This window comes from Diorhabda sublineata, chromosome 4, assembly GCF_026230105.1.
Source record: "Diorhabda sublineata isolate icDioSubl1.1 chromosome 4, icDioSubl1.1, whole genome shotgun sequence".
In the NCBI taxonomy this organism is placed as follows: domain Eukaryota; kingdom Metazoa; phylum Arthropoda; class Insecta; order Coleoptera; family Chrysomelidae; genus Diorhabda; species Diorhabda sublineata.
Window position 1 is genome coordinate 17,032,325 of NC_079477.1, and position 1,153,433 is coordinate 18,185,757.

General features: G+C 31.9%; 12 protein-coding genes and 1 long non-coding RNA gene across 18 annotated transcripts in view; 9 read left to right on the plus strand and 4 right to left on the minus strand.

Moving 5' to 3' along the window:
* Positions 1-18,382: 18,382 nt before the first annotated feature.
* Positions 18,383-767,213, minus strand: LOC130442920 (KH domain-containing, RNA-binding, signal transduction-associated protein 3-like). 2 transcript variants are annotated; one of them, XM_056777328.1, is made up of 9 exons: positions 767,057-767,210; positions 613,009-613,033; positions 539,651-539,884; positions 200,785-200,885; positions 185,843-185,959; positions 155,650-155,796; positions 46,514-46,739; positions 27,372-27,663; positions 20,205-20,907 (listed from the first exon to the last, which is right to left on the minus strand). In XM_056777328.1, the coding sequence occupies exons 3-9, from the start codon at positions 539,721-539,723 to the stop codon at positions 20,838-20,840; spliced, it is 1,026 nt and encodes a 341-aa protein (XP_056633306.1). In that variant the 5' UTR covers positions 539,724-539,884; positions 613,009-613,033; positions 767,057-767,210; the 3' UTR covers positions 20,205-20,837. The 2 variants fall into 2 exon arrangements, with proteins under 2 accessions (XP_056633305.1, XP_056633306.1); XM_056777327.1 differs by lacking the exon at positions 613,009-613,033 and having other exon boundaries at positions 18,383-20,907; positions 767,057-767,213.
* On the plus strand, positions 368,733-370,060 carry LOC130442921 (uncharacterized). Its single transcript, XM_056777329.1, has 2 exons — positions 368,733-368,802; positions 369,456-370,060. The coding sequence occupies exons 1-2, from the start codon at positions 368,754-368,756 to the stop codon at positions 369,860-369,862; spliced, it is 456 nt and encodes a 151-aa protein (XP_056633307.1). The 5' UTR covers positions 368,733-368,753; the 3' UTR covers positions 369,863-370,060.
* On the plus strand, positions 378,638-391,758 carry LOC130442918 (mucin-2-like). 2 transcript variants are annotated; one of them, XM_056777325.1, is made up of 2 exons: positions 378,638-378,766; positions 390,375-391,758. In XM_056777325.1, the coding sequence occupies exons 1-2, from the start codon at positions 378,697-378,699 to the stop codon at positions 391,679-391,681; spliced, it is 1,377 nt and encodes a 458-aa protein (XP_056633303.1). In that variant the 5' UTR covers positions 378,638-378,696; the 3' UTR covers positions 391,682-391,758. The 2 variants fall into 2 exon arrangements, with proteins under 2 accessions (XP_056633303.1, XP_056633304.1); XM_056777326.1 differs by lacking the exon at positions 378,638-378,766 and adding an exon at positions 389,815-389,886.
* LOC130443083 (piggyBac transposable element-derived protein 3-like) lies at positions 746,238-748,179 on the minus strand. Its single transcript, XM_056777546.1, has 4 exons — positions 748,148-748,179; positions 747,720-747,997; positions 747,112-747,639; positions 746,238-747,037 (listed from the first exon to the last, which is right to left on the minus strand). Exons 1-4 carry the CDS (start codon positions 748,177-748,179, stop codon positions 746,238-746,240), a joined length of 1,638 nt encoding a protein of 545 aa, XP_056633524.1.
* A 26,654-nt stretch (positions 767,214-793,867) lies between the features above and the next one.
* On the plus strand, positions 793,868-794,233 carry LOC130443087 (uncharacterized). The gene has a single exon (XM_056777549.1). It carries the CDS (start codon positions 793,868-793,870, stop codon positions 794,231-794,233), a length of 366 nt encoding a protein of 121 aa, XP_056633527.1.
* Positions 794,234-853,278: 59,045 nt separating this feature from the next.
* LOC130443251 (uncharacterized) lies at positions 853,279-891,539 on the plus strand. Its single transcript, XR_008909832.1, has 3 exons — positions 853,279-853,375; positions 868,538-868,741; positions 891,254-891,539. It is a non-coding gene; the product is annotated as an uncharacterized LOC130443251 (long non-coding RNA).
* Positions 891,540-906,848: 15,309 nt separating this feature from the next.
* Positions 906,849-913,578, plus strand: LOC130443252 (exoglucanase B-like). The gene is made up of 3 exons (XM_056777787.1): positions 906,849-906,924; positions 909,822-910,053; positions 911,814-913,578. Exons 2-3 carry the CDS (start codon positions 909,830-909,832, stop codon positions 913,519-913,521), a joined length of 1,932 nt encoding a protein of 643 aa, XP_056633765.1. The 5' UTR covers positions 906,849-906,924; positions 909,822-909,829; the 3' UTR covers positions 913,522-913,578.
* A 61,280-nt stretch (positions 913,579-974,858) lies between these two features.
* On the minus strand, positions 974,859-1,012,280 carry LOC130442815 (KH domain-containing, RNA-binding, signal transduction-associated protein 2-like). 2 transcript variants are annotated; one of them, XM_056777174.1, is made up of 6 exons: positions 1,011,787-1,012,277; positions 1,009,345-1,009,469; positions 1,007,778-1,007,932; positions 1,006,536-1,006,765; positions 1,005,875-1,006,141; positions 974,859-975,189 (listed from the first exon to the last, which is right to left on the minus strand). In XM_056777174.1, exons 1-6 carry the CDS (start codon positions 1,012,001-1,012,003, stop codon positions 975,089-975,091), a joined length of 1,095 nt encoding a protein of 364 aa, XP_056633152.1. In that variant the 5' UTR covers positions 1,012,004-1,012,277; the 3' UTR covers positions 974,859-975,088. The 2 variants fall into 2 exon arrangements, with proteins under 2 accessions (XP_056633152.1, XP_056633150.1); XM_056777172.1 differs by lacking the exon at positions 974,859-975,189 and adding an exon at positions 993,853-999,670 and having other exon boundaries at positions 1,011,787-1,012,280.
* A 1,294-nt stretch (positions 1,012,281-1,013,574) lies between these two features.
* On the plus strand, positions 1,013,575-1,017,443 carry LOC130442711 (EARP and GARP complex-interacting protein 1). The gene is made up of 6 exons (XM_056777047.1): positions 1,013,575-1,013,712; positions 1,013,765-1,013,899; positions 1,014,027-1,014,419; positions 1,014,480-1,014,700; positions 1,016,428-1,016,586; positions 1,017,265-1,017,443. Exons 1-6 carry the CDS (start codon positions 1,013,671-1,013,673, stop codon positions 1,017,422-1,017,424), a joined length of 1,110 nt encoding a protein of 369 aa, XP_056633025.1. The 5' UTR covers positions 1,013,575-1,013,670; the 3' UTR covers positions 1,017,425-1,017,443.
* A 16,288-nt stretch (positions 1,017,444-1,033,731) lies between these two features.
* LOC130443012 (protein quiver) lies at positions 1,033,732-1,102,527 on the plus strand. 3 transcript variants are annotated; one of them, XM_056777450.1, is made up of 5 exons: positions 1,033,768-1,033,972; positions 1,049,984-1,050,025; positions 1,061,520-1,061,567; positions 1,081,533-1,081,679; positions 1,084,436-1,102,527. In XM_056777450.1, the coding sequence occupies exons 1-5, from the start codon at positions 1,033,948-1,033,950 to the stop codon at positions 1,084,657-1,084,659; spliced, it is 486 nt and encodes a 161-aa protein (XP_056633428.1). In that variant the 5' UTR covers positions 1,033,768-1,033,947; the 3' UTR covers positions 1,084,660-1,102,527. The 3 variants fall into 3 exon arrangements, with proteins under 3 accessions (XP_056633430.1, XP_056633429.1, XP_056633428.1); XM_056777452.1 differs by lacking the exon at positions 1,061,520-1,061,567 and having other exon boundaries at positions 1,033,732-1,033,972; XM_056777451.1 differs by lacking the exon at positions 1,049,984-1,050,025 and having other exon boundaries at positions 1,033,732-1,033,972.
* Positions 1,102,528-1,126,055: 23,528 nt separating this feature from the next.
* On the plus strand, positions 1,126,056-1,137,972 carry LOC130442507 (NAD kinase 2, mitochondrial). The gene is made up of 6 exons (XM_056776671.1): positions 1,126,056-1,127,065; positions 1,127,480-1,127,756; positions 1,129,315-1,129,525; positions 1,131,167-1,131,331; positions 1,133,328-1,133,595; positions 1,137,230-1,137,972. The coding sequence occupies exons 1-6, from the start codon at positions 1,127,026-1,127,028 to the stop codon at positions 1,137,460-1,137,462; spliced, it is 1,194 nt and encodes a 397-aa protein (XP_056632649.1). The 5' UTR covers positions 1,126,056-1,127,025; the 3' UTR covers positions 1,137,463-1,137,972.
* A 4,748-nt stretch (positions 1,137,973-1,142,720) lies between these two features.
* On the minus strand, positions 1,142,721-1,152,296 carry LOC130442508 (elongation factor Tu-like). Its single transcript, XM_056776672.1, has 5 exons — positions 1,151,826-1,152,296; positions 1,151,521-1,151,774; positions 1,146,954-1,147,328; positions 1,143,796-1,144,024; positions 1,142,721-1,143,468 (listed from the first exon to the last, which is right to left on the minus strand). The coding sequence occupies exons 1-5, from the start codon at positions 1,152,139-1,152,141 to the stop codon at positions 1,143,278-1,143,280; spliced, it is 1,365 nt and encodes a 454-aa protein (XP_056632650.1). The 5' UTR covers positions 1,152,142-1,152,296; the 3' UTR covers positions 1,142,721-1,143,277.
* A 741-nt stretch (positions 1,152,297-1,153,037) lies between these two features.
* The window catches only part of LOC130442390 (eukaryotic translation elongation factor 1 epsilon-1), a 914-nt gene continuing 518 nt past the window's right edge, over positions 1,153,038-1,153,433 (plus strand). The window contains exons 1-2 of the mRNA XM_056776456.1: positions 1,153,038-1,153,246; positions 1,153,301-1,153,433. The exon at positions 1,153,301-1,153,433 is cut by the window's right edge and continues 38 nt beyond it. Coding sequence (XP_056632434.1) covers positions 1,153,169-1,153,246; positions 1,153,301-1,153,433 — 211 coding nt within the window. The 5' untranslated portion in view covers positions 1,153,038-1,153,168. The remainder of the gene's footprint in view (positions 1,153,247-1,153,300) is intronic.

The following is a 1,153,433-nucleotide window of genomic DNA, read 5'->3' on the forward strand; positions in this document are numbered from 1 at the left end:
CTCTAGGTACGATTTAAATCTGTTTTAGAATCCCCATCACAAACACTGAAAATTTCATCAAAAATTGTATGCCATGATACTGTATTTCGACTTTAAACTTAATTTAAATATACGCAGGTGATTCTCTATAAATAATGAAATTTAGACGTACCTCCCCCGAAAAAATTCTAGTGTTCTTGGAGTCTATTAAAACTCTCGCTACTAAAGCCATTTCGTTGAAATCCTGAAAACGATTTTCGAAGTTATTCTTCAGGGTACAAACTATTTCTACATGATATTTGCTGTCATAGTGTTCTAATGGATTTTGAGATATTTTTTCTGAAAGAATAGGAAAATATTTGGCATCGCTGTTAAATAGGTTCTGTTCCCAAAACTCCAGCTTTTTGATAAATGCTTTTATATCAGAAATCATTTCCACTAGTTCTTTGTCTCTCCCCCGAAGCTGCAAATTAAGTTCGTTTAATTTCTTTGTAAACCACGAGAAAACCAACTCTACTTGAGTTCTAATCTTGTTCACAATTTTTACCACCAGTTTCATAACGTTGTTTAGTTTCAGGAAATTTCCACATAATGCTCGCTGATGGATAGTGCAGTGGTAACAGAGAAATTGCAGAAAAGTTTCATCTTTACGACATAACGCCACCAGACCCTTATCACAACCCACCATAGCTGGAGCGCCATCGGTTGTCAAGCCTACCATTTTCGATATTGGAATTTTCTCGGAAGAAATGATATTTTTTAAATGAGAAAACAACTCCTGTCCAGTAGTGTGTCCTTTCAGTGGAATAAACTTCAAAATCACTAAAAACCATCCTGACGAACACGGCCATCTGAGCAGTGTTAACGACAGCTGTTGATTCATCCAGTTAAAGTGAAAAATAAACACAGTTATCTAAGTCAGTTCTTAACTGTAAAAAAATATCATTGCTCATTACTTCTACACGTCTCATATTTTATAGCTGAAGCTATCTCGTCTTTATTTCTAAAGTTGGCAAATAACGAATCAGCAGCTTCTAAAAGCGCCTGTTTTATCATTTCCCCGTCTTCATAAGGTTTCTTTTTTTGTGTAATTATCTGGGACACACGGTACGATGCTTAAGTTGCAGCCTTAATTTTGTCGACTGTTCTTAAAAATGTTGATTGTTGTCCAATTAACTGCTTTTTTAACTGTTTCAGTTTCTTTTTTCTGGCGGCAGAATGTAGTGGGTATGATTGCTCAAAATAGAATGTACAGTTTTATGATGTTTCTCAATATTTCCTTTTTTAGCAACAGAGACCGAAGTATTACATAACAAACACACATTTTTATCTTTAACTTCTGTAAAAAAGTATTGTTCTTCCCATTACGAATGAAAGTGGTATGTCCTTCTTACAACTGCTTGCCATAATATTATTTTTTGTTGTTCTCTACTAACCCAACCGCTGGACATTGGTTACGCGTTCAGTTTTAAACTAAGCGCAATGTCGCCGCTACGTGCGTATTTATCCCGTTCAAAGCAATTCTGATCGTTCTCGAACACTAACGCGCTGGTCCGGCTAGTCGGTTCTAGCCGATTCTAGCTTGATGGCGTCAGCGGTAGATCGCTCACCGCAACGTTGCCGCTGTTTATGTTTAATATTATGACAATTAGATTTTTTGTGGAATTTTCGGAAGCTTCTCTGATTTTTGCAGTTTGTATTTTTTAAATTAAAATCGTTGTAAGAGCTACCAGAATTGCATCCGTGAGCTACCGGTAGCTCGCGTTCGACAGGTTGGCGACCACTGATATGAATTGTTGTTATCGTAATTCTGTTGGTGATTTCACTATCCAATTAACTGATTGAGACAAATCGGTGAAAAAAACGACAGAAACGAAATTCACGATTCTATTTACGAAAAAAACTCGAGTTTAAAATATACAATGCACACGGATGACACGTCATGTTGATATTCCTTGGACTAGCTGATCACCTGTTCAATAATCCATTGCAGATGGCGCTAGAATCTTTGGCTCCCAACATCCTCCCTTCTAATTTCCAGGGAAAATGAGAGAAAAGTCAAGAATTGGTCTCCGGCTAAAAGCAATTGGCACCTTCTTAGGCTCTATCTAAAAGAAGACTACTAACAAAGATCGTGAAATAAAGATAAGATGTCGACAAAGTTGGTGAATATATTGCAACAATAATTCTAGAAGTAGCGTGAAAAAGCAACCATTACAAAATACAAACTCAGAAATAAACACTAACATGCAACACATACAATAGGCTAATCAGACAACGATTTGCGAAATTCAACTTTCCAAACATATTTAACAAACTCAAGTAAATGAGACCATCCAATTTAAAAAAGCAACAAAAAAAATTTAAGATATCAACAAATCACACTCACTCACTTAGAACTTTTTTTTTTCTCCAAAAGAAGTAAAAATAGAGATAAATGTGTATAATATCCATAAGCACCAAGATTCGATATCTTCACCGGCCAAATATTCAAACAACTGCCAAAAAAGTAATAGTACTTACTACTTTCCATGATATAATAATAATATTAAAACATCAATATGGCCCCAAGCACTGTATCAATGATAAGGCAATCATTGACAGACTGAATTATAGGGCTATCATTTTTTTGGATGTCGTATGCAAAATCCCAGCTAAAATCCTAAGAAATAGATTGAGCAAATACTTGTCTGAACAAGTGGGTGAGTACCAGGGCGGCTTCAAATAAGGGGAGTCAACTAGTGATCAAATTTATATTCTGAGGAGATCGTAAACGATAGCTAAGACCAATGATTAAAGGATTAAACCTGAAACTGCTCTTTGTGGATTTCAAGCAAGCGTAGTAGAAAACATTTGTTCAAGGCACTAGCAACACTCTGTATACCTAAGAAAATACTACAATTTGTAATGATGACACTGAATATTATCGATAGTGAAGTAGTTATCGAAGGAAACCAATCGGGAAATTTTGAAACAAAAAGCGATTTAAAGCAAGGAGACCCACTATCAACCAAATATATGAAGATGGGAAGGAATTTGAATAACTCCAACCAATTAAATGTGACGTCACAGTAAAACAGGTAAAGTAAAGTGAAGATTTGAGAGAGACCATGAGTTCGAACACCTGGGAGTGACAGTGACAAACGAAGGAGATGGAAACAGGGAAATCGACAAAAGAATGGCGAAAGGAAATAAAACGCTTGGAGCTCTAGGAGGACTATTAAGATCAAAAGAGGAGGAGAAGAACAAACACAGAGATGAAAGCACTGTATGGTAAATCTGAGATGAGATATGTAGTCAGAGCAAAAAGACTCCGTTGTATAGGGCATATATCCATAATAGACGAAGATAGCTGGGTGAAAACATACTTAGTAAAGGGAGACGGAGCGAATAGAAAGAGATTCCATCTACGGCAAAAATGGATAGCGGTATGTAGAGGAGATCGAGAAAGAATAGGAATAAAGAACTGGTATGAAGCAGCCATGAACAAAAATAAATGCAGGAAAGCAGTAGAGACTGCCACAGAATCATAAATGGAATCATAAAAAGTCTTGAGGAGGAAAAAGTATGTACTACAGCCTGGACATAAAGCAAGCATTCGATCGTGTCTGGAACTAAAAGTTACTTTATAAACTGATCACTATTTAATCCTAAAGTGATCTCTGCTTTCAAGGAAATTTCAACCACTCTATAAAATCAGGTATGCGACAGGGAAGTGTCTTGAGACCAAACTTATAATATTTACGACAGATATCCCAAACATGGACAATACATCATTCGATATGTTTACAGACGACAACTGCTCTCCCGCAATAAACAGAAATCCTCAGGTAGTCAGAAATAAAGTACAGAATTATGATGAATAATAATTACCTCCCCCAAAAAAGAGTACTTAGGTCTAATACTGGACTCAAAACAAACGTGAAAATCCCATATACAGTAAAGGAAAACCCAAATTAATATGAAGATAAAATAAATGCTGTGCATCCAAACTCAAATAAGAAAACAAATACCTGATCAAGCCAATACCGACCTATAGTATCCGTCTGTGAGGCTGTTCAAAAGGCTTTAAAGACAAAAACAATACAGAAATACAGAAATTTACTTGACTGTCTCTAAATAAAACACTTTATTGTTTTCAATTTTATTGGTGAATCACAATATATATATATATATATATTTATATATTAAGTTACATACATACATTTATCAATACAGACTTATCCATTGAAATATTAAAGTAACATTTATATTAATAAAGCTACATGATCAAGAACCATGTGCATATTTCCACTCAGAAAAATTGGCCATTTTGAATACAATTTGTTAGATGGACATAATAATTTTATTATCATAGTTTATTTCCAGGAAAATGGAATGAGTAGACAATTAATGAATTTTCATTTGTCATTTCAATTGTCTGTCACATGTTCTCAATGAATAATTTATATAATACAATGGAACAAAAATTATATTCTACGGTTGTTACCATATCAATGCTATATTCCTAACCATTTCATTTCTGATTATTTAAGTAGTGGTAATAATGTACGGGGATCTTTATCTACTTCATGAATATCACACATTGGTGTGAGGTGAAAAGTTAATGTAGTACGAAGTAAACAAGATTGAAATTTATATTGGATTTAATTAACAAATAAATATTTAAATTACAATCCTATAAGAGAACTGAATATGTTGTGTAGAAAACCATCAAGCCCTTCATCCCAGTCATTCTAGAGCATGCCCACTTTCAATATTTCTCTCACAAGCTCTTTCTCCCATACAATTTATCCTAGAAACGTTTCCTTTTCCCTTTTTTATGTAGACAGCAACCAACATACACGTACTTGGAACAATAATAATGATGCTATGATGATGAATAGAGTTTCAGCGCAGTACTGATTTGAATGTAAAATAGATGAATATACAGCAGAAAATAAGCCTTCAAACGTTAACCCAATCAACAAAGAAAATCTTATGAGCACGGTATAAGGAATAACGGCATTGCTTACATGGTCCTTCGCCGAGCCGAATTGCTGAGAGGAAAAACCTGACATTAACCATAAGTAGTACAATTAACAAAATCTTTGCATATTAACTTTACCGTCCAAAATTTTTTGATTTTGTGACCGCCATTTGATATGTACAAATATGCTGGAAAATAGTTTTGAAAAAAATTCACTCACTTGAATCCAAATATACCAAATCATCTTATTGAGTAACCTTACCTACAAATAAATATTCAATCACAGATCAACATTTATCCAGGACCTCAGTCAATAATGTGTTTCCTGGTGACCCCTTTAAGTGCATCTCATAGCTCTCCTCATCCGTCAGCTTCTTAAGCTGACCCAGAATTTCGGAAATCCCTCAAAGAAAGATGTGCAATTTGGGGCAGACATATACCTATTATTCCTTGATGAAGAAATTCATTTATAGATTAGGAGAAAAATTTTCTACTTTTTTAGACACATACATCGGCTGGATCATTTCAGGTACTTGTTCCTGTATTAATCAGGATGCTGATGAAGTAGCCATAACTCATTGGTTCCACGATACTTCAAATGAAACATCCTTACAATCAGCGTTGAGCTGCTTCTTAAAAACTACGGGAACCAAGAAAAGTTCAGATTACGGATCAAATGTCTGAAGATAATATTCAAGATAAAGCTGTATTCACCTGATCTCTGCAAAATCCTACCTTACGAAAGATTTAAAGTACATCTTCTTCTCACCCATAATGAATCACAAAAAGAATTAGAAGATTCTTATCTTACATATTCCTGATTTTACAAAAACCTAGAGTTGAGAGAAGAATATAAATGTATTATATTTGAACTATTTGATTTAATGAATATATAAATATTCATTAGATTGTCTCTTCAATCTTTCAACTCCACAGTTATATCACAAATACTTTCAACTCAAATGACAAACTATTTGAGGCTCCACGTGAGTAAATTTTCAACCACAATAGTGATTCCACGCCTTTGTGGAAAGCGAAACACGATTACCATTACTCCACATATCTAGATATACCCTAATAAATAAACAAATATTAAGTCTCTATGATGCCAGTTCTTCAGCTTATGGAGCAATTCATACTGATGGCTGCATGTCTTCTTAACTTCTCGTCCAATTCTCCTGGGTCCATGATTATTACGAAACTAGAGCTATGTACCGTGGTTCTTACAAAATACAAAATTTACAGCCTTGATCAACGGTTGCACATTTCATCATCCACCTTTAGGATGATAATCGGTCTTTCCTGGATTAAAAGTATTTCTACTTAATGGACAGTTTTGTCTATAATTGTCATACAAATCCAACAATAGTGCGACTTAGCCATGGCACATTTTAAAAATTTTATAGAAACTTCATATCTTCCTCAAATTACCTTAAAAATATATTTTTTAAAAAACTTGCATACAGGTTTGCATTTTCGTTTACACAACAGGTACAACAAAAACCAGGTTCTTAAACTAATTCTTTATCTATAGAGGAACGCCTTACATTATTTAAATTATTCACCGAAAAAAACCACCTTTTCAGAGTCATTCTTCTGTTTCTATTAAACACAATTTTATTACCCGCTAATTGTCATTTCACGAAATTACTTTCTCGATGGGAATACCTGGGACTAGGGTACGGTAGTCCTCCGAATTTATTGGCAAATATTCGACTACAATACTGGCGAGAATACTGGCAAGATTGTTGGTATATTAGAAATTGAACGTATCATAACCAAATGCATAATGTGTCACAGATTCAAGGCTATTGCAACCCAAAGTCGTGTCAGATTCATAATAAGCTAGCATAACAGCTGTCTTACTTATCAACAGAATCTGAAGACGTTTCTTTTCCATGTAAGAAATTTCTTCCGTAATCTACAACAATAACACTAAAAACTTTTTTGACCTCACATAGATATCACATTTTTGACAAAAAACTTCAAATCGGGGTAGCCTTTGGGAAGACTTAGGTGAAACAAACGCCCATTCAATAAAATTATTATCCAATACTCACCCTACTTTAAAACATTGCAGTACAAGTTTTGCTTAAATAGAAGCCATTCTTAACTCACAATTTCTGCACCAACCTTCATCGGATCGTAATAACCCTAACGTCGGGTTATTTTCTGATCGGATCACCTTTAACGTTTGTGAGTTTATTACCTCAATCAGTTGTCGTAAGATATTACAATCGGATCCATTGCCCTCGTCTAAGAAACATTACTACAGTTAAAAACGGCAAAATTCGTTTAGTTTAAATTGAAATTGCTTCAGTTCCCCTGACGCTTAACTAGTTCAATTTAAGACTCACCCAATTATTCACTATCTCATTTCTTTATTCACTCTATTACCTCATAGTCCACCCTACTCATATGTATCTCATTTCTCTGTAAGGAAAGGGAATGATAGTAGATATATTAGAGTTGGCAGCACGTTCTCCAAAAAACATATCCTTTTTAACCCCATAGTAGTCACTCTATTGATTCTATAAATCCGGAAACACATACTCCTCATGTCCTCATTCAAATCATATTCAACCTTAGATAAACTTCTGTAAAATAAATGAGTGAGCAGAAAAAACTAAGCTTTCAATCATGAACTCAAAAAAAGCACGGTGTAAGCTCACCCTGCTCTTTAAATCACTGCTACAATATTTTAAATACCGACATTTTTTCTCAATTACACTTATACAGTGTGTCTACTTAAGTTGGAACCATATGAAAAACGTTTTTAGTGGTTTCATGAAAAAAAGTTATTTCTGATAAAAAGTTCTGCATGGTCCAAAAGTTAAAATGACACTATCAAATATTAATTTTTTAAAACAGTTTACGAGATTTTTCAAAAAATTTTAATTTTGTGCAAGAGTAAAGTATCTTTATTTTTCTGAAAAATGTTATAAAGTAAAGTTGTTTTGAATGAATAGTTATATTTAAATATACAATTACAGCCATTTATTATGAAAATTCAGGTTTTGTTATTATTTACTGATCATTACGTATTGATTATTCTGGCTTATAAACAATTTAACGCAATCTAGGATGCCCTGACATGAAGTATGTGTGAATGTCAGAGTGAGTTGTTGTTCATAACATTACAATAAAAATGGCAAATTTACTAAATCGTGAAGAAAAAATAGAACCTGTGTTAATTGTTGGAGAAAATTACAAAACAAATAGAGAGGCCGCAAATATTTTTAATAATAGACATCCGCATAGAAACATTAGGCATTCAACAGTTACCAAAATTTTAAATAAATTTAATGTTAGTGGTAGTATAAAAAATAAATTTAAGAATAAACGTCGAAAACGGGTTGTGCATGAAGACACTGAATTTGAAGTGATGTTTTTTGTCGTAGAAATCCCAAAAATGTCATTAAGAAAAAGGACCTCTGCAATTCAATCAACTTCAGTTAGTAAAGATATAGTGGCAAATATTTTGAAAGGTAATAAATATCATGCATACAAACCGCAATTTTTACACACGTTACTGCCAAGGTATTACGATATTCGTTTTGAATTCTGCGCTCCGATCCAAGGAAAGTTGGATGAAGGCCCGTTTTTTACAAGAACTTTAATATTTTCCGATGAGGCAACATTTTCTTAAAACGGAATCGTCCCATTACAAAATTGTCGCTGGTGGTCTAACAGTAATCCAAACTTTGTAATTAAAACTCGGAACTAATATCCTGTTAAAGCTTTTCTAATTGATAGAGTTTTTAATTTTACTATGTATAAGAAAATTTGAAACATTTTCATGGCTGATTTTTGTTTGCATTAGAGCTTGAGTCAACACAACTTAAGCATTTTATTTTCAAATAATCACCAGTAACATATCGATATAAGGGCAGGGAGATTTTAATTTTTTTTTTTAATTTTTAATTAAAACTGAAATGTTGATAATAACACATAATTCTTAATATTCTCAAACTCAAAGCATGTTAGCTTCTGGTAGAATTTTTTCATTATGGGTATGTTATGTTATTTGTTATGATGGGAAAAAAGTTTTTTTATTCATTCTTTCTTTCTTTCATTATATATAAATGGGGTTCGTCTTCACATACTTTTACACTTTTTAGGCTAAATAACATATTCGTACATATAAACAGTACGTTTTGTTTGTTTTTGATGATATTGCATGTTTCATTCTATTGATGTTAATTTTTATGTTTTGGCAATACAGTTCTTTCATTCACTATTTCTTCCTTCCATTACATACAAAGTTATTTCACATTTTGGCCTAAAGAATATGTTCATACATAGAAACACTATGGTGTGGTGTGTACTAAAATAAATTAGTTGTACCTTTTTTATGACATTCCTTAAATGCCGCACAATACTTACAATTATAAAATTATAAAATCAAGTAAGTGATTTCTCGCTCGACTTTCCGTTACAAGAACGTATGACAATTTGTTTCCAACAAGACGGTGCTTCCATCCATAGTACATTAAACGTTAGAGTACTCCTTGCAAACATGTTTAATGGGAAGGTGATTCACAGGTATTCAGAAATTTTTCGGCCTCCTAGGTCTGCTGACTTGACTCCCCTTGATTTTTTTATGGCGTTACTTAGAACAGCAGGTTTATCAGCGAGCGAGGACCATTTGATGACGTAGAGGATTATTTCTGAAGAATGCCAAAAAATTACTCCAAATATGTTACAGAAAGTAATACGAGAGTTTGACAAAAGAACAATTAAATGTTTACAAAGAGAAGGTGGATATGTGGAAGCTGTAGGACATTGAATTAAAATTTAACTAAGTTTGTTTTTGTTTAATAAATATTCTTTGTATGGATTTTTCAATTTCTACAATAAATAATTATTATGCATTCATAAATAGAAAAATTTATCATGTATTTAACAGGTAAGAGAGATAAATTTTAACCCGCCAGAATAATTAAAACGTAATGATTAGTAAATAATCACAAAACCTAAATTTTCATAATAAATGGCTGTAATTGCATATTTGAATATAACTTTTAATTCAAAACAACTTTCCTTTTTAACATTTTTCTGAAAAATTAATATACTTTACTCTTTCACAAAATTAAAATTTTTTGAAAAACCTTTTATACTGCTTCAAAAAATTGATATCTGATGGTTGCATTTCAACTTTTGGACCATGCAGAACTTTTAATCAGGAATAGCTTTTTTTCATAAAACCTCTATTTTCTCTTGCCGTCACGAGTGTCACATGTTTCAATTAAAATTTTTTGTGCATATTTATCAGAATCTTAATATTTGAAATTGGTCTCCGAAGATATTTGAGAGGAGATTATGAATTTACTTGTGGATGTTACCATACCAATAATTAAGTCAGTGTAATTCATAGAAGATAAGAACGGTACACACAAGGGTAATACAAAAAATCAAGAACCACTTAAATTTACAAAATTTTCACTTTTAGTTATGTACTAACGATTTGACGCCCCATTTTTTTAGAAAGCTAAAGTACTTTCGAATATAATGTCTATTTTTTCCGTAAAATTTAAATGACAGTGACAAATTATTAGCTACTGATTGACATCAATAAAATGGCATGTCACTATTATGATGTGTTTTTATTCTCATACCATGGAAAACATGGAAAGCAAGTCTGTTGGAAGATTTGAAAAATTTATGAAAATTTTGATCTGGTTCTACTGTATCTTCAACGTAACCTTCCAATTTTCAATACATAGAATTGTTGAAAATGGTTTTTGTTTTCAGGGGTAGATAATTTTCTCACAAATCTATTGATGTTACAACATGTAACGTTAACTTTCTTAAACAGGTTAACTCCTATATTAGTGTCACTGGCATTTGTATGAACACTGTAAGGTTTTGAAACAGATATTTGGTTCGGGTTAAAGACTACCTAGAATATGTTGAAATTTATGTCAATACCAATTTATTTTATAGATTATACGTTTAAAATCGCAGGGATATGCGATTTGTAGGATCATCTTCCGCACAAATTCCAGGTTGATTATGGTTTGGAAATATTTTTGTTGCTAGTTTTTAGCAATAATTAAATTAAAAATGATCAAAGTGTGGTACCTAGTCGTTGAAAGTGAAATTTTAAGCGTTTTTGCTTAACATATGATACTTTAAATCCAAATTATATTCAAAAGTGCCATGTACATTTTAAATTTAACATTAACATGAATTTTATTAAACACCCAATATTTTTAAATATTTCATTTTAGATTTAAAATTGTATTTATTATTAACCGTTTAAAATACAGTGACCATACAAACTTCAAAAAAAAAAACATTGAAATTTATTCCAAGCCGCAAGATACAACGATTAGCTTCTAAAGATCATGAAATTTTTTAATTAGGAAAATTGGCCCTACTTATTTATATACAGAGCGGTATTTACCACTTTATATTTATAAATTTCATAATTTTTATCATTTCAATTCAACACACCCTGCATGCATACCTACTTATCTAATTCTAAATATATCCATCTAAAATATCTCAATTCAATCTAAGTTAATTAAGTGTTTCAACAAATATTTTTTATTTCTATAACATTCTATCTTAAGTAACCTGACGGCTGATATTAATCGATTGTTTCCAATAACCCGGAACCACATCAGAACACGGAACTTAGTTAAACGGAGATTGTTAAATAGATAAAGTATGTTCGGAAGAGTTTCCACAGTCAGGATTATGAGCAAAACAAATAGGTTCAAGAGAAGGGTAGGGTGTTCAGCAACTACTTATTTATACTAGTGTGAGCATTGCGTCCGAGCATCTTCCACTAGATTGGCAAAATCAGGTTTGTAGTTGAAAATTTAAATTTAAAGGCTCCAATGTATAACCTTTGGTTAACTGAGAATGGTGTTGTGTTTTTTGTTTGTTAGGAGTTCGAAAATGCTGATTCACATAAATATATTGTTCAAGACATTTCTTCAAATTTGGATATTTCTCGGTGCAAACCAATGTTCAAAAATGTAGACCTGATGATTACATTTTATAAATATGTCGCTGCGCCGAGTAATAATTTCTGTTTGAAGTATCATGTGGTCCTTTTGAAATTTATCAGCAATTTTTGTAGCCAGTTCATGGATATCACTATGATAAATATAATTATCGAACAGATAACTGATGAATTCCAGTATTTGCTGATTCTTTTTAAATCTCCAAAGCGAATTTTGAATTCTGATACCACTGCTTTTATGATCTTTGCTAACTATGATAGATTGTTTGAAATACTGCAATAGAACTCATCATTTCTGATACTGTTTTCTTCTTGCCTTATAGTGCTAGATTTGGTTAGCTTAGTTTTCAAGAAAAATCGGTAAAAATGCTCAATCACAATGCGAGCCTAAATCACGCCAATGCTGATGATCATCACTATTCCCTTGAAGAAATTTTATTATTTCCTCGAATATATCTCGAAATATTTACAGAAACTTGATGCGATCAACGATCTTACATCGGTGTGCAATGTCAAATCTGGTTCCTTCTCACCTAATTGCTGTTTAAACAGTCGCCTTTGGAAAAACTTTCCTTTTATAGAATTTACAATCTTGAAATAAATATCTATTATATGTTTTGTGTTCATACTAGCCAGTAGCTACTCGTTGATAAATTATGCAGTGGTAGCTAATGAGGTCTGGAAAATCTTCGTCTTTTGGCAAAGAGCAATAAAACCATTCTGAATACCTGTCATTGCAGAAGCCTCCTTATTGATTGATTTAATAAAAAGGTCTGATATATGTACTGAGTTCCGTGAATATATATATATATATATATATATATATATATATATATATATATATATATATATATATATATATATATATATATATATATATATAGGTCCCGAGTTTTTCTTATCAAGGAAATCATACTAAATAATTCTTCATCTGTCGAGAAATCTTCAAATACCATCCGAATAAAACTAAATAATAGTTTAGTATCAGTGATGTCTGTTGACTCGTGAAGTTATATTTTGTATATATTGTTATATTTTTTCACTTATCGTTTATATACGGTGCATCACAGTATTTCGAGATAGCTGTAAACTATATATATACATTTTTGCATTGGCTCGATAAACCGGCCTAAGAGTCCATTCCCAATGAAAAAAATCATATTCTACTCCATGTAAATTATTTTTAATATTAGTAGTCAGACTTCCTTAAATGAGGAACAAGAAAATTTAGAGATACATAATGGCAATACAAATCTTTGTATTGTAAACATGATAACCATAAATTTATTATAAATATCAATAGAATTTTTATTAGATGAAAAACTTTTAGCAACTAAAACTGGGTTTTGAAAGCAATCGGTTCCTGACTGAGTTCTAAAGTCGAAAAAGTTGCCTTAGTTTTCTGAGTTTGGGCAGTTAAGTTTCGATATTCTGTTCTTGACCGTTGATTGGAGTTAGCCCGAGGTCCGTACTCATTCAAATTATTTACAGCTAGGTATTCAGTTGATGAATATATCAAAGATGATTATAATGCGCTATATTTGATAGATTGAAAGATATTTTGAATTCAACGTAATGAATCAGGTTTCATATACCAAAGTTCATCCATTCTTAAGATACCTTTTTTTGTAGAAATGAAAGGCTGACCCAGAACTCAAATCCTCAAAATCTATCCAAGTGAACTTTGCGATAATAGGAGTTGAGTTTTTTGTGTGTACTAGCACCTCATGTAGCTTTATCCATCTATTCGCAGTAGATTTGTTGATTTCGTTTAGCAAGTTCTTCCTTTCAGCTTGATTTTCTTCTTGAGTGATCTCAAGTTCATAGTCAATTTTTAGTCCCTTGTTGTTAGCAACGTATTCTCCTTTTTATATTCTTATTCCTTGTATTTTGTCTTTAACATAATTTTCTCTATAATATCCTTTTACACTGTTTTTACATAACCTCAAAATGTATGTTGAAAATCCAAATAACTGAATTTTTGATGTTTAATCTCTTAGAAAAATTTTTTTTTCACGAAATTTGGGAAAACTCACTTATTCATAGCACACTGTGTTTTTTGTTATAAAATTTTTATTTTTTATTCTTTGGCATTGTTTTGACTTCGAAAATGCACCCTAATTTTGAATTGAAAACTGTATCATCAAAATATCTGCTTTTTCAAAATAGGTGCTAAGCTATTTGGTCGTTGAAGTATTTCTGGCGGTGTAAAAAACATACACATTACTACTTAAAAAATGGAAAAAACAAAAAACTCTAAACCGACAAATTTTTTTCTAAGCATTATGTACAAATTAGAACAATTATTAAAATTTACGTTTCATTTACTCGCAATATGTAAGATTCCATGAAGAACAAGAAAAAACATATCGCTAAAACATGAAGATTGTAAAAACATGCAAAAATAATTGTTCTTATATTGAATATAGTATTTAAATGGGATTTTATATAAAAAACAATATTGCTACAATCTTCGTATTACATTCACGTCATAGATAATATCATAATATGTAAATGTAAATCATACCAATGAATTTGTTCTCACAGTTAATTTCATAGCTGTACCAAAAAATTTTGTACAATATTTCCAAAATTAATCTGTTTTTTGAAAATTTGCAATTTTTTTCACTCAAGGAATCTGTTCCGAGAATATCTCAAAATTGTTCACAATGTTAAAAAAAATTCGTATTCGCGTCATCGATATTATTGGAAAATCAGATATATTGATAAAAGAGTTTTCGATTGAAAATTAGGGTGCTTCTTCTACATTAAGTCAAAGTGAGGTGAAAATATAAAGCTTTGAAACCAAAAATATTACAGTGTGATTGAGACATAAAAATGTATTTGTGTGTATTCATATCAAATTTCTTAAAATTAAAATTTGAAAATGAAATATTTCATATTTGAAGGTTTTACATTGATTTTGATTGAAGTAGAATACTTCTAGTTTGGCCGGAAATCAAGAAAAACCTTCTTTTATCCGTAAAAACTCACCCCCTTCCACTCTCCGAACTCAGATCGCCTATTTATATTATATTTTCCACTATTTCCAATGGGTTTCTGGCTACTATTATCTTTTTTTTACGATTTTCAAAAGCTTCAACCCTAGTTAAAATGCGACAGGTTACTTAATCTGAAATATTTCCGAATTTTTCTGAAGTATAATGGATATCTATATATAAATTGTCAGGTTCTAAAATTTATGTGGATTAACATAATTTAAATACTTTTCGTTGTGATATAAAATTCAAAATAAATTAAATTTGAATAAGTTTAATATACAATATAAATTTTTAAGTTTTTGAACTTTTCATATATTTTAAATATCTTAAGTTGTTTTTGGTCCGTGCATTAATTGATGTAGTGACAATTCTTAATTATATTTTACAGGGTGCTATTGCATATTATTATACCTATACCTTTGTTTATAGAATTGTGAGAACTATATTAGTAGTGTCTATATCTTTGTTGGATGTTGATAAATTTCTCCTCCCTTAGTATCACAAAACCATCTATCCAGCAACATAATATATCAACTGCAAGTGAAACTAATAAAACATATATTTGGAACTATTATTCATTAGTTGAAGGACATTACTTCTCAAAATTGTTAACAAACTATGTGACTTCAACCTTGATATCATACGATGGTTATTACTCAAGTTTTAAGATATGGCAACACTGTTGTGAATATGTTAAATCTGACATTGCCATTATAAAACTTGACATTTTTAATGCTGAACGTACTCAAAGGTGTTGTCATACGAGTGCTATTTGAGTTGTTTACAGATACTTTAAACATTCATCTTGGTCAAAAAATGGAACTAAATCGTATGCGATGATTTTCTACTACTTTCGACATGGATTAACTCGCTTCGACTTTTGGTGATGAAGCGATCGTGGTCGCACTTCTTTATAGGATGAATTTGATGAAGGTCGTCCAAAATCGGCTGTTGTGCCGGAAAATATCGACATTGCAAGATCATTATGTGACATACCGTGAGATAAATGATACTTAGAGATTACTTAAACTCGCATATATTCAATGTTGCTTGAACATTCATTTGTTGCTCTCTTTGGATACCGCATAACTTAAAAAAAGCTCGTATCGATTGGTGCAAAAAAATACTGAAAAAATACAATCGCGGTGCTCCAAAAAACGTATATAAAATCGTGACAGATGACGAATCACAATCATTTTTCAAGAAGAGCCAAATCCAACAAAAGTTGTTCGTGCTCTAAGCACAAATGGTCGCCTTTTTTCGAAATAACTGGGCATGTCGCCACCTTTCCATTAAAGTAACGTAGAATGGTCAATTCTGGATAATGCCCCAGCATTTGTTTGCCAGCAGTGCTAGAAAAAATCCGGGAAAACAATTTCAGAAGACGAATCATTTTCCACCACGACAATGCGTGCTCTCACATATCATTTCAAACAACAACGCTTTTGAACAGACAAATAATCGTATTTATAGTTCATCGGCCGTATAGTCCTTGTTTGGTTCTCAATGATATCTTCTTATTCCTACAGATCAAATATAAAATGTTAGGTCAACGTTTTTATGTACACGAAGAAGCGGTTGGTGCGTTCAAGTCACAAAAAATACTTTGACAATTGATTTAAACGCATGCAAAAGTGTATTTTGAAAAACAATTTAGCCATATCCAATCATAAATATTTGTTTTTATTTGTCTATCTCAAAACTTGAATAGCAACCCTCGTATACGTAGAAATTATTCAAATGCGTTTGAAACTTTTGAAATTAATGTGCATTCTCATGTCTCCCGAATTGTCAATTTTGAAGCAGTTTACGGAAAGAAGAGGAAAATATCTTTATTCATTAATAATAATTGGAAAATTAATGCAAAATTTATAGCGAAATTCTTTTCTCATTTTTTGTTTCAAAGTTCTAAGATGAAAGATAGACTGAAATTTCTCTAATTTGCTTCAAGGATATACAGTTTTCGCATTATGTAAATTTGCTCACAGGAAAAAATATTATTTTCACATTGAACAGTTTAATATTTTGAAATACATTCAATAATCTATTAGGTTTAGAAACAGTTATCCTCATTTGATATTAGAGACGTTATGTTAACGCCACTGGTCACAGTTAATGAAGTTTAAAACGTCTAATTTCTCAATTTCTAATAGATCATTACTATTCTGTTTAAATATGTTTTACCTCTAAACTTTTTTTACAGTTACCATACTTAGTTATATTAGTTACGATAGACATTGAATCGGATGCGATATATAAAAATTTTCAATATTATGCTTTGCTGAATTGAATTTGGAATATCACGTAGAATTATTATTAGAATTGAAATAATCATTTACAGTATAGATACATACATTATTAAATAGAAGAGTAGTTGATTCATTTGACAGTGACAATTATCAGATTGTTATAGCTATCTTATTAGACCATTAATAGTTGAAGTCAAACAAGATGGGAGTGTGAGTATGTCGGATTGTATAGATCATCGGACTCTATAGATCAGCATTGTCTGCTATAAAAGAGACTTATCTCAAAAGAATGTAATGTCCTATTTCAAGTGCCATAAAAACTGTAATATTAAATTTGAGTATGGCATTTATTTGGATTAAGGGTGATCTGATTTTCAACTTCTAATCTAAACAAACTCAGACCAATACGATTTATGGTGTTTTCGAGATTTAATAACTAAAGAAAATGGGTTAAAAATACAAGCAAATCGCAACACGTGAAGTGAAATATCGTAAGTCAAGAAAAAAGTACAGAACGACACAAGCAGAGTCGCCAAGTCTAAATAACTACAGGATCGGATTCTTCAACAAATTGGAATATACAGTAACGAAAAAGCCGATCTATTGGCGAAAGATTCAGTACTTAAAAGAGTTTTTTCTAGCGTATAAATTGGAAAAGAAGTGATTAATTCAATAAAAGATAAAATGGAGGAAAAACTGACATATTTTCAAGTTTAATGAACCTTACTCTCACTTTAAAATTACATTTTTAATTACACAAGTCTAAAATTTTATCCTCCAAGTATATTTAAAATGAAGACTAGTCATGAAAGTCCATCTGCTAAGCCATCGTTTGTGAAAAAAACTACTCGCTACCTTTTAACCTCAATCACCTTTTATGCATAGGTAACCGTCATACTTTAAATCTATTTGTAAATTTCATCAATGATATTAAAATTGAAAAATTTTGATGGATTTGCCTCTAAGCCATTTTCTTTCACACTCACCAGTTATAGCAATGTGAGAAGTTTGTAGGTGGAGGTTGTGATAATTGATTATTTTGGTATGAAGTTATTAGCCATATTGCGTGAGGGGCAAATAAATATAACTTTATATCTTTACGAAAAAACTGGTCATCATTGAAGGAAAATGCTTTCGTTATGTTCAGTGGTAGTATGTTATAGGAGAGCGGAAAAGCATCAAGTGTATTTTTTTTAATTTTTGCTGTAATAAAAGATTCCGGTGAAAAATGTATTTCAAAGGTACTTTCTGACTCATCCCTAGTAATTTCCTCAAGTTAACACTGCTTAATGTTACGTTAGTCGACGAGGAGCCTGATCATAGGACTTTGAGATGTATTTTTTTGATATATTATATTCTGACTAGACTTCTTGGAAGCTATATTGAAGAATAAACCACAATAAAAGCAAAAGATTTCATAATTGCACACCGAACTACACGTTTTTATTTGTAAACTCACCATAGTGTGGCCCCTGTAATAAGTTGTGACCTTAATTGATCAATAAAAATAATTCGACTATTGTATTTACTACGAGAAGCAAATAATACATTAACGAACATGAGAAGAAAAAATTTGGAGAGACAAATATACTACATAATAGAATATTAAGATTGAAGCTTTGATGGATTAATTGAAGTAATAATAATAAGAAAAATATAAAGGCTTAAATAGTTGCAAATAAAGAAGCAAATTAACAAATAGAAATTGGAATAGAACTCGAGGTATTTGATAATGTGATTGGATCGGAATGACATCTTCTGGTGAATATAGTTTAGTTTGATTAGTTGTAGATAATTGGATTGAAGTATTAAAAATTGAATCTCCATCCTCATTCAACACATTAAGCGCCTTGACGTTGCCTTTTGAAATTGGAACTTGCGTGGACCGTTGAACCATGGTTATCATGTGTATCATGGTCCAGAGGAATTACCAATTTTTATTTGGACTGCAAAATTTATTTTTACATAAATATGAAATTCCTGGGACAAAATAAAATGTATGTTGTATAATAAGTGTTTATTTTTTCATTTTGTGAATACAAATAAAGCTGAAAACTAAGTGTATTTTAAGCTGAAACAGTCCAGACACATTGGTGGTTCTCCTACATACCCAACACAAAACGTGAATTTTTTTGTTTGATTCTGATCTGCCTTCCTCCTATTTCTATTGCAGTTGTAAGTAGTAATACAAAAGCTAGTACCACTTTAATCATTTACGTAAAAGTTTGCCGTAGGCACCTGTGTTATCAGGAATATTATCAATTACTTTACCTTTATTATAATCTAAAATCATTTTTGGTTCTAGCTTTGTTCTTCTTCTATATCTACTACTAGTTGCTCTGTTAAATATATCGTGGACTAAAGTCACGACGGGACCAACACTCCAGTGATGGCATTTGAATCGTACCATGACCACCGCTGTCCATTAACCCGTCATAAAATATATTCGTATATTTTCGGTAATTCTTAGAATTTTGAAAAATCTTTGAAATTTCATATACACGTCATTAATGAACTCAGCCCGTTATTGAAATTTTATAACTTGGGCATGGCGGTTAAGGTTTTAAAAAATATTAATATGAATATCTAAAATTTTAAAATTACAATTAAATTTGAAATAGAAAAATATTCAAATATTTATTTGCAAAATCTTTCTTGAATGTGAAGAACTTAATTTTGCATTAGCTTCGTACTTTCACCATGGATAGGTTGATTGTTGTAGTCATTAATAATGTGTGAGATCAATTATGCAATGACTTACGAGAGCTTCTATGATTTTCTAGAAGAACTAGTATTATAAAGGACGAATTTAACTCAGTTCATTAAAGCTTACAACAAAATTTGAAGCTATTGTAATATAACTACATAAGCGAATATATTAAAAGATTGAACATGATTTGCAAAGTGCATTATGGTTAAATTCATGAGAATGCCATATTATTTCCTAATATTTTGCGTATATAGCCATTTTTTAACGATTGAGGATGATACATTATTTAAGATATTTCAAACGCCAGGAATTGTATGCAACTTCAATATTTCTATATTTTTGAGAATAATATTAAATCAATAGAGTAAACGGAATCCACTTAATGAATAATAATGTTAATATTATTGTACATTGAGAATAAAATTATAGTAATCATTAATTTTTATGCCTATCACAAATTACTAATTGTATTAATAATCCTGAAATTATTACATTTATTTATTGCCGCTGTTGCGCTGTTTATAGCTGGATAGCTGTTGATTATTTTTTTCTACACATAGATAAACAAACCATCTCCATATCAGTAATAAATTCAACATCAGTAAATACCTCTACTTTTTTTCTGTCCTAAAACGAATAGAGTATAAATTTACAAATCATTTGTAGCATATTCTGGTTCAGGTGATACTTCTTAGTGATTAAATCGAAAATATTGTAATTTCAGGAGTTTATATAATACTCTACCAATCCTCTTCATCAATGTTTTATCCGATATTTATTACTAAAACTTTTTCATTAAATAAGAGAAAACATGAATTGGACATATTATTTCTAATTTTACTTGTAGTTAACACGAAAATAAACCCAGTTCATAATCATGATCCACTTGAGCCACTGCATTACAATGCTACAGAATGTTCTAAGGATTAGCAGTACAAAGAGAAAGTTGATCTTAAATTAGGTTCAGATTAACTGCGCTCATGTAATCCTCCCTTAGAAGTGGAACAAGGGTTGGTGCACGTCTGTAAAGAAGAAAAATATATTTTAGATACCGAGAATGAAAATAAATATTGAGAAGAATAGGGTAGAAGTTAGAATTAGAATATAATTATTTTTTCAGATATATGATTATAAGAATTCGTTACAAATCTCTGACTTGGAAGTGATGCGTTTTGTATACTATGGGTAGAATTGTTGGTAGCTCTAGACATTGTCTTGTTAATACAACTATCGTGTAGCACTACACATTATCTCCATTATAGTGGAAATTTTCTGCTAATTACTGTACATGTAAGTCAAACAACTTATGGTAGATTTAGAAATATATTCGGTTTTTCGTAGTATCATTCCAGGTATTTCTGCGCAAGTATCCCTATATTCTGTATCAATAAGTTCCAAACATCACGTTTATAGTCAGTTATTTTTAATTCTAATACAACTCTATAGATAAAAGCCAAAGGTACGAATGTATCTAATCATTCAGTCCTTATTTACGGAATTGGAATTGAAAATTAAATATACTTACAATATTCATCAACTGTTCTGACCATATGTAGGGGAAATATATTTTTTCAAAATCTACACTTCTGTATTTGAATAATATCTGTTTCCAAGTATAATGCAAAGAGTTGAGAAAGATGTTTTTTAAGAAAAGAATTATATTATTCATAAAACACAGAGAAATCCTCAAAAGTAGTATGCAGCTCAGCATTCAATCAATGAAATTCAAAAAATTCATTGTACGAATATGTAAGTAGTAGACTGTTTTTTCAGAATTTTACTTCGAAATGAATTATAAATAAAATATGAGAAGTTGTGAATAAAGCACAGGTTTTTTGATAAAAAATCATTTTATTTACCAAAAGTGTTGATTTAACAACTTCAACCAAGTTCTCTTCGATTTATATATTTTCCAAAATGTAAGATTTGCACAAGTCACCGTACCATTATAGAAATTTTCTGTGAGATATTTCTTCAGAGTTGAAGTTTCCAGGTTTAAAAGGACGAAATAGTCACTAGGTGTTACATCCAGGGATTCTTTTATATAAAAAAGCTGTTTGGGGCTAAATCCAGGGAATCTATATAACGAAGCCATTCGTACCTAATTCAGAATATTATACTTGAGAGTGTATGTAATAGATCTTTGGTGACTAGACGTTTCCCAGGGTCACATCAAGAAAAATAGATACACTAGATTCTTTGGCTCGCATTATTTATGACCCAATTAATTATTTATACATACCTACATCCTTCCCAAAGGACTTTTTAGCCAAATGCGCATTTTTCTTAGATCCTCATTATCTCCTTGAATACTTGTCATTCTTTATTTCTACACTTCTGAAGGTAGTGGGTTATAACACGGATATCACAGAAGACGATTGCTAAGATTACGAAAAGGCACAAATCTCATCAGTAATGCGGTTGAAAATTTCTCAATTAATTAATTTCCTTACGATGAATAAATAGTTATTCCAAATCTTGAAGTATATATTAAAAAGAGTACATTTTGGTGTTTGCTACATTGTCACAATTAATGTTGATAAACTAGTTGAAAAAGCCTCCGTTCCAATTGTTTGAATCTCTTCTGAAAATCTAAATCTTCAATCCTTCTATTCACATATCTATCTACTTCGTGGTTACCAAAACAGTATTATTTATTCTTCTAAGTATATTTTAATAAAATTTTTAACAAATTTTCATTTTATTCTTCTACTTCTTATAATGTCACTGTGTGCATCTCAAGTTTTTGTTATCTCTATGTACCTCGAAAGTTAATATTTTGGCATGTCGTTTAGAGATTTTATTTCCTAGTTAGGAATCAGTTATAAAAATGCTAGTGACTTAAAGAGAAAACATTACAATGAAGGGAGATGTTACTCGTAGCAGGAGGGAAGTTGCTGTAGTCTTTAATAACAGAAGGTAATCCTGCTTAATGATGAAACATTTTCTACAAAAATATGTTTAGTATAAGGTTACTTCTGCTCCTAATGAATTATTATTATATCATTATATCATGTCAAACTGTAGATACTGTTTCATACAAAAACCTTTATTTATATATAAATTGTGGGATGCCATTCATAATATTCATCTTAATGTGTGACAGGATATCTATGTATTTGTAATATTTGGTTATAGTTGTGATAAATCTCCTACAACACAACATACTTCAAATAATGTAATTTAAAACATTTAAGTTAAAAAGTTACCTCTAACCGAATTCCAATTATAAAAATAATTATATTCACAGAGTATTTGAGACGATCAAGCTCAGAATTCTGTTCAAGGAATAATTCTCTTTACTACTTAGAAATAAAATTCTTGTTTCAACCTCCATAATGACTGTGCATTTTTACCAGTTGCACCGAGCGTAAACCCATTATTTTTATAGTAGTTGCAAATTACTTTGTTTCCTCATGTGTATGAATCACTAAATAATAAGTAGATTTATTATTTGGTCTGTGGTAGACAGACCAACTAAATACATTGTCTAGTTTTGTAGATGGCATGTGTGTATTATTTATCTTTGTATAACACTCGGGATATATATGTTACTAGACTGACGGTTACATTTTAAAGCGATCAATATTTTAAAGGGGAAATAGAAAAATTTTTATAGCAAAAAACAAGCCGAAAATAAGAAAATCAAAATGTTGATGGAACTGAATATGGATAGGTTCGTAAATATTTAAAAAATACGAGAAAATTGTTTTCGTAAAACCAATTATTCTGTCTTTTGTAAATACAGTACAAATTTCCACATTGTGCATAAAGATTCCTTAAGCGGTGCCTAGACTACACTGTCTGACGCACGTCTCGATAACTAAGTTATGGTCTTCAGAGATTGTAGAGTTCAGTCCCCGAAGACGATAATTGAATACTCTCTTATGACAAGGATAGATGATTCACTTATTTTAAAAATAAGGCTGCTAGAAATTTTTAGGTACCAGGAAAGGTACTTTTGGACCTTCTCTTTATTAGTTGAAGCTGCTGAAGAAAAGTTGAACACACAGCAGATTGATCTCTGGTGTGTTGTGGTGCATTGACGTTTCATCTAAGATCAGGAAATGGGGGAAAGAAAGTTCAGGTTTATTTTGAGCTGCTAAAGAATACGTTGACCACAAACTTAGACCTATATTTAATATGAAACTATGCCGGGCCATATTATAATTGTTAAAAAAGGATCTCAAAACATGAGTATGAGGTCTGTTGGAAAAGGAGAAACGATCTATGTGTTATAGTTTGTTGTAACGTATTGGCTTAAAAACAATTTGTTCCGGAAAACCAACAGGGATATGCTTCACATTACAGTAAAATACTAGAATACTATGTTGAGCACAAAATCACAGTTTTTTGTCATATGACACAATTTTTGCAAAATCTAGATGGATGTTCTTATCTGATAGTAATTTTTACATCAAAACTAATACAGGACAAAAGTAAGTAATGCAACTTCAGCATTTAAGACTACATGATACTTTTTTAGCTGAAAATAGTGAATTGGCAGATAACTGCTAGATATCAAAACTTTATTAGTCAACTATTGAGGATCAAACCTGGGTATTTCAGTAGCCATTCATCACGTTGTCTTCTTGACAGTTTAAACATTCTAGCATCGAAAATACTAAAACTAGATGTCTCTGTTCTAAACATTTCTCCATTCCACTGATAGTTTCGTCAAATGATATTGGTCATTTTTTTTATTTGAAATATGCGTTGATTACGATCTTCTCCCATCCAACGTATATTTCTAGTTATACTCTATATCAACTACTTTATCTATTCATCTCATCATTTAACAAAAACATAGATTTATTAAGAAACCAAGTCCTCTATTAGAATGTTGATTTATATTGGATCATTTCAACATCATCACATATCTGCCTAATTAGGAATTTTTAAAATAAGTAGTAGTACATTCAACTTTTTTATCTTCAGTACCAACAGTTTCCCAATGAGTTATAAGTTTTCTTAATTGTCCGTCTTTTATTCTCCTTACCTCAGTTTGTGTTCCTACTATACTTCCATAATTTGTACAATTTTTTACAAGTTTGTTTACCAAAAGACTCCACTAATTATCCATATAACGAAACAATTGTGCTCCTTCCTGCTGGCATTCCAGATGCTAATATTGAGAGCAAATAGTACAGGGAGACTTTACAAAACAGTTATACAATCACATAATACTAAATGAATTATTTTAATTTTAAATGGTTAGGTAAATTTCTACGATTTATTGTGATACGTGTAAAATTTAATTTTTTCTACGACCGTGCGTTTTAACCCACTTTCCCGCACGCATTTTAGCCTTGAAAGTGTCACTAGTGCGGGAAAGTAAAATTATGCATATTTTGACCTTATTAGATAGTTTTTTACTTCGGTGGTTAAAACTATTCTTACTACAGGTAAATAAATATTCACGAAATAGTCCAACAAATAAAATTTAATCATTAAATAAAATTTTTGTAGCATTTTTAATTTTTTGAAAATATAAAATAATGAAGATATTTTTTATATAACTTTGTACATTCTTTAATGGAGTGTCATAACAACTGAAACCACCCAGGTTTGATAGCAGTTGCTATGACAACCCAGGCGTGTAATTGTTACTAAAACGTCAAAGTTGTTCAAAACGTCTTCTGGGAAGTGACCGAATAAGTACAATCTTCTTCTAAATTAAACCACATTAAACCAAATAACTCCATTGGACCGGCAATTCTTACTAGTCTACAGAATGCAACAAATTGTGTTTTCAATATTAAGATTTATAATACTTAGTAGTTTTTAGTTAAAGTTTTGTATATTATTATGTTTGTTGGAATAAAATAATTTTTGAAAAATGGGTCGTTGTATATACGGTCGTAGAAAAAATAATGTTCCTAACTAATGCGTAAAGTGTCTTTCCGCATTTGACTGCTTGCCCGAACTCCGCTTCGCGTCGTTCGGGACAACTGCAGTCGCGTGCGGGAAAGTATCACTTTCCGCACTTGTTAGGAAAATAACTATTTTTTGTGACAGAAAAAAAGTTTTGACATTTTATCTCTGTTCACAGGTAAAAAAATGTGTGTTGTATGAATGACACGTTCCTTGAACTACTGACATGACAATTCCTGTTGATGTACTTGGTCGCAAATCCGGTGTTATTTCAGACCTACCGTATGTTCTGAACATTTCATTAGCTATCTATGTGTTACCGATTCATCAACCCTTCAGTGACCGTTGATGACTTCCAACCGTGTCATCTAGTCTCCCTCAGAAACAACTTAAAGTGTATCAGACGATCTTCTAAATGAATGACTTGTATATTAGTTAGCATTTTCAAGTTAAAGAAAATTAGACACTGTTTCGAGAGCCTCATAGAACTGGTTTTTACTCACAACCTGACTCATACATTTTCCATTGTAATATACATAAAACAGGCGGCGATTCTTTGCTACTGCTGGACGAAGGGCTATGTATATTCGGTAAAATTCAGCATAAATTTTTCAGTTTACATAATCCTTTGTATCCTCAAGTTTCACAATTAATAACGTTCCCGAATCTTCAACTTCATCTAATGTTATGTTGATCGTAACATACTTTCAATCATTGAAGAATTCGACCACATAGTTGATTGCATTTTTTATGCTAATTTCTAAAAATAAGCCAATAATACCGTCTCCGAGAAAAACCTGCATGTTTTTTATTCTTCCATTTCATGAATCTTGTATACGCGGCTTCGTAAATTTTCCGCGATTTAGCTAGAAACAATTTACATGACGCTACGTTGGATACTTCTACTAATTCCGTTGGTCTCAAAGAAAACTCAGAATCTTACATTTTTTACTTTATAGTATTGAAAATAACCTCTAAACAAACAATAACTTTACAATTTTCTAATCAAATCAAAAAATTACATTGACATCTATTTGATTACTTCAAAAGTTTCCTTAGAAACGCAGGTCTAATTGTTGCTATAAGTACCAATTCAAATTTCACATTGATGATTTTATGACGCAAATAGTGTAATATAATTTTTCAATATGAAATCATCTTTTCCCCGTCAGAGAAAAAAAAATGTTTATTATACAAAAGAAAAATGTACTAGATTTTATCTTTCAGTAAAATACAACTTACAAAGCTAAAATCTAGTACTTTTTTTCTTGTATAATGAATAACTATTTTGATATTTCGATAGTGACAAATTGATTTCAATGAATCGAATTCTACTTTTAGGAAGATAAGGAAATAATTTTTTATAATTCACATTAGTGCAATTAAAACTTACATTTTTATATACTGTTTATCAAATTACCGAATAAAATAGAGAATAATAAGAAGTATCAACGAATAAAATAGAGAATAATAAAAAGTATCATCAAATAAAATAGAGAATAATAAAAAGTTTCTTGAAAAATGGAAATATAAGTTTAATAATCAATCACGTTCTTCTCAATAATTGTTTTTGTCGGTTCAATCAATTTTACGTTTGAAAAACTATACTTACTCGTCAAATACTGAAACTCCTCTTGCAAATGCAGTAGTACCAGTAACTCCAGGCAACTGTTTTGCTTGTGCTGCTCGTGCTCTAGCTAAGAGGCTCATTACTGTTCTTTTAGTAGGAGTCATTGATGTTCGTGGTCCTCCTGCCAAAAGTGGCCTTTTGCGGGTGCCCAAAGCAGCGGCAGCAGCTACTGGACATACGGAAGCACCAGCTGCTTCAGCAGATGTTGGTGACTGTTGTGCTGTACCATTTATGGGAGCTAATATGTCGGTTGAAATAGCTGTAGGGGCAATTCCTGAAAAATGATGTAATATTATATAATATGAATTATGTAGCATTGTTGATAAATTATTTTGATTATAGGTTTCTTCTGATTGGATATAAATTTTTGAGAAAAGTGAGATTAATAATATTTCTTGTATTGAAAAGTTATAGATACTAAAGATATAAACGTATATTTTGACGATAGCCCATTACATGACAGTGAACATGCATGTAGGGAAATGATTAGAAACCGTTCTATTCCAGACAGATCAAACCCAAGTGAGTATGGAGCATCACTAACCAGTCACGTCTCTTGTATAACAAATATTCCAAGAAGATCAAATGCTCAATGGAGCTGAGGGGTGTGAATGGCACTATTGGACTATGCAAGAGAATAATAGAAACTCAGTCATGCAATAAAACCATCACAATTATTACCAGAAGTATCGCATGGAATAATAAAACCGCAATGTTACTGTAAAGCCTAGTAGAAGACAGTAGACTAACCTAAACAAACTAACCTTAAGTAGGCTTACACTGTGTGAGTTATGACATATTTTATATTTTCGTAGAAACACATGCAAACGCCTGTATGATCAGGATGATCAGAGGCAAATTTAGAAACGAAAGGATTATAGACCCAAGAAAATAGAATTGTAGACACTTGTAGCAAAAATACCCTGTCTATTTGACTTTCAGTAGATGCTAACAACAGGAAATTTATTTTGAGAAGAATTGTTTATTATTACTTAGTAGTAATGAGATTTGAAAGGACGACGTTCTCTCAGAAAATATACCATGACATGGTATACTGATTATCCACAAACTACATGATCCAAGAGCAAAATATTCCGACTCCATAGGAACAATCTCAGCACCTTTCAATCGTTCATTGCATGGAGTTCTCGATTCCAGATTGATAAAAAGTATCAAAAAGAATGATCTAATCTGACAGTCAAGCTGCTATACGAGCTATCAATTCACAAATAATAAGTCGTAGTTGATCTTGGAAAATCTAAAGGTAATAAATGAACTAGGCAGGCGCTTTTGTATATTATGTCTACAGTTTAATAAAAAAAGCAGAAATCGAAGAAATATTCACCTACCTACCTATCAACAACCGGTTTCGGTCCAAATGTTCCTCATTCTTAATATTGTAATCGCAAAATAATATAATTGTTATACTGAGGTAAACATATATTATTTTATTTTCTATTTCAGTTAGTCTGATATTCATTCTTGTATGAATAGCAAGAAATAAAATTATTTGGTTTCGTAGCACCATTTATTAAATTATTTACTTCCTATTCTAGTACCATATTTCTATTTCTCGTTTTTTGCATATAAAAACTGATGTTTTTTGGAATAAAGTTTTGAGTGAGTGAAATATGATTAAAAATTTAGCATTATAAATAGAAAACAAACTATGAATATAATAATGAAATAAACAGAAAATCATAAACTCAACAAAAAATCTGTTTTACTTGTATGGAGATTATGAGCGCTGAATGTGGACATAGGAATGTGGATATAGGAAAATCATTATGTATGTTGATTTGCGCTTTACTAATAATTAAGTCAAGCATTTGACTTAGGAAAATCTCATGCTATTCTATGAGCAAATAGAAATAAATACGATACTGCTATTTACCATACAGTTATAATCTAAAGAAACGTATTAACTAATTATGAATTTGAATATACAGTGCTTTTCAGATAAAAGTATCCACCTTTAATAACTTTTGTAATACTGGTATTTAGAAAAAATCCAAAAACACGTCAATTTATGTTGGAAGGGGCAAGAATTATGGCTTATTTGAACTTACTGGAGAAGCCACCCCCTCACCCCTAGCAGCATCCCCTTTATTTTTTTAAATTACTTTTCATATTTTTTATGTAAAATTTGGATACTCCTCTTTGAGCTGATTTCAAAAATGTATAATACTTGTAGGTTAAAGTGGTTAGATTATGAGATAAACAATTTTTCTTTTAAGAGCACTAATTTTACTTATTATTTACTTTCACCTTATTTGCCTGTACTAAAATGGGTTGTACAACAGTTCAAACTCTTAAATCTTTTTAACTGTGCTATTTATTCTACTTAAAAAATCCAAACAATAAAAAACTCTACTTTTTATTAAAGTTTGACATTGTCAACTAGAATTTGTAGTCACTATTGATAGTGTAATTTGATACATTATTTATTTTGTTTCTCTGAAATGGTTTACTCTTTGCAAGAAAGAATTGAAATTGTAGGTTTATACTACCAAAATAATAATTGTGCAAGAGCTGCTGCTAGAATATTTAACGAATTACATGAAGAAGGGAAGACATGCAACTCATAAGTATGTAATTCAACTGATGGAGAAATTTACCAACCAACAACAGGGTCTGTTTGCAATAAAGTGCATAAGCGAGAGGGACTCGTAAATAACGAAGCAATCCAAGTGGCAATTTTAGGGCAAGTCAGCTTAGAGGCTCAACAACCCCAATCGTTGTCAACAATAAGTAGAGCAATCGGTGTTTCATCTTCTACAGTTTTCCGAGTTCTACATAAATTCAAGTACCACCCATACAAAGTTAAGTTGGTGCACGAGTTGAATGAAGATGATTTTGATCGTCGTCTAGAGTTTTGCGAATCAATGACGCAAATTATCAATAACAATCCACAATTGTTAAGCAATATTTGCTTTTCTGATGAATGCTCATGGTCATTAAATGGCTTAGTAAGTAGGCATAATTGTAGATATTGGGCTGAAAGTGATCCACATATTATGCGTGAATTCCATACACAACATCCCCAAAAGTTAAACGTTTGGTGTGGTATCCTAGGTGACCACATTGTCGGACCTTTCTTCATCAACGGAAATTTAAATGGTGAATCATATCTTGAGTTACTCAGGGAAGGGGTTGACCCACGTATTACAACAATAATAGAAAATGATGATAACCTTTCCGAAGATTTACTGGTATTTCAACAAGACGGAGCTCCCCCACACTATGCTATGCCTGTCCGACAATTTTTAAACGAAACATTCCCCGCTCGTTGGATAGGTAGAAGAGGGCAGATGATGGAGTGGCCACCTAGGTCACCGGATTTAACACCCCTAGACTTCTTTTTATGGGGGTATTTAAAAACAAAAGTTTATGCTACCCAACCAGAATCTCTGGATGATTTACGAGAGAGGATAGAAAATGAATGTCGACAATTAAATCCAGCCGTATTAATCAATGTCAGAGAGGCATTTCAAAATAGATTATACCATTGTATGGAAGTGAATGGTACTTATTTTGAACACTTATTGTAACTTCATAATAAATAGCACAGTTAAAAAGATTAAAGAGTGTGAACTGTTGTACAACCCATTTTAGTACAGGCAAATAAGGTGAAAGTAAATAATAAGTAAAATTTGTGCTCTTAAAAGAAAAATTGTTTATCTCATAAACTAACCACTTTAACCTACAAGTATTATACATTTTTGAAATCAGCTCAAAGAGGAGTATCCAAATTTTACATAAAAAATATGAAAAGTAATTTAAAAAAATAAAGGGGATGCTGCTAGGGGTGAGGGGGTGGCTTTTCCAGTAAGTTCAAATAAGCCATAATTCTTGCCCCTTCCAACATAAATTGACGTGTTTTTGGATTTTTTCTAAATACCAGTATTACAAAAGTTATTAAAGGTGGATACTTTTATCTGAAAAGCACTGTATATATGAAACTATACTTTCTTTATAAAATCTATCTGTCAATAACCCAAAGGTTAATAGGTATGAAAGTATTGAATGAATCAGGTGTTCTTTTGTAAAATCGGATCCTTATGTGACATATCGTAAAAAAGTTCATACGTATTGAACGATTTGCTTTAGTTCATTAGACGTCGTAAATCATTTTGTTATCCACCGGCACCGTTGGCTTAGGAATTTAAGCATTAACTTAATCGCTTTTAAAACGAACCTTTTTCGACCTAATGAAGTGAGATATTAATTGAAGTTACTTTCGTTTTATAATCTCGTTAATTTTTGTACGATTTGAACAATTAAAAGTTTATGTCTTGTTACTATGGTCCAGATAAAAAATTTATTTCTTGCTAATAACGCCTGATAATCAAGTATTATCATATTACTGTAAAGAGAATCTGAAACCTTTTTACAATGTAAAGAAATAAGAAAAACATAGTTATTTGAACATAAGCAAATATGCGTGAAGCAATCACAAATCTGGGAAAAGAGAATTGGGAGTTTCTGAGATCTATGACGGAATAAATGAATAATTATTCACTCAATGCCTCCGATTTTCTTAATTAAATAAAAAAGATCCAACTCATTCGGATTATATAGATATTGATAAGAAGAATATCGTGAAATTGGAAACACGATTTGGACAATTTGAAAATCTTTTAAATGAATTCCATAATATTAAAAGACAAATTACAAATAAATTGAAGGATGATAAAATGTCTCATTGCTACTCTGAACGTATGGAATTTGAAAATGAATGTTTCAATTTTTCAAGCCCTTGTGACTCAATTTTGAATGAGTATTTTGAGAAAATTAATAATAGCAAACTAGTTCAAAAAAAGTAGCAGTAGCGCTGTTAATTATAATTCGGCTCGAAGGACCAATTTTTTTATTTGAACATTAATTTTAAATACGAGGTACTTCTATGAGTATATTTTCATCTCTGCTCGATATCAGTTTGAACGTTGATTCGGACAGTGAGTTTTGTAGAATTTATAAATTCAGTTCCGTCACAAAAACTTCCCAGTTCTAGTTTAAGTAGTATTTCGTATATAGAAGAAGAATTTTAGATTTTAGTGATAAAAGAGATGTGTACTAATAAACCCAACACGTAAGCAGTAAAACACTCAGACGTAAAAACTTCAATTTAGCTGGCAGAGTGTCCCAATTAGCATCCAACACAACAGTCTCTTTCTTTGTGTTCTACAAGTACTCGTAGCTATTAGCTTTTATTTTTGTATAGGAAGGATAATAATGACGTGGTTATTGAAATCTCTACATAAGTTGAAAATATATTTTACAATAACATCATGTTTATAACTGGATATTAATGAAGTATATTTCGTTAGAATTCACATTCATTCTAAAATCTACAATATGAGAATGCTGGTACAAATATACTTTCTCTTGCAAAGTGGCTAGTCAGAAAACGGTATAATAATATTGGTTATTATTTGAAGCTCTAGCCAAGTATTCGAGTTTTCGTTAGCAGAAATTTAACATGTCAAAAAAATTGCAAATACTAGTTAGCAAAAAATTTCTGAACCAATCAGCAGTTTATATTATTATGGATGGCTTTAAATTTGTTTATAAATAAACTTCACTCAAATGGTGAGCAAAAATTAAATTTATTGCATCATATTAACCTTATCTAGCCCATACCTATTTGTTATGCAAATGCTCTCAATCTGATTCTCAAATAATATCAAGTAATAATCAAGTTTCTAAAACATCCCAAAATGTATGCAATACAAAGGTAGTACAAACCAACCACCTTGATTGACTATACATACTGCAAATCAGTTTAAAAAATAAATGACAGCAACAATTCATTAAAATTGTACTTAAATACCTCTATTTCGAGAATCTTAGCAACAATCTACTTATTCGATTTCATGAATATTTTTTGGTAATTCAATAAAGTCAGATGATTCTAATATACTTAATAGATTTAATAGTAGATTTTGAGCTAGTATTGAAAAATGTTAAATATCAACTATTATTTCAATTACCATAGATGTATATGGGATGTTCCACTTTTATACCGAAAAAAATCGATATTTTTTCAAAATTCTAGTTTCTCAATTTTTCTCAATTTTCACAAAGGTTTTTTGAACAATACCTATAGTCGTTATAATAATACTAAAATTCAGTTTTCATAGTTTTCGTAAGAAATCATTGTGGCTTAGTATTCGAAATTTATGTGTTTTTTAACATTCCATTCGGTTTATTACGTTTGTCTTCAAATATTTTGAATCTTGTTTTATTCACATATTGTGGCATAGTATTCACTTCTATTTTATCCATTCTAACTCCATCTAACTTCATTCAAAAAAAACTCCAGTTTCGTGGCTAAAAGGTCCCTCTAATCATTCTACGAATAAAGTTTGAAATAAGAGTAGATTCATTAAATTTTTTGTGATATTATTATTGCTATCCACTGGTGAGTTTTTCTCATATTTATTCAACGTTACTTTTTATATATAGTGCTAACAAAATTACAGTTATCTTTAGCAAGCTCCTTTTGTTTTAAGGAAACTTTGTATAAACATTTCCGTGTAAATCAGTATTATCTATTTATTTGGAGAACAGAACAAATAGAATATCAGATTCCTGTTTGGTTATATTTATAAACGAATATAAATTCAGTTTTCTACATGTTGGAACATAAGCTCCTTTTTATTCAAATCTGCTCTACCTACTCGGTCCTTATTTAGTAATTTCCATCTGTGTTCCCGTTTCCTTCCTTATTTTATTTTTTTTCTGCAGCTCTACAGCTACCAGATTGAAGTTAAACGAGCCCAAAGGACTCAACCGGTGCACAACAACAAATTCAATTCCAGCAACTGGGAATTCAGTTGAGGGCTGCAACCATTCCGGCTTTCCATAGATAAGCCTCAGTCTTATCTTATTATATAGAACTCTGCGTTGTTTTAATTTATAACTGCTTTTGTTAGTTGTGCCCTATTTTTTTAATTTAATTCATAAGGTGTTTCCAGTTTTTCCACCTCTTTTATTCAATTTTAACATCATTAGGTAGAAAGCTGATGGTTTCCAATTTAATATTAATTGTTCACCCCATCTAAGTATCAATTCTTTAACTGAGGCCGAATAACACTTCCTGAAGAAGAGTCTTCAGCCAGGGAACTAAGGTTATCGTCTCTTTGTGTCGCCTAACATTAAAAAATGAATTTGAAAGATTCTCATTGATTAAAAATAAGAATAAAATTAACGTTCTTACTAATAAGACAATATTTTTTCGTTGGTTTCAGCTGTATTAGTTTTTAGTTATCTACTGTTTGCGAAACGAAAAATGAACCTAGACGATGGAGAAATTAAGTATCTAGATTTTCGTAAAATGAATGGAAAAACTATAAATGATAGGTACCACATTCCCTCAAGAGTAACCTAATGGACAAATTAGGCTAATGTATTTATTTTTATCAGATTTAGCAAGTGGATTTCATTGAATGAAGATATACCAAAAATAGCTTTTAGAGTTGATAATGGTAATTAACAATACTTACGAATGCCGGGTGGCTTAAGAAATTCATCCGCGGTTTTCCAGAATATTTTGATGAGATTGCAGTGCACAATACCCTTATTTCAATATTATAAAATATTTAAATTTCACAAGGGTAAATAATTTATAACAAAGGCTTCAAACGGTCTCTGGAAAGCAGATTTAAATTATAATTAGACAAATACGAATTTTTCAAAAACAAATCGCTTATTTGGGCCATGCAGTTACATTGTAAGGAATTGACTCCAACGCATGTTGGTGCGAAAAATTATTGCTTTTTGGAAGATGCAAGAGGGATAATACAGTAAATTCATAGCGTTATATGGAACGTTTTTGGCAAGAGTACGTGAAGTTTTTCCTGTCATATTATACCGTTCTACTAAATAAATGCGGAATAGAAGAAAATTTTCATAAGACTGCCGTTGAAAGTGACATTTTTAATTTAAGCTGACATGATTAAGAATTGAATTTTATAACAAAGTATGGGTATAAATATTTTTAACACTAGTTGAAATAAGACTTTCAACACTAATGCTAAAAGTAATAATTTCACAAACAATAAGATTTTTTGGAATTATTTATTAATTCGTTTACAGTGAAATATGTACGAACATGGTTAATTTGGAAAAATTGATTAGAAAACTTTGCATATTCAACATTAACTTGTTTTATTGACTTAGTTTTAAGAACATAACTGACGTTCTCTTATTTGTACTCGTAATTATTGTTATTAACAGTGCAATTATAACAGTTGCTTATGCAGACTTCTCGTGGAGATAACGAATTTCTTTAAGCATCTTGATTCTACTTGTATATAGTGTCTACTTAAGTTGGAACCATATCGAAAACTTTTTTATTAGTGGTTCTATGGAAAAACGTTCTGCATGGTCCAAAAGTTAAAATGCAACCATCAGATATCAATTTTTTAAAACAGTATACGAGGTTTATGAAAAAATTTGAATTTTGTGCAAGAGTGAAGTATACAAATATAAATTAATTGGACCTTTTTTTCGACATTCCTTAAATGCCGCACAATACTTACAATTATTAGGAAATTGAGTAAGTGATTTTTTGCACGACCTTCCGTTACAAGAACGTATGACAATTTGGTTCCAACAAGACGGTGCTTGAAAATATGTTTAATGGGAAGGTGATTCACAGGTATTCAGATATTTTTTGGCCTCCTAGGTCTGCTGATTTGACTCCCCTTGACTTTTTTATGGGGTTACTTAAAACAGCAGGTAACTGCATTCAATGTCCAAAACGGTCATCATGAATACCTCAGAATGCCATTTGGACTCAAAAACGCCCCTGTGACATTCCAGAGAGTGATGGACATTGCTCTTAAAGGATTGCGAGGAGACATATGTCTGATATACATGGACGAGTGAAGGATAATGTTCTTATAGGTTTGCAAGGAGAAATTTGTATGGTATACATGGACGACATAATTGTCCACATCCCTACACGAACATCTTGTCAATCTAGCAAAAAATCTTCAAGAGACTAAAGACTAATTTGAAGCTATTATCGATTACCCGATTCCAAAAACGCAAATGAAATCAGAAGATTTCTGGGATTAAATCTGCTATTCTAGAAAATTCATCGAAGACTTTGTCAGCATAACGAAACCTTTAACCGTATGCTTAAAGAAGGACACATACTAAAATTTTTAGAATACATGAAGACATGTACGGTCGTTTTTTAATCGGCTTCACTCAAAAAATAAAATCTTACTCTTAATAGTTGTATCATGAACTATTATTAACGTTGCAATTATGTTATGTTATTTTTTGAACGTAGTACCCCAAATTTGTTGACTGTATATATCTGAATGTTTCATATAAGATTCTTATAGCTAGGTTCATATAGATCAGGGATCTCTAAACTATGGCCCGAGAGTCACATCCAACCCGAGGGCTACATCCGGCCCGAGGGCTACATCCGGCCCGGGGACAGATTTTGTCCAGCCCGCGGAGAACTATCATACTTGAAAACTCCTTTTAGAGAACATATTTTTTATAGCAAATTAAATTTAGTTTACTGAAGTAGTCTAATTTTATGTTGAATAATTATTAATATGACATCTACATTAATATGGTCATGGGCTAACTACTCATAATATTGTTGTAGGCTTATTGTTATTGTTTTTGTGATAAGTTGGATAAAGAAACACAGAATTGTAATGAGTAACGACATGTATAATATGCAGAAAATTTAACTTCAATATATAATAACTAACAAATTATTGAAATGAATCCAACTAACATTTTATACATTTTAAATAAAAACATAACTTATAACAAGCATAATGACATATGAAATACTAATGAGATTTATGAGATTTTCCACTGACAATAGTTTGTAGTTGTGGATTAATTTTACTTGTACCAATTATTAAGAGAGATTTAAGATGCTCATCAGTTAATTTAGACCTGCAAACATTTTTTGTGTACTTCATTTTGGAGATGGTCTTCTCAAACAAATAAGTAGTACCAAAAATAGAAAACAGCCCACGAGCAAATTTATGCAAATTATCAAATTGTGTCAGTGGAAGACTCTTATAGAATTCCAACAAAAATGAGTTTTGATATTTGTTCTTAATTATATCACGGCACTGTGATCAATCATTCCTATTTGAAGTTCCGGCGCTAGGGTTTCAATGTCGGTATCAAAAGGATTCTGAAAAATCTTAATTTGATTCGCAATAGCATCAAAATCCGAGAAACGAGTATCAAAATTTATTTTCAAAGCACTCAAAGTTTCGATTGCAGAATCGATAGGAAACTCAGTCTCAGTGGTGTGGCTGAATATTTCACATGTTTTAAAATGTGAAAAACATTTACTTCGTAGTTGTGATTGAAACAATATCAATTTCTTCTGGAATGATTTGATATTAGTGTATAAATCAGGAAGATGCTGGTTTTCTCCTTGCAATCTCAAATTCAGTTCATTCACATGTTTTGTCAAATCAACATAGAATGCTAACTTCCACAGCCATGCAGTGTTTTGTAATTCAGTATCTGACACATCCGTTGACTCATCCAAAGCCAAAGAAAACCACTCAACGTGTCCATTTCTGTCGAACAGTTGAGAGGATATGTTTTTAGCGATGTTTTCTACCCTTCGAGCCACAGTGTTTGCTGACATACTGACAGTTTTTAATAAATTTACCTTTTTAGGGCACATTTCTTCGGCTACTGCAATTATGCATTCATTTCTCTATCGGTGAATGGTTTTCCACGTTTTGCAGTTTCAAGAGTTGGCACGAGTTGCAGCCTCTTGTTCAGTTTTGAGTTTTGTAAATGAAGATTGCTACGATTTCAATCCGCGCTTCATAGCTTCGAATTATTCTGTCCGCAAACTTCCCGTATATTTTGAGTAATTTTGAAAATGTTTTGTTTCATAATGACGTTTAATGTTATATTTTTTGAGAACAGCTATGCTTTCATTGCAAATCAAACATAGCGCCTTGTTACTGGATTAAAATACGAAATACAGTATGCTCCACTGATCTTTGAATTTTCTGCATTCACTATCAATTTTTCGCTTCTTTTCCATACTACTAAATCACCCTCAAATCAAAATACTGTTACAAAGATGTCTTAAACTTAAACACGCACAAACACGTTTTAAGGAGGTACGCACTATTTTATTTCAACAGTGTCATAGGAACTGACTTGTGGTTGCGCCACTAGCCTTCTTATATATTCCAATTACTGAGATTTAGAAGTGAGTAGAAGACACCAGAACTTTCTCGAACCAACGAGATTATTCTGTACGTGCTATTAGCGCCATCTGTTAGCGATAGAAGGTACTATTTATTTCCGCTTGTGTCCACTAGATGTCGTGTCACTTTTCTCCTCATGACTCGTACTCTACGACTAATCTAGAAATTACAGATAATGACAGAAAAATTAATAATATGCAGTGTCGCCGTTTTGCGGACTTTAGTCCATTTCCGCATTTTTTAAACGTTGCGTTCCTTTTCGGACTTTTATTTTCTATCAGTGGACTATTTCACTTCTTACCACTGGCAACAATGATAATATGGTTTAGGCCATCGGAACTTACTGGAGTAATCAGAATGGCCCCAAGGCTGGAAAGTTTGGAGACCCCTGATATAGATTTAGAATAGAGCCTACAGTCGCACATTCGCACAAAGAATAATAAATAGAAACATGCAAAACATCAATATGCCCTCTTTTCCAAAATAGTACGATCAAAAAGTTGTAACTTTCCTTAACTTGTTGGCAAATTATTTTTGAATGCGAAATACATTTTATATAGTTGTGTCTCAACTTATCAACATCTCAACTTTTTTCGAATTACTTGTAGTTACATTTAACCGAATCAAAGACAACTGCTAGCATGCATAAAAATGGAAGATTATTGTTTCTATAGCTCGTCATTTTCCTTTGTTGAGTTTTATTACAAATTTGTGGAGAATAGAACAGTCAGCATAGTTAGCAAATACCAATATCATTATTAGAATATCATAATATGTTAATATTTCACAATAACAGTTCTCTAATCGCACTAGACTGACACAGATTTGAATAGATTTTTCTGCTATAATGTATATTTTGACATTTTCCGAATCTGAAACAGGATCTTGTGAAACAATAATAGTGACTGCTTCTATGGAAATTATTAATAACATATTGTGATTGTCTTATTATTACATTCCCCACAAATATGATTCTTTATTTCAAATTATAGACGTTATAGAATTCATGTTTTTTTTTATTTAAGCGTTATTCTTCACTTTGATATAGATGCGATGTATATAGTACCTTTCATCTATTCATAACATAAAATTATATATTCTTAATGCATTACTGTCGATATAACTTTTTTTGTGGATATATTTATGATGTTAGACAAAGAGGTTGTAAGTGGAATCAACTTCTGACTTCTGACAGCCTCTGGAAAGGACATGTTATAACTCGACTTATGAGGACTGAATATAACCTCCAAGAGAGGTTCTACTTGCTAATGCCTTCGAGATATTCCTTATTTCAAGGTATGGTTGAAAAGGTTAACCTTCATCCTTTCTTAGCTCTTGTTCTTCTTGTATTCTCTCTTTATATTACACTGATCTGGTATCTAGGTTGTGAAATTCCAATTGCCAGTGCGAAGTCAACGTTTTATCGATTTCAACCTAACCAAAGCCCATAATTATGATAGCGTAAGTTCCTAATCCGCTAAGAGATTCTACTTTTTCTGAACATACAGGCACAGTTTACTACCTCTACACCAACACACATGATTAAACTATTTGATGCGAGTTTCTATAACCATATTATCATCTTCTGAGAACGAAGTTTACGATATGGTCAGCGTGTCAGACACTTTATTTGTTAGTAGTAAATAGTGTGCCCAGTATGAATATTCCCAACGATTTCAGCAATTCCAACTTAGTCTACAATCATTGTTTTTGATCTTTAGGAATTGAAACTTTTTGATTTATCCGAGCTCCTTGAATGTATCATATTATCATTGAATGCATGAAGTGGAATTCATTCATATGGCGCATATTTAATGAATATTTTTTTCAATAGTCAATCGTATGTCTTATAGTTACAGACGTAATTTGTTGATTCATCACCTTCTACCATTTGATTGAGATAGACAGATGTATGTTAAACCATGTAGTAAATGAAATTAAAGTGTCAGAAATATAATATTCATTAGTAGAAAAAAGTATGTACAAAAAAAAGTACAGGGCCTCTTAATTTCCATTTCAAATCAAATTATTTGGTTGACCTTTTATTTTAACTTCGTTACGAATCTATTTTTCTCGAGAATGAGAAGGGGACTAAGACTAACAAAGTGAGCTACAAGCTAAACTTATCTTACCATTAATAGTTGATGATTTAACTACCAAATTGAAAAGGGAATAAACGCCACTTTGTCACGTGTCAAGTTTTTCAAAATTTCCTATTCTATAGACGTAACTCTCAATTGTGAGTTCAATGAAAGGAATAAAAATCATTCACATCGTATAGATTTTTGGGGCCAAAAAAACCGTTAGTCGGAAGAAAGCAATAAATCATTTCTTCATTTTTCTTCTTCCAACTGACTTTCAACTTTATTTATATAGAAAAAAATGTGTATTTTTGCCAGTTTCTTCGATGTATAAAAACACGTCGCTTTTGGTAGGTGACGTAATAAGAGCGAACAAATTGGCAGCCATTTTAGTTGTATTTGAGACATTGGTTCAACAACGTTGTGTGAAAAATTATTTATTTCATTGTTAAAGTTTGAATATGACTAGTGAAAGTAGTTATACGACTCATTTGATAATGAGTCAGGAGAACGCAGGAAGTAACATTGTATAAAATTTATTTAAGTGACAAGCTTTGAACGTCGTGTTATTAGCGTAGATCCTGTGCTAATCGAGCCTTAAGGAGAATCTCTTGAAATATAGTTTTAATAAACTTTTAATGAAAATTCCTCGGAAGTAATATCCTAGAGAAGAACACATAAAAGAAACTGAGGTAGAAAAGTTTTGCTGTTTATCTGGAGTTTCTATTTTATCATTTGTTTTACTTTATGTTGCAATCTATACTCGTACATCATAGCAATAAATACAATAGTTAGTTCTCATTTTTTATCGAATAATATTATAATTATTTAGGATTGATTTGTTACTAATAATACGAATGTAATGAAAATATGAAAAATAATCAATCCTTATAAAATACAGGGTGTTTCTAAATCCATGCGACAAAATTCAGGAGCTGTTTCGTATCAAATTAAGATGAGTCTTCTCTATAACAAAATTTCCTTAGTGTACAACTTTCCGAGACATCACCCTTAAAAGGTGGTGACTGAAATCAAGTTTTTATTTTTTTTTTCACATTTCAGTAAAGCTAGAAACTCTGTAATTTTCATGCAATCGCAAACGATTTGTATGTTTTCAATATTCCTGTTACATTATAAGGGGGTGAAATTAGCAAGCCTCTCTTTATTTCATATCAAAACTTTTTTCATGAGCTTAAAATCCTTGTTTTATATAAAATTATTCTTTATTCTTAAATTTTTTTCTAAAAATCAATAGCTGGAGATAAAAAAATGAAAACTAATATTTATAATTTTCTTAATAAATTGATTGCGAAACAGTCAATATGCAAAATGTAATAATATTTATATTAAATGCTGAAAATGACCACCTCTAGTTTATTTTTCATTACAGAGTTTGGAATGTTAAAAAGAAATTCAACCAAAACTGGTCGTTTCCGGATAGTTACAAATGTGATGGTAGAACTAGTAATTTTAGATTAAATTGATGTATACCCGGAAACAAGCACTATAAAAATTACCAACACCCTAAATATCTGTTATTCTTCGGTAAGGCGACTTTTATATACTTACCATATCCAACGGGTTCAAGCTCTTTAATCCATTTTCTTGAATGAGTCTGATTTTGTGAGTGGATATCAACGATTTGAAGAATAGTACGTATACAAACACCATACAAAATACACCTCAAATCTTTTAACGTGTACAGCAATCCATAACTCGTAGGCTACGTTCATGTATTTTTGCTAGAGGTGGTAATTGTTTCCCACTCAATTTATTAAAAAAATTATAAATTATGATTTCGACAAGAACAGAAAATATTTTAATAAAACAAGGATTTTAAGTTATAATTTTCATAAACCTCTATTTGGAAAAAAGCTTATGATATGAATTAAAATAAGGGGTACTAATTACATCCCCGCATAATAATAAAATAACAGGAATATTGAAAACATATCCGTGGTTGGTCCTTTGCGAGTGCACGAAAATTACAGATTTCAAGTTTCCAGCTTGACTGAAATTCTAGAAAAATAAAAACCCAATTTTAGTCACCACCTTCTAAGGGTGAAGTCTCAGCAAGGGGTAGGCTGAGGAAATTTTATTATAGGGAATACCCATATTAATTTCATACGAGGAAGTAGCTCCTGAAGTTTGTCGCGTAAATTTAGAATCACTCTGTATTTTATGTTGATTGATTACTTCTCATATTTCTATTAGATTCGTATTATTAGTAAAAAATCTTCTATATAAATAGAAATATAATAATGGATTGAGGGTTGGGAGCGAATAAATATTTACAGTGTATTTTAGTATATAAACAGAAATAGGAACAAAATTTATAACACCATATAGCTAACTGGCTTATTCCTGAAATTCTTATAAACGATTATTAATATGGCACAATTGTTACTAAACGAAGCATAACCCACTATAAAGTTATGATGTTCCGAGGATTCGTGGAATTGAATATTTTCTTATTATATTCCAACTGTTTAGAAAGAACATTTCACGAAATAATTCTCTAATATTATGATAATAAGATTATAATATAACTTACCTCGAACAGATAATGCCAGCCTAGAATACATTTTTAAAAATAATCAACCAGACGGGGAAACGTAAAGGAACATAGAAACTCATAGAATTTCTTCTCGAAAACAAATACGTTTGGAAATAGTAATAGATACTGAATAGTTTAGTGTCTTAAATAGAGAGAAAACTAATGCAAGTTATTTTTATTCGCAAATCGAAGGAAGCGAATCCAGTGATTTTTTTTATTAATTACATCGGTATTCACATGGAATAGTAACTGTTTCGATGAATAACTTGCAGTAGTATTTACGCTTTATGAAATTTCTCTACTTGCTGCCATCTTCCAAAAAGGACTTTCAAATACGTTCACTCACAAACTAGCTTAGTTTCTAGTTTTGGTATCGAAAAAATCTCGCTATCGAAAGAGCTATGGCTATACTTAGAATTTCATGAAAGGAACAGAATCGGCTGTAAAAAGAAAAAAGATATACGCCAAGCACAGAGGAATGATGTTTTTTTTAATATATTGTATTAACTATATTGATTATATTAGATGGATTGATATTCCAGTATCCAGTTATTAATGTGAGTTTTAACTGGTTAAATTTGTCAAAGGGTGGAGTGATATGAGGAAGGGAATTGGTGCGGAGCAGAGGGCGAGAACGGAAGCTATTTTGGCTGAGCGAGTTCTGCGGTGCGTGTCGGATCAAATTTAAGTCAAGGTGATAATTACACAACAAATTGTTTGTGTAATTATCACGTTGTGTTTTAAGCGACCAGACCGCCAATATTTCATGTACCCACTTTAATTTGATTGCATCTATGCTGCTGATTATGTAACCAATAATACATCTCATTGAGGGACAACTCTTAGCCTATGCCTTAGTGTAGCTGATGCAAGCAAGCAACTCGTCCTACCTGATACCCAATAATGCTAAAGGTTGGATCAAGTGATTGCCAAGAAGAATCGTGAGTAGAAATAAACCAAATGCTGAACTAAAAACTGTTTTATTTCCTAATTTTTTTCTTTATCTACTTTTAACGATCTGACTAGATATAAACTATCTGATTAACTAAAAATTTATAATCTGTTCATTTTATAACTACTTAATTTTGTGTCGTAAAAGTGGCTGTACTGAACGTTAGACGGTACCAAGCGTAAAGAACAGCTGAAATTTCGGAACCTCGCTTTTTAGTGTACTTATACCCATGCGTGAGAACTATGTACCAGGGTCTATTGAGGACGACATCATTATTCATTTTTCTGTAAGATAGATAATGTAAAATTTGTAGAATTTCATCAAAAATTACGCAGTTTTGGGATGAGTGCCTCTCCCAGACTCAATTATATGAATGTTACTTCGCTTTCCGAAAACGTCGAGAAGTGATGACAAACATGCCACATTCATGTTACTGAGGAGAACATCAGCGCTGTAGAAAAACTCATTTTGAAAGACCAGCGCAGTACTGTACACGTAATGGAGGAATGATTGGCCATCAGCTTGGGTAGTATTGAGCTAAATTTCAGCCAGATGTGGGCCAAAACTTCTGCATTTTGAGTTTGCATGCGTCTTCGCGAATTGGGTTGAAAAACAGTGGATCACCCTCATTCTAGTCCTGATTTGTCGCTATGCGAGTATTATTTATTTGATCCATTGAAAGGTGCACTTAGCGAATAGCGATTCCAAAGCAATGCGGATGTAAAATTGTCCGCGCGCGGACAGGTTAAGTGATAAAACTTTTTATAGCAAAATGTCTGTTTTAAATTTGAGCCACCCCTAAGTATTGTGAATGATCTATGTCTGTGGATTGGAATAATTGCATTTTGGCAATTTTACCTATGTATTTCATTTGAAGTCAACATTTATTCGGGTGTGCTATTTTATCTATGATATTTATGGTACTATCCTATATTAGGCAAGATCACCCACATCGCATTAGTAAGCACTACCACCAGATTTGTTTTATGTAGTAAATGTCGCACATTAGTTATTTATCGTTAGTTGTAATTATTTACAAATTCTTAATATCACTAATATCATTACACTTATACATAATCCCAATTTATTTTATTTCCCCCTTCCTTATCGAAGAATCGGCATGGCGTAATTGTTTTCTCCTTTGTTGGAAGAGTTGAACCTTGGTTTTAAGCTCAATCTCTCTTTGAGCTAGCATCTTATACTATTGCAATTGTTATCCAAAAACGGGGCCATCACAAAAGCAAGTAGGCACTGATGTTGGTACTTATGATAAGGTATTAAGTGAATTGAAAAATAGGGAAATTTTCTTCATATGTTGAGGATTAACGTTATTATGATAGTGAAGATGAGAATTAATGAGATTCAAGTTTGTGTTAAAAATTGTGAGATTCTGTCGCACCTCTATTGTAATAACTTGTAAATATGTGTATCTATTCCATATTTACTTTGCCGTTGTCTCTACGATATATGGGTTTACTTCATATTCATTTTTCGCTTTACTAATAAAGCAGAGGGACTTGTTGTAGGAACTTTCTGACCATAGTACTTTTGTGGGAGGTAGTAATCGAGTACAACTCCTAGGTGTTTTGACATTTGTTTGTTCCAGCGTGTCGCTACTACTTCGCTTCAAGACTTTTATCAATCAAGATTGTGTACTAATGAAAGACAGATACCTGAGCTTATGTAGAGTGTGGCTGAATAACTCGTCAACATTTGTAATGATTCTACTAGTTTGACCTTACTTTGTTTTTTCTTGAATGGTAATGCCATGATGCTATTTCAATGCTTTCTTCATTAGCTCTTTTGTAGGATTGTAACCTATAATGAATTTCTAGTCCATGATAAATAGAAACCTTTCCATCGTCTCTCTTCTTCCAAAAATATTGTGGTTGAAATAGAATTTTTTCCAACCTAACTCTTATATTTTCAATTAGTATTGTGTTTGTCTACCTTCAAAAAATGACACTACCAAGTATATCGGTGTATCAAATATATGAGTATTAGGAATTATTGCAGTTATCTCAAATAAAATTCTATGCAATGTAAGGTATTCAGTATAAATTATGGAGAAATACATCATCGACTAAAATAGCTCTTCTCAAAATGATAAGATTCACGAAATTAATGGAAAATAATATTCAATCAATATAAAGCAACAGTTTAATATTCACTTGAATGAATGTATATAAAAGAAGTATAACTAATTTTAAAATTTTTGTAGGATTAAATTGAACCAATAAGTAATACAAACACTTTCAATTAAGTATAGTTCAATGAAAATTTTGTTGTCGTTTGCTTACCTGTTTGAATACCTCTCATTGCTGGATGTTCAGTGTCGTCTTTTGAATTCTGCAAATGAACTCCAAACGAATTATTGGCTTCTCCCGTTTCTCCATCGCTTAATCTATCTTCTCCTGTCTCATTTTGTGTGACACCTACATTTGAATCGTCACTTTTATTGTTTTTTTGATTAGAGAGTACCTGCATTTCCCACATTTGCTCCTGTCTTATGTCGTCATTGTAATCCTGGAACAAGAATATTTATATAACAAAATAGATACGTTACTTTAAGCAATTTCTATATTCTAAAATATACTCTAAAGTAATTAAAATATACAGTGGATACATAAACGGAATGATAGAAAACTTTTGCGTGGATTCAAAAAGTTAATTTAAATAGCGAAGAACTAAACAAGAATGTGAAAATTGTTGTTTATACATTTTATCTATTCACTTTATTAAGAATCTTATGTCGCTGTACTGAACGGAAAAGTTCACGAGTATGTCTTCATAGAGATTCGAGAAAATTTTATTGGTTATACCTGTGAATTTCGCGCCCACACAAGTATGTACCAATACCTTCTTATTATTTATATATAAGTAATTGTGATACCAGAAATGTTGAAATACCATTGTATCTCATAGTTATTAATGAAAATGCGTAAATTACTGTGACTATAACAAAAAAATAATATAAATTGATAAAAAAGTAATTTCAATTACATGTTCTGATTCATGCTTGAATAACTTTTTTAAAATTTATTCCGGAGACAAATATCATTAATAGGGCAATTTAAAGAGGCTCGTTTAAACAATAGTTTTCGGTACTCATGCGTCGATTCCTCCTGAACTAAAGGGGCAAAAAACGAAAATCAAAATGTGAATAATATTTAATACGCTTTGTATATAACTTATAAACTACTTAAAAGGAGAAAGATACTGTTCCCAGCGGTTCTAGTTTCTAATTTACTGGTGATAATTATTTACACTAATCATCAGCTGATGTAAATTCTCTAGATTCCGAAGGAAATTCCTGGCATTTCTTCCAGTGCCAGAAATTCACCACAAAATGAGAACGATTAATTGCGTTGTGTAGAAGCATGAATCCCCTTTCTGGGCTTTGCAAAATTAATTGATATTTTCAAACATATGGGTAGGCTGTTGTAATATTTGTTTATAAACATTTCCAAAGTTTATTATCTTTCGATTGTGTGTGTAAAGCCACAATGTTTGTAGGTATAACATAGAATTCTGAGGCAGTTTAATATTAAATTCATTGTTTTCAAAGATATATTCAATATATTCAATAACTTTCGGTATCTTTTTTATTTATTATCCAAAATTCGCATAAGGCAAGAAAGCACGTAATATTTATATTTGTACGAACTCATTAACGACATGGACCGTGAAGCCGGCCCTGCCCGGTTATAACGGAAGAGTTTAAAATTTGGTGAACCCGCTAGGTTAAAAGCATTTGATATTGTTTTTTAGAACCAGTTCCTAGGAGACCGTTTTAACTTATTTGTTTGTTTGTTAACTTTCTAGAATCCTAGGTATTTATTTCTGTTATAAACTCAAACTTGTGCTTGTTCAGTAGCGATAGTTTTTATATTATTGGATGTTATAGTGAACGGAGAAAAGTAGTATATAGTAACCGGCGAATTCAAATAAATTATTTGTTAGTTAAGTATTAGTGAATAATTATTATTATAATTGTTTAAGTCTTGTGTTAACTGTTTGAATAAATTAGTGAGAGATAGTGTGTAAATTCACCCCACTAAAACATTACAATATTCTTTAAACATGTAAAATATTTGTTATGCTCATATTGGGCGACTTTGCATTACCATTTTCCTGAAGAACTTAGATAAATACCCTAAAATTCTATTCTATTAGGAAATATTGATTCTTTTTGTATTTTATGATGGTACTTATATCTTACTGATTGATATCTGTGTAATTGTTAATCCGTTGTTGCTTTTTTCATGAATATTTGGCAATATTATGGTTTTCACTACCAAACCTATAATACTGAAAGATTTGACTTTTGTTATCCTTCTATTTAATTCAGCTCTAAATGAATCTCTAGAAACATCATTTGTTTTTAAAGAAAATATTGGATTTATTTCTTCACATACAATTTTTTCGATTATCGGAAGTGTTAAATTGATCCATTCAGATTGTCCACAGATAATATGCTAATATATTTTCACGAGCCACCGAGCAACGAGAAAAGGGTAAAACGTATCGCCTACGTTCCTTTCAATGTCCTGTGGGAATACTTGTTGGATTCTGGTGGAAATTCTCATTTCACTATTTTACTATCTCCCAATTTGATTCCTAGTCATTTGTGAGGACATAGTATTCATCATTTTAAGCGAATATTTTGAAAACTTAATGTTGATAATGATTATTTAACAAATGTTTGTCAAAAGTATGAGCGGTTTTTTAATGATGCTCTAAATTGATACTTTTATGTCTAATATTTTAAGCATAAAAATAGGGGAGTCGAGGCAGATTAATCTTGAGGTGGCTGAAAAATATCACGGCAAAAGTATACTCATACAATTTTCTTTGTAATCGTCAAATTTATCAAGCTAGGTGACTAAACATAAATAGTCTCATTTCTCACTCCTCAAATGAGAAGGAATGTCAAAATGACAAAAAAATTCTAAATGATGTTAAGAGGTCTCAGTTAAGGAACAGCATTTCAAATTATCATACAAGGGCAGTCTCAAAAGTTTCAGATTTCATCCTGAATATGTTATGATTTGGGAAATATATTTGCGTATGGGTTGACACATTCTAACAAAAATTCCATCCATTTTTGTTTGACAATCTTATAATTGTGTCATAATGCAGATTTTCCTGAAAATGGAAAAAGTTGAGTACCGAACCGTCATAAAATATTTACTTTTAAAAGACAATACGCTTGCGCAATTGAAAGAGGAGTGATACAGTATATAGAGACTTTGTACTATCATTTGAAACCGTAAAATTGTTAGCGGCCAAATATAAACGTAGCCGTATTAACTTGAGTAGCAGAGATTGATTTGGGACGGTCAAGAACCTGTCGTTTTAGTTTTGACTTCTTTAAACATCGTAATCTTTGTATAGTCGTTTGTTGTTCCCACGGTCCATCCCCCCAGAGGTAAGATAAGGGCTTCTCTACAACAGGTTTCGCCCTAGTACCCTGACACGCAGCTTCAGCGATTTGAAATATTTATACACCCTCATATCATTCAGCTCTCGACACGTGCTCACCTTGGCATTGGGTCATCCATCTAATAGACATAATCCATATTCGTAACAAACGAAACGAACTTTTCACCCCAAAATTGTTGGAGTTGCAAAATGACGCCAACCAAGAAACTCGTCAAGACAACTCAAATGAGACCAAACTCGATGGGGTTGCGTCGTTCATTTGATTACAGGGTTCCTATCGCCATAGTTCATTGAGGTATTTGTAAAATATTAAATCATCACTTACTCGAAGGGAAAATATTTTTTCTCATTTAGAAAAAATACAACAGAAGCAGTCCCAAATACGGATCACCTCAATACAAATTTTACAAATGAAAAGTTTAACTTGGACAAACTACAAGATGAGAGTGTTAAATACTTGTACTAAATGATCTAACAAATGATGAAAATCAAAAACCGTAGGAAATTTATAATAATATAGTAGGCATACAGCATTAAACGGTTACAAAAGAAGCTCTAGGTATAAAAGGAATATCACAAAGTAATAAATAATGTTTGAATACTGAAAAGGAAAAAACTGGTCAACAGAAAGAAACATTTATATGAAGGATGGCTGGCAACAAATAATGACGATCATCAAAATAATAAAGACAAGATGAGAGAAACAAAAAGAAAGATTATCGAAAGAAAAATATTTGAGGGCGAAAGTGCATTCCTCAACAACATTAAGAACAACGAAACAACTAACACATCACTACCGCTAATACCCACACATAAATAGGCTTAGTAATTTCGGATAAACCTGAATATATTCAGCGAATACAGACAGACTTACAAATTGAAGGAGAAAAGATACACATAGATTCAACTGTAATCATAAAAACAACGAAGCAATTAAAAATAGAGCCGCGAGTCTAAAGGATTAATGCTGTACTAATAGAAAATGAAACAAATAAACTCTTCGAATAATTAGCTTATATTTTTACAAATAAAAATAAATGCCGAAATTATACCTAAAGACTGGAAAACAGCTTATAACACATATATACCTAAAAAGTACAACAAACTGAAATGCAACAATTATCGTAGGATATCAGTAATAATAGTAAGCAGGGTATACACAAGAATAATGAGAAATCTGATACAGTAGGAATACGAATCACGAAGAAGAATAACTGGAGGTTATTTAGGTAGGTTTATAGCTGGAGGTCCTGTACAGACAACGTCTTCTGTTTTAAGAATTTGCTAGAGAACAAAATATAATGATATAGACCAGTTTACCTAGATTTCAAAGAGGCCTGAGATAACACACCAATTTCAAAATTATCTTGATCTTGAAAATATATAACATTTACCACACTCTCAAAAAAACTATCAAGAACTTATATAATGATATGAAGTTTTTAGTAAAAATCGAAAATAGCGTATCGGAATGCTCCACAGTCAACAAAGTGGTGACAAGGGTGCTGCATTTAATTACCACTTCTCAAAACAAATACCACACCAAACGTTTAACTTTTGGGGATGTTGTGTATGGAATTCACGCATAATATGTGGATCACTTTCAGCCCAATATCTACAATTATGCCTACTTACTAACCCATTTAATGACCATGAGCATTCATCAGAAAAGCAAATATTGTTTAACAATTGTGGATTGTTATTGATAATTTGCGTCATTGATTCGCAAAACTCTAGACGACGATCAAAATCATCTTCATTCAACTCGTGCACCAACTTAACTTTGTATGGGTGGTACTTGAATTTATGTAGAACTCGGAAAACTGTAGAAGATGAAACACCGATTGCTCTACTTATTGTTGACAACGATTGGGGTTGTTGAGCCTCTAAGCTGACTTGCCCTAAAATTGCCACTTGGATTGCTTCGTTATTTACGAGTCCCTCTCGCTTATGCACTTTATTGCAAACAGACCCTGTTGTGGTAAATTTCTCCATCAGTTGAATTACATACTTATGAGTTGCATGTCTTCCGTCATGTAATTCGTTAAATATTCTAGCAGCAGCTCTTGCACAATTATTATTATGGTAGTATAAACCTACAATTTCAATTCTTTCTTGCAAAGAGTAAACCATTTCAGAGAAACAAAATAAATAATGTATCAAATTACACTATCAATAGTGACTACAAATTCTAGTTGACAATGTCAAACTTTAATAAAAAGTAGAGTTTTTTGTTGTTTGGATTTTTTAAGTAGAATAAATAGCACAGTTAAAAAGATTAAAGAGTTTGAACTGTTGTACAACCCATTTTAGTACAGGCAAATAAGGCGAAAGTAAATAATAAGCAAAATTTGTGCTCTTAAAAGAAAAATTGTTTATCTCATAAACTAACCACTTTAACCTACAAGTATTATACATTTTTGAAATCAGCTCAAAGAGGAGTATCCAAATTTTACATAAAAAATATGACAAGTAATTTAAAAAAATAAAGGCGATGCTGCTAGGGGTGAGGGGGTGGCTTTTCCAGTAAGTTTAAATAAGTCACAATGCTTGCCCCTTCCAACATAAATTGATGTGTTTTTGGATTTTTTCTAAATACCAGTATTACAAAAGTTATTAAAGGTGGATACTTTTATCTGAAAAGCACTGTATAATATAATACACACATATACACCTATAATTCTTTATAAAATGAGCAAAATTGACAAAAAGAAAGTCAATTGTTTATGCAGGTCACATTTATATTCATTCCAACCACAATCATGAAATAATTATCATTTTTCATGCAGGCAATGAAGCAGGATTTCTATTAGGTGTATACGTTCGTTGGAAATCAAAGTGTAAATTTGAGAACTACCATAATTATTCGTACTGTAAAAACTTTGAGGAGTTAATAGGAGAAAAACTAAAACTAAATTGTAGGTTGTATTCTACAGTATACTTTATATCAAGAAACTTAACTATAAGCAATTGAAAAATGTGTCAGATTTCAAAGGAGTTATCGCAAACAAAAGATAACTTCTTATCCGATAGCCAGGCAGCATTAGAGCACTGATCGTTAGACTCATAAAATACAAACTGGTCTAGTTTATTTAAGTAACTATGGTAAAGTAGAGAGAACACTTGAAAAAAGGAAGATAGGGAAAGAACTATATAAAACCTAATATCAGGAAAAATCCTTCATAAAATAATAAAAAAGTCTATACAAAAGCTGGTACACTTGATAAATGCGGCTATAATGTTGAAACATGTTCTTGATATAAGGTTGATGGCTGTGTCATTACGATACGTAAACCTTGTAAACTAGAAAACGTATTTTGACGTCAGATATACCTTTTTCATTATTGCCAATTATTTCCAATTTCTAAATCCCAATCTCAGATCATCAATTCGGAATTAGAGAGAAACACTCGTGACTTGAGAGCATTAGACATAGTTTAAAGGTAATTTGAAGGGGCAGCAGTATTCTTATTTGTATTTACAGGTATAACATCGGCATTTGACAAAGTCTGGCAATCTATGAAATGCATAGGACATTTCAACATATATTGTCGACCTAATAGACTTTTCTTAGAAAATTGTTCCAAATAAAACATGAGGAAAAGTATTCCATAATTTAACATATAACAGCTGATCTACCTCAAGGTAGCATTTTGGGACTATACTTCACTTGATTTATACTCACGACGTTCCAAAAGTGATGAGAAGAAAACAAAGCAAGATATAAAAAAAAGATGTAGTAATTTTTGAGAAGAAAGTTCCAATTATTTGCCAATATTGTTATTAAATTTCAAAATAAAGTTCGTCGAAGTATTGTCGATGAATCATGGTATATCCGAAACAGTAAAACTCAGTATAGAGATATATCAAATCCAAGGTGTTCTTCCAACTCTTCATCAATGCAGTAAATCAATACAACGACTGAAGACAACTAAACTATTTGACCTGGAATATACGAGGATTGCTACTAAAGTTTTGAGACAAATAAAAACAAATATTTATAATTGGATATGACTTTATTTATTATTCATGCGCTTGAACCAATTGAACGCTAGTGCACCATTCAGAATTGACCGTTTTACGTTGCTCTAATAGAACGGTGACGACATGTCCAGTTACACCGAAAAAACAGGCGACTATTTGCTTCGGGCGCCAACAACTTATGTAGGATTTGACACGCCTTGAAAGACTCATACGTCGATTGTTGTTTAAGTTCCGATTCATATAAATAGATCAAAGATTCAAGCCTGTCCCTACGCCTTTTGAAGAACTGCGATTGAATTTCCTTGCACCAATAGACTCAAGCTTGTTTTTGAGCTATTGTCAAATTATGCGGTATCCAACGCCAATAAATCTTGTACCATGCCGATCTTGCAATATGCAATGCACAGCATCGATTTTTTCAAGCACGAGATTCGATTTTGAACGACTCTCACGAAATTCATCCTGTAAGCGTGACCACGATTAAATTGGGGAAACCAGTGAAATACAGTGGCGCGAGATGGTGCTAATTACCAAAAGTCGAAGCGAGTTGATCCGTACACTGCTGTTGCTTTATTCCACGTCGAATTCATAGAAAATCATCGTGCAAAAATGTTTGCGATTTAATTGTCGAAAAAAAAAAATGTCGAACTTTTTGACATATTCAGATTAGTGTTGCAAGCCCTTGTATAATAAAGTGCACTCTAGTGCGTTTGTAGTCATATGGAAATTGAGAAAATCCATTACAGTATCTTAGCTATTCATAGTAATTAGGTTGATAAATATATTAGTTTGGTTGGACACTACTAGTTTTAGAATAGATATAAAATAAAAAAACGACACTTTATCTCTGAATAAATATTAACGTAAGGTAATTGACCTATTTTAATATTTTTAATACAAAGTTACAGTCTTCTCATAAAATATACGTTCCTTGCTAACTTTGAGTCAGAAGAGTGATGAATCTTGTTTTATTTGAAGAAACATGATATTGCCATATCATAAAGTCTAGAACTACTTTAGCTTAGAGACAAATTATAAGCTTTTAAGATGCCGTCATTTCATGTACAGAAATAGAACTTCAACCGTTTGCATTAAATAATGAAATGTAATCAGAAAGTCTACGAGGACACAGGAAAAGAATATTTATTATATTAAGTTATTCAATCCCGCACTTTTTGTCTAATTCCGGGAATGGCATTCCCGGGATTCCTAGATAACCCAGAGACTCCGAGATAGACCCGGGATTACTAACATGAACTGAAAATCATTTCCTTATATGGAAATCCTCTTTCATTTTTACAGAATAATTAAAGAAATATTTATAAAATCAATCAAAATCAAGATATATAGATCAATATGTGTCATGGCGTGACTTCTGGTGGTTGAAATGAGCGCACATTACTTCCTTGGATAGCGAAAATAAAGTATTAGAAATAATATTGCATTCAATGTTTCATCTCCAAGTTTGCTACTCAGTGAACTTGTACAAATAAATAGAATAGACTCTAAATAGCGCGCTCTGGCTCAATAGAAGTTGGATGAATCGTTTTTCAAAATTTTGTTTGCTCCAAATCATAACCTCTTGTGGAAGTTGTAGTAGTAGTATTTGTAGTATTTTTAGATAATTTGAATGTGTCTGGCGAAAATCTTATAATACTCTTCTGTATTTTGGGCTATATTTTTTACGATGAATCAGTTTTTTTACTTTGAATTAATAGGGAATCATTTTGCTTTCCGCCTCCTTTTCACGTTCTTTTTCAATCCTGCAGTTGTTCTCCATTCTTTCAGTAAACTTACTAATCTGCTTTTTAATAAGCTGTTTGCTTGGTCAATTCTTTGAGACTATAGTTCTAACAATTGAGTTTCTATTCTAGAAGCTAAACGTCAATAATTCTCACTCAATAGCATTAGCCGAGCACAAATTGACATCAGAGCAACAAAGCGCTTGTACCTATAATGTAACCGGTCCAATACATTAACTAACTCATTTATGAGTTCACAATTAGATTCATCCCAATGAACGGAATTATTTAGATTCACAAGTACTTTTTGTATGAGTATAAAGCGATCAAGAACTCCGACGATACTATTTGATCTAGTCTAGCAATCAACTGACCAAACAAGCTGTGTTTTATGTTTGTCTCATCACAAATGACTAAATGACGACCATGCGCAAAGCAAACTCTATGCTCTGCATGGACCAGCCTGCCTGTTTTCAGTATTACATTCAGACAGTCAGTTACCATCGCGACAATATTAGTCTCCACTAAGATATCGAATTCAGAAAAGCGCTCGCGTAAGATACGAATAGAGGTTTCTGCATTCAAAGATTCATCAATGCAAAGAAGATGGAAATTCCACAAAATCCCTATTAACTAAATGTTTACATTCATATCTCTTTTAATGAAGCATATTCAGATGAATAAGAATAACCTTCACATTGAAGTAACTTCCTTAAATCCTTTGACATGACAGAAACTCTAAATGAAAACCAATTCACTGCAATCATTCGCGCCGAAACAGTATCAAAAATGTTTTTTTTAATGGCAAAGTGCGCCACTGAATCTATTTTTCTTTTTAGTGGTTTTTCTTTGAGAATACCTGTAGATGTTGTTTCTGATTTTTCTATTTTTAAGAAATGTTTTGTGAAGAAATGTGTGTGTAATCCTTTGATAGATCTTCCTGCGATTTTCAAAATAGTTGAACAAAGATTGCGCTATATTATTTTCTCATGCGGTTAAAAATTAATTCCATATTGAATTAGGTGCTCCATCTTTTTTATGTCTTACCTCCTTCAAAAAGTGACATGGTGATAAATACATCAGCTGAAAAAACAAGACGATTGACAAAAAATATCAAACGTGAGTGCGTCCGGTTTCACGCAATAATTTTATACAGATTTTAATTATATTCATAGCAATTACTTAATTCCTGGGATTATTTGAGTCCTAAAATCTGCGAGATATGATATCGTTCAGGGTTTTTGGAAGTCGGGATCCTCTAGCTATAACCTAACGTAATAGGCGTAATTTTTTTGAACGTTTGTGTAGTGGAAATTCAATTGTAAAATATTATTATCGCTTCAATAGGCCTTATTCTGTAAAAGTTCGATGAAATTTTGAAAAAGCCGTTATGTGAGCCGTTGAAATATTCCCGATGCACTGGGGATCAACCATCGAATAATTTGTGATCATTTTAAAAACGCCGAATACACTAGAACCTCAATGTTTGGGTACCAAATGGATAGACTACGCAAGATTAAGTTAACCATATTGAAATAAGCGGTACATGAATAAAATATGATTACGTTAAAATCGAACTATTGTTGTCAAAGATATACAAACAATTGCGAAGCCCGAATTGACGGGCCGTAAGATAATACAGTGTGTGGAACTCAAAGAGAATTATATACCGTCAAATTCTGGAACTTGGACAAACATTAGATTCAGTATTATGCTATTAACCAGATTGCTGAAGGATTATAAAAAGGTGCTTAAATCCAAACTTTTTTAGGTGAAAATTGGACCAGAAAGAAATATAAATAATAAATCATGTGTGTTGTGGAAATAGCAAGGGGTGAATTGTATAATTATCAAGAATTTCATCATTTTATTTTGATTTGCTTTTGCAGTGTTTATATTTTGATAAAATCCTAAAATTTAATCATATTTATTTATACTTGTGTTCAGTACAATTTTATGACATAATTATTAAACATTTCATGTTCCAACTAATACATTCAACATTATTTTTCATTTTAAATAATATCATGAGCACAATTCCCAATATTTTCTAATGAAACCTTATCAACTGAGTCTCCTGTTTCGTTAGATTTATACGGTGTTGTTGGTTGATGAATCTGAATATAGTACAAAGCGAATCATGCAAATTCTGTACGATAACTTACTATTTCTTTTGTTCATTTTCCCAACAATTTCTCCACAAGAAGAAAGCCGTACAAAAATAATTCATCGTCATTGCTTATTTACACCTAGAAAATTCAATTTTCCCATGTAATCATTTGAACACCGTAAAAGTGATGGCTTAGCGGTGAGGGTAATTTTCCGGTATAATAGAATCCATATAACCGTAATTGACGGTAGGTCATTTATTAGGATCATTTTATGAAAACGAGACTCTATATCCAGAAATATGACCATTATACTCAAAATTTTTAATAGAAATATGGCGTGGTTGAAGTTTTAGAACAATGTAGAATCACGATTTTTGCATATGAAAATTATATCCTCCTTATAAAGAGCGCAGATTACGCAGATTCAAATCACTCGAACATTATTTATGGGAAGATGAAGAGTAAGAATGTGATAATGTGAATGAAAAATTGAGAAATATTAAAAGTACTATACAAATAGCTACGAAAAAAGTGATATATAGTGATAGATAGAAAGAAAGAGAACAAAAAAAACAGAGGATAGAAAATATAAGAAAAAATATGGAACGTTGAGTTAAGTAAGCAAATAATATTTGAAAGACAGAGGCTATGATTGACTTCAAGGTAGAGGAAATATAGAACGGGGAAATAAAATTTAAAAAATAACGAGATGTTCAGGAAAAAATAGAAATACACATAAAAAAGTTGATGAAAGCTTATTTACAATATGGAATATAGACAATACCCGTGGAAGAATTAATAAAAGAGCAAGTGATAGAAGGTGAAATGTATTGTACAAAAAGAGAATATTGAGGGCATGAGATATTATCAAGAAAGGCAGTAAAGGCATAGCATCTGGAAAAGAAAAAATAAAATTGTAAATAATGGAATACGAAGGAGATTTGTTGCATGAAGGAAAGAATAGTTTGTAGGAGAAAAAATAGACAGAGCAGAAAAAGAAAATTGCCTCGGTTATAACAGTATATGAAGAAGAACACCAGGGACGTTCTTCTTTTTTATTTACAATCTGACCGGCAATTTTTTATATTTGATAAAAAAATAAACTTGTGATTTATTTAATGAAATGTGATTTGAATTATTGCCTTATTATTGTAGATTACAAAAACATATAATGCAGCGAAGTATTACATGTAATTTTCGTTTTATTTCAAATTTCGTAGGAATAGTATGAAAAAAATAACACATCAGTCACAAAAGTATTTATTTTTTTTGTGTCTCATTTTAAATCAGAACTTCTGTTTCTTATTACCTATTATCAATAATATAAACATTTACTATTGTCTACCTTCATTGGACGGAATTTTTTAAATAATCATTTTTTTCAATTATCCAATACCACTCTGTCACATTTTTGCTTCATAAGACATAAAACTTTTTAATATTATGAAAGTCGCCCAATAAAGTCGCTTAAAAATTTAGTGAACACCTTTATTTTTAGCATATAATACTTGAAAACGTTATTTTTGTAAATACTAACAATAAAGTGGTTCATAACTTACTTTGAACAAAAATTTTAAGGGGGACAAAATTGTGACAGAGTGGTTAACGAAGTGACGGAATGGTAAACAATGTTTACGTCCGCCGAACAAAACTAAATTTATAACAATTTTTAATTTTAGAAAACAATAACAAACACAGTATATACTTAAATACTTGATGATTGGTGTCGATTCTTTGGTAGATATTAATTTAGTCTTACAATATCTTTTCACTAACTCTACTTTTCAAAAACTTCTATTGGTTGATCGTATTCGTAAAACACGCGTTTTCCTCTTTTAATTATCTTAGGAGGTGGAATAATTTGTAACAAATTTTCATACATCACATCTGACACATCAGTCTCTACTAATTTGAACAATTTCCCAGTATCATCAACAGATTTATAAAACATCACTCGAACATCTCCATCTTCATCCACTCCACTTTTTGCTACTCCTAAGTAAGTGTACTCAATTTTTCTTTCACTTAGTACTTTGACTAAAAGATGTGTTCCATTTTTTATTAATACTGGATGGATCTTATCCACTAGTATATCGTGGGATGTACCTGGTTTTATATAATCTACAGATTTTCTCAAATTAAGAAGAGGTTGGTCATCTTCGTCTTCTGAAGTAGAGGTATACACAGTCTTATAAAATCCCTTAGTAGAACCAATTACATTAGTTATATAAGTCAATGGTTCTTCTATATCCGAAGTTGAAATGTCAACTTCTGCCTCACGTTTCGGCAATGGGCAGTAAGTCTTTAAATTGTAGCAATTACAAAATTTTCCGCAAAAACAACTTAACATTGTGTAGCTCAACATTCCAGGCTGCTGAGCAAGCAGTTGATGGACTGAACTACGGCTCTAAGTTCCATACAAAAATTACCACTCCGTCACGAGTTATACCACTCCGTCACACATTTTTGTGACAGAGGTGCTACGTGACAGAGGTGTAAAATAGTAGTGTTCGAGATATTCATTTTCTTAATTATAACTTATGCATAAAACTGGGTATATATGAAATATCTTAAATTGAGCAAATAATATTAAAACCCCGAAATTAGAATAACATTTGGAAGTCGTATCTTACGTGACAGAGGGGTCGCTAAATAAACATATTCACCTCCTGTTATTGTTTGCGAATGACTGACTGGTATTGCCGAGGCGTGGGAACGTATAGCGCGAGTGCGGGATCGAGGGGGACTATTCTCGAACCCAGTGACCCAGGTCAAAGTTTCTAACGCACACTATTTTGTACCATAAAATGAGTGACAGAAGGTAGCAACTAAAATCATATACATCGGGAAACAGCCAATAAAATATTTTTTTATTTAATAATATAAACATTAAAAATTATTTCTTCTTATTAATGTAATGAAAAAGTTTAAGTAGTTCAGTAAATGTTCTTGCATAGAAACTTTCAATGTGATTTTTTTTACGAGAGCAGTTTGTTTACATTACTTATAGAGGGACACACTTTATTTGTATGTATAACACCTCCTTCACGCTTTTTGTATACTATGTCACGCTGATTTTGTAAAAAATAATTATGAATAAAATATAGTTTTGAGGATAATAAAATTATTGCATTGTCAAGTGTATTTTTATATAAAAAAATTTAGTAATTTAGTATTTATTATTTTTTTTTTGCGGAGAAGACAAGTCATTGTCGATAAAAAAGAACGACCCACCAGCAATAATGCAAGAGTAAAAAAGGCATCACTACTGATGCATTATACAATATTGAACAAAATATTGAAAAAGCAAATGTGAACATCAATATGAAATAGGAATATTATTTATATATACTCAGAAAAAGCGTCTGACTCACTTAAGAGTAAATATATTATAGAAAAGTCCGAAGAATAAGCAGTAGTGAAAAATTGAGAAGCTTTGTAGGTATGTAAATGACAATCAAAAGTTAGTATTCTGACACAGAAAGAAGTAACAAAAAAGAATTTGAAATGAACATGGGTATAAGACAATGTTGTCAGCTACGTTGTTCAACGTGTCTTCTGAACGTGTCCAAAAAATAGCTAATGTTGCACGCAGATAACATTGTATTAGTGACAAAAAACAATTTTGAAGGAGATTGATAAAGGAGGAATAAACGAAAAAGAAACCATGATAAGATTTGACAGAACCGCATAAAGAAATAAATATTTGAAACAAAATATTCATGACCCACAAAAATTTTAATAAATGGCCTTGATAATAAGCCATAAATACCGAAGAAAAAAATAATTGTATAAAACATAATAATAAAAACATATTAGAAAGCAAAATATTGACTTGCTATATTTGAGTTTGTTGTAGTGCACTATAGTTGAATACCACAACTTCAGATGGGTTTTAGTGTGAATTTGTATATTAACAGCTTGTTGTTAGTTCGTTGATATCTTAGATCTATTTACCTGTAAAGTTTACTTTCTTTTCGTTGCAGAGGATTCGTTATTATTTAATTTCTACAATTATGACTGGAATATTTTTTGAAACGCCACTGGAAAGCAATATTTCTAGCACTCACTGTTATGATAAATTTAAACTAAATTCAACCTTTTCTACTTGTTCAAATAAACTGAAAATGATGGAAGCTTTTACAGTTATATCGTCCAGCTAGGAAATTTTGGATTACCAGCTTTATTGTAGACAGTCCCTACTAATGAGGGTCAAACAAGTATTTTTTGTTTTTATATGGAATTTGCATGGTACTGAAACTAGAAACATTAAATAGGATTAATTAGAACAGCATTCTTAATCTCATGTTCATGAAAATTAGATATTCTGACAAATATTAAATTGTAACTGTATGAGATCAAATATAAAGCTAACAATACTGAAAGAAAACAGACGGGCATTTAACAATTTATAAAATCTCATACTTTAATCTTATTTTACCTTCAAAGGGAAGAATTTATTTCTTTCATGTGAATGTAATATACTGAGATGTTATTTTGGATTTCACAATAATTATAATGATCCCAATTGTTTTTTCTCTTGCTAAAAACTAATTTGGTACCAATAATAATGATTTGGAAATCTTATTTTTCCGAATAAATATTCATTATCGTTATTTCATAACATGATTTGAGTATTGAATTAATATCATGATTGTTGTTGAGTTCGCTTATTAACCAACACCTTGAGTTAACCCAAAGTGTACAGATCTGTATGCCATAATAATATAATGATCCATGGTTACTTAAGCATTGTTTGAAATATATTTCAATAATTTCCTGTCATATACAATGTTTATTGTGATAAAATGAATTTTATTGCAGAAGGTTATTTCTGTCTGCGTATGTGATTTTGTGAGAACTGCGAAAGAAAAGTTTATGAAAGGACGCATAATAAAAATGGGTGATAATAAAAAAACTTTGTAGAATTTTATAGAGAAAAATGCAAATGTACGGAAACTGTTGAGGGTCTCAGTTCAATGAAAATTTTGATATGTATTAATCACTTCAGAGTCATTGGATAATCTCTATCGATGTTTGTTTTTTTTTGAGACTTTGAATACCATCATTTTTCATTTTTCCTTCATGTAATTGTAGTATTATTAGTCTTTTCATTGAACTATAGTATGGTCGTGTTGTAAGCATTGTTCCTATTTAGAAGTTTATGAATGAACCATTTTGATTGTATCTATTTGCTAAAGCTCTCATTGTCAAGTAGTTGACATCATGGTTAAAGAAACTAGAATGTAAATTCAGTATTGCTCTTCGATACAATGAAGATTTTTAACAATTTATTACGAAAACAGAAACCCTCAACACATATATTTTCAAACAGAGATCCAAGATTGAAACTTATTCGAATTGAAATCGATTTGGAATAATATAATTTTGAAATACACTACGTGAGACGCAATGTAAACTATGCAAGTCAAGAATATCAAAAAAGAACTCAAAAAATTATATGTAGGCAACTGACATATCTTGATTATCAGAAAAGCTCCAATGTGCAAAGAAAACGCTCATGTATCAATGGATATTGTACAGGAACCGAATTGTGAATTGAATAGATAAAAAGGGACTTAAGTACCGCATTACATAGTACATCTTTGTTAAATCACTCAGATTAAAAAAATATGGCGAAAATCTTTGGAATTAAGGCGAGCAAAATATGTGCCGCATTTTGTTACACAGCTGAGTAATACAATTTTTTTTAGACGACGCCATCAGAAAGTTGTTCGTTCTGTATTCATATACAAACCGAAATTTGCGATTTGAGTGTTGCATGTAGTGAAAGTGACAGTTTCGTACAGCAAATACTTCCCGGACGCTCTGGAGTAGACCTGATGTTAGAAGGGCATGGTGGGTGGGCTTCTTCCACCGTAGCGGAAGCTTATATAGATGACTCAATAACAAACAAGATTGAAATTGCTAACACAATACTTTCTTCCACCACAAATACGAATCAATCAATAAATTCTATCTAGACACAAACACATTTATAAATTGTATCGAAATCACAAACACATCGACAGAGATTCCATCAACATCTAGTAGAGATATACATATTCCATCTGCATCCAATCCAATAAATATTAAGAATTGTCCTGGAGGTACAATTAATATTGACATTGCAACTATCCTTAAGTAAATTATATTGTTCAATAAACAAAATGTTTATAATTCTCTATTATTTATTTTCTTTCCTCAGTGTAATTGAAAAATCTTTGGATCTTATGCGTCGTCTAAAAAATGTTGTGTACGGCGCGGCTGAAATACTACTTTGTTAAACACGTCTTTTGATCGCCTCGCTTCGCTTGTCTCGCAATTTTCAGACTCGTTCAACAAAGTAGCACTTTCAGTCCTTGACATTAAAAGTTTGTAAGCTGGTTGACGTGAAATCGACCGCTCTCGACCATGAGGATGATGAAAATTCTGTTACTTCACTGCCTTGGCATTGAAAAGCGATTTCACTGCCGATTTCTATCGATCAATCGGCATTAATATTCCACTTTATTAATGATTACGAATTAGAAACATTTTGTATTATAGTCTATTTCAAAAAGGTGTAGAGTAATAAAATGGGGAATTCTGTCCAGTTCCACTCAATTTCTGTATCGGCCGTAGGTGTAGGTCTTGAAATAACATTGTTCGTAATATTAAAGTTTCAAGTAATTGCGTAAGATAATTAGGAAAAGTATGTTTTCTGGCCTGAAGTGTTAATATCGAAATATTTTGTAGGGATTACTTAGGTAGGAGATTAAACAGTTACGTTTTGCGTTTAACGGGTACCGTTTAACCTTCTATTAGTGCCTCTATCTAATTCCAACCCTATTTTAGATTCGACTTAACCATGCGCCGTAAAAGCAATGGTGCTTTACCCAAAATTTTTAGACCTTTATAAGTATATTTGTTTAGTTTAACGCATCAGTATTTGCTGTTAAGTCGTAAATAGTGTTTACAGTATTATAAGATTATTAATAGAATGGCGACATTTACACCAACGAAAAGATGTTCCAATAATTCTCCGCTATCAGTGAATGAATAACTTATAATTTAAAAGTACACGATTGCATTATATACGATTAACCGAAATTTACTGTTCAAGCAACTGTCGACCGATGTTTCCGAATGACTGGAGTTAAAAAGTCCACCGTTTTTAAATTATTGCGAGGAAGAAAGATAGCAGGCCAAGGGGAACCTCCCAAGAAAAGTTCAGGCAGACCAGTAAAAAACCTTGATGAACACACCAAAAGTGTAATTAAAAGAAAATTTCACTCTTTAAAAAAGAAATACCCACCCTAGATAAGACAATGGAGCTTGGTCAGAATGACAGTATTTCGTTGATAACTAAAAAAACTTTTATGGACCACTTTGAGAAATATGGTTTTTGCATAACAGTAGAGCACTTTTATTGGAAAGCGATGAAATTGTTTGCTGGCGACGAAAATACTTAAGAACTATAAAGCAGTACAGAACAGAGCAGAAGAAAACCTTTTATCTTGATGAGACATGGTGAAGGTTATACAGTACCAAAAATATGGCAAGACAAAAATATAGCCAGTGCTCGCCAAGCTTTCATAGAAGGCCTGTCAACGGGTATTAATGTGCCTTCAGGTAAAGGGAAAAGACTAATAATCGTCCATATTGGAAGCGAAGAGGGATTTTTAAAAGAAGCTTTGCTAACATTTCAGACATGTCATACGGGAGATTATCACTAGGACATTGATTCGGATGTTTTTGAAGATTATTTTGGTGAAATGATAAAATATCTTCCAGCTGATTCACTAGTAGTTATGAATAACGCAAGTTATCATTCTCGACGCTTAAAGAAGACTCCAACTTCATCTTGGAGAAAACAAGAAATTATTGACTGGTTAACCACCAAAAGTATTGAATTTGAAGATAATTTGATAAAAAACAGCTATTAGCTATAGCAAATTTACACAAACTCGTTTTATGAAATACGCCGTGGAAGATACAACAAAAAAACATAGTGTAACTGTGCTGTGCACATCGCCATAACATTGCGAACTAAATCCTATAGAACTTATATGGGCGCAAGTGAAAGGATTTGTAGCAAGACACAACACGACATTCAAAATGAAAGATGTTAAGCTACTGTTTGATCAAGCCATTAAGGAGGTTACATCAGAGAACTGGCGAAAAGCAGTCCAGCATGTCATTAAAGAAGAGGAGAGAATGTGGGATCTTGACTATTTGATCGATCGTACCGTCAACCCGTTAATTATAACGTCAAGAGGAGATGACAGCTCCTCAGATGACGAAGAATACTATGATTTTTTATAATACAATTTCTGTATAATCTATTTTTTGTATAATGTTCAATAAAAAATAAGTGTACCTAATACTATGTACATAATGCCTAATTATTATTCTGTTAATATACAATTCTTTCCTTTTTACGAGTTTCCTACTGGCGCGCCTTCGGCACACTATTTTCAGTGCTTGTGAATGGATAACAATAGGCTAAACCTATATATTGATGCCAACCTCCACAGCTTTTATTATCTCCTCGGTGGAAGAAAATTTACGACATTTTAAACTTTTTCTCAGTTGAGGAAAGAGATGATAGTCGGACGGAGCCAGATTTGTGTGCAAAGGCATTGTCCTTCAAAAATAAAACACCTTTGGATAGCTTTCCGCGTCTTTTCTCTTTAATTTTTTTCCGTAGAGTGGTCAGTAATGTCGAATACTAATCTCCAGTTATTGTTCTATCCTCATCCAAAAGATCAATCATGGCAATCCCAAAAAACTGAAGAAAAAACTTTTCCAGCAGATTTCTGGACACGAAACTTCTTAGGTCTTGGAGAACCAGAGTGTCGCCATTCCATCGATTGTTGCTTTGTTTCTGGATCGTAGAAATGAACCCAAGTCTCATCCATAGTAACAATTCGGTTTAAGAAGTCTAAATCGTTTTCAAATCGAGCACAGATCGAACGCGATGCTTTTCCCCTTGCACGCTTTTAGTCAACATTCAAACAATTGGGGATCCAATTTGCAGCAATTTTTGTCATGTCCAAATTGACGTGAACTATATGATGAACGCGTTCGTCTGAAATATTCATTGCTTCAGATATCCGTTTTAGCCCAATTCAACGGTCTGATAAAATCATGTCATGAACTGCATCGATATTTTCGGGGACTGTTCTTCCCGATCGGTCATTACCTTCAATGGAAAATTTTCCTCTTTGGAAGCTTGCAGTCCAATTTTTCACGATTTTATACGAAGGACATTGATCACCAAGGGTATTAATCATATCTTCGTAAATCAGCTTACCTCTTAACCCTTTTAAATACAGGTACTTGATGATGACTCGATACTCCAATTCTTCGATTTTCGCAATTTTGGTGGACATCTTTTTTCTTTTAATTCATTGCGTAATTCTGGTTTGATTTTTTGACGTCAAACTTTACATTGACACTTCTAATAAGTTTGTTCGTTGCTAACGCTATATTTTGTTTATGCATGGAATTGGTCTAATCTAACTAGATATCCTTCAAATTATTATAATTTCAAGAAGTGCACTCTTCAAGAATTTATAAACGAGGGTATAGAATTTCGGTAAATGTTTTAATTGCGGTGTACCAAAAATAATATAACAAACTTTAAAAAAAAGAGTATAACACAAAAATCATAGCGAAGCTAAGTAACAAAAATGCACATTTTCACATAAGTACGTTTATATTAGCAACCGTCTGATAATTTTTGTTAAATTAAGCTTAACACAATAATGAATGAAAAATACTAGTATTGTTGTATCAAATTTTACTGACAGCTTATTAAGCTTTCTTCAACGTTTACCCTAATTCTAAGTTATACTGTTCGGTATGTGAGGCTTCGCTAAATTTCAACTGGTTTTTGATCTATACACTTTTCCAAATGAGACATGATAAAATTTTTCTTCAAGCTCTAGTCATTATTATTGTAAATCTCCAACAGATGTAAAATTCTTCTCGAACAACATTATAAAATTAAAGGGGTTAAATTCTATAGTTATACTGATGCAAGTAGTTCAGAATTTTTTTTTCAAGGTGAGGGGGATTTGAACCCACGACCAGCGGATCCGGAGGTTGACGCCTTAGTCCAATCGGCTAACGAACGCAATCAAAGTAGGGGGATAAATCACACAAGAGAGTTACTAACAAACAAGCACACACATAAACAAACAAACCCACATACAAGTGATGCTAATGTAAGCGTGTTAAGATGCAGGTTATTTCAAATTTATTGGTGAAATGTTACACAATTTTTCGTAAGAATAATGAATAAAATACCAACGGAAATAAACATTAATCAGGAGGATTGAAATGGTTGAAGAGTGGACTTTATAAATAATTGAAATAAAGCACCATGCTTACTTTGCATAGAATCTAGAAGCGTATTCAAAGAATTTACATCGCTACTACGACACGAAATCAAAAAGTTAATAATGTGAAAATTATTCTTAATTCTGATGAAATAAAATGAAACCGAACGATGAAAAATTAAGTATTGATCAAATCGCCCTCACATACTTTTAAAATTAATAAATGAATATTGTAACAAACCATTCAGTGATAGAATTCATTGAAGATTGTAATTTCGCTGCTGTAAACGAAATTTTTCCCACAAAAACTTAAAAAGTTTCAAGTTATGCTTGAAGTTTCTACCTAGAATAGTTCGACGTCTTGAAAATATGTGTGATAAATTTAAAAAAATATTCTGTATAAGTTCAGCAATAATATAACCAGAACAATTTTTGTTCTGGTTACTGCCTACTGTGAAAAACCTCTATTGGAATACAAGAGGTGAAGATATATTGTTGCAATTATTAGATGTTTTTAATATGTATAACTTCAAGTGAGAAAAATTTGATAACTGATACTGCAGACAACATGACGGGTCACAATAATGGTTTAGTAAGTTTAGCCTCCTCTATAACTAATAACATTATATTATTCAATATTGTAGTAAATTCCAATTATATTCGCAGCATCGAACATTGCGGAATTAGGAAGATATCATATATTTTGTGAAGTGAGATGGCTCAGCCGTGGAAGAATAACGTAGATCGGAGGAATCCTTTATCGAAGGAAATCTGATTAAAAAAGCTACTTGCTTTTATTCCAAAGGAAAGTTACAAACAAACTCACAAGCACACAAGTCCACATACAGTTGAAGCTAATATGAGCGCGTTAAAATCGTCATAAAGCTTGGTTTTGGAAAAGGTATAATTTATTGTTGTTTTCATTAACTTATGGTTATTATAGCATATCGGAAATTGTACTGAATATAGAAGCATAAAACATGACGATGTGAAAAGGAAATGTTACACATAATGTTTGCCATCAAAGCGTACGTGACGAGTATATTTTATATGAATTACACAAAATCTAATAAATATTTCTCCCGTTTTTTATTCCAGTTATGTAGACGTTACTGTTTTTAGTCGTGAAATCAGCACAACGTTTTTGATATCCTATTAGTCGAACACACTTTTTCTGGTGAACTGTACTCGTAATTCAATATTCGATACAATATATTCAAAGACAGCTAAAATGTCAGTCTATATTCCACAGAATCATCCTATTCTATAGGAATGGTATTCAATATCTGTTACAGCAATATATTTATTCTTTCCAAATGGTCAGGACATGAAAAAACTATTATTCTCGAGCTAGTAGAATTTAATGGTATTAAAACTTCAATCCACGACTATATAATGTACTCATTATACGTCTTTTTTCTCGATCTTAATAATACCCATTAAACACTGCTGTCAAATGCCTCTTTGATACAGTCATAACATTAAATGGCTTTGTTAGAAAAAATCTGTTTACAAAATTTGATCATATAAACCACAAAATATTCTCAATTAAGTTCTATACACATGAAAAAAATTTTAGAAAGTGAATATTTCCTAGACCAGATTCTAGCCCGGAGCCGCCCGCAATTGCAGGGAACGGAGCATCTACACTGAGCCATCATCTATTTTTTGATATATCATCTTTTTCAAATCAATTTATAAATCGAAGTAACTTTTGAAACAGTATGAATTTGACTCTAAACTACATTTTTATTTGTGTTCGTAGATTTTTAATTATTTCGATATGATTTGTTTTGGTGTTGTGTTGAAAAACTAAACATAGATATAGAATACAAAAATGACTGTTTTTCAACACCCCCATAAATAAGAGAAGCTGCTTTATTATTATTTATTGCCGGAGAAGTCAAGGAAAACTTTTTAGATGGTTTATTAGTCTTTTTTGAACCGGCAAAAGGAGAAGAAGACCACATCATTTTCTGAATTGATTTGATTAGTATACTTTACTATATGTATTTTAGCTAGTTCGAGTTCTGTCTGCCGTGTGGATGTGCATGTGGATATTGATCTTAAGCTTCTGTAGGTTGTAATTATCGATAAATAGATTGGTAGCTTGCTTTTTCTAAAGAAAGGAGTCTTGATAAATTGATGTTGGGCAGCTCGGAAATCTGCCGTGGTAGTATCGGTAAAACAGAGTCAGGTCGACGATCTTTCTTCTATGCTCTAAGATGACTGGTCAATTCTGGATCGCCTATAAGTTGACTTACTCTCTTCTGTATTGAATCGAGTATCCTAGTGCTCTAGTGAAGTTTTCATTAAAGCATGGTTTGTGGTCTGCAAAGTACTTGAAGGAGGGAGGAATACAGGGCTTCCATACCTGTCAAAATTACTTATTATTTCCAGTAAAGATAGGAAGAACATATATTAGATGTTTCCATTTGGCTGATCTATAATGCCAAACTTTGCTGAAATTAGTTTGTTATCTAACGTTTCGAGTGACTTAGGTACGGTCGCATTGTACAGATCAGGGTCTATCATTAAAAACAAATCTAAGGGGCTTTATCGTAGGTTCTGTTGAAAAAATTCAATAAACTGGCATGTTAAAGTTACCAGCGATAACAATATTTGCGTTTGGATTGTATGATTGGTGCTGATCGATTTTATCGACAAGGTTTGAGAATAACTGCCTGCAGCGGCTGTAGAAGGTCTGTATAGGAAAAAAAAGAATTTCGTCCTTCGTTGATTCGTTGTTTTAAACCACATAACATCGAATTCTGAATGTTCAAGATTCTCTTCCAGCTGGCAAGATAAGTCGTCCTTAACTAAGACGGCAAGTTCAAAGTTATATATGAATAGGGTATGTAAGTCGTATTCATATTATACAAGGTAAACCTTGGATGTTGTTGAGATTACCTTTGTTTTTGCTAGAGATAAGATATGAGATTTCTTCAACTGCAGATGTTGGTGTACAGCGTTTATAATATTGATGTTCAAACATCGTATATTGCAGAATTGCACCTTATAGATATTTTTTCCTGATAGGCAGAACGAGAGGAGGAGGAGAAATTCGGAATATTGGAAACCTAACAACAAAGGTATAAGTAAATCTTTCACATAGTTATTTTATCTTTGATTAAAGATTGCTTTAGTAATAGGGCTAATGGATCCATATAGGAGTAATGAGTTGTATGAAATAAAAATTACCCATTGACAAGATCTTGGATCAGGTTTTTTGTTTAGGTACTGTGCCAAATAACAACAATTCAATGTTACGGACAACAAAATGTGCAAGACATATATAAGTCTTCGACCAAGTCATGTAACTGACCTGTAACATAGTCTTTTTAAATAACCAAAATGGTAAAAGTACAACTGAGATTATTCGTTTGAACAAATAAACCAAATCTAGAACAATATTCTGGAGTCAGTTCCCGCAGATCTTCTGTAACAACACTGGTTTGAGTAGCTAAGGAAATTCCTGCTCTCAAAAGACAAAGTAGATGGAAGTTCATCACCGTGACAGAAGGCTAATGATTCCGTCAAAAATGAGACTATTACAGTCAACAAAAAACCATCTTCAATTCAACCATAAGTAAACCAAACGAATTGATATACATATATTTCAAATGTTTCGTCAAGTCAGCAGACCATTAGTTTTGATAATAGATATAGATATGTGGTTGAGTTCTCAACCTGACAGCCTTAGAACTGCGGAAAAAATAAAATAAGGAAGGGAACGGGAACACAGATCGAAATTACTGAACAAAGTACGAGAAGGTAGAGCAGATATGAGTAAAAAGGAGCTTATGCTCTAATATATGAAAAAACTGGATTCATTTTTTTTCTAAAATATAACGAAACAGGAGTTTATCCTATTCTATTAGTTCTGTTTCTCAAATAAATAGGAGATACGAATTCCCATAGAAATTATACAAAATTTGCTTACAACATAAGGAAATAAATAAATAAAGGTAACTAGAATTTTGTGAGCTTTATTTATATATAGAAAGCAACGTTAATAGATATAAGAAAAACTTTATAACTACAAATTTTACTAAATTTATTTTGATTTAAAAACTTTTAGATAGAAGACGATTTAGCAATGAAACTGAAGTTTTTGGAGGGTCGATAACAAATTAATTCCTTAAAAATCCTAAATGTTAAAATAAATAAATTAGAACTGACTAATGTGCCACAATATGTGAACAATGGAATATTCAAAATATTTGAAGAAAAACATAAGAAGCCGAATGGCATGTTACAAATTATTATCTTGCAAGATTGTCAAACAAAACTTATAAATTTTTATGTTAACTATTATGAGATTATTATAATTTTCAATAACTACGTATTGTTTATAACAATAATATATTGTATGAAATATTTGTTAGATTGAAAGATTGGAATCATATTGTTTCTAATAATGTAAAAAAATTTTCCAACAAAAAATTTCAACAAAAATATTTAGTAAATTATAATTTTCAGTTCTCGAAAATTTATTTTACACAAAATTACAATAAGTTGAATGAATATAATTTATCTCACAAGCGAACTAACTATAAACATTGAATGAACTATATATTCAAGAGTGATACATATATTCATTGCCTAGTTGTTTATAATAATTCATAATTATAATAAAATAAATGCTGATGAAGTGTTTACGATATTTAATACAATTGCGTTTTATAAAATGTCCTTCAAGAATTTTCTTCATGTAACTAGTAGTCGTGCTTAAAGTTAAGTATTTTAATCGCATAGAATGATTTATTATGCACTTGATGATTTATTCCACTTGTTAGCACTCGAATTATATTTTCGATGGCCGAAAATATGTTTTTAAAAATTTATTTAACTCAAAATTACAATTAACTTGACAAGCGAATTAACTATAATTTATTGAATGAACTATATATTCAAGAACGATACATATATTCATTAAAAAGTTGTTTACAATCATTTGTATTTATAATAAAATAATTGCTAACAAAATGTTTATAATATTTAATCCTATTGCGTTTTATTTAAATAATCTACATCTATCTATCTATCTATCTAAATAATAATCTATAATTTTCTCCATGTAACTCCTCCATCCCTAAATGACGGAGATATTTTTCATATCATGTTTTCTTCCTTCTTCTAATTCGAAGTCTTCTTTCTTCTTCTCTTCAATTTCTACAAATTTCTGTTTTCTTACAAATTTTCTTCTATATTTTTGAATTAACCATAATATTATTGAAATTACACAAAGTCTATTTTAGTTGAATTTGGAGGTTTATAAATTTGATTATTTAAAAATTTGAAGTTTAATTTCGATAATATCATCGATTTTCCTTTTTTAATTTGTATGTTGGTTGAGAAAATTTTTCAAGTAACGGTCCGAAACACATTTGGAAATCATTTTAGTCTCTAAATTTGGAATCACTAAAAGTTCATTGTTCGTCACTTGCTCTAATATAGTTTCTTGGAGATTTATATCACTAATAACACAATTTTCAGCAGAGCGTCCATTTAACAATTCAACAATAGAATTGTTTTTTAACTTAAATGTTTCTTTGCAATAATATTGTTCTTCTAACGCTGGACATTCTTCTTCTTGATTTCTGGCCAAGTAAGGTGGAGGAGGGATAAATATTATGTAAATTTTGGGTTTCGGGATTGGAAAAAGGGTAGCAAAAATAATTTTGTATTTGGAAAAGGTTACTTGTGAGCTCAGAAAGAGCTACGTTAAAATATTATTGAATTTTGAGATTTGTTCTTCTTTATAAATAGTGGTTAAATATTTAATCATTTCTAAAATTTCTTGACTTGATATAACGGAACTGTGAATTGTATTTAATTTGGAAAATGTTATCGCGTTTTCAATATTATCAATCAATGTAACTAAACTCTGACAGTCTAGATTAATCTGTGAAATTGTACTATAAAATGTTATAAAAATATTCAAAGTTATTATTTTATTTTCTATTGAAATGTGAAATTTCTCTAAATTATCATAAAGTTTCTTTTGATTATTCCATCAATCAATTTTTTGTGTATTGATATTTGCAAATTAACTTTTTTGTTGTAAAACATTTATAGCGTTATCATATCTTTTTTCATCATCTGAATCTTAAGTTACAAAAAGTATTTATCTAATTTTCCTACTGCATTAATTAAACCTATTTTCAATCTCAATATGGATAAATATTTCCTGATTTTTTATCTTGTATCAATCAAAATTTCTGCTCTGCTCATTGATTGTTCTTCTCAAAACTCACCAGAACATTTGCATCAACTCTACAATAATTCCTATTCGAAGACTAATTTCACCAGTTAAACGCATTTTAATATCGAATGTATCCCCTACTATCCCACACTCTGTTATCGAAAAAGCTCTCAAGGACATCGGACTGCAAATAGCTTCTCCTGTTTCATTTGTGAAACGTGGCGCGCAAGGAGATGAATAGGCTCATATCTTGAGTTTCTGTAGAACTACTTACATCATCCCTGAAAACGATAACTTTAGCATAGAAACCTCGATTCTGATTACTCAAGATGGTACCCCGTATGGTATATTTATCTCTACTGACAAATTGGTGTGTTTTCTCTGTAAACAGAGTGGACATACTGCTGACTCTTGCACCAATCCCACACCGTCTGAACCTCAAAATGACATATCCTCCCACTCTCCTTCATTATCATAATTACCAGCTACTTCTTCACTCAGCGGTACCTCCTCTTCCCCCCTGTTATCTTCTGAACCCCTGTCGAATAATTTATCAATAATTGATCAAACTAATACCGAATCACCATCTAACCCTACACTTCCTCATTCATCTCATGGCCAAAAAAGAGCTATATCTTCTGACAGTAACGTTGATACCCCCAGTCAACTATCCCCCACTGAATCCCCATTACCAACAGACAACCAAATGCCCCCCCCATCATATAAAACATCACACAACATAATTAAGCCTTGTAAGAAAAAACCTAAAACGCTAGTCACCGAAAATCCTAAACTCACTCTCAATTCTCAAATCTCTATTCAGAACCTTTATAAGAACAATCCGTCCAATCTCACGCTCTCTGAAATCCAGTTCACGGCATTTTTAGAAAACTCGTACGATAGTTCTGATCCTCTCAACGATGCTTTAGAATTTACTCCTAATATCCAAGGACTGTTAAATGATTTATCACTTCTTTATGCTGAAACAAAAGAGCGATCTCTGAAAAACCGTCTCACTCGACTCCAGAAAAAACTTAAGAGACAACTTAATCCTGAGGATCTATCTGATAACAAAAGCGTTTCTTCGGATAATCAAACAGATGATGAATGCCCTAAACTATTAACTCCCTAAGTCTCCATTCAAAATTATTCAATGGAATTGTGATGGGTTTTTTCCTCGCCTGGAAAGATTCCAACAATTAATATCAGATATGCGCACTGAAATCTTGTGTTTATAAAAAACCAACTCTAAAATAGATAAACTCCCTAAATACAAAAACTATGAAGGATATCATTATGGTCGTACCAACTGCGTGAGAGCTAGCGGTGGCACCTCTATTTTCATTTCTAGTGAACTCTCCAAATCGCTACAGATCTTGAGGCTATTGCAGTTTCCACCTGGTGCCCAAATAATCTTACTATTTGCAGCTTATATATTCCTCCTAATTATCCTTTAAAAGAAATAGAACTTCTCAACCTAATTTCTCAACTTCCCCAACCATACATTCTTGTAGGTGACTTTAACGGAAAGGGAAAAACTATCGAAAACGTGATCAATTGTACTGGCTCATGCTTGCTAAATACTGGATAAAATACACACTTGAATTTCTCATCTGGCACCTTCTCATGTATTGATCTTAGCTTTAGTGACCCCAAACTTGCCCCTTCACTAAATTGGCATACTGCTAATGATCTATATGATAGTAACCATTATCCTATTATCATATCCTCCAGTTTCCCTAACCAAAATGATACTTTATCCAGAAGGTATTGGCGCTTAAACTCTGCCGACTGGACTAGTTATACGTATATATAGTATAGTCCAACCTATCGGAATTATCTCTCACAGATGATATAAACAATAACATACTGAGGATTACAGATGCTATACTTTCAGCTGCTCATCAGCACATTGGTAAAAATAATATTTGTCCCAAACAAAAAACTGTCCCTTGGTGGAACTCCAGCTGTGAAAGTGCTATAAAACAACAAAAAATAGCACTTAATTTTTATCGTAGTCATAAAACACAAAAGAACCTTATCAATCTGAAGAGAACCAGAGCCAAGGCTAGATAGATTATAAAGCAGAGTAAAAAATGTTCCTGGAGAAACTATGTGTCTTCCATAAATGTTAATACAAGTCCCACCCAACTTTGGAATAATATAAGACAAATTCAAGGTAACAATTCCAATTTAAAAATTCCGTATCTCTTATATAACAATAAAATAGTGAGTGAAAATAGAGAAATCAGCAACATTATGGCCAAAACCTTTGAATCAAAATTTAAATATAAAGTTAACTTCACACCACCCTCTATAGACACACACCTACCCATGCTCTATGACTATAACGCAAGATATCACCTCTCTTAACTGCGCATTCTCCTTCTTAGAGCTCAGCCCTCAGTAGCATCCCGTACATATTTCTTAAAAAACTCTCCAATACAGGTTTACGCAAGCTTCTAGAAATTTACAATTTTATATGGATCACCAATCAATTCCCTAGCCAATGGCGCACTTCTACGATTATTCCTATTAAAAAGCCTGAACAAAATGTTACCTCCCCGAACTCTTTCCGGCCCACATCACTTACCTGTACCATGTGCAAATTATTAGAAAAGATGGTTAATAAGCGGCTCCTATGGTTTCTCGATAAACATAATTTATTCTCAAAAGAACAGTCGGGATTCCGAAAACATAGATCGACCCAAGACAATCTGGTTCTTCTCCAATCCCATCTTTCTGGTGCCCTTAATAAAAAACAAGAGGTCATTGCAGCTATATTTGATATCGACGGTGCTTTTGATTCGGTCAGTAGACAGTCAATTCTAAATAAACTAACTTCACTAAATATCTCCGGACACATATTTCATTTTATTCGGAATTTCCTAACTTCAAGGACATTCAAAGTCTTTGCTAACGGAATTTTCTCGTCAACCTGTGCCCAGACTGATGGTGTTCCCCAAGGATCGGTTATAATCCCCACTTTATTCAATCTAGCAATAAACGATATTTGCTCTGATCTCCTGTCTCCCATCAAGTATGCTTTAAATGCAGACGACTTGGTTATTCCCTTATCAAAATATATAGGGCCATCATTCGCTCTTCTCTCGAAATTAGATTATGGCCGTCACATATATATATATATATATATATATATATATATATATATATATATATATATATATATATATATATATATATCTCGGCCGCAAAATCTGATCTCGATCTCCTGAACTCGGTGCATAATACAGCTTTACGCCTCTGTTTAGGTGCTTTTCGATGTAGTCCTGCAGAAAGCATTTACTGCGAAGCTAATGAGCCCCCTTTTTGGATCAGATGGCAGCAAATTCTGCTTTCTTACGCAGCCTCCGTATCGGCTAACCCCCCCAATCCTGTCTACTCGCTTTTTACATCAAATTCTAACACGTTACACAACTTCTCAGCCTTGCCATTATTAAAACCTATCCCTTTAATTTTATCACAGCTGCTTGACGGCGTCAACCTCAAACAAACTAGCCCCCTTCCTATCCCCTCTACTCCCCCCTGGACTATCAACATTCCTAAATTCAACACATCCCTTATGAGATACAATAAGCATGCAACACCCAAACAATTAATTATAAATGATTTTAATGACATAATAATTAATAACCACTTTGATTTAGTGTTATACACAGATGCATCCAAAAATGAAACAGGAGTAGGCTGCTCTGTTACAACATCACAAATTGCAATAAAAACTTCCCTAATCCCATCAACCTTTAATGTTCACAAAGGCGAACTATTCAGCATTCTACAGGCCATCAATTCAATCTCTCCACCTTATAAGCTCGTCGCCACAGACTCACTGGCCTCTATTTTATCCATCCAAAATATATTTACCGAACATCCTATTGTCCAATCAATACATGACTCCTACCAGTTTATCTCATCCCAAGGAATAGCAGTTACTTTAATTTGGTTACCTTTCCACATTGGCATCGAAGGCAATGAACTAGCAGACAAACAGGTAAAAATTGCAGCTACATATACCGTCACCGACATGTAATTATTGGAAATGATGTAAAATCACAGTTCAAAAGAAAATCCAGAGTTACATGACAGCAGCATTGGGACACTATTAACACATCCCTACGTCAAATACAGAGTTCAATTGGTAACCATTGATAACCTATTATCTTCGGTGGTCTCTCAAGACATGACTTAACTGCGATAAGAAGAGTAAGAATTGGCCATTCAAGACTTACTCATGGATATCTTATGACTACTACTGCCAGACCGTTTTGCTCCAGCTGCAACTCATACCTAACCATGAAGCATATTTTGACCAAGTGTCGCAAATATACCGTCGAAAGACAACAGTTTCGACTTAGCCCGAACTACAATGAAGTCCTTAACAACTCGGAACAAATTACCTCTCTACTTCAGTTTCTCAAAGATGTACAACTGTACCACAAACTATAGAACAATTGTGTTACTGTGTATTTATATTGTATACTTGTATCAATGAACCATTTCATATTTAATGTATTATAACCGCTCCCGTGCAAGTGGCCATAGTAGCCGAGCACGTTAATTTTAAATAAAAAAAATTTAATTATATCTTTTCAGTGCCAATTATATTATTGCCGATTATATTTTTCATTTTCGATTTCTACGCCACTTATATTTTGGATTTCCGTTAAGTAATTGAAATTATGAATTTTATATTGACTAGTTTCAAAAGGATAAACATAAGAGGTATTATATTATATTATATATTTCTTGAATTGCGTACTATTTATTTATTTTCCAAAAATAGTTCTTCTATCATTTTTACATTTAATATTGCATTTAATTTCCTATTCAAATATTTTAAACTTGTTTCACTACTATTTATATCAAATTCTGTGTGAATTATTTCGTAATTAATTTTAGTTTTCTTATTTTCATTGTTTATTTCTCTTTTATCAATCATATTACTTCGATTATTTGTATTAAATATATTTGTATTTAATTCAGATTTTATAATATACATTCATTCAATATTTTATTATCTATTTTTATAACATCATTTATATCTTTTCCTCCCAATGTCATATCATTATTTATTTCATTTATTTTTCTATTTAATTCTATTACATTTCCTTTTACTTCAATTTCATTATCATTTTCATTCATTTTTAATTCATCTAATTCCATATATTGTAATTCTACATTTAATTCCACTTTACCAAATAATTCTACTTCCAATTCTACTTTTATATCATTATTCATTTCTCCTACCATTACAATATTTTCTTCCGAATTCTTTTCTGTTACATTCAATTTATCTTCTTCTTTATCAAATAATTTACTGAGATCTAGTTCTAATTGTTCGTTTATTTCTTTACAATGATTTAATTCCGATTCTCTCATTTTTATGAATTTTTGGTGATGAATTATTAGATGTGAAATTTATTTCAATTATTTGTTCACTGGATTCTGGTTCGTTAGTTTCTATGAAATTTTCAAAGTATGCTAATGGATCATTAGGAGTAAAATTTATTCTTCTATTTCTGATTCTTCTTCCGAGGCTCTTTTCGAAAATTTACAGTCTGATTGCTATTTTCTTCTAATTCAAATGAATTTTGAAAGTCAATTATTTCTTCCGTTTATTCGTCGTTATTATTGCAATTATGTATTATTATATAACTCTTCCGATATAAAATTTGGTCTTTCGTTGCTCGATTGGAAATATCTATTATTACTCGTATTATTATTATTATTATGATTAATATTTACAAGTCTACTGAGTCTGTCTGTAAAATTTCTCGATGTCTACGACATCGGTTTTGGTCTTGGTAATCGGTTTGCAGGTATTTGGTTTGGCCGGAACACTTGTGCGTTCGTTTGGATAATTTTGTCTTCTTTGTGGCATATGGTTTATATTGATCGGTTGACTTGGGAAGTTATTATAAATATTATTAATATATCTTTCATTATTATTAAATTTATTCCTATTATAATGATTATTATATTGCTGATATTGTTGATAAGAGGGATTATTATTATTATTATATGGATTGTTTCTATTATTTTTTATTTGATTCATTTTAAAATTATTATTATTGTTATTGTTGTACTTAACTCTAGGCTCATAAAATTGGCGTAGAGTTTTTCAAAATTCTCAAATTCGTCGACGTAAGCCATAGCGTCTTCTAACGAGCTAGGCTTTTTCAAATACATATTATTGCATATGGTACCTGAACATCCTGCTATGAAGGTGTTCAAGGCTGTTTTTCCACAATGATTGATTTGACATTTCTTGTCGATCTCATCTAAATTCAAATTGTTGCTTATTCTTTGTATTGTTTGGCTTTTCAATAATTGTAGCCTGTTACCAAATGTTATTAAATTTTTGTTTTTAAACGGTCTTGTTCTTGTTAATTCCTGCAGTATGCAGTCTAAATCGCGCCTATCCGCGAAACATTGTATCAATGCTTCTTTGATTTTCTGTCACGTGTTTAATTCAGTCCTATTTCCTACCATCATTACAGCTTTTCCGACTAATTTTTCTTGGATGCATTCTAGCACATGTGTATTAATATAATGATCATTATAAATCGCAAAGGTATCAATTAGTTTCTCACATCTGTTTATGAATTTATTTAAATTATTTATATTTCCGTCGTACGGTTTGATATTTTCTAATTTTAATTTAAACAATTCCCAATTCAGGGTTTTTGGACTTTTTCGTAATCTGAATTCTGAGTTTAATTTACAAAATTTATTTAGTAAATTATCTAAATCGTTGATATATTTAAATGAATCAAAATTAATAAATTATCTCTTCCTTACTCAGAGTTTGATTAGGATAGATGAAAAAAGGAATAAAAATATAGAAACTTGGCACTTACAGCTATCTGAAGCCCTCAAAATCACAATTAACTTGACAAGCGAATTAATGATAGTTTATTGAATGAACTATATATTTAAGAACCATACATAAATTCATTAAAAAGTTGTTTACAATCATTCGTATTTATAATAAAATAATTGCTAACAAAGTGTTTAGCGTTTTATTTAAATAATCTTCTGGAATTTTCTCCATGTACCTTCGTGGCAGTGAACTTTACCTTGTGAATAATAATTTTTATTACATACTCGTGAAGGATATACTATTGTCAAATTGAGTGGCACTTTATACCTAAACGAGGAAAATATTAGACAACTGCGGGGTAGAAGGAATATCTCAAATAGAGTGATGCCAAAAATGAGCAAGTACTTGTGGAAAATGAGTACGTACGTACGTAGGATAAGCTTATTTTTAAAAGAGGGCCTTTACTTCAATTTTATTTTCAACTTTCAAATCATTTTATCAACAAATAATGAGAGCTTGTTTTCAAAAAAGTTCTTTTTGTTCTGTTAGACTCTGAGCAAAAATGAATTCTAGTTTTCAACATTTATTTTATATATTTTTGGTTCTTAGTAATATTTATTCAAAAGGACTATTATACATATTTTAGTTTATTGCTTTTAATTTTTTAGAAAACACATTTAAGACACATTGGTGCAGTTTGAATGAAAGGCCGGTATAGGCTTGATTTTATGACCTCAGGTACTTGAGTTGTAAAAACGACTGTTTATCGTTATACCAAAAAGTACAACCAAGCACTATGGTCTTTGTTCATATGTTTTACTTAGTATAGTCTAGGGCTGGACCTTGAAATGAAATATATTTTTTTTTAATAGTCAGTCTGCGACTAAACTCTGTCCTGTGACGACTCTTCTCGAAAAGTGATTATGAAAATAAAAGATTCATAGTGAATCAATATATATATATATATATATATATATATATATATATATATATGAAAATCTGAGTATTTATTGCAAGTTAATATATATAAATCCTATCCATAACTTCCTATATCTTCAATTTTAATTTTCTAGTACTTTAATTAGAGATTCACTATTTTTACTAATCGTTGCCGTTTGTGGACATCGCTTTCATTAGCAATCTTCTCCTGTCGTTTTAATTTCAACTTCTCTATACGTCGTTTCCTTTGTGTAATAGTTTCTTTTATGTTCATGTTGTTTCCATGGTTCATTCTAGACGGATGAGGGCTTCAGTACAATAGGGTTTGCCATGGTACCCTGAGGCGTAACGTTAGTGAGATAAAATATTAATAGACCATCAATATCATTCAGCCCTCGGCACATGCTTTCCTCGGCATTAGGTCATTCTTCTAATCAATCAGACATCGTCCACATTCATAACAAACGGACCAAAGTTTTTGTCCAAAATTTATTAGAGTTGCACATTCACGTTAATCAAGATATTAGTCAAGAGGAATCAAACGAGCCCAAACTCGATGGGGTTGCGTCGTTTATTCAATTACGGAGATCCCATGGGCATCATTAGACTCTGGTTACCATCTAGTAACAAAGTAATTGTCAAGACGAATCAAATGAACCCATACTCGATTGGTTTGCGTCGTTTTTTATTTCGAAGTTTCCATACCCGTCTTCCCCATCATCAGATTAGCTCTATATCACAATAATATTGGATTGTTATCCGATTTATATATGCATGCAAAATTTCAGCTCAATCGGAGTCCGGTAAGTGGAACAAATTTAACTTGCAAAATTTGATCACACATAGTGGGATAGGTAAAACTAAATAAAAGCTTGATAAACGGATATCACTGGCTCTGCACTAGTTATATAAATGTCACCTTACACAGCAAAGACGCTCCACGATCTAGCGACATTTCGATTGATAGCAAGAGATTTTCATTAAAAAATCTATAAATCACAGATTTTTCAATTGGACATAAGAGATGTTCTGTTTGTTATGAAAAAAAATAAAGAAGAAAACATTATATATGAGCGTGTTGTGAACATTTTCATATATTTATTTATTTTCTTCATTCAACTTTGAAATTTTGTCTAGTTTTTATGTTAATAAACGGTTTTGTTAATATTTGACCTTAGTTGCATACCAAACATCTCTAGCTCAACGTATTGTTAATTATCACCAAAGCGATACTAGAATGTCTATAAATTTTAACGAATTATTCCTTATAATGCATCAAAAATACGTAACAGTGAATAAGGAATTGAGGTTGATATACGTAACAGCAATTTCAAATATCAAATCTGAATCGATCGTTAGGTTTATCACAACCCAATAAATCCTTGAAAATTTCTCACCTTTGAAACTGAAATTTATCTGGAAATAAATATCGTACGTTGCAGACATTTATGAATATGCACCGGTAAACTAGATATTCACATAGAAATTTATGAATTTAGAAAATTTTATTTTATTTGTTGTCAAATCAATATTCGATACAAATTATTTCTTTTAGGCAAAATAAGAAAAACATATTATTCTGATAGTTTTTATTTTATCACATTGAGACAAAATTACTAGGACTTGAATGAAAAATAATTTGCAAACCGTTATAGAAACATTTTTGCTACTCTAATGTTAAACAATCCAGGGTACACAAAAGATACACATTATGCCAAAGTATTAGCGACGTAGATTCATGCCATAACTCATCTAATCCAACTCACAAAAACTTGATCCAAAATTGTTACTTTTGTGGATCTATTTCGCTGGACTGTACTATAATAGGCGCTAACTTAAGAAAAATTTCTTTCATCTTACAAGTTCTTATACAGGGCGAGTGAAACTTTACAAACTTTTACCATATGTTGAGCCCCCCAGGAAAGAAATCGTGAGCCTACTAAAAAATATCACTCTACTTGATCAATTTACAGGGTGATATGTGGAATTGACCATAAATTTTAATTGGCTATAGTGCTCATTTGAGTTATATATATATATATATATATATATATATATATATATATATATATATATATATATATATATTAACTTAAATTTCAGAATCGGCTTCAGAAAGATCGATCGTATTAAATATTGCACCGTGTATAAATATTTCTTTTAAATGCAATAAGTATTTATTTTTTTGTTTATTTTATAATTGCTTGATATGAAATAATGTCAGAAAGTAATTTATTTAATTGAATGTGAAAAAATAATAATTAAATATTCAATTGGAAATCGCAAAAATTAAAAAGTTGAAATTTTGAAATTCTCAACACAACGAGTCTCATTGGTTTTTAGTTGTGACATTATAGGTCTAATAAAAATTTTAAGCAGTTGTCTGAGCAAGTTGATGAGCAAAGTAGCGTAGCTATCATAAAACAGTTTTTATTTATTAGTTACGTATAAATCAACCTAAGAGCTCAAGAAGTCTTAATAAATAAAATATTTTTGTATATATGGGAATAAAGTAAAATTCTCACATCAGTACATCATCACGTTAAAAATTAAAAGCATAATAAACTTAATCACTATAAAATATTTTAATAAGTTAAATTTGAATCTTACTTAAATTAAGATGATACTGGGAACAAAAATAATTACATCTCGCAGGATCGTCAAAACGACCAATAATTTCAAACCATTTTTGTTATATATTCTAATTTCTTAGTCACGTTATTCCATTCTGGCACAAAACACGATTTATATACCATTTTTCAGATTATTAAGCTCAATAATAACTCTTATTTTAGAATAACTGAGATAATAACTGTCGTATTTACTTCGTTTCATATGTTCAGTGTTTATTTTATACTGAAATGCTTAAGCTACCTATAAAATTTCTGATATTCAATAATTTATTACTACATAAATATTAATAAAAAAAACTTATAATAAAAGTGGTATATAAACAACTGAGAACTTTTTTTTCTCAAACCATGCAAGTATCCTATCTCATGTATGTGTTAATGTGTGTTGATTGTGAATATTATGTCAGATAATGAAACATTTTATCAATTATACTAAATAAAATTGAAAAGGAACTCTAAAAAGTTTTAAATTCAAGATTGGACCTGACCTTTTGACGTTTTTTCATATTTTATACCAATTGTCATTAATGTCATCATCAACTGTTATTTATATATACAAGAATACATATTTCTTCTGCATGTATCTATACAGAATATGACGACATAATTTTTGTTTATGGGTTTTGTAATAGTAATGGTATAGCTGATGGTATTTAGAGAATATTTTAGAGAATATCACAGGTAGAATCTTACAAAAAAATCATATTTACCCATATCATAATCAAATGGTTTAGCGACTACATCCTAGATATGAAATCCATAGGTTAGAATTTTGTAGATGGATCAATAATCATCTAAAAACACTGTACAGGAAACTATTTACAGAATTCACAAGAGACGGGATAAATAATTCCTATAATTCATGTGTAGGCAGAAGAAAATCCTCATGCTATTCGAGAATGTCATTCTCAATTTTCGGTTAACGTGTGGATTGGTGTCATAAATGACCAATTAGTAGGTACTTACTTTTTTCATGGTCCTTTAAGAGGACATATCTATTTGCACTTTCTGCAAAATATGTTGCCGAATTTGCTTGCCAACGCGAATGTATTTTCAGTATGATAGGACATCACCGAACTTTTCACAGGACGATCCTCAGAGTATCCGTAATTCAATAAGGGATTAAAAATGTGTAGAACTTGACAACGTCACTCGGCAACCTTTTATATAGGTATAGTGTATTGCCACAATTGATCTTTTTTATCCGCTTTTTGTCATTTATGATAAATATTGATTATTTCTTCGGATTATAGCGCTATTATAAGTTTCGACCATTTAGGTTTGTTTAGAATATTCCGAAATATCTACTCGGTAGCGAAGTAGATGTGTAAATGCTTGTTGCTGTTGAAGTTCCTGGTCAGTTATAGTCAAAGCCCAGTGCTAAGTTGCATATTACTATACCATTTATTCAAATAAGATATATTTCAATTTTGTACATGTGAGTTTATGAAAAACCATATATATATTTTTCAAAAGGGTCTGAAAGAATACCGACGATAAAAGAACATAAACATAAAATAAAGAAAATACCTAATGTTTAGATTAACTATTAATAGAATTAATGAAGATGAAAGAGTGCATTATTTTCTTGCAATTTTTGCAAAAGTTGTCATGAAACCCGATTAAATTGGACGTCATCCGGAAACATTTCATAGTGAGGTCCTCAACAAGCCGGAAAAATTGCCAATCAGTCATAATCCACCCCTCCTTGGAATACTATTGCTTGTCAATTTGTAACAAATTTTGGATTCATCTTGACAAAATAAAAGTAATAAAGATGCTCATTTAATTGGCTACGTCCGATTTTGTTATGGTATATTTGCAAACCTATAAAATTCAACTAAACGACATTTGCGTTTGATATTTTAAATGGTTAATAATCAAGTCAATCATATAGTGGAATGATTCCATTCAAATTTGCAACCACTTTGCTCGTATATTTAATTATGAAACAAAAATATCTGAGTGCCTGGAAACAGGACCCATTGTATTTGTGTGAACAACAAAGAAGATCTGTCTTTCAAAAGAATAAGATTGGGTCTCAGCGTACTAACGACGCGTTTAATTTATTGAGTTAAATGAAATTAAGAACCCTTAAGTCACGTATCTTCCATCCACTTTGCTGAGGTATGAGTACAGGATATTCGACGTTACTATTTTATAGGGAGGCTAGATGGTTTTTGGTATCGAGGAATATACCAACAAACTTCCTTCTTTTGAAGGTACAAATGTGTATGCTTATGTTAATAATATTTGTTGTAAATCACTATATATAAAAAAATTCAGTTAACAAATATAACATTTAGCCTTATTTATAATATTTATATTAAACATTATTGAGCTTTTTAACGAATACTCATGTCGATAAAGTACAAGAGCTAAAGTATTAGTACGACTGCTGCGAGAACCTTCTCGGTGCATCCGGATCCCCTGGCAGGTAGGCGGCGATTTCATCCATGCTAGTCCTCCTCCCATACCTCTTGTCGATCGTATCCTGTAGCTTGGCCCTTGTGATGTCGATCACGGTGAGGTCTTGGGCGTGAAGCATCCTGAATGCGTGTACGACCTTGTAATGGTTACACAAGACCGTCGTTGGCATTAGGCCTCCACCGTTCTGTGAAGAGAGAGATGGACGATTTCGTTGCTCGCCCTCCTTGGAAGACTCATCCACTTTTTGCCCATCTATCGGATGTGTTTGTCTACGTCCTTCAGGTACTCCTTCTTGACTGCCCCTGCATGAAGTCAATGCGGGGCAGTAGGAAGAATTTTGGGCAGGTGTCGCCCAACGAGATCGGACGCCAGTTGCGTTTATCTTCGGTCTCGCCCTTTTTGTAGAGCAGAATGGTGTTGCTCTTTTTCCATAATGCCGGTGTGTGCTCAGGGCACCATACTGCGTTGAACAGTGCGTACAGAACATGCGCCCCTGGATCGGCCTTTTGGGGTCCTTGTATGCGATGATAGTTTCTTTCCAGATTATCTCGCGTTCAAATGGTCGGAGCAAGTTCTCGTGTGATTTACTAGGACTTCCTGTACAACGCCCTTTTTGTTGTTTCGATATATGTCTTCCTGCTTCCAGTCACGGTGTTTTCTTGGTCTTGCGTTGGACCTTGTTGCCGATGGTTTAGCGTATCGTATGAGGAATGCCGTAACTTCCCTAGAGATCGCATCGAGGTCCTCACTAGTGTTAGCAGCGTTGAGCAAGTCAATCAGTTTTCGCTGCTCCGGCGTGGAACAAGCCTGACGCCATGGAGCGTGTCTTGTATTATTTAACGTTGGTTGGGTGGTTGTCTGTTAAACTGGCACGATGATTTGACGAAGTGGTGGTGTTCACCTCTCGCTCTGAGTCGATGTGGCAGCTGGGCTTCCCTGCGGATTGGTCTCATTGCTGCTCTGCTCCGGTGAGGATTCGAGATGTATGGGCCTCCGCCTTATGCGGCGTAGTCTCTGCGTTGGTGCTTCCAAGACGCCAGCCTGTGAGTGGAAGATATTCGGTGACGAGCTTGGTCTCGCCACCGTCTGCCTTGGAGGTGACAGTACTGCCACTGTTTGTATTTGCGGGGTTTTCGGTAGTGCGCGAGTAGACAGCGTCTTGTTTCAGCTCTTTTCACAGTATTCCTGTTACAAGCGCGTGGGATTGGATCGTGATTACCGCATACTGTGGTGTGCTTTGTCACTACCCTTCTAGGGTATCGTGCTGTTGTCGGAGCTTCAAAGATATCGTCGGAGGTGAGTGGTTGCAATAGCACAAAGTTGCCGTTTCTATTACGATGTGCTCGTTGTTGTCCTCGATAAGTGTATTTTAAAACCTTCTTTTGAAACATTTTACCGTGCGAGAAAAGCCCAATAGAGTAACCAATAACACATCATTAAAACTATTATAAATTTAATGCTGATCAATTCGTCATCTAGCATGCATCAGTATCAGTCATATTTATATAAATTAAATAGTTTGAATCTGTGCTGAACTTACTTTTCGTAATATAACTTTGCTTATTTTTTTTGAATTATATTTGTTATGGTGATTATCGCTTTATATTTAATTTAATTTGCTGTCTAAGCACACGCGCCCTGTCTCAGAATAACATATTTGACGAACAAAATGAGAAATATACCTACAATCGAATTAAATTCTAATTTTATTATATGAAACAGAGTTTGAAATAAATGTATTTAATTTCAATTGAACAATGACCTGACTTTACCTCTAGAGTAAGAAATTTATTTTTGGAACCCATTGATATTGTTAACAACCTGTAATCCCAAACTCACTCAAAGAGTTAGATTGATTGGAAATATTCAGAATTCTATTTAGTGTCTTTCTCATAACGCAGAGATATTCGATCAGGACGCATGTAGAAGTCAAAGATAAAACAAAATCTGAAATAAAAAATTGATCAGTTTTGATAAAGAATGTGATTTGCGTTCGTTCTTTCTCAGTACATCGATTTCACAAACCTTCCAATAACTTGAGGGATCAATGACTAATAATAATTCTGCTACTACTTGCATTTTGCTATTATAAACCATTAAATAGAAGTAGGTAATTTGATTTAATCAGGAATCACCTAAGATGGAATTTCTGGAACCGTTATATTCATACGATATTCATACTGAATACATTGTTTAAATCACCACTACATTAACACTCATTATTATACTGTTTGCCGCGCGTTTCGGTAACCAAGTTATCGCCTTCAGAGATTGAAGGTGAACTTTCCAATCAATATTGAATGAGATTAAATGAAAAACAAGTGTTCACCGACCTATGCTGTTTCTCCGCTCATCTCCCCTCAACTCTTCTTCGCTCAGTGCTGTAGATCTCCTCTGCCGGTGGAAAGATCTTCTTTCCTCCGCTAAAACACGAATACCGGCGATTACACATATTGCGTCTTCAGTCACTACGCGGTATGCGCTAACAACTCTCGGGGTACTCAAGCGATAAACTGAAGCGTCCCTCCTTTCTGTTTCCTACCTCTGTAATGTGTCGCCCCGATGGCAATTCTGTATGTGATTCCAGATGTGACCACCGACGACAACAGAACTTTTCTTGTCTGTTTTGGACTTCATAAGTTCGGCACAAGTCGAAATAAGATGTTTCTCTCTCCAGAATATTTCTCCCTCACGAGCTCTGCTTGTTTGTTGGAATTCAGTCTGGCATCAATCATCACTCCCAGGTACCGGATTTATGGTTGGAATGTGATCGCTTTGCAGCTCCATTGTCTCTCGTATGTGTGTGCGTGTGTGTCTCACGAGGAGATATAGTGAAAAATCCATTTTTAATATTTCTATTTAATTTTTTCTATGATTGGTTCCAATATATTCCATGAGGACATTCTTAAGCTCTTCCAATGTAAATTGCAAATCTTCATGATTTTTCTTATAGATCTTCTTCATCGCTTGAGATATTTGACATATTTGACAATATATTCTAAGGAATTGTCACGTTTTTCTATTCGTTTGATAACATTGTACTAACTTTGTAAATAGTTATGTTACTCATCATGCTTTGATATTTCCTAGTTACGTCAGACATTTGGTCACATATGAACTCAATTTTTTGTCGTCACGTCATTACTTTTCATACGAGATAATAGGTGTCTTGTTGATGCTGCTATGAATGTACACTTTTCGACAGTGGATGTACATACAACCGGCACATTCACAGAGATTTAAGTCGATGTATCCGTCATTTCTTTCGATACTTGCTGATTTTATGCTTCAGAAATAATATTTGTTCCATGAACTAATTGTACATGGTTCAGTTCTCATAACATGCAGATAGTATTATACTATATAAAATGTCATATTATGGGACTTCTCTTTTCTAGTTATAATCTTAATAGAATAAAGTAGCCAAAAGTTTATATAATATGCTCAATTAGTTTCCAGAAGATAAAGATAAATAGTAGATAGGTATTTATATATGTATATTTATTTATATATTGGTAAAACTTTATTAATAATTGATAAATGATTAGACTTTGCATTGGAGATATAAAAATCTAGAAAAGTCGACTTTCTATTTTAACAGGAGGATTTTATGCGATTTTCTAGACAAATTTTCAAACGCTGATATGAAAGTATATAAAAGTTTATAGCTTATTGGAGTTTACTCCTTAAGAATCGATTTGCATATATAAGGGGCCCGGTATGAGAAAAATGTGAGGAGTAAAATCTATTGATGAATGACCTCGTTACGTTTTTGATGCGCACCCTATGATGCGCAACTTTCTAATTTGTCAGTGTCGACATACTTATATTGCTGTTTTTATTATAAATATCAATAATTAATATTGTTATTGTGAAGTTTTAATTTTTATCATTGTGTTCCGCTAAAGTGAACTGTAAGTATTTTCAAAAAACTATGGCAGAAAGAGGTGTAGATAGTATTGCCGGAACATCTAACAAACACGTGGTTGCAAGGTACGTTATAATTCATGTATTATATGTATGAGCATGTGCAATTTGTATTTATTAAATATTTTAATAATTATCGATGTAGTTCATATAAATATATATTTGAAAACAACACATAAAATTAGATAATCAACCCAATATGAATTATCGAGATTATTGACAATTGTAAAAAGTTTAATGTAAAATATTTCGTCGATTAGTTATAATAAATGTATATGAAATGAATAAATTGAATAAATATATATTTATATATGTATATTATTTTCATTAATTAACAAATTTACCCTTTCCTTTCCATACAGTATCAATCTTAAGGAGTAAACGCCAGTCGTGCGTCGGAGCTGAAACACACAATTTTTATCTTTCATTCCGAGGTTGATCTTTCTTTAGAGTAACCTGGCTGTAATAATTTTCCCTATTAATCCAAACTTTTAGTGGTATGTATGAAAATTTTGTTAATATTTGCTTACACAGTCTACCTAAATATAATATAATCAGTAAAATATTTCGAAACATTTATTATTATGAAAGATAAGGAGTATAAACTTTCTATATTTCCGATATAAGCGGAAATGACGGATCTATATATTACGAATTATCACGCAATCCTTTAGTGGTGCGTAGAATTGAACGTTGATTTAACTTTAACACTAATAACTAACTCCCTCGAACCACTAGTAACGAGAAATTATTGCCCAAAGGAATTTTTTCGAAATCGGCAATAAAGTGAAATATTAATGCTGATTGGTCGATAGAAATCGGTAGTGAAATCGCTTTTCAGTGTCTAGGCACTGAAGTAACAGAACTGTCATCTGCTTCGACAGCAGTCGTATTTTCCATTAATATAAATAAATGAAAACAAATGAGATTTGCATGCCGATTTTTGAAAAATAATCATACGACTATTATCCAGCTGTGTAACTAAACGCGGCATTCATAACCTAATCTGCTCTCCTCAATTTTAAATATTTTCGCAATTATTTCTGAATCTGGGCGATATCGAAAGAAATATAATATGAAACGCGGCACTGGTCTGGTTAGGTGCCAATGCGTTTAGCCTCGTGTCAGAACACCTTCCACTTACAGAAACTTATACTCATATAGGAGTATCACATATATGTAACAAAATGATAGATGACCGGTTCGGGAAATACTGTCTATGTCATGCTGAGGTCGGTGTCAGAGAGAGATTTAAAAAAACGGTATATTAGAGTCATGAGTTGATGACATGTGAGGGGTAACTTGAGTTTTGGTTACGAAAGTAGTTGATGAAATCATATTATGGAACAAAATTGCACATTTAGAATCCTTGCTCAAATTATTCACAGAAGTAACTGCTATTTCTTATATCAAAAAAAGATCTTCGACACATAATATTCAAGTGATACTAATTACTAAGACTTCAGTGTAGGTGTTACTCGCAAAACTGCATGGTCATTGTATTAAAATTAAAAAATTCACCAAGAATGTTCTAAATGCTGGCGTGCACAGAATGTGAGGTATCGGAGTGCCTAAAATCCTCATGTGTTTCTTTAGACACTTACTCAATTTCTCGTGAAGGTGAATGTTTGGGCAAAAAAACTGGAAAATAATCAAAAATACTGTAACTAGTTTTCAGTAGATGATACGTTATTTGAATAAGGAATATCTTTGTAAATCCACACCCGCAAATTTTACTAGTTTATATTTAAACATTTCAAGAACAAGAGATGATCAAATATTTTGTATAATCCTGTACATTTATTATTAGTTATGGCTATGCTTCGAAAGCGTCTTTATCAAGCTCAAATATAGCTCACATATTTTTTTTTTAATTTAGGTAAGTGCATTCATTCTATTGAATATTGTAACATTGCTTCCCCAGCTGGAGACTTTTCTTCAAGAAGTGGTATTTGGTCTCTGTTTAAGTATAAGTATATAAATAACAGGTACTTAGATGAGGTGAACAATTAATATTAAATCGTATTTTTATAGAACGAAGTTAAAAGTGAATAAAGATGGAAAAGCTATAAACTCGTTATAAAATGAATTAATAAAACTAAATAAACTATTCTCAGACACGATTCTCCAAATTAATATTAATCGCTGAGAATAATAGAAATGGTTTCGGAAGAAAAAAATTTATTAAAAAGTACTAAAAATCGCGTCTCCAAGAGAATAAGAGAGCACAACGAATAAAAAGCAGTCATTAAAAGGAAAAACAACCCAACAAACGTTGTTTTGTAATAAAAATTATATCTAGGTAATATTTTTCTAGTTTAATAAAAATAACTAACTTACTATAAGTGTATAGGGATTTAATTATAATTGAAAGTATGCTTTTTCTAGGTTAATAAAATATTATTTATCAAAGTAACGAATATATTTCAAATTAAAATTCTTGATAGCCATCCAAATTTCAATAATAATGATTCATATTTTTACTATCAATCATGTGAGAACATGCCACTAGAACATGCCATAGTTATCCAATAATCACTTTCGAATGAGTGTAATATTCAACATCAGGCGCATAGTGGAATGCTAGTCGAAGAAATTAATCTAATGTAAATGCTCGAAGACCTTGTTGGCGTTGTTGGTCAATTCTTCTATGTCTGTTGACTACATCTCTTCGTTCTAATTGTCTCAGTTGATTTCGTTCAACTCGTGCCTCTTGCGATTGAATTGCTATGAATAATTCAAGTTAAAATACTTATTGGTGAAAAACAGTGACTTAATATTAGTTTGCTTGTTACCTTTCACAATAATAAAACGCGTTTATTTATTAAACACGTACACGTTTCTGTTTTGATTTAATACTATTTGCAAAAAATGTACAATATGTACAGGAACGATAATGGCCGTTGTTGGCGGCAGCTCACAAAACGTGATTATTTACATGAGACTAAAAACTGTCTTTTCAGTGATTAATAAATTGTGAATAAATATTTATTGTACTGGAAATTGAGAATTGCATAGAAAAATCAAAATGATATGTATAACAGTCTGTGCTACGATCGATACACAAATAAAACGAAAAAAATGGCCATAAACTGTATAGTGAGTAAGACAGGAGACCGGTTAAGTTTATATCCCTTCTCCGAGATGTTTGGTGGACGAGAGGTGAGAACGGCTGATACATGGCAGGGCTAACTGATCGATTGATATTTTTAATCAGTTATCGACCGGCGAACGTGAAATATCGAATTAAATAAGGAAAAACATAATTGGAAATTATGGAAATAAAGGAAATTGAAATTATAAATTCTGGATAAGAATTTATCGTACTACAATTTTTATATTCGATTGCCATCTTGCAACCCTATTACAGATATGTGGATAAAATAGAAAAGAATAAAAACCGCGCTGGAGAAATAGTGGATGATTGTACAAGGGTGAAATATTGAGAGTGATATGAATTGAAATCATGACAAAATAAAAATAAAAATCTTGCCAAAAAATGTTGATGATAAACAAATAAAGCATAAAGGTTATCTGAGAAGGGTAAAAATTTAGGATTGTATGTATTTTTAAATGTTTTATCATAATAGAATAAAAATTAAAAATTCCATCTAAATAATTTAGAAAAATTAAGAGGTGGACCACCCAACATAAGAAATAGATTTTGTCTGATTCGGAGAAGTAAGTTAACACTGTGACTAGAATTTCATATTTAAGAATATCCACCGTTTTTCTTCAAAAACTTGAACGTTCGAATAAATGAATTAGAAGTTACTACTGTGTTAGAGTAAGTGAGGTGATAAATATTAAAATATTTCGAATTAGTTGAACAGTTTTATATCGAATTACTGTAAATATACATAGAAATTGATTCGAAAGAGAGTTTGAAAGAATTGTGAACCAATTATTCACAGATAAAAATAGTCAACTGAATTTGACATAATAATACAAGTTGATTTCAGTTAGCTCCATCAAATGAAGTATTTATAGACAATTCAACCACACATTCGATTAAACAGGTATGCATTTAATAGATTCCATGCACAGAAATATTAATTTGGAAACAATTTATTCAAGCTTTCCATTTTTGTATCTGGTTCAATGTAGCATCCAGAGGCTATAAGGAATTTCAATTCAATCATTTTTTGTACAGATCAAATGGAATTATGAAACTTAATATAGGATTAATTATATTGCCTACATTGTAAATTGTATAAAATTCGTTCCAATTACTTCATCGCCAAGGAAATGAGAAAAACTTTGATTCAAGGAATATTGTGAATTCAATTAATAGATGTGAAGGCGAAATGAGTGCGACAGCTTGCTTAAAGTTGAGATTAGGAGTTTGACTCAATTTAAATTCAAATTTGTGTCAAATGGATGAGAAAATAATCCTTTTCCTGCATGATTGCTCCCAAATATAAAGGCGAAGGTGGAGATAGTTTGGCCAAGAGAGACTCTGTACGTAGCCAAATTTCGCGTTATTCTGTTCAGAGATCTAGTCTCTCTCTCGTCACTATGTTCCAGATAGCCATTGGATGTGGTGTGTGTCGTTTTGCGAAGAACAATAAGTCTACTAAATCAGGTTAAATAGCTAAGTAAGCCATATGGCATTGATAATTGGCTTCATAAAGTAAAAGTATCATACGCTAGCATGAAATACTAAACACACTGTTTACACTACCTCTATACTAATACTCACAATTACACTGTCTGACGCGCGTTTCGATACCCAAGTTGTCATCTTCAGAAACTGAAAGTAAACTAAAACCTTAGAACTTGACTTACATGTTTTATACTGAATTTTCCTACCAATAAACCTTCTTCTGCGAAAATTGATTCTAGTGGCCTTTAAGGAATTGGCCCTGTCATTATTGAAGCTTTTCTTACATTTAGCAATTTCAATGCTTCCAACAATTTATTATTGGATACATTTTTCAACAATTTTACATTAATATTATTCACGTCTTGATTATGAGTGGCAGCGTGATCAAAATACTCGATTTTTCGGTATGTTCATATTTTTAATGAGCTATGTGCTCTTTAAACCGGACAACGGATCTCGTAGTCTGTCCAATATACTTCCCACCACAATCAGCACAGCTAATTTCATATAAACCACTCTTTTCCAAATTTGGTATTTTATCCTTAGGATTACTCAACACTTAATGTATTTTTGGATTTATAAATCAATTTAAAACTCACACTGTTAAATATTCCTTCCAATCCCTTCATGTAAACAGGGTTGTACCAGAACAAATTCTTCTTGTTTTCATTTTTAATTTGAAACAAAGTAGTTTAACATTTCTGAAACTTGACGGTTAATTAACATATTTACAATTCTTTGATCATTACCGTTGATTACTGCCACATCCTCAATAAAGGTCCTTTCCTAATTGTATCTATCGATGTTGGAAACGGAAAGTAAATTAAACGATTTACCAAGAGATGGAGACTGGTCATCTTATGTTGGATCCAATGAAAAGAATCAGCCATGATTTACCTGTACGTAGCGGTGTTTTTCCTAAATACATCAAATTCCAGTCTATTACTATTTCTAATTATTAAAGTATCTAAAAATGACAACTGTCCATTATTTTTCATTTCATAAGTGCACTTTATGGAAGGATATTTTGAATTGAATACCAAAATACATTCGTCTACGTTTGCCTTTTTCTTATTGAATATGGCGAAAATATCATCCTCATACCTGTACCATACCATTGGAAAATACTGAAACTGTTGACTGATTTACTTTACAAAATGACTCATGAACAGTTCAGACATAATTTGTGATAGGCAGTTGCCCATTGCTGTTCGTTCAGTCTCCATTTCTTGGCATATCGTTCAGTTCACTTTCCACTTAACATATAGAGATACAATAAGGAGAGGACCTTTATTGACAATTGCACATAGAATTCCCGCTTTCGGCGGGAGAAGGTTTATTGGTGGGAAAATTCAGTATAAAACCAGTAAGTTATTGAGTTTTAGTTTATCATCAGTCTCCGAAGACGATAAGTTGGTTATCGAAACGCGCGTCGAATAGTGTAATTGTGAGTGTTGATGTAGTGGTAGTGTGAACAGTACTTACTATTATATATCGTATTAGAAAATTGAAGAATTCAGAATCTAAACGATATCATATTATATTAATGAAGATGGTTCAATAATTATCCATTCCAAATTTTATACTGTTATGGTACACTCTGTTTATTTCGTGTTCGTTTAATAGACGTGTTTAATGGATGAATTTTCGGTTCACTTGGATACGTCCGCCTAGACTATTTAATTTACATAAAATTCGTATTATCGTACTTTGTAGCTGCTTTTCATTTTTTTCCTACATGAAAATTCCTATAATAATCATACTTAACATGCCAGTACGTCGGCAAATTGAAATACTAATGTCGCAAAATTACCAAGAACATCCCCAAAAAAATTACCATCAGGGAAATTGTAGATGCAATATTCGATATAATTTTGGTCAGATTATACATTTTACTTGTGGTACTGATGCCGAAAATATTATGGGGTAAAAGCAAGAGTAAAAAATTGTAATAGTGTCGAATCAAGAGGGGAGGATGATATATGAACGATTATGGAATTAAAGGAACTATTCTCTAATTTAGTAACAATTAAAGATAGTTCCCACTTTTTTGAGAATAATTCAGTACATGATTGTAGAAAAACTTTAAATAAGTCTGTCTTGCTTGTATTCGTAGGACAGATTTATCAAAATAAGGACTGAAATAAGTTTATATTTTGTTTATTGATATATATTTCTAATGATCGAACTAAGACAAGTTACATATTCTCAGCTTTACGACTACCCTAACCTAGTAAGGTTCACTCCTATATCTAGTGGTGGGAGATGCAATCCCTACTTGTTATATATTACAAAAATTTTGTAGATGCCGCCCCCTTGAAGTTTATATACTTCAATTGAACAATAGAATAAAGCAAATACAATATCGATATAATTGCGATGTAGTTATTGAATTGGATTGAAATTGTTGAAAATTGTAACGTAAATTTTTTGTGCTTTAATTATCACTGGTGGTAGGTATAACACACATCTTTTTGACAGCTCGTTTACAAACACCATTTATTGTTTGTATCGAACTTCATGTACTATACCGTCACCATCTGAATGAACAGCAACAACACATCCCAATTTGTAAAGGTGGTAGATTTCCTTCGATTAAGACGACCATCGTACCGACGGTTGCAGCGTTCTAATCGGTCCTCCGATTAGAAAGTGACCTGAGGTTGGAGGCTTTAGATCATTAGGGTCCTAGGATAAGTGAAAAATTGGTCTGGAATCAATAAAAACTTCAATGCATATTAGAAATGTATAAAGCTCTTCGTTAGAGAAGCGTCTCTTCTACCGTTCTTTCCCATAGTCCACAAAAATGGGGAGGGGAGTTTGGTGGAATGAAATGAAAATTTTTGTTTTATTTCAAAAATTATTTTGAGAGATTTGCGACCGAAAAACTCCCGTTCGGTACTTACACATACAATTCGCTTACTAATTCTAGATGTATTGTTTTGTATGATAAACAAATTAAAAGACCAATATATGCCTTTACCTTGCGTGCATTCCGAACACGACCTTCTTTGATTAAGATTGGGTCGGCGTAATCAACCCCTGAAACATAAAAGGGATGCAATAGCTGAACTCTTTGCTTTGGCAAATCATTTATTTTTTGGATTAAGTATTTAGGATCTGCGTAGAAACATTTAACACAAGAATGTACAACTTTTCATATATCATTCCTTGCAGCCAAAAGCCAAAACTGTTGGCGTACTGCTGGCCTTATTTCCTGAATGCATTTGTTTTTCATTAATATGTTTTATTATCAGTTTTGTAATATGATATTTTTCCTTCAAAAAATAGGAAAATTTTTGTAATCATAACTAATGGAAGCATAATTTAATCGCCCACCTTAAAGGACCTCAAATAATAAGCCCCAATACGTTTCAATTTGTAGAATGACGAAAATTCTGAAATTTGTATAATCCAATCCAGTCCATGCCACCATAGATTGTATTTTTTGTTGAATATATTTCGGCTGGATTATCCTCTGAACGAACGTGATATCATTCGTTCTCGGCACTTACAGTTTCTCTTTCTACACCTCTATTCTCAACATACTGTTGCCAGTCACTGAGTGATTCAGCCAACCACGCAAGTGCTATGGTGAAGTCACACCAATAATATTTTTTATTCATTGACTTTATATTTAAACTGACTTTGATCTTAGACATCAATTTGCTTCAATGTAGTGCAGCACTAAGTTCCAAGTAATTGTTTTTACTCGCGCGACTCGACTTTTTGAGCGTAATGCTTGATAATATTTTTCCGGAAGTACCTATTACCCTCAAATAAATAACTGCGCCTTATGACTTTGTACAACTGTCCGCAAAAACATGAATTTCGATTGAGTTATAAGGGTAGCAAGTAATTATTTTATGAGAAACGCTATAAGTTTTTAAAGTATATAATTGTTCAACGTTTCACAACTGTCATTTTAGCTATACCAAAAGGTTCGAAAATTTTAGCTACGTTAGATAGAATGGTGCATTCGGTAATATATTTATGATCTGAAATGTTTGGCAGAGTGACCTTATATCTAAGTTTTTCACTAGAGCAATTCTAAGCAATTTCTTGTGAAATTTGAGAATTATTGCTTGCCAATTTACATAAATTGAATCCACCCGATAATAAAATAGAGGAGATATGATTTATAATTTTGAGTATATCATCCAATAGTTGCTACTCGCAATTAAATCGTCCATATAAAAGTCTCGCTTAATGATTTTACTTGTTAGAGGATAGTTTGATTCTACATATAGATAACAATTGATAACAATTTTTCGTTTTCCCAAAATTTCATCAACTGCGAATCTTAATTGGATTCTTAATAAGTTTTTGTTAAGTTTGATAATAAATTACTTTAGAAATAAATCACCACCTAAGATCAAGCCTAGTTTAGTGTCTTGGAGGTAGGGTTGGTTTTGATTAAATTGAATTGGACACCCTACCAATAATTTCTAAAATATATAGGCTCCAATAAATAAATCCATATTTTTTGTCACGACAAATTATTCATCATCCAAATTTATATTGTATGGGAGCTTCATACAAGATTTATCAATGGTGATGGAAGGTGTTAGTGTTGTAAGTGCTGGTCTTTTGATTTTTTAGACGAGATGGTCGACCAAATTGTTGTTAACATTGTTTTTACTGATATGTTTCACTTTCACTTGTAAATTGGTTCAATTCGGCTCGAAACGGACCAAGTGCTGCTTGTATTCCAAGGACCGATTTGTTAAAATGATAAGGACTGTATTTAGTTTATTGATATATCTGAGGATCGTCTTGAAAATTACCTTGACTTAGTAACTATACTACTTAGTGACTATATGTAAGGATGGAAGATGCAATATTCACTTGTTATATATTACAAGTATTTTGTACAGTGTGAGTAAATTATACCGAAGTCTTTCTAAAGACAAAGGTTTTGTTAGAATCGTGTCACGATAAAAAAATTCGAGAGAAAATATAGAAGAAGAAAAAATATTTTCATATACCATAGTTTTACGAGGATGTATTGATATCTAGTTAGCCTAGATCAGTTCCATCTATAAACAAAATATTGCGTTACTATAGCAACGAACAATAACTTATTAGAAGTGTCAGTGTAAAGTTTGACATCGGAAAAGTAAACAGTAAACCAGAGTTACGCAATAAATTAAAAGAAAGAAGATGTCCAAAAAAATTGTGAAAATCGAGAAATTGGAGTATCGAGCTATCATTAAGTACCTGTATTTAAAAGTGTTAAGAGGTAAGCAGATTTACGAAGATATGCCTAATACCCTTGATGATCAATATCCTTCGTATGCGACCGTGAAAAATTGAACTGCAAGCTTCAAAAGAGGTAAATTTTCCATTGAAGATGAAGACCGATCGGGAAGGCCAGTTTTTGTGTCAGTCCCCGAAAATATCGATGCAGTTCATGTCATGATTTTATCAGACCGTCGAAATGGGCTAAAACGGATATCTGAAGCACTGAATATTTCATACGAACGCGTTCATCATATAGCTCACGTCAATTTGGACATGAGAAAAATTGATGCAAAATGGATCCCCAAATGTTTGAAGGTTGATCAAAAGCGTACAAGGGTAGAAGCATCGCGTTTGATCTGTGCTCGATTTGAAAACGATGTAGACTTCTTAAACCGAATTGTTAGTATGGATGAGACTTGGGTACATTTCTACGATCCAGAAACATAGCAAAAATCGATGGAATGCTGACACTCTGGTTCTCCAAGGCCTAAGAAGTTTCGTGTCCAAAAATCTGCCGGAAAAGTTCTTGCTTAAGTTTCTTGGGATTGCCATGGAGTAATCATGATTGATTTTTTGGATAAGGGTAGAACAATAACTGGAGATTACTGTTCGACATTACTGACCACTGTACGGGAAAAAATTAAAGAGAAAGAAAAGACGCGGAAAGCTATTTAAAGGTGTTTTGTTTTTGCAGGATAACGCCCCTGCACGCAAATCGCATGTTGCCAAGCAATAAATTCGTGATTTAGGGTTTGAATTACTAGAATACCCCCCTTATTTACCAGATATAGCTATGTCCGACTATCACCGAAAATTAAGAGGAGAATATATTGAGTAATAAAATCTTTTGTCATAGAAATTTTGTTTGGTTCTATAGTAGGCTAAGAATTTTTCAATATATCCTCGTAATTGTTAGAATATATGGAACGCAACCAATTTTTATTTAACTCTCTAATGTTGTTAATGTAAGGTGACGTCTGTCAATTGATCTTATCAATCTTGCTCTTTTATGTGTAAGACTGAAATTACAATAAATTGTTTGTACTGAAAATCATATCAGTTATTATTTTCAAACCACGTAATTTTCCTTTATGGTAGCAGAGCGTGGTTCCGTGAAAATAACAGAAGACTGAAGGAAGTGATTATACAACTGTTAATATTAAGTTTAGTAATTTGGAGGTTATAATTTTAATTGGAAAAACTAGTCGAAAGAGAAAATTTTTCCACTTGTAAATTCAGTATGAGAACATATTTACAGCATGAGGATTTGTGGTGCTGTATCGAACCGTCTGATAACAAACCAATTGAAGCAAGTAAGGATGTAAAGGCCAAAACCAAGTTGATTTTACTTCTGGACCCTCAAAATTATGTTCATGTTCAAGATTGTTAAAGTGCAAAAGAGGTATGGGAATGTTTTCAACAAGCTTTAGATGATAAAGGGCTCACGCGAAAAGGGTTGGCTTACTAAAAGACTTGATAAATACTATATTGGAATCTAGTAATAGTGTTGAAGAATATGTGAGCAAGATCATGAATACTGCTCACAAGCTGCGTAACATTGATTTTGACGTAAACGATGAATGGCTTGGTACTTTGATGCTGGCAGGCTTACCAGATGAATACAAGCCCATGATTATGGGGCTTGAGAGCTCAGGCATTAAAATAAGTGCTGATTCGGTTAAGTCTAAGCTAATACAAGAAATTAGTACATCAAAGTCAACAGTCTTTTACACAAATTATAAGAAATCCAGAAGTAATATTCAGCAAGTTAAAAACAGGGGACCAAGATGCTATAATTGCAATAAATATGGTTATTTTGCTAAACTATGTAACCAACCAAAGAAGTTAGAGAATAAAGGAGAAGGCTCAAGTTTTGTAGCTGCTTTCCCAGTAACTGTTAAACAAAATGTGAGTGATAAATGGCTAATAGACTCAGGAGCATCTTTGCACATGACTTGCAGAGATGACTGGTTGTATAATGTCACTGAGCCAACTGTGAAAAGTGTTACTATGGAAAACAGAGAGCCATTAACTGTAAAAGGAGTTGGATGTGTGGACATTCAAATAAATCAGAAAGATAAAATACAAGTTAAAAATGTACTGTTTGTTCCTGGTTTAGCTGCCAATCTCCTTTCAGTCAGCACAATCGTGAAGAATGGGCATAATGTTATAGGCAAGGGATGTGACATTCAGAATGATAAAGGAGAGGTTATCTGTAATGCAGTATTAAAAAATAACCTATACGTTATGAACATAAGTGGAGAAGAGGTTCATCTGACTTCAAGTGCTGTGAATTCTAATGACACTTATCTGTGGCATCTGCGAATGGGACACTTGAATTTTTCAGATATTAGGAAACTGCCAAATTGTGTTGAAGGTGTGTCTTTGACTTCAGACAAAGGTAATGTAATCACATGTATTCATTGTTGCGAGGGAAAACATGCTCGGTTTCCATTTAAAAATGGAGGTTCAAGAGCATTAAGACCATTTGAACTAATGCATTCTGATTTATGTGGCCCTATGGAAAATATTTCATATAGAGGTAAGAAATATTTTATAACTGTCATTGATGACTACACACGAATGGTACATGTGTACTTTCTTAAAGATAAAATGAGTGTAATTGATACGTTCAAAGATTTCAAGTCAAAAGTAGAGAATGAATTGAATTGTAAAATTAAAAAGTTACGCACAGATAATGGTAAAGAGTACTGTAATAACAATTTTGAGAAATTTTTAACTAATTATGGTATAATTCATCAGACATCTACTCCGTACACTCCAGAGCACAATGGCTTAGCAGAACGAATGAACAGAACACTATTGGAGCGAGCAAGGTGTAAGTTGTTTTATGCCAACCTGGAGAAGAAACTATGGGCTGAAGCTTTGGTAACTGCTGCGTATATTGTAAATAGATCTCCTACAAAGGCTTTGGAAGGTAAAACACCGTATAAACTGTGGAAAGGTAAAAAACCCAATTTATCTCATTTAAAGATTTTTGGCTCTGTTGCTATGGTACATGTACCAAAAGAAAAACGTCAAAAATGGGATAAAAAATCTGAGAAAATGTTGATGGTAGGTTATTGTGAAAATTCCAAAGGATATCGATTAATAGATCCTTTAACACATAAAGTAGTAAAAAGTAGAGACATAAATTTTATTGAGAAGTGTACTGAAGATAATAATATACTTATACCTTCCGATGTTGAAGTTGCAGACATGCAGGGCCGGTCAGCCAGTAATAGCTGATATTCAAATACACACTCAGGAGTCATCAAGTAAGAAATTGAATGAACCCATAAGTAGAAGCGAAGACTAAAGTGAGTATGAAACAGATTCTGGGGATTTAGATGAGACTTACTATCCACCTAGATATGTAAGACAGGACTATGATAGTAATGTAACTGTTAGATCACTCCGTACACGTGACAAACAGCACAGTGATAATCATGAAAATCATATGTGTTTCTTTACTGAACTGACCGACCCACAGACAGTTGAGGAAGCTTTGACTTCACCACTGGCTAACAAATGGAAAAAAGCTATGGATGAGGAATATACTTCTCTGATGAAAAACAATACGTGTAGTTTAACAGATCTTTGTCCAGGAAAAAAGGATTTACCTTGCAAATGGATATTTAAAACAAAAACAGACCAGAGTGGAAACGTTGTACGTTACAAAGCAAGACTTGTTATAAAAGGCTATGAACAGAAAAAGGGCATTGACTACGAAGAAACATACTCACCAGTTGTCAGGTACATAACAATTCGTTTTTATTTGCCTTAGCAGCTAAATATCAGCTTCAGATTGATCAGATGGATGCAGTGTCAGCCTTTCTTCAAGGAGATATTGATAAAGAAATATTTATGCAACAGCCTGAACATTATAAACAAGGTTCTCAGGTTTGTAAATTAAATAAATCCATATATGGTTTAAAACAGACCAGCAGATTATGGAATACTAAATTAAATAAAGCTTTGCAAGAATTAGGAATGCAACAGTCAAAAACAGATCCTTGTGTGCACTGAGAAAAATATATTTATAGCTGTCTGGGTTGATGATTTAATACTTTTTACTGCTGAAGATTCAGTTAAAATCTTTTTAAAGGAAAAATTGAAGTAGCTTTTTGATATGAAAGATATTGGTCAATGGTTTACACATTAAGAGGGAAAAAGAAAAAGTAATGATTGATCAAGAAAAGTATATAACTGAAATTTTGACTCGTTTCAGAATGTCAGACTGTAAACCTGTGAAAACACCATTTGAAATTGGTATGAAATTCTTGAATAAAGATGAAGATGAGTTTAGTTGTCCCTATCAGCAAGCAATTGGGTCATTGTTATATGTAGCACAAGGAACTCGTCCAGATATATACTTTTCAGTCAATACATTAAGTAGATTTAATAAAAAACCAAATAGAGAGCACTGGACTGCAGTGAAGAGAGTATTTAGATTACTACAAGGAACTAAAAATTTATAGTTAGTTTATACTAAAGATGGTAATGAAGAAATCACAGGTTATTTTGATTTAGATTGGGCCAGTGATGTGCGCGACCGAAAGTCGTGCACTGGTTATTTATTTATGTTACAAGGTGGTGCAATATCTTGGCGGTCACAAAAACAACAGACAGTCGCTCTGTCAACTGCAGAGTCGGAGTACATGGCGATGTCTTCTGCAGCGCAAGAGGTATTATAGCTGCAGCAGTTACATGAGGAGCTTCGTGTACAGCTGAACAACCCACTTATCATCTACAGTGACAACCAGAGTGCAATTAAATTGACTACTAATGATTGTTATCTACCTCGATCAAAACATATTGATATACGCTATCATTTTCTGAAGAGTCATGTAAATAATCTAAAAATAAATTTTTGTCTATAAAAGGTGAGGAAATGATAGCAGATAGCTTAACAAAAGGTACGACTAGTGATAAACATTTGTATTGTACCTTAAAAATGGGGTTGTGTTCCAAGGGAGGGTGTTAGAATATATGGAACGCAACCAATTTTTATTTAACTGTCAAATGTTATTAAGTAAGTTGACGATTGTCAATTGATCTTATCAATCTTGCTCTTTTATGTGTAAGACTGAAATTACAATAAATTGTTAGTACTGAAAATCATATCAGTTATTATTTTCAAAATCACGTAATTTTCCTTTAGTAATATTTGTAGCTTCGTATATTCCAAATAAATTTTATGGATGTAGATTATGAGAAAGCCCCTTAAAGAAAATCATTTAACAGTTAAATTAAATTGGATGTTTTTTAGTGAGATTTTTCCATGTCCTTTAAATTAAAAGGAAGACGAGATAAAAATCTACAGTTATTGAAGAAAAATCTAAACGAAATTTCTGTATTTCAACAATTCAACAAGAAGTAAATTCATAAGTTTTATAAATTTTTTTCCGGTGCTTCATTGAAAACTATAATCATTTTATTATATTCATTTCTCATATTTATATCCTCTTTTTTCATTTTCATCATTATTGTGTAATTGAAAAAAATCCTAGAATCATTCAGGTTCCAGTTCTGTAAAATTCTCCGACCATTATCGATATTGACTTGATTTACCTAAACTCCGAACTCATATTTCACTAAAACATGGTGATTGAAATTAAGTTTCGACTTTTTTTTCTAATTTCTGTGGATATCAAAACTTTCCTGAATTACGTGCGCCTGTAACGGTTTGAGTGCTGCAATTTATGTTATACTTTGATTATAAACCACAGAAACATTCCATTTAATATTGATTCTTATTTATGAGTTTTTTGAGAAACTTTTCATGTTTCCGTTTTCATTACAGGTCTCTTTTGATTGAACATTAGTTTTTAAAACTGGTAAAAATATTAACATTTTGAAATATTTGAGTCTATATTTTGATACAGACAGGATCGGCAAACAAAAACAATGTGGCAAAGTGGAAAGTGGGAAACATGTTTAGTCAATTCGTTATACCGTTGGAACTATTCTGCGAACTACCAAAGGAATTTTGAGTCTCGATTGTAAAAAACTTATCAGATTTTTGGAATTAGTAAGACTAGGTAGACCTTTTTGCACTACCAATCGGACGGAATGGTAAAAGATTTAAAAGACATATCTTTGAAAATTTGTCAGTGAATAAGAAGACGATTGGAATGATACTGATGGTTTAGCGGTCGGCTGTGTATGTGACCATGGGAAGAATTCCACCTGAGATCGTATTTAGAAGATAGCCTCGTTTTTCAAGTATCCTTTGGTTTGATACTCCATCCGAGCTGGAAATTTGATTTAGAATATCAAGCTGAACATCTGCGGCTAAGATTGTGGCTTATTCATGCTCATGGTAAGTGATAGGAGGCATTTTTATGGAAGCAAAGCGACTACTCACTACTGAAAATAAATATTTTTTGGAATATTTCGGATTCAAAGTACTAATATAATGGAAATCATACATGTTACTGATGAACCCTTTAATGACACCTCTATTGAGCAATTTCAGTTTCACTCATATCATCCCATCATATCTGGTAAACTGAACTACAATGATGAGATTCGAATGCCCGTACATAATGTGGACGCATATTCATTAGCCACAAAGTTATTTATACATTGAAGGTAAACTATAAACTTCTACCGATACTATACCACCAATATTAAAGTTTATAAACAACGCTTTCACATCTTTATTTCGTGAGCTTAGATATAAACTGAAAAATGTTGTAACAGATTCTGTACGTGATGTAGGTCTTAATTAGACATTAAAAAATTACCTGGCTTTGAATAAATAAGGAAAGTACTCTCATGCTAAACGCAGGATGGTTCCCAAAAATGTAGAGTGGAAAGATGGATAACGCAAATATCAATGTTTGTATAACAAGTTAAAGTTCGCTGACCCACGTATAGGGTTTTGAACTTCGAGCCGTCATAACAAACACAAGTTGCTGATCCGCAATTCAACAAATATTTTAATAAACTGATGAAATTGCAGAATCACATATCTTTAATTTATAGTTGTATTTATTTTTTGTATAGCATTATGATTTTTATCTGGTTTTTTCGAAGATTTTGAAAAAATATTATAAATATGAAACAGGGTCTGATATTAATTCGTGCAATTGATGATAGTGATGCAATAATAAGTTCCGATGAAACTGAAAAGCCAAAAGTCGAAATAAGAAAATTATATTGAAATGTACTATGTCACTCCAAATATAAGCCAACAACTATCACTGAATAAGATAATACAAAGCAATGAAGATTTGCCAATCAAATATCGCTCCTGGTAAATTGTGGAGTTTTCTTCACTAAATAATTCTACAAGACATACTTTGGTTATTAAAACGAGTACAAAAATTGAAACTTCAAGGCATGTTATCGTCGCATTTCAAAACATACTGACAAACTTGCGTATGTTTCTCGATTTAGAAGGATATCCATATCACAATCTAAATTTAGATTTTGATACAAATAGGTTTGCTTCCTTGTATAAGATGTTTGCCAATTTTCACGAGTCCTATTACCATCTTCAAATCAACCAACCTATTTTTACTCCATAAGAATAAGGGATAATGCTACTTTGGTACACATTGATTGTTCAAATCAAAAAGAAGTTAACCAATCTGGTAGCAAAGTTTCAAGAATAGAATTTAAGACTGATGAAACAGTAGCGAGTGACGTTACAGCTTACTGTCTTATATTACAAAAAAAAAGAATACTCCTATGACCCTCTCTCGAATACTGTAGGACAGTATTAATGCACATGTTCAAACTGTATAAACAATTACAACCAACTAAATGATCATTTGGCGTAACTCAAACAAGATCGCAACTTATAGAAATAATAATCAAGAATATACTAATATGCGACTAGTTGTAGATGTGTCGGGAAGAGTTTTCCGGGACAGAGAAATCACAAATTCTCAATATTAATGTCCCGAGTGCATGTCAAATTGTCGATAATTTAATTTTCTCGAGTGCGCATTCGCGCACTCGAGGAAATTATGAGACAATTTGACATGCACGAGAGGGCATTTTGGCAGACTATTTCCTGAGAAAAATTTAATTTAAAATAAACTTAATTCTGTGTTTAAAATTTGTTATTCTTTAAATTATACCGTAGTTGACGATCATCATATTGGCATTGAATTGGTATCTACGGTAACTTATTGACAACAGTTTTGTTCGTGAAAAAATATTTCAAAATGAGTTTACGTTTTGGGCAGAATTCCACGCAAGTAATAGACGCCGCAGTGGATAAACTAACTCCATTGAATACGAAAAAGTCGAGAGATTCTGCGTGGCGACAGTTTCAACAATTTTGTGATGAACGAAAATACACTTTGAACAAGGAAACTTCTGTGGCACAGCTGGCAGTAATTCTAAGAGATTTCGCTTTCAACATGAGACGTAGTGATGGGGAAGAATATAAAGAAGGTGTTGTCAAAACACTTTGGAATACAGTAGCGAAAATTTTGCAACAAAAATGTTATGAAGAGTTTAACATTATTTTCGATCCTTTTAAAGATGTAACGTTTGAATGCGCCAGAACTGCGAGAGACGCAAAAAGGAAGCAGTTGCAAAAGTGTCCTGAAAAAAGAAAAACAAGTGCATCTAGCTTATCAGGACAAGATATTGATAAAATGTATGCCATTTGGGACGAGTCGACTCCGGACGGACTTCAACGCAAGTTCTTTCATATTGCTTCATATGAACTGGCGTGGAGAGGAGGAGAAGCATGTAATTGCCTTTTGAGTTACTTTGAAGAAGAATTTGACAACTACGGCAACCCTACAGGATGCATAGCTTATAATCCTATTTTTTCTAAGACATCGCAAGGAGGGAGTCATAGGTTAACAGAAAAAAGATGGTTAGTCCAAAACACCACCGAGCCTGATAAATGCCCAATAAGGTATTTAATGTAAAGCATGATATCAAACAATCTATCATTATAATTTTGCAGGCTTTTTAAAATGTTGAAAGAAAAAAGAGGAAAACATATTACGGTCGATCGTCTTTTCTTAACTGTAAACCCATCATGGATGAAAGAAACATCAAAAGGTTTTTTTAAAAAATTGTCCAGTAGGACGAAATGAAATTTCAAAGTGGACAAGTGATGCAGCGGAAGCTATAGGAATTGACACGAAAAGAATAAAAGTGACAAATCACTCGAACCGTGCTGCCGCAGTTACTCAGCTTGCCAAGGTTGGGGTTTCAGAAAATCAAATTATGAAGGTTACCGGACACTCAAATCAGGCCTCGATAAAGAGTTACCTCCAAGTAAATAGTGAACACCACGAGGAAATTGTACAAAAAATGCGAAATGACAGTAGCGAAGTAACAATAAGAAGTGGTGGAAGCAGCATAGAAACACCATCGTCGGCCTCCAGTAAAGTTGTATATTCTAATTGCATTTTCAATAATTGTTCCTTTTCTTAAAATATAAAATTAAAACCAAATGATGTTTATTAATCCTAGATTATCGATAATTTGCACTAGTGCAGTATTATCGCTGAAATTTGATCGTTGCTAGGTAAACATAAAATATTACAGCTTTTTGGTTGGCTTAAATTTTTCGAAGGAAATAGTTAAAAATATATTGTGCTACACCTGTTTGTGGATTGGACCCACCTTTAGAACACTGCAAACCAAAACGATTTAAGTGTTTGCGCACTATCAGAATGGGAAAATGTATGAAAGGGAATACACTGACAGGATGGCAACTACCTCGTTCTTCTAATACCGCCACCGCATAATGCTAGAGAAGTATTTGTGTGTTTTGATCGCATTAAAAAATATTAGTTGACCTGGAACAATCGTAGCACTTCGCTTTGTTATAATAGACGAGAGAGTGTTTTATAGAACTGTTAGTATATGATGAATATGATTTTGATGGGAGAGGTGAATCATTTCAAAAATAAGTGACATGGATATCATTCTTTCTATATGTGAAGTAGAAACATTATTGCCTTTTTGACATTGATTTTTCGTCCTGCCGTTTAATGCCCTTCTGACAACAATTTTCGATATACCCTGTATAAACCCCTTTCGACATCGATCATTTTTTCCACTCTGTATAATATTTATACCTCTATAGTACATGCCCCACCCCACGAGCAATCACAGAAACGGCTTTTTTGACATCAATAGTTTTTTTCGATATTCCATGTATATACCTTCTTGAGTATATAAATTTTCCAATATATTCTTGTAAACCAGAAGCTACGATACACCCTGTATATTATACGTCTCAATGTCACAAGCATTTTTTTCAATACCGCCATCCTATATATTCCTCTCGATTCTTCTATAGTCCGCCGCCACGTAAACAAGATATTTTCCTTTCCATAGAAAGCATATTTTTTCCCACCCACCGATACGCGATTGACATTTGAACAGTGTCTAGCATAAACGACGCATACTCTACTATTGTTTTTCATAGTTGGAATCTTCTCGTACATATAGACAGAAATTTACGGGATCAAGATGGGAGTCTAGTTTTTAAACAGAAATCTTTCTGGATCAAAGCTGTCACTTACCAGCATCATTTGGAATCTGTATACTAATTCATTCTTTTTACCGGACATTCCTAACTTGTGATTTTTCAATTCTGCTTCTAGCTCTGTCACTTTTTAGTCCTTCAGCTATGTTTACGTCACTATTTAGTTGTGTCATTATTTATTTATATGACCTTACATCAGACATTAATGTTTTTCTTCGCAATCATTCATTTGTTTTTAAACGGTGGGGTGAATTTATACATACGCGGTTTCTTACTCTCTTCATTTATTTAAATCACCGTTCACTTGTCTATACCACATACCAATGTGTTCGAGATGACATCAGATTATCCATTGACTTCTTTGTTGATAAACTAGCAAGTACTTATACAAAAGAATTTCTGGGTAATTCGATTCTAGAAAGTAAATAAATAAATAAAAAGGTCTTTCTAAGAATTCAAACAATATAAACAAATCGCAGATGTAAATAATTTACAAAAACATATAAACAGCCTTTGCGAGGACCCCCGCATCTGGCAAACTTTAGATTCTTTTATCATAATCGAACAGGGCCGGCTTCACGATCCATGTCGTAGACGAGTTCGTAATAATAGGTATAAGAATTATACATAAAAAGGAAAGTAATGAATTATAATTTTGATATCTATGTCTACCACATTGATTTCACAAATAGTAATATTGGATGTTTAATTGTAATTTCAATGATTAAAATTCTGCTACATTTTTTCATTGCGGTACATAAAACTATACATATTATATCTAAGTAGGTTATTTTGAAAATTGAAATGCATGAACATATCACTATGATACGTCGAAATGTATCCATATCTGCTGTAATACCCTCAAATTTTGTGAACATTGTAATACTTTAGCATTTTTATTGAGTTAATAACGACACAGTAGAATTTATTTCTTAGACATTTATGTCGCAATAAGTAATTTAATAGAAGGGTCATCTATTATATGTAAAAGGACTTTCACAACAACTATCAAATTCTTTGAATAAATATACAGAGTGAGTTTTATTTATGAAACTCAATTATTTCGGAAACGGCTTGAACGATTTTTATGAATTTTTGTGTACAAGGGTCTTATGATACGGCTGGTATCAAGGTGATATTTGCATTGTTGTCAGATCTTTCGCTTTTTCAGAAAAATAATGAACTGCATTTACAAACCATGAAATATTTAATTATGAAAACCCAACTGAAATACAAGAAAAGTGAATTTTTAGAAATGGTTTATATACATAGATAAGAAATACCTCAACAATTAAGGTGATTATATTTCATAAATTTCAATGTAACTATAAATAATTCAGTTGAAGATTCGTACTACTACTCACATCTGAGATATCATAACCAAGGATGAAAAACATTATTTAGTAGTGTTAAAAATAATATGAATTCTGGTATTCATCTGGTAACATATGCGATAAATCAAATAATTGTTAATTAGATAATAAACGTGATTGTGTCATGTGTCAAATTGATTATAACACATAGTTCTATTCAATTGACTGTTTTGAAACTAAATATTGTTAATTGCATGCAAAAATTGGAAATATATTATTTATGTTTTGGTTTGATTACATCTGCTCGATTATGATGACTAGTTAATCTTTCGAATATTGTTCACGTCACCTACAAGTCCATTCATAATACATTTTCTGTGTTGCGGGCGAAGGGATTAAACGCAATGCCAGAATAGTAGGGTACAAAACACATTTGTAAACGTCACAGGGACACTTGAGGATATAAATGGTCGCATGTAGCTCACAATTGAGTGAGAAACCCAATATTATAATGGTTACGAAGATAAATAATATACACGTGATGTTAGTAATTACTCAACGATAGGAGAATAGATCTCCAAAATACATCGAATAATATAATACAAAGCAAAGCAATAATATAATTTAACTGATGTAGTTTATGAGCATTTTCGTCATTTCTTCATTTTCGTCATGCAAAGTGTCAATATTTTCATGAGATGATTTGTAATTGGAACATACAGCTTGTTGAAAACAATCACGTTATCCATAGCATCAAGTAAAGAGATTTATGTAGCCATTGATTTCCGTAATTCAGATTTCAAAAATTATTGGTGAATATGCAGGATCAGATTATAAAGTATCCTGAATAGCAACTTCGTGAATAGAGAATGTTTTCAATAATCATTAACAGAACCGACATTATCAATGCAAATTTCATAATGTGCTTGGACACAGATCAATATCATGGTATCGGTTGCTCAGTTACGAGTACATGCGATTCGATTCATAATGTCACATTATTTTTGAATTCAACAGATTTTCATGTTGAGTTATTGTCAGCTGCTGATCATCATTATTTGAGAGAATATGCATTCAAGTTAACTACTCAATCAAGGAACAAAAAATATGAATTTGAAATTCTAAATGAACATATAGGGAATTTTCTGAAACTTTACTTTCATATTTTCCATCACCAATTTATTGAAATGTTGTTGAAATTCTTGAATCTAATTGAAAAAATGCCGTGGAATACAAAAAAAAATCAGTTATTGGGTGAGTGTATTAAAAAATTCTCAATAAACGAAGCAATTTTTCGTGGTTCGAGCTAATAACATATTATATGTTCGTTGTATAGATAACAAATATAACTCCACTAGTTCGCTACATGAGAATATTCCACTTATTTAAAATAGTAGTAAAATTATAACAATTTAATAACTAGAAGAACTGAATTTTTTTAACTTTTTAAATAACATTATTTGAAATTTATGTCGCTCTTCTTGGAAATGACGTAGTTTCATGAGAAATTACAGGATTCAAGATGTTTTGGAAGTTCATGGTACCCAAATCAAATTTTTCAAATAAACTTGCAAATAGAAAATTCACCATTCAGAATGGTACGATTGCCTTCTACTTGAAATCTCATACAATGTATCAAATTTGGATTTTTTTATGTCAAAGCGCTGCGAATTTTTTTCGAAGGTTTTAGTCCAACTTTGTAGCCATATAACTCTTCACTTGATATAGAGGTACGATGATATATTGAAAAATTCGTAGCCTACTAGAACCAAACAAAAAATCCTCTTAATTGGATACATTTATTACAACGAATCTGTAACGTCTCTAGACCTTTAAAAAAATGTTTCTTCTTGTTCTGCAAATCATACCTCCTCGTTGGAAGAAAATTTACGACCTTTTAAACTTTTTTCAGTTGAGGAAAGAGATGATAGTCGGACGGAGCCAAACCTGGTGAATAAGGGGGGTGTTCTAGTAATTCAAACCCCATATCACTAAGTTATTGCATAGCAACATGAGATTTGTGTGCAGGGGTGTTTTCTTACAAAAACAAAACACCTTTGGATAGTTTTCCGCGTCGTTTCTCTTTAATTTTTTCCCGTAGGGTGGACAGTAATGTCGAATAGTAATCTCCAGTTATTGTTCTATCCTTATCCAAAAAATCAATCAGGATCCCAAAAAACTGGAGCAAGAACTTTTCCAGCAGATTTTTGGACACGAAATTTCTTAGGTCTTGGAGAACCAGAGTTTCGCCATTCCGTCGATTGTTGCTTTGTTCCTGGATCGTAAAAATGTACCTAAGTCTCATCCATATTAACAATTCGGTTCAAAAAGTCTACATCATTTTCAAATCGAGCACAGATCGAAAGCGATGATTCTACCCTTGCACGCTTCTGGTCAACATTCAAACATTTGGGGATCCATTTTGCAGCAATTTTTCTCAGGTCCAAATTGACGTGAACTATATGATTAACGCGTTTGTATGAAATATTCAGTGCTTCAGATATCCGTTTTAGCCCAATTCGACGGTCTGATAAAATCATGCCATAAACTGCATCGATATTTTCGGGGAATGACACAGAAACTGGCCTTCCCGATCGGTCATCATCTTCAATGAAAAATTTACCTTTTTTGAAGGTTGCAGTCCAATTTTTCACGGTCGCATACGAAGGATATTGATCACCAAGGGTATTAAGCATATCTTTGTAAATATGCTCACCTCTTAACCCCTTTAAATACAGGTACTTAATGATAGTTGGATACTCCAATTTTTTTATTTTCACAATTTTTGTGGACATTATTTTTCTTTTAATTTATGCGTAACTCTGGTTTACTTTTTTGACGTCAAACTTTACTCTGATAACTCTAATAAGTTATTGTTCGTTGCTATGGTAACATCAATACATCCTCATAAATTGCCCTCAATCGTCATATTTTGGGCTCCCCTATACATCTCTGCAGAACATCCTTCACGTTGAGTGTGGAATTGTCTGCTTTCTCTATTTAATGTCATACACTGGAAAAATTTGCAAGCTTTTTAGATTGATAACCATAGCTCTACATAGCGCTGGAGGTCCATACAATATTTTTATTTTTTTGTAATCATCAAATTATTTTCTATAGTTCACAATACTTTATTTCAGTAAGTGATTTCAATAAATACATATTTTTTTGAGTGGAACTGAAAGACGCTTCAAAAAAAATACTGAACTAAGTACAGATTTATTGATCCTGTTTAGCACTGATAAGGTTTCAAAAATCTAATTTTGGTTATTTTGTGGTCTCTGTTTCAAGTCTTCAAATCTTTTTAGCTTTTCCGTTGATGCCAAGATTATGGTTGACTGTAACCTTGATTATTTATTTCACTTTTTTGATTTTTTGTGAAAACTTTAGATTGTAGATGTAGTTAGAATGAAGTTCCTTCAATGAGTCCATCAACTATTCTTACAACATTTATACAATTTCTGCATATATCATATCTGTATGTACTTTGCTTTGTGGTTTTATTATTTTTTATTTTCACTACTTGATATTGACTACTCTTGATCACCTAACCTAACCCAAGCTTGTGTTTGTATTGGATGTCTCATCGACCAGAAGTAACAATAACTGTCGGAAGTAATGTAGAAGAAAGAGAAATTGCAACCTTTTCAAACAAGACAATTAGATTTTGGAAGTGACTATTACTTAGTACAATGATCCAATTCTTCCTGAAAAAATCTCCTTTGTGAATATTACAATTTCTTTTAAGTTTTCCTTTATAACTCCCTAATTTTGTAATCTCTGAATCATGATGACATTATCATAATAGTTTAAGTATCGAGTAAAAAAATTGGATAGGAATGTGGATTTGGAGATTAATGATTCAACTTCGGCTTTAATTAATCTATAGTAACGTACAATCTTGGATATCATCAACGTTCGACTCTCAATTGAAAATCTGAGGCGTTCGTCTATGCGTTTGTTGCCTTCAATCTCTTGAGATAATTTCCGAGAATTCAGAAACTAGAGATAGATTTATTATTTGCTCATTAATGAATAGCTATTCACAGATGCCGTTACTATTGAGTGTATTGATGATAATGTAGCTCAAATGATTTCCAATTTTTCACAAAAAAATGACAACATATGTAATTAATAATATTTATAAATTGAATTCAAATATGATGAATTTCAGAGCACTCCATTTCCAATTTTCTTGAAACTCTTCAGCTTAGAACGTTTTTGAATCATGTATATCAATAAGTCGATCTTACAGTGAAAATGAAGGTTATAGAAATTACCAGTAAAAATTCACAAAATGAAAACTAAGAAATCCATTAAGGAGTTATGTACATTGTACTTTTGTCGAATAAAATACGTGAGAGATTCTACACGTACAGAAGTAACTAACTCGAGTCACGTTTTTTTTCAGAAATGCCACACCAACAGTCGATGAAATCGATTATATTACGATTCCAATGAAAAATTGCTAAGGTTGAACTTAGTGGCACTCCTAATTGACCCATAAATTTCCAGCGCTCTGCTACAATTACTGTAAAGCAGAAATAAAATATATCTGTTATTAGGTTTCTTGAGGGGAAAGAACTTAACGAAGTATCAGGATGATAAGTTCTCAACAAAACTGTGAGTTTATCATGAGATGATATCCTTTCTCATTCCTTCTCGCGTGATAAGTTTTTTTGATCATTTCTTAAGAAATCACTTAAATCTACTATCCGTTTTTAGAAAATTGAAAAAAATTAGAATGTGCGACGGAATTGCAATATACGGTAAAACAGATAAAACAGAAAGCTTCTTGCTCTCCGCAGAATCAGGTCTCGTTATTTAATAGTTAAATATGTGTGGATCCCTTTAGCTACGCTCAAAAAACCATTGAAATATTGAAATTCTCATTATTAGCAAATTTCAATAATCTGCATGAACAAAAGTTGTATTTGTCGCTTCACTGATACCGATATATCATCGGCAAACTTTAGGAATATGACAAAATGAGTATGTAGGCTTTTCTAATCAAAAGTCTACAGTATACCATTGATTAATTTGTCCATTTTGGAAAACGTTGTTTTCAACTTCTTTCAATATTCAAATGTGATGGAGCGTGAATGCCCTGACTAGATTGATATGTTGTGTTTTTCAGACTGTTCATCAGTCAGATAGCAACGACATTTTACAGTATCTGGAGGTTTTTCGGCTTATCTGCTAGTTTTAAAAATAATGTATAAAAGTACCGTAACCTTTGTCGATAGACAGCATCACAATCACAGATTATGTACTTGGCTGTTTCGTATATTATAACTCTTCTTAGTTTCTTCTTCTTAGTCTTTGCTTGATTTTTTGGGAAACCTACGAATGGTTACGGTATTATAAACGAAGTTGCCCCGCCTTTTTTCGCTAGGTTATCTGCTTAATAATTACCGTACACTTCGGTATGACTCCCTTGTGGTATTGTGGGTAATGGGCTGGACATGTACGCATTGCGTATGCTCCGGTCAGAATGGAACATCGAGCCTGGTTATTTGACCATAGAATACCAATGAGCATAAGGGGAATGCAACTTTTGCATTTACCCATTGCTGACGTCTTATTATCTTAATTTTTTTTTGTCAAGAATAATCTGTTATTTACTCAATAGGCACCTCACACTCTCTTAGATTGCTTGAATTGGGTCGGTTTTCAAAAGGAGCAATTACAAATTTGGTTTTTGTTCTTGACCACGATATAAAAGCTGCATATCATGAGATAGATCGCACAATGTATTTATACATTCAGTTTCTCATTTTTGCTTTAGGCACATATTTCTCCGACCATTCTACATATAAAACATTTCGTGTCCTCATGACTTACTGCTTGTAGCGCTATATAACGTATATCAATTAATAGAAATCTGAAAGAAATTTGTTCTGCTGAATATTTTGCAAGCTTAATTTAATTTCATTTGTTCATAATTATAGAAGAGAAAAGCTGAAATTGTTGGTAAATTATCACCTTAACCCAACAGAAAAGGCAATAAATACTGTTTTATTGTTCCAGTTCCAAATATTGTAACCATCACTTTTGGTGCTTTTCGTGACCTTTGCTGTTTTTGACACGGGCCACCTTTCCGATGCCACTGCACGGAATCTCTTTTGGATGTACTCGACTCTGCTTTTGCAAGGTGCTGAGAATTCGAGGAACTGACCTTGCACCAAGTTTTGTCATTGTCAAACACTCGTTCTTAGAGAATTTGTTTTGGAAATGCAATACAATGAGCTGCAATTTATTCTATTCTATGTTTTCTGGAGTAATTACCTCCCGCACATGGGTTATCTTCTATCCTGTTTATACGAAAGGATTGGAAGGACTAATCAACAGCGTGGGTTTCAAATTGGTTTATAAATCCAAGAATACATTAAAACAATGTTTCGGTAATCCTAAGGATAAAATACAAAATTGTGGTATATATGAAATTAACTGTGGTGATTGTGACGGGAAATATATTGGGCAGACTAAGAGATTAAAGAGCACATAGCTTATTTGAAAAATGCACGGATCGAAAAATCGAGTATTTTCGATCACGCTGCCAGTCATCATTATGACATAAATATTAATAATGTAAAATGTTTAAAAAATGTATCTAATAATAAATTATTGGATGCATTTGAAAGCATTGAAAGTGTAAAGGTAAGAACAGCTTAAATAGGGACAAAGGGCCAATTCCTTACAGCTCACTTTATAGCTTAGTAGTCAAGGAATAAATGTGAAAATTCCTGCAAAGGAAGTTTTGCCACTGGAATTAAATTTTGCGGGAGAAGGTTCATTGGTGGGAAAATTTAGCATAAATATGTAAGTCAAGTTAATAGGTTTTAGATTACCTTCAGTCTCTTAAGACGTTAACTTGGTTACCGAAACGCGCGCTTCACAGTGTAATTGTGAGTGTTGGTGTAGAGGTAGTGTAAACAGTGTGTAGTCGATTCTACTCCCAGATATTTGTTATTTGATCCGTCATTTCTTGAATGAACAGTGACATCTTGCAACAAAAAGCGAATGTACGAGAGATTATGGGATGAAATGGCATAGTTGAATGGCATTTCAGATTGAATTTAGCTTCGTTCACTTTTTGCTTTTAGGTACCTGCAATTTGTTGGTGCTAAAGCGCAACATTCTGGAAAAATTATCATAGTAATCCGACAAAGTTTTTCGAAATGATAGCATGTGATAGGAGTTCGAAAGCATACTTCATAAATAGAGAGTTATCTATAAGGTTTCTTTTGATTCTTACTTAATATATTTGAATAAAATTTTGCACAATTGATGTTATATAAGTATATATGTCTTTTTATAATTCTCGATCGTTTGCTACTTTATGGATAGTTCCATATGCCATCGTTGTAGAAATTGGTTTTATTATCCAGGTTCAGTTTATTTTTGGTGAATCATCAAAGAAGTGTGTATAGTGGCGTTGTCATGGTTAGGCTAGGTTACCAGGCTCATTCTATTTATGAACCCCGGTCGATTCTTCCGAAAATCTTCTTGTAATCTGACCGATTGTTGAATATAGTACTGAATTCACCGTTTGACTAGGTTTCAGAATTCCTCAGTATACTATTTATTTTCATTCCCATCATATACACAGCATCACATTAAAGGATGCCAACCCAGACTTGATAGGTCTTCAACAAACAGAAAATCACAAGACTATAATTGATTTGTTGGAATTATTTTACATATTCTTCAAACCAAGATTGAAACAATAATGCATCAAATGCAAATAAAACCATCAATTAGTTCTGTAAGATTATAATGTTTGATCGGAATAAAGAATCAGCTAGGAAGAGAATTAATCGTCTATTAAGGGGATTTGTTGCTTGCCATTTTTACTATTATAAGGATAACATCTACTTCTCCTAGGAGACAGAATTACAAATATTCAAGTGTCGTTCATTGAAATAAACTTGACTCGTTCCTCCGATTTATCATATTTTTCACTCGAACAAAGATATTTACGGTGGAAATTTTCAAATTGACATTTCATATTTTTAAAGCCGCAATAACTATTAATCAAATTGTAACAGGCGTTATTTAAACCTGTACCAGATGTCTTCAATGCATGTTTCTTGATGATATACGACAGCTATTTACCATTTTTGATCTTGTTCTAATAAATTTCCAAGAGGCAATTTCCTTCGTTATATTTACTTCCCTCAGATTTTAGCTCTTGCTCGTTTAAAGAGACTGTATCTCAACAGTCATTAATTTTATAGGTTATTAGAGTAAATTAATATTTTGAGTATCAAACAAGCCTATGTTCAGAAAATGTGTGACTAAAAGGTAATAACTCTTTTGGAGCAAATAGATGACTTCGCTTAATGTAAATGCAAAATTTTCGAAGATGAATACGCTTGCCGACAATTCAATTATAGATTGATGTCATTTTAATTTAATAATATATTGAGTTTCGTAGCATTTTAATGAATGAAAGGTTTTTTCATGGAAAATGTTTTTCCAGCCTAATTTTTATTTTTATTTTATTTTATTTTTACTTCTTTTAAAGCTATTAAAAACAAAATTTTCTTATGAATAATATTTCATTATAATTTCTACCTATACATTAACTCATCAAGCTATCCCTACCTATATTTTCTAGCTATACATCAACTCATTACGCTACCTCTGGAACCATAAAGCGTAGAGACTTGAAAATTGAAAATTTGGTAGAAATATTACTTTTGCCGAGTTGAGGCCAGCTAAGAACGGATTTTACGAAATTCTACTCACAGGGGTGTTTTGGGGACGTTAGCAATGGAAAATTGTCGTATTCAAACAATATGGTATATATGTGATCTAGAAATTATGTATGAGCGAGTTTTATAATAACTCGGATTGTGGGGGTGAAAATTAACAATGGAACAAAATTTCGAAGTTATCGTTCCTATAGTTTGATAGAAATCATTCATATGTGATGTAAAATTGATATAAGGTGAATATTTATAATAAAAATTTCAAATTTAGAAGCTATAGAACCTATACCTATACCAGCCAACGAGTTAATATGCTGTATGAGAGCTTTTATAATCTGTGAATAATTTGGAAAAGTTTGAGCCAAAAATATACAGGATGTTCTATTAAAAAATATTGTATTTTTTCGATTTACTCGAAAACGGTATAAGCAATTGTTTTTCTGTTTTCACCATCTTAATCAGCGTGAAAAATACTACTACTTTGCTAATTTAACCGACTTCGTATCTAGAATATTAAAAAAGTTAGCAATAGCACTTAATTTGAAACGTCCTGTATATGGTGGGATATATACACAGCAAAAAAATTAAGGGTTACCCACAGATCTTCTGCATCAGACATATACTTACTATGCATTACGTGTTCTTGATTAATTCACGTATACACCACTTTTAAGAAAAATCCAGCTCAGCTGGACATGTCTGGATTGTGGAGAGGTAATAAAATATCTGAATGCGAGATCAATTTGTTTAGGAACATTTCCTCAACCACGGGTATACTCTCGTTAAATGTATAAAAACCTATGCCATTTGGCTGCAACCATGTTCTATAGCTGTAACCCCTCAAAATGATTTGAGTGTAGTCGAAAAAAATATCTTTTTTCACATATTCTTTATAGTTAACAGTTACTGAATCTTCGCGAGTATATCATTTAAAGATATTGCCGCCCAAACCATCACTTTTGGAGAATGTGAAGATCTTCAATGTTTTAACTTAGGATTTTCTCCACCTAAAAATTCTTTTAATATCGAAGCATGTTCATTCTATTTCGCACTAACCTAACCTAACCTAACCTTAAAAGGTGGCAATTTAAGTCGAACTTCAATATTCGACGCAAAAATGTTTAAATGCTTTGAAAATATATAAACATCAACAAAATCAATATTTTATTGAAACACGTCTATTTTTCAACAAGTAAAAGGCTTATTGGAAAATGAAAAACTATTTTTACTGAAAATTTATATTCATAGTTTTCTTCATCCCTCATATCAAAAGAATTGTTGTAGAAACTTCTCGACCACTTAAGAATAAATTCTATAATATCTGACTTACCGAACAGTGTACATCTGCAACTCCGACAGGCGTTAGTGAAACTTTTTTTAATTTTCAACTTTCAAAGTCGCTGGAGGTTCCCTGTTTTGATAATAATGGAACGGTGACTTTTTTAGCACGAAATAAATCATATTATACAAAAAAACGTTCCTTGACAAACTTATTGTTTAGTGTAGTCGTTGGCTTTAGTAGTCCCTAGACAATTGACAAAAGAAATGTGAAAATGAAAAAAGGATCATAAATTTGTCCGAGATTTATTTCATTTGGTTGAGGTGTGAGTGTTTGTGTGTGATTTGATATTTATTTCGATGAAATTTTAGATAGAAAACATCACAACAAAACCCATTATTATTAAAACTGAAATTAAAATAATATTATAGTTAAATCATGCGTTTGCTATCAATCGATTATAATGCAAAATATATTTTAAATAAGTATTTATTGTGATATACCTGTATGAGTTTTAGCCTTTCAAACATGTGATGAAATCAATCAGATTCTTATTATTTTGTCATGTCGTGTGATTTGTGCTACAGTATTTTCCAACTTGGTTTCAAAGCTGCATAACGCATTGATGTTACTAGAATCAAGTCGATAGATTCAATATTTTATCAAAATACACCAAATAAGTCTGTCGGTTTTTACAACAATTTACTTGTTTTTGTAGAGTCGACTATTTTTTTTCTCAATTTCTTTCTGTCCTGCATTGTTTGATCAGGTCACGGGTTTCATATTCTGTACAATTTGATCTGTCCATCTAATTTTCGGTCTTCCTGGCAATTGTTTCTCGTTCAGTCTTCTTTCTAACTATTCGTTACAATTATGGTTTCAGTAGTAGAGCGCATTTTGAATTCAATTTTAAAGAATACAAAATTTTAACTCTTCCCACTCTTTTCATTTTAGAATCCGCTTGTTTTATCCGCAAAAACTTTCACAACTCAACTGAGAGACCCATTCATAGTTACTCTACTAGAAGAAAGAATTTCACTTAACAATACCCACCTCTGATCTGGTAAACAATTCCTTCATCTTCAATGCCATAGAATTATTCATTAAAAGTGGCAAATATATTTAATACGTTCAGAAGATCGACATTTCTGCATGAAAGACCTTACTATTTTGTGGCAGAATCCTATAATTTACCATATATTGGCATTATTCAATATTTAGGATGGGATAAGCTATTAATATTGTATTACAATTATTATTAAGCCAAATTGTTATTTCAATGATTTAATATAAAATTGTGTCGCTTTGTCCTTAAAATTGTAGATTTTCTAATGACAATTAAACTTATATCTCTTTATCTCTAATTTTTTATTCAGTCTGTCTTGTTTTTATTATTGTAAGTTCTATCGTTTCAATTTTGTAATTTGTGATAAAAATTATATATAACAATGTTTTCAAAAACCTATGAATCTATAATTTCACTGAAGCAAAAAGTCCCAAGCTTTTAATTGAATGTACTAAAAAAGGAGATGTGGCACCTATATAAAGTAGTTAAATTATGCTTATCGTTAGAAATAATAATTCAATGAATAAATGTCCGAAATATTTGGCAAGAATTATGTTTAAAGTTCATTAAATGGTGGGCGATCTTTGATTTATGGCAATATCACATAATTCGCTCAGTTACGGCCTTGAACCTAAATAATCAAAATCATCAGCTACTTGGCAATTTCCTATAATTGTAGTAAGCCTTAATAATATTTTTCCCAATAAATCGATTGAAAGAAGATACTTTTCGTAGCATATTTCTTGATCTCTTTCTTCTCGATTTTGTGAGCACGCAATAATTTAGTTGATCCTAATATAACTAATAAAATTGATAAAAGGAAAAATTAAAATAAATTTGAATGCATATTGTCAAGAGGCAAATTCAATTCAATAGTTTGTGATTGTATTTAGTCCAGTCAACGTTTTCTAAATTATACAATGAATGAGATATTATTTATTATAGTATTTAAATAAAAATATGACATATGCACGAAATGAATGCGTTCTTTTTGAGGTAGCATCCTAACCAATTATTTCCATTTGAATAAAATTGTTTCAGAGATTACATCATTAGATTTATGAGTACTTGGAAAATAAATTCGGAGTAATGGTTTTCTCAAAGCAAGCTTTCAAAATATATGTTCAAACCAATTTGTTCTTACAGTATTTTATATTCTAAGAGTGGCAATTAAGTTCCAGGAAATTATCGCTAAATAACAACCAAATAAAGATTCACGCAGAAATAAAGATCTCAATAAAAGTCTCCATCTAACAAGAAATCTTTGCTTCCATGATTCAAAGCATCCCTGGTAATTGTCTGAATCACCTTCATGGCTTCTTCAACCCACTGAATGGCTCTCTTGAGGCATGACTTTCTATTATATATTAATGGAAAGAATATGATACTTATTAGTACTATAGAGTGGATATGTCAATTCTAGTATGCATTTCTCTCAAAAACTTGCAAGATGAATGAGTAATGAGTCGGTGCCTTACTTTGATGTAAGATGCAGTTTGTCTTGACAAGTTCGGTTCATACACAGAAAACACGTTCCATCAGTCGCCCGAGAACGTTAATATAGAATTGTCTAGTCACTTTTGGCAGACAGGATTACATGAATAATGCCTAGGTTGCTTGTTATGTCAATCACTTCATGCTAGAAATAAAACTAAAATAGAAAGTCCTTTTGTTAGCTAGTTATGGACGAAGTGAGACGGTGTAGCTAGTTGCCCAGTTAAAAATAATTTTTATAAATATTGATTCAACAAATAGACGAAGGAAAGTTTTTATGTGTGTCTTGATGGATGGGAAACTATTATATAGATAATTTGAAGACGTAACTATATAAAATATCGTTTTACGGATCTGTACTATTCAACACAATAGCTTCGAAAATACCATAATACCCTATAAATGACGACCATAATTTTTGATACGTTCCTCTTATTGCCTCCTTTTATATCTAGAAACCTGAAAAGAATATAGCAGTTTAATGCCTTACACGCAAAAACATAATCCGTTCCGAAGAATTACACATCTGAATCTGCGGTAATATACCTTTCGTTAGAATGTAGGATACAGATAAATCTATAAAATTATGAATAAAGTGATACTTGCATATTTTTAAACAACATTCGAATATATTAAGTAAAATATAAGGATGATTTGGTAAAACAAACTGATTCAACTGTCATTACACTAAACGTTGTCAAAATTTAAATGAAAGATTTCAAGACGATATAGCAAGTGTTTTACCTACACAATTAATTTGTTTGTGAAATGAACAGAATGAGGTAATATTCGTTCAAAAATACAAGAATAAAATCAGCTGGGACAAGACAAGATTTTTTCCCACTGACGCTTAGTACAAATATTTATTATTAGAGTATAAGAATGACCAGCAAGAGTGGAATCTGTTAAATGGTGAAAAGTGTGTCATAGTGCACAGCTCTAGCTTAAGAGGCTGTTATGTAGTTCTCGTGTTAATTTTTTTATTACAAACCTATTTTAGTTTCTCGATGTCATATGATAACTCAGCTTGTCTTGCGCGGCTCACATCTGCGTTTCGTGTCGCGCCTTCTACTAAACGAATGTGTTTAATAAGAAAAGGCAGTATAAGTATTGGGTCATTACATCACATCGGCTCTCATCAAATTTAATCTTTCCTTATATCACGTTATAGTTTTAAGTAAGGTGCCAGTAAATAGTCACTTGGTGATAAATTTGGTGAATACGGTGAGTGGTCAATTAATTCTGAGTGCCATGGCTAACAACGAAGTGAGAAAGTGCGTAATCCTGACAGACAAGCAATTTTTTTTTTCAAATGAGAACGCTTCAATGCAATTTTTCCCTTGAACTAATCAAGCAATGATACATAATACTAAAAAACGGTGGCCATCACTTTTCGATAGTTAAAACTTTTTTGTTGCAAGTACACCGTTTGCATTGTTTTCACCGTTTTTTGTTTCTGTAGTGAAGTGGATCCAGGTTTTATCTACAGTTATTAATCTACACAAAAAATCAGTTCAATTTTGCTTAAACTGTGTCAATAAATCTCCAATCGTACGCATGCATGATTTATCGGTCAATATATGACGCATAAGTTTTTTTGATCATTTGATGTGGTGCTTTTTCGATGATCGCTATTTTACTCAGTTTTTAACCTGAACTTTAGTTGTCAATCAATCAGATACGTTTGATTTCAGTTAACCAAAATTTTGTGGTCATAAATGATGGTACAGATTCTTCTTACACGGGGCCTAACTCCTCTCTCATATTATGTTTTTTCCATTTTCAGAAACATCTTCAAAAAGACAAATTAATACAATTGTCAAACAGATATTAAACATCTGAAATGGCTGAAATTTCATTGGAAAATCAAATCCATCTTCTTTTGCGTTCAGAATGTTCCATACCTAGTCCACCGATCAGTCATATTGACATAATCAGACAAATCATCCTATTCTAATATCTGCTTTATCTTTCGATAAATTTGTATTAAGGTCGTAGGAATCTTCTGTATTTAAGGGTGGTACTTTGATCATTCTGGTGTAGGTAAAAACTCTTTAATTTTCATTAAATCCAAAAGATGAGCTACTTTTCTGCCTGCCTCTGGTATCAGTGTGCAAGAATCAAAAGAAGATATAAGGTTAGACTTTATTTTACTCGGATTCTCAATGCAAAAATAAACCTCAATACCAAGCTAGAATATAGATATAAAAATTATATCGTATTTGATTTGCCTTTCAATCAAAATTTACTTACCTCCCGAACAACTTTTAAAATAACTACAAGCAACATGTAGAGCACATGGTTTTCTTGCTGTAAAAGACAGTCGAAATATGCTTCTTAGGCTTCACAGAGAACGCGGCATATTTTTATGTTGGATTTTACATCTCAAACTAAAATTATTAATCATATCTACAAATTCTTGAGGACTTGTAAAAAACACATTGAATACAAAAAATTTCTACAGTATTGTACTTCTTGACTGTAAAGGTGTGTAATATTTGACCCTACCACATTAAAAGTGAGAGTTCAATGAATATAAAAATATTTTTACCGGTTCAGTAGGAATTGATCCCCCAATGTCCATAGGAATATTATGCTATCTAATATCTTGAAATTACTTAGAGAGGGTATAAAGCATCTATTTCTTAGTAATAAAATATCTATGCATTCACTGAATGAATTTATTTCTAACACATTTAATGCTTATCAAAAGAGCTCTCCACCTATAAGCGATCTAATTTGTTCATATGATACCCAAAATACCAAAGCCCACGGTCCCAATCTTATCCATGTCGGTATGAACCCCTTATACAAAGCTAAAAAACCCTCTTCTTTCACTGCTTTTTGAAAGCAGTCTATTGAACCTTTATACAGTAATCCCTTGCCCTGTTTATCGGTAGGTTGGTTCATCACTCGACTTTTAATTACATCAGCAGGAGTAGAAAGAACAGCACCAGCAAAACCTGCAATCATACTGGCCAAACTGTGAAGTAACCATCGATCTTCTAGTTGAGAATGTCGCTGAATAAACCGTTTGGAAATGTCGTATGTTGTCATATCACCAAAAGTAACCAGTGCAGCTCTTTGAACAGATGGTACCCATCCTTTCCAAAGTCCTCTAATTCCACCTGGTTCATAAATTTTGTAAAAGGCATCCCTAAATCCGTGTACTCGTGCAGGCAATCCTAACATTCTTCTTTTGCCTTCCATTTGTAGCTGAACTTTTATTAAATCTGCAGGACTAGCGAAAAATTGGCCTACCATACCTGCTGTAATTCCACAAATAGCTCCTTGCCAAACAGGAAATATTTTTTGTTCCGGATATTGTTTGATAAACATATCTTTCAGCTGTCTATATACAGCTATTCTCAGTCCAGAATATATTAAATGTCTAGCAAATATCGCAGATACTCCTCTCCACAAACCAAATATTCCATCCTCTTTCACGATACTGGCTGTCGTTCCGATCATACCCTTCTTAGGTCCTGTTCCAACTTTACTTGCGGCCTCTCCTTGGATTTGAAGTCTTGTTTTCACCAAATCTAATGGAAAAGTGAACAACTCTGCATTGCATGCTGCAAGTACGGAACAAATATATAAGCACCATAATGCATCTACATTACGTCTTTTTTTGGCATCATTGCTGAGGTTATATAAACGTAAATTTTTTGTAAAAATATTAGATGGTGCATCCTTTGGATGAATTTTCTCTACTGGATCTATTTTAAATGCCCCTCCATCATTTTCATTCATTTTATACAATACAATTTGGATTATTGTCAAAATAATTATAAATAAATTGTATTCACATATTCAACGTCAAATGACATTTATTCATGTCAACTGTAATTACTCTATCTGTTGTAGGAGGAGAGTTTCATTCGATTAATTTTCACCCTGATATCGTGAACAATAAATGTTAAATTGAAAGGTTGGAAAATCATAACGAATTGACTACTGTTACTTTGTTACATACGAAAATATTTTTAACAAGCAATTATTAATTTCACCTGGTTTTATGTTGGTAGCTGACGTTTTGACTTTGTCCTACTTTGAGTGATTAGATTCGATTGTCAAAGACTAAAGACAATGCAATAAATCGATCGAAATCGCTGATTACCCTAATAAAATTCGCCAGTACGTATTCAAATCGCGTGGCGATAGTGCGCTCTTCTGGAGATATAATCATAACTGAACGTCTGCTACCGCCAAAATCAAATATATACGATCAATTCGTTGAAAAATTCGGAGCTAATATCCTCCAACGTCCTTGAGGTGTAATTGTAGACAACAAAGGACGTATTGTTGTCGTCGAGTGTAAAGTAACAAGAGTTATTATATTTCCACAAATTTGATTATTCCAATCACTTGGAATGCCCCTAACCGTGCACATTATGTCAAAGTATTTAGTTACGAAGGAGTCTGTATGATACCAGGATCCGAGCTGTTTTGTTACAATAAAACTAATTTGTGAGTTTCACACCACGTGTACTTATTAAACATGTTAACAAAAGCTGCTGTATTAGAATCTTCTTTTCTTAAGTTACAAAACACTGGCCTCAACCTCCTATGCCTGTTGAGCCAATTTAAAGTTATAATTAATTGACTCGTACATAGGTGAAATAAATATATAAATGATTACCTATATAATACAGAGTCTACTTGAGACAAATCGGATTATCCTATTGGCGTTGGAATGAGCTCAAACGTATTGAGTCGTATTGGTTAACGATATTCACAATAATTTCAACATAACCATTTTCACTCAAGACGGAAAATTGATATCTGCTCTAAAAACTGAAGTAAAGCATACACAATGTTCCAACGTTGTTCTAATGGACGAAGACTCGGATGTATTGACAAATAAGTATTATAATTATTATACGTTGCTCCTATTGGCTAGTAAAAATATCCTCCGGACAGGGTCTTCAGCCACCATTCCGAACACTTTTTAATGATGCATTTTTAGCTGGAATGGTCGGATGCTGGTCTATTATTTTTTTAAGTTGTCAAAAATTTCACAATATTTATCGTTATAGTTTTTTAATGTATTTCACATATGGATGTTTCAATATTTTAACGTTTGAATCTGTACAGAGTCGCTACTGTGGTGGCCAGTTTCATGTCGAATAAGCAAATTTTTCAATTTTTTAAAACAGGGATGTCATTATTATTATTCAGATTAGAAATGTTATCCAAGCATTGCATGGTGCCTGGGCCATTGTTGTAATTTGAATCGAGCAGTTTCCGATGATCATGATCTAAATATATATAACTCGTATAGAAAAAATATTAACAAATCTAAGAAATGCTGAAATTTGAAACAATTTAAGCAAAGATGACATTTTTTCTTTTACCATGAAGTATAAATATGAAAAATATATTATGGTTATGTGAAATGAAATTTCTGATTCGTCCAAATAGTGCCATCCAATTAAATCTCCAGCGACAAAGGAAGGCCAAAAACTAAATAGTTTCCAACGCGAGGTCGAACTCGAACGTGAAGCAGAAGAGAGTGTTAACGCTGGCGCAAACGTAAGAGTTTATAAATCCGAGAGAAAAGGTAACGACAAAGAATAATGAGAACAATATTTTCAAGTTTCGAGTAGACTATTTTCAAGAAATAAGAGTATGTAAAGCGATTCTGAGACTGAAACTGAATTGATATCAGTTGGTATTGAACCTTGGACAATGAATAGAGAACATTGAAAATAGCAGTCATGTGGAAAATAAAATGTTTCTGCAAACTTTTTGGGGATCCCCACGTTTTGCTAGCTTATATCCAAAATAAAGCATTTTATATCTGCGACAATTTGATTTTTCACATTTTTCTAGATGTAAAAAATTAAAATTGGTCTACAACGTATTGCTTCCGCAAAAAGTTTTGTTTACTTACTCAACTAAAGAATATTCGCCTTGAGCAGAGAAAGTGTTAACAATCGATAAATAATGCACGAGATATGACTGTTACAAATGATCGATGTGGAGACCAAGAAGAGAAATATATCCTAAACCATTATCGCAAAGTACTGCAAATAAAAAAGAAAAGCAATTCAGGGAAAACACGCATGTGAGAAAAACAAATACTTATTGACAATCTGCTATAATATATAATATATAATATATATTCATGTGAAAGATCTACGTTTATGTGAAATGTGGAGATATTTCGTTAAAGTCATCGATATTGGGTGAATGGAAATTTACTGTGAATGAAGGACAACTATAATCAACGTCAAAAAAAGTACCCACCAATATTATTTGAAGAAATTTTTAATTGAGGAATATTTTGGAATTCTTGTCACAATAATTAGTGTTTTTTTGTTTCATTAACCATACTAATAGCGCGAATAATGTCATCTAGATTAGATAAGATGGTGCTCCTTACAATTTGGCAAGATTAAATATCTCTTTTCGGTATTTTCATGCAAGTTAGTTAGGTTGAAGGATAGGTGACCGCCAAGATCCCCAGATATCGATTCTTCGGGCTTTATTCCAAGGAAGTACTTGAAATATTTCGCAGATTCATTTCGCCTCACATCTTTAGAACTGTTCAAAACAAGTATCGGTCGCTTTCAGTATATAAATTTGTAAAGTTGAATTTTTAGTTCTTATTATCTTATTAAAATAAAGTGAATTTGTGTAATTATCGATATTTTCTTTGGTAGTTGATATTGGTGCAGTCCAAGTAGAATAAAAATATTCCCCAAAAAGAAGAATGGAATATACAGAAAAAAAGTTTATTCAAAAAAATATGTTTAAAATAAATTAAACTTAAAAATCTTAAAATGAACATGACTGGACAAATTTAAAACCATTATCTACTTATGAGGAACTTTGGCGCAATTTGCCATTAAGTTTTTCCACATTTTCTCAAATTTTTCCAACTGTGATTTGCGATTTTCATAATCGACCGAATATATAAGCAACGGTTTGCCAGCGAATGTTTTACGTGACAGGCATTTAATCATTTTGACAAATTTTTTGTCGTAATACATCATTTGTTATACAATATTTTCAACTAACGGTAATTCGATGGCACTCTCGTGATTATGAAAAACTTGAATTATTAAAAGCTTTGAACAATCTTCCACAAATCTTGATAATTAGTAAAAGGGCCGCTGCTTTTCAGGGCAATTAATACCCTTTTTGCTCTACCTTTCTCCCCATAAAACCATTATACCCGAACGACTTAAATTAATATAACTAAACTTCTTCAAATTAAAAGTTTTAAGTGGCGTTAATTCCTTTTTAGGTGTTAATTTTTTACAATATTGATTGTGAAAATACACAAACTTAATAGGGTGTAATTAAAAAATCTCAACTGAACCACTTTGTGAGATAATAACTACCATTTTCCGTATCATAGAACATATGAATTCAGCAACCAGTGGGGTTCATTGAGGTATTTTGGAAATTGAAATGATTCATAATTTGAAAAGGTAGTAAGAAATTTGAAATAATTTTTATTAAGTACTGCTTTGTCGGAGTCTACTTATTGAATATGACTAGTACCCAATTGTTTCACTTTCAAAACATCTATTATTTTTGGAGGCAAAATGATACTAAATCTGTTTATTAGAACGAATGAGAACGTACAGAAAGACTTTTTGCGCTCAAAATCTCGCGAATAATTAGCGACTCACTGTACGTCGTGACGCTCTTTTTCTTAGCAGATAATTTCGCAAGCGTTCCAAAATGGAATCTCATCGCATTATACTCTCATAACCGAAAAAACAATTACCATAAACTTGATTGGGAGGCCTATCTCTCCATTTATAAACAGCCGTATAGTTATAATATTATCACCACAGACATAGTTAAACACTTCTTTTCTAAACTTAGGACGAAACTAATACTAATGCGATGTCCAGTATCCATGTGTCCAACATGATAACGTGACTTTAGTAGCAGGCTGATAAGCAAGAATGAGGAACTGCTGCTATCAAGAGATCAACGTATTTCTTGATCTCTTGATCTATTGATTTCAAAGTTGATTATATAATAATATACTATTTGAAGGAAACAGTGTAATTGTGAGTGTTGGTGTAGTGGTGGTGTAAACAATGTATGTAGTATGAATATCGTCAACGGTTTCAGAAATTCAAACTTAATCAAAGATACTGGTCTTTATCTTTCCTTAAGAAGACGAATGCCGAAATGATGTGCTTGAAATAGTCTCCTTTAATTGACAAAGCTTTATAAAATTGCTTTTTAAGACCTAGTTTTATAAACAAAGGAGGAAAAATGTTTAGATCACCTTGTGAGCAGATCTTAGCGGCCAGTACGATTGCACTCACTGTTTTTACGAGCTCTGGATACTTGGTATATTCGAGTAGCTAGCCAAGAACATACCATTTCAAACTCATTCCAGATGATCCATGGATATATGTTATATGGCAAAAAGTCGCAACTGAATGGCATATTAGGACTGAAGCATATATATTTCTGTATTTCTAGAGAGGATAATTCGTAGTGATTTGTAAATCCTCCAAACACTGCTTGCTGACTTTGTGAGCGGTCCATATTTATCAATCAATAACCTAATCAGCTAGATTTGGTTAGCTTGACAAGAGTACTGATGCTTTTCCGTTGGCTGGAAATAGTAATATTGCGACTTATATAGCAAAATGGATCAGGGCTGCTTATGCACTCACGCAATCTACTTGTTCGGCCGTAACGAATGTTTTTAGTTCATTGATAAATGAAAACTAATACTGCTAAATTTGTATAAATACATAAGCTTTGATTTCATGTCGAACATCGGCTTTACTAAATATTGGAATCTGTATTACAATTTACCTAATACCTGATCTTATACGTCAACAGAAAGTAATTTGAAAATTGTTCCCTAGTATTATCAGTAAATAGTTATATACTCGTATTGTAAAAAATTAACTCACAAAATTTTATAACTAAAATCTCGTGAATTTTTATGAATCCCACATTCTCTTGTCCCTCAAATCATGTGATCCCTGTTTCAGACGTATTTCTCTATATTTTAAATTTCTGTCGCCTAGTAAAATAAAGATAAAAGAGTTCATACCAAATCACGCACATAAGGTTGTAAAAGGACAATAGAGTTTAAAACGACGTATCGTAATGGCACTCAAATCGAAAATAATGTTATGGTGTGTAGAGAAGCTCAGAGATATTCAATTATTAACAGCACACAAACCCAAAAATGAACATCTATACCCCGTAGCATTGCAATTCAATTAAACGTTCCAACCAACGTTACCAATCGTACAGCGATCATCGTACATGTGATATATATTATTAACTTTTCACAAGTAAGATGGTTACAATTATAATGGAATGCAATAGGTGGAGAATTAAGGAGAAAGGAACGACAAGTAGCTGATTTCTATATTACTACTATATAGTTTTACAATATAAAAAATATGGATGTAATCAAATACTTATTTGAATAATAATATAAATGTGAACATACAAGGGTGTTTCAAATATAAATCGGAATTTTGCTATATAAAATTGAGTTACAGAGCTAAAGTTTTTCTAAATAGTCTCCGTCGCATGCTACAAACTTTTTCCACCTCCCCGAAAGGTTTCAGATGACTTCTCCGTAAAAATCTCTCGGCTTGTCATATAACCATTCAGGCATGAAGGGTTCTATCTCCTCATTATTTTCCTATCGCAGTCCGCCAATATGGCCACAAATCGCGACTATAAGGAGGGTGTTGCGGAGACGCGTGTAAATTTCTCAACGTGTGAATTTTTGCTCCAAATTCAGAAGTTTTGGGACCCATCTGGCTGAAATTTTGTGGCAACCGACCCGTTCGTGAATCATTACTTCAATACACTGATGCCCAATTCATCAGCCATACCTCGTACAGTACTGCGTATGAGAATAATGATGCACATCTCGATAGTCATTAATGCATCCTTCTCGCTCTATAAGACTATGTGTACAATAAAAAGCGAGGTTACGCACTACCGGTTGTTCTATACGGTTCAAAATAGATCAGTCTAATATCCAGTGCAGGAACTTTTACTACACAAAATAATAATAAATATAGATGAAACTTTTTTTTAATTAAAAAAAAACTCGAAAATCGATTTCAACCCTACAGACTAATACTAGTCCGAGTTTCGTATTTTGTGTTCTTTGTACATTACTTTTTTTCATTAATTTTGTACAAAGCAAAGTTAAATGTCATTTTTGCTTCAATTAAATGATAATATGAAAAATAATAATAAGAAAAAATATATAGGGTATAAAATAATCCGAGCGGACTACATACTATTTTCACTATTACTACTCGCCAATATAATGGAATGGATAACATCCCGAAGAATATATAGAAAAATAAATTAATACTAAATATTCAAATAGCTGCCTCTTTTTTGATATCGCTTGTTGCTAACCGTTTCCACAGAACGGATTCTGTTCACAAAAACATAGACAAACACCGAACTCTTTGATATTTCAGTCAGCCAATGGGACATTCCGTTGTTGACGAAAACAGTTGCTGGCGATGAGAAGTCTCCAAAATGTTTCTTATTTGCAAAGCTCGAGTTTTTTATTTGGTGAAATCGAGTTGTTGTGATTTTGTCCATTTGCTGGAAATCCGTCTTAATGCTTAATAAAGACAAAAATATTAGAAGGACAAGAAGCACCAGAATATTACTTTGAAATATTCATAGTACCTTGGATGTAAATCAAATACATAGGACAAATATTAGTTTCTGTTGAATAAAAATGAATGGAATCAATTTTTCTTTATTTAGGAAGAAGTTTCCAAGAACTTCAATACTGTATGTAAGACCTAAGAAAGAACAAATATTCACAATTAACAAGAATTTCTCTTGTGTTTTAGGTAGTAATCATATTACATTTTTAGAAACGTGCGGTAATGGGCAGCTTCAATTATTTATTACAATGCCAAATATTTTGATCAAGATCTTCTGGCAGTAAAAACAATTCGTCGATAAGTTTGAGATTTTATGTGACAACGAAATGTGAAGGAGGCTTTATATAGTTAGTCCAAGCCAAAGTAGATGAGTTCCACTAATTGTGGTGAATTCTATAAGCAAAACAGATGGACGAATTACTCGTAAAAAATAATCTCGTATTGATAGTCACTGTTAGATGCCGCAAAATAGTGTATAAATGGTTGAAGATGTTAATGACAAGAAATATACTCTGATGATGGAACAAAGAACCATTATACAACCTAAGCTCATAAACTACAAGAAGAAAATTCCTTCTACCCTTATTGACATCCACTGATATGAGATATGTGGATCCAATTGAGAATTGGCTTAGAAAAGCTCACGCATATATATGGTAATTGTAGCTGACATTGTATTGAATCTACATTGTTTCCATCTGTATTTTTATAAAAAGAGGCAGATTAAGTAGAAATATTCCCTCTTCCATAAGAAAACGGCACGGTGTTAGCAGCTGTACAGAAAGATCTTGTACATTCCTGTCAATATTAAGAGCACACGTAGGATGGCTTTCGCATTACGAAAGAAGTTTGGCCAAAAATAAAATTTCAAAATCAGATTCCATCCTCTGACAAGGCACTAAGATTGAAACATCAATTCACCTAACGAGATGTGTGAGAAGTTCTACTAATTCTACATAAGCAATATAAAGATATTGGATATGTGAAAAATATGAAGCATTCAGTTTAATTAGCGAGTAAGAAGTTTCAGATTCATAGAAACCTCGAATTGAGGAGGGTACGATGTGGTAATAGAAAATATCTACTGTTCAATTTTTGATGGATAACTTTTCTGGTGAAATCTAAAAAAACTATCCTAATTAATATATTTGACGGATGAACTGAAATATTAGGATTGGTACAGGAAAAAAAAGTATTGAAGTTTGAAGGAAGTACAGAAATTATTGTCAACAATACTCTTAACTACAGACATTTATAAGAATAATATCCATGTTATCCATCCGTTACTATATCAGGAGTTTATTCTCCCTTCAGTCAGAAACCTAATTTAGCTATATGAAAAACAAAGTCGAATTTGTTAACACTTATAACTCGAGAACGGATTGATGTACTGTATTTACCTTCTTCCCGCTTAGCAGATATATCCTCACTATTCGGATAATGGCATATTGTAGTTTTTAATAATGTAGAATAATTTGCAAACTTAATTGTAACAGTAAATTAATTGACTGTTAGGCGGTACGGAATTCCACTACTCAACTATTTCTAAGTAGGATAAGTACTTTGATCTTCTTTTTGGAATGAATTTGTTTCATATGACATCAAATTCTTGCCTGTGAGATCAAAGTATTGACCAGAGGCGTCTGTAGCTCACGTAGCGTCCGGGTGCAATCATCACCCTAGAACCCTCTAATACCTAAGCCTGTTGAGTATTAGGTAAAATATATTAAGCCATTAGAACTTACCTTTCAAAGTTTCATCAATTAACAATTTTTTCCTCCAAATATCATTTTATCCAAAAGAAAAGCCGACTTTCTCAAATTTACTCAAATACAATTCTGATTCCGTTGCGATGAAGCTTACATCTCAAAATCACGGTTTACGGTATCGCAGAAGAAGCGGCATGCGGTACATATATACAGTCCTTTGAGAAATGCTGCTCGCACGACAATTGAGTTAGGCAATATCAACTCAATTATTTCTGAAAAGTTGAGCTTGTAATGATATTAGACGTGTTTTCAAACAAATCAAAACAGGTTCCTGCACGCATAATTGTAATCTTTATGGCTATGTGGTTTAAGGTTTATTTAATTTAGAATAGAAGTTCCCATTGTAGAAGCCACTAGTGCGAGCCAAGCCGCTCCTCTCTTTGCTAAAATTATACACATTTATTTATGAAGAGCATGCAAAATTTAGGTATGCAAACTAAAGTACTTTTTAGGTGGGTTATGCTAGGTTATACCGATCCTGGATCCGCCCTCATAACACAAATTCATTTTCAATAAATTATCGAGCCAGGAGGCGCGCGGCAAATGACGATCGGGCGCCCCTGAGATCGCGGCGCCCGAGTGCAACGCACCTCCTACACCATCGGTAAGGACGCCTCTGGTACTGACAGATATTCCATGTTGTTCAATAGATTCTTCCTATTCTACGTATGCATTCTTAATTTAAATTAAATGTTAATTGGAATTATTTTATGTGCTCACGTTCTCTTTTCTTGTTTATTCAGTGTCACAAGTTCAAAGTCTCGGGATCCAATTAAAACCCCTGGAAGGTATATACAAACAGACCACGAATGTTTATCCTTTGGAAACAAAGATTATAATTGATTTTGTTCCAAGCGTCATATGTAATTTCTCACTTTCAAATAAGAACTTTTTGCTGTGCAGCAAGTAGAAAAGAAAATATATTTTAGGATCTCAAGTTGCATGATATTTGTCACGACTTTGATGTTTACGATTTGTTTTATTTGTTGAATGATTCAAATATTTGCTCATACTTCTTTACATAATTTTCCAGAATAATTATTTTTTCTAAAATGCAGTTTATATTTATTCAATTTTTGTCAGAATAACTAATAGTCGCTGCTCCTTTTCAAGATATATCCGCATAACGGAAAAATTATTGAATATTGAAACTCCACATAACCTTTTGAAACAGTCTTTTTTAAGACAAATAAAACATTATAAAAACCACTATTTGATATTCAATGACGCTTCCAAGCTTTAGATGGAGCAGGAGTAGCCCAAATATATCCTTAAAACTCAATTTCACCCGGTCATTTCTACATATGCAGCAGAATTATATACCATACGTACTACAAGCACTCATTCATATTAAAAAATCAAATAAGTCTCTATCGCTAATGTTAACAGATTCACTTAGCACCCTTCAAACTATCCAACAACTATATACCAAAAAGTCACTAGCCTCACTGACTACAGATGCCAGTGTCAAATTGATATTTGTACCATTATATTCTGGTATAAAAGGAGATAAGGAAGCAGCTATCCCGATCAGCAACAAACAACCAGTACTCTATACAAATAGACGAAGTTTCTTGTCAGTAAATGGATGTGAATGAATTGAATTTAAAGTGTTCAGTGCGTGGAAAAACATATGAAGTTTATAATAAAACAATCTGAACGAAAAAATCTTATAAAATGGACAAAATGCGAAGCCTCCGATGCAGATATTATTGCGAAACTTAGGAGTGTGAACAATATGGAGTCACAAGAAAGAAGTAAGATATTTCAGTGATTGTAGCGGAGACTCTAGGTGAAAACATGAATATAGAAAATATAATTGGATATCTAAGGGCACCGGCTTATATAAATATTGTTGTGTATCAGTTCATTTGAAAATGTACTGTAATGTAATGTGTGCCTTCTGTCGCTAATAACCGTACTAGTTGAAACGACTAGAAAAAAATTGTTAGATATTTGAGACAGAAATTATATGTATACATTGAGTTTTAATGGAAAACACCCATCCAAAATATTTGCGATAGTGATAACTTACTAGGAAGTGGTTGAATAATTTGATAAAAGATACACTGTACCATGATACTTATATACTTAAGGATATCACCTTCCCTTAAACAGTCGCCCCTTTAAAAATTTTAAATTGCAAGCATATCCACTGATACCTCTGTTGAAACATCATGGATATATCTTTATAATTGCTTTTGATATATCAGAAAATTTATCGATGGTTATGTGGACATAAATTTATGAAAGGCGAAGGATAGAATTATCTCTGCCAACTTCCATTCGAAAAAATAATCTATTTTCAAATGCTGTTAAGACATTTCTAAACAAACTACGCTATTATGCAACTAGCTTCGATTCCAAATGACCCCAGGAAAAAAGCGAAAATGTAAATATTCATTCGTTTTTTTCAATCTTTTGAACAAAAAAGTGACAGACCTGTACAGCGAATTGTGGTGGTGGACCATCTTATTGAAACTCAGTTCTAAGACTAGGAAGTCTTAGTTGTTTCCATAAATGTGATTAACCGTCGTGTTCTAGGTTACAACGAATGTGTGTACCTACGAGTAAAATACAAACAAAAAAACTTAATCTCTAATACCTTTGAGAACGAAATTCTACAAATATATATGAAAGTAATTCCAATTTTTGCGATTTCGTATATTCATTGAACCATCTGATTAAATCGCACAGGCAGACTCTCCAGTGTCGTGTGTATAGGTATTTCCATTCTCCGTTGACGAAATAAACGATTATTCCAATTTCCTTTTACTATTGTCAACATCTGAAAGTAGTTAGTTTGAGAAATAAGAAAGAGAGGACTCGATATTCTTTGAAATTTAAATTCTTAAGGGAGTGGCTGTATGCCGTTACGTATTGGGATAAAAACAAAGTTGACATATCCCACGACTTCTTCAGAAAGTTATTACCTCCACAGTTATTTAGGGTTGGTAGTATTCATTGGGATAGCGAGAATGTACAAATGCTTTGAAATGCATTTTCATTGGCATTTTGTGGATATAAATTTTGCCTCACTGATATTATGAGAACCAATTATTCAAATTTAAATGTATTGTTACTTTGAAATTGTTCGCAAAGATATGAAAAATGGTTTTCCACAATCATTTCAAAATAACTCATGAACCCGTTGCGCCAACTCACGTGTAAACAGTATAAATTATATATATATATATATATATATATATATATATATATATATATATATATATATATATATATTTCTGCATCACACACGTAAGTCAGTTTCTTCACTCATACCATATTAACTAGCGTCATTTTCGATATGATAAATAATAATTGAAAGACACTCACGCAATCAGGCTCCTAACAACAGATATGGAAATTATACCTGGTGAAACTTCTGACTACATAAGTAATCAAAACTTCTACTCTTCAGTTCTGACTCAATAACAATTTTTATAAAATAAACAGACAATTATTTTGCTGGCAATCAATAATAAAAAAGTTCAGAAGAAATGATTCAACCAAAAAATATTCTATTTACCTCAAAGTTATCCCACAACGGGATGTGTATATATAACCAGTCCTAGTATAGTCGAGATGGAAAAATGGAAGTGAATGGCCAAACTTCACTGGCTAGAGGACTGGTTTCACCAGCAGTATAGCTTATATTATCATATGTGAGCCCTACAATCCCTCATAATTCGATATCGAACGGGCTAAATAGCTTGAGATCAAACCACTCTTGTTATTGTCTTTTTTAAGAATAAATACCAATATTCCTGAATACATCCAAATTCATAATTTCACACTACATGTATTGATAAACCCACCAACAAAAACACTGCCAGAATCAATCTTAGAGACACACGACAGTAACTCCTATAGAATATTACTCGCAGACGATTCTGTGATATGTTACGCTTGTAAAGTATTGGGACAAGCAGTTCATTGTACAACTACAATTCGATCCATAACGCCAAATATTGAATCCAATACCACTCACTCACTTATTGTATCTCAATAAAATCCTAAGTCATTCCAAAAAAAAGTTCTATGGGAGCAGTAACAGAGTCCAGAAAACTAAAAAAGAAAAAAGATGCGGTTCCTAATCCAGTAGTTATGGAATACGCAAGACAGGCTATTGCTGAACATGTCCCACCAAAATTCAACCACATTTTGAAGACAGATCTATCAAAACTAGGTACACGAAACTGGCGACGAAGCTCTTATCACACCTTCAAATATCTTTCTCAGACACGGACAATCCAATTATTCATTTTTCGAGTTCAAATCTTCTAGTGAAATCAACAAAGAAACGACAAAAGGGGCAACCTTCTGGCGAACTACTAGATCCTCCAGGATCCTAATGCGATATGCATTATTTAGAAGACTTTTGAAAATAGATAGATGTTCTGAGACTTTTATAGTTTAAGCTAATTTATGTATAAAACTGCATTACTGAACCTTAATTACGCTAATGACCCACGCGGTTGATGCGTATTATCAAATAAAAAAAATACTTCATAAATAGCATGGCACTTCAAATATCGAATATTTCAAAAAAGGTTGATCCCGTCTCTAGAAAAAATAGAAAACTGAGAAATATTATACACATTTTAGTTTCAATTATTATTATTATCAATTAATAAACATTATGTGAATTTAAAATGTTTTATCGGATAAGTGGGATCGATCAAACGGATAGATTTAAAAAAAAAGAACTGAATGCTTTCGTGTCCTGTTTCGTTCCACAAAAATTAAGTCTAATAAGTAAAGGATCTTGTTTTTCAAAATTAAATAAGTATGGGAACTGAGCTATTGGAAGCCTTAGTATGAAACAAACTACAATTTGATGATCATATATTGCGGTTCTGGGACTCAAACTGTTGTTTATTTCATACTGAGGCCCCCAATAGTTGAGTACCCATAATTATTTATCTTGTCAATAAGTCAATAATAATTACATTCATGAAACTTTGCTACTTGTTAAATTAAACTCTAGGAAACTCTAGTGTAGCTGTTACGTGTTATACAGAAAAGTTTCATTGAAGAAACTTAGCAAGTAAAAATAAGTTTACAGCCATTGAACGAGAAACTGGGAATGTGAGACGTGAAAAAATAAATTCGGCTAGCCCAAAGAACCATTAATAAAGAAAATATTATTATTATTATTATCAATATTAATATTAATAATATTAATAATATTAATGTTTGGGCAGCAGCTTTAGGTAACAAAATAATAGTTAATTATATTCTACTTGGAAATTTGAATGGTGATATGTACCTGAATTTTTTAAGCAATCACTTATTCGATTTATCAGAAGATTTTACGCTAAACGAGAGAATATCTCTATTTTTTTGCTCGATGGAGCTCCCTCGCACTTTCATAGGAGGTGTCTTCATTGGTTGAGTAACCATTTTCCGAATTGATGGATTGGTAGAGGTACAGAAGCACCGATTCATTGGCCTCCTCGATCATGCGATTTTAATCTCTTAGATTACACACTTTGGTTGTATCTTAAAGAAAAAGTTTATTTCACAGAGGTAAATTCACCTCAAGAATTGAAAGACAAAATTCAACGTCCTTCAATGATCTTATAGCTGACTCCTTACAGTTAAGAAGATTCATGGATTTTTTAGAAAAAAGGATAGACTTGTGAAAACGGAGGACATTTTGAACACCTACTCTAATTAAATTCTATGTATTTTATTAGCCTTTTTTTAAGTTTTCATTTTATGATTTTTGTTTAAATTAATACATTTCTCATTACTTCATACCAGCATAGGTTATTACTTCATAATTTCAAATAAAAATATTCCGAAAACGGTACATAGTATCGAGTTTTATCAAGAGCAATTTTTTGGTGTAAAATTAAATGGTGTTCAATTTCACTTGAAATTTTGTATGATAAATCTAATATTGAAAAAATTATGTTCAATACTACTTGGTACGAACCCTTTAACTTGGATGGATCAGCGTCCATAACATATTCGTTTAAAATTTCAATACAATGTTGCCAGTAGTTGCGACAAAATCGTAATTTTTTCTTCGACGCCCTTTATCTTGTTTATTTCTTAGAAAATAGCTTCATTATGAGCCGGTATGTTGAAGAGAGGAACTTCACAAAAATAAACGGTGTAATTTATGATAAATATTCATTTTAATGGTATAAACACATTCAAAATTATTCGAAATGTAACTAGGGTGCTTTGAACATTAATTCACATATAACTCATATGTAGTTATTGCTGTAATGGCTTAAATAACATGAGTTTATCTCTCTGTTTCCAGTGGAGAAGATAGGTCTATAGAGAATATGTTTCAATTATTGAAATGTGTTATGTTTCATATGGGAATACAATTATTTGTTTAATTTGTTATACGCATTAAAACGTGCGAAGCAGTGATATCTGTTAAGGAAAAATTTTATTTCTCGCAGGATGTATGGAATTAGATTGTGAAGTTTAATAAGTTCTAATGTAAATAATGTTCCATATGAAGTTCATTTATTCACACTCAAGTTTATAGCGAAAATTATGTTTTTATTGTTTCTGAAGCAGCTCGGTGTTTAAAAAAAAACTGAATGTTTTGGATATCTTAATTTCATTCTTAGCTAGGCTTTTACATTTGTTATATTTCATAGTCACATTCAACTATTCAATTTCAGTCTATCATTTCCATTGTCTTGAATAGAATTTTACGTTTATGTAATAATTTTAGTTTTCCTTCTCATTTTCCCATATTTCTTTTAGGTATGTCAATTTTCCAATACCTAATACAATAGCGGGCGACATTGATATATAATAATACAAGGGTTGGTACTTGAGTTATGAGATATGGCAACACTGATGTGAATATGTCAAATCCGATATTGCCATAATGAAGTTTGACATTTTTAATGGTAAACCTACTCAGAACGTGATGTCATTCGAGTACTACTTGAATTGTTTACAGATACTTGAAACATTCATCTTGTTTAAAAAATGACATTAAATCGCTAATATTTCGCGCGATGATTTTATATGACTTTCAACGTGGATTAAACCAACAGCTCCGTTTTTTGGTGATGATGCACCATCTCGAGCAACCTTGCTTCACTGGTTTTCCAAATTCAATCGTGGTCGCACTTCGTTACAGGATGAATTTCGTGGAGGTTTTCCAAAATCGTCATGTAATATACCGTGAGATTGAAGCAGTTAGTTAAAATCGTATAAATCCAATATTAAATGAACATTTGGCTGTCAATAAGATTTGTTTACATTAGATACCGCATAATCGTGAATCTATGCCTATGATTTCAAAACAGTTAAATCAATGGGTCATTCGCCGTGCAGTCCTTGTTTGGCATGCGATGATTTTTCTTATTTCCGTAGATTAAAAATAAATAATAAATTGCGAGGTCAACGTTTTTCTACACTTGAAGAAACGGTTGATGCGTTCAAATCACATGTTTTGGAGGTAACTCAATCGGAATTGAAAAAATGCTTCTACAATTGGTTCAAACGTATGTTAAAGTGTGTTGATCTCAATTACGAATATTTTGGAAAACAATAAAGCCATATCCAGTTATAAATATAAGTTTTTATTTGTCTATCTCAAAACTTGACAAGCAACCATCGAATAATAGTACACAAGGAGGATCCCATAGATTATTCAAATTCAAATTATTCAAATAACAAGATTGAAATAACAAGACCTTGAGACAAAACTATGTATCCAACTCTTTTCCAACAAAATTACAGATTTCATAGACAGAAATGAATTGGTACCTAAATGCCAAGAGGATTTAAAAAATACATAAGCTGTTAGTTTAGTTCATCAGTAATAAAAAATAAATATCTACACCAGGAAAATAATTGCATACAACTATTTCACAAATATCTTTGATTCAATTGACTAAGAACTTTTTTGGGACCTAATATTCACAAGCGCTAAAATTATTAGAATACTTAAGCTTATTCATAATGTTCACAGAACAACACGGGGATCTGTCAGAGAGAATGAAAATTACTAAAAGAGTTCTACAATAAGATACTTTAAGAGCACGCTCCCTACAACCTCGATATCAATGTTTTCTTTCCAAGAACGCGATTCTAAAAACTTTGTAGTTTTTAGATCCTGTCGGTCTAGGAACAAATTCGAAATTAATCAGACAAAAACGAATGCTAATAGATCGGGTACCAACGAAAATTCATATGTAAAAATAAATTTCTGCTTATTCAAATAAATAACAGTATTGGAAGCTACTTTATTTTCTCTGTTTTCAATCAATATAAAAAAATGTGAGCAAAAACCCGATTCTGCCAAGGAGATTTAATTAAACGGGAGCTTTGGTCACTGAAAATTCGTTCAATTCAACTAAGATAATCTGCTAATAGAAATTTAAAATATAATTGAACTAACGAACTATGCAAGTGTTTGGTTGATTAATGTGATGTGGAAATACAAGATCAAAAAGAATACAACTTAGCACACATCACATCTCTTATAAATTTTTCATATAACAAAATCAATTTTTTAATCAGTACAATTCCACTACATACATACTCATAGCTTCACTCACAACTACAAATCTAACCTGACGACAATAATAATTTCAATGAATTTGCTGATTTTTTTCATTAATAAAAACTCGAAAAAAAATTCACCAAGATTCCTCTACAGATTAATCTATACTGATGCAAATATTATCATTTATTATAAGAAACAATGTAAATGTAATAATTCATTATAAAAGAATGAAAATTCTATTCTAATATTAGCATATATTATTCTCATATACATATATATTGGATGTCTCAAGATTTGATATCACAATTCATATGTATGTTATTTTATCTTTTACGAGCTATCTACTTACGGTCTTTGTTGCTGTTCGCTTATGTAAGTTTTTGTATGGACCATACAATTTGTTCTTATTTTTCTAATAAAAAATAAATATAAATAATGATACAGTACTTCTAATAGCATATTATAAATCGACGTCATCATATTAGGCCTACAACAACCAACGTGGACTATCATAAAGCAGTATAATTACTGAGTTAAATATATAGTATTGTAATGAATGAAATAATTGGACATTATCGAATTTCAACACAAGATGAATTCTCCTTCTTCTTTCTTTTTTCTTGAGACTTAGTCTTATTTCTTCTACTATTCAGCCTCTTAAGAAGTAAACGTGCCATCTCTTGGGAAGACGAATTGAGAAGAATATAACAAACTGAATATAATTCAAGAGGGCTCTGGGTAGGGAGGTATATTTCAAAGAAATATCTGAATGACCTTTGATTTCAGGATTGAAGAAGCTATGTCATGCAATAAAACATGTGGCGGCTGGCCTCAGAGCTGCAACAGCGCTTGATAAATTATAGTTGTTGCTTCAGTTGAATACTAATTAACAAATATCCTAATACGGTATCCACATAATTTGAATTATAGGATTATTACGAAATCAGTTTGATATGCACGCACACAAAAGTTCTAATATCTTAGTAGGAATTGTGGATCAATAACTGTATAAGCGTAGCTACACTATGTGGTATCTATGTGTATCAGAATAAACTTTTGTGTAATGAAAATTACGAATGTTCTCAAACTTCACAATTTTCTTGAGTTTTATGGAAAGTCGCCTCGTGTGAATATTCAAATAGAAGACGTTAGCATGCAAAATTCACACATTCTGGTGCGTGGATGTTACACCAACCAAAAAGTAGCACTTACTCGATTCGAATTGCAGATTTCACCATGCTGACGGATTCTACTAGATCGACACTGGTCGACGAATTATGATTTGATAATTGAAATACCAACCATATGTGTGGATCAGCGTCTTGTTCTTCGAAAGGACTGTAATTTGAAATTCGTCATGCATGTAGTTAGGGAGGTAATTTCTTTTTGCTTTAAATAGTGGTCATAAATTTGTTCCACCGTTATTAGTTTCGAAGTATAATGCGTTAGTAGAGACTATCCAAAAATATATTGGATGTACCCCGTATACCTATCAAATACATAGGTGATACTTTCTCTTACAAAATTAAGAAAATGATGTGGCAGACAATTAAGTTTTAAGTTAGTAGGCACACGAATATCGCAAAAATTTCATTCTGAAAATCGATTTTCATTTTTCTCACATTACAATCAATTACATCTAAATTGTTGCCAGTATTCCTAAATAGAGTTGTGAATATTCATCACCGTAAGATCAGTTTTTGATTACATCATGAAGCCTATTACAATGTGTTAGTTCATCTGGAAAACATTGAAAATCTAAAGCGGAGGACATGAATCAATTACATACAAAAGGTGCTTTTGTTTGGTTGCCTCTAAAGATTATTTAGAGAACATAATGTTAATATGAAAATATTGAATTATTTTTGAGTAACAAAGTTGGTCACACCTGTGAAATTTAGAAAAATATCATTACTCATATGAAAATCACCTCTTCTTTACTCATATGATTATCATTTGATGAAACTGCAAAGTGAATAAATCAAAATAAACTATAATAATCACACGAACCTCTTCTTCTTCACCTTCTTCGTATGCCGTAACCATTATCATATTGACTATCATTGCTTTACTCATACTTACTGATTGGCGAAATAACTATGTTGTTGATTTACCATTATTTTGCCTTGCATTACCTAATGAAACGATGGTTTTGTACAGGGCTGGCTCTTTCAGTTTTGTTCATACGTTCATGGACTATGAACTTGGGTTTGTATCTCTATCAACACAACTTATCTTCAAAATAAGGGAAACAACCAACCAACCAACCAAGCCATCATCATAGGCAGATCAAGATTAGAATCATTGTTGCAAAATATTTCTGAGTGTCATAAAATTGATTCTCGCTTTCACTATTCTTGCTCGTATCTCCACGTTAGGATCCCGTTTATTGTTTATTATGGTTACCAGGTACGTTAATTTTCCAACTTGATCTATTTATACCTTATCAACCGCGTTAGCACGTGGCTCATATGGCTTATAGTTCTAAAGTCGCTCTATCGCAACAATCTTTCAGTTATATTTAAACATAGCCTCCACCGGATTGAAGATATTTGTCATATCGAGATCAATGCGATCAATTTATGTAATCCTCTGTCACAGAACACTGCCCCTATGAACTTTCAACCAAATTCCGTCAAATAGCTGCTGTGCGTAAATCTATATATGGACGAGCTCAACACCTGCAGTAAACATTTCAAGCCTCTTGTTTTGAATTGCATATCGCAATTCAGGCAATGTTTTGAGTATTCAAGACCTGTATCATTGATCAAACGAAACTCCGATATTTTTACAAGTGAACGAGTTTGTGAGACTTTATTCATACTTATATTGCCATTTTATTGTTAAAAACAATAGGTGGTATATATTTCAACAAAAATACGGAACAATTTATAACAATCTCACTTCAACTGAGAAAGAAAGGGATGTATTGCATTGGTGCACTTCTGTGTATTAATCAATTATCTACATTTAGAGCGTTTATTATCTTCATGAAATGAATAAATGCAAATATATTCTTATTAATACTCCATATCTTTAAGGAGACAGTTTCCATAAATTATTTTTGAATAATGACGGAACATATCCAGCAATGTCCATTCGTCACTAATATTAGTGCTACATTATATGTTCGTATTAAGTTGGTGATATTACTAACAGCGTCGTCTTTTTGGCGCCTCATAAGTTCCTGATTCGGGGCCTTTTTGCGGATTATATATTTGCAGCATTATTTTCATTCCATGGGAAGATTGGACAAATGGAATATAATTGAGGCTGTTCCTAATTTTTTTTTGAAATATACTCGAGAAAACATTTTCGTTTGGGATAAAAGTTATTCCTTATTCTTTTTTCTTGCAATGGTAAAAGATCTCCATTTGTCATATTCATGAAGATTGGCTGATAGAATAATTGTTTTCAACGACATAAATACTGAAATTTGAATGATATAGTTTGTTCTGACATAATTTGCTGGGATAATCCTTCAGAGACGCAAAAATTGGCGATAGATCTGTCTTATTTTTTCGTAATTTGACCAAAGTCTATATTATCTGAATTTGAGTTATCACGTTCATCACAAATTCTGTCTGATACATGAGTCAATGAGTGTGTTGATTTTGAAAATTGGAGAGTCTTCTTCTACAATGTTTCCGGTCATTTTCAAATAAATATGATTGTTCAGCAACGTAATGTCATGAGTTCGAACGTTTTTAGATCAAAAGTTTTGGAACGTTTGCGGTCAGACAAAAGTAAAACGGCCGGCGCAATGGGTTTTACGACAATGGCAGTAACAATAAGGGTTAATAAGTTTTATTCTATAGTAGGTATTTAAAAAAAAGAGACTAAGCGTGATCTTCATACTCTTTTCTTTGATCTCTTTGATAAAGAAAAATCGTAATAATTATCGCTCATTGTACTGTTGTCAAGAAGTGTCTAGAAGTTCAACATTCAGTTATTCTTACTTCAGAATACATAAACAATTCAGGTTCACCAGATAAAGGTGTAAAGTACTCATACTGCTCAAAAACCGCGAGTTTGTTTTTTCCAAATAAGAAAGATCTGAAACAACACATGAATGCATGGATAAGGAAAATGACTTCAAATGCTATGAAGTTGAGAAAAATTACTGGAAATTGTGAATATGTTTGGGGGTTGTAGATATGAAAAATAACGAGAGACTTGCAAAACGAAATATGAGAAAAAGTCTTTTTAAGGGTTCTGATTTAAAACAAATCAAAATCGAATCACCAATTGGAAAACATTTCATGATTTTGATAAAAAGAGATACATTTAGAAATTCGTGACATGACCATCCAATTATTGAATAGGAACTGATAATTACAAGCAAAAACCCGGATTTTTTAAATTTTGAGAAAAGTACGTTCCATAATTTTCGAATGAAAATCCAATTTATAATAAGGATCATATTTTTTTAATTGAATTGAGAAAATTTAAAAAACTAGAAAATTTGTATTCTGTTATTGTATTCCCGATCCCATATCTTTTAAATTGATTTGACTCGATATCAAGGACTTTTGTTGTTTGAAAAAAAAAACCCCATTCAAAATAACTAATGTTTATCCATTTTTCTAGACTCTCTGTCTTAAATCAGAAAAATGGAAAAAGTGTGTGGAGTATGTGAAACAAAAGTATAGGTAGACAAGTGGATAATAATGGGTACCTTAAAATTAACGCAAAATTTAAATTAAATAAAAAACAAAGTTTTTAGTCTTTTGATTGTATTTTTTTTAAACATAAAGTACATATGATAGGTTTATTTATGTAATAACCCATCGGACAAATGGCATTCACATCTTTGCACATACGTACTCGTCTGTCGAAAATGTCCATGACTATTTTGCATAAATGTGACTGAATTTCATCGATGCAACGTAGAGTCTTCTCTTTTAATGCAAGCGTCGTAGTGGGCTTCTTAATTTACAATTAAACTTGTTATTTTAAATAAACCCATAGAAAAAATCTAATGGTGTTGAGTTACATGATCAAGGGGAGTCAATTTTGATCACCGAAACGAGAGTGTACACGACCTGGAAATGTATTTCATAGGTTGTAAGACACATGATATCGTTTTTTTTAAACCATATATTGGCCACATAAATATCTATTTTCAGTAAAAAGAAAACTGGTGAAATCGAGCACCAATAGCAGTCACTGCTTGACCGGCCTCTTTTTTCAAAAATTTGATCCAATTTTGCGATGTAGATGCATCATAAACAAAAGCGGTAATTAACAAACCCATTAAGGTGAAAACGTGCTTCATAGCTTAAAAAGATTTTTCGTCCATTCAAACAAACAAACTCATATGCATGGTCGTTAGGCATCAGTTGTTATATTAATTGAATTTTGTGGGCATGGAGACACAGATTTTTAGTGATTATACGCTGTAAACAGCTTCTTGAAAAAAAAAATTGGAATTCTTGTCCACGACGCCGAATTGAGGTTCCTGGATTGTTGATCTCTTACACTACTAAGATATTGTCATTTGAACAATCAGTGTATTCAGCATTTCCAGCGGATCGTGTCTCTCAGAATTTTTAAATTAATGTCTTCACAGTTAACGAATTTAAAACACCATATTTTGTATGAGATTTTCTGTGTGTACTGTGTGGGAATAGAAAGTTTTTTCCATCCATTTAATCTCCGGTCTTTCTCTATTTTCATATAAATATTGCTAAACCTATATGTGGAAAGCATCCAAAATAATAGCAAATTTTTAAAACATCTTCAAATTCTACCAACACTTCTTTATGTCTTAATATTTTTCTTAATTAATATTTTTTATGGTTTTTTTTACTCAAAATATCTAAGATGACCAAAATACTCTTGTTATTTATCAATATATGCAAGTTGTGAATTTTATATTTGAAAATATCCTATTCATAAATATCGAAATTTCTCTCAACGTTCGTCAGTGCCATGAGCCATGAAGGCCGCATTCCTTCTGACGGTGCCGGTCATAGCTTGATGTACATATAAAGGATTGTGGATGGTTCCATCCATTGAATAACGATCTATTATTGAACATATTTATGAAACAAAAATTGCAGTAGTATTTACGCTTTAGGGAAATTTCTCTACAAACAAAACTATAACTAGACACACAAAGTCCTACAATGTTCAGGAATATGAGGCAGGAGCTCACAGTAGTTGAGTTAGTTGATTATTAAATATGTTATACAAGTAATTCGAACGCTTACAAAATGTATACATATGTATACTGATAGTTACCTAGATGTTAGTATTGATGTAATTAGTGTAATAATTGTGGAGTTTTTAATTGTGACACTAGCTTTAAAAATTTTAATGACAACTCGTGTCCAAGAAATGTTACAATTTTGAATTGACTATTAATGTAGTTTTAATACTATCATTGCCTCTGCCTGTTATCTAGAGCACATTACTTAAATAAAGATCTTGTATCTATCATGCGCGAGTTTTTATAATAAGTGGAATATATTTTATCGTTAGCAAGATAGGAAGTAGTTTATATAATTCTCATATTCAGTCTATGTTACGGAAGAAGCACGCAAAAAAATTATTTTTAACCAAATTTAAGGAATTATTACCCAATGTTACTAAAGACGTTGTTAATTATATATATGTGGGTTGAGTTTGTTGATTGTTGTTGTAAATTAAGAAATATTTTCTATTGAAAGTGTGAAATGATAATAACACTGATTTTGGAGGGCTTTTATAAAATCGGTCGATTTTTTATTGGTAGCAGGTTACTTGCACACACATCGAAATTTTGCCGGTTAAACAATCAGTTGTTTAGTTGTCGTGCCACGAGGTTATTGAATAATAAATAATGAATCTTTAATGAGCTGTGGCTATGTGGTCATTGTATCGGCATATTAAGCACCGTAGGATTAAGCGCATATGTTGAATTCATTCTATTAAACAAAGCAGAGAACACATAGGAACCTTCTACATTCTTTTTAAAAACTAAGGCGAGATGGTAGTGAGTTTTTCAAATTCTTTATTGGTAGGATTATGGATTAGGTAACGGTATATTTATTAAAAATAATGAAAGACATTAATAATTGGAAGATTATGTTTCATTCAACATAATCTTTAAACATTGTAAATAAATCAGATTGATTTCTAAGTTATGAATTAATGAGTAAATTTCCATTATTTATCGCAGAAGGCGCAATAGGACTACATACATCTGAATGTATGTTAAATAATGATCTTTCTAAGTATTCTTTGTTTTATGCAAGATTCTCATAAATCATTCACTTATTTTCACGAATTGCTTAATTATTATTTCATTAAACTTATCTTTTCCGATATTTCGAATTAAATACATTATTTGAATAATTGATAAAGCTTTTGCTTCATGCTTAATAGATTGATCTTTAGTTGACCATTTTATCACTACGGCTTACTGTTACTTCAGAATCACTTTATTTTTCCTTAAACACCCATATTGTTCCTCAATACTTTGGACCCCATTTTAGTTTCGGTGATGAAGACTTCATTATTCACAATAGAAATCTTAATGGGTGTTTGCAAGAATCTAATGAAAAAGAAATTTGATTTCCGTCATTTATTAACTGAAAGGCTCCAGCCATGTTGCAAATCCGTCTTCTTCCTGTGGGGATACTAGGATGGCTTGAATGGTGCTTTGTCGTTCTACGTTGTCTTTAGGCTTCACAGTTTTATGTAGTAACAGCACTTATTTTTATCATGCCATCTTCTTCCGCAATCATGACATTCGATATACTTTTTATTATATGCATCAATCTACTTCGGCTTGACAATTTTATGATGATGTTTCGACGATTTTATAAAGTTCTTAAAACTTCGTTTTACGACATTATTTGTCTGCACCACAGACAGAAACTTTTTTCTTGTGTCAAGATTTTCGTTCACAAGTTTATCCATTATTATGATGTGATAATCGTGTTTTTACCAAACTTAACTTGATATTATCCTCCGGTAAAGTCTCGATTGCCATTAAAAGAAGTTGGTAAAATCACTAATTGTTGTGCCACTTTCCCAACCTCTGAAATAGTTTATGCTAACTCTGATATCAAATTGCATGAAATGTTACACAGATCTGTGTCACCTACTTATTTTAAATTTAAAAACTTCTTATGAGTTCTGAGTTGTTTCCCTGCACCTTTTTATTTTCAAAGATATTATCTAGTACGGCAAAATTTGTTCTGTCGTCGATTCCGGTCTTACATAACTTAATTAAAATGGGACAAGTACTCAATTAAGACATTTTTTGCGGTTGAACCCGATTTCATTCACTTACTGTTAGGATGCACTGGTTCACTTCGAGTTCACTTAAAAGACTGAGGATTCTAAACTTCCATATATCATGATCTTTCCCGTTAGAAGAATGATTATTTTCGCTTTTAAATGTTCCATACTGTTTATTAAACACAATTCTATTAATTGGAAATAGCTATTTCCACTCAACCACTTGCTTTCATTTGACACTTACTAATTAGCAATTGCACTTTGAAATTTATTTTGTATTTTAATATTTTTCATTAATCAAGAACGTTACCTAGGCCTATAACCTGTTGGAATTATGGATTAGGTAACGATGTATTTACGAAAAATAATTGAAGACGTTAAAGGTTGTGTTTCATTTAAATTAGTTTTGGACGTATTTCTAAGGATCGGAGAGAGCTTACTACCTACAATAATTTTACTATTGTTGTACTTAAACTCAATATTCCACTGAAACACAACATTATTGAACTATATTTACTGAAAAAATGGATCTTTAGTGCACTAGTGCAATAAATATTTACATAAACATTTACATATAACAATAAAGATTTTTTATCAAGACAAACCTATCCATTCAAATGAGCGGAATATTTAGTCCTTTTTTTGTGAGAATGTATTACGTTTCAAAGAATTGCGGATTTTATTTTATTATCATTTCATTATCAATAATCTATTCTATACCGTAAATTCACAAAATTACGTCCCAATAATTCACTAAGAAATATTAATATTGAAAATTACAAAAATTGTGAAAAGTGTTTATTCCACTCGACGTGTTGTCAAACTCAGCCTAACGGCCTCGTTAGAGAAATTGACATCGCGTGCAATAAACACTTAATTTTTGTACTTGTTACATAAATAACTATTACAGATTATCAATATGCTTACTAAATTTTATTCAAATTCCAAGTTATATTGAACTAAAAATATAAAAGTATAATATCTTGAAAGGGAAAGATTTTACACTCAATATTTCGACATTCAGAATATCTATTACATTAGTTACGTACGCTACTATTTCTTTGACGGCTGCTCACCGACACCTATCAGTGGTAGGTCACATTTCTACATGTGGTTCACTAATGAAATTTTGTATAGAAAATTTAGTGTCAGAGTGTGGTATGAGATAAATAGATAAACTCAATACATCATAAAGGGAAAATGAAAATAGCAACTTCGGATATACCGCTAGAAAAATTTTAAATTAAATTTGGAGGACAAATGAATTAGCACAATACACAACATAGACATTATGTTATAAGGATCATCTTCATATCTAGTTGAAAATAGCATTGAACAACCAATAATAGCAGGGATTTGAAAAAATGATTTATTACAGTATTTCTATTAGAATGTAATGATGTTATTATTTGATAAATATCTCAAAAAACGTATTTTTATTAATCGATTTGAGTTGTTTGCATTCAACGATATAGAGGTCAAAAACTTACCGGTACCAAAAATCTTCTAACCTCTGCTAATGCATAGGCAATTCTAGCATGTGCTTCTGCAGGTGTTGCGAAAGCACTTATTTCTACGTGTAGTTCTTCACTGAGATGCTGGAATTTGGGGTCTCCACTGGCTCGTAACTCTTCTTCCTGCAATGAACCAAACGAATTAGCCATTTGATATTCAATAGTAGTAGAATTGGTTTCTCCGTGTACGTCCTTTTTATAGAAAAGTCATGATGAATTTTCAGGAATAAATATTGTTATGAACAAACTAGTGGAATGGATCCTTAGGCTGGCCCTGTCCAGCTACAATGAAATTTCAAAATTTGGTGAATTCGTGAGGTGTCTCTAATCTCTTTTTTATAAATGGCGGAAGCGCGACGAACGTTTTGTTATGGAAGGTGGTTTATTACAGTATTTCGTTTTAATAATTTATAGGAAATTCTATTTATTTATTTCTTTTGGTTCGAGTATTCTGTAATCTGTATTCCGTAGAATTATATTTTTAGTATATAAATAATTATATGTAGCACAGTAAGTTTTACTTTTAAATAAATAGTGGTAGGAAAAAGAACGAATTGGTAAAAGTAATTGCAGAAATTGTTTTACAGCTTTGTTGAGAAATCCACTTCATAATATTCATAAACAATGTGCAGAACGTTTAATTAACTTTGAAAAATAACTTTGTTGTTTCAAGCCATCCAGGTGAAAATTAGAGTGATCAAAACGTTATTTTGTTGATCCAAATGAGTAAGTACATTTAAGTTTCAAGTGAAAAACGATTGTGGTGATCCCCAGATTGTACCACCAGATTATAACTGCAAAGTCATTTTGAGTATGAAGTGATAATAAAAGTTGCGGCAACGTTTTAGTCACTTTTCTGGTTACTTCTAATTTACGTCACTTATTGGTGGCAGTAATTGGTAGTTGTTAGGTACGTTTTTGCCATTTGAATGAAGTGATTTTGATAAAAAATTAAATTCACTATTATCACTCTTCAAATTTACTTGAAACTGATACTCACTCCAAATCGGTATCTACTTAGTCAGAGAGTTTTTTTTAAATAGGTAAACAATTTTGAGGTTACCATGTATATATTAACGTGGGAGACCGAAAATGGAGAATGTCGACTTTCGTCGGCAAATGCCAACAAACACCAAATACGTCGGTGGGAACCTCACCGGTGTATGTCCATAATCACAGATATGGTCTGGTAGAGTTCGAAAATTGAGGAGCCGTCAAAGTGACGACTGACAGTTTCTCACCAAATCTATTGTTTTGCTTGGAGTACGTCAGCTTTGTCAGTTGTTTTATGCAAAGTTTGATTGTGAGAGCAACGTTTTCTCTATCCTAATTTATACAGAATGGATATTACAGTGAAGGGTAATTTTTTTCTTGGAAAGATAAATGCCTTAATTGCGGATAAACGAAAAGATAATTGTTTTCGTTTATCTCAAGAAAAGTATTTTAGAATACCTTATGAAGTGGTTTCTGTTAAAACTAAGTACAGCACACCTTTGGATTACAGACGATCAAAACATTTTGACGTTTTGAAAATTAATGATGAAGTGAAGTAGATTGTATGTTTGAAACCAGCAGAAACAAATATCATATTTATATATATTATATAATCAATGAGTAATTGCGCAGTATACTATATGAAATTCATACCTGAATAGGCCACGGAGGAAAAGAGTATACTTAGAGAGCCTCAAAATAAATACAAAAATATTACATACGAAATGGTAATGTATTTAAATTTTTGCAAACAGTCAAATGAAACACAGTGCACCTAAAAAAAGTATTACTGTGGAACTAGATTCTATAGATACAGAATCAGACAGAGATGATATTTATGTTCATGATGGTGTATAAAGATCATTTAATTGAGTTTGTTCAACTACGACCTTTGAAAACTAAGAGGGTGGAAGAAGTAGCATATCACGTTTTTCCAATATTTTTAACAATTAATGTTGCAGTAATATTGTAATCAAACAATGATGTAGAATTCAGTATATGGCTCAGTTGAAAGGGCCAACCAGGATATACAGAATATGCTAACTGCATGGATAAACGATTACGATACAAATAAATGGTTAGTTCAATTTGCAAAAAACTCAACATACCGCAGGAATACGCTAAAGCGGTAATGAAGCCATGTTTGACATTAAAGCGGAAAGAGGCATAACATCGTCTTTTTTGCCTAGCAAACAAATGGTAAATATCTAAACCGAAGAACAACTTGAAGAAATTGTCAATAGTTTCGGAATTGAAAGACAGCTTGAAGAAACTGGTAATACTTTTTTTAGCAGTGGTCATACCGAAAAACTTATTCCAAAGAAAAATATTTAGAGGACTTGCAATCTTCAACGTCTTTAATTCAATTTAGTAAGTTTTTTATTACTATTATTATATTTTCTCATTTAGAACGTACTGTATAATTGAGTAAGTTCTGAACTTTAAGTTTTGAGTTATTTTCTCAGAAAGAGCACCATTAGTGCATGATGAATGTTGACTTTAAGTCAGAAATACGAGTATGCAGTAAATGTTTTGAACGTACACCAAGCGACTATGAGAATGTTGACATTCACTGGTGAAAGTCGACCAGATTTCATTATATTTATATCAAGTGGCTTAGGTATCATGTGATTGATTATCTTTTTTTTCACAAGCACCAATTCAATGAAAATCATATTTGGTTGAAACATCACAGTGAGAGTTACTTTAAAGTGGATATTTTTGTAGTAGTCATATTTATACGGAGAAATGATGTCGCCATTATATCAAGCATACAACAGGCTTCTGAATAAAAGTTCACTTATCATCAGTAGTAGGTACACAAAATATATGTGATAGATCATTACCTATCAATTTTGTCCAATCACAATTAATATAAATAAATTTCACGGCACTTGTATGTATAATTAAAAATATGAAGATATTTGTCAGCAAACTGAAAATCTTTATAATTCTCACTGAATTACATCTCAATTACACTTTTTCAATTAACAATGAGCTGTACTTTGTTATGTTTATAAATATATTTAGTTATGTAAAATATATATCGACATAGACACAAAGCAACGAGTTTGAGAAAATGTATTATTCATAATTATAAAGACAGAGATCGAACGGGAAAAATAACGCGAAAATTTGTTACTATACTATACTCCCATCTTCTGTCATGTTTCAGCCGCGTGGGTGATACGTGGCTGTACCGTTACAGGATAAATTTCTAATATATGATTAGAACGTGATGGCCATCCAAAAACCACATGGCAGCCATTGATGGCGATACACTTTAAAGTTTTCCAGCGAAGGTATCCACGTGATTTTCACTTGAATTCCATTTAGTTTGAATGCTCTTTTTTTTTAAATTTCACCTATACCGTTATGATTTTGGTATCTATAACAGTGTAGAGAAGCCGCGATTATTGAGCCATGGGAACTGGTATAAATAATAGACAATGAAGAATTTTTGTATGATCTAGCAGATAAAGAGGGATGTTCTTTTAATAAATACAACTCAATGTATGTAAAGTTTTTTTGCTGTTGAAAAAATTTTGGACTATATATAATGTACTAAAATTAGGAAAAAGAATTTTCAAATGATTTTTCTTATCTATATGACGACACAATAGTTTCAAATAAACACTCAAGAACAACAGAGGCTACAACACCGTAACCATTAAACATGATTTGGAAAAGATCGCATAAAATAGTCTATATTTCCGACTGGGGGTAAAAATAAAACCAAAAGTAACATTGTTATATCATCTGGTTTTTTCTTTCTTTCTTTCTTTCTTTCTTTCCATACCTAACACGTTTATGGAATATAATATGTAATAAAGATATGTTCAACATTATTTTGCTAAACACAAGCAATAAGATAGAAAGTATGCGAAGCTCGTTGAAACGTGAAAATTATCTTGCAACCGAAATGAAAATGTCTATTGGTGTTATGTAACTTATGTTACAGAAATTTTTTGCTGCACAATATAGACGGTGATTGACTAATGTGATAAAGTTCAGTGTCTCCTTTCTCCTCTAGAATAACAATTTGAGAATTTGATGGCTTATAGTCATCATTAGTATCCATATTTTGAAATTATCTACAATCGTATGAGAAAGGGCCAGAAAGCTGTGCCGTATTAAAGTTACATTACATGTTAAGATATTATTGCCTATTATTTGAGTATTCAAAAGTACTTATTAATCCAACTGAATCTGCAAGGTGATGTGTTTTATGTTTCTAAAAAAATAAGTTGGAGATCAAATTTTTCATTACAAAATCCATAAATATATTGTATTCATAATATTCTATCTATCCAAATTTTCCAGTTGTATGAAGTCCAAGCGCTGTTTTGTCAACCGTATTGATTCATCAACAGAACAATTTTTTTGTGGTATAATTTAACATTATTCGCTCTACTAAACAGATTATGTGTATTGAATATTTATGAGCAATTTTATCGTTAATAATTATTAAGTAACGAGTTTATTAGGATGCATATTATTCAGTATTTTTGATGTATTTTCTGAATAAATTATTCGATATTGTGTTACTCCATTTGAATGAACATAATTCATGCACCACTGTTAGAAGGAAAACTATTTTCATCAAAGACAACAGGTGTGATCTGTCTAATCCCTAAATCAAATCATGCAGTTATAAATTCAGCGATAGTTTGATTAATGTAATTTTTTTGGAAATACGTCTCCATTCTTTGTACATATATCAAAATATTATCAATACTCACCATTTATAGAAATTTTGGAACAGCACTACATTCTACAGCTCCAACTTTAATACCGGAGAATGACGGATCCCTTGATGATCTATCTGTGTTCATGATAATCAACAATAAAGTTCATCTTTAACTAAAGAGAAGGAACTGATGTTATTGCCGGTAACTGTCTTCTAATTATATATAAACACCCAAACCAAAAGCAAATAGTCTGTTTATTATTACATGAATAGTCAACAGTATAGTATCCTTTTGCACTATTCATGGAAGCTCTTCCGCAGTTGGAAAACTTTCGCTTTCAATTAATATTCAGTCATAAATAAAATTTATGTATTGTAATGAAATATAACTGTAGCATATTAGAAACAAAAGCATTCTTTATATATTTGGAACACTGTTTCAGTGAAATTATAACTTTATAATAATGTAAAATAGACATGACGTATTCGTATGTACGAGGATGGTCCCAGAAGTACTTAGCCTGACTATAGACAGCGGTAGTTTCTTGAAAAATACAACTGTATTAGAAAGTAGACAATCGATACAGCATATGCTTGAAAACATCACATTATTTGGGACTTGTTTGGCAGCCATAAATAGTGTATGTTTTCAGTGAATTTGTAAACATTGAAAAAATTGGTCATTGTGATCTGATACAATACTTTCATTTCAAAGGCATTATCCCAACCAATATTAAAGGTGGACTAGATTCTACAGGTGAGGATGCTCCTTCGTTGTCAACAGTAAAATATTGCAAAAATTGCGGTACATCGCACATTAATTGGAACTTTGAACAAAAACAGCGTCGTGAAGATGTTTCCATCGAGTTTCACAGAAAAAAAGCCGAAATTTTGCACCGTTCTAAAACCATGGACTGAAAAGGGAGAACCAACTACAAAGAAGGCAAATACCGTTCCATCTGCCGGCGTCGGTTTTTTGGGATGCGCGGATTATTATCTATCTTCATTTCTATTTAGATGTGAAAAAAATGCTCTGCGGTCAAAGATTTTCCAACATGAAGAGGTAATGTCATCAGTAACTGGCTAATTTTAAGACCTTGACGATTTTTATTATAAACAGAATATCGAACATATTGAACATCGCTAGGAAATAAATATATTTTATTCCAATATTTCAAAAAATAACATAATATAACCTATGAATTAATATTGAATCTTAAATTGTGAATTTTGTGACCTAATAATTATATAATAATAAGAAGAAAAAGAAGAAAGTACGAGTGTACTCTAAGTGTATGTCTCAGTGTATGTCAAAAAACATAATTAGAATAGTGTAATCAGACATAGATAGGATATAAATTTTTAATATCTAATTTTACGAATTGTTATTATTTAGTAGAATCCAATTTCTATAACGAATCAAATAATATTCGCAGTTATATAATGACAATTTATAACTAATTTCTTTAATTTTTGTTCTATATCATTATATTTGAATTAATGCAACTCTTTAGGCTGATCAATCAAAATTTTATTGTGAAGTTTTACACATTATTAGAAAGAGTGAAAGAGTTTCTCTATGTAATGTTTCAAATATCGCTATTTAGATTTAAGTTCATAATTCAACAGCCTTATCATATTAGAATCTAAAACTCAACACTGATAAAACTGTGTCAACGTAATAGACTCCGTATTGAAATCTATATTCAATCTATAAGGAAAATGACAGGTATTATAATATAATAGTGCGATACTGCACAATGCCTTCCCAATAAATAGCCATAGATTCACGACTTTTGGATCTTAACAAATTTTATATATGATCGGTTATTACTCATTAAACCCCTTAAAAATCCAATTTATTAGAACACTTTTCAACTAAATGTATAAGACTTTATATCCTCTGAAGTAATTAGCTTCGAGAATACTACATGTCCCAGGTTTTCTCGCTATTTGTTAGTTTTCGTTACAGATATCATCTAAAAAAAAGGAAACATGCGTTTTAAAGGAATTTGTGGTTAATTATGAGAAGAGAACTGCTATTATTTTGTCCAGTAACTGTCGCTGCTGAGTAATTGTCATGCTTACATTATCCTCTTTTGTAAAACATGAATAGGAAATATATATCTTTATATCTAAAAAATTCTAACTAGCCATATTCAAGAGCCTAAGCAATATTTTTTATTTAGAGAAATATTATTTGAATCCAAGAAGTTTTTTTGAAGAAAATCCAAATTTAGTGGTCTCTTGAAGTTAACTGCAAATTTATGATTGAGTGACAGCAATATTTGGATTTATCCAAAGAACTCGAACATCATATGAAGAACTACCTAATGATCTTAATATTAAAACAACTAATAATTGTAATAAATGAAATTAACGAGAAACTTATTGACTACGGCATTTTTCCTAAACTCTATTATTTACCAAATATCCATAAACCTTCTATCAGCTAGACCAATTGTAGCATCAATAAACACATCAATAAAATGCTTGGTAGTATATTTACGTCGATTGTTATATTGGAAAACCATTATTAATAAATATAGACGTACAGTAACCCACGACTTGATCGTTTAATTGCGCTAACGCTTTAAAGCTTTCACATGGCGACCCTGCCAACGGACTTCTATTATCGGTCTGTTCAGCAACCAGTATCTAAGTGCACATCTACTTGAATTTACTAAATCCCAAAATAACAAAAATAGAAAAGTCGATTCTCTAAAGAAAGGGACGTGACGAGTACAAGTATCGTGACTTCAAATGTTATCGTAGATTAACAAGGAATGTCCAGTGTACTGCTAGAATTTAAAACTCAAACGTACCTCGAGCTACGACATTTAGTTTCGTGAAGACCGCTTCACATGGTGCAAGACAACATGTAAGATATTGTACTTCTTACAATGTCAAAATATTGCATAGATGAATATTGCACGTTGCTTGACTTTATGCATCATGGCTGCCACTAATAAAAATTCAATACGAGCATTGAACAAATACCTTACCTAAAATTTGATTTTGAGACCGATTTAAAAATGATGATAACAAAACCAAGTAGGTTGGTTGTTGAACCAAAATTAACTAGATTTTTTCTTATAATGGCACCAAACCGATGATGTTGCAAGTAAGAGTTCTTGCATGGAAGAATCAGCTGAACTTTATCTGCGCATACTTTTTATCAAGAATTATTGCACCTTGCATTGCACGTTGTATTGCATCATGTGAAGTCTTTTATTGTCGCCTTGAAAATCGGAAAAGCGTACAGAGGAGGACTTAAGAGAGAAATCAGCCGCCTAATATCATCCGTGAAGTACAAAAGTGTTGGGAACAGGCCGCTGATTCTATTTCGAGAAAGGTGCACAAAAAGAAAAAAAGCAGACAAATGGTATGTAACCTACACACACACACACACACACACACACATATATATATATATATATATATATATATATATATATATGTATATAGTATTATTAAGAAAGTAGTTATGAGAAAATAGGGAAAACTGATTATGAGAATTTATATAAGTTAGGTTAACTTCTTATTTTTTCCAGAATGCAATTTTTACAACAAAGGTGTCGTATTTTATATGTGTTATTAATCTCAATGTAAGTGAATCGGGAAGATATTATAACCAAGGTGTCCAATTCAAAAGAAGAGGTAATAATGAGAGAATCAAAAAATGTTTTGAAACGTCAAACACCAAAGACAGAAAGAATCAGAAACCAAGTCAACGATAACTTATTCACTCTCTATAGTGATTTTGTTTATCTGTGAATAGTTGCTATAGAGATATTGATAACAATAAATATAATAACAGCTTAGAACAAATACTTAATATCATTAGAGGTGGAGTTTTAAGGTCATACCAAGTTTTACGGGTCGAATATAAAATCTCTAATCATATTTTGGAAAACATTGATCCGCTAGTAAAAGACGAATTAATTTTAATAGTCATTATTGAACAAGTCGACGACAGAGATAGTAAAAACAAATTTCAAATTAAATTAGTGTTAGAAAATTCAATAAACGTCAACATGCCCCTCTCTGCTCCAGATTTCTTTCATTTAGCCAGTAAACTTGTACATACTGAGTTCGATGATTTTGAAGATAAGCTTCAATGTGTCAAAACCAGACTCATGGGAAAAGCAAGAAGTATAATAGGAGGAAGCACGACTTTACGAAAGTAAAAAACGGTATTAAATCGGAGAGCTCACGTTGCAAAATACATTACAGACATTGAAGATTAGACATAAAACTAAAACAGTAATTAGCGAAGGCGTAGTAGAAAATGGAGCCGAAAAATATACGACTAACATGACCGCTAACGCTTTGAGTAGCAATGCATCGTCGGAAAAATTCAAAATTATTATGGGAATTGGAAATTCCCATACCGTACAAAAAATTTGTTAATGTGAGTGCCGAAAATCCATTAAGCGTAACAGTATTATATACAAGTAGGGGAAAGAATAAACGTAGACCAAGTAATAATTATCGCAAGAGAAGAAATTATCGTCGGTCGAACCTACAAAATGGATTCTTTCTTTCATAGAACCAAACCATCTAGGCCATTTAGACCTTACAGACACGTAAAAGCCTATGTCTCAACAACAAGAGAATAATCCTGAAGATGATGTCTACTTTTCTACCAAGGTGTGAGGCGATAAGAAAACAAAGCTCATTACAAAACATTAAGCAAAGTTCCTTAATTTTAAATGATGAACTTGCAACAGGGATCTTTGTGGCTGGAACAATAATATCTAACCAATGTACTTATTTAAAAATTCTTAATAAAAATTTTGGGAGTACTGAAAAAAACAGAGATGGAACGCTTTTGAAGGAATCAAACTAGGGTTCAATATCAAATTTTGTAAAGACAGAAATTAGCGCATTATGTCAAGACTATGCCGACATTTATTTTTTAGGGAACGACCTACTTACAACGAACAATTTTTTAGCAGAAATTATCAATAATATGCCTGTTTACTCAAAACTATGTAACTCCAATTTACAAATAGAAGAAATCAACACAAAGTTTAAAAAGATACTTAAGGATAAAATAATAGAGCTATCAAAATCTGAATATAACAGTCCTATTTTACTCGTGCCAAAAAGTCAGCTAATGATGAAAGAAAATGTAGACTCGTTTTAATTTTTGTCACACGTTAAATAAAAAAACTTTGTGGAGACTCAAAAGCGGGATTACACCAAATACCGCTAGAAGAAAGCTCAAGAGATATGAGGTCGTTCAGCACCAATATAGCCTCTTATCGCTTTACAAGATGCCGTTTGTGTTGAAAATCAATCCCAACGATTTCCAGAGAATGATGATTATAGCATTAATCCCGAAAAAACCTTTTCATATATGGACGATTTAATTTGTATAGGTTGTTCGAAAAATCACTATCTCAAAAATTAAAAAAGCATTTTAGAAATATGCGGAATATAATATCTTTAAATCCTCAGAAGTGCATATCTATTCAAAACAGTATACCTAGGGTATAAAGTCATGGGTTTGCTGAATAATGGGTAAATTTATAGTATAAAATATAACAATGACAATAGTAATTACTCCGTTCTCATTAAGATTGATTAATGCATCAAATTCACAATTACAAATATGAACTCTAACTTATATTGTTGAACCTGACTATCAAACAATAATTCAAATTATATCATATCTAGGTATGCATATTAACTGATTAATTGATTAAAATAATGAATGACAACTGTTAGTTGCTCAGATTATAATAGAATGCGATACATACAAATTGTTCAGTTGATACAAAGGTCTGTTTTTTATCTGGAAGGTCAGGTTTAGTAAACAGCCAAATGGAAAAAATTATATTGAAGTATGTCATTGTGGTGAGGTTTTTGTTATTTTGAATAGTTACCCTAATTGGAAGCTATTTTAAAACCCCTATTGAGAATTTGTTTTCTTCAAAACAATTATCTTCTACTTCCTATATTATACATCCTCATTAACTTGGCCTACAAATAATTTAAAACTATCGTATATGGGCAATTATGACAATAATAGGGATCATCTAATTTACAATAAATCATTCGGTATATAAAATGATAAAATGGAATTTCGCTTGCATATATATTGATACCCAGAGAAACAGGACGATCTTGAAGTACCCTGGGGCAGTATTTGAGGAAGAGAATTAGTCTATATATGATAAAACCTATATACGATAAAATTGAATCAGAAATAATTCACAGAATAATTTATTCCAATAGTTTAATCCATAAAAACAGACTAGCTATGAAAACATTAATGTAAGCAGTTTAAGAATGGACAGAAATCAATTATCTAAATAGGATATATATTTGATGAAATTAGTGAGAATGGTGGAATTCAAATCGAGAGTAACTGCAGATAGCAAGAAAATAATTTTAATGAGAAAAATATTCCAAAATAGCCAAAAGCTATATTGAATTGTGCGGTATTATAAATATGGAAATATGAAAAAAATATATCCCCAGTGAAGGGTAAAAGAGATTATCTCACAGAGTAGAGTTGCATATAGATTTATGCCTAATTATTCGTTTTAATTTGAATAACGAAATTCAACAGGTATCTATAACGTCTAAATGAATACTAAGAGCTTACTAAAATGGCTAAATAGTTATCGGAAAGGTTTATTCCCAACAGGCCCAAATAATACATTTCATATTTAGATAATACCATGATACAGCCTGAAATAATAATTAATCCGATTCCTTCATAAATTTAGGCTAGCTAATAATTGACAGAACCTGGAAACACAAGAAGACATAGAATACAAAAAATCATGAATGGTATACAGAAACAATATAAACGAGCTGGTATAATAGAAAAAGGAAGCCTACAGTATATACCTTAATCCACATAAAGCAGAAGTCAGAAATGAAAGAGAAATCATAAAAAGTAGATATTAAACATGAGACAAAATGTTAAGAGATTTATATGTATATTGGAGGAACGAAGATAGGAAAGGCGTAGCAAACAATAAGAAACATAAGAAAGGAAAACGACAACTCAATAATTTCAATTTAATAGACATAAGTGAATGAAAGGATCATTACGAATAACTGCTAACGGAAAAGAGCACACAATTCGAATCACGGTACAATTATATTCAAGATGATAACTAAGAAGTAGAAGTGCTAGCAGTAGACAAAATTCGGAAAGCTTTACAACTGTCAAATAATGGAAAGGCAACAGATCTGGGAACATTCTCATTGAGTTGGTCAAAAATAGACCGAATATATTACATGAAATTATGAAAAATCTATTCAAGTGTCCGTTGAAAGGGAAAACAATGCCAGAAGGTTGAAATATGAGATATTTAACATCAATATAAAAGAAAGGAGATGAGAAGAAGTGTGGCAATTATCGTGGCATTAGTATAACTAGGGCTATGGGAAGATTGTACAGTAAAAAACTATTGTAAAATAGAATTGAAAAAAAATACAATAGAAATAGAAGAATAGAACGGATTTACAGCAAATACTAGAGAAATATGTAGCCACAAACTTAGTCACTCAACTAGTATTTGTCCATCTCGAAAAGTCATAAGACACGGTACAGTTGAAAACGCTTTTTGGCATATTGACGAAATCTGTCCTCAGCAATATTTATGTTCATGTTACTCAGAACATATAGAGAAAGTCAAAAGTTGTAGTCAAGCTAGGAAGTACCATATCTAAAGTATTCTCGCATTATAGGGGTGTAAGACAGAAGTGCAGTTTATCACTAAAATTATTCAAAATATACATTCATGAAGTTCTGAGTAGTTGTAGAGCTTAACTGACGAGAATTGAAATAGATGATATGTGCCTAACAACTCTATTATTCGTAGACGGCCAAGTTGTTATAGCTTGTGACAAGGAAGATACAGATAATACGCTGAGAAAATTGGACGACGAATATGCAAAATGGTGTTTTAATAAGAATATTCCAAAAACATCTGCCGGTAGGAATCAAACAAGGAGACTCCGAACTGTAAATAGATAGGGTTAGACAAGGTAGACAATTCAAATACCTAGGAAGCATAATTAAGGAGCATGTAACAACAAAGAAGATATAAAAAATATAGTACAACAATGGAAAAAAGTTACAACTCATTGCTTTGAGCAGAAAAAATTATCCTAAACACAAAAATGACAATAAACAGTCATAGTGGAGCCCATCTTAAGGTATTGATGCGAGTGCTGGCAACTGACGGATAGACAGGAGGAAACAATATAAGCTGTGAAAATGGACTACTTGAGAAGATACAGGATAGTGCAGGATATCCTGAACAGAGCATTTATGAAATAAAGATATACGACGAAGAACTGGTCGGGTTTACTCCACTTCAGTTAGAATAAAGATTGAACAACTGCTCTGGAATGGACATATGATGAGGATGGAGCAAAACTGGTGGCCAAAGAAAGCATTGATGTATTTACCGCAGAATAGAAAAATACGAGGAAGACCTTCAAAGACCTGTGAGGAAAGGATTGGAAAGACCATGAAAGACAAATCTATCGAAATTATCACTGTGCATTCCTCTGAAAATGAACAAAGAAAAATAATCGCAAAAACAGTTGAAAAACTAACATCAAAACCTGAACAACGTCCGGTTGTTTTAAAATAATCAGAAACTTTCGTACGAGCTCTGAGAAATAGACTGCTTATACTCCTGATTGTTTGTGATTCCCATGAGAAGAAAGTAAAAAAGTAATTCCAAACAACTCCGGTAACCACAGTCAATCACTATTACCCATCAAAGCATCACTCACGATCTACACGTCAATAAAATGGTGTGTCATAAGTTACAACAAAATAGATTTTGGTAGATTGATTTGAAGAAAGGAAATCTTCGAACTAAGCTTTATATACTTTTTTGGATATCTGACTTGTATGTCATAGCTAAGTTACAATTTGACAAACATTGAAATGACATGTGAAAAATGAAACATTATTAAATATATAACTATATTATAGTTATTTAAAATTAAATTGAAGGCAACGAATTTTTTCCGAAAACTTTTGTAAGATACGGTAGATAGATAAATTAGAAGTTTGTACAAAATCCGTGACTTGACAATTCTTTTGTCACACCCTTTGAAGATCTAGACTGCATATGAATGCTACTTAATCTGAAAATAAGTTTCTTATATGAGTATTCAGTATTTTTTCGATTGTGATTAGTACAAACAATATGAGGTCTATAGATCTAAACTTTTCCATTTCAGGGGATTTTTCTTTTGGTTCCTGCAGAAACGAGAAGAGCAGTTAGGAGTCTTCAGGTGAAACTTTATCGAATAGTGACCACTGAGCATACTAGTAACTCACTCTCTCTAGCTCCATGTCTATTGAAAGAACATTTTGAGTCTAGTTAGTAAAATAAGAAAGATTCACAAGCAGTATTAATCCATTTCACCTTTGTTTTGTCACTTTTTTAAGCTTGAGAGCTGTTTGGGATTGGTCTAATCTTTCTGATTAACTCATGCCGTGCATGAGTGTGACCGGACACCCTCATCAGAGTAACTTCGTATTTGTTCCCAGTGAGTTCAAATATTGCGCACATTAGAGGGATGCTCTGTTGTCTGATTCAATATCTCTCTAATATATCGCGGTAGGTGCGTTGTGTGCATTGGTTTAGAAGAAATGGCGGATGCCTCGGGCTAGAAAATAGAAGGTTCTGAGCCCTTTGAGATAGTGAGCTTGGTTTCTGGGTCATATATTCCTGCCCCTACTTGTGTTGTAAAATACCAACAATTTCATTTTTTTTCTTTACATATATATTATATATATATATATATATATATATATATATATATATATATATATATAATAAGCGGCTTCTCATTAGGAACGAGTAAGGAAACACCAAAGTGGACTAACTTTAATATATTTTCCGAGCTTTCAAATACTTATGTTTTCATCATCTGGGAAATAAGTAATTAATATTTCCGGTGATTAATGATATTATCAATGCTTACACAAATTTTTAAACTCATGAAATTGAAAATTCAATATTCAAATTTCAATATTATATAAATATATGTTCTATATATAACATACAAAACTAGATGATGTTTCAACTTGTTATGGTGACCATTTTTCTCGAAAAAAAAAAAAATATTAAGCTTGGAAATATTCCCATTCCAGAATATTCGGCAGAAATAATATCGAAATATAAATGTTATGCCAATACAATTTTAGAAGACACACGGTATTCTAGAGAAAGAGAAAAGAGAAATAAAAAGGTAAGGTACGAAGACAGTAATTGCGAGAACTGTCAGAAGCTAAGTTTCACTTTCAAGGTCATAATAATATTTCAATTATCTTGCAGGTACAATCTTATTACTGTAAATATGGCAACGCAGCTAACTAAACCAGTGTAGTAATTTGAAAGTTGGCAGATATAGTTTAAGTAGAAGCCCGTATTGCCGTGTACTCTCTACTGACAGTTGTGTTGTAGTAATAACCCCGAAGTTGTATAATATGTAAAGTAAACGGGGTAAAGAACACATACATTAAAGGATTTACAGAAGCTGTCATGTATGTTGTTTAATGTGAGATATTGCAATATGGGTAACCTGCTTATTCATTTTATATGTAGAATATACAGACATAACTGATGCAGAGAGTCGACTGTTATATAGTCACAAAAATATCTAAAAATTATATATTCAAATTCTAATTCCGGAGCACAAATATTCAACTTTTTCCATGATCTATCGTGGTCTAACATGGTGAGAGCACTTGCTATAGAGCCAAATAATTTGAGATGAATACCAAATGAAAATATATACACTGTAAAATCTAATATTTGGTATAATACTAGCTGACACGGCAAACGTTGTTCTGCCATATAAATTATATTTACGAAATATTTTTCTAGTCCAATACAAATAACTAACCTACTATGAGTATGCAGGGATGTACTTGTAGATATTGAAGTGTTGTAGATAATATAAGTTGAAAAAAATATCTCCCAGCGCAATAGAATGTACAATATTCTTGGTTAGTCCGTCTTCAGCCAACACAAACTGGATGTTTTTCCCACGCGCGAGTATGCTACATATAGTTGTCCGTAGGAAAAACATGGTATTTCAAAATCTTAACTACATACAGACAATGTCTGGCCTTGAGCCTTATTGTTCGTCATAGCGAATGACAATCTAATTCAATTAATTCAATTGACACATCTGTAGGAATCATAGGGATTCGTGGTAGTATTTCATCAATTCTTTAATGACTAATCTTGTGCCATTACACAGTCGTGGTGGGTTCAGGTTACGAAACAGAATAATCGAAGATCCAATTTTTTCTGCCAAAATCGCTCCTTCTGCTAGCCAGATGATTTTCATATTGTGCGTGTACATCGGGAAATATATTATCGATGAGAGTATTATGCATCATCTAGTATTTTCATGTACAGCAACTTTCCCATCGCCAATAACAGTTGTTTAGAGAAAGTTTCGGCAGATGGATCCTGAAACATTTGAACGCACATGTTTACCGTCAGTTGTACTTTTTCAACATTACGCGATATTTTTAAGCAAGCGTTGATTTCATCAACGTACGTTGAACGTAGAATAACAGGAAGTGTTGGTCTAAAATCACCTGAAGAGAGTAACAAAGTGCCGCCAAATAGATTATCGTTGTGTTTTATATCCTATGTGCCATAATGCAATCATCCCAGATAATAATTTTACATTGTTTCAGCACTGGGGCCATAGATGATTGTTTTTTTATGTTGCACACTGAATCTGAATTGATTTTCCAGCCAACTGCCTATTATCCTGTGATATTAGCTAAAATCCCAACTTGTCTATTTACCTACGATATATACACAACCCGAACTATTTAATTTGAATGAACCGCGGCACGCATCAACTGGTGTCCCTTAAAAAAAATCGCGATGGAAAAATAAGGGTTCATCGTAGCGGGGTGCAAAATTCGGAGTAATATGATATTTTTTATTCTAGGTCATGACAAACAAAATAAAAATGTTGCCAACAAAATTACAGTATATAAGTATCAAATAAAAAATAGGGGTTGATCGTAGGGTTGAAAATTTGAGTTTATTTAAAAAATTTTAAAAAAATGGGGGTGGACTACCCATAACATTTAGGGGGATAAAAAATAGATGTTATTCGATTCTCAGACCTACCCGATATGCACACAAAATTTCATGAGAATCGGTCAAGCCGTTTCGGAGGAGTTCAATTACAAACTTTTCCAATACAAAAAAATTCAGTTCAATGACAAATTAAGAAGGTATATTTCACCTCATTCAAATTGACTGGAAATTTTAAAAATTTTGGTATGATTCATAATATCATAAAGAATTCTATTTTCCTGAAATTCATCTTATCCTTTTTTTATGTGACATAGTAACTGTCCGAAGTTAAAATATTTAATAAAATTTTGTCTGTGGCCGACAATCAGGTTAACTATTACAATTATTATGAGTACATGAACAAAATTCATTTTGGAGAGGAAATTAAGGTTCGTTGATAGGAAGTATTGAAAATTCAATAATAATATGTCAAGGTCTATGAATTTTATTTGAATAATATACGAAATGTAGTGATTAAATTCAATACCAAAACCGAATAGTCAGAATTTGAATTGATTATATCGTGTGGAAATTCATTAAAAAGGTATAGCCGTTATACAGAATGACATACTTGCGAAGGTTAATGCCAACCCCTAGCAGTGAGTTAAGAGCTTTAGAATTAAACTTCGTTGGTCGGACTTCTCTCAAACTAACGTTTAGTTTAGTATACAGGGTCGTAAATATGTCATGAACGCATTATGTAGGACTAATGTTCAATCTCAAAAGGCATCATAGGCGATAAGTCTGAAGCCCTTTTTATTTGTATTTCAATTGTAGCATGCTTGTTGCGTTTTTTTTCAAACATTTTGAATATTCCTTTGTTCATATATTGTGGCTCAGTAGTCACTTCTATTTTAATTCTAAAATTCACGTTTTTGAAGAAATTCATTTGTAATCGACCTCCCAGTCCATTCGAAGAATTCGAGAAAACTCCAGTTTCGCTGCTAAATCGTCCTCTATCTATCCACATTCGTAAAGTGTTTAGATCAAAGTAACTTTAGTAAAATTTGTGATATTATTCTTTACATTCGCTAGTAAGGTTCTCTTATATCCTTTTAACGTTGCTTTAATATAATACATACTCATGAAATTCTATTTATTTCTATTATATTTTCTTATGTTTTAAACAAATTCTGTATAATATTTCCCTGTGAATTCGCATTTCATGTTTATTTGGGGAACATAACGAATAGAATAGAGCAGATTCCTGTCTGGTTACATTTCAGGAAGATATAAATTCAGTTTTTCTATATGCTAAAGCTCATTTTTATTCAAATATGTTCTATCTATTCTTTCTTACTCTAGTAATTTCCATCTGTGTTTCCGTTTCCTTTCTTATTTTTTTCGCATTTCTACAGCTTCCATGTTGGGAATTGAACCATACACAAAGAACTCAAGCGCTGCACCACAGCAAATTCAACTCAACTCCAACAACTGAGAATCCAGTTGAGGACTGCGGCCATCCCATGGATAAGTCCAAGTCTTTTCTTGAATATATAGAAATCTGAGTGGTTTTTAATTTATAACTGCTTTTATCCGTTGTGCTCTTCTGGATACACAGTTGTTGCAAATTTATTATTGTTTTTTAAGAAATTTATTTGTTGCTGAAACTTTTTTTTCTTCACAGCAAACAATATTAATTAAGAGAATCGTGCCTACAGAGTTTGTTTAGTTTTTAATTTCTTAATTCATAAGTTGTTTCCAGCTTAACCACCATTTTTTTATCCATTTGCTCTGGGATGATGCAAAAACTTTGCGAGTCAGTAGATGACGTGAAAATAATGATTCCTCGTTTCTGAGTCATACGGCTTTAAATTTGCGAATTCAGATTTTATATTAAGTATATTTTCTAAATAATTATAAATTTTTGATGAATAATTATGTCCATGTAGTGTGTTTTACAGCGACCAACTTTACAATGTAAAAATATCAAAAATTTTTCAATTGATTTTTCAATAAAAATTCGATAAAATTTATGGTTTAGAAGATATGTAGATTTTTATATCGTTGTACATGCCAAGGTAACCTAACCATGGAGATATATTCCGAAGAAAATTATCACAAATTGTAATTATTCATTAAAAATACTTACTTGAGGTATTTTTTTAAACTTGGAAGAGCTTTCCAAGATTCTGCCTTATAGCGTTATAATGTAAGTTTATTCTATCGATCATTTCGTTCCCAGTATTGCATATCCCAAGCTTTCGAAATATCCCTCACAAAATGAATCCATTGTATTTGATTCAAGAGAACGATGTGGCCATGCAAATGGATCTCCCCAACCCTTCCAGCTATTAGTGAAAATATTATTTAGATAATTTTTCACATCATTTATGAAGTGGGGAGGGGCTCCATCGTGCATGAACTACATGTCTCTTCGAATGTTTAGAGGAATATCTTTTCAACTTGGGTGGAAAATCATTTTGAATAAATTCTAGGTATCGCTGACAATTTAGGTTATTATAAAAAATATAGACCTAATAAATTATTACCCACTATTCCTGCCCATACATTAACCCAAAATGTGGATATAAAAGTGACATTTTGCGTACGTTATTTGTGGGATCAGCATCAACTGCATCTAATGCACTTTGCTCTGAAGCTGATGTTCATATAGTTCATTGTTGAGCTTCACCACCTTTTTTTGCTAGGACACTCCCTACAGTCTTATTTCATAAAAAAAACCGGTTTCCCGTCAGCTATGATTGTCCCTAACGAAAGTTCTACAGTCGAGTATAATTCTGCCTGAAAAGCGTTCAGTATACAACCTTTTGGCTTCTGACGAGCTACCAGAAGCCAAACCATACATCATATGCATACGGTATATCCACTAACCGTAAATTTACCGTTTGAATCTTTAATTACGATAATTATTGATGACAGATTTTGAAAAGATTGCCAACAAACTGACATTAACAAATTGAGTCGCTTGCAATTTTCAACTAAATATATTGTAGTATTTTATTTGACTGTAGCCTTCTAGATGAAAAATAATTATTAATCTCTGAAATTTTTCCTTATGCCAGTAATATGATATTCGATAGTATGTAGTATAAATGTTTATTTATTCATACATTACTTCTCCAAGAAATGTTTGAATGAGTTTCAATATCTCCTCTGTAAGTATTTTCAATAAATACTCATTATTTATGATAATTTTCTTCTCTTTATGGCAAACGATTTTCTTGGCATGTATAACGAACTAAAAATCTATATATCTTCTAAACCAGCAGTCTTCAACCGACGCTCGGTTTTTTGGCGGCCCGATAATATCTACTAAGTTTGCGTACATATCAAAGCAAAGCTGGTCAATTTCTGGCCATAATATCATATCATAAAATGCATATTGACCCAAATTTACACAAATAGTGAGATTTGCGTAATTGGTTGGCTCAAGTTCCGATATTTGTTACGTCACCAAACCGGTTTCTCGAAGTGGACCATCCTACTCTTTGTTTCCCGTCCTTGAGGCGCGCCTATCTAAGCAGCAACGATTCACATATGCGCGTGGGGCGTGCATTTGAAGAGAGTCAGCGTGTACGGAAGTGTTTGTGTACTGCGCTGAGAGTTGAAGTGAATAATATTTAAACTTGTGAACGTGTGTTTGGTGATCAAACAAATGTGATGGCAGCCAGTACGAGTAGCGGCAGAAAACTCAAAGTGTCAGACGAGCACAGATTATTTCAAGATAAAGGGACAAATTTATATTTCTTTAGTTGCATTAAAGAAAAACCAATCAGTTTATGTGTTAAAAGAATACAATATCAAACCACATTATGATTCAAAACATTCCGCTAAGTTTGCACATCTTCAAGGACAATTACGTATTGATAAAGTGGAGGCATTGAAAAAACAACTCCAACGACAGCAGCATTCTTTCCAGAAACCGAAAGAAGACAGTGAGGCAAGTGTAAAGGTGAGCTACATCATTTTGGAAAAAAATGCACGAAGCTCAAAACCATTCGCTGACAACGAATTCATAAAAGAATGCATGGAATCAGCAGCAGAAATTTTGTGCCCCTGTCAAAAATCTCCAAAATAAGTTTGTCTGGTGTTACCGTGGCAAGTACGGTAGAAGAATTAGCAGAAAATGTTGAGAAAACATTAATGAAAAGAGCCTCGCAATTCATCTACTATTCCATGATGAAAGTACAAATCTAAGAGACACCGTTCAGTTAGCTGCTTTTATTGGCGGCGTAGACAAATATTTTGTAATTACAGATGAAATGGCCGCTTTAGTTCCCATGAAAGGCAATACAAGAGGGTGTGATTTGTTTGAATCGTTCAACACAGTTTTAAATAGATATAATCTCAATACGTCAAATTTGGCTAGAATCACCACCATTGATAAAGAAAAATAATCCTGATATCTCTTTCGTACAATATCACTGCATTATTCATCATTCAACGGAAAATTTATGTGGAAAATCCGTTAATTTTCAATATGTTATGAGTGTTATGGTGGAAACTGTCAACTTCATCAAATCTCGGAGCCTAAATCACAGACAGTTTCAGGAGTTTTTAAAAGAAACGAATGCTGAATATGGCGATATCACTTATTTTTGCGATGTTCGTTGGCTAAGCAGAGACGAAATGTTGAAACGTGTGTTCGATTTGCGGAAGGAAATTGCAGCATTAATGGAAAGTTAAGACAAAGCCGTCCTGCAATTCATTGATGAAGCATGGATAGGTGATTTGGCTTTTTTACCGACTTTACAAAACATTTGAAGTGAAGCTGGACTCATGGATCAATCAGTTAAAAAAATATTACTACGCATTTTCCTCATCTGTCGTCTTGTCAGATTTCAGACATGGATAAATATATTTCTGTACTTCAAGGTCTGAAAACAGAAATCGACTCACGTTTAATCGATTTTCGCAAAAATGAAAATGCCTAAATTTATTCGCACGACCATTCAGTGTTTCCGTGGAAGATGTACCTGAAGAAATGCAGATAGAATTGATAGAGTTGCAGTATAACTCTGTTTTAAAAGATAAATTCAATTTTGTTGGTCTGATTGAGCTTTGTTAAAAATACTTGTCTATTTCCGACTATCCGAAAATGAGAGACCATGTACTAAAAATGACATCACATCTCAAATGAAGATTGTGAAATCCAAAACAAGGATCAGAATTACCGATGTTTATCTTGAAAATAATTTGAGAATTGCAACAACGGCTATTGGGGTAGATATTGATGAATTAGTTAAGAATAAACAATGTTAAATATCACACTGATTAAATTTGAATGTTTTTCTAAATAAATAAAAATTATATATATATATATATATATATATATATATATATATATATATATATATATATATATATACTCACTTCCAAATATTTTACATCAAGTCCTTATACATCCTGTATACTGAGGGCTGAGAGAGAGTATCCAGCCGAAGAAGTATGTTACACAATAAATAATATAAAAAAATTTGTCCAGTTGAAAAATAACAATTCCTTTCAATCGTTTGAACAATTTCGGTTCAAACAGTATGACACGGGCTTGTCTCATGACAACATGCATTTATATCATCAGTAGGGCAATTTGAAAAAATTGTGGGAATAGTCATGCAGTATATATGTCGAAACCAAAGATAAGTAAAAGCTATCAATTAAATTTTCATAGTTTCATTGATATTCATGGTGTAGGTGATCCATAAATCAATATCATGTTGTAAGTTATCAACGTCAAATCATATTTTGATAAAGACAACAGATCGAAACGTCATAACTTTCAAAAAAACTTTGATAAATTGAAATTTTTGTTGATATTTACTGATTGCTAACGGTAAAAAATTGCTAAGTGAAAAAAAAAAACAGAGAATCAAGAAAAACCCAATTTTATTAATAACTGAACAGTCTATTGAAGTATTTCGTATAGAAATTGTTCAAACTGTGTTCACTTCACTAATTGATATATACCAAAGTGATGGTAGACCTGATATACAAAATTATTTATTATCTAATTCGTTCCAATGAACCTGTTAAGTTGTCAGGGCCTTTAACCATTTTTCAAATGTGCTCACAGAAGAAACTCAAGGTGGTGAGATCAGGTGACCTTACTGGTCACTCCATTGATTCACGTCTTCTAATCCACCTTTCTTCAGACTGGTTATCCAGAAAACTTCTAATATTAAGACCATAATGTGGTGGTGCACCATCTTGTTGGAACCAAAAACTGGCATCCAAGTTTTATTTGGATATGAAAATGCTCTAATCAGGTCCGGAAGAACTGTCATATATATATAGAAATATATAAAAATATCATTATCATATCACATAAAAATAAATACCAATTAATTTTACAAGACAAATGGTATATATTTCAAGTCGATAGCATTATTATTAACAAAATTACAAAGTTTAGAAGTCTGTGTATATTTTATACGTGAGATCAATTCTAAAAATGCTACGTCACAGTGACAACTGTGTAGGAGAGCGGCGGGCCTGTTTGACAAAATTCTACTGGCTGAAGTGACTTGTTGCTATTTGATGACAGGGAATTGATTTGTTGATAGAAATGGAGCAGGGTTTTTTCATGTTTCTTCATATTTGTGAAATATTTTCTATTGTCTTTCATGAGTGTTGAAGGTTTTATTGAGAATAAATTAATCAAATTCGAATTATTTATTAGTGGTTAACATAATAGACTTTTTAAATTTTTTTCGAGATTTACTAAACTCTTAAAAAACCTATAAATAAGATTCCAATGAATGTGAAGGAAAAATTATTATTTTTGTACTTCCGTTGACGTTCTCTCTGTTTTCTTCGTTTTCTCGGATGAATTGAAAGTTTCACAATGGAACGTCTCTATTCCATTCAATTTCTTACGATTACGACCACAGAAAATGTGTACTTCACTTGAATATAACGTGAATTTTTTGTCATTTATACAGAGAATTCTAAATAACTTTAGTATAATTAGTTTTAGTACTTATTATCATCAGTATTTCTAATTGTGATTTTGTGCATACAAAGATAAAAGTATACTATTTGAAACTTGTAGAATTGAAGAACTTTCACATGACAATAATTTCTTTTATTTTGCTGAATGAATATGTAGCTACAATGTGTTTAGTCGGTTGGTGGAACTATTAGATATGATCACTGAATTCCTAAAAGAAAAAAAGAACTATTCAGAATCAGACGAAGACAAGTTGTTGAAGAAATTTCACAATATCAATATCTATAATAATGAAATATATATTCAATGGATAAAATTACTTATTGATTGATGAATAGCGAGCCAAAGCTGTTATAGAATTTATATAGTTTCATAGTGTATACAGAATCAATTGAGTTTGTTACATTTATTCCTTATTCAAACTATCCGAAAAAAACAATATATTTCCAGATTGTTTTATCCTACATATACCTAACTAAAGAATAAAGAAGCAACTGATTAAGCGGATTTCAATGTTTTTCACTGATGACAGGGACATGACATTTGCGAACGTCGAATTTACAATTGCAGAGGAAAGATATAAATTTGAACTCTCACATTGTATATTCAATTCTAAAACTAAATTACAACTTTTTTAAAAGTACATAAAAAATAAAACAATCCATAGTTTTCCTCAAATTAAGACAAGTTTTTCCAATATTAGACGGGAAAATTCTATAAATTTTTTTAAAAAATCATGGGAATATTGTTTGAATTATAAAATGGATTTCATGACTTGAAATATTCAATCGTTTCTTAGTTTTCCATGAATCCAATTGGAATTTACAAAATTCAAGGTGAGTTTTGCAATTCCAATATAATCATGAAACAAAAAGCATCTGAATAGTAAGAATATTATTCTCGTAAAATGTGATTGTAGAGCAACTAATTGTTGTGATATTTTACGGAAAAACACAACTGAAATATATAGTTTGATTAATGTGATTGAATTTGTGCTATTGCCGTGAATCTAGGGATTTATATGGAGGTCCTTACAGCAAATTTCATCTGACAATTTCAACGAGTAGGAAGTAATTATAAGTACAGAGAATTATAAATTAGAGGTTTTTTATGCCCATAACAGGCAAAAATAGGGCAAAAAGTAGAGATTTTCTGAAATAACCTAAAAGTGTTAATATCTCGAAAACTAAAAAACTTTTACTGAGGTCATGTTGCTTTTATTTGATAGATCTAAAGCTGATCTACCTCCCGTGTCAGCCTGGCGTGCAATTTCTGGGACACCCAGTATATATGAATCTTAAACAAATATTTTAGGAGCAGTCCCTTTCATAGCCACACTTCGTGACAATGGTATAATCCAATTATTAGCTTTTCAGTTTTTCCTTCAAGTAATTTTTTCCATATTACATTATTTTTTTGATAATATTTTTCTTTGGTAGTGCTTCGTTCCGATAGGACGTTATACACTAGATCTATTGATTCAACTGATGTATGATTAATGATATTTGGTTCATTCTGTATTAATGTGGAGACAATACTCGCGCCCTAATCAATTTTATCCTTTTGATAAAAAATTAATCAAAAGAGGATCTGATCATGTAGTTGGAATAGGTAACATTTTTTATTGGTCGCCATTGGACTGTTCGTATTTGAACTGCAGAAATCAACTCGTTGGTATTAGTGGATAAGTTTTAATGATAAACGTACATAGTTTAGCATTGATTCACGATATTCCAATTACAGTTTATTGAGAAAAAATATACCAGAGAATGAGAATAAATCGTTACAATGGGTTCCGGATTGGTAGACAGAAGACTAATTTCTAACAATTCAAGTTGAGAAAAATCGATTATGAAAAGAAAAAATTGTTTGGAGTAAACATCTAGTCCCATATATCAAATTAGTTGTCAACTATAATTTTTAACTTTTTTTGTAATAAAAAAGTGACACTTGACTAATTATTATTGGCCTACCACTAATTTGTAATAACTGGATAAGAGTAATTTAAAAACCTCAAATCAAATACTAGAGTCGAGTAAATTCCCCTTCTCTATCTGCGCATTGTCCAAAAGCTACCTGTTCTTGATTCAAGGTAATTGATCGAACAGCGCAAGTTATTTTGTCAATACAATCTAGATTGGTTGTGGTTAACTCATTTGAAGTCCTCTTTAAGACCAAAAAGTTGTAAACTTCGCAAGAGCTTCTAATCCTATATAGACAATCACGAGTTTAATAGAAACTTGAACAGTTTAGAGTATAGAAGAAAGCTCGCCGACCTGAATTTGTTATACTAATACTATTAAGGAAAATGATCTTCCGAACTGTCCAGCATAATACCACCTAGAGCAGTATTTATATGCATTGTAAGCGTTCATTCCTTTATTAAGTGAATTTTCTTCTCATCTAATAGCAAAGAGTCCAAATAATGTTTCATGATGAAAAAATGATGTCTGTGAATTATTAAATATCACATCACCTCTACATTAACGAATTTCGCATTAAAAGCCATTTGCATATTAATATCTAAGTAATTATTTAGTTTCTACTTCAAATATATGATTGAAGCACTTACTAACATAACTAAATATCAATGCGGAATGGTGGTATTATAAAATATTAATATTCCCATGAGAAACGGTATATTCAGAATATATGTAAAGGTGTCGAGGAACATTCAGAATATGCACAAAGTTGGTATATTAATCATTAATCAAATTAATATTGAAGTAGTTTAGTTATATTTTATTAACGTTAAAAATACTGTACCAACTCAAGTTACGTTTGTAAGTTTATTTTTGTCAGCAGTTTGTTTCAACCAATTTATGTATACCTTCGGAAATCGAACATAAGCTGCCCCTACATGTAACGCCCCTAGTACTGTATCAAAACAACAATGATGACCATCAAAGATGCAGCTGGTTCTGATCACTACATCAATCAAATCTATGTGTGCTAACTACTCCTCTAAAATTAGTCATCAATAGCAAAGAACAAATGAAGAAAGGTTCCGTTCTAACGATTTTAGGATAATAATTTTAATAGCTACGCCCTAAATTATCGGTAAATGATATGATTTCAGTAACAGTTATCAGTCGAGAATGTATCATGATAGTTGTGAAAGTCGATTAATACAAGAAAATTGATAAGAAGAGAGAAAATAGGAATTGATTATTACTGGAAAATAATACAACAGCAGATAAGCTTTAAGAATTATGTATAGAAGTGCTTATAAATAAATAAACAAATATTAAATTGTAAACTTTACACAGACTTTTATTTGACTGATGAATTTGGTTCATTGACAACTTTATTTTGATGAAATAGTAGAAGAATAGAGGATTGAAAAAAAGTTGGTTATGTGAAACGATGTAAAATTTTCGGGAATCATATCATGGAGCAATATAAGTAGTAAATATGAAATTGCATATTAGGGACATATAACAATGGCTAACAATATGATTTTTTTATCAGAGACTTACTGAACACACTGTTTATACTACCACTACACTAACATTCACAATTATACTGTCTCAAGCACGTGAAGGTGAACTGCTTACGTTCAAACTCTGAATACGATACCTTGGTTATCGAAACACACGTCAGACATTATAATGATGAATGTTGAAATAGTGGTAGTGTGAACAGTGTATTAGTATAAATATCACCAAAGGTTCCAGAAATTCCAATTTAATATCAGAGACTGAAGAAAAGCTCATATGTAATTGACACTGATGTAAATTTTCGAGAACGGATGCAATACGTTCATAAAGTTTATTTAGATAGTGAGCGGCAGTGCGTTGTGAACATAGGCCTCTTGATTGTCCCCTCTTGCGCCAGTTAAAATTATCAAAAACCTATGACCTTTGAAGAGTTAATCAGGTAGCTTAGCTAGAATATTTTAACGTCATTAGGTATATTGTAAGGTACACCCATATGTTAGAATCTCGTACGTAAGAATGAAAAGACATGATATGTAATTTCTCCCTCCTCCATTCAACGGCGGCATTCCGTACCGATTGTGAGGCTCATTACAAAGAGATGGAGATGACCGTATTCACTTCCCAAGTAGCACAACTAGTTTTATTAACGAAAAATAACATAAGCTGAACGGTGCTCAAAATAGTAGGAACACGTTTATACATTATTTAAACAGCTCTTATTCATCTGTATAGAACCATTTTACTCGACCGTTTCATGGAGGTGGTCAATACATTAATTAACAAGAGAACAATTATATGGAGCTACTGTAGTATCACAAAAGAACTTTGTTCTAGCTATTCTACACCAACCATAAAACTATTTTGATATTCTCATAAGCCATTTATCATTTGGAAAAGTTGATGTTTTGAGAATACGAGAACTTTCTCATTTTTTCTCGATAATGTGCATCATAACGTCTGAAGAATAAATTTTATTGAACATAAACTGCTATTAAAGAAAACTCTTTCATAAAAATTTACCAACAAAATCCACTTTAATGTGAAACTTTTGTAAGATAATTTCGAAAAAGATGACCTCCCAATGAAAGTGAGCAAATTTAACTATTCATAAAATTCTACCAAAAAAGAAAATTAACATTTTGTACCGTTAATGACTTTCATCAACATGAATGACAAAGTTCCTGAAAATAGGCTAGTTCGGAACAAATAAAAAATGACAATAAACCAAAATTGTTATTTGTACCTCCATTCAGAATTTCTTTACAGTGAAAGAATATGGCTACGTATAAGTTTTGTGGTCAACTCTTAAATAACCCTTAGTCAACTTCCAAATGCGAGCTCATCATTGTGTATATGTACATTTTCTTTGCTGGAATGAAATACTTAACAAATTAATTCCCCAGTGTTGTCGTGTATAGTCAGGGAGCTGGCTAAAAAAAACAGCATCGATAAAGTACACGACGTTTGAGCTTGGAAACGGGGAGCCCGTAATTAGTACATCACCAAACGGCATTTCTGGCATTCTGTATAGGCGGATATGAGAATGCCAGCCGACCAATCTCATATGGTACAAAACTCTCGGATCGTGGGGTCCGAACCTCAAAGAAGAACGCTGTAATAACGCCAGCGGTTATGAGGATCGGAAAAGCGAAAGTTTTCTTTTCCACAAGTACGTCGACTTTCCTTATTTTTTCGGAGGCTTTACGACGTGTAAAACTTCTTGCGTTATTACAACAGTCTTAGTTAAGACCACAAAAGTGCAGTAAAAAAGTTTGAGGCGAGCAGCACGTGAGGTTTTTCGGATGAATTTTCCGGCACTTTCGGTCACTTCTGGTGAGGGTTTCCCGACCTGCAAAACTTATGGCGCTATTACACCGCTACTAGCTGAGAGTCCGGCCTTACGTTCCATAAGGTTTCACTCGTGTAGCATATCGGGTTTTTCGGACGAATTTTCCGGCACTTTCGGTCACTTCAGGCTAGGATTTTACGACTTTAAAAACTTCTGGCGTTATTACAGCGTTCTTATTTGAGATTCGGACCCAAAGATCCAAGAGTTTTCACTCGTGTATCATATGAGGTTTTCCAGCCCATTTTTTCGCCCGGAAAAACCAGCTGGTATTTTTATATCCGCCTGTACAGAATGTCGTTTGGTGATGTACTAATTACGAGCCCCCCGTTTCCAAGCTCAAACGTCGTGTACTTTATCGATGCTGTTTTATGTAGCCAGCTCTGGGACTAGTACCTCCAATAGAATTTCACAATATAAATCTTGTATTATCATATCATATGTATATGAATACCAACCTTAGAAAATTTGTATTTTCTGATTTTAGTTATTTTCTCAGAAAACAGTTCGGTATGGAGGCTCAAATGACACTATATTTATATATATATTATATATATATAATATATATATATATATATATATATAATTTAAGCACAAGACGAATAAGAAAATCAACATAAGGAAGAAGTTTTTCCATGTTCATAAATATTTCAATCGTTTTAATAATGATAAGGAAGAAGTTTTTCCATGTTCATAAAATATTTCAATCTGTTTTAATAATGACAGTTTAAAAATATTGCATAAGATGGTCCAAAGCTTTTGTTTTAAACTTTTGGACAAAATTATTCCATCAATATTGATGTTTACTGAAACCTTAACTGGTATATTATAAATACATTTCAAAAGATTGACCAAATGATTTTCATAATGATGATGCCAATACTGTTTATCAGTGTTTACAATGTTTTGAATAAACAACTTACGCGGTGTCTTTAATAACTACGCTAATTCGTCTATTTGTTGTACTCGTATAGACGAGTATATTTATTACAAATGGGGTGTTTATTTTGTAGTCTGCGTCAAGCTAAAACAATTCATTGTATTGAAAATATATTTTTGTAATCTATGATATATACTAAAAAACACTAATAAATTTTAAGAAGGAAGTTTTCAATATACAGTTACGTGTATGTTATTCTATTGTCATAACACATATAACTACCATAAAAAGATTACCTTGTGTCTGTCCTTCATTGATCCTCTTCCAAGTACTGCCATTTTACACATCGTGTCTTCCTGCAGTCGTTTCAGAGAATTTCCTTTGGGACCCAAAAGTTTTCCAACAAAGTTGAACTGTAAAAGAAAAAAAACTTCCAAAACAACTACTAATTTCAAACAACATCGAATAACATCACGCATCCAGTATAACTGATATTTTACTGGTAGTTGTAATTCTCAACAATATTTGAAAGTCATTTCTTTCGACATGTATAGCTGTTAGAGAATTCAGAGAATATATGAGCTACACAACTTTAAAATATTTTGTTATTTCCCATCATACCAGTTAATATGATATTCACAAAGAAATCTAAGCGGTATAATAAAGTAATAAATTGACTTTTCAACCAATTTCGGTCTTTATCAAAAGTGGATATTCCGAGATTTCCAATACTCATGTACTTATCATCGGAGAAGTGAGAAATGTAGTGTCCAAAAACTTTTCTGCTTTAAGGATCAAACTCATACTACATTTCTTAGACCTTTTGATATATAATGATATTAATGCATCTAAATGTTCTTGATTTTAGGTCTCTTCTGTTCCAAAATTAGTTTTTTTTCTATAGTTTTTAAGAGAAAGATAAATTTTGACGTATCGACTTTACTTTAAGTCTGTATTAAAAATGTTTTGAATAATTGTAGTATGAATATTATTTTCCAAGAATTCGTCTCTTATTATAGGGAACTTCAAATCACAATCGAAATCGAACAAAATAATCAATCAAGAATCAATTTTCTTGATGTCACATTATATAAAATTAACAATAACATAAGAGCAGAATGGTATACGAAACCAATTTGGTCCTCAAGACATTTAAACTTCAATTCGTGTCATCCTATGTCACAAAAAAGATCAGTGATAGATGTATCCAACTATCAGATCCTGAATTTAGATGCTTAGCTATTCAAAAAGCAAAAACTGCATTAAAAGAAAATAATTATCCAGAAAAGATTATAAACCACATATTTGAGAAAAGGATAAACATAAACTTTCACTTAAAAAGCAAAACAGAAACGAAACATCAAAATATAAAACATCTTTCCTCACCATATGTACAAGGACTTTTCCAACAACTATCGAATTATTTCAATAAATATGATATTAATATAAGTAATATAATTAATAAAGGACATAATAGTGTCTAGTACTAATTGTGGCGCTGCCTACATATGGCATAGGGCAGTATTTAGAAAATAGACTATGTAATCAATACGATAAAAAAATAAAACTCCATTAACGGAATCTAATATAAGGAAAAGAGAATTATTAGAAATGATTCACATTCATAAGAACGAAAAAGCTTTAAATGATAAAGAAGACTTAAATAATTTAATTAAAATTTATAGCTCTATTTTGTAAATTCTAATACAACTACAAATTACAAATAATTTAATTGATGACTGCTTACGTATTTCAGATATAAAACTGAGGAAAAATTAATCTGTCTAAAAAAATTATTTTATTCTTATATATAAATTTCTTATTTCTTAGATCTTTCGATATGTTTATGTTTCTAAATATTATTTATTTTAGGTCTCTGCTTCTTTTGATAATTTTTAAAATGAAAGATATTGATGTTTGTTTCGACTTTTCTTTAAGTCTTTATCAAAGAAGAATATATATATATATATATATATATATATATATATATATATATATATATATATATATATATATATATATATATATAATAGGTCTCTTCTGTTTTAAAATTAGTTTTTTTTAATAATTTTTGAGAGGTTGATAAAAAATTGACTTTTCGACTTAACTTCAGTCTATCAAAATGTGATATTCAGACTGATGTGCAAATTGTTAAACTATTATTAATATCAACAATAGAAACGATTTAGTTATCAGATGATGATTAGAACATGAAAAACTGACTGGTCTCTAAATTTTTTTCAATTACTAGTTGTATTCAATTGACATCCATACATTTTTTGTTTGTTTAAAATATGTTTGTTGTATTGTTATTACAAACTGCAGTCGAATTCCCTAATTCTATCATTAAATATCTATCAAATATGTCATAGAAAAACGAAGATGGATGAATAATTGGTAAATTTAATCATCTCACAAACTGTAAACGAATGTTTTCAGAATAAACTATAGGTTAAGTTATTTATTTGTGATTTAAGCGGTGACGCTGGATCCGTACCTATAGGGATATGTATTTTGCGATATATTTTATAGTCAGAAGAGGAATTTTGGCATCTGGTTTATCTAGTACGAATATATTTCCTATGTTACATATCCAATTAAATCGACCACGCACGGGATATGCCACCTGTTTCCAACATATACGTAAATTAGTTAACTCTAATATAAATCATTTGTGAGCGAAAATTGTTGATAATATTTCAATAGGGTTCAAAAGAGATGAGGTATATTATATGAGTAAATATTTATTATCAATTCACATAATCATTGTCTTGTTGTGTTGTTATTGGTTGGTTGTGGATTGTGGGTTCCTTGTGGACTATCTTTACATTTTGGCATATTTGATGATTCTATCCATTGAATGATTGTCTTTTTCTTTTATCCTGCTGGTCATCTATCCTATGTTACTTTTTCAATTTAGTGTTCTGTTTTATGATAATCATGCTTTCTATTATATTATATAATACACAGTCACTGATTTTCTATGTTATTCTATTGTTTTCGTTGTGTTCTTTATATATCATTGGTTTCCCATAATTTTTGGAAATATTTCCATTTATATGGTCTGACATATTATTGTAAAAGTCTCAGGTTAAGTTTCTGCTGCGTAGAATAATTCAGGTCTAATTGGTGTCTTCTATATCTAGGTCTTTATTTTCACTTCGTATATATTCATCACCTCAGATTTTATCCTTACTCCTTACGCTCTTTTATCTTGCTTTCTCATCCCCATATCAAGATATCGAATATTTAAAATTAATTACTTATGTACTATTCCTAGGACTTGGAAGTGAGAATGGATTTTAATTTTGCCACTGCAAAGGAGTCTCTGAAGAGCACAGCATCCTATCGTCTGTATAGCACTGAATTTTGACCTCTTTATCTCCATTTTTCCTGGATTTCGTTCTATCGACTTTTCGGTTACTTATATTATGACGTATATGGTATTTATGTAAGACCTCCCTTACTAAAACTTTTGTTCATTTGACACTTTTATTTATTTATCTTGTTTATCTTTATCCATGTTGGTTTCAGGATGAAGCATTGTAGATTTATTTCCCCGTAGTTCTAATGAATGATTATTATGAAACAGAAAATTTGATATGGAATTTCACATTGAATTGAATTGTTTCCACGTTTTTATTAATTTCATTAGAAACTACTCTTACTAACATAAAGAAATTCATTTCAATATGCTTTGGCTTGAAGATAATACTCATTTGTCACAAGTTAAGCAAACTCTACTGCTCCCTAACATTTTATCCATTAAGATGGAGAATAATAGATACCACAATTCCGAGTAGATTCAGCTGCTTTCAGACGAACGTTAACCTGTTAAATGCTATTGTTTCGAAGATTACGCTAACGGCTTCAAAATTTTACATTTATTTCTGAAATATAGGGCTGTTACTGAAATCTAAAATATGGATCGAAGGGGATTGAAATCAGTATTTATTATATTTATTCAATAATAATTTCGATCTATACACAGAAATATGTTAATGGTAGGTGAAACTTGTTCAGAAAAATTTATTGTTAGATTTTATGTGGAAAATTGAATCAGGACATTAAGATTACCATGATAAATATGCATCATGAACAATATGGGGAGAAGTGTCTTCTGCTTTAGCTAATGTTGGTTTCAATTATTTTCACTTTAAATTAGAAATATATAATGCAGAATTATCAACTTATTTCAAACGATAGGAATTACTTCAAGCACTTATCATATTTGATACGATTTCAATATTTTCTTATTTGTTCTGCTCGTATATTCTACTTGTATTGAGTTGAAATTAGTTTTGAGAGTATTGATAGTTCTCTAGCTGATTTTTTGAATACCAGTAGTTTTCTTCAGCTAATAGTTTGAAACATGGAAAATTGATATAACCAAGATTTACTATTGATCAAACGAATTCATAATGTTAGAAAAAGTATAATATTTTGAAGCCTAACCTACCTATTTATCTAAATTTAGCATTAATAGATGTAAATTCTTGGAAAATAATATTTCCTAAGATTATTCATATATATTTTTAATGAGTCTTCTACTCTGTAAACATTGTAAACCGGAGTACACTACACCCTTGCATGCCAAACGGAACTGCTCAATTAATAATGTTGGACAAACTGATATTTTTTGTTTGTTTTAATGCTTAATGCAATCAACCATAGGCACATTATTCTAAAGTTATGATGGTCAAGTGTTTTGGAAAATTTAACAAAATACGAAAAAACTATCCAGATTCACACAGAGAGAGAGGTGATATTCTGTTGATGAAAGGGCTCGAGGTAGGATTATTGATAAAATACCATGTTTGTGTTGTCACCTGCTGCTTAAGTATGTTCCCATTCTCGCGATTTAACTCTCATTGAATTTTTTATCTTTTAGGATGCCGCTACAGTTGCACATATATAAAATAAGAGTGCAAAGAACTTCATTATGAGATGTTCATAAGATGCAAATGCTGCAGAGCAAAAATTCTCTAATAAGCCTATCCAATGACGCCCCAGTTTCACAAGCGGAGATAATGATAAACAACTTAACCTAACCGGGGTAATCAAGACGGGAAAGAACATATGTTTAACTGCTATCTTTACAGATAGTTATGTAGTGATTAGACTTTATTTTGTAGAAGTTGGATATATATTGTTTGTGTAAACTCTAAACACGCTGGGTGACCTAAAAAACATTCATAGCCTTGGTACCGGAGGGCGAGGGTTATAAGGCAGGGAAATGGCTAAGCAAGCTGTGCCAATGCCTTTCGTTGCAGTGGAACCATTCTGGTGCGTTGAGAAAACATTTAAGGCAGTCTCTGAAAATGGGTAGGGTACAGTCATAAGTTATTGTGGCTGATCATACCAGGTCAAGGACAAGAGAGACTTATCAGTACAGTACGACAGATCAGATAAGTGATGATTATTATTGTGAATTAGTTAACAGCCTTTTGAGTTCAGGAGACAATTTATGGGATCCTTTTGTAGATTCTGTCGATCAGAGGAAGAAACTGTATAGCACATACTTTGACGGATTAGATTAACAAGCAGGCTGTACTAGGACAGAAAATATACCGCAAGAAACTATATCTTTAAGTTAACAGATTTTGTCTATATTTAGCATAAACAAATTAATTTTGCTAATTAATCTCACTTTGATATAAAATACGTATTATATGTGATATCATCTATATTTGCACTGAGTATTCAAACAGTTTACTTAAATTGCTATGTGTTGTTTCTCGAATAAACACGAACTTCCAAAAGTTCAACTTATATTTATCTTTAGAATAGAAAATGTCCCAAAGGGCACAACTTGTAGACTTAGGCCGCAATACAAAGTTAAACATAAGACTTCTCTCTAGGAGACACGTGAAGTTTGAGTGAAATTTGATTTAAAATAAGAAAAAATTATGCATCCATATATTGTTTGAAATTTGTTATGGGTTTTTTATGAGAAAATTTGACTCCAAAATAGGTTGAATATTATTATAGAGTACTGGTAAAATAATGTTTCGGGTTCATATATTCTAGGTTGGTACCTATCGAAAGAAAGAAAGAATATCGCTAAATGAAGAATAAAAATAATCAGTTTTTTTAGAACTTTGTTCATATAAATTATTAGTATATTTATGTGAACAATCTCAATATAAGAATACCAAAGAGGTAGACACATATGTTGTAGAGATTTCCCCGTTCTAAAGATCATTGATTAATAATCTTAAGGCTCGAAAACTGACTATAAGGAAAATAAAACATTATGTTGGTGTAGACTCTAGAATGTATACTGAACGGAGTAATCTGGATTACATTTCAAACTTATGCATTATACAAGAATGATTACAATTACCTGATGTATGATTAACATGAGCTGCAAAATTTGTATATTAGTTAATATGTATTTGGATGACTAATGTCGAATTGTCAACTTACAATATCTTATTTATAGATCATATATTTTAGTAGTTAATTTGCAGTCTTTTAGGTGGTTTATTAGCTTTCCTATATTCGTATTCATTCTTCTTCCCAGTCGTTTTCATATTATTCACATTCGATTAAGAGTTGTCTCACGATTAACTCATTTTTACATATTTCGCTCATTGGTCCAGTCAAATTGGCTTCAAAAAGATGATGTTTGGAAAAAATTAATATGTCTAGAGCGTCAATACAGAGCTAATGTGAAAAGGTCATGAGATTAGGCGGAATTGTTTATAATACTGTCAAAATATGGTTTTCAGTGTCGATCATCTTGAAAATCAATTTTCAATATAACCTAGAGCGAGTACAATTTTCGCTATAGTGGTAATATTCTACGAGTAAAATACTCGCGTAATTATGTTACTATCAACCTTCTTGAGTTGTGTAAATTTTGAATATTTGCATTTTTCCTAGATTTGAATATATTTTTCTACTGGTGCTCTTCTGATTTCCTCTAGATTTAGGAATTTGTGTTCATCCCGCAGATGGAAAGTTTCATCGTTTTTCAGTTTATAAAAAGAAAGCGAAATTTTCACAATATATATGAAATGGAAATAAATAATTTGAAATACAACGAGAGAATTTTTATTCGAGGACCTATTTTATCTTGAGATATTTGTCCTAGTTACAAAAAAAGAGTATTACAAAACTTCATATTGAGAAAAATCTGAACAACTGAGCGTATTCGGTTGTTAATGCATTCCGTTGGTAGAAGTTTTATGAATATTATACAGTTAAAGCGAGAGGAAAATTTCAAAAAGTTCAAACTAAAACATTATTGAATTTATTGAATGATTTTTATAGTTTTCTACAGTTAAAATGATTAATATAGTGAAACTACTATATAAAGTGGAGTAGCTGTGAGTATTAATTATAATTTATGGCTGATTAAACATTACAGAGGCAACTAAATTATGATTCATTGGAATATTGTTAATTTTCACTCAACTTCATTATAGTGAATTCAGTGAGTTCGTATATAACCACACCAGATGGTTTTGCTCGTATATAATGGAGTTTGTAATAATATTTGCAAGTACTTAATATGTTTCTGAAAATATTCGCTCTAAATAAAGAGGTTTGCTTTAACCGAACGTTGTTTCATGAAGTCATTATGCTCCCAAGAATTAATTACCATATGTAATTAAGTAACCACAAATCATTGATTCGAATAATAGAAAATCTTGATAAAGGACGAGAATATCTCACTAAGTATTCAATTTTTTAATAACAGGCACAATAGTGTTGCTATTGCTTTATCGCAAATTTTAATTAATAGAGTTTATATCCACCAACAGGTTTAACCAAATGATTTTAATTTTAATCAACGATTTTTTTAAGGAGATGTGTTAAAAAGATATATAATTACTAATAAATTATTATTCGCAGCAGTATTGTTGGGGTTTGGATTGGGAAGATTGAAGACAGAAATAAAGTAATTTGAAGGAGTATTGAATATCAATATCAATACCTCTCAAAAGCTTAAATGTTAAATAATCCAAAGTACCAGTACTTGCATATCTTTTCCATTTGATATATTTTATCACAATTTTTCTCATTTTTGCATGTAATATCGAAAAGTTATATAGAAATGATTTTTAGCAACTAGAGGGGACTCACCTATAGTGAGTTTTCAGATTACATTATTGTTCAACATTCAGTTAAGTGAGTTTTACGATATATTGTTGAAATTATTGAATTGACATAAACTGCAACAGGAAATAAATTAGAATTAATAGCGAAAAAATGTGACTATATCCTTCTCATAAAGCTTGAGTAGATTTATGTAATGTGTAGTCTATTGTCTATTATTGATTTTACAACAGGCACAACGACCGTTTAATAAAATTTTCTCACATCTCTGATATGTATGAGTGATATAATTGCTTACCATTATTACGGTATTCAATTTAATTGACTGCACACTACTCGTTATTGAAAGAGATAAAAATAATCCCAACTCGTTCTGATGTTTATGAACTAAGAACAATGTTAATCTCACTGTCAGTGCCAAAGAAATTTTTTCTGACTTAGAATAAGAATCGCCATGTTTCATCATTTCCTTGATATATCATGAATACATACTACTAAATATCGCCGTGGATTTTTTTCAATGGTTCAATATCAATTAGTAATTCACATCAGATATTCTTTCTAATTATCTACAGTAACCGCAATAATGAATATATTCTAAATTGTTTCCGCTCGCTGCAAATGGTATATTTCCATTTTCATCTCATATAGTGTTTGATACTGATAAAGCATTTTTTGCCTTACATTGCGAAGAAAAACATATAGTGAACTCAAATTCCAATCACTAAAGCCGTTCCGTATGTCTGCTCTTGACATGAAATCCTTATTATTCGCAAAGGAATCAATTTATGATTAACATCTGCACCCTTTTGATAAAACCAATTCATTCATCAAAAATACAGAATAGGCAGCAAGGCAGCTCATTTAAATTAAGCTCAAAGGACTTTCATAATTGAAAACATGGAACTGACGTGTCTTTTGCTGCACGATTTGTACCGTTCGATCCCTAGAAATTCTTGAAGTCTCACGAGTTTTTCTGTCTAAATTTCAGTAATAATAATATTCAGTGATCAACTCCAATATTTCTATATATGAAAAGGTGAAAAAATATATTGCTACGATACGGACAATTAGTAGAATAACATATACCTTTTGATAATTTTTTCTCATATATATATATATATATATATATATATTTGTCTACACTTGCAAGACGTTTCATTGACTACACCTATAATCTGTAGGTTAACTTAATATCATCAGACAGCAAAAATTCTACCACACATAAGGCAAAAAACTCTACAAGAAATAGATTATCTGAATCACAACCAGGCAATTTATGATCAATTACACTGGAGTATACAGTGCTTTTCAGATAAAAGTATCCACCTTTAATAACTTTTGTAATACTGGTATTTAGAAAAAATCCAAAAACACGTCAATTTATGTTGAAAGGGGCAAGCATTATGGCTTATTTAAACTTACTGGAAAAGCCACCCCCTCACCCCTAGCAGCATCCCCTTTATTTTTTTAAATTACTTTTCATATTTTTTATGTAAAATTTGGATACTCCTCTTTGAGCTGATTTCAAAAATGTATAATACTTGTAGGTTAAAGTGGTTAGTTTATGAGATAAACAATTTTTCTTTTAAGAGCACAAATTTTACTTATTATTTACTTTAACCTTATTTGCCTGTACTAAAATGGGTTGTACAACAGTTCAAACTCTTTAATCTTTTTAACTGTGCTATTTATTATGAAGTTACAATAAGCGTTCAAAATTTGTCGACATTCATTTTCTATCCTCTCTCGTAAATCATCCAGAGATTCTGGTTGGGTAGCATAAACTTTTGTTTTTAAATACCCCCATAAAAAGAAGTCTAGGGGTGTTAAATCCGGTGACCTAGGTGGCCACTCCATCATCTGCCCCCTTCTACCTATCCAACGAGCGGGGAATGTTTCGTTTAAAAATTGTCGGACAGGCATAGCATAGTGTGGGGGAGCTCCGTCTTGTTGAAATACCAGTAAATCTTCGGAAAGGTTATCATCATTTTCTATTATTGTTGTAATACGTGGGTCAACCCCTTCCCTGAGTAACTCAGGATATGATTCACCATTTAAATTTCCGTTGATGAAGAAAGGTCCGACAATGTGGTCACCTAGGATACCACACCAAACGTTTAACTTTTGGGGATGTTGTGTATGGAATTCACGCATAATATGTGGATCACTTTCAGCCCAATATCTACAATTATGCCTACTTACTAAGCCATTTAATGACCATGAGCATTCATCAGAAAAGCAAATATTGTTTAACAATTGTGGATTGTTATTGATAATTTGCGTCATTGATTCGCAAAACTCTAGACGACGATCAAAATCATCTTCATTCAACTCGTGCACCAACTTAACTTTGTATGGGTGGTACTTGAATTTATGTAGAACTCGGAAAACTGTAGAAGATGAAACACCGATCGCTCTACTTATTGTTGACAACGATTGGGGTTGTTGAGCCTCTAAGCTGACTTGCCCTAAAATTGCCACTTGGATTGCTTCGTTATTTACGAGTCCCTCTCGCTTATGCACTTTATTGCAAACAGACCCTGTTGTGGTAAATTTCTCCATCAGTTGAATTACATACTTATGAGTTGCATGTCTTCCGTCATGTAATTCGTTAAATATTCTAGCAGCAGCTCTTGCACAATTATTATTATGGTAGTATAAACCTACAATTTCAATTCTTTCTTGCAAAGAGTAAACCATTTCAGAGAAACAAAATAAATAATGTATCAAATTACACTATCAATAGTGACTACAAATTCTAGTTGACAATGTCAAACTTTAATAAAAAGTAGAGATTTTTGTTGTTTGTTTAGAATAAATAGCACAGTTAAAAAGATTAAAAAGTTTGAACTGTTGTACAACCCATTTTAGTACAGGCAAATAAGGTGAAAGTAAATAATAAGTAAAATTTGTGCTCTCAAAAGAAAAATTGTTTACCTCATAAACTAACCACTTTAACTAAAAGTATTATACATTTTTGAAATCAGCTCAAAGAGGAGTATCCAAATTTTACATAAAAAATATGAAAAGTAATTTAAAAAAATAAAGGGGATGCTGCTAGGGGCGAGGGGGTGGCTTTTCCAGTAAGTTTAAATAAGCCATAATGCTTGCCCCTTCCAACATAAACTGACGTGTTTTTGGATTTTTTATAAATACCAGTATTACAAAAGTTATTAAAGGTGGATACTTTTATCTGAAAAGCACAGTATATTAAATTTGTAAGTGTAGAACAACTTTCATACTATACCAATACGACCCAATCATAATTACATACAACATATCAGCTGTACATTATTCCTGAAACACAAAATTCTCAAATCGAACAACTGAAAAATTTCAGACGATATGAAAACTCTTCAGAAACAGGATATCTGAAAAAACTAAAATTGACTGAATTTATAAACACTGTATATGAAAAATGAGATATATTAGAAATAATTAGGGAAAGCCTTTTAGCTCAGAGGATTTTATAATAAAGCAAACTAGTACTCATAGGCATGAAAACAGGATTTTATACCCACAAGCCCAAAGAACAATAGGTGTTAGGTACAAACACATACACAACTATGTTCATAGTAATATAAATGTAAGTGAGAAACAATATAATGTTATCTCATAAACTTGTTATTCTGCTATACATATCAAAATTCGTGAAAAGCAATAACAGTCTCAGCTACTGACTTTCCAAAAAAGAACAATCTACTAATGTTAGATGATAGACATAATTATTACGAAGAGGTTTCAATATGTGGACGACGTTTTGGACGACCTTCAGGAAATTTATCCTATATCGAAGTGTGTGTCGAAGGTTCAATTCCTAAAGCCAGCGAAACGCGGTTACCTAAAATGGTGCTTTCTCACCAAAAATTGAAGTGAGTTGATTGGCACAATTCTGTTGGTTTAATCCACGTCGAAAGTCATAGAAAGTAATCGCACGAAAATGTTGGTGATTTAATTCCATTTTCAACCAAGATTAATGTTTAAGTATCTGTAAACTACTCAAATAGCACTCGTACAACAACACGTTCTGAGTACGTTCACCATTAAAAATGTCAAACTTTATGTTAGCAATGTCACATTTGACATATTCACATCTATATTGCCATATCTGAAAACTTAAGTAGCAACCCTTGTGTCAAATGAATATGATTTAAAATTTGAGCCTTGGTCCAGATAATTTACGATAAAGCTTTTAAGACAGTTTAAGGTGATTTTTTGATGTAGGGTAATATTATAATGCGATGAATTGGACATCTTGTCCCAATACATGTCATAAACGGTTGAGTACATTTGAAATTGCTATATATACTTCAGCTCATCATTCTTATTCGTTCATTATCAAGGAAAATTATTAGATTATTCATAGCAACCCACATCAATTCATCATTAAGTACATTAGCACCAGCTTATTATAAATGATAAATATTTGGTGACTGACTGACTAACAACAGTTTCCTCAAGATCTTTCATTACTAATTGTGCTATAATATTTGATATGGAAGCGCCTATAGCGCAACAATCAATTTGTTGGTATATTTCATTTTAATATTTAAAGAAATAATCTTAAGCAAACTCAATTTAAATATCCCATTCATTTTTCGTTATGTAGATCTTTGAACCAGTTTTTTTAATAATTTTTGAAAGGCACATCGACGACTTCTTTTAGTCTTTAACAAAATATGATATTGATCCTGATAATATTTGCGTATTTATATTAATCAATAAATCAACTACATCATAAATATTAGAATAAGAATAAAATGTAGATAATTGTATTACTCCCATACCAAATTATGAAACTGATAACACAAATCAGAAATTAAATTATTATCATAAAAAACTTCAATTCCCAATGAAAATCGAACAAAAACAATATAATTGATTTTCTTGGTGTCATAATATATAAAATTAATAATAAATTAATAAGAACAGAATGTTACACGAAACAAACTTAAAATATTTGAACTCCAATTCATGTCATCCTTTGTTACAAAAGATTAGTGATAGTAAGTTTGACTGATAATATCCAAATATCAGATCTTGAATTTAGATGCTCTGCTATTCAAAAAACAAAAACTGCATTGGAAGAAAATAATTATCCGAAAAAAATAATAAACAGCATATTCAAGGATAAATGAATATTATAATCAATTAAGGAACAAACCAAAAACTGAAAAACAAAACATTTTTCTTAATCATATGTAGGAGGACTTTCCCAACAACGGTCGAATTGTTTCAATGAATATAATACTAGTATAAGTCTTGAAGGACATGATACGTTCTCCAAATATTCCACTCCAAAATAACTAAAAGTAAAAGAAGTAATATTATATGTCAAATACCTTGTAATGATCGTGACTATCTACATAGGTTAGACTTCTCAGTATTTAGAAAATAGATTGAATATGATAGAAAAATATAACTGAATTAATGAACCACGAAATATGGACAAAACATAAATTCAATTATAAAGCTTAAAAAATTCTTGACACGCAATCAAATACACGTAAAAGAGAATTTTTAGAAATTGTTCACCTATATAAAAACAAGAAAGCTATCAATGATAAAAAATTTATTAATTTGAGATGTGAAAACTAACGAAAAATTAGTTTTTCTTGGTTCTAGTTTGATTTTATTTTATTTTAATACCCTTGATGTAGGTGATCTATGGATTGATATAAATACGCAAATTATCAGTGTCAAATCATATTTAAACTGAAAGTAGTCGAAAAGTCAATATTATATACTTTTAAATAAAGACACCTAAAATCACGATTGTTTTGGTATTCTCACTCATCTTCTACACATGGCCATATCAGCTGTGTTGTTTCATTGTATATTGTCAAGTACGGTTGTCTCAAAATTCATCACTTCTTTTATTGTTATATTATTGGTTTGTGACAAAGTAATTTCGTTTTTGTAGTGAAAAATAAATTTTTTTCACCAAAGAATAATTTTTAATAAATTATATATTTTCCATTTTGCTCAATGACCTTTTGCTATTTTCTTTTCAGCTTCATCATTCTGTGCTCATAAAAGTTCTGCTCCTTATCAGCAAAAAAACTGAACCAGGTGTGATAGAAGGTAATTGTCATTTGTTAAAGCTCGACGATTCAAAGAATTCTGCAAACTTCGAAATAAATGGTAATCAGATGATGCCAGGTCAAGGCTGTATAGGGGATAACTTCCCAGCCAAGTTTCAATATTTTCCCATGAGTTGCCAAAGATGTGTGAGGTATTTCATTTTAATGGTGGAACACTAAATCTTTCCGATTTGACAACTCTGGCAATTTTCCTTTGCTGGCTTCATCCAGTTCCAGTAATTGTTGATAGGAAACATCAGAATTGATCGTTTGGTTCCTTGGAAGCAGTTCAAAAAACACAATACCTTTGTAATCCCACCAAACTGACAGCATGAGCTTTTTTTGTTATTTTTCAGCTATCGATGTGGTTTGTGCTGGTTCATCGTGTTTTCTCCATGATCGTTTTCGAATTATGTTACTGTACATGACCCATTTTTCATCACCAGTGATGATTTTTTTCAAGAAAGACTTCATTTCGTTTAAGGTGTATTTCGCAAATGTCGATTTTTGTGTTAAATGAATTTCTCACAATTCACGAGGTACCGAAATATTAAGTTTCTTAACTAGCTCAAGATATTTCACGTGTTTTTCAATTGTTGTGTGCGATACATATACCCATTTCTAGCGATAATAGTTTTGTTTTATTGTTCACGTCAGCTACCATGTTTCACATGCATATAAGATAACGCTCTTGAATATGGTGTTGAATATTTGATGTTTTTTTTTCTTTAGAGATTTCACTGGACGATTGTATGGAGTTAAGTGATCCAAGGTTTTTTTCCTTTTATTATTCGTTCCTCTATTTCTGGTTCAGTTCTGCCAATATTTGTGATTTCTTATTTCAAATACATGTAGTGTATGGCCGATATTTTTCTTCCATCTTCATGTTGCAAATCTTCTGTTTTAGATAGAGGTTTTTCACATATTGACGCAGTTTTGTCTCAATTTCTTTGTTACATTGAAGGTAGAGGACTACTGGTTGATTATTTTGATTTTTTTATTGAATTTAATCTCAATCTTGATCATAATTTCACTGATTCCCTTGCTTAATGTAAAATACTGTGAGATAAGACTAAAAGACTTACTTTAGGATGATCCCTCACAGGCACGACGACTCTCACCGCCACTTTTATCGGTTTGTCTCTTGTTATATCCAGCATTCGTCTACTTTCTCCTCCTTTGTTTTCTGGAACAGAGAAATTTTGTTAGAAATAAGTCGCGCCAACTTTGCCGTCAAGAACTTCTAGTAGAGAGACAATGACATGGAACTAAAATTGGAGGTGATTTGTGTTACATAGTTTTTATTTAGCCTCGACGGTTCTGAGTGCATGTAGCTACCGGTTACAAATGAATGCTTTATAGTCAGGAGGCAATATTTTTTTTATTCGCAATAGTTTTGTTCTGAAAATATTGTAAATTGAAATCTAATGAGTTTAGTGAAGCAATTCTCTCGTCTAAGCTTGTACATATGAACCTCATTCGACATTGAAAATATACAAACCTTACAGCAATTTTCAAGTAGTTCGTGATAGATTAGAGATTAGTTTACAGATTAACAGCCCAATATTTTATAATTCCGCTGATCTCAAAATATCATAACCGAAAAGAATTCTCCTTTTTTATTCTTTTCAAACAACTTTTTCTCAGACACTTCTATTTAATATCTATTTTTATAAGTCTCGTAAGTGAGCAGTGTTATTGTTGGGAAATATGAAATTGAAAATTACTCTACGCATTACTGTTCATTTACATCCGACTATAAATACATATATATTCAGAAATTTAAAATTTATCGACGTTTTGACTTCCACTTTGAAACCATTATCATCAAGAGAGGAGTCGGTTTAAGGTGGTTACCCATTCATTGAAAAAAATCTTTCTACTCAACTCAACTCAACAAATCACCTCTTTTTGGTTCATTCAAAGGCCTACATTCGCCTACTCCTTCAAATTTCACCAAGGAAATGGAATGTGTAAAAAATAAAATATAGATCAATATACAAATAGAGTAGATTGTGCTTACTATCAAGAACACCGTGGACACGATTACTTTCTCTGCTGGTATTCAGCCACTATAATGTTGTGAGATAGATCTCACTTTGATCATATAGACAGACACACTACATTATTACAAGGGCAATTTCATGTTCTAATGCTGATACTTAAAATTTTGGAGGATATTTTAGAATACGATTATAATTCAGAGAAACAGATGAAAACTTTTACGGTGCAGGGAAAGGATACCTCAGTACCAGTCGAAAATATGGGAAAACGGGTAGGCTCAACGTGATCGTTAGCATACGGTAGAAAAATAAAAGTGAAGTGGAGGCCTGTTCTTTTATAATTGGAGTTCAATTCTCAGCATTCCACTGACGGAAAATATTGAACGCAAACTAACCATAATTTGAGAAAAAAACAACAAAAGTTTATATTCAGCCTCTGATGACGATATCTTGCTTATCAAAGCGCGTATTGGACAGTGTAATTGTGAGTGTAAAAGTGTGTTCAGTATGAATATAAACGACGATTCCACAAATTTCAAGTAGGAAATCATCGATATTTGCTCGCAAATAGAACTGACCGAATACATCTTTCAATAAGCTACCGAAGCAAATAACCTAGCTTTTGTATAGAATCCGACATCCACCGGAAATTCACAAGCTTATAAGAACAAGTGAACCAGAATGAGGAAAAGTTATCTGCATAACTAACAGCAGCATAGTGATATATAATAACGGAAGTAAACAAGCTAAGGCTGCCGAAAGCTGTACCATCGTAATAGGAATCGATGAGAATAAAAACAGAGAGGAATTTTTTACGTTTATGGTACTTGAAGGAAGTAACACATTAGTACGCAATAAAAAATCAGGAACTCCTAGCGGTAATTATAAACAAAAATTTACTAAAACTAATGGAAGTAGAAATCTATGGTGAAAATATAGATGATTAAGTGTAATATGCTGCAAAACAAACGAAGTGAATCTGGCTTTAAGAACATTTATCAATTTTTATATTTGTCATTCGATCATTCCATTATTAGGTACTCAAATATTTGATAATTACTTTCGTTCAATTCAAGCACCAATTACTTTAAACCTTCAAATGAAACATCTTGTAAATGTTCAATGTATAGTATTTTTTTTTATTACAAAATTCTCTGGTTATTAGCGATTTAGTAAAGATTAAGTATTTTGTCTATGAATATTTGTTAAATTAAATTTATGATAAGAGATCTGTTAAAGGTAATTTTTAAGGTAAGTAATATTGTATTTTGGTCCTAAAATTTCACGTATTGTTCCCGAGTGGTAGATTTGAAGATGATCTTTCTGAGTTAAGAGGTGGACATTCTGCGATTATGTGCTTTATAGTCAATTTGCAATTGCAATTGCTACATTTTGGTTCAGGTTTCGCATCAAATAAGTAGCTATGCGTCAGTCGCGTATGGCCTAGACGTAAACGTGTTAGAAGAACTTTATCTCTGTGATTTTTCGCTAGTATTGACCATGGTTTTACTGAGTCTTTCATTTCACGAAGTTTATGTGTGGATGTTGAACATTTGTTCTAGCATCCATTAAACACTTTACGCTCAAGATTGTTTTAATATCGGTAGTAGTTAAAAAGTTCAAGAATAGTATTCTTAGTTACAATATTGTTCAGTTCCGCTAGATAAATAAATAAAGTTTTCTTCGTTTCTATTCTATTGATAACACTTTGTAGTTATATTTGAAAAAATGGAACAATTGACATGATTTAAATCATAGGCGAATACCATGGAAAAATAGTTCTGATATTAAGGGCAGATGCACAAAAATATCTACCCTGTAACGTTTTCACTGCTCACAGCTTGCGTTACTTTTGTTGTTATAAACATTATACGATATAAACCTATAAACTTCTTTTTGTAAATAATTTTCTTTATAAGATATTTTGTCATATTATCTCTGAGTAGAAATATTTACATATTATATTTCATACCTCTTTTGTAGTTTTGTATCTACTTGTTGACATACTGGGTTCCTGGAATTTAAGTTATTCAGCACAATTTTATTTAACCTTTTGTTGAACTATTTTTATATAAACAAATTGAATGTTTGGTTTATTTTCTTTTGAGGTCAAGTCTTGGTCTACAGGACGCACGCATTCGTATTCAAAATTTTCCAGATGTGGTATAATTGGTTGCAGAATTATGTTGCTTGTAAAAGCCAAGTTGCTTCCCCTTAGAAGTTTAGAGCCATATCTAGTTAACTGTTAAAGAATTAAGTTATTCGTGCTGTATTTTGTAAATTTATTAATTTTTGGTTGTTCAGTCCGGTGAAAGGTTGTTTTGATGAGTGATTTGTTATCTGGTGTTTTTGAAATTGAGCTAATGTTGCTAAACAATTATTTGTGAGGCTATGATTTATTTGTCAAAAACTGACTTTTATATTATTGCTCTTTGGTACTGTAGCGGTTGAATAGCAAATACAAAGAAAAAACGAGTGTATTACAAGCAAATTACAGGAACGAAACAATTAAAAACTATCTTATTAACTACAGTATAGGTACACGTCTTGATTATCACAATAGGTGTTCGAAATGACCTTCAAAGGCATCTATGTATGCTTGAAAACAATCATTGGAAGAGTTACTCACATTACGAAGCATTTCTATAGAAACAATCCCAAAATTCTTCCGTATTCTCTTCATCATGTCAGTTTTTGTTATTTGGGGTATTTTGTTCGCTTCATTATTGATGTGATCCCAGAAAAATGAGTTCATTTCACTGAAATCTGATGACCTTGATTGGCACTGTACTGGACCATTTATTTCGATCCATCATCCAGTAAATAGTTCATTCAATTCACCATTAATTAATTTATTAGCGTGAGCAGTCGCGCGCCGTCTTGCAAAAACCAAATTCTTCGACGTGTACAAGTTTTGTCTGTTGACACAACCATTTGTATTAAATGTAGTTTCATATCCAAATAGAACATAGTTGAAAACATCTTTCTGTTGATTTACGTTTCTTGAAACTCACCTACAAGATTCAAAATTTTTTCAAAATCAACACCAGTTGATTCCTGTTGTAAGTAAATGTGGTAACGGTGCTCACTTCTTGTTGGCTGGAAATACTCCCACTTGTGTGCGGGTTCTTAGTTACTGCCAGAAAAACATTAATTTCATTTTTTTCTGTCACAGAAGTTTTTAATCCTTCATGCTTTACATAATTAACAGAACCCTTGTAATTGAACCGCTCTATCAAACTCTCCAAGCGTGCTTTTGTAGGTTGCCTCCTTTTAAGAAAACATTCTTGGTATATTCTTGCTAATAGTTTGCGTTTTTAATCAAATCATATCAATTAATCCACCACTAGTGAAATTCATTTTTGCCCTAGTTCAAATTCTTCAAAACACATAAAATATGCAAAAATGTGTTTTTCAATAATGTCTGGCGTTACTCATAAAATAATTTTCTATCACATCTTTTCAAATAAAATTTTTTAATTGAGTGTTTCTTGTCCATATGCTACAGATACGCAACAGTATTGAAAAAACTTTACTTTAGTAGGATAAACCCTCATTCTAGAATTCTTTCCTTGAAATTCTCAGGGTATACATTATTATTAATAGACATGGCATTTGACAAATCGTATGATAAAATTTTCTAGATTTATCTTCTCTTCCTAATTTAGGAATATCGTTCTCCATGGAATACCTCACTAACTATGAATTCCACAAATATTTAAAAAAATTTTAGCTTTAAAAAGTTGTCAAGGCAGAAGAGTAACTTTTTGACTGGAAATTTTGCTTTTCCATTTAGTACCTTCCAATCAATTCGAGAACTACTATTTTGAGTTGTTCTCCCTTCTAAACACAGAATTCTTGTGTGATTCGATTCAATAGTCACCTATTCTCAATTTGAATAACAAGCTGAATAACAACATCGTGAATTCCTTAAAGTTATTTTTATTTGGCACAAAATGAGCTGGCATCTCCTATTGTAGTTTTTAGGTGACATTGAAAAAAACAACATATAAATTAATAGAACACTAGAATATCAATCTGCTTTGATCATATTATAATTTCCTCTCTTAATATATTTCTCAATTTCCACATTGTTTTTTATTATATACCAACGATTTTTGTATTTGAATAATTGAACGCTCTTCAAAGCAGAAAATAACTACTTTCCTGGCTACTTGACCCCTAACTGTTCAAGCCCGAACGAAAGGTGCTCTGATGAGACGTAATAACGTAGAATTTAGTCAGTAATAACACCCTCCCCTTGCAATTGTGAGCCTTTGGGGATGTTAATATCGACAAAAAGGTCGATTTACATCACGCTCTTTAGAGGAAATGTAATTCAATATTCATCGAGGCATTAGCCAGGAAAGTAGTCTTCTCCTTTGAATAACGGCAGAAAAAATTTTCGAAATATTGAATTTCAAAATTATTTAGGTGAATAGTAAAAATTCTTCAAATTAAATCTTGGAAATGACAACATATGTTGTTCTCCAAATTTTGTGGACAGAGTTGGAAAGCAAAATGGTGGATGGAGAGCAAGGAAGAGCCTTTATAATCTATATATCTATAATTTACAAGTTGGTAGACTTGGGGTTAATGTGACGAGACGTTTTATATACGGAATACGAGATACATCAGCCAGCTACTTCATCTCTGAGAAACACTGAAACAAAATTGAGAAACTATTTTTTTCCAATTATAATGTATAATTATTTTTTATTCTAATGAAATAGATATTATAATTATACCTATTGATCTAAATATTAAGTCTAAGGTGAACAATGCTAAATTTTAAAGCCACACTGTATATTTAAGCACATATATTGTTATAAAATTGTTTTTAAAATTTATATTTCTCAATCAGTTGTCATTCCAAAAATTCTATTCATTACACAGATTATGGTCTTTATACAAAATATTGTCTCAGCCTCAGAATTAACTTTTACCGGTCTGTTTAAAAATCCTCTCTTAAAGTTCTCCACCCTTTGATGCAGTCCTCCACTAAAACAATAATAGAATTTTTCAATTGAAAGTAGGAACAATGGAAATATTACTTACCATTACAATTCACCACTGAAATATGTGTTTTTTTCTTGTTATTTTCATTATCTTTATGGGACAAGTCAAATACATATGACTAATCCCGAATTGCTTTTATCAGGAGAAGAAGGTTTTCTGAAAATAACATAGAGCATTTTGTTCAATAACTATAATACAGGTATTTTGTATAGTATAGTATTTTATGTGAATCAGATTATTAAAGATTTTCTTACCCAAATTTTGAGATTAATCTATTCTAAAAACACCCTAAAAGAAAATAAATACACAAGAACACTATAAACCATATAATCTAATATACTTAATAAAATTCAAATCGAAAAAAAATCTGAAGAAACAAGCAAAGCCAAAAGAACAACATAAACATACAAAGAGAGAGTGAAATAACCCCAGCATCCTGCTCTAGCTTCAAACGTGATAAACGCAAACGGATTGGGTTTTTTCCTACTAATCCGGGAGGTAGCGCTATAGTTGAGCAAGTCACATAATAGCTCCGAACGTCAGCTGCTCCGATAGCGGTGGAGCTAAAGGACTCAGCATGAAAATATCGAGCAAAAATGTATAATATAATTGTTTTAATCACATTTTTCCAAAAAATAGTCGTCAGCTGTATTGACTAGGGGTAGGTTATATGTCAATATCAATTTTCATACTTTTAAAATAATAAAGAAAACCGTCAGTCATATTTTTGACGGGGGTAATACCGTCAGTCAGCGTGATAAACATTTTGCGTACTCAATGTATTTGAGCGTTGCATAGACTTTTTGGAAAATAAATTGACAATATTTACATCCTTAAACAATCCCCTGACGATGATATTTTGTTTTTTTAAAATTCAAATTATTATATACTCCGAATTCAATAAGAATAATATCAATTTAATATAAAAAGAACCCACATTTCATTTACTAATTTTGTGTCGGTTTCAAATTAAATAAAGAAATATACAGTGCTTTTCAGATAAAAGTATCCACATTTAATAACTTTTGTAATACTGGTATTTAGAAAAAATCCAAAAACACGTCAGTTTATGTTGAAAGGGGCAAGAATTATGGCTTATTTGAACTTACTGGAAAAGCCACCCCCTCACCCCTAGCAGCATCCCCTTTATTTTTTTAAATTACTTTTCATATTTTTTATGTAAAATTTGGATACTCCTCTTTGAGCTGATTTCAAAAATGTATAATACTTGTAGGTTAAAGTGGTTAGTTTATGAGATAAACAATTTTTCTTTTAAGAGCACAAATTTTACTTATTATTTACTTTCACCTTATTTGCCTGTACTAAAATGGGTTGTACAACAGTTCAAACTCTTTAATCTTTTTAACTGTGCTATTTATTCTACTTAAAAAATCCAAACAACAAAAAACTCTACTTTTTATTAAAGTTTGACATTGTCAACTAGAATTTGTAGTCACTATTAATAGTGTAATTTGATACATTATTTATTTTGTTTCTCTGAAATGGTGTACTCTTTGCAAGAAAGAATTGAAATTGTAGGTTTATACTACCAAAATAATAATTGTGCAAGAGCTGCTGCTAGAATATTTAACGAATTACATGACGGAAGACATGCAACTCATAAGTATGTAATTCAACTGATGGAGAAATTTACCACAACAGGGTCTGTTTGCAATAAAGTGCATAAGCGAGAGGGACTCGTAAATAACGAAGCAATCCAAGTGGCAATTTTAGGGCAAGTCAGCTTAGAGGCTCAACAACCCCAATCGTTGTCAACAATAAGTAGAGCAATCGGTGATTCATCTTCTACAGTTTTCCGAGTTCTACATAAATTCAAGTACCACCCATACAAAGTTAAGTTGGTGCACGAGTTGAATGAAGATGATTTTGATCGTCGTCTAGAGTTTTGCGAATCAATGACGCAAATTATCAATAACAATCCACAATTGTTAAGCAATATTTGCTTTTCTGATGAATGCTCATGGTCATTAAATGGCTTAGTAAGTAGGCATAATTGTAGATATTGGGCTGAAAGTGATCCACATATTATGCGTGAATTCCATACACAACATCCCCAAAAGTTAAACGTTTGGTGTGGTATCCTAGGTGACCACATTGTCGGACCTTTCTTCATCAACGGAAATTTAAATGGTGAATCATATCTTGAGTTACTCAGGGAAGGGGTTGACCCACGTATTACAACAATAATAGAAAATGATGATAACCTTTCCGAAGATTTACTGGTATTTCAACAAGACGGAGCTCCCCCACACTATGCTATGCCTGTCCGACAATTTTTAAACGAAACATTCCCCGCTCGTTGGATAGGTAGAAGGGGGCAGATGATGGAGTGGCCACCTAGGTCACCGGATTTAACACCCCTAGACTTCTTTTTATGGGGGTATTTAAAAACAAAAGTTTATGCTACCCAACCAGAATCTCTGGATGATTTACGAGAGAGGATAGAAAATGAATGTCGACAATTAAATCCAGCCGTATTAAGCAATGTCAGAGAGGCATTTCAAAATAGATTATACCATTGTATGGAAGTGAATGGTACTCATTTTGAACGCTTATTGTAACTTCATAATAAATAGCACAGTTAAAAAGATTAAAGAGTTTGAACTGTTGTACAACCCATTTTAGTACAGGCAAATAAGGTGAAAGTAAATAATAAGTAAAATTTGTGCTCTTAAAAGAAAAATTGTTTATCTCATAAACTAACCACTTTAACCTACAAGTATTATACATTTTTGAAATCAGCTCAAAGAGGAGTATCCAAATTTTACATAAAAAATATGAAAAGTAATTTAAAAAAATAAAGGGGATGCTGCTAGGGTTGAGGGGGTGGCTTTTCCAGTAAGTTTAAATAAGCCATAATGCTTGCCCCTTCCAACATAAATTGACGTGTTTTTGGATTTTTTCTAAATACCAGTATTACAAAAGTTATTAAAGGTGGATACTTTTATCTGAAAAGCACTGTATATTTATTAGAAACAAAATACTAATTATTTAAAAAGTCTTTTTTCTGTTATTGAACATAAATAAGAAATAAAAGCTTAGATTTCTATTGATACATAAATTATTATTCTACTTCTTCATATACATCTTCTACTGTGTCTTTTTCATATCCTCACAACTATCATCTGAGCTGTCTATGATGAGATTCGGTTCTTTAGCATCATCATCTTCGGTGTTGTGAGTGCGAATTGGTCCTTTTGACTATTCATTTCATATGTTTTGATGAATGTCGCTACTCGTGCTATATTCACGTTATATATTGCTTTCAGACCATACATTTTGCATACAAATTCTTCGATCTTTTTTAGAAGTTGATGTATATTAGATTCGTTTATATTTGCTATATCTGTAGATCTTTTTATCAATGATTCTGACTATATTGAAGTCGTATCCTTCGAATGCATGAAATCCTTGCAACGATGCGGACAAGCTAGGTCCTAATACTTCGTATAGTTGAGTGACATCGATGTAACGTTGTGCATTTCCAGTTCCGAGTAACAAATGATTTTCAAAGTTGCTCTGAATATTATTCACATTCCCTAATAGAATCATTAAAATATCTGTATCAGAACATCATATTACTACGTTTTGTTTTGTATTTAATTGACAAATGTGGAAAACTATTTTCATATCCGCTTCTTCATGCGATATACAATTTAAATCCTGCTCTACGCTTCTCTCTATTTTTTCATTATGTTTTTCGTATTTATAGCATATATATTATTATATATTGCTCTTTCTCCTATAAAGGGCGCCATGTAATCATTATCCCATTTTTGACAAATAAATTCTATTGAAGGCTCTTTAAAATGAGTATTTTTTAATTGATTGGAGAAATTAGCCGGTCGTAATTGATTAGAACTGTGAATATGATAATTCTGACCCTCTATTCTGCCTCAGAAGGCATGCTCGTGGTCTTTTATTAATGGAGTGATCAAACGCGATAATAATTTTGCGTGCATTCGATGATGTGACCATTGTGATTGATTTCTTTGAAAAATTTCCAAATGATAATGGAACTTCTGTCATTTAATATAGAAGAAAGACAGGACAGGACCTCATAAACTAAATAAAATAGTCGAAATTTCTGTAGCAGAGGGTAGTATATCTCTCTTATTCATATGTCTCACTACAGTAGGGTATACTTACTTTAGTAAATTCTACCTGAGGGCTAGAAAAATAATTTTCAGGAAAGGTATGTCAGAGTCGTGAGATTGCTTAAAATTTCTTGATGCTACAGTACATATTAATATGATCAGAAACCGACACAAAATTAACAAATAAATGGTGGTGTTTTTTATATTAAATAGATATTATATTTATTGAATTCGAAGTATGAGATAAATATTGAAGAAATAAGATATCATTGTCAAGTGATTCTTCATGGGTGTAAAGATTGTCAGTTTAATTTCTAAAAAGGCTATGCAACCCTCAAATGCAATGAGCGCGCAAAATGTTTATCAGGGTGACTGACGGTATTACCCCCCTCAAAAAAACGGCTAACGATTTTCTTTATTATTTTAAAAGTATAATAATTGGGATATATAAATTTTATAAAGTATAAAATATTAATAATAATAATAAATATTAATAATAATATTATACATAATATAAATCGTCTGATCCGATTTTTTCATGCTGTTTGAAATAAAATTTATTCGGTACAGAATTCCTAGAAAAATTACAACGCTACCTCCCGGACTATGTGTAAGTTGCTACGAACGACGACGTCAAACGGCAACTATGAGTGGTCTTATACATTTCGTTTTTGAATTTTGGAACATCTTTTGGTGATGAAGCTCCATCTCGAGTTACCGTGTTTCACTGATTCTCAGAAATCAATCGTGGTCGCATTTGCTACAGGATGAATTTCGTGAAGGTCCTCCAAAATCGATTGCTGTGCCAGAAAACATCGATGCTGTGCGTAAACTGATATTGCAAGTTCGTCATGTGACATACCGTGAGATTGAGGCATACTTGGGCATTAAGTAAGAATTTAACTCGCTTACAATCAATATTGCATTAACATTTTGTTGTCAAAAAAAATTGTTCGCATTGGATATCGTGTAATTTGACTGTCGCTCATAAAATGCCTTTGTCGATTAGTAAATTAGATAGATAAAGATAATTTAGAAAAATTTGATTCTGATCTTATCACAACAGCAACTTTTGAAAAGATAATAATTGAATGTGAAGGAAAAAACGATTTAATTAAATTTTTTTTGCTGCCTTAAGAAAATTGTTCATGTTCTATGTATAGGATTTATTATCACATTCTTTAAATCAAATGCGAGTTTTGTGACAAGTTGACGGCGGGACGTGCTTATTCGAACATCCAAAAAGAAATTGCTTTTTATCATGTAGTGGTCTTATTGGATATGACAGCTTGGTGTTTTCAATCCCCAGGGCAAATGTAGTTTAAAAACGTAGCATGAGGAAAATAAAAAAGAACGATAGTGTAGCTTCAATTTTTCTGCTCAGGTACTCTTCAAATTGGATTATTATAGTCTCCAATTCAATTCTTGTTTATATTCCCACTGTAGAGGAATAGAAACATTATGTTTGATCTGACACGTTTGAGAAATAGAGGATGTCAATTACTTTATCCAACTTCTACATACTCTGAAATATAGATTATCAATTATTTTTATTTTACTATATACGAGGATGGTGCCAGAAGTACTAGGCACTTAAAAAAGCAACATTTTCCCAGCGATGTTTATAAGTTCGATACCCTGTTTATAATAAAAATCGTCAAGCTCCTCAAATTAGCCATTAACTGATGATATCACCTATTCATGTTAGAATATCTTTAACTGCCGAGCATTTTTCTCATGTCTAGGAACAGATAATAATCCGAGAGTGCTAAATCTGGCTAATAGGGTGTATGAAGTAGCAATTAATTAATTTTGTCCATTGCAATGTTTTGATGAAACAATACTTTCTTCTTTTTGCGTGATTTCTCCGATCAAACGTTGCAATAAGTTCGCATAATACTCGCCGTGGGTAGTTTTTTTCATTCCATTGTTTTGATTGTTCTTTGTTTCGGTTGTGAAGGGATGAACCCACGTTTCATCTATGGTTATGGAAAAATCCGGCTTCATTTCTGTGGAACATTTTTTGAACTTCCTACTATATCTGCTAGCTTGCGCACTTCGACATTCATCTAGTACCGCTTTGTGGATTTTCTTCAAAATTTTTGGAGTCGTCACCTCATTTGGTCGACCATAGCGATGCTGGTCTTCGCAGGTGGTACGGCCTCGGTGGAACACTGCTATTCAATATTAAACTGTTGATAACAAAGGAGCAGTCTTACCCAGAGTAGTATCTAGTTGAGCTTTTACATTAGTTGAGCTAAAGCCTTTCAAATAAAAGTATATAACGATGACCAATTTTTTCCATGTTCACCAATTTACTAAAAACGTTCACTATTTATGGATGCCAAACAAATACTAAACCTCGTGACGTCCTCAAACTTAAAACATACGCTGTATACGATTGTATACTTTCTCATTCAGTGGTATTTTTCAAGCAGCTACCGCCATTTCTAGGTGAGCCAGGTACTTCTGAGACCATCTTCGTAGATTTTGTTATGACGTCGGAATTCATGGAATTTTAGAAAGATTGATATAAAAACTGGGTTTTTCAATACAACTTTCACCTCAATTGGTTTAATATGTCTATATCAGTGATATATAATTGGGTTGAGAGAGAGGAGTGAAATTACTTGAAGATTTTAATGGATATCATTCTAATGCTTAAAATCAATTGCAATATGTTTTGCAATTACTTAAATATATACGAGAGTAATTTCCCACCTCTTTAAAGACTACTTATACAATCACATTCCAAAATTAACATAATTAATAAGTAAATATATGTAACAAAAATAATTAATATTTTTGTTAAATATTTCAATAATCATTATTTTTATTAGCATCATAATGAGAAAATAACGAATCATGTTGAAAGCAGCATATTAAAGTAGAGTACATTAAATTGAGTTATAATTTGATAGAATCGTCATTTTTGTCAAAATTTCTACTTTCGTCAAGCTATATGCTGGATTGGATTGGAATATTTATTTATTTTGTTTATTGTTAGTAAATGTACGAACAATTCAAAATAAACAAAACTGAATTTCCGAAAATTATTATATAGAATAATATAAGGTCATTGCTGTCGGATAAAATCGCAATAATTCTCAATACCCTACACTTACCGATTAAAATGTCGTTCTTTCAAAGTAACTTGGTTTAGATAACCGATTCAATTACCATTCGTTGCACTGTAGGTGTACATTTCAAAATCACTACCAAAAAGCGATTATGAAAAACACATAAACATACAGAGTGAGTTTTGTGTATGGAACGCCTCGGAAACTACTTGTACAATTTAGATGTCCACGATTGAATAAACCCGTTTAATTTGAATATACTTTCATAATTTATTTATATATATTTATATATATTATATAATTTATACTAAAGGAGATTACAGCAAATGTTTAAAATGTTGTACATTTACTCCAATACAACAAGCCATGCGATTTTTAAAACTTTGCAACATCTCTGACTGCTCAATTCCTCTTATCTCTGTGATAATCATATCTTTTAATTTCTGAATATTTATGTTGAGTGATCGCGAGTGCCATTCGATAAAACCACCCCTTCCAATCAATATTCTGAGAAGCAAGTATTGCCTCAGTGAGGATTCTCATTAGACAAATAGCGACAATTTTGATGATTAACATGAGCGTGAATTGTCTCTTATCTCTTATAAATGGATCACATTGTTATCTAACATTGCCCTCATTTATTTACAGTCTGGTTCCTCTTATTATCACTTACTGTATTGGCAAGCTTGCTAATTTATTACGTACAGTTGACGAGATTCAAACGACAATAGTACGACACTACCATCATGCAAGCAGACAACAAATTGCTGATCGGTTTCAAACGAATATAAAAAAAAATTGTTTTGGCTTTTGCTTACTTTCTCAATTTCGAGAGACAAATTTTAAATAAGTATCGATTACAACGTAGCTAATGAATGAAATAATATAATTTTTAATGTTAATTTTTGTAATAAATCTGAAAACCCATCTGGAAATGTATAATATACAGATGGTTGAATTCAAAATGAGAAAGTTGCTATTGGCCACTGTATAATTTTTTTCTAAAAATGCGCAATTAAAAATACAAATCGACGCCCCTAAGCATTTTTCCCAACAAGCTCCCATCCAGTTTTAACGAATTCATTGATTCAGCTGTTCTACAACGTAGAATGGAAAATTCAGTAGTATATAATCGCATACGTATTACCAGAGGTTTCGGTTTAGATAGGAGATTAATTTCTTGAGCAGGGATTCAGTTTTCATTATAACCAGAATTATTAGGTTCAATTAACAACAATCATTGATAAATTATCTCGCATCGTAATCGTAATAGTAATATTTTTTGTTTAGTGAAATTTCGAATTCAACAGTTTGAGTCAAAAAATCCTTGAATGATTTGAGTTTCATTCGATTTTAATATTCATGTGAAAATTGATCTATTAACTCATGTATGAGTGGTATCAGTGTTAGAAAAGATTTTGACATGATGAAGTATTTTGAAAACAGTGCAATGTTTCGATTCTTCCGGTCGATAATAAAATTTTTATACAGTGTCGTAGAGTGGAAATATGAACAAGAAATAAATTGAAAAAATGATAATATAATAATCCAATTTGAAGACTACCTAAGCAGAAAAATTGGAGCGTTTCTTTTTTATTTTCCTCGGGTTACATTTCCAAACTACATATGCCCTGGGGGATCAGAAAAACTAAGCCGACATATACAATAAGATGATAAAACAATTTCTTCATTGATGTTCGAATAAACACGTTCTTCCGTCATCTTGTCATATAATTCAAATTTCATTCACTTCATAAAATAATAAAATAATAAAATAAATTCTATACAAAGCACATGAACAGAAAAATTCATTTCATGATTCATTAGGCAGAAAAGCAATTCAACTGAATTGTTATTTTTTTGAAATATTATGGAATTTACTTTCGGAGCTTTCTCAAAATCTCTGCTCAGGCATCTCAATTGTAATCTAGAGTTATTGTTTACAATTTTTTTCTCATAAAAATTGAAAGCAAGTATTTAAATGTGTAAAAGGGTTGAAAACTTTCAAAATAAATTATAATACTTATTTTTATATACCAAATACTGTATTAAACGAATCTTAAGGAGTGACATCAGTGAAGCGTTTTTAAAATTAGTTTTTTTCAAAAAACTCATAACTTGAAAACCTAGACAACCGAAGGTGTACTGAACCTACCATCTTCACCAAAGTCCTTTTCCATTGAATCTTTATTTGAGACTAATTGCGGTTATGATAAATAAATTATGAATATAAGTTGATTAATCGTCGTAGTCTACAAAAGTCTCTTGGTACCACCTCTATTAAGAGTCAAAACAAAAAACAGGAAAAATTTGATTTGGTACCTTTGTACAAAAGGATTAGAAAATAGAATTTACAGTGTAGGTTTATGAATAGGTACAATAATAGTTAAAAACAAAATCAAATTGTTGGTTGATCCTGAAGATCAAATATTGATATTCACGAAATTAGCTGTGATGATTGCGACAAGAAGTATGTTGAGCAAAATAAGAGATTTGTTATGTTTAGACAGCACTATAAGGATGGTCAGAAAAATCAGCATTATGTCAGTCATTATTTTGAAATAAATATAAATAATTCAAAATGATCAAAAAATGTATTCAACCATAAACATTAAAGTATTTAAATTGTTATATATGTAATTGGGACAAATCAACGAGAGGTGGTTTTCCCGTTGGAATAATTTCTCGCGGAAAAATTTAGTATATATAGGTAGGTCAAGTCAGTATGTTTCAATTTTTATTCGGTTTCTGAAGATGATAACTTGGTTATCGACACGTTCGTCAGACAGAGTAGTGTTGGTGTAGGTGTAGCCGTAGACAGTGTGTACAGTATACTCTGTTGGGTGTTGAGATTGGGAGCAATATGCCGTGGCATAGTCATGTAGATGAATGAGTTAAGGCATCTTCACAAACTTAAATTCCTCCTTAAGACTAAAAATTTATATAAAAAAATTTAGAGATCGGCTCGCAAGCATACCCCGAGGATGCTCGACAGATGCTCTTCCCAGCTGTTCAACATAATGCCACCTAGAGCAGTTAATGCAAGACCTACTCGATAGGCAGACGTGGCACATGAACACCGAGTTCGTATGCAGACGCCCAGAATTTCAATTTACTAGGACTCCCTTTGAAGATGTGGGAGCTGTGGAATGGCTACCAAGTCACATCTTTACCGAACACTACGACGTACAAAAGTTCAATATCAATAAACACAGGCACCACTCGGAACTACTCCAGTGTAATGAAATTAATCATCTTGTTATTAATTTTGACATGAAAAGAGTATACTCCATTTATTGCCAGAAAAGCAATAACTGAGTATCAAAATTTTCTTAATGATGATTTTTGTGCGAGGAGAATGGAAAAATGTTTTTATTATGATATTTTATATGTATTATAAAGTACTCAAAGGGTGGACTCACCAAACCAGTTCGATATTTATCATTACCAGTTTTGAGGTCAGTAAAGTTAATAAAATTAATGTTTTGTCACCCCTTTTATTTCGCTTCGTTTAAAATTTGAGTAGTCTTAATAACTGTGCATGGCTCCTTGCAGGTCATGTTGTGGATCCACTATTTCAAATATACTGTTTTTTCGTGCCACATGACATTTTACTTGCGCACAAATTAATTTGTTTCTGGTTCATTTAACCTTCAATCAATTTAACCTTCAATCTGTTTACGTAGAATATTTTTCGGATCTACTCATTTTTGATTCCCATCTATTAGCTATGGCAATGACTCGGATTTCAAGAATTGATTGATACGAACTATTTTTCAGGCACGTAAGAGTTATCAAAAAACTTTAATTACAAAAGTGCTTTATATTTGAAGGAATTTTTAGATTATTGACTTCTGTATCGACATCAACTTTGGAAATTCAAATGGAACATCCTATATTTTATTGCGTTTGTTGATTTAAAGGTGAAAACAAAGGTAACTTTCATAAGACCGCACCTATTTGATTTCCGCACGGTTATATTTGAAAAATTTCGCAGAAGAAAAATGAGGCTAGCTGGCATCATATGCAAAATCGATTTGTAAATAAAAAACCGTTCATTGAATTTTCGTGATTTTCTACCCCAGAATCATAGTTGGTGTCTTTTGTCACTGAATGTGTTTCGAATTTTGTGAATAACATAATCTCATTTTTTTTTAAATGGCACACCGTATATTACGAGGATATATTGAAAAATTCTCAGCCTACTATAGAACCAAACACAATTTCAATGTCAAAATACTTTATTACTCAACATATTCTCCTCTTAATTGGATACATTTATTACAGCGAACCTGCAACGTCTCTAGACCTTTAAAAAAAATGTTTCTTCTTGCTCTGCAAACCAGACCTCCACAGCTTTTATTACCTCCTCGTTGGAAGAAAATTTACGACATTAAACTTTTTTTTAGTTGAGGAAAGAGATGATAGTCGGACGGAGCTAAATCTGGTAAATAAGGGGTGTGTCTAGTAATTCAAACCTTAAATCACGAATTTTTTGCATGGCAACATGAGATTTGTGTGCAGGGGCGTTGTCTTGCATAAACAAAACACCTTTGGATAGCTTTCTATGGCTTTTCTCTTTAATTATTTCCCGTAGAGTGGTCAGTAGTGTCGAATAGTAATCTCCAGTTATTGCTCTATCCTTATCTTAGAAATCAATCATGATTACTCCATGGCAATCCCAAAAAACAAGCAAGAACTTTTTCAGCAGATATTTGGACACGAAACTTCTTAGGTCTTGGAGAACCAGAGTGTCGCCATTTCATCGATTGTTGATTTGTTTCTGGATTCTAGAAATGTACCCAAGTCTCAACCATAGTAACAATTCTACCCTTGCACGCTTGCAAATTGACGTGAGCTATATGATGAACGCGAAAACAAACTAAATAGAAAACGTCTATAAAAAACAAAAAACTATAAAAATATCGTACCAACTTTGAGAGGTTCTTTGATAAAAAGGATTTGAGAAAAGTATTGAGGTACCTTATGTTCGACACCCTGTAACGTCGTAAAAATGAAAATCTATCATTAAAGAAACCACACCGAACTGTGTAGATATGAGCAGATTTCTAAGACCCGCCATAACCTATGTAGCATGTATTAATGGATTTAAATATAGGTCAACGCGCGATGTACCGTTTGCATAAAAGTCAGCATTGTATAATCTACTTAAGAACATGTCAGGCTGTCCCTGGGGCTCCTTCATTAATAATAATAAATGCAATACTGCTTCTTCATAGCAGATGAACGACTTTGATCAGAATATTTATAATAACACAAACGCTTACTCCTAATATTGGTTGATTTAAACAAAGTGTGATGGATGATGAACGAGGAGGTCGTTAAAAACTGTAAGGTTAGCTGTAAACCACAGTAAATCAATAAATGTTTATTTCCCCTCAATCAAAACACACGTACCAGTAGAATATAATAATATAATCCTTGTAACTATATAACGTTCACCTTATAAATAATAACATTGACATTTGTATAAATGTATATATGGGAATCAGCAAATAGAGAGAAAGATATAGACACACAACTGTAGATGTTGACAGTGGCATTTCTATCAAAGTACTCATTGACCAACCTGTTGGTTGTCAGTAAACATAATATAGTGTAAGTGTTATTAAATGTGTAAGTTGAAAATATACCAGTTATTTGTAGATATAGTATTCGTCCTTCTGAAACACATGGCGACCCTTCAATCACCATAAAAGTGGACTGTATTCTGGTTTATTTACTTTACATATGTATTATTTACTGAATATTCAGATGATCACAATAATAATTTTGTGCATTAAATGTATTTTCTATAAACTTGTGGTTTAGACTCTAGAATCGTTCCCCGCTAACAATCTTCTGTTGCACTGTTTGTGACAGGTAGGCTTTCAAAGTATTTTTATGTTTTGACTTAAAGGTTGCAACACCCACTTCAATAATAGTGCTGATCTATGAAACTAGCGACACTTGAATAATTGATCCTGGTTAAGAGATTGGTGATATTTCTGGGAAATATCTTACTAAACAAAAGAGTTGTCTTTTGATGGCCAACTATATCCATAGATAAGATATTAATATTACCATCATCTTGTGTGTAGCACACAAGATGATGATGCGCTTGTACTAATCTATACTGTTATTCAAATCTATGTGAATAGGGATAATATTAATTGACTATTGATCAGTTAAAATGGATGCTGGATTATAGGGGGTTCATTTTCCATTCGTAAGAAGAGGACATATATCCATAATTAAATCATCAATATAAAACAGAAAATCACGAAAACCAATATTCTACAATACAAAAACATTTTTCCATCGTGGGGAAAGCAGTCATTGGAGAATTTTTAATATTCTGTACCATTTTATACTACACCAAGCGTTCGAACAAGTTTGCATCCATTTTGAAGGTTGTGATAAATATGAAAGAAACTGGTTCATAAAATAATAATTTGCGAAATTGTTACAACTAACTTATATATTAAGACTATAAAACGAAACCAATGTCGCAAAATTTCATAGGAAAACACTTAATTTAAATTTTGTTGTGAACTACATTATCTTCATAATGGAACTCAATTTTGGTTTTCAAATGAAAAAATCTTACTTGTTTCTGTCGTTTTGTTACCAACTTATTGATTGTTGGTTTTTAAACCGAAAGAGATTTGATGTTTGGAATAGATCCAAATATCATCCTTTGGATATCAGATATGTTTTGTTCATTTTAATCACTGCCCAAATCATCAATGTTATGTTCGCTAGCGGGGTTGTAAATCAACCTTCTCAATAGTTTGATAGGATATCCGTTTTTTTGTAGGATATCTATAAGTATTTTGTTGTTTTTTATTTGAGTATGGTTGCAAGTGAAATTTTTGGAATTCTGTTCTTCATTCCTAGCACTAAGTTGACCTCCATTTTGTATAGGTATGGGCAGATACACCATTAATGGTAAAAATGATGATGAAAATGAACGAAACATCTCTGATACCCAAATGAGGAAACCAACATCAACATTACAAACACTTTTCATTTAATCAAAACAACCAAAATATTCTTTGACAAAAACAAATGTAATCTATAGTGTTTCCTGCAATAAGACATATTTGGGTATGAAATTTCAAAATTCAAAATCACAATGCGCTCAACTCAAAAACGATGCAAAGTTTAAGAAACCAAAATATACATTATCTGAATACGTAATAGACGAATTCCACCATAAATTATAACAAAAGAAAATTTTTAGATATGTATCATTTAAACTAGAAATAAGAATCATTCTACAATCCAGGTGGCATAGCTTAGTATGAGTGTTTCAACTCATTTCGTCATCCTCCTTTTCAATTTTTCCAAAAGTGATAGAGGGCGGCTGCCGATTATGGAACATGAATATCAATATGATAGTTTTTCAAGCGTTTTGTTTATTTGAATGGAAGTTGCTAGTATTCCATCTATTCAAATATTGAATAATTTAAAAAAGAAACCAGTTTTTTATCAACCACTTCGCTGCACTAAATTCTGTATACACTCATATACGAGTTTGAAAATGATTTAAAAATAAATTGATATCTAATCTACAGAAACTTTTAATTTTCATGAAATTACTCAAAATGGAGAAAAAACTTTAAATTGCCTGATTATTTTTAGGTAAAGAACTAATAACCTTTTATGGAGCTAAAATGAATGGTGTTGTAGAAATTTTCCTCTAAACAAAAGTCTGCAAGCACGTAAGTAATTTACAAATTAATTAATTATTCATTCAATTTCTAATAATGATTAAGCTTAAGAGGTTCAAAACAAATAAAAATGATTCATAATCTCAATTTCAAACAAAAATGTTTTACAATAATAACAAAATTGGCAATGAGAATAAAAATAATAATGGCACAAATTAAATTTATACAACACTGTATTACAGCAAATATATTAAAGTTGGTTACACTTTGGTGTTTCGTTGCCACGTTCCCATTGAAAAACCGCTTATATATATATATATATATATATATATATATATATATATATATATATATATATATATATATATATATGTACCTATCTATCTATCTAAATATATATATATATATATATATATATATATATATATATATATATATTGGAATTATTTATTTCTACCTCTATTATTGTTTTTATTTTTCTATTGTTGTCGCTAGCACGTTATTTGCCGGGCATGAAACTCATTCTATCTTTGAGTTCTGGCATAAATAAATAACTTATGGATGTTTTTCCTTTTAACAAATCAATAAAAGTTTTATGTTAAAAGTTAATTGTATTATTTTTAATTCAAATAAAGTTTAATAAAATGTAGTTGAGTACGCCTATGAGTTTGATTTGATAATTCTACACAGTTCTCTGTTATAAATCGATCTAAAACTTTACTTCTGTGAATTGTCAGTAACAAATCTTCAACTCATTGGATTAGTAACAAATCTTCAACTCATTGGATTTTCTTCAGTCCAGATATTTATCTTCCAATCATCTTTAATAATTCGCAATTATTTTGTATTTTGATTCAAATTTAACTTCTATTTCTTATAACTTTGCACTCCCCATTCTCTTTTCTGCTGATACTCTTTTTCCAAAATAAATAATCCTCCCTTTTTTTTTCCTTAGCAACCATATAATATGACTGACTAGACTTTTGCTGCTCTTGTCTCCTCACAATGTCCTTCACTTGTCAAACACTTGTCAGTTCTTATATTTATGTTTTTAAATAAACTTTTATTTCATTAATAGTTTATGAATTTTCACTATTATGGGTCATTTTGGCAACAGTTTCATATATTTTTTTAAAAAAAATCAATCTTCCACTAAGTTTTATATTAATTTATAATTAATAACATTATTCTATGATACAAATTATGATTTGTACATATGCAATCCTTTCAGAATATATCATTTTCAATAAATAATTCCTTATATATAAAATAACTATAATTAATTAACTTGCAAATATCAATTCAATTTCTTTCATTTTTTTTATCGATTTTCTACCTTTAGTTTAATTATTATCTTTAGTAAAAATAATCTCAATAAATTATAAATTTTCATTATGTACCTACTTGCTTTTATATTTCTGATCATTTCAATCCCCCCCATAATTAAAATTTATAATTTCACTATCCATAATCAATTCTTTATGAATTCCAATTAAATTATCTATTTAATAATGTATAAAACTCCCTATCACTAATAATTGTATGAAGTCTTCAAACTCAATTTCTTCAATATATCTGTAGTTTCTATTTCCAATCTTTTATCCATCAATCCAATTTCAATTAATCAACATTCTTATTTAAAATACTGTGATTATCTTTTTTCTACTTTATACTATTCTCTCTATTCCTATAATTATCGATTATTTCGCCATATTATTATAATAATAATCTTCATTTTCTCCCCCTATTTCTATAGTTTCCCCTTTTATTTAATAATTCGCATTTTTCAATATTATTATCATATTCTTATTTCTCTGTTTTCAATTCTATGATTATTCATATATCTTTATTTTCTTTATTATAATATTATATCATTAATAATAATATAACTCAATCATCCTACAATTAACCTATATGATATGTCGTCAGTTTCTTCATTTACTTTTCATAATATCTCATTAATTATCACAGTATGTTAAATAAAATCATCATAATACCCATTCATACAATTTTAATTTAACATTAATCTAATTCTACTAATAACTCATTATTAACTATCAAATTATTCTTCAATTATTTGTCATAATGTTAACTATTTTGATTCGGCATGATATTTAAATATTTGTTCTATATTGAAAGTTCCCCTGAATGCTCCCGTGAGAGGATCAACTAATCTATAACTATTTTGTGCATTGTCATTATCTACCATGTATGGTCCCTCATATGGCAATAATAATAATAATCTTTTTGGTACCCAAGGTCTAGCTGGTTCAATTCCTTTAGCAAGTAATTCAGGACATTCCTTAGTTATACCATGTGGAGTCTGGTTAAGAAATTTTTCCACCTGATCCAAATTATTTTCCCATTGTATGTGATCTTGGTTACATAAAATTCGTAAGTACTTATTAACTTCTTTTATATATCGTTCTGCAGGATTAGATGATGGTTTCCTAATACTAATAAAATTTAATTGAATATTCTTGTTATAACAAAATTGTTCTACCTTTACACTTCCAAAGTATGTAGCATGGTCTAAAATAATAATTTCAGGATTCCCAAAGTCCTCGATAAAATTTTTCAAAAATTTAAGTACTGTTCTTGCATTTGTTCTTGGAGAAGGGTGAAGTTTTACATATTTTGTGAAAATGTCTACTATGACAAATATGTGTTTATTTCCCTGAATACTTGGAACTAAATTGCTTACAAAATCGATTGCCAATATCTGCATAGGTCTTTGAGAAACAATAGATTTTGCCAAGTAGTTATTATGAAAATTCTTTTCTTTTGCCAATTGACAAATTGAACATTTTTTACAAATTTCTTTTGCTAATACTAAATCTCCTTTTGTAAAATAATTTTCTCTAAACATCATCCATAATTTCCTAGTTCCCAAATGTCCATTATCTCTTCCTCTGTCTCCATTTCCAAAATTCCTGTCCACATTTCCTTGATATCTTCTGTTTTCGAAATTCCTGTTTCCATAATTTGTATTTCCATATCTATCGTAATGATCTTTTCTAAAAAATCCATTTCCATTTTCACCCTGTCTATCATTTCGTATATCTTCATATCTATTTTCACTTTGATATCTATTAATTCCGTTTCCATTTTGTATACTCCTTTCAACTCTTTGTAAATAACTTGACATATTATCCATAGTCTTTATATTATGTAGAACTATCGTTTCAGACATCTCAGCATTAAAATGTCTTCCTACATATAAAACTAATTCTTCCTCCTTCATTGCTGGTTCTAGATATTGTGCTATACTATAAAGTTGCATAGCATAAGAATTTAAATTTTTATTTTTATTGTAGTCAAATTTTCCGAAATACAACCGTTCTCGAAAATTGGCCTGTTGAATTTCCCCCCAGAAATACATTAAAAATTGTGTTTCAAAACCTTCCATATCTATAATCTGCTCTTCTTTATTGCAAAACCACATTAGTGCATGTCCTGATAACATTCCCCTAATTATTATTTTCATATCCATCAAATCCTTTATTCCTTTCATTTTACTTTTCACTATTTTCATAAAAACTTTAGGGTGAATTGTATTTATATTTCCATCAAATTTTACCCCTATTTCCACATTTCCTGTACACATTATGCCTCTTCCATTTCGTCTTATTTTATCTTCTATATCTTCCACAGTTTCCCGCAATTTCTTATTCATCTCCTCCAATTCCCTATTAAATTGCTTGCCTATAGTCTCATTTTTTTTAGCGCATGTCCCTGTTTTTTCTTCTACTCTAACATCTAAGTCTTTAATTTTTTTATTGAAATTTTCTTGATATTCCTGCATTACTTCTTCATTTTGTCTTGTAACTTCCATTAGTATTGTTTCTGGTAAATTTTCTTCTATGCATTTTCCTAATGCTTGAACCTCTTCCACTACCTTTTTTTTAATTTCTTCTCTGATTTTGATCCCATTTTCTTGGATCTCCATTCTTAGATTCTTATTTTGATGTTCCATATTTTCTTGCACCTTATCAATTCTTTTTTTAAAATCTTCATTTTCTTGTCTAAGTTTCTTAATTTCCTTCAAACCTTCAATTTTAACCTCTTCAATTTTCCTCTCCAATCTATTCATATTTCCATTAATATTATCCATCTTTTCATTAAAATCTCCCCTCATATTATTCATATCTTGTTTAATTTCTCCCCTCATACTAATCAAAAATTCCATTAATTGATCATTATTGTTTCTTTGTTGTCTCCTATCCTCCTGTTCTTTCAATTCATCCCCTGTCACATTTCCATCTGATTGTTCTCTTCCTTGTTCTAAATACTGCACCTCAAAATCACTACTTCTATGCCTTCGTTCTTCCTTTTCCTCTTCTGATCTTTCTTCTGTACCTACCTGTTTTCCATTTCTTAAGTTCATTTTCCTTTCCATGATTTCTTTGTTTATTTTTATTTTTAGTGATGTGTTATTATTATTTAAGAGCCCACGTTTTTCGTTTTATGTGAGCCCCACGTTTTTCGTTTTAGTGAGCCCCACGTTGGGCGCCAATTTGTAATTATTTATTTCTACCTCTATTATTGTTTTTATTATTGTTTTTATTTTTCTATTGTTGTCGCTAGCACGTTATTTGCCGGGGATGAAACTCATTCTCTCTTTGAGTTCTGGCATAAATAAATAACTTATGGATGTTTTTCCTTTTAACAAATCAACAAAAGTTTTATGTTAAAAGTTAATTGTATTATTTTTAATTCAAATAAAGTTTAATAAAATGTAGTTGAGTACGCCTATGAGTCTAACCTGAAGTTAGCCGTTCCTCTAATTTGATAATTCTACACAGTTCTCTGTTATAAATCGACTCAGATGATTATTCTATTATTTAGATGTACAATATAAGGAAAATACTAAAAAATTATGTCAATTTTATATGATATAATCAAGAAGTTCTATTTCTGTGGAAGGATTACATATGATACATTGAACAAAATTTAATTATACTACACAATTCATATTATTTCCACGGAAAAGGAATCTTAACCTCACAAATAAGGAATTTATCCATTGTCAACGTAAGTATAGGTAATATTCCTTTTTTTTTATAAATTATTTTATATTGTTACTATTATTATTATTGGCCAATAATACGTGAAGGAACTGACCTGAGATGATAATATCTTGCAATATCAGATCTAAAACTTGCATTTACTTCTGTGAATTGTCAGTAACAAATCTTCATCTCATTGGATTAGTAACAAATCTTCAACTCATTGGATTTTCTTCAGTCCAGATATTTATCTTCTATTCATCTTTGATAATTCGCAATTATTTTGTATTTTGATTCAAATTTAACTTCTATTTCTTATAACTTTGCACTCCCCATTCTCTTTTCTGCTGATACTCTTTTTCCAAAATAAATAATCCTCCCTTTTTTTTTCCTTAGCAACCATATAATATGACTGACTAGACTTTTGCTGCTCTTGTCTCCTCACAATGTCCTTCACTTGTCAAACACTTGTCAGTTCTTATATTTATGTTTTTAAATAAACTCTTATTTCATTAATAGTTTATGAATTTTCACTATTATGGGTCATTTTGGCAACATTTTCATATATTTTTTTTTAAAAAAATCAATCTTCCACTAAGTTTTATATTAATTATTTATATTATATATAAACAAATTATGATTTGTACATATGCAATCCTTTTAGAATATATCGTTTTTAATAAATAATTCCTTATATATAAAATAACTATAATTAATTAACTTGCAAATATCAATTCAATTTCTTTTATTTTTTTTTCGATTTTCTGCCTTTAGTTTAATTATTATCTTTAGTAAAAATAATCTCAATAAATTATAAATTTTCATTATGTACCTACTTGCTTTTAGATTTCTGATCATTTTAATATATATATATATATATATATATATATATATATATATATATATATATATATATACAATATTAAAGTTGGTTACACTTTGATGTTTCGTTGCCACGTTCCCATTGAAAAACCGCTTATATATATATATATATATATATATATATATATATATATATATATATATATATATATATATATATACAATAAACAAAACAATAAACAAAAGTGATTGTTCATAAACGCTTCACAATAACTTTTCAGATTTTATGTTACTGGACTTAGGAGACGTATGGCGATCATTTATTCAAGTGACGTCACTTTACTCATTCTCGAAATAATTTCTTTTTTACTACGACGGGAAAAAAAGTTTATCTCTGTTGACAGGTAACAAAATTTCATTTTTTATGAAATCACTTCTTTCTTCGGGAAAGAAATGAGTACATTTTGCACATGAGCAAAGGTAGATATTCAATTTTAAAATTTTTATTATACAATAAAGTTACATTTCCTTTATATCAAAAGCACAATTAATAAATGTGCACTGCATGAATGACACGTTCCTTGAACATTTCAGTACATGAGTAGAATTTTCTTGTATTGAAATTATATTTCTCCTGCCGTTACCTAGCAGGAGATTTACTTGGTAGCAAATTCTGTGTGATTTTAGAACTATCGTACATTCTAAACACTTTATTAGCTATTTCTATTCTGTCTGCTTCCGATTCATCAACATACCCTTCAGCGACCGTCTTAAAATAGTAACGCATTGATGTCTGTGAAGAGCAATGTTGACTGAAAGTGTATTGGTAACTGTACTCTGACGTGACCTAGTGAAACCTGCTTATATTCCCAATTGTTTAATTGTAATATCACATAAGTAACTGTGGAAAGGAGTTTACTAAAAGTAGTTTACATACATACGCACTTAAAAGTATGTGTTAAATCATTATATTTGCTTTGAAATTTTAATTAGGTCATTAAAATAATGTGACACTGCTGTACATAGACTTAAGTAATGATTTGTCGCATTTTTCGTCATTTATCTTATTCATCTACATGTTTTGCATTAGCATGATTGAATATATTATTTTTTTAAAATGGAAATTCCATGAGTTTTGTGATTTATTTCGATAAAGGCTTCCATATTAATTTTTTTTATCAGCATTCATAAAATGTTTAAACACGTTTCAAAAGATCTCGTATATTCAAATAAAACTGTGAAATTTTTGTTGTACCAGATTAACGTTGAACCTTACTTGAAAAGTCTCCAATCCATTTTATTTCATGAATTGAACTTGACAGTAGACTTCGCAGACTTCGCAGACTTTGCTGTCAAGCGAAGGGACATAATAAATGGAGACAAACATTTGTTCAGTTTCTAAGAGATCAAACTGCATTAGATTGTCGTTTTGGTCTTTGTGATGGATTTTTATCAAACGATCAAGCGAGTGAATACAAACTTCAGTCGTTTGCGTGTGTATATTTTATTGTATTTTATATGTCTGTGAAATTCAAAGGCGAATGCGTATTGAACAGGTTCAATATAAGATTTTATGGTTTTTTTTCAAGCCTTTGTGATTTATGAATTACGTATATTTTTTCTTAGTAGATTTAACAATTGAATTTCAAGAACTCATGGAACAATATAATTGTAACTATAATGAACTAGATATGTTATACAAAATCAGAAAATCTCTCAAACTGTTCATTTGCAGCATTCTCATTTTGCTGATGGTGCGGTCACACCAGGCGTGGTTCACGAGAGTAAGTCACGCTCTTGTGAAATACATTTCTGTGGAAAAACTCAGTCGATAAATTTGATTTCGTAATTCTTGGCCCACAACTCTATTAAGTGTAGACGGATCAAACGTTTGTAATTTTATTCATGAAATATCGTAATATCAATTTTGAAATGAGATTTGAAAGAGGCTGTAAGAGGTATTGAAACTGAGATTCATTCATTAAAATCGTCTGGAATGCTGCTTTTTAATTCTGTATTAACCAAATTAAATGGTCATGACACTTTTCTTATTAGTATCGATTCTCTAGCTCAAAAGCGTTTTTTTTCATTTTCCGTTCATTGTGTATCGTAGACGATCAATCTTTTTTGACATTATGGTACAAAAAAAAGAATTCATAACGGCAAAGCAAAGTTGATTATTAATGAGCTAGTTGTTAATAGCTTATTAATAATCAACGTTTCGATGTCAACTTCTAGAATATAGAGAGCACCACGAACGCAAAACCCTATGAACTATTAATTAAGTACTATTCTACCAATAAAATGTCTCATCCGGAAAAAAATCGATAAGTTCTAGTCTCCTGAATTTGATTTCCATAAGATATTTTGGACAAAAAGTCATTATAGTAATACTAAAATTCCATTTTTATTGTTTGTGCTTATTATTGTAACATAGTAATCAGAATGTGGGTCAGAGGGGTTCTATATATAAATATAATGTGTCTCTTAGGGACACCTAACACTATAAATTGACGTTACTTAAAAAATCAAATAGAACCCTTAATCTAAAATCCTTTATTGAAATTCTGGAAGCTTATCAGTAAAATCAATAAAGATAACATTAAGTGAAAAAATATATTTTATCGTGGGTTCCAGCTGAACAATGTTTTAGTTGTTATCTTCCGTCACGGATTTTGTAAACAAAAAAACTGTGCTTAAGTTGTTCCGCACAGTACGATTCCCTTTCCCCTACGTAATATTGTTTTCCAGTAAATCATATTACCCCATGTTCATGATCAAATCGTAATTAGGTGAACGTTGAGATTTTCGAACACCTCAGTCACGAAGCACCTCTTGCACAACAAACTGTAGCATAACTCGGCATTCGGTGTCATTAGCTGGTTACATATTGAAAGTCTTTAAGAATACCTGCAAAGTGGAGTCCTGAGGAAATTCAAATTTCTGCTCTTCACTCAAAAACTGCTCCCAAACGCATTTCTGCATTTTTAGCATGTTTAAATGCGTTAAAAATTGCGATTATGAGACTCTTTTGAACTTGTTGAGAAACTTACAGTATCATGTTTCGAGTAATTTTTTGGCATTCTTCAGAAATAATCCTCTCCAAGTGGTTTACATCATCAAATGGTCCTCGCTGATAAAGCTGCTGTTTCAAGTAACCCCATAAAAAATTCAAGTGGAGTTAAATCAGCAGACCTAGGAGACCAAACAATATCTGAATACCTTCCCATCAAACATAGCTTCAAGGAGTACTCTAACGTTTAATTTACTATGGATGGAAGCACCGTCATGTTGGAACCAAATTGTCATATGTTCTTGTAACGGAAGATCCTGCCAAAAATCATTCACTTGATTTTCTAATAATTGTAAATATTGTGCCGCATTTAAGGAATGTCCGAAAAAAAGGTCAAACTAATTTATTTTTGTACAAACCATACCATACGTTCGTATTAAAAGAATATCGGTTCCGAGTTGTTACAAAGTTTGGTTAGACCACCAGCGACAATTTTGTGATGAGACGGTTCCATTTGAAGAAAATGTTGCATCGGAAAATATTATAGTTCTTGTTAAAAGCGGGTCTTCATTCAACCTTCCTTGGATCAGAGCGCAGAATTCGAAGCGAATATCGTAATCCCTCGGTAGTAGCATGTGTACAAATTGCGGTTTGTATGCATGATATTTATTATCTTTCAAAATATTTGCTACTATATCTTCACTTACTGAAGTTGTTTGGATTGCAGAGGGTTTTTTTTCGTAATGACATATTTAGGCCTTCTATGACAGAAAGCATCGCTTCAAATTCAGTGTCTTCATCGCAACCCATTTTCGGCGTTTATGCTTAAATTTATTTTCTATAATTCCACAAGCCTTAAATTTATTTGAAATTCTTATAACTGTTGAATGTTTTATTTTTTCTTCACGATTTAGTAAATTTGCCATTTTTATTGTAATATTATGAACAATACTCACTCTGATATTCACTGTCACATACTTTATATCAGGGCATCCTAGATTGCGTTAAATTGTATCCAGCCAGAATAATTAATACGTAATGATCAGTAAATAATAACAAAACCTGAATTTTCATAATAAATTAAACATAGGAATGAAATAAATACAACAGAGAAATTATAGAATAATATTATTTGAATAAAGTCACAATAATTTAAAAATTTAGAAATGACAATTTAGTAACTAACTTTTAAAATATATATCATTGGTTAAAAGAAAAAAAAAAGTTTGTTTAAAAAAAAAAAATGAATGAAGAAAGAAATCAACAACGAGAAAAAAAAAATTTTTTTGGCAAGAGAAAAAAGAGTAAAATAATTTTAATTGAAATTTAAAGAAATTAAAATCTTGATAAAAAAGGCATAAAATATTCAAAGGATTGATAATTAATAATTGTATAAGTGTAGTAATAAGAAATTAGTGAAAACAATTAAATAAAGTGAAATAAGTGAGAATACTCACAAAGGGACAATTTCCAAGATAAAGAAGTTGTGAAAAGGAAAAGAACAGGAGTGGAACTACAGCGGAGTATCTGTTTATTCTGCAAGGCCGTAACAATTTCAAATTAAAAAAAAAAAAATAAAAAATACAACATAACAAACACTTAAGGTACTGTTCTATTAAGTTTAAGTATTTCTTTTAGTATATAATATTTGAGTTCACATTTCCATATAATTTAGTTTTATGAATGTAATTATGAGTATGAATGAATGAATGAATGTTTGTAAAATAAAATAATTGTAATAGCTAGTTAAGAAATTGTATATTTTGAATATTTTATTCATTATAAAGAACAGACCCGGTCTTAAAACTATTATAATCTGACCTTATAACCATAACAATTTTTCGCAATAAAATTTTTTAATTTGACCTCACAATATAATACCCTGAGAATAAAAAAAATAATAATAACATAATAAAATAAAGAAATTCAAATAATTATTAATGGCGCCCAAATTAAAATCTGATTTTATTTAAAATAAAATTTATAAAAATAAACATTACACACTATTAATACCATAAAAATATATATATATATATATATATATAATGGGCTTCCTGGTTAGATAAATGAGGTTAGATAAATGATGGAAAGTGTTCCATATCAATGGGTGAACATGTGAACATGGAAGCAGTAGATTTGATGAAAACTATTGAGAAGCCGGAGATTGATGGCGTGAAGATTTTTTCTAGTGGTATGGATGGATGGATAAGAAGTGAGAAACTGGCTTTGTTGAGAATACGACAGATTTATGATGAGTTGGTGTGATGAGTGAGGATGATAGCCAGAGATTACCTGCAGTTTGAAAACATCTTTTTCATCAACTTCGCTCCAATATCACTCCGGCTAACAATAACATTTCCTCTAAAACCTCCCAAGATGCCAATTTCCACAAATGTATTACCCATCTCGCCAATAAAATACTTTGCGCCTAGCTCAGCACTTAGCTCAAGACCAGCAGTGACTGTGTTAGTGTCAACAGTGTTGTCGATGGTACGCATATTATTTTTGTTTTCTATTAATATTATTTTCTTTTTTTGTTTTAGCTTTCCATTTTCTCGGTTAAATTCTAAGGAGTAGGCAAAGCAGGAGCCGAAACGTCAGGAATTATAGAAATATATTGATGAAGACTGAAAGTAGTCGAAATGTCAAAATTTTGATCAACCTCTCACCTTTTTCACTATTCAGTTTGTTCGTATTTATCCGATTGCTTTTAGAATATCTCTCCTTTTTAAAAGGAATTTGTGAAAATCAATGGAGATGTATTCTTGGTAATTGAATTTTTTTTCAATTACTGAGATAGTTTCAAAGCTTAGTAAATTTCTTTATTTTGTTCATTGTTGTGTAATTAATGAGAATATTCTCTCATCGTTTGTATAATAAAACGGAATGCAATACAATATACGGCACATTTTCTATTAATTACGAATATAAATGCGCACTTGGTTCTGAAAAATTTAATTTGAATTTGAGATCCGATCTTGTTCACTTTTCTCTGAAAGCGTTTAAATCGCCCTTACGTTAATTAATTTCGCATCGTCAATATTCTTACTTTTTAAATAATGGACAGTGTCTTTGATTAAAGTCCATTCTATATTTTAACAATTTTTGGTGAAAATGTATAGTTAAGTTTCTCAAACTATTTTAATGGTTTCATTCAAGCCTCAATGTACATTTTGATTTCTTTGTAGAAATCATGTGTGCATTTTTTAAACTCTTGTTTCGCGTTTCAACTTTTCTCATTTATAATACTCTGAACATTGAACGACAGGGAAATTCTCACGGGCTCAAGACTTAATATGAAACCTGCCGGGAAGGTATGCGTGGGCCTTACAAATTAGAATAAATCTGGGGGAACCCGGCCGAAATTGGGACATAGGTGCCTACCAGTTGTTTGCAAAATTTCCAACAAGATAAGTAATGAACACCTTAGGAAGCAAAAATGGAGATAAATAGGTCACACACTACGGAAACCAGCAACAAACAAGCAAACGAGCATTTAATTATATTACAACAGTCAGAAGGAAAAGGGATAGACCTGTACGAAAAGGGAAGAATTATCGAGAAAAATCTGCAACAGATGAACTTAAAAAGAAAAGAGAATATATGCATAGCCAAAAACAGAAGAATATGGAAAACACTCGGCAACAAATATGAACGAAACCCACGAAACGACGCATGAGGACTGTGACCACAACGTTTCACCTCAGCCTCTAAAACAACGGAAGGTACCCTTGGCTTACTAATATTCTTTTAGAATTCCTAATTGAAATTGACAACGAAAATGCATCTCCCAAGGAGAAGGATGGATTTCTGCTAATTTGCAAATTAAGAGAAATTACAATGAGAAGAGCCGGCAAATCTCAACAATATATAAATGTTTATCTTTCCTTCTCGGGATAGGATACAAACACGGTTTGGAGTGGATATTTTGTAATTTGCAATGAAAGTTGGTAGTACATACAACACAAAATATATTGATATCTGACAAGATATTTGAATTTTTGCGTACTTTTCTCCATTCTTAAATTCACTTTATTTGTTGTGTGTAATGCTGAATTAATATCATTAGACGAAGACTTGAATACAGTTCGTCCTTGGTCATTATTGTTGAAATCGAACTAAAAAGAACTTAAACACTCTCACTCTCAATTCGAAGTCAACTATTATGCCAAATTCGGTTTTCGCAGCATTACGTAATAATTATACTTAAAAGAAAAAAATGGGAGAGTTTGTTATTAATAGTAAGAAGATAAAAAGCATCGTTCTTTGATTAACCAATTTCTTGATAATTCGGATCATTGAATATGTATTTGATTATATAATTCATAGTCAATCAACTTATGGGACATGAATTTGATTTGAGGGGTGGATTTTCCAGTGAATGTGTAATTTAAGCAGTAACCATGAACAACTTTGATTGGCAAATAGAAGTTAAATGAAGCTGGAATAGGAGGAAGGAAAGAATGCTATCGGTATCAAGTACGAAGGTTATACAACTACGTGTGTTCTGCCTGGGCATTGCTACAGTTTTTATCTCAATTAGAACCGAATAGTGAATAAAAAAATTAGAATTCACAAGATCAACTCACATATTCCTAGTTTAAAAACTTAGAAATATAATTAAGACATCTGTTTTCGTCAACTACAAGGATAGTTCAAATATTAACCCGAATTTTGCTATATAAAATTTCATTATTATGTTATAAAGCTGAAATTTTTCACAGATTTTTCTAGATAGACATCATCACACTCTACACACTTTTGCCACCTCTCCGAAAATTTACAGATTCCTTTTTTCGTAAAAATCTCTTGATTTATCACGTAACCATTAGCATACGAACGATTTTACCTCTGCATTGCTTTCGAATCGCAGTCCGCTATAAGCTGTATATGGCGTTGTCTTGCAGCAATATCGCACTACGGACTGGATTATCGCGTTGTTTTGATCTGTAGAGACATTTTATCGTGTTTTTTAGGAGGTTACTGCGTGTGCACAAATCATTGTTCAGTGATAGAATCAACCGCAATTACTCCTTTCATATCACAAATCACGGTAGATAACATCTTCTCCACTGACAGTGTAACCTTCACTTTCTGGCGCGCTTTCGTCTTTCTTCCGTCATTCCATAGACAAACGTTTACTCTCCAGAATATAGTGGTGTACTCAATACAACCTACGGTGATGCGCAATTCTTTAACAATACCGCGCTATGTTGGTCTCTACAGCGCTGATGTTCTTTCTCATCGGTAATACTGGTTCTGGGGCGTCGTGCATGTGGCAAGTTTGGCTTTTGGCTTTTATTGAAAGCATAACAACATTCACAAACTGAGTCTTGGAGAGATACTCGTCACGAATTGATTGAGTAATTTTCGATAAGTTTCAGCGGAATTTTACATTCACTTTGACCAAAAAACGAATAATATTGAGTTGCGCCAAACAGACACTGATACATCCTTCTCGATGAATCTAACTACACTAAACAGCGAGGTTAAGCAGTCCCGGTTGTTCTCTACGCTTCGTAACAGACCATCTAATATCCAGTCCAGCCACTTTTATGACACTAAATTTTTTGCGCGTTCATTCAAAAATTTTGGTAATCCTTCAAACCACTCCCGTATTTACTACCATTCAACAGTTTGCCAAAAACACAGGGTGCGGCAGCATAACTTCCTTTTTTAAAAAGTTCGCCATTTAGTCGGTAGATGTCGTAACGGAGTGCTAGTGGTCTCGTTCGAGAGGGGGGACAATAAAGTTTTGTCCCGGCACAGTTCAGTCGCCATCATGCGTTGGAACAGTGAGGAGCGTGCGTTTGCCGTTGAGGTTTACTTTTCGAGCGGATGTTCTGTGATCGCAACCCAGCGCGCCTTTCGGAATCGCTTTAATTTAGCCCCCTTGGCCCCTGTCCCGGACCGGAAATCAATTGTTACGTGGGTCACTACGTTCAGACAAACTGCAAGTGTGACAAGACGAAGAACTGGAGTCCCTCGGCCCATTAGATCACCGGAGAACATTGAGTTAGTTAGAACTTCAGTGTTGCGATCACCACGGCGTTCTGCGCGCAAACATGCGTCTGCCCTTGGACTTTCCGATCGTTCTGTGAGGAGAATACTTCATGATGATCTTCATTTTCATCCATACAAGATGGCAATTGTGCAGGAACTTTCTGAACGTGACTTCAATTCTCGGAGGAACGCGTGTGAGGTTTTTCTGGAAGTCGTTCCTGAGGACGCTATTGTTTTTTTTTAGTGATGAAGCCCATTTTCATTTGTGTGGATCCGTAAACAAACAAAACATGCGCTACTGGGCTGATACCAATCCTCGACAATTGCATCAACGGCCTTTGCATTCACCTAAAGTCACAGTGTGGTGTGCAATTTACTCACGTGGAATTATTGGTCCCTGGTTCTTTGAGGAAAATGAAGTCACAGTGACAGTGAATTCGCACCGGTATGTAAACATGTTACAGGAATTTTTTTTCCCACGGCTAGATGAGTTGGACTTAGGGGACACTTGGTTCCAACAAGACGGAGCAACGGCACACACTTCAAGAACATCGATGGCTGTTTTGAGGGAACACTTCCCAGAGCGCCTTATCTCAATTAGGGGCGATTTGGAGTGGCCAGCCCGCTCTCCCGATTTGACCCCTTGTGATTATTTCCTATGGGGTTTTTTGAAATCCCGTGTGTATGTGAACCGTCCAAGGACCCTACAAGATTTGAAGACGAACATCCAGGAAGAAATTGCCAACATAACGCCTGCTATGCTGGCAAGAGTCATGACAAACGCCAGAAATCGGTTTACTCAGTATATGGAGAATGGGGGACGTCACCTAACTGATTTGATCTTCAAAACTCAGTAAAACAAAACTTTATGTATGTGCCTGTATTATAAAAAACGAATAAAAATTTTCTGATTCATACAATAAGTTTTATTAACTTTTGAAAAAAGGAAGTTATGCTGCCGCACCCTGTATTTGAGGTGATTTGATACAATTATTTATAAATTATTATAGAATAATAGCGCTTTGGCGGCAAAACTGTTAGTTTTAAAAATTGAAGGAAATTCAAGAGCCCTAATAAAAAAAATTATTGTCTTTTCTACTATGGTGCTAGTCTTACGGTCATAAATAGTGAAGAAATAGCAAATATTTAAATTCCCATAACTACTGAAACTGACTATATATACCAACAAAACAATATACATAAACCGTAAAATTGAACCGCGTTGGCGTTCGACATTTGCTCGCTTCCCAGTTCAATTCAACGTATTGCCTGGGTTAGTGTAAGTGAAGATAAAGAGGGGGGTCTCATGAAACAGTGTGGACGGTAGATGTATTAGTCCAAGATCCCAGGGCGATCAGACAAGAGGGTTTTTCTAATGGATGAAACCTTAGGTACTTAGTAGTGTCTCATGTACTTAAAATACCTGTGTGTTTATGGAGTTTGCCGAGTGACACCTGGGCAGGTACCAGGTGGGAAAGATAACTAAAAATTAGAGTTACTTGACGTAAATTTTAATGGCTGATATTTATATATATTTTGTAGAATATTATTCTGAACTAGTATCATGATGTCTCAGACACTTTTCATGGACCAGAACTTTTGTCAGACGCTTTAAAGCTCCACAAAAAATAAATAAACTTTATTTATTTTTTAATGTCTGACTTTTATGTATGTTATCAAAGTATCTACTACAAAGTTATATTTCATCAGTCAGACAAATTTGAATGACCAAACATCCCCTAAATACAAATATTATTCAACCGGGAGTGTGAGCGCGAGAGCATTTAGGAGCATTTAAGTCAATCTGCTCCACTCTACTGTGTGTGTATGTGTGCCTATTGTGCGCATCTTAGAGTATACAGTGTAGTTTGGGTCTGTAAGAGCACATGTTTTTGTTGTTTATATCGTGTAGTTTGTTACTGATATTAAATTATTTGTGATAGTGAAAACCATGGAAGAAGATAAATTGACATGTATATTTTGCAAACACTCTCATGACAAATTAATATTATTTACAAATGAAACTTTTAAAAAATGTAAACAAGTTTCAAAACAGCGAGTGATCCATAACCTAAAATTCAAAGACTTAAAATTACCAGAGGATTTGTATAACAATGGTTATCATCGAGAGTGCTATAAAAATTTCACTGCTTTACCAAAAAAATATTATTCTGACACTCCTGAATATCCAAAAAGTGCTAAAAAAATTTATCGAGTTATTCTGAGAAAACACCATTAGCATCGACATCAAGGCTACCAAGTAAACTTAGTATTAATAATGATCCATGTGTACAATCTACCTCAAATCAAACAAATAATTCTACAGCTTTAGATTCAGATGTAGTATCAAACTCAAGTCCAGCTAATACTATGTCTGAACCTAATGTAATACCTGAGCCAAGTATTGAACCTAGTGTTGAATCTGAATCAGTTCAGCCGGTGTCACAGATTTCCGAAGAACCATGTGCGACTTTTGAGTGTGATAGTAATTTCTTCACTCATAATAATTTATTTGAACGTGATATGACCACTGACAAAGTCCAGACATGTATATATTGTGACCAAAAGACAAAAAGTCATAAATTTATTGGAGGAAATAGAAGTAAAAGAAAAAACAATTTTATGTGTGATCGAGTAGTTAAATCTTTGAGCCAGGATGCTGTGTATTCTACCTTGAATGGTAAATATAAAACGTCAAGCATATTAAACTTGGAATGGCTTTAAAAAGCTTGACAAGTAGCCTTAATATAATCGATATCATCCACAGATATGGCTGTAATTAATCATAATTATGTTTTTTTTCTTAAAATTATTCTAACTGGTATCTTTTTTACAATAAAATAAAAATAATGTCTTATAAAAAAAAGCTCCTAATCTATTCATTATTTCAAATACATGCAATAAATAAATTTACTTCAATATTTATTAATTATTAATTTAACATTAAAGATCACTTTACTGCAGTAAAAATGCCAAAATTTTGGATTGAAAGCAGTAAGTATTTTTAATACATTTGAATTTTTTACATGAGATGCATGCGCATAGTGCTCTCGCGCTCGCACTCCCGGTTGAATAATATTTTTATTTAGGGGATGTTTGGTCATTTAAATTTGTCTGACTGATGAAATATAACTTTGTAGTAGTTACTTTAATAACATACATAAAAGTCAGACATTAAAAAATAAATAATGTTCATTTATTTTTTGTGGAGCTTTAAAACGTACGACAAAAGTTCTGGTCAATGAAAAGTGTCTGAGACTTCATGATACTAGTTCAGAATAATATTCTACAAAATATATATAAATATCAGCCATTAAAATTTACATCAAATAACTCTAATTTTTAGTTACCTTCCCCACCTGGTACTTGCCCAGGTGTCACTCGGCAAACTCCATAAACATAAACATAAAGGTAACTTGGAATTCCCTGGGTCAGTTAGCGGTCGAAGGATTATTTTTTTATTGAGGAAGTTGTTCAGGGAAATAGTGGAAAGATGAAAAATGTAGTAAATGATAGTGTATCTGTATTATGTATTCTTGAATGTGAGGGCACATGGCGCCCCCCTAATCCAACCAGTAATTAAGTCACTAAATTGTATTTTTCTATATGTGTTAGTTTTAACGCAAACCCAACTCGATAACGTTGTACAAATCGAACTTGTCGCTCTTAACACCGAAGTTCTTTCCGTTTTATTGAAAAAATTGTTAGGTAAAACAGTCGAAAGATGAAAATGTGAATAGAAGTGTATCTCTGTATTATGTATTTTTGAATGCGAAGGCACTTAACGTAGTAAGAATATCAATAAATATTTTGGCATAAGTAAAGAATAATTTGATGGAGTAAACGATAGATTTTAGGTGTAATACCTGTCTACAACATTTTTGCGCAGGGGTTTTACGTTATTGATTTTTATCGCTCTTTTACCTAGAAATAAGAATTAGAACAAAAAATACTTCTGAATTTTATTTTTATGAGTATAAAATCGATGAAAGTACATAGAAAACCTACAAAGAGATGATTCATTAGAACACATAAAAAATCAACAGCTTTAAAATGAGGTTAACAAATTTTAAAATGAATTTTTTCACTTTTTGTCTCATGTTCGGCAAAAGTTTCTTTTATTAACCCCCAAATATAGTCTACCATCATGCCTTCAGTATATAGGCCTTGGTAATGTTATTCAAATTCCACTCTGTCTTGATATAAGCGTTCTCCTTGTTCTTCCGAATAAGCTTCCATATATCTATAAATTTGTCTAGATGAGAATGCAACATATGCATTTTTAGAGACATTCTATATCCCAAGATAGAAAAATTCGTGATCATTTCAGTGATCAGCTCTTCGTACTTTTCAGCTCTATAGTTTCCAAGAAAATCATGAACTACTGCGTTAAAACTGATCCAGGCTTTTTTCTTTTTATTGAGGAGTAACTCTACTAACATTTCACAATTTATATTTTTTTTTCATTTGAGGGCCATCAAGATTCCAGCTTCAAGTTTCGCCTCTGAGATCTTTGGAGAAAAACTTTTCAAATATTTGAAAACTTTAGACTTATGATTAAGAGCCTTTAAAAATTGTTTAATAAAACCAAATGTTGTGAGATCGACAATAGCCTCCCGTTTAACATTGTATTTTGCTACTTCATGTTTAGTACGTGTAGGCCAATGCCGGTAGTAAGCGGCATTATTTCTACTATCCCACAGGCATAGATAACAGGAGGAGATCTTTCACGACATGGCAAAAACAGAGGCCAACTTACTTACTGAAAAAAAATATTCGAACATTCGAACGAGTTAATTAAATTTCATTACTTCAATCGCGATGCTAGTAACTCGGCTTCACTTTTTGGAAGATTTGTCTCTTACTAAGTCATTGATATCTTGAGTGTTGATGGGGTGTGGTATTTTTAGTTCAGATACAAAGAGAAATTCAGAATGTATGGATACAGATGAATTTCGTGATTGCGGGCTGCCATGAGAGAGTAGTTGCTTTTCTAACAATGGCGAAGCAGGTACACGATTTTCTTCTGTATGTGATATTGGACCAGATGTGGATGGTGGGTAAGGATAAGTTGTACTCTTTGAATTTTTACCTTTGTGTGGATTCACAATACAAAAATAAAAATTGGTGTAATGATCACTGAGTTTAATCCACATTCTCGGCAGTGCAAACTTCATTGCTCTTTTCTCATCTCGGTACTAACCTACAATAAAATGTAACGTAACATAAAACTAGTTCATGTTGTTATAAGATAATTAATAGAATAAAAAAGAGAAAATGAACTTACCGTCAATATTGTATCTGGATAAGTTATATGGTACATGTGGAGCCCTTTTTGTCTTGATTTTTCACTGGTAGATTGAATTAAGCTTGATATACCTCGCAAAGCTTTGAATTTCTACTTAAAGCATACTTCTCTCTCTCAATTTAATAAATTGATCGCAAAAATAGGAAAAACGAGTCAGCTTGTCGACTACAACTTTTTGTAGCCATTTCGCGCAGCTTGATATAGTAAAAAATTATATGAATGACGTTATTTCTTTAAAAGAATCAACTACCAACTGTTCTACACAATGAGCGATGTAAGAAACACTGCTCACACGCCCTCTTACTTCTCTTTCTACACCAACAGCGCGACATTGATTGGGCGCAAAAATCAAATATTGTCAAACCACTATAAGCTCTTAATAAGCAAATATTTTTAAGTAATAATCACAATTATTTTTATGTATATGCTTATAATCAGAATATTTTAAGTAAAACCCATGCGCAAATAAAATTTTTTTTGTTGACCCGCTAAATTTATGTAAGTTTTATAATGAAAGTTATATCAAATTTACCATATTTATAGGTGTTTCATAAATAATATGTGAATTAATAAATCAAGTACTAGATATTCAAACCGATAATCATCCAAATATTTGTTTTTATCCATACTTTCCAAACAATGTTATCATTGACTATTATTCTTAGTTTCAACAAATTTTAAGTCATTATAATTTCAATTGGTTAGGTCTTTCAAAGTTAATGAGTGTAATTTGTCAAATATTTAGAATAATTTAAGTTCGAATCCACCCAGAGCGAACTACCTAAATTTAGATAAATTTGGTAATGTTAATCAGCCTTTTTTGTTATTTTCGTTCCATATTCTTGAATAATAACTTAAGTAGGATTTCAAAATTTAGATATAACACATACTACATAATATTAATAATTTCGAGTGAATATATTTATCAACTGAAAATAGTTTCTCAATTATTTCAGATTATATTTCCATAAAATATAAATAAAAACATTATTTAGTCTATTTCTTTGATCAAATACTAGCTATTTATTGAACTATCTTTCCGGAACATCGTATATATACTTTTGAAATGCAAATCTGTTGCCAATTTGAAATGTTCATTAATAAATCCCAGAGTTCATTTCCGTTTCGTGCTTCATTGATTTTCAATAAACCGTCGAAATTGGCCGTTTGAAGTCTAAGCGGCATCACAACTTCATAGGCAACTTTGAGTGGAAATAGTACAAGAATTAATACTTTATATGCACATGGTATGTGTGGTTATTAAAACAGTTTTCTCGAAGGCAATTGATCTTAGAGATAACTTCATTCAAAATGCCGTTTGAAAAGTGATGGCAGAAATTTGCATATTTATATAATAATAATTTTCAATTACTATTGAGTATTAGTATTAATAGTATTCGATGTGGTATCTGTTGAAGGTTCATAAAATTAAGTATGATGCATTATTTACGGAACCTAGATTTACTGGAATATATATATATATAGTTTGTAATTATTGATAAAACAATATTTTAAATAATTGTCTATATACTTTTGGAATTACATCGAGCAATTAATAAATATGTAAATATTGTTAGCTCAGTAGAGGAGTATACTTCTAATACATACATACAGAAATTGTCGTAGTAAACATAATTTTTCATAGCATCATATCTTATGCTGTTTCCTCCTTAAATCGGAAAAGATACGAGATTATAATATCATGCACAAAATAACTTGTTGGGAAGCATCAGTCCTGAATTATATCAAATATTGGAGAGGTCTTTACCTGGTGTCTTGAATCAATATAACTCCTAAATTGTCAATGAGAATGGTGAGCTTTAGAGTTTTTCAAAGCATTTATGAGTCATAAGAATGGTAATAGAATCTCAAAAGCTCACTTTCGATGACTTGAACATCGAAAACACATTCCTTGGCTTTGAAAATGAAGCAAAACAAAGAGGCACAATATTATTATAAAAAGCTATTCCAACTTACAGTTACAATTATGCTTACATCGTTATTGATTATTAAAGAGCAATTGAGCTTAAAATTATTTCTCAATAACTCTTAAACTATCCTCCAGAAAACTAAACATAAAATAATGTTAAAATGAAAATCCATTTTTTATGTTTTCATGTTTTTTCTATTTGTCATGATGAAATATTAACATCGATATACTACCATAAAAACCACGATGAAGAAAATTGAGTTTTTATAGAATTAACATGAGCTCAACACAAAGAAATATGGTCTAAGGTAAGGATTAAGTAAAATTGTAATATGAGACTATTATACTTGACACATTACCACAACATCAACACTTACGATTACACTGTATAACTAAGTTATTGTCTTATACTGTTGTATTGAAATAAAAAAATCGAAATTCAGCTTTCATCTCTTTGTAGTAGGATGATAAACGGATGGTAAATTACATGACAGGTCACGTTAAATATAAAAGACCGACAAATTCAAGCTCGAGCTCAAGGTCAAGACATGCGGGTTCTGGGTTGAATTATTATGAGATTTCGTTCTCCCATATCGATTTTTGAGGGGCTCCATGGAGTCAGCGTCTGTGGTGGATAGCAATTTCAGACAAATGAAGAGATGATGCAAATTGCAAACTTCCTGGATCAATCCTGAATCAAGCTAAAAGGAGATGATGTTGTGAAACCAAATATTTTTATACTTTAACATAGTTTTTTCATTGAAAAGTTAAACGTTATATCTTCATCATCATATTTTTAAATGATCAATTAACAAAGAAATATTGTATAGTAAATTGGTCGAATTTAAAGTAACAAGCAATATTATTAGTTCTTGGAATAGACAGTTTACCAAAATACATTCTCAAATGATCCATTTTCAATCTATAAGCGTTTATGATCTGAGAAGATTATCAAATAACATTTGTACACTACCTCTATAATATTTTTGCAACAAATATGAGATATATAATTATTCTCTGAACTGGATTTATTCGTGTGAGACACATGGTACGCATATAATTTTGGACTCATACATTTTTTTAAAAGATTGATTTTATTATACGTCAAATTCAACATTAAAAAACTTACATCGAATCATAATAAATTTTTTATTTTTTATTCTAGTAATATATTGAGGAGAATGTAATCAATTCCGTATTAATTAATAAATGAGAGAGAATAGGTCTACTTGTAACTCATAATTTTAAATTCTAAGTTTTTGATAAATCGTTCATATTACTTTATATACTCCATTACAAACATTATGTTATTTCCAACTATATATGCCTGAGAAGTATGATACAGCTTCAAAAATTTCCGTCCTTATTTATTCTGAACCACTATGTATAGCTGCACGTTTTTTACGAATAAAATGTTGACATCAGAATCCTGATGTACGAAATGACACCCCCGTACTTACCTGAGCAAGCCATCAAGTCAAACTCACACCGAGCCGGTTCATTTCTCTTCAGACGACTGAAAGTGGTTTCATCAAAGGAAAATGGGAGAAGCTCTCTTAAAAGACTCATTTTTCTTATGAAAAATACCCTATTGTCATTCTCTTCGTCGGGATAATATTCTCTGCATGATTTCCGAGATGAAATGTGTCTTCTCTTGATATTTTTGTTGACGGATCTCTTAATAGTTTTCTGCGACAGTGATGCCTAAGTATAGGAAATATTTTGTTTTGCTCCATTTTCCGTTGTTTATAGGAATTAGATAGATAGGAAATAGGGTAGTATATTCCTATTAACGGTATTATGTATTGAAGATTATTAACATTCATTTCTATTAGAACTACAGTTTGTACATAAATAACTCTCCATACCTGAACAGAGTTGATAACATATTAACACTAGTTTATCACTGATAAAATGATATTTTTTCAGTATAATGCCTAAAGACTGTGCTCAAGAAATCTGAGACGTTTGAATAATGAGAAATGAGAAAAAAATATTATAATCACTTGCACAACATTTCAATTGAAACATATAGTAACGTTTTTCGTATTTATTTACACTCTTTCTATTCGTGGTGTGAATTAATAAACACTGTCTCTTACGATCTTAATTTATTTACACATTGTACAATACACTCAACTTATAATAATTAACTTAAAAATATCAGTTGAATAATTATTTCTGGGACTAATTTTTCTAATTCAAACTTTTCACTACGACTACTTATTTGAAACTTTATATACCTTAATAAAATTCTACAAAATTATAGAAGAAACAGAAACAAAAGAAATAAATAAATAGATTTTCCTAGAAATTATTTGGAAGAATTACTGTTAACAAAACGCCTGCTACTTAAAATAATATGTATACATATACATCAATCAACTGAGTTCCGCCATTTATAAAAATGTGGCACCCAGAAAGCGCCACGCGAATTCGCTGAATTTTCAAATTTCCATAGTAGTTGGATAGAGACGGCTTAGATAACCATTTTGCAAACTTCGTAACAATATAAACTAGTTAATTCAATGAAACTCCATACACGTAATACCTGTCTTATGTACAGTAATCCAAAAGGACACTGGGTCTAAGTACTATCCAATCTAAAAACTATAGAGGAAACTTTCAATTAGAGTATTTATTCCCTGTGACCGATCACCACCGTTAAAACAAGTAGAAGGTATCAAAAACCAGCAAAAACAATTTTGAAAACAAAATACCGACTTCTCCTTCGCAGTAGTCCAGGACTAACTGAAATAACTAAAATAAAACTCCTTTCCTCGTCCCTCATTACTTTCATTATCGTAGGAACTAAACATAAACGCTCAACTTCAGCCTTTTCTATCTCTACCAAGATCCTAACTCTGACTCTAAGCAATCCTCTTCAAAAAAAGACTTTCAAAAAATTTCTATTGAGTTTTCATGATACTTAATTCCTCGTTCAGATAGCTGTTTGAAAATTCCTTATCGATAGAAGCTCTCAATATCATTACTTTTAATATCCTCAATTCTTCTCACCAGACCAAAAACTTTTCCAACACCGATAATAAGTTCTAGGAAATCATCAATAAACGAATCATTGTAGAAGCAAGTACGACTCTAGCAGCATTTTAAATCCACTATTATCAAACCAGGCTCTCAGATTAGTGTGAGACCCAAATTAGAAGTCAGTCCTACCCATTCCTACATTATAACAATTTCGCTGCATCTAGATCAGCCGAATCTTGTCTATCAAAACAGATCTTAATTGTGTGATGAAATATTCTTTTTATGACAATGGAGGAAAGATAGTAAAATAGTAATTAGTATACTAATTAATAATTACTATTATTAATTAAAAGCGAACATCCCATTGGTTCAATAATTCTTTCATTGTAAAGTATAAGTATTTTAATAGTAAACGTTAAATTCAATTTTTTAATTAGGTCAGTAAGGCCAACATATTTTATTCACGATGGTGTTCTGCTCAAATCATCTAAATTTTGTCCATTTACAACATTTACATTTGGTTTTACTGCCTTTTAAATCGGACATTACTGTACGTATACAGAATCTGATAGAGTCTGATTTATTGTACGAGAAACGTTGTGGACCTCAATTATCAACTTGATCGTGATTTTTGGTTATCTATGATAAATCAAAACTATATTCCAGCCCTTCAAAGACTGAGTGATAATGTTTTCATCTACTACTCAATTATTTTAGTTTAGGAGTATATCTATAGATTTATTTTACAAATTTAGTAATATTATAGAATCTACAATAATACAATAGGCTAATATTAATATTTTGCGCTATTTTTTAATAACTCTTGTTGTCTTCAGTAGATACTCTATGAAAAAACTAAAATCTTTTTATTTTGGATTCTGGACAATATGGTTGTAAATTAAGGGATTAAATATCCTTTTTTTATTATGGTCTAAAATAATAATACTTTTCTTGTATCAGTTAAATGATCATTCATCTTACTTTTTAGGCTCTCAATTGTGAACTAGAGTAAGTTCTCTCATATGACTTTACTCAACTCCAACTTTCAAATTGCTATACAGTTTTTTGTAATTTATCTATTCTCATAGTAACGTAACAAATATAGTCAATTCATTCATCAACCTTCATCACCTATAAATTCGTGGTATTAATTAGATAAATTTGTCACTAAACTGTAACTTATGAAAAATTGAAATTGAAGTGAAAGAAAACACGAAAGGAAATTAATATATCTCGGAATTAATATTTTTCAAAATGTTCTTGGCTTTCTACAGAACTAAATAATATGTATGCACTATCAGTCCTAATATTTGAAAAATTTATGTTTTTCTCAATTTTGTGCTATGTTTAAATATGAATATATTCAGACGTATCTTCTTTTGTATATGTATTTTAGTATTGAGTTTCCATATAATCATTTAGAGTTTTATACCATATTTCTTTGTAACTTCATTAAATTTTATCCAATTCATAGAATAATTAAAAAAAGCATGAGTATGGGAATAATATTATGGATGGATTTTTTGTCTACTTTCTTTTTTCACTACGTAAAAATTAATGGAGGTTTGTAAGATGACTAACGTGTTAAACAAAAGATAACATCCATCACTGAGAGTCACACTCAAAATGCATCACATTCTCATTCTATTCTCAAATATTTATTTGTGAAAAGTGTTGAAGATCTTTTGGGAAGGAAGGTAATAAAAGGTGTAAACATTTGGTGTGGCATTTTCGGAAATTATGAGGAGAATTTTTAACTCGGAATCGATACATCATCCTCTGAGGATTGAAAACTGTTGTAAAACTACCATTAGTTTTGAAACCATAGAAGATGTATCAAAAATAATTATTTTTTCCAATTATCACTTCATTTATCAAATAATCATACAACCAAAACCTCAATATTCGAAGTATATCCCATCGTATTCTATATTTTTAATCCAACGTTTAGCAAGCTCTTCGACACCTCGGTAAAACCATTTTTTGGACAACAAATGCAATGCCAAATTTTCTCCTAGGCAAGAACTTCGTCATGGATCTGAATAATGCAGGGTTCGGACTAATGCTAGATGTGGTAAGAATTCAATACCACCAATTTCTTGGATTTTTATCCGCGTAACTTTCGATAAAACCTCATATACTCGCATGAACTGTCCACAATTACCTTGGCCTCAATAGCTCAATCATCTAGATTGACTTCAAAGTACGCTAAATCTTCACAATTCTACTGAACTAACCTAACAAGACTTCACGCTCGAATCGACCTCTTTTCGAAACGGGCTCAGGTTATTGTCCTTTGGTTAGCCACTTATATTCGATGAAGGAGTTTTTTAGATAAATGTGCGTCACAGGAAACAATGCGTCTAAAACAGCGATCATCTTTCGGTACGACAAGGAGCTATTCACCCATTTATACTCAACTTTTGTCTCGGAATCTTGGTTAATTTCGATTGTATCATTCAACAACCTTTATTGATCTAATTTTATGATTTCAGATGGCGATGTACAGTATCTTCAGAAGGTCCAAGGGAATCCAATAATCGGCAAGCGGTTGGTTTTCTACTTCTTTCTTTGTAATTTCAATACCCTACTCATTTGGACGACCTGAGCGCGAATGATTTCCAAGCGCCAAATCTTCACTATTATCGTAAAACTATTAAACCAACGTAATCCCGTTCTCTCATTGAATGTGCCTCCACCTTCAATTTAGAATATTTTCCTTGCTGTTTAGGATGCTTTAAGCTTTTCTTTCATATAATGTCTTAACAATACAAGAACTCATATTTATCTCATTCCCTACTATTTATTATAAAAACGTACTGCGGCTTTGATAAACAAAGAAATAAATATGAAATTAAATTGAAGCAATTGTACTCTTGAATTGGAGACTAGTCTTCATAAGTTGCGACATATTTGAATTGATGGAATTTCACAAACTATCGTGTACTTAGAGTACTAGTAAAATTTCCAAATCGGCAGCTTGATGGAAGAACTCAGGCTGAACACAGAGAGTTAGTTAGTTATTTAAAGTCTATATCAAAATGTCGCTATCAAATAATTAAGTCGACAAAAAGAAAAAAAAATTCAGCTTGGGGATTGAGTCCTCGACTAAGATACGTTCTTTCTTCTACTTATGTACAAAAACAATCTAAAAAAGTACAATTTTCATGTGCAAAATAATTTGTTCCTTTATTATAGTGGCTCAAGTGATCATCTTAAATACAATCAATAGATCATTAGGTATTTCTAATAACGAAAATATTCAACCGAAGAATTTCACCAGTCTTAATTTTTTGGAGCTTAGACATATCCAGGAAAGTGATTGATTCAATGGTAAACGAGAAGACTTCGTGATGGAAGGCGTGAAAATGTATCAGAAACAAAATAAAAGTTACAAACTTATTGCCATTTCTATTCAATCTGTTACCAGTTCTCTTCCAAATCTATTTTCTTTTTTATTTGTGAAAATAATTAGGGTATTTCAATTATATTTATTCACTTTTCACTATTTCTTGATCTATTAAACGATGGCGCTAAAATCTTTCAATATTTGTGTAAGATTCAAGTAGAATTCACTTTTTTTTTCAATACTGTGAAGCCACGCATACTTGACTTCCATTCCGTATGGCAAAATTAACAATACCGCGGCATTGACATTGCCAAGCAGATTAGAGTGAACTGTAAGGTGCAGATCAATGGTCGCACTTGTGTCACTTAATATATAATAAATAATATATAAGAGGATTCATTTGATGTACATATTTAGTTATTATTTTAACAAGCTTCTGCTTTTTCTCTACTGGAACTTCAACAAAATTGTTATTTTCGACCAGTAGGTGCAGTAGCTCGTACTATGACATTCAACTTACCACACACGATACAAGTATTTTTTCATTGAAGTATGAGGTGATTTGCTAATCAATATCTTATTCCATTAAAGTTGTCAATTTTTGATGAAATGTTGTTCTCATAAATAGCTAAGCAACCTAACATTGCAAACCTTCCAAATCAATTTTCATTGTTTTTTTGAACAGGAAAGAATGGACTTCAATTTTGATACATTTCGTATATATTTATCTCAATAAGCAACTAACTTCGATCTATCAATGATAACTGGGAATCATTTAAAAGTTTTCATTTATCATCATTATCTCCAAAATTCATTTATTATGATTCCTCTATGACAAAGTTTTATTATCTAGGGTTGTGTGTGTTTATATATTTAGATAAATTCGAAAAATTGGGTGCCGTTTTTATTTTTTTGAAGAATACATAAAATTGTGTGTTTGGTTCAATATATATAATTGAATTTATAATGTGTACAAAATTTGGATTTAAAGTGAATACAAAGAATTTTATAATAGCTTACCAGTACGTTTATCACGTTTCCGTTTGTTTTGACTGAACTTTGATGTTATAAAGTGAGCAACTGAGCATAAATTTTCCATAAAAACAGATGATACCAGATATAATAGAGTTTTCTAAATAGAGGTTCTATTATAGCGCCTCGACGCTTTTCCTATATTCCACAAAATAACAATATTTGGAGGAAAACATTACATTAATAAATTTAAATCAGGTTACAAGGTACTTCTAATGCGCAACAAAGTTTCACAATAAATACTAGAGAAGGTAACTACGTAAACTATACATTTCCAGAAACATAACTGCTTATTTATTAGAAACTATGCAATTTTCATTTATTCACTCCTTCCTTTTCATTTCTTTATTTAAGTCAATGACTATCAATTTCAAGGTCTCCTTTGATTGAAATAGAACATGTATCTAGTATTCCCGTGTTATGAAATTATATCAACCATTTTTTTTTTGAGAATGTAGTTCTAAGAAAATTTGATGAAGCTATTGGTATTGATTTGGCATTAACATTTAAGTCTATATACTCAGTCGTCCAGTGATACTAGAACTTTTTTTGCTGTTGCTGCCTTTCTCCTCAAAATAGTCGTTCACATATGCGGTGGCGTCATCGCTTGATAAAAATCTCTCTCCTGCTGGTTAGGAAACAGGTAGTAGAAGTAGTAGTAAGATGAGAAGGGTGAATCGTCCACTAATTGAAATTTATTTACCTTTAAATTATTACTTACCAGCTACTGTTGGTCATATTGTACTACAAGAACCACAAGAAAACTCATTTTCAATACATTTAGACCAGACTAATTATCTTTTCAATTTTTTTCCATGTATCTATCTTAAAGTTATGAAAATTTATTGCTACCCTCCAGCCAAACCTTGACTACCTTAAGTAAGGATCTTTATAGGATAATAATGAAATTTTTGTTGTGCTTCAAAAGCCAAATGCAAATTGTTCACCAGCCCTCCAACTATTAAGGTGGAAAAATAATTACTATTTTTCAATGAAGGTTATTGGTGTACTTTAGAGATAAAAAAATAAGAATGAATAATTGTAATATCTGTGAGAGTATAGACATATTCATTGTGAGACTTTTAATTATTGTAGAACTTTTATAAAAAGCGGTCGTTTCCTTACTAGTTGATAAAAAATGTTTCACAAAGTGTTTTAGAACTTATAGACATTATTCAGAAAAAATATGTATGTGTGTTCATAAATGCCATATCTTATGATGAGAGATTATTTATATACAGCTGTTGTTAGAACATTTTGAAAGCGATTATTGATTACGGGAACCTGGTAAACTAGCATAAACTAGTGTGCTAGATAGATGGGTTGGCAGAAAAATTGGGAATGATTTCTGCTTGTCAACATCAGAATCGGAAAACATTGATGCAAAATATAGACACAGACTCTAATACAAATTCTCATGTGCGAAATAACACCTCAGAGAATTTTCATTATTTTTGGTTTTATTGTCGTAAGAGGGAAACGTGCAAAGCACCACTGGGAACTGGAAGCAGGAACAGCTTTTTGTAGCGTCGAGCCGAGAAAGAAGAGGAAGGTTAATAGCCAAAATTACCATTCTCGATCTCTCTAATAAATACAAAATTGCTTATCCAATAGTAATAATTTATTTCAATATATTGCTTTTGTTGAATGATATCAATTTTAAATGTTACTTCCACTTCAGGCAATCTTGTGAGGGCAAAAATATTTAACCGAAGAATTCCACCAGTCTTAAATCTTTTAATAGCAGACTTCCTTATATGCTTGTTGTGAATTTTTCAATCAAGTTCAATCCAAATATTTCCTATAGTTCTTGTTAAAATTGTACTAAGTAATTCATTCGTTTATAACCAGCACATTATTTTTATAGAATTGTGCCCGGGTCCTATGAAAAACATTAAATAGGTGAGAGTCCAGAGTATGAAGATCTACTTCTTGTACCTAGTGATAAATGAATAATGAAACAAAATTGGAGCTAAATTATCATATTTTGAAAACAAGTATCAAATTAACTAATAATAAAATATTGGAAAATATATAGATAATTATGTATCTTATATACAAATTTTCCAGATGTACTACTAGCTATACGTAATAAAAAGTGAACCTCAACATACTCGTAAATTGATACAAGTCTTCAATTACCCGCTGCTTAGGTTCATATTCAAATACAGTAGAGCGTCTATTATCCGAACTAATGTTATCAGAGGTGGTTCGGATAATCTTTTGCTGAAAGAACCACTCGTTTTCTTTTTGTTGACATATTTTAACGCAAATGTGGTATACATTTTACAAAGAACGATTTGAAACTGGAAGTAAGCTATCCACAAACATTCAAATGACCGGAAAGGGTTTTACAGAATCAAATGCAATGAACAAATTAGGCATATAGTTCTAAGTAAACCAATACGTATTCAACCTCTAATTTCATTGAACAAACACAACCTTATGAACCAGATACAAATATGTAACGAAGCAGTTTTTTCGCAATAATTCGTTCGGATAATCCTCGCTCTACTGTAAACTGAAGTATACGAGAGATATTTCAGTAACTTTTATTGTTGAAAGGCCTTCTAATGCCAGTATATATGTAATTTGATATTAGTTATTCGTATTCGTCATGGCTTCCGTGAGACACACATTTCAAAAGTCAAATTCTTAATAACTGATGCATTTTGGGCCGAAGATATAAGTTATGTTGGCTTTCAGGGCCGTTGAAATTTCTAGCTTATCCCTATAGACATTCGTCTTGCGACACGTGAAATGATCATTGACCATGCGATCAAATCGCTCGCGTTGAATGCCTAATGTGGTACGAGTTATAATTGAAGATGGAATACATAACCGTGTGCTACCATATCAAATATTGTAGTACAATTAGAGATGCAGATATCCTCAAAAATAATAATGTAACATAACATACGAATCAGTAAGAATGTGATACATCAAAATATTTCAATTGTCAAAACAAGATACTATACCTCGAAACAAAAATATATGCGAAGTTGTGATGCTGTTTACAATGGTTGACAATGTAAATTGCGAGTATTGAATAGTGGAAATATGCTAGTTGAGTGTGAAAGATTTTTTCAGAAGATAAGACCTTTTTTGGGTTATTTCGTTATAAATAAAGTAAATATAATATATATATATATATATATATATATATATATATATATATATATATATATATATATATATATATATATATAATATCATAAATTTGATATAATCGATGACTTTTTGAAATCAGCTCAAGAAGGAAAATCCAAGTAATGATGAAAAAGTAGGTATTTCATAGCAGAAAACTGATAACATTGTTACTCAAGGACTATTCACCCTATATTACAAATCATTCAAGAGCGGAAAATTATTGAAAAAATGTTCATTTGATCAACTTTATCTTTATTGTAAAAGTTTATTTATCTTAATTTGATATATTCATCATAAAAAAAATTAAAAACAATTTGTTTATATCGAAGCTATTGTTGTATTTTCGGTTAGAATGTGAGAATCGCCCTTATTTTTTATAAATATCATGTTCACCTGCATCAACATAAATTGAAACCTCCTTCAAAACTCATTCATTCCATTACTGAATTCGTGGTTCAAGGTGAAATTTTTCTTCTCAAATGTGCTGGTATTGTGGTTTTCACCAAGCAATGGTCCAATCAATAATGGCCAACAGCAAATTCACTGAAACACTGATTAATTCGATCTGTAACATTCGGTCTAGAGAGGAAATTAAATTCGATTTAATTATGAAACATTCGATGCGTGTGAAGTTTTTAACGAGGAAAAAAGATATTCTCTTATTTTCTAATTGTCATTTGTAGACTATTATTATCTCATTTTTTTCTTATTGAATATAACTTAGTAATAATAATTAATAACAACGGAAAAGGTAGTGGAAGAAACATTCAATTCATCATTTTTCATCATCTGAAGTGTAACTCGCTAATTTATATAATAATATCCCACAGTTGACCCAAGTTTTTCCTCACTTCTTTTTTTTCACTATCGCAGGCTTTAGTACTATTAGTAGTAATATTAGTACTACAGAAGGTACCAAGAAAAGCAGTGATGATCAACAGTAATCTGTAATATATTATATATATTAAGCCTCCGATACTATCCAAAACAATGGAAGTATTTCCAGGTTATTATGACTCAAAAACCTGGCAAGCCTCCTTCCAATAATGTTAAATGTACAAGAAAGACTCCTTCTACATAAAATCCAAACAGTTGTTACCATAAACGAACTCAAACCCCAGCAACAATTCGGTTTCAGTTGTCACTTCACAAGTAACCCTAGAAGAAAAAAAGATTTAAAATTTTATATTACTTCAGGATAGCGTTTTAGGCCAATTTCTGTATCTGATATTCACATCAGATGTTCCAAGCACGGTCGATACCTTCTTAGCAACCTTTGCAGACGACACGGAAATCATGGGAACAGATGTAGATCCTACTGTAGCTGTAGAAAAAGGACAAAATAATCTAAATTTGTTACAAAACTAGCTCCATCAGTGAAAAATTAACGTTAATGCCAGTAAATCAGAGCAAATAACATTTACAACAAGAAAATCTGTTTGTCCGCAAATGTTCATCAATAATATTCCTATTCCGATAACACTAGTTGTCAAGTATTTAGAGTTACATTTAGATGGAAAGCACATATCAAAAACAAAGAAAACAGTTTGATTTAAAACTAAAAAATATGCACTGACTACTCAACAAAAGGTTTCAACTAAGACTCGAAAATAAATTGCTTATCTACAAAACTAGATTCATATCAATTTGGTCATATAGAATAGAAGTGCAGTAAACCTTCAAATACGAAGGTACGAAACATTCTAATCCAAAACACTGTATGTTGAGTAGAGCCCCGTTGTTCGTTACTAACCAAATAACTAAATTTTAGACAATTTACTTATTACTCTTCTTATAAAGTAGATTGTAAAAGTGCTGTATATTATTAAAAAAATTGTATATAAATCGAGTACATACAATATGTTGAGAATACATGACAATATATTAACATATAAAAGGAATGTTTTCATCAAATTTGAAATCCTCAATAAGTTCTATAGATATGAGCTAATACTGCAAATAGCAAAGTATACTTCATCCAATATGCTACTATCCCTTTCTAGTATACTAAAGCCTGCGATAGTCAAAAAAAACAAGTGAGGAAAAACTTGGGTCAACTATGGGATATTATTATATAAATTAGCTAGTTACACTTCAGATGATGAAAAATGATGAATTGAATGTTTCTTCCACTATCTTTTCCGTTGTTATTAATTATTATTACTGAGTTATATTCAATAAGAAAAAAAAATGAGATATCAATAGTCTATAAATGACAATTCGAAAATAAGAGAATATCGTTTTTCCTCGTTAAAAACTTTATACGCATCGAACGTTTCATAATTAAATCGAATTTAATTTCCTCTCTATGCCGAATGTTACAGAATTAATTAGAGTTTCAGTGAATTTGCTGTTGGCCAGCTAGATTATGAGCGGTTTCTTATTGGGAACGTGGCAATGAAACACCAAAGTGGACTACCGAACTTTCAGAATACTTATGTATTCATCGTCTCCGAAATAGTTAATTAAGATTGTAATTTTCAATCATATTAGTTTCATAATTCATTATTCAAATTCAAAAGCTCGGAAAATATATTAAAGTTAGTCCACTTTGGTGTTTCATTGCGACGTTCCTAATAAGAAACCGCTTATATATATATATATATATATATATATATATATATATATATATATATATATATCGAAAATAATAAAATCGATTGAATTTTTAAGAGATAAGAAACTAGTTTATATCAACTTTTTTCACTTTCATTGAATAAAATAGTCCAGTTAATGTGAAACAAAAGTAAGATACAAGAGTGAGGTGATAATATTTCCACCAGGAAACGGGTGAAGAAAAAATTCATGTATTAGATTCAGTTCAAGAATTTTTGAATATATATAATTGTTTTTTTGATGTTTTATGGTTCGTTAATGCGGTTTTATTTCTATTATCGTATTGATGACCTTTTAGTCTATTTTCTGAATACTGAGATGTCTGCCTATGTAGAAAGCGTTACAATTAGTACATAAAAACGGAAAAGCTAAAAATAATAGAAAAGACCTAAATTCATAGCTCTATTTTGTAAATTCTAATAAAACTTCAAATAATTTAATTCATTACTGCTACATATTTAAGATGTAAGGACAAGGGAAAAAATAAATTTCTATTTTGATTTATTTTAATTTTGATGTTCATGGTGCAGGTGATTTATTGTTCGATATATCGTAAATATGCAAATTGTCAGTGTCAATATCATATTTTGATAAAGACGTAACGTTATTTTTTATATTTCTCTCAAAAATTAATAAAGAAACTAATTTTAAAACAAAAGAGACCTGAAATCAAGAAGCATAAACGTATTCGACCTTTTATATATGTTTATTCTATGAAGAATTTATAGGAGTTTTTTGAAATCAAAGCTGTATTCCAATTACTTTCTTTGGTTATAATCAGATAGTTTAAAACCAGAGTTATTCACTTCTCATGTAAAACGCATATTGAAGATAATGTTATAACTTGTATTCCATAACTCCAGGAAGTTTGTTCGGGGATGACTACGAAGATTGTTGGAATCGAGGAAGTGAATATTTTCCCAGTGTCTGGCAAGTGAAAACCGCATGCTTGGGCTTCATTTGTTAAAAACATCCCGGAGAGTGATTACGTTGTCTACAGAAGTTTTATATAAAATTTGATTAAGAATTTCATCAATTTTAAAAAGGAATCACAAATGTTTAGTTGAATCAAGTGAAAACTTGATTCTAAGGTGGCGTTACTGAAATAATTTAATTGGAAAACAAATTGGAATTCTTGAGAAATCCAATGTATTTTGATACTTTTCTCTAAAATGATTTCCAATAAAGTTATTAAAGCTTGTTTTTACGCATTGCAGCAGTCCCGCGGTGGCGAGAAAATAAAAAGGCAATCATCTTACATCATGGCCTCCAATCGCGTTATGTGAGGTAATTGAGGATTGTACGCAAAAAGGTAGACAAAACTTGATAGATTTTATTCTACACGAACAGTTTCTAAGTGTTTTGTTATTCAAAGTGTAATCAAATAATGAATTATCTTTTTTCAACTTTTTTACCTCCCTCTAGTCATTTAATGGTAAACAATTTTTTCTCGAAATATTTATTATGGAAATGTGTGCCAATTATGAGGGAGTCGAAACACTTTTTCACCCCAGAATTTTATTTTACTGTACTATATGATAATAGTTATAAGTCCGGAAAGTGATTTAGTACGGTACAAGATAGATGTTTATCGACGAGGCGACGAAGGAGCGGAGTCAAGAATATCTAATCGCGTACCTACCGTAATAATAGCTCCATGGGCGTATATCGTAATATGTTTTATCTTTCATATTTTGTTTCTTATAAATTAAACTATAGTAATTTCAACGTACGTATTATGAACAGTACAAATTTATATTTATTCCGTCATATTTAATCTGAAGTCTTAACAATAACAAGTCTCTGTATGATTAGAACAGACTGTATACTAGATGACAATATATATGTGACATACAGAATGAATAATTTTCTGACCTTAGAAATATCATGTGCAACTCCAAGGAACTATATTCCCAAGAAAATAAATTTTTTCTTCTAATTTGTTGTGATTAAACCTATTTACGAAAGCTGAATAGAACCAAATTTTTCACAGAGGTAGAGTTGTAGTATATCGACAAGCTCGTTTAACCTATCACAAAATTGCGTTAAATGTACTTAAATCATGGCCATGCGTGCGTGGAGAGAAAAATATTGAGATACCTGTAGAAAACCAACTAGTCTAACGAGACGCACTACAGATAGTGAAAATAGGCTCTTTAGACAATTTGCTTCGCGTGTTTGTTTTGCTATTTTATAATAAATTGCGTAACATTAATTTGAACCTGTTACTAAGAGTTTACTATATCGCCGCGTCAAGAGCTAGGTCTCTTTCCAGCTTTAGCCTTCTTAGTTCCTGGATCTAAATCTCATCGACGTTGAAGTTTGTGTATTTCTACTTAGCGTAACACTTCTAATATCATTAATATATTTTCATATTCATATAGTGAGTGGTATCATACGTGTTTATGAATTCTTAGTTTTTCATTCCTAATTCACATTTTATATATAATCCAAATTATAAATTATATCTTATATACCAGAGGATATTCCGAATGTTAGAAATATATAATATATTACCCAAATTCACAAGCAATTTTGTGTTTCTCACAAACATTAAAGATAATGTTTGTCGTTGTATATATCTATTTAAACTGTAATCTGGATTCGTTCAAGAATTATAAGCATGGTCTTTTCCAGTTTACACTTATATGTAATTGTAATTATAACACTAGATTATGAAAGTTGATTTCACCAGAAAACATCCTATTTTCTATGTTGATAACACTAATATGAGCTGATTTAATACAACTCAGTCCTTTTGTGTAATAATGGTGCTAATATGTGGTGATTAGATTCAGCTAGGAGTTGAATGTATTAAAATTTGTTACAAAGATATATGGATATGTTGTAATGAACGAAATTACGTTTCGATTAAAAGTAAAATACTATTTAGAAGGCAACTAATGCCAAAACGTGAAGAGGAAAGTGCAAATGGAAAAATTGTGGTTATTACATACGGGTATACCGGGATTTGAAACAAAAAATTCGGGAGTGACTGGATGACGTGAAAATAATACTGTGACATGAAAAAAATATTTTCATACGATCCCCCATTTCTAAGTCATAGGCCTCTAAAATTGTGGAATCGAAACTTATATTTAAGTATATTTTTGAAATTATAGATTCGAACATTATGAATTTTTAATTGATGATTACGTATGTCCATGTATGTTTGATAGAATTAATAACTCTATACCACTATCTAAATGCCAAGGGCGGCTCATGCCAATGGTTAACAATCCGTAACCGAGACAAAGTATGAAACAAATGACACTTATGCTAAAAAAGTTTGCTACCAAGAATAAGACAAATATTAGCAATAGACCACAAACAGTAAAAAAAAAACAATATCAACGCAGACTGACCATACAACAAACTAGAATACAATTGTTCTTTTCCCTCCAGAAATTATTTCATCGCCACCTCATATCAATACTACAAAGTGGGATTGGAATTACGTGGTAGTTTCAACATTCCACCTCCATATACAGAAAATAAGATTGCGTACTACGTAAAACAAAAACTAGGAACTAATGACTTTATACGATGCTTCCCAATGCTGAAAAATAGTTTGGTTCTCTAAAATATGTTATATCATTCACCCAATACAATATATACAAATGCATCGTGATGACAGAGCAGTGAACAAAGTTTTAAAGATAGTTTTTACAACTCAAACCACAAAAAAAGATGTCCTACAAAATGTGATAATCTGACAATCTTCGTAGTCATCTAAAAAGTTGATCATAAACTACTAGTTTGAAAAGACCAGTCCCATTTTTCATTATACTATTAGATGAAACAGAAATTTTTTTAAATAATTCTAAAAATATAAATCATATGATAATGTGATTTCAAAGAACAAAAATCACTGCTATTAACATTCTATAACAGATCATTTTAACTTGTTGGAATATAGTTAAAATTCAACTTTTTTTCATCAACTGTTTTGTTGGGGTTTTGTTGAGGTTTTGATGAGAATATATCTTTTCAATATGGCGTTTGTTATTAGCATTTAATGACTTTCTTTGTTCTCCGAAAACTAGCGGATGTCAGAAATTTAATTCCGTATGGAAATTTTGTTTCCGAAGTTTCAAAGGCAGAATACTTGGTTACGTCATTTGAAGCCACTAACAGGTTACGACTATACTTAGGAGGTAATCGAGAATCTAATCCGTTTCCCTAATGAGTTTGTTTCCGCTCAATTGGCTTTAGAATGGATAAAATGGAGCAGACAAACAGGGTGTAGACATTGTACCAAATAAAGTCTCATATAATTGTATTTATCTTGTTGAATACTTTCAAAAAAGGTGAAAAATATTCAGCAATGTTTGGATAGAGTGGATAATTTCGTATTGAATTGAATTCTAAAATTAAGTAATGGCTGCTTCGTGAAATTATTATTTACACACGATATCTCCAAGAAAACTTAACACATCTAAAAACTCTAAAACGAAAGGATTTTTCATAATGTAAAAACCAGTTTAAATTTTAATGGAAACGAACGGAATTTTATACACTGTTAATTCTCAAAAATTTAAATTTTTACAATCCCTCATGGCGCACCAATCATTTTATATTCATTTCTACTCAAAAATTAGTTTATTTCAAATTTTAAAATTCTGAAATCAAATAATTCTATACCTTCCCTCTCAGGCGTTTTAAAAATAAACCCTGGTCCACTAACGGTTTACGTACATCTGCAAAGAACATGCGAACTTAATTTTATTAAGGAAATTTTTGGAAAGTGTCGTCCTCCAAAATTAGGTGAAGCTATACAGAAATATATATAAATATACAGGAAATTTATCATAATAGGAGACTCGCGAATTCTCGTAGTGTTGCGAAAGAGACATGGTTTATTGTGCAAGAAATTAGGCTTTGTCGTTGAGCACAATATTTACTTCGCATAATAACCTTAATAATTACTTTGTGAATATGGCCAAGAATTTAACGAACTCTATAACCCCTCCTCATGATCATGAAAGTTGTAGAATTCGCTTTCATATTTCTCTAATGCTAATGTGAATTAACACAGTTTCCTCTTCATGCCCTAGTTTCAGCATTACATTAAAAATAAATTCTCATCTGGTACCTTGGACCTACATTAAATATGTACTTTAATAAAAATTGAGGGCTCAATATTTTTCAATATAAAAGAGTGCACAATCACTTGCCAATTGAAAACCTGGATTCCGCTATAATTTGCGGGCATATTTACTGGAAAGTGCCTTCTACTCTATAAACGACCTCTATTCTAATAATAATATTTACTTCCGGGCATGCTGCATAGTGGTTTAATTTGTGCTATGCACTTATATACTTCTTATATACCAATTATTACCTATTACTATAACCTATAATTTTGTTACTCATTATGGTTTTCTTCTGTATTATGAAAATTAATTTATTTGTATCTTTATTTAGTTATTTCCATGTTTCTTCATTAGTTTTTACAAATTGTAATAATTTTTTGACAATAAACTATTTCTCTCTCAATATGTTGCAATGGTATAGGGTATATATTAGCCAATCTCCATTTAAAAAATATAATCAACATATTTCTACTTATTAGTATAAGTATATATAAGACTTTGATATAATTATAAATGGTGGAAGGATACACGAACTTTACGATCGTTAAAAAATTCAGTCAGATAGATTATATATAAAAACGGATGAAAATTCTTTTCGTTTCATTACTATTACATTTCCAGAATCATTGAATATCTTCCCATGATATAAAAATGCTTAAATTTCTTATAACGTCTTACGTAAGGCCGAGAAATAAATTCCACAAGACAAGCAGTACATAAATCGGATTTTCGGTAATACCATTATTTTTCCTTTGTGTACAATATTTTTCTGTGAAGTGAAATTCAATATTGTATCACATTGTATTGACAAAGTAGCCATAAAAAATGACATGAAATTCATAGCACGTATATACTTCCAAGCTACTCCGCAACATCAGAAACCTATAAAAAATGAATTTATAAAAATACACCCTCAGAATTCGAGTGACTTCTGGTCTATGGTATCCTTTGTGTAAAATGTAAGACGGAGTTCCTATATCAAGGCTGATATTTTTATCAAAGAGATCTCAAACATGTTTAGGGACTGTTCGAGTATTTCAAAAGGTTTTTTGTTACATAATAAAGTAGCAAATTCAACAAAACCATAGAAGAAGTTTAATAAATATGTATTTTGTTTGCTACAACCAATGTATTTCGCGTTAATATCTTATAAGTCGGAGCAAGTTATAAAACTTCAAAGAAATTATTGGATAACACCAAAATATATATAAAGTGGTTAATCACAAGAAGCTTTGATATATTGTTATTATAGAAATATGTGAGAATTAGTGGGTTCCGAGAGAAAAGGAAAATAGTATAAAATAGTATATTACATTCAATACAACCCAAAAAACTATACAATAAGTACTTCTAGCACGAGTTGCATACAATATTTTTTCTGCCTTCATCAATTAAAAATGTTTTATTTAGGTGTAGAAAAATGAAAAGCGTAATTTGAGAGCACAATATTCAATAATTACGAGGATGTATTAATATCTAATTAGCTTAGACACCATCCATGCATAAACAAACTATTGGGTTACCATAGCAACGAACAATAACTTATTAGAATTGTCAGTGTAAAGTTTGACGTCAAAAAGTAAACCAGAGTTACGCAATAAATTAAAAGAAAAAAGATGTCTACCAAAATTGTGAAAATCGAAAAACTGAAGTATCGAGCCATCATTAAGTACCTGTATTTAAAAGGGTTAAAAGGTAAGCAGATTTAAGAAGATATGCTTAATATCCTTGGTGATCAATGTCCTTCGTTTGCGACCATGAAAAATCGGTCTGCAAGCTTAAAAAGAGGTAAATTTTCCATTGAAGATGATGACCGATCGGGATCGCCAGTTTCTGTGTCAGTCCCTGAAAATATCGATGCAGTTCATGACATTATTTTATCCGACCGTCAAATTGGGCTAAAACGGATATCTGAAGCACTGAATATTTCATATGAACGTGTTCATCATATAGTTCACGTCAATTTGGACATATGTTTTGCAAAATTGAGTTTATTTGCAAGTGATTGCTCTACATATTCTTCCACTACTGTCGAATATTTCCATTCGCCGTGTCGTTTGAGCTCTAGTATATTTGTTCCAGTACCTGCAAGAAGTGTTGCGGATGATCTCCTGAAGCACTGACCTGTGTATAGCTCAAGATTCTCCAAATTCAGAAATTTTGCAATTTCATACTAGATTTTACAAATGTGCTTATACCAATAGCTTAGACAGTGCACTTTTCATTTTAGTATTTGATTAAGAAACATGTGGAATATGACTAATTTCGTGTATTTACGGTATATATCGATCAAATTCAATCCTTCTTCAACCTCGTCTTTGAAGACAAAGTTTCGTTCGTCTGTTTCTAAACATGGCATTTTTATATTTAATATTGAACCTACTTGTCTTCAATACTCAATTTTTGGAGCTCATCTCTACGACATGCCCCTGCGATGCCAAATATTGCAGCGACCTACAGAAAGTAATTCTAGAATGTCTTACAAAACCTTAGTAATAAGTACTGACTTTTTTGATAAAATACTGGGAATTCGGAGCTTCTTTTAGAAATTAATAAATATGTCTCCTATTGAATACTTTTGACTTTTTTAACCTAAATCCTGCAGTGTTGTGCTTCATAAAGGCCATTAGGTTTTGGTAATTTTTAATATTAACATCTTCTGTAGAAACCATTGACTACTCAGACCAAAGTGATGAGGGTTTAATATATTTCGATCTTTTCGAAAAATATGCAAAAAGCACATTTTCTGCAAAATATGAAACTTGTCGTAACACCACCACTCTTTAAAAACTATTATAACAAATTTCATCTAATTTTCTTGATTTACTAGGTAATTAGTTAAATTGCGCTCTATTTGCTAATTCACTTCACTTCACAACTTCTGTTGGGTCCCAACAAATTCTTCTTCATCATTATTATCTATTTTACCAATAATGTTACTCATTTTTAAACTTTGTTTAATTGTCAAAATTAATTTTTGACTGACATTTCTAGAACTGCAGAGTTGCATTATCCAAATCATAATAGTCGTGATCGCATATATCATATGGCATTATAGAAAAAATGCATTTTCTAGAACATAATAAATATGATTGATAATAAAATAGAATCCACAATCCAGTAAATATAGAAATGTTCTTTGAGACACTTTTAACTTTTTTAAAAAGTACTTTTATTTACAATAAACGACTTATAATTTCTACCGAAAATAACTTTACAGACAAATCAATATTTTAACAATGAACAGTAACAAAACAATGAATGAACCCTAATCTAATGCAATGAACTTATATTTATTTGATACGTATTTTGGAATCCGCTGACTATGTGAATATTGTTTATTGCACTTTGGAATCCGTTGGTCGTGTGGCAGTGTCGGGGACCTTTCACATTTCTATATAGTTCAATTAAGTTGTGTTTATTGCATGAATGTAGAGAAACAATTTTTATTTTAATTATTTACCACTGTAATTCTTTTTATTTGTGATGGTTACAGAAACTTATAGTAATATTATTGTTAAAACAATTTGTGAAGCAAAGGAATGTTCGGTGATTAATAGTTTGTCATATTTTAGATTTCCTGCTTAGTCCCAAAATGCTTCTGATTCCACCAAAGCCCTAAACACGTCCATTGCTAGCAATATTTTCTTTGCAACTCCCATTTTCTATACTAATTAAAATCTATATAACCTTCCGTCACTGTAGTCGACTTCCAACACCCATATCTCTTAATGGTTTTAATATAGCTATGTGCATCCACCAGGATTATCTTGGATGACTCCTATATAACTCTGAATTTTGTAAATGGGTAGGTAGCAATTACTGTGAGTACATTACCAAATTTGTTAGCACCTACTGGTTATCTAGCACATTTTCCTTGTGTTGATAATTAGGAGAGAATCGGCGTTTATCTACGTTTGATGACCTAGGATCGCTTTATTGTGTATATATTTCATAAAATTATTATTGTTATTATTATTACAGTCAGTGTATTGATTTTTCCGTTTAGCTCCACATTTGCAAAAGGAATGTTGATTATAAGAAGTTGTTCTACTCAGACTATCAACACGTTTTCGGAGAAAGAAGAATCGATTCCTTTTTCTTTCCGCCCTTTCTTAAGCTGATTATAGCATATTTGATACCTTTCTTAGTCTTTCTCGGTAAAAGATTCAAAGTATTATTTTTAGCATAATCTGCGATATTTGACGGCGTACTAATAATTCATAATTACTTGAAGCAATATCGGCGATATCCATATTTTAATAGGAAGTACTCCCTTAAAAATCGATAATAATAAAGTAGATACCTAACAGTATCAGTTATTTATCTGCATATTTTAGTTTAGTGTAGAGAATTAAACATCAAATATGCTTTACAATGACAAGTTTCTGTTGCGACGCGAAAAAGCGACCAATGGCCGGTTATTTGCTAGAGACCTCAGAAACTACAGCCCTACAGTCAATGATTCAGATTCAAGATACCTCTACAATGTTATGCCTTATATTTCTAAAATATCTATGCGTTGGAAATTAACGCCATACGAACGAAATCGCCAACTTTTGTAGCTATCAGATCCAATAATTTTCTTCGTATAGGTCGTGAGAAAGAGATAACTAATTAAATTGTAGGGCGATATATTTGGTTGCATCATAACCAAGAGGAAAAACACATTACGAAGATTATCTGAAGAAATTATTTACCAAAAATATAAGCTTGCTCCATATCTAGAATATATCTATAGGATGGCTGCGTCACAAGACAGAAATATAATTTATCGAATTTTTTTATCAATGAAAACTTATGGATCTTTATGTCTACCTATAAATTGAAAAAACTTGTGCGTGTTTTTGGGAACACACGTCTACTTTATTATCTTTTTTTAGCAGGAGAATTTATACATTTACTAACCACTACATGATTAATGACATGTTTTTGGTAAAACGCAGTCATTCCGATTTTCTTTTGGCATAAAAATCAGTACTTTTACTGACCACGATATAAGTATCTGGGTTTTTGGTAAATAAATACTTTTGTCTACAGCTTGTGAAGGGTTGCTTTAGTAATTCAGAACTAATATCTTATAATTTTTGTCTCGATAGAGAATTATTTTGATGACAAATTGTGTATAATGAGGACCGTAAAAAGAAAGTGATAATAAGATAAAATGGACCAGCTGAACCTTGAGATGAAGGTATCAATTGCTTCAAAAATTTTACTCAGAAACAGCAACAATTATGTATATCAATATCTGCTATCGTCGTGCCTTTCTTTCTAAGTCTGACAGCGGAGGATGAGGCAATAATCAATATAGAAAACTATTACGTTTCTTGTAATAATATTCTGAAAAAAAATATTCGATGGATCCATAAGACCAGTACTTATTTCAAAAAATTTTAGAAACAACAACTTGTAATAGCGAAGACTCTAGAGATATCCCTTCAAGAACTTGGACTCGTGAAACTAAACGTAACAAAAATACCCAAAAGCATCTATTTTTGAAAGATCCATCCCACCAAACCAGGGAATCTCGTGGTGGATAACAATTTAAGAGACCTCTTTATCAAACATCTCGGTCAAGAGAATTCAGAAATAGTATGTCAAACATAAGAAGACGTACATCCAGGGTAGAGGTTAGTATTCAAGTAGGAAGACTGAATGCTTCCACACAGTGGTCTAACATCGGGGCAGACAAGGTTAATCACTACATAAATGTATTTTCCCCAAATATTTTTCAATTGATACAATTATCTGGAATTTTACCGCAAAGATGTTTGGAAACTTTAAATTTGTGGGATGCATATCCATATATTTCTCATGAAAATTGCATAATATCGATATTCAATATATTTTATCAATAATGCAATGCATCAGTACTGTATCTTGTCGACTTTTTATTAATGGGAAATTCACATGGTAAGTTTTCAAGCTAATATGAATTATATGAGTACAGTGCTTTCACAAAAACAGTGGAGGGAAAATACAACAAATTATAAAATTGAGCGAATTGGATACTACTCTATTTACAGCTCATATCACACGCATCACGTAACGGCCGCTGCAGCGATTTTTCAATAGTCTCTTTTCAATTCGAGATACTTAAATACGTTTTCTCGCGGTCTGCAAAAACGGCCTCCGTGGCAGCGATGACCTTATCACATTCTTATATTCATGTCCATCGAATGAATTTTCTAAATAAAAGAAAAAAGAAATTGCACGGGTCAAATCTGAGAGGTACAATGCACGAAGTAGCAATTTACAGCCCAACGCAACAAATTTGGCCGTGGTAACGGATGAAGATCCACCTTAACTATCCCAGAAAACCGGCATATAGGACAGTCTCATGCTTGTATTGAGGACGTTCTCCAGGTGGAGTGATTCGGTTTTTAGTTTATACCAGTGGATCCATGTTTCAATCACTATAACGAAATGATAAAGAGCTCCTTCGGTTTGCGTTCAAATAGTGTCAAACATTGCTCTAAAGTAGGCTTACGTTTGCGCATGTAGTTTGGGATGAACAAAAGCTTTCTGATGCACAAAATATCATAAAGAATGTGATCCATGCGATGTTTTCAAATGCATACTGTATCAATGGTTTCGCCCATTTTCAATAGAAAGACTGAGAATACATCGTCGCTTTTTATTCAATTTATCTTCAAAGATAGTAGTTTTCTGAGTATATGGAAGTGGCTCAATAAAAAACGACGTGAGAACTCGTTTAAATTTGTTAATCCAAACCAAACTACGACTCCGATGTCATTGAAATTTGTCAAGGTGAATATACTACACGATAATATATTTGCGATGGTGTTCGTATCCGACTGTCCTCATAAGTTTCTCTTATCCATGGTAACTAGAGAATAAGTCACATATAACCGAGGTCGTCAAGGCAAAAAAAGGCAGAAACTTGCCCAGTCCGTATTGTGTATTGCTCTCGATTAGATTCTGGTGGTAATAGTTTCATATGAAAATAAATAACTGGTAATTTTTACATCGAACAATATCAATCGTATCAGTTGATAATATTTAACAAAGTTTGAACATTGTTTCATAGGATTAAATAATATTTTTGGGTGATCGGTTAATTTTGGCAGATTTTGTTATTGTATTGCAAATTAATCCACTTTTCAAATATATTCCATTTCTATGCAAAAATATGTATTACACATTGTATTGTTTGGATAACAAACCTTCATACATTGAACTCATTTTATATCATAATTTGTATATGATGAAACTGTCAGTTTATATTGGATAGTAGGGTTTACAAAAATATTCATTGAGTTGGGAATTATATATACTATTATTTGATTTTCACTGCTTTTTTTTCCTTCCAAAATATTTTCAAATAGTCGAATAGTGGTTTATTGTTAGTAATAAATAACAGAGCCGAATTTTCATTTAATATGTAGTTACTACTAGTAGAAAGAGTAGAAATTTTTAATTGTACATTTGCTAATGTTATATTAGAGGTGAATGGAATGAAAATTGGTAGGAAGTGAAGAAAGATAATGACGGTAAACAACGAAGATTAACAAAATACACATACATATAATGGAAGACGAAGAAACAGAGCAAGTAACCGTAGTGTAAAATTCAAGAGTTGAACTAGGAGAGATAGGAAAATAGAGATGGAAATAGATAGAAGAATTTAAAATGTCATCAAAGTATAGTTTCCTCTTGTTAATGGATTTATAAATAAAATAGTGTCAAGAAAATCCAAAATGGAATGGAAAACTACATGTAGGCTCATACTAACATATGGCTGCGAATCATGGGTGCTAAATCAGCAACAAAAAAGTAGAATACAAGCTACAGAGTTATAATATTTGAGAAGAGTAAAAGGAGCAACAGGGGAATATCAAAAGAAACATGGTACGACATGATAAGGAAAGTTGACATGGATTGAAGCAAAGAAAGTTGCTATAAATGCTTTTTTGTTTCAGCTTTTCATTTTCTCATTGAAATTTCAAGAAGTAGACATATTGAGACCTTGGAATCAACCAAGAAAAAATGTCATTCGTGGTGTGGAATAGGCAGATTGAGACCACGGAATCGGATCACTCCTTACCAATGAATGAAGAACCATCCTATCCTACCCTTTTCTTGATAATGGCTCTAAAGTGAGAGCCTAAACGTCGAGATTTTTCTAAATTCCAATGCGGTTCAACCCGTGAACCCAGTTCTTTTGTTCATAATCCTGACCTGACTACTTTCAGTCTTTATCAAAATATGATACTGACACCTACAATTTGCTTATTTATATTGATCAATTGATGAACTACATCATAAATATCAAAATTAAGATATAAATTTATATTTTCCTTAGTTTTTAATCTCAAAAATATGTAGCATGCATCAATTAAATTATTTGTAGTATTAGAATTCACAAAATAGAGCTATTAATTTTACTAAAATTATTTAGGTATTTTTCATCATTTGAAGCTTTTTCGTTCTTATGGATGTGAATCATTTCTAAAAATTCTCTTTTTTATATATTAGAATCCGTCCCAAGAATCTTTGTAATTGAATTTATGTTTTTTTGATATTTCGTGGTTAGTTAATACAGTTTCCTTTTTTTTATCGTATTGATGAACTTTTAGTCTATTCGCTGATGTCTCCTCTATATAGACAGCGTAATACAAGGCACTTGATATACAGGGTGATTCATTAAGAATGTCCAATATCTGAACTGTAGATTCTAGACCTCAAAATATGATGATTCTGCTCAACATCCCTCATGCAAATATTGCTAGTTTCCGAGATACGGGGTGTTCAAAGTTTAAATTTAAATTTTGATTTTCGCAATAATTATTCATGTTTTCACAATTTCTCTTTGAAAATTGGGATTTTACGTTTTTTGGCATGAGGAATCATAATTTATACTCTAATTTAACATTGCTAATAGAGGGCGCCCTTTACACTTGTTTGTATCAAGTTAAATAGAAGTAAACGTTTTTGGGGATAAAATTACAACTAAAATAATGAAAAAATATCAAAAAGCGTTAAGTTTTACAAAAAAAAGTTACTCTTCTTTGATTCGTCTAACTCAATCGGTTATCGAGTTATTTGCTTCTAAAAAGTTCAATAAATTTTAATTTTTTCATAAAAAGTTTTATTATTCCTTAAATATGTAACAATAACAAATTTACTCACTTACTTACATTTATTTCAATACACTTTATAATCCGCTTTCGTAAAGATCTCTTAATATCAAATAATTCTTGTCTATTATTTATAATTACATCCGCGGCTTCTTCTATTTTCCGTCGCAGTTGTGGAAGAAAAGTAATTTTTTCTTTGTAAACTTATGCATGCCTCCATTTGCGACCAAATTGAAAAATCCAGAGGATTTAAATCAGGGCCTCTTCGTGGCCAAGCAAAGTCACTTCCACGACCAATCCATCGTTGCGGAAACTGTTCGTTTAAGTATTGACGAACTTGTAAAGAATAATGTGGTGGTACTCCGTCATGTAAAAGCCACATATTTTGTCTTAAGGCGAGATTTTCTTCAAGAACATTTACACGAAATACTAGAGGATATAGTATTTAGTTTACAAAGAAAAAAGTACTTCTCTTCGACAACTGCGACGGAAAATAGAGGAAGCCGCGGATGTAATTAAAAATTGTAGACAAAGATTATTTTATATTAAGAGATCTTCACGAAAGCGAATCATAAAGTGTATTGGAGTAAATGGTGGGCATTTTGAGCATTTGCTTTGAAGTTTTCTATTTTTGTTTACAAATTTGTTATTGCTACATATTCAAGGAATAATAAAATTTTGTATGAGAACATTAAAATTTATTGAACTTTTTATAAGCAAATAACTCGATAAACGATTGAATTACACGAATCAAAGAAGAGTAACTTTTTTGTAGAATTCAACGCTTTTTAATATTTTTCTATTATTTTAGTTGTAAGTTGAGCCCAAAAAAAGTTTACTTTGATTTAATTAACACAAACAGGTGTAACTAGCGCCCTCTATTAGCAATGTTAAATTAGAGTGCAAATTATGATTCCTCGTGCCAAAAAACGTGAACTTGCCAATTTTCAAAGGGAAATTGTGAAAACAAAAAATTATTGCGAAAATCAAAATTTAAATTTTAACTTTGAACACCCCGTATCATGAAAACTAGCAATATTTGCATAAAGCATGTTGAGCAGAATCATCATATTTCGAGGTCTATAATCTACAGTTTAGAGATTGGCCATTCTTAATGAATCACCCGGTATAATATTACTTCTCTTATTTTTAAGTATTTTAGATTTTAATTTAGTGAAATATTTGGATGATGTATATATCTTTTAAGACTTATACACTAATATCATATTTATTGCAATAATTAGATAGTTGTTGGGAAAGTCCTTGTACATATGGTGAGGAGAAAGGTTTTATGTTTCGTTTCTGTTTAGTTTCTCAATTGATAGGTCGATCTCCACACATTTATTACCCCTCCCTCCAATGATATACTTCCCACGCGCGCCAAAACCCCAAAACCCTCCAATAGGTCCTCTTTAATTGTAAGTTCCAGGCGACTAGCTCCCCAGTTAGCTCAAGCCCAGCAGTTAGTGTGTTAGTTTTTCAATATTTTTCTTGATTGTAAGCTTATTTTTATTTTCTATGTTAATTATTTTATAGTTTTTTGGTTTCAGCTTTTCATTTCCTCGGTAAAATTCCAAGGAGTAGGCAGATTCAGGCCTTGTAATCAACCAGGAAAAAAGTGTGATTCGTTTCGAGGAATAAGCAGATTGTGGGAGCCAAAACGTATATATATATATATATATATATATATATATATATATATATATATATATATATATATTATGAATGGTTTCTTATTGAGAACATGGCAATGAAACACCAAAGTCGACTAATTTTAATATACTTTCCGAGTTTTCGAACACTTATGTATTCATCGTCTGGGAAATAATTAATTAAGATTTTCGGTGGTTTTGAATTGTATCAATTTTCAAATTTATAGGTTTCAAAATTCAATATTCAAATTGACGTTGATAGAAATATTCTACATAGATCCTGATGAAACATTTCTGACTAATTTTCATTTTCTCAATATGATTTAATATATTTATGTTTGTCTTGATTTTAGGTCCCTTAAGATAGAAAATTTGACATCTCGTCATGTTACAGTCTTTATCAAATTTTAAATGACGATTATGTCGTAAATTTCTGATGTAGTGTTCTCAAACAACTGATCCACAAGATTTTTAATCGAAAAAACCTAATAGGACTCATCAATTTTATTGCTTGTTGTAGTAGGTTATAATTCAACTCTGAAGAAAAACTGACATAATTTCTAACGGGCCTTTCACCTACTCATATCAGTTTTCATTTTCGTCTCCCTCTCAGTCGAATTGAAAGTCCATCCGTTTTCTCTTTCTTTTCAGACTATCCGTTCGGTTGTCTTCTTTAGTCTTTTCGTTTGTCGGCCTTTTGTCATTTCATGCTGAAAATTTGGGTCGTGCTCTTCGTGTTCAGGGTGTCATTAATAATGTTATCGTGGATGAAGGCTGTCTAATCGGAGTTGCTTTGGTTTTATCATTGAAAACAATACAAAGAAAACAACACCAATGGAGTAAAGCTTGGATCTTGAAAAGAAGTTCGTTGTCACATATTAATTCAATTGGGTCTTCAAGGCTGTTAATCAACGATGAACAAAACAACGATGGCTTGTACACTTAAAAGATTTTTGCCCTACCGTTTAAATTATGGTAGTTTGGTTCTCATCAGACAAGCAAGAGTTTGATTTTTACATTTAGATACAACAAAAAGGGGTGTTTAGACATAATTGAATATTAATACTGACAACTACGTGTTTGATGTATGATTCAACTAACTTGAAATGTAACGGAAACGCGATAATTAGTTTGGCCATCCCGTCAGATTTCCTCTCGTTCTAGTTTTCCTATGGTTTTGCTTTTTGCACAAAGGATTAACTGGCAGATCTATTGAGATGTAGACGGAAATGAAAATTGGAAGGACCGTATAAAAGGCCCTTTAAGGATTACGTAGAATTGTGAGTGAAAAATAATTTCTCATTTTTGATCGCTCGAGAGTTATACATTACAATTATATTTATGTAATGTAGACATGGATGTTAATTAATTATATATTTGGTATAATTTCCATAATTTATGAAATACTTTTATATGATGTATGAGATTCAACCAACTATATTGGTAGTGCATGGCAGGCTTCTTTACTAATTATTTCAACTATATTGAGATGATGTTAGTCACTTTGACTTGAGGTATTACTTGAGAGACCGAGTAATTGGTAAATTGAATAGCATTTTATAAGTTTTTATCAAATTTCTTATAAATGACAGATGAAATACGAGAGAGAAGGTAAAGACGAAAAATGTATAAATATTTGAATACGAAAAATAAAGAAGATATTGAAAAATATTAAGTAATAAGAGAAGAAGTATTAATTGTAGTGGAAGAAGTCGAACAGAAAGCACGGATAAAATTGGGACAGAAAACTATAGAAAAACATTTTATGAAACACCAAAGCAATTAAAAAAGAAAAAGGATTATATTAAGATGAATATAGAAGATGATTGGGGAAATATAATACCAGAGGAAGATATGTAATAGAGAAATGGAGGAAACAATTCAGGGAGGTTAGAAATTTATAGTAATGAAGTTTTCGAGAAGATGGAAGGAATGAAGGAGTAGTAGAGACAATTAAAGCATTAAAACTAGGAAAAGCTCCAGGAAGAGACAATATGGATAAAAAATAAATAAATGAATTGATAGAATTACCTAACAAGATAATGCAGCAAAAAAAGCCTGAAGATTGGAACCTAGAAATCGTACCACCTATACATAAAATTGGCGACAAATGGAATGGTAAAAACTTCCAAGGTATAACATAACAAGCATACCAGCAGGATTAAAGACTAGAATAGTACAGGAAATAATGAAAATAAGGTCGAGGACACATAGAGGAGTCACAGAAGTAGAAGAAACACAAACACGACTTGATATTTACATTGGACCATTAGATGATAAATATTAGAAGATATCGACAATGATAGAAACAATGTATGAAATTATAATATTGTGGTACGAGCAAAAAACGAAGAATCGAGGTAATTTTCCACAAATATACCTATTAAACAAGGATGTGCACTAATGTGCTTGTAGTGTTTTAGCTAATACTGACAATTTGCATCGACATAATCAAGTGTTCAATATTCACTAGAAAGTAGTCAACAACTTCGGTCTTACAATACCTATATACCGTACTAAAGTACCAGCCGCAGAAGGTGCTTGGCAATAACAATTTCAGATTCTACTACAATAAGTCCATTATCATCGATAGAAAGGTGACGAATAAGAAACCTGACACCGTGTTGGTTGATCAAAGAATCAATTCGAAGCTTCTAATCGACGTAGCCATACCAAACACCCACAACACTCTCAACAAACACCAGGATAAACTGCTCTCAGTTATGACACCACTTACCGGCGTCGTGCCTAAGACTCTGAGATTACTAAGCCTGTTATATTGAATACTTGCCACATAGTACGCAAGTTGTTATGTTAACTGAGGCTAATTCTTTTAATACTTTGTATACGTATAGGTGAATGATATCGGCTCTAAGGTCAGCAGAGCAGTCTTTTGCATAATAATACTAATTTTTTCGGTTTAAAGGCTCTACTTCCATCGCCACATTGTTTAGCTGAATCACTCAATATTATTATGTGGATTCATATTTCTCAGACCTCATTATTTTTTGTTTTGAATTCTTCAAAATATATTATATCATTATTTCTTTCTTCTTGAAATTATGAGCAGATAACAGGAAACTATAATGATAAATGAAGAAAAAATTCTTATATTATCACTGTTTTTTTTTTCTTTCTACCAAAAGTTTATTATGCAGGAAGTATTTACATTATCGACATTTAAACCAAAAATATAAACAGGAATAGATTCTTTGAAATATTGAAGTTTCAATATACCTTAACATTTTTTATGCTTCTAAATGTGCTTGATTTTAGGTCTATTCTGCTTCAAAATTATATCACAGAAAGAGTGAAATCAAAATAGAAATTTGTTCTAATAAAAAAAAATTATTTTTCCTTAGTCCTTATATCTCAAATATGTAGCAGTACTCAATCAATTACATTATTTGTAGTTTTATGAAAATTTACAAATAGAGCTGTAAATTTTATTTAAATTATTTAGATTTTTTTTATCATTTATAGCTTTTTCGCTCTTATGAATGTGAGCCATTTCTAAAAATTCTCTTGTATTAGATTATATTCCATTCCAAGAATTTTTGAATATTTATAATTGAATTTATGTTTTTTCAATATTTCATGGTTCGTATTGATGACATATAGTCTATTTTCTAAAAACTGAGAGGTCTGCCCTTTGTAGACAGCGTTACAATTAGTAGGATACACATACATATATAATATTAATTCTTTTGTTTTTTGCTGTTTTGATTTTGATTTAATGAAATATTTGGATAATGTATTATGTCCTATATGACTTATACTAATATCATATTTATTAAAGTTATTTGATAGTTATTGGGAAAGACCTTGTATATACTGCAAGGAAAAATGTTTTATGTTTTGATGTTTCGTTTCTGTTTTATTTTGTAATTGATTGCAGTATATGTTTATCCTTCCTTCGAATATGTTGTTTATCATTTTTTCTGGGTAGTTATATTCTTTCAATGCAATTTTTGCTTTTTGAATAGCTATGCATCTAAATTGAGGATATGATAGTTGGATAGATCTATCAGGCAAACTTATTATGTCTGATCTTTTTTGTGACTTAGGAAGATATGAATTGAGGTTCAAATATCTTTAGGAACAAGTTGGTTTCAATCGCTGAAATTGATTAATTCAATCTCTGAAATTACTTAATTCATTCCATAATGTAATTTGTGAAAAAAGTTTTCTAAAAATAAAATTTAGGGAGTGAAATTCATAATTGGTGCAGTCAGTTGGATTCGTGCGGTCATGTATTTTTACGCAATGTGGCGTTAAAAAACTCGAACGTATTTCAATACAGAGTACGGAGATCTACAATCTACGAAGGACAAAAAATAGTACTTAGCCTTCATATCGCCTGTTCCTCATTTTCTTGTATTTTTCTTTTATCAACCCATTTCTCTTCTATTACTGGGTTGAGAGAGAGATTTATCAATTTCAAGAATATTTTAAAATTTTTATGAACGAATTAGAAAATTTACTGTATAAATTTGATAAATTGAATATTGATAATTCATATTCATTTCAAATGGCAACACAAACCCAAAAACCCTTGTTTGGTAATTATTTAAATTGAAATTAGAAAAATATTAAGCCTTACGACGTTTTGGAATATATTCAAGAAAAATAAATTGGGAAAGCTGAGGTCACGATAGGAAATAAGAAGGAATCGAAGACATGGCTTAAGAAAAAAATGTTTTGCTAGCAGACGTGACTTAGACTGTATTCTACGAGAACTGACGAGAACCAGACCATTCAAAAATGAAAACTTAACTTTTGGAAACAGATTACAATTATTGAAAAGTCAAACGAATAATTATTTCAATTTAAGTGAAATATATAAAAAATGCCAAATAAATTACTACGAGAAAACTGCACTGAACACTTTCATTGCAGGATATTAAGGCATAATAAGAAATAATATTTATTTGAAGAAATTTAGCTATTAAGAAGACGCAATTGCCTATGTGTTGATAAATAATAAACAATAATAATTTGAAATCAAATTTAAATTCAATATGAAATAATCAGGATCGTCAATAAAATAATGACAAATCAACAACAATTATCTATATCATTATCGATATAATAATAATAACAACTATAATACCAGAAATAAATTCAATTATCCAAGATGTATCAATTATAACGCATATGATAATAATAATTACAATAATTCACCACAACAACGTCGTAATTATCCTATCTATGCACATGTGTTTGGCCCGAGAAAAAATGTTTCCCGATCAAACCAAATACCTATGCACAAATTACCTAGAACATTAATAATAACAGATATTTCCAAAAACCCAATTCACATCAGAAGAATTGTATAATAATGAGTATGATAACAAAAATGAAGAAATAGTAAATGTTGAATCTGAAAATAATAAGGTTAATATAATGTATGTTAATATAATTACTCAGTACTTCAATAAATTTTAATGAAAAATTTCAGTCGAACCAGGGAAATTTTTGGATAATGAAAGTTCAGTATTCAATACAATCAAACATTGTTTCAAAGCCTCAATCTTAGGTGTTATTCATAATTCCATTTTCAAGATAATGGCTAGGCATCTCTGTCGAAACTCAGTAATTTTGCTTTTCTTATTACAAATCAAACTAGAAACTTTCTATAATGAATATAAACGTTTATAATTGCTCTTCTCTATTATTCCAATTAAATCAAAATCTGTTTGTATTAAGAATAATACTGGAAGCCTCACTCAATTCTTCCTACAGTTAAGTTAAGACTTGAAATTCAAAAATCCACTTTCTCATTAAATAATGCGAAGGTGAGAAAAGAAATTAACTGGATACTCTATATTTTTTTATATCACGTTTATGCAGATGAAGCTCAAATCAGAGACTTCTATATCCCAGCTAGAGCCTAATAATTAAAAAACTCCATTCAGTTTTGAATAAAAGCTTTTGAAATTAACCGCGGATATGGCGTAACTTTAAAACTTTGAGTACATTTAGAGGTATAATATTTGTCGTTAAATATTCAAATCTCATTGAACCAACTTTTTATGTATATATCTGGATGGATGGAATAAGAAATTTTGTAATTATTGCATACCGTGACTAATCATTAATTATATACGTATTCATGAAAGGATGGATTCCCAAAACTTTTATTCTTTCGTGGAATGGAGTTTTTAATGATTAATCGATTTGAATTTATATTAACCTATAACATCTCAATTTTACAGATTTGTGGAAATCGCTTTTTAACGTACCGAAAGAATAATTGTCGCCGAGGCCGCTTGCGGTCGAGTCAAGATAATCATGAAGTCGATAAGAAGTTTGCGGCCATGACATACACACTATTTCATACAATCGTTAAAATCATTGAAATAGATAATTGTGAATAAATATATTAATGCTCTAAAATGGACAGCACTTCAATTTATTTAACAATGCCACCATGTGCAATAGAAATGATATGTTTCAATATATACAGAATATTTTGATAGTTCTTGACAAAACGCAAAATGTCTGATACTGATTGCGATATTTCAGTACCTTCCACTCCTCGAGAACTCAAAAGCGTTGTAAATTCGGAACTTTCCCTTTTATTACTTGAAAAATCTAAACGGCAGTATTAAAAATTTCACGGCGAGGTTAAAGATTGTGAGCAGCTATGCTAAAGGTTGTGGCATATTGGGGAAAATACATAAAAAGTGTTACTAAATAATTTTTTTCTATGAATGAAATCTGAAATAAAAATTATACTTTAGTGAATTATAAACGACTCAATATTTTATTCATATGCATAAACTGGTATAATATCGTTCAGATTGTTAGTTATATGATGATTATTTCTGGTTGTTTTGTAGGAATATCCTCTAATATATTTTCAGAAGTAATTCAAAATACTACAGCCATGCTTCTATCCAATATTTTTATAGTTAGAAAGGTATTATCAATATTTTAGAGACATATTGATCGCGCTCAATCAAACTTTTATTGATTTTAACAGAATTTACACATTTCGGAATTTAGGCATAAAAATGGATTAAAAGAAATAGTTACTTCACGTCGTGAAATGTTCAAACATGGGATATACGGAAATATATTGAGTCATATAATCGTATGGAATCGATCAAAGTCCGTATTAACTCGTGTAAAGACTATTACTATTAACTTCCAAGTACTGCAAATTCAACACTACAGAATTAGTTTAGAGACGAGAAAATAATTAAAGAAGGTGTGTACGATATTGTATACGAGAAGCTATTCAAACGAGTTATTTAAAAAATTGAATAAAGAGAAGTACAACTTGGAAACTTAACAAATTGGAACAACGGAACAACTATATATTCAAGAGAGAAGAGTCATATCATAGTCTGAAAATCTATCATATTTTCCTCCACTTTCTATATCTAATTCTTCCAAAATCTTATTCTTCCTGTAAATTGATACATTACTTGTCGATTGATGATAAAAAATAGCTACAATGCAACCTCATCTAAATCATATGTTCTTCCTACACTTGTAGATGGTTCATATTCGTTTGAAAGTTCTTTAATGCCATCGTTGTCTAAACTTGTATAAGAATCAATATTTGTATTTAAAATCAACTCTTGAGCAAAATTGTCAATCATTGGTTCGCTTTATATGACTTTTGGCTCGATCGTACTGCTTTTTCTCACTCTTCCACATCGAATTGCTCTTTTAACAGATAATAATCTTGAAGCTTCGACCTATTTTTGGTCTTTATGAAAATAAATTAGATCGAAACGTCAAGATTATCATCTCTAAAAAAAGCAAATACAATTAAAGAAGACCCGAAACCAAAATAATTCACTAGCCCTTTGGGGAACAATTATTAACAACAAAAATTACCAACACAGACATAAGATAAAGATATCGAGTAGTATATGATACAACTGATGATAAATGAAATAAGAATAATTAGGAAAATTTATGTACTTACCGGTGAAAGTAGAGGATAATGAGGGTTAAGTAATTATGAACAAATATGAAATTGGAGATTTATCAGATAATGAGGATATAGTGAACACAATGGATCAAAAAAGTTACGACGGTATGGACAATCAACAATGGAAAAGAACGGTATAGGTATTGTAAAGTTAGCTTAGGTGCTACTTGCTCAGATGTGATTCTGCAAAATTGTAAGTGACTATTAAAATAATATTATTTGATTTATCGCAACAATTCTCATTTATTTGGATGGAAATTGCCGTTGTTCATCATTTGCTGTACACTTGTACAACAAACTCCCGTTGCAACGCTCCAATCTATTTTACTCCTGGTAGAGTGAATTGCAACTTTGCCCTGCATATCTATCATAATTCCGTTGATTGACTTAGTGTGTAGATCTGTTTCAACATTTATTATTTCATGATATTCAATCATTCCCATTCCCATCTTTCCTAATTATTTGAAATGAGATATTATCTTTAAGCAATTAAAACAAACAGAATATCACCTTTGTAAAGAAATTGAGGAATAGTTTTCTCTTCATACCTTAGAGAAAAGATAATCAGTCTCATCGATAATTATTGCATTGAAAAACATTTCAATTTTATTTTTGCATTTTTAGGGAAAGATATTAGTGCTATTTGTAGAGTCCATGTGTTTAAAATCGTTCAAAATCGTTGTTAACTAGATATACCTACTAGTAAGTTTTCGTCGTTATATGAAAATGAGAAAATAAAATTATTCGTTACGTCGAATAATCCATGGTAACAATGCTATTTATACAATGATTAATTAACATGAACACGCCTCCTGTTCATGATAAAATTGCTTCAGTTGGGCTTATAGAGCTTTTATATATTCGTTCTCGAAATTTCTGTGATTTATATATACTACCATCTATCCAAACAAAATGTATCCCCACTGCAAATTACGAAGGGTATTTTTGGATCATCCTTTTAATTTTGCTCCCCAACAGAATAGCCAGTTACTACACCAATTCATTCTCTCCCCATCACAGCTTTTCTACGGCAGTGACTACCCATTCCATATTCAATTAATTAATGAGAAAATGTTAGAGTTTTTTCATTGTTTGTGTTGTAATTATGTAAACTCATGAAATTCGTCAACTTGACATTGATCAATAACATGAAAATGTGATCTCTATATTCAACTGCCTTTAAGTGACAGACATTATGTTATAAATAAAAACTATAGGATTGTATAAAACGTTTTATTATTCTTTACTGAAAAAGTTCCAATGAATGTTTCTGGGAACGTGAATTGATTTTTGTTTATTTGTATTTTGTTCTATCCTGACGTTTCGCTCCTACAGAGAGCATTTAAAAAAAGATCAAAACGTTGGCAATTTAAAAGTCCTTAGGCAGTTTTATTTCGAGTTCTCAACCCACAACAACATTCGTAACTTCGTACTAGGAAGGACAAATAATATGATGAATGACACCTTCAAATTTATCGACATTACATATGGCACAGAGCCTTGATAAAGATCAAATAAAAGATACATACACAAAAAGATGGTTAAAACATCCATACATGACAGTTATTCCTAAAGCTATTTTTGAATATCAAAATCCGTATTAACCTAACTTAAAAATTCTAACAAAACGAAAGATATACGAGGTATGATGATAATCAATCTTACATATTTAAACGCGCAATTCTTCTTCTCTAGTATATTCCGAGCTTTCGAATATTACAATGAATCGTTAAGATTTGCGGCAGTAATAAATTTTATTATTTATTTCGAGCGCTCAGTCGAAAAGGTCACTCACCAATCGGATAACCTCTCACAAGAGCGATAGCAGATTACATTCTGACAGATGTTCATTAGCGACACATGTCCACCATGAAGTACACAATATGAGTTATGAATCTGCCAAAGTTTTGACAACTACAAAAAAACGTCTCCTCATAGAAACAACATATATTGCCCAAAACTATTATTGCATCTATAAGAAAACTGATTCAAATAGCCTTAGTGTAATATATGCATATCTCACAAATTGTATAAAAGAAATTCAACGCAATCGATAACTAATTAACCTTACATAACCTATAAAATTCAACTTCACTCATAACGACCTAATCTATAGAATTTAATGTCATTCATAATCTAGCCAATGAAAATTAACAACCATTTCTATAACAACCATAATCAATACCTAAATATTTCCGTCAAGCGTCAATTTGAATATTGACTTTTGAAATCCATGAATTCAATGTTTTTCAGAAGAATTAATATAATTTAAAACCTCTGACAGTCTTAATTAATCATTATAGGTAAATTTTATTATTGTTATACTCGGCTCCACCGATTTTCATGAAATTTAGTACACAGGGGGGCGATAAATCGAGCTAGCTAGGATTCGGTTTTAAAAAATTTCGTTTCATTAGGTTTTACAATAATCAATTATATCGATAATCAACTTAATCATGGACTTTTTTCATTGGAAAAAAAATCAAATAATTGGAAATAAAATAACAATGAAAAAGTGACGTTTGTGTAGTCCCAATCTTAAATCTCCCTTTCGGTGGAAAAGTAATGGTACTAGGAGATGTTTGTACAGCCACGTTCAAATAAAACTAAGTTAGCAGATCTTTCTTTCAAGCTATGCTTCTCATGGTCCGTCTTTAAGACTTTCAAAAACTAGAAGAAAATATGCGCGTTGGTATAGATCAACGACAATTTGCTGATCATTTACTAAAATTAGGCAACGGCCAACTCACGCTAAATACTATGAGAGAAATTGAATTGCCATAGAATATCATTTCAAGAAACGATCTTATTGATTAATTATTTGAAAACTGCTTAGCCAATGGAACTTATGAGGGAATGAAAAACAGCAATACTTGTGCTCTTAACAAATATGGGGGAAAAATTGATGATTAAATACTTCCCAAACTTCCTGGAGAGTACAAAATTTAATACAGCCATAGCTCAATAAAGGGTCAATCTGAAGGGGCAGTTGAATTTACAACAGAATATCTCAATAGTGTTAACATTTCAGACTTGGCACCACACGAACTAAAATTGAAAAAAATGCGTTAATAATGTTGCATAATTTAGATCTATCAGATGGACTATGCAATGGTGTTAGACTCATAACATTTGACTCATCAAAAGAACAAATGTGTTTCACCATGCAGCACCACCAATTTCCCGTTAGATCAACATTAGTCATAACTGTCAACAAATCCCAAGAGCAAACTTTCGAATCTGTTGTTCTAATGTCAAGTTCGGTCTTTATGCATGACATGTTTATATGTGGAATTTTTTACAGTTAAGCGACAACTAAGTTAAAAGTCCAAATGAAAATCCTCGACAATCCCGCAATATAGTATGGAAGGAAACATTAGATTAAGAAACGATTTCAAAATTAAAATTCGTGATTCTTTATTCAAATAACAAGTTTAAATTTTTTTATTACTATGTCTGGAAGAGAGAAAAATATTATTAAATTGTCCCGAACGGCAGGCCACCATTAATAGCGAATTTATTTGGTGGCACAGTTACCACCGAATATAAAACGGCTTTAGGGCTGTTGGGAAACCGCTTGATTACAGGAAATATTTTATTACCAAACCCACCATAGAGATATTACCAATTGATTAGGCATGCCTACAAGTGAGAGCGTCTTGCGAATGAAAAGAGAAAGAGAGTCATTTATGTATTTCTGTTTCTTTTGTTGCGTACTGCGCATGCCTGCAGTGTGGAATTTTTTTCACATAATTAAATAATGGGATTAAAGGGAGTTTGAATACTTGATTAGATTGACTATAAATCTACCATACATCTTCGACCAATTTATCAAGTATCTTTACTCCTCTTGACATTAGCCATATGATATCGAGAAAAAGAGAGATCTTGGGATATGTTGTAATTCAATATTCAGTCAAGCGGTTGGCTAACAAAGTAAATTTTATTTTTTATTATCGGCGATTTTGGAACGATTAGCCTAAGGGTTAGTAATTGGAAATAAGGAAGAGAGAAAAAGTACATGATATATTGCCTAATTGCCAAATCTGAAGATAATTTATTGTTACTAGTTATAACAGTCAAAAGTATTATACTGGAATCGTATAGGAATGTGATACTGAATAATACGGTCTTTTCAATTCAAACAACCTAGTCAATTTTCGAAATTCCTATATACGCACCTCCTGCATTTATACTCAAAGGGAATATTATTGTACATTCCTGTGGCCTTCTAGGCAATTGAATTAAATATTGAGGTGATAATAGCAACAGAAAAAGTTAAATTCTTTTCAAGTAGAGTTCGTGAGTCTTCTAGTGCTTAAACCAAACATTTAACTGAGAATTAACGAAATATTGATGAGGTTAATGATTAGTCTAGTGAGAAATATTGAGAAAAGTGACTGAATGAGAAATAGTATTCCTAATATGGCATACCAGCATTTCTTTTAAACAGAAGCTCATACAATCAATTACGAGTCATTTTCTCTTTCTCTCTATTCCCATTTTCGTATAAAAGGTACCATATCCGTCGAACGAGCTTTTCAATTGTTGTCTCAGTGCTTTGTTCTGTCGCTACCATCGCATACACTTTATAGAAATACTTTCATAGGTTTTAGCAGTACCTGTTTTTATAGTTCAGATGGAGTCCAGAGACAAAGGATATAAAATTAGTGAGATAGAAAAATTGGGTTTCCGCAATAGCAGAACACTTTGATGTGCCTATATCTTGGTTTGATTATTCACATCAAGAGAAGCCTCGGTTACTCAACTTTGAAAAACTGTTCTAGGGACAACCATTAAGCATCATTTGGTATATCACATTTTGGCTATGAGGAACATATTTTATATTTTGTCTATAAACGATGTTCTGAAAAATGGCGTTCATGTTGGCAAGACGTTATCAGTTGCAAAATCTATTTCGTGAGATTGAAATGTCTTCATATAGTTCTAAAATGACAAGCTATCGATAAGGAGATCAAGTGACATGCCTTTTCATATAGCATATATATTTAGCAAAGAAAAAGTTGCGACCCATAGGATCTACTGTGTCCCCCTTTCTTGCTGCGATACTGAAAAACCCTGTGATTACAGCTGATCCATCAATCCCACTCCTTTAAAAAGTTTAGAATATGGGATGGCTTTGATTGCCAGAGATCTTCGTCTTCTATTCTAACGCTCCCAGGTATAGTGCTGTGGAGTCTCTGGGTGTTTCACATTTCTAGAGAATGTGGATAGAGGTTTCGTCTTCTTCGCAAAAAACCTGCACGGCGCATTATCTGCTTGGTCCAGCGTCTTCAGGTGCTCCTATCTACTTTCTTTTTCAGTGCTTTTTCCATTTTTCTGTAACTGATATCACAGAAGATTTCGGGTCCTATGAAGGGCTTATCTTCCTCCAGGAATCCATAATTTTACTTTTTTTGCTTAGCTCGTTCAATTTTTCTAAGAAATCCCAAACAAATTTGGATTTCATGATATTAGAGAGAGATATTTTCTCTCTGAATGAATCCAACAAATTTGTCACTTGAATAAATTTCTGCCTCAAAAATGCTTGGTACGCTGCCCAAACTTTCAGAGTGTCTGGTTCTGGACCCGAATACTCGTATTCCAGTTTCGTCTGCTTTTTTTGATCCATAGGTATACCATACAATGGCATTTCTGTTCATTTCCTGTATGGTGTTTTAATCCCACTTGCATTTACAGTTTATTATTGAAGTACCAAGTCATGTCTCAGACCTGGTCAGTATTTAGAAGGGGGTTTTCTTTGATGATTCCGTCTCTGACATTCTAAGTAATGTTTCCTCTGTCACGCTTTTCAGAACTATATTGAAAGGTGGGAGATTCAGAATCACTTCTATTGCAGCTGTTGGGTAAGATTTTATGGCACCAGGTACACATAAGCTAGCCAGTCTTTGTACTTTTGATAGATTGTTCCTCTTCGTATTCAGACTAGTTCTATTACCCCAAGTTCAACTCATAAAAAAAAACGTTGACAATTATGGACTCACCGTCAAACACAGCTATGTACTCCAAGTTATTGATCATAAAGGAAAATATGTATAAGTTTCTTTTTATTTCAGTTAATAGGACAATTATCGATAAATGTTATTGTCACGAAATCCACTACCAAAGTTATAGTGGAGGAAAATATATTGTCAGATCAATAGTTTCATTAATAAATGTCTCAGCGTTTGCTTAACAACTAAACTATAAGATATCACATGGCGATCCGTCGTTTATCACAAGCTTCATTCCCTCAAAGAGAGCGCCTACGCATCCTGTTGCTAAGTTCAATTCGCCCACATAATGAAACATGTAGCCTGATTTTAGTTAATTTTGATCTTCACACCTCGCCAACCCTCACAATATATTTTCATATACCCTCTCAATTAGTCTCAACATTCGACTAGGTCAGGGATTATGGATGAGTGCCCATTAATCACAGTCGCATTATATGTTCAAAAAGCTTTTGATTTAATCTCGTTACGATGGCAATTCAATGTTGTTCAAGAATTTATATCCCAATATTATTTTTTATTGTGAAAGCTGGCGAATCTATATAGGTGAGTATGTGAGGCATCAGAAGTCTGGCAAAGTTTTAACATTACAATATGCTGATGATATGATGACAGGTGAAATAAACGTATGTATGTAAGTATGTATATAGATATTGGTATATCATATATTCTGCGACTCAATAGATCTATTGTGTCCTCCTTTCTTGCTCAGATACTGGGTTGAAAGTGGATCAGTTAATCCCACTCCTTTTAGAAAATTCGGAATGTGGGATGATTGTAGCTACCAGAGATCTTCATATTTCTCATACGCTCCCAGGTGTAGTGCTCTGGGGTTCCATAGTGTTTGTCTTATAAGTCTAGCGCTTTTAGGTGTCTATTGAGGCGACTGTGCCCCTATAGGACTCCTGTTAGTATTCGTAGATTGTTTTTACTTAGGATGATACATTCAGAATATCTTCTCTGGTTATAGTTTCCCAGGAGAGTCTTTGTCTGACTCAGAACTGTAGGTTGTCCAAATAATTGGTTTCGCTCCTATCTTTTCCAATATTTACCTATTGTTCTGTAGCTGATACCATAGAAGGGTTCAGATCTTATGAAGGGTTTGCCTGTACCCGTTTTAGCGAGCTTATCAGCTATTTCATTTCCCTTCACTCCAGTGTGTCCCGGATTCCATTGTTAACTTTTGTTTGCTTACCTAGCTCGTTCAATTTATCTAGGCAGTCCAAAACGAGTCTGGATATTATGTTATTGAAGCTTAAAGGTCTAATGGCTGCTTGGTTATCGGAAAGGATGATGGTTGTTCGCCTTACATGGCGTTCACAATGACATTATATTCCATCGATCTTCTGCCTTTTTCTGAATGAAATTTCATTATCAAAATGCCAAGTTGCATAATCTGTTGTTACAAGTTGTCTAATCTTCATGACAACCACGATCATGAGTTGGCACATTGTAACAGAAGTTAAAGTTTTATGGCGGGTATTAGTTGGCGTACGTATATTTCTTTCGAATTTTGTGTCGCCAGCACCAACATTTCTCGATGTATGTGCTTTCAAGCTATCAAATCACCGTTCAACAATCGGCGTGAAGGTTCTCTTTATTTTTAATTATCTAGAATATTGACAAAAAAAAGTATAAACAATAGTTTGTAAATAGTATAATAGAATTATTATATTTCCTATTCCTCCTCCTCTCATTGCGAATATAACAATTTACTTAGGATCGAACATATTTTCAATCACAACTGGAAAATGATAGAATTATCAATTGCACTACGTTCTCCTTTACACCCAATTGATATATTAATTCTGTTATTGTTATCTGTGAAAAGCAGATTAGAATTTTGTATCTATTCGATGTTCCTCAATTTACTTAGAAATTCGACATTTCAAAACCGTTTGAAACCAAATTTGCCTTAAAATTGTTACTGCCTGCCAAGAACAGCGGATAGAAATTACCTTGTTGTAGAAGTCGAGTATTAAAGGGATTGTCTCCTGCGGTGTTAAGGAACTAATTGCATTAATACTTGCGTTTGAAGGTGAACATTGTTGAAATTCATGTTTAATGTATTTATTGTGCTATTGTGTAATTGATTATAATGAATCGGCGTCTCAATTTTCCTGTAATTTGAATCGAAATTATTGATGGGTTTTTCCATGCTTGACCATTCTAATTATGATCCAAACTATCAGGAATGATTTGCTTAGCCAGGAGAAAAGAAGTAGTCAGTCTTCGACGAAAGGTTTACTACTATTTATTGTGTTGATAACAAAACACACAAATATGACTGAATTAATGATTTACTCACAAAAGGTAAGAATTATGTACATGTGAAACAAATAAATTGCATATATGTTATGGACCAGTGGATTTATATATGGTTCTCTCGGACAAAGTGACATACACACGTGCGCGTGTGAAATCCCATTCCTCTAAGCATCCACCACCGGATAAATCCGCGGATGGATGCGAAGAATATTCCACTAGCCCCTGTCATTTCGACAGATCCTCATCCTCATTCACGTCACAGTTTCGCGCGTAGACTCCTCTTCTTACCTGAGTTCTATGGGAGATTCTGGGAAGTCTTATCTTTTTGTTTAAGAGATTAGCCTGTTGGGTATGCACTCTTGTCTTCTTAGTCTGGAGGCATTCTCTCCGGTTTTGACCGATTTTACTGTTCCTCTTCTTAGTTTTTTTAGATTTATTTGAATTTGTTTATCCACTTTATCCTCTTCAGAATATTTCCTCTTCGCTTTCTCTTCTCTCCGGTTCTGCCTGTTTCTTCTGTTCCTTTCCCCTTACTTTTTCTAGTCCTCCTTTTATCTGCTCTGATCATTGAGCAATCAGAGACCGCCATTCAGCGTGTGGCTCGTGAATGCTTTAGTTGTTGCTTAGTTTTGCATTGTAAGCGAATACGGATGGACGTGGACGGATTATCCTTCCTTAACTCAATGTCAATTTGACGAGAGAATGAGTGAATTTAGGACAAAAAATTTTTACCATCGGAAGCTCTGTTGAGATTATTAAAAAGTTAAATCTACAGAATCGAAGAAGTCACATGAAAAATCAGAAGATTATCAACGCTTTCGAAGAATCGACGTTAGGGCTGTTGGAGAAACATAGAAATTGATTGTTCCAGTCAAAGACAATAAGATTAGATACTACGTGAAAAACAACGAGATATTTCAGATTTTGCATAATACCCACCTGTAGAAGGACTTAGTGGTAGAAACTGGATCCAGAAGGAGGTAAATTTTGGCTATAAAAGCATTACGAGGGAAATTATAGCTTTATTATTTATTTAAATCTGTGCGGAGCTGCGTGAAAGTTTGTCGTTAAACCTATTCTTAGCAGCAAACTGAATGCAAATTGTCAAGTAGACTTAATTGACTTAGTCACAAGGAGATAATCAATATGAATTTATATTTGTATACCAAGATCACCTTACAAAATTTCTACAACTCCATCCATTAGAGACCAAAACTGCTGAAGAAGTAGCATATGTACTACTTGATAATTCTACAATATTTGATACACCGAGCAAAGCGATAATGGCACTATGATAAATACCGAAATTGATCAAAAGGTTCATTTTCAACTGTTATAAAACCTAATTTTCATTGAGAAGAAACCTGGAATCAAGGCTAATTAAGCAACAAATACATATAAAAAGGCCTAAGAAATAAGAATCTAATGAAATGCATTGATCATAAATATAGACTAAAGGTGATTAATATTCAAAAATGAAACGACAGAAATTGGAAGAAATATTCACATTCGACTTTTACTAAGATTCATTATTAGGAAGTCTCTCAAAGGAAATAATATACATTTAAAGTGATAATAATGATAATAATAATAATATATGCTTCCATCACTTTTTCAATTTTCTTTTGTTAACACAATAATGGATGCATAAGTTAAGGTTAAAACGATGCATCTACACAAAATCTGCATTTCCAAGACACATTATCAAGTAATTTCTATTATGAATACACGTAATACATCTATGAAGTGACAATAACTCTTGAATATGTGTTTCGGCTTCGACTACTTGCTCGATTTTAATTTTTTCATTCATTTCATCTTTCATTAAAAATTTCGTTGGAATATCGGCCATAAGCTGTGATCATGGAGGCCAGATAGGGAGGAGAACGCTTGCTTTTGGATTTTTCGCTGATAATGAGTACGATAAACATATACGCAGTACATAAGCTTGAAATTTATTACAATTATCATGTGCGTTTTATTTTATAAAGAATGATGATCTGTTGGAATTGTGGGAGTCAGAACTGGTTCCACAAAAAGTTATGTGAACTTCACTTCAATGAAGAGAACATCATGAAAAAGAGCTCACCGAACTTTAAACCTTATAAACTATATAAAGTGAGAGTTGGACTACTAAAGATGTTGATGTGTAATAAACAATGTGCGAGTGAGAGTCCGGCTCTGGCAACTGAAGTCTTAACAGTGTAAGTATCAGTTCCTATAAAAACAGTCTTTTTCGACAGTTATCGCAGGTATGCAAATTTCTAAAACTATGAAAAGAAACTTTTAGAAATATTCCAAACTAAATTACTGTAAGTAAAATTTCATACATTCATACGAAAACAGTGAATTTTGTTACACATACTGCTATTAATGGTACACCTGATTTGAAAAAGATTTCAAAAAAACTAACTCCTATCGCCGATATGTGGCCTATGCCAAAGCAGGTTCATACTCTCGAATCAAAGCGAAAATATTTTTTAAGTAAATAAAGTCAAATACATGGTTGGTACTTTTAACTACAGAATAATTTGAAAATTCAAGATTACCTCATATCATTTGAGGAGCTAATTATTCATTCAATACTTCATTCATATCAAGGTTGACAAACAATTGAATACGCATGTATCTCGCAAGTGAAGATATTGTAGAATGCTTCATGACCTATCCTGAAGGGACGATAAATATTAACATAACTCCGATCCACGCTGAAAACTGAAAACAAAACACCATCCGAAAGATTAGTACTCGCAAATTTATGTACCATCATACCACAGTCACTTTTAATTAATGAAATCAATAAAATAGTTCTGAATACACTTTTACCAATGTTATTGCTCCTATTACCAGTTATGCTCAATTACAAACATATGGCGAACCTCAAGTAACTGAACTGTCACAAAATCCCACTCAACTTACCAGATAAACGCAGAATACCGAAGCAAATACTTTCCAAGCACACACCCAGGTTACATTAGAAACCCCTATAACACCTCAGTCCTAGAATATATCGTTCAAGAACATCAAAAAAATTCCACGAAACAGCACCAAACACAGCTACGAACAAATAATTACGGCAGAACTAGAAAACCTCAAGAAATCTCCTTTTCCACAACCAAACAGACCGAGTAAAAATCCTAAAAATTAACTATATATATATCACAGAAATTCTCATAGAACCAATCAGAAAAATCATTTCAGAACAGAATCATCCATTCGTATTGAAACATAATCAGATATCTGATCTTTTCGAAAACTTCAGTTCATCTGACCCAATAAGCATTGAAAAGAACTAAACAAATGATTCAACTGTATTAATAGACATGTTTACAAAAATTTATCATTAAAAGCAGATAATCTAAACTCATGTATAAAGTGTAACTGTAATCGAATATTTCAAAACCAGAATGTCAATCTTCTCAAACAAACATCAACCAACTGAACCACTTATCTGTTTTGTTTTTATTTTTTTTTTCTATTTTTCTCTACGTCCTCATATTTCTTACATATATTCTTCTACAATGGCTTTCATAATAACTTACCAATGTTGCAAGCTATCCTCTCCAAACAGAAATGCGAAGTTGTTTGTCTTCAAAAACCAATTTCAAATACAATAACAACGAACCACTCAGGTGATTTGAGAACTTTTGTGAGAAATAAATATACTAAATACTGAAATAGCTAGTGGAGGAATACCAATATTTGTGGAAAACTGTCGCCATGCTGAAGAAATCACAATCCATACAAATCTGGAAGCCGTAGCTATCGAACTACACACCAATCCAAAAGTAAATATCTACAATGTATATATTACTCCAGCATATCAAATGAATGCTGGAGAATTGACTGAATTATTGGTTAGGTAGGTTAAGGTAGGAATAAATTCTCCAACCTAGAATAATAATCGGTGACATCAATGCCCATAACATTACGGGGGAATCCACATCAATAAAGCACATAGGTATCTCAGAAGATATTTTTGATAACGTAAATCTATCTTAAATGATGAAAGACCAACGACATTCAACATACAGTCAGTCAAAATTTCTAATATCTTCCCTCAGAAAGAAAAATTGAAGTATGTATGCCTGATAGAATTGAAATTTCTTGGGGGGTTCCCCAACCAGTACAATATCCCTTTTTTTGTGATAAACCTGAGTTGTGTATTACACAAACTTTAAGCCAGTACCTAGTGATGCCAGAAAACCTGCAAGGAAACCTTGACTCATCATTTGTTTCATTTAACAATCCGCATAAGGTTGTTAAAAGTGAAACAATCAGTCGTTGGTCAGATCGACGTTGGTCACCTTAGGATTGCATAAGAGATTCACTGCGCAGTCTACGCGGCATGCCTTGACATTGAAAGCATGTGCAAGAGGTGTGAGCATTGCGGAGTTTAAAAAAATGGCTGGTTGGTCTCCAAACTCAAGAGTTTCCGCTGATTTTTATCATCAGCCAATAATTATTGAAAATAATTCATTCACAGAGTCTGTTGTATCACGTAATATATTGAGTTATATTTCTTCGTAATTTTTAGTTGAATGGTTATTAATTTCATCAAAAGTTTGTTTGATAATAGTTACAATTCACTTTTCATTTTCCTTTGGATTATTAAAATAAATAAATACTTATAAACAGAGAATTGTTGTTCTAATCAGCTTCCTTCGTAAGCTCGTATTGCGAGACACGAAGGATAATAGGAAGATATAACGAGTTTCCCACCCACATATACCAATAAATATTTACCAACCCCTTTTCAGGTAGAATAAAGAATGAATTAGCGTTTTACGAATGAGTAAACAACTATAAGAAAATGCCATAGTAACCTAGAGGCGCTTGTGTTTTATTTTTTTGGTCTGAACTTGTGGTTATTGACATAGAAGTATTAATACTAACTTCGTAATCTCGAAGTGCGAGACCTGAAGAATAATCTCCTCTCTATCTAGTCTTTTGGCTCTGAGACTGTACAAGGAAGGACGATTTCATGGTACCATCTTTTATGTCTAGATGGATCAAATTTCCATCACATTTTCTAACATAACAAGACTATTGTCTATTTCAAGTTATTCCACGTATTCCATGTATGAAAATTTCCATTGCACCGAGACGTTAAGAAGCTGTTCTCTTGAAATACACCTGGCCATTTATTTGTTGATAATTCACGGTTGTCTAGAAAAGACAATTACGTCTGTCTAACATTGTATCATTTGGATATACTCGTATAGTGAGGTAGTGATGCCTTCAACTATATTTTTTTCTTTTATTTTTTCCTTTGACTCGCAAATGACGCATTACATCTTTGCATATTTATTATAATTAAATAACGGTTTGAGTTGGAGAAAAAAAATCGGGGTATAGCTATTATGTTATGAGAGATTTATCATAATTAACGGATAGATAGAGTCTCGAATTATGAATTTATAACTCAAAATTATTTTACAATATTATATACCCCATTTGTTATCACACAGATTATCGAACAAAGGATGAGAAATGTTAAATTTACGAGGTAATAATCAGGAAGAAATAATTAATTCGTAAGAGAAGCTACAATTACGTTCGAAGTGAGGAAATTGATACTTTCTTTAATAATCCAGGGAGATTATAGTCGAATTAACACTATTTTTAAACTCATTATTCCAATTCCCACATTGTGATATCAATGAAAATATTTGGCATTCGAGCTTAGCGGTCAATCGGAAATATATGAAATATTAATTTTTCATTGTTTGTTGTGGCGAAAGCGTTATTTTTAATTAATAATAAATAAAGGAATTGGTTATATTTGATGAAAAATGTCACGATCATAAATTTTCGTTCGAAAGTGTGATCCTATGATATGAGACTAAACATTCTAAAGAATAGTTATTAAACGCGAAAAGTGTTATTAGAAGTTGCTCAATTTTTTAAATATCTTCCTTGATAAGAAATATAGATTTGATCTAGTCTGTCTGTCATTTCTTTTCTTTTAGTTTAGTTTTGAATGAAGGGTGGTGAAGATCTGGTGAATTCTAATATTACTTTGCCAAAAACAAAGCAATTTGGGTCAGTAAATACTTTAGTACTACTGGTTCAAAGACTGCTATGAAATTTTGGAAATCTAAACTGAAATAGAGCTACTTATCACTTTGAAAGTGGCAATGAAATTCTTATATATAATAAATGTTTCTCACTCAATGAATGATGAAAATTTCAGTTCCATCAGTTAAGGTGACCATTGGTACTGATTTTATCAGTACAATACTGGTTTTCAGAGCATAAGTCGTAGTTAGTCATTAAACAAAATGAATACATGAAAAGTACTGATTTTAGATTAGAAAAAAATTAAATAAAAAGGTCATAAAATAAAAATAATAAAATTAAAACTGGCAACCCTGATAATTACATGTGATATCGTCAGGTGTCGCATAAGCAGGACTGCCACGACTTCATACAAGCCAGTGGTGATCTGATGTACTAACTACTTTGATGTACCTACCTTACTATTGTCCTGGCGGCAAAACGACGAAACTGTCTATCAGTGTATTCAGACGCCTCAAATCACAAAGAAATTAAACTTATTCCTTTACTTGTCAGATATTTTCATACAAGAATGGAATACAGATAAAAATTATTGAAGTAAAGGATTTGCCAGGAGAAACGTCGTGACAGAGACTTCGTGTCGTCGTGACATAGACTTAAAAAAACATATTTTGTGCCTAAAACACCAACATTAACTTTAGAGGCATCCGAAGATCCAGGAAAAATAATATTTTTACCAAGCTAAAAGCTACTTTGGACGGACGGGAGCTTGTGAGAATTTGTTGCTCAAATCGGCAGAATGCCTTCCAATTGATATACAAACTTTAATTACCAAGATTTACTCTTACTTTTACATTTACACTGTGCGCGACAGTGATTTGAAAGAATTTTGTAATTTTGTAGACATAGAATACTTACTTTTGGCTTACAGTGATACGTGGTGGTTAGCGTTAAAACCAGCTATTGAGCTCGTGTTAGAAATATTTTCTGCATTAAGATGGTATTTTGCGTCTAATGAAAAAACACCGACAATTATTAAAAATTATTTTGAGAATCCTGAAACCGAATCTTGGCTTTTCTTTCTGCATATTGTGTCATCAATGTTTCATAACACGGTTTTAAAGATAGAAGGATAGGATATTTCTATGTTGGAAACAAATATCATTTATGACCTTAAAACCAAAATTGCTGACAGGATGGCAAGTGTGTTTCTGCCCCTGCAAGTTTGACAGAATTTAAGAAGGCTAAAAAACAAGGCTCAGTTAAATCGAATATTTTCGAAGAAAAAGTGGTAGAATTTTACAGCACATGTTTTCGGTATCTGGAAGAACGGGAAGGCCATTTTGAGGGAATCGGGAAGTTTAATTGGATTACATGACACATGAAACCTACTTATCAAATGGTTCAAGTATGCAGTGACTATTTAATTCAACATCATCCGGAAACAAATTTAATTAAAGATGAGCTCTTTGATGAATTATGTTTCATTCAGCGTTACATCACAGATGAGAAACTTGGGCATTGGAAACAAAATTCTGTTTCGGTATCAGATAGGTGGATTGAAATTTTTAATGCCTTTAAAGAGAATGAAGTGTCCAATAATATTGGCAAATTGGTAGAGTATTGCTTCTGTATGCCATGCACCGACCGAACGGGGTTTTTTTTTAATAAACAATATCTGGACTAGCGAGAAAACCCAATTGAAAGCGGAAACTTTAAAATCCTTCTTTATTGTCAAAAATAACTTAAATGAAACCTGTATGGAATTCTATGGAAATATAACGGAAAACAGAAATTTGTTAAAAGCGATTCAATCCTCAAAAATAAAAAAACGAACGAAACCCCTTATGATTCATTATGTTATTATATTAGGTATGGCTTATCATGTTATGTTTATATTTATGTTTTCCCATTTCTTGTGTTTGAATGATATGAAAAGTTTTTCCTTTAAATAGGTATACAGGTTGGGCGTTGAGTGAATTTTTGATAAAACTTTATAAAATTTGGTAATGGCTGGTAGAATAATGTTGTATTGGTTTCAGGTTGGAAACATGGGCACCTCACCTTTAGGTAACTTTAGAAATAGTGTGTAAAGGTAACCTTCAGACTCTAAAGACATTAACTAGATATCGCAATGTGCATCAGACAGTGTAATTGTGAAAGTTGGTGGTAGTGGTAGTGTAAATAGTGTGTTCAGTGTAGTTTCTCTGGTAAATTGTGGTCTGGTATTGTATTGTTGAAGAATAGGGTCTTGTATGGTAAACTGGTAAAGACATACGACTGTAATGTTGCCTCTTATGTAAACATATAGCACTCTCTAACCCTAACACCCACAGTGTGGCAAAAATGACATTCTATATCAACTTTTGGATCAGGATCATCTCACTAATGCCGTACAATCGTGAATTCCACACAAGCAGGATTTGTTACAAAAGATCACCTGAGTCCATTGTTAGAATGAATTTTCTTATAATTTCTTTAACGAAAATAGACGGATATGACGGAGTTTAATTGTATGTGGTAGCATTTGACAGCAACAATTCAAATTCGACAATATACTGTATGCATATTACTCAACCTCTCATCTTCTTTAAGCTACTGATTTACGATTGATCAGGTGCTGCTACGCCAATTTCTGAACTTCAGAACCTTTATGAGCGATCTAGTGTTTTATTGTCGGTATTAGACGTCCAGCGTCACTGGCTTAATGAACTCAACCTTCTAGAGTGCACGCTCCTTAACATTGCAGTATAGTGAGCAAAGATCTATTAATCCTACTGTGAGCTTATGAAAATGATCTCCCTCGAAAGTTTATAAAGCAAGAACATTTTTAGAATTATACGCAATCTAGGTATTCATTGAAATAAACTACCATACCCAATTACATTCATTAAACGATAATTTCATGAGATATAAAGCCCCAAATATCAAATACTCATCAAATAGTCAATTTATTAATTCGAGAAAAACATAGTCACAAACAAACTACAAAGAATTCTGTCGCCTTCACTCAAGAACGTAAAAAATTTAGTGTCACTGGTTTATAGGTCTATTTTCAGACCAATAACAATCTCAAATACTTATAAAGCAGGAAGATATCATAAATATTAGAAAAAAGACGGTAGAAATCCAACCTTGTCATAAATTCTCATGTTTTTTTGGTAAACTGTAGTGGAGTCGGGGTTAAACTCTATTGTAGGTAACTTTTCATCTATTTCCTATGCTTCGCGAAATATTTATGGGTTTTGGAAATCACATTTCTCGTTTTGTTTCTTTTAGCTTTATTTGTAAGATATACAACTTCGAGTTATTTGTGAAAGGAATTGATTTGGTGGCACGTCTGTGAATTATGTTCGAGATGGCATTGAAAACTGAATACAAATTAGTTTTTTAGACAATAAGACGTAGTTTCCATAGTCTGTACACAGATGTTATATAGTGCAGAAACACTGAAATTTCGAAATTATAAGTATTGTAGTAGGGATTATCTGCTATTTATAGTAATTATATTTTCGTTTCAAGTTTCTTATAATTACTTCCCACAATAGAGATTATTAACAATTGAGAATTTCTCGAAAATGGCGTTAATCAATTTGCTTTCGAACAGTTCACAAAAAAGTTTTTTTAATTTCTTATTTCTTAGACTTTTTGATATAATAATGCACTTAATTTTAGGTCTCTTCTGTTTTAATAATTTTTGAAGAAAGATGAGATTTGAAGTTTTCGACTTTTCTTTAAGTCTTTATGAAACTAATATTAAAACAAAAGAGACCTAAAATCGAGAACATTTAGATGCATTAAAATAGTTGTTTCGATGGTGTTCTATTAATACAAAAAAGACGATACATACATTATAGATTCGAACATTATGAATCTTCAATGGATCATTGAGTATCTCCATGTAGTATGTTTGACGGAATAAATAATCCTATACTGAAGGCCAGGGGCTCAGGCGCTCATGCCCAATCGTGAAAAATCCATAACTTTAAGAAGGAAAACCTGCACAACCTGAAGAGAGCAAAAATAAATTTTTCAATCGATTTTTCAACAAAAAGGTACTCTTTGTTTAACTCGTTTATATCGTTGTACATGCTGGGAAACCGTTCGCCATTCTGAAAAAAATTATTATAAATTGTATTCATTCATTGGAAATACTTGCATCACAATCAAACATTTCTAATTGGACTGCATGTTATCGAATATCGTGATACATACTTAAGGAAAAAATTAAAATGTAGAACAATTTAGATAGTTAGCATACAACTTCATCAAATAAAAACAAAGAATAAATATAATAAATGTTCGAAGTGGGCACCATGCACTTCTACACACTTCCGGAGTCTACGGAGGATATTTATTTCAACTAGGAAGAGAATTGCAGCGGTCACAATGGAAGTTTAATCTTTCGATCACTTCGTTCCTTATCTTTACCGGTGTTGCATATGGTTTCTAAATAAACGAGTTGATAATACATTTGTTGGAAAAGTACTGTTCACTGATAAAGCTGGTTTCACACGAGACGGTTTTATTAATTCCCATATTTAAATTTTTGGGATGAGAATCCTCACGGTACAATGAATCAACATCGATTTTGCGTAAATGTGTGGGCAGGACTAGTTGCTGATAATTTAATAGGTTCATATTTTTTTATATTAACCTGAATAGTCAGCGAACATTTCTCTGAACATTCACAGAGACATGTGGTTTATGCATAATGGAGCTCCTCCCCACTTCCTAAATGATATGAAAAATCATTGGTGATTACAAGGATCGAAATGATCGCTAGAATAAACTTCCATTGTGACGCTATAAGGCAGAATCTTGGAACGCTCTTTAAAGTTAAGAGAAATATGCTCCGTAAACTCCGGAGATGTAAGTAACACGATTGACGGTTTCCATGGCATGTACAACGATATATAAGTCTACATTTCCCCTAATTTATAAATGTTATCGAGTTAAACAAAGAGTTGCTAGAAAATCGAGTGAAAAATTCATTTCGCTATCTTTGGATTCTACAGGTTGTTTGTGTAAAAGCTAAAGATTGTTAACCATTGGGCATTAATCGCCCCTCGCCTTCAGATGGTAGTGTAGAATTATTTATTTCCTCAAACACACTACATGGACATACGTAATCCATTAAATTTCATAATGTCCGACTGTATAATTTAGAAAATATACTTAAATATAAGTTCTGATTTCGCAACTTTGAAGGCATGTTTCTCGAAATCTAAGGGTCGGGTCGTATGAGAATATCCTTTTTATGTCACAGCATTTTTTTCATGTCATCTACTCCCGAATTTTTTGCATCAAGTCCTGGAACACCCTATATCAGAATTCATGGTACCGATATATGTATTCTTTTAGATTATATCGTATTTCATTTTAGTCAATATCCACAAGAGACCATTCAAAAAAGTACAAAAAAACCGTTGCGGTGAATAAGAAATCGGTACATAATTGTAAATATTAATTAGTAGATAGGAAGAAAAAGGAAAATGTCAATTAGTAGATGATAAAATATGTGTTCTAAATTCATCCCACATAATAGGATGAAAAAGTTACTACATTAATTTGTAATATGCTGGAATTAAAGAAATACCACACTGGTAACAGAATGTAACGTTTTTCGTATTTATTTATACTCTTTCTATTTGTGGGGTGATTTAATAAACACTGTCTCTTACGTTCTTAACTCATTTACACACTATACAATACACTTAACTTATAATAATTTACTTAAGAACATCACTTGAATAATTTCTACGATTACTTTCACTAATTAGTTCCTTTCACTACGACTATTCATTTAAAACTGAACTTACTGCGCTACATGAACTTATTTATATACCACAAGTAGAATTCTATAATTCTATATAATATATGTGTGTAAATAGGAGTTTAAGTGATCTGAGATTTAAAAAGCTGCCAATAACTGATGTCTCAATAGTTTTTACATAAAATATTTAACCATATATTTATGTAAAAGTTTCTTTAATGGAACTCTTTATTTGCCATAATTAATAATAAACAAAGTTAAGAATTTAATCTAAATGGAAGGGCCCTTACTACTTAACCTATGCGCAACTTTCTACGGGTTCTTGAATGACTTTAACATCTATTTCGCGTATTTTTCTAAAATTCTACGCCTCACTTGTTCCTAATTTTCTGCTCGACACCCTAAATAATACACTTTGCGAGATATTAGTGTGTAATGAAGATACTATTTTTCTAAAATGTCAAAGCAACGATATTACCGATTTTACATGTAAATTCATATCTTCGTTATTTTTCAGCGTGAAAATGTAATCATTTTTCGAGTATAAACAAGAAATAGTCGTTCCACAGTCCGCATCTAAGCGAGAAGCCAACCAGGGAATACCGTTGTAATTTATTTTCCTAAGTTCCAAACCGCGAACGATCAGCAACGATTGGTAAAAGGGAAATACCGGTAGCAGTCTTAAAATTTGGATTAGAACAGCAAAGGCAGTTATGGAAGAACTAGTAGCCGCGAGATCAAGATCTCGAGCAGAGTGAGTATCCGAGATCCGTTGAAGGATTTCTGTGCCAGTACGTCTGAACTCAAGTGAGAGAAGCCCAGGTAAGTCAATATATGTCATTGACTTGGGAGAGGTAGGTCAGTAATAATACCTGCAGCAACTGCCGAAGACCGCACCATTCACGTTAAAATCCAAGGTTAGTTTGTAAATGGGCTGCTACTCTGCTAAGTTTTTAGATATGGCAACACTGATATAATTTTGACATTTTTAATGGTGAACCTACTCAGAACGTGTGCTTTATTAGTTGTTTAGATATAATTGGATCATTCATATTGACCATAAAATGGAAATAAATCGCAAATATTTTCGTGCGGTGATTATCTATGAATTTCGACGTTAATTCAACCAACAGCAGTGTGCCGATCAAGTCGCTTCGACATTTGGTGATGGAGCAGCATCTCGAGTCGCCGTTTTATACTTATTTCCCGAATTCAATCGTTGTCGCACTTCGCTATAGGATGAATTTGTGAAATTCGTCCAAAATCCGCGGTTGTGATAGAAAAAACCCGTAACTGTGCGTAAACTGATTTTGCAAAATCGTCATTTGAAATATCGTGTGATTTACGCATATTTAAGCATAAGTTCTACTCGCATACATTCACTATTGTAAAAAATTAATCACGGTGCTAAAATAGGCGTCTATAAGATTTCAATAGAGGACGAATTATGGATCTATACAAATGAACCCTAAACTAAACAACAATTGACTGTATGGGTCTTTCAAGTCGAGCCAAATCCAACAAAAGTTATTCGCATACGAATATCTTCGAAACCAATGGTCGCTCGTTTGTTCGGAATGACTGGACCATTAGAGCAATGTAGAAATTTCAATTTTGAATGGTATATCAGCATTTGTTTGACGGATGTGTTCGAAAAAAATTAGGGAAATCAATCGTAAGAGACGAAACATTCTCCTCCACGACAATGCGTTTCACGTATCAGTTTAAAGAAAAACCTTTTTGAACAGTCAAAACATCGAATCAATTGGTCATCCCTGTACAGTCCTTGTTTGGCACCTAATGATTTCTTCTTATTCCCGCAGATAAAAATATATATTGCAAGGTTAACGTTTTTCTACACTTGGAGAACCGGTTGATTCCTTCGACGAAAATACTACGACAATTGGTTCAAACGCAGGCGAAAGTGTATTGATCTTCATAGAAAATATTTTGAACAATAATAAAGCTATATCCAATTTTATTTGTTTCTATTTGTCTATCTCAGAATTCAAATAGCGACCCTTGTATTTATTATACTTATTTCTGGGATTGCTGTTCCTAACTACCAAACTTTGAATTTCGTGGGTTGACAAAACTGCCAAACTGCCAGAGTATTCACATCTCAGTGGTGGTCGTGATAGTGCCTTCAGCTAACTGAGTAGGGAAACACTTTGAAAAATTGTTACAGAAACATATAAAAAGTGGATGTGGTAATTTGCTTATGCGATATTTTAGAACCGCAGACCTTACCGTAGAGCTTTCACCACCCAAGATCTTAATTTTCCGTTTGTGCCTTACTTGGAAGTTATTAGGTAGAAACAATATAGGTCACAGCTTCTGATATCGTTGCTTTTCCCACATATTTTCCGTTATTTTGATGTCCCTTCATGTATACTCTATTTTTATTTCCAGTTTTTAATGAAAGAAATCGTGTTTCACCGTTATTTCTCGTAAGCAGCAAATACCCAGGTTACAATTCAGAAGGGTAATTAAAATCTGTTTAACAAATTTCAGTATACTCGTCATCAACAAAATGGACCCTTGGAGAATTTTATTTTCTTCACTGACGCTGACCAGAGCAAGTGGAACATATCACGATAAAAAAGTGGCGTCGAAGGTAATTCAATACTTGAACTTTGGCATCAAACTGACAAGTAGCGACGTGGCAAAGGGCGTTACAGTGCTCAAAAACTGTTAGGTGAATTAGGGGGGTTGTCTTTTTTTGTACGAAAGGTATGCTATTTTGATATAACCATTTTTGATTTGCCCTTGCATAATATCAGGACACTGATTCCATCCAAAACATGTAGTATTTTCGATACTTTATTTTTGTTTTGGTATTATTGATGATTTCTTGCTTATTCCCGTGACACGGTATTCTATAAATATGGTTTTCACGTGCTTATTTTCTTACGGAAGCCCCGATTCTGTTTTTTGCTAACATCGCCATCCTTTGTTCTCTCTCGCGGGTAAAAATTTTTGATTTTTCACTTCTGGGGAAATTCACTTCTCCACATATGGCTATACAACGGTAAAGTCTAACCAAATCAAAAATGCTTCTTCTTATTACCAACTTGTGAGACATTTAATACGACTGAAGGAAAAACTGTCTGACTAATGTCAAGAATATAAATAATTTTTTGTCCACTAAGTCATTTTCGTATTGTACTATCAAAACCTCTTTTTAAACTCTACTAAATTTTGTACCAAAACTATTGTGACGTACGTTATCTTATCAATCAAAGATGACTATGAGCTAGAATTCGGGTATTGAGAATAAAATGGCAACGATAGAAAATAATTATAAAATACAATCTCTCAACCCAGAAATAGACCCCAGGTCCTCCAAGATAAGAGTATTGGTAGTTTCATCCAAGAGGTTATAATATTTAACGGAAGCAACGGTAAGATATATTGGACTAATCATGTAAAAAGCTCCGAAGCAGGCACTAGAGCAAATAAACAATCCGATGAGAGGTGATACGTCTTGAATAGACCGGTAATTTCGATAAGCTATTGCGTTGTATTCAATATTAATGTCCCGAGTGCATGTCAAATTGTCGATAATTTTTGGCATTTTGGCAGACTATTTCCTGAGAAAAATTTAATTTAAAATAAACAATAATTTGTTCCTTTTCTTAAAATATAAAATTAAAACCAAATGATGTTTATTAATCCTAGACGAAAATTTGGCAAATTATCGATAATTTGCACTAGTGCAGTATTATCGCTGAAATTTGATCGTTGCTAGGTAAACATAAAATATTACAGCTTTTTGGTTGGCTTAAATTTTTCGAAGGAAATAGTCAATATTAATGTCCCGAGTGCATGTCAAATTGTCGATAATTTAATTTACTCGAGTGCGCGACTGCGCACGAGAGGAAATTATGAGACAATTTGACATGCACGAGAGGGCATTTTGGCAGACTATTTCCTGAGAAATATTTAATTTAAAATAAACAATAATTGTTCCTTTTCTTAAAATATAAAATTAAAACCAAATGATGTTTATTAATCCTAGACGAAAATTTGGCACTAGTGCAAATTATTGATAATTTGCACTAGTGCAGTATTATCGCTGAAATTTGATCGTTGCTAGGTAAACATAAAATATTACAGCTTTTTGGTTGGCTTAAATTTTTCGAAGGAAATAGTCACTAACATTTGGTACCAATTTCCACTCAAAAATCGATAGCAGAAACATGTAACACATCAATTGTAAAATATAGATATAGTATAACTAATCCGATTGACTTATCTATCAACATTAGAAAATACGATTTGAGCATCCAGGATATTATTGGGGGGAGACCTGATCTTGAATATGAAGCAGTCGCGAAGACTTCGGAATACAACAAAGTGAGAAACATCTTTCCGAAAATGTCGAAATTGGTAATCTCTTTGTTATTAAAGTAATGTCATTTTACATAATTACTTATTGATTTATTACTCCAAATAATAATTCATAAAAAAATTTCGAAATAATCATATCATTAATCAACCACAGCTAAGTAGGAAGAAAAAAATTCTAGATTTATCGTGTACCGTCATGTTATTGCAGAAACACCGAAATAGAAAAATTAAGTTTCCGAAAGATCTAGATGATACACGTACTAATATATACAGCAAAATTAAAAAGAAAAGTATTGTAATAGTGAGATATATTAGTTAATTTTGACGTATTTTCACCAAAAGTCTTTCGGAAACTATCATTACAGCCCTGATATATTTGGATGCTATTGATAGCAATTTATATTTTTTGTTATACTCAAAGTCATTCGTCAGATGTTTACGTCCCTTATCACGTACGATTTGTGTATAATATCTTTTTCATGAATGGTGTTCCAAATTGGTAGACACTACAATTCAATAAAAATAACAGTCGCATCCAGTTGTTTTTCAATTTCTTTTGACGTCACATGAATATTTCATATCTTCCTTTTAAACAACGGTGTTACAGGAACAAATGAGTGCTGCTCGCATTGTGAGGACTTGTTTTCAGGCCGACAAGGATTTTCTTGTTTCTCACGAAATTTAGAACAAGGTGTGAATTCTAAATGCAGTGAAGTGTTCTTTGGGATGCTACACAAACGTGTACCAGCGAGATTATAGTACACAGAAAGACAAAGGGATCTAATGTTTAAAATGGTAAATATATGAAATTCAACTACATATCAGATGTGATGAATAAGCGAATGTTATATAGACATACAAAAACATAATAAACATTTTCAAAGTTGAGTATTTCATCAAACTATATAAAAATTAACTGACATTTTTAGATTTTGTTAATTTTACCAAGAAATTTTTGGTGAATGAATGGATTTTTTTTTATTTATTAATTGAATACAGAAGTGTGAATTCTCAATATGTTATTCAGAATTCTTATTGAGAAGATTTTCTCACAAATCCCTTGGCACCATAATTATCAAGTAATTCTTTGGATTTGTTTACTATCAAACATTCTGTCCATCATTTTTATCAAACTAGAATACAATGAATAAATCTGGTGAGATTAAAATAAAATCATGTTCGCAGTAAATCAACATTTGAGTGAGAAATAACTCAAATAAATCGAAAATATTTAGATATAAGTATAAGCCATAATCGGCTTGAAGAAAAGTACAAAATTTTAAGCCGTGAGCATAAATACATCATTATAGATAAGATAAGTTGGGACTTACAATTGGACAAACTATACAGAGACTAAATTTCGTTAGTTTTTTCATGTGAGTTGGTGTTTTGAACCAAGTAGGTTACCGACATAAATAACAAAGGATACATGAAAGCTGCGGATTTAGAGCGCCACTTTTTTATAAAGTCAAAGTGGAGGAAGGAATACAAAATACCCATACATACTCAAACAGAATAGAAGAATCCAATATAAGAATGAAGAAGCTTGACTATCTTCAAAAAGAGTTGGCAATTCAGAAAAATAAGATTGAAAAAAGAATTGAGAAAAAGTGAAGAGAAAGCCGATGATCAAGAAGAAAGAATAAGAGACAAAAAGCAAGAGAAGAATAGTTATCTATTGGATACAAGAGACGAAAAACTAAACCGAACAAATAAGAATAGAAAAATCATGCATATTCTGGGTATAATTGGAATACAATTAAACACGCAAATTACATAAAACGAATCAACACAATTGTAAATAGAGAAAATAGACCGGAAAAGGATAGATCGATTTCAGTTGCACTATACAGAACACAAAAAAGAGAAGAGCTTTTTAAAGAAATAAAATTTTTGAAGGATGCAAATATATAGATCGCGTACTGAAGGAAAGAAAGGACGAAAAACAGTCAATGGTTACCAACTATGGAAAATATTAAGAACAGAATCAGAAAACCATAGAATCAACACGCATATATCCGTTAAACTAAAACTAAAAAACATCACTCACCCAAATCACAGGAATGGATGCAATAAAAACTGGACAAGCAAACGGACAAAATAGAAGGAATGGAATCGAATATTGCAAGTTATAAGTGAAAATATAAATGAAATCATTCAGAAGAAAAATGCTACAGAAAAGGATAATACAAAAGAAAAAAATTCAAAAGAACAAGAGAAGGATCTTCAATCAGATATGAGTAAAAAAATATTCAATGGAATGGATACCAGAAATGTAACTAAGTTTGTGACTTGGAATGTGAGAACAATTATAGAACCAAATAAGATGTTCCAGATACAAGGAAAAATGAGGAACTACAAAATAAATATTTTAAGTGGAATAGAGCAGTCAATATATAAGGACATTACCCTCAGGAATAGAAAACTTAGATTCAAAGAAAAGTAGATAAAACGTCGACACTTTTAGAATGGGAAATCTGATGTGTGAGAATCATATAAACCATATTTAAGATAAAATTTGGAAACTTGGTGATGATAAATGTACATGCACCAATAAATAAATAAACCAAAAAACGACCAAATTAAACAAGAGGTCTCCAAAGAAATATCTTCACTATTATACAAATTAAGGAGAATAGACGGGAGAGATATCAAAATTATTATAGGAATGTAGAAATGTAGGAACAAATAATTATAGATAATGTGTATCCATGGAACCACATAGACAGTAAGGGCTCCAACAAACCAAAGAAGCAAATTTGAAACATTTAACGTGAAGCAATTGGAAAAACCTGTAATAATGAACAATTCCAAGAAAGAATTGTAAAGACGTTCTCAAATCCAAGTATGGTTAGCAAATCACGACGTAGACGATATATGAAATTCATATGAAGTCACATTTAGAGGGACTGCAACACAAACATTGATTTACAAGAACAAAAAGTACCAACGAAGGTCAAAATAACAGAGATAATAATGAACTACTAGACATACGAGAAAATAATTTAGAGCTGAAAAAAGGTACCAGTCGTCAAGCGAATATTCACGAAAGAAATAGCTTAAAAAGTAGAGAAATAGCCTCAACACAAAAACACTATATAAAATAACAAAAATCTACCACAAAGAATGAAGTTAGAATATAAAACATGAGTTAAGTATATAGAATTAAAAAGATAAAGAACAAAGATAGGTAAAGTTTATTTCTAAATTATAAGAAGATAGAAGTGTGACAGATGATCTTAATATGAAAATAGCCAAAAACGGAAAAAGAATGGTCAACTTTTATCAACAAAATTGAATGAAACACACAAAACGACATATGAGCAACTCATCATTTTACCATAGTTGCTGTAACGCTGATGATAATACTTCCGGTATTATGAGATGAGTCAATAATTTTTTTTATATTTCTGAACAGATGTGCACTTTACACTGGTAATATTAAATCTACATTCAATTATGGCAATATAGAACTTTCTAACTAAAATTATAATTTCTTTCCAAATTACTTCAATTAATGGATATATTTGATTCTCCCCGTTTATATTTTATCATAGCTGCCTGATTTAATGGAACGTGTCAACAAAAACTCATTTCAATGGAATCAACATTAAGAAACACAAAGAAAAAGGAAATCCAATCAGAGTATGTTTATTTTGAAAATAATTTTATTTGAGTCTAAGCAAAACATTGTTGAAACAATACTGAATTTCATAACTGTGGCAGGATTCTTGTGCCAAAATAAACGGAGCTAGTTGAATTGGGGGAGAAAAAGTGAATGGCATTACAAATGGAGGATACAGTATTTGTATCTTCACTATATGTATAGAAGGAAGAAAGCACTTCCAGTGACCTTTTCTTCTAAGACTGAGAATAATGGAGATATACTTCTTTAAAAGGATAAATCGAGACAGAAACATTTTTTCGGGGCAAAGGTTTCTATTTTGGACTTCATATTGTGTTAATCTAAACCGAAGACTAACGTGGACAAAGCACATCTTCACTAAAAGGAAGCAACTTGCCCCCAAGCTACATAAAATATACTGGATTATTGGACGAAACTCCAAGCTATCTCTTGAGAACAAGGTTTTGATATACAACGTTATTCTCAAACCAATCTGGTCATACGGAGTTCAACACTGGGGCTCGGCATCAAACTCGAATATAGATATTATCGAAAGGTATCAAGCAAAAACTCTTAGAGTAATCACCGAATCTCCTTAGTTTGTGCCTAATAGTGCTATCGCTCGTGATCTGATATTCACTCCGTGAAAAATAAATCAAAAGTTACTATACTATCAATACTATAGGTATTGATAAGACTTTGATATTGTATATACAACTAGGTTATTATTCCTACACGTCTATTTAAGTAGTATTCAAAATATTTACTTATTACTATTTACTGCATCTTTAAAGATTTCTATGGAACATGAACTCTACTAAACTACTGAAAAGCATATAAGGAGAGATGTGTGATATCGTGCGATCAATTATCCTACTGATCCGTTATTACTCCTGAAATATGTAAAATAAGATTCTCCAATCACTCCCTTAACAATTTAGTATCTCCCAGTTTTAGAGAGTATATGAAGAATAACTGTAATTATCGATTCCAGACAATACTGAATGGATGAATATAATTCTGGATCAACTTATATTCTATGATTTATATGGACATGACATCTCATAAGTTTTGATAATGAGAATGTATATTATCCAAAGTTGGAATAACTACAAACTTTTTACCGGAAAATGAATAATTTTGCTACTCACATAATACTGAATGAATTATAAATTTCACTTTCGAAACAAGTTATAATGGTGCAAATGTTGAATGAACATTAAATTAAAAAAAATTCATTACATGAATGAATGAACAAAATTCATTAAAATGGTATTTACAACAATTCTTATTTAAATTAAAATAATTATTATGTATTTATGAAATATAATCTTTTTACGTTTTAAATTTTAAAGTAATGTCGATTTTTGTAGATGTAACTCCTCCATCCCTAAGAATGAAAAATGACGGAGGTATTTGTCTTGTTGTCTTCCTTCTTTTTTTCAATATTCTGCTTTATTAAAAATCTTCCTTTGAATTTTCGATTCAACCAAAATAATAAAATAATCATACAAATTATTATTATTATTGAAATAATCTAATTGATATATGGCTTTGTGGATTTTGTATATCTTGAATTGTTTTTATGTTTTTTGCGATTTTATACTCAAATTTGGTGACTTATATATTTGACTATTTAAAAATTTAAAGTATAATTTTGGCAAAATTATTTACTTACTTTTTTTAATTTGTACATTAGTTGAAAAGATTTCGTTTTCTACTTGAATTTTACAGTTTTCTGGAATCCCGATAATTGATGTGTTTATTTCCAAATATCGGTCTGAAGTACATTTTAATAACACTTTGTTTCTGAATTTGGAATCCTAAAATTTCATTATTAGTCACTTGTTCGATAATAGGTTCACATCACACAACAGTTTGTAGAACATTTAACAGTTCTATAGTACAATTGTTTTTTATTACTTATTGTATTGACTAGTCTGATCATTCCTCATTGAGGTGTAATTCATTTTAAAATTATTACTATTATTTCGAACATAAAATTGACTATAAAGATTTTTCGAAATTTTCAAATTCATCCACATATGCCATTACATCTTCTGAAGAGCTAATTTTATTCAAATATATATTATTTCTTATTGTGTCGGCACATCCTGCAGTAAAGGCGCAGTTTTCTCGCAATGATTTGTTTGGCATTTTTCATCTATTTCACATAAATTGGAATCATTGTATTGTTTGACTTTTCAACAATTGTTGTCTGTTTCCAAAAAGTTTTCATTTTTAAATGGTCTTGTTCTCTTCAGTTCTTGTATTACTATTAATCACTATTACCTTCATAAGGTTTAATATTTCCCAATTTTAATTCAAACAATTCCCAATTAAGAGTTTATGTGTTTACCGTAGTCATTTTGTTAAATGAATCTTCTTTAATATTCAATTCATCAAATTTATTCAATAATTTTTCTACTTCAATCATAAAATTCAGAAGTATATTTAAAATGGATAAATTATCTCTTCCTTACGCCAATAATAGATTAGGATAGAGTTGAAAAGGGAAAATATAAGAAACTAAGGAACTTGGCACTTACAAATACTTGAAGGCTGAAGCCTATTTCTTATCCCCCATAGATAGTAGTTCCTCACACTACGTATTAAGATACGGAGTCGAGTTATTGATCGCGATAGAGCGTAAAATTACACGACCGCACGAATCCTACTGTGACTGCGCCAGTTATAAATTCATTAGCTGAATGAATCGAAAAAATTCATTGTAATTTTATATAAAATACTCTCTATTCATATTGGAATAAATGCTTATTAATTATTTATGAAATATAATCTTTTCATGTCTCAATTCGTCTCAAGTCGTCTACATTTTTCTAGATATAATTAATGTAATGTTTTCTCATCTTTACATTGTATATACTGAATAAGAAAAGTTTATATCTCACGATTATTCTATTGTTCTACTCTTTGCTCTTTTGTAACGACCGATTGATTTTCCGTTCTTTTAACAAACTTTTCCCGTTTACTCTAAAAACAAACTTTTACAAATCAGCACTCACCTGCCACAAAGTTAGGACAGCCCTTGCTACTTAGGCAAGTTTATAAATCAAGAAACGATAATCAATCCTTCACAGTCGGGGGAATTTCTATTGCGTACCTATATATCGTTAAAGCGGTAAACTTCTGATCACGTACGATATAAACATTTACCTTTTACTTCATATATCTTATCTAGTAATGGTTAGGCCAACTGATTGGCAGTTGAACATAAGGTAAGATATATAGACAACATTAAATTCAAGTACATTTAACAAGAGCTGATGCGAAAATAAGGACCGTTTCGATTTGACGCCCATCGACCTGCGCTAATGAAGAATATTTTAGAATTTACGTGAACGACATCCCAGAAAGAATATTTCCACTTTGCCCGTTTCTTCGATATTCAAATTAAAATGTACGTTGCAATTTAAAAGTTTCTTAGTTGTGAAGCGTGTTTATGGATTATGTTATGGATTTTGTAGCCAAAAAATTTAGTGGTATGAAGGCAACAACGTTTTTAATGAAAGCTTGACAACATAATCTTCAAAATGAAGAGAAGAGTTAAAGTCCAAGTATTGTAATTGATGTACTCTGTAGTTGATAATAAAGATTCGTGATAAACATCGTTTCACAATGATGAATCTTCTCCTTAGTTAGTAACCTACACGTTTGTTAACAAAGCAAACAAAAAAATTCCATGCAATATGTACCTACGTAAGAAATTTATACTGACCACCATAAATGTGGGTGGATAGAGGGGGTTTGACATTTCTAGATATCCAGACAGACACACAAATCATTGGATCGAATGGTAAATAGTAACAAGACTTGGCAGAGATAAGTCAATTGGCACACAAAATGATAGTCCATGGGGAAACACAAATCCCTCGACGGAAATGTTTGTGAACTTTACCATCAAGGGAAAATTGGATTGATACTCTCGCACGTGGTACCTCAATAAATATTGAGGAAAGCATATTAAAAGAGATCTGTTTTCTATCATCTCTCTTAAAGTCCCAATTTTGCACCTAGTTACTCCCTCTATTTTCTAGGAATGGAGAGCTGTTTAGTAATACAGTACTTTAACGATGACAAGAAGCTACTAAGTAGATCGGATCGCAGGAAGAAGTAGACACAATTTCATTAATATAAGTGCTATTTCTTAGGCGACTTGGTGGAAGTAGAAGTGGATAATATTTGTTCTTACTTTTTGGATAGCTCTCGTAGTTAAAATAAGCGCATAACTAGAAGCGTGGCGAGAAGGAACGTGTATTTACAATATATGTATGCGTACACTAAAAAGAATTTTCGAAAAATTATCACACGTTACCCATCTTCACTACTGCATTCCTTATGACTCATTTAATGATTTTCTTCTATACCATAGTAGTTTAGCAATTTCACAATAAGAAAGTATCTTCTGTTGTTTCTCTTAAAAAGAATATTATCTAAAATATCCATATAAACGAACTACTTCTCAAAGTGTTCTATCAAATGAATGAAAACGCGTCCAATGAAAATATTTGGCTTATTCAGTTACTCTGCGAGATGGATTACACGGTATGACAATTTGGATTGGAGCCCTCAAACTTTTTCGTTAGTGTTTAGGCCAGTAGAATTTCATAAAAAGACATTTTGATAGGAAATGTTACTTTCCATAACAGAAAAAAATAGGTGAGTATTCACAATAAAAGGAGGTTTTCAATTTAATATACTTTTTGTAGGAATTCTTTAAGCATATATAAGGTGAAATGATATTGATATTCCCATGAATGCTATCTTTTTATTTCTGAATATCATTGGCTCAATTGGCATACTTTTGATTTTAAATAAACACACAAATAGAAATATTGTCGTGTAAAGCTTGATGACCTTATCGCATCTTATCTCAAACTATTTATTATATGTTCAGGGGTTTATGCACTTTAACTAACCATTCACTAAGGAATTTTAGGTGCCCTGTATCGACAATTTTGTTAAGGATGCCATTCAGACAAATACGGTGGCTGTTCTCATTTTTCCCATAAAAATGTTCATTTTTTCACTTAGTCTCCTTCCAAATAATAATTGCCGTGTTTCTTCATAAAATAGATGCTCACGTATGCGATAGTGACTTCGATGAATCACGCTTTAAGGTAAGGAAACAGAATATAGTCGCTAAAGTCCAGGTCTGGTAAACAGCACTATCTTTTTCTTCAAATGCGTTTGTTTTTTTTTTGGAGCTTTTTCACCTTATTAAGCATTGATGCGTGATATTCTTCTGATATTGTTTTACTTTTTGAATATAGTCAATGAATACTATCTCATGAATATCCCAAAAATATGATCGTCATCTCTTTTTCATCTGATGAAATGATGCCTTTTTTTGAGCAGATACCCTTTGACCATCCAAGATCTTGAATAATTCCTTCTTTTGGAAGTGTAATGGTAAATCCAGGTTTCATCGAAGTGAAAAATAGAGCTGTCATGCTCAAACCGTATCAATAGGGTTTGGAAAAGCTCTTTTGGTCAAAAGTAAGCAAGCGCGGCACTCAACACGAGAATAGTTTAAGCACTTAATTCTTAAGTTAATATAAGGCAAATGCGTTGTCTTGATATGCTGATAGTCTCATCCTCAATCCAATAGCCGTCCAGTACACTTTGGTGAACTTTCTCAATTATATTGCTGATAGTATTTGGGAGTCTCGAAAGCTCGCCAACAGTCAAGTTAATGGGATAACGTTTTAATTTATTTGCCTAATTTTTTTTTCATAAATGATGGTCATATTCAATAACATGGAATAAATGTGTCTACTTAGAATAAAAGCCCTTCTACCTTACGGTATATGGATGAAAACTATCAATCATCTTCCGACGCCAATGTCGAGACGAACTTATACCTTCGACTCCGTCATCAAGTATCTTATCGTCTTCCCATTGGTTTATCTATTTTACAATGTCTGTGTTGTTCAAGTCGATGTCTGTGTCATATTGAATGACAGTGGAATACTTAATTTTTTCCATTTTCAAAATCTTTACAACGAATCACTTGTAGAATTATTAAACAGAAAGGAAACGTTCAAAATGGCGAATATTTTATTGAGAAACGTAAGCGCAAATTTATTTCCAAATTTTATTAATAAGTACTGACATCCTCAGGTGAAGGTCTGAAAATTTCCAGATAACCCTCGTCTTTATCCTTAGTTTCTTTTCTGTTAAATTACTAGAAACGTATACAACTACTATTTTGAATTATCCAAGCACAGCCGATTGTGTGTAAATTTCGCTCATGAACATTATTATATACTAGATCATTTTTATGTCTGTTAATAGTCTCATATTTTGGAATCAAATAACCATGAACCAAATTTATGGAAATTGACCATTTAGAAATACATATTGAAGTTATATCAAAAACTCTACACTCTACAAAGGTATCTTGTTAATATTCACACGTACCAGCTTTTTCAAATTAAACTAGTAGTTGTTGTGCATAGAACTGTGAAAATACACTAATGAATATTAATTACAGAAAAAAACAAGCTATATAAATGCTGTGACCAGGTATATTTCATTAGTCCGTATTTTACTGCCCTGCAATTTCGCTGCCACAATTTTTACAGCCGTCGTAGGTACATGGATTACTTTTATATTTTCACCACGGCCACAAATTAGTGAATCGGCCGACTGTAACTTATAGAAGAAACATTTTCAACAAAAATAAAACTAATATCGTAGAAAAGTAGGATCAGCTTGAAGAATACTTAAAAAATACATTTTGACACCAACTTCAAAAAAAGCCTTATACAAATATAGATATTGTTTCTCAAATATTAGAACGACTACATACGAGTACTTGGAGCTCAACTATTGACATAATCACTCGGTTAAAGCTTTTAACCAGTTCATCACAAATGATCTGTAAATAGTGGTAAGTTTGCTTAAAGAGCTCAATGGCCGCAAATATAGTAGATCTCAAGCTATTAGATACCCGGGCAAAACGACGCTGATACGAAGAATAATTACCGATTTTTGCTTGTGAATGCGCGGTTGTTGAAACTCTGGAATTTCAATGGCATTTAAGTCACGTGATATATGAACGTATTAAGTCTTAGTGTATAACATGGAAGCTCACTTCAATGTATTCTTCTGTATGCGTTTTTCAATCGGAATAAATTTCTAGAATTTCCTCACTCAATTTGATTTATCAAATAACTTATAAACTTTGACGGTTAGTAAGAGCACCGTACACTTCAATAACCTGGCTGGGGAGTATTTCATATATACTCAAGCAACAGAATCCCTCATGATCCCACGGAATCAGGTAAAGTGACCGTGACGTCCATTGAAAACACAATGTCGTCAAGTCTCTTGCGGCCGGAGATTGGGTACAGAGATGTCCAGCCAAACGTCTATTTTATCAAGTCGGTGATGCAGTGCACCACCTTACTGAAAAATTAAGTTTTCTGGTTCATCGTCTAACTAAGCACAAGATTTGCATTTTACCAGTGAATCTATCATATGAACCGCAGTCTGTAGGTTCTAGAGCCTATAACATCTGAAAAAGAAATGACCATTTCAATTCTCCAACAATCATTACATGAATTTCGAATTAACGATTAGTCTTCACTATACTGGCTCTTGAACTAGTTTACCGCTCTCTCTATTAAATCAACATCTACTCGTGTTATCGTTAGCTTTAATTTCACAAATGAACTTAATACAAGACGCGTTGCACAGTAATTATAGGTTTCGTCATTGCAGAATATGAAACTCAACTCGTTACATATAACGGCCGTTTTTTTGAAGCAAAAGTTAAACTATTGTAACATACCCCAGCAGATAAAAATAATTTAGGTTAGAAATCTAATGGTTTTCGTTATTTGTTATTTGGAAAATAAAGTTAACCAAAGGATCACTACGAGTGAAGAAAACGATCCTAAGTGTAAGTTTAATGCAATGAATATTGTAGAGGGTTAATTATATTCACTTTCAGACTAACTTTTACAAATAATTTGTTACGACGCGAAGGCTACTCTGTATTTTCCAGATGCCACGAAACTAGAGAGCTAGCAACACGGCATTTTTTTAAGTGCCACTATTCTGAAATGATGTAATCTAAATGCAGTTCAATCGCTCCTATCACAAAGTAATACTACTCGTATTTATCATCGAAATATTTAATTGTTAAGAGAAAATATATTTGGAAAATTGAGAAACTAATTTAGCGAATTTAGAAGAGGACGGATAACGCTCGATGATGGGGCAGGTTCTGAGAGCCCTTTTTTTTAGTTACTGTTGGAAACATTGAGAGAATGAGAGCAATGGAAACAGCTAATAGTGTTATATTTGTGATATTGAATCGAAATTTAAATGATTATCTTCATAAAAAAAAATTCTCAACCGTTTGGTGCCACATACGATCCCCAAAACGCGAGTGAACATTTTTTTGCGATGGAGCATACATTCCATTTGATGATATTCCTAGCCTTTAAGAGAGCTGATTGTGGATTAACGGATATTCGCCTATATCAACAATAAAGAAAAAGGAAAGGTTTATCAAGACAGTTATGTACGCAGTTCTTTTTCTTATTAAAGTTTTAGTGGATGCAATCAAATTTGAATTACAACGTGTAACTACAGTGAACTGGTACACCACAAAATGTTCAAGTGCAGTTCTCACGTCAGTTAATATCCTCAAGTTAATATTGTATCAGACAAATGAAGTAACAGTCATTGAACATCCACCCTATTTACCTCATCTGGATATGTGGATATTCATCAATATAAATAATTTTTGACGTTTCATGGCAGGAGATGAGAAAGTTGAGTTAGCTTCGACGTAGAAGGCTAGAAAGACTAGTAGTTTTTTTATTCAATTTGTCATTTGCCATCAATTACCTATCTAATAAGAGATCAAATAAGTTTTAAAATACTTCGCTCTGCCTAATTAGTCACAATATTAGTGAATGAAAATTCTCAGAAAGAAGTTTCGATTAACAACATTTGATAAACAAGGTAGCATTAATTGGTGAAATCACTAGAGCTAGAGAAATTATGCTATCAGACAGTCTCTACATCACTATTTCTTCAAATATGTATCATTATTTATGATCAAGTGTTTAGAATAAATTTCTACATCTTCATAATATGTAGGTCTTAAAAATTGAGAACAAAAGGTGGTTCAAGTAATTTGTTACAATTTCTTGAATTTTTCGCAACTAATGGCGAAATTTACTAACAATTCCAAGAAGTAAGAAAGTAAAATTTTTCAGGGAACTCTCAAAACTTCTAGCTCATATGACAAAATCAAAAAATTGTTCATTTTATTTTTTTGCAACAATTTATTTGAAAACCATTAACAATTCTAATATATAAAGGTCCGTTAGCTCGAACTGGAGAATGGCTAGCCCGATTTATATGGTATTTGGTTTGGTGTATTTCTCTCCATCTTAAATTGAAATGTTATTAGTATGAAAATAGTAAATACAAAATCAAAAATATAATACAGTTATCAAAGCCATTCCCCAAGTGTAACATGGGTTTCCACCGTACAAAAGCAAGAAAATTGAATTTATGACAAATTCACATCGTGAACGTTACATTTTGAGGGTTATAAACGAAACCCTGGGCACACCGTGATGATAAGTTTTATATTTGTGTCGCCCTGCAACGTGAATGATAAAGTTCCAGAAGATTGGGTTGATTTATTTCACAAGGAGGTAGAGTTTTCGTTGATATCTCGATATATTTACGGGCGTGAAAACATGTTAGGTTGCACATCAATATTTCGGAAATTTCATATTATGCCTGGAGGTTATTGATACGAAATAAAAAATATTGATTTATACTTATCGGGTTGATCGAATACAAAGATATGGGGATTTATTTTAACCTCAACCATATAGGTTGTTTCAAAAGTGAAATATTGATTAAGATATAATGCTTAGTCATTTTATTTATTTTGATCTTTTTGAAATATTTATTGGTGGTATAAAGTGATAATGTGACCTTGAGCTGCACTGATATTTAATTAAAAAAAAATGAAAATTTCACCAGAAGCACTGCTAGAAATCTTGGAAATATATTAAGGGGATCGGAAAGAAATGTCATTCAAGAGCTTGTCAATTTTTAATTTTAATTTGTGAGCTCATTGTATAAAAGAAATGTTGACATTAGTGTAATCTATTCACTTCTATATATGGAGAAAAATAGATAGTCAAACATCAGATGAGTATATTCGGCATAGTGTTATCATATGAGACAATCGAGAAACTCTTAAACATCTTCAATGTAACATGCCAAGCCTCTTCTTTCCAATATTTACTGGAAGTTTCCCTCTCTTAAGTAGGCCATTAATTGAAGCAAAGTAACTCACGAGAATTGTATCTTCCTTTCGAACTTTGGTAATAAATTATTAAATCTCGGTTAATTTCGTACAGAAATTTTTGAATTCAGAAAAATTCCAATTTAATATAGCAATCATGATTTGTTATTCCTCATACTCAGCTTCCGGTATATATGAGAACTTCAACTTTTTCCAATGATTCCACTGATTCTCCGCGACAAACTTGTCGGTTCGTTTCTTTCTATATTGTTATTAACATATTTTCACGGAATATTGGAGCTAACCAAAAAACATTATATTTTTTTAATTAGTACGATTAGGCATAATAATTTCATTTTTTAAGGGTTAACGGACATTAATATGATTGAAGATTTAATTTGTTATTCTCTGCAAATTTTGCTTTTATTTCTTCATAGCTGCATGCTAAGCAGAAGTCATTAATGTAAGATTGATCACGATATTGTTCAATAATACCTGCACGATTTGATGAATATTAATATTTGTGGTATGGATGTAATGAGTAACACCAAAGTCGCTAGAGAATGCACATATTATTTTAGAATTTGATACCCGTATCGTAATCAGAAAAGCAAAAGATATGATAAAATACATTGTGAAATAAGGTACTTGCTTGAAACAAAATATGGTCAGGAATATCAATGCTCTCTGAACTGCTTGTTCCGAAGCTTTAGCCCCGAATTGCTAATCTTTAGTCTAGTCTACGCATTTAAATTCCTACTCTCATGTACACGAACGTTAGCATTCGCATCATGTATCGCCGTTCAACCAATAAATAGAATCGTGATCATTCCAATACTTCTACATTTTTGTAATATGATATTGCAATGAGCAATTTATACGGAATTTTCTTTCTCAATACATATTTTTGAAAAAAAAAAAATATTTTCGTCAATAAAATTTATTGATATTTGGCATATTTTAGCAGAATTTTATGAAGTTCCAGGTAAGTATTGGACTTTGTTTCCAAATCAATTGATATTTGCAATCCAAATATGATTTCAACGGCAATGTCATTTATAATACTTCTTTGATTTTATGGTGTGCTGAGTGGTTTAGTTTTTTGTGCAATATCCAATACGTAATAGTTGTTCTGGTCTAGAATTTCAAAAATATCAATTTTTTGCATTTCAAAGCTAAGACTCTTAAACGGATTTTCAAAATTTGCATTATTTCCGGAGATACAGTAGATTTTGTGACATAGCGTCTAAGCCAGCCGAGTGGAACGAGTTATTCTACTGGAATTGTTTCACAAACTTTAAACTCGTTTTTTTCGAAACTATTTTTCGTAAAGTCCTACTTTATCGATTCCTTTGAAATTTGGTGGAAATGTTTTTTTTATATCTCTCTATCGCGTCTGCCTTGGATTTTAAAAAATTCCATATTGGAGTATTTTTTTGAAATTCGAAGAGAGATAAAAAAAATGATATTCCATGTCGACGTTATCTTGCAATATTTTTTTGGCAAAGGTATGATAGACTCCGGGTGCACCGTTTTTTGCCTTATCGGCCTGTAATTTATTGAAATTCTAAACTTTCCTACAATTTTTTTATAGTCTTAAAAAGCCAATAAATATATAAAAAATGGATAGTAAAAATGTTCTTATTTTTTCACGTTAGTTTCAAAAATGCCTAAAATTTAGGCTTCTGGACCAGAATACCCTCATTAGCAACAATAAAGATATAAAATTGAGTTTACTAATTTTATTCTAGGAATTTTATCAACAAAATGACATTAAATGTATTACTACAACAAAATAATTCATGAACCAAATTCAGACACGATTCATGATTTTAAAAACTTATTACCAGCAAACTATAATTATAGGAACTATTCAATTATACAGAGTCCAATGAAATTCTACTGGGTATTAGGAAAGATAGACAGTGGTAATTTTTCATGTCATACAAAGCGATGACCAGCAATTTCTTTTTGGCTTCGAATGAAGGATATTTCCGTAGATAATACATACATAATACATATAAAGTTGTTGTCCCACAAAACTTTTAGGTACTCTCATTTATCCGACACGTTAAATATGTCGAACTATTCGTTAGTTGAGATTGTGATAATCGGCAGTCTGATAACATTGATCATTTAAAAGCTGCAAAGCTCATAATATTGTCGGACAAAATTAATGCGGAGCTCTAGCAGTCCGATACTCCAAATATGTCAATTTAAGTTCAACATATTTTGTTACCATCAGAAACTAAATTTTGAGTTTTTGTCCAGATATAGAAATATAATATAATATAGAATATAAGAAAAGGATAGGCAGATACTACAATCAATTAGGAAGCAAAACATAAACGAAACATCAGAACGTAGAAAATTTTTTCTTACCTTATGTACAACAAAAGAAGTAATATTATATATCAAGTACCTTGTACTAATTGTGACGCTGTCTACATAGGGCAGACATCTCAGTATTTAGATAATAGACTAAAAGGTCATCAATAGGATAAAAAAAATTATTCAATTATAAAGATCAAAAATTATTGGAACGGAATCTAATACACGAAAAAATTTTTAGAGATAGTTCACATCCATGAGAACAAAGAAGCTATAAATGATAAAAAATACCTAAATAGTTTAAGTAGAATTTATAGATCTATTATGTAAATTCTAATGAAACGACAAATAATTTAATTAATTGTTGCTGCATATTTGAGGAGTAAGGACTAAGGAAAAAATGTCTTTCTATTTTGATTTTATTTTTATTCTAATGGTCATGATGTAGGTGATCTATTGATTGATATAAGTTCTCAAGTTGTCAGTGTCAATATCATATTTTAATAAAGACTTAAATAAAAGTCAAAACGTCAACTTTTATCTTTCTTCCAAAAATTATTAAACATTTCTATAACTTGTCCGACAAAAAACAGGATAATTCCATTTTATAAAAATAAATCAAGTTGAATTAATAGAAAATAAATCCAAAGGAATTCCATAGTATAAAAGTATATATTTTCTGGGAGTGTTGTGTGTATTATATGTGTTTTATCGATTAAGTATAATATTTGGTCGTATTCAATAAATTTATTGGTAAAAAGACACTAAATACAGATATTTATGTTGTTTCATTGACGCTATAATCTCACAACCCAGGCACAGGCTTAGTTCCAATATTTTCAAATTTATTTTTCATACTAGGGTACAGTCTAAGTAAAGTACACAATGAAATTTGTACGTGTAGCATTCTTTTAGTCGTGCAAATTTTGTTGTGTATCTATGAACGAAAAAAAAAAAAAATATTCTGAAGCAAAGAATGAGAAAATTAATAAATATATGCACATATTGTAACGTAACATTCATTGTTACAAATTTGAAGACCTTATTTTACGAGGAAGATGGATAATACTGAATAAATTAACCATATTACGATCAGAACTCAAAGAAGTATATACTATTCTTATATCGATTTGCTACATGGATTTTTATTTGTCGAAAAAGCCATTAACCCATGGCCATAATGTAAACATTAACAAAATGGTGCGGACATACGGGAAGACCTCTAAATTAATAATTATACCGAGAAAAACCTCCAAAATGCAGTAGAGGTCGTTAGGGCCAGAATGTCCCAAAAATTAACTGCGGAAACTGGACAACTCTACAGTGGAAGCTTCTCGGAAGAAATTTGAAGCCAGTAGGTCATCCAACAGTCCTATTGGACGAGAAAGTTGCCACCAGTGCAACTTGCTCCTAATTGGGGATTCCCAGTAACTAAAAACGATGAAGGAGAAAACAAGGAAAAACTCTCAAATTATTTTAAACTAACATCACAGGAGATAATTTTCTCGATATTTTCACTGTCAGGATCAATTTATCAATTTGACTGTTATCCAATATGAAAAAATCTAGAGCGTCTGTTTATAAGGATGATATTATGCAACATATATAACTAAGACGAAACGAATATAACGGATGATACCGGATCCAGGAAATTTGTTGATATTCCACGTAGCACAAAGAGGATAGAAAGGGTACATTCCCATACCGTTGTTAGTATTATGGTTTGTAGTAATGTTAGGGGTGATCTACTCCCTCCCATAGTCATTCAGAAAGACTCTAATATGTATGAAAATTGAACTGAAGGTGGTCGAACAGTTACAGCGGCTGGTTTGACATGAATTTATTTGAAATATGGCATATCAAAATTCTGCTTCCACCAAGAGTCAAAAGAGTAAGACGGGTAAAAATTTAGCCGCAGATACACTAGCTCCCGATCCGGGAGATTCATGAAGTCGTAAACCAAGAGATTCCCTAACTTCTTAACCAAAAGATTCTGCATCTTCTTTGAATTAAGACATTGAATAACCGGTGTCGATGTCGGATATGGCATTTACTTCAGGATTCAGACTATCTGCTCTTAAGAAAGGCAAGAGCCCAAAGAAAGAAATCGTGTTGCCAGTTGAAGAACGCACGAGTTCGATAGATTGGATAATTGTACAAAATGTCAAGAATGGATTTGCGGTTTTCGTAGAAATTTACATGCCAACGATGTGAAGATAGTAATCTGATACTCCGATGCAGATAAATCTTCGATCATTATGATATCTATGTTTTTCAAAGTTTGGGCTTAGTTTGATTTCGTCACTGTTTTAAAGAGATTTTCATTCATTTTATAGTTTTTTTTACTATTATAAATGCATAATTCACTCAATTTTGTGTTTTATTCCCAAAAAATAATACAATTTGATTTTTTTGTTTGTACCAGATCGAATTTTGCTCATTTCACTCAAATCCTTGGTAACATGGGCATAGTATTGATTTATTTGGAATTTATAAATTTTGTAAATATGCCCAAGTAGCCCCAAATCTGTTGTAGCTTGGCTATTTTTTCTCTCAAAAACTATTTATATTTTGCTTTTTTTCTTTTGTGTCAAAAGATGCACTTTAGTCATGTCGATAGAACTGATTTTTCTCGGGATATAATCCAAACGGCTTGGCAACCTATTCGACAAAATGTCTCGAAAAAGTTGCCCAAGTAGCCCCGGTTCACGGTATCGGTAATCATTTGTCTCTTCCTTTAGTGGGTTCAACTTTTGACTATTTATGAATCATGTATGTTATCTATATCTCACTCCTTTATTAAATTTATACTTCGTTCATTCCTATTTGTCTCGGTTTCAGTTATTTATATCTATAGGTTCATCAAAGAAGTGGCTTGTTACGGATTGATTCCTATTTTTCCTACTTCTTGTTTATCAAAATTCTTTATTTTTGATTGTAGATATCTTTAACTATATTAAGTTGATTATATGTTTTCAGCTATTTTCATGTATGATATTCGAGATCTCCTATTCCTGAAATTATTCATATTTTTTCCAATACGGCCTTCGTATTTTCGTATTACATCATTCCTACTGAGCTCTCTTTGCTTATTTTAGTGAAAAGATATTTTTTCTACCTCTTCAACATCTGTATTCAGCTCTAAATTTGTTCCTGCCTCTCTCAATATAATTTCCGAATTAATTGTAATACATTTTTAGGATTTAGTTTTAAATTCACAATTCCATTGTTTCCGATAGTTTAGATCTATAACTTTTATATGGGTATCAAATTAGTTGATGAGCAGCTAAATCAGAAAGTTGATGTACCTTAATCTTTATTCAATGTTCTTTTATCGGAATGCTATGAACTTATCCAAGGTTTCCTTTGAATAATTAAGATAACTTAGAATTTAATCAAGATATGCTTTATTTTTATCATTATTTCATTTTATTTCACTCGATATACGATTTTTCTTTTTCGCAAGGACAAGCTTAAGTACAAGTTTCAATACCTAATGTGTCAAGGAAATTTTGACCAATCGTTATCCTTCCGCTATTAAAGAATAGTCTGTCTCGAAATAAAAAAAAAAATGTTCTCTGATATGAATTCATCCATCATTCTACTGATACAGTTAGTAGAAATTATGTACATTAATTTCGAAAAGCAGTATTACAAATAAAAAGTTTCACCTTTCCATCTGTTATTTATCAGACTTATCCATTGAGCTGCTATATTTAATATGAATGGCAGTTGGAGGTCTTCCATGTATTAATAATTAATCAGGATGATGGCATAAAATGAACCGAATTCTGCAGGTATAGCTTTTGTGATAACTGACTATGTTTTTGTTTCAGCTCAGTTCATGTTGATTAAAGTTTGAAAGTAGAAATGTAAACGTTACCAAAATACATACCCGCCACAATAATTTGGCATTAAATTGGTGCATCAACAGTGTATACGCGTATACAATCATTTGCAGCAATTGTAGTCATTCAGTTGAGTACAACCAGCAGCCGTCGTGAATATAAATGAGAAGCCCACTACGTTCTGAACTTAGATAGTTTGTGCTGATTCAACAATTGTATATATTTTAAGTTCGTAGTTTTGTGAGTTTATCAGACGAATAGTAATTATATGAACTAAGGCAAATCATAGAGAGATTTTCCCTCACACGAACTTTGTGCGATGAATACCAAACAAAATTCAAAATATTACCGAAGACAGATTTTTTTCAACATTTAGAGTATACAAAAAAGAGTAACAGGACTTATTGCTCATATATATTAAATATAAGGGAAGCTCTTGAAAATGATATAAGCATATGTTACGAGAGTTCGCAACGTCGGAAAAACAAGAATTTCAGGTAGGCCAGTTTTTAGATATGCTGTCTCTCTCTCCCCCGGACGTCATATGAGCTATCTGGCTGGCAGTACTGGTTGCGTTCATCAGTGCGAATCGTACCTGTATAGGTAAAATATCAATTTTTCAAATCATTTTAAGTAGTTTCTTTTTTTTGTTAATATTTTAATTGTACTTTTTGCAACATGCATCTATTATTGCCGGATATTTTTATTGTTGTTCAAACTGTGCTAGACGCTAATTTTGAATTTAAAAATAATTTATATTATGTTTTCTAAGTATCTAAAAACCTAAAATTAATTTGTCAAACAATAAGTTGATTACTAAACCTTCAGTCAGATCGATCTAAAAGTGAAAATTGATTGGGCATGTTCGAAGGCTACAGACAATCAAGTGAGACAGACGACAGCAGCTGTTTAGTCACATTGGTGTATTGGTTGCTGTTACTTTTAACGTTTTTGACAAAATTGTGTTACAATGGCTAGTGAAAATAGAAATGTGTTCAGCCAGATCGAATAATTGCGTTAGAAATGTGAATTTCTTAGATATTATCCTTGGATATTAACTTTTGTATGTGAATTTTGAGACGTATTATCTGGCAGAGTTTTGCTGATATCTACTACAGTATTTGATATCGAAGTTGGACTAGATGTACTAGGAAGATCTTCTGTTGACAACAAATTAATTTCAGATAAATTACAATATTTTGTCATTAGAGCTGTAAAACTGTTGCAGCCATTTTTGTTATATTCATCATTGTCATTAACTTACTCCAGTAAATTCACACATATTTGTAGATCTTCTTTGCACTTTTCTAATTTATCTTCCCAAAAAGTTATTATTTTTCCTTTTCTGTCTTTACAAAAAAAACATTTGAATTTTTCATTAGCCATTGTAACAGAATTTTGTCAAAAACAATAAAAATAACAACAACGAATACACCAATGTTACCAAACTAACACTATCTTGATTACAAACAGCTGCTGTCGTATATCTGGCTTGCGCCATTAACACGTGATTGTCTGTACTCTTCCAAAATGCCCAATTACTTTTCACTTTTAGATTGGCGAGGCTGAAAGTTTAGCAATCGAATTATTGTATGGTAGATTAATTTAAGGTTTTTGAATACTTAAAAAACATTTTATAAAAATTTCCGCCATACTAAAATATTTTGAAAAAAAAATTTATTAATTCAAAATTAGCGCCTGCACAGTTTAAACAGCAACAAAAATATCTGACAATAATAGAATGAACACTAGCTCTTAGACTAATAATATTAAAGCAGAAGGATTTATTATTACGTTAAGATGTATTGCATGAATACATTCAAATTGCTTCTTAGTAGCATATGGCATTTTCAGCCTGTTTTTTGCATATCGGTGGTTGAACTACCAGCTTCAGAAAAGTTTTACGAGTTACGAGGTTTCTGTTGAAACAGTCTGGTTACAAATCTTCTAACCAATATTTCCATTTTGAATTTTAGAAAATATGTGAGTTATAGGCACAGTAGAGTAAAAAAAATGCAAAAATGCGCTGATTTCTCTTTCAATCGGTCGTATTTCGGCATGGGCAAATTCAATTGAGACTTTTGTGGATCCATTTCAAAGAAAATACTTTTCCCTTCAAAACGAGACTTCATACGCATTTGGAATAGTTTTATAGCACTTGGAAGACAAAATTTTAATAGAAAACTTTTATTCGTTTATAGGCTATTCGTGTAGAGAAGACTAAACATTTTCGAAAAACAACAGCGCTATTTTATTCCGCATAGTAAAAGAAAACTTTTAAGCCCTCACTTGAAAATCCATGACAATCGGTTAATAAACTACAGCCGATTTTCGGAGCACGACCAGTTGCCGTTCTATGCGAGCACTGCGGCGCGCCGCCACACGTGAGTGTACGAAGCTTGCAATCTAAGTGACAGTTTTCTTTGGCAGTCTGTAGCATAAATATTTTACTAAATATCAATTGAACAGTACTTGTTAGTTGCTTTTGCATTTTTTAATAACATCTTTAATTTCATCTTACAGCATTTATTATAACGTTAAGATGTATTGCAAGAATACATTCAAATTGCTCCTTAGTAGCCTATTGCATTTTCAGCCTGTTTTTTGCATATCGGGGATATAACTACCAGCTCCAGAAAAGTTTTCAACATCAACCTGAAGATATATATCAACATTTATATTAATATAAACAAAATATAATTGGCAGGGCAGTCTGTAGCATAAATATTTTACTAAATATCAATTGAACAGTTGTTGTTAGTTGCTTTTGCTTTTTTAGTAACATCTTACACAAATTATCGCTACATTTTCTCAACCGACTTCATTTCGCATCTATATTAAGTAAGTATTTATTCGTCACAAAATAAATTATATTGTAGTATTATTTATCAAAAATATTTTTAGTTAGCTTTGGTAAAACTGTTTTATGTTGATAAACAATTCAATATTAGTATCGTAAGAAATACAATCTTTTTACATTATTTACACGTTGCAAGGGTTTCAGTTTTACTACAAGCTCAGAAAGAAATGCAAGATATTCCAGCTGCTCTGCGAATACAATATTTTGTTACATATTTTTTGCAATTACAATTCGGTACCAATTCACTTATTGGTGGATATAGAACATTAATTTCTTGAGATACAAGAATATTCTCATATAATTCAAACCCAAAATCCTGCGGATTTATCGGAATACGATTGGTGTTCAATATATTAACTTGCTCATATGTTACATGGGCCAGATATTACTTCGCATTAATAGAAGATATTCCAGTCTCGACGTCCGTTATATCTGTAGTGCAACAAAAGATATCAACAAAATATGAGTAATATAAACGGATGTTTTCTATAATATAATATTAATAATTCTAAAAATTGTTAGCGCGGGCAAATCTTTGAAGAAACTTCTATGAAAAAGCTTGTAATGCGGCATGTTTCGTGCCAAATTTGCTTGTATAACCGATTCTGTTAAGGTGGTTTCAATGTTGAGCAGGTTTCATATCTGATTACTTTAGATAATTTATGCAGTTGCACAAATCTTCTTGTTGATCCTGCGCCGACTCTTATCCAAAGTTCCTAAAAAAATTAAATGATCTACAACTACTTGATGTAAAATGATTATTCATTGTATAATTGAAAAATATTCCTACCTTCAGATTTTTTTCTTTAAATGTAGGGCAATTGTTCAATAACAGAACCACGACGTCGGTATCTGACGAAAGAACCAGTATTTTCTTTTTGCCTTCAATGCTTGCATGAAATGCATGTAAATTATTCTTGAATCTGCTTCTTCTATGTTCTCATTTTGTGATATATTTAAATTATTGTTATCAGTTGCTATGTTAGACTGGTAAGGTATTCCATTAGCAGCACTGCATATTACTTCAATTCCTGGTCATAATTTTTCAGTTTTTAGAAATATATTCACGAAGAAAGTTTTGAAGCAAAATTTTATTTTTACTGGGACCTCAAAACAAGTTTTCGTTTTTCGGCTAAGAATTTGTTACTTGCAGCTCTATAAAGTGAGACTTATATCTATGTTGTCTTTCTCCAATTTTTAGTGAATTTTCTACGTATGTATTAAAAATGAAATCTAGTCGACAAATATTTTTTGACAAATGAGAGATCAAATTACAAAATGCTACTGCAAAATCATCAAATGTACTCATATTTGTCCATTTTAACTGGTGACAGAAATACATAACATCTACGATCCACATAGAACGGCAAGCAGCCATGCTCCGAAAATCGGCTGTAGTTTATTAACTGATTGTCATGGAATTGCAAGTGAGGGCTTAAAAGTTGTCTTTTACTATGCGGAATAAAATAGCGCTGTTGTTTTTCGAAAATGTTTAGTCTTCTCTACACGAATAGCCTATAAACGAATAAAAGTGTCTTTTTCTATTAAAATTTTGTCTTCCAAGTGTTATAAAACTATTCCAAATGCGTATGAGGTCTCGTTTTGAAGGGAAAAGTATTTTCTTTGAAATGGATCCACAAAAGTCTCAATTGAATTTGCCCATGCCGAAATACGACCGATTGAAAGAGAAATCAGCGCATTTTTGCATTTTTTTACACTACTGTGCCTATAACTCACATATTTTCTAAAATTCAAAATGGAAATATTGGTTAGAAGATTTGCAACCAGACTGTTTCAACAGAAACCTCGTAACTCTTGTAGATAATGAATTATGGCCGAAAAACAATTAAATTGTTAATAACAATAAAGGTTTAGGTCCTTAATGATGATGCATAGTCTCCGTAAACATTCGTTTTCAATTTGCATAGGTGCAAGTATTTCCAAAAACAAAATCTTCACAACGACTCGCTAAAAAAACAGAAACCAAGCATCTACAATGGCTAAAATTAGGGGAAATCTCACAACGTATGCGCAATTATATTTTTTTTATATTGATATTATAACTGTTGATATATGTTGATATATATCTTCAGGTTGACGTTGAAAACTTTTCTTCTTTTTCCAAGTGCTATAAAACTGTTCCAATTACTTGAAAATGTACGTGTGCGGGCTCGTTTTGAAAGGAAAAGTGTTTTCTTTGAAATGGATCTTCAAAAGTTCCAATTGAATATGCCCGAAATACGACCGATTGAAAGAGAAATTAGCGCATTTTGCATTTTTTTACACTACTCTACTTATCACCTTGGTTCTAATAAATATTTTTTCAAAACTAAAAAACGGAAATATTCGTTAGAAAATTTTCAACCAGACTAATTCATCAAAAACCCCATAACTTAAGTAAATAATAAATTATAGCCGTTTAAACAATTAAATTGTTAATAACAAAAAACTGACCCATTGCCGGCCTCGTAATCCCCAAAAATCGATTCCCCGGACCAAAAAATTATCATTTTTTCATGGGGATCCATAAAAGGCTACGGTAACCCCTGCCGTCGCCCGGACTACTGTGCACTTTTGGGTAACTGAATTCGTAGTACGTATAGTTGTTAGTATAGTAGTACTGAACGTAGCCGAAAAAGTCAAAAACTGTTTCATCTACCGAAAAAGTGATGAGCGGCCAGTTTTCGCGATAGTCATAGGATTATGTTCATACACAACAATATACAACAATAATAGGAGATTCCCTTGTCAAAGGAATGTGAGAAATTACCTTCTCATAGTTCGGTAAACGCTATGATCCAAATTCTCGAATTGGTTGGCCACCCACCGTATTTAATAGATCTGGCCTCCAGCATTTTTTTCCGTTTCTTATTCTCAAAGTTACACTCTCATCTATTTTGAGAAGAGAGAGAGAGAGAGAAGAGAAATTCTCCATTGTAAAAACATTGATAAAAGCTTATGAAAACTAAAAAAAACCAGAAATAACTAAATAAAATAAAATTTTCTGAAATTGAAGAAACGTGCTTACGAATTAGGCGAACGGATTCAAAAATGAATAAGGAAGATGGTAAATCTTATTTGGAAGGGTTAAAAAAACCTAAAGTATCGCTGGACAAAGTGCATGTTTTTGGATGGAGTCTACGTTGAAAAATTGGAAAGATTATGGGAAAAAATGTCTTGTTTTTTCTTTGTTTAGTTGGGAAGTTTCCATATAACCCTCGTATCTATTTCTTTGGTCATCAGTTATTTCTGCGGAGAAAATATCTCAATTATTTCTGGATATATATTCCAGCTTTTTTTTTCTAATATGTTTATGTTATTAAAATTATTATAGTATTAAAAAATGGTACTCAGTCCTTGCCCCAGCTTAAACAACTGAATTACCTTCTGCAATGAGCAATATACAGGAACTCATGATAAATGTGATTCACAAATCGTATGTTCCAAATTTCCTATACAGTTCTATACTAAATTGAAAACTATATAGATGGACTCAACCTTATGGTGCTCAAACAATTTGGATGCCAAATCTCGATGGATCAGACGAAAATATTGAGCAATTGAAATCCAAATTTTACGGCTCATTATATGAATGAAATAAATGAATAGAGATGCATAATTACATAGTTTACATATATGTTTAGCATAGTGTACCCATGCAAAGGTATACTACGAGCGCTTGGATATGAGAATACTCAGGAACATACAAGTCTTGATATTTTTTAAACCCTCTCATTTCTTTTCTCTAGATCCGCTCAATAGTATGTTCAATTAGTGGAATCCAAACTAGCGTAAAGTACTCTCCTACCTAATTTTATATGATTACAAAGAGTGTTTTAGTCTCTTTGTAGATGGTCGCCACGCTGAAAATGGAAACTGTTTTTATCTATCAGCTTTTGTTTCGAAATATGACAAATGTTCATTTGAGTCTATTTGATTGAAAGAACACACATACACAAACAAATTCTATGTCCGTAAGTAAGTAGTTAAATTTGTTGCTTTTAATAATTTTTCTAAATAAGATAATGGAGGCAGGTCTCTTTTTAGATTATAGCACGAATATGTGTCAATGTTGCAAACAAGATCGTTCAGGTAAGACAACTTAAGCAAAGTTTTGGTAGTTTGGCTCTTTAGGAGTACTAACAAAAGTGCTTACCACGCATTGAATTTCGTTTCATTTATTCGTTATTGATCGAATTGGAGCTCGATTAAATATTCCCGCTATCAATCTCTTTAGCTTTCATTAGTAAACTCTGCGAATTACACTCAATTTTCAACATTTTTGTTGAGCAAGATCCGATATTATGTACACGAAATATTTATTTTATGTGAAATTCAAGTCAACAGTTTCAGAGTAACAAACAAAATGCCGGTTTATAAACTTTATAACAATATAAAGTTCTCATATCGTTATTGCTGACAATGTTCTTTATTATATATATAATATGCAAATTACCTCCACAAAACTAGAGTTATTTTCCTAGTTTTATATGCAATAGTGGCAGACTAATGTGATCTCTATCAAGAATTATATTCTGGTTTCCAGAGACGAGTTATTCGCTAGTATGTCACACGTAGTTTCTATTACTACTATACCCTAGAGGAATAAAAAATTGGTATTTTATAAATCCACTTCACTGTCCCATAAGAACATCTACCAATTTAAAATTCTTGTGGTTATCTTGCTAGTTTCATTCATGACATTCGATTTACCTAAAAAACAGTCGGTCGTTCAGTAGATAATGTATCAGGATAAAATTTATTTATTGCACTTTATGAATTTTGTTACAGTTCGTTTCCATTTTCTACTAATAGGAAAACCTGTATACGAGTGAGAAGGTTATACGTTAAGCAGCTTATTGTTGGTAGTTAGGTTGACAGTTCACTATTAAGAAAAGTTGTAATAGTCAGTGCTGCTTTCCGTCTTAGTCCTTAGTCCTTAGCTGGTAACTATGAATTATAAAGAGGGTAGTAAACAATTATAGAAATTTGTCGAGTTTCGATATCGTATTGAGAGATTTAGTGGAAAATTTTACTCGAAAAACGGTTGTTACGAATGTGAAAAACAGGACTTTTCCTCCCTCCATACAGACGTTAGACGGAAGAAAACTCAATTCGAAAACCTGCAATAAAGGAGAAGCGGTCCCCAGATAGTTACGAGAATTTTAGTAGCTAAGCGATCTTTCTTCATTGATTTTTTTCTTGGTCGTTATTATGTTTCTTCTTTAAATAAAGATTTTTTTTAAGGTGGGTCTATTTTTTCCCTACTTTCTGATTTACAGGGCTGAGTGAATATAAAGTTAGGCTTTAGACAAAAATTATATTTCCTTCAACATATAATGTTTTGTGAACCACACTCGTCTTCACTATAAGCTAGCCAGAATCTCAGATTGTCATAAGGCAGCGAACGAGAAGAAAATTCTAACAATTTATATCAATCATGTCAAAAAGCTCGTCACTTTAATTTTTAGTTCCTTCTGAAATGAATTTTAAGTTTTAGGGTAAAAATTATGTCCTATTTATCATTGCAAACTAAGAAAAAAAAATTGAACCACGATTTCTTTAGATTAAACACTTGTATTTTCACTTATTAACGCAAACTAACAACACAATGGTAGATTTGAAATTATTGTAACAAAAAGTTTCAAAAAAAGAGATATTTTGTGGTATATATAATCAAAAATCGAATCAATCTTCAATATCTTTTAGAATACACCCCAATTTAGACTTAATAATTCATTAATCAATTCGATTCAACGTTTCCAAGTTAAAGTTAAAAATGTATGGATTATATCTTGACGTATTATTGTTGAATTATACCACTTTGATGACAAACCAGTATGAATAATACATATTCTGTGTTTCATTAATCGATTTCTGGTAATTCTTTGATTTAAACTCTGGATGCTGATAATTTCATGGTGAATATCAGTAGAGTCCTATTTAGGTGAATTCAGGAGTATTCATTCCGCTTAATTCAATCCAGTCTCGGAAGTTTAACTGTTTCCAAAGGAAAAAAAGATGATTTGTTTAGAAAGTTTCCGCATTATAAATAAATATCTGACTGGAACAAACTCTCACCCTCTTACAAAATTCGTTCTATGCAATAATTGTTCCCTTAAGAGAATACTTGAAGCACCCACGTAAGACTAAGATCAATTTAATTAAACAGGTAAAAAATTTTTAATATTTTATCAACATAATATTAAGATATTGTCAAAGCATCAATATCCAATATAATTTTAGTAAAATAAAATATAAAGCACCAACCAATAAATTGACTAACATAGTTTATGGAATTTCTTGTATAAATTGTGATAAAAAATTAGTCAGTCTAAGAGTTCACTTACCAATCGAATAGTCTCACAGTGTAAGTGTACGCAAATTATAACCTGACATATACTCGTTGCCCGAACACGTTTTCTATGAAGGTCATTCCATGGATTATGAATCTGCTCAAATTTTAGGGAACCCAGATGTGGTAATCCAGAGGAATTAATTTAGGAAAAAACATAGCATACAAAAATGGGCGTAGAATGGCAATATTCTATGAAGAAAATCCTGAGCGCTCCACACCAAGATGGTCTCCCACGATTCCCAATGAACCGCCACCGCTATGGTAACCGTACAATATAATTCTTTCGGCAAAAGCAGGAAATAATGAAAATTAAGGAAAACAGTCACATGGTTAATTTATACGCATTAACAATTGCTACTAAAATACTTTAATGTACATTTACGGAGAAATTGCAGTTGAACAATGGACTGCGAATGAGTCATACTATAGTAACTTCCTAAAAACTACAGATCAAAACGGCGCTATATTCCAATTCGTAGTAGGATATTGCTGCCAGACAACGCCAAACCGCATACAGCTCAGCGTAGGGAACGATTACAAATTATGTAAGGCATTTTTTTGGAATATTGGATATGCCCTACCCCTATGTAAGGAAACGTCAGGAGGGAAGATATTCCCCCCTATCTTACGTGAGAAATATGGTTGTTGAATATATATATATATATATATATATATATATATTATATATATATATATATATATATATATATATATATATATATATATATATATATATATATATATATATATATGTGTGTGTGTGTGTGTGTGACGGAAACTATCTAGAAAAATTGTAAAAAAGTTCGTGGCTGTGTATGTTGATAGTCAAATTTTTTATAGCAAATTTCCAGTTTATATTCGAATCAACCTCATATATGAACATTAATTTGAAAGATCAACTTTTCTACACCTAACGTATATTTAAGAAAAACTACGGAAAAAACTTAAAAAAAGTTTATCATAGAATCATCATTATTGAATCAGAAATTCATGACTGGACATAGAAGGGTGACATGCATATTTTTAATGGTCAGATATTAAATATGCTTGAAAATAGAAAGAGGTAAGGAATTGATTAGATTCTATAAAGAAAAGTTTCGTACACTAAACGTATTCAGTAAGGTTTTTGATGAATTTTTATTAAAAACAAACTTTCGCTGGGTCGTATCTCATAACTCTGCCACGTGACGCAACGTATCAATATTCGCTGTCGTGTACTTCTCTAGATTCCAGAAATATGAGGTGATTCAACCTTCTTCATATCACTAATGAATAAATACTGAAAAGTGTATTAAACTCTTCGGAGTTCGCACAATTTGCAAGTGTACGACGGGAATAGAAGTGGATAAGTCGAAAACTAGTTCTTGCCTTGAGTTACTCAGTTTTTTTATGAAAAAAGATCGAAATATTATTTCGCCGTCAGGACAATTGAAGGGTTTATGAAACTTCAAAAAGCGTCGTTATACAGAAATCAAATACATGTATGGAACCTCCTGGGAGGCTCTCCAAAGTAGGATTCCCTATTTCCTACACATAACTCTTCTACGTCTTTAATAATTTTTTTTATATTTGGGCATTAATACAAGTCCTTCATATACTTTTCAAAAATTTTACTACTTTTTATTCTCAAATAGAGGAAGCGACAGTTTCAAGCGCGCTAAATACTAAATGTCTAATATTTGGTGGAGGAAAAGCTGTAAATAAAGCTATATACAGGACGTGGTTACTAACATAAGGAATAACACACGCCTCTATTTACCGATTACTAATAACTCTTACTTGCTATTCACTACACGCAGAATTCGTGCCTACACTAATCAACGTGTGAATGACTCTAAATACCAAGTTTAATTTGATATTTCGCTCGCTTTTTACCTGACTTGACGATAGTCCTTTGCTTCCTTTGATAGGAAATCGACATCGCGTGTTATGCCTCTAGGAATTTAGATCATCAACACAAAATTTTGTGCACACATCATTTATTCCGTCATTTTTCGATGTATTTTATTCTCTTTCATCATTTCATTCATTATTCATGAATGAAATATCCGTATAATTTATTGGTGCCTTTGGCATTACTTTTTGTCTCTTTGTTATTTCAAATTTGAAAGGGAAACAGTCTCGAGGATCAAAAAAATTCAAAATAAGATCGATAAACAGGATTCCAAATATACCGAAACTTTCCAATTTCGTAAATAAATGGAAACAGAGGACGCTGAATAATATTTTAGAATATGAAATTTAAAACTATCTTATGTGATCAGGAATCATTTAAAAAAAGCCATATTTTTCAATGAAGAATAGAAGCACGACTGTAACATAAAGAAATAAATTCCAAAGTATATGTGAACATGGAAAAATGAGATTACATGGAACAACAACGAGGAAATCTTGTAAAAGAAAAACATGGTAAATGAATATATGGTAAATAAATAAAATTGGTCAATTTTTGAATTTATGTTACAGAAGGAAAGAGAACTCTTAAAACTTGAGAATCTAATATAAGCAGTTAATGGCTGAAAACTATCAAAACCGATTATACGAATTCAAAAAAATAGACTCAATAGTATGTGATATTTATACAGATTGACGTAGTATCCAAGAGACAGGTTTCCCGAAAATTTAGGAGATATGAGGGAAAAACAGGGTGAGGATGCGCATCGGGAATTGCGCGTTATGGAGGGTTTCTGGCATAAGAATGTGATGTCTGTCTATTGTTTATCAGTGATACGTCATTTTCTAAAATCCAAACATCAATTGAAAGTTTTTTAGAACTCAATAATAACATATCATATATAGTCAACAGCAGGGAAAATTTCATCGGCAACAGATGTTCTGTATAAATACATCCTACAAAAACTACTAAATTAACTTATCGAATGTGCGAACTAAAATTTGATCTTGTAGAAATAATATGAGAATTTGTGCTAATATTTATTATCCGAGTTCATATCATAATAATAGATTTAGAATGCGACACCACCGTATATCAACCTCTCTTTCAAATACACATTCTAAACTTCTTGAATTCATAAATTTCAATTAACTCCAATTATTATTATCTCTAAATTCAGGAGACAAGAAAATTATAATTGTAGCAGTAAGATGGAATCCAAGACCAACCTATTTAAACATGTTTACCTTACCGGAAGCTATTGAATAATTTTATGAAATTATTATTGCCATCTGCTGATTCTCAGGGAGGAATAAATGAACAGATATTAAAAAACTGGGTTCAGAGCGCGATGAATATCTACATGACACATCACTCAATAAGTCGTGTAACTAACTAGATAAAAAGACTTTCCCGCAAAAAATCGATTATATTTATTGATGTTATCTCCTTCAAGAGCAACGCTTCTCTATCTTCTCGATGCTGTGTTTGGAGAAGGATTTGTTTTTTGCCTCAAAATAGGTTTCAGTTTCAGTAATGGCTCTTTAATTAGAGCTGAATTTTTTAACCGCGAGCCTTTTTCGAGATCAGCGAATAACCAGTAGTCACTGGGAACCAGATCTGGACTATAGGATGGATCAGGACGTAATTCGAAGTGAACTTAGTTCAATTCAACCATCTTTGCCATTGACAACTTTGAACGTGGTTCATCATCTGCACTTCATCTGGTCAATTGTTCATATATAATTGTAGACACACTGCCTTCTGCTATCTTTACGTGCTTAGCTATCTCAAGCAATTGCAATTTACGATTAGATATTACCAATTTGTGGAGTTTTTTTATGGTTTCTGGAGTAACCACTTGACTTGACGACCAGAACGATCACCATCATCGGTGTCTGTACGACCGTGTTTAAATTCAACAAACTAATAACAAATTGTTCTTCGATAGAGCAGAGTCTTAATAACACATTTGAAGCCATTGCTGAGCTTGTACAGTATTTTTTTATCAAGGAGCAATAATTAATCAACACAAGAAACTATTTAATCCATTGATTTGAATATAACAAAAGTAGCTTCACTTAAATGGCTGCCACCTTTTTTTGACTGGTCAAAATATCATGAAATTTTACACATATTCTTTTGAAAGTTAGTACTTGATAAATTTCATACGGATTTGACAATGGCAGAGCTATCTGTGTGTCGATCACACGACTTATTGAGTGAGTAATTCGTATTGAGATTCCCTAGTATATTGAAATGTTTAAGGTTATTGTGCTTCTAATGTACTCATCCGTTTGTAGGAGAATAGAAAAAAAATGAATTTTTTCAATAAAACTTTTTAATATCTAAAGGATATTTGGTAATTAAACAGAACATATTAATCAGCCAATTAAGAACTTGGTCAACATTTTTAGGAACCCATCAACTGAGTGAGGAAACGCTAAAACAGAAGAAAATTCCAGAGTATAATTGGGACATCAATCCAAGAAAACCTACAAACTTCTCACTCTCCATAAATGTAATACTGACGAATTTTGTGATAAAAACACCATAAAATTAAGACAATTGGGAATAATTTCAACAAAAATACAAAATAGTAGTAGTAGTAGTATTAGTATATCTACTGACTTTTTTGCATAGCTTTAGAAGCTGGTATGTTCGGTAGCCAGCGTGGATCCTTTGAATAATTTCCCCTCCTCGTTTCAACCCCATATAATTTTCCTTACATTCCGTTCTAATCCCCTTCTACTAACTTTCTATTTCATTTTCAAGGATGTTTTCTTCAAGCTTTCACTTCTCCTTATTATCGCTAGATCATTTTCCTATGCCATTATTTGGATATCTTTAGTAATAATTGTACCTGTCAACTTGCAGTCTTTTATTACTCCGTTTACTAATATATTGAAGAGTGTTGTTGATAATCCGTCACCCCGTTTGAATTCACGATTTATATGGAACTCTTAAGTTGTTTCATCCCTCGTTATTACATGTGATATTTACTCAGTCATTATCATTGTGGCTTTATCAATGTTTTGGGATCTGTAATTTTGACATATCTCTAAATGTGTATATTGATATCTTGATCGTAATATTTTTCTATAATTTGATTTGAAATATGAATACGAATTTTTGATCTCTCGGGTCTAAATCCATATTGACAACTTTCTTAAATAATTAATGGATTAAACAGCCTCTTCGTTTCATCGTTTCAATAACATACCTGTGAAATATTGGAACTCTTGGTTGAGTGAATTTAGTAAGTCTCTTCAAAATCTGTTGGCTCGACGAAGAGTTCCAGCTTCAAGTTCAACTAGATGCAAAAGCAGTTCCATTCTTAATGTAAGTACCTTATATCGTATAGAGATAATAATTGTTGTTGTAAAAATTCCGATAGTGATTCTGATTTAGATTCTGATTCGAAAACTTTTGTTATTCAAAAAATAAATATAATATTATCACAGCCTAAAATAGTATTAGATAAATTTCACAAAATGCCTACAGATCACGAGGTACCTCAATTAAAACAGGAATATCTCGACATGTCTCCAGAATTTCATGGTAAAATGCTTTACTAATTAGATTCATAAAAATTTCTGAAAAAATGGTTAATATGTTTTATATTACAGCAGATTTGGAATACTTCCAAGACGAATATTTGATGTCTAGTATTCTATCTAAAATTGAAGACTAAGCGGCAGTAAATATTTCAGCATGTAGCATATCTAACTGGTAAAATTGGATATAGAAATTTCCGAACTTAAACAAGATGATGAATCACCATTTGATTTTTATAACAGAATACAGCATCTTCCAATTTTGCAGACATCATTATTGATGACACGTTCTAATGCAAATGCAGAAGCCATTTTAGGTAATTATTTTAGGAATTTGGTGATGGACCTGATTCGAGGAACCTCTTGATATACTTATGTGTACTAATAATCCTAGCGACCTGAACCTGCTTTAAATGTGCAAACGAATGAATTCTAAATTTATTAGATTAATAATAATAATGGTTATACAACGAAAAAAATTCATTTAATAAGGCTAAACCTCAATTTAATGTAAAACCGAGCCACAGAAATAATCAATCATCAGACGGACCAAACTTACAACAAAATTATCGACCACAATTTCATGGGAATATTATTTACTATTGTTTACACACCAAATAGGAATAATCAATTCTAAAAACTTACTCCAATAAGCATATCTACTTCTAATACTTACATAATCAAAATAGAAATAATGGACCAAGTCAAGACCACGTCGTAGGTAATAGAAGAATAGGCTTGTTACGTTTTTCTCAAATGTTTTGAATTTACCTTTCTTCATGTATTGTGGCTCAGTAGTCATCTCTGTTTATTTATTCTAACATTGGAGTTTTTGAAGAAATTAATTTGTTATTGACCTCCCACTTAATTCGAGAAATTCAATAAAACCTCGAAATTGATTGGAATTCTTCTTTTACCTCTTTACACCTCAAATCAAAATAAATTTTGGAAAATTTGTAGTGATTTATTCTTTACATTCGCCGGTAAGTTTTTCTTCGCATCTTTTATTGTGCTCAAAAAAATTTCTATCCATTTCTTTTTCGTAAGAAAATTTTGAATGACATTTTTCATACAAATTCGTATTTTCTATTTACTTGAGAAATAGAACGAATTTACGTAGAAACTTAATACAAAATTTGCTTAAAACAAATCGAATCTATATAGACAATACGAACAAACCTCGAGTCTAAATTTTATTGCTATTAATGCAGATAAATTCAAATTTGATATGAGAAAGGTTCGAACATCTCATATGAATGCTGTACTTGAATTAATTGAAGAATATTCCGATAGTTTTCATGTTGACGGTAATAAATTAATTTACAAATAAAGTTAGACATCAAATAAAAACCACAAACGATATACCTATTCATATATTTATTAGTCTTATGGATATCCCAAAATACATAAAAAAAGAAGTCCAAAATCAGATAGAGAATGCTTCAACAGAATGTTATGAGGCCTTCATGGTCACGTTAGTCAAGTAGCACCTGGGTTGTTCCCAAAAATTAGATTCTATTAGTAAACCAAAATTCAGAGTCGTCGTAGATTAACGCAATGAAATAATTGTTATATCCACTACCAAATATAACTGATTTATTGGATAAATTAGGACGTCGCTAATACTCCACCACCTTAGTTTTTGCATCCGGATTCCACCAAATTGAGATGGCTGAAGAGGATATACCTAAAATGGTCTTTACTACTGAAATGGCCACTGGGAATTTTTAAAAATGACATTTGGTTTGAAATGAGTCCCAGCAACGTTACAAAGAGTAATGGATAACATTTTAAGAGGTATCCAAAATGAAAAATGTTTAGTATATCTTTATTTAGTACACAAGAACACATTGATAATTTGACAAAAGTATCTAAAAGGTTAAAAAAATCGAATTTTTTGAATACAAATCTATAAATCAGAATTTTTAAGGAAAGAGGTAGGTTATTTGGGACATACCATTATCCCGAAAGGTGCCAAACCAATTCCTGATAAAATAGGTATTATCCAAAAACTCCCGATACCAAAAACCACGAAAAAAATTCATGCTTTTTTCGGACTTCTTGGATATTATAAGAAATTTATTAAAAATTTTTCGAGACTTACTAAACCTTCAACTGATCACCTTAAGAGAAATGCAATAATTAACGTAAACAATATTGATTCTATTATTTTCTATTTTTTCTATTTTTCTATTTCTATTATTTTAACATATGCAAAAATATTAAATGGCCCCATTTTACAATATCTGAACTTTTCCCGTCCAATAAATCTCACGATTGACGCTAGCAATGTCGCTTGAGGCACTGTTCTTAGATAAGGAAAAACTGGAAATGATTACCTGTGCCATACGCAAGCACAACATGAACATGAAGAATGATTCTGACGCAAACGAATAAACAATTGAAAAGGAATTCCTTGCAATTGTCTGTGTCTCTTTGTAAGTAAATTAACTATAGTAACAGATCGTAAGCCACTTCATTGGCTATTTTCCTTAGAAGACCCCAGCTCCAAATTAATTACGGCATTGCCTAAAGACTTCAGCCAACAATAAGTGAGCATATAAGACTTCTAAATAATCAGAATTAATTTAAAAAAGAATCTATTGAAATAAGTATTCACTCAGTAACAAAACTAAGTTCATATTAAATTATAACGGGTCACATGTAGAATCATTATTTTTCTGATATTGACATTGATAGACAATTGAATGATGATATTCGTAACCATAAAGAAAAAATGAAATTACTTTATACTGAAATAAACAAGTCATTGCATGAAACCAAAGATAAAGTGATATCGAAATGGAAGTAGGGAAGACTTACCAAATCGTCTACCTAAAAAAATATTTATCAAAAATAAACAAATACAAAGTAAAACAAAAAACATATCAACCCGTCAAACAATAAAATCTTGAATCAATTATTAGATGAATATAAGAAACTTCAACAAACACTATACTAATATCACACATGAAATATAAAAAAATACATAGTTCACACGATAAACAGAAAATATAGTTAATCTTATTGAAAATGTTGGAATTAATATTGAATGAAAATTCGAAAACATAAATATTCATTCAATTACAAACAGAAACAAAATCATAACCAGTGATCTTGATTCTAGAGAAGAAAGAATAAATGCAATCTTATAATATTCAAAAGGAAAGCTAACTTTTAAAATCAAATTTAAAGGCAACACAGTGTTAGCAATCAAATAATTTCAATACTGCTATTCAAGATATTCAAAATAACGAATTATTACTGAAATCGAAATTATTACACATGAAAAATATGCTCCTTCAAGTGCAACATGAGAATCTTATGAAACTGTAGAAAATTCTTGGACTTTCTGCATACTAAGGACATTACATCGGAGTATAATTAATTCAAAAGAATTATTAAAGAGCTGCCGAAAATATCTTCGTATTTTAAATTACAATTACCGTTGGAATTGAAATACAAGAATATTTTAAGCTTTAAATAAATTTTGATATAACATGGAGTAAGAAAATATTTATTATCAATTCCCATAGATTTTGATATTGATTGATTATTTTAGTTACTACCGATACCCTATTTACAATCAGAATTTATACCAAATAATAAGTACCACAATCAAAGTATGTATTCGCTAGAATCTAATACACAAATAAAAACTCTAAGCGACATTTCTACTAGAAGCAAAACTTTTCAATGTTCTTGTAACCTTCAAGGCAATAATTAACAGTTATGTGAAGATCAAATACATTCTATGGGAAACTCCACCAATTGCGAAGACACTAAAAACAAAATTTTGGAAAATCATTTAGAAACTATACCAAAAATAAACCAATATCTTGGAGTATTTCCAGATGAAGAAAAGCTGACAATGATATCTTCAGAAGACACAGAAATCAAAATCCTAAAAGTAATTTTTCCAATCAAGAACCTAATGAACTTCGAACACATTTTAAGATAATTAATACCCAGCCTTTAGAAATAAATTTCAATTTAAATGGAATATCTTCACAAGGATTGACACCAATAGTTGAAGAAAAATTGAATCTCCATATTCCCAGCGTTTGGACTGTAGTTGTGTACCCCGGCAAATAAAATGTGTAGCTCTTATATTGTAATATATTCACTCTATGCAGCTTTCACGTTTTTTGTTATCCAGTGGAACTATTGAAAATTGTTGAGCATATATATTTTCAGGGTGAGTTATCTATATCTTTATGATATCTAGAGAGTACACAATGATATTTTTCAATTTTTTTTCTCAGAGCTGTATGGACATCAATTACAGCTACCATCTAAAATTATTTAGAGCCATGCAGGATGCCCCAAAAAGTAGTTTAAGAAATCAAACATACTATTTTCATTTGGAAAGCAATATATTATAGGATACACTTAGAATTCTACGTGGAAATTTAGTTCATCTTCCAGATTTTACCGATCATGAGATATTTCATTTTTTGTAGAAGTGGAGAGCTGGCATAGAAGTTTATTCCCGTCGAATCCATTTAATTTAGACAATAGTAGCTCAGAACGGTGATTGAGAATACATCGATTGTGATATTTGTTTTTTTTTCATGATAGGGTGTTGCAATATTGAATGTTACTTGAGCCATAGTCAAACATCCATTACTTTATCACTTCTAATAGAGCAGCCTCTATATTTCACTGCATTTCAAAGCAGGATTTCCTTTTCAATTTCTCACCATACCGAAATTATCAATACTGCACCATATACATCATATACATCATAATGAATACAATAATAAGTAATGTGTAATGAACTTACTATTTTGCTAAGACGTGAAAGCAACGATATTACAGATTTAACGGGTAAATTAATATCTCCGTTATTTTTCGAGTATAGCTTGAGGAATAGCCTGGTTCAAATGTAAAATATAATTAACCTCCGAAACTACTATATACAAGGGTTTTATTCTTCCCTGCGCTTCGAAACTCAAGAAACCGTAGCCAAGGCGACCCTACTTTCGCACCGCTAGAGAAAGGGAGTAATAAAAGAGACAATACCTTGTCAAGAAGCGAAGTCGTTCCGCCGTCCTCATCAAAGCTGGTGTAGCCAAACCAAGAATACAGTTGTAAGTAGAAATATTTTTCCAAGTTCCAACTAGAATCCACGCAGGTTCAGCGGATTTGTAGGAGGGAAATACTGGTAGCCGTCTTAATATTTGGAAGAGAAAAGGCAGTTCTCGAAGAAACCGCAGTCGTCCACCAGGCAGCCTACAGCGAAGACAAGACCCGAAGTAGACTCATTCTTCCTGCGTCAATCCGTCGAATCTTAAGTGGGAAAAACCCAGGTAAACCTAGATAGATCAATTTTAAGAGGTGAGTCAGTAATAGTACCTGAAACAACCGCCGAAGACCACATTGGACCGCTCAGGTAATAATCGGAGGTGAGCTTGATTTATCATATTTATGGTATAGCTGTTCTCAACCACCGAGCTTCAGATCTCGTGGGTTGAGGAAACTGCCACCGAAGGAGCAGAGTATTCACATCTCAGTAGTGGTCGTACTTGTGCCTTTAGCCAACCGATTATGCCGGCGATAAAGAAAACTGCTACTGGAGGAGCTGAATATTCACAAATCAGTTGTGGTCGTATTTGGGCCTTTAACCAGCGGAGTGGGACAACACTTTGCAAAATTGTTCTCGGAATACATACAACGCGCATGAGGTAATTGCTAACGCGATATTTGAGAAGAGCATCCCCCACCTTAGCCGCGCCCGCTTAACCTAGCTTGTTGCATGCCCCCGCTTTCGCTTTGTCGCACCGCACACTTTTTTTGTCACTGCTTTCCCCAGCTTTGCTTTTTTAAAATATTGATGTATTTCCATGTATAGTTCATTTCCATTTTAGGGTTGAATGAAAGAAATTTTTTTAAACCTAGTTTCTCTTTCTTATACGACTCCTTACCCAAAAAGCTATGTAGGGCATTAGCAGCGAATACCAACAGAGTAGGGCGAATAAAATCTGTTCAACTGGCATCAGCGTATTCGTAATCCCCATACAGACCCCTGGAGTATTTTATTTCCTTCACTGATGCTCCCCAGAGCAAGTGGAGCATACCACAATACAAAATCTGACGTCCGAGAAAACCGATACCTGAACTTTGGCGTCAAACCGTCTCGGAGCGACAATAGGGCGTTACAAGTGGAACTGGCCATCTCTACACCATTATATCGATTCCAAATCTCTTTTCATCCTCTTCTCTTCTCATTATTACCGTTCAGCATGTGTGGGCTGAAACTATTTGCAGCAATCTAACCACCATGTAGTACAATCAATGTCATCTTTTCATGTTCAATGCATTAGTTGTTAGTGTATAAATCCTATATACCCGTTTTCCTAGTACGAAATCAGCTACACGTGCTCGAACAAAAATAAACCAATTCGAATTTAACATTCTGTAGAGCTTACACGCACATACACTGATAACTAGATAACGTTAGTCGTTAGTTTTCTAAATTGATCAAATCCCGCAACAATTGAAAATAGTGCAATGTGAATTTGTATTTATGGATGGTTTGTGAAATTGGTAAAATAGGTCACAATCAAAGAATTCTTGCTAAAATATTTATACAAGGGCTGCTAATTGAGTTTTAAGATATAACAACACTTATGTGAATATGTCAAGTCTGACATTGCTATCAAAAAGTTTGACACGTTAAAGGTGAACGTACTCAGAACGTGTCATACAAGTGCTATTTGACTTGTTTACAAATACTTAAAACATTAATCTTGATTAACAAATGGAATCAAATGCGAACATTTTCGGGGGATGATCTCGGGACACCGTGTTTCGCTGGTTTTTCGAATTCAACGTGATCACACATTGCTACAGGATGAATTTCTTGAACGTCTTCCAAAATCAGCAGTGTGTAAACTGATATTTCAAGATCGCCATGGGACATCCATGAGGTTGAATCATACTTGGTTATTAATTCCACTTTCATACATTCAATATTGCATTAGCATTTGAATGTTGAAAAAATTGTTCGCGTTGGATACCGTATAATATAATGATAATCGCTCTAAAAAAGTTCGTGACCATTGGTGCAGAGAAATGGCGAAAAAATTCAATCACAGTGTTTCAAAAGACGACTATAAGGTCGTGACAGGCGATGAATAATGGATCCATGTATATGAACTAAACAACAATCGACTGGGTCTTTCAAACGAGCTGAATCCAACAAATTTTGTTTGTGCACGAAGCACTTTGAAGCAAATAGTCACCTGTTTTATCGGAATAACTAGACATGTTGTCACCGTTCCATTAGAATAACGTATAACGGTCAATTCTGGATGGTACATCAAATTTTTTGCCAGAATGATTTATTCTACACCCGAAAAAGCGGTTAATGCGTTCAAAACACATGTTTTGGATGTACCTCTATCTCAAAGTAGTAATAACTCTCGTATAAAATATTATAATAAAAACAGTGACCTACCATTATATCGGATGAATATTTTATCTGGTAAAAAAGTTTGAGACTAGATCAAAGTGGTTTTGGAAGAATACGTTGAAATATCTTCAATGACGACTTTTATTTCCATTCAAATTCTTTAATCTGACTATTGGTCGTTTGAGACTATACTTGCAATCGAACGCCAAAAATTAACTTCCAATTATATTACCTTTCCCATAAGTTTGAGTAGAAATGGCATTTCAAAGTTTTTATCAGTGCTACTAAAAATGTTTTGTCACTTCAATAACCACAATTTTATCTATTAACATTCCCATTTAGTGAACTTATGTTCCTTCAATTGACAGAACATTTAAAAAGGCATTTAGTTGAGCATTCATAAAACACAACTATGGTCATCCTTAAAGAATCTGCGTTTTATATCGATACACGTATTTTTTAGTAGTTTTTACAGTCTTAAGGAGCTAGTGGGTTCTGTAGCAGTTCATTGAATCTCTGTTCTCCAATCAAGCATCTACGGTTAATTCACAATAGAATATGTGCACATATTTGTAAAAGTAAAAAACTTGTCTATATTCTTTCGAAGAATGTGAACCACTTTGATACATTATGTTATTACTAGAAAGCTCAACAATTGAAACTGTCTCTACTCTCCGGGTTGATCGCCGGTTTGAGAGAGATAACGTGTCGGAAATTGTTTATTTCTTTACATTCAGAGCCCATCTAGGAAGCGGCGAAATAGTTATTAATTTTTGTAAATCAATGATTTAAATTTCAACAAATATATATACACAATAAACAAAATAAATTCTATTTACATATCCACAGATATGTCTTAAAAGCAAGAGAAATTACATCACTAAAGTGTTGAAGAGGAGACGGATGAAAACTCGATCTATAATGTGCCCAATGAAACTAATTTAGAAAACTCCTCCTAAACAAATTCCAAGAGACTCTAAATTTATAAAATACTTCAAGGTGGAATATATATATATATATATATATATATATATATATATATATATATATATATATATATATATATATATATATGATTGTCCCTTCACCAGAAATTACGACCTATAGCAAGTATATAAACAAACCTACATAATGACATAATGTTCGTTTGTTAAAATGTTGCAAATGTTAAAATGAGATGTTACAACTAATAGTTCATAATACGAAATTTATTGATACTTGCAATACTAATGTTTTTTTTGCATTGTTATATTTGACAGGAGCCTTATGAAGTAGTCGTCGTAATCATGTATGTCTCGTGAAATCACTTTTTACATCAACTGTTTTGATAATATCGGTACAAAATTAAAAAGGAAACAGTTGATGAGAGATATTGACTTCAATGTCTTCTAACTCATTGTTGATTTTTTATTAATAAATGTGAAATGGCTTTTACTGATAGAGCAAATATATCAATCGATGAAGATGTTTATTCAAGTATTATTATCCCTACTAAACTAAATAAAAATCTTCGCTTTACCATATTCTGCAAAAACTAATGTCTGATGGTTAATATGACTCCATACAGTGTAGTTTGAAGACATGTATGAACAAAGTAAATGAATGAACATGTGAAACAATAATACAATACCGTCCCATGTTTGTAACCTTAGGATTATAATCAACTTCAGGAAAATCAGGATTACGTATAATAGCCCATGTAGTATTATCTATATAGTGTGATTTTTCTCCAGCTGCTTATAGTGTAGTATGTGAAGTTCTTAAAAAACTGGTAATTTAGAGAAATATATGATATATGATAGAGGTTTTGAGTCGTGTCATTCCATAATTTTGCTTTCATGGAGAAATTTTTTATTTCTACACTGTACGTTGGTAATAAAGTATTACTTCAGCCGGTTAGGTATTGAAAATAGAATATATTTAGTTATACAGATACGGTAAGTTTGAACTCTTTATTTTTTAGCGAAGCCTATTACTATTAAAACCAAAGTTTGATAAATATAGATGATTTAAAACCGTGATGATAAATACTAGTGATAAAGCTCAGATTCCGGATCGGATGAACTCTGAAGAAGATTTTCTAGCGAACCTAACAAAAATCATTTTATAGAGTGTAATTCTAATTTAGGACACCGAGTTGATAGAATAACTATAACGTAATTTTTTGTGAACTATTTAAGTATGTACCTATTTATATAAAATTCATGTTGATCTGCAAAAAATCACAGAATTCCTGACAACTTTTGTCCGAAACGTCTTTTTGATTAGGAAGCCATGCAAATTTTTTTAATTTTTCCGACTTTTCGAGAATGAGAATCTGATACATGGAGTGTATTTGTGGATTTAGGAGTTATGGAAAAGGCATTAAAAGTTTCTAATAGAGAATTAACCTAAAACTAAGAAATATTATTCTTATATTAACAAAAAAGAGAGAATTAACAAAAAACTGCCGAAACTGGGATGCTCAATTGGTGATTGATTGGTATTCTGAATTTCTTAAAAATTATGGAAAATTAGAGATTTGAATGGTTGCAAGCTCACAAAACATTCAGTATTTATATTAGAAGCGATTGAAGAGTGTAGTAATGATACAATATGCATATAAAAACAATTGTTTATTTCTTCTATTCCAAAAATATTGCACAATCGAGAAATATTTCATATCGAAATCGTACAAAACGTGACTCTGGTTTTAGTTGAAAATTATATGAGTATTTCGGTTAATTTACGACTTAAACTAATTTCAACTGATTATGCCATATACTAAACAGGACAATATCTGTATGAATCAATGTATATTTTTTATGGATTTAGCCGTATACGTGTATCATTTCAAATTGTAATTATCGAGGAATTAAACAGACGTAATTGGAAATTACTATACAAGATAATAAATTGTAAAATGGGAAACAGAGTTACGGTGCTATTATTTGAAATTATACGGTTGATTATGCAGTAGTTTTGAAAACTGATTGATTGAGAATTTAAATGGAATACCATTTGACTATTCTACAATTTTATGTACAAATTGGAACTAATTATTCTTGCTATAAATGACAATATACGAGGGCAGTTTGACAGAAACTCAATAAAAAACTTTTTTCACTGGAAAAATAAAATATTTCACGTTGATAAATATCTTTTATATTTCGATAGTTTTGCAGATGGGACAGCGGTATCTGCTTCGTCACTTCTTCGTTTGTTTCAAGTTAGAGGATAATTTTTCTGAAAACAACGGATGAATGAGCAACCACTTTATCTATATGGAGCAAAAGTATTTTCTTCCACAATTTCTTTAGCTAGATTTAGCAACAAAACATGTCAGCGAATTAGCAGTATTCAAAAATTGATATTTTAAAATAGAAACAAGCTTTATCTACATGGAGCAAAACTATTTTCTTCTACAATTTCTTTAGCTAGATTTAGCAACAAAACATGTCAGCGAATTAGCAGTATTCAAAAATTAATATTTTAAAATAGAAACGAATGATAAACTATTTCCATGCCTAACATTTTGAATAAAAACATAGTTCGCTCCGAGCTATATCAGCAATAATTTCTGCTTCTCTCAGAGTTCTATTGACCCTTTGTCAATCCCTTTCATACTGATGCACACCCACGGACAAAATTAAATTGTTCTTAGCCTTAATTAAAGGCAGATAGTCTCGCACGGAATGCATGGTGGAAATACATCATAGGTGACTGTGGCCGAAGCGGTGAGGGTGGCATGTGCTATTGGGGTGGTGAAAGCTTTTCCAAGTATTTGGGTCTCTGTTTCAATGTATGCAACCCCATCAAACGATTTGACTTTGGTGTTGTTGCTATTTCGTGTGAACGAGGTCCATGATGCGTATATATATATATATATATATATATATATATATATATATATATATATATATATGATTCCTTTTATATATATTTTTCATTTATTAGACCTTTTGATTGGTTTATGTTTATAAATCTTCTTGATTTTAGGACTCTTCTGTTTAAAAATTAGTTTTTTAATAATTTTTGGAAGAAAGATACAATTGACGTTTCGATTTTTCTTCAAGTCTTTATCAAATATGATATTGACACTGACAATTTACGTATTTATATTGATCAATAAATTACCTTTATGAATATCAAAATAAGAATAAAATCAAAATAGACATTTGTTCTAATAAGAAAAATCAATTTTTGCCTAGTCTTTGCATCTCAAATATATAGCAGTAGTCGATTAAATTATTTGTATTTTTATTAAATAATAATTCTAAGCTTACGGGATAGGTTTGATTTTTTTTTTGGACATATGGTAATAATTATTTATTTATAGCAATTATAGTAATACTGAACTCTACGCAACTACATAACTATTCATGGAAAGTTGAGAGTTTCTACTGTCTAAAAAACATAAACGGGAGTCAAATATTCAAAACAGACAGAAGTTATTAATTCCAAGTACGTTTCAGTTCCCTTCGTTCCCTTATTATTTTGTTATGAAATCAAGTCTCGGAAATCTCTCATATACAAATTTTGGTGCAGGCGCGGATTTACCACTAAAAGTCGACAGAACAGTAAGTAGCGTAAGATCGAAGTATTCTGCCGCACAGTGGAAAATATAACCGTTTAGGTGGACAACATTTAGAGACTTTTCATATTTAACCTTTGAGATTACGGAAAAATAATGGGAAAAATCTAATTAATTTTTGACACAGATAGCTAGCGCATACTCGTCAAAAGCAAATTTATTTGATAAGACCTAAGACATTTCTACATTTAACATAAAATCTAGAATATTGGAAAAATAATACAACAAATCTAATTATCTTCTCCGAGTGGTGTAATTCATCTAATAGATGTATCTTAAATCATTTAGGAAACTTAAAAAAAATGGATTGTAAGAATAATATTTATTTTTGTTATAAACATTAAGCAACTAATTAATTTGTTCACTTGTATTATAATATGCTGATCCCCTGATCTGACAGCTTTGGCTATGAAATGGGTATGGCATTTTTCAAGAGTCACTCAATCAATATTTGTCACGATTCATTAAATTTTTCTCATATTCCGTTCCTTGAAACTTCGAAAATTGTTATTTATGGCTTCCTGAACCTTTTTAGTCAATTTTCCAATTGGAAAACATTGACATTTCATAATATGAACGCTATGTTCGGAATACAAATCGTCATAAGTAGATCCGTTTAGTTTTAATCGTGTATCACTAGAACATTCGAAACTTTTTTCGGAGCGTCCTGAGCGTTGACAAGTAGGTTGAATAACTGAAATCAAAGTCATCTAAATCAAGCAAAGTAGAGTATTGATAAAAAATTTTTTCCACCTTTCTTAAATTTTGTCAAAAAATGTCCTCCTCCTTATTCGAAGTGTTGAATCTGGAATAAATTACGTATCTCCAAAAACGGAAAAAATCGCAAAATTTCTTTGCAGCATCTAAGAACTAATTGGGGGTAATTTGGGGGTTATATAGTTTTTCATTATGGAATAAATAGATACATTTACAAATTGCCAAATTAACTCTACAAGTAGGTTTACCTGTCTTAGCAATGTCCATTGTCAAATAAAAGCGAAAAGACTTTACGCTATATACACCTTGAATATAATAAATGGCAAAACAGTAATGATACAGTTAATTACTATTTATTTATAAACATGGTATGGCGAGATATATCAGTACTAAGCGTCTTACCAATTAATAATAAATAGATCAAGCACTCAGAAACTCCAAATTTGACTTGACTTCTGTCCACCTAAATTGGTGATTTTTCGTAGGGGTGCCGATGCGGATAGCCTCGGTTAATGTAAATTAATGATAAGTGTGTTTAATATATGTTCTAGCAATTTCTAAAAATTTAAGTCAAAACTACAAAAATGTGAGATATGAAAAACTATACTGTATAATTTGAAAATAGTAAATGAAATGTCGATCAAATGGAAATTAGAATTGATTGTTTTGGAATTGAGTTTTCAAGGGAATAATTAAGCTTATGGTCATTTGATAATCGAAAATCCCATCTGAATTATATACTAATATATTACTATCTTTTGCGTTATTTCAGACGAATGTTATGTATTGTTAAATAGATTTATTTTCAACATTTTATTGCTATTGGGTTGCGTATGGGGGTGGCTGAGTAATTTTTTGGGCAGGTATTTCTTTTGAGGCACACACGCCCAGAGGCGCACTGACAGCACGACATGTTGCAGAGATTCTTGAAGATTATGTACTATGATATGCTGGATTTGTTGGTAATGGTTTTCTGCTAATGCAAGATAATGCTCGACTGCACAAGGTAAGAATGGTAATGGAGTACCTTGAAAAGGTTGGTATTTCAAAAATGGACTGGCCCGCTCAGAGCCCCGATCTTAATCTTATTGAGCATATTTGGGACCAGCGCAAAAGACGTGTAAGACGTCGCATATCTGCTCCATCAATACGTGAAGAGTTACGATTGGCCCTGATTGAGGAATGGACTGATTTTTCTCAAGCAAACATTCTGAATGTCTTGAGTTTTATGCTCACTTGCATGATAATTGATGTCCAGTATCGAGGTGGCAATACGCCTTTTTGGAAAATAAACTCAGTCACTTTTGGTGTGTGCTCTGTTCATTTATTGTATTGTCAACTGAAAGTGTTGTTTCTTAATAAATTTATAAACTCTCGAACTGTTGCTTACTTTCTAATTGTAACCCGTATAAACATCATATCATATACTAAAAGCATTATTGAATAAATACATCATTCATTTATTATAACAAAAATAAACTACATGTAAAAATTTGGATAGTTTCGGGAATTTTGGGGATGGTCTGTTTAAGGGGATAAGTTTTATAGGGTTTTGGGTACAATTCGAATTTTTTCCATTGCTGACATTCTGAAGGTAAATAGCATCAACTGACATTAATTTCAATGATAATGATCGATTCCTTTTCTTGATTCTAAAATTAATTCGAGAACTAAACTTGTTTTCATTATCCCATGAAAACCTTATCCTTATTTCGCATGCTCTTTGCTTAGCGACATATCTAAATGCTGAACGTTTGTATTCTTTGGTAGTTACATATAACATAGAACCATGATTTTTTATTCCTTCTAATTTTTTTGAATCTAAGTAATGTCAATGAGTGCAAATTCGAAAAATAGATAATTTTGCTACAAAACAAAATTCCGGTTTCAATCTTACCATTTTAATGATACAGTATACTTTTATATCGCTGCTGCCAATAACTTTTTCCATGAATTCCTAAATTTTTTATTATCTAACATAGAAAATGAAAAGCCACGTTAAATTTTTATAAAGAGAAAGCAACTTAGATACCATATTTTCCTGAATACACTGCTTAGACTACCCATATCTAGCAGAGTAGATTTTAAATTGGTTTATAAATCCAAGAATACATTAAAACAATTGTTGGGCAATTCTAAGGATAAAATACCAAATTTAGAAGAGAGTGTGTATATATGAAATTAGCTGTGGTGATTGTGACAGAAAGTATATTGGGCAAACTAAGAGATCCGTTATTGTCGGGTTTAAAGAGAACACAGATCATTTGAAATAAGGACGGACCAGAAAATCAGGCATTGCCGAGGACGCTGCACAATAATGACATAAATATCAATAATACAGAATTGTTAAAAAATGTATCCAATAATAAATTATTGGATGCGTTTGGAAGCATTGAAATTGAGGGCCAATTCCTTAGAGCCCACTCTATAGTTTAATAGTCAAGGAATGAATGTGAAGATTACCGCCAGTTTACTCGCTAGAGTTAATTTTCGCGGGAGAACGCTTATTAGTGGGAAAATTTAGTATAAAACAGATAAGTCAGACAGTGTAATTATGAGTGTTGGTGTAGTGGTGATGTTATCAGTGAATATGAATGTAGCCAACGATTCCAGAAATTCCAACTTAGTCATATATTACTATTGAGATCAAAAGCCCCTTTGGATAAGTTATATGGAAAACTCAAATGAAACAATATTTAGTAGCATATTTATCGCAAAAATACTAAACCTGCCATCTTCAACTAAATCCATAAAAGAAAATGATTAATAAGTAATCAGTACTAATCGCGTTAATCAAAAAAAAGTTATATAGGTGTATAAGCCGAATAAATATTAAACCTTATCAGATAGAGCAAATTGAAATGTTTCTAAGCCTTACTCCAGATGCATGAGAAAAGATGAAATCAAAGAGACGAGGTAAAATCTGTCCACAAACAATATCAATTCTCTCTAAATTGAATTTAATTATTGTTTCCAATTGTATTTCCCACAGATTAACAAAATAATGCATTGGTTTATATGTAGTTGTATCTAGGTTCAAGAATTAAAGCATCACTTAATAAATCGTGAATATGTGTTGCATGTTTTGCAGATGTTTTATCAAGAGAATAAATTTGGTAACTAGATTATAAGGTACAATATTGATTATAATTCGGTCTTAACAAAGTTATAACCATTGGTGATGTCCATACTTGATACACTATTTACACTACCACTACACCAACCCTCACAATTACACTGTTTGATGCGATAACCAAATTATCGTTTTCGAAAACTGAAGGTAACCAGTTTACCTTCGGTCTCCGAAAGTAATAAACTCCGAAAATCTCCACATCTTCTTCAACATCAACGTCGCATAGCGAGAATTGCGCCGTTATGTTACCAAATCGCATAATAGCAGTGATTCAGTACTAGCATTACAGTGGTTCGTCGTTGATAAAGTGTGACCATGTGCTACACACTCTTCGTAGTTCGAAATTGATTCAGGGAAATGTTACAATTCGAGGAAGTTTATTCGTGTTTTGGGAATGGCTTTGATTGCATGGTACTTGAGAAAGCGCAAAAACCACCCACGGATTCCGAGGGATTCTCGCAAGCGAATACATGGCTTACTTGTTGAATCACTTGTGAAACTGTCAATGGTCTATTAAAGGTTGTTCGGAATACAACAGTAGGAAGAGATAGAAATACCGAATAAAGAGCGATGAGAATAGCAATATGCTTAGAGCACGCAATTTTTTTTATTTTGTAGTGTGATGAACTAACTAAGATCCCATGGGATTTAGTTGTGTTTAGGGATTTTCCTTTTTTTGTATCTTACCTCATTATGCTCTAGAATGTAGGGCAATAAGAAGTCTAAAACGACTACACATGTTTATAACATTTGAATACAATAAATAGTTACAAAAATAATAGAATACACTTTCTATAGAAAAATTTTGATTATAGGTCCAGGAAATACCATGCAAGAAGAAACTATCCACGTGATTCATATAAGGTTATTGCTCTATGTATCAATCAATACATTAAGAATGTCCAATATTGAAGAAAAACATATACTGATTGAAAAATTCATTGAGGCTAAGATGATTGGAATATTGGGGTCAAATTTTTTGGAAAATGTTCTTAAAGGTTCATTTTATAACGAGAAAAATCGGGACCATGCTGTGGATCACGATATTAGAAATACGGGGCGTGAAAGATGTTTAAATATTGAAGAAAAACATATGCTGATTGAAAAATTCATTGAGGCTAAGATAATTGGAATATTGGGGTCAAATTTTTTGGAAAATGTTCTTAAAGGTTCATTTTATAACGAGAAAAATCGGGACCATGCTGTGGATCACGATATTAGAAATACGGGGTGTGAAAGTTGTTTCAATATTGAAGAAAAACATATGCTGATTGAAAAATTCATTGAGGCTAAGATAATTGGAATATTGGGGTCAAATTTTTTGGAAAATGTTCTTAAAGGTTCATTTTATAACGAGAAAAATCGGGACCATGCTGTGGGTCACGATATTAAAAATACGGGGTGTGAAAGTTGTTTCAATATTGAAGAAAAACATATGCTGATTGAAAAATTCATTGAGGCTAAGATAATTGGAATATTGGGGTCAAATTTTTTGGAAAATGTTCTTAAAGGTTCATTTTATAACGAGAAAAATCGGGACCATGCTGAGGATCACGATATTAAAAATACGGGGTGTGAAAGTTGTTTAAATATTGAAGAACTGTAGCTTCTAGACCTCAAAATATAATGATTCTGCTCAACATTGCTCATGCAAATATTGCTAGTTTCGGAGATACGGGGATATTAAAAGATCTTTACGAAATAGGATCATAAAGTGTGTTGAAGTAAATGGTGGGCATTTTGAGCATTTGCTTTGAAGTTTTTTATTTTTGTTTACAAATTTGTTATTGTTATATATTTAAGGAATAATAAACTTTTTTTGTAGAATTTAACGCTTTTTAATATTTTTTTAATTATTTTAGTTGTAAGTTTAGTTAAAAAAAGTTTACTTTGATTTAATCAACACAAACAAGTGTAACTAGCGCCCTATTAGGCCCTTTAAGCAATGTTAAATTAGAGTACAAATTATGATTCCTCATGCCAAAAAACGTAAAATTGCCAATTTTCAAATAGAAATTGTGAAAACATAAAAAATTATGGCGAAAATCAAAATTCAAATTTAAACTATGAACACCCCTTATCTCGGAAACTAGCAATATTTGCTTGAGACATGTTGAGCAGAATCATCATATTTTGAGGTCTAGAATGTATAGTTCAGAGATTGGACATTCTTAATGAATCACCCTGTATAAAAATTAATAGAAAAAAATATAACGTAATTCCAATTCTAACATAATTTTAATTGGTATACTTCTATTAATTTATTATTAGTAATAATCTCAAGTGGTATATAGTCTTCAATATTGCTTAGGGATCTGTTGGAAATGAAACAATAGGAGAAATCTTTAAATTCCCATTTAACGTGGAGCGGCCACAACTTTGAATTTTAAATGAATTACCCTCAAATAAATATCAAAATACAAAATCTACTTTTAGTAGGGTAGTATGATTGCTAATTATTAGTAATAGCGCAGTTTTTACAAGAAAAATTTCACTAGTGATTTGTTCATCCGTCCCTCTGTTTGTATCAGTGATATTTCCTCAAAGGAAGCATGCAGCGAGCTCGGGGTTTCTCATTCCTGTATAGCTGTAGATGTGCCAGAACGAAAGAAATTTTGAGAATTATTAGTAGAAAGTTAATTATATTAACGGAAATGTGACATTTCTTTACCTTTACAAAACTGAGTAACGGTAAAAAATGCACTATAGTCGCACCAAGAATGCGAGGAATTTTTCACTTATTTTCAGATATAATGAGATTTGAAGCGAAAATTATAACCGTTCGAGAGATAACATTAATAGTTTTCAACTATTTCTACCAACCTCGATGGAGAATTAGATGAATGTGTAAATAGAGATTACGTCTTCCAGTTACAAAGTTCTAATGGACTTTAGTATCTATGCTGCTCTCAACGAGATTATATCTTCACATCTACAAGTTTCTCGTCGAAAGCATTACCGAGATACGGTCGCAATAACGATACAATCTAGAAAAAGGTTATCGTCTTGATCGTCTTTCTCACAAAATTCTGCAAGGAAGCGAGACGGTGTACATGGAATCTTTCAGAGTGATTCATCCCGAAACAGTACCACCAGAGTGCTTCTCTTCTGGTTGACTGGACCCATTATGCAAATTTTCTTTGAATAAATTGCCAAAAGCTCTTATAAGGAGGAAAATTGCAGAATTTGAGTATTGAACATGAAGATTGAAACTAGGAATTGATTTTCTGCCAAGTTTATTCTTTATCTATCAATTTTAGAGTTGTTTTAAAAATAAATTCATTTGTTAGATGAACATAATACACAAGCTTACTATGCCCCATCTTGTTTTATTCCGTTATTTCAACCTTCTTATCAACCAATGCCAAATGAAGAGAGGCTTTGCAGAGAAGAGAAAAATATTTCTTATCCCTGGAATTTGAACAAACCATGAAAGCACTCGAAACCACGCCAATGACTTAACTTCTGCACATTCAGAGAAGTTGTTTTAAGGAAAGTTCGAAAGGGTCATTTCAACAATTTTACTGCCCTTCATTCATTAACTGAATAATTGTTAATCTTCAGGCTTGAATTTATTCAAATAGAGAATAGAGTTCAGACCTAATACAATGAAAATGTAACAAACAATTGTTTCTCCCCCAGGTACAGTCATTATTGTTAAACTCTTGAATTGGGCATTAAAATTGCGTAAATTGTTGATTATCGTGTGTTGTCTACTATTGTAATAAATTCATTAGATTCTATACGGTCCTTATAGTCCTCTAATCTAGAAATAGTTTCAATATTTTTACCTCTTCCAATATTTTTGGCTTCGGTTAGATCTTGTGATGAGGACGTTTATAATGATAACGGTGATATTTCTATTGAAATCTTAGTATGAGGAAAGTATGAGGAAATCGTGGAAATAGTTAAAATCAAGATTACTTTAAGAATAGAAGATTATATTTATGGCAATGTATTCATAAAGTAACCTATATTGTTAATATTATGATTTCATTTAAGTTAACAAAAAATTTTATGTATCAGTATTCTTCCTCTCAGTTTATCTCGATTATTAGGTTATTGCGTCCTATGAGGATGAGTTCCCATTAGGCAGAAAAGAATTTGATCTGTGGTCTGTGCAAATTTCTTAGAACCCTGTTGATGGTGATAATAGAACTGCAATTGGTTTGAATTTTTCATTATGTTTTGGTTTAAGGCTGTATTATGAAATAAATATACTCCAATTAATTCATTTTTTGTTAATAAATTAACCTAGTATTAATCCTAATTTAATTTAATTCTATACCTTTTACTTCACAAATACACATTTTTGTAAAAAAAGACAGAAATTATAAGCTTTTTTATTGTTCTTTTTATCTAAATTCTTACGATATTTGGTTCTTTAGACTAGAAGCTGCCAAATCTTCCTGTAGTCTCAGTTCTAAGTAATGTTTTCGTATATTTCGACAAACAAAAAATACCCAAAAATTGGGGCGGAATTATTTATAATTTTCTTTAATTTCTTATTTCTTAGACTTTCAGATATGTTAAATTTCTAAATCATTTTGATTTTAGGTCTCTTCTGTTTGAAATTAGTTTCTTTTTATAATTTTTCGAAGGCAGACAAAAATTTTACGTTTCGACCTGTTCGGTTGTTGAGTTTACACTGACTATTTGCGTATTTATATTATTTAAAATATCCCCTGCACTATGAGTATAAAAATGAGAATAAAATGAAAATAGAAATGTGTTCAAGCATAAAAAATAAATTTTTTTTTGTTTTTACATCTCGAAAATATGTAGCAGCTTCAGGCAAATTATTCGTAGTTGTATTAAAAAAAATTACTAAATAGAGCTTTAAATTTTACTTCACAATTCCATATACCCTAAAATATATCTAATTATTTGCGAAATATTAAGGAAATAACAAATGATATATCAAAAACACTTGTGATTCCAGAAAAAAATTAGTAATATAAAAATTCCTAACGAATAAGTATTTATTTCAATAGACATTGTTTCTTTGCATACAAATATTCCTATGACGATTGTGAAAAATATATTAATAATAAAATAAAACGAAATTAAAGAATATACAGAAAAACCTCAAAACGAAGAGCTTTAGAACTTACACTTAAAATTAGTAATGGAAGATCTTGAGGAAACTCTCTTTATATTCCATTCTTTTTCTCTTATGCAAATAATTGCATTACTGCTGTACCAAAAAATAAAATTGGAAACGTGATTAACAAAAATTCAATTCTTATCATACAAATCAATTCACAATCGAGAACAAACAAAATAATATAATGAATGTTCTTGATGTCACTTACATCAAATTAACAAAAATGTAAGAGTATGGTTGGTATACTCACCAACTTGGTCCTTAAGATATTTTAACTTCAATTGATGTCATCCTATGTCACAAAAAAATCAGTGACAATAAGTTTATCTGATAGATCTATCCAACTATTAGATCCTGAATTTGAATACTTAGCTATTCAAAAACTGCATTAAAAGAAAATAATTATCCGGAAAAAATTATAAACAACATATTAAAGAAGAGGGTAAATAAATACTATAATCAATTAAGAAACAAAACAAAAACTAAAAGTCAAAATATTAAACATTTATCCTCACCATATGTACAAGGACTTTCCCAACAACAATGGAATTATTTCAATAAATATGTATAGTTCATGAATGAAATAATACATTATCCATACATTTCACTAAACCAAAATTCAAAACACTCAAAAACAAAAAAAGTAATATCAAATACTTTGCAATGATTGTGACGCTGTCTAAATAGGGAAGATATCTCAGTATTCAGAAAATAGACTAAAAATCAATCAATGCGAGAAAAAAAATATATAACTGCGTTAACAACTCCGACAAATCCACGACGATCCAGTTATTAACAGTCAAAAATTATTGGAAAGGACGCATTTTTGACTGATAATTGCTACATATTTTTGAGATGAAACAACCAAGGAAAAATTAATTTTTTATGTTAAAAAAGATTTCCAATTTGATTCTATTTTTATTTTGATATTCATGATGTTGGTGATCTATGGATTCATGTAAAGTAAGCAAATTGTCAGTGTCAAGTCATATTTGGAAACATAAATTAATTATTTGAGTATTCTTTTTATTCCGATCGTAACACAATTCAAATTTCAAGGTAACCAAACTAGCTTTTAATATTGTCTTTTTATTGTTCTAAGTTCTAATCTGAAAATTCTCATTTTTTTACTAATACTGGTAATGAAATCAACGTACGAGTGTTGTTACTTATGTTTTAAGATATGGCAACACTGATGTGAATATATCAAATCTGACCTTGTCAGCATAAAGTTTGACATATTTAATGGTAAATGTACTTAGAACGCTTTGTCATATGAGGGCTATTCGAGTTGTTTATAGATACTTGAAACATTCATCTTGGTCAAAAAATGGAATTAAATTGCGAACATTTTCCACGACCTTCGATGTGGATTAAACTAACAACAGTGTGCTGATCAAATCGCTTCAACTGTTGGTGATTAAGTACCATACATTATATATCGCATGAATATTAGAGTGTCAAAAAGATTTGTTACCTTTGGATACTGCATAATTTGATATTCGCTCAATAACAGTTCGTGTTGATTGGTGCAATGAAACGCTAAAAAATTCAATCGCGGTGCTGCAAAAGATGTCTATAAGCCCGTCACAAGCGAGACGAATCATAGATCTATGCATATGAACCTGAAACTAATCAAAAACGTTTTTGAACAATCCATTGTTTAGCACCCAATGATTTTCTCTTATTTCCGCAGATCAAAAATAAATTGTGAGGTTAACGTTTACCTACACCTGAAAAAGCGGTTGATTCATTGAAAGCACATGTTTTGGAGGTGCCTCAATCCGAATGAAAAAATGCTTCGACAATAGGTTCAAGTTTTGATTTTATTGGAAAATATTTTAAAAGGCGATAAAGCCAAAACCTAAGTAGTAACCCTCGAAAATTGTTCTGATATTTGAAAAAGCTCATATCCTCGTTATGAGACATATATCAAAAGTATGGTTTCCATGTGCAAAGTAATCCGATAGGTCTACACTCATCTACTTACATTGTGAATCGAAGTATCACTATTGCATATATCAACTCGATTAACACTTACCGCTTTCAGCCAAAATATATTCTTTCAATATGAGGTACTTACCTGTAAAAGAAAAGAATAAAGAGGTAATATTATATTCAATGAAATATTACGATTGATAGTTTAACCTAGTATAGAAATTCAGATAACATCATATATTCTGTTTATTTCTATTTAACGAGGGGTGAATATTTGATAAATCTCCAAAACAATAATAAGAGATTTGTTACAATTTTGTTTCACACATTCGTTTCTTGTCTTAGGTGTTTGTTCTGATTACATCCCGCGACCTTATTTGCTCAAACTACTTGTCTTTTTACCTCGTCTTCTACGTCTCCATAAATGGTTATATCAATTTTAAGGTACTTACATGTAATTCTCTGTTGTATTATTTGACATTCTAGCTCTAATTTGTATCTAATGGGCTCTTTTGATGTGGTCATGCATGTTTATTGTCATTCACAATTATGCGTATATTGAATACCATAGCATAAATCATACATTTTTCACTATTTTCCAGAGCTGTGCTATTTATGTTATTGTGATTTATTTATTGATTTATTTCAATTTATTCAAATACCTTATAATACACTCAACTAATTTATATAATTCACTTACCACTATCACTAAATTAATTTAAATAATTCATTTGAATTCTTCGATTACTTTCTATTTTGGTCTGTTCACTATTACTATACATTATAAACTAAACTAAACTGGGCTATACAAACTCCCTATATATCTCAAAAGAATTCTAATAGTTCTAGAAAATTAAGAAACAAACAAATAAATAGACCTTCTTAGAAAAAATGTTCAAACGAATTCCAGGTATTTCATCAAAGGCCGAATTTCGGAATTCCACTATATATCTTATATAACAAAACAATATATAACAATAATTATAAATATATATATATATATATATATATATATATATATATATAAACAATAATCCCGTGGAGCACGACCTTCACCTACCTACTCCACGTTCAGAATTAGTTAAGGGCTCAATATTTTACTATGCAAAAATGCACAATCACTTGCCAATTGAAATCAAATCGATATCATCTTTTCCCGCATTCCGCAATAATTTGAGGGCATATTTACGACTTATATTCTAATAATAATATTTAATTCCGGACATGCGGCATACTGGTTTAATATTTGCTATGTACTTATATACCACTTAAATACTAATTATTATTTATTAGTATTACCTATAATTTTGTTACTCATTGTGGTTTAATTCTGTATATTCCGTAGGAACTTTTCAGAAAGAAACCGCACATTTTTCCTCTTTTATTTGGATTGCTATTGCTACTTAAATAATCATACCTACTTATTAGTGTTAACTGCTGTTAACTTCTACGAGCAGAATATGCAAATTATCCAAGTATACACCTTGTCAGGTAACTAATATAGAGGAAAATTGCGTTTTGGAAGCAGCGTGAACATCAAACTAGACAAATTATATTGGTCAGAATTAAACACTGTAATTGGACAACAAATTTTTTTTATTGAGAACTATTTTAGAACCCATAATGAATATATTGCATACAACTTTTGGATAATCCAATTCCACCATCTTGCAGTCACTTGCAGGTAAAAGTCTCCTAAATTATCAGGAAAATGGTCTAAATGGCTGTGTAAATAGTGCAACTTAATGCTCATGTTACACCCAAGTGATCTGAAATTATTCAGCATCTAATTCATCAAAGTTTTCAGCTTTGTGTTTACCCAGAAAATTTTGGGCTACTGAAACCAATGAATTCTAGGCTTTTTGTTCAATCTAAATAATTGAATTTATGAAGTCAAGGTCTTTAATCAACTGTCTTATTTGTGGACCATCAAATATTCCTGCTTTAATTTTTTCTTTACTTAGCTAAGGCATTTTTTCCCCTATATATGCAAAGCATGATCCATTCTTATCAATAGGCTTTACAAACTGCTTCATTAGACCCAGCTTGATATGCAGTGGTGGAAAGATGATTTTCTCTCGTGGAACTAAAGGATCATTGATGATATTCTTTTCTCCAGCATCCATGTTTTCTCTCCTAGGCCACTCTTTTCTACACTCTTTTCTAACCCAGTGTTGCGTTTTGTCTCTGCTACCCCAGAGGCACAAGAAACAAGGATACTTGGTGTGGCTACTTTGCTGTCCAAGGAGAAAGTTTACCATTTTTAAGTCTACACCAATAACCCATTGGTGCTCATGATACTTTATTTTTCCTAAAACCAAAGCTATGATGTTATATTGCTCTTTCATTTTCGTTGAGTGAGCAATTGGTATTAAGCCATATTATGTAGAAGAACACATTTCAAACTTCGCTTTGAGCTGTCAATAAATAGGTGCCAATCATCCGGAAAATATTCAGGAAGACCTACTGTTACCAGGAGTTCTCTAATAGCATGGCAAAATACAAGATTTTGTTCTTCAAAGAAAAAAGGTAGCAAATCTTTCTCCCTTGTTCGGTAAAATGTAATTTTCGTTCCTGGTTCAAGTAAATTTTTTTCCATCAACCTAGAAGCCAGAAGCTTTTTTCGACAGGTTGAGATCTCTAGTGAGGTCATTTAACTCATCTTGGTTGAAACATTAAGGAATTGATGATATCGTTTCAAAATCACTGTCACCTTCAGTAGTGTCAAAATTCTGATCAGAGTATCCTCACAGAGTTCTGGTAGCTGGTGAAAAGTTGGAATTGGCACTTCTTCTGAGTGAGGGATAGGGCATCTTGCAGAGACTAAATTTTGATAAGTCCACTTGATACGGTTCTTTCGATTGATTCCAGTAATATTTACTAGGCAGAAATAACATTCATCGAAGTGATTTTTTGGTTCTCTCCAAACCATTGGTACTCCGAAATTCCTAATTCCTATTCCCGGTACTCTACTGTCGTAAATGATCTGTACAAGTTTTACAGACAATATGGGTTTTATCATGACCACCAAGCTTAACGCCAAAATATACAAGATAAGCCCTCTTTACAAAGTCACTAATAGTTTTTCTGTTTTCCAATAACGTGTATTCTCCGCATATGTAGCAAAAAATATCAGGATGATGTACACAGCTTCTTCTACTTGAACTCATTTTAATCCTATTCAAGAACCCAAATACAGCAATTCACATTAACAATCTACGTTTTAGATTTACTTTTCACAACTCGTTACTAAAGAGAAATTTCATACGACGCTAACTTCTATCTGCACTGCGGGAATTCACAAGCTTACCTCAACTCTCAACTGCAGTCGAAGCTTTGAAGGTCACTTCAAATACTGGACAGCTCCATCTATCGGATTTCTAAGGAACTAACTGGATGACACTAATAAGTAGGATTAAATCCCACTTGTTAACAGTTTTTCAACCAATCAGTTATATATCTCATATCGTTAGTCTTCTTTTTGTAATAAATGAATTAAAATGATAATTATTTTTCCAAATAATTATTATTTAAGTTATTAAGTTATTTCATACATAATAATATTTTAAATTCAACTTGTTACAAAAGAAGACTGACAATAGGGAAAATATACAAGAAGCTATCCCTGTATAAATTTCACAACACTCATACTTGAAAGTATTAAATAGGAAAAAGCATTGATAGATAAGTGAATTTATCTAAAAATCTAGAGATGATACCAATCATACCAGCAATAAAAATATAGTTAAAATTAGCTCAAAAATACTAGGCATCCCAAAAAAATTTTTTTTGTAGGCCTGTGTTATTGAAGTATTAAGTCCTCGCACACCTCAATCAATTTTTCATATATTTAATCTTTGTCTTCGTCTTTTGCTTTTTCTGTCGGTGCGTAAATATTAATTGTTGTTATATTTCCTACACTATTATTATATTTAGCTTTGTATTCCCATATTCTTGCACATTTCTCAACATCCTTTTGATGATGATAAAACCGGTACCGTTCTTTTTTTGTTTATCTTCCTCGAAATAAAATAAAGTATATTTTTTTTTATTTATTTGCCACTCTCCGTTCTATCCTATATATATTCCATTTGTTTATTTCATTTCTCTGTCGATTTTAATTATATCCATGTTATTTTCTTTAATTACTAGTTTTCTAACTTCTTCTCTTTATTCCCTCCTCCATTTTCTGGGTAAAGATAGTTTCTTGTCGTGATTTTCTCTCGACTTTTCCTCTGCTTCATAAATTTTACCATTTAAAATTAATTTGTTATATTTGAGGGTTGCGTTGTGTTATTGTTCTCAGGCTAATTTCACCTAAGGTAACAACTTTTTTATTTCTATTTGAACTTTTTTCGCCTAGTCTTCATTAATCCATAAATTGGTACTTTTCAGTTTTTAAGCTTGTTTCATAATGCCTAATTTTCTGTTTCATTTTTCAATTTTAACTATAATTGATCTATTTTTGTTTAAATGCTCCTATTCTTTTGCACGCTATTGAATCAGCTCCCAGGTCGACTTCTACCTATATTTTTCTCATTATGATTTGAACCTTTTTCTTTATTTTTTGTTGACTCTTATTAAGCCCAATTTCTCAGAAAATTATTTGTTCTATATATTATTACATCGATAGAATTTTTAAACCTGATTTCCAAGCATTACAAATTTTCGCATTTATTCAATTAAGCACATTATTAATTCCATAGAAAAAATCAGACACTTCATCAATATTCACTGCCGTAAGATGGTGATAAGTTATATAAACATTCATCAATTGACAATTCTCTCTGCAAAAGAGGTTGGTTGAATACTATCAACATCTACAAATTATGGTGCAAATTCTTATAAAAGTAAAGGCAAATCTAGTTTAATAGCTTGTACTCCATACAAGAGAAATTTGGAAGAATCAATTACAAAGAAATCGAAAAAAAAAACGAAAAACGAAAAACCAAAATCTTCAGGAACAGCGGATAGAAAATCCAAGATTAAAAGTCACTAAAAGGCTGAAATAATATCAAGCTGCTCAGATTTAGAAGATTCCGTACATTTTGACGACTCTACTGATGAAAAGAGGATAATAATGATGCTGAATGTTTCTTTTTTCAGTAAAAATTTTCCGAACACACTGCTTGTTTTATATGGTTACTTTTAATAGAATAATAACAATAATTTCATTTTGGTTCCTCTCCTGATATTTCTATTTTCTAGATTCCTAATATGAAACAGTCTTTTATTTGAAATCTATTCTCATACTATTAGGAAACCAATTTTGAAAATAACAAAAAGTTAGTTTTTTAGTTTTTATTGCTTTACAGAAATAATTATTATCTTAAATAAACTTATCGTTTTAAAGTAAAATTTATATACAGCGCTCTATTGTTTTTATATATAACTATTCAAAGGAATTAAATTAACATCCCTTCTTTAATAAAAATATAAAATATTTCTCGTGTGCCGTTCCCCTATACAAGTCATTGATAGTTAGAAATTAACGAGCAGAGATCTATATAAATTCAAAGATAAAATAAATAATGATAATAACTAAATAAAATGACAGAAACATTATTGTCATTGTCCATAAGCGTGGGGTGCTTTGCTAATAAGTAAGTAGTAATTGTAATGATTATTATGGAGCATCCCACAACTTTCAGTTTGATTAACAATAGAATCTTGCTATTTAGTTTTATTAAACTAAAACATTTTCCACCTATCAGAATCTGAAAAGTATTACAAAACAAAAAAAATGGTAGCTCATTATCAGGTTTAGAAAGGAACATTAATAATTTTAGGCCACCTTGTTTCTTAATATAAATATATGACTAAGTATCGTAAAAGTTTTCAACAAATATGTGGAATCGCTGTAGAAAATAACTTTTATTGATGTACATACGCAACTTTATCATTAAAAAAGTACGAGAATTGTGCAATAAAGTATTATCTTGTTATCAATCGAATATATATTTTTATATTATACCAACTGTATATAAAAGCTGATAAAGCTATGAAAATGGTTTCAATTGGGACATATCAACCAAGATGAAAACTGAAATAGTGACTTTGTTGTTGGTCCTGTACCTAATACAAGGTAATGACAATTATATTTTTCCTTGCTTTCTAATTTATTTAGTAGTTCCTTTTTCTATTTAAGTTTTTTAACTTCCTTGATTATTGATCTTATTTAATAAAAAACTTCAAAAATTCTTTGAGCTTAAATCTTTGTAAATTCCAAGAAGATAATAAGTTTAATTGGATTTTTTCTGAGACACTCAAAAAACAAAATATAAAAATTTTTTGAATACTCAATTTAATATGATAATTAATCAGCTATTTGATAACTACTTGTAGCTGCAGTATACATTATTATATTTTGGCAAATATGCAATCACAATTCTCCTTTGTACCATGTACAGTAGATTACTAGATTCATACCAAATTGATCTTCTAAATAAATTTGAGACTTCATTCAATTGATAATCACAGTTATTGTTGTTCTATGCTTAATTTTAGTTAATTTTATATAGCTATTAAGACCATCAATCAGTGTTACTAGCATAATACTAAATAATTCCTGATCTTTGGTCAAAATGTTTGTTTCAGGTGAGGAAAACGTTAGATGGAAATTATTTGTGTTGTTTTACCTTAAATTTATTCATCATATGTTTCAATGAACACAATGGTTTCAAGTATTCTTCTCACTTATTCTTCTGCAATGTTGTGATAACTTGTTTTTGTTCACAGGCAAAGCTGATAGCACGACAACGAATTCGACCTCCGAATCAACTACAGTCTCAACTACATCTGTCAGCACTACAATAGATTCGAATACAACAGCTACGGCTACAATTAGCAATACCACTACAAATTCTACTACAACTTCAACAGAAGCATCCAACGCTACTTCAACTGAAATAACTAGTACAACCACAACGCTAACATCCGAAACAACTACAACTGTAGCTCCAAATACGACTTCAACTACAGAATCAAACTCGACAACAATTACAACTGCAAATCCAAACACCAATACATCAACAACCTCTGCTATAGTTACAACAGAATCCTCAAAGACGGCTTCAATTTCAGCGTTAAATCCGGCCCATCTTGCGTGTCTCTTATTTATGATTTTCATAGTTGTTGTAGCGTAATGATTTTTGAAAGGTATTCAATGTTACCAATTAATAAGCGATATTTCTCAGTTTGAGCCAACAAGGCTGTCTTTATTGAGAAGACAAAATTGTTCTAATTTTCATCTAAGCCCCTCTTTTTTGTATATTTAATATAATGTTATTATTTATATTTCCCGTTCATTGTTAATTTTGTATCTATAAAAAGATTTACTCACTTCCAAATGTAATTATTCAAAACCCTCATATCTCCTTTATACCATTCATCTCAATAAACAAATTAAATATATTTATTTGGGATCGCAAATTGGAAAATAGTGAACAATGAATTATTTCTCATTTCTCTTGATTTGCTTTTATAATAAATTTGGTACTTCGGAAATCATATGAAATTTCAATCATCCTATAATTGAGATTATTAATTATTTATTTTTGGAAATACAGTTATCAGTAGTTTACGTGAAACGGAATAACGAATATTATCAAATGATTATAATGAAATGAGAAGACTCGTATTTTTCTCATTTATAAAAGAATAAATTTTCTTTATTTGAAAAATGGATAAGGCAGTCCCAATCACTTTGTATAGAATTTGAGTGTATCTCTACATTCAGTGGTTAATTTATATATGCTCCATTAGATTGAACCAATGGTACAATGTCTTATGATATAGCAGATGATAGTACCATATTCAAATATTAATTGCTAAGGTATATAAATAAAACAAATGCATGGTGTTTTAATTATGTTTGTTACCCAATACAAACTTTGATCTGCTGAACCTGATCATGATCTGAATGATTCGATCATTACTACTTTATCGATCAGAATTGTTCCGTTGATTTTATAACCTAGTCATTAATTCCCAGACAAAGATAACTTTTATTAATTCTCATGAGCAGCATAATTAACAGGTTACTCAGCCTTGTAATTGTTGTACGCTCTTGACTTTTCGACATAAAAACTGGATGTGTTAGCAACTCGCTGATAACTGCTCAATAATAATTATTAAAACACCTAAAATCACAAAACTGAATTAAGGTCCATAAATACAGGAAAAACAACTTCTGTAAGTTGAGTTTGAAATTTTCCATAGAAATGGATATCCGATATCCAGAAAGTCTGTTAAAAATCTTGTTCCGAGTTGCGAGAAACTGCAATTAGCTGGTAAATGATCTACATGATGCAGGATCATAATTTCTATGAATTTTATAGTATATTTGATGAAAATATTATTTATGATAAGTTAAACGAGACAAATTTCAATGATTCATCATAAGGAGAATCATTCGAACTACAAAAGATTATTAGTATATACATTCATAGTACATGAATTTTTACAATTATTGACAGAATTACAACACCCAAGTGGAGTTATAAAATTTATTTGAATGACGTAGTTGAACTATCAGTTAAATAGATGGCAATATGGATTGATTGATATTAGTCAAGAAAAAAAAATAATTTGTGGTTATTTATAATAGGTGATTATATCATCGCAAGAAGATCGAAATTATTTGGTATGCCAAGATTATGCAATAAATTGTAAATAGCAAGATATAGTGCAGGCGCCAAAGAAAGTTGGGTGTGCAAATTATGAACATCGGCAAATATGCACCAATTCTTTTAGTTGAGATGCCTAACAACGGAAAACATATGTTGCCAGCAGCTGTACTGATCCCTCTTCGTTTGCTCTGCCTGTTTACTCTCTAGCGTCGGATTTCGGGAGAGTTTAGGGGAGCTGAAGCCACAGATCCTGAACAAGTAAGAGCCTCGCAAAATTACTAATTTGATCATTCATTTTAAAAAAAATATCAGATCGCTAGCTAAATTTGCTTCCTTTTCAAATTTTTTTTAAAAATCAAATGAAATATACTGTATTTAAGATCCAATGGATAGTTAATGAACTGATGTTATTTAATCCACATACTAATTTTTTTCACTATATAATAATTTTATACTTTAAATAATGATAAACTCTATAATCCACACATTCAAAATGCGAATAAATTGTAAAATTTCACGTTTCGTGACCCGTGGCAATTACACAGGTCTGCAAAAAAATATTTTTTCCAGTTGCTGATATGGATGAGATATTATTGCTGATTTATATGTTTCAAGTTAGGCTGATTTAAACAATAATTTCCATTACTCTCCATCGCGTATCGTTTTTTGCAAAATAAAGACAGTGATAAGAGAAATCAACTTTTTACTACAACAAACACACAGCATGATATTTATTAAAAATAATCAACCAATATTTATATTTTTGTTTTTTAAATTTATACACAACTTTATGTTCACTCTTTTCCTTCGTAAAACCTTTTGTTTTTTCTTTCATGCTTCTAATAACTTGTTTCCTGGTGTGTGATGACCAAGCAGTGGTTTTCTAGTACAGCTCTCTAACTTTATTATTCCACAAACATAGAAAACAAGGAAATTTTATATAATCTGACTGTTGACCCAACATGGATAGCATTTCAAAATATCCTCAAACCATCAATTAATGTTCTTGATCTTAAATTTTCTCAAGAATCGTAGCTACGAATAACTACAAGTCATTGTAGTTTTCTTTCACATGAACTAAGTGTCCCATTGAAAGAGATGCAAATATATTTATATTATGCAGCAAGACTGCTTTGAGGAAAATGAGTTACCAGATGATGATTTTTCTTTTAAAGTTTAGAATCCAGTTATTCGGCAGCATATTTTAAAGACCCAAGTCTTTGACAAGATCATTGAACTCAATCTGAGAAAGTTGATTTTTCTCGTCAACTGAAAAATCTGTGCTAGATTCGTTCTGGCATCATGGAGGTAAGATATTACTGTCAATAAGGAAATCTTCTTTAAATAGCTCAAAGAACAATTTGTGCCCCCCAGAAAATCCACCGGAAGAATCCAATTACTATTGGGTGGGCATTCAACCCATTGCAGTAACGTGAAAACACATCTGAGAATCAAATTATTTTATTCTGTTTACCGAGCCATACCCCTTAATTCTTGCAGCCATAAGACAGGTGTTTTTTCAAGGTATTCTAATCGTTTTATTATGAAACCTGTGATTTATTTCTAAGCGCCAATCCTTGACGACAAATCAACAGGTTACAATTCGGACATTTACAAAGCAACGGGTGCAGATCCCTTCAATCCTTCAGTTATTCCTGACTATGCTTATCTAACAGAAGAAAAACCATAATCGCTTTTGGTACGTGCACAAACCTCTACAAAGACAATAGTTGACTTCAATACCACCAAACGCTTGATAACGCCTCAGCCATGATTTTCATATATTTCGTTTCGCCTCGACAACATTCCAACCCAGAAAAAATGTTGGATCTAGTGCCGTGACATGTGCTGTTAAAACTACAAGAAAATGCGCTAAGCAGCTTACTCCTGTTTTAACAGTCCTTGAAAATATTTCATTGAAAAGAGAAAAGTTGATTTCAAAACAGAGGAAAGAGAAAAACCGAAATTACAAACACCGAAGATAATGGAAACCAATTTTCAAAAAAATACTGTTCTTAAATCTCTGATTTTTAGAAAGAAAAATTTTCAATTATCTACGATGATTCTTCAAGTTGTGAGGATGAATCCAACATTTGTGTACGATGTGGTAAATACCACAACGAAACAAGAAAAGAAAAAGACTGGATCAAATGCATCAAATATAACCGATGGTTACACGTAGGTTCCACCAAGATTTCTGTGGCAATAATTGAAGAAAAAAAGAATGTAATAAATGTGAAAGAATTTTGTTTTTACGTTGTGTTCAAGGAAATTGTATTTTTTTTATATTTTATTCCGTAGGGATGTATACCTATGTAGTTTTGCATTTGTTATAAAAGTATTTTTGTCGCGATGAGGCGATTTGCAAAAAAAGGAGATCATTTTGAAAGGTAGTGAATCAGTAGAGCTGGTCAATATTTTATTTTGATGTGAGTTTGTTTCCGTTATTTTTAATAACCTGTATATTTAGTACTTAATAAAATGTGCGACAATTGTCCTGGATTTACCCTACTTATAGAGATTTTTAAAAGCTGATGAATGAAATATTAATTACTATTTCACTATTTAGCTTAGCGACTAAGTGAACTCACTGAAATAGAAGAAGCAGTTGTAGAAAATCGCATTATAAAGTTACAACTAATTGAGGCGGTTCGTATCATAAGAAAAACTATTCAGCATGTCATTTGGCTGCTTAATTCCATGGCGAAGATATTTGTCGTAATTTGCTAGCATTACATTATTCAACTAGTTGCGATTCGACTATCAGATTGGGCTCATAAAAAAGTTTATAAGTTGCATAGGTAGGTTTTTCACAAAAAGCTCCAAGATATTTAGGGAATCTATACCAATATATCGAACAATTAACAGAATTTAACACTTTTCTTTTCTCAAAACAAAAATTAACTGCTGATCAACTTCGTATTAGATGTTCTATATTCAAGTTAAGAGTACAGCATAGCTTTTCTTGAGTTCAAAAGTATAGAAGACGGTACACAGAATTTACTCAGTCAACTATATTCAGCTCCTGACCTTAGGTTTTAAAAATAACTTTGAAATTTTAATACTCTTAATAAATTCCAGTGAAATCTATGTAGTCGATATGATATAATACCTTATTTAATGCTTTTCTGTGAAATACTAAGAGAAACAGTCCACTGATAATGTGTTTATGCTTATCAGGATCAATTTTTGAATTATCTATGATTTTTCAGATAAAGTATGTAAAGAAGTTCTTTGTATACAATAGCAACGCTAAACATACTCGTATGTTATTGATACAACAAATTTATTGGATTTCTTTTTATGTAACCGTTGTTGCCGTATTTATTTATTGAAGCCAAATATATAAATTTCAGTCATACGTTTGTTACCGCTTGTTTCAAAGAGTGGTTGGCATCCATATATCAGAAAACGTTCAAAGTACAGCTAAAAAAGAATTAACAAATATAATCTAGAAAATAAACTGAGATCATACTATTTTTCAAAAAATACTTCTTAAAACAACTTCTAGTGTATCAATTAATTTAAAGAACATGAACTAGAGAAAAATTTGAACTGCAGAATTACAATTTATGGATCTCAAAATATTAAATAGGAGTATACCGCTTTAATTAGAGATAATACGAGGGCTGCTACTAAAGTTTTAAGATAGACAGATAAAAACAAATATTTACAATTGGATGTGGTTCAATAGTTTTTCAAAATATTCTCCATTAAGATCAATACACTTTTGACCAATTATCAAATCATTTTTTCCATTCCGATTGAAGTACCTCCAATATATGTGATTTTAATGCATCAACCGCTGCTTCAGATGTAGAAAAACGTTGACCTCGCATTTTATTTTTGATCTACGGGAATAGAAAGAAATAATCGGCTGCCAAACAACTGTACAACATCGATGTTTACAGGCACAACAGCCGGTTTTGGACGAACGAAATTCATAGTGTAGTGAAGTGTGACCTCAATTGAATTACGATCTAATTCTATTATTTAGCCAAGATGAATGTTTTAAATATCTGTAAACAATTCAAATAGCCCTCATATTACAACACGTTCTGAGTACGTTCACCTTTAATATTGACAAACTTTTGATGTCTATTTTTGACTATTATGATTATAAAATGTCAAACTTTATGTTTCCAATGTCCGATATGAAATATTCAAATCAGAGTTGCCACATCCCAAAACTTGGCGCCCTCTTAGATGTAAACCTAATAATATAGAGCATAGTGAGTATAACTTTTTCCTCGTTAGGTATTGAATGAATTTTAATAAATTTTTACTAAATGAAATTGACTTTTCTTGCCGTTTTAAATGCTTATCATAATTGAATATAACGTTTTGAAAAATATATTTATAGCTTTGTGAAATACTCGGTATGTAACGAAATAATCATAATAACAAATATAATTATGAAGGTTTTTTTTGTTGACGGAACTATTCAAAATACAGTTAACTCTAGTTCTAATACTCAGTCCGTATCTCTAACTACTGTTCTGATAGTTAAACAGGTGTTAAAAATGAAGAAACGGTTCGTGTATTTTCCTTCGAGCGTTCTCTGCTGCATTGTCAATGCGCAATGAGTAAACCCTAATGGCAACCATTGTTTAAATCGTACCTCACCAAAACCATAGTGGGTTATATATATTCCAAGAAAAATGCTTTTGTCGAAGATTGTCATCTCAAAACAACTTAAGTCAAAAAAATCAAATTTTTAGTAGAGACAAAAAGGTAAATGAAATAAGTTAGATAAACAACCTTTTAGTAACTAATATTCAATCACGTTATACACATATCAGGTTAATATTAGCATCCCAACTCTTATACAGTGTTTGTAAAAAATTACAATAAAACAAATTTGTGACTCATTTGGTTTTTGCAAAGAACAAAATATATGTACCATTACTCTTGGTTAAAATCATTTTAGACTCATGTGATTTTACAATAAACAATGTAACAGGCAAAAAATGTTATAGTATACTTCGATTATAAACCAATAAGTGAAATAATTTGAAAATCTTTATTGAGTAAATATATTATTTCAGGGCCCACATTCTCATACTCTTCATCAGGTTCCACATCCACAGTAATATCGACATTCGAAGGCCAGTCGAAAATTTATAAATGGTAAATATTCCTCAGGAATGCTTCCTTCCACCTATTGGGTAGTGTTACTTCTGCTGATGTTCTAGAAAAACGGGAAATATATTTTAGAAGACCATCAATAAACTATTCGTTTGAAACGATCCCTTTTTTGTTTGTGCGGTATTTGAGACCCATGTATGAAGACACTGCGAGGGATACTTTTTGTTCTTTTCGCACCTTTCACCCAAAACATTCACATTCCACAAAATTTTTTTTGTGATATTTGGGTCACCACTTATTAAAGTCCAATATCTGATATTTCTGCATTATGAATACAGAAAATTTGAAATTTGCTTTCGCCATAATAGAGTAGTATTCTTCTGGAACATATATTCGATAGTTTTTTATTGATATTTTAGTAAGACGAAGTCGTTATCATTAGGAAAGTATGGCCTCTGATAGAAAAGTAGTGTGCTATTTTGTGAGAACGTTTTGGATCTGTTAAAGCCAGTAAAATTTCTATTACCGTTTGCTTTTTATTTTGGTAGAGCAGTTGGTAGAAAAAATCAAAAGCTTTAGTCTAGTAAGTTTTTAATGTAATGCAGTATCATTGAACAAACTGCATTGACGCGTTAGTTGGCCATACTCTCATGATATGTGTAAAATACCGATTTTGTTGTTTTCAGATTTTTCATACCGAAACAATTGACCCACAGTTGACAAAAATAGAAAATATCCTGAACGGGTATACACGGTAATTGCAAATTCTTCATGAAATCAAAGATTATAGCTGCCATATCATCACGTGGCTTTAGGTTCCTTCCCGTGCTTGTCATGAAGAGTAAATGATTTTAAAAGTAGATTACAGAACCTCCTGACTCTGTTTTCTGTAATACCATAAACTGATTGGAATTCGTTTTTGCGAACTTCTTTTTTTTCTGGAAAAATAAGGAAATATTTAAATGAAAACTGCCTAAACAATGCACCTTCTTTCCGTGGTCTTTGAGATTTTACATGTTTTTCAATGAAGTGTTGTAAGAATTTATCTTGCTCGTCATTACTGACAAAATCATTCATTTTATTGATGTTGTAATCGAAGACTTGTACAAAATCGTTAAAACGTTTTCTGTAATTAAATTAAAAAGAATATACTGGCTTCTTAGTTATAAATACTTTTTGGAAAAAAACTTGCTTTTCCTTTCCAATTTGTGTGTGCAACACCATTGACTATGACATTCTTAATAATATTTCATTTATAATTTGTCTTGTTCAAATTTTCTTTTTTCCATGAGTATATCATCATCACTGTTATCACTAGACATTTTACTAGATCGTTAATAAGTATGTACTTCGTCTAATATCTATGAAACTACTGAATTTGTCCAAGAAAAATATCAAATACCACTGGAACAGTTGACTGTCCTCATGCTCAAGACTTAAAATAACGCATGTCATCAACTTACTTTGTTTTAGCAGTAAACATTCTAAGTAGATTCATGCTTCTCACACTAAATATGTGACTTACGTTCTTTTACCACTGAACTATGTATTGACACTCAAACATGCAATACCCGTTTAAAAGTCCTTTGTTTAACTTATGTTGTTTTTGAAATGAGCTGTATAATTTCAATTAATAATGATGTCGAGAAAAATCTTCATCGATACGATGTTCCTGTAAATTCAACATTTTATTTCCGGCGACGCCCACTTTCACTTAATTGGAAATTGTGAACTAAGTGTTAATTATAACGCGAAATTGATTTAGCGTATAGGAGATGATACGTCAATACCTTCCGGCAGCCCAGACCTTTCTGATATCTTTTTATGGGTTTTCATAAAAGTCCAGTCTATGTGAATGAAGAAACAAAAATACTCTAACTACAGGAAATCATACGTAAAATTGAGTAACAATTATTAACGTAGTAACGTGGTCACTTGGGACGATCCTTTTCTTGAAATCATTTCTTTGGATTCCTGTAGATCTTACATGCTTAGATCACAGAATATATCTATTTTGACATCTTGTAGATTAATAATTCCGAAACAAGGGATTTAATAATAAAAATTCATTTGAAAAAAATAGTTAATGTGATCACAAGTTTTACGGAAGGTATCATATCATCTAAGTCTTTCATAATATTGGCAACAGCGTAGCGTACATTCAGGGGCGACTGGTTCTTATCTCTATTTGAATGTTTATTTTTCCTAAGTTTTTATTAATATCAGTCATTGATTATAGTATTAGTATATAATTTTACTTGATGAAAGTCATTGTCTTAAAAATGTATCATTTTGTCAAATTAGTTGTGATTTTTTTGTGCATAAGTCGAGGTAAGTTCTCGTATTATCATTATTACTACTATTTTAAAATAAATTTGCTAGTAAGCATTCATCGTAATCGTGAACGTAGAAAAAGCCTTATCAGAGCATTATCATCATCATTAATAACGTGTAGTAAATGATTATAACCTAATTTCATGTATCGGTGATCCACCCAATTAAACCAATTAAATATTATAAGTTAGATTTATCAGTAGTTAAATCATCATCTCATCAATCAATGATAAGAATTTTGTTAACGGATCTTACATAATGTAATTCTTTTTCCTCAAGTGTGGTTAAATTTGATAGTAATTCACATTTGGAATGAAAAAATTAACTTTAATATTACAACAAATTATGGAGATAACGGCAATCGGAAGAAACATTTGAAGTATTTACGTAATAGTGCGTTGATAGGTTTCGAGGTTATCGCATCTAGTCAGAGCCTGTGTTACACCCTTTCCTTCAAAGTCTTTAATCCGAACTCAAGACCACACAAGTCAGCACTTATATTTGGTTTCTGTAAATTAACTTTCTCCAGAAGAGGCACTCTGGTACTATTTTTTCTCCAAACTGCGAACCATCATAATTTTGGATAAATTTCTTGTTAATTTCAGAGAGGCATCTAATATATCCAAATTTTTACTTTAAATGTTTCCACTCAATTTTCGTACCCACTCAAATATAATATGCAGTTACCAGCATCATATTAATAAATTAATCATGCACTACATCAATATCAAACCATACAAAAATGTCCCATCAATATTCAATAGACGAAAAAGAAGCAGCCGACTATTTTCAAAAAGGTAAAACAGTAACAGGAATGTGTTACGCATCATTGCTCGATTAAGTAAAAGAAGAAATTGCAGAAAAGCAACTGCATTTGAAGGGAAGTGAGGACAACACAACTTCTCACACTGTCTAATATCAACTTCAAATTGATTGACTACCCGTCTTTTTGATCAGATCTGTCCCCTAGCAATTATTCCCTGTTTCATAACTTCAAAGTTGAGAGAGAGATATTTCCATCGGACGAGAACGTTATAGTATGAGTAAACGCCAATTTTTAGAAGAGAGGCGGCTACTATTATTTAGAACAGCTAGTAAGGTTAGATGACCACTTGTTTATACTTAATAGGAGACTATATTGAGAAAGAAAAAGTTCATGGAAAAAAATGTTTTGTTTCTTTGTTATGACCTCAACTTTCCAGATAATCTCGTGCAAACATCGCAGGATTTATAAAATGTCAATAAAACTGCATTAAAAACCATAAAATAGACATGATAATTGATATCCTTGAAACAGAGTTAAATATTTACAATACAATACAAGAGAATTTTCAGAAATGGTTCGAAGACCTCAATTTGCCTACTTCTTCAATTGAATAAAAACCAATAAAAAAGAATTTTGCTAACAATCGAAAACAATGTTTATACTACATCTTACTACAAGCTTGAGACAAGATAAGCTACACGTTTGGACTTTGACATTAAAGAGTTAATGAATTTTTTTGTTTTTTGCGTGGTAAAGGTGTTCTTGACGGGATGATTGACCAATTGACCAATTATTGACATTGGTAATGATGGAAGAGTGTAATTTGATATCGGAAAATGAAGGATGAATATGTAGAAGTTGGTATTTTCATTTGAATAGTTCACAGTTCTTCTGTCTTATCATTCTCGGAATTTTTTCCCGTGGCAAAAGATGAGCTCAATATCGGGAGGTATTATGAAATTTTGATATATCCAGATATGTATCAGGGTCAATAAAAAAATTTGGTAATTAAAAGTGCACAGTCTTATTTGGATACAAGCAGGTATCATAGATGCGATACCTTTATTGATTGTTTAAAAACTTCATAAAATTTCATCATATTTGCTCTACTAAAGCTAATACTACTTAAATTTTGAGATATGGCAACAATGATGTGAATATCTCAAATCTGATATTGCCATTATGAAGTTTGACATTTTTTGTTTACCTACAAGTGCTATTTGAGTTGTTAACTTGATACTTAACACATTCATATTGGTCAAAAAATGGAAGGAAAGCACCATCTCGAGCCACCGTGTTGCCGAATTCAATCGTGGTCGCACTTGCAAAATTGTCATATTAATTCCAATTGGATAGATATCCTAAATTTCATTGCACTTTTGTAGTATTTGTCTCCAATGTATATATTATTTTTCAAATATATGCGAAATAAGACAAGGATTTGACGATGTTTTCAATACATTTTTATTATTCATAAACAAAAAGCTTTTTTAACACGAACAAATTATTGTAGGGTGTTTACGTGGAAATAATGCAGTTACATAGAAAAGATTTCCTGTACGAGTTATAGGCATTTGAAGTTTCAAAACTAGAACTTATATTCAAGTGTATTTTCTAAATTATACGATCGACATTATGAAATTCTAATGGATGATTACGTATGTCCATGTAGTGTGTTTGACGGAATAATTCTACACCACTATCTGAAGGCTAGGAGTGGCTCATGCTCAATGATTAACAATCCGTAACTTTTACAGGGACATTTAAAGATAGAAAAAATGAATTTTTCAACAAAAATGTATTCTTTGTTCAACTCCATAAAATTTATGTAGATTTATATCGTTGTACTTATTGTGGAATTATTTATTGAAAATACGTACAGGTAGTATTAAAACACATTCAAACATTTCTAATTGAACTGCATAATCTCGAACATCGTGTTACTTACATAAGGAAAAAATTGAAATGTAGGAAAAGTGTAGCTAGTGGTTAGCCTACAACTTATCAAATAAAAAAAACCTATAATAACTGTTCGAAGTGGGCACCTTGACTTCCGGAGTCTACGGAGAATATTTGTTTGAACTTGAAAAATGATTCCAATATAGCCTCCTCATAGCGTCACAATGAAAATTCAATCTATAGGTCATTTCTCGTCCATTGTGTTTACCGATATTGCATATACCTATCCTTTAAGGTATCCCCAAAAATATAAATACACTGTATTTAATTCGAGAAAACATAGAGGCCATGCAAATGGACCTCCCCGATCAATCCATATTGGGGAAAAATTTAATTAAGATGATTTTTAATCATTTAGGAAGTAGGGAGGGGCTCCATCGTGGATGAACCACATGTCTTTATGAATTTGTAGAGGAATATCACATAACGGGTGGGAATTAAATTTTACTCGCAATTTTCAAGTGAATATCACGTACTAGCTTATTTGACAGTACCCTACGAGATGAAAAATAATTATCAATCTCTTTCAGGTTTTCTCTTATGTCAGTAATATGATCTTTGATAGTATGTACTCGTAGTACAAATGTTTATTTATTTATTCATTGGTTCTCCAAGAAATGTTTGATTGTGTTTTAATACCTTCTGTATTTTCAATACATAATCACAATTTATGATAATTTTCTTCAGAATAGCTCTTTATGGACAACGGTTCCCTTTGCACGTACAACGATGTAAAAATCTACATATCTACTAAACCATAAATTTTTTCAAGTCAAACAAATAGCAGATCTTTGTTGAAAAATTTCATTTTTGCTATCTTAAATTGTACAGGTTGTCCCTGTATAAGTTACGGAATTTTGTTGGTTTTTTGTTTGGATGTACCATTACCTGAATAAACAAAAATTTTTTGTTGTGTTGATAAGCGTTTGAATTTCTAAAACTGTTATCAGTATACTTCTAGTTTCTGTAGTTGCAAATTATTTGTGAAGTATTGTTACTGTCACTGTACTTGTATTACAATGATCATAAATTTTATTATTGTGGTACGAACAGTACAGAAGATGGCCGCGGTCAGCACAAAACGGCGAGAAGCGTTGGTGTTACTCTCTCGAGTTTGGCAGCAGGACGAAGAGACGTTTGCTTACGCGAGGACCTGGTTCAGCACGAGGCGGGACTACTATAGCTAGAGATGACTCCATTCTCGTTTTTAGTGCTATGAGAAACCGGACGGCTATTGTAGTTCACCTTCGCAATTACGTCGTATCTTCGACTTTATGCTGCTTGATTATCTTCTCGAAATAGCGCTACTGGATCGCCGCTTTCCCGCAGTTGAATAAGTATAATAATGTTAAAAATCTATTAATGGAGGATAGTGGTGTCTTGAATTTATTTTTTCTTATAAAAAAATTATGAAAGATCAATATTCAAATTGAAACGTCCATTTATTCTTACTGCAATTCAAAGTTTTTATTGAATGTATTATAGATAAATTTTATAGGTTAGTTATGGTAATTGGTTACTGATAAAGTTTTATTTTTATAGAATTTGTTTTCTCAAAATTTGGGATATTCATTGAGGCGATTTAGATTAGTTTTTTCAGTAGAGAACTAATCATTTTTAACAATATATGTTGTTTTGAAAAACGGGCTTTTTTATAGTTGTTTTCAGTTATCACAACTTGGCAAATTCATAATCCATGGAATGACATCCTTAGAGAAAAGCGTTGATATTGTTTTTGTTAATCTGTGATATTTTATTGAAAAATTAAAGTTGTAGAAATGAAGTTATTGTGAATTTGATGTTCGAGAAAATTATTATTGTTTACAAAACTGCCAAATCAATTACCATGACGAATAATAACTAATATAAATCTCTAAAATTAGTAAACGTTCCCTCAACTGTCCTCAATTTATCTCTTTAAGATATGGAAAAAAATTGAATAGCTATTTCCTAGAAAAATATTCCTCTATAATGATGATAGTTGAAGACGCAAATTATATAGTTAAACGTGTATACATGTAAGTGCTCATTGCAGTAATAAAAGGTTCATTGGTATTCTAAAAGTTTTCGTAGATGGAAGTGGAGGTATTATAAAGAAAGCACCTGCTAAATGATGCATGTGGGTCTTTTCGGAAATACACACTTTGAATCCATGATTTAAAAGTCTTGCTGAACATAAAACTTTTTAACGAAAGTATCTGTGTTTTCAAAATTTTAATTTGACGGTAACGGTGGTATATATATTGATGTGAAATATAAATGAAGATGCGTGGTGTCTATGAAAAAATTAGTAATATATCATTGATACCCAAATTTTTCAGTTTCAAACTTTTGCTGGGTCCGGCAGCTTCATTACTACCAATTACCAAATCTCGAAAAAAAGTGAGTTTCAACGACAGTTTTCGAAAAAAAAAGGTTAGAATTGATTGCATGATAGGGATAATTATTTGAGAATAGAATCAACTGAACAAATATTCAATTAAATTTCAATTGATTGTGCTATGAGTGGATATTAGAACAATAACGAATCAATGAAGTGGTTCCATCCAAATTGACATTTTTGAAATCTACAATGACTCACGGTACAAGGACCAATCAATTCTCACTAATTTTATTTATAATATAATAAAAATTAATAATATTTGACTTGAAAAATCGCAAATCTCCCTGTTCCGTGATATTTAGTTTGTTCCTTGTTTTTTTATTATGTTTGTAACATCACTAAAATTTTTTTCGACAAGATATGGCGAAGGAAAACCCAATCAGAAGCTTTTGGGAATAATTTCCCACATTCCAGGAAATTTTTCTACCTGCCGACAATTTAGTTCTAAAGAATTAAATACTCAAGAGACTAAACTTCTGCAATAAAACAAATTGTACAATAAATTTTACTATTATTACCAATGTCCAAATATACTAATTATATTATTGTTGTTTTAATTGTTTTTTTCACGTCCTTGTAAACACAGATGAAAGCAGGGTGGTTTCAATGGTACTATTTGTTATCTAACGAAGTTGCCTCCAGTGATCCGATGTGGCATAATATCAAATTTTAAAATACTCCTGCTGTTATATCTCAATTATAGTGATTCACATAATATTCAATTATTTAAGCATATAATAATAACGCATTCTAGTGTCTAGTAACACAAAGCATTTCCTGTTGGATTATAATACAATCGAACATCAATTTTCCTATCATATATCTAACCGTAATTTAATACAACTTGTGTCGAAACATATATCGTCGAGAACAATTAACTACGTTTGCCTACTATTCCGATTTAATCGGGATGTCTCGATATTTGACCCGGAACCCTACTGTCCCGATTTTCAATATTCACAAATTTTTTCCGTTTTACTGTGGTCGTTTATGCTTATGTTGCCTGAACGTGTGACGTGAACTGGCGCCCGGTTTTCTCCACACATGCTTTAAGAGCACGGTCTTACTTACAGGTCAGGAAACGACGGTAGCTGGATGGGTTCATTTTACGGGCGTCAAATTACCTCACTCAGTGGTCGCCAGGTCGGCGTTGTAATCGAGAGATGGTGCCGAATTGTGTTTACCTAATAATAATAATTATTGTTTCTATAAGAAATCAATTCTTATGATTGAAAGTACTCAATATGTAACGTAATATGTAAAAATGGTTGATGATGTATATTATGAATGCTTAAATTTTGCTCCTGATATCAGCATTTCCAATTTGTATGTTATGGTGATTGTATCTGGAATTTCAGTTAAATAAGAATAGATAATAGAAGTTTTGGAAAAGAATATACACAAAGGAGATGTTCGAGAGAGATTTTATAGAGCTACTAGGATTAGAACTGTTTCCAAGGGCTCAACAGGATTTTTTAAATAGAAAATTTTTTTTAAATGAAATGGAAAAAATCCTAGTGAGATTTCGATTAATTCAAGGAACATTCCAATTTATTATTACAGAAATACGAAAAGTTATAAAGAACTTGAGAGATGGTTAAGTGTACTAACAACATTTTTTTCATTCCTGGCTTCAAAGAATGTCTGGTATTTCAGTTAAATAATAACACATTATAACATTAGTTGTTAAAACGGTTACACACACACACACACACACACACACACACACACACATACACACACACACACACACACACACACACACACACACCACACACACACACACACACACACACACACACACACACATACACACACATACACACATACACACACACACACACACACACACACACACACAGAGGGAGATATGTTAAAGAGTTGGAATTCAACGATAAAGAAGATTTGTTAGAGCGAATAGAATTACAGCTATTATCAATGGCTCAAAAAAAATGATTTTCTTATATGGAATGAGGAGGAATTTATTCCGGGTGGGTAATGAAGAATCAAATTCTGCGTTTTTGTTTTATTCAATGTTTTAATTACTTGTTAGAAACGTTACACACATCCGTGTGTGACGTGGTGTTTCGTATATTTTTGCGTCGAAATTTTTCTCAAAATGTTTTGTGGTATTAGATGTGATAGTGCCAGTGAAGAAGTAGAACAATGAAATGAGAAAGCACACATATAGTCGACCATGAATACATTTGGTTAAAAACATATACCTAATAGTGTGTGAAACGTGACGCTGTAATTTCCAACGAAACATTAAACATATATATGCCGAGATTCTCAAAGTTTAACAGTATGTGGAACATTTTGCATTATTTCCTTATAATTATGTAATGTGAAAGTGAGCACACAAGGTTTTACTAATACAAAATTTTCAATAAAGAGATGTATAAAAGTTATATTGCACATGTTTTGGGTTCCGTCGAAAGCCCACTGATAGAACTGATAGAACTTGAGAACGGTTTATATTTTAGTCTTTCTGCGGATGCTACAAGTCATTTAAATATCATTGTTTTTCCAATAATACTCAGATTTGACACCATCAACTGTGAGTCAATGTAAATTACGACAAGTTTCACTAAGCATTCAAATCATAGTTTGAACAACAAAACAATGGAGTTTTGCCAGTCCTCCTAACCGCTCATTTATTGCACAATTGAACGTGCCAATAAAAAGTGCGAGTTTGATGTGGATTACTTAGATATATGTCAAGAGAGTCGCAACTATTTTTGGAAGGTGATATTTCTTTGATTATATGATATTTTACTGCTTGAGTATCACTTTAATTTTTCGGTAAATAACAAGGTAGCTATTTTAAGGTCGTGTAAATTAGAAGAGTTTGGTTTTGACTTGAAAATATTTTGGGACCATTTTGGTCCAACCAAAATGCACAATGTTAATTGTAAATAAAACAAAAAGTTTTCAGAGAATTATCTTAATATTTTTTATAATGATAGAAGGATCTATGACAATTATATGTGAAACAAAATATCGGCCAAATGCACGCCACGGCTTCGCTGGCAAACCTCTATCCGATGGTCCATATTTTCAATGACTCTGAGACATAATTGAGTTTCAATGTCGTTAATGTGCCAAATTATGTCATCATTCAGCTCTTGAATTGTTCTTGGCTTATTGACGTAAACGTTTTCTTTCAAATATACCTAAAGAAAAAAGTCTAACGGTGTCAAATCACATAGTCGTGGCGGCCAATTAACATCGCCACGACGTGAGATAACACGACCATTGAATATCTCGCGCAAAAGAGCCATTGTTTCGATGGCTGTGTGGCAAGTGGCACCATCCTGTTGGAATCACATATCGTCCAGGTCCTTTTCCTCAGTTTCTGGCCACAAGAAACCCGTTATCATCTCGCGATAACGAACACCATTCACGGTAACTGCTTGGCCGACCCCATTTTCGAAGAAGTATGGCCCGATGATGCCGCCAGCCCATAAACCGCACCGAACAGTCACTCTTTGTGGATGCATCGACTTTTCAACAATCACTCGTGGATTCTCATTTGCCCAAATGCGGCAATTCTTCTTGTGAACGAATCCACTGAGGTGAAAGGGTGCCTCGTCGCTGAAGATGATTTTCTTTGTAAAGTCATCACACATCTGTCTGTTCAACCAACCATTCGGCATATTGAAGACGCTTGAAATGGTCAGCTGGCTTCAGCTCTCGAGTCAATTGAACCTTTTTAGCGTGTAAATTCAAATCTTTATTCAAAATTGACATCAGTAATGTTCGTAAGATGTTTGATTGTTGGGCACGACGACAAGTCGAGGTTGACGGCTCTTCTGCCACACTATCGCGAACAACACCAATGTTTTCCGTAGAAAGAACGGGGCGAGCATGCACAGGTGTTTTCATATATCCTACAGACCCGGTTAGCTGAAATTTGTGGACAATTCTCCCGATTGTGGACACATTTGGTCGATTATGCTGACCCAAAAAATCACGAAGGGAAGTGATGAATGCATTTTGATTTGAATTTTTGTAAAAGACTTCAACAATCTTAACGCGCTGCTCAATTGTGTAACTCTCCTTGCTAGAATTTGTCAAATACTGAAACAAAGAAACGTCAAATTAAGTTGGGCAAAAAACTTGACGTTGAGGTGAGACTCACAATTAACATCGTGCATTATAGTTGGACCACCTTTTATAAGAAATTTTGTGAAGTAAAAGGAGTACTAAATATCGTAATTGAAAAAAATTATCGAACTCATCTCTCTTGATGAGCAAAGGCATCACATTTTCAATAAAAATAAGAGCTCTGTGATTTTTTCAAGTATATTGCAGTAATTTCTCCAGAAATATCCACGCAAAAAATCTCTTGTTATGTAGTCTAAATAAAGAAATATACTAACGCCAGAAAATGTTAGTTCAGAAATGCGAATAAAAGGTAATTTCAGCTAAACATTTTAATAAACGACAGAAATTATAGAAATTATAGAAAATCCGGAGTGTAAATACAAGTTGCTCCATATACCACTCGAGTATTGGCCGACGACATCAAAAAAAGAAATTCAATGATACTTTTGCAGGCAATAGTTTTTATAGAGCAATTGCTCATAAGATGACAGTTGCTATGTGGCCTGAAGCCTGTTGCGGACCATGGCAGATTTGCGTTAAGACAATTAAAAGCATCGTGTAGTTGTGAATAGTGAACCTTTACTGGTGTTAGAACATCACTACTGGTGATAACTAGTCCGAAAGCTACACAGATAATCACAGTGGTGACTCAGTTAGGAACATACCCATTAATACATGTTTACCATTATGTAATTAAAGACAAAATTCTTTTGAAAAAGGTCGAATATCGAAATAATATTTTTTTGAGAACAACAGTTAGGAATTTTGTGTCTACCTAGTAAATAGTTGTTCCAATAGTTTATCAGATTCTGAGTCTATGTATATTTAATATTTCTCACATCAAGAGAAGTGGAATGTGTTTTACAAAAATAAATTTGCTGCCATTATACTGTTCAAGGTGATTGGATAATTGTTATTCTAAAATCAGAACCTAATAGACTATCTATTAGAACTGAACTGATGTCTCCAAGCTAGTATAAGTAATACTGTATGTACTTGTGAAATAATATATACGGTGCCAAAGGATATGCCAAAATGATCAAATCCGAAATTATATATAGGCCATTATTTCTGATGGTCCGTTTTAATTTAGCACGAGAAGATATTTCAACGTCATACCGCTATGGTGGTTGCGGATCCAACAAAGCTCCTGAATCCTATATTAATTACCTCATGACTAACAAACAGAAAATATCAAGTGTAGTATAATCGATTTAGCCTCCAGTGCCCCTAGAAACTATATACAACAATGTTGTAGAAGCTCAGTACGTTTCTTCATCAATTTCAACTTTATAATTTACCGAAATTATCCTGAAGCAAAACGACTTACCAGAAATAACTTTCCAAAATTGTCAGATATTAACCAACTTTACGTAAAAATAAGAGTGAATTAATGTATTTCAATTCTAAACCTCGTTTTCAACACAAAATAACAACGTATTCGAAGAAAATAGTACAGTGTATCACACGTGAGAAAGTGACATCCTTCTTCCTCATTGGATCTGGAAACTCATACGCTAGTGAAAAATGAGTAAGTTTTCTCACTTCTTTTACAATATTCTATTAAGTGTTTTTATAGTTTCTCGTGATTATTTACCAATGACCCTATGGTTAGTTATAAAAAATAACATCTTTGTTCGATCAAACTATTTTATAAATATGAATCATTATTCCTGAAAATTGGATTTTAAATAATCAGAACTGAAACATGGAAAAATCGTCTAAATATGATTTCAGATTAAGTGATTACATGTTTATCACTCCAATTAACTCATATTTATTGGTAATACTATCGAGTATATAAGAGTAAAATCAACAAAATTATATCAGTCAGATAAGAAGAAGAGCTAAAAATGAATTTTTGTGTGATTTTATTCACTATTTTATATGTGGCACAAGGTAAATCCCTATTATTTATTTCATCACATCATGATACTGAAGAAACTTAACGTTCAGTATTCATCTTGATTGAACTTAGTCACTATATTCATTTAATAGCTCCTATTTCTATGAATAACTAAATAAACTAGTCAAAGGAGCTGATGCAAATCGACTATGAAATTATTTTTTTTTATTGACCCTAGCTCAAACTGTTTGGTTGTAAGTACCCACGTAAAAGAAAAATCTCACAATATCTCAATATTTGAATCAATCGTCGATTTATTTTTATTAATCTCTTAAACTTGAAATCAGTTCAAAATAAGCTGTACTGGGAAACTTTATATGAACATTCCTAAGAAATTTATTCTTAAAAGCTACATATCAAGACCAACATCAAATATTATGGTGAAAGATTACTAAAACCAAGGAATAAAAATTTGATGAAATACACGCATAGTAATACGTTATATTTTTCACTAAAGCATTTGAAATATAACTTTTTTCAGCTTCTACATACTTCCTATCACCACGTTTCAATATTGCACCAGATAGAAGTCAAAGTTGGAATGGTGCACACGTATGGGGGACTTTTGGCACTTCAAAACGAATAACCGCAAATTCGAGTGAACCTTTAACTACAAGACAATCATCAATGTCTTTTTGGACCCCAACTACCAGTCGGACTTGGGCTAGTACAGAATCATCGACTAATAATCGGATAACATTTGAAAGCTCACGTAAACCTCCAACCACCAGTCGACCTTGGACTACTACAGATTCATCAACTCCTAATTGGATAACAACTAGAAGCTCAACGAAACTTTCAACTACCAGACGATCATCAACTTCTTTTTGGACCCCAACTACCAGTCGACCTTGGACTAGTACAGATTCTTCAACTCCTAATTGGATAACAACTAGAAGCTCAATGAAACCTTCAACTACCAGACGATCATCAACTTTTTTTTGGACCCCAACTAACAGTCAACCTTGGACTAGTACAGAAGCAACAACTCATAATTGGATAACAACTAGAAGTTCAAGGAAACCTTCAACTACCCGAAAATCATCAACTTACTTTTGGACCCCAACTTCAGATCGACCTTCGTCTAGTACAGATTCACCAACTCATAATTGGATAACAAGCGCAAGCCCTAGTAAACCTACTACCAGACGATCATCAACTTTTTTTTGGACCCCAACTACCAGTCAACCTTGGACTAGTACAGAAGCAACAACTCATAATTGGATAACAACTAGAAGCTCAAGGAAACCTTCAACTATCCGAAAATCATCAACTTACTTTTTGACCCCAACTTCAGATCGATCTTCGTCTAGTACAGATTCACCAACTCATAATTGGATAACAAGCGCAAGCTCGAGGAAACCTTCGACTACCAGACGATCATCAACTTTTTTTTGGACCCCAACTACCAGTCGACCTTGGACTAGTACAGATTCATTAACTCCCAATTGGATAACAACTACAAGCTCAAGGAAACCTTCAACTACCAGACGATCTTCAACTTCTTTTTGGACCCCAACTACCAGTCTACCTTGGAATAGTACAGAATCATCAACACATGATTGGATAACAACTAGAAGCTCAACGAAACCTTCAACTACCAGGGGATCATCATCTTCGCTTTGGACGTCAACTACCAGTTCGCCCTTAACAATTGAAACAGCTTCACCGCAACCTCCGCAACCACCGTCTCCACTTCCTCCGCCACCGTTTGGACAAATACAAATGGAAAATTGTATCAAATGCATACTTCTCAATAATATATGGATAGAAAATGACAGAGTGTGAGCCTAATAAAATTTTATAAGTTATTATGAGATATCCTTCTTTAAATATGCTTTAAATAAACAAATGACAGTACCAAAGTCGCAATTAATTTTCGTAGCAACATGCTGAGGGCCTCGATACACAAAAACTTTAGTCATACAAATAACACTTACAATGAAAGAATTATCGTTTAGAATAGAAGTTTTAAAGATGATACAATATAGTGTGCTCAATTACTTTCTGCCATAAATACCACATGAAATTCCAGGAGATCTGTCGTGTCTCACAAAGGGAATGAAGTTGTTATATAAAATATGTTCTTGAAACATGATTCATTACTTCCATAATTTCATCAATTGCATAGAAGATTACCCATGTTATGTCATAGTTACTTTGAACACTAATCTGCTTATAAGTCAAAACAGTACAGGTATCCGTTCACATTTCAGTGAATCCTCCGAAGTCTTAATTCATTCCACTTCCTCTTCGTTGTATCCAATTTAACATCTAGTTTTATCATGTTCAGATTGCTGGAACATTACATTCCTCTTAACAATTCTTATTATCAATTATTATTAAATTATAGTCAAAATATTGAAAGCAAAGTCTTTCAACTATATTGATTATTGTCTAAAGTAAGTAATCACTAACACATAATTCAGTTTTATCTTCAATCTATTTGTTATGCAAAATAAAATGTACATTGTGCAGAATTACAAGCTAAATTTAATCATTTATATGTGATCGTTTCAAATCAACTTAAATTAAGTGGAAATAGAAAACTTGTTTAGATATTTATATCATATTGAAAGCAAGTGATGAAATAATTCGAGAATTTTCCGTGGAAATCAATATTTAACAACTAGTCAAATAGAAAGCTCCTTATAAACTAAGGTAGTAGAAGAAGAAGACTCAAAAATTTGAGTAACTTAGGATTGTCAAAAATCGTATTTTAGTTGAAAAAAAGTATCTTAAGATATACAATTAAACATTGTAATTAATGTACAAAACGATCCACATGTATCTCATGAAACCTCTGACAAGAATATCAGTCAACGTCAGTAACAAACTAACAGGATGATCCTGACCGATGAATTCACATCTTGTAGCGTCATCGGACCAAATTATACTGGGAATCGTATCGGACCTGTACCAACTCGTTATTTTAATACCCGCCATAAAATTTTGTCATGAAGATTACACAACGTATGAAGTGCAGCTCGGGATTTTAATTATAAAATGAATAACGAAAATAAAATATATATTTACAGTGTAGCTCAGTAAAAAATATTACACTCTAAGCACATAACAAAACACATAAAATAACAATAAATAGTTATTTCTATGCTTAGGCCATGGAATACACACTACTTTTCGTGCAATCCTCAAAATTATTAAACTAGATAATTGTGAATAAATATACTATTGCTCTAAAATCAACAGCAGTTCAATTTATTTAACAATGTCACCGTGTGCTATGGAAATGATATGTTTCAATATACTCGCATACAAAATATTTTGACAGTTCTTGATACTGATAGCGATATTTCAGTACCTTCCACTCCTCCTGAACTCAAAAACATTGAAAATTCAGCGCTTGTCGTGTTAATACTCGAAAAATCTAAACAGCAGTAGGAAAAATCTTACAGCGAGTAAGCGAGTATAGAGATTGGTTAGGTTAAGACAATGTCTGAAAACATTCTAGTGACTTATTTGATGCAGAAATCACGTGTTCAACTTTATGCAGCATTTATTCCATGCAAGTGCATACGAGACAATATCGACATAAAGCAGTTTTCAAAATTAGTACCATTTTTGAAGAGAAAAGCGGTAGGTTATGGAGCAAAAAAGTTTTGCGTGAGCAAATTGGTACATTCCTGAAAGAAGCTAATGATGAAAAATACTTATCGTTGAAGGTAAGTGTTAAGAGATGTCTTTTACAATTTTTTTATTTATTGTACTGATTTTTGTAGGTAGTTTTGATATTCGGAATATCTGGTGCCTTGCGACGGAAAGTGTACCGCACAAGTGTTGGAGTGCATACCAATGGGAAAATACCTAGCGTGATTGCCAAGTATCTCAAATTACCAAATCCTGAAACATTCACAGCTCACTGTTTTTGGATAAGCTCTGCCTCACTGTTTGCCAATTCTTAAACGTCACGTTGGATGGAAGCCCACACAGTAGCGGAAGGATATATATAAGACTCTATCGAAAATAAGAATAAAATTTCCAACTCAATTTCTGGCGATATAGCATCTGGTTTGAATGTATGCAATAATCATTATTCAGAAACACTAGACGTAGTTGATTCAACTTCTGGAGTAAAAATAAGTAATAATAAAAACTGTACAATTAATGTTAATATTCATCCTAGATAATATGTATTTGTTGGTATTCAATAAAAAACAATCCTTGTCTTTGTAGTGTTTTAGAAATGTGAAATTTAGAAGTGATATTTAAATTGTAGTTGACGTTTGGTTTTGCGGCAGTTGCCATGGATAATGGCCACGAAATTAAATTTCAATGACTGTGCTGAAAACGCGAAATACTGACTTCGCGTACAATGGCACGAAAAAAATATTACAGTTTGCATCTATAAGAGACCTGTTTCAAAAATTCATATTTTGTTATTTTCTTTGACTAATCTAACCTAACCTGACCTAACCAATTCATTTCTCTATTGTATGTTGTTCAGTACCTATCTCATGTTAAATTGCAATTTAAAGGATTTAGAAATTCTAGGTTTTAATTCTTGGATTTTCCAACTTTATAAAGTGGATTAGGTACTGAATTCCAGGTAATATTCTTAATGAATCCCACTAATTGTATTACGAACTACCTTCTCGTTTATCTGAAATATCCCTGTCCCAAATTGACGCATCCTTATCTCAACGGATCGAAAATCTTCACGAGTTAAAGCGAATCGAATCAAAACTAATTCGTCTATTTCTAAATTGTGATTACCCCTGATAATTCTCCCTCCTCACTGTTAAGAGAAAAACCCTCGACGGTATTATAGCAAATATGACTAGTAGCAATCTTTTCAGCATCTAATCAGCATCGATCAATACTCTAATATCTAATGAAACGAAATATCATATTTATCACAAAAACAACCAAAAACTAAAAACCAGCTAAATACACTTATCGAACTAATAATACAAACAACAGTTCAAATATATTGAATAAATATTTCAATTAATCAAATAAAGAATATATATATATATATATATATATATATATATATATATCCCTTTCTAAACATAATTGAATTTATGTTTTTTTGATATTTCATGGTTTGTTAATGCAGTTCTACGTGCAGCGCCACAATTAGTACAAGGCACTTGATATATAATATTACTTATTTTGTTTTTTGGAAAGGTCTAAGAAATAAGAAATTGAACTAATTTATTCATATATTGTACAATATATATATATATATATATATATATATATATATATATATATATATATATATATATATATATATATATATATATATATATATTAATGTATTAATTATAAGAATACATATCGAGTATTCTAGAGTTCTAGAATATTGAGCTTATTATAGTTAGATAATTCAAAGGTCTTAATCATACATTCACATATACAGAAGATAAGGAAATGAACAACGTTGAATATTATTAATAACCGGCAACAACAATTGTCTTCTCTCCTACTGTCGTACTACTTAATCTAGATGGATATATTTTGAACACAATTTTCTCTTATTTATTATAATTAAAATAAATTCACGTAATCTCTGTTACTTAATTCCAAACCATCCACATCTACTCCTCTGAAGAAGTACTTAATCTTCCATATGGCAATAGGGTTATGCAGAGAATTAAGTTTATTACCCAATAAAAATTCTATAAATCTGTGAAAACGAATAATTTTTATAGGACATGCGAGGATTAGATAGCGAGAATGAAATCATATCGAAAATAGTTAGATATCAGAAAAATAAAATTTCCAATTTTAATATTTATATATTTAACACTGTACGGATGCTAGATATTAATACTTTCCGATCACACTGGTCTTCATGAAAATTGGCCCAGACCCCATTCTTGACGAGTCCTATGTGAAATGACGTCTGAATATCAATCTGAGCTCAGCTTTCCTCTATTACTCTCCATTTATTTATGGAAGACATCCCCCCCACTTACTTGTCACATATTTCTCACTTACTTTCAACATATTTCAATTTCTAACCGTTAAACATCTGGTAGCGGGTAATAAAATTTGTAGCAAAGTGTATGGCAAAATTGTTACTATATAAAAGTATGAAGAAACTACAATAAAATACAAATTCAGTTTCTCGGCCACCTCACCTACTTAGTCAATCGGAATTAGATGATCTCGTTAGGGATTAGGGATTTGATCTAGTCACAGACCTGCAATCAGGATTCACAAAATTTTACTGCTTCCTTTGTAAGTGGGATAACCTAGCCCGAGACAAACATTACACCATACGGAACTGGCCTACACGAGAGAAATTTTTGAAAACTGGGTCCCTTTTGTGGGTCCCCAAACTAGACAACTTTTCCAAAACGTGCGTAAAAACTTGAGTAATTACAATTGATACTTATGTCGCTCATGGCTCCGATGAGGAGAACGGTTCCATCAAGAAATCGTGAAGATAAAGCGGATATTTTCAAGGAAGTGGAATGCAAGTATGTTAGTGGAGTACTACTGATTTTTGGGAAACGACAGCTTTATCTAAGGATATAAAAGGAAAGCGCCATATAATGGTACATATCTTTATTGTTTATTATTGTTTTCAGTTAAAATATTAAAAATAGAAGTGCAGGGTTCCCCAAAACTGGTGGGTGATAGAAGAAAACGGCAGATAGAGTTGCATTCAGGACGTCATTTTACATAAGATGATTCACCATTAAAAGTGACGGGGCTTGATTATTTTTTTTTCAGGTAAATTTTGAAAATAAAGATCTAATGAATAATATTGGTTTATGAAATTAAATACTCAATGCAATTCATTTATCATCATTTTACTGGTTGTAGTTAGGAAAATAATAATAAGAGAAATCTTTCTATCAACCTATACCTGAAAAACATTCTGTACTGATATGAAATGTCCGCATTTTAGACTAAGTTTTTAGAATGTTAAAAATCACAGCACGGTACTGAAATTTTGATCAATAGTAATCAATAGTTTTTGAAAAAGTGGAATAATTGATGTTATACGAGAAAATAAATATTTAATCACTCTCATTTCTTTGTCCGTAATAACTTCAATCAATTCACCAATAAATTAGTTATCACCTTAAATATACGTTCTCCACCTTTCCACGTGATCTACATATTTTCAAATTTTTCTGCCATGCGCAGCATTAATACTTTCTACTTGAAGCCACATCATCAGCAAAGCATTCCTATGTTTTGGAAAATATTGTTTGAACAAAATCGATAATCTGATTTAAGAATAAATTTTGCGATTTAAAGACTGTAGAACAACCTCAGTCTCGTAGGGTCTCCATTCAACTACAAGAATAAAAATAAAAACTTATCAATGAAATTGTTGGTCGACTCATATTTTCAATATCAGAGTTTAGTTATACATCTTTTACCAAACTGTTATTGATGATTCCCTTCCATACATCCATATGAAATCACAGCTGATATCACTAGCTATCATCTAGAATCACCGTCATTACATACGAGTCTGAACACTGGACAGTCACGAAGAAAAACTCAGGTAGAATTGTGGAATAATCAGATCCTTCCCATGGAAGGACAAATGCTAAATATTAAATATAAAAACGACAGAAAAAGCTACAACTGGATCTCTAACAAATTAGATTTACAGAATATCTCGAGACAGGCGGTAGAGTGGAAATTCGAAGGACATACCTAAAGACAATAATACGACCGATAGAATGAGACAATAATATACATATTAAGAACATAATTCAAGATAACAAGACCAAAAAATTTTGTACATATAAGTCAATATCAATTTATATAAAATTAAAAGTACTGGCTCAGTACGTAAATTCCTGATAATTTTTAACGCAAGTACGCATGCGCTAAGAGTCAGCTGTTTATGCTGAAGCCTAATCTTTCGAATGTAGCCACGGCATTCGTTTGTATAGGGGATGTTTTTTGTTTCGCCGTAAAAATGATTGATGTAAGAATGAAACTTGGAAAAACTGCAACTGAAACTTATAATTCATTGAAACAAGAGTATGGCGGCAATGAATGTTTGTCGCGTCTACGTCTTTTTGAGTGGTTTAAGCGTTTTCAAAATGGCCGAGGAGATGTTGAAGTTGATTCACGTTCGAGCCGCTCTTCTACGTCAAAAGCAGATGAAAATTTCAAAAAAATCGGTAATATTGTTCGATCTGATCGTCGGCGTCGGCTAAGTATTTGCGCGATTGCTGAATCTAGAGAAAGCGACAAAAAATGTATGAGGCAAATTCGTAAAAAATGTTCCATACAAATTATATTTGAAAAGTCCGTATATTCCGTACCAAATTTTCTCATTGGGTATGAGAGATATGGATAGCAATAATGTGAGGGAGAGTCAATACAACTGTAATATATTGGAGTGCGATTAATTCTCACAGCCAATTCACCATCGTTAGGTTTTATATAAATGCTAACTGAATATAATATAATTATCAACTGAGATACACTACGCCTAGTTTACCATGAAAAATATGTTCTGTTCAGAGACTGAGTACTCAATTATACCTAAATGAATTTCGGAATTTTTAGTTATTTCCTTTTTCAAACTTAATTCGCTATGTTTATATATTATATATATTCTCTCACTATTAATTTCAATTTATTCTTAAACTGATTCCAAGTTACAAGTCACAGGACATTCAAAAAGTCCTTCATTTCTTCATACTTGGGTAAGTCTTAAATCCATTTTTCTTTCAACTAAACGTGAAATATTTTCCCCATCTGTTGCTTTTCAGTCTTCTTATTTTTCTTTTTTGTTGAAGACCTTATATTTTACTGACAGCATCGCCATTTAATATATTGGGGTGTCATTAATCGTGAGTGATTTATTAGAAAGCTAACTTAACAAATTTCAACTATTGACTCAGATACAATACTAAAGTGCAGTTTACTATACAAAACAAAAGTCTCTCTCCATTATTTCATTACATTTCCAAGTTCCACATGGAAAACTAAGTAGAATTCAAATAAGGTTACATGTACTTAAGGTTTGCCGGTCTTAAGATATTTCATTTTATGCGGGAAATCAAATTTTTATTAAAATTATATTATTTTATTAAAATTAAAGTTTATGTTGGATTTTTCAAAACTGAAACGCCATTTATCCTCAGTAAATTATCTGTTTTATGAATCCTAGAAGCTGAGGGATTGATTCATATACAATTTTCTATATTCATTTTCTTGAAGAGTTTCACTGGTTTTTTAATTAACGATTCAATTAGCAACGTTACATTTATATTTAATAGTCTTCCAGACGGATGTTTCTGCCATAGTTCTACAATTTTTTTAAATATCTTATTTTCTATGTTTCAATGAACTGTTTTCGAGATAGAGGGTGGAGAGCGTAATAGAAACATGTGAGGTCAACTGGTAGTCCCGATCAAACACTCATAATATTAATAAATAATAATAATAAATTATTGGTAAATATATAATTATCCTTTATTATTAACTTTCACAATACATTAAATCATTTTATTTCACAATTCATGACTATTTTACCGCCTGCTCCAAATGAATTAATCAATACAATATTCTGTAACTACAAGAGTGGCTGTTGCTGAAGATGTGGATATATGAGAGCGTTGTTATAGTGCTCTTTAGCTTGCGACCCATGTAATGAACTAGTCTATCTCTTTCACCCAGAAATCATAAACGACTTGGAGACAAATGTCGTAGACTGTAATGAAGAGAAAAAAGCAGGATGATGACGTTGATGATGATGAAGAAGATGATGAAGAAGAAGAGGAAGATGGAGATGAAGAAGAAGGAAAAGTTAATTGAAATTGGAAATTCTCCAAATTTTGATCAATTTTGACAATAATAAATTTAAAAAATAACACTTTTAATAAAAATCTTAATCATAAATTCATTTTTTCTCTTTATTTATAAATAAAGTCATGGTATTAATTAGATTGGAATTGAAATATAATTTGAGTATTTTCTTCAATAATTTTCAAATTACTTTGCAAGGTGAGTGTTGAATTAAATAGAGTGTTAGATTAAATAAATTGATATTCAATTAAAAATCGATAAGTAGTCTCTTCCTGCATGGCTTGTTTCCATAAATAGCACTCATCTGACTCAAGCGATCCTTTTACAGTGATGTCAATTTCTGCCACCAGCACATAATTATTAGCAAGATATGAGGGCAACCGCCTGGTGCGGCTACTCCTACGAAGCTGGGGTGACTATTCGAGTGGCAATGTACCTTCGTCGTTTCCTGCTTCAACTTGATCAACTCCAGTTCCTGAAACAGAAATTGTGGATTCAGCTGAAGAATTTCCTTCGGATGGTCCTGGAAGCACAATGGATGCCTGGCAGGGCACGTATTCTACCACAGGCTCGACATTGGAAGACTTGAGTAACTTTATCAAGGGAGTTTCTCTTTCAAAAATAACATCACGAGATATTATGATCGAATCCTTTTCAAAGTTCCACAAACGAAAACCGTTGTTATCACCAGTGTAGCCCACAAACAGACATGGTTTACTTTCTTGTCCATTTTCCGCCTCTCCTCTTTAGGCACATACACGAAGCATTTAGTTAACCTTACCAAACATCTTGAAATAGTCGATTTAAGGAGAAAAGCATTGCATCCAAATTTCAATGAGCGGTGAAAAATTGCAGTTTTCACCGCTTCCGCCCGAAGTTTGATTGGCAAATTCTTTGAATGAATCATAGAGTGCGCAACTTCAATAAGCGTGCGGTTTTCTCGTTCCGACGCCCAATTTTGCTGAGGGGTATATGGAGTGGTTGTTCGCATGCTTAATTCCATTCTCATTCATCAGATTTTGAACACTGGCATTCTTCAACTCACCGCCTTTATCAGAAAAAAGCTCCTTAACAAAATGAGCCATTCTGAAAAGGCCCACAAACATCTGCATGAATCCGTTCACCGCATTTCTTGGGCCTATCACGACGGTCATCAAATGGGTCCCGATGATGTTTACCATAAACACAGCCTTCACAGAGATCCACATCATCAGACAAAGCAAGTCCAGTTCGCTTGACAGTTGACTTCACCTGTCACTTATTTTTATGGCAAAAACGTTCATGCGGCAACTGCAGTGAGTCAATAGGTGACGCTGCAAGAAAAACTTCAGCAGCCCTTGGAGTAACATGAAATTTCATATTTAGAGCATACAAGTCATTAGACATTTTTCTTCCAGTCAACTGCGTTTGCTTGTCCTTGGACAATCTACAGCCAAACTTATTGGAAAAGAATTGGTACTCTTTTTCCAACGAGTGACTCTCAGAAAACAAGTTTTGGTTCTCATTAGGTACGTACCATATATCTTTTAGGTGGTTTGTCTCCCATTCTTCATGTATTTTAACATCCACAAGTATGTCTCCTTGTTCGTATACCTGGGTGTACCTAGATGTCTGGATGTATTTGAAGGAATCGAAGTATTCTTTCAAATTCATCATATGCTGGGTTGCCCCAGTGTGGGCCACCCATGAAGTAGAGCTTGAGCCGTATGCTGAAAAATGTTCACAGGTCAGAGCAAGTCCCTTGTTTTCATCTTGTTGTTCAATCTCGGCTTTGTTCTTTCGGCGGTTAGGACAATCGCGAGCCCAATGGTCTCCATGGTGGCACTTGTAATACTTGGACCGTCGACCCCGTTGGGAAGAAGTTTTCTCACTACCATCACTATTATTCTGTGATGCACGTGAAGTATCATTGCCACTCTCTTTTTGCTTGAGCTCATTGAAATCACGCTGAAGGCGCCCAACATGATTGACAATTTCATCCTGAGCATTCACGATTCCATAAGAAAAGAAAGATTCCAGAAATCTATCTAATATCTGACTTGAACTCAACTCATACACAGAACTCAACTTGCTCCAAATATCCTTGGCCATTTCACAAGAAGACATGAGTTCCTCATTGGTAGCATTCAGCATATTCACCAAAAAGAGATGAGCAAGCGAGTCCTTGGTTTCGAATCCATTCTTATTTGAACCATCAGCAGCCCATGTCAACTTATCAACAGTAAGGTGATTTGCCTTTTCCAACGTGACCAGTTGCTTTGATCCTCCAGTGTCTCAACAGAAGTCTTGAAATCAAATGATCCCAATGTGCTCATGATCAGCTATCACACAGTCACACATCAGTTCAAAAACAAACTTGATTAAGGAACGTCCGTGTATTAAACAGTTGACGTAAATCTGGGCCCATAACCTTCTGTGTTACATTCAAATTAAAAAAAAAAGAGCTTCTGATAATGTAATTGAAAAACGACTACTGAGATATAATCAATAAATGTGTCAATGTCAAAAAAATAAATAGATACAGAAATCAATATGGAAACAGTAAGTCAATTGTTGTTGCCTTGTGTTTGACCAAGTCCGATAATCGCCGAGTGCTGGTACTAGGGCTGCTTCAAAGTTTTGTTTTCACTATTGTCTTAACAATACACGAATACCATATTTATCCATTACAAAAACTTACTGCGTCGTCAATAAATAAAGAAAGAAAATTGAAAGATAGCGAAGTAACTGTAGTATTCATAGAATAGGAGATTAGTCATTCTTAAATGAAGGCTTAAGAATTTTCACACATGAATACCGAAATTACTTATTACTTATTATTTGTCAAGTTTCAATTGCTTTGTGTAACTCGAGATGGCCTTGCTATTATTTGGGGTTTTGTTAGGAGAGAGGCTATTATTCATAACCAGCAATAGATAGGAAACGATCTTTGAGTCCAAAGAAGTTCAGGACTAGCCTAAAATTCTCATATTTGGCAGTATTCATAAAATTTTTTGAAAATAGTAATTTGTAAGACTTCTCATATTTTATATTTAAATATAATATTCCTGTTACATAATTAGAATAGTATTTAGATGGAATATACAGAAATGAAGATCTTCCAAGATTTATATCAAAATGATCACCGTCTTTGCGGAAAAACGACTGATTAATTTACAAAGCAACACCTTCTACTATAAAATTAGACATGTCAAATGAATATTGACTGAATTGACATTTATTATTTGTCGTTTCACTTCTGCTACTACTTTACGTCCAACAAGCGGGTTCGGTTCCACGGATGTTTCTCTTCGAATAAAGGTGCAATAAATGGGTTTTCCCCTTTCAATATATTTTTTGAGAAATATTTCATCAGAGCTCAAAACTTCACTGTAATGTGAGTTGCTCAGTATTATTGAAAAAAAGTTACCTCTTGTGTGAAATGACAATTTTTTAGCCGGTAAAAAGTTACTTTTGGATTATTTACCAATAGTTAATGGAGGATAATATTAAAAGGACTGTTTCCTAGAAAGTATTTCCTCGGGTATTTGATTTGCATCTTTTTTCTCGATCGTTAGAAGCATTTTTGGGATTTATATATTGATCGCTCTGAAAAGCTAATAGATAAAACGATTAACAGAGTTCAAGGCTCTTGGTGTTTTTTATTTGAAAACTTACCAGTAGCGAAATAGATTCCGCCAAGCAAAGGGTATGTAGACCCATGCCCCCCCCCACTTTTTCCAGGCCAGCTAATGATAATTTCGTAAAAGGCAAAAAGGACGACAATCATTCGAATATTGAGAATGTATGGCCGCACGACGAAAATCAGCACGGCAGGAGATAGCCCGCCAAGAAAATAACCCTAATGCTTTCTCCTCTTTTCTCATCATGCCAACATGCTCCGACATCGGGCTTCGTATTTTCTTGAATGGCAATTATCTATAACTTCAGTTGGAATATCCGTATAAACGGTACAAAGGGAAGAAATTTCCCAGGGAATGACCAGCTTACTTAACTATCGATGTAGCGAGCCATTCCCTGGAATATTGGTTAACTTGGACACTTACCGCTTGATTTGCCGTTCGCGAAAATATCATTGCTAACCTCGGGACTCTTTGGCATCTAGAGTAAAACGGAAAAGCGATTTCTTACCATTAAATTATTTCGAACTTCATACATAGAAATGGTTTTTACCCGATTTGTACCGAATGCCGACGTGCCCCGATGTCGGCAATGATATTTTCTTGAGCGGCAAACCAAGCGGTAATTATATATCTAATTAGTTTTAGTTATTATAAAAAGGAGAGCCATATTCTAGAGGGAGGCCCGCAATCTTGATACTCAATTTATTTTCAGTTAGTTAGCGGGCCACCTCATAATTTTTAAAAATAATTAATGGCAACTTCTGGAATTACCATGTACAAAAAAACATTCATCAAAAAAATAGATATTATTCTCTACTTCAAAAACTCATAACACTCTCTGGATCATCTTCATTTGTTTCCAGTACCAAATTCATATTAGGATAAACCAGATTTTAGTTCAATTTGTCCGTGTACGATCTAAATTTATGTCATATAAAATTGCTACATTGCCTTTTCAGTGCTAACGCTACTTCTATAGTTTTTTTTTTCATTAGCAGCTGATGCTGTTTGTCACTACGTATGAATAATGAAGTTGCTTGTCCCTCTTCCTATTACAGCTGAATGTCATAAATAGTATACTCTCATTTAAAATGAAAAGCTAAAGAATTGACGAGTGGATTGACAAATAATCAATATCTTCATAGATATAACAAAAAAGAACGTGTTTCAGCAATTCCTCAAAGTCTAATGAATACTGTCAAATATAGAAGAGGACTGTTTTTTCAAACACGACATCATTTATACAGAAAATTTTGAAATATGTACCAGAGGAAATGTACAGAATTAAATCTTATAATAATGTTTATTAAATAGTTTCTAGCGCCGTCTCTGAACAGTTGACCCTCACAAAGGTCCGGTTTCAAATTGGGCTATCGATAGTAAGCAGTCACGTTTAGATTAAATCCTTTCCTACGATATACCAAAGCTAGCAAAAGGCTCCTGTCTTCAAGGATAAGCTGTTGCTGGATTCTGATAGGATTTAATGTTATAGTCACATTTTCAACGAGGATTTTCACTGAGGCAACTTTCATTTTATTCATCAATTTGATTATTATATTGTAATTAAATAACACAAAATAATGTTTGTAATGTCCAGTTTTTATAACTTTTTGGATTGATAGTTTTTTATTCATGTAACTTGAGAAAAAAAAATTAATTAGCTGAACTTACAAATACATCCAAGATCAGTTAGGAAGGAAATGGAAGATTGAGCTACAATTTCCATAAATTGAGCACTAAAGTAATATCTTATAATGTATCGTTAATAGGGAATGAGATGAGAATGGAATAATTGCAATTCATCTTCCAATGATTTTGAAAAGAATGAATATGATAGTAGTGTTGTCTTTTCAAAAGGTTTTTATTCAAATCTTATTCCATTAAATTACAAAAACACAATAATAGAATATGCAATGTTATTATGTTCAGCATCACAATCTTGCAAAAAGATTCGCCAAACAATACTATGTAGCAAAATTAAATGAGGTTTCTGGATGAACTGACGAAATTTTTAATAGATGACTTGCAAAAATTTGTTAAATTCCATTTTAGCAGCTGGGTATTTCTTGAGAATTATAAATCCAATTTCCCCTTCAAATTACACATAAGAATGAATCACTATATGAATGAAACTAGCTGATATAAAGATAAAGACTATAAATACGTTTGTCTTTAACAATAAAGTTTATATCAAGTAAATATATAAATTCCTGGAATCTAAGATTAGTCCAAAATGTAATTCCATCAACTTAATCACGATTTTAAGAAGAATATCACTAATTGTTATATGTTTACATTTTCTGAAAGCATATTCAACTTTATTATTCCAGATAGATATTTATTGTGTCAGGAATCCTAGTGAAAAGTAGATTACTTTCACTGAATGAAATAGTTCCATTTGCAAAATCTCATACAATATTAGAAATCAGAATCAGTATTTTGTCAGTGTTGAATTCACCTGCAGGCCGAGTAGGCTGTAAGGGTGAAAAGAAATATTCAATTTTTTGTAGTGTTTGCACGGTTTTTCATACCTGTACAAAAGAATTTAGGAGAAATGTGTATGGATTCGAGCGTATAGAAAGATAATAATAGAGAACTGGAAAAAAAAACACAATCAAAAAAAATATTCAATGAAACACCTGATGCGAATATTGGAATGGCTATGAGTGATTACTTCAGACTTAACAAGTGTCTCGTTGTCATAAATAGACTCATATTAGAGTTCGTCAAAACGGCGAGACGGATTCATTTTCTACAAAATTGAGTGACTTGTTACCGTCGGAATTTCTATTTTCCTGACAAAAAATGTATCATAATGATGTAGAAACAGAATTAGTTCAGGAATGGGTATACCTTCAAAGCTACTTTGCATCTGATAGAATTTTAACACCACAGAGTTCTGTATCAATAAAAAAGTCCGTCAGTGTTCCTGCCAAAACAGAATTTGGAAAATATTTATCAAAACTAGCACTTCGTATTGCTCTCTGTGTACACCAGCGAGAAATTGTTCAGTGAAAGAGGCTTTTCTTGCTTTAAAAGAGAGAAGGATTTTAAGTCGAAAAAGATGAACGTTTCAGCTCTTTTATATATTTAAAAAGTCAGATCTAGTGAACAAGTTTTGTATGACAATATAATTAATGATTCAAAGGGTAGCAAAAAGCTCCGGAACTGTGACAGAATGCAGATTCAACGGCGCCGGCGCAACAGACTTGTGTTAGCAATAGACTTAAATAATTCCAATCAGTAGACAAGAAAACGTACTATGATAAGTTGAACTGTTATTTGATATAAATTTAAAAGTTCAGCAAAACTTATGTGAAGTGGATAGTTATGGAAGGGAATTTACCTATAATCAGCAATATCATTGTTTTATTTGTACAAGGTCATTAGTCTGCTGTATCAGCAATACGATATTTCTTTATTATTAATTATAATCAAATTGATGAGAATGACTTTAGACTTTATTAGAGTAACAATGAAATCTGTGTAAAATATTAAAATCAAAAATATATGCTGTGACTTCAAAAATATGAAGTGGCGCCGTCAGTAGCATACTGAAAGGGATTTTATAATAAATAACCTTTTGGTATCCACCATTAGTTCAGTGATAAGAAGAATCTATGTAACACGAAAGAAAAAAATAGAATTATTAAGAAGAAATACAATTCTGTAAGCTGCTTATTCCTTTTAATCTATGTCATTCTCCTCACCTATTGCAATATCTATAGAAGAAAATCGCTTTGATGTGAATAGTTCTAATATAAGTAATATAGAAACTATATAGGAATAGATCTAGGCAGGAAATTCAGTAATTTGTCTATTGAAGATTCAATTAGTAATTCCTTCATACCTAATACAAGTGATAAGTAATTTAACAATGTCAATTCCGAAATTTTATACTAATGATATTGTTCCAAGATTCGATGGGAATCGTTTGGAACTATTTTCTTTCATATATATGAGTAATACTGTAATAAATATTGGGATCCTGTTAATTCTGATTGTGCTCAAAATATAAGTCTTATTCATGGAATTTATTCAAAATTAGTAGGTGATGCAAAAGAAGTATATACTGTTTGTATAGATAAAAGTTGGACGTCTGTTGAAGAAGCATTATTTTCACATTTTTGAGATCAACGAATTACTTTTTGATTTAGATCAATTAAGGCAAGGTAATACCGATAATGCCTCACATTTTCATACCAGGGTTATGTCAAATTTAAGCTCATTGAATAATTATGCCGATCTTCACGAAAATGGAGACGCCGTTTGAATAAAAAAGACGTTTTACGATACTCACGCTCTGAAAATATTTTTTGTGGTTTAAAAGAACCATAAGAATTATATGATCTAGATGAATCACAAAATCCCTACGAATTAATATGCCCAGAAGAAAATTATGACTTCAATCCATGCGATTCACTACAAGAGAATAACCCCGAATTTTTCTATGACAATGAACAAATCTTAGACGTTCCAAATGACAAAAACTGCGAAAATACCCAACAAGAAAATTTTCACTATGTAACCTCAAATCGAACAATCATATAGAACTACATTCAATCTATGACAGAACAGACAGACAGAAACTTTATTAAAGAGCCCTTCACTATCTGCTCCTTATTTCAAAAAACAAACAAATGTTATTGTGTCAAAATTCCGGCATTTCCAGAATTCAACACAAAATCAATGATAAATTTTTGTATTTTCAAATTTTATAATCTTTTCAATAGCCTTATCGGTTACGACACTCTAAAATAACTAGGTGTCGAACTAGATATCAAAAACCTAGTCCTCAAAATAACTCAAGCTCACATTATGAAAGTAAAAGAAAATTACTATTTTTCGCTAGAATTGAGCCGAATTCTATCGAATCTGCAAAAATTCCGTAGATATTCATAATGGTATTGTTGGCATACCGCCATCCATATTATTCAATTGCATAATTGGAGACGGAATTTCTTTAGGCAGAAAATACTTATTCCCCTGTGGACATTATCAACAATGCAGATAATTTTCCAGAAATATACTTATACGAACCTATTAAAAACCCTCTTTTAACAATACTAGCAACGCTCTTGACATAACAGAATCAATACGTACTTCTCACTTAAATGAAAAAGAACACTTTCATATTACCAAACTTTGTAGGAAATATTCAGATATATTTCATAGAGAATATTCTCCCTCAACTTTCACAAATCAGATTACACACGAAATAAAAACAAATGACCAAATTCCCATATACACGAGATCTTACAGATATCCTTTCATCCATAAACCTGGGGTTGAAAAACAAATAAATTATATGCTAGAAAAATGCATCCTTCCAAGCGACCCTCCTTGGAGTAGCCCATTTTGGATAGTTAGCAAAACACCTGACGCTTTTGGTAAGATGAAATGGCGCATTGTAGTAGACTATCGTAAACTTAATGGAAAAATCATAGATGATCGTTGCCATATTCCCAACAAACTGACCCTCTCGACAAATTTCGCCAATGTGAATTCTTCTCAACTCTCGATTTAGCTAGTGAATTTCATCAGATAGAGATGCATCCGGATGATATCAAGAAAACAGCTTTCAGTGTTGAGAACGGTCATTATGCATTCGTATGCCATATATCTGCTTCGTCTACATGGACGATATAATTGTGTTCTCTGCATCTCTTCAGGAGCACATCGTCAATTTAAAGAAAATCTTTCAAAAATTAAGAGAGAGTAACTTAGAGGTCCACCCAGACAAATCATAGTTTTTTCAAAAGGAAGCCTTTCACACTGTGTTTGAAAAAGTGCGGTAGAATAAACATAAACGATCCATTATACATTAAAACTTTCCAAGATTATAAATCTTTCTAACTAACCAATCAATTTTAGCCTACCCGATTTTACTAAAGACATCATCATAAATACAGACACTAATAATTTTGCTCTCCGTGCAATTTTATCGCAAGGCCCTATTGTTCAAGACAGACCATTTTCTTCATCCAACATCCTACTCTATAATAGAAAAGGAACTTTTAGCCATAGTTTATGCAATTTAGACCTTACATTTGTGGTAGAAAATTCGAAATTGTTACAGACCATAAACCCCTACAATGGCTAATGTCTCTAAAATAACTCACGATTAGTACGTTGGAGATAAAAATTAGAGGAATTTGATGACGGAATTGTATACAAACGAGGTAAATCTAATATTAACGCGGACGCGTTAAGTAGAGTAGAAATTCACCCTGTCGATTCAACATCATTTCTCGAATACATGAAAGAATTCAACAAAAACCTTAACCAACTTCCAATCCAGACAATTCCATAATTGCCCAAATAGACCCTGACAACGGAACAGTACACACAAATCAAGAAGACCCAATCTTAGGAATACATATTACTGACACTTAATAATTTTCTCAACCAAATTATTATAATAAAAGTAGATAAAAGCTTTTTGATAAGAATGTCAGAACTAGATGACAACTATATTTTATCAACGAATCCTTTCAATCTCAAATTATAATAATCCTTAAAAAATATGGGGTTCCAAAGAAACAATAGAGCCCCGACATCACTCAAGTTGCTCCACCGCCCTTACTCCCTTGAGTTCCATTTGAGGAGGGAGGAGTTATGGAATGGAATATATAATTTTATAATCGGCAATATCATTTTTTATTTGTACGAAATCATTAGTCTGCTGTATCAGCAATACAACATTGATGAGAATGACTTTAGACTTCATTGTAGTAATATTAAAATCTGTGTAAAATATATTGAATAAAATCAGTATCTCTCGTTAATTTGTTGTTAATTTGCCTCTCCATACTATTATTTTGAGATGTTGAAGTTATTACTTATACAAAAATATGATCACAATGAAATATGAAATTATTTGTTCTTTCAATCTGACCGGCATTTATTGGTGTTAATTACTTAATAAAAGTGGTTTTGTGGTAAGTTTCAAATGAGTGATTACATGTAGATTAGAAAGGTACAGCCGAATGTTAGAAGCAAAATACAAATCAATAAAATTTCTTATTTCACTCGAGGAAAAGTGAAGGATTGTCCACTTTTTGAATTCATCTCCTTCACATTGTAAGAATGACAAATTGAAACTATATAAACAACTTGATTTTGGTTATTCATATAAGAAACCATCAAACAAAAACCCAGTTGACAGTGTTTAATGTTGGGAGAGTCTCGAAATTTTAGTAAAAATAGATTATAGAACAAGAAACCTATAAAATATACTACAGTAAGTTTAAATATGACTGAAAAACAAAAAATAAAAGTGTCAAGGTAATTCTGATTCATTTAACATTTTTTAAAAATTATGGAAATATTTAGCAATTAAGCAGAAATAACAGTATGTAATTCCTCAAAGAATAATATGTAGAAAGTATAATTTATTTTGTTTATTCGAATACTCAATTACTATACAATACTATAAAATACAATTATAAAATATAAATACATTCAACACAACAAATAAAATGGATTATTGGATTTCCTCGAATAAGTTCTTCTGCTAGTCCGTTTTGTTATACATTTGCAGTGTTTTCAATTAGATGGGTAATAGGTACTTTGCCAGTTCTAGCTATCTTGTAAAAGCTACAGGTGTCTTATTTTCTAGCACATTCTAGTTTTTGGGACATGTAAATATCTAAATATTTTCCCACAACTACCAATTCACACACCAAGATCAAGTCATTGATAAATTAGATGTATTCTTTTCATTTATATCTTCAGGCAAATCGATAATGTGAAAATTCCAAACAAAATGAATTTTGTGGTCTACTTTAATCAAAATCAATACATTATTCTGTTTATTCACGTTTCTACGTTTTGATGTTATAATTAAAAAGGAGAAGATGTCTGCAATCTACTGTTTGTGAAACTTGTTGATTTTCTATTCTCAATACTATGATATAAGCGAAATTGTGTTGGTGGCTTACTATTACATTCTGAAAAATGATTTTTTTCATTTTTCACATTGATTAGACTTCAAATTTCAGCGGTCAAGAGTCTTATTTAGTAAAGAAAATACCATTCCACTAGACCAATGCAGTCACTTAGAGTGGCTAGAACTGTAAATTTTGGAAAATACGAAATTATGTTCAGTAGATCATATTTGGAATGCAAGAAGAAGAAAAAATAACGATTTATTTACTTATTTTAAGAATAGGATGATATAAACTGAACATTATAAAATTACTGCAAAAATTACATCCCTATAAACATTGAAGCGCAGCAGAAATATTATACATTCTTAGAAATTCTTATTTAGCGACAAATGCAGGTGCATTTTATTAACCACTTTAATTTTATGTTCATATCTGTGACGCTGAACGTGTAATTAATTTAATAAATTGATTCTTTAAAAATACGAATTTTACTTTAAGAAAGACAGAATTAGCGCAGTCAGTGGGATTCGCGAAAGTCGTATAAAATTAAAATTACTAAAACGTAGACGAACATACAGTGTTTAACAAAATTTCGGATCGTGCAAAATGGTCTATTGACTTTACGACTTTAATATTTAACGTTCTAAGTACGAATTCAACGAACCGTATTAGACTAGAGGTGAGCGTTAGAGTCAAAAGGGAATCAACTGAGGGAGAAGATTTTGAGAGCCAGTTCTTTAGTGAAGTAAGTGCTTTTTTGTCCTCTTTTTGCTTATCCTTTTACTGGATTTCGGAAAGATAGAATTGATTAATAATTTTCCAGTTATAAAATTATATACAAATATATTTAGTAAAAAGAAATAAGCAATTGATAAGTGAATTGAACTCTAGTAACCTTGTTAGTATGTAGAATCATTTAATAGTATTTCTTTAGACCAATATAACGTAGAGCAAACTAGTACTAATGAAACGACTCCTCCTGCAATTGATTGGGATCTTTTCAGATACAAGTTATCAAATATTAAGCCTTTTAAAGGTGATAGTGGATATTAAAATGATTTATTACAAAGTGTAAGCACTTATTAGAGTCATATAGTGTGGCAGAATTCAATTCACATATTAAAGAATGTATTCAAGAGAAACTAGAAGGTATAGCAGCCTTCATGGTCGGTAACAGAGTTACATTACAACCGGCTTTATTACAGTATTTTGATGATAGAAGGGATTTAAATTATCTTGTATAAGAGTTGATCATAGCTAAGCCATTTAAAAGCGAACATCCAAATAATAACTGCTTAAGAAAGAATTTATCAAATAAATCAATACGATAAAACGTGGTAAATACGTTCATTGCAGGGCACTCTGAAAAATAATATGCATTTACGAAAACCACACTCTTCAGAAGACGCGATGCGATGGATTATGTAGCTGAATATAACGATAACGATATAACCAATTCAAGTTACTTTATTCAAATATTCACAATATTGCGAAATTAATTCAAATAAATCACATGAATAAAGAAGAAAAATGAAGAAATATCCGAATGTTATCAGGAATATTCTGATTTATTATCAAAACTTCAAATATTAGAAGAAACCCAAAAATAGAAACTGGTAGTTGATTACCGGAAAATTAATGAAAAGATAATTGATTATAGATATTCGCTTTAAAATATATCCGATATATTGGATAAATTAGGTCTACCCCAGTATTTCACTACCCTCGAATTGGCAAGCGGTTTCCATCAAATACAAATGAGCGAATGTTCAATAGAGAAAATAGCCTTCAGCGTAGATGAAGAACATTAAGAGTATTTTCAAATGCCTTTCGGGCTCAAAAATGCCCCTTATACATTCCAAAGAGCTTAAATGAAGTCCTTAAAGACACCCAATACAAAATATGTATAGTATATATGGATGATATTATCATATTCACTACTAGTCTTCAGATACAGATCCAAAATTCAAAATTAGTATTTTCAAAATTACGTGACGCAGACCTTGAAGGACAATTAGAAGAAAACGAGTTTCTCCACAAAAAAGTCAGTTATTGGGTCAAATTGTAATCCTTCAATTTTGATAAAATTACGATACCGATGACAATATGTTTAAAAAAAGATCATACAATTGAGCACACCAAAAAATTTACTAATTGTTCTAATACTTGCCAAAACATTTTAAATTTAGAGCCAGTTTTTGCGTATCCCGATTTCAGTGAACCATTCGAACTAACAACTGACGCTACTAAATACTCCATAGATGCTATTCTATCTCAAGATAATCATCATATTTCTTACGCTAGTAGGACACTTAATTCCGCAGAAATAAATTATTCAACAATGGAGTACGAATTCCTTTCGATAGTCTGGTCGTTAAAATATTTTTGACCGTATTTATTTGTTCAAAAATTTACATTTTCATAAACCGTTGACTCATGTCCTTAAAAGAGTCCAATTCACGACTTGTACACTGTCGACCTAAACTTGAAAAATTTTAGTACGAAATAAAATATTTGAAAAGTGACGTCAATTTACGTGACATCAAAGAAATTGTGAATGATAAATTCGAAAGAATTAATTTAAACACTCTTCCCAATTTAGACAACAACGATCTTACAAATATCTTAGATGTAAATAAACCTAACCAGAATGATCCAAATCTTTTCTGATAGAATGACGTTTCATTTAAACGGAATGGTTAACAAACAGAACTGTAGATATTGGAGAAGAGAAAAATTTCACTGGATGTGTGAGGTTCACACTCAATTTACTAAAAAAGTAAACATTTACCCTTATTTTTTGGGGGCACAGATAATGGTGAGGTTTCGTAGTGCCTACATTACAAAGACTTTTACCTCATCAATCTATTTACCAACAACAAGACAGAGCTCCACTGCATTTTGCACGTACAGTTGAAAATTATTCAATCAAGGTTTTTTCGAATAGGAGGATTGGAAGAGGTGGAGCGAATGGCGAGCTAGATCGCCCGATTTGACTCTGCTATATTTTTATAGCGTAGAAAATATTGCTTATTTAAAACTTATGATAATGGAAGAAATGAACAAAATAACCCCTGAGGTCATACAAAATGTTGTACGAGAATTCCAAAATCCCCACGGTTATTGTCAAGAGGTCAATGGTGGTCATTTTAAACATTTAATTCAATTGTAAAGAACATTGAAAAATACATTCAAAATATCATACGAAATCATTTATACGTGATGTTTCGTGATAGAGACATTATCAAAAATTTTACATCTTAATAATTATAATAATATATAATATATAATAACATCTCAATTGTAATTGGACCAAATTTGAAAAAACTCTATATTGCTGAACAGAGGACTAAAATATCTTTCCACACGACCCCCTATCTTATTTGAAGTTTTCGAAAGGGTGCTCATAATTCAAATGGGGTGCTGGAGGGAGTCACCATGCTCTACCTCAAAAAAAAACAACAGATAGTGATTCAGAAGTAAATAATTTCGATTTAGACAACTTCACCATATAGAATTGCATCATACAACAGCAAAAAATAGTAACTCCAATTCACTGGTCGAACGATTTCATTCAAGTATTTTAGAACATTAGCGATACATACAAAAAGATAAATATAAAGTCATGTATCACAAAAGTATTGTCCGAAACACAAGAAGTAACGTTCGGAAATTGTTACAGGATGTTAACGAGCACGATATTTTACCTGGTTATTCGCGTATTAAAAGCAGCCTGTAGTGTAAAAGACATACAGGTTACGAAAAATTCAAAAATTCCTTTTTCCTATCCAAATAGGAAATACCAGATTAGTATATAGTAAACATACCAATGTAACCATTTCAATCACTATCTCGTATCACGATTTATCACAAAAACATGTTAATAAGAACCGAATATTTGATTGATTATACAGAAAATATTTGAGAATATATACTCATTCGAAATCGGAAAGGTTTACTGAATGGCATTGGTAAAATAAATAAATGGCTTTTTGGAAACCTGAATTCGGATGATGAAATTAAATATTATTATTATAATATAATTACTTTATTACAAAAAAATGAAAAGAACATTATCCTTGAAACCAACTTGCAAATTTCTCTTTACAAGAAATTGATTCATTATTAAAATAAATCAATTACTATCTAATAATGACTTACAACGATTTCAAGCCTCTGTATGTAATAAAAGTGAAACACTAGAAATTTAGTTAACGTTTCAAAGTATGATATATCAGATTAATTTAGACTGTATGTCAATAATAACGTTTATAGATAATATTGAAGATGCAGTTGTAATTTCGAAAGTCTGTACATACGTCTATAATTTCTAGTTACGAGATACTGGACATAACCTAATATTTAAGAAAACTATATCTAGAAATAATATATTAAAAAAATGTTTGATGACAACTGCACAGACAGATAGGATGCGGATGAGTTGGAGGGCCTAGAAATTATCATGTCAGAACTTAAAAATGCACTACGTCAGACCAAAAATGGGAAAGCTACTGGTCCAGATGATATCCACATAGAATTTATAAAACTTTTTGATGATGGACATCTTACATTACTGCTCAGAATCTTAAACAAAATATACGAGACAGGTAATATTCCCGAAGAATGGCTTGTTTCGATTTTTATACAGATACAAAACGTTGTAATGAATACCGCCTTATAAGTCTCATGTGTCACGCGTTAAAGACATTTTTGAGGATCATACACACCCGTATATAACATTGGTGAAACTCAGTTTGGATTTAGGAACGGCTTCAGGACACATGAAGCCCTTTTAGCAGTACAAGTCTTAATACAGAAATGTCTATATCAATGAACAACAGTAATAAATTTCGAAAAACCTTTTGACAATGTGAAGCATGATATCCTGATTAACTTATTAAACAAACTGGGACTCGACAGTAGAGACATCACTATGATTAAACAACTGTATTGGAATCAAGTGGCCCAAATAAAGTGCGATAACCTTCTCTCGGAAAAAATCAACATTATGAAAGGTGTAGGACAGCGTTGCATTCTTTCCCCGCTCCCATTTAATATACATTCAGAAACAATTTTCCAGGAGGCTCAAGAAGACATTGAAATTGGAATTAAAATAATGGGAAAATCTTAAACAATATTAGGTATGCAGATGGAACTGTAATACTAGCCCACACCATTCAAGATATTCAACAGCTATTAAACAGAGTAAATACTATCAGTGAAAATTACGGACTTAAAATGAACTACAGTAAAACGAAATTCATGGTAATATCGAAAACTAGTATTAATAATGTGTCACTGCCAATTAATAACCAACCCATAGTGAGTATTTGAGAAGCTGGCTGAATGACGAGTGGAATCCAGATGAAGAAATTAAGACAAGAATAGAGATAGCCAGGAGCACGTTTTTTAAGTCGCTTCTCACAAGTAATGACTTTAATCTGAGAACACGCTGGAGAATAGCACAATGCTATGTTTTGACTACCTTACCTTATGGTGTTAAGAGCTGGACTTTGAAAGTCTCCAGCATGCGTAAGGCTTTTGAAGTGTGGCTCTTTAGACGGATCCTTGAAATACCATGGACGGGTCGGGTGACCAACGACGAGGTGCTAAGACGAATGAACAGAGAACTAGAACTATCAACCATTGTAAAGAGAAGGAAAGCTTCCTACTTTGTCCACATTTTTCGAAATCAAAAATATGCCTTGTTACAGCTGATCATGATAGAAAAACCTTCGGGATTGGTTCCATATACGTGATGCCGTAAATCTAATAGCCATGACTGAAGATTCCATGAGGAATTCCAAAGGATGATTGACAACCTTCATTAGAATGAAGCAGGCAGTGGAAGAAGAAGATATCTAGAAAAACAGGTTTTTTAACACTATTTTCTTGGAACTCAAGTACCAATCATTGATTCGACATTAGTCTTTGCTATTCACGTACCTATATTCGTTTCCCCAACATTTGAATTTCATCACCTATTTCCCATAATCCACAATAATAAAATGTACACTGCTAAATTCCCTTACTTGGGAAAAAAACGCAAAAGAAAACCTAACCAGAAAGAGAAAAATATCCGCAACTGGAAGGTACCTAATATTGTCAACAAAATTTTGTCCAAAAGGATAATTGCATCCGCAGTCTATTAGAATTCTAGAAGGCAATGTCGAAGAAGCCGATCCAAGAAACTTCCAATAATTGTAAATCTTTTAGCAATAATATTATACATTCTTAGAAATTCTTATTTAGCTACAAATGCAGAAGCATTTTATTATTCAATTGTAAATTCTATCTCGGTTCAGATCTCTGACGATGAACTTGTTATAAATTTGATAATTTTATCTATTTTAGAAGCTAATTTTGAGAAAAAAAAATTCACATTTTATGACTTGTCTGTTTATCTTCAAATTTATCGTTTTTTATATTTATTACAGTACTGTTTCGTCAAATGATGAAGTCATCTCGAGGATAAGTGATAGTGTGTGAAATACCTTGCAATAATGGATAAATATTATATCGTAGGTATTTTAAAAAAAAGACAAAACAAAATCCTTTTTTGATTTGTATTTTTTATTAAAAGTTATCAAATATTAAACAAATTCACTATGAATAATTGAGAAGCATATTTATCGATTTCTTGTTCGGTATGGACACGATGCTGGGCAAGAGTGGACGAATATCGGAATTAGTGCCAGAAAACAAGTGTTCCTTTGCCCTGACGGAAATCCGTCGATTTGTCTGGCCAATATAGAAACGGAAGCAATCTGAGCAGTGGATTTCATACACTCCATGGTGTTCATTGGATATTTTATCTTTGACGGATCAGATTAGGCGAGAGAATTTCTAATTGATTATGCGAATACCGTGTGGTTGGAAGATTCTGCAAATCTTGTCTGTTACGCCTTTAATATGAGGAAGGGATATCTTCAATTGATTCTCCAAACCAGTGGAGGAGGGTGGAGGGGTGGAGGGGTGGAGGGGTGGAGGCGTAAATTTGTGAAAGGTCCTAGAGATTTGAAATTTGTTGTAACCATTCCGAATCATTGTTTGTTTCAGAGAATTGATTTCAGATAGTCGACTAGATTCGTCAGTCAACGAGACGGATCGTGATACGAGTGTATCAATGAGCCCGCGTACCAATTATTAACAGAGATTTAAGATGCTCATCAGTTAATTAAGATCTGTAAACATTTTTTGTGTACTTCATTTTGGAGAAGGTCTTCTCACACAAATAAGTAGTACCAAAAATAGAAAACAGCCCAGAGCAAATTTATGCAAATTATCAAATTGTGTCACTGGAAGACTCTTATAAAATTACAACAGATGACTTTTGATATTTGTTCTTAATTATATCACTGCACTGTAGATCATTTCCATTTGAAGTTCCGGGGCTTGGGTTTCAATGTCAGTATCAAAAGAATTCTGAAAAATCTTAATTTGATTCGCAATGGCATCAAAGTCCGAGAAACGAGTATCAAAATTTATTTTCAAAGCACTCAAAGCATCGATTGCAAAATCGATAGAGGTCTCAGTGCTATGGCTGAATATTTCACATATTAAAAACATTTACTTCGTAGTTGTGATTGAAACAGTATCAACTGCTTCCGGAATGATTTGATATTAGTGTATAAATCAGGAAGATGCTGGTTTTCTCCTAGCAATCTCAAATTCAGTTCAGCCCAAGAGATCTGATAAAATTAACAGTTGATATGACTGGTTTCAGAACTTCTGACATATCCAAACGTTTTCCGCACAAAGACTGTTGATGAATAATACAATGTCAGACTAATGGTTTTGAACCATCGTCATTTTCTACAGCCGCCATACTCAAAGTGTGTTCCGCGGAACCCTAGTGTTCGCTAAACCCCTGTAGGTGTTCCGCAAGAATTTAGAACTCAGTCGCCACCCAGCACAGTAAATTAATTTCAACTTGATACCGTGCATTTTACGAGAAGAGTTTAACATCACGCCGCTCTTCAATAAAACTTTATGGCAAACCTATTGCAAGTTCTTTACTTACACCGATCCCTGTACAAAATACGAGAGTTACAAAATTAAAAAAATATATCTCTACAGTAGCCCAAATATTTATTCAGGACGGCACGCGCCTAGATAAAATGAATAGACTTAATACTTAAGTTTAAGGTGATTTATTTATGCTTTATGTCTCACCAATGAGATCCGCAAGCCGCTTTAGCCTTTGTCTTGATGAAAACCGACCGCCGATATCTACTTGTGAGCGCGCAGTCACTTTGATAAAAGCCGCCGCTGAGATTAGACGCTATAGTTGTAAACAAGCGACTTTCGGCTATATAACTTCAAAACAAGTTGAGATTGTTTACACCGCATTTTAAGTATTTCAATTTTTATTTCGGCTTTTTATTTATTAAAGGCGCCGACTCGAGTATTTTTAAGAATGTTCGAGATCGAGGCTAGGACTATAAAAGCGACGACCGCACTTCGACACTCGACACACTTGTTCTACTACTGTATTCTGATTGTATCAGTTCTTTGGACTAAACTCTTCTAACTCAGTAACGATCGTGCGTTAATTTGACCCCACCACCCTGACAAGTAATTATTAATAAAGAAGAATGGAATATTGGCTTAAAGGCGTTAAACGTGTTGCAACAACATCTTCTAACGAAGCCGAATGTTCAAAAGCAGTATGCGCGGAGTGTACAGCAATTATCGATGATAATGATGCAACGACGTCAAGTTCCACGGTTTCAAAGGAGAAAAAAAGGAAGTATGATGAATCATATATCAGTTTCGGATTTGTTGATTCCAACGACTCACCTCTCTGCATGTTATGTAGTAAACTGCTTCCTAATAGTTCCATGGCACCTGCCAAGTTGCGCCGAGATTTAGAAACTGTACACCTCGAGTCTAAAGACAAGAATAGAGAATTTGTTGCACGTAAAAAAGAACAGTTATTGGAAAGTCAAAAAACTATGATGCAAGTAACCCAAACTATCAATGAAAAGGTCACAGAGGCATCATATTTAGTTAGCTATCGCATTACACAAAAAGGTGAAGCGCACACTATCGCTGAGATTTTAATAAAACCATGTGTGTTAGACATAACAAAATGTATTTTCGATGAAAAATCTGCAAAGCATCTTTCTACTGTGCCACTATCAAACGATACTGTTTCACGTCGAATTCATGATCTGGCAAGCTACGTCAAACAAAAGCTCTAGCTACACATCTACAAATAACACAATTCGTCTTGCAAATGGATGAGTCTACTGATGTCGCTGGTCTGGCTATCTTGCTGGTTATCGTGAGATATCCATATGAAAGTTCTTTTGAAGAAGACATGCTTATGTGTTCACCGTTGCCCACAAACACTACCGGAGAAGAAATTTTTACTAAAATAAATTTATTTTTTGAAGAAAATAATCTCAGTTGGAACGATTGCATTGACATTTGCACAGATGGGGCCAAGGCGATGACGGGTAAAACAGCAGGAGTCGTGTCACGAATACAAAAAAAAGCAATCAATTGTGGTTCCAGTCATTGTCTCCTGCATAGACAAACACTAGCAATGAAGCAAATGCCGTCAAACCTAAAATTAGTAATGGATGAAGCGGTAAAAATTATTAATTTTATCAAATCACGACCACTACAATCCCAATTGTTCTCATTATTATGTGAAGATTATGGTAGCAAACATAAAACACTGCTGCTCCATACAGAAGTGCGATGGCTGTCTCGGTGTAAAACTTTAACAAGGCTATTTGAACTTAAAGCCGAATTACAAATCTTTCTTTCAGATACTTCTTTTAATTTAGACCGTTTGTATGATAAAACTTGGTTGTTCCCTGTCTTTCATGGCGGATATCTTTCAAAAACTGAACGAATTAAATTTATCACTGCAAGGTAAACAGACAACAGTGTTCCAGGCCTATAGCAAAATAACTGCCTTTAAAATAAAATTAGATTTTTGGGTTATTTGCGTTAGTAACAGATGAATAGAAAGCTTTACGTTACTCAGTGAGTTTGTTAGCGATAACGACTCAGAAATGTTTCAGGATGATGTATTTGAAGAATTGGTCCAATATCTTACTTCGATGCGCGCATCTTTTGAGAAGTATTTTCCCGAAGAACAGAATACAAAATTGAAACTGAATTCATGGATTCATAATCCTTTTTTACCCACCTTGCAAAAGCCCGAAAGTATGTCAAATGAGATATATGAATCTCTTTTAGAAATGTCTTCAGACACAAGAATGGAGTCATTGTTCCGAACGACATCGCTCAACTATTATTGGTGCAGAATCCGTGATGAATACCCAATGCTTGCCAAAATGGCTCTGAATATTCTTCTTCCATTTCCAACAACATATTTGTACGAAGCAGGATTCTCAACCTATGCAGCCACGAAAACAAAATACCGGAATATACTGGACGCCGAACCTGATATGAGACTTCAACTGTCTTCTATCAAACCTGATATCAACCAATTAATGAAAAATAAAAAACAGTTTCATACCTCCCATTAGTTATTTCTTTTTTCTTTTTTAATATCTTCTATTTCTATTATTATACTTGTTATGTAAGTAAGTAATAAGTATATGTTACATTCTACGTTTATTAAGCTAATTAATAAAGAATATACTTTTAGAGACTAATGTTTTATTGTAGGGTTCCGTCAAGTATTTCGCTTTCCAAAAGGGTTCCGTCACTAAAAAAGTTTGAGTACTGTTCTACAGTATTTGAAACAAGAGCGACCACTCCTTTATCTTTCCCACTCATGTTTTTGCCTCCATCAGTTGCAATACATTTCAAATTTTGCCATCGAAGGATCTTTTGATTAATGGCGATTTCAACTCCTTTAAAAATATCACATCCGTTGACTCATCCAAGGACAAAGAAAACCACTCAACATGTCCATTTTTGTCGAACAGTTGAGAGGATATATTTTCAGCGATGTTTTCTACCCTTCGAGCCACAGTATTTGTTGACATACTGACAGTTTTTAATAAATTTACCTATTCAGAGCCCATTTCTTCGACTACTGTAATTATGCATTATTTGATCATTTCTCCATCGGTGAATGGTTTTCCACGTTTTGCAATTTCAAGAGCCACACGAAAGCTGACACGAGTTGCAGCCTCTTGTTCAGTTTTAAGTTTTGTGAGTAAAAATTGCTGCGATTTTAATCCGCACTTCATAGCTTCGAATTTCTCTGTCCGCAAACTTCCTGTATACTTTGAGTAATTTTGAAAATGTTTTGTTTCATAATGACGTTTAATGTTATATTCTTTGAAAACAGCTATGCTTTCATTGCAAATCAAACATAGCGCCTTGTTACTGGACTCAATTACGAAATACTGCTCTTTAAATTTTCTGCATTCACTATCAATTTCTCGCTTCTTTTCCATACTACTAAATCACACACAAAAGCAAATATTCAAATCAAAATACTGTTACAAAGATGTCTTAAACTTAAACACGCATAACACGTTTTAAGGAGGTATGCATTATCTTATTTCACAACAGTGTTATAGGAACTGACTTGTGTTTGCGCCTCTAGCCTTCTTGTATATTCCAATTACTGCCATCTAGAAGTGAGTGATAGACTCCAAAACTTTCTTGAACCAACGAGATTATTCTGTACGTGCTATTAGCATCATCTGTTAGCGATAGAAGGTACTACCTATTTCATTCATTTTAGTTTCATTTAAGTTTATACGTGTTTTGAATAATTAAGCGATCTGACGATCAAACGAACTAGTAGGCCTAGATTGATTGCATGCATTAAGGTATCTTCATTCATTTCTATGACCACCATCGCAACATCATTGGCACAGTCTATTAATGTTATTCCATAAGGTGATTCTAGCCGTAGCAGGTCGTCGTATGGAACGTTTCACAGCTGAAATTACTTTCGGCTTCCAGTATGATCTTTCTAATGGAGAGATAATAAATATTATGTGTAAGAGACATTTGTCTATATACTCGTTCCTTGAGTTTGTTCATATTTAGTTGCCATGATGCGCTGCTAATTGCGCAACATTTTTGATAGCGTTCACTATCTTTTTTCTGTTTGGACGCTAGGCCTTCGGATTTTTTCAGCTCTTGCTGAAGCCTCATAGGTCTAGGTGTTCGAAGAGCTTTTACTTCTAATAGGCAGATTAGTCGATAGGATATTGGGTCTTAAGAATTGCAGCGTTTTAGATTTCGTTGCTTCATTTAAAAAACAAATAAGTCATCAAATTTCAAACATCAATATTTAAATTGTTGTTTGATAGAAATATTAACTTATGAAAATTCAATGTCATTGAAAAATGAAAATTAAAAATGATTTCTATAAAAGCGATAATCAATAAACTTATAATAAATAAATAATATCCTACACTTAAAAGAATCTTTATCATCGGAAAATTAATTAATTGAGAATTTTGGTGTTTGGATATTTGTTTTTATTTTGAAAAAATCATTAAGCCAATTGGACTCAAATAGTGGAAGTGAGCAAAATTATACACCAAATTATACGCTGTTTAATATAAATTTCAAGCTTTTGGATACTTCATAATTGGAAAATTAATTAACTTAGGATTGTAGCGTACTGAATTTAATTCTCTTTTAACAAAAGCATGAAATTCATAAGAAAGATCAATATTCAAGTAATTGACTCCTGACATAAATATGAAGTTTTCTTCAAGTACCAAAACAGGTAGTTGTTTCAAATTTAAAAATGAGGGCACTTTATTGAACTATGATTCCAAGCTTTCTGGAATTATTCTCAACATCATTAAGAGAAACTTCACTAAAGAACGACACAATGAAATAAGAGTTATAATAAATTACATGTTTGAAACTTTTAAAATATAATATATGATGAATATGAAAACTTAAATTAGTAACGGTGGAGGTTTTCCATCGCGTAACTCAATCTACGATTTATCGAACTCATATTTTCTACATACTATCTTCTTCGATTGATAGAAATCAAACATAAGATTGATGATTCCCTTCTTCGTAACACCAACTACAAGACATACGTTATAGTTTCTTTCAATTGACAGTAGTAATCGTAGGAAGATACAACAATATAATTGACGTAATATGAATAATTAACCGTGCTAAAAGTTGAATTTAACGAGAGCTTTGTTTATTGTGTTTTGGCGAATTTTTTGACTGAAAGTGTGTTAAAACAAGTTCTTCAACGAAATTATCTAAATTTACATCGGTGAGTACGAATATAATCAATCATCAATACTTATGTCACTACTTATTAGTTGTAGATACTATTTATAATTAGTAATTAAGTATTATTTCAGCCCCTTAGGTTTTGAAAATAGAATATATTTAGCTATACAGAAAAAGATAATTTTAAATTATTCATAAAAACATGTTACCGTCAAAACTATAAATGACGAAATGAAAATATATTTTTTTATTGGAAGTACGTCTTCTGTAGTGTTATTGACACATTTGGGATTTGAATATAAAAAAGAAGACAATAAAAGAGCAAATAACGAACAAATATTGCTAGCCAAAAACCATGTTTTCTTCGAGAATATTGATAAAATCGTGAGAAAATTGTAGAAAAAATATGGCTATACGCCATAGTAAAAAACATGTTCTTGACAGAAGAATAATGGTAGAAGAGTATATAATCCAAAAGGTTGCGTGGTAAACTTTTTATCATTGTTCACGCTGGTTCATCAAAAGGATTTGTAGAAACTGCCAGTTTAGTGATTCCCTCTAAATTATCGTCAGATTACCACGGTGAAATTGTTGCAAAGTGGATTGCGATACAGTTAATTTAGAGAGACCGACAATACGCCTTATCATAGAGCTTGCTATAAAGCAACCTTCCACTTCGCCAGAAAAATTTAAAATTATCACTGGTTAAAAGCCAATCATTTTGAGTTTAACGGAAACCTCTTAATATCTGATCTAATAACAATTGCTAAAATTAACCGAAAAGAAAATGATTTTATATCATGGATGAGTTGTTCCGAAAACATGGTCATGAAGTCTTTAGACTACCAGTCTACTATTGCGTATTTAATAAACATATTTTGATCCCATTGTAAAACATATTATGATAAGTAATGAAAGAGGTTTGAGTATGTGATAAGATGTTTTGAGAAATTTTAGTGCAAATGTTTAACCTAATTGTGTTAGACACATCGAAAAAATAATTGAAGACTGGTTTACTCGAACACGAAATTTTGTGAATATAGATTTTGAATGATAATAAATACTGGTGAAGGCATTTCAGATTCCAAATCGTATGAATTCTAGAGCAAGATTTTCTGCTGTAATTCCATAGTTTTAGTTAAATACTCTGCCATCAGTTTTACACAAGTATGAATCTACTGACACTCCTAATATTAATATGTTCATAAAATGTAATTTTAATTCAGTTAAGAGGATATTAATTCATATGAATATTGTTGCTGACGTAAAGTAAAACCTCCACTTTCTACTGTTCATATGTATGGAGGATAACTTTGATTTAAGGGTAGATTCCTAGAGGTTAAAAATACCATTGAAATATTCACTACAATGGAATGTGGATAGCTAATGTTGTCTTATCACATATTGAATTAAATCATATATCAAATCAGTTCTAACTTTTGAAAATATGTATAAAATATATCAACGAAATTGAATGAATTACACTGGATATTAGATTGTTAGTATTACAATAATTATAAAATGAGATAAATTTGGTGTTCTATATCCACAGTCCCACAACAATAATATATAACTAATAATTGAGTAGTAAGACTAATTTCTTGCCATGCTGGTAGCCCTGCGACAGCTACAACTTCTGCGTTATACTGTAGTTATACTGCTCAGTACATATTACATATGTTATAAACTAGTTTTCTTTCAGCTATGTGTTTCACAAAAAGGTGTAACATGACATTCGGCTTGTTACGTTTTTCTTCATTATTTAGAATATTCCTTTGTTAACGTATTATATCACCGTAGTAACTTGAGATTTAGTTATTATAACATTCAAGATTTTGAAGAAATTAATTTGTTATCGACCTCCCACTCCATTCGATAAATTCAATAAAACCTCGAAATTAATTCGAATTCTTCCTCTACCTATCTACACTCCAAATAAAAGTAAATTGTAGTAAATTGTGATGATTTTATTCATTATATCAGTTATCGTTTCCTTTTCGTTTTAAGCAACTTTTGTATTAATTTGACGCATAAATTCGCATTTTCCATTTATTTGGGGAGAAGAATGGATAGAATAGAACAGATTCCTATATGGTTATGTGATAAAAAATATAAATTCGTATTTTTATATGTTAGAGCATAAGCTCCTTTCGATCAAATCTTTCTACTCGTTCCTTCTTCCGTAATTTCCATCTATGTTCTTGTTTCCTTCCTCACCTACAGTTGACAAGTTGGGAGTTTCAACCACCAATGATCCAATCACCAGACTACAAACTCAACCTCAACTCTAGCATCTGGGAACCCAGTTGAGAGCTGCAGCAATCCCGGATTTCCATAGATAAGTCTCAGCCTTATCCTTAATATATAAATAGATCAAAATTGTTTTTTTATTTTATAATTGCTTCTATTCGTTGTGCTCTTTTGGATATGCATTTAATGAGAATTTAGTATTTTTGTTTCAATAAATTTATTTGTTCCTTAAATTTTTTCTATTGTTCTTAGCAATAAATATTAATTTAGATAATCGTGTCCGGGGATATTTTTATATTGTTCAATTTTTATTTTTGATTTAATTCAGAAGGTGTTTCCAGCTTTTTCGCCCTTTTTTATTAATTGTAACGTCGTTCTTTGAAAAGCTGGTGACCTCCAATTTAATATTTATTGTTCACCCCATCTGAGTACCAGTTTTTTATGTACTTTAATAACTGAGGTAGAATACCACTTACTGAGAAAGTCTCCTGCCGGGGAAGTAAGGTTACAAAGAAGACGCAAAATGACGGATAACGCGTCTCCGTCTAAATTTGTGCGTAATTGGACGATTCAGCGACTGACGCTCTCCGTAAAATATCAAGTGCTTTCTCATGAATCTACATACCGTACACAAGTGTTTCATAGCCATCGAGTCTGCCCAATTGCACATTAAATCACCTTACCACTTTAGTTACCGTTTCATTTCAAGACGGCTAACGAATGCACAAATGATGCTTCTTTCTCCCTCTTTAATAATATTTACTTTAGCCTAAACAGCCATCACTCCACTGCAACAGTTTTTTGTGATTTTTCCAAGGTTTTCGATAGTGTTAATCATAATATTTTAATCAACAAATTGCAGTATTAGCGTTTCAGGGGAACTTCGCATGGTTTAAGTCATACTTCACCAACAGACTTCAGCTTGTAAGGGTTGATACAATGATGTCATCTTGCAAGCCAATAGAATGTGGAGTGCTCCAAAGCTCAGTACTAGGCCCTACTTTGTTTCTTCTTTATAAACGACATTGCCTAACTAGACATCAGTAGTAAAATATGTCTATTTGCAGATGACACTAGTTTCTCTTGGAGGAACCCTGATCTCATGGCATTTCATAGGACCATATCTAGTGACCTAATCACCCTTAAATCATGGTGCGATTCTAATCTTCTCTGTCTCAACGTTTCTAAAATCACAGTTCTATCATATAAAAATATATTGCAGCCTTTTTTATTAAACAATACCACCATTGACGTCATTGTATCTGTAAAATTCTTAGCGCATTGTGGACAATTCCTTGAAATGGAAGATACATTTTGCCGCCTTATCTAAAAAAATTAAATCCTCTTGTTTTCAGGAGATCAGTTTCTGAAGAACTGAACTTATCCACCTCCTTAACAGTCTATTATGCCATTATTGAGTCGCTTCCTTTCTGGGGTACGTGTGGTGCGACTCAATTTGAGCTAATCTTCAAACTACAAAAGAGAGCTGTTAGATATTTACTCGGACTAAACAGCAGAGCTCACTTCAGGGATTTCTTTGAAAGATTAAAAATTCTGACTCTTCCTTTCTTATTCATTTTTTAATCCGTTTGCCTAATTCGTAAGCACGGTTCTCTAATTTCAGAAAGATAGTTGCACGGCTATCTACTTAGGAACCAGGAGCACTACCTTCACCTACCTACTCCACGTTCAGAATTAGTTAAAGGCTCAATATTTTACAATGCAAAAAAATGCACAATAACTTGCCAATTGGAATCAAATTGATATCATCTTTTCCCGGATTCCGCAATATATTGAGGGCATATTTACTGGAAAGTGCCTTCTACTCTGTAAACGACTACTGTTATGGACTTATATACGATTTATTTACTAATTTTTACCTATAATTTTGTTACTGATTGCTGTTTTATTCTGTATATTGAATATATATATATATATATATATATATATATATATATATATATATATATATATATATTGATATATTGATAGGAATAACATAGAATATTCTGTTTTTTGTTGTTGTTGATTTGAACAGTACATCAGCTCTTAATCAAATTAATTTTCGAAAGATGCCAACGTTGATAATGATAATACATGAATGTAGAATATGCAAGCAAATTAAAAAAATATTATGAATTTTGAAGAGCTGTTATGATAGAGGCAAATTTCAAAAACGAACCAGTTTGCGAGTAAGAAGATCCTGATCAGTTCACAACTAATGAAAACAGCTCACAAAAAACCTATCGATAGCTTGTATACAAGTTTCTGCAAGACGATGTGATGATATATGAGAATATGATATCACATCATAAATAAAAGTATATATGTAACAATGAGAAATCGTTATTCAGTAAATATCTGTATTCATGTAGCTTGATACCTCATATATTGAAGAAATTGACAGTACATATTTACTCAAAAATTAACATGTCTTTGTTCATATAAAATACATTTCAACAATCAATTTTGTGGAATTCCCACCCTATTTTTAAGCCAGTTGAATATCAGATGTGTCATTTTCAGCGTCAGGTCATTCACGTTTCGTTTTAATCAAGTGGAAATTACTCTTATCCAATTCACTTAATTACAAGGAAAAATAGAATAAAATGAAATGTATAAGAATCCAAGGAAAGAATTTCACTAAGAAACTCATATATAAATGCACCACTACTGTATATGATAGGAAACTTTTTTTTAAGTAAAACACTGAGAGCTCTTTAGGCTTCGCTGAGATAATTTCAGGTAAAATGTTCAGTAAAAATTCTCAGATATTGGAATTTCATTTTATTTTCCTTCCACCCTTTTTTTTGCCTCGCCGTATCATTTAGTATTTATTTTTATCAGTACTCTCCAGTATTGGATCTTCTACATATAAATTAATCATATTATTTGATTTTGTACTATCATTTGTTCACAAATGGATCTATACGTCTTTGATATTTACTATAGATACAAAAAGAGAACCTAACTCAAAACATAAAATAGCTAAAAAAGAAACAGCGCATTATCTTATTGAAAAAGAAGAGAAAAATTGCAAAAATTCACTTTTCCTTGCAGAATACGTGCAGAGAATGTGACTGTTCAATTCTTTGGATAAAAAAGGTCTGAAAAGGCCTCCAAATCTCCAAACTTACCAAAATATTGACAAGAACAAATGCCAATTTAAAAACGGATTATTTTCAGAGCAAGAAAATGTACGAGAATGATCCTAGAAGTTCTTGGTCTGACCTAGAGATGTCGGTAGTTGCTTGAAAAATATAACCGTATTGGAAAGTACACTATTGATACAACATATGTTGCAAGTTGAAGACGCTACGTTGCTAAGTATTTGTTTGGCGGCCATCAATAGTGATCGCTTCCTGTTAATTTGTAAACATGGAAAAAATTGGTCATCGTTATACTCTTATTTGAAAGGCATTAGCTCAACCTATAAAAAGCCGAACTACTTCTACTGAGACTGCTTCTTCGTTATCAATAGTAAATATTGGGTAACGTATTACCTGCGCCGCATTTGGCAAAGTGTTGCTTCATCAAGACAATGCACCAACTCACACATCCGTTATTGCAATGACCAAAATTAATGAATTAAAGTGCTACCTCATACATCCTATTCGCCACATCTAGCACCTTCGGATTATTATTTGTTCCCAGGCTTGAAAAAATGGCTCGGAGGTCAAAGGTTTTCCAACAATGAAGATTTGATGTTGGCAGCTAATGGCTATTTTGAGGAGCTTGACGATTCTTATAATAAAAAGTGTATCGAACATCCCTGGGAAAAGTCTATAGAGGAGATGACGTTCAAAAATGAATATATTTTTTCCAAAATCTTGTGTTTCCTTGGTTGGGCCAGGTACATCTGAGACCATATTTGATGTATGAGTTCTATAGTTGGACGCATCATTGTTGTAATAGAATATTTTCAGTAGAAATATTGGATTTTTATGTTAAAAAATATTTTTTTCTTCTTTGGATTTGCGATTCAACCAACAAAGGAGAGGCAAAAAAGTTAATGAAGTTTTATCCGACATGGTCGTTAAAAAATCTAGGTATACATCTTTCAATAATGTAACTTTTTGTAAAAGTTGCATAATATGTCTTTCCCTAGTATATTTCACATGAAAAGTATGACCTCAAAGTAGGTATACGCATTGCAATATTTTTTAACGAACTAAGCATATATCAAATTAAACATTCTTTGACTAATTTTATGATAGTTGTAGGTAGTTAAATTCACACATTTCAACAGAAGACTCTTTTTCTTCTAGAGACCGGATGGTTAAGAACTGATATGTTGTTTATTCGGAAACTTTTTTAGAACTTTCCTTCAACAAGTCGCTTGATGTTGGTAGTAGGTAGTAGATAAATCTGTTAGTTGCAACTGTTACATTCGTAACAGTTGCAACATGATTTTCAAAGAACTGAATCATTATATTCTAAATATGATCTGAACAACAAATGGAATTATTGAAAATTTGTTTGGAGATATTGAGAAAATTCATTAGATTTTAAATTATGTCCCCAAAGGTTGGCAAAGTAAGAAGACAAAACTTTTTTCTGAAGTACTCATGGAAACATTGTCTTGAAGTTTACGAGTCTTTGTTTTGCGTATTGTAATCACGAAAGGATTTGTAGGTAACCCTCTGGTATTTGTATAAGAAAAAAAGGAAGATTGATGAAAGGATGGATTCAATAGAATTAGAAGAATCATGTTTCGGTTGTATTATATTCATCTCTTCAAAAATTACTATCAAGTACGTACTTCGAGACAAAATGGCAGCAGAAACGAGTTTCACTAAAGAAATATTCAGCTCGATTATTTCCTCCATAAAACAGAATAATGAATTCAAAACCATTTTCTTTAGTAGACAAGCAGTATGGTGTTGATGGAATGGTTAGAAATAGAAACATTGGGATGCTAGATGAATCTATTATTATTTGAGTAAATATGAAAAGAGCATTAGCAAGATTAAATGGAGCCGATACTCTTGCTGCTATCTATAATTTTTCTTTCTTCAACTTCTCACTTCATGAAACTTTTCAAATGCTATTGTTGATAATTTGTTTTGATTTTAGATCTCTTTTGATTGGAAATTAATTTTTGGAAAATGCAAAAATATTTTCATTCCAACTCATTTCGGTCTTTCCCAAAATATAACATAACTTTCACAATATCCTTCTACGGGCTATTTTTGCTGTGAATGTTCATAAATGACAATCACGTGAAATAGCTTGAATCAAATATATGGTGAATAAATGTTTCTAAGGATAACTACGAAAATAAAAGTTGTTGTTAATTTGAAAAAAAATGCTGGAGGGTGAAAATAATTATGAACCAAACTTGACCATATATTCATATACTGGTATTTGTTTTTTTTTTCTTATGAAATATATTTATGAACAATAAAATTATCATTTTCCTGATAATTATATAAAATTAATTGTGCTCATGAATGAAAGTTTTCTATCAGAATATATGTTATCTTCATATTCTTATTTTTCAATTGAATTTTTTTAGGCTATTGGACTAACTGTGTATCTTAGTTCACATAGATTTGGAAAATAATAAACTCCAATAAATTTTCTTGATCTCATTAATTGCTTAACGATTGATCTTCTGTTGCTACTTACTTATCGGACATGATTTATGTTATTTACTTGTTATTTCAATAATCTGAAACCCTCAACATGCATTCACACCTTAGGATATTATTGTTTTCCTAGAAACTTATCATATTTGAACCGTAATTATAATATGGATGAGCTCTTCAACGTTATTGTTGTTTGGCGTTAAATTCAACCAAATGTTATCAAAAGCAAAGGGTTCAACTAATTGAGGTAAGATGAGGCAGGTTTAAGTACTATGTGTTCGCTTGGGTAATTGAGAATTAGTAAGCATACTCGTCATGTTGTGATGTGAGTTGATATTTTATGATATCAAAAGCTGAACAAGATAGTGGATAGACATAAAACAAATGAACAACCGCATACAAAGGCACAATAAGACAACATTTGAAAGTGAGAAAGAAATATAGTGATTCTTGATTTATTATTTCCATTCTCGGTTCTATTGTATTGGTAGGTATGTAATAAAGATTCAAATACGTACATGTTTTATAATATAAGATCAAGTTATCTACGCACCTGTTCTTTTTAAAACTTTGGATAAAACTTCACGTTGAAACTTACCTGAAATAAAAAAAAACAATATTATTACCTCAATATCTGTATGAATATATTTCAAATTGTTTTTTATTAAAATTGATATATGTTTGGTTTATCAAAATAATTGCATAATTTAGTAAATATTGCCTCTAATGTAAAATATGACCAATTACGTTTTTCGTCGGGTATTCCACGTTTTTAAATGAATAGATTGGTTATGGATTGGATATCCATTTGCTGAATTCAATAGAATCTGATTGTCGATCTTAGGACGTCCTCTATCTACGCCTACGAGAGGTACAACTTGAAGTGGATTTTAATAAATTTGAAGCGATTTGTTTTTATATTCCCTGTTAAATTTTTCTAATATTTTTCCAACTTTGCTTTTCATGTATAGTGCTCATAAAATTACTCCCAATTTTTCTCAGTGAGCTCTTATAATTTATTATACACATTACTTCAGACCAATTTATTTCCGTGGAAATTCCTATTTTCTTATTAATTGGGTAACAGAACTGATAGAATAAAGCAGTGTTCTATATGGTTATATCTTGACTTTAAGTCACTTCTAATTAAAAATTAGTTTTTCTAAGAGGTAAAAATATTGACTTTTCGACCTATTTCGGTCTTTATTAAAATATGATTTGACATTGACAACTTGCATAAATAAATAGATCACCTACATCAATATCAAGATATAAATAAAAATCTGTTGTTCTACGTTCATGAAATAAACATAACTTTATTGAATTATATTTACTGGAAAAAGTGGATCTTTATTGCACTAGTGCAATAAATATTTATTGCACTCATCTGTCATTATAGTACAGAGGTTTGTGATCAAGACAAATATAAACATTCAAATGAGCAAAATATTTAGTCCCTATTATGTAAGATTAATTAATCATGACAATTAAACAAAGTTTGAAACTGAGTAATATTATTAGAAAAATAGATGATAGTGATAAAGAAGAATTTGTTAGGACCTCACCAGAAGTTAGTGAAATAGCAAATATAACGTTATTAAACTTATTACCTAGTAAATCAAGAAAGCTATATTAAATTCGTTATAATCGTTTTAAAGAGTGGTACTTCGATAAAAAAGTTTTAAATCTTACAAAAAATGTGCTTCTCGTCACTTTTGTCTTAGTACTCAATGATGAGAGCTTGCTTGTCTACAGAAGAAGATATTACTATAAAAAAATACAAGAAATATTTTGTATTCAAATTACGCTTTTCTATGTTTATAGAGCTAAATAAAAAAAAAATTTCTTCGTCCATTATAATATTCACTTTTTTTTCATTTATTTGCATTTATAAAGAATATAATTTCTGAATCTGTCAAAAAGTGTGAAAAAAAGTATCGTAGCGGTACACTTTTTCACGCTATAACATTAAAAAAACTGCCGTAACGTGTCATTTTTAACGCAATTATAAAATTGTTTTATCAAAATAATGAGATGTGAACGCTTTCCTTCTCCTGTAAATTCGTTTCTCCGATAAACTGTCACACTTTTTTTTCTTGATATACGTTCAAGAAAATCCGTTTTGTGTCCTTTGTAAAAGGAGTGTAGTATTATTATAGTGATGGAGAGTAATAACAGAGAAAGTTTAAACTGCTCACCAGATGTTGTTGAATCGGCAACTGCAGCGACTATGAATCTTCTCCCTGCGAAATCCAGGAAACAGTATTCAAAGGAATATAATTCTGGTAAGGAGTGGCGTACTAAAAAAGGCATAAACAGCTTCACTGAAAGAGTGTTACTAGGTTACTTTGAAATTAAATCCAAAATGTGGACGTCTTCAACACTTTCGTCGACTTATTCAAAACTGAAAGACACCCTAATGGTAAATAACGACGTAGAAATCAGCAAAAAATTTTAATGTTAGCTCAGATATTATTTGTAACATCTTTCATGTTGCTTTAATATTCGGAAGCGCAGGAGCTTTGTGGAAAGAGGAAAATATATAAAATGAAGTGTAACGATACTAATAATACCGAAACATACCGGTTAACATTTATAAAAAATATAAAAACCAACGACCCACAAATGTTTGAAACAGATCATCTCTTTTTGCAGTACAGAAATGGAAAATGAGAAACTCAAGTTGTAGGTATCAATACCTTTTCAAAAATTCCCTCGCTGATCGCAACAATTTGAATTTACCTAATCCAAAAAACTACACTGTGCATACATTTCAACGCTCTTCGGCGTCTTTATTAGTGGATTCTGGTGGTGATATAATTCAAATAAAGAAGCACGGTGGGTGGAAGTCCAACACAGTTGCGGAGGGTTACGTAAACGACTCAATAAAGAACAAAATGGATTCCGCTGTGAAAATTTTAACAAGAATAACTAGTTCGACTCCAAGCAGCATTGTAACTATCGACAATGTTATTTCTTTGAACTCGTTAAATGTTGCCAATTCAAATACCAATAGTAATGTAACGTCTTCTTCACTTTAAATTTATATTGCTCACAGTTGTACTTTTAATATTACTATTACCAAATAAAAATTGATAAAAATTTTGTCGAATTTTCTTAAGTCTACGGAAGTAGAAAAATTTTTGTATGAAACTCGTGAGTAAAGTAACTAAAGTATTACTTAACTCCCTTGTTACATAAATAACTATTGATATAGTTATTTAAATTTAACTCTATGGAAAGCAAATGTTCTGTGAGTGGAAACCCTACAAAGTTCTACACAAAAACGTCTCGCACAAATCATGCAGAGCTCTTCTTACCAGTGGTAATTCAGATTGTTAACTTTGAAAATGATTTTATGAAACAATAAATTGCAGTTTACACAGATTTCAACAGTTGTTGATATACACTGCCCTGTCATAATTTTCAAAATAATTTTCTTTTCATAGTGTCAGGCGATGGTCGAAAAGGTCTCTTATGTGCCAAAAATAATAGTGTTCGTTATTTGTTTGTTACGAGCGCATGTTTATATTTTGTGGGAGTGCGAGAAATTAAAACTTGCAAATGCCGGCTGATTTATTCATTATTCTTTAAATATGAATTATTTCTTTGGTGTTTATGTTTATGCTGTTAATCAAACTTTTTAAACCAAGAACACTTTTTGCAAAGTTCATATACGAATTGTTGTTATCATTAATCGCAAATCTTCATAGTCTAGCAAAAGTAACCGTACCATTACCATCAAATAAAGAATACCTCGACGTACCGTAGACGTTTTGGCGATAGAAAAAGTTGAGGGTGGCATTGAAAAACCATAACCTATTTTTCTCAACAGCCAGATACAGATCACTTGCTTAGAAGCAACATTTAGATCCACAAACTTCACTCGAATCGGTTATGTATGATTTTCTACTCTGTTCGTTCGCTGACGTTCTGGGCGTCAGCAAGCGAGCTCGACGTTCATGAACCACTTCTGCCTGTCGAGTAGGTCTTGCAAATACTGCTTCAGGTGGTATTATGTTGAACAATTCTGAAGAACAGGGTATGCTTAGGAGCCGAACATCACTCCAAAGATGGTCGAATCTGAGCCTTGTAGAGGATTAAATGTTGTTGCAGAGTATATAGCTTATTAGTCATAGAGAGGGCTCCAATCTTTTGTCACTAATTCTATAAATATTTGAATCATAATAATTCATTTCAATATTAGATATACTCATTGCTTTCATTATGACGTGACCACCGCCCTGCTCAATCTTGATATATGCTTATTGATTGGCCTGCTAGTTCCCAAACCTTACAATAATCTTTTTTATACAGCAACAAGGAAATAGTTCATCAAGCATACATTCCGAGAAAAAACTTCGTGCAGTTTATTCAATTACTAGAAAATAAGTACTGGAAGATTTTGGACAATTCCGAGAACGTATTAAAATGCGGTTTAAGTTTAGGAACTTACATTCAATAATCACTAATAAGTGTTGAGCGAGTAGTTATGTGCCAAATATGGAGTTAATATTTATAGTTGACAACCGATTTCGAAATTTGGTATATGTTGAATTTTTTCTTTTTCCATTTTTGCCCATTTACTTTACGAAAAACTAAGTTTTTTGCAAAATGACTGAGGCATATTTTATTATATTATGTTAGAAATTAATATTTTATCCAGCCAGCCTCAAATAATAAAAACTGAAATCTAGAATTTATTGTCTTTTATAAATATAGCTTCCCTTAGTCGGGGACAATATGGTATATTCAACCAAGATGTGAAAAGAGTATTTTTACTATAGTCCTCAGTGAGAATTGGGAATGACCAACGAACCAGTTTGTAAATTGTTAAGCAAGAAAAACTAGGACCGATGTTGATACTTTTTACAAAGTTTCAACTGCACACATAACAGAATCTTAGTTAGAGTCGGATGATGCTACATAATCGAGTGAGTTATAACTTTTTTTGGTCGGAGTTGATTTCATGAATGATCATAAAATATTTAGAAAGTGGTATGATATTGCTCAGCATTGGAATATTTCTCAAGTAGAAAATCCATTCTTAAGTCAAACCATGTATCCATATCAGCGATCGCCTCGTTATACAAATCAAATTCGAGTCTACAAACATATGAACAAACTACAGCAGGAAAATCTGGATAAGTAGAAAAATGAAATATATTAATAGTGTAGAAGCAGGATAGACTTGGCAGAAGATGAGTTACTCCTTCTGCGAGACAGTTCCTCCTGACATTATTCGTTTCAACTATTCAAGTTATCGCTTCTGACTCTTTCACCTATATCGACGCATCTCAGAATTAGAGAGCTTCATTACCTTTTATTACTTGTAACATTGTCCTCCTAGATCATCTTTTGTTACCTCCCACTTGTGCAATCTTGTAATGTATTCAATGAAGGTCTTTTTGGAGTATACAATCCTTTTTTCTTTTGTCTCTATGTCATGCTAAATTATCTTTTGCTGTTTTAAGTCGAAATATGTTACAACATCAAAAGAAAAGCATGCACATAGAAATTATACGAATCGTAATATGGGACTATATCGAAATTATCATTTCTCCCTTTCGGTACGTAATAAAAACAACTTTGATATATGTATGTACGGAAGCGCTGTTCGTTTTGAATCACAATTCGTACTTCGTACTCATATAATTGATATCAACACGCTTGTAATGGTAACTGAGAATAATAAATTTTGAGATACAATTCAAATTAACACAAATAAATCCATTGTACTCACATGATACAAAAAAGTGAAATATTCAAATTCTGTTTGATGGAAAGATTTGGTTTTGAAAAAAATAGATCGAGTACTTCTATTTATTATGGATTATTTGACTAGAAAGGTTTCAAATAGTTCCCTAGTAAACTATATTTTTTTGCTGAATATGTCTCATCAAACATCGAAGCGCTATTTCTAAATTTTCTTTTTCTTCGGTGTATAGTTTATCACATCACACGTGGCTGCTGTGACAGGTAATTTGTGAAATTTCTCCGCATTCTGATGTTCAGGTATTCTCGTACAAAATTAATGTTTCAGAAATTTCCTTAGAGACTGTCGTAAACATCGTTGACGCCGACTACGAAATTTGAAAGGCAAATTGTTCGGATCTCATTAGTGTGACATCGAGAAAATTGATTTCATTATTTTATTCAATCTCGACTTTAAATATTTGTTGTTTTAAATACCATTTTTAGAGAAGCATCATCCCAATAAAAGATGAGAGTTAACTTACTGTATTGTTCTCAATATCTGCAATTTCTAATTATGCTATAATATTGATATTGATGCTTTAAAAGACAAGAATCAATTTGTTCATATAGAGAGGTTCAAGCTTAACGGAACTAATCCTAAAGCTAAACGACGAATACGTAGTTTTACCCTTCGATTATTGTGAAACTACATCAGAAAATATTGTCAGTTTACTTTAGTTTCTCCATATGTACCTTATTGTTAATAGGTTTCAATTTGATTGGATGTTTTAGGTTCTCCTGAAATTATTTTTGTCATTTGTTCGTCGTTGATTCTAATTCGAAGCTTTTTCTTGAACAAAACTCTACACAAAGTTATTAATAAAACACAATTCATAATAAAAAAATCTGTATCAATGTACGGGTCAGTTATTATTCACACTAATTTTCATTATGTTTTGAAATTGAAAAGTAAAAATTCCTATGTGTGAACTAAACAATATAATTTTCTTGCTTCAACATTTCTTATTGCTCTTTAAACAAGTAGAGAATTGTGGAATAGAGTACACTAGTAGATAGCCGCACGCCACCTATCAGTGCTGAACAAAACATAATGGAGTGGAAACTATAGTGTGGCAGGTCATAACTTAATATGAAGGAAACTATAAAATATGGCTGTTGGCTCCATCTGTTATTGGATAACCGAATGTTGAACTGGTATTCCAGAAGTTTCTAAGAAGTAGTCAACTGTAAGTGGATATGAGATTCTAGACAGAAGTTGTTAATTGTTAGATACTTTAGAAGTTCTACAATATTCTAGAAATATTGCAAAAGTAAGAGCAGCAGAGGAATTTTTGTAGTGTTATAGTTAGTGTAATAAAGGATGTAATGAAATTTTCAGTGTGAAATTCTATAGAATATATCTGAATGCAAATGATGGTCAGCTTTGAAAAATGTCGGCTATACGAATTTTTCAAACAAGATTATCATGTACAAAGTATATCTCTGTGCAACATTATGAGGTCATACCAAAGCTTCTAATATAATGTATATCCTTACTTAATACATGCAAGATAAACATTCTAGAGGAGTACCACAAATTTTTAATATAATGTTCACGATCCATACAATCAGAAGCTTTAGAACAATCATAAAAAACCGATGGGGTGATAAATTAATTGTGAGGAACAAACTTAATCGAGAACTGGAAATATTAGTACATTTACTAGAGATGAAAAAAACTTATGTACGAGTATATATTGAAAAATTCTTAGCCTACTATAGAACCAAACACAATCTCAATATCAAAATATTATATTACTCAACAAATTCTCCTCTCAATTGAATACATTTATTACAGCGAACCAGCAACGTCTCTACCTTTCAAAAAAATGTTTCTTCTTGCTCTGCAAACCAGACCTCCACAGCTTTTATTATCTCCTCGTTGGAAAAAAAATTACGACCTTTTAAAATTTTTTTTTCAGTTGAGGAAAGAGATGATAGTCGGACGGAGCCAAATCTGGTGAATAAGGGGGGTGTTCTAGTCATTCAAACCCTAAATCACGAATTTTTTGCATGGCAACACGAGATTTGTGTGAAGGGGCGTTGTCCTGCAAAAACAAAACACTTTAGGATAGCTTTACGCGTCTTTCCTCTTTAATTTTTTCTCGACAAGTGGTCAGTAATGTCGAATAGTAATCTGCAGTTATTGTTCTACCCTTATCCAAAAAATCAATCATGATTACTCCAGGGCAATCTCAAAAAACTGAAGCAAGAACTTTTCCAGCAGATATTTGGACACGAAACTTCTTAGGTCTTGGAGAACCAGAGTGTCTCCATTCCAACGATTGTTGCTTTGTTTCTGGATCGTAGTATTGTACTCAAACCTACATTGTTTTCAAATTGAGCACAGATCGATCGGGATGCTTCTACCCTTGCACGCTTTTGGTCAACATCAAACATTTGGGTATCAATTTTGCAACAATTTTTCTCATGTCCAAATTGACGTGAACTATATGATGAATGAAATATTCATTGCTTCAGATATCCGTTTTAGTCCAATTCGACGGTCTGATAAAATCATATCATGAACTGCATCGATATTTTCGGGAATTGATTCAGAAACTGGCCTTCCCGATCGGTCATCATCTTCAATGAAAAATTTACCTCTTTTGAACCTTGCAGTCCAATATTTCACGGTCGCATACGAAGGACATTGATCACCAATGGTATTAAGCATATCTTCGTAAATCTGCTTACCTCTTAACCCTTTTAAATACAGGTACTTGATGATGGCTCGATACTCCAATTTTTCGATTTTCACAATTTCGGTGGATATCTTTTTTCTTTTAATTTATTGCGCAACTCTGGTTTACTTTTTTGACGTCAAACTTCACACTGACACTTCCAATAAGTTATTGTTCAGTGCTATGGTAACGCAATATTTTGTTTATGCATGGAACTGTTCTAGGCTAACTAGATATCAATAAATCCTCGTAATCTTCTTTTTTAGAAGCTTTCAATGATATTTGAGAAATGGTAAACTTATAATCACAGAATCGAGGTTTATCGCCACCCTTTTGAAGTGGAATTGATGTTGATAAGATGAGAATTAGTACATCAGGTAGACTAAGGAATATTTTCATATTTTGTCAATGCCACAGGACAATTTCCTTAATAATGCCAATGGTCTGTAAAATTTGTATCGACCAATGGTCTGTAAAATTTGTATCGACGGCTGCCATTAGCGATTGTCTTTGAAAGTGATAGAAATGTGGTAGAAATCGCGATTTTTGGTTAGGTTTACGACTTGATTATTTAGACCATTGAGATCAGATGTGACACAACAACCTCACCTTGATTTATTCACTAAGCTATGTTTTCAGCAAAAAAATTTGTCAACTATAGCAGTACAAGATATTAGCTTAGTTTTCTATGAAAATTGTCGGAATAACTTGATTTATGAAAAAAATTAGAAATACGTTGAGCTAGCTGATGACTTTATTTTGCAAGATTATAACTAAAGCGCTTAGAATTAAAAAAATTATTTTTCGCCTCCTACTCTACGGTGAATATATATTTGTCGGCATAAACTTGATTCAGTGAAGGTCAATAGAGCATATTATTTGTTATTGAATGGAATGCACAGCATGCCAAATTTAATGTGATTATATTCCAATGTTTGTAGATGCGAGAAAATTTTGAATTCAGTTATATATGTGTAAACATAAAGTGCCGTAGGATGTTGGTTAAATTCACATATCTAAACTACCTTGCTAGATTATTGATGTAGACAACAAGATAAGTAAACACAATTTAGTTCGATTACTCATAATAATTGTATCAAAGTAGATAATAACGAATATGATTATTATTATTATTATTATTATCAATATTAGGAATAAATTGCTCACAGTATACCTGCCCCAGAATCACCAAGGCTGTGAATTTAAGAAAAAAGCCTCAAGCTATAATGATGACTTTTAGTTAATACTGTTGCAAAATTTGTATATAAATAAACTTTGACAATGCAGTGCACTTTTCTTGAAATATTGCTTTGCAGTTTTATAAAATGAACAAAAACCAGACAAAGTACATATATTAAGCAGTATTTAATGATATATGTATATCATGTATCTATCTTATATAAGCAATCGTGAAAAAAATACAAAATCTACCACCTAAATATGTCAAACAAAAGCTGCTATTGACATGCATGATATTTAATAAATCTCGAATTATTGAGAACTTCCAAAATCTAAATAGGTTACACGAACAAAATGAAAGTGCTGTTATGTAATTAACTATGTTTTTTGAAAAAATAGCTTATGTGTATTTTGTTGAAACATTGTAGTGTTCTTGGAAATCATCGACATCGACCGTTCCCGAAGTATTACCGAAATCATATTGATATTATAAGATATAAGTATTTGTATTTTATATTACCATATTAATTAAACTTGAAAAAATTACTGTAAATATTATATTATTATATTTTTATGGAAATAATACATAGGAATACGATGAATGTGTGAAGAATAATTAGAAGCTGCAGTTCTGGATTATTTATTCAAGCAATTGAAAATGAATATAAATAAAAATAAAAGAATCTACTTCATGAAAGTACGATCTGAAGAGTTATTTCCTGGATAGAGCTGCAATGTAAACTTTTTAAGCAATTTACTGTTTACCTAGGTCAACGATCGATTACAAACTCAATATTGAAATCAACCAAAACCCTACGTTTGATACTTCTTGAATAAAAAAAATTGGATCCAAATAATTTTCACTTAATGGTCGTTGAGCAAGTATATCATACCCACAGGAAAAATTGCTAATAAAGAAATGTAATCAGTTTGAACTGTTACATTTAATGGGCTTGGGAAATTTAACAGAAGTATATTCTTTTTCAACGAAAATAAATACAACTTACATTTACGAGAATATTATTGTCTATTTTGATTTTATAGAATTCTTATTAAAAAACTTACAAAGTTTCGAAGTTTGGATATATTTTATACCGCCCAAAATCCGATCCAAATTGGTACTATGATAAAAGTGGAGCAGGGCTTTTTCGTAGTTCTTCAGACAACTTGCCCCAAATAGATTCCCTTATAATGGCTACTTGTTGCCACAAAAAATGATTTTATTGAACCAGATGAATAGACAGATTGATAAAATGACATATTCATGGGGCAGAACAAGAGTGTTCGAGTGAAAAGTGTCTAATTTCCATCACAAAAACGTTTAATCAAGATGGAGAAAAACTACTATATTTGATTTTATTAATTCAGTTTAGTTAATGCCTGATGAATAACAAAATATGTCAACTAACTTACATAAAAAAAGTGTAGTTGTATTTTATAAAAAATGTTATAAAAATCATCCCATTTCATTTTTTTCTTTAAAAATATTCAGGTTAGATCCCGCACCATGCAAATGCAAAAAAAAACAAAAAGCTCCTCAAAACTACTGTATTATTGTTACAATAATCCGTCAAGCTACCCTGCATCGTAAGTTTCAAGCTTTGAAAATGCTATTCAAAAAATGAAAGGTTATTATCATTCAAAAATCTTGCTAACACGCAACAGAAGCAAGTTCATATTGCCCTATAAGCCTACTCCCAATAATGTCAAAAGTACTAGAAAGACTACTTCTACGTAAAATCCGAACAGTTGTTCCCATCAACGAACTCATACCACAGCACCAATTCGGTTTCAGATGCGAACACTACACAATTCAACAATGCCACAGGATAGTCAACATAATTAAAACAACCCTCGAAGAAACAAATGTGTACACTGGAGTATTTCTCGACATACAACCATGCGATCGACAATGTCTGGCATGATGGTCTCCTCTACAAACTGAAACTACATTTAACGGAACAACTATACTTTATTTTAAAATCTCACATCACCGACCGCTACTTTCAAGTCAAATTTGAAGGTAACTACTCAAATTACCATACGATAGAATCTGGAGTACCTGAGAGTAGTGTTCTAGGCCCATTTCTGTATCTGAAATTCACAACAGACGTTTTAAGCACAAACGATACCTTCATAGCAATTGATGTAAACACAAATGTAGGTCCAGAAAAAGTACAAAATCATCTAAATTTGATACAAAACTGGCTCCATCAGTGAAAAATTAACGTCAATGATAGTAAATCAGAGCAAATAACATTTACAACAAGAAAAATGTTTGTCCGCAAATATTCATTAATAATATTCCCATTCCAATAAAACCTGTTGTCAAGTACTTCGGTTCACATTTAGATGAAAAACTTGGAAAACACATATCAAAAACAAGAGAAAACAGTTAGATTAAAAAATATGCACTGGTTACTCAACAAAAGGTATCAATTAAGACTCGAAAATAAATTGATCGTCTACAGAACTATACTCATACCAATTTGGTCGTATGGTATAGAACCTTCAAATAAGAAAATACTCCAAATATTCTAATCCAAAGCACACACTATGTTTAGTAGAGCCCCCTGTTACGATACTAACCAAACAATTCATAACGATCGGAAGATCCCACACATTAAAGATGTGATAAAGAACTTTTCCACAAGATACAAAATTCGATCTAAAGACCACTAAATGAATTTTACCTCCGATTTTCAAAGGTTACATTGAATCATAATGAATTTTGAGAACAGTTTTAGGATGTCAAAATAAAAGTTTATACGAGTTTATAGCTGGGTATCTACCTAAAATAACTGCACTATTATTTAATTCCTAGCTACACAATAAAGCATCATAATGATGTACTTTTCAAAAATAATTGTTAAGGTAAGACATAAAACATAAATGAGGTGTAAAATTATCACTGACATATAATGCTTGCTCATAAGCAAAAATTGTTACATATCAAGAATATTGTTACATTCCAGAAGTTATTCACAGGAGACCTTGTCAAGGCTATCCAGCTATAAGGCACCATATAGGTATGCATCGATAGATGTAAAATATCGGAGTTAAATTCTGAACACTGTCGATATGTATCTCAATTTACTCATTAAACTTCATACGAATACAAAATATAGTAACAATAAATAAAACTAACCAATAAAATGAAAAGCAGAAACTGGGAACGATTAATTTAGATCGCATGGGTAAATGGATATTGAAAAAACAAAACCAATAAATTTGAAATGAGGTATTAATCTCGTGTTATGCGCAGATTTCAATAGACCAAATTCAATCAACCTATTATTTCATTAGGGACAATATTTATAGAACGAACAATAACGAAAATAAAAGTACAGTCTAGTAAACGTGTGTATTGAACAGTTTGAATTGGAAATATAAACGTTGGAAGGATTTCTCCATAAATGTATCATATTTCTATTGCTGAAAACGTTTGACCAATGCAATTACTGATTATAAATATTTTTTATAACGGAATACCGAAATTAAAAAATATATCTCAATAAGTCCTCAATATTTTTCTTAAGTTTGAGTACTTGACAAAATTTATGTAAAAAGTTTACCGTTCCTCAAAAAAGGAGGTTTTTCTATTGCTAAAATATAAGAAGTATTGTAGTGTTGCAATTCTTGATTCAACTGTTAAGTTTAGAAAAGTCTGGATATTCAAAGTTTGTTAAGTTTATTGAAAGAATATTTTCACAGACAGTTTCACGTCTTCGTTTTAAGAGTAGCGATAATGCATCCCTCTCTCTAGATGAAGTTTTTTGCGATTATTGAATTGTCACTGTGGCTTTATTAGAACTTCGCGTTCCTAAAATGAAATTGAACTAGCAAACGGGAATTTCAAAAGGGATTCAGACATAGAAGCTCAGGAAGATATATTGAATTTTTTGAAAGAAGTACTTCCCTTCTATAACTTTCTATATTTCGTGGACTAGGGAAAGTACCATCTTAATATAGGACAAAATTAAGTAGAAGCTCTGTCTAAAAATTGCCATCATGTGGAGCACCCTACATGTACTTTGTTCCAATTAGATGTTCTCTAATTATCCAACAAAATCATATGGTTTTATGCTATTAACCGAATCCTCATTATTATACTACAATTTTCATTTCAAATCAATCAAACAATATCAACCCAAGTTTCCTAATTTGAATCTGGATTATTGTGTTTAATTTATGGAAGCATATAAGTAATTTCAAACTAATTGATCACTAAGTTTATGTTAAAAACCTAATAATCTGTAGATTTTCAACAGAATTACTGTTTTTTTTTATTCAAATTTGGTCTTTTATGCTTGTTGGCGGGGCGCAAAGTCTCACTGTATCGACGTAAAATTACTGTAACGGTATAACAGTTCGTCTACCTATTTATTTGTAGTATCAGTACCTGCACATTAGTTTGTGGTTGTTGTTGTGTCTATTTGAGTTTTTGAATTATTTTGATATGTCAGCCCGGCACCCACGCTCACGTTATTGTTTTTACATCAGGCTTGTTTTATTTTTCTACGGTAAGTTAGGATAAATAGCATTTATTTTGTATCGTAATTAATTAATAGTTATTTTGTTTAGCAGCAATGTCTGATTATGAGGAAGAGCAGGAGAAACTCCTCAAATTGTAGACTGAAACTGATTCAGAGGAAAAGTCGATCTCGGAGCCGGATGACGAAGAAAGGAGTTGGCTTTTGGAGACTTAGTAGAATCCCGAAGTAACGATAGTGATTCAGAGAAAGAATACGATGACAATGTACCTCTTGTAAAATTAGCGAGAATCTCAACTTTCATTTGTAATGATGGAACCACGCGATGGAAAAAACATTGTCAAACAAAAAAGTGAGAACTCGAAAGGAGAATATCATCGTTCGATTACCAGGCGTCAGAAACTGTGGAACAAAGGCCAAAACAGCTATAGAATGTTCCACCGATGAAATGCTTAGCATTACAGTGGAAAACACAAATCTGTACATTTCTAGATTAACTCAAGGTTATGCAAGAGAGAGAAGAGGAAAACTCACGGACCTATGTGAAATAAAAGCTTTTATTGGTCTATTATATTTAGTGGGGTCTCTCAAAAGTGGACGACTTAATACAGATGAGCTATGGCAAAGAAACGCTTTTGGTTAGAGAAGAAAGGAGACATTCTGACAAACTAGCTCCAATCAGAAGCCTATTTGACCTTTTTGTTGAAAACTGTAACCACACATATACATTTGGAGCAAACACAACGATTGATGAGAAGCTCGAGGCATTTAGAGGGCGATGTGATTTCAAGCAGTATATTCTGAGTAAGCCTAACAGATTCGGTAAGAAAATCTTTGTCCCAGTCGATTCCGCTACATCTTATGCTTCCAATCTGGAAGAATATGTTGGAAAGCAGCCTAAGGGTTCATATGAACAATTTAATAATCCACAAAATATAGTATTGAGACTAATAGAACCTACATCTTGAACTAATCGTAATCTTACGTGTGATAATTGGTTTACCAGTGTTGAATTGGTGAAAAAGTTAATTAGCGAGCTCAAAATAACATATGTAGGAACGGTAAAAAAATAAATGAGAATTGCCTCCTGAATTTTCCAGCACCAGAGCTAGCCCTGAATTTTATTCAATATTGTATTCAAAAATATATCACTATTGTGTCTTACATACCAAAAAAAATATAGATTAGTCAATCTTATATCCAATTAACATCATGATCATATGATTGATCCATCTACAGAGGAAAAATGTAAGTAATCACCAATCATAATCATACCAAGGGAGGTGTAGATAATCTCGATTAATTGTCTGCTACCTATGACGTTGCGAGGAATTCCAAGAGGTGGCCGATGCTTATTTTCTTTGCAATTATGAATATGGCTGGAGTAAATTATTTCTGCATATAATAATAACACATATAAGATTATGAGAGGATTATATCTAAGAGATGTTGAAATATCATTGACAAGAGAACATTTGGAGCGGAAACAAATGTTCCCAGAACGGTAAGACAAATGAGACAAGAAATTGCTGAAATAGGAGAAACTTCTATAGATGAATATATCCAGGCAGGGACCATAAAAAGATGTATCTTTTGAAAAAAAGATTCAAAAGAAGAATATTTTTGCAAAAAATGTAAAAAATTTGTGTGCCTCAGTCATATCCATGCTTGGTGTTCTGAGTGTTCAGAAACTGCAATAAAGCAATAAAATCTTTAGTTTTATGAAATTCTTACAATGTATTATTTTGTTCAGCTACCTGTTTTTTATTTGCAATTTCTAGGGTATGTAACATTTTTTGTAGACAAATATTTAAACAATTGGTTTGTGGTTTTGTTTGTTTAAACAATTTTTTAATATAACGTTTGTCATTAAAAAGGTGTATTTTCTTCATTAACTCAAAAAGATTTTTTTTTTTAGAAAAACACGATATATTGTGATGGTTCTCTGAGACTCAGCGCCCCGGTTTGAATTTGTCCCGAGGCGCCCAGCCCGCCGGGTTAAATATAAAAACTTGGAAATATGTACATTTCTTAGTACCCGTCTAATAAATCTTTCTAAGTGTTTTAATTTTGGTGTGTACACCCTAGTAAATTATTCTCACAAAATTTTGAATAAATTTCGGACGCAGTCTCCACTGTAATGTACCAAATTTTAATACCTCGTATCAAAAATATTTTGAGCTCATAATAGTTGGTACACTGCATATAACTCGTAAGAATTATCGCGGATACCGTCGCTGATTGACTACCAAACTGTAATCCCGCCAATATTGAGTCGTTTTTTGGGTGCAACATTAGTAAGCAAAATACGGGAGTGAAGTTTACATTTGAAAATGCTGTAAATAGAAAAAATTGAGCGGAATTTGTTTTCAATTAACTAACCATTTGGAATAACGTATTATTAATAATTATAATTGTTTTGATTTAACGTCCACTGGAATGCACAAAAATTTTTTAGATCAATGGTTTTAGGTATTTTTTTTTTTTCAGTTTATGATTAGTAGTAGAAAAGAATATGTGACGAACTGCTGAACTTATTATAAAATGATGATCTTACGGATATTGAACTATTATCTGATAGTGACAATGGCTGGAAACAGAAAAGTATGGAAGATGGGAGGCTTTCAGATGGAGACCAGGATTCTGAAAATGAGCCAGCTAGGTAAAGACTTTATTCACATGTCCAAACGTCAGGCGTTTGCGCAAGGGAGACTGATGCAGAAGACATGAACACCAGTGAAAGTTAGCTCAGAGAGGTGGGTGCTGAATATATGGAAATTAGTGGTAATCAACTCACGAATGTAGAAACATTTGAATCAGAACAGGTGAATATAGAGACATAACTACCACAAGAGAAGCAAGTGCTGCGTTAAGAAACAGAATCAGGAAATTTTCGAACAAGGCAAATTAAAACTAATTTATATACCAATCAGAAGCAATTCACCAAATTTTTCCCTTCAAATGTTGCAGACCTACACATACTTGTAGGTATCCACATTTTAATGAGTTACTTAGACTTCCCAAATAGGAATTCCTATAATAAAACATAACATGACACTGAAACTGTTATCAAAAATGCGAAACAGTATGCATTTGGTTGACATTATGCTAGAGATAGAAATTCAGACAGAGTATGGTAAATCAGACCACTCCACAATTGCATAAGAAGCAGGTGTCCTCATTAGAAACTAATCTTTGCGTGGATGAGCGAATGATTCCTTTTAAAGGGCAAATCAATATCAAGCAATACATAAAAAACAAACTAACAAAATGGAGTATTAAAATCTATATATTGGCGGGTCAAAGCGAATTGGTCTATGATTTTCTCCTTCATCAAGGTTCGACAACTGAAACAAAGCCTGACTTGAAAAGTTTATGGTAAAGTGCTGGCATTGTTATGCATCTTGTGCAAAGAATCGAATCTCCAAAGCACGGTCTCCATTTTGATAATTATTTCAGTAATTATCATTTGCTCCAATATCTAAATAAGAAATCTATACTTGCGATATGAACTGTTAGGCTAAACAGATGTTGTCAAAGCAATAAACCAAGAGAGAAGAGAAAATTGTAAAAACAACTATATATAAAAATGTGCAAAAAAATTTATTATAATATTTCCTAATATAATACGATACAATAATTGTCTACTAGAAAACTATAAGAGAAAATTGTAAAAACAACTATACATGAAAATGTGCAAAAAAACTTATTATAATACTTTCTAATATAATACGATACAATAATTGTCTACTAGAAAACTATAAGAGATACGATGAAAGACATTCAAGTATTTTTACAGAGAATAAAATTCTCTTCCAAATAAATATAAAATCATCTTCGCATTTATTGTGTATCAGCTACTACATGCATTTTCTCTTCTAAAAATTATGTATTTAAAATATGTATCTGCATAACTTAACAAGTTAAAGATCACGAAAGATACGAAAACGTAAGAAAAATACAGAATTTTTATAAACAAATGCATGTAATAGGTATTGAACAATAAATACGAACTTGATTCTAAGTTTATCTACAAGAGTAGTTCATTCTCCATAAAAAAATTTCCTACATTGTATCTCTAACAGTTTAGAAGATATATAATTTTTTAATTGTTAGTTAAATAGGCGCTACAATCACCATGTCATATTAAAAAGCATTATAATAAATAAAAAAAATCTTTGTGTACTTTTTCATATAAAGCTGTTTTATAATTTTTTTCTGCTTCAGAAAAAATATAACGTTGATCAAACTTAGTTTGTTGATCTAATAAACAATTAAAAAATAACCAAAAAAAATTTTTTTGTAAAACTGTGTAAAGTGGAAATTATGATGTTTAAACGCAAACTTATTTCTTAACTAATTATTTAAACAATAGAAGTAGAAAAAATCGATTTTTTTTAAAATCATTATTTTCTCTGGACAACGGAACGGCAAAAGATGTTTTTCGAAAATATTGAATTTGTTTAAAACAATGTTATAGAGAAATTACGTGAAAAATTTATAACCTATATTAATAACTGCCATTGTTGAATGTAAAAACAGGCATAGCTAAATATTAATTTAACAAAAATGTGTAAACATTTTTTAAATTTTGATTTGTCAACATTTTTGGAGTTTACTCCTTAAGAATCGATTTGCATATATAAGGGGCCCGGTATGAGAGTAAAATTTATCGATGAATGACCTCGTTACGTTTTTGGTGCGCACCCTATGATGCGCAACTTTCTAATTTGTCAGTGTCGACATACTTATATTGCTGTTTTTATTATAAATATCAATAATTAATATTGTTATTGTGAAGTTTTAATTTTTATCATTGTGTTCCGCTAAAGTGAACTGAAAGTATTTTCAAATAACTATGGCAGAAAGAGGTGTTGATGATATTGCCGGAACATCTAACAAACACGTGGTTGCAAGGTACGTTATAATTCATGTATTATATGTATGAGCATGTGCAATTTGTATTTATTAAATATTTTAATAATTATCGATGTAGTTCATATAAATATATATTTGAAAACAACACATAAAATTAGATAATCAACCCAATATGAATTATCGAGATTATTGACTATTGTAAAAAGTTTAATGTAAAATATTTCGTCGATTAGTTATAATAAATGTATATGAAATGAATAAATTGAATAAATATATATTTATATATGTATATTATTTTCATTAATTAACAAATTTACCCTTTTATACAGTATCAATCGTTTTTAAGTTAATTTAAGTTAAATAAACTCTTTTTGCGTCTGGTTAGAACTATCGAACTTAAGGAGTAAACTCCAGTCGTGCGTCGGAGCTGACACACACAATTTTTTTTTATATTTTAATTTCACAATAGTTATAAAAACTTTTTTCCTTCTGGGCCTGATTCTTTCAAGGGTTAAGAAGATACTAGAATTTTGTCAAAATTTCAAAATGATATTTTATGTCATAAAAAAATATTTTTTTGATGAACCCGTTTTAGCGGCGCAGAGCCCTATTTTCAATATCAAATTAATATTATAAATAATGGGTATAGAGTTCCGAGAATTATTTATCGATAATTCCGTCCTCTTGGACGAGAATTTTTCAGAATTCCTTATATAATAAAATTTTTCGAGCTATTATTGAAAAACTTAATGCCATTTCTTTCATCTTATTTTGTTAACAGGTTGACTGATTTTCTGAAATATATAAGCCCCGCAACTATGCATTACCGGTCCCCTGGAACCGGTGGTTTGACGCAGACATTGTGCGATACTGGTCTTCAGGGCCTGGTAAAGACGTAATTAGCTTTTCAATTTTTATAATACTATAATAAAAATTATAAAAGGCTTAAGATTAATTATTAAAAGTAAATACATGTAAGAACTTACTGTTATCATCCGTTTTGTGATCAGTTGTCGTGTTAAAGAGTTTTTAATGTATCAGGTAGCTTACTATTTTTTACAGATTTAGATAAAAACATCAAACAACACGAAATACTTCATTCTTTATTAGTATAAATGCTATTTTGTGAGACAAATGTATTAAAAAAAAAATAAATTTAGCTCTAGAATAAACACATTCCTGGTCGACCAGTCGCGAAAAAGTTACTTACATTCTTTCTGGAATGTGTTTCTCTCAATTTATGATAGCATTCTTGGCATTGTCTTGTCCTTTTCTTTCCTGGCCTGGATAGTTCAACAAAGGTATGAAGAATTCTTTTGGGAGTAGAGGTTTCTTCATGTATTAATAGAGTAACACTCCCGTGTCAATCTTCGTCTAAACTCCTTTCTAGACAATAGAAGAAGTAACCTTGTTATAGATAATCCAAGCATTTATAATAGCTGTCCCGAACAAAAATTCAAAGCAAAATTTTCGGTACCATTTCAAAGATTTTCTTAATACAGAATGATAAGAGCTCATCTGATCGAAAAATCTACTCTCATCCATATCATGCCACTCATTTTCATCATCATTTGTAGATTCTCCGACACTCTCATATCCATTTTCTATCTCAATATTATCATCTACTGACTCACTGGAACTTACATCACTACCCGATTCATCTGAAGAAATTACATACTTAGTTTTTGTCCATAACTGAGTCGTCAGAATCAAAGGGTCATCCAGTTTATCTTCAAGATTATTTTCACTTTCACTATCTGGTAACACTGCCATTACATGGACCCTTGACTCAGTTGTACTTTGGCGCGCATTTACCACACTTGGGTTATCTTAGTTATATTATATATAAATAAGATATACTTACTCATAAGCATTTGCAGTTTTTATATACCTCACTATATTAATGAAAGATACCGGTCTCCATGGACCAAATTTTTGATAGGCCAGGGCGTATCTACATACATACATAACATTACTTCACGATATGCTTCCATAGTGACAATACTTCTGACACCATTTATTGTAATTCTAGAGATTCTATTAAATATTATAAAAGCAAAGAATCAGATAAAACATTAATCAACAATGGCTGAGAGTGAAGATCTATTTTGATAAAAACTGAAGTTAAGTACGAAAGTGCAGACGCCGACACCGACCATAAACTACTCGCAGCCAATGTATAAGTAAGACTAAGAAGGCTACAACGAGTAACAGAACTAAAAATATTAGACATAGAAAAGCGCAAAGAACAGCAATATCAAGCAAAATTTAACAACTCAATTGCAAATGATTTTTCCCAAGCAGCAGCGGCGAGTATCGACACTACCTGGAATAAAATTATATTTGCGATTCTGACTGCGGCGAAAAAAATTGCAGGCAAAAAGAGCATATTGCGAAAAAGCCATGATTGATCCAAGAAATCATAAACCTTACAGGGGAAAAGCGTAACTCTAAGAACATTAGCCCACAAAATATATATACGGTTGAAGAAACAAATAGAACGCCGCATAAGAGAGGACAAATAAAGATGGATGGAAGAGAGCTTTCGTGAAATGGAAGAATTAAAAATAATCCAGTAGACAATATATCGAAAATATGGAGAACATCTAGATGAAGCGTAGTTTGGCTTTACAGAATGATTAGGAACTAGAGAAGTTTTATTCGCTATCCCAGTACTATTACAGAAGTGCCGAGAATACAACAAAACTGTATATGTCTATTTCATTGATTTCCAGAAAGCCTTTGATAAAGTCCAACACGATAAACTTATAGAGAATTTAACAACCATTAACTTATATCCAAGCGATATACGATTAATCAAAAATATCTAATACATTTAAACGACAGTAGTGCCTGTTGAAGACATGGAGACAGACGAAATCAAAATTCAAAAGGTAGTTCCCCAAGGCTGCGCTCTTTCTCCACAACTATTTAATATCTCGTATATTCTCAGTTTGTATTTCAGAAACTGCTGGAAGAGAGACATGAGGGGATAAACATCGGAGAAACATTAATCAACAATGGCTGAGAGTGAAGATCTTCAAATCCTATTAGAGAGAATAAACCGAGAATGTGAAAATGTAGGACACACTAAAAATATTGAAAAAACTAAATTCATAGTAATAAGTGAAAACCAAAATATTAATATTTACCCTATTCTTACACTGAATGGAAAATAAATAGAAAGGGTGCAAAAATACAAGTATCTTGGTTCAGTCATAAACGCTCAAATGGATCCAGAAGAAAAAATCAAGATCAAAATTGAAATGGCTCGGAAAACATTTGTCAAGTACTCCTCAATGTTTACAAACTGAAATCTAAACCTCCACGTCAGAATAGGATTCATGGAATGTTATGTGTGGTCAGTACTGCTGTACGGAGTAGAAACTTGGACATCTTACATAGGATACATCTTATGCAACGACAAATACGTACTGCTACAGAACATAATGCAGGGTAGAGTAGAGTGAAGGAAAGGCATCGGCAGGAAAAAGAAATATTGGCTCCGTAACATAAGAATGTGGACAAAAATTATTGAAAAAACTAATTTTAAACTAGAAGAGACCTAAAATTAAGAACATTTAGAAGCATTAATAATTTCCTTACTAGTTATGTAAATAACTAATTCATACATCGTTTAGGTAAGTGTAATAAATTGCCAACTGCAAACTTCAATGTTCTTAACATTATGTGGCAAATATTTCAGCACGATTATACTGATGTTCAGCAGAATTACGTATTATTACACAAACAGAAATTAATATACATTATATCACCAACAGTCTTGTAACCTGTAAATGATTTTATTTCTTCAAAATTACTTTCCGTAGGGTATCTTAAATTAGAATTGTGAGTTTTTTAATCATTTCTGGTGTATACCGTATTGTGGGAAACAAAATAGGAAAGCAAAAAAGTAAAGTATGAAATAATTAGGCCCGAAACTAAATCAAATGAAAACTAACTCCTTTTGCTTACAATACGCTATACCCATTCCTTTCTTAGACAACTTTTTCATAGTTTTAGAATTGAATCAATAAATATTATACACAGTTTCGTATGCCCACTATACAATTTTATTTCCTAGTATTGATTCAAACGCAAATTATTTTCTAAAACTAAAAGGTATATGCAATTTCCTATAGTTTACTTCCAATTGAGCAATCTAACGAATTGTCAAAGTTAGCTGATGCCCGCCGTGGGCTGAACAAATGCTTTTGACGTAAGTTTTTGTGTGGTTTGTGAACTTATTTGTTTGATTCTTCCCAGTTTTCTTGCAAAAATTGTCGCTAGGTTATCACCTTGCAATCTACACATAGTCTAAGATCCGAGAATAGTAAAATATACCCTCATCTGTTAATTAGATATTTAATGTTATAATTTTATAAAAAAATGTCTGCCACCGTAGGCCTGATATAAATAACAATAATTAATTTATTAACATTTAGTAAAATTATAATATTTTCCTTCTCATGTAAATCACATGAACCAAGCAAAAGTCGTCAATGTTGAATATTGTAAGTCATGTGGTAGTAGGCACCCATCACTATGACTGTTACACTTACCCGCAGCTAGGTGAAAACAGGTAAATAAATTTATTTCCCTCATATGTTAATCAAAATTTGTGAGAACATTTAGAAAATTAAATAAAAATAGAATATATCTGTAAGTGGCAATTGCCTCGAAATCATCTGCAGCCTTTATAAAAAAAAAAATAAAATTTCATAATTTGAAAGAAAAATATTTGAATGAGCGAGAGAAGCCATTTTCCCATGACAACTTTTCTTGCTAGAGACAAGGAAACAACAGTGTAGTTGCACATGCACCTCTAAATCAAGTGCATGTAGTTGTAAACACAAACACATAACTACCAAAGCCAGTTTAGTAAACACCACATGTGTAAATATAACCTACAAGTTTTGTTGTCATTGTGAAAAATTATTTGATGAAAATATTCCAATATTTATAAAAGTAAAACTAAAACATTATTCTATATTTTTAATACATTATTGCTATAATAATTAAAAATGAAGCGGTATTTCATTTGCAGTGAAAACGGTAAAAAAAGCTTAAACACGGTGATTTACAATTTGATGTTGCTATCGCCCATGAAAAAGGATATCACCGTGAGTGCCTAAAAAAATCATAGTTTTAAAAGGAAAGTACAAAGATGCATATGAAGAATTTTTTGTTTCACAACCGGTACGTAAAAAAACTAATGGTTTATAATTAGAGAACATGTTTACTTTCAAATCACAATTCAATAAAATTATTTATCACAAATACCCAATTTCTCAAAAATTCCAAGTAATCCTGGCCCAACAACGTCTTCCATTACTAGAGTAAGTATTACTTTGCAAGTTCCGATGAGTCGGAAGGAGAATAAACAATTGATTTATATCTTAAGATTATTCTGAACATAATTTAATTGCACTACATTTGTATTTAATTTTTTTTGTTCAAGAATATTATTGTAATAAATACAACTAATATTTTAAACCTATTGTTTATACAAACATTTAAAATTTTTTTAATGTATTGTTTTAATTCAAGTATAAAGAAAAATTCATGGTTAGGGTAAACTATTGCTTTGATTTTCTCAAAAGTTTATTTTTTTAATCTTTGAACCGAAAACCTCTCATTTCTGAACAATTATTTTAAGAAATAAGTATTGCATAAAATACCGCAATTTTAAAAAAAATTGTAGCAACCCTTCTACCTTTATTTTTTTTATATTACAATTCCGATCTTCTATTTTATTCTAGTACGTTTATTGACACATGAAATGCGCGTGCATAATTTTTATGCTTTCCTTGATTATTGAAAGAATTAATAACTTTATGTCTCTCTCTTCGCAACAAGCTCCTGGAGTCACCATAAACTTTTATTTTTATTTTTTATCTCAGGAAGCATCAGTTTATTACACAATAGCCAAACATTATGCAATTTAATATAGCACTTGAATTTTTTAATTAACATGTGAGGGAAATAAATTAAATTCATTTACCTGTTCTCAACGGTCTGCAGGTAAGTGTAGCAGTCTTAGTGATGGGTGCCTACTACCACATGGCTTACAATATTTAACATTGACGACTTTTGCTTGGTTCATGTGATTTACATGAGAAGGAGAAAATTATAATTTCACTAAATGTTCATTAATTAATTATTGTTATTTGTATCAGACCCACGGTCTATAAATAATAATAATAACAGTAATGATAATAATAATAATAATGATATTAATAATAATAATAACAATAATAATAATAATAATAATAATAATAATAATAATAATAATAATAATAATAATAATAATAATAATAATAATAATAATAATAATAATAATAATAATAATAATAATAATAATAATAATAATAATAATAATAATAATAATAATAATAATAATAATAATAATAATATTAATAATAATAATAATAATAATAATAATAATAATGATAAAAGCCTATTAAAAATTATATCTAATTAACAAATGAGGATATATTTTACTATTCTCGGATCTTAGACTATCATGTTTAATAAACTTGAATGCAACATCTAAAAAACTCCTGTAATTTATGCATAAAGAAACAAGTGTTCTAGAGTTTATAAATTGTTAGGAAGCTTCTATGCGAATAGACTAAAAAAACTGTGAAAATACCCAGTTCCAGCTGTATTAGTTTCATTGAAATAGTTCTAAAAAATGTCTTTCTAACACCATGAGCTAACACATGTATATATCACTGTTAAGTGGTGACTAAATTTTTTTTTTCTAAAATTTCAATAATGCTAGAAACTAGAAATTCTGCAATTTTAGTGCACTCGCGAAGGACTAACTATGGGTATTTCTTCAATATTCCTTTTACATTATAAGGGGATGAAATTAGCAACCCTCACTTTTAAGCATCTATTATGAATCGTATTACATTTCACATCTTTACTATTTTCAATTTATTGAAATAATTATAAATTATGATGTTTCTTTCCTCTGTAGTTATTGGTTTTGGGAAAAAATTAAACAAGAAACAATATTCTTGGTAATTTTATACTTTCGCGGTCCCCTCTTTTTTTGGCTCTAGAAACTCGAAAAATCTTCGTTTTTACGGCGGATTTATTGAAAAAGTATGGGAAATATCTCACTTGGAGATGTCATATAGTTTTATGACTTTAAGTGTGATCATAAACGCACTTCTCCGCATATAATCGTTCATAACTTTTTTACAAAGTATCAAACGCAGTACATATATATTTTTTGATATTAATATTAATATTGTGCACTTGATTACAAAGTGATTTCAGGAATGATTTTGTTCATATAACTTTAATGATTACTTAATAAAAAAGGTACAAACGATTATATGTGAGAAAAGGTCAATTTAAAAAAAAATTGTTATAATTTTTAATTGTAAAAACATGATAATTCAACATTTTTGTTTAAATTTTTTTTCAATTAGTTCATTTTTTTCTGTAGAATATGAATAAAATATTCAATTTTATTCACCACCTTTTAAGGATGAAATGTCGGAAAGAGTTGAGGAAATTTTGTTATAAGAAAGACTCATCTTAATTTTAAAGGATAAATCACGTCCTCGATTTTGCCACGTGAATTTAGACATACCCTGTACTATCATTTTTAAGCAAGTTGTTACAGCTCACAGAACAATTTCTAATGCGTGAATAGCTATCGTCTGGTAAATTAAGCTTAGCTCTAAATTATCTGAAACAGTTTAAACAATCAATAATCAATTTCCAAATAATTTGTCACGTGTCAGGGAATTTCTAATTCCAATAGTCTGTGAAAGCATACGAGAATAATCATGGACCAATTAAAACGGGATGGATTGAACATATCCAATTGTCATTTAAGAGTTATTTGGAAAACTAACGGTACGCCAAGCTAATCATTGTTAAGAAAATACTTGGACTTGGATAATATTTATGAAGACCGAATTTATATTTGAGAAAGCAATAAACATGTATTTCCAGAAATTTACTTTTCCATAACCTCTAATAGTTATGTGTAATACCTAAAGTAACAACTATAGCAGCTATGTGCTATCCGTAGATGGGTATATTAGACAAAAATCTCACGACTGCAGTAATCACCGCGAAGTATCTCGATAGAATGGATCTTGCGCTGACATAACTTTATAGAGATAAGACTTGTGGATTAATATGTTTATAACGGCTAATGCTCCATATTTTGGGCCCAAAACACCGCAATAGGACGGGTCGCAAATACGCATATATTTCAAGAAATTTAGTTTTCCATAATCTCTAATAGTTATGTGTAATACCTAAAGTAACAAATATAGCAGCTATGCGCTATACATATCCATATCATATAATCATTAATAATGTCCAATCTCTAAACTGTAGATTCTTGACCTCAAAATATGATGATTCTGCTCAACATGCCTTATGCAAATATTGCTAGTTTCCGAGATACGGGGTGGGGTGTTCAAAGTTCAAATTTAAATTTAGATTTTCCTAATAATTTTTAATCTTTTCAAAATTTCTCTTTGAAAATTGGCAATTTCACGTTTTTTGGCATGAGGAATCATAATTTGCACTCTAACATTGCTGATAGAGGGCGTTAGTTACACTTGTTTGTGTTAATTAAATCAAAGTAAACTTTTTTTGGGCTAAACTTACTACTAAAATGATAAAAAAATATTAAAAAGCGTTAAATTCTACAAAACAAAATTACTCTTCTTTGATTCGTGTAACTCAATCGGTTATCGAGTTATTTGCTTCTAAAAAGTTCAATAAATTTCAATTTTTTCATAAAATAATTTTATTATTCCTTAAATATGTAACAATAACAAATATGTAAACAAAAATAAAAAGCTTCAAAGCAAATGCTGAAAGTGCCCACCATTTACTTCTTAACTTTTGATAGTTATGCCATCATGACGAAAAGACTTGGACTACAGTGTATTGATGTTTAGTGAGGAAAAGAAAAAGAAGCAATCATTAAACTAAACAATAAATAAAACCTCACAAACACAGCGTAACCAACAACAGACTACGTTCATTGCTACAAGCAAAAGCGTATGATTTAAATCTGTTCATAAAGAATTATTATCAAACTTCACATTACGGTTTGAAAAAACGGGGTTCGTCGATAACTGTTTTGATACTTTCTTCAGAAGTCGAAAAACCTGGCTTTTCAGTTGTGGATTTGTTACTGTTTTAGGTCTATCAATAATATTAAACGCCAGGTTCTTGTGAACCAAGATGTGACATGGTTATTTAGATACGTATACGAAAGTTGAATGCAAAGTTTTAAGGTAAACAAAAAAGTCGCTCGTGATCAGATCTGGTGAATACGGTGAGTGGCTAACCAATTCGAAGTGCGTTTCCTTATGAAAACGCACTTTCTTCTTCTTCATGTACGGTCGATTTTTGCATTTTTGTCCCTTTTATTTCATTGAGCAATGATACGTAATAATCTTATACAATTATCCATCGATATAGAAAATCCGACTCTTGAGTCGCGTCAACAAGGCTTGTAAATGTTTCGGTCACGTTTGATTGCAGCTGCCCTTAATGTTACGGTAAATGTTAGCGGACATTCTCCGTACAGAATCTAGCCTCTCTTTAATTTGCATGGGCATAAAAAAATTGAATTACAGCTTGATACTCAATATTTTCTATTTTCAGAAAAATCTTCACAGCAGCTCACTATTATGACAAACAAAAATTAAGTGTTCAAAATGGCTGAAATTTTAGTGGGAATATCTCAACGCATGCGCAAATACAGAGTGATTCATTAAGAATGTCCAATCTCTGATCTGTAGATTCCAGATATCAAAATATGATGATTATGCTCAACATGCCTTATGCAAATATTTCTAGTTTCCGAGATACGGGTTGTTCAAAGTTTAAATTTTGATTTTCACAATAATTTTTTGTTTTCACAATGTCTCTTTGAAAATTGGGAATTTTACGTTTTTTGGCATGAGAAGGAAACTTTTTTTGGGGCTGAACTTACAACTAAAATAATAAAAAAATATTAAAAAGCGTTAAATTCTACAAAAAAAAGTTACTCTTTTTTGATTCGTGTAACTCAATCGGTTATCGAGTTATTTGCTTCTAAAATGTTCAATAAATTTTAATTTTTTCATAAAAAAATTTTATTATTCCTTAAATATGTAATAATAACAAATTTGTAAACAAAAATAAAAAACCTCAAAGCAAATGCTCAACATGCCCACCATTTACGTCAATACACTTTATGATTCGCTTTCGTAAAGATCTCTTAATATCAAAATCACATTCTTGAATTAAGCCGTGGTTTAATTTTTCGTTTTTTTTTTAAGTAAGCTTGTGTCACCTTAAGACAGTTTGTGCAGAAGCAAAAATTGGATAATAATAAGAATAAGTGATACATTAGTATACCATTTATTAACAATTTAGTAATTAACAAGTGTAATAGTTATTTATGAAATAATGCCTAAGCATAACGATTTTTCCAATAATGAGATGCGCCATATGATTTGTTTGTTTGCTCAGTCAAATTACATATAGTGGTCCAGATGCGGCTCGAAGATATTCACAATTATACCCAAATCGAAGGAAACCCAATTACAAACTCTACCGAAATCTTTACAACCCCTTAGGTGAAAAAGGGTCATTACGCTCTTAAACTGAACACAATGTTACAAAAAACATCACTACCGATAAAGAAGATGAAATTTTTATTTGTGTTACGCAGAATCCAGATATCAGTACTTGCCGATTAAGTCTCCAAACAGGTATAAGTCAATCATTTATTTTTAGAATACTGAAGAGGGAAAAATTGCATCCATATCATAACACTACTGTTCAGAATTTATTACCTCAAGATTTACCTAAGCGTCTATAATTTGCCCATTTTTTGCAAAATAAACGAAATGTTAACCCAGATTATCTGGATACAATTTTTTCACTGATGAGGCAACATTTACCAGACAAGGAATATTTAATTATAAAAGTAGTCAATTATGGGATTCTGAAAATCCACATGCTATGAGAAAAACACATGTTCAGTACGATTTTAAGGTTAATATTTGGTGTGGTGTAATATGTGGGTATTTAATAGGTCCTTTTGAACTGCCAACCAATTTAAATGGACCTCTTTATTTAGATTTTCTTCAAGAACATTTACACGAATTACTAGAGGATTATCTCTCGCTTTAAGAAAAAATATGTGTTTTTTTCACGACGGAGCACCACCACATTATTCTTTACAAGTTCGTCAATACTTAAACGAACAGTTTCCTCATCGATGGATTGGTCTTCAAATCAGTGTAAGTAGGTAAAAAATATCAGCGATTTTAATAAATGCCGATAATTTTAACTGACAAAGTGAAATATGAAATTTTTACCAGAGCTATGGAAATTTTGCTTCTCATAACCTTCACATATCAGTAGTTATGGAAAAACTTCACGTAACTGTTCAAGTTTTAAAGAATAATTTATCAATTACTGTAGAAACTGACAATTATTCCATAATTTAAACTGACAATTAACTAATTATTTTAATTCAATAATATTTTAAGATTAATTGAAATTGAAAAAAATAGTTGTATAAATAAAGATCTTTTTCTGGGTGAATATATTCTCTTTTATAAAGCTATCTATATTCTCCTTTGTCAAAAAATCCGATTTTTTTGCATGGATCTGCTGACCGTCTCTTCAGTAAAGCTAAAAGAATAGTGTACTTCTTAATATCGATATTTTTGTGCACGGTAAGTTCAGATTTCAATATTGAATATGAAGTCAACAAAGTTGATGCCCTTAATGTTTTTAAATTTTCAAAATAACAAGTAGTACTGTTTCGTTAATGTTCTTTATATTATTCAAATTGCACCATTTCTCAAATTTTTGGTAGGCCAGGGCTTATCTACTTTTTGTTTTTTCAGGCATTAAACTACCCATGCAGCAATTGCTGACTCTCTTATTTTTAATGGAATGTCTGATTGCCTATCTGAAGACTTCTGACTTGTTTCGACTTATTTTGGAAAATCGTTGTTTGCTTCCATAGTAAAAATACTTCATGTCTTGCTTCCATAGTAATAATACTTCTATTATAAAAGCGCGTAATTACATGAAACGTTCTACAGAAAAACGTTATGAATAGAGCAATATTGTTCAACTCCTGTAATTTGCAAAACTCGCTGGCGCTGTTTCGGCAAATATTATGCTTGTTGAACAATATTGCTCTTTTCATACTTAGCTACGTAAATAACTATTATACTCGTTTCTTGCGACGATTATTCCTCACAAAATCCTTCTGTGAATTCAGTATCAAACGCCTATGGAATACTACAAAAGCAACTTCCGGTTTTTCTAATTGGATTAGCAAATTAAATTATAAACAGTCATTTATATTTCATTGATACTATTGATTCAGTTTCACATCAAAGTAATTGGACTAGGATGTAATGTTTTCTTAATAGCATTTTCTTGAATTTTTCTCTTTACAGATTAATTTTGGTCATATCAAACCCTGAATACTCTTACGAAATAAGAAAAATAAGAGGGTTCTATGAACCATTCAGAAAACTATTCTCATAAATACAAAGTAAGCTGTATTATAATTGAAAAATGCTTGAAAAAAAATATTCAAAAAATTAATGAGTATAATATTCATCCAATTTATTATTTTACAATAGGTGATGAATAAAGGCCTCTATTTCAATTATATAATAGAGTTTTAGCTGTAATTGTTGAAATTCAATGTTAAATTTACGACTTAGTTAATTATCCAAATTAATTAGAAAATACGTGAATTTCACATAATATAATTTTACTAATTAATAGAGTTATCATGTTTATGTATATAAGAGCCGTCGTAATCGATGAAAACGTACCGGTAGCTTTCTAAAAAAAAGTTTCACGACTGAAATCCAAAACAAATTTACTTTGTTTGTGAAAGATGCGACTTTTCAAGCGGATAATATAGACCAAATTTTACTCTTCTAAGCGGAAGTAGAAGTTCAGTTTTTTCAAGCGGCAATGGGAGTCCAGGTTTACCTTGTTGAAAATTTGTTTATTGAGAATATATTCCGATTCCCAACACCGAAAAACGCGAAAATTGAATCGATTTTTCCTAAAATCTCACCGTGTTTTTGAAGTTAATGTTTTATGATCCCTTGAAAAATATTTTTTCCAGTTTAATTACGGAATTTTTCATGCAGTAGAAAATTATAGTGTTTTTTCTTGCCAAAAATTATCTTCTGCTAAAACAGAGTAGATAGCTAGCATTTTAAATCCATTTATCATGTTCTGCTTCAGAAAGAGGCGAAATAAATGCGAAATATTTGGAAAAGAATGAATTGGAGAAGAGACTTATACAATCAACTGCGTACCTATACATACGTTTCTGTTGAAACTTCGCGTGGATTGGTTGTAGAATGGTCGTAGAATGAATCTGTAGGTAATAAAAAGACGCAGAGAGAAATTCTGGATGAAACCATACAAGTAGCATTGTTGAAGAAGGAAGCGACCAATCAGGAACTTATTGAAGATGAATTTAACTTTTGTGCTTAAGTTTTTTAGTGTTTTACAAGCAATGAGTGCTATTGTTGAAGTTGAAAAAAGATTACGCCTAAAACAAAAGCAAAAGTCTTCATAAATATACATATACGAAATTTCCACAGCATATATAAGAATAAAGGAATGCATAACTGCATTTACTAATATTCACGGAATAGAAAATGATCGGATTCGCCGATTAACTACTCTGTCAAGCCAAAGAATAGCTCCAATAGATCAGAGAGGAAGATGTAAACTGAAAAATGGAAAAAGCGTGTTGGTTATTGTCAAAGTGAAATATTAATGCCTATATAGTTTTCCAACACATTATAGTAGCAAAGAAAATCAATACTTAGATGAAAAGTCACATCAAACTTAGATACACAAACTATAAAGCGAGAAATTTTCTTCCTAGTGAATTATAAATTTTATTTGGAATCTTTGTGGGAAAAAGGCTCTTATCATTTAATCATCCGCAGGTTTATACATGCTGTACATGCGAGGAGCTTCTATTCAAAATTAAAAGTAAATATTTAGATGATAATTACAAGTTTATATTACTGAAAAAATATTGCATATTTGAAGGTCAAATAAATTTTCGAAAAAAAAAATAAATAAAATGATATTGCACAAGTTAAAAATAACGATGTAGTAATTTGTGTTGTTTTGCGGTTTTAAAATAGAAAATTGAAATATTCGACCGAATCCACCGAATCCATGTAAAAGAATACATTGAGCTTATAGTTATAACAGAATCATCACGATTGTATCCAAAAGACACTGTTAATGACATTATTCATTTTAAACAGTGTCTATCGTTTTGGAGAAAAAAAAAGGAGTAGAACATTCATTCTAGGATACCTTAATAGAAACATAATAGTTAGTGCTGATTTTTACGTATATCATAAGGGTATTGCAGGTGACGTTCCAAGCTAAATTACATGATTTACATGAGGCCGTATTAATAGAGAAGTAGCTAAAATTGAACATCCTTTTTTTATCGTTTGGATTCAGCGGGAAAATAGAAATTATGCTCTGGTTATATCCCTCTCTGCAAAGGTAAATCAAATTTAAGACCACTGACCAATATGTTAATGTTAGAGGTCATCTGTTTTTACCACGGGGCATAAGTTTTGCAGTTTTAAAATACAAAATTGAAATATTCGACCAAATCTACTCAGTAAAAGAATATATTGAGGTCATAGTTCTAACATAATTATTACAATTGTATCCAAAAATCACTGTTAATGACATTTTTCATATTAAATAGTGACTAAAGTTTTGCAAAAAAAAAGAAATAGAATATAATAAGAGAGTTTCCTTTGAAAAGAGTTGTTACATGAATCTTCAACATTCATACTAGGATAAAGGTTTTTTTACGACAAAATCTTTCCTACATTCACTTTCTAAATACAACTAAACTGTTAAAAAGGTTTATGACGGGAAATTACCTATTGAAAAGAAGAAGATGAATGATCTTGTCAAACCAAAGCAGTATCTACTTGAAGGAATTTTATATATGTATATATACGGTGTGAAACTGCCAAACGCTTGTACTCGTCAATTTGTACTTTTGAATGAAATTTTTTTAAATTATACAAGGTGTATCATGTGACAGTGGCCAATACCAACTATGCGTTTTCAGATTCATCACAATAATTTACATTAGAAAAAGAGAATTATTTTATTTCACAAATTCACTATATTACACTTATTACACTAAAAGACTATCAAATAATAATGGTTATTTCTCAATGTCAAACAAATGAAAAAACATTATTGTCAATGTAGAAGATGTTGAAAATGCTCTCGCGAACGTGTTGGCAATATGCTAATCTGGCATAGAAATGTATTCTAACCTTACTGACTATCTCGGGCCTGACTGATACCAACGCACGTATTTTTAAAAATTTTGTTAAGATACTGCCGGACATTGATTTGGTAACGTAGCAATGCTCCATAAAACCATATTATATTCGCAGGAGCTAGAGGATTTGTTGGATCAGGATATAAGTTGGAACGGGATTATTATTAAGGCGCTCTAAATATTTATCTCCATTTATGTTTCCATCAATGAAAAAGAGACCTACGATAAGATTTTCAACAATTTCTGGCCATCCTAACTCTTTCGGGATATTGGGTATGTCATCCTATCATCCAGTGGGGATCCTCATTAGATCAATATCGGTAATAATATAGTATATAGTATAATTATAGTCATAATATATTAGAAGATAATAATGAAAATGATTGAAGTTGAGATTAAATTCATTTATTCTATCGGCTTTTACACATAGTATAATGTTGAGAATTTAGATCAAGCACACCACCTAATTATAAAAAAAAATATTGTGAAATGAATATTTCGTTGTAAATAGTAGTAAATAATAATATCTGAGTGATGTGAAATTCCAATTTTATATTGGAGAAACCCCATAAATCATAGTTTTCTAAATATGTGGACCAACATAAAACCATCATGCTTTTCGGACTGTTACTCAAAAGACCGACCCCTTTTTTAATACTACCCAATAATACTGGTTCTGCCAGAGATGTAGATTATTCTGGAATTATGCATATAATATCCCAAATTAATTTTTTAGCTCTGGTTCACTACATTTTTTATATTTGGAACAAATAAAGAAGCCAAATTCACGCTTCACAGTGATTGTTGATGTGTTGCTAGTACTTTCTGATACATAAATAAATATGAGTGGAACTAATTATATGAACTCATCTTCGGCCAATTTCAAGTTCAAAAATTATTTAGAAGAAAATATAAATATTTCCAGCTAATTTTTCATTTTATATGTTAGATTCTTTCGTATATTTTAAAAAAAAATTTTTTTATTATTATTTAATGTCGCATCAACCACAAGGTTATTACCGACATGTCAGTTGTTCATAATTCATGATACAGTTGAGTGTCTTTAGATATTTGATTAAGTCTGCGGTATTACAATTATTGTTCAATAGAGCGACCATGGTGTTTGGAAAGTTGTTAATTAGCCTTTCGTTTTTGTACTTTTGACAGTTCAACATTAAGTGTTTCACGTTTAGATTCTCGTTACAAGTTTCACATATTGGTGTGTTCTTTCGGTTAAATAGATTTGAGTGTGTCACTTTGGTGTGCCCTAGCCTTAAACGATCGATTTTTATTTGATCCGTACGATTTTTGAAGCTGTTTTTCCATGGTTGGACGGATGGTTTTATAGATTTTAATATCGACTGCGATCTGTTCCACTTACTTTGCCATCTGCACTGTACTTTTGTTTTTATTGTCCCTTTATAATCGTTTGCTATCACTTCCCGAACAATTGTTGCTTCGTTGCTATCTGCTGCTTCTATGGCACATTTGTCTGATTTTTCATTTCCTGGGATTCCTTTGTGGGATGGGACCCAAATAATTGATACATTTGCTTTGGTTTGGTGGATAAGGTGTAGTTGAGTTTTAATAAGGATACCTATAGGGTGTTTGGGAAAGAGTTGTTGGATGGTTTGTATCGAGCTCATGGAGTCTGTGATTATGGCTATTCTATTGTATTGATTTCTTCTAGCAATGATTAGTGCATGTAATATGGCATAGAGTTCTCCAGTGTGGACGCTGTTATGTGCAGATAGTTCAAATGTGTGTATTTCGTTCTCTACTACTACTGCGGCTCCTAGGCCATTAGGTGTTTTGGAAGCGTCGGTGTTTGTGTATTGACGAATTCTTTCATAGAACGGAATAGTTTGTTTTTGAATAGGTGTTTGAAACGATCTGTGTTGATTTTCTGATTAACAGGGTTATTTTTATTTGACAGGACTGATGTTGTATAATTCATACTTAATTGAATTCTTCGGAGTCTGAGGGGTGATATTCCGGTGAGGCAGTGGAGGCTTTCGATCGGTGTTGTTCGGAATGCGCCAGTAGCGATTCTTAATGCAGTACTTTGCAATGTGTCAAGTTTTTTAATATATGTTTTTTCACATGATGCATAGGCGATTGAGACGTAGTCGATTCTTGATCTTATGAGTGTCTTATATAGGTTTGTCAAACATGTAGAATCGGCGCCCCATTTATGGCTGGCTATTGTTTTTAATAAATTGATGCCGTTTTGGCAGACTTTCTTGAGGTGATTAATGTGTTGTTTCCAAGTAAGTTTTTTATCGAAGATAATGGCCAGAAACTTAATGCTTTCCACGATTTCCAAATTTTTACCTTTCAAGGTCAGTACGGGCGTTTCTTGTATATATTTTCTGGAGAATTTGATACACTTTGTTTTGGTTTCGGAGAATTACAATCCGCTATTGTTGTTTAATTCGTCTAGTGCAGTTTGTATATGTGTTTGGATAGTAGTCAGGCTTTTACCTTTTGCAAACAATATCAGGTCATCGGCATACAATCTTCCTTTGACTAACGGAGAGCATCTATTGAGTATATCGGAGATCGCGATAAGAAAGAGGGTGAAGCTTATTGTGGACCCATACTTCTGTATTTTCTTAACAGAGAGGTTTGAATCTATTCTTATTTGGAAGTATCTTTCTGTGAGAAAAAGGGGAAAATGTTTCCTCTTAGGCCCCACTGATGTAATTTTGAGATTATGTTGGGTCTCCAGACCATGTCGTACGCTTTAGAGATATCAATGAATATTGCTATGCATTCTTGTTTATTGGCCAGTCCTTCGCTTATTTCAGATTCGAGATCTATCAGGTTATCGGCTGTGCATCTGTTTTGGCGAAATCCGCTTTGCTTTGGTATTAGTAAATCGTTCTGTTCTAGTACCCAGAGAAGTCAGAGAAGTTGGTTAAGGATATTGGTCGATATGAGTCTGGGTTGGTTCTCGTTTTGTCGGGTTCCAAAAAAGGAATTAACACAGCTTCGCGCCAACTTGAAGGGAAGACTTTATTGATCCAAATGTAGTTGTATAGTTTTAATAGGTATTCTTTGGTGGTGATGGAAAGTTTTTGTAGGAATATAACAGGTATTTGGTCTGGACCAGGAGCTGTCGATTTTTGTGATTTCAGAGCTTCATGTAGTTCTGTTTTGTTGAAAGGGTGATTGATGGGATTTGTTTCAGTTTCAGTAAAATCTATTTTTCTTTCTTGATATCTCTTGTAGTTTGTATGAATGTTGGGTCGTGGTTTGAATCGCTAGAGTTATGTTCGTAATGTGAGGCTAATGTTTCTGCTATTTCACTTGGTTTTGTGATAAGGGTGTTATTTGTGGCTAAGAATGAAATTCTTGGTTGTTGTTTATTTCCCGTCATCTTTCGGATATTTTGCCAAACTAAGGATGATGGGGTTGAGGATGTTATTGTAGACATGAATTTAGTCCATGATACGCGCCTATTCTTTTTCATAATGTATCTTGCTTTAGCTCTTTGTTTTTTATATTCGATTAAATTTTCTGTTGTTTTGTGTCGTTTAAACTTGTTAAAGGAGTGTTTATATATTCTGATTGCGTTTTGACAATCTTTGTTCCAAAAAGTAGGGGTTTATGGTTTACTAATGTTTTACTATATCCTATGTGTGTTTTTGCTGCTTCTATAATAGTGGATGTGAAGGTTTCTTTAAGATTTTCTACGTTTGTGCTTGACATGTCTTCTGTAGTGTTAAACTTAGTCTCAATTATTTCGCTAAATTTTGTCCAATTGGCATTTTTAAGGTTCCATTTTGGGTTTGATAAACTATTATTCTCCGGGTAATTAGATGAATATGAGATCCTTATGGGAAAATGATCGCTTCCAAATAGATACGGTATTACATCCCAGGTTAAAGTAGGTGCTAAGGCTGGTTCGCACAAAGAGATGTCTATGGCTGATTTGGTTCCGGAATGTATGTCGAGCCTTGTTGGTCTTCCGTCGTTCAAGATGTTGAGATTTAGAGAGGTTGTCATATTTTCTATCGATTTTCCTTGGGTTGTGGGCGTCCCTAATATTAATCGAGGACTGGAGGTATGTATAGAGATGATATATATATATATATATATATATATATATATATATATATATATATATATATATATATATATATATATTTGTTGTGAATTGTATTTGTTGGACATATATTGCTACACCTCCAGATGCTTTCCTATTCTTTGTCCGGTTTTAGTGAAAACAGGTATAGTTTTTTAAGATATAATGATGTTTTTAAGCATTTCGAATCTTTTGTAGAATCCTCTTAAGTTCCACTGTAAAATTGATTCAGTTTTAGACATTATTCCTGAGATGATTCGATTGACGTTTCGGAGTAATCTTCGATTTCTTGTGCGATGGATGATGGGTGTAGGTTTAGTTGTCCCATAATTTTTTTCCTGATCTTTGTACTGATGCTTTTCATTCTTTTGTTTCTATAATATGGATGTAGGTTTGAGAGTTTTAGAAATCCTTTTGTGTCTTCTGTATATGTTTTTGATATACCAGTGGGTCTTTTGATCCTATTGCGTTTTCGAAGAAATCGACTGTTTCCGCGTAACTTAAAATTTGCGTTAGTTTATTGTAATCACTTTTTTGTGTGTCCATTTTGTTATATCTTACTTTCTTTCCTTTTTTTGTTTATTTGTTCGTTTGGTTTGCGAAACGTGTCTATTTTTTGTGGTGCAGGTGAGGGTGGAGTGGTGATGTCTGATACGGTGCGTTTTGAATTCATTGGGTCTGCGTTCGTATGAATTTCGGCTGATACTGTCAGTTTTTTTGCGTTTTTATTGTTGTTTGTGGATTGGATATCATGTTCTGGATTAGTAGAAATAATGTGTGATGGTTTGTCTTTTGTTTGGTTGTTTATATTTGTTGGATTAGTTAACTTCGAGTTGGTGGAGAGTGGTGTGTTGGTTGTTTGATTGGAGATGTTTGTTGAGCTTGACGTAATGAGTTCTATTTTTGATGGTGTTCTATTAGGTGTAATGTTTGTTGCTGGTTTTGGCAGTTATTAGAGTTATGTCCTGAGTCGATGTGTGTTTTCGAAGTTAATGAGAATTGACGTTGGTATTGGTATTTCCGTGGGAGATATGTAAGTGATACGGCGAAAACTTAGAATGTGTTTAAATTTCGGATTAAATGTACCAATTTTGAGGAATGTGATTGAAGAAGACAGGTGAAGGCCTAATTGATTAAGTTCTTGTTCGATAATTTGGTGAGGTATAGTTGGGCAAACGTTGGACAAAAGCAATCTTTCGGAAGGTGTTACAAGTCTACGTATAGGAAGAATCTCGTTATTGACTTTAATCGTTCCATTGCATTTTGTTAGGAGCTCGTCTACTTCTTCTTTTGTTGATAGGTATACGCATATTCTATTGTTGGTTATTCTTGATGAAAATATGATTTTATTGGGGTTGATTATAGCGCCTATTGCTTGATGATTTGTTGGAAAATTTGTTTTTTGTTGTTTAGTAATGGATGAGTAAGTTTGTGAGAAGTTGTTTGGAGGGGTAGTATAATGATAGTTTGTGTTGTTTTCATCCATCTTCTTTCGTTTTGATTACCACATTTTGTACTTAAACCGGTGCTGTTTACTGATAAATTATTTGCTATCGAGAGACCGGTTTTATACTGTTGTACAAATGTTAAATTCGTTGTTATGATGATTTGAGATTTTCTTACTTTGATGTGGATATATTCTCGATTTTCACTAGTGTTTGTAGTATTTCACTATAACTATGTTTGCACAATGGTTTGTAAACCATATTTGAAAATTGTTTCATTTTCAATAGAATTTTAAACGTATATTTGAAATAAAATCAAATTTAGCAAGAAATTTATGGAAAGTGTTAAAAGAGAATCTTTCACGTCATCACAAATATTTACATCATTCACCACTGGAACATAATCTTTCTGATCACGTTTCAATCTATCATTGTCACAGCTAAACCTCTATATTTTCAGGGTAATTGATTTCTATTTCAAGAATATTTGGTGGAGAAAATCTGAAAAATTCGGATTTGTTGACCTTCAAGTATCAGTTGGGCCCTTCCAATTTATTTTTGATATCCATCCTAACAACTCAATGTACTTCATTATCAATGGAAGAATATAATCTTATCAGTAAATGGTAATTGGAAGAAAGTAAATAAGATGCCTAATTTAGTAAGTTAGTTTGAATATTGTAGCTATTCTACTAATTATCTCACCACACCTTATGGGAACCACAGACTCAGCAACCTCATTTTTGATCTGTTAACAATATCAATTTTCACTTCAACTTTTATTTATTTTCACTGTAATAATTAATTATAATAATATAATGATTTTTCAAAAAAAAAGAATTCTGAGACTTTGAAACATTTCTGGGGTGGTCAGATTGGATTTCCGAATTGACGCGTTTTGAACATAACAATTTGGAGTGAGTGGAAGTGTTCGCAGTGGAGTAATTCTCAAAAAATCGAGAATCTCGTCCATAGAGGACCACTACAACTTTTCACAACGTCTAGTGCTGAAAATTGTTCAGCCTTGCAAAGAGTGCACATCCAAGAATAGGTAAATGCTAAAATGGTTGAAAGCTTAAATCGTGATTTTGTCATAATGAGACTAGAACAACCTCAACATTTCTATGACAGAATGTTACAAATTTGAAATTTAATATGCAGTTACGTTGAGTTACATAAAAGAATATATCGTAACAATTCATAACAATTTCGCCTTGAAAACCTTCTTTTAAGGCCTCATAGAGCTGCTTGTAACAACAATACGCTGTATGAATCCTGACTCTCCAAACCAAGAATCACAATATATTTTGGATGTAGATAATATTCAATATGACTAAAACAAAAATGTTAATAAGCAAAAACCAAATAATAACTTCAGTAACGGGAACACTTTTAATAATCAAGGCAATTTTAATAATAGAAATACCTTCTACAATCAAGATAATGATGTACAAACTCCAAATAATGATAATATTAAAACATGGCCCCCAAAAATCCAAAATTCTTCAATCAACTCTTAAAATACAAATTAGAATTTTTAATATATTCCGAGTCTTCAAAGTCCTCCGTGACCCAAATGTAGCACTTAAGTTATTTTCCAAGCATATTAAAGACGACCTATTCATTGCATCAACTAGCTTTCAAATATCTGCTCATAAATATAGTACTTTAATACATATGTCGAAAATATTTGAACTCTTTTTTTTTTTGAATTTCATAGGAGACGGCTTAATAAGAATGGATATTAAAAATTCTACAAGCTAACATAGATATCAATAAAAGGTACTTGTCAACTTATACAAAAATACAGTTCCTTTATCACCCCACTAACAACGAAGTAAATTTAATAAGCATAGAGCCTCGTTGTGTACAAATAATAAAAGTGAAAACTAATATTCCTATTGGAAAAATAATAATTCCTTATCAAAAACTTGGAAATTGTGAAATACTAGAATCTCTATCCATAGCAAACAATGGCACTGCCTTAACCTAACAGTTTCACAGATTCAATCACTCTAGATTTTTCGGAGCCCATTACTGTAGAAAGACATGATAGACAAATTATCCAACAATTCCAATTGAATAATTTTAATAAAACTTATGAGGCAAATTTGGATTTTTCAAAATTTAAAATAAATAAATTGAATTCAGAGGGAAAAACATAATTAGTTAATATAAGTACAGGATACGACCAAATTTATTTTTATTCAAATAGACGAAGTTGGGAAACAAATAAAAAAGATTTTAGATAATAAAATAATTAGACCTAGTACTGTGGTCGTCGTCCATTTGGGTCGTTCTAAAAAAATTCCAAAACTATAGATGATAAATACCCTCTCTCAAACATCACCGATTTACTAGACAAACTCAGTAGAGTATTTCACCACCTTCGATGTCGCCAGTGAGTTTCACCAGATCGAAATTAATAGGTTTGTTCCAACCTGCTAGTCGGAACCGTTCTTGGAACGGTTATCGGAAGCGTTTATAGATATTTTCTGCGCAATCTTCAGCTATGCACAGTTCTTGTAACAATACTTGCTATCAACCAAGTATCGAAAAGACTGTCCCTGGAACGGTTCACAAACGCTAAGTCGCAAAACGCAAAATAGAATCTCTATTGCGCATTTACCGTACCAAGGACGGTTTTTTGATGGGTTGGAACAAACCTAATGAAAACGACATTGAGAAAACGGCGTTTACGTCCGTAAACGGTTACAGGGTTTTCCTAAGTATGTCATTTAGCCTCAGAGAAACACCAGCGACATTTCAACGTGTGATGACAACATACTACGTGGTATCCAGAATGAGCAATATTTAGTTTATCTAGTTGATGTAATTATATTTTCAACGTCATTTCTATAACATATGGGTCGTTTAGAAAATTATTTAAAACGACTTTCAAAATTAAGCTCGATACGTCAGAACTCTCAAGAAAAGAGGTAGCCTACCAAGGTCACGTTGTGACATTACAGGGCGTAAAACATAATCCTTCTAGAATAAAAGCTTAAAAAAATTACCCAATGCCATCTAGTAGTAAACAAATTCTTAGTATTATTAGGCTAGCACCGCCAATTTATCCAAAATTTTGCTAAAATAGCAAAGCCCTTGACTAAATGCTTGAAAAGATCGTACATGATCGAGAATTCTTCAATTGCTATGAAACATGCCAGAATTTTTCAATTAATGAGGCGATCCTACAATACTCTGATTTTTACAAAACTTTGAACCTCACAACTGATGCAAATAATGTCGCAGTCCTTTCTCAAGTACCAATTTTCCATGCATTTCGCACCTTCAACGATACTGAACAGAATTTTTAGCCATTGTTTGGGCCACAAAATATTCTCGGTCGTACTTGTAGAGATAGATGTTTAACATTATAACTGACCATAAACCATTAGAATGGCTTTTTTACTAAAAGAAAAAAAAATATTGAAATTAAAACTTTCTGAGTTTAATTTAAGTAATACATAAAAAAGAAAGTTTAAATTCAAATGCTGATGCTCTATCCAGGATTACACTTCACACTAAGAAGACGAATCCATTTTGGCAACAATTCCAGAAGTTATAGACTCACACAATGAAAAAAACCCAGAATTTATTATGATCGACCACAAGAAACAATTAATTATTAATGACGTACTTCATTCACCACTTACACCTAGAATTGAAATTTTGTTTGGAAGAAAACGTTCAATACTTCAAATCTCTAATAGTTTCCAATAAGGTGTCATTTACCTTATGAAAAACTATATCAATCTAGATAGCATTTATTATATTTATTTATATTTATATACTTATCTGAAAAATTTATAGTAACTTTGCCAATATATTTTAAACATTCTTCTATAAATTTTTAAAGATATAAAAAAATTAATAGATATTACAAACTAAACCAACATAAAAGAAATTATACAAACTTATTATGAAGATGAGACGAACCACAAAGTGATAGACACACCTACATGAGACTTACAAATATTTCTGACCTTCTATGAAAAATTAAATACAATACAAAGTTAATAAATTCTTCACTATTATTGACACACAAGCATACCCGTTAAATAATTTATCTATTACCGAAATCGTCAATAATCTAATAACTTTTTCTCTGATTTTTCTTTTCCAGAACTTCCCCAATCTGAAAACTCAATTGAGAGATTACATTCATCAATTCTAGAACATATCAGATCATTAAATACCCAATGATCCCTTGAAACACCAATTAATTTTAAAATGTCTCATGCAATCATAGCTTATAACCATATACTCAACGACAAAAAGAAAACTTATAGACGTAACTAACAGTCATTTAAAATCTGACGATCTTTTTATACTAGATATTGAAAAAATTCTTATGACTACATCAACGACCCCAGAGCTGAAATACTATACTCTAAAATTAATAAAGAGTCAATAAATGAAAAAAGAAACGAATTGAAAAAATTAATATGAACAATCATGATCGGGAGATATTTCAACAGATTCAAAAGACAAATGTTAAAACTCACAACATGCAAACTTATTTAACAAACAACTCAAAAAAGAAAATTCACATGAATAATTTGAAACGGCCTTCATAAAATACCTACGATTTTCCTAATGAACCTTCATTCTATTCAATTTCTCTCAGTTCGCTTGGTATCTTCGGATCCTCGTAAATTAAAATCACCCTAAAAAGCTTAAGTTTTCAACTTATACTACTAAAATTAGGAACTGCAGAAGTAACTCATCATTATCATGATCGAAATAATTATTTCCATATTATAAGATATAGATAAAGAGAAATTGGCATGCTACTATGAAACAACTAGCGAAATTTACAACGAGTTAATTGCACTACCAAAAAGTTAGAAAAAGGTGAATTATAGAATAGATATGAACTCTGGAAATATATCATTATTTGTAAATTAAAAAAAATTGATAGCTAGATTTTCAATAATAAAATCACTTACATATTACAAATACCCTTGAGTTCAATCAAAAATTTTTATTATTATAATTTGTATCCAATACCAATTGGTGAGTAAAATCGATTAGAAGTAATTCCTGGAAAGATATTTTTATTGAAAAACAATTATTAATATACATTTATGAGCAAACACTGTCCTAAATTCTTTCCGACGAATCAATCCTTCTGCGAGAACATCGAATTAAAAGTCATTAAACAAGAAAATCTCTGTGAAGTCGAACTAATAAATATCAAAAACACCTCCACTTGCCACGAATCGTCATCAATCATCCATTCCTCGATCGATTAAATTAGAAGATACAAACAATTGAATTGCCATTTCTCCTCTCAAAGAAACAATTACTGCATATTGCCAAAACCAAGAAGTAATGGAAGTTACCTGCACCTACCTAATTAACCAGATTGTTATTTGAAATCAAGCCAAATTAGAATCCTAAATCAATGACAATGACCCTGAATGAAATTTTCAGGAAATCTATTCAAGGCCCTTAATATGGACATTAGTTATTTATTGTCTTCTTATTCTAATTGACAGAAGACCACCCTATCGACCTGACCAGTGTTCAACTTCCTCGTTAACCCTCCAAGTTGAATTTTCACCACTACTTATGGGAACCGCAGACTAAGAAACGGCATTTCTCATGATCTGTTAACATAGATGTAGATGTATTTTCACGTTAATAATTAATTAAAATAATAAAATAATTTTTTAACAAACGAATAGTGAGACTTCTTACGTATCAAATAAATGTTCATAAATCTGAGTTGCTGGAAACTACAAGTATTCATTAAATCTCTTTGGATATCAGGAACTCCTTATCTGTGGGATTTGAAACTGCAACATTCGACAGTCTTAATGGTTATGAGTTATTTCTTTTACATTATCCATGGGTTTTATCTTTCTCAAAATGAGTTTGTTTTTATGTAAACTGGAGACTTATGGTTGAATCGGCTTTAACAAAATCAATAATTCTCTCTTCTTGAACGATGTGAGGCGTAGAATAATGTTTCACTTTATTCAATCTGGGAATTTAATCACCTGTTTTCAGTAATCTTTGTTTGATCTGTTTGTGAAATGTTCTCGACTCGGAGATTCTAATGTATATTTTCTAGCTGAAGGGTTGATAGACAATCTATGCCTGTTATGTTTCCAGAAGAGTTGTTTTTAATGAAGTTAATATACGAATTTCTCTTCTTTCAAGTTTGTTACATTGATTGTTGTTTATTTGTAATATAATATGTAATTTCGCAACATCATTTCAATATGAAGGAGGAGTAATCAAATAGCTCATATCCTTTTCAAACTCAAAATACATGTGGTTTTCGTTCCAGATATTCTATTTTGATTGGAAGAGGTCACTTTAGCAACAATACCTAACCAAAATGAGAATCATAATTTTCATGTGAATTGAATAATTTGTACAAATACATACTCTGGAAATATGATATATCAACTTTCTCATTTGTATATTTAGAATTAGTCTTAATTGAATACTTTTCTTTTTCACTAAATTCAAATAATTTCCTTTTTCTTTGAATAAAATAATTCACAATAAACAATAATAGCGATGTGAGTTGCAGGTGCGATTGCTGGGTCTGTTGTTATCTCATGACAAGATATGGAACAACCATTTCTGAGGTTAAGAATTTGACATTTGGCTATCAGTCTAGTGAATTCGCAATCTTCCTAGCAATGTCCCTTATGACAGCCGAGAACAACAATCAATATTGTTCTAAACGGAAATTTCAGATGAGACCTATATAAAGCTGTGTGGTGACGCAGTCAGTCAGTTGACAGCGATACAAGTAAAAGCGAAGAAAAATTTAGAATGATTAATAAAGCAGTTAAGGACAGTGGTTTGAGGTTTGGACATTATTATTTATATCAATGTAGTTTTTTCAATAAATTTTGGAAGATAAAATTTGACGTTTCGACTTTTCTTTAAGTCTTTATCAAAATATGATATTGACACTGATAATTTTTGTATTCATATTAATCATTCAAAAAGCAAAAACTGCATTGAAAGAAAATAATTATCCGGAAAAAAATGATAACGAAACATAAGTACATCAAACATTTTTCATTACCATATGTATAAGGAGTTTCCCAACAACTATCAGATTATTTTAATGAATATGATATTAGTATAAGTCATTAAGGACATAATATTTACAAAATAAGACTAAAAGGTCATCAATCCGTTAAAAAAAATAAAACTCTGTTAACGAACTATGAAGTATCTAAAAAACATAAATTCAATTCAAAAACTCAAAAATTCTTGGAATGGAATCTAATACACGAAAAAGAGCATTTTTAAAAGTGGTCCACATTCAAAACAACGAAAAAGCTATAAATGATAAAAAAGACGTAAATAATTTATAGCTCTTTTGTTAATTCTAATACAACTACAAATAAATTGATTGATTTAGTACTGCTACATATTCAAGATGTAAGGACTAAGAAAAATTCAATTTTCCTTATTAGAACATTTTATATTTTGATTTTATTCTTATTTTGAAGATCATGATGTAGGTGATCTATCGATTAATATTAATATGCAAATTGTCAGTGTCAATATTATATTTTGATTAAGTAGACTTAAAGAAAAACTGAAACGTCAAATTTAGTTTCCAAAAATTATGAAAAAAATTAATTTTGAAATAGAAGAGAACAAAAATCAAGAACAATTTAGATGCATTAATATATCAAAAGGTCTAAGTTATATATATAAATTTCTATCGACGTCAATGTATATATATATATATATATATATATATATATATATATATATATATATATATATATAAGCGTGATACAGCACATGAAAATAGCATACAATGAAGTTCTCATAACTATGTTTTGGAAGAGTAGTCTGTGTAATACGTGAATTCAAAACATTTTTGCTAGTTATTATTGGATTTGAACCTAGTTTTTAGTAAATAATCAAAACATTTTTTATATTAAATGTGGCAGAGCATAGAACTTGTGCAAACAGCATTGACGAATCCGGACGAGATAATTGGGGCAGATGCTTCATCAAGAATCAATAACGAAGCAGACTGATATCACTATTTTATTTATTTTAATATTTCTCAATTATTCCAAAACAAATATTTAGAAATGCGTTAACTCACTTCACAAACCAAGAAGTGTTACCAGAAATAGGTACTGTATCACGTCACATTTTTTTTGAACTAAATTATTTTTTTCAATTATATGGTGGAATAATTCCGACATTCGTCAATTCTCACCCAACATCCCAATCTTGTAACAAATTTTAATTAAAATGTCGAGTATAGGAAACGAACAAAGTTCTGTTCATTTTTGTTACGTTATGAGAGAAGACCTTTCATACATTCTTTAAAAAATGAATATTTCCATTTTATACTTCCTATATGAAACCAAATTAAATGAAGAAAATACCTATAATGAAAACGACAGTTTGTGTAATGAAGACAGTACAATATAGAAAATAGTGCAAGTATTATATAGGCCAATGTTTCGGTTGTCAATTTTAAATTCAAGAGATCTTCCAAATCCAATTTGTCCCGGTAATTCTGGTCAAAATATATTAGAAGATAACAATGGAATTGATGTTGCTGAAGTTAAATCTATTTCTAGTGGTGATTCAAATGAATTGTCTTTTCAAGAAAATACTCCACATTCAGTTAATTGAGCCCAATTAAAAGATCTCATTACAGATTTAGAATTTTCAAGAGTTAACGTAAAACTCCTAGGATTTCGCTTACAACAGTGGAATTTGTTAACATCAGATACTAATGTTATCCTGTTGAGAAACAGAAGTAAGGATTACTTGAAATTTTTCAGCAGGGAAGGAGAATATTGTTATTGTACTGATATCTCTAGACTCTGAAGCGATTAAACACAAAACAATAATAAAACGGAATGGCGCTAATTCGTGGATTCTACAAACTACAATCTGAAAGCTGTTTAATGCTCATTGAGAATAATATACTATCCAATCAATGGAGTTTAAGGAATATCAATGGAGATTGCACATCGACATCCAAGTCAATGGTTGGTTATCGGATGACAGGGTTGATAACTAAATATTCTTCTTTCCATTGTCTGTGGAACAGCAGCAGCAGATGGCATTATTATATATCAAAAACTAACCTAATCCAAACAGCTATACTCTGGACGGAATAAACTCAAATATGAGTCGTTGATGATTTTAACAGAATTTAACAGAAAGGAAAACACGAGGACGAATATTTGTTAGACTATAAATTTATAAAGTTATAAAAGATCCTCAGTTCGAAAGTCTCTCATCTGTCGACGAAAAAGCTGCTTATAGGTATTCCAAAAAGTTTGCCGAAGAGTTTTAAAGAAAGTAAAAAGTGAAAAATATATATTTTAAATCATTTGGAACATATAGGAGAGAATATGTAATTGAAAATGAATTTTTTTCATTCACATTTTCCCCAACACCCAAAAAACTAAAGAAATAAAATCAACGTTGTTCATTTTTTTCTTTAAGGCTAACGCAATTAGCTGAGTAAAGAATAAATGATAACTTAACTGAACTAGTCTAATTAGTGTGAAAAAGTTCAGTGCCCCTTTTGTCCTTTGAGATATCATTTTGAAAATTTGAGAGATTGTAGCCAAGTTATTTTCAATCATTTAGGGTATTTCAGAATGCTCTGCCATATCAAAGTGATATGAAAAATAAAGTACCCTATATTTTGTTTGCCTTAAAACTCGTAACAAGTTCAATACTCTCTACAATGTTAAAGAAACTCAAGAATGAAGATCTGTTGCCGCTAAAGCATTCGAATCTTAGAAAATTCTGGAAAATTTATTTCTTGGATACTCATTTAATCTGATATAGGGGGAGTCAAAACACTAATACATTATTTTCTGCATTTTTTTTAAATAATAATTATATGCAAGTATCGAAAAGTAGTACCAACCCATTTCTTTTTTATCGAGCATTCCCTATACCTAAAATTATTAGTTCTTGAGTTATTTTGATTTCTCTGTGCAAAACAATGATTATGTACCTATATCTAATTATTTAACATTTAAGTGTCAGTTGGTTATGATTTATTTGTCAAAAACTCAAATTTTATCATTGCTGTTTGGTACTGTATAGGGTGAATGGCAAATACACAAGAAAAACGTATAAATTACGGGAACGAAACAATGAATAAATATCCTATTGATTACAGTATATATACACGTCTTGATCATCACAATAGTTGATCGTAATGACCTCCAACGACTATGCTTGCTTTGAAGCGATAATTGAAAGAGTTACTCATATTACGAAGCATTTCTAAAGAAACAATCCGTATCCTTTTTTCAGGAAATGTTCATTCACCTCTAATCTAATTGATTAGCGTGGGCAGGCGCACCATCATGCAAGAATCATATCCTTTGACGTGTACGGAGTGGAACTTCTCCCAACAACAGAGGTAATTGGTTTACTAGAAAATCTGGATACATCTCACAATTTCAATGTTTCTCAATAAATATGGTCCCACAACATATTCACAAGAAATTCCTCCCCACACATTCAACGACCATCTAGTTTTTTTGTGTATTACTATGTCACAAGGATTAGTTGATGAATAATAGTGAAAGTTGTGCCTATTAACACAATCATGTTTATTACACGTGGCTTCATCTCAAAATAAAACATAGTTTAAAAGGTACCTCTGTTGATTAAATTTTCGTGAAGCTCAAAATCAAATGCACTTAATTCCTGTTGCAAGTAAATGTGGTAAAGATACATTTTGATTTTATCAAAGATTCTTTACAGATCGTAGTAGCCCAGCTCTTCTTCCCTGCACCTTCTCTTTGCACTTAAATTCGGGTCTTCGGTAACAGCTAGCAAAACATTAATTTTAGTTCCTTTTGTCGCAGAAATTTTAAATTGTTCATGCTTTTCCTAATTAAATGAACCCGTGCGATTGAACCATAAATCTCTCCAAGCTTGATTTCAAAGGATATCACCTTTGAGGAAAACTATCATCGTAGAGTCTACCTGATAGTAGAGAGTTGCATTATCTCATTTTCCAGATCATATTAATTGTTTTGTCTCTAGTAAAATTTATTGTTGCATTCGTTCAAATTCTTCAAAATATCAAAACATGTATCAAATCGCTATATTGAAATAAATAAAATGTATCTATTGTCATTTTATGCCATTGTCAAATACCAGCTATTGATAAATAAATCTTATATGTACAACCAATTGTTAATTTATCAGATAAAGGTACACAATCATTGTTTAGCACGAAAAAATAAAATTAACTTAAGAACTAATTATTTAAGTGATAAAGAAAGCTTGATAAAAGATATATTTTGGTAGTACAATTCCGATACTCACATTAGAGATGCATTTGAATAAACAGAGAAATTAATAGATTAGTATTTCATATCACCCTGTTTCAGATTCAATGAATATCAAAGAAATAAATAATTTTCTAGAATTTTTACCACTATTCGATTGCTTTGGCAGTAACAGATCTTCATTCTTGAATTTCTCATACATTCTACAGGGTATTGAACTTGTTACGATTTTTATGGAATATAGGTTATAACTTTTCAAAGGTACCTTATATTATTGTATTGGGGAAGTAAAGCTGATTCAAATTATGAAATAAAATATAGGATGCTTCATTTGAAAAATGTAACTTTGATACGGCACAACATTCTGAAACACCTTGTAATATTGCAAATAATTTTAGAATGTGTAGACTAATAATGGCTATAAACCCCTTAAATTTTCAAATTGATACCTCAAAGGAAGCACTGAACTTTATCACACTAATCAATCACCCTGTATATTATGAGCAATTAAGTTGTATGTAATTGCATACCATTCACCCGATATTTAAGTTTGGAAATGAGATTAATCCCATGTATTGTATTTCTGTTTGTCCTAGGATCAGAATTATTCTGTTTAATAATATATATTGATCAATAATCTAACATGAAAGGCAAATTTAATTCACTTGATTTTTTCACATTTTTATATTGTGTTTATATTGTATTTTTCCCACAATTTGATGAATAATGACAAAATTTCATATTAACACTTCAATTTACTCTATTCGTCAATTTTGCAGCACTCTCTATTTTCAGTAACTACTACACCACAATGTTACTGTTTGCTTGAACAAATAATACACCCATTAACTTATTGGGTTGAGGAGAAAATATTCTACAATTTCTGAATTTCCATTTACTTCGATTTTTTGCGATTTCTATCTTTCTCAAGATGTGTTATAGAATTACACACTAAAATAGTTTCATTACCAAAAATAGTGTGATAAACTTGATTATTCTGCTACCCAAGAATCTCAAAATATATATCAAAGGACCGATACTAAATCATACTTCCGTCAATTTCTTTGACGTCCCCAGCAGTACTTCGGTTATGACATATAGTTTGTAATAGAGTTAGAACTATCTTCTCAAAGGTATGTATGACATGTACAAAAAAGGGAGTAAATTGGAGAAGAGCATCGAGAATTCAATCTGGATTGGACGAAGTCGTTCGCTCAGATGGTCTTCCGGCTTGTCTCATTTGCCGCGAAGAACTCGCAAATAATTAAGACTTAAATTTAGAGAGACACTAAAAAATATACCCAGTTTGCTAGTAAATATCCAGCTAGCGAAACCGCTGTTGGACTCTAACTGATTGAAAATTGCAAAAAAAGGAAAGTCAATCACAAATGGTAAATATGTTATAGAAATAATAATAACTATTATTATTAGGTAATCATAATTTGACACCATCTCTTGATTACAACGCCGACCTGGCGGCCACAAAGTGAGATAATTCAGTGTCCGTGAATGAACTAACCAATTTATAAAACAATTATTATGAGAATTGTCAAGAAATAATGGGGAAAAAATTATTAAATAAATGAAATAATCGATATTTTTCTTGTTGGACCTCAACAGGTCGAAATGTTATTTTTTTCCAAAAAAATCCTCTTTCAAATAAAATGAAGATTTTTGTAAGTATTTACTGATTGTTAACAATGAAAAAAATACGCTATAGTGTCTCTCGCCAAGAGTGTGACGACTTTTTTATTTGTTTTGTTTATTTTGTTTACATTGTTTTTACAATGGGTCTTTTATATTCATGCGACTTAAATAATTTATGTACTATATGAAAATACAAGTAACAGAAAGCTTTTCATTCCAGCAAGAGTTCCAAATTCGAACATGAGAGAGTAGCACGAGTGGCCGAAGGAACGAATGCTTCTTTTGTGTCAGTTTTATACAATTTTCTCTGATACGACTCATATTTACATTGTTCATTCATAGAAAAACTGTTAAAAATATATAATAGGGAAATGATATCGTAACGTATGTGGTCGGTTGGTAACATTTATTCATACTGGACAGTTGACTTAGGAAATATTATTTGTATATAAAAGTTTGCTTGAGTAATTCATTCCAAGGTAAGATCTTTCCAAGAAATTTTTCCACTGTAGATGAGTATGTTTTTGGTCTGTATTTCATCACTACATTTCCGTTGTTTAAGAACTAATTACAATTTTATGTGAATAATATCTCAAAATTGAAATAACCTCACACATGTCGGAATAGTGCATTGTGCAGTGGGCTGTCAAAATAAAACTGTTATTCAGAAGGACCAACCCACTACAGAACATTACCAGAAATCATTTAAGAATTTAGTCCATTCTTACACAAAAATGCGTGCAAGAATAACGTTGTTCTAGTAGCGAAACAGAGAAAAAACATTCCATGTTTATTAAATCATTCTTCGAAACTGGATATTCATTATCTTTAAAATCAACTAAATGTCATAACAGTCTATCTAACAATTGTATGTTTATCAATTTTCCTTATAAAATTGGATTCTAACCAAAAAATGATGACGTTTACAATTTGCAAATTCTAGATTATCTACTAATTTCTACCACATTGTTTTCTCTTTAATCTCTTCAATCTTGTATTAAAGTCATCTTCATAGTGTGAAATATCATTTCACACACCATAATTGTTTGATAGAGTTAATGTAATCATTAATATGGAACTTTCCAATATATACTGAAGTTGAATTTTTTATATATACCCTGTATAACAAAATTTTACCAACTAACCTTCTTTGGAGATATCACCTTTAGAAGGTGGTGTCTGAAATTAAGTTTTCATATTTGGTTATTTGTAAGAAAAGAGAGAAAGGTGATATCCAAAATTTCAGCTTCGCCATGTGGACTATTAAATTCATACGAATAATGTTTTCTGATGACCACGGTTTGAATATGTTACTCTTGAGGTATAGTTACTTGTATAGAAATCATAACAATTTCAAACAAAGGTGTAAAATTAGTCGGAAAAGTGAAAAATAAGTTGAATCAAAAATAGACTAATAATCTAAAAACTTTGGAATCGGATGAAAACTAACGTAATTACTCACACCAACAATAACTAATAATACACTGCATTTCAAATGCTTCACAAATAACATAAACGAGTTTGAATCGCATGCTTGGTAATCACTTGTTTATCTTACTTCTGCATGGAGTGAAATCAACATAATTTCATATTAAAATGTGAAACAATAAGAACATACTTTGTTTTAATGAGCTTGCTTTAAATAATTCAGTATTTTCTATATAGTTTTTAAACAGTCGTTGTTGATATACATGCAGACACTCTGCATTGCAAATTCAGGACCACTGAAAAAACAAACTCAAAATACGAGGTATGAACATAAATTTCATAAGAATTATATTAGTTAGATACTGGAAGTAGATTATCTGAATAATTGTTGGAAGAATGCACAAAACTTTCTGATTATTAAGTTTATTTCACTACCCTTATTAGTAAAGCAAAGTTTCAGCATCATGAATAATTTCAAAATCGACGGCGATCAAATATTTTCCAATGAATATGAAACTACAAAAACTCAAAGTGGACCTGATACATTGAAAAATCTTTCTATAATCTTCCCCGTAATTATTGTGATGTGGTCTGAATAAAACAGTCATACAAGATTTAGAAAATATGATAAGAAGGCATCAATATACGAATAAAACACTAATAAAAAACCATGGAATAGGAGAAAATTTAAAATTTTTAGAGTCAAGTACAAGACAATAATATTCTTACAAATAGTATAACTATGTATACACAAAAAGATTCAATAATTCAAGTTAATTTATAAATTATTCAGTTTGATAGCCTGTTTATTCCTCAAGTATAAAGTTGATAAATGAGAATAAAAAAGTTTTTTACGGTTAATCCAGATTTTCTTCCACTACTCTTATGGTAGGTCATCTATTGATAGTAAAAATTATTGCTGTCAATTTCAAAAGTTTTTTATAAAGACTGTAATCAGGTCAAAGCATTGAAAATATTTTTTCAACAACGATTCATTCATTATTTGTTAGAAGAGATCTGAAATCACAACACAATTATCTACATATTCTTATGGCCCTATATGAATCACTTTATTTGGACGCTCACCAGTCTTAGAACTGAAATTGCTTTAAATTGAGAATAAAACAGAGGTTATGCGATTAAAAATGTACAATGCTTAAGAGTTTTACTAGATAAATTGTTGTTTTATGATATCACTCCTTAATCCCTTCAATTGCCAGATTACTTTATAGTTTAAGATCCCAATATAAAATGACCTTCACCGAGACGTTTATTTGATGAAACGTATTTTATATTCCATTTAATAGGTCAATAAATATATTGCATATGAATTGCCTAACAAATGTCAGTCTAGGATATGTTTGAATGAAAATAAAGTTTATATCATTATGAACAAGGTGGTACAGGGTTGCCTGCGAAAAAATAGTGCCGAATTCTCATTGTCGAATTGCGAAAAGTGAAATATTGCTGCAAGTGAGAGGTCCTAGTCAACCATCCCCTGCGATAGAAGAGGACATCTCAACTGCTCAAAGTCTGTCCATTTAAAGAAATATAATGCGCATGCGATTTGTTTCGATTGCGCTAATTATAAATATTATCATCATCCTTCATATAAGAGGTGTGTGCACCTATTAGTTTCTATATATTTTGTATAGCGCACTAGTTTATGTTATTTACCTATTAGAGGGTTTAATAAATTGAGTTACAACTCATTGTGTAAATATCGGGGTATCTGGTTATATATCACTTAATAGTTGAAATTTAATTGTTATATATTCAAATATATAATCTTAACGTAACGGATAAAGTATAGCTATAAAGTATTCAGTAAATTGAATTATTAGATGTTATTTACTATCAAGGAAACAAATCAGTTTCATTCTGACCTGGGGCCATATTAATTTATTGTTTTATAAAGTACATTTTACTTTGGATTTGAAGCCATATACAGTTTTTTTGTACCTTAAGTGAACGTATCACTCAATAATTAATTAGTTTCATTGGTAAAGTGTACTCCGATTTTTGATCATATTAAATGTATTGTAACGTTTTTCGTATTTATTTACACTCTTCTTATTCGTGGAATGAATTAATAAATACTGTCTCTTACGTTCTTGATTTATTTATACACTGTACAATACACAACTTATAATAATTCACTTATTAATATCACTAAAATAATTTCTGCGATTAGATTCACTAATTCATTTCTTTCACTACGATTATTTATTCAAAACTTAACTAACCGCGTTTACACAAATCTCTTATATACCTAAATAAAATTCTACAAAGTTCTAGAACAAAAAAAAACACAAGAAATAATAGATTTTCTTAGAAATTATTAAAAAAAAATACTTTAAACAGCCTGCTATTATAAAAAGTTATAAAGGGAAACATTAAAGGCGCGTCCGCCATTTATAAAATCAGATGAAAGGCGAATTCGCCGAAATTTTAAAATTCCATTGCAGTTGGACAGGGCTGTCCTAAGGACCCATGTCGCGCACTTGTTCGTAACATTACTCCATCATTCCTGCACTTTCTGATTATATAGAAATAACAAGATACCGTCTTCACTAAGTACTGATGATGGGGTGGATAGCCGAGAATTAATATGTACACCCCAGTATCCTCGAATATCCCCTCTACCATGTTTCTGACGACAAGCTAATCCAACAATTCCGACATTTGCTCTCTCCCCCGGCTTCTTGTTAACCATACCTTTCAACAAGTTGACGTTATGTTCCAATTCATCCTTGTCACCTTCTTCTTGTATGGTTGTATTTCCGTTATATTCTAAAGCCTCCGTAGCTCCATTATATTCTTGAGCAGCAGTCAGAGCATCTACTAAAGTTTTCGGATGGGTTAATCGAATCGTTCTCGCAAATCATGATCGAACAGGTCATCACTTGATGCTTGGATGCCCAAACATTCCATCTGGTTCTCTGGTGCTGATAGATAAACTAATAGGTCAAGTCGGGCAAAGACTACTACGTACTCTTGAAGAGTTTCATCACGCTTGTGCCTTTGGTTCTTCAGCAGCGATCGATATAACTGTTCTAGATGCTAGTGAAAATATCGCATGTCCAATCTCTTCTTCAGCTGTTTCAAGTAGTCAGTTTCTTCAAGAGGTATTGTATGGAGTACATCTAAGGCGTCTCTTGGAGTGTCTTTTGTTCTTAAATCTGTCATCTTTTTCTTCAACTCCTTGATTTTCTTGTTCATCTGATTTTTCATCGTAGTCCTCTCATTCTCGGTATCTCATTTTAGAGGTGACATTTTATTTTCGCCGTCATGGCTATGTCGGTTTTAAATGATAAAATTATGGCAGAAATGCTCTTCATAGTCGAAACATCGTCATTCAGAGTTGAAATATCGTCCTTCGTAGTAGTAATCTCCTCATCAATATTAGCCGAAATATCATTTTTCATGGTTGAAACAAAGTCCTCCATGTTCGATATATTGACAGACGTTTCCAACTCACTATTCTTCAGTTCGGCTTTTAGTGCCGTCATTTTCAGATCACTTAGTCTCTTTGCCATGCTTATTTCACTATTTATTAACAGTACTCCACACCCTACACTAATGTAACGTTTTTCGTATTCATTTACACTCTTTCTATTCGTGGGGTGAATTAATAAACACCGTCTCTTACGTGCTTAATTTATTTACACACAACTTAACTCATAATAATTTTTGGCGATTACTGTCACTAATTTGTTTTTTCACTACGACTATTTATTCAAAACTTAACTAACTGCGTTCACACCAATATTTGATATACCTGAATAAAATTCTATAAAGGTCTAGAACAAAAAGAAACACAATAAATATAGACTTTTCTAGAAATTATGTGAAAGAAATACTGTAAATAAACAGCTTGCTATAATGAATAGTCCTAAAAGGAAACATAAAAGGCGCGTTCGCCATTTATGATAAACAGATGAAAGGTGCGCGCGAATTCGCCGAAATTTAAAAATTCATTGTAGCTGGACAGGGCCGGCCCTAGGAACCATTTTGCGAACTTGTTAGTAACAGAATTTTATTTTCTTTCGTAGAGTTTCTTGGCAGTTTAAAACTAGACAGGAGCATTAGTTGAAGTAGCCAGTTATGATCTTAAGATAACCTGTTTGTGGTGGTCACAGCGTGTGGTATTTAGACAGCCTTTGCCTGCGTGTCTATCTACTTTTATTTATATTGCAAACCTCTAGATTAGTTTTACGTTTGTTTAATACTTTCCTTCAATTAATTTATCTGGGTAACCCTATCCAAGTATCCCTCGATTTTCCAGTAAATTCATCTACAATATTTAATAAACTGTAATTGACTCACATTTTCTTTCATAATAAAGCTTTTATCTAATTGTTTGAGCTTTCAAATAATGACCCCAGTTTGGTAAAATAGGCACAAGGTGATTAGGTATAGACTCATTATTTTATTGTATAGAACTTATTTGGCTCTCCAAGATTATAGTTAAACATTTCTACCCAGCGGTATAAGTCTTGAGTATGGATATTTGTGATTCTCCCCTTCTGCACTGGCTAAAAGTTAGTTAGAGTCGCACATTTTTTTTAAATTAAACAGATGAGTATAGTATTAAGAAAACTGGTATCTATATGTCAATTATTAGTATATAATTGATTTACTAATTTAATTTGATATATATATTTATATTTTTTCTTTTTTTATGAACCACAATTTTTTTGTCTATTTATGCGGTTTCAAAAACGCTCTACTACAAGTGAGTCTCTGATACATAATAGCCCTTACTTCGTTAGAAGTTTTTCAGAATTGCATAGTTAACGACTAACAAATAAATGAAATACAACAGAATATTTTCTTGATGGAATGAATAAAGCAGCTACCAAATCTATGAAATCTAGTAGTGGCGAATTTTCCAACTTTCTTTGTTATGTAATGGAAATTTTCAAATTATAAATAAACGTGAATACTCTTATCAGACATATTGATATTGATACGTAGTTAATTTGGAGGCCTAATCTTCGATTCTAAAATATGCCAGCTATATGCATACTATTATTGAAACAAAAAAACGTATAGGAGGTTGTAAGCTATTTACTAACGTTTTTAACATAAACAGCCAATCTCGTAAATATGAGGATTTGTAAAAAAATATCAAACAAAAACTTTTCGATGAGAAAAGCCATCAATACCTGAAATCCTTATGAACGAAATATTTGACATTTGTTCCAGTTTTGTTCCGGATATACAGAAGCACCAACAGAGAACCCCAGCAATCATTACATCGATAAACCATTCGATATAGAAATAGGTAATCTATTCAAATCCACAAAAACTACACAGTATGAATTCAGAATGGACTGCAGCAATAACTCAGTTAATGATGCAAATCACATTTTCTAAAAAGAGATATTCATATCGTTTACGTCTTGTTATAAGGGGTGTACTCAATATCTTATTGATAAAATTCAATATCAAGCAAATTATTGGAAGTTGGTTGTGGTTAAAGAAATACATAACAATTATATTATTCGCATACACTCTACATTAGGGATTATGAAAATGTAATGCGGCCCAGAAATTGTTCATAATGGATAATTTCAGAGATATATGCCGACATACATAAACGGTTTTAAAAAAAAAATAAGATGCTTGCAGTATGTAGATTATATTTCTACATAGTACATCGAAAATACATACTTTTATTTTCTTCAAATTAAAAAAAAACATTAAAAAATTGTGTTAACTCTATTTGAATTAACAGAAGAAAATATTATATTTTATTTTTCAAGATAAAGATTTCTTTCATCGGAGAGCCTAATTTTTTGTGGCCAAAAGCTGTCGGTGTTAGAAGAGTATGAAGTCTTGGATACTGAACTAGCTACTAAATTGTTCTTGTCCAAAAACATCGGGTATATTACAAAAAATATGGACACGTCCATAACCTTTTAAAATGTGTTATTGACCGCAGTAGGATTTATGCTAGTTCAATTATAGATTATGGATATTGTGTATATGGGCAACGAATTTATTACAAATAGATCGCTTTCAGTATGAAAACCTTTCAATCTGTATTTGTGCAATAAAATCAACACTGATACATACATTGGCAAAAAGTATCGACCCACGTAACATACAGTTTACTCTTGTATTTCCGAATTTTTAGTAAATATCATATAACAACTGTATGATAAACATTATGGGTTTTTAAAGATAATTTAGAGTAGGTATTAGCTTATTGTAACTTTCGGAACATCGATGTATGTTTTATGAATGTTTATTCTACCTAGTTTCCAAGTTTTCATAAAACGGCTCTGTTGTTGTTTTTAAGGAGATTCAAAAAAAAACGTTGAAGTCATTTGAAGGTCCACAAGTACCATAGCATCGTTTATGTTTTCTGTTCAAGAGATCTATAACCTTCGATTGGAATAGATGAATTAACGTAGTTATTGAAGTTCTCATCAGCTTTATTATAGCTGTAGCCTAACGGTGCCATCTACCCAACATATATTCACTTTATACGACATATAATATACATATAATATATACATATAATACGAGGATATATTGAAAAATTCTTAGACTACTATAGAACCAAACAAAATTTCAATGTCAATATATTTTATTACTCAACATATTGTCCTCTTAATTGGATACATTTATTACAGCGCACCTGCAACGTCTCTAGATCTTTCAAAAAATATGTTTCTTTTTGCTCTGCAAACCAGACCTCCACAGCTTATATTAACTCCTCGTTGGAAGAAAATTTACAACCTTTTAAACTTGTTTTCAGTTGAAGAAAGAGATAATAGTCGGACTGAACCAAATCTGGTGAATAAGGGGGTGTTCTAGTAATTTAAACCCTAAATCACGAATTTTTTGCATGGCAGCATGAGATTTGTGTGCAGGGGCGTTGTACTACAAAAACAAAACACCTTTGGATATGTTTCCGTGTCTTTTTTCTTCAAAGAGTGGTAGAGTGGTCAGTAATGTCGAATAGTAGTCTCCGGTTATCATTCTACCCTTATCCAAAAATTCAATCATGATTACTCCATGGCAATCCCAAAAAACTTTTCCAGCAGATTTTTGGACACGAAACTTCTTAGGTCTTGGAGAACCAGAGTGTGCCATTTCATCGATTGTTGCTTTGTTCCTGGATCGTAGAAATGTACCCAAATCTCATCCATAGTAACAATTCGGTTTAAGAAGTCTACATCGTTTTCAAATCGAGCACAGATCGAACGAGATGCTTCAACCCTTGCACGCTTTTGGTCAACATTCAAACATTTGGGGATCCATTTTACAGCAATGAACTCGTTCGTATGAAATATTAAGTGCTACAGATATTCTTTTTAGCCCAATTCTACGGTCTGATGAAATCATGACATGAACTGTATCGATATTTTCGGGGACTGACACAGAAACTGGCCTTTCCGATCGGTCATCATCGTCAATGGAAAATTTACCTCTTTGTTAACTGAGAAAATTACCAAGAATAAAATAATAACGAGCTGGGATTAGGTCGTTCACGATGTCTAAGGGTTATTTAGAAGTTGAGAACTAAACTTATATATTCTTCCAATGTAAAGTAATTCTGAATGAAGATACAACTAACAATTCTAGTTGATTATAATATTATTTTTAGATAATATTAATTTCACTTGTTCAAAATTAGTCCATTAGTCCAATTAGTCCAATTAGTACAGGTTTCACAGTAAAGTGGATTTTGTAGATAAATTTTTGTGAAAGAATGATCTTTAACATTTCATGATCATTAATATTATTTCTACAGACATGATGAAAAAATGACACCTAACATGCATCTTATACGGCTTTTAAATCTACAACTCTCTCAAATGATAAGTAGAAAGTAGTGAAAGAAGAGCAAGAAGAGAGTTCACTTGTGGTGCTACAGAAGCTCTTTATAATTGTTATTTTGCTTTGCTGTTCACAACAAGTTTGCTGACCAGAAGGCAGTGAGTGGGAACACTTCGTCATCGGAGGGTGAGGGACGAAGGGTAAAACTTTAAACAGGTGAACATAGATATTGACTCCATCTGTGGAGAGCAGAGAACATTAACTGTCGTGCGAGTTTGCACTTTGCAGCGGCGCTAAGACGGATTGTTCTTAAGGTCACTGTATTTAAGACAGTCAACAACCTGGGAACGATAATGAACAGACGGACGGCTTCAGTTACATTTTGTTTGTTCTCAAAGTCAGTCATGTAGTTAGTACATATCAAGTGCTCTCTGTGTCTGTGTCGGGCTTGTGTTTCTACAGCGTTGCTATAGCGTTGCCACCGATGAGTGGACTTGGAAATACTTTTTCACTCCTCTAAAGGATATACCTGTGTGCCTCATTTGAAATGAATCTGTAGCCATATTAAAGGAATTCAAGCTTTCACGACATTTCATGTCAAAACATAACAATGCCACTTATAAAAGTATGACTGAGGAAGAATTAGCTCATCCCGATCTCCACCTGATTACGAACAACTTTTATAAGTTCAGGCACAAATTTATATGTCGCATACGCCATCTTTCTTTCCTAAAAAATAATCAATTTTCGTAACTTCTTTCACAATTTTTTACCATTGTACCATGTTGCATGTGAAGTAAAAATCAAAAATAAAGTTCATCCTTTATAATATGTTTTCTGAACCGCCTATATAATTTTTTTATTTTATCTGATCTACCATCTAAAAAGTTTGCCCATATCTGGTTTAAACCAATGAGTTCATTGACATATATGGAACCATTGAAACGCCCCTGTTTTATAACTTTCTTTATCAAGTGACATATAATGTCCACAGAGTCATAATTCCTATTTAGAAGAATCTAGTCGAAGCAACATTCTGTTGAAATCCATATTCTAGATTCTAGAGTTAAGACTATACTATATACTGATGGATCGAAGATACGCAGTATACATTTACAACACCAACTAATTTGTATGAATCAAATTGCATATACGCAAGCCACTTTATATATTTCGTGAACCACTGCACTAAGGAGTTAGTCCTGTCAAAACTGCATTTTGAACTACAACAAATGTAATGTGTAGTAAGTTTTGACTGCATTTGGAGCCGGTGCTATCACAGAATAAATAGTGAATTTGTCATGTGCGTATTATAATCGACTACAATGTCAAGGTTAGTTTGAGTGAAAAAAAAGTCTTGATTGGTTGCAAGACGTTTTTGGATATGAAAGTCATTCCATCACATATTTCGAGAATGAATATCGCTTGGTGATGATGTACCGTTTGAAACATTGGGAGAGTTACACGTATTATTGGAAAAGATCATTGCGGTAATTCTATGTGTTTATTTCGCAAAAATAAATTCAGTTTAACATGATCATCTTCATTGTTAGGTACTCGGTGGGTGCCGCATTCTCTTAATGATTCCCAAAAGAAAGAGCGAGTAAGAATCGCGTTTTATATAACATTAACAGGTGATGACACACACGCGACGGCCATACCAATAATGAAGAACAAGAAAAATTTTGTCACGACAGTTATGTATGTAGTTTTATTCCATATTACATGAATAGTGAAATCAATCGAGCTTGAATGTCAACGTACAGTTACAGTAAACTTGGAATTTATGGCAATAAGCAAGTTGATCCATTAGACGAAGAATTAGTTTGGAACAGTCGTTGGAGCAAAAGAAGATGCCATCGACTCGATAAAAAAGTGAGATTATGTCTTGGTATACGCTGTTTGCAATTCAAATAACACCTATTTCTGAACTTACCTCACAAGTTCACGCTTGATTTTCTACCTATTAATTTTTTTGGCAAGTATATTCCGAATGAAGACTAGTTAATTGGGTTATCCCGGCCATCTTGTCAAGCTAAGTATCATACAATCACCATTATGTATTTGCAATAATAATTCTTTTGCTAATATTAGTCACTTTTTTCCATATAGAAATTATACTTCAGAGATCAATACGTTTGCTACTTTCATTTATTAAATACACCTTATTCACATTCTAAGTACAGAAAACTGTCACACTGAAAATTATTATTTAGGTAGAAGCAATCCAAATATCCTGTTACTAATGGACTCGCACCCAAGCCGTTTTCTTTCCCACACATTCTAGAGTTCATTAATGTTATAGATAAGACACAATCCCCATCTTCCCTAATTAGATAGTCGTATCTGCGAGAATGTACAAGGCGACCTGCAACCACAATCGTAACTGAGTATATAATCGAAATTTCTAGTCTCCGGATTTGTGTTTGATTATACTGTTATAATGGCATATCCCATAAATTGTGACGTTGCCAAGTTGGAATGAAAAATATGAAGATTTGACGAAAATTGGTGCATTATAAATGCTGCCTAGTAAACGTTATTAGTGAAAAATACTTAAACTTGTTTGGTAAGTACAACGGTAAAGGATGGCTGAAATGTCTGAACAGAGTAGAAGTTTTGTTTGGGGTTCAGGGTATATTTTAGATAAGCATTAATTCAAGAGATTTCAATTAGCAAAAACTTCATTTTTTTAAATGGAACATCCAGTATATCATTTATTATACAACTATTTTATTCCTTCAAACTATGTCTGATAATGTACTCTCTAAAATTGATTGTTTTTAAGAAAATTGCATTTTTATTTTACAATTTAAACATATTCACCGCTTTAACAAGTAAACACTGAATGTGACATTTAAAATACTTCTAGTTTTTGTGACAAAATCAAACCAGTAATTTTATACCTTTAAAAACTGTAATAAAATAAATAGGGTACCTACAAAACTAAATTAAGCAAACATCACATTACCAACAAATTAAATGAAAATATCCATAGTTATCAAGTAACCTGTGAATTTGACATTTTTACAGTTTAAGTCAGAGTGATTAGTTATTATCTAGATATGTTACAAAGAACAAGGAAACAATTGAGATAATGAAGTTTCTGATACAAGAATTGACACATATGATTTTTTTGCTTCAATCATTAACCAGAACTGGTAGTGTAGCTTACAGAAAAAGCGAAAGGTTGAAGAATGCAATGTCACAGGACAACGAGATAACCTTAATGTTAAGAGTTACGGGAGATCCTCCTATCTTGACACGGGAAATATCAAAACAAATAGATATAAGTCGTACTGTCGTCCAACAAATTCTATCCAAGAACAAAATTCATCCTTATCGTATACAGCGAATTCAGGAACTATTAGATGATGATTATGAAAAGCGGTTAACCTTTTGTGGGTGTTGTCAAGAACAAATTCAGCAAAACAGATTTTCTCAATTTTGAATTATTTGCCGATCAAGCAATATTTCATAGAAAAGGGTTAGTTAATAGACACAATTTCCATTATTATGCAACAGATCAACCGCATTGTATACAGACTATCAGTCAAACAAGGTGGTCATTAAATGTATGGGGTGGGATAATTGAGAATCATGTCATAGGCCCATATTTCTTTGACGAAATTATTAATGGGCAAGTTTATTTAAATTTCTTACAAAACGAGTTACCCAAACTACTTCAGCATTTACCTGCTTGATAGACGGCGAATGTGCTACCTACATTACGGTGCACCAGTTTATACCCAACTGATCAATACACATTCAAATAATGAATTTCCCGGACGGTGGATAGGTAGAGGAAGACCCCAGAAATGGCCACTTCGTTCACCGGACCTTACAACAATAGAATTTTTTTGGTAGTACATCGTGCTAGTAGAGCTTTTGAAAATCGCATACATTATTGTATGGAAGTGAATAGTGGTCATTTTGAACATTTAATAAAATAGTTATCTAAAGTTTTAAGTTCTTTCTTATTTGTTGTTAGTTATTTTAGATACCCTATTTATTTTATTACATTTTGTAAAGGTATGAAATTACTGGTTTGATTTTGTCACAAAAACTTTCGTGTTGACGAAACGTCAAATATAAGAGGCTATTGACGACTACCGAACAGCCCAAACGTCGTAAATATGTTGGACGATGGCCGCGAAATCGTTAATTCGCTTTTGGTAGATAGTTTTGGTTGAAAAATGCTTTTGCATTGAATTATGCCTATAGATCATGACTCCTTTTCCATTACTACAGCTTGTTTCTCCACTTGAATACAGCACAGTATATGAAAATTGTACAAAAAATTCAAGTAAATTTTACATTTTGACACTTTCGTAAAAAGCATGATTGACAAATTCCGAGCTTAAGGCAAGCCTAAAAAGTCATGTTATATTGGAAACGAATCGGAGATCGGAGGTATCATTTTATACTTTGCTTATTTGGCAATTTATAGAATACCTAGGAAATGTGCAAAATATAAATCATTCCATTTGTTCCTGTTATTTTTAAGCATTATTCAAATGCTTAGACATTCTATAAAATTTCGCATCTCAAATTTTGCCAGTTGTAACCGTGTATATATCATAATTATTGCATAATAACGAGGTGGACTGTACTGAACACTCTGTTTACACTACCACTGCACCAACACTTACAATTACACTAAACTGGAATTTCTGGAACCGTTGGTGATATTAATACTGAACACCCCGTTTACACTACCACTAGGTAAACTTCACTTGGTTATCGAGTGCATTCAGTGCAATTACACTGTCTGACGAGAGCTTGATAACCAAGTTATCGTCTTCAACGAAAAATAATCCCAGTGGCTAAACCTCCTTGGCGGAAATCTCCACATTTATTCCTTATCTACTAAACTATAGAGTGAGTTGTAAGGAATAAGCCTATTCAAACTGTTTTATTATCTAGCAATTTCAATACAACACTATATAGTTTAGTAGTTAAGGGATGAATATGAAGACTCCTTCCAAGGAGGTTTTCCCGCTGGAATCATTTTTTTGCGTGAGATATATTGGTGCGATAATTTAGTATAAAATAGGTAAATCAAGTTAATAGGTTCCAGTTTCTTTCCAGTCTCTGAAGTAGATAACCTAGTTGAAACGCGCGTCAGATAGTGTCATTTTGAGTGCTGATGCAGTGGTAGTATGAATGTCACCAATGGTTCCAGAAATTCCAACTTAGTAACGAGGTGGACTTTTTTCTCTGAGTCACTCGTTAGTCAGTAATATTGGCATAGATAATTGTTTGATATTTTATAACTCCAATTGACACGCTAATTTGCTTTTGAAAATTTTGATTTGTAATTTCTCAGAAAAATCTCAATTTTTAACCAATAATTGGTTATTACCATTTTTGAACAAAAATTTGGCCTAAATGTTCAGTTTAAAATAAATTTATACGAGAAGTACATTTTATGTTTGCCAACGTACATGCTACTCTGTTATGCTATTTATTGCTAGAACGCAAAATGTGATTCTATTCGGCCTTAATAAAAATTGCTGCAACTAGGAATTACTCACTAATTGGTGAACTGACTATCCTATATTCATATATTTGTTTAAATAACACTTTTGGTATTGAGAATAGTTGAGTTTGGCAAATGGAAAATGTTATTCCTCTTTCTTTACATTTTCCTCTAAATACTTTTTTCAATTTCTTAAGTTTGAATAAAAGTTTTCATTATTTTTTTTTACAATTAACCTAATTTGGTCATAAAAGGAGTTGAAAACATGAGACGCTAAATAAAGCCCTAGATTAATATGAAATTAAATTAGAATTAAATGGAATAATATTGATTCTGCTCGCAGAGGGAATTCATTCATTCATTTTTCAAAGAACTTTTAGACTTTCATCTTGTTCAAGTAAAGTTAAATTACTCTTTTTGTTAAAATATTGCGGTAGTAATTAGAGCTAAATCCATAAGGATTTGTTTACTTTTCTCTGAATTGTTTTAAAACTAAATTTATCGTTACAGTTTATACATAATGTACTTGTCAGTAAGAAAGTTTCGAAATATGGGTAGTCGAAAATTTTCCCAAAGCAATTGCTTTGTATTATGTTGGAATATAAGTAGAAGTGCAGTTTTATACCTACATACTCAGAAAATATTACTGAATAGTCCATATAATAATAAATGAAAAACAAATTCTGGGTTATTTGGAACAAAGTATGATGTATCATCATATATATCTACCGATAATTATTAATTGTACGCTAGTGATGTCATTCAATTAACAAAGTGATTGATTTTTGTCTTTAAATAATGCTTCATTGGTAGCAATTCTCAGGTGAACTCCAAAGTATTTATAGTTAATTTTTGAGTGCCTATTTGGACGATTACTTAAATTGCTCCCATTCACATCAATTGTATTTAAATTTAACGGAACTTTCTAAAAAGACAGAGATTAATAGATCAGATGTAAACATTGACAAATGATATAGCGCACTAGCTATGATAGGCTTACTGACTTAAAAGCCCACCTGAGGTTAATCAATTCTTATTTAGCAGCTAAAGACATGCCACAACTGGAACTTTCTATAAAGAGAGAGAAATTGATAAATCAGATGTGAACATTGTGAAACGAGAGATCGCAGAAGCTACAATAGGTTCACTGATTTAAACACCCACTTGAAGTTCAACCGTTTTTTTATTTTCAACTATTGTATAACCCGCAAGGATCTTAACAAATACATCTTTGCACTTGCTGCATGCTCCACTGCTGAATAGTAACAAATAGAATTGATAACATTAAATATCCAAGATATTCAAAGTCAAATTGAATAAGTGAAAAAGCTATTAGCAAGCAATGAAAAAGCTATCAGCAAGCAATAGAAACGCTGTGAAAATACTTTTTCTTAAGGACCAAGTATAGTAGTTAGAAAATATAACTGAGAAATTGTTCTAGAAACATAAAACTCTTAGGTCACATTCAGCACAAGGAGTTGATGATGATAATTTTTAAGACTAAATTCTAATTTAAGTAAGTACAGAAATGAGAAAGTTGAAATCTGATTGTAAGGTGTTCATAGATATCAAAAGTAACATAAGTCTCAGTGGAAAGAAAGCATATGACAATTATCCAAAGCGATCTAAATGTGTGGTGAGAAAACCATTAAGATTTAGGAAGTGGAATTCGTTAGTCTATTAATTAATGATAATCTAATGATTATTTTGTTAATTTGTCAAATGACGGTTTAGCTCTTTTCATGTTATATTCACATTCATATTACGGACGAGAAAAAGGTAGGTTTATATCAATTGTATGCTTCTATATATTTCAATCAAGGTACAATGTGAATGAATGAAAGTCACAAACAAAATAATATTTGGAAGTAAAATGCGAAACACTACGAAGCAATGTTTAAGAAATAGAACTGTACAACAGCGCGTGTTCAATATTTTCTCGAATCTTACTTCCATTAGTCCAATCCAAATAATCAGCATGCCCTGAATTAAATATTATTATTAGAATAGTTGTCGTTTACAGAGTAGAGGGCAGTAAATATACACTCAAATTATTGCGGAATGCAAGAAAATATGATATCGATTTCATGTTGATTGGCAAGTGATTGTGTATTTTTTTGCATTGTAAAATATTGAGCCTTAACTAAATCTGAATGTTCCTAAGTGGATAGCCGTGTAACGACCTTACTGAAATTGGAGAAGGGTCAAGCCTTGGGTCATTCTATTGGATTGCAAGCCATCGTTGTATCAACCCTCACAAAGGTGACTTCTGTTGGTGAAGTATGACTTAAACTTTGTTGAATAAATATTATGATTAACACAATCGAAAGACCACAAAAAGTTGTTGCAGTGGAGTGATGGCTGTTTAGGCTGGAGTAGACATTATTTAGGAGGGAGAATAAGCATCATTTGTGAATTTGTTATTTAAAAACCCAAATTGATGGATAGTAAGTATTTTATATTTAAACAGAAATTATAATAGCCTCTTTTTGACCAATCTTTCTATGATCTTAAATAAAGTGGGAAGGAATGCGATTGGGCGATAATTCTATGCTTGATTTTTATCCCCTCCTTTATGCAGAGGTATATTTATAGTCGTCTTGAGATATTTGAGAAAAGTGCCATAGTGAAATGAAACGTTAGTTAAAGTGGTAAGGTGGTTTAATATGCAATCGGGCAGATGAAGAGGTCTCATTTCATTCACAATGGACATTACGAGAATTGGCAAGTCTCCTAATATAATAAATATTTTTGGCAGCTTTTATTATCCTATGATAAATTTTTCTGTGTAGTTTCACGTAATTCTTGAAGACACTATCCGAGAATTTCCTTGAGTGAGATAAGTTTCGCATGTTCTTTGCAGATATACGTAAACCTTTAGTGGACCAGGGTTTATTTTGCTTATTTCTTATACGCCTGATGGAGAAGAATTGGATGCCAGACTGGTTAGTGTTCTTATGAATCTAGAAAATTCGAGGTTCACATCACCAGAGAGCATGTTCCAGTCAGTTGTTTAACAACGGTGCTTGAAGTTTTGAGAACTTTTTTCCGAAGAGATGCTGCATAATTTGCGAGATGCATCATACGAAACGAATCAAAAAATTGACTGACCACCACACACACCTTAATAATTAATATTAAGTTTATTTTCAGAGGTAACGACTCTGTTTTATTGTGACAGAAAGTATGCATGTCAGCGTCAGGTGTTCTATAAATAGAAACAATATCGAGGTCATGTGGTAAACGATAGAAAATTCGAATACTTTCTCAGATATTTTATCATTGAACTATAACGGAGAAGTCGTTGTGGACATGATCCTAGTACCTCCATGAGATAAATTTGTTCTATTGAATCTGGCTACTGTGGTATAGTTTTTGACAAGAACAGGCTCATTATTATTTAACCGATGTTCAGTGATGGCAACGATTTCTGGAAAATAAAGCTCCTCTGCTTAAAGATAGAGTTCATTTCTTTTGTGTCTTAGGGATTGAGTATTAATAAAAAACAGACCGAACATGCTATCGTTCAGTCTTTCAGAGGTTGCTTGCTTCTCTGATCGCGTTATTTTAACCAAAAATTCCTACATAAACCTGGAGAGCTATTGAAATCATATTTGCTATGGCTTACCCTAATTTTTTGGAGCTATCGAAGTTTTTCCGTTGAAAAGAAAGACCTGAAGGCAGAAAGATCTGCTTCAACTTCGGCTGAACCAATACCATACGCGTTGTGGAAGCGATAATATAGCTCAAGCAAGGAATCTACATCGCTAGGGAGTGCCTCTGATACTAGCGTTAGTTTGATGCTGGTATTCGTGTGCCCTGCAGAGCGTCCAATTACCGCATCAGATTCTCGCGATAGCCGCACTATAGGTGGAGTCACTGGATCCATATGTGATAAATCATCTCTTTCCGCATTTTTTCGATAATTATATAAGACTTTTCTATCTCTTGGGACGTACAAACAGCTATAGGTGGAGTCACCAGATCCATATGTGATAAATCATCTCTTTCCGCATTTTTTCGATAATTATATAAGACCTTTCTATCTCTTGGGACGTACAAACAGCTCTAGCCTCCCTGTCAGAACCTATTTTAACAGTTTTGACCTACTCAAATAAGTTTCCTCAAGTAAAGCTAGATTCTTTCTTCACATTTTCCACTCCAATAAGTTCACTGGTAGACGTAGTACTTGGATATCACGGCGTTAAATTTAAATTTTGGTTGTTAGTTGGCAGTGTCTATAGTGGTACCAGGCGGCCACATAGTTATATCCTTGAGTTGCTTCAAGTGAATTTTCTTTTGTACACCAATTTTGAAATCAGATTATGAACTGTCCCTATTTTTCAGCATTGGTAAGCATCGTATAAAGTTATCAGTTCATAGTTTTTCTTTCACATAGTGCGCAAGCTGATTTGCTGTATATGGAAGGCAGAATATTGGACCCTACCACATAATTCTAATCCTCCTTTGTAGGGTGAATATGAAGTAGAGATGGAATAATTTCTGGAGATGAAAGAACAATTGTATTTTCGTTTTTTGTATGGTCGGTCTGCCTTGATATTGTCTTTTTTACTGTTTGTGGTCTATTGCTAATATTTGTTTTATTCTTCGCAGCATACTTTTCCAGACTTTATGTTGTGGAGACAGTGTATATCGTCAATTTTCTTGTATAAGATCCATTTCGAGTAATGGTCACTTGGAATGTCACATATTTCCGAAATAGTTGGAAATGTGTCATTGTTCTTATTTAAGCAGGAATCTAGAGCTTCGACATTTTCTAGAGGGATCTGAGATTTCTGTACTGTGACATTTTATCGTGAAGATAATTTAGAGTGAGAGAATCACTAACAGCGCAGGGTAATATTATGGTACTTTTAATGATAGAGCACCTTTGATTTGGTCTTGTCCAGTCCTGTACAACTCACGCAAAAATTTCTGCGACACTCTTCACTACAACGGAGTATATATCTCTCTTCTCCTAAGACGGTCTTTTGATAACAATCACACTTAAATTCAGCCATATTAAAGTAGAATTCAATACTCCTAATTAAACGTCAATGAAAGCAGGATAAAATTGTTTAGTTAGTCTGAAAAGTAAATAAATATCACTGGTAACTACACAAGGTCAAGTTCAGTTAAACAACACATGCAGTAACGAAAACTAGTACGTCTATAAGGTGTCGGATCGAAACAAAAATTAAAAAACAAGTCAAATCAAAACATTCAATACAGACAGAAACAATGCACGAAACGTAAACTGACGACTGCCACTATTGTACTGAATATACCATAGAATTCATTATATTATTCTTCATAAAATATTTCAATTCCTGATTTCTTTAGATTTGCTTGTTAAAAGTAGAAAATTGCTTGTTTAATTTCATGCTACCTACTTTTTAGCTATTTAATACAGCGGCCTCTATTCAAATGGACTATTTTGTTGAAGAGCGGGTTTTGAAATAAATTTATATATATATGCTAGTGCACAAAATGATATATGACATACGAATGAGATGCAATTCTAACTTCGAAAGGCATAGAAGCTGAAAAGCTTGGATATCCAAAAGGCCTGCATTTCCAATTGATTATGGTTTATTCATGACATGAAATCCACAGGGTATTTTATCCGACCCTTTTTTTCGCAATGTAGATGTGTTTTCTGTTGCAATTTTAACTAGTAGTGGAAATTTTGCTCAGGTTTTTGGGAAATCTATGGAAGTTTGTTTCCTGATTTCACTAAAGTTTTAATGGAGACTATACACTCGAAACACAGTTACGGATTGCTTTGTAGAATTTTTACAACCAAAATGTTCAAGTGACGTTAAAGCTTGAGATATTCTACTTGAAAACGACGAATTTTTGCCTTATCTGTATCCGGTAGTGTAAATAAATGGACGATTGAATGAATGGAAAATTAATTAGATTGAACTATCTGGTAACTATTATAATATTATTATGCACATAAGTCAAATATTATGGGAAAAATGATTCGATTATTTTAAAGCGTGCGAAAATGATGATTTTGATACGGTGACATGTCGTTGAATGTTTTCAAATTGAAATGAGGGTTTTCTGATGTCTCAGTTGTCTTTCGATGATGTATTCAACAGTATCATACTCAACTTATCAATTACTATACATAGAAAATAGATAGTAGTTTAATTTGGTCAGAGATTAATTTCACATTAAACGAAGTGCTATATCGAATTAATTTCATAACAATTCTCAGTTAAATTGGAAGCTTTAAATGCATCTACCGATTTTTCTGAAATACTGAAATTTGGTACGATGGTAATTTTAGCAATACCGATCGTTGAAATGTGCTTCTGTCTGCTGCGTGAAATATTATGAGGTATCTTTACCTATTATAAAACATCAAGTTTCACGTTTTCTGCTACCTTAAGACGTCTAGCATCTTAAGTTTTCCTAACAAGACCAGTTGCTCCAAATTTCCTCTCGATTTCACTGACTATTTATTGTAATGAACACACATTGATAGCTCGACCATCTGTAATGATTTTGAAGTACACTAAACTTCTCTTTGCGTGTGGTTCAGGTAAAATTTTCCTCTGTCTCACTAGTGATTTTCCAAGTTCAGATTATTTAGATAAATCCATGTTTCATCGTAAGTAACAATACTTCTAATAAAGCAATCATCGTTTTTCATGGCAAGGAGCTGTTTACACACCTTTACTGGACGTTTCGCTTTCATCTCGGTTAATAAGTGTGGCACTATTTGACAACTGTTACTCTTATCTAATGATTTCAAATGGCGATTTATGGTATCTTTAGAAGGTCCAATGATGTCTGATAATCGGCGCGTGCTTGTATTAGATGGGTTTTCTACTGCTTTCGTTGTAATCTCCTTCTCCTTGTAATATTCCATTATCAAATCCCCACTATTAAACGATTAAACCATGAGTTTCTAAACTTTTTTTAAAATAGAAACTTGCATTATCGCTGAGTTTCAACAACGAATTAACAGTTTTCGAAAAAAAGAAAAACGGTGTGACCCGGCAACGGCAAGTCTCGACGCGTTGTACTGAATATCAGGAAAAGATCTTTGAGGGTAGGCTGCTGGTAGGTAGGTATTATTTAAAGTTACTAAAATAAGTATTAAATTTAATTATGGGTCATTTGTCCGAGAATCAAGGATTAGACATCTTAATTATGATTGGTTTTTCAATAATTTTCAATAATAAATACCCTTGTCAACACGTTTCTCAGTCTTAAGTTAGCAAAATTGAAGAAAGTATCGTGAAACTGGACATGTAAAAAATAATGGAAAACCAGGTAGAAATGTACTTCTAGAAATTGAGGAAAATCCGTATAAGACAACTTGAGAACTTGAGAGTTTTGCATAAAAAAAATACCACCCTTACAAAGTTCAATTGGTGCAGGTGCAGAATTCTATGATTTGATGATGGACAGAATGAACGCAGATTTGAAGTTCATAAACAAAATAGGTTTTTGTGTTGTGAAGCGACGATCAATTTAAACGCAAGGGCTAACAAACAGAACGGTTGATATTACAGTAGAGAAAGTCCTCAATGGATGTGTGAGGCTCACACTCAATATCCTGAAAGAGTGAACGTTTGGGCAGGTATGATTAACAATACAATTATTGACTGAATTATTTTTATGACGGCAGAGTTAATGGTGAGGTTTATCTGGATTTCTTGATTAACTTCTTAGTGCCAGCATTAAAGACTTTTTCCTGATGTTAATCATCCAAATGAGATAAATCGATCGATAGATCTCTAGGGTTTCATTATCAAAAATATTATTCTTCATATTTTGCACATAATTTCGAAAAAATTACTAGGTCTCGAATAATATATTATTCACCTAACATGCACTTTACACAGTTTTTGAACCGGCAACTTTCACAAATGATAAGTAAAAAATGACCAAAATAGGAATCTTTACTGAAATAATAAAACTACTGAGTGGTGACTTATGAGAATAACAAAATAGCCAGAAAAGAGTTTACTTGTGGTGCTACAGTAGCTCTATATTATTGTTATTTTGTTTTGACCACCTCAATAAAACGGGGGAGTGAAATGAACCTATTCAGATGAATTAGAGTTATTTGAATAAAGTTTCTAACTATTTTGAGTTACCATTTAGCTTCCGAAAATTGTTATGTTAAAGGTTATTTTTCGTTAATAGTAATTTTGCTAGTTGGGTATGGTTTTCTTCAGTCTGCTTTCGTTTTTGAATGAAGCGGCGGAACATGTTAAATATAATTGATTCAATAACTATTTATCGTTTTATCATTCAATCTGTGAGTAAATTTGACGTTATGATAATTTGAAACATCACAATGATTTGCATATATTACATACAAAAAATGTTATGGACTGTTTTGTATTGATGTGTGAAAACTTGTTTGTATTTTCGCACCTCCAATGACTTTGATTAATAAGCAGATGAAGAAATACAAATTGCGTCCGATTACGATTCAATTTTTGCAAAAATTGGATAAAGATGTTGCCTCAACCATCGATTGTAATATTGCGAAATCTCATCAGGGAAAACACATACCACGAATTTCTTACATCATCTGTTTCATATGTACCTTCATTTTTGATCACTTTTTTGTCTTCCTATGAATACAATTGGCTTGCATGCATCTTAGTTTCCTGTGATTTCCTCGAAAATGGAACCAGCTTCAACCAACAACAGGGAAAATCCTGTACGATCACACACGAAATATGGGTGACTCCTTAAATGAAATAGTTTCTGGTCACCTAATGGGACTAACTGGAGCAATTTAGTGGCCACATCTGTACACAAGTTCTCTAGTTTTTTGTTTATGGGTTCATGAAAAATAAAAATTATAGCAAGCAACCAGATACATAATGTTCGACAATGGTTTTAGAAATAATCAATATCTTCCCAATTACCATTTTCATTAAAAAAAATTCTCACTACCTTTATGTTGAGTGGAGTTTGAGATATACTTTCTACGTCAAAAGTTTAATCTCAGGTTTACTCTTCCTTGTACATCTATCACACTGCTTAAATTTACCTGGGAACTATTTATAAAAAAGCTCGGTAGGTTTCAGGGGAGCACTTGCATGGTGCGAATCTAAACTTCTCTATCTCAACGTTTCTAAAACCAAAATTTTATCATATAAAAAATACATTACAGCCTTCTTTATTAAGTAAGACCACCGTTGACGTCGTTGAATCTGTAAAATTCTTAGGCCTTTTTGGGGAGAATTCCTTGAAATAGGAGTTCCACGTTGACGCCTTATCTACAGTCTATTATGCCCCTATTAAGTCGCATCTCCGGTATTTCCTTCCCTTCTGGGGCACGTGTGGTGCGACTCAATTTGAGCTGATCTTCAAACTACAAAAGAGAGCTGTTAGATATTTATTCGGACTAAACTGAAGGGACTTCTTTAAAAGATTAAATTCTGATTCTTTTGCCTAATTCGTAAGAACGCTTCTCCAATTGGTTCGTCGTTGCACGGCCATTCACTTAGGAAAGCGGAGCACGACCTTTACCTACCTACCTAGGTTCAGAATTAGTTAAAAGCTCAATATTTCACAATGCAAAAAAATGCACAATACCTTGCCGATTGAAATATAATCGATATCATCTTTTCCCACATTCCGCAATAATTTGAGGACATATTTAGAGGAAAGTGCCTTCTACTTTGTAAATGTATTCTAAAAATGATATTCAATTCCGGACATGCTGCATACTGGCTTAATTTTTGCTATGGACCCATATACGACTTATATACTTATTATTACCCATTACTATTACCTTTAATGTTGTTACTCATTGTGGTTTTCCTCTGTATATAGAAATTTCATTTTATTTGTATTTTTATTTAGTTATTTTTATGTTTATTTTCTAGTTTTTATAAGCTTCTACAAGCCTACAAATTGTGACAATATTTTGACAATAAAGCATTTCTCTCTCTCACTCTCATATAGGATATTTCTAAATTCATGCGACAAAATTCAGGAGGTGATTGCTCGCATGAAATTAAGATGCGTCTACTCTATAACAAAATTTTCTCAGACCACGTTTTCCGACATATCACCTTACGGAGGTGAAATCAGCAACCCTTATTATATTTCATATTTAAACTTTTCTTCAAGATTTCATTAAATAAAATTATACCTTAAAATCCTTGTTTTATTTAAAAAGATTTTTTATTTTTTATTTTTGCCCAAAAACCAATAGCTAAAGAGAAAAGAAACAACTACCATAGTTTATAACTTTTTCAATAAATTGAATGGAAAACATTATGTTAAATGTAATACGATTCATTTCCAATTCAATTTTAGTGGCTACCTTTTAAGGGATATCTTGGAAAGAAGTGGCCTGAGAAAATTTTGTTATAGGAAAGACCCATCTCAATGTTATACGAGCAATCACCTCCCGAATTTTGTCACCTAAATTTTAAAGCACCCTGTATGTAGAACAAAGTTAAATAATTAGGAAGTATGACAACTTACTTTGATGTACATTTGTTAATAACGTGAGCCGGCTTGAATTATGCATTTATAAGTTTTTATGTATTCTAAAAATTCCTCATTTCTCTTCTATCATGATTTTTTTCTCGGTAATTTACAATTTTTTCTGTCACAGATAAATGTTTCTGCTTCAAAAAGGTATGAATTGAAACGTAAGCGGAATATTCGTATTAATGAAAGAGCGTGCTTTTGACTTAATAATTATGGTGGAACCGTAGAGAATTGAGTGCGTCATTTATTTTTTTGGTTTCTACTTGAGTAGCCAACTTAAAAGGCAACTTCTAGTGCAGCTTTATACGTTCTTACTTTGAAGTAAGATTGAATAAGTTTATAATAAGTACTCCCATATCAAAGGAAAAGATTCTAAGAATTATAGTAGAAGGGGCTTAGCAAAATTTCGCTATATTTATTTTGATGATTTATTTATTTATAAATAAAGCTGCTAAAAAATACAATGAATTAATTTCCATCCATACGCTCATTATAGTTCAACTAGTTTGTGTCATACCATCACGTCTTCAAACAAGAAGTGACAATGATGTGACGGTACAATGCATCAACTTTTGTCGAAAGGGGAAAAATGCCAAAAAGCTAATGAAATCTCTCTATAGTAATGAGTAATAGGTTTGGTGAGTTATGGCAAGTAGTATTAGCGATTTAAACATAGGTCGAGGCTTTTTTAGACCTCAAAAATGAATAAAAATGTGCAATATGTAGACAAACATATTGGTTGGATCAGGCGAATTATTTTACAGGAGCTTAAGTCGTTGAAATCTCCTAAATACATTAATTGGATCGAAGACGTTAAACTTCTAGCCAATCAGTGATCAATTATGATCGATGGCATTCTACTATATCGAGGATATGATGCCAATTATCTTTTTATCTACTCAAAAACACAATGCGACATTTTCTTAATATATTTTAGAATCTGGTTTTAAATGGAGGGTATCAAAAAACTCTCCTGTCAAACGCAAACTACAGATACTAGATGTATCACCTAACCATAAGACAACGTTGTTAAGTCAGTTTTATAAGCATATATCAAAAAAACCGTTATCCATGAACTCCAAAGTTGGTATATTATATAGATTATATAGACTTGTAATAGTTCCCTATAAACTTATGTTTTTATTGTAGTTACAAGCTTTTAACTTAGGAGTTTGACTAAGTTTTTCATTTACCAAAGTAAATTAGAGAAAACTTCCTAAGGACTCTTGTTTGAATTCGATATCAATTTTCATTCAGCTCAGGTGTATTCTTTGTAGTTATTAACAACTATGTATAAGTGAATCAAATAGACGTGAATGAAATCTCTATTATTATTTAATTACCTACGTACTCGTATGATTATTGTACTACGGAATATAACTACTTCTAATTTTCTATGTTGAGAATTACCTATATGTCTGAATACCTTTATCTTGTTCACCTAAATATTTGTTCATTGTCTATTAGTTTCAACTTGAATGAAATTCCATTCTGTTCTCTACTGCTATGTTAACTCAAAGTTTTTGTAACCCCGTCTAATCAATTACAATTAGTTGATGTTGGAAGATAATGCTTACCCAGTTGTAAACGTAGTACAGTGTTTCATATCTAGTGAAAAGCCGATTTTATTAACAAAATTCCACCTTATAAATATGATGCAAAAATAATCCATCTTTACAATTGTGAATACTAAATTCTGGTGATCCGAGAAATAAAATATAGAATGAAACTTTCAACTTCTGAGAATTTTATTCTAAGATCGTAACGAATACAAATGGAAAATAGAAAGACACAAACATTTTTGTAAACGCATAATCTCGAATATGTACTAATCAACCGAATTCACAGTTTCTATCATTTTACAATATCAAACATTAAAAAAACAAGGATTTTTTATGGTTAGTTCATTTTTGATTAACTTGGATCATTGTAATCATTGACGGAAGGATCTCTCTCAAGATAGACCTTGAAAAAAACAAGAACATTCTAAAATACTATAATTCAATATCGTTGGCATATTATTGGGCTCACATTTTTTTACTTTTCGATTCCAGTGCTTCCCTAGCAGTACAGAGTACATGATCTCTCAGGGAGATAACGAGGAAATTGTTTTGAGCATAAAAGAAATGGATTAATATTTTTGCTACTCAGACTAAGCTTAGGAAACCTGGCAATAAGGATGCAGCCAATATTTTGTGAGAGCTGGCTTTCTTGCCGAAAATTACTAACAAATTCAAGATAAGTTGCAGAAAGTCCCTTTTAGAAGAACCTCCATCAGAATTTTCTACAGACGAATCTCTATGTTTGATTGTGCTGTCAAGTCAAGATATATCCTGTGTGAGATGTGGGGATCTGTCGCGGTGCAAGCTGAGGATAGAAGCACTGAAAATTAGACTACTTCAGCATTCTATATTCATCCTTTGTTTCACTATAGTTATGTACCGTTAGAGAAGCAGAGTAACATTGGAAAATGTCTGTTTAACCTACAAACTTTTACTTCCATCACTACAATAAAAGACGTTGTTTGTATTCCATATAATATCTCATATAAGTAATTATTTTGTGTTGAGTTTGCTACATGAATAGTACTTATTTACAATAATTTTGATACTGAATACACAATTACACCAACACTCACAATTACACTGTTTGGCGCGCGTTTGGATAACCAAGTATTCGTCTTCAGCGTTACAGGTCTCTAGTTTCTAGTTTTCTATTAAGATTGGATTTTTCCTTATTATATAAACTTTATGTCAGTTTTGAACTATAAGGAAATGAACCCACATTTAAAAATTTGTTCACTAAATCTTAGAATGAATCACATGATCTTTTGTTTTTAAGTCTGTCAGAAAGAAGTTTTAATCATTTATGAGAAGTAAAAGTAGTTTAGTACTCTTCTATCAATCTATTTGTTACTTCACAAATTTCATTCAATTTTCTGTTCTTAATCATATGTAACGATGGTTTTAGGAAGAAATGATTAAATTCTGCCATAATTTTATAGGGGTCTTTTAAAAATATATCATTACTTTTACGTATTTCAGTCCAATTTGTCAAATCGGATACTTCTTTCCAAGAACCTTGTATTGAGATTGTAGAAATAAATATGCAACTTTGATAATACCATCTTCTCCTTGCAGTTAATAACGTTTTATTATTTTTATACTATCGTCATATACTATTTTCTGAATAGATTTATTTGCTACAGAATCTTCTGCATCCATTTTGTGCATGCAGATTTTATATTCATGTCGTTTAAGAATATATATTTGGAAATAATAATGTGAAAGAGTGATATAAAATGAGTCATCAAATCCATAAAGTTTAACTAATCCTTATTGACCAAAGTTTCTTCAGAAGATTGTATTTTATCCTTGAGAAAACTTTTCGTGAGCTCCAAATCTGCTGAGTAATTAAATCATCCTAAAAAATGGATGCCTAGAAGAACTTTGCCATGTTCTGAAAATTAATTGTGTACTACACAAATAGTAGGATCATATTTGAGAACTAATAAATATTTAGTCTAATCTAGTACAATTGTTCCAAGTAGCTCTATTAGGCCAATTCACAGTCGGAATAGAATTAAATAAAATAAGATAAAACTGTTGATAAATCATCAAAATCATCAGTACTATACCTACCAAAATAAAAATTAATTTTACAATTGATTTATACAACATATCTGGGAGTTTTGCAAATCTATTGAAGGAAATATTTGTATCTTGGTGATATTTATACTGTATACAGGACCACTATACCAACAATTGAAATTACATAGCGTTTCGATACCCAAGATATGGTCTTCAAAGACTGAAGTTAAACTAAAACCACTTTGGCGAAAAATTTCACGGAAGGAATTCTTTACCATTCTTTAGTTATTGGAAATGAATGTGAAATTTCCTGTCAAAGTGGTTTTCCATTATAATTTTAAGTGTTGGTATAGCGATAGCGTGTACAATGTGTTTAGTATTTCATGTCTAAACTTATTTTTATGGAGGGGTTTGTTTAAAATTGGGAATATAAGAAAGTTAATACCGTTCAGTAATTTTGGAAATATTAAAATAAGCATCTGTAACAGCGTTATGCTAAGTTCCCAATTTTTTTTGATGTCACTATCGTTGTAAGTTACATTGACATTTTCATGCAAATTAAAAAATTAGTTTTAGAATATGTGACATGTTAAGTTTTCATTTATTTGACAAATCTCTTCAACTTGACAATTATGCAGAACAATGGATGTGATATGGAATTTCTAGTAAAAAATATTATTAGAAAAGTACATTATTTTCTTGGCTCTCCAGCTGATTGCTTGAAAAAGAAAAATGAATTAGATTAGAAAAGATTTTTCAAATAAGTTACAAATTCGTGAAACTGGAAATTCATGATTCTGATATTCTTTTCTTGGGAATTATAACAGAAAATTGAGCAATGTTGGTGCTGTGCAACTCCTTTAGGAATTATGTTTCCATAATCTGAATTCAGTTTCAAATACTTCATTTCAATAATAATCAAGCTCTCAAATATATACTGCAGTAAATACGAGTATGTACATTGTTTAGTTTTCAATATAGAGTGAATAAAATATTGCTTATAAATCAATATTATGAATATCAATTTAGGTAACTGATAAAATTGAAATTTTTATTAAAATTTTGAACGAATTGTAATGTTTTTTGTACCGAGTTGTCGTAATTTGATTATCCTCGATTTAGGATAACACTTGTAATGCTAATTCAACGAACGATTGGGTCCGAAACCCGGTATTAGTCCTCCAGAAAGGTAGAGCACAATCAAACAGAGATCCTCGAGATGAACTAATTTAATAGTAAGCTTGGGACGCCATGTCGAATATTCGATAATAAGGGAGAGAAAAATGAAATAGACTGAATTATAACTAGTCAAAGTTCTTAATTTTGTCACTCACTGACTGACCGATCATCAAAACTCCAAGGAACTTCTTGTAGACATAGAAGCCTCAACGTTTGAATATAATTATTTTATATAATATATATAATTATTATTTATTATATATAATTAATATTTCACAATTTTAGTCCAGTAGATGTAACACCACTATAGATATAGGGAAATCAATGATTGTGAGAGAGACATATATCTAAATCAATGAGTGCGAGAGAGATAGCATGACATCACATTGGCGTAACCTGAGGTAGGGTCTCGTGACATTACAGGAGGCCTATTACATTTACTTATCCAGTTTCATAGATACACCAACTGCATAAATAACTTTGTAATCCCATATGATATGATACGAAGAAAAATAATGATTAAATGTTAACGTTTCTATCGTTTTAAGGCAAAAAGTATAGGTTGATTCGGAAATTATATAAATAATTAGGAAAATATATATTAAATGTCATCAAATGTCAGTTTACGAGCTTGGTCTGGTCAAAACTGAATTTGAAATTATTAATAGAACTTATGTTTATCTCGATAAGTTTGCCATATGTATAGCATATGCTATAACTATATACAAAAAGTCTCAATAATGCGCTGATGGATATCGGTTCTACAGTATTCACATAAGGTCAAGCTTATGTGGCACTTTCGAAAGTTACAAGCGGGTTACATCTTATTAGTGTAGACTTTGGAAGTATTAAAGCGCAGGAATTCTCAATTTGTGAATACAATAGGCTAAGAAGCATTTACCGTCCAGACTTGAGAAAATTGTCACATCAAGCCTCTGAGGAAAACTCATAGAGACAGGAAGTGATCTTTGAGAAAAACTGTAGCTGAATCTTAAGAAGCTTGTAAAAAAACCAAGCCTCAAATCTCAGTTCTTCTACTGTAAAAAGTTGTGAGATACATGTAACACCAAGTCGGTTGATTTATTCAGAGCCTACTTAAGGAAACTTCTGTAAGTTATTACGTAATTAGTTAATCTAATAAACATCTTGTAGTGACCACATTCATATTAAAAATCTTTTATATTTAAATAAAATAGATTGACTTGGCCATCACATTAAAACACATTACCATCAAAAACAAAACTAAAAAAACCTCGTCTCGCAACTTACTTTTGCAATCGGACTAAACAATCTTATTTACTGTAACTTTTATTGCTTGTGAGTTACATTAATATGTTTTCATGCGATGGCTAAGTCAATCTATTTTATTCAAAATATTTTTAATATTAATGTGGTCACTACAAGATGTTGTTATATTAACTAATATGGAATAACTTAAGGTCCCTTAAGTAAGGACTGAATAAATCAACCGACTGGGTATTACATGAATCTCGCAATTTTTTACGGTAGAAGAACTGAGTTGCGAGACTTGGTTTTTTCACAAGTTTTTTTTTTGATGACGAAATTATTAAACTACTGATAATGAAATTAATATTCTACACTTGGAAATGTCGAAACAGAAAAAGGCTCTAGCCTAACCCATAACTGTAGATTGGTCACAATGCATATAACAAAAATTACGATTATGAAACGGTATAGAGCTGTAACAATTTCCTTACTAAGAGGATGAAACGACTTATAAATTTGTAATGCATAAATTGACTTATTTCTACTCTAATAGTTAGCGCCAAATAGAACAAAATGATTATATGAGCGACATAAAGTGTAATATTACATGTAAATCGAAAATAGTTCATAAGTTTTTTTCCTTCTCCTTACGATTCTCCTTAGCGTAAACTATATCAAACCTCTTGCCCACTCGGGCATCAGAAAGTGCGCCAATGAGATTATTTACTTTAGCACTGCTAAGTTATAGGATTAGAGTTCTCTCTCGATGAGAAGTTTTATAGTTTACATAATCAGCAGCCTAGATGCAACAAAATTCAAGCGGGTACTTGAGATTGTTGTCATTCTGGTCGGATAACACCCAGGAAGCAGACAGGTGTCAGTTCAGTTTTAAAAAACTTCAAATGAGTACCGATTCATAGCATAACTACTATCTCAAAGCGTAACTATCAAATTGTTGCGAAACTACAGTGTTGCCTTAAACTTAATCCGGCACTGTTCTTCACGTCCTTCGTCAAACTGAGTGCTCCTTACTCCTTCCGCACATTTTAAATTAATAACTTCATATTGAAATATGAATCCATTTAATTCAACGAATATAATATATTAAATAAGAAATAAACCCATGTTAGTTGGCAAGATTCATCCAAATTCATCAGAGAAAAACTTGCCAAATTTAGATGGATAGAATGCGTTTTAATTTGAGTTGAGGTTTTGGTTGCTGAACTGTTTCTGTGAATAACTTCGAATCTGTAAATGGCTTTGCCAATTAAACAAATCATGTATACCAGTTGTCATAGTGAGCTGTTAAAATTTAACCTTTTTTTTTAAGCGTGAGACAAATTTATATACTATAAGAATTTTCGGAAACTATAACCCGGGTTCTGAAAGATCAATTGATTTCGGATCCTAGCTAAGAACGATATTTAGATCATAGTCTCCGAACGTTGCTTGTAATATTTGAGAACAAGAACTATTGATTTTTAATTATATTTTCGTACGTTAAACATTCCCTAATATGTATTGTTTTCGAAAAGTCCTTCTTACTTACTGAATTTATTTAGTACCTTAATATAACGTACCTCAATATAACGACTTCCTCAATTTAACAAATTCTTTGTAATCCACTTGAATTGTAAAATATACCTTTACATTACAAACATTTTTTGCGAACAAACTCTTTATAACAAATTTTCAACTATCAAGAAAAAGTATAAATAGCTCTAATTAACGAATTTTGTCAATCCAAAACCTTTATATAAAGTTCCACCAATGTATAACTCTCATAGTATGAGATTCATGTCGCGACAGGTTTCGACACGCTTTTGTTCGTAAAACAATCATTGTTGTTAGAATAAAACTATTTTTTTACCTCTTTATAACGAATTTCATACCAACCTAACCTCAACATAACAAGCCTCAGTTCAACGAATTACTTGATATAACTAATATTTACTGGTTCCCTTCCGATTTGTTATGACCACAATCTACTGTAGATAGGTTATAAAAACAATATAAACAAATTATTGCCGTACACATGAAAAAACATGAAGGGAATTGTCCTTCCAGGAACTGTACCCACCCCATCCGCCAAACTAGATTCTATCAACATAATAGAACAGGATCGACTTCACAGTCTACGTCAGTGGAAGAGTTCGTAACAGTATTATATGCAGTTTCCAAATTGTGAATTTGTAATGGCGCTTTTCTTAATTCCTTTCCTTGTAAGGTAATTTCAACATCAATAGCACTAGAATGATTCATCTATTTGCTAATCGGAATAAAATAGCATAATCAGCGTTCTAGATAAGAGAAATTCAGCATGTTACATGTCGAAGGCTATGTAATCGAACGTAAATAATTATTGACACCTCCCTCAACTTTAAAACCAGACTAGCTGGAAAGATTTGATTAAACCTTCCAGGGCTCCTGGGAATATTGAATGATCATTAATAAAACTTAGTTCCAACCAAAATATATTTACACCTGTATACAATTTTTGAAGTTTTGGATGTAATAAATTTTGTGAGGACAATGTAAATTGGTGCCGATGCTTTACGCAATGAACAGTGTCCGGGTATATAATTTGTATTGAGTACACACAATATTTTCCTAAAATCTTAGTAATAATCATCATTATCCTGAATCAAACCATTCATTTAAATGTATAACATTATTTAATTACCATTGTTTCACAATAATTATTCATTATTATATTATTTAATTCCATAAAAAGGTAAAATATAAATACGTTTATGAACTTTTTATGGATTATTTGTGAGAAAATTGCTCACTCATATGAAAATACGGGTACATTATTAGAATATTGATAATACGAGTTATTCGAAATTACTTATTTGTATAGAGATATGATAATTATGAACAAAATGAATTAAAAGAACTTCCAAATAAATATTCAAATGCTTATTAATCCTTCACCAGAATATGTGAGAGGATATATTTTTCAAGAGAAGGTTTTGACAGGTAAAACAAAAACAAGCTAGTTTAGTTTGTAAGGAAACAATGTTTGACGCAGAAAATATAGTTCAATTTTCAGCATTCTAACTAGGATTGGATTACCGATTCAATCTCGCAGGTCTGCCAGAGTTTTGGTTTCAGTGCTATAACTAGCAACATTGCAAAATCTTGTCGAATATTGTGGGGAGTATGTGAAACGGAGGCACGATTGAGCGCGTCGTACATCAAAATGCCTCACACTTTTGTTCAATTTTGTCGAACACTGGCCGACAAGATTTTCGTAATACAGGCGAGACCTTTATATTTAAAATGAAAATACCAGTCCAATAATGGAACAAATAAATATTAAGCCCCAACACGTACCACTTTTCAATAGCTTAATTATCCCTCTTTACATTAGCAGGTAGGTAATTTATAAAAGGGCGGTTAATATCGATAAATTTTATGGGCGAAAAAATACCTGAGCTGTATTATTCAGAATAATAAACATAAAAATAACATTAAAAATTAGTATTCTGTTGAGTTTCATAATGCTAAAAGTGATTATGAAGACGAAAATGTTGAGTCAAACGCAACACAGTTGCAAGACTTCTGACAAATTTTGCTATATTTGTGGAGAATTTATGGTTAAATCGCAAGCCAGGCCATTTTCTGAAAATGTGAAAAAAGCCAATTTCAAATATTTTACTACTTTAATTGAGAGACCAAGACCAGCAGTGGGCCCCCCACGCGCGCTGTGTTGGTTGTAGCATGTCATTGGTGCAGTGGATGAATGGGAAGAAAAAAGCATGCCTTGGTATGGTATGGTGGGAACCTACTAACCATTTTGACGACTGCTATTATTGTCTAACAAAGACTGTAAGTTTTCTGAGTTCATAACGAAGATTTACCAGTAACGATTGCGCCGTTAGATCCGCAAAATATTGTTTTAGAAGATACTGGAGACAACGTATCATCAGGAAGCTCCGAAGAACAATGCACCGACCCTATTTTTACTCCAAGTACCAGTTCCGGCGCGCCACATTTTATTTTTTAAAGTAAAGATAAAAGAAACTTATGAAAATATTCGATTTTTTTTAGACAAAATTAACTACAACAAGTATACGTGGCAGATATGTGGGGACCTGAAGGTGATTGGAATTTTAATGGGACTTCAGGGAGGTTTTACATTGCTGTCTATGGTTCTATGGTACAATCGTATAGTAGATCACACTTTGCAAAAAAAAAATAATTGGCAAACAAGAAGTGAGTTTCAACCGGGATCTCAAAGTTTATACCCCTTGTAGATCCCAAAAATGTCCTTCTGTTCCCCCTTCACATTAAACTTGGATTGATGATAAACTTTGTAAAAGTTATGGATTCAAATACCTTAGAGAGTCTTTCCCCAGTTGAGTGATACCAAATTAAAGGAAGGTATTTTTATTGGGTCACAAATAGGAGAATTGCTGCACGATAACAATTTTGCAAAAAAGCTCACCACACAGGAACTTAGAGCATGGAAGGCATTTGTTAGAGTAGTGAGGGGATTTTTGGGCAACAATATGGATTCAAACTACCAACAGTTAGTTGATGAACTTCTAGACGCCTACAAATCCCTTGGTGCTCGAATGTCATTGAAAATTCATTTCCTTCATTCCCATCTGACATTTTTTCCCGAATATCTGGGAGCTGTCAGTGATGAGCAGGGTGAAAGGTTTTAGATATTATAACAATGAAAATTTGGTATCAAGGACGATGGGATTCGGCCATGATGAGTGATTACTGTTGGTTTTTGAAAAGAGAAAGTGCAACCCATCATAGAAGGAAAAAGTAGAGCTAATTGATATTTAGAGTAATTTTTTTAAAGTTTTTGTTTTTAATAGATGTGAGGCATGTTTATTACATGTAAACTATAAATATGGTCAATATATACGATTTAATAAAGGTGAAATTATTTTTTTAATAAATATTAAATATTTTAACAATAAATATGGCTCTATAAATGTAATATTAAAACCTTACCTGTTACAATTATTTTTTTCATATTTTCGTAGGTCCATTTTATCACAATATGCTATTGATTCTTGTGTTACCTACTACAAAAAAATTTTATTTGGACGACCAGTGTTATGGGACCACTTCACTTTAACAAGCTAAAGAGCCCTCTAATCTAAAGGAACCTCCAGTTAAAGTGCCAGTTATGGTGGTATTATGAAGACGGCCGTTAGTGTAAGAAATGCACAGAAGAAAAGGAAGATTAGATTAAACGACTAATATTGTGAAAAGACATCACGAATTTCATATCCCTTTGTTTAAATTTTAAAACTTCTCCATACAAAACTAGTTACATCAAGATTGATTAGTGTGATAAAGTTCGGTGCTTCCTTTGTTGTTTTAGATATGTCTTGTCTTCAGATTTTGAAATAATTTATAATCTCACAGGGTATTCTAGAATGCTGCGCCATATCAAAGTTACAATTGTTTAAATAAAACCCTATATTCTATTTCATATTTGGAATCATCTTGACTTCCCTATTATAATGATATAGAAATGTGTTATGTTGTACGGAGTATTTAAGAAGTTTTAACCGATTTTCCAAAAAAATTGTAACAAGTTCAATACCCCGTAAAATGTAAGAGAAATTCTAAAATGAAGATTTGTTGCGCCCAAAGCATTCGATTAGTAGTGAAAATTTTGAAAAATTATCTGTTTTGTTGATATTCGTTGAATCAGATACAGGGTGAATCAGAATACTAATATATAATTTCTTGGGTTTTTTCAAATGAATCAACTGTACTTTAAGTGGGTATCTAAAAGTACTGCATCATGCTTTATTTAACATTTTCAACATTTAACTATTAATTGTGAGTTGGCTATGATTTACTTTAAAAATTGCTTACTTGACCTACATCAGAATGGCTCCAAATGGAAAATTATTACTAAAATTTGTAATGTAAACTAAGTAAGTAAATAAAATTCTACTAGTCTAATGCTTGAAAATACAAAAAAGAAAAACTATCTTAATGCCTTTAGTTGCTAATCCAGTCACAAGACCATATACCTTTCAATTAATACATAACAAAACGTTTAAATGGAATTCTAGTACGGCACCTATAAGGGAAATATGGAAACTGCGTCAATAATGTAGTTTGATCAATTATTTTGAGAATTTCAATTTCATTCAAGTAGTGTCATCGATAATGAGCTTGTGCGAAATTCCAAGTGAATAGATCTAAGTAAAGTATTTTAATAAAAAGTACAGATCATACTAGTTATCTAAGAACTTTTATTTCCTTCTGAGGTAAAAACAGAGGATTAATGTGTTTCGTCGATAATACTAAATTATCATATTTCTCATGGGAAATAGGTGCCAATATAATACAAATCATAACTAATTCGAGTAAGGAAATATACATAGTCGAAGAAATAATACAATCATCTAATTTCTGTGAATTCGAATTTAAACTATAAATGATACCGACAATTCAAACAGTATTTCCTTGAATTCAAAAGTCAATCCACTCTGCGAAATTGTCTACATTAAAAATGTGCTGGAAACAAAATTCCACTACTTATTTAGAACAAGCTCTACAAGTTTCATTGTCTCCCGATTCTCGACTATTTAGTAATATTTCTCCACAGTGTCATAGACGTGAATTTCTGATTCAATTGAGTATTGAAAATATTCTACGGTTTCTTATTCAAGGCATACGATGATGTCAGTTGAAGAATCTTACGACTGATTACATTACGACGAGTAATAAAAAAACATATATAAAATTGTTTACAAGTAAAGCGTGATAGAAAAATATTTAATAATTTGGTTTCTTTAAAATATTTCCAATTGCAATCATCTGAAAACTCCCAGTAACGAACTACTCCAGCTGCTCTAATTTTCTTCGTTATGATAGGCCATGTATATGATCATGTTTTGACCTATCCGTAATCGAAAGCTTTTTATATTGCGAATGTGGCCATTATCGTAGTATCTTCAATTAGAAAGCCGTTTCCTGTGCGACCAAAATCTCGAATGGTTTGAGGAATAATTTTTGACCGTCTCTATATTCATACTCATTGAAGAGCCTCACTTTGTGCTCCATCTGTGCATTTTGCATAAGTTCAAATTTTAGAATTTTGCCATCAATCGACATGGATTCATTAAACGAGTTATGACCATGACCCTCTTTAGTCTAAACAGTATTTATCTCTTACGTTAGAATAACCAGATTTTAATTTAATATGTTAATATGTTAAACTGAACAAATTATTTCTAATTTTATTTTGTGAATTCATCTAAATGAATGAACTGTAGACAAAACTTTCAATAGAACATTCGATGACGAGTCATGAATAATTTTTTATGTAAATTACCTGACTTAAGTCTTAATTTCGATTGTCTGCCTCGGCTTTTCTGGATATCGCGTATGCGAAATGTCAAATTTTCTATAACCGGCATAATGCACATAAATAAGAATGAAATTCATTTAATTACAGGAACAGTTCCCAAAAAGTTGATAAGTTCTCAATGAAACTGATAAGTTAAAACACGTACACTCCGGCTGAAAAGTAGCTGCTACCAAAACCAAGATATCCTCCATTTTTACTTCTGGAAATTATTTGAATACTATTTGAAAAACTATTATATACAAGTATTTATTAATATTTCTATATACAATAATATATATAAAGGAATCAATAAATCCCGGATTACCAATATGAATTGGTATGAATGATTCATACACAAACACAATGACACGAAACACCATTAAAGGATAGATAGGAATACCTCAAGAAAGCATATACTTGTACCGATTTTTTTTCTATTCTATATCTTTAGTAAAGGAAGTACCTTGTTGTAAAAATTATTATCTCAACATCTGTTCAAATTAGATAAGAACACAAGCATTTTGCTTCAAACTAATAGTAAGTTATCTAATGTCCTTGGTTTTAATATGTTTGGAATCATCCGAGGGAAGTGTTTTGTTCGATCATTGTGGAATATGGCGATCCAAGTTTATGCAAAACTATACGTTAAAATATTTAGGTGGTCCCATTTAAAAATTTGAATCCTGTATATCGGAAAATAATAAAACTCACATGAGAGCAACTGCCGGAAATCACTTCCATCTTATAAAATAACTGGTTGAGATGAGTTGAAGAAATCAATGGATGAATAGATTTTAAGGAAGTGAAATTTAAATAAAGTATGTCATTATCTTATCTCAATTGTTTATAAGAATTGTATTTTTGTCATTTTTTTGCACTTCCAAACACGATGATATATTTATCAATTATTTACTTGAAACAACACGTCAATAAAAGTGACAAAGCCGCATATGGATATCTATTTCACAAGTGAAAAATCTAAAAGAAACATGTATATTATTATGCTGAGGTAAATTATAGTCGTGCTCTGAACAATAACGGGAATAAGTGACATGTTAAAGATCTATTTGAGATGTTTTGAGAGTGCTCCAATTTCAACATGGGTATTATGTATCATATAGGTATTGTTATTTGGCAGAACAAAATGAAAAATGAATCTGCTCAAGAGAGGAGAAATTCTAAACCAACTGAGTCAAACATACAATAGAAAGATGGGAAGAAAGGTTTGAGATATATAACTAACGATCTACAAGTAGCTGGAAGAAAACTTGCCATAATTTTAAATGACCTAACGTTATATTTCTGTTAAAAATTTCTTGCTCCATTAATAACGTATTTTTTTAATTACAACATATTTCAACGATAATATTTCACTATCCAAGGAATCCAATCTATACTATTTTTAAAAATGGCTAAATTACGCTTAGTTGTTATTGTAGGAAATTCATTTTGTGAGCAAGCATTGAAGAAACATTGAGAAGTTATCATAGTACAAAATAGAAACAAAATTTATACGAAGAATTTCTCAGAACCCCGTAAAACTTATAAGAACCTTTTTTACTATATATTTACGACTGGGTAGTATGTTAAGAAACTGTTAGGAACGTGACAAGGGTCTAACTTGAAACGACAAGGTAGAAAATGAAAAATAGTATATTAACTATGTTACACCTACTCACAATCTAATACAGTACGGTCGTTGAATATAAAACAGAGCAATTGGACCCAAGTGAGATTTTTTGTTATACATTTTAAGACTTATTCATATCTATAAAGATATTTCTCTCAATTATGTATTTCAATGTTAGTGCATATAGATTTTCTAGACTATTTATTGCTGATGCGTTTTATCTAATGGGATTTTGGTTTCTTTATTGGAAATCTGAATATTTCGTATTGAAATCATTGGAAGTTCCCAACATTTCAATGAAACCCTCGTGCCTTTCATGTCACTTAGGTATCCTGTTCATTCAGTGAATCTGCCGATTTGAATCTTTTTAAAATCTAGTGAATTTTCGTACTGAAACCATTGGAGTTCCAGATATTTGGATGGAATCTTTAAGCTATCGATATTACTGAAGTGTCATATTTGTCGGTTGTATATTTTATGGGCATTGAAATCGAACGGTTTGTGCAATACATCATAGTAACTTGAGTGTCTAGGCTCAGGAAGAGGAAGCTATTGGTTTAATAAGATTCATTACTTCTTATAACGTATACTTTTTAGAAATCTAATATCCTGATTATAAATTTTTTGCGACAAATTCTCATATACCGAGACACAAAACTGTTTGTTTTCGTGATTTTTCTGGGTTCTTCGAGAAAGTAGGCCATTACTTATTCTTATGTGTCACGCTGACTAGGAGTTTTAATGTAAAAGTTAGCTTAGGATTTTTTTATAGGTATCTCTATTTCTACTAGGAGTATGAAATTGTTGATTTGATACATACTAATTAAAAGTCAAAAAAAGGCTTTTATCATTTCTGGTTAAATATAAAATACTTAAACTAAAATACTAAACCCATCAATTTGGGTTTTTAAGAAACAAATGGACAAATGATGATATATTCTCCCTCCTTAATTATGTACACTCTAGCCTAAATAGCCAACAGTCCACTGCAACAACTTTTTATGATTTTTCTTGTATTGCAGTACTACGGTTTCAGGGGAACACCTCTCGCATGGTTTAACTCATACCTTACCAACAGAAGTCAGCTTGTAAGGGTTGATACAACGATGTCATTTTGCAAGCCAATAGGATGTGGAGTGCTCCAAGGTTCAGTACTTTAATATACCTTCATAAACGACATTGCCTAACTAGACATCAGTGGAAAAAATATGTATATTTTCAGATGACACTAGTTTCGCTTGAGCAACCCTGATCTCACGGCCCTTCATAGGACCATATCTAGTGACGTAATCACTATTAAATCATCAACGTTTCTAGAGCCAAACTTTTAAAATATAAAAATATATTATAGCCTTACTTATTAAATAACACCAGAATTGACGTCGTTTAATCTGTAAAATTCTTGAGGCTTGTTGTGGACAATTCCTTGAAATGGGAGTTACACATTGACGCCTTATCTAAAAAAATGAGTTCCTCCTGTTTTGCGCTGAGATCAGTTTTTAAAGAACTGAACTTATACATCTCAGTTTATTATGCCCTTATTGAGTCGTATCTCCGATATGCTCTTCTCTTCTGGGGTACATGTGGTGCGACTAAATTTGAGCGAATCTTCAAACTACAAAAGAGAGCTGCTAGATATTCACTCGGACTAAGCAGCAGAGCTCACTGCAGGGACTTTTTTAGAAGATTAAAAATTTTGACTCTTCATTTCTTATTAATCTTTGAATACGTTTGCCTAATTCGTAAACACGCTTCTGCAATTTAGAAAGATCATTGCACGACTATCCACGCACACCACGACCTTTACTTACCTATTCCACGTTGAAAATTAGTTGGAGGTTCAATATTTTACAATATAAAAAAATTCACAATCACTTGCCAATTGAAATCAAATAGATATCTTTTTTTCCCGGATTCCGCAATAATTTGAGGGCACATTTACTGGAACTTTTATTCTAATGATAATATTTGATTTCGGACATGCTACATTCTGATTTAATTTTTGCCTAACCATAACTATAATTTTGGTGCTACTATTGAAATTTTATCTTTATTTTTATGTTTGTTTCTTAGTTTTTACAAGCTTTTGTATACAAATTGTAATAATTTTTTGACAATAAAGCATTTCTCTCCAATGTTATTTTTCGGAACATTTTTGATGTGAAAATTTCCATTTACTCGTTAATAACTCGTAGCTTTATGTAACCCTTTCCTATATTCTCTAATGCAATAAATAACTGTAAACCTCAATAACTTCCTATAACTTTTTATAACTCATCATAACCCAACTATGTTGGAGTTTTTGGAACAGTTGGTGATATTCATACTACATCAACACTCACAATTACACTGTATGACATACGATTTGATAACCAAGTCATTGTCACCTTGTTATTTTCTGTATATAGTTTTCTAGTTACCTATATATCCTCTCATATCTATTTTTCACTTCCAATAATCACCCTCAACTTATTCTAACTTTCCATAAATGTAGATTTCAAGTTACTATTTATTTTTATATTTTGTATTTCTCTATTCCGATTCCCATATACCAGTATTTCCTGTAATTTTCACAACCCTCGAATCATTTAGAAAATATTTCAGTAAGTTACTAAATATTTTGGAAGCTGTTGCCTTTCTTTACCATTCTATAACCTTGGATGAGCTACGATAATTTCTTGTAACTACTCCATAGTTTTCTATATATATGTTCACAACTTCACATATTTATCAATAACTTTTTATAACTATATAAATTACTTCTCATACCTTTGATAATTACCTAGAATTTAATATATCTTTCTATTTTATCCTAAAGCAAATGACAAGTTTCTTTAAATTTCCCTAACTTTTTTTCTGGTAGGTTCAATGATCTGTCAACAGATTTAGTTTCTACTTCTTCTTCTTCCTCTTTCAATAGGTCAATCCTGCACGTTTGGCCGTATTCCTGGATCTTTCTGAGAAACTAAACTCCAGCTCTGGTACCACCTCTTTGGTGGTCTGCCTACAGGTCTGCGTGTGTTCGGTCTCTGAGTTTTAGTCCACTTTGCCCATCTGTGTTCTGGCATTCTTCCAAAGTCATCCCTCCAGAATCTCTTTCGTGCCCTGATCCATCTCACCACATCCTGTACGCCCAATTCTTCTCTCACGTCATCACTCCTTATTCGGTTCCTGAGGGCGACTTTCGTGATTGTTCGCAGTATTTTCATCTCTGTGGTTCTCATTATTCTTTTTGTTGTTGATATCTCGGCTGTATTTTCTGAGGCATATGTGGGAATAGGTCTCACACACGTTTTATAGATTCTGGTCTTGCTCTGTGAGCTCATCGCTTTGTTTCTCCAGACTATATCTCTCAGACAGCAGCTGACTTTTGATGCTTCCATCATCTGTGTCCGTGCTTCCTCTGACAGGTTTCTTTCACTAGATATATTAACTCCCAGGTGATTGAATATTGATACCTGCTGTATGATTCCCCTATCGACTGCCAATTTGCAGTTAATAGGATTTTTTGATATTACCATTGATTGTGTCTTGTTGACTGAGATGCTCATATTAAATTTTTCGGCAGAAATTTTCATCTTATATAGTAGACGTTGTAAGTCGTCATCATATTCTGCTACAGCAATACTATCGTCTGCATAAAACAATACCTTTAGGGAGCAGTGTATCGTACATTGACTTTGTTGACTTCCTCGACAATTTGACTCCAGATCGAATATTTAGTTTGTGTTTGTAATTTTGTGGATAGTTTGTTTTGTTCAATCTCCGAATAATTGACAGGGTATTTTATTAATTCGTTCTTCCATTTTTCATACATATTTTGAAGGTTCTTCGAATATGTGTTGTAGAATGAGATGTTTCAAAATTTCCATAGTAAGTTGTGAAGTCAACATAATTTACGCAACTTCTATAACAAATGATTTGAAACTCATGGAAAAACTATGAGGATCCTTTTAAAAGTCTAGCTTCGACAGCTGATTCACATCAAAATTCCAACTTCAATTGGATCACAACCTATATAGCTCAGTCTCTAGGAATAATAATCATTTGAAAGTTAGAAGAGCTTCAACATATCGATTCATATACAGAGAATTTCATTGCAAAATATTCATCCTTTATAAATCTGTAAGTTCCACATTTATACAGATTCAAATTAAATTAGACAACATATCATGAATTGAGTATTTTCTACTCAAATGTACTAGTTATAATTTTCTATGTGCCTTCACATAGTAACTTTTTTTTAATAGATTACCCTATACATTGTTACATTTGTCAATCTTCGATAGAGATACTGGTAATAAAGAGTACAGAACTCTTAATTAACTAATTAACTAATAAAACAAATTAGTAGTAGTAATAAAGCTTTAATATTCACCTTTTCTTCATATAATGATAGAATAGCAAATGCAACCCGCAGACTTAATCAATAATGAATCCCAACAAAGAGCTATAAACCTCCATAAATCCAGACAAAAGAGTATATGTTTATATCTAGCAATCTGGGTGATCACTTGTCTGTTTATCCAAAAACCAAAAACGTTTTTAATGAAAATTATCGCAACTCTAGAGTATAATGTTCCATTCTTGTTGTAACACCAACAAAGCTTTGATACATTATCAGCATTACCTATTATTATTTAGGGATAAACAGTATTTTGTGAAGTTTGAGTATGAAATTTCCGTATTGAATGCTGTTCGATATAGTTGTCATGTAGATTTTGGAGTAACTATTTTTTGTAAGTATCAAGTTTATTCTACTCTGAAATAATTCTAGAAGCACTGCTGATAGAAACACTCCCTCCACTTAAGATTTTCATGCTATTTTATTGGTAACTGATCTTGTTTTTAAGAATTTTGTCATTCATTCAGGCCCTAAATGAAGCGAGTGCGATCTCTAAGTCTCACGATATATTTATTTTATCAAATGATTAGAGCACCCGTTTAAACTGCAGTCATTCTTGGTAGACTTAAACGAGTACTGTTATTTTGAAGTATTTCATTATATTTTGAAATAAAGTTATTCATGATCTTGCATGTCATATTGTCACTTATAGCAGTGTAGATATAACAGGTATAACAGAGAACATTAGTACATTACAACTTGGTGAAGATAAAATTCAAACCAAAATGATTGAGACCGTGAAAAAAGAAAGAAAATATCCGATTATGAGATGATTTTTTAAGCTGATAAAAGATAGTTCTTTATGAAGGAGAACATTCATACTCTAGGGTCCAACAGAACCCTCCAAAAAATTTGTAGCTAGAAACCACATAATTCTCTGTCATCCCTTCTCTCTAAGGTTATTCCTGGATTATTGAATTTTTTTAGAAAATTTTTATACTGTTGAAGAGAAAGTTTGGTGAACACGCCGGCTATTCATAATTAATATCATGATTTTTTATGACCTATTTACATTATATTCTTTTGCTTTTAGACAAATTAATGATTTCCAGGAAACCAAGATTCTAGAATGTGATGATACTTTGTAAAACGAATCTTTAGCGGTCAGGGGAAAGTTATAGTTATTTATGCAAGTGTAAAAGTTATTGCACGCGACGTGAATCTGTCTAAAGTGGCCGTTGGAACTTAGAAGAACTTGGATAGTGTACTTTTCATTACTTTTCATTTCAGTTTAAATGATATAAAAATGTTTATGTGAAATATTTAATTGGGACATAATTTCGAGTTCTTACGGTATATATCGATCAAATTTAATCCTTCTTCAACCTCACCTCTAATGACAAAACTTCATTCCTTGTCTGTTTCTGAACGTGGCACTAATACAATTAATATTGAGTAAAATTCTTCTATGTATTCAATACTCAATTTTTGTAGTTCATCTCTACGACATGCCCCTGCGATGCCAAATATTGCAGCGATCTAGTAAGTGTATAGTATATAATCTAGTAAAATGTCTTACAAAAGCTAAACAATAATTAATGACTTGCTTTTTTCAACAAATACTGGGAGCTTCTCTTAGAAATTGGTAAATGTGTCCCCTATTAAATAGTTTTGACTTTTTTGTCAGAAATCCTCCAGAGTTTTTGATAATTCTTAATATTAGTATCTTTTTTTGTAGAAGCAAGAGGCAAACTCTCACCATTGAGTACTTAGACCAAAGTGATGAGGGTTTAATATCTTTCGATAATTTTTAAAAAAATGCAAGAAGCAAGCAAGAACTTTTTTATCGGAACAACATTTTTTAAAACGATTATAACGAATTCCATATATTTTTGACTATTTCACTAACTTCTGGTTGGGTCACAACAAATTCTTCTTCATCATTATCATCTATTTTTCCAATAATATTCCTCATTTTAAACTTTGTTTCATTGTCAAAATTAATAATTGACTGACATTTCTAGAGCTGCAGAATTGCATTATACTAATCATAGTAGTCGTGATCGCGTATGATTGAGGCATTTACGTTTTTGTTTATAAATTGTAATCATATGGCATTTTAGAGAAAAATACATTTCCTAGTAATTTTGTAATCCAATACATAATGAACTAGTGCCACACACAGTGAACACATCCGAATAGTGAAAAGTAAGCCAAATGGTGTACTTGAATAAATTAGATGATAATGATAGTGAATAATTTAGTGTGTACTTAAATTACGTAAAGATACACCGTGAACATAAACCCAACCGTTTTGTGATTAAAAACTGTTCAAATAAACAAGAACATTACATTATTACCTCCTGTTAAATAAATTGCTCACGTTTTTGAGATAACTAAGAAATTCTTATACCATGATCATTCAATGTAACGATTCGTTAAAATAATGTGGGTTGCTTTCCTTCGTTCAGGTAAAGTAGCATTTTTAGAAATACTCTCTAAAAGATTTATTATTTTCAGTTAATCTTTCTCATGCCACTCCAATACCCAAGAACAATAGTAGATGTATTTGAATTTGAACGCTCACATCATTGGGGTTGACCCAAGCTGTTCAATACTTAAATAAGTTTTTGTGGCTTGGCGTTTTTATGGTGGAGCACAAAGCCCGTTTTACTGAAATTTGAATTTTCTTCTCTCATTTAACAATTTATTGTTGATATTATAGGACTGAATCGGCCATTTGACAAGGTTGCAGAATTTCATATTATATTATTCCAAACACATACACGTAGGAGCTTAATGGTCGTCACCTGGCTTTGTCTACCTTTGTGTCACTTCACCATATTTCGACCACGATCGTTTGCGTTAAACATGCGTCAGAGATATCTTGACAGTTCAATGCCGAAATATCAGTTGCAACATTTCATCGGTTTTTTACTATCGAGTTTCTACTACGAAAATATCGAACAAATCAGGACACGATGCGATATGTTACAGCATTACCATCGTAAATAACACAAATTTCTCTACATGTCTGTGAATACGCCTTTTATATAGTGCAAAAACAGGAAAAACAATATTTATTCACAAATTTCCTTCATTTCTTAATATTATCATGATTTAACTGAAACAATGAGTTAATAGTAAACCTATCTTCACAATAACGCAGTCTTCTTCTTCTTATCCATATACCAAAAGCTATTCAATATGTAAAACAAAAATCATCGATTTCTAGCAGGGGAGTAACTCTCAAGACTTGCCTTCCTCGACTGCTTTGCAAGGATTTTTCAAATTCCTATATATCGAATATTCTAGACAGGTCAATTTATCAGTTTTGTCCACATAACTTATTTGCTTTCTTTTTCTATGAAATTGTACAACTAATCGAATATATTTTCTTCGCCAACTAATAATTACGTTTTTTTTACTATTAGTCCGGGAGCGGTCAATGCAATGGAAACATTGGTATTCTTATGTACTTTGAGCCGCTGCAAATATGGTTAATTTTAAGAAGTAAAGGTGTCTTGCCATTTTTCTGTATAATGCATATTTAAAAATTTTTAGAAATAGACGGTTTTCACTAACTGTCTATGTTAATGACTTTTGACGAGCTGCACATGTGTAAAAATTGAAAAATCGTATTTATTATATGTATTAGAATATTCTCAAATGGGAAAGAATATATTTTTAGAAATTTTTTTGAATAAATATTCAATGTACATTAAAATTTTATATCACAGTTATTATTACATGATTAAGCACATACTTGATGTTTTCATTTACCAACGTTGATATCGAATTTTTATTATTTCATATTAATGACTAATTATCTAAATAGAACAACAAACGTTTTCATTTCATTTTCTCAATTGGCTTAATGAATTTATAAAGTAATAACAATAAAATCAATTTGTAATGTAACAACTTAAAGTTATTGAAAAATATATATGACACCAGTACTTCGTTTAAATGTTTTCAGTAACAATAATTCAGGTTGTAATTTATTTGGTCGAGTAATTAGAAAGCTTATATAGTGGAATGGTTTTGTTTATGGTAATGCCAAAGTTTTGTTGTTGATTTTTTTTGAGGCAGATAGTAAATTAGAGACATAAAATGAGCGCGAGAACAGAGCCGCCTGCATTTGGTGCACTCTGATCGAGGATCGTCGCCACGCGATGCAACGTTGAGAAGGCGCTTAATTGTTAATAGCGAAAAGTGCCAAACGCCAAACCTGCACTAATATCGAAGTACACCAATTTGTAGAGTAAGGTTCAAAGAACAAGTACGATTTTTTCAATTTTACAAATGTTCAGTTGGTCAAAAGTTAAGTCAAAATCGTCCATTTTTCGACTCTCAAAAACTTTTGAGTATGAATTATACGGAAAAATGACAAGAGATCTTATCTTCTTATAATGAAGCATATTTGCATAAAAAAATTGTCCGAACCGAAAAAACCATTTGTTCATCATTTGTTTAAGCAATTGCGATTTAAACAAAAAGTACCAGTTTCTCGCAAAAAGGAGCATATTTGGATTCAGCGGCTCAATAGGATATTCATTTTATAAAAAATATGTACGAACTTTCTTACGCATGAAATTTTAGGAAAAACTATTTGAATAAATTGGTACCAAGTACTTCTCAGATTCAGATTTTCAATAATTTTTTTATTATATTTCTCAATAACGGTTTATCTTGAACACATCTCAACTGAATTATATATGATGGATATGTAGACATACAAAAATATTCACTACATTTTTTTCTCTTATAATACAATTTTTTGACTACTGGTACATCTCATTTTAATTGATAAAAGTGAACAACTCTTATTATAAGAAATTAGTTTCACAACAATCCAATGTCTCGGACTGATCAATCTATTCGTGTAAGAGAATGACGAGAAAAAAATGTACTGTGGTGCTTTGTAAATATATCACGTATACATACAAATTATCACCACTGAGTTGGAATTTTTGGAACCGTTGGTGATATTCATACTAAATACACTGTTTACACCACCACTACACCAACACTGACAATTAAACTGTCAGAGACTTCAGGTAAACCTTTACCTGATGAAGATAACTTGGCTATCGAAACGCGCGTCAAACAGTATTATTATGATTGTGGGCGTTGTGGTCGTATGAATAGTTGATTTAGTACATATTCTTAGATTTGAACTGAAATATAGTATAGAACAATACATATTGTGAACCATCTTTATACATTTGGGCAGAATTTCAATAAACTCATTTTTTCATATTATATCAGCTTTCTTTGTAAACAAACTAATTCATTCTAATCAATATTTAAACTACTGGAGATTTTAATTAATTCTAAACTTCTCTTTAGCTTTACTCTGCTAATTTCGGACCGGCCTGTCTCTTCGAATCTCGAAACTTTATACTTTATCTGCTTTCCATATCTAATTTATTACATTTTGCGCCATTACGATTATTGCTGTTATTGGGCTAATTGAAAAATACTCCTGAGCGAGTTCCAGTAATGGAGGCTCCGAACACAGCAGCTAATCCAACCTTCAAGCTTTAAGTGATTGATTCATCTCTGAACTCCAATAACCCGCCGCCATCACAGCTAGAAATCTATTCTGTTTTCCAACTCACAGCAACTTTACCCAACTGGTACAACATTGGAATGGAACGTGAAGGTAATAACATAATTCAATCGACATCACCGAGATAGTTATTGAAACTTAATTAATGCATTTCGGTCGATGAGATGTGTGCAGAATTCTCCAGTTCAATTTATCTAATAATGGTTCGAGCTAATTTAGGAAATAATCTTTTTCAATATGAAACTTATAAATACATAAATCCTTCTCATTACGATAACATCGTATGTTACGAAAACATGGTATTGAACGCAGTTTTGTTTCTTATTTATATTTGAATGGATGAATTTGTAAAATTCTTGATATTATTTTCTAGATGAATTGTTATTAATATAATAGTATATGAATATTAATAAATGGTACAGGTAAAAATACATTTAAAAAGATTTTGAACACAAGAATAGAGAAACAGTTATTGAGAGTTCTCCACTGAAAATCAATACGGTAAAAATCGTAAATAACAAAAATAAATTAGTGTTATCAAATGGAATACAAAACAAAAGGATAAATCCTTAATCCAAGTCAGAAAAGAAAAAAAATATATAACAAAATGGATATAAAAAAATACCGGAACATAATATGAGATAGAAATAACCGGAGTAATTGAATAAATCATGAAAATGAGAAAAAGGAAAAATAAATACCAATAATCCCCATTTCATTTAAAAGTGTCATAAAGATAGAGAGAAAAGAGGGTCATCAAATAATAATAAATACAGTAAAAATTAACATAGATGAAATAAAAATTAACTTATTGAATTCTATAAATATATGTCTATAAAATAAACGTTGAACGAGGGTTGCAACTTATGTTTTTATATATGGCAACATTGATGTGAAGATGTCAAATCTGAAATTCACATCATGGATTTTGAAAGTGAAAAGGTTGTTTACATTGGATACCGCATAATATAAAAACCGCTCAAAAGAGCTCGTGTCGATTAATACACAAAAATGCTAAAAAAATGTAATCGCGTTGCTTTAAAACACGTCTGGACCCGAAACTAAACAACAATCTACTGTATGGGTCTTTCAAGACGAGCCAAATCCAACAAAAGTTGTTCGCGTATGAAATACTTCGAAACAAATGATCACCTATTTTTTTGAAGTAACTGGACATTTCACCACCGTTTCCTTAGAATAGCGAAAGAACGGTGAATCTGTATAGAATACCAGCATCAGTTTTCCAGCAATGTTTGAAAAAATCAGAGAAACCAATCGCATTCTCCACCATGACTATGCGAGCTCTCACACATCAGTTCTAACAAAAACGTTTTTGAATAATAAACATTAAATTGATGGGTCGACCGCTGAATGGTCTTTTTTGACACCCAATTATTTCTTCTTATTTCCACAGATCAAAATTTCATTGCGAGGTCAACGTTTTTCTACACCTTAAGAAACAGTTGATGTGTTGAAACCTCATTTTTTGGAGGAATGGGAAAATTCTTCGAAAATTTGTTCAAACGCATGCAAAAGTTTATTAGAGAATATTTTGAAAAACAATAGAGCCACATCCAATTATAAATATTTTTTTCTATTTTTCTTTCTCAAAATTTGAGTAGCAAACCTCGTATGGCATATTATGAACACAATGAACAAATGTACCACTTTGTATTCTTCTAAAAATTCAACAGGAAACTACGAGGCTAACTAAATGGGCAAGAGGATGGAGTAGTAATAGTTATGTGATAATGGAATAGGAAAGCAGGTGACGATCGAAACAAGAGAATGGATCGGAATATTGAAGAGATAGAAGATAAATGAAACTAATTTGCAATGATTGTATGAAACATAAAATTTTATTGCCAACAATAGGAACGCCAGAAGTCTGATGGACTATATTTTATGAGCTCAATATTTAATAAAAAGAATACAAAATTTAAAACAATGAAATATATAGAATTGAAAATCATTCATGAATTATTAGTGAAATTAGAGAAATTTGGAAAGAACAAAAATATAAAAAAAAAGATCATGAACTGATAAAAAAAGATGCTATACCTCGAAGGAAAAATTATAGAGGTATATGTGGAAAAAGTAAGTAGGAATGTGAAGATAATGAATACATGGACCAAAAAAATATTAATTGAAGGCGAAGAAAACTATATAAATAAAAGATAAGCAGTGAAAACTGAAATAAAAAGAAAAGTGTATAGAATTTCGAAAACTATACGGAAAATGTGAAAATACCTAGATCTTATATGAGTATATAGAAAATAGAAAGATCAAGAGTGCAAACAAACATTATGCCAAACATGCCGGAATAGCTTATAATTTATAGAGAAACAGAGGACAGATCAATCTCGTTACATTTCATACTTAACATAGACAAAATGGTGAAGTTTATTTATATAGAAGCACAGATCCTGAAACTATGTTTAGAAATTTGTTGCACCCTAGCACATCCACTTATCAATATCAATGCACCGGGTCGCCTAGATTCTTCTCTAATTGCTTTGATGTTTAGTATATAAGTAGTATAAGTAAACATTAATGACTATCTTTTTCTTTAGTTCGGCAATTGCAAACTTACAGATCATGGCAACGTTACTATGTGTCTATTGTTGTTTTTGTGTTGAGAGTTATGGAGATTCCATCAAAGGCATTTGTCCAGCACGAAGCGGTTTTTAGAAATAATTCCTCTCACTTCTGAACTGGAATAAGAATGAATATGAAACCAATGTGTGATTGGCAAGGTGAACGACGAGCCAAATCCCTTTAGTCTTTAACCGACACCAGACTGTTATCTCCCAACACGAGCGCCAACGTCTTTCATCGTTGGTGTCAACCCTACTTAGTTCATCCACAAATAAGACGAATGCTGTTGGCCACAACACACAACACTCCAATATGTGAATTTTTTCAATTTCTTCTCATTGCGGATTGATTTGATCGACTGATATTATTCATTTTCGTACTCGTAGAGCGTTTAATATTAATAAAACAGAAATAATTTTTTTGGCATATATTGGAAAAATAAACTCATGAGCAAAAAATCGACTTAAGTCGCACCCTCGTGGTCAAAAGCCTCTAGCAAAAAATATGTAGCCACCAATACTTTCCTTATTTTAGCATTTCAAAGCCATTAGTCTTAGTTTATAAGGAGTGGTCTATTCTGCTGTTGAGTCATTTTTTTGCTAAAAAAATTAAAAAAAAAAGATTTATAATTAACAGTAGAGAAAATACATCCTTAAATTCGTCAAAATATTAATTTATTTGAAATTAACCTATCAATATTGAGTGTTAGAACCTTTGGCTTTAATAAGAGATTCCAATTGCTTCTTTTAGGATCGAGTAAGTTTGTTACTCGATCTTGTTCGATGCTATCCCATTCTTCAGTGAGCGCCGTTTTGAGGTCTGATTTCGTGGCTGGTGCAGGATGTCTAGTTTAAAAATTTTGTCTTCTCTTATGTGTGGGCCACGCGCTGACCAATCCATAGCAGCAATTGCGGTAAGATGTAAAAACTGCCGTACGGAACTTGCAGTATGTGGAAGGCCATTGCCTGCATTGGCATGAAATTTTCGTCGATGAAACTGCCGTAGGCAACGACTTGATCCCCTAAAATTCCTTCTATGAATCGGTTCGCCGTTAATTCCCCGCTCCATCGTCGGTTTCAATAAAGACCAACTCGGTTTTTGCTTTCTTCTGTAGAGTAGAATTAAAGCGTTCTCTGGCAAATCGTCGATAAGTCCAGTAGCTGGACTTTTTGGCTAGTTCTGACTATCCAGCTACTCACTGTGAATTGAATCATTCATAATTCTCAGATGTGTACCTTTTCTTCCGGAACCGCATCTGCGATGAAAATTACCAATCTCTAGGTAACCACGGCAAATTCTGGAAACAGCAGACTCATGTTCAGCGCACTGGCCACTTCTCGTTGACTCTGGCCTTGTCGCAATAGGACGAACATTTGAGCAGCTTTATTTCTTATTGTGTCCATTTGTGGTTAAATTCTTGTTCTTTGTTAACGGAGATCTGTATCGGATGACGTTTGATCGCTAGCTGATATTGGCAGGTCAGGTATTATATACAAGCATGAAAAAGGTTATTATTGATCATAACATATTGTGGACTGTAAGAGTGAGAAACCTCACAATTTTTCATATCATTTTGAAGCTAATGCCATCAGCTTCAAGGTTTTACTAAAAAATACAGTTGCATGTTCAGTTTTTTTTTTGCCAGTGACTTGCGATTGCATATGTGTCGTCTAAGTTCACTTTTTTGTTCACAAGTGTATTAATATGCGAAAATGATCAAAAATAAGACGTAGCATAAGGCAGCTGAAAGGTAGTGAATTAGCTTAATATAACCAATATTCCATCATATTTCTCAATTTTACATATCATTTCATAAGTGTTGATTTCAAATATTTCTTTTTTTTCTTTTTATATGGTTTGAAATTGAATTTTACAAAAAAATAAAACCCATTGCCGTTAATTTTACCCTGAATTAATAGATTATTAAAACAAAAATACTCACTCGAATGATGCGTTTGATTAACCTGCATAGCACCAGATGCTTTATCCCTACCCATTTCCTCGTCAGATTTCATGTGAACAATAGAAAGTTCGAAATTGCGATCCACTTTGAAATTTTTGTGTCTCTTGTAACACTTTCAGTAGAATAAGAGGAGAGACGAATGGATATCGTTCCAAACGGTTGATTCACGCGAGAATTTAAAAAATCAATTGATATACTCGTTAATGATGTAACCTGCAAAAAGGAGAAATATGATAATTAAAGTTGCGTTGCACAAAGATACGATAGAAATTTTATTGGAACACATTATTATATTCAAATCTAATATTGTTCATGAAGTAATGTAACTTACCAATATTCTGTTTTCCCTTAGGGTTGCAAGAAAATATTGAATGAAAGTTTTCTCAAAAAATTTATCTGCATAAGCGACTTTGAAATAAATTACATATTTTTTTCCAACCAGTGTAACCAGTATGTGATTGAAATTTTGATAATCATTGAATTACAAAAAAATTCGTCAAGACTTTATAATTCTACATTCAAAACTTTGTTACAGTAAATTTGAAACAAACAAAAAATACATAAGTTAAATGAATGACTGTTGCAAAATCCATGATTTGGACCGATAGGAAGATATCGTTTGTAAATAAAAATTCAGCTGTGGGGATCGCTATACTGTTTTAAAAAGTGGGTATAATTAAAAATCATTTCATAACTGAGTGACTCAAGACTGTAGCTGATAATAAAAAATCTTACGTTATGGTTTGTAGAAAATCCTTGTACGAGGTCTGGCTATTAAATAACGACACTGCGCGCCTAAAGGGGTTAAATAAAAAATGAGTAGTGCGTTGGGTATCTAGATATCTTGTCCATACACGTCCCAAAAGAGGTTTCCGTCACTATTATAGTATTTGTGTAGTTTGAAACGAACGTGTTATTTTCTTGTACCAAAAACCATGTGTGGCGAAAAACAGGAGCAAGGTATCAATCTCAAATTTTTCGTTAAATTGAAAAAAAAACTCCGACTGAGTGCTATGAATTGTGGCAAAAGACCTATGGGGACAATTCTCTATCTTGTGCGCGTGTTTTTAAGTGGTGTAAGCTTTTTAGTAAGTGCCGAGAATGTAAATAAAAATTCGATACAATGTTGATCATTTTTTTCGACATTAACGGTATCGCGATGACTGAATGGGTTACAGAGGGCCAGACTGTCAACCAGACGGCAGAGCTCCTAAAGGCGCTCACCAAAGAAGACTTCCAGCACTGCTTCGATCAATGGAAAAAACATATGGAAAGGTGTGTGGCCAGGGGAGGGGAGTGCATTCAAGGGGAGCATTCGAATGTAGAATAATTTTCGTGATAAAACCCTTTTTCGTAACCAGTCTCTTTATTTAATAGCCAGACCTCGTATAACCATTCCAATAGGTGGTAACTGCAATAATAGAGTGTAGGATCTCTCTATAACATTATGAAAAAGGATAGGTTTACTTTTTATCAAGTGATGATAGTATGTCTTATCTGGACACCGCAGAATGAAATTTTATGTTACCACAATGCAAAGTTTCACAAATAACATAGTCTTTTCCAATGAAGCCACGTTTATGGTAGCGGATAGCGCTACTAGTACTTTTCGCTTGGAACGCTGATAGACGAGATTTGACGAGTCTGGCGTGTAGATCAGCTCCCCTTCTCCCAGTTTTCGTCTTGTTGAGCCGTTTTCAACGTACATGTTTGTCTTGGTAGCCATTAAAGATGCATCTTCCATTCGATTTTCACGCAAAGTACAAATTACGCTGTATGATTTGTTTATTGTGTGTAAAAAAAGTTCCTCCAGTGGACATTCATTCCAAACTGTGTTAGGTGTATGGGGAAAAGTGTGTGCAACATGTGCGCAAATGGTGTGGAGAATTCGGAGACAAAAATACAGATTTGGATAGGATACTGTCTCAAACCACCTTACAGCTAAGACTTGGCATCCAGTGATCACCATCTCTTCCCTGAATGAAAGAAACAATTGGTAGGGACGCATATAACAACCGACGAAAAGCTCAAAAAAGAGGTTTTAAGCTATCGTCGCGGTACGGAGGCAGACTCAGGAATAACGAAGATGATACACCGCACGCAAAAATGCATTTATATGCACGGCGATTATGTCGAAAAATAAAGGTTGAGTATTAGCTATTCAAAATATTTCACAATATAAGATAACCTAACCTAAAAATATATTGCTTCATTTATCAATAAAAATGATTTATCATTTATCAAATATTACATGCAAGCCAAATCTTAAATTTAGAGCTGAAGCCTCACAGAAAAAAATCAGTTTCCACATTGTAGCCGTGTAGAGAAGTTATTTTATAACGTTATTCTTCTTTTCCATTCATGTTTCCATTTCGTTATAACTGTGTTCTACGAATTTGGGAAGCTTTCCCCAGTCGGATTTTCTATAAAAGCTGAGGAGATAAATTGATAGGAGAAGATTAGAAGAGCAGTTTTGGAAAAATCCGAAGGGTAATGTTATATTTGACTATGAAACATAATTTTATTGTTAATACCGAAATTCATACAAACAAATATGCGAAGTATCTACTAATGAAAAAATTTTTCCCATTCAAAGTGTGTATGTTAAACAGTCATATACCTACCTAATTCACAATTAAATTGTTCAAATAGAAGTATACACAAGTGTTGAATAGTCGAATTTATGTGTAAATATGCATTGATGAGTTTACTTTACCCGAATTCCTCAACGTTATTTGATCGTGGTAAAGCTAGTATACAGGTTTATATTGAGTTCGGGATATTTGGTTCCTTCTCATTAGTATAAAAATAAATTATCAAGAAGAAATTTTATCTGGAAATTTTTCAATGAAAATGAATCGTCATGTGAGTATTATGAATTATGTTTCCTATTATACTTTTCTGAAAACACATAGTGTTCATCTGTTTTTACAAATATATAACGGTGGCATTTTCAGGACAGCGCACAGAAAATTTTTCCCGATCTCCGATTTTTTCTTCGTGCGATAAAAAAAATACAATTGTAATTAATTATAAGAAAAAACAATTATATATTTATATAAAACACTTTCCTAGATACGACATAATTGTTATGTTTAGGAATCGTTGGTATTAAGAGGAACATTTATTGTACAATTTGTATTATTGCAGGAGTTCAGTCCTTCCAGTATTTCATTCTTCAAAACTAAAGATTTTGATGCAGATAGTTCGCACAAATGTTCTGATTTTTCGGATGGAATATCAAAGACCTTGACTTTTGCAAGTGGGAAGGGTTGAACAATTTTTGTGATACTTCTAGTTTTCTTTGTATGGATTCTTCTATGTATCCTTCTGCTATGTTGGAAGAACGCCATCCTTCGTGACTTTACAGAGTCAGAAAATCACGGTGCCACTTTCTACCAACATGGTGGCCAAAGAACGCTTTTGCCCATGTCCGGTATATTCTGCGGGATTTTTCAGTTTCAGGTATTTTACAACAAATTTCCGGACAGCGCTGATTGTATGAAAACCAACATGTTGAGTGTAATACCTATGATTTCGATATGCAACAATAATCTTCTGCTGTTCATATTTTCAGGCAATAGATCTGCATATTTATGGTAAAGTGCACAGGGCTCGAATGTACATCTTTCATTGGTAATGGTAAAACTTCTGGACATAGGATTTTTTTCATCTGGCAAAAACACAACAATAAAGCTCCCATTATATCTTCCACATCCTCTAAACTCAAACTTATTAAATCATCTCTACGACATGCACCAAAGATCCCAAACAATAAAATGATTTTTGCCAGTAGAAATTGTCCATTTAAAGCTTCGCATGACATTGTGGATACTTGTTCTGCTGTACCCTTAACATTTTAGGTATATCACACAGTGTGACGCTGCAAAAAAAGAAATAGTTTTTAGATATTTTCTGTTGTCAGCAATTTCTTTTATATACCTAAACAACTTTTGAGCATTGAGACTCGATTCTAGAAGATTTCATATCCTTTGCTATTTCGACAAAATAAACTATATTATAATATATAATAATATAAACTATAAATTATATATTTTATAATCTCTATCATTTTCGATGATTTTATTTTCATAATTTTTATTAGAAACTATACAAATGAGTTTCCAATCATTCTGATGAAGGACAAAAATATCGAAGCATCAAGGGTATTATTTACTATTAATAATTAAAATAGATTAAGAGTCCTGAAATCAAGACGATTTATCAGCAAAAGAAGGTTTGACCAGTGTGTACCACCAATTCTAACATAATGATAACATAGACAGAACAAAAACAAATGAATGGCTATGAGCAAGATATTTAGCAAGAATAACTGAGAATAGATGGACTTCACCGATAACGCAAAGGTACCGACGGAACATAAAAAGAACCAGAAGAAGTGTAAAACAGTTTACCTTCAGTAGTAATAGGTAGGACCAGAGTATTAGAGAATATGCATACATCTTTGCTATTAAATATGATTATTGTGGCAATATAATAACAATGTTTTTATATGTATTCCTAGGTTTCGATCAATTTCATCATCGAGAATTGAAATTATGGTCGAAATATGATAGGAAGATATATATACAGGGCGTTTAAATTTTCTAATTATTAAGTCAAGTCCTTTTTGAAGCCCAAACATTCATCTGTAACAGAAAAAATTGTGAATTACTGAGAAAAAACTCATGAAAGAATGTACATCAAAGTTGTTATACTTTTAAATTATTAAGCCATGGTCTACCTCCCTACCCTACCCCGGGTATTTCTAAATTCATACAACAAAATGCAGAAGGTGATTGCTCGTATGAAATCAAGATGGGTCTTTCTTATAACAAAATTTCTTCAGCCCACGTTTCCAAGATATCAACCTTAAAAGGTGGTGATTAAAATTGAGCTTTTATTTTTCTCTTCTATTTCAGTTATTCTATAAACTAAATTCTATAATTTTCGCGAACTAGCTACGGGTATTTTTCCAATATTCCAGTTACATTATACGGTAGTGAAATTAACAATTCTTACTTTATTTCATGTCTAAAATTTTTTTTCAAGTTGAAGTCTTGTAGAATAAAATTATAACTTCAAATCCGTGTTTTATCTAAAAATATTTTGTATTCTTTAATTTTTTGCCGAACTAATAGTTGCAGAGAAAAAAAATAAACCACATAATTTATAATTATTTTAAATAAATTGAGTTGAAAACAGTAGAGATATGAAGGGTGATATGATTCAAAATAAATGTTGAAAATGACCACCAATTTCAAAATTTCAAGTTTCTAGCTTTACTGAAATTTTAGAAAAAAAAAACTCAATTTTAGTCACCACCTTTTAAGGGTAAATTTTGTTACAAGAAAGAACCTTCTCAATTTTATACGAGCAATTACCTCCCGAATTTTGTCGCATGAATTTAGAAACTCCCTGTACACAACTGAAAATATTGAAATTGAATTACATGAATTAATCGAGAATAATGATGCTTCTCTGAATTTTATATGAAATATTATATGATTTGAAAAACCATCTAGCTTAATATTTATATCTATGATCATTTTGTCAATATTTTTTTATTTTTCACATTGAGATCTGTTCAATGAACGATTTGGTTAATTTAGATCCTTATAAGTGAAGTTGAGCTTTCATAGGTTAAGTTAAGTTATGTGGTTGACTTTTATAGAAATAGTTTTTTCAAAATCTAAAAGATAGGCATATGTTATTTAAATCGGCTTTCTTATCAATACATTGATCATCACTACATGTTGAAGATCTCATATAAGTAAAAATTGTAAACTTAATAGAGGAACTCTATTTGAATTATTAATTTTCATTTTCATTAATACATATTTTCCTCATAATAGAATGAAATGAAAAATCTAATATTGTATTATTGATAATAGATATTTCGTTTTTGTTAATGTTAAATAAGTTCACATGTTCTCAAAACATTTGGAAACTGTACCCTTATATTAATTTTTTAGCCCGTTTTTTTATATTTGTACATATGTCGCAATACTAATGTGAATATGTCAAGTCTAAAATAGACATTAAAAGTTTGTCAATATTAAAGGTGAACGTACTCAGAACGTGTTATCATATGAGTGTCATTTGAGTTGTTTACAGATAACTGAAATATCCATCTTGGTAATTGATGTTGTAATAATGGAATTTTCGTGAGATGGTTTTCTATGACATTTGACGTCGATTAAACTAATAACAGTGTTCCGATCAATAATAAAATGAAATGAAAAATTGAATATTATTGATAATATAATGTTAATGTTAAATAAGTTCATTAATAAGTTTATATGTTTTCAAAACATTTGTAATCTGTACCCTTATACCAATTTTTTAGCCTGCTTTTTATATTTGTACAGTTCTATGTACCAACACCAATACAAAAGATATTCATATTATGTGAATTTACCATAATAATACATTTTACATTATTCAGCCAGCAATTTATATTATATATTAAACTTTGTTCAATTTCTCAATTATTATGTTTTAAAAGACAATATTCCTAGTGCTAGGATCTAATTTCAGTCTTTATTATTATGATAAACAGCAACGCCGGATTAGAGACTTCGATTGTCAAAACGTTACACTGCTTCGCTGAGATGCAAAAACATTGAAACCGGACAAAACCTCCTCTTAGCAGTTGTGAGCCATTAGGGATTTGTCTTTGACAGAAACATAGATAATCGTAACGTAATGTAATTTTATATTGGCCATCAGTGTAGCCTAGAGCATAGTTGTTTCTCCGGTGAGTCATGTTTAAAAATTATCAAAATTCGAAAGAAATTAGAACCTTTTGAGATTATATTTCGTCATATTAGATGCATGAATAGTTGAGAAGGGACTACTGGTATAATATCACATTCTTTGATACTTCTATTCAGGTCAATTTGATCGAACTGATAGTTGCGGAAGTAATGCGGAGGCTTAAATGTTTGTGACCACTTTAATACAGATTTATCGTCAAAATGGATGTGACGAACATAATGTAGCGCTTCGAATTCTAATAAAAACTTAAAATTATGAGATTAAACTGACACAAACAAACGACCATCCATCAATGTATTATGGTAATGGTATTAGTTCCTGTTCAAACTTTGCTCTAATTTATACTTTTTATGAGCGACCCTTGTCGAAGACAAGCCAATCTAGATTAATTCCATTATTTTGGTCATTCCGTCGATAAAAACACGTTGGCATAAAAGGTGATAGATACCAAAATCTGTTATTGTAATATAAATCGAGCATTCAAGGCGAGAGGAGAAACATGAATAAATTTTTTGGTGATATTCCTACTTGATGACTAAGAGTCTAAGTTTATACGTTATTATAAATAATTTTCAGTTCCAATATAATTCAGTTGGTAAATACTGAGAACATTTTTCATCCTCTAATATGACAATCCGACTGTTACATTTTTCTTCAGATGTTTCCAGCTTCATTGATCAATTATTGTGTCACAGTAATCACTTTTGTTGAAGCTATTTCCAGTATATGAAAAAATTTATTTGTCGATTTCACTCAGCTCTAGTCTAGTACAAAAGAGCAGAGTCTAATTTTGAACATATTATTCTTTCATCATTGATCAACTAATTGATTATATTAAATGTGTTTCTCCTGCAACAATTCTGGTAACAAAAATAATTAACACAATATTCATTCTATTGATAGAATGGGGATAGGACAAGCATTATTCGCTACGAGAATCTGCCGGCGAAGGAATTTGTTCTCCAAACTCCAACAAGCGAATACATATTCTGCGTCCTCGGACAATGTGCAGTTTATACTGGCAACTTTCAGGGAACTCAACCTATAGACTGATGCTATTCTCTGACACATCTCCTGTTTCTGTGTTGCGTCGACCCAGATGGAAATTTCATATATGTAATCACACATGAGACCACCGACGAAAAGAAGGCTCTCCACCTATGTTGTGGACCTCCAGAGCTCCGCAATATCCAAGATAAGATGTTCATCACTTCAGAAGCCTTTGCACTTACGACCTCTGCCTGCTGGTAGCAAGTATAGATTTCCTCGAGGACGGTATCAAAAGTGAAGTTGTTCTCTCTAGATACTCTACTACATTTACTATGGCTACGTTGTCGGAGAATGCTATAATATTAGATGCCCTAGTGTTTGTTTATGTCCATTTATGTGTTTGTATAAATAAAGCTTAATTTTGTGCGTAAGTGACTCTTGACATATAAAACAGGGATCACCAAAAGGTACGAGGGTTACTACTTAAGTTTTGATATGTGGCAACACTAATGTGAATATGTCAAGTCTAGCATTGCCATCATAAGTTTGTCAATATTAAATATGGATGTACTCGTGTTATCATATGAGTGTCATTTGAGTTGTTTACAGATAATTGAAATATTCGACGTCGATTAAACCAATAACAGAGTGCCGATCAAGACGACTTTTGGCGATAACGCATCTTGAGCCAGCGTGCTTTACTAGTTTTCCGAATTCAATCGTGAGAGCACTTACCATAGGATGAATTTGGTGAAGGTCGTCTAAAATCGGTTGTTGTGACGAAAACATCGATGTTGTACGTAAACTAATATTGCAAGATCTTCGTGTGATATACCGTAAGATTTAGGCAAACTTGGCATTAGTTCCACTCTTAAACATTCAATATTGCATGAAAATTTGGCCATCAAGAAGATTTATTTGTTAGCATAATTTGAAAATCGCTTGAAAAAGCTCGTGCTGATTGGTGCGAAGCAATGCTGGCAAAATTTAATCACGGTGCTTCAAAATACGTTTATTAGATCATGGCAGGCAACTAATCATGGATGTATGCATATGAACTTAAAACTAAACAACAATCGACTGCATGAGAATAACTGGACAAATCACCACCGTTGCATTAGAGCAATGTAGAACGGTTAATTCTGAATGGTACCCCAGCATTTTTTGCCAAAAGTGTTCTAAAACATCAAGGAAAACGATCGTGAAAAAGAATCATTCATTACTACGACAATGCGATCTCTCACAAATCAGTTTAAACAAAAACGTTTTTGAACAGTCAAAACATCAAATTGATGGGACATAAAGTTCTTGTCTGGCACCAATCGATTTCTTAGTCTCGCAGATGAAAAATAAGTTGCGAGGTCAACGTGTTTCTATGCATGAAAAGCGACTAGAACCTCAATCGGACTGGCTTCGACAATTGTTTCATAACGCATATAAAAGAGTATTGATCTCAATTGAGAATATCTTGGAAAACAATAAGCCACATCCGATTATAAATATTTGTTTTTATTCTTCCCGCTCAAAACTTAGGTAGCAACCCTCGTATCTCTTATTATTCATAACAGATTCCTCGAGGAATTTACTTCATTTATTTATTCATTTTTTCTTTCGCCTTTCAAGTGATTCAAACCAGATCCTAATAGATCAAGAAAAACCCTAGAGCAGGATTTAGGCCAATACCTCTTATAGATTCTAGAATCGGAGCCTACACAGACCAATTCCTAAGAATCTTATATTAGGAGACCTTAGAAATATAGAAAAAAAAATTAGAACCAAGTATTCAGTACCAAATAAATACTTTTTAAAGCAGTTGAATATAATCATGAGATTAAGGCAGCAATTTGCTCACAAATTTTGAAAATAGACGATCGTTAAGAAATTTGAGCTCTCAATATCTATTAATAATTATCAGTATATCAAACTATCACGTGATGCTGAAGGTTTTCTTTAACATCAATCAGAAGCTTAGAGAAACTTTATCAAATGGATTTATGTGCCGATACATGTTTGGAGAATGGTCGTGAGAACGAAATACAGAAGTTCCTAACCTAAAAAACCGTTCAAGAACTTAGACCGTCAAAAAAACAGAAAAGGTGATACAACATATTACAGCAGTTGAAGCACCTTTTTTATACGAGAACCAATTAAAAAAAATTGCTCCCATGGCATTTAACGGTTGTCTTCTGAGTGAGAGCTAGAAAATGGTACAGTAAATACTGGAAAACCATATAGAAGCTAGTTTAGATCTCAAATATTTTTAGTATTAACAGAGATGGTACTGAATAATTATATTTGGACTACTGTATTGTCACATTATTAGAAAAACTACTTTCTAGTATTAATTCAATCATATAAGTCTGTCCCATGCGATACATTTGGGTTTTTGATACATATTACATGGACATTTCTTTCTTCCTATTAGCAAACCATAAAAAATATAAACTGAAAGTACTAAAAAACTTCTCATCCCTCTATTATTGCCAAACTTTTGCAAAACTTCTGTTGAAAGTAACTTCAGTATGTAACAATAGACTCTGAGAAAATTTAAAATTTTACCTATGCCTTATACGATCCAGATTGAACTTCATATCAGGTAAATTCGTTTAATACATTGTGGTAATATTTCTTTGTTTCGTTTGATGGCACTAGTTTTCCAATTAAATTTTTTGTATGCTACCTTTTTATGAGGGCTATTCTATTTACTATTCCCGCGTTAGTTATACCCATCTGTATTTCCGTTTTGGATTAAATGATCATTGACCAAAAATGTCTTGTTTCTTTTTCAGGTCGAAAGCTTTTCAGTCAATCCTCGTATTTAGTAAATGATATTAAATTGTAGAATCGTGTTGTAGGATAGTTACATTGAATTTTATTTGAGTATTTACGAGGTTTGGCTATTAAAAAATGATATATAAAACATTTTATTTTGTTATTATGTATATTTATTCACTATTACCTTTAATATACCCCCTTCTCTATGCATTTGCTTAAGTAATTTATGATATTAAGGGAATACATTCACATGGGTTATAATAGATACTTAATCATAACCTCATTTTCACGTTTCTGGAATCTAATTTCGGTCCAATTTTTATCATTCTCGTTCTATTTTCTTGTTATCCTTAGAAATAGTACCTTAAATTTTAGTCTTAGATATCGATCAATTGCAATCGACTACAAAACTTGTGATAATCTGTTTGGTCTAACTACACCATATTAAGAACCAATTCCACCAATCAAATCTCAATTCCTACGGTTAATCTATTATTCGTCACTGACTTACTGTATTATGTTCTGTCATTTCGCAGAGACTCTAAAAAACTCAGTATCAATCAAAACTCAGTTCAAAATCCACCGAAAACGACAATATCACATAAAACTGTTGAGAATTTTTGAATTGAATCATCGAGTCAGTGATGGAAACTTAAAGCATGGAATGATAGTGGTACTTTATTTTTTCCAAACCTATTTTTCAGGAAATCTTTTCTTAGGTATTCTTGAAGAGACTATCAAGATTTTTCAAAAGAATATTTTGTTTCCCACAATATTTTCGACAGTTGTTGAAAAAGGGATTGCCGATTATATGGACTGGCAGGAAGAATTAGTTAATAAACCATATTTAAATCACTTATATTCCTTTCTTTGGAAATTTTTTGAATACGTTGTTCACTAAAAACAAATTGCTTGTGTTAATGAAAGGTTTGTTGAAGGAAGATAAGCACTAGATAAAAAATTAAATACGAGGAATCATTACTATTCTTCAAGTTTTTGATCAGTGCCAATTACTCTTCTCACAAACTAAATAAGTAATAAATTCTATAATGCATAAGAATATTATTCTTCCAATTTCTTATCGAAACATGATGTGTAAGGATTTTAGGAAAGAAATGAATGGCTCATTAGAATAAGTCACGTCTTCAATGAAACAGTGTAAAATATTTATGTAACAATGAGCTGAAGTATATATTTGTCAGAGAAAGACACGCGACCGCATTTCCTGTACTCAGAGGTACATAATATGCTTAGCGAATTACATTTGTAAAAGAGATACACCAACTTCAAATTTATTGCCAACCGGAAAGTTTCACTCACTGCAGTAGTAGAACTAATGTTTACGACTTAGTTCGCATCGTGAAATTGGAGACACAACTGGAGGAAAATTATTCTGAATAAATAAACGAAAGTGTTCATCGTTGAGTTTTTGCCTCTCATTTCGTTGAGTTCATTTTGTTTTATGAGGAAACAAAATATAGAAAATAGAATCGAGTCCATTCAGGAAGTTTCCTGATTGGAATAGCTTTATTTTTAGGAAGAGGAATATCTCCTCTAACATATTTCCAGAAACTAAGCAAATAATGTGAAAAGAAAAGTTGCCTGTGTAAGCAAATACTTCCGTAGAAATATTATGCATCGTACCTGCATAAAATTGACACATGCCATTCAGCTTATTACGTTTTTCTTCAAATATTTTGTATATTTCTTATTGTAGCACAGTAGTCACTTCGTATTTCTTGAAGAAATTAATTTATTAGCGACCGCCCACTCCATTCGAGAAATGAAATCTCGAAATATATTCGAAATCGTCTTCTACTTATACACTACAGTTTAAATCAGAGTGAATTTTAGTATGAATTTGTGGTAATATTATTCTTTATATTCGCTGTTCTACAGCTGCCAGTAATAATAAGTAAGTACTTCAACTGAGGCAGAATACCTACCTGAGGAAAAGTCTCCAGCCGGGGAAGTAAAGTTATAAGATTTATTTTGAATATATATTCACAATAGTGTTGGTAGTATACAGGGTGGATTTTCATTCACCAATATATTGACAAACGTATTATGTAGCATATAGTTTCTTTGATTTTTTTATTAGAAATGCTGTATATTTAAGAAGAAAAATATTTCTTTACTTGTATTTTCAGGAACTGAGCAAATAATTTGAGAATAAAAGTTGCCTATGCTAGCCAATATTTTCTATAGATTGAGATAGATTGGAATAATTAGGTTCTCATGTTTCAGACAAGATTCAGTTAATCGCTGAAGTATATTGATTTCAATATTCAGGTTTTCTTCCTGAGTGCAATGTTCGATAACTCACAAGAAAAAATGTGTGAAGTGAAAGTTGAGAATCACATCTATTTTGAAAGAATTCAGTTTGTTGTCTGGTATACGATCAAATTACATCCACACTTTAGTGTGGGCAGACATAACCCCTAAATTATCAAATGTAAATGTTGGTTGAGTGATACGTCATTTTAGCCATACAATTACATTTTTACGAATAAAAGATGTTTGATCTGCATTTTTAGTACTTTTGGAGAAATTTAGTTGAATTCAATGTACAAATTGTTAATAATAAACATAAAAATTCAAACAAAGTAACTTTTCTTCATATGTTCGAAATCTTGTGTTTAATGAAAAATCGATCTTGGATGACCCACATCTTTCATAAAATATATCATTAAGCCACTGTCTGAATGGAAAACGTAATGGAACTTCATTTTCTTAGATAGTGGAAAATATTTGCTAATAATTTAATTTCACAAACTACCTGTTATTGAAGGGTATATTATTTCTTGAGGTAAATTCAAATAAAGTTTACTAGTTGAGTTTTAGTTGGTGCAGTTTTTCTGCGTTCTTTCACTAAACCAGTTTCGTTAAACTTTTTTACTAATTTACTGACAGTAGATTTTGTTATGTAATTTCGGTTAGGATATAAATTATTAGATATTGCACGTTTCTTTTTGACTTCAACGCTTATAACCATATCCTAATATCATTAAATTTCAATTCGTTCTTTTTCAGATAAACGATCCATTGTGCCTCTCAATAAACTTCAACAATATAATTTATTGAAACGACAGTCACCTAAATGTATTATTTTAATTTCGGCGGAGATAAAGCAAATTGTAGCTATAAATCCGAAATTATGGCATTTAGGTATGGGGAACAATAAATAAATAAAGTATTTCTTATGGAATTCGAAAAGTGAAAAATATACAGGGCGATCCATTTGAAATAACAAAGATTATTATTTTTCCAGAAAAAGAAAAGATCTGACAACAATGTATATACCACCATAATACCGGCCGTATCACAAGATCTTTGTGCACAAAAATTTCTAAAAATCGTACAAGCAGTTTACGAGATAATTGAGGCCTTCAATACATAAAACTCACTCTGTATATGACCTATCCTCAGAAGTTTCATTAAACGAATATAATCCTACTTTATTATTTTGCTGGATATGAAAAAAAAAATAATTCGGCGTTACGTGATATTATTTCAGTTTCACTTATTTCGATAAATTAGAATAATAGGTTTTTGATACCTGAACCTTGTCTACAGTTTTCATCATATTCTTTGAATGCTGCCAAAAAATGGTCAAGTATGTGATATATTGAAAAAAATGATTTTACTATTTCTTTTATAATCAATGTCTTATAATTGACCTTACTAGTTTCATTTAAATCAAATTGTTTCAATTCAATAAATCTTATGCGATATAACTCCCCGTTTCGATACGTTCACAGATCTACGAGCTATATAAGGAATATATCAACAATTTCCAATTTTGATGGTTTTTTCAGCATTGCCAGCAATGATTTGTTGAAAAATTGAGTAGTCAATGCCTCTACTTCGAGCCATCTCATCAAAGCAATATCACTTCTTTCATAATAGACTATGTTCCTTGTGTGGCATTCATTGACTTAAGTTTCGATCAAATAATATGTTCATTGTTATTTTACTAAAAATGGCAATTTTCTTCCATTCATTAGTTTTACTTAAAGAAACTTTTACCAGTAACTTGGAAGAATTTTCAACATGTTGTTTGTTGAGCAAATAAATTGTACGTTAAGATTTCCTTCACTAGAGATATTTCAAATGGTAATACCCCTAATCTCCATAACTGATATTAGATAATTGTGACTGAAGAACAATTTAGTTAGAGTAATAAATTCATTCCTGGAACTTGATAGTATAGTTCTTCCAATAACAATTGCAGAAGACAGTTATGCGAGGGACAATCAATATTTCATAAATACACAAGGCACTAATACCAAATTAAGAAATGAAAAATAATGTTTACTCTCCATATAAAATTCGATAAACATCTAACAATCGGTTAGTCCACGTGGACTCATCATCTCCACTTTTTACCAATATAAACATCGAATCTTAAGCATTTCTATTGGCTGAAGCCCTATGTACACAATATCTTCGAAATATGCCTGTAAGAAAGTCTGCGATGAGCATTGGCATGGCTGGGTGAGATTTATTTAAGTCATAAATTTCTTCAAATAGATAGAAATATGACGTTCTTTAGACCTTGGGCGAATGAAGACAATGAAATTGTACAGTGTGGTGAGAATAAAGACAGGTATAAATTTAATAATGAAGATTTAAATATACAAACACAGAAAGTTAATTTAAATATATTCGAAATTTTGAAAAAGGAAAATATTCAGCATCTGATATTGCAATTATAATAATAATTGCTGAATTAACTAGAGTAAATAAATTTTCCATTTATCGAGTAGTCCCGAAAAGGGTTGCTGTTAATCATTCACATAACCAAAAATCATGTAAAGAAAAACTGAAATCAGTTGACAAAGCTACTCAAGATTTTTTACGCAGGACAATCTAAAGTTTATATAAGGAGAACAGGGTTGCGATATTAGAAGTAATACAGCAAAAGGTAGCAGGTTATCCAGAATAAGATTATACCAATATAGAAACATTGTTGTTGTCAGCATGTCAGCACACACAAAACTGAATAAACAGATGGCAATAACCGAATCGGCAAGGATAGTTCGATGGCGACAAGAATATTTGCATCAGATAAAAGAATACCGAAGTTCTAATAGACACATAATCTATCTAGATGAAACATGGTTTGACAATCACGATGTAGTAAATTTCGGTTGGGTTGAAAATAGTAAAAATTGCTGTTTGATTGGGCCATGTTCTAAAAGGAAACTTATTATAATAGTACACGCTGGAAAGAAAGACGGTTTCGTGCCTAATACTTTATTAATATCTAAATTAGAAACTGTGCAGCTGATTATGATGAAGATATGGCAGCAGAATTATTCGAAAAGTGGTTTAATGAACTTTTACCTAACATTACACCACAAACAAAGAATTTCTTATTGTTATTAAAGTTATAGATTATAAAGGTTTATACTCTTCTCAGACTATAGAGTTAATATGGACAAACGTAAAATCAGAATTACGAAAATGTAATCGTTTCCAGAACTGAGTAAAGAGGTTGTAAAGCTCGTAAAGAAAGTACTAGAAGCAGAACTTTTGAAAAACTGTGTTGAAAATTTTATCACAGAAGAAGATGAATAAGTGCCATCACCTTCTTTACAATCCTTCATGATTCAATCAAATGATGATTCTAGTTCTGACAATTTTGACTACCATTATTATTTATAAAGATATTTTGGAAGAAGAAATGTTCATTTTTATTTTTTTGTATTTGTAAGCAGGTACATTTTACCCGTCTATTAACGTTTTATAATTTAATATTTAGTTGTAACAAGTTATCAAGGTATACTTTTTCGCATGAGATATACATATTTTAAAAGTATATATAAAATTAATAAATTTATAAAATGAGGTATCTACGCCTATGGTAGATCAAACAAAATTGTCGGCAAAGATTTTTATAATCTGCAATTGATATTGGAAGAAATATAGTCGTTTATTTATGTGATATTCATTCGGCTGTTCACTCAACTTTGATACCACGTTGTTAGTACTTTAATATAATGACTAAACACAATCATTATGATGCTCACGGCAATATATATATTTTCCACATTTCTGCATTTCTTGAGCAAAAAAAACTCCCCAGTTGCATTTATTATGGAGAGAAACAAAGTGAGACACACGCTTCAAATTTATTGCCAGCCATATATTCTACTACTCTAAAGATAAGATTCATTCAAAGGTGGCGTACAAACATCAAGAGGTAGCGAATTTCCTGGAGATGAATTAATTTGAAGAAACAAATGAACGTATATACTGTTTGATTTTTTTGTCAAATTGTTCCATTTGCTTTGTCAAATTAAAGCCGTTTCATATTCATATGAAACATGGAAACTCTCTGTCCTTTATTTTTAAAATCAAGGAATGAGAAATTATTTTTATCAGCGGGAAAAACAAAGTGTAGGTTATATAATGGAACAGTAGAGAAACTCTGACAAAGTAAATGTGAAGTTCTATCATTCTCCTCTATTATAAATACGATTCGAGATACAGGTAATTACGGAATTGAGAAAAATATTCACAGGGTGTCACTCAATTTGTGTTATCATAGACAATACGCTTATGCAAATGGAAAAAGAATTACATTACTTAAAAGCGTTAAATTTTGAGCAACTGAATGCATATGTGGAAGTATTAGCTTGACTGACGACAAGCATTCGGGACGTCTAAAAATTGAGACCATCAGCGAAATCTTATAGAAGAGGCTATTATACATTCATAGGCATTCGCGTGTTAGGTCGTTGGCTCACTTTGAATTATTGGACCATACGAATTAAAATCGGGTCCTATTGATGCGTTTTGAGTAAAACGAGTCCATGTATGACTTTTTACGAAAACTGGGTCCTCCATTACATTCCTGACATGAAAAACAGTAGATTGCAAAAAGGCGAACTTGTTACGAGAAAGACAGAGTAGATTTCATTTGCCAGAAAAGTGATGGCATCCGTTTTTTTGAAATAGAAATGGGATTATGTTCATTGACATTGTAAAAGGGAAAATTGATATTGAGATAAGTTAGTTATCAGCCTTCTGCTGAAAAGACATTCATAAAATAAAATCTTCTTTTTAAAGCTATGAAAGCATTAGGAAAGAGGATAACGAAAAACGCTGAATTGAAACTTATCAATTGAATAGGAATGGGGAGAGAGTAGAAAGGCGATGGCAAAAACAGCGCGGGTCTTCCTAGAAAAGACAAAGTAGGAGAGAAAAGAATAATTTCATAATGAGGGTAAGGTAGCCCTTATTGACAGGAGTAAGCGGAAAGTTGAGAGAAAACCATAGAAATTAATAAATAGAGTACAAGAAAAAGATCAAAATTGTAAACTTTTCTGCAGACAAGAAAAAGAACAGCTCGACAAACTATGATCATAGAGAAGTAAAGGAACAAATACAATATATGATGACAAGCAAGAATTATTGTAGAAATGAAGAAGCCGGCTTGGCTGACAATAGATAACAATACACTAGAAATATGGGAAATAATAAGTCTGGAAAATATATGAATGTGTCAAAATGGCGGAAGTTATCTGGATAAGACGTGAAAAAATAAATAATTAATGACGATATTCAAAAAGCCTGAAATAACTCAAATAGTTATAGCACAAAAAGCAAGATAGTTGAGACATTGTTAGATTGTCTCAGTAAAGAATTGTGGGATTAATGCTGGAGTAAGAAGAAGGAGGGCAAACCAGGAGAGGGCGCCTAAGGAAAAAATGACTAGAAGAAGTCAAACCAAATATATGAGGTGGCTAGAGTCGCGTTCAGATATTTAACAAAAGACGGAAGAAAATTTCATAGTGAAGAAGATTTCAACCAAGGGCACTCTTGACAGACCAATTATTTATAGTCCTCATGCTCATGCGGATCATAATCAATTAATAGTATATGATGTTACGTAGCTTATTATAGGACTTCGATGTATTCCTCAACTTTATGAGTTCTATGGCCTCTGATAATAGATGTTCATCACTACTTTAGTCTAAAAATTATTTGCATACTTTCATATAAAAATCACGAGATTCTTTATTTTATGAAAATGGAGTGAATGAGGCTTTTACCAATTCTCTATAGTAGTGTGATTTGAAAAAGTTTTTTGTGTACTAATTTTAATACGATTTTAAATTAAGAACCTTCCTTACGTGTGAATTTCTATTGTTATTTGATAGTAGTTTTTCTATCATTCCAAAGATCAATCTATCAAAATAATAGGTATTCTACCAAGACAATTTTTACGGTTTCAATTTTATCGTTTTCGTTTCTTCATGAGTCTTGATTTCGTGATTTCTCGAGTCTACGGAACGAAACTATCCAATTTATAAAAACAAATTGATATCAAGAGTTTTTGATTAGAATGTTTTAGATTTTGAAAATTGACCCAACTCTCTCTTTAATTTATGAATAGACTCCCAAAGACAATACTCTTATTGCTCCAGTTATTGTTTCCATCTCGAATCAGTCATTTCAAATACTGATAGTGTTATTGGAGCATTATGATTGCTCCATAATGAATTATAGTATAAAAAAAGCCCCGGGATTTGCAACAACGTGCAACACCGTATATAGAAAAACAACTCAAATATGGTGCTTTTTAAAGCACCACAACAATATGTTAATTTATTTATCAAAAATTAAATAGATCCAATCAATAGTTATATTTGACAATCTATTTTAAAAGTAAATGACTAGATGAGAATGCAATGCATTGCTCTCAAGTATTTGATAAGAAACGAATATCATAAGACAAGTTATCTTCCTAAATTGTAGTAAAATGGATCATATTAGCGATTTGAGAGAATAGAGGTTATGGAAATTACAGGATAATGAAAATCTATATATTGAAAATTACATTTTTACTTACATATTATATTCATATGTTATTATATTTACTTACACATTACATATTACTACTTGGAAAATATTGCAATCATCTATTTTAGAATACATATGTAAGAGTTCATGATAATAATCTCTACATATTCAAAATTATCTAGCCAGCATTAGAATATTCTGTTAATTGTAATCAATAACTACTTTGTAATGAATTTCCTCCATAAGTAGCTTCTTATTAACTTGATAATTTCAAATAAATTTCAGGAGATACGATTTGGAGAAAAAGTGATGATATGTTTGTTGGCACGTTTAAAATATAGTTAATAATATCTTCCATTATTGTTTGCAAATTACTGTGACATTGACTTTCTTTACTTCTATTTATATAAGACATTTTGAGAACAACTCAACCAATAATGCAATGTCGCAACACACTGATTTTCAAACCCAAAATATCAAGTAGAAATAGTGGTACCAAATTAACAACTATTTTATCTTTCTTATTCATACTTTTATACAAACCAATATATTCAATGTTTCAAGTGTTTAAGAGTAAAACCTGATAAATAAATGGTTTTTTCTTGTATTGTTTTTAGAATCTTGTCTATTATTTTTCTTAAAAAGGATGTGACAAAGTTCCAATTACACGAATATTTATGACGATGGAGTAATTTCTAATTCTTAAATACTTTTTTGTCGAAAAGATGAAATAAAAAAAATTACTGTTAATTTTCATTCACTTATTCCTTCATAATTTGCAAAATATAATGCTAAACAGTATACGGAATCTTAACCAAACCAATCAATATTACAAAATCGGCGAATCTGTGGAATACGATATGGATATCACATGCGATGTTCCTATGTAACAAAGCTGTCAAGGCAAATATTTGTCAGCGTTTTTGGTACAAAATATTTCAAATATCTGGAAGAATATTTAAATTGAATTTTCTTTGAGCATACGTTAAATATGTAAGGGAATATGAACATATCTGAGGAACACACAGCTTACTCTTTTATTACCTAATTGTTTTATAAATAATATTATATAACGTCTGTCTGAGAACTAATATGAGTTTTTAAGGATAATTTGGAGTATGTATTAACTTATTGTACCTTTTAGTGAACGATGTATGTTTTATAATAGTTCATTCTACTTGATTCCCAAGCTTTCAAGAAACAGCAAAAAAACCTTAGACTCATTTAGTAGGACCATAAGTACCGTTTATTGCATTGGTATGCACAAAAGATGATTTCTGTTTCATTCATTTCAGCTTCTTCATATCTGTAGTGCAACGCATTTATCTACCAACCTTATATTTACTTTATACAATGTATAATTATTACTGTGAAGTAATTTGAATGATGGTACAAGAAACAAATTAGTTTCATTATCATATTATTTTCATTAAATAATTTGTTCAGAATTAGCTCATTCTCCTTAAATTTGTTATTTATACTGATAAAAGTCATTAACAATAACAAATAAAATTAACAATTAATGTTAATTTTATTTTTCGGAAGAATCATATGAATATTTGAATTAGCTTACATTCAAAGGGGGGTCGTCTTTTTTCGAATTATCTTAGACGAGTTTCACGATAAAGTGTTGTTGTTACTTACACGCAACTTATACGTCTTTTAAACTGGCATCTCCCTAAAATGATAAGTAAAGACTTACTAAATTGGAGTTTTTGAACCCATTGGTGATATTTATACTGAACACACTGTTTACACTACCACTACACCAACACTCACAATTACACTGTATGACACGCGTTTCGAAACTTATCGTGAATTTCTCTCAGTGTCTGAAGACGATAACCTGGTTATCGAAACGCGCGTCAGAGTATGTACTTGTAGGTGTTGGCGTAATGGTAGTGCAGTGTGTTTAATAAGTAAAAAGCAGTTGCTTTTTGGTATGATTAGTTCGATAAGTGGACTGCATTTAACTAGGTTTTTTTTTCTTTTTTAGACAAATGTACTTGGATTTTGTTAGATATTAAAGAGCGTTGAATGATGTTAACTAGACTTTTTAACTAGGCGTTCAAAGGATCGGCTATAATACCAAGCGTTTTAACTTAACAGTGAGTTCTATATATATTCCTCATATAAAACATAACAAATTACTGAGTGATGGCTTATAATAAAAACTAGTTCTATAGTTATAATGCAATAGCGAGACTAGTTTCTTATGGTGCTACAGTAGCTCTATAAAATTGGACTTTTGTGATTGTTTTGACCACCTCTATAGTACGTTCGAGTGAAATGGTCTTATTCAGATGAATAAGACCATAAGATGAATAAGCTTATCAAATAATGTTTAAGCGTTTTTCTAACTATGTCGATCACCATACAGCTCCCGAAAATCATTATAGAAGCGGTTATTTTTTATTAATAAAACTGAAACTAAAAATTTTAATAAATATTGTAAACATCACCAATTACGCACTTCTTAAGTTGATATTATTTTGTTAATCAAGAAGAAAATGAGAGAGAAGCAGAACTCTCAATTAAAGCTTCGCACTTTATGAGTACGTAGGAAAATTAAATACCTTTAGTACAGTCATCAGGAAGATGTAGAAAAGGGCAGCACCGTAGTTATATATTGTGTTATGGTTTTTGTGACCTTCGACCCCTAATAAATTTATTCCAGGCGTTTGATCGATAAGGATTGTTCATTTATAATAGTATTTTAAAAAATCCTACCAATTTTTTGGTCTAATTTCATCGTTTTATTGGGAATATATTTTGGACTTGAAAAATTCTCAGAAGCTGAAGATCGAGATGTAGATTTCTACTCTAAGCCTATTTGATTACGTACGAAAATAAAATACCTATAAGTACAGTCATCAAGAAGATGTAGAAAAGGACAGCATAGCATCTATTAGGGTGAAGTTATCTCAAGTTTAAACTACAAAAGTAATTGCGAGTGATTATAGATAAAAATTAGTAGCGCAATAAATAAAACAATAAATCTAGTGCAACTAGCGCATCAAAAATCAAAAAATATCATATGATGGTTAATATTTTATTACACGAAATTTTGTTCCAAATAATATGATCCTTTGTGAATACTGACTTCATTCACGTAACGAATGCAATTGTTTAGCTCTAGAATAAATGCATATAATGATATTCAACTACAACTCTCAACAACTGAAAAATATAATTCGAATACCAGTCTATATTTGAAATAAATTCAACAGTTCGAATCCTACTTTTTGATCGACCCTGCCATTTAGTATTTTTAATCACAATATTCCACTATTCCACAGAATGAAAAATTATAGAGGATACCTCAATTCAGATTTATGGCGTGATAAATATTGTTTATAACTGCCAAATATGAATATCTCATTCTCCACCAATTATAAGAAAATAAATTTGGAAATTGTCATTTCTTGATACTTGGATATACATATTAATACATTTATATTTGTTATATTTTTTGAAAACTTAGCATAACGTACGAGGTCTAATTCTTTTACTCCGCCCTTTAATTATTTTTAAACCATAATAATTATTTATCAGGTCACATTATTATGTAGATACTCTAATAGACTGACAAGTCTGAACTATTGAAGTCTGCCTACAGTAGCCCTATTCCGAGAGGGACACATCTCAGTACCAAAATTGATCGTATCGAACTTAGTGACTGCTGTTATAATCATACGGAAAATATGAATATTGTATTAAAACATTTGCGTGCTCAGTGGTCCATTTACTTTGAATTCACAGCAAATTTTCCACTTGAAAAATATGTACTAATTTTGTTTTTTTTTTATTTGGAAGAAATTTGTATAATTTCATGTGTACGGCATGTGCAATAGGAATTTTACAATATTGAAATGTCTTTAGTTCGTAGTCTACATTTCTTTGATATTTCTTGAGATTACAAGTAATAATAAGATCAAGTGGCGAACCAGCAAAGTTTTAAGGTATTGGCTTCTTTGCAAAAGAAAGATTTCAATATGCTATGTTTTTGTGCACTAGCAGCTTCAAAGTATTTTATCTAAGACCATCACTGTAACGGAGCACTATCACACTGTTTTGAAAACAAGTTTAAGTTATAAAGTTCCATTTCAAGAATTGTTGTTGTGCGTTGTTCATTGTTTTCAAATGTATAGTTGAAAAATTATTTACAAACATTATTTATAATTTCGTAGTGTCAGGAACAAGATATCGTATGACACAGATGTCATGAACTTCTCTTTCTTTCATTTTTCTGTACCTCAATTGAATTCTTATTTCTTCATCATTATACTACTTATACCTTCAAGCAAAATGAATCAAATTTCTGCCAAAGATATTTTATCATAAATTGTTTTATATAGGTTGGTATAAATAAGTTGACTAACAGCTACTTGGTTCGTTTCTACATCCAAAATACAAACTTTATATATTTAACGTCAGTATACGAAGAAGATATTCAATATTTGCACAGTATGCACAGTTTTCTGTCTGTCTTGTCTTTACGATCTACCCAATAACATTAAACTGAGAGAAATTGCAAATCAACAACATTAATAAAATTGCTATTTGAAAATAGTTGTGCGAAAGGCAACTTCTCCCCTCGGATTTATTCAATTTTACGGTTCCGCAAATATTCAAGTTTACCTCAGAAATGTTAACAGACATTTCGGTGCTAAGTTTGACAATTACGATGTTCTTTCTCCCTATTTTTAGAACTAAGATAGATATCAACGTTAAAAAGGGAGATAAAGCTTTGATGAGCATACCTGTTAGCGGTTTTTGTCTTTATTCAAGCAAAGCAAACAATTTAGTTTGAAAACTGTTTATCATCGAGTGGATTTGCGTCGTTTATAAATCTGCATCGTTTTTTAATCAAGCGCAAAATGGTTCCTTTAATTCCTTGATTAATGAAAATTTCAAAAATATCGTGCTCAAAATTATAAATAATTCTATAACATTAAAGATTACTAATGTTTATTCCCTATTTCATTTCATGTTATTTCACGATGTAACAAACAAGTAGGTTGAAAGTTCAGTAACCAACTGATTGTGTCTGCGATTAGAACAGTCAATATTATCTGAAAATGAAACTATATTCTTGAAATATATTTAACTTGAGTATACCCTCAGATTGTTCCACCTACTTCGGAACTCATATCAAAGTGCTTTCGTTTCCATCGTGATTATCTTGAAAATAGCTAGAGTTTGAAAATGAGCGCTCGCTCAATATATGTTTACAGCTACAAATATGCTTATCATATATTTATCATCAACCATGCCTTCATTGTCCACAAATTCAGCTAATGAATATCTATCTCACTAACTCTCTGAAACTCATAAATGGCAATACTCATAGAATTTCATCTAATCCTACCAGGTACATAAACTAAAGTCTTTACAGTTTCAAAGTGATAATTTTTTCATACTGTTTCCGAATAAATAACCTACATTTTAAACAATGCATCAAGGGGTTTGTTGCAAAGAAGCACATGCTGCTAATCGAAATTACAAGAAAAAGCTTACTAATCTTTACCTAAAGTTTGGTCTTAAAGAGCTCTGTTTTCGCAGCTATGTGTGATTGATATCACGTTCCCGAGATAATATGATAAGCTATTGTTAGTATAAAAAATCATACTCTACACCGAATTTTCTTCTTCTTAATATTTTTACTTGTACTTCTAATTGATATAAGAGCAGCTTGGAATATATCCAGCCTCTTTTTATTTAACTTTTCAGTAGCTATTTTAAATTGCGTTTATCATATATAATGTATAGAAAAAAATATATTTTTATTTTAAACAATGTGATTTAAAAGTATAAATTAGTCCAATGATAATGCTTCCAGAGAAAGTGTAGTTGGGATAATTTGATAGATTAACTATTTCAATAAAAAATAATGTCAAAAATCGTTGTATTTTAGGTTTTAAAAAATTAGTTCCAAAATTTGGCAGAGAAAATAAACTGAATACTGAATATGTGTAAAACTGTTTTTAGTTTCTGAAGATGTTTCCATTTTAAGTTATTTTTATTTTTCATTCTTTGTTTGATAAAAGTCGTAGATAACTATTTATAACTGCCGCGGGATCATTTTTTTGTCTCTCTGGTCTTATAGAAGACTAACTTAAGTGCTCGGCAAGAGCAAAAACTTGATATTCCAAGTTTATTGCTTCATACGGCTTTAGATTTATCGAGCTTCACGAGGCAGATTATTTTCACGATTCTTTCGTTTTTCCTCGATGGAGGCATGCACTGAATCACACTCAAAGTGCGTTCGTCCAGATTCCAGATGATATTGAAGAATGATGATATTATACTTTAAAGAAAAATTAAGGAAGACATTTGATAGCACATTATTTCTGTTTTGATAACAACACCCATCTGCCAAATGATGATAGTTTTGTTTCGAGTAAGGTCATTTTTTTCTAAATATTCCACAATACATGAAACAAATGTTTATGACTTCAATTCCGAAATATGATCCTCTGAAGTAACATGAAGCATAATATGTTTTCATATCGAAAACAGTATAATTATGCATACAGAATTTTATAACCCAAATTTTTCTTAGTATTATAGATAAATCTACAGATTCGACCGATAAACTATCTTCAATCACCGATAGCTTGATTGTTATAACCTTATTTTTAGAAAAAATAAAAAACGTTTATGAGCGATAAATATACCGATTCGACTGATGAATTCTCTCCTAATCACCGCTAGATTGAATTTCTAACCTTTTTACTTGAAAAGAAGTCGATTACGATCGACAAATAAACTGATGATTTTTTTGCAATCTTCTATAGGTCAAATTTAGTATCCAACTTCTTTTAATAATTGATTGTCATTAAAAAATCTACCGATTCAACCGATGAATAAATTTCTAAACCCTATATTTGGAAAAAAATTGATTATGATCAATAAATCTACTATTACGACCGATACTACTTGATAAAATGTTAGAAGATAAAACATCTATTTGTAAATCGAACGAAGACTATTGTCGTGATATCTACTAATTTTTTGCTCCGACTCATATCAATAAGACTAAAAAGAAATACTTAAAATCTTCTATCCGCAGCCATAATGAATTCAAAGTTAAAATAAGAACATACAAGAATAAAATCCAATATTATATTATAAAAATTATGGAATGAATATTCATCCTTCTAAAAAGACATCCTCAAACCAATCAAGAAAATAGAAAAAACTATGAATCTAACTTCAAAACCACCTGGATATCATTTTCTGTGAAAATTGCAGTCAGGTTATATTCCAGGATTATCGTCGATATTTTCGTCTTTACAATATTTCAAATACAGTTCTGTTCAAATCAGTATTAAAGTATTTCAATTTTATCATTCATTGAAATATTACACTCATCTGTCAGATTACTTTCAATACTTATATAAAACCGAAACTGTGGTACGATTCAAGATGTATACTGACAACTATTCGCAATCATCGCATAAAGGTATAGGACGTAGCAAATGAATTAAATATTCTAACCAACCGGATATACAATATTTTGTAGAATTTTGTAGATTAAAGCTATCTGCATAATGGATTCGCGATGTAGCTTGCTCGTATTCAAAATCGAATGAATGAATATCTTTAAATGTCAATATGTTACAGTTGATAAAACTTGAGGAAAACAATATACCTCAGAAACAAAAATAAATTTGAAAAAATGAACTCCATCCGAGAAATAGGCTCCTAAGAAAAAAAGTTTTTTTCAGTCAAAGACATAGTTTTTGGATTCTGTAGGTGTGAGATTCATTGATTTTTAGAAAAAGAGAAAACGATAACTGGTTGTGATGACACGTTTTGATACTTTTCTTAAAAAAAATCAACTGAATTTGGAGAAGAAAACAGAAAGGAGAGAAAGAAAAAAGAGCCCCATTTTCCCCTCTCTGTTTACAATCTAAGAAAATGTGTTTGTTAGCAAATTGAGAAGGTAATGATGGATTACATTTTCGAATGTTATTCCAAGCTCGAACTAGTTACTTTGTAAGTAAGAATTACACAATTTTTTTCCAGACTAACTTCCATAATACCGTATTCCTTGTTCGACTCGTATTTATCGACATATCAATGTGACCCACAACGTTTTGGCCAGAATAATAAGAAACAAACTAGAATAAATAACTTAGAAGTCGGTGAATATCAACGAGGCTTCAGGGAAGACCAAAACTTCTATAACTGCATGTACTGTTTATAGATTATAAAGACAAAATACTAAAAGAGGACGGAGTTGTATAAAGCTTCAGAAGTTTTGGGGGTCCAAAGAAAATTAATATGAAAGATGAAACTGACTCTGGATAGAACTGAGATCAAAGTAATGTGGGAAGGACCACTATCAAAACTTTCAAAGAAAAAGAGAACTGAAGCGGGGAACTCCCTATATATTTATCTTTTTAACCTCACATGAGAACTAATCATAAGGAAATACAGTCATAAAGTTTAATCTACCACTGGAGAAATCAACTTTTAGTAAATGCAGTCGATATTATTTTACCAACCAGATCCCGAGGTAAACTGGAAAAAGTATGTAGTAGATTGGAAGAAGAATGAAAAATATCCGGGCTGAGGGGAAATGACCAGAAGGCTAAATATATAGAAATGTAACAGCAATGGAAGAAGTGGGGAAAAATAGATAAACGAGTTTAAAACAGTTGAGTCCTTTGACTATCTAGGACTGCTGATAACGAATAGAAATGATGAGACGAAAGAGCTAAAAAATCGTGTAGTGAAGGTTTGTAGATAGCAATAGAATCCCTGAATAATATTCCGAAAACAAAGGGGATATCCAGAGCAGCAAATATACAATTGTACACACCGATGATTAGGCCGACAGCAAAGTGTTGCGGAAAATACTAGAACGTGTGAAAATGAATATCTCCATGGAGAATAAGAACAAATCCTGACTGGAAGAAATATATAATATATATATATATATATATATATATATATATATATATATATATATATATATATCTTATATTCATAGCACAAATAGTTAGGTGGTTGGGGCATGTGTACCTACAGAATAAATACAAACTTACGAGAGGTAACATCAGATTTGTGTAAAGTGCGAATAACTGGGTGGAGACAAACGGATTAAGATACGTTGTGAAGACAGTTGAGGAAGAATATCAAAACAGAGCCTTAACAATTAGCTATGGGCTCAAAGTCTAAAGTGTTGTAATATACGAGGTCTGACTATTAAATAACGAGACTGCGCGCCTAGAGGGCGTCATAGGCGGGTGGGACAAAAAACGAGTAGTGTGTTGGGTATCTAGATATCTTTTCTATGCACGTTTCTATCACGACACCATGTGTGACGAAAAACAGGATCAACCTATCAATCTTAAATTTCTCGTTAAATTGAAAAAACTCCGACTGAGTACTGTGAATTGTTGCAAGAGGCCTTTGGGGACAACTCTCTATCTCTTGCGTGTGTTTTTCAGTGGTGTAAGGCAGACAAAATTCAAGGGAATGTTGATCGTTTTGTTCGACATTAATGGTATCGTGATGACTCACCAGATTTGGCACCATGCGCACCAAGCGGTAAAGTAGAGCTCCTAAAGGCACTCACTAAAGAAGACTTCAGGCACTGTTTCGATAAATAGAAAGAACGTATGGAAAGGTATGTGGCGGGGGAGGCGAGAATGTAGAATACTTTTTATAATAAAACCCTTTTTCGAAACCAGTCTAGTTATTTAATAGTCAGACCTCGTATAATACTTCTCAACTGAAGTATGAAGTTTTTCCTAGGTTGTTTGGTATCAATAATGAGCATAGTCATAATATATTTATAATTTCACTGGAATCTCATTTGTTTCATTGTATCAATTGGTGGAATATTAATCATTATTACTAGCAACAAGTTTACACAACCAACAAATTCATCGATAAATTGAACATGAGCAAAGTCAATTCTTTTCAATAAATTCCTTAAGTCTCTCAGAATAATGCAAATTGTTAATTATCTTCACTCCATGAATTTAAAGTTAAGTTTCAATAATAGCGGCAAGAAGTCTTGAGTAGTCTGAAACTTGGTAAATTATTGAATAAGCTCCTTGGGAGTCATAATATATTTTGCACAAACTACCAAAAAGTAACATGCACTTGTGCTTAAGTTCACCCGACATAGTATATTTTGAAACAAACGTTGCAAATAAATTGAGCAATTGTTCGAAATAGCTGCATTCTAACAATTTAAATTATTCACTGGGGAGCGGAGCATATTAGCAATACAGCTGTTGAGAAAATTGAGGTTGCGTCCCTATAACATTAATTTTGGACAATGCGACATTTCACTCATATCATTACGAACCTTTTCATGATACTGTGACTCCCTTTGTAATTTAGCAAGGCAAAATGGAACTGTCTGTAGTTAATGTTTAAATTGTACTAAAAACTTGAATTATGACTGTTTTCTCCTTGAATATAAAAATATTTTTGCGTTTCATTTCATTCACACTTCTCAGTAAAGGCGTTATATAATTTATTTTTGAGAATATGAATAGCTCGATTTATAAGATTTATTGTACATCTCATATAGAAATGAATTGAAATCGTGAACTTCATTAGAAAACACATTTCAATCCAAATCGCAATTTTCAAAATATTAATGGGGTTTATTGTTGCTTTGTGTTAAATAATAATGGGTTACGTGAGAATCTGTGAATCTGATAACGTTAACTGTTTAGGAGAAAATGGAGATTTTGTTATATAAAAAACCAATCAAACGATCCTTTCTTAAACGAGTCGATACAGATAAGCTTTTTTAGAAGCAATTGAACTCTAGAGAATATCGAAAACAGTTTGTTATTACCTGATAAGAATATTATTCATCAGATATTCTCGGAGAGTTTCATCTCAAATGAACATTTTCTTTATATATATATAGTGAACCCAATTTGGTATTAGTGAATAATTCTGTTAAAAGATTACCTAATACACCGAACATTGAGACAAAAAAACTCACTTTCGTCAGAATTATTGAAATCAGGATTAAAAAAACTTGCCGACACGACTCTAAGCTTGCAGTTATCGGTGATTATACAAGGTTGTTTCAGAACTGTGATGTAATGAAAGGAATTCAATTATATGTAGAAAATTTCCCAATTTTATCAGGAGTTATATTGAGCAAAATTGTATCAATAACTTTCATGTTATTTGTATTTTCAACTTCATTAAAGTATTTCGAAGTAAATAATTTTTTAAAGGCACTAAGAAATTGAATTTGGGTTAGATTTCTGGAATTTCAGCAAAAAGTTCTCTAGAGAATCTTTGCATTTTAGGATTTTCCATAAAGATAAAACAGAATTTATCGTTGCTTTCCAATCATTTATTAAATGCATAGTATTATTTATATATTCTTTAACGAATGTCACACCTTTCCTTCGTTTTGTTTTACCTCCATTGGTTTAAGTACTTTGAATGCGTTAAAGTTGTTAAGGTGGCAAGAATTTTACAAATCAACTAAATGATTTATTGTTTATATGAATTTTGAAGCAAGCGTTGCTTCTAGATGCAGAAGCTTGAAGTCTCTGTAACTATATAGGGCATCTGCAAGAAAGCGACTGAAGATTTCCGATGCATACGATTATTTAACCATTTTATCTCCATTTTTTAAAAGCTACTTGGGAATATATGCTCCCCGTAAATTTGGGGCAAAATCTACTAGTTTGTTCTCAACTTGAGCATAGAAAATATCTATATATCTTTTAAAAATCCATTTGATAAACGAAAATCATAAGAATAAAAATTGTTCCTGGAAGATTTGAAAAGATGAGGAACGTCATAAACGAGTATAAAAACCAGTTTGATATTATTTACCCAAAAAGTAGTATTGTCTGGTGTTAACTTGAGAAGTTTTCTGAAATAAGATCCTTGATCTGAGACTACACCCATAACATCAACTATTAACAATACCTCGTACCATAACAACTAATGCAGAGGTTGCTACTGCTTGAGAATTGTTTTTATTTTTTCTTTCTTGAAAATCTATTATGTTGTCATAGGATATGTCATAAAAAAATGCGATTTCAAGCTAATTTCATCCAAGCAAATTATGCAGTCACGTTCTTTCTATTTCATCATTTCAGCCCGAAGTTTCAACAATAGAAAAATGAATTTATTGAAACCGGGATTTATCACCCCATTTTTTTGTGAAACAGTGATTTCTGATGGCAACCTGAACCTGTAGATTGTGAAAATTTGCATGTATGTCTCAGGTTCCAGAAAATATATGGTCAGTGCTAATTGAATCAATTCTTCTGTGTACCTACATCCCCTAGCTGATTTTTTAGGTAAGTAAATTCAATAGGATTTTCAATAATATCTTCCATTTATAATTCTCTTCTAAATATCTAAGAACATCTTCCAAAAATATGCCTGTTTCAAGCCGTTTTGAGCTGTCGACGTAAAATCATCTTTAAGCGCATTCAATTTCAAGGCCTGTTTCCAAAAATCACATCTAAAAATATTAGTAACAACTTTATCTTTATACGGTTATAGGAACAAAAATATAACAAAAATTGAAAACACATAACAAATAATTATTTGATATTCACATTTTAAGCAGAATTTTCATTCGACCAATGGAATAGAGAAATGTTTGTTCCTTCTCACCGAATTTGTGACATTATATTGCAATAGTAAACATAAACGACTGAGTGATTGATAAGTTCAATTTAAATTAGAATTGCTATCAAGTAAGGACTGTCGGTATATTTATGCACTTTTCTGTACGACTCGACGTGACAGACAACAGGTTTATGCATGGTGACATCAAGCAGTCGAAAAAGAGTAGCATCCGATAGTCAAATGAGATAAGCATAACAAGGGAAAAAATCTAAAGTGTTTCTGGGCTATTTCTATGAACGGAAATTTGGTCCAATCTAGCAGCAATTTTAGATCAACAATACGAGGGAAAAGTAAACTAGAAGATTTTGACATTTCATCATTTTTCTTCTCGTTTTTAAGAACTTTTGAGCCTAAGGATTAGCTTCACACTACACTTAACTGATTTATATAAATCATTAATCACTACCATTAAACTAACTTTATTTAAATTCTTTGATCACTCTGCTAATTTGTTCTGTGCTACGACTATTTATTATGAACTGAACTTAACTGAGCTACACCAACTTCTATATCCCAGAAGAATTCTAAAAACTTCTAGAAAATAAAGATGAAGGATAATGGGAGAGATACGTGAATAATAAGAAAAATGAAAATGATTATGGAATATAAGAAAATAGAGGAACAAAGTAGAAGACCTACTGAAAGAAGCTATAGTTAGGCTGTAAAATAAATTTAGAGAGAAAATGGAGAAAAGCCCATCTGGTAATACAAGCATGCTTTGTGATGACATATTAAGATCAAACAGAAAAAAAAATCCAAAACAACTAGTTGGAGAAAAGAGTGGGATATAATTTTTAGCCCTACAGCATCAATAGGAACAAAGTCAGTTTCTTCATATTTTCCCATTATAATGCACACACACGGAAACCACAGTGATATTCAAATAAATTTTGACGTTTTTTGACACTACGCAAATATTATTAACGTGAAATAATCAATAGAGTGATTATCAAGTGAATTTTGAGGGAGCTAGTAACTTTACAGTGAATTTAATGTTAAATCAGTCGTTATAATCACTTCTTTTGAATGGCAAAAAAGTAAGGGTAACTAGTATCTGATGTGAATTAGAAATTACCAGAAAAGTGAATGCACTCTCCAGTGATTGGATTAAGTAAAAATATTTCTAATTTCCACTTGAATGTTTTAAAATCGTTAAGCTACTTTTCAAAGTTAATAGAACAAAGTTGTGAAAGCAACCACCAAAACTATCAATGTACTCTGCACATACTATATATCGTTATCATTCTCTTTGGTTTTTCTATTAGAATTTGTATGGGTGAATAGATATGATCGTGATGGCTTCAGTTTGGATCTAAAGTTTATTTCATATAACAAAATAAACGAAAACCTCAAGTGATTATTTCTGTTGGGATATATTCAACTAAAAAGTGATAAAAGTTAAGAAAACTCAATAGTTATGTAACTAAACAAAACATATTATCGTACAATGTTCTATATACCTTGATCTAGGAAATAACTTTTCTGAGGTTCAAAATTGAAAGCATCTATCTTGACTAACGAAATAGAGCAATAAATACTATATAATAAAAATTAAATGATAAAGAATCAATTATCTTTCAGATGTAGAAATTATTTTACAAAGAGAAATTACAAACAATTGGAATGGTAAACAAGATATGAAACATACAAACTAAAAGTGTAATCTATCTTTGGTTGTTCTGCTATAAAGTTCTTTCCACATAAAAGTCTCAATGTTTTCTAGCAAAACTTTTGGAATTTAAGAATTATTGAGACTGTATACTATGTCTTTTTAAATAGTACCAGTAACCCTCCACATATTTTTTACCAATATTTTGGTTATTTCCATTATACTGATCACTTCAAATTTCAGATTTGGGTGAACAATGCAGTAAATTATTGGTATCAAAATCTTTTTTTTTATTCAATATACTCTTTTTTTTTGTGGGGTCATAAATTTACAAAATCCATTTTTCCGGTGCACATCGACCGCGGCTATACCTCTTTTCGTAATAAAGGATTCGTGCAGTAGAATGTCCATTCCTATCCAGAAAATGACTTTTATATCAAATAAATTTATAAACAGATTCATAAAAACTACGTTATATACGAGGGTCGCTATTTATATTCTATAATCTCACAAGTATTGATGTTCGAGACCAATTTTATTGTATTTAGAAATATTCTCAATTGTGATTTATAAATATTTTTTGGCATTAGAATTTTCTAATAACGTTTTCACTTCCACTGAAGTGAATATGCTCTAGCATATAACTTTCAATTCCAAAAACTTCTTCTAGTATTTAAAATTGTTGACTACTTAAAACAAAATTATTTGGCTTCCCTTCCACAACTATGGGAGTTGACTTACGTCAACTTACCCTTCCATCATCATTATGAAGACTATTTCATGTCTTCGTTGGAGTTTCCATAATTTCTCAAATAATTTTTGGCAAGTGAATAGTTGTACCATTAGGAATTGACCGTCTTACATTGCGATAACGCTACTTGATGTTTCTGTTTCAAAAAGTCACTTTTGAAAGATATTTTAAATAAAAATCGAAAATAACTAAATTACAGGGTACAATATTGTGTATCAATTGAGCATCAATGCAACTAATCTGAAAATATGCAATTCTTCAAAATACTCAGTTCAGTGAAATGGTCTTGTTAATTGAATCAATGTTCAGCAATTTATATTTGATGTAGTAGTTGAAAGTTGAATAACATGTATGCTGTGAATAGCCAGTATTTTCACATGACTAGTAATGCTGAAATAATTATTGACCATTGGCTTGGATGTGCTTTTTCTTCAAAAAAATTGTGTTGGATTTGACTCGTCTTGATAAACTGACACAGTTTATTGCTCCTTTGTATTTGGCTGATATACGGTTAACTCGTCCAAATGTTCATTGTCTTTGATGTACCTTTAACAGATTTTTTCAACGTTTCAATATATTTTTTGTTCTGAGCATTATGCAAGATTCAAAGATTATTTTCTTGCGGCAAAATGTAGAACTTAGTGACTTAGTTGACTAGTACCCAAAGATGTCTTAATTCCACTTTATGTCATATAATGATCTTGTTAGAGGAGTACAAACAAAGCATCGATATTTTATGTACAAGTACAATTTTTATTTTTAGGATACAATAAGATGGCGCTTCATCGCTTGTAAAGTTTGTTGATTCACTTTAATCTCAATGACGTTTATACGACACAACAACAGTGTTCATGAGTATTTTGGATTTTTAAGGAACGGTCAAAAATATTTATATCGAACCAAATGACAATGGATTGTGATTTGATTAACAAACATTGTCAATACTCACGAACTCACTTTCGAACTGATAATTTCTGCTTATGAAATAAAAAATTTTTGCAACAACCTTCTAGTGACTGACAAAAAATATAGTCAAAATGAAAAAAATATATTTAGCGCAGATATTTTAGTAGCAGAATATCACATTCAAGTTATTTGTTTCTTCCTTCCGCTATATGCAACATAATCTATTTTTAACAAATCAAATGAAAGGACTTTTTAAATTTGTATGAATAAAAATAATAGACACAATCCAAATTCTATCATATGGTTAGGCAAATATCGGCACTCAATTAGAGCATACTGAAATTTCATATTTACGTAGTCGTAATGAGCGTTAAAATAAAGAGATCACATTTCTTCACCTGTTAAAAGTACTGGAGAAAACAAACAAATAATACACATCAAAATGTGTGTTATGGTAGTTTAACTTCAATCCCCACAATTGTGATAATAAATTGGAAAACAAACTCATGAAAAAAAATGATATTTCAGTTTACTCATATTTGTATTATTAAAAAATATATTCCAATTCTCAATTTGGTTTGCTATTAGTATGTTTTTGTCAGTTATTTCAACTATTATCTTTTTAACTAATTTGATGGTCTTTTTTGACATCAACTTGTCACTGTAATAGCAAAAGTTATCAAGGTAGTTTATGCTATCAATTTACTGTTCTTATTTAGGCGAAAAATTTAATTTGAAATATCCCTTACGTACCCATATACGACAAATGAAATGAGAGAGTTTAACATGTACTTGGTCATTAATTTAATTTAGGTGCTGGTTTTCATTCAAACAAAGAATATAATTCCAGACTTCATTAACCCACGTACGACAAGTGAAATAATAAATTTGAACAAGTTGTAATATTGCCGTTTCTTTCTCAACTCATAAAAATTAATCTACCTTTTGAGGATAATTTAAGTATTAGTATAAACTTAGTTTATAACAGTTTACTCTATCAAAATTGGAAAAAAAACAGAGTATAATTTGAAGCATTATTTGGAATATTTTAAAAACTTGATAGCACATCAAAATAAGGCTTCTGCATCGAGCATAATCTCCACTTCACCTGATAACCTCAATAATTACTTTGTGAAGGTAGCCAAAAATTTATCAAATTCTATAACTTCTTCTCGTGATCCGCTTTCATATCTCCCTGCTAACTTACAGTTTCCTCTTTATGCCCGTAATTTTAGCAGAGCATCGCAGTACAATTAATGGCATCAAAAATGAATACATTAAAAATGTTTTCGAATCTGCCCGATTGCACATTAAATCACCTCACCACTTTAATTAACGTTTCATTTCAAAATGGCACTTTTCCCAATTGCTTTGAAGACGGCTGGAATTATTAATTATACCTCTGTATAAAAGAGAAGATAGAAATATAGCATCGAATTATCGCTCCATTGTACTCCTTCCCATGTTATCTAAGATCATAGAAAGATTGGTCAAAAAGAGGCTTTTATCATTTCTGTTTAAATATAAAATACTTACTACCCATAAATTTCGGTTTTTAAATGACAAATGCACAAATGATGTTATATACGCCCTCCTAAATAATGTTTACTCTAGTCTAAATAGCCATCACTCCACTGTAACTTTTTGTGATGTTTCTAAGGCTTTCGATTGTGTTAATCATAATATTTTAATCAACAAATACCTTACCAACAGAAGTCAGCTTGTGAGGGTTGATATAACGATGTCTTCTTGTAAACCAATAGAATGTGGAGTGCCCCAATGCTTAATATTAGGCCCTATTTTATTGCTTCTATTTATAAATAAATAATAATATCTAGATATCATGGATAAAATATGTCTATTTACAGACGACACTAGTTTTTCTTGGAGCAACCCTGATCACACGGCACTTCATAGGATCATATCTAGTGACCTATTCACACTTAAATCACGGTACGCTTGTAATCTTCTCTATCATATCGTTTCTAAAACCAAAGTTTTATCATAAAAAATACATTGCAGCCACCATTGACTTCGTCGAATCCGTTAAATTCTTAAGGCTTGTTGTGGACAATTCCTTGAAATGGGAGTTACATATTGCCGCCTTATTTGAAAAATTAAGTTCCTCCTATTTTGTGCTGAGATCAGTTTCCAAAGAACTGAGCTTATCCATCTCAGTTTATTATGCCCTTATTGAGTCGCATCTCTGATATGCGTAGTGCGACTTAATTTGAGCGAATCTTCTAACTACAAAAGAGAGCTGTTAGATATTTACTCGGAGTAAACAACAGGGCTCACTGCAAGGACTTCTTTAAAAGATAAAAAATTCTAGCTCTTCCTTCCCTATTCATCTTTGAATCCGTTTCATAATTTCTACTATTTCAGAAAGGTCGTTGCACGGTTATCCACGGTGATAATTCTGAACGCGGAGCACACCCTTTACCTACCGACTCCACGTTCAGAATTAGTTAAGGTCTTAATATTTCAAAATGCAAAAAAAATGCACAATCACTTGCCAATTGAAATCAAATCGGTATCATCTTATCCCGTACTGCGCAATAATTCGAGGGCATAGTTTTGTTACTGAAATTGAAATTTTATTTTATTTGTTTGTCTTTATTTAGTTATTTTTGTGTTTGTTTTTTAGTTTTCACAAGCTTTTGTCTACAAATTGTAACAATTTTTTGACACTTAAGAATATCTCTCTCTCTCTATTGTCTAGCGAAGATCGAAGCAGTATGTAACTAAAAATAATCAAATAATCAAAAATAATAGTGTTCAAATTTTGTTTGATTTGTTCATTATTATTATTAGTTTAGTTCCAGGTAGACCTGTGATACACAATAAAATACTGTGATTTATATTTTTCCGAACAAGATATCCTTTTGTTAAGTTCGTATACGAATTGTTTATGTTCTCACTAATTCAGGTTTATGAGCTTAAAAATAAGTAAAACCAAGGAAGTATCGGTTGTAACTTGTGCAGAAGTAACCCTTCTATTTCCGTTGAATTAAAAATACCCTGACCGACTAGAACGTAAAAAAATATGCATCCACCAATATCTTTTGTGATAAAAAAAACCACAACCGATGATAATGAACGTATTATATTGATCAATAAGCCTGATCGACGGCTCACCGATCCAAAGATAGCAGCTCAGATCATTGAATCTGGGGATCTGCCTTTTAGTATTTTTACAGTGAAGTGGAGATCAAGAGAAACTGAAGAGAGGAATTGCGTAATTAGCATTATAATCATTATAAGAATATATTATTTTAATATCTACGTCTGATGTAGGAACATAAGAAATATTAGAATAAGTATTGTTTTTTCTGATAGAAAAAATTTTATGAATATTGTTACAGTACTACATAATGAAGATATCTTATTTTTGAATGGAAAATCAATTGAAAAGAAGTAATTAACAATAAACATTAAAAATTAATAGAAAATATCAATATAATCATATTATTCAGATTTTATCGGTTTCTAATTTGACCTTATACAAGATTTCTCAAGATTCCTTAGAAAAAACTGCCATTGTTGAACAAAATTTGTTGAACTATAAAATTAGTAATGCTTTTATTCCAGATATTTTATCATCAACATGGATAACTATTCGTTCTAATAATAGTCAATTATAGATCAAAATCAAAACTAGAGTTTCTTTATCTCTTAACGTTTTTTATTATCAGGCATTTCAAAGTTGTACACACAGAAATTATATTCCACCAGACACTTAAAAATGAACTGTTTGTCAGTCAGAGTATCAGTCGATACGACAAAAAATTGTTTACTGTTAACGCAGTGCATAGTTAATTTGAATTACATATCTATCATAGTATGAAAGAGATGCAGAAAATAAAAATTTAAAAATTAATTTGTGAATAGAATGAACACTTTCATCAAAATGAACATCGACAACAATTCATAGTATTTTTATTTCCAGGTTTTATCGCCAAATTACAAAAAAATTGTGATTTTAGTTATGAATAGTTGACCATAGCTACGCCGTTTGCATTTAAACCTGAGTCTAGAACACTTTTGCTTCTTATTTTTAAATAAATTCAGGTGAGTTAGAGGAAAATAAAAAAAAATTTAAAATCATAAAAATTTAAAAATCACAATATCATTCTACCTGTAACATAATAGCTTGTCAGAAGAAGACAGTTTATTTATTGAGAAAATATTTTTAAGTTTCTCAAACTGAATTAAAGTAAATTGAGTGGTATAGTGACAAAACTGAATAGTGAATTCACTATTTATACTTATAATAAAATTAAACAATTGTATAGTAAAATTACTACTCAAATTTTCCATCACCTAATAGGTTTTATAAAATATTTTGGGTCATTCTTAAACTGAATTGAATTATTTTCTTTTAGTAAATTTATAAAATTGTTTTGGGTTAAACCTCCCCACACATTTTTGGTAAAATAACCAAAGAAACTTTTAACATTGTATGATTCAAAGAGGGATCACTTGAACACAAAGAAATAATGTTTATAACATTCAGAAATTTCAAGAAATCAATTTACAATTGTTCACATAGGTTTTTGTTGATTTCTGGCTATATAAACAGTGTTTAATTAAGAGCGCAAGATTTGAGGTACGCGCCATATTTGACAGTCATAATTTCACATGATCGAATGTTGACAGGAGTAATTGAACATGGGGCATTACACTGTAGAACAACGCGTCCTGATTGTCAACTACTGGTTTCTGTTCGTGATGTTAAACACACGATACGATATAGTAGAGATCTTTTAGAACAAAACACCATGGCAGTTCAAGAGAGTGTTAGGGTGTGGAGAGTGTAACAGAAAGGCCAAAGACGTCAATTCGCCATTGGGATCAAGAATTGGACATTTCAACAAGCACTTTTCAGCGAATTCTCACTCAAGGTTTACAGCTGCATGCCAACAAAATCTAACTGAATCAACTTCTGCCAGTAAACAATGAACAGCGAAGAGAAATTACCGATTGGATTCCTGAGCAATCTGCTGATTTTGCAAACAAAACCATTTTTAGTGATGAGGCTCATTTCACCTCGATGGCTTCGTTAAATGGAAAATTGGCGCATTTGAGAAAATCCACGAATGATTCATTACAAAGCAATGCCTTCACAACTGGTCATCGTTAGATGGTATGCATTTTGGACTGGAGGGATAATTGGACCGTTTTTTTTTTTCACAAACGAAGAAGGTAATGCAGTAACAGTGAATGATGAACGTTATCGTGCTACGCCGTTAGACTTCTGGCTGTGAGGTTATCTGGAGTCACAGGTTTATGCCAATAAGCCTACAACCATCTAAGCATTAAAAGCCGAAATTACCGACTTTATTGAAAATTTTCGTCAAAAGCTGTGGCGGCCATTTACAATATATTCTATTTTATACATAATTCCCAAATATATATTTCCTTAATCAATGAATATTTCTATACTTTGCCACAGTAAACCATGTTTTATTGTACACTGAAATCTTGCGCACTTGTTGAAACACCACTTAGATTGAATCTACAAAAAAAAACTACCAATAAATGTTACCAAGTTATTTATGGTTATCAAAGTAATATGCTTGTTTTTATTTCTTAGGGGACTTCTTACAAGTATTGGGTAAATTTTTTTATTTAAATTGTTTTTAAACTCGTGTTCTTCTATTGAAAATTGTGAAAGCTCTTTGAAAGAGAAGAAAATATTATGTTTTCATTGAGTGGGTTTATTAATACAAGTTTGCGTTTTTTTTTAATTTGAGGCAATTTCAACTGTAAAGGAAAATATATATTTTGTTTAGATGGATATATTATTTCATTTCAATAGATAAGCGAATAAATTTTAATTGGTAATTAGCATTTTTCAAATTACGTGACGAAAAGCTTAAAGTACAATTAGACAAATTCGAGATTCTTTGCAAAAAATCCTCATTTTCGAAGACGAAAACATTTACTAAATTTGGGTGACGTAACCAAATAATACAATTACTTCATATCAACAAAATCAAAAGAACATTATCGACGGAACCAACCTTCGAATTTCTCTTTAGAAGAAACTCATTGATCATTACAATAAATAAATTACTATCTTAAATGATAATGAAGTAAAGTTTAATAATTATTTACAACGATTTTTAGCCTCTGTATATGATAAAATTGAAACACTAGAAAGGTCTTTAACGTTTCAAATATGATTAGGATCAGATTAATTTAGACTTTCAGTCAAAAATAACGTTTATAGATAATAATGAAGATGCAGTTGTATTTTCGAAACTTAATTCTGTACATACGTCTATACTTTTTAGTTACGATATACTGGACATAATCCAATATTCAAGAAAACTTTATACAGAAAAACAAATTCCTAAATTTCCTAATATTTCAAAATATTATGAATTTCATTTATTCGAAATTATTCTTAGCTATTCACGTTGCCAAATTCTAGAAGTCAATATCAAAGAAACAATCATCCAACAAGTTACAGCCAATGAAGTCTTGGTAATGCCAATTCAACACAAAATAAATTAGAAACAGATAAATTAGCAACTTGAAAACACTACGAAAGATATAACATAACAAATCCTTATGAACTTTTCCAAATCAATTGTATATTCATCATCTAACAAATCGCTTCTAAAAAAAACTAGATAGCTTTCACAATACAGCCTTACCTTTGATAACAGGTGCATTCAAAACAACACCAGTAGGAAATCGGAATATATTTGAGCCTCATGTATGCAGCTAATGTAAAATCCAATCGCTGGTCCCTAAGGAAGCTGTAAATAATGATAGTGCGGAGTGCGCGAACTTTATAATTAGTGCCGATATTAAATCAAACTTAAGACGTAAAGTGTTCAATCACTGAGAGAACAAATAATCAACGTCTACATACGAGCTTGAAATGAAATACTCCGTGAAACAATGGTGAGTGCTACCGAAAAATCGTAGAGTTCTTCTAACGCGTCTCCGTCTAGGCCATACGCGACAGACCCATAACTATTTATTTGATGCGAAACCTTAATCCAAATGTGACAACTGTAATTGCAAATTGACTATAAAACACATAATCACAGAGTGTACATCTTTTAACGCAGAAAGATCATCATCAAACTACCACTTGAAACAACAACTTAAATACAATATCACTAACCTCAAAAATTACTTCAGACAGACCTTAATCATAAACTTAATTTGAGAAATATCTGTGAATAAAGTTCTAATAATTAACTGTTAAAAAAATCGAATCGCTAATAACCAGTATATGGTTGATGTGATCTGCCACCATTTTGTTCCAATTTCTTGATTTTCTCGTCCATCTGATTTTCCATCGTTGTCATCCCATTTTTGATAACTGATTTTAGAGATGACATTTTATTTTCGATGTCAGTGGCAATGTCTGTTTTCAATGATAAAATTCAGGCAGAAATATCGCTCTTCATAGTCGAAATATCTTCCTTCGTGGTCGATATTTTGTCGTCAATATTGGCAGAGATATCGTTGAAATTTTGTCTTCCATATTAACAAAAATATCGTTTCTCAATGTCGAAATCTTTTTTACACACAAGTAAAAATTGACGAGATCAAGGTGAAGGACTCGTCTTCAAACAAATATGTTTCTGGATCAAAGCCGTCACTTACCAGAGCCACTTTGAGTCTTTCTACTAATTCGCTCTTTTTACCGGACGTTTCCTACTCGCGATTCTCAAGTTTGGATTTCAGCTCCGTTACTTTCAGGTCACTTATTGTCACAATTTATTTACAATACCCCACACCTGACACCAATGTAATATTTTTCGTATTTATTTACACTATTTATATTCATGGAGTAACTTAATCAACACCGTCTCTTACGTTCTCAATTTATTGACACACTATACGCCTCACTTACCTTATAATGATAAACTAATAACTTTCACTCAAATATAACTTAAATAATGTATTTTAATTCTTCAATTACTTTGCTAATTCGTTCAGTTCACTAAGATTATATATAAACTATAAACTGAACTAAATTGCGCTTATATATCCAAACGAAGTTATTGAGAATTCTAGAAAAATAAAGAAACAAAACAAATCGACACGTTTGTAGAAATTATCCAAACGAAACAATCTAAATAAACCGCTTGCCGTAAAAACGGATATAGCAAACAAACATCAAATGGGTTCCATTGTTTAGTAAGTGAAAGTGTCGCACGCGCCTTCGCCGAATTTTGGAATTTCAATACATCTAGACCAGAGGTGGGGAACCTTTTTACCATTAGAGGACACATTTAAATTAGGCAGCAATAAGAGAGGCCGCATAAGCTGATTGACCTAAGAAAGTGACTTTTATGAAATTATTACAGTTTTTCTCTAGATTTAATAATTTATTGCATTATATAGAAAAAATAAAATATAATACTACAAAATTTTAAATATAATATACATATGAAATAATATAAAAATATTATAAAAGAATATAATAAAAAATATTTTTTCATTCACTAAGTTAGTGACTTATTTGACTTTGTTTTTTGTTTGACAGTAATTGTATATTTGGATCAAGCTTCGTAACACACAGCTTTAATTGATCCTCTAAATGTGCATCTGTAATTTGCGTTCTTGAATTTGTTTTTATTTTTGACATAAGAGAAAATGTTGTCTTGCAACAGTAGGTACTTCCGAAGCAGGAAAGTAAACGGCGAGCATGTACTCGAAGGCATGGATATAGAAATGTGAAAGGTCCCCGACACTGCCACTATTCCTTTTGACACCTTGCATAATAAAATTCCTGTAGACATCTTCAATGGCGACATTCTCCTACCCGAAACTATAATAAATAACATTAAAATTCCTGAATCTATCCATACTGTTGCCAACGGTTACATTAACGATATCTATTTACCAACTCTTTTGCCCTTAGAACCTATACATGTCGAGCATTTAGATAAATACGAAATATGTAACGGTCCAAGTAAATTCGATCCTTCATTAATTCGTACTCAGCATTTGAACCAAGAGGAAAAGGAAAAAATTTTGAGGCTTTGTACCAAAGCACGAAATAAGAACAAAAGACGAAAACTCAATTTACGTCAAAGGCTTCCGACATCCGAAAGCAATGCAAGAAGAAATTTCCAGACAGATTAATCGATAAAACAATTATTAGACCATCAATGTCTCCTTACTCCGCCCCTGTTTGGGTTGTACCAAAAAAAAACCGATACTTTCGGCAAGAAAAAATTCCATATGGTTATTGACTACCGCAAACTAAACGAAAACACCGTTGAAGATAAGTATAATCTTCCCAATATAGGAGACAATTTAGATAATCTAGGAAAAGTTACATATTTTACTACCCTTGATCTAGCCCAAGGCTTCCATCAAATTGAAGTCCACTCAAATTCAATCGAAAAAACAGCTTTTTCCTTACCACATGGTCACTACGAGTTTTTACGAATGCCATTTGATCTTAAAAACGGACCTTTCACTCTCGAAAAATTGATGGATAACATTCTCCGACTTTTTCTCCACAAATGTTGTTTCGTCTATATGGACGACGTCATAATTTTCTCTAAGTCCCTTCAAGAACACTTGATTCATATTGCTGCAATCTTTGAAACATTCCGAAAGGCAAATTTGAAAATTCAATTAGACAAAGACAAAGACAAAGTGAGATCATTCTTAGGACTCATTGGATAATACAGAAGATTCATCCCAAATTTTGCAAGAATAACATCACCCTTTTCTCGATGCACTCGTAAAGGAGCTATCATAAACCCAACGAATATCAATTACAAAGAATGTTTTGAGAAGTTCAAACAACTCTTATGCAATGCCCCAGTTCTGCAGTACCCAGATTTTTCAAAACCTTTTGTTTTGACAACCGACGATCCCATTTCGTATTACTCCCGAACTTTGAACTCCGCCGAGCAAAATTATTCGACTATTGAAAGAGAACTTCTGGTAATCTTAGATTCCTGTAAACATTTCCGCCCGTATTTGTATGGTCAAAAATTCACTGTCGAAAGCGACCACAATCCTCTAGTATGGATTTGCAAAATTAAAGACCCCACATCTCGATTAGCCCGATGGAGACTGAAACTGGAAGATTACAATTTCGATGTAAAGTACCGCAAAGGGAAAGAAAACCAGGTAGCCGACTGTCTTTCCAGAGTACAGGTCAACGCACTTTCAAATTCTTCTATTTGTGCCGAACCCCCTGATCCCCACGATTTTGATCTAGACAAATTCCTTGAAGAATTCGACAAAAATCAATCTCTCAGCGAGAATACCAAACACGGAATTCCTATAACTGAAGATCCAATCAATTCAGCAACAAATCAAATTATTATTGTCCCTAAATCTAGAGAATATGACATTATTTATAAGAAACGTTTCAAAAAACATAGATATACCGTAAACCTCACTGACAATTGGATAACAGAAATACCTAATACTCTCAAAAAAATACTTAGACCAAATGAAAAATTCGCGATTCATGTACCCCATGAATTTCGACCCTTTATCTGTGACTACTTTAAGAAAACTTTTGACTCGACCGTTAAGGCTATTTTTTGTAATAAGTTACTACAAGACATAGAAGAAGAACAAAGACAAATAGACTGTGTAAAACAATATCATACCGAAAATCACAACTCACAAACATTTGAAAAATCAATTTTATTGGCCAGCCATGCAAACTACTATTTCTAATTCAATAAATCAAAGCGAGATTTGTTGAAAAAACAAATATGAACGACACCCTTATAAATTACCTCAGTTAGGCCCATTATTAGGACAAAAGCCTTTCGACATAATTCACATTGACTTGTTCCATTGTAACAAAAATTATTATCTAACGATTGTAGATTCATTTAGCAAATATGCTCAATGCTATAAAATCTCTGATAAAACTTCCGTATCAATCCTTAGCAAGCTACGACATTATTTTTCTCACCACAATTACCCGAAAAAAATTATTTGCGATAATGGCACTGAATTTAATTCTGCTGTAATTAAGGAATTCATGAAACTCCACAAAATTGAAATACATTTCACAACGGTCAATAACTCATCTTCTAATTCTCCTGTTGAACGATTCCATTCCACCCTTATAGAAAAACTTAGAACACTACGAGACCAAAATCCAGATGATCCCTTAGATGATACTTTCACACATGCAATTCTAATTTATAATCAATCAATCCACAGTTCCACTAACTTCTCACCTTTTTCAATTCTTTATGGCCCCTATGCCGAAGAAATACATTTCGATTTTGATCTTCCGCTATACGAAACATACAACCAAAGACATAAAGACGAACTCCAACCATTCATAATAGATTTATATAATAAACAAAAAGAAAAACGACCGAAAATTCTAGACAAACAAAATGAGAATACTGAACCAATTCCTGTAATCTATATAACTAGTTCTGTCTACGTAACTAAGAAAAAACATCGACCTAAACTAAGCTCTCCATATTCTAAATTACATCCAAAAAAACAACTCAAAACTAAAATTGTTGGTAAGACCGACAAACAAAACACCACAAGTACTCACTTAAAATTCGCAAAACGACTTCGTAACGTAAAGAAAAAGAATATCTCAGATAGACCTTCTTTACAGGACGACCCTATCCCTGGGACATCCGCTCAAGATACAAGAAATCCCCAATAACGGCTATTATGCAGAAGACATAAGCAAATCAAACGAGATAAATCATTATCATAGACATATTTTACAAATTAATTTAGAAAAATTAACTGATACTTTAGAAACGAACCCTAATGACCTTTTTGATTCACCTTTAGAAAATGGACCTTTAGCCCCTTCGAAATTTCAATATAATCACCTTTTAAACGAAGCAAAAGATAATCTTCATAAAATTACCCGTAAACATAAAAGAGGTTTGTTCAACTTCCTCGGAACAACTATTAAATATATCTGGAAACCCTGATGATTATGACTTAAAATTATTGAAATCACGAATTACTGCTGTAGATGTTAAGGAAAATGAAATCATTAACAATCTTAATAAAGAGATATCTTTTGGACACTCTATTGATACGAAATTTAATAATCTTCTAAATTTGATAAATAATAATAGTAAAATAATTGTGGCTGCAGTAAACAAGTTATCATCCGATTTCAATGGATACGTTGCACTTCATAATGAAATTCTAAACCTTCAAACTATAAACGAATTCTTTTTGAAACTGATTCGAACTATAATTTTATCCCAACAAGACCTTTCGAATATTGAGCTCTTTGCTTTAGATGAACTGGAAACTTTAAAACGAAAATTATTAGAAACATATTCTCGGAATGCCCTTTTAATCAGTGACGAACATCCCTATCAATTAATTGAAGCTTCTAAATCATTAGTTAGCATTAAATTCGGGTTCATTCATTGTTTTGTTACTGTTCATTGTTAAAATATTGATTTGTCTGTAAAGTTATTTTCTGTAGAAATTATAAGTCGTTTATTGTAAATAAAAGTACTTTTTAAAAAAAAGTTAAAAGTGTCTCAAAGAACATTTCTATATTCAACAGGATTTTTCCAGATTTCTATGGGGATCCTTTTTAGCGATAAAAAGGGATTTATTATTGAACAATCCGAGACACCTAGATATCCATCGAAAATTTTATTTTCATAGTTCTGCTCATTTAACATTTTAGCTAGCTCCGGGAAGTGTTCTGCAGATATTTCCAATCGACAAAGCAATGTTTTCAATAATTTTTTTCTAAACGCTTGGATATTTTGCCACATTTCATAAATATACCCCGTTTCACCTTGCAGGTAAATATTTAAATTGTTGTTTTGTCATCATATCAGACAAAAATGCAAGGTTTCTGAGAAATACTTCATCTGATAGATGTTTTCCTTGTTCTTGATAAAAGTTTAAAATTTGTCGTCGTAAAGACAAAACTTTTATCAAAACCTGACCTGTTGATAGCCAGCGAACCTTGCAGTAGTATGGTAGGTCAACACTATACGTTTCCTCAACTAAAGAGAGCATCTGCCGAAATTCACGATGACGCATTGCATTTACACGAATATAGTTGAAAATGGCAATGGTTCTATCCAGAGTGTCTTGCAAAATGTTAGATTTTGCGCAAAGATTTTGCTGATGCAACATTTAGTGAAATGATTTCAATTTTTTCAAGTTTAAGTTTTCCTTTTTTAACAGAGCAACGAATCCTTCTTTTTTGCCTCTCATGGAAGGTGCTGAATCGGTGCAGACACTGTCTAAATAACTGACATTCAATTGTAATTTATAATATATTTCTTTGAAGTTTTCGAAAATATCGGCTCCGCGAGTTCTTCCAGTTAGTGTACCCAACGCAAGTAGTTCTTCGTAACATTGAAAATCTTTAGTTTTACCACGCATAAAATATAAAACTTGTGCCGAATCTGTTTTATCAGTGCTTTCATCTAAAGCAATTGAAAAATAAACATCTTCATTTTGTATAATTGTATGAAGTTGCTCTGTTACATTTTGCGCTAATTCGTGCTGTCGATCTGCTACAGTTCTTCTTGAAAGAGGTAATTGTTTGTATTTGTCGACATTTTTTGGATCTAACATACTCACTGCTTCAACAATACATTCTTTAATTATTTCAATGTCATTAAACGGTTTGCCCCTTTTCCAAGTATATGTTCTATTTTATATGTAACAGCAACTGCAGCGGAATTTCGATTTACTAAGGCACTAAAAGATGCCTGCTGATGATGCTTCTCATTTTTCAACTTTTGAAGTGCAACTTTTCGTGATTTACCTTCTAAAGCGAAATATTTATGTTCTTTATGAATTAAGTAGTGTTTATTTGCATTCGCTTTTTTTTAAAGTATTTAGAACTGTATTGCACAACAAAACCATCATTTTAACTTTCTCAGCAGTAAAGAACTAACTCCCATTCTACATTAAATGTTCTGTTTTCATCACCCTATTTTCTTCTCTTACAATTTGACATTATTATCACTTACATGAAAATTGTACAATTTCTTAATTCCCAATATTCCTTCTAAATAAAAAAAGAATAAAGAATAAAATAAGAAAAAAGAAAAAACACATACACACATAAGCCGGCTTTTTTCGTTTAGTTCATACTTATTGCAACTTAGGGGCGCTAAAAACTGTTTAAAAAATTAATAGTTGTTTTAAACGAACTCTACCATTTTGTACGAGGTGGCAAAGGGCCGCACAAGAACCTCGCGGAGGCCGTATGCAGCCTCGAGGCCGCAGGTTCCCCACCTATGATCTAGACATTCTTAGAAATTCTTATTAAGCGAAAAATGCAGATGTCAGATCAGATCATCCACTTGTAAATTCATTCTCTGTTCAGATCTCTGACGATAATTTTAATTTAAAAAATTCATTTTTTTTAAGAATTTTACTCCATGTAAGACAAAATTTAAAACTTTATAACTACTTCTGAAATTCGAACCAAGGAAAATTTGATGACATTCATCTTTCAAAAAAGAGTGAGCTAATTAGATTCCACAAGATCCAATACGCTCATAAATTATCGAAAAAAACTGTTTCTACATTTACTTAAAAGTCATATAAAATGATATGGTTATGATAAGTTTATAATTACGAGGACTTTGGTGGACAACGAAGTATAAACATACACCTGTACTGAAGGCCAGGTATCTCAAACATGTTCTATCTATGAAAGTATTCTCTAAGGCTTCTTTATCCAGAGATTATCTGAATCGGGTAGTAATTATTATCCAACATTTGTCAACTATCTATGCTGTTTCTTGCTAATCTCTAAAGGCACTCAAAAGACAGAATGATGTCACTCAATGTCCTGAACCCCGCCTCTGAAATGCGTTTGCCTAGAGGGCAATTCCTCATATTATCACAGTTATGTTCATTGATCAAACAGAGCTCTCCTTCCAATGTTATATTCACACCGTATGCATTTTCTCATCCTTATTTGCTTCTTACTACACTGCCAAATTTGTTATAGTCAAAAGACCTGCCTCTTTCTCTCTCATATACCGCCCTTCTTTACAGTATGTAAACCAGTCATTCATCGCCCATCGTCGGTCAAATAGACTTACCCCAAAATATCCTTCTTCTGATAAAGCTTGAGTCAGATAGTAATCGACTTTCCTTTGTGTTCTTTTCAGCTAGGTTCCAATGTTTCCACTTCGTCCGCCATCTTTACTCCGATTGCTTCTATATGATCTCCTGGACTCTCCATGTAGGATTCTTCGCATGTTTAGCAAGAAGTTCTATTGATTGTCTATTAGGTTTGGTGTTTTTGATATTTGTAGCAGAGTGCTACAAGGGTGCCGCTATAATTGGTTCACCTCTGATACCTCTTATCAATTACTTTGACTGCAGAGTCGATTTTGTTGTCCAAGTACTAGTACTATGTTAAACTACGTTACGATTTTACTCATATACTGTTATTAGGTCTATATCTTCGTCGATGTCGGTCGCTAGTGCCATATAGTGTAAGGAACTTGCAGTGTATATTTGTATGATTTCTCACCACTTCGTTTATCCTTCTACCCTTCAGACCATGGCAACTGTAATTTCCGACACAAACCTGGATTGAGTTCTACTTGATTTGCCTTGTTTGATGGTTTGAATACCATAAAATATCTATCAAAGTTTTTCACTTCCTTTCCAATTATTCAGTGACAAAAATTTTGAGTAACAGACGAGTTTATGTCCTCGTTAACAGAAAACAATTTCAAAAGATGTATCTGCACTTAGACGTTGAAATTAATCCTAAGTGGAAGTTGAGTATTCATTCTACATGGTCTTAATAACCATTATTTTATGTCATTTAAACCTTTTTAAAATATTTTATTCATCTCCTATAAAGTTTTATTTCACTGTTCATAAAGAAAAAACTGTGCTTAAATGAGATAAATGTACAAATTTTAAAAACAGAAAATTAAAACCAACAGAAAAAATCAATAAAATATAAGAAACTACAAAGATACAAACAATGAAACTAACAGTGTAGTCTTTTAGGGGAAACCTAGGACACCTTATACGAATAGAAAAAACAATACAAAAGTGGGCAAATCATTTACAGAAGTCTACTAAAAAAAAATAATTAGTTCGCAAAAAAAGAGCTCACTTGCTTATTTCATATGCTTATAGTTACAATTTTTGGAAATGTGAGAAATTATTTTGATTGAAAAAAGATTTAAAACTTCTTATCTTGAATAATATGTAAAATAAACCTGGTAACGCCTCTGGCAATAGCAATATCCAGCGAGATAAAAGATAGATCACTCGGTTATTCAAATCCCGATAATCTTTCTGGGGACCACTTCTAGTTTCTAGTAGGCTTTTCAAATTGAGCTTTCCATCGTCGGACGTCGCTATGGCGGAAGAAAAGTCCTTTTTATTCTAATCCGTAACAACGAGTCGAATTCTCTATTATATCTACTCTCAATAACGATATAGAAATTCGAAAAAGATTCAATAATTGTATCTGAGTATGGCTTGGAAAAAAATCTTTCGAACAAAGTTACAATGCACTTATACAACTAAATCAAAAACGACTTTCTTCTTATATGAATCATACATGAAAGAATGTTTTACTGACTCTTGCAATCTTCTTTCGATGGAGAACCGCCAACTTAGAACCACTAGCAACAATAAACACTTCGCCTGACCTAAGACCTTCTCACCCGTACACAAGGTTGCAAAAAGCAGAATCCAAAATGTAATAAATTTTCAATTTTATTCCAAGTTGTCTCTACAACGTGTCTCACATAAGAGCCGACTCGAAGCCGACACGTATAAGGGAGCCCAAAATATGACCTCTATGACAAGTTGCATCCCTAAGGAGTAAGAACCAAAATTTCGAAAAAAATTAATTTCTTTGCAATGCCTTATTCAAAAGCATTATGTGTCAGTTGTTCAAAAAAATTTCATTTCCATGCCATCGATAATTCAATAACAAAACGTTTTTTACTCCTGTAATTTTTTATAAATTTTTTTTATTTTCAAGGAATAGTCTAAGAAAAAATTTCTTCTAAGAGAGAAAGAGAAGTCGAAAGTTGGCTATGAATGTATACAGTTTTACAGTTTTCAGTGTTTTGAATGGAATTCCCATTATAGTTTACCAATTAATAATATTTTGCTGACACCCATTCTATCATGACCTCAAATTATTGCAAACGTTAAATCTTTCAATTGGTTCATTAATGTTATGGAGAGAACCTAGTAATAATGAAAATGATTGTTACTTTTGTGCTACGAAGACATGGGGATATAATACAAAAAACTAGGCAACTATTATATACACCGAAGTTCCATGTGTTATTAAGCCCATTCGAATGATCTACCACATCCATTTTATACCGGTAATTCGAGTGCAAATATACTGATAAGTTATCACCTCAAAAAAATACTGCACATTCAATTAACCAAGCCAAATTGAATAATCTATAAGAGATTTGCAATTAATCAGATCTAAAGCAGAGCTTCTTGGATCCCGGTTACAACAATGGGACTTACAAAAGTAACGTTTTTCAGAAGCAGAATCAAAATTTACTCTTTCAAAAGAGAAGATGAGTATTGTTATTTTACTCATGTTCCGGGACTTTTGGAAGCAATGAATCAAAACTATGATAGTGGCGCTTCTTCATAGACTTTTATAAATATATTCTGAAAGCTTTATTTTGGACCGTTTTTTATTACCCAATGGTAATAAAAAACCGTCCATACCAATAGTACATGCAGTGAATTGTAAACAGAGCTATGGGCGATGCGTATTTCAATTAATTTATTTAAATCCCTTTACACATCAAATTGGAGCTCATGAAAAGAAATACGCTTGACCAAAACAGTGATGCTTTCCAGTATTTCCAAAAAATCTTTCCAAACATTCCGGAAGGAAAACTGAAAAAGGGCATATTCGTTGTTCACAAATCCATAAAATTACGAATTCTCAGTTTGAAAGCCTGTCATCTGTTAATGAAAAATCTGCTTGGAAGTCATTCAAAATAGTTGTTGAAATTTTTTTAGAAAAAGCTAAAGTTAAAAGCACAAACACATTGTTGTGATCCTAAATCCAATATCGCTTCAATCTCGCTACAGCTATAGAACTGTTTTCTGTTGGAGTCAGATCTTGAATTATTTCATCACAGTTTATGAAATAATAATATTATTCTTCGGATAATAGCTAAAAGGATAACAACAACAAAATTTGAGCCAATACATGAAGTTCTTTAGGGTATCTTCTACCACATTGCTACATACTTTATTTTTTTGACTGCCATTGAAAAATATTCTAAGAACAATAAGTGGTAAACAATTCCGTTGATACAGTTGAGAATATCTGCAATAATATATTGAACCAACGATGCCATATTGTCCGCTTCTGAGAACTTACACGGTTATTCTTGATCTATCTTGTTACTTTTTTATTGACACTGGTTCTCACAATTCCACATACTTTCATTACTGTATCTAGTATTATATCCTTAAATCTATCCCTATCCTATGATAGAATTTTCATTCCTGCTGCTGACTTATTTAGTTTATTGGGAATAAGTGAATCTTTGTGTAGGTAGAATGTGTTAGTAATTATTACATGGCATAGTACATAAAAATTCATTAGCCTTAGTCTAGTTTCGTTTCTTTCTTTTTCCCTATCTGTACCAATTACGTCACTGCTTTGCTCGTCTTTTTTCCCAAATCTTCCATTAAAATCCACTATTATTATTAATCTGTCTCAAGTATATTCTTTTATCTCATTCAATTTGTTCCAAAATTCTTATTTCTCTTTCGTTGCACCTTCATTTGGACCATACACTATATTGATTGTTGTAGTTCGCTTTAAATTCACTTCTACTTTAAGTATTCTTTCTGCAATTCCAGTCCAGTTTTTAAGATATTGCTTATGTACTTCTCTTATTATACATCTTATTACTTGCTTTTGTTCTACTTTTTGTATCCACTCCAATTGATGATTTGTATTTCGAATTAAATGCCTTAAGTAAACCGCTTTTTTTAACAATTTCAAATTGGTGTTATTTGTTAAAAAGTCTCTTCATCTGTATTTTCAAATTTATTAATTCCATCCGTCTTCAATGTCCAACCTTTCATACCATAGAGAAGAATTTGGAATATATTAAACATAGATTTAGATAAAAGTCGGAACAGGGAAGCACTTTTCGAAGTTTCAGAAATGCTGGTCGGTCCTGTTCGACGGGCCATTTTATTTCTTTGTCTGATGTCCATTCTTCTGAAAATCATATGTCTAAATAGTTGAATTTATTCACTCTTCCTATGGGCCTCTCGTTGAATGTTATGCTGAAATTTTCGTATATATTGTGGTTTGTGTATATAATCTTAAATTCTGTTTTTTTGGGTTTATATTTATGCTCATTGTTTTCCTTTATTCTACATTATATGTACAGTGCTTTTCAGATAAAAGTATCCACCTTTAATAACTTTTGTAATACTGGTATTTAGAAAAAATCCAAAAACACGTCAATTTATGTTGGAAGGGGCAAGCATTATGGCTTATTTAAACTTACTGGAAAAGCCACCCCCTCACCCCTAGCAGCATCCCCTTTATTTTTTTAAATTACTTTTCATATTTTTTATGTAAAATTTGGATACTCCTCTTTGAGCTGATTTCAAAAATGTATAATACTTGTAGGTTAAAGTGGTTAGTTTATGAGATAAACAATTTTTCTTTTAAGAGCACAAATTTTACTTATTATTTACTTTCACCTTATTTGCCTGTACTAAAATTGGTTGTACAACAGTTCAAACTCTTTAATCTTTTTAACTGTGCTATTTATTATGAAGTTACAATAAGTGTTCAAAATGAGTACCATTCACTTCCATACAATGGTATAATCTATTTTGAAATGCCTCTCTGACATTGCTTAATACGGCTGGATTTAATTGTCGACATTCATTTTCTATCCTCTCTCGTAAATAATCCAGAGATTCTGGTTGGGTAGCATAAACTTTTGTTTTTAAATACCCCCATAAAAAGAAGTCTAGGGGTGTTAAATCCGGTGACCTAGGTGGCTACTCCATCATCTGCCCCCTTCTACCTATCCAACGAGCGGGGAATGTTTCGTTTAAAAATTGTCGGACAGGCATAGCATAGTGTGGGGGAGCTCCGTCTTGTTGAAATATCAGTAAATCTTCGGAAAGGTTATCATCATTTTCTATTATTGTTGTAATACATGGGTCAACCCCTTCCCTGAGTAACTCAAGATATGATTCACCATTTAAATTTCCGTTGATGAAGAAAGGTCCGACAATGTGGTCACCTAGGATACCACACCAAACGTTTAACTTTTGGGGATGTTGTGTATGGAATTCACGCATAATATGTGGATCACTTTCAGCCCAATATCTACAATTATGCCTACTTACTAAGCCATTTAATGACCATGAGCATTCATCAGAAAAGCAAATATTGTTTAACAATTGTGGATTGTTATTGATAATTTGCGTCATTGATTCGCAAAACTCTAGACGACGATCAAAATCATCTTCATTCAACTCGTGCACCAACTTAACTTTTTATGTAGAACTCAGAAAACTGTAGAAGATGAAACACCGATCGCTCTACTTATTGTTGACAACGATTGGGGTTGTTGAGCCTCTAAGCTGACTTGCCCTAAAATTGCCACTTGGACTGCTTCGTTATTTACGAGTCCTTCTCGCTTATGCACTTCATTGCAAACAGACCCTGTTGTGGTAAATTTCTCCATCAGTTGAATTACATACTTATGAGTTGCATGTCTTCCGTCATGTAATTCGTTAAATATTCTAGCAGCAGCTCTTGCACAATTATTATTTTGGTAGTATAAACCTACAATTTCAATTCTTTCTTGCAAAGAGTAAACCATTTCAGAGAAACAAAATAAATAATGTATCAAATTACACTATCAATAGTGACTACAAATTCTAGTTGACAATGTCAAACTTTAATAAAAAGTAGAGTTTTTTGTTGTTTGGATTTTTTAAGTAGAATAAATAGCACAGTTAAAAAGATTAAAGAGTTTGAACTGTTGTACAACCCATTTTAGTACAGGCAAATAAGGTGAAAGTAAATAATAAGTAAAATTTGTGCTCTTAAAAGAAAAATTGTTTATCTCATAAACTAACCACTTTAACCTACAAGTATTATACATTTTTGAAATCAGCTCAAAGAGGAGTATCCAAATTTTACATAAAAATATGAAAAGTAATTTAAAAAAATAAAGGGGATGCTGCTAGGGGTGAGGGGGTGGCTTTTCCAGTAAGTTTAAATAAGCCATAATGCTTGCCCCCTCCAACATAAATTGACGTGTTTTTGGATTTTTTCTAAATACCAGTATTACAAAAGTTATTAAAGGTGGATACTTTTATCTGAAAAGCACTGTATATTAACAACTGTCCATTTTCCAGTTTTATTTGACCAATATGTCCAGCATTTCTTTTTCAAATTCTTACTTTATTTCATTTTCCTTTTTACTAGTCCTCTAATATTCCATGTTGCTATTTCCTTTACCCTATCATTCTCTATGCTTCTCTTCAGGTTTCGTGCATAATGTTCTATTGATATCTGCTAAAAAAATTGAAAACTGTGCAGCTGATTACCATGAAGATATGACAGCATAATTATTTGAGGAGTGGTTCAATCAAGCTTTTATCTAATATTCCACCACAGTCAGTAATCGTTATGGTCAACGCATTCTATCACTCGAGGCAAATAGTAGTAGTAACAAAGCTCAGATTTTAGCATTAATGTCTGAAAAAAATATTCCTATTCCTGTCAGCAATCGTAAAAAAGGCCCAGCATACAAAGAACTGCTTACTGTTATTAAGGGTCTAAATTAAGTGCATCTGTCTAAATAACGGCGAATAATGCCGTCCAATTTAATGATTCGATTGCCTTTTAACGAATACTTTCTCGCATAAGATATACATATTTTTAGGAGTATTTATGAAAATAATAAATTCATTAGATGAGGTATTTACGCCTATGGTAGATCAAACAAAATTGTCAGCAAGAGTTTTTATATAAGTTTTTATAACCTGCAATTGATATTGGAAGAACTATAAGTTATTTTTGGGACCAAGATAACTGTATACATTCATTAAATAAGAACGGGTTCCAATTCAACTAGTAATAAGGAAGCACAAGCTGGGAATTCGGGATTTGCTAAAGTGCGGCAGATTAATATAGAGAGAGATAACTAGTACCTGGTTAAGAACCTCCACAAAATATGAGCCCCATATGTAAGGCCTGTCACGATTAAAAGATGAGACTAGTAAAAAAAATTGATCATCAGAATGTCTCGAGCGCATCAATTTAAGGTAGGGCGATTAAATACATGCTAAAAAGTGTCTATTTCACTTATCAGACAATTTGGGAGTGACGTAAAGAAAGGGGAAGGCTACAAAGCCACAAAAAACGGTATCTCGAGTGTCGCTATTTTTTCTTTATTTTGAAGGAAATAATTCAAGGATAACGAAAAATATATAAACTGACGAAATCCTCAAGCCGAAGTAACAAAAATTTGATCGCTGTAATGCACAAGCTAGATAACGAACCCATCCAGGATGCTGATTTACCGCGAAAGATTTAGGGACCACAAATAGTTCATCAATCATAACGTTTCTCGTTTCTTTTGAATTTTGTTTTTCAGTTTAGACTTCAAGTTTGATAAAATGACATTTTTTTGAATAAATAGATGTAGAAGTATTCATACTGATTGTGAGAATTTATTTTTCAATCATATACAAAAACACAGAGCTCAGGATGCGATATTTTGTTTCCTATATTTCTAAGTCAGTTATAGTGTAATATTATTCACTAATGAGATAAATAATCTATATTATGGTGCTCTGTCCCATTAGAGTGATACGCTTCTAGATATTTCTTTCTCAAATATTAATTTGACAGTGTTTGATACGATGATTGGTACTAAATATGTGATTTGAAAGCATCAACTGCTTCTTTGTAGGAAAACGTTGCTTTATTGCAATTATTTTTGATCTGCTGGAATAAGAAAAAATCAATAGGTGCAAACACTGTACGGTGGATGACCTATCAATTAGATATTTTGATTGTTCAAAAGCGTTTGTGATTTAACTCATTTGTGAGAGCTCTCATTATAGTAGTGGAAAATGATTCGTCTTTGCAATTGGTTTCCCTGATTTTATCGAAATCAGGCGAACAATTGCTTCGACGTGCTTCGTGTGCAATCGACTTTTCGTTGGATTTGGTTTGTCTTGAAAGACCCATACAGTCGACTGTTGTTTGGTTGAAGGTTCTTATGCAAAATCCATGATTCGTCTTATAGACCACCGCTATGGAATTTTCCCAGCATTTATTGGCACCCACCGATACCAGCTTTTTTGAGCCGTTGTCAAATTATACGGTATCCAACGCGAACGAATCTTTTTGACATCCAAATGTTTGTTGAATATAGAATGTATGCGAATGAAACTAATGGCAAAGTATGACTCAATCTCACGGTATGTTATAAGATAATCTTGCAACATCATTCAAGTACAACATCGATGTTTTCTGGCGCAACAGCTCTTCACGAAATTCATTCTGTATCGAAGTGCGACCACGATGGAATTCGGTAAACCAGCGAAATACGGTCGCTCGAGATGATGGTTTATCACCAAAAGTCGAAGCGATTTGATCGGCACTCTGCTGTTGATTTAATATACGTCATAAAAAATAATTGCACGAAAATGTTCGCGATGTAACTCCATTTTTTAACCAAACAACTCAAATAGCACTCGTATGTTAACACGTTCTAAGTACGTTCACCATTAGATATGGCATCATCAGTGTTGCCATATCTAAGTAGCAATATTATATAATAATTGTATAATTTCAATTTAGATCGATGTTTGTACTCAGATTTCTTAAACCCTTTGAATTTATTCACTTTATGCTTTTTTGATTTAAAACTTCCAATTTATAAAAATTTGTTTCCTTTTATCACTTATATTGAAATAAATAGCAATGTTTATCAATTTCTTTCTATTATTGCCTATCTCAATTAGTTAGTATTTGTTATATGTTCATTTTATGTAAGTTTTCCTTGCACAAACTTGCATTCATATTGCCGGATCGTTCTTTTAACAATAAACGGCACTAAATATTTTGTTCCAAATTATTTTTTATCAAAACAAGTATTCCACTTAAAAACATAACCCTTTTTATTTTCATGATATTTCCTGAGCATTACTTAATTAAATTAAATTAATTAAATTTAATTATTTGAAAAAAGCATTTTTTTGTCGGATTAGTCGAATTCCTCAGATAATCGTAAAATTATGAGACAGCGCGTCTAGGATATAAAAATGAACCATGTATATCATTATCTGACTCGCTCGAGTATTTGAATATGGTGAATGTTTTTTACATATTTTTTACGTCACATTGAAATCGTCAGATTATTGAAAGAGATTTTGAGTTCACTTAAGACTCCTTAAAAAAATCTAACGCGCTGGATTAATTTTTTTTCTTTATTTTCAACCCTTTTATACGACCAATATAATGAAAAGAACTCATATCACTGCAAATAATTAAGGTTTAAAACTGCGGATATACCTACATACGAAAATATAGGATAATAATACAATTTATAACTGTATGAGTTTTACTGTCAGTAAAATTTGTGTTTTAACATAGATAATGAACAACGATAATAATAAAAATATCAATTATCGTTATTGTTTTGTAAGAGACCACAATTCAGTTTGATTTTCTGTATTCACTATAAGTTGATATGAGAGTTTGGTGAAACCCATCTATTACTTCCTTGCCTTGTGAGATATATTTTTCCACTAAATTAAGTTATATATTGTATATTTTATAATTGATTCATTTGACTACGCTAACACGGTTTAGAGCGCGTTTCGATAACAAAGTTATCATATTCAGACGGTAAACTAAAACATATTAACTTGATTTTCCTATTTTATATCAAATTTTCCTACCAATGAACCTTCTCTAGCGAAAAATTCTAGCGGGAAAATCTTTATTCCTTAACTACTAAACTATAGAGTGGGCTGTAAGGAATAGACCGTTTGTCCCTGTTCTGAGGTTTAACAATTTCAATGTTTTCAAATATATCCAGCAATGGCTTTTAATAGTCTTTTAATTCATTTATATACATTCCATGACTGTGAATGCAATACTCGATTTTAAGGTCCGTTCATCTTAGTCTGCCTGATTTTGTCGTCACAATCACTACAGATAATTTCATGTATACCACTCTTCTCCAAATCTAATATATTATCCTTAGAATTACCAAACAATTGTTGGATTTATAAACCAATTTAAAACCCACTCTGTTGAAGATTATTTCTTATCCTTCTGTATAAACAAGATTGAAAGGTACCAGACCAATTTTTTCTATTCTTTTTATTCATTTTGATTTTGGAAAAAAAGTGGTTTCACCTAAATATTCCTTGAACCATTTACGTTTATTCAACCTATCTACAAATATCTTATCATAACCATCGAGTACAGCTACATCCTCAATAAAAGTCCTTTTGTTATTGTATATTTCTATGTTAAGTGAAAAGTGAATAACTTTCCACTTAATAACCACAATATAAGTGAATCAAATTATCCAGTTTACCTTCAGTCTCTGAAGACGATAACTTAGTTGTCGAAACGTGCTCAGTCAGTGTTGCAGTGTTATTCTGAGTGTTGGTGTAGTGGTAGTGTAGACAGTGTGTTCAGAAGAAACTTTTCGTTAGATTAGGTTCTTCAGTACAAATTTTCTATATCCTATAGCTGGGATATACTTCAAATGAGATGGTTTCTGAATATAATCCACCACACCAGCAACAATTTCAGTTTCTCATGGTCATGGTCTTAAGTCCCTGTTAATTCGGAAAAACTTGAACATGCTATAATATTCTAATAGGCACATAATATTTTTGATTGTTAAACAATAATATTCTCGACTTTCATCCAAACTTCCCATTATCACTAAATTGTACAAAATTATTGTTGCTGATTTTTTGTAAAAAACACGATTTCAAGGAAAACCCTCTGGTGGATCTGAAGATTTATCAACATATCAGAGTAATACTATTACTACCGGTAGAACTTTCTTTAGGATAGGAAATTTATACTTAACTATTTTATTACCAATAATTTCTGGATATCCACTTAATGCGGAAGCTCTCAGATATGACTCATCTTGAAGTTTAAAGAGATTAGAAACTCTCTTATATTTTTTTTATCTATCTTATATTTTTTAGACATGGAAAAGCTGATCCAGAATAGGGTTTTATTATGAGTTGTCGCAACTTTACGGTTATTATGAACCTTAATCATGGCCAATGTGAACAGGATTTTAGGTTTTGGATAAAAATTGACTATACAAAAATAGTTTTTTTTGTACCAAAATAATGCAAAAGGACAAATATACTTAGTTTTGTGGACTTAAATCTACTCCATGACTCTTCAATATCTATATTCTCAAATTTAGTCTTTTTATTGTCAGCCCACTCCTTTCCGAGATATCACCCTTAAAAGGTGGTGACTAAAATTGAGTTTTTATTTTTTGTTTGTAAAATTTCACTAAAGCAAGAAACTTAAAACTCTGTAAATTTCGTGCAGTCGCAAAGATATAACTACGGTATTTTTTAAATAATCCTGTTACATTATATAGGGATGAAATTAGCAGCCCTTACTTTACTACTACAAAATACATGAACCTAGCCTACGTGTTATCATGGATTGCCGTAGATGTTCTAAGATTTGAGTTGTATTTTTTATGGTGTTACACGATATTTGAATAACACGTTTGTCCTCATTTTCTTTACTTTCCTTCAAAAGTTCTTGTCAAATAACGATTTTCGCTGTTGCTGGGCAGTACATGGAAGTGGTCTACTCGCATTTTTCGGATCTGATTTAGAAGAGACTTTCAAATAGTGTATCGTTATTTCACGTCTAAAATCCAGAAGTGGCATTTTACCGTTCACAAGACAAAAAAGCACAAGCGCATTGATAACTGCAGTATCTAACATTTGAGCAGATATTGGAAAAAAACCATTTTTTCCATGTATTTTGGTTCTATACTTTTGGACTTTGCCGTTCAACAAATCTACTCCCTCTATAAACTTATTATATCCTAAAATCGAATATAAGCTTTTGACAGCTTTTGAATATTTGAATGTAAACTTTTGGAAATTACCAATTAGACCGTTTTGATGAAAAATTTTATGAGAAACTTATTACAATACCTAACGTCATTCATGTATATTTATCACAATTCAAACAATCGATAGCGTGTATGTGTATGAATTAGTATGCTTTCAGAGATGTTGAATGTAGAAGCAATGTTGAATAAAAACTTGAAGTCGTGATAATTGAAGGTGAAAAAGTTGAATCTTAAACTATTCTATAACGGGTATTTATTTTTAGAGTTAATTATCTACAAATACTGAAATTATCATAATGCCATTGGATGTACAATATTTTTGGTTAATCCTTGAGAGGTATAAACAAATAAATTCGATGGTTTTCCCACTCTCAAGCAAGCAACGTAGAAGCAAGAATTAAATTTACGGATTTTACGCAAAAACAACTTTGATTGAGATGTGTTTCCAGTTAATAGCGTTTTCAAAGATTCTGGTGGCGGATTTAGTGATAGCAATGAAATTTTTCCAGATGCGCAACATATACCGGCCGATTCACCTTTGTATTTGAAAGCGTGACAATATTGACATTCTTTGTCCACACTACCAATCATGATTAGCGAATGTGATGAATAGTCTATTTCAGGGTCATATTCAAATACAAGGCGATTAAACGATGCTCGTGCCAGTGCTCGATGATTTTGCACCCGCTGTCGCCTCTATGAGCGTCGGTCACTTGTTGACGCGCCTCTCGTTCCCTTAATGAATTAGCACGAAGACGTTGATTGTGTTGCTCTGAATTCTCATTTGCACGTGAGTTTTCTATTTGTTCTCTTATATTGACATTAGTTGTCAAGTGTTCTGTTCAGTCCGTGGTTCTGAACCATATGCGCATTATGAGAACGTCGATCGGCATTTTTTTGGAGAAATAAAATACTATGAAAAATACACAATAACCAATGTAGGTAAATTCTAAAAGTGAAAGTTTTCAAGGCTGAACAAATAGTATAATTATAATTTCATTTCTTAGTTTTGTATATTCACTATTTCTAGTACAGTATAATGCAAAATGAGAGATAATTTTGAAATTGTATCTCTAAAATCTATAAATTACAAAAAAATTTGTAGGTTAGGATAGTTATGTAGGTTAGGAAAATTTTATGAAGAATTATATAAAATATGTACTTCGAAACACTAACAAATTTCAAAATAAATAGTTTTAAGTAATATCCGTAAGAAAAAAGTAATGGATGTACCAAAAAGTAACAAATGTGTTCAGCCGAACTGTTATTTATGAATCTTAATTGAGATATGTATCGTATATAGTAGCATAGCAGTATGAATGCTTAGACACTATACACCATACATATAAAGTGTATAGTCTCCATAGTTTAGAATTATACTTATGCTAACTTAGAATCTGATCTCAGCGCCATCTACCAGGCGCAACTGAAACTCAAATATACTTTTGAATATCTGGCACGACTGCAGCGCAGTCTGCCGGAATTCTATGGAAAATGTTCTAGCATCAACAACAATTTAAAAATATTTGATAAAATAATATCTAATTGATCGAATTGTGAATCTAAGCCATTCGCGAACTCAAAGTAGTAACTATAACCCCTATCCGAACAACATAGAGCCCACATTTTGAACCCGAATCTTATAGGTTTTTCTCTGATGAATTGTTTGAGGTAGTAGCGTCCGAAGAATCTTACCATTTGCTCATCAATACTTAGGTCCTGGTTGAACACTCCAAAGGTCATGAACTTCTTATTTAGATGCTCAATTAACGGTCGAATCTTGGACAATTTGTCTCTTTGGTCTTTGGGAATATCTTTTTTTTTCTGCGTTATTTGCGAAATGGAGATTTTTTTTATTCAAATTTATAGACATACATTTTCGAACAACATACAAAAATCCAAGAATTCTTTCAAACAGTTGGTGGACAAAAAAATTATGGTTGTTATTTTGAGCAGAAAACCTTGAGCTTTCACTAACCATGTACTCCAAAATTACGTCGTCAAAAAATAATTCAAAAATGTCATGGGGACTTTTTCCCTTCAATTCCATTTTTATATTGTTGTGTTTTTCAATCCATCCTGTGTCGTACTTTTCTTTTGTAGGGAAAATGATGGTTCTATTTTTTCCATTTTTTGCTCTAGGAACGTTGTTTTTCTAGTTGGCTGGTAACCCGAAGTACTCGAACTATCATCGACAGTATCTTCTGCATGAATACTATGAACTTCCAGTGTCCCAAGAATTTCTGTGGAGAATTCATCTTCCAATAGATTTTCGTCAATATCCTCACAATATGTGACTTCATCTACATCTTCTGGTGGTCATTCAACAATATCAATGGTATTGACGTCAATCAATGGTATTGACGTCAATCAATGGTATTGACGTCAATCAATGGTAGTGACGTCATTTTTATCCCAAAAGGTAGGATCATTTAATATCTGTTCAAGGTCTCTTACAGACAGACATTATAGATAGCCCCGATTCCTGTGAAAAACGTGTTCAACTAAGAAGACAAAGAAACTGACGATATACGTATATCCGTCTTATGATTTCAACATGATATGTATTACCATCCCCAAATGGGAATCAAGTAAAAAAAGTCGTATAAGTATAGAAATGGACCAATTGATAATATATCAGATTCAGACCTACAAGAACATAATAAATTTTCACAGAATCAGAAATATGTTCGAACTTAACCTCAAAAATTTATAAATAAGAGTTTAGTAGCTCAGACTGTGCGATGTACTTCCTCTTTTTGTTTAAAAATACAGAATTCACGAATTCAAGTTCAGATCCCTATTTCCACAATTAACAAATTAACAGTGCGAATGATACAACTTACACATGACAAATCAACAAAATGAAACTGCAGTGGGGCAAAACGGCACAATCCCCAAATGGGACTCATGGTACTTAATAGGTTGATAAAACCATATCTTGAATTTAATGGTATATTTTTAACACACACATTGAATATGATGAATGAAGAAGATATTTATACAAAATATTAATGTTATGGGTTACAAAGTGAATGTTATAGATACCTATAAGGTTTATGATAATTTTGATGTCGCGTATCTAACTATACGTGATTGTTAACCGTCTCTAATTTCTCGTAAATCATATAGCATGGCCTACAATTAACCTAATTATTTTCTAACGTCCTTTTGGTTTCAAGAGCGTCGCAAAAATGAACTGCATTAGCAAAATAATGTTTTTACATTACTATTCAAACTATGTAACTGAGTTTTCATTATGTCACGCTTAGGCGAATACATTGTATTCCAAATATCAAAGTTTCAATTAAAATGAGTGTTCTATGGTTCTGAATGATTATGAAAATTGATCAAAATAATATAATTTAATGATTCCAATAGCGCATCGTGTGACACTTGAGCTTGTTTCAGTGTTTTGATGTCGGGTTCAAACTAATGGAGATATAATCGGTAATCAGAATTTTCAGTAAGGTAATAAGCAACAATTTGGCATTAGTGAAAAGAAAGTTACGAATATACTAATAGTGATAGAATAAAATATCTAATTACATATTTTTCTAGTAGTATTCTCAATGAAACTTCTCTTATTCACCATAATTGACGGCTTTGTAACTAATAAAGTTAATAACTCAAAATAAATGAAAAGGGCCACACTCCTCACCTAGGCGTAATTTTCTGCGAAATTTCTTATTAGGTCTTGGCAACTTAAATATATTTTCCATAAGAAACTCCGACTCTGTCTTTTGCTCTTCTTATCAGTCTTTCTGCTTTCTCTTGGGCAAAAATCTTGATTTTCCACATTTTGCGAGTTTCAGACACAATACCTAAAATTATAGATGCTTTTTCTTATTTCCAGCTTATACGACATTTTAATACAACTGATATAAAAAATGAATTGTCTAACTAATATCAAATAAATTAACCATTTGCTGTTCACAAAGCCATTTTGATATTGTATTATTACAATTCACTTCCAACATGCCAAGTTTTGTGCCAACAATATTGCGAAATACGTTAATATTTCATAGACATTATCACGCATTTTTTCGTACTCTATTGGCGAATTCATCAAAATCTCAATATGGTTACTTCATTGGTACTTTTTGAATCACTTCGAGTAATTTTGAGTCTTTATCTCCACTGAAATATATTTTTCGTCGAATAGATTGATATCTAGTTTTTCCAAACAACTTTTGTAAAAATCCATTTTTGAAATCATATAGCTGTCATTTAGATTAGTAGCATTGAATCTTTAATATAAAGTTAAGTTTATCTAATTGTGAAAATATAGTATACATTCATTTTCCTGGAAAACATGAGGTAATTCAAAAGTACAGTCCTCTTCAACTTTCTCCAAATAAATCCTTATCAATATGATCAATATCTAGGATTGCTCTTAAAAGTAAACTGTTTTATCATCTTTTCGCCATTACAAATATACTTTTCATGTACCTTTAGGATGTACTACAATGTTGCCAATAACTGGTATAGAAGGAATAGGAGTGAAGATGATTATGCTTCCAAAACGTTTTCTACATTTTTCAAATCTCACTAAGCGTAACTACCACTTTGTCATTATATCATTGAAAATATCTATTTATACTTAGTAATATATTCCCAAATTCATGTAAAAACTATTTTAAAACGCAATATCTCCTGGAAGTTGGCTGAAATTATATCCATGAAAATAATAGGGCATGACGTATTGATCCGATCGCTTTTAAATTAAGTAGTAAAGTTTTCACGAATGCTTCAATATCGCATTTGTCAATCTACTGGAATCAATTCTCCTAAATTCTGGACATCATAAGATTTAAAGAAACTATTGCAACCCAACTGTTTCATTTTATTCTATCTACCCAACCGCGGAGTAATCCTGTATTCCATGTATTCCCAAATGACTGTTGCGGAAAATGTGAAATAAACAAACTTTAACTATACTTTTTTTATTATGTCTGTCATTCCTGTCATTCTTATGACCTCTGAAGCTTGTAGCATGCGAGTTTTATAAACAAGAACAGTTTAAAACGTCTGTTAGACTAATCGCTATGAGCATATATGCACATATTTCCACTAGAACTTTAATGAATTCCTCAAGATAAATAAATGGGGTGATAGGGAGAATATATATTTAAAATATTATAAGATGAAGTTCAATGAAATATATTGCGATGAACTGGATTGAACTCTGTCTAAAATTTTTTTATTAATGATATTTTTTTTGTATATTTTCCAAAATGAAAGTTCTAGAGTTTTATTTTGTTTTTTCATCAAAATATTTCCAGATTTGTCGAATGAAGTTTTATTCGTTTCTCGTTTGTAGGAGAAAGGAAGATGTGGATGGATTTGATGCTATCTATATCTCTAGTTTAGTGGATTATGACACGGCCTGAGAACGTGATTGGATTTCTTCTGACTTATCTAAATAGACTTTACGATTACATATACCTGATTCACTGAATATTTGTTTTATATATACAATATGGACTTGAATATGTTCCGAAAAGATAACTGAATGGTTCTTACATACTAAATATGACTTATAATCGAAAGGACGGAAAATTTTGTCCCCGATAGAGTGGTAAGTAACAGGGGCATTTTATAGACCGAATGAGATTCGTAGTGGCAATTATCCACAGTACATACAATTTTATTCACGGGATTGGGTTTTATTTCGATTTATTAGAGTCCTTTTGGCAAATCTACGGTAGAATTATTACTTAAACTAAGATTGTTGAGAATTTTGTGCAAGAAGGGGGATTTTTTTCTGTCTTTCGTTACAATTTCGATAATCTATCACTAAAAATTCATTGTCTAGCAGTTTTTAATATAATTTTGAATTCATTGTATCAAATATATAGTATACGAGGATGTATTGACAAATAGTTAGACTAGACCAGTTCCATGCATAAACAAAATATTGCGTTACCATAGCAACGAACAATAACTTATTAAAATTGTCAGTGTAAAGTTTGACGTTGAAAAAGTAAACCAGAGTTACGCAATAAATTAAAAGAAAAAAATGTCCACCGAAATTGGAGTATCGAGCCATTATCAAGTACCTGTATTTAAAAGGGTTAAGACATAAGCAGATTTACGAAAGTATGCTTAATACCCTTGGTGATCAATGTCCTTCGTATGCGACAGTGAAAAATTGGACTGCAAGCTTCAAAAGAGGTGAATTTTCCATTTCCATTCTGTGTCAGTCCCCGAAAATATCGATGCAGTTCATGACATGATTTGATCAGAGCGTTGAATTGGGCTAAAACGGATATCTGAAGCACTGAATGTTTCATACGAACGCGTTCATTAAATAGTTCACTTCAATTTGGACATGATGAAAATTGCTGCAAAATAGATCCCCAAATGTTTGAATGTTGACCAAAAACGTGCAACAGTAGAAACATCGCGTTCGATCGAAAAGTGCTTGCTTCAGTTTTTTGGGATTGCCATGGAGAAATCGATAACTGGAAATTACTATTCGACAGTACTGACCACTCTACGGGAAAAAATTAAAAAGGAAAGACGCGGAAAGCTATCCAAAGGTGTTTTGTTTTTGCAGGACAACGCCCCTGCACACAAATCTCATGTTGCCATGCAAAAACTTCGTGATTTAGGGTTTGAATTACAAGAACACCCCCCTTATTCACCAGGTTTGTTTCCGTCCGACTATTATTTCTTTCCTCAACTGAAAAAAAGTTTAAAAAGTCGTAAATTTTCTTCCAACGGGTAATAAAAGCTGTGGAGGTTTGGTTTGCAGAGGAAAAAGAAACATATTTTTTGAAAGGTCTAGAGACGTTGCAGGTTCGCTGTAATAAATGTATCCAATTAAGAGGAGAATATGTTGAGTAATAAAATATTTTGACATTGAAATTTTGTTTGATTCTATAGTAGGCTAAGAATTTTTCAATATATCCTCGTATATAAGGTAGAAATACCCGCAAAATATCCTGGACTGTGGGGAATTGTACAAAAGCTTGTGATCGCGTTTCCCTCGTCATATCTTGTCGAAAAAAGTTTTAGTGCCGTTACAATCTCATTAACAAAAAAGGAGCAGATTGAATATCACAAAATGGGAAGAGTTGCTATTATTCAATAATTTGCTGTCAATCCATTAAGTACATTCATCTCATTAAAATTATATTTTTTTGTTATTACCATTGCATAAGTTACATTACGTTATAAGTAATTTTTATTAAGTATATTACGACTGTTATAACATTAATAATTAATTGTATAATAATTTATATATTTGAATAAATACCTACTGTACAAGAAAATATACTTAATGTCTTTTTACCACTCCGAATGGGAGGTTTTTTAAATAAAATTTATGAGAATTGATTGGTTCTTTTGCTGTGAGTTACTGTAGATTTCAAAAAAGTAAAAATTAGCTTTTTTGATATCCACAATCGATCAAAACTTAATAGAAAATTTGTTTAGTTGATTTTATTATCAAATAATTAACCCTATCAAGCAGTCAATTCTAATCTTGTTTTTTTCGAAAACTATCAATTCATCGTTGACACTCAGTCATAATGCAAGTTTCCATAGATAGATCTAATATAAGGTCGACCATCTAAACTGCAGATGGTCGACCGGATCCAGCAAAATTTTGAAAGTGATCTATGAAACAAAAAAGTTTGGGAACTAATAATCTGAAGGCTGATTATGAAGTTATTACTGAAATTTATTACACCAGGGTTATTCAATATTTACCTATTTGAGAGACATGTAAATAGCTTAGCATTGTTTGTTTTCACGATTAGTGTCTAATAAGGGTTTAAATCAATATCATTGATATGGAACAATGGTTTCACAATTGCATCTATAGGACTTGTTCCTACAAAAAATTTTTTTTCGGACCTGTAAGTATTACCACACTAATTGGGGTTAGTTCTTTGCTCCTCGTGAAAATTTAAGAGAAATAATTTCTATTTTGATTAGTAAGGGGCTGCATTTACCTATTATATGATCGATTGCCTTATCTTCGCAGTATTTTTACGAAAGAAAATGGAAACTAATCCTCAGAAAAAAAAACTCTCAGCAACGGGCTTTGCTGATTTTCTGCTAAGATGTGGAATTTGAATTTAAGTAATTGGTTTTTCATTTTTTTTTACGAAAATAATCACGCGTGATTATTTATTATTTTAGTGCTGGTCATGTGAGTTGTCAGCAACTTCTAAAGCAAATTTGTTCGGATAAATATATAGATATTGGCCAAATGTGGTTATTTGGAAACTAATCAGTAAGAATAGAATATGAATCATTGTAAAAATTTCAAAGATCTTTAGACAAGTTTTGGCACTAACTAAATACTTTCAAGTTGAAATATTCAATTTTGAATATAGTAGGGAAATGTATAATTTTTAATTTGTATACTTATTCCTTGTACAATTATTTCTATTGTTTGCTATCTAGTTCATTTTTCAGTGCTTCTGTAATTTTTTTTAAACATAATGTTTATAAACAGATGTTCACAATTAATTTGCAAATGGTTCAAGAGAGCTTAAAACATTTATACATACTGTTTAACTGATACAAACAGATATTAATTGATCTATGTCAGTGGTTAGAGCGATGCGTATGCAATTTTTGTATGTAATTTTTAAGCTGATATATTCTATCATTCATCAATCTATGTCATGGTTCGAGGTGATGTTTGAACAAATTTTATTTTTCATATTTTTGACTGTAGCGGTTGATAAAGATATTCAATTATAATGAATAATATAATTCAAGCTAAAAATATGGAAATTTCCGTAAAGAGAATGATATAATTTAGAAAAATGAATCAATGACTGAAACAATTGACAATACTGTTCAAGAAATGTCTCATTATGAATATGTCATATTTAAATTTCTTCAATAATCTTAATTAATCCGCACATTTACTTGTATGATATGAAGTTTTTTTATGAAGTACCGTAACTGTTATTTATATTTCTTATGGAGTGTAGAAGTTAGGTGAACTATATAATGGATCGAAAAGGATCCCTTAAAAGTGAGTAAATTAAGGTTGCGCTTTAGTAGCAAGAGGAAAGATGTTAATAACAGGATCAGAAATTATTACTGTAGGGTAGTAGATTAAATTTTTAGTGATAGATAACCATTTTAACAAAACTATTCGCATATTGTATATAAAATACAGTGCTTTTCAGATAAAAGTATCCACCTTTAATAACTTTTGTAATACTGGTATTTAGAAAAAATCCAAAAACACGTCAATTTATGTTGGAAGGGGCAAGCATTATGACTTATTTAAACTTACTGGAAAAGCCACCCTCTCACCCCTAGCAGCATCCCCTTTATTTTTTTAAATTACTTGTCATATTTTTTATGTAAAATTTGGATACTCCTCTTTGAGCTGATTTCAAAAATATATAATACTTGTAGGTTAAAGTGGTTAGTTTATGAGATAAACAATTTTTCTTTTAAGAGCACAAATTTTACTTATTATTTACTTTCACCTTATTTGCCTGTTCTAAAATGGGTTGTACAACAGCTCAAACTCTTTAATCTTTTTAACTGTGCTATTTATTCTACTTAAAAAATCCAAACAACAAAAAACTACTTTTTATTAAAGTTTGACATTGTCAACTAGAATTTGTAGTCACTATTGATAGTGTAATTTGATACATTATTTATTTTGTTTCTCTGAAATGGTTTACTCTTTGCAAGAAAGAATTGAAATCGTAGGTTTATACTACCAAAATAATAATTGTGCAAGAGCTGCTGCTAGAATATTTAACGAATTACATGACGGAAGACATGCAACTCCTTTCCGAAGATTTACTGGTATTTCAACAAGACGGAGCTCCTCCACACTATGCTATGCCTGTCCGACAATTTTTAAACGAAATATTTCCTGCTCTTTGGATAGGTAGAAGGGGGCAGATGATGGAGTGGCCACCTAGGTCACCGGATTTAACACCCCTAGACTTCTTTTTATGGGGGTATTTAAAAACAAAAGTTTATGCTACCCAACCAGAATCTCTGGATGATTTACGAGAGAGGATAGAAAATGAATGTCGACAATTAAATCCAGCCGTATTAAGCAATGTCAGAGAGGCATTCCAAAATAGATTATACCATTGTATGGAAGTGAATGGTACTCATTTTGAACACTTATTGTAACTTCATAATAAATAGCACAGTTAAAAAGATTAAAGAGTTTAAACTGTTGTACAACCCATTTTAGTACAGGCAAATAAGGTGAAAGTAAATAATAAGTAAAATTTGTGCTCTTAAAAGAAAAATTGTTTATCTCATAAACTAACCACTTTAACCTACAAGTATTATACATTTTTGAAATCACCTCAAAGAGGAGTATCCAAATTTTACATAAAAAATATGACAAGTAATTTAAAAAAATAAAGGGGATGCTGCTAGGGGTGAGGGGGTGGCTTTTCCAGTAAGTTTAAATATGCCATAATGCTTGCCCCTTCCAACATAAATTGACGTGTTTTTGGATTTTTTCTAAATACCAGTATTACAAAAGTTATTAAAGGTGGATACTTTTATCTGAAAAGCACTGTATACAAGATTATTGATTAGTGGGATAAAGTTCAATGCCTCCTTTGTTCTTTGAGATATCAATTTGACAATTTGAGGAAATATAACCATAATTAGTCTTCACATTATAAAGTGTATATTTCATATCCCCTTATGTGTTGAGACAAACAGCGGGTCACGATCGTGAACGTATCAACATCAAGCTTTGTTCCCAGTTATAGGATAATACCAATAAAGTTCACTAAATGAAAAAATATATCTATGATGATAATGTAGAAAATTCGAAAATTATTACAATTACTTAAAAACCCGATTTAAAAATGGAATGAGTTAGTTAACATCGAGAATAGGGATTTTTATAATTTCAAGATCCATCGAAATTCGTGGGCGTATAATATCTTCTTACGGCAATACTTACCCAGTGAATACCGCATACAAATACTCTGCAAAAAAGTTCAAAATTAGTTGATTTGGATTCAAGAAGACGGACATATTTAATGAAATGCAAACCTATTTTCATTCCTTCTAGTCAACCATTCATAACTTGACGCCGTCTAGCTTCCGAAAAATGCTGCTTTCGTATTCTATAATCTGTTACTTTCCTTTTCAATTCTTGGCACACGTTCGCTCTTTCAATACAAACGTGAATGTTTCTGTAAAAGATAGCATTACCTACAATGTTATATTGAACAGGTAGCTTCCAGTTGAAGTGCAGTGTCTTAATACTTGTTGAAATAAAATAATGGAAAGGTCTTTCAATTATTCCAACCAAAGAGAAAGCTCACAGACGCGTAAGTAAAACTATCTCGTTCTCTACGCCGTTGTATCCACCGGTGTTGGAGCGCTTAAAATGTTTCTTTCTACATTCTGCTTATATACTATGTACTAATATTGCTGCATTTGAGTCATGGTATAGATAAATGCTTTTATCATGAAAAACAAAATAATACCTAGGAGTTGAACTACATTAAATACAAAACTTCTGAAGGTTTTTTCAGTATTTGGAGATGTAGCACTCTTTTGGCGTTGGAAACAACAAAAATAATAATTTTCAGTTGTTCAATAAGTACAAATAGATTTTTCAACTTTTTAATTCTTACAACTTTTTAAATTGTTACGAACAAGTTGGCGAAATGGGTCCCTAGACCGACCTGTCCAACTACAATGGAAATTTCAAGATTCGGCGAATGCGGCAACCTGTTATGCAAGATCAAAATACTTGGTATTCTAAATTTCGGTGGACGCGCCTCTTTTGATGTTTGTGTGTAAACAATTTTTTATAGCAAGCAGTTTATTCACATTGTTCCTTTTGAATCTTTTATTTCTATTTATTCTATTTATCTATTTGTTTTGTTCCTTTACTTTTCTTGATCTAGAGAATTCTTTTGGAATAGGTATATAAATAAGTTTATGTAGCGTAGTGAATTCAGTCTATAATAAATAGTCGTAGTGGACAGAGAATTAGCAAAGTAGTCGGGGAATTGAGATAAATAATTTAAGTGATAATTATAAGTGATTCATTATAAGTTCAGTGTAGTGGATAGTGTGTAAATAAATTAAGGACGTAAGAGACAGTGTTCATTAATTCACTCCACGAAAAGAAATCGTATAACTCAGAAAAATATTACAATATAAATTTTTTTAGTACGAATTTTAGTGTTACCATAAATCAAAATATGTTCGATTCCGTACCTTATTTATCAATTAGAATGATGAATGTTTTGGGTTACACTAGTTTTTCTTTCTTCATGTATTCAATTTTACCAAGCCAAGTCTACCAATATGTACTCAACATTATGTTTACTACCACTACATTTATACTATCAATTAAACTCAGGCGAATCTCGGTTTATGAGGACATTCGAAATATGTTTCAAAGAATCTAATTGTATTATAATGGTATAGATCGGTGTATTTAGTATGAACATAACCAACGAACATTTCAAGAACTTATCATGCCATCAAAAACAAAGCTTGTAGAAAAAACAAGTCTCGCAACTCAGGTCTTCTACCGAAAAAAGTTGTGAGGTTCGTGTAATACCAAGTCGGTTGATTTATTCAATCCCTGTTCAAGTTTCGTTTTTGATGGCATCTCATTTCTTCTGGTAGATAGACCTTCTTTTCTCCTTTCTAGTATCCTCTACTTCTTAAAACCCAACAATGAACTATTTTAGAGCCTACTGTCTGTCTTATGAGCTTTTCTTATTTTTATAGGTAGTTTTTCTTTTTTCCTTTTCCGAAACTACTTCTTGAGCTTCAGCTACAATTTGTCTCAATCCCTACATCCTGTCTCTATGTGTTTTTCTCGGAGGCTTTGATGCTACAATTTTTGACAAATTTGGACGGTAAATGGTTCTCAGTCTATTATATTCACAAGACGAAGATTCCTGCGCTTGAAGACTTCCAAAGTCGACATTAATTAGATGGAAACCGCCCAGATTTGGAACTTTCGTGCCACGTAAGCTTGACCTTGTGTGAGTACTGCAGAACCGATATCCTTCAGCGTATTATTGAGACTTAGGACTAATTAAACATATGGAACACTGTTCGCGAAAAACCTGAATTCAGTTCGAAATTCGATATTGCTTTTTTTAGAAAAATATACCTTAAAAACTATTTAATCGTGATGGTGACTTGTTAGCATTAAGGGTGTGAGAGAAAAAATCAGTACAATCTACAATATTTTACAATTTTGCAATTTTGCAGTTGTCAAATTTACCATGTATGAACATTACGTCTCTGTTAGTTCAGTTTCAAGTATGATAAATCTAAAAGAAACGGATCAAGTGAAATAATTGTCTTATAAACAAAATCAAGATCCCAACAAATTGTTTAGGGTTAATCACTTTGTAACAATGGGAATAGCCAGACAAACAATTTTCAATTCCTGCCGGGGTGTTCAGACAGGCATTCGATTGAAAGAATGTTAGAACTAGGCAAAAAACCAAAAAAATGTCAAAAAAAGGAAAGAGAGGCTTTGGTTAAAGTAGCTAACGGAAAACTGGGAGTCAGTTTACGAAAAATGGATAAGAGATATGTAAGCAAAATCTTGAGGAACAGAATGTAGTCTCTTCCAATGAGGTGCCACATGACCCATTTTCCTATTTAAAATTTTCGAGTGGGTGCTTTTAATTTAGAGGGTGTGCTGGGGAGGGGATAATATGTTAATTATCAATTTAAGGATAAAAATCCACCAGTTTCAGGTTTTTTATCACACAGTACATAATAACGCAAAAATCACTTATTCCATACATATGGACCGCATATTATGAAATACCAAACCCCTTGGAACTAGTTCACCCTGAAGTAACTTTGCTACAGGTTCCAAAATACTGCAAATCAATGTTATCATCCGAAACATGTATTTCTTCTTATAGTTCTCTAATTGTTTTAACATCTTTATTACTTGGACTTCAACAAACTATTCACTATAAAACATGAAAATATCGAAAATTTCTCATCGTCTTAATAAAGAAGTAATGGAATATCATAAGACACTAAAATTGTCGAATATCTTCCTTTCACTCTTTCTTATAGCTCAATCAAATTTTATTTGTCAATTTGCTTCGGAACATCCTCGTATAAATAAATCAGGCGTTTTTATTGAGCGAAAAAATATATTACTCGATAGAGTCCGGATGTCTTACAGCACAGAAAATTTCAGTGATCCAGTTATAAAGACTGTCACATTGAGTTTTATTGGGGTAATTTGAATTATATATATTAGAAAATTATTTCCAGGATCGATAACTGAAAAGCGAAAAGTGTTAAGTGACCGCCCCAATAAGCTCTCAATTACGAAACAACAAACATAATAACATTAATTGAAAACCGTCATCGCCGTTTCATTGAAACTTGCATGAAAGCCGGACTGGAGCTCAAACCATCAAGCGCTGACGAGAAGCAAACTGTAATATTGGAAATGTCTTTCAATATGAAACATCGTTTTCGAGAAACGTTTTAAGTATATTTGACGTATACATAACAGAGTGAACATGCTTTCAATTTACAATTCCAACTTTGTGGAAAGGTCAGATAAAGATTATTTTGAAAACTTTTTATTACACATTGCATGTCGTTAATATTTTGTCGTATTCTTTGAGAGTCAGTATAGAGAGAATATGCTTTATTGCCATAGAAAATTCTACAATTTTGTGAACAAAGTCAGCCAAACAAATCAAAAACTAGAGATTGAGATTATGATCGAAATTTCTTAGAGGGTATCTAGGAATAGCCGAATCATTAGATCCTGAATAAGACATAATGATTGAAAAATTAACAAAGCAAAAAAAGCTGGAATTTTTTTTTAAAATGTAATGTGTTCTCCTACTTGAACTAGATATATACAGAATTGCTAATTCAAGAATAGAATGTAACGAACGCTCCGCTAACGAACACCATTAGGGTAGCCCACAGGATTGGATTCAAACAAAGAAAAGTAGATTATTAAAGCGACGGAGAAAGAAACTATTTGAGCAACTGATCTAATCTCATAATAGCGAGCAATGTAGAAGGTTTGTGATTGTAATGTTGTTTATTCTTTTTTTCGTCTAATGAGGAGTAGCTTGTTTTGAATGTATAATATCAATAAAATATATTGAATTATTCTATCGTCATAAAATAACTGCTGCTGTGAATTATCATAATGTGTGACTATTGGATAAGGAAACCTCAAATATCCATTGTTATCCAGTACTATCTTCAAATAGAAATATTCATATTTTCCGGTAGATTTAAATACGTTTATATTTTTTTAAGCAACAATATATATCATTTTTACCCATTGGACTATATCTTCAAGGTAAGGTCCCCAATATCTAAGATTGAAGAAAACGTAGGAACCCTAGTTATTTTAATGATGGAGGTTTAAATGAATTGCTCATTATTGTCACTTCCATCATCTATAACTTGATCACGAGTTTTAACGTTTCTTCGACATGATATTTACATTGTGGGAGCCCAAGGGGCCGTTGACCACATAGACCTTCAAATAGGTCCGTCGTGCCTCACTTGACGTTATGGAATGCCGATGTTCTTTAAGAAGCCGATCAGGCGCTTTGATGCCATTAGGCAAGCTGTGAGGCTTGCGGAAGTGTTTAAACCGCTTTCGTGTGAGTGCAGGGCACTCATGGATGACGTGGTTTGAGGTCTCGTCCTCCTTCATGCACCAAAAGCTTTGCGGATCGTCCGTGATACCCATGGTTTGGTTGTTCAGTGTGAGACGCACAAGGTCCATCCAACTGTGACTTCGCTTGTCTCATGTGTCTTTATTCATCACTTTTAGCCATACCAAGGATGTGTTCTGGGCCCATCGGTGAGTTCGCCGATCTCAGACTGGCGAGAAAGTCCGCCTCGTCGTTGCTTTTGTTGGGCGAATGACTGGACACTCAAACAAACTGGATCTTACAGACATCACTCACCAGATTTTGTAGGACCTGCACTCCAGCACAAGCCTAGATCACACCTTTGCAGACATTATGGCTTGTATGGCAGCTCAGCTGTCTGAGCAGATTAGGATTACTCTGTTCATGTGGCGTCGATTGAGTATCGCACGTCCAGATTCCATCACAGCGAAACCTCGGCTTGGAAGGCGGTAGCGTGTTCCCCAACGAAAAAGATTTTCTAATTTTGGGGTGTCCTCTCAGAAGTCTGCTCCGGCCAAGCTATTCCTCCTGGAGCCGTCTGTGTACCAGATGTTTCTATTATTCAGTATAGCGGGCTTAAGGTCACTATTCCACTGCTCCCGATCAGTGATATGTGCCTACAAACCCTTATTGTTATTAATGGAGTCGACTAAGATATATATTTGACTTAGAATAACACTACAAAAAGAAATCCAAACAATAAGCTAGATTCAATATGTATATGCTGCTTTTCCCAAATCATATTATAATAAAATCTAATACTTATTATGAATCCATTAGCTTATGCAGAAAAAGTGATGAATTATCGAATTGGGAAAATTTAATTGAGAAACAGAAAATTGAAAGAATAAATTTGAGAGGGTGTGACAACATGATTTGAACATTCTCCGAAATGAACAATGAATTGCAATATCCTATTATAGGGAAAACTAACGAAGTTTTCAGAAGAACCGTTATCGGAGTTACTCATATTCTGAAACGAAGACAAAAACTGCCCACATCACCTGAGATTTTTTGAATTATAAGAACTATGAAAACAGAAAAACTACTCATTAACAATTCTTCGCATACACGTTTGGAAACGCGGGAAACACTTTCCGACAGTGGTTTCACAAAGAACGAATTTCATATTGTTTTTATGTAATCCTTACTTTAAAGTGAAAATATAAAATGAACGAGATTTTGCTGTCACCACTCCCATTGCCACTAGGCTCTTATATACAGCAATAGATTCATCAAAACAGAAGAAGGGGAGAAAAATTCGTTCAATATTCTTTTTTTCTTTGAATAACTTTAAAAATGGCAGATTGAACTCGGCATTTTTCATAAATTCTTAGAAATATTTTCACAGCAAGTCCAGACAACTTTTAGTCTCTTCTTATATCATTCATACTCTAGTGACAACTTGAATAAAAGGAAACTTGACAATTGAAATAAATTATCCTATTAAAAATGTTCTCCAAACAAAACGTTCCCATCAAGATAAAAGTTTCAACTATTATACATGTTAAATGTATTTCATATAATAGATATGAATAAATCTACCCAAAAATGTTTTCAATGTATTTCGAAAAATATATCAGTATCCACATTTATTCTATACCAACTTGTCGAGTTCAATCTGCCATTTGCAAAGAAAAGAAAAGAAAGAATATTGAACGAATTTCACTTCCCATCTTTCAACTTAGTTACTTATTCTACTATTTTCTATTGAAATTTCATTAAATAATGACGAATTAGGGTTGATAGAAAAATAGTAGGGAAAATCATTCCCGATTTTAAAATTCTATTCTAGCTGAACAGGGCCGGCATAAGGAGCCATTTCGCGAGCTTTTGTAACAATACATTATGTGAATTTCCAAGAGAGCGGTAAGAACACCATCATTGTCGTGAGTGAAAGATTCCCGCGTGGAAGTTATTCTGGAGTGTCTATCAGACAAAAATATTTTTGAAGTAGTTTTCTGCAATATTTGAGATCTGAACACTAATATAAATGTTCTACACTAACATCTGAAGTCGAAGAAACCTAATATTCTAGATCGGGCAGAAACAAAGGTGACCTCAACAAAATCCAAGGTTTACCTTGTAAATCCTGGATACGACTTACACATCTGATTCAGGTATAATTTTGGACTCGTCTTCGTTAATGATGACACATCCTGCCAGCACAAAGAGAATCTTGAACTTTCAGAATTTGATATCATATGGTTTAGAACAACGACGCAACGGAAAACAAAATTTTTTGCTTCTTGCACTGATCTCCTAAGGATACTCACAATTGGCAGTTATTTTCAAACCGATAAAATCGATTACATGCAATCAAACCATCTAAACGCAGTTATTGTTATCGTTGATGACTTTAATGCTCATCACGTCAGCTGATTGAATTTTTCAACATAACTGACGATGAGGGGCAGGAAGCTGAAGATTTTGCAAACAGTTACGGACTGACCCAACTTATCATAGGAGCAACCAAAATCTCCGATTTTGATAGAGACTTCGCTAGCCACTTAGATCACAAATCAATTTCAGCAATGGTTGATAATTCTATATCTTTTTGAATTTTTGATGAAGTTTTATCATGGATGAAACTACAAAAGAAGTTTGAATTTATTTCCATCCCTGAAAATAGCCCAACTTCCTTGCGAATTAAAATACTTATCAGTGTAGGTGCACATTGATATAAAAATATATGAAATAGACTATTTTGTTATCCTAGAGAAAAATATGAGTGAATCATAAATTTTGGCCAGAAATTATCTGCAGCGTGATTGTTCTATAGTATTTTATTCACTAACGATGTATCGTTGTTCCATTTATTTCAAAATGAAATTCCAAATAATTACTTTGATATTACCTGAGGTAGAAATTAGTATTTGTTACCCTTCTTTAAAAAAACTAAATTTGTTGGGGATTTTCCTCTGAGGAAAATCAAAGACCATTTTTACAATTTCACTATCGACTAATGGATTTCTGTGTATATTTTCATTAAATGAGATTTTAGAAGATAATGCATTAGAGAACAACAAAGGAGAAAATAAGATGTTAATGACTTTAAAATGAGGAGCAAAGAACCTGAATTAATGCAATAAACAACTTGTAGGCAGATGGGGATATTGCCAAGGTTCTTATAAAGCTTTCCATCAAGTTCAACATTCAGAAGTTTTTTCATGTACCAGATGAACAACTTGAGTTTCATAAAAAAGTGTTTTCTCGTTTATATAATGGAGAGGAAGAGAAGAGATCTGATTTATATATATTCGAGGCATGTTTTCACAAGTAAGTGTCTGTATAAAAACTAATTGAGATTATTTTATAGTGATTATATTTTAGAATGGAGGCATTCACATTGATTCCTACTTCTCAACATGATTTCCACTAGTACTAAGGTGATTTTTATATCTTCAAATCAACTTTCATATAATTTTTTTCAACAATTTTCACCGTCTGTCTTGCAACCATGTGTTGGTCACTAAGTGATATATGGAGAACGTGAAGAGGATAATCAAATTATTCGGAGCCAAATGCTCTTGGATTTGCGTAGCTGCATGTGGATGAGTATTATCGTGAAACCAAATGAAACAACTCTATAAAATAAAAAAACTTTCTAGCCACGATGAAAAATAATGTAACATAACTATGAAAAAATTGCTTACAAATAATTTCTATGTTCTGAAGTTTTGATTTGAATAGAAACAATGAAAAATAAAAAAGATGTAAAATGGACTTTGATTAAAAAAACCGATTACTTGAGAGCAGGATTTGTTCTTATGAAATGAGAAATTGAAGAAGTTTATTTCTTAGACCTTTTGATATATTATTGCATCTAAATGTTCTTGATTTAAGATCTCTTCTGTTTCAAAATTAGTGACAAATATCTTATGTAATATTGAATGCAACACTAATTATCTAAATAACGAAATTCAGAATAAAATAATATCTGATACTTGTAATATTATCACTAATTTCAAAAATAAATTGAAAAACAATATCAAACCTCAAAATATAACTGAAAACAAGAAATTTATCAATCAAAACAGAGATCTTAAAATTTTTAAAGTAGATAAATCTAATAAAACTGTTATCATGAAATCTGAAGATTATAAGGAAACTGTCCTTAGCAAACTTGATATAAATATTCTATTCTTTTTTCGATATGTAGATGATTGCATTACTGCTGTACCGAAGAATCAAATTGAAAACATAAATAAAAAATTAAATTCTTAACATAAAAAACTTCAATTCACAATGGAGGTTGAGCAAAATAATAAAATCTATATTCTTGATGTAACATTTTATAAAATTAACAATAACGTAAGAACAGAATAGTATACGAAACCAACTTGGTCCTCAAGACATTTAAACGTCAATTCGTGTCATCCTATGTCACAAAAAAGATCAGTGATAATAAGTTTGGCTGATAGATCTATCCAGCTATCAGATTATGAATTTAGATGCTTAACTATTCAAAAAGCAAAAACTGCAATGAAAGAAAATAATTATCCGAAAAAAATGATAAATAACATATTCAAAAAAAGGATAAACAGATACTACAATAAATTTAAAAACAAAACAGAAACGAAACATCAAAACATAAAACATTTTTTCTTACCATATGCACAAGGACTTTCCCAACAATTATCGAATTATTTCAATAAATATGATATTAGTATAAGTCATAGAGGACATAATACATTATCAAAATATTTCACTAAATTAAAATCTAAAACAATAAAAACCAAAAGAAGTAATATTGTATATCAACTGCCTTGTAAAACCTCTCAGTATTTAGTAAATAGAATAAGAGGTCATTAATACGATAAAAAAAATAGAACTGCATGAAATATCAAAGAAATATAAATTTAATTATAAAGATTAAAAAATTCTTGAAACGGAATCTAATACACGAAAAAGGGAATTTTTAGGTTCACATTCATAAGAACGAAAAAGCTATAAATGATAAAAAAGATCTAAATAATTTAAGTGAAATTTATAGCTCTATTTTGTAAATTCTAATAAAACTACAAATAATTTTGTTGATTACTGCTATATATTTGAGACATAGGGACCAAGGAAAAATTAATTTTTCTTATTAGAACAAAGTTTTAAGTTGATTTCATTATTTTGATATTCATGATGAGGGTGATCTATAAATTAATATAAATAAGCAAATTGTCAGTGTCAATACCATATTTTGATAAAGTTTTGAAAATTATCAAAAAAAACTAATTTTGAAATAGAAGAGATCTAAAATCAAGAACATTTAGATGCATTTGTTTCAAGTGGCGGAGGGAATTCTCTTATAATCTATTGTTTCGCACGAGGCAAAAATCTACCAAAAAATCACACACACAAAATAAGTAAGATGGAATTTTTAGAGGTGATAATATTTTTTCAAACTGAATTTGCTGGATGTTGTCAAATATTTTGATACCCAACGTGAAAACTTTAGTATGAATGCTCCGTCACAATTTACTACAGAAAGTTGAGGAAACTGTACACATAATGACTAATTCGTAAAGTGTCAGTTCTTTTATATTGTTGTCAGTTTCTTCGGCTAAATTGTCACCCTCAATACATTAGGATTTCTCCATACACGCATATATATGATAAATATCGATTGCTTTAAGATCATAAACAGAAGATGAAACTAATAACAGACCGTATTTACAGTTGGTTGAAATTCTGATATGTTCAGTCATTTTAAATCGTACGGACCAATGACAAATGCCGATCCAGCGTCTGTATACCGCCGACCACAACGATGCAGATGCAGGATATCAAAGCAGTAATCATCCAAAAATCAAAGCACGGTTTATTCCAACCAACAATAGAATGAGTTACTTTTACAACTCAGTATTAAGACATTTAGAATAAAAATCCGAATATAAGTTCAGAGTAGAATTGGATTTTACACAAAATGAAAACGTTTTTCACTACATTCTGATATCACAGCTTCCTAGTTAATTGAAAAATATAATGTTCTGTTGAGTTATTCTTAGTAGGGTTGTGTTTGAGAATTATAACAACGTAAATCTATTTTTTATCAAAGTATCAACTACAAGTCTCTGGCACAGAATTTGATTATTTTCCAACTACAAATATTCGATGCAGGACTCGACAGCTATGATACATAATTGTCACATATTTTGTCACACGTACAGTTAAAAATTAATGAAATTCAAATAATGAACCGAAGAAACAATTTTTTGCAGTCTGAATTATCGACTTGATATGATTGAGATGAAGAAAAATAATATCAGTTCTTCAGGAAGAAAATGTGATGAAATCAAAAAAACAAACGCATTTTGTAAATCAATATCATCATAAAATTTTTAGAATTAACCATTCTAAGCCCTACAGAATGACTGCAAATTTTTTACAGTAAAAGATAGTGTGAAAAGCTTTCGATTAGAATGATATGGGGAGTCGAGAAGCCATCTGAATGATTGCTGTTCTTGTATAATTAAGGTAAAAGGTAAAATCCGTCACACGAAATGATATTGGGTTCATCTAAACGCTACTCCACCACACCATTCAGAAAAACTATCAATCCCTTTGTTTACTTAATTATAACATAGTTTTTGGGAGGTTTTTGAAATGGTAGATTATTAAAACACAAATAGTGGAAGTAAATTTAAAGAATGCAGTGCTAAACATGAAGGTTTTCATGAAGGTAAACGATTTATATCTAGATTTGGAATTTGTCATAGGAATTATCGTAGCTGGTCGCAACAAAACTAAAAGAAAAAGGTTGCCTTCAGCCGAGCGTGTCAACTACAATTCATACATCTGGGGGTCGTAACATTCTCCCATATTTCACTGATACAAATGATATCGGTTACTTTAACGACACTCCTGAACTTTTCAATTTAATTGTCTTTCTTTTTCAAAAATGGTGATTTTCATTATTTCAGAAATAGCTTCGAAGGATTACTAAAGAATGGAAAAAAATTGCTTTAACATCAACAGAAATAATATAAAATTCGTATTGGATAGAATCTTATCAGTTGACAATATGTGTAGATTTGACAATGTTGATTCTTCATTGAGTGATCTAAATGGATACACTTAATATCCCCACTTTTTTGGTGGATGATCGTTCGAAAAATAGAGAAAATCTAAAAAATTATACATCGTTCATAGGTCAAATAAAATTTATTATTATTTAAAAGAGCTAGGAGTTATTAACTTGATTTTCAAATAGAATTCTTGACACATTTCAATCTATATGGACTTATATCATTCGATTGTCTCAACTATTGTTGACAAAAATCATACTTAGCTGTATCATTCTATTGTTAACTCATTAACAAATAACTTAGTATAACAAACCTTTATAATATCTTCAAGGTGGATCAATGTAAAATGACCTAATTCGATTCCAGCCTTTACCGTTTGAATTGGTAATGAACTTATCCTACTAATTGCACCTTTCACAACACCATTAAAAGTTCTAATCCACACGTCTTGAGTAGTATCCTTTTTTCCAGAATACAAACAACAATACGTCCCATTTTCTATCGAAAAAAAAGAGGTTGACTAGCACTTTTCAGTTCTAAAATTATATTTTAATTCTTGAACAATCTGGAACCCAACGTTTGCATTATTTGTATCATCTCCTAATAGAGGTCAAGCACCCAAAATGGTTTTTTCAATAGATAGGTTTTGCCTCTGATTATCTGATAGTTCTTATATATTTCCTTCAACATATATGAATTACTATCTTTTTTGTTTTGTTCGTTGTTTTACGAAGATATAATAATGCAGAAAATAAAGATGTAACCATATAAAGTACTCATTATCTCGTTGAGATTGAAAATGATATCGAGTATTAAACATCTAGATTTAATTGATAATAATATCAAGTCCACCAAAATAAGAATCAGGATCAATAAATGGTATGCACAATGGGAATATAATTAATCTTTGAACATAATTTTCTAGTCATGATATGTACGGGGTATGCTACTTAAAGTTTGGGATAGGAAAATAGAAAAATTTACAATTGGATATGGCTTAATCGTTTTTCAAAATATTCTCCAGTAAGATCAAAACACTTTTGCATGCGTTTGAACCAATTTTTGAAGTATTTTTCCCATTCTGAAACATGTGAATTGATCGAATCAACCGCTTCTTCAGGTTTAAAAAAACGTTTATATCGCAATTTATTTTTGATCTAAGGGAATAAGTACGGTGGATTATACTTCAATTCGATATTTTAGTTTGAACTGATGTGTAAGAGCTCTCATTGTCATGGTGGTGAATGATTCATCTTATGCGATTTGTTTCACCAATTTTTTCGATTAGTTGTGGCAAAGGTTCATATAATATTGAATGTTTGCAAGCGGAACTAATACCTAAGTATTCCTCAATCTCACGGTATATCAAATGACTATCATACAATATTGGACTACCTCTAGTAATTTATCCTCTAGCGAAGTACGACAACGATTGAATTTTGAAAAACAGAAAAACACGGTGGCTGGAGATGGTGTTTTACCTAACCTCACAAAAAGTCGTATCGAGTTGATCAACACACTGTTGTTGGTTTAATCCACATCGAAGGTCATAAAAAAAAACCATCGCACGAAAATGTTGCAAGTATCTGTAAACAACTCAATAACACTCGTATAACAACATGTTATGTGTCGTTCACCATAAAAAATGTCAAACTTTATGATGGGTATGTCAGATTTGATATATTCTCATAAGTGTTACCATATCTCAAAATTTGAGTAGCAATCCACGTAATAAAAGTATAATTATCCTTAAGACTTAAAGTACTACAGGAATTAATGGTGGTTTTCTACTTCTGTAGTATTTGGCTAACGATGCAAAGAAAAAATTTAGTGTAAAAATAATTTCGTATTACACAGTATATAAAACTATATGACTACATGAGTATTTCGGACGTTCATTGGTGCTGTTCCGACTGTGTTCAAAGAACATACGAGAATATTCTAGAAAATTTTATTAGCTGTAAAAGTGATGCTCTACAAAAGGGAAAGTTGATAGTAATTGAAAAACGTCGAGCTTTTAGAGTTTAAAGTCAAAAGTTTTGTAATCCTTCATTTCTGTGAATAAATAATCAAAAAACCTGTTTTAGAGCACTTTCTCTGAAATATGCTAGAGCTTAATATTAAAGGCTGTTTGAGAAAACAAAGAATTCTGGTTAATTAGGAGCGTTCATTAATATTTAAAAAGACAATAACAAACTTTTTTTTATTATTGAAACGCTATAAGCCAAATATCAAATTATACACTCCGCTGTATTATTTAACAAAACTTTGGAGCATTTGTTGAATAAAGTAAATACTAATTATCAAAATTTCCTGGATCCAGCTTTTCATAGGAAGCGCTCTCTTTACCCTTGTTATCACCATCCCGCGAATATTTAATTGCTATGAAAAACATTTGTTAACACAAATGAAATATCTACTTGAAATAGAGGTAAGGTTACCATGTAATATTACAGTTTTCAACTTCGTTATTACGGGTTATATGAGACAAAATCCTTGTTCCATTGTATGTCTTGTTTTCTAAAAGGATACCCTAATCGCTTCAAATTTGTCATTCTTAATTACTAATTTGTTCACAAAGTTTGACCTCTTTTGTTATTGTGATGCCAGTCTTTTTTGATGAAGTTTAGTACTTCAAAATTCATATGTAACTAATTAACGAACAGCAATATTTGACAGAAACTTGATTATACTGTCTGCAGGATGTCCACACTTTAATATATTGCTTTTGGACAAGAAAAAAATTGAAACGTGTTTTGTTTTCGCACAAAATTACCTCTACCAATCTGTGAACGTTAACACACATCAAGAAATGGATATATTTGCAGGAAAAAAAATTTATTCTGAATATAGGAACATATCAATATTAGTAGCTTCCAAAAAATATAATATTACGTTTTTCATATATGGAGACAAAAGTAAATATGAAATTTTTGGGTGAACTTAATTAAATAAATTTTGTGGCTGACCTGCATGGATTAAACCACAACCCTAATGGATTAAACCATTGGGGTAGCCGGACAGGAGCGATCTGCCTCAAATAGTAGCAAAATTACTACTCGGGCAAATGAATACCTACAGAATTGTATTCTAACAGAAACTACTACAGTAACAAACCCAGAGTTTTTCAAATTAGTAGTACTTTACACAAAAAAAACGTAGAATTTCAATAACGCATAGTACCTATTGGAATCTATAACTTCATGGAAGTCGAAATAGAAATAAATAACAAAGAAACCATGCTCATTTTTTCTGCAAACAGACCTCCGTCACCAAAACCAGAAACGTTTATAAAAACCTTGCGACTTATTTTAAACGTATAGAAAGCAATAAATTAAACCTCCGTATTTTGCTCTCATATCAATAACTATACAAAAATTTAGGTGAACTTACTATCTCTCAATAATAAACAAATGTACGCGAGTCCAGGGAAGAAACGGCAGATTATATCTTTCCAAAATTACATTCAGATGAATTTCTTGATCTTTGTACTGAATTAATACTTGATTTAAGCATAACTAATCACTCCGCAATCATTTTTCATATAACTCTGGGCATAAAACAAAGAATAATATACCATACATTTAAAATTTACCAGGACCACAAGAAATTTAAAGAGGAACTAAAAAATATAGATCGGGACAGTCTCCAAGAATCAAGTTCGAAAGAGCAAAAACAGTCTACATTTATATTGTAGAGCGGTTCTTGAAAAACATACGAAGAAAACCAAAATCAAACGAGATCAAGTGAGAAGAGAATGCTGAATAATAGATTGGTTAGTAAAATCAATTAACACAAATAAGGACCTCTACATTGAATATAAAAAAATTCTGAAATGCATAAAGCACAATACAAAAACTACTACTTTAAGAAGCAAAACTGGAAAGTAACTATCATCTCAAAACCTTGTGGAGCAACACAAAAGATCTTTCAAAACTGGAAAAACCAAGAGATTACATCAAGGAACTACTAACAGATGGAAACAAATTATTGAGAGACGACAAACATAAGGCAGAAATTTTTCAAAATTATTTCTAGGAAATTGGAATAAAATTAGCAGTAAAAAAAACCAAACGGACCACTTTCAAAAATAGGGCAGAAGACGCAAACTTAAACCTACTACATCTACAGAAGTAATAAGTACTATACAAACCCTAAAAAGTGAAAAATATGCCGGATACGATGGTAATTGGGCTGAAACCTTCAAAATGACCTGGGAAGAAATTTCCATACCTTCAATGAAATTTTTGAATCTTAATATGCCCGAATGAGTTCGTATTGACGATTGTGTTACCAATCTATAAAAGAGGTAAAAAATAAGACTTGGAAATTACCGCCCGATATCTCTAAAAACATTGAAAAAATTGTTATGAATAGACTAGCCGACTTTTTTGAAAAATTTGTGATTTCTGACAAACAATTTGGATTTCGCAAGGGAATATCCACTCAGAAAGCGATTGCCAACTTATCATCAATACTCCACAGTGCGATAGAAGTGGAAGAGTTCTTTCTGTGCATATTCCTAGATGTTTAGAAAGCATTGGATACCGTTAACCACTTTTTACTAGTGAAAAGCTATGTGATATTACTTATGGCGTTCCACAAGTCACAGTTATAGAACCAATATTATTTATATTATATTTGAATAGCTTATTAACCCTCGATAGCCTAGAGGGACTCATCAGATATGTAGATGACACTGTTGAAAACAAACTTCGAGTTAGATTTCCAAAACAATCTGTTTCGATCACAAATGCCTAACTGTGAACTATGATGAAACAAATTTATGCCTTTTACTTCAAATTATGGCAAAGTTATCAACGTTCCCCAATGAATTAAAAATTTAGGGATAAAACTCGACATACACTTAGGATGGGATTCGCACATCCACACAGAAACACAAACCTGCGACGATTGTATATAAATTGAAGTTGTTTAACAAAAATATAGAAACTGTAAAAACTCTATATCCATACACTTATTGAATCCTCACTTACATATGGAATACTTAGATGAGATGGTTCCAGTACAGTGCCCATTCTCTTGGGCACTGTACTGGTTTATGGTTTTAAATTAAATAATTCACAAAATGTTGGTAATTATATAATTAGCGTTCAAATTTATCGTTTGTTCGCGCATTTTGACTTTCGATTGGTGCATGGGGTCTTTAACTCTCCAAAGTTCGCGCGCCGACTATCCGTCCGCATGCAAAAAATATTAACAGTTATTCGACAATCCCTAATCTTTATGTCTTGCCACTCTCAGTACCTCTCGAGAAAAATATCCTATTGCCACTGCCAATGTTATTGTTGAAAAACCTAATAAAAAAATTAAATTAGTTAGAGGCAGTTATTGTCCTGATAGCGATACCGTATGCACCAGTATTGTAGAGCTAAAAGCACTAAATGGAGTAATTTATTTTAATGAAATTTTCAGATTAACCCTTTCAATCTCAAGATTTAAATTTCTTCTAAGACAAGCTCGCACCCATTTGACAAATTGTTCATACTATTGTTAATAAATACAAAGATGTATATGAGCCATCTGAGTTTGTTACAGTTGACGAGAAACTGGTAGTGTTCAGGAGACGTTGGGGGATTCGCCATATATTGTAACATGCCATTCGCTTGTTTTTCTCCAAAAATGATTATTTCTTTGTTCACGTATTGTGGCACAGTAGTCAGTTCTAATTTGATTCTAACATTCGAGTTTTTGAACAAATTAATTTGTTATTGACCTCGCACTCCATTCAAATAATCCGATAAAACTCCAGTTTTGTTGCTAAATTGTCCTCTAAATACCTGCACTGTGTTTAAATCAAAATAAATTTAGTGAAAGTTGTGGTTATTTTTGGTTAGATTATTCTTCATATTCGCTGGTTAGGTTAGGTTAGGTTAGGTTAGGTAAGTTTTTCTTGTTCTTCTTTAAAGATGCTTCTTATATAATGTTAAGTTTCATTTATCTCTATCAATTTCCTTTTGTTTTAAGCAAATTTTGTATGATAGTTTCGTATTCTCTGTTTATTCTAGAAATAGAACGAATGGAATAGAGCACATGTTTAGTTATATACCAAAACATATAAATTCAGTTTTTTCATATGTCAGAGCACAAGCTTCTTCCTATTCAAATCTATTCACCTACTCGTTCCTTCTCTAGTAATTTCCAACTGTGTTCCCGTTTTCTTCCTCATTTTATTTTTTTCCGTAGTTCTACGGCTGCAAGTTTGGAGTTCAACCACACAAAGGACGATTTTGAAGCTTTCAAGGGATATTTTTTTTATTCATAAAATTCCAGGAATAGCAATATATCAATGAACTTACTACGAGGATAGGTAATAGTAATCATTAGCAACAAAAAATCAAGATAATAAATTATACGACGAACTTATGCGACACTAATTTTTGTAGATGCAGTATAGGGAACTGCTCCTGAAACTCGTTTTTGATCCCACCTCCTAGTTGTTCTATTTTCCCCACTTCATTTTTAATTAATATTCTATACTATTTTTTGGTATTTGTAGGGATTATACAAGGTATCTAGAGATATTTCATTTAAATCCTTCTCGTCTTGTATCTTAGGTTTTGGTTTAGTTTTGAGATTTGTTCTATAGGTGCTTCAAATACACAGGGTGCATTATTGCATTAGTAGTTAATGATCAAATTTATAATTTTGAAAATTTCTACTCAAATAGAGGCTTGTCCGCTTACCCCTTGCCATTTCCTTATATTTACTAAATTGATGGCATTAACAACAAATAACTGGCGCGAAAACAATCATCAAATCGTTTAAATCAGTGTCAATAAGTTCATCTTCACATTGAATAGTTAGTATTAAGCAAGAAGGATGCACTACTTCCCTTTCAGGAGAGGATTGGCCGTATTCTAGTAAGGATGCTCATATTGTTTCAGAGAGGACGCTAATATCTAATTGAAATGATCGAAAAACAAAATTTGTGTTTTATCAATAAAATTTTTAGTTAGTTGTAGGAACGAAGTCGTTATGTTATGAACTTGTGCTAATTAACCAAGAACATGCATATTCTGGCAACGTCGAGAAAAAGGGATTCACCGTTCGAACACCGAATACCAATCAGTGTTCATAATGAAGACAAAGAATAGTTCATATCCATGTTGAAATTTGTACGCCTGGAAATCTGGGTCGAGGTGTTTTACCACTTTTTAATGAAGTTATCACCTTACTGATTTGGGCTGGGTAGTTTTTCTTAATACATCATGGATATTTCTTCAATCAATTGATAATATCCTTCTTAAATGAGAATATTCAACTGGAAATCAACTGTTCGTTATCATTTCTCACATGTGTTGCTATTTTTTTCTGTAATAACTAAATCCTTCGAATGATATGCTCCAATAAAGAATGGTGCATACTCACAAATTTTTCGGAGACAATATAACTAAAATATTTACAAATGTGTCTAAATATGACGATGGAAGGGGGGCAGCATTTTTTATTTCAAATATAAATCATGTTAAAAAATTTAGAATACCACTTTTTTTTCAGTTTACTCCGCCGAAGCGTTAGCAATAAAACAATGCTTGTATGGTACCTACAAAATCCAGTTCAAACTTGCTTTAATAACAGACTTAAAAACAGTTTTACAAGCTATTGAAGCGTCTTGATAGGCGATACTAATCATATTGTGCAAAAAATGAAGTAGTTATATCTAATTGATACATTTCTTTGATTCGTCCCATAAATATTAGCTCTCTCTTGGCAAGCAGAAGTAAGGCTATTTTAGATACTATAATAAACTTCATTAGTTTCTCCCACTTATTCATACCAGTATTAATCTATTTAAAAAATAATTGCAATTTCTCATCCATAAGTTTATTTTTTTGTTGTTAAATAAATTATACTTATGTTTTGTTTGGTACTGCCTATTCATTTTTATTGTGTTGAATCACTTCTACAAATTTCTTATAAACAAGATTATGTCTTTTCGTTTACTCACGTCCAGACACTATATCAGCAATTAATAAAAGATTCATGGGAGGCGATTCAAGCGGATTAAGTAATCATTGATTCCATACATCAGATACCTTCTCAATATATTGGAAATCCGCTTGCCTTTTAAGCCTTATCGACAACAAAATCTCCAGAAAATCCTCAAATAAGCCTTATTTGAGGGAAAGAGAAGTAAATTAAAGAATTGAACTGAGAGTTTTTCTATGCCAATTAGCTCAATCTTGATGAGATATATATCTCAATATTTTGAACTTTGAAGAGAAAAATTTATATCAAATGTGACAGGTATCTAATATCTACATCTACTATCTAATAGAAAAACGGTTTTATGAGGTGACTAATTAAATCCAAACAAGTAATTGGAATAAAATCTCATTTATTTCCGTCAAAATATTTTACGTGTACAGTTTAAGCGAGGGTTGTTACTTAAGTGTTGATATAGACAAAAGAAAACAAATATTTATTATTGGATCTGACTTAATTCGAAATATCCCGATTGAGGTACTCTTCAAAGCATGTGATTTGATCACATTAACGTATGACCTATCAATTCCATGTTTTTACTGTTCAAAACCGTTTTTGTTTGTATTTATATGTGAAATCTTGCATTGTCGTGATGGAGAATAACTCGAATTCTTCGATTGGTTTCCCTGATTTTTTCCAACACTTTTGGCAAATCAATGCTGGTGTACCATTTAGAATTAACCGTTCTACGTTGCTCTAATGGAACGGTGGCGACAAGTCCTATTCTGCTTAGCTTCGGGTTCATACGCCAATCCATGAGTTGTTGCCTGTCACCAGTTAGAAATCTCATTTACATATTAAAGAAAGTCATTTTATAATTTGAATTTAATGAGTTTCAGATTTTCTATAATTACTGTAGATTGACTGTAATAATAAATTATGATTTATTCATTATCCACACATTGTATGATTTGTAATGTTTATAAATTGTAAGATTAAGTAAATAAAGTTTGCTATAAAAATGTTTTTGTAAGAGACGATCTCTTATGATAAATCTGATGATAATTTATTTTCGTAACACATAAAGATGAGTTTTTCTACAACAAAGTTTTTAAGTCATAGATAGTTATTAATTTCTAGAGTTTTTAGTTAATGTTTAAGGTTTCATTTTTTTTATAGATGGCGGTAGCTACGCCGATTGCATTGATGCTTGAGTCAACACCACTTAAGTGTCTTATTTCCAAACAAACATCAGTACCATATCGAAATAAGCGAGGGATAGCAATAATGTTTGATTTGCACCTAATTGAATTTTTACAGCATTTTTCTGAACCCACAGACACAGGTTTTTTTTTGAGTGATTATGCGGTGTGTAACGCGAAGATATCTTTTTGGCAGCTAAATGTTACTGCAATTTGGATGTAGAGATGTTACAAACCAGTATTTTCCAGTAACAGGTACGTTCCGTTCCAGTTACTAAGTCATACCTGTGACAGATACCTGTTCCATGAACGATTCGCTCCCGCCTGACTCGTTTCGTATCGTAATTTTCGGACTCGAAACCACAAAAATACTCTTTGTTGGAACAGCGCGCCGCCGTACCATGCGTACGAGAAGTTGCCAGGAGTCTGTAGATTATGAAATGTGAAATACCCCCGCGCGTATTTCGATAATCATCGTTTATAGGTGGATTCCCGATTTGGTTCACGTCCAACGGTGGCGAAGTCTCATTAGTTTTGCATTTATGTCTTGAAGCCGTTGAACGTTGAAGATCAAGTTATATCAGTAGGTAATTGTTGTTATCATTCGAGAAATGAATGTCCAGAATAGGAAGTCAAGTGTTGTGTGGAATTTTTTCTCGGTAGTTCAAAACGAGAAACAGATTGCAATTTGTGATTTATGCAAACAAAAACTTTCGTATAAATCATCTGTTTCAAATTTGAGGAAGCATTTTCAAAGAAAACATCCTACCGTAAAAATTCCTGTATCTTCTAACACTATTAGCAATGTCAATTCAGATGAGACAGAAAATAAAGTACTGAATACAGATCATGAAGATACCGGAATAACTTCTACAAAACGAACGCTGTTACCAGTAAGTTTTAATATTGCATATTTATGGTATTGGAATATCGAATAATATTCCGAATTTTAATAATATAGTAAATGCATGAGTAGTCAACAATTATTTAAACTTTATAGGGCGAGTCTCTGGTGTCTCTTCAAGATGACAATGGCGTGTCAATAGAGTCAGCAGTGTCAGCACAATCAACTTCCTCTTCTTGTATGGAAACAATTACACGAAGAAAAATAGAACAAACACGGCAAAATAATAAAATTGACAATTACATACCGAGGAAACTTACCGTACCCGTAAAAAGAAAGATTGATAATGAATTTGTCAAATTGTTTTATTTGGATTATCAGCCGTACAGAATAGTCGAAGATAAGGGTTTCAGACTTTTCGTGAAAGCTTTGAATTCAAGTTATGAATTACCTACCAGACAACTAATATCAAAAACAATGATTCCGAATTTGTATGAAGAGTGTCAAATTAGTTTGAGTAAAATACTAAAAAAATAGATCCCTTTGTTTTTCTGACTACTGATTGTTGGACATCATTGAATAATGACAGTTTTATGGCTATAACTGTGCATTTTATAGATGAAGAGTTTGAGATACATTCGGCACTTTTGAAGTGTGCAGTTTTTTATGAGAGTCATACTATCGAAAACTTAACCAGAAAACTTATCGAAGTTACGAGACATTGGGTATTAGAAAAAAAAGTTATACTAGCTGTATCGGATAATGCATCTAATGTTAAAGGGGCCATTAACAGCACCGGATGGAAGTTTTTAGGTTGTTATGCTCACACTTTGAATCTCATTGTTCAAGATGCTCTCAAATTACCCACAATAAAACCTATTTTGGATGAACTTAGAACTATAGTGAGTCATTTCAAACGAAATTCCAAGGCTACTGCTAAATTGAATGAAATCCAGAAAAATTCTGGAATTCAAGTTCCAAAAAAAATACTTCAAGATGTGGTCACCAGATGGAACTCCACATTTTATATGTTCGAGAGATTTATAGATTTGGAAGTTCCACTGCGTTCAACAATTGCTCTACTTGATGCAAATTTACCAAAAATCTCAATGGCAGAATGGGGTATAATGAAAGATATATGCAAAACTCTGCGCCCTTTTGAAAGCGCTACTCGTTCTGTAAGCGGAGAAAACTATTTGTCGGCCTCTTTAGTTATAGTAATTACCAACGGTTTATTAGATGTGTGCAATGAATTGTCACGTATTCCAGACTTGTCAGAGATATCGAAATCTGTTTTGAAAAAATGTGAAACTGGACTTCGAAAACGATTGGGCAATATGGAATACAGCAATACAATGGCTATTTGTACATTTTTGGATCCAAGGTTCAAAACATTTGGTTTTAAAAATGCAGATGCCGTGGAAAGGGTTCGTAAAAATGTTATTAGCGCTTTAGTAGAAATAATAGATTCTACGGAAAAAAATAAAATTGATTCCGCGGAATCAAATAATGAAATCAATTCATACGACGAACCTGCTTCAAAAAAAACCGAAAACGAATGAAGAAAATGTTATTGCTGAATTTTCTATTTGGTCTTCACTTGACAAGATAGCGAGTGGTCATGGTAGCATGAAAAAAAATTCAACTTCAAGGACTCTAATGGAGTTACAAAGATATATGGAGGATGATCTCTTGGAAAGGAATAAGAATCCCATGCAGTGGTGGAAAGACTGTAGCTATATGTACCCTAATTTGAGTAAGCTGGTGAGGCAAAAATGTTGTGCCTTGGCAACATCGGTGCCATGTGAAAGACTATTTTCCAAAGCTGGAAATTTATTGCATGAAAAACGTACTCGTTTAAGTGCGTAAAAACTACAACAAATGTTGTTTTTGAATATGAATAGTAAGTTCATGAAGTAATTATGAAATTATTCTTCAAAGGCATTCCCGCAATCATTCAGTTCCTTTTATTTCCAAAGAAGAATTTTATTGTTTTAAATAACTATTTTTTTAAGAATATATTTTTATTTGTTATGAAGAATATTATTTCTGTTATGACCTGCTGATTGCAGAATGTGGTTGTAATCCTTTAATAAAAAAGTTTATAACAGCTAGTAATTTATATTCAAAATTCAAATCAATGTCAGGTAAATGAAGAAATCCCCAGATGTCCGTATAACTGTTCGATTACATTCCATTCCGATATCTCCCATATTTCAGCGTACCCTGACACGAACTTATACGATCCCCACCGTTCTTACCGCCGGGTCCGGTGCGTATCGACTACGTTAACGACGTACGCACGCGTTATACTCGTCTACGCTAGTAATCGAGTACGAGTACGATCCGTACCTGTTACAAGTTGTTCCTAGTCGATACCTGTGACAGGTATTTCGTACCATCTCTATTTGGATGCGAAAGTCGAGGCGAGTTGGTCGGTACACTGCGGTTGATTTAATCCACATCGAAAATCATCGCAGGAATATGTTCGTGGTTTAATTCCATTTTATAACCAACATGAATGTTTCAAGTATCTGTAAACAATTCAATTAGAACTCGGATGAGAACACGTACTGAGTACGTTCATGATGGCAATGTCAGGTTGGAATTATTCACATCCGTATTGCCTTATCTCGAAACTTAAGTATCAACACCGTATATGCCATTGATGTTTCAAGTCTTATTAGAAAATTTTTCTACATAGGTATTTTCAAATTTGTAAACTATATTTCAGTAAGTAAATGAAAATCTACAAACCGCAATTCACCAGCTTCTTGATATTTATATATAGGATATAAATTATTTAAAAACATCAATTTTCATGTGTTACGAAATATTCAAATCCACGTAACAATTATTTTTAGGGAAGATACTTGATTTTTGTCATGTCATGTCAAAGAAAACTTTGAGGATTCATGAAATTATGTTCATCAGGAAAGTTTGATGAAATAGACTTAGCTATTATTGTATACAGGTTGTTATATCTAACAAGATAAATGACATTTTTGTGGGCAGTTGTCCTGGTTCTTTTGGACGGAGTTCTTCTCAACAACTCTGTATATTTCAATGACGGGAGATTCAATTATAAGTATTAATTTTGTAGTAATGAAGTGATACTGTCATCATATCTCCTTTTTTGTTCACGAATTTTCAAGTTTCTAGCTAGGTTCGACAATTGGTAGATAGCTGGAGCTCTTGTACCTTAACCAATTCTTAACCGCCAAAGCCAAAGCCGCTTATGGAGAGGGAGTCTCCATAAGCGGTATTTGGCTTGTGTTGAAATGCTTAGCACACATTTACGCTACCACTTTACCATCACTCACAATTTTTCCGTCTAATGTGTGTTCCGATAATCAAGTTATCTTCCGAGACTGGAGGTGAGCTACATATTATCTAGAAATATCTTCCATTTCAGCGTTGAATAACATATTTTGCTCAAATTATATGATATTGATACATTGATAAATAGATGAGGTACAAATACCTCCCATATATAAGTGTAATTATCTTTACAATTGAAGAAAAAATAGTATGATAGACTGATTGAAAATCATGGAAATATGCCTACATTTCGAATTCTAAATGTCACGTCTCAGTACTCACATGGACTTATTATCTATAGCATGGGTATCATGAATGTACAGAAGAAAACTTGCAAAGACATGTGCAATCGTCATTCAACGCAGAATAAACAAAATAAGTAATAATGAATTATTCATGGATCCATTATTATGATGTAGCTAATAATTTACAGAGGAGTTAGGAGTATATTCGTATTTTGGTTTAGGTAGATAACTTGTAAAAGGGAGCCATAATTACAAGTGCTTATTATGATAATTAAGTTCCAAAATTCCAGGAGAAGTAGCGCGAAGATGTTCCCTGTATCAGGATATCGCACCTGGTGGCAGGTTCGTCGTTAGAACGCTATAATCTACCTGAAATTACTGTTTCCAAAACTTGAAAAAAAATGACATGATTAACAATTTTATTCACATAATGAAGTCGTAAGTGCGGTAAATTAATGAATTGTAAAGATTTAAAAATACTTATTGAGAGACATCTTAAACATTTTAGAACTTCTATTTAAAATATGGAAAATAAATTTGGAAGTTAAAGAAATTCCTCTGTTAATTTTACATTGTAAGTAGGTCAGGGGAGCATTAATGATCAACAAAAAACTATGGTATCGATATTATTGATGTTCACATTTTGTTAATATTTTTGATAATGAATATTTATATTGTGTGGTATATCACATTTAATGACAATAAAAATTTCAAGTACTATACTCAAGTCTATTTATTTTTGGATTAATAGTGAAATTCACTTTTTGTTCCTCTCTGTATTATACACGTTATTTTGATTAACCTCAGTAAATGGATGAATTACCAATGACGACGCGTTGTTTGTAAGTGTAGTCACTACAATTGAGTGGCAATAATTTATGACATATAAGACGTGTTCCGTATTTACATATTATTAAACAACCTATATCAATTAAGTTCCAATTATAAACCCAACTTCTCATTTAATCAACAATATTTTACTTTATGATTTAATAGACAATTGTTAGAATTATGAAAATTATTCACAGAATTCGGATTGATGCTTTTTAGTTTTTTCTCAATTTACATGAAATATTATGTTTCCATGACTTCTCCATCTTTAACCAAGATTTGTACTTTTCAAGTAATGTAGGAGACATCTATGTTTGGTACCATTTTTAGAAGTATTAGAACGTTGCTTTATACCTCTTCCTAGATTTCTATGACACCAGAATTCTTCTCAATTCACGATAAACCATCAACTTGACATTTTTGAGAAAATAACAATGCTCATGATGCTATTAAAACTAGTCAAAGAATCCAAGAATGAATTTTATTTTCTATTTATCAGCAGTTTAAATCATTTGACATTTACTGACTAGGTCCGAAAAACGAAAGACAAAACCGTAGGTGATTTTGGAAAAATTTGACACGTTGAATCCAGAAAATATATAGAAATATGTATACTAAAAAAAATTTTGGCGCTTTTCGACCTTCTATTTAATACCATATAAAATGTAGTTTCAATAGAAATATCTCATACAAATATTCTAAAAAAATCTCTTCTATTGTCTTCTAATTACTTTTTGCATGTTAAACTATTATTTCATATACATCCTAAATGTCATGTATTATTATTTGTGGCAACGAACCTTCTACGGTAAATCTCGAATGAGTATGTAGATTGTTTCATTCCTAAACGGAAGGTGCAGTTTTTTAAGAAGTAGACATATCTCAAGCTTTCCGACCATCCAGTTGAATCCTTAAATCTTGTTTACGACTAAACCTTGGTTTCAAATTCTGGCCATAGCGAATCGAGCGCGCTAAACACATTATTAATAAATTATCTACAATTGTCAGATGTTAGAATGCAAGGTGCTCCTATAGTTGAAAATATTTCATTAAGGTTATGGTACTTTGTAGAATGGTCTTGGTAAACCATAAAAAAATTGTTCATATGCACAATTTTGATATATGCTCTTCCTTTCGTGAGGAACAGGCTTGGAAACTGTTTTTTGTTTTGTTTTGTTGACACATATTACACATTGGTAAATAGTGGCTTATTATTTCTTTTTTAAACCAAGCATATTTTTTTGATGCCACGGCTAAAATCACGTTCATAATTTCCAACCTACATATGGCTGTATCAATCACATCATAAAGCTCATCACCCTTAGATGGTACTGATATTCCCTTTCCCCTATGCCATTAGTTTTTTTACTTTAGCAACATCGACTTTGTTGTAATGAGGTTCTTTTCTCGACTTTTCTTCAGCATCTTCAACTTGTTTAACCAGCTTCGAATATTTAACTGATGACAATAAATAATAACTGTTTTTTTTATAGACCTATCTACTTATCTACTATATATATAATATATATATATATATATATATATATATATATATATATATATATATATATATATATATATATATATATATATATTATTGTAATAAAAATAACACGTACAAACAAGCTCGGAATTCAAAATAGAATGAACGTTTAAAATCAACAAGCGTGGCAAATAGTGATACGAGGGACGGGTAAGGTGTGTGTTTATTCCATAGTATTCATGAATTAAATAACATATTTAGAATCTAAGCGGTTTATTTTGACCGTATTGGCTAATTTTCGATGAGTGATTTATCAATTTTGGATTCAAAAACTGTTCAAGAACTCTCTATCCACAACAGAAGTTTATTTTTATCTTTAATTTCATGACATACTTGCTATTTCTTCTCTTTAATATGGTAATTTTCACTTCATACTATTTTATAGATTTATAGAAATTTTTGAGATCTTTGAAAATATAGTGCGTTGGCAATTGACATAATTGATATTTAGTTACGTGTTCAGACAAATAAATTTATATTTTTCAAATAATTCATTCAATTATTCACAAATAATCGCCAGAATGGTCTTTGTAAGGATGTGTTCATTATTATTAGGTGATTTCCAAATCCAATTGTGTTTACCCAATAGGAAGAAGTAACAATTTTTATGTTAAGAGCTTAAGATGGTTGTAAAAAAACTCATAATGTGCTAGCTCACTCATTCTATAAGTACTTAAATCGCAAGTGCAAAACTACAATTTGGACACTGGTGAAACTTTTTGAACAAGTAGATTTAACTAAAAATCGCACTTACACTGGCCGATCGAACAAAATGCAAAGTGTTGTAGAATTTTTTTTTACATCCAATCAGAAAACATCATAGCAACATCATACGAAATAATAATGATTTTATTTTAATGACTTAATGACTTTATCTTTTTTTTTTACTATTATGATTATGTCATTTTATTCATTCCGTATTTCCAGATTATGTTTTAGATCTTCTTTAGTAAAAACAACTCAATTATATACGTTGATTCCTGTAGTGGATATAGTGGAAATCCTTGTTCAACACCTCTATTCTCTGTTTGCTCGTATCGCATTTCATATCATTTTGAATATATTTTTCCTCCTTATTTATTTAAAAGCTCTCTACCAATTCATAAATGAATTTCGTCATCTTTATATATTAATTACTCACTTAATTATTTAATAATAGTTATTAGGTCGTTTGTCCTTTTTCCGCTTCCAAAGTCCTGTAAAGTGATTTAAACCTTTTCCATTCTTTTTTCCTTTACTCTACTCCTACTCATTATTTTATCTGTTGTTTAGTCGCAGTGTCATATTTCGGTGAGTATTAAATTTTTATGACTCCACTTTTATACAGGGTGTTCCTGAATACAAGGGATAAAATTCAGGAGATACTTCTTTATTAAGATCGGTCTATCCTAAAACAAAATTTCCTCAGCCCCCTTTCCGGGATCTCACCTTTAAAGGTTGGTGACTAAAATTGAGTAATGATTTTTTATACATTTCAGGCATGCTAGAAACTTGAAATTCTGTAATTTTTAGAATAGACCAACTACAAATATTTTTTCAATATTCTTGTTACATTATACGGGGGTGAAATTAGCAACCCTTACTTTTCTCTCAAAATTTTTTCAGTAAATTGGAAAAGAGTAAAGTTTTAGGAAAATTGTTAATTTAATGTTTATTTAAATTGTAGTAGGCTGATATCAAACACTGTTGTTGAGAGTTATCAATCGAAGTTCACTTGTAAGTGAGTAGATTGTTATTTTTACGTTATCTCTGTGTTGTAATATGTTGTAACATATATACAAAAAATACAAACCAACACACTAAATATCAGCCATTCATCTTTGTGGTGAGTTTTGAAAGAGCAGCAGTTTTATCCTTTCCACATCCAACAGGTTCAAGCTCAAGAAATTTTCCTGAATGAGTTATTGTGAATGGTTAATACACTAAAAAAGGCAAAATTCTCAATTTTTTGATAATGTATTATTTACGGACTAGGCATATTTTTCAAGAGTATCTATCATAAATTTTCATAATAATCACGTAATAATTTTTCAGTGAACTTATGGATTGATATTGTAAGAGATACCTTTATTGGGCCACATTGTCTCCCTCAGCCATTAAATGGAATTCCTCACAACAATTTTTTCAAAAGATCTCAGAACTACTTGAAGATATTGCACACAATATCAGATAAAACATGCGCGATGGTGCTCCAGTCCACTTCAGGCGAACTGTTAGACAAGATTTAGATGCAACATATCCCAACCATTGGATTGGTCGAGAAGGGCCTCCTCGATCTTAAGATTTAAATCATTGGGATATCTGTTTATGGGATTACCTCAAATTATTTGTCTACACGACACCCATAGTTCTCATCAAACATTTTAAGAATCATATTCAAATTATTCAAATATCATCAACACCATAAGAAATACACCTCAATCTTTGAACGTGTATGGAAGTCCAGGACATGGTTACGTTAATCAATGTATTTTGGCTAGAGGTCGTTATTTACAGCATTTATTTTGAATCATATCACATTTTACATCTTCACCGTTTTCCAATCTACTTTTATTAAAAGAAATATAAATTAAGATGTAGATTTTTTTCTCTGCAGCTGTTAGTTTTTGGAAAAGAGTTTAAGAATAAAAAAAATTTAAATGAAACAAGTATTTCAAGTTATGATTTTATTTCATAAAACTTCATCTGTGTTTTTCCTTTTCTTATGATGATATTTACTATTGGACTTGTATAAATACCTCATTTGACTTGCTTGCGTCCCACTTTTAATTTCATTTATAAGTAGTCCTTTCCACTGCGATGCATCTATTACTCACTTTTTTTTTATTATTCTTATACTTCCCCCACTACCATCAAGTATAATTATCAATTTTTATATGGATTTTTCTAATTTTAAATATTTGTTTTCTTCTTTCGGCTCTTATAATAACGGAAAAAGTTATTTGAAGAGATGAAAATGAATTTTAATTATACATTCAACTTGAAATTTTGATAACTTTCACGATATTGATTTGAGAAAAAAATTTACACGACGGATATTGGAGCAAATTTAATTATGAGTAAGATTGACTTTACAGAAATCAATCACTTTAAGTGAAGTTTTTTCAACATATACTATATAGAATAATGATTTAGCGCGAAGAGGCAGAATTAGATTGTATAAGGACAAATTATTGTTAGATTTATAAAATCAGTATATTACACGATTTTTTCGATTCTTGTTCAATTTTATCATTGACAATAAAATTAAGAACATATACAAATAATTTTCCATTATATTTCGCGATATATTTTGATGGTTTTCAAATATTGCGAAGAATATGTGTAAGATATAATCTCTGCTGAACACATAACTTTGTTGTGTAGTAGTAAATCATCCGTTCAGAATTGATTTCAATTGATAATGTTCCAGCAATTGTTTAGCACTCAAGAAATTCAAATGAATTTATTCTAGTAAAATCTGTTTATGGTTTCCTGTTGGTCCTGTCCGTACTCCCAAAGTACTTCTTCTTAAAATTCAGACAAAAAAACTGTCACGCCACGAGATATTGTTCCGTTCCTGCCTTCCCATACACCATGCTGCGCTGAAACTTACCCGGTAGTGTTAGTTCACGTAAAATGGACGCAAACATGACACACAACAAACTAGTTCGCCAATCTCGTCCTTTGATGCGTGGTTAACTGATGAAAATAAGGGAAAAGAGAAACTACTAGGCTACATCGAGTTACCATATATCTTTTGGTGAACCCTGTTTTAGAAGCTCTCTATTGTCTATTTTTTTCTCTTCAGCTTTAGCAAATGTTTTTCGTGACAATTTGTTTGATTTCAGGTCTTTTTCTATGAAAGTCAGCTTGAAACAACTACATATATATAAAATAAACATATAAATATAAATATAAAAATTGACAATCCGACCTTCTTCTTTAAACAAATTATATCAGGAACGTAATCGATAAGCAGTATTCACAAATGTTTTCTTCATATTGCAAATCATTGACTAAGACTGCAATGTTTTTTGAAAAATGAACAAAGCGACATCATAATCATTGTTTTTGTTTAAAAATTTACTCCGCTCCATCAAATATTCCAATATCAAATATACTTAACTGAATAAAAAGAAAAAGACTCTCGACCTCTTCACCAAAGGAAAAGAAACTCAATTATTACTCCTCCACCTAAAGCAACAGAGGCTACAAAAATTGAATTATGAATCAACCGCTGGGAAGAGAAAAAGTGAGAAAATTCTGCTAATAAATTACTGTAGTTGTTTGAATTATTTTTTTGAGAATTGTGTTTTAAATATTCTACAAAGGAATGTTATCTTATGTTTTCTTGGGAGGACATTTCTTTTGAAGTTTTTTTAGCTGCTAATTATTTTCTGTGGGATTGCAGGTGAATTTTTAGAACAATTTTACTTTCCAACCAAATAGAAATTAAGCATCTTTTGATATTTTTATTTTTGAAAAGGAATATATAGAAATGACCTGATGAAAAATTTCCACAATAGAGAAAATACATTTTCTATTATATAAGGGACTATATAACTGTTATTAACTTATTACCTCCCAAGTATATTTTCCAAATGCCTTGTGTTCAATTTTTGCAATGAATCTTCGAATTAATAAAATCATATTGTAGCATACCAGAGGTTTAAAATCAAATTATTAACACAAACTGAGATTTATAAAACATCACAATTAAATTTCAACAATTTCTCGAAATATTTCGAAAACTATTCCCTTTCATATATATAGTTCATATTTTTCATAGGCAGAACAGTTTCTCAATATATGATGATTGTGTAATGACCAATCTACAAAGAAAAAAAGAATAATCGAAGTAAAAAAGACTGCAACTTCTCGAAATAATCTCATTTACAGCTCAAACCATTTGAAATCACTTGTCCCCAGCATAGACCCACTAGAATAGTGAAAGAAGATTTCAAAAATTCATTATCTGGGAAGTCAAACAATATAACAATCGACCCCTTTGATAAATCTAAAATGAAATTACCGTTCAATATACAGTGCTTTTCAGATAAAAGTATCCACCTTTAATAACTTTTGTAATACTGGTATTTAGAAAAAATCCAAAAACACGTCAATTTATGTTGGAAGGGGCAAGCATTATGGCTTATTTAAACTTACTGGAAAAGCCACCCTCTCACCCCTAGCAGCATCCCCTTTATTTTTTTAAATTACTTGTCAAATTTTTTATGTAAAATTTGGATACTCCTCTTTGAGCTGATTTCAAAAATGTATAATACTTGTAGGTTAAAGTGGTTAGTTTATGAGATAAACAATTTTTCTTTTAAGAGTACAAATTTTACTTATTATTTACTTTCACCTTATTTGCCTGAACTAAAATGGGTTGTACAACAGCTCAAACTCTTTAATCTTTTTAACTGTGCTATTTATTCTACTTAAAAAATCCAAACAACAAAAAACTACTTTTTATTAAAGTTTGACATTGTCAACTAGAATTTGTAGTCACTATTGATAGTGTAATTTGATACATTATTTATTTTGTTTCTCTGAAATGGCTTACTCTTTGCAAGAAAGAATTGAAATCGTAGGTTTATACTACCAAAATAATAATTGTGCAAGAGCTGCTGCTAGAATATTTAACGAATTACATGACGGAAGACATGCAACTCCTTTCCGAAGATTTACTGGTATTTCAACAAGACGGAGCTCCTCCACACTATGCTATGCCTGTCCGACAATTTTTAAACGAAATATTTCCCGCTCTTTGGATAGGTAGAAGGGGGCAGATGATGGAGTGGCCACCTAGGTCACCGGATTTAACACCCCTAGACTTCTTTTTATGGGGGTATTTAAAAACAAAAGTTTATGCTACCCAACCAGAATCTCTGGATGATTTACGAGAGAGGATAGAAAATGAATGTCGACAATTAAATCCAGCCGTATTAAGCAATGTCAGAGAGGCATTTCAAAATAGATTATACCATTGTATGGAAGTGAATGTTACTCATTTTGAACACTTATTGTAACTTCATAATAAATAGCACAGTTAAAAAGATTAAAGAGTTTAAACTGTTGTACAACCCATTTTAGTACAGGCAAATAAGGTGAAAGTAAATAATAAGTAAAATTTGTGCTCTTAAAAGAAAAATTGTTTATCTCATAAACTAACCACTTTAACCTACAAGTATTATACATTTTTGAAATCACCTCAAAGAGGAGTATCCAAATTTTACATAAAAAATATGACAAGTAATTTAAAAAAATAAAGGGGATGCTGCTAGGGGTGAGGGGGTGGCTTTTCCAGTAAGTTTAAATATGCCATAATGCTTGCCCCTTCCAACATAAATTGACGTGTTTTTTGATTTTTTCTAAATACCAGTATTACAAAAGTTATTAAAGGTGGATACTTTTATCTGAAAAGCACTGTATATCTTATACATTGAAATATCACACTTCCAATCCAGCTTTCATCAATGTGGTTTTCCCCAGATTTTCATTCTTCGATTTTTACCTTGTTTCTTCGTAAAAATAACATTACAGCTAACAGTAATTCATTTCACATTATATATCAATAGAAATTTGATATACAAAGCGGTTCATATGTATGGAATAAATTCAAATTTAGCGTTATTACGTACTATATGAAAAACACCTGAAATAGGTCGATTTTTATTCTTAAATTGACAATTTTTAGTATGAAAATACTATCTCTCTCCAGCACTCAATCGAAAATTTTAAATAAGAAAGGGGGGTCGATAGGCACCTTTTTGGAAAGGGAATGTAGTCATCTATACAGAAATATAATTTTTTTTAATTTAGTGCAATCAGAACTGAGAAAACTAATTTTTAATATGTAAACTTTTGTTAATGTCTTATCACACCTTTACGTAGAATGAAGATAATAATGTCGCATAATATTTAGAATGTATTTTTCAATGTCATTTACAATTAAATTAAATGTTCAAAATGACCACCATTCACTTTTTGGCAATAACCGAGCCGATTTTGGAATTCTCGTACAACATGACATTTGTATGACCTCAGGGGTTATTCTGTTAATTTCTTCTGTTACCATCATTTTTAAATCAGCAATGTTGTCGGGTCTATTGAAATATTTTTTAAATTTCAAATAATCTCATGAGAAGTAATTGAAAGGAATCAAATCGGGTGATCCTTCCAAGTCTTCAATTCCACCTATTTGGAAAAACCTCGCTTTAATAATTTCTAGCTGTAAGGGGCAATAATTTTATTGTTAATGATACCAGCCCAAACGTTCAATTTTTCAGGATATTGAGTGTGAGTCTCAGATATCCAGTGAATATTTTCTCTACTCCAATATTTACAGTTCTGTTTGTTAACCGTTCCCTTGAACTTGTACTTGATGAACCGTCGGCGTCGCTTCATCAGAAAAAATTATTTTGTTTATGAACTGCAAATCTGCTTTCATTATGACCATCATTATTTCACAGAAGTCTTACCTTCTATAAGGATTATCTATATTTAACTCCTGAACTAACTGCACTTTGTAAGGGTGGTATTTTTCTTTACCCAAAACTGACAAAATAGATCATAATTAAAATGTCTATTTTTTGTATCTCGAACAAATGAGCTGTATGAATAAAGATGTTGTGTGATGGGAACAACTCCTAAAATCGTTTTATTCGCGATTTAAACCATAAAAATTTGAATGAGCACCGGATCTCCCCGCAACATAAAATAAAAGAAACAAATGTTCATAAAAAATGTATAATATATAAATACAAAAATTCTTAATAATGACAGTTACGGACCACTTAATATAATTGGGATGGCAACGCTGCTTTTCTCGAGAACGGTCGGCAATACTATATAATAAAAGATACCTCTGCATGACTCACTTCACTAATTGTGCATTATAACTAAAGAAGATAACTTATCTATTATGCAAATATTGAAAACTGGCGGCAATCAGCGCAACCGGCTTCACTTGCCTACCATCTAAGAACTATATCTACTCTTAACTATAGATCTTGGACCATATTCGTTCCGACGACGAAGCAGCGCTGAAATATATAAATTTTAAATAACTGTGATTTGAACATACTGGGGGAGGGTCAGTTTAATGGGGGTCTATTCCTTTTCTATTTTTCTCCATTTAGGACGATGTTACAATCTATGAAGATACTCTACTGACTACCGTTTCCAAAAATTATGATGGATTTTCGAGTATTACGCCAAGAAAGACAATTTATCAATATGAGCTTCACTAATATCCTTATCAGGGTAAGCAGGGCTACCAATTAAAAAATGACCATGAGTTAGTGTCGTCAGATCATTCGAAACGTTAGATAAGGAATATAAAGGGTGACTATTTAGGATGGTTCAATTTGAATTAGAATACTGCATGTTTGTCGAATGTAAAAATAGATGTACCTAATAACCTACCTTAATGTATTTTCATATTTTGATGGTTGTTTTTTTCAAAGTTTTCTTGACGTTTGAAGAATTTAAATAATTCCTTGAGTTGGTTTCGAGAACCTACTAAATTAGAGCTATAAATGATTTGAGGATTGATGGGCAATAAAATAAAGACGGCCTTTCTAAGTCTAGAAAAACGTAGTGAAATAGGTCCGGCAAACAAAAGAGGGTACCAACCAGTCTACAGGTTATGGAGACATTATTTGTGTAGCGAATTGTGTATTAAAGCGATAGCTAACACACATGGATATTATACGCTTGATTGCGCGAATTCCCTATAAAATCAATATCGTTGCTTATAAGGTTTCCTAAAACGTTATGAGGACCAGTATGTCCTAACCTGGCATATTCCTGCTCTATTAGTCTGTCAATTATCACATCATTAGTGGGTAACAGAATAGGGAATTTTTCATCATAATTTAGGTCAAAATTTTGTAACCAACCTCCAACACCATGTGTATTTGTATGGTCTAGAAAGATATTAAAAGGCAACAAAGATTTAGTTAGAATAGATTTATTTTGGTCTAGGAGTAATATTTCCTTGGGAAAATGCTTTGTATTTTGGACATCCACGGAACCATTCTATTATAGGGTTTACCTGTGATATAACAGATACTAAATTAATATTCTCCAACTATGAAAAAGCACCCACGAACGAAAAAGTATTTAGTGAATCGTAATCTTGGGTGTGACATAAGAAGTCAAGTCCATGAAACGCATCATGAAAACCATGAAGTGGTATGCTAAAAATTTGCTTATTGTCTACTTAAAGTCGAAGAATCGAAAGCTGTGATAAGTCAGAAAGAATGGTGACGAAATTTTGCCACTGTTTTAGAATATCACTATCTGAAATGGGAGAATCATATTCTATCTGAATTTGCTAAAGTGATTGAATAATAATTCTTCGCAAAAACTATAAGGGGTTTTATTAGGCCTAAAGAATCGAACGTACTAGCGGTAATGGGCTTCAAGAAACTCTATTGAGATCGAATTCTACTTATGTGAAGTGAATCCGTGTTTGTTGAGAAGCGAGTTTAACTCAACGTAAAGAGTTTCTATTCGGCTATATTCAGAGTCTATGTGTGTGTCAGAAAATTGCGGTTCTAGCAAGAAAGAGTGAGGAATTATTTTCAGCGATGTACTTTAACACTCTGGTAGCGAGAAAAGGGGATTGACCAAAACTAAGATGTGAAAGTTGAATACATCTAAACGAATCTAAAGGACTGTTACATCAAAGTACATTTTTTAAGTAACTTGGAGCGGGATTGGGATCATATCGATTCCACATACAAGATAAATCTAAAAGTTCGAAAGCGACAAATGATATCAAACAAATTATCTTGGACCTAATATTCCTTCAAGGTAACATCGTTAAGAGAAAATCCATTATCAGTGTGAGAGGAAAAATTAAAAACTATACGACATTAAGACTGGGAGTTTCAACATAGGTTCTATTATGAAGAGTCAAAAAGGATAAAACAGAATTTTTTCTAGAAAACTGTCACTGCGACTTCCACAGACAGTACCTGCTATTAAATAGCTTAAATGTTTGTCAACAAGTGTGGGAGATGAGCTCTCATATTAGTGACTTCACTTTTCAAAATAGTGAAGTACAGTATATAGATTTCTACGGGCTGGAAAAACATTGGATGGGATAACTCCAGCTTAAAATGCAAAGGAAATTTTAATTTCTAAGGAGATATTGCAAATAGGGGTATTTGACTAGTTATAATGGCAATAAGTGAACAGTTCATACCAAAAACCATTTTTGAATTTACCAAGGAACTAAACAACAAGTTTATAACCTTATTTCTAACAGTATATTTATTACTGCCTAGACCGGAAATATTTACATCATGATGCTGATTAGGGATATTGAAATTATATGCGAATGATTTTTTTATCAGTCATTTGACTTGCGGAATCTAAAAGCGCACGGGAAAATCACTGACCTACCATTTCCACAAAAAACATTAACCAACGTGGTAAGAAGTAAAACCATTTAGTTACTATGGCCTACAACGAAGTTGCAAGTTGAAACATGAGTGTTTGCAGAAAAGATTATTGTTTGGAACCGATCTAAAGGTCACAGGGGATTTAAAATGCAGTAATGAATGGTGAGGTTTAGAACAACTAAGAAATCTATGTAAATATTTGCAGTGAGAAATCAAGTGCTGTCAGCTAAGACAATTAAAGCACAAGTTATTCGACCTCACGAATTGATGTCGATCAACAAGCGATACTACATTTATATAAAGAATGAAAATTTTCAGAGTAATAAGTGCAGCTTAATTTTTTTGTGGCTGTAGCGTTGAAAGTAGAGTCCCTTTTATCACTCAAACTATAATGTAAACTAATATAAGATCTACTACGAGTATTAGTAACTTAGAATTTCTTGTTATTGCTAAATTCGAATAAATTCAAGTTATCTCAAACTGTCTATTGCTTTTTCACAGAGTCAAAAAAAGTATTTGTATTTGATAAATGATCAGGGTTTCTTTCACTTTCAAAAGTACGCCTGAATTAAAATCTAGTTTTCGTTCTAAAAAATAGACTATAAGAGACTCAAAATTTTTTATTCAATCCATGTTTTTCTCTGCCGAGGTGTAAAAATCTTTCATATAGCAGAGTTGCTCTTGGCTAAAAGTTTCTGTTCTACAATATTTGCGAAAAGATTATACAACAGTTTACATTTGCTTTCATAAGCATTTTGTAAGATTTGATTAGCAACCTGTAAATTTTGATTGAATACACTAAAGCTATATTTATCAATTCTAATGATTGCCCTTTCAATAGTTTTCAAATAATTTTTTTTCGCTACCTGTTTGTAGCTTAGGATTATTTAAGACTGAAGATGGTAATAAATCAAAGAACGAAGACCAAGCTTTGTCTAATAAAGAAGTTAATTTAGCTAAACACATTTGGAATCTGTCTGCTACAATGTGTTCAGCGACTCCAGAATCGGACAAATTACAATTAACATATACTTCAGATGAACCTACTATTTCAGACTACATCTGATAATTTTCGTAATGATTGGCTAAGCTGTCTAGTTTGATTTTAATCAAATAGGTCGCTTCACCTCCTTTTAATGAAGCAACAAATTGTTCTATACAAGTCAACTGGCTTTTTACACTAGCTTGTTTATTTTTTAAATGTGCTATAGCGGAAGCCATTTATCATGAATCATCATATGAATATATATATATATATATATATATATATATATATATATATATATGTATATAAATTGAGATAATAACCACCATGCATAGTTCTTCCAATATAAAGTGCAGTTATGCAAAGATCAATCAATATTTCATAAATACGCACGGTACTCGTACAAAATTAAGAAATGAAAAATAACGTTTCTTTGAAATATTCCTTCTGGACATTAGCGTCTATCTAAATTTATTTAATTTACAAATTTCTTTGAGTAAATAGAAATATGGCATTCTTTACACCATGGGCGAATGAAGACCAAGAAATTGCCTAATGTTGTAAGAATAAAGACAGTTAACAATTTAATAATAAAGATTTAGATATACAAACACAGCAAGTTATTTGAAATAATCGAATGTTTGAAAGAGGAAAATATTCAGCAATTTGATAATGCAATTATAATAAAAATTGCTGAATTAACTATAGTAAATAAATTTTCCATTTATCCATTAGTCACGAAAGGGGTTGGTGTGGATCATTCACAGAACCGAAAAACAAGTAAGGAAAAACTGAACTCAGTTGATAAAGCTACTCAAGATTTTATACGTAGGACAATTTATAGTTTATATAAGGAGAACAGGGTTGCGACATTATAAGTAATACAACAAAAGGTAGCAAATTATCGAGAATAAAATTATACCAGTTTAGAAACATTGCGTCAAATTTTGTCAGCATGTGGTTTTAAAGACAAAAAACTGAATAAACGGATGGTAATATTCGTCAAGGATATTTCGATAGGGACAAGATTATTTGGGTGATATAAAAGAGTACCGAAGTTCTAATAGACACCTAATTTATCTATATGAAACGTGGTTTGACAGCCACAATGTAGTAAATTTCGGTTAGGTTGACAATAGTAAAAATTGATGTTTTAATGGGCTATTTCCTGTAGGGAAGCACATTATAATTATAAGATATGACAGCAGAATTATTTGAAAATTGGTTTAATGAACAGCTTTTACTTAACATTCCACCATAGTCAGTAATTGTTATGGACAACGCATCCTATCACTCGTGGCAACTCCTTAAGATATCAAATAGTAGTAGTAACAATTTCAAATTTTAGCATTTATTTCTGAAAAAAATATTACTATTCCTCTCAGCAATCGTACAAAACGCCCAACAAACAAAGAATTGGTTACTGTTATTTAAGGTCTAAAGTTAAAGAAAATTTATTATATTGACTAGCGGTGCAAAGAATAGGGTCATACTCTTCTCAGACTACCTCCTGCATATTAAACCCTATAGAGTTGATATAGGCAAACGTAAAATCAGAATTAGGAAAATGTAATCAGTTTCCAAAACTGAGTGAAGAGGTTGTAAAACTCGTAAAGAAAGATCTAGCAGCAAACCGCCAAGAGCTTTAGAAAAACTGTAAGCAAGTTATCAAAGAAGAAGATGAATATTTGGTATTACCCTCTTTACAACCCATCATAATTCAATCAAATGATGACTCTAGTTCAGATGATCCTGACTACCATTATTATTAATTTATAAAGATACATTGCAATTGAAATGTTCTTTCTTTCTTTTGTTTTATTTGCAAAGAATTCATTTTTCTTTATGGATTTGGTTTGAAATTTCTTTTTCCATAAAAAAAAACATTTCACTTTTCTATTTACGTTTTATAATTAAATATCCAGTTGTAGCAAGTTTACAAGTTAAAATAATTATTTTTTTCTAAGTTCCAAGTAGGACTACAATTAAGTGCATCTGTCAAAATAACGGCGTATAATGCCGTCAAATTTATAATGATTCGATTACATTTCAACGATTATTTTCTCGCATAAGATACAGATATTCTTAAAAGTATATATAAAAATAATAAATTTATAAAATAAGGTATCTACGTCCATGGTAGGTCAAACAAAATTGTCGGCAGTTACATGGAGAAAATTCTAGAACGATTTCTAGCTACTTTACAGAAATATTTTTAAAAAGCAGCATTTAAATTTATCCATTGTACAAATCCAGTCAAAGATATTCTTAGTGATGAAGAACAAAGAGAAAAATTAGAATACTATTATGTATATAAAAAAGGACATAGAAGAATTCACGACTTAAAGAAATCATTAACTGAAAAATATTATTGGCCTAAAATGTTACAAGATATAGAAAATTTTGTTAATAATTGTGAAATATGTCAAAAGAATAAATATGATAGAAATCCCCCAGTAATTAAATTTAATTTAACCCCAACAGCTAGCGAACCATTCGAACATATACACATAGACACTTTTGAAATAGCTAATCATTCATATTTAACTATAATTGAGGCATTCTCTCGTTACGTTCAGGCATATTCAATGTCAAGTGTGAATGGAACCTCAGTTGCTGATAATATATTAAATTATGTTACTCATCATGGTTTACCTTACAAAATTACAGCTGATTGTGGTTCAGAGTTTAAGAATAACAATCTTCAAGATTTTTGCAAATTGCACAAAATTGAACTACATTATACGACATCTAAAAATAGTAATTCTAATTCTCCTGTGGAACGATTCCATTATATTCTAATTGTACATTTTAGATGTTTAAGAGAATCAAAATTATTATATGAAAAAAGTAAGGATGGGAATGCTATATTAAAGAAAAAATAATTAATAAGAGAAATGAGAATAGAAATGATCCCACTTCTTATGCAAATCAAGATACAGCTTATATAAAGACAAAATTTCGAGTTAAGTTACCAAAGACTCTGGAATATTGTTAGAGACAGATAGATGAATTTATCATAAAAATATTATCAGAAAACCTAGAACCAAAACTAAAACAAAAAAAATTGTTACAGAAAAATGAAGCTGATAATAGTACTTACTACTACTTACTTACAAGAAGACTAAGATAGAAGACATAGAAATTACGAAAGTAAATAACATATTATCACCCATTAATTTAGGAACCAGTAACCTTATTTATACTAAGCATACTTTTATATATTTTATAGACTGAAACAATACTATTATAGTTAATAATTTATCTCAAGCGAACGCTACAAATTCTATTTCTTATCATAATTTAGCTGAACAACCACTAAGCAGAACAGAGATTTTGATTAATAATTTAGATAAAAATTCAGAAAACTTTTATCCACATTTAAGATTAAAAAGAGGATTAATAAATGCAGTAGGAAAAATAGATAAATGGCTTTTTGGAACTCTAGATTCAGATGATGAAGAAAGATATGATAATGCTATAAATGTTCTAAAACAAAATCAAAAACAAATAATTTATGAAGTAAATTTACAAATATCGTTACATAAAAAATTAATTGATCATTATAAAAAATCGATTACGACTCTATGGAATAATCAACAGACACTTTCTGACAATTTAGAGAAATTTCACATTTCGATAGAAAATAAAATGATAACTTTGAATAATTTTATTTCACAGTACAATTTCACAGATTAATCTGGATTGTCAAAGTTTATTACATTGATTGATAATATTAAAAACGCGATAACATTTTCCAAATTAAATACAATTCAAAGTTCTGTTATATTGAGTCAAGACATTTTAGAAATGATTAAATATTTAACCACTATTTATAAAGAAGAAAAATCCCAAAATTCAATGATATTTTAACGTATTATCTCTTTCTGGGCTCACAAGTAACCTTTTCCAAATCCAAAATTATTTTTGCTACCCAAGTTCCAATCTTGAAACCTAGAACTTATGAATTTTTCCATTTATACCCAATCCAAAATCATACGATATTTATCCCTCCTCAACCTTACTTGGCCAGAAATCAAGAAGAAGTTATTTTTTTCAAAGAATGTCCAGGGTTAGAAGAAATATGTTATTGCAAAGAAACATTTAACTTAAAAAACAATTGTACTATTGAATTGTTAAATGGACGCTCTGCTGATAATTGTGTTGTTATTTGAAAATAAGTTATCCATCGATTATAAAAATTCCGAAAAACTGTAGCATCCAAATAGAAAATGAATTCTTCTTAACTAACATACAAATAAAAAAAAGGAAAATCAATAATATTATCGAAATTAAACTTCAAATTTTTAAATAATCGAATTTATAAATCTCCAAATTTAACCAACATAGACTTTGAAAAATTCTATGAAATAAATAAAATTACTAGAAATATAAAGCCAATCCATAAAATTCACAATTCACAAAACCATGTATTAATAGGCTTTTCACGATAATAATAATAATTTGTGAGAAAACAGAAATTTGGAGAGAAGAAGAAAGAAGACATCGAATTAGAAGAAGGAAGAAAACAAGATATGAAAAATACCTCCTTCATTTTTCATTCTTAGGGATGGACGAATTACATGGAGAAAATTCTAGGTCATTTTAATGAAACGCAATAGTATCAAATATTGTAAACACATTGTCAGCAATAATTTTATTCTATAAACAAAATAATGTAAACACCTTTGTAATGTATTATAGTTAGTTCGCTTAAAGGATTAATTATAATCATTTATCAATTGTAATTTTATATCGAATAAAATTTTTTAAAAAACATATTTTCGGCAACGAAAATATAATTTGCGTTGTATCCACAGAAAGCCATATATTCATTCGATCCGTATTCAATTCAGATAGGAATATATATGCAATTGCTATCCAAGAATGATCTTTAATTAAATTTAATACGCGCACAAATATTATACTGACGTTTTTTAATAACTTAAAATATTTTTTTATATCTAAAAGACGGCAGCCTACTAGATATATATCAATTTTTTATCCAGCTTCTGGACTGATATTTTAGTTTCTTCACAGATTTTTTCTTGATGTGTAGCAGAACAGATTCTTAAATATAAGATTATTTTAGTGTAACTTGTCAATTTGAGAATAAAAATCGACCTGTTCCAGGTTTTTTCACAAAGTAACGCTAAAATTTAATTTATTCCATACATTTTAATTTAAATTTGGACGTTACCATCAAGTTTCTCCCTTTAACAGCCTACCCTATATTGCTCTTCTGTATGTTGTTGTGTTAGAGAAAAACGTACCTTGGTAACTGATTCCATAGGCTTGAATTTTTCCAATGGAAGGAGTCCCGATAAATTGACTTTCTGGGCGTCTGCAGGTGAACTCGGTGTTTATGAGCCAAGTCTGCCTGTCGAGGTTGTGCAAAAACTGCTCTAGATGGGATTATGTTAACCCTCGGTCGGTCTCATGTGTATCAAAATGATACAAGATCGCCAATTTTTAATTTTATTTGAGAAACATAAACTGGGGAGATTACTCCTTCATAGTACCTTCCTATGCCGCATTAGTCTATCGCTCAGTCGTTGTAGTGATTGAGTGTGTTTAGCTACGAACCTATTGTATCATATTAATACATTGCGACATAACGCGTTAGTGTTATTTTACTTTGGCTGTAGTAAGCTATTTTTGGCCTAATTATTATAGCTTAGTGTTATTTTATATTTATTTTATCCCGGAAAAGACAAAACTACAAGATGGATGAAACTACCACGGGCGAAGAAGCGACGCACTGAGCCGCATAATATTGTAACACATCTCCCGGGAGTAATATATGAAGCACGACTAGCTTAGTTACCTATAGAATGTTTGAGTCATATGTTTTCTGATGAAATGCTACAAGGAATAGTCAAGTTCACAAATCAGTACATTCAACTTGAAATAAGGGATCGCTTTGGCCGACAACGCGATGCAAATGATACGGATATGACCGAACTCAAAGCTTTCATAGGCCTTTTATATCTAACAGGAACTTTACACGCCAATAAAAACGGCGAATAATTGGTTCACAGGTGGGCAACTAGTTACTGAACTAAAAACTAGTAGACTGTCATATGTTGGCATAATAAAAAAATAAAAGAAAACTGCTGAATGTCAAGTGGCAACCACCACAGTCAAGTATGTTTGGTTCTGGAGAACCACCAACTCTTGTTTCCTACGTACCAAAAAAGAATCGAAATGTTCTTGTTTATATCTTCTCAGCATTACAATGATTCCACAGAGTAGGAGTCAGTACAAGCTGCGAAATCAGAAATGGTCACATATTATAATAAAACCAAGTCTGGCGTCGACGTTGTCGATAAGCTCTGCACTTCATACAACGTTGCTAGAAATATACGTCGTTCGCCCATGTTTCATGTTTTTTTCTATGTTGAACTTTGCAGGCATCAATGCACAAGTGATTTCAATCGGAAATGGACAGGAGAATATGCGACGTCACCTTTTTCTTCGGAAACTGGGTCATGAATTAGCCTTACCACAACTCCATAAAACTTCATGACACAAGGCATGCCATGTTCTCTTTCTGCAGGTCTCAGAAGATTCAGACCAGCGGAAGACCCCGATGAGGAAGCTGGACCAATGTCTGCAGTAGATACAATAGCTTCAACGGAGTGTCGTCGCTGTGATTTATGTTACACATCATGAACAACCAGATTGACCTAAACCATTTGCAAGAAAAGGAGACTAAACAAAAGATCGCCTCTCTAAATATTTTTTGTTTGTGTCATATAGAAATGCCAGATTTTATTTGTGTTCCCAATCTACAATCTAAGAAATTGCATTTTATTTGACTACCTACTGAGTTTATATTTTTGTGTAAGTTATCATTTTTTCATAAATATTTCAAATCATACTAAAAAAATAAATTATAAAAATAAATATAAAAAACACAACGAAAACCAGACACATGTAATTTTTCGTATATTGATCTTAATTGAGGATATTTTGGAAAACCATAAAGCTACATCAAATTATGTTTTAATGGAAATACACACATTGAATGTGAAATCCTGCCAACTTTCATGAATGTGGTTGACATAATAATTTCCCCTTGTTACTAATCGAAATATTATAACAATTCCTTGGTGCAACTGTCCAGTGAAATTCACTGGAATAATAGAATGGAGTTACGCGTCAAATTTATGTTACCATAAAATTTGTTATTTTAACATGTCGACCTGGTATATTCATCACAAGAGATATTTAATTAACAGCGCATAGATGCAATCGAGTTACGGTGTTCCTAATAGCAACAAACTGTTTGGAAAATAATTGAAGAGAAGAGAACTAGAAGTCCACTGAATAATCAAATAGAGAATAGAAATTTTGTGTTATGGTTACGACTGTTAAATGTTGATCTACCAATCATTAGATTACTTTGTGATGAGTCCTCATACCAACATTTTCATTCGATTTTCGTTTGTTTGTACATTCAATTTTATTATTTCCATTTCAATTGACTATTTCACAAAAGTTTTAATCAGGCTAATCTTACATGCCAAGTATCGTATTAAATTTTTATATTTCTAGATGTAATGAACTAGATATCTAGAATTGCTATTTATCGATTTAAAAAGTAAAGTTTTTGGAGTGGAAAATTTACAGAGTAGAAAAGCAATGTTAGAAGAGTTCGAGGTCCAGAAATGTAGCTCTGTGAACTTGGAACCCGAGCTAAGAAAAATAAAAATTGATACATATTCTACAAACGATGCAGATGTTTGTAATACCGTTTATTCGTTTGTAGTCCTGCAAAATTTCCTGAAAATCACTAAAGGTTGTGAAATTTCATGTAATATGATAGTTTTCGAAGAACCTTGATATCAATGCATTTAACATTTTTTGTAGATGATTGTAACATTAAAAAATTTCTATTGTAGATATTCTATTCTAAAATGAGTTATACTTTTAAAAAAATATTAAAGATAATTAGAATTGTTCCATACTCTACAAACGACGCAGGTAATTATAATACCGTTTAATCGTTTGTAGTCCTGAAAAATTTCCTGAAAATCACAAAAGGTTGAAAATTTTCATGTAATATGATAATTTTTGAAGAATCTTTATATCAATTCATTCAGCATCGTTTGTAGATTATTGTAACACTAAAGAAATTTTAATATAGATTTCTTATTTTTAAAAGAGTTTTAATTGAAAAAAAGTAAAGATAATAAGAATTGATACATAACACAAATGATTGTAATACCGTTTATTCGTTTGTTGTCCTGAAAATCACAAACGATTATAAATTTTCATGTAATATGATAATTTCGAAGAATCTTGATATCAATGCATCCAGCATCGTTTGTAGATGATTGTAACACTGACAAATTTTTATTGCAGAATTTTTATTCTAAGAAGTGAAGATAATAAGAATTGATACATATTCTACAAACAACGCAGATGATTGTAATACCGTTTATTCGTTTTTAGTTCTAAAAAATTTTCTGAAAATCACTAAATGTTGTAAATTTTCATGAAATATTATAATTTTCGAAAAATGTTTATATCAATGTATTCAGCATCTTTTGTAGTTGATTGCCATTAAAATTTTTCTTTCAGTCACTTTTACATGATTTCCAGGACTACAAACGAATGAAGGTTATTACAATCACCTGCGTCGTTTGTAGTTCATTCGGGTGATAGATTTTTTCTAAATAATATATTTGAAGATTCAGGTCCGGTAATAAAAAATTTTTAGTATTACAATTAACTACAAATGATTCTTAACGCATTGGTAATCAAGATTTTCCGAATATTATTATATTTAAGGAAATTACAACTTTTAGTTTCAAAAGATTCAGAAGATTATCAATACTACAAACGAATAAACGGTGTTAGAACATTTGCGTCGTTTGTAGTTCATTCGGGTGATAGATTTTTTTTAATAACATCTTCAAAGATTCAGGTTCGGGAATGACAAATGTTCTAGTATGACAATCAACTACAAACGATTTTGAACGCATCTGTCACTGAGATAGATCTGAAAGTAGGAAAGTTCATGACTTACAAGCAAATGTCTTTTCACAATCATTTACATGATTTATTGATTCTGGATTACCATAACGTTTCTGTTCTATAATTGAATCAGTTGCGCATGCGTGTTGCAGCTGAGCTAATGTCATCTGCCTGACCCGATGTTAAGTAACTTTAGTCTTCAGATACATAAGAGATTATAGTAAAAGCCACTTGTAGTCAACTCTTCAATTGCTTATATTCTTTTTAAATCAACTGTTTGCTTTAACAGTAGTCACACTATATACTATCATAGTGATTTGATTTAATTGGAATGTATCAATTTAGCCTGATATTTGAATTTTTTTCTTCTTTTTCACAATTTAAGATTTATGATAGAATAATTGTGTTATTACAATCATCTACAAACGATCTTAAGTGCATTGATATTGAGATTTTTCAAAAATTATATTTAATGAAAATTTATAGCCTTTAGTGATTTTCAGGGCTTCAAATTAATAAACGGTATTGCAATTATCTGCATTGTTTGTGAAATATGTATCAATTTATATTTTTTTAATTTTTTTAGTTCGGGTTTCAAGTTCACAGAGCTCAGAAATGTATGTACGTAACGCAACAAAAGTAGACAGCTCTGAAAGAATTGCCGCGATTTGAGGCTCTTATATTCAACACATTGAATAGTTTTTTCTAGATTGGTCACAGTGAGCTGATGAAGTTGGCATATATATATATATATATATATATATATATATATATATATATATATATATATATATATATATATATATATATATATAATATATATACATATTATCTGGAAAACACTACAAATATTTGATTGAAAAGATATTTTTTCTTATGAATCAAATATTTTTTGCAAAAAAACTTTATACGAGAAATATCCATTATTTATTGTAGCACTTCAAAACACTTTTGTAAATTAACGTGATATATCTCCATCAACAAACAATAAATGGTTATCAAAAACTCTGATATTTTCTCATAGCATATCAAAACAGTTTTAATATAATCAGAAACATCACATATTTCAAGGAACTTGAGAGAAAGAGAGCAAACGTCCAAACAAACACAAAGGACAATAGCAAAAGATTACAATGACCAAAGGTGTCAATCAAAGGTGGAACTGGTCAATTTATTTACCTAATCTCAAGTACTAGTTCATTACTTGATTTGAGATCAATAATGAGAGTTTTACTGTCCACGGTATTCTCAATGAAAAGAACAATTTCAATTATTCATGTTTATTTTGATCAGTGTTTCTATCTTTCTAGCTTCCTTTTTGTTGGTAGAATGGGTTGATTCATTATAAAATAATGGTGGCATAAATTGTCTATATTCATCAAACATGTAGTGAAATGTAACTATTGTATGTGATGATAACATTTATTTACCATACAGACATTACTAATTTTTGTGATATTTTCTTAAATTATACCATTGCGTATACGAGGAAGTTGAATGTTATTCTGAGGAAACTGAAATGTGCTTTATTGATGATAATATTTATTACTTTGCTGTTAAAGCATCATATCAATTCACTGAGTTCACTGTACCACTATACTATACTACTATATACTACTATACTACTATACTACTATATACTACTATATACTACTATATACTACTATATACTACTATATACTACTATATACTACTATATACTACTATATACTACTATATACTACTATATACTACTATATACTACTATACTACTATATACTACTATACTACTATATTCTACATATATACTACTATAGTCTAGTGGTACAGTGAACTCAAATTGATATGATGCTTTGAGAGCAAAGTACGATACAATAATCCTGCCGAAATTATTCGACAAACACAAATGGATATTCTCATAACAACAAACACTTCTGGAACTCATATACACACAGAAGTTTTTCTCCGGAGATGAATTAGAAAGCACAACTTGGTTACAAAAGTTTTGGTATTGAGAGAAAATCTCATGATTTAGGCAGCAGTCAAACTTCTCTATTCAGATATAATATTCTCAAGATTATTTTGCTGCAGACATCAAGTAAATACCCTCACAATGAAAAAATGAGAACAAGAGTAGCTAATCCTTGAGCGATTTATTTGGAATTATTAAAACCTATACGGGATATAGGTGAGACATTTTACTTCCGTTGAAAAAAAAGTTTTAGATTATTTTCTCTTTGTAGTATTTTATTATCACATATTCAATTAAGTTTCATAAATAAATTTCTAGCAGAATTGAAATGTTATTTCTTTGTTTTATTTGCAAAGAATTCATTTTCCTTTACGGTTTTGGTTTGAAATTTCTTTTTCCAGAAAAAAAAACGAATAGGGTACACAAAGGGCTCAGTTCATGTCTGGTATCCGTTTTAGACTAAACGCCCTCAAAATTAGGTACATTTTACTCGTCTATTTACGATTTGTAATTCAATATTCAGTTGTAGCAAGTTCAAGAGGTATAACAATGATTTTTCAAGTGCATCTGTCTAAATATCGGCGTATAATGCTGTCTAATTTATAATGATTCGATTCCGTTTTAACGAATACTTTCTCGCATAAGATATACATATTTTCAAAAGTATTTATATCAATAATATATTTATAAAATCAGGTTCCTACGTCTATTGAGGATCAAACAAAATTTTATCGGCAAGCATTTTTATATAAGTTTTTATAATTGATATTGGAAACAATTGCATGAGATTGCAGTTCCTCCCAATAAGATGGTGCCACCTTTCTGTATAAAAAACTATAGTTTTTACAAGTAGCTCTTTATTATATTGGGAGTGAGCAAAGGAAATTCAATTTTCTTTTATAGAATTATGTGTACTAACTATTTGATTTCATTGTGGAACAAACTAATTTATACGCTGCACAACAGAATCAAGCGGCAAAATCAAGAGCTCGTATTCATTATTGGAAGGAAACCAGTCGTGAAGAAATGGAAAAATTTCTTGGGTGTTTTATGCTAATGGGATTGGTTCAAATGCCTTCCATAACCTCTTATTTGTCGACTAATAAGATTTATACTAATTTCCTATAAATTATCATGCCAAGAAATCGCTTTCGGCTGATATTGAAGACATGGCATTTTACAAATACCCAAAATGATTCAGAAGGTGACAGATTGTACAAAATAACTCCACTCGTGACAAAGCTTCTTAAATGCTTTCAAGCCCAAATATTCCAAGTGAATTTATATGAATATAATATGAAACCTTAGTGCATTCCAAAGGCAGGTTAAAATTTAAGAAATGTATTTCCAACAAGCGCCATAAATTTGGAATAAAATTTTTCAAGCTATGTTTGGAAAATGGCTACCTTTATGATCTTTCCATTTACTGCGAACAAGAAAGAAATTCAAATCAAGAACAAACTGTGCCTTTTAACGTCGTCTTGAAATTAACCGTTAACTCACTAAATCAAGGTAGAACAATTGTTGATAACTACTATACATCAGTAGAGCTAGTCAAGGCATTATTCCGAAAATCCTACTTATTGGGTACTGTAAGGACAAACAGAAAGGATAACTCAAAAATTGTTACCCAGGAAAATCTAGAACGAGGGGAACATATTGCTGAAGAAAGTACTAACGGTATTTTTTAGAAAATAGAAAGACAAAAGCGACCTTCTTATGCAAAATACAAAATTTGTTCCCGAAATGGTTACCCTAGAGAAAAAATAAGGAGAAACAACAAAACCAAAAAGTATTATTGAATACAATAAACATAAGGCTTATATTGATTTGTCCGATCAAATAAAATTCTACAATTCATCATTGCGCCGCGGAGTTAAATGGTACCTAAAATAAGCTATAGAGTATAATTAATGCCTACGTCTTACATCAGCAAGTTACTCAAAACAAAATGTTCTTTATCAAATTCAATCAAATCAAAAAAGAAGTTATTAAGGGTCTTATCAAATGTGAAGAAATCCCCCAGTATGTAGAAGAACAGGTGCCTAGCCACATCCTGGAAGACTGCGAGAAGAAAAGATCATGTAGCGGATGTTAAGCTAAAATTTTAAGTCACAAAAAATAGAAAACCAAAGACTAAATTTCGCTGTAATATATGCCAAAATAAGTTGTGTTTCAAATGTTTCTTCGATTTTCACGTTGCATATTCTATATAAATGTTTTTTTGGATATGAACAAAGCCTATATTTGAAATGTTTCTTTGATTTTGACGTTGTATTCATTCTAAATAAATGTGCTTTCAAAAATTAATTATAGATCTATTATTTTTCCACTTAAAAATATGTGACAACATCTAATTACAAAACCAAGAATACCCCCGTATTGCCTAAAGCATACTCAATAACATCCCATATCACTTGCACTGAAATGTCTCATTGATGCTATCCGGCGCGGCCAGAAATATTTTTTGATATATCATCGATCTCCCACGGCCGTATTGAATTTGATTTTGTTGACAAAATGGAGGATAAGGTTGACCCCCCATGGCAGTTTACGTGTTGAAGACAAAAAAAGAATTCGTTTATCTACGATAAGTACATGATATTGTTTTTTGGTTATACTACTGATAAACCCTTTATTTCAACAAGTGATCCAATTTATATTCATATAAACTTCCGTTTTGCATTTAGAAATACATAATATGGAAGAATGGAAGTTGATGTAATGAAATAAAGATTAATGATAACGAAAATGGGAGTTAAAACCTAATTATGACAAAATTTTCACGGAGTCTAGAATACTACTTTTTAATTAAATTGTATAAAATGAGCCACAATTAGAGCGGCATGTAGAAACGGAAGCGTTTTACAGTTGAGGATTTAAAATTAAAGAGAACGAATAAGTTGCCCGTTTAATATTATATACACAGATTCATAAAGTTGTGAGACATTTTTTATCAATAACAAGTTTATCTAAGCGTCCCAAATATTTCATATAATAATGAGAAAATTAATTACTAGAATTACTTCAAGGAATGTAGTAATTATATAGTTGTTGTAATTTCAAATATTTGTACTTGGGTGCTAGAGGTAAGGTCTGAATTACACTAAGTATAGTAGTTCTATGTCAGATCATCAAATATATGATGATCATGAAAAAATATTATGTAAAATATTATAAAAATGTTCACTCAGTTTCACTGCCAGTCAAAATAGATGAACAACAGTTTTTTTTTCTTTTGGTGCTTGTTTGAGCTCCATAATGACTATTTCTTTATTGTTACGTGAAAAACAGTGAAATCAAAGAAAAAAAAGTAAAATATTGTGGGTTGAACCTTGGGTAGCCAGGCGTGAGCAGCTGGGAATTCATTGCCATATATTGAAAGAACTAAAAAGGGAAGATCCAAAACATTACGATAATTAGTTGAGAATGAATGAAAGACTTTTTGGTTTGTGTCATCAAAAGTGCATAAATTCTTATCAACTGGTGAATCCTACGAGGGTTGCTACTTAAATTTTGAAATAGACAAGCAAACATTTATGATTGGGGCTTTCAAAATATTCCCCATTATGATTAATACACTATTGCAGGCGGTTGAACCAAAACATTGACCTCGCAATTTAATTTCGATTTGCGGGAATAAGAAGAAATCATTGGTTGCCAAACGAAGACTTTACGGCGTTTGACCCATCAATTCCATGTTTTGACTGTTCAAAAACGTTTTTCCTATTTTTCGAACACTATGTCAAAAAAATGCTCTCTGCAATAAAGAATTGACTGTTCTACGTTGCTATAATGGAACGTTAGCGACATGTCTAGTTATTCAAAAAAAATCAGGTGACTATTTGCTTCGAAGTACTTCGTATTTGAACAGATTTTGTTGTATGTATTTGGTTTGCCTTTAAAAACCTATAAAGTCAGTTGTTTTTTAGTTTTGGGTGCAAATGCATAGATCCAAAAGTTTTCGCCGGTCACAATCTTTTGAAGCAACTCGATTGAATTTTTTCAGTATTCGCTTACAGCATTATTAGCGATTGTCAAATTGTGTGGTATCCACTATCCAACTTGCACAAATCTTATTTGTTATTATTGTATTATATTATATTGTATGTATACGGGTGGAACCAATATTCAAGGATGCCTGAACCTCGCGGTACGTAACATGACGATCTTGCAATATCGGTTTACGCACAGCATCGATGTTTTCTGGCCCCACATCCGATTTTGGACGTCCATCACGAAATTCATCCTGTAGCGATATGCGACCACTATGGAGTTCGGAGAACTAGCAAACACGGTGGCTGGGGCTGGTGCTTCATCTCCAAAAGTCGGAGCTATAGTCTATTTCAGAAAGGTACAGAGTAATAAAATGGGTAATTCCGTCCAGTTCGGCTCAATTTCGGTGTCGGCCATAGGTAGAGTGAATAAGAAAATTATTAGTTGAATGGCAGCAAAGTATTACAACAAAAACATGAGAATATCAAGAAAATAAAGAACAGTACACACGTCAAAATTTTTAGGATAACGACAAAAAAGTTTATGAATAGAGTGTAGGATTTGCTATGCAAACGGAAAGTCATGTTTATGAATAGGCCTCAATAAATTACAAGAAATTAACAATATTTCACAGGTTGAAAACTGAGTTCTTTCAAATTTTCAATCAATATAAAGGAATGACCATGAAAAGATTATGAGTAAAGAAATGAATATTGATTAAAAGTGGATACCTGTTTGCATAAAAATACATTTATGAATTTATCACGGCTCAGAATCGACCAACTTAACCAATTCTGTCTTAGTAAGAGTTAGATCCTTGTGAATCACGATTGGCCAGATGTTTGAAATATTCAATTCAAATTTCTTTATCTTTGGATATTCAGGGTGTTTTTACTTCTATTAGTGCCTCTGCCTAATTCCAACTCCATTTCAGATTCGGCTTAACCATGCGCCGTAAGGGCAATGGTGCCTTACCCAAAATTTTTAGACCCTTATAATATATTTGTTTAGTTTAACGCATTAGTATTTGCTGTTAAGCCGTAAATAGTTCATAGTATTATAAGATTAGTAATAAAATGGCGACATTTACACCAACGAAGAGATGTTCCAATAATTCTCCACTATCAGTGAAGGAAAAACTTATTATATTAAATGTACATGATTGCATAAAATACGATTACCCGATATTTACTGTATAAGAAACTGTCGACCCATGTTCCCGAATGACTGGAGTTGGAAAGTCCACCGTTTTTAAATTATTGCGGGGGAGTAATAGGCCAAGTGGAACCTCCCAAGAAAAGTCCAGAGAGACCAGTCCTTTATGAAGACATAAAAAGTGTAATTCGAAGAAAAGTTCACTATTATATATCCACCATAGATAAGATTTTAATGGAGCTTGGCCAGGATGACAGTATTCCATTGATAACTAAAAACTACAATAACTACAATATTTTACAAGATTAAACATGTCTGCTGCTGCCGCAACCAATACGCGTAACTATAAAAAAATAAATCATCATATTTCGGACTTTTTCAATGATATAGAGATGGAAATTAGGAATAAAGAAAAGACACTAGGCAACTAATAATAAACTAATACCGTAAAATCTCGTAGGCATGTATACCTGTGGTATTATTGGGTATTGGTTGTCTACTATTCATGATAAAAGTAACATTTTAATTTGTGAGTGGTGATGATTAAAAAACAAGAGTACAAAATAAAACCACTTTCAGCACTTTGTCTTACATTATTCTCTATACAACTCTTCTTACAAAGGAAACAAAAATTTGTAATACCCGTCACGGCTTCGCCCGCGGTTTATTACACCTCGCGTAATATAGGGATAATTCAATGAGAATTGACTTATGTATTCTATGCATTAATTCAATTTGCAAGTGTTATAAAGAAAAGATCAAATCGATTCCAGCCACTTTCAAAGATTGACCTTGTGATTTATTGATTGTCATAGCAAAACAGACTCTAATAGGGAATTGCATTCTTTTAAATTGAAAAGGGTAGTCTGAAGGTATAAGGGGTATGCGTGGTATAAAGATTGATTCCCCTCTGGCACATCCGGTTATAATTGTAGCTTCTATTACGTTTTTCTGAAGAGCGTTTACACGTAGTCTCGTACCGTTGCATAGTTTAGGAGGATTGAGATTTCGTAACAACATTATCGGTGTTCCAATAAATAAGTCTATGTGCCGGGAAACCTGGAGGATTGAGCGTGTTTAGGAACTCTGATGAGTATTGCACAGTACTATCAACTTGTAACAAAGAATCTATTGATCGAAACTCCATGCATTCTCCATTAAATGAATTTAACCCTTTTTAAACAAATTAAAAAGAAATTTCCAAAAACGGAGAAATTAGTTTTCAGATATTCACACGGGACCTATTTTTAAAAAAGAATCGCTTTGATATCGTCATGAAGAATTGCTAAATATATGGTTCCGTAATAAAAAATTTTGTTCAACTCTTTGAACCCTTTCCAAGTCGAATTTTGAAAATTGGTTTTTAGGTATTTGTACGGGAAAGTGCAAAAACGTCGATATCTCAATTAGCGACCGAGAAAAACGAAAAAATCGAATTTACAAACATACCCCGTTTTACCCCTTTAAAATCGAAATTTACCACTTTAAAATTGAAATTTCGCAAAATCCTTTCTTAGCGCACCTCTACACACCGATACAAACATATCTTCAAAATTTCATGTCTCTATATCTTTAATAGCCTTGGCTCGGCGTTTATGAGTGAATGAATCAGTCAGTCAGGTCATCCTCTTTTATAGATATACGTATATAGGTATACAGGTATATCTATATAGGTATACGTTTGGGTGGCGCCTTGAATAGTTTGAATAAACTAATCGGCCCAGTAGATGTCGCTGCAGTCTATATCTAGACTATTTATGTATCTGCAACCAAATGGCTAGATCGATTTGAGTTTCCTTGCTGTCACCTGTGAGTTTGTCAGGCTGTATATTGATATTTTTGTGACTCTACACAATAAAAGGAAGCTCATGTAATCATAGCAATATGTCGAAATAAACTTGAAGCTCCTCTTTATGGATTTCAAGCAGGCGTAAGATTCAATGAGTGGAAATAGAAAACATTTATTCCAGTCGATAGCAGTACTCGGAATACCTAAGAAAATATTACTTTTGGTAAAAATGACACCAATAATGAAGTAGCTGTCGAAGAAAGTCTATCTGAAAAGTTTGAAACAAAAAGAGGTTTAAAACAAGGAGACCCACAATCAACAATACTGCTTAACCTTGTAATAGAATAATCCTAAGAAGTAGTGAACCCGAGGCCAGGGGACGATTTACAATAACAAAACAAAAATCTTTACCTACGCAAATGATGTGGTACGTATAAGTATAATGATAAAGGATTTAGAAAAAATGTTCCTATTCTGAAAAGAAAGCAAAAGAATTTGGACTACGTACAAAAGAACAAAAATATGGAGATGGGAAGGGATTTGAAAAACACAAATAATAGTGGCCAATGATGCTCAAGGAAATGAAGGTATGTATACACCATTTACATGACCGCCAAAGATGGGTTGCCCAATTACGATATCACGCAATAATTTATTATATTATATCATTGCGGATTGTCCTTCAGAAGTTTATTTGTTGTAGACTGTCATATTATTAAGTCAATACATTTATATTCAACCTCTCACTTAACTGTGTGGAAGTCGGCGACACGAAAACACAGTTTTAACGCTGGACCATAATTTGAGATACTATTAAATAACATAATGGAAGAAGCCTATTAGTGAACTAGAGGAAAGAGTATTTCCAAGAACTAACATGACAACAAAAATGTCAATCATTCGTTCCTATACGAGATATAAGAAATCTGTTTCCTTTGTAACTACATACAAATTATTACTGTCAGATGAAAACGATAATCATTAATTTGATGAATTTTCTTTTAGAAGAGATTCGGGAATGAAAATATTTTTCATTTAGAAGGTATCTGTTATTAAAATGAATTTTGACTGAAAGAATCTCACACAAAGAAATTTCCTCTTGAATCGCCTATATTGTTGAGCTAACTCGATGATTTTTCATTTTAGTCTAATTTGATACATAATTGAAAATAAAGCTGAATAGTATACCAGGGTTTTCTGGAAATTTTTTGACCTGTAGGAAGGAAAGAAGGGCAATTGTGAATTTTAGTTAGGCGATTACCGAAGTGTGAGAAGGTGCGTTGTTTTTATGTAAAAGCATTCAAGTTTTTCTACTTCTTTACAAATTCTCCAACTATATAGGTGGTACTCTTCTTATTATTTTAATTTGTTCAAGATAGACGATGAACACAATCCCATGACTATCTCAAAGATACGGTTGCTATCACTTTTCCAGTCGACGAAATGGTCTTTCGTTTCTTTTGGACCAGTTGGGTTCGTTCTTTACAATCGATTGTCATGATGCTTTTCTCTTTCAGGAGTGTAGTAGTGGCTTAATAGGATCAATGGGGAAATATTCATTTGGTTACGCTTTTGATCCAAATTTGATTCGGGGCATCAAACTTGCGGATATGAGTAATTCTTTTGTCCGTAACGCTTATCACGAGTGTAAATAAGAAATGTTTAGCTCAGTATACTAAACCTAACTTTTTGTCGTCAAGTTGCTCATAAACAATAAGAAAACACGTTCTATTACTTTTCTTTTTGTTAGTTCTATTAAAGTATGTAAGATATAAGTTGAAATATATAATGTTATTTATTGTACCCAATCCCCAACAACAAAAATAATCATAACAAGTTGTGGGCCAAGGCACCAGGTGAGAAGTGGATAAAAATAATTATTAGAGTCAGAATTACCTAACAGTAAAGGGTTGAGCAAGAACCAAGTCTTCAAAGAGTAAAAATGAATATTGTAACAGTACCACAGTCAAATTAACATAATTTCAATAACTAAATGTTCAGGGTTTGGCACTACTATATGAGAAGCAGCTAGAAGATACACTGGAAAAAATAATTGATGATATCTCTGGAGATAAAGAAAAATATGATTTTAAAGTAGGAGATTATAAAGGATTCAAGAAAAAAATCAAGAATATGATCAAATCCTTAGGAAATATATTCCAGCGAAGAAACGTTTCTACCCAACTTACACTAAAGAAAAGACTGTTGACGCTTAAACACAAAAGAAATGAAAAGCTAGCGGATAATTTTCAGATTTTTTATTTAATAATTAGCGAACTAGAAAGCATCGGGCTGAAAGTGGAAGGAGAAGATAAAGTATGTCATCTTTTATTAACTCTTAATGAAGAATATGACTTAGTAATTACAGCATAGAAGCAATGAAAACAAAAGACGTTATATATAACTAGTTAGAGGCCTCTTTTAGAGCACATATATTTGCTACACATGTAGAAATTTGACCATAAAACTGCAAAGTGTCATCAAAATCAATCCAGAGGACAATTTAAAGATCTAAGCAATACATATAGAGGCTGTTTTACAAATAGTAAGGAAGAGGACAACTACGAACATTCAATAGTCAAAGTCAATCAGTATCTCATGTAAATCAGGCAGATAAAATTACATTCATTTTATCAAGTGTGGTAATGGGTGCGCTAGAAGAATATATGTCAGATATCAAAAAGCTGGAGCAAGAAGTTGAAATAGGGACAGACAAAGACGAAGAAATTTTGTATACAAGGAAGAAAGGAACAAATGAATGAACTTGTCAAAAAGAAGAAATATCTATAAAAGCATTGTTAGTCAAAGGTATGTCACACAATTTGATATCAATAGGGTAATTACATAAAAAACATTGAAATTAACAATAACTATACAACGGGTGAATGTGTCTACAAGATAAATGAAGATGTCGATAGAAATATTTGGTATAGGAGATAGGGTCACATTAATAGATTTAATTTAGAGAAATTAAGTTTGCCACTCAGTCATGAAATTTGTAAAAGTTGCGTAAAAGATAAGATGTGTACTACTCATAATTGTAAACAGAAAATTGTCAGAATTGGTGAGTTGATTCATTCAGACATTCCAGGCTGGCGGATGTAATTTGGGCGGTAAAGGATTAATGTACTTTTTACAACATGTAAACTAGGCGCCAAGACCGAAGGGTCATTTTAATCCTATGTGTATTTTAGGCGCTAACCGACTAAAGTACATGATTCATGAAATACAGTTATTTATTAAATCACCGACATTTATAATAAGATATATTTTAGTATTTTTAGATTTTCCTATAAGAGAAATGACCTATTATCACTTAAGGTCTGAAAAAATTTACCGTTAGAGGGGGCTACTTTGCACTTTTTTTAAATGAAAAATCTGCCCTTGATAAAGTTACCTCACAACATTTTTGTAACACTCTACAGAATAAAGTAAATTTTATATTTCATTATATTTTTATTTAGTACTTAAGTACATATTATATATAAAATAAGAGATTTACATAACCTAACCTAACCTAACTTAACCTAGCCTAACCTAACCTAACCTAACGTAACCTACTTAAAAATCTATCAACTTTCCCTCTATTGGGTTATTTTATGACTAAACATACCTGCACTTCTTAGCGCCGAAAATACATGTCGGACTATCTACCCTTCTTGGTCAGACAGGTAAAGAAGGATGATTAGCGCCCAAATTCACCCGCCGTTCCAGGCCCTATAGCAACACCTACTCCAAAAGACTATAAATATTTTTATAGTTTTAATTGATGAATATTCTCATTTTTTAGTAGTTAAATTATTGAAAAATAAAATAAGATGATTAGAATATGATTTTATAGAATTCATTAAAACTCAACATGGGGTGAAAGCAAAACGAATCAGGGTTGATAATTTATCTCAAATTATTTTAAAGTTTTTGTAAAAATAAAGGTATTCAACTTGAGTACACACTACCGTATACTTCACAAGAAAATGGAATATCAGAAATAATGATCAGCACTCTTTTAGACAAAGTAAGGATGAAATTTGCAGAGACCAACACTTGGGAATTTTGGGGTGAAAGAATACAATGTTCAGCCTATGGACTAAACAGGTCACCTAACAAAGCCCACATTATTGAAACACAGGCTTTGAGATGATATACAAGGAGTGACCTGCCAAAGTTAAGAGTATTTGGAAGCCAAGCGTGGGCAATAATTTTACTAAAACAAAATAAACTAGACAAACATGCATAATGGTAGGTTACAGCGGAGCAGGATATAGACTTTGGGATGATTAGACAAACATGATCTTTTGTTCAAGAGATGTTAGGTTCAATGAAAAACAAACAACAAATTATGAAATTATAATGAAAAACAAACAACAAATTATGAAATTATAATGAAAAACAAGCAACAAATTATGAAATTATAATGAAAAACAAAAACGATGATATAATAAAACAAATTGAGAAGGAAAAAGAAATATAAGAAGAAGATAAAATCGAGATTCGAGTTTTTTGGATAGTTTTAAGAATCTAAAAAATACTACACCAACAATAGATGAAACATCTCGAGGTAGTAAAATAAATAATAAATAAATGCATACTGTCTCATAAAAGAATGGTGAGAGGCTATTGAAAAAATAGCCTCTGGAAAAACAGCTTATCAGAATTTTTATAAAAAGGTTTTCAGATTAAGAAGGAACATCCATTAACCCAGTTTATTCACCAGTTTCCAGGATATCTATTATAAGATTATTATTATTTATCACATTGCAGAAGAACTAGACATTTCTACTGCATTTTTAAATGGGAAATTGAATAGTGAAATATACATTCGGGCACCATTAGGTACAGTACTTGGAAAACACAATGAAGTGGAAAAACTTCTTGAACAATACTTTCAAGCAAAGGGAGAAATTAAAAAGTTTTGAGGAATGCATGTTAGTAGAAGAGAAGATAGAAATACAGCAAGGCAAATTTATAAGAAAATTGCTAGTTTGTTTCAATATGGAAAAATGCAAAAAAATCATCATCTACACCAATGGATAAAGAATTTCAATATTATCCAGAAAATGAAGTAATAGATCACTATTCAGGCAATTGATTGGAGGACTAATGTATTTATCATCAACAATCAGACCAGGTATAACATTTTAATGTGCTATTTAAGCAGATTTCTGGACAAACCAATCGCAGAAACTTGGATCGCAGGTAGAAGAATTTACAAGAAACATAAAAAATGTCGTCCTTTAAAAATAAAAGTGATGATGTAGTACTCAAAGGAATCCAGATATTGACTGGGCTATACATAAAAGTGACAGAAAGAGCGTGAGTGGCTGTATGATACTCTATGGAAAAAATATAATATATTTGTTCTCAAAGAAACAGAACTGTGTAGCAATATCGATCATAAAAGTGTAATATGTGGTAGCGGCTACTTGTGCTCAAGACATTATAAATATTAAAGGAATTTCAAGTGATTTTAGAATCGTTAATGAATCGATACTTTATTGTGACAATAAAAGTTCTATTTTAATGTTAAAAAGTAACGAATACTCTAAGAGATCGAAATAGATTTAGTAGCCAAGAAGAATTTGTTGATTGAATGTATCTCAACTGATCAAAATATGGCAGATATTCTAACGAAACCTTTGAGTAAGGATTTATTTGTATATTTTAGGAATAAGGCTCATATTATGTGAATAATATTTAGTTAGTATGATTTTCATGTTTGTGAAACGAAATTTATTGTTTGTGAAACACTTTATATCAAGGAGTATTAAGATATTGTAGTTGTATACCAGATTGTGTAAATAAGAGTTCAGCTAAGTACACTTAACCTAATTTCTTATTTTCAAATGGTTAATAAAAAGGTGAGTACGGTTTATTACTTTTCTCTTTGCTAGTTCTAATAAAGTCTATAAGTTGAAATACGAAATGTTATTTATTGTTACCAAACCTCAACAAGAGAAATAATCGTAACATCTGCTTGTGGAGAATGAGTTCCTCTTGGTTGTGTTTCCTAGGGAACTATTTCAGAGCCACTTTCACAATAGTAATTCTTCTAAATGTAGAGAAGCAGCGTATGGATTATAAATGAATGATTTTAACAGTTTTTGGAATATTTTATAGAACTTGGAAAACTTTCCCATGATTTAAAAATGATGGCACTGGAATCGGCCAAATAAAACATAGTATTAATGTTGTTCCTTCTACCGGATTATTGGATTTCTCAGTATTTTAACCAACTCAAAAAATATTGCGTTACAGGATATTAACTATTTATGATAAATTGCTGTTTGCTCAGACAAGTACAATTATTGTGAACCGTTTCTGAAAACTGCATTCTGTCCTTATGAAGTAAACATTTTTAGTGAGAATGGACATTCACCATCATTTGTGACCCACCATCTAGATCAAGAAATTGCCCAAAGGCAGTCCCTAGAAATGTTACCAAATTTATGAGGGAAAATGAAAAAACTGTTGTTTCTACAGACACATTGATAAAAATGACAGTGTTCACCAAATGTAACTGAATTACCGTCAGATTGAGGCTAGAAAAATTGAGGAGGCTTTCGGCAAATTAAAAGAATGCATTCCACAGGCCTTATACACAATTCAAGTGGATTAAATAAGATTCTTATATCAATTCATTTCTGTGGATGGAACTTGAATCCACTCCTACACTCTAGAAATAAAGACGCCTCAAGACATTATTTGGAAGGGTTAAAAAGGTTGAAGCATCGGCGAAAAAATTTTATACACTTAAGAAGAAACTATGTTGAAAAATATAAATAGTTTTGGAAAACAACACCCTGAGATATACAGCCGATCAAATCGTTACATAGAAAAACTATGAAGATATGTGTTATACGAACCCAAGAACCCAAATCTTAAGCAACAATCTGAAAATTGGAACGTAGTTACTCTGATAAAAACAATGTGTTATGGCGTAGAATAGGAACACATTCTTCTGAATCATGGAGAGAGCATCAAAGGTGTGGCCATTGAGAGTGAGATAAGTTGGGGCTATGGAGATGGTTTTTGAAGAGATAAACGGAAGATTTAGGACAGGAAAGAGCTTAGAAGCCAGAAATTAATAGTTGAAGATATCAGACATAGGCAAATGCTCTAATTAGAACATGTTAGGATAATGTCCGAAAATACAGTGCTGAAGCAAGTTGTCGAGTGGGAACAAGGGAAAGGTGATAACTTGGAAGAACCTACAAATTTGTAGTTGTTTCGGCAAGTTGCCCTTTTTACGGTACCATGAACATGGGTAAGAACTAAGTAAGTTTTTGGTATGTGGGATTTCTTGTACTAGTTAATTTCTGTTAAGTTTCTGTTAAGTGTCAGCTTTCACTGATTGATTTGAATTTCTTTCAACGAATACTTAGTTAGTTTTGAATATATAGATCTGTTCTTTCAATACTATCGATATTTTGTAATTGTTTGTTGACTTGGCGCATCTAAAAAAGAAAAAACAACAACGAGATACAATAAATCAAAATTTCTGTTTGAAAACCTTTATTGATAAAATTCATCGCGTCTTCAACTCAAAAATACTTGAGGGAGACTAGTTGATAGAATGAAAAAATTAATATTATTGAAGCTCACTTGATATTTGTGTTGTGACATTGAATAATGTGTAGTGCCAGGTGATAAAAATCCATTGAAACTTGAATCATTTTCCTTTATACATCCATAAATCGTATCATTACAGTGTAGCTTCATTCGCGAAAGTTTCAAATCGATACAATAACATATTTGGCAATGTGTCTTAGTCACTATTTTAGATTGATGTTGATATTTTTTAGTATTATATTTGAGGCAATGCAAATACAAGAAATATATAATTGGGGTTGTAATACTCTCAAATAATATATCTATAACGACGTGCTCGATGTTTTCAAAGGAGTCAGAAACTTGTTATTATTAAATTACAAACCTCTCTTCCACGTTCCCAAATATAATTGATTGAAGTTATTGGTCAACTGAGTTTTGTTGAAATATACATATGTATCATCATTGAATTGTGACAACAAACAACAAATCACATCCATTTGTAATTGCTCTTAGCTACAACCAGCCACAAAAAGTTAGGGTACAAAGACAAGCACATTAATTACTTAGTTGATTTCCACACCTTCGAGAACAAGAAGTTGAAAAATAACTAGAAATCTCAATAACATTACAATACGAATAACGGAATTTACCTTAATCATTTAATTTGCAATGTCTGTTTTCCTGTTATGATCTTTTAAAAAAAAGATTTTTCAAGAAATATACACTAATTTCTAACATTTATGACATTATTCTATTGTCATCGGTCCTTTATAAGTGCGCAACTCGAAAAATTTTCTGATACCGAGAAACAGTTACACCCTACGTCGTGCCAACAGTTTTTCTGGTCATTTTGTACCGTATCCGATTGGTTTAGTGAGAAGGAATCAGAAAATTAAAAAAATCTATGGTTTTCCTTGCAATTACATCTATATTTCAGTCCTTAGAACCCTTGCACCCCCTTTGCCAAAAACATTTTGATAATTAAATCGTAGATAAACTATTCTCTACGAATCAGAAAATCGCAGCCAGACCCACCCTTAGTGAAGAGGAAAATGTAAATGAAACTCAAGGATTTCTGAGAAATGTGTCAAATTTATTTGAGAAATAAATTATGGCACACAGAAGATTATCATTTTGTCAGATAGACCAGCACGACTTAAAGCTTTAAGCTCTGATTTCATGAGATCCAAGCTGGTTTGAAAATGCCGGGACAAGTTTTTCTTCATTGATTCCAGGATACAGTGGAGGGGAAGATTAATAATAGTAGACAGAATTTATTACAGGACAATAGAGAAAACACTAGAAAAAGATGTAGGTAGGGAAAAAATCAGTCTGATTAATCTCCAGTCGAGGTAAAACAGCTCAGTAAACCTCTTCAATATGCGATATTAACTCTACCTCCCCATCCACCTCTACCTCGACCTCTACCTCCTTCCCATACGATTACATGTGAAAACCATATGAAATTTTTTTATAGATCCATAGTTTAGGAGAAAAAGGTGTCTCAAAACGATAACATGGTTAGTGTAATTGGAACTGTTGGTTTACTGGGAGTGTAAACAGTGTGTCGTTCAGTAAATATACAGGAGCTTGGACAGATACTCCTGGCCACCTAGAACTGAAGAAGATCTACTGAATGTTTAAACCTAAGTGGAAACAATTCACGAATACCAACAGGATTCTTCATGTGACATTGCCGCCACTATAGACACCTGATAATGCTAGGCTTAGAAGATTCTGCTCCAAGCTTAAGAGACAACGAAACTTTAACAACGCATTACACCTGAGAATGTAGAAATAGAAGATAAAGATCTTTGGTAGCTAGTGCTGTTTCACATCTGGAACTTTATAAAAGGAGTGGTATTAACAGATGAGTTATGAACTAAAGTATTCCCAGTGCCATAGCAAGAAAAGGGGATACACTGGTATTTTATACATTTCAAAAATGTGGATAGAAAGTAATTGTGAAAGATTAAAATTTAAAACTAAGAACTATTTTTCATTTTTGAGATGACAGCTTTGAATTATCAGGGTCTTCAGTAGTACGAAACTAGCAACTTTGACTTGGTAAATCACTTTAAATTATGTACAAACGAAAAAAAATGCTGGAAAACAAATTGCTATTTTCCAATGAATCAGTTAGGATAAAATGGGCAATTACGAAAAAATTTTCTTTTTTAGAAAATTACTTTGCCGAAACTGGGTTAAGAGCCGAAATTGAATATTATAGAAGACATATATAAAGCCAAATGTTCATCAAAATCTATATTTTTTCTAAAAGCAAATTTTAATTTTGTTGATTAAAATTTTCACTTTCACTTAAATAAACATAACTTCCACCTTATAATTGAAATACGTTATGCGCTCGAAATAAACATCTGCAACAGTATAAAACGTTTTATATGTTTGTTTTATATTTCAAGAAAAAGTTGGTCAAGACCTCAAGATAAAACGTTAGTATTCCGGAGTCTATTTTTTCCAAAAAAATGTGAATTTTCTTATTTTTATAGCGTGACAAGGAAAATATGTTTTTATGTTTTTATTCGATAACCAATTATATAAAAAAACGAGAATAGAATCAAGCCTCTCTCGAAGTTAAACTAATAATTGAGAATCACGTTTTCATCGAAAAAACCCAGAAAAAAACAAGAAAAAACTTTCTTATCACGTACTCAATTTTTCTAACTATTCATTTTGCTACGTCATGCCAAATCTTTTGAAAAAGATCAAAATGTCTTATCTCAACAGCTTTGCATATATTAGCGATAAATATTCTCTAAACGAATTTTTCCTCTCTATAAACCATTAGTATTTCGAATATGTACGAGTATAATCGTTTTTAAAATTATGAAATCTGTAAACAAAACTGGAAAATTTATAGTCCTTGAGCACAGCAACAAATTTTTCATTTATGACCACACCGATCAAACTTTTTGTATCTGTTGCTTGGGTGGATTAGGAAAAATTTTGGAGCTAGAGCATTATGGTAGACGTGTGTTTGCCTGTGAATTGGCTGTCAGGAAATTGTAAAAGTTATGCAAAATAAAATTTATAACCACATTAATAATTTTGTTTTAATCAATAGCTTTCATCATAAAATTGGTGAAAAAATATGACACGTAAAAATAATAGATCACTCGACGCGTCCGACACTACAACAAATCATTATGAAAACAAAAAATTCATTACCAAGCGGCTGATTCTAACAATCTAACATAAAACATTTTTGCAAAAACGTGGTAATCTTGTAGGATTTTTACAGGACATATGCGCAGTCCAATTATCAATTTTCTGCAAATATTTTATTCACTACCTTAGATGACATTTTGATTTGTACTGTTTCTTACAAGTGCAATGCATATAGAATCAGTTGTCCGACAAAAATAATAGGGCTTTTTTTATTTTAGACGCTGTATAATACATATTATAATACATTATACCAATCGACATTTGAAAACAATTCATATCAAGATGCAGTGCAGCTTTTACATATGGAGCCAAAGTATTTGGCATTTTTTTACATAGTAAATAAAAACCTTGTTTAAATTGTGACAAAAAGTACATTGGTCAGTCGAAAAGTCACGATCAGTCGGATAAATGTTTACAAACATTAATAATATCAAAAACAACCGGTTTTATATATATATATATATATATATATATATATATATATATATATATATATATTTAAGGAGCGGTTTCTTATTGGGTACGTGGCAAGGAAGCACCAAAGTAGACTTTAACTTTAATATATTTTCCGACTGAAATTTTACTTACAATAATTAATTAAGATTTCCGGTTTTTTTATAATTATTAATGCTTAACATTAATGGTGAACATTAAATTTCAATAGGTTAGGTAGTTATGAGTGTAGTTGAATATTCATTGGCTAGTATTTATATGATAATAAATTTTATAGGTTGAGTCGTTATAAGTGAAGTTGAAATTTATTGGTTAGGTGAGGTTAGTTGGTTGTTAATGGCGTTGAATTTTTATAGAATTTGGCTTTTCAAAATCTAAAAGATTTGCATAAATTACACTAAGGTTATTTAAATCAGTTTTCTTATTAATGCATTGATCATTTTGGGCAATATATGTTATTTCTAAAGATAAACGTTTTTTGTAGTCTTTTTCAGTTGTCGAAACTTTGGTAGATTCATAATTCATATTGTGTCCTTCATGATAGACATGAGTCGATAATGAACATCTATCAGGATATAATCTGGTATCACTCTTGAGAGAAGTTATCCGACTGATCAGTGACCTTTTCGACTGACCAATGTACTTTTTGTCACAATTTAAACAAGGTATTTCATATACTATGTTAGGCAATTTATTGATTGACTACAACAAAATGTTGGAAAACCTAGCACAATCAGTGTAAGAAGAGACTTACTTCCATAAGACACCTGATTCCTATGGAAAACTCATACACCACGTACGGGACGAAAACATTGTGCATCATACGTACCAATTAAAGAAAGAAACAGCCTACAGAACAGTTATCAGAGACCTACACCATTCATTACCAATCGATGAAATGAAAACCGAAATTGAAAAAAGAGGTCACAAGGTGAAGAACATTACAAATGTCAGACAAAGAATAAATAGGGAACCACTGCCTTTATTTTTTGTCGATCTTGCACCTCAAAATTTGTACATTTCGCACCTATGGAGAAAAGTAGGGCATTCTTGCCCGCAACTTTTGTCACAATCACTAGAATCGGCTAAATTCAGTTTTTTAATATCAATTCTATATTTTCACGCGATAATAAATAGTAAATGTCGTGTGAAGCAAACTGTCATCGAGAGTAAACATTTCAAGATAAGCAGTGGTGCTGTTAACAGTAATCTGTAATAGTATTTAGGCCTCCGATACTATCCAATACAATGGAAGTGTACCCAGGTTATTATGATTCAAAAGCAAGGCAAACCCGCAACAGAAGCAAGTTCATATCGCCCTATAAACCTACTCCCAATAATGTCAAAAGTACTATAAATACTACTTTTACGTAAAATCCAAACAGTTGCTCCCATAAACGAGCTCACACAACAGTACAAATTCGGTTTCAAATGCAAACACTCCATAATTCAACAGTGCCACGGGATAGTTAACATAATTAAAACAACCCTTGAAGAACAAAAGGTGTATGCTGGAGTATCTCTCGACATACAGCAGGCGTTCGACAGAGTCTGGCATGATGACTTCTCTACAAACTGAAACTACATTTAACGGAACAACTATACTTTTAAAATTTCATATCACCGATCGCTACTTTCAAGTCAAAATTATCATACGATAGAATCTGAGCAGCGTTCAGCCATTTCTATATCTGATATGCTTGTGAATACCCAACTGTAGCTGCAAAAACAGTTTAAATTCATTTGAATTTGTTACAGAACTGTCTCAATGAGTGGAAAATTAATGTCAATGCCAGTAAATCAGTGCAAATAACATTTAAAACAAGAAAATTTGTTTATCCGCAAATGTTCATCAATATTCCCATTCCGATAAAATTTTTTGTACTTAGGGTTGCATTTAGATGGAAAACACATATCAAAAACAAAAGAAAACAGTTTGATTCTAAATTGAAAATATGCACTGGCTATTCAACAAAAGGTCTTAACTAAGACTCGAAAATAAATTGCTCATCTACAAACCAATATTCATACCACTCTGGTCATATGGAATAGAACTATGGGGAATCCCACTTATCAAAGAAAACTATTCCACAAGATAACAAATTCGATCCATTGACCACAACAATGAATTAATAGAACAGAATATGGCACCAAAAACTGCTCTTTGCGTATTAATATAATATAATTAATAGATCACCTTCATCATAAATATCAAAATAAGAATAAAATCAAACTATAACTTTCTAATAAGAAAAATTAATTTTTCTTTAGTCCTTACATCTCAATTATATAGCAGTAATCAATTAAATTATTTGTATTTTTATCAGAATTCAAAAAATAGAGCTATACATTTACTCAAATTATTTAGCTCTTTTTTATCATTTATAGCTTTTTCGTTCTTATGTATGTGAACCATTTACAAAAATTCTCTTTTTCGTGTATAAGATTCCGTGTCAAGAATTTTTTAAATCTTTATAATCGAATTTATGATAATTTGATATTTCATGGTTCGTTAAAGCAGTTCAGTTTTTTTATCGTATTAATGGCCTTTTAGTCTATTTTCTAAATACTGAGATGTCTACCCTATGTAGACAATATATTTCTTTTGTCCAAAATCTAAGACTCCAGAAACAAATTTGATAGAAATCCTACAATAATCAAAGTTAATTTAACCTCAACAGCCAACAAACCATATGATCATATACATCATATACATGTTTTTGGTATAGCGAATCATTCATACTTAACAATAATTCTCACGTTATGGTCAAGCTTATCCTATTCAAAATATATCTGTTGTTGATAACTTATTAAATTACATTACTCTTCATGGTTTGCCGTACAAAATAACAGCTGATTGTGGTTCGAAATTTAAAAATAACGACGTAGATAATTATTAAGTAATACCTCATTATATTCAGAATCACAAAGAAACTTCGAAATTATTATATGGTATGATAAAATTAGAGAACAAAGGTAAAGATAGAATTATTGAAAATGAAATGAAAATAGAACTGATCCACCTTCACATACAAATCAAGTTGTAGCATATATCCGAACGAAATCTAGAGATAAAATATTACCTAAATTTAAAGAAACAGAAATTATAAAAGAAGTACCCTTTTAGAAACAAATTAAGGAACTTATCATAAAAATATAATCAGAAAACCTGAAAATAATTTATAAAAATGAATATATTCAGTTCAAAAAATAAAAATATTCAGTTCAATTGATGAAATCATTTAGTTCAATTGTGGAATTAAGTTTATTTATTCAAATTATAATATAGTACGCTACCGGCTTCCGACCGTAGCAGATGTCCATCGAAAATTAAAATGAATTTTTAAGAGCTATGAAACTAGTATATCAAATGTTTTTGATTGAATTGAATAAAATTGTCCAATTAATATGAAGCAAAAGTAAGTCACAAAAGTGAAGTGGTCATGTTTTCACCAGGGAACAGGCCAGGAAAAAACGGTAAACAGTGTCAGACCACAATGCAACTTTCAAACGCAATACAATACTAGCCAACACATCCGAAGTCTCCATATTATCAAAACCAAGTAAGCCAAATAAATACCCAATTTCCGTCATTATGTTTGAACAAACCAATGATCCCATTAATACCCTTCGATGCTTACCACACTGAATATTGAATTATAAAACGTAAATAGACGAGTAAAATGTACCCGCCTGTAATGAAGTTTGGTTTAAGCAGGGTACCCCATTATTTTTATTCTGGAAAACAAAATTTCAAAGTAAAAAACATAAAGGAAAATAAATTCTTTGCAAATAAAACAAAAGAAAAAACATTTCAATTCCAAGGTATCTTTATAAATAATAGTGGTAGTCAGAATCATCAGAACTAGAGTCATCATTTGTCATGATTTGATTGAGTTCTTCGCGATCTGCTGCTAGAACGAGTTTTCCAACCTCTTTACTCAGTTCTGGAGATTGATTACATTTTCGTAATTATGATTTTACGTTTGCCCATATTAATTCTATAGGGTTGAATATGCAATAATAAGAAGGTAGTCTGAGAAGAGTATGACCCTGCTCTTTGCACAGCTTGTCAGTATAATAAATTTTCTCTAACTTCAGACCTTTAATAATAGTAAGAAATTATTTGTTTGCTGGACCTTTTTTACGATCGCTGACAGGAATAGGAATATTTTTTTCAGACATAAATGCTAAAATTTGAGCTCTGTTACTACTAATATTCGGTATCTTAAGGAGTTTCCGCGAGTGGTAGGATGTGTTCTCCATAACGATTACTGATGAAATTATGTGTCTATTAGAACTTCGGTAGCCTTTTATCTGACGCAAATAAGGAATTATTTTTGACGATTCGGTTATTACCATCAGTTTATTCAGTTTTTTGTGCTTAAAACCACATACTGACCAAACTTGACGCAATGTTTCTAAACTGGTATAGTATCCTTTTCTGGATAATTTGCTACCTTTTGTTGGTCTTATATAAACTAATAATTGTCCTAAGTACGTATAAAATTTGAGTAGCTTTATTAACTGATTTCAGTTTTTTTTGATTCTGTGAATGATCCACAGCAACCCCTTTCGTGACTACTCGATACATGAGGAAATTCATTTCCTTTATTTAATTCAGAAATTCTTATTATGATTGCATTACAGATTGCTGAATAATTTATTTTATTAAACATTCGAATATATTTAAAATAACTTGCTATGTTTTATATCTAAATCTCTATCTATCTATCTCTATCAAATTCCTACCTGTTTTTATTCTCACTACATTCTGCAATTTCATTGTCTTCATTCGCCCATGGTCTAAAGAACGACATCTTTCAATTTATTTAAAGAAATTTATAAATAAATCTCACCAAACGAAGCTACTGCTTGCAGACTGTCTCTAGTAGGAATATTTCGAATAAATTGTGTACATAGGGCTTCGGCCAATTGAAATGCATTTATATTTACGATTGGATGTTTCCATTGTTAAACAGTGGAGAGGATGAATCCATGGTAACTGACGGTTTGTTGTTTGATGTTTTTTTATTAATTTTCGATACTATCTGAAAAGTCCTAAATATGATACCATTTATTTTTGAGTGTATAATATAGGAAAAATTTTTATTGCTTCTATCATTTATATGAATTTTATATGATTTTATTAATCGATTTTTCATATATTCTAATAATTAATTGATTCATATTTTTTGGGTTCAAGGATTGTTATAAAATTAATCATATGTTATTCATGCTTATGAACAGGACAAACACAACCCGAGGAATTTTATAACAATCGAAAGTACAATGCATGCTAAAAAAGACTTTTGCTCGAGGAATTATAACTGGCAATTAGGACTAAGCAGGTTACTGGTATTAATAAATTTTCCTTTTTCTTTTACAATGAAATTCTTTAGTAACAGATAACGATTTCTGCGGGAAATAAATGTTAATCATAACTATTGTATATCTCCTACAATACGTTTCTACATGATAAATATGACTACAGCACGCCAAACAAGGAACCTATCTACATTATTTATTTTTTGATATTCTTTCAAGTCGACATGAAAAACAAGATTTCACAAGGTAATTAATTTTCGTTTGAGTTTTCTCCTTTTCAATTGCAAACGTGAAAAACACAATACATTCTGTTACTATTGTTGTGAATACAAACTGGTATTGTAGTTACATTCTTTGAAATTATAACGCTGAGATTCGGAAGGTTTATCTTACAATGTAATGAATAGACGATAAGGGTTAACTTTATATAAGAAATAATAGGTACATGTGTTATGAAAAAAAGAATGCGAACTATATTTAGACAGAAATCAGGTCTTTCGGAGTACTCATGGAGATGAAGATATTCAATTATAGTAATTTATATGAAATAGAACAGTTGATATATTAATAAATCTTTACCAAAAAATCCTTACCTTTAATTTAGAAAATAAAAAAGGCTTGACTATCCAACAAAGTAAAAATAATTTGGTTATGGGACAATGGATTTGGCTAAAAACTTTTTAACTGACAACACCAAATGGGCTTGAGCATTGTCTTTGCACAGCTCAGCTCATTTTTGTTCGAAGTTTTGCACGAAGCTCAGCAAAAAATTAAATATAGTGTGGTTTCATATTCAAGATACCGGTGCAGGTACATAATCCTAATGATATGGATCATTTCTCTGATCTTAAATTGTTGATTTGAACTTTTAAGCTCTTGGTGAATATGGGTCTATCTATTTCAAGATCATCTATAAGCTACTAATTGTCATGAGTTGTTATCTTTTATAATAACACACACTTTTTCTATGTCAAAATTGTCACGTAAAATTTAGCCATTATTCTTCTCGGCCATCCTGAAATCGCTTAAACCATTGAAGATCTCGGGCACGCGATATATTCATCACTACGCACTTCTTTCTATAAATTTTCAGTTACGGTTTTTGTTTGACGTGAAGTTTCACAATTCGTAAATCTACTCTTATACTAGAATTTCTCCGGAGGAAGAAGCCAAAAACTCCTATGGAAAGGGCTATACTGATTATTTCTCAGTAGAGAAAGGCACTGAATTCGTAATTAAAAATTTCATTGTAATAATTTTACTGCGCACTTTATCAGTAGCACCATCAGTTTCGTTACTTGATTTTATAAAATATATTAAACAATTTGTGATGGTTTTTTTGTTTATTCAGTATTTGTCTTATTTCTTTGCTTTTCATACGCAGAGCAAAAAAATTGTGATGTTCTGTCAACTCTACTATGGACCATAACAAAATTCCGTTGTCGGATTGAATAGCTCAAATTGAGATGAATTTAATACCACTTCAATGTATGGAAACTATGGTATTATTGACAAAGTGAGAACTTTGTAAAAACATTCAAATAATCCCCATTAAAAACTTAGGAATATTCAAATTAAAATTAAATTATATATATTTTTATATATAAAAATTAAAATCACTTGATCACACTATTCATTGATTCTTGACTGTCGAACCAGGGGAAGCAGTCTTGCAACCATGCTTGAACGATTTGATAAACTGAATATTTTTATATCAAAAGTTTTAACTGGTATATAAGCTAATACTTTCTGAAATGGAAATGAAATTTATTCAAAACATAGCAAAGATATTAGAGCCAATAACATTAGCCGCCGTTTTTGTGTCGTTAGATGTCAATCTTATTTCTGCGGAAGCAACCGAATTTATATTGCCAAACGTTCAAAAACAAAATTGTTGTATCGGTAAGAAATTAGCGTTATATCCAATAAAAGGAATTAACGAGAGACGGACAGACTTATCAGGAACAGGAACTATAACTTCATTATTTAAATAAGTTAAATGGAAAGTTTGAGAGAGTTCTAGTGATAGTGTTCCACTGAGTATTGCTGCAAAAAATATTATGCGATTGTTGGTTGAAAATGTCTCAAAATATAACTGATAATTATGATGAGGAAGATATGTCACAGGAATAACAACAAAAAATCTAAGAGTTGAATCAACCGTGTACAAATACTAAGTTGAAATTTTTGGAATCGTTGGTGATATTTATACCGAACACACTGTCTGACGCGCGTTTCGATAACGAAGTTAGCGTCTTCTGAGACTGAATGTGAACTAAAAACCATTAACATAATTTACCTGTTTCATACTCAATTTTCTTACCAATAAATCTTCTCCCGCGAAAAATAATTCCAGCAGGAAAGCCTCCTTAGCAGGAATCTTCACATTTATTCCTTAACTACTAAATTATAGAGTGAGTTGTAGGAAATAGGTCCTTTGTCACTATTTAAACTGTTTTTACATTTAGCAATTTCAATACTTTCAAATGCATCCAACAAATTATCATTAAATAAATTTTTTATCAATTTTACATTATTAATATTTATTTCATGATTACGTAATCGTAAATATTCGATTTTTCAGTGCTCCCATATTTTAAATGAACTGTGTGTTACTCTATTAGGAACTCCTTCCAAACCCTTTGTTATAAACAGGATTGAAATGTATCAGAGCAAAATTGATTAATTAATTAACATATTTACAATTTCCTCATCATAACCATTGAGTACAGCTCAATCAAGGTCCTTTCCTTATTGTATCTCTAGATGTTAAGTGGAAAGTGAACCAAACGATGTATCAGAAAATGGAGACTGGCCATTTAATGCTGGATAAAAATGGTAACTGTCCATTATTTTCCATTTTATGAACTTCATCCATGGATGTTTTGAATTGAGTTCCAAAATAAATTCTTCTACGTTTGCCTCCTTCGTATTGAATATGGCGAAAATATCATACCTGTACCATACTGGGAGAATACTGAAACTCTTGACTGATTTGTTTTTCAAAATTACTCATAACAAGTTCAGCTATAAACGTTGATAGGCGGTTGCCCATTGCCCTTCCTTTATCTTGTATGTATAATTCGTTGTTGTACTGGAAATGGTTTTGGTCCATACATATTTTTGTGAATTTTAAATATTCTCCTATTACATCAGTTCACAAATTATTAGATCTGAGTAAGTCCTCAAGAAAGTATATTGGGCAGACGAAGAGATCCGTCAATATCCGGTTTGAAAAGCACATTTATCATGCAATAAGTATCGATAAAAATGTATCCAATAATAAATTGTTGGATGCATTTAATATCTACCATTAAAATTGCTTAATGTAAACAAAGCTTAGATAGGGACAATGTACAGGTTTTTACGCAAAAAATATGCTCAGAAATGTCCTTTACTACATAAGATTATTTTGACTTTTACTTTATGCGGAAAAAAGTTTGTTAATTGAGAAGAGAACGTTGGTTACAAATTTGTTACGTTCACGTTATTATAACTTCCATGTTTTGTTAGAAACAACGTCTGTTACATTACTATAACTTATTTAATGCTTGAAAAAATATTTGTTACATTACTACTATTTTGTTTGATTAGTTTTGATGAATTTTGTGAAAAAGGAATATTTTTTTGTTGTCGAAAGATTAAAAAGTTTATTGTGCCAGTTATATTAATATAAAAAGTTTGTTCCACTATTTGTTCATGTTGTCATTAGTTTCGAATCCCGATTACGAATTAATTTAGATTTCGTGATCAGGATTGTTGTCACTATCCCGAAAATATCGTGATTGAAATATCAATAACCGGATTAAAACCTCAGCTGGAATTTATTGCTTCGAAGAATAAAATCATAAATTTTTAATTTTAAAAAAGTACTAAACAAATATTGAAACAGGAAATAGAAAGTCGTGCACTGGCCACACATATTTCCTTTAGTTATTTCAATCGTTCCTCAGAGATATTACAAAATAATTTTTTTTACGCCCTATCTTCAAAATACCTTGTATTCCACCGGTTTGTAGCGGTTGAAGCAGTTGTTGATTATAGTGAAAAAAAGTACCATAGGTAGTTTGATTAATGCAATTCGTCCACACGTTTATTGAAAAAAACATATCAAGCTATATTTGATTCTGACATGACAGCACATGAACTGATATGATTTTAATCAGTAATTCGATTTCTTAATTTAGTAGTGGCTTTTTCTTATTATTATTGTTAAGATGAAAAGTGAAGATTTTGAGTTTGAAATATGTACTCTTGAAGAAATCATATAAAATAATATTAACAGCTTCACAGAACGTGTGCTATTAGCTTATTTTGAAAAAAGGTCTAAATAATCATCCAGCTATTGTAATAGCGAACTTAATTATGAATGATAATGTAGATTTAAGTAAATATGCCAAATTCATAGCATTTTTGAAACGAAAATCGGTTGGGTACAAAGCTAAAAAATCTGATACATTCTAAAAAAAGAGGAAATGAACAAGTTTCTATTGAATGCTTTAGATGACAAATATAAATTTAATGTTCAAGGTGAAAGTTTTAAATATTTGATTAGTTTTTTGATACTTTATTTATCAATTCTTGGGTTACTCACTACTGGGAATAGCTGGAGGTTGTAGAAGACAAGAATTGTATAAGATGAAAATTGATGACATTGAAAATAAGTTTCTACTCATCACGATTCCAGATTCAAAGTCGGCGTTTTAAATATTCCAGTTTGAGATGGAAAAACCCAACTAGCAGCCGAGCAACTACTTCTTCCTATCATATAGAAATGGAAACTGTACAAAATAAATTGTTGGTATAATTCCATCGTTAATTGCGCAATATTTAATTATGCTGGTCATACGTTTCAGGTCATACGCTTCGACGTACTTCGGCATCGCTTCTAGTTGATGCGGGTGGAGACATTCTTCAATTGAAACAACATGGAGGATGGAAATCCACTACTGTTGCCGAAGGGTATGTGAGCAATTCTCTTAACACAAAAATAAATTGTTTCTTCATGAATTTTACAAGGAACTAATAACAGCAGTTTTTTGAACCAGCCTTCTACATCATATGAAAATCAAGACACAATTTGTCTGTTACAAATATTCACTACGTAACTGAAGTTTTATCTGGTAATAAAACAGATACAATCGTGACTAGATCGAAAATCACATAAGTCAACCCAATAATTGCGTGGTGATTATTCACATTGCGAAGTGAAATAAAAATATATCATTTAGTTGTTAGTTTCTGTTAATATCGTTGTCTATAACTTTATGCACTTGTTTCACAAGTTACAATTACATCCATTCATTTTAATCCTAATTTAACAGTTTTTTTGTTTGTCTATAAATTTTTTAATTTTTCTTGAACTCCCAGCAATGTAAGCTAGTGATGGTTTTTCGGCTATTATATTATGTAAAAAAACCAGCCTAGAGACTGTAGCTAATGAGTCCTGTGTTCGCTTCGCAATAATTTCAGTATTCCTATAGAAATGTCATGAGAAGTACTGTAGTACAGACATTGACAATTAACAACACTTTTCCAGATGGTTTTCATCACAGAAAATGGTAATGGAGCTATAGCAATTTCAATGCCAGGTGGTAATCCTTCATATATTTTCCCTTTGAATATTGCATAAGGTGCAATGGATTAGCTTTTTTCACCTAATGTCAACTAAATACATTTTCTGAGCCTTTGTAGCTAATATTTTAGTTGTTTGCCCGTTTTAACTGAACGTTTGCATAAATTTAAGTTGCTGGTTAAGCTGGAAAAACTATTTTATGTTGTTAACATTTAAGTGCGTTTCTAGCAGTATCTTCATAATTTTGCTTCTACTTCATTTTTGTTCTGTCATTGTTATGAATAGACAAAATAATTTTATATAACTCATGAATTTCATCGATTAAAATTTTTTTCTGTGGAAGGTTTCTCCCGGTTTAATGTGGTCGAGCTCTACTTAAGTCACTAGAGACATTGACTTTATTAACAACTGGAGAAAAACGAATAAGCATTATATTTTCCACGTTATGTTATTGATTGAAGCATTTTTTATCATCCAGTATAAAAATAGATTAAATGTACAACATACCCAACTTTGAAATACTACTTTTGTAGTAATAAGTTGAAAAATGCGTAGTTTTTGAAATCACAGACCGTATTAATCCATTATTTTTTATAAGGTGTTTTAAGCTATTCCTTCACTTTTCAATTATCTAAGTACCAATCGTAAGTTCCTTATCGGTATATCGCATATCAATTATGAGAAGATTCTATAGCCAGGGACTGAAATTTAAAATGGTGAAGTGAACGGAGAAAGTATGTCAGTAGACGAAATTATTTGTTTTCCAAAAAATGGATTTGATAAGCAGTGAAATTCCGATGAGAAGAAAAGTAAATATACATTTGGATGAAATTTATATGAATAAAGGCCATCCTTTTTGCAATGTTTGGCGAATTAAGAACATGAAAAATATTCATGGAAAGTTATCCTAGCTTAGAATTTCCTTCTGAGAGAATCCGTTAAATAGTTTCTCTGCATATTGAAGCTCATAATTTTAACTTCTTCACTCAACTTTATTGTTCCACCCTCATTGCAAATGTTTTTCAGTATTTTATAACACCAATAAATTCAAACGTGAGTGTAAGAGACTCAAGTAAGATGCATAAAATTCACCCAAATGTTTCTTGAATGACATGAGTACCAACTAAGAAAGAATTTTGCAAATGGAGAATAGAAATTTACATGAAACTTTATTGTTATCAGTATTGGAGATTTTTTACTCACACTTGATAATATTCGTGAAATATACTTCAAATGTAACACTACCCTTAAAAAGGGACCATATTTTTGAGTTAGCATTTGGTATTCATCAAAAATTATTAGTAGTGAATATATTGTTTTCACTACTACTAGACCAACACTCATAATTGTATGATCTGATGCACGTTTTGATAAGCAATTTATCATCTTCAGAGGCTGCAAGTGAACATATTTATTTCATATTATTGTCTCTAGGGATTATACGGAAAAGCGCGAGCACAGCCGCAGCCGATGGAAAAAGTTAGTAACCAATCTAAAGTAACAACACATTTACCCTCGTGATTTTTTGTTATTTTTCCATTCTAATAGTTTTCGGGAAAGAAATATTATCAGACATTTATAAATATGTTTAGCATGTATATCTTCAATATGATCACTCAGTGATAAAGCCCATTCGATCTACAGAACATGTGTTGTATTCATATTCCACAACCGTGCTCAACTCGCCTATTTCTCTGTATTAGAAAGTTTCGAAATCTCATTGAACATTGCATGTATTTGATCCAAGAATTAATCAATCTACTCGTTTACGGTTATTCAAATTGTACAAATCTCACCATAACATTGTTAGAAACACTATTACTATTGACAAAACAATGTTTTTAAGGATGGCACGCAGCAGAAAATTAATATGCTGTGGTCATCACCTTATCATCGAATCTTATGGAAATTGTTTGGGAACCTTTGCTAACGTTCCAAATATGTTTCTACATGTTCTGGATGCCGTAAATGTACATAAATGGACAAAATTAAAAGATCCATTGGAAAATGTGAATTCACTTGTGTGGCAAATTGATTATAACTATGTAATTAAAAGTTTGTTGAATAGTTAAATGAATGAAACTTATTGTGACAAAGCCAGTAATTAAATAAAAAACCACGAAATCCATAAGGCTTATCAATTATAATAGAAGTATTTCTTTAAACCATTTTACATAGTTTAACTTAATTCAGAAAATCGTATACTAAGTTTCATTAGTATACGGTTTTTGCTGAATAACTTCGCGATTTTCAATTTTTCGACAAAAGTTCACATGACAAATTTATAGCAATTTTTTCATTTTTGGATTATATTGTTTATTATCTGGTTTAATATCAACTTATGGAGATAAATGCCCTACAACAAATTAGAGAGAGCAGAGAATTAAATTTCCAAGAAATTTGGTCCTCACGAATATATTTGTAAAATAAAGATTTCAGATGCTACGCATGTCATGCCACAAATAAGTCTAGAGATACTGTATAGAGATACCCATTACATGCAAAATGGAGAATTGTTTTTATGTGGGGAAGTAACAAATAAAAATAAAGTTATAACAGTGAAAAAACATGGTGTGCAGTCGCTTTTATCAGCAAGCATTGTTTGTGGTGATGAAGAAAACAAGCGTATGCTCGAATCTGTTGACAACACAGCAGGAGTACGTAGACTAAGTATCGACGCATCTCAATTTTTATTATTATGAGTAAAGTCAACACCAGTTAAATTAGAAGAATTACCAACTTTTGACTACAAAAACTTTTGTTTTATATATACAGAAAAACTTTGTTGAACCAATTAGAAAAGCTTAACGACGAATAGCTAGGAAAAATAATAGCACGCATTGATATCGTTCGTTTAATAGCTGTTGAAACGCGGTAACATGGCAGTTGATATAAAAATAGACGGTATCACGCGTAGCACGAGACATCAGGAAGACCGGTTTCTTGCGAAATAGATTGTATTATGGACTCAATTTTCAATTATAATAATGAAAACTCAGACGAATGTCAATTTAACTTAAAGCAGCTGACGAAAGACGACGGAAGCAGTCGTAGATGTTATTTCGGACAGGAGAACAATGAAAAACGTTTAAAAGAAGAGTACGATGACGAAATAGTTATGTATGATTCACCAGGATTTGAGTTCATTGTCAAGGGTATCGTTCTTCTCGTAATATTAAATAGTCCTGGTTTGGACCATCACTTCAAAAATATATTTTTCAAGAAACCGATCAGATGTCGCATTCCAGAACAATTTTTGTCGTCGGCAAGTTTAAAGTAGGAAGAAGCTGTTGCTCGACACATATTATTTTTGTACGCTTTTGGTGGATAGGATATATCTTCAATTTTCAATGTCGGTTATTCGACACTTTCCAGAATAATCAATATGGGAAGCGGGTCTCAGCTAAGTTTAAAAGCACAGCGTGAACAAAAAGGTCCTAGAATCAGCTGGCGAAAGTCTTGTAATCGCTTTGTTTGGAGGCGACCAAAATGTAAAATCGCTCGATATACTACATTTTAAGTGCTCTGTCAAATCAACCAATAAAAGTTAATTCAATCTAGCTCTCTTCCACCTATCTCAACAGCGTTTTCACAGCATGTTTATAAGATGTATTTACAAGTTCAATGTGGCTGCAATATGAAATAAATGCTTCAGAGTGGAGCTGGAAGCAAACTTCTATCGGGTTAAAACCGATAATCACTACTGCAGAACCCGCACCAGAATCGGCTGCTTAAAAATGATTCATTGTAAATGCAAGAAAAATTGCGGTAAAATGTGTGGGTTCCATGAAGTAGGCCTCAAATGTTCTGTTATTAGCCAGAACTGCAGCAGTGAAACATTCGATAATGTTGTCGACCTTCAGGAGCTACTTGAAGACAATGGAGATGATGGTCTCATCGCGATGTTTATCGCCAAATAATAGCAGTACTATTCAATGGTAGTATAGCTGCGAAGACCAAGCTGATGATGTCCATGTGGCCTGATCGTCATCAAAAAAAAAAAGAAGATCGAGCCGTCTGCCTTATAACAAAAAACAAAAAGAATAAAATAATAATTAAAAAAAAACAAAAAACCCGCCTGCATGGATAACTACAATTAAAAATCAACTGAAAAGACTGAAACAAGATGAAAATTCAATGATAAGGTATTTTAAGAAAATAATGATTAGGTACTTAAAACCAGAAACATAAATTGAAACAGTACCAAACCAATGTACCTGCATATAGTACACTTAAAAATATCAGCACGGTAGTTTTTTCACTTTTTTGCAACATTATAAACAGAATTACATTCGGAGGCATGCACAAAGAGATAATAATTTATCATATCATTCAATTTCATGCCTCCGACTGCAATTCTGTTTATAATGTTGCAAAAAAGTGAAAACCCTACTGTGCTGATATTTCTAAGTGTACAATATGCAGGTACATTGGTTTGGTACTGTTTCAATTTATGTTTCTGGTTTTAAGTACCTAATCATTATTTTCTTAAAATACCTTATCATTGAATTTTCATCTTGTTTCAATCTTTTATATTTAATTGTAGTTATCCATGCAGGCTTTTTTTTTAATTATTATTTTATTTATGTCTTTTTAGATAAGATTACGTAACCGGATTAATTCCAATTTCAATTTCAGAAAGACAAGCAAGTTCCTCTGGAATTGGAAAAACGGTCATATTGTTCCAAATTGCATTTGTGGGGCACTGATTCTTTTTTATTTTACTTGCGCATCTGCCACAACATGTTATGCGTTGAGGTGTATTAGAAGGTAGTATTGTCAAACTTGCAGTAACATTGATATTACGACATTGTTTTGGATACAGTAATTTTGAACAAACATAGCATGGTACTACAGCTATTTGCGAAATTTCTGCCTCAAATTCATTAAACAGCTGTCTTCGGGCACGAGATCTATTTCTCATGGCAGTCAGTCTATCTTCACGCGAAACAGGAGACCACTGAGTGTAAGTTTGAGACATTTGACGTAGTCTAGTTAACCGAGAAGTAGGGGATTCGTCTTCTCGACATAGAGAAATATATTCTCTCATAGTCTGGCTTCACGAGTAGAGTGAGACTCGTTTTGCCGACTTTGTGAATTATACTCTTTCATAGAATTTAGTCTAGCCTAACGAGATGAAGGAGATTCGTTTTGCCGCTTTCGAGAATTATACTCTCTCATAGAGTGTAGACTTAGCTGTCTCTCAATTTGAGTTTTCTTTAGTTGCCTGATTGCTTTTCGGACGTTATTTTCTTCAGACACTTTTTTCTTTTCCTCTTGAGAAGAGCACTATATGCTAACTTCATTCTATCTTTCATTTTATCAAGGCTTATTTTACGTGAATTAGTGGTGCCATCTATCCGCATAGGTCAGAATTATTTTAATTAGCTATTTTTTATCGTTCCATTTAATATTCTAACTACAAGTTATATACATATTTACAATCAGTGTTTAAAATCCTTCATTTTGATACCCAACTCGATATGTTTGGTAGTAAAAAAAATTCTTTACCTCTCAACATGGTGTCCAAAATCCGCCATTTTGGTTTTTTTCAAATGTCTCCTATCTAAGAGCACTTGGGCTAATGAAACGAATTTAACGATACGTCAAATGTGAAAATCCGTTTAGCGGTTCTGGAGATACAAGGTAATAAAGGATATTACATACATACTTACAAAATACGCGTTAAAAACATAACCCTTCCTGGCAGTCGGGTAAAAAGACATTGTCTGGATCGTTAACGATTGAAGAAAATATCGCATGTTAAGCTTCAAATACTTATAAGGAACAATACGGTACAAATAGCTACGAACTTGCAATTGGAGGAACCTGGGATTAAGCCTACTGGGGATATTAAGTGAAAAAACGCGCCTGGAATTCTACTTCTGAGGTGGTGCAGAAAGGAGTTCGCAAGATACAATTTGCTGTTTGCCTTCACCGCAAGCGTAGCACCTTGAATATTGATTCTACGAAAAAACGTGAAGTCTAAATTACTTTGCAATTCAATTCTCTACAACTTTGTTGTGGAGCATTTATATCCAAAAGTTGATGATAAATGAGATAACCAGATAATAGCAATTTTTCTGCTCAACTCTAAAAATATCCTACGGAAAAATTTGCAACAAATGATAACTTTTGTCGAAAAGTTTAAAATGGCGAAGCTTTTAAACAACGATCCCTTTGCTTGAATTCAAAATGGCGACTGACACACCGTTGAAATTTGATGGCTATTTTTAATTTTACTTTCAATTCAACATTTACGGACCCCTCCCTAAAGATATCAATGAGCACGGGAATTTTTGCAGGGTCAATGCTAACCCGACTGAGCTGTTAAGAATATATCAAATATATATGAATACTTTGAAGTTGTGAAAGTTGTCCCATACTTTTTATCATTCCAAATATTTGTAATTAACGATTTTTTTGACGATCTTGTTCAGAAAGTATCGTTTGAATAGCTGCTTTTTTTAAAATAAATACATTTCGAGATTATTAAATTCTAAATTAATTTTCTCAAAGTTGATATCTGAAATAGAGCAGAAAGTGAAATGAAGCAAGTAAATGCTCGTTAGTGTTAAAAGCTTACGGATATGAAATTTTCCATTCGATTTGATTTCGTTACCAATTCCATCTAAAAAAATAAATTTGAAAACTACGATTTTAATATGTACCTTTGAAAACTTCTCACATCCAATAAACATTCTCTATTATCAAGAATTAATAATATGATACAAGTTGAGTAGGGTCCGTCGAAAAAGTATAATTGAAAATTGTTTGCAATATATACAGAATATACTATAATGAACTGACTCGATATATAGAGTGTCAATATGAAAACATGCCACCCTCTATATTCCATACTCTATAGAGAATTTAATTATATCAAGAACTACGTCACATTCCCTTTTAGAGAGGCTAGTTTGTAGCCTGGTTTTAAATCAAGTTATATTACTCCTCTAGCGAGGGCGGATACAGCATATCAAATCTCAATTGGAAATAGTGGTTGAGTAAGTACTGAGTAAATATTGTTTAACTACCCATTCAAAAATAGCGAAAACTCAATTTTTCCTTTCAAGCTGTTTCGGAGAATTGAATTTAAATTGATAAATCTAAAATTTTGCAATGAAAGCAGATCTCTACACGCAGTTGTTATTATTTTCCTAAAACTCGTCAAATTTAGATGCTGTAATCAATCGATTTCTGTCCCCCTCATATATCAGTTATGTGCAGCGAAGAAAATTACGCCACTATTTAACCGAAATTAAGTGATGTAGTGGAAATCCATATTATTGTGCACCTTATTATGGAAATGGATCACAACTTTATTTTTGGAGTTTACTCCTTAAGAATCGATTTGCATATATAAGGGGCCCGGTATGAGAAAAATGTGAGGAGTAAAATCTATCGATGAATGACCTCGTTACGTTTTTGGTGCGCCCCCTATGATGCGCAACTTTCTAATTTGTCAGTGTCGACATACTTATATTGCTGTTTTTATTATAAATATCAATAAATTATATTGTTATTGTGAAGTTTTAATTTTTATCATTGTGTTCCGCTAAAGTGAACTGAAAGTATTTTCAAATAACTATGGCAGAAAGAGGTGTAGATGATATTGCCGGAACATCTAACAAACACGTGGTTGCAAGATACGTTATAATTCATGTATTATATGTATGAGCATGTGCAATTTGTATTTATTAAATATTTTAATAATTATCGATGTACTTCATATAAATATATATTTGAAAAAACACATAAAATTAGATAATCAACCCAATATGAATGATCGAGATTATTGCCTATTGTAAAAAGTTTAATGTAAAATATTTCGTCGATTAGTTATAATAAATGTATATGAAATGAATAAATTGAATAAATATATATTTATATATGTATATTATTTTCATTAATTCACAAATTTACCTTTTTATACAGTATCAATCTTTTTTAAGTTAAATAAACTCTTTTTGCGTCTGGTTAGACTATCGAACTTAAGGAGTAAACTCCAGTCGTGCGTCGGAGCTGACACACACAATTTTTTTTCTTTTGTAATGATCAATCAATCATGTATTTTTAGAATGAATACTAGATTTTGATATGACTTCATTTGAAACTTTATATTTCTTTTTTCTTTAACCTCTTTCACTTGTACAGAGATGCAGTCTCGCACTAAGGAATCAAGTTTTTGCAAACAAACATAACCAGGTAAAAATTATCATAAATTGTCTGAAGCTGCTTGGATCTCATTTTCAATTTTATAAAGAGGTAAGTATATACTTTCTCACAATTGTAAAATACATAGAAACAAACAGAAAATCGAATCATCTATAGTAAATATTTTTGTTGCCATTAACTTCTGAACATATTAAATGCAGTTAAATCCAGTTTGTGTGATACTCCAAATTTTATGTAGAAATTTATCTGAAAAGAATTGAATGTTATATGAGGCGAACTGCGGGGCCATGAATGTTATTCACAGGTGCAATATTTCAAGATTGATATCTGTCGTTTTACATATTGCAGCTGATTTTGTAACAAATAAGTATCACAAGCGCTCCGTCATTTTTCCCTATTTGACCAACCTATAACAAATTGAGGTATACTTCTTATTTATCTATTTACTTGGAATCCAGAAATCACTAAGAAAATCCTGATGCATTCCATTGAAATTCTTATCATGTTTTCTGCTGTTTGCAAAGAATTTGATTCAATCGTTCTGGTGAGAATTGAACAACTTCGAAAATGCTGCTTTTTTGGTAGAAGGAAAGGGCGTGGAACAAAATTATGGAAATGTATTCATGAAATATAACATATTTCATTCCATATGAAGGGATACTTTCGTAGGAAAGTAGAACGGATAGAGTAATTTCGAAAAATTGTGATAAACGTTGGCCGGCTCCATTGTTACAATATCCCAAAAGTTTAGAAAATATTCCCATTTTTAATTTATTCATGTTCTGGAACGCAGGCTTGTTAACACAAAATTTAAATGTCAATGAAATTGTCTTTGTTACAGCATCTCTTCAACAGTTTATGATGAAAATCTCAAGCTTAACGTATCAAAACTGATTATTTGGTTTTATATTGTGAAAATTTAATTTTGAATAGATGTATAAAACCATACTGTATTTACGAATACGAATATTGAATTTGAACAAATTGCAAGAGAAAAGTCTTGGACTAAGTTATATCAAATTGTCTGTTATACATGATGAATTAATAGTCTAAGTTATGATGAATTGAATCCTGATCCAATAGCTGTGGGATGTGGGAATAGATTTTCAAAGCACATCACCGCCTTCTAAACTTACTATGAACTATCACCATAAAAAACTGAAAGCCTGACATCAAAAACAATATTAAAGAGCAAATTGGAGGTAAAGGAAAAGTAATTCGGTGGAATGTACAGTTCATGTATTCAAGAATAAAAATATCAATTCATGATGACATTGAGAATTGAAGCAATAAAAACAACATGTTGTTCAAATGACACAATATAGAGATATGGTAATTGAAATAGAAACTAAATCAACAACCTATGAGGCAATAGGACGAACTATGAGATACGCCTAATAAATTGAAAATCGTTTTTGTTTCAAATATATTCCGGAACTAGTGAAACAACTATATTTATAGAATTTCAAGAGGGAGAAACTAGTGTCCTATATCTTTAAACGAGCAATAGTTGTTTCACTAGTTCCGGAATATATTTGAAACAAACACGTTTTTTTCGATTTATTAGGTGTATCTAATAGTTGGTCCTATTGCCTTGTATGTTGTTGATTTAGTTTCTATTCCAATTACCATTTCTCTATATTGTGTCATTTGAACAACATGTTGTTTTTATTGCTTCCGCTATCAACGTCATCATGAATTGATATTTCTATTCTTGAATACGTGAACAGTGTCTTCCACTGAATAACTTTTCCTTCACCTTCAATTTGCTCTTTAATATTGTTTTTGATGTTGGGCGTTTAGTTTTTAGTGGTGATGGTTCATAGTAAGTTTACAAGGTGTTCGGGTACCGTTGCTTACTTAGACTTTCAGATAGCCTAACTCAAAATTACCAAAGGTTCATGTCATCTGAAAATCTATTACCGCATTCCACAGCTATTGGATCAGGACTCAATCCATAATAATTTGAATTTTATTTGTTTTATAAATAATTTATATGGTTTTAATAGAGTTTTGTGGAACTTATCTGTTCTAAAGTATGTTAAATACGATTGTTTTTTAACGGTCCTAATACAAAAGCTGCATATGTTCATCAATTCATCAAGAACAACAGACAATTTGATATAACTTACTCCAATAGTTTTCTTTTGCTCAAATTCAATATTCGTGAATACAGTATGGTTCTCTACATCTTATTAAAATTGATTCTTCACAATATAACACCAAATAATCAGTTTTGATACGTTGAGCTTGAGATTTTTATAATAAACTGTAACATGGACAATTCTATTGAGATGTAAATTTTATGATAACAAGCCTGTATTCCAGAAAATGAATAAATTAACAATGGGAATGTTTTCTAAACTTTTGGGATATTATAACAATGGAACCGGCCAGCATTTATCACAATTTTTCGAAATTACTCTATCCGTTTACCTTTTCTGCGAAACTGTCTCTTCAGATGGAATAAAATACGTTATATTTCATGAATATATTTCCATAATTTTGTTACACGCCCTTTCCTTCTGCCAAAAAAATGGCAGCATTTTCGAAGTTGTTCAATTCTCACCAGAACGTTAGAATCGAATTATTTGCAAATAGCAGGAAACATGATAAGAATTTCAATAGAATGTATCAGAATTCTTTTAGTGATTTCTGGAGAAGTGCAAAATCATGTTATTCGTAAATTCGTGAGCGATCTTTCTGTACGTTTGATCACAAATGAAGAGATGATATAATGTAAGACAAATTATAAGAATTAATAACTTCATTTATCCCTTAGTTATTGTACCGACTCAATGCTATCGTTCATGTTGAGTTCGGTATAGTATTGGTAGTAACCGAAGTATATAGTGGGTACAACTAAATCGATTCCAGCGCTCGATGTGGTCAAATTATCATCAAATCAAGCTCTTAATATAAATAAGGACTTGAACTCGAATGAAAAATAAAAAAGAATTGTCTAACAAGCTCTTTTTCGTCATCCATTTGTCCTTCACCTCCCTATACTTTTACTTGTAATCAACGCTATTTATTTGCCATGAAGATACATTTATTTTTTATGAACCATTCTGATTCACGCTGCTGCTGCACCAATATTCACAATTATACATATGAGTTTCGATAAACAAGTTATCGTCTTCAGAGACTAGAGTTTTTAGAAATTAGGGACGCGCGTCAGACAGTGTAACGGTGATTACTGGTGTAGTGGTAGTGTAAACAGTGTACTTTCAGTATGAAAGTTATTACATGAGTGCTATTCTAATATGGAATTATTTCCGACAAGAATTTTTTGTGAGGACCCGATATGGACACGCCTGCGTTTTCTTTTTAGACTAGATGCAAGAGAATACCAGCCAAATCACTAAATCTTCTCGTACTTTTTGTATAATTATTTTATCCATACAGATGTTTCATTTTTGTTTAGAAATAAGAATTATTTCATAAGAACAATTATTTCAACTTATTGAAAATAAATTTCTCTATCTCGCAGCATACTTAACTTGATTTTTAAAAGAATCGTGGGTTTAAAAACACTACTACACAAATAAATGAAATTATAGAAATTATTATAGAAACGAAATGATACTTGGGCTTCCCAAAGTAATACTAAATAAATTCGTTATATCACTAATGGTTACCATAAATGCTCTCCGGAAATGTCTACCTGCGGAGTCGATTCTTTCCAGGTATACTTGGCCGTCTCGTCTATGGTAATAGATTTTCGGTTGATCTACTCGGGCAAAACTGTCCAGGTAAATATTTGCATATATTTTCAATAAATATCCTATTGTGCATAATTATGATGATTGATGCGGATTGGAAAATATCCTTTGACATTTTGTTCAAACGCATGCGAAAGTGTATTGATCTCAATGGAGAATATTTTGGAAAACAATACAGCAATATCAAATTATAAATACTTTTATTTGTCTATCTAAAAATTTAAGTAGCAACCCTCGTATAAATCATATTATGGAGTAGTTCAAATGATCCACAATGCGAACATAACAAAACAATAACAATTCAGACTGATGTTCTCGATTTGTACATTTTTGAAAACATTCAAAATACGAAAACAGCACGTTCAAAGGATCTATAATAAATCTGGAAGATGTATTTTCCGAAACTTTCACCATAAAATTGTCAAACTTTAACGGGGAGAATAATTTTCAACGCGAATCAGGTTGTTATTGAAGAACACTTCTAGTCGAGTTCAAAATTCTCATCTTATATTCAGAAATGGTTTGAAAATAGTAATTTTTGACAGATGAAACAATGTACTGGCCAGATTCATAATATAGAGTCGACTATCTTATTTGATAGATAGATCAATAATCATTTTCTGAATCACTTAAGGAACGGCAAAATTTAATGAGTTTTTATTTGTTGGCTGATAAATTTCTGGTCTAATCAAAATGAAATTGACACTAAAAAATTCCTGGAATATATAAAACTTCACTTTTCTGCTAAAATTATTCACCTGCCCTTTGGAGTAGTAGCTACTAGTATTAAAAATTTCAAATAAAAATATTTTTATGTGTTTTAAATAAGTTAATACCGTCTCTAAGATGGGTATAGAACTGGAAAATAATTGGGGTTTTGTTAATTAAAACTTTTTGCATATACTCGTATATAAATGAATGAATTTATATATTTGACAATTTTGTCCAAACTACTGGTACAATTGTTATAAAATTTCATACTAATATATTTTGGAAGCTAATACATTCCAAGAAATCGTTTTTATATCTGTCTCCTACGAAGTGCGCTAGTTACACGGTTCGTATGAACATAACTTTTTCAAAGGTAGATTTAGTAATATAAATTTCAAACGTCACTGATGGTAAACTCGATACTGTTTATCATTTTCGAAATATTTTGTTGTCAATATTATGATATCAGTATGATTAATGAAAGTAATGATTAAATTATGAACAAAACAAAAAATTACAGTAAAATATAGCAGTAAAGGCTAAGAAAATGAAATTCAATGGGTGTATATGTTCAACATGTTCTCTGTTTTCACGAATACATAAGTCTATTCTTATTTTTAAAGAATACATTAATATTCTAAGTGTTTAGGAATCAGCTTTGAAGTCATTAAAATGAGGTTTAATTATGCCGTCCAATTATTGACGTGAATTAACTGTGATTTAAATCGCATGACCATGGAGGCCAAGTGATCGGAGCTAGTGCACCACTAAACTCTATCAAACCATAGATTTGGAAAGTGGTTACTAAATCAATTACGACACTTTCTATTAAAATGGAGCTTCATCGTGCACATAAAATAATAATTAAAAAAAAAAAACAAAAAATCCTCCTGCATGGATAACTTTTATAACAATTAAAAATCAACTGAAAAGACTGAAACAAGATGAAACTTCAATGATAAGATATTTTGAAAAAATAATGATTAGGTACTTCAAACCAGAATACATTCGGAGGCATGCACAAAGAGATAATAATTATACAATCTCATGCTTCCGACTGCAATTCTGTTAATAATGTTACAAAAAAGTGAAAAAACTACCGTGCTGATATTTCTAAGTGTACAATATGAAGGTACATTGGTTTGGTACTGTTTCAATTTATGTACTTACTTATCATTTTTTTTTTTCAAAATACCTTATCATTTAATTTTCATCTTGTTTCAGTCTTTTCAGTTGATTTTTAATTATATAATTGTAGTTATCCATGAAGGCGGTTTTTTTTAATTATTATTTTATTTATGTCTTTTTAGTTAAGATTACGTAACCGAATTAATTCCAATTTCAATTTCAGAAAGACAAGCAAGTATACTCTCTCATAGAATCTAATCTAGCCTGACGAGATGAAGGAGATTCGTTTTGCCGACTTTGTGAATTATACTCTTTCATAGAATCTAGTCTAGCCTGACGAGATGAAGGATATTCGTTTTGCCGCTTTCGAGAATTATACTCTCTCATAGAGAATAGACTTAGCTGTCTCTCAATTTGAGTTTTCTTTCGCTACCTGATTGCTTTTCGGACGTTATTTTCTTCAGACACTTTTTTCTTTTCCTCTTGAGAAAGAGCACAATATCCTAACTTCATTCTATCTTCTATTTTATCAAGGCGTATTTTACGTGAATTAGAAGATACTGTTTCAGTTTTCTCTTTTGCAGTCTTAGCTCGTTTAGTCTTGCGAAATCAAGCCATTTTAGCGAAATAAGTTCGAATGTACAACACAAATTAACAACAAATACAATAAATTTAATTTTTAAGATAAAGCTCAGCTCACCTTAACTTAATTAATCCTATTAGTAGTAGTCAGTACCTAACTAGAATTTGTATAACGCTCCTTCGGGAAGTAAAATTCAAAACTAAACCTAGCCTAACTCGATAAGTATTTACATTTTACAACTTAAGCTAATTCAATCGAACGAAACGAATGCGAATAAAATACAAAACTAAATACAAGGTCTTAGTGAACCTATAATAATTTATTATGATATTATAACTTACTACCAAATAATGAAGATATTTAAATCGCACAATTATATTTATAGTAACAACGTAGGTCCGTCCTCGTGGTAAATATATTAGTCTTAGATAACCAGAAAACACAACGATTCCGCGTTTTAAAAACCGAGTGGCGCCATCTATACGAATTGTTTGTTGCGCGCTGACCGATGCTTCATAATAAGTAATATTAAGAAAACACAAAGATACCGCGTTTTAAGAACCTAGTGGTGCCATCTATCCACACAGGTGTGAATTATTTTAATTAGCTATTTTTATCGTTCAATTTAATATTAAAACTACATGTTATATACATATTTACAATCAGTGTTTAAAATCCTTCATTTTGATACCCAACTCGATATGCTTGGTAGTAAAAAAAAATTTTTACCTCACAACATGGCGTCCAAAATGCGCCATTTTTTTTAAATGTCCCCTATCTAAGAACACTTGGGCTAATGAAACGAATCTAACGATACCTCAAATGTGAAAATCTGGAGATACAAGGTAATAAAGAATATTACATATACGCGTTAAAAACATAACCCTTCCTGGCAGTCGGGTAAAAAAATAGAGATCCTTTCACGTTTATCGTAAAGTATTCTAATATCTCGAATGAGTGATTATAAGAAAAATCCAGGTATATATCACCTTTCAATTTGCAGGAAGGATATTATATATTCTCAATTTCTCACCTAATGCTGCTGCCCAAACATCAATTTCAGAGGTGTGTTGGTAATGAGATATTTTTTTGACTGGTGGATTCTCATCACACCAATAGTATGCATCATAGAGGGAATCACACCTTGTTGCGTAAAGGTGGCCTCGTTTAGCAAGAACTCTTGGACTTATCTTAAGACCTTAAAGAATATATATTTGTTTGTTCATTCATATCTTCAATATCATATTTCCAGCTTTTCGACAACGCTAAGCAAACTTCTAATTGCAAAAAAAAATCTACTTTCCTGCATAACTCAGGTTTTTAACATGTTGGTGCATTGAAGATTTGAATACATGTTGATTAGCACCATCTATCATTTCACATATAAGAAAGTTTTAAAAATCTAATTATTCTGTTAATTAATCTAAATTATGATAAATTAAATCTACTAACTCGTTCACGCCATTGACCATGAAGTCGGTCATAATGAAAGTGTAAAATTTGGTGAATACGCCGGTTTTTTTTGATGTTTGTTTCTGCACATTTTTGTATCATATCAACATCTTTGATATATTTTTTATAAACAGCGGAGAGTTGATTATATTATTATTTCAGTACTAATTTCTAGGAAGGCTTTTTTATTTGTTTACTTTCTAAAAATTCTTTTCTGATGTATATTCGAATTTGTTTAGCAGCTAAAGTTGGTATATAATAAAAAATCGTGGTGAACGGAACGGAATAGAGAAGTAGACGGTGAATTCAAATAAAGTGGAAAATTGATTATGAAAGTACTGAGTAGTTAACTATATAAGTAGTGATAAGTTAATTATTATATGAGTTGGTTAAGTTTAGTATAAGTTTTAAATAAATTAAATGCGTATAAATTTATCCCACCGTTCAAAAACAGTTTAAATAAATTAATATTATGTTGATTTTGCTACTTTTCTACGTTCACGTTTGTATATAATAATTTTATGCTGATCAAAGAGTCTTCATACTACGATTTTATAGATAAAGCAAGTCATCAATTTCTGTGGGATTTGTTGATATAATTTATGCAGAATATTTAATGAGAAATATCCTAAATCCGTGGTGGGAAAACTTTTTTTAAGACGAGCCATTTGTAATAACTAGACAATCGTAGCGAGCCAAAGAATAATGCTTAATAGTTAAAAATTTATAAGTTCTATAAACGTCTACATATATTATTACATACACTTATTATTTTAATAGTAAAAAAGCAAAAGATAAGAAAATTATAAGCACAAAATATAAAATGAATTTAGTGTAGTTCTTGATGTGAGGTATTATCACTTTATTTTCTGGTGTCATTACTGGTTCATGGTGCATGCGAAAAATGAAATTGATACTGTTTCTTCAAAATTTCATCATAGTCCGGTTCCATTTGTGAAGCAGAAATTCTTAAAATTGATGAAAGGTGCTCATCCGTAATTTTGTTTCTTAAAGAAGTTTTCCTAAGCTTCATTGTTGAAAAGATTCGTCCGCATATATAAGATGAACCGAACATTGTTATTGTCTTCATTGCATGAGTAATTAGATTTGGGAAATTATTTGAATTTTCATAAAATTCTAGTTATGATACTGTATGAAAGTTTGTTTCAGGAGAGTTTCTGAATATTATACTCAAAGAAGTGGAAAATTATCTATTTTTCTTACATCTAAATATGAAGAAACACTAGTAGATTAAAGTTGTTGCAAATATAAACAGCATTTAAAGATAGAAGAAAAACTAGAAAAAAAAATAGGTGCCTCCAGTTTGAATAAAAATGATAACATCAGATTGGATAACAGAATAAATAATTTGAATTGTTGAGATAAGTTCAACATTAGTAGAATTGTTATAGGTCTTAAACATAGAATATTAAAGCTTCTATCATGGGAAGTTGTATTGAGGAGTGGAGATTTTTTGAGAGAGCTGAACTTACAATACTCTGTAATAACAGGAAAAGGTACCATAGGTGCTAAATATAATTCTTAGTATATATAATTCTGAGAATGGCTATAATTGCGGTTCCAAGAATAGTAGAGTTTTTTTTAAGGTGAATAGTACCTGGACTGAAATCACTACCTCACGAATAGATTTTTTTGTACCACTAGAAATAGCTCATTTGCTGACTTCTAATAGTATAATAATGATATACGAAGAATGATATTGATTTATTCAAGAGAAAATCAACACCTTTCATAATATTACAGAATAAAATATGTTGGCATCAATGTATGAAATAATGTCCCTAGAATATTTCCAGGATGGGTATTATTTTCACAAATACAAAAAGATCTGTGATATATGTGAATGAGAGAAATAAATATTGATAAGTTCACTACTCAAATCCTATCATTTTAAATAATATAAATTACAGCTTGTCAACTTCATGCACTAGTTTTAAAAAAGAAGTTCGACAAGATAAATAACTTACAAAAAAACTTCAATGCCAGGAATGTATCAGTTCTTTCGTGAATAATTCGATAATTCATAGAGAGTAATTCATGCGTGGAGTTCTTCGTTCTTTAAAACATCATCACTTGCATACTTAGAAATCATGAAAGTGAAATCTCACATGAATTTCTGTCCAATCCGGCTGTCAGCAATTCTTTATAGTCAGAGCCAGGTATACCTCTATGTTGTCAACGTAGAGAAAATATTGAATGATGTTTTATTATATAAGAAAAATGGAAAACTCACTCAATTGGCTGCTGTTGTACATATTTACTTGTATTCTAAAGAAACCTACTCATCAGGCACATCATGAGAAGTAAAGGATTGATATTAATTAAAAAAAATAATACACCAATAATCCATAGAAAGTAAATAGCAATATTAGGTTGACATGAACATTTTCAATGCGAGATGATTAAGTCAAAGTTTAGTGAAATTAAATTCAGATGATTCATAAGGTTGATTTGATGTTGAGGGTGTGTTGTAATTAAATTAGATACAAAAAGCTAAGAATTGGAATTGGAGTGAATTAAGACAAACTTTTATCACGTAGAATCAGTTTAATAGTTCTGAATCATAAAAAAGTAATTCAAATGTAGTTAAAAGAAAAAAAGATATAAGTAAAGAAATTTTCCAGAAATAACCACGTACACAAATTCGCGCAGTTAATTTACATCTACAATTAGCTTGATATTTTCCAGTGAGGATAGAAAAACACGTGTATTGCCCTTGAATTAAAAATTTGTGGTTTAGCGTAATTAGTTTTTTGGTATCGTTCTCGTCGCAATAGTGGAATAGCATGTTTGCATTTAGCTTATAAATATTAGTTGCTATTAGCCGAATTCACTTCTCCTTGAATTCTGTAAACCAAAATGAGTGTTATACACATATTTTATTGTATATCACAGTAAAAAACATTTTAAAATATTTAGGTCGAAAGATGGTTGATATCAATGGATCTTTTATTGTTACATATATTTCCTGGCTATTGAGTTTGATTGTCACCGAAAAGGTTTTGCAATAAAAAATTTAGATATCCCTGTGTAAAATTTCATTCTATTGCATTATAAGTACATTGTTTCATGGTATTCTGTGAATATCGACCTGATAATCATCATGAAAAGTATTTGTTACATATTGAAATTAAGGGGTCTTCGATAAAGTGAGTGTAACTTTTCTCAGACCGTTCATTTTTTTAAATTTAGAGCTCCTTTGTTACCAGTTGAATATTGTTTTCATTACCTGCTGAAGATATGAAGATATTATCGTTACCTATAGTTAGATTGGTTTTATTGGTGGGTGATGACTTCCCGTGTTATGGAACTTGGAAAAAACTATAAAAATTCAACAATACTGTCATGGTTAACCCCTAACACTTCTTGAGTTGAGAGAAAATTGATTTGTTCTATAAAAATGGTCTGCATAAAAATCGGCCCTAACACCACACTTGATGACCTCCGTTTCTACTTATTTCTCACATATTTTTTACTACTTTCTCACATATTCCAGCTTCTAACCGTTAAATATCCGAGAAGAGGTAATACAATTACTTAGTAAAAGTATATAGAAACTACAATAAAATACAAATATATAAGAACATTATTAGAAATATAAAGAAACAGGTATATCGACGGCACAACGTTGGCGCTCTCAATATCACACGCGCATAGATTCGCGGAGGAATTTACGACAGACTTAAGCTTGTATTGCTTTTCTCGTTAGAGTACTACATTACACCGTACAAAACTGACCTCTACGGGAAAATTTTACCCCTGGTCAGAAAACTGTCGAACACGATACTTGAAGAAAAAAAAATTATTTGCCACCTTTGCACATTAAACTTTGATGATTGATCAAGCAGTTTGTTAAAGCGATGGAAAAGACAGGTGATGCATTAAATTTTTGATACTAAAGTGTTTCGTCTTAGCGAAGCTAAAATGAAAAAAATAACACAGATCGCTTTAAATACCTATTCGAAAACAAACAAACAACTATTACATTCTCATTCGGGTAGCCGACGAGTGCACACGCATATTGTTCTATCTGGATAAATATTGTTATCTTCGTGCTAATTTCATATTAACGTTTTTATTCTACTGAAATCTATTAAAAACCAAATATCAACATGTGATCATTAAAATTCAATTTGCGACCGTTTATTTATTTTATTTTGTGAAACTATTAACTGCAAATAAAACAAGAAATCCACCAGTGTCGTAGGAGTGCAAAAGGTAACTGTTATTTTCCTACTATTTATTCCACAGGGTCCTTCTCGGACGCCTATTCCTTTCTGAACCTGAAACTTGTAGCTTTGGTATCCAGAGCTACTAGCAAAAATGACTACATTGAATAAAATAACCCAATCATCTTTATCTTATCAAAACTCATCTCATGGTCCAAAATCATATGTTGATGCAACGTTAACAAAGCCTCCTCCCCTTACTTTTCCTAAACGCGAGCAAGCAATTATTATGCATTCTATCCCCAACACCGTTTTATTCGAATACATAAAATCTATAGGAGATATCGTTTCCCCAAAAAACATTACATTCGCATCAAGAATTTCTAACAACCGTATTTGCATATATCTCTCCTCAATAACAATTTTAGATGATCTTCTCAAAAGTCACCAGAACATTTGCATCAACTCTACAATAATTCCTATTCGAAGACTAATTTCACCAGCTAAACGCATTTTAATATCGAATGTATCCCCTACTATCCCACACTCTGTTATCGAAAATGCTCTCAAGGACATCGGACTGCAAATAGCTTCTCCTGTTTCATTTGTGAAATGTGGCGCGCAAGGAGATGAATATGCTCATATCATGAGTTTCCGTACAATTACTTACGTCATCCCTGAAAATGATAACTTTAGCATAGAAACCTCGATTCTGATTACTCACGATGGTACCCCGTATCGTATATTTGTCTCTACTGATAAATTGGTGTGTTTTCTCTGTAAACAGAGTGGACATACTGCTGACTCTTGCACCAATCCCACACCATCTGAATCTCAAAATGACATATCCTGCCACTCTCCTTCACTACCACAATTACCAGCTTCTACTTCACTCAGCGGTACCTCTTCTTCCCCCCTGTTATCTTCTGAACCTCTGTCGAATAACTTATCAATATCTGATCAAACTAATGCTGAATCACCATCTAACCCTACACTTCCTCACTCATCTCATGGCCAAAAAAGAGCTATATCCTCTGACAGTAATGTTGACACCCCCAGCCAGCTATCCCCCACAGAATCTCCATTACCAACAGACAACCAAATGCCCCCCCCCCCATCATATAAAACATCACACAACACAACTAAGCCTTGTAAGAAAAAACCTAAAACGCTAGTCACCGAAAATCCTAAACTCACTCTCAATTCTCAAATCTCTATTCAGAACCTTTATAAGAACAATCCGTCCAATCTCACGCTCTCTGAAATCCAGTTAACGGCATTTTTAGAAAACTCGTACGGTAGTTCTGATCCTCTCAACGATGCTTTAGAATTTACTCCTAATATCCAAGGACTGTTAAATGATTTATCACTTCTTTATGCCGAAACAAAAGAGCGATCTCTGAAAAACCGTCTCACTCGACTCCAGAAAAAACTTAAGAGATAACTTAATCCTGAGGATCTATCTGATAACAAAAGCGTTTCTTCGGATAATCAAACAGATGATGAACACCCTAAACTATTAACTCCCTAAGTCCCCATTCAAAATTATTCAATGGAATTGTGATGGGTTTTTTCCTCGCCTGGAAAGAATCCAACAATTAATATCAGATATGCGCCCTGAAATCTTGTGTTTACAAGAAACCAACTCTAAAATAGACAAACTCCCTAAATTAAAAAACTATGAAGGATATCATTATGTTCGCACCAACTGCGCGAGAGCTAGCGGTGGCACCTCTATTTTCATTTCTAGTGAACTATTTTCCTCCCCTCTCCAAATCGCTACAGATCTTGAGGCTATTGCAGTTTCCACCTGGTGCCCAAATAATCTTACTATTTGCAACTTATATATTCCTCCTAATTACCCTTTAAAAGAAATAGAACTTTTCAACCTAATCTCTCAACTCCCCCAACCATACATTCTTGTAGGTGACTTTAACGCCCATAATACAATGTGGGGATCCAATATTACCATGGGAAAGGGAAAAACCATCGAAAACGTGATCAATTGTACTGGCTCATGCTTGCTAAATACTGGATCAAATACACACTTGAATTTCTCATCTGGCACCTTCTCATGTATTGATCTTAGCTTTAGTGACCCCAAACTTGCCCCTTCACTAAATTGGCATACCGCTAATGATCTATATGATAGCAATCATTATCCTATTATCATATCCTCCAGTATCCCTAACCAAAGTGATACTTTATCCAGAAGGTATTGGCGCTTAAACTCTGCCGACTGGACTAGTTATACGTCTCAAACGAAGTCCAACCTATCGGAATTATCTCTCACAGATGATATAAACAATAACATACTGAGGATTACAGATGCTATACTTTCAGCTGCTCATCAGCACATTGGTAAAAATAATATCTGTCCTAAACAAAAAACTGTCCCTTGGTGGAACTCCAGATGTGAAAGTGCTATAAAACAACAAAAAATAGCACTTAATTTTTATCGTAGTCATAAAACACAAGAGAACCTTATCAATCTGAAGAGAACCAGAGCCAAGGCTAGATATATTATAAAGCAAAGTAAAAAATGTTCCTGGAGAAACTATGTGTCTTCCATAAATGTTAATACAAGTCCCACCCAACTTTGGAATAAAATAAGACAAATTCAAGGTAACAATTCCAATTTAAAAATTCCGACTCTCTTATATAACAATAAAATAGTGAGTGAAAATGAAGAAATCAGCAACATTCTGACCAAAACCTTTGAATCAAAATTTAAATGTAAAGTTAACATCACACCACCCTCTATAGACAAAACTACCTACCCATGCTCTACGACTATAACGCAAGATATCACCTCTCTTAACTGCGCATTCTCCTTCTTAGAGCTTACCTCAGCCCTCAGTAGCTGCAAAAATACTGCCTCCGTTCCCGATGACATCCCGTACATATTTCTTAAAAAACTCTCCAATACAGGTTTACGCAAGCTTCTAGAAATTTATAATTTTATATGGATCACCAATCAATTCCCTAGCCAATGGCGTACTTCTACGGTAATTCCTATTAAAAAGCCTGAGCAAAATGTTACCTCCCCGAACTCTTTCCGGCCCATATCACTTACTTGTACCATGTGCAAATTATTAGAAAAGATGGTTAATAAGCGGCTTCTATGGTTCCTCGATAAACATAATTTATTCTCAAAAGAACAGTCGGGATTCCGAAAACATAGATCGACCCAAGACAATCTGGTTCTTCTCCAATCCCATATTTCTGTTGCCCTTAATAAAAAACAAGAGGTCATTGCAGCTATATTTGATATCGACGGTGCTTTTGATTCTGTCAGTAGACAGTCAATTCTAAATAAACTAACTTCACTAAATATCTCCGGACATATATTTCATTTTATTCGGAATTTCTTAACTTCAAGGACATTCAAAGTCTTTGCTAATGGAATTTTCTCGTCAACCTGTGCCCAGACTGATGGTGTTCCCCAAGGATCGGTTATAAGCCCCACTTTATTCAATCTAGCAATAAACGATATTTGCTCTGATCTCCTGCCTCCCATCAAGTATGCTTTATATGCAGACGACTTGTTTATTTACTGTCCTGGCACGTCTACTCCTACTACAACTAATCTAATTCAGTCAGCAGTAAACACCCTAAGTAAAAATATAACTCGTTTAGGATTAACTTTTTCACAAACAAAATCCAGAATTATTAAATTTAGTAGACGACCATCTACATTATCTCCTACTATCCTCATTAACAATGACCGCCTTCCTGTTGTTGATCACTGTAAAATACTTGGTCTAACATTCGACTCTCGGCTCACCTGGAAACAACATATTCGAGAAATCAAAGGCGAATGCGGCAAAAGATTAAACCTTATTAAAATCCTTTCGCATTACCACTGGGGAGCAGACGAAAACTCCCTTATCAAAATTTATAGGGCCATCATTCGCTCGAAATTAGATTATGGCTGTCACATATATATCTCGGCCACAAAATCTGATCTCGATCTCCTGAACTCGGTGCATAATACAGCTTTACGCCTCTGTTTAGGTGCTTTTCGATCTAGTCTTGCAGAAAGCATTTACTGCGAAGCTAATGAGCCCACTCATTGGATCAGACGGTAGCAAATTCTGCTTTCTTACGCAGCCTCCGTATCGGCTAACCCCCTCAATCCTGTCTACTCGCTTTTCACATCAAATTCTAACACGTTACACAACTCCTCAGCCTTGCCATTATTAAAACCTATCCCTTTAATTTTATCCCAGCTGCTTGACGGCGTCAACCTCAAACAAACTAGCCCCCTTCCTATCCCCTCTACTCCCCCATGGACTATCAACATTCCTAAATTCAACACATCCCTTATGAGATACAATAAGCATGCAACACCCAAACAATTAATTATAAATGATTTTAATGACATAATAATTAATAACCACTTTGATTTAGTGTTATACACAGATGCATCCAAAAATGAAACAGGAGTAGGCTGCTCTGTTACAACGTCAGAAATTGCAATAAAATCTTCCCTTATCCCATCAACCTGTAACGTTCACACAGGTGAACTATTCAGCATTCTACAGACCATCAATTCAATCTCTCCACCTTATAAGCTCGTCGCCATATGTACAGACTCACTTGCCTCTATTTTATCCATCCAAAATATATTTACCGAACATCCTATTGTCCAATCAATACATGACTCCTACTAGCTTATCTCATCCCAAGAAATAGCAGTTACTTTAATTTGGATACCTTCCCACATTGGCATCGAAGGCAACGAACTAGCAGACAAACAGGCAAAAATTGCAGCTACATATACCGCCACCGACAATGTAATTATTGGAAAGGATTTAAAATCACAGTTCAAAAGAAAATCCAGAGTTACATGGCAGCAGCATTGGGACACTATTAACACATCCCTACGTCAAATACAGCGTTCAATTGGTAACCAACCTATTATCTTCGCTGGTCTCTCAAGGCAAGACTTAACTGCGATTAGAAGAGTAAGAATTGGCCATTCAAGACTTACTCATGGATATCTTATGACTACTACTGCCAGACCATTTTGCTCCAGCTGCAACTCGTACCTAACCATGAAGCATATTTTGACGGAGTGTCGCAAATATACCGTCGAAAGACAACAGTTTCGGCTTAGCCAGAACTACAATGAAGTCCTTAACAACTCGGAACAAATTACCTCTCTACTTCAGTTTCTCAAAGATGTACAGCTGTACCACCAACTATAGAACAATTGTGTTACTGTGTATTTATATTGTATACTTGTATCAATGAACCATTTCATATTTAATGTATTATAACCGCTCCCGTGCAAGTGGCCATAGTAGCCGAGCACGTTAATTTTAAATAAAAAAAAAACAACTATTACGTTCTATGAAAGAATTCGCCAATATAAAAACACCTTACACTCGTATTACCAGATTTCTTCCCAATCAACATAAATATTCCTCCTCCTTTAACAATCGGTATTCCCACCATCAACGTCAACATGAACTCCTTTAAAAAAGGAGAAACAAACGGTTCTCTAATAACACAATCGTTCCGTACTCTTACGGAAGTAGGCTTCAAAGAATACCATTGGCCTAGGAGCTTCAGTAGTAGTAGAAAACAAAATATACACATTTAAACTATCTCTACATAATAGCGTCCATACTGGAGAATTCTATGCCATATTGAGGGTACTAATCATCGTTTCTAGAAATCAAGAGAATAGAAAAGCCATAATTACAATTACAAATACAAATCATTCAACTTTTTCCAAAACATCCAATAGGTATCCTTATTAAAACCCAAATACATCTTATCCACTAATCCAAGGCAAACGTATCATTTATTTGGATCCCATCACACACAGGCATTCCAGGAAAGGAAAAAGCAGACAAATTTGCCAAAGAAGCAGCAGATAATAACGAAGCAACAACAATTGTACGCGAAGTGATAGCAAACAACTATTATTACACGATTAAAATAAAAGTTCAGTGCAAGTGGCAAAGTGAGTGGAACAAATCGCAATCGATATTAAAATCTATAAAACCTTCCATCCAACCATTGGAAAACAATTTTAAAAATCGTATGGACCAAATAAAAATCGATCGTCTCCGGCTAGGGCACACTAAAGTGAAACACTCATATTTATTTAACCGTGAAAACCCATAAATATATGAAACTTGTAACGAGAATCTAAACGTGAAACACTTATTGTTGAACTGTCAAAAACAAAAACGAAATACTAACTAACAACTTTCCAAGCACTATAATTTCTCTACTGAACAATAATTGTAATACCACAAACTGAATCAAATATCTAAGAGAGACTAAACTGTATCATAAATTGTGTAAACTGACATGTCGCTAATAACCTTGTAGTTGATGTAACAATAAATATAAAAAAAACAGTATAAACTCTATTGAAATTGAAAAAAATGTCATGTGGTGTTCGTTATAGGTAGAAATTATTTTGATAAAAGGCTTTTTCAACTCCTAGAGAAATCTATAATTTGTTGCTAACATATAGACTGCCACTCTAATGATTATGATATCGCATTATGTATCTAGACCCTAATCAGAATAAACTTTAATCTAAAGTTAAGATTTTGAAGACTAAGTTATCGGATAATTGGAGTAAAATTACTTTGCAGCAAACTTGTGAGCTTGCGCACTTCGTTAAATTCTGTCGCGTTTAACTGCAAATTACATTAGAATGCACTATCACTTTGTTATTGTACTACGTTCAATTGATGATATCATTAATGGATTCCAAAATATGTAGGTCTACACAGGATTTTGGGATGGTTCTGTAAGGTATTATTTTGTTGTTGTCTAGTGATAGTTTAAATTTACTTTCAATAAGCCTTAGCTCAATCGCAATTAATTTACGTGAATATATGTTTTTTTCATGTGAGGTGTCTGTCTAAAGGCATATCAAGATATTTGACATCCTACTCTTTCGGAACCTGGTAGTTATTAAAAGTTACTGGGGGACGTAGTGTTAATTTTAAGAGGACGGATTCCATTTAATCGACTACAATATGTTATATTTTTAACAAGTTTTGTATTTTAGTAATATCATTTTGTGGGCAAGATGATAGAACCATATCATCTGGATATGTTCCTATCGTTATGGCTCTTGATAGGTAGATAGAACATATTTTATCGAGAATATTCCATGGAGAGAGTGGAATATAGGTTGCTGTATTAACCGCCATGCTCCAGTGATATTTGAAATTGACAAAATTCTAGCAAAATAAGCCATTTCCTAGCATTCTGATACTAGGTTTTCTTTCCGGTGAATGTAAATTGTAATATTCGGTACTCCATAACTCATAACAATTCTGTCGCAAATAATATTCTCGAAATAATTCTTAAATTTTATTCACAAAAATCATGCTACAACTTTAGCGTGACTCTGGTCTAAGTTGAAGGCTGATCTTTTTTGCAAAATTATGTCGTTAACTACGCCACAAATCTTTTTAAAAATGGTGAAAAAATGAAAAAGGTTGTTGGCACGTGCTGAAAGCATTATTAACAATATAAAATATTGTTTTTTTTTTATGTGGCTGAAATGAAGTCTCAACTATCAATTATTCATTGTTGATATCACTTTATTGGGAAAGTTCTGAGTTTGCTTCATATGAATTTGTACCTATTTCTCTCATTTAGACTCAGGTGCAGAAAAGTTCTTGTTTTTAGGAAAGTCTACACCAGAAAAAAATGAATTTGCGATAAATTACAACTACTTCCTTTTATGAATGATTGTTCACCGGTTGTTTTTTGCTAGTAGTCACAGGATATTGGCTAATATATCACTCAAACTTAATCAATTATAATCAATTTGAAACGATCTTTGTTATTGAATGTTCTTGATGTGTGCATTTACATGACTTTCTAGTACGTGTGAACATCTCTATTAAGAATAATGTGAGATAAAACAGATTGATAATATCACAAAATTGATTTCGTGCTTAAACAAAATGATTACTTTTGTTCCATGATTTTATCAGCAATGGTTCATTGACACTTGTCCTGAATATTCAATATTATTTAGCAAATTTGGATCGGAATATGAATTATGTTTTATTCATTAGTTGTAGAACTGACATTTCGTTCAAAATTTTGAATGCGAGGATGAACTACTCGTATATTAACAAATCGAAAGTTTTGGTATTTACACATTTACAAATCCTCCTACAAACACGGCATATGTTTACTTTGTCAGCATTTTTTTGTACATATTTGTCACTCGCTGCCATACAGTACTGTTGGTTGTATAAACGGGGCTCTTGAGAAATATTTTGATCTTAATAGTCCTCCTAGGGCTCCAAACGTTTTGTTCACTGGTCTTTTGTTGCTTTCCCTGGTTTCATCTCTTGCATGATAGCATGAAAATAATGTCGAGAATTCGATCCATATCATACAACATTTGAAAAACATGAGTTTAGATGAGAGTATAACGTTTTTGAAAAAACGTTTTTGAACAATCGAAACATCGTATTAATGGGTCAACCGCCGTACAGTCTTTCTTTGACACCCAATTATTAGTTTTAATTTCCGCAGATCAAAAACAAATTGCGATGTCAGGGTTTTTTTTACACATGAAGAAGCGGTTGATGTGTTCAAATCACATGTTTTGGAGGTACTTCAATCGGAATGGAAAAAATGCTTCGACATTGTTTCACATGCAAAAGTGTATTGATGTTAATGGAGAATATTTTGAAAAACTATAAAGCTATTTACAATTTGTTTTTTATTTGTCTGAAATAGCAACGCTCCTATACGGCAGGTATATTTAGGTATAAGTTTAAGTAATTTAAGTGTTAGTTTAAAACTGAAAAGTTATGTACCAGAAAAGTAACAAACAGATAAAAATAACTAGATGTCATCGTCATTCCGTAAGATATTTTGAGTTATTCCTTCTTTACTTTTCGGCGTAGCTGAGCATCCATTGTTATATCCAAATATGGTGCGGTGATAGAATATGGAAAATAAGTTAGTACTGGTTCTTTCTGTTTGTAATATTGGTAATATTGTCAGAATAAACGTTTCCTTGTTCGATTTTAAATGTAGATGATCTAGAGCTAAGTTTTCATCTAAAATAATTTAGAATAATTCAAAAATTATAGGTAGTAGAGAGGTAAATTTATTATGATAAAATTACATTAAGACGTCTCCCTGTTATAGGGTTATAACCCGACGCTCTCTTAGGATTATTATTTCCTTTAATTTTTGTCGTTACTCTTTTGGGGTTGTACTATCCCCATATACACTGCCTTATGGTACTCGCATTAATTTCTTTTATATCAGAATACGCGTCTTGTTCAATTTGAAATCATTAAATATTTCTGTAAACTGTTTGGACAAAAGTTTGTTCAATTTGTAGTGCAAGCCCTACGCTCGGACAACTTCTTTTTTCTGACTGTTTCTCTATTAAAATCTGTAATCCTTTGGATTTGTTCAACAATGTGACTCTCTCTGAAGTCAAACAAATGATTTGAATCTAAGTTTTAACCTTAAATAATAAAAAAAAATATAGTAGTATATAGTGAGGTAAGTTTATATGATGAATTTATATTCAATCGTTTTCTTGGTTTTGAAATTATTGTTAATAGGATATTGTCTATATCTTTGGAACGTGATTGAGAAGAAAAAAGATTTGCAGAATTGCTTTACCGAAAAGCTCTTTTACGAGTTCTCCTGTAATAGTTTTTATTTCCCGAAGCTTTCTTAGGATTATCATTTCCTCTAATTTCTGTCGTTACTTCCCTTGGGGTTGTACTAGCACCAAATACACCGCCTACTTACTTAATTCCTATTATGTCTTCTTGTTCGATTCGAAAACTATAATTTGAATAGCTTGAGCAGCTAAGTCTTTCTAGTTAATGTTTATTTATGAAATCGGTAATGCTATAGATTTGGTCAACATTGAGGTGGCTCTCTCTGAAGTTAAACAGATGATCTGGAGTCAAGTTTTCATCTTAAATAATTTAAAAATTTCAGGTCGTAATGAGGTAGGTATATAGGATGAAATCACATTTAGACATTTACTTTTTTTGGAATCATTGTCATTTATGCTATTTTCAATATCTGTGGAACATATTTAAGTCTAAGCCGTGCACGGAAAAAGAATTTCAAAATTGCTTTACCGACGAGATCATTTAGGAGTTCCCCTGTAATAGGTTTATATCCTGATGCTTTCTTAGAATTAATATTTTCTTCGAATCTTGTTGTTACTTCCTTTGGGGTGAGTATAATGCTGCTTTTCTCTTGTATAATATTATCCCAATATATATTATATTTCCCTTCCTACGGCTGGAAAGTTGCTTTTCAAGTTATTGTGTTTTTGTCTGTAGTTTTATAAATATAAATATTCAAATTATTCAAAGAAAGATATGTTAAGAAATAACAAAGTGTTCAACCAACTTAACTTCCTAGTTCCTTTTCGTTCCTGAGATCCAACAAACAGCAGTGTTACGATTAGTTAGATGAAAGTATAACAAAAATTGCTTTAACAACGTTCCACAAGGGAAGTATTCCAAATTGGCTATAGTTTGTAGGATACAAAATTGATATCAAAGAAGGAATTAATATTTTTCAACCAAGTTCCATTAGTCTATGCTTAAACTGTTCCATTGGAAGTATGAAATACGTGTTTTCTTTTTTTCTGGGTCTCCAAATTTGTAACAAATTTATCATTTGAAGCAAATGCGCAATTTTCGCTTCTTAGCTACATAAGATTTTTATTTAATTGATTAAACGATGTCCTGACGCAAATTTTATGTAGACTCATTGTTAGGTTAGTGAATTTGATGACAAAAACCATGATTATCGTAAGAAATTAGTCTTAGAAGTTACTAACCAGAGCTAGTAACATCAAAGTGGAGTCAACTATATTATAAAAGTGAAGAAATATTTTTCGTAAACTGATGCGGGTATATGGTTATATGTACAAACAAAGGTGCGTGCTCCCACCTGAGATGCAATACCACATAAAATATCTCGAAAATATGCAGTTACATTTAGAATAGGTTGGAATTTTTTGAACGATTGGTGATATTTAGACTGAACATACTGTTCATGCTACCATTACACCAGCACTCACAATTCCACTGTATGACGCGCGTTTCGATAATATAATAAATATAAATCGAATTGATTCAGTATCCATCCAAGTATTTGATGAAATGAGTAATGGAAATGAATGTAAAATTTTGTAAATTGCAAGCATTGTATAAACTATGTATTAACAATATTTATGGACATTTCGTTTTCTCAAATTAATTAAAACTGAAATTTAGGACCAATGCTGATCCTTAAAATTATATTGTATCTCTTATCAATTATACATGATATTGTGATGGAAACTTTCAAATTTTAAACTTCTATCTTCTAAACGGCTACTATAGATGAATAATAGTTTCATACTGTACTTTTAAGTCACTTGCACGTTTCAATTACATTAACATAAATTAAAATGATTCATTTCTTAAATTTCCTTGTCAGGAAACTTCTCGAGTCTCGCAGGAAGGAAATTTTTTAATGAATGAATCTATCAAGAGACTAAATTCTGTAAAATTGGGAATGTTTGAGAAACCAACAAAATGAATGGTAAGTTATTAAAGAATATAAAAAAGTATTTGAATGAGTTTTTTTCGAATACAGTATTTCGACCGCCAGAATTTATTAAAATTCTGAAAATATCCGAGGAAAATAAACTTAAAACGAAAATTATCACATTGAAATGGAAATTTAATATTACAGTTTGTGGGAGAACGTTAAAGAGAATAGGACTCAAAATTTCAACGAAACTATGTGGTTAATTATTCTAAGAAATAATTCATCAAGAAAGACATGACAGAACCACTAAGCAATTCTGTACCTCATTTACTGAAAATAATATTGGATATCAAAAATTATATGAAATGTATTGTACTTATCACGCTACCTTGAAAAATTTATGGGTAATGATTGTAAATTTTGATTATTAATCTTGTTTAAATTTGATGTGACTGGATGTATTAGCTATCTGTTTCATGGAGATTTCATGTATATACTTGGTGTCAATTTGAAAACCTACCGCTTTCTTTATTTTGGCTCATAATATTCAAAGCCGCGACACATCTATGTTTTAATACAACAATTTATAGACCCTATACCAACAACTTCTGAAATATTAAATAAGAAGAGTGGTTGACACATAGCTTCTGTTAATAGTCTTTCAATAACAAAAATATCACCTTTTTTTAGCTGCTCCCAAAAATCAGGTGATAACTGTAAATAAATTTTAGGAATTCAAAACATTTGGTGATGTCAATATTATTTAGATGAATGAGATTATAGTCTATTCACATAACAAAATGTCACTTCTGAGAAAAAAGAAAGAAAATTAGTTAGCTCTAGTTTCATAGTCGGGAAAATTGTAAGCAGGAAAAAACATCTCAGAACCTTTTTTAGATTTTCATTCAAATATTATTCAAAGATCTCCTCTTACTCCTCTTACCCTATTTTAGAATTAGTTTGGTGATTTTATTATTCTCAAATATCAGATATGTGGGACTTGCGCGACAAAAACATCAACAATATTTATTGATAAAAAAAAACAATTGTTATGGAATAATTTTGGAAAACGCAGTACAAATAGAAATTTTGGGCAGCTTGACTACGGAACATTCCATATCAGTTCACAGTCTGCACAAGTTCCGTGCAACATTAGGACTTGATTGGAGATCAAAAATATATCGCTTCAATATAGATATATTTGATATCGATTATTTAATGTTATTATATATGTCTAAAATACAATGAATATTTAGAAATAAGGTGTAGTGGAGTTAGATCTAGAATGACTGTTGCTGCTGTTGGGCAAGTCCTCATGGCCCCGTAATGTTTGTTTTGGACTTCGCTTAGATGTCACTTCGTAGATTGTGCTGGAATTTTTTCTGTCCGGCGATTGCTCTGTAGGTTATTATTGGCCTTATAATCATGGTGAACATGCATTGAAATGTGCGAAAGCTACATCCTTTGCCCACCTTTTGCTAGTCATGATGACCGTTTTAGTATTCTTTAGATGTTCTTGACCTGTTCATCTTACATAAGCCTGCTGTTCAGACTTATTCCCAGATTTATTTTGCGATTCATAATAGTATTCGTTTCTAACTAGGTATACTCTTTAGGTTTATTCATTCATGTGAATGGAATCACTATGGTTTTATCCGAGCTTAGCATCAGACCCACAGACTTGCAATTTTTCAGTTTCATCCAAAGAGAATAGAAATCTATTTAAATATTTACAAATTAGTTCAATACGCAATAAAAAAATTAATATCTTATATTTGGAAGTCAATTTGTTTATACAAACAAACTGATTGAAAATGTCAAATTCTTCTCTAAAAAATATATATGTAAATATTTAACTCTATTTGATAATAGAGCTTCCTCTCATATCTTCTATTAAAGTACCTGGCCTAGCGTTATTTGCTTGACAAGAACTACTGTATTAGAAAGCACACAATCAATTTAACATATGTTCCAAGTTTTAAAACGCCACGTTGCTTAGTATTTGTTTAGCAGCCATTGATTATGGGTAAATTTAAAAACATGGAATAAATTGGTCATGGCTATGTGATACAATACTTTGGATGAAACTGCTCCTTCGTTATCAACTCCAGAAATGTTGAAGAAAATCCACAAGGTGGTACTGGATGATCATCGACTGAAAGTGTGCAATCTAGCAGACATAGTAGGCATTTCAAAAAGCGCGGTAAATCGCATATTGGACATGAGAAAATTGTGCGCAAGATGTGTGCCGCATTTGCTCACAATGTAACAAAACGGCGTCGTGAAGATGTTTCCATCGAGTATTTGGCAATGTTTCACCGAATTTTTGCGCCGTTCTATAACCATGGATATAACGTGGGTCCATCACTTTACACTCGAAACAAAAGAACAATCAAAACAATGAACTGAAAAAGGCAAAGACCGTTCTATCTGCAGGCAAGGTCGTTGCGTCGGTTTTCGAGAAGCGTGTGGGATACTTTTTATTGACTATCTTGAAAAAGGAAAAACTATCAACTGCGAATATTATGCGAATTCACTGCAACTTGAAAAAATTGCTTATGGTGAAGATTTTACAACAATGAACAGATGATGCCGGCAGTTAATGGCTATTTTGAGGACTTATTGAACATCGCTAGGGAAAGAGTATGGAGGTAAAAGGAGATTACATTGAATAATAAATTTATTTTTTTCCAAAATGTTTGTATTTTCTTTGGTGGGACAGGTACTTCAGGGACCATCCTCGTATAATCAAATAAGATTAAATTTAGACATTGAAACAAGCTGGAAGAATTCTTAATTTGAGTCGTTGATATTCATATTTTTTCCGATAATTGTGTTAACTTCAATTCAGACTTTTATTCGATCACTTTCAAAATGTGAATACTTAATTTTCATTTCGGTCCAGCAGTTATCAAGAGGATCCAACCGATAACAGATATGGTGGCTGCTGATTGTCAGTACCATGATAAATGTTTAAAAAATCTGTACAGTAAGCTCAAGGTTGATGAAAAAAAGAAAGTTGGCCCTCATTCTGAAGAGATTGACAACGCTATGAATGACATTTTCTCTTTTATGGAAAGTAATGACGAGGAATGTCAATTTTCATTAGACCAGCTGATGACTCAGATAGAGGGCGACTATATTCCCCAAAGAAAAACTGTAATACAACGTTTACTAGAAAGATATGGGGAAGATGTTATCATATCAAAAATCAAACAGAATACAATTGTACGTTTTAAACATACTGGCCATAAGATTTTGACAGATGCTTGGTACATTGAAAAACGTTTATCAGAACGGGAAGAACGTCATCGAATAGTTGAAACAACGGCTGATGTAATTCTTGAAGAGATACGATCAGTACCGTATGCGATGGATGACTATCCTCCTCCAAATTCTTTCTTGGACGAAAATGAAAGCCTTGTTCCGGAGGTTCTCAAAGTGTTCTTGGAAAGACTAATACTAAAAAAAACGAGGAATATTTTGCAATTAAGTCGATGATTTTTGTTTCAGACCTAGAAGAACTGGAATGCTGCCCTGCTGGAATCCAGTGTCTAAGAGGGCTCGTATTAGGTCATAAATATTTAAGTATGTTGAAATAATTATATACCTTTGTTTTCATTTGTTTAATAACCTTTTTTATTGATGTATCAAATTATTAATTAAAACATTTTACAAAACATCAAATAATGTTCACCTACATAAAATAAAAAATATAAACTAATGCCATATTCTGTTATTTTTTTGCAAATGCATAAATAGCTTGCTTTGCAAGTTATGAGCCGAAAATCACTAAAAAACAAGATTTTTAGAGTTTTTTTGATGATTTCTCTTATTTGCCGAGCAAATATTTATTGGACAACTTCAGATTCGTGTTCAGCAACCCAAAAAACATAGAATAAACCAATAAAAACAATTACTCCAAAACTTTCCACTTCAAACTACCATTTGACTGGACTATATGTATTTTCATCGTGCATAGATATGTTTTATATTGAAACTAGAAATAATATCTCCATAATAATTGTAAACATGTTTACTAGAAATTCCGTGGTTAGAAATAGTATGTAATCCAATGTAATAGGCCAAGCGCCAGAGCAAAAAAAGTAGGTTCATAAATGCAAAGTTCTAGATTTTTTTTCGAATATATTCAGGGGATACCCCTGAACATCGTACGACAAAAATGGTATTTTTATCCATAAGAATTTTTGCCATATTTTTTATTTGAAACTTTTTTTGTATAACGCATATGACCTCAATTATAGCGCTACAAACTTTTTAAAATAACATTCGTAAAGTATAATATAAAATAGAATAATACATTCATAACTTTAATTATTATTATTATTAATAATAATAATAATAATAATAATAATAATAATAATAATAATAATACTAACAACTAACTCTTATCGTGTAGCGTGGTGCACTATTGTTTCTTTGCTACATAGACAATCTTTTATGATGATAAAGTTTCAACCTTCAAAGTAACAATAAAGATCGATAAATTTTATTAGATGTTCTCCACACTATTTATAATTTCAATTCTACAACTGTATTGACAGGTTTGTGAACACTTTATGTCATTTTATGCGTTATGAAATGTGCAAGGTGCAAGTTTTACCAAGCTGCAAGTTTCCAATAAGGTTTATAGGAAATTTTTTGCTCTACAAATTCAGTTTTACAATTAAAAACCTGTGCGTTATATAAAAATGCTTCAAATAAAAAAGATGAACATATTACAAAAAAATTCGTTCTCTAGAACTTTGCAAAAAAAGTACCCGGTGCTTGGCCTATGATGGCATTTGCAGCAACACAAAAGTCAATTCTATTATTACAAAATTTAGAGGGCAACATATTGCATATATGTGTATTCCAGCATATTCCAAATGTTATTATAGACTTCCGACCGATATGGGTGTAACATTTAATAAGTGTATATAACGAATATAATATAGAGAGTCGATAGACTTCGACTATTGAAAACGACTTTATCAGTTTTCAGTCAATAAAACTTTCACTAAATAAGTTTATTTTATTTATTTCAAGCTAATCCGCTTCCACCCAAAGTGATTAGCGGGGTGTATAACAATATACAACAATATACAATGTTAGATTTTGTTTAGTAGATTAATGTCCTTTAGGAATCCCAACAATTTATCAACTGGGCAGTTTACACCTAAGAGTATATTTAAGTCTGTGGGTAGTCTATATTTTAGCCGGTACGTGTTGAACTTAGTGCAATTGATCAGGACATGTTTCACTGTTAAGTGTTCTTGACATGAATCACATATAGGAGCATTGTCATTATTGAAAAGATAAGTGTGCGTAAATTTGCAATGCCCTATTCTAAGTCTAGTAATAGTCACTTGTGCTCTGCGTGTTATTTTTGGATGCTTCCACAGTGTCACTGTTGATTTAAATTCGCGAAGTTTGTCTGGCGATCGCTGCCAGTCTTGTTGCCAGTGGTTGTGAACTTTTTCCCGAATAAGTGTTCTCACGTCACTCACCACGCACTTTGTTATGAGTTCAGCATTAACGTTTACGATTGCGATACGCGCACATAGGTCCGCTTTTTCGTTGCCTCTGATGCCAATGTGAGCAGGAATCCAAATGAAATCGACAGATTTCTTGTCGTTCTGGATATTGTGAGGCAGTGATTTGATTGATTGTAATATTGGATGCTTGGGATAGAGATGTTTCAAGGATTGAATGCTACTTAAGGAATCAGTTAAAATTAGGGTTTTGGGATTTGGGAAGGAGGTAGTTACTTTAAGGGCATGAAAGATAGCATAGAGTTCTGCCGTAAATATGCTTGTGTGAGGGGAGAATTTTATGCTGTAAGATTCAGTTGCGGTCACTACTGCAGCACCCACTCCTGCCTCCGATTTCGAAGCATCCGTGTAGACTATGTTGAAGTCAATGTAGTTATGCAGTATCCTGTTGAGTTCTGCAAAGATTTCATGGCGATTTGTATCCCTATCAAACCCGGTCAAGTTAGTATGGCAGCGAGGGGTAGAGATTGTCCACGGAGCTGGATGTTCGACAGTGGATGGAAATATTGTTGGGAGCTCTAGGTTAAATTTCTGAAGAAGATATCTAACTCTCGCATAGAATGGCTTTGATAGATGCGGTTTTTTATCAAAAAGATCTCTATATATGTTGTTGAACGTCTTATTGTAAACTGGTTTTCCAGCATTAGTGGATATAGCAGCCGCGTAATTCAAGGTCAATATAGAGCGTCTGTAGTTTAATGATGGTTCACCAAGAAGACTTCGAATGCTGGTATTAGGGGATGTTGTAAACGAGCCTGAAGCTGTGTTTAATGCTGTATTATGGATAACATCGAGTTTGCGAAGTACAGTTTTTCTGGCAGATGCGTAAGCTATGGAGCCGTAGTCTATTTTAGACCTAATCAGCGTTTTATATATAAGTAGTAGCGTTGTTTGGTCAGATCCCCAATTTATATTTCCTAGACTTTTCATTATGTTAAGCCGCTTCATACATGTTTGGACTAACTTCTCTATGTGATCTTTCCAGGTAAGCTTATGATCAAAGATCATTCCTAGGAATTTAACTGATGATTTAAAGTTGATATTTTGGTTATAAAGTTTCAATTTTGGGATAGTATATGAACGATTTCTGCTGAATACCACACCTGTTGTTTTGGTAACAGAAAACCTGAAGCCGGATTGACGTGACCATAGTTCCAAATTTGTGATGAATTGTTGAATAAATAGAGATATTGTATTTATATTTTTTCCTTTTATGTAAATTACTAGGTCATCTGCGAAGACTCTTACTTTCAATGGTTTTTTCAGATTATTGAGTATGTTGTTGATGACAATCAGAAATAAAGTAGGGCTGATAACTGAGCCTTGTGGGGTTCCATTTGCTTGGCGGTAAGCATCAGATAGTACGTCGTCAACCCGAACCTTGAATGTTCTGTTGGCAAGGAAGTTGTTGATGAAAGCTAGGCAATTTCCTGTGATATTCCATCTTCGTAGTTGCATCAGAATGTTTGGAGTCCAAAAGCTTTTGAGATATCGAAGAAAATGGCTACGCATACCTGTTTGGTGACAAAAGCCTCGTTGATCTCACTTTCAAAATCCACAATATTGTCAAGAGTTGAGCAGTTTGGTCTAAAACCAGTTTGTTCGTTGATTAGGAGGTTAGAAGTTTCGAGATGCCACATGAGTCTTTGGTTGACAATTTTCTCTAGCAGTTTTCCCATTGAGCATGTTAGTGATATAGGTCTGTACGAGTTGGCTTCTTGTTTGGGCTTTTTAGATTTCAAAAATGGTAGAATAGTAGCTTCAGACCATAATGAAGGGAATACTTTATCTTCCCATGTCTTGTTGAAAAGCTTCAGTAGATGCCGTTTTGCTGAAGGTGGTAGATATTTGAGGAATATGACTGGAATATTGTCTGGACCTGGGGTTTAAAGGGTTATCCAGTGTATCTTCAAAACTGATGGGAGTTCGATTTGAGCCTTGTTATTGAGAAAGTCGCGTGTGAAATTTGAGGTTGACGACTGTTCTTGGTAGGATTGGCCCGAAATATTGGCTATATCTATTGTGTATGAGTAGTACCGGTCATTGTGTTTAATGCTACGGATAGTGCTTTTTGAACTATGTCCATTCATTTTTCTTATTTTGGTCCAGACTTGATTTATTGGAGTGGAGGAGTTTATTCCAGAAACATATTCCTGCCAAGATTTTTTCTTGGATTGTTTGATCACAAGTTGTGCCTTTGCTTTGTATTTTTTCAACTCTACGCGATTTTGGAGAGTTTTGTGTTTCCTATACTTGTTCAACGCTGCTTTTGCTTCCCTGATAGCTTTTTCGCAATCTTGATTCCACCAGGGGACTGGAGTATGGCCTTTTATATCTTTTGTTTGGCCAATGTGCTGGCTGGCACTATCCAAGATGATTTTATTGAAGTTCAATACATATTTCTGGACATCGTTGGTATTATCGCAGCTATCCATGTTTAGCTCAATCTGGTTACTGAAGGAAGTCCAATCTGCAGAATTTATTCTCCATTTAGGTGAGTATTTTGGTGAACATTTTCCTGGAGAGGTGCGATTTTCGATAATAATTGGAAAGTGATCGCTTCCATAGAAGTACGAGAGAGCCTCCCATGATAGATTGGCAGAAAGTGCTGGATCGCAGAGACTTAAATCGATAGCAGAAGTTTCTCCGGTGGATATGTTGAACCTAGTATGGCTTCCATCATTCAGAAAATTCAGTGGAATGTCGGCAATGAGTTTCTCTAGTATTTGACCTCTTGAGTTTGTCGATTTACTGCCCCAGGTTATGTTATGTGTATTAAAATCTCCAATAATGATTCTTGGACTTGGTATCTGATTTAGTAAGTTTTCTAAGTCTTTGTATTCTATTGTGGAGTCGGGAGCAATGTATATATTACAGATGTAATAGGTTTTATGGCTGGTGAGTTTTACTACAAGGGCTTCGATATCTGAGTTTACATGGAAGTGATCTGCTTGTAAAGATTTGTTTATTAAAGTTACCACTCCTCCACTAGCACGTTTGGTATTATTACGAGTTTTGGAGAAGAATTGAAATTGACTGTTTAAATAGCTGCTATCTGGTTTAAGATTTGATTCTTGAAGGCATATGATGTCCGGGGAGTATTCTTTAATAATAACTTGTAGCATACCAAGTCGATGGTAGAAACCATCTATGTTCCATTGAAGAATTGAGTTGAATTTTGGACTAATTTGAGAGGGTTATGTGTGACAAATCAGTTGTTAGTAGATAAATCAGATTCAGAGTCAATTAAGTCTTGGCCAAGATGAGTAAATATCTTTTTTTAAGTTTGGTGATTCTCGTTTTTGTTGTCTTGTCATTTATGTAGGGATATACTTCGGATAACATAGTAGTAAGTGCAAGGAGGTCAGAAGTGAAATCTAGAGGTATATTTACAGGTTGGAGTGAGCCGGTTACATTATCTAGTAGTACAATTAATTGGTCGTAGTCCAGAATGAAAGGTGGCGAATGATTTTCGATGAACTCCTTGCAGGATATTGTTGATTGTTTCTTGCTCGATTTATTCTTTTTTGGTATTGGTTTTGGCTTAGGGAATAATTTTTCGGGCGTTATGTTATTATGGCTGTCGGGTGTGGGGGTGTCTTCCATAGGCCTTTTGTTTGTGATTTTGGGAATATCTGTTGCATCCGTTTCTGCTTCCATATTCGTTGAAGTTGCGGGCGTCTCTTGATTAAGTGAAGAGTTTTCTGTTGTTGGATAAGAAGTCAATTTTTGTGTATTGATGTTATTTGTTGACGAAGATGGTGGAAGAGTTTGGATTTGGGTTGTAAGAAGAATTTGGGAAGTCGAGAGCGGTTGAGTATTTGATGTTGAACTATATGTATTAGGTTCTGATTGGCTGGAGTTATTGATACATTATGACCATCAGCTTTGCATTTGTAGCATGTTAGTCCATCTTTTTGGAGGAATACTCGGTAGCTGGTTTGTTCGAATTCAATCAGTATGGAGTCTGGAAGCTGTTGCGTATAGGGGCTTACGTAAATCTGTCTTCTGAAGCTTAGGATGTGACTATACTCCGGTAATGTTGGAAAGTATGATTCTATCAGCCGGAGTTATGAGTCGACGAGCTACTAGTTTTTCGCCATGACGGTTATGGAGCCATAATTGTTCATGAAGTTGTCAACAACTGATTTGTTTGCCAAGTACATACAGACACGATTGTTCGAAAGCCTTGATGAAAAAATAATATTTTTTGGTTGAATGATTGATCCTAATGGGATAAGGTAGTCCTGTAATTTGGCATTGTTGATAGCGGAAAAAACGATTGCTTGTTGTTTGCTTGGAAAAACAGCTTGGTTAACTGCTGATGAATAGCTTTTGATGACTGTTGTAGGAGTGTCTGACTGTGTATTATTGATTGAAGACATCATTGATATTTGATTTTATTTGGCCGGAATTTGGAATATGGCCCTGGCCGCTATTTGTAAATAGTAGCATGCGAAATTGGTTTGTTGCTTTTATAGGTGAAGTACTAATCGAATTGACTGTGTTTATGATGTGTAATTCACTAAGTTTAGATAGCTTGGAGAACAATATAAGTAAGGTAAACTTACAGTTTCTGAAACTACTTCTCACTGGACAAAACTGCGTTAATGGTCCGCCACTGGTGAAAACCAGATTCTTTTACTATTCACAACACCGTAAAAACTGGTATATATTCAATTGCCCATCTAGACGACCGGTAAACAATCGATGTTCACTCGTTGACAGCCCAAATAGGAATCCAACTAAATAAGTGATTGATCCTCATTTTCTTGTATTTGATTGTACGAGCCGGAGTAGTCAACTTCCTCTTTCAATAAAATTCTATTGGTTGCGCTTGCCCCCGTTAGAGGGTTGTTGTAATTTGATTGGAAACCAGCAAATAAAATGCCCTCTCGAAAAATGTGTGTGATAATTTGAATTATTTGAAATTTTCTACAGGCTCGAAATATGAAGGATTACTTGCTATAATGCATATATGTGCCTCAGTATGTGCTTTAACACAGTAACTTTGAATTGAAAAATGTGATAATTGAATAATCTCTCTCTCGAAGAACTCAAGTGGTCAAAATTGGAACTAGCCATAGCAGGAAGTAGTTTTAATTGAAAAATAAAATATTATAGGAGAGAGCTGGAAGCTTAATGAAAAGGTAATAACAGAGGAGACAAACCAATGTTTTAAGGAAGAAAACAAGTTAAGAATTGGTTCACTTTTGATTCTGAATAACTGGCAGATGGAAAGAAATATTCCACATAACTTATAAATGTCAATGAAATAGAGCAAAAAACACTAAAATGAAATTTGAAAAGGGAAGGAAACAGATTAAAAGATTTTACACAGCAAAAATAGTTCTATCTTAAAGTAAAACGAACTATAAAATATGAAAATAATACGCAGAAATTGAAGAATTAAAAATGTCGAATGCCCTCTGAGCTTTTTATAAATCAGAGAGCACAAAAATATGCATAGTACATACAGTACATACATGATAAAAACGGTAGAAATGGGAATAACACTGAAACAAAAAATCATAATGATCAAAAATATATATTATGACATAGAAGAAGCGCCAGAATATTGATATATTATTACACCATATACAAAAAAGGAAACTCAAGCAAATGCAACAAATTATCGAAGATTCAAAATAAAGTTTGAGGACACTCACAGGAACTACAGATGTGAGCTTTATATTCAGAAAAATAACAAAAAACTGATCAGAGAAGACGAATAAATACACTTGTGGTTTATATATCCTGAAAAACGAGTGGAGCAAGGATATATACTAATGGGAAATATTAAAATATCGTAGATTCTATTCGCAGCTAACATGATTATATATTTCTAGAAGATAAGAAATAATAATAATCCAAAAGAAGAAGACACATAATATAAAATTAGAAGAATCAAAAATAGATCAGGTAAAAGCTTCGACATGACAATAACAGAAGATGGATGATTGAAACTCGAGATAAACGAGAAGAATGAAGCAGCTGAAAAATTATTCAACATATTTTTAAGACAGATATTAGTCAAAAAGGAGATACCAAAATAAATAAAAAGAGGAATATATAAAAATAGACAGCACGGAAAAAAAGCAGAATAGAAAGTACACAAATAACATTTCTAAGAAAAAAAGGTACGTCAAAATGAGAAATAAAATTGTAAGAGAAAATATGAACCCAATTCAAAATCGAATTAGTGAAACCAAGGCCATGTCGTGAGAATGGGAGAAGAACAATTAATACGAAATGTATAAGAAAAACGAAATTAAAAAAAGGGAAAGGACCGGGAAGGAGTTGAAAGAAGAAATATAAATGACACAGGAAAAACAATAAGTAAGATGGAAGAAAATGTAATGAAAGACACAGGATAAGAAAGAATGGAAACATATAAGGAGAAAGGAGCCTACGTAATGACTCCAACAAGACTTACACCTGAAAAGCTAGGAGAACATTAGGATTAAGTAATAATAAACGATCTAAACATTAAGAAATATGATTGAATTAGGGACAAAACACGGAAAGAAGTCTAGAGTATTCAGAACTAGATATATAATGATACAAGTAATTTATGATGTAGAAACTATTAAGTAATCTAGGAAATTAGTAATTCATGTTACTATTAAGAATACAAATTTCTCGTTTGAATAGTGATAAAAATTTCATGAATCACTGGTCATTGATTTTAATGAATATCATCCAGTGAAATAAATTATTAGTATTATTTGTTGCACAATATATACTTGCACTACTACGAGCTTATTAATTCAGTTGATATTGCAATGAACAACAATAGTAGTTATAATATGTTAATATGAAAATTGTATTATCGTCCATTTTCTTTGAGTTTATTATTTTATGTATTATTGGTCCAATTTTCAGACCACTCTGATCTATATGGAAACATATATTCCAATTTACTGGCATCCATATTAATACCATTTGAGAATGGTTCGTAAAATTCCGTTTAGCAATTATTTGAATGCATATGAAATAAATTCCATAAATACTCTGGACAAATATTTGCGCTCTATTTGTAGAATGTTTATTGATTTGACGATATATGAAGCTAACGACGACTATCTGTAGGAATAACAACCGTTGCTAGTGTACTTCCCAATCCAATAAATGATTACGCTGTGGGAATGTGAACATGCATGTTAAATTAGATTTGTTCATTATTTATATAGTGTATCATATCTTTTAGATGCTATATAACGTTACCAGCTCTTAACTAATTATAAACCTTTCTTTAAATTGTCCAATGTCTATCCATCCAACTACGAAGAGCCAGTTAAATACAAACTTAAAATTCGAATTAGGAACTTAAAGCTGTTTATATATGGAATAATATGATTGTTGATAATCAAAGGTAGTTGACATATGTGTTTATTCGTAAAATTTATTAGCACCTTTTCGTTTTACATAAATCTAATGACCTAGCTACTCATCAAAGCATTTATCTAATGCTTGTTGTAATCTTTCATTAGCCTCTTGTTTCCTCAGATGCCAGCACACATATCTCGCCCGAACAAGCACTTATTATTTGTCTTGTTATTCATCTTCATATGTTCTTCATATGTTTTTTCAAAAAGTTTCGATTCACAGATATTCACAAATAATCTGGGAGAGAATCATAATGATCTGTTCTATTTTATAGACACGTGTTGTCTTTGTTGCATTTGATAAATAAACTACTTTCACTACTGCTTTTTTGAGCAGAAATGAGCAGAGTAATTATTAATTTTCTCTATTGGTAGTTGATAACTATGTTCTTTTTAAGTTTATGTTTATCTTTATTTTGTCGGTTTGTTCTTTTGGTGTTTTTGGCTTTATTTTTTGCTGGCAGGACTCCACCTAATTCTGTTCAATTTGGTTGCGAGGTATTTTCCAAATGATTGTCAAACACAAGTTCTTTTTTAATGTTAACTTCTAGTGCAGTCTTCACTTTCTCTTCTTAAAGGCAGATTATAATTTTTGACTTTTTCTTTTTGTTGCACTCTACAAAGAATAGTTAGTTTACTACTTACTTGAACATTACATTGGTGTGCGGTATTATAAATAAATAAATAGATAAACATGGCTAACGCAAGCTGGAAACGTCTGGTAAAAATAGCGAATTGGTAGAAAGACTCAAAGTGGTATATAACGAATTTGATCCAGAGACTTGCTATTCAGAGACGAGTCTTTCACCTTGATATATTGAGAATATTTCGACATTGAAAAACGATATTTCTGTCAATATGGAGGACAAGATTTCTTCTATGGAGAAATATTTCTGTTAATATTGACGAGAAGATTTTGACTATGAAGAACGGTCTTTATAATTTGGAAACGAAATTTTGCCGGCTAATATTGACGAGACGATGCAAACTATGAAGAACAATATTTTTGCTAGTATGGATAAGAAGATTTCGATTATTTATTAAAAATTGACAATGCTACCGTGACCAGAAGATGTTCTACTGGAAGAAAAGAAGATCGAACGAATGAAATCCTGCAATTCACATACACTGCTCAAGACCGAAGATTGCAGTTTCACACGAGTCAAGGCCCCAACGTGTGACGGTAAGACGTCTTGGACCAATTACGTTAAACAATTTGAAACAGCTGCTATATTGAATTATTGGTCCAATAAATAATAGGCAGTGAACTTGACAATTGCATTGCGAGGAGACGCCTTAGATGTACTCCAGACGATACCTCTTGAAGGAACTGATGAAGAAGAAGTTGAACATGCGATATGGTCACGAACATTTATAATACCTGTATCAATCGCAGTTCAAGAACCGAAGGCAGAAGCGTGACGAATTTCAAAAGTACGAGGTAGACATTGCCCGACTTGTCCGATTCGTTTATCCACCGGAATCAGAGATCATGATGGAATGTTTGGGCATTTAGGCGTTTACTGATGGCCTGCGCGACCATGATATGCAGAGGACGCTTCGATTAATACATCCCTTAGTAGACGGAATGACTGTTGCTCCTGGATATGAACCAGCCGCGATGGCTTTATATATCGAGAAGGTGACGAGGACAAACTGGACCAGATCGTCAACTTGTTGATTCATATAATTTGCAAGAAGACGAGAAAAAGCAAATTTTGGAATTGTAGTAACCCAGGGCATGCGCACAGATCCTGAAAGCTCCTGGAACTTCCACAAACAAGACTATCCAGTCAAAAGGTAAACTAGAACGGGTCGGCTATGAGGGGGTAGCACCGACATAGGATCATCCCAAAGACCCTCTCATACTGATATGTAACCAGCTGGGAATAGAGAAGACCAGGAAGACATCATTACATCCAACAATCAGATGGAATGATCGTGAGAATGAATAGGACCATTGCCAGATACCTCTCCATGTAATTCACAGCCACCAGACAGATTTCCAATGGCTTATCGATCGGCTATTAATGAGCCCACCGGAAAAACACCTGCAAAAATGCTGTTTGGACGTGAAATGAGTTTTCCTTGTGACCTAGAATTTGGTTGTCGAGCAGGAGAAGACCTAGCGGGAGAAGATTAAGTGATTCAATTGAGAAGGAAAATGGACGACTTAGACGAATTGGTTTGCTCGAATCTTTATGTTGCAAGCGACAGAATGAAAAAAAAAACGATATGACAAGGAAGCCATAGACGGCGGTTCAAAGAGGCACAATCCAACGAGGCGAAAGGAATTTTCTCCAAAATTACAGAAATCATGGGAAGGTCTATACTTAATCGAGAAAAGGGTCATTTATTTCATCTATCGCATAAGCAAGATCCCCAATGGAAAAACTGAAGTAGACCACCATAATAGACTAGCGCCGTTCGAAGAAGATCATGACCTACAGAAAGGAATGAACCATTTTCGAGAAGTGCCTGACCCTGCCTTAGAATAATTTATGGGCGCGTACGGATATACTGGCAAAACTAGATATGGAGTCACTACAGAACAACAGCAAGATCAAAATCATCAGTACCTGGCGAAGACGTTGCCCTGTTATTTCCATATGACCAGAAAGTAATCCAGGCCTGGCTATCCATGATTTCTAGGAGGAATTTCCATATAAGAAGAGGGTAATGTTACGAGACATAGATTGTGAAGCCGGTCCTATACAATACAAAGTTGTTCGTTCCGTGTTTACAAACTAAAATCAACAGGGTAACACCTCAACTGATATTTCAATTTATTTGTACAGAGAAAAAGAGTATAATGCAAATTTCTCACATTTCTGCATAAGATTATCATGTAGTATGTGAATAATTCTATATTTTATGTTTAGCTAAACGTAAAATATAAACGTTAAAAATAGAACTACACAATTCCCTCCCTAAAAGGATAAGTGGTAGTTCCAAAGGGCTGGCAATTTTTAGCAATACAAAAGTAGATGTTATTCCTACAATTCAATTACCACCACTTTTCCCAGAGTATCCTTGCTGTAGAGAAGCTGCTTGTTCTTGGACACTTTGAAAAGCTTTGGGTACTTTCCCGCTTGATGTTTCGTCCGAATTTGGCATTCTATCATATAATTTGAACTACCACGTTGTGTAAATGCGAACAAGATGTGAGGTGATATATCGGCCAGGCCAGACTTACTAGATTTTAGTTTAAGCTCTGTATATTCATCAGGAGTTAAAATCCTGTCCGCCTTTCTCAAAATCACAAAGGTTCACTAAAAACAAAACAGTAGAAGATGCTTCACATTAACTGGAATTTCATTGAAATAGTTCAGTAGCATTGATCATCTTTGTTTATGCTTGCGTCACCTATAACTTTGTGGAACTTTTTTGTTCGCCTTGGGTGTATCATTGTCTCAGCAGCTACATTTCCTCTACCATTGTCACTCAAACCCTTGTCTTTCAGTTAGGTCGACAGACTTTCGCAAGCTGAACACACATCAACTTGTGGTCTTCCAAATCAGTAAGCAAAGTTTTCTTTGAAGTATTTGTTGCAGAGACTATATTTTACTTTGTTCTTCAGATTAGGTTTGTCTAAAATAAACATTGCATGCATTTTTGCCACATCTAACCTAGTGTTAAAATTTGTTTTAGATTTTACCCGTAATGGTAAATATCAAATTTCTCAATGTGCTATTCTCACACAAAAGTTACCTGGAGTGTTTCCAATTCTAAATTTTTCCCTCGTCTCTACAGAGCTTTTGTGAAAGACAAAACATTTATTTATTATTTTGATTCTATTATAAGAAATTCCAATCACTTCCAAGAATTTACCTCTACAAATTTGCGGTTTTGAGTCTACGGTTCACAAGCCTAACTTCCACTGTAGCTTGAAGGTACGTGACTTGGGTGTTATTTTTCAAAGAGTAAAATGTTTCCTATAGCTCTCGTCTTATTCCATATGTGTTTCGAATAACATTTCAAATTGCATTTACATTGTACATCATTCAGCGGGGCTTTGCTTAGACTTCTTTCCTTTGTACGAGAGGTACTGCAGTTCTTTGAGCCTAGCATTGCGATTAATGTTCCGTTTGTATTTTTCTTCATGTTTAACTTCACGCCTACGCTACGATTAGGTTCATCATCTGAATCATCAGACATAGCTTAAGAACTATATATATATATATATATATATGTATATATATGTAATATATTTAATAGTTCTGTTAAGAAGAGAATAACACTATTGCTTCTCTTCTGTTAGTATATCATAAATTTGTGGTCTACCAGATCGTTTTATATCAATAGTTACTATGAGTTTTCCAACATACAAAAAAGCTCTCTCAAATAAGTTCTTTCATTAGAAATGAGCTCTGCATTAGGAATATTGTGCCTGTTACTGTATTACAACGTACAATTTATTGTTGAAGCACTTAGACGTTCGGCACAACAATTTAACAAATTATCGATTGAAAAAATTGTTTTAAATTTTCAAAAGGTACTAATACTTTCAAATAATACAGAGTAACGTCTAAAATTAGAAAAAATGTCAAATTAGACGAACCTACGAGAACTTTAGATAATTAAACAACTATCGAGACGTGAAGATTGAATTTTCAAAATCAATATTTACTGATTTAATTTAATGAAGTCAGTTGCCAAAACTACAATGAGTATTATTGAATAGGTTTTTTCAGTACTTTTGGAAACAGGAATTCATTTATATAATTATATATTATATAATCATTGGTCACAATGAATATATGGTACCTTTCGTTACTAATAGGAATATCTACAAGCCTTAATATTCATTATCAAAGTTACACTAGTTCATGTGTAATGATAAGTGAATAAAGAAAGATGACTTTTGAACAACACTGTATACATTTTCAGACACCCAGAAGATTATAACAACTCAACAGAATATAATTTTGCATTTAATGTCAATTAATCAAATAATTGGGACATCCACTACATAGTGTACCTCTTCAATTAAATTGTAGTGCTGTTTCAACAACAAAGTAAGTGAACAGAAAATGATTGTTGTAGTAGTTTCGAATTGGTCTCAAGTTACATATTCCGAAACTTTGATAAATGAGTGTCTTGTTATACAATGTATCCCTTCGAAATTATCTGCAGTGAATACATATTGGTACAATTAGATATTGAAATATGGAATGTGATTAGTTTTGGATTTTATCGAGAATAGATTATATGAAACTTTTAATAAACTTACTTTGTCTTTCTTGAATTGTTTTTCTAATCGTCCTCGCGATTTTTTGTGTTTATATAGGATATTTTTATACAATAAATCTATTTGGCTCTAATTTTACATTACATATGAAATTAACTTCATATAAAGCAAAATATCATACAGATTATCGTTTTTGTCACACCTATTTCTAATCAAACGCAATTGGAACTCATCAATTTCAGTCGATGCATCATTAAAAGAGAGAAGAATGGATAGGAGAGAAAGTGATACATTTCTTAACAGTTTTTCAGTCTCTGGAAAAGTTTCTTAACAGACACACATATGAGAACTGATACTTTCGCTCCTTCCATCACATACAAACATTGAAATCAGCAAACATATAATTAATTTTCAAAATGTTTACAACGTAAATGTTCTTTATCTTTTGGAAGCATCCAGTAATCTTTGGAGGCCAAATCTGGAAAGTTTCGGCTATGGCAATGGCGGTCTTCTGACTGGGTAAATTATCCTGATGCAAGAAAAATTTAGTGCAATTTGGCAATCGCGTTTGACGTTCACTACATAACGTAATTTTCGAACTCAATTGATATATTGAATATAATAATCTACTAAAATTACGCCTTCAGCATTAATATGGTAAAAAATAAATAAATAAAGCGTGACAAATAAAAAAATATGTAATTATAGGATTATAGAAATTCCAAGATCCTTGAAACAAAGACGAATGCAGATAAGAGAATTCATAGAAATGGTGCACAATAAAGGAACGATTATAAAAGACCTAAATAATTTGAGAAAAATTTATAATTCCCATAAAATTTTATTGTAAGTGTGCTTCTTTTTTAAATATGGAAAACTTTCAGTAGAATTGGAACAAACATAATTTAACATTGATTGAATAGATGATTTTCTCATTTAAGTATATAATTATACAAATTATAAATATCAGATTATATTTTTACTAAGACATGAATTAGGTGGAAAAGTGAAAAATGTTGTCTTTAAAAAAATCTAAGAGAACTAAAATAAACTCGTTACATATAGCTTCGAAAACACCTACAGAACAATAGTAGCGACATATAGTAACCCATAAAGATAACGGGAGTGGATGTTTTGGAGGAAAGCAGAATGATCTTTTATCTATAAAAACGAGGAAAGGAGCGCGGGTCACTTTGTAGTATGTTTTGAGTCCGTACTGCAACGTTTCAAAGATCAGTCTATTATTATAATGGGTATTGCTTTCATAGTCGCCGAAGCAGAGTGAGTGGGAGTGCTACGTAGAGCTAATTACATTCAATATGTTGTTAATGAAATGGTGTAACATCACGATTAACCCCATGAAATTATGAATATGATAATTAAATTTGCAACGTATTGCAATGAAAGAAGAACATTAGCAACGATTTGTAATGAAAGAATTTTATTACCATGGAATAATGCTATAATTTACGTTTTAGAAGATATTTACCCATTCAAAAATTATATTTTCTAGTGGATAAAGTTATTAAAGACAAACTTTCAAATTGTTTATTAGGTCTATATATCACTCCGTTAGGAGGAGTGATATATATACCTTAAATTGGAATTTCTATCTGCCAATAATTTCTTACTTACTTACTAATTTCTAGTTCGTTATCAAAAAACAAACCATTTAATAAAATAAATTTTACGACAAGAAAAAGTCCCAGACTTAATCCAAAATCACTGATCTAAACGGATAAAATAAATAAATTATGCCAATGCACTTCAATTTTTGCTGCCTCTAAATACTTTTAGCTTGATAATAGTTTTATAAATAATTTCTCAATATGACGAATACTTCAGAACTCCTCAATGACATCCTTTATCAACACCTCATTTTGCATTTAATTGACAAACCTGAACATAAAATTTTGTTCTAGGAAACAAATTACGTTGAAGGATAAATGTATTAAATTCAAGAATAGTGTGAAGTAATTCCAAAAAATCCCAATCTGCTGCTACCATTCAGTTGAAAATTAAATATAGGGACATAAACCAAAAAAAAGTTTTAACTCGTAAAAGTGTTCGTAAGAAACCTCAAAAAATGAGTAGTGAGGTCTGGCCCCGGAGAAAGAAAAAGATTGATGAGTTAAATTACAAGGGGTTGGAATCTGTAGGATCTGGATACACGAAAAAGGAGAAAACGCTTTTCTTTTCAGGAGTCGGGAGAAGGACAAAGACATTGTTGAAAAACGAGTAGTTAACCTGCCGTTTTTTATATTTTGTAGTACGGTTTCAGTAAGGTTAATAATGATTTCTCGTCGAAAAAATTTGAGGAATGTAAAAGCACAAATTTAAAACTTTTTCATACAATTAACAAAATAGTACTATCAATATTGCCTTTGGAGTTATATGACATCGTCCTTGGTGTCTTATTTTCATTGTTAGTAGATATTGATGGAACCACTGAATATTGAGAAACATTAGGAACTCAAAATTTTTGCACAAACTGTTCATCTTCAGCCAATTTTCTTATTTGCTACTTAGAAAAGCTCTTTGGAGCTCTTGACATTATTACTTCCTGATAGACTCGTAACTCTTCGTAACTAAATCAACAATATCTTGTAAAGACACCCAGTTATTCAAAAGGACCGCTCTCAAACGGAATTTGATAAATCGATAGAGATTCTATTATTCAAGCCTATATGCCAATATTCTGGCATTTATTTTTACAAACCCAAATCTTTAACCAAGCCATTCAGTTCACACGAATTTACGAGGTGTTATTATTCCTGAAAATTTGATGGTATATCTTCAACTATGTTTAAGTATTTAAAAAAATTTCTATGTTAGAAATTGAAGATCATGAAGTGGATGTATACTTGCCACTGGGCAAAGGAAGTACACTCTACGGGGTACAGATCACGCTGCTGATGACTAATGTAAATATTTTATTATATGTTATTTTTTCATCATCATTTGAGAAATTCTAGTGTATAATAAACAATATTGACAACATTGATCCAACTACATAGTTATAACTATTAATAATTTATGAAATATTAATTCCAGAAATAAATTGTTAAGAATTATTATTGTTATTAAGTTTCTGATGATCTTCAGAAATTAATTTTAATATAAAAAACTCCAATACTTTGTTTCAATATTTTTTTTGTATTCTGAGGAAACGAATCAAACAGAAAGATGTCTTTCAAATAAAGTCTTCCTTTAATTTACTCGGAAAACTGCCTTAGGGGATTATCAAAATTATTTTTCTCTTTCTTGAAACCCGTTTTAAGTGGATTGGACTAAACTGCATTTACTTTCATACTTCCAGTACAGTTTACAGGAAATAGACAAAGTAATGAGTAATATTTTTGATGACTTTTATTTTAATATGATTAATATGATCAACACAATTTGCATAAATATCAATACTGAAACAGAATTGTATAGAAATTGTTCAGTTACAAGTTAGAGATGCATAAAAAGGTGTATGATAAAATGAGGGCAATTAAGATACAAAACTTTTAGTTTCATTGCAAAATATATCTGATACTGTTGGAGAATAAAGTTGTTCAGTTCATGAAAATAATGAAATGTGAGATACGAAATGAATTCATCTGTTACTTAATTATATTGATTAAATACTTCGAAAAAAACTGGTAAATCTCGAATTAATAAATTTATACCAAAAGTGATCGAATAATATCAAATTACTTCTTCATTTTGAACGCTTCTCATGAGAGTAAAATTTATTTTCACTGAATATAATTCAATAATGCGGTTTCAAACTGATGGTTAAGTGGCGACAATCACACAGAACTATCTCAACAAGACATTACAAATAATGTAAAACAATAGAGAGCGTTAGTATCTGCCACATAATGGTCTAAGAGAATTTCACTCCAATACCTAGAGGTAAAATTAAGTTTCTGTATCAGTTGTTCTCTAAATTACCATTCGAGTGAAACGTGAAATATAGACATTACATTATTCATTTATAAATTTATTTTATAGTGTTATAATGGATATTTAATGAATTGATACTTTGTCTACTATTTACCTGAACTAAAGTTGATCCACTAAAATTACCATTAGTTAAAAGAAAAATCTCAACGTTTCATACAAATTAAAACTAGTCTGATACCTCTTCTCCACCTCACACCCATTTATAACAATCATTATAAGGTCACATTGTATATAGAGACACAAGTCTGAATCTATCAAAGCGTATTTACACTAGAATCTTGAACAGAAGAAATAAATATCTCAGTATCAAGACAGATTGTGTCCAGATACGCGCAGTGATTAACCCAGATATGCCTGAAATTTTTTTTGTTTTTATTTTGTTCTTTCTTATTGTAAGTAGTTGTTTTTATGTCTCTGAAACATAATCATTTGGAAATTTTCGATTCCCATCTGTAGTTTTTTCAAAAATGACTGTCCTTTTAGAAGGACTGTAGGCACTTGAATACTATAATTTTATTTTCTATAAAAGTAAAATTTTATTTAAAACAAAGTAACATAAATTTATTCAAAAAATGTATAGAAAAAAAATAAAGTTTGATTAGATTTCTTTCACATGGTAAGGCTTAAAACATACAACATGTAATGCAGCATCACACTTCTCACACTTGGTGGAGACTTTTTTGTGGCACATGCGACACCTGGTTTGCTTCCCTTGTGTCACAATTAAGTGATCAACACGATCATATCTCATCTGACAGTTATGTGATTGTGACAACTTCGATCTCTTCGCAAATTTTCGTTGGTTTCCTTCTAAAATGGTCATGACTATTCTCCTTCGAAATCCTGGATGATCCAGTTTTCCATTTTGTTCCCTGTGAAGTTGCCATGCATTTTGAACCGCAAGATCTAACATGTGAAATATAAGAGGAATGTACCACTTCTTTCCTCTCAAACCTATTCTGTAGAGACTTATATTTTGATCTGCCCTGTCAACGCCTCCCATATATTTGTTATAAGTAAATATATTATGAGGTTGGTCTACCTTAATTTTCTTTTTTTCTTTGAGAGAATAACGACTAACTGAATGAGTAGGGTGAACAGGCAAGGCATTGGATGCTAAAGTGACAACGTTATTGTCATGCCATTTAACAACTACAGTGTTTTCTTCGTTAGTTTTGTATTCAATAAAACCTCTACTTTTTTTCTTGAACTGGGATTTATTTGCCAGTGGACATTTTGACGTGCGATTTTCTCTTATGGTTCCTGTTATCTTCAAATTTCTTCTAGTCATTTCACTCAGAAGTGGTATAGTCGTAAAGAAATTGTCGCAAAAAATGTGATAGGGAAAGCTTTGAATAGAATTGATTATGTCGGTATATTGCAGAATCACAGATGGTCCTAAACCCAGTTCCTTATAACAGGGCTTTATTTCTGATTTGGCACCTTGGTACGGCTCTACCCAAATAACATACCCTTTGCTGGTACAACCTGTCCACAGCCATGGCGACCATAATAAGGCACCATGGCTTCATCCACACTGTGATTTTCAGTTACTGGTGCATACTGTTGGAATAAACTGTTCATTTTATTTATCAATAATCGTACTTTGGCAAATCTGTCTGTCTTGTCTAAATTCGTGTTATCACAGCAATGTAAATTACTGAAAATATACTCAAAACGATCTCTAGATAACGAATTTATAACAAGCTGATTTTGCGTGTCAGAAGAATTTTCCCAATACATTCTACGTCTGGGTAATTTTTGATAACCAGACAGTAGTAGGATGGCGAAAAAATTTTTCATTTCTTCTTTTGTTATGTTTCTAACCCTATTTTTGCTTGTAGCGTACATATTAGAAAAGTAGACAAATAAATCTATAACTTCGTCACCCCAAAATAACGAAAACAATTCAATAACCGAATTTTCATTTTGAACAATTTGTGGTTTTGGAACTTCTATATTATTAGGTGTAAGTCTTGGTTTCTCCAAGCATAATTTTTCTTCACATATATATGTTGGGAGTTTTTCAGAAGACGTTTTACATCCGACAATGGCAGATTTTCTTCATTATCATCACTACCTGAATCGCTTGGTAAAGAAATATTAACATCTTCTTCAACATTAGGTTCAAAAATTTCTGCCTCGGCTAGAAGTTGCGATCCAGGCAAATTGTTAATATCTAAATGATCTTCATCGCCTGAATCTTCATCAGTAACTTCCTCGCAAGAATTTTTGGGCGGCATAATTGTAAGCGATATTTCGTCATCAACTTCATTGTGATCATCTTCTTCAATGATTTGCAATAGTTCATTCAGAGTGAGACCCCTGTAAAAGAATATCGGTTTGCCTACTGTCCTTCTAGAAGTACACATGATTTTTCTGATACTGATTGATTAAAAACGGTTCTTTTTATAAGCAAGCTGCATCAGCTAAAACCTGAAACATACATTTACATGCATGTTCAACGAAAACTAAAAATAGAATAAAACAAAGTCCTCAAAAACTTACCCAACTAAGCGGAAAGGTAAAGGTTCGTCCATCACAAATTGTTTTACCACGTGCTCAATAAAACAATAAACTTCCACTGATTTTGTAAAAGAAATTTCAAGAATAATGTTTGGGGTGACATTTGGTCAAGCGACATCTAGATTCAAATAACTGTATCTCAAAAAATTTAACAAAGATTCCTGTAATATTCAGTGTCCTTTTGGTAGGACAGTAGGCAAATCTGAGATAAATAATTGCCTTTAAAATAGTTGCACCCAAGAAATCCTAGCAAATTAGCACACATTGTTAGGTAAGGTTCATTTAAATAAAACATAATTTCAAAGATACAACTACAAATTGTCTCAAAAATTGTTATCCTAATATGTCGTAAAGGGTTTTATAAATAGACACTGATAGGCCAATTTCAGTTAAGTACATTAGGTAAGAGGTAAAATTATCATGAGGAGCTCAAATGAATATAATATTCTGATTTTTATTCACTTGAAATAACTTCTTTATGGTTTGTAGATTAAAAAATCTATGGTATTAATAGAGGAGTGATGGTCAGACCGTGCAATAACCGAGCTATACGGTAGGTCTATTGAAATATCTCAGCCAGGCTCATAATTTTTGAGAATCATCAAAGATGTATGAGGTTTAAAGCATTATCATGCTGTAACGTAACGGTTGCTCTACTGACCAATTTCGTAGATTCTTTCGAATTTCTTCTGTGATTTTGTCAATTGTTGGCAGTATTACACTGAATTAACCCTTTCAGAATTTCATAATATATAATTTCTTCCATGTCCCACAATACAAATAGTACCATATTATGGACGCTTAGTCCTTTGTGAGCTTTCACTTCGCTTCGACCACGATACTTTGCTTTAAAGTACTTCTATTGTCCATTTTCAATCTTCTAAAAAATGATTTCCTCCTATCGCGTTTTAATGTTTTTTGTCAATATACGGGGTGACCCATTAGTGTGTGGAAGTACAATAACTTACTTAAGATTAAATATACTAAAAAAATAATTAAATACAAGTTGTTATATTTGCACAGATACAAATTTCTACAATATTTTGAGGTATAAGCGTGACAACATGAAATAAAGTTTTTTTAAATAGGATACCCTGTAGATTTGTTAACCATCAAATTCAGTGTAAATTTCTACATCTACAGCCCTATCTTTTCTTTTCCCAGAAATTCTGACGTTGCCAAGTTGGAGCGAAAAATATGAAGATTTGACGAAAATTGATGCACTATAAATGCTGCTAGTAACCGTTATCAAGTACCTAAACTTGTTTGGTAAGAACGAAGGTAAAGAATGGCTAAAATGTCTGAACAGAGTAGAAGTTTCGTTTGGGGTTCGGGGTGTTTTTTAGATAAGCATTAATCCAAGGGATTTCAATTAGCAAAAACTTTTTTTTGAATGGAACATCCAATATATTATTTTACCATCATATAAAACTCTTTTATCCCTTCAAATTGTGTCTTATAATGTACACTCTTAAATTGACTGTCTTTAAGAAAATTGCATTTTTAGTTTATGATTTAAAAATATTCACTTTTTTAACAAGTAAACACTGAATGTGACGTTTAAAATACTTCTACTTACTAGTTTTTGTGACAAAATCAAACCAGTATTTTTATACCTGTAACTGTAATAAAATAAATACAGTATCTACAAAACTAAATTGAGCAAACATCACCTTACCAACAATGAAATCAAAATATCATTCAATATGTGAATTTGCCATTTTCACAGTTTAAGACAGAATGATTAGTTATTATCTAGACGTATTACAAAGAACGAGGAAGCAATTTAGATCATGAATTTTCTGATACAAGAATTGACAGATATGATTTTTGTACTGGGTGTTAGTGATAAGAACTGTTTACTCGCACAAAAGACAGCCAAGAAAAGAGACATTGGAAAATTTGCTTCAACCATTTACCAGAACTGGTAGTGTAGCTTACGAAAAAGCAAAAGGTTGAAGAATGTAATGTCACAGGACGACAAGATGACCGTAGTGCTAAAAGTTACGGAAGATCCTGATATCTCGACACAGGAAATATCAAAACAAACTGAGAAGTCGTACCGTCTTCTATCTAAAAATTCTATCTAAGAACAAAATGGGGCTCAAATTCAGCAAAACCGAGATTTCTTCAATTTTGTATTATTTGCCGATGAAGCAACATTTCATAAAAATGGGTCTGTTAATAGATACAATTTCCATTATTATACAACAAATCAACCGCATTGTATACGGACTATCAGTCAAACAAGGAGGTCATTGAATGTATGGGGTGGAATAATTAGGAATCATGTCATAGGCCCATATTTCTTTGACGGAACTGTTAATGGGCAAGTTTATTTAAATTTGTTACAAAACGAAATACCCCAACTACTTCAGCAATTACCTGCTCAAGATAGGCGGCGAATGTGATACCTACATGACGGTGTACCAGTTTACCATACCCAACTGATCACATTTAAATAATTAATTTCCCGGATGATTGATAGGTAGAGGAGGACCCCATAAATGGCCACCTCGTTCACCGGACATGGCAAAAATGGATATTTTTTGGTGCGGTTACGTTAAAGAACAGTGTACAAAACACCCGCGACTAGTAAGGAAGACATGAGGAATAGAATTGAGAAGGCTTTCCGAACTGCTAATATCAATATGTTACATCGTGCTATAGTCTATTTTCCGTCCAGTTCGGCTCAATTTCTGTGTCGATCATAGGTGTAGGTCTTAAAATAGTATTGTTTGTAATATTAAAATTTCAAGTAATTGCGTATGAGAATTAGGAAAAGTATGTTTTCTGGTCTGAAGTGTCAATATCGAAAAATTGTGTAGGGATTACTTAGGTAGAAGATTATACAGTTACGTTTTGCGTTTAACAGGTACCGTTTAACCTTCTATTAGTGCCTCTGCCTAATTCCAACCCTATTTCAGATTCGACTTAACTATGTGCCGTAAGGGCAATGGAGCCTTACCCAAAATTTTTAGACCTTTATAAGTATATTTGTTTAGTTTAACGTATCAGTATTTGCTGTTAAGCCGTAAATAGTGTTCACAGTATTATAAGATTTGTAATAAAATGGCGACATTTACACAAACGTAAAGATATTCCAGTAATTCTCCACTATTAATGAATGAAAAACTTATTATTTCAAATGTACACGATTGCATAAAATACGAAATTTACTGTACAAGAAACTGTCGACCGATGTTCCCGAATTACTGAAGTTGGAAAGTCCACCGTTTTTAAATTATTGCGGGGGAGAAAGATAGCAGGCCAAGTGGAATCTCCCAAGAAAAGTCCACGCAGACCAGTAAAAGTCATTGATGAAGACACCAAAAGTGTAATTCGAAGAAAAGTTCATTCTTTTCATTTTAAAAAAGAAATACCAACTTTAGATGGAGCTTGGCTAGGATGATAGTGTTCTGTTGATAACTAAAAAACTTTCATTGACCATTTTGAGAAATATGGATTGTGCTTGGGAAAAACATAACCGTAAAGAACTTTTACTGGAAACCGATGAAATTGTTTGCTGGCGACGAAACTACTTAAGAAGTATAAAGCAGTACAGAACAGAACAGAAGAAAATATTTTATCTTTTTGAGACGTGGATTAATGAAGGTTCAGTACCAAAATGTGGCAATTCAAAAATATAAGCTGTGCTATCATGGAAGGCCTGCCAACGGTTATTAAGGTGCCTTCAGGTAAAGGGAAAAGAAATAATCGTCCATATTGGAAGCATAGAGGTATTTTTAAAAGAAGGTTTGCTAACCTTTCAGTCGTGTTATACGGGAGATTACCACGAGGACATGGATTCGGATGTTTTTGGTTAGGCTATTTTGGTGAAATGATAAAATATTATTCGGCTGATTCAGTAGTAGTTATGGATAACGCAATTTATCATTCTCGATGCATAGAGAAGACTCCAACTTCATCTTGGAGAAAACAAGGAATTAATGACTGGTTAACCACCAAAAGTATAGAATTTGAAGATAATTTGATAAAAAAAGAACTATTAGCTATAGCAAATTTACACAAACTCGTTTTATGAAATACGCCGTGGAAGACATAGCAGAAAAACAAAGTGTAACTGTGCTGCGCACACCGCTATATCATTGCTAACTAAATCCTATAGAGCTTATATGGGCGCACAGTAAAAGAATTGGTAGCAAGACACAACACGACATTCAAAATGAAAGACTTTAAGCCATTAAAGAGGTGACGCCAGAGAACTGGCGAAAAGCAGTCCAGCATGTCATTAAAGAAGAGAAGATGTGGGATCTTGACTACTTGATCGATCGGACCGTCAACCCGTTAATTATAAAGTCAAGAGGAGATGACAGCTCCTTAGATGACGAGGAAAATTATGATTTCGTAGAATGTTGAATAAAAAATAAGTATACCTAATATTATGTACATAAGGGGCCATCCATAAAGTACGTCACACGTTAAAGGGGAGGGAGGGTATCACCGAAGTGTGACATCGTGGGACAAGGGGCATGGGGGGGTCAATAGTTTTGTGACGTCACATGCTGAAATTTAAAATACTAAAACGCAAAGTTTGGATGTGAATTGAAAATTTAAAAATTTTATTAAATTTGGACTTTATGTTGATTTTATTAAATTATTATTCAATAAAAATAAGTAAAAATTGAGAATTAAAATGAAATTCGTTCCTTTTTACGAGTATTCTACCAGCACGCCTTTGGAACACTATTTTCAGTGTTTGTGGATGCATAACAATAGTCTTAACCCATATAATTGACCCCAGCCCGGGTGGTACTACCTGCACTTCTTAAAAAGAAAGAATTTTACAATGAAATCAATACCAAACTATGAAAGTGTTTCAAATATTCGTTGGATCACTCTGTGGTCCCTTTGCATACCTAATGAGGTTTTATTACTCTACACCTTTCTGAAATGAACTATAGTAGAGCTTTTGAAGATTGCATACATTATTGTATGTTATGGTGGTAATTTGAACATTTAATAAAATAGTTATTCCTTTGTTATTTATTTTTGTTCAATTTGTTTATTTTGAGTTTTGTAGATACCCTATTTATTTTATTACAGTTTGTGAAGTTATAAAAATACTGGTTTGATTTTGTCACAAAAACTAGTAAGTAGAAGTATTTTAAACGTCACATTCAGTGTTTACGTGTTAAAAAGGTGAATATTTTTAAATCATAAACTAAAAATGCAATTTTCTTAAAAACAGTCAATTTAAGAGTGTACATTATGAAACACAATTTGAAGGAAAGAGTTTTATAAGATGGTAAAATAATATACTGGATTTAAAAAAAGAAGTTTCTGCTAATTGAAATCTCCTGAATTAATGCTTATCTAGAAAACACCCCAAACGAAACTCGTACTGTGTTCAGACATTTCAGTCATCCTTTACTTTCGTACTTACCAAACAAGTTTAGTCACTTCTCACTAATAACGTTTACTGGACAGCATTTATAGTGCACCAATTTTCGTCAAATCTTCATATTTTTCTCTCCAACTTGGCAACGTCACAATTTATGGGAAAAGAAAAGATAGGGCTGTAGATGCAGTATTTTACGCTAAAGTTGATGGTGAAGAAATCTACAGGGTATCCTATTTAAAGAAACTTCACTTCATGTTGTGACGCTTATGCTGAACACCCTGTATACTTCAATATATTATAAAAATGTGTATCGGTGCAAATATAACAACTTTTATTTAAAATTTTTTTTGTATATTTTATCTTTTAAGTTATTGCATTTCCACACGCTAATGGGCCACCATGTACTCGTATAGTTGTTATAACATTGTTCAATTGCCGGGAATCGTGCTCTTGTACCTATAACGGTACTTATTCAATAAATAAATTTCTATTCTGGTAAGCTTCAGCATTATAATTATTTATTATGAACTGCGCATAGAGTACTTTTGACTACCTAAGAAACCTAATCTGATTTTCCAAAGTACACCACGTTTATATATAAATGCTAGGCAGTTGTGTGTACTGGTTTGACTTTATAAGCTTGTATACGGTTGTTTGCTGATTATACAGGGTGTTTTGGAAAAGGTGATCCCGTCTCTAGGATAGATAGAAAACCGAAAATATTTGGTTAAATTTTCGTAACGCCATTCGTATTTAAGATAAAGGGCGTTGAAAAAAAATTATACACATTTTTTATGATTTTGCCGCAACTTTTAGCAACGTTGTATTGAAATTTTATAGGAATATTTTTCGGAAGCTGATATATCCAATGAATTTGTTTTTAAGTCTGACTCTTATAGAGGGCGCCAATTTCAAATGAACCTAAACATCATTTAATTTTACACCAAAAAGTTACTCTTGATAAAAATCGATTCTGTGTACCATTATCAGAATATTTTGATTTGAAAATTATGAAGTAATACCGATGCTGGTATAAAGTATTGATAAAGTTATTAATTAATAAGCATTATGTGAGTTGAAAACTTTTTGTAGCGTAAATGAGACCCCATCGATAAAACGGAAAAATTGTGATTGAGGGCTTTCGTTTCTTGTAACGTGTCACAAAAATCCAGACTAATCAGTGTAGGAAATTGCTCTTCAAAATTAAAACAGTATAGGCACTGAGCTATTGGAGACCGTAGTATGAATCAAACAATAATTTGATGATCATATATTGTGGTTCTGGAACTCAAACTGTTGTGTTTAGGTTAGGCTAGGCCTCCTATAGCTGTGTACCCATAATTATTTAACTTTGAATATTAGACGGCAATAGCATTTTCTGAAACCTTGTTATTTGTTAAATTCGAGATTGTGAATCAAAATTCACTCAAATTTTGAATATACTCGTACTGACATGTTATTAACATTAGGCGAGTGTTTACGAAGCTCCAATGCAGCTGTTACGCTTTATTCAGGAAAGTTTACCATGTGAAAAGACATTTAGAGCCATTGAACGAAGTTGTCGAGAAATTGGGAATGTGAGACTTGAAAGAATAAATTCAGGTAGGCTAAGACAAACAACAATCATTAATCAAGAAAATATTATTTTGAATTTAGTTGATCAAAATAAGTTAGTGTAAGGAATGTGGCAAGACACACAAAAACATATTCTTCAAGTACTTACAGAGCAACAGCTACATCCTTATCATTACAAACAAGTCCAAGAGCTCATTACAAGAAAGAACAGCCCTCATTCCAAATTTTTCAAAATGTTTCCTTTTACCGAAGAGGCCACTTTTACGCGAAAAGGTATGTTTAGCTCCCATAATGCACACTAGTGGTGTGATGAGAATACATATGTCAAAAATGTATCACATGTATCACTAACACTCATTTAAAGTTAATGTTTGGGCAGCAACTTTAGGTAACAAATTAATAGGTCATCACATTATAGTTGGAAATTTAAATAGTGATTTTTTAAGCAATCACTTATTCGAGGTACTAGAAGATTCAGCGTTAAACGAGCGAGGATCTCTATTTTTTATACGTTATGGAACTCCAGCGCATTTTGATAGCAGCTGTCGTAATTAGTTGAGGTCACATTTTTCGAATCGCTGAACTGGTAGAGGTGCAGACGCTCTGATTTATTGGCTTCCTCGGTCAAGCGATTTTAATCTCTTGGATTACACAGTTTGGTCGTTTCTTAAAGAAAAAGTTTATGTTACAGAAGTAAATTTACCTCAAGAATTGAGAGACAGAATTCCACGTCACTTTATTGACCTTAATGATGACTCCCAAACGTTTAGAAGATTAATGAATTCTTCAGAAAAAAGGATAGACTTGTGTATTGAATACCTACTTCAGTTCATTTCTATTTTGTTAAGGCGTTAGGAAAATTTTTTACAGATCAATCTTAGATAGGTGAAAGTCAGCTGCATATCCAACAAATATATAAATGTGTGAATAATGATTTGAAAAATATAATAAGTTCAATTTGATTTCGTACAGCAACTCATGCGGCACATTGACAACTACTTTTTTAAGATTGAAGCATCTATCATATGAATAATTCCTAATGATTAATGCAAAATGTTTTGTCAGCTAACTTGTTGATATATCTCAATATATCTCAAATCCTGATTTCTTCTGAAAAGTATATATATATATATATATATATATATATATATATATATATATATATACATAAGCTACTTTTCATATATATATGCTACACACACTAGTTAGCTGAATCTTGATTGAGCTTATATAGCTTTCCGTCGAAATTCAGATAAAACTTATGTTAATAAACATCAAACTTCAAGCAAAGGACAATTGTAATAATATTTGTATTGTTACGAATTCGTCCACGATATGGACCATGAAGTCGGTCCTCTTCGGTTATAATGGAAACCTAAAGTTTGGTGGATGCAGTGTCTTTGATTTGCTTATATTGTTTTTGAACCAATTCCTACAAATCTTTTTTATTAACTTGTTTGTTTGTTCACTCTCTTCAATTCTAGAAATTCCTTTCTGGTAGAAATTCGTGCTTGCTTAGCAGCTAGAAGTCAGTATATAATTGAATGTCATAGCGGATGAAAGTGATAAAAAGTAAATGGTGAATTTAAATTTATTATAGTTAGTTAAGTGTTAGTAGTGTGTTAGTGACTGAAATAAGTAAATGTTATATACGAGTATATGTTTACAATTTACCAATGAACTTGTAGTAGAATTGCCGTCAGTTTAAGCAAACACGCAACCATAAATTCATGGGTTCATGGGTATCGAATCTTATTCAATATAGTCGGTGTGAAATTTTCCCTCTCTAAACAGCAAACTTCTACGTATTAATTTCGGCCTTGTTGGTGGAACGGGAATTTTGACGATCGCACATGAGGGAATTGCAAGCGTTGAACGTAAACTATCCGATACTTCAAGTATATGTCTTGTCCACTTCTAAAATAACAATATAATAATTGAATATCGTAAATAATATTACATTCATTGATTTTTTTGGGACGTAGCATAAAATAGTTATTTTCAACTTACGTACTAGATTTAAGAAATTTTGTTGTTTTTTGAGAACTTTTTTAATTTGTCTTTGAAAGTTTAAGATGCCACAAGCACCAAACATTTTTTGACTCATATATTAAGTCATGGAAAATTTACACAACAATAAAATAAACAAAAAAATATTTGGAGATACTGATATTACAATGAGAGGAAAAAGGTAGTTGGAAAACACATTTCTCTGGAGAGGAAGAATCAAAATCAGGAATCAGAGTCGATGACCTATGTAACTAACATCTCTAATACCTAGGATGGAATTGATGATAACATTAATCATAATTTAATTTTGTTGAAAATCTTGTCAAAAAATACCCAGCTCTCATTTAGGCGTGAATCCACATCCATAAATTTTCATATCGGCCTGATGATTCAATATATTTAGTCATAAAAATGCTGAACTGGTTATTATGGAAATTATTATGCACGTACAGGAGAACCAAATAAGATTTGAAATGAGCAGTATTATGGAAGACTAAATTAACCAAAAATAGAATGATTTTGAAAATGTTTATTGAGTGGCATAACCGCAATCTTAAACTTTTAAAGTAATCTCTGAAATTCTGAAGTAATTTTCATTTGATACATTATGACTTATATCTATTAAAATATATGATATAAGAAATTATTCCAATGTTGAATTTCCTATTCTCTCATTGAACAAAAATCATTATTTGTTTTTGGCCATAGAACTTTGTATTTAGGTCTAAAGTATTGAGATACGTTTTTCTTTAGCCTATTTGGGCATCATTTTATCAACGAAATCCTGTGTGTAAAAATTCACAATTCCGTTTGGGGGCTATTAGGTAAAATCAAAGAATTAAATCTTAATAGATAGGTACTTCATAAAATAATGGACAAAAATCGCTCCAGTAGAGCTCATCTTTAGAAAGCTCACGATTTTTTGTAACCTTTACTCGGTGGATAGCAGTTAGTCCTACAGTTCACCATATTATAAATCTGAAAATATTATAAATCATTTATTATTGAAATCGTAGGTTGGATTGTATAAAATAATGTATATCTTAAGATTTAGAAGCAATTTAAATTAAAAAATTAAAAGCAAGGAGACAAATTTAATCACCTTTACAATCGCCCGACACTGAAAAAATAAATTAAAATCGAGGTATGATGTGGGATATATTTTGTTGACATAGCTAGGATTAATTAAGGACCAATTGTGGTAATAGAACAAGTGCTAAAAGTCGTTTATTTGTTTTGTATTTATTAGAAACACATCAGGAACTGTATTATTTTTCTCATTCAAAAAATAAATACTAGATACTGAGATGAACAAGTGAATCCCACTTCTTCCACAAAACGTTTTTAAAATATTGCCGACAATATTTTTATCCATTGATAGTATACAAGAAATTACCAATTGCCTGGAAAAAGAATAACAATCAAATTTCATGAAAATATTCGTCCGACTTCTCCTTTCTTGACGCAAAATTATTAATGTTGACGATATTTTACAATTGACAAGCAATATTCTGTTAATGAAAAAAACATTTACGTGCTAATTCCACTTATTTTTCATTGCCAGTAAAAAGGCATTTAATGTGTTGAGGAAGAAACTGAAGTAAATATAGAAATGCTTAATCCAAGTAAACTATTTTTCAAAGTTGCTATTCACATAAATGTGAAAAATATATGTATTGATGATATTTAGATAAGGATTTTTCAGTTAACTCTATGAATGAGGCTATTCTTATTTTGTAAGGAACCACTAAGAATAGAAAATGATGAATACAAATTGGTCAATATTTATAAATATATCAATATGTCATACTTCATACTGAACAAAATGTTTAATAACCAATTCAACATAACTTTTCTTCTTCTATTCTCCGTATATCTCTTTAGATATTTGTCAAGGATTACGTTTCCGGCTCCGCTGGAAACCAATAATTCCATCCCTTTTTGTTTAGTGCTTATTTTTTATAACACAGATTTCTGATTTCTTATTCTCTATCTCACTTATTCAATTTTCTTCTCATAATATCACATTCTGCTTCCATTATTTTTCAGTCAGTAAGTTAATATACATTCTGTGCATATGTCCATATTGATAAAAATTTTCCTCTCATTTTTCTTATTATTGGTTCTTGTTTTGTTATTCCGGCTATTTTTTTTGAGCGGGATTTTCTAAAATGTGTTAATCTTGGCTTTATCCTTCCTTATCAGGGGACAAATTTTGACATATGTTATTATTGGTATCGCTATTATATTATGTATTTTCATTCTCAGTTTCGTCATTTATATCTCTATAACTACTTCGGTTTTCACCTCCTTTCGTTCAAACGTCGTTAGTGTTCTAGTGTTTCCTCTATATCAACTTATATTTTTTTGTACTCTATTTTTATTTTTCATGTTCACTAGCTTCTGCATCCCTTTTTTGGTATATGCTATCTGTATATGTATATGCTATATGATCTTCATATAGCAATTTTTACTGATTTCAAACGGTATTTACTGTTAAGCTGTAAATATTGCTCACAGTATTAGAAGATTAGTAATAAAATGGCGACATTCACACCAATTAAAAGATGTTCCGATAATTTTCTACTATCAGTAAATGAAAAACTTATTTTTTTATTATTATTTTAAATGTACACGATTGCATGAAATACGATTACCCGATATAAGAAACTGTCGACCGATGTTCCCGAATGACTGGAGTTGAAAAGTCCACCGTTTTTAAATTATTGCGGGGGAGAAAGATAGCAGGCCAAGTGGAACCTCCCAAGAAAAGTCGAGGCAGACCAGTAAAAGTCCTTGATGAAGACACCAAAAGTGTTATTTGAAGAAAAGATCACTCTTTTCATTTTAAAAAAGAAATACCCACCCTAGATAAGATTTTAATGGAGCTTGGCCAGGATGACAGTATTCCGTTGACAACTAAAAAACTTTTATGGACCTCTTTGAGAAATATGGATTTTGCCTGGGAAAAGCATAACCGTAAAGGACTTTTACTGGAAAGCGATGAAATTGTTTGCTGGCGACGAAACTACTTAAGAAGTATAAAGCAGTACAGAACAGAACAGAAGGAAATCTTTTATCTTGATGAGACGTGGATTAATGAAGGTTATACAGTCCCAAAAATGTGGCAAGACAAAAATATAAGCTGTGCTCTCATGGAAGGCCTGCCAACGGTTATTAAGGTGCCTTCAGGTAAAGGGAAAAGACTAATAATCGTCCATATTGGAAGCGAGGGATTTTTAAAAGAAGGTTTGCTAACATACTGTCGTGCCATACAGGAGGACATAGATTCGGATGTTTTTGAAGACTATTTTGGTGAAATGATAAAATATCTTCCGTGGTAGATATAGTAGAAAAACATAGTGTAACTGTACTGCGCGCACCTCCATATTATTGCGAACTAAATCCTATAAAACTTATAAGGGCGCAAGTGAAGGATTTGTAGCAAGACACAACACGACATTTAAAATGAAAGACTTTAAGCTACTGTTTGATCAAGCATGTCATTAAAGAAGAGGAGAAAATGTGGGATCTTGACTACTTGATCGATCGGACCGTCGACTCGTTAATTATAACGTCAAGAGGAGATGACAGCTCCTCAGATGACGAAGAATATTATGATTTTTCATAATTTAATTTATTAAATATATGTATTTGTTTGTATAATGTTCAATAAAAAATAATAATACTATGTACATAATGCCTAATTTTCATTCTTTTAAAATAAAATTCCTTCCTTTTTACGAGTATGCTACCGGCACGCCTTTGGCACACTATTTTCAGTGTTTTTGAATGGATAATAATAGGCTAAGCCCATATATTGACCCCAATCGGGTGGTACTACCTGCTCTTGATAAAAAAAAAATTACAATGAAATCAATGCCAAACTATCAAAGTGGCTTAAATATTCGTTGGGTCACTCTGTGGTGTGGTCCCTTTGCATACCTAAAGAGATTCTATTACTCTGTACCTTTCTGAAATAAACTATAACTCTTGTTTGTTTGTTAGTAATTTATTTTGACTAAGAGCAAGCTACTTATTTAGTACAAATTTCGTTCGACAGCGGATTCTCCGTGTTGAAAATCAAGAACTTCGACAACCTTATCAACTATACCGTTATGGCTCGGTACAAGTTTCAATGAGATGTAGGTATATAAGAAGAAAAGCCATTATACGAGAGTGGTAACAATTGAATAAATATAATTTGAAAAAACAAAAAAGCATGCTTCCAAAGCATATGAAAATAAAGAGTAAAAAATAAATATTATTAAAAAAAACATACATTTGAAGCCCATCAAACTGAAAAATTGAAAATAATGTTTAAAATGATTCATAAAATAATTAAGTGAAAGTACTAGATGTGACTAATGCATAGGACGCTTTTTTCCTTTTTTCTTATTCCTCGTACTAGTATTCTCCAATTTTTATTGTTTCAACCTTATTCTAAAATAATTTCTACCTTTTTAGTTTAATGTGCTTTAAAAGCGTTTAGTTTTTTTAAAACTATATTCATATTGATATGATGTTATTCGTTTGTCTGTCTCGTCCTAAGCTGCCTATTGTCATTCCAATTTATATTTATAGTTCTCTTCTCTTATATCCTCCTCAAAATCCTAATAGAAGGGGGAAGGAATGTGGATCTATAATTATCACATTTTATCTGATCCTCTTTGTCTATATGGGTATTTTGAATTATTTCTCTAATCCCTCGGAATTCTTTGTTCTTTTCATGTCTAATTGCATCTTTCTCAAATTCGTCATCTTCTTCACATACTACTTCTGCTCCGTTTTTTCTTAATTCCTGCTGTTTCTCTTCTTCGCTGGTCACCCTTTTCCTTTGTGAAAATTTTTTTATTGTTCCTCGTAATATTCAGAACACGTTTCTATTATCTCTGTCTTTTCCAATTGTAATTGATTATTTATATTTCTGACTGCTTTAGAATCTTTTCTTACACTTTTTCTATTTACTTTTATTTATGTTCAGAATTTTTCTATTTTATATATTATATACTTCTCTAAATTGCCTATTAAATCTCATCATTTCTTTTGACTTCTAATTTGGTATTTTAATTTCTAGCTTTTTTATATTCCTTATAGAAGTTTTTGTGTATACTATGCAGTCTCTCAGGCTATCCTATTATTAGTTGTCTTCTTCTACATGAGTAGAATTATTTGTAATTACACTTTCTTCTTTATACTCTCCAATGCTCTGCTATTTCTCTATCTCATTATTCTTATTGCTGCGTCTAATTCCCTCTGTATATTTTAGTGAGATTATATAATTTATCTGTCTTTAGCCAGATTTCTGTTACTGAGCCAGATATCTGAATAATATCTATATCTTATCTACATTTTTATTCCTATTTCTAATTCTTCTATTATTGAGTTAAATGGTTTGAGTTTATCTCATTCACATTCTCCTCAATTATAATTCATACTCTCTTCGTCTGCCCTCCATAGGTACTTTAGCCATGTTATTCATGGTTTTTATTTTTACTGTATCTTCTCCAAGCTCCTCCTCTATCGCCTAATAAATACGTTGTCTCTATTTGTATTTGCTGTATAATTTATTACCGCTACACTCATTTGCTCTTCTTACCTTTTTTCATAGTAATTGTTTCTGTATATTAGAATCGGTCTTATCATTGTTTTTTGAATATGTATTCTTATTTAGCATTCTATTTTAAACATTGCATCCAATTTTCTCTACTTCTTTTCATTGTTTAAAAACAGCTTGACATAACTCACAAATTAAATTTTCTATTCATTTCTAGTCCCATTTATTCTTTCTTTCTTATTAGTTCTTTTTACTCACTTTCCATTGTGTTTTCCTTTTTTTTGTATTAGGACTAAATCGTCAACGTATTCTTTGATTTGATCCTCGCTGTTTCTTTCATTATTTTTCTTAGTCTGCGCTCTGCTGATAAATTGAAAAGTATCACAGATAAGTCACCTTATCTTACTCCTTGGTTAGTTGTAGTGACTTGATTTTTATAATCTTTTTCCATCAATTGAGTCAAAAGCTTGTTGTAAATCTATAGATAGTATTTCAATATTCATCTAGTGCTCATGTGTTTTTTCCACTAACTGTTCAACTGTATGTATTATGTCTATAGTGGATTCACCGTACGTGAAATTTCACAACTATTCTCCTACCATATGTTTGCTTCGCCGTCTCAGTATTATTTCTCATTATTTTCAAAACTATATTGTGTTTAAATAAAAAAAAAATGATAGGTTTCTTTGTAATAATTATCTTTGTTAGTTATTATACTATCCTAAATAAGTACTAAGTTATTTCTTTTTTCACATCTTTATCAAATTAATAAGAAGCTTAAAAAATATACCCACTAAATATTGCAAACTTCTATCAGCGATATTTCTGCGTATATGGGGTGCGAAAATCGAATTTCTCAAGTCTGAATAATTTTAAAAACGAAGGGTCATCAAATATTCAGAAGAGGTTGCTGTTGAGATTTCCTATTAAGTGGCTTTTTATCAATGTCATATCTACCTAAATAGTCATCATAAGTAATAAGGTTATTATTAAAAGTGCAGCGTCAACTTTGGTCACAATTTTTTGAGCATCTAACACAAACTTGCTCTTTGCGATGTGGTCCTCAGAATACAGTACATCCCGATATTAAGTATTTATTAGATTTTTAAGTGGTGCTAGAACCGCACGATTTTATTTTTCAATCCCTCATGTTCCAGATTTCTAAACCCATATTTATTATATTATCTATATATCTATATTATCTATCATCTTATTTGAAAAACAATTAATACTGCCAAATAGCGGAATTGACTGTTTTCTGTAACTTACTATACACAGCATGGCTAAATTAAGGAACAAATTCATTATTTTCTCAACTTAATAATAGAAAACCATGGAATAGGTTGATTTTCTTTATTGTATATATTGATCATATTCTGCAACAATTATGATATCACCAGTTTTGACAGGAAGAAATATTCTTTGTTTTTTTTTAAATTGAAATGTGAGTTTTCTAATACCTCATTTGATAAGTATTTTAATAATATATTGTTACGATATCATCTCCACCTTTTAGCCAGACCTGCTTAGATAACGTATAATTCTAAAATTCGGCAAAAGCGCCTTCGAAGAGATAACCGGAATTCGTTAGATCTTTGTTTTTATATCAGTTCTTTACATTGCGGTTTATTTACATTGTTTTGAAAAATTTTTAGTAAGGTTTATTTATTTGTTTTGTTCCTTTATTTTTATAGAACTTTAGGAATTCTTCTAGGATATATATAATCAGTTTCTGTAGCGTAGTTTAGTTTATATTAAATAGTCGTAGTGAACAGAACGAATCAGCAAAGTAATCGAAGAATTCAAATAAAGTTAGTTGAGTGATAGTGATAAGTGAATTATTATGAGTTAGTGTAGTATATATTATTTAAATAAATTAAGAACGTAAGATACAGTGTTTATTAAACAACCCCGCAAATATTAATCGTATAAATAAATAAGAAAACCACCAGAATATTAATAAGAAAGTACCTCTATATAATCAGATTTTATCCAGGGAAAAATATTAAACTGATTATTATATATCTCTTGACAATGAACAAATCATTATTGTGAATTACGGAAAAGTTCAGGATTTATTCTATTATTTTCGTCTCTAATTCGGTCTTGCAGCTCCAGTAGGTTTTAATGCTTATGTACATAAATCTTTGATAATAATAAAGAAAAAACCCTGGTTGTAAGATATGATAATCTAGGGGGCTCCTCTATTATACCTTGTTGCCAAATCCTCTCCTAGGGAAAAGCTAGTTTAAAATCTTCACAGAGACATTTTCTTAAAAAAAAATTAGACAAACAATGTGATTGATTATTTTTTCCGTCCAGACATTTATTTTTTCGTGGTGTTCGATATGACCTTCCCTGAGGTTTATTCTTACTGCAATAACTACAATTTGAACTGTTAAATGAACCATCCAGGTAAAATGTAGCTTGATCTAAAGACATAATTCGTTTGGTAAAACGTGGATTGCGATTACATAAATCCTATAAAATGATACAAACCTGGTCACGCACTCGAGATCCTCATCCTTGAGTTCTTAAAATATTTGAACTATGTACTGATGAGGCTATTTATCTTCCATAAAAAGTAATATTCAATATAACAACACATTTCAAATTATCGAAAATTGGATGAAATTGAAATCGCTTATTTGTATAACAACCAAATGGATACAAAAGAATCAGCAAATATTTCTTATCTGCTGCCGCCAGAAAAATAGAGAAATAGATATAAAACAACGTACCGATACTTAAAGAAATGGAATCAAACAAAAACTGTTACTACAATTCCAGATACTATGTTTTTGGTGTACTTTCCAAAAAAATTTGTTGAATAAAAATCTACATCAAGCTTATGGTGTTAATAGTCAACCTTTTTCACAAAAGAAAACATAGAAATTTTCAAGTATACTACATTTCAAGTGTATTCATTCTTAGTGTGACGTTGTTGATGTACATAAGACATTTCAAGTATTTTTTATGTTTGTACTCGAAGTTTAGTAGATATACAGTGTTTTTAAAACACATAGCATAAATTATTACCTCCCAAAGATGGTGTCGCTAAGTTGACAAAACAGGTGCGCTGTTTGCAGTATAGGAAAAAGCATAGTTATTTTTGAAGTGTTAAAAGGGATCATTTACTTTGTGAGCAAAAAGTTTATAAATTGGGCGAAGCGATTTGAACAATTTAGGGAACAAAAAAATCACTTTTAACACAGATGTCATACAACGCCCATTTTTGTTAATATAATAGACGAATTTAAAATGATAATACAATTAAAAATGCAAGTTCACATTCCAATAATCACAGAACCATGTTAAAAATATTTTTAACACGATTTCAAGTGAACAATATCTTTTAACATTGTTGAATGGCACTTTTGATGGTGTTGCAAAAATTCATTATTCCTATTTTTTTTTCTTCCTCAAATTGCGAAGACGTTTGCTATCAGTGGCTGTCAAACATCAACTCCATTATGCAGTATATTGAAAATTCAACTAGAATCAAATAACAGATATCTCCTCACAAGACAAGTACTGCGGAAACTGAATGACAATTATGTTGTTCGTATCTTAGAGTTTCATGTACTACGTACAACTTAAGATAATTGAGGTTCGCAATCAATTAGAAAAAGTCACGTCAATTATCCTTTCAAAAAGTAAATGTATGGGTTGCTTCAATTAATAACAGATTTATTGGACTATATTCTTTAAAGGGACTTAAGTGGAGTAAAGTTATTTCGGTTTAATCATATTAATAGACAAATAACATATGATTCATGCATCGTATTTGATGTATTACTGTTAGAAACACTGAATATAATGCTGATGTAAAGTTTCTCAGAAAAGTAGAAATCATCATCAGTTAAATAATTAGAAGAAATAAGATCGATGTGAAATCAAATGATATTCAAATATATTGATATGATTCCACCACATGACTGATAATTATAATTTATCTGATATTTTTTGGTTGGAATCATTCCATGAATTTCTATGTGAGAATAGTTTGCAAATAAATTACCCAATATCGTATGTGGATTCTGAAATAATCAATGTTCAGAAATTCTTTTCAATTTCAAAATTGGGGATTTTTAAAATTTATAGAGTTTTTCGTACCAGTCACTTTTGAAATGTTTTATGGATTTGAGAGAAATATCTCTTCTTAAAGATATAGTATTGAAAAGAGTTGTATTCAGCCTCTACTAGAATAAAAACTGTGGTTGGATTCATGTTCAATCTTCTAGTGTGTTGATTCTGTGGATACTTGCATTTTAAGGCAAATTCTTATAAACATAATTTTTCATATTTGCACACTTATATTCTTTGGAATGCAGTTAAAGAAATTTAATTATCTTATCTTTCTATTAATTTAGTTTATTCTCACCTCAATTTCTTCAAGAGTATCTTTTGTTGATCGGAAAAATGTTTGATGTTGAACAAAACGCACGTTTTATCTACGCAAGAAAACAACGTGTTACTTCACGTCGCGGTAACCGGGAAAATTCGAAAGATGAGTATATGAACGTTTCAGAATCACTACTGCCTGGGATGGAAAGCGTTATGATGCTTTTCCAGAAAATCCAGACGCATGCTCCCACTATCAGAAGGAGGCAGGTAGGTGTATTTTCAGTAGAGAGATTTATACCTTCGAATGAAGTACAATTTATGATGCTACCTGTTTTTCGCGATTCAAATGGAAGTAAATGTGCGTTTTTGTTTATAAATATAGGTAAATTGGTCAATAATAGAACTATGCTATTTGCTTGAAAGGAATTAATTCAATTACTCGATGATTTTTTCTAAATTATATTTATTTTTTCCTTCTCTTCCGATCTATATTGAAACGAAAAACTAATTAAAAAGTTACATTTCAACTAATCATAAATCTAATGACTGACAAAAACCAAACGTGTTTTTGTGTTGTGGAAATAAGATCTATCATACACTGTAGGGTGTTTCCTAAGCAATCTAAAATATGAGGGTATGAAATGTTTGTAATGAACGAACTTTGACTGTAAGTGATGTGATGACGCTTCTAGTAATACGAAAAAACATGTTTTTCTAAATGGTCTTTGAAATAATGTTGTCGAATACTATGTCAAATCTAAAAACTAAAAAAAAACGGTAATGCCTTAGAGGCTAGACGTATGCATGCTCAAATTTTTTCGAATAATCATTTATCATGTTCTGATACGTTGACTAAAATACATATTTATTTACAAGAGGCTGGAATTTTTGCTGAATCAAAGAATATCATTGGACGACCCAGAAATGTGAGAACTTCACAATGGAAAACTAGATTATTTAAATTATTGCCCATGTTCAAAATCGTGTACCAGAATAATTGTTGATGAAAAGTAAATATTTTGCAGCACGTTTCCGACTCTTCTTTTCGGACAACGTTTGGCTTGGCATTATCGAAGATCTTTTGATAGGACCATTTTTCCTTCCTGCACAGTTAACCGGACAAACATATTATCGTTTTCTAGAATATGAAATTCCAGTTCTTATTAGTTTTTATTACCTAGGAAACACCCTATATATGGAGGGAAGTGAAGGTACCTATTTTATCGAAAGGAGTTATTATTGAAGTTTATAGCTAAAAGTTTTTAGAAGATTGTATGATGTAAACTTGTTCTCGGAAGGGTCTTCCCAATCAGGGAAGAACTAATCGATGTTCTTCCGCAATTTTTCAACATTTTGTGTTTCAGTTAAGCATAATCAAAAGACACATTCCACTAGTTTAAAAATTGCCAAAGAATCATTACTAATATTGGTGTGTCTATAGAAAACCAGACAAAAACGCAAAATCCTACTCATACATTAATTTACGATGAACATTCGAAGCAATTACAAAAAATGACACATTTTTTCAAGAATAAATTCAATAATTCAAGTAATCTTTCAAGTATCATATTTGATACATCATAGGCGATCATAAGGCTGGACCTTCTTTTGGTTTGTCCATCATATTTTTGTTGAAAAGTATGGTGATTTATATTTTATGAAAACCTAAGAAATATATGAAAAATTTGAATAGGGATAGAAACAGGACAACAATTTAGGTGTAGTCAGCAAGATGTAGTCAGCAAGTTATTTTTATATTGTTTCGCAGGTATGTAAACCCCAGCTACAAATCTCTAATTTGAATAGGAAAAAACATATTGTTGTGGCAGCCAGATTTTTTATAACATTCCGCAAACTCTTTCCCTCGCTCAAACTGTTTTGGAAAGATCTGAGGGAGGTGAAAATATTTTTTAAATTGAATACTTCAAGCATTTTATTTTCTTTGTTTCGGTGTCAGAACAACGCTATTTTCAAACGCATTTTCATGTAAGAAAGGACCCCATTCTTGAACGATTTTTGGTAATTTTCTTTAGTGGGTTGGTGCCTCTGATTAACAGTTTCATTTCGACAGCTGACTGGAGGACAATGCAGTATTCGGTCATGTGTGATTATTTTCATTCTAAGATATCTATTATCCACAATAAATTAGGAGTTTGTGAATCATGAAATATGGACAAAACATACAAATTTAGAGTGAAGAAATTTCTTGGAAAAACCTAACCTTCAAATGAATCAGGATAGTTTGATATATTGAAATTATTACGTGTCATTTTCTAAAGAAGTAAATTATTTATTGCGGTAGATGCCAAGTCCCGCAATTCTTATGGTGTAAATTGAAGTTCTTCACTTGATAATCCACTTACAGTATGGGTTTTTGTGAACTCAAGCAAACTTTCAATCTCAAATAATATTTCCGAAGTCAATTGTCAAATATGAATCAGTACAGTACTATCAACCAACCACCTACGTTACGGTGTAATTTTCCTAATGTATATTCTTATTATTCTATAAATAAAAAATATGAATAGAAGCAGGAACAGGGAAAATAGTATAAAACACTATATCTGCAAGGATAAGCCTACTATCACTTGTATTTTAATATACTATTCTAATAAATTCATAATCTATATTAGTTAAATGTAATGACCATACAGTAAAAGTATAAAGGGAACAGAAGAAATTATAGAAATAAGGGCGAGTGGAATGTTAGCTAATCGCAATTCTTGTTTATGTATTATGATAGAAAATATTTTGAAGAGTAATTTATTTGAAATATCAAATTTTCGAACTGTACTTTATAATCAAAATTATCACACTTTATCCCAAATGCCTGGGAAAAGTTTGGTAGTTTCCGAAATACTTTTGAATCCTTTTGAATTAGTAGTTTTACTTTTTTGTCGGGAGGATTGACAATTTTGACTCTAGCTCCTGGTTGAGTACGCTAGATACACTTGTCTTTCAAATGAGGGCACATTCTTTTTCAGTGAAATAATGATAAAAATATTGAAAAACCGTGATTTTTTCAGAAACTAGTATATTAAAACCTAAGTGGATATTAAGGTGTTTAAAACATGCACCACTTCTGCAGCTCGACGCCCTATATCTTCCGTTCTCAAGGCAATGAGAAAAATAATTTGCAATTTGTCACATAAGATTAATTTATCGTTTCACTATTGTCATCACAGTTGGTTTGGTTGTACTTTATTTCGAAATTGATTATTTGAAGAGTAGAGCTGAATCACCATTGATACACAAAAAACGGAACTTGAATTGAAAAAATAAGTTCAACAAATGGAAAAGCAAAAAGTTACTGATATAATGAACGAGTTGCATTTGCTTACCTTCGAAAAATGCTAAAGCTATACAATACATTAACAATGTGGGCTATTCATTATGTATGTTGAGAATAAACAACGGAGTTGACATAAAATCATATAGTTGTAAACATTTGCAGAATTTTTGGCTCTTGCAGAAAATGTGAGTTATGTGATTTGAGCTTACACTATATCAAGGAATTAGAAAACGTATCAATTAATAATATTCGACCATCTAAGACACCAAAAGCTCGTCGTTTTACCGTTACCAATAGTGATGGAATTAGATGTGTGCATTTGATGAAGCAATATACATAACTGCTCCCTCGAAATGTAAGTACAGACCGTTCTCTGACGGCATGATAAGAGGATGCGCACCAATCAAGTGCTTAGTATAAATACTTTTGGGTTATTTTCCTGGAAAAAATTGCACAATATCAAAATTTAAGCGATCCTGAGAAATATGTCTGTTACTACTGTAGCAAATGGTTTATCAAATCCAACGTCAAATGGAATGGAAATCGGAAATTGTGACAACTGGCTAAATAGAGATTATTCTTAATAAATGTTCGCTCATTATTGGTAGTGCCATTAATGGAGGTGCTGCTTTATTGACTTTTGAAAAAAGTGTTAATAATAATAGTTTGTCCAGCATTTCCTCTAATTTAAAAATGGAAATATTTATATTTCATTTAAACTCCCTTGCTCTGTTCTAGTGCAACGACCTTAGAGAGTATCTCTGGTAGGGACTAATGCTTGCACGCTTACCTGTCCCAAGTTCCTGCTCATACCGCTTCAACCTTTCATATTACCAATACCTCCTTAATCTATCCATGCCCATTCCATGCAAACCTATCTTTCACTCCTAAGTATTTATCAACGCAGGTAAAGCCTCTATCTCAAACTTCAAAGCAGATGAAGAAGATGCTCTGCTAGTTTCCTCAGACTCTAAAACTCCACAGCTATATAAGCTGTGAATCAAAGAGCTTCGGCTAAAAAAAAAGACTAAAGAAAGTGATAACGATGGCTAAGATCTCACGAGCATTCGCATGAAGATGCAACGAAGCAGTGTAAGCTTACCGAAAGAAAAGGAAAACCAAACCTCCTATACCTGTTGAAAACCGAGTAAGGTCAGAAGATTCCACATCTCATTGCTTCCAGCAAAAAGCTGAGAGAGGAATAACTAATAAGTCTACAACATACACAAATAATCGCTCACAGAGGGCCCGTCGAGGTGGTGAAAGTTGGTATTGATCCAGCTAACCGAACGCCTTAACTACAGCACAACAAACAGAGCTAGAAGATAGATTGTCTCAGCTCAATCTGTCATGTGTTTCGAAGTGCTAGCTTCAAATTGCGGCATATTGCTTCCAATTGTAGCAATCAGACTACTGCCATTTGGGTCAAATTACAAGCAAAGGATCTACAATTTTCCAATACATCTATAATCGTCGTAGATAAAAAATACTTTTATAGTCACGGGCTATTTTCAGAACAACCTATCCTATGAATCAGAGGAAATCCTATCGTTTATAGACATTTAAAACAACTTTCCAGTTTGAAACACTGGAAAATTATCCGGTCCACTGATATAAGCGCAACCTGTGTGGAGGTAGAGTTCTCGATCCATCATGCTACTGAGAAATTGAACTTAGTAGTCACCAAAACTACTTCCGTTTTCGGCATGCAAAAACAGAAATGAACTCAAATTTCACAAAACCAACCGAGACATGCCCTGGTAGAATCACTACCTGGCACCTTTGAGACAAAAAGCCTGAGCTCTTTTTAATAGATGGTCTACCTCCAGTAAAATGAGGGTCAAGATTGAACCTAGGGCGGCCACCATGGAAAATAGCAGAGAACTGTGTAATACGAGGAGTCAAACCAAGCATGGGGCATTGATTATAACAACTTTAGATTATCAATCTCGATATAGAGGATAAAGCAATAGCTACAAAACCGAGAGGCAGACTCCCACGGTGGCTGCCTATGGTCATTAGCAGTTGATCATCTACTCATAAATTCAACCAAAGCAGGATATGGAGTCTGCGGATACGATGATAACCTGGCGATAATTGTGCGAATTAAGCATAATGATATCGTATATTAAATACAATCTACCCTAACAATCGCTCAGAGATGGTGTGTCAATAGAGGTCTGAGTATAAACCACCCAACCTAGTGCCATTCACAAATATATCCCTAAAACCCTCAGAATGAAGGGGTTGAAGTAGCTCTAAAGTCAGACATTAAATACCTCGTAGTGACCTTCAATCAGAAACTAACATGGAGACAACATCCTCAAGCAGTAAGCCATGAGGGATGTAGAGCTTTATACAACTGCTGCAAAATGGTAGGGTTTGAAACCCAAAATGATGAGCTGGATGTACAAATCCATTGTGCGACCTATTATAAGCTATTCAGCTGCCGTATGATGAACGAGAACAAGACCAAAACTGGAAAATAACCCTAATTTGCAATACAGACATGTCCAACAGCAGCACTACAAGTCATTTTAGACTTGCCCCCTTTGAAGACCATCATAGAAATTGAAGTAATGAAGTGGGTAATAAAAGCATACAAGGAACAGAACATGAAGCCCGGCGAACTGACTGGGCATATTAGGAAATGTGAGGTGCCCATGAATATGGTCACGGACACCATGTCTCCTAAACTATGCTTTACCAAAAACCATAAAATTATAATAACAAATTGACAGCAATCCATAAACAAAGGCTATGGTACTTAGATTTAAGCTTTTTAAAGCCAGAAGAGGTAAGCCACATAGCCCCCAGACCTCATTTTACAAAGACGTTGCTATCTGACTGGTGAACGGGGAACAAAATAGATCAATAGGTCAAAGTGCTAGCGAGGTCAATTCACGATCTTACGCACTAGTTTAACTAATCTAATCTAAACCAACAAGGCGTACTTAAAATGACCAAAATAGGGTACCAATAAAAAATATCTTATGTACTTTTCAAGTTATTTGCGTGTATGTACAATAAGAAAATTCCAAGTTCAGTTTCCAAAATCTATAATTACTTATATGACCTCGTTTCTAAACCAGCAGTTTAGACTCAAATTAGCAAGGTAACCTAATTAAATTGTTTTTTTATCACTTAAATATGAAATTTAATACAGATTTTTTATTCTTGGCTAGAAAACGAATTAATAGTTTCAAATGGTACAGCGAAGCTGTTGAAAAAAGATCAAGGACGTTTAACAGGTTAAATTATATAGTCCAAAATTATTCGTTACCCATCTATACGGAAGTTCTATACTCATCATTCTGCATAAATTAAGAACTATACATCACAAGAATGAGAATTTAATTAAGCTTGTACCAATGAAGTCCTTTAATACAATACCGCATATGAAACAATTGATATATAAGGCTTTAAGATTTTCCGCCTTTTCACAAATTCATGAAAGAGTTTTAAAAAATAGCCAGACAAATAGCCTATAAGATAATAAGGTATTATTTGCCAAATTTCATAGTTCTTGGTCAAGTAAAAGTTATTCTTGAGAGTGTAGAAATAACAATTTTGTGATATAAACGACCATAACTTTTATACGTTACCTCAGAAGTTGCAATGGATGGTATATCTGAGTAAATGAATTGGATGATAAATCGAATCGTTCAAAAAAAGCTCAAAACTCACTCTAAATGTAAACATTGTATTTTTTCCACTGCAATATGATTCTACATTATTTTTTTTTCTAGCTATATCATCTATAATAACTCAATCGAAGTTATTGGTGATTGTATAAAGTTCAACAAGTTTATAATGCAATAAATAATGGTAAATGCAAAAGGGTTTTGTGTATTAAACAAATAATAATGTTTGAATTGTGACTAATAATGAATTAGAAATAGAAGACATAGCAGAGTTCTCCACACCAAAAATGAAGAAAATGCCACAAAAATTATTCAACTCTTTTTATTAGAAATGAGCTCCCTAGTTTCCAAAAGTTCTGGAGGTTGAAACTGACCATAAATTTTCAGCTCGCAAATAGATGAATACTGTAATGAAGATCTCATAAATTGAAGCTCTTTAACTTTTCACCTCTTTTTATGTTTTTCGTGATAAATTGTCTTGATTTTAGGTGTCTTTTCTATGAAAATCAGTTTAAAATATCATGAAAATATTTAACCTTTCTACCTACCACGGTTTTGATCAAAATACTATATAATTTTCAGACAGATTTTGAAAATAAACATAGAATAAATAGAAGTTGCATATTATTTAATTTAATTATTTATCTTTTGGGGAGTTCTCTCCTTCAATCGAATTGTCGAAGTCTTTCATTTCCTATATGAAACATGTTTATAGAGATTGTTGATCATCATTCACCAATATTGTATATTCTGATAATAATCATATTATGCATTTCCTTTCCAGTCTAAAAATGACAACGAGAGCACAATATTCCAAACGATAACAACGAGATTAATTGTAATAGCAAAAACATTAAGAGAAATATCTCTCAACAGGCATTGCTGGTCAAAAAAATTGAAAAAATTGGAAAAACTTTGGAACTATCATTTAAATTTGAAAGTTTGCTTAAGTCATTCATTTTAAGGATAGATCTATACAAGAAAATGTAAATTTATATATTTTGTCCTTATTTTATGACTATATTTACTATGTCTAATAACTCATTACCTCACACCACTATTAGACATTACCGTATAATTCATCGTCCAGTCAGCTGTCAAAAAAAACTGTTATTTAGGGCACCAAATAAGAAAAATGTCTTTAAGCGATTATCAAAGTCATATAATTTATCAATCGTTTCATCAGTTCAAGAGTTTGAAAAGATTTAAATGAGTACTTGGAATATTTCACTGGGATGTTTGCAATATAATTTTCGATTCTTCCTTTTTGTGCTTATTTAAGTTATAAGCTCAACTCTGAATACAATCGAGGGACATGTACCTAAAATACATATTCCGAAGCTTTTTCTATTGTTAAGAATTTTCATTAGTAAAAATCGCAGCTCTCGGAGAATCCCGCACACATAATTCGCACACCAATAAATATGTTTAACACATAATGTCGGTTACCTTTTATCTCTAGAATCCTGTTGTGAATGCTATTTTCGTCAAAAATTGACTAGTTCAAGAATATAATCAGGCGGTCTCTATCTCTCTCTTGTCATTATTTTCTGGACTGCGCTCTTATTGGTCAAGTTTTTTAGATTAAAATACTTTATTTTATAAAGCTGCTTCACAATACTATGCCAATAATAAGTTAATAACAATTAATCCTCCAAATATTCAAACTATCAACTACTTGTTGCAGTGTGCGTGTGGTTGCATTTTTCACATCTAACTTCTAAATTGTAACAGTTAAATTCATTAGATGTCTTACATGATTAAGTTACTGATGCCAATGTGTAATGATGATCCAAAAAAAATTTTTTATGGACACCTTGGACAAAAACCTGACAGTATAAAATGATTTAACAAGCAAATAAATGAGCAATTATGAAATTTTGTGGAAAATTATATAGCGGAAATGAACAAATTGTTTAATTTTGGTCAACTTTTGCGAAGATCTAATGTAAGTGATATTTGCGTGTTGTTCCTATGAGCACCGATGCCATCCCTTAAATGTGCGAAAACCATATATACCAGTATTCAGTGTAAGGGTTACTAATAATAAAATACAAAAATTGTAGGTTGGTTTGTGCTAAACTTCAAATTTTCAATACTTCTTTATTTTTAAATTATTGCGTAGCGTTTATTTCCAATTCCAAATATTTCACAATAGGCTGAGCTATTTTCAGTTTTAGTAATGAATATAAATTTCACCGTATTTACAAGATAGCCATGAAATTACCTAAATTGATATTAATTCAGCTAGTGCTTTTTAAAACAAACATTATATTTCATCATCTGCATCGATTTTAAGATACTTAGTAGATCTTTTGATGCATAGTCGTCATTCGTTAAATCCACATTGGGCCATTTTTTAATCAGGTAAAATGCGAAATTATTTTTGACATAGTGATTGCATATAATTTTTTTCGTCGTCGTTATGATAGTCGATAGAATGTTTCATTTCCATGCAAATGAGACAATTAATAACTATGTTGAGTGATGATGAATTTTAAACATTGTTGCTAGCCCTCATTTCTCTCTTTGTTAAAATAATATAACGTAATAAAAAGAGTGACCTTCAAATTTATATTTTGCGTTTTTACGTCATTATCATCACAAATGAAAAATCTCGAAACAGGTTAATTTTAGTATGTTTGAAACGTAAGGACTTTATCAGAATTCGGCTGTTTTATATAGCGTTTAATTAAGAACGATTGAGGGACGTATTGAAAACAAAATAAAACATCAAAATACTATTCAAGAACTGAACACCGGAAAAAAACAATGATCAAAGCCAGATCGAAATGGACCAAAGTAGTGAATATTATGGGTTGTGTGTATTAAACAAATAATAATGTTTGAATTGTGATCAATAATGAATTAGGAATAGAAGACATAGCAGAGTTCTCCACACCAAAAATGAGAGAAATGCCAAAAAATTATTCAACTCTTATTTATTGGAAATGAGTTCCCTAGTTTCCAAAAGTTCTGGAGGTTGGTACTAACCATAAATTTCACAGCTCGCAAATAGGTGAATACTGTAATGAAGATATCTCATAAAATGAAACTCATAATTCTCTTTAACTTTTCACCTCTTTTTATGTTTTTCGTGATAAATTGTTTTGATTTCAGGTATCTTTTCTATGAAAATCAGTTTAAAATAGCATCTAAAAATTTAACGTTATATTCACAACAAACATAGAATTCATAGAAGTTAAATGTTAATGATCCACTTAATAAGCGTTAATTATTTATATTTTAGAGAGTATTCTCCTCCAATCGAATTGTGAAGTCTTAGTTATAAACACTCTTCACTATTTAGAATTGATTAATGTGTACTTGTATCTTTCGTTCGTAACTTATATCAGATATTTTTCTCATTGTTATTCTATTGGAGTTGTTACTTATGATAACCAACTCTGCTCCATTTCACCTTATTTTGAGCATACGTGAAAAGAAATAATTTATCATACTTCTCTTCTTATTTTATTGTTGCTTTTCGAAAACATTGGATACTAACCTTCCATTTCCTATATGAAACATGTTTATATTGACTTTTGATCATCATTCACTAATATTTTATTTTCTGAAGTATAATAAGGTTTAGCCCTACATTATTCTATATTATTATGGAAAGAATCATTAAAAGTACCAAGAGGGTCAATTTGAATGCAAGATAGATTAAAAAATGTTATGTTATGTGGACGATGGCCAAATTGCGCCTACTGTATAGGATGAATACAACGGCACACATAAATATTATATGAGCATTTGAACTAACAAAATTGTTTCGATTCAATGGTATTCATTAGGATTCATGCTGTTTGCACTAAAAAACATAATATTCCAAAAAAATAGAAATGAAACTTTTTGGGGGCGCAGTAAGGTACGAGCGTGCAATACCAAGAAAGTATGAAAGAAACATCGATTCTGATTTTAGTTTTTACCTCTATAAGTGATGTACACGATTGGTGTTTCAGTAAATGTACCTATTCTTGATAATTTTTGATATCTGTGAGTTCTATATTTATATATATAATATATATTTGGAGTCTGTTCTTAGATTTTTGTATGTAAGGCACTAACAACAGTCTGTATTTAGGGAGTTGGGTTCAAAGTTTCTAGCGTATAATATATGTATGTATATATCATTATTATCAAGCCTTTCCGTCCTTTGGATTATGGCAGTCGCTTATAGCGCTTCAAAACCCTTTTTTGTGGTGGATTACTTCTCACTTATAGTTTGTCTTGGCTGCTTTTGTTATTATTTTCTATTTCTTTCGGTTCCGGCATTTTGTCCTCTAGTTATCTCTATTAAGTGCTCTCATGTCCTCTTTCACTTCGTGTCTCCAAGTCTTTCTCGGCCTGCCTCTTCTCCTTGGCCCAAATGGGGTTCATTGCGATATTCTTTTGATTATTTCAGTTGGTTTTCTTTTCATTATATGCCCAGCGCAGTTGAGTCTTTGTGCTGTTATGTATCTCACTATCTTTTCCTTCTCCAGCTCTTTCTTTACTTCCTCGTTTTTTTCGCTCTCCTTTCTTCCTCCTGCGTTGTGTTCGGATCTGTTATAGTTTCTCACAATTCTTTTCTTCTTCCTTTCTTTTTAGAATACTGGTGTTTCCATCGCATACATGATTACTGGTCTTATTAGGGTCATGTACACTTTTACTTTGTTTGGTTATGTTTTTGTTTTTTAATAGGTTTTCGTTTCTTCCATAAGCTTGATAGCCTTTTTTTATCGTTTCCTTTATTCTGTCTCTGGTTGTTTGTCTCAACCTTATTCCTATATAGCTAAAGGTCGATACTGTTTCATAATTGTATTTGTATTTGTTAGTTTTCAGTTGGTTTGCTGTCTCTTCTGGTTTTCCCTCTATTTTCAAATTAATATATATATATATATATATATATATATATATATATATATATATATACATATTATACATATTATATATATATATAATATATATATATATATATATATATATATATATATATATATATATACAATATCAAAATAAAAAATCTCTACTATTCACTCATATTTTCTGCCGTTTTTCAAAGAGGAAACAACTACTTTCCTGGCTAATGCCTCGAAAAATATTGAATTACAACTCCTCTGAAGAGCGTTATGTCAATCGACCTTTTTGTCGATATTAACGTCCTCAATGGCTCGCAATTGCTCATCAGAGCAGTTTAACAACCCTCGTTTGGGCTTGAGACCCGAACTGAAAACACACATTTATCATCGGAACTCATATTCGGACGTATTCAAAATAAAAATTATCTTAATTAAGACATATTATGTAAATACAATGTGGAAGTACGTCATATTATGCAGTAGCTATACGAAATCAACTGAATAAAAATTTTCCGCATCGATTGCTCTTTAGAAGTGACGAAATTTAAAGGCCATCCTGTTATTGTGATCTGATTTCAAACTACTTGTTGACCCGCTCTTAAGCTAAGAAGATTTTAAAAATCGCCTCAAACGAGTCTATAATTATATATGTTATCAGCAAAACTCTTGGCTTTTCCGAACGAATTCGCAATCTATCAGATGCCGAGTGATTGAATTTATTTTAGCTACAATTTCAAACATCTGCTGCGAAATTTACTATTCTCTGGTACATGTTCAACACAATGTTATCTCTTCCATAAAAATATTCAGCATATTGTGCACACTATACGTCCACAAGTACGTGATAGTTAATAGATTCTTTTTCTTCTAAAGAGAATGAAAATCAATATTAAAACCAATAAATGGAAATGTGATGAATAATTACACTCAATTAATATCAGAGCAATAACAACGTACTCCCATCTATATTCAGCCCATTTTTGAAGATGAATGCTTTCAGAATTTAATTAAACTTTGCATCTAATAACTTATAATTATATACCTTCGCTACTGATTCTATCAGATCTGTAGAAAAACGTTAATGATAATCTAATTTTAAATTTCAATTTTCCAAACACCTGGGTATATTCTTAGTGAAAATTAGATTGTTTTCGGTTAATCAACAATAGAAACTGTATTGGACACAATAAAAGTAATTAAAAATCACATTCACTATGCTGTTTCATTCTAATAGATTCATGCCCTCACAATTGAGCAATATTAAGCATGAACTTTATAATCAAGAGAATGTTTGAAGCTCGTAAATCCTACCCATCAATCAGAATTGTGATATGATATGAGACACTTCCATTGTTTAAACCGATAACTTTTTGGATGGATATTTGATATTCAAGAAGGTTAACTCATAGTAAAAGTCTATTTGATGAGAATAGAATATGTCGTCTTTTTGTGAGAAAACTTATGAATGTATAAAACACATATATCGTCATTGTTCTTCGAGGATAACGCTGAAATTTGAATAACGTATATGGAGCATAAAATACTCAATTCAGTTCCATTCATCTTAAAGTGAATACCTAATAGAAGTAATAAGCAACGAAAAGAACAGACATTTACTCCATAGATATCTGGAATGATGAAATGAACAAAAATGAGAGATGAAAAAACATTGTAACATAAAGGACCAAAGAACAAAAACAACGTGTCTCAGTTTCGATGATGTTCCAAATAAACAAGAGCGAAAGCTTCATTTTTTCATTTAAACCTAAGCAGATTACTATGAAATATATAACTAGATATATGTTATATTCTTTCTTCTCTTTGCCTTTCTATCTTTTGTTAAATCTTTTGTTTCTTCCAGTTTGACCCTTTTGTCTCAATTGTATATCTTGAATCCATATTTTTCTCGATCTTTCTCCATAACTTTCCTAACCTTATATTTTGTCTTTGAATGGTTTTCTGGTGATACATATGTCTTGTCTTTAAGTTATTTTATCTCAAATTTTTCTTTTTATTCTATTTCTTATTTTTTTTTGTTAATTTTTCCGTTTTCCGAGGAAATCTTATTTATATTATGTTCATATGGGCTATTTTATTTTGATACAATGCTCATATCTCAGGGATAGTATAGTAGACGTCAATACTTTTTTGACAATTTCTATTCTCATGTTTTTGGCACTTCTTTTTACCAAAGAACGTATTGAATTATTTGCCAATTCTTCTTCATTTTCTTTCTTAGATATGCCACATTTCTTTTATTGCACCTAGATATTTATATATTTCTACTTGTTTGATTTGTTTTACCTTATCTGAATATTATGTACTTTATCTTAAATACACGGCCTTTACATCCTAACTCATCTAATCTAAGTCGTTTGTACTTCGTCCACTTCTAATATCACATAGTGAATACTGTTACGTTACTTCAACCTCATTTCTTATTATTTTCTCCTTTATTCCAGTTGATATTTTTGCTGGTAGGTTTGTTAGTGTAGTAATTGCTTCTACACCTTATTCTTTCCATATCTTCCCCAAATGATTATTAATGCCTCTTTCCACCATTTCTGTGTCGATTTTCACATTCCTAGACTCTTCGAAGTATTCCCTTCATCACTCTATCTCTATATATTCAGTCGTGATTATATTCCCCTCCCCCTTAATTCATCATATAATATTAATTCTTATTTACTGAATATTTTAGTATTCCATTGAATAGTTTCTAAATCTCTCTCATTTTGTGGCATCTTTCACATTAATTGACACTCCTTTTATTTATTTATATTTTTCATGTTTCTGTCACGTTGATTTGACATAACTATACTATGAGACTTCTGAAATACTTAATTAATTATGTAGTAATTGAATATATATATATATATATATATATATATATATATATATATATATATATATATATATTATAACCCTATAACTTTTTATTTGGGCAATACATTTGCTTATTTATTTCTCTTTTTTTACTGTGTTGGGTATTTACAAAAATCCATTTTTTCATGATTACTTCTCGTTTCTTTTCATCTGTGAGAGGCGATGAGTTATTTTCACATTCATCTTGAAATATTTAACATCATCAACTAATAATGTAACCACTAAATACCACATCCAAGTCAAAAATTGATGACAAAGATAACAAGGACAAGATGACACATCAAAACATTTAACAATAATTGAAAACAACTCACTAGGTAAAAGAAAAATGTAACTTCTTTGGATAAAGCACGTTAAATGGACCCGACGAAAAAGTGTTCTGAAGTGAAAATAGTGAGTAAAAGAACACATCTACATATATTCTTCTATTACGCACTTTTCCACGAAACAAGTATTTTTGGTAGAATTTTCTCTTTTCTTCCGTGAGTATCGTGGAAGTGTCCAGGTACATGTTTCTTTTTATAGGAAGTGACCAGAATTTTAATTATTATTTTGACATTTGTTCTTGCCAGACATATCATGATCAAGAACGATTTAACAAACTTTGAAGTGGTACTTTACCTACTCGATAGTTATCATCTTTCTAATAGGTTTTCTATATTATTTCCCTGATTCTCTCGGTACCTTCACTGCTGGCTGTATTTAAGCTCCAGATCCTTTCGATAGTGAATCCTCATTTTGCTGATAAATACAGCATAACAAGGATAAGAATGGCACTTCTTAGTCTTGAGTTTCAAAAGAAGTCACAAATAAGACCAAACTGAAATTTGATAATGCTGCTAGACAAGTATATAGTATATAATAATATAAGAAAATGTGCGAAATAAATTCACTCCACACACAGCTAACAAACTTGAGAAAACTGGGTAATTTCTTGTTATGTGATAGTATTATTACTTCATTAGATATTTTCACATGATATTCAAGCAACTAAAATGGTTTCTGAGTAGCGGAACTATCCTAATAGTTTTAATTTTGTATTCCATTCCAACAAATTCATTCTAATGCTAGTAGTTCCTTTTTAAAAATTAATACTGTCCACCTATTTAGTCTGGAGCATATCAAATTTATATTCTGATTCATAATTGCTGATATAAAACGCTCCTAACTTCGGGAAATTCAGCCTGTTCCACTTCGAATAAAATGATTGAAAATATGAATGATCGTTAAACTCAATTCCCTTCAGGAATGTCTTTCTCAATTCATTCTCTCCCAGTTGTAACTCGATCGAGGTTATTGAGTTGTTTGCTTTCAAAAAGTTCAATACATTTTGTATCCATGTTTTTGAAGTGGGCTTCGCATTTCTGAATTTTGTCGTGGCTCATTTATTCGGTTTCAGTTAATTGTCAAATTTATTATGTAGAAGTAGAACTTTATGAACTGTGACATTTCGAAAAATACACACGATTCAGAAGTTAAAACTTTTTCATCGTGAGTCTTAAGCCTTTTTTTGACCTAACTTAACCAGGCTGTGAACAAGTGATAATACATCGAGTATAGATACTAGATTATGCATTTGTTAATTTATAAATTTGAAAGTGAATTAATAGAAAAGTTATCCTGAAAACTATTTTGAAAGGTTTTATTATTCATCTAGAATTCGCATAGACAAAATACAAAATTTCAAATGTGGAGAATGATCTCTTGTAATTTTTTGAACAAAAGTCATCGTTCATTTAATGAAACTTATTTCAGATACAGTTAGATAGATTTTATTCATATCAGGTAACAATTTTCTTAAATTTTTTTAGTCTTCTATCATGCCGTGTATTACTTACACTTTTTTCTTTATACCCTTATTTCTGAGATTGATAGCTATTAAAATTAATTTCGAGAAACGTATTTGAATGTTTTTGGTAGTCACCCAGCTATATACTAAAATGCATTTTCTGTTGCTTCTGGAAGATTTTCTTCAGAATAATTTGTAGGTGTGGCACCACACCGATCTGGGGCGACATACTGGTGGAAGAAATTCCTGAAGACGATCTTAATCTCTAATTTACTCACTAATAAACAAAAAAACAGTTTGGTTGGACTGTATCCCAAAGATTAATACAACTTTTGAATATACTAAAATAAGGTGTTTCTTTACAACAATTCTATTCAGTGACAATTTAGTTTATTTAATTTCTAAATTAGTCCTCCAGCCTTACTTGACAGGAAACTCGAAGAAATACAGACAATATTGTCGAAAAATAATTTTTACATAGTGAGTTACTAATAAAAACACATGAAAACATTTCTGGTCCGCTTGTGTCGTGTCATGAAGTGGTACACTGGCTTGAGCGGCGATTATAATAGTTAAAATAAACAAAGAACATCGGCATACCACCTTCTTTCTTCTCTCTTCTGATTGGATCTAAATACCGTCAAAGTTTCTCTATCTTCAATATTTTCTCTGTGGTATAGAAAAGTCGGCTAAAACCGCAATTATAGATAAAAGGAGTCCGAATTTAATGTTGAAATACATAACGGCATCGATTCAAGGGACAAATATTTACGCGGGAAGTCTTGTTGCTATTGACATAAAATTAATACTAATACAGAAAAGAAGTAGATGATTTTTTCAGTAACCCAAATTGTATGCGCATATGCCAATGCGTATCTGCAGAATAATAATAATGGTATCGGTACCTCCCGAAAACTTGCGCAGCCAAACGCAAAAAAAGAGAACTATGACTTGGATCTTTCGTTGTTAACATAAATAATGCAATACAATATTACCTGAGAAACTCGTTGGAAAAGCAAACATTCACTATCATTACAAGTCATCCACAAGATCAATTCATGTTCTATGGCCAGTACTTTTTTGAGTCTTACTACAGTAAAAAATGTATTTTAGTTTTCCTTTTAATTTTAATCGATTTTATTGAATCAGTGTTGATGTATTTATCCATTTGATTTATCTCTCTCTATTTCAATATTTACTATGACAATAGAGGATATTTTCTCACTCTCTCCCCTTCTCTCATTCTCTCATTTATTCTTCAAACGACCTCTATATCATCATTTCAAAACTTTCAGATGGATATTGAGACCTTTTCATAGTTTCATTATTTTTGAAGTATTTTGCGGATTGAAGAAATTGAAATGCAATAATTAGACCACGTAGTTCGTGACTAAATAAAATGGTACACCCTATATGGCTCAGATATTTGTTATTGATTCGGGTCACCTTACTTTCTTTCAATAGAATTTTCTTATGAGTAAAAGTTAAATGAGACAATTGCGAATAAGGAAGTTTTTCAAGTTCCCAGGGACATCGAAGTCGAAATTTATTAAAATTGAAGCTTTTAACTTTCAGCTTACATAGTATTTCAACTGCTGCATCGTTTTCGGAGAAAACTTTTAAAATACGTTTTTTATGGTAACAGTTATAAAATAAGCATAACTGTGAAATAACTCTGCAAATTTATTCAAAATCTTGTTCGAAATTAAAAAAAACGACTTGACAAAGAATTTAGTGGAACAAAATATAATATAAAGTTCCTATCAAAACATGTCTCATTGATTATATTCATACATTTTACTCGAATTGTTATTTGAGCTACGATTGGTACTATTTTCTATATTCAACTTAGTTCAAATTAACAGCATGTTTCTATTTTTTCATGAATTGACAGTATTTTACTTTTGCAATAAATTGATCACAGTATTGTTTGGTTGTTTGATTAATTTGTTTTATCATTTATGCTTTCATAATCAAAATTGAGCCATTTTTATTCTGATATTAGTTTCGGGAATTCTTAATGGAATCGAAATATTTGAATTTTTGTACCTCTTCTATTTGTTAACCATACAAGTTGATGAGAGTTGATGTTTCATTTATAATCCTAATTTAGATTTTCCTCTATTTTTAGTAGTTCCCTTTTACTTAAAATAAACAAAGAAACATCTCAGTCAGCTCTTTCCAAACGGTTTGAAGATCTTCTATACATTATAGCTTTGTTCAGCTATTCTTTGGTTCTTCATTGATGTCCTTCCCATGATCACTCTTCTATCCTTATCTAAAGCGAAGTCGGTTGTTCACAACAAATTCGATATAGTCTTGGTTGGGTTATTCTTATGACTAGCTCCATTCTATGACTTATTTCCAACTTCCAATACAATGAAGTAGGAAGTTTTCTATAAAATTAGATACATTCCTAAGACCTACCTAATTACCTTCACTAGACAAAAAGAAAACTGAGTACTTCAGTAAATATTTGAGACGTACCCTAAATAATCATTTTTTATGGAACAAATATGAAAAGGGGATAACTACTAATACCACCAAAGCTCTGGGGTGTACTGAAATTTCACAGGTTTGGGTTGCAGATCCTGCTAAGATTGTACACGGCGATAACTGGAACAATAATCACGTAGGGGGCATGGTTCTGCATAATACATAATAGGATCAATGGTCTATTCACCACTCCCCAAAACACAAAAATACTTTCACTCGTTACGTTGCGATATTCTTCACTCCTGAAAATGTCAAAATTATGACGTATCTGTTGCTCATGTCCTGAGCATGGCAAATCCAACGACTTCTGTCACAAAGGATTGCTCAGTTCTATTTACGCGTGTTAACATTGGAGGGAAAGATATTGAAACATCATCATATTTACTGCATTTAGATGGTATTTTTTCAATAATTCCTGTTTTGCATCATGGATTGATTGGAGAGAAAAAAGATATAAAAGTTCCTTCCATTCTGTTTCATTAATAGTAGGTGAGTACCAATTTCATATACTAGATAAGTTCTATATATTCAGGTATTTCATATATTATTGTTTGTTTGTGAGATTCTACATCTACCCATAGGAGAAGATGTAATGGTTTTATCTCATTTGTTGTCTTATACACTATTGCCTACCTTTAATATCTTACTTGCTCTGACTTTTCTTCTCTTTTCATTTGTTTAAGCCTACCACCTTGACTATTCTTTTTTTTTCGACTATGTGGTCAAACCATTTTATCTTTTGTTCAATGTTTGTACGACACAATTTTGAACTTATTTTTATTTTTTCAACTGCGATTTGGTTTCTCTTCCATTCCACAGATTTTTCTCTTTTATTTTTTGAGTAGTACTCAAAATTGGCATCCATATGTTACCATTGGTGAAAATTGAATTTTATATTATCATTTATTTTTTATTTCCCTTTCGTTGACATTTATTATCCTTAATTTATAAACGTTCTCCTTTTCTTATATTTTCCTCTTCTTGTATGTTCACTATTCTTTTTTTTTTAGTTTTTTCCAGTCTGCAGTGATTTGATTTCTTATCAAAATTTTCTTTATTGTCTCATCATCAGAGAATATTGGCAGGTTAGCAACATTCTACATTCTTAGATTAATTTGGAAAGCTCGAATAATAAAATTTAATGACAGACGAAGAACATAAGAAAACATTATACTGTGCTCGTCGCGATGCTAGTAGGAATTTGTAATTGGTACGGTGCTTAATTATTCATGTGGTTTATATGGTAAATAATATTAATCCTGAAATACTTATTCTAACTGGTGAGCTCTGTTTACAGTAATTAATTGAATTTCTTCATTAAGCATTCTACTACAACTATCTCGTTGTTGGGTTAAGTAATCAATATTTCGCTTCAAGCTAAATCAACTCTCAGTATACAAGGATATATATCATTTAAATTATTTCTAATCCACCTCACGCCTAATTAAATTACGATAATCTTACAAATTATGTATAACTTATCGTAGATTATTGATATGGAACGTGTTCTTGAAGTCTATACACTGCTTTAACCTTTTAAAGTCTTCCAAATAAATTCTCTCTTTTTTGCAAGTGAAATTTCAGGGAACAGGAAAAACTCGCTGGTTGCTAGATCTGGTGAATACGGTGGGTGATTCGGAAATCTTCCACAAAAATATTTTTTTAATCAGTGTGTGGCAAATGCGTCCCCATACCGTTTGGTGAAATTTTTACATGATTGTCTTCAGCTGTTTCGAAATCTTCTAGTCAGTCAAGCTGATAGGGAAAACACTTGAATTCAGCTGACCAAAATTTTACGGTTATAAATAATGGCGCGGAGTCTCCGTACACTGTGTCTAACTTCTGTTTCATTTTCATAGGCGTATTGCCTCTCAAAACCAAATATTCAGTAAAAGCTCGATATTCAATTTCTACTATTTACAGAAAAATTTTCACAACGATTCTCTACGATTGTCAAGCGTACAAAGTGGCTGGAATTTTAGTGGAAATATCTCAAAACATCTGGTTAAGTTCGAAATATTTTCTAACAATCATGGTACAAAAAACCGAAATTCAAAGTATTTTTAAGCCATCGATGGTTTCATGTACGTTCCAATTATTGTTTCTTGATTTGTATTAACTTGCCTTCTTATGAGGTGTATGTTTTGTATCAAAATATTACACAAAACTGGGGATAAAATTTTGTACTAATTTTTTGAAATTCTATCTGTAATCTCATCATTGTGTAATACTCCATTATAATACGAGGAGTAGGACGATCTTCTTGAGTGTTGACTTCAAATGGTTACTGCCTAGGCATTGGGTTTTGAGTAGAACACATAACGAAGCCTTCTATTCCAAGTAAAATAACCAAATACAAGTTCCTTATATATAACAAAACAATATTGTTTATATCTTAACCATTCATTAATACTGGGGCGGTTTGCTTCTTCGAGCTTATCATCGGTCTCTGAAGACGGTTATTGAAACGATACCCATGCATGCAATTGTGATTTTTGGATTTTCAATTGCTTCTAAATTCAGGTATTCTAGCAAGAAACGACTGGAACTAGCCCAGTTTCAGATAGATATGCCTTCAAGAAGAAATGAACGATCACTTATTGGGCTCAGAAAGAAATTCGAATTGCTTATAAATTCAGGTATTCTAGCAAGAAATTGTTACTTTTATTTGAGGAAGACCGTTAAATTTTTGGATTTTCAGTGGTAGTACTAAATAGTGTGTTCCGTACTACTATGGTGATTATTAGTTTTTTTTACATTAAAAATAATTGAGGGCCTAGGATTCTGAAGGTGTTCATCATAAGTATAAGGATACAAATATTGAGGATACAAATGTTATCAACTATTTCTGGAGTAGTTCTAGTAATAGACGGTCTTAAATGTTCACCATCATCCCTGTCTATATGAAACTTCTCATAAAAAGAATAATTCATAAACAATTCCATATCATAAAGCACTTTCAAGATATTCATGTTACTTTTCCTTGGGCTCTTCTATCGTTTTTCCACGTAAAAAATAATTTTTAACACTCAAAATTCTGTTTTTTTATATTTGTCCTACATGAAAAAAGTTTCTTTTTTTAACAGCCAAAGCAAATAAATTTATCAGATTTCTGTGAAATTTTTAAAAATGACATCAAAAACATGGTAGAAATTAACAATATAATAATTGTAGCGAAATTGTCGTCAACCTCTGAAAAGTTACTCTTTAATTAAACCGCACCATATACAAGCAGCTAGAACATTTAAAAGGTACATGTAGATATTACACGAATTTGAAACAAGTTGGACTACTTTTATATTACATGTGAACGAAGAGAGAAATTGTTAAAATTGATAACATCGGTTGAATTAAAGGGTAAGGAAATAAATATGAGAAGAGATACCCTTAACAAGAAAAATTCTAGGAGTCGAGAAGCTACTTAAAAAATAACATCAATAATGTTCTCTCAAGCGACAATCGGCGAAATCCATCAGAAAATAATATGATGTTCTATGATTATCAGCTGGGATCGGTGTAGGAATGCGCGTCGCTAGCCTACCACGGATGCAGAAAAACATCTCCAGTCGTATTCTTTACTTACCTAAAAATTTTTTGAATTATAGCTCACTCAATACTTCGAAGAGAAAAAATAATTATTCGACCTTTGCATGGTGATGATTTTCTCTTAACCAAAAATTTACCTGTTAACAATGAGCTGTAGCGAGGAACTTATATTATAAAGCTAACGTAGCCCTGTACTGGATGCCAGATCACCATCAAGTGGAAGGGAACTCTAAAGTATTGTAAAAATTGAACGAGGGGAGAGGATGCCGAAGAGACAATTGCAGTGCTACTACTACTATGATTTTTATATAATTCTGTCTTTAATGAAATTAATTAGCTCGGCTTTATCCGCTGATGCGTAATACCCAACAACAGTAGACAAATACTGGTGTACCATTCAGAATTAACTGTTATACATTGTTCTAATGAAATAGTGGCGATATGTCCAGTTATGCCGAAAAAATAGACGACCATTTGCTTCGAAGTGCTTGGTGCGCCAGAAAGTTTTATTAGATTGGCTCGTCTCTAAATATATATATCATATAGTCGACTGTTGTTTATTATCGGGTTTATATGATTAGATCCATGATTCGCCACCTATCACAATCTTATAGACGTCGCGTTTTTTGAAGCACCACGATTGAATTTTTCAGCATTTCTGTTCACCAATCAACAAGCCCTTTTTTTTTGAGCGATTGTCAAATTATGCGGTATCCAGCAAACAAATTATGTTGATAGCCAAATGTTCATGCGATATTCACGCACAGCATCGATGTTTCCTGGCAAAACAGCCGATTTTGTACGACTTTCACGAAATTCATTGTGTAGCAAAGTGCGACCACGATTGAATTAGGAAAACCAGCGAAACACGATGACTCGAGATGGTGCTTCATCACCAAAAGTCGCAGCAATTGAGCGGCATATTGTTGTAGTTTTAATCCACGTCGAAAGTCATAGAAAATTATCGCACCTGAATGTTCACTACTTAATTTCATTTCTTGATCGAAATTAATGGTTCAAGTATTAGTAAATAGTTGAAACAGTAAGATCTATATTTGTGTTTAGGATTTTAGTTCTATGATTCTGTTGAAACAGAAGATTTTGATGAAATTTGATATATCTTAAGTTTTTTGATTAATTGGCCAGGTATAATTTCTTCTTTATTGGAATATCTATGTAAAAAATAATTCTTATTGCTTCTGAAATGAGTATTATGGAGTATATCACAACAGGTTATGGACTCAGAGTGTTTGTCTTTCCAATAAAAGTGTTTACTATAAATTGATGGGTGATAAAGTATTTTTCCCTCACTCTCGTGACTTTGCTAAACACAAATACAGTGTATATGAAAAAGCTTTTCAAAGTACTGGACTAAGTAGAAAACTCTTTTTGAAACGAAAGTTATATAGAACTAGTAGTATGAAGTTTTCCTTCTATAAATGAATATGTAAGTGCCATGCTATCACTTGTACACCAACTATCAGTCATCAAAGTTGCTATTTATCATAAAGAAATAGGGATTCTACTTCTAAGGGGTTTGCCTGATTCGTAGGAAACAATGTTGAGGGTTATGGTGCCACTCATACCACAATTACCAGTAACCATATCATTAAAACATTATTAGAAGAAGATGCTCGTCGAGATTCACGAGAAGAAGCATCAGATTCTGCACTGGCTACAAAAATCTCTACCAAAAACCATATTTTTCGAAATGAATGTGAAAATAGTGTCATATTAGGCCAAAATATCCAAAGTTCAAAAGAAAACTGAGGGTAAATTTTCAAAAACTTATTGAGAGATAACAAGAATACTGCTCTATTCACCTCCGCTGTCCTATCTGCTGAAAGTTTCAATCAAAGCACATGTTATGTTGATAGTTGTGCTGGTAATCATATCAGCGTTAATAAAGAGTGGATAAAAAATTTTAACTTTGACACTGAAACTATTTTCTGTAGTGCTGACAATGGAAATCTTTCAAGTAAAGGATCTGGAGACATCAAAACTTATTTATTTAAGAGAAAGAATAACTCAACTTTGGAAGGCACTGTTACTTATATTAGATATGCACCAAATGCTTCTGCAAATGTACTATCTGTAAGTAAAATGATTGAAAATAATTATGTCCTAAATTTTAGAGAAAATGGCTTTGAAGCCTATAAGTCAGATAAAGTAAAAGTAAATGGGCAATTCAATTTACTGGATCTCAAATTGGTGGAATTTATAAGTTAAATAACTTACCTAATGAAATTACAAACAACGAACCTCATTTTTATCAGGACAAGGCCAACCAAATCGTCACTAAAGAAATCTGGTACAAGCGACAGGGGCGTATCAGTAATCAAAGGATTTCTTTACAAAAAAAATTTTGGTGATGGTATTGACTTTGAGGAATAAGGAAACTTAAATTCTTTCTGTACTCATTGCATTGAAGCTAAACAAACAAGGAAAAGTTTCTTGAAGATAAAAAAGATCTGCCAATGAATTGTTGCAGCTGATACATAGAGACTTGTGCGGTATTCTCGTAAGACATTTGTATATTTTTCAAAGCAAAAATCAAAATCATTTACTAAATTCGAGCAATTTAAACAAGTTTTGTGATAAAAATTTCAATTATCTTAAACCATTGAAAATATCCAAATTTATGATGACAATGTCAGATTTGACATATTCACATCAGTGTTGCCATATTTGAGGTATCAATCCTCGTAGAAATTATAATCAGAAAATTTTTAGTAGACAGGAAATAATTGAGATTGCAATTTTTTTCTTTTTTTCAGTCACTTGCTGACATATATACCTTATTTTTTTCTTCGAGATAGGGGATAAGTTATAAGTTTCTAGTCAAAAGGAAATTATTGGATATTTCTATTTCTGAGTGCAAAGAAGGCCACTGCTACCCATCTCCCCACTGAACCACTACACGTTCGCGATGGGTTATGATCTCACCAATTATCGTTTGAAAGGAAATAGAAGACCAAATTTTTGACCTAGCGCTTGCACTAGTTTTTCGGCGTCAAAAACGTTTCAATAATGATAACTTATCTTTTCAGTTATAAGTTAAAATTACAATTACGTTTATTTCTATTATCAACATATTTTCTCACTTTTATTAATATTTCAATCGTGATAGATTTTTTATCGGAAAAACTATTACTTTAGATTGGAATTAAATTCAATAGGATTGAGAAACTTCTCTGTCGCCAATTTTTCTATTCCACACAAAACCGAAGTCGATAGAAGTTTTACATGAATACTCAGTTTTATGTTGCTAGTATCAAACACTCATTTTATTACGACGAGTGGTCTTTATTGATGATACTACGACCAATTTTTATCCGCACTCGTAAGCGGTTACTTTATGGTTAATATGAGTGTAAATAAACAGGGTAGCTATATATAGGGGATTTATACTAAGAGCCTTTGAATAAATTTATCATTGGGTCACTGATCGAATATACTAAGAAGAATTAAAATAATAAGCTTAGTCTTTCAATACACTTCTTTGGTTTTTTATTCATTTTAGAAGTTATTAGAATTAAGTGAAATATCGTTTTCAGATATGAGTTTTTCGGTATAATATATATTAAATGCAAAGCTACTCCATCATTCATATATGTGGGTTTGTTCTTTAAAGGTATCTGTTATCCCTCTTTTGTTATCTGTTCGAGGAACTTTTTTGTGGGTTCTTTTCAGACTTATAGACTATCTTTCACTATTTTAGTATTAGTGAAACTTCAGCTGGTATGTTCAATTGTTTGCAACGAATTAAGTTACCTAGAGGTTGGAAATTAATACTTCCAGTTTTCCCAATAATTCAACTGGTTATCTTCTGCTTAGGCTTGATGTATGAATTGGCTTAAAGGTTTTATTTAGACAGACCTATTTTTAGGATATGTAGGTTCGGCTAAAAAAGGAAGGACGTATGTAGGAAAAACTATCGCAGGATAACCTTATTTAGCACCTCTTTGAAACTGCTTACAAACATTCTTGACGAGGACATAACGTCAATAATGCCAATCATCGAAGAACAACAAGGCTTTCAAAAAAATCGGTCCACTATTGATTATGCATAACAAGGCAATTAGTAGAAAAGTCTCTTGAATATAACACTCCTGCATATCCCTGTTTCATGGACTTAACGAAAGCCTTCCACAGAGTACAACTAAAGGATGTAATTAAGATATTGGAAAACTAAGAGGTACCCAAAAAATATATAAGACTTATAAAAGATCTGAACACTAATACAACAACGCAAATACGAACAAACCACACTCTAACACAGCATTTCGGAACAACGTCGGGCACCTGCCAAGGTGACAGCCTTAGCCCTCTACTATTTAATACTGCTATGGACCAACTGGTAGAGACCGTAAAAAACTTGGGACTAGGATACCGCATGGGAACCTACAAAATTAACATCTTATGCTATGCGGATGACGCCGTACTCATTGCAGAATCAGAAGACGACCTGCAAAGAATGTTACACGCCTTTAGCAAACTCGCAGAAAATTTAAATATGGAAATCTCAACAAGCAAGACAAAATGCATGACCATAGCTAAGGAACCTCTGTGCTGCAAGTTAACAATATACAACACCACTATAGACCAAATCATGTATTTCGAATACTTAGGATGCAAAATAACAAGCACAGGATTCCTTGAAGATGAAGTGAGGAGACAAGTGAACAAAGCAGCTACAGTATCAGTATCTTAAGCAACCAATTTGGAGAAACAAACACCTCAGTATACCATGCAAATCCAGAATCTACAAAGCATGTGTGCGACCAATTATGACATACGGGGCAGAAACAAGAGCAGAAACGTCGGTAACAAAGAGGATACTAGGAACAACAGAAATGAAAACGCTAAGAACTATAACGGGTTACACATTGAATGACAGACAAATAAATACCGACATAAGGGAAAAATACGAAACAGACGACATTGTTAGGTGGGTGAGAAAAAGAAGAAGAGAATGGAACCAGCATGTCAACAGAATGACCACAGATAGAATAGCAAAAATCGTACGTAACAACATCCCACACAGAAGAAGACCTGTTGAACGACCACTCTACTACATACAAGCTCTATGAACGTATAATTGAAGATAGACTAAGACAGGATGTAGACAACACATTAAATAACACACTGGCAGCAATTGGAATCAATAGATTAACGCAAGATTGGATAATCATGCCCATTATTGTTTCTTTCAGTCATGGACGAAATAGCTAAAGAAGTGAACAAAGACAGAAAGAAAACACACATAGGATACAAAAGATTGAGACCAATCTACATAAACGAACCAATTTATGCGGACGACCTACTAACTACAACACAAAAGGAGAGCCGCGAAACAGAATACAAAAGTGGAAAAATAAAATGAAGCAATACGACCTGCAGATAAACATACAAAAGACAGAAATAATGGAAATATAATACAAACCAGAAGAAATAGTTGGCATTTACAAGAATTGGAAAAAAGAGCGTTAACAGGCTAAAGTATCTAGGAACAATCATAAGAGCAGATGAAAGAAATGACGAAGAGGTAGCCAATAGGGTGAAAAAACTCACATATAGTGCTATACAAAATATTCTTCAACAAAAAACAGATAACAAAAACGAGAATCTACGAATCAGTACTATTAACATGCTGATCTATGGCTGCGAATCCTGAGTGCTAACCAACAAATTGAAGCAAAAAATAACAATATGTGAAATGAAGATACTGAGAGAAATAGAGTCGGTGAATAGACTCTCTAAAGTAAGAACCAACATAATTAGACGCACATTAAAGGTAATAAGTATAGCGCAAAAAATCGAACAACAATTGCGATGGCTTATACACATGGTGAAAATGAAGGAGAACAGAACGGTCTAGGTGATATGGGAAACTGAACCTAACAAGAAGAAACTGACTCAGAATGAAACACAATGGAGAAATAGCAAAAAAAGGGAATAAAGAGGACTGAACTGGAAATATAATATAGAAGTAAATGGAGAAGCAATATCAATTCTACAACTATGGTAGAAGAGGTTGCAAATAAGTAAGTGAGTAAGTACTACACGATGTCATTAGAAATATATTTAAGGCTCACATATTTTTCTATCCTTAGAGAGTAGAGTGAGCTTCTTTCTGAAACCTTATTGACCGCCTTTTATCAACCTTTTCCATGTGTTTGACAATATTCATATTATGCATCGTTATGGACAACAACATATCTCTTGAAATATTTTTTCATAATCGTCTTAAAAATGGAGTTGCACGTTCATCCTCAATAGTTTCTCTTGGGTAATATAGAACTCAAGCGTATGCCTAGAGCAGACACCCGTTTGTAAACCTCAGACAAAATAGAATAAATTATTTGTATTCCTTTATTCAATAATAAATGCGTCAAAGCGAATCACGAAAATGAACTCATTCAATTATTTTCACTTCCAAAATCTATACATTGTGAGCATAACGTAATTTTCTAATATGATAGATAATTCAAGCAATTAGAACTACAGTGCAGGTCAAAAGCTCAGGACCACCTTAATATATATTAATAAAATAATAATAATGAAACTCCAATAAAATATTGAGTGTTGAATTGAACTGTTAAATTATCCAATAAAACAAATCAAATCATTTGATCAAATGACCTATAACTATGACTGATTGTTGGGTCTACACAGTCTGGTATCATCCTTTCTTGGGCACTGCGTCGAATGAAAATTATTCGTCTTGAACCAAATAGCTCAAACTTGGATTCATTGATTTAAAGACCTTTTTTAGAATCCTTTTCAGTCCAATCTCATTGGGCAAGGGACCACTGCATCCACTTTTTTTCAATCGGTGACATCATCATACAACTTCGCATCTCTCTGTCGCACTCCGTTTTACTGTAGTTTAACTCGGGTTTTGTTTACTTAAACGCAGACTCCTGCTGCTAGGATAATAATAATAATAGCTTAAAATCCCTAATTGGGCTGCGCCACAAACATGAGAGATCATATTGTTGGGATGGATCAGTACCCATAGTCCATGTTTACACCTTTACTCTCATTTCCTACCTATTTTCTGTATATTCATGCCAGTTTTAAATTCCTACTTTGCTGAGCCCATTCTCCACTTCTTTTAACCATTTGGTCTGCCGCGTCATTTTCTACGGGATCCCATTGCGACATACTGAATGCTATAAATGTTGTTCGTTCCCTCCATATATACCCCAACGTCTTCGTTGTTGTACGTAAAACGTTTGTCAGTTATTTCTCGAATCGTTCTTATCCTATATTCTCCTCCACTCATTTTTATAGTCTCATTATTGTTCTGATTATCTTTCTTTTCGTTCCTCTCAATTTTTCTTCATCATTTCGTGTTAGTGTTATCGTTTCAGCTGAGTACATCATTACTGGTCTAATAATCGTTTTATATATTTTGATCTTTGCTCGTTTTGTGAGTAGTTAACTTCTCAGTAATTTCCTATTAGTATAAAAGGCTCTATTTATATTAATGATGTGGTAGTGAAAAACCAATAAATTGAACCGACGAAAGGACAATATTGATAGAAACTGAAAATTAAGTTTACAATTTTGTTAAGTATTTAAAAGCTACAATATACAATCTGTATAATTAAACAAAGCCTGAATTGTACACTTCTAGTCTGAGACAGTGACCATGAAAATAAATATATACATAATTATTAGTCATATAAAACAGTTGTATATAAAGTTGTATATAGAAGTGTATATAATCCTTGATATATAAATGTAATAGAATTAATATATATATATATATATATATATATATATATATATATAGTTGATTGTCGTGCTTAATATGCTTATATGTATTTAACTTGATCCTTAATTGTTCTTTAGTGTTAATTGTTCTGGTGATATAGAAGATGTCGCTCATTTTTCACCGTGTATTCTCGATTAGGATAAGTCTTTATTTACAATAACCACCGTAGTCAGCATAAGACATAAGCGTTATCCGTTAACCATATATCACTTGTTTTCCAAATCTCATTACTACACCTAACGGTATTTTTTTAAGTCCATTACATAAATGATTTCGCAATAGATGTGTTTTTTGCCGACCCCACTCATGACCTGAACGGAATAATATGGTCAGAAGTTGAATTTAGTTTCCTGGAATACCATGATACCTAAAATAGGGGAGTAAAAAATGATTCATTTTATGTATATGTTACCGGCAATGTGTATAATTCAGGTATTGTATACAATCCCTAGGTAATGTATACAATCCCTGAGGCGTCCAGGCAATGTATGAAATATCATGAATATCATTGTCCATTTCATACTTTACCTAGGTATTGTATACAATTCCTAGGGATTGTATAGAATACCTACTGGTTCACCGGTAATGTGTAAAATAAATAAATCTTAAGACTAAACTAATGTTAGGTAAGCTGGTTAATATCAATAAATCTTAACAGACTTACTTATCAAATAGCGGACAAATAAAACATGTTGTATTTACTTGAAATAAACTTTATTATCAACTTTAAAATCACAAAAAAATAACAGGAAACTTAAAATTCTTCTTGTTTGTAACATAACATTACAAGTATCTTTTGACATAATATAAGTAATTTTGTAATTGAACTTCACAAACAAAACAATTCTCTTTATAACAAAAAGTAGGTCTAATAGGCATTCACAATTTTAAGTAAAAGTAGGTTTTATTTATTCTTACACGACAAACTATTATGGCACTTTGAAGAGTACAGAGCCTTACTTTTGACACAGGAACACTTTTTAGAGTCACAGTTTTTTTTGCAGCTACATTTCACAAAGCCCTGTCCTGTCCCCGTAGATTGAAAAGTCGCAACTGTACGGAGTGTCGTTTCCAGATTGGGGACGTCTTCTTCTTGCAGTAATTTCTGATGGCAAACAGTGAACTGTTGTCTTGAATACAATGTCTTGACAACGCCTTGCTTTGTGCCTAGTTGATATAGATCGTCATCAGTTTTGTGTAATACTACAGCCAGTATATTGCGAGCATCACCATGACCTCTATCGACTTCTGGAACAGGAATGCGTACAGTGGTACCCAACGATACGGGAGGGAATTTTTTTCAGAAGTTTTAAGCATTTTCTGAGCTTGTACTATCAAATTCTCTTTGGCTCTGATGCGGTTTTCTATCGAAAAGGCGTTTTTTGCGCATAAAGGACAAGCAACTTTGGATCCAAAACCTTCTGCAATATTTTCTTCCGTTGCAGCACAAACAGTATGAATAGGCCTATTGCACATTCTGCACGAATGACCACCTGTTGTCTCCTCGGAACAAACACAGCATATAAGTGCACAACTCAATGACTCCTCTCGTACTGATACCAAATTCGGATCATGTAACGCTTGATCATTTACCTCACAAGGAAGATTTTCGACATTCGTAGGCTCAACAACATTCTTAGTATTTGGGATAGCCATGTGTTCATCATGCGCACTTTGGACATTTGAAGCTTCCTTACCGATGTTAAAACTATCGAGTGCAGTGTTTTGTTGATCTGGTGCCTGTAGAGGTTGAGTGTCAGCTGTTTCAGTTTCTGATGTCTCAGCCGCATCTATTACAGATTCTGAAGATGACTTCATCACTTTTTCTAAATCTTCTTCGCTCTCCAGGTTGTGAGTATCCTCAAAAGGCAAAGATATGCCAACTTTTATTTTCGACCCAAAAAGAGCTTCATAAGGTGTTCTTTTGATTCCTGAATGAAACGCACTATTCTTCATGAGTTGTACAAATCGCAGACCATCACTCCAACGTTCGCTATCGTTATCTTGCATCCAAGTTGTAAACATGTTTTCAATGTCCTGGTTAGCTCGTTCGACACTCCCTTGACTTTGGGAATGTCTAGGCTTGTCATGAACAATTTTTAAGTTCGGCCAGTATATTTTAAGATTACTGATCACTCGGTTTGCGAATTCTCGACCGTTGTCCGATTGTAAGATGGCTGGTGCACCAATCAGTGTAAAAATATCCAGTAAATTGTACGCTACTTCCACAGCGCGTTTTGTTTTCAGGGCTCTTAATATGACAAACTTTGTGAGATGATCCTGATAGACCATTATGAATTTATAATCCCGGTCTGGAATAGATTGATAGTCTATCAAATCTACTTGACAGCGAGAATTAAATTCTGTTGAAAGTATGGGCTTCACGACAATCCCTTTTTTATTCCTTTTTGTGTTTGCTGGCAGGGTTCGCAAAGTTGCAAAAATAGTTCAACATCGTGGCGAGTTATATTCTTATATCTTGAAGAAAGCTCCTTCAGCATTCTGTCTCGTCCTCCATGGCCGATACTTTGATGTGCGTCGTGAAGTATTTGAAATAATTCAGTATCAGCAACGTAGTATATAATATTGTTATTTGTAGTAGCATCCACAGGAAAAATCAACTTATCTTTCTGACCAACAGTTATAACATCATAATGCTTCAATAACCAGTAATCCCGAGAAGCCTTTTTTTCAGCCGTTTTTGCATTTTTTGTTTCTTCTATCAATTGTTCATAACGATTTTTTTCAATAAACGTGCGATTTTTTGTATTTGCTGCTTCTCTTTTTATTTGTAATTGTGAATAAAATCTTTCTTTCATCTCAGCTATTCGTTGTTCGGCCGCCATTTTTTAATAAATTAAATTACTTTCCTACCTGACGAAAATTAGCAAAAATAATAACTGTGACACAAATAGCTCAATACACGTGTTAACAGTATCATCGCACGTCGCGAAATGAAATGGAGAAATGCGGCTGTTTGCTTAAATAGTGTCGCGGTATCCTTTTTCTCAAGCGGCGGCGGCGGCTCCTTTGACCTGAAAGGCCGCCCGCTCGCGGTATCCTTTTTCTCAAGCGGCGGCTCCTTTGACCTGACCGGCCACCCGCCCGCCGCGCCCGCGCCGCCTCTTGTCAAAGGATTTAATTTTATTTACAAAGGCTACCGCGTGCGGCGTATACCCGAAAGTGAAATTGACAGTTTTATATCGAAGCGCCTCCGTAGTGAAAGATTGTGTTTGTGAACTGTTGTACTACGAATTGAATTTATCCTCAAAAAATCCGACATTTGATAAAATTCTGGATAAATTACACCTATGTACTTACCTCCGTAGCAACCTACAGACGCTCCAGCAGTAAGTCAAACTAAAAGAAAGTATTGATAAAAAAGGTAATTCCACATTTATGTGGAACATAAGTATACGTAATTCACGCAATTACAGAAGAAAATAAGTACCTAAATATTTTGTTTTGGATTCAGAGCGTGATAATGGCTCTCTTATTAAAAATGCGGGTGGTAGTAACTCTGACAGTTCGAGTGATGAAGAATTGTGGTGTAATTTTACTTTGAATTTACCTACTTTCACATATTTTTGATTAAAATTATCTTTGCACCTAGCTTGTGTGTCCAGATAATTTTTATTCGTATTTTGTTTTATTAAACACAATTGCGTTCGGGTGTACCGACATTATCTAAACGAACTTACTTTGATCGTGCCGCCTTGGCACCGTGCCGTCTCTTGTCAAAGGATTTAATTTTATTTGCAAAGGATACCCGCGTGCGGCGTACACTCGCGAGTGAACGGTCATGCTAAAACGATTCACTTCCATTAATGCTTGAAATGGCGCCTCTAGGAAGGGTGTTAGGGTTCTATGAAGCTTACCGTACTTATTTGTTTGTAATAACCACAATTGCGTTCGAGTGTTACATTACCTGCTGCAAGTTTGGCATTGTATAGAATACCTAGCTAAAGTGTAAAATAAATTCTATTTCATACTTTACCTACCCGTTTTAGGTATTCTATACATTGCCTAGGTATTGTATACAATACCGGATTATACACATTGCCGGTAACATATACACGAACTTATTACTTAGTTCTTACAGAGCCTTATGATAGTAAAATGGAATTGGAAATTTTTTAATATAACACATAATGAAAGTGTGATCAACACCAGTGCAGTAACCATACGGGGATAACCAATTAAACGAGAATTTATTAACAGTAATCTGAAAACCACTAGCTAGTAGCACTCAGGAAATAATAGGACAATATCAATGCGGCTTCACAAGGTGTAGGGTGACAACAGACGCAGTACATACAATAAAACAAATCATGGAAAAAACACATGAGCTCAAAATAGACATAGAGATGCTCTTCATCGATTTTGAGCAGAATTTTGACTCAATAGAAAGAAACCATTTATTGACAGCACTAAAACAACAAGGTATAGATGCGAAACTACGAAGATTAATCGAGATAACTATGCGCGAAACAATGGTCAGCATACTAACACCTATAGGAGAATCTGATGAGCTTGTGATTAACAAAGAGACTCGCTATCGTCAAAATTATTCAACCCAGAAACTTCAAATGACTCTACTGAGATATGAGGTTTTAGTCTATCAGAGATCATAGTCTACTTCCAAACAGACAGTATATTTGTATGTTTATTCTTGTCTCATTTTTAGCCAGATTTTGTTAATGATATTCATTTTGTATTTAAAATATGTTTTAAAAACAGAATTCGTTTGCATAAGTTTTTAAAAGCACCAGTATTATGAATTGTCGACTTCAAAGGAAGTATAAAAATGAATAATTTATCAGTTCACGTCAGTAACATGACTGTGACTGAATTCATTTGTATCTAATGAAAAAGTGATTGAATATAATTGCTCTTCATTTCAGTTGGATTAGTTAACATTATAATGGTTGTTTTAACGGAAATACAATCAACCATTGAGGATTTCTAGGTGATTTCTTTCCTACATATTATTTTATAAAATTATTAGTTTAAAAAGTGAATTTGTAATTAGAAAACTTCACATAATTTAGCTCAATTCAATCGTATCATACCTCTCTACTCGAAATTTCATTTCCTTCATATATTTTATTCTTCTGCGCTCAGCAAACAGATAACACATTTATTGACTTGCTTCTTCATCGGCCGTTATGCATCCACTCCTGGATATAGTCCTCTCCTAAAGTTTGTGTATTTTTTCGTTTGCATCCAGTATCAGTCTGCAACAATCTCAATATCATGAAGCCAGCATTTATTGAGTCTTTCTTCATTACATCTAGTCATTACATTTAATCGCCATGTTGTGATCAGGATGGTTCATCTTGTCTCGTCTTTAAGCATGATCTAGGTACCCACTACCACTTAACTTGAGCTATACACTTTATTATGTCTATGACTCCTGTTTTTCTTCTGATTTTTTCGCCTTTTCAGTCTCATTTTTCTTGTCACTAAATCCTCTTTTTTCATGTTACTGGGCATGGTCCTATCCTTTAGGATATAACGAACCCCACCAAATGCTGCCCAAGTTAAGCCAATTCTTCTGTCCACGTCGGCCCAATTTTATATTGTGACCCGGATAGACATACTCGTAGACATTTTCAATAATTATGATGATATTCTATGATAATATCTGTTGTTGTGTTAATAATAATCTTTGTTCACGTTCATCGTTAATCCAACGGTTCTGGCTGCCCTGTTAAGTTTGTCATTCCACAAAAATTACTCTATGAAGGCTAGATGTAAGATACCACTACGAAAAAATGCAAATTCACGAAAATTCAATTCTAGTGTCATAAGCATTAAGAGAAAACAGATATATTATTTGAACAATCACCGATAAAAGCATGATTAATTAATAATTTTTTATATATGTAATTTATCCCTTAACAAAGTTGTTCTCAGGTTTATTGCTGTATCACGTTTTTGAACTTGTTGACTAGACTATGAATAGTTTATTCACTTGTGATAGTAGGCTGATCAGGCGGTAGTTTTCTATTTTGGTAAGGTCCGCTGTTTTGAAAAATATTACAACTTCGGCGTTGTTTCAATCGTCTGGTATTTCTTCTTTTTTTAGATTCTTATCTAGACATGTTTGTATCGCTTGTTCTACTATTTCCCTCTCTATTTTGAATTCTATCCTCCGAACCTTCATTTAATATAATTTTTCTTTTGTTTCTATGTAGCTAGAGTTTGGCGTATATAGTGTCTTATGAATGTTTTCAATAATTGTCTCCACATCGTTTTTGTCAAATAAATTAATCCCTTGATTCATTTTAACAATATCTGTTCTCCCTTTTCTCAGCTTGGATTATGAAATTCACTTTGATATTGTCTTCTATTTACTCTTTTATTAGATTGGTCTTGTTAACTCTCATATCTTCTCGGATTTCCTTTTTAATGGCTTTATTCGGTGCTTTGTATTGTTAGGTGGTTAAATAAATTTTCTTTTCTTCTTAAGTTCGGTTGTACTATGACTAATTTTTGTATTTTTCTATTGAGAAGTTGAACTAATTGTTTCAATAGCTGTTTTGACGTCTGATCTTTTGTGTGAGCTTGTTCAATTCTATATATTCCAATGCTTCTATAGGCATAATCTTTTATTTAGCTCTGTGTGATATTTTTGTTTGGTGTTTCGCTCTTTGTTGGAGGCATTTCCAGTTTAGCAGTTTATTTTTCTCTAACCTGTCAATTATAATTATTTTGGCTCTGACAAGTCTATGATTACTTCCTATGTGAAAACGATTGAGAACGGTAACGTCTATGCAGTTATGTTTATTATTTGTTAAAATAACGTAATTTGGTTTTTTACAGAACCATTAGGGCTTATGCCAATGCTTTTGATATCGCCTACTAGCCTCAAGTATACTTTCGATTTCACCACTCCAATCACCAATTATTAGTATGCAGCACCATCTCCCGTCTTTGAGCGCTATCGCTATGTTTTCATAGGATTCCGCATCTTCCAATTTGCTTGTAGGTTTTTATGCCGGAATTATATGTAGTATGTATCTAGAGCAAATATTTTATGTAAAACGTATTTTATTACTTTGTTCGATATTTCTCCCAATTTTTTCACGATATGTTTGATGTGCTAGTTAGATTTTACAACAATGATAGTACCAAATTCCATTTGGACTGATGCAAAATGGTAAAAAACATCCTGTAGCACTTCCTTAATAAAAATTATTATATTTTTTTGTTTCATTCCCTCACGCCTATAGACTTCACTGATTTCTGCCTTGATATGATTGAAATAAATTTTCAAAATAAGTTCACTCCAATTTTTATATAAACCAGCGATAAATTGTTATTCATTCAAAATCTGTCCGCATCAGGCTAGTGAAAATCGTTATTACTAGATTCGCCGTAATTTACTGAAAAGTAAATAATATTGGGTTCCTGGAGGATGCGGTAAATCGGTAAATATATTTTCATTCGTTGTGCAATTTCTTAATCGTAAATTGGATGAGCTTCCTTTAAAGCAAAATCGTAGAATGTATTTTTATCAAGATGGTTTCTCGTTATATTCGACTATACTGATGGATATAACGACCTGTATGATTACATGCATTTCAATAAACACATAAATAACAACAGAAACTATGTGAGCGATAGTTTGTACATGGTGAGATAATTTGATAAATGGAGACTAAATAATTAAATATTTGAACCAATTTAGTAATTAATCCTAAAATTATCCTGAGTTATTGTTACATATGAGAAGAAGAACAAAAATAGTTGAGAGAAAAGTTATTTCCGATAATATGGTATTGCAATCTATATAAGTTTTCTGGTCCGGGACCCAGCAACAGAAATACACGACCAAGCTCTTCTTAAGCGATAACATTGGCAAGATTTTCTTAACACAGGCAAGTCCTTTATTTTTAAAATGGAAATATCCGTCCAATAATCAAAAAAATATTTAATAAGCCCTAAAACGTACCACTTTTCAATAGCTTAATTATCCCTGTTTACATTAGCAGATAGGTAATTTTATAAATGGGCAGTTAATATCGGTAAATTTCATAGCCGAAAAAATAAAATAATAAACATAAAAATAACATAAAAAATTCTGTTGAGTTTCATTGTAAGTGGGCTCCCACTGCTGGTCTTGGTGTTAGTTGTAGCATGTCATTGGTCCAGTGGATGAATGGGAAGAAAAAAGCATGCCTTTTGCAACTCCAATAGTATGGCAGGAACCTACTAACCATTTTGACGACTGCTATTTTTGTCTAACAAAGACTGAAGGTTATTTTGAGAACGGAAAGCACAATATAGTATCCAAATTTGCCGTCTGCTATACGACCTGTTCCCCATAACGAAGATTTACCTTTACCGATGGCGCCTTTAGATCCACAAAATATTGTTTTAAAAGATACTGAAGACAACGTATTATCAGGAAGCTCCGAAGAACAATGCACCGACCCTATTTTTACTCCAAGTACCAGTTTCGGCGAGCCACATTTAATTGTTCAAAGTAAGTTGAATGATTTAGCACGTGATTTGGGGTTATCAAAGCAACCGTCTGTACTTCTTGCTTCCCGTCTTAAGAAATGGAACTTGGTGGCCAAAGCGAAAAAAATTACCACCTTTAGAAAAAGAAACTACATTTCCTACATTCTACAGTACAGTAATTTTTAGTATAATATATTTAAAATGATAGAAAAAAATATTACGTTCTTCTGACTGGATGCTTTTTTTGAGTAATTCAAACGTATTTGTGTCCAAAAATTTATGGGTTCATTCGAACAACGCTACTCTTTCCTTACCTGTTTGCTTTTGAGGCGATAAAATCCATATATATGACTAACAAACTCTTTGTTGATGTTGATGCTTTGGACATTTTGATGAAACACTCAATAAATTTTCACGATGTCGCCATTATTGAAAAAGGACGTTTGTTTCTTTTTCTGAAAAAAGCTGGATTATAATCACATCCTGTGAATGCATGGAGTGCCGGAAGTTCTGCGCTCAAATCGGATACTACAGCTTCATATAGTTGCGAAACATTTATAAATTTTCGAATTTTCCCAACGCCAACTTCCATGCAAACGTGAATATTTTCTGAAAGATTTACCATGTTAGTAACTAAAGATAGGCCACTTTCTCCCAGATTAAAATTTGTAAACTGATTTTTAATAAACTGCTGTAATAAATAAAAAAAACAGCAGCTATCAGTAGTCGAGGGAAACCTGGTCAGCTGATGCATTTACATAGACAAGAGATGCTTCCGCTTAACTCCTACGTAATAGAATATATATATATATATATATATATATATATATATATATATATATATATATATATATATATATATATATATAAATTCACAGTTACATATGAATAATCAATAAAATATTTATTTGAGAGGAAATCACCGAATGTATACATTTTTTTCATGTTCGAGACACCAGCTTACGTATATAGTATAGTCAGCTGATTGTTTTTTATTTCAAGATATGTGGATGGTTACAATTTCACGAATTTTTAGCTGGGAGGAAATAACTCAATTTCTTTTTTCTTGTCGTGCGTGGGAGACTACTGCCGCCAATACCACCACTTATTCCACCCATAAAGCCACAACTGACTTTCACTAGGTTCATTACATAACTCTATAATGCATCCCACCAATTAACTCTCGAGAGGAAATAATTAACCAAATTTTCACGGACTATTCAGTTCGTTTTAGATAAAGGACTATTCCTTATCTCCTTTAAATTCACTCTTATAGCTTTTTGTGTATTCTCATTTTTTATATCATCTTCATCATCTTATTCAAAAATTTAGTTCCTAAGATAATTTTGTGTATTTCTGGCGTTATAAAGTCTATTTCTCGCATTATAGTGCTCTTTTGAAACAACTCCGCAACCTATGAACACATAAATTTGATCAAATTCACATTAATTTTGAATCTTAAAGAACTATACAAAATTAGTCACAAATTAGTCACTAATTAGTCACAAATATCTATTTTCATTTACTGACTTTTTTGTGAGAGAATTTTATATGATAAGATCACATGAACTGCTTTTTTGAAATTCACTGATAATAATTCGTAGTCTAGCCAAGTTTCAATTTCGGCAAAATGAATTCCAATTTTTAATAACAAATTATCCAGTTTCTTGAGTCCTTGAAGACGAAGATGATGATTCAACCCATTTAAAAGCATACTCCATCAAAAAAGTATCGCATTATGTTTAACATTGCGCAGAAAGTAGTATTAGTGGAATTTTATTATTGTTACACTACTAAAAACTAACAGAAAGAAAAAAACTAGGTAAGAGAAATATCTATTAGTTTTCTTGGTAATTTCAAAATTAAGATTGACTATGGAAGAGCGTGTGAACAGAAATTTTAATTTCACAATGAAGAAAATTGTTAGAATAATTGCTCTTATTGAAAACATGCGCAGTCAGAGCTGAGAGTAAGCTGCCAATATACTGGAACTAGAAAATCAAATCTCAGTTAAGGGTTGCTAGATATCACGAGATCGGATGATATCATAGAAGTCAAGTGCGTGGTCAGCCGTCGGCAACTAAACCTGCAGATAATAGATTTTTGAAACTGTAAGCTTAACGAAGAAGACATGTAACAGCAAGGCAGCTTCAACAAGGGTTCGCTGAAGCTTGAAATGTTACCATATTATATTCGCAGGACTTTGTGGGTTTGCTGAATAAAGATAAGTTTGTTTAAGTCGAGACAACATTATTTTCGATCAATTCTGAATATCTCCATTCAAGTTACCATCTATGACGGTAGGGAAGGGACTTATGACATGATTTCCAATCATTCCTGTCCAAACGTTTATTTTTCCAAAATATTGCGTATGCTCTTCTCTCATTTAGTAAGGATGGTGATAACATGACCGTAAAATATAAATGTGATGTTATCATAAAACAGAACATTTTCTAATTGGATTCCTTTGTTATCTAGCATTGCCATTATTTGCTCACAAAATACGTTTTCCTATAAAAATCGTCTTCCAAAAATTTTCTGAGCTGGTATCATTTTATAGGGATGCATTTTATTTTCGTATCTCATTCGAAAAATTGATGTGTGGATAACATTGAACTGTCCTAGGGCTGCCTTTCTATTTTGCTAATTGTTCCTTGGAATATAGGCGATATAGTTGTATCCGAATGTACGAATTTTTCTCACTTCTGTTTAATGAAGCATTTTTCTGATGAAGAAACGACAGTAGCACTGATACTGATTATTACTGTCATGCAGGCAGACAATAAGTTGCTAAGGCTTGAGTTTTAAACGTAAATAAACAATTTTTTCCAATTTGTATTTGAAAAAGGAACGCTAGAATAGTTTTGGCTTACTTACTCAATATTGACTGGAATTCAGCAAATTTTTGAAATAGAATAATTTTTTGTTTCTGATGTTAATTTGGGTAATAAATCTGAGAATAGTCAATATGTCTGAAATAGTTGAGGATAGGTATAAGACAAAGGGATGCATTTAAAATAAATATTTAGTGCACATGATACACTCTGTATAATTTTTTATGAATAAATGCGTATTTGAAAATACAAATAGGCGTGTACAACTGTTTCTAAAGCTATTTGAGTATTGGGGAATGAATTTGTATTGTCATTGGAAATAAGTAAACATACAAAATTCCAAGTTGATTGGTTAATGGGAGGTTAATTAAATATTGATTTCAACATTTGCACCATACAAACAGACAAACGGTGTGTGAGTTGAATGCAGTATAGTAAAAAAAATCTTGAAAACTTGAACGTTGATGCAAACATTTCAACCTAAACAAAAAGAAACTCTTTGGGTTCAAACAAATGGGATGAATAATGGAAGGTAGGCACGAAACGAAAATCATTGGATAGGAAAGAAGAGTTTGAGTGAAGAAGTAAGAATATGAATAAATATATAAAAAAGTATTAAATCGGGAATCAAATTGTGTATATATATATATATATATATATATATATATATATAAACATATTCCAGAAGATATGAAATGTTTCAGCTAAGAAAGATGTTTGTTGATTAGGATAGAAATTTTTATTCCGTTTCATACAAAAATGTCCATACATGTACAATAAAAATGAACAATGAAGTGTATTTCTGTAAGTATTATATTCTTACTTACACATTTATTCAGTCTTACTGATTAACATTGCACCACAATTAAAATTCGAAAAAAAAAAATAATGACCCTTTCCTATTTCATTAAAACGTTAATTCTGATATTGAGAAATTAATTAATGGGTATCCTATGTATATCCCATTTTTATAAATGAGAGAGAAATAAAATGACGTAGCATTTAGTAGACAGTGAATATTTTTTCAAAAGTTATACCTCCAGTATTTTTGTATAAAATAACATTGGTATAATTATAATGAATATATCGGGTATAGACTTAGACTAATTAACACCCGAAGATAAAAATTTAAAAGTCTAAATTTTATACAAGTTATCTAGCACACAGTGGTCATATTGATTATATAGGTATAAGAGCTTAAACTTTGATTTTTAAACAACCTTACGTTGATAAAGAATAATTTCAATAATAAAACTCATCAGTATAAGTAGAGCTCCTTCTTACAAATCCAAATCAGAATCGGAATGAAAATGAACTATTTCACAATATTCACAATGAGTGGTTCGATAATTTTAACAGTAACATTGTCCACTTTCCTTATTTTCTCTTCTTCTTTAATCGTCGGATCAACTGCCTTTTCCCAGTTTTCAGGATTCACATATATTACAATACGGGTAGATTAATTCAATGAACCACCTTTACGAAACTATTTAAACTGCCGATATGTTCTATCATCAATTTGTCCCTTTCCTTTTAGTGAATTCAATCCAGTGGATAAATTATTCGACTTCTACAAACAGTTTTATCTTACCAAACTTCATTTGGCGTATGTCGCTCATTGAAACACGATTCATATATTTCTTCTCCGGTTCATCACTTTTGTAATTGATTGAAAACAATTGAATATTGGGCCTCATCACTATATAGAAAAGTCTAAATTCGCATTTTCCGTAAAATTTCTGGGGAAGAAATTCTTGGACTTATAATAAAACAGAATTTATAACTTTGGTAAATAGGTAGATACTACTCGTAGATCTTATGATACGGTTATGTACACAGGGCTTAGATCAGTTTAAACTTTATTCTATTGTATAAGCTCAGGTACATTTATGAAAATTTTAGGAAATATTTGTTTTGAATTAGTAAGTAGGTTTTCTTACTCACTCGTACATAAAAATAGAATATAAAGAGTATAAATGCTTATGGTTAAAAAAATATTCCGTAATGTTCACGATTAGCTCTGCAAAATTATTTAAAAAACTCAGATCTTACCTCAACACAATACGGTTAAACGAAAATACTTAATTCCAAAGATTTCTAACAAGTTAATAACCTATTTTCAATCCACAATAAAAGAGAAGCTCATTCTACTGGAAAGTCTTATCTAAAGAATATAAAGAATGTACAGAATACAATAGAAGAAATTATGTACTATTGAACTATATGGACTTTTTGTGAAACAACAGTTTACCTATATATGAAAGGCCAATGGAACGGAAATAAATTGGGATACATACAAGTAAATCATAAAAAGCATCTGCGTGAAATTGAAAACGGAACAGGTATTTCAGAAATACATTTAGAAATGATTTATAGAGTCACATAAATTCCGACCCTATTGAACGGTTATTCGATAAAGAATATATCTACACAATTCCGTATAGTTATGAGCATTTTAATGAACAAAAAACTTCATAAATGTTGAAATGCTTGCAAAGTTAATGGGGTATAATTTTATATATACAATAAACGTATTGCCATATATTCAACTCTAAACTATTATTTCATACATAAATATATAAAAAAACTACAGGGCGAGTCATGAGTAACTTTACGTACTTCGAAGCAAATTGTTGCCTTTTTCGGAAGTGACATGCCGCCACCGTTCCATTGGAGCAACGGTCAATTCTGAATAGTATAACAGCATTTGTTTACCAGATGTGTTCAAAAAAATCAGACATCTAACACATCCGTTCAAACAAAAACGTTTTTGAACAGTCAAAATTCAAATTAATGGGTCATCCGCCATACAGTCCTTGTTTGGCACCCAATGATAGAGATTATTTTGAAAAAGCCATTATAAATATTTGTTTTTATTTGTCTGAAAACTTAACTAAGCAACTCTCGAATCAACTGTAAAGGAGCGCAGGAAGATAATATTACTGTCGCTGTTACTAGGAACTCTACAATAATCATTAGAAGTAAGTGGAGAACTCAATGTTACTCAATCAAAAATTCAATATGGTTCTGCGACTACATCCTGGAGATGGATTAACAATCATTGACCAACGCTGTACATGACACTATTTACAAATGAAGCCAAATTAACAAAAGACGGAATGAATAATTCCCTAATTCAGATGTGTGATAAGAAAAAAGTCCCCGTGCTATTTCAAAATGTTGTTTCCAGCTGAAGTTTCCGGTTACCGTGTGGATTGGTTTGTGAATTCGTTTCAGTGAATAAATTGAACAATTCAAGAGAAATATGGAAGTGTGGATCCTTGATAACGTTTCCCTTCCATAGTGGATTCAATAAGGGTCAGATACAACATTTATTATAAAATTTTTAGCTTTCATTTCCTCATTATTTTGCTGTTTAAATATTGATTAGTTTGAATTATATTTTTTTCAACTCTTTATTCTATCAACAAGTTCTGTTTTTATGAGTAAAGGAATTTATATTCGAAATTTATATATTTTATATTCACCCTTATAATAATTTATATAAATATAAACATCGACCAATCAATAGTATCTGGGCATTATATACGAATTTGATATATCTATTTATAAAATTGTGTTTCAGAGTTTTACTTCTTTGGTAAGTGAGTATTCATACCAGAACTTTGAAGACATGCCTCCTTCATGTCAAAATTGGAAAGGAGTAACACGTATTTCAAGACCTTCACACAAATCAGCCTTACATCGTTTTTAGTCAAGACGATGAAAAAAGTTGTCGATAACTACAAAGGAACAGAGACTCTGAAGTGGAAAATACTTTATCTTCGTCGATATGGACAATCGACTAGAAAAAATATTTGATGCGAGTAGAGTAGATGGGACAATCTCCAGATGAATATCACATTCACTAGTCACTAGAACACCAGAAATAGTATTAGAGCAAGACACCAGTTCTATCATCATAAATAGGGGAGGTCCACAAGGAAAGATGCATTCTCAGAAGAAGGGGGTGTTGATTGGTGAACTGCTCTGGAATAAACTTGAAAAGGATATAACCACTCAAGTTACGAAAGCCCTGATCGTGTGTAGAAACTTCGTAGAGATGAATTGGGTTGCAGTGCAAGGATCCTGCTGTGGATGTAAACTGCAATAGAGAAACCATTCATCAAATACGGGGCAGTGGTCAGGGGCACTTGAAAAACACGATAATTTATCTCTTCAAGGTACAGATACTGGTTTGCATATTTAAAACCAGTGCCACGCGATTATGCCCAACATCTGCAGTAGAAATGTAAATCTTCCACCTCTCCATACATTATTGGACAGAAAGGCAAAAATATCAATTAGAATGTTTGAAGAATGTGTTATCAGAAAAAACTGAAACCTTCCCCAAAAAATATTTCTCAGGATGAAATTCGGTTTAAGAGAAAATTCAATACCAAACTAAGTTATAGCAGCAAATGAGATCAGAAAGCAATACTAAAAATGAACGAAAATGTCCAACTAAAAAGCAGTTATCGTAAACAGGTTCTGAGGTTCGATGCCATAAAATCGAGGAATCGGCTACAGGACAATAAGGAAAACCCTAGAAAATAAGGTCGATGAGGAATAACCATTTACTGGAACAATCTACAGGAATAGAGATAGGTAAAAATACTCATGATAAACTATAACCAGGACTGATCTGTTGAATGTCTTAACCCAGGTAAGGAAAATCTACGAATAGCAACAGGAGACTATATGGATCATTGCCATGCCTCCATCAATGGAGACCTGAAGGCGCTAACTTTAACAGAGTTTGTATAGATTGTGCTACGTAGAGGACGAAACTTCCATCCACATTCTCTCGAAATGTGAGAAACTGCGGAGCTCCAAAGCGTACGAAACACAATATAAAGATCTTTATCATCTAGCGTCATCCCACGTTCTGAACTTCCTAAAGGGAATGGGATTAACATATCAGCTATAAACACAGAGTCTCCCCAATGCCACAGCAAATATGAGCTTAATAGGTCATTGGTATCACAGTGTACATGCACTCGACATAAAAACAACATTATATACGAATTTAATATCTATAAAATGGTAAAGTAATGAATAATTGAATCCACCTGCAGGCAATAAAAATATCATTTAATTTTATCATAAAACGTATCATAAATTAAACATGAAACATCGCTATATTAAATTTATTCTGAAAAATATGTGCCAAGTTTTTCAATTGCTTTTGAGTGTACATCGTAAACTGGTTTATAATATTCTTTACACGATTTTCTCCGTTTTTCTCTTCAGTAAACTCTTCTGGCTTTTTTGCGCTTGGTTTGTAAAATTGATATTTAATAGATACTTTCGTTTCAATTCAAGTCGTAACATTTCTCTCAATTTGAATATTTTCAAATAGTGTTCCAATCGCTGGCAGACACTTCACTTAATTGTCGCAATAATAATCTACGTTCATTTGTCTCGTAACGAAGAATGCCATCGACCACTTGAACAGCACAGTTATTTGAATATTTTACTAATAGGCTCATATCTATGGAGAAAAACGGTCGGAGTTTAATGTTTAATGTTGAATTGATGGTATTTTATTTCAAATAGTGTTGTCTGTGGTAGTGAATATTGTCTTTAGTTACAGTTATGATGACTTACCACTAGGCCTAAGTCGATTTAATATCGTTCTCACTCAACTAAATTTCACTCTCACGATTTTCCACTAAACAGAGGAATCATTATGATATTATAATATCATCGCAATTATTTTTTGATATGAAAATGAAAGATTCTTCACAGTCGAATATTTCTGATGTTCTCTGATAGGTATGTTGTTTTTGTTGTCAAGTTCAGGTATTATTCAATTAATTTTTAGATAGACAATATTTTTGTTGATCCTCTCTTATTTTAATTTTAATTAAAATATAATGTGTATAATTATATCAATCGATAGACCAGCTACTATATCAAAAACTCAAAACAGATTTTGTGTTTTTACTGTACACAAAGTTTTCATCCTCAGTTGTCATACACACACACAGATATACAAAAAGTTATATCAATATTTAGAAATAGAATTATAGGTATATTTCACGGAAATTGCTGAGGTTTCTGATATCATTATTTGTTTGTATGTAAATAGGTTCTATAAATTCACTGCTCCAGGGATTTCTCATTTTTATAATCAAATGTATATTTGATCGTTTGTTTATAGATTTTTTGGAATCGATGACTTCTTAATATTTTTTCTAAATATTTATGTGTCTTTTCTATACCAACAGTATCAAAATTGTTATAAAGAACTTCACCTATAATATTACTCCTTTTTTGTGCCTCAGATTTCAGTTTCGAGAAATATTTTGGTAAGGTTAGAAATATTTTGATAATGATAATCTTTAATTACGTATCCGATTCTCATTCGGGTAGCCGACGAGTGCTCACGCATATTGTTCTATCTGGATAAATATTGTTATCTTCGTGCTAATTTCATATTAACGTTTTTATTCCACTGAAATCTATTAAAAACCAAATATCAACATGTGATCATTAAAATTCAATTTGCGACCGTTTATTTACTTTATTTTGTGGAACTATTGACTGCAAATAAAACAAGAAATCCACCAGTGTCGTAGGAGTGCAAAAGGTAACTGTTATTTTCCTACTATTTATTCCACAGGGTCCTTCTCGGACGCCTATTCCTTTCTGAACCTGAAACTTGTAGCTTTGGTATCCAGAGCTACTAGCAAAATGACTACATTGAATAAAATAACCCAATCATCTTTATCTTATCAAAACTCATCTCATGGTCCAAAATCATATGTTGATGCAACGTTAACAAAGCCTCCTCCCCTTACTTTTCCTAAACGCGAGCAAGCAATTATTATGCATTCTATCCCCAACACCGTTTTATTCGAATACATAAAATCTATAGGAGATATCGTTTCCCCAAAAAACATTACATTCGCATCAAGAATTTCTAACAACCGTATTTGCATATATCTCTCCACAACAGCAATTTTAGATGATCTTCTCAAAAGTCACCAGAACATTTGCATCAACTCTACAATAATTCCTATTCGAAGACTAATTTCACCAGCTAAACGCATTTTAATATCGAATGTATCCCCTACTATCCCACACTCTGTTATCGAAAATGCTCTCAAGGACATCGGACTGCAAATAGCTTCTCCTGTTTCATTTGTGAAATGTGGCGCGCAAGGAGATGAATACGCTCATATCATGAGTTTCCGTAGAATTACTTACGTCATCCCTGAAAATGATAACTTTAGCATAGAAACCTCGATTCTGATTACTCACGATGGTACCCCGTATCGTATATTTGTCTCTACTGATAAATTGGTGTGTTTTCTCTGTAAACAGAGTGGACATACTGCTGACTCTTGCACAAATCCCACACCGTCTGAACCTCAAAATGACATATCCTGCCACTCTCCTTCACTACCACAATTACCAGCTTCTACTTCACTCAGCGGTACCTCCTCTTCCCCCCTGTTACCTTCTGAACCTCTTTCGAATAATTTATCAATATCTAATCAAACTAATGCTGAATCACCATCTAACCCTACACTTCCTCACTCATCTCATGGCCAAAAAAGAGCTATATCCTCTGACAATAATGTTGACACCCCCAGTCAGCTATCCCCCACAGAATCTCCATTACCAACAGACAACCAAATGCCCCCCCCCCATCATATAAAACATCACACAACACAACTAAGCCTTGTAAGAAAAAAACTAAAACGCTAGTCACCGAAAATCCTAAACTCACTCTCAATTCTCAAATCTCTATTCAGAACCTTTATAAGAACAATCCGTCCAATCTCACGCTCTCTGAAATCCAGTTCACGGCATTTTTAGAAAACTCGTACGGTAGTTCTGATCCTCTCAACGATGCTTTAGAATTTACTCCTAATATCCAAGGACTGTTAAATGATTTATCACTTCTTTATGCTGAAACAAAAGAGCGATCTCTGAAAAACCGTCTCACTCGACTCCAGAAAAAACTTAAGAGACAACTTAATCCTGAGGATCTATCTGATAACAAAAGCGTTTCTACGGATAATCAAACAGATGATGAATACCCTAAACTATTAACTCCCTAAGTCCCCATTCAAAATTATTCAATGGAATTGTGATGGGTTTTTTCCTCGCCTGGAAAGAATCCAACAATTAATATCAGATATGCGCCCTGAAATCTTGTGTTTACAAGAAACCAACTCTAAAATAGATAAACTCCCTAAATTAAAACCTCTATTTTCATTTCTAGTGAACTATTTTCCTCCCCTCTCCAAATCGCTACAGATCTTGAGGCTATTGCAGTTTCCACCTGGTGCCCAAATAATCTTACTATTTGCCACTTATATATTCCTCCTAATTATCCTTTAAAAGAAATAGAACTTTTCAACCTAATCTCTCAACTCCCCCAACCATACATTCTTGTAGGTGACTTTAACGCCCATAATACAATGTGGGGATCCAATATTACCATGGGAAAGGGAAAAACTATCGAAAACGTGATCAATTGTACTGGCTCATGCTTGCTAAATACTGGATAAAATACACACTTGAATTTCTCATCTGGCACCTTCTCATGTATTGATCTTAGCTTTAGTGACCCCAAACTTGCCCCTTCACTAAATTGGCATACCGCTAATGATCTATATGATAGCAATCATTATCCTATTATCATATCCTCCAGTATCCCTAACTAAAATGATACTTTATCCAGAAGGTATTGGCGCTTAAACTCTGCCGACTGGACTAGTTATAAGTCTCAAACGAAGTCCAACCTATCGGAATTATCTCTCACAGATGATATAAACAATAACATATTGAGGATTACAGATGCTATACTTTCAGCTGCTAATCAGCACATTGGTAAAAGTAATATCTGTCCTAAACAAAAAACTGTCCCTTGGTGGAACTCCAGCTGTGAAAGTGCTATAAAACAACAAAAAATAGCACTTAATTTTAATCGTAGTCATAAAACACAAGAGAACCTTATCAATCTGAAGAGAACCAGAGCCAAGGCTAGATATATTATAAAGCAAAGTAAAAAATGTTCCTGGAGAAACTATGTGTCTTCCATAAATGTTAATACAAGTACCACCCAACTTTGGAATAAAATTAGAAAAATTCAAGGTAACTATTCCAATTTAAAAATTCCGACTCTCTTATATAACAATAAAATAGTGAGTGAAAATGAAGAAATCAGCAACATTCTGGCCAAAACCTTTGAATCAAAATTTAAATGTAAAGTTAACTTCACACCACCCTCTATAGACAAAACTACCTACCCATGCTCTACGACTATAACGCAAGATATCACCTCTCTTAACTGCGCATTCTCCTTCTTAGAGCTTACCTCAGCCCTCAGTAGCTGCAAAAATACTGCCTCCGGTCCCGATGACATCCCGTACATATTTCTTAAAAACTCTTCTTAAAAAAGCCTGAACAAAATGTTACCTCCCCGAACTCTTTCCGGCCCATATCACTTACCTGTACCATGTGCAAATTATTAGAAAAGATGGTTAATAAGTGGCTTCTATGGTTTCTCGATAAACATAATTTATTCTCAAAAGAACAGTCGGGATTCCGAAAACATAGATCGACCTAAGACAATCTGGTTCTTCTCCAATCCCATATTTCTGTTGCCCTTAATAAAAAACAAGAGGTCATTGCAGCTATATTTGATATCGACGGTGCTTTTGATTCTGTCAGTAGACAGTCAATTCTAAATAAACTAACTTCACTAAATATCTCCGGACATATATTTCATTTTATTCGGAATTTCTTAACTTCAAGGACATTCAAAGTCTTTGCTAGTGGAATTTTCTCGTCAACCTGTGCCCAGACTGATGGTGTTCCCCAAGGATCGGTTATAAGCCCCACTTTATTCAATCTAGCAATAAACGATATTTGCTCTGATCTCCTGCCTCCCATCAAGTATGCTTTATATGCAGACGACTTGGTTATTTACTGTCATGGCACATCTACTCCTACTACAAGTAATCTAATTCAGTCAGCAGTAAACACCCTAAGTAAAAATATAATTCACTTAGGATTAACTTTTTCACAAACAAAATCCAGAATTATTAAATTTAGTAGACGACCATCTACATTATCTCCTACTATCCTCATTAACAATGACCGCCTTCCTGTTGTTGATCTCTGTAAAATACTTAGTCTAACATTCGACTCTCGGCTCACCTGGAAACAACATATTCGAGAAATCAAAGGCGAATGCGGCAAAAGATTAAACCTTATTGAAATCCTTTCGCATTGCCACTGGGGAGCAGACGAAAACTCCCTTATCAAAATTTATAGGGCCATCATTCGCTCGAAATTAGATTATGGCTGTCACATATATATCTCGGCCACAAAATCTGATCTCGATCTCCTGAACTCGGTGCATAATACAGCTTTACGCCTCTGTTTAGGTGCTTTTCGATCTAGTCCTGCAGAAAGCATTTACTGCGAAGCTAATGAGCCCCCTCTTTGGATCAGACGGCAGCAAATTCTGGTTTCTTACGCAGCCTCCGTATCGTCTAACCCCCTCAATCCTGTCTACTCGCTTTTCACATCAAATTCTAACACGTTACACAACTCCTCAACCTTGCCATTATTGAAACCTATCCCTTTAATTTTATCCCAGCTGCTTGACGGCGTCAACCTCAAACAAACTAGCCCCCTTCCTATCCCCTCTACTCCCCCATGGACTATCAACATTCCTAAATTCAACACATCCCTTATGAGATACAATAAGCATGCAACACCCAAACAATTAATTATAAATGATTTTAATGACATAATAATGAATAACCACTATGATTTAGTGTTATACACAGATGCATCCAAAAATGAAACAGGAGTAGGCTGCTCTGTTACAACGTCACAAATTGCAATAAAATCTTCCCTTATCCCATCAACCTGTAACGTTCACACAGGTGAACTATTCAGCATTCTACAGGCCATCAATTCAATCTCTCCATCTTATAAGCTCGTCGCCATATGTACAGACTCACTTGCCTCTATTTTATCCATCCAAAATATATTTACCGAACATCCTATTGTCCAATCAATGCATGACTCCTACCAGCTTATCTCATCCCAAGGAATAGCAGTTACTTTAATTTGGATACCTTCCCACATTGGCATCGAAGGCAACGAACTAGCAGACAAACAGGCAAAAATTGCAGCTACATATACCGTCACCGACAATGTAATTATTGGAAAGGATTTAAAATCACAGTTCAAAAGAAAATCCAGAGTTACATGGCAGCAGCATTGGGACACTATTAACACATCCCTACGTCAAATACAGCGTTCAATTGGTAACCAACCTATTATCTTCGCTGGTCTCTCAAGGCAAGACTTAACTACGATTAGAAGAGTAAGAATTGGCCATTCAAGACTTACTCATGGATATCTTATGACTACTACTGCCAGACCATTTTGCTCCAGCTGCAACTCGTACCTAACCATGAAGCATATTTTGACCGAGTGTCGCAAATATACCGTCGAAAGACAACAGTTTCGGCTTAGCCAGAACTACAATGAAGTCCTTAACAACTCGGAACAAATTACCTCTCTACTTCAATTTCTCAAAGATGTACAGCTGTACCACCAAGTATAGAACAATTGTGTTACTGTGTATTCATATTGTATACTTGTATCAATGAACCATTTCATATTTAATGTATTATAACCGCTCCCGTGCAAGTGGCCATAGTAGCCGAGCACGTTAATTTTAAATAAAAAAAAAATAAAAATTACGTATCGATCAAGAAATTAGAGAAAGTACTCTAAGAACCAGTTATAAATCATAGTGTAGAAGCCATTCAATATCTATATACGGATCTTTTTCCGGAACATAATGAAACAATAGAAAAATATAATAGCTATAGACATGTAGGCTTAAAAAAGGATGACATTGAAAAAAAAAACGAGAATCAACAAGGCAAAGCAAATAATAAAAGCACTCAATGGAATTCTATGGAGTACAGGGATAGCGAGAGAAATAAAAATGAGGATATATGATACCATGATAAAAAGCACGTTAATATATAAATCAGAGATGTGGCAGTTGAAAGAACTAATGAAAAGAAAAATAGACCGCATCTTGGATATCAAGTTTGGAAACAGTTACTATTGAGAGAATTAGGGAACAAATGGGTGTAGAATAGACATTTATAACGTATATAAAAAAAACAATTGGTAAAGGTACGGCCATAGTCACAGAATGACAATAGCAAAAAAAGTAATGAGATAGATACCACTAGGAAACCGGAAAAGTAGAAGAACAAGGAAAACATGAATGGAAGGAATAAATCGATCGATAGGTGAGCGAGGGTTGCAACAATAGAAAAGAATGGGAAATGGGAAATGGGAAATGGGAAATGAGAAATGGGAAATGGGAAATGGGAAATGGGAAATGGGAAATGGGAAATGGGAAATGGGAAATGGGAAATGGGAAATGGGAAATGGGAAATGGGAAATGGGAAATGGGAAATGGGAAATGGGAAATGGGAAATGGGAAATGGGAAATGGGAAATGGGAAATGGGAAATGGGAAATGGGAAATGGGAAATGGGAAATGGGAAATGGGAAATGGGAAATGGGAAATGGGAAATGGGAAATGGGAAATGGGAAATGGGAAATGGGAAATGGGAAATGGGAAATGGGAAATGGGAAATGGGAAATGGGAAATGGGAAATGGGAAATGGGAAATGTGAAATGTGAAATGAGAAATGGCAAATGGGAAATGGGAAATGGGAAATGGGAAATGGGAAATGGGAAATTGTGAAAATCGACAAATTGGAGCATGGAGCCAACATCAAGTACCTGTATTTAAAAAGGTTAAGAGGTAAGCAGATTAACGAAGATATGCTTAATACCCTAGGTAATCAATGTCCTTCGTCTGCGACCGTGAAAAATTGGACTGCAAGCTTCAAAAGAGGTCAATTTTCCATTGATGATGACCCATCGGGAAGGGCAGTTTCTGTGTTAGTCCCCGAAAATATCGATACGGTTCATGACATGATTTTATCAGACCGTCGAATTGGGTTAAAACGGATATCTGAAGCACTGAATATTTCATACGAACGCGTTCATCATATAGTTCACGTCAATTTGGACATGAGAGAAATTGCTGCAAAATGGATCCCCAAATGTTTGAATGTGAAAAGCGTGTAAGGGTAAAAGCATCGCGTTCGATCTGTGCTCGATGAGACTTGGGTACATTTCTACGATCCAGAAACAAAGCAATATTCTATGGAATGGCGACACTCCTAGACATAAGAAGTTTCATGTCCAAAAATCTGCTGGGAAAGTTCTTGTTTCAGTTTTTTGGATTGCCATTGAGTAATCATGATTGATTTTTGACTAAAACACCCCCTTATTCACCAGATTTGGCTCCGTCCAATCGATTAACTACAGTCAAAATAATGCAACCAAATTAATTATGTTTATTATTAAATAAGTGAATATTTTTTCAACTTTACCAGTAACCACAACTACTTCATTTTCATTATTTTGTATAATTTGGACTGTTTTTGTTAGTTCATTAGTATTTTCTGTTTGCTTTTTGTCTTGTTCTGGAAAGAAAAGAATAAAACTATTGGAAGTGACAAAATTCACACTCTTCCTTTCGTCAAAAACCACTAAATTTCAATGGTGTAAAAAATATTTCTGCGCCTAAAAAAAATGGAAAATATAGAAATTCATATAAATCCTGAGGTGAAATTACACATTTGTTAATATTGGGTACAAAACAAATATCTATATGGTTACTCTCTTGGGCAAAATTCTTGATTTCCTACACTTGATACGTTTTTTAATTTTCCACTATAATTGCTTTTACGAACATGGAAAATATAATTACTAAAAAACACCTATCGTACGTCATGTTCCTGGTTTTCGCAAACAGTAACTTGCTTTGATATCTTTTCTACCTATCTTTTCCTCTTTTTTCAGTTCGTCCTGCTCATTTTAGGTATTTTTTATTTCAATGTTATGTTAAAAATATTAAAAATTTATTGGTATTGTGAAAAAAAATGTTTACGAAAATATTCAATGGATAACGTAAATAAAACCTTCTATGTTGCATATAGTAAATGCAAAACTCTCACTCAATTTAATCTCTATAAAGTATCACAAGACAATAAGTGAGAAACATATATATATATATATATATATATATATATATATATATATATATATATATATATATAGTCAATTTTCAATTAAATTATTCTTGTAAAACGCGCTAACTCATCAGTTAACTTCTTCTTGCACAATATTGTGAGCTAATAGCTTCTTGCTCTGAATATATTCGACAAAATTTTTTTAGTTTTACAGCCTCTCAGCGACATTTTAAAACCAGAGCTTATGCTAACGCAAAGAAAATGGGCTTACAAATTTTTTTTTTAATGAAGAAATATTATCAAGAATAAACCTCTTAACTTAGTTATATCACACGAATGCTTCGCCATTTCCAATATTTCAGATAAAAATGGTGGAAATAACATTTTCATTCTTATTGAATCTTTCACAAGCGCGATATTTGTACTGATACGCGATAGGGAGTTGATATGAGACAGTTCGAAATGGTAATATTTTAGAATCTTTTATGAAACTTTTTTCTGGAAGACTGAAGATAGAACAGAGCAAATATAAGAATGAAATTGGTTAGGTATTTCTTGTGTCAAATATATCGAGAAATTAGAAAATAAAATAGAGTGCGAAAATCTCGAATAACTTTATCACGTTTCCCAACACATAAAAAAATGCCATAAGCGTAAATTTAGTTCACGTTGTTGCAACTTAATACAATTTTTTCACGTGCAAAGGTATCACGTGTGTAGACTCAAATATCAGGATATAGGGTCAATCAGAAGAGATTGCACTATATCCATAGCGATTTGGACAGTTACCAACGAAAAGAATACAAAAAATAATAAGATTCACTAAAAACCAGTTATGGAGACGTAGAAGACTAGGTAAGAGAACGCGAGTAGCTAGAGCAAATAAAGTCGCGAGATGTCTTCAAAACCTAGTTTGGGAAAACATATAGCTAATACCAGAAAGAAATTTACAAATTTACAAAATAATAATCAGACCTATAATGACCTATGCATGAACAAGATCAGAAACATCAAAAACGGAGCAACTCTTAGAGACCACAGAAATGAATATTATTATAATACACTATTAGACCGAAAAAGAAACTAAAGCTGGTATCACAGTGAAAAAACAGTGGATCCAACATATAAGTTGAAAGATATATGATAGATTTGTAAAAAAACGAAAGGAAGAATCTCCAATTGGAACATAGAGTGGAGGGCAACCACGAAAGAGGTAGTGATAATCATAAGCCAGAATAGTGAAAGATATAGAAGGACCTATTATTAGACCTATTATGGAAGAACGTCGAAGAAGACTCAGTCCTATGGGTGAGCCACAACCGATCTAGATCGAGGTTGTCCTTACTTATCTTACCTATGTGAGTAAGTTAAAATTAGGAACAAATCTTTTTTCTGCTATTGACTGGTGAACTAACATGGGAAATTTTGATAATGTCCAAGTTCTTCTTAGGAGGCTTTCATGCAATTGTAAAACCTAGTTAATAACAGGCTATTTCCAATAAGTTTCTAATGAAAACAAGCGAGTTTGGACAGTGGTTCAAATAAGTAAAAATGTGCCTAATTTTTTATTTTTTCGCCCTGATAATTATTTTGGCTCAGTTTGTGCATTACTGTTTACATTCCAACAGAAATTAATTCCTGTATGGAAAATAATCTATTTAATCGGCATCATCGGAGAAATGACATATCGAATACTTGATATTGATGGTGTGGTATGAGAAATCAAACTAAAATCTTAACTCTATATAAGGTAAGTTTTCCATGAAATTCTATTCCATTGCGAGTGAAGTTATTCTGCAGAACATTGTACTTTGGAACAATTGCAGAAGATTCTTTAACGAAAATTAAAATTAGACATTGCCCCATTTCCCAAAGGTTCAGTTCACTCAAAATCATGGTGCGTCTAAGTGAGATATAAGGAGAAAAATATCACCAACATAAAGTATATCTGGTTCAAGAAATTCTGAACAGGCGTCTGCATGATGGGGTAATATGACGAGAATATACTCAGGAAATCTTCTGATTATACTATTTTCAGATGAAGCTACTCTTCCTCTAATTCAAGTACATGATTGTAATTAGTACCTAATCTGGTTGTTATGTTTCCCAACTACATAATTATTATTGGATAAAAAAGACATACCGGCTAAGGCTATTCACATTTTCATAACTGTATAGATTTTAAATCACTATCAATAACAAATTCTCCATTGCATATTATCAATTTATCGTTTTATTTCACACTATTTTGGTACAATAATTCAAGAATATTCAATTCCACTTTTATACATTCTCATATACCACCTCGCCATCGACAGATACAGTTATACCACTTATTGGGTGAATCAAGTTATAGCGTCTCGAGTTTGACAAAACAGAAGACAGAAGTTCAAGCTTCAATGAAAGTTGATTGGGTCATGTTTAACAGTTCCATCTGAGAGAGTCAGCCGGCTAATTTTGGACATATTGGAAGATTATTTGATGGCTTTCTGGGGGCATATTTTATGGACCACTGGACCTATGTGTTTGTAATATTTATAATCAGAACATCTACTTCGAAGGAACTACGACAGTATAAGCACCTTGCAAATATTTCTCCACCTCAATTAAGTTCACATTAATATAGGAGGTATCTATAGCCCATTACATATCCGTTTTCTGCAGGCTAAGAAAATTTCTACACAACGCGCTACTTTTGAAAATTGTGGTACCTCAAGGAACGTACCTCATAGAAAATCCACCAGGATGTAGCATTTGAAAATGCAGGATTTGTAATACAAGAAAAAGCTCTAAACCTACCTAAAATCGGAACGACCTCATAAACAAAGTGACCATCTCCCAATCTCTAAAAAATTAGAAAATTTCTCTGTATCAACCTCACTTTCCTCCAGGACTACTATCAATAGTCCCCATTTACAAAAGTCACTACAAAACCTCTATATGATACAAATCTAATTGACAACATTTTTACAACACTAGGATTGTACAAAATTCGCAGAATTCCGAAATAGCAAGAAATCCAAGATGTACCACAATCACCATCGTCTCTTATAAATTTACAGTTCATTGACAGATGACTAATGCATGATATTGGACCACGAACTACTATTTAAAATAGAATCTGCTAATACTTGTATTAAAAATGAGTTTTTTTGAATTTTCTAGTTGTAGACTATTCGCTAAGTTCTTAAGAGGTTCATATAATCATTAGAATCGCGCGAGTTTCAGACGTTTTAAGATGATCTCGGAATCTAACGTACAATTCCTTAGCATGACGATATATTATATATATATATATATATATATATATATATATATATATATATATATATATATATTTATATATATATATATATATATATATATATATATACCAAAAAACTGGCAGGATGACGTCTGAACCGAAGCGGGCGGCCATCAATGGGTAGATCGGGCTCATTAGTCGTGGGGAAGACAACTGATCTAGGAAAGGAACCCGAACAAATTCCAAAAACATTGAAAATAAATGAATTATGGAACGAAATAATGAGGAAAGTACGGTGCAGAGGAGGGATACCTCAGTACCGGTCGAGAGTGGTGGTGAGAGAGTGGGCCCCCCTCGACCGTCAGCAAGCGACCACTATGCGCCCGCGGTAGGAGACCAGGCCGGGGTGCTGGATACGGTGACTGGAATGGAAATAGACCCCTTTGCAAGGAGAAGCTCTTTAGCAAGATCTCCCCCTGGGAGAAGAGGATCCGTTCCCAATTTGTCAACTGATGATGACACTGGCTGGACTTCAAACATACAGCAGTTGGCTAAAAGAAAGCGACTAGAAAATATTAGCATCGTTGATATTGCTATGTCACAAAGTAGGAAAACAATAGACCCGGGAACCAAAATCCTGAAGATTATCGATTCCCTAGTGCTTGAAACGAAAGCCTTAGTGAAGACTGCTCGTGAGAGCACAAATACCAAAAAGGAAATTAGAGAAATATCTACGAAACTGCTAAGATTAACAGAGCAACTCACGACAAGAGAAGCCCAGGACACTCTAAGAAGAGCTGTAGACAGCCCGGATAAACCCAAGCCCCAAGATGAGAAGACCGTGAAGATAAATACTCGTGAGGTGGGCACTCAAACAAACGAAAGACCAGTAACATGTTCGTCAACCCAAACTGACACACGAAATAGACACACATTTAACCAAAGGCCTAAACGAAGAATCCCTGAAGAATTTGATTGGAATGAAGTGGAGAAATGAGTGTTTCCAAAAAACAAAAAAAATAACCGAAAATATGCGGAGAGTGTTAGATGAAAGAGACCTAGCCATATTCATGGATACAAAAAAAGCTGCAGAAAACAAAATTGTGCAGGAAGTCGCCGTCAGAATACCACACATTTGGAAGCTTGTCGAAACAAACAAAATACAGCCTGGAAAAGTTATAAGTGTGGCAAGTAACAGCAAGATTTGGATGGAAGATGAAGGGGAGACTGAAGTAGTAAACTTCACTTCTTTGTCGGCTTGCCAAATGAACAAGACAAAGAACAAGACTTGTTCCAATTGTATATGGCATGTAAAAGACTTACAGAGGCGATGAGGCACAAAGGAGTCAAGCACATCACCGTGGTTCCCTCAAAAGAATGGGACGAAGACCAGGCCCTTAAGGTACTAGAGTGTGCATGTAGAGAAAATAACGAGGAAGCTGTCATCTGCATGCAATCAAACAATAAGGGACAAACGAGAGCTCAGTCCAGGAAACAAGGAGAGGCGTAGGCGACCGAACCTATGCTGATTTACTGAAGGAGATTAAAAAAGAAGTGCAAGAGAAAGGATTAAGTGACAGTGTTGGCGGTGTCCGCATGACGAAGTCCGGGAACCTACTCCTCAAAATGGAGGAAACAGCTGGGGGCGCAGAACGACTAGTTGAAGCTCTTAGGGGAAGGAATGGAGTTAAAGCGCTAAGAGGAGTCCAAAAAGCGGAGGTTGTCCTCTATATTAAGAACATTGATGCTGTCACTAGCAAACAAGAAGTGGAAGCTGCTATCAGAGACATCGACAAGGGAAGAAAACCAACAGGAGACATAAGAGTTAGCTCTTTGAGGCCTCACTATGGCGGGACACAAGCAGCTACCGTCTTTATACCAAAAGAAACTGCCGATAGCCTACTCAAAATGGGCAAAATAAGAATTGGTTTGGTCAACTGCAGTGTGAGAGAAAGGGTGAGAGTGGACTCGTGTCATCGATGCTGGGAAATTGGTCATATAGCCAAATTCTGCAAGGGCCCTGATAGAACACGACTGTGCATACAATGTGGGGGAGATAACCACCAGAAAAAAGACTGTACGAAAAAAGCTCACTGCGTACTATGCAACATCCCCGGTCATAGGCCACTTTCCCTAAAGTGCCCTTTATATAGAGGAGAGATAAAAAGGCTGCGAACAAACCGCCAACAAAATGTTCAAGCTAGTTCAAATTAACCTTTTTTTTCTTTTTTTTGCCCCCAATGTAGGGTGGAAGCTAATGCCGTCCTCACAGCGGGCGGGTGCAATGCTGTGAGTTTGTGTGGGACTCTCACCCACTAAACCACCCTCCTTGTTTACGCATCCCTGGGGATTTGCGTGCGCCGGGAGGACAACAAGTTGTCATTACATCAGCGCACATCCCCTTTGAAAATCCCTTTCCTTATTCTATTACTATCCTTGAGAGTTTCTATCCTCTTTTTCCTTTCTGTTCATTACTACGGTCATGTACGTCGTTACCGCGTTCCAGGTTGCTTTATCCTCCAACATTTTCCCTATGATCTCGGTTGCCGTAGGCAAGTCACATCCTAGTTGTTCTTTTAGTCTGGTTCTCTTCTCACCCCATCTCGCACATTCGTAGAGGACATGGGCCAGGTCGTCCCTTTGCCCACATGTTTTACATGTGTCATCCTCGATTTTACGGATTCTTTTAGTGAAGGTTCCGAACGAACCATGCCCCGTCAGAACCTGCGTGATGTAGTAAGAAGTGGTTCTCTGTTTACACATGACCCAGCTTCTTATGTCTTTAATCAATGTTTTTGTCCACTGGGCCTTTGTCTCCAGACTATCCCACCTCTCCTGCCACTTTTTATATGTTCTTTCTCTTGCCATTCGTCTATTACCGGCTAACCTGCCTCCTATTTTATATAGAAAACATCTCTCTGCTATCATGAGATCAATCGGTGGGAAACCTGCTATAACCTGGACTGCCTCGGCCGATACGGTCCTATAGGCAGCGGCGACCATCAGTAAGCCTTTTCTTTGCGCGGCCATTAATCTTTCCTTGTATGATTGTATCTTCATGGCTTCGCGTCAGGCTGGCACCGCATACAAGAGGACGCTGTGCATTACTTGGCACAGAACCCTGCGCTTGCAATAACCAGGCCCTCCCACATTCGGCATCAGTCTCCGTAGTTGTGAGATCTTTTTATCGGCTTTTTCGACCGTGTATTTCATATGTTCCAGGAAATTGAGGTTTTTTGTTATTATTACTCCCAGATATTTTAATTTTTTGTGGCCTCGACTCTTTGTCTTTCCACTACCATTTTGAAGGGACCGTTTGTTTTCCGTGGTCCCTTCACCGTCAGTATCTCCGTTTTCTAAGGAGCAATTTTAAGTCCGTTTCTTGTTATCCAACGGACCGCTAGAGCTACAGTATTCTCTGCTCTATTCCTGACCTCATTTTCTTTGTCTCCTACGATGTAGAAGACGAGGTAATCAGCGTACGCGATAGTGGAAACTTTTGGGCCAACTAGGATACCGTTGTACATGATGTTCCACAGGACCGGTCCAAGGACGGAGCCCTGCGGAACGCCCATCGTGCACCTATGTGAAATGATGCCGGAGGTCACCCTCCTGTCACTCAGGTAGTTCTTTATGTAGTTCGTTAGGTAAGGGCTAATTCCGTTATCTTTACAAGCCATGACTATTTTATGCCATTTCGCGGTATTGCAGGCATTTTTTATATCAAAAGCCCAAGTTCACTTGCAGTACGTTTATCTGGTTTTTGCCTATTTTTTTATCGTTAGCCATTTTGCTTGTATCAGGCCCACATTCTCACCACGCTGTGCAGCAAGATACGTGACCCCGGGCTATCATATGGGAAATTTATTTTGATATTAATCTTATGAATAACCGTAGGTATCCTAGTTGGGATTTTGTAATAATAGTCGGGATATGCTCGTCTAAAATCTATATTAAAATAAGATAAAAGGAAATAAATAAATAAATATAAAATAAATATATAAATAAAAAATAAATAAAACCTTTGTTGTCGTCATGTTGATAGTATAGGGATCAACCGACGACAACGTTCTAAAATAGGCCTCCGGTGTATATTGCCGGAACCTTGGAGCAACAGCGACGATTACTAACATATTAAAATCTGGGTTACTTCTTTTGGGGTCTAAATCCTGGACAAAGAGGTTGTAAAAGGACCTTTTGTCCATTTTATTGATTTAGACCTCTTTAGTCCTTGTTCCCAAGGACTAATTTCCTATATTCTGGACACCTCATGGTGTCCATCCTATGCCCTTCTATTTTGCAGCCCATACATTTCGCTACGGCCTTACAGTCCTGGGCTATTCGCTCCCTCACCCTACAAGCCGACCATCCTATTTTGATGGTTCCCATCTCTCTAAGCTTGCCGGCTTTGTTATTTGGAACAGAGAGAAGACACGTCTGCCCTCCGAATCTTGTTTTTCTAAACAATTTGATTTCGACCAGGCCTACAAGGCCGGTCTGTTTTTCGACCTCAGCTTTCACCTTCTCCGAGGTGACCGCCGGGTCAAGGCGGCGAAGGGCCTGTCTCCTGTCCTGACCAGGACAGATTCCCCCTCCTCCGACCTCCTATCTCTGGAGGCTCTCGGGTGTATGATCATATTGTAGTTTCCACCACTTTTAGCAGCGAATTCTATAATTTTCCTCGTGGGAGCTATCTCCCCACCGAGTATGAGGACATTCATGTCCTCGCCCAGGTTCTCCCCGACCATGGCGCCAATCATTTTGAAGTCCTTGCCGGGTTCTCCATTAAGTCTGGCGACATAATGCCTCCAGGCTTTTTTTGTTTTTAAGGAGGTTACCGAATTCTCGATAACCTCGGATTCCCCGGGATTAAGGGCTTCTGCTAACTCCCTGATTTCAGGAGTCATATTCTCTGACTCTTTTTCAGTGCTTGGATTTATTAGGACCATACAGTCCTTTTTATCCAGCGCGTCCTGGCTCCTCATAGGGAGAATCTTGGTTTTGGAGAACACTTTTTCCTCCCAAAATTTATCTTTGATTCCTTCAAGATCTTTGAAGGAACCTCCTTTTTCCAAGGTTGCCATGATTTTTTTGGCAGCCTTCGCTTTTTTAAGCTTTTCGGCTTCTTTCCGGCATTCATTGCATTTAATGCCGCTTAATGTAATATCGGATGTATTTTTTCCATCCGTAGCCTTGCTTAATCTTTTTGTGAGGGTTCTCATTTCCCCCATCCTCCTTTTAATATCTTCATTTTCAATATTAAGGCTCGCAAGGATCTGTTCGACCTCGCTGAGCTTTCGTTTGATAGCCTCTGGGGATGTTTCGTCGTTCCTGGAGTTTTCCTCCCTCCAGGATTTTTTTTTGGCTTTTTTTTCTTCTTTATTGGTGCTTTGGCACCAATAGGGTGTGGTGACCTTTTTCTCGATACCTAGTAGGATCGAGAATAGGTCAGACTTTCTGAAGTCAAACTCGTCGCTTGACTCCTTTTCCTCTTCAACTTCCTCCCCCATCATTGTCGATTGTCTGACAAATGCGAAGGATTTGTTTACCATTTCCTTATGTTTTTTGATTAGCTCCTGCTCGAAGAGCTCCCGGGCGAGGTCATCCTCGACAGTTTTTGTCTCCTCATCAAATTTTTTATTGTCGTCTTCACCAGAAGACGACGTGCATTCCTCATCAACTACTTTTCTTTTTCTGTCGTGAGACAGAGATGCCTCTGTCTCCGACGAGATATTCCTCCTCCTACGACGTTTTTTGTTTAGTTTGTTAAATGAATCCATACGAATCCCACGAGTGGGGACGAAGTAAAAGTCCGGCGAGGCAGTGCGTCCTTACCTCGCTAAGGCTGGATTCTCTGGGAGGTCGCCTGGTATCCCAGAGGCACCGTTCAAGGCTGACTTCGCGTAGCCATTCATCCCATAGCCACGGTGGCTAACAGCGTAGGATTACGGATTTTTTCTCCAGGTTTACTCCTGTTTTTTGAGCTGTTTCTTAGCTTCACTCCCCTCCACCCGTCCGTCAAGACGGTCCGAGAAGAGAGGAAGTTACTGAGCCACTCCACCATCGTCAAGGTCTTACAGCTCTTAGGAGTGGAGTTCAAATTAACCTAGGTAGGCGTATTCCAGCACATGACTTACTGCGACAAACAACAGCTACAAATGAAATAGACATTGCAATCATAAGCGAACCAAACAAGAATTTAGCTAAAAAGAGCGGCTGGTACACAGATATCAATATAGATGCAGCAATTTGCTTACCAGCAAGCAAGCACATATCGATACAAGGTTGGGGACAGGGAAATGGATTTGTCTGGATTGACTGCATCAAAATCACTATATATAGCTGTTATATGTCGCCAAATATAAGGCTCGAAGAGTTTCAACATTTACTGAATGAACTGAAAAATAGTATGGCTACATGGAAAAATAAGTGCCTGATTTGCGGGGACTTCAACGCGAAATCAATGATGTGGAACTTAACAACAAATGATTCTAGAGGAGATATTCTTTCTGAATGGGCCTCAGAACTAAACTTAATTTCACTGAACACCGGATGTGAACCTACCTTCCGTAGAGGCCAAAGCTATATAACATTCGCGGCAACCAATATAGCGCCTTTAGTAACGAACTGGAGAGTGTCTGAAGAGGAAAATCTTACAGACCACAATTACATTTATTTTGATATAGCTATTAAGAAAGATAGCGTAAGAACGAAGATGAAGAGCCGCGGCTGGATGGTGGTTACGACACAAATGGATTACTTCATAAATGAACTTCGAAGCAAATTACCATCAAGAGAACAAACCTTAAAGCCAGAGAGATTAATTGAGAACATGCATGTGATAATACATTCCAACGAAAGGGTATCCCAAGTGACAGGAAAAAACCAGCTTACTGGTGGTCAGCGGAAATCGCCGAGACTCGGAAAAAATGCCTTACACGGAAGAGAAATATGACAAGGCTCCATAAAAAACCTAATATATCGCAAGAACAAAAAGATACATCCCGGCAAGCCTACAAAAAGAAAGAGCGCGGCTAAAGAACGCCATTCTAAGAGCAAAACAGGTTAAATGGAAAAGGGTCATTGAAGAAGTTGAAGAAGACCCATAGGGACTGGGATACAAGATAGTGATGAATAAACTGAGCTTGAGATCACCTCCTGCGTTGTCAGAAGAACTCATGCTTGACGAAGCTAAGAAGCTTTTCCCACAACACCAGAAAACTAAGTAGAGTGCCAATGAGGTACGAGACATTATTCCACTATTCTCGGCAGAAGAGCTGGATCGAGCTTCAAACAGGATCAAATTAAAAAAGGCTGCAGGACCCGACCATATACCACCGGAGATAATTAGATGTGTCGCACAAAGACTTTCACCAATCTGTCTGAATGTAATGAACCAGCAAATCCTGAAGGGCGAATTCCCAGATTACTGGAAAACCGCCAAATTGCTGCTCATAGAAAAACCACGTAAAGAATGACAATCAAAACACACATACAGACCGCTGTGCCTAATAAATTGCATGGGAAAACTACTAGAGCACCTTATAAAAGAAAGAATAGTTGAAGAAATTTGCAGAACAGGAGGCCTTGCTGATACACAGTTTGGATTTGTGAAAAAGAAATCGACCATAGACGCTATGCTGAGAGTAATGGAAGAGGTAAATAAAGCAAAAAGACTCGCACATCAAAATAGAAAACTATGCTTGCTAGTGACCCTGGATGTCAAAAATGCCTTCAACTCGGCACCCTGGCAAGGCATCGTAAGAGAACTTGAAAAAAGAAAGATAGCACCATATTTGATACGAATGGTAAAAAGCTACTTTACCAACCGAAGGATCTTAATTGGCGACAGAACTAACATGGAAGTGACAAGTGGTGTACCGCAAGGCTCTGTACTTGGACCCACTTTGTGGAACGTCTACTACGACGATGTACTACGCCTGGATATGCCGCCAGGAGTCGTGCTTATTGGATTCGCTGACGACTTGGCGGTAGTAGCGAGTGGGAAGACGGAGAACGAAATCGTAGCTGTGACCAACTTAGCAGTGCAAAGGGTTGTGGAATGGATGAAATCCAGAGGACTAGAATTGGCGTCAGAAAAAACAGAGGCAACGCTGCTGGTGGATAGAAAGATTATTAAACAGGTGACTATCGATATAATAGACACACCGGTCTTCACTCAACCACAAACTAAATACCTAGGGGTATTTTTCGATCAGGGCGCTAAAATGAAGGCTCATATTGTAAACACAAGCCGTAAGGCTGAAGCGACGATAATGGCTCTTAGCCGCCTGATGCCGAAAAGAAAGGGACCATCGTCAAGTAAGCGCAAACTGCTGTCGGCGGTAGCCCACTCGATTATGCTATACGCTGCACCAGTATGGCAAGAATCTCTGAAACATCTGAAGTATAGATCTATGTTCCTCAAGATACAGAGAAAACTAGCCACCGAGGCAATATTAGTATTGGCGGGTATAATACCCATAGACCTATTGGTGAACGAGAGAACCGCCACACATGGAAAAGAGCAAGCAGTTAAAACAACAGAAAAAGAAAACACGCTAACTAAATGGCAAAGAAAATGGGAAGCAACACACCACTTGGGCGCTTGGACCAAAAGACTCATACCGGAAATTAAACCTTGGCACAAGAGAGGACATGGGGAGATAACGTACGCCTTGTCCCAGCTATTATGTGGACATGGATGCTTTGCAGCATACTTCTGCAGATTCAAAATAAAAGACTCGCCACTTTGCCAGTATTGTGGCAATGAACAGGACGATGTTTATCATACCTTTTTTGCGTGTCCTAGGTGGCAAAATGAAAGAAGACGAGCTGAAACAGAAGCAAATACCATCATAAGCCCAGAAAACATAGTCCAAACCATGCTACAGTCTCCTACAATGTGGAATGTGATATCTACTATGGCGTCGAACATTATAACACAAAAGGAAAGATACGAAAGAACAGGAGCAATTAGAAACTATTAGACAATAAAAAAAGGATAAGAGGCAGGGCATCACGACGAAGTAATACCTTTAGGTGGTTCCATCGCGATGCCAGCAGGCAGGAAAGAGGAAAGGGTTTAGTCGGTCGGTGAATGCTGGAGGCAGCACCAACCCGGCACTATTCGAGCAAATAAGACCGCCATGTACCAAGCTTGAATGTCTGGTAGCAGATTCCTAATCCTCTAATATATATATATATATATATATATATATATATATATATATATATATATATATATATATATATATATATATATATATATATATATTACCAAACTACAAACGTACAAACTGAATTGAAACTCTACATAAAGATTCAACAAAATTGATATTTCATTAAACTGATGATTCTATCGAAAGGCATAAGTTTAATTTTGTTTGCTCTTCTCACATATCTTTTAAAGTGTTATAGAGCAGTAACCCATAATTTATGAATATGAATTTTCACAAATCATTCCTATTGTCTGTACTAATAACATTATACAAGTTTGAATGAGCTAATAATAACAACTCAACTATTTTGTTATCCCTTTCTGATAAAAACAAAGCAAAATAAATCTCCAAAGTTTGTTCTAAATTGATTCGATGAAAGTCGGACTAGATTAGCAAAACTGCTTTTATGCCAATATATTATTGTTTACTCTTTGAATTAGCGAAGTTTCAGATCTCAAGGAGCATTACTTTGTGGAGCTGCAACTATAATATCCTTATGATACCTTTTAGAGCCTCATCAATATTCAGTCGAACATTTCTCGTTATCCGACATCCCATCAACTCCATCAATTGAATTATTCATAGTTTCGTATAGACCTCAAACTGGACAAGAGTAATTTTCTCTCTCTTGCGATTAAATTTACAAACCAAAACAGTGAAATATTCGATTTCTATCAAAAATACACATCAACATATTCTCAATGTTTTGCCCACTGAAAAAACTATTTATGATTATAGTATGTTAAACGCTGAATTGCATAGAAACAATTATTTCCGAATTAAGATTAAGAACAGTGATGTGGAGATTCATATGAGCCCAACTGAGGGACATCAACTCGTATATGCTTAATAATTATATTTTCTAGAAGTTGTGATTGAAGTTTTTTATTGAATTTGATATGGGATTTAACATGAAAAATGGAATGTGATTAACACATATTTCTTGAATAAAAAATAAATATAGCACTCACCACGTTATCTCACAAGAATACCTATGAAACTTTATTTTCTCTAGAGATATTATAATATATTTTCCTGTTATAAACAAAATCGATCTCAATAAAGTTTAATGTTAACTGGTGATGTTACACAATTAAGCTAGATGAATGTGCTTTTGACAAGCATTCACGAAAATGTATGGAATATTTTCAAACCTGTCTCGTTGACAGCAGCAACGCCCCACAAATTAATTTTAAATTACCAGGAAAGAGTTATTTAGGTCACTTGGATGATTATCCAAACAGCAAACCATTAAAAGACTTATAAGGCAGAACAAAATTTCGAGTTTCTCAAATGAGACGGATGTAATAGATTTATGTGGGTAACACTCAAAAAATACAAAGCTACTACAATAATGGTTAGCAATTTGTTTTCCCTGTATTTGGATATTATTACTTCATCTTCTCTTACTAATTTCGTGCAAAAACGAATAAGTAGAAAAACTGTTAATAGCAAAATACCAGTTTCCAATAAAATAGATAAACAAATAGAAACAAATATTTATAGTTAGATATGGCGTGATTGATTCTCAGAATATTTTCTATTAAGATCAATATACTTTTGTTTTCCAATTGAGATAAATTCAAAATATGTTATTTGAACGCTTCAACCGCTTCTTCAGGTGTGGAAAAACATTGAACCCGTAATTTATCTTTGATCTGCGAAAATCAGAAGAAAAAACCATTTGGAGCCAAACAAGCGAATGACCCATCAATTTGATGTATTAACTTTTGAAAAACATTTTTATTTGGTAATGATGTCTGAGAGCTCGCATTGTCGTGATGGAGAATGAGTCGTCATCTGCGATTGGTTTCCTTGATTGAAGAATTCTGGCAAATTAATTATCCTTTTGTACCGCTTAGAATTGACCTTTCTACCCTGCTCTAATGGATCGGCGACATGTCCAGTTATTCCAAGAAAAACAGGCGACTATTTGCTTCGAAGTGCTTCGTGTGCGAATAGCTTTTATAGGATTTGGCTCGTCTAAGACCCATACAGTCGATTGTTGTTTAGTTTCGGCTTCATATGCATAGATCCATGATTCGTCGCCTTATAGACGTCTTTTGGAGTATGACGATTTGATTTTTCAGCATTTCTTAGCACCAATTTGCGCGAGCTTTTTTTAGTTTTTAGCGATTGTCAAATTATGTAATATCGAACGCGAACAAATCTTTTGTTCTTGAAATAATCAATGTATACAAGTGGAACTAAAGCCCAATTTCACAGTACGTCACAAAAATATGTTTTCTGGCACGACCGTCGATTTTGTACAACCTTCACGAAATTTATCCTGTAGCGACCAGGAAACCAGCGAAACACGGTGGCTCCAGATGGTGCTTCATCACCAAAAGTAGAAGCTAGTTGATCGGTAATTGCTGTTGGTTTAATCCACAAGTCATAGAAAGTAATCGCACGAAAATGTTCATGATTCAATTCCATTTTTACCAAGATTAATGTTTAAGTATCTGTAACCACTCAAATAGCACTCGTACAACAATACGTTCTGAGTACGTTCCTCATTAAAAATGTCAAACTTTATGACATGTCGCCATCTCAAAACTTAAGTAGCAACCCACGTATGATAATATTATTTGAATCAATATTCGATGTAAACTATGCATTTTTATTAAACGGATTATATGAGCTTCACAATAGAAAAATTGTTATTATTTAAATTCATTTAGGCTGGTGAATTTCACTGAATACTTCAACTAATTCGAATAAAGCAGATAAAATAAACAAAATTTCTATTCCAAATTGATACTTAGATTTTGTATAGAAAATTAAAGAATTCATTCTATTCTTCTATTCAAATTGTATAAATGAATAAGCTTCGGTTTCTCGCCAACAAACTATAGTATATATATATATATATATATATATATATATATATATATATATATATATATATATATATATATATATATATATTTACACTAAGATAAGATGTTCGTTGTTAGCAAGAAACTTTCTTCCATTTTATTAACATCAATAAGAATTGTTTTTAAAAACTCAAAAACAATCTGCTAATTGAATAATCTTAAACTGGTATTTATTAATTCATTACATTCAACAAATATCGACAACATATACTCAGAAAATAGAGTTAAGGCTCACATTGTTGGTAAACAAACAAAACTCATACCGATCAACATCGGTAGTATCTAGACTAAAAAAAACATATATATACTCGTATGACAACATAAAAAGAGCCAATTACATGCAAATTAAAACTAGAAGGTCAAATAACATAACCAGTTGTGAAGATATAGAAGACGAGGTTAGAGGACAAGTAGCCAAAGCAAATAAGGTCCCGGGATGTCTTCAGAACTTAGTTTGGCAAAATATATAGCTAATACAACAAAGGCACGAATTTACAAAATAATAATCAGACTTATAATGACCTATAAATCAAAAACAAGGTCATGAACATCGAAATCGAAATAACTCTGATTACAGAAATAAAAATTCTTAGGCGGATCTCGGGAAAAACACTACTAGAGCGAGAAAGAAGCGAAAACATCAGACATCATGTGACATTAATAGATATAATAGCGTGAAAAGCAATACACCTAATATCTAAGTCGAATGACGTATGATAATCTGGTAAAAATAGTGAGAGAGAAATCTCTAATTAGAACACGGAGTAGAGGTCGACCAAGAGGGAGGGAGAGCCAGGATGAGAAAATATATCAGGGAAGGAACAGATAATAGACCTATTGTGGAGGAAAGAATAAGAAGTAGACATTCAACAGATAAAAACTATTAAAACCATACATATGAAACAAAATTAATAATTAATTTGTGCTCATCAAATTTTTCAAGTTTTTTCAAAAACAAATTAATTTGTTTATATTTTATGGTTCTTATTTACTTTATACATGAGGCTTTTTGTGAATAGATATTACTATACCTCAAAAGCTGATACTAGTAAATCAATGGAATCTATTCGTATCTCCAGGCCTAATCAAATGTCACCAACTTCCTCTTATCTTTGATACGCTCACGCAAAAACTAGTGAGATTTCTATTTAAACATTCTCTTTTAACCATTATAAAAGACGTACTCGTCGCAGAGACAAAAACACCTTTTTCAAAGATATTGAGGAATCTGTTTAATGATACTCATTTTGTTCGTGTTTCAAATAGAAGGGAGTTTGCATTTTAATATCACTATTCATAACAGATTAAAGAATCAACTGATATAATTAATCGAAGTGAGCTCCATCAACTTCGTGACAATGAAATTTTCTACTTCTGTTGAATTTTCGAAAGGGTCGGCGAAAATTATTCTACATTTTGCAACAATGCGTTGTTTGTATATTGCTCATAGAAAAAAAATAATGGGTGAGGGCCGGTGATCAAACATTCACCACAATATTCTTCATTTAAATACAGCTTTCAATATTAGTATTCCCAAATTAGCGAATTCATCTAGAATATGGAAAATTCCAAAAATTAACAAGTCTTCCACATTTTGCAGCAAATCTAGATAAACTTCACCAGTTAAATTAGTATTTGACGAAGGAGGTTTCACAGTAAGCCATTATGCAAAAAAGCAACCACCAATTCCAGTTATTTGTAGTTACATTGTTATTGTGGAATAAATATGATATTGGTAATCATTTTTATGGAATATATAATTCCTTAGAATGCAGTTTTTACTGTTTGAATAGCTCTTCATGAGTTATAGCATGACATGAATTCAATTTCTATGATACATATTCTTGATTTCATTAAGTGAGTACAATGAAATTAATCACTTTATTCTATGAATTGCAATTCATTCGCATAACGAATAAAAGAAATATTCAAGTTAATTTCGCTTGGAAATTGGTCAGCGATTGCTCCTGTCTCCTTGCAATTGCTAACTATTATGGATGTCGATAGAAAAAAAAAGATTGAGGGATTTTACGTTCTTCGAAGACAATTTAATTCAATATTTTTCGCGGTGTTAGCCAGCTAGGAAAGCGTTTGTTTCCTCCTTTGAATGGCAATCCACATGTATATCATGTTTTCATCAATTTTTCCGGCTATAGATCATACATCAAATGTTAACCAACTAGGCTAACATTTGATGCATCTTTCGTGTTTGTAGAATCAAACTCAGTAGACCACATTTTCACAATTGAAATCTATGGTATTATCGCAAATATGCAAATATAATGCTTTACGAGCGAAACTATAAGAACCATTAAGAGAAACTAATTACCTATCTACTTAACTACCTTTTTACATAATATTGAGTCCAATTGCAATATTAAATCGTATGTATCATCACACACATAGGAAACTATTATAGCTATTTGTATAAAAAGGAAGTAAAGTACCTTTTCCTTCCATATTATATTAAATAAGTCATTTCTAAATTATTTATTTATAAAACAAACAACCAAAATTTATTGTAGAACTAAAACTAAGAAGTAGATGCAGTATAACTTATAGGCACGTTATTTTCATTTTTGTATTTTTAGTTTTTAGTAGAGTCATTATTTATACTAATGTTAAACGTGCAATTTCAAGCATTGGTTATGTTAATACCACCAGAAATGAGGGCTGCCAACGCAGTTTTCGTGATATTTTCATTAATAATATTCAGCTGGTGTCCCCCGGAAATACTCGTACTCGTACTGTTAACAATCAATTCTAGTGACTCCCATAATTTGATTCAAAATACTTAGCTTTTTTTCAAGAGATTGCTGCACATATCCTTCAGCGATATTCGTAGACTTCCAACCTCCGTGGTACTTTAAAGCAAGAATATCTCCTCCAGAATTGTGAGTAAACTTGCCGAGGCACTTCTGAAACTATGGTATAATTTATGTCATAAGGTAGTTTTAAAAGTTCTACAATTTTTTAGGAATCTTAGCCATAGTTTTTTATTCAACCGTTTGGTTGATTAATTTTCCGGTTCAATAGCAGACAAATAAACTTATCTAATCTGGTTTACGGCATAGCGATATATATTTTATGTAAATGTTAATATAATGAGAACCATTACATGAAGTCACTTTCACTTCCTCTCTAGGGAGGAAAACTATGACTTTGCTCCCTACAATAAGCCAGGAAATGTTTAGAAAGAGGTATTGTGTATTGTTGTCACTACTAACGTCAATGAAGGCAAGAAAGTGCCATATTTCACACCTCTACTTACCGCCCTCATTTCCAGCCCTCACTTCCCGCCCTCTAAAATATTGAGATCGTTAAAATTTTTCTCATCTACTCGTATTCTAGATGAATATTTTTCATATTTAAAAATATAACACATTAGCAAATATTATAATACCTATTTAATGGCAAACAATAAAAACCAACAATGAACTAAAATGCAGCAAACTACTTAAGTTTATAGAAATATTTAGGCCAGTAACTGCGCTGGCGTCTTCAACATTTATCTCGTTGGTCGACAAATTACTTTGCTGAGCTATCCACATAACCATCTACCACAGTACTACATTTCCATCCTCCCATTAATTGGAGTATATTTGCACGGCTGTTGTCAAGTAACGTAGCGGCGGTTCTTTTTAGAGCGTGGTCTGTAAAGCCTTTCGAGTCCTCTAAAAAAGTAACAATTTTTCGGGAAAAATTAGCTATGGTATTGAGCCCAATTGGTTGATTTCTTACTATTCCTTCTCTAAAAAATCTCAAATTCATGTAGTCTCGAATGATCTTCACTCATATTGGATCAGTAATGAATAAGAAAAATAAACATAATAACTGTGCACTTGTATAAGCTCAAACACGAGTTTTTTTTAAACTACATTCGTATTTCTGAAGGGATACAATCCATTAATTCTTCATCAGAGGACATTTTTCAAAATTTATTATTCACGAACTTAATATCCATTCGACTTTATCTAACATTTATTTATATTGGTGACAGTTCTGACAGCAACACTAACATTATAGGTACCTACTTGATTATTCTGAGAAAAACGCCCGGTCATTTTTGTTAAATGTAATATTTTAGGTATTTTTAGAACGAAACAAAGGTTTATTAATTTTGATCGAAATATGATGGTTGTAAATAAAATAGTATACAATCCTCGGTAGGAAGTTTCATTCCTGTCTCGAGATCATAGCTGACTTCGACGCTTCGCGTCTTGTTTAACTATATCTAATCTCTCGACAGTAATGAAATTCTTCTCACCTCGGTGTGTAATATATTAATTCTTCATACGTACCTTCGAACGAAGTATGAAGAAAAATCGTATACACTACACGGGCCGAAAGTTGAAATCTTGGTTCCGAGCGCGATTCCCGAGGCATCACAAATAAACTTTTTGTGCTCTCCACTTCATTTTCTTCCGATTGTCGAATTTATAAACTAATGGTGGTAAAAGACTCGCAATGCAATTAGAATATCTGCGTAATGAATTCTTCTTCCTAAAAAAAGGTTAAGAAACAGTCTACCGTTTGATTTTATCAAGTCTCGACGATAATTGAGCTAAGACGAAAAACATAAGGTCTGTTATAGTGTTGATTAGTTCATATATTTCTCAATTTATTGTGGCCAGCATTGTCGTATCGAAAATAAAAAGTTAACTGGAATATTGGAATTCTGGTTAAAAATTATAGCACATCTTGTTTAATTACACCTGCAGTTCGCTTAATCTTTATTAACAGATGAAAATGAGATTTTCTCTCTCTAAATACCCAAACCAGGACACTAATTAATATCTATTATTAATCTCTCTTATACTTTCGTAAACTGAATATCGGTAAAATCTCAGAATGAAGATCTTAAGGTCGCTGGATTGGATTATAACTTAGAAGAATATTTCTCACCAATTTAGGGAGAAAATTAATTGGTGCGAAATTATTATAGATCTCTTCGAATTGAATTTCTTTGTATATTAAAAATGGGTTCAGAGCTATTATGAAAAACGGACTATAAATTTATCACAAATAAGTAAATAAATAGAAAAATTGGAATTAAAGTTTATAAATAATTGACTGAGCTTCTATTTCATCCCTAATTTATTGTGTTTCTCACTGAAATATTACTATCCCACTTAGTAGGTGCCTAATGAGTTACTTAAGGAAAACTCCATTTTGAAGAACTCTGTTTCATAGAAACAGGACAAAATAAGAACAGAAAATCAGACTGTTTACTTACAATTAACAATTATATACATGGTACCGCGAAAATCTGGATTGAAATTAAAACTGACGTTGAAAGATGTGGTATTGATTTTATAAAGGACGTGTTTGTTGCCAATAACAACCCCTTAGATATAACTCCACTCATTTTTTTCATATTCAAAGGTTCATCTATTCTAGTACTTTTATTTTCACTTATCCGCTTATTGTGAAATGAGGAATAAAATATTTTGTGAATAAAAAAGTTCATGTTTAAATTGTACTCTTCTCCCTACTGGACTAATTCCTGTTCGATAATAATAAATCCTGTCTACGTAATTCTGAATAGCCTCAGATAGTATTTTGTTTAATTCAACCCAATATTTATATTTCATATCTTCAATATCGGTCGACCTATTTTAATGAAACTAGTCTACAAGACATCCCAAACAAAATTGATTTGGGTATGTTAATGATATATCATTCTATTACAATATATGTCATGCAGAGATTTCATCAATAAATTTCCTCTAAATAATATAGAAACCAAATTATATCACTAGAGATATCTGGATTTACTTTTCTAGTAAAAAATAGCTAAAGCTGGTACTAATTCAAATGTCAAAAGATCTAACTACCTTTCAACTTCAAGGTTCTCATTGATATTTCCTTCTCATTTAAACCTCAGTAATTTGTTTGATACCTGAAAAGATTATTTATCCTCGGACCACTTACTTCAAATGAACAGTAACTTCATCTGGAAAGAGTATATTATGAGAAAACTCATTATTTTCCTATTCATTGATATATGTGCATTATCCTGCAATGTTAAACCAAAACACAATTTCTTCTCCTAAAATATGTGGCAAGTCCTTCACTGTATCAAGCTCTAAACTAAAAATTTGTGCACTAATAATGCTTTGTGGAATGTGGTTTTCCAGATATTTTGTATTATATAAAGTAAAACCTTTAGTTTGATTTCGCCCATCCTAACATTATCAAGTCTTTATAAAATACGAAGAAATTTCATCAAAACAAAAAGTCGAAAAGTTTTTTTCCCTTTTTCCACTGCTTAATAATTGATTGGAGTTAAACCCATTTTTTGTTCCATTGATAGCACTAAAAAAAGTATCTGAAATTACATAGAGAAAATTCTAGAAGGACATTTATATAAAACGCAATTGTATTAAATATCATAAACACTTTATCATCAATTATTTTATTATAAATACAAATGATTGTAAACAACTTGGTAATGAATATATAGTTCATTCAATGAATATTAGTTAGTTCGCTTGTGAGATTAATTATATTCATTCAACGTATTGTAATTTTGTGTAAAATAAATTTTTAAAAATAATTTTCGAAAACCGAAAATTATAATTCTGAAGCATCTTTTGAAAGAATGTTTCTCATTTTCCGTTAATGAATCATAAGCTGAAAGAAATACATAGTTCTTTCATAATCAATTATAAAAACTGCTTCGAAACCCTTGCACACAATTTTGGTTGATCTACCATAGGCGTAGTTACTTCATTTTCTAAATTTATTATTTTAATAAATACTTTTGAAAATATGTATATCTTATGCAGAAAGTATTCATTAAAAGGCAATCGAATTATAAATTGGACGCCATTATACGCCGTTATTTAAACTGATGCACTTAATTGTAGTCCTATTTGGAACTTAGAAAAAAAACATTATTATACTTCGTTAACTTGCTAGAACTGAATATTAAATTATAAAACGTGATTTGGCATTTGGTTTGAACAGGGTACTAAACATGAACTGAGCCCTTTTTATACCCCATTTGTTTTCTTTTTCTGAAAAACTAAATTTCAAAGCAAAAACCATGAAATCAAATAAATATTTCAATTCCAAAGTAACTTTATAAATAATAATTTTATAAATTACATTCTCGTAATCCTAATTTCACGTTTGCCCATATTAAAAGTACTATAGGTTGGGTTAAATAAGGAATAGTAAGGAGGTAGTATGAGAAGAGTATGACCCTGTTCTTTGCATAGCTTGTCAATAAAATAATTTTTTTCTAATTTCAGACCTTTGATAAAAGTAAGCAATTCTTTGTTTGTTGGGCCTTTTTTACAATCGCTGGCAGGAATAGGAAATTTTTTTTCAAACATAATTGCTGAAATTTGAGCCTTGTAACTACTTATATTTGGTATCTTAAGGAGTTGCCGTAGGATTACTGACTGTGTTGGAATGTTAGATAAAAGCTTATCATTGAACTACTTTTCAAATAATTTTACTGTCATATTTTCATGATAATCTGCTGCATAGTATTTAATTTTTTTAACAAATATTAATAAACCATTAGGCACGAAGCCGTCTTTGCTTCCAGCATGTACTATTATAATGTGTTTCCCTTTAGAACATGGCCCACTCAAACAACAATTCTTACTATTGTCAACCCAACCGAAATTTACTGTCAAACCATGTTTCATTTAGATAGATTATGTGTATATTAGAACTTTGGTGGTCTTTTCTCTGACGCAAATAATCTTATTGCCATCGAACTATCCTTCGGTTATCGGCATCCGTTTATTCAGTTCCTAGCCACATGCTGACAAAAATTGACGCAATATTTCTAAACTGGTATAATTGTATTCTGGATAATCTGCTACCTTTTGCTGTATTCCTTTCAATGTCGCAACCCTGTTCACCTAATATAAACTATAAATTGTCCTACGTATAAAAAATTATTGAGTAGCTTTATCAACTGATTTCAGTTTTTCTTTACATGTTTTTCGGTTCTGTGACTGATCCACAGCGTGACTACTCGATAAATGGAAAATTTATTTACTCTACTTAATTAATCAATTCTCATTATGATTGAATCAGATTGCTGAATATTTTCATTCTTTAAACATATTTAAAACAACTAGTTGTGTTTACATATCTAAATCTTTATTATTAAATTCATACCTCTCTTTAATCTTACTACATTGTGCAATTTCATTTTCTTCATTTGCCCATGGTCTAAAGAACACCATTTATAGAAATTTATGAATTAAATGAATCTCACCAAATGACCCCGCTGCTTATCGCAGATTATCCGGCAGAAATATTTCGAAGAAATTGTGTATAGCTTCGGCCAATAGAAATAAATTTATATTTACGATTCGCTGTTTTCATTGGTAGTGGAGATGATGCATTTTGACATACATTCATCAAATCCAAGTGAACTGACGGTTTGTTAGATGTTTACCAAATTACAACATTATTTTTCATTCCTTAATTTATTATGAGTGTTGTGCGCTTTTATGAAATATTGATTGTTCCCTGCATAATTGTCTTCTGCAATTGATATTGGAACAACTATACAGCTAACGGCTTGAATTAGTTCACAAGCTTTTTTTCATCTATATACTAAGTAACAAAAGGCGTCCTTTTTTTATGGAAACAAATAAAAAAAATTCTTGGTATGAATGAAGATTTATTATTAGTTTCGATTAATTACACATGATGTTGTTTACTTACAAAACTGAGTTTTCCTGAAATACTGGCTATTAGTAAGGTATTTCAGTTTGATATTGACAGACACACACAGTTATGATACAGTCTGTTAATCAATTTAAAGTTTTTTGATAAAAAATATTTTTTGTTTTGTAGTATTTAATAAACAAAGATGACGGTTTTCCAACACGCGAACACGCGATGTATAATTGTCCATGCTCGAAACAGGGAAACTCCAATTTGATTCCGCAAAATTCCACCAACTGGCCTTGTGATTTATCTATGGTCATCGCAAAGAGCAGACGTACCGAAAATTGTAAACGTTTAATATCGAATGTAGGCCAGGCCATTTACGAGATTACGTGACAAAATTAATAGTAGAAAAAAATAACGCCATCGTGTTCTAGGGGTTAATAAAAGTTATGTGCATAAGATTCAGCATTTTTTGTCAATGCGTTATTTTTTAAACAATAAAAACGCCAAAAAATCAATACAAATTTTGATTTTTACGTTTACGCTGACCAAAATAGGTTTTTTTGTTAATGTAGGAAAAACTGCCAGCTTTCCGAATATGACATTGGTATTACGATATTTTTATAAAATGTTTTTATCAAAAACAATAAATTGCTTAAAAATTTTTTACCCCTTTTTTGAACACTTTTTTGAGGTCAAAAATAATTCAAATATCTGAGTTGAGGGATTATTAGTTCAACTCTTCTTCTTTCCAACGCGAGTTTCCAAATGATGATAGAGCCTCCTATGGTTTAATTGCAAAAATTTGCAAAATTATTGGAGCCACCGGGCACATCTTTGGAGCATTGATTAAGTACATCGAGATCTAGGTTTTCAATGAATAAGAAACCTTTATATTTAAAATTAAACAAAACAAGTTATCGAAATTCAATTTATAAAAGCTTATTTTGAAGATTTTTCAATTCTCTACAATATTACCCATAGTAACAAACACGAGTCTTGCATAAGTTTAGCGCCAAACGCAAAAAACCGATTTTTTGGTATTTTTATTGTTCAAAAAAATAATGCATGGACAAAAAATGTTGAATTTCATACACATAACTTTTATTTAATTCCTTAGAACACGATGGCGTTGTTTTTTCTACTATTATTTTTGTCACCAAAAGCCTTTTTTCGTAAGTGCCCTGGCCTAATAGTAAATCCGTTGAAATCATTGATCAAGACATCCTCTCCTTTGTATTTTCTCTTTATGATTGTTGCCTCAATGACGTTATTCATCACCTTTTTTAAAGTCAGTCTTGTTCCATTGCAGAGTCGAGGTTGATTAATGTTACGCAGCATGATGACAACTGATCCTACTTTTAACTGCAAATTGTGAAGTGGTAATCCAGGCAATTCCAATTAATTTAAAAGCTCTGTGGTATAGTTGACTACGTCATCCTGGTTTATAACTGAGTCGACTGATTAGAAGGAAACCAACTGTCCCGGAAGAAAATTCTGCATGGTCGCATTGAGATCCTCGACATATTTATTTTTCGCCACCAATATTGCTCGTTCATCCAGCCAATGGTTATTGAACTGTTGCGCTATATATGGGAAACCACGCTCCTTTTCTGAGTCTGTGATTTGACAGAAATATGTGGGTAATATGATGAATACGGTCGAGGTGTCTATTGCGACTTTATTATTATGGCATTCTAAGCAACTACTTCATTTTTACTCACACAGAACACAATTCTGACATAGCAATACGACTATTTTTTTGATTTGTCTCTTTCTGGTCATCAGTGCGGTTAGCACATTTGATTAACTGCGACGACCTAGGGCAGGTCATGTTCTCTCGGTATCGTAAATTGTAATTAATCAAAGTGAGAAAGGTTCTCGCGCTATTAGCACCAAAGTATCACTATCACAAAAGATCAACAAAGAAAAGATCACGTAACTTGAAATGTCACTATCACAAAAGATCACCGAAGTAAAGAAAGTTCTCGCGCATGTAGCGGTAATCGTCACTCATAAATATAAAAAGATAGAAGGTATCGATCAAAATATAGGATGGATTGACATATAAGTTGGTTGTTAAATATCAAATAATATGGCTGCGTTCAGAAATTTAATTTGTGACGAAACGTGGAGAAAAAAAATTGTTGTTTTTATCTAATTACAAGCATTTTCATATTTATTCACCTATTAAACCTTGTTCGGACAAATCGGTCCAGTCGTCCTTGATTTTTAACGAAACTAACGAACAGCAATTCATTTATATGAAGATCTATTGATATCTAGTTAGCCTAGACCAGTTCCATGTATAAACAAAATATTGCATATAGCAACGAATAATAACTTATTAGAAGTGTCAGTGTAAAGTTTGACGTCAAAAAAGTGAACCAGAGTTACGCAATGGATAAAAACAAAAAAGATGTCCACCGAAATTGTGAAAATCGAAAAATTGAAGTATCGAGCTATCATCATGTACCTGTATTTGAAAGGGTTAAGAGGTAGTAGTTTTACGAAGATATGCTTAATACCCTTGATGATCAATGTCTTTCGTATGCGACCGTGAAAAATGGACTGCAAGCTTCAAAAGAGGTAAATTTTCCATTGAAGATAATGGCCGATTGGGAAGGCCAGTTTCTGTGCCTGTCCCCGAAAATATCGATGCAGTTCATGACATGATTTTATCAGACCGTCGAATTGGGCTGAAATTTCATACGAACGCACTCATTACCATATAGTTCACTCCAATTAGGACATAAGAAAAATTGCTGCAAAATGGATCCCCAAATGTTTGAATGTTGACCAAAAGCGTGCAAGGTTAGAAGCATCGCGTTCGATCTGTTCTCGATTTGAAAATGGCGTAGACTTCTTAAACCGAATTGTAACTATGGATGAGACTTGTGTAAATTTCTACGATCCAGAAACAAAGCAACAATCGATGGAATGGCAACACTCTGGTTCTCCAAGACTTAAGAAGTTTCGTGTCCAAAAATCTGCTGGAAAAGTTCTTGCTTCAGTTTTTTGGGATTGTCATGGAGTAATCATGATTGATTTTTTGGATAAGGGTAGAACAATAACTGGAGAGTATTATTCGACTTTACTATGCACACGAATCCCATGTTGCCATGCAAAAAATTCGTGATTTAGGGTTTGAATTACTAGAATACCCCCTTATCCACCAGATTTGGCTCCGTCCGACTATCATCTCTTTCTTTAACTGAAAAAAAAATTAAAAGGTCATAAATTTTCTTCCAACGGAAAGGTAATAAAAGCTGTGGAGGTCTAGTTTGCGGAGCAAGAAGAAACATTTTTTTTTTGAAAGGTCTAGACACGTTGCAGATTCGCAGTAATAAACGTATTCAATTAAGAGGAGAATATGTTGAGTGATAAAATATTTTGACATTGAAATATTGACACTGACAATTTGATTATTTATATTGATCTATAGATCAATATAAATTCATCATGAATATCAAAATAAGGATAAAATCAACTTAGAACTTTGTTCTAATAAGAAAAATTGATTTTTCCTTAGTCCCTACCTCTCAAATATATAGCAATAATCAATTAAATTATTTGTAGTTTTATTAGAATTTCCAAAATAGAGCTATAGATTCTACTTAAATAAATAAATAAAAAAGATGTAAATAATTTAATTTATTATTATTTATTTATTTATTTAAGTGAAATTTATAGCTCTATTTTGTAAATTCTAATAAAACTACAAATAATTTAATTCATTACTGCTGTATATTTGTGTGGTAGGGACCAAGAAAAAATTAATTTTTCTTATTAGAACAAAGTTCCAAGTATTCATCGTCTGGGACTGAAACAATGGTCAAATACAATATAAGAAATATGTATAAATGTATAACAATAATAAATGTTTACTGTTGATTGGTAAATGTATCGATAAGATTAAATTTCAATAGGTTAGATCGTTATAAATGTAATTGAATATTCATTGGCTAGAATATGAATGACAATGAATTATATAGGTTAGGTTGTTATAAGTGAAGTTTAAATTTATTGGTTAGGTGAGGTTAGTTGGTTGTTAATGGCATTGAATTTTCATAGAATTTGTTTTCTCAAAATCTAAAATATATGCATAAATCCTACTAAGGTTATTTAAATCAGTTTTCTTATTAATGCATCGATCATTTTGGGCAATATATGTTGTTTCTAAAAATAAACGTTTTTTGTAGTTTTTTTCAGTTGTCAAAACTTTGACAGATTCATAATTCATATTGTGTCCTACGTGATAGATATGAGTCACTAATGAACATCTATCAGGATATAATCTGCTACCACTCTTGTGAGAGATTATCCGACTGATTAGTAAACTTTTTCGAATAAACATTAAACATCATTCACTGGAATTTATCTTTATCTAACCCATAAAAATTCAACGTCAATCATAATCTAACCAATCAAAAATTAATGAAAATTTCTATAGTAACCAGAATCAATATTTCAATTAATCAATATTTCTATCAACGTCAATTTGAATATTGAATTTTGAATTCTATGAGTTAAAAAATTTTTAAAAGCTTTAATAATATTAAAAATCACCCGAAATCTTAATTAATTATTGTAAGTAGAATTTTAATATTGTTATACATTTATACATATTTCTTATATTGTATTTAACCATAATTTCAGCCCCAGACTATGAATACATAAGTATTCGAAAGCTCGGAAAATATATTGAAGTTAATCCAAATGTACTTATTATGCCAATTTAATTTCACAATTACGTGTGGGGATAAAATAAGAAGAACGGAGCATGTTGCGCAAAGATGTTCTGTTTCAGGATAACAATAAATCACAGCAAAGGGCTTCTCATAATTAAAAAAATTTCCTCAATTGAAAACAAAAAAAAATATTTACCCATATACCACTAAAAGTTTTCTATTTATCAGGAAATATGCATATTTCACTTATATCTCGGACAGTCATCCATAATTATCTGTTTATTCGATTATCAAGAACGGAGTATATACACTACCATCAATTTTGGAACCACGTATATCACAAACCAAATAAAGTACAAAAATCCGTGCAGATTGTGAGAGTAACAGCAATCAATATCCTGTCATAAGCAATTGATTTATCGAGTGACATAGGTTACAATTTTACCTGTTTTCTCTTTATTTATTTTTAGGTTGTGAGATAGGTATTAGAGCGTGATATATGGCTTCGGTTTAGTATGCTGTTTGATGCTTCCCACAGTGTGTAACAATCATTTCAAATTGTTCAAGGAAATATAATGGAAAGTTATCAACATCACATGATGATAGTTCAGTGACTATTTCCTTCGAAAAATTTAAGCCAACCAAAAAGCTGTAATATTTTATATTTACCTAGCAACGTTCAAATTTCAGCGATAATACTGCACTAGTGCAAATTATCGATAATTTGCACTAGTGCCAAATTTTCGTCTAGGATTAACAAACATCATTTGGTTTTAATTTTATATTTTAAGAATAGGAACAATTATTGTTTATTTTAAATTAAATTTTTCTCAGGAAATAGTCTGCCAAAATGCCCTCTCGTGCATGTCAAATTGTCTCATAATTTCCTCTCGTGCGCATTCGCGCACTCGAGAAAATTAAATTATCGACAATTTGACATGCACTCGGGACATTAATATTGAATATTCAATATTCAATATTTAATATTAAATTATCGACAATTTGACATGCACTCGGGACATTAATATTGAATATTCAATATTAATTGTGCATGTCAAATTGTCGATAATTTAATTTTCTCGAGTGCGCGAATGCGCACGAGAGGAAATTATGAGACAATTTGACATGCACGAGAGGGCATTTTGGCAGACTATTTCCTGAAAAAAATTTAATTTAAAATAAACAATAATTGTTCCTTTTCTTAAAATATAAAATTAAAACCAAATGATGTTTGTTAATCCTAGACGAAAATTTGGCACTAGTGCAAATTATCGATAATTTGCACTAGTGCAGTATTATCGCTGAAATTTGATCGTTGCTAGGTAAACATAAAATATTACAGCTTTTTGGTTGGCTTCAATTTTTCGAAGGAAATAGTCACAATAATTCCAACATTACTGAAGTGTCACTTATTGAATGAAATCCAATCTTTATTTTCTACTTTTTAACGCATATTTAAGTAACGTGCCAGTTTTGTCAATAAAGTCGGTTCTAAATGATACGTCCAATGCCTCCAATGTTACGCTGGTCGCATCGTGAGATCGTAGTGTGCATGCTTTACGTCCAACGGTAGCATTAGAACATTGACCATTGAAAGTTGGTTTCTTGATTTGCGTCAAAGGAATACCCAACATTGCGGAGCTAAGTTGAAACCCACACTTAAAGTACAATTTCATACAGTTCTTATCCTCTAGCGCTTGAATGAGTATTTTACCAAAGTTAACAGTTTATTTTGAAATAATTTATATCTATCGTATGCTTGGCAATTAAAGCCTTCCCACATTATAGACTTTTTAAAAGGAGTAGGAGTAGTGGATCAGTTGTCGGCAAAGTTGTAATCTCTCCAGTATCGCAGCAAGAAATGGGAACACAATAGATCCTTTGAGTCGCAGTGTATACGAGATCCCAAATTTATACTTACGTACATACATCAGTTTTTTGTCACATTTTCATTTCTTTAGGTAAGTTTAATTCTACAATTTTATTTTGAATACGCGTATGTATTTGTTATGTAAACAATTGTAAATTAGATTTTTGATGGCCGCAAATATGTTTTTAAAAATTTTAACTCATAATTACAATTAACTTCACAAGCGGATTAACTATAATTTATTGAATGAACCATATATTCAGGAACGATACATATATTCATTAAAAAGTTGTTTACAATCATTCGTATTTATAATAAAATAATTGCTGAAAAAGTGTTTATGATATTTAATCCTATTGCTTTTTATTTAAATAATCTTATGGAATTTTCTCCATGTAACTCCTCCATCTCTAAGAATCAAAAATAACGGAGGAATTTTTCATATCTTGTTTTCTTCCTTCTTCTAATTCGATGTCTTCTTTCTTCTTTTCTTCAATTTCTTCAAATTTCTGTTTTCTTACAAATTTTCTTTTATATTTTCGATTTACCATAATAATATTAGAATTACATAAATTATTATTATTATTATTATTATTATTATTATTATTATTATTATTATTATTATTATTATTTATGTAAATAGTCCTATTGATACATGGCTTTGCGGATTATAAATTTCATGAATTGGTTTTATATTCCTAGCAATTTTATTTATTTCATATAATCTTTCAAAATCTAATTTAAGTTAAATTTGGAGATTTATAAATTTGATTATTTGAAAATTTGTAATTTAATTTCGGAAAAATTATCGATTTTCCTTTTTCAATTTGTATGTTGGTTGAGAAAATTTCACTTTCTATTTGAATACTACAGTTCTTTGGAATTTTCATAATTGATGACTTATTTTCAAGTAACGGTCCGAAACACATTTGGAAATCACTTCAGTTTCTGAATTTGAAATTACTAAAAGTTCGTTATTTGTCACTTGTTCCAATATAGTTTCTTGGAGATTTATATCACTAACAACACAATTTTCAGCAGAGCGTCCATTTAACAATTCAACAGTACAATTGTCTTTTAACTTAAATGTTTATTTGCAATAATATTTTTCTTCTAACGCTGGACATTCTTCTTTGATAAAATTGACTTGCCCTTGATTTCTGGCCAAGTAAGGTTGAGGAGGAATAAATATTGTGTGATTTTGAATTATGGGGTATAAATGGAAAAATTCATAGGTTTTGGTCTTCAGGATTGGAACTTGGGTAGCAAAATTAATTTTGGATTTGGAAAAAGGTTACTTGTGAGCCCAGAAAGAGTTGATACTTTAAAATATTAATTTTGGAATTTTTCATTCGTTTTAAATAGTAGATAAACATTTCATCATCTCTAAAATTTCTTGACTCGATATTACTGAGCCGTAAATTGTATTTAATTTGGAAAATATTATCGCGTTTTCAATATTATCAATCAATGTAATTAAACTCTGACAGTCCAGATTAATCTGGGAAATTGTACTATAAAATGTTATAAAATTATCCAGAGTTATTATTTTATTTTGTATTGAAATGTGAAATATCCTTAAATTATCATAAAGTTTCATTTGATTATTCCATAAAGTCGTAATCGATTTATTATAATAATCAATCAGTTTTTTGTGTAATGATATTTGTGAATTAACTTCGTGAATTATTTGTTTTTGATTTTGTTGTAAAACATTTATAGAATTATCATATCTTTCTTCATCATCTGAATCTAAAGTTCCAAAAAGCCATTTATCTAATTTTCCTACTGCATTTATTAAACCTCTTTTCAATCTTAAATGTGGATAAATATTTTCTGATTTTTTATCTAAAGTATCAATTAAAATTTCTGTTCTGCTCATTGATTGTCATTATTGCTGAATTATGAAACGAAATAGGATTTGTAGCGTTCGCTCATGATAGACTATTTATTAAACTATAATAATATTGTTTTAAATTGTTGATCAGTTTATGAATATATTCTAAGTCTATATTAATATATAAAAATATGTTTAGTGTAAATAAGTTACTTGTTCCTTAATTAATAGGTAATAATAGGTTATTTACTTTTGTGATTTTTATGTCTTCTGTTTTAGTCTTCTTGTAAATAAGTAATATTACTAGTATCGTTGTCAGCTTCATTTTTCTGTAACAATTTTTTAGTTTTAGTTTCACTTTTAGTTTTAGGTTTTCTTATTATATTTTTATAAGTTCCTCTATTTATCTCTAGCAATATACCAGAGTCTTTTACAATTTCTGCCTTTTTGAATTTGGGCAATTTTTTATCTCTGAATTTTGTCTTAATATAAATTATATCTTGGTTTGGTTTGGGGGATCATTTCTATTTTCATTTCTTTTATTAATTATTTTTTCTTCAAAATCAGCATTCTTTAATTTTTTCATATAATTTTCATGCTTCCTTGTGATTCTGAATATAATTCGATATTATTAAGTAATCGTCTAAATCAAAAGGATCAGGGTTATTTATGGAGCCTTTAATAATTTCGAATGGTGTGAATTTTGTTACGGAGTGAAAATAATTATTATATGCCAATATTGAGTGTTTAATTAATTGATCAGGTGTTAACTTTTTATTAGTTTATCTTAAACATCTAAAATGTTCAATTAGACTAGAATGGAATCGTTCCACAGGTGAATTATAAATTGCTATTTTTAGATGTCGTATAATGTAATTCAATTTTGTACAATTTGCAAAAGTCTTGAAGGTCGTTATTCTTAAAATCTGAACCACAATCAGCTGTTATTTTATAAGGTAAACCGTGAGGTTACATTCACACTTGACAAAGAATATGCCTGACCGTAACGAGAGAATGCGAATTATAGTTAAATATGATTGATTAGCTATTTTAACAGTATCTATGTGTATATGTTCGAATGGTTTGCTAGCTATTGGGGTTAAATTAAATTTAATTACTGGAGGATTTCTATCGTATTTGTTCTTTTGACATGTTTCGCAATTATTAACAAAATTTTCTATATCCTGTAACATTTTAGGCCAATAATATTTTTCGGTTAATGATTTCTTTAATTCGTTTATTCCTCTATGTCCTTTTTTATATACATGACAGTATTCTAAATTTTCTTTTTGTTCTTCGTTAGTAAGAATATCTTTGACTGCATTTTTATAGTGGATAAATTTAAATGCTGCATTTTTAAAATATTTTTGTACTGTAGCTATGGATCGTTCTGGTTTTAAGGTTTCTCTAAAGTATAATGCATAAAGTTGTTTAGGGTCAATGTATTCTTTAATAAACTGAACTATATTATTTTCTAAATCTCTCTTAGTAAAATTACAAATATACGTGTATTATCAAAATATTTTTCTCTTTTTGTTCTTATATTATTTACTTATATCTTTTTCGTGTCAATTATATTTTTGCCGATTATATTCTTCTTTTTCATTTTCGATTTCTGCGCCACTTATATTTTCGATTTCCGTTAAGTAATGAAAATTATGAATTTCATATTGACTAGTTTCAAAAGGATAAACATTAAGAGGCTCATTTAAAGTTATATAAATTGTCTTAAACGTTTCATTTGTGTTACACTGATTATTAAAAGTTATTAAATTTTTATATTATTTTCTTCTTTTTCCATTAGTTAAATACACAAAGTTATGAATTATATTATTAAATTTCTTATATATATTCTAATTAATAATATCTTTTTATTATTCTAGGTTCTAAAAGTTTACCAATTTTTTTTATATTTTACTTAATTCAATTTCTATTGATTCCAAATCTATTTTTATAACATAATAATAAAAAATAAAGAAAGGTCTTTGTATAAAAATCCATTTTACAATTTCTTGATGTGCGTACTATTTTAATGAATGATAATACTTATTTCTCAAAAATAGTTCTATTAACTTTTCATTTAGTATAGCCTTTAATTTCCTAGTCAAATATTTTAGACTTATTTCATTATTATCTCTATCAAATTCTTTGTTAACTGTTTCATAATTAATTTTAGTTTTCTCATTTCCATTTCTCTTTCATTTCATTTTCATGTTATTTTGATTTTGTATATTTGTATTTAATTCAGATTTTATAACATAACATTCTTTTTCTAATACATCATTATCTATTTTATAACATCGTTTATATCTTTTTCTTCCATTGTCATATCATTATTTATTTTTCCATTTAATTCTATTACATTTTCTTTAATTTCACTTCACACTTCATTATCATTTATTTTTGATTCATCCAATCCTGTATATTCTAATTAATTTAATTTAATTTAATTCCACTTTATCAAATAATTCTAATTCTAATTCTCCTTTTGTATCATTATCCATTTTTCCTACCATTATAATATTTTCTTCTGAATTCTTTTCTGTTACATTCAATTTATCTTCTTTTTCTTCAAACAATTTACTAAGATCTAGTTCTACTTGTTCATTTATTTCTTTACAATGATTTAATTCCGATTCTTTGATTTTTATGAATTTTTGAATTTTTTGTAATGAATTATTAGATGTGAAATTTATTTCAATTATTTGTTCACTGGATTCTGGTTCGCTAGTTTCAAAATTTCAAAGTATGCTAATGGATCATTAGGAGTGAAATTTATTCCTTCTATTTTTGATTCTTTTTCCGAGGCTCTTTTCGAAAATTTACGGTTTGTTCGTTATTTTCTTCCAACTCAAATAAATTTTGAAAATAAATTATTTCTTCTGTTTCTTCTTCATTATCGTTACAATTATTATTACATAAATCTTCCGATATAACATTTGGTCTTTCATTTCTTGATTGGAAATATTGATTATTACTCGTATTATTATTATTAATTATTATTATTATTATTATTATTGTTAATATGATTAATATTTACATGTCTACTGGGTCTGTCTGTAAAATTTCTCGATGTCGTAGACATAGGTTCTGGTCTTGGTAATCAGTTTGCAGGTATTTGGTTTGGCCGGAACACTTGTGTTTTCAGCGAATTTTCCTAGCTTCAGTTATGTTTATTATGCTAGGTTGGTATTCGTATTAGATTTTTGCTTTGTTCTATTACTTTTTTAAACTTTTCTAATCGCTCAGTTTAACTCGTGTCTATTTCTGTGTCAGAACCATACTTAACGAATAATTACCTTCTTATTTACCTTAAACGTTATTCCATTTACATAAGTATGGATTGGTGTAACGGACAAACTCTCGAATTTATCGAACTATATGAAAAGTATCCTATTCTATGGAATAGTAGGCAACCTTCTGCTGGATGCTTGGAAAGAGCTAGCGAGCAAATTCAGTACGGAATGACAATGTTTACTTTGAAGAAGAAAAAGGAATCGCTAATGTCGATGTACCGAAAAAGAATCACTGAGTTAGAAATTATTGCAAGAAGGATAGAGGATGTGTATCGTACTAACTGGTTTGAATACCATGCCATTGATCGATTTATGAGAACTGTGGGAAATAGGATACCATCAACGAATTCACAAAAATTCACAAAAAAATTAATATGATGTTGCCATGGTACTGCTCCACTTGTCACCACATACGCTGCGCAATATCTTCCACTGGGCTACTGGACCACCAAAGTATCCTTACAAGTGAAGTAAATGATGTCATTCCACTTTGATCATTGCGTCATGTTCCGGGAATGTGTGTGCCATCCTCTTGACGATCAAATGTCCCAGGAGGGGTGTAGAGTTTCCTCAACGCTCTACTTTATCTGATTGTTGTAGAATTGGTGATCTTTATACTCGGAAAACCAAAGGCGATCTCCACAATTCCGCGTGTGCAACAAAAACGGGTATTGAACATGAATTGTAAGGTACCTTTAAGATCACTTGCTGCATAGGGTTTCAACAACTTACTGTTCACAGCAAAAGCGTCGTCGCCTATGAACACTTAAGACGTCCTCCTAAGGCCTCTGACACAAACGTGAAGTAATATTATATGTCAACAAAGCCACTGATTACTCCTTTCCATCCTTCTAGCGATGTTGGCAATTGTAAAAGATAGACAATTTCATATCAGAGATAACAATCATATTGATATGTCTCACAGAATCTTCATGTTGCGAATAGCGGAAAGAGATCCTTATGTCTGACGAAGTTAATGGACACGCTCATAGTGAATTTGAAGATAGTTCTCCAATACCTACTGGACTGAAGAATGAAGAGATAATGCACACTGACAAAAACAGGAATGCGTTCCTAATAACACACAATCCAATTCGAAGAACAAAACGGACAGCTTCTCAGAATTCTGATAGCCAAGTAGGAACCAAACATCTGGAAAAAGCAAATGAGGTTTTGTCGCGTGTCTAACGTTGCAAAGAAAGCATCAGATTCCAGATGGGACTTTCATTGTATGGGTAGCTTCTAGCCGAAAAATTGCGCAAATTATCTCCCCGGGCTCTTCTATTTCTCCAGAAAAAAATTAATAATTTGGTTTTTGTGGCAAAGCTCGAAGAATTAGATTCCTATCCTCCCAGCTCCTTGTCTAGTCAATTGTTAGGCCATTTCCCCGACACACCTGTCATACATTGTCACATCTCTACACATTCTACTAATTCTCTTTTATCCTTCGCACATTTACATTCTCCTTCTTCAGCTTCTCCACTGGATCTACAACCATCTACTCCCCAACAAGGATCTACTGAAACTCTACAGGATCTAAGTATCCCAAGAAGAGTGAATCTTCTTGATTTCAAATTCTGATGGGCTCCTGTCCAAGTGAACTTATAATGAGGAAACAGGCGAAAATAGTACTAATTTGCAATATTTAAGATAATTATATTATATAGAGTATTATTCAAGTATTCTTTCTTACTTGTATTTCATCTTTCAGCGTATCCATAATGGCCTCGAAACATCGGGTACAATGAGGCTCATCGCCTACTGTGCTACCTTAGATATGCTATTCTACTATTTCACTATTTAAGAATCGAAGAGTGTATGTATGTAAATGTATTGCGAGAAATATACAGTAGACTTGACATATGTTCTAGTCTGTGAAGTTGATCTTACTATGGTTTGCTTTTGTTTAAATATCTCCTTGCACGTCTCTTTTTTGGTTTCTTTGCATTAATAATAATTTAGCACACGATAGTACAATAACAGTCGCCGCAACTGTTGTAATGTGAAACTTTATTATTGGGAGAAATCGTCAACGAAATTCAGAAATTAATCTGGTGAACAATTGACTTTATAGGAACATTCAAACACGACACCAATATCGACAACAGCCAACATTGGAAGGTGAAGTTGGCGCAAATGTTGGACACATCGTGTAGTTGTAGCACTGCATCCAGCCAACTTTGGAAAGCGAATTATGGCACAAACTTTGAACGCATGATGTGGTATGGATCTAATTCATATACCTTACAATATATACATAGCTATATGTATATGTATATGTAGATGGACAATCGGTCCTAAGTTTGTAATAAACATTATTTCTATTCTTCTTCTATTTTTCATGATTAGAAGTGTGAATTGGAATAATTTGGTGACAAATAATGAATACGAATGAGAATGAGAATAAATACATACATAAAAGAGGGAAAAGGATAATCGATCTTCTAAATTCATTTCCCTAGGAAGATTTCTACTTAAAATGATTAAGTAAGTAGTAAAAATATCGAAGATGATTGTTCTGTATCTCATGATCGTCATCCAGAGAACAAAAAATCTAGTACTAGTACATAACAAGAATTTGAATAGAAGTTTTAATTCTACTTTATAATTTTAATTGATTAATGCGTCAAATCTAAATTAATAAATTTATTTCATATGACTTGGTATGAAGAACTCCTCTCACAGATTTTTTCACCTCACAGAGCTCGAATTATAATTGAAAAAAGAAAGGAAAATTGCTGAAAATTATTTCCAATTTTGCAAAATGTAATGAATATTATTATCAAGAGGGAATATTAAGCTTTCTATAAATTTGTCCAATCAAGGTAGGCTGAAAGTCGCGCAATTAAATTCAAGTCTATAAAAATTAACTGAAACTCAGCACTTTTTCCACTCTTCAAACAAATTGAGGTAAACGTTAATTCCGAAAATATGCAATATCGAAAGCATCTTATTGGAACAAAACTGGAATTATTTGTATAAAAGTGTTTTATTCGGTGATGTTCTACAAACAAAGTATCTGTAGTTACTACAACGGTCTTTACGTGACATATTTATACAAAAATCACATTTTTTCACTCATAAAACTTGTGATTCAGTGATTGTTACATAATAACATAATAAATAGAGAGTATTAAATTGACTATGCAAGCCTCAAGTCTTTATTTTTATTTAGTTACGATATTACTCAAAAACCATTATTTTTGTGATGTTTGAAACGTGTAAAAATTCTTGTTACAAGAAGTCGAATCTTCTTAAGACGATAATTTTATTATTAATACGCATCTCAGAAAATTTATAGATTGCTACAAGATAATTTGTTTTTTACCCATGATCTTCGGATATTATTTATATGGTGTCAAAATATTAGGTACTAAATTTCTAGACACTTTTGTAGGGTTTAAGCGTTGCATTCAAGATATTTTAATGAGTTACTTCTGATTTGTGAAAATAATCGAAATTGAGCTCCAGATACTTCAACTACTAAACTTACTTAAAGGTCGTCTTCTAGATTCAAACATTGAATATCTTTGTTGAATATAATTTTGAATGAATATTGTATACTTAACAAAAGCTTTTCATCAAATCTTTGATAAAATAATAACGCTTCAAATATTGTGAGGTTGTGAAGTTAATATGAACTTATTAGCATACTTGAATGTAAAGATGAATTATTATAAAGCATGCAATTGATGTAGGAATATATTGAAGTGATAGAGATCCGACAACGTTATTAGATTTCAATTGCTTTTATTTAAAACATATATCACAAATACACCTATTTGGAAGTTTGGAATTATATGCACTTCGTAGTATTGTTTTAAATAACATGGAAAGGGCATTTTCAGTTTTTTAGTTAATAACTACCTCACGTAGGGATCTTCCAAAGTATCAAAAAAGTGCTAATAGAATCATCAAATTCATGAAAACAAATGAAGGTCAATATATTATGAAGAGATTGAAATCAAAAGATAAAACCCATTCAGTTTGATAATGAAATGAAATTCGCATCATTTTTCTGTGTAAAACTCGGAACTCGAAAAAATTCGCAAACAAAAGTTTGAATTGTTTGATACTCAATGTATTTTATTTTATTAAAGCGAATGGGCATGAAGTATACTAAGAGATTAGTCCTTCAACAGATAAAAAATAATTCATTAAAGACATTACTTAGAAATTATTCGAACATAACACCATAAGGGAAGAAAAATGTATTATTCAGTTGAAATGTATCTAAATCAGATTCAAACTGTCTCAAAGGAGTGGCAAGATTTGGAAATAGCGCCACCTATGAACATCCATCTGATGGACTTCAACGGGTTCTGAAGCAGCACCACAAAGACTCGTCATCACATATATACCATATTTCCAGATTTTAAATAAATGATTGTTACGTTTCAATTCACCTATTTTTATTAGGTGCTTTTTAAGGCAGTAATTCTAAGAAAGTCAGTGGAGAGGAGTATGCTCTTAATAAAATTCGGATACTCTTATATCTGCTTCTCTTTCTTCGTTTCCTCCATCTTTCATAACATTTTTTTATGAGAGGATTTCTCATACCACCGAAAGGCTACAGATCTACAAAAGTTGTTTCTCTTCTTTTACTAACACTTCGATTTCCTTTGAGACTTCTATTTTACCAGGAAATCATACTAATGTGACTCTAATATTCCTGCCTTTCTTTTTGCATAAAACAAGTCAGGCTAGTGCAAGCGCTTGATCGTCTTCCATCAGGAATAAATCTTTTTCTTCAAAGCTTCTGCCGAGAACTGACGATCGACGCTGATATCGTAGATATGTGGACGCACTACCAACGTTAGATAAACTGCGCAATTGAACTGTGCACTTCGTTTGCGCAGTTTTATCCTTGCCATGTATATTGGCTATTACGTGAATATTGCTTTCATAATTATGACATGCATTCTAAAGCTACAGCGGGAGGTCATACGTGTTAAATTTCTGCACTTCTTTCAACTTACTCCTAGGGTAAAATATTATTTTCAAGGTTTCTCAAGTCAGCAATTTATTATTATCCTCTTCTTCTGTCACAAAAGTTTTAATGCTTACTTTTATAGGCTTTTATTGCCTTCTCCCAATATCAAGTTTCAATTAATCATTTCAATTACTACTGAAAATCATTATTGCCCTAGTTCAAATTCATCGAAACAAAAAACCGCTAAGTCAAAGAGCAATAATGTACCTGTTGTCATGTCATGTCATTCTCAGTTTTTGACAAATAAATCATTATGTACCTGTATCATGTACCTAGAATATTTCAGCTATTAATTTCAGGTATAAATAATTCTTGATAAGAAAATACAGGATGATTCATTTGTAAAAACCAGGAAAATAACATATCAATATTTTGATTCACCTTGATACAATGAATATTGTGGAGGCTATTGAACTTGTTACGATTTTTCTAGAAAATTAGTTATAACATTTCAAATATTACGTGTAATACATCACAACCCTATATTATTGTAGTAGGGGACTCAAGCTGATTCTGAATTCTGGAATACCCTGTAAGATTGTAGATAATTTTGAAACGTGAAAACTAATGGTAGCTATAATCCCTCAAATGAAATTTATCACACTAATCCGTCACCCTTGTATATGTAGTTGTGAGAAACCAAAATGGCGAAGAAACATAAATTTGAAACTCACACATATTATTCTCTTGTAATTTCATCTGCAATAGAGATTTTCTATTTTTGATCAATGAATCCATCGGATTTACGTTTATATCCAAATATGCAATCAGCGATAAATTGATATGTCAACATTATGCTTTATGTTTAAAACTGATTTTTGAACTGATTAATGTGTTTATACAAATTTTCTTTAATAGTCAACGACTATTATTGACATTGCTAGAAAAAGTAATATCGTTCCTTGTATGTCATCATTTCCTTGTCATTTGATTGTAAATTTGGTAGTTATATAACATATATGTTTGGCTATTATATTATATTTTCACTCATAAATATATTATTTTTTTGCAATTTGGGATGGAATGGCCAGCAAAATACAAGAAGAGCATATATGGCGTTGTATTCTTTTTGAGGGTAGTAACGCAAAAATATCTTTGTTCCGGTATAATAAGGTTTCCTTTTTTCTAGAGTCCAGAGGAATCTGTTGTTTATAATTTTTTCCATTAGTTTGCACATAGCACATGTGAGTGATTTAGGTCTATAGGATTCAGGATGGGTTCTAATGATTTGTGGTTTTAGTATAGAAATTATTATGGATTCATGCCACTTTTCAGGAAAGTTATGCTGTAGCCAAATGGTATTGAACAGGTTAAGGATGTATTCGTGAGCAATTAAGGGGAGATGTTTCAAGAAGACAACTGGTATTTCATCTGGTTCTGGTGACGTTTCCTTCAGGCTTGAAAGAGCTTCATCATATTCTTGGGTGGTAATGGGTAAATTAATGGGTTCGTTTTCATCGAACTGTATCATTATCTCATCCTTTTCCTTTCTCTTATGGGTAATAACAGTATCATCGTAATTTTATGTGATGGAGCGGTTTTTGTAAGTGGTAGCTAGTATTGAGACTATTTTGTGGTTATCTGTGGTTGTGCGTCCGTCTTTCTCTAGCATTTGTATATTATGGTGCTAGTCCTGATATTTTTCTCACTCTTTCCCATACCTCCGTCATGGGTGTTTCAGAATTTATTGTAGAGACGTATTCTATCCACGATTTGCGTTTAACATTTTTTATTGTACGTCTAGCTTCGGCTCGAGTTTCAAGAATTCGATTTAGTTTGCTGGTGTATTGTATCTTTTATATCTATTGAAAGCTTTTTTGCTGCTCCTAATTGCTGATTCGCAGTCGCTATTCCACCACGGCACAGGATTGCGCCATTTCAGGCGCGTATTACTTCTGATTGATATATTTGCTGCTCTCTGAAAGATACTAATAAGGCTTTCTAAAGCTTCGTCTATATCTGTTGGAATTATTTAAGTTGTCAAACTATTTGAAATAAATGTTTTGAAAAGAGCCCAGTCTGCTTTTTTTAAGTTCCATTTTGGATATAAGTCGTGATTGTGATTTGGTTTTCTATTGTTATGAATAACGATTGGATAGTGGTCATTGTTGTAGGTATAGTCCAGCCGATCCCAGGAAAGAGCCTATCCGGCTATTGTCAACAGGTGTTAAATTTGTAATACCATAATTAACTAAAGTTATTTAAGTTCATTCAAACTGTTGAAAACTATCATAATAGAGAATCATATTTTGTTGATGAGATGGTATCTTAAACGAATCACGAATTAGAAGTACTTTCTAAATCTCTGAGGAGCAGTTTAGAGATCCTTTAAGGCTAGACTTCAGATCCAATTGCTTTGTTACATGATTCCTTTTTCCGTTCCTGTTGTCAATTTTTTACTAAAATTCACCTAAAAATTGTTAAAGTGGTAATTCAATGAAATCAATCAATTTGAAATCATCTTATTGAAGACAAGATATTTTCACTTTTGCAATGATGAAAAATATTGATTAGATGGAAATCGGTTTGCGAAATAATTGGCTGTGAGCATGAGAAGAAAAGATGGTATCATATGGAACCTAACAAGTGAGCAGTTGCAAGAAAAATATTATGAAGAAATGAAAGTCACCATTCAAAAATGCCGTATTAGAACAAGAGCGAGCTGCCCGGGATTCGATACAACGAAAACTGCAATCAGACCCCTGTAGAAAGAAATAAATTTCGACAGCATTAAGTTCCGTGGAAATAACGAAAATGATGAATTTATGCAATGAAAATACCCCTGAGGGCTGCAACGGTAGAATTAGCTTGGCGAGGTGGGGAAGCTGCCGCTTGCTTGACTAACTTAAAGAGTTGCCAAGGTGGTTCAAGAATATGTACTAAAAAAAAATTTTTAATAGAAAACAATGGCAGCAACGTTTGCCCTGTCAGATTGTTTGGAAAATTGATGTCAAAAAAGGTAACAAATATTAAAATTGATAAAATTGAAACAAATTATTCCCAGGAATAAATCGTCACTAGAAATCGGAAAATGATCACTGTAAATTGGACAAAATCATCTGTTGTAGCGATTGACATGAATACCTAGGAAAAAATTACTATATAATCACTCCAAATAGATCGACTGCGGTTAATCAATTGGCTAGAAGTGCTGTACAAGAACAAGAGCTTATAAAAATTTACGGGTCACAACAATGCTAACAACAAATACAACCTATAGAAACTAACACGTCTGCATCCTCACTCAATTTTTTTAATTTGTTTTTTATTTATTATCAAAAATCGATAGATGCTCAAAAATGTTATAACAACAAATGTATTTGGGTTAACTACTGATAATATATCATTTCATTGCATTTATTTTAATATACACATTTTGACAAAAGTCTTCAAGCTGTATTATATTTGAGAACATCTATCAAATATGAACGAATCAATCAGTTCCACATGCTGTAAATGTTCGAAATTGCAAATTACAAAATAAGTTAGCCGCGGTCCCTAGAAACCTGCAAAAATAGTTAATTTGTGACACCGGATGTTATGTTTGAATAATGTACGTCAAATTAACTGCTTCGGGATTAAATTGAGCTTTACACACGTTGCGGGTTACCGTAACATACTATAATTTTAATGTTTCAGAGGGACTAGAATCCAGAGCTGCTAGCTTTACTACTCTATGTGATCGTTGTATAAATAATAACAACCTCACTTCCCATCGAAATATACTGTATATATATATATATATATATATATATATATATATATATATATATATATATATATATATATATATATATATATATATATATATATATATATATATATATATATATATAGACGAAAGATTCTGAATAAAATAGCGACTTACACCTCTTACGCTGTTGCCAACATTTTACTGTACTTACTGTAAGCTAAATATTTTGATTTGATTTTTATCACTATTTATAACTGGAAATACGAAAACGTAAAAGGGAAAGCTCGAGTTGATGGAAGGAGATTGACGGAGTCTTAGATAGAGATTGGGATAAAGCAATGAAATGACTGTACACCTTTTCCATTCATAATTGTGTAGGATAGGATAATGAAAAACATAAAAGAAAAGATCTATAAACTGGAGACAGTAATTAGCTACAGAAATCTAGAACCAATAATATAGATGGATTGGTATATGCAAACGATATAGTAATAGTAGTAGATACATATAAAAATACTGGAAGAAAAAGTAGACATAGGAAACAGTCAGAAAAAAAATAGTTAAAACATGTTTAAACTGGTAGGGACACATAAAGAGAAGAATACCACAAAGTTTTGAAAGAAAAGTGACAGAAGCAAAAAGATATAGAAAAAAAAGGAAGAAATACCTAGGGAAACTAGCTTCACCAAGTAGCACAGAAAGGAGGAAGACAAGGCAATACAGCAGATGAATGAATATAAAAGAATATGTAAGAGTGTAAAACGAAAGAGGAGATAACCAAAATTAATCAATGAAAACATCGAAATTCTGATCGTATTTTGTAAAAATGACCGTAGAGTAACATAACCATTTGGCACAGAAGCTTTGACTCAACTGATTTACTTAAATACTCCTCTGTCGCTGAGTTTTTGGGCCTATTGAAAGACTAATGCTGATAGAATTGGCAACTTGTCTAATTCAAAAACTACTAAATAGCAAGGTATTCATATCAGCAATTGTCCCAAATGTACTATTAACTTAATGGTCATAAAACCATAGAAAATAGTTTACTGTTTACATACATTTTTGACACAAAAATATTTGTGATACGTTACTTTTGAAGCTCATCGTTTATCAGTCATTGATACTGCCACATCACTTTTATGACTATTATACAAAAGAATATTAATTACGCCTTTCCTAAAATCTCCCAACTTCACGCCATAATATCAAACAATTTGACAATTTGAATGAACTGAGATATCAAACTCGAACTGTATTAATTCTTCTTAGTACTGCATTAAAAAAAAGTTACTTTATATTCAAGTTTCGATTAATACCTAGTAAGATAAGAAACAGAATAATCCAAAATTTTTTGTTACCAGTTTGTATGATTATGAAATAGAGAATTGTTACACTGTAACTGTTTCTTAAAATGGAAGTTTAATTTTTAGGATCACATTGTTTGTTCAACATTCAGCATACTGAACAAATATTATCTTAATTTCCGGAGTTTGTGACCTGAAACTCAAATTACATTGAAATTGCGTACCACATAACATAATATGGGATGGTTGTGTGTTTCCCGAAGAGAAGAATGGAAATGAAATAACGCAATTTGCTACATAATTTGGTAAAGGCTAGTCATTAATCAAATAGTAAGTTGTGTAAACTTTCCAAAATTCACTGTTTTGTATTATAATTTTAATATAAGAACTACTGCGTTAATAAATATGTTTAGTATTCCAAGTTAGGATACTGTTACGAAGTCGTCAGTTATATCTAAAGTTTGCTGAATGTACCGGTTACAAGATCAAAGAACGGTTACAAAAAGTTTCTAAGAGATGCTTACTTATTTTGTGGCTCTTACGTATCCGTAAGGTTTAAATGACTTGGAGGGTCTGCTTCTGTACAAAAACCCTCTATTTTATGGGTTCAGCCGACGATAAATGAAGTTATTTTCAAACTAGGAATAATTATTTTCTTCCGAATAGTTTTCTCCTCTGTATTCAAAATTTCTTCTGTTGCCATAATTATTTCTTGGTCCATCTCTATTCTGTACTTATTTTGTATATAACACTGTTACGCTTGATGGATTTTCTGTACTCTGGTTAACAAATTTTTAGATAATTTCTTGTAGGGTATGGAAATTTCCAGCTTCCATAATAATATTAACCATTTCCGACGATGCAGTGCTACTCAAAGCCTTAACGGTCGTATTAGTCGAATATTTTTCGGTTATATTTTCTGGTACGCCTTTGCTAATATATGACTGTTTAATTTTTTTGAGACAAACCTTGTTTGTAACTATTTTGCATCGTTATGACGCTGTTTTAAATTCAGTAATTTGAATATAACGGATGTGAGCTTCACGATTTAATACATTCTTTTAGTTTTGTCGTGCTTTAACTTACTATACTTCTTGATTTTCCCATGATTTTGGTTTTAATAATTTTTTTTAATTTGAAAATTTTTGTCAGTAACTCCGTTGTCGTCTTGTTCAGTAATATGCATTAAAGTTTACTCCACTTTTACTTGCGGATCAATTTTTTTCAAAATATGATTAGGGATTTTATAATCGACCTGTAAAACTTGGTAAGATCTCATTCATTCTATCACTTATGATATTAAATATTAGTTTTCAGTAGTTATTATATTTATTGTCATCAATATATTTATAGCAACTATTCACAGTCAAAACAAAAACATTATAGAGGGTTAATAAGTTATCTCTGACTTGGTTTCTGCTGCTTTCTGTCTTTGGTGTTTGACGTTTCAAAAGTCTTTACAACTCTCTAATTAGCTCTTCTTTTAAATTTGGCACATTGAAGTTAATAATACATACAAAATACGATACCTTTCTAGTATAAATTGTATTAGGAGAAAAATATTTTTAAATAACCTCACTCATATGAATCCTCATAATTAATTTACCCCATTTCATCTTGACAGCTTTCCTAATAATACTATACTTGAAGAATTTTTATCATTCTCCTTTGCTAAGTATGAAATTCTAGAACTGACCTAACCTAATAAAATAAAATATATGATAATAGTTTATTGTTATTATTACAGACATATTGTATGCTCGCATGTAATATGACACTTTTCGCTACTGAATAGGCACTGCATCAGAAACCAACTCACGATGCTGTAATCCATAAACAATGTGTGCATCAAATTTGTCTACTTTTCTGTTTTTGTTTGTGTGTAGATACCTTTCTCGAAATAGAATCAGCGGCTTCTTCCATACACTTTTCTACGTTGTGGATGATATTAGGCGTCATCGGCGGCTGGGTGTTGTAGAGGTCTGAAAATACACCCTTCGACTGATTTTTCTCTTAAGTCCTCTTTTGTATGCTTCCCTGATTTTTAGAGCGGCAATAACGAAAATAAACGTCGTAGCTAGGTACATTAAAATTTTTATATCTAGCGGTAGAATCGACATTCCTTGTTCATCCACGATAACATTTGAAGTCACAACACCTGTACTCGTCAGGTCACTTCCTCTCTAGATTATTGTTATTTTTGGTATTTAGACTCAAAAAATATAATTTCAAGTTGATTCTGGTAGCCGCATACACTATGAACACACTATGAACTATGTAAAAGCTTTAATAGCTTTCGGGTGTTAGGGAAATGAAACAATTAAGTTACTGTACGTTTATAATAATGATTTCACGATGCTCCTATATCAATCAATTTATTTGCAAAGTACATAATAGGGTACTTGAAGGGTTTCAGAAAAAAATAGTTTTGGATAGTTTATGTACAACTTGTATTTTATTTTTTCAATTCTTTGATTAATATTTATAGAGAAAAAATTATTAAAAATTCAAAAATTTTGTAGGTGGTTTTAACATTTCGGTAAGACCGCCATGACGTCATAGGTATAAAATAAACTCTGAACATATGTTCCAAATAAACACGACAGTTATTCTCTCGGTTATTCTGAAATAAGCTTTATTATTAAACTTTGATTAATCTGAAAAATGGTATATAAATTGTGTTTTTTGCCAGGATGTAAAAATACTTGGTAACGTTTTTTTATGATTCCTAAAAATTTTTAACGTGATTACGTAATAATGTAAGAACTTAACTTATAAAAGGTTTATTCACTTTATTCTTATTTATAGAAAAATGTTTTATTTATCCGTAACTAATAAATAAAAACTGTATTATATTATAACAGCACACGCTACGTTCTCGGCAACGATAACCTCGTAATCATCAAGCAGACAACTGCTCAATATTTTCATTAAACCAATGACGTAACAACTGAAAACCAATGAGAATCGTTTGTGCATGTACCCTATTGAGTAGATAAGGTAAATATACTATTAAGCATTTTATTGCAACACAATATCAAGCTCTGGGAAGTGATATTGGAATATTATTAGTAAACTCGAGAGAGTAATAGTCGAAAAAAAAGTAACAGGAATAGTAAATATTACACCATAAAAGAAAATGAGAAAAACAACTAGTTTGAAAGTATAATAAGTTATTTGTTTATCATCTTTCATTAAGTTTAGTTTAAGTAGTGTTATTATAATCAGAACACTTTTTACCGCCTTGAAAAATATTTTAGTTCATCAGCATTTTCACACTTGAAGGGACTTTGAAACAAACTGTGAGAATTCTTTAAAAATCTACAAAAACTCACCAAAAGTGTGAACAAACAAAGAATGACAGATATTATTTTTTTGTTAACAGTTACAAAGCTTCACTACTGAAGTGAATACTCTTGAAGTAGAAAACTAACATATTTGAAGAGCACATTATACGAGAGCCGCCTTTGAAGTTTTCTAACAAGCTCACAAGTTCGAAATATCGTTTTTTATTGAGTTCCGAAATATTCGAACTTATAATCCATCCATACATATTTGCATACCAATCCTGAAAATATTTTTTCTTAACCTGATATCTTAAAAACATGGTCTTAAAAGTCATCAACAGCTTCTTCAGGTGATAAAAATCGCTTTTTGGGTAACGTTTGTTTGTTAGTTGGGAACAAAAAAATCATAAGGCGATGAATCCGGATGATACGAAGATCTTCAAACATTCTCAATATCCTAAGAGACGCCTATATCTCTCTGTAAGTCACATGCCAATCTTCTTAATCATGTTGCGTACGGCATTGGTGTGTTTCGGAATGACAACCGATTTTGGCCAAACCTCATCTCTGACGGAAGTATTATCATGATAAAGTTCTGCCAACCAATTGTAGATAGTCTTTTCTGTTGATGCTTCATTAACAAAAGTTGCGATTCTATACATTGTTGTTCAGTAAGGTATCTTTTAAAATCATAAAAAATTATCCAACGCAAGCCTTCACGAATTATTTCCATTTTTAGTTTTAAGCGTTCACTATCAACAAATTATTCAGTCAACTAAATTGCCATTGGTTTGACAATATTAAACGTCAATGTCTACTAATACAGTGGTGTCTCGACTCATTAACGCCATCTGTTGCTCAATTGTAAAAACTTAGAAGGCAACCCTCGTACATCAAATTTTGAGGATGCATGACATGAAGAATCCAACGTAAACTTCCTATATTAGGCCTGGATGCAACTAAATCATTGATTTACCACAGAATTTAACTCCCATATAGAACAATATTTAGACCTTGTTTTTAATAGAGTGAATAAAATAAATAACAAGAATTGTAGCTGGAAAAGTGTGAAAAGTGGAGTCTATGCATGGACAAAGGTTGCTGATGTCTATTTGTGACAATTAATTCCAGGCAACTTAATCTCATGGATTCAGCGCCAATATCTATGAAATATAGCGCACTATTGCGGGAAAGTAAAATTATGCTAATTTTGACCATATTAGATAGTTTTTTACTTCTGAGATTATAACTATTGTTACTACAGGTAAATAAATATTTACGAAATAGTCCATCAAATAAAAATTAAACCTTTTCTAGCTTTCTGTAGCGTTTTTAATTTTTTTAAAATATAAAATAATACAGATATTTTTTATATAACCATGTAATTGTTACTAAAATGTCAAAGCTGTTCAAAACGTCTTGGAAGTGACCGAATAAGTGCAATCTTCTTCTAAATTAAACCACATTAAACCGAATCCGATACAATAATATTAATGGATTCATCCGACGAAGAACTTCCCGAAGCCATTTTGAAGGCTGCAAATGAAACTAATTCCGAGCTGTTACCTGCCAAATGACTTAAAACCGTTGCCGTCACCGTCACCGTCATCGTCATCTTTATGCGACCTGCAACCGATGCCATCGTCATCGATGTCATCTACCTTCCAGTTGAAACCAAATAACTCCACTGGACCTTACTACAGAATGCAACAAATTGTGTTTTCAATATTAATATTTATAATAATTAGTAGTTTTTAGTTATTGTTTTGTATATTATTATGTTTGTTGGAATAAAATAATTCCACGCATTTGGAAAGTGACAAGGTGACCGAGATGGTCACATCAAAGAAATTAAACCAGCTTCTTGGATAAACTCGACGCAAGTAGTTTGTAGGACAATATAACGCCCAGCTTACATACTGCCGCATATAAATAAGTAGTGCTCCTCGGTGGTCGGAATTAAATCAGTTCATTGCACTTTCAACTCGCAAATTCCATATTTTATACTTATCCCCTCATCAGTTGCACATAAATAGAATCGCGATTATGCCTCCCAAAGCTGCCGTTGTCGTCGGTCAAACATTGTTAACAGTGTCAGTTTAAGGGAACACTAGCTGTGGAAAGGATTAAAATTAACTGAAAACTTTTTATGGTATACGCAGATTAATAAGTCTACCTTCCTCTTAAAACCAGTAGCCAACAATTTGAAGTATAGTATCTAAGAGGTTTCGCAAACCGGCAAGTTGTCTGAAGCGTCTATTGTGACACTCGGTTAATTAATTGTTCTTCGTGCTCCTCTACATGCAGTACATATAATATGACAGGAAGTTTCGCGATAGGATGAACCAACATTTGGAGAGCTCTAGCCCTCTCAAAATCGCTAACCTGATAATGATTTTATCTTGGAACTTGAGGCATTCTTTTACAAGTTAATGAGAAATATTAAAAGATGAATGATTTTCCCTTTTATATCTTTAACGATAATAAACGTTAGTATAAAAATGAGATTCAATAAGCATAATTATTTATTAATATGTTTTCATCATATTGAATACGAGCATTCATATTAAAAGGATATAAATTTACTTCAACGAATTGAATTTTTCTTCATATCAATTTATGGTGACTTACAACAGGAATATAATGCCCTTTGGGCTCTACGGAACATAATTCTTAAAGACTTTTTTCACCTTCAGCGGGGTGGAGACTTTTAGAATCTAATCAGAACAACAAGACCTAATATTTCTATAAAATTAAGCTTCAGGGGATTTTGTTCCACGAGCACCATATAATTAAAAATAACTTTTCTAGAGTTAATAACAATAAATGAACAAAACGATATATTCATTCACTGAATTTCACTGATCTTTGTTGTAATTCATTAACTTCAATCAAATTGTACAGTGATGTGTTTTTTTTTCAATGTATCAAATATTCCAAAAACAAGGTACAACATTATATTGATGTTGCTCTTTTAAGAAAACACTGAACATGAGAAAATTTCAAACGCCTTTTTCCATTGGTAACCATTTGAAAAAAACAATAGGGCTGCTCAAGATTCATGGATATAAGGAGCTCATTGACGACATTCAAATTTCCGACGGACCAGCAAGACCCATCTTCAGTAATAGTATCAACTTAAACAGGAAGGATGTCTGAAAAATTCTCGACCTCAGCCTGAAGACTTCAGCACTTATTAAAATAACCTGAAAAATATATATCCGAATGTGTTTCTAGATAGACAATATGTTTGGAGACTGAATCCAAACGTTGCCTTATCAGCTTGACTGACGTCGAGCGATCAGAATCTGGAGGATGGTCAGATTCGAGTTAGAGATAGGAGAGGCTATTGGCATATTAATAGAGCGCATGTGCCATATATTGAATGAAAAATTATACTTCGGATCAAAAACGCATTCGTATGAATAATTCCCAGACCTTATTGAGTTGCGATTTTTCCGTCGATTGTAACTGTAGATTAACTCTAGATCCACCACAACACTCTAGGAACAAAAAACAGTCAAGACAGTGGATTGCAAATGGGAAACCTGTTCCGAAAAATGCAAAGACGGTTCCATTGGTTGAAAAAGTGCTGGCGACAGTTTTATGAGATAGTCTTAGGATTGTGCCCATCGACTACTTCTGAAAAGGTAGAACAATAAGAAGAGAGTTTTACGTATCATAATAATGTGAAGAAGGAAATTTCAAAGAGTAGCCGCATTTGAAGAAAGAGAAAGTGCCCACCCGGAAAACGGTGACACTTTGGTGATTACCAGAGTTAAAATTGACCATTCACGAGGATATTATTGTATACGCAAATGCCTATTTGTAAAAAAATATGGCAAGGGGTCGAAAAATTAGTTATAAAAAACATAACTAACGTTTGATATAATTTCTGGCAAATAATTTGGGTTTTCTACAGCTGGTCGCAAGATTTAATAAAATGTCTATCTGGTACGAACACCTACGTCTATTCTTATTGTTTTGAAGTTGTTAAATGGATCCTATCCAAACACTTTTCCTTGATAGCATGAGGATTTAAAAATGACAAATTCTACATCATATTATTTATGACGACTGTCAGAAATGGATGCACATGTTTAGTAAACATGATAATTGATTTGTTGACATTTGTAACTTGTTCTATTTATTTCAACAAAATGCAATGCGCTTAGCTATGAACAGAATAATATGAACATTTACTAGTACTTTCTATTTCAATCTTTTTCTTCGCCTTCATAGGTAACAGACTAATTTAAGGGTCAATTATGTATAGGTTGTTTGGTAGGGTATCAATCCAAAATTAAATAATTTCATACAGTATTGAACTGCGGGACCCGAAGTTGTTTTTAATTAAGATCATATCATTAAATGTGAGGAAACAATATAATTTTCCGAAAGAGAACTTTTGACGTCAAGTAATTTTGCTCTCTACGAACAATACTTGAACATTTTCAACCAACCAAAACTAAGTTAATTAAATCGAGGCAACAAATATTGTCGGATGCTGACCGTATGCTACTAAAAAAGGGAAAACTCGGAAATAGCTCACAAACTTCGTGGTAATTTGATGTTCACAAGAAGAAAATAGAATGGGTAATTCAACTACCGTTCTCCTCATTTTTATTTTCAAACATGTTATTTGTTTGAAAAAGTAACTTATAATTTACGAGGTAACTTAAATTGACTATTTCGATGGCAACGAGTTAAATAGAAATCATTTTTTTATAAAACAGTTAATTTACCAAATTACAATAATAAAAATTATTCCGATATTTAATCACCTACAGAGCTTCTGGTATAAGAAATAAAATACCATATAAAGCTTCCATACTGAATAGACTGTTTACACTACCACCACACCAACACTCACAATTACACTGTCTCACGCGCGTTTTTCAATAATCGTCTTCAGAGACTGAAGGTAAGCTGAATCAGACAGAGTAATTGGTAGTGTTGATGTAGGGGTAGTGTAAGCAGTGTGTTCAGTATGAAATCACCAACGGTTCCAAAAATTCCAACTTAATATAAAGCTTTGGCGGTAAAAAAAATGTAATAGCGAAATAGCCGTAAAAATTTAGACGAAATAACTAAAGATTTGACAACAAACTTATTCTTACAGTAAATCTAGAATGCTCTAGAGTGTATTCGTGAACTTACTTACTTTTTAAGGTTTTGCCAAATGAACAAATACTTCCCACTCTAGTCTATTTCATTGCATCGTTCTTCCGAAATAAATCCAATCTAGGAAATTGATACTGATAAAATGTGTATTTAATTCACCAAGGTTACTCCATCAATATTCTACACTACACAAAAATCAGTGTAGAATAAAGTAGTTAGGAGTACTAAACGTATTGTTTTTGATCACTCTATATCGTTTCCAATTTTCCAAGTTAATTTAGAATATGAAGGCTGGAAAAACTCAGGAAATCTCGCTCCCTCTCGTATTATTAAAATCATATTTGGACCATAGACATTTCTTTGTTAACAATTCTTGCCAGGCACTCAAATCCTCAAACCGCAAACGAGGAATATACAAAACAGCTTGAATAAAATTCAAATCTGGATGAACGAGTGGAAATTCAAGTCTAACGTAAATAAGTCAACTCATTTGCTACACTAAAGATATATGCCCACCAGTGACACTAAACAACATTGAGTTAAAATGAGAAAATGAAACAAAATGTCTGGGTGTGTATCTACATAGGAACTAACATGGTGAAAACATATCTTTGCCAAAATTAAACATCTGGATATTGAATGGATTGGCTAATTGGCAGAAGTTCACGATTAGAAATTGAAAATAAGCAAATATTGAGAATTAATTTATAACAGTCCCAAATTACATATGGTATTATTGAGGTGAGGACACATTCTGGCATAATATCCTTCCTTCATAGGTTAAAATAATAATATCAATTACCCTAACTTTCGCTTTATGTAGTACCTGCGTGTTGGTCTCTATCATCCATTCAGAAAAAAAATTTCTCAACGCTCTCATCAAAATTTGGTCTGCGACATCTCCTGTTATCTATTGATCATAGTGAATATCATGTTTCTAACTTTTTCAATTCCACAATTTTTGTATCTACCGTCTGAGCGATATTATTATCCAGCGCCTATTCGCTTTCCCATATGAAGATTGCATCTTGAATTTTTTCGGTGTGAACGACTCTATACTCCACAAATAGGTGTCTCTACTCATAGTGAAGGATCAATGAGTTATCCGTTGTACTATCTGCAAGAAAATTCTCTTCGTTTTGTCTATATTGCAATGAAAGACTACTGTAAAAGTTCAAATTTGCATGGTAACCTTTCGACAGATCTTTTTTCTGGAACTGCACGTTCTCTCCACGATGTATTTTTCACCAGAATTTAAAAGACACTGACTTGTCAATTTCTAATCTATACATAAAAGTTGCAATTTGATGAAGACTATCACTGATTAGAGAAAAGCTTACTGGATTGTAGCCCTGTCTATAATTTTTCTAGATGCAAAGCACAACTTGATGAGAAAAAAGAAGAAATTAGAATAAGATTTTATTCTGTACAGAGGTAGAAAAAAATATGAAGCGAAGGAAAAGGGTAATGATACCAAAAGAGAGAAGTGAAAGAGGTAGAAAACAAAAACGAAAAATATAACCGATGACACAAAAAATGAAAATAGAAATCAATCATTCAAAAGATAAGAAATATTTTTTCTGTTTTAGTAAACAAAAAGACATGAAACCACCTATTAAGTGTGGATTCGTTGTACAGATGTATTATTTTTGGGTACAAGAACTGTGTAATCCTTCGAAAATGGTTTATCCTACTGAAATTGCTAGAATTGAGATGATGAGGGCAGAATTTATTGTGTTTGTTGATTGGAAATTTGATTATCCCCTAAAAATAATTGAAAGCACGTATAGTTTTTCAAAATCCGAATTTCAACATTCCATTTTGTCCTTCTTTACCTGAATAAAATTTATTCCTATTCCTTGAGATATCTCATAAAATGAACGAATATAGAGAAAATGATTTTATGAATATTTAGGATTCGTGAAAACTGAATGAAATAAAAATAAATTGTTATGGTTAGAATTGATTTCTTTGTTTGATAACGTTTAAACGCTGGTTCTTCCTGTACATCTCAGTAGTGATAAAAGATATAAGATCTGGGTCAAAAGATTGAGGAAAGGGAAAAGAACATTATTTTAAAAGACCTGACTCTTGATAAAATTCTTCCAGCATGAGAAAGTCGTAAATCTATGAGGGCCCAATATATAGATTAGATGGGAGAATAATAAAGACTTCTTTTGAAAACAGATGTGTCGTGCTTTCAACTCTATAAAACACATTAAAGAGCCGAATTGAGCATTTCAAAGGATAATCTATTCGTTTTAAGACAGCTTCTGTATTTTCGAGGACCAGAAAATATACACCCAAATATATAAAAAATTCAATATATCTAAGAAGAATATATGGATATATTTACGAAAAACAAAATAACATTATGACGTAATAATATTTAGTATCCATCATTCGTTCATTTTACGTCATATTAGATAGATATCTAAAATTATACAGGGTGAGTCATAAGGAACTCTACATACTTCTACCATATGTAGAGGATCTACTAATTGATTATTTATGATACCAATCCACACTTTTTCCTAGAACACGGGGATTTTCTACTGCTTCCACAAGTAAATTACGGGATTTATTTATCCCGTCCAAAATCGGCTGTTGTGCCAGAAAACATCGATGCTATGCGTATACTGATATTGCAAGTTTGTCATGTGATGATGTACCGCGATATTGAGGAAGTTATTGCCACTCGCTTTCATTCAATATTGCATGAAAATTTGGCAGTCAAAAAGATTTAGTCGCTTTGGATACCTTATAATTTGACAATCGCTCAAAAAAAGACTTTGTCGATTGGTGTAAAGAAAGGTTGGAAAATTCAATCGCGGTGCTATTAGATCACGATAGGCGACAAATTGGGAATCTATGCACTTGAACCCGAAACAAAACAACAATCGACTGTATGGGTATTTGAAGATGACTCACATCCAACAAAAGTTGCTCGCGCATGAAGCACTTGGAAGTAAATTGTCGCCTGTTTTTTAGAATAATTGGGCATATCGCCACCGCTCCATTAGAGCAACGTAAAACTGTTATAGTTCTTCCAATATCAATTACAGAAGACAGTTTCGCGAGGAACAATCAATTTTTCATAAAAACGCACGGCACTTATACCAAATCCGTATAAAATTTGGTAAAAATTTAACAAACCGTCAGTCCAAATGCAATCATCATCTCCACAGTTTACCATTGAAAATATCGTATCGTAAACATAAATGCATTTCTATTGGCCGAACCTGTTAGAAGGCCAATGCACATAATTTCTTTGAAATATTCTGTTAATTAATAAATTTTCGTTCAATAAATAGAAACATGGCATTCTTTAGACCATGGGCGATTTAAGACAATGAAACTCCACAGTGCAGTGAGAATAAAGACAGGTATGAATTTAATAATAAAGATTTAGATATACAAGCACAGCAAGTTATTTTAAAGATATTCGAATGTTTAAAAAAGGAAAATATTCAACAATCTGATGCAAGAACTACAATTGAGTGCATCTGTCTAAATAACAGTATAATGTCGTCCCATTTATAATGATTTGATTGCCTTCTAACGAATAATTTCTCGCATATGATATACATGTTTTTAAAGGTATTTATAAAAATAATAGGTTTATAAAATGAGGTATGGTAGAACAAACAAAATTGTCGTCGACGGTTTTCATAATCTGCAATTAATATTAAAAGAACCATAATCCCAGCTGGTACACCAGCATTTATTCACCGGAAGTGTCTGAAAAAATCAAGAAAACCGATCGCAAAACACGAATCATTCTCCACCACCGCAATACGAGCTCTCACACATCGGTTCAAACAAAAAACATCGAATTAATGGATTATCAGTACAGTTCATATTTGATGATTTCTTCTTATTATCGCATATCAAAAATAAATTGCGAGGTTAACATTTTTCTACACCTGAAGAAGCAGTTGATGCGATAAAATCACACATTTGACATGCAGAAGTATATTGATTTTAATGAAGAATATTTTGGAAAGCAATAGAGCAATATCCAATAATTAATATTTGTTTTTATTTGTCTATATAAAAACAAAAGTAGCAACCCTCATATATCAAAAAATCAACGCGACATCTAGCGAACTAGAATTAATTTTGTTAGTGAACTTCATATAACGCTCGAATTTTGTGATCACCTCCATATCACCCCGATTGAAATCTAACTGAAGTAATAATGTAGTACTTTATTATGAAAATAATTTTAAATCGATTTCAATACAGTTGATGATAATATCGAAGAATTAGCAGACAATTTTTTTTCAGCAACGCGGAAATCGGTATGCCATGCCATAAAATTTTCTAAAGATTTTAATAAAAACCATTTTTCCATATTCATTATTGATAAATTTATAATTAATTAGGAAAATGAAGTAAAGTTCTAAATAGAATAAATTGAGAAAGAAGCATTTTTAGATTCATTCCTGATGAAGTTATAATTAATTTGGAAAATTATTCAGGTGAAAGTGAGTCTGATTCGTGAGGTATCTTTCAAATAAAGATGGAAAGTATAAAACGATTAGAATATATGAAATGAGAAAGAAATTGGAAGTGATTCAACCGTCCCTTTAATTACTTGTTCAATGTCCAATGTCGTGCAGCAATATGTTAGTCAATAACATCCATTTAAAATAATAATAGTACATTTATTTTCTTGCTCCTTGTGTTGAATATGTGTAACACTGTACAGAACAAAAAGGGACTAAAATTGGAATTGCTGTAATCATAAATGATTTTCATTTCGTTTGTTTGTCCCGTTTGTTTCCACATGTAACCGTCTGTTTTTATTAGTTAACGTAGAAAAGTTCTCGATTTTTCAAATACATCCATATTTTTAACTAATGCGTCGCTTCACGATCTTCATATATTGCATTGTAGAGAAAATTAGTGAGGTCAATAATTTAATGTTACAGGTTGGTCCAAAAAATCTTGATTACGAATAGCATAGTAGTTTCAGTATGATAGAGCTTGTAATCTTAATACCAATGGTTTAATGGACCTTGTTACATCGCCTAGGTGCTATTGAAAGTGTCAAAGTGTCAGTTCTTTGAAGTTCTCGCCACTCGGCTATCTGTTCACTTGAAAGACTATACTTTAGTCTCATTTTTTTCACAATTATTATTTATATCAGAGCATTTATCGTAACGTGTGACAAGCTTTTTTATTCTATCGTCAAGAAATTCAGCGTATATTTGATCCTACAAGTTTTAGTCTATCTCTTCAAATAAGAGGTAGGGGGAAGCGGGGACTTTATTATGAAAAAACGCCTGTAAGTCCAGTTCTACTCAACTTATCTATGCAAACTTAGTTTTTTTGAAGAGAGCTCCTTTCTACCAATGCAAGAGTTATAATTTCGAAGCAACCTAATGAGTAACGTATACGCTAGAGGGCGTTATTTATTTATTTTTTTAAATCTAGCTATCCTTGAAAAATTTTGGATGGGAACATGCAATTTTGATTGAGGAATATAAAAGAAGATCAAATTAGCAACAGAATAGTGAAAACTGCATGTCGAAATCTTTTTCGTATTACGAGATATCCTAAGAATTGTGTAAATTTTAAGCATTTTCCTTTAAACATAAATTACTCCGGGTTGACTGAACGGATTTTAACATTTTTCGACTTCTCAAAATTGTCTTTCCTTATTCTATTAATAATGGTTTCAATTATTATGTCAATATTGTCACCGGGAAACTGCGTTATGGAAGTTAAAATGGAAATATAAGTTAGGTACCTCGCTAGTGAGGACATAAATGTTCAAATTGTCGCCCAACATTTTCGATACAAGCGTTTATTCTTTGAAGAGTAGCTTGAACAGCAGTCTCAATTTCTGGTTTCGAAATACTCTGAATGGCGTTTCGTATTCTCTTGATCATGATATCTCTAGTAGTGGGTCTAATTGCACAAACAAGTTCTTTAATCCGGCCCCAGAGATAGAAATCTAAGACGGTTAAGTCTGGTGAGCTGGCTACCCAAGAAAATAGGCCTCCACGTCCTATCCACCTATCAGGGTAAGCATTATCTAAAAATTCTCTAGCTTGTCTGGAGAAATACGCCGGACACCCATCGTGCTGAAACAACATAGACCTACGAGTTGCTAGTGATATATCTTCTAGAAGTGGTAATTCATCCCCTATAAAATTTAGGTAGCGTTCCCCGTTAATTGCGTTGTCAAGAATAAAAGGTCCAATTATCTGACCATTTACAATATCATACCATACATTCACTGACCATCTCCCCTGATACTGAACTTCTTCCCTCCAGAGTGGATTATTCTGTGACCAATAGTGCATATTATGCCGGTTAACCGTACCATAACTACTAATTGTAGCTTCTTCTGACCACAAAATACGTGCCAGTAATTGAGAGTCGTCATATACCATATGTAGTGACCAGTTGGAATAATCCAACCTCTTGTCGTAATCACGATCAACCAATTGTTGATGCAGTCCTATATGATATGGATGAAATCTAAAAGAAATATAATGTCCTATTAAATATCTCTCCGGAATAATAAATAAATTATTATGTTAACATATAACCATGCCCGCAAATAATATTATGCGGCACAATTTTTCATCCGAGCAAGATTTATAAAATTGAAAAATAATTCAACTTATATATCCAATCTAGTGAGAGGGATGAAAACCCAAATTAATAATAATAATCAGAAAAAATGACCCACATATAAAACATCATCTTCCTCATACAACTGAGGTATCTCCTGAGATATCCAATTTTTCAAAACTTTCGTACGCCGTGCCGTAATCAAAGGTAGCATTTTGTAATAGTTGGTAATCTCATTCGCTGCTTTTTTTACTCGACTGCCAGGAAGGGTCATGTTTTTAACGCCTATCTTGTATGTATGTAATATTCTTTATTACCTTGTATCTCCAGAACCACTAAACGGATTTTCACATTTGAGGTATCGATAGACTCGTTTCATTAGCCCAAGTGTTCTTAGATAGGAGACATTTAAGAAAATCCAAAATGGCGCATTTTGGACGCCATGTTGTGAGGTAAAAAATTTTTTTACTACCAAGCATATCGAGTTGGTTATCAAAATGAAGGATTTTAAACACTGATTGTAAATATGTATATATAACTTACAGTTTTAATATTAAATGGAACGATAAAAAATAGCTAATTAAAATAATTCATACCTGTGCGGATAGATGGCGCCACTAGGTTTTTAAAACGCGGTATCTTTGTGACTTCTTGTTATCTAAGATAATATAATAACTACGAGGACGGACCTACGTTGTATTTGTTGTTAATTTGTGTTGTAAATTCGAACTTATTTCGCTAAAATGGCTTTATCTCGCAAGTCTAAACGAGCTAAGGCTGCAAAAGAGAAAACTGAAACAGAATCTCCTAATTCACGTAAAATACGCCTTGATAAAATGAAAGATAGAATGAAGTTAGCATATAGTGCTCTTTCTCAAGAGGAAAGAAAAATCAAATTGGGAGACAACTAAGTCTACACTCTATGAGAGAGTATAATTCTCGAAAGCGGCAAAACGAATCTCCTTCTCCTCGTCAGGCTAGACTAGATTCTATGAGAGAGTATAATTCACAAAGTCGGCATAACGAATCTCTTTCATCTCATCAGGCTAGACTAGATTCTATGAGAGAGTATAATTCACAAAGTCTTTTACTGTTGTCAACACAACTTTGTAAAGAGGCGTACCCTTGGAACTGGATCATGAAAATATTCCAAATTCAACCATTACAGAGACAGAACTCAATGCGCACGATGGTCAGATAGTCGTTACATCTCTTATGGCCATAGATTCCAATGTTCCGGCTTTAAATGAAGTTTTAAGTGATATAAACGTGGAAGATGAAACGATTTCTATTCATAACTTAAAATGAAAGACAGCACCACCCGTAAGTATCTTCAGAGAAAAAAGAGCTGAAGAACTTGCATGGGTGAAGTTATTCCCAAATGGAAGGAATGGTCTTAAGGAAGACAGACCCATCACACCGCTTGATTACTATCAAACGAGAATAATGAGCAATGAAAAACGGTTTCAAAATAATGAATACTTATTTTATGGATTGTCAGTAGTTGAACTTTGTAAAGCTCAACAAAATGTATCAGTTTGTGCAAAACTTCGCCAGAATGGAGTAGAACCAAACGATGTAGTACAGAATGTACATTTGATGATGCGCAATATTCGTGGTACTTCATCTTATTGGCACAAAGCTTATACAGACCTCTTGGCTATGGTAAAAAATTTAGGTCCTCCACATTGGTATTTAACATTATCGTGCAATGATTTAAACTGGCCTGATGTATTAAAATCACTTTTACTTACCGATGGTCGCCCTAATGCTTCCGTAGAAGAGCTAACATTTTCTGAGAAGTTACGTTTGGTTGAACAGTATCCGGTCACTTTATCAAGGCAGTTTATGATCCCCGTGAACGCTTTATTTAAACGGCTTAAGCAGAAAGAGAACCCGTTGCTTAGAAAATGTGTAGAAGACTTTTGGTGGCGTGTGGAGTTTCAATTACGTGGAAGTCTTCATGTACACATGGTTGTGTGGTGTGAGCAAATGCCTGCCTTCGATAGTCCACAAGGCGTAGAACTTTTGGACCAAGTAGTCACCTGTAACATTCCAGATCCAGAGTATGACGAAGAAATGCATGATTTAGTCATAAAACTGCAAACACATAAACACACACACACACGTGTTTTAAAAAGAGTTCTACATGTAGATTTGCTTTTCCAAGACCAGTATCAAATGGATCGAGGACGAGGATCAAACTACCAGAAATAAAGGAAAATTTTATATATTGAAAAGAAAAGATGACGAGAATATGATTAATCCATACAATGCCGAAATATTAAAGATGTGGTCTTCCAACATGGACATCCAACCATGCGGATCGGCTATGGGTATAGCTTATTATAGGTACATCTAAGTATATTTCAAAATCGGAACCTGCAGAAATTTCACGATCAGTAAGAAATGCTATTCAACGAGTACGAGAACAAGGTGGCGATGTTGGCAAACAGGTTTTTGCAATTACAAAACGCAATTTTAACTCACCGTGAAGTTTCTGCGTGTGAGTGCGCTTTTCGTTTATGCCACCTTTAACTACGAGATAGTTCCCGAAAATCTGTTTTTGTAAATTCGTGTGTTCCGGAAGAGAGATATCATATGCTCAGAATTGACAGTAATTTATCAGAACCGCTTAAAAATATATTTGATATATATGTTTGCCGGCCTCATAATTTGGAAAATCTTAGTTTAGGAGAGTTTGCCATATTGTATGACGTGGTGAATAGACAGCCAAATTACATCGACGATGACGAACAAGATATGGATGCTTATGAAGATCAACAAGATAATACCAATGATCAACAGCAATACATCACATTACTGGATAATGCAGGTCGCATGAAAAAAAGAAAACCCCAGTCATTTTACGTACCCGCTACTTCACACTAGCCTCAAACCCAGAAGCTTATTGTTATTCTCTGCTTGTTGTACATGCTCCTTTTCGTGCTGAAAGTGAATTACTGGATGGTTTTGATTTTGCTAATGCATTTTACGCAAAACTAAATCTTTTACGACCTCTGCAAGAAGGAGCTGATGCGGAATTATTTGCTAGATGCGCAATATTGCAGTCGGAGACATGAAATTGAATGCTATGATAAATTATTATCTCTTTGTGCATGCCTCCGAATGTAATTCTGTTTATTATGTTGCAAAAAAGTGAAAAAACTACCGTGCTGATATTTCTAAGTGTACAATATGCAGGTACATAGGTTTGGTACTATTTCAATTTATGTTTCTGGTTTTCAGTACCTAATCATTATTTATTTAAAATACCTTATCATTGAATTTTCATCTTGTTTTAGTCTTTTCAGTTGATTTTTAATTGTAGTTATCCATGCAGGCGGGTTTTTTGTTTTTTTTTTAATTATTATTTTTTATTCAAATGAAGCAATAAATCAAAAATAACATTATCCTAAATTACTTTTCAATTTTATTACAATTATCTATTGAAACTTCATTGTCCCAAGAAGCCTCACCTTCACCCACAGTGGATACTCTTGAGCCTGTGAAGGTTAATCAAGTGATACATCCTGTAAGTACAGGGTCTCTGACCTTTCGCGTCCAGAAATAGTATCCATCTCATCTGACAAATAAGCTGTAGCTTTATAAAAATCAGTTATGAAACATTCCTTTACTGGTAGTAAGCGTTACATTGCCTCTAGACTAAGAGAACCGGCTATTTTATCGTCTCCCAAGCTATTTCACCCCTATCTGCATGACCAGCCATCGTATATATGTTTTGAAGGTTTTATTTCCACAAGTGCTTGAATAAAGTATTTCCTCGTCGCCCTCGTAAAACTGATCATCACAAATCATGATTTACGAAAGGAACATGTACTTTTGAATATGACTCACTCTTGTTTTTTAAAAAATGCAAAGACATTCCTCACATGCTCAATTATATCAATAACTATAAATTATTGTACCAGTAAATTATCAAAGTTATTACAACAATTGTATCTCTAGATATAAAAATTTTTCGAAATAAACTTATCTCTTATCAATGATTTGAGGAATAAAACGCGTTCATATCAAACTCTATTGACCTCGACGGTCGGATTGGTTATAAGCTGGTTATTTTCAAATTTTCCAGAAAACAACATTAGTAACTTTAGTCCTATTGCATTATTACCCATCTTATCGAAGATAGTCAAAATACTAATGAAAAACTGCCTATTGCCTTTTCTTTTTAAACATAAAATTTTGAAAACTCAATTTAGTTTCCTATCTGATAAATGCACTAATGATGCTATGTTTTCTGTTCTTGATTAAATATATGGCTCACTTAATAATAAATTGTGTTGATCACGAAACTCTTATTAACAAACTAGAGTAGTATGTCATCCAAGGTGGAGCTTTAAATTGGTTTGTATCTTACTTTAATGTAGAAAACAACTGGCACGAGCTAATGGTAAAGTTTCGAGTAATTTACCAGGGTTCAGTTTTAGCTCCAATTCTTTTTTTGGTATTCATTAAGGATGTCACAGACTTACGAATTAATTCACTTTATTTGCGGATGACACCACTGTAATCTGGAGTGTTCCAAATATATGAGCTTTACATTCTACCGTGGGCAAAGATTTTATTACTATTGGTAGGACGCGAACATGTTCTGCTTAAGCACTGACAAAACTTTTACAACCTCTTAAACTCAACAATGTCTTAATACGATCTTCAAAATCGATCAAGTTTCTTGATCTACATATTGACGGTGCCGTTTAATGGTCGGTACAGGTAGACACAATCGCGAGAAAATTATCCTCTTCTTGTTTTGCCATTTAATCTTTGTTTAAACAGTTCAATTCTTTGCTTTAACAACTTACTACTCGTTGTTCGAATATCATCTTCTTTATGGTTTTCCTTTCTGAGGATATTTTAGTTTGTACCTCTTCGAATCTATCTTTATTTTATCATCATAGGTAGGGCTCAATGGTCGGCGATAAACCGAAACTCTATAGGGAGTGTTCCAATTGTTCCCAGCCAAAAAAATGATTTTTTATTCTATTTGCCGTATGTATGTGGTATTATCGGGAGGCAAAAAAGAAACTCTTACTCAGCATGCCACGCCTTTAGTTTTGAACAGCACATTGCAGTTTTTCTAAAGTCTAGCAGTATGCTGCTACATTTATCGTTTTTCTGCGAGGTAAGCAGTCGATCAGCATCACACCCTTTTTGTCTCAAAATACCGTGCACATGATTTTCCAAGCAAAAATTTCCCTTTTCTAGGTGATGATTGCAAGTATTCGTGCTATGAAACCTAATACAATAGCCAAAGCCAGACAACAAATAATATAATATATTTACAAAGACAGAACCTTGATAATTCTAAGACTAGACCTGTACAGAGACAAAACTTTAACAATAACTCTCCTATTTCCCAGTTAAACACACCACCACAAAATTACCAAAATAATTTCCAAAATCCTAACCATTTTCCACATGGCCCAATCAATATACAATCACGTCCCGTCCTTCACCACATCAGAGGTTTTTCACTAATCGCCAAGTTTTGGCCCTCCAAGAAATCAGAATTCATTTAAACCAAACCCCCAAGCTTTACAACTGAAACCTACCCCTATGAGTGGAATTTCAAACAATACTTTTAGAAAACCACAGAATAACTTTCAAAGACCTACTCCTATGAGCGGAATTTCAAATTAATCCATAAATCGACCTTCCACATCAGTATATCGAAATCAAACTCCTAGAAACCAATATCTCCCTCAACAAAACTTTGTACCAGAAGAATTATATAATCTAGATAAATCCCAAAATCCCCACGGATTAGCACAAAACCCAGAAGAAAATTATGACAATTCCAATCCATGCAATTTACTATAAGAAAATAGCCCCGAATTTCTCTATGACAATGAACAAACTTTAGACGATACAAATGACGAAAACTGCGAAAATACCCAACAAGAAAATTTTACGATGACAGAACGGATCTTCCTTATATTAAAATTATTAATCCACCTTTGAAACTCTTAGTTGAAGTTTTTTTTTTCAGTATACATTGTTAAAGAACCTTCCACTATCTGCTCTTTATTTCAAACAACAACCAAAGATTATTGTTCCAAAATTCCGGCATTTATAGAATTCAACACAAAATCAAATTTCATAATTTTTTCGATGGCCAACAATGTTATTGTTGTATACCGCCAACCAAATTATTCAATTGCATAATTAGAGACGGAATTTCTCAGGCAGAAAATGGTTATGCCTCTGTAGACATTATCAACAATACAGATAATATTGCTGAAATATACTTATACGAGCCCGTTAAAACTACTCCAATTGAAAAAGAGTATGAAATTTTTCATTAATCAGTAACACCCTCTTTTAACAATATTAGCAACGCTAATGACATAACAGAATTAATACGTACTTGTCACTTAAATGAAGAAGAAAAGTTTCATATTACTAAACTTTGTAAGAAATACTCAGATATATTTCATAGACAATATTCTCCCTCAACTTTCACAAATTAGGTTAAACACCAAATAAAAACAAAAGACGAAATTCCCGTGAGATCCTACAGATATCCTTTCATCCATAAACCCGAGGTTGAAAAACAAATAAATGATATGATAGAAAAAGGCATCATCCGTCCAAGCGACTCTCCTTGGAGTAGCCCCATTTGGATAATTAGTGCGCATTGCAGTGGACTATAGTAAACCTAACGAAAAAAATTTGGCCAATGTCAATTCTTCTCAACTCTCGATTTAGCTAGTGAGTTTCATCAGATAGAGATGCATCCGGATGATATCAAGAAAACAGCTTTCAGTATTGAGAACGGTCATTATGAATACCTTCGTATGCCATTTGGAACAAAGAACGGACCTTCAACCTTCCCAAGGGTAATAGATAATGTCCTACGAGAATATATAAACAAAATGTACTTCGTCTACATGGACGATATAATTGTGTTCTGTGTATCCATTCAGGAGCACATCGTCAATTTAAAGAAAATCTTCCAAAAATTAAGAGAGTGTAACTTAAAGATTCAGCTAGATAAATCAGAATTTTTAAAAAAGGAAGTTGCATTCCTTGGTCACATAGTTACGCCATACGTGATAAAACCAAACTTGGAAAAGATTCATGCTATCCAAAATTACCCGATTCCGAAAACGGTTAGCGAAATAAAATCATTCCTAGGATTGCTAGGATATTATCGTATATTTATTAATAACTTCGCGAAAATAACTAAGTCTTTCACGCTGTGGTTGAAAAAGGGCGCTAAAAGTAACGATCTATTATACATTAAAACTTTCGAAAATTGTAAAGCTTCACTAACTAACCAACCAATTTTAACCTACCCCGATATTACTGAAGACTTTATCATAACTAAAGATGCTAGTAATTTTGCTATCGGTGCAATTCTATCTGAAGGCCCTATTGGTCAGGATAAACCAATTTCATATGCCTCACGCATACTCAATGATGCAGAAACATCCTACTCTACAATATAAAAGGAACTTCTACTTTGTGGTTACAGTGGTTAATGTCTCTAAAAGAGTCAAACTCGCGATTAGTACGTTGAAGATTAAAATTAGAGAAATTTGTATACGAAATTGTATACAAACGAGGTAAATCAAACAGTAACGCAGAAGCTTTAAGTAGAGTAGAAATTTACCCTAATAATTTTGTCAACCAAATTATTATAATAAAATTTGATAAAAACCCTTTTAGATAAGAATTTCAGAACTAGATGGCAACTATAGGTTACCAACGAATCATTTCAATCTCGAATTATAACATTCCTTAAACAATATGGAAATAGCTACCACAAACTTTATTTAAACCTCCCAGGAAACTGACTAACGTTATTTTACAGGATGACGATCCTCCTATTGACAATGAATCAGAAAATTCAAGTGCACAATCTGAAAGACAAGCCCGGTATTCTACCTTACAAATAAGGAAACGCTAAAACTGCTTTCTCCTTTGCATTCCACTAAAACCTATCCTAAGACCAAATAGACTCACTAACTTCCTCTTTCAACAAATAAGAATTGTAATTGTAAACTGCACAGCTCCCAATAGACTTGCACTTTTTACTATGTACAAACACTTACATCTTGTAATTGATAACATAAATCAAAAAATGTTCTTAATTTTTCCTAGCAAATTATTCAAAAGAGCATTAATCAATCCTCTAGGATCTCTCGTAAAATTGATTTCAGGAAACCTAGATGAGCAAGTCACAATAGAAATTAACAACAGTATTTCTCAATTAGAAAATAGCCAAAATAAAATTATAAGAAAACTCAATAATCATATTTCATCAAACCAAAACTCTATGAATGTTTTAAATGATACATTATCAACATTGAACAGAAACCAAATATCAATTTTCAATAAAATAACAATAATAAACACTGTTAAATGAATCTAGAAGTAATGTTAATCAATATTTAGAAATAAGAGATATTATAGATCAATTTAAAAGACCTAATTTTACGATTTTTAACAGATATCGAAAACTCAATAGGATTTTCTTTATTAAATGCTGTACAACCTAGCTTAGTTTATCCACATAATTTTAGAGAAATTATAACAGATTTACACAGATTCCACAATAAAGATCAAATATTATTCTCAGCGGATGACTTCTTAAATTTTTATAAGAAAGTGAAAAAAAAGTAGTTTATGCGAACAATAAGTTGATTTTCTATATAGATTTTTCTCTGATTCAACCATGCTCCTTTCATCCTTATCATCTCTATTCCATTCCAAATAGAAATCAGACTATTTTTATTCCCCAATCACCCTTCCTTATAATGAGCAACAATTTGTACCAATACCAAGAAGAAAAATGTATCTATTTGCAATATTTCTATGTGCAGAGAATCGAGTCCAGCCAACTAAGAAAACAGAATGTGTGATATCTCTACTCTCATTAAGTGACATAAATAACTACAAGCAAGTGCCTGTCCAGACGAACTTCCAACTCATAGAAGAACTAAATAATAGCCACTACATCGGTATTTTTCCAGAGCCAACGAAGATGCAACTGATTTGCAAAGATAGTGACATCGCAATTTTACATGGCACTTACCTTTACCTTATAATTCCACCCAGCTGCCAAATTAAAACCTCATCTGTATCATATTCATACGAAAAGTACAATTACACGACACGCCCTAAGACGAAAATCCACTAGAAGAAATTCGAACCCACAGAACATCTCCATATATGGCTTTAGTAGTAACACGATAATAATCTTAATCTTTTGCAGTATCTACATATTTAGGAAGAAACACTTTATACTGAGTTTGTGTAGAAGAAGGTGGGAGGAGTTACGGAATGAAATTTACCTATAATCCGCAATATCATTGTTTTATTTGTACGAGGAAGTTAGTCTGCTGTGTCAGGAATACTATATTTCTTTATTGTTAATTATAATAAAATCTAAAAGAATAACTTTATTTATTGTAGTAACATAAAAATCTGTGTAAAATAAATTGAATAAAATTTTTAAAAATATAATTTGTGATTCCAAAAATATAAAGTATACAATGAATAGCGGGGCTTCAGCCTCAATAATATTTATCGCATTAAACTTACAGTTATAAATTATTATATGTACAAACAGCTGCTCAAATTATTTTAAATAAAAGTCTGTTTATATGTTGATAAGTGTCTTTTAACTTCTTCCAATCCTGTTTTTTTATGTCGGAAATGTGAGTTGGGAGTGAATTTCTCTAGATTATATTTCTTCAACCGAGGAAAAAGTATCTGGATATCTTAGTATATCTAGATAAGAAATCTCAGTTATAGTTGCTCTGTTAAAAAAAGGGCCCTACAATCTTTTTACCAGGAAATGACACAAAAATATATTCGAGGTGAACTCAATATACTTTTTAGAGTCCTATATTAGTACATTATGAGTGATTATATGTTCCTAAAGGAAAAATACGATGAGCCATTGAAGATAAAATAACGCAGAAAATCCACATCATTATTGAGCAACATTTAATATCAAAGTTGACGCGTTAACCAGGTTTTAGAGCATGTAACAACTATAAACCGAAGACGTAGTTGTATAGGTCTTCATATAGTGATCCAAATGTCTTTTTAGTGCTATTTCATAACGACCCACATACTCTTGATTTTCCCATACTTCCTCCTTCAAAACGGGCCTTAGAACTAAACAACCTAGAGAACCTACAGAACATATTACGAAACACATGTGGCACAGTATATACAAAAATCCATTTTTGCAAACTGTAAGGCTTCCTGTTCTCCACTCGTTATCATTGCCGTTATCATTGCTACTAGAGCTTTCTAACAGATGACGGAAACAGCGTGCGCATGATAACCGGTATCTACAGTCTCAAGAAACGTTAAAACCTGTTATCAATTTTAAAGCTCACGTTATTTTCTACCTTCAAACCATTAATTGTTGGCATATATTCATGCTTGAATGCTCATCAGTAATTTACGTTTGGTGATAATTTCCAATTTTTCTTGTCTCGTGCGACAAAAAATGACTTGTGCTCCTTTTTATCTATCTGTGATCTTATGATTATCAAAATACACTCACCAGCTCGTAAATTATTCAAATAAAACTGTAGACTTTGGAACTCGCTGTATATATAATAAATTAAATTGTAAGTACTTTATTTTTAAATTCAATTGCCCGTGAAAATGAGATATAGATATTGATATAGAATACAGGTATATTATAATGTAACGATAATCTAAATAGAGTTTAACACCATAACACATAACTAGTGTGTAAAGGGTATATTTTTGGGGAAATTATGATCTCTCATGTTGTAATGTGTATTGAGAGACATTCCTGTCAAATCTTAATCGTAACCGATAAAATTTCAATATTTCAATCACTACCATATATATACAACAAATTATTTGCAATGGCTTTAAGACACAAATAATTACCGAATCGATCTCACACGTTCAAATTTATTTAATAATAGTGAGCCTCTGATGAAAATGGTATTGGTAACTAACAAAAGTCGAAAAAGATGAAAACGATAATGACAGTGGAAATTACGAAAAGCGAAGTAGCGAGGAAAAATCCAATATCTAAATAGATTGAGCTCAAACGAGGTCTTAGAAAGGGCGATCTTATTATTTTCAATCTAAGGTTTGAGGGAATAATAAGAAACATTGGGATATCGAAAACGGGAGCCATTTTGAATAATATCATCAATGTTTAGACTTCACAGACGATTTAACTCTAATGATAAAAATGAAGGTAACATAAGGGTTGAGAAAGTAATAGATTATATAGAATGTTGAGAAAACTAGTACTGAGAAAAGAAAGATTATAAATTACATTAATCCGACTATTGGGGTTTTCTCAGTTTTGATCTAGTTTGGTTATTACGCTACACAACACGCACTGTATTCTGCTTTTCCATCACTACGCTAGTTCAAAAGATCGCTATTTCTCACGTCCTAGGGGCATTAACAATATACACCAAACTTTGGAATATTCGGATGATTGCTTGAAGTAGCAAAGCCTCAAAATTGTATGCAGTATGTCAATGTCAATGTCAATCTATTTCGAACTGTTTCGCCTTAATAGCTTTTTTTATCAGACCGTTTTTATAGACGGCAATCTTACTGGTACAACATATTTAGAAACGGTGATATAGCCAAAAGTACCTGCATAAATTAAATATTTCGAAATGGTAATTACCCAAATCATTTGAATTTGGAATAGGAATATAATTGGACATTATTTGATTATGCAGGGTGAGTCGGGAGGAGCGCAACAAACTGTAGGAGTGTATTATAAACGTGAAAATAATGTAAAAAAAATCATATGTTCTTATCCAATTTTCATTTGTTTTCAAGTTATGGAGTAATTAACAATGTTCATCTAGCTTTCCACTTATATCTGAATTTTAACATTATCAAAGTATGCCATGTTCGAGGCTCAAAGGCATTTGATAATTCTAACGTTTTGATGAACCGTCAGTGTACAGTGAACAGTAACTGAACATTTAATTTCGAATTTATGTGATTGTTATTGTTGCAAAATGCCAGATACTTATTCAAATTTAGAATATGCAAATATGGTGTTTCTGTATGTTCTCTGTAACGGAAATGCAATAGAGGCTGCTGAGGAATATCGTCAACTTTTTCCACACCAAAGATATCCTGATAAAAAAGTATTTATTAGAGTTTTTAATAAATTGTGCGAGACTGGTAAGCTTCCCAGTGCTAACATATCATCTGAACGCGCTACACGACAAGGTTTGGTAAAAGTAAAAAATATTCTGCATCTAGTAGAAGAAGATGCAACTACTAGCTCACGGAGAATTTCCACTCAATTAGTAATTCTACAAAAAAGGGTAATAAACACACTCCACGAACAGCACCTACAACCAGAGGATTACGCTTACCGTATGGAGTTTTGTCGGTGGATAAATAATAATCAGTGTGTTGTATCGAGTATACTCTTTACGGATGAAGCTACATTTACCCGTGAAGGCTTAATAATACTCGTAACTATAATGTATGGTCGGACGAAAATCCCCACATAACAGTCAAAAGCAATTTTCAACATCGGTTTTCTGTAAACGTCTGGGGTGGTGGGGCTGACAGTTATTTAATTGGCCCTTTCATTTTGGAGAATCGTCTCACTGTCTCACCTAAATTTTATACAAAATGAATTACAGAGGATGTTCCTGTAAATATTAGAATGCTGATGTACTATCAGCACGATGGAGCTGCTGCACATGTCGCTCGTCAGGTCAAGCAACATTTGGACGAACGTTTTCCAGAGCGTTGGATTGGTCGTGAAGGTCCAATTAATTGGCCTGCAAGATCTCCAGACCCGACACCACTAGATTTTTGTTTATGAGGCTGGATGAGAAATAAAGTCTACAGACTGAGAATAGTGCGTCCCATATTTAAGAAGAAAGAAATGAATCAATTGGAAGAGCAACAACAGAGTTTCGTAGATAAAGCAGAAAATATTTAGAAGTCAATGGCGATATTTTTGAACATTTATTGAAAGAACGCTATGATTAAGAAAATTTTTATGTGATAATTGGTTTATTTGTTAATATGCTATAACTTGAAAACAAATGTAAATCGGGTAAGAACATATGAGTTTTATACATTATTTTCACGTATATAATATCGACAAGAAATGAAAGGTTTTCCATTTGAATACCTCATTAGAAGCTCGTTAAAACTTTGAAGTGAAATAAATTCTTTTTCTCTAAATTTATGAATGTATTTTGTTTTGTCGTATGAAATGAGAGTTCTATTGCAAAAGAACATTGCATAACTTCATCACGTTGTGATGTTATCATAGCTACGGTTAATCGAAATGATATCAAAACTTATTGCCCAAATGTTCCCAAGTATAGAAAATGCAGGTTTTTAACCCAAATGGTCATATCAATATAAAAATATGGTATGTGATAATCTAAATGAGTACTAGGAAAAGCATTATAATTAATGTAACAAAATTAAAATCTAATTGTTCTAAAAGTCACAAACTTTAGAGAGTTTTATTCTAATATTTTCTACAATTGCCTATTGGAACTTCATATTAAATGACACACAAGTAACAATTAGAACTAATAGATCAACGCAAGATTGGATAATCACTTTGGCCAAATAACAAAAAATAACAGATACAGACAATGTAAATTATGTTGCAGAGGTTGATTTAGAGAAAGCCTTCGATACTAGAAACAGGAAAAATATATGATAAATAATGAGAAATATATAACTTAGTAAACAACTGATAAACATAGCTAAGAATATATGTAAGAAGACGAAGAATGTGGTATGAGTTAGCGAGAAGACAAGTAGTTTTGTAACTTACACAACAGTGAGATTAAGAGGCCTCTTGAGCCCGTTATTGTGTCTTCTAGTCATGAAAGAAATAGCTGAAGCAATGAACAAAGAATGAAAGAAAACACAGAAAACACACATAGGATACAACAGATTGAAACGAATCTACATAACTCGAACTAATATATGCGAAAACCTACTAATACTCGCTAATTCAAAAGAAGAGTTACAAAATAGAATACAGAAGTAGAGTAATGAAATTGAGCAATACGGACTGCAGATAAACATAAAAAAGACAGAAATGATAAAAATTTCAAACAAACTAGAAGTAATAACAGTATAAATACAAGAACTAGAGAAGAAAGCGTTAACAGGGTAAAGTATCTAGGGACAATCGTAAGACAAAATGGAAGAATTGACAAAGAGGTAGCTAATAGGGTGAATAATATCTACATATATATATAGATAACAAAATGAATCCTGGTTGCTCACTAACAACTTGAAGTGAAAAACGACATCATGTGAAATGAAGATACTTATAAAAGCGGGGGTGAAGAGTCTTAATAAATTGAGGATCGACATAATTAGACGCGAAGTAAACATATTGAGTGCAGTGCAAAAAAAACTGCACTAAACTACACCAATTGAAATGGTTTGAACACATAGTGAGAATAAACGAGGACAGAAAAGTTAAAGTGATATGGAAAAGACCGAAAGAAACAAAAATAAGATTAGAAGGAGATCCAGAATGAAATGGAGTGGAGAAATAGCAAAATACTTGGAAATAAGAGGATTAAACTGGAGACGAACTAAACAGGAAGCAAAAGATAGAATCAAATGGAGAAGAAATATCAGCTCTACACCTATCATAGAAGAGGTTGCGGATAAATATGGAAGAGTTTTTTTTCCAATTTTCGTAAATTTTAAATCTATAGTTAATTGTCCTTCAAGTTATTCAGATACACAGAATACACAAAATAAATAGTTATTTATACACTTACTATTTGTAACATTTGAGTTTAAGGTCGATTGTTCACCCGCATATTCAAGTAGTGTTTTGGACATACAAAATATTAAGTCCTAGAAATTCGAAAAAATTATCTTTATTACCTAAATAGAAATATATAATTTTCACTATAGTATGAAGGAGATCTAATAAGTTTTAGAATAATCAACTTATTTATACTTGTTTGTGAAAAATGGATTCATTAAATCAAAATGATGACCTTTTTAGATGACAACAGTAATGCAAGTGTCATTAACATCTATTTGGTATGAAATCTATATACAATGGAAATAACTTATATCTGGTACTCGTAAGTAACGCATAAAATACGAAATAATATACATCGATCAACTAGAATTTTATTCAACAACAGTATAATTATCTTAAAAAAATAAGATTTTTTGAAGTGTGTCACAGATAAGCAAAAATTCGTCAAGAGAGAGATCCCGATAAGGAGCTTAACATTTATTACATGTTTGATAATATTTTTTTCTACCTTATAATATTGATATCATGACTTAAAACAAACCTAAAAAATCACGTTCTTCTCATCATCTATTTGATACAATTTTACTATACTTCTAACGATTGTAGTATTAAAGTAAAACATTGAAATATTAATGTTACAAAAATAGATATGCTCACAAAAAACTTTATAATCTTGTGCGAGTATTTATATTATCAATTAAGATCAATAAGAATGGATTAAATTGTTATCGATAACTGAAAGAGCATTACGTTTATATAAAAAGTGTACCCAACATAATTATCTATAAATTTCTATATTCACCTTTAATTTTGCTTTGAATTTCCATAATTCGGTGATAACATGATCTCATCGTTCCCTAGAGAAAACAATTACTTTCCCGGCTCATACCGCGAAGAATATATATATTGACCTTACATACCTAACAGATGATAGCCACCCTTTCAGGATCTGTAGATTTATCGTTTGCCGTGAATCACTCCGTTTTGAGTTTACTAGGTTTACTGTACTGTTACAGAATCTTGCGCTACAATATTCTTTGGCTGGTTTCCACTCTGTTAGCTTCCGTTTCAGGACTTTCGGATCTCTTGTTTGTATTTATTCAAACCATTGGATCATAATACTGCCACTATATCACGATCTTTCACTTCGTTCTTGATCTCGTGGTTAATTAACCTTCATAGGTATCCTCATCGTTGTTGACAGGTTCCACTATCTTCGTTACTATATTTCTCTCCATTATTCGAAAATCGTTCTCGTCCTTCCCCGATAGGCACATGGTTTTTCGTCTCCATATGTAATGAGTGAACAAATTCCTATTCTGTATTTTTTTATACGTTCTATTTGGTGCTCCGCCATTTTTATTCTTCTATTATTTGCCTTGCTTATTGTCACACCCAAATACTTGAAATCTTTTACTCTTTGGAATTGATATCCTTCCAGAATGATCTCCTTGCCTTTGTGTGTCCTTCTCATAGTCTTCAATAAGTATTTTGCTTCTCACCTCCAAGCCCATTCCACCGGTATTCCTCCTCCTTTTTTATTATCGCCTGCTCTATTATCCATATTCTATTCTTTGGGCATATTGTTCTTTTTCCACATTTCCTGAATAATGTGTAGGTTTTTGTTATCAGGATTTTTCCTCCATTCTTTATTAAATTATATGTAATGTCCTCTAGTCCTGGTGCTTTCTCTGTCGCAACCAGCCAATGACTTCACGATATTTTTCATATGATGCCTCTTAATTATCATCTTCATCGTTTCGCTCTTGGTTGCTTTCGTGTTTTTTCTAGTGTCTCTAAAAGCGGCTTCAAAGCCTTCCTTCTTTTCTACTCTCGACAACGCCCACCTGGGCGTATTTTGTGCTCAGATGAAGTGAAAAAGTTTTCTGCTTTTTTTGTTGTTTTTCTCCATTTCCTCAAGCATTGCATTTATCACTGTCTTTTAGTGCTTCGCTATTTTCTTGCCTGTATTTTGCAAGCTTTTTTTCATTTCTTGTTGTAAATCACAGCAGTCATGCCTGTGTTTTCTTCTTGGTATGTTTTTCGTACTTTTTGTCACACCACGCTTTCCTTCTTTGGAGTTTTCCCACCTCCGGTGTAATTTTCTTCAATAGAATTGAGGCCATCCTGCGTCAGACCTCCTTTTAAGAGGATGTATTGATATTTAGTTAACCTAGACAAGTTCCATGCATAAACAAAATATTGCATTACTATAGCAACGAACAATAACTTATTAGAAGTGTCAGTGTAAAATTTGACGTCAAAAAAGTAAACTTTGAAAGAGGTAAATTTTCCATTGAAGATGATGACCGATCGGGAAGGCCAGTTTCTGTGTCAGTCTCCGAAAATATCGATATCTGAACACTGAATATTTCATAGTAGCGCGTTTATCATATAGTTCACGTCAATTTGGATATGAGATAAATGGATCCCCCAATATTTGAATGTTAACCAAAAGCGTGCAAGGGTAGAAGCATCGCGTTCGATCTGTGCTCGATTTGAAAACGATGTAGACTTCTTAAACTGAATTGTTACTATGGATAAGACTTGGGTACATTTCTACGACTCAGAAACAAAGTAACAATCGATGGAATTGCGACACTCTGGTTTTTTTGGGATTGCCATGGAGTAATCATGATTGATTTCTAAGATAAGTGTAGAGCAATAACTGCAGATTACTATTCGACACTACTGACCACTCTACGGGAAAAAATTAAAAAGAAACACACAGAAAGCTATCCAAATGTGTTTTGTTTTTGCATCACAACGCCCCTGCACACAAATCTCATGTTGCCATGCAAAAAATTCGAGATTTAGTAAAAATATTTTGAGATTGTAATTTTGTTTGGTTCTATAGTAGGCTAAGAATTTTTCAAAATATCCTCGTAGTTTGTCTTCGTACTCCTTACTGGTTCCTGACGTTGATTCGTTTTTAATTGCTCTATATCCCACTTTTTCCTACATATTCTAACTTTGGGTTCTTTTTATTACTTCATATTTGCTAATGCTAGAAAATGGTCTGGGTATGCATTTGCTCCTCTATAAGACCTCATATCCTTTATATTGTTTCCATATCTTCGATAAGAGTATGTGATCGATTTGATGCAACTCTATTGATCCCGGCATTAGCCATGTTATCATATATCGTTTTCAGTGCTTAAAATTTGTATTCACTATTAAGGTTTACTGCCAGATTGCACAATCTCATTCCATTATTGTTTGTTGATATGTGTATCATCTCAACAAAAAGACACCGCGACGAATATAGTATTATATATCCTCAGAAGTTGCACCTCGCAAGTAACATCTAAAAAAATACAGAAGAATTTAAAAACTAAAACGTAGAAAGATTATATTTCATACTTACTCAGCATTTATTTCAATATAAATAAATTTCATCAATTCAATCATTGAAATTAATGTAATTTATTTATTATTGTAATTTGTGAATAAAGTTTTCTGAAAAGAAAATTTTGGGGGTGAAATTTATAGTTGGCGCAATCACAGTAGAATTCGTGCCGTGCCGTGTATTTTTTACGCAACAAGGCGATAAAAAACTGTTAATACTTATCATCTACGAGTGAACAAGAAATAGAACTCAGCCGTCAGATGGTCTGTAAATGCCAAGATTCCATATTTTCTTGTATTTTTTCTTCTTTTCAACTTTATCCTTATCTGTTACTGGAGAGAGGAAGAGATCATTTCCCAATTTTCCCAATTATATTCAACTGCATTTGATAAATTGAATATCAAAGAAAACATTGATAATTCAGATTCATTCAAAATGGCCACGGAACACCCAAAAACCCTAACTGGGAATTATTTAAATTGAAATGAGAAAATATCAAACCGTACAACAGAGATAGTAATACTTTGAAAAAATTTATCAACCAATGTGAGAAACTAATCGAAGCATATGCAATCTACAATGATCATGATATAAACACTCTTGTTTCGGAATGTATCCAAGAAAAATTATTTGAATAAGCTGGGGTCATGGTAGGGACTAGAATGGAATAAAAGAAGTGTTAAAACAATGTTTTGCTGACAGACGTGACTTTGACTGTATTTTACAAGAACTAACTATTACAAGATCATTTAAAAATGAAAACTCTTAAAAACTTGTGGAAACATATTACAATCTATATAATTAGCAATATAATAATAAAAGCAATTATAATAACAGAAATCAATTTAATTACCTAAGAAGTAATAATTTTAAGGCAACCAATTATAATAAAACTTTCACCACAACAACGTCAAAATTATTACACCAATGCACAATGCACAATGTGTTTGGTCTGAGGAAAAATGTTTTCCGACCAAATCAAATACCTATGCACAAACTACCTGTGCCAGAACCGATATCTACGACATAAAGAAATTTCAATGATATACCTACACAGCATTTATAATAATAGATATTTCCAAGAACAAAATCAAATTTTACATCAGAAGAATTGTATAATAATAAGCCTCAGCCTCAGCAAAGGGACCAAAAAGTAATTGAAATAAATCTTACTTCCAATAATTCATTACCATCTATTGAGAAATTCATTAAAAACGAATCGGAATTAAATAATTATAGAGATAGAAACGAAACATTAGAACAAGATCTCTGTAGATTATTGGAGGAAGAAAGAGATAAATTGAATATAACAGAAAATAAATTGGATTCTAATGGAAAAAGAAGTTAATAGTGATACAATATAGTGATATATTATAAAACCTGAATTAAATAGAAAAATATTGAGTATACAGAACAAAATAATATCATGAATAAAAGATAAACGAACAATGAAAATAGGGAAATTGGAATAAATTACGAAACAATTAACGAAAAATTTAATAATACTAATAATTAAAATAATAATAAGATAAGTATAAAATCTTTGAATAAAAAATTCACAAAGCCATAAGACCATTAGATTATTCTCAATAATAATAATAATAATTTGTAAAGTTATTTTGATGTTTTGGTTAATTCAGAAATTCAAAGGAAGATTTTCAAAAAAGCAGAATTTTGAAGAAAAAAAGTAAGTATAAATAGAAACTGAAGAAAGAAGGCAGGACCTAAAAATAGCTCCATTCTTTTTCATATTTTGGGATGGAGGAATTACTCAGCATTTATTTCAATATAAATATAAACTTATTGTAGATACCATTTCAATGAGTTTTTGTTAATTCATTCATCAAAAAAATTTTATTAATTCATTATTAAATCATTATTGAAATTAATTGTAATTTGATAATTTGTTAATGAAGTTTTTGAAAAATAAAATTTTGGGAGTGAAAAATATAATTCCCATATCATATTATCGACATGTACGGCTTAAAATGATGGTTATTTCATAATTGTGATTAGCGCCAGTGGACTTCAGAATTTTTAAACAATAGATTAAGAAGTTATAAATACCATGATAAACGAATTAGCAAAACTTATATTTAATGTAAAAATCCAAAAGCGACTTTTCTTCAAAATGGTTTATATACATAAGAGGGCTTATCTAATTACAATAATAATAATAAAAATATATATTTTTCAATTTCCAATATACCATTTAGCGTACATATAATGTGTAATATGGCGAATGCTCAACTAATTCGAAGATTGCCTGTGTTGGATTAGCGGACCTGTGACTAAGTGCATTAACCATATGCAAAAGAACACCTTTGTTTATTTTTTCTTTTATCACCTCACATAATTTTGGAGCTGAATTGGAATTGAAACTGAAATAGAAAAAAAAATCTTATTTAAAATTTTATTATATTTATTTCAAAGCAAATGCGAAGCAATTAAAAATACTTAATGGGATACCCCCAAACTATTGAAACCTGATATATCACTTCAATCATTTGTGTCAAGTGTTCAAAGTCCTCTCATACTAATATCTAATTATTCGACAATTATTCCATAAAAAATTTGATACCAAGGTGAATACGTAAAATGTCGAAGAAAAATTTAAAATATAAAATATGTATTATTTCATATAGTCTTATTATATCTAGTTACTTCATATACAAATAATGATCATATGTTTATGTCATCATGTGTCTTGAGGAACATCGGAGATGGCGGAAGCTTGTGATATTTTCCAGCTATCGAATCTTGAATCTGAATGGAAAGATCCTTATAAACATCATAATTTGCATAAAGAGAGAATAATTATTCCTCTAAGTTGTAACTAACATATTCAAAAAAGGGTAAATAAATTATCAGTTGAAATTTACATCAAAATGTGAATGATCGTTTCTTGCTATATGAACAAGGACTTTCTCAACAGTTATTTAATCATTCTACAAAAACTACAATAGTCATAAAGAATATAACCAAACATTTACGTTATCCTGTCCTTGTAATAAAGTTTATAAAAATTTAGGAAATAGATTAAGAAACCAACAAAACGAAGACCAAGTGCATTACGAGGGTTGTTACTTAAATTTGAGATAGAAAAATAAAAACAAATATTTATAATTAGATATGGCTTCATTGTTTTACAAAATATACAAAATTTTTTCACTTCTGGTACACAAATGCTGATGTAGCAGATAGAATTAAGCGTTCTACGTTATTAATGAAACGGTGGCGATATGTCCAGTTGTTATGAAAAAACAGGCGACGATTTGCTTCCAAGTGCTTCATGCACGAACAACTTTTCTTGGATGTCTTCAAATACTCGTACAGCCGATTGTTGTTTAGTTTTTTTGCCTCAGCTGACATGAGCTTTTTTTAGCGATTTTCAAATGATACAGTATCCATTGCGAACAAATATTTTTAACAGCTAATGTTCATGCAATATTGAATATATGCGAGTGAAAATAATGCCCAAGTATGCCTCAATCTCGAGGTATGTCACATGCTGATCTTGCAGCCTATTTTAGACTACCTTCACGAAATTCATCCTGTGGCGATATGCGACCACTATGAAATTCGGAAAACCAGCGAAACACAATGGCTCGAGATGGTGCTTCATCACCAAAAGTCAAAGCGAGCTGATCGGCACATTGGTATAAAGGTATAATCTACGTCGAAAGCCACAGACAATCATCGGACGAAAATGTTTTCGATTTAATACCATTTTTTGACCAAGATGAATATGTCAAGATGGCAATGTCTGATTTGATATATTTACATCAGTGTTGTCATATCTCGAAACTTAAGTAGCAGCTCTCGTAACAAATTATGAGATAGCAAAACATGTATTTCACTATAAAAATACCGAAGATAGAAACTCTTTATTTGATTAAAACAGATATTCTACTATTCATAGAGTTATTCATTAATACATATATATTACCAAAACGTGGAATATATTCTACAGATACAATCTTAATTGATATACACCAAAAATCAAAATAATTTATTCAAGAACATAGTATATATGCAGTTGATCATCTTGATATACAAATATGTGAATTTAATTTACGACATATTTGGACGATATTTCTACGAAAATATTGAAATATACCAATTTTGTGATAATTTGTACCGATAACCACAACTATTTTGGTTAATCGTCCTTGTGTTCCCTTTTTGGATGTCAAGTGTGTGTTTCTTTTTATTCATGTAGAAATGTTTGCTACACATTTCTATTTCTAGCTTTTTTCGTAGCATCTCTCATGACATGTTTTTTTATCCTAAAATTGCGGCAATTATGTATTTTTCTAGTTTGCCAAATCCCTTTTGCTGGTCTATTGTTCTCCATTCACAAACGTGTCCAAAACATCTAAGCTGTTGTCCTTCGGATGTTTTTTTTTTCACAGGTTCTTTATTCAAATCCACTTCTACGTGTTTCGTTTCTTATTCGATCTACTCTATTATATCTTAACTCTACGTAAGTACCCAGCTTCCGCTATCATGTATAAGAACAGTTCTGTTTTGGTGTTTCCATCGCTTTGTTTGCTCACGCCTAAATACTCTTAACTTAATCCAATTGTATTCCATCTTTTCAATTTTGAAGACATCTCCTTGTTTCCCCACTACGATTATTTTTGTCTTCTCTATATTGATACTCATGTTTCTCAATTTGAATGTTATTAATATTAATAAATTATGTTTCAATTCGTCTTCATTTTTAGCGAACAATATTAAATTGCCCGCAAAAACACATTTCAATGTTCCTCTATCCTACTTGTTTCACTTTTGTGTATCTTCCATTATAATCATGAATAGCCACGCACTCAGTAGTCTTAATCCTTCTTTAGTCGTAAAATTCTCGGATTAGTCAATTTCTTTCCTCATCTGGTTCCTTATTGTATAATATGTACTTCTGACATTGTTTTTCAATTTGACTCTAACTCCTCTTTGATGTAAACTATTCCATATTTGGTTCATTCGAACGTTATCAAATATCTTTTGGATGTCTACAGAGCCGAGGTATACTTATGGATTTGATTCCTTTTTTTTTTTCTAATATTTGTCTCAAAGTAAATAAATGATCTTGTGTACTTCTTTCATTCCTGAAGCCGGTTTTCGATTCCTCTAATTGGTTGTCTATGATTTTCCTTAGTCTGTTCTCTAAGATACCTTCGTGTTTAAATTTTAGGAGAATATAGTGAAATATTCACCACCGTTATAAGCGATTATTTTGAATCATATTAGATTTAAGTATTATATTCAATGAAACGATAATCAACTGATTCAAGTAGTTTCAGATAAGTAAATAATATATAATTACGTTATTCTAAAATATTGTCACAGTTGTTCAACTGTTCATCGATAAGTAAGTAGATTTTAATAATACTGTAATGTTTTTCTTGATTCCTAATTGATTTAATTGTTATGTAAATGTATCCACCCTTCATTTATTTACTTAATTTATTTAAACACTTACACAAGACTTAACTAACTAACTTATATATTCACTACTTCGTAACTACATTTTATTTAAAATATTTTTAATATAAACTAACTCTTGATTTTAAACAAGCTCAATATATATCAGAATGGACATTTCTAGAATTCTAGAAAGTTCACAAAAAAAACAAATACATGAAAAGACCTTCCTAGAATTTAGTTCTAGAAAAAATAACAGAAACAATTCGCCGCTGTTCATGAAAAACTTACATCAAATGCGCTAACAAATATCAAACGGTTCGGTGTATTCACCAAATTTTAGAGTTCTATTATAATTGGACAGGACTGGCTTCACAGCCCTTAATCTATTATGATACCAGTGATCATTTTTGGATTTCCAGTGAGGATTTATTCTTATGAATGATCTGTTGATTGACGTCAATTATTTAAATAATCTGACAGGATAAATGTTGCTATCGTTGTTTTCAATTAAAAATTTGCTTTCAGCACACATTTTTGAACGACTTTGGCAAGTCTTGCTGGATATAGGGTTATATTCAACCATCGTTGTTTGATTCGATACATAAAAATCAGTCAAGCAAGCGGCAGCTTCCCTCCCTCGCCAAGTTAATACAACTGCTATGTGAATTTTCGTACCAGCTCTTCACTAATTCTATTAATTTATCATTTTCTTTATTTCTACGAAACTTAATGCTGTCGAACTTTGTTTTCTTTTACAGGGATCTGATTGTAGTTTTGGTATTTAATCGCAGGCCGCACGTGCTTGTTGAAATTGAATACTTTTGAGTGGGCCAATAATAACTTTTGATTCTTCATAATGTTTTTCTCGTAACAGTTTACTTGTTAGGTTCTGACCACAGTTTCCTTAAACCATGTTTTCTTCAAATTTTCACAGCCCAATCCTTTAATATCGACGCCAATTCTTCCGCCGTCCGATTTCCATCTAATTGATACTTTCTATCATTGCCATACTCCATAAATGCTTTCCATACAATTTGTTTAACTTAAACGGTATTTTTAGGTATTTTTGTATAATTTCATTGATATTCCCGTCAGTATTACGTAAAACCAAAGCGTGATATTTTGAAATATTAAATATTTGAACCGTTAAAATCGAAATAAATTAATATGTATCCATGGCAACGTGATAAAGTGATTGTTTTGATTGGTTGTTTTTAATCAGATGACTTCAAATTAATTGATTTCATTGGATTTCTACTGGAGTAGAAAATTTTCAATATTAATGTCCCGAGTGCATGTCAAATTGTCGATAATTTAATTTTCTCGAGTGCGCGAATGCGCACGAGAGGAAATTATGAGACAATTTGACATGCACGAGAGGGCATTTTGGCAGACTATTTCCTCAGAAAAATTTAATTTAAAATAAACAATAATTGTTCCTTTTCTTAAAATATAAAATTAAAACCAAATGATGTTTATTAATCCTAGACGAAAATTTGGCACTAGTGCAAATTATCGATAATTTGCACTAGTGCAGTATTATCGCTGAAATTTGATCGTTGCTAGGTAAACATAAAATATTACAGCTTTTTGGTTGGCTTAAATTTTTCGATGGAAATAGTCATTTATATTTGATGGAATTAAGAACAGGCCTCCTTATTGCTGGTACCTAACACTAATAGTAAGTTTCACCTCGCTTAGGTATTGGAGGAATAATACGACATTTGTCTTTCTTTATCTTGAAATTCTTATTTTAACAAATTATTGCCCCTGTCTTCTGAAAGTCGAGGTGAGCGATTTTGTGGGAGTGTTATACTCTTTCTGCAAGTCTCCAACATGTATTCCAGAAATGTGCATGACTCGGTACAACTTAAGCACACTTAGTGGGTGTAGTGTCTATCTTTGGAAATAATGCAAAATGATTTTTTTATTAATGTAGTGTTGTTTTTTATGTATTGGGTTCCAAACTTATACCTAATAGTTGGGTCGATTTTTTGAAGCAAGTCAATATTATCATCTACGGATCTCTGGAGCTACAACGTAACTACATTTGGTGTTACTGTGTTATAAATTTGTACCACTTTTCTTAGTTCATTCATTATTCATAATTGAGTTCATAATATTTTGTTCATGTTCAACCGAGTTGTGATTAAGTGTTCTTGTCCCCTCTTTTATTTTTTTCAGATACTCTTTTATTAGCATTAAAAATATTCAATCCATTACATTAGCAGCTTTCTATTTCATTATCCACCAATTTTAATTCATACATTTTATTCTACTTTTACATGCACATAATATGTGACCTTAATATTAATTCATTATTTTTTGCATTCCTTGTTTAACCTTTTCAATAACTGAAATGATATCTTCTGGTTCACTTCTTTGTTGACGCATTTTCACTATAAATCAATCAACATTTTCACATATCTATATCAGTCTTAATATTGTGCCACTTGTATGGAGCTTTTGTTTCTATATTTCACATGCAGCATTTTCATATGAAAAATATGAAACCCAGCTAGGAGTTTATCAACCTTCTAATCCCAGTCATTCTAATAAATTCGTGTATTTTACATCATTAGTTTCCAAAATATTGTTCCCTTCAAATTTCAAATCTTTACTCTCATTTTCTACTATAGCTAACTTTCTCCAGCTTTACGTTCTATGTCAGTTTCTAATCCTATCACATATCTATAATAATGCATCAGATAAAACAGTTTCAAGCTCCATTTTCCATGAATAACCAATAGTTCTTAAGATCGGTCGAGAAATTTGGTGTCCTCCAATATAATTTTCAGATTATCCTATTCTATCAATATATTATATAACTTTATTTTTCAGAAATAATCATGCGAGCAGCTTTGATTTTTTTCTTGCTGGGCTATTTTACCAGAAATAGCTTGGCAGGAGTATATACAGACCGTTTCTTGGCACAGTATAATAAAATCCATGACGCAAACAATGGATATTTTTCTCCGCAAGGAATACCATACCATTCAGTTGAAACTCTAATTGTAGAAGCACCTGATCATGGACATGAAACTACATCTGAAGCCTACAGTTATTATGTTTGGTAAGAAGTTATTCGATTCATAATATGCATACAATGAATAGATAACATATCATACCAAAATAGCTATTTAGTTTTCAGTTGCATGATCAAAAAATCTCAAACCCATCAATCTACTGAATCAGTCTTACAATTCATATGTAGCTTATAATAAAAAAGTTTTCTTCTTAATACAATTTCAACCCCAATTACTCCAAATTTGATATAAGTTAAAAGTTTTATTATTAATTATTTCCAGTATTATTCAAAACATATGTCCTTCTGTATATTATTTGAAATGATTATACATAAATTAGAGAAATCTGAAAAATAAATTTTGAGGGATGTCTCTCTCACAAGGTGCTCAAAAACTAAATATAAAATATATGAGCACAAAAATAAACTTAAGAATAGATCACGACAAAACAATTTCTTTTAGTGTCGTTTTCTTGGGTGCTTAGCCGTTCTGGACTGAGATCAGATTGACATTATAGTTTCCCAAACGGTTTTTCTTTGATTCTTATTGATTTCAGGCCTAAAATATTAGATCTGTGATCTGAACATAATTTTTTTTTATGAGCAGAGAGATACATCTCATTTCACACCGTCTCGTTTAGCAACAGTTCTTCTAGATTCGATGTACTCAAATTATGCCAAAGTACTGGGAAGATGACTGCTAATGTTCAGCGTGATGAGCATTAACTTGGACTATTTTATGCCCACATTTGAACCATAAATTCGTCCAGTTCTTCAAAGGTCTGTTCCCCTTGGTGCCCTTCAAGTAGAGCCTCATTTCTTTCAACCTCCATTGGAGCATCGGAGGTTAATTATTCCTGGCTGAAACTTTCGATACTACCATTACCCTTCAGATTCTTCATTGGATGCCTTAGAAGTGCTGAAAGTGGTTGTGACCGTTTTTTCTTCAAACCATGAACCATTTCTCTGTGGAGGATGGTATAGCCATCATCTCAATAGTGAGGAATGATAAGTCAAATGTCCCTACCCTCATAAGATGAAACTTACTTTCGGTTTAGCGTTTTCAACGTTAGCTCAACTGCCTTTGAGCTTGTGAGATTTGCTACTTTAGTCGTTACCACCTCACCGACTGTGGTGCTTCACAATCGACGAGTAGTTGCCTCCGAAATTGATCTCATGTTTTCATCTAGAGAACACAATTTCCACTAGTACCTCTTCCATAAAAATTTGTTCGTCGGAGCTTTCCACATTTGGCAGAACAGCCACTCCCACAAGCTTTACTGCAGCTGGAATTTATGTTTTGCATGATCATTCTTTTTTCTTTTTATCTGGTTTATCCTCTAGTTCCGTGGCTCTCACCTCCTTCGGTATAAGAGCTTCGTTGATGTAGTCTCTGCCTTCCATTTAGCCTGGTTGTTATAGGTTTTTCTTTTATCTTGCAGTGGAATAACAGGCTATCTGTTGTTTTTGTTCACCTTTGTCGAGAAGGATTCTTTAGTGAAAAATAGACGGATTCCCAGTGTATGCGGGGTGTTTCCGCTATGTTTTTTCTTTATTTATTACTCTTCGTGCAAAAGTTGGCTACGCTGGGATTCAGATATAGCTCGATTGGAAAACTTTCCCCTTCTATCCGAATATATATAACAGCGCTAGAAAGGAATTTTATAATCCTAATTATTTTTCATTCATTTTCACATTTTACAAATTTATTAATAATCGCTCTACAGAACGAGACTTCTTTACCAAATTTCATCAAATATTCGTTGCTATACTTAGCTAATAATGATCTGAATAATCTTCTATTTTAGGCTAGAAGCGGTTTATGGAAAAGTAACTGGTGACTTTTCAAAATTCAATCAAGCTTGGGAGAATTTGGAAAGATATATCATTCCCGTGACTGCCAGTCAACCTACAAACAGCTTTTACAATCCTAGTCATCCAGCGACATACGCTGCTGAACTGGATGATCCCAGTCAGTACCCTTCCCAGATTGATCCTAGCGTGCCAGTAGGCCAGGATCCTATATTTCAAGAACTGGTTAATGCTTATGGTACCAGTGACGTCTATATTATGCACTGGTTACTTGATGTTGATAATGTGTATGGTTTTGGAAATATTCCCGGTAGTTGTAATCTTGGTCCTGATGCTGGTGGTCCTTCTTACATTAATACTTTCCAGAGAGGACCTATGGAATCGGTTTGGAGAACTATTCCCCAACCAACCTGCGATGACTTCAAATATGGAGGTCCCAATGGATTCTTGGATCTATTCACAAAAGACAACAGTTATGCCCAGCAATGGAAATATACAGCAGCTCCTGATGCAGATGCAAGAGCCATCCAAGCTGCTTATTGGGCCAGTCAATGGGCTCAAGAAGTTGGTCAATTAGGAACAATTCAAAACACTCTAACCAAAGCTTCAAAAATGGGAGATTACCTCCGTTACGCTCTATTCGACAAATATTTCAAACAAATTGGATTTTGTGAGTCACCTGCTACTTGCCCAGGTGGGTATGGAAAAAGTAGTGCTCATTACTTATTGGGATGGTATTTCGCCTGGGGAGGTGCTCTCGCAACAAATAACGGTTGGGCGTGGCGTATTGGAGACGGTACAGCTCATTTTGGTTACCAAAATCCTTTAACCGCTTGGATTTTATCTAATGATAACAATTTCAAGCCCCGTGGAGCCACTGCAGTATCAGATTGGGCAACTTCTCTTGATAGACAGCTTGAGCTATACGAATGGTTACAGACAGCTGAGGGAGCTTTCGCTGGAGGTGTCACTAATACTATAAACGGTCGTTATGATCCGGCACCAAGTGAATTGAAAACAAACACATTCCATGGCATGTTTTACGATTGGGAACCTGTTTATCATAATCCACCATCTAACAAATGGTATGGTATGCAACCTTGGTCAGTTGATCGGTTAGCTCAATACTATTATGTAACTGGAGATGCGAGAGCCAAAGCAATATTGGATAAATGGGTCACATGGATTCTAAGTAATATTTCAATTCAAGGAACTCAAAGTTACACCCTTCCAGCCGATTTATCTTGGAGTGGAAACCCACCAAACGTACATGTCACTGTAGACAGTTACAACAGCGATGTAGGAACAGCCTCAGCTACTGCTAGAACATTGGCCTATTATGCAGCTAAAGCTAATCACGCTCAAGCCAAAGAAGTAGCTAAATCATTGTTAGATATTATGTGGACAAACTATCAAACAACCAAAGGTGTTTCCGCACCAGAAGCAGCTACCACTTACACACAATTCAATGAACCTGTTTATGTTCCACCCGGTTGGAACGGAAAGTATCCCAGAGGAGACGTCATTCAAAGTGGCGCTACATTTATTGGTATCAGATCTTGGTATAAAAATGATCCTGAATGGTCTAAAGTTGAAGCCTATCTTAACGGTGGACAAGCTCCTACTTTCACATTCCATCGATTCTGGTCACAAGCTGATGTTGCTATTTCTCAAGCTGTTTATGGAATATTGTTCAATGAATAAGATGTAATGTTAATTTTTGTTTGTATTTAATTGTTCAAATACAATTATAGCTATTCACGTCATGATTGATCATTCCTTCTCGAAAATTTCCAGGCGATAACAATGTAAGTAAAATCTAATAATTTATTTTATCCGCACATTACTAAATGTGAACGGATATGTAGATTGAACCAGAGCGATGAGAAAAAATGTGTAACTAAACACAACACAAATAACCTGTCCTGCTCATCTCAATTCCAAATATTTTCGCAAGTAGCACTGAAGTCTCTTATCACTCGTGTAGGCACCGAAGCGTTTATCCGAGCAACTAAACTCCAGCTTCGTAACAAAAAGTATGACTTTAGTGCCTTTAAATATAAATATTTTTCTGGGACTGGAAGAAAGCTAACATTTTACCTCTGTTAACAGGTAAGAGAATGTCACTCTCCTAGAATAATATATATTATACAATTAAATCATCGTTTTTCTCGCTACAGAAAAAAAAATGTGTATTATACGCGGGAAAAGTAGTAGATTTCTGCTTTCAGTTTTTTGTCTCTCCCCGCTGGGGGTCGATAATACAGCTGCAAGCTAAAATTTAGTATTTTTTTCCTTTGTATAATCGATAAAAAATTTCCATCAAATTATATCATTCAGAATTATAGATATTTCAGTAGATATTTTAAACAAATTGAAAATAGATTAATATATACCCAAAACTATTTCATTATATTTTATAATGCAAGTTTAGAGGAGTCGAGACTTAATTTTATTCATGAACTACTTGAGGGGCATTGAACAATATTTTTAACTATTAATAACACAGTATTATTTAATAAACTATGACTATATGTCTAATAGTCACATGTGGATCTTGCAATACGAGATCATCGAGTTTTTAACATTTTTGTGTACGGTAGCAGTTATGGGTGCTTAAAATCACGACACTACCTCTACACTATTTCATATGATACTGCAAATTCCCCTAATGAAACTACCAAATATTTGTCTATTCAATCATTGCCCGTTGCTGGGTGAGATCCATTTCGATACTGAGATACGACTTCCGTGAAATCACGTTACGTGATAATAGATTAATGATTTGATTTATAAATAGGTCAGTGGTTGAACAAATGAAACAAACACCTCTTGTGAAAGTTATCTACTAAGCAAACAATCGCCTTGTCCATTAGATGTACTTACAACACTTTTTGGAACAATTTTCTTTGATATTTGGGATGACGATATCTCCTATAGCTTTTATGTGATCGAATAAAAAAATGTTTAGGATATAATTCGAATGCTGGTCCAAGTGAGAGGAGAGTTTTATTGAGTTGCAGCAACATGTTAATTCTCCCAAAGTATTTTATAGTATCTTGGGTTGTTTTACCTTTAGGTTTTCTAGAGTTGTTTTTGAACCACCATGTATTAAGGTATATAGAAAAACAGAAAGAATTGATCAATTGAGAAGTAACACAATTGTATAAGACGGAAAAAATAAATTTTAACTTAAATTTGAATGAATTGTTAAGCAGAAGAATGACGTGATATTCAAAAGACAAAAACGGCCAAGTGACGGTATTGTTCGTAGCTAATGTGCGCTTAAACAATAGTGACGAGGTTTTACCCGACTTACAGTTGAATTTTGATGAATGTGAATCTCTGAAATTCTAAACAATAAGCTTTGTTTTCAGATAGTCAAAAGTCACAACCTTTCAATTATTAATTATCTTACAGAAAAGACAAAAGTAACAATTGAAATCCTTTTAGCAACATGATTAGTGTTTGTGAACGGACTTCAAATCTCCACACGCTCTATTCAATGAATATAAAATTACTAAGGGTTGATTTTAGTGGGTAAGAAAATAGTTTTTTGACGAGAACACCGCGAAAGACTTTATTATCAAGTCTCCTACTGCAGTGTTGTATATAATATTTCGATATCCATTATGAAAATCATGTTACTAGTGTTTTTACCCGACTGCCAGGAAGGGTTATGTTTTAACGCGTAGCTTGTATGTATGTAGGTAATATTCTTTATTACCTTGTATCTCCAGAACCGCTAAACGGATTTTCACATTTGAGGTATCGTTAGATTCCTTTCATTAGCCCAAGTGTTCTTAGATAGGAGACATTTAAAAAAACCAAAATGGCGCATTTTGGACGCCATGTTGTGAGGTAAAAAAAATTTTTTTACTACCAAGCATATCGAGCTGGGTATCAAAATGAAGGATTTTAAACACTGAATGTAAATATGTATATAACTTACAGTTTTAATATTAAATGGAACGATAAAAAATAGCTAATTAAAATAACTCAGACCTGTGCGGATAGATGGCGCCACTAGGTTTTTAAAACGCGATATCGTTGTGACTTCTTGTTATCTAAGACTAATATAATTACTACGAGGACGGACCTACGTTGTTACTATAATTATAATTGTCTTGTGCGATTTAAATATCTTCATTATTGTGAGTTGCCCCAAAATATGAGGCAAGCTGGAGATACAACTTTGACATATTAAACAGTCTTCGCGTTGGAGAACTTACAATACAGCAGTTATCTATCGTAGAAAACCGCAGAGTACCGTTGATAGGGCCATTTGACGATGGAGAAGCTGTCAGAATTTTCCCAACAACTAGATTGCTAGAAAAGTTAGAAAAGCTCACAAAAGTATACACCGTTAGTGCTGTAGACATCTCATTGTATCCTAAAACATATGGTCAAAAACCACGAGAGGAATACTTACCTGAAGATCCCAATAAAACAGGTGGTATACCAAACCAACTCAAGTTAGGTGTAGGCTCTCGAGCCATGCTAAGACGGAACATCAATGTTAACCATGGGCTGGTTAACGGTGCTATGGGTGTTATCGACGAATAGATTGGCCAGCACTACGCAGAGAGCAGTTGGAGCCGGGAGAACTGACACAAGCAGTATTTGTGGAGTTCGATGACCCAAATATAACAGGGAACCGACATGGTATTGGAGTCCGGATAGAGCCTTGTGCTACAGAATTTGATGCTTTACGTGGGAAAGACAAGATCGAGCGACGAATGCTTCCCTCAATTTTATGCTGGGCAGTGACGGTGTATAAATTACAGGGCACCACTTTAGACCGAGCAGTTGTAGATTTAAGTAGAAACTTATTTGCAAAAGGTCAAGCTTACGTTGCTTTGAGCAGAGTGAAGACTCTCTCCGGACTTGCTATTAGTTCTCTTGACGCTAACAAATTGCTTAATCAACCACATGACATAAACTCATTCAAGGAATTAATCCGGCTACGTAATCTTAACTAAAAAGACATAAATAAAATAATAATTAAAAAAAAAAACAAAAAACCCGCCTGCATGGATAACTACAATTAAAAATCAACTGAAAAGACTGAAACAAGATGAAAATTCAATGATAAGGTATTTTAAAAAAATAATGATTAGGTACTTAAAACCAGAAACATAAAACCAATGTACCTGCATATTGTACACTTAGAAATATCAGCACGGTAGTTTTTTCACTTTTTTGCAACATTATAAACAGAATTGCAGTCGGAGACATGAAATTGATGCTATGATAAATTATTATCTCTTTGTGCATGCCTCCGAATGTAATTCTGTTTATTATGTTGCAAAAAAGTGAAAAAACTACCGTGCTGATATTTCTAAGTGTACAATATGCAGGTACATTGGTTTGGTACTGTTTCAATTTATGTTTTTGGTTTTAAGTACCTAATCATTATTTTCTTAAAATACCTTATCATTGAATTTTCATCTTGTTTTAGTCTTTTCAGTTGATTTTTAATTGTAGTTATCCATGCAGACGGGTTTTTGGTTTTTTTTAATTATTATTTTATTATTAGATTTATTTGCACCAGTTCACACCTGTACTAAATAGTTCGAGAAATAGTATAATCAATTCAAAGTGCGATAGAGTAAAAAACAATAATGTATTATAAATATAGTGCGTATAATAACACTAAAGAAAGGTGGACAGCTTTTCTGAATTCATGTTGTTTGTGAGCTTTAAAACAGAATGTACGAGAGTAAACATCGTTTATCACAGAATGGTACATTTGATAAGAAAAATTAGAATATGAAATCTAAATCACTAGTTAGACTATAATATCTTAAAAGGACAAGGTCGTAAAATGTTATATAAATTAATAAAAAATTTTACCTTGGATGGAAATAGTGATGAAAAAGCAAGGCAAAAATATTGAAAATGGTGAAGTTGTATCATCCACAATAATAATTATGTACGTCAAAAAATTGGAATCAATGACATTGTTTGTAAGTAATAACAGCATCTACGCTTATCTACACTATTAGGTTAATAAAGATTTGGAGATTGAAGGTGAGAAAGGCAGTTTTTGTCATACGCGATAAAGGTTTACCATTGCTCTAAATAAAAAATTAACCGCAAGGTGCTGATATGGCGACAACGTAATTTTAGAACAAAATATTAATAATATATTGAGATTGACACCTCAATTTCCTTGGACTTTTCAATTCATGATTTGCCACGTTTGGAATGTCAGATTTTGGAAATTTGTTCAAAAAAATGTTCTCAAATGAAATGGCTAAGTCGTTGCTCGAATGCGAAAAAAAATTCTTGAATTAGATCAGCTATTAGAGTTTTTTCTACCTTCTTAAGAGGATGTATTAATATCTAATTAGCCTAGACCACATCCATGCATAAACAAAATATTGCGTTACCATAGCAACGAACAATAACTTATTAGAAGTGTCAGCGTAAAGTTTGACGTCAAAAAAAGTGATCCAGAGTTACGCAAGAAATTAGAAGAAAAAAGATGTTCACCGAAATTGTGAAAATCGAAAAATTGGAATATCAAGCCATTCTTCAAGTACATGGATTTAAGGGGGTTATGAGCAAGCAGATTTACGAAGATATGCTTGATACCCTTGGTGAACAATGTCTTTCGTATGCGACCGTGAAAAATTGGACTGCAAAAGAGATAAATTTTCCATTGAAGATGATGATCGATCGGGAAGGCCAGTTTCTGTGTCAGTCCCTGAAAATATCGATGCAGTTCATGACATGAATTCATCAGACCGTCGAAATGGGCTAAAACGGATATCTGAAGCACTGAATATTTCATACGAACGCGTTCATCATATAGTTCACGTCAATTTGGACATGAGAAAAATTGCTGCAAAATGGATCCCCAAATTTTTGAATTTGGACCAAAAGCGTGCAAGGGTAGAATCATCGCGTTCGATCTGTGCTCGATTTGAAAACGATGTAGACTTCTTAAACCGAATTTTTACTATGGATGAGACTTGGGTACATTTCTACAATCCAGAAACAAAGCAACAATTGATGGAAAGCGACACTCTTGGTTCTCCAAGACCTAAGAAATTTCGTGCCCAAAAATCTGCTGAAAAGGTTCTTGCTTCAGTTTTTTGGGATTTCCATGGAATAATCATGATTGATTTTTTGGATAAGAATAGAACAAATACTGAAGATTACTATTCGACATTACTGACCACTCTACGGGAAAAAATTAAAGAGAAAAGACGCAGAAAGCTATCCAAAGTTGTTTTATTTTTGCAGCACAACGCCCCTGCATACAAATCTCATGTTGCTATGCAAAAAATTCGTGATATAGGGTTTGAATTAGTGGAACACCCTTCTTATTCTCAGTTTTGGCTCCGTCCGACTATCATCTCTTTCCTTAACTGAAAAAAAGTTTAAAAGGTCGTAATTTTTTTTCCAACAAGGAGGTAATAAAAGCTGTGGAGGTCTGGTTTGCAGAGCAAGAAGAAACATTTTTTTTTAAAGGTCTAGAGACGTTGCAGGTTCGCTGTAATAAATATATTCAATTAAGAGGAGAATATGTTGAGTAATAAAATATTTTGACATTGAAATTTTGTTGGGTTCCATAGTAGGCTAAAAATTTTTCAATATATCCTCGTTGGGTCCTTACCATTTACTACCAAACATCTTTTATGCACTTTAAGGATATGTGAATCAGTATTATTACATACAGAAGCATGTATTATAGTTACAAAAATAAATATATGTTTTTGTGACGAGAAAAAGTTTGACATTTCCTTCTTATCAACAGTACAATTAATAAATTTACATTGTCTGAATAACTTTCTGCTTAAACTATTCAACAATTTGTAGTTGTAGTCACATCATTCTTCGCTTTCTCAAATTTTACAACAAATAACATTCCCGAATCTTCAATATCAAATTATGTTACCTGCCTGATTTCACAACTTCCAAAAGCTCCTGCAATCCCAAATACAATATCCTTGACCATTAAAAAAACTTCATCGGTACCATTATTTAAAAAATCACTTATTTGTGTACTCGTAAAAATCGCAGCTTTCTTGGGCTTGTAACCTTTCCCATTCTGTTCTATAAATGTAATTAGTTTGAATATTTTGGTACGTTTATATTATTATTGGATAGTAACATACTTCTAATCATTTAATAATTCAAACACACTGTTGATGGCTTTTGTTGTTACAATTTCGAAAAATTACCATTAACACCGTATCCGAAAAAGGACTACATGTTTTTCTCATCTTCTATTGCATGAATCTTAAAATATGCCGTTTCGTAATTTCTCCACGACTTAGTTGAAAATAATTTTTGTGACGCTACTTTGGCTACTTCAACTTACTCTGGTGGAATCAAAGAAAATTCGGAATTAGACATTTTTCACTTCATAGTATTGAAAATAACAAACTACCACTAAATTCATAATTTTTAAATCAAATCACAAAATTAAATTGTCAGCTATTTGATTACTTTTATAATTTCCTTAATAACGCAGGTCTAATTGTCGCTATGAGTAACAACATAGCCTACTATTTTTAAAACTCTTTCATATCGATAATTTCCTGACTTGGATGTTGTAATAATATAATTTTCAAATAGTAAACCATCGTTTTTCCTTCAAAGAAAAAGATTGTGTATTAAATACGGGAAAAATACTAGATTTTAGCTGAAAGTTCCTACTTTTACCACTTGATTTATAAATAACTATCATTATCTATCTACTTCTCAGGATTTTTAATACTTGTCCAAGGTTTATCTAGAGGTAGGGGTAAGTGGGCTAAAATAACATACACTCACTATATATGAGTAAATTGAGACTACATCTATTCAATAGTTATATTGAATGACAACCATACATAAGTGTTATATGAGTTTACAGAGCTTCACTAGTTTTTTTAGATGTTATGTTGAAAAGGTTATGTTTTATTCACCAAAAAGTTTTGTCGGTGTCAGACTTTGAATTGCTATTAATATTTTCTTTTTCGTTTTAAATATTTTTTGGTGCGTTTCGTGAATTTTGATTAGTGAACAACTGATTGGTAAGTAGATTTTCAATATCAACTTTAACATTTTGAAAAATACCCTACGCATTTAAACTTCGAAATCGCATTTAAGACGATATACATCAAATTTTGATACAATGACACAGTATGTCATGTTATACAATACCTACTACTTGATTTATTTAGTCTAGTTCATAAAATTTTACAGATAAATATGGCTGAAAGTACTAGATAATCCTGGGATGAAACATCTGCGCAACTAGCCATAAAGTATATACAAGAAAAAAATGGGTAGACAAAAGGCATCGATGTATAATGTTCCCCAAGTAACTCTTAGATGTGGAGTTGTTAATAAAAATAAACGAGTAAATGGTGTAAGTACAGAAAAGTCGAAGGCGATATTCGACTACTTTTGATTCTCAAACAGAGATGAATGGAATGAACACATCAAGCTTCCTTTAAATTCGGTACTGCAAAAAGAATCCGTTGACGTGAAACAAATTTGCAATATGAATTAAGTGAAATATCTACAATTTAGAAGCTTCCAAAAAATTTTTCAACAAACGGTCGAAAACAAGTGGGATCTCTGACGAGCCCAGAAAGAGGCCAACACGCGACGGTTATCTGCAGTAGGAGCGCGACAGGAAACTATATTTCTGCAGACTTGATATTTCCAAAAAAAAAACAAAAATATAAACTTCTTGATAAAAAACACCACCCGCAAGTTTAAGTTTCTTTCCAGAGTCTGATTGTATGAATACAGAACTGTTTCTTCAGTGGGGTGAAGCATTTTATGGAGTTATAGTTTAATCATAAGTTCTCACTTTGAAATTTGCTGCAAACCTCAATATCCGTAGTTCTAGTTCTACCTAGTGAGCAACGGCTACCCGATATGTAAGTTACAGACATTGAGTTTTTTAATGACATCGCCAATAACAAGAGTGAGAATACAAAAAATTCAAATCTCTAAACTAAAAAAAGAAAATTATCATCTCTTCTATTTCGTTGATAGAATATATATATATATATATATATATATATATATATATATATATATATATATATATATACGTCGATAGTTGGTTCATGTAGTTAATAATTCCCCCAGACAATGGCTGACGAGGTTCGTCAAAAAACATGATTTTCACCCAAGAGTAAGGTACTTTTATTTTTTACAAAATCAAAAAATGTTATTAAAAAAAGCTGATCACGATTGAAAACTATTGTCAGATATCCAAGATTGCCCTTCTGCCATGAAAAAATATTTTTTGGTATAAATAAAATAAATGCATATGTAAATCTTGTATATATTTAGTTTTCTAGATGTTCTTGATTCTATTTTGAAATTAGTTGAAAATTAGTTTTTTTTTCATAATTTTTGAAAGATAGAAATAAGTTAACGCTTCGACTTAATATCAGTCTTTATCAAAATATTTTGACCTATCGGGCTTGAGACAAAAAAATCAAACAATAAATAACAATACAAATCAAGATTTGACATTAACTTGAAATAACGTGTTATTCAATATTCATCGAAAACGATTTCAATAAAAAGCGACAACGCTTTTAGCCGGAAGGAAAAATGTGCTTTGAAAAAGCGTATAAGTTGTTAAGACTTAATCTACGTCAATGGTTTCATTGATAACAGTTAGTAATGTATAGCTTGTAATACAGCATGAGAGTTGCCGGTTACTGATTTATATTCTCCGGTTTATTTGCTTTCATTATATCGTTTCATATATGAGAAAGAAAATATATCTAGCTTACAGAATAACACCACTTAAAGATAACGAATACTCGTAGTTCCAACAAATTGATATGCCTACAAATATTCAAATAAGGTGTTCTTAACAACATAAAGGGTTAGAAGTATCTTTTTCGGTTGCCTCAGTAGAATGTCAATAAAACTTGACCGGCAGTTGTTACTAGGAATTGGTCCCTGAACTTAGCTCTATTGTAAATTTTACCTAAATAGATATGTCTGCTTCGATATAAGACATCAATTCTTGTAATAAACACGGATGAAAGATTAATCGAAGAAAAAGAATAATAATTTATAATAATTTAATCAGAAAACGCTCAGACGAGCAAAAACAAATATTGTAAACAACTGATCTAGAAAATGGAATCCTTCAAAAAAGAGACAGTCTCGAGAAAAATGGTAGACAGTCTCGCGACAGGAGGGACACAGTCCTGCGATAAGAACACAGGACAGGACAAGAATTTTATTTCCATAGATTAATTTTGATAGAGTACCATATATCTAAATATGTTCGTGTTTATAAACAAGTATTTCCTAAGTAGTAATGGGGAGCAGGGGTCACGTTGTTGCAGCGGTAAGAAGTTACACGCCCTTTTTACCAGGATGTTGAACTCTTTGGTGAACATTATTAGACTCATTTGTTTTCTTATAACATCGTGCAATACATAATATCGATCAGCGAGTCGCAAAGCGTCAAGCTACTAGTTTATGTGCATTTATCTCGATTTCAACCACGTAAGTAAAAAAGTTGGAGATTTAATGTTCACGGGCAGTAGTACCCGTAAATTCATATAATTTTCACAAATCTATTGAATACAATCGGAATTTTTATATATTTATAATTGTCTAATGATTGTTTTCTTTAAAGTTAACTAGATTTTTCATTGTAATGCTGAGGCTTGGATTATATAGGGTTCTGTAAACTAGTCAAATAATGACTATCTGTACTGATACGAAATTTTTCACTTCCAAGATAAAAAGCAACTTAGTTCAAGGCTGCTTATTTAGAAACTAAATTTGTGTTGTTATAAATTATACAGGGGGGCACGGATTTTCTATCTAAAGGAAGATTTTCGATTTGGCTCACATAATCATATTTTCGTGGATTTTGCATTTGTATATATAAAGAAATGTGAAAAGTCCTCGAAACTGTCACACGATCAGCGGATTCCAAAGAGCAATAAATAATATTCACATAGTCAGCGGATTCCAAAATACAGATCAAATAAATATAAATTCATTGCAATAAATTCGAGTTCATTCATTGTTTTGTTACTATTCATTGTTAAAATATTTATTTGTCTGTTAAGTTATTTTCTGTAGAAATTGGTCGTTTATTGTAAATAAAGTAATTTTTAAAAAAGTAAAAAATATCTCAAAGAACATTTCTGGCGCTGCTAACAGGATCAAATTCGTACAGAAACACAAGTTTCTTGGTCAACTTTAGCTGTTAAACGAGACGATCCCTCGAACCAAGGCAAGAAAAACGTAGTATGCAAAAGACAACACCAGTGATCATCCTCTTGTAAGTACAACGTTCCTTTTCAACTCATTTATGAGCACTTTTAATATTATTTCTGAATGTAACTTACATTTATTATTGTCAAATCTCTCTATACCTCGAAACATTGATAGCTTGAATATGTCTCATCAAAACAATGATATCTCCTCTGTGCCACTCTACCTGAATTTAGTTCGAAAGATAATATTTCTTTGTAAACTCGGTAGATAACTTAACTACGTTCTTTCGGTCACAGAATCTCACTCAACCTCAAGAATTCATATTAAATACCAATATTATTTATCGTATAAAAGGTGAACCTAGAGATTTTTTAAATTACTCAAATTTAACACTTTGGACAGATGCATGTCCAGCATTACTAGGTAAATATGGAAATCGACGCTCCGAAGATATTTTATTAACTCAATTATGTAGAAACTGTAAATTTAACAACCCCATACTTTATTATTGATTCTCTTAACTAAACCCTGCAAAGTTGTATCTCCTACGATAATAATAAAAATCAACAATTATATATGAACTTTTTTAGGCGCCAACAAAATAGAACATTACCTTCTACCCAAAAATCGAAACAAAATTCCATTCTTTCAAATCACAATAGGATTAATCAAACTTTTACCAGTCTTTCACGAAATAGCTATTTTTCAAATCTCCCTATTTCTCCAATAAATAGAATTCAAAATAGCCACCCCCCTAAAAATTACCAAAGTTTCAATAGATCTCAGCCTAATAATACTTTTGGTCATAATCAAACATATAATAATTCGTCTACCAGCAATTCTTTTGGAAATAATCCAAACTCCCAAGTGCCACATCACCAAAGAAATTTTTTAACTTAATGTCCCACAACCAATGAGTGGTGTACAAACTATTTCTACTAGAAACCAATCAATGAGTACTAGCACGAGAAGAACTTTATATTTTAATGTTGATTCTCATCAAAATAAAAGCTTCCATTCTAACGATACTTTAGACTTTGACGATACAAATGAGAATTTTGAAAACGAAAATTCTCACACGAGTCCAGACATTCAAGTCGAAAATTTTCACGAAATTACTCAACAATCCAATAAATCTTAAGAGTATCCGTAACAATCCCCAACTACCATACTTTATTATGCCAGAATCAAAACTAAAAGTTTAAATTGATACAGGAGAATCAGATATAATCATATCTCCTAAGCTTCCACCTTTTAACATTTTAGAACCCATCGACGCTAGAATTGTCGATTGCAATAAAGACTTCGACATACCATTAGGAAATTATGACCTAGAACGCTTGCATGCTTTTCTCTTCTGTTTTAAGATAAAATTTGACGTTTCGACATTTCTTTAAGTCTTTAACAAAATATGATATTGACAATAACAATTTGTGTACAGTAGAACTCCAATTATCCGAACTCCGACTATCCGAATCGCCGATTATCCGAATCACTTTCAGAAAAAAATTTGTCCAAAAAAAGTGTAAGAGACGCTAAAACGTGCGTGGAATAAACTGAAAGGCCTACCGTCTGAGAAGAACAAAAAAAAGAATCTGAAGAAAATGAGAAACAAGAAAATGGAGAGGATGAAGATGATGCAGATGCGTTGCCACTAGAGGAAATAAGAAAAATGATTGTAAAAATTCCTGGTTGTACAGAAGTAAGTGCTGAAGATGTAGGAGAGTGGATGGCTTGTGACACGTCTGACCCTGGTTTTCAAATTCTCAATGACGATGAAATTGTTGAAAGTGTGAGAGAAGATGTTGAAATGGAAGTGGAAGAACTTTCTGCTGATGTTGAAGTAGACGCTGGACCATCAGCTAGTGAAGCATTTGCCGGCCTCGAGACTGCTTTGAAGTGGATGGAGCGTCAGCCCGAGTGTGACCACTTGCAACTGCTCACCGTCAAGCGAATGCGTGACCTGGCTGCCCTAAAACGGATGAAGAACGCAAAACAGCTTACATTGACGGAGATGTTTGAAAAACAATGATTTTTATTTCTAAACTTGTACATAAGTACATTTTATTTATATTTAAAACATGTGAAAATATCATGTTTCTTTCATTTAATTCAATAAAAAAATAGTGCAATATCAAAACGTAGCTTTTTTCTCTCCAATGGCAATTTTAAAAAAAAACTCCGATTATCCCAATATTTGATTATCCGAATGGGTCCCGGTCCCCATTAATTCGGATAATTGGAGTTCTACTGTATTTATATTAATCAATATTATTAGAACATTTTCTATTTTGATTTTATTCTTATTTTGATGTTCATAATGTAGGTGATCTATTGATTACTGACTAATTTTAAAACAGAAGAGACCTAAAATCAAAAACATTTAGATGCATTAATATATTTAAATATATATGTATGTTCGGAAATGTTTCCGCGGCGAGGATTATGAACTAAAGAACTAGGTTCACGGGTTGAACTGCGTTGGAATTTCGTAAATTCTCGACGTTTCGGCTCCCACTTTGGAGCCATTATCAAGAGAAGGGTGGGGATAGGGATAGGGTGATTATTCGTTCATTGGTAAGAAGTGATCCGCTTCCGTGGTCTCAATCGCCTACTCCACGCAACGAATCACATCTTTTTTTTCTACCTACTCCTTGGAATTTCACCAAAGAAATGGAGAGAAAAGTGAAAGAAAACTGTTGACAGTAACACACTGCTGGTCTTGAGCTAACTCACAACCACTTACAAGACCCATAGAGTATTTGTTAGTATCGCCTAACGATTTCCCTTCTGCTACAACCAACGGCCCACTAAAAGGTTAACAGACAAGTCTCTTACCCTTATGCCGTTGCTGCACTAGTGACATCAGCCGCACTTTTGCACAGGAAGGGTTCCTATACAGGGTAAAACTAAAAATCACAGTGGTGACAAATTGTTACACTGGTGAAACAGTCAATCATTACACTTGGTTTATAGCAATTTATTATATTCTCTTAATTTTTTACATTTACATGGAGCTGTAAATGCAACAAATCTAACCAATATGACGGCAATAATCTGAATGAAAATCAAGTACAGCGCTGAATGCTTGGAATTTAAATGACTACCATTCACAAAAGAAAAAAATAATTATTCCTTAGAAAACTACTCAGCAGTATATGTTTGGTTGATTTTTCGTAAAATGAACAATTTCATGACTGTGAGGTAAGATGTAGTGAAATGACGAAGCATCTACTTCACATGACAAATATTAAATAATGATTCATTCAAAGTCTTATGTACCAGGTATGGAAATAGAATTGTTCAAATCAGCAGACAGATAAGAAACTTTTGTGAAATCTTAAGGTTAGGTCGCCCCTAATTAACTCCCCAGAAAAGCTTGATCGCCTTCCACTTACCATTACTCAGGCCATTAACACTAAATTTGCTATTTGCAAGTTCAACGATTACAAATAAATTAATTTTTATCGAAATTTTTGGCTATATTTTGAGACACTGCAATTCCTCAGAGCTGCAACTTGGTATGGAGGTGAATTTCCGCCTTATCTTTTGGGATCACTTGCATCTTCTCTGTGTTGGTTCCTTGTATGGGATTCCATGTATAGATAGCTTTGTGATATTTTCATACTTCAACTCCAGCTTTTTTTTCAAACAGTTCTAATCACTCGTTTCACTAGAGGAAATGTCAACTCTTCCTTATCTCAAATAGGCATAACGCCAACCTACGTGAAAGCTGATAATTTTCTGTTTTTTATTTATCTATTCGCATTTATACACTTTTAACTTCTTCTGTAAACTTCAAGTGCTGTAACTTTGTGTGACTGCTTTTTCTCACCTATGTAAGAAAATAAAATAAAAATGAGAATATTTATATAGCTAGTGAAATATGCTATTAGCTTTATGTTCCGATTATTTTATGTGCATGAGACTGTTTGTTATATCCATTACTCATTTTATTTGAATAACTCCCCAGAACAAATCAAGAATTAATCAAAGGCGATGTCGAATTCAATCACTTTATGCTAATAAGTAAATCAGACTGGCGATAGAACATAGAACGTGACCGAGATATCAATTCATAACTCAAAATAATCTGGAATAAATCTTCTGAAATCCATCAAATGACATCATTTATCAAGGGGTTCAATTAGATCTAGTCCCAATTTGCTATTTCAATAAGATCGCGTGTCTAAAATTCTCATTCGTTTTTCTACTAACTAATTGATCTCACAGATTTTCAATAAAATAAAAGAATATTCGGAATATTTTTCGATTATTAAATTTTTATTTTTCCAATCAATATTTCCTAGGTTCCATTAGGCTCAAGACATTGTTTATTCATATTCTGTATATTTTAAGACGCCAGGAAACTAGAGGACCAAGAGATGGAAATGTTGTATTTCAACAGTCTTTAGTAAAATTTGAACCCTCACGAACAACTGTTTTGCTCGTGTAGCGATTTTAAAAATATCGCCTGATAATGAGGGACGTACTGATGGGCGGTGCTCTTCAGTTACTGTTAAAAATCTGAAGAGAGTAATGAAAAAGCAATCCGAGATGCACCTATCAAGTGATTGAGGCAACCTTTAGTGTTGGGTTCGCAATAGTAAATTCAATTTTAAATTGTCATCATCATGTGAAAAGAATGTACTTATTTGAATTTTGAAGCGTATAGAGGTAAAATCCGTTAATAGGAGTAAATACGGTGCGAACTGTAACGTTATCATGAGGACGAGGTGTTATGAGGTTATAAATTAGTCATCGAAGCTATCGCGATAAAAATATATCCCTACCAAAATCTTATAGTCTGATCCATTTGGATGTTGAAAAAGGAATCGTGAACTGAGAAATAGCTTCAAAATAAACGTAAAGCCATTACTTCTCCAAAAAAAATCAACATCGCTGATGAAAGTGAAAACAATTGAAAAAGACCCGAGAAAGCGGAAGCCACCACCGGTGACAGTAATGTTAAAAATTATCTGAAGTAACACAAGACATAGAGGATATTCCTTTGTTCACAATGGAAGAAATGGACGGCGCTACAAAGTCTTTCCACAAGAAGAAGCTTCTGTTTATGTTCACGATAAATAGTGAAGCGCTCTGTGCTCATCAACAAAGGTAAGAGCAACCCTTCGCTGCCTTCGTCACATCGACCATTGTGTATAATGGAATATGGATATATACAGGTACAACAGTTCTTAAAAGAAGACGATAAGGGTTTGTCTCCAAGATAATATGTATTTAGGAAAGCCCGGTCTATCACAGATGCAATACTGGAGGTAGAACAGGCAATACAGAGAACAGAGAATTACAATCATCACTAGCGCCGGCTGGTTTTGGTAATTACTTTGGCCATTAAGTACGGGCTTAATTCATCAATATGGTGTGACATGCTTTACGCAAGGTATCTTCCAAGGATTTTGAACATTTACCTGAGAAACCAAAGCCTCTAGTATCTCTTATATGACATCACGGAGAACACCATAGGATGGAAGTGACAGCAGGATAAGCTCAGAGTTTAATAGTCGGAACGGATTATTAGAACATTGCATAGGACGATCTATTGCTAAACCCGAAAAAACGATAATTGACACTTATTGCTACTCGTGATCTAGAAGTGGCCCAGATAAATCTGAATCCATTTTCAATTTTTTCATTAACAACGGTTGATTTTAGAAAATATTTGATAACTTATTTTCTTCGAAAATTCCTTTCAGTTTGTTTTCTATTTGTAATCTTATTTTACTACTAATTACTATGAAAGTAATTAAAGTTAGATGAATGGAAGTTCAATTTCCTCACAATACTCTAAATATTTCCTATTCATGCTTGTATTCTTTTCAAAATTTCGATACATTAGCTCCACTCGAAAATTTTTATAGTCAATATTTGCTAGTAATGCTATAATACACCACTTATTTTCCTCTATTTATTTGTTAGTTAAATTCCGTAGTATGCTCTTTTACTTTTATAAACCACTTCCTTGTCTGATTTTAGAATTTGAATTTATTCTACAGTGAACTCATTCTTCTACATATTCTATTTACTTGAAGAACCTGGAGGGAAACGAAAATTTGGACGAAGAGATTTTAAGAAAACTCCTTATGAATGGAAAATTGAATTAATGTACTAATTAAATATTGGAACGGATAAAGCGAATTATGAATATTCCAATGATATTTTATTCAGATCCTCTAAAAAACTATTCCAATTTTAACTTATTATTATGTGTGTATGTGAGTTGAGTCAACTGCAAATTTTGTAGGCTCAACAATTTTTCAAACAATCCTTCTCATCCCAAGCTTATTGATCATGTATAAAATCACCTAAATAATCCCGATTGATTTCAGTATTTCAAGATTACCTACTGACCCACATGACGATAAATTTCTTTTTTATCCCTAACGGAAAATCTTGAACAAACAGCACCAAACACTAATGACAGCGATATAATAAAACACGTTTAGGCTGCTCCCAGAATAGTCTGGGCATCCCATTTCTCACAAGGCCGTACTTCAACTTCGTGTTATGCCCCTAATAAAAATAGCGGAGCTTAACGTACTCAGCTGTGGGTCGCAGCGGGCTTAAAGCGGACCACCTGAGAGCCATCTGTCGGCAAAGTCGCTCATTAAATCTTTGCTCGTTATGTTTTGCGATAGCCCAATGCGTTTTTCCCGCATTTCCATCCTCTTGTCGTTTATTATAGAGGGGTAACACAGCGGCGTGTTTCAGGAGACAATTGAATATAGACACTGTGAAATCGAATACTGCTTTTCTATTAATTGTGAATCATTTGAGATATTGAATAATATTATTTAGCATATCGAAAATTTTCTTTCACTCGTAGGAGAACAAAGATAATATCAGCGAGATTTACAAGTGGTATATTCAATGAATAAACTTGTTATTATGAAGTAGTAGCCTTTCACCAATTCAAACTTATTATACTACGAGTGTTGTCTGGAAAATTTCCAGCCTAACAAAAAAACATTATTTTCCATAAGTGTAGCAATGCTCTAAAATTCGAAATAAAAGCTGCCTTCTTCTGCAAACAGAAATTTTTTAGATAAGGTAACAGGAATAAATCACTGAAGACAGTGGTTGGTTGTCAACCAATTCAAATTGCAATTCGTAAATTTTAGCCATGGCGATCACCCAAGTGCGTTGATTTGATGGATAAGTACTTCCTTTTCAATAAAATGCTTTTCACCTTATGAAGCAATGAAACATAATAGTCTCCTGTTATTGTTTAACTTTTATGAAGAAAGTCGATGAAAAAATCTCATGACTATCCCAAACAGCAATCGTCATCACTTTTTCAGCCGATAAAGCTATCTCTTCTTTTTACGGATTAAGTTTGCATTTGCAATCCACTGCTTTGCCCGTTTCTTCATTTCATGAGTTTAGAACTAGATCCAGGTCTCATCTGCAATTATGAATCGATGCCAAGCATTCGTCTAATTTTGCTTAGAGCATATGAGTAAGGCCTGAGAAATGTTTATTCGAATGCGCTTTTAATGTGGAGTTAGAAAACATGATACTAACGGATGCACAAATCATCAGCTGGTATATAGCAAATGCCTTTATATCAGCCGATAGCCTCTTTTATCAAGCTGATAAGGTAACGTTAGAATTCAGCTGCCCAAAATTTTACAAAGGAAAATGACTGTATCGCCTTTCAAAAACAAATATTTACAAATAACTTGACACACAATTTCCTCCATTTTCAGAAAAATCTTCACAACGACTCTCTTAAACGATTGTCAAACTGAAAGTAAGCGCCCAGCGTGGCTAAAATTTTAGTGAGAATCTCTTAACGCATGCGCAAATATTTCCAAATTTATATTGATCATTTCTTGATGTCAACTTCAGGTTAAGATCGAAAATTTTCCAGATAACCTTCGTAAGTTCTAGGATCAACAAGTTTGGGTTTCTTAACCGCCTATATGGCCATGCATGCTGACGTCTATATAAATAGATATTCTCTACCATTGCTAAAAATAGGCTTAGAAATATTTTATAAATTGAAGTAGGCAGCAGAATATTTGAAAGATATGAAGAAAAATCCGCTTATACTTCTAGTATCAGGGTCGGTCCCAAGGGGGAGGGGCAGTCGGGGCACTATCCCCCCCCCCTCCGAGTATCAAGAAAATATTTTTTAAAAGATTCTGTTTATGCCTAATTTTATTAGTGATAAATATTTCTGTAACTGTGATATCACGTGAATGTAACAAGACTTCAGTCTCTAGTATTTTTGCTACATTTAAGCCTCCGGAACCCCTATTTCCAAGTAGGGAGGTAGTCATCATATGGCTCACTATTTAGATAATATAACTTATACATTCAAAACTAACAACAACATGCAATGAAAATGACTTTCGGTTCTATTCTTAAAAATCGTATAAGCTGCATCATGTGTATATACAAATACAGTTACATATGTACTGTTCAGCAGTTTTTTTGAAGTTGCTCTAATAAAGTAAATCAGTAAAGGTTGCCCAGTGACGTTAACAAGCTGAAGCCAAGGTGTTTTAAATGGGACGCGACGTGTCTATCAGGTCTATGTGCGCAACAAACTTATCTATCTAAGATACAAGTAATTTCCTATATTCTTGACTTGCCCTCATAAATTTGTTTATCATTCACTTCCACATACTTTGAGTTTTTCTAATACTAGACTAACTACCTGGTTGGAACACCATTTAAATTTATCTAACAATTTATAGCTACAGTTGATAATTCTTTAACTCGAAATTTTTTCTGGCATGTTTCCATTAACTTCAGTCCCTTGAAGTACATCTTAAATAATTTCGAATAAGAATCCATTCTGATCTACGACGACATAAAACCGAAGGCAATGTCTTTCGAATATATATCTTTTCGTACACATTTCTTCCGACGCCTATGGGGAGTATTCCTTCGGTAAATCCCGTGATTTAGTTTATCTTCCCCTGTTGTTTAAAGTGATTTATCTTATGCTTCCAACAGAAACAAGAACTGCACCTTCTAAGTGGATATTTATGGACAGAAGTGATTAGATAAATTATTGAAAAGAACCTTTTTCCGTTTTAGAGGACATACGCACCTATTCATTCACAACGACTGTTGAAAAATGACCAGATTATACAGGTTAACAAACCGTGACAAATGATACACTGCGATTTTTTCTTTTCGATCAGAGATAGAATAGACTGAATAGAGGTTGTATTTAGGTATTTCAATTGTTAAAAAGGATAGCTATTAGCGAATTGAAAATGAATGGGGGACGTCCAGAAGAATTAGAGCAATAAATAGCAAGAAAGTATTATAAAAACATAGCATTCAAATTAAGAATTTGGTTACGTTGAACAAAGGACATAAACTATAAGATATAATTGTCTAATAAATATAATTGCGACAAAAAAATGACGATCAATCCTTCTGGTGCCACAAACACAGACTAACACAGATGATATTCTAATCTTTTGCCGTTGATTGTTGATGAGGGGATGTGCGAAATAACTCCCAATAACTAGCTATTTTTGCAGAAAAATGGGAAACAGAACGACTAGAGTTGCATAAAAAATATTCTACTGTCGGAGAGTGAATAAAGCAATTGTTACAAAATTGGTAATGACTGCAAGCCAGCAAAATAAGTACCATTGTAAAGGGATTTCCATTTTTTATTGAGGTTTGTACTTAAAATTATTGTTCATAATAACCTTTTGGCGTCATCTTTGAAGAATACCTATGTATGATTACTAGTAGGGAGCTAGGTTCAATTCAATTCACAAACATTTAAAATAGTTCCAAAGATAAGAAGAGGAGGAGACTTTTGAATAGCACTGAATAATTTTGTATTTTTCATTCATTTAATGTTAACATTGATTTTTTTGTAGTTAAACATCTCGTTCTTTGTTATATCATTTCAGTTCCCAATCTCATTCAAAACAGATTCTTCTCCAAACATATCTTTCAATTGTTATTAGATAAACATCTTCATTATCCAATAAAGATTGTTAAATTGTACATAATTTATGTAATGTTCATTATGAGTTTCTGCATTTTCCAGATTCAAAAATATGACAATACTTGAAGAAACAGTTAACAAAGGATTTGTTCAAACAGTTTCTAAAGTACATTTTTATTAGCTTATCGTGAAAATAATCTATTTTTATACAATTTGTTTGTTAAGGACTTAAATTTCAAAAACGTCTCCATAATATGGAAAACGAATCTTACCTATATAATTGTAAATTTCCCTGAAATGTGGGTCCTCTTAATTAATTTATGAGCAGTAAGGAGCTCCTGTCTTGTACATCACTGATTTTCAAATTCCCTGCATTGATAAGCAACTATCAGTTCCAATATCAGTACAACATATATATCAGAAAGTTTATTATCTTTTCTGAGGTGTTGTTAGCTAAATTTGTTACTAGGTAATAAGATGTATGTACCTTAAAACTTTCAATAATAATAAGATTTCGAGTATCTGGACCAACGTTGTCAAAATTGGAATGTTGTAATTATTATTGTATATAATATCAATATCATACTTTGACAATCATTCCGTTGGAATTTTAGGTATTAGGTAAGTTTTTATTACTACGAAAACCGGAAAATCATCAATCCTTTGATAACGATTTTTTTAAAGACGTAGAAGAATAATCTTTGCCGTGAAAAATAAAACTTTAAAAAAGTCTCGCAACTCAGTTCTTCTACCGTAGAAAGTTGTGATATCCATGTAAATGGATGATTATTCAGTCCTTACTTAAGGGCCCTTCTGTCTCAAGTTATTACGCAATTAGATAATCTCACAACATCTAATAGTGACCACATTAATATTAAAAATCTTTCATGTCAAATAAAATATATTAACTTAGCCATCACATGAAAACACAATGTCACTTACAAGCAATCAGCTTTGCCAGACGTCCCGATTTTTAAATCAAAATTTAATATCCCGCACGTGACAGGCTCAGTCCCGCTTTTCGGGGATAACTCGACTATGCTTGCAACGTGATTCAAAAGCATCGGCGGGTGGCACAGACAAGTGAGTACTTGCCGCCCGCCCAGCGCGTAATGAAGATAAGAGCGTGGAAGAGAGAGGGGTGCGTCGCGCAATCGGTGCGTGCGACCGCAACAACTGCTATTTATCTTTCACTCTTTTCTTATTCCCATTTGTTTATTTATTACGCAAGAACGCACGATTATGTACGAAGGGCTAGCGAATACCATTTGTTTTAGTGCTTGGAGTGCAGTGAGCAAGTAGTGAGTTGTGTTGCGTACTAAATGAAGTTTAAATACATAAAGGAAACAAAAGTTTTTTAACGTGTTTTTGTTCGTAAATTACTGGAATTCACGTATTATAATCGTTTAAAGATGAATGAAACCGATATTCATGTTTCGGTTTGCTTGGAACCGGAAAACATCATACCCAAGAAGAAAGTCAAACTAGGAAAACATCGCCTCTCGAAATACAATACAAATCGGATGAGTATAAATCTTACTGTAAATTGGGTAGAAAAAGAGTTTACCATTTCCCATGGCGGTATAGACGACGCATTCAGAAAGCATTCAAAAACAAGTAGTCACTCGAAGACCACGAGTTCTCACGCTGCAAGAAACATAACTAGCGATTTCCAGGCACCAGGTACTTCTACATCTGATCGTGGTCGCGATGATATTATGTTCAAAACGTCAGTCGCAGAAATTACTTCTATGTAACACACCGCACCGTTAAACATTCATTAAGCTAAATACTATGGATTGCTTCGAAAAGTTATTACCTCTCATGAACGCTGATTCTAATATAACTAACAACAAGTGAAGCAATAGTTTGTGAAGTATTGGCAAAAGAAGCTTTGAAAAACGTGATTCAAAATTTAAAAGAAGATATTTTTTTTTTTAATTTCTACTGGTGCCATCAATAAACTAATCCTGAAAATCTTTCCAATATGTGTGCGATAGCTAACTGTTCAGTTCACATCTTGCATAACATGAGCAAATTTGTATATGATAGAGTGAACATCGATGTAGAAGCTATCATCTCAAAAATATACGGACATTTTTCACATTCAGCTAAACATGGTGCGGAATTGATATTTGAAACTACGGAAATGGAGTGGGTCGAATTATCACGACACGTAAATACAAAATTTCTGTTGCTTTGTCCTGCTATTAAGAGAGTAATCAAGGTTTGGCCTGCTTTGATAAACAAGAATCATGAACGAGAGCCATTGAAAAGATTTTTAGTCGGAAGCAGAGGAAATAAAAACTATAGCCTACTTGCCTCTTCCGCTCAAGGTGGTCTCAAAGGCTAAAGGATGGGTTTTTCGACTACCAGATGAAACAGCTTTTAAATAAATTAGTTTAATCTAAACGTAACAAAACCATCGAATTTTTCAACATTTTTTACATAAATTAACAATAATATGTAGACAAAAGCTATAATTTTTCAGATGAAAATATTTTTTCTAGACTCAAATCAATAAACCTGGAAAGTGAAGTCAGTTTTGACATGATTCAAAATGCTGTATATTTAATAAAATATTTGTGTAGATAACTCATATGAAGAATTTAACTTGTTAAAATCGTCCTTAAACATATTTGTGGAAAATTGCAAAGACACTACCACCGCACAGAAATGGCTCCAGCTCTTTCCAAAAAACAGGAATATGTTCAAACTAGTGTCTTTCATTTCAAATATCTCAACATCAAATGATCGGATCATAGAAATAAATGCTCTGTGAATGTAATGAAAGCAGAATTACTCATCCAGTTTAATTTACAGCAATCCTGTGAAGAGTTCTTTTATTTCTTTTATTAAAGAGAAAAAGTAAACTTTAAAAGAAGTTCACTTCACAGATATATCAGAAATAAGTAATTCTTATAAATAATTATTCAATTTTAAGCACTCAATTCACAGACTATTGTTTGAAACGCCATATTTTTCTAATAAATAAAACTTTTTTGATTTCTGTTTTTTTTTGTTCTAAAGACGATTAAGATTAAGACTCTTTTCAATGATAGGGTAAATATGGCTTAAATTATTATATTTTTATTAAAATAAATTTTCTATGGCTACGTTTGCTATCTATTGTCACGTAATCGTGATTTTAATTCAAATAAAAATATAAATATTTGAAAATTTCTGATTATATACACCTCATTTTTTCCTTTCCAGTACCTTCTAGTTCCTAAATACCAACAACGAGTTTTCTTAAAGCCCACTCCGTGTATTATGAGCTTTTTTATCTTTGTAGGTGGTTTTCCTCTTTTTCCTTTCTGGTACTACTTTTTGAGCTTCAGCTACAGTTTTTTCTCAAAGCTTACAGCCTGTTTCTAAGTGTATTTACAAATTGAGGATTCCTGGGCTTTAATGTTTTCAAAGACGGCTTTAATTAGATGTAACCCGCGAAGACTTATAACTCTCGTAAATGCTACGTAAACTTGACCGGATGTGAATAATGCAGAAGCGATATCCATCAGCGCATTATTTAGACCTAGAAACTGTTCGCCATAAACATAAGCTCTATTGATAACTTGAAATTTAGTTTTGACCGGATCCAGCTCCCAGACATGTTTTTATTAAATGTTATGTTTATTTTCCTAATAATTGTTGTATATTCCGGATCAACCTTTACTTTTTGCACTATATATCACATCACATGGGATTAGAAAGTTATTTATGCAGTTGATATATCTAGAAAACTGAACTGAAATTACAGATTATTTTAATTTTTCCGTGATTTATACACTACACTAATTATAATCAAAATTTGAAGCTTCTATGTCTACTAGAATTGCCTTAGAGTTTTGATCCTCATTCAGTGATGACAAAATTAAGAACTTTGACTATATTTCTTAACTTGTAGTGTATTTATACAATGCTTGCTTGGTTACTAAAAATACGGGCTTCCAGTTTAATCCACAGAAAAGTTATATGGGGTCGAAAATGGCCTACGGCCGTTCTGGTTTTTTTGGTAGACTTAGCTGGAGGACTGCAGTGCCCCTAGATGAAAAATTTTTCGCTCAACGTATAGAGTAGCAATGATATCGTATAAGATCAAAATTTCGAATCCAAAACTGAGGGAAAGAAGAATTAGCCAAAGCATGGAAAGAAATATGGAAAATTTTAAAAGCAATAAAAAGAGAAAAATTCGAAGATATGATGAAAAAAATGAAAACGAAGCCCAATGACAAGATGATAAAATATGAATTGGAGAAAAACAAAATATTGACGCTAATATTTTTTTGGTATTGCTAAATTTTTGTTACAGTTTTTTCTCACCTATATCATTATTAACTTCTAACGTCATATGTACCAACCTTGTAACCATTTTTTTACTTTTTAGTGCACTTTCAAACATTTATAACATGTGATTTTTTAGAAAATGTAGTCTTGTAATTATTGTATAAGTAAAATACTGTAATGAATGTTCAAAGTACTTTCCATGCTCTATTAATTATTCACTTTTAAAGTAAAATTTCAAAAATCCTACCCTTTGTGCTATCAGTTGACTTAACCTTCTAGAGTGCTATCCGAGAGCACTGTATCAATTTGATCATGTCTTGTCCATCGTTTGTCTAAAAATACTACCCAATTGATACTTGATAATTGGTCAAGATTTTTAACTCTACACCCTAGTTCTAAGTCTTTTCATATGATCTAAGCAATTAGAATTACTTATTATCGAAAATGATATAACTGAAATTTGTATTTTAATTGTTTATATTAATAGCGCCATCAGTTGCAATCTAGATCGAAAATAGAATTATTAATAGAACTATTTATTCATGAATTTGTAGTATAGGTTGTAGTGTTCGGGAAAGATCTACCTTGGTAGCTAATTCTACAGAGTTGAACTTCTCCAAAGAAAGGAGTCCCGATAGGCGAACTCGGCTTCATGAGCCACGTCTGCCTATCGAGTAGACACTGCTCTAGGTGGGATTATATTGAACAGTTCGGAAGAACATTTGCCGAAGTTTTGTGAAGCTGCCTTATCTAAATCGGCCACGTAACTATGCCAAGACATATTGCTCTCAACCTCAATACCCAACAAGCGATGATGGTAATATTTCAAGTTCCAAATCCTGAGCTGCAGTGCCAGCCTCCTTTGTAAAAACAGCAGTCTGGGTCTTTGCTGCATTATACTCAATCAGATTACTTCCACCCCACTCCAGAATGTTATCAAGATCGGTATTGATCGAGGTAATCTGTTGCTACCTACGGGCTTGGGTATTAACCTAGTTTATTGCGGTGGCTGATTTGATCGAAGACACCAGTGTGCTATAGTCGTAGAAGGTATTGATCGGATTAGCAGTTTTTTCGAAAATATCGTTGATATACAGGTGAAAGAGAGTACGTAACAAGATGCATCCCTGTGGAATACCAGCGGTGTGTCTATCGAAGGCGGTCTGGCTGGATTGGTCTTGGAGAAAGCTACTAAATCAGTCGATACGTGAGGACGACAAACCATATGATTGGTCAATTGATTGGTTAAAGGGAAGTAAGTTAAATTGATCACAAAATTTGTACTACAGTACAAGTGTGGCAAAATGATTCTACACGTAAAATTAGGGCCTGCAACTACCTCCTGCATTAAATTTTACAAAATTACATTCTATGGTCATGTTCATATTGTACTAGCGTTACTTTATGAAGATGAAATGTCTAAGTATTTTCTAATTTCATAATGTTTGGAGACTTGTAATGCAAATATTAGATAAGAACAAAGAATATTTTCCCAAAAACAACGCTATTATTTAGAGATAAGAAAGAAAAATCTGAAATATTAAATACGAGAAAAATACAGATATACATGGAATTAAAAAATATTTTTCTTAAGTAAGAATAGAAAAATGTGGAAGGAATATTGAACAAACAAAATCCATGAGATTTTGTCATTAATAATTTTCTTATACTCTCACTCTTGAAATTTATGTCAAACTCAGAGAGACTATTTTAAGATCTTTTTATAAACAGCCAGATGTATCCCTACAAGACACCCTTATAGTTCCGCTGTGTTTATAAGCGCGATGTCCTCATTCACGTACTTGAGTGCGAGCGACTAACGATCTCGCTAGAATTTACCCCACACAAATTAAAACATTGTAACATTTGTGAATTTATTGCCAAGAAACAGGATGTCTTACGGTGACTGTACCTGTGCTTTAACGAACTTTGCCATCTTTTTTCTACTTTAGATTTATTCTAGTTGACCGTTTTCCACATCATTTTCCACATCACAGTGAGATGAGTCGATATATGTATTGGAAACTACTTCTAATAATTTTCTAAAAATGTGTTCATAAGAATTTTCCGAAAGACTCTTTCCAGTTAAAATGCTTTCATTTTTTTACGACTTGAGATTATACCTGTCTTTGCTTTTTCAAATTGCGATGATTTTTATTAAATGTTTAGAACCTATGATGAAATTTAAGCTAACTTTATAGGAAACATCATACAGTGAAATTAAAATGTTCTCTCTCATCTTCTTTTCTTTGAAACGATTATACATATACTAGCACTAGTGAAATTTGAAAACTGAATATTTAGGGTTGTGAGGTTACCTAATCATAGATAAAGTATTCATCTAAGATAAGGTAATAAGGAAAATAAGTTGTTTGGAAAAAAACCATTATAGTCAGGCTCAGTTTTGTGTGACGTAGAATCAATATCCCCAGAAAAAAAGAGTGTATCCAATTTGTGTAATTCGTCTACCACGGTTATTCTAATGCAAATACAGTAATAATCTGAAGAGTGACCTTCTCGTTAAAACGTTATTTTGCATCTTCAGATGAACCTCACTAGTCCAATGATCATCGAAATCTGATGATGTGGTTTTTCAGAATACTTTCCTAAACAATCAACTTCTCGGGAATATACGAAGCAAGCTAGGATTTGCGCCACTCCAATACCTTCTGCGTAACATTCGTACATGTCAATTGAAATTTTCGTTACTAGAACATGTTGTTTTGACATAGTCCAAACACAATTGCTCTGTCTGATGCGTATTTCGATAACCAAGTTATCGTCTTCAGAGACTGAAGGTTAACTAAAACCATTGTATAAAGAATAGGATAGTAGCACAGTGACAATGTTAAAACCATTTGAGGCAATTTTGAACGCCATCTAGTTACTTTTACACTTGTTCTTCATAAAAATGACCCGTAGCTTAGTGCCATCTGAAATAAACAGCACTATTTTCAACAATTAAATTTTTTTGGAAAGATCCCAACTAAATGTGAAGTTTTCTTTTTCTTCGAAATTCGAGCCGACAGTATATTGTTGCCGATTTTACTTTTTATTACGAATGTGACACAAATTACCTATTCGATAGGAATCTTTACAATAGATAGATAGGGCATATTTTGAAATATCATGTGTCTAATAATGTTATAGCATGTAATCATCTCGAACCGAAAATAAACTTAATCTCAGTACTAATTATTTGTCACCAATTTCAATGTAAAAAAAAAGATTTTTGTAATGAGTTCGTGTAGCACTAGCAAATGAAACAAATAATTTTTCTTTAATCTGTTAATCACTTAGACTTGGGATAGAAAGAAGGATTCTTGCATAAAGGTATATAAAATATATATACTTTCCTTTGGTGACTGAAATAATATGAATTTTTCGATTTCAGAACCTCGGTCATGAATGTATTTATGAAACATTCATATTTTGATGATATTTTGAAGAGGTGAAAAAATAAGTCCTGGCTATTTTGTATGTTTTTTTAACTTTCAGTTAATTTATGTGATTTATCTATTTTCTTTCTGGGAAAAATATTTTTGATTTTGTTCCGCTTCTATTAATATATTTGATAAAATCAAAAACAATAACTTGTAAAAAGTTCTAACTCTACTAATATTTCAATATACTAAATGTATCATAATACAATATCGTACTAATAATTCAATTAATGACATTGTAGAATTCTTCAATTGTGCAATATGTTCGTTCTTGAAGAAATGCCGTCGTCGATATTCGGAACTCACTAAATCTATTTGTTGCTTATAATTCTAAAGATACCTAGATGATAATTTTTTAGCATGAAGGTTCTAACAGGTCAGAGGTCGGTTGGGCAATAAACATTTTATGGCATTACCTAATGCTTGGACTTTCAGTTAAATTGTAAACAGACGGATTTCAATATAAATAGAGTAGGATGAGTTAAAATTTTGTATTTTCAATACAATGTGAAGTTATGATGTACATTATGAATAAATTGAAATAAATGAATGTAAATAAAAAAAAATGTTAGATTTTGGCATAAACGTCAGGAATCATGAATTTTTGCTCTTAGGTAATTGCATCCTTCATATTAGATAACTAAATAAAACACTCAAAGTTGTAGTAAATGAATTTATTAGAAAATATTGAACAGAAATATTAAATAAAGTAACAATAATAACTACACTTTTTATGAAATTGTCGATATAAAATTATAATAATTATAGACTGAGCGTTTGAAGAAATTATCAGAAACTACAAGTAGTACATTCCGTACAAGTTCGGGACATTATTCACATTCTAATATTTTTGTTCTCTGGAAATAATTTTTTTTATAACCAGTACCCGACCCATTTGGAGTATGTGTTATCAAGAATATATATACCAAGTAGCTCTTAATTTTGACCCCAGAAAGAAATGGACAAAATCCACTAAACAACCTGAATCTCCGTTAAGAAGACTGTAAAACCCCAAAAATGTAGTACATGTAGAATTTACTCGCGATGACCTCTAGATATTCTTGGCTCAAGTAATCACATTTACTATTGAAACACCTACTATAAATAAAAACGTTGATTATTATTGGTTCTTTATTATTCTATCTGTTCTTGAATACTGGAAATCAAACCACAATCCACACAAATATTTCAATATTCACCTTTTATCGAAAATATAATCTACTATAAATGGAACAATTTACGACAATTTTTTGCTTCAGTATTAAACCATCTTATTATATATAATAATATAAAATTGACATAAAAAATATTGTGTATTGATTTACTAAAAAAAAACAGAAAGAATATACCATAATATACCATAAGAAACATATAAAATATATTGGTTGTTCAGTTATGCTGAATTATTGATAATTTATCATTTTTTTTAGTTTGTCTAGTTTTTAATGAACTTGAAAAAGTTTTACAATATTTGAAAATCTGAGTTCGCAATAATGTATTGAAAATGTATTGCCTATGACTTCAACAGATTGCATTTGTTGCTTACCTCTCGGGAAGAATTTTTTCTATTTTTCCAACAATTTTCTTTTTCAAATTTAATATTGTTTTATTATCTGAAATTTTCCGTATATTTTTGTCGAAGCTATTAAGTACTACCATGATGAAATTTTTCAATAATGTTGTTGGAGTTGTCAATGCACACTTATCATTTAAATAATAATTCTTATAGAATATAAGAAGCTCTTGTCCGCTGTTTATGTCATCAGAAACTTCTAAATTGACTTTACAGTCTTTGCAATTTAAGCGATCTATACATTTTTTAATTAAATAACCCCCAAAATATACTACAGAACAATTTTCTAACGTCGCAATATCATTTGAATGTACCTCGGAAGAAATTGAATTGGTGGATGAATCCGTTTGTTCAGATGATGATTCTTCTTCAACATTTAATGAAGCGAGTGTGCTTCATTGTCATCTGTTGCTAAAAGTAGTATATATATCATCATCCAGTTGACTGCCTGCATTAGGACTTCTAGGTGGCCAGCCTAATTAAAATGGCGACAATATTTATTTCAAATGCAGCTCGAAATGCTTTCACTGTTGGGTTTCTGTTATACCCTCCTCTTTGACGATAAACAGAAAATTGATTTTCAAGTGGATCTTGAATTAGTCTGCCTGTGAATAAATAATTGAAACATTTTTTTGATCACTTGCAAATTGTTTAACAGAGTTAATGGTGAGAGGAAAACCATCAAAGCTATCAGGTATGGCTTAGGTTTGCCAAAACAGCATTACCTGAAATAAGGAACATTAACATACATATTTATTGTACTAGTTATGGTAAATATTTTTTTATGTTCAAAAACTTGAATTTATTTCATTTCAATAACGGGCATAAACGGAATAACGCCTACTGCTACCCTTATTAGGAATTTCCCTAATTGTATATCATCGTCGGAATGACAGAATTTTCACGAATTGTGTTAAGATAATTCCATAACTGTGTATCATTCTCAAAAACAATTACAAATCATTGAAATTTCTTGGTATGCTCACAACAACGGTAAAAACATTCTCATACATATCTTAAAAAGGGTTTTTAAAATCAAACAAAAAAGACTTTCTAATAAAGAAAAAAAAATTGTCCTATCAACAATCGTTTTGTCACTTTTATCATTGTGTAAAGATATTTATTTATACAATGGCTTCATCCTTACCGATAAGTGTACCAACTAACCCAGGACCGGTTGGTTTCACATTGCCAAAAGTTATAATAATCGAAAATATTATTTATTGTATTATCTATTTATACTTTTTGGATTGACCATAAAATAATATAGAAATGTTAAGACTGAGCTCATTGTTGAGTTAAATATATTTATATTACTACTGGTACTAATTTGACAAAATGGTTTTATTCACAAATCTGTTATAGGTAAATCAAGCATGAGTCATATATTTTTGAAATTATAACCTATTAAAGTGTTATACAAACAATATATACCATTAAAAAATATATCCAAGGCGTCATATTCAATATAGTTATAACGTTACAAAAAAGACACCAACTACTACAGTTGAAAATATAAATTGCTCTTCTCCCGGATTTTTTATACGTAACATTTTTTAAAAATAATTAATTTGTTCTATAGTTTCGTGAATCGTGAAATAAATAACTAACATCAATATCTGTTGAGATGATAAATTCATTCATAATGTGCGACTGGAAAATGTACTTGAAGAGCTTGTTGCTACCTTCAACTTTCAGAAATTATATTTTACAATAAGACCATAAATGCTTACAAAACCATCTGTTTGTTTGATGGTATAATAAAAGCAGGTCTAACTTATATGAACCAAGTATGTATGGTCATAAAAGCGGGTACTTACTAGCAAATAAAATTATCTCTTTTTAAATGTGTTTTTTGCAATATTGAAATGAAATGAAATGAAATTGAAACTAAAATTCATTTTTATTGGAAGTATTCAACAATCATAAGATGGTATATGGCATTATTATATTCTTACCCTTAATAGATACGAGGATAAAAATGAACAATGGACAAAAATGGTGATTATATTATGGAGTGACATTACATTGGTTAAAAAAGTTAAAAGTCGAAAACACCAGGTAATGTTTAAAGTAAAACTCTCAGTACATTTTTTGACAAAATCAAAACGAGTATCTACGACAGAAACATATTTAAAAATAATCATTAGTGATGTTAGTTATTAGAGATAAAAGTGTACTATATCGCTTAAATTGACTAATAATTATAATAAATAAACATATCCTCATTAAAAACCTATATGTTTGCCTCGTAAAGGCACGAAACGTCGTGGTTCACGATGATTTGTTGGTACATGTCTATAGTAAATTTATATTCAAATAAAACTAGTATTTGATATTATTTCATCCAAACATTCTATGCTGGATAAAAGAAAGACATAATTTTCATGTATAATTTGAGAATGGAGGAAATTATAATTTTCTCCCTAATTGTTACTATTTTGTCAATAGAATATAGTATTATAACCATATTATAATATGTGATGAAACAAACAGTCTATATACATTTGAACAGGTGAAATTTTTGCCTCATTGACAGGATAATTTCCAAATATAAACACACAGACACACTACCTTATTATCATGTGCTTAGTTCATAAACATTAATAAATAACAAGAATACTATTTCAATTTTTGTGAAATATTAAAGTTCAGTCCTTTGTATTCAATTAGTTGTGTTTATGTAAGTTTGAAATGTTTTCAAAAATGTTTGTCTGTTTGTCTTTCCTATAAAGGTGGCTTCTAAGTTTAAATTTAGGTATGATTGATAAGTGATAAGTACTTTTGATAAGTTTATAAGATTGAATGGATTTGTAATTTGTAGTAAATCATTTTAGGTACAAGTATAATATGCAATGCGACCATAATACAAATAAACTCATTATCAGAAAAAACTATTGGGCCAATTATCTTTTATTTGACGATAATTGAATACCTACTTATGTTTAGTATTGAACATTTGTAAACAGTCATTTATTCACATTCACTATTTTTTATTCCTTTATGAAAAATAATTGTCTTAAGAATAACTCATCCGAGTGTATGATCCATTTTTGACATCTGTTAGGGTCATTCACAGGAAATCGGTACATTTTAGTTGTAGGATCTGAACTCTTACTTAGTCCACACTTAGCCCACACTTGAAATAAACACTTATTTCAAGCCATTTCTAAAAAATTGAAAAGAAAAAGTGATTATTTGTTATACATCTAGCGCCTCTTATAATTTGAATATATTAACTAAGAGAGTAGTGATGTATATTAATTGTAATAATATCCACTTCCCTTAAAAATGAAATATATATCAAAGTTTGTTCAAAGATTCTCAAATAAAAAAATAATCCAAATGCACAACCAACGAAACTCAACAATAACACAACGAACATAATACAGTAATGAACTCAAATTGCAACTTTGCTATAGGCACCCAAAATAAAAAACTTTACAACACAGCTTAAGGGTTGAATATATTTTAAATAATTTTGGCGCCATCTGTTATTGGGTTAATTCGGCAACCAAAGCTAAGAAAACACGTGCAGTAAGAAAAGACGTGCTGTGGACGCCAACTCTCCACTGCCATCTATTGGTGGTGTCCCCCTCGTCAAATCCTCATAAGGTTAACCTACTATCCTATCCTTCATATAATGCTAAAACCTATTAACTTGACCTACCCATTTATACTGAATTTTCGCACCGATGAACTCTCTCCCGCGAAAAATAATTCCAACGAAAAAACCTTTTCGGCGGAAATTTCACTACACGATCAACTAATATGAAATAAGAAAACGAAGAAGAAAGAAAATTTATATTATTGCTAATGATTAGTGTATTAATTTTTTCATTTTTTCTGATGTTTATAGACTAAAAATATCATAAAAATTTTGAATAACGAGGAAGGCGTTATCTGTGCTACTTTTAAGTAGCGCAGAGGATTTTCGTAGGACAGTAGGTACGTGAGTGTGAACTTTTTGATGAAAATTCGCAACCAGACCAGGTCCAAAGGAATTTATTGTGGTAACCAGGGGCGTATCTCATAACAATTCATTGAAATATAGATAACGGACATTCTTTCATCTCCGCTTGTGAATATAACTTTCAGCCATAATTTCTCTATATTATCACCGAATATTAACAACATAAGAAGGTTCACTCTCGGCGGAATGATTGAATCGGGCTTACCAAAGCGTGCCGACATTCGGAGTTATCAGTGTTTATACGAAATTGTTGCAGATTGGAACGAATAAATTTTCACTTACCGGAGTGATTCAATACTGCATTAAAAGACCAACGGGGAAAATTTTTATTTGTTTACTTAGTGGATCTTAACAAAAAGTTCAATGAAGTAATAATATGTGAGCTTTATAGTGAAATAGAGAAGGATTCTTATTTCCAAATTATTAAAAACATAATACATACCTTTATAAAATTTATAGATATTATTCCAAATTAGCAAAGAGATCTGAGAACAGTGGAATACGGATTACGTTAACAAATGAACTCAATAATTTCCCTAATTAAAATGAACAGATTTTTAAAGTTGTAAAATATTTAATTTGATAATGGGTTTTAGCAATTTTTCTGAAAAATAACTATGTTTTATATTTCGATTTGCAAATTCGTAATATAGTTATATTGAGCAGAACTGTATTATCTTTTATACAATTTACACCTTTAGCGTCATTAAAATATTTCGAGGTAAATAATTTTCTGAAGGCAGTACAAAATTGAATTGGGGATCAATTGTTCGAGTGTCCGTAACAATTTCTGGTCAACCCAAAAAAATTCTCTAGGCAATCCTGATTTAGGTTCTTTGTTGAAAGAAATGAATATTTTTTACATTTCAGGGTTTCCCATAAAGATAAAACAGAACGTTATTTGCCAACCATTTTTAAAATGCATAGAATTATTTTTAGATTTTTCCACATATTTTATGTCACTGTTCCATCGTCCAACAAAGATCTCATTTCTTCAAGAAATTGTTTCTGTGCCCATGAATGCGTTAAACGTGGCAAGAATCTAACAAATCAAATGAATCATTGATTTTTTTATATAAAAATTTGTTTCTGGAGGCAAAACCTTGAAATCTATATACAGTGCTTTTCAGATAAAAGTATCCACCTTTAATAACTTTTGTAATACTGGTATTTAGAAAAAATCCAAAAACACGTCAATTTATGTTGGAAGGGGCAAGCATTATGGCTTATTTAAACTTACTGGAAAAGCCACCCCCTCACCCCTAGCAGCATCCCCTTTATTTTTTTAAATTACTTTTCATATTTTTTATGTAAAATTTGGATACTCCTCTTTGAGCTGATTTCAAAAATGTATAATACTTGTAGGTTAAAGTGGTTAGTTTATGAGATAAACAATTTTTCTTTTAAGATCACAAATTTTACTTATTATTTACTTTCACCTTATTTGCCTGTACTAAAATGGGTTGTACAACAGTTCAAACTCTTTAATCTTTTTAACTGTGCTATTTATTATGAAGTTACAATAAGTGTTCAAAATGAGTACCATTCACTTCCATACAATGGTATAATCTATTTTGAAATGCCTCTCTGATATTGCTTAATACGGCTGGATTTAATTGTCGACATTCATTTTCTATCCTCTCTCGTAAATCATCCAGAGATACTGGTTGGGTAGCATAAACTTTTGTTTTTAAATACCCCCATAAAAAGAAGTCTAGGGGTGTTAAATCCGGTGACCTAGGTGGCCACTCCATCATCTGCCCCCTTCTACCTATCCAACGAGCGGGGAATGTTTCGTTTAAAAATTGTCGGACAGGCATAGCATAGTGTGGGGGAGCTCCGTCTTGTTGAAATACCAGTAAATCTTCGGAAAGGTTATCATCATTTTCTATTATTGTTGTAATACGTGGGTCAACCCCTTCCCTGAGTAACTCAAGATATGATTCACCATTTAAATTTCCGTTGATGAAGAAGGGTCCGACAATGTGGTCACCAAGGATACCACACCAAACGTTTAACTTTTGGGGATGTTGTGTATGGAATTCACGCATAATATGTGGATCACTTTCAGCCCAATATCTACAATTATGCCTACTTACTAAGCCATTTAATGACCATGAGCATTCATCAGAAAAGCAAATATTGTTTAATAATTGTGGATTGTTATTGATAATTTGCGTCATTGATTCGCAAAACTCTAGACGACGATCAAAATCATCTTCATTCAACTCGTGCACCAACTTAACTTTGTATAGGTGGTACTTGAATTTATGTAGAACTCGGAAAACTGTAGAAGATGAAACACCGATCGCTCTACTTATTGTTGACAACGATTGGGGTAGTTGAGCCTCTAAGCTGACTTGCCCTAAATTTGCTAGTTGGATTGCTTCGTTATTTACGAGTCCCTCTCGCTTATGCACTTTATTGCAAACAGACCCTGTTGTGGTAAATTTCTCCATCAGTTAAATTACATACTTATGAGTTGCATGTCTTCCGTCATGTAATTCGTTAAATATTCTAGCAGCAGCTCTTGCACAATTATTATTTTGGTAGTATAAACCTACAATTTCAATTCTTTCTTGCAAAGAGTAAACCATTTCAGAGAAACAAAATAAATAATGTATCAAATTACACTATCAATACTGACTACAAATTCTAGTTTGACAATGTCAAACTTTAATAAAAAGTAGAGTTTTTTGTTGTTTGGATTTTTTAAGTAGAATATATAGCACAGTTAAAAAGATTGAAGAGTTTGAACTGTTGTACAACCCATTTTAGTACAGGCAAATAAGGTGAAAGTAAATAATAAGTAAAATTTGTGCTCTTAAAAGAAAAATTGTTTATCTCATAAACTAACCACTTTAACCTACAAGTATTATACATTTTTGAAATCAGCTCAAAGAGGAGTATCCAAATTTTACATAAAAAATATGAAAAGTAATTTAAAAAAATAAAGGGGATGCTGCTAGGGGTGAGGGGGTGGCTTTTCCAGTAAGTTTAAATAAGCCATAATGCTTGCCCCTTCCAACATAAATTGACGTGTTTTTGGATTTTTTCTAAATACCAGTATTACAAAAGTTATTAAAGGTGGATACTTTTATCTGAAAAGCACTGTATATTGCTGGCGATGCAAAATCGTCTTCGAGCGCTTTCAGTTTCTACTTAAGAATAGTTTATTTGTGTGTTTGTGTGTATTTGCTGAGAACAATGCCAATCTTTGCGTAAATTTATCTATAAAAAAGATATAAGATATAAGATTTATATATATATATATATATATATATATATATATATATATATATATATATATATATATATATATATATTAATGCTTCCAAATTTTCTTGATTTTAGTTGTCTTGTGTTTTAAAATTAGTTTTTTTCAATAATTGGAAGATTGATAAAAAATTGACGTTTCGACTTAACATCAGTCTATCAAAAAATATTTTAACTTCGAGCGATCGAAAAAGAGAAGCATCTGATATTCAAGTGAGATATACTTAACAAGGGGAGGAGACTAGAGTGAACTTTCTTGTCTCAAACACTGATAACACACAAAATTGTTTTAATCCAAATCTCATAAACGTACAGAATAGTATAGTATACAGTTACATCAAAAAAAGTAGACTATGATTTCCATCAACATTTCAAACTAATCGTTTATTGATGAAAGTAAGCTGAGAATCTGGTATCATATTTAATCCAAAAGATTAAAAATCTTTTATGTACGGTAAACGTCGTCACTGCCTATAACCTTAAAGTCAACGGCAAGTAATTATTAAATTATCTCAAAGAGTAACGAGTAATGATCCCTGAAGTTTCAAACCAGGCATGGCAAATTTCCTTAAAGAAAACAAACATTACGTTAAAATTTTAATGTGCGAAGCTGATTTCATGCTTAATGAAACTTTCAAAACTTTTAGTTTTCTTGTTAGATACCTGCAGAATATCTAAAAAGAGTACCTAAGCTTAACGTTCAATTCGCATTAAGTTGACTTTGAAGGTAAATCACGGCACGGAGTTCTTATGTGTATAGTTTAATGGAGTTCTTGATAAGTATCATTAACGACTCAACTTTATTTTGTATAGACATATAAATATGAAACCTCATAAAAGAACTATACAAAGTGTTCAGGGTAAAAATTCTATATGTTCAGATTTTAAATTTTAGTTTCAAATCAAATTACATCTCATTTTATTTTTTGTTTTGTTATTAAAATATTGTTGAATTCAATTTTGCATAAGATACTTGTAACAGGTAATTTTTTTTAATCAACAATTTTTTGTTCAAATTTGAAGCCTGAAGATAGAACTTTATTCATTTCGTTTGATATCAAACTAACACTCAAATTTCAAGAAAACAACCACTATGGCGTGTCTAAAGTGCTGTTGAAGTGGTACTCGTATATCGCGAATAGATGCTGCCTCATCTTCTTTTCTACATACTTTATGTGTATTCAAATGATAAAAGCGAATGTATCCTTAGCATATCAGCTGAATAAAATGGATGAATATTCAACGTCTACATACCTATCTATAATCGAATTACAGATGCTTATTATACAAATTTAGTTTCAACATTACATCAGATATCAAAGAAAAACGTCAAGAAAGAATGTTGCATACAGTTGCTCCCTAGTATCAGGATAGCGCACCCAGTCACAGGTCCGCCATTACAACAGCCGCAATAACTCTAAGCGCCAAAGCTCCAGATTTAGCCTCCAGTTACTGTTTCCAAAACTTAGAGCGGATGGCGAAGCAAAGGAATCAGCCCCATATTCATTATGATCCAGCATTAAAAACTCACTCAATCCTAATCCTTTCTACCCTCGCGCATTCTTTTCACTCCATTACTTTCCATCCTATTCCATTCCAATCCATTCAATATTTCTTTTTGCTGCCGCTATATCAACTTTCTCACTCTGTATTTATCCTGGTCTTCCTTTTTGTTTCTTTTTTGCTGTTCTTGCTTCGTATACTCTTTAACCATTTTGTCTTTTCCCATACTTCTCCTGCCCAATCTTATTTGCCTCCATATCTTCCTTAGACATCTTATCTCCATGGTTATAACTTTCTCAAAAATTTATGTTTATATTTTTTTCGGTATCTCTTTTTTTTTGACAGTAAGGTATTTTTAATACTTACAAATAGTATGCTGTATCTATTCTCTCCTTTATTTCCTCTTCGATTCTCTCATTATTTTTAAGCCTAGGTATGTACTTTTTTATCGTGCTTATAATAATTTGTTTTTTCTTCTCATTCATGTTTTGTTCATGTTCTCAAAGTTTGCTTTATACATAACTCTTCTATCATAACTCTTTCGTCATTAGCGATAGTACCAAATCGTCTGCAAAGATTATTTCCGATAATTTGAATTCTCCTACATTCCAATATCCCTCCTTATAGTGTGTTGCTTGTTTTTTTGCTTCTCTAGTACTCTCATCAAAAACAAGCGAGAAGAACAGTAGGCTTAGTATACCTTCTTGTCTTACTCCTTTCGATGTCTTGATTATTTTCAATATTTTGTGTTTTAGCGTACGTTATATTTTTATATAGTACTTCGATTCCGATTATCCTTGCTTTGTTTATTCCTCTATTTTTTAGGATCTTCTATGTGTAGTAGTAGTAGTATCTTATTGAAAGCCGTCTTAAAGTCTATGAAGATGCATCTCTCTTGAATCTTCTATAGATTTTTCCGATAGTTGTCTGTAGTATGAAGTCTGTATCGTATTTTCAATACCTTTTTCCAATTACCCTTGCCTTAAATTTACCAACTGTGCTTAGTAGTGTAACGCCTCTATAATGTTTGCATTTTTTTGTGTCTCCGTTCTTATATATTTGAACAAACATGCTAGTTTGCTTGTTCTTAGTATGTTAAACATCATAGTTTTTAAGCATCAATGACCACTGTTATGCAGTATTTTCCTGTGGTTTCCTGTATTAACTTTTTCAATATCCTCTGTTATATTTTGCTGTTTTCTTGTCTATTAGGGTTAATAATGATTTGTTCTTGTTATAATTTGTCTACCTTCATCTTTTACAGTTTGTAAGGTTGTATTTTTTTGCATTACTCCAAAAATAACTTTTGACTCATGAGCCGTTTTCCTTTTCCCCCTAACTCAGTCTATTTATTACGTTTTAAGTTGGGTATAATTCATAACAAGAAGGATCTCATAGATATGCCGTCTGTTAGCTTGTACCAGGGGGAAACTTCCCAACCCTTAATATCTAGTCTCCAAATTTCCTTTGGTTTATGTATAATCGTTTCAAAATAAGAGTGAGACATTTGAATAGCACTGTATAAAGATAACAGAGTTTCGTCATTGCTCAGCCGGTACCAATTTTAAACTTCTGCCATTGTAAATAGAAAAACTAAACATTATTGTTTCATCTTACCAATACACATCTTATTATAAAATTCAGTTTGAATTCTTGAAGAGATCCGATCACAAATCTTGATAATTTTTATAAGTTCAGCAATAATTCATGTTTATCATTAATAAAAAGTTCTTTTTATGTTTTATTATCAACTTTTCTATCCATTACATGATTTGTTTGTATAGATAAGTCGCCATGACGTGCACTATGTGAAGAATTTCTTTCACCGTCAATTTCTCTAGTAGCTTATCTTATCATTATTCATTTACCGAACATCTTCCTAGTTGAAAAGGCTTTTGCTTGAGGTCATTAATAATGATAGAAAAAATAATAATTGTTTTTCGCGTCCAGAGAGGAATTAATGGTACAATGGCATTCCTAGGTACGTATGAACATACACAATATTTAACCAAAATATATAAATTCCTAGTTTATTCTTTCTCAAAATACTCTTTCTTGTTTCTAGATACACTGCTAAGGTTTGTTCTCCATATTTTAGAAATCTGTGTAATAAAGTTTTGATTTCCTAACTGAGGAAAATTATCTATAACCCTCTTCAGGTTCAATTCATAGAAATGAACATCAATGTCTAGCTTATGGGAACGACATAGTACTCATCGCAAGATCCAGGAAAGAGCTTGAAACTCTTTTCAAGCTACAGGGAGAGGAGGCAAAAGATTATGGCCTAGTGATCAACAAGCAAAATCGATATTTATGGTAGAATTAAAGAACATGAAATATACAGAAGGAACACAAACAGAGAACTGGAAAAGCAACAAATTATAACCCATAAATCAAAAGCACAGTGAGAGATGGTTGGGATATATTTGATAGAATGACAGAGGTTAGATGGGTAAAATGAGTGTTAAAAAGTGGAAAAAGTGTAAATAATGGAAACAGTGGAAAAAGTGGAAAAAAGAGGAAAACTTAGGAAAAACTAGTTTTAAGAAGTGAAAGAGATTTGAGAACAGTAGAAGTGAGGTCGGATAGGTCTCTAGTCAAAAACAGATATTCCACAAATACGGCTTTATCTGTTCATTGAGATTCGGCTATGTCTCGCTTTGCGAAAAGTCTTTGAGAAATCTATAAGAATTAATTCATGATGAATTCGGTGGATTTCATTGGTAGTATATACTGGCACTTTATATTTGTTTTATTTTTCTGTCTTTGACGCTTGGCGCACTTTTTCAATTGGTAATCTGATGTAATTCGTACTACGTGATTATAATTGACATTTAAATCCAGGGTCGAATGTCACCATAAAATTGCATATTCTAATTTACTCGTAGAACTAAAAGATCTTGGATATGAATTATGTTCAATGAAGAAAAGAGTATATTATCATTTCCAATCACTAATATTCAATATATTCTAAGCCAACTCTGTCCCTCATTGAAATTATTATTAATTAACCCAACTTCAGCATCCTAAAAAAAATTACGAATTAGTTTCAATAACATAGCTCCACTTCGTTGTTGCGGTAAGCCACCAGTCAGTTTAACACACTCAACTTGCAATTCTAAATTAGTTGAAATATGTCTGCCAAGTTCCCTCTGAGACGTTTGGTTCAACATTTCGAATAATAAAATTTCTACGAAAGTAATTTATTGTTTCTCTGTAATGGAAAACTTCTTTTTTTAACAGAAACAGATGAGTTGGTTGCAGAAAAACCTTTTGCTTGTGTGTCCTATGGAAATACTTTATTTTCAGCATGCCCTGTCAATATTAGTGTAGCATAGCTAATCCGTATTTAATAAGAATATACTATAGCCCAGTAAACAACTGCAATTTATTCAAAAATATTTTCCAAATAATAATGTGTTTTTCTAATGTCGTTAAACAGCTGCGTCGATAAAACGTTTTACAACTTCTTTGCTATTGGCCTCATCTTTTATTACTCGGATTTTGATCCAACCCTTTAGTGACCGCCTTTGTCTAGCAAAATATTGGTCAGCTCATTATCCTAGACGGTTCTAAAATATCGAAAAAAAAATATTCTGTCGAGTACAGTTTCTAGATTTTCGGATATGTCCTTAAGCTGTAGATCCCTTTAATTTACACTGCATAACATAGAAAAAAGTCACACATCATCTACGGCCAATCACGGTATGGCAAAAAAAGAAAAAACCTCGTTCATCACCATCCAATAAAATGTTCTGCATCATATTTAGATGTTTGGCATAAATTTGCTGCTCAGAATAATGAATGGGCATCAAGATCTTTCTCTAATTTTTTTCAACTTGTGATGTTTTCAGCGTCATACCGCTTCTTTCCATCCACACTTACTTTAAACAACTTATAAGCAACTTCAAGAATGGTAATATGATGTTTTATTAGTTGTAACAACTCTCAGTCGCCTTACTAAGACGTCTCAATACTTCTTAATTGGTAATTGAGGCAGTCTGTGCAATTTCGAGAAGTCTTTGGGAAATGCACATTCCCAATAATTGATATGTCGAACTTCACTCCTGGTCAACAGCTTGTAGATGTAGGAAAGCAACTTTCTAAGTTTGATATTAGTATTGCATAAGAAGTACCCGCCTCATTTGATTGGAATTAGCTTCTGTCTGTTAATTTCTACATATAATGAACTCTTTCGTTTATCCACATAATTAATATTTTACTTGGCTCCAGATACCAATTATATCATATCGATAAACACCGCCCAACAATCAACGCATATTTTGCAGTCCTATTTGAGACTTTGCAAATAGAACCTTGCTATCCTCTGATGGTAGCATATCAATATTTTCTTTGTTATCAAGAGTTACTCATTTCATTTTCAGTTAACATCGAATAGCTTTTCCCATAACCCTTGTTTCACAGAGTCAATGTTTTCCGAAAAACAACAAATAACGTAAATAATTTTCCAAAGGGTAGACATAAATAATTATTTTTCATTGTGTATAGAACAAAAATGTTTCGATTTTTGAAACCCTGTCTGACACTCGAGTTGCAATTCATATTGTTCAGCATAATTTGCAAGTCTAATGCTAATGAGTTACGTAAAGTGTTTGTTTATGTGATTTACTAATGCAATAATGCGGTAATTCTTAAGACCATCCATCTATGTTAAATCTCTGGTAAGACGTTTATTATTATAATTCAAGTGAGTAATTTTTCAAATTAATGGTTTCATTCACCACTATAAACCCGAATCAAGATGGCAGTTATCAGAAAGGCAACAGCTGTTAGAACCGAGCGGAAAGATTATAGCGTCTGTATTTTGGTATAGACAGTAATTATGACAGTATATTGTGAAACCAATTGACGAAAAACATCACAGAAATAGAAATATTTAGATTAAAAAATGTATAACACAAAGACAATACACTACGTCACAAATCGATAAAAAAATGGTAAAATAATGAACTTCCGTTCCGTTCCTAAATTGCTTCCGTACCAATCATATTTACAATGTGAAATCGTGCAATGAAAATCATATAGAGTGGTTGAGAAACCATTGGACTCATTAGTCACTCGCAAAGAAAGTTATTTTGATAAATAAAATAACATTGAGCTGACAATTTATTTTATCTAATTAAGTGGAATAGAAGATGTAGTATTAAACAAAAATTATAAACCAAATTGCAGTTTTCATGTAGATTTTGTAATTTAATCATATGAAACATGTTAAACATATTAGAGAGTAGCTATCAAACCTACTATCTACTCGTCTATAAAACAATGGATGATAGGCATAACGCCCACTAATTAAGGCTAACATTGAAGTGAACTGGGCTTTGTAAAGGTCCGTTCAATATCAAGTTTTGATTTATTAATCAATTCGACTTCCAGTCAACTGAAATAGATGCCATAGAACGCATTATATCACACGGAGATTTTGTTTATTGATAGAAATTGAAATTTCAACAAAAATCGGCGATTATAAAATTTCAAACTTCAATACTTACAATACATGACATGTTTCGAATTCGCTTTCAACTTTTTCTTTCTTTTGTCGCGTGCTTGTTTATATTATATATTCTTTTGAAAATTTTTGAATTTTCTTAGACTTCTCCAGATTAACCGTTAAATGACATAGACAAAGGAAAAGTTATGGGGAAATAAGAATAACGCAACTATCTGAATGTACCTTCAAAATGCTACTAGCTGTGCTCTACTGTGAGCTCCTGTTCCATATATGCTAAGCCCAATAATTCTAGAAATTTTCCAAAGTGTCAATAAACAGACAAATTCTGATTCTTAACTTCAGTCCAGTTATAGTTAACTCCATTTTCAGGAATATCTATAACGTATTCCATTGCTGCCCAATAATATATAGAACTACTCTTTCTTTTATAGTTTCCATTACATTTTGTCATGGCTTTCATCAGAAAATGGCGTGCGGCTGTCTATCCCACACAAAAGAAAAGTAACTAACTTTATAATCTATAAAAAATCAAAGACGCGTTCTAGTGGCTCAAATTTCGTTGATATACTTAGGTTTATCAACAACAATTGAATGAAAATCAACATTGTAACATCTTTTTAATTTAACAAATAAGAAATGAGATCCATTCAAATATTACTTTGAAGTTAAAACTCGAGTACGATTTTTGAAAGTATCGAAAATATCACAAAATGAACTCTATGTGATCTAAAAATGTTATGACAACATTTTAAGGAACTTATGAGAAGCAAAAATTTCTTTGAGATTACCGAATGGAAACAAAGATGCATGAGAAAATGTTTAGATGGATATTTTTGGGACTGATCTCTGAATCAAGATCACAACGACTGGAACAATGTACTACAAAGAACATTCACTGGTTTGCAAATTGAAAAGTGATATAGAAGCAAATGAATTATTTATCAAAACAGATTGGGCATTAAGGAGCGATTTACTTTCAAATAGTTATAAGTTGAGTTTCGTGTTTGCATCAGAAAGTTATTTTCCACAAAACCCTGATTTGATTCTGATATTTAGATCTTCAATATCTATAATGCCGAATGGTGCATAACTTTTCAACAAGCTTTTTTTCATCGTATGCTATATAATGTCAAATCTTCTTCAACAATCTCTTTTACCTTATGAACTGATATGGATTCGAACAATAGAATTTTAAATGTGTTTTCTAAAATTAGACAATTTCTTAATGAGCGATATTTGATTCCTTCATAAATTAGTCCTTCATTAATATTGTTTCAGAATGTATTCCCTCAAGGAGAAAACCATCATCCACAAAAACTCCATCTAAAGACCACACGCAGTTAAGTATTACTACAACACGTTGAGCCCCGGTGCGGTCCACAGGCCCGAAACTCAACTTTCTCCACATCCCAGAACGGTCCTATGGACCGGCACAATGTATTTTATTTCAAATCTTCTCCACGGCCCAAGAGACCGCATTTAAATGTGTTTTACAGTTTGGTTGGACCGTCCTGGGTCCTTGAAACATATTTTTTCATGATCTTCAGCTCCATTGTAAAACAAAACACCTTACACTTAAATATATTTCAAATAATATTTATTAAAATTGTTAATTTGTGCTAACAAACACTGCAAAAAGTAATAACTTTTTTCACTTTGGATTTCGTAATAATTTTGTTTGATTTTTTTCACTTCCTACACAATCTCTTTCTACACTAGGTAATGGGTTTTTTTGGTTTTGGCGTCTCTTAGTCAGCAACATCCGTAGATTCTTTCTTCAGTAACTCCTTTGCTACACTTTTGTTATTTTTTTATAAAGAATATGAGCATTTACCATTTCTACACCAAATAGCAGCTCAATAGCTTAATTTTCCCATACTACTTCAACGTCCTTTTCAAAGAAGCGTTGTATGTGTGTAGTGTATTTGAAATAAGTGCGAAAAAATTATGCTTTTTTTGTGCGGTCCACGGGAAGCGGAAAATATAATTTTTGCGTACTTTTTATTTCAAATATTTTTTTTCTTGGAACCACGCCCCATATGTAGTGTAAAAACACAATTTTTGGGCCCAGGGGAGAGTTTATCAATTTTGGGTTGGGAGTTAACGTGATAAGCCTAACAGCAAACATCTGAGAAGCTAGAGAAATAATAGCATTATTACCTGTATAGTCTTGCAGCTTGTGGACCGTCGATCCTCTCTAGGGAAAACAATCGATAAATTATACTATGAATTTAGCGCAATTTTACGGCAATGAATAGTTGTTATTTATCTCACGTATCAGAGTGAGAGAAAATCCAATTCAAAAATGTTTTTATATATATTGAAGTTAATTATAAAAACACTTAGACTCAAAATAATTAGAATATCAAAAACAATTACCAAGCATAATCAGAATTGACCGTATCTTATAATCAATGTTTCTCATATTTTCTCTGCGGGAATAAATCATCAATGTTGCAAACCATCCTTCATCAATGTATATACCTCAACTTTCCACAGTCCATTTTCCCCATTGTTAATTGCGAATAAATTATTCGGGGAACGTTTCGCGGATAGAGCTTCCGTGTCTATCTATATACTATTGTCCGCAAACGCCAACATTTGTCGACCAGCAGTAGACGCGTTATTAGTAGAGAAACGTATCATTCCACCCAATCCACGTGGTTTATAATCATATCCAGCTATACTGATTATCTGCGTTAAACAGTTGTAAGTTGTGAATTGCAGTAATAATTTAATTTTTGAAAACTATAAAATCGTTCAATATGAATGACTAACTGATATGGAGTTTTAATAATAAATGGATATGGTAGTAAAATTAGAGAATTAATGAAAGCTGGGCATTTATTTTATACAGGGTGTTTCAAAAGAAAAAGTGATCCCGCCTCCGCATTCAAGATAAAGGGCGTTGAAGAAAAAAGAATTATACACATTTTTCACGAATTTTCCGCAATTACCAGCAACATTGTATTGACATTTCATAGGAATATGTTTTGGATGCTGATACATCCAATGAATTTTCTTTTATGAAAAAGGAACTATTGAAAAAACTCGATACTGTGTACCGATTTCGGAATATTTTGATTCAAAAATTATGAAGTAATAACCGATGCTGGTGTGAAGTAATGATAAATGTATTAATAAAACAATTGAAGATGAAATTTAAAAAAAAATTCTATTTACATATAAAATTATAATTAAAAAAAAAACCAAAAGCCCGCCTGCATGGATAACTACAATTAAAAATCAACTGAAAAGAGTGAAACAAGATGAAAATTCAATGATAAGGTATTTTAAAAAAATAATGATTAGGTACTTAAAACCAGAAACATAAATTGAAACAGTACCAAACCAATGTACCTGCATATTGTACACTTAGAAATATCAGCACGGTAGCTTTTTCACTTTTTTGCAACATTATAAACAGAATTGCAGTCGGAGACATGAAATTGAATTCTATGATAAATTATTATTTCTTTGTGCATTATAAACAGAATTACATTCGGAGGCATGCACAAAGAGATAATAATTTATCATAGCATTCAATTTCATGCCTCCGACTTTGCTCAAAGCAATGTAAGCTTGACCTTTTGCAAATAAGTTTCTACTTAAATGTACAACTGCTCGTTCCAAAGTTGTGCCCTGTAATTCATACACCGTTACTGCCCAGTATAAAATTAAGGGAAGCATTCGTCGCTCGATCTTGCCATTACCACGTGAAGCATCAAATTCTGTAGCACAAGGCTCTATCCGGACCCCAATATCAGGTGGGTTCCCTTTTATATTTGGGTCATCGAACTCCACAAATACTGCTTGTGGCAGTTCTCCCGGCTCCAACTGCTCTCTGCGTAGTGCTGGCCAATCTATTCGTCGGATAACACCCATAGCACCGTTAACCAGCCTATGGTTAACATTGATGTTCCGTCTTAGCACCTACACCTAATTTGAGTTGGTTTGGTATACCACCTGTTTTATTGGGTAAGTATTCCTCGTGTGAAATATGTTTTAGGATCCAATGAGATGTCTACAGCACTAACGGTGTATGCTTTTGTGAGCTTTTATAGCTTTTCTGTCATAGTCGCGTTATATGCATCAACCAGTCTAGTTGTTCATCAACGGTACTCTGCGGTATTATATTATAGATAACTGCTGCATTGTAAGTTCTCCAACGCGGAGACTGTTTAATATGTCCACAAAAGCTGTATCTCCAGCTTGCCTCACAATAATGAAGATATTTTAATCGCACAAGACAATTATAATTATAGTAACAACGTAGGTCCGTCCTCGTAGTAAATATATTAGTCTTAGATAACAAGAAGTCACAACGATACCGCGTTTTAAAAACCTAGTGGCGCCATCTATCCGAATTGTTTGTTGCGCACTGACTGATGCTTCATGATAAGTAATATTAAGAAAACACAACGATACCGCGTTTTAAAAACCTAGTGGTGCCATCTATCTGCACAGGCCTGAATTATTTTGATACCCAACTCGATATGCATGGTAGTAAAAAAAAATTTTTACCTCACAACATGGCGTCCAAAATCCGCCATTTTGGTTTTTTGAAATATCTCCTATCTAAGAACACTTAGGGCTAATGAAACGAATCTAACGATACCTCAAATGTGAAAATCCGTTTAGCGGTTCTGGAGATACAAGGTAATAAAGAATATTACATACATACAAGATACGCGTTAAAAATATAACCCTTCATGGCAGTCGAGTAAAAATAGAATTCAATTAGAATTAGAAGTCAATCCTTTTTTCTAAAGAATCCATTAATCTTCTAAACGGTTGGGAGTCAGCTACGAGGTCATTAAAGTGATGTTGTATTCTGTTTTTCAATTTTTGAAGTGAATTTACCTCTGTAGCATAATCTTTTTCTTTAAGATACGACTTAACTGTTACTTAACACTTTATATAAGATACTTACAGCTTGTATCACTAACAGAATTTCTAGGCACGTCGAGGAAAATAACATCTTAGCAGAAGAACAGAAAGGTTGCAGAAGAGATCATCAAGGGTGCAAAGAACAACTTATCATGGATTCTGTGATACTTCGGCAAGCATAGAGAGATCACCGGAATATACACACTGTTTTCGTGGATTATAAGAAAGCGTTTGATAGTGTACGTTATTCCTGGCTTGTGGACGTCTTGCAGATTTACAAAATTCACCCCACTATTGTAGGCTTACTTTCAGAAACGATGAAGGGATGGCGAGCGAACCTTCATCTTCAAATCGGTCCAAACTCCCTCAGTACTGACGAAATACCTATTCGTAGGGGAATATACTAGGGAGACTCTCTGAGTCCGTTGTGGTTCTGCCTTGCAATGAATCCCCTATCTACCATGCTCAATGATACAAAGTACGGATTCAACATTAAAGCGAACAGAGACACCAACTGTACCAACTCTCATCTTCTTTATATGGACGATATCAAGCTATACGCAGCAAACAAGCTTCAAATCAATCACCTTCTCGATATAACACATCGATTCTCTATCGATATACATATGGAGTTTGGACTGTCTAAGTACAAGACCCTACATATCTAGAAAGGCATTATTATGAATGGAGATGTGCAACTTCCCAACGGAGATATCGTACAGGTGATGGAAAACGGACAAACCTACAAATACTTAGGATTTCAATAGGCTAACCTCCTGGATCACAAGCAGGCAAAAGCTAGAATCCCGGATCAATACACCAAAAGAGTGAAATCACTTATGAAATCTTATGAAACCGCTTTAACGTACTCTTTTGGAATCCTGAAGTGGACTAAAACAGAGCTAGAAAGTATTCAGAGGTTGACATTAACAATTATGACGAAGAACAACAACCACCACCTGAAGTCATCCATTATTAGAACAACATTACCCCGAAAAGAGGGTGGAAGAGGCTTGATTGACCTTCTTAGCATGCACTCTCGACAGGTAATGAAACTACTTGAGTTCTTTCATACTAAATCGGAAATCTCAACTCTGCACGGAATTATATCCAAAGCGGATAAGGATTATTCACCCCTCAACCTGGCATCGCCAGAATCTGACTTAAATATAGTATTGGACACCGAGAAGCTGGAACAGTGGTCACGAAAGGCACTACACGGTAGACATCATCATGATCTCAACCAACCGCATTTATCCTTCATGATGGCTACCAAGAATCAAGTTATTAACACGAATAACTACAAGAAAAATATTATTAAGGATCTGAACACTCAATCTAACAAATGCAGAAAGTGCCAACAAACATCAGAGACCATCCAACATATAACATCTGCTTGTAGTGTATTAGCTAATATCGACTATCTACACCGGCATAGCCAAGTGTGCTACATCATCCACCAGAAAGTGTAATACACCGTATTACAAGTACCAGCCGCAGAAGGTGCTTGAAAATGGCAATTTTAGTCTCTACTACGATAGGTCCATTATCACCGATAGACAGGTGACGAATAACAGACCTGACATTGTAGTGGTTGATAGAAAAGTCAATTCAGGCCTTCTTGTCGATGTGGATATAGCGAACACTCATAACGTTCTTAACAAACACCAAGAGAGAAACTGGCCAAATATGCGAATCTCTCAATTGAGATTAAGCAGATGTGGCTCAGCGAAAATGTGGAAATAGTTCCAATTATAAGGTCAGGAACTAACATCGTGGTTAAGACCCTGTACGATAGCATTGCCAAACTGGGATTACCAAAAAACACCTTCGCCGACATCCAGAAGGCTGTAATATTGAATACTGCCACACAGTGCGCAAGTTCATTATATGAACCGAACCTAATCCTTTGTATCCGGGATAGGTAAATAATACTGGCTCTAAGCCGAGTAGTGCATATGTTTTTCGCATAATAATAATAATAACTCTATCAATACTTTATACCAGCATCGGTTATTACTTCATAATTTTTATATCAAAATATTCCGATTTTTTGGTGCAAAATTAAATGATGTTTAAATTCACCTGAAATTTTGAGCAATCAATCTGATATTGAGAAAGTTATGTTCAATACTACTTGATACAAACCGTATAACTAGCGACGTCCATGAGAGTCAGACATAAAAGAAAATTCATTGGATGTATCAGCTTTCGAAACATATTCATATATAAAATGTATATACATAAAATTTCAGTACAATGTTTCCAGTAGTTGCGGAGAAATTGTAAAACATTTGTATAATTGTATAACGCATAGCGTTACGAAAATTTATTACTGAACAAATCCCAAATATCTTTCAGTTATCTATTTATCCTAGAGACGGGATCACCTTCTTTTGAAACATCCTGTATTAAGAGAAAACGAACAAGTGATAAAAGTATCGTTAGTAAAACTATATAAACTATCATTAGTAAAAATATCAAATACTGTATCGGAGGCAGGTATCTAATGATGTTGGAATAATCATGACAGAAGACTGCAAGTTTTGTCAACAAATTATTGATCAATTAGTTGGATGAGGATAACTCCATAGATCTCTTTCTCAAATCAAAACTATGCTTGGCAGCTGTTTCTGTTTTCTTGCCGCCGAAAAGGGCGCTTTCTTCAATCTTAAATTCAAAGATAAATTGGAATGGGGAAGGCTATAAAGATTTTAAAGTCAAAAATATATAGAATGTTACTGATATATTATCGATGAATAAGTAACACTGACATAAGATATATTGGTATGATCAAAGCATAAATAACAAAAAACACTATAATATATTCATATCACTAGTTAAGTACCAGTACAATTTGGATATTAGTCACAAATGTTTCCTGTATAGACATTTTTGAATAAACTCAACAAGAATGTTAAGGTAGTAAAAGATACTTCACAAACTTCATGCCGGTAAGCATGATATCGTCATAAACTAGTAGCTCGTCATGCATAGTGCATATATCATCCACGGAGAACACAGGAAACAGGAATTTTTAAATTAAAAATGGACCTGCACCTGATGTGAATTCCGACGTGCTACAATCTTTTAAATGAACTTCGACTACAAAATTTAAGGGAGTAACTCACTCATAGTTATCAGAATATTATAGATAACTATATTTTAATCAATTTTAAATGTTAGGAACAATGGAAAAAACAATAACGTTCATAGTGTCCACAGATTTTGAAAAATTGCAAAAAAACGGCCAGCTCAAAGTTATTTCGATGTTCCATCTCGTCATCGAAGACAAGAATTCAAGAAACTGTTGATTTACATAGCAGGAGTGGTCAAAAATATAGCAGGGGTGGTCAAACATAAGGGTAGAAAGTAGGAAAAGGTTCATTCTAATCAATTCGATATGCATATAAAGGCTCTAAAAATTCTCCTATTCGAAACACCGACGGCTCGAAAGTGGCGACGGTTCAAAAAAAATTTTTGAAATGCGAAACATTCAGTCTATACATACCACACTTTATTTCATTTTCAGTATTTTAGGTTAAAAAATCGTTTCTGTCATTTAACAGTTAAAGGCTATATATCTTAAAAAAAATCATTAAATGTTTTGTTCTAGCTCTTAAAATCGTATTAATTCAATATCCTCACCTTTGAACAGCTGTTTAATGAAAGGTTCCATTCATATATAAGCGATTATTCCTAAATTTTGAGAGCCTTATAAGAAGATGATGATGATGAATGTCTACCTTTTCCAAACGCCAAAAGTTTCATCGACGTCAATGGTAGTATTATTAATAAAAATGCTGCAATGTATTTTTATAGTATAAAACTTTGGTTTTAGAAACCTTGAGTCAGAGAAGGTTTGAATCCCATCATGATTTAAGGGTGATTAGGTCACTAGATATAGTCCTATGAAATGCCGTGAGATCAGAGCTGCTCCAAGAGAATCTAGAATCGTCTGTAAATAGACATATTTTGCCACTGATGTCTAGATAGGCGATGTTGTTTAGAATAAGAAGAAATAAAAAAGGACCTAGTACTGAGCCTTGGGGAACTCCACATTCTATTGGCTTGCAAGATAACATCGTTGTATCAACTCTTACAAGATGACTTCTGTTGGTAAGGTATGACTTAAACCATGCGAGAGGTATTCCTCTGAAACCGTAGTACTGCAATTTGTTAATTAAAATATTATGATTTACACAATCAAAAGCTTTGGAAAAATCACAAAAAGTTGTTGCAGTGGAGTGATGGCTGTTTAGACCATTTGTCTTATGATAAATATGGTCCTATCAAGTGCCGAGAGATCAGGGTTGCTCCAAGAGAAACTAGTGTCGTCTGCAAATAGACATATTTTACCACTTATGTCTAGATAGGCGTTGTTGTTTATAAACAGAAGAAACAAAAAAGGGCCTAGTACTGAACCTTGGGACACTCTACATTCTATTGGCTTCCAAAATGAGAACGTTGTATCAACCCTTACAAGCTAACTTCTGTTGGTAAGGTATAACTTAAACCATGCGAGAGGTGTTCCCCTAGTACGGCAATTTGTTGATTAAAATATTATGATTAACATAATCGAAAGAGTTGGAAAAATCACAAAAGTTGTTGCAGTGGAATTGCAGATGCAGTTGCAGACTCGAAAACATTTTTAATGTAAGTCCATCAGTTCCAGATGAGTATTTATTTTTGATGTCATTAATTGTACTGCGAAACTCTGTTAAAACTACGGACATAAAGAAGAAACTGTATAAATTAGCTTTGATTAGATTAGATTTGATAAATTTTTGGCTACATTTACAAAGTGATTACTGAGGTTATCAGGTGAAGTAGAGATTATGCTCGATGAAGAAGACTTATTGTTTCTTAGATCAATCACAATGGACCATGTTTCTTTAGAAACATTACGAGAACTGGCGAGTCTCCTATTATAATAAATATCTTTGGTAGCTTTTATTGTCTTATGATAAATTTTTTTGTATAGTTTTACGTAATTTTTAAAGAAAACCCTATCCGAGAATTACCTTAGGTGCGATAAAAATCGCATGTTCTTTGCAGATATACATAAACCTTTAGTAGACCAGGGTTTATTCTAATTATTTTCCATACACCTGAGGGGAGAACAATTGGATGTCGACTAGTTAGTGTTTTTAAGAATCTAGAAAATTCAAAGTCCACATCACCAGAGAGCATGTTCCAGTCAGTTGTTTGACAATTGTACTTGGTTTTGGTCAAAGGTTTTGAAATTTTTTTTCCGAAAAGATACGGCATAATTTACAAAAAGCATTTTTAGTTTTGGATTTTTCTTCATTCATGATCGGAGAGAAAAGACAGTACAGTCTGTGGATTCTGGATCATACGATGACACGATGTAGTCTATAGTACTGGCACTGGTCTTTGTTATTCTGGTTGGTGCCGGTATATGCCGGTATATGATCATACCAAAAGAATAAAAAATTGATGGAAGACATTCTTGACCAGCACACACACTGGAATAATCAATATTGAGATCGCCACATAGAATTAGTTTGTATTTTAGAGGTAAGGACTCCAGTAAGGTCAGTAGTTTGTGACAGAAAGTATGCACGTCCTCGTCAGGTGTTCATTAAACGCTGCAGTTGATTATAAACTGTAAATAACCACTAAAAAGTAATTTATGATGTGCAGCGGAAACTTCATACACTTAAAAAATACCTGCAGATATAGGCTTTATAGGTGTTATTAATTATAACAGATTTTTAAGAAACTTATTGGAAGGTGTGCGAGTCCAACTTAGATCAATATTGATGTTTCAAACTTCGTTGCATTTCAAGAACATTTTAGCTTAAACTTTTGCTCAAATCAATTACGAAGTTTCATTTTAACGTATAAACTTTCTGAACCACTTAACCAAACCAAAAGTTTCTGAACGGGTAAAACAAAATAAATATAATTTAAAATTGTTGAGCTATTTCGAGGGTTTCAGCTTATATTAAACAAATATGTATGCACCAATATATAGGACAAACGAAAGAGATTAGATTATATATCCGTATATTCGAAAAATAAAGCGTGAACGATACTAAATATATACAGATGGTCCAGAAATGAAACGCCAAAGTTACCGCAACGAGTAGAGAGTCAAAGGGTTTCAACAAAATTTCGTTTCGTTTTCTTATTAACGTTATAGCTGTCTGAAAAACGTGTTTAGATATAATTAAATATACATTGGATTACTACGAGGGCTGCTACTAAAGTTTTGAGATAGACAAATAAAAACAAATATTTATAATTGGACATGGATTTATTGTTTTTCAAAATATTCTTCATTAACATTAATATACTTTTGCATACGCTTAAACCAATTGTCGAAGTATTTTTTCCATTTCAATTGAGGTACCTCCAAAACATGTGATGTGAGCGCATCAACTGTTTCTTCAGGTGTAGAAAAAAAATGATTTCGCAATTTATTCATCACCTGCAGGAATAAGAATCATTGGGTGCTAAACAAGGACAGTATAGTGGATGAACCATGAAATTCGATGTTTTGACTGTTCGGACACGTTTTTGTTTGAACTGATGTGTAAGAGCTGGCATTGTCATGGTGGAGAATGATTCGACTTCTGCATTTGGTTTCTCTGATTTTTTCGAACCCTTCTGACAAGTCAATGCTGGTGCACCATTCAGAATTTACCGTTCTACATAGCTCTAACGGATTGGTGGCGACATGTCTAGTTATACCGAAAAATCAAGCGACCCTTTGTTTCTAAGTGGTTCGTGAGCCAATAACTTTTGTTGTGGCTCGTCTTGAAAGATTCGTACAGTCGATTGTTGTTTAGTTTCGGGCTTATATGCAGAAATCTATTATTCGTTACCTATCACGTCTTTTGAAATACCGCGAAGTAATGCGCAAGTTTGCCTCAATCTCACGTTATATAGATATTTTGCTAGATTAACATAAGGGATGTGTGTACCTACAATTTATTTTGACTGCTACATACTTATTATTTTCGTTACTATAGATGTACAGATTCAATTCCATTTAAGTGTATTCTCAAACACTTGGTCTAATTGTTAATTCCATCTAACGATGTTTGCACTTTTCTACAGCCGACTAGAGAAAAGTGAAAATTTTGAAGAAATTGAGAAGCACTTTATATACGATAATCGAATTCTGCGCATTTTTTAATTGACAAATTTTAGTCTATCTCTTCAAATAAGAGATGGGACCTTGTTATGAAAAAATGGAACTTGAAAGCTAGAGGGTGCTGTTCAATATATTTCAGATATAGTGACTTCTTTTGACAAATTAAAATTGAAGCATAAAAGTTTAAACAAGTTTCTCGAGAATAGACTAAATTAAGCAAATTAATATAGCAAAAATCGCATATCATTCTCTTTTCTCTGCCCGAAAAGTTTATGATAAATTGGATCTCAAAACTCATCCTGAGAAGATCTATAATATGGATGAAAAAGGTTGCCGCCTGACGATTCACCACCAGTAGACTGTATTGGCAAAAAAAGGGGCCAAAAGGGTCCATTTACAGTCATCAGAACTCGCTGAAAGCGTTACAATCGCCGGTTGTGTCAATGCACTTAATAGTGCCCTAAAACCCATGATAATTTTTAAAGGCAAACGTTTGAAACCCGAATTATATGACAACTTACCACCAGAATCATTAGCAGAGAAATCTCCTAAGGGTTATATGACAAATGAACTCTTCAAAGAGTTTTTGAAGCACCTAGCTCGATACAAAAGTCCAGGAAAGTGTCTTCTAATGTTTGACCGGACAGCTTGTCACTTAGACCTATCTATCGTGGAAGCTGCAGATTCACTCGATACAGCATTATACTATTTGCCCTCAAACACCACACATGAGCTGCATCCACTCGATAAGGCGGTTTATCGATCATTTGAACATCATTGGGATGCAGATCTTTTGTTATTCATGGAACAAAATCCAGATAAAAAAACTGACAAAGGCACGGTTCAATATTATCCTTTCTAATGTTTGGTTTAAATGCATGACACGTAGTAACATAACAAGCGGTTTTGAAGCGACTGGTTTGTATCCGTTTAATCCTCAAGCTATTCCGGAAACAGCATTTGCCCCTTCTGTACTGACAGAAATACCAGCTCATGTACGTGATGCTGTTGATGTAGAAAATTTGCCGCCTTGTATCGCCCCCAGGCCAATAACCCCCGTGATCTCCAAACCATCGACGTCAATGCAGGAACAAAAAATGATCATACTCCGAAAATAACACCTGAAAGATTTTAGGGAATGGTTTACGGTAGTTTCAGTTCCGACGATGATGAGGATAATATACCGCTTGCCCAAATTAAAAAAAAAACAGCGTTTAAGCAGCTCATGCCTACACCAGCTAAGAACATTGAAAAGACATCAACAGTAAGAAGAAAGGCCATCAATTACAGAGGAACTCCAGTGACCAAAGACCTGTTCTACTAAAATAAAATAAAGGAAAAGACCAAAAAAATATAAAAGATTAGATATGATACTAGCACTAAAGAAAATAATGAGGGTTTGTACTGTCACGCTAGTGGTATCATGAGGAGTGCGTCAATTTTGTTATTTTGAAGTCTAAACATTGTGATTATTACTTAATTATTAATTAATGATATCAATCTCCAAATATAAGACGTATATTTTGTTTAGTTTTGTATGTTAAACTCTCAGGCCTTATTACTCTACTATAGTTTAATAAAGCCTAAATACAGTGTTTTTAAAAACACTTTATTTTGACTATGTTTATGGAAAATCCTCCGGTTTTTTGTTTATAATTGATGTTAATTGCTATAAATGTTTCATAAACATTAAAATTTGTTGATTCATGCAAGTAGGTTTTGTTTTTTTTTTAATTCCCGCTTAGCTAGGCCGCCTGGCCGGGCTTATTGGCCGCACCTACCTTATTTATAAAGATACTATGGAATTGAAATATTTTTTTTCTTTTGTTTTATTTGCAAAGAATTTATTTTCCTTCATGGATTTTGGTTAGAAATTTCGTTTTCCAGAAAAAAACGAATGAGGAACAAAAAGGGCTGAATTCACGTCTGGTACTCTGTTTAAACCGAACTATCCTACAGGCAGGTACATTTTACTCGTCTATTTATGTTCATGTTTTATAATTCAATATTCAGTTGTAACAAGTTAACGAGGTATAATAATGATAGGTTCCAAGTAGGACTACAATTAAGTGCATCTGACTAAATAACGGCGTATAATGTCGTCCAATTTATAATGATTCGATTGCCTTTTTACGAATACTTTCTGGCATACATATTTTTAAAAGTATTTATAAAAATAATAAATTCACAAAATGGGGTCTCGTCTATGGTAGATCAAACAAATTTGTCGGAAAGGGATTCGAACCAGTTTTTATAATCTCCAATTGATATTGGAAGAACTGAACAAATAATCATTGCTCGAATGCGGTGTTGAAGAATTCGATAAAGTGTCACTTAATTATATTTTCAAATACGCTCTCTAGTGGTAGACCTAAAATTCTGGAATAATTTCCACGTCTTCTCAGGGCCACTTTTGTTTTATTTTTTTTTCCTGAAGCCATAATATAATCCGTTCCTGAGATTTGAACGACAGCCTTTTAAGTTGCCCACCCGGTAGAGAGAACATGTTGCTTTATGAATATATTTGTTTCTGTTTTTCGAAATAGCCTTTCAGATGAAGATAGGGAAACCAAAACAAAGAGTTACAGGCATGGAGCTTGAAAACTTTAGAAATTGGAAGAAATCAGAATTCAAAGAGAGGAGGTATTTTAAACAAAACATGGATTTTATTAAACAAAATTAAAACAATATACTCTTGTGGTAAATATCCAAACATGTCCAATCTTATCTAGTAATTGGATACTGCGGAGAATGGAAACAAAATAATGAAGAAGACAAAAGAACGAAGAGTAATATTGAGAGCCCCAAAAATCATTCAACGGAAGCCAGAGTTTCTGAATAAAAATAAATGGAAGACTCATGGAACGGGAATATACAGAAATGAACAATAATAAAAAAGAAGAAGAAGCAGACACAGCGGACACAAATATACAAGAACTCGAAAAAAAAAGAAGACAGAAAGAGAAAAAACAAGCAAAACCGGAGAGAAGCTCACCTCCAATAATAATAAAGTCTCCACTCATGTGGACAGCAATACGGAAGCAGCTACGGCATAGGAGAATCGATGCCCAGTGTAAAAGGAAAATCCCCCCTGGGAAAATAACAACAACATCAAAAGTGGATTTCAACAAAATGAAACTGCTCCATAACGTGTATAAAGAGATTGAGTGGTATAAGTACCTATTCAACGCAAAAAAGGAAAGGAAGCTAGTCGTCAAAGGATTGACTGTAAACACTCCCGCGTCGTAAGTCGAAATAAAGCTGAGGGAAAATGGGTTAGAACCAAATAAAGTATGGCAACTGATGAGCCGTACACAAAAAAAAACGCCGACAAGAACCGAAAATTACTACCGATTTTCATGGTAGGAATAGAGCCCGCAAAAGAGCAATCATATGAGAAGCTAAAAACTAAAATGTTGAAGTGTTGAAAATAAAAGGCTCGACGGACCTGTACAATGTTACAGATGAAAAGGATTTTCCATAGGCAAAGCACGTGCAGCATAGGCGCGCACTGAGAAAGATGCACGGCAGCGTAAAAGGCGGTTGACTGCACCCTCAAAGCTAAAATGTAAGAACTGCGGAGGAGAGCACCCGGTGAACTTCAGAGGCTGCTTGGAAAAACCCAAAGAGAAACAGCCACGAACACCACTCAAGCAGGAGGCAGTTATGCACTAGCTGCTAAGAAAACGCCAACCCCAGCAGGACAAGGAAGCCCGAATGTGCTGTAGAGCATGCAGACACTCATCGCCCAACAGGTACAGGATCACTAGGTTAAGTTAGGTTAGTAAAAAAATTCCAAAAACACAAAAAAATAGTTTTTTCCAACATCCAACATCCTAGGTTTACCGAGACAAGCCCACAAGAGGACACCCCTGACACGGTAATTACGCACTTCATAAGCAAGTGCAGAGTTATACATCGAAGACAGCTGTAAAGAGGGCGAAGGACCACTCGATTTGGATCTTTTCTTGCCGAAGAAAGTTGGAAATGGTTTACCCGAGACACCAAAAACACACACATTAGGACATCCAGAAAAGAGGACAAAAGTTTATAACCAACAGGCTAACTCTTAACAAAAAGATAAGGAAGGAACACGCTAAACTGTAACATTAATGAGGATGAGGACTGTCAAGATGACAGGGATGGTGGAATGCTCTTCGCATCCATCAGATCATTTATACGGAGATGGATGCTTAGAGAGACGGGACTTCTCGTGCGCACGTGTGTATGAATTTAGTAACTTTATAGTTATTTTGTTATTGCATACAAATGTATATGATACATATTTCTACAATATATCTGTAATATTTTATTCATGTACCGAAAGAAAATATAAGGAAAGTTTAATAAATATACATTGACCTTAAAAGGCTAAAGAATCACTGGAAAAAGTTTATGGAGTTAAAATTAGACTATGTTGAATAATAATACTTAGGGAAAAAATGTTTTTTCGTTGTTAGATCTAAAACTGGAAGCCCCGTATATTTTGTAGTAGAGGTTTATAGCTTGAGGAGACTTTAAAACTGTTTTGATTTCTGTGGGGCAATTCAGAGTGTCCTTATAGTTATTCTTCAGATATGTTAATACTTAAGGACATGTGCTTTAAGGTCACAGTAGTATGACAATTATGACCAACAGGACGAATATCAGAAGACATCGGATAACATTAATTTCATTTGGTGTGGCTGATTCCAGGTTTATTTTTGACGTCATCACTTAAAAAATACAGACTAGGGGAATAGACGGTATCAAGTACTGTCAAGTGATTCTCCAAAAATCTTGCCAGTAATATTTAGAGTTCACCTTAAAATTATTTGACAACTTGACTAGATTTATAAATTGCTGGTCAAATCTTTCTGATTATGTGCAGTCAGATGGAGAGACTAGGAGTCTGCTAATTGAAGAGGAAAGAGAGTTTGGTGATGTCATGTATGTTTCGTACTATTTGGTAATCAGTTTAATCGGTTTTAATTTACTGAATGAAAGAAAGAGAATCAGTAAAAATGGCAACATGTTTTTGGGAGTGGGTAATACATTTGGAAACCTGGAGAATCTTGTAATCTATCCAGTTCTCAAATTATTAAAGACAGACCTTGTATGGAATGTCGTATGTATATGCATGTAATGGAAGGGAGATGTGAGATTTATATACCTACCATTTAAGTATTTTCCTGGTTTATTCCAAATATACATATTGTACTCAAGTATATTCAAGATATATGTCAAATGCATGCCATTTATGTTCCTAGAATATAGTAGGTATGTGTTTCGTGCTATTTAGGAAAGAGTTGGTGGTGATCGGGTATTCTTATTTACTTCAAATACAAAATTAGATGTTAGATTATTTATTGTAAAAAAATATAAGTAATAAAATTACAGAGATTATCTTCTATATTATTCTTTAGTATAGTCGTAGACCAGTATAACCGTACGTCAACAAAATATACGATACTTTTGTGCCATCTTAATTGGCAATCCTGGTCAGTGACATCCTTCACCCAATTGGTAGATAGAGATAAGTTTGTTTCAATATAGCACTATCTGCAATATCCCATTATACTAGCCAACTTTTTTTGATGGCGATGAATACCAATTTGATTGTTTTGGAGTTTTTGGTTTATTCTGCCATATTGGATTAAAGTGTTCCCTGCGATGGTAATCTACAATTAAAATAAAAACTTATATACATTTCTAATTCTAATAATTATTAAAAAGTAAAAGAGTAATATTATACAAAAACTAAAAGTTATAATAAATGTCAAATATCCCTTTCACAAACCACTTTAGCATATTATTTGGTATTACATATGGAATATTAACTTTTATATGAGTTTAACCATAATAATTCCAAATAGCCGAGAAGATTTCAAATAAACGAATATGGAGATTGCTAAAGTGTTTTACAATAATGATAAAAATAAAAAGACCAATTTTAACATCAGTTAGGATAATGCTAAGGTTAGGTTGGTGCGGGGTGCTTCGACCTGGATTGGTCGTGGTCACTTGCATACTCGAAACTCAAATCTAAATTAAATACCTAACTAACTTGGATAATGTTAAATCAACAATGAAAACTTGATTAAGTAAACGTTATGTTAACAGTGTCCTTGTGTGTCCATTGTCCCCTTATAATCCTTATAATTTAGATGAAAATAATTGATATTCCGTGAATAAAAAAGTAATTTTTTTTTAAAACCATATAAAAACAATAAAATTTCCGCGTAAATCCTTGTACAATTGATTTTTAATATTAATAACAAATGCTGATTATGATAAAATTGAAAACATATATTGTAAATATAAAGGTAGAGAAATGTAAAAGAAAATTGATCATATAAGAACTATTACTTTCTAATCATTATCAGAAATATCCGCTCTTGAGTGAAGTTAAAGAATTGACATAGCTACGAATGGAGAATGTGATGAAGTTAAAATTATTCAAAAATAGTTTTAATGTGTGAAAAAATAATTAAATTGTAAATGAATGTAGTAATATCATAAAGTGTGGGCGTTTGATGTATACAGCGAATTCGGGAGCAGTGAGATAAAATTTAAAAAGCTCACACTCTATGATATGTTCATTCACTCTTCACGATTTTTTCACACATTACAACCATTTTTTAATAATTTAAGCTTCGGTCATAGCGATCATAAGTTTTTGCCCACCCTATAATCCATTCATATTTCAAAATATTAGTCGATACTAAAAATAATAGTGTGTGTTATTTATTCACTTTATACGAACACTTGTTTATATTTTTTCGATAAGTTAAAATTTGCAAATACCAGTGGATTGGTTTATTAATTTTTAAATTTTAATTATTTATTTGGTGTTAATGAATGCAGTTTTTCCCAGTTAGCTTTGTAAGACACAAGAACGTGGTGTGATCTATATTTTTAGGACAAAGACATCTTTTTATAAATTGTTCGAGTTCTCGCAAATTCAGACTTTTAAGAAACTATCGGTTGAAACTCGTGCATTAATTGCAAGAGATAGCAGCTCGAATCAATCAATCAATTAAGGAATCTGCCTTGGAGTAATTATATAGAAAAAGGAGATCGAAAGAAGCTGGATTTTTTGGAAAGGTGGCATTAAAGAAACCTCTTTTAAGACGTCAAATTAAAGAGGTTGCGGTGGGCTAAAGAATTGGGCGTATAAAAAGTGGGAGAGAGTTTTGTGGAGTAATGAGCCAAAATTTGAGATTTTAAAGTCTAAGATTTGTGCGCAGATCAAAGGGAAAACGGATTTTAGATCCATGTGTAATCCCGACAATAAAATATGTCAAAGGACTCGTAGGTTAAGGATGTTTTGGAGGAAAGGCGACTGGAAATCTGGTGAAAATTGAAGGGATTTTGTAGAAAGAAGGCTATAAAAATTTTAAAGTAAAACGTGGTTCAAAATGAACTTTTTCAACATCATCATCGGCTGCGTTATCAATGGTAGATTCTTCATTGCAATTTTTTTTATATATAATGGCGCACGCGTTTCGAAAAACACAAACAAATAATTTAGAAAACTATTTCAAAACAATAAAACTACGTTGTCTTCGTTTTCATTAATACTTACATAGATTTTAACACAAAGGCATAAAGCAACCAAAGAAAAAAACAAACAAACAAATCGTTTTTTATAATAAGCACTGGCATTTTAAGGTAGAATTACGAGTTGAACCAAAACAAATATATCAAGATTAAATGTTGAATTGAACAGATAAAGATACTCATTTTTCTCAGGAATTTCGGGCACTATTTATTGGAATAATGTGAAATATTGAGAAGCAGAAGCTACTATAAACATGATAATGCACTTTTTAAAAAAATGTGAATAAAATATTTGTGAATCACTCACTGTCACTGTCAATGGAATTAATATTATTATAGATTGTGAATGCTTTCATTTCCATTGCATATCTACTATTAATTAGTTATTCCGAACGTTTGAAAATGAATGAATGTTTCCATTGCCATTCAGAAAGCTGGTCGTGAATTAACAATTCTTATAACTTGGAGAATTTTACAAAGACGCTTACAACTAAGCCCTTACACTTTGCAGCTGTTACACACTCTGGAGTTCATTGTTTCGGTTCCAACTTTGCTGAAGATTCTTTGGATCATGTCATCTTTAGAGATGAATTTACCTTTCATTTTAGAGGACATGTGAATATCTAATGCTTAAATAATTCTTCCGTGCAAAGATATTCTCCTAAATTGATTGTTTTTTGTGCCATGTTCCTGTGGAAATTTATTCCTGAAGTAACGAAACTCTTACTTCTTTTTGATATTGATTGATATGGGGGATTTAAGGATTGTTTGTACGTCTCTCACAACTAGCTGTTCTTAACGAATTATAAAACAGAATTAAAGCAAACAATTACTCGAGAGCTACTATCAACTTTTGTGAAGAAACCTTATATTGTATTTTGGCGTTAATGTAGGATTGTTCCAGATGCTGTATCATTTCATGTTTAACTGTAAGTTTAATGTAATTAGTATTATAAAACGTTGAAACTCCGCTATAAAGATAAACAAGATAGTTATTCTTCCAGCGAATGCATACCCTATTTTTAAACCAGGAGGACCGATTTGAATTTAAGTTGGCAATTCTGTAGATACCTGATTGGACAAATCGCAGCCGGTTTTAAACAGAACTTTTGACATATAATATGATTGACAACAGTATAAATGGTAATCAAATAGTGTATATTTTGTTCTTTCTTGCGTTCTTGTTTTTTGTCACGACTAATTTGAAGATGGACGATTATAATATTCCAAGTACTAGCATACAAAAAAAAGAGCTCTGTAATTTTAGGTCACTACCACGTCTACAGAGAAGCGAATAAACAAATCTCAGATGATGAACCAGAGACGAAGGTGAATGCCATTGTGTAAAATTGTAAATAAAGTGGTTAAGTTATGGAAAATAGCAGTTTTGTATGAAATTAACGGATACAAATTTTATCTTTTAGGGATTGTTAGAACATCTATATCTCAAAATATTAAGGAATATAGAAACACTGGAAAAATTCGCTGTTCTAACCATCGTGGAAGTCGAAGGACGATACAAAAAAAATATAATTTGACGACGCATTGTTCATAGTTTTCTTTGTTAAAAATAAAAAAAATAAAATACCAACTTTAAAAAATTTTAAATGGAATAAAAAATGCCCAGATTTACCATAAATTTCTCGTTTATCATTATAGGAAGATATGACATAAATCAATTTTATGTAAACCACAAATTATACTAATTTTTATATGAATTGAAAGCTCCTTTATTTCTTTTACAGTATGTACTAAGAAAATAGAATACTTCAATAGAAAGGAACGATATTGTAAAAGGGAGAAGAAATTACGTTAGATCCATCAACGGTATAGGTGCGAACAAAGACCCATTTATAACTTTGATGAAACCTGGCTAAATAAAGATTATACAAATAACAAAATAGATGCTTTCTCAAGATTGTCTACAGGTTTGAAAAATCCATCTAGAAAAGGCAAACGTTTGATAATACTTCATGCGGGATCTGAGCATGGATTGGAAGTTGAAGATGCATTGTTGATATTTGAAAGTAAAAAAACTGGAGATTATCATAAGGACATGAATGGATTGGTTATGGAAAACTGGTTTACTGAATTTCTGCAAAAATTGCCAGATGATGCGGTAATTGTAATGGACAATGCATCTTACCACAGTCGTATCGTACAACAATAGATTGAAAAAAGATATACAAAAATGCTTACAATCTAAGTATATTCAATTTTATATGAATATGATTATATCTGAACTTATATATTATAAAACAACATAGAAATAAGTTTATAATTAATATGTTATCGATAAAATGGCACAACAAAATAAAAAAATTATACTTAGGCTGCCACCTACCATATAATTATGAATTGAACCCTATAAAAAATGAAGGGGCAGCCAAAAATACCACTTTTTAAACTAAAATATGTCAAGTATCTTCTAATGGAAGCCTACGATTGTGGATGATCATATAGGACCGATAATCGTTTCTTCTAGTGATCGCAGTGAGGCAAATTCTCAGTAAATAAATAACTAAATATATATATATATATATATATATATATATATATATATATATATATATATATATATATATATATATATATATATATATATAACTTATAAATTTATTTAGTGTTTCTTCAATTAATAAACGATAAACAATGTAATTAATAGTTCTGATATACTGTGAAAGGTTCATTTGTTACAAATAATGTTTAATAAAAAATAATGCAAATAGTACTTTCAATGATTAAACTATTTTGATACCACATCTGATTTATAAGTATTGAAATTACTATGTTCAGAATGAAAATTAACTATAATAGGTTGTCTTTTCAAAAATAGGCCCTTTTCCATACCATTTGGAAATTTCCTGTTCTATATAGGTACCTAATCTCCATTTTTCATACAACTCAATTTTCCAAAAACAAACAAGTTCTGCTCTATTAATAACGCAAATTCCGTCGATTGTGGTACCTTCATTATGATAATATATTCACATTTGATCAGAATCGCCTCAGATCTTATCATGGTTTTAAAATTTGTTTCACTAATAAATACAAAAGTTATCACTTCATGTGCCGCCTGTGATTAACCTTACAAACGTAGTCACCGACTCTGATATTCATTATAGATTTAATTTTACAATTCGTTGTATTTTTTTTTTTTTTTTCGTTTTCAAAAATATGAATTCGCTCTTATACCGGGTGTATTAGATTCATTTTTTAGTTTGTGATTCCTTATTTCCAGACTGTATAATTTCACTATCGCTTCTAACTTTTTTAGTGATTTCTAGTGGTGTGATGCAAGTTTCCAAAAATGGTCCTTCTAGTTTAAAAACGGGGTATAGAAAAGCGGTAAACTTCGCACGTTATAAATTTACACTTACTAAAGGAAAAAGCAGCAAATAACTCAAAACGGAGAAGCCAATATTGAAAACAAAAATGCATGCAAATATAATAATACAGTTTAGTGTGTCTACTAAACATAAAGGTCACCGTAAATCATTATAAAAGTTCGTTACAATTAAAAAATGATAAAACACATACTATACAAAGATGTAAACATAAATATATAATTTCATGGACACTCATTGTAAGATTTCTGCTTATATTATTCTCTCACAGAAATAGGGCTAATTGTTGAATTAACCCACGCTAATTTTCACGTGATTAATTAAAAGTCTTTGTCATACAAGGATGATTTGACGGAAGAGTGAAGCTTTTAACTCGAAAGTCCATTCAATTTTCAATTTTTTCAATAATCTTTCGGAAGAAACAATGATCCTAGACTTTCAACATCATCCGTGCTTATGTGGATACTAGACCAGTAACCAAAGGGTGCAGCATTGGAAAAACTCCGTAATGTGCATGTAAGTCTTAATCCTTAGATTCTGACTTGAGCAATTAGTAGTTCGAAAAAATTCTGGCAGAAAGATTCCTGAAAAATTTGCCCCAATATTCCAAAAATTCATTTTCTGCCAATTCTTTGAAAATTTGACAATTTTCTACTCTGGCTCCAGAAAAGCATGTTTCCTGCATTATCTCGTTGCTGGTGTGGTTAACTTGTGTCAAAATTGATATTTTTTTATGAATATATTTGAAACGAATGATAAATAGCTATCATAAAAGCCCTATTTTGATTATTCCGAAAGAGCAAATAGAGCCCATCTTTTTTTCAAATTTTTTCCGACAAATTTGTCCATTATTTTTTTAAGAATTGTCATTTCTGCGGATGCTTTTGTATAATAGGTCCTTCAAGGGTGTTAAATTAGCTAAGAAAGGTTGTTTCGGAGTTTTTTTAAACTCAAATATAAAATTCGCTGTATTAAATATGTTTATATCGCTTTTTTGTGGTAACCACAGGAAAACTTATAGTGTCCCTTTTTTATAGCACTTTCCTTTTTTACTGAATCTTAGCACTTTTTCTGGGCTAATGATAACTTGCTCTTAGTCTTCGTTTTTTTTTAGTCTTATAGCTTGTTAAAAATAAAAAGCTTTTCATTTATTCGTACAACTTATATCTTCCGATTTCTCATGCAAATAAAATAATTTCCCCAAGAAAAGTCACGTTTGCAACCTTGATACTTTTTAAGAAATCGACCATGACAGGGGTTTCTCATTTATAGACACAATATATTTCGCAAGGAAGAGAACGTGGCAATGTCATCTACAATATGTCAAAAACATGAGACTCAGCGAACTGAAATTTCATAAAAAACTACCATGTTTTCTGAGTGCTTTTGTAGATAAAGATTTGATCTTAATTTTTGTATTAAAACAAAAATTCTCTACCGCCGTGTTTCTACCGGAGCTTGTTTGATTTTCAAGTACCAGTCAGGATATACCAATTAGAGCTTAAATGAACTTTCAACAAGGTTGGCTCCACTTAGTGAATTTTAACCACGAACCTTTATTTACTGGACTATACTTTTAAAAGCAGAGAGCCACTTACAAATCATTATCTGGAATAAAGCACTTTAGAATAATATTATTTTAATTTTTTCACGGTTTCTTAGATCTTTTTACCGAGAAGAAAATAATATTTAGTTAACACTGGGGATTATACATCCACCCAACAGCGAAAACAGTTTTATATGATTACTTATATAAAATGAAACATCAGAAACGATATATTCACCGTACCAAAAGTATCTCTGAAAACTCACTTTTCCGTCAAGCCGATATCGTACGTTTCTTTCACTCAAGTTTTTAAAAATCTTGCGTATGAAAATTTCAATATTATGTTTTCAAGAATACTGTACAGAAAAACATCGTTAATAAATAGAAAAAAAGATAACTTTTTTTCAGAATGTCTAGACTATTTATCAATTTCAATTGAGGTTTTAAATTGCCCGTACTAGGTTTTGATATAAAATTTTTACGCGGATTTAAATAAAATTTTTATTATATTGTTGTTTTTCCACGAAAAATTAAAGTAAATTTATTACCGATTTATGCGTAACTATCATGCACTAATTACTACAATTTTAAACTTTTTAGTATACTTTACCTTTATTTACCACGCTCACTGTAATTATTTAAAAATGTATTACATGGGAAAAAATTGAGAATTATTGATTAAAGTTTTTATTACGATTTAAATACATCATTTTTAAATGCACAGTAATAGTCTTTAATACACAGAAGCGGTTATTCCATATTCTATGTTAATACTTCATTTTAAGGATAATTATTCGAATAGAACTTAGATTTACATCACGACGAAATTTTATAGTACAGATTATTATACTATTACGCTAATTTCAAAATCTATTTATTTGTAATACATTATTATATAAGTTTAATTACGACAGTGTTAGTTTAATAAATTTATATACTGGGTAACTTAGAATTACAGTAATACAACTGATTAATTCACAATAGTTAATATTTAAACACTTAATAAGTTAATTTATTATAGTTTTAAAATTCACGTTTGAGAGTGTTAAAACAAACACTCCACCAAAAAGAACACATCTTCTAGAAATGGGATTTTTTTTCCATGTACGCTTGTTAAAGTGTATAAAAAAATAAACAAAAAGAGAATAAGTAAACCACCAATGTTTGTATGTCTTGTCGTTTATTTGAAAATGAATTATGATAGTTCAATTTTTATGATCCAGGAGGTGAACTCCTATAAAACATAAATCAGCGACAGAAACTTTCTAAAATGTTTAACATTATTTGTTTTTTTGCTATCTTAATAAAAAATTAGGTATTCTATACAGAAAATATTTAGAATTCAAGATCAATTTCAGTAGCCTTTAATTGGGCGTGATTTTAATACCCGCCATAAAATTCTAACTTCTGTTAAATGTGAAACTCATAATCGTGGTTGTCATAAAGATTAGACAACTCGTGACGGAAGATTATGCAGCTCGGGATTTTAATTAAGTAAGTTGTTGAAAGTTTATTCGTTAAAAGGCTAAAGATCAACGGAATATAATATTCATTGTGAACGCCATGTATGGTGAACAACTGGGAAAAGGACATTGGACAGTATTTTAAAGTGCTATCCATGTAAAATATTTGTTAAACAATTTAAATTTATTCCAGATTCAAATGTAATTATGTTATTCGTTATATCATTGTCCAATAAAAAATATTCTCCCCGGTCGGTTTTCAAAATATCTGTATTATTTATAAAATTATGAATTTAGGTTAGGTAACTTTTGTTTATCTAAAATATTACCATTTCTAATCTGCAGGAAGAATTAAGCTGATTGTAAATTATTTAAGTTTAGTTTGCATGAACTCTTAAACTTAGTATTGATAAGTAAAAAAGAATGATAATGTCGAATGGGAGAAAGTCTATTTAGAAAAAGGTACACAACTCATCCGAATAAAAGTGCATGGATTCACAATTCACACTATGTTGGATAAACTTTTAGTAGATATTAATAGAGACGAAACTAAGGATGTGGGGACAAAAAATCCGCACATTTTTAAAAGCTTAGCAAGTAAATATTTCATGTATAAAAATTATATCTCTGTTAAATTAGTTTCAAGTATGGAAAATCTAGAAGAAAACGAACGATGCAAAATAATTGCCAAAATCTGAAGAAATCGTTTACAGTTAATCACCTTGTAACAAGTTACAATATCTGTCAGCGTGCTGATACAGGTATATATGTAGATTGAAAAAAAGGCAGGATCGGGCAGAAAATAATAAAAAATGCCAAAAAAGTAGAGAGAACCTTTGGTTGAAGCGGCGCAAAACTAGGATTCACTTTGCAATGATTGGGCAGAAAATTCAAAATCGATCAGAAGTATGTAAGAAACATTCTAAAGGAACGGAATGTAGTTCAAATGTGAAGGAAATCGGCGCCTCAATATTCTAAGAAGCAACAAATGGATTAAAAATTAAAACTCAGACACAAATAGTTTTCACCCGCTAAAGGTTTGGAAATCATTATCGACGACGAGTCATATTTTACTTTTGACGGGAGTGAAACGGCGAATAATAAGAGTTATTATTGCCAGAAAGACAAAGAGCTGAATTCAGAAATGTATAAGAGACACAAAAACTTCAAATCGAAAATTTTGCTAAGGTTGGCGATATCTTCTTGTGGTCCTTATCAAGCATACATTTGTTTTTCTGAACATTCTGTAACCGCAAAAATATATGAAAGAGAGTGTGTTAAATCTCGATTAATGCAGTTCATAAAGAAGAAATCCTAAAAGAAATTTTTATGTTTTGGCCAAAAAGAATTAAAAAAAAAAAGAGTTTTGAGCAAAGTCAGCCAAACGCCAGATTCAGTATTTCATAATTTAATGCAACATTTAAAAACAAAAATTAGTTACATAAAATGTATGTAATTACAGTGTAGTAAGTTTTTTTATAATAATTAATTATTCCAAATAATTAAATTAAAACAAACAGTTGTACGAATTTTTTGTCTCCACATTATGTCACAGGTTAAAAGATAAAAACTGTAGAAAGCTTTACATTTACTAGACTCCGTTTAAGTGGATAACGATAGAAAATCTGTGTTTACAGATAAGGATAAAATTATTTGTTGGATGAAGCAATAATCAATGAAGATAAGAAAATTTAAATGAGAAGACAAAAAAATTTCTGACTTGGATAAAACATGAATAAAGGTAATACATTTACTAAAGAAAGTTTAGTAAGATAAACCGCTTATAAATTCACGCTGGATATTTATAGAAGGTTAATGTACTGGCTTACAATAAAAAGGTCACCATTTTATCATAATTATTGGAGGAGATAAAGGATTAATACGGTCTTATAAGAATTTTAAATTCTACGAAAGACTCCTATAAAGAAATGCCTTCAAATATTTTTTTGAGGATATATTAGTCAAATTGTTAATTTATTACCAACCAATTCTGCAATACCTAAGTTGGATTTTCTCGAATCGATATAAATTCTGTGTACTATGCACTACCACAAGAACACTCATGATTATACTGTTTCAAGCATGTTACGATAATCAATTTAAAATCTTCAGACACTCTCCTAATTTGAGCTAGGCCTTTTTAAATCGGACGTTCACATACCTCGTTGTTTGTCCTCTTGTTGCAATAATTTCATAAAAACCACTCGTTTCCAAATCTAGTATTTCCAGTACAAAACTAACTTTTACAAACACGAAGGAACAGCTATCGGCAATGGCCAAACTATTCATGTCACAGATTAATCAAGAGTTTCAGTATTTTTACAAGGTATTGTACAGGTATGTAGACGATATATTCGCTCTTAATATCAATTTTAAGTACTTTACAATTTAAATATAAAATATATTTTTTTCTAATTTCTAATAATCACTGTTTTCAATAATGTAAATCAGTTTGATGGACCTTGTGGGGAATGTTATGCTCTTTGAAATCACTTTAGAGTTTTTTTGTGTAACTCGCAGTGGTTCACAACGAGTCGTTAAAGTGTAGTTTTTGAAAAAAAAATATCTCCTATTGGTGAACAAAAAAAACTCAAAAGCGATTTCGAAGAGCATAAAATTCCCCACGAGGTCCACCAAACATATTTGCATTATTGTAAAAAGTGAGTAAGTATTAAAAATTTGAAAAAAAAAATTCACATGGTAAAACTTATGAGTTTGTATAATTGTAAGTACTTGAAATTGATATTAACAGCTCAAACTTGGTGATAGTTTTTTTTTTCGGAAATAAATCACCCTAATAGGTAGATTTGATCTTAGAACTTCATTCAAAATGTTCATCAATAAAATTCACTTATGAAATTGAATATGGACAATTACCATTTTTAAATACATTAGTAATTATAATAGTAATGATAGATAGGTTGATTAACCGTTACCAGTTAAGTAAATTTCTTTGTGAAACCACCTTCTTCTAAAATAAAAATGAAAAACTAGAGAAATTTGCTCTGGTTTACAAAAGTTAGTAAACATCTTCGACAGAACAGATTTAAAATTAATTTATAAATCCAACAATACAAGCAAATAATTTTTCGGTAATATCAAGGATAAAAATTTGGAAAAGAGTGGTATTTACTAAATTAGCCCTACTGATTGTGACAAGAGGTATATTGGGCAAAATAAGAGGGATATTATTGTGGGGTTTAAAGAGCACCTTTTAGATACGGACAGAAAAATCGGGTATTACTGAGAACGCTGTCAGTCGTAAGCATGAAATAAATCTAAATAAGATAAAATTATTTATACAATAATAAACTGAAAATGCATTTGAAAGTATTGATATAGTTAAATGAGAGAATAGTTTGAATAAGGGCAAGGAAATTATTCGTTAAATTCCACTGTATAGTTTATTAGTTAACGAATAATTGTGAAATTTCCCACAGGAAAGGTTCATTGATAGGAAAATTGACTCGACATAGGTAGGTCAAATTTTAGTTTACTCAGTTTCTGAAGACGATAACTTGGTTATCGAAACGCGAATCAAAACCTGTAATTTTGAGTGTTGGTATAGTGTAATTATTCTTTAATAGTTATGTTAAATGCCGGTTACCATTCGAGATAAGTGAACGGGTTTTTAATGTTAAATAGAAATGAAAAGAATTCTTTGATTGGCTAATAACCAAGGAAAGAGGAATTACTCAAAACAAAGATATCGTAATTATGTAAACAACATTCACAAAAATTTTAAAATTATAGTGTAGATGAAATTGAGAACATGAAGTAAAAGTAATTTTATCACTGTGAACTTAACCCTACTAAACTAATATGGGTTCAAATAAAGAAATAAGTCACAAAAAACAAACTTTAGATGCTTAATAGAAACAATTGAACCAATTTTCATTCATCACCATAACTCCTTATTGGGAAAAAACGAATTATTTATTTACGTATGTAAAACCTTGTTTATACGAAATATGAAACGAAGAAGATTTTTTAGTAATAAGGAGTGATTCCATATAAATTTGGTTGTCTACATGTATAATTACTGAATTATGAGGAAATATCCTGGCCTGATATCTAATGTAACACTTTATGAAAATAAATGTGAATACTTAATAATGATAGTATGTATTGAATTAATTTTTTGTGTATAGGTATATATATATATATATATATATATATATATATATATATATATATATATATATATATATATATATATATGTACCTTTATCATAAAAACTTTCCTACCATGCATTTTCAAATAATTTTCCATAAACTGATAGCATATGCACAAACATTTCGGCTTGAATTTGCCTTTGATAAACTTCTTCTAAACTACTCAATTTTCATGAATTTATCAACTTCTACCTGATACTAATTAGTACCATAATAATAAATAGAATATGTTTTTAAAATGAGCAAACTCCTAAAAGATCTATTTTCAATAGGAGAGTACTATCCTAAGTACCTAATCGATTGTTGTGGACAACAGAATTCCAGGTTTTCAATTAAATGAACTTATTGTCTTCTGGTTTACTTCATTCATTATTTGTTCAAGTGTGAATTTATCTTAGAAAATATCCAATACATAGTCCTAGCTGCAAGTTTTATTCCTGCCTAGCATACAGTGTGCTTAAGTTAAAAACTTATTTTTATTATTAATATTTCGATTTCTGTTAAATTTACAAATAAAAGTATTTTTAAATAATTGATTGGAAGTTTACTGGACACATCGTTACTCCAAAATAACTAACTAACACATTTTTTTAAGTTTTTATTTATAGTTTTTCATAATATTATATTATTATAAATCACAAAAACAACCGTTACGATACCATATTTTTAAATTTTAATATTTTTACAGTTGGGAATTAAAATTATTGAAAAATCATTTATTTTTTGCCTTTTATGTGTTTAAGAATCGGAATTTATTTTTTTTATTAATGAAAATTATTTATCGTATAATCAAGTATTTTTAAAAGTTAACTATATTTATCGAATATGGAAGAATATGATATGGCTGTAGTTGGTAGGTAGATGCAATTTTTCGAAGGAATTGTTCTACAAGACTCCAGAACGTAAATAATGAAAAAAATTCTATATTACAACATGATCTAATAGTAGGATCTGTCTGCAATATTACTAAAGAGTGTAAATCTCTGCCTTACAAAGAAATCTTAGTACAAGAAGTATTTGAAAATGATCATGACCGCAGAATGGAATTTTGTCAAACCATATAAGAAAGATAGATACAGACCCTCATTTTAATAGTATTTTCCGATAAAGACACGTTTATGTTAACTGGTAGTTAATTGCCACGATTTTAGATATTGTAGAGGAACTAAACCTAGATACGAGAAGACAGAGAACAGAGCTTATTATTTGGATAGGTAATATCCGCACCATTGTTATTACAACATTCTTGGTAAAAGGCAATTCGAACGGACCAAAGTTTTTAGATTTGTTGAGAAAGCATAGTACCTGTCCTGCTCTGGGCGACGGGAATTGGGATAGCAGATTTCGTCGCTGTGCCAATGCGTCCGGTTTCCAGAGTAGAACAAAAAAGAAACAAAACAGCGTGATGACACTTTCTAGACCAAAATTCTCCGGTGTTGAAAAAGGCTCCTATTCAGATCTCAGGGTAGAGGCTGGTCTGGAGTGTCTGTTAGACAAAAATATCGATATTTCTACATTATACGAGGTCTTAACACTAATATAAACAGTGTACACCAACAATAGAAGAAAACTCATATTCTAGCTTTAACAGAAACAAACAACATCCAATGTTCACCTAGAATATCCTGGATACGACTTACATACTCGATTCAGGTATAACTTTTGATTCGCCGTGACATCTTGCTAGTGGGAAGAGGATTGAACCTTCAAAATTCGATGTTATGTGGTTCAAAACAACGACTCAACAACAATCACGGACTAATTTAACTTATCAATATACCAACCAGAGTCCCCGGTAGAGATGATGATGTTGCTAATCTCTTAGTCTCTGGTCTGTACAACTGTACATGCACCGCTCGGAACATCAGTTCACAAATTTATTTCAGCAACGTATGAACTAGAAATGCAAAGTTTGGCATTATAGATCGGCCAAATGGAAGCATCTAAAAAATTTCCTTGTTTGCTTCAACTACAATGACCCTTTAGTGTGTGCAAACGATTTCGGAAATAATCTTGGTAGGTATGGAAGCCTACATTCCTTACTCCTTCAAGTGGCTTGTAGACAAAAATCCATGATTTGATAAAAACTGCACTAGAACAGTAAACAACAACAACAAACAACTTTTATCGCAAATAACACTCTCGAAAAATACCTACAAGCAAACCATAAATGCCTGCAAGCAATGATCTAATGAGAGAGTGAAAAACAAACTTCAAAATCGCTCAAACCAGTCAAGATCTTTCTGGTCAGTAACAAAAGCAGTCATCCAAGTAAAAATTCCACCACTGACTGGAGAACATGCGTCAATCGCAGTGACCGCACATAAGGAAACAACTTGTTGGGTCGCATATTTGCTTCAAACTCTACATTTTATTTAGACGGAAAACTACCATCCAGCCTGCCTTGAGTTAGTTCTTTGATGCCAGAAATCAATAAAGCCGCTGGCATAGATGGAATACCACCAATCGTATTTATGAAATGTGCAACTGAACTAACAAGTCCGGTATGAAAACTCTTTTCTCTATCATATAAAAGAGGTATCTTCCCTGCAGATTGGGAACTTGTTCGGGTTCAAACCAAAAAAGGAAAAAAGACGGTTCCAGTAACTACCGTCCAATTGCTTTAGTACTAGCAATTGCCAAAGTTATGGCGAAAGTCGTTAGCCAGCAAATGTTGAGTCTGCTAACATCATCAGCGACCATCAATTTTGTAAACATAGATCAACCGAGAATCTTCTGGCCTATGCCTATAGAGAAATATGGGGAATCCTAATGAATCGAACTGGCTTTTGACAGAGTTTGGTATTCCAACCTTCTAAATAAATGACGACCGTAAAGTTTGAGGTTAAAGCTGACGTTCCTCAGAAATATTACCTACTCTCTTTATCATGTACATCAACGATCTACCCGACAAAACTACAAACCCGATCTACAGCTTCGCCGCACATTGGCCTCATCATTAAAATCAGCCGCCCCAATGAGCTCGGTTAACACCCAAATCCGTTATCAACAACAGATCACCACCATCAATATCGATCAGAAAATATTCTACAGTGAAGTGGAAACAATCTGATTGAGTTTAATGCAGCAAAAACATGCTGCTGTTTTTACAAAGAAGGCTGGCACCGCGACTTAGGATATGGTCTTGTTTGGACGCAAATTTGCCTATTTGGTATTGAGGTTGCGAGCAATATGTCCTGGCATAGTCACTTGGCTGAATTAGCTGAGGAAGCTTCACAAAAACTTGCGGCCCTTTTTAAAATCAAATAGCTTTGTACCCCGCAGCAGCTTCTAATCCTCTAGAAGGCCCAGATTCGTCCATCTTTGGAGTAATGCTCGCAAATTTGGAACTCGGCTCCCAAGTATATCCTGGTGATGTTCTTAAGAGCTGTCCAACATAATACCACCTAGACCAGTATATGCAAGATGTACTCGAATAGCAGACGTAGCTCATGAACACCGGGTTTGCCTGCAGACTTTAAGAACGTCAAGCCTGCGGAATCAGCTACCGACATACGTCTTTCCCGAACACTACAACTTACAGAAATTTAAAGTCAATATCCACAGGTACCTCTATACGACAGGCACAAGTCGAATTACTCGAGTGTAATAGGGTTTACCCTCTCGTGCTTGCTTTTTTACATAAAAGAAGACAAATGGCTTGGAAGAATAACCATAGTGATCAGCAAGTTCTCCAATTTTATCGCCGTTAGACTATTTTTTCTGGTGATATCTTGGAAATATTGTGGACAATAAAAAACTGGATGATCTGGATTAACCGAGAAATAAAATATTGTTAAAATTGCATCAAATAAAATAATCAGGAATTGTTTAATCCCATAGGAACTTCTCGTAATAAGTAGTACAGAAGAAGAAAAAATTTGAACATCTTATTAAATAAAATCAATAATTTATTTGATATTATTATTTTTTCAGATAACACAATATTAGGAAGTTACATTACCTAATGAACACACTATATTTGGTTGTCTATCATGAAAAGTTGGTCTATCGAGAGGGATTTTAGATTTTAGTATTTACTTATTGAAATGATAATATATCATGCTCCAACATTAAGGTACTGTACACCAGACTATATAGATACAAAAAAATTCCCCTCATGTTTATGATTTAAATAAGTTTTTCCTGAAATAACCAAATTATTCACCACTTCAGGTCTTATAATAAGTGACAAATACTATACTTTTATTTAGATCAGAGGGGCATATCCTACTAATAGTTTCTAAGTAATAATATCATTTTCTGAATTATTCACTTGATTATGAAATTTTATGTACACTTTGGCAAATACAGGAATGAATGTGAAATAGCCACGCTGTCAATGCGCGTTACTAGATAATGGTAGTAGGGATTAGTACGGTCCCTCAAGCTCGTATACCTGACTAATATTGTCAGTTCTCTTATGTCTATTAGATAGTGAAGAGCACTGCATAGGTACCTACTTTCATTGTATTTACTGGATACCGAGAAAGAATATATATTTTATTCTGGGGTACAGAATTTAGTACTTTGATTATTTACCGTACTAATTCACCAAGCGCATATTATCCTTCTTTGTCATCCGAATACTTTCTCATTTCAACTTCGTGCCTCTCATTCACTCCTGTATTTGCCATACTGTACTACATAATATGAGAAATTGAAATCTATGTGAGCAGCAGATGTAAATTATGCAAATTTTCTAATGTGTTCAAAATAAATGGTATTTTAGAGCTTTTTTGGGGGAGTGTAGCTTTAATAACACTTCCAAAATATACCTTTAAAGGTTTTTTGTCTAATTATATATTAATTCTATGAAACACTGTATTCTGAAAATTTTACTCGTAGCACATCTAAAGCATTGAAAATTACATCAAATGTATAATTTTAATTTAGATCATCAATTACGTCCCATAATAGGAAATTGTAATCCAGTAATAGTAACAATAATAATTGATATTTCAAACAATTCTACTTTTGATGTGACCTCATTATGACTCTCAGCAATTTTTTAATGTAAGTGAAACTTCGACCAGAAAAACTACTAGATTGGGTTCGACTAAGCTAAGAAAATTGTAGAAATGAATATTAGGTTAATTTCTACAACCTATTTTGTTTAATCACATTAGTTGGAAGAGTAACTGGTTTAAATAGGCATATTTCTATGTTAAATTACTGTTATTGCGTGTAATAAAATAGAGAAAATAAGAAAAAATGAAAAAAAAGAATGATTAAAAAGAAGGTTTCTTAATAGAGATTATCCACTGCAACTTGACATGTTAGAAGATATCATCCTAATAGAAATTATTTATATAACTGTGAAACGTGGTTGCTAATAAATGACTTTGGTTGACATTGAACAGTACAAAAGTTAGAACAAATCTTAAAGATGACATTTAGTATCTTGTTCAGCAGTAGTAAAAAAATAAAGGGTCAGTTAAATATCAACTATTGGATTTTGCGGTTGGTTTTTTTTTGAACAAATAAAATTTCGAGAAATTAATTCATATATGTTGTTGTGTTATGCCATTGCACCAATTTGTGAAGAAAAACAAACTGCTGTACTGCTGTAGGATTAAAAGAACCCAGATTTTTTCAATACAAAGAACACGATATTCTACAGAAATTTGCCATACCAATTCATTCTGATAGTAAAGCATCTATAAGTTCCCGTTTAATCCGACACATCTGAGTTGAGAGTACCAATGAAAATTTACTGAAATCGGCAGAGTACCTTTAGTCAGGATTTCCGATCACACATTAATCAAAGGAAATAAAGAATTTAATAAACGTGCCTCACAGAACTAGAAACATCTGTAATTGAACTGAAGTCCTTCTGTGGTGTGGAAAAGTGCTTCTATAAGAACGACTTCCTAATGAAAAAGGAACGAGAACTTTGATGCCACTTACACCGACCGCCCACGATGCATCTGTTTTGAAACAAAGGATGCAAACCAGTTGATCTTGCAACCCCGGCAACGTATAACAGAGGTGACTCGAATGAAACTAGTTTACAATCGGTTATACGTGACCTTGATTATCAAATGTTTATTTTGTTTTTTTTTTTCAATATGAGTGATCAAGAGCTAAACCTTAAATTTGTGGGAGAAGTGAAAAAACAGTTTTTTATCTACATTCGATAAAAAGCTATAACATTCTATCTGTCTGAAACAGTTCTTGTGTTGCTACGAACAGTCTAGAGTTGACATTTTGACTTAGGTATGCTGTTTTTCTACAAGAAAGTGTCCAAGTCATAGATAATTATTAAGTTATAGAGTTTTTAATTTTTCTATGTTTAAAAAGGTTTCAAATTTTTTTGGTAGATTACAGCCGTTTGCATTAATGCTTGAGTCAACACTACTTAAGTCTCTTATTTTTTTTTATTTATCTAACAGGTTAGAGACAACAACAAAATATATAATTGATATTAAAAGTATATTTTAAATGATAAAACTATTATATGAAAAAGAAGTTTCACTTAAATTATAGTTCTAAACTTGAAGTGGAAATGTATTTAATACAATTATTTAGATTGTATTAGGATGCATATTTGTAACTAGAATTTTGTATCTTAAACTTGAATGATTTTGTTTTGATAAAAATACAGGGTTCCCATATTTCAAATAACAGTTATGTAATGTATCTTCGGGCTAACCAATGATGGTTGACCACATTATTTGCAATAAAACTACTTTTTTACCTAATTAACCGAAATTTTAATTCTTAATATCTAACCAACAACCGTCTCATCGTGTTGGTCGGTTAACAATTACAAAAAAGGTTGTATAGGTAGTGGAAATCATGTAGAGTTATGAGTCATACTGACGCAAAACACAATTTTATGTTTGAAACGAGATCCTACTCTCTATCTTAATAATCGCATTAGTCACGGCAGTGATTAATGAATCCATTAATAACTGCTGTCAGATACTTTCTGCACAAATGAAAAAAAATTGCAAAGTAAATGTTCCTAGACCAGATTCGCACCCGGGACCTGAAGTTTGAAAACACTGAGCAATAGCAAAGAGCTATAAGCGACATTCAATGTGTTTATCGTATTGGGATCTCTGGTAGAGGCGTGGCTTAGAAAATTTTCCATAATGGTAAAAATATGAACTGGAGTCAGTAAGTCACTTTATGCATATAAATAAACGTGGATATTATCTAAAAATATTTTTATAAATTTCTTTATAATTTAAATATAAAAGCAAAATTACGTTACAAGAAATTTGCAAATTTGCTTGCACAAAAACAAGCTATAAAAATTTCTCATTGGTTGTAAAAGTGTGGACAAGTACCAAATAGTGGTTGTAATTGTAAGTATTTTGGATTTTTATTTACTAACATCACATATTAAAGATAATCCGCATGAAATAACAGTTGAAATATTAAAAGACGGTTGAATAATTGGAATGAGTTGTTCATGAATGATGCTGGTTTAAGTGGTATATGTAAACATGTTCTTGCAGTATCCAAGCTATACGTCTATCAATGATCCAAATTTGTTTATTCTATACACAAAATGTTTAGTGGAAGGTTGAAAATGGAGATAATTGTTTCATCACGAACAAGCTTTGCTTTTACAATTAAATACACAACAGCACACTTTACTTTTTAATTTAATTTTCACTCTAAATAATGTATGTATAATCAAGTGATAGAATTAGAAAAATAATTATTTCCACATAAATATTTGTATACTTGTAATCAGCTGTTATCGGTTCGACCTCTGATATTAAATTTCGCCACCAGATAGCGTACCCTAGTGCTAGAGATCCCAATATCTCTATTTTAACGCACCATGGTTTTTGAAACAACTTATAAATTGAAGTAGATACCTTTTGAAACAATATAAAATTGGCTCACACCTTTCAACATTATTGTGTCCTTAGATTTTTCAATGTTGTAATATTTTATGTTAAATTATGTTAAAAACCAACTAAAAATGGATATAGAAAATGAAACTGAGTTTTCTTCAATACCATCAGAAATTAGAGAAGCTGTTGTTGCCTCATTAAATTTATTGCCGGAAAGGTCGAGGAAAGTATGTAATATAGCATTTGAATTTTGAATTGGCAAAAGGGATTATTAATAACTATAAATAAATACCATCCTCTTGTAATATTAGATACCCAATATTTTTGAAACAATACATAGATTTTTGTGTTGGTTATTATAGACATATAGGATTATGATAATTTTCGATAACTATGTACTATGTTTGAATAAACAATAATATATTGTGTAAAATATTGGTTAGAATAAAATAATAGTAGTGTTTTTAATAATGTAACAAAAATATTGAGTAGTCGTAGATAAAGTACAGTATTCTACTCGCGTAAAATGAGTTATTATTCACTCGGTAATTTATGCCACTCGCTAACGCTCGTGAAAGTACCCTGCACCTCGTGAGAATTTGTGAGAATATTTTGTGTAGGAAGTGGATTAATTTACTCGATAGTAAGGAATATATGAATTAGTTTTTGATAAAATAGAGTTCGATTTATAGTTGAGTAGCTCTACTTTGCAGGGAAAATCAAATTTTTAACGAATATTTCAGTTGTTACATTATCGAATGGTTTAAAAATTGGGTATATGAAATTAAAAATTTGAATAAAAAAGATAATGAGAGAGTATTTTTTTTAATTCTCATATTTACGTTGAAATGTTAAAATGTTTTTTTCTTAGTTCTTGAGATCCTTTGTTTAAGTCAAAATTTAGGAACATGAGTAGTACAATTTATAAGAATAGAAGAAGAGAAAAGAGTAGCCAAAACGTATGATGTTTCTGTTACCTCGGAGAAACGTATTGTAGGTGAAGGGAATAGAAAATCGAGAGTGAAAACCGTAGACTTTCACGACGACATGAACAATACAAATTTTGTAAAGTGGTTAAAAGAAAAATTCATTCCCGGTACTCCAAAAAAAAATGTGTATTGGTATTGGATGATGCCCACAATACACTGTTAGAAGCGATTCTAATTTTTTCATGGAAAAATTTTTAAGTTAAAATCAACTAAAGCTGAGCTATATACAATTATATAAAAGTTCAACGCATGTTTTAAAACATATATAATAGTTGAAATTTTAGCAGAACATGACATTTTAAAGTTACGTTTACCACCCTATCATCCGGAGCTAAACCCAATAGAAAAAATATGGGCTTTGGTGAAGAACGATGTAGCTGCTTGCAACGTACGTACCTTTTAAATTAGATGATGTGTGAAATTAACAGAGAAACATTTTGTGAGGTGCCTATAGAACATGGAAAAATATTTGCGCGAATGTGATCTTTCAAAATGAAGTCGAAGGAGAGCAAGCAATGGACAACGTGGCGTTTTAAATAATAAACTTAGGGGACGAGGATAGTGGTGACAGCTAAAGTGAATTTTCAGCCGTCGACGATGAAGTCTTAGGTTGCAAACTCATCTTGTAGCCTGTTATTTTTTTTTACTTTAATTCAAACTTCAATCATATAACTTTTCAGTATCAAATGACAATTGTTTGATTTAATTAATTATTATTAATATTTTTTCCCTATAACAACAAACTCGTTTTGTTCCGATTGTATCACGTATATTACCAAGAAGTCTATATCATTCAGTTAATCCCATAAAAATATTTAATAATAAAATCTGTGAGAAAATTTTGAGATTTTCTTATTGATTGTATGTATTTTATTGGAGTAACAATATTAAATAAATGAGATATTCTTCACACACTAGTGCGTATAGTATTTTTTAGCACACACTAGTGCGTGAACTCGATTTTATATTTCCTATAATAATTGATCACACCTGCAGAAAAAAAAAATAATGTAAGAATCATGTGATGCGGATGTGTTGCATTCAGATTCAGTTAATCGGAAAACATTCACATTGGTCAAATATTTAATTTTAACTTAAATTTTGATTGCCAATTTTAATTATAAACTGAAGATAAAATTTTTATTTTTTTACTAATATTTATTTTAGATATAATAATAACTTATTAAGGCCTTAACAAGTTTATAATGCTTTTTCGTCTTATTTTACTAATAATTCTATGTACGTTGCCGTTCAGTATTTCCAAGGTCATAGCTCGACGTTTTCCACTACCTCTATCTGTATATGAGATACATTCGTGCAATTTTGCCTAATTTTATAGAAAATTTTCAAGTCAGAATAAGTCACCCCAATCGATTTTACAAAACTGGAAATTTCTTCAATAAATTCGTAAATTTTTCAACTCATATCTATTGTCAAACATCTATTGTCTTCATGAAATAAGCCGGACGGTGTTTTCAATTTAACATATAAATCTAGTCTCAACCTTTTCATGTACCGCAATGAACATGAATAAATAATATGTTCAGTCCACCCTTGACAAAATATAACCCGAAAACGGAGAATTGTTCGAAATTAAAACCAAGGTATCTGCTAGAGGGATATGTCTAGATGTATCACAATATACGTTAATTAAGACAAAAGTAACGATAACGTTAAAATACAAGAAAAGTAAAGAATGAAATAGAAGTGTTGAGTGAAAACAATGATCAACGATAAATTGGGAAAATCTTTCAAAGAAAATAACCAGAAGAATTAATGCTTAAAATTATAACAGGTTCTTTGCGATAATTGAACAAAAAAAATCATTGTACACATAATTCTGTACAAATTGTATATATGATGGTTAACATATTTTCAGCTTTTCTCCGTTTTCATGTCGGATGCAGACAGTCATCACTAGATAGCAGAAGTTTATGGTACTGAAGCAATCAGTGATAATAAGGATAATAAAGTCCGATAATGAATCAGGGAGTTTACACCATCTTGGCGGAAAGTGCTTCAGTAACAAGGAAGAAGTGAAAGTAGCTGTAAACTCTTGGATTTACAGGCAGGCGAAAGACTTCAAAATTTACCTCTAATCTATAACGCATGCATATAATCGACCCAACTTTTTGTCATTTTTATTAAATGTTACATTCAGTGTCTACTGTATATATCGGTGTAAATAAAATACTAAAACATTTTAAGACTGTTTCAACTCCTATCCAGTGATCGAATGAACAAACCCACACCTAGCATGTAACGATACGATCTGTTCGCGTAGCGTTAACCTGCGTTGAAGATGTTTTCAGAAGAAGTGGCTACTACTAGACACAGAAATTTCAACCATATTCTGAAACATCATAGAAGGTAGGAGCTCATAATAGAGTAGTATTGGAATGTTAAAGATACATGCAAACAATAGAAGAAAATACGGGCAGTGTTGTAATTAGCGAGATAATTGTGATGTAAATGGGATAAACGTGGAGTAGTAATTTAACTTAAAATTTTATTAACGAACCTTTAACCACGAAACGTTACAATTCATTTTTTACGAAACGTTTTAACTGTCCAGAAAAATAATATAACAGGAAAAATAAACAATTGTAAAATGAATGTCGAACTTTTTTGCATTTGAAAAATAACATCTCTCTTTGGATTATGTTTACCTCTAAGTTTTACAAATTAAGGGTACAATCAAGAAATTCAACATAACTCAACATAATTTATGAAATTTCGTTTCAGTTTCACTTTAGTTGTGTACTAGTAAAAACAGCACTTAAAACATTTTTGTATCATATATAAATAGTAAGTGAAAATTGCAATAAAAACTTTTTTTGATTCTCATTTTCTTTAATAATTTCGATACTACAGATAACAAAGCAAGCGTCTACGTACAGCCACCCAGAATTAAGCAGAAATTTTTAAGTACCAGCGCCTATAAGTTGGATCAGCATATTAAGTGTTGTTAATTTATATGTTTAATAGACGAACATAAACTTTATTTAAATAACTAAGCATTATCATTTATCTTGCACATAAAATATTACACACATCTCCCTACAATAAAATTATTATCGAAGTAAAAAATTGTCTTTTTTTATTTAATTGGGAACCCTGATCAAAATTTGGTCCTTTATTTTAATGGTCTGGAATAGGGAGAACCTTTATAACGAGATGTTTCGGCCAGACGTGAAGATGAAGATGTACTTGGAGTTGTTTTAGGATAAGATGAAGTCTTCCAAGGTCGTGATGATGTTTCTGTGCAAAAGATATTTAATTAAACATATTGAGCGACCGAACTGTTTTATTTTATCGTTGTTATTATCACTGTTATAATTAGGATTACTAAGACTATTATTATTATATTATCAACAATATACAGAGAAACGTTTTGATTAAGAATTCCATTATTCATTAGGAAATATGAAGGAAAGCGTAGCAATTCATTTACTGTAATAGTCCAATATGTAATGAGAGTCGAATAAATTATAATGAAAAGAATTACCCTTTAAAATTAATCAAACTAAAAAGTGGAAAATAATATAAAAATTAAATTAACTGAAGAAAAAATTAAAGTTGCTAATCTGCAATATGAATATTAGTTGTTATAATTTTTTACTCTTTTAATTAACGCAAAGTTTTAAAAGAAAAATGTCGTACATCCCACGCTGTTAGAACTACACTACACTACACCAATTCTCTCTTCAATCATTTCATTATTATATTAAGAATTATTTTTTAGTTTAGCCATAAAAGCATGATTTCATTGTTTTAAGCTATAATTTATTTGTTAAATCATGTATGATTATAATAACAGGTAATCTTATGCATTATTTCGCAATTTAACATTTCATCTAATACTTCACCATCATGTCAGACTTTCAGTTAAATTTTTGCAATCAAGTTTTTCTATTTGTATACCATCTAAGGACAGTAGTGCTACTACATAAGTTTGTCTAGCAGTCAACTTAAAATGGAAAATTTTTATATTAATTTAACGCCATCTAACGGCAGGGAATATTAATCAAGTTACTGAATTATTAGGGTATCGTTAAGTCTACTGATTTTGATAAGGACTATTGGACAAAGACAAGATGTTATATTAGTGAATTATTGTATTGTCAGTGGTTTTTCAATAAGTTTGTAAATCAATTTGGCGTTTTAAAATAGAAGAAAATCGAATTTAAATATTCCGTTACAAGGATAGAAACATACATACAAGCGAAGCTAATGAAAGCGTTAAAAAAGATCATATAGCAAATGGAGATTCAAAGTCATTTTTAGGAGAATGATCTATTAATGCGAAGAAGGAAAAATGAGGAAGGACAAATTATAGATGCTATATCAAGCCCATGCGCCGACTTATTCTGATTTAGAAGTTGCAGTTTATGTTTTTTGGAAATATCTCTGACAAGACAATAGCCATTTTTATCTCATTCCTCATTGAAGTGTCTACAAAAAATATTTTGCAGTCATCAACAGTTTAGAAATTACAGCTATAGATGCAGATATAATTGATACAACTCGGGAACTATACAACGATCATACTGCTAACCAAAATTTAAAGAGAAAATAAGGATCATGAGGCGGAAGAAAAGCTGGTTTCAGGCCCGGCAGATCCACAGTTGACCATCTATACTGTGTTACACAAATGATCGAAAAAAAATGCATTTATTAAATGTACATCTGCAGAAGACATACGACAGTGTACCTCTTAGCAAACTGTGGACAACGCTAGAACAAACATCACAAACAGGTTAATAAAAGCAACATATGAAAATAGTATGACGAAAATTGAAGCAAACCAGGCTTTATCTGAACTGCCACGAAAGGTATAAAACCAGGGAGTTGCTTCTCGCCAAGTTCTACTTGGAGTAAGCACTCAAAATGTGAAAGCAGGAATTCAGGGGGATGAGAATACCTCTCAGTGACAACAACTACACTATACATACTTTGCTTCGCAGACGATCATATAGTAATAGCACGGGATCATGAAGACTTAAGCTAAATAACTGGAAAACTCATAGAAGAGTACAGGAAATGGGATTTCGAAGTAAATGTATAAAAAATGTAATAAAAAAACTGATTGTGCATCGGAGCAACAGCACAAGGCATCGACCTGAAGGAAACACTGCAAAGAATACATATAGTTAGGAAAGAAAATAACAGAAGATGGAACACTCTACACAGCAATCAAAGAGAGAAATACACATGGCAGAAAAGTTTTAATGAATGGAATATTATGGGAACAAATGATATCAAAAATCAACAAACAACGAATATATTACTCGATCCCTAAAAATATTGTAACATATGACAGCGAAGTGTGGCAGATAAAACAATTAAGGGACAAAATGGTAATGAAGACAGGGATATGATAAGAAATGGTAGAATAGAATAAAGGAGATAATGGTAGGAAAGAATAAAGGAGACAATGGTAGAATAGAATAAAGGAGGCACTGGTAGTCAGACACACATTAATCAATAACATCAAAACGAAACGACTAATCTGGTATGGTCATGTACAAAGAATATCTAAACAGTTCCTAAAATAGACACCACAAGGGAAAAAAAAAGACGAAGACCAGAATAGAAGAAGCTGGAGAGAGGGCATCGATAAGCAAATTCAGGAGAGAGAACTGACGGAAGACCTATGGCAGGATAGACAGATAATTAGTTAAAATTTATTGATTTTTACTCAACATGTATTTATGATTAAAAATTTTAAATTAATTAATTATGAACTAAAACAATGCATAAAATTTGCTAAATTGAACGTTAACATATTATTAAAAACAAATAGTCACTCACTTGATTTTTTTCAAAACAGCCAATAAACGTCGAGTATTGATACAAACATATATACACTTATAAAGTATATGTAAAGGTATGTGTATAAGAATAACCGTCAGTCTATAACGACATTGGTTACTATAGTTACTTGTTACAGTGGAATATATTTAGTTTGTGAGTGTAAAAATGTGTCAAAATCAAAAAGTTACTGGATATGCATTGAACTATGACAATTTTTAGCTAATAACTAGCTAATTTTTGTTCAATAATCGCCATAATGACTGACACCATTAGAAAGATTAATTTCTTACTAATCAAATATAAAAGCGCTGTTTTTTATTCAACCTCGGATAGGCTATAAATAAAGGAAAAGTTCCTATAAAACAATAATTTTATCACCAAAAGATATGTACACTTTCGGTTACTTTTCGACATAATCACCAAAGAGATTGAGACATTTGTCACAACTTTAGACAATCTTTTCAATATCCTCTTCAAAAAAAGTTGCCGCCAATGTAGTCTAACTTCTGGGAATCCCGTAGACAAAGCAGTAATGGCGAATCTGCGATTTTCTTCAACCATTCTGTCAACTCGTTGAACCAGGTCATCTAAAACGACAGATTTGCGTCCTTGGCCCCCTTCATCATGCATATCATAACGGCCATCTTTATACTTTCGATACCATTCACGCACTCAAATTTCTTGATAATACATATAAAGAAGGGTACTGTTGGATTCGTGATACTCTACACTATCAAAAAAATATATCTTGTTTTGCGAAATTTCTCGCTCGAACCTCCTTAATATTTGTTATTAAGTTCAGTCGAAATCAAAACTCTCATGTTAGTAAGGTTATGGCCGTTTTTTTTTCCAAAAATCGCGTCCACAGATAATTTGTTGATAGTTCCATTTGTCGTAATGATATAAATTGATAGTATTTTTAACCAATATTAACTTTGAAACATAATTAAAATATCGAGTCAATTTTATTCTTTAAGAAAAAATCGGTTTAGATCACACTGTGTATTCTCTTTGATTGAATAACTGATAAAACATTTTAATCTTCTCTGTATATTTTTGATAAATATTGTTTTATATGTATTAAAAACCGGCGTTATTCTTTTAGATTATTAACATATGTTATAAATTATTTAAAAGTAAAAAAGGATACTTTAGTATTTTTATTAAATATAAATTTCAAACTCCGTAGTTTGTTATTATTAAAATTTATTATCGTTATTATTTTTAATTATATTTTCACTAACATAAAAATCTGATCACTTATAATCAAATTCATATAAATGGATGGTTAACACAAAGCACTTGATGATATTAACCCAGTTGTTAGAACTTGTTAATAAATAATTTGTTCTATGATTAAATTATTAGTAAACTAGCGTAATTATGAATGTGAAACACTTTCCGAATAAAATTAGTTACCTGCACCTCAACCCTTATAAAAATTTTAAATGTGTAGCATGTGACACCGCTTTTAAAAGGGTTTTCAATTTTCTATCCAGTAATATAGCACTTATTTATTTTTAGACAATGATAAAATAAATATCAATTTTCAAATAAACTGATGATACAAGTGAACAAACTAAAGTTTAAAAATTTTTAATTAAATTTACAATACTCATAGTCTAAATAATATTCTCTAACCGAACTCTATTCATTACTAAAAAACAAAAAAGGCGTATTTGAAGTATTTGGCAACCATGCAGCTTCAGCAGCAGATCACTAGGGGCAGCTGAGGTCTCAGGTGATCTACCTAAATGTGAATATTAGAGATCATCTTCTAGATTAATTCACGCTTTTTTGATCTGGTAGAAAGGCCTACCAAAAAACGGCTATAGCGGCGCTAAAAAACTTTACGATACTTGTACTGTGGGAGGTAACTGGAACGGCAAGATAAACACTGACGACTGCTCTGAGGGCCCCTATAAGTGTCGGGTCTCTACAGACTGCCAAGGCGCACTGCCATAGAAAAAACAAACTCGGAATAAAACTGCCAACATGGCACATGTCCTTATGATGTCTCCAGATAGGATCCAACGGACATACCTACTTGATAAGAAATTCAACGTAAAACTTCCTGGCAAGGTGGAATGGAACCAAAATGATGTCAGCTAGCCTTCAAATGATGATATATACTACAGATATAGAAGCTTTCCATGATACAACATTCAATTTCATAACTTTTTATTTATGGAATTTTCAACAGTGAAGAGCAGTTAAATGGGTTTAATGAATAGATCAAATTCTTAAAAGGAAAATGATATTACTACACATTCATCATAAGAAAAATCATCTCTATTCACTTCTTCAAGGAATTTAAATAAATAAAGTAGATTAAAAAATAAGTTATTTGAAATCTAATCCTATAATTTCCATCCGAGTTTACAAATTTTTATATTAAATTTTATCTCTCTTTTTATAACCAATTTTATTTACATATATATACAGCCTCCCATATTTGTCCAAGACAGTTAGAACAGTCCCAGAAAATTCGATACCTACTTAATCACATAGGTAAACGAGAAGTTACTAGATATCAAATACAGTAGGAGTTAGCTCCAACTTCATGACTCTTTACCAAAAACGTATTTTCTAGTTTAGCAAATTTTTTGTTCCCAGGTATGCAGGGTGTGACTCAAAGAGTTTCGATTAAAAGTGATGATGATAAAGATAAATTGGAGGTATTGATGGCACTGAGTTCAAACATATTATGAACAAAACACTCCATCTAGCTTATGTTTCTAATACTTGATAATTGTCTATCCAAGGATCAACTGTTTGCCTAGGACACTGCATTAGCTTAAGCATAAATCTAACAGTTTCTACACTAACTTTAAACTATGTACCTTGTCACAAACCCCTGTACTGTTGACGAGCCTGGACTGTTATTTTGCCCCGATTTCTTCCCTATCTTGCTCTGTAGGCACTATCTAATAACTCCATATATATATCTATCTCCGCGAGTTTATATCAGGAGTACAAAAAAAGGAATTAATGCTAGTGCTTTGAAAAAAGGAGTGAATTTTTTTATTAAATTTCAAAGTTCTGCATTAATTTTAGGGAGTAATGTAATTTTGTAATGAATAATTACCACCATCTAATTATGAACATTTATGATTTATTTTCTTCGAGTTATGTCTTATAATTTTTGAAATATGGTTTACTGTTAGGGAAATAGAAGTAAATAATACTCTAAATCTTCATCTTTCATAACAGGCTTGGGAAATACCAAATTTTTAGTATAAACTCCAAATACCCACACCTAAGCAAACCAAATCAAAAGAGTGATCTGACCAACAAAATGGATCCTTGACATTCTATGTATCAATAAATACATATAACTGGTGAGCAGCATGTCCAAAACTCGGATTCGGATACACCTACAATTTTAGCTGAAAAGCATTTGTTAAAAAATCTTAAATAGAATTGGTGAATAAAACTTGAATTATCTGTATCTATTTAAAAAAATTGAAATGGAGAACTTCCAGTATAATTGAAAGTGCTTAAGTGACATTAACAAGCTAAATTAATAATTTCAGCTCACAATATCACCAAATCCAAAATATATTTGTCCAATTCCTTTTCTACTATGACTATTAATCGAGTGAAGTTCATACTTAACTGTCACCAAAATTAAGATAAATTACTTACCAAAACCGGAGGTGCTGCCTTTATAATAATCAGTTTCATAGTCGTCATAATATCCTGAAGTGTAGGGTGCTCTTGAGCTAGAAAAACTACTGTAACCTGGCGAAGTAGATCCATAATCATCTTCATATCCATAACTCTCTTCCATAGCAACACGAGCACGATCCAAAATTGACATAATTTTAGTTTTTGCAGGCATAACTCTAGGCGTAGTTACAGGTACTCTTGTAACCGTACGCATTGCTGGAGGAAGTGGTCTAGGTATAGATGCTGAAATAATAAAAAAAGTTTTGAGCAAAAACAAATAGATTAGGAAGTATAATTCGACAAGTATCAACGAAAATGGATACAGATATTAGTTTTTGTAGTTCTTGTTACATCTACACTTTGCCTTCCAGTTCCAAGATCCTAATGTATTTCAGTATCTCTAATGGTTTCAAGGAAGCTATTTCCTTGTTCTTCCAAGTTTCTAGGACCAGGCAATCCATTTATCTCAATAAATGAATATATCACTGGCAAGATGAGAGATCACGTAACAAAAAATGTTGGATGAATGCTATAGTTTGAAGACAGTCTAAATGGTAATGATCATAATTTCGACAAAACTGTATTAAATTTCATGAATTGATATCCACCTACTATTATGCTTGCTGTTAATACTTACGTCTAGGAATGCTTGGAGCTGACCTCCTTAGTCTGGTATCTCTATCATCTAAAGCATTTCCTCTTTCTCCAAATAACTCCATTTCTCTCATTTGTTCTTGTCTTATATTATCATTATTATCGGGTATAAGATATTTTCTCACTTCTGCCAATGCAAATGCAACTCTTGCATGAGCCTCTGCTGGGGGGCCAAGAGCCGAAATTTCGACGTGGAGGTCATCTGATAAATGGCTACAATAATTTGCAAATGAAATCCAGCTGATCTATCAAATATTTCATTTATTTATTTACAAATTAAGGAAAATAATCAGAACTAGATATTAAATCAAAATAAGGAGAATATGAAGTAACTGACGAATATTTTATTCTAGTAACAAGCCAGATTCTTTAGCTACATAAACAAATTACAGTTAGATTCTATCCATTGTTCATATATTGGGTTGTGGGCAGTCAGGGACCTCTGTGCCCATAGGCCAACTAATAGGACCGTAGTGACCCACTTAAAATATTAAAGGCAGTTGTTCTTTAGAAAACTAATCAGGCACCTTGGCTAGAATCTTTTAACTTCACTAGGCAAACTGTACGACTTGCCCAAGAGTTTGAACATGTGAATGCTTACTAATGACATGATTCCTTCTCTATATTAAGGGCATTTGATATCATCCATGATGTTTATAGTATGGGAATGGCAACTTAGATGACTGTGTCCAGTTAAAATGCCATTCAGCTATCAAATTTCGGTCAAGTTTAAGTGGAGAAGGTTGATTGGTGAAAGAGACAGAAGGCCCATGTGTGCCTTAGCTTGTGTCATATCAGATATTCCAATCCATCTCCGACCGAGTCATTCATCCTATATTACTTCACTTATAACATTAATGAATAAATTAAAAATAAGAAACACCTCATGTAGCTGATATTAGATTTGAAACTGAGCTTTTATTGGTCATAAGCAAAAGCAATCACTCTAAAAAGCCCAAACAAGACATGGCTGACAGTGTCAAAGTCCTTCAAGATGTTGATATAAGTCTAGGTCAGTGAACGTACATTTTTCCTGCCTAAACTCATGCTGCTGATCAATTAAAAAATATCTACGGTACTCTAGTATGTGTTCAATTCAAACCTCAGAAATAGCATAGAGCATAAGCATAGGCCTGTAATTTATTATATTAATTCTAGCACTCTTATTACCATACTTCAAATATCTTTACAAAAAATAAATGAATCTTCACACATATTTATTTACCTGTATTTAGGATCCAAAGAATTTCTTAATTCCTCTTCTTTAGCTCTATCTTTCATTGATCCTTTTCCTAATACGGCCATTTTGCACATTGTTTCGTCTTGAAGCCGCTTCATAGAATTACCTTTTGGCCCCAAAAGTTTACCGACAAAATTAAACTAAAAGAAAATTTACATATTACAAACTGGTGAATGTTGAATTGATGCATCATTGACACAAAAAAAAGCTTAATACAGATATTGGTTTCACATTATGGTTATGCTAATACTTATTCATTTCTTAAGACTGTTGGTTAGTCTATAACTGTAATTTTTTTCAAACTGACACAATTTTTAAGCTGATAATAGATTCACTCAAATATTTGATGAACAAACATGAAATAATGTACTCACAGGGAAGTTTTTCTCATTAAGTCACAGTTTTACAGGTCTCTCGACTAACTTTTAATATCAATTTTAAATAAAAGTGACTTCCGCCTTCGTCCTCTAATGAAGTATATTTTGACACTTAGTCGTTAGCTCCTGGAGTAGTTGTACCAATAAATGATTATCAAATAAGTGATTATCAAAGAGTGAGGCGGCAAACATCGAAGGTTTTGATGTTTGCCGCCTCACCGTCACTCCCGTGAGTAAACTAAGGAAACACAAGGAAACTTGTGTAGGCTATGGGATTCATTAATCTATTGATGACTCCACATTTTTATAGTCTATTCATATCATATCCTGTGCCGGATAAGATAAAAAGCACAAACAAGTGTTTTCTTTTAAAGATATGTACTAGTATAAGTATATGTACTAGTACTAAGTATAAGTACTTAGTTTAGTGTAATATTTTTTTAATTGGGTTTTTCCAAAATGTCTCGCGGGCCGGTGGTTGCCCATATGTGTTTTAAGGGAACAAGTCACATTGTAATTCTAACAAAAAAACAGTTGGAAGTAATTTTAAATACGTTTTTGGATTGTTTCTTAATGTTACGTGTGAGTTACAATTCCTCTTTGGTGAAGGAACAAATAATATGACAATTACTTAAGGAACTGTTACAAAGTTATTAAAATACATAATTCTACTTTATTATATATTGTGATAGATGTTAATAGTTTTGAGGATCATTAATACTATCTTTCTATATGTGGATTTATTGTTCTGTAGGCAGTGACTATATGCGTGACAGTCATAGTATAACAAACAGCACTACTATCTGAAAAAATAAAATAACTAAGTGCAAGTTTGGTGTGACTAATACGAAATCTTTTTAATATTACAACTTCACTCCTGCTTAAAAAATGAATGTTTTATATATTTCTTCCATCCCTCAAAATGTTTTTGTAACATAATAAAATCTAGTTAAACCTATAATACTTCATATTAACTCAAAATGAGCACACAAATATTTTGATGCACACAATGAAACTGTTTACATACAAACGCCATATTGAAACATGTAGATGGTAGAGCCTTATACTTTACAAAGTTAGGACTAAGTTTTTTAATTCTATGATACCTAGCAATTTTGTTATGTTTGTTTGAAAATTAAATCAATAAGAAATCATTTTAATAATGAAAAACCTACCTTTGGATGTTCTCTAACAGGTACTAAGACTTTGACAGTAACTTTGATGGGCTTCTCTCTATAAATGTCAACATATTTATTTTCTTTCACAGGAGCTCTTCCTAGAGATTGAGTTTTAGCTACCTCTGAAAAAAATGATGAATACTATACTATTTACCCAAAATATATTAATTTTGGATAAAAATGTTAGGCATGAAAATCATCAAATTATCATCACCAATAAGCCGAAGATATTTCCAACATGATAATTTCTACTTTTCCAAGGGCTCTTTGCTCCGCCCCTGACTCACTCATAAAAAAATTAGCAAGGACAACACTTGTATTTTGCAGCATAATCTTCGATAAGGTTAATACATTGTTCCCTTAAATGTCCTACAATTTCTAATGCATTTTGAAAGAAATTGAAAGATTGTTGAACCTCTACAAACCTCTGATTTACCGCACTTATGTTTTCATATTACGAGGAAATCGTTCATCCTGCAATTTTTCAGGGAAACGTTGTGTACCAAATTTGGAGAAGTCTATCTGGAGATATTACGGTTACAATAGCGAAGCTCACAACACCACTACCAAGAATTTTCCTAATGTATACAACAAATATTTGTGAGTTAATTGGGATTTAAATTCTCAGCTTCTTCATCTAATTGTTCAGATTAGTACATTTAGGCTCATTGTGTCATTTAATTCTTGATTGAAAGTGTCCTAGTCACTTTTGTTATTAGTTTCTTTAAATTCTCTTACTATAATGTGTTCACTAGTTGTTACTAATATATGAGAATGATCTGAGTTTGGGCCAGCAGCATCCTCAATTTTCATGAAATTCATTGCTACATTTCTGAGATGAAAAAAATCAATCTAATTCAGTATTATATTTGTATCGGTAGACCAATTGAATAGCATTTTCCATTTATATATCCGTGAAGCTATTTTTAACTCAAACTCATGTAATTACAATCACATTAGAGCAACTTAGATCAGTCAATCTTACATAGTATACAGCCATAATATTAGCCAGAAAGCATTATAATTTAAAAAAACAAGAGAAGATGTCATTCATTATTCATGGCAATACAAGCTCCCAATCAAAAGAATTTGTGACTAGCCTAATAATCACTTTAATGAATCAATAAAGTACTTTACTTAAAAATTGATTCAAATGCATGAAAAAGGGTATAAATTTTTGTGGAGGATCTTCAAAAAATAATAAAATTAATTATGACCGTATTTAGTTTTCACCATTGAGCAAGACATACGTAAATGCATACCTTGTACAAAGAAATAACTGATTCTGTAGATAATTTTGCTAGATATTCACAAAGAACTATCAATATTCAAATTGAGGCAGGCTCACTTCCAGTTTTCTTTTCTGTCTGTGTTATATTAGCCTACAAAGTTCTTATAATGACCAAATTCTAATACCTATTCAACTTTATTAATATGCTATTAAAAATTTATTTCACCTTAAACATAAGAAGAGTATGTTGAGTCTGAGAAATTTCTGAGCAGTTGTTACAGCTAAACAGTAACTATTAAGCGAACACAGCAATATCATGTCTAAATGGCTGCAAATTCAAGTGTATTGAAGATATGTGTAAAAATGTTCTCTGAAGATACAACAGAGGGAACAGTTACCATCCAAAACTGCCCATAAAAACTACAAATGACACAAGTTAATGGATCCTACAACACCTACAGGAAGAAATTATGTAATAACATCTGAAAAAATTATAAAAACTTCACAAATCATCAACTTCTGAAAATCTTCTGCCTTAAATATAATGTTAAAAATTTAATTTCAAGTTCATGATTTATATAATATAGTAAAGAAATCTGTAGTACATATTCTGACTAATAGTTTCATAAACTTTTTAAAAATTATCATTCAACTATGAACTGATTAGCCTCCCACTTTGGAAATTTCAGAATCACTTACCAAAAGTATAAACTATTAATAGGAAATTTTTTAAAATTTTCAAAAATGCACTTTTTGAGAAAATCAAAATCTTGAATTTGATTTTTCAAAAACGATTTTTATAACAGTATCTTGTATTGCATATCAAAAGAAAGAGCATTTAAAACTGAGTAAAAATGACACCTCTCCCATATCTCCAGCTCAATTAGGAGAAAAACAATGGTTCAAATTTTGGAAAACATTACATAGTCTTAATTCTGAAATTGTTGATGTTTAAAAAAAATTTGTATTTTTCTTAATCTCTTTATGGACAACCTTCATACCAAATTTCATCAAATTCTGAGGGGGTCAAAATTTATTTTTTATTTTAGTGTTGATTTCATCACTCAATGGGAAGATGAGGTATTTAAAAATTCAGATTCTTATCCATTATTAGGACTACATTAGTAGTTGAAGGTGTATAAATTTTAGTATCTAACCCAAAAAATGCGAGTGATTTCTATACATTATAAAATAAATTATGTAAATACCTTGCTCCAACAACCGAGCGGCATTAGGTAATTTGTTTTGATCAATCAATAACTTCTCAGCTAACAATTCTCTAACATATTCACTTGCTTTTTGAATTACTATATTCTCTTCAGTTTCCGCATTATCTTCGGTACCATTTGTACCGGGCTCTGCGCCAGACTTTCTTTTAAAATTTTCTGCATAATAATCACCATTGGGTTCAAACTTTTCGCTCATATTTTAGTTTTTACTTGCTTTCAAATACTACTAAAAGAAACAAAATGTCGACCTAAGTTTGCTCGCCGGGGCTACTATTCTCAAATGTCGAAAATGCACAGCGAACAATATAAGTTAATATGCAAAACTATAACTAATTTAGGTAAAAATTCCGAGTTCAAAAACAATTAACAATGATCTATTATTATTATGGAATTTGTTTAGTTCTAAGATAGTAATTGAACATTTGACAATAGTTTCTTGGCGTCGAACAAAAACTTTGACGTTGACAGAACTATTTAACGTTCAGAGATGCCAAATGGTTAGAAGCTAAAAATTGTGAGGGCCGTGGTAAGAAAATCATAACAAACCTCGAAGTTTCGAAGTTAAACTTCTGGAGTGGGAATAAAAGAAGGAAATACAAGTAGTCAATATTTTACTTATTTCTTTAATTTCTTACTTCTTAAACCTCTTTTATACGTTTTTCTGATGAATTATCTTGATTTTAGGTCTCAATAAAAATTTCGTTTAAAAGCATATAATATTGATGTTTCTACTACTTTCAATCTTGATGATTTGATAAATCATATTTTCATATACTGAAAGTAGTCGAAACATTAATATTATATGCTTCTAACCGCAAAACGGTATGGTATATGATGTAAAAACGAGATATCAAAAAATAAATTTATTTATTCCGAATCTGAATCAATTTCTGGGGGATACATTGCTGCAGAATTTAATTTATTTGTTAAATCTGTAGACACAGTAGTTGTAGCAATTACCGCTATTTGAAATTAAGCTTTTTATTGAAAGGAGCCCTTCCAACTTCGTGGTTTTAAAGCGATTTCTTAGCTGAATTTTGTTAATATTTTCTTGTGAAAACACTCTTTCAGAATTAGCGCTGGAATGCGGTAAAGTTCAACTTCTGGTAATCTTCTATACTTCATACCATCTAATCTAGAGGACATACACTATGTGGAAAAAAAATATTATGATGTTATGTGATCCTATTCCTATTCTTGAACCGAGGAATGATATTCCTTGCATTGCTTATTTTCGGTCAGACTCTTGGATACTGAATTTTTCTCCTTGTAAAGATAATAAATTATGTTTCTTCAAGCGTATAATATAATAAAATATCTCTATCATTTTTGGCAACACAGATCGTAGAAATAACCTATTCTTTTACTAGTAAAATAATAAACGCTCATTAATGTACTAGTAACAAAATAATGAGAAACGATAGCAACGTCTTATTATGGGCGTTGTAACCAAGTAGGCAGGAACTGTTATTTAATTTTTAATTTGTTTGAAGTTTGTCACTTTTGAAAGGTGTATTTTAAAAATGTATCGAGAAGAAGAATTTTAATGTACAGACACGCTTGAATAAAAAATATATCACTCGGAGCAGAGGACCCAATATATTTTATGTTTCGCCCAATTTGCCCAGCCTCGGCTAACGTCTCGGCAGTGCAAAAATCTGGGCTCTACAATAATAATAGCTTTCTACGCCTAGTAACATAATGCACTACTCTAGTTTTGATTTCATATGTTTAGATCAGTGATATTGGAGCTGAGATTAAGAACAAATTTTGTGAGATCTCACCATATATCGTGAAATCTGGCATCCCCGTTGACGTTATTCCACATGCTGTCAAGAATGAAAGAAAACAAATATTTAAATCATGGATAATGAAAATTCTGTAATTTACGGTCTAGAGTTTCAGGTATACAGACTATTTTTGAATATTTCAAATATTGTATGTCTTATTATTTTAGTCCAGAGCATTATGTCCACAATACGCAGAAACAGAAAAAATACGATTTATAATAGGAACACAATCACTTAAACAAACTAACAATCAAATTCATTTAATAGAATTCAATGAAGAAATATCTACAATAAAAACTTCTGTGAGTTTATTTATGTCTTCCTATTCGCCTGTTTAATTTGCAAATAATATTAATAAAGTTATAATTAATCTGATATTAGATTCGGATTTTAATGTAACTATTAATGTAGTTTTCTCGATATTTATAGGTATTTCATCATTCTGAAGGTGAAATATGGAAACTGACATCAAGTCCTATAGATCCACTTAAAATATCTACTTGCTACAACACTCTCACCAGTGAAAACAGCTGTGTTATGAGAAGTGCAATTTTAAGACTACCTGAAATTGAAAATCATGATACAATTGAAAATTTAGAAATAGTTACAAAACTGGATTCTACTTCACTAGGAAATGATATCAGAACAACAGAATTTCATCCGACAATTGCTAATTCTGCAGTGACTTTGACAGATACCCATGTTGTCCTTTGGGACATTTCTGAAACTGAAGGGAAACTTGTAAGTAGTATATTATTAGAAGGCAAGAATAGTCCAAAATTCACTAATGGCAAGTGGAATCCACATCAAAATTGTAATCAGGTAGGTGTTTGAAAATGCTCTTCAGGGAATATCATTAAAAATGCTGTTTTCCATCAATAGTTCAGTACATTGACGGAAACTCACATAAAGACATATGATATAAGGTCGGGAGAACTAGCCTGGAATATAGATAATGCTCATTCTCAATTTATAAGAGATATGGATTACAATATGAATAAATTATACCACCTTGCAACCTGTGGAGATGATGGTTTTCTGAAAATTTGGGATTTCAGACAAACAAGCAGTCCTGTATTCTCCAGAAGTGATCATTCACATTGGTAAGTTATTTGTTTTTGTAAAAATTGAAACTTTTTGTTTTCAGAATATAGAAAAAAAATAAATCACCAATTCAAGATTAGAAGCTTGTCATATGCTATTTACATTTTTAGTCATTTTTCTAATTGTTGTGGCCCAGTAATCACAGTAATCTAAAATATTACTTAATTTGTTGATTTCTCCTTCCGTTTGAGTCTATAGGAATAGACATAAGTCTATAAAAGTAAATTGAAAACAAAAGGAAATAATAATTTTAGATAATTCAAGTTTATAATGTCCTCTAACAATAAAATACTTTCACAAGCAGTAAACAACTGATCCAACAAATGTTTGTTTGGTATTTGTTAAACAATGCTACATACCAACCTGAATAGATAGGAATACATCAACAAATATAACAAATTGCATGGGGATCTCAATCAGCCAAAGAATATTCTATAAAATGGAGGGTCCACAATAAAGATAGTTAGTTTCAAGAGTGAGAGCGGAGTCAGTTTCGTGACTGCAAGTGGAGTTTTTCGTGACCGCGATAAACGGGAAGTCTTACATAGTGTTTACATATAATTGTCTTATAACTGTTTTCCAAATATTGAGTGTATTATTACAATAATAAGTTTTCAAATATAGAGAATTCCTGATTATTAGACAAATAGTTATTATCTATATGATACGAATTTTTCACTTCCAAAGAAAAAATTAATTCATGTTGTGATATATTATATAAGGAGGTGCAGATTTGGTACCCAAAGGAAGATTCCAAAAATTCGACTCTGCCCAGATAAATATAACTTTATATGTAGATTTTGGTTTTATATTTTTGTTGTGTATCTCTGTTTTTATTTTTTATCGTTACTTATTGGTTACCATTAGATCTATTGTTTTGATATTCACCCTCCCAAATTTCACTCTAATATAGACCCATTTTTCTTATAAGGGAAAGAAGTCCAGCTACCAAGATTAAGCTGGGTGCGGGCAAAGCAGACAACCTCATCAAGGAATCCGGGAGCACCTTGTCCAGGCGTTTGTAAGCCCCTGCTACCCACAGCGCTTTCGTTAGAAGGGTAGTAATCCCCTAATTGGTGGTAAATTATTACACTGGAGACAGCGGAGTAGTGACCCGCTCTTGTAGGAAGCAAAAGTTTTCAATATTTTCAAAATTCTCTTCCTCTACAACTTTGATTGATTTATGTAGTGATTCTACTGTTTCGTATATTTCTTCATGCTTACCTCTTTGTACCTGCTCTATCATCATTAGATAGCTTCTAAATTAGAAGTAAAGTGACACAAGATAGCAACAGGATTATCTCGTCTGAGAGCTACTACATCATGACCTTAAAAGATTAATTCTCTTAACTTATCTCTTGCATGCGTAAATCTAGTTTGGCTATTTCTATTACATATTTGCTTTGTGGTTTTTTTAATACATAGTTCAGGGCACTTTTTCCTATATCTTCAATAAATTCATTTTGCAAAAACTTTTATATTGTTATTAGCAATTTTTATGATCATACGAGGATAAAATTGTTATTTAATTAATTTAGTATTTACTTTCTATAAGATGTTTCCAACTCTCTATCATTTTCTTGATCTCTAGATTCCATTCTGTTAAAAAAGCTGGTTCATCCTTTTCTAATATTAGCCATATACACTTAAAATGATCCAAATACCATTGTCTAATGAAGAGTTTCCAACCTGGCACATAACAGCTCACATAAATCTCTATTTGCAGGATTTGGTGTGTAAGATTTAATCCATTTCATGATCAGCTAGTTCTTACAGCCAGTTCAGATGCAAGAGTATTACTTTCTAGCGCTGCAAGTGTTAGTTCAGAAAATATCAGTGAAACTCTTATCACTGATGATAAAGAGGGATTTGATACCAAGCAAAAGTAAGTTATTATATTGATCTCAATATTTTGTAAATTTTTACCAAAAATATTCTGGTTTTGACCCTTACATCAAGTAATGAAAAATATTAGTTTGTTAAAAAATAGCAATATTCAAAGACCAGTTACCAATTGAATTTCGCGCCTGTTTAAGTGGAGCATTTGATTGGTGAGACAGACAGAAAGTCCATCTGTGTGCTATCTAATGCTAGGAGTTTCTATCCATCTCTACTAAAATATAAGTTCTGATTTCCCAACTTAAAGGCTTTTAAATCAGAATAATTTTCATCAAAATCGTGCTTTTTTCAACGTTTTCAATTTATACGTAGAAAAAGTTATTTTTTACATTAATATAATCGTTATTAATGTAGAAATGATTTTCTAATTTTATTCAATTAAAAAAAATTCAAACTTCTGAGAAAAATGTAAGATAAGTGACATTTTAACTTACAAAATAATTATAGACATGCGAAAAGTCTATTTGTTTGAACACACTGTTTACCACTACTACTACGCCAACACACCACTATCTTAGTGGTGTATAAATAAACAGTGTTTGTATGAATATCACAAACGGTTCCTAAAGTTCCACCTGCTTTGTGTATATTAGTAAAAGTGAAAAATGTCTTATATACCATAAGAACTGAAATTATTATTGCAACACACTATATTATCTTGCAGATTAAAAGATGGACCGCTTCAATGGTGTGAACATGAGGACAGCGTATACTGTGTTGAATGGTCTCCAGCCGAGCCATGGGTTTTTGCATCACTTAGTTATGATGGTCGACTTTTGATATCTCACGTGAAAAAATCACTTAAATACCAAATTATGTTATGAATAAAAAATATCAAAGAAAGTCCTGGCCAACTTTGTAATATATATATATATATATATATATATATATATATATATATATATATATATATGTATATATATATATATATATATATATATATATGTATATATATATATATATATATATATATATATATATATATATATGTTTTGAAATGTTCTTGATATAAAATATAATGATATTTTGATAAAGAAAGAAAAGTCAAAGATTACTTTGAAAGAAGAGACAATCAAGAACTTTTCAAAACATAAACATATTAAAAGGTCTAAGAAATAAGAAATTTAGATATAGAAGATATATATATATATTGGAGCTTTCAGCAAATTTTGGAAGTGAGAACTTAAACTATATATAAATCCAAGCTTTCGGAAGTGTTCTTCCCATCATCTACTACAGTATATGTGGGGAAGTAAATAAAAATTCAAACTTTCTTCTTATTCTTCTTCTACTTCTTGGTAATCTGTCGATCTGTTAATTCTGAAGCTGCATCTTTTCCTGAGAGGTGGATTGCCAACTATCTTTCCACCTCTTAGGTGGTTTCCCGGGAGGCCTTGAGCCGGGCGGATTGTTTTCTACGACTATTCTCGGAAGTCTGCTCTCGTCCATCCGTCTTACATGGTTCTACCACTGCCTCTTACGTTGTCTTCCCCATCTTACAATGTCTTGTATTCCGCACTGCTCTTTGACATCTGTGTTTCTTACTCTGTCTCTTCTTGTTTTCCCCACTATTGTTCTCAGTGTTGTGTTGTCTTAACGAAGTAAGCCATAGTAAGAGATTAAGAAGTTACGGTTTCTATTCTATTGAAAATGTATGTTGTAATTAAAATTAGGTTAAAAATTCTTGAATACGTAAAAATATTTAAAAATATGTAATTAAAATTGATTTAACTATCCAATAATACATATATTTTAATAATTGACATCACATGGTATTTTGCAAAAATATATACTTTGAATTTTTATTTATTTCACTATTTATATTGATTCCTGATGATGGGATGAACATTTCCTGAAAGCTTGGATTTATAGTTTAATACAGAATTCTCACTTTCCAAAATTTGCTGCAAGCTGCAATATATTGGTTTTTGTTCTAACTAGTCAGTAAAGACTATCCGTCTTGATATATATAAACATTAGTTTTTTTTTGTTGATAATTTTTAGAAGAAAGATACATTTTGGCGTTTCGACTTTTCTAGAAAACAGAAGAGACCTAAAATCAAGAACATTTAGATGCATTAATATATCAAAATTGAATTTTCAAACTTATGAAATTCAAAATTTTTAGAAGAATAAGATTCAAAACCACCGAAAATCTTAATTATTTCCCAGACGATGTATACATAAGTATTCAAATGCTTCGTGTATTAGATTCCGTTTCAAGAATTTTTGAATCTTCATAATTGAATTTATGTTTTTTTCATATTTCATGGTTCATTAATGCAGTTCTATTTTTTTTATCATATCGATGACCTCTTAGTCTATTTTCTAAATACTGAGATGTTTGCTCTATGTAGACAGCGTCACAATTAGTACAAGGCACTTGATATATAATATTACTTTTGTTTTTTGGTGTTTTAGATTTTAATTTAGTGAAATATTTGAATAATGTATTACGTCCTCTATGACTTATACTACTATCATATTTATTTAAATAATTCGATAATTGTTGGGAAAGTCCTTGTACATATGGTAAGGAAAAATGTTTTATGTTTTGATGTTTCGTTTCAGTTTTGTGTTTAAATTGATTGTAGTATCTGTTTATCCTTTTCTTGAATATGTTATTTATCATTTTTTCTGGATAATTATTTTCTTTCAAAATAAGAAATTGAAGAAATTTATATATATATATATATATATATATATATATATATATATATATATATATATATATATATATATATATATATTCTTATCATACATAGACATACTGAAATTATAGTCATATAATATAAAAAAATGATCATTGTATGTATATATAAAAATATCAAAACATTCAAAACTACTTACACTTATTGAGGTGGTAGATGTGAAAATTTATAATAAAACATTCAGTTATTGTAATTAAAGAAACAATTTTCAAAATGATATTTGATATAATTTTAGATTTTGTTATTCACGAAAATTACGAAGTGAACGACATCTTTTAATTTTCTTTCAAACTTCAATAGAGGTAAACAACAAAGCCAGAATACGAACTAATTTTGCTGTTTTATAAACAATAAAAATTGTTATCTAAAAATTTTAGTCTAAATAGTGAAGTAATATACCTGTTTAAAGAATTTTTTAGAGACAAAACATCCATAACTTGCACTTCAAAGACAATACAAAGTCACTAGTTGTTGATGTCCCGCTTTAAAAACCGCTTCACTTTCTTCCAGTTATCTGCATCTGATTGCAATATATTCAATGATGTTACTTCAAATTTCGTCATTTTTGGACCGATTCTTAAATACAACTTTTTTTCTAACAACGCAAACACGTTTAGGAAATAACAAAAAATACAAAAATAAATAAAATCAAATCATAATCACTAAAAACACAGAAAAAGACTAAACAGCATCAAACATCCTCACAGATTGTGTATTGTTGTTCACCTCTATAGAAGTCAAATTCAGTACTATCTAGTAACACCTGATTTTTGCCAATATTTTGTTAAGTTCTTCTGTTTTAGAACTGAGATCTGTTCAATTAAATATCATTACCAATGATGTTGAATTTTTATTGATTTTTTTTTAAATCTGGAAGGTATATATAGATATAGGGTAGAGTTATGAAAACCATCTCAGTTTATCCAATATTATCCATTGAAAGGGAGCAAACTAAGGTGACCTTTAGTAGCGAGTGGAAAAAATTTAGAAACAGTGTCAGAAATTATTAGAATGGAATATTAAATTAAAGATTAAAGATTAAAAATTAACATACAGAGTCTTCATAAAACATCTTCATAACAGTATAGAGACGGAAGACATCAAAAATGAGTTACAAACAAATAGAAACATAATGAATGTAAAACACAAATAAATTAAGGAACCGTTAAACATGTTTTTTGTAGACCTGGAACCTAAAGAAAACAACAAAGAAATATACAAAATAAAAGGACTATAAAACAGAATTATCGAAATCGCACCGCCTAGAAAAGAAAATAACGTCGCCCAGTGTAGACGATACCAATTATATGTTCACACAAAATCTTACTGTAACCGACCTTATACGAGAGCCGTTTATTTCAACCTCCGATAGGCTATAAATAAAAGACAAGTTCATATAAAATAATAATTTTATCATCAAAAGATTGGTACCTTACGGTTACTTTTCGACATAAGATTGAAACATTTGTCATATCTGTAGACAAACTTGTCAATACTGTCTTCAAAGAAAGTTGCCGCCGATGAATTCAAGTAGAGTACAAAACAGACCTTGAAATTTCTAGAAATTCCGTAGACAAAGCAGTAATGGTGAATGTGCGGTTTTCTTCAACCATTCTGTCAATTCGTTGAACCAAGTCATCTGAAACGACAGATTTGCGCCTTTGGATCTCTTTATCATGCTTATCATTACGGCCATCTTTAAACTTTCGACACCATTCACGCACATCATCACTCATGAAGTTTTCCCCATATACACGACTCATTCTCCGATGGATTTCTGCAGCATTATACATCAATAATGGAGGACATGTTCACGTGGCTGTAGCACAATGCCGACTGACGCCTATTTCACACACTTTCGAGTATTTTTCAAAAAAAAACTTTATTTACTGCACAATAACTTTAATAGTGGAACTATTTCACAATTTTTTACTAATGATCGTCACAATGTCGCGTAATAAGTAAAAGAAATTTTATATTTTAATTATGCGGATATCGAATTTCCGTAGCATTATTGGCGTAACATTCACATTTCTATTTATTTATGTAAAATGTGGGGTTTCCATGGAACCAAAACTTGTAAGAAAAGCAAGGATACACCGGATACACCAGCGACGTGCGCCTTATGTGGAGGACCTCATCCTGCTAATTACAAAGGTTGTGATTATTACCACAAATTCTATGAAAATAATAACAACAAATTCAAAACCAACATTCAACAATCACAGACGAACCAGGATTCCCAAAACCTCTCACTACCAAATCAACAACGTCGACAATTCAGCTATGCACAAACGGTAAAAGATCGGGGCATTCAGCAACCAAGAAATGATAAGAATTAATCAGCATGAAGATGAACTAAACATAATTTTAATTAGTGAAACTCATTTCCCAAAAAAATCATATCTTAAAATAACTCATTATAATGTATACTAGACTAATTACCCAGATACAGCTCATGCGGTTACTGCCGTTCTAGTTAAATCAACAATCAAACACTATGAACTTCCAAAATTCGAAAAAGATCATTTACAAGCAACTTCAACAACAACCACAACAAGTTAAAACAATACCTTAAGAACTAACTACAAAGGTAGATAACTTTCTAATTTATTGCATGAAGAGGATTATTCATTCCTCTCAACAGGTACCCCAATGCTCTTGCCAAGTAATCCTAATAAACTGCCAGACCTCCTAGACTTCTTTATAACGGGTAGTATATCATCAATCTACTATGATATTGTTCGTAATTACGGTTCGTCCTCAGATCACACGCCGGTAATAGTGACTGTAAGTAGTTGAGTTATAAAGTATAAGAAACCTACTCAACTGTGCAACTCAAAGAAAAAATAAGAAATATATAGAAACGTGATAAACAGTAACATAAATTTAAATGTTATCCTGAAAAGTTACTCCGAAGTAGAAGAAGTATACAAAAATCAACCAGTGTACTTCGCGAAACTGCCAAACAAACTACTCCTCCAGAAGTGACATTAAACAACAATATTAATATTCCAATAGAAAGTAAACGACTTATTGTTGAGAAAAGAAAAGCAAAAACGAAGTGGCACAGGAGTCACGTACCAGGGACAAATACACACAATCGCCTAAGCAACACCCATAAATTAAAACAGAAACAAATGCGTGAAAACAGTATTTCGCAGTATATAACAAAGCTTAATTGTTACTATAACTCAATATGGAGACCAATGAAATCAAATTGGGAAAAAGTAATGGCTTTCTCCCCACTTCGCAATTATATACCAAATCCAGCAACTTGGGCTTGGAGCGACGAAGAAAAAGTAGAACTGTTTTCAAGACACCACCTCTCTTAATGATACTCCAGACCAAACTATCCAAAAGAACTAAATAGAAATCAAGATAAATACCCTACAAACATAAGGCTGACAACTCCAAAGGAAATCAAAGTAACAATTCCTCTTTTAAACAAGAAATCGCCGGACATTGACATGACAATACCAAAAATGTAGAAGAAGCTGCCCAAAAAAGAGATCGTGATACTAACCTGTATATTTAACGTGATCTTGAAACTGCAATACTGGCCAAAAATATTCAAAAAATCTGAAATAATACTTATCCCAAAACCAGAAAAAGATCTAACAATTGCATCCAACCAATAAGCTTGCTGCTCACAATTTCGAAACTTTTTGAGAAATTGTTACTGCAACGAATTAATCCCAACCTGGATATAATTCCACAACATCAATTTGGTTTTTGGCAAAAATACTCAACAACTCATTAGTGCCATTGAATTGCGTATGAAATAAATGTGGCCCAAGAAGAAAAAAAAATTGTTCAGGATTATTTTTAGACATAGTCAAGCATTTGGTAAGATATATCACGACGACTTGCTATTTAAAATCAAACAGTCCATCCGACTCCCTTTTGAACTTACTGGAATCGTATTCATCTGACAGACTCTTTAGAACAAAAATAAAAGACGTCACAATTTAAATTCATTAAATCTGGAGTTTCACAAGGCAGCGTCTTAAACGAATGCTGTATTTAATATTCACCACCGACCTTCCAGTCTCATAGTAACATATGTCCTTCAATTTACATTAACAACGTAGAAGTTCCAACTTACATTAAATATTTAGGAATGTACCTAGACGACAAATTAAGCTGGAGAGAACACATCAAAAAGAAACGCATTCAAAAAGACCTTAAAATGAGAGAATTGTATTGGTTTCAAGGCAGAAAATTAATTATGTCGTTAGAAAATAAAATCTTATTGTACAAGACTGTCGTCAGTCCTATCTGAACTTACGGCTTAGACTTTGGAGCTGTGCCAGCAAATTGAGTATAGCTGTTCCACAAAGAGCACAATCTTAGATTTTGCGAGCAATTGTCGATGCTCCCTTCTAAATGCATCAATACAAGAAACAATCCAACGGAGAAGTCAAATACATTATCAAAGGATGGGATGACATATTAATTCCTTATTCCACCCATTAATGCTAAGAAGAGACGACCGAAGACTAAAATGAAACTAGCCAACAGACCTAAAATAAGGTATAGAAAAGATCTTCTCACCGGAGAAGTCTCATCAGGACATATGAGAGTTTGTTTTCATTGTAACCCTAAGTTAACAAAATATCCTATAGAATTGTGAATTCTGATTGTAATTAAGTAAACATTAAAAAATTTACAACTTCTAATTATAAATAATAAACTAAAATAAACTTAATAAACTAAAAAATAAGATATGATTATCAAAAATTACAAACAACTAATGGCATTTATCAAGCAGAACTCTGCAGGATTTCGGTCAAAAAAGTCAAAAGGATTTTATAGGGGACACATTTATCAATTTTTAAGAGAATTCCCAGAATTTGATGAAAAAACTAAATCAGTAATTTTTTCTTTAGCTTTTGAAAGACAGTTTAAAATTACTTGTTGTAGGTCTCTGCAATATTTGGTGTTACAGGGGCATGTCGTAGAGATGAGCTCCAAAAATTGAGTATTGAAGACATAGAAGAAAAGTTTCGATATAAATTGTACAACTGCTACGTTCAAAAACTAATATGTCGAGTGCAATCAACACTTACTTTTTGCACTTGTTGTATAAATAACTATTATTATATTTTGTAGGTAGTTTAAAGATTTCGGTAAGGCCGCCATGTCATATGATACAAAGTAAATACGACAGTTATTCTCTCGGTTATTCTAAAATATGCATTATTATTAAATTTTGATTAATCTGGAAAATGGTATATAAATCGTGGTTTGTGCCAGGATGTAAAAGTACCACGACTAAAATACCTGATAAAGCTTTTTTATGGTGCCAAGAAATTCGAATATACAACAAAAATGGTTTCAAAGTGGTAGTTATTTTGACAATTCTGCTAGATGTAATTATTTTTGTTGCCAGGATCATTTTAATATAAGTGATATTCAAATTTAACTTTTTTTGATATTCTATATTAATATTTGACTTTTAATTTTTAAAGTGATTATGTAATAATTTAATCTATAAAATGTTTATTCACTTTATTCTTATCTATAGTTTTATTCATACGTAACTAATAAATATAAACTGTATTATAACAACACTCGCTACTTTACCAGCAACGATAACCTCGTGATCATCAAGCAGACAACTGGTAAATGTTTTTTATTCAAACTATGACCCCACAACTGAAAACCAATGAGAATTGTTTTCTTATGTAGTTAATAGTTTGAAATTATTGCGATTTTGAATTGAATATTTAGATATTATTTTTTCACTTTTGATTAAATATTTTACTTTCTGACATTATTTCATATCAAGAACTTATTTTTAAAAAATGTAAGTACCCTATTCCTGATTTATTAGTGATGATACTTTGTAAATAAGTTATACTTAATTTTCAATAGTTCTACTCAAAATTTTGTTTTTATATTTTATATCTATATCTTGGTCTGTTATTATACTGTAATTATTTCCTCTATTACTTTCTGCAAAAAGATTTACCGAGTCTAAATAAACGATATCGAGAAGTTTTCGTGCCTTGCTTCCATCAACAAGTTTTACCTAGTCTTTCAAAGTGAAAGTTAATGAAGACAGATCAACAATGACTGATGTCAATATAGAAGCATTTCTTCAACATTGATTCAAGTTTGTTTATTGATAAACTGTGAATCAAGCTCTGAAATGAAGAGACTTTTGATCGTCTAAATGAGGAGATTATTTAATTAAATTGAGGTTTGACGTAGAGGACCTGGTTTTATAACTGTCTTATTTACGATTTTTTATAAATTTTTTAACGACTTAGCAGTTTTTTTATAATTATTTTAACAGTGCCAACAGTTTTTCTTTTATGTTCATTAAGTTGAGTTACAAATTATTTAAAAATGGTGCTTTGAATACTACAACTTTCACCACACTAAATTTTTCTTGCGTTTATTCAAAAATTCCGGTTTCGATTTTAAACACCTTAGTAATAAACAAGTTGTTTTTGTATTGGTACTTTCATCACCTTCTTACTATTATACTTATAGATCTAATAGTCGATACTGATTTAATAGAATGGTGTGAAATGTAAGAGAAAACAATCTTCTGAAAACTGAAAAATTTGGTGAACTCGCGAGTGCAGCCTCCAAAAATTAAAAAAAATTGCGGTTCAAAGGAATATGCAGTGTTTCAAGGAAAGGTTTCTAGAAGAGGTAAAAAATTAAAAAATAGAAGATTAAAGATTCAAGGAGAAAAAATTTTGCAGATTTTTTAGGATTCTGTCAAAAGTAAAGACCATATTCTAATGACTAAGAACACAAAATCAAATTCAAGAAAAGTAGGTGTTTAAAATGTCCTCCGTTTTCAAGAATTTTCCAGTTTATCCTTGTCCTATCTTCAATTCAATTTTTGATGTGAATTCACCTCTGTAGTATAGAATTTATTCTCAAAATACGACCAAACTTTCAAATAAAATTTCATGACTGAGGAGATTAATAAATCGAAGCTTCTCTGCCTCTACCAATCCAACTATTCGGATAATGATTACTCAACCATTTGCAAAACCTTATATCGTAGTACGATGGAGCTACATCTAATTTTACAAATAACAAGGTTCAAAAAAGCTTATTATTAGTGATTTATCGTCATAACGATCTATAAATGATAGTTTTCCACGACAACCTATAGAAAATCGAGATATACCGATTAATGGATTTTTGTGAAACGTTACAAGAAAAGAAAGCCTTTAAACCTAATTTTTTCGTATTCGTATAATCGGGTGCAAGTGTCACAAATATACATAGTTTCCCGCCTGCCGCCTTGTACTTTACGGTTAGAACATACCCCATTGTCTTTTTTCATCCCATCATTTTTGCGTAAAATGTGTAATTTACCATTTAGCCGCTCTTCTGTATCTGCAGATGATGGTCTGCGAGAAGTTTTGGATTCCTGCCGAAAGTTTTTTGTCATCTCTTCAACCAATTCCCGAACAAACTTTAGATGGGTCATTGGTTTTTTGTTTTGGCCTCGTTGTGAAATTTTATATAATAAATATGCATCGACACTGGACATTTCGAGTCCCCAGAAAAATAACTTTCGCCAACATTTCAAAGACTTCCTCAGGAAACAGTATGATGCTGAATAAGAGTCTGCGTGGTCGACACCTCCCATAAATTTATTGTAATTGACCACTACATTTGGCTTATTTACAACTTGTTAGTTACCTCTACGTACTCTTCTGTTGATGGGCTGTGTTCCTGAAGTATCCCACGAAGTAAGTGTGGTGATGACCCTTTTATCTTTCCATGCCAATAACATTAAATTACCAGATCTGCATGCAAATGTATTATCTTTGGCAAATGTTGGTTTTTTGATAGAATCAGGTATAAATTTGCTGTTGATTTGATTAGTGCCTGTCAAATAAACATTTTGTTTTAACAACTCTTCCGCAAGTGCCAAGTTCGTATAGTATCTATCGGTGTAAAAATGATATCCTCTACTTCCTGGGTTATTGTCTAATAATTTTTGGCAAAGAAGTAACTCTATCCTTCTACTTACAGGTAAATTAGGTCTCACTAAATCTTCCGAAGTCAAGCTTCTGTAGTACGGCAAAATTGAATACACATACCCGGTGTTAGGCATCCGCCATTATATAAATTCTTACCCCCCATTTTGTAGAGTTGTAAGTAATAAAACTCATTTTCAATTTTATCTTGTAAAAATTTTTTGGACATTTCAAATATTTTTTTTTTTCGATATATAACGAACAAATACACCGAACTTTGTCCAATCGTGTTAGTTATAAAACTGAGTAATATTCAAAACGCAAATATGGTGCACATGTGAACTGAAGTGGTTGCAATATATACATCAGCAGATATAAAATACACAGCTTACGATGACATGTATAAGTATAAAATAAATATCATGCTATCTTTTATTTTTACATAAACATATCCTTTGTTATGTCTTGTTCTCTAGTGCTGAGGGATATGATGTTCCATGTTGCAAATCGTAGTACATTTTCCTTTTTCCATTTCTGTGTCCTTTTTCTCGCATATGTCGTCATCTTTTGCTCAGTCCGGTTCCAAGGCAGGCTGTCGGTTCTATGAGGATATGAGTTTTACTGACCTCAGGCAGGGTGCTAACCCTCCTCCTTTATCCGGACTTGGGACCGGCAGCATAACTACTGAGGTACTCATTCCACCCAGCAACCATGCAGGCGGCAACTGACCACTGGGGAGAAGAAAAAGATGGAATGATAATCTTACCATCAATTGAGGCAATAGGCATGCTGCGAAGAATGAACAAGAAATCTGCCTAAAATGGAGTAGGAAGAAGAAGAAGATAAACATGTCCTCAACGAAGGTTTAAGAAAGCAATAATAGAAATATTAAAAATGAGCTTAGGGGATGACAGACTGGCCAACCCGCTTAATGATAAGACATAAGTATGCCGACTATACAGCGACATACGAGTGCAAAGATTAAACGTAAACCGTTTTGCCAATCATAAACAGCTGTATTTGGATTTAGCTGGGCTCGACCCTAGAAGATTTAATCAAATGAAGGCAAAATTTCCAGAAAATGCCTTGGACAAAATAAGTGCATTGAAAGAATCTGTTGACAAAGACGAGCTCGGAGAAAAAATCATAGTGTTCATGAATGTTTGGCCCAGTATAGATGTCAAGATTATGGTACCGATAAGACTGAAAGATGTAATAGTTCTGGAAAAATTCAGATAATTTAAAGAAGGAACGGCGGTTTATGTGTACTTGTAGAAGAAGATAAAGAAACCGTAGGTAAGGATGATGAAGACTTCTTAACTTCCACATTAAAATTTGAATATAACTTGTATTTCAAATGTGGATTTGAAGTGATAGTGGATTATAATATGTATGGAACTGTACAAAGTGTACAAACATTTACTAACGATTCCACCAACAAAGGTTACCTGCGAACGATTTCTTTCAAGGTGAAAGTTAATGAAGACAGATTGAGATCAACAATGACTGATACCAATATAGAAGCATTTCTTCTGAAGCACACGGAGAGAGACATTGATTCAAGTTTGTTTATTGATAAACTGTGAATCAAGCTCTGAAATGAAGAGACTTTTGATCGTCTAAATGAGGATATTATTTAATTAAATTGAGGTTTGACGTAGAAGACATGGTTTTATAACTGTCTTATTTACGATTTTTTATAAAATTTTTAACGATTTAGCAGTTTTTTATAATTATTTTAACAGTGCCAACAGTTTTCCTTTTATGTTCATTAAGTTGAGTTATAAATTAGTTAAAAATATTGCTTTGAATAAAAAATGTTTAGAATAAGTTGTCGGAAATAAATTATATAGTACAGAAACTAATTTTACACACATACAACACTTTTAAACATAAATTGTTCTAAAATGTCTTATGTTGATATTAATCGAGAATTTCAAATTCACGTTTCTTAATATTCATTAGCTCTTATACAAGGATACTAGGGACTCAAAACTGGAGTTGAAGAGCAAGCAATACGCCTAATGTATATCTCTTTATGAGCGAAGCGAGCGGCACGCGGTGCTTGAATGTATGACTGGTGCTTTCGTCTTTGTCTTGTGCCGGACACCAGGCCCGCGCTAGTGTCCAGCACAAGACAAAGCATGTAGGTAAGAAATCTGTCTACCTGTTTGATTCTCTGTCATATATCTCTTCTTATATTTATGTGCCCTAATTAGTAGGATTAAATAAAACCACAAACTACAATTTTTACTTACAGTTTTTCACCGTATATATATATATATATATATATATATACACCCACCACTTATTTCATTAGCTTATAGCTTGCCATTTTCATTATTCTTGATATCCCCAATAATTATAATAAGTAATAAATGATTCATAGACCTTAAAAGTGAATAGTTTGCTAACCTTTCAGTCGTGCTATACGAGAGATTACCACGAGGACATGGATTCGGATGTTTTGAAAACTATTTTGGTGAAGTGATAAAATATCTTCCGGTTGATTCAGTAGTAACTATGGATAAAGCAAATTATCATTCTCGACGCATAGAGAAGTCTCCAACAAAATAAGAAATTATTGACTTGTTAGCCACCAAAAGTATTGAATTTGAAGATAATTTGATAAAAAAAGAACTATTAGCTATAGCAAATTTACACAAACATTGTTTTATGAAACATGCCGTGGAAGATATAGCAGATAAACATAGTGTAATTGAGCTGCGCACACCGCCATATCATTACGAACGAAATCCTATAGAACTTATATGGGCGCAAGTGAAAGGATTTGTAGCAAGACACAACATGACATTCAAAATGAAAGACGTTAAGCTACTGTTTGATCAAGCCATTAAGGAGGTGACACCAGAGAACTGGCGAAAAGCAATTCAGCATGTCATTAAAGAAGAGAAGAAAATGTGGAATCTCGACTAGGGGTGGGTAAAATAATTGATTAATCGAAAATAATCAAATAATCGAAAAATATCGATTAATCGTAAAATATAAAAATATCGATTAATCGAAAAATATAAAAATATCGATTAATCGAATATTCGGAAATAATCGGTTAATCGAAAATAATCGATTAATCGAAAATAATCAATTTATTGAAGATTGATTCTCTTTCACAATTTTCACACTTTTGTACTTTTTTGTGGTCCTGTAACCTAACCTAACTCAATACTCTGTTCTGTAGGTATACTAGATCCAAAACTTGACATCGTCAACTTCTTTGTTTTCTTTGCAGAAACTTACCTATTAAGAATAAAATTCTCTCTCTGAGAAATGAATAATAAGAAATAGTTCTATTGTTTAATTTTATTTTGGTGGGAATCAAATCACAATGTTATTTTTCAACTTTATAGCTGCCGTAATCAAGAAATATTTGTTTTGAGTTTTCGATCTCTTTGGCCCACATTGTATTAAATGGATCACAATTATTGATTATATTAATAATTTACATAAAATTAAGTAAGAGCACACTCCCTTTTAATTAATCGCTTTAATCAAATACAAATACCTACATATTCATAATTAGGTATATAACATTTAAACTTATTTAGTTAACTAGGTACAAAAATTATTCTTAAAAAGCTCTTTACAAATGGCATTTACCTTAAAAAAAATATAGATAATATCATTATTTTCTTTGATGTTAGATAGTGTCCAGCGGCCCGCGTCTTTCTAAGTTTTTTATTTTATTTAATATAGGTGTCGGCGAAAGTTGAAACCTTTGCAGCCTAGTGCATAGTTTTGCTGCTGCATTTTTTTTGGATCACAGGACAGAAAATATTAGATCATTTGCTTTATTAGAACCGTTGTGATATCACGCTTTGGCACTTCATTAAAGAGTTTTGATATTTCCATAAAGTTTGTTTTTTTAATTCGACCTATCCTATCACTGTGCTTTCCGATTGATTGTTTAAAGTGTGCAAAGAAAAAATCAAGGTAAGTTTCTAAGCATAACCAAATTACTAATTTGTTGTTATGGTTATGACTATTGCTAATTTTAACCTGGAACTTGAGACATCTCAGTTTGTAGAAAATGTGAAAAAACATTAAGTCATGTAGTAACACTACCAATTTAAGGAATCACTTGAAGGCAAAGCATCCACTTCTTCACGCTGAGATGCAAAATATTCATCGAACAGATAAATCTGCGAGTACTGAAATAAGCGATGATGAATCAAGGTAAATATTATTTCATAGTACAAACTACTCATCTTATTAGTGTATTAATGGTACAAGGATATAGTGCGTTTTTTGGAACGAAGTTCCTCATCGCTCGTTACGCTCTAGGCATTTACCGAATGCGAGCTAGGCCAAAAAAGTGTCGGCCGACACCCGAAACCGACACTTTTGCAGTTAGTTGAACAATCCATTGGAAATTTTGCACAAATGGTCAGTTCAGATTGATTTTGAGCAAAATCCCTCAGGGGAAGGAAAACAAAAATAAGGGATAATTTTGATTTTTTCGGCCAATAAATTATTTCTAACTGAGGTAAAATTAAAAAATAATTGTTGAGCATAAACACAAAAAATACTTACAGTAAAAGGGAGATGTTTGAACCATCTACATAAGGAGAAGACAAAATTGGGCCCAAATAAATAATTCTGCGTATAAACGAAATAGCTATATTATTTGATTTACGAGCTACTCTAACTAATTATGGATAATAAATCAGGTATAAACCGGTATAAAATAAAATCACAAATAAATGCTTTTGTTTTTAGAATGTCGAGTAAAGAGGAAATGGAAGATCTTTTGTCGCCAAGCAATAAATATCATGATCCTCCAAACTACTGATGTAGACGAAATCTCAGTAGTATCGACAGAATCGACTTCTTCTTCATCACAGATACCTCCATTAATACAAGTCCCTTCAATTTCTAAACGAGCGTCCATAAAAAGCTTTACGATGACAAAAAAGTTACAAACCAATTATAACGTCAAGAGGAGATGATGGTTCCTCAGATGACGAAGAATATGATTTTTTATAATTTAATTTCTGTATAATGTATTTTTTTTTATAATGTTCAATAAAAAATAAGTGTATCCTACCGGCACGCCTTTGGCACATTATTTTCAGGGTTTGTGAATGGATAACAATAGGCTAAATATGCCAAACTATGAAAGTGGCTTAAATATTCGTTGGGTCATTCTGTGGTCCCTTTGCATACCTAATGAGATTTTGTTACTCTATACATTCCTGAAATAAACTATAGAAACCTGAAATTCTATAATTTTCATGCACTCGCAAAGGACTAACCACGGGTATTTTGTCAATATTCGTGTAACTTTATACGGAGGTGAAATTATCAACCCTTCTTAATTTTGAAATTAAATCTTTTTTGTCTTGTGAAATAGAATTATAACTTAAAATCCATGTTTTATTTAGAAATATTTTGTATTCTTAATATTTTTTTTTCCAAAGACCAATAGCTGGAGAGAAAAAAATGATTTTTTTTAATAAATTGAGTGAAAAACAGTGAATGTGTATTTCAATGGAATTTCAAGTATATAATAAATACTCAAATTTAGTCACCAACTTTTAAGAGTAATATGGGTGGGCTGGAAAATTTTGTTAAAGGAAAAACCCAGTTCAATTTCAAACTAGCAATGACCTGAATTTTTTCGCATGAATTTACAAACACTATGTATATAAACTACAAGTTCTATTAAGCTAGAACTAGGTACGAATATATACAGTCAGAACCTAAGGTAGAAGATGAAATCTCTTCTATATGTAATTATTAATGCAAATTAAACATCGTAAAGCATATCAATTGGTAAAATGTTTCATCAGCTTTCATTAATTTTGTTTTTGAAAGACAATAAGTCTTCGCAAATGAAATATGAGGTGACGGAGCGCATTCGAATCAACATTTTCGAGGCCTTATTGACGCGACTTGAGCAAAATGAGTCATATTTTTTCATAGAGTTAATATTGAAGATAGAATGAGCGAGGTATAGAAGCTTGTTTAGTGTATCTGCACTGTTTTAAGAGAAAAAAGGAACAACGGTATACCAAATTTTGTTATAGGAAAGACCCACTCGTTGGTATTGAATTTTTACTGCTATTACGTAATAAAAAGACATAAATTGTAAGAAAATTTTCATTAACAATATAAACTTGTTATGCAATTTTCGATTTCTGCAGTGAAATTACTGCTGAAATATTTGGTGTAATATACCTTCCTAAGTAAATGCAACAGCAATCGTAATTGGCTTGTAGACCCCGTTGAAAAGTCGTGGAAAAACTAAAACCGGACCTCTGGCGATTCTAGTGTCAAAAAGCTAAATTTGAATATCTTAAAGTTACGCATATATTTGAACTTTACTTTTTTCCTATCTGCATTCCTTATAAGTTACTCAATTTTTTAGAGGACATTGCGATTATGTAGCGCTCCCTTAATACCCATCGGAAAAGGACGGACAACAAAATCAATATTGTTGTATACGACGAACTCCGTGGTGAAATTGAGAGACTTACTGACGTTAGTAGTCTAGCTCAAATAACACCTAAAAATGTGTATCCGCCACATAATTCGCTTAAAATTCCAAACTTTATACTTATTTTCATCAATGAAAAGCATTAAAAATTAGTGTTACAGAGACAAAAAGTAAATAAGTACCTGATTTATGTGATTGTGATATCATCTTAATCCGAGATGTATAAAATCTTGGTAACTTTAGGTAATATCATATTTTGTGATAAAAATGTGTAAAATATTTAAATAATTCCCTAAATATTTAATGTTATACAATGTGTTCGCTTTCGCAAGCTTTATTACTTTGACATAAAAATGTAAGGTGAGTTTGGCACTACTATTTTTTGTGGAAATTTTTCCTTTTATCTATTTGGAAGATTGGAATTCTACAAGAATTATTCAAGATAATATGTTTTTTTTTGAGATTTCCATGTGCTCATAAATATCTATTATTAAAAATAATGAGTGAAAATTGGTCTAATGGAATGTTGACTCCCATATAAACAAATCTATCTATATTTCAGTGGAGAGACCTATTTTTTCTTTGGAAAAATAGTAACCGTTGCAGTAACCTTGCGATTAGCCTTATGCGCATAACACATCTGCAACTAGAAACAGGAATTTTCAAGGACAATATCACGGATAGAAAAAAACAAACATATTTTCTTAGATCACTTCATTATCTTGTGTTTCATCTATAAAAACTAGAAGTGAAGTTCTTTAGGGTATTATTAGTTTCAGTAAGGATATAGATATTGTTATTAGATCTCAAATTTTGGATTTATGCATAGAAAAAAATTGGTTGCGGATATTCAAAGTAGGCAGAAATTTTCTCGAATAAGTTTTATCTATGGCCCTTGGTGTATATCGCACCGCAAATCAGCTTAAATTTTCAAATGAACAATCAAGTAGAACATCATTAAGATCATGTTTTATTTTTAAATTAGTTGAAAGCCTGAAATACATATTATGAAAAATTAAAGAAACTTGATAAATGGGAAAAGTTAATCGTGATTTACGAACAAAAAATGTTGAAATCGTTGCTATGGCGTAATCACTTTAGTAACAATGATATATTACAATGACTAAAACAATGAGCATATTGTTCTTGTCTTGAAAATGAAACCAAATGGTGTTACTAACAAGGATTTATTTAAATTTATCTGTGACGTAGTCATTTTCTTCTAACCAGTGTTATTTTAGAACCTGATAAATGACATATAAATTTGACTCGCAAGGTTTAAATCAAAATAATTTTTTTTTTGAAAAACTCCTTCAGTGTATGATGACATCAAAAGCTGGGAATGCAGTTACTATAATTTTAGTTATATTCTGAGAACAAAAAAAAGTTGATTCAATGTGGGTACCCGGGTTCACCGGAATGTGCATGACGTTGAACAAGCTTATCACTTGGCGAAGTTATGGTCATAAAAAGTGAGAAAACAAGAAGAAATCAGAAATATGAAGTAAGACTCCAGGTCTGAAAGAATCCAAGATATTTCTTCTTTATTATACCAGCTGGTTCCAAAAGATGAAATGAAAATAGTTACTGGATACTGTTCAGTGAATTACTGAACATTAGAAAAACTCTCGAAAGCTTTTGTTATTTCGGTCATAGACAAAGTTATGATACTTACATTCAAGCTTCCTAAAACCAAAAGAGGTTAGCCCAATTGCCGCCAAACACTTTGTAGAATCGTTGCTACCTGACTGTGAAAAAGTCGAGGGTACACAATGGATTAATAGGTCAAAGTGAGGTAGATTCACGGTCTTTACGCCCTAGTTAATCTGTTCAAATTTTTCTTCTACATTAATAATAATAATAATACTTGCATTTCCATATAGTTTTCACATTCTACTTTGAACTTTTTGCTATACATATTCAATATATTTTTAGCACTTTCGTGGTTACAATTCATTATTGCGAGACTGGAAAGGTCTTCATCTAATGTCTGAAAAATTAAAGGTAGTATTAGCTTGGCAACAAAATTTCTCGCAGCGGCTCATACGAGCTTAATTGGGGGGACCTGTAGTACAGTTTTATTTTGAGCCCTAGCTCAATTTTTTTCCAGTAGTTGATTAATATTCAATAATCAACATCAGAGTAAGTCGCCACATCTGTGTGTATGTAAATTGAGAGTATGTCGAAAAAAATTTGGCTATGAGTATTTTGATAGCATATCAAAATATGAAAGATGATTTTTGAGGTAATTTTTAACTAAAAAATAACCTCAAAATCAAAATAATCAGCCTCATTTCAGGTGGAGGATTTAACGTCAGTCGCGTAAATGAACTATGTTAATAATGTTAGAATATTGAGTTATTTTATACTGTATAAAATGTATAGAGGTTCATCCTCATAGTTTCTAAATAATAAAGAGAACCGTCAGTTGTATTTATGTCGGTGGAAAGACCTTCAGTTGGCGGTATAAACATGCTGCGCGCTTAATTCTTTGATCAATATTTATTGAGAAAAAAATATTGAATGAAAAAAAAATAAATACGACAGTTATTCTCTCGGTTATTCTAAAATAAGCGTTTTTATTAAACTACGATTAAGTTTGAAAGTGTTAGTCGTTTTGTCGATCCTTGCGAGATATTTATTTTTGTTGACAGGATCATTTTAGTGTAAGTAAGATTCAAATTTAACTCATTTTAATATTTTATAATAATTAAGTTTATTGTGCTTTTAATTTTTAACATGATTATGTAATAATGTAAGAACCTAACCTATAAAAGGTTTATTCACTTTATTCTTATAAATAGAAAAACGTTGTACGTATACGTAACTAATAAATAAAAACTATATTATAACAGCATACGCTATGTTACCAGCAACGATAACCTCGTGATCATCAATCAGACAACTGGTAGATGTTTTTTATTAAAATTATGACCCCACAACTGAAAACCAATGAGAATTGTTTTCTCATATAACTAAGAGTTTGAAATTATTGCGATTTTCAATTAAATATTTAGATATTATTTTTTCACTTTTTATTTAATTTTATATAATATTTTACATTCTAACATTATTTCATATCAAGAACTTATGAAGTAAACAAAAGAAAATGAATACTTTTTAAAAAATGCAAGTACCTTATTGTCTTATAAGAATAGCAATTTCATCAGCTACTAATTTAATACACAATTATGACATTTTAGGCTGCTGAAAAAATAAATGTTCTTTAATAAATTATAATAAAATCCATATAAATGCACAAAATATTATGGATTATCGATTTAATTAATTTTACTCTTAATTTAACTCTTCAGTTGTGTCTGTGTCAAAATCATCATTTTCCTCTTCACTATCATCAGAACTGTCTATGAAAATGTGTTGCTCGTTTTTAAATTTATCCTCATCATATTTTTCAGCATGGTCCGATAATTCAATATCTTTCGATGTTTTCTGTAAAGAACACGTACAAATATCAAAGCTTTATTATTTTAATTCAATTTTAATCTATTAAAAATATAAATATAAATTAAAAAGTTACCTGTAATATTTTCATCGATGATTGTTATACTTGTTATTCGGTTGCTCATTATTACACCACTTAAAAGTGTATTTACCATTTTTTTGTTTCCATCCATAGTCTAAGAGAGGTGATAGCTCCGATGGAATCTCCGATGGAATAGTATGTGTGATATAGTTCGGATTTACATGGATGAAATATTGCTCCATCAACTCCTTAGCATAAATGCATCTTTTTTTTTTTCATTCATTTTATACGTTTTTATGAATATCCATTTGTTATTGTCCGTATATTTTATACACAAATTCTTCGATTTTTTTGAAGATCATCGATATTATACGAATCGTGTATATTTGATATTATTGTAAATGTTGTTAAATGTTAATAAACAATAAGTATTATTAGATTGACTTTATTAATAATACATAAATGAAGCACAATAATACATGAATAAAAGTATGCACGTAACGCAGTATATAAAATGCACTTAAAAAAGTCTTTCGTTTAATTATAAATGAATGGACTGTAAAAAACACTTTTGTATAAACACTGATAACTGGATGTGAACTGCTGAATGCGACTGGCTGTCGCGTGGGCTGGTGGCGGACTGACCGTGGTGGGTCATCCTTCGGGGCTCTTCAGACGGAAGGGGAAGAGCAATAAAATTTGGCTCTCTTGGTTTCCCGTCTACCTGGCATTTTCAATTCGCACAGGCACAATTATATTTAGTGTGCGCATCGTTGCTATACTCCAACACCCTTCCTCAACGAACGCACACCTGCAGTGATTTATTGACATACTAATCCGCCTTTTTCTGCAAAGTATCGTAGCTTGTTTTTTCCTAATGGCTTTGTTAGCATGTCAGCAATCATTTCATCTGTTTGGCAGTACTCGTAGTTCATGAGGCTCTTCTTCTTTATGTCTCTGATGAAATGGTATTTTATGTCGATGTGTTTGCTGCGGCTGCTGAATTTTCCATTTTCGACAAGCTTTAAACAGCTCTGGTTATCTTCATAAATTACCGTGGTCTCTTGTGTTTTTCGTTCGAAATCTTCAAGTAGATAGCGTATCCACAAACCTTCGCGAGCTGCTTCCGCAAGAGCGATGTATTCTGCATGCGTTGATGAATCGGCAACGCAGTCTTGTTTACGACATGCCCAGCTGATCGGCGAACCAAATAACTGAAACAGGTAGCCGCTGTGGGACTTTCTGGTTTTACGATCTTCGCCGTAGTCTGCGTCTGCATAGCCAATTAGTCCGAGGGCTTCGTTTTTCTCCCCTAGACGAAGCTCGTAGTCTGCTGTGCCCTTTAAATAACGAGCGATTCTTTTCGCTTCGGTCCAATCGGTCATCGTAGGCGCCTTATTGTACTGGCTAAAAATTGTTACGCTAGCAGCAATGTCTGGTCTTGTATTCACTGCTAAATAAAGCAATGATCCGATTAATTGCTGATATCTTTCGCTGTTCGGCATTGGTTCTTGATTTATCTGTCTGTTTTTAAAATAGCCTTGATCTAGTGGAATACGTGAAATTTTTGCGTCATGGAGGCCAAAACGATTCAATATACTTTGAATGTAAGTCGACTGCTTGATACAAAAAATGCCATCTGCATTTCTCCGTATTTCCATGCCTAGATAATAACTTAAAATGCCGAGATCTTTTAGTTGAAATTTTTGACGTAAAAATTCTGCAACTTGATCGATTAATTTGGTGTTTTTGGCCGCAATCAAAAAATCATCTACATAAATTATCAAATAAATGATGTAACTATTGTCAATTTTAATATACAAGCAAGGATCAGCGATGCTTTGTACAAAACCGTATTCTTGTAGATAATCGCTGAGTTGATCGTGCCATACTTTAGCGGCTTGTTTTAAGCCATAAATACCTTTAATTAATCTGCATACGTCCTCTTTGTTTTTCTCAATGTATCCCTCTGGCTGACTCATGTAGATACATTCTTTTAACTTTCCGTTAAGAAAGGCTGTCTTGGCATCGAAGTGTTTTACGACCATGTCCCTTTGACCTGCGAGGGTGAGAAGTGTCCGAAAAGTCGTTTGTTTCACAACGGGGGCAAATACCTCGTCATAATCGACACCGTATTTTTGAGAGAAGCCTCGAGCCACGAGGCGAGCCTTATATCTCTCCACTTCTCCTTTCACGTTGCGTTTTGTCTTAAACACCCATTTACAGCTGGCGATGTTTTGTTCGCTAGGTCGCGGCACGATTTCCCATGTGCCATTTGATCGTAAAGACTCGATCTCTTCATCCATGGCTTTCTGCCAATCGTCTTTATCGGGCCTTGATAAGGCCTCCGTCACAGTTAGCGGGTCGGGCTGTTCTTTTACTAAATTAGCTGTAGCTTCATACCTGGCGGGCAGCACGCCTCTGTTTGACCTGTTGGAGCGCCTGACCGCTGCTGGGGCTGCATCAGGTATACGAGCGGGCGGCGCGAATCCACTCAAACCACTGCCGCTCCCTTCTGCTGCCGAAGTAAAATCTTCGTTGTCTGACCCATCTTCATTGCCGTGTGTTGATTCGCTTGAACTGCTGTCATTGTCTTGAATATTCTCGAGGTCTTCATCGCAGTTGCCGCATTTCGAGAATATAATCTCAAACTGTGTAGAATCGTCTTTCTTCAAAGTGTCACCGAAATGCACATCTCGACTTATCTTTATGCCATTTGTCTTGAAGTCGAGAAGGCGATAATCTTTCGATTCTTCGGAGTAGCCGACGAAAATTAATTTTTCGGCTTTGTCATCTAACTTTTTTCGCTGCTGATCGTCGATGTGTCTGTAAGCTACGCAGCCAAAAATGTGTAGATGCTTTAAGTCTGGTTTGATGCCGTACCATAATTCAAATATTGTTTTACCTGTCGCTCGCGTAGGCGATCTGTTTTGCAAATAACATGCAGTGTGAACTGCCTCACCCCAAAACTGTTTGCCTAGCTGAGCGTCCGAAAGCATACATCTTGTAGTGTCTGTCAAATACCTGTTTTTTTTTCTGCGACGCCGTTTTGCGGCGGCGAATAGGGCGCGGTGTACTGAATGCGAATCCCTTCCTTTTGCAGATATCCGTGTAAATCATTATTTACGTATTCACGGCCTCGATCTGATCTGATCATCTTGACGGTCTTGTTGAACTGAGTTTTCCCCATCTGCACAAACTGCGTGATGAATTTCGTAGCTTCATTCTTATGCTCTAAAAGATACAAGTGCGTGTATCTCGAAAAATCATCGATGATGGTTAAAACATACTTTTTACGACCGACCGTGAGCTCCGGCATTGAGCTCTGTGTGAATTAAATCGAGTGGAGCCTTTGTCTTGCTAAATGACTGTTTTGGAAATGTTAAGCGAGGCATCTTGCCCTTCAAACAGCACTCGCAGATTTCCCGCATACCGTAATCGACTACCTGGATGCCGGTAGCAAGACCCTTCGCTGCCATCTCCTTTATAGCATCTGGATTTCGATGCCCGAGACGTCGGTGCCAAACATGTTGGCAGCTTTCGGTGTGTCCTTCACTGATTTTTTCTTTTACGACTTGATTTGCCGTACAGGCCCTTTGCGCTGTCTTTATCTCGTAGAGATCTGAATTTGAGGGGGCGCGCGCGACTGCTTTCACCTTTCCATCTTTTACGATGCTGCAGCTATCCTTTTTAAAAATAATTTCGTAGCCGTCGTTGGTCATTTTCCGAACCGACAATAAATTTGTCCCCAAACCGGGAACGAGCAGCACGTCGTTTATTTGCAGTTGTGAAAATTTTTCGCCGTCGGCCGAACACTTTATGGCCCCAGACCCCTTGCCTTCGATTGCCGCTCTCGTCTCGTCTGCGAGGCAGACAAATCCCTTTTTACTGGGGTCTATCTTGTCGAAAAATTCTCGAGACTGCACCATGTGGCTCGTTGCGCCTGAGTCCACAATCCAGCTGCATTCTGTTGTCCTTGCGCCTAGACAAATCTCGCGACACGTGTAAGCAGTTCCTGTCTGTTCGCGCTCCTCGGAAACTTTATTGCCCTTTTCCTGCTTCGCTTTCCAGGCCTTATATTTATTGCAGTTTACCTTGATGTGCCCTTCCTTTTTGCAGAAGAAACAGCTTCTTTTGGATGTCTGATTGCCGCTGCTATTTGCTTTATGCTCGGCCTTCATCGCTGTTTCTTTGCCTGAAATCTCCCTTACTTCTTGAGCCCCTTTGCGCCTCATGAATTCGTCGATTAATCGACTCTTCACGAATTCAGAGGTGAGGTCTGATTCGGGCCTACTCTCCAAAGTCGTAGTGAGAGTGTCGTAAGACTCCGGCAAACTCGATAAATAGAAACAAGCAATTACGTCGTCCTTCATTTCTACGCCTAGTGCAGCGAGCTTATCAAAATATTCTGACATTTTCGCAACGTGAGCTTCCATGTCTCCGCTCTCTTCCAGAGTCATGCGAACAACGCGCTTTAAAAGGTGTACCTTATTTGAAGTTGTATTCTTTTGGTGATGTGACTTCAATGCCTCCCATTGATCGTGCGCCGTTTTCTTCTCCTTGATGAATCGCAATTGGCTATCTTCAACTGTCAAGCCAATCATGACTTGAGCGTCTTGATCCTTCTTCTGCCAAGCGGTAACGGCTGTAGCAGTAGCTGCGGCAGCAGCAGCGATCGCGGCGGTGTCGGCTCCGGCTGCGGGAGGAACTGTAGTGGCCGCATCTTTATCTTGACGAACCACGTCCCACAAACCGTCTTTTATCAATAGCAACTTCACTTTGAAACACCATGTGGAGTAATTGTCACTGTTCAATTTTTGCACGTTATACCTTACGCTTTCTGCCATCGTGCGAAAAATTCACTTTACTTTAGTTCACTTCAGTGTTTAACTTTAAATTGTCCTATACTGCGTTACTTAACTTTATGAGCACTTTTATTTATTTACTTTATTGTATTATTGGGCTGGGCCCATAACCTGTTGTTAAATGTTAATAAACAATAAGTATTATTAGATTGACTTTATTAATAATACATAAATGAAGCACTATAATACATGAATAAAAGTATGCACGTAACGCAGTATATAAAATGCACTTGAAAAAGTCTTTCGTTTAATTATAAATGAATGGACTGTAAAAAACACTTTTGTATAAACACTGATAACTGGATGTGAACTGCTAAATGCGACTGGCTGTCGCGTGGGCTGGTGGCGGACTGACCGTGGTAGGCCATCCTTCGGGGCTCTTCAGACGGAAGGGGAAGAGCAATAAAATTTGGCTCTCTTGGTTTCCCGTCTACCTGGCATTTTCAATTCGCACAGGCACAATTATATTTAGTGTGCGCATCGTTGCTATACTCCAACAGTAAATGATTTGATATAATTTTCTGAATTTCTCAAAAAAAGCTGGATTAAAATCACATTCTGCAAAGGCGTGAAATCATGGCAGTGCTCCGCTTTAGCTAAGTTCAAGTGCTTTGTATAGTTTAACAGTAATATAACGTTGTGCATTTCCACTTCAAAGTAATATATGGATTTATACGTTATTCTGGACATGTTTTATATTTCCTAATAATATAATTATTATGTCTTTATTGGAACATCTTATTGTGACAATAGTCTCATTATCATGTTGACCAACATGGAATACAATCTTCATGAGCCGTGCAATTGAAATTCTGCTCCCCACATATCTCAATCACTTCATGACGTACTTTATATCTGTAGCATACGTCAATTAATGTGAAGCTGGGGTAGTAGGACCTTTGCAGATAAAAATTACTTGGTTTTACTTACGAATTATAATAATAATAATATATACTCAAAGTTTTTTTTATAAAAATTTATGTTTTGTAAAGAATTTATAGTAAAAAGTTTCCAATTAAAAGTACAATAATAAATAATAAAAATAAAATAATTGGAAACGACCTTGAATTTGCTGAGAAAATATAATGAAAACTCGTTATACGCAGCCTGGGATGTCATAATTATATATTTAATTAATATGATATCTAATGAAATTATATAAAACAATCTTATTGTTAACAAAAATAAAATTCACCGTCAGCTGAATGCCTGTGGGTGGAATGATCGTCAGTTCATTTGTCAAAGTGACTATGTGACGCTCTCAGATGCATAGAGCGCGCAAGTAGTTATAACGCTGACGGTTTTTACACCGTCATAAATACGACTGACGGCTCTCTATTATTTGGAAAGTATGAGAATTCACCTGTATAAATTTTTTTCAGAATAAAATGACTTTATATTTTAACATTTTTATCAAGTTCATTAACGTGACTGACGTTAAATCCCCCTACTGCAATACGGCATATGGTTATTTTTGGGTTAAAAATTACTTCCAAAATCATCCTTCCAATTTTGATACGGTATGAAAATACTCAATGCAAAATTTTTTTGCAAATTGCACTACCTCCCTTACTATTATTTGATGATCTCTTGTGGTGCCACAAATAAATTCGTATCCTACAGTACCTTACCAGAAATAACTTATCAATAAGAATGTTTTTCGGCCATATATAAGAAACCCTTTATAATGCAGTTGCAGGTGTGAAATTGGAAAATTTGTTACGAAGAAACGTTAATAAGTGATATGCACAGTTTTTTCAGTGATAAACGAAACGAATTTTTCATCTTTTACAAGAGTCTTTTCACTATCCAGGGACACAGAATATAAACACAGACTAATTTCAAAAATCTAGAGTCCCCTAGTGTGTATGTTAGTCCTTAGGTTAAGTCAAAATTATTCTGTTTGATGGAAAAAAATTATGTTTTCAAGAGACCAAGTCTAGGCCAAGTTATTGGCATTTTTCACCATAAAGCTCTGATCATCCTCCACTCTTTATCTGCAAAATAGACTAAAACTAGTGACATCAAATAAAAAGAAATTTTTTTGGAAAATTCAATGGTTGTGCATCTCTATTAGGTTAATTTCATAACATTTAGCTTTTTTTATTAAATTACGCCTTATAGTTGTAGGCATACAAACTTAAAAATAATTAGACTATTTTTCACGATGTCAAATTTGCCTTTATTGATTTACCAAAGTTGTACAATAAACAGTTTCTGATATATAGCCATGAGCTATTATTATTGGGATAAATATTTGATCCGTATTGGCAAATTTTTGCTCAAATGTGGACACATTGTATAACAATTTTTATTGGAAAACAGACAATTTCACAGTTTCCAACATATGTTTTGTGACTAATGTCCATTTGACTAAATACTAATTAGTGTATATTGACAAGGAACTGCCAAAAATTCACTATCTGAAAGGTCCTGAAACTCTTGTATAATAAATCTTTATTTTGTAATGATATGAATATGTAAAGATTGTTCAACTTTCGGTCCACTTGAAGTTTGAAAGTACTCCAAAACACTCAACACAAACATAAATTAGCGCGCAAATGAAGATATCAATATAAGTACAGATGTTTCAAATATATGCGAACTAACGCAAAAAGGGAATTTTGTTTAATTATTATATGATATTTGAATTGTTATACCTAGGGGAAATAATTTATCTTTGATTTTACGACTATAGCAATAAAATTTCCCTAGCGTCAAAAACTAAATGATATACTATCCAAGAAATGTATTCGAAAGCTTTAAATTGTTGCTGTTGCTGTTTCTTAAGGGTGGTATGAGGCTGAGGCCTTTAAAGCTGCGAAAACAGAACTTATATTTAAGTGTATTTTCTAAATTATACATTCAAACATTATGAATTGGTTAACAATCAGTAACTTTTACAGGGACAACCTGTACAATCTAAAGATGATAAAAATAAATTTTTAAATCAATTCTTTAACAATATGTTCTTAATCTTTGTTTCACTCGAAGAAATTTATGGTTTAGAAGATATGTATATTTTTATATCGCTGCACATACTAAGGAAACCTAATTTATTGAAAATACGTATTGAAACACAATCAAACATTTCTAATTGATCTGCATAATGCCGAACTTACATAAGGAGAAGGTTGAAATGTAGAAAAATTTAGTTGGTTATCCTACAATTTATCAAATAAAAACAACAAAAGAAACTATAATAAATGTTCGAAGTGGGCACCATGCACTTCCGGAGTCTACGGAGGATATTTCTTTGAACTTGGAAGATCATTCCAAGATTCTGCCTTATAGCGACACAATTGAAGTTTATTTTATCGATCATTTCGTTTCTTAGGTTCACTGGTGTTGCATATACCATATGCTAGTAATATTATCGTCGATAGTATGTAGTACAAATGTTTCTTATCTATCCATTAGTTCTCCAAGTATTTTTAATTAATAATTAAAATTTATGAAAATTTTCTTCAGAACATCTCTTTATGGCGAACGGTTTACTTGGCATGTACAAGGATCTAAAAATCTACATATCTTCCAAACCATAAATTTTATCGAGTTAAATAAAGAATACCTTTGTGTTAAAAAATTGATGAGAGAATTCATTTTTACTATCTTTAGATTGTATAGGTTGTCCCTGTAAAAGTTACGAATTGTTAACCATTGGGCATGAGCCGCCCCTGGACTTAAGATAGGATAAACATACTACATGGACATACGTAATCATTCATTAAAAATTTATAATGCCCTAAAATATAATTTAGAAAATATACTTATATATAATTTGCGATTTCGTAACTTTAAAGCCCTATTTTTTCATGTCACAGCATTATTTTCACGTACTCTCGCTCACTCCCGATTTTTTTGCATCAAGTCCTCGAACACCCTGTAGACCTAAATTTTTTTCAATTGTCCGGTGAAATTTTTAATATAGTTGATATTTAAACGTTACATTGTTTCACGTGACAGTTCATTTCATTTGTGCACAGATTAGTCCAATGGGGTCAAATTTACAGTGATAAGGTAACTACATCACTTTTAATTCCATGTTCTTCCGCTATTTTGTCTAGTCTATACTTCTTACTATGACTATAATGAATGCTATGCATATAACTTCAATAGCTCTGTTTAAATTACTTCTTTTCTGTTCCTATTTCTTTGGTTGTTAGCATATCGAAGAACCCCCGCGTATCCTATTTTGCGTTAGGAAATGTTTCTTTTAATCTTGTGTTTCGTAGAATTTGGACAAACTTTCTATAAATGGCTGACGATCATTTCTGCCTAGTAAATCTTGTCAAACCTTTTTCATAAAATGTTCTTAGTTTATCCATGTTCGGTTCAAATGAAAAATATGTTTGTATTCTTTCCTTATTTTCTAAACCTTCTCTAATATTTCCTCCTCCAGCAAATAATTTCATCTTTCTCTATAAGCCCAAAGTTTCTATAATTTTTCCCACAATGTTTTGTCACCATCCAAGTCTGCTAACAATTCATCCGAGTATTTTTTTTGTATTTAAAATGAGAATTTTATTCTTTGGATTAGTTGTTTTAAAGTACAATCTATTTGAATGAGTTTTCTCCCAATTGATCCATTCTATCATTGCTTCAGAAGTCAAAATAATAACTTCTTCAACTTGCGTCATATTTGAACACTTAGATCGTACTAGAATAATTCTATCAAAATTTTTATGTACAAGGGCGCCTTGTACTCTCATTACTAAAGCTGTCTTATGCATGGTTCAATCGCAATTTGTCTTCATATGAGTATAATTAGAAATTGATTCTATTTTTATTGCTTAAGTTTAATTGCTCAATATCGCTTTTAATCACCTTTTATTGCAAAACTAATATTTCGTGTATCACAACCATAATACTATACAAGCAGAAATGGAAATCTAGAGTAAAATGTCTCATTTTCATTCGATTAGAAATATTAATCATATACTATACTTTATACCAGCATCGGTTATTATTTTATAATTTTCAAACCAAAATATGTATTACGAAAACGGTGCATAGTATCGAGTTTAATCAATAGTACCTTTCTGAAATCGCAAAAATTTTTTCTTCAACGCCTTTTATTTTGAATGTTCTGGCGTTTCGAACATTTTTTAGTGAGCAAACTCCAAATATTTTTAAGTTTTCTATCTATCCTGGAATCCTGGAGACGGGTTCACCTTTTTATGAAACACCCTGTATACCTACCTAATTTTTGTTAATTGAAACGAATGGACAGTTTGGGACAAGAATTGAAATTGCTTGGTATTTTTATATATTTCAATAAAAAAATAACGATTTGGCAGAAATAATACTAAACAAAGATTTATGATATTTCATCGTGGTTTACTTCATTAGTTATAAAAAATGTGTAAACTTTTATTATAAAATAAACATTAGTGAGTTTTTCTGAATGCAGTACAATGATATTGTAAATATTCTCCATCAATAACAAGACGATAGTTTTTCTTAAGCATTTAGTTAATGAAATTCCTGTGTATTTTTAATTCAGTGAAAACGAATCATCAGCTCTTCATTATTATATTGATGAATGTTTCTATATGAATTGAGAATATGTATTTTTGTCAATTAAAAAATTTAGTATTAAAAACGAAATACATTGTCAGAAAACATATTTGAGTGGTAGAACTGTGAGATACGTCACAGGGTACATGAATAATGAATTCATACCTTAATCAGTGTTAGAATCATTTCGTAAAATACAACGGCTGGCCAAATATAACAGCAACATCGCTGGCTAACGGAAGATTGTTGAAGATTTTTGATAAATATTTCAATCATCTCAAAAATACAAATACATAACTGTTATTGTAGAGTTCATTTTAGATAATTTTTTCTCCAATGGTAAAATTTATCTGATCTTATCTATAATGAATTTTGCAAATCTCAAGTTTTAAGCTGAACACCATGGATATCAGGGAAGCAACTGCTATATTACTCTATCGCCAATAGTTTTAGAAAGTGATATTTGGCCATACGTTATGATTGAATGCCAAAATTTTATCGCACAATATCTTATAGTCTAAAGATACAAAGTAGCTATAAATTTTTTATATAGATATACAGACAGCATATTGGTACAAAATGGATGTATTTACTAGTTGAGATTAAAAATATGTTCAAATAGATTTTGATTGTATATAAAAATTCTATCAATATTATGACAAACTACGGTATAGGGGTCAATTCAGGAAATAGTAGAAACTTTTATCAAATAAAATAGAAAATCTGTTTAAGATTCACAATTTAAAATTATCTGGAATTAGACAGCGTGATACCGTCTTTGCTTTTTCTAAGCAGATTCGTCTTTTACAATTCACTGTCTTGACTGTTTTTTAGTTCCAGAAGTGTGGGTGGGAGATTCAGGTTTCATCTATAGTTATGAATCAAAGCATTTGACAAATGCATTCTTTTAAAATGCCATTAGCCTCTTCTATCTCTGTAACCCTAATCCGACGGTTTTCCAGTTCCATTTGGTGAAAATTTGCGATGCTATTGCTGGTTGGCGTGGTTTTTGGACTCTAGCCACTATGGAATTGATCCGAACAAAATTTTACGACCGTTAATGAGAGCCCAGAGTCCTATATACAGAGCCTAGCTCCTCTTTTATTTGTGTAGGCGTATTAGACCAAGAGCCAGTGACCAATTTCAAGAATAAATAGAATAATAGAATAAATAAAAAAAAATGAATGAATTATTCAATGCCAGAACGAAATTCCATCACCAACATTCCGCCAGAGCGAAAAACGTGTCCGTGCGAGTGCAAGTAAGACAGTAATGTAGAAACCTGCAGGTTAGAGTAAGATCGCTTATTGGGTATCTATGGACTTCATTAGACGTAGATTTAAAATGATACATAATGCAATAGATTTTTCTTAATCTTGTTGAATCATCACTTTTGAAATATTTGAAAGGTATTCTCTACGTCATTGTCAAGTGGGAAAATATTAAAACGCGTAATATTCTAGGTATTCTTTTCTTTTAGGAATAACTATGTTATGTACCTGTGACGTACTTTTATATTTCTTACTTTACATTTTGAAGGTCCTAACACAGGTATGAATAAAAAGTAGGGATCCTCTGACAGTGCAGTTTTACTGGTGCGTTGATCTTGTTGTCAGAATAAATATTTTATTCTGAAGTATTGCAAAAAAATTTCTGTTTGTTAAAGATTGATAGTATATTCGCGTAAAGACAATTTCAAAATATCGTGAGGTCTATTTCTACGTGTGTTGATTTGCCTACTTTATTATATAATATTTGAAACTCGTATGCTATAGCCTTTTTTTATACCCAGTTCTATATGAATATACTCATTTTCATTTTCAGTAGGAATAGAGGATTTACTGTAGAAAGTATCGTGACTTTTGAAATAACCACTGGCTCTTCCTCTAAATGTCCTTTCGACGCAATTGCAATGTACTATTTCAAAATATATATAACAATTTCTGATTGTAAATATGGTTAGTAAATTGTTTTTTAACAGAAAAGCATGCTTCATCAGCGGGAATTTATAGACAGATAAGCAAAGAGTGTGGTTCAAATGCTATAATCTAATAGGAATCGAAATATCAGCTACTAACTTTACTTTATGAACACTGTATCATACTGTAGTCATCATTCAGCAAGATTATGTTTTAAATTGAGCTTTTCTGTGCGATGAAAAATTACAGAATAGATAATTGAGATACAGTTATTGAAGGGGAATAATATTAAATTAGAATATTTAAAATAATAGATAGAGAATTCATGGCTGCTTTGTTCTTACTATAGAAGTTATTGTATTTTATTAAAATATGTTTCAGCTTGAAAATGTTTCAAATAATTTTTGTTTTAAATGTATTTATAAGGTATCCGCGTTTTCTAATCACAATCGTAACTTTATTCCAGTCTGTTTTATATGTTTTGGACGTGCTCAATGGGAATGTGCTCGTGAGTAAAAATGATTTACACTTGCAACTTGCTTGAAGTGTTCATTACTAAAACCCGATTAGATTTTTTTATAGACGCCTAGTTAACATTGTTCGTAAAATTCAACTCATTTAAAATCCCCTTTTCAAATTAGATAACATATAATATAAATTCAACCACATTAACAAAATTTTTGTACAGACATAACAAATATTCATCAAAATAACGAATTTTTATTTTCATTTTTGGGCACAAATTATTTAATTTCATGAATACTGTTTTAAATTACACAATTTTACGTATGTGAGTATCAATGAGAAATATTGAAATTGAAAATCGTTTATAGAAGTCTAAGTGCATTACAACATAATTAGAGACATTTGGAAATACGAACATTTTTTGTCATATAATGTAATCTTCACCATTGAAGGAGATGTATGAGAACAGTAATCAATCTAGCGATGCCGAATACCAAAATTGAAATAGAAAATATTTCTTGTCAGGAACACAAGTTTTCTAGCCGTAAAAATAATATTTTGAAGGCTGAAGCAGATCAACCTCGCTGAGGAGGACCTTCAACCTCAAACAATGACAGAACCATTGAACGTGCAAGTGCTAAGATCAGTCCACTGTTTAGCAATATAGCACAGAAAAGTTTGGTAGTCGATTTGGACAAATGAAAAATTTGTGATGAAATGGTGCCGAAAAATCTCAAAACTAGAGAAGAGAACAGTTGAAAGCATGCGTGTATAGCTAAGCCAAAGACCGAGAATCTTAATTTTTTGCAAATTAGAAATATTGGTACTCCGGAGATCATTGAAAAGACAATGACTGAAGGGAACCACTTTGAAGAGGATAATAGTCCAGAAAAGCTTTAGTCATTTTAAACTTTCCTCAAATATATTATTAGTTTAAATTGACAATTTATTTATTTATTCACATTTAACTGAGATATGAACAACACATTGTTAAATTTCCCTAATTTACCATAATTTTGTTTTTGTACATTCTCTACATTTATTTCAGTTTGAAGGTAATATCGTCTTTTGTGGTGACACCAGATTTAATATTCTTATTTCAGTTTATTAACAACTTTCACAATTCGCAATTTAAGTGAAACTGAAATTTCTTGTCCATATAAAAGTCTATGAAAAGACCGTACTCAAACTCTGCATCTAATGTCTCGTGTATTAAAAAAATTGTGTAGTTGAAAATAGTTTTTCAGTCCTTTAGTAAAATTGAGGAAACTGCATTTTTATACATATACCTGTACTTTAAATATATGTGTAATGTCCTATAATATTTTGACAATATCTCAAAATTTTTATTAATTCCTTTCTCATATAAAAAATATTATATACTCCATAATTCCAACATAAGAGGGCTGATCCTTTAGCTGCACCCGTGATCTATTTACAATAAACACCTGTGCGCAACTTTCTCCGGCCTTCTTCTTCTTCACCTCACATAATTCTGAAAATAAATTGACATAATAGACATTCGTAATTGTGTCTATTTTGCTAGTATTCTACTAAAATTACGCTTCCAGCATCCGAAAATATGGTTAAAATAACCTTCCCTACTGAAAGTTGCATCTTGAATGATGAATTATGACTCCTCTATCCATGTATTGATCTTGCAAGTAAATTTTCTTTATTTTACCTCAATGCTTGAAAGACAACTACAAATATTTTTACGAGTTTGCTTGGGAGACAGTTTTTCGTGTTCTCTTCGACTTTTTTGAATATTTTCGTATGTGGTAGTAGTTGTAGTTGCTCCACCTACATAATCGTCCGTACACGACTGTTTACAACATTTAAATTTATGCCAACACGGTTTCATTATAGTATATGAGATTGCAGATTTCTCTTGTGTACCAAATGATTGTGAATTTGCTTTAGGGCAATCGGAATTGTTTGATTACCGCGCCTTCTTGAATGATCTATTTTAATACTAAGATCTAACTTGAATTCGGACTTCTACTGTAGATACGCTTCGAGAGGTTCAGGCAAACAGTTTTTAACGTGAGTCTATAGATAATAGTTTATAATGTGATGAAAATGTTTGTTTTTATTTATAAATGGATCAAGGCCGCAGCAAATGGATCAGCATCGGTAATTAGAAATTTTCAAATTTGGAAGGAGCATCCGAACCATGGAAATATTTTCAATACTCATTCACTGGTAAGATCATGCAGCAAAAATAGAATTTATGGTATGAGATTTTTCATGCACTAAACAGTCTCTCTTCAAATCTAAGCTAGAAATATTACTTATCTCTTTAATTCGATTCTGGTCAGAGTCAGGTTTTTGAATGGGATGACCATGGAAAGGAAACAGACTGTTCAATTTATGGAAATATGTGGGTTCTCAATCTCGAGCATAATTTGATATCACTTATTACACAGTATATCTCATTTTGGTCTTTAGAAACGACGTTGTCATTGTACTAATTGTCTCATGGAATAGACATAGGGTGGTAAAATGCAAATAGTACACGTTTCCGTCAGAGTCCGATTATCAGAAATATTATGATATGAATTTTTGCTAAACGAATCATGGATCCTTTCGATCTTTATCGCTGTCACTATACCACTCTCTTTCACCTTGTTCATGATCTTATGATCCATTAACCTAATTAGGTATCCTCTGTCGGTCTTTACAGTGTCAATATATTCCTTAAGATATCCCTCTTCAATATTCGAAGATCCTCTTCGTCCTTCTCTGATAGGCACATGGCTACGATTTCATAGGTAATAATTGGTCGAATTCCTGTTCTGTATATTCTCAACTTTATCTTTGTGCTCACCTCTTTACTCCTCAGAAACGTTACACACTTCCAGGACACTCTATTTGCCTCGCTTATTGTAATACCCAACTACTTGAAATTTTTCACTCTTTGATATTGTTATCCTTCCAGAATGATTTACTTCTCATTATTTTTTCTTGTCTTGTTTATCACTATGTACTTTGTTTTTGGAACATTCATCTCCAAACCATTTCAATGGCCGCTTTATTATCTACACTATAAGTTTCTCCAGGCTTCATTTATCCCTTGCCAGAAGTGCCAGGTCATCAACATATGCTAGCATCTGCGTACTGTTTCATAAGTTGTGTTTAGGAGTGTTATTGTTCCATAAATATCGCAGGGGGTCTTCTTTCCCCCCTTTTTCAGGATTCGAATGATCAGTCCCATATTCCATTCATTCATTAATCATTCCTAATGTTATTTAGTCCTGGTGCTTTCCTCTGTATTAACCGCCCAATTACTTCAGTATATTCTTTATATGATGAATCCTCTATGTTAACATTTTCACCGTTTCCCCTCTTGGTTACTTTCGTGCTATTCACTCATTTTTTTGAAGTCTGCTTCAAAGTATGCTTCCCATTCCTTTCTTTTTATTCTTGATAATGTTCTCCTGAGCGTATTTTGTGCTCTGATGTATATGGCTAAAAGACATTCGTATTGGGGCACCCGATACAAACAAAGCAAGACGTAATGCAAATTCTACAATATATCAATAAGCATAGAATGCCGAAAATGGCTTTGAGAAATACTAGAATGCCATATAATCGTTATGTGAGCAAAGGAATCAATTACAATTAGGATTACTACAAACATCCGTATCAAAGGACGAACTATTGTCGAACGACTGAAATCATTCAAGTGGATACCAACATATAAATAGAAAAATTAGAATGTAAATATTCAGTGAATATTATGTCTTTTTCATGTTTCGGATAACATTCTTAGTATATCTATTACTTTTATAACTATTCACAGTGATGCAAAATGTTACTCATTTCTTTTATTTCAGATATTGCCAGACAATATAATGATTATTATTCTTTCATTAGTTAATAATTTAGTAAAATTTTGGCAGATGTGCGTACCAACTATTCTAATATAAATTACGGATCGTGTTAATACATGGGACATACATATAATATAAAAATGCAGTTATACAAACAAAATAAATATACTAGATGTCCCATTTCACTTAAAATTCAACAACAACTACAAATAGAGTTGAGAATAGTATCTAAATATTGTGGGACAACTGGTATATAAAAGTCTGCACATCAGAATCAATTATTAGATTATTAATAAACCACATAAACCGTTAAAATGTGTTAACATCGAAAGTACCAAAAATAGTTTTCTCTATCGCAAAGACGAAAAGGCATTTAAAAATTTGACGAAAAAGCATATTAAATTTTACTGTTTAAGGCCATGTTTCAGGTTTATTTGATGGAAAAATATCGATAACCTTACGCAGCCAATGAAAAAATTGAAATGAGTAGATTACATATTCATCTTCAAGATTATAATCACAATCGACATACAGGATGTTTATAAATGCGACAAAATTCGAGGTGATTGTTTGCTATGAAATTAAGTTGGTTTTTTATGTTTTTTTCTTAAATTTCAGTAATGCTAGAAACTATAAATTCTGTAATTTTCATGCACTGGCAATGGACTAACTACGGATATTTTTTCAATATTCCTGTTACATTATACTGGTGTGAAATTATCAACCCTTACTTAATTTCATACCAAAACTTTTTTTTTCAATATGAAATTTTGTGAATTAAAACGTAAAATCCTTGTTTTATTTGAAAATATTTTGTATTCTTGAATTTTTTTCCCAAAACAAATAGCTGCAGAGAAAAAAAATAAACACCATTATTTATATATTTTTTTAAATGAATTCAATGGAAAACAGAAAAGATATAAAATGCAATAAAATTCATAATAAATGCTGGAAATGGCCACCTCTACCTTGTTTAATTAAAAAATTTTAGAATAGTAGGCTGTTGTCACTTCAACAATTCATTTACTGTGTTCACTTAATGTTTAAGCAAATTGTAGTATACATATGCCAACCATTGCATTAGTCGAGGAGGGCCCCAAAATTGGCCTCCTCGATCTCTAGAGTTAACTTCTTGTGATTTCTGTACTTGAGGTCACCTGAAATCATTGGCCTACAGAACACCCATAGTTAATATCAACGATTTGAAGAATCATGTTCACAATGAGTGACACCATGAGGAATACACCTCAAATATTTGAACTGTACGACAATCCATGTATTTTGACTAGACTTGGTTATTTCAAGCATCTCTTATGAATTTTATTACATTTTAAATCTTTACTGTTTTCCACTCAATCTATTAAAATATATATATAAATTATGGTACTTATTCTTTTTCTCTGCAGTTATTGGTTTTTGGAAAAAAATTAACAATTAAAAATTTTTAAATAAAACAAGGATTTTTAGTTATAATTTTATTTAATAGAATTTCATATGGAAAAAAGTTTTGATGTTATATAAAGGTTGCTAATAGAAATATTGAAAAAATACCCGTGGTTAGCCCTTTGTGAGTGCACGAAAATGATAGAATTAGCAATCCTTATTTTATTTCATATCAAAACTTTTTGTCAAGATGAAGTTTTATGATATAAAATACTTAGAATTCTTGTTTTATTTAAAAAAGATGTTGTATTCATAATTTTTTCCCAAAAACAGAAGCTGCAGGGAAAAAAATAAACACCATAAATTATATTTTTTTCAATGAACAAAGATGTAAAATGTAATACAATTCATAATAAATGCTGGAAATGACCCGTGGTTAGTTTTTTACAAGTTCAGAATTTTAAGTTTCCAGTTTTTGTGAAACTCAATTTTAGCCACCACTGTTTAACGGTGATATCTCGGAAAGGGGTGAGCTGAGAAAATTTTGTTACAGTAAAGACTCATCTTAACTTCATACGAGCAATCACCACCTCAATTTTGCCGCATGAATTTAGAAATACCCTGTATATAAACTACAAGTTCTATGGAATCAGAATTGGGTACAAATATATACAGTTAGGTCCTACGGTAGAAGATAAATTCGTTTTCTATGTGTTTATGAATGCAAATGAAAAATCCTGAAGCACATCAATTTTTACAATCTTTTATCAGCTTTCATTAAATATTTGTTTTTGAAAAGCGATATGGCTACGCAAATGAAATATGAGGTGAACACTTTTTACAGAGACAAAGCGCATTAGAATGAACATTTTCAAGGCCTTATTAACTCAAACAAAATGAGTCGGATTTTTCCATAGATTAATATTGAAAATAGAGAGAGCGAATTTGGGAGCTTGTTTAAGTGGGCCCTCACTGTTGTAAGAGAATTACATCGGGATACCCATATATGTGATACCTTTATATGGACAGTTTCTATAAGTGGAAGATTTTCCGACTAAGTGGAACAAATAGTGTATCGTTCTCTCTCTCCTCCGAGCGCTTTGGCTCGCATGAAGCATGCGCAGCATAGATAAAGTGTCTAGAAAGAGAGAGAAAATGAATATTGTCGACACCTTAACGTAGAGACGTTTTTTCCCATATCAACTGTCCATATAGGAGTATTACATATATGGATATACCACTCTCTATTCCTCTCTATTCGATTCTGATTGGATATCCGTGACTTTGAAGTTTTGAGTGGTAGGAACGGTAAAAAAGGAGAATTACAAGATTTTATTTTAATAGCTAGTAGAGATAGGAACTCAAGTACTGGTTCAGAACTAGTAAAAATCTATGCTTGCTCTTTCCAATAGTACAATTCAACTCATATACCTTTCTATCCTTAATATTAACTCTATGTATTGTTTGCGTCGATTCATAACTGTAGATGAAATGTGGATTTACCCCTACATATGAAACAACAGTTGAGACAGTGGATTTTGGCCGGAAAAGTGAAGGTGATCCCTTTTGAGATAGTCATGGGATTACGTTCATCTACAATTTTCACAAAGGTAAAACGTAAACAAGAGAGAATTACGCATCACTGCTTGATTAGGTGAAAAGAGAAATTGCAAAAAAGCGCACGCATCTGAAGAAAAAGAAAATGCACCTAGTCACAGGTGATCTCCATGGCTGAAATTCTCGTCCCTTTATTCACCACACGTCCTGTTTTCTAACCTCAAAGTTTCACTTTCAGTGAAGATATTCTTAGTAGAAAGATGTCAATTATTATTTGAAGGGTTAAAAAAATTAGGACATCGCTGGGCTAAGTGAATAGATTTGAAAGGAGACTGTTGACAAATTATTATGGAAACGAAATGTGTTGTTCCTTTGTTAGGTCGGAAACTTCTCAAACAACGCTCGTAATACAAAATTTCATTATTTTCTATGCAGTATGGGATCAAATGAATTAATCAATTGTAAGAATACGGGACCGATTAATTTCGTGACGCACTTGTTGATAGTTATATCCCGAAATACGAATTTTCCATTGGCAATGATCCTTTTGAGAAAATCTTTTTCCTGATAAAGATAAACTCGTAGATAGAAATATAAGGTTTCAAGAAGTCGGGGCTACATCCCATTATATGACAGCCAAATAAGCTTATGTTAATCAGGTTTTACATATCGAGATTGGTAGGCGTGGCAAAATTAAATGATCTTACTGAAATGGACTATTATATGTGAAAGTATTCATAATTAAAAATCTACAAAAGTAAAGTACTCTCCTCCAGTTTGAATGATTATCAATTTAATATTTGGAAATTTAATCCACTCGTCAAACCTTTCACAAATAACTATAAGAGCATCAGTAACCAACGTATCTTTCTAAAAATTTTTACACATTCTAATCCATTATGCATATTTCAGCAAATTGAAAAACTACAAATATTGCCTCCTCCAACAAATAATTTCATCTTTTTCTTTCAGTTTTGATTTTGTATCTTTATTCTAAGTCTAATTTATGTGAAGTTTACCATAATTTGCCTATTTTGATGTTTAGTGAAATGTATATCAATTTTGGAATGTATATCAAGAGTCAATCCAAAGTTTTATTGTAAAGAATCCATGTAAAGAATCCATTTTTCTTTGGTTTTTCATAGTACAATCAAGTTGAATATTTTACCTTAGTTAGCATTGCTATTATTTCCATCCTTTGTTTGCTGTATGCTGTATACCGTCATAGTTTCTTTTTTGAGGTAAATTTTTCCAGTTTTACAGTTTTTGCGCAAGAAAACTAACCAAACATCTTCATTATATTATCCTATAATCACAATTGCAACTAATTAAATTGAATATAATGATCAAAAAATCATTTATTCTAGTACTGAAGATGATAGTTCAATAAGTATTAAAAGTAGTAAAAAGATTTTACTGACAATGAAAACAGCAAATATTGCGGGAGTTCTATAAGCTCGTTACTGTTCGAGATACATAATATACTCAAATTTGATCTAGGAAAATATCTCAAAATTTGTCAACGTCCTCTACTAGTCTAAAGGTGCTCGATATCTGATCCTATCTGACATCAGCTCTAAACATAAATGTTGTACGAACCCTAAACATCCTTGCAAGACGTCAGACGTAAAATAATGGTAGCAGACCCCAATGACTATACACGAGGATAGTTCAGCTAGCACGAGATGGCTGACGCGACATCAGTACACTGTCAAAATTGAAATGTATGGTAGTTTCCGAGCATTATCAATATCAATGTAATATACACCCCTCAAAAATTATCGCATCACTCATTATTTTTTAAATATTTTAAATGTGTTGCCTGTTTTTCAAATTTCATTATTATTACGAATTAAAACACCAATAGATACGCCTTTTGCAACATTTAATCTACAGAGGACAAAAAGTTTGATTTACCAAAACATAGAAAATATCAAAAAAATGGTACAAACAAATGGACGGTGCTTAAACTAAAACTAGCCAATTAATTTCTGATAGCGTGTGTTGCCGCCCGTCGCTCTAATTAAAGCTTCCATTCGTCTTGGAAGGCTTCTAAACATGTTCTGGACGTAACCTTGCGGCATGTTTTCCCAGAAGTTAAAAAGAACATTTTGAAGATCATCTAGTGTTCTTATTGGTGCCGAATTTACCATCTTAGATAGTTCCAGACATGTTCTATTGGGTTAAGATCCGGGCTACGTGCAGGCCAATTCAGGATGGGTATCTCGACATCTTCTAAGTACTGCCGAACCACTCTAGTAGCGTCTGGATGAGCATTATCGTGCATTAGCACAGAGTTGTCACCCATATATGGCACTACATGGGGTTCTAGGATATTGGTTATGTACCTGTCAGCATTTAGTCTTTCATCATTCACTGGTACTAACTCCGTGCGACCCTCGAAAGAAATTCCTCCCCAAACCATGATAAAGCCACCACCAAAGCTTTCAGTTTGACACAAATTAACCTGATCGTGCCGTTCACCTCGTCGCCTATATACTGGTACACGCCTATCTGATGAATACAGACAAAATATTGATTCATCCGTGAATAAAATATTGGACCAATATCTTGAATATTCCAATTTGCGTGCTCTCGAGCAAATTCCAATCTTGTTACTCGATGTTCTCTGGTAAGACGTGGACCTCTAGCTGGCACTCTGGCTCGTATACCTGACATTACGAGCAGCCAACAGATCTGTTTGCAGCCTTCGAGCGGTGGTATCCCTAATTCTTAACGCCGTTAACCTCAAATAACGATCATCCACTACCGAAGTTACCCTTCTGCTGCCTTGTCCGGGTCTTCTGGTTAGCTGTCCTGTTTTTTGCTAGCGAATAACAACTCTGGATATGGTGCTTTGTTGAACTCCAATTACCCCGGCGACGTATGTTTGACTGCGGCCATCTTGTATAAGAGCGATAATTCTAGTGGCTTCTTCATTCGTCACATGTCTTGTTAAACGTTTAGGCACATCCATTATTAACAAAATAAATTTAAATTTTCACTATACAATAACACAATTTGCTTAGAAAGTTCTCGATATCAATGCATTCCCTAAGACAGAAATGATTTACTGGAGCATTTTTTACTTCCAAAAAAATTTGTAAGAAATTGTGATATTTTTGCCCATGATAAGAAACCAGAAATATCTATTAAGTTTATACATATACAGATTGTCCCAAAAAACTAAAATTAAGTATTAAAAATATCCTAAAATATCAGTGATGCGAAAATTTATATGGGGTGTATAGTTTCGTAAAATTTTTTTGTAAATCATGAAAAAAATAAAAAAAGATATGACTTTGGAATATTTATAATAACAAATCAAACTCACTCCTATAATGTCATAAAATCTTAATGTAGGTAGGTACTATTTATTTGTTCATCTCTATATTTATTTTAACAATTTTACTTGTTCTTGCCAATTTTCAAGGTCTTCTCATAGCCATCATCTAGATTCAAAGTAGGGAATGCAATATTTTTTAGACTGCGCAAGGGAAGACCTAAAATAATATATTGTATTTAAAGCAAGAATTAAAGCTTCGTGTAATGTTTATACTTATATTTTTTCAACCACAAATATGGAAAAATATTTTATTCTTTTGACTTTTAAACTTATTTGGGAGTTTTGGGTGATAAATTAACCAATTTTTATAGTCTTATACTTACTTATAAATTATATAAATTCATTTATAAGCCTCTTTCATAATCATTTACTCTGAAATGTAATGAACAAATTGTAAAAGTATTAGGATTAAATTTGCCTCCTCGTTTACACCGATGTAGGTATCCATTCTTATCTAACTTGTGTATAGTCATTGAGCAGACACTGCAATAGCTTCGTACGACCGGCTGCCTACTCCGCAGAAGGCAATTCCGGGAAAGGCCTCTGTCTCGGTTATTTGATCCATTTTGAACTCATTTTTGATATGTGAGTATAAAATGGGAATATTGAACTTGCACTGACGACGATAAAATAGGCTCTTATATGAGCTAATTTTTGAGTAACTTTAACTACGTTCCCTGGTTGAATTGCTTATAAAGTAAATCCTCTTTTTCTCCGTTTTGGACCTACCTCAACTACCGCTGGTGTCTAGACCAACACAGCCAACTTATGCTGTTTGACAATTTAAATAATAACTAAAATGGGCTTCTACCAAAACAATTACACAAACTATGGTATACTAGGATCACAACCCGAGCTAAGAACGTATTTTACTATTGAATGGTAGACAATCACTGTTCTTTAACCGTTTCAAATAATGTTTTTATTCACATAAAACATCAGCGTGAGAATCGGTTAAATAACTAAGAGAGGAACATTTTTTGAAACCCCTGTGCTAAACCAAAACTCTGTAAGAGATGTGACCCTGGCTTCTTGTTTTAAAAAGAAGCTTAAGATTTCTACAACATTGGTGTCAAATGAAATCGAAATACCACGATTTAGCAAGCACTAAACTCTTATCTATCCTGTCGAAACTACAGCAGATAGTAATTACTTATAACGTGTTTTTGTTGGCAGTTCCTAAATAATTGATACTGAAACGTTATTCACTGTCTAAATAAATTTAATATATTTCTTCAGCGTAAATTCAGGTTATCAATATTTTTCGAATAAAACTTGATATAGGGCTTGTATTCAATGTGGTTGAATTGTCTTCGAAAAATAACAAGTAATTGATCAAAAAATTATTTGAAAAGAAGCTCAACTAATTCTTCGGCATCAAACAAATTAATATTTCCTATGCTTTTATTTTTCAGTGATAATATTGCTAGCTATTGCTACACTATCTAAAGCAGAATGCCAAAGTAAGTCTTGATGTCTCAATGTGTATTTTGGTGTTAATAATAATTGTTTCTGACAAATATATGTATAGAAAGCTTTTTTTGATATATTTACATTTCATTAGCGGATTTTTTTGTTTAGATATTAGCAAAGCACTGTTTTATCTGTTTGTATTCATTATTTTCACTACACTACACTTTCACAGATCTAACACTTTTTTAATATATGCACCGTGAAGTGAGAAATATGCGAAATACATACTTCTTCTAAGTAAACACCTTTAGAAGCTTTCATTGTATTTTTTCAAATAATTTTTGGATAAGTTCCAAGAGACGTTGATTAATAATGCACGTACTGAGTAATTAGAAATATAAATCCGCATGACATTATCATATAACTTAACAGATGAATAATTTCATTTCAGAAGAATCTTATCGTGATTTTATCAAATAATTTTCTTCCTGCAGCTTTTCCAAATTTTTAAGTGTAATCAATTCCATATTCATATCTGAAGGCCGATTCATAAACTTGACTTTGTTGTTACAAAATAAAAAAAATTGAATTGCACAAGACACAGCTGACGTTTTACGTCGCCGTTTGACGATCGGTCTGTAGGTGACTTTCAACATAAACTAATATTTTGAATATATATAATACTCCTATATGGACAGTTCTTATGGGAAAAAAAGTCTCTACGTTACGGTGCCGACAGTATTAATTTTTTCTCTCGTTCAAGACACTTTATCTATACTGCGCATGCTTCATGTGCGCAAAAGATGCGCAGAACTAAATGAAGCGCCCGGAGGAGAGAGATAACGATACACTATTTGTTTCACTTAGTCGGAACACCTTCCACTGATAGAAGCTGTTCATATAGGAGTATTACATATATGATCTTTTCCCGTCGGCCATTCGTAACAACTTCATTTGTGATTGTCACGTGATTTTGACTTATGAGGCTAGAACCTGATGTTGGGGTTATTTCTCTTTGTGTATACACACGTCAAAAAAAAAGAATAACAACATTTTTAGGTTGACGGCCGCAAAATTAACTTTATGAATGAGGTACAAAATTTGCTACTAATGTCACCCGCGAATGGGAACGACAAACGGAAAGTCAAGTTTATAAATCGGCCTTAATGCTCAACTGATATTTTTACATGTATTATCTACGGAGTCACAAAAAATAATGAAATTATCGAAAGAAGAATCTGGTTGAGGTCGTCTCTAGTAATGAAATAATAATTATGATTCTAGATGATATTTTAAACATCCTTTCATATGAATTCCATTGATACACTTTTCATAAATATAACCTGCCATCATTAAAGTGTTAAACTCTATTTTATCATTAAAAATAACATAAAACCAAACAAATCCTTATTATCCACATTTATGAATAACATAATCCTTAAAAAGATGCTAAAACAAGCACTGAACTGTGGAAAAATGGAAAAATCAAATTTTATTCACTATAGGAAATAAAAATGCACCTTAAATCTGTTACTATTTCACTATTTTTTATGAACCAATTGGGGGAGCTACAACCTGTGGGAAGTAAACTGGTATTTTTTCGTAGGGACTAAATCATTACTTCATTTTATCTTATTTAAGAAAAATCAAAAATCAAGTTACGGCAGATTTGAATTACAGGGGTTAGATGCAAAGAGGTACAAGTAATATTAGAGTGAAACGAAGAAAATCGAGTAAAAAGTTCTTACGTGCTTAGAAAATCTGTGAATGTTACCCAGATGGTATCTTAAGAGAAATTATTTTCATTTTTTAGTTGAGAATGTTTAAATAAAAATAGTTAAATTTATGGTTTTTATTCTGAAGTCATTTGTTCGTTTTTGTCTCCAAATTTCGTGAATAAAATTTCATAAGCTAAAAGTAATTTTATATAAAACACAAAAAACAAAAGAAATAAATTAACGTTAGTAGAAGGAATATATGAATATTAGTGGAAGAAAAAAATATTCTTCGTCAGGATCTAGTCTACGGCCCATTTCGTCAGCATCTACGTCTGGCTTTTTGTCTGGTTTTTTGATGTGGCAAGTTCTTATAGAAGTCATGGTAAGCCGAACGAATAAAGATAGATAAGAAATCATCTTCATTTCGCAGCAGACAATTTCTGTTAAGTTTGTTCATATCAAACAATAGAGTTTAGAGCAATTTCTAGAGTTGATAAACGGAAAATTCTCACTTCTTGCACTTTTAAAAGAAAAAATCATTAATTACTTTTTTCTGCAACCAAACACAATTTTTTCTGCTCTTACAAAGTGATTCTCAAAGTATATCTTTTTGGATCCTTCATAACGTAAATTTAAATATTGAAAAGAAATAAAGTTATCACTTGTCACAGGTATAAATTTGAAATTTTCATTAGTGATCAGGAATGAATATTTGAAGATTTGTCTTCGCATTTTTCTCTAGTAGATCGACGACCTGTCGCACTCCATGTATGAGAAGCCAGGTTCTAAGAATTTATGGTCAATTTTATTGACGTGTGTGAGTTAGACCAGAAACAAAATATATTTGGCAATATTTAGGTTTTTATTCTGCCCCCAATCCACTGTAAAAAACGTTACAAGAAATACTAATGAAAGATAAATTTAGATGGAGATATAAGGGACTTGTGCTAAAGCTAAAGTTATTCATGTATGCTACGCACAGTTTCAAAACTTTGATGAATACTGTTTCAGATATGTTTGTTCTCCACTTTCGAAATACACTCTTTTCTACACAAAACCTACGTTTATTCTTGTAAGGTATTAACTTAAGTAACAGTGTCTAACAAGTTAGAAACCCTGTTAGAACGAGTAGGTTTGTTGTACTAAGGTTGAATACTAAATATACTGTTTACACCACCGCTACACCAATTACACTGTCTGAAGTGCGTTTCGATAATCAGTCTTCAGAGACCGAAGGTAAAGTTTACCTTTACCTATCGAAACGCGCGTCAGACAGTGTAATTGTGAGTCGTGGTGTAAACAGTGTTTTCACTATGAATAATTCCAATTGTTCCAGAAATTCCAACTTAGTACTAAGGTCCATGCATTATCTTTTCCTATAGTTCTTATCCTAATTGAATTCTGCACACCCTCCAATAGCTAGAACTTTCGCCTGATGCTAGGGCTCCTATTAAGGGAGTATTTGGTTCTTGGCTCGTATACAACTACTTCCGATTCTATTGCGGTTCTAAAGCATCACTTAGTAATACTGATTTTCCTTAGAAATTATATGTTTGATAAGTTATATCTGAGGAATTCTGGGAAAAAATTTGCCACAAGGTTTTTCCATTCTCATGAGTATATGATTCTTCCTTTTCAGAATCCGATGTTAATCATACTGATAATAGACGTAATGGCATGTCTTTATACGCTAATGTGCTGTGAAGTTAGGTCTAAAATGGTTTTAAATGTTAAAGTTTTGATTCGTTGACTGGTGCTTGAGTTTTTCCTGCCAGGCAATTTCTCAATAAATTATTATTCGCATGATAATGATAGTGTATATCAATCGCAGTTTACAATTTTTTGCATAAATTATGGCCGTTGTGTGTCGTAGATATAATTCCTGAATTCCTTACTAAACAGTTGGTTTGCTGTTTTGGAATAATTGCCTAGGTGAAGCCATTTACTGGTATTGTCTGAGTTCAATCCCAATCCCACAGACTCGCACCATATCTCGCACCATAATTCCTGAGGGTAGCATCACCCATAGCCAACGTAATAGTCCTATCCACTCCTATTACGCCTGGAGCATACGGTCTAGTCATTGCTAGACGCTTATTCAACACTTCAGTCTCTCTCTCTCATGGTTATGTCCTTGTATCGTTGTGCTCAATCATAACATCAACGGAAATAGATTTATTAGCCACAAAACGAAAACGAGAAACAGTTGAAGAGTTGTATGCAAAATAGTTTCTTATGTAAGTATCTTGTCCTTGAAAGTGTATTTTTATCTTCTCTAGAAGTACATCGAATGACAATCGGAAATATTCAAAAAACCATAGAGTTGTCTTATTTCTAAAACAGGATGAACCGAAATACTTCCTTTGGTAGCAAAGTAAACAAAGAATAACTAGCTTCTTATATAATAATTCTAATTTGTAAAAAGACTAAGGAACTTTTAATGTAAAATTATAACCTATCACAATCTGGGCCTTTATCTGGGTTATGTGTTCAGAACGTGTGCCTCCGCCCTTAAGTTCAGATGGCTACTCCTTCATACTCTAGTGCTGCCTGTAGCTGTTCTGTCAATTAAAATTCAAAGCTTCGTTTCCATAGCTGTTAAACAAACGATGTGTTGCTGATGGGTTTGAATTATATCGAGTTTGTCCAATTATCCTCATCCATTTTAAGAATATAATAAGGTGACTTTTGGTCTCCTCCAGTTTAGTGGTATGCCATCTAATGATGTGATGATAATGAGAAGTTCTCCCTTTCTGTGGAACAAGATGGGCTTATTATGGAGAATAGGCATAGAAGGAAAACGAATGCATTTAAGAAGATGGATTATCCCAAAACCTTTCCTTTTGATCTTAGAAATTAAAAAAACATTTTTCACGGTCCTCAGCACTCTAGTGCGAAATGTTTTAACTGGTACTCTACTAATAGTTTATAAAATACAGTATTATTATGTCACCAACCTGTAATGTTATATCACATGAAGTTCAATTACAAGCTTTTACGGCATTTGGCTCACGTGGCACACAGGATGGAGACAATAATGATACTACTTTGATAGATATTATGGAATGAAATATATCCATAATGATGGATTGTAGACTTGTACGAGTATATCTATTCGCTTCCTATTGGTTTGAATTGATTGTGGAAAAGAGAAGTTATAAAAACATTTATAAACAATGTTCATTGCAATGCCTCTTAGTTTTTTAACTTTGTGCAAGTCCGGTACTCCTTTTTTTAGGAAAATCTACAATTTAAAATTTCGATAGGTGACCTTGACCCTGATTGAAAATTGTAGTAGTACCTCTACCATATTTTCTTCACATTGAACTGAACGTGGTTGATTCTTGCATGACTAAATTGTCCACATAACTACATTGTTATTAACCGCTGTGATGAAATTTAAACAATAACTGAATTTGGTTGTTTCACTTTCATTTATGTAACAAATAATTTGAGTATAATTCGGTTCAAAATATTTCGTCTCGTACAATAATCTTTGTAAGCTGTAACGAGTATTCCAAAAATATATGTATTTAGACTTTTTGCCACAGTTACAATTGAGCAAAACTATTACATATAAAATTTGATATTGTAGAATGAATATAATAAAAAAAATCAATATCAAATTGTAAAACAAAATATTTGATGAAAACAATTGTAATGAATCTTTATTTCTCACAAAAATATTTTTTATATTACATGATAATCCCATAATTAAAGTTAAACATCAAGGGGTTAACAATAATATTTACGTTTAAGTAGGAATCTTCAATTTTAAACAAATGATAATTGATTTTTTCCAATTTTAATTTGAAATATGAACTATCGGCTTTCTTAACGATTGTAGAATGTATTTAAAATGCAGGAAAGCATATTTTTTATGGTAAAGGTCTACTTACAAAATTGTTACGCGAAAAAGTAAACATTGATAAATTATCATGTCAATACAATATATCATAACAAATGAGTATACCTTAAGGGATTAACAAATAATTCTATACTCAGTGATAAGAAACACGAAATGACTTTAATAGTAAGTATACTAGATTTTAGGCTGGCGAAACTTTGTAATTCAGATCAGGAAGATCTTGTATAGATGCGATATTTGTTCTGCGACAAATAACTGAAAAATCTATCGAGTATAAACCGGGCGTTTGTCCGAATACAACTGGTGGACGTGATACAAATCCCATGTAACATCACAAAAATCATCGAAAACATTAGCCAAAATCAATGGCATAACTACCGAAGAAATTCCTGTGAACAATGGTATTCGACAAGGAGATTCTCTTCGCCCAGTATTGTTCAACATCGTTATGGATGAAGTAATAAAAAGCACTCGTAACCTGAAAGGGCATAAAATGGGGAACAAAGACGTCAAGATCCTGTGCTATGCCGATGATGCTATATTGCAGAAAACGAAGATGACCTACAGAGATTGCTATTCAAATTCAACACAACGGCAAAAAAATTAAAAATGAAGATATCTGCATCAAAAACGAAATGCATGACCACCTAAAAAACACCTGTCAGATACAGACTGTTTGTAGATGATGAAATTATACAACAAGAGATGAAATTTAAATATGTAGGCTTAGAAATATCAGGATACGGTGATATCGAAGCGGAGGTAAGAAACCAAGTGGCGAAAGCAGCACGAACCTCAGCTTACCTGAACGATACACAGCGGAAACCAGACCAACACATCGAACACAAAGAGAATATTAGAATCCACCGAAATGAAAATAGTGCGCAGGATCGCTGAAAAAACACTTTTTGACGCGAGGACATTAGAAGAATATGTAAGATTGATAAAGTAAACAAACGGATACTGGGAAGAAAGAGAGAGTGGAATGAACACATAGATCGAATGAATAACGACAGAATGGTCAAAATAGCTAGAGGCAAGTCGCCTCTACACGTTGGAAGATCCCACAAGAGATGGAGTGACAACCTCTCTTATAATTAAAGGGCAGAGGATACGAGGAAAAACAAGTATTTTGCTTACATTAAAGAAAGAAGAAGAAGAAACTTTGTAAGGATATTACTTGAAATTAATTTTGTATTTCGGATACTAGTTTCATATACTTCAGTTATTATGATCAGTTTCTCCAAATTCTCATAAGAATAATTTTTCTTCCCTTTTCTCTATCGGATTGTAAGATATCAAGTTCCCAAAATTCTTCTTCTATAACATATGGAGTTACATAATAATTGACTAAGATTTTGAAGTATAAATGTTATATCATTACACGTGATATTTTTCTTCATTTGAGCCTAGATTAGTTCAATGGATTTAAGTTCACAGTGATTAAGTGGTATCTGCAATACTTGAACTTCAAGTTTTTTGCCATTTTATTGTTACGCATTCTTCCACGACATAAGCTTCAAAGTCGGTCCTGTCCGATTATACTTGAGCTCTAAAATTTGGAGAATATGCTGAATCATTTGTCGACGCATTTGATATTGCCTTCGATGCATGCTTTTTACAAACAGCGGTGTTTATTTGCTTATGTTTTGTTTAGTTTCTAAAATTTTAGAGATATCAATTTTGATATATATTCGAGTTTAAGTTTTAATTAAAAAGTCGTAGTGAACAGAATGAAACAGAAAAAATAACCAGTTAGTTAAGACTAGCATAAGAGACAGTTATAAATTCACTCCACCGATAAAAATAGTGTGAATAAATTCGAAAAACATTACATTATATACAATACACTTCTTAAATGCTTGTGAATGTTGACTACGTCACTGCAATAGCTTTTTGAGTAATTTTTCTGATGCTTCTATTTCTCTGGTTAAAATAGCAAAATAGATGGTTTTTGCTCCTCCTTTTAGTGATAGGTAACATTTTTATTATGTACTACTACACAAAGCAGCTACTGATGTCGCGGCGGAACTAATACTGATCGCTATAAAAAACTTTCCTTAAAATTCCTTTTTATTTGCTGGCGTCCGTAAAAACCCGTGATATATGTAATCTAACATGTGAATCGCGACTTAAGATTCACATTTTCCTTTCAGATTCCATTTTGTTTTTTGGGACGAATTTGCAATAGTTTTATTTATATATTTGGTCAATTGGGAAGTTGTTTTTTTCAATCTATTGGCATTAAACAATTAACTAGGGTATCTTCAAGTGCTTTTTATTAGCTCAGCACAAAATTATTTGTGTGCATTTCGTAGTTTAGATTCCAGTACACCTGAAAAAAATTAATGATTTCAGGGTGTTATTAAGTGAGATAATAAATAAGTTTTTGTGAACTCCCTTGATTGTTTTGTCAGCTTGCCCTTTAATTGCCCTCTTACATATTCGCGTTTATCACATCTCTCTATCACATTGCTCTTTATTTCCTTCATGAGAGTCCTAGCCTCTTTGGAATGTAGGTAACTATTTCCTTTTTTATTGCCTCCTTCCATATTTTTCGATCTTCAAATTGGTGTAACGATACGTTCTCATAGGGGATCGGCCTTATTTTACCCTATACTTCTCTCATCACTATAACCCTGTCCATATTGATATTTCGTCTTCCAGCTGCGTGCCCAAAATATTTAAACATTCTCTTCATGCATAATGATGATAGTCTGGTGGTCACTCTTATAGTACCTTCTGATTAATTCTGAACAATCACTTGTAACATCACATTTCAAATGAATCAATATATTTGCGTTCCTTAGCTCTAAATGTACATTATTCTCAGCCTTATTAGAAAATTGAGAAGACCATCATTCGGACCAGATTCATTTTACTATTTTTGGCTATGTATGAACTTTTCCATATTTTTGTATGTCTCGCCATCGCACTCTTGGTGCTTATCACATACATAACCCTAAATGGAAAAAAGAGCTCTTCGAATGGCTAATAACCAACGGAAGTGTGGCACAAGAGGGATAACTGTTTTAGTTCTGTAAACCACTTTCACAAACATTTAATAAATATAGTATGTATGGAATAGCAAAGCAACATGGACTTGTTCAAGTGGGCCCAAATTGCTGATAGTAGGAGAAAGAACATCGGTATACCACTCTCTATTCTATTCTGATTGGATCGCCATGACCTCTTGGTTTCGAGTAGTGCAAGCGGCAAACGAGGAGGAGAATAATAAATTTTGATTTTATTAGCGAGTACAAAGAGAAAGAGAGTGGTGAATCGATTCATTTTTTCTCTCTTCCAAGCAATTCAATTCAATTCAACATACTGCTTTCTTTATCTTTAATATCAACTCTATGTTGTCACCTTATCACTGTAAACTTATTGAACTAATCTGGGTTCAAATGAGAGGATATGTCACGAGAAACAATACATTTAAACTTGTTCGTTAATTATGTTACTAGAAATAAAATTTTACCGGACAATTGACAAGAGGCTACTAGACATGTCATAGTATAGGAAAAATATCTGAAAACTTAATATGTTAGTATAGTAAACAATACAATGAATTGAAATTTATATATTTAGATATATAATAATGAATGAATCAGTTCATATGAAGTTATTACCAGAAATACAAAGATTATTTGCAATTATTTTTTAAATTAAGCAGTATAATTCCATATTTATGATTATATTTAAGTAAAATGTCCTAATCTACTATCTAGTATAATCTTTTAATCAAAATAAATGTGGGTACTTGATATACTTTCATGTTCTTCGTGGCTGATGTATAGAATTATCAATCCGTGAGGATTTGCTTATTTTCATTTGTGATTTATTCCTAGTTTTCCTAGTTGTCATGTCAAAATTTAATGAAACATCAAATTAACAGTTATCATTATTGACTTTCTTTTGCTTTCTAATATTGTAAAGATCTTTGTAATGAAAACTGAGCTATCAAGTATTTTCAAATAAACTATAGATACAATAGAAGACACATTTAATCAGCGAACGGCACATTTGTTTAATTGTTTTAATAGTGGAAATTTGACACTTGAAGATCGTTCGCCCACTGTTCACCATTTCGTAAATTTCTTGAGTCTAGACTTTGTTAAATATTCGACTTCAAATGAATGCAATAAACTACAAGTAACAAATAAAACATCTATATAAAAAAAATACTTGATGTATGTTATAATGATGAATTAAACGTTCAATTGACAATTTCAATGTAAATATTATCATAACTATATAATAGGGTACTTGACAAATTTGAAAAAAGTTGTCTAAATGATATATTCACCTCTAATTTGACATGCAAAATTTTATATGTTTTTTCATTATTATCATCTGAAATGTTGGTTTACATTTCCTGCTAAAACGTTCATTACCAATTTGGCCAATAAATGATATCAGAATAAAGTAAACTTGTGAACAGTTAACAGCATTATCAGTGTTTATTTAGATTTGTATTATAGAATGACTTTTAAAACATATAAGGGATGTATAGTGCCGCATTCAACTCAAACTTCTTCAAAGCACCTATTTACAAACTTACTTGTTCGAAACCTGTTCTACCATAGGTGTAGAGGTCATATTTCTTGTCTATTGTAAGCTTATCTTTTGCTTCATGTTTAGGTCGCTTCCAGTTTATTCCTCTTTTTTCAGGTTTTTTGCTATTTCTCCATTCCTTTGCCTTCTGGGTCCCTTCTCTTCTTTTTGTTTGTTTCGGTTTCCCATATCACTTTAACTGTTCTGTTCCCCTTCATTCTCACTATGTATTCAAACCATCACAATTGTTGTTCGATTTTTTATACTGCACTCACTATGTTTAATTCGCATCTAATTATGTCGTTCTTTGTTTTCTCGAGTCTTTTCACTTCCGCTATTTTTCTCAGTTTCTCATCTCACATGTTGTTATTTTTCGCTTCAATTTGTTGGTTAGCACCTACGGTTTTCAACCATAGATCAGCATTGGTACGTACTGATTCCTAGATTCTTGTTTTCTTATATTTTGTTATCTATTTTTTGTTGAAGAATACTCCATACAGGACTAAATATGAAGCTATCTTCTTTACCTTATTGGCTACCTCTCCATCAATTCTTCCATTTGGTCATACGATTTTTCCTAGATACTTCAGCCTGTATTTGCACAGTTATTTCTTCTGGTTTGTTTGATATTTTTAATATTTATGTCTTTTTAATGTTTATCTGTAAGTCCGTATTGCTCCACTTCATTACTCCACTTCTATATTTTTGTAGTTTTTCTATTGTGTTAGGGAATATTATTAGGCCGTTTGCATACATTAGTTTGTTTATGTAGACTGGTCTCAATCTGTTGTATCCTATGTTTGCTTCATTTCTTTCTTTGTTCACTTTTTGAGCTATTTCGACCATGACTAGAAGAAACATTAACTGGATTAAAACGCCTCCTTGTATCACTCTGTAAGTTACAAAACTACTAGTCGTCTTTCCGCAGACTCTTACTACATTCTCTGTTTTCTTATATATTCCTAACTATGTTTAGCAGTTGCTTATTAACTTTTCTATTCCTCAATGTTTTCCATATATTCTCTCTGTTTATACTATCGAAGGTTTCTCTAAATAAATCAACTGCTGCAACATAAATCCCACTGTCCGTATCTGCTATTTTTTCTGTTATTTGCCTCAAAGTGAATATCTATTGATTCTAAATGCTGCCTGTCTATCATTTAATTTTCTACCTCCCGACTTAGTCTATCTTCAATTATACGTTCAAAGAGCTTGTATGTAGTACAGAGTAGCGATATCCTTCTATATAATTTTTGTAACTGTTATAACTTCCTTGTGTGAATGGGTGCTATTATTGCTATTTTCCACTCCCGTGGGATTTAAAACACCCAAAGAATTATTTATTCACGTACCAAAAGTAGTAGAGGACCGAAAAAAGTGGTTACAACTTGCTCGAAAAGATCCAAATATGAGTGTCTTGAGGACTTGGTTGATACAAATAAATAATATGGCATAAAAAAATTGAAATTAAATATTGTTAACAATGCACAAAGAGATAGGAAAGTGCAAAGAAATTTAATTGATATGTTAAATTAATTTGTTAAAAAAGAATATCACAATTAAAAAGGAAGATTTTATACTTTAACTAAATTTCAGAAATTCACTTGTTTATTTCGTTTCTAAATGTAAATAGGAACAAAAAATCTATAATTTTAATGTCACAAATGATAATTATTATTAAACTAATGAAATGAAAACTTAACCATAACTTTCATGTAGATAAATAAAAGAATAATCCAATTAGCAGTTAGTACATGCTTACATTGAAATTTAAACGATTCTAAATTCAGAAGCACGGATACCATTATTGGTTGCAAAGAAGCCCAATACCATAATTCCATCTAACATTGATAATTTATATCTATCCGCTTTCCAATGTAAATGTTTTTAATTGTAATTACAAATTCACAATACAAACCTTAATTTATGTATAGATCTTTGATTTAGACAAAAAAAAATAAAATTACTGGTGCGGTGATAGTTAATATAAAGTGAACTAAATTGCGTTAATCGGATCGCATAGGGCGTTCACTATATAGTGATGTCCCTAGTAGCTGAATAGTGCACCGTTTTTTTCTGATCACATAATGAAATGGTCAATTTAATAAATTTCATTTGTAAACATCCGCAACTCTGAAGGTCATTGATGAAAAAGAAGCAGAAAAAAAGTAGCAGACTTCGCAAAGCACTCACAAAATGTTTTTCAACCTAACTCCGCAAAAATAGACGAACATAAAATTAATATCTCATTACAACCAAACTTCTTCATAACTTTTAGCTATAATTCAATACTCACAACTAGTTATTTTTCAGTGGAAATTAGCTGAAATAATCCTCAAACCTAAACCTGGAAAATTAGCTGAGGAAGTTACTTTCTATAAACCAATAAGCTTACTTGAAATACTACCTAAAGTGTTATTTAAAACCATAATAATACCCATTCTTATTGAAAACAAAGTTAATCCAAAGCATCAATTGAATAAAAGAATGTAAGAAGTACTGCTCCGGGATATTCCTCGATATATGTCAGGCCTTTGATAAAGTCTGGCAATTGGGTCTACTTTACCAAATCAGAAAATTCATTCTCCTGAATTAATTCCTCCTTCTCAAATTCTATGCAGACGTTCTCCAAGGTTGCGTTTTGAATCCGCTACTATATCTTCTATATACAGACAATTCCCCACATCCGATAACACACATAATATGTCAAATTTAAGTTAACGAGTTCCATCCACGTGATATTTACAAACAGACGAGAAAACTATCCCTCCATTACAATAAATGAGCATGAAATTCCACAGAAGGAGAAAGCCAAATATCTTGGAATCCATTTGAATAGTATAGGAGACGTTCTAGGAGAAAACAAATCTTCACGAAAACTATATTGGATAATTGGCGAAAAATCACAACAATTCATTGACAATAAGTTATTGTTATATAAGTCAATACTTAACCCTATTTGGACATATGGAATCCATCGGTAGGGCTCTACATCAAATATAAAAATTATCGAGATATTTTTCAAAATATTTAAGGATGATGAGAAAGGCTACACGTCCAATAACATCATTACAAGTGATTGAAATTGAAACTACCAGTGAAAAGTACAGTAAAAGACATTCGGTCTCACCCCAATCAAATGGCGAAAAACCTAGTTTCCAAACCTCTTTCGACGTAGATCAAAAAATTCTCACCGTTTTAGTTTAGAAATATTATCTATGTTTACTTTTATATTTTAGCATATTTTATTTGAAATTTTACAGGAGTGGTAAGTATGCCATTCAAGATGGAACTAAGACACACAATTAATTCCAACTGTGTATTATTCAAGAATTTACAATTGATTGTCTAATTAGGGACATTACATTCCAGCCATTATTATAACCTTCCCCGCCTTTCATGACCAGCTGATCTTGTCAGGGCTACCATATTGAATAATACTCATCTTTTAACTAACTCACCAATTTTTATATACCTATTTTTAACCTGTTTGTCATACATGTTTTGTGATACTGGTAGGTAGTTGCAGAAACTACACAATTAAGGGGAAAACCATAAGATTCTACTCCACAAGTAAATTTCTTTTATTCGCCTACGATTTACTTATTGTTACACTTTCAAACAGATTATGAATAAATTTGAAACTAAAAAAACATTATTGTTTGCAACAAATATTGGAAGGAAAATGTTAATTTTAGGAATTTTTAAGACTTTTAACAATAAATAAAAATCTTTAATTTCTTATTTCTTGGACCTTTTGATATATTAATGCTTCTAAATATCCTTGATTTTAGGTCTCTTCTGTTTTAAAATTAGTTTTTTTAATAATTGTATATGTATATGTACATGTATATGTATACGTACATGTATATGTATATAAATAAAAATATGATATATCATATTTTGACACAGACTTGAAGAAAAGTCGAAGTCAATTTTTAGCTTTCTTCTAAAAATTATTAAAAAAAAAACTAGTGTTGAAACAGAAGAGACCTAAAATCAAGAACATTTAGAAGCGTTAAATCAAAATCAGTAGTAATTAGCTTTTTACCAATGTCTAATACCCTATTATACATGTACTCGTATTTAACGACGTTCCAAGTACATACTTACAACTACTGAATATTTGGGATTACCAACTACCAAAGAGGGATTATTACAGGCAAATACCCTATTCATTTATTATAGTTAAGAGGAAATAAAACGAATTCTGCATTCTTTCACAAAGCCATTTAATGGATTACCATGCATAAAACGAAAACACTTGATTTTTTTCCACGTGTTTTCAATGCCAATGAAAAATAGTAATGAAATTCTACTTTATTTAAATATTAGAGATAACTTCACGTTACACTTCTGTGGTTTCCAGTACTCGTATTAGATAATTATTGAACTTTATTATCTATAAAACGATTTGGTATTAAAGTAAAATGACATGAAGCACTTATATTCACTATAGTAGTTTATTATTGCATGCTTAGAAATGCTTACTTATCAGTGGTGTAGCTAGGTGTTAGCAAAAGAAGCTCGATAAGGCCCTTTTAAAGGCGATGCCCCTTAACAAACAACATTTTGAAATTTAGTGAAAGAAATAGATGCATGCAAAATTCAAAATCAAATTGTTGTTCTGGTAAGAGCCATTCTATTATAATCTAAATAGAAAAAATATTTTAATAGCACGTTAATATCAAAAATTACATTTTATATAAAACAAATATGAGAAGAATCTTGTATAAAGGTTATATCCCTCGTTTTGTTCTAAAAAAATGTGATTTTTTATATTTGCGTGTTTTAAGCTAAGTTACTATAAGTTTTCATGTTTCCAGTTATTGAAGAAAATACAAAAACTCAATATCTTTATGAACAAGTAGAAAAGATACAAATAATGTAATTTCTTCATCAGCATCGAAATCATAGGTCTACAAGCTTTCGATATAAAAACTTACATGGAATTATAAATTTCACTACCGAAATTTCATTTTTTTTTAAAAACTTTATTCTCAAAAACGTCACAAATACAATCTACAATTTTACAAATTTTTAAAGAACTCAATTAATCTCAACAATTGAATTAACGAAATTCATTAGATGAATGAGTCAACAAAATTCATTAAAATGGAATTTGCAAAACTTCTATTTATATTGAAATAGAGTATAGAATAGAATAGAGAGTATAAATAGAGTATATAAATATATATATTGAATATATAAATTGAGTATTTATGAAATATAATCTTTTTACGTTCTAATTTTTAAAGGCGTCTGGATTTTTCTAGATGTAACTTCTTTTCTTCAATGTTCTGCTTTCTTCAAAATATTTCTTTGATTTTTGAATTAACCAAAATATTAAAATAATTATAAAAATTAATATTATTGAAAATAATCCAATTTTTTGTACTTCTTAAAATCTAGCTATGGCAAAAATATTGACTTTCCTTTTTTTAATTTGTATTTTAGTTGGAAAAATTCCAATTTCTTTTTGAATTTTACAATTTTATGGAATCCTAATAATTGATATGTTTCTTATTTCCCAATAACGGTCTGAAACACATTTAGGTAACACTTCAATTACTAAGTGTGGAATCTCTAAAATTTCATTATTAGTCACTTCGATTATAGTTTCTTGGAGGTTCACATCACTAACTTTGTAGCAGTTTGTAGGAGAGCGGCCATTTATGTAGTATGTAGCCGTATGTAGTATATACACAATTTTTTCGAAATATTCCTGCCAGACATTATACAATAAGCAATGGCGTGGCTTCGTAAGATTAATTTAATTCATAAATTTCTTTAAATAAATATAAATATGGCGTTCTTTAGACCATGGGCGAATGAAGACAATGAATTTGTACAGTGTAGTGAGAATAAAGACAGGTATGAATTTAATAATAAAGATTTAGATACACAAACACAACAAGTTATTTTAAATATATATTCGAATGTTTAAGAAAGAAAAATATTCAGCAATCTGATAATGCAATCATAATAAGAATTGCTGAATTAACTAGAGTGAATAAATTTTCTAGTAGTCACGGGTTACTGTGGATCATTCTCCCAATCGAAAACCATGTAAAGAAAAACTGAAACCAGTTGACAAAGCTACTCAAGATTTTATACGTAGGATAATTTAAAGTTTGTATAAGGAGAACAGGGTTGAATATTTCATAAGTTGATCTGGAGTTAAATCTTTGTTAGTTTCTCTAGGGAACGAAAATGTTCAATTAAATTGGAATAAAATCTTTCGATAAGTGAATTAGAATTTATTTTTTTTGCTGTGATATAGTGCAATTCAATTTTATATAATTTACAAAAATCTTGCAAGTCTTTATTTTGAAATTTTGAACCACAATCAGCTCTTATTTTGTACGGTAAACCATTATGAGTAATGTAATTTAATACGTTATCTACAACTGAAACACCAGCTATACTTAAATAGGATAAGCTTGACCGTAACGTGAGAATGCATCCATTATTGTTAACATGATTCGCTACCTTAAAAACATCGATTTGTGCATGATCAAATGGTTAAATCGCTGCTGGAGTTAAATTTAATTTAATTACTAGAGGATTTCTATCATATTTGTTTTTTTCACATATTTCACAATTATTAACAAAATTTTTTATATCTTTATAGATATCTATAGGATTTTTTTTATTTTAGGTTTTATTTTAGTAGTAAACGTAAATCACCGAGTTTTAGAAAAATATCAGAAATTTTTTTACATAATGTAATTATATTACTTTGCTCTTCTGAATTCAAAAGATCTCTTCTGATTAATTTACTTAGTTCTGGTTTTTGTATTGTTTCATTTATATTGAGCCAATTATAAGTTTCATTAGTATTACATTGACTATAATTTTTTATGTTATTTTCTCATTTTTTTACTTTGGTAAAATAAACAAAAGTATGAATTACATTTTTAAATTTCTTATACAGGGTGGCGTAATAGAACGTGCTTTTATTAAGTTATGGCTAAAAAAATAAATACATAAGGTATTGTTGAAATTAAAATGTTTAAAGTTAAAGTTTATTTTTTAAAAATAACATCATCTAAATAACGGCCCTCTCTAAGATGGTACTCCTCTAAACGCGAGTGATTGCTGCCATTTCCTGGCGGATATTTTCCGTTAGCTGACTGATGTCCCTCGTATTGTTCATGTAGACTTGAGGTGTCTCCGCAAAAAAATCAATAGGCGCCAAGTCAGAGCTACGTGGGAGCCAAGGAATATCACCTTTTTTTTGAAGTTAGTCTTGCAGGAAACATCTATCTCACAGCCGCCATAGAGTCATTTGATGTGTGATAGGTCGTTCTGTCTTGTTGGAACCAAGCTCTCGTATTCGCTATTCTTGATCTCGTAAATTCTGGAGTTAAATATCCTTCTAATATCTCAACATAGCCGTCGATATTAACGGTGATGTTTCGTGCTCGTGAATCTTCAAAGGGCCAATAATTCCTTTGCTTGAGATTGCTCCCCATACCGTTACTTTCGGACTATGGAGAGGTTTTTGGTGTTTCATTTTGGATATTTTTCGGTCCAATAACGACAATTTTGTCGGTTTACGAACCCATTTAAATGAAAATGAGCCTCATCTGAAAAAAAGATGTTGTCAAAAGTGGAAAATCACTAAGAATTTCTTCAAAAAATGTCAACCTTGCTCCAAAGTCGGTATCTTTCAATTCCTGTTTTAACTGGAGCTTATAAGGATGTAGTTTAGGATCCAACTTCAAAATTCGCCGTAAACTTCATCGCGACAAGTTTAAAGCAGCCGATCGCTTCCGAGAAGACACATACTGATTTTCTTGTACTAACTCCTTCGCACTATCAATATAGTCTGTGATCCTAGACGCTCTTGGAAGACTTTTTGCTGGTAGTTTAAACACGGAACCGGTCTCTTCAAAACGCTTAACCCATATTTTAATTAAATTTGCCCTCGGAGGTTCATGTGTCTTAATGCAAATTATGAACGATACAGTCGCCTTGTCAAGACGTATGAGCGACCGTTCTCGTAAAACGTGCGAAAATAAAAAGCGCGACCTTTTCCCTCGAAGTGACTCATGGCTTTCGATCACTTCTTTAGAGGGTTTTCCAGCCTACAAAACTTCTTGCGCTATTACATCGCTCTTATTTGAGGTTTAAACCCCACGTTACAAATGGTTTCACGCGCGCCCGTTTTGAGGTTTTTCAGCCAATTTTTTCGTTCGGGAAAACTAGCATTTTCATATCCGATCTGTGCTGACCTTAAGAAGTGGCGTTTGGTGATGTACTAAATTGGGGCCGCCAGTTTACAAGCTGAAATGGCGCGCACCTTATCGACCCTGTGCTTTTGCTGAATAATTGTGACGTTTTTAGGGTGAAGGGTTTATATTGATTAGTTGACTAGGAAAGTGATTATTATTATTATAAATATTATTATTATTATTATATTCATTATAATCATTATTTCTTGGGTAATTAAATTGATTGATTGAGTTATTATTATTGTATAGATAATGACTTTGGGCTTATGAAATTGGCCGCAAATTGTTTCTCAAAATTCTCATATTCATCAACAAAGGCCAATTAGATTTCTTGAAATAAATATTATTTCTTATTATGTCTGAACATCCTGCAATAAAGGTGTTCAGCGCAGTTTTCTAGCAGTGATTTATTTAGCATTTCTTTTCTTTTTTATTTAAATTAAAATAATTGCCAATGTTTAGTATTGTTTGAATTCCAATAATTGTAGTCTGTTTCCAAAAGTTTTTCAGTTTTCATTTTTAAATGGTCTTATTCTCGTCAGTTCTTGTAGAATACAGTATAAGTCACGTCTGTCAGCAAAACATTGTTTTAATGCTTCTTTTATTTTAGGCCAATGCCACGAAAAATTCATGATTTACTTAATTTTTTATCTAAATATAATAGTGACCTACAAAGAAATTGCTATTTTCTTAGTTAGAATACGTGAGCCGTACTTATGTTATGTAACCACTGGCTTCATTTGTACTAAACTAACGTTATAAAAATAAAAACTTAGTTGATAGTGGCTCATACGATTTTATACTTAGGCAGTCACAAAGTTCAGCATATAATTTCAAAATACGATACATTTTCCTTGCTTGACTATCACTTAAAAATTGTTTTTAATTGAACAATAAAATAAGTAGTTCAATAGCTCAATCACTCGTTACAAGAAATTTCAACAAATTCTCATGCAATTCACATTTTTATTGTTGTAATTGTCTACATAATTAAATAATTTCAAAAATAATATTCATTTTAATTAAATAAGCTGTAATATTGTATAGGGATTTTCCATTCAAGCTATTTCAAACAAAAGCTGGCGAAAGTTATGTCCAGGACATCAACATATGATGTATTCAAGATTTAATTTGTTTTCAAATTTTGAAAAGTTCATTTTAACTCAATCGCTTCCATTTTTTGTACGCCAATAGTTACATGGTGTTATACATTTGATTCTTGATTGATTTATTATATTATATTCGGGCTTCCCTTTTGGGTAAAACAATTTCATTTTCAAACATTCTATCAGTACCAGCACCCCGTAGACTTCTGATTTTAAAGTAGGTAATCAGTTACTAAAATTTTTAGTAAGTATGTATTTCAATGTATAGTTTACAAATTATATCTAAACGAAAGTTTTTATTTCGAAAGCTTAAAGGTATTAACTCCTTATATTTCGGCTCTTTAGTATATTTCCCATAACAATACATTGCTTTCGATCAGATACAGTTTTTTGCCTGCGCAGTACCAAAAATTACTCACCCAAAGCTTTGAATAAATAATATTATGGAATTTGGAAGCTTCCAAATATTTAAGTTTTCCATTAACTAACTGAAATCTGCTTCAGAAATATTTTGCTACATTTTCAGCAAGACAAATTTACTGTTACGAATGTGATTCTTGGTCCGATATGAGATGTAAAGATCCATTCAACTACACAGCTCTTCCAAAAGATCAACCCCCTCTTATGACGTGCAATGGCTGTTGTGTAAAAATGGTTAGGAACGCAAAATCACGTAAGTATATTCATTGTCAAATAAAGTAAATCCACAAAATATTTCAAAGTACTAACCTTCATTTCTCTAACTATATTTTTCATGTGTCAATTCAATAAAAATGCAGATTTAAAATGGTATCGTGAAATTATTTAAGCACAAAAATATTAGCCTACGGAGATCTTGTATTGTCAAGTTAACTTTAGTTTCCGTAAATATTGTAAAGCTTCTGGGTCATTACGATCAAGTAAGTTATTTGTTGTTTGTCATACTAAATCTTATGCCATTGTTATATTTTGAAAATTTTATCGTTAATAATTATTGTTCTACGTAAGTATCCTTGATATAGATTGAGATAATAACTTAAAATTTAACATCTTACGCATTAATTTAATCCAATTATATTGGACTCTGCTAATAATTTTTTAAAAGCAAATAATAACAGTATGGTGAACTCTATAATAGCCGTTCAGCAAAAACACGGTAAATACGTACAACTGCAACCTAATCTTAATGGGCAAGAAAACATTCTGATTTCAGCCTGACATCATTCGCGAGGCGTGTCAAATTTCAACCGACAATTTAGCATATCGATGTATGTGTATCGTGCTTTTGATAACTAAATCTTTCGCAGTAAATCAGCATCAGGTTTGAAATCAAGCATGTGTGTTACAGCGATCATAATTTTTGTTACTTCGGCTTGTGGAAATCGTCAGATTATATATTTTTCGATATCCTTGAATTATTCCCTTCAAAATAAATAAAAATTAGCCACGCTCGAGAATGTCGAGATGACTTACATCACTCTTAAATTGTCAGATTAGTGGAATAGACACTTTTCAGCATGTAATTAACTCACGTATGTTCTGGACGGAGCACATCACCAACATAGAAGATATGCAGAGACTACGGAAAGAGAAGGAAGTCTTTACAGTGAAAAAATGGAAACTGGAGTATTTTGCCCACATACTAAGAGATGGCAAATACCGTCTTTTTTTAATGATTATACGATGCAAAGTTAATAGTAAGTGGGTACCAGGTGGAAGACGAAATTCATAGTTGTACAATCTAAACCAGTGGTTGGGAGTATCATCTGATATGTTTAAAATCGTAGTAGATAAGAAAAGAATTAACTCACCCTACCTTAATCTGACGCGCTCGAGAAATTCGGATGATCAATTTTTTTCACTAATCTGATCTTTTATTCTTGACGGGTAACATAACATACGGGGCTCATATTTGATGGAGGTACTTGAGCGGGTATAAGGTACCCCCTGTATATTAATCTGCCACGCTTTAGTAAATCCTGGATTCCCGGGCTCCGCTACACTATACTATACTTTTATTTTAGTGAATGTTGTTTACATAACTGCAGTAGCTCCTTTTTATATTATCTCTCTCCTGCCAATCTTGATGTTTCCGTTTAGTGTTAAATATCATACATGACCAGTCATTTCTTCATGGTGGTTTTTCATAGAATTTGGATCAAAGTCTAACAAGCCTTTAAAAACAAATATTTTTATCTCCTCCCAATATTAGTGAAAATTCTTTGCTCCAGTGGAAATCCAATGAAATCTATTAATTTGAAGTCATCTGATTGAAGACAGCAATCAATACAACATTCAATGAAAATACTCCTGAATTACTTCAACAGAAACTCTATTACAGAGCCGCAGTAGAATTAGCTGTGCTAGGTAGAGAAACTGCTGTTTGCTCAACTGACGTTTTATATCGAATCAAGTAAAGATGTAACAAACAAATCCTGTATTCTGTAAGACTTGCAAAAGTGGTTCAAGAATGTGTACTGGAAGCAAATATTTAATAAAAAACAACGACAGCAACGTTTGTCATGTCAGATTATTGAAAAAATTGATGCCAAAAAGGGACCCAACTATTGAAATCAACAGATTATTCCTAAAAATAAATCGTCACTGGAAATCTGGAAATCACTGGTATGATAAAATGCCCATTAACAGAAATATGATTCAAATGATTGGACAAAATCGTCTGTCAAAGCAATTGGCTTGAATACCAAGGAAAAAAATTACTAATCATTTTAATAGATCGACCGCGGATTGTCAATTGGCCAAAAGTGGTATACAAGAGCAAGAGCTTATAAAAATAACAGGTCAAATAATGCCAACTCAATAAAACCTTACTTCAATATTGACATCAAATTATTAACAGCATGCTTATTGGAAATACATCTTCATTAGTTGTGGAAACTAGAACGTCTGGATCTTCACTGAACTTTTCTAATCGTTCTTTTGTTAATAGCACCTTTAAATAATTGTTTTTGCTCTGTATTTTTTCTATAACTAGCAAAAATTTCTATCTGAATAATCCTCGGACATTGATAAATGCTCAAAAATTTTATAACAACTTTCTCAAGCTTATTGCTTATTGCCTACGGCGTCGGTATGTTTCCGAGCAACAAGCTTTGGAAATCAAGATTTTTTCGAACAATTATCAATGTCCTTATACAGATAATTAAACGAGGACCTTTACTATTTGAGCATTTGCCATTTATCCATGTTTCAACCAAAATAAACATATCTTATTTTTAAACAAATGACGCTAAAAATTTTATTTTAGAAATTCTCCGTCACTGATATACAATGTTACTTTGGAATTATCTTGAGTCGAAAAATGGAGGTATCATTAATTTTAAAATAAACTGAACGATATTACAAGTATACTAAGACAATAGTGAAATTATATATTTTTACATATTTGTTTGTCAATAATATTTGTATTATTTTTTTTTCTGAGTATAGCTTACGAAGTGGTGCGTCGTACGTGTACCTCCCAGCTTCAGATCAACCTCTTCATGGTGGACCATGTGTGCATGATGGAAAGTAGCGGAACAGGTCACATGTGCTTTTGTGAGGAGGACATGTGTAATTCAGCATTAAAAACTAATCATCTTAAGTCAGATACAGTTGTTTCGCTGCTGCTAGTCCCCTTAGTATTGTTATTTTCACGCCTGTGCATGAGGTAGAGACTTTTCTTAGATTCACTAGGCTGATAATGACTCCTTTGATCGATGCATAGAATGCCAGAATGTATTTCATATGAATTTCTCGGTTTAAGAATACATTGCTTCAAAAGTTATGAATAACTTCTCTGTAAAGGGTGATTTATATCTCAAAAGACCAGGGCAGAAGCCTTTAAAAGTGATGAAGGGTGAAAAAAAATAGGAGCATGAAACCCATTGGAAAAGGAGGAGAATATGATGAAAATGGAAGAAAAAATATTTACGGACGATTTGAGGTCGGGAAGGTGAGGGGGGTGAGTTTTTTAAGGTAAAAAATTGTTTATCCAGTTTTCCTGCAAAACTACAAGTTCTATGGAAAAAGTTGAATAGAAAAGGTTGTAGGTAATAACAAGATATACAACTTTTGTATTCACATTTTTTTCACATAACCTCAAAATTTATGTTAAAAATTGAAATAACAATGTTTTTGGTTTTTTTGATTTTATCTTTTACAAAAACATTTTTTTGTCACGAAATTTGGTGGAAACTCACTTTTTAATGTCCCAAACAGGTATTTATTTTTTCACCCTATTTTGACCTAATATCGAAAAATCAACCTAATTTTAAATGGAAAATTCTCTCCTCAAAATATCAGATTTTTTAAAAAAGTCGGTGCGTTGTTCGTGGAAATTACCACTTTCTGATAGTGTAAAAAATATTACCATCACCACCATAAATTTTCTCAGAAAAAGCAATAAAAGAAAAAAACTCACCACTGATAACTTTTTTATCATCATGTACAATTTCTAGATATATATTAAAATTTTACGCATAATTACTTACGTTTATCAATGTAACAATGAATCTCACGTTTTTCGTGTAATTATACTATAAAATTTTAATAAATAACTGAAAATAGTACAAATGCTTAAAAAAAATTTACCATGGTAACGGTAATATTTATTAGTATTTTTTGGAAACTGATATTTTGACGGGAGAATTTTCGATTGCAAATTAGGGTACTCTTTAGATATTAAGTCAAAATAAGATTAAAAAAATTAATATTTCAAATAAAAAAAAATTACATTACATTTGAGACATAAAAATGTAAGTTTTCACAAAAATTAGTGAAAAAAAATGTTAAATAAAGAAATAAAAACAAAATCAAAATTAAAAATCAAATCTGCGCTATTTCAATTTTTCACATAATTTTGAGATTTTTTGAAAGAAATGTGAATAAAAAGCTGAAGATTTTTTTTACCCACAGCTCTGCTATATTTGACTTTTTTCCATAGGACTTTTGTAGTAGTAGTTTTGTCAGAAATGTAGATAAACGCTTTTTTCCTTAAAAAATCTCCCCCTTTCTCTTGTTGATTTCAGATCGCCCATAAATTATTTTTCCTTTTATTATAGTAGTCTTCTCCTTTTGCAATGAGTTTCATCCCATTGTCACATTTTTTTGTTTTAAAAATTATGGACCCTGGTCTACTGGAATTGTACGGAAACATATATATAAAAAACTAGACACAATAATTTTTAAAGGGGTATTGAAAATCAAAAACGTATTTTTTAACAGCTTATACAAAACTCTAGAAATATTCTCATTAGCTCAAATTTATAAGAATGGTTTAACTTGCTCAACTCCCTTTACACTGAAAGTGTGGTTGAATGTACACCAGCCTCATTAGCGTAATTCCTGGATGGGGCAATGGGCCAGCTGTCACCCTCCAATAAGTTTGCAGTCAATTCTGATAATGTCAAATATTAAAATTTCTAATACACCAATACAACGAGGTAAACACAAAACTAAAGTAATTATGGAACGAACTGCCACTCGCGGTGTGAGAAAGCAGCTGATAAATGCAAAGGTTTCAAGATACATATTACAGCATTGTGCACGCATCATTCCTTCATTCGCCGCGCTAGTGCGCCATTTCTTTGGATTGTAGGTAGCAGCCTGTCGCAGACAAATCCACGTCAAGTGAGCGAAATAGGTGGCACGTAGCAATATAATAACGTGATGGTAAGATACAAACTTTTCAATTTATTATTAAAGATGTTACCTTTTGTCGTATGTTACATTTTGTCGTATGTTACCTTTTAAGCATTTTTATGTTAAATGGTTAACCAAGGAATAGAAGATGACCTTGTGCTTATTCATAAATTCAAACGTTGCTGTTTTCACTTTAGTAGGAAGTTTCAATTAGTTACAATTTTCTGTGGGGAGGAGTGGCAGCACCCTTGCCTGTGAACGGAAATGTCAATTCTCTTTTGCTTTTAAAATCACAAGCTAATTTCAAACACATTTGTTTTTGGAAGTCAGCAAACAATTATGACCTATTTTTGGTTGATCTGCTTAAGGATGTGTTGTTTTCATTTGATTTTAACATAAAACATTTACGAGGCCAATATTACGATGGTGCCTCAAATATGCGAGGACCATTCAAAAGAGTTGCTGCGAGGATTTTGCAAGAAAGCCCAACAGCAATGTACATTCATTGTAGCGCCCATGTGTTAAATTGATGCATTGTTAGCTGTTTCACAAGTGTGGTTTCAATAAGGAACCCTTTTTTTTGTTTTGCAAAGTATATACAACTTTATTGAGAAGTTAACCAAGCGTCACGCAGTTTTTGAAGTTTTTAAAAGATTGAAAAATCTTTCATGGTAGAGCGGTAACTTTGAAGTCATTGAGTGACACAAAATGGGCTTATCGCATAGAAGCTGTACATGGTTTTCTAGATAATTTTGAAGTAGCGTTAACAGCTTTAGAGATTTCATCAACCGACCATGACCGAGGTCAAGCGAATGCTTTATTGAAAAGCATAGAGGATTTCACTTTGTTTTTGATATAGTTCTTCTGGGAAGAGCTCTTATGCAATGCGACATTTTATCAAAGACGCTATAGTGCAGCAGTGTGACTTATGAAGTAGTTATGTCAGTAAAAAAAAGCACGTTTTTTTCTAAACTTTACAATCACTGCAAGGAGGTAGCTGAGAAATGTGGTTTGTAAGAAGCTGAACTACCGAGAAGACGAAAACTTCCAGCAAAATTAGGTGGAAGTATAGTTCCCTTTGAGACAGTTCGAGATTATCATAAATGTCCAATCTTATTCCCAGTCATTGATATATCAGTTTCTTGTGAGAGATCTTTCTCTTGTTTGTGGTGTTTAAAAGCATATTGCTGAAACATCTTAGAGCAAGAAAAATTGTCCTCTCTTGCTCTTTTAGCCATAGAAAGAAAGAATGATATTGACATTCCAAAGGTTATTAATGAATTTAGTTCACGCCGAGAGAGACGACTCCATTTTATTCAAGTAGTATCGTTCTAACTTCTTCAACATTACTTTATCTGCTTAGTCAAGAATATTTCTTTTTGTAAGTTATATTGTCACAATCAGCGTCCTCATGTCTTCACAAGTTAGTGTTCATCTTTTATTTTTGCTTCCTTTATGCTACAATATTTTCCGATGCTGCTTACTGATTTGAAAGTATGATTTTTATATGTTTTATTTTATTATAACATATTATTGTCCTATTTCAAATCTTCCCCCCCCCCCCCATCAAAATGCTGAATTTACGCCCATGAGAAGCGTTGGCAAAAAGATATAACTACTCATCAAGTTGAAAAGTATCATACGAATTATCTAAAACTATGACGATATTTTCGTTTCAATCGGGGCCATTTTTGTTTGCAGCCATTGCTAAGATAACTATTCATTTCTTCGTGATTATTACTTGTTTGTCACTAAAAATGTGGCAGATCAAGTTAACAATATAAATATGGAGCTTTATTAGTTATTAAAATAAATTATCTACAGAGTTTGTAAGTCCCAAGGATAGTAGTTGGCATACCACGACGTTAACGATTTTTTTATTGGATAAGGGTGAATATATAAATCAATGTTAACCCCGTTTTATCACGCGATCACAGTCCTATTATATTTTATGTAACATTAGGAAGCCTTCGAATAGATCAGTTGGGTGCGCTACAACTCGTGACTATTTTCAATCCCCTGAGATAGACGAGCCAAAACGGGACGGGGATATTTCAGGTAAACGCATGATAGTCCAAGTACATAATACAACTCGTGACGGATTTATTGAGAGTTTTACCTGGAATTTAGTATCCAATCCACTTTGTAAATTCAAAAATTAAAACCTAGAATTTCTAAATTCTATTTTTGTTTTTCATTTCATAATTAAAATCCCGAACATAATCTTTCCTCACGAGTTGTCTAATCTTCATGACAACCACGATCACGAGTTGGCACATTGTAACAGGAGTTGAAGTTTTATCGCGGGTATTAAAATCACGAGTTGGCGCTCGCCCAATCAGTTTAATAAGTAGAAAATACAATTTTCTGATTGAACAGGTAAGTTTGGTAAGTGAAGAAATCTTCTTGGTTTTGGTTAAAAATATTTTTCGTTCATTCATATCACTTCCTAAAAGAAATAGGTGAGTGAGTGAGTAAGTAAGTAAGCAAAACAAGAGAACACAATAATTCATTATTCATCTTCTTGACTACATTCTGTGCAAATGAAAACGGTCTGTTCCTTGCAAATTGAAATTATGCAAGTATTTCAGCGATTTTTGTCAGTAAAAACACCTTTGTTTGATATCACTTATTGTTCTCCATGCACTAAACATTATGTGGGTGGCTATTTATTTGTGTGAGATGAGCGGTGTACAGAAAACTGTAATTGGCCATATATTATCTACTAATTACTGAATAGTCGAATTTCAATCTATAATCCACATCAACACCAGTACTATTGTAAAAAGTTTTGCGTTTTAGATCGTCCTTCAATAAAGGCTCTATATTGTCATCGTCGTGTAACGTTAATAACATCAGCACGTTTTTGTTCACTGTGTGATTTTTATACTGTCTTCTAATCACTTAATTTATTTAATCACTTAAACTAGACTTAACTAGTATAATAATTAACTTCCACCAATACTTAACTAACTTATATGATTTATTCCACCGGTTAATTTTCTCTTTCGTTCTGTATCACCTTTTAATATAAATTAACTAGCTAACTCCGCTAAACAAACTCATTTATATATCAAAAACGAATTTCTAGAAAATAAACAAACAAATAAATAAGAAGACCTTCCTAGAAATTAGTTTCTAAAAAATAACATAAGCAACTTGCCGCTGCTTATAAAAAAGGCATATCAAAGGCGCCGCGAATTCGCCAAATTTTAGAATTTTATTATAACCGGTCAGGACCCGCTTCACAGCCCATGTCCTGAACGAATTCGTAACAATACACTGGTTTCCATTATTTTATTCTTTCTCACATGAAAATATGCAGCTTTCTATCTGTCGATTTTTAACATCCATCTTAATGGGGATTTGGGTCTTATTTTTCCATGTTGTAACTACGGTCAATCCGTTCAAATTTAAATAACTATCCACAGTGATACTTCTTCCTAAGATGACTCGAAAATTAGATTTACTATGCTACTTGTCATTTATTAATATACATCATTAGGTTTTTGGAATATTTCTTCGATTTTATTATCATATTTGACGTACACAATTCACATTTCACTTTTACCATAACAGACCTCTAATATTTTATCGATTTTCACACACTCATTATTTATATAATTATCTTCGCATCGTTGGAGAAAATAAGCGAATATTGGTCGAATAGAAGCCGATTATCTAGATTGCTCTCTCCTTTCTAGTATTGTAATCGTCAAATCTTGTCCCAAAACAATCTGTTATGCCGTAATTGTGACGAAAATAAGTGTTATCTTCTATAGATACATTTAAAAAGAATCATACGATGTACAACTCCTTGGACTTTTGTATAAAGGTTCCATTTTATCCCATTTTTAATTAGTACAACCAATAATATGATAATTCACCTCATTTCTGAAAAGCAGTTTCTAGTAGTCTTACGATGTTTTATATTGTTTTGTTATATTTTTTTCGGGTTTTGGCATTCTTACGTATGATAAAGCCATACCATATTCCACAATATTGGTAAAAAAGCTAAGATACTCAAATTATCTTTTAACTTTAACCTAACTTTAAACCTAATATGCGCCTCCCATACTGGTTCGCCTTCACTCTCACTACAGCCCAGTTATGGTGGCCATACACGTTACAGTTCACCGAAACATCTATGGGAATAAACCTAGAGTCTTTTGTACCTGGACAGCAAGATCGAATATCATTTATTTCGTGTGACACCGTACGGTGTACCTGTACAGATGTGCGTGTACTCCGGTGGCCTCGTAGATTGCATTCGTTGATGGTCTCGTTGATCGCATTGTATTACCAGGAATACCAATGTCACAATGACATTCAACAAGAAAATTACTCGAGGAATTTACGAAGTCATCATGTTCTTGGCAAATTATTAACATGAAATGATAGAGTCAAAAATGAAGCTGCAAATAACTTGCTCATAACAAAATTGAAATAAATTAAACCAAACTTAACACCACTTTCTTCCCTTCCCTTTCATTGCTATTGTATTATTCATCTTCAATATTGTAGCAAGGTCTAATAATGTCATCACACCTTCATCGTCTATCATTGCCATTACACAAAGAACCTGTACACCGGAACATCCCCATATACGATATATACGTTCGGTTGACCAGCTCAAGCATACCTGTACAGTACAGGTAACCTCTGTTGTGAACCGTAGCGTGAATGGTTTACTTTAGGTGTCCTGAACTGTTATTATTTATATTTAGATGCCGAAGTTTTATTTACTGGCGAATCAAAGAAACCAAAAAGCTGAGAGTTTTTCTAACATCGCTAGTGATCATGATTAAGGGTGAAAAAAATCATAAGTTCTTGAAATAATGCATTTCAAGTCTACTGATTTCAAGCAAATATTCTCAGCGAATATTCTTTGACTTAATCAGGATTCTGGAAGTTTTCATAAAATATTTTTTTATATAAATCAAAGTTATAGAGTACACTAACTATTCGATTATTATTTTTATCTTTTTTTGTAGCAGATACATATCAGGCATATTTAAATACATATCATTGTTTCAGTCCGCTGAAGCTCAATGTCTTAATGCAATAATAATAAACTTGTTGAGTTTTTGGAAGAGCGATAAGTGAAAGAAATCAAATATAAAAGTATTTCGATTTTCAAACCTAAATCTAATAATAATCTAATTAGGCTGTGTTGATTATTCAAAAAAGCAATTATTCCAAACAATTCTTAGGTATTCGAAAATTATTCTACAAATTATGGAAATACTTAGACATTTCATAATAACATAATTCAATCAGATCGCCCCATACCGAGACAGGATGCTGCAAACATAAATAAATTTTCAAAACAATTATTTCAGTATATACTTTTTGAAGCAATGTATGTCGACTAAAAATAAGATATTGTATAAATTAAAACCTTCAGAATGAAGCTGATTATTAAAGGCTGGTTCTCATTAGCCAATTTTATAAATCAATAATTTTGAATCTATGCGATTGAACAAAATGCAATCGAAAAAAAAATTTCACTCTTGATGAAACGTTGGGACTTAGAACAGTTTTTGTCTGGAGCTTGTTTCAAATCAACTGTAACAAGAAAATTTTTTCGGTTTTATCGCAGTAAAAAAAATGGACAGATGAAAAACGAAAATCCATAATCATTTTTTCCAAGATCATACAAACACACACACGTTATGCATTGCCTTTATAAAAAGTTTCCTCGATAATACTGTACGACCTGAATTCTGAAACTCTTTTGTGTCGATTGGGACAATGTTTTCTTTTTTGCCATTTTTTTCATTTACTCATTTACTTTGCCCTTATCTAATGTGATAGGAAAATGAGGAGTACCTCGTTTTGATTTGTTTGCGTCCAATGTGACTGTTAGATGAATCTGCACCACCCATAGGTTTGTTGGAGATTATAATCTCTGTTTTCTCTGCAAACAGCTGTTTCCGTTGTCTGTCCAGTAAAAGTAGACATTTGGGTTCATTCTAACATTTCCATGGACTATAAATATTTTGATAATTATTCTGAAACTATCTTTAAATATAATGAAAGTGTTTCGATGCGACTCGACTGTACGCTTGTTCTAGCGTTTTCTCACGATCAAAAATTTGTTACGACACGATTCCAATTATCAACCAAAAGTTGAGATAGATCCGAATTACATATAAATGTAATATTTTATTTCAATTGCATAAATTCATCAATAAAACTGACAAATGAGAATTCGTGTTAGTATTATTATAACGTTATAGCAGAAATAAAAAATAATCACGAAGAAATCTTATGTTCAAATTACGTATTTATGATCTTAGACTACTGAATGAAATAATAATTTAATAAGATACTTTCACTTTCAAGATTTTAACTTATATGAAACTCAAAAGTGAATCCCATCACAGTCGATAGAAAAAAAGTGGGTACCAGATTAACTTTATTTAATGAGAGCACAAATCAAGAATGTAATCGGTATCTAAAAGAACATACATCCTCACATCCATTGTTCATCGTCAAATGTCAAAGGTTTATATGTTAAAAAAACAAATTATAATCAATGTTGAATTATATGAAAATATTTTAACTTTATGGATTGAACCCTTCTGACCTTTAGACAATAAACTAATAGTTGAACTAGAACAGTAGATTTCCTTAAACTGCTTTCCCGATATCGTATAGTTGTTATCTCCTGTCAAAATACTAGACGATTACCAAATGAGAGAATCGATGATTTTTCAAAGATACATTCATTACATATCGCAGTTACAATAGTAAAAATACAATAATAATTCAGTAAAGTAAATTCTTAAAATAAATTTTTTAGAATCTAGTATATATATGTTACAAAAAATTATCTGGAGAAACAACTTTTCGTTCTTTGTGATAGTTCTGATTCACAGTATTTGATTTGATTATTAGACATAGTTATATTGAGTTAATACAAACATCAAAAACTAAGAAAAATTTTGTGCGATTCAATTATTTTAAAAAAACCTCGACATTTGCATGGCCACCGCGTTCCCCTGAATCAAATACAATGAATTCATTTTTATAGTATATGCAACACCGAGTACAATAAACACTTTTTACACGAGTTAAACACAATATTTTTTCTACGCCCATGAAAAGAAATTAATTTTTGTCTGACATCTCTAGAACAGCAGAGTTGCATAATCCCAATCATACTAGTCGTGATCGTCTATGTTTGAGGCATTTACGTTTGTGTTTATAAATTGGAATCATATGGCATTTTAAAAAAAATGCATTTTCCAGTAATTTCGTAATCCAGTATATAATGAAATATGATTGATAATAAAATAAAATCCGCAATTCTTTGAAACATATCACAATCTCACAAAAAAGGACTCATTTGAATGTTTATGTTTGTCTTGATAACAAACCTCTGTACTTTAATGAGAGATAAGTGCAATAAGCATTTATTGCACTAGTGCAACTCCTTATTCTTCCACTATTCCATTCACACTATAATCTCTTAATTTAGCGTCAATATTGTTTACATATGAAGCTACCTATTTTTTGAGTAATCACTCTTCTACCACTATTTCTATGGTTACTTGCTAATCAAAGAGCTATAGCTTTTATAAGCACTTTTATTTCACAGGATTATAATTAGAATATTTCAGATCTAACAATTCTACGTATTGCAATTACAAGAATTTACATACAGAAAGTTAAACAGCTACCTTTCTACTTGTAGCTATTACCTTACATTTGTTAACTTATATGTCTACAAAATTCAAGACAAAAATTGGTATTTTTATTAATTTTGTGGAAAGAACAGAATATTTTATGTCGGAACAAATATTGCTGCAATTTCAAGTAAACTATACAAACAGTTACACATTTGCAATTCTACGTTAAATTTTTATTGAATTTAAAGTAGAATAAAATTAAGACTAGACAATTTTCCAACTGTATTTCATCACATTCAATAGTTTTCACGTATTTTTACAACGAGAAAAATATTGATTCATATCTAATGTACAATGTAATCACCAGCTGGATCGTCTAGTATTCTTGACAGTTATAGAATAAAATAAGCACTGTCCATTCCTCCAACACTTTAACTATGTAGCATATCAAAAAACTGTCATACCTACTCAAATATTTTTCATATCATTGTAGTGTTCATCATTTGGCAAGTCTTCAATCACTCATGTAGAATTGATTGATGCATTTTAAAATGAATTTGTAGTGTACCTTATCACTCAAAAGCTAATGTTCACTCATTTTTATGTGAAATAATATAAATGTATTGTTTCTAGATGAGTCAACATACATCAATTTGAGCATTTATTTCTAGTATATACATTGATGTTAATCCAATTATGCGGAACAAGTTAAATAGCTTTTAAATTATTAGAATTCATTTAAACCAAAATACCATTAAAAAATGAGTAAAACTTAATTAATACTGTAATTTATTACCAATACTAAGAATTACAATTATAAAAATTTCTATTTCTAAATCATATTGTCAACTGTATGATGTATCCTGGCAATGGGACGTAACGAAGCAAAAATAATGGTCACCCGCATACCTTATGCTATTAAATTGTTCATCATTAGAAATTAATATAGATTGAAAATTTGCATCCTTGCCTACTTCTCGAAATTTTTCTTTCTCGCACAAAATGTCTGATTTAATTAAAAATTTCTATGAAATATACTTGTACTTCGTAGTTGTGATCCCTGAAACAACACCTGGATCCAATTTACAGAAAATAATGATTGAAAAATAATGTAATTTCTGCAAATATCCATCTAATAGAATACAATTTTGGATGTGTAGAGTTTCGAGGCAAATAGTTTATTGATCCTTCATGACCGTATATCGTTTTTATTTGACTCCATTCTTTTATAAATAATTGTCAATGTAGATCTTACTAATTAACTTAACCTATGTTGTGAAGTAATGTATCATTTACTAAAAGCAAGGCTATCTGAATATCGATGAGCCCTATTTTTTTTATAATCTTCCATATGAACTTTAAATATCTAACACGCTCTAATATTTTAAAGTGATTATTTTTTTTACATTTTTGAGAATTTGGGAACGTTTTCTTCACCACTGAAAGGGAAACGTTATAGAACCTTTAATCATCTAAAGTTCAAAGTCCAAAAGGTTCCCATGACGCCTGAGTAAATCCCAATATACCCTCAGCAGTCTTCTACTATCATAATTTACGTGATAGCAGTCTCTATAAAATTGTGAGTCAAGTAAGTAAATATTGATAACTCTTATAATTTAAATTTTTAATAGGTTTTAGTATCTCAAATATCTCATAAAATGTAAATTAGCAAATACTAACAATTATTAACTAATACTATAACCCAATAACGAAAAAACGAAATTACTTCAATATAAAAAAGAGTAATACTACCAATAATAAGTACCCAAACTTATTTTTATAAAATTAGTATAAGCTAAGACATTTCCATAAAAAAATTTATCATTCACAATACTTCTTACATTTTAGTACATGCTGTTTACATGACTCATTTTTGAGTAATCCCTCTCCTGTCACTATATTTTGGGTTAGTAGCTAATCGAAAAGTTTTGGCTTTTTCCATTCAGCGTAACGGTTGCTGATCGGTAATAAAGATTTTGTTCGACTGGAATATTTTCCGCTTTTGGATGTTTGAAAAAGTTTCATAGAATAGCCAGAAAATTCAAAACAAGAATTGAAATACATTGGTATTTTCATTAATTTTGTCCATCACTGATATTACCAGTATATTTACCACCTGCTCATAAAAACTGTGCCACCATCCATTTTCAAATAACCTGTTAACAAAAAGTATAATGCAGGCTACAAATTTTGTTCGTTTTTTATTGCCAGATTAGAATCGGGAAAATGGGATTAGTTTTGAAATTCCTATTGTCTCACCTTCTGTACACATACTTTTAATTTCTTATGTAGTGGTAAAATGGGAACCCTAACTTTAAGCAAGTCATCTAAGTAAATTTCTCTCTTTATTCTATAGAAGAAAAAAATCAACTCCTACGATAGGGCTCCATAAATCTAAAATAGAATCATGCAGAAAAATTATACTGTAAGATACGACAAATCAAAACAATCAATACCCTTCAAAAGCTTATACAGAAAGAACTTGGTATATTATGATAAATTCTATTTGAAATAAGTTATTTATACAGGATCCAAGGAAAGTGTGAGAATAAAAATGAGCTAGTAATTTGTTAACAAAAAGATTAATATTATTGACCAGATTTAACATTTACAATCTAATTGCAATAATGATAAAATATTGATATTAGTGTTTCATTCTAATTTCGCAGCAGAAAGTGAAATTCTATTTAAAATTTTTGCATCGCCTTAAAATTTGTGCTTGAACTCTTTATTTAGATTAGAATTAGTATAATATAACGATTATTAAACAATATTGTACTAAAAACATTTATTTTAAATGAAAGTTCGAGTACTCTTAAAGAACCAGTTAGATTTTTTTATATAAATTTACGAAACTTTTTATAGATTTTGGAATTTTGAATTTACGTGACTTTTGATTACAAAAGAACACTCTTTCTAGAACATCTTAAAGGGGCTCTGTTGGATTCAAATTAAGGATACGGGGTAGAATTTTGATTCGATTTAAGTAATCCATAACAATTATTGCAATGTAAGTCCTTAGATTATCTTGGTGGAAAGTTATCTCTTCTAAATGGAGTATAAGGTATTACGTGAATTTGAAAAATGTTCACTAGCTTAAATATTGCACTTATATACTTTTGAACTGACCCCAAATGGCTCCTCATGAGAAATAGTACAATGATTAAATTTTGCTCCAGATCTGTGCAATACTTTATCACAACCATAGGGAGATTTGAGTCGCCCGATTTTCATATGTGCACAACATTCTCGTGTACTATTTCACATCTAATGTACTAATACTCACTCTTGTTTTCACTGGCCATTCTATGTATTTTCCAGAGCTTCACAACAACGAAACAAATTATTTTCTTCTCAATGTAATCCGATCTTTGCTATACCATTGCCATGCAAATCAACCCCTTCTATTTGCTTATAATGACTAATGGGCTGCGATATTATTTTTTTCTGTTATATTTTTCCGCATTTTCTAGAGGTTCCACATTACTATTGAGTGACTAACTTGAGATATAAAATATACCCCAAATTTTTGACAAATGCGATAATTTTTTCTGTTATGCTCCTCAATCGGATTGTTGATGTAAAACTTTGTTTTTCATTTCTTTTTATACAATTACAACTAAAATAATTTTTAGCTTTTCATGGAAGCTACTTTTAATACACAATACATGTACAAGTACTGATTTGCACTGCACAAACACTATAAAAATTTTGCATAAATATATTCCTCTGAGAAGTAGAGAAAAACAATTTAAACTGAATATTCTTGTTATCGAAAATACGCCTTAACTTTGCAAATTCATCCTTTCCATTCAGTTGACTGTTATCAGGCAAAGGCAATTTTTTTTTATTACCATGAAGTTGCTTCTGCTCATAATAGTGTTTTTCACTAATATTATGAGCAATAAAATACCGAAATGATCATTTGGACCTTAATGGGTTAACAGTTGCTTTCAACTAGATTTTAGTCGTCTTTTTAGTTAATAATACAGCAAGGTAGCTATTAATGTGACTTGTTAATAAAGTAGTAAAGATTTTCAAGTGCTTGTTAATTAATATAACTTGCATGGTATTATATATAGTTAACTTAGTTACTACATTTTAATTATTGCAATACTTTCGACCCAGATTCATTGATATTGTTTATACGATTTTTAACGAGCTGTATATAACTGTATTTTTTGAACAAATTCACTCTAATATGCATGTATGTTGTATTTTGTTCAAAAAACAATACAAAAATTAGTTGTTTCGTTTTCAACGTGATAATAAATAAAAATATAACAATCAATTACAGCCAAAGCGCTTTCTTTTATAAATTAATCAAGAAAATTGATCTAAGACCTGAAATATACAACTTGTTGTTCTAAATAACCTCAGTTTAAGAAGTTGATAGGATACTTGAAATCTCCATCATATTCAAGAGTGTAACAAAATTATTCATATTGAACGATAAATAAAGTTTATATTCAAATGGTAACTGTTGTTTGATGCTCAATATCTGGAGGTATTGTTTAGAGTGCAGAAGAACTATTTCTGAACTTAATACTAGGTTTTCATAGAAACTTAATAGGAACTGTATTAACAAATAAATGAAGATATAAAATGCGCAATAAATAGATATCAGAAACCCATGATTGTGCATATAAATATTCACATTCTTTGCTTAAAACCTTAGAGATTGATTCAAAAACTAGCGGTTCTGCTCGCTGTCTACAGTCAGGCTTGCCCACCACCTTAGACCGATCGTGGATAGGAAAAAATATATAATTTCATAGATATAAAAAAACAATCAACTTATGATCATCATCATGTGAAAACAAATTCGATTGACTGTTCCCATTTACCACAGAGATTGTACAAACAGCTATCGCCGAAATATAAAATGTAGAACATAAGCTTCGAGAGAAAACGCTGTGGCAACGGTATTTCGAAAAACTTACCGCATTTCAATGATTCACAGCAAAGGAAACGTCAAGTTTATAAATCGCCCAAATTCTATATAGCGGCTTGTTTTCCTTGTTGTCGACGTACTTTGCTATATCAAATTTCTTCCAACATCGCATTATATCCATTTCGGGATTACATTCCATATTATCAAGTATGCATTGGAAAATTCATCTAATGTAATAAAGATTTGAGGTTGTTGTGGTAGTAGTTAAAAATGTCACTTTTATATTTGAATACATAATTTGAAGTTAGCAAAGATGCTTTGTTGCATTACCACACAATCTCCAGATGCATAGCAGCACTGTAATACAAGCCTTTGCTGCGTTAAATACTGTGATGGACTTTTCCTTTTTAGGAATGAATGAATGACTTGTTTTGCAGTATCTTCAAAATCAGTGAAATTTCCTCTGAATCAGGTTTATTATGCAATATTATGTAATAATAATAATATAAAAAGGGTATATCAAAGGAATTTGATAACATTCAACTGACGTTCAAGTTTTTGAAGAAATTAATTTGTAGCTTTCACTTCCTCGGCTGGAGACTCTCCTTAGGAAATGGTATTCGGCGTCAGTTAAGTATATAAATAACTGGTACTTAGATGGGGTGAACAATACAAAATTAAATAGTTCCAGCTTTTTAGCAAACGAAGTTAAAAGTGAATAAGAAAAGGTAGAAAAGGTTGAATTTAAAAACTGGGACTTATCTATAAGAGGCCAGGATGGTTGCAGCCCTCAAATGAGTTCCAATTTTTTGAAATTGAATTGTGTGTGTTGATGGTGGTAGTTAAACTCCTGTAGAACAGCGAATATAATGAATAGTATTTTAAAAATAAAAAAAATGTATTTACTACATTTACTTTGGTTTGAAACTGAATAATATAGATAAAGAGTGTTTTAGAAATGACACTGAGGTTTTATTGAATTCTTCGAGTTACCTAACGTACCTTACAGGCTTTAGGGAAGAGAAGTATGAATTATGAGCTTTCTTGTACTTAAAATTTCAGGAGTTATACTTATATACATTATTTTCCATAAAATTTGTTAATTATAATTTAAATGCGGAAATCATGAAACTATTATTAAAATATCAAGCAAACTTTTAATAATGAAAATTTAAATATTTAAATTTATATTGTGCTACAAACTTTAACGCGCTGAAGTTGGAATGGAATGATAAAATACGCGAAAACAGTAAAGCGTATTAAAATCGTCATTGAAATTTTAAAAAAATAACAAAAATATTGCTTTCCCACACATATATTAATAATATACAAAGCATATAATTTTTTGTTTTCAGTTTTATTTTCCATTTGTATATAGCTTTTTAGGACATTGAATATTATTATTCTTCTAATTTAATAACCTCGAATATTCCAAATTTTTTATATATATACTTACTAATAGGTATGCGAAAAATAGAAGAGAGGATTCGTCCGATGCACTATCACTAACACTTCCATGATCAACTTAGATCATATTCTTTAAGAACATACTCGACACGAGTGTTCAGTCTTTAGTGAAAGATTTTTGCAGGTAATGCTGTAAATTCCCCATTTTAATTGTTCTATTCTCGCGTGTTAGAAGGACTTATACTGACCACGGTTTCCGTGTTTTTCTTTGCGAACAAATAGAAATTTGTTTTTCCATTATTGTTGTGATACAAGCACTCGTTAGTACGTCCACGCACTTCGTACACGCACTATTTGTCGCTTCGTTAGCTACCAAGTCTGCCTCTTTGTATCCTTTGTTTTATGTTATTGGCTTGTGGAAGTTGTAATCTCTTTGAGATTACTCAAATATGCGTAATACCATTTTGGGTAAGACCATGTCCAACTAAATATCTTAGCTTGATTCAGTTGAAATCCAGCTCCAAAGGCATTGTCATATTTTTAAAGTCGTCTTTGAATTTGTAAACGCCAACCGTCATTGAAGATTTATGGTTAATTATCACGTCGAAATAACTGAAGCCGATTCAATCTAAGTTATACATTTGGTCATGATCCCATTCAAGATAATTAGGCAATCTACGAAAACAGCTGATCTACGTCAAACAAGCAGCCGTGAAGTGAATAATTGATTTTCTCATACCTATGTACCCGTGTTAGTTTAACTTGGTGTTTCCAGCATTGACAGTTATTTTGTAATGTTTTATTATTTCATGATGTTAAGAGGACAGATACATTTTACATATATTTCAGTGAAAATAATACTGCTAAAATCGAGTATTATGGCAGTTTTTTTTAAATTAGTCTGCAAGATTTCAAGCAATTTACAAAATTTTGTACACTTATTCTAATTTTGGGCTTAAAACAAGAGAGTTTTGTTAAAGAAAATTTCCATTGTTGCGTTCTCAAGTTTATCAAACATGGATAAACTTAAGCTTTAGGTGGAGTTAACCTTTTTTCATTAGATGCAAAGAGCTTTAATTAGAATCCTACTTATTTTCCACGAGTTTCCAATATACTTGCGTTTCAGATTGTATTTACCGCTTGTCTATATCGAGCATAAAATTACATAATGGAAAAACCGACAAAGTCACGTTTCAGGGAGGAAATTTCGCACTTTTCATAGTAACTCTTCGTGAAGCAATTTCGCAATAAAACTGGAAATAATAAAGTCTAAAATTGATCAAATAAATTCAAAAGCTTTGGCGGCGGCATTGGCATCAGCTTATTTTGACAATTCGTTAGATTGCGCAATAGTTACTTCTAAGCGAGATATATAGAAACACCCTTTCCTTGGTATTAATGCGAGCTGCGAAATAGATACATAATATAATTTGAAATGAACAGATGTCGACAATTTATGGTTACAGTTAGATGAATTTATAATACGAGATTGAGTCACACACTACAATCACAATTTGATCCAATTCATACACAAACCATTTTCAAATGATAGTATCATTTGGTGATAAATCCTGTAACGTAAGCTTATGTTTTATGACTAAAGATGCACTTTAATATGTAAATATTGCACAATATGAACTAGCATGTTAAAACAAAAGAGCTTTTATACCAATTTGAATTTATCCAAATCTTATACACACACTCTCCACCTCACAAAAGTAATTTAAGGCCTATTCTCGTTATTTACTTTATGTACGCCACTGGGGTCTCCCAAATATGACGACCCTTTACAAGATTATATCAATGATCTTGCACTGTGCCGTCTTTGTGATACCTCAGATTTCTTATTTGTAGAATTAAATGTAAATACATATATGTATAGCATTCCATGTTATTATTGTTAAAGTAGTATATAATATAATGTACAGATAAATAAAAAATTATAAATCTTTACCAAATAACAGTTGGAATTTATTTTCACCCATTTTCACGTCCTACATTATTAATTCAAAAATTACGAAGTGCATCCACAAAATAAGCAGAACAATGAAACTAGTTCTCAACAAAAGGTAAAACATTTTTTCTTTCTAAAGCTTGGTTTATATAGCCAAAATTAAACATAAAACTAACAAATCAAATTATTAGTTGAGAGACACTGAAATGGTACTTGTAGATCATGAAGAAAATTAACAGTGAATTCAAATTAGAATTAAACTAAGAGTTCGCCAACTTTCAACTTCTTAGTTTAATTCCTTAATTTTGTGAGATTATTAGCACAGGGACAGTCTCTATTGGTGGAATTTTTTTACAACCTTCTTGTTTTAAAAATGATATAAAAAAATAGGAAAAAGCAATGACTAAAACTTTTCCACATTTGTATGACAAAAAGGACCCATACAGGGAATTTCTATTCATTTGCCAGTAATTTCTAACTATCCTAAATTTACTGCATAAACCAAAAAATTATCACTAAGAAAGTTTAGTTCAATGTTAATTTTAATTTAGTTTTGGATGCATAAACCAACCCGTAATTTAATGACCGATTCATAAACTTGACTTTCTGTTTACCGTTCCCGTTGACTTTTGCTGTTACAAAATTTAGAACATTGAAATGCATTCGTTTGACATCGCAGTTTGTCAATCGGTCTGCCGTTGGTGACTTTCACATCCGTTTGTCACTGTCCCTATAAAAAAACTCTTTGTTTATTTCCATAAATACAGAATTACGAACAAAAACACAAAAAATAATAAAAAGCAGTACACACGTCAAAAAGAATGTAAACGGCATGTAAACGGCAGCAACATCAAGTTTATAGGGTATAAGGTACCTGTGTCGAATATGGTTTGACTCTTATTTTTTTTAACTTTTAAAAAATTCAAACATGTCAAATTTATGTCATTCCATAATATATTTATCCAACTTTAATATTACATTAAAATAATCAGCATATACCTCTTAATTTTTTAAGTTTTTTAAAAAGGGAAAAATTGGTCATATTTCCGACGGGGGCTGTAAATATGCCCATATGTGTGGCCATTTTTACAGTACGAATAATTCAAATACAAAATAATACCAGCATTGGTTCTAAAAAGGTTCTAAATCACATATAGAAAATTACAAATATGTAACAGTGTGAATTGCAACACAAGTGTTCAAATATCGTAAGTCACAATTATCCAAAATCTAATAAGTAATCTTTTATTTTGAAAAATAATCTGTAACTACTGTTTTATTTAACTTCTGTGCCTAGCTGGATTGAGGTTTTGTGCCTTTCGTTTACTAATATTTTTATGACACCTCAGGAACCCTCTAAATCAATCGCGACCGATCATTACTCTTTTGGATTCTTTGATTAAATTAATTTGATCGCAGAATTTCTTGATGCATATAAGTAATACTTTTTGCGTTAATGGTCATCCTACGTTGCATAAGCGTATAATACGAGTATACGAAATACCAAAGTCCTTTTCTGTTCAACGTTTAGTAAAGTCTTTCTACCCAATTTAGATTTTTTTTCTTTGTCCTCCTCTAAATATCGTCTCAGAGTTCGATGTGGTATTTTATAATGTTTGGCGGCCCTGTACACTTTCATCACCCCCCTTTTAACTGCTCGCATAGCAAGTTTCATATCATCTTCCGTCCAATTTCCCCGAATCATCTTGCACTCGTCCCATGACATAAAACAAAAATCACTTACGACATTTTAGTCCAAGAGCTGGCTGCAAAAAACCTGGCATATCGAGCTACCGGATGAAGTAATTTTTGAATGATACTACTCACTGTAACTATTAAAAAAATAATTTAGTGCCTCGGCAAATATGGTGCACAAAATTGCTATATTTTTCTAGGGTACATTTTTTGGACATAAACTGTACCTATCAAATAACCGAGTGGTTAAAAAATAATTATGAACAAGTGCCTTTTTAAATCTAGTGCTAATCCCAAGGCACGATACTTTTTTAATTTTTTTTTCGTTGCGTTACCATACCTATCAAGTAAACGCTTCAAAGTATTATCAAATTAAAGTTTAAACATTTCTTATGAAGAAAATACATTAGTGCCACTTCTATTCTAGTGACAAATGCCTGGCACGATACTTTATATTCTTTCAAGCCCTATACCATAGGTGGGGAACCTGCGGCCTTCGCGAGGTTCTTGTGCGGCCCTTTGCCACCTAGTACAAAATGGTAAAGTTCGTTTCAAACAACTATTATACATCAACGCCAGATGCGCGAAAAATCCCGCCAGACAGTCATATAGTAACATGACGTCAGAATACTAGTCTGAAACGTATCCTAGCACGCATGAGCGAGGCTCTGGCCCACAGACCATCCGTTTCAGACTTGGACACTCAATGTTAATTTTTTAAACAGTTTTCAACGCCCCCAAGCTGCAATAAGAATGAATTAAACGAAAAAAGCCGGCTTTTCAGTGTGTGTGTTTTATCTTTTTGTTTATTTTTTTTCTTTTTTTTTATTTAGAAGGAGTATTTGGAATTAAGAAATTGTAGAATTTTCTAGTAAGTGAAAAATTATTTATTCGGAGATTTCAGAATTCCAGAAATCAATTATGCTTTTCTCAGAGTATTGCTGAAATGTTGGTTTTATATCCAAATAAATAATTTTTCACTTCACTGAAAATTCCATAATGTTTATGTAATTTACATATATAAAAATATATATAAAAAATATATTTGTTTGAAAATAAATTAAAATTACAAAATACTATTTACAAAATTTGTCATACAGAGCAGCCACATGCTAGCAGACGATATGCTTACATCGATATTGATTGGTTGCATCATGTCTAAGAAGTCTAAGAAGTAAACAAAACTCGGTTTCAGATCTCCCATTTGAGTGTCACACCTTGCTTTGGCTTCTCTGACTCGCATCTCTCACCGCTTCCCTGTTGCGATCTTCAGCAAACTGTAATTAACAGTGCGTGCTTATAACAGTTACACGGTTTTATTGTATTTCTAGAATGTATACACTTTGTTAAAGATATTATTCGACATTCGTTTTTTTTATCCATCATGTCAAATAGTAAGAGAAGAAAATTAGGTGATGAGAAAACAGAACATTTAATGTAGTATGGGAGTTAGTTCTTTACTGCCGAGAAAGATAAAATGATGGTTTTGTTGTGCAATACAGTTCTAAATACTTTAAAAAAAACGAGTGCAAATAAACACTACTTAATTCATAAAGAACATAAATATTTCGCTTTAGAAGGTGAATCACGAAAAGTTGCACTTCAAAATTTGAAAAATGAGAAGCATCATCAGCAAGCATCTTTTAGTGCCTTTGTAAATCAAAATTCCGCTGCAGTTGCTGTTACGTATAAAATAGCACATATACTTGGAAAAAGGGGAAAACCATTTAGTGACATTGAAATAATTAAAGAATGTATTGTTGAAGCAGTGAGTATGTTAGATCCAAGAAATGTCGACAAATACAAACAATTACCTCTTTCAAGAAGAACTGTAACAGACGAATTAGCGCAAAATGTAACAGAGCAACTTCATACAATTATATAAAATGAAGATGTTTATTTTTCAATTGCTTTAGATGAAAGCACTGATAAAACAGATTCGGCACAAGTTTTATATTTTATTCGTGCTATAACTAAATATTTTCAATGTTACGAAGAACTACTTGCGTTGGGTACACTAACTGGAAGAACTCGCGGAGCCGATATTTTCGAAAACTTCAAAGAAGTATGTAGTAAATTACAATTTAGTCAGTGCCTGCACCGATAGCGCACCTGCCATGAGAGGCAAAAATGAAGGATTCGTTGCTTTGTTGAAAAAGGAAAACTTAAACTTGAAAAAATTGATATCATTTCACTGCATTTTGCATCTGCAAGATCTTTGCGCAAAATCTACCATTTTGCAAGACACTCTGGATAGAACAATTGCCATTGTCAACTATATTCGCGTAAATGCAATGCGTCATCGTGAATTTCGGCAGATGCTCTCTTTAGTTGAGGAAACGTATAGTGTTGACCTACCATACTACTGCAAGGTTCGCTGGCTATCAACAGGTCAGGTTTTGATAAAAGTTTTGTCTTTGTGACGTCAAATTTTAAACTTTTATCAAGAACAAGGAAAACAATGTGATCTATCAGATGAAGTATTTCTCAGAAACCTTGCATTTTTGTCTGATATGATGACAAAACAAAACAATTTAAATATTTGCCTGCAAGGTATATTTATGAAATGTGGCAAAAGATCCAAGCGTTAAGAAAAAAATTATCATTTTTCAAAACATTGCTTTGTCGATCGGAAATATCTGCACAACACTTTCCGGAACTAGCTAAAATGTTAAATGAGCAGAAATGTGAAAATAAAATATTCTATGAATATGTAGGTGTCTTGGATTGTTTAATAGAAGAGTATACTAATAGATTTTTTGATTTTGACGAGCACACTCCTGCTATGAAACTGGCATTTGAACCACATTTAATAGATATATCCGAGGCTCCTGCAGAACTACAAATGGAGTTAATTGATTTCGGGGAAGATAGTATCATCAAATCCCTTTTTAACGCTAAAAAGGATCCCATAGAAATCTGGAAAAATGCTGTTGAATAACCATGCCTTCGAGAACATGCTCGCCGTTTACTTTCCTGCTTCGGAAATATCTACTGTTGCGAGACAATATTTTCTCTCATGTCAAAAATAAAAACAAATTTAAAAACGCAAATTACAGATGCACATTTAGAGGATCAATTAAAGCTGTATGTTACGAAGCTTGATCCAAATATACAATTACTGTCAAACAAAAAACAAAGCCAAATAAGTCACTAACTTAGTGAATGAAAAAATATTTTTTATTGTATTTTTTTATAATATTTTTATATTATTTTATATGTATATTATATTTAAAATTTTGTAATATTCTATTTTATTTTTTCTATATAATGCAATAAATTGTTAAATCTATAGAAAAACTATAATAATTTCACAAAAGTCACTTTCTTAGGTCAATCAGCTTATGTGGCCTCTCTTATTGCTGCCTAATTTAAATGTGGCCTCTAATGGTAAAAAGGTTCCCCACCTCTGCCCTATACCATTGCTCATACAACCTATAAGTATAACAGAAACATTGGGGAATAAATAAATAAACATCTGATGAGCAACAATTCTAGTAATTTTTTTAAGTGATTTTTTTATTCATACGAGTATTTTATAAAATATAAACATAAAATACAATAAAAGATTTCTCATATATTTTACTATAAAAGTAATAATAAACTTACATATCTAAAAATATACATTAAAACATATATATGGAATTATTATTAAATGTTGGCATGTTCATTATCATCACTATCATCATGATCACTGTTATTATTTCTGTTGCAATCATCATGATCATAATAGTCATTGTCACAATTATCAATTTCATCAAGTTCTACTTCATCAAGTTCTACCATAATAATGTCTTCAATTAAGAGAGGTGTCGGATCACCTTCGAACCAAAGTGGTTCAATTTTATTGTCATTAAGTTTACATCCGTATTGTTCTGGTGAGAAATTGATGCAATTAGCTTCTGTATCATTTTGCCGCATTGAAGTTACATAAATGGTTTGTAGAATTTTTTGCTTTAGTGATTTTCAACATGGTGGAAGTTGAATTGAATCAAATCTTCTTACATTTTTCATAAAATATGCTGTTACAGACGTTGACATAAATCGATTTGGAAACATAAATAATCTCTCATCATTTGCAATATTACAACTTATTCCATAAATTTTACAAGTATATTCTTGCAATATTTCTATACTTCTTAAATTATCAATTTCATTAATATTATTTAAACTCGCGAATACTTGTGGAACTTGTGGATTTCTTAATAATTCTTTAAAAGGCTTAATTTTACCTTTTCTGTATAATCACATCCAGTTTATGCATGGAAACCGGGCAAAGAACGACACACACGATCACCAAGTTTTTTAGCTAGTTTAGTGCAATTAATGAAATTTATAACATTAGATTTCGATCTTATCGTACTTAAATATATTTCTAATGATGTTAACTTATGGATATTTCCAAGTATTTTACAAGAATGTCAGTGTCAGTATGTGTATATTTTATAATAGAGCTATTTATTAATTGAAAAAAAACATTGATCTTTATTTGGTATATATACTTTCTTATTGCGCAAAAATGATGCCACACAATTGTTAGACCAATATTCAGTTAAAAAATCAATTAGGGCTTCTTTAAATTTAATATTCTTTAAATCTAATATTACCTTTAGACTCGAAGCAAGCGACAGTAAGTCTATGGAAAATGTACTCTTGCGGAAAATTTTGTTTGATCTACCATAGGCGTAGATACTTCATTTTATAAATTTTTTATTTTTATAAATACTTTTAAAAATATGTATATCTTATGCGAGAAAGTATTCGTTAAGGCAATCAAATCATTATAAATTGGACGGCATTAAACCTCGTTATTTAGACAGATGCACTTAATTGTAGTCCTACTTGGAACTTAGAAAAAAATTATTATTATACCTCGCTAACTTGCTACAACTGAATATTAAATTATAAAACGTAAATTGACGAGTAAAATGTACCTGCCTAAAAGGGCATTTGGTTTAAACAGGTTACCAGACGTGAACTGAGCCCTTTTTGTACCCCATTCTTTTTATTGGAAAATGGAATTTCAGAGCAAAAACCATGAAGGAAAATAAATTATTAGAAATAAAACAAAAGAAAAAACATTTCAATTACTAAGTACATTTATAAATAATAATGGTAGTCAGAATCGTCTGAGCTAGAGTCATCATTTGATCGAATTATGATGGTTTGTAAAGAGGGTGATACCACATACTCATATTCTTCTTTCATAATATGTTCAACACAGTTTTTCCAAAGCTCTTGGTGGTCTGCCGCGAAAACTTTCTTCGCGAGTTCTACAACCTCTTTACTCTTTTCTGAAGACTGATTATATTTTCGTAATTTTAATTTTACGTTTGCCCATATCAACTCTATAGGGTCAGAGAAACTAATTGTCCCTAACCATATTCGTATAACAAAGGAAACCTGGGTGGAATACCTCACAAAACTATACAGTAAAGAAGAAGATGCTATCGAGCGCAACGCTCCAGATATAAACACAAATGAAAATATACAAATAGAGAGCAAAGACAACTAACCAAACTGATTAGAAATATCTTTACATACCACATAATACCTGATGAATGGCGAACAAGCACCACCATTCTTATGTTTAAGAAGGGAGACAAAAAATACCAGAGAATTACAGAGGCATAAACCTACTGAGTTCAACATTAAAACTAATAACCAAAATAATAACAAACAAAATAAATAGTATTATATCCCTGTCGGATGAACAACAAAGATTTAGAACCGGAAAATCAAACACTGATGAATGTGTTTGTTATAAGACAGATTGCGGAGAAGTCATAGACATAGATCTGCAAAAAGCATTTGACCAGTTCAGTCAGAGAATGCTGTACATTTACTCTACGACGGACAAGTGCCCCATACATTAATCAAAGTCATAGAGAATCTGTACAGCGCGAACAAAATTCAGGTCAAGATCGACGGAGAGCTCACCGAACCAATCCCCGTGGAAAGAGGAATACGACAGGGCGACTCACTGAGTTCACTCCTTTTCAACATAATTATGGATGAAATAATAAAGCAAGTACGCAAATTGAACGGATACAAATTGAGTGACCGCAATATTACAATCCTGTGCTCTGCTGACTATGCTGTGCTGATTGCAGAAAACGAAGACGACCTCCAAAGGCTGCTATATCGCTTTAATTATACAGCAAAATCTCTAAATATGATGGTTTCTGCCTCCACAACAAAAAACCTGACTCCATTAAAAATACCTCTTAGATGCAAGCTGGTCGTAGACGACAAAATAATCCAGCAAGAAATGAAATTCAAATATCTGGGTATAGAACTATCCGGATATGGTGATATTGAGACAGGGGTAAGGCAGCAAACAGTAAAAGCAGCAAAGCTGCCGGATGTCTGAACGACACTATATGGAAAAACAAATACATATGTATTGAGGCCAAGTCAAGACCCATAATGACGTACAGCAGAAACTCGGCCTGATACAGCAAATACAAAAAGACTCCTAGAAACAAGCGAAATGAAAATCCTACGAAAAATTACTGGGAAAACGCTCCTAGCCAGGGAACGTAGCGAGGACATAAGGAAAAATGCAGAGTGAAAAATATTAACGAATGGGTACTGAGCAGAAAGCGCGAATGGGACGAACACATAAGTAGAATGAGCGATGAAAGTATAGTAAGGATAGCACTAGACAACTCACCACTGGGGAGATGAAATATGGGAAGGCCACGAAAAAGATGGAGTGATAATCTTACCATCAATTGAGGCAATAGGCATGCTGCGAAGAATGAACAGGCAATCTGCCTAAAATGGAGTAGGAAGGAGAAGACGACAATAATTTTTTACTCTGTATGATATTTTTTTACTCTAAATAATAATAAATTCTATATTCCATGCATACAACTTCATTTCTTTTATCAAACCCGAATTGATTAATAATACAAATAATTTAGTAATACCATTGAAAATGCTTAATTGGATCATTGAATCAGATATGATCGAAACATTTCCGATTGCTCGTGACGATACCTATAGCGAATTGTGAAGCAGAAAGGTCATTCTCAATTTCTCAGTGAATAAAAAATGTACATCGCTCTACAATGTTAGATGAGCGATGTTCGTCATTAACAATATGAATTTTGATGAGATAATTGAAACTGTAGAAGTTTATTTAATAAAAATTTTATATAGTTTATGAAATAAGATTTGAATTAATTTTCACTCATAATTTAAATTTAATTTGAAACTTATATACTCGTATTACATTTAAAACAGTTTTGATTTTGATTTCCTTAAGTCGCCCCCGAGTCGATTTTAGCTCCTGGTCCCACTACTTCTTAATTCGACGTTGTACACAACGCATAGTGCTCATATTTTTCACCACTTCACTAGCTCAACAAGTTCAACTCTTTTGAATCTTCCCATTATCCTACGTTGGTGCAGCAGCTGAAATGCTTCGATTTCATTCATAATTTCTGGCTAAATATTTTTTCCGACTTCCCAAACTTCTCTACAGCGTTTCTTTATTTACAGTACACATACTGCTTAGTAGCAACCCTTTTTCATTTTCTTATAATTTTTTTGAGTTCTTTAATAATAAGTATCTTTTAAAGTAATTACTTTTATTTTGTAGCGCTTTATTGGTTGTCTAAGTACTTTCATTTTTCTCTGTTTCTGATTTTCTCTTGGAAGAACTTTCACCACAACCTCTTTTTTCTAAGAATTTCAGGGGATGTGACTACAGTTGAGGGTGCTGTTGGAGACCCAGGCTTTTAGGAACCTGAAAGATAAAGAGTTCAATTGATTTCAACATACATTTTTATAGAAAACTCAGTGCAATACATTTCTATTAGAATTGTTTCAAAAGTTATTACTTATCACTGATGGTTGAACATATTTACGAAGTTCAGGAAAAATGGTGGAGACTGCATCATTAAGCAAACGAACATTTGACATAGTACATATCAGTCTTGTAGAATCTCAGTCAATCAAAATGCTTTGAATATATTCGATCATTTACTGTTGGCTCCCAACTATCAATATTCATATTCTTCATTCATGTTTTTCTTCTTTCTAAACCTTTAGGAAAGCTGTAACATTTAAATAATGTTAAAATGAAATATCATATCCATTATAAGATGTTTTCAAAAGTAAAAATATACATTATTATTTATATAAAAATACCATTTATTTATATAACAATAAACTGTTACTGGTCTAGTTGGAATCATAATAGTAGTATTTTATGCAACGAGGATACGATTTGTAATGGATTAATTAAAGTACAGGTACAGGTATATATATATATATATATATATATATATATATATATATATATATATATATACTCATTTTTATTAATACAATTAATTAATCGTCGCGAATGCAACAAGATCAATTATTAAGAATAAATAAATAAACTCGTACAAGGTTAACTTAATTTAGAATATAAACAATATTAATAATATCTTGCGGCAGACCGAGACTTAGGAAATAACTTATTCGCGATCACCAGAACGTCCGTTCGATCTGAATCTCAAAGCAAGACTGTCTTTTTCAAAACTATTCTCGAATAGTCTGCTTACTGCACATTTTTCTTTTCCTTATTAATTTTATGATACCCCCATCGTCCTGGGATCCCGACTACGTTGACAACCATGTGCCTACCTAGGCATAAGACTACCGCAATAAAACAATTTCGTTAAACCTTATTTTACAAAATATTAAAGTAACATTTAAAGTAACCCTACATTTCTTAAAATTATTAAAAATAGAAATATCCTAAAGAATATTCTCATCGCTTCGTCAGAAAATACTCCACTGTACTTTATATATATATATATATATATATATATATATATATATATATATATATATATATATATATATATTTAACAAAAAAATATTTAGTATGAATTACATACGCCACTGGTGGTCTTCAATACTCCAAGATAAATATAAAGTTTTGAATTAAAATTTTTGAAATAACAAATGAAAGTAGCTCTAATATTTTAGTAATAATAATAGATCATTGTTACAGTTCAAATAATTTTCAAACAATAAAAATCAATGGTTACTAATAATCTGAGGGTACCTTTCCCTTCCCTATACAATTTCACAATATTGAGAAATGATTTTCTGGCCATTGTATGTATCTATTTTGACGCAATTTTTAAAAGCAGCTCTATATTATTTTCTTTTTTATTATATTTGTTTCACATAAAGGCAGCTTGACATTATGCAAGACAACTTGCAAGAAATTGGATTCATTTTTTCAAAAGCCAAAATCTTACCAATACCACCACTAACAAAAATTCCATAAGTAAATTAAACAAATTCCTAACGTTAAATTTTATTTAATATTTAGTGACAGTTTTAAAAATGAAAATAACAAAACTAAGTGAGATGGTCAAGAATAAAGTGGGCAGTGAATAACTGGTAATAATCTGCTGCTGCCTCGCCTGATGGACAAGTTGGTTGTTATGCCAAAAGTAACTAGACTTCTCTCTAGAATTTCAACTTGGACTCAACAAAAAAAATAATATCAAATCGATAAGATTGCGAGTGCGAGTTTTTGTATGAAACAATCAGCTGAACTTCATCTGCGCATGCTTTTAATCAAGTAAAATTGCGTCTTGTATTGGATTGCACGTTTTATTGCATCATGTCAAGCGGCCTTAAGAATCGAAACAGAAGAGGCGTATAGACGAGCCTAAAATATGACGAAATTTCGAAAAAAGTCAATTTCTTTGCAACCCTTTAACATAAAAATACCAAAATTGGTACACTGTATGAGTCTCTTAAGGACTTAAGTAATGGTAAGTATAAGGCGATCGAACCCTTCTGGGGGGGGGGGGGTTAATAAGAGACCTGATTTGAAAATAGTTACTAAGCCGTTAATTATGGCAAATAAGAAAAGTTTCATTAAAGATGGTACAAAAATATTTTTTTAAAGATTTTGTGTCAAAACTATACATAGGTTATAAAGATTCCATCTATTCTGTTCTTCTTTCACCATACATTTTATCTATTACTATTAGGTTGTTAGATTTTTCATTTTTCATTTGAACCCGTATAAGTTCTATTGGGTTTAACTGGATTTTACGAATCTATTCTTAGTTAAATAACTGAAAAAAGTATCAAAGAACTCCGACCGCAAAACTGATACTGGAACGAGCTTAAAGAAACTTATAAAAATCGTACGTATGACAAAAGTAGTATTTCTTCTGGTTCTTTTTAGTCATCCTAAAAGAAATCAAAGTGTCGCTAAAGAACAATAAAAGATTATTCCAACATAGCCAGCCCATTATTTGCATTAAATACAATATTAGGTTCGTTTCGACTGTTGATAGTGGCGGTTTAATGGAGTATTTAATGCATGTTATAATTATTTCAATTTGTGTCTCAAATCTTAATTTAGTTTGAGACTTTTCTATTTAATTTTGGTGTTTTGTTTGTATTATTTTCAACTATTTAAATTCATTGGAGGTGATGGCTTTTTGGCGACCATTTGAGGTGGACGATATAGTGTCGAATAGAGATAAAAGTATATGTACTGTAGGGAATTATACCTAACCAAATGTTTCAAATTCTAGTTTGGTTTCTTTTACATTTAGTTATTGTTTTTAGTTTTCTTCCAACTCCACACTTTTAACTTTAACTAACTACCCAAGTAGTTTTTGTTTCAGCTGACATCACCATTACCATCATTATATGACCCCTATTACGATGTAATAGGGGTCATATAATATAATGATTAGACGAAAGGCGCGCGAGAGTTTCAACATAATCTATGAATCCGAAAGACAAAGAGACGCATTATTTTTTCAAAGACTTAGACGTAATGACGACGCATTATTTTATTTAGTTCGTTTATATTTCCATTATTATTTCTTTTAATTTGAACTTTATATCATTACCGTTTTTTTATATGAAGTTTTCATCTAACCTACCGACTGTTTCTTTCTAAATAATACCTTAGGCAACAAGAACTAAATACGAGGCATATTTTTGAAGTAAGTACCGTTTTACGATTCCGCCGCCGCAACCTCAACAGGAAAGGCATTCGGCATCGTATTATCATACTACAGTGAAATTATTTATTTTTGTCTGTTGTATAATTTTCTTAAATATGTCTCACACGGATACAGATGCAAAACAAATTATTGTAAATATTTTTAAAAATGAAATGCAAGAAAATGATTACAAGACTGTCGATGACGTTATTTCCAGTATCTTTTTCAAGTGTCTACAGGGTCTTTCATGAGTACAGAGCTAATCATTCAGTGGCAGACCCAAAAAAGTATCTCTCAAGAAAAAAAATTAACAATTCAATTGATGATTTACACAGGAGCGCCATCAGAAAAATTGTGCAAATTACCTACAGTAAATAAAGTTCTGACAGTAGTTAACGAAAATAAGAACTTTAGGAGATCAACATTTTATAATTTATAAAAAGAATGGGACAAAAAACGAGGAAGGAACATTTTGTTATTGAAAAAGCAGAAATATTGTGTAGAGGCGAGATTATCTTAGAAAAATTAAGAAATTTCGTTAACAAAATAGAATTTACGGATGGACTTTCCACCGGATTAACAAACCCATCAGGTAGGTGATATTATATATTTTACAAGCTTTTATTTTGTGCAACCTGTCTTTGAATGTATGTGTGTAATCAAAGGCTATCTCCAAAGCTATAGAACATAAATGAATTTCCTTATCTTTATTTTGTGGATGGTCTTCTGCCAGATGCTTTATGGGTATCGAAAAAAAAACCGGAGACTATCAGGAGGAAACGGACGGTGGACGAAAATTAGTTTTCGAAAATTGTACCAAAGCTTAAAGAGAACTGTATTGTCGTATTAGACAATGCTTCGTATCACACGAGGAAACTTGAGAAAATTCTAACAATGACAACAAGCATGTATTCAAGAATGGCTTACTTCTAGAAATATCTTTTTTTATGAAATGATGGTTAATGCAGGTCTTTTAGAAATTGTCAAAGAGCCTAAAAATAGATATAACTCAAACATTATTGGTGAAATGGCCAAAAAACAAAATAAAACCATTCACGTTTACATTGTATGGTTTTGTAAAAAAAAATTGTGCATAATTATTTATAATTTATATTATTAATCTGCTGTATGAAACCGCAAATTAGTTCTCAAATGCGGTCCTGTTACATGATCGACTTTGGCGTTTTCAGCTCTGATCACGTGCACTATGCGTGAATATGTTTTTATTTACTATTTTTCTTTTATAAATAGAGTATAGACTTGGAAACGTCAAATAGGAACAGACTTATGCAGATATTTTTTGCCAATCTAAATCTATTTAACGTTAACTAAGTAGAAATCTAATTAGTTAACGTTACTATATGAACCCCTGTAATTTCGATCTATGTTTTCATATGTCATGTACCTATTTGCATATTATAGTGTTTTCAGTTTGTCGCATAGAATTGGAAAATAGTTGACAAATTTCTGATCTATTTAGAACTATCAATAAAGCTTTTAAGCAATGTTACTAACTAATTACATAATTAGTAATTTTTCTATTAAATAAAAAAATAATGTTTACATTTTATGACGCAAAATTAAATTATCAAGATTACGAAATTCTCAACATATTTCGTATTTCTACAGAATCAAAATACGCGTATTTAATTAAAATTGAAGACTCAGTAAAATTTAATTCCGATGCTGCATACTGGTTTAATTTTTTCTATGTATTCATATACGACTAATATACTAATTATTACCTATTACTATTACCTATAATTTTGTTACTCATTGTGCTTTTCCCCTGTATATTAAAATTTAATTTTATTTGTATCTTTATTTAGTTATTTTTATGTTTGTTTTTTAGATTTTACAAGCTTTTGTCTACAAATTGTAACAATTTTTTGACAATAAAGTATTTATCTCTCTCTCTCTCTCATATTGTAAATACGGTGACTATACTGTTATTTTCCGTCACATTCCTGATGTAATTTGTTAAAATTTCATATAAATCTCACAAATGCCAATATGTATAAAGAAAACTGTTTTTGTAGTTAGGTAAACATGAAAAAAAACTAATTCTTATTGTTAATTATACAATATTTTTAGTGTAAAAACAATTTAAAAAAACAACAAAACGTTAAGTAAACATTATCCTGAAAGTGCTTCGTGCCACGAAATGTTAATAAATCGTTATTAACAAGGGTTGGGAGAAGTTCCCGACCTAACAAAGAAACACGATGGAGTCCATTGAGTCTCTGAAGTTTTTAACCCTACCAAATAATATTTGCCGTATGTCTTCCCAAAATATGCGTTTATGTCTCGACTGATTAAAATTTCTCTCCTAAAAGTTAAATATTAAGGTTAGAAATCATGAAAAAGTCGGTGGGAGCCAGATCTGATGAATACGTTAGGTGATCAACCAATTTGCAGTGTAATTTGTAAATTTTGGCCATAGCCGAAATCTGAGAAGATGTGTTTTTCTGATAGAGAAGCAATTTCTTTTTCTTCAAATACGGTCGCTTTTCTTTGATTTCTTCCTTCAACCCACAAAGAAATTATGCGTTATATTCTTCCTGTTAACGATTCACCTTTATGAAGGTAGTCAATGAACACAATCCCATAACTAACACAAAAAACGCTATGAGACCGTCATTCGATCCAAAGTTAGCCAACGCGGCACTCAGGGCACGGATAGTTTACGCATAATCCTTCAGTATGTGGCAATTGCGTTCTTTTGATGTCCCGATTGCCTATAAATAATAGGCTACGATTTATGCAGCTGTTGATTATTATTTAAAATAAACACATTATTATCACGCACCCAGCCGTCAGTTACCGAGATTCTGACTGCATCCTCGACGTTACCGTACTGCTCTAGTATTCTCTGAAATTCATGCTAACATAACATCTCCCCTTTTTACAATAGCTAAACGAGAAAGCATATACTTTTATTTAACAGAGTCACTTAAATAAGAAGGCTTTTTAATGTTTCTCTTATGTCTTTTTGGAGCAGAACTACCGGAAGATTGGGAATTTGAGGACGAAAGCACTTTTCATATTGACAACCCACAGATTTTGGGCTCGAGTGACACATTAAGACACACTTACACATTATCTTCTAAGTCACGTTATTATGTTTAAAAACAGAAGTATTCGCTTCTTTTGATTCTGGTTCAGATGAGAATAATGCCGGGGTAAATTGATTAGGATTTGCATAATAAGAAACAGGTATTAAGTGCAATCCGTTACAAATATTGGATTGAATGAAATATGAACACGGTTCTTCAGAAAACTCTAATATTTATGCATAAACTCTAAGTTACCCTACTTTTAAATCTGGCAAATTTTTTGTTCGTTGTCTGTTATTAAACGGTTTAGCACTCTTATCTTTATTCCTACCCTCTTTTTCTTCTTTCAAGAAACTCAAGTCTATTCCACAATTTAGTTCCCTGGGTAATTTTTCTACCGTACAACGATTAGGCTGGCGAAAAGCCCCATTCCAAAAGGGTAATTCTATAGGATAACAGAACTTGAAATACGAGTATATCGTCATTTTTTAAAATTTAAGCTGCTTGTTTTCAATAAAATCGTATTCTTTGGCAAATTTATGAAACTGATGTCGGAATTGTGGACCATTGTCTGCACGAATAATCTCATATATTCCGTATCAGGAAAATATTTCTTCCACCTTCTCAATATCCATTGATCCATCCAGTCATTTTGGATATTGCAAAAATATTATATAATAATCAGTTCTTATTAAGAACCATATCTCGGTACGTTTATAAAGATTTAAAGCTGCTTTCTGCCATAGTGTTTCAAGAAAAGTATCGATTACCATGGGTTCTTTCGTATTAATTCGATATTCAATATATTGCAGGCAATTTCGTACTAGGTTTTCAATTTTGGAAGAGATACCTAACCACCAAACTGAAGTCTCGGCTCTATTTCTACCTTTCACTGAACCAAAATGTCCATCGTAAATAAATTTTAAGACAGTTAGCTGCAATGAAGAAAAAATTATTATTCTTGAGGTAACTTAATACAATTCCGCCAGAAAACGAAAATTCGAATTTATATTGATAATAGACTTGAATTTGGTCAGGCAACTTATTTTTGAGCCACCCAGTTTCGCAGTATGCTTTTATATTTGTTAAGATTGGGTTTATATTTCATTCAATTTTATTTTGTTCTAGAAAATTCGGTTTTACCTGGGTTGATTGTAATATTAAATTGACGAGCGCCTCGGTTTCGGACTCTGATTCGTTTTTCTCTGTTTTTTTTTGCATTTGTAGGAAAATTTCATGATAATAATATAATATAATGATAATAATATACCTGATAATTATAACGCATTAAGCGTAGTCTGAAACGTTGTAAGCACTGTGTTAATTCGTCGATTGGTCTGGAGTATGAAGATGGTACACCAGTGACGTACTTGGAAAATGTATCCGTTGCCGTCGTTAAAGCAAGGGCTTTTCTCTCAATTTGAACGTACTTTTGCTCAATGTTTGATAATAGTCTCGATGCATAATCGAAAATTTCCGTTTTGTCATTAGCTGTTTGCATCAAACAATTCCTAAAGTTGAGACATCGGCTTGAATCGAAATTTGTTTTGTGGGGTTAAAATACGCTAAAGTGAGGCAGTTGGAATGTATTCTCTTAGATTTCTTAAAAGCAACCTTCTGTGAAGTGTTCCAAATGAAATTAACAAAAGTGTAAGAGGCTTAGAAGTTCCGAAGGATTGTGAATAAATCTACTAGAAAAATTTGCCCAAGTATTGCAAAACTTGTTTTCCGTTTATAGGTTTTGGGTACTCACCAATAGGCCGAGGCGTTGACATACTAAAATTCCTGTATTAGAAATGTTGTGGCTCAAAAAAGGCTGGACTTCAAAGATACATTTATGTTGATTTAGTGTTATACGCTATTCTTCTGTTTTTTTTTTGGATCTTTACATAAGATTTTATCATGTTGGAGCATGGATCGAAATATCGTCGATGTGACTTATACCTTCTAAAATCTTATTAATAAGACAAAAGAAGTGTTCAGGAGAGCATGTTATTCCATGGGGCAAGTTGGGAATCTTTAGTCAACCTAATTTCATGAAAGCCGGAACTGATGTTCAATTTAGATTTCGAAATTTTTGCCAATATTATTTCGAATTTTCCGATAGGGTAAAACCTCTTTGTACAAATGACTGTAATCGACGCAAAGTTTTATTTTGTTGTTTTTGTTTTGAACAACAACGATGGGATTAACCCATTCGGTTGGATAATCAACCAGCTCGATTATTTTTAATTTTAACAGCCTATCAAGTTCTTTTTTGGGAGGTTTTAAAAGTAGAATAAGCATAATTGTGGGTACTGACTGGTGACTGAATATAAGGCCGAATAATTTTCTTTAATTTAATTTTTAACTCAGTTTTAAAATTTCCCACACGAATAAATAGGAAATTTGGATATTTGTTTTTTTGTAATAGCTGATCAGTTATTTTGATCGATGCAACTTGATTATAGACTAAGTCCAGAACTTTTGAATTAGTAATAGCTGTTCTTCCAAGAATCGGTTTAGTTAAATTATCAATAACTTAAATATCAGTTTCAAATGAGATATCTCTATGTTTTAAACTGATATTCAACGTCCCTAGAATCGACAATTTAACCCCAGATGGAATAATTATAATTCGATTGGACGATTTAATATTTTTATACAAATCAGAGTTAATAATTTTTTTTTAAATTTTTATTTTAGCACCACTGTCAATCAGAAAGTGAATATTTTTATTTAGCCTAGAAACCCCTTATGAAACAACCCATTCCTTAAAATCGACATGATTAATTTCATGATCAATTGTAATAGACGCCATAAAATCAATTTTACCTACGTCTGTGTCCTTATCAGCATCGTATCTGGCGTTATTATTTTTATTCTCTAAATCTAATGTTTTCTCAACAAGAAGAAATCTGACCTGAAAAAATTCCACACGTGGATAACTTTTGTCTTTATGTATTCGCGCACTACAGCTTGACGCACTATTGTCTATAATTTATACCGACCTATTTGTCTATGGTTACTCAAGAGTTCTTTATTTTGCGAAGTTTATAACACCGCTTGTTTGGCTTCTAGAGTACACTGTTGTAATGTAAGTTTTTCTCTATATCGGAGACTTTCGGATGTTTTTGTATCTGCCATACCTACTAAAATCCTGCATCGACTTAATTCTTCTTTTAGTTGTCCATAATCCCAATGCTTGCCTAATATATGAGGACTAGTTATAAATGAATTAAGAGGTTCACCGAGGTTTTGTGTTAAGGTATATGGTTAAACTAACAATCATTGATAAAAGGCTGCATTGCATGTTAATCAGAATAACAAAATATACATAATATATCGAATATAATATATTGAACATAATATATTACATAGAACTGGCTTGTTAAGATACAAGTCGTGCGCATGAGTTCTTTCACACATATAAGAGATCATGCGCTTTCCTCACAACGATACACAGGCGTACACTTATAAAATATTTACTCTCAACATTTTGAATCCTTGAATTAAATTTGAATCTTTTAAAAATGATATTCCTTCGAAGAATAAAGAAATTTTCGAACATCTGTACGGTTTCTTGATATAATATTAGTACGTTTGGAAGTGCAGAGCAATTTCCTCGGATTCATCCACCATGATATACATTAATATGTCATTTTTTACCTTATCTGATTTGGAAACGAGTCTCGTCACTGACATATACCTCTCAAAACTTTTTTTGTTACCTAGCCATGCCGTAATTAATTTTTGTATTGCTGGTAAAATATTAATAGGCGATGATAGGTGCACCTGTGTTGTCGTAGAGGAATTTTTCGAAAACATTTTTTATTCTTTATAATATAAATGATGAATGTAAATACTATCGTGAATTACATGGAGAAAATTGTAGGTCATTTTAATAAAACGCAATAGTATCAAATATTGTAATCACATTGTCAGCAAGAATTTTATTATATAAACAAAAGAATGTAAACACCTTTGTAATGTTTTATAGTTAGTTCGCTTAAGAGATTAATTATAATCATTCACCATTTGTAATTTTATATCGAATAAAATTTTTTAAAAAACATATTTTCAGCAACGAAAATATAATTTGTGCGCTGTTTATCGATTTTACTTTAGTGTATGATTTCAGTATTATATCGATAAAGAGTATACTTGGCGGCGCCCACCACTTTGTTAGCTAATGAGATTAGTTCTTCTTACCAGGTGTATTCCATAGAGATATTACCAATAGAGTAGGCATGCCTACAAGTGAGAATGTGTTGCGAATGAAAAGAGAGAGAGAGAGAGAATCCTTTATGTATTTCTATCTCTGTCTTTTGTTGCGTACTGCACATGCGTGTCTCTGATTCAACGGGCAACGGTAAAGTGCGTACGTAACCTGTACGTCTATAAATAAATATATTTGCCCAATTTAAATAAAGTCTAAAGTCACTGAGCATGATGAGTCGAAGACTGTATTAAAATAATTTTCGCCGTATAGTTTCATAAAATCAGATATTTGTTATGGATCTCGATATAGATAAAACAAATCGACTTTTGAAAATCTCATTATGATACTATGCGAAATAATTTATAATGAGCGTAAAAAATGGCTAGTCGTCTGTTATTTATTGCTGACAAATATTTTATGAAGGAACTCACAGTTTTAAGTAAACACAAGCTTTTTGAAAACTTGAATATATTAAATTTTATTGAGTAGCAAAAAATAGCTGATGTGCATGTCTGAAATATAATAAAATCGAATGTATCATACGCAATTAAAAAGATTTTATTGAAAAGCCGAAGGTAATTAGTATACGACAGGTTTTTTACGTAGTTGTACTAATTTATTGATAAAGAATTGTTAAATAAAGTGTTTTATTTAATTCTAATTGAGTTTTGGTCCTTCAGAGATTTTGTTTACGTACTGAATTTATTCTTCAAATTACGTGCACTACTGATAAATAACGTTGACTTAATGGAATGGAATAAAAAAATTTTGATTGATACAATAGGACTAAATTTTCAATTATAATGATAATTAATTAGCCTTGCGAAATTAATTTCACAAATAAAATATAAAAGAATACTAAAAAATCTCTCAAAAAAATATTCCTATAAATATATTAACATAAAAAAAATTTTAAAAAAATTGCATTTGCCGGAATCGAACCAAGAAAATCAAATTCCAAAGGCTGAGATCTTGACACCTCGACCACCGAGTATTCATGTATATATTTAGTGTGAAGTACTTCAAAAGGTCGTGGGCTGAGAGGCTTAAACTATTGATTTGTAAATTAGCTCAACCTACTCTCATTGAATATTATTGTTTTCATTGCACTAGATTTCGTTTATCAACAGTATTGCAGGAAAGATCTTATTCTGTTTCAATTCATGTTCTGGCAATAATGTTCTAATCAACGCGCATGCGCCATTAGACAGAGACAGCAATACATAAATTATTCTCTCTCTCTTTCTATCGGCCAAACGCTCCCACTTACATGGGCGCCTATAGCATGCCTACTCTATCTGTAATATCTCTATGGTATATACGGCCTAACAGAATGATTTTATATAAACGTCAACTCGCGAGAACCACCAAGCTGCCACCAAGTTCAATAAAGGGTCCTATAAATGATTGACTATGATTTACTTAGCTTTATCACGCACCCAGCCATCGAGACTGACTGAATCCTCGAACAATGCCGTACTGCTCTTCTTGGAAATTAATTCATATAACACAACATTAACCTTAATCAAGTACCGTTTGACGAAAGTTTTCGATTATAAAGATGATTATCTTAGTTCTTAGGCATCTCGAACGTTCGTTGTCAGTCAAACTTATCAGTTTGACGCCCAAAATATGTTGTTCGTAATGAATGGTGCAGCGTTTCCATGCACAGTGTCTAACTCCTCTTTTATTTGCGAAGTGCTTTTCAAAAACAACTATTTAACAATCGCTCTATACTCTATTTTTTCCATTTTCACAAATACTCAATTATACCATTGTCAAACAAAAACTGAACTGAAATTCAAGAGGAAATCTCGCATGCATAAATATATTTCTCAACATATGAACACGGATGATGCTGAATATCTGGGACCGTCATTTTCGGTAATCACTATACAAATGGTTAATCATATCCTTGCCCTTGTACTTAGCGATATCGTTAAATAGAAGTAGAGGTGAGAAAGCTAATAAAGTAAATATTTCCAACCGAACGGATAAGTATCTAATATTTATCAATAAAAGTTGCATGTGACAAAGTTATATACAATATTTTCGTTAAAGACCGCAATAAGTCGAAATGTCAAGATGTTTTTAAACGAAATGTCGAGGAGTCATAAAATCAAGAAAATTTATAAAAAACTATTTTTTTATCGTATTGATGACTTTTTAATCTATTTTATAAAAACTACGAAGTCTGTCCTGAGTAATCAGTATCACAATCATTACAAGGTACTTGATACATAATATCACTTCCTTTGATTTTGGGTGATCAAGATTTTAGTTTGGGGAAATATTTGGATAATATCTTTTATGACATTATGTTTTGTACATAATAATGAAAAATATTTTATTCTTTGATGTTTAGTTTTTATTTTCTTTCTTAATTGATTATAGTACCTATTTATCCTTTTCTCTATCATTTTGTCCGTATGATTATTTTCTTTGCAGTTTTTGCTTTTTTAATAGCTAAGCATCTAAATTCAGGCTCTGATAGTTGGATAGATCTATCAGCCAAACTTAATTACTGATCTTTTTTGTGACATAGGATGGCATAAATAGAAGTTTTAATATCTTGAGGACCAAGTTGGTTTCGTATACCATTATATTTTTATGCTATTGTTAATTTTATATAACTTGACATCAAGAGAAGTAATTTTATTATTTAGTTCTATTTCGATTGTGAATTTAAAAAAGTTTAGCTGATAGAGCTATCCAACTAACAACCTAACCTAACCTAACAAACATGCCGGTATGCTTAAGCGAAGGCACGCGCCATCTCTCTCGCACAATGTGACGTCACCGTGAATTCAAGTATGTGAAGTATAATCATATATGTGATACTTCTATATGGACAGTTCCTATAAGTAGAAGGTGTTCCGACTAAGTAAAACAAATAGTGTATCGTTCTTTCTCTTCTCCGAGCGCTTCAGTTAGCTCTGTATATCTTTTGCGCGCATGGAGCATGCACAGTATAGATAAAGTATCTTGAGCGAGAGAGAAAATGAATATTGTCGACACCGTAACGTCGGGACCTTTTTTTCCATATCAACTGTCCATATATGAGTATTACATATATGAGTATAATGACGTATAATAAAGAAGTATGCTATATACCTGTTATAAAGGTTTAATTTTGATTCCAAAAGTAATATTTGATGCAAAGACATAGCTATATATGTATTATTGATATGGTTATTGAATTTACCATTTCACGTTCTAAGGTCACGTGCGGTTCACAATAAATATAATTTTCTCCCTAATTCGTAAAATAAGAGGTTATTTAAAATATGAATAGCAAAATTAATCAATTCAATAATAATGTCTCTGGTATATTATGGTTATATTTTATTTCATTGAGCGAATCATAAATAGGTGAATAAACAATGTTTTAAACATAGGCACTTTGCATTATATGGAACTATCCTCTTCGAAATTAATGAAACAAATACGCGCTAAAATAAATAACATATAAATAGGGGGTATCCAAATATTTCCAACAAGACTGAAACCATTTTTGTTGATAATTGGACAAATAAATCGACAACAACATAAAATAAGTATAATTATTGACAATAAAAAAGAAATTTGTTCGTGTTATTTATTTATATTTTGTGATTTACGACATTCATTTACCATATTTGAAATTAATTTTATTCTCTCAATCACAGGGTCCTATCTCCTATCCACCGCTTCGCTAAGTCTTTTTTTTTGGAAACCAAGGCATTTAATACTGGTATTTCGATTGGTGTTTTTACATGTAGCAACGACATCATGATCTCATAATAGAAAGTACAATATTTTAAAAGAAAATAATAACTGTTACGTCAACTCTTAATAGCCGCTAAACACAAAAAATATCACCAACACACAAAAACCCAGTAAATACGTACAACTCAAACCTAATCTTAGTGGCAAGAAAACATTCTGATTCCAGCGTGATGTCATGCGCGAGGCGTGTCATATTTGAACCTACAAGTCAGCATAGCAGTGTAATTGTATCGTGATTCAACTATCAGATCCTGAATTTAGATGCTTATCAAAAACTGCATCAAAAGAAAATAATTATCTTGAGAAAATGACAAATAACAACTCAAGCCATGCTAAGGAATATTTACTATATCAGGCCAAACCTAATAATTCCCTTTGCTCACTAGAATAATATCCTCATCCCAACCACAAAAAAAACCCAACGAAACTCTTTCTCTCTCTCTCTCTTCTATCCCATGAAGCAGCTATTTTACTGATGACTGGCCTCATTTATTTTTCCCGCATTTTTGGAAAAATCTTAGGTTATGTGTTGTCAAATACATATATCAAAAGTATTGAGAGTATGATATTATCTGAAAATAATTATACTAACCTATTAATAAATTTGTTTATGAAATAGGTCACAACACTGACTATAGATATGTATAATCAAATATTAGGAAACTTGAATACTTACTGATAATGTATGTGTGGAGAAGTACAAAGTGCAGCTTAATATTCTAACCTTTCAGGGCTATTCAATTTTTAAAAATTGTGTTTTAAAAGTAGTTATTATTTTTTAAAGTATTTTTTCAATGTATAACCCAAGAACATTGACCAGGAGTGTGATTTCGGGTAAGTTTTTATGAATAAGTTTCTTTTATAATGTTAATCATTTGAATCTTATTTTCATCTTTCCAAAGTGTTCATCCCTCTGTTTCGTTTCAAATACCGGCATTGTTAATAATGATTCAATTGATTTATTCTTAGAAATTAATGTACATTACATACAATTATCAAATTATTAAACACAGTATTTGACTATTCATTGATATTTGAGTAACAATAAAATTTGACATTCATCTGATATTTTCCAGATTTGTTATATTTATAGAAACACATACTTATGCATGTACTCTAATAATTTGCTGCAATTAGATTCTTCTATTGTAATGTTTAAATTTATCACTGAGTACATAGCCTCTATTAATAATTCATTGTTTCTAATGTTACATTGTTAGTATATTTTACATGCTTCCTGTTTTGCAGGTATTTTTAAGAATATAAATATGCGAACCAAACATATTTCTAATGAAACTAAACCAATGAAGATGGAAAAGGCACTGATTGTATCTAAGTTATCAAGATATGAATATGAAAAGACAAAACATAAAAATCTTTCGGATAAAGAATTAGAAACATTGTTGAGAAAACGTGGATCAAACTATGAGAAACTTATTTCATTCCATTACCTTCATAAAGAATTTGAAGAGCACTTGAAAAATACCCTACTTGCATTGGGTACTGAGGTGGAAGTAGTTAATAGGTAATATATAAATGAAACTTATATAGGGTTGACTGGAGTGATTGTAAACAAGGGGTAAATGTAAACAGAAATTAATGCCATTTTCATTCAATCCGTTAAAGTTGTACATTTGTTTTCGTCAAGTTTGGGTTAAAATTTAAGTTTTAATCAGTTTAGATGTGTGCAAAATCTTGAAGAAACTCAGTGAAAAGTTGAGTTTGATATTTTTTATTGAAGTATATTATACCTAATGCTTACTTAATTATTGTGTTTTTCACCAATACTAATAATATTTAGAAGAATTCCTTTTGTGTTTACATTTACCCTTGAAATTTTGTGGTGGGGTAAATGTAAACACAACATTTGGGGTAAAAATAAACACTTCAGTTGCTTTGGATTTATTCTTCAGAATCAGCTATCCATCTCCTGAAAAAGAGTAGATGCCAAAAATTATTATAGAAATGTTTTGAAATATTATTAGTCCTCTTGCCAAAAAATCACCTTGTGAGACTTCTAATGTAAAAAAACAGTTCCAATTCCACATTTGAAACAGTCCAATTAGTGTCAAGAAGACTGAATGAAGCACAGCAAAAAAATGATGACAATAACGCTGAAGGAAAGAAAACGAAAAGCAAGAAGGAAGAAAAAATTCCTGCTGCCATAAAGCATAGAAGCAAAGTCATCAAAGAGGACTGCATTGAAGGAAATTCGTCAGATAGAGATAATGAAGAAGACTTCAAATTTCTAATGAATATTGACAATACCAAATCACAAATAAAACTCATACTTATTTGTGTGATTAACTCTTCTAAAGAATAAAGAATTTATAGTTACACATCTAAAAAGTATAAATTCAATCAGACATCCTTCATAGTAGTAGATTCTGATGTTTCTACAATAAGTTTCACTAAGATTATAATCTTGTTACCTATAGAGGTTAAGGGTAGAAAGCTGGTTTACATATTCCTTGAAGCAGTAGCTGTCAATGAAACAAGTGAACATTTTTGTGAGCACTTTTATTTGATAATCTTAGGTTCATAATAATACTTTTGATAATTCTATTTTATCAAGTGGTGAAGTGGGATCCACTTCACGTGATCTGACTTAATAGTTCATTTATTTTATTCTCTCATCTCTATTTACTACAAGAAATTGTACGCTGCAGCATTGAGTGTGTTAATATTAATCTATTATTAATCTAAATTCATTTTGTCTCAAATGAAAAATATAATGCTATATTCAAAAAGCTGTTGATTAAGATGTTATGATGAAAATTTTGGAATTATTAGAATTATAATTAGAATTAATCACGATACAAATTTATGAAAATAGAAAAAATAGACGTAGGTAAATAATATAATATTATAAACACAATACATAAAACAACATTTAATGTAATACAATGTGACATATAACTGGTATATTAAAGTTTAAATATATCATCCTGTTAATGTGAAGCGAATAAATAATTATATAACCTCTATTTTATCTATGATTTGTTTTATATGAACATTGTCACATGCCTTTATTCAACTCGAAAACATATTCATATTTCACAAGGGAACAAAATATTTTTCAGATTCTCATGTACTGATGAAAAAGTAGAAGAGGCAGATATTATAATACCTATTGGAGGTGATGGAACATTCTTATTGGCAGCTAGCAGAGTGTTGAACAACAAAAAACCCGTGATAGGCTTTAATTCAGATCCTACCCGTTCTGAAGGTTATCTGTGTTTACCAAGATGGTGTTCATTAAATGTTTGCAAAACTATAGAAAAACTAAAACAGGTATTGTTGTCAGATATTTAATATGGTACTGTAACTTTATTCATGTCTACTTGAATTTAATGCATCTCACGATATTGTTAATGACTCGCCAGAACTGAAATTTATTGATTCTGGGCGATGCTGTCCACAAGACAATTAAACCAAAGCAGTAATTGGCAAACCATTCCCCAAACGGGTACATACATATATGGTGTAGATAAAGCATATATGTGTGAAAGAACTACATAAAACAGGAAAATTATGGGGCTGAATCTAACTATGATAAAAAACCATAGTGGAAATAGAAGCCGAAGAATACTCAAACAAAATTATCTGGGGAAAAATTATTCTAAAACAAGTCACTTATCTGGGAGTCATCCTGTTGTCAACATCTGTAGAATCAAGAATATTTTTAGGAAAGGTACAACAACTCACACAATAAGCAAAAAGGGAAGTTGTTGCCTCATACTGAAATATATGTATACTATGATTGTAAGGTCAATAATAAACTATTGAGCAATTGCATGGCACAAAAAATTCAAGCAATAATCGACTAGCTTCTATTTGAATTACAGGAGCCATGAAGATCTCTACAACAATAGCAGTGGGAGTTATTCTAAACTCAACTCCACTGTTTATTTTGATACAACAGCATATCAACATGTCTATGATCAGAATATTCAAAAGCCTATATGGAAAACAGAAAATTATAAAATTCACTCGTGGCAAAAACCCCCCTCCTAAAACATTTAAATGAATTATCAAAACATAGATAATTCTCAGAACTTCTGACAGTCAGTATTTCTAAATGCCAAGAAGGAAAGAACCCATCCTAGCACCATTCAAGCCGATGCCAATATGTGCACAATTTGAATTAGACGGAAACTATTTGAAAAGACACATTGTGTTCCAATAGTGAAGTAGTCATAAAAGTGATCCCTTTCACCTGACTAGAACCATTTTGTTTCCTAGCAGTTCATCACCCTTTTTATTATTAATGCAATTAGTAATCAGAAATACATTTCTATAGGCTAATATTACGGTTAGGATTATGAAACCTTTACGATTCTAGGGTTGGATATTCGTGGTTTGCAATTTTTAGTTGATGGAAGCTGTTTCTTTGTTGGACATTGTTGTGTACTAGTACATTATTGATATGAATTTTAGGTCTTTGAGTTAGCTTTGCGTAGTGTAAAGGTTATTTAACTGGATGTATTTCTGTTTACCTTTATTCTCCATTTTTCAAACCGATTTTCTAATGTGATGTTCTTGTATTTTCACTACGGATCTTTCAGTTCTCTGATAATATGGCTGCATCACTGGTAAATATTACAAGTGCAGTATGTCTTAGAGGTTAGCAGCTCTGATGTGAATAGGACGTACAGCAGTGGCTCAATGACACTCCCTTATGAAACTCCCAGTGAATCATTTTTGATATTCCATTAAATATATATGTATATGTAGTAATACTATTGCTTTTTGTGGTAGTATTTACTAAAAGGAAACATTTTTGACGTAAACTAGGCATATGTATTGGCTCATTGTCCATAAATCAAAATTTTCCTTGGAAAACAAGATACTACTATACCAATAAATCTACAAGCCGGTTTGGACTTATGGTATTATTTATTTATTTTTTTTACTTTCTATGAACTATTTTAGGGTGATTTTCAATGGTTAATGCGTACTAGGATAAGAATAACCTTAGCAGTAGATGAAAAGGATCGTTTAATGCCACAAAGTTTGCATCATGTAGATGGACACTTTTTACCTCCATTAAAAGGCAAATGTGCTCCAAATGTTTTACCAGTATTAGCACTAAATGAGGTGAGCAAAGACTGAAATATCTGTTGAAGTTATTGTATTTTTAGAAGCACTTCAATACAACATAAATTAAAAATATTGGTCTATAAAGTAAATAGGGTTAGAATTTGTTAATTATGTTCACAATAACATTTTTAGAAATTAATATACTAAATTCTCTTATTTTGAATAACTGAAATGAAATGTACTCAAATCATATTATCAACAAAACCAAGTACACATTTAAAAGTTTAATCTTTGGTGAGAAAAAAAGTCATTTTGTATAGTTACTTCCAAACTAAAATCTGGAGTATTATATGAGTTTAATGGAAATTGGAAAGGTATTTTAATAGTATGCAACTCAGAAGTGATCGTTTTTGTCCATCTTTCACTTTTACAAGCCAAACTAAAAGGTATAGAAGGGCAGTTTGAGGGAAGAGTAACTTTTTAGAGATTGACATTGCTTTATAATTTAAAAAACAGAAAAAACCTCATAAAAATGTTATCTCTTAATGTGCTACGTCCTATGGAATTTTTTGAAAGTGGTTTTTTGTTTTCAAATTAGCCATATAAACACGGATGATTCTAAAGTCCGGGGTCGCCATTTACCTGTAACAGCATTGAAAATGGTTGATAAAATCAGTGCCCTCATACCTACTAATCTTTAAATAAAAGTACGTGAACTGGCTAACAAAGTAAATATTTCAACCGAACGGGTATATTATATTTTACATGAAAGGTTACATATGAAAAAACTCTCTGCAAAGTTATCAGAAGCTCACTTGAATTGAATGGCCAATATTATACTAATTTATAGAGGCGAAATATATGCTTTATTTTACAAACAGATTTGGTAATCCAAGTCATCTAATGGAGTGGAAAAGTTAACATCTTATTTTGAAGAGATGCATTCAAATAATATTGAATGTATTTGAAGATTGTGCTGCTTAGCTGACTAAACAAAAGATTGGATGTTAGAAAACAATATTTCAATTTCAAAGTGGGTTTCGTCGATTTCAATCTTGTGGAACAGTTTTACACGACATGACTCCTGAACTTCAGTTAATAGTGTGCCAAAACGAATAGACAGTAATTAGTTGAAAGACGATTTTATTCATGACGGCACAGAGACTTAACATGCAAATCTCATGCGAGAAAACACAAAGCATGGTAATATCCAAAGACCCAATAAGATGCAAGTTGGTAGTAAATGAGCGCATTATAGAGCAAGTAATGAATTTCAACTACTTGGGCGTAGAAACAACGAGCAGCAGAAACAAAACGGACGAGGTAGATAAGCAGATCAAGAAAGCAACTAGAATATTGGGATATTTACGGGACATTATATGGAGAAATAAATATATAAGCTTAGAAAGTAAGACGCGAATCTACAAGACCTGTATCAGACCCATACTAACCTATGCCGCAGAAACAAGGGCAGACACAACACAAACAAAGAGAAAAATGAGAACAGCAGAGATGAAGATATTACGAACAATAAAGGGTACCACACTCCACGATAGAATATCCAACACAGATACCTTAAGAGAACTGGGAGTACAAGATGTCGTTAGATGGGTAAGAGCAAGACGGCGACAATGGAGGGACCATGTAGAACGAATGGCTCCAGAACGGATTGCCAAATGGGCCAAAACACAGAAACCAGACACAAGACGCCCAATCGGTAGGCCCCCAAAACGCTGGTACGATAGCTGGACATCGGCGTCGCAAGAGGGCAGATGACAGACCTTACAGGACCTCGTCCTACTACAAGAAGAAGAAGACGATTTTATTCAGTTAAATTGATTTTTGAAAAAAAAATCTATATAAGATATTTTTCCCCATTACAAAAATTTATTTTTGAATAAATGTGTTTGTTATATCTATTGGTAAAATCTAACAATCTATTTAGGAGTTTTCGAGTTTATAGTAAACTGGAAGGGATACGCGATGGACGACTTTATTTTATAATATGTAGTGATTATAGCAGTTTTGAATTATTTAGTTTTCTACTTTCCAGGTATTTATGGGCGAAACTTTGTCAGCAAGAGTATCTCATCTTCAAATGAGACTGAACAATACAGAACAAGTTACAAATGTCAAATGTTCAGGTATTTGTGTGTCAACTGGAACAGGCTCTACTTCTTGGCATTTAAGTATTAATAGGGTTTCCAATCAAAGTATTGCTGAAATTTTAAGGCTACTTTCCATTCATCCCGATGAAGATAGAGATAATTTAGCCAGAACATTAGCAAACGTTTATAATAAAAATCTCATTTTCAAACCTGGTAAGGATATGGAAATTAATATTTCATGACCATAGTAAACCTAAAAATCTTTTCTCATTATAAAGGATACCAAGAATTATTGCTTTCTTACAACTATATTTTCTAATATATATATATATATATATATATATATATATATATATATATATATATATATTTACATTAGCTACATGAAATATCACAAAACATGTTTGCACAATATAATGTTAAATATTTAATACTTTATAAGGGTAACTAAAAAACGACCTACTGAGTTTGTAGTATTTATTTCTTTTTAAGTCATTGTCGAATTGCTGCTACATATCGTATTAAGGAAGTAATATCATGATACACAGAGATAACGCTACTACTAAATTTATTTTTACAGGTCGTTTGCCGCGGTAATGAACAACCAAATAAGGGGAATTTATAATCAAAGTTCATAAAATCAAAAACCAAATAACCAACCCATCAAATGATCGCATTTACCTACGATATACGGCATGGCTCGATTATAATGCCGTTATCAAATAGCGAAATTCTTATCTTTACATACAATTTGTCTAGGTCCATATTACAATAATTAATTTTCAGAATAAGTGATTCATTTTAAACTATAGTTAAATAAATAAACTTCAATATATTTTCCGAGCTTTCAAATATATATATATATATATATATATATATATATATATATATATATATATATATATATATATATATATATATATATATATATATATTAATGATTCCCTTTCACTCTTTCTTATTTTTTGTTATCCTTCTGCCTACCATCTTTTCCTTGGCCTTCCTTTTCGTTTTGTTCTTCCCTATTCTATGTCCATCATTTTTTCAGTTGCTTTAAAATTTGGCATTCTCTGGATGTGACCCAGCCACTCTATCTTTTGGATCTTATTATTTTGTTTAGTTCTGCTTCCCCAAATAAATTCCGTTATTTGCTCTTTTCAACCATAATTCTCCCTCTTTTTTACCCCTTAGTATCCTTATGAGTATTGTCCTTTCCATTATATCCAACTTGTCTTCCTCTGCTTTGTTAAGAGTCCACAAATATGACCTGCCAATTTACTCAGTCTTCATACATTTCCTACGAAGCCTAACCTAAAAGCCTGTGATACTGTTAAACCATTTGTACAGCATTATGAATGATCTTAGTATCCTTAAAAAACTTATAAGTCTTACAAAAATGACACTCGAAAATACAAAAACTAAGGTTAAGATAAATCAAAGAATATAAAAATGTTTCCAGACCAAGACAGGACTAAAACAGGGAAATCCTTTTTCCACTACGCGTTTTATTAGAATGGATAGTAAGTGAAATCAGTTTGAACAGAACAAGGACACTAAAAACACGAATAACGCAACTACTGGTATATGCAGATGATGTAGTAATCCTTTCAACATCGGAAAACGAGCTTAAGGAACCTTCAGAGCCTTCATAGAAATGGCAGAGACAGTAAATCTACAAAGATAAATCGAAGTTCATGATAATGACAACACCACAAAGGAAAAGAGCAATGAGAAGTTTGTTAATACAATTGAACGAAGAAAAGGCAATGAGCTTAGTTCAAAGTTATGTATATCTCTGGGAGGTTATTAAGGACAACGGTGACGAAGGAGAAAATCTGGAAGCGAGGATGACGAGGGGAAGTAAAGAATTGGGTATAATGAATACTAATATAGCAAAAACAAAAAGGCTCCTGGAAACAAGCGAAATGAAAGTCCTACGAAAACTTACTGGGAAAATGCTCCTAGACAGGGAATGTAGCGACGACATAAGGCAAAAATGCAGAGTGGAAAACATTAACTAATGGGTACTGAGCAAGAAAGCGCGAATGGGACGAATACCTAAATGGAATGAGCGAGAAAAGAATAGTAAGGATAGCACGAGACAACTCACCACTGGGGAGAAGAAGTATGGGAAGGCCACGAAAAAGATGGAGTGATAATCTTACCATCTATTGAGGCAATAGAATGATCAGGCAATCTGCCTAAAATGGAGTAGGAAAAAGAAGAAGAGGTATTACACATAATTCGAAATATTTTTTCTATAATCTTCAAGTAGGTACTTTTAGTAGGGTTTCCGGTTCATAGTCAGTAGTTAGGTATGAGCTGTGCAAGTGTACGTTGTATTAAAGACCAAATTATTCTTGAATAAAAGTTTTGTGAACAATAAAGTATTAGCAACCATGGCTCCAAGATTTGCAGATTCGGTAAATGCCTTACTAGGTCCTAGCACAGAGAGATGCCAAACAGTTGAAAAGAGACGACAACATCTGTCAATAGATTCTCAAAAAGTGATTGTAACTATTTTTAACCAACTTTGTAGTCGGTAGAAGAGATGCTATCCAGGAAACAATGTTTATGAAAATACCTCTCAGACTACACTCTACAAAATTGCAAAGCAATGCGACGAAAGAGGGATGTTTCAGGAATTTTTTTAAAAGTAAAACCTGATAGATTAACTCCCATAGGGAAACAATCTACAGTATGTTCGCATCAAACATAATGCCAAATTTTCAAGGTATTCTTGCAAAACTGAAAAGGAAACAGATCTTTAAGGTATGTTCAGTACGAACACTGGGAAACTTTTAAGGAAAACATGGTTTTAGATACAAAACAGTAAATAAAAGGAAAACATTAATAAAAAGTAGTCGTTTGAAGAGTATCATAATCTATTACTTAGATCAAACATGGTTTGCTAGTCATGATACTGTTAGCTCTTTAGATCACCACCAGGATATTGAAGGTCACACTGTTTTAAGATTACCTCCGCACAACTGTGTTTAAAATCCGATCGAATCAATATGGTCCCGACTAAAAAGATAGGCAACATTTCTCATAAAAATTCCTCCTCCGTTGTGGAACTGATAATGAAAGAATGATCAAACATTAGAACCTTGAATTTGGAGAAATGCCACGAGAAAAGAGTTGAAAACCAATATATACAAAATCTACCAATTTTAAATAGGGAGAAGAATGTGATGCTAGCGATTTTGAATAATTGTACATGTGTTATATAATATTGACTTTTGTATTTATATTATGGCAACAAAAACAAGAAAAACCAAAAAATGTCTTGCAACTTTCATCAAAAAGTGTAACTTTTCTCTTCTTAAGTTACAAACAGAACTTTGAAGCAACAAATTCATTTTTTTATTTAATTTTATTATCTTCGCAAGTTATATTAAGTACAATTCTTAATGTTGGGTTCCTTATCTACGTTTATAAGCCGATTATGGTTTTATAAAGTTAGAACATCTGTGATAACATTTTCGCTATTTCATGACCAGCATTATTATATATTATATATTTGGATTAGTTTCGAAAATTTAGTTTGCAAAAACCCCTAAGTGAACATTTTTAAGTGATATATCATCTTGTTTACTAAATTTTAGTTTTCTTGTACTTTGAAACCTAAACTTTCATTGTTGTTCAGTTAAATTGAACATAATGTATACCAATAATCACAATTACACTATTTTATATGTTATACCAAATAGGATCACTCTCCTTGTTATCTAAATGCAAGTCAGTGTAATTGTGAATGTTGGTGTAGGGGATATTAAATAGTATGTTCAATATGAATATCCCCAAAGGTTCCAAAATTTACAGCTTGGTCAATTCTAATTTTCAGATGATAAGCGAATGGGATACACAATCCGAGACTTGATATCATCAGGAGTTTGGCCTCACCCTAAAGGAATTAAGCCGCGGGGGTTCGTTTCTACAATTGAAATAAAATCTCATTGCTTTGATGCATATTTAGTGCTAGATGGAGGTATATCTTTTCCGTTCAATGATGGAGCGGTTGCAGTGCTGGAAACTTTACCAGAAGATGCTCTTAGAACTGTTATATTTCCCAAATGACAACTGGAGGTTTGATATGTACTGGAAACACATTTGGATTATATCAAAACGATATTTATAAGATGAAGATGGTTAATACACTCAGTATTACTAGCATATATTATAGATATCTAGTATTGCGGCGGGGGAAGTATACCAACCCAGATAAATATTAGTCAATCCTTTCTTGGTTGTAATCGATCTACTGCAACCCGATGAATATTACTGAGACTAATAAAGAAACTCACAATTGGGTCCTTGAATAAAAAATTTTAAAAAATCAGAAACATCAGTTTCCATTGTTTCTGAAAATCGATATCATTTTTATTAACTCGAATGATGACTTTTTTACAAACTAATTGTCATAGTCGAATTGAACTTCGATCTAGATGAATTTTTACACTACTTCTTCCAAAATTTGTCAGATTTTTAGTAACAAAAAAACCAGTTGGAATATGGTTAGGTCATTATTCTTTTAGTATTATTAAGTTTTTTTATTATTATTTCAAAGTCAATAAATTTGTAACCTTGTTCACGCTTTTTATTCATTACTGTTATATTTTATCTTATGTTCTATATGTTCAGTTTTCTTTTACCAAATTTAATACCTTAGAATTCATTCAGTTATGAAACGCTGTTTCCAGATCATGTATTACAATTGAAATTAAAAATAAAAACTGATTCATGATTGATTGAACCAATGAAGACTCAGCTATTGGTGAAGTGTCATAAGTTCTAATTAAAAGTCTGTAGAGATCAGGTAAAAGGAGATATTTGATTTTATTTCGTTTCGAAGGTTTCATTCATTAGAATAGACTCGTGTGTGACTTAACCTCTGCGAAGTCTACCATGTACTTCATACGAGTTCATATTATTGTATCCTTGTTGAAGGATACAATCGAGATCTTGAATTAGTATTGGTAAATTCTGCTATGTACAAGCTTTTATTAAAAGTCGCAATCTGTCAAAAAACTTTAAAAATTTTGTAGTTAGTTTAAACATTTCAGTAAAGCCGCCATATTGCGTGATGTCATAGGTATAAAATAAACACTGAACATATGATAGACTCAGTTGCCTAAACGTTGCGAACAAGATCATAGCTAGAGTTACTCTGGAAAGAATGAGAGAACCACTAAACAACAAATTGAATTCGGAAGTAGTTGATGCATTGACAATATTGTATCAGTGAGAATAATACTGGAGCGAACAAAAAAGAAAAACTAAGACATGCGGTTAAATTTTGACTTCAGAGAACACTTGACTGGATAAACAGAGAAGTGGAAAATCCAAAAAGTGTATGAACTATCATATAAGTAAACCAAAATATTACAACTTTTTATAACAATTACTCCGCCTGGATAGAGAAAAGAATGTTCGAGCAAATCGAAAATGGAATGAAACATGGATATGTGCTGTCGTCAAACCTGTTAAACATTGGTAATAGATATGATAATGTGTAAAAAAGAGAATAAAAGGTCAGGAATTATATATATATATATATATATATATATATATATATATATATATATATATATATATAATCGTTAGATTTTTCCCCTTATTTAATTTTTAATTGTAACTAGATCAAACTGTAATTCGTTGAATCATTTGGCACTGACAGGAAGAAGACCAATTATTTTAACGCCTTTTATAGTATTATTTAGCTATATTCTATGCGCTTACACTTCTTTAATTCCACGAATAAACTCTTATATTATTTATTATTATTATATTATTTATATATTTAAGTTGTTTTTTACCTTTTCCGACATTGTTTCATAGAGCAAAATTACATTTAGAGGCTGTATTTTGTCAACTAACTTGTTTAGGTAGAATTTAAGAATGTCATATAGACTGTGTGAGAAATAAAACTTTGGCTAACCCATTCAAACAAAATGATTCCTTCAACCAACTTGAACCGAAATAAGAAAAAAATAGTTTAAAAATAAAATGTTCTAATAGTTATGAGTTGGTATTAATTCGTTCTCAAAGAAGTTCGACATGATTGGTGTAAAAATCATAAATGACTTAGGATCCCTAGAATCCTTTCTTCATTTTTATAGCAATTTTTGTTTCTTAAGTAACAACCTTCGAGGTATTTTTAAAATTGATAGTACTGATAATCTCCGAGAATTCCATTGATAAATTGAATTTCTAAATGATTTATAAGCATAGATCAGCCAAATTATTCTGTTTAGAACTATCGCTTGTGTATTACCAGACTGCTCATCGACTTATTGTACAGCCCCAATTATGTACTCAGGAAGGTGGCCTCTGTGTGATGTATAATTCCGTGAAGTCAACACATTTTGTTTCGTTGTTTGTAAGTAAAGAAAAAAACTAAGAAAATGAAAGATGAAAATTATCTATGTTCGTATTTATGTCAATAATCTAAAAAAATATCGAATATACCCTCTAACGTTACCTGTAACGTCATTTTGGATTTAGCTTTTGAGATATGGTTGTTTGAATGATAATCATACATACATTAATACCTCATGGGGGGCTTAATCACAATAACTTATCCTGCTACACCCTAATCAAAATCTAAATCAGGTATGGGCAACCTTTGACATGCCGAAGGCCAAACTTTAGCGTGCAAAACGTTCGCGAGCCGCGTTTAAAAGTACTTAGTGCATTTTAAAGTAGTGATAATATTTTTTTGCGATAGATATTAGACATGAAATAATACAATGTGATTATTGTATTATGTATTTATTATTGACATGTATGTGTATATTGACAATGTGATTATTGTATTTATTAAAATAACAAAATGAAATTTAAAAAAATGGTACATTATAATTAAATAGTTACATTTGCAATTGTTACAAACTACAAAAGTTAAATACACTGAAATAAATGAGACACTTGAGCTTTAATTTCGGAAACTAATCCATCGATATTTGGATGAATTCCACTGATACAAAGACGTAAAGAATTTTCCAAATTATCGTCAGTCAGTCTTGTACGATGTGTTGATTTATTAACTTTCATCAATGAAAAGAACTGTTCGCATTTATAAGTACTGCCAAACGCAGAAATCAATCTTCTTGCGAATTTTCTAAGCTGCGGAAAATTGTCTTCTTCTAGGTATTTTTTGTAGAAATCGCACAACTCTACGTCTTCAAATTTGGATTTTAGGAGTGAGTTTTCTTGAATCTCGATTAACTCCATTTGTAAGTGTATTGGAGCATTTTGTACATTACATTTTGTAGGAGTAGCAAATAAATTGAAACATTCTTCCATGTTTTTGAAGTCGCTAAATCTGTTCGAAAATTGTTCAGACGGTAACTTGAGTTCTTCAGCATATTGAGCATAAGCAATATTTTCATACGCAGAGAGCGTGTTGAAATGGTAACTGTTGCCAGACTGCATCTGTGACTCCCACAAGCGTAGTTTGATCTAAAATGCTTTCAAATGGCTGTACAAATCATTTACTAACTGTCCTTGTTTTTGAAGTTTCAAATTTAAATCATTCAAATAGCCTGTAAGATCGACCAGAAATGCTAAATCACATATCCATTTTGGATCACTCAATTCAGATAGTGGCTTATCTTTTATTTTCATAAAGTCTGCTATCTCATTTCTAAGCTCGTAAAACCGCTTCAACATTTTTCCTTTGCTCATCCATCTGACTTCACAATAATATGTTACGTCGTTATATTCAGCTGAAATTTCATCCAAAAACGTCTTGAACTGACGATGGTTAAGCCCTCGGGATCGAATAAAATTGATGGTTTTTACTACCACATTCATAACATTGTGGAGTCGAATGGACTTAGAACACAAGTTCTGTTGGTGGATAATGCAATGAAGGACTATCTATCAAATCATATTTTTGCACATTTAATTCTGTTGCTTTTTCATTCAAAATTCCGATGAAACCTTTTCGTAAGCCGACCATAGAAGGTGCACCATCAGTGCATACTCCAATTAATTTTGACCATGGCAGGCCAAAACTTGTGAATACCTTTTGAACTTCATTAAAAATATCCTCTCCTGTAGTGGTTGCTTTTACCTCGAATAAATATAGCCAATTGAGCTGTGTCAGACAAATCGGTGCTCTCGTCTAATGCTATGGAAAATGATTCAAAACCAGCCATACGGTCAGTCAATGTTGTTTTTATATCATTAGCCATCATTTCTATACGTCGAACAACAGTTCGTCTTGACAAACTAATTTTTTCAAATTCTTTTTTCTTTTCAGGACACAAAACACCGCAAACTTCTAACATACACTCCTTGATAAATTCTCCTTCGGCAAATGGTTTTAATGCCTTTGCCAATTTTGAGCTAACTACAAAACTAGCTTTCACAACATTATCAAGTTGTGTTCTTTGTTTATGAAGCATTTGTTGCTGTTTTTCAATATTTGCTCTAAGCTTCTGGATTTTGTCTGTTTTAATTGTCCTGTCAGTGAGTGCTGTGTACCATGCTTAGTTGAGTAATGCCTCTTTATATTGAATTCTCTCATTACTGAAATGGATTCATTACAAATCAAACAAATAGGCTTACCATTGTGCAAGATAAAAAAGAATTCTTCAGTCCATTTTTCTTGAAACTGGCGACACTCTGTATCTACTTTTCGTTTCTTTCCACCAGACATCATTTTTTTTTACTTTTCGTTCAATAAACTTAATAACAAACTATAGTTAGTAACCACTCAAGATGCACACAAATTCACAAAGCAAGTTGACGGCTCTAGCCGTTCGCTAGGATATCGCTTGTCTGAGTTCTCACCTCGGTAGCTCAAATAGAACTGAACTAACTTTCGGGCCATCCACCCGCTTATATAGACAAAATGAAGGAATAATCTGGAATAAACTAGTTTAGAATAATCGAGAAGCAATAAATAAAATCTTTTGATGTGTAGCCCGTGAGGCGGCAAACTTCAAAGAATTTGATCGAGCAAGCCGAGTGGCGGTGATTATCAAAGAGTGAGGCGGCAAACATCGAAGATTTTGATGTTTGCCGCCTCACCGTCACTCCCGTGAGTAAACTAAGGAAACACAAGGAAACTTGTGTAGGCTATGGGATTCATTAGTCTATTGATGACTCCACATTTTTATAGTCTATTCATATCATATCCGGTGCCGGATAAGATAAAAAGCACAAACAAGTGTTTTCTTTTAAAGTACTAGTACTAGTATAAGTACTTAGTTTAGTGTAATATTTTTTTAATTGGGTTTTTCCAAAATGTCTCGCGGGCCGGATCATATCTTACACGGGGTCGGATCCGGCCCGCGGGCCGGTGGTTGCCCATATGTAATCTAAATGAACATAACATTGAATTTAATAAAAAATATCATTAAATACATATGTTTTTTTAATAAGTTACAGCTAAAAACTTCTGTTTTCTACTATAAACTGCACTATTATGTTGATCTCGTCTTATTTCAAAACTAACTTTGCTGAACAAATCGGAGACAGTGCTGCCAAATAACGTCCAAATTTTCTTTAAATCAAAATACAATGGAAGTTTAGATTTATAAGAATTTCTTTGCCTCGTACCTAGCTAATAGGTTGCAGTATGTTGTACTGGATCTTACTAATTAGCTGAAGAACTACTCTTGTCTTCTTTTCACAAACAATAGTTTCATCAGCAACATTCATATTATAATGCAAATAAAAATTTTAACTACCAATAGACTAAACTTGAATGATATTTACTGCATCTACTTAAACTTAACTGGAATCTTCAGAATTCTATGTTAAAACTTTGAAATTAAGGTCCGATATGGTTTGTTATACAATAAGAATCAAATAATAAAGGAAGAGAAACATATTTCTTGCTTATCACAAATAATATCAAACTTAACAAATGAATTTTATATTACAGTACAAGTTTACCTAAACTTTTTGTTATATTAATACTTGGTAAAGTCTCTGTAATTACACCAGTTGCCACAGTTATATTATTCTCCCTGACAGTGAACTGTTGTCCCGGAATCATAACCATTTTCCATAACAAAGTGAGGTCTACTGAACCATGTTCACCTGGCATCAACATCTCTACACCTTTATCTAAAAGCAACAAAAAAATCTATGAAGTTGTACATTAGTAAAGTTTTCTAAATAGAGCAGTATAAATTTATTAATTAATGTGTAAAAACAATTTATTAAACTGGTAACCTATTATTGAAAAACATAGTACAAGAATATATGAACTTTGAGAATACTTTGTGGACCATAGGAATATAGTCCAGACACTTTAACACATAAGTATTCTTAAAGTTTTAGCTCCAACCGGTAATCTTAATTTTCTCTGTCTTGTTTATACTGCATTAAAAGAATGGAACGTAACTTTTTGAAAAAATATATGAATTAATTATTGTTGGTTAAATAACTTACCTAAATCAATTCTACAGGCTACATTCCAAGTTTTGCTAAATAATTGTTGACAATATTTTCCAGTTATTGGCCTTGTTCTTCCTCCTTCTTTACTTGAAAGGAAATAAATACTAGCCTTAAATCTATTAGTGATTTTTAAACATCCCACTGCACTCAACAGCATCCCTTTAGAGACATCTTTCAGTTTTAATCCCCTTAGAAGAGCTCCTACATTGTCACCAGCTTTGGCCTAAAAATTTCAACAAACTTCAAGAAAATATTTCATAATCACAGTAAATTGGATACGATGTAAACACTATTACTTTCATGCAACTGATGAAATCGATAAAGAAATGTCATTTAAATGCATATATACACCTTATTTCATGTTTCTGAACTGGAAGGTTAAGGAAGTCTTCGGCAGAGTTTTCTTGTCTTGTTTCCGATGGCGCAAATTAAGAACTAACTACAAACTACTGAGCGACAATGTACGAGGAATAAAAGGAGGGTCCAGCCATTATCGACATGGATGAAACGCATCCATGTTCTCACACTTACTAAAAAGCTTGGTCTGATAATATTAACAAATGGATAGGAAAACCAATACTGAAGAAGTAGTGCTAATCATGTTCATGCAGGATGGGTAAATAAATTTATACCAAATGTTTCGTTTATTTTAAAATGCAAATGCGGTAATCAAAGTGATACCGAATTTACCACCACAAAGCGTTCTCGTTATTAATAATGCACAATGAGCAATCTGAAAAATCACCTACATCCACATCTCGATAAGTTGAAATAGTTACATGCTAATAGTAGAGTTATATAATATAAAGATGTACATGGCGATAATACTTTGAAATTGCCACCAAAGCACTTCGATCTTAATACCATATTTTTCGACAATTTTTCACCAAACTGATTACACTGTTTACACCACTACTACACAAACACTCACGATTCTGTCTGACGCGCATTTCGATAACCAAGTTATCGTCTTCAGAGACTAAAATCTAATATTTCTTAGAAGATGATAACTCGGTTATCAAAACGCGCGTCCGACAGTGTAATCGTGAATGTTAGTGTAGCGGTAGTATAAACAATTATTCAGTATGAATATCGCCAACGGTTCCAGAAATTCCAAATTAATTGTTCACCAATATAACAAAATCTCTGTCATTTGCTCTCAAATAGGAAAACAATTTCTTAAATTGGAAACAGCTATAAGAGAATATATTGAAGAATTCTTAGCCTACTAAAGAACCAAACAAAAATTTCAATGTCAAAATATTTTATTACTCAACATATTCTCCTCTTAATTAGATACATTTATTACAGCGAATATGCATCATCTCTAGACCTTTAAAAAATGTTTCTTCTTACTCTGCAAACCAGACCTCCACAGCTTTTATTACCTCCTCGTTGGAAGAAAATTTACTACCTTTTAAACTTTTTTTCAGTTGAGGAGAGAGATGATAGTCGTATGGAGCCAAATCTGGTGAATAAGGGGGGTGTTCTAGTAATTCAAACCCTAAATCACGAAATTTTTTGCACGGCAACATGAGATTTGTGTGCAGGAGCGTTGTCCTGCAAAAACAAAACACCTTTGGATAGCTCAGTAATGTTGAATAGTAATCTCCAGTTATTGTTCTACCCTTATCCAAAAAATCAATCATGATTACTCCATGGCAATCCCAAAAAACTGAAGCAAATCTTTTCTAGCATATTTTTGGACACGAAACTTCTTAGGTCTTGGAGAACTAGAGTATCGCCATACCATCCATTGTTGCTTTGTTTCTGGATCGTAGAAATGTATCCAAGTCTCATCTGTAGTAACAATTCGGTTTAAGAAGTCTACATCGTTTTCAAATCGAGCACAGATTGAACGCGATGCTTCTACCCTTTCACGCTTTTGGTCAACATTCAAACATTTGGGGGATCCATTTTGCAGCATTTTTTGTCATGTCCAAATTGACGTGAACAATATGATGAACGCATTCGTATGAAATATTCAGTGCTTCAGATATCCATTTTAGCCCAATTCGACGGTCTGATAAATCATGTCATGAACTGCATCGATATTTTCGGGGACTGACACAGAAACTGGTCTTCCCGATCGGTCATCATCTTCAATGGCAAATTTACCTCTTTTGAAGCTTGCAGTCCAATTTTTCACGGTCGCATACGAAGAACATTGATCGCCAAGGGTATTAAGCATATCTTCGTAAATCTGCTTACCTCTTAACCCTTTTAAATACAGGTATTTGATGATGGCTCAATACTCCAATTTTTCGATTTTCACAATTTTAGTGAACATCTTTTTTCTTTTAATTTATTGCCTAACTCTGGTTTACTTTTTTAACGTCAAACTTTACACTGGTACTTCTAACAAGTCCGTTGCTATGGTAACGCAATATTTTGTTTACGCATGGAACTTGTCTAGGCTAACTAGATATCAATACATCCTCGTGGATGTAGCAATACATCACTTATTAATCTTGATGAGAATGACATTTCTGATGATGTTCTAGTAAATTCTGAGAGGGGAAACAATAAACTCGCATTAACTATTGCAAGTAAAATTAGACAAGTTGTAAGTCTCTATCTTGAACAAGACAATTTGTTTGGATATGTTACCTAGCCAAATCTTATTCTGCCATTTAGAAAAGCATAATGTGAAATATGCTGGTAATTTATTTAATGTGAAACCAAGTTTATTGGATTGTTAATAGCTCTTAACTATATGGGAAACAAATTGAATAAGACCAAGTGCCAAGTTTGGAAAGCTAACAATGCAAAGTCATCAAATTCGAAAAAATGGCTGGAGAATTTGTTGCTTATTGGTTGCCATGAAATTAAATAACAAGACAACAAGAAAATTTAATTTTGAGGCATTTTTTTCAAAAAGTTTGGCATATTTCTTGCTCTAGAAAATTTTAAAAGTAAAATCCATTAGCAACTAGGGAATAAGCTCATAGACATTTTTAAAACTATGAAGCTAGCAAAATTCGATTTTGAGAAATCGACTGGAGCAACAAAATTAAGCTTTGGTAACTATTCAGCAACAAATTCTTTAATTTACTGACTTCTTATGGTTAGCTTGCCAGACCTGTAAGTGACATATTATTAGTTATCATTATGGAATTTTTTTCTGTGATGTTTAATAAGTGTTTATATACCTCAGTAACACTTTTCTTGAACACCTGAATATCTGTAACAACAGTTTTTAGTTGAGTATCAAAACCCAATAGTTCTGCATCCTGAGATCTCTTTATTACCCCTCTTTGTATAGTACCAACGACTACAGTACCTCTACCGGGTACTGTAAATGCATTATCTATAGGTAACATAAAAGGCGATGTGATATCTCTCTTAGGGTCTGGTATATAGTTGTCTAAGTAGTGTAGTAGTTGAATAATCGACTCTTTACCATACTGTGAATTATTTTCATTTAGAACATCCAATGCAGAACCAAACACAACTGGAGCATTGGAACCATCAAAGCCAAAATCTTCTAGTAATTCTCTGATTTCCAATTCAACCAATTCCAATATCTAGAAAAAAATATATAACTACTTATATAAAACAGTAAAATTTTTATTATATACGAGGGCTATGCGAAAATATTCTGACTTAACAAAGAAACAAGATATTTTTTCCATAATAATTTTTATTTTCGTCGTTTAGTACTATTTGGTGAACTTTTTCGATGTTGCTGTATTTGGCCAGCCCGAACGCACGTCGTCAATCAAGCTCATATTGCTACATTTAAATTCAATTGCCCAAAATATTACGGTCGTAAATGAATCACCGTCTAACTCTTCTTTCGGCTGCTTATGCTTTTTATTATTCAAAAGCAAATATTTAATGATGGCCTGATAGTCATTCCTTTTCACTTTTTGCTTTTTCAAGCAGAAACTGAGAGTCCAAAATGGCTGAAATTTTATTGAGAACCTCTGCATGCATGCATACCCAAATATATTTCTCAATATACAAGCCCCTTATATTTTTCAAATTATTATGATTGAAATTATATAGGGTATATTATATAGAGTAAATGAAAAGGTCTCTTTTTTTATTCCTCATAAATCCGAACTTACCAATCCAATCAACCTCAAATTAAGTTTCTCTATTAAATGAATTATTTAGCTATAAGAATATTCTTAGTGTATTTAGTACTAATAATGGAGAATGAACTGAATGAGATTTTTAAAAAAAGTAAAATTGACTCACGGTGTACATAAGTGGGTGAATATTGGATCACCCCATGGTCAACAATGGGTCGAGTTATTTTAGATACCAAATTAGAAAAAAAAAACAGTAAAAATGAAACAATTTATTTAATATTACGAGGAACAAAAACATCCCAATGAAACAAAAATTTGCTCTAAGAAAAACATTTAAAAAAGTTCTGTCGTACGCAAATAAAACGGAAAATATAATTCTTTTAAAAATGTAACTTTCTAAACATTAAAATCAAGTAAGGCACAGTATTAAATCAAATAATCATCACAGTTTTCTTCTATCAAAATAAAATCTAAATTAGCGTTTAATTACAAAGGAACTTTCAAACTAGAAGTAGTAAAATCTGTCTATTAATATTATTTATTAAAAACTTGCACGAGTAGGGATCAAAACTTTTATGTCTAGAAAGTTAAATTCAAGCATTATTTAACATAGAAGATTAAAAGTAAGACATGATTGCTGCCAAGCAGTACTACCACTTCAGGTAGGAGTTGGTAATAGAAACTTAATATTATCATCCTTAACATATGCCGAATCTGGAATATTTCGTTGAACGTCCTTTTACGTATCTCAGGTACCTCGCATTCTACTCCAATACGTAATTCCAATACTTTAGTGACATAGTATAAGAGTTGGTTTGTAGATGAAAATTAAACTAATATATATTCACCTTTACGTGGCATTCTTTACAAAGGGTTTATAAGTTTCTTCATCCTCCAATCAGCTCCCTTCAACAGGTGAGTTAGTGAAGCTTTTTTCCCTGTAGATCTTTCTTCCTTTTTAATCTTCGCAATCTCGTCCTTTTCTGGCGTGTCAGATGCAATAAGAGATCTACCTAATCGCCTGTGTTTTCTTTTATTACTCCTTGCAGCTGCTTTAAAAATTTTTTGGAATTCTTCCAGTGAAATTATCCGTGCAGTTGAGCACTGCAGAGCTATTATCAATGTCTTATTTTGGTGGAGGGTTATTAATTGGTAACTAAACTGCATGATCAGCAGACTCATTCATACCACAAATAGTTGTGGACCCCGACATTACACTTGATTTTCATTATCATTAATAACTTTGCTTTTGGTCTTTTGATTTGACACTGTCAAGTTTTTATTCTTGCCAACAGAGCCTAATTGTTTTTCAGTATGGGTTCTATCAGTGACACTACTCGGCATAAAGTCTTCTTCATTAAATATATTTCTGTCAAATGAATATATACTGGTTTTATTGAGAAAGTTCTTTATGTTTACCGGCATCATACACCTTTCAAAAGCTTTACTTTAACAAGTACACAGTGGATCGTGATTTACTGAGTACACAAGCAATAAGATTTTTTTATTAAAATATTTTCGTGACATCACAAAGAATCAGGAGAAAACAAGTGCGAATAGTAACGCGGGAACTAAACAAGAGGGGGTTGCATTCGGGGGATTATGTAGCGGGACAAGCCGCAGCGCTAGCCGTGTGAATTTCGTCTGTGGATGACCCAGTGTACCTAACTAACACCGTTTATTCGGTGATCCTGTCTGTTTAAAACACGTTTTTAATTGGAAGATAGTTCCTCTAAAAATAAATCAGACAGAGAATTTCTAAAATAAAATCTTTGGACCTTCCTAAAATTTATAATATGCCAATTTATTTTAATGCATGTCATGAATTAACAAAAATAAGGTTGTAATCTCTACAGGTAAAAACTATTTACAATTCAAGATCAAGTAGCCCTCGACTTTCTTAGATAGGATTATAATTTCGAATCTGCAGCATGTGTCAATTATTTCAGTTAATATTGTCATTTTTGCTTGTTTCGAAATTTGTGAAATCATAATGACACAAATGTTTAATAATACTTATTTAAAATTAAAATGCAATTTAACTGTTCATATGAAAGTTTTAAATGTATGTGGTGCTGTTGTACATGAAAACATTTCAATAGTACTGTTTAAATAGTTTCTAAATGTTTGAGAAGCAAACATTTATAGCCTTTTGAAACAAGGAAAGGATTTAAAAGTATTACAGTTGCACCTAAAATGTGAACTGGAAGTAATCCTATTCAAATCGAAATACAGAACTTCTTTTCAGATAAGTGCATTTATTTTTTTAACAAAGGAGATAGAGGGATAAACTGATTACAAATGCTCATCAAGCATTTATAGATGTTTGTCAATAGTTATAGACAATGCCAGTTACCATTCAAGATTAAAGAAACCGTTACTTACCAATTTATGAAAAAATGAACTCTCTGATTGGCTAATAACCAAAGAAATAGTGATAGAAGGGGGATTAGAGCTATTACTCTTACTATTTACTATAAAATAAAATCATAACATGTGTAATTATCGAATTGACCCTGGACTTCCTTATCTCATCTGCAATATGATACATAAATAATGTTGACAGTCTGGAAGTATCACAAATATTAATAAGTTCATCTCCAATTTCAGAAATTGAATTGCTGATTTCTTGAAGTTGAAATACAAATACAAAGATCATTTATGGTGATAAAGACAATTAAAAAGGGAAACATGACATTGTGACTGGTACTTTTCATGATGTACTATAAATTATCAGCCTCACTTTTTACAGATATAACATCGAGTGTAACAATAACCAGTGAGTTTCAAAATTATCAAAGACAAGTGTATGGGCAAAAGCATGGAAAAGAAATTAGGTGCCTAAATAATTGCCTTTAGAAGAGTGTATTAGAGCTTAAAAAATTAAAATATTATAGTTTTGAGTTTGTTAGAGTGAAAAGAAGATAGAGAAATATAAACTTGATGTGTCAAAAAAGAGAAATGAATTTCTAGTACTGCTTATGCACAAATAGTAATGTGATAGTAATTCAGATATTCATAGATCAATTTAATAAATAAAATATTTTGTCCAATATGGCAATATTTAACTAAGTACTGAAACATTATATATGCTTATATGCATATTAGTTATTGAGAATTATTTTATTTTAATGTTTCAGATTTCTACATGACTAATAATTTATGAATCGCAATTCTTTCTCTTTGTTAATTATTTAATTTTACTAAATTATTGTTTTCTTTTGTTGGAAGGGACAAACTCAAAAAAGCATCACATCCAAAGTTGATGAATAGACTCTATCTTGTAGCCTCTAGTTTTCCCAGAAAACCCACAACTCTATGCACACACCTCTGTTTCATTTGTTTTTATTTATTTGGAAGATGTCAAGGATAAAGTAGTTAATTCTGCAATGAATTACCTTAACTTAGTTACTATATTATCACTAGTACCTAACTACACACCCATCAAAATTATACTGCCCATCAATTCACAATATATTTGCCAGACATATACATATCTATAATTAAATAAAATTAAAACCAAAAATCCAATGTCAAATGATATTTTGATAAAGGCCAAAATTGAGCTAAACTGTCAAAAAAGATTTTTTAGAAATAAAATTGAAACTAGACTAAATCAAGCATATTATCCAATGAAAAAAACTGAATAATTTTTATATATATGAAGAAAATTACATACTTCCTGATCCACTAGATCTGCTTTATTAATATAAACAATAATTTTTGTTATTCCAACTTGTTTAGCCAATAATAAATGTTCTCTAGTTTGTGGCATCTGACCATCAGTTGCTGCAACCACTAATATAGCTCCATCCATTTGAGACACTCCAGAAATCATATTTTTTATAAAATCTGCATGGCCAGGACAATCTGTGTGAGCATAGCTTCTTTTATTTGTACTATAACCAATATGAGCAGCATTTATTGTAATTCCTTGAATGTAATCACAATTAATAAATTGCTACCCTCTCTGATGTTTAATACCTCTTGCTTTTTCTTCTGGAGCATTATCTATCTGATCATAAGGTACATATTTCGCTAATCCATCTTTTTGTAATACCTTAGTTATTGCAGCAGTCAAAGTTGTTTTCCCATGATCCACGTGCCCAATTGTACCCACATTAATATGTTTTCTAACATTAGTACAATAATTTCCAAAAAGTTTTGGCAAGTTTTGTTTTTCTTTATTTAGATAGTTTGGGCTAAAATATGAAAATAGACGAACAAAATCCAACGGTGTTTTAGAATTTTTTTTTAAAATATATTTTGGAACAATATGTTGAATGTAGTAAATAAGCATTATTTATTATATCACAGTTAATTAACTACATTAACCTCACTTATCTTAGAAATTAATATTATCACCAACTGAAATAACTGCGGAACTCCTCATCTCCTCATTAATCCGTCTTTTACTATCACAATGTGGTAAAACCACAGAGCACACCCTAAAATGTAGGGTATGTTCCATGGGTAAACCTGGTTAAAAACGAGAGCTCTTTCACAAAGCATGGAACGGAATGCGCCACGATTATTTCAGAAATAAAAAAATAAACTCACAATTTCTATTATATTTGATTTGATTGATATATAATGATTAGAAATTAAATCGCAGTTACTTTTTGTTATAACTGTAATTGATTTTAATTCAAATATTTCAACTTTTTCACCTAAAAGTTCATGACGCATATTTCACTCCGCATTTAATTCGCTCCATGTGAACGTAATGGGAGAGACAACAGCATAACAAAATATGCGTCAAAGTGCTAATTGTCTCTCTATTTCCGCAACGTCTTATTGAGCCCTTAAGATGGCGACACGCTTGCTTAATTTGTGACGTCGCAAAATTGGATTGTATGAGGTTAATGAGCAGAAATCCTCTGGTCATATAAGTAATACTTCTATGTGGACAGCTTAAACGGGAGGAATGTACCACTATTAAGGTGCCGACGATAAACTATTTTCTCTTTTGTTCCAGATATCTCGTAGAAACCGTTATCATTCTGTTTTTCTTAGTCGGAACAGCTTCCACTTTAGAAATTGCCCATATAGGTATATTACATATATGACTCTGGTATGTTCTGTGAGTCATTCATCCATAGATTAACCATATACTATGAAGACCATAGATCAATCACAATCTGAAGTAAACCACAAAACATACCAACATACCTAACCTAACCCAACCAAAGGTATGTTCTGTGAAGTGAACCGTCCTGTTAAAGAGTCCTTGGGTTAAAAGAGTATTGAGAAAGAAGAGTCATTCTTTTCAGTTTTATTGATAGCAACATCAGTAATTGCAAATATACAATATAATACGTTAAAAAATGGTTATTAATGCAAGTACTTACTTAAAACCTATATCTACGTTACTAAAAGTAAAATTAGATAATACCAAAAGTAAGGTTAGTTCTCGTAATTTCTTATTTCTTTTGTATTTTAACAAACCTTGTTTTTAGATACCAACTTCGGAGACGACAGTAAAAATATTTAATTTGCTAAAAAAATCCAACTCTCCATTAGGTCCCCAAAATCAAATTGAAAAAATCCAAATACAACAGTGGATTGAATATGCTCAAGTATATGGTGTTC

What these genes read in the sequence shown, in the direction of transcription:
- LOC130442921 (XM_056777329.1), top strand. Translation starts at nt 368,754, where the DNA reads ATGAAAACTGAAATAGTGACTTTGTTGTTGGTCCTGTACCTAATACAA. An exon ending in GGTCCTGTACCTAATACAAG is followed by an intron (nt 368,803 to 369,455) that starts GTAATGACAATT and finishes TTTTGTTCACAG; the next exon opens with GCAAAGCTGATAGCACGACA.
- LOC130442918 (XM_056777325.1), top strand. Translation starts at nt 378,697, where the DNA reads ATGAAAGTCATTGTCTTAAAAATGTATCATTTTGTCAAATTAGTTGTG. An exon ending in TTTTTTGTGCATAAGTCGAG is followed by an intron (nt 378,767 to 390,374) that starts GTAAGTTCTCGT and finishes AACTTTTTTCAG; the next exon opens with CTTCTACATACTTCCTATCA.
- LOC130442920 (XM_056777327.1), bottom strand. Translation starts at nt 539,723, where the DNA reads ATGAAATCTGACGAGGAAATGGGTAGGGATAAAGCATCTGGTGCTATG. An exon ending in TAATCAAACGCATCATTCGA is followed by an intron (nt 200,886 to 539,650) that starts GTGAGTATTTTT and finishes TCTCTGTTCCAG; the next exon opens with AAAACAAAGGAGGAGAAAGT. An exon ending in TTAGAAGATTTTTGGTACCG is followed by an intron (nt 46,740 to 155,649) that starts GTAAGTTTTTGA and finishes TTCTTGTTCCAG; the next exon opens with GATTACAATGACGACATAAG.
- LOC130443083 (XM_056777546.1), bottom strand. Translation starts at nt 748,179, where the DNA reads ATGGACGAACCTTTACCTTTCCGCTTAGTTGG. An exon ending in TTCTTTACCAAGCGATTCAG is followed by an intron (nt 747,640 to 747,719) that starts GTAGTGATGATA and finishes ATATATGTGAAG; the next exon opens with AAAAATTATGCTTGGAGAAA. An exon ending in ACAGGTTGTACCAGCAAAGG is followed by an intron (nt 747,038 to 747,111) that starts GTATGTTATTTG and finishes AACTGGGTTTAG; the next exon opens with GACCATCTGTGATTCTGCAA.
- LOC130443087 (XM_056777549.1), top strand. Translation starts at nt 793,868, where the DNA reads ATGGACCAACTGGTAGAGACCGTAAAAAACTTGGGACTAGGATACCGC.
- LOC130443252 (XM_056777787.1), top strand. Translation starts at nt 909,830, where the DNA reads ATGCGAGCAGCTTTGATTTTTTTCTTGCTGGGCTATTTTACCAGAAAT. An exon ending in GCCTACAGTTATTATGTTTG is followed by an intron (nt 910,054 to 911,813) that starts GTAAGAAGTTAT and finishes CTTCTATTTTAG; the next exon opens with GCTAGAAGCGGTTTATGGAA.
- LOC130442815 (XM_056777172.1), bottom strand. Translation starts at nt 1,012,003, where the DNA reads ATGAGCGAAAAGTTTGAACCCAATGGTGATTATTATGCAGAAAATTTT. An exon ending in CTGTTAGAGAACATCCAAAG is followed by an intron (nt 1,007,933 to 1,009,344) that starts GTAGGTTTTTCA and finishes ATTTTCTTTTAG; the next exon opens with TTTAATTTTGTCGGTAAACT. An exon ending in TCTTTGGATCCTAAATACAG is followed by an intron (nt 1,006,766 to 1,007,777) that starts GTAAATAAATAT and finishes AAATTATTGTAG; the next exon opens with CCATTTATCAGATGACCTCC.
- LOC130442711 (XM_056777047.1), top strand. Translation starts at nt 1,013,671, where the DNA reads ATGGATAATGAAAATTCTGTAATTTACGGTCTAGAGTTTCAG. An exon ending in AGAAGTGATCATTCACATTG is followed by an intron (nt 1,014,701 to 1,016,427) that starts GTAAGTTATTTG and finishes CTCTATTTGCAG; the next exon opens with GATTTGGTGTGTAAGATTTA. An exon ending in GGATTTGATACCAAGCAAAA is followed by an intron (nt 1,016,587 to 1,017,264) that starts GTAAGTTATTAT and finishes ATTATCTTGCAG; the next exon opens with ATTAAAAGATGGACCGCTTC.
- LOC130443012 (XM_056777450.1), top strand. Translation starts at nt 1,033,948, where the DNA reads ATGTATAAAATCTTGGTAACTTTAG. An exon ending in ATCTAAAGCAGAATGCCAAA is followed by an intron (nt 1,061,568 to 1,081,532) that starts GTAAGTCTTGAT and finishes CTACATTTTCAG; the next exon opens with CAAGACAAATTTACTGTTAC. An exon ending in GGTTAGGAACGCAAAATCAC is followed by an intron (nt 1,081,680 to 1,084,435) that starts GTAAGTATATTC and finishes TTCTGAGTATAG; the next exon opens with CTTACGAAGTGGTGCGTCGT.
- LOC130442507 (XM_056776671.1), top strand. Translation starts at nt 1,127,026, where the DNA reads ATGTATAACCCAAGAACATTGACCAGGAGTGTGATTTCGG. An exon ending in CTATAGAAAAACTAAAACAG is followed by an intron (nt 1,129,526 to 1,131,166) that starts GTATTGTTGTCA and finishes GAACTATTTTAG; the next exon opens with GGTGATTTTCAATGGTTAAT. An exon ending in CAGTATTAGCACTAAATGAG is followed by an intron (nt 1,131,332 to 1,133,327) that starts GTGAGCAAAGAC and finishes TCTACTTTCCAG; the next exon opens with GTATTTATGGGCGAAACTTT.
- LOC130442508 (XM_056776672.1), bottom strand. Translation starts at nt 1,152,141, where the DNA reads ATGCTTATTTACTACATTCAACATATTGTTCCAAAATATATTTTAAAA. An exon ending in TCAAGAAAAGTGTTACTGAG is followed by an intron (nt 1,144,025 to 1,146,953) that starts GTATATAAACAC and finishes TGAAATTTTTAG; the next exon opens with GCCAAAGCTGGTGACAATGT. An exon ending in AGCCTGTAGAATTGATTTAG is followed by an intron (nt 1,143,469 to 1,143,795) that starts GTAAGTTATTTA and finishes TGTTGCTTTTAG; the next exon opens with ATAAAGGTGTAGAGATGTTG.